The sequence below is a fragment of the Meles meles genome, chromosome 7 (assembly GCF_922984935.1).
Source record: "Meles meles chromosome 7, mMelMel3.1 paternal haplotype, whole genome shotgun sequence".
Lineage (NCBI taxonomy): Eukaryota > Metazoa > Chordata > Mammalia > Carnivora > Mustelidae > Meles > Meles meles.
The window spans coordinates 13,851,826-14,890,000 of record NC_060072.1 but is presented as its reverse complement, the minus strand read 5'-3'; the positions used below and the strand labels follow the sequence as shown (position 1 = coordinate 14,890,000).

Sequence of the window (1,038,175 nt, the reverse complement as noted above, 5' to 3'; positions counted from 1 at the left end):
CAATTAGCCATGCTCGCCCAGTGGTTGTGGGGGGCCGAAAGCAAGTCCCCTTGTGAACTGTCACACTGGGAGGTATAGAGGCAGTGACTTGCTCTGCGCTCCTTGAGAGGGCCGAGCAACTTTAGTGTCACTGGGGACCTGTTGGCCTTATGACAGCAATTGACAATGTTTATGGGCTGACCCTCTACTACTCCCCTTTACTGCTACCATCGACAACAGCTATTTACGGACCCTCCTGGCAGATGCCAGGCGCTGTGCTAACAACTCGGTATACAGGGCCTTATTTTATTTCTGCGACAGCCCTAGTGGTGTGCGTCGTCACATCTCTCCCATTTTGCAGATGAGGAAGCTGAGGTTTGGCAAGTTCAGATAATACACTCCGGCAAGTTTAGATAATATGCTCCGCGTCCCATGGCGCATAGTGTGAGCTTGGCTCCGCTGCCTGAGTCCACACACTGTCTGTTGGATTTGATGCCTCCAAACAGGGCACAGCAGTCTTGCAAGGTTGAAGGAGACCGTGAAGGGGAGCCGTGTGTGCTTAAGGTCTTCCAGTGATGATGCCATTCATGAAATGGCCTTGGCAGAGGAACATGGAGACGTGGAAGGTTGGAGCAGGGTCCCAGAGCTCCCCTGGTTATTTTGCAAATGAGAAAAACCATGGAAGGCATGCCAGAATGACACCCAGATTAATGGAGACGTGTCCTTCCTTGACCTCCCTGTCAAACTGCCTTGTGCCGACCTGGTCCCCCAGCTCAATGAAGGTGCTCTTGCTGGGAGCAGCGGCAGGGAATCAAGGAGGTAGGAGAGTCAGGACCCCCTCACCCCATTAGAGAAACTCTGAATGGAGGGACCTCACCCTCAGTTGGTTCTCCCATCCTCCACTCTACCTGTCTAGGGCCTGTTGTGCCCCAGACTCAAGAGATCATGAGCCCCCTGGGCACCTGTTAGAACTGCAGATTCCAGGCCACGGCCCTAGAGCTCCAGATGTGGTACGTCTGGGGTTGCAACTGGGAAATGAGGCTTCTTCCAAGTCCCCACTGGTTCTAACGTGTAGTCAGATTTGGAAACCGCTGCCTTAGTTCAGTATTCCCACCTGTTCCATAGAACATCGTCTTAGTTCCATGGAGACATTAATAGGTGTTATGTAAAAAAAAAAAAAAAAAAAAAATCCTCCCGGCCAATAAGTTTGGAAACTACTGTGTTACAGGAAGGATTCTCATTGTGCCTACCCATTAGAGTCACCTGGGAAGTTTTGACAACCCCCAATGCACAGGCTACACGCCTGTGTATTGGGGGACAGGATGCAGGCATAGAATTTTGAAAAGTTCTTTGATGTGGACTTATGGCCAGGTTGAAAGCCGTCAGGCTAGACAGAGTTAAATAGACTTTATTTTTTCAACTGCAGAACTTCTCAAGGGCCTTTAAAACACAATGTACATTATGAATCTCCAGAAAGAGAAATATATAGATTGTTTTCTTAGGTTGGTGATAGGGGTGTACGAGAGGAAAGAAAGTGTGGCTAGCAAAGGAAGGGCACAGTAAGTATGGAGAGAGCGTGTACTGGTAAGAGGAGACTGTGGTGGGTGATGTGAAATTCAGAGGCCAGTAGAATTTTTGGACTCAACTAAGCATGAATTTATTTTAGATTGATTTGAGTAATGGGGATAATATGGCAATTGGTAACAGTTGTAACACCTCTGAGGCTGTGCAGATAACATTTTCACAAGCAGTAAAAATAGTGCTACCGGTGTTTTCTTAGTGGGGGCTCGAAACACCCTGTGTGGGTCATATAGACTGGGGAAGTTAACGCCTTTCTGCAGGGAGTGACACTTCCAAAATATTGACCAGCTCCTGTTCTCCCAATTAAAGCTCTCTGAAAGCTCACCGTCCCACTGCTCACTCTTTACGAAGCCCTACACTAGTGATGTCTGAACTTTTTTATTGTGATCCACCCCCCCAAAAAAAAAATTTGAGCGTGTCCCCTCATTCTGTGCCTGTTCATTTGGAAACTATGTGTCTGTGCTACCGGCAGTAATTCTCAGAGGTGGAGTTTGAGTTCCTTCTTCTATTTTTAGATTCAAATTTTAGATTAAATTTTAGTCTATTTTGAGATTCATCTATTTGATGTCACGACAAGTTGTCACATTTTTTCCTGCACCTCGTCCATCATCCTGTGCGGCCCTGTGTCGAGCCCCTCCAGGACCTGGTCCCCGTCTTTCTTTCAGCGTCATCTGCCACCATCTTTAGCCATACCCTAAGCTCCAGCCAAATGCCTTCCATCCGGATCTCCAAGCATGCCTTGGCCTCTGGGCCTTTGCACGTTCTGTTCCCTCTTCTTGGAATGCTTTTCCTTTTGCTTTTGTGTAGCTCGCTTCCTGACACCCAGGTCTTATTGTCAACGTCACCACCTCCGAGGAGCCCTCCGTGACTCCTCCGTCTAAAGCTACAACTGGCCACTCTCTTTGACACTGACTATTTCATAGTCTGAGTACCACTTATCACATCGGCAATTTTTGTTGTTTGACAGCTGCCTCTTTTGGCAGAGAAGCAGTGCTGGCCACAGTGGGAGACTTAGGAACGAGTTACAGGGTGAACATGCACCCCGAGAGTCAGAGCTTAGGGCGCTTATCTGGGCCGTGCTGCCTGGAAATGGTGAAGTGAGGATTTGCTCTTTAATCCTGGTGACCCCAAGTTCAAGGTGCTTCCCATCATGCCCAGCGGCCTCTTGCCCTTCACAGGCCGGCCAAGAGTTGTTTGAGTCCAGCTTGACGGTCTGAGTTTGAAATCTGTTATGATGTCAGATGGCTATGGAATTTGAAAGAAAAAAAAATGACTGGCATTTTACGCTCTGTTTCACAGCCAGCCGGTAATGGGAGTTTGGAAAAATTCCGGAGTCTGAAATAATTCAGGCAGGCCCAGCTGCAAATTGGAAAAGTCTGTGGTCAGGAACGGCAGTAGGTGAACGCAGCCTGGAGAAATGCTTGGCCCGCCTGTCATAACGAAGCCCGGAATCTGAGGGAAGGCGCTAGGGCAGGCGTGTTTGTGGTCGTGGGCAGGAAGGCCCTTTATCTTCCCGTCTGTCACTTGTGCGGTTTTGAAGCGGGATGTCAGGCACTGACACAGAGATCAAGAGATGGAGAATGTCCTGCTTCTTTCCTTCTTCTGAGCACCTGTGAGGTGCGAACCTTTTAGCAAATTCGGGAAATTCCACTGGCTGGCGCTTCCTCTGCTCTGAAGGCACCGCACCCACCCCTTGGGCCTGGGGAAGGAGGTGGGAGAGACCAGTCAGCAGAAAATAGGAGGAACAGCTGAGTCCCGTGGCATTCTGAAGGATGAATCCGTTCATCGTGATGTCTTGTTAAGCATGTCCCTTAAGACACCGGCCTCCTCCTTGTGTTCCCTCTTTGTCTCTTTCCAGGATTGACCCCTTCACGTTGCAATGGCATTTAGTTGCCTGGCTCAGACAGGTGTTTCCATCTTAATATCACCCGATGGCCTCTCCATGCGAGGCCTGTGGCCTCTTCTTCAGTTTGTGTTGAGCACGGAGACCCTAATGATGAATGAACAGGTAGAATTAAGGGTGTTAAATATGACACCTGAAGGCAAAGAAATTGACAACTAATTTTTCCCTCTGGATCTCCCACTTCCTCTTCCCATCACGGAAACAGTATTGATAGTCTGCGGCAAGGAGATTTCCCTCATTCAGCCATCCGGCTGTGGATCTACTCATTTATGATTAAAAGTACTGCCTTTGGGGTCAGACTGACCCACAGCCCTCGCCCTGGCCTCGTGACCTGTGTCAGGGTCCTTGGGCTGCTGGAACAAATTGCCACAAACTTGGAGCCTCGAGACCACAGAGATATGTTGTCTCATAGCTCTGGAGGCTGGATGGCCCAAATTCGAGGGGTGTCAGCCAGGCTGCACTCTGAGGGAGTAACCCTTCCTCATCTCTTTCAGCTTCTGGTGGCCCCAGGCTCCAGAGCAGACCTCCAGTCCCTATCTCTGTCTTCATATGACCACTTCCTCTCCCATCCCTTCTAAGGACACTTGTCATTGGGTTTGGTACCCACCCGGATCATCCAGAATGACCTCATCTTAAGACCCTTCACCTAATTACCTCTGCCAAGACTCTTTCCACATTTATAGATCCCACCACTCAACCCTCACTGTATAACTTTAGACAGATCATTAAATCTCCGTGTGCCTGAGTCTTTGGCCGTGAAACGGAGATGCCTCTAGTCTATACCTCCCAGGGATAAGATGTCAAAGACCGTTTCAGTGCCCATACGGAGCTCGTGCTTCATCAGCAGCAGTTCCTCTAACTCACTGAGCATCCGTGATACACTGAGACATTGTGCTGAGCTCACACCATGTCCCCTGAGAAATGAGATCACACCCCTTATGATAGAGCCTGCAGAACTTCTGTTCATTCCTGTGCACACCGGAGGCCTGGGAGTGCCCAGCAGCTCTGCAAAATTCAGTTCCCCTGCCTATGTGTGGAATGATCTACCAATAGGGAAAAGTTATAAAGACATTTCTAGAAAGTTCCTCAGCTCATCCTAGGACGCCTATGAAGAGGATGGAGGAAATGAGCGCCTGGCTGTCAGAAGGCATTCCAGCCCCGCATCCTGTCCCCATCCCAGCCCACCTACCCTAGCCACCGTGGTCTTTCTCAGGGTTTGGAATGGATGAGGACACATCTTATCCCCCACAGAGTAGGCATTCCACGGATGACAGGGTGTGGAAATCCTGAGGGCCGGGAAGGCATGTTATGGCCTAGAAATGGGGCATCCAGGAAGGGAGATAGTGTGATGAAGAGCTGGCATGATAGAGCGCTGGCAGGAGTGCTCATCCCTGCCCTTTATTTCCCTCGTATGACCTTGGCAAGACTCTGAGCTCCCTCAAGGCTCAGATATCCAGCTAAAGATCTGTAGCATTGATTTTGAGCAGTGGTTCCCCACCTTGAAAAAAAAAAAAAGGCAGTACACATGTTTTAAAACCTTTCTCAGTATCCCATTTTGTGTAGCCCCGTGTCCACAGAAGGCTCCTGGCCCCAGTCCTTCCCCTGTTCAGGGACAGTGGCATCCCCATGATTTTCTCCAAGCGTCCATGCTTGCTTCCTCATTTGCAAGTACCCCTCAGAATCAGGGTGCAGAACTCACCCCCTTTTCTCTCTCCCAGGAACACCCCCTCACTCCAAGAATTTTTGTGGACTTCATGGATGGTGGAAGGGAGCCACGAGAGGGGTCACATCCTGGCCCAAGCTGGACTGACACCCTCCAGTTGCCTCAGCCCAGCCCTTTCCTTCTCTCTGTACCCTCTCTCATCATGCCCTGTCCCTACAGCCCCCCGTGTCCTCTCTCCGCCCCCACCAGCACCGCCACAGTCCTCCGCTACCACAGCCCATCTGCCCCTTCGGGCCCAGAGCAGACATGACTAATCCACGCAGCACTTTTCCCCACAGAGGCTGAGCGTGACCACAGTCCCGGGGGCGCTGGAGCTGGCTCTTCCCATTCATGACGGGGAGGTCGGGGATTGGGGCCACGGACACCACTACAGGGCTGTGACTGGGCCTCCCCCCATCTGTCAGGAGCAGGAGTCCAGCTGCTCGTGGGCCATGCATGACCCACAAGTCATGGGTGTTGGGGTTACTGGTGCTCACTTAGTGACTTCTGCCTCCTTTTTCCTTTAGATTATTTTCGCTGCCAAATACAGATCTGTTCGTCCCACTCCCCATCTCACCGGGCTTAAAAATCCCAGCGCTTTCCCTAGTGCCTCCAGAGTGCATGCCCACTTTTCAGGCATGACTTCAAAGGCCTGGAACTCCCTGGCCCCAACTAATTGTCAATGTCCCCTCCAGTGTGTACCCTACGTGTACCCTGTGGCCAAGTCCTCCACTTGGTTTTCTAAATGCAGCTGTGCCTGTTAGGCCTCTGCACGTCCGTGTGTGCTGTTCTTCCTGCCTGGAATGCCTTTCCCCACTGTGTTCCTTTCCTATGGCTGCTGTAACAGATCATCCCAAACCCCATGGCTTAAAACAACACCAATCTATTAACGATTCTGGAGGCCGGAAATCTGAGGTGGGTCTTAGTGGGCAAAGATCGCGGTGTCAGCAAGGTTGTGGTCCTCCTGCAAACTCCAGGGGAGAATCTGTTTCTTGACTTTTCTAGCTTTTAGGGGCTCCGACGTTCCTTGGCTGGTGGCGCCTTCATCCATCTTCAAAGCCAACAAGCCACCCCACCTTCCTCGTGCGGCGTCCCTCCAACTACTACTTCCGACATCATATCTCTCTCTCTGACTCGTACCCTCCTGACCTCTCCTTACAAGGACTCTTAGGATGATCCTGAACTCACCTGGATAATTTCCCCATCTCAGGATCCTTAATTTCATCCCATCTGCAAAGTCCCTCTTGCCCTCTAGCATAGCATATCCTCGGGTTCCAGGCTTTGGGGAAGGCTATCTTAAAGGGCCGTTTTTCCACCAACCCCACCTGCCTTGTGATAGATACCGAATTTGTTCTTCTGGGGCAATTCCGACGTTCCCACCTGTCTGTAGCATCCCTTCTGTTTCCCAGACAGAATTACTCTTCCGTATTTCTTTCAATCCATGGCATTTGGGCCTCATTCTGTTCACAGTATGCACGACCTGCTCTTATGGTTCTTTGAATATGGTCTTGTTCCCATAGCAGAATTTGGGCCCCTCGGGGGCAACATGCTGAGACTTTATTAATCTTTGGAACTCAATGTCTTCCGTAGTCAAATATTTGAGGACTTCATTGCATTTGTCTTTCCTTCAAGAGGCATCTCAGGAGTCACCCCCCGCTGTGCTCTTCTGCCCCCCCTGAAATGACATTTTCCTTTGTAATGAACCCCGGCACCGGCCCCATCCTGGTGCAGCGTGGGGGCTCAGGGGTTACCGAAGCACTGACAGCACCTTCTCACCTCTGATCTACATGGTGAGGCCACACCTCCCCCAGATGTTGGGTTGGAAAGTCGTTTTGTGGTCAGAATTGCCCCGACAGAGCAGAATCACACCCGGGGCCTGAGTTGGGTCACCTCCAAGAGACAGCGGAGCCCCCAGGACCCATAGGCTCCCTTTCCCGTCTCCTACTCATTCCCAGGTGTCTGCACATCAGCAAGAATTGTAGACAAAAAAACACACTCTCCAGACTGTTCTTCTCTCTGCATCCCAGTGGTCAGGCAGGCACTGTCGGATGTCCATAAAGAGAATGCCTTCAGGAGGGAGCACGAGGCGGTCTCCTGGGTACGCCGCTCCCCCTACCTCACGCTGCTTCCTGACTTCTCTGTTCCCAGGTAGCAGGTGGCCTGGTAATTCAATGCAGTGAAGGGGAGCAGGTCACTGGGATTTAAGGATAATAGGGAACCACTTTGAGAATGCTTGTTCTCAGAGACAAATCTGAGGGCTGGGTGAGCAGGGTCCCTGCTGCCCAGCCCAAGGGGCTGCACTTAGGGCAGAGCCCACGGGAACGGCCCCCACGGAGTGGTGTGGAGCATGGGCCCTGGGGTGGTGTGGCATGGCCTCTGTAGGAGGCAGAGATGTTTGTTCTGTGAACTTCCCTCTCTCACTCCACTCCTGCAGGCACTGAGCTGCTTGGTCTGCTTGGACGATGGATGCAGGCCAAGGAGGGTGCTTAGAATAAAATCTAGATTCTTTTTTGTGGCCTCAGAGGCCCCCCACACTCTGGCTCCTGCCTGCCTCTCCAGACCCTCCCAGTACCAACTTCCCTTTGCTCACCGCCTTTCTGTTTCTCCAGTATGCAGGGATGGTCCCTGTCACAGGATCTTTGCACTTGCTAATTCCTCTGCCTGGGTTGTTCTTCCGCCAGGTGCTCCCATGACCACCCCCCTGCAGAGCTCAGCTGAAAAGTCCCCTACCTCCTTGGAAAGAACTGCCTGGAACACTATTCTTGTTACTCCCCAAATTAGCCAGGTTGCACGACTATAACAAAAAAACCATAGACTGCGTGGTTTAAACAAGAGAAATTAATTTTCTCGTGGTTCTGGAGAATAGGGGTCCAAGATCAAGGCTTCAGGTAGTTTGGTGTTTGATAGGAGCTCTCTTTCTGGTCAGCGGGTGGTGAGGGGAAGGAAGGGACAGCAAGGGCGTGGCAAGGGAAAGAGAAAGAGAGAGCCCTCTGGTTATCTCTTCTTATAAGCACACTAACCCTTTCAAATCAGGACCCCATCTTTATGCCCTCACTCAACCTGAATTACCTCTTTATTTTTTTTCTTAAGATGTTATTTATTTATTTGACAGACAGAGATCACAAGTAGGCAGAGAGGCAGGCAGAGAGAGAGGAGGAAGCAGGCTCCCCGCTGAGCAGAGAGCCCGATGCTGGGTTCGATCCCAGGACCCTGGGATCGTGACCTGAGCCGAAGGCAGAGGCTTTAACCCACTGAGCCACCCAGGCGCCCCTGAATTACCTCTTTAAATGCCCGGTCTCCAGACACATTCAGGTTAGGACTTCAGCCTATGAATTTTGAACATTTAGTCCCTCACACTACGCAGGGCTACCTGACCCCTCTCCATGCCGTCACCCTCAACTCCCTACCCCTTCTGGGCCTTGGCTTCTCTGCTGTGAACCGATGGCGCCTGGCCACGTGGCATGGTTGTGAGAAGTGAATGAGTTACTACACGAGGCATCCTTAGACCTGAGTCGGGCACAGAGGAGGTGCTGGGTAAATGTTAATTTCGTTATCACCCTCATTAATTTTGGCCAAGCCTCACTAGTGCTCGAGGCCTCAGAGAACCCTCGTTCACGTGCGTGTTGAAAGAACAAGATGCCGATGAAGCAGCAGAGTTAGGGGAGGAGCTTGGGGAAAGGGGATTCACCCAAGGCAATTAGGAATTCTCCAGAGGAACTGCCTAAACCCCCATTGCTCAGATTACAGAAGTCTTGGCTCCCAATTTTCCTTGTCTCTTCCACCAACTTTCTCGTCAGAGAGAAGAGAGGTCTCAGAGTCCCTTTCCTGGGGGAAATCCACTGGAGGGCTCTTGTCTGAGCTTGACTCTGAGCCTTTTTCTCCCCCCAGGTACGTTTCTCAATATGCTGAGTCTATGGAGGAAAATTTTTGCCTCCAAGAGAAGGTACAAGAATAGGCAAAATCACAGTCCTTCTGAGAGCTTTTTTAATTAGCCTCATACCCAGATCGATTTTCCCTTCCTGTTTAAATTTAACGTCTCTGCGGTTTTAGAGAAATTTGCCAATTTCTCTAAATTGCGTGCGGTAAAAGAAAAAGGAGCGGTTTGTTGCCAAGCAAGGGGGAAGGAGGAGGTTTCCTTTAAACATCCAAAGCACGGGGACCTCTCTGCTGGGATCTTCCACGGCAGTACCGACCAGGTAACAGATTGGTGCTAGAAAACAGTAACCCCTCTGTACTTCTTCTTTTTTTTTTTTTAAAGATTTTATTTATTTACTTGACAGAAAGAGATCACAGGTAGGCAGAGAGGCAGGCAGAGAGAGAGAGAGAGAGAGAGGGAAGCACGCCCCCTGTTGAGCAGAGAGCCCAATGCGGGACTCGATCCCAGGACCCTGAGATCATGACCTGAGCCGAAGGCAGAGGCTTAACCCACTGAGCCACCCAGGCACCCCCCCTCCCCGCCCTGTACTTCTTTAATGAAGAGAAAGAGAATCCGCTCAGACTTTTCAGAATTTAAGGCAAAGAGAGAGAGCCCGCAAAGGCCTTCCGCTAAGAGTAGATGTGACAAGTTCTAGAATGATATGAGCAAGAGGAAACTTGCCGGGCTATCCTTGAAGTCACCCAGGAGACCATCGGAGCCACCTCTAAACAGCAATACACAATTGCTTCTTCTGTGGAACCCGAGTACATAAAAATAAAAGTTGAGCTGCTCTGTTGAAGCGGGGAGACAGAATGTACTTTGAAAACCGTAAATCTCGCCCCATCACTTCCTTCACGTGTGGGAAAATGGACGAGCCAAAGAGGCTGCTCATTGTCCAAGGTCATTCATTATAAGTTTAGCACTCACTCAGGCTCTCAGCAAATATTTAATCAGGTGTCTACAGTGTGCCAGGCACCGTGCTGGGTCCTGTCCTCATGGAACTTACAGGCCAGTGGGGAAGACAGGCAGTGTACAAATGGAAACACATATGATGTCAGGTAGTAGAGAGTGAGACACAATGCAGTGAGGTAAGGCCGGGGTAAGGTGAGGGGGCCTGATGGAATGATCAAGGAAGGCCTCGAAGAGATGACATTTGAGCAAAGAGAGAGGCAAGCAAATACTGGGAGAAGAGGGTTGCAGACAGAGGGAACAGCAGATGCAAAGGGCCTAACGTGAGAAGGTATTTGACACAAACAAGGACGTGCCAGGAAGCCAGCCTGGCCAGGGCTCAGAGAGCGAGGAGAGGGGGTCATGGGAGAGGAGTGAGAGAGGGAGCTGGCCCGATGGAAGGCGTTTGGATTTTATCTAGAGTGGGATGGGAGCTATTGAATAGTTCTGAGCAGAAGAATGACCTGGTTTGAGTGAGATTGCAAAAAGATCTTTCTGTCTGCTTGCTTAAGTGATGAATTGGCTATGGAGGGATAGGAAGCGAAACAGTGAACCAGTAGTGAGAGATATTGTTGGCTTGGACCTTGTAGGTGATGAGAAGTGGTATGATTTGGAGTATATTCCGAAGACAGATCCAGCAAGATTTGCTAGTAGATTAAATGAAAAGAGAACTTCTTACATGTTGTCGTACAAAGTACGGTGGTGGGTTGCAGTTAGGACCCTTTTGCTTGTAAGTACAAAAACCCAATCAGCATAACAGTAAAACAGCATAGCCATACAAGGGTTTTAGATATGGCTGGTTCTAGGAGCACAAAGCCTTGTGTTCAGGGTATAGTTGTTATCTCTTTTCTTATCTTAGCTTGGCTTCATTTCCCACATGGTGGCCACCAGCAGCTCCAGGCTTATGCAAACTGTGCAGATAGATGATGAGGAAAAGGGTATTTTTTCCATAATGGATTCAGCAACCTCAAATCATCTGTATGCCTAACCCAATCACTCTGTCCAAGGAAATAGGATACATTTAGGGTATCCCTTGCCATGTAACCAACCTAGAACCAGGGGTGGTGACTAGGAGAGAAACATACCCCCCCACACACACACAAATAATTGTGCATTGCTAGAAGGATAGAAAGTAGCTGCTGTGTAGGCAAAAATAACCAATTTATAGTACCTGGGAATTCGACTTTTTTTTTTAAATAAACGAGAATTTTCCCCTCTCGTTTTCCTTATGTCACACGCCATGCTTTCCCAGAAACACAAAAAGTAATTGTAAGGATGAAAACCTCAATGTTCTGGATACCAGGTTTCAAAGTACTTTCCTACCCATTACCCAGCTGCAGAATGTTGTATGTCCATGCCTGGAAAAGGAACTTGAACCTGAAAAGCTGACAGTCACATGTTCTCTAGCTACCCGATGACCCCAGTGACAGCAGAAAGCAGCCCAATATTCCCTGTATTCAGAAGGGACAGAACACTGTCCTGAGCTATTGTGTAGGGAGAAGGGAGGATTGTAATGGGGGAGGGAGGGGAGGTTGGGGGTGGGGCAGGAGGGGAGCCGGCTCAGAGAACAATCAGGGGCTGAATTTGAGCCGGTGATGCCTAATGACCCCTGGACAGCAGGTTTCTCTGTTAAAGAGAGTGGCTGAGTCACAGTGAATGATTCAGACACAAGTTTCATGACCACGTGGTGTGGCTCCAAGCCTGGTCCTCAGCAGCCGGGGCTGTTTGGCCTTGAGGATGCAAGCTGGACTCTGAAACATCCTGAGTTGATGCCGTTTCTGTTTCATGAAAATAACGTCTCCTCCATTGCCTCTCTCGCTTCGAATGACACCTAATCACCACCCCCAGTTTATTTGCTTTGGGTCGTTTTGCTCTTGCCTGGATTTTGTTTGCCTCCAGGGCTGCTTTCTTCTCACCAGTTAAGAAACTTCCCAGAGCCCCCACGTTTGCCCATGAAATTGTTAACTTGCATCTTGCTCCCCGCCGTGGCACCATCAGCTGGGCCACGTGACGTGGGAGGGATCGGCTAATGCCATTAACCTTGAGAGGCTGGAGTGGTGCACTTAAGTGTTGTAAAAAACACACACGGCTCCCGCTCTCCACCCCGGGCACGTCTCCCTGGCTACGTTATCAGAGGCCGCTGCGTCCTCTCCACGCTGGGGTCTAATTCAGGTTCAGCAGCATCTCCAGTGTGTCCTGGGGAATTTTAAGTGTTTACTTGGAAAACAGGGCCCTCCTCCCTCGCCCTCCCCTCTCCGCCCCCTGCAGCGGAACATCAAGATGGCAGAATTGCTGCTTAGTGTCACGTTCAGGCCCATATTCCTTCTCCCGTGGAAGCGCTGGGTGAATTTGGAATTTGGGGAGGGGGTGGGAGTTGCAGTGAAAGAATTTAAAAGCCCGTTTGGCTTCCCGGAAAGCTCGGAGGCTTTGGAACCCACCAAACATGGGGCCGAACCCTGGCTCTGGCACTGAATCAGCTATGTGGCCATGGGTGTGTGGCTTCTCCTCCGTGGGTCTCCATTTCCCTGTCTTTAGAATGGGAGCACATTCTCTAATGCAGACTGCTGGAAGGAATACACGAAGCAAGATTCATAAACCTTCTTCTTCAGCCCAGACACCTGTCCTGACCGAGTCCAGGGTACCAGCCAGCTGCTGCAGGAGGGTCCACCTGAATGACCCAAGAACACACAGCTGGTCACCTCATCTCGCTCATTTCCAAGGTCAAGGCTGTTACATTTCAACTGGTCCCTCCTCTGGGTCCCTACCTGGCTCCTACCTTAGTCCTGCCCCCATCACCTCCCAGTAGCATCCAACTGGTCTCCCTTCTGGTCCACACTGCAGCCAGAACATCTTTCCTGAAATGCAGATCTAGTCCTATGGTACCCTGGTTCGCCTTCCATGGCTCCTGTTACCCAAACATGGAGCCCCCTTAACCTGCTAGGCTTCTTCTCCCTTCCAGGTCTCATCGTTTGCTGCCCTGCAGCCCTTTGGCTATCCCAACATTCATGAGGTCCCCAGAGGAGACCCTGCTGTGTCATGCTTCCATGTCTTTGCCAGGATCCCCTCCTTCCCCCTTTGTTTCCCTGGCTTGCACACATCTACTCATTTTTCACAATTAGCGAAAGAATCACCTGCCTTATGACTCAGCCATAAAAAGGAATGAAGTACTGATACTTGCTGCAAGACAGGTGAGCCTCAGAAACATCACACTGAGTGAATGAAAGTAGACACAGGAGGCTGCATATTGTATGGACCCCATTTATATGGGAAAACCAGAAAAGGGAAATCCATAGAGACAGAGAGCAGGTTGGCAGCAGCCAGGGGCTCAGGGAGGGGAATATGGGGACTGCCCAATGGGGCTAAAGCTTCCTTTTGGGGTGATGCAGTGTTTGGGAACTACAGAGAAGTGGTGGTTGGATGGCATTAGGAAAATACTAAATGCCCCTGAATCGTGCACTTTAAAATGGTTCATTTTATGTTATGTGACTTGCACCTCAATTAAACCAACAAAAAGAACTGCCTGTTCAAGAAGACTTTCTGACTCACCCAAGTAGAACAGACCCCTCTCCCCTTGTGGCTCCCATGCCCGCCATATGCCGTCTCAATTTTGATCAGACATCCCCCGGGACTTCTTGGCATTCATTTGTCCCCACATCTGTGCCCCCGGGGTCCCAGGAGCTCCTTGAGAGCAGCCCACACCCTCTGTGGCTAGCGCTGGGCCAGGCACTCAAGGGCGTCTCAGACAGTGCTGACCCCCCACCCCATCTTGTCTTCCTGGGAGGTTGTAACCCTTCAGGTCCCCATGCTCTGGAGAAGGGAGGAGGCCTGTGCCCACTTGGCTTTGACTGCCCGTCATTGTCTGACGAAACTCCCGCAGTTCAGACTCCGAGGGTCTGTGCTGGGCTGCACAAGGCATTCGTATTCCCACCGTGGCTTCCTGGCCCGCCTCCCTCCCACCCCCAGTGAGAGGGATTCACAGCTCTGGGCATTAATTGCAGAAACGTTGGCATCTCCTTTTCCGCTCCTCTCCTGCGTGCTTCCTTTTTCTTTGCTCTCCTCTCCAGATTTGTGCCATCAGCCCTTCACAGCGGCACCGTGTCCCTCTTTCTGGAGCATTCTCAACTGATTAAGGACCGAACTGGGGCCAAGTAGTGGCCCGCTGGCCCCATTTTGTCTGGGCAGATGGTGGGTGGATGGATGGGGACAAGGACAGGGGTAGCTGCCAGCCTGCTGTGAGTCAGTGTGCATCCCATCGGGCGGCCTTGAGCATCCCTGGTGGGACAGGGTCCTCGAACCCACACGTGGACAGGTCCATGGAGCCAGAGCCTTACAGTGGGCTCTGAGCCCACTGTGGCAGCATCATCTCCAAAGCCAGGGGACAGGGGCACTGCTGGCCTCTCTTCCTGCCCACCCAAGCTGGCTTCTCTTCCCTTCCTTCCCTGGTCACCTGGGCAACATCCCGATGTCTCCTTCACCGCCCCCCCCCCCACCCCCAATGGCTCTCTTGCACCTCGTGATTGAGTTTGCTTTTCTGGATTAGCTCACTGGCCCACGCTAGCCTGGGAGAATCAGACAGCAGAGCAAAGCAGCTGATAAAGAGAAGCAGGATTGGCCCAGCCTCCACCGTGGGGTGTAAGAGGGCCTGGAACTCGAGAACCATCTTCTGCTCCATCACCCAAACCAGAAGCCTGGGCCTGGCTTTCCCCCTCTCCTCCTACCTCTCCCACCTCAGCCAAGGCCTGGGGATTCCGCCTGTGTAATTCCTCTCTAATCCAGCCACTCCCTCATGCCTGCTGCTGCCACCCGGCCCTTCCATCACCATCCCCTGGGACCTGGCGGTGGCCCCTTCCACTCCTGCGCTTACCCCAGTGGCATCCATTTTCCCCACCGTCTCCAGAGCCATTGCAAGAGTCCCCAGAGCCTTGTGGCTGTTGTGACTCTGTGGCTCAAAGCCACCCGGGCACTCTTTACAGTTATAGAGGGTATGGGTCCAAGATGATATTTCCAGAGCTGGAGACCGGGTGTCAGCAGGGATGGTTCCTTCTGGAGGTTCCATGGGAGAAGCTTTTCCTTGCCTCTTTCGGCTTCTAGAGGCTGCCAGCCTTCCTTGACTTGTGGCCGTACCCCTGCAGGCTCTGCCTCCGTGATCACGTTGCATTCTCCTCTCCAACCTCTGACCCTCCTGCATCCCTCCTAAAAGGACTTTCATGATTACATTGGACCTCCCTGGATAATCCAGGATAATCTATCTCCCCATCCCAAGATCCTGAATTTAATTACCTCTACAAAGTCCCTTTTGCCCTGCAAGGTAACATGTTCCAGAGATGAGGATGAGGCATCCTCGATGGGACACCCTTCTGCAGGCCACCACGGCCAGCTTCCCGAACACTCACTGCGTCTCTCTGCAGGAATGAAAGATGGCGCCCCGTGGCTTACAGATCAAAGTCAAGTTCTGTCAGTCAGGGTGCACTGAGTGTTGTGCAGACCTTGTGCCTGCGTGTCCCCAGCAGGTTAGCCCCTTCCCATGAGACTAGAACACCCCCAGGACACCTCTAACCCACTCGGCCCTCCTTGTCTCCACCTCATTTTCTCATGAATGCCAGGTCTAGCCAGACCTGCTACCTCCCCGTTGCTGCGAAGGTTTTCTGTCTCCCGGTCTTAGCGTGCGCTTAGCTCGGCCTGGAAGGCCCCTCCAGCTGTTTTCTGCCTTTCAAACCCAGGCTCCTTCCTCTGACTCTTGCAGTGTCTGGCACACGGCCAGCAGGAACGGCTCAGTAGATGTTTCAGGAATGGCTGAATAAGGGATAGAAGAAATGAACAAATTAATGTATGCAATAGGGAAGACCAGCTTGCCTAAAAAGCCCCATCAGATTTTAGCATAATCAACAGTCAGGGGTCACACTGTCCGACATCCCTCCCTCCCTTCCCCCCATAACAGGTGCGGTCAGTGACCCACCCATGTCCTCAGCCTCCTTCCATGACATACCCCTGCGTGTCTGCCCTGCACGTCCTCTGGCCATGGAGGCATTTCAGCTTCTGCCCAGGCAGGATGGAAAGTGTTGGGAGCTATCACCCGAGGAGCGACCCTCCACCCATGAAGGATGGGAATCGGTTGATAAATACCCAGTGCCCTTGCCTCCTTGGTGGGACAGCTCTGTGGTGTGTTCACAGCCTCTGAGAAGGTTCCCAGCAAGGCTGAGCCCCAATCACCCATAGTGTAACCCTCTCATTAAGGCTCTCTTGGGTTTTCCTCCCTACTTCCTCCCGGTGCTTCCCAGCATCAACCACTCACCTAAGTCCCTGCCGGAGGATTTGATTTTGGAGAACCCAAATGCGAACCCTACACACCGCAAAGACACAGCAGCAGGCTAAAATAATAGAGTCTAACGTTACTGAGCGCCTGCTCGGTACCAGGCACCGCCATCAGCCAACATCCTGCGGTCGGGTCCTCCCAGCAGCCCTGCGAGGCGGGTGCTGCTGTCAGGCCTCTTTCAGAGACAAAAGGCCCACGAGGGGACAAGATGTGTTCCCGGTCACGTGGCTGCCTCCCCACTTTGCTAATTCAAGCACCTCGGGCATGGAGAAGGGAGGTCCAGGGGGAAGAGAGGGAGGGCAGGCCCATCCGTAAAGGAGGATTTGTTGCCAGAGGTGAGGGCGGAAGGAGGTGTGGGGCTATTCCTCTGGTTTAAAGCGCAGAAAAAGTGCTGGTCTTCTCGGCACCAGCTGGTAGGCCCCTCTCTTTTCTCTCGTCTGCGTCAGAGCTGAGTTGGAGGCCCCAGCCTGGGTGGTGCCTGTGGCAGGAGCGGGACCAGCTGCTGAGCTGACCCTGGGCTGCACACCACCTCTTCCTACCCCCACCAGGGTTCATACTCCCCTCCTGCCCCCTGCCCTCCTCTTCTCTCCACCTGGAGGCCCAGGTCAGTAACCCTCCGTCTCCTCCTCTCTCGGCTTTTGACAAGAACCACTCGGCCATCAACCTTGACAACTGGTCGACCACACTTGTCAGCCTACACCAGGTGTTAAGTTTTCTTTCTCATGCTTGGTCTGCTGTCTTCCCTGGGAGTTACGGATGTGGAGTGGGGGTGGTGAATCACAGCGGTCTCACCCGCTCACCTGGGCCAAAAGGTTCTTTACCCTGTGGGCTGGGCTCTCTGAAGCTCGATGTCTGTCCTCCCCTATCAGGTTTGAATTGCAAGGTCAGCACGGAAACTGCTCATTTCTCAGAACTCCTCAAGCTGCTACTAAGTGAATGGGGGTTTATGAGAGACTTGGCCATTGGTGTGGGTTCTGTCTAGGGCTCAGTGCACAAAAAACAGTCTGGTTCATGATTGTGTGGATCTGGTTTTCCTTCACAGATACACAAGGTTCAAAGTTGTTAGCCTTGTCACAGGTCCATGGACAGGCTTTGTTGCTTCTGGCATTGGGTGCCCGTGGCAGGAATGGCCTTCTGAGATCCAAGCCCCATGCTTACTGCTCATTAATATTATGTCAAATCACTTTCAAATAGCACGCTGTGTTTTCTAACTACTTGATTTTTTGAAAAGATTTTATTTAGTCATTTATTTGAGAGAGAGAGGAGAGCATGGGTGTGTACAGGCACGAGCCAGGGTAGGAGTAGAGGGAGAGGGACAAGCAGACTCTGTGTTGAGCGTAGAGCCCCACATTGGGCTTGATCTCAACCCTGAGATCATGACCTCAGCTAAAAACAAGAGTCAGTTGCTTAGCCAACTGAGCTACCCAGGTGCCCCTAACTACTTATCTTTTTTTAAGATTTTATTTTTAAAGTAATCTCAATACCCAAGATGGGGCTCGAACCCACAACCCTGAGATCAAGAGTTGCATGCTCTTCCAACAGACCCAGCCAGGCGCCCCCTCTAACTCCTTACTAATAAGCTCAAAGAAAAGGTAAACAAAAACACCAAGATAATAAGTTTCCACATCTGTCGGGGTCTTTCTAGTCTGTTTTGCTTATAGCTGCAGCTTAGAAAATCTGGTTATACGGAGCACGCTGTCATGCCTTCTTTCCTGCAGGAAGCCTTGCTCATCGAAAATATAATTCTGAAGTACTGTTTTATAGTCTGTCCGTCTTTTAGGGAAATCATTATTTTTTTATCCAGTCCCCTTTTGCTGGACATTGACGTTTTTCTTCTTCTGTACTTTTATAGCTAGCGTAATGGTGAACACGCTCAAACTTGACATTTGCCCATGCATCTCAGATTATCTCCTGAAGAGTGAAGATGTATTTCTAGATGGGTAGTTACTGGATTAAAAGGTGTGTGAAGACTTCCGCTTTTGATGTTTGTTGTTGAAATACTACATGTGAAAATGCAGTATGATTTATAGTCTACTAGTCTGCATTAGAAGCACCCATTTCCTCACACTTTTGGCATTCTAGACAGTCCCCAGCTGCATATGTGACTTGGGTCGCTTCTCTCCAATATATGTCTTCCTTCCATCCATTCTTCCATCCATCCATCCTTTCTTCGGAGCACTGGCTACAACTTCCAGAATAACGTTCACAAGTAATGGTCCTGGGTCACATTTTTTCATGCCAGAATTTAGCGGGAATATATCAACTGTTACATCATTAAGAACGATGTTGATATTAGTTAAAGACACATGGCCCACAAGAGTAAGAAAATGGCCTGCGCTCTTGGTTTTTCAACCCTTAAGAGCAAATGATGAACTGTCTTTTGTCATCTATAGAGAAAATCATTTGCTTATCTCCTAGGATCAATCAGTGTGATTGAACTATATGCTTTTCCTAATATTATACCATATTTTATTAGTAGAATAAATCTGTCTTAGTCAAGACTTACTATTATGATTTTCAGGACATACCACTGCCCATGATTTTAAGTTTCTGTTAAGGTCATAAAATAAATGGAAAAGCTTCTTGGCTCTCCATTCTTGGAAACCCTACAAATGCTTGAACACGTACCTGCTTGTGCTCCTGCTGGATATTTCTAGTCAATGAGTCAGGGGCTATATGACCTGGAAGAGAGGAAGGTAGGGGCTCTGGTTTGTAGGCTAAAAAAAAATGACTCACTGGGTTTGATTTCTGTTCTTGTTAAACACTAACCAGCAGGAAGAAATCGCTCATCCCGACTCATACACAGGCTTGGTTTAGTCACCTCTGCACTCCCGAGATTTCTGGCATATGGTAGGCACTGTAAAAACGTCAACCCAAAGAACTCTACATTGTGACAGCTTTTTTAAAAAAATTTATGTATTTATTAGAGAGAGGGCACATGCAAGCAGGGGGAGGGGCAGAGGGAGAGCGAGAGAGAGAATCTTAAGCAGACCCTCCACGGAGCGCAGAGCCCAACTCAGGGTTCCATCTCATGATCCTGAGGTCATGACCTTAGCCGAAACCCAAGAGTCAGACACTTAACTGACTGAGCCACCCGGGTGCCCCTGATCTGTAAGTATGTAGGTTCCTTGTAGCCAGACACAAATGAGATTGTATTATGAGCTTCCACCCCCTTCTTCCTCCCTTGTGTGGCTGGGCGGTGGGTGGTACTGGGGGCCCGGGTAGGGGGGTCGGGTGGGAGGAGCAGTAGAGGTCAAAGGTCACTCTGAGGCTGAAGAGGCTGGTGGCGATTGGGAGAGAGGGAAAGAGCCAGAGTGTTTGAGGGAAGTGGGCTGCGTGCTGATGTCCTGTGTAAGACCCTCAGGGACATTTTAAACTCTTGGAGTCACCATAAAACTACAGAGCCCTCAGTGAGGCAGGCCCCTCACCTCTTGTGGAGACATTAGCCACCCCCTCAGAGCAGGAAGGCCCCGGCAATTCTGTACATCTTCACAAGGAGCTTACTGTGTATTCAAAGCAGGTTTCCAGTGTACTGAAAGGAGCGGGTAGGGCCCTGTTCTCAATTGGCAAATCTTTTTTTTTTTTTTTAAGATTTTATTTATTTATTCGGAGAGAGTGAGAGAGCACAAGCAGGGGTGGGGGCAGCAGGCAGAGGGAGGGGGAGAAGCAGGCTCCCCGCGGAGCAAGGAGCCTGGTGTGGGGCTTGATCCCAGGACTCCGGGATCATGACCTGAGCCGAAGGCAGACATTTAACCGACAGAGCCACCCAGGTGCCCCGTCATTTGGCAAGTCTTTCTGGTGGTCCCCGTGCCCTGCTTTATGGCGGGGACAGAGGTGTGCAGTGAGAGATGCTGGATGGATGCCTGGGTGGGATGTTGCTCTCTCCAGGCCCTGGACCAGTGAACACTGATGCCAGTAAGGAACAAGAGGACTGTGTTTTCCCGAGGGTGTGCCAGGCGAGGGGTGGGGGGTGTCAGAATTCCTTGAGGTATCAGTTGTTGAAATGCATATTCCTGAGCTCTGTCCAGATTTCCATATTAGAGTCTTTGCAGGAGGGGCTGAGGACTGTACATGGATAACAATCCCCCCCCCAACCCCTCCCCAGAGGTTCTGATGGGCTCTTTAATTTGAGGCCTATGCTCTGGGTGATGATGCTTAATGAGATTGTTATGCAAAGCTTCCTGTTCACAGCCCACTCATTAGCAAGCACACCTCTTTGTCTTCCTCTTCTTCACCCATGCAAGACAGGACGAGCAATGGAGGTTTGTGGAAGGTGGCTCTTAATGGAGTTCTCCAAATCACAAAGATGAGTTATAATTAGAATCTCTAATTACCCAAACAGCTGTTGGGGAAATAGCAAAACAGGACATAGGCAGCCCCAGAAGGCTCCGCAGGGCTTGCTGGCCACGACAGTGCTGGAAACACAGAAAGACTGAGAAGGGAGCAGCCCCCATGGAAGGACGTCCAGCTTGTCAAGTGCTTGCTGGGTGACGCTCTGGGAATATGATATCTATTCTCGCCTCCAACTCCTCATACGGCCTCACGTAGCGTAGGTCTCTAAGCTAACCTTGTCTCTGGATAAGTCCCGCAGGAGCCGACTCTGAGCAAGAGATTGAGTGCTAGAAACTTACACGGGAGGTGAAGGTAGAGGAGGGAGACGTGAGTCATGGAAGGGAAGAGAACCAAATGAGGGGCGTGTTAGCAAGCCAGCTACCCGTGGGTGACTGCGACTTACTCCCAGCCAGCACGGAACACGTCCAGAATTACCCTCCCTGTGGGGCAAGGCAGCTGGGACATTCTGACGCCAGTTTTCATCAGCCTCAGAAATGCATCCAAACATACTGGAGGAAGACCCAGGATTCAGATGCGAGCTACAATTCAATGTCCAAGAACCAGTTCTGCGTGAGGAGTAAAGGTAGATGGAAACACGGAAGAGAAAACAATTATTTCTGTCAGGATGAGCAGTCTCTGAGGGGCAAGGTGGCTCCTGAGGGTGACAAGCGCCACCCGTAAGTAGTTACCTGGTCTGCCATGAACACATTGGTGTGGCCCTAATTTGAAGTTTCTTTTTCTTTTTTTTTTTTTAAGATTTTATCTATTTATCTGACAGACAGAGATCACAAGTAGGCAGAGAGGCAGGCAGAGAGAGAGGGGGAAGCAGGCTCCCTGCTGAGCAGAGAGCCCAATGCGGGGCTCGATCCCAGGACCCTGAGATCATGACCTGAGCCGAAGGCAGAGGCTTTAACCCACTGAGCCACCCAGGCGCCCCTGAAGTTTCTTTTGTTGGAAACGGTGAACGTAAACAGCATCACAAATACAAGTATGCCAAAATCATACTTGCAGACCGTTCATTAAACCTCAGGCCTCCAAGCTGTCTTCCGGTTGCTGTTGTTTGATGACCCCGTGTCCTGATGGAAAAGGAACTGGGGTGCCCCGGCCATCCCTCTGGGGGCTTCCACACGACCCTGGTGCGCATGTAGCCTGATGTCCTGACTTTAATCCACCTGCTGAGAGAAGCCAGTGTGTCTTCGCAGGATTAGGGACACCTGACGCATGAGAACCCTTTGCTAGTAGGACCCTCCCCCCACCGTCACGGTCTGCGGCTTTGGGATTTTTATATCTTTGAAGATACTTTACACATTTTGAAATAATCTTCTTTATTCATTCATGGACCTTCAGCCTCTGCCTCCCACACTCCGGAATGAAAGAACCACGAGGACAGAGATCGTCTCTGCCTCGTTTGGCTTCGTGTCCTCGCACCACAGGGCCTGGTGCACAGTAGGTTCTCAATAAATATTTGCAGAGGGAGTGAGGGGTCATGTTTTTTTCCTGAGAGCTTGTTCAACCAATCTCCTGGGTGGAAGCATTTGGGATGTTTCCAACCTTCCCTTGCTTTAAGTGGTGCCCTCTACCCAAGATACTTCATCCTCCCCTTATTATTTCCTCAAGATATAATTCCTAAAGTGGAGAGAGCCCTGTGCTGCCCAGGAGAACTTCCTGCCCTGACAGAGAGGTCCTGTGTCTGCACTGTCCAGCCATTAGTCACGTGTGGCTATTAAGTACTTAAATCGTGACTAATGTGACTGAGTTGCTAATTTAAATTTAAGTAGCCACATGGGGCTAGTGGTACCACGTCGGACTGTGCAGGCGCAGACTGTTTTAAACCCTTTCTCCGTATTCCCAGGCCACCCTCTCGCGTGCCTGTGCACCCAGGTCCCCACGTCTGCCCACATGGAGTTCTCGTGATTTTCCCTCAGCTGCGGTGGAAGGAGTGGAAAGAGGGGGACAGTTCACTGACTCATTTCTTCATTCAAGAAATGCGCACTGAATGTTCTTGAAGGTGTCAGATGTGGTGCCGAGAGAACACCATTCAGAAGGGACGCCCAACCTCTGCCCTCAAGTGGCTATGGACCAGGAGCCATTATTTTCCAAAAATGACGTGACAGATGCTAAGAGGACTAATCAAAGGCCAATGGGAGAACTGAGGAGGGAGGAATGCGCCGGGCTTGGGGCTCTTTCAGTTAGCCCTGGGGCTGTCTTTTCTACACCACTAATGTGATCACATGATCTAAACAAGGGCCTGGGGCCACTTCTGGCTGAGAGAGGCAGTCAGGAGTATGGTCGCCATATTGGAATTTCTGGAACTTGTAAGGAAGGGTGTGAGGGCTTTCCGTGGCTTTCCGTGGTCACATACTCAAGCCTGTGACTGACTCAGAACACGCTGGAGACTTCTCCTGTCTCCACCATCTTCAAGATGCAACAGGCTGTCAAGGCTTAAGGGAGTTTGGACCTCGTGGGCAAAGACTCCAGGTGTTGGCCTTGGGTCTCTGCTTATTTTTTTCCCAGCATGCCATGGGAAAACTACGGGCTCTGCTTGTTTAGCACACAGCTGGGCTCCTGGCGCATAGACGTTGCTTTATAAATGTTCGCAGAATGGTTGAAAGAATAAGTGAGTGAGTGAGTGCTAAGCTGTGTGACCCTGGACAGCTCTGGGCCTTCATGGAGATCTGTGAGGTTTGGTGCTTTTGGGGATCCTGGACCGCTTTAAGAGTCTGGTGGAAGCAGACATTTCCCCCCCAGCATGCCCAAGCGCCCTGTCACATAGAATTTTTATGTATGACTTCAGGGGTAGAAAGCCACCTTGAGCATCTAGGGGTCCATGGATCCTTCTTGAGAAAGCCTGGGCTCCGGGCAGTGTGCAGCTCCCTTGGGTAACGTCCTCTGATGACGTGTGTTAGTTGGTGGCCGTAACGCATGAACTGGCTGGCTTAAAACAACAGAGATTTGTCCCCTGACACTTCTGGAGGCCGGGAGTTCAAAGTCAAGATATGGACAGGGCAGCGCTCCTGGAGGTTCTAGGGCGAAATCAGGTCTGGCTTCTGGCAGCTGAGGCATTTTTTCCCCTTGAAGCCACATGGTCCGGTTTGTGCCTCTGTAGTCCCAGTACCTCCCCCCTCCTATCTATCTCCATTCTCCCCCCTGCTTTTCTCTGATAAAGACACTTACCATTGCATTTCAGGCCCACCTGGATAATCCAGGATGATCTCCCACTTCAAGATCCTTAATTTAATTGCATCTCAAATAAGGTCACATTCAGGGTTCCGGGAATTAGGATGTGGACACATCTTTTTTGGGGGGGGGACATCACTCAGCTGACTACTGTGGGAATGGGGGCTTTTTGCCTTCTCTTGCCATTTTCCCCATACTACCCCCAAACAGACTTGACCTTGGTTGGCAGCCGTTCGGTTGGAACGGCAGCTGCCTCTCCCGAGGATATTCTTTAACGGGAAGGCCACAGAAAGGTGACCCAGAAACTCTGAGTTGCTCTGAGCTCGGCTCTAAGGCACCGATTTTCTCTGGGTTACAGTGGCCGCCAACACTGTGCAATGTTACTTCCTAGAAACGTGAAGGGGGGCTGGAAGGGTGGTGGTGAGTGTTTCACACAGCTCCCCGTTTTCATGCATTGGCAGGTGTGGAAGGGCTGTCCGAAAGCCAGTCTCCTGAGGACGGAGAGCCAGCAAATCACACCTTTCCAGACCACAGAAACGAGTTTGCCTTAAAAAAAAAAAAAAGACTTATTCCAACTCTGTGGCATCTCGTGATGGATTCTTCCAGGTGGGAGCGTGGTGTTGAACTCAGCGGAGCTGTGTTTGAACCCTCACACGGAGTCTGCCCTTTTCCTGCTTTGCTTCTGTCTTAGCCTGTCAGAAACTTGCGTGCTGCCACCTTGAGAGAGACACTAGGGATATTCTTCACATGCGCGATGCTTTGTCCTCAGGAAATGCTAAATATCTATGCTTTCTGGAAACACATCTTCCAGCAGATAAAAGGCATCAACCCTCTGAGAACGTCTCCGTTCTTCTCTCTCTCTCTTTTTTCTTTTGTTTTTTACCAATAAACCACCATCATTGCCCCCTCTCCCCCTTGAGTTCTTGGAGCCATTTCATGGAGCGACCCCAAAGTTCTCACCGAAAATGGGACAAAAACGACACATTAGCAGCAGGTCCTTTGTAGTGATGATCTTGATGGAAAAAATGAATTCTGGCCTCAGGAGCCTCCAGCTCCTTGCTCTCAAAGGGCACTTGCTCTCGGTGAAATAACTTTGAATGCCAAGCAGTCACACCACCTTTCAAAAAAAAAAAAATCTTACTTAATATCTGTTTCGCTGAAGAAAGCGTTCCTGCTTGTGCCAATATTAGGCAATTAGCAGTGGGACTGTGTTTTGCAAACATAAGGCATCACCTGTTTTATTTTATTCTTGTGGTTGTTAACAGCCATGGAAGTGTGGCTAACATTTGTCTCTTGAAGAACAAACTGTTTGTTGCTTGAACATAAAGACAGTCACCCACACACACAAAGTGCTAATAATTTGCACGTCTTTCATGGTGCTATAATTCATAGATAATAGCCCTTCAGATGTCTGTGTTTTTTTTTTTCTTCTTCCAGGATTTAGCCTTAGCCAGGCATGCCTGGCTTAATAATCAGGTTGGCTGTCTCCAGTTGACATGAGCTGGGTTTGAACTTTAGCTCTGGGAATGTTTGGAATGTGGAAGGAAGTGTTCAGGCCAATTAGCCTCTCATTTCTCCGCTGGGGCCCCTTACTTCCAGAGAGGCATCGGCAGGTCAAAAATCTCACCTCTACCTGTCTGTCCGGTTGCGGGCGGGGATGCTCGGGTTACAGGATCCCCCGCTGGTGAGCCCTTGGGGGCGCTCAGGAGCCTGTGGGTGGGCTGGGCTCCAGGGCGCCTTGGGGACCACACAGGGGGGGCTGAGACTACCAACTGGCCCCACTTCTCCTCACCAGCGGTGCCCCCATCTCTCCTGGACCAGCGCAGAGGCCTCCTACCTGCCTCTCTTCACACTCTAGGCCCTGCCATTCATCCACGCACAGCAAACAGAATGGGTTTTTTAAATGTCATCATGCTGGTGTTATTTTCCTGTTGCTTTATCCATCAGTGGCTTCCCGTTGTGCCCAGAATAAACTCTAAACGGCCTCCCATGACTTATTCGTTGGCATGATACTCAACTGGTATTCACTGGGGGGTGCGTACCGTCTATTAGGAATCTTGCCTGGGTGGTGAATTGGGAATCCCTCCACCCCCACAGCTCCTTATAATCCCATCAGGGAAGGGTTAACACCTGGTACGTTGGGGGTCTTGAGACCCCTGCCTCAGCACCACGGTCAGCATCCATGAGATGCCTTGGAGGCCTGTTCCCTCCTCTGCCCCACCACCCAGCTTATAAGCTCTACATCTTCTGGCCTCCACTTCCCCCTCTGGGTTCATCCCTTGGCCTCCTCCATTCCGCCACACTGACCTCTTTCGGTACTCAAACACCGCAAGCTCACATCTGCTTTCCAGAGCACTCTCCGTGTTGTTCCCCCTGCCTTAGGAGGGAGGCTCCTGTCTCCAACCCCTTCTCATCCTTCTAGCCTGCCTGTGGCTGTCGCCTCTTCAGAGAGGCCTTCCTTCCTCCATGCTTCCTAGTTAGGCCCCCTCCCTCACCCTCTGTCTCTGTGCCTTCTGTGTTTTGTTCGTATAGATTAGCGCAGTCTTGATTACTTCATCTGTTTGTTCGCATGTCATGATCAGCTTCCCCATGAGAATGTCTGTTCCACCAGGCCTGGATCCATGTTGTAATGAGCACCCTTGAACTTCCCAACTGCCTGACACAGCACTGGGGACCTCCGAGTCACATGATAATTATTTCTCAGACGGAAGAGGAAAAGAAGGGGGTCAGGGAAAGGAAGACGGGGAAAAGAGTGAGTGGGGGGGTGGCCCCCACCCGTACAAGACCAATAAAGATGACAGCTACGTTGAGTGAACGCCGATGCTATGTTGGACCCGGAACCAAGGGCATGACATACACAGCCTCCTTTAAAGTCTCACAATGACCTGTCCAAGTTTTTAGTATTTCTCCACTTTTATTGATGAGGAGAATGAGGCTCCAGCTGGGCGCTGGAGGAAGAGACAGAACCAGCCTCTGCTCCTAGCGGGAGGATGAGCCCGTGGCTCTCAAACTTCAAGTTAAGATTTCTAAGTGCTCAAGAATCACCTGTGGTGTTTCCTTAAAATGCAGAATTCCAAGGTCACCTCAGAAGTTCTGATTTCAGTAGCTTTGGAAGGGGTCCCTGGAATTATTATTTTTTTTAAACTACCTCAGTCTATACTCTTTTCTTATTCTTTTTTTTTTAAGATTTTATTTATTTATTTGACAGAGATCACAAGTAGGCAGAGAGGCAGGCAGAGAGAGAGAGAGGAGGAAGCAGGCTCCCTGCCGAGCAGAGAGCCCAATGAGGGACTCGATCCCAGGATCCTGAGATCATGACCTGAGCCGAAGGCAGAGGCTTAACCCACTGAGCCACCCAGATACCCCTATACTCTTTTCTTATTCTTGAGGACAGTGAGGGCTCATCCTATCATTGCTTTCCCATGGTCTGGTGTGGATTACATAGCTCGTGTTCAGTAAACATTCGCTAAATGGATAGGACGAGTGAATGAGTGAAGGTTTTCAGTTTGGATCCTTGTTTTCCAATTAAGCTAGCAATTTCTAAAGTAATTCAGGTCCTGTTAGAATTTAACAGAATGTTTGCTCTAGTCACTTTCCTCCATTCTGGGCTATAACCTAATTTGTGTTTGAAAAGTAGAGAAGACTATAGGTTTCACTTGATTTTTGCCCTTTGAAATCCAAAGATTTTTTTCTGATTGTCATTGAAATGTATACTGCAAACTGGGGAGGATTGATTTTGAAGGTTTATTTGTTATTTATTTTGCCAAAGAGTCTAACATCTGCTAGCTTTTCATCACCAGGCTCCAAAGTTTTAGGAGGTGGAGTAGCCAGTAAGAGATCTATGAGCTGTTTTTTTGTCCTTTCTTCCATTTTTCCTCCTTTTCTTTTCCTCCCAGCTGGTAATGGTTCCGGGAGAGGTGGTAAGGGACTCATGAAAAGCATAAGGCATGTAAATCCTGTGAGATAATTGTGCTTCCCAGAGACCCAGGAGGACTCTTAAGTAAAAAGCATGGAGGAGGTGGGGGAGCCTGGCCTGCCTGGCCACCCTTGAGTCTTTTCTCCTTCAGTTGGCATACGCTGTTCCCAGCACAGCCATGCTCCTATGACAAATCCATAAAAGTGTTGGCTGCATTTGGTCAGCAGGAGTTGGAAACATGAAATGGTATGACTTGTTCTCTTGAGTTTCTCAAGAGCAAGGGAGAAAGTTGGCAAGAACAGGCAGCAAGCTGGGCAGAGGAATTGGGGTGCCCCGCATAGCCCATCTGGGAGAAACAGGCAGGGGGGAAGCCAGAAACTGGAGGAGTCAGCCAAGGAAAGGAAGCATGGGACTGGAAGGACAAGCCACTCACTCAGTCACTTATTAATTCATTCACTAATTCAGCAGCTGTTGATCAACACCCACGTTGTTTTGTTAATTGCCCTAGCCTTAGCACCTAGGAAAGGATACAGCCATGAAGACCACAGAGCCCCTGCACTCTTGGGAGCTTCTATACTAGGAGAGGAGACAGAAAATAAATGTATATGTAAATACAGAAATAAATGGGTAATTGCATACTTAAGTAAATAAGTAAAATGCAGAACATGTTGGATGGTGATAAGTTTTACGGAGAAAAAGCCAGAATGGGTGAGGCAGAGAGTTGCTAGGAGAGGGAAAGCACCCAGGAAGGTCTCCTTGTCAAGGTCGCATTTGAGCAAAATCCTTGGTGGGCACTGGGTTCTGGAGAAGAACAGAGACAGAGGTTCTCATGAAGAATTATCACAAATTTAGTGATATTTTGTGATAAATTATCACAAATTTAGTGATTAGAACACTAACTTAGGATTTTGCAGTTCTGCAGGTCAGAAGCCCTAAAACCAAGTTGGATCTGTGTGCCTTCTGGAGTCCTTAGGAGAGAATCTACTTCTTCGCCTTTTCCAGGTTCTCTTGTGTTCCTTGGTTTGCGGCCCCTTCCTCCATCTTTAAGACCAGGAGCATAGCGTCTTCAGATCTCTCTGAGACTCTGCTCCTGTCACCCCCATCTCCTTCTCTGTGTCTGGCCCTCCTGCCTCCCTCTTATAAGGACCCATGTGATTACACTGAGTGACCCAGGTAATCCGGGATAATCTTTCCATCCTAAGGTCCTTACTTTAATCGCATCTACAGAGTCACTGTTGGCCTGTTAGGTAACATCTTCATTGGTTCCAGCCCCATCTTTGGGGGCCATTATTCCATCCACCACAGATGGGAAGACATCCCAGGCTGGAGAAACTGGTTTAACACAAGCATGGTGGACATAGCGTCAGTGCCTTGTGAATGCTTAGGAAGGAGAATTAGAATTTTTCCAGGTCCCCTCCCAGGTGAGAAGTGGTTTTTGGCTCTCTGGAGTTCCTCGGGAGGAGGGCCTGGGGGTTAGTCTGGGTAGAAAAAGGTGGGCCGGAGGCTTGTCCCAAAGCTACCATATTCCATCCAGTGTGCTGTCTTTATTTGAATGGTGTGTTTTTTTTGTGGTGGCTTAAGAGGGGAGGACCATTTGGAGACAGGAGGGCCTTGTACCATGTAGACTGGGAAGGGGGATGGGCACATTTTTGGTCAGGTTTATAAATTATAGAGACCGGAAATCCAATGTGGACTAGAACATGGACATCAAACATGATAAACGAGACAACTCAAGGGGCACCCGGGGGCTCAGTCGGTTGAGCATCTGACTCATGATTTCGGTTCAGGTCATGATCTCGTGGGTTATGAGATCGAGCCCCACATCAGGCTCCGCACTCAGTGGGGAGTCTGCTTGAGATTCTCTCTCTCCCTTTGCCTGCCCCCCATTCATGTGCACACTCTCTCATGAGCGCTGTCTCTCTAATAAATCTTTTTTTAAAAAATGAGACACGGTGGAAGCCTGGGACCATTTCCTCCGCAGTGTCCCTTAACATCTGGGCAGGAAGGCAAGCCCCAGGTGACCACGTGAAGGTCAGAGAAGCTCCTCAGTCCTTCCTGTGGTTGAAAGAGCTTTAGCCCAGGCTCCGCCAGCTTCTGTGTGTATCTCCGGAGTGACCAGTGATGCCTGTGAAGTCCTTCATCCCAGAGAAAAGAACTGCCTTCCAAATGCAGTGTCCAGTAGACATGGGGTGACAGGAAGAGGCTGGATTCAAATTCTGAAGATTTGTGCCCAGATCCCAGCTGTCTTGCCACACTGCGTGGCCCTGGGCAAGTTTCCCTAACCTCTCTGAGCCTCAATTTCCTCATCTAAAAAATGGGGATAATAGCTTCTACTCCAGGGGAACTGTGAGGAGATTTGATGGTAGAGTACTTTGAGAAGTGCCTCCCCAAAAGAGCTTGGTAATTTTTAAAAGAGTAGAGTTTTTAGAAACATATTCTCAACCTTTGAAAGGTGGTCATCCACTCAGTATCTTTACAGCCCTTCTCAGTTATCTCTTGTTTTCTGGAACAGTCTGTTCCAGAACATTCGAGGTAACAGTATGTATGGCCCCAGACCTCTGCTCCCAGGCTGAGAAGAGCAGGGAGGCCCTTAAGTCGACTTTTAAAAAATCTCCTCTCTGCCTCCCTACGCCCTGCCTGGTGCTTCCTGTTGGTGGTTACCTGAGACTCCAGGTCCTCCGGAAGCTACAATCCAAGCCAGTGGTTGGGGGTAGGGGTGATGAGAGAATGAAATGCACCCGACTTGCACACCAGGATGTTTCTGGCATCTGGCCACATTTGAAATTTAAATAGCTGCACCGCTTCCCCAGACTGTATTAACTTTCACAATTACCAGTTCGGCTCACGGTGGAACTCATAGGTCAGCCCATGTATTAGTTCTGTCTCCATGAATTATGGAGCCCTCCCTGGTCTCCTCTGCTGAGAGAGAGGGAGATCAGGGGCACCAGGCATAGCTTCTTTGTTAAGTCCCTCCTGTAAGCTGAAAATGTGACTTTGAACTTGCTTATGAGGGCCAAGGGAGAACTGGAGCCTTGACCTCTGACCCACAGCTATGTGGGCTCAGTGATGATGGCCAGGGCATGTCCCAGGGGCCCCTGCTCAGCCAACATTTGGGATGTCATGAAAGAGCTGATAATCAAGCATGGTGAAGGACTTCTCTAGAACTGCCTTTTTAAAAAAAAAAAAAAGATTTTATTTCTTTATTTGAGAGAGAGAGAGCACGCATGCGAGAAGGGGTAGGGACAGAGGGAGAAGCAGACTCCCCGCTGAGCGGAGAGCCCAACATGGGACTCGATCCCAGGACTCTGGGATCACCCCCTGAGCCAAAGGCAGACGCTTAACTGACGGAGCCACCCAGGCGCCCCTCCTTAATGCTCTTAAATGCACTTCAGAGCAACCTTGTAAAAGTAAGTTCTGCAGTCCCCATTGTAGAGATTATGAGAACAAGGCCCCGATGGAAGCAAGTGTCAGACTAATCTGAGCTAAAACCATGTCCCAAACCAGTCTCTCCCTCAAGGTGAGCTGCGTTACTTACACCAAATGTCAATCCTCTCAGCTTCTTCACCTGCAAAAACGAGGACCGTTGGCCATTGATTGGCTTCAGGGGTTGCTGTGAGGACAAATGAAGGAACACATGGAATCGTGCGGAAATTCTGCTGAGTGACAGCTGTGTGGTTGGTTGATTAGCCTACATCCCACCTGAGGGTTCAGCCTGAGTCTTTGGCCACTAGTTCCAGGCTCCATCCCCAGGGGGCGCCATTCAGAGTCTGAGCTCTGGTGCTCACTGGGGTCAGTGTAGGTGGCATACAAAGGGAAGGGAAGGTGCTTTCTAGAGAAATTAGAAGAGGCGCAAACGAGATAATTTAAACATAAAGCAGAACTTCAACCCGAGCCCAAGGCAAGTCCTGCAAAGCACCCACCATCAGCTACATCTGAACTGGGGCAGAGCCAGGCGTGTGACCTTGGATGAGACGTTCATGTGTCCCGGCCTTTAGGTTTCCCACTTGTGAAACTGTAGGTGCCAACGCTTCTCAAGCCAGCGTGCTAGGGTCCGGGAGGCCCAGGCCGCACTGTGGGGGAGAGGCTCCGCTGTTGGATTTCTCTTCCTCCTGCTCTGGGCCTGTTTCAGCCCCCTGACAGGCCTAGTACATGCCGGTGAAGCAGCTCTCTTGACGGCCGAACTGCCGGTGTCCAGATGGCATGTGGGACAAGTAAGAAATGGACGTCCCAAAGTGGAGGCCTCAGGGAACCTCTCCTCTGCTTTCTCATGGCTCTGCCTGCGTCTTCCTTCCTAAAACAGGGGGCCCTGAGCTTCTCAAGGGCAGACCCCGATTTTACTGGCTTTGGCATCCTTCCAAGCACCCCACTGTGCTGGCCAGGGAGCATGATAGCATCAACAGCCCTCGTATGCCATCTGCATACCCTTAGCCACATCACTTAACCTTTCAGTGTGCTGTCTGTGCATCTGAAAATAAGGGTCGTGAGAAAGCCATTTCTGAAGGAAAGACAGGAAGTTTAAAGATTTTTTATTTATTTATTTGACAGAGATCACAAGTAGGCAGAGAGGCAGGCAGAGAAGGAAGGGGGAAGCAGGCTTCCTGCTGAGCAGAGAGCCCGATGGGGGGGCTCCATCCCAGGACCCTGAGATCATGACTGGAGCCGAAGGCAGAGGCTTTAACCCACTGAGCCACCCAGGTACCCCCGAAAGATAGGAAGTTTAATTGAGATGGTGAGTTTAGCACAATCCCTGGTATGCAGCAGGTGCTCAATAAATGTCAACGCTCTGCTTCCCTTAATAGGGAATCTTTGCTGTCCAAATGATTTATGTATGGTTGCTGGAATTCTGAATCATGAACAGCCATGGAGATGGGTAGGAAGTGATTGGAAGCATTTCTTGGGGGTCACTTTTCTCTGATCTATCTTATTCTCACTGATTTTGCTCTCTCTCTCTTCCCTCCTTCCCTCCTTCTCTTCCTTCCTCACTTCCTTCCTTCCTCCCTACCTCTCCATCCTTTTTTCCTTCCTCCCTCCCTCCCCTTCCCTCCTTCCTTCCCACTTCCCTCTCTTCCCATAAGAGAGCAGAAGAATATTTGAATTCCCCCACTGGGTTAAGATACATATAACTTAAAAAAGAAGGAGAGAGCATGTAAAATGCCTCTGAAGATTCTCAGACCAAGGAATTCAACATTAGAACTAAATGGTGCCCTTTTACAAGGCGGATGGACTCCACATAGCAGCTGCCAAGACATGACGCAACCACTGTGCAGAGCACGTTTTGCTTTGATAGGTTTGAAAGAAGTGGCATTAAAGCAAGAAGAATATGGCCCCATAGAGGATGGATTTTCTTTCTCTTGTTCACAACTTGATTTGGGATGAGGTTGGTCCACTGTGATGCCTCTTTTTGCCCTCCTCCTTGCAAAATGTGAGCTGGAAACCTCATTTCTATTTCAGCTGGAAGTCGAGACTCCAAAGGTGAGCCCGTTTACAGCACATTGAAGGCAGAGTTGTCTGACACGCCCCCGTCACCCTCCCGCTGCTGTAACGTGATCCTGAGCCCTTCCAAGGGCTGCATGAAATGGGTGGATGAGCTCCCTGGAGTTCGGGAATAACTATCTTCGCCTGGCCCATTCTAATTCATCGTCTGCACAGCCACCGCAATGCACTGTCAAAAAGAGATCGTGTCTTGCTTCAGTTCTCCAGGGGTCCCCCACTACCCCCAAAGCCTGGGCCTCTTAGCATAGTTAACAGGGCTTTTGGGATCTGAGCCCTAGCTGCACCCCTCAGTGCTCTGCACCACCCAGCCCTCCTCCCAGACAGCCCGATGCATGTCCTCTGTCCTACCTCCTGCTTTCCAAGGCCTCTCTGCTGCGATGTCCACCCTCTCTCAATCTCATTTGCCCTTCGAGACTCTGCTTAGCTCTCAACATATTGGAAAATAATAAAAATACAGTAAAAATAGCTAACAGGTATTGAGTGTTTACGACACGCCAGGCACAGAGCTAAACACTTTATGTACATTTACACCTTAGCCAAACTGGAACAGCAAACCCATTATTAACCCTTGATCCCCCATCTTGATAAAGCTGGTGCCTCTTTTGCCTCTTGCAGCGTACATGGTATAGGCTGGATCATAACTGTTGCTTTATTTCTCTGCCTCCTGCCCAGGGCTGAGCTCCTTCATTCATTCATTCACTCATTCATTCATTTGGCAAGCAAGTCGCAAACACTGATTATGTTCCAAGCACGGTGTTTGGTACTAGGGTTAAGAGTGATTCAGACAGATGAAAAGATCCCTACCCCCATGGAGCTTACAGTCTCCATGGGTGGGTCATGGAGGGATACTTAAAAATTTAGGAAGATCTCTCAACAAAATAATCACCTGTTGTGATAAGTAATGGTTGAAAAAAAGCCAAGATGGGATACTTCGTAATGGGGCAAGGCTGAAAAACCTTTAGACAGAGTGGCAGCAAAGGCTTCTTGGGAACTTTGATATTTCTATTAAGAACTAAAAGGAGAGGGGCGCCTGGGTGGCTCAGTGGGTTAAAGCCTCTGCCTTCGGCTTGGGTCATGATCCCAGGGTCCTGGGATTGAGCCCTGCATCGGGCTCTCTGCTGAGCAGGGAGCCTGCTTCCCCCTCTCTCTCTGCCTGCCTCTCTGCCTGCTTGTGATCTCTGTCTGTCAAATAAATAAATATTAAAAAAAAAGAAAAGAAGAACTAAAAGGAGAGAAAGGGACAGTATGGCCCAGAACCACAGAAAGTGGTCGGGTCTAGGGAACTGCATATGCAAAGGCCCTGTGGCAAGAAAGAGATTGCTATACTCAGGGAATTGAAAGGAGGCCCACTTGGCTAGATAATCATGAGCAAGGGGGTGAAGCAGAGGTGATATTGGGAGATCCTGGGGCTTGAGGCCAAGGTTAGGAGCAGGAATGTGATAGTAAGGGCAATAGGAAGTGATTAGAGGGCTTTAAGCAGGAAGTAATATGATTTCTTTACATGTTAATTCTTCTGGAAGAAGATAGTGAATAGAATGGGGTAAGAATGGAGGTGGGAAGACCAGTTGAGAGCTGTTGGAGCCCCAAGATGAGAGGGGAAGTTGGCCTGGAGAAGGGATACCAGTTGGGATAGAGAGACATGCACAGATTGGAGCTAAGCTTTGAAGGCAAAACCCATGGGACTTGCTGTTGTTCCGTGTGCAGGGGTGAGGGAGTTAGAGGAATCACGATGACTGCTGGGTTTCCAGCTGGAGAGACTGAGAGGATGGTGGCACTGTTGACTGAGTGGGAGAAGTGCAGGGGCAGGAGGAAGGGAGCAGGACTAAGAGAAGAGTACATTTGGGATATGCAGAGTTCTTAAAGGTTGTCTTTGTCTCATTCATTGTACATACCCCCAGCACGTAGCCATGTGCCAGGCACACAGCAGGTGCTTCTGAATGCTTGTGGAATGAATACATACCCAAGTCTGCCTGACCAAAGGGGGCTGCAGCTTTGATGTTGGTAAAGATCTGATTGGGGATACCTACAGCATCCACACTTGGAACAGGCCACAAGCAGGAGAGTCCAAGTGATTTGCAGGCCATGGTGCAAAATGAAAAGGCAGGGGTCCCAGGTTAAAAAGTGTTAAGAAATTCAAGTCAGTGGCAGCAGAACATCAACCAAGCCTGAGAGGCCCTTCTCCTAAGTAGGAAGCCTACTCCTTGAAGGCAAATGTGGGTCTTACCTGGGTTTCTGAGAAAAAGTCTGAAGAACCTTCCTTAAAGACATTAGGAGCCCAGATGTGCAAGGAGCCCAGTGGGGACAGACTGTGTGCAGCCTGAATGACTTAGGGAGCAGTTCAGCTGTGAATTTCCCCTGAAGGATGTGTCCAATCCACCTCTTGGGCGGGCCCTGGTCTCATGGGCAGAGGCCACATTGGAGGTGGGAAGGCAGGCCCTTGTGTGGCTGGTGTCCTTTCTGGGGCAGGAGGAGGCAGCAGCCCTTGACCTCTGAACTCCAGACCCTGTACCGGGGGAGGGGATGTGCATTTTCACTGCTTTTCTTTACTCCCCCTCCTTTCCTCTAGCATTTGTTATTATTAATTCTCTGTGAAAGGAAGTTACTTTGAATTATAATAAGTAAGGATGACAAGTGGGTACTGATTCTTCAGCTCTTGGGGGATGTCACCTTATCTGCAGGTGGGTTGTATTTAGCCTGGGGTCACACAGTTAGTGAGGGATGAAAAAACCCCACAAACCTAGTGAGTGGTTTGAACTGCTGTCCCTCTGCTTCTCAAGCTGGGTCGTGGCGCCTCATACCTGGGAGAGGCATCCGTACCAAGTCTTAACTGAATGGTTTCAGGTGAGTCTCCCAGCCTCCTTGCCTCTCTGAAAAAATCTTACCTCCTTCGGTTGTGGAGATGAAGACATGGGTCCATCTAAAGCCAACCTCCTGCATCTGACATGGAGAGGGTTGTGTGGTATGTGTCCTTCGTCCTCATTGAGAGATGGGATGCTCAGATCCCCTGTGTGTTGGATAATGGCAGTAGGGGAAGAAATACTTGAACCTTTGCATTTGTCTCCAAACCCAAGGAAGAGTTGGATTCATGGTTTTTCTTCACCTGCCAGCTTTTGCCCATGCTGGTCTGGTTGCCTGAAGTGCCCTCCTCCCTCTCAGTGGGCAATCCCACAAGGCCCAGTTGTGATGGCCTTGTTGGCATTGTTTCTTCTGCTGGACAGTGAACCCTTGGAGGGATGAGCAGTATCGCACTCCATTCTCAGTATGTAGTGGGTCCTGTATCTGTTAGGTATTGCTGTGTAACAAACCATCCCAAAACTCAAATGATTTCAACACTCCTAAGCATTATTAATAATGCACATTTGGGACACAACTGGATGGCTCTTCCAGTCTCCACTAGGATTTCTCATGCATCCTCTGAGTCAGCTCTAGGTCAGGGGAGTCAGTTCTGTTTTCTGGGCTGGGCTCTCACAGGTATGGGAGTCAGCTGGGTTCTGCTCCACAGTCTATCACCCTGAAGCAGGCTAGTTAGGTTCATTCACCTGGCCCTGCTAGGGCCCCAAGAGAGGTAGGAGAATGTAACAAGATCTTTAGGACTAGGATTGGAACTAGAGCACCATCATGTCCACTGCATTCTTGGGGCCAAATGAAGCCCCAGGTCCAGTGCAGAGTTGATGTGGAAGGGTATGGGTCAGAGAGTATGAGTCAGAGTGGTTTGAAAAATTGGAGACATTGTGCCAATAAATGTTTAGTAAGTAAATGAGTATGCACTAAACCGATGCCAGGGACCATTCTAAGCCTTTTCCATTGCTCTAGACTGAGTATTTATGTCCCCTGCAGAATTTATTTAGTTTCACCCCTTATGCAGTGGTGTTTGGAGGCAGGACCTTTAGGAGGTCATTATGTTATGAGGATGGAGTCCTCCTGAATGGGATTAGTGTCCTTATAAGAAACCCCAGAGGTTCCCTTGTTCCCACTGACACATGAGGTTATAGTAAAAAGCCAGCACTGAATCTGTCAGTGCCTTGATCTTGAACCTCCCAGCCTCCAGAACTGTGAGATTTTAAATTTCTCTTGTTCATAAGCCACCCAGTGTAGAGTTCTTTGTTATAGTGGCCCAAAGTGACCAAGAGATCAGTAGTAACACACTGACTCCTAACAACAGCCCACTGAAAGAGTTACTGAGCTTTATCCCGTTTTATATGTGAAGAAACTGAAGCACAGACAGATTATGTAACTTACCCAAGTTCACACAGGTAGCGGGTGCTGGAGCCTGGATTTGAACTTGAGCAGTTTAACTCTAGTAACCATGTCTATGCCCACTAAGGTGGTCAGTCTTACTGCCTCTCATTAATCCTGGGCGCTCTGAATGCTATTCATAGCCTCTTCTGTTGGCTGGGAATAATTGTTTGACAAGCTCATTTTTGATGGCAGTGTTTGTTTTAAATCCGAGGGTGTGGAACTTTGAGCTATGGCACTCATGGCTCATTTAAATACAAATGGTTTCAAATGCTGTCCCAAATGTTGCTGCTTGGCGGCAGAGCCCGCCTGCCAAAAGAGACTCTGAAGTTTTATTAACTGTCACCATGGCAATTTCAGAGACATTGGTTATGCCAGAAGATTTCCTGACACTTCTTATTCATAATGGCGCTGGCGGGTCCCAGGCAGGCTGATCTATGGCTTTTAATCAACTAATGGATGGGGTCTCTGGGTAGAGATTCACAGTGTTCAATCTGGTTAGAGCAGAAAAGATTCTGTGAGCTCAGAGCTGTCCCAGCTCCCCGCCCAAAGGGCTTGATAAAAAGCTGCAATGTCACCCACAGCCCCAGCGGCATGGCCTCAGCTGCCTGCTGTGGCCAAGCGTCCTGCCGTGTTCCTCCACCTGTCCTTCCTGCTTGGCTGAGTGGGCTGAGGGAACCAGTGGCTCAGTGCTCACTCCATGAGAGGCAGGCCATGTGTAACAACCAAGGCTTTAGCAACAGAAAGAAATGGGTTTGATTCCTGCTGTGTCCGTGAGGGTCTGTGTGACCTTGGGCAGCTTGCTTGACGTTGCCTAGCCTCAATTTCTTGTCGTATAAAATGGGAATAGTAAGGAGATTGAAATGGGCGAAGCTTTTAACTTTGTGCGGCGTTAGGTGCGAAAGCGTGGTGAATGTTCACTCCTGCTATCTTCATTCTCTTCCTCCCCCACTTCTCCCCCTGCCTGCGAGGGGGAGGAGAAGGGAAGCACTGTGTCCAGAGCCTCTGTTGCTCCACTGTTACACTCCTATGTGTGTGTGTGTGTGTGTGTGTGATTTGACAGATGAAGAGAATGGGGTCAGAGAAATTGAGTGACTTGCATAAGGTCATTCTCCTCAAGCAGGGGCAGAGTTGGGACTGGAGCCCAGTCGGTGCTAAGACCGAGATCCAACATCCTTCAGGCAGTTGGCAGGAGGGTTGGACCTAGAACAGCAGCCCCATCAATACTTACCTAATGGGTCAGGATAGAATCTGGCAGGATATGTCTCCTTCTGGAAGTCCTCAAGGTGGAAACTTGGCATGGTCAGGCCAGCTGGGGACAGAGCCAGAACTTGAACCCCAGATGTCTGAGGGAGCCTCCTTGGCCAGGCAAAGGTGACGGAAAGCCAACGGATGACCCACCTCTTCTGGACACACTCCACCCTCCCTACTCCCCTCACCATGGAGTTATTTGCTGCCTCCCATACATGGGGGGAACATGGAACCATCCTTTGTCAGGGGCCCTGGAAAATGAGGCACATTCTCTTTATCTGCTGCCCCCTGAAGGCCCACTCTGTGCCAGGCACTGGGATAAATGCTGGTAGCTCAGTGGGTGCTTGAAACTCTTAAGGCCCCTGAGGACAGGGGCCATGTCTCCCTCACACTCTCTCCTGCACAACTTTGCAGTGTTCTTTCCCAAATACTAATAAATCCAATAATCATGACAGCTGATATATACATGGAAGGTTGGCAGTGTACCAGACACTTGAGATTCGTTCAGCTGACCTCCTCACAAGCCTGTGGGATAGGCACTCTTATTATCCCCATTTGATAGATGAGAAGACTGATGCCTGGAGACATTTAAGGAATATGCCCAAAGTCCCACACCAGGCAGTGAGGGGTGAGATTTGATTCTAGAGAATCTGAATCCAGAGCCTCACGTTACCGTGCTGAATCTTGTAGTGAATTCACTCATTCACCAACTTATTTAACAAATATTTATTGAGGTCTGGGTTACATGGCAGACACTAGGGATTCAACAGTGAACAAAATAGATGCAATTCCCTCCTCTCCTGGACCCTAGGATGTAGAGGGATAGGCTGTAAACAAAACTGAAAACTAAAATACATAAAATGTTGGAGAAGAATGCAGGGAGGGAGCTAGGGAGTGCTGTGGGGTTGCGAATTTTAAGAAGGCTGCCCATGCACAGAGCAGAACTTGAAGCAAGCAAGGAAGCACTCATGTGCCCCTCTGGGGGAAGAATGTTCTGGGCAGAGGGAACAGCAGGTGCGGCAGCCCCAAGGTAGCTGGGCACACCCACCGAGGCTAGTTCTCAAACTCTAGCTTATAACCATTGATTAAACAGACCGGCCTCTGCCTGGACTTCCCTGGGGCCCAGCCCTGCGTGCTGGGGTGTCCAGCGAGGCAACCTGCCCTCCAAGCGCCCCCTGCAGGTGCGCTGAGCTCATCCCTCCTGCGCTCCAGACACCTGTCCCAGCTCACTTTCATCTCTCCGAAGATGGCAAAGCTGCCCTGCGGGTAAAGACAGAATTAGCACAGGGAGCCTGCGGCAGGAGAGGAGAGCTAATGCAGAGGAACTGCAGGAAGGGAGACCACCAGACCTGGGCTTCTCTTGATATTTTTTCGTGGTGGGGGAAAACAAGCTGCCTTCTTCCTCCCTGGCCAGGCCCCTGCTACTCTGTTCTGGGGACACTTCCTTACTCCCTCTTACATTCTTCAGAAGCAGTTTCTCTCCAAACCCCCGAAAGGTTTTCAAGCCACTGGTTTTCTCTTGCAAATTCACCAGCCCTGTAACATCCCTGGCGAGGAAATAGAAAGACAGAAAGAGCCTTGGATTTGGGGGGAGAAGGCCTGGGATCTAGACCCCACTCTCCACTTAACAGGTATGTGACCTTAGGCAAGTGGCCTAACCTCTCTGAGCCATTTCGTCCTTGGAAGATGAGGAAGCCCTGTCTCCCTCCGTGGTCATTATGAGATCACACGGTCACACTGGCTGGGAAAATGGTTTGAAATCTCCACATTCTCCCACAGAGGGTCCACAGTGTTGCTCCTTTTTCCAGGCTGCACTGGGGGGGCTACAGCCTAGGTGAGGCACTGAGAGAGGATTCCAGTGGGGGAAAGTACTACGTAATTTTCTTAAGCCCTTGCCCCCTGTACTGGGTTAAATACTGTCCCCACCCAAAATCCATGTCCACCTGGAACCTTAGAAAGTGACCTTAGGGGACTTTGCAGGTGTAATTAGTTAAGACGAGGTCATACTGGATTAGAGTGGGCCCCTAATCCAATCTGGCCTTATAAAATGAAAAGAGACACACAGAGAACAGATAAAGGGGAAGAGGCCCCCTGAAGACAGAGGCAGAGACGAGGGATGCAGCTACGAGCCCCGGAGCTCCAAGCCTTCGGAGAGTCACCAGAAGCTGGGAGAGGCCTGGGACGGATTCTCCCTCTGAGCCTCCAGAGGGAACTACCTGGCAGACGCCTTGATTTCAGACTTCTGGCCTCCAGGCTAGGAGAGAATAGATTCCGTTATTTTAAGCCACTGACTTTGTTGGGGTTTGTTACAGCAGCTCTGGGAAACCAAGACCGACCCCTCTCCTTGGTTTTTAAACCCTTAACTCTTACAGCTTCTGAATGATCAACTCTCTCTTTTCTATTTCCCTTGAAAAAGAAAGACAGCTTTGAGGGGAGGGAAGCTGGGGAGGTGAAGGACACTGAAACTCCAAACTCAGAGATTCACAGCAGCCCTGAAGCCTCCAGAGAAAGAAAAGAAACCAGACCCAGGGCCGGGAATCCAGAGTGGGAAGCTGTCGGCATAATGGTGTTCCCCTCCTGGCATGATTCCAAAGTCAGCTAGACTTCAAGTTGCTGATGAATAAATAAGGAGGGCCGACCAGAGCTAGAGTTTCTCTGCAGAGTTCCATGTGATTCTGAATCGTGGGTTGGGGCAAAGAAGAAGTTGTCCCAAGAGAAGATGGTCTGAATCCGAGAAGAGTCGGGACCTTCCTGTTCGTTGTTTCCCTTTGGTGGTGGGGGGGTGGGGTCCCTGGGGAGAATTGTAAGACTTCAATCTGCTTCCGTTTAAAAATCCCTTCAGTAAAGGACAGGGTGGGGCTTTGCCCATCCTGCAAATCTTTGTGCATTTTGCAAGGACTTTTTATTTGCAGAAAGATGGAAGTCTTATCTTATTATGCCTTATTTTATTATGCCTTATTAATGCTTTTGAAAGAAGTGAGATTTTAATATTAGTTTAATTGTCAATAACCAAAACTATGTTGAGTGCATTCTGGGACCCTCCTGTGATTTCTGTCATGTTTAGAACCATTTTCGAGAGTAGAGAAATCCTCTGAGCAAGAGTTTTGGGCGAAGCAAAAGCTTCCCTGGGAACCAAGGGGTGGGAACTTGAAGGTCAGTTAGCACGGAGATGTGTGGAGCCCTTCTCTGGGCCTGGCATAGGGCCAGACTGTGTGAGCCCTTTGGAACAAGGAGGCTGTGGTGGTGGTGATGATGGTGGAGGTCATGGTCACGGTCATTGATGACGGTGGCGATGGTCACCTTTAGTGAGCACTGGCTATAGGACTGAGTACTTTGCCTACATGATTTCCTTTTATCCTCGTAAGCTTCCCATGAGGTAGGTTCTGGGATTACCCGCATTTTATGCACAAGATGACTGAGGCACAGCAGGGTGAAATAACTTGCCCAGAATCACACAGCCAGGAGGCAGTGCATGTAGGATTTGCACTAATACAGGCAGACTCCAAAGCCTGTAGCTGAGCCACATACACTTGGTATGCGATAAGACCTCGCAATAATAATGATAAGAGCAGCAATAACAGATGTGCTCTGTTAAGCTGATGCTTTGCACCGGGCATGTGCTGGGTGCTTTATAAACTGTAAACATTCCCGTTTAATCTCCCCAACAACCCCACAAGGGGCTTACCCTCATTTTGCAGATAAAGAGCTTACCCTAATGCTGTGTGAGGGGACCTCAACCAGCCTCTCTTTTAGTTTTGGCTTCAGGAGAAGGCCTTTCCGGCCTGGAAAGAAGAACTGGGGGTTCTGGTCCCTACGTTGCCACTCTTAGAGGCTTGCCCCCTGTCTCTGGGCCTCTGCCGTCCCAGCTGAAAATAAGGGGGAGACCAGATTGTCTCCACAGCTCATTGGAGTCAGTGCAGGGAGGGATGGGCTGGCGGAGACACATCTGGGGGCAGCTTGGCTTTGCGTCTTACCTTGCGTGGAACCCAAGGGCTCCACGTCTGAGACGGGCCAGCACAACCTCTGGCCGGATGGAGGTTAGCCACAGGGTGAAGGCTGAAAAGGAGTTTGAGAGCCATGAAGAGTGTGTGTGTGTGTGTGTGTGTGTGTGTGTGTGTGTACAGGCCTGCTCATGCATGCACGCATTGCCTGTGGCCATGGTGGTCAGAGAAGGCCTCTCTGAGGATGTGGTGACATTTGAGCCAAGACCTGAGCCATCTGCTTATCTGAGGGAAGAGCACACCAGGTAGAAGGAACCGCAGCTGCTAAGACCCTGGGGTCTAAGTAGGCTTCCCTAGTTGAGCAGCAAGGAGATGGCTGTATGTAGAGGGGAGAGCCTCAACCTGGGGCCGTTTCACCTGCCCAGGGGACATGTGGCACTGTCTGGGAATATTTTTAGGTGACAGCTGGGTGTGGGAGGGGTGATGCTACTAAATGTCCTACAGTCCACAGGACAGCCCCCTCCCCCACCACACACACCGAAGATGATCTCCAATCCTGAGTATCAATAATGCTCAGATTGAGAGACCCTGGTCTAAAATGAGGCGGGGGGAAGGGGGTGGCGGAGGGGGATTGTTGAGAGTTGAGGTCGGAGAGGGTCTCGATGGAGCCCAAGGACCATGACAAGGATTGCAGTAGTGTTCGTCACAGTGTAATAGTAATCACCATCACTAGGAGTATGTCCAACTCCCGCAGAGTGTGCTCAAGTCAAGTAAATGTTCTGAAGTCGCGATACATACTGACTCATTTGAAACTCACAGCTCTCCAGCGAGGGAGGCCCCATTACTCTCCACACGCTAGGGAGGAAGGACGCAAGGCAAGGAGGCGCAATGACTTTGGCAAGGTCATATGTTCAGGACCCAGGCTCTGACTAGGCAGTCTGACCCCAGAGCACAAGTTCATGGTCACTAGGCTGCACTCCCTGTGTTGGGATCATCTGTGTGGGCCTCTGTTCCTCCCCCACACCTGTGAACCCCTTCATACCTTTGTATCCCCTGCACCTGGTACAGGGTTGGCACAGAGTAAGGGCTCAGTAATGGCTTATTAAACACAAGTAGACATGAAGCTCTTAGACTTAAATCCTGTCCCTTCCTTCTGAAAATACAGGCATCGATTCAGGGAGGAGAGTGCTGGAGGACAGACGGGTGAGGTCTGTCCTCACCTACATACTAGGGAGGAAAAGGCACAGCCAGGGCCACTGCCCTGGGGGCAAGCTCAGCACCACGTCTCTCTTTTTTTTTTTTTTCCATTTATTTTTCTTTTAATTTAATTTTATTTTTTTTTATTTGTTTATTTACAGCATAACAGTGTTCATTGTTTTGGCATCAGTCTCTTGATCACTAGACTGCTCTTGGTGACTCAGGTTTTAGGCTCTGGGCATCTCTACTGATCTCATGGGTTTGTCATAACTGGTCCTAACTTACATATTCCCAGGCCTGACATCCATGACCCCCACTCCCAGAAAATACACATGCACGTGCGTGTCTACACACACACTCCTCGGCTTCTGTCTTCCATGCTCTTGTAGGAAGTAACTTCTCTGCATTTTGTCATGCATCTCAGGACTATTCACTTCCCATTCATTAATTCCACAGAATCACTTCTCGAAGCCCTCCTGTGCCCCCCAGCATTGTGCTAGAGACAGGATACTGAGCTGAGCAAAGCAGGTCTCTGCCAGGAAGACAGATAGTAAACGACTGTGATAAGCAGAGACATTTTATAATAGGCTATTAAATAACCAGCCCCCCAGAAGGATGCTGCCTGCTTTGGGGACAAGTCTGGTTGAGCTGATTATGGTAGAAGGTGGGAGCCCGAGGTCAAGGGCAATGAGGTGGGAGGTCGGTGGGAAGGGCCTGCAAAAGGAAAGAGTAGAGGAAACTGGAGTTGGAGTCAGAACTACATTGAGAGGTGGACCAGAGGCGAGAAGAGAGCAGAGTAGAGGGGATGGCGGGGTTGGCGGGGACACCTGTGAGATAGTGGGAGGCTTGGGACCCAGAGGGTAGAGGAACAAGACATTGTCCTGTGGGGTCATTTAAGAACAAGACCCTACACCCAGTTTGAGATGGGTTGTATTCCTACAGTGGCAACATTGCCTCTAATGTTCCACCCGCCCTGATGGCAAATGCCCAGCAAAGGTTGCTCTGCTCACAGGTGCTTTGTGGATGGGCAGTGGGCATTGGGAGGGCTCTGGCTACTGTGTGAATGAGACGGCCCAGAGGAAGAAGACTGGAGGCTGCCATGGGCTGCAGACCCTGGGATCCACAGTCAACTTGAGGAAGCCTTTGGACTTCAGGAGGATGTGGAATTGGGAGTTGGTGCCTGGCTGTCCCCATCCCAAAGAACAGGCAAGGTCCCCTAGCATCTGGCTAAATGCTCAGTGGAAAGTGTTCCCGGAGAGTTAGCAAGGAGCCTTGCAGCTCTGAGCAGGGCCAGGAAAGACACAAGTCATCCTGGGCCCACTAGGATTGGTATGTGGCTCACCAGGGAAGGGCCATTCGAGCGGCTTCTGTAGGATGAATAGGAGTTGGCCAAACAGTGGGAGGCATTCAAGACAGGAGGAACAGTATTTGCAAAAGCCACAGGACTAAAAGCTCCTGGTGTGTTCAGAAACCTATGCGGTTGTCTCCTAATGTCGGAGCAAGAGTGTGTGAACACCACTGGGTCTGGGGAGGTCTGATGGGACCTAGTGGCACCTAGAGGTCCTTGCACCCAGGGTGGAACTCTTCAAGAGTCCCCACAGACACGTAAGCAAGGCTGTGCCATGTGCAGGGCCTAAGAGCTCAGTTTGGGAGCCAGTTGGCCTGGGAATGAAGCCTGCTTCTCCTTCCCAGCTCTGCGTCTCCGCATTTCACTCTTCTGTGCAGAACAGGGCTTCACACCCCATTATCTGTAACTGCAAATCCCAGAAAGCTCTGGAATCAGGAGGGTTTTTTTCCATACACTGGCAGAAATTCATTTGACAGCTCACCCTGGCACATAGGACACAGGGTTCTCTACCGTCTTACCATTCCGAGTGAAGCTATTCCCACCCGTTGCTGGACAAGCGCTAAGATGATCGATTTCAGGAATCCTCCCGGATCTTGTGTGCGCGTTAGTAATATACAGCATATCTGTCGTAGCCTCTTCCTGAAATCCCAGAGTTTCTTAATTCTGAACCACATCTGGCTCCATGGGCTTAGGAGAAGGGGTTGTGTGTCTGCAATGTCACCCTCGTAGGGGAGTTGAGGGGGATCAAAATCAGCTTGTTCCCGCCAGGCACTCCTAACAGTACCAGACAGTACCCGGTGGGTATCAGGTGGCTGCCAGCTGTCCGAGTCATCAGTGTGCCAGCGCTCGCTGTCTGCGGAGTCGGGGTGCCATGAGTGGAACGGCCAGGTGGGGCAAGGAGACCATCTGCACGGCGGCCGGCTGCAGCTTAGCAGGGACCACATCAAAGCGGGTCTTTGTGCTGCGGGGTTATGGAGACCAGCAGTCAGGGCCACTTCCTTCCAGTGCTCCCAGGGGGCATCCCGTGCCCGTGGCCTGGCGTGTGACAGCCAGCCTGCGAGCTCCTGGCAGCCGGGGCTGTCTTGTCACCCTCTTGTCCTCGGCAGCAGCTGGGACACTCGATAATTGTTCACTGGGTTGAATCCTAGCTATTGACTCTGAGCAGATGCTCGCTGGAGAGCTGCTCGAGATGCTGCATGATCGCGCAGCCCCGAGACTCGCACGCGCGTGCTCACGCAGACACGTGCCCAGACCCCATCTATATTTTGACCTCCTCTGGGTGGGGAGAAACCAATTTCCTTGAGGTGATATTCATTTCTCTCCTGCTTTACTCCATCACAGAAAGAGACTTTAGGGAGCCAGCCCTGGAGAAAATGCTTTGTTTTATATCAAACATTATCCCACATCTTGTTAATGAAGAACTGTTCCCTCCTGCCTTTTCCGCCCCTTTTGGAGCCACTCAGCTGCCGAGGCCCATAATAAACATAGAGCAGAGGTGAGACGTGGCTGGCCTCAGGGCGCTCCTGATGTGACTGCCAGCCCCATCTCTCCAGATGTGATCCGCTTGAAGGGACCAGAGGTGCCCCAGCCCCCCGTGTGCAGGAAGAAGCAAAAGGAGATGCCTTCAGAGACCCTCCCCCACTCCTGGTCTTCGCCTTGACTTGAAAGATTCTTGGGCTTTGCTAAGCCTCATCCATGGTTTTTGCAACCAGGACACGCCAAATCCATCCTCCCCTCCCCCCCCCCCACCCCCCCCCCCGCCGATTTTCCCATATAAACCCTTCCCGCAGGAGCTGAGGTCAGCCGAATTGAAAGCAAAACATGCCTCTCTGAAGGCTGGGCAGCAGGAAACTGGTGTTGTATTAATCGAGCCCAAAAGGGGAAAATCGAAAGACCAAGCGCTCCCTGGCAGCAGCGAAACGGGCACGGGAGCCAGCCAGCAGCCTGGGGTGTGCATTTCTCATTCCTCGCTTTGTGGGCCTGGCGGGAGAAAAGGCTTCTTCCCCCATTATGTTGGGAAGGAGAGGAGCTGGCCAGACAGGAGTCTTGTGAGCAGGAAGGGTTTAAGGGGGTGCTGCCTTCTGGCAGGGGGCCACTAGGGCCATGAAAGTTGCAGAGAGCCAGGGATGGGAGTGGGAGCAAGACAGGCAGCAGGAGACCTTGAGCATGACCTTGAAGAGGCTCAGCGCCTCTTCCAAAGTCCCCTGTGGGTGAAGCTGGGTGGGAAAGGATGAACTGCAAGGAGGAGCAGCTCCTGGGGTGCGGGTTGTAAGCTGAGTGATCTTTGTCCTTGGGGAAGGGAAAGAAGCCATCGTTTGTGAATATATAAGGTTGTTCAACAAGGGTTTATTGAGCATCTGCTATGTGTTAGGCACCATTTTAGGCAAGGGAAATGCAGAGATGAGCAAGATAATGAGACCCTGCTTCATGGACCTTACACTTTGCTGGGGGCAGGGAATAAGAACCAAGTGCATAGATACGTAAACGTTATGACTTCTGATTTAGATAAATGCAGTGGGAAAAGGAGCAGGATAGGGGAGTAGAAGGGAGTGGGTGTTCTTCCTGTTGCTCTTGATCTCATCGTTAACACTGAGTGTTTACTCTGCACCACGCATGTCTCCAGGAGTCTTAAACGTGTGGTTTCTAACATTTAACTCTCATTGCCACTCTGTGATCTGAGTGGGGTTTTTCCTGTGACACCTGTGGGGGGGGTCAAGGTTTGGCGCCGTTAGGCCCAGGTGACATTGCTGAAATGTGGCCCCGTGGATGTGAGCAGGGCCATCGGACCTCAGACAACTTCAGCCGGGTCACACAAGCTTCCCATGCCTCAGTCTCCTCATCTGTGAAATGGGGATGGTTAGGGTAGGAACTTTAAGGGTTCGTTAAACAACACCACTCTTCCCATACCCCCTAAATTTGGAGTTGACAGAGAGACAGAGACCCAACTAAGGCAGACGGACAATGATGACGATATCTCCCTTCCGATGGGGGAAGGCTGGGTTAGAGGAGGTGGCTTCCCTGTGTGGCCACAGTGGGCCTCATTACCAGACTCTAGCCCTCGGCGACTCTGGTCAGACACAGGCCTCCCCCACACGCCAGATCCTGTCTCTGTGAAGTTCTGCTAAAGGGACCCCACAGGCAGAACGTGTGTCTCCTCTTGGCAGCTGGCTCCCGGAAGCAGACAAAGAAGGAGGGAGGAAAGGGCTCAACTTCTTCCCCAACAAGACAATACAGTCTGACTTCCAGCGCTGCCTTTGCCCTTTACTAGGCACATGACCTTGAGCAAGTGCTCAACATTCCTGGGACTCGATGTCCTCACCCTTAAAATGGGAACGACACTGGTACCCATCCCGTAGGATTCCTATGAGGAATAAATGAGGGGACACATGTCAGTCACTTAGGACAGGGCCTGGAACACACCGGGGTGGAGAGAGTCAGGGAACAAGCTGGTGTTCCAGTGGAAGTCGTCTACTCTGAAGCACAAAGCCAGAGAGAGGAGGGCCTCCCACCAGCAAGGAGCCCCCTCCTCCGAGTGTGGTTATAAAGACTCAGCTCGTTAATAGGAGAACAACGTCTGACACGTAGAAAGCACTTGTCAGATAATAATAGTTTAAACCACATGAGATTGGCTGTATTCAACTCTATTTTGACCCCCAGACATGGCAACTTCCTATAGTCTGACCCAGTAGTTATTTCTATTTCGTAGCGAGCTGCTTGTGGCAGGGGCTCCATAAATGTTTGGTTCCTTCTCCCGAAGAATCTGGTTGGATGAAGCCAGCGTGGGAGCCCAGGGAAAGCTGAGCTTCCCACCCTCCCCGCCTCTACTTGGGCCCCATATCCCTTAAGGCTGCTGGATAGGAGTCTTGGCCTTGGGTGCTGAGGAGGACCTGGGCCGGCCATGCAACCCCTCAGTGCGATGGTGCCCGAGCTGCAGGTGTGAGAAGTGCAGTCACAGGAATCAACACAGACACTGCCCTTCACAGAACTGGATGCACCCAATTTATCACGAGCACCAGAGCAGGCTGCCATCTGTGGGGTCACCCCTGGCCCCGTCACTTAGCGCGCATGCTAATTAAAGGCAAGATTAACCGACCCTGGTCTGGTGGCACGTCTCCCAATGCCTGCTTCTAGCTGGCTGGACCTCAGCCGGGAGGGGCTGTCTCTGCTTCTTGGGATGGTGGCCAGAGTGGAGGAAACCCACCCAGAAGAGAGACCCCGGGGGAGAAGGCACTGAGCCATCTGGAAAGCTGGAGTTAGCCAGACGCCTCACTGGCCATCTGGGCGAAATGAGAGCTTGTTCTAATGGGGATGTGGCAAGGGAGAGAGCATGAGCTGTGGAGGTCTTATTGCCCTTGGTATCCCGGCACCGTGGAACAGTTGTTGGGAATTGTTGCTGTCAGAGAGCAGCTGGGAGGTACCGAGCATGCCGGGCACGAAGGAGGCATTCAGTAAATAATAAATTGTTGAATGGCTTGATGCATTGCTGGATGGGATTGTATGTATACGGTTCGTGCTCAGGAAGTTTTTCCACATACACTGTAATACAAATCCTTACATGGTGCATTGAGTCAAGCGTTACTCTGAGCATTTATTCATGTAACAATTTACACGATGGATTCTTATAAGAATTCTATGAAAGATGTTATCACCTTGTCTTATGGATGAGGAAGCCAAGGCACAGAGAGAATTCCAGTAACCAGTGTGAAGTCATATGACTAAGGAGTGTTAGGGATAAGAGAAGGTTCACAAGATTTGGGAGATCTAGAAGGGTAATGTGAGTGAGTCTCATCATCTTCCAGGGTCTGCTCCTCATTTCTCTGGAATCTTGGGATCAGGCACAGAAGTAGGGGCTCCCACCGCTAGTAACACCAGCAGGTACTGAGTCCTTACTGTGTGCCAGGTTCTGTACTGAGCCCCTGAGATGCTTCATCATATTTAACCCTTAGAGTAGCAATACTGTGAGGTTTGCTCGAGTTTTGTCCCCAGTATGTAGTGTTTGTAAATGGGACTCCTTGCGGATGGGCCTGGAGTCTCTGGGAGGGAAGTACAGCGGCAGCTTCTCCCTCTGTGATCCAGCAGGTCAGGCTTTAAGATGGGCCACTGGGGCTCATGCATCCTGTAGCCCACGGCAGGGTGAGCTCTCTGAGCCTCAGTGTCCTCCTCTACAAAGTGGGACTCAGCACGCCTCCCTCATGAAGCTGTGAGGCTCGGCGGTATACTGGATGCCAACTTCCCTGTCGTGCCTGGAATTCTGGGATGTTGATTCCCTTCCCTTGAAGCTTTCTAGACAATCGCAGGTGAGCTCCGGTCGTTGGGGCTCCCAGATCTTCCTCCTAGACCTGGCGATAACCCCACCCCTGGCAGTAGAGAGAGCCGCTTTTTAGAACAGGGACTCAAGGTAACTAGAACCCAGGGCTCCCGGCCCAGTGTAGTTTCTGGGACTCCTCAGCACCTCTTGAACTTAGAGCTACAGTAGCTGGTCATGACCAGGAAGGATACTGGGGACCAAAGAGGAAACACCAAGGGGCTCTTGCACATTGTCTAGTCAGACAGAGCCCAGAAGAGAGCTCCTCCGTCCTTCCCTGTTGTTGCTATGGCAAAGACGCATCCAGACTGGAAGGTCCAGAGCGAGGCAGCCACACTGAAGAAGGGCCCTGAGTGGCTACCGTGGATGTGTACAGATAAACCTAAAAGTTCTCTCCCAGTCTAGGAGAGGAGGATTAAGTCCAAGAGACGCTAAGATGGCAGCCTATAAAATCGAAGGGAAGGGGTGGGCAGAGCAAACACAGGACAGTAAACGCCAGAAGCCAGGACAAATCGAAGCGTAGCTTTAGGGAGAAGGTAAAAACATGGACCCTGGAGCCAGACTGCTCCATTGGAAACCTTGCCCTGCCGTTTTCTAGCTGTGTGACCTTAGGGAATTCACTCGGTCCCTCTGTTCTTTGGATTACAACTGTAAAATGGGCCAGGAGGTAGAAACTGCCTCATGGTGCTGCTCCGACAATTAAATAAGATACTGCCTGGAAAGGACTTCGAGTGGTGCCTGGCACAGACATAGCAAAGCTTGTACAAGCACTGGTTCTCCCTGTTATCATTACTGCCTCTGATGGGAACGCTGGCTGCTCGGTCCAGCACAAGGTGATGGGATCCTTTCCTTGGGGCTGGGCCCGCAGAGTGTAAAGATGAATGGGACTTGGAGGAACTCACAGGCTGGTGAGACAGGACATAATGACAAAAGGGGGCCTTTAGAGAGGTTTAGCTGAGTCCGGGGATGTTCTGCTATTCAAGGAAGCCAGAGATGTGGGATATGACCTTTGCTTTTGAATGTCCCTTCGCACCATCATCAGAGGCAGTCCCCATTAGATGCCAGGGGTCATCACAATCTTTTGCCTTTGCTGTATAGGTGAAGGAGGACACTGAGGCCCCCAGAGACCCAGGGATCAAGGGGAGGCCACAGCAGGCCAGTAGCTGAGTGAGGACAGAGTCCCATGTGGCCGTTTTTGGATCTCTGATATCCTTTTCTTTTTTCGCCATTTGTGGACATCTCTGGGGTGAGATCATTTTAAACTTGAAGTGTCATGTACGTATGGAAACTGCACACCTGAAAAGTGTGCAGGTCCATGAATTCTCACCAAGAGCACACCTGTGTCACCAGCCCCCAGACCAAGACTGGGAGCAAGGTTGCCCCTCCCTGTCCCCTCCTCTAGTCACTGCCTGTCCCCAGGGCAAAGCTGTCTTGACTCCTACAGCATAGATGAGGGTTGTTTCCAGGTTGGGGCTACCATGTGTGTGGTACTGCTGTGAACATTCTAGAACCTGTTTTTGGTGATGTTTTGCCCAAGGAATATACCCTGTTGGGTATATTCCTGCAAGTGGCGTAGCAGATTCCTCTGCCCTGGACCTCTAGCCTCAGGCTTGAGAGGAGCCCCTCAGCCCACATTTCCTGAGCATGGGTTCGGAGCTGAATCTGGTGCAGGCCTGCCCAGCCAGCCAGCCACGGCTGCGGAGCACCATCTCCACTCACTGTCTCTCTAATGTGGTTGTGACCCTGAGTCAGGCCCTGGAGACGCAGCAGCATGGAGATGTATAACAAGATATCGACACATTTCAGGGAGTGCTGCTCTGAACAGCAGGCCCTTTCCAAGTGATTAAAAGCCATGGGAAGCAGGGATGCTTGAGCAAAGATTAAGAAATCAGAGCCTGTTTTCTGAAATGGCTCGGCCCTGGGGCAGATGGTCTGGGACCACAGACTTGTCACTGGACCAGTGATGTTGAGAAGGTGGTGGTCAGCCCCACAGGGGGAGGTAGGGCATTAGAGAGAAATCAGGAAGATTTAAGATTAGGATGCCCTTGGCTCCGGAAGGACAGATAAGGAGGGGACAGCCAAACATACATTGAATCAGGGTGGATAATATGAGGAACCTGAACTTGGTACCACATTTTACCAACCTGTAGCAGAGTGCTGGGTTCCTAGCCCCGCCTACCCCCCCCCCCCCGGGATGGGTGGGGGGGGTGCCCCTAGAGGTGAGTTGAACACAGAGATCTGATCTACTGCCTTCCACTGAATCATATTCTGCCAGGTTGGAGCCATGGAAACAATATTTTTGTACCAGCCCCAGTAGGGATTCTGGTGCCAACTCAGGTCTGGAAACTACTGTTTTAAGAGACCATCTCTTTGGCCACGCTGGGCCCCATCAAAAAGGGACTCGGCTTTCTTGACTCACAATTCACAGCCTCAGCCCATTCCCTGACTTCCCCGGCTCTCCCCATGCTGGGTTTCTTTAGATGATTTTTTCCCCATGCACCTTATTAACCATTCAGCAATGAATGTCCATCCCAGCTTGACTTCCTCAGGCTGCTTTTAAGTAACACCCCTTCACCCAGACCTCCCTCTGGGAGTTTCACCCAGTTTCACCCCAGGCCCCAAATCAGAAAGCAGGCTCTGTGCTAATGAGTTCAATGACCTTGACCTTTCTCAGCCTATTCTGTGGCCTGGAAATAATAATAAGACCTAGATTCATTTGTTGTGATTCCCGAAGGATATGATGGACATAAGACGCTAACCATGGCTCAGCTGACAAGTTGGGTGCTCAGAGCACCCATAACAGACAGAACCCAAGGGTGAGAGCAAACCATTTTTGCTGCCCAGGGCCTGTTGCATTGGCCTTCTGCCTGGAAGCCCTGCTCCAGCCTTGTCTCCTCTGGTCTTTCCCCAAGGATCCTAGCAGAACCCAAATTTGACCCAGACCCTCCCGTGTTGCAACTCCTCAAGAGAGCAAGGGTGAATCCTGCAGCATTTCTGTGCCAGACCCGGGGATATAAGGACTTTACATGAGCAATTGTATCCCCCTGCTCCTAGCAAGTCAGCCCTGAGCCCCCAGCACTATTGTTGTCTTCATTTTTAGAAATGGGAAACTGAGACACAGAGTAGTCAGGGATAAAGCTGGGCCTTGCACTCAGGGTTTCTGACACCAAAACCTGAGTACTTTTCCTTCATACCAATTTGTTCTCGGGCCTTCCCCTGGCTCCTACCGGTAACTGTCCAACAGCAGAGCACACCATGCCCGCCGATGGTTGCAAAATGCCTCAGGAATAGGACCGCCTGGCCTGGCCAGAGAACATCCTCACAGCTCCCCATGCCCCTGGAGCCACTGGGTTGGCATCTGAAATATTGGTTCTTGATGGCTGGGGATTCAAACGATTGCAGTTCTGTAGGATGGGGCAGGATGCAAACATTCCTCCAGCAGCTGGGGCCCTCATTTGCTTATTTTGCAATATCAAACCACCCCTTCCTTCTGTAGACTGGGTGGGGAGAGAGCCAAGCAAAGGAAGGGGACCTGCTGGGTGAGAGGTAGGGCAGAGGGGGCTGGCAGGCTGGCTGTTTGGCTGGCAGGCCAGGCCTCTGGCCATCTAGGCTGAGCAGACTGGGCTCAGGGTTGACTCAGGCTGCCCAACCCATTGCCTGCCCCTCCCTGTGAGGCTTCCTGGTGAGCCAGGTGCAAGCTGGTAGCCACCAAGCCGGCCCTCCCTGACCCTGTGCCCTCTTTCTAAACTGAAGTCCAGAAACTTCAGTTCTTTGAAAGACCAAGGAGCTGGAAGTTGCCAAAGTGGAAAATGAGCACCTTGGAAATCACCTAATCACCTCTTCCCCATCTTCACCTTTAGGTGTCAAGAGGCCTGGATTCATCCTGGCGCTTCCTGTGCCTGGAGGGGAAACCAGGACATGTCAGACAGTCTCCTAAGGTCTCAGTTTTGCTGTCTGCAAAATGGAGATAATTATAACTCCTGCTTCGTAAGACTCTTGTAAGAAGCAAATAACATATGAAAAGCATTCAACGCCATGCCTGACTCAGAGCAGCACTCAAGAATGATAGTCCTACTTCAGTTTACTGGGGAACATTCTGCACATTCTTCCCTAGCACAGCTAGAGCATGGGGGTTATCCCAGAGCATCAGTACTGTCACTAGATGTATGCGATACCTGACCTGCCTGGGGGGGCAGGCAGGCTGGAGAGAAATCAGGGCAGGCTTCTCAGAGGAGGTGATGCTTAAGCTCCATTGGAGATTCTCCATAAAAATTGGTGGAATGGAGAGAGCCATTGTATACAGGCCAGTGTCTGTCACTACCCACCCCCCCAAGCTGGACTGTGAGCTCCTTGAAGACAGGGCACATACATGTGGGAGGGAGTGCATGAGGTATGTGTGCAGAGATCTGCCTGCTTGCTAACTTGCTAATCTGTGCACATATAAACACACATATCTACTCCGTATTTGCTTTGTGTCCATACACTTGTGCCTGATAGGACGGTCACATAGCAGGCGCTCAATAAATATTTGTGGAACTGAACTAAAGAGAAGGCAGTTTTGTTTTCCAGTTTGGAGGGAGTGGAGGGGGGCGGTCCAGCTTTCAGAAGAAATCTGCATCAGCTGTGTCCCCAGGCCTGCCCGTGCTGGCTCACGAAGAGCAATTAAATCCATCTCCATTCTGTGTGTGAGGGTGCTGGGCCTTTAGGCTTCAACATCGAGACCCTGGTAGGGCACCTGAGTGGCTCAGTCAGTTGAGCATCCAACTCTTGACCTTGGCTCAGGTCTTGATCTCAGGGTTGTGAGTTCGAGCCCCTTGTTGGGCTCCACTCTGGGCATGGAGCCTAATTTAAAAATGAGAGGGAAAAATGAGGCCCTGGTGCTCATGCTTTCAAAGATGGCACGAGGCCACTTCCATCAGTCACCTCTGACTGAAGTAAGGTCAAGGGGGCCTGGGCCTCTCTCCTGCCATTGCCTGTTGCACGTGTCCATGATAGAGGTCAACTAGTAGGTCAAGAGACGTCACTGTGAAAAACAGAATGGAAAGCTGACCACCTCTTAATGCGTGTTAGTGGGGAAATGGCAATGAAAGCTCTTTTTTCTTGGGATGGGAAGGTCATTAGCAGACACACCAGCTCTTCAACTTGCTTCTGCCTGATGCATCCACTGGGATGGGAATAGTCTAATCCCATATGGACGGGCCTTTGAAAAGAAGATGCTAGAATGTACTTTTTGTATTTTATTTTTTTAAAGATTTATTTATTGTTTGAGAGCAAACATGTGTTCATGCAAGCATGAGTGGGGGGAAGGGCAGAGGGAGCGAGAATCTCAAGCAGTCTCCTCGCTGAGCTTGGAGCCTGATGTGGGGCTCGATCTCATGACCCTGAGATCATGACCTGAGCCAAAACCAAGTGTCGGATGCTTAACCACCTGAGCCTCCCAGGCGCCCCAGGTCTCTTTGTACTTCAGTGTGAATGCTACAGATAGGTCATCTGGGTCTATGGGTAGGCCTGGAAGGTTTCAGAACTTCAAGCTCAACACTGTTATTTTATTTCCTTCCATTCCATTTAATTCTATTTTGTCTAACAACATGTTCCAGAAAGGATTAAAGTTTGCTTTCAAGGTTATATAAAGGTAAACTAAATGTGAACTCAGTGACTGAAATAAAAGAGAAACAGAGGTGAAGATGCAAAATGGAGCCAGAAATGAGACGCCTTTTGAAAGCAACGCTCTTACCACCCTCTCTGTGTGCTTGCTCTGGTGAGCTAGAAACAGGGCTCTGAGCTTCCTGGAAGGCATTGGGAAAAAGGGAACCTAGTCAGTTAAATTGTCCCAGTGACCCTCAAACAAGACCGTTGATCAGAACAAGTCAAAGTTGGCTGATATTGAGACCTGAAGGGTTTTCCTCTAAGACCTTTGTGGAGGAGACTAGCCTCCCTAGAAAAGCCTTCACAGAGAGCCTGGCCTTGTCCACTGTGGTAACAACTCAGCCCCGGCTTCCCTCCAAGCACAGACTTCCAACTCTATTGCTCCTGCCAGTTACTTGCTTGGATTCTTGTCCGAGAGCTGAAACTATATGTAGCAATTTTTTTTTTAATATTTTTTTTTTTATTTATTCGACAGAGAGAAATCACAACTAGGCAGAGAGGCAGGCAGAGAGAGAGGAGGAAGCAGGCTCCCCGCGGAGCAGAGAGCCCGATTTGGGGCTCGATCCCAGGATCCTGGGATCATGACCCGAGCCGAAGGCAGAGGCTTTAACCCACTGAGCCACCCAGGCGCCCCTATGTAGCAATTTTTAAATTGGCTTTCAGTCATAGGGCATACGTGTTTGTTTTTTAAGAAGTCATGATCTCATTGGAATTTTGAAAGCTGTGACCGTTGGCTGGGGAGGAGCTAGAAGGAGAACAGGGCTGGGAACAAATTGATCCAGTTTAAGACAGTGGGAGTGGACACAGCTGAGCCATTTTTCCTTTTCCATCATTTGAAGAGTCTGAATAAAGAGGCAATGGCTTAAATTCAGGAAGGATGGGATCTCAGATAATGAGTTAGTCTCATTCCTCCGACTTTATCTATTATGTAACTAACAGGTTTGGGGTGCAGGGGCCTTGATGCCTGTCCCATCTCAGGTCTCGGAAAGAGGACTCTGGTCTTCACACCATCTGGAATCCAAGAGTAGTTCCAGCCTTGGCTGCCCTGGATTCCCCAGACTCTCAGCCTCTGATCTCCCAGAAAGGCCTTGGGCCCAGCCAGCTTCTGGGCACTGACCCAGGAGTAGTAGCCTTTGAACAACCCGAGCCAGCAGAAGGTTGTTTTTTTTTTTTTTAAAGATTTTATTTATTTATTTGACACAGAGAGAGAGAGATCACAAGTAGGCAGAGAAGCAGGCGGGGGGGTGGAGGGGGTGGGAAGCAGGCTCCCTGCCAAGCAGAGAGCCCGATGCGGGGCTCGATCCCAGGACCCTGAGATCGTGACCTGAGCTGAAGGCAGAGGCTTAACCCACTGAGCCACCCAGGCAGCCTCCGAGCCAGGAGAAGTTTAAAGCTACTAGGGGAAATGGGATTTGTTTGAAATTCTTCTTGGAGATGTTCTTTCTCACCGGGCCCCCAAACTTCTCCTGCCTTCCTACGAAGCACTTTAAAATATTTTAAGAACCAACAAGTTTGGAAAATTGTGCATACGTTTTCTTGGCCCAGGGAGTGGTGGGCACATCTGGGCTCCAGATGTTTTCTGCGCCTGCTGTGTGGTGGCCAATCCCAGGTGGTTGTAGACGGAGCTCAGACTAAACAACAGATAGGCCTGCAGAAAGGCACCTTTTAGATTCCTGTGTGGGCTTTGCCACTGTCTTCTCTGGATCTGGGATGTCCCCTGAAGAGCCACCCAGAAGAGTCTCTGTCCCGAGAGAAATCACAAATATACCCCGTGAGGGCCGGAGTGTACAGGAGCACCAGAGCCAGTTGGCCTGGGCCTGAGTCCCAGTTCAGCTGTGTGATCTCAGGCAAGTTACTTGCCCTCTCTGTATTCAATGTCCCTGTCTCTAAAAGAGAGCTAATTGTCTCCGCCTTCGAGGCTGCAGTGGGAATTGCAGAGTAAACTCATGCAAAAGACTTGGGACGGTGCCTGGTAAGTACTCAGCACAAAGTAGATGTTTACTGTTATTATTTCTAATTTTCTCCTCCTCCAGAGGCCACTAAGGAATTCGAAGCTGGTCCGTGTCCTTTAATTGGTCATTATCAATTTACCTTAGCCCCGTGGAAGTCTTTTTCTTTATCTCTCCCCGGAGCCTACTAATGATGGCAATGATAGTATTGAAATTTACTGAGTACCTCCTCTGTGCCAGGCACGGTGATAGTAGCATTTGATATATACTTGACACAGTGGCCTCTATGAGGTCCTATAGCTTGGCTTAGTGCCTGCCACGGTGTGCGATTCTTGGAAGAAGGCACTATGATTAGCTCCATTTTTCAGCCGAGGAGGAGAAGGCCCAGGCAGAAACTGAGAAAACAAGTGGTGTCTAGGGCTTAATCCAGGACGGAGAGCCTCAGTGCCCATGCTCTTACCTGCTACCCGGAGGCATGTCCTTGGGCCTGAAGCTGCTGCTGGAGGGGTACAGGCAGAACCCATAATGCCAAGGGCTACAGGAACTTAGGATGGGCCTAGATTGTGTCTCCCTCCAGCCAAGGTGACCTTTGAGCCAGGCCTTATAGAGGATAAACCGAGGTGAGGATAGAGAAAGGCCTTCCAGGCCCAGGAACAGCATGAACAAAATTAGAAAGGTGGAAACCTCAGAAAATGTTTAAGCACAGAAATAGTTAGCTAGGGTAGAAAGTTAGAACAGGATCCCACTGGAGGATGAAAAGGGATGCTCTCTAGGAAATAGGGAGCCATGGCATGCGTGTGAGCAGAGGAGAACACGCCCATACCTGTGTTCTAGGAAAATTGACCTGGCAGAGGAATGTCAGGTGGAATGAGAAGTGAGGAGAATGGATACCAGGAGATCATTGGACTTGATGGTGCCTTATTTTCCTTGTAGACCTAAGCCAGGGAGGTCGTCCCAATTTTCCAGAACCCAGGCTCAGTGAGGTCAGATCCCTTCACCAAAATCATCCAGCTAATGAAGTGGTACAGCCCAAACTCCAAAGGTCTTCTGACTCCAAATTGTGTTCATTCTGCTCGGTGAGGCAAAGACATGACTGAGCCTGTTAGAAGGTCAGAAAGGGTGAAGTCCTACAAACTCAGGGGTCGTGGCTCCAGCTAGGAGGAGTCTGATGACTCTGACATCGTAGACAGAATGGTATGCGTGTGAGTCCTTCGAGCTTATGCACAAGCATCTGAGCTGGGAGACCGTCCACTCATCAGCTTCTTGGATGTATCCCTGACTTCGAAAACAGCGATGAGCCACAGTGATGCACTAAGGGTCACATCCCAAGGTGAAGCCCAGAATTCTGTAGGCGCCATGCCTGGAAACCCAGAAGCAAGGAGAAAGAGAAACACAGAAAGAGATTGATTGATTGATTGATTGATTGATTGATTTGGGTGGGAAGAGGGAAGGATAGAGGGAAAACGAACACTTCATGTCTTGGAACCAAGAGTTGTCCTCTTGGGTAATCAGCCTTCTTTCGAGCAGTGGTTCTCAACTAGGGGTGAATTCCCCACCCCCCAAACATGTGGCAAAGTCTGGACACATACCAAGGTGTCATAACTGAATGGGGGTAATGCCATCTCGTGCTTAGAGAATGCTGCTTAGCCTCCTAAATGCACAGGACAGCCCCCCAGCAGCAAAGAATTGTCTGACCTGTAACATCAATAGCATTGAGGATGTAGAACCCTGCTTTAGAGAGGAAGGGAGTTTTGCCTTACAAATACGCAGAGGCTGAGCAGGACCACTGGCCCCGTGCCTTCTGCTACTCAGCTTCCAGAACTAATTAGCTTTCTATGGAGTGACAGAATTGTGTGTGGTGAGCAGGTGCCTGGAAGGCTTTGTGATATCCATTAGCCCTCGGTACAAAAGGGACCATGTGGGACCTGGGCCTGAACCAGGGGGCCATGCCCAGCACCCACTTGGCCTGGTTCCCTCTGGACACTGAGGTGCATGTCTTCCTCTTTAGCAGGAATTCAGGACTTGGGTGGATGGCTCTCTGCGCAGACAACACAGAGCTGGAGGGGTCCTGGGAGATCACTGAGTCCCCCCCACCCCAATCCCCCATGTTGAGCAAAGACACTGCAACCCAGGGAAGTGAACCAACTTGCCCGAGCCTATGGGTGTGTATCCATGTGGGCTCCTCTGGTGAGATGAAGCCAAGAGTCTTCCTTCAAAAACTGAAGGATCCAGGGGTCTGGCTCAGACACAGCTGGATCCCGGGGCACGGACCATGTCATGAGGTTCTTGATTCTGCTCTACTGTCCTCAGCTCTGCTCTCTCCCTAGGGCAGGGTCTGTCTCCCTTCTTGGAGGCAAGATAATCACTGGGTTTCCAGGCTTTACCTTCCCAGCTTCAAGCAAGGGAGACATAAAGTGCCTTTCTCCCTGTGTTCTCTGAGAGTGCACTTCTGACTGTGAATGAGGGAACGAGTCTGCCCCCGATCCACCCCCGTGTTGCTGGAGAGAAGCAGTGTTCTGAATGACCAGCCCGGAGCAGACAGAGACAGAGAGGCCACATTGCCTGCACAGGGAGCAGGAGAGGGCAGGTGCTCCACCGGGAATTGGGAGATGCTGGTATGGGAGGCAGGGGGAGTGGACCCTGGGTGGACCAGGACGACACGTGGTCACCGCACCCGGCCAGTAACTGTCCTGCTCTGTCAGCTCTGCCGCAGCCTCCCAAGGTCTCACCCTGGTTTTGACCACCTGCCCCAGAGCAGCAAGAGGTCGGAGAGAGCTGGGAGGGGAGGGTCCCGCGCTGAGAGCTCAGCCCGGTGGAATCGGAGATCCAGCCCTGCTCTCTTCAAGGCTGGGACTTGGGGCAAGGGAGCAGAGGCAGGAGGCTTTGACTGGGCAGGGACTTGGAGATGGAGGACAAGAAGGGCCCAGTTCCAGGACTTGGGAAATGACTCAACCGTCAACTTACTACCTTCCCTCCAGTGAATAGCAACAGAGCGCATGCTGCCTTCTTTATCTTCCACTCTAGGCCTTGGGTCCGGTGCAGAATATCTTCTCCCCCCCTGCAACTCGTCCCCTCTGCCTCCAGCTCCGTTTGATGCTTACTTTAATCCCATTTCAACTTTAGGGCACAAGAGAGAGGATGACTGTCACCATGTGGATTCCTTGGCCCCCGCTTTTGCCAGGGACCGGTGGGTTGTCAGACCCCTTGGCATGGCAGACATTCCCTATGCAATCCCGGGCACCCTCAGCCTCTCTCCCTGCAGACCCCTTTCCTGGCAGATCCTTTACAGGCATCAGCTAGAAGCTGAACGGGCTTGGTTGGTCTGATTCCAAAATGCTTGCCCAAAGCTCTTTCCAGATATAGACAAGATGGCACTGGTTAGATGGGTCTAAGCTGTTTTCTTTGTAATCCAGTACAAACTATGAATATTAAGTGTGCCTCTTATAAAGAAACATCTGGAAGTCTTTCTGTGGGTGTCCGTTGAGGGCTTACTCTGTGCCCACCCAGTGTTCTGGGCGCTGGGGATGGAGAAGGAAACACAAGAGACTACCTTCCCTGCCTTCGTGGGGCTGACCATGAGTACAAGTCAGGCAGATAGGATGTCAGATCAGAAAAGCTCGGTGGGGGGCGCCTGGGTGGCTCAGTGGGTTAAAGCCTCTGCCTTCGGCTCAGGTCATGATCTCAGGGTCCTGGGATCGAGCCCCGCATCGGGCTCTCTGCTCCGCAGGGAGCCTGCTTCCTCCTCTCTCTCTCTGCCTGCCTCTCTGCCTAGTTGTGATTTCTCTCTGTCAAATAAATTAAAAAAAAAAAAAAAGCTCGGTGGGCAGAAACAGCATATTGAGAATGTGGGGGGTGGAGGCTGTGGCCAGGTCATGGCCGTGGGACTGGCCCAGCTGGGAAGGAGATGGCCAGTGAGCCCCAGGGATGGTAGATCTGTCCACAAACAGGCATTGGAGGACTTCAGCCTTTACCCCAGTGGGGTGGGAGCCGCCGGAGGCCTTTGAGCAGAGGAGGGACCTGATCCAGTGGGGTTTTTTTTAGACAGACTCACCTGGCTGCTGTGTTGAGGATAGACCCGGTTCAAGGAGGCCGGGATGGAAGCGGGGAGACCACTGCTGGGGCCATAGAGTAATCCCCGTCAGAGACAACGTAGCAGCTTGGAGGTGCATGGGGCTACTGAGAAGTGGTTCTGAGCTTGTTCTGAACAAAAAGAGGCAAAAGACAGATTGGATGGGGATGTAAAAGGACCAAGGAGTAAATACCCAGCAGTGCAATTGCAGGGTCATAGGGAAGCTCTATTCTTAATTTCTTGAGGAATCTCCACACTGTTCTCCAAAGTGGCTGGGTATTTACCCCAAAGATACAGATGTAGTGAAAAGAAGGGCCCTCTGTACCCCAATGTTTATTGCAGCAATGGCCACGGTCGCCAAACTGTGGAAAGAACCAAGATGCCCTTCAACAGACGAATGGATAAGGAAGATGTGGTACATATACACGATGGAGTATTATGCCTCCACCAGAAAGGATGAATACCCAACTTTTGTAGCAACATGGACGGGACTGGAAGAAATTATGCTGAGTGAAATAAGTCAAGCAGAGAGAGTCAAGTATCATATAGTCTCACTTATTTGTGGAGCATAACAAAGAATATGGTGGACATGGGGAGATGGAGAGGAGAAGGGAGTTGAGGGAAACTGGAAGGGGAGATGAACTATGAGAGACTATGGACTCTGAAAAACAACCAGAGGGTTTTGAAGGGGCGGGGGGGGTGGGAGGTTGAGGAACCAGGTGGTGGGTAATAGGGAGGACACGTACTGCATGGAGCACTGGGTGTGGTGCAAAAACAGTGAACACTGTTACGCTGAAAATAAAGAAATTTTAAAAAATGAAAAAAAAAAAAAAAAGACCAAGGAGCCAAGGTGGTTACAGGGTTTGGGCTAGAGCCCTGGAAGCCTGGGGAAGTGGCTGGAGGAGCAGGTTTGGGGACACCCAGGGGCCACAGGTGCCTGTGGGATGTGTTAAGTGTGAGATGCCCTTTGACACCAAGGGACAATGTCCAGTGCACATCCCCCGAGATGAAGCCTGAAGGAGGCAGGCTCCGGGGCTGACAGACCGTCACACATTCCTTCCTTTAATGAGAACTGTGGTCCAGTAGATCTGACGATGCCCATTTCAGAGAGGAGGAGACGGAGGGTCTCAGGGTGAGTAAGTAACTGGCCCAACGTCACAGAATCCGCATATAGCAAAGCAGGCCCATCCTCTCTGATTTCAAATCCATTTCCTCTTTCCTCTATTCCTGCAGGCTTTCAAGGGATTAAAAAACCTGGTTGGAGAAATGGATAACCAGGGAGTGCTACCTTCATCGTCCCCACTGGAGGAGGAGATCCCCCCTCCACAGCCCCAGATCCCAGTCCCTCCCTTGCCACCGCTGTGTCCCAGGCAGGCAAGGTCATGGGTGAGAGAGGCAAAGGTACTGCTCCCCAAATCAGAGCAACAGGGCCGTTTGGTTTGTGCAGATTTTTTTTTTTTAGATGTATTTATTTATTGAGAGAGAGAGAGCACGCACTTGCCCTTGTGCACATGAGCTGGGGAGGGAGGGGGCGGAGGGGCATAGGGAGAGTCAGAGAATTTCAAGCAGACTCTGCTGTCAGCACAGAGCCCAAGGCGGGGCTTGATCTCATAATCGCGAGATCATGACCTGAGCCAAAACCCAGAGTCAGATGCTTAACCAGCTGAGCCACCCACCGGCCCCTGCTTTTTCTTTAATACCTCTTTCTGCTGGCTCTGTGCCCTTTGCTTCCTAAGAGGGAGACTCTGTGTGTGTGTCTCTGCATGTTTTTACACATTGTAAGCCAGAACAATGAAAATAGCAGAATGCTTGACCTTGTGAAATGAGTAACAACCTTGCAAATAAATCAGCTGCTCAACCAGCTCAAGGGGGATTACACCTGCAGGGCAATAAGCCAGATCATTGTTTTCCTTTTTTTTCCATATTCTCTTGACATACAGCATAACTTTCTCTGGAAAGCAATGTTTCCAGGCCTGCACAAAACTATGGTTGAAATTATTTTCAGGAGAGCATAGACTGTCTCTGTGGTTAATCTGAAGAGATGACTTCATAGATCCATTTTACGCTCTTAAATGTTTCTCTGATGTACGCTGATGTGGCAGGGCCTTCCTGATCCGAGCTCCTGATAGCAGAGCACATGAGCTGCAGAGGGCAGAGATAGCTCTGAGTCTGGGACAGGAGAACAAATTGGTTGGGAGTTTGTATGGATGACATAAAGATATCCAAGAGCCTTGGAGTCTCAATAATGTGCTTAACCTGGTTACTTAGCATCCATTGCCTCATTAAATTCTCACAGCAACCCATTTTACAGGTCAGAAACTGAGGTCCAGAGGAGAGCCCCCAGATCACTCAGCTAGCAAATGGCAGAGCTGGGATTTGAACCTGGCTCCAAAGCCCGTGCTCTTTCTACCACATTACATTTGTAAGTCCCATCCCGGCCCCACAGACAACATTTGAAAATTCTACCCAGGTGTGGGGTCAGGGGACACAGCGAGTCCCAGTGCTGACAGACATGGGCAATAACCCACCAGCCCAGCCTTTCCATGACACAACTGGGATGTAATAGGGGAGCATCTGCGTCTGTCCAGCCTCCCTTCTCAAGGCGGCATGCATTGAGGACTTCTGGGAGAGGCAGCCTTTTTGCCATCCAGAGCTACCTCTTCTTGAAACTTCATGGCTCCCAGGAATGTCAGCCAGGAAGGGAAGATGTCAGGATGTTTCCTCTGGCACGGGCAGAGATGCGGACATACTGTCTCTGTCTCTGTCTATCTGTCTGTCTCTCTGTCTCTGTCTCCATCTCTCTCTCTCTCTCTCTCTCTCTCACACACACACACACACACACACACACACACACACACACACACACAGCATGAAGGGATGATTATGTGGGCATTAATTTCCCCTCTAGTTAGTTTTAAGAAGTTTTAAAGAAATGTTTATGACTCCACTGTGGAAAAGAGCCTGGGGATCAGCTCTTCACAAAAAAAAAAAAAAAAAACCAACAACAACAAAAAAAAAAACCTCAAAAAAACAAAAAACATTCATCTAAAGGAGCATGGCCAGGCCTACTACTGCCATAAATAAGGGTTTAGGGCCCCTTAATCCTCTAACTCAGAGGTTAGCAAACTGTGGCCTAAGGACCTATTTTTGTAAATAAAGTTTTATTGGAACACAGCCATACCCACTCAACAGCAGAACTGAGTAGTTACCACAGAGATCATATGACCCACAAAGCTGAAAATATTTACTGTCTGACCCTTTATAGGAAAGGTGGGCCAAGCTCTCTCCCCCCTCCTCCCTCTCTCTCTCTCTCTCTCTCTCACACACACACACACACACACACACACACACACACACTCTCTCTCTCTCTCTCTCTATCTAGCAAATTCCTATGCATCCTGCCAGGTCCACTTAAGTAATCTCTCTACTGAGCAACCTCTTTAGCCACCCAAGCCCAAGACAAAGCTAACCGTATCCCCCTCAGGCCCCCCACGGGGCTCTGAAGAGCTAATGATCACTGTTATTCACAGAACACTGTGTACCAGACATTGGTCTAAGCGTGTCACATGGATGAACTAATTCGGTCTCCATAACAGTTCTGAGCGGTAATGATTTTACTATCATCCTTTATTATCACCATGTCACAGATGGGAAAACCAAGGCACACAGAGTTTAACTGACTTTCCCATAGCCCCACAGCTGCTGACCAGGTCAGTTGGAGTTTGGACCCAGGGCGTCTGTCCTCAGAGGTGAGTGTGTTCACCACTTTGCCGCAGGTGGTTACTATCCCCATTTTACAGATGGGAAACTGAGACTTACACAGCACGTATTCCATTATGTTATAAGGAAGTGCATCCATGTCTGTCTCTTCCCAGTTTTTCCTCCAGGGCAGAAATGCTCTTCCTCACCCCACACCCTAGTGCCTGGCACATACTGGGTGCTCAGGAGCTAACGGTTAAGGTGGGGTCACTTTCTGGATGGTGAGCCCTTCAAGGGCAGAGAGGTCAGCTTATTCATCTCTGGAGCTCCAGGGCCCGGCACGGCACCTGCCTCAAGGAAGTGGGCTCAGCAAGTGGGTGAGGAAGGAGAGAATTTTTCTGGGACCAGGAACCCTTCCATCTCTGGCCGCCACACTCTTTCTTTCCTTCATTCCTCTTGGCTTATTATTTCTGCCTGTATTGGTGCCTGAGACATAATGCCTCTAACTTTCCAAATACCATTAGGAAAAGGCCAAGGCTCTGCGCCAGGGTCTATTTAGCTTGGCTGGGAGGCATTCCCAGGAGAAGGAAAGGATGTTACCTGCCACGTTCACTGGTTTTCAGTGTAACTTGGTTGCTGTTTCAAAGGCCTCACTGATTGCTCATAAGGGGTAAAACCCCATGAATTCTGCCGGCACCAGGAAATACGTCAGCAGATGTAATTTTTCCCCTTTCATTCCTGTGGGGTTGATGATTGACAAAGACCCCAGCTACATTTTTGCAGTCACAAAAATCAGTCGTTGCCAGAAAGACTCAGGGATCATGGTCTATGAGAGGTAAAGGACAATTTCCTTTTACTCCCCAAAATAAAAATGGTGTTTGATCACCAGCAGTTGAGTATTTAAGCAGAGTCCAAGGGGTAACACAGATCACAAGGTGATGGGCATTCAGAGGAGAGGAGCGCTGCCTTTGGGCTGGCTGGGTCAAGCCAGAAAGACTTCCTGGAGGAGGAAAGATTAGAGCCAAGCTCTTGGAAGGGGTGCGATTCGGTCAAGCAGGAGGAGGAAGGGCAGCATTCCAGTGCAGAGGTGAGGGGTGGGAGGTACGGTTCAGGTACAGGAGGCTGCTGGCTATGAGACACAGCGGAGGAGTCCTAACTGGAGGGTACTGGGAGATACAAGGGCAACAAGGGGCCAAGAGTTTGGTTCCAGAATCAGACCTGGCTTCAATTCTCAGCCACTTCGTTTGTTGGCTGGCTAAATCTCTTCGTGCTTGGGGGATGGTGGAAATGTGCCGTGACTTGGTTGGGATCTCAGCTCCACAAGTTGTATCTTTGCCGAAACTCAGGCGGCTGCACACTTAGAATGGACATTTTATTGTCGATGCCTTCAGCGTTGTGAAACTATCACCACCACGAAATTTCGTGAGTTTGTTTGCTTGTTTGTTTTTTAAAGATTATTTATTATTTGACAGTAATCACAAGTAGGCAGAGAGAGGCAGAGAGAGAAAGGAGGAAGCAGGAACCCTGCCGAGCAGAGAGCCCAATGAGGGGCTTGATCCCAGGATCCTGGGATCACGACCTGAGCTGAAGGCAGAGGCTTTAACCCACTGAGCTACCCAGGTGCCCCACAAAATTTCGTTTTTAAGAGAAGAATTGGGCGGGATGACCCCAACGAGAGAGACAGTCACGGGCGTCCCCTGCAGAGGTCATTGGAACAGTTTATGTGGGGATGTTAAGGGCCCTGATGGAAGATGAATTTATAGGCATGGAGAAAATATGTAACAGAACTTAGCCCCGGAGAAACCATACGATTTGGTGAATGATTGTAATTTGGGTATGAGAAAGAAAGGAGCATCAAAGAGGACTGTGATTTCTGAGAAGAAATGAAAGGACATCTCGGCTCTCTTTGCAATACTACTATTTGTGGCATAGTATTTGGCCTAAGATTCTGCTGATCCCCAAATAATAGGGAATGCTGGTAAAAGTATGGGGACATTGTCACTACTGTCTATCACTTGGAGCACAACGTTTAGAAAACTAATTTGACAATACAGGTGAAAAACCATTCTTTTTTTTTAAAAAAAAATGGTTCTTATGCTGATCTGGTGTGAATTCCTAGAATCCATTCTCAGAATGATCTAGACTTCAGAGATGCTGTGTGTGTGTGTGTGTGTGTGTGTGTGTGTGTTTTAAGATTTATTTATTTGACAGAGAGAGAGATCACGAGTAGGCAGAGAGGCAGGCAGAGAGAGAGGAGGAAGCAGGCTCCCCGCAGCAGAGAGCCTGATGTGGGGCTCGATCCCAGGACCCTGAGATCATGACCTGAGCTGAAGGCAGAGGCTTAACCCACTGAACCACCCAGGTGCCCCGAGTGTGTGTGTGTTTGCGCATGCGCCCCCGTGTGCATATATCCATGAACTTCAGTTGTTGGCCTTTTGGGTAACAGCTCCCAAGTGCAAACCAACCAGACTGTCCCCAATTAATGAAACAGTTCAATAAACCATGGCTTTGAACCCTTGAACATTATTTTTTAAATGTGTTGCAGGGCTCCCTTGCGTAGGGAGGTACCCTGAGGCATGGAAGATAGACTTTGACTAAAGTTTTATTTATACGCAACAGCTAGGGAATAATTGACCTGTTGCAAAAGTTAAGACCCACTCATAGGTATCCATGTCCATGGACACAAATTGGCACAAATGGTGGCTTAGGACTGTCCCCGGGTTTCTTAGACGGCAGGATCCGAAATGGCGGTGCTGAGGGGAGAGGCATGTGGATATTCAGGTGGGAGAAGCCAACTCAGGAAGCTCTCACGCCTGTAGGAATGGAGTAGGAACAAAAGCCCGTAGGAGTTAACTACAACACAAACACCTTTTCCCTCGGTCCATTGATGTTCATAGAGCACCTTCATTTTCTTCAACTCTTTACAAGAGTCCTGTGAGAAGGCTGGGCAGATACTATTGGCCCCACTTCCCAGAGGGAGAAACTGAGGCGAGGTTGGGCAAAGCAGTTTGTTTTCTTGACCTACGGTGAGGAGCTGGGGAGGAACACAGTGTTTCTGGACTGTGCTAGGAGCTTTTAAATAATCTCACTTCAATTCAGTCTTTACAACTACACTTGGCTATTGACACCTCCTTTTGTAGGTGAGGAAAGAGGCTCAGAGAGGCTGAATCACGAGCCAAGACCACACAGCCTGTGAGAGGCAGAGCTAGGATTAGAACTCCCATCTTCCTGGCTCCAAAGCCTGCTGGGGCCACACCTCATGATGTACCTGGAGTAGGCGGGCTCCTGTGGCCAAGGGATCAGGTGCCCCGAGGCCAAGTATAAGGAGAAGACCAGCTCTCCATGGTTCAAGTCGTTTGTTTGTTACACGGTGTGAATAGTGGTGCCTCAGCATCTCGGTGTCCTGTGGGTGAGAGCAGGGCACACTCCTAGTCTTCACGCTCTCTTCCTCAGGTCTGCCCACAACTTTAATCAACAGGAGGAGAATGTGGTAACAGAAGCGGGCTGTTTGCTTTTAAAGGCATCCATTCCTTCTTTCACCCGTTTGCTCATTTATTCACTCAACAAACATCAGCAAGGTATTCCCTTTGTCCCAGGCCTCGAGCTAAGAACCAGAGCGGAATGGAACCCAGTCCTTGCCCGAGGGCTGGGATGGAACAGTGAACGGTGATAAACCGGTTCATCCCATAACACAGTCCAGCCGTGGTGCTAGCCTGTTGTGGTCCAGGAGCTCTGGGGGGAGCGTTGTAAAAGGGAGCAGTGCTCTGAGAAGACTATAAGGTCATGTTTCTAAAGCCCATGGGGGAGAATCGAGATTTTGAGAGCAGAAAGAATCCCCTCTCAGCTGCCCCTTCCTGGAAGCTTCCCATCACCTCCACCAGCTGACACTGACCACACGCCATTTTGTCATCTGAGAAATGGGGGTGACGCTGCCGACCCAGGGGTCTTGCCACACCCCTGCGCGGCATGGCTAGCCCTCTCCGTCTTACAGGTGGGGAGACTGAGGGTCAGAGACGACAGCGCCTTGCTCAAGGTGCCCTTCAGGAAGGCAGAGAAAAAGGCAGGATGTGCCCTCGGCTCTTGCAGGCTCCAGAGCTGGTCTCTTTCCCACCAGAGCCCGGTACCTCTCGTAAGGGCAGTGGCACAGGTGTCACGGTCCACAGTTTAGCCACGTGGACCAAGCCCCACCCCCTTCCACCTTCCCGCCCTCCGCCCCAGGCCCTCTCTCACTGTCCTCTCTTCCTCTCCCCACAGGGAGGTCTGCCCAGGCCAACCATCCACACTCAACACAACTAAAAAAAAAAATTGTCACAGTTTAAGCTAGCACCATTTAGGGACAGCGGCAGGGGGAAACCTTGTGCTGACTTCTCTGCTTATTTATTCGCTCTGTGCCCTTGGGCCGCCACTCGCCTTCCCAGGAGATAACGCCTCCGCCTCCGGGGCAGGCTGCCGGTGCAGAGTCAGCTGAGAATCTGGAAGGAGCTCTACGCTAGTCATGCCACCCAGCATCAGTGTTTCGTCGGTATTGTTTTCACAGTGCTGCTGTTAAGATCAAAACGATATTAGACAAACAGGAAGCACGCGAACCCCCAGGGCTAGAGAGACGAGCTTCCCCAGGACTGAACAGGAGAGAAAGAATTCTCTTCCGTGACAGCAAATAGAGGAAAATGGCCAAGCTCCAGCCCAGAGGAGTAACCAGGGGCCGGAGGGAGCTCTTTGGGCCTCCCCACTCAGAGTCCGCACAGGGAAACATGGGCAGAAAGCCCGAGATGGGCTTGGCCTCGCCCTGTCCCTTCACCATCTGGGGCGGGTGGAGCCGTCACGTAGAGGGCAGCCTCAGCGTGGAACAAGAAGATGTTCTCTGGGGGCAAGACATCCCTAATGGGAAGGTCAAGCTGGCGCATGAAGGCAGACCCCTGACAGCAGGGGGATTGCAGATGTGAAGATGAAAGCAAAGTTTGAGGTGATTCTTTTTCCACTCCAAGAATGCCAAGGACACCAGCAAATCACCAGGAGCTCAGGGAGAAGCGTGGGACAGATTCTCTGTCACTGCTCTCAGAGGGAGCCAAACCCCGCCAACACTTTGATTCCAGATGTCCAGCCTCTAGAACGATGAGACAATAAATGTGTTGTTGAAGCCGGGAAATTTGTAGTCCTTTGTGATGAAACAGCCCTAGGAACGTGAAGCAGTATGTTACCTTCTTAGACTCGCACCAAGACTGCAAAGGGAGGTATTATTATCCACATCTTACAGATGTAGGAATGGAGGCTCAGAGGGGTCCAGTGACTTGTCCAAACCCACACACTAATTAAGAAAAGAGGGCAGGCGTACCTGGGTGACTCAGTCGGTTAGGCGTCTGCCTCTTGGTTTTGGCTCAGGTCATGATCTCAAGGTCCTGGGATGGAATCTCACGCTGGGTTCCACACCCAGCGGGGAGTCTGCTTGAGATTCTCTGCCTCTGCCCCACCCCCAAATAAATAAATAAATAAATAAATAAATAAATAAATCTTTAAAAGAAAGAAAGGGGAAAAGGAAGAAAGACAGATGAGATATGAGCCCAGCTGTTCAGCTCTAAGCACAGACTGTCTGGGAGCCTACTGAGCATTGAATCCTGGGTCCTGGTTGGAAGCAAGAGATCCAGGAAACACTACGAGATTCCTGGGACAGGGCTAGGCATCTGTGGATCCTAGACCTATGAATGAGTCCTGTCAGTTCCCTCCTTTCCATGATCTCAGGGGCTGGGCCGAAAAGGCAGGACTTGTCCAGAGGATGTCAAGTTGAGTCCCTGGTGAAATGTCTAGGAAAGTCAAGGGTAAAGAGCTGACCAGAAATCAGAGGGAGCCCCGCAGCCAGCTGACCGAAGCCCAGGGGCCAGAAGCCTCTCCAGCCTCGGCTGGGGGAAGCCAGGAGCCGAGTGGCCCCAGCTCCAAGGCTCGACCTCACAGGGACCGGGAGGTCATTGGAACATCCACCTGAGGCCTAAGGAGAACTGCCCCTCCCTCTCTTCAGTGTTCTTCTCCTGCAGGCTTTCAAAGCCGGGGCCCCTCCCCCAGGACTCTAGAAGTAACCAAGTTATTCCCCACAGGCCTCTGGCTCTGCTCCCCATGCCACCTTCCTCAGGCTTGAGCAGCTGTCCCCAGGCAGCACCTCCCTTTCCTGTGGAGGCCCTCACGCTGCACTGTCCCTCCCCCTCTCCCATCTCTGGCCCTGTCAGGGAAGTCAGCCTCTCCTACAGCAGGGCCCCAGGATCATTCTTAATCAAGGCACGGAAATATGGCGTCGCAGTCCCCCAGGAGCCTGCAGAACAGGCCTTTTAAGCTCTGTCTCCTGCCTGGGATCAGGGGGGACACAGGGGAGTTGTCATGAACACAGCCAGGGAAACAAGTAGAGAGGGAGCAGGCTAGCAGTGACTTCTCAGGACCCAGGGAAAGGCAGGGGTCAGCCAGGACCCTGCCTGAGGGTCCTTGCTCAGAAGCATTTGGGACCTGAGGCTTGTGCGTACTTCCCGCTGTCCTCAGGAACGCCACACTCTTCCCCTCGGTGAAGGGGGAGCCGAAGGGGGACATGACATGTTTTGCAGGCAGCAGAGCTAAATTGCAGTTGGGGTAATTACATTTTGCCTTAGTCATTGCCTCCCGCTGGACCACTTGGCCGGTGTCCAGCCTGGGGGTAGGGGGAGTCTGGCCCCCTTAGACCGGCTCAGCCGTGCCGTTGTTCCCCTCTGCTCTGTGCTCTGCAGGTACACCAGACTCGAGGCTGGTAGCAGTGGGGCTCGGGGGTGGGGGCCCAGGCTGCCCCCACACCCTGGGGATCATCATCCCCAGCTGGCAAGAGGCCTGCAGAGGGAGCTCCCGGTGTCCCCCATGCACTAATCATGGGCGTTGGCCTGGGTATGACTAGAACAGAGTGCAGCCGTCCCAGGACCCCATCCCTGGCAGAGGCCAAGGGGGCTCAGAGAGGCGGGGACTTATGTCTCCCTCAGTGACCACCTCCGAGGCTCAGCCAGGAACCCACAATCACCTCTCAGGGCCTGTCCTCCATGCGTGCTCCCTGAGCTTCGGAGAAGCCCTTCCTACCTTCCTCTGGTGCTCCCTCTTGAGGATTCCACTTCCCAGCAGGCGGGCCCAGGTGGCCTCTCACTGTGCCTGGGTCCTGGTGTCTGGCTTCCAGCGCAGCTTTGTCCAGGTCACATCACGCTTCCCTGACTCTGTTGTCCCATCTGTAAAATGGGGGTACTAATAGTAGGGACCTCCTCTGGTTAGTGTGTGGATCCCATGAGATAAAACCCCGTGTATTTAGAATGGCACGTAGCAAGTACGTACGAGTGACGGTGAATTGTAAGAACGATGGTGCTGGTGACTCAGTCCCCACAGTGCTGCAACTAGTACGACCACAGTCCTGGGGCCCCTACCATGATTATTGCTGCTCTTAATTCCATTATGGCTGCAACCTCCCCTGCGGCTGGGACTAATGCTACCTCTAGGATCAACGCCCCCTCTAGGATGTCCAGAATAACTACAAGTTTATAAAGCTTTGGAAACTAATGGTTTCCCATGGACCTTCTCAAATGTTACGGTGGCTTTTCATATGTAGTTCTACCTCCTGCCCCCCAGGGTCCCGCCTTCTCCTCGGGCACAGCCCACTACCCAGAATTTCCACCAGGAGTGGACCCTTCCTACCCCACTTTCTCCCTCTAGCTGGACCAGTCCCCTCCTCCTTTTTAAATAATGCTTTTTCTTAAACATTCAGTTGCACGTGCCCCTTCGGATCACTACATTTGTATATTTGGGGTAAATACCCAGTAGTGTGATTGCTGGGTTGTAGGGTAGCTCTATTTTCAACTCTTTGAGGAAACTCCATGCTGTTTTCCAGAGTGGCTGCACCAGCTTGCATTCCCACCAACAGTGTAGGAGGGTTCCCCTTTCTCTGCATCCTCGCCAGCATCTGTCATTTCCTGACTTGTTAATTTTAGCTATTCTGACTGGTGTGAGGTGATATCTCATTGTGGTTTAGATTTGTATTTCCCTGATGCCGAGTGATGTGGAGCACTTTTTCATGTGTCTGTTGGCCATCTGGATGTCTTCTTTGCAGAAATGTCTGTTCATGTCCTCTGCCCATTTCTTGATTGGATTGTTTGTTCTTTGGGTGTTGAGTTTGGTAAGTTCTTTATAGATGTTGGATACTAGCCCTTTGAAACAAGATGGGATCTGGAGGGAGACAAACCATAAGAGACTCTTAATCTCACAAAACAAACTGAGGGTTGCTGGGGGCGGGGTAGGGATAGGGGGCTGGGTGATAGGGAGAGTATGTGCTATGGTGAGTGCTGTGAAATGTGTAAGCCTGATGACTCCCAGATCTGTACCCCTGGGGCAAATAATACATTATATGTAAATGTTTAAAAAAGAGAAAGAAAGAAAACATTCCTAAAGTCTCAGCTCAGATGTCACACGAAGTCCTTCTTTGGGGGGGGAAGAGACCAAGATGCAAAACAGGGAACCAAATTTGATCAGAAATGGGAATTTTGGTTTCCAGGATGGCAGCAAGAATAGGAGCGGGAATGACTCCCACATAAATGCTGAGGACTGGTCTTGGGGAGAAGCCAAACAGGAACCCTAAGCAACCAAGTCTGCTTCCGAATCACTTAGGTGAATTCCGCCGAGCGGGTGACAAGAAACACAGGTTATGGAGCCTCGAGTGTGTGCCAGACACTGTTCAGTGTGGACACGTACCCCACACCCCATAGATGTTCCTACCACCTGCACTTTACAGATGAGGAAACAGGCACAGAGAGGTTTATTAATTTTCCCAGAGGGTTAACAGAGTCCATTGGTACCAGAGCCTGGATTTAGACCCTGGGTAGTCTGGCTCTCAAGCCCATATGCCTGACCACTGCTCCATCTTACCGTGTCTCCTTACTATTCCTATTTGCTTTCCCTCTCCTGTCTTCCCTTCTTTCTGCTCCCCCTGTCCCTGCCCCTCATTGTGAGCTTAGGGTGGTAGGACCGAGTCTTCCTCTATTCATTCATTCAGTAAGTATTGCGCACCTGCCCCCTGAAGACACAACATGTGTGAGTTTATGGCAAGTACTTAAAACAAGCAGGGATTTAGAACTGGGTGTTCTCCGCCATCCTCGGCAGCAGCAACAGCAGCAGCAGCCCTGCCGTCGTAAGCATCATCCCCATCGTCATCAGCACCACCATCAGCACCACCATCACGACCATCATCACGACCATCATCACGACCATCAAGCGCCATTAGCACCATCAGCAGCACCACCATCAGCACCCCCGTCAGCACCCCCGTCAGCACCATCATCAACATCAGTACCACCAACACTGTCCTCATGACTGTCAAGCACCATCAGCAGCAGGAGAAGCACCACCAGCACCACTGGCCCCATCAACGCCACCGTCACCAGCAGCGGCAACAGCCCCATCATCGTGACTGCCGAGCACGCCCGGCAACACCACCACCACCATCACTGGGACCACCATCATCGTCTAGTTCCCCTGCACAGAATCTGGCATTAAAAAGACTTTCGGTGAACACCCTGTTGAATGTTGAATGATGAGGCATTTCTCACAATCATTCACATTCCCAGGAGGAACAGTTTTTGGTGTCAGACAACGAATGCTCTGATTCTCTGAGTCCCCAGAGAAGCCTTTTGTTGCCCGCCTCCCTCGCCTGAGACAGTGGCTGCTTCCTTCCTTCTCTTGGAAGTGGCTCAGTCCCACTTCAGCTCTCTGGTCTCAGTGGGCAGGAGTGATTCCCCCGCCTCACACCAGGAAACAGAACCTGGCCCTGCTCCATAAGCCCCCTTTACAATAAATAAATAATAAGTTTTTAAAAATTATATATTTATTTGAGAGAGAGGGAGAGAGAGAACACAGAGGGAGAGGGAAAAGCAGACTCCCCACTGAGTAGAGAGCCCAATGCTGGGCTCAATCCCAGGACCCTGAGATCATGACCTGAGCTAAAGGCAGATGGTTAACTGGCTGAGCCACCCAGGCGTGTAAGGTGTAAGCCCCTCTTATTTCCCTCCACGTCAGGAGGGCCTAGGGTCTGAAGCACACCCCCAAAGCAGAAGACAGGCTCAGACACAGAGACTGAGAAATGGAAAGAGGCTGGGGGCCATGGAGAGCAACACGGGCCCCTGAAAGGACGTTTCTTCAATGGGCTGCAAGGAGGAACACCAAGACTGTTTTAAAAATAAAATGACAGGGGCACCTGGATGGCTCAATGGGTTAAGCCTCTGCCTTTGGCTCAGGTCATGATCTCAGGATCCTGGGATCAAGCCCCACATCAGGTTCTCTGCTCAGTGGGGAGCCTGCTCCCCCCTTTCTCTGCCTGCCTCTCTGCCTACCTGTGATCTCTCTCTGTCAAATAAATAAATAAAATCTTAAAAAAATAAAAATAAAATGACAGAGACAGTCATCTAAAGGCCAAGCAAGAAGTGTCTGGAAGAACTGAGAAAGAAAGTTATGAAAAATGGCATTCTTTGGTCATCTCTATTTCTGCATTAACTCTGGAATTTACCTACGGGGGAAAAAGTCAAAGGCTGATGGAGGTGTCCTGACTGAAAACAGCTCCTATGATTTAACGTGAGATTAGATGTCTGGGCTTTTAGAAAGATAACTGATGTTCACACTAGAACGACTCCATCAGACCCCCTAAGGAGGTTGATAAGGCTCAGCCTAACTGTGGGGAGCATTAGTCTCCTGTGCATGCTGTAACACATCACCACAAGCTTAGTGGCCCAAAACAGCACAACTTATTCTCTTACCATTCTGGACATAGAGTCCAAACCAAGTCTCACTGAGCTAAAATTAAGGTGTCCGCCATGTTCCCTTCTGGAAGCTCTAGGGGAGAATCCCTTTTCTTGCTTTTTCCAGCATCTAGAGACTGCCCACATTCTTTAGCTGTGGCCCCTTCCATCTTCAAGAGCAGCTGTGGCGGGGCGCCTGGGTGGCTCAGTGGTTTAGGCTGCTGCCTTCGGCCCGGGTCATGATCTCAGGGTCCTGGGATCGAGTCCCACATCGGGCTCTCTGCTTGGCAGGGAGCCTGCTTCCCTCTCACTCTCTCTGCCTGCCTCTCTGCCTACTTGTGATCTCTCTCTGTCAAATAAATAAATAAAATCTTAAAAAAAAAAAAAAAAAAAAAGAGCAGCTGTGGCCAGTTGGGTCTGTCTCACACTGCATCACTCCCAAGCAGACTCTTCTGCCTGCCTCTTCTCCATTTGAAGGACCCTCATGAGTACACTGGGTCCACCCAGATAGTCTAGGACTACCGCTTATTTTTTTTTTAAAGATTTTTTATTCATTTATTTGACAGACTGAGATCACAAGCAGGCAAAGAGGCAGGCAGAGAGAGAGAGAGAAAGGGAGAAGCAGGCTCCTTGCTGAGCAGAGAGCCGAATATGGGGCTCGATCCCAGGACCCTGGGATCACGACCTGAGCCGAAGGCAGAGGCCTTAACCCACTGAGCCACCCAGGCGCCCCCTACCGCTTATTTTCAAGTCAGCCTATTATCAACTCAATTCCATCTGTACTGTTATGCCTCACCCACCCACCCCCCATGGTACTTAACATCTTCACAGGTTCAAGGGATTAGGATGCAGACCTCTTAGGGGACCATTATCTTGCCTACCACATGACATTAAGAGTATAGGATAGCATTCTGATTCTTTCAAAATTGGGGACTCATGGCTGGAACTGGAAATGGCTTTCTATTACCAAGAAATGGGATTAAACCAAGTGAGTGTGACCTTAGGAAAGGTACTTAGCATCTCTGGTTCAACCTTGGTTTTCTCATCTCTAAAACGAAGAGTTTAACTGTAAGCTCTCAGAATAAGCCACCGTGGCTTCCCCATCTCTCCTACCAAGGGTCTGGCACATAACAGACACTCAGAAAGTATTTGTACTGACTCGGGGCTGGGGCTGGACCTAGTGGTGTCTTAGCCCTCCCAGCTTTCAAGGTCCATGATTTCATGACTCACAGTTCTAAACAACAAAACACAAATTTTCCAAAATGGGTATTCACATCCATCAAGAAACTCCTCCTAGGCAGAAAGTGTCTCGTTTTTCTATGTGGCACAAATCTTTGTCCTAGAAGGCATTTTTCAAAAAGATTTTATTTAGAGAGACAGAGAGCATGCTTGTGTGCGAGTGGGAGAGGGGGGCAGAAGGAGAAGGAGAGAGAGAATGTCAAGCATACACCCTGCTGATGTGGAACCCAATGTGGGGCTCAGTCTCACAACCCATGGGATTGTGAACTGAGCTGAAATCAAGAGTCCAATGCTTAACCAAATGAGCCACCCAGGTGCCCCCTAGAAGGCATTTTGATTACACACACACACACACACACACACACACTAAATGAATGGATGGACAACTATAAATGTGTGTGTATATGTACATATGTACACATATATGTATATGCATATACATACAGAGGGTGAAAGTGTATGTGTGTGTGTGTGTGCACGCACATGCACACATGCCGTAGTCTACTCTTCGATAATTATAATGAATTGCAAAGGGGTGTTGTAAGGATTAAAATAATTAATACATGTATAATGCTTAGAATAGTGCCTGGCTCGTAGCAAGGGCCACAAAATCTTAACTGTTGTTTTTCATCGGTGTTATTATTATCTTGACACAACACTCAGTAGGTGTGGAAGTTCCACCAGGCATCCTGCTGTGGGAAGAAGGATCCTAGCATTTGGGGAAATCTGGGGCAGCTTGTTTAAGGAGGTCACATTTGAGCTCGGCCTTGAAGTCAGGTAGAATCACTCCCTGTAAAAAGCCAAGGGAAAGGCGTTCTAGATGGGAGGAACCTCGTGAGCGGAGGCATGGAGATGGGGATCCAGAGCAAGGGAAGTGAGTTCCTCTGTCACTTTCAAAGCCCTATGACATTTGGTTGGACACTAGGTAGGGTAAAGTTCATAGAAGTGTTTAAATGCCCTGCGAAGAAGTTACCATTTACACTCCAGGCAGCGGGGAGCCCGTGAAAGTTGTTCAAATGGAGAAAGTAGTCATGAGCTTGAAGACTTTGCTTTAAGCAAAAGAATACTTCGGCATTACTGTGGTTTGCAATGCCCCGAAGGGCCACAATATAAACACACAATGTATCCATAGTATTAAAATTCCGTGGGGTTTAAAAATAACATGTATTGACAGGAAATCTGAGGCACAGTAAGGTCCCCAGATCAGGAGAGGGAGTTTGAAAAGATAGATCGTGACTCTCGGTTCCCAAGAGAAGGGGTATGCCATGCACACCAGAAAGCACCAGGACAGGTCAGGAGGCAGAGGGAAAGGGGGAGTGTGGGCAAACGAGTCTTTCTTGTGGTTTGCACTGGAAGGAGCTGGTGAGGCAGGATGAGCAGATTTAGAATTGACTGGTTTGAATCATTTCAGTGGGCTCTGGGGCATAGGGGACTGTCCCTGGTTGTTTGGTACCTGGCCCCGGGGGTGATTAGGGTAGGAGGATAGTGACCTGGAGCTTGAAAGCCTGATTAATAAGGAGTGTGGGCTCTGGATTGGTGGGTTCCCATTTGGAAAGCACACTCACTGGCAAGTTGTTTGCTTTCAGGAACTGGCTAACCCAGGGAGGGGCAGACCCTCCAGATTAAGCGAGGCCCCAGACCTCGGAGTATCAGGATACAAAAGGGAAAAGATGTGGTAAATATGGTAGAAGTTGGAGGGGGAGGGACGAAAATGTGCAAAAAGACTTACTGAGTCAAGACTTCATAATAAGGGAGAGACCATGATAAATAAAGGTGAGAAGTTGCGTCCGGACTACTTGAGTTAAATCTGGGCTGCTTCATATATTCTTCCTGGAGAGACCTCCCATCTCTCCAGAAGCATCTTCATCCCGATGTGTAGCTGCACGGGGCCCCTCTTTGCCAGCACAAACTGTGTGCTCCCTTCCCCAGGGGCCCGTGGCCTCCTTGAAAGTGCAGTACCTTTTAACAGCGGCAACAAAGGAGAATTTAGAGTCCTCTGGCGGTTTATTTTGCTCAGTAATCAGCTGCTGAATTTGGCCTAATGGGATTCTAATGTTTTTAAAAGCCAATTTAGTAATCTTTGTATTTTGGATGGATTGTGAAAGCCTTGTTAGTTATTTATATCCACGTACACATGCATGGCTGCAAATGGCAGATTTATGCTTTTATGTGCCATTAACATCCACACTGTGTTAACAGCAGCAGTTAGCCAGATCCCAAAATGTTGGCTTAACCTCCTCTATGCCTGTAAACACACACACACACACACACACACACACACACACACACACACGCCTCTGTCCTCGCATGTGGTCAGCCATAGGGTATTTTAACTTATTAAACGTCCTACTGAGTAGTTCCTCTCTCTATCATATCAAATAAGTGATATGTCTGTAGTCGCCAGGCTGTTTAATTAAAGATAATCAGTCTTGGAAGACTTGGGATACAATTAAATATACTTAGCACTAAAGCTTGGTTGAACATGATTTAATCTTTTTTGGGTGATTCAGGATCCTACAGGCCTTGGGGGCCTTTGTGATGAATATAAATGATCCTCACGCTCTTACTTTGCGGAAGCTCCCTCGGAAAGAGATTTCTAGTTGAAAGCCTGCCAAGTACATGGGCTTCCACCGTAGACGGTACCCTCACAATTACCTGGAATTGCTTTCTAGACATCCCGGGGATAACAAATCTGTGAATATTTGTCCTTGGCATAAGATGCTGTAACAGCTCGTGTGAAATTCATTTTTCAGCCCCCTTTTACTTCTCTAGCAGGGAGGAATCCTCAGTAGGGTGCTAATGTATCATTAACACCTTTCTTTAAAATTTATCTTTTTTTTTTAATTAATGTTTCTTTCCCATCAAGAACTACCCAGGATTCATTCAGATGAGTTCAACGTGTGTTTCAGGATTCATTCATGAGTTCAACGTGTGTTTACCTAGCTGGTCTCAGTGAGACACAGTAGAATCAGGGAGTTGGCCAGAGGGGGTATAGCTAGATTTTTTTCAGGGCACATAATGTAGATTCAAATAATGAATCCAGAGTTTTCATAATCTGGCATAGACCTCCATACTACCCCGACTGCTCATCATCTTCCTTCCCTTTCTAGTGTGACCGTCTTCAGTAGTTCCATACTTAGATACTGAAGGCAGAGTTAAAATGGGAAAGAAACAGTTAAAATAGCCTCGACGTGACTTTCAAAAACAAAAGGCAAAAACAGGACTGCAAGAAGAAATAGATGAATCCCCGATTATAGATGGAGATCTTCACACCCCTCTATCAGTAGTGAACAGATCCAGCAGTAAGGACACAGCTGAACTCAACAGCATCACCCATTAACTGGACAAAATGGACATCTATGAACTACTTCATCCAACAACAATAGACACACATTCTTCTCAAGCTCACATAGAACATTCGTCAAGTGGGACCACACTCTACACCATGAAACACACCTTAAGAAATTTAAAAGAATAAAAATCACATAATGTCTTCTTAGACTACAATGGAATTAACTAGAAATCAGTAATAGAAAACTGGAAAGTCCCAAATACTTGAGGATTAAATAGCATACTTCTAAATAACATGTGGGTCCAAAGAAGAAATCTCAAAAGAAATTTTAAAAATATTTTTAACCACATGAAAATGAAACATAACTTATCAAAATTTGTGGGATGCAAAGAAAGCAGTGCTTAGAGGAAAATGTATTATTGTGAATGCATGTGTCAGAAAAGAAGGATGTAAGCTCAATAATGTAAGCTTTTGCATTAGGAAACTAGGGGAAAAAAGAGCAAATTAATCCAAAGTAAGCAAAAGAAAAGATACAATAAGAATCAGAGCTGACATAAATGAATTAAAAACAGGAAATCAATAGAAAAATCAATGAAACCAAACACTGGTTCTTTGAAAAAGATCAATAAAATTGATAAGCCTCTGGCCAGATTAAGGGTTAATTAAGAAAAAAAGAAATTACTAATACTAGCAATGAAAGAGGGGACATCACTACAGATTCCAAGAACATTAAAAGAATAATACTATGAATAACTCTTTGCCCACAAATTTGATAACCTCGGTGAAATGAATCAATACCTTGAAAGACCCAGCCTACCAAAATTCACACAAGAAGAAGTAGATAATCTGAATATGTCTATATCTATTAAGGAAAATGAATCAACAATAGCCTTCCAGAACAGAAAACACTGATGAATTGTACCAAAGATTTAAGGAAGAAATCATACCAATTCTCTACAGTCTTTCTCCGAAAACAGAAACAGAGGGAATACTTCCTAACTCGTTCTGCAAGTCTAGCATTACCTTAATACCAAAACCAGACATAGATATTGCAAGAAAACTATAGACAAGTATCTATCATGAACATAAATTCTTTAAAAATTCTCAAAAAATACTAGCAAATCAAATCCAGTAATGTATAAAAAGAGTCATACACCATGGCCAGGTGGGATTTATCCCAGGTATGCAAGGCTGATACAACGTTCAAAAATCAATTAATGTAATCCATCACATCAACAAACTAGAGAAGAAAAATCACATAACCATGTCAATAGATACAGAAAATTATTTGACAAAACCCAGCACTTATTCACAGTAAAAACTCTTAGTAAACTAAGAGAGAGGGGAATTTGTTCAACTTGATAAAGAATATCTACAAAAACTCCACAGCTACATCACACTTAATGGAGAAAGGCTCAAATCCGTCTTACTAAGATCAGGAAAAAGGCAAGGATATGCCCTCTCATCATTGATTTTCAGCATTGTTCTAGAGGTCCTTGCTAATGCAATAAGACAAGAGAAGGAGATAAAAGGTATACAGATTGGGAAGGAAGAAATACAACTCTTTGATCATAGAGGACATGATCATCTATGTAGAAGTCCAGAAGAACTGACCAAAAACTCTTGGAAGTATTAGGCAATAACAACAAGGTTCCAAAATGTAAGGTTAATATGGAATTGATCTCCCTAGTATTTACCCAAAGGAATTGAAAATGTGTGTCCACATAAAACCTGCAGCTTTATTCATAATTTCCAAAACCTAGGAGCAACCAAGATTTCTTTCACTAATTGAATGAATACATAAACTAGTGTATCTGGACAGTGGGGTATTTTTCAGCGCTAAACAGAAGTGAATATCAAGCTATGAAAAGATGTGGATGAACTAAGTAAAAGAAATCAGTCTGAAAAAGCTAAATACTGTATTATTCTGGAAAAGACAAAACTGTGGAGTCAGTGAAAAGATCAGTGATGGGGGGCGCCTGGGTGGCTCAGTGGGTTAAAGCCTCTGCCTTCGGCTCAGGTCATGATCTCAGGGTCCTGGGATCGAGCCCCACATCGGGCTCTCTGCTCAGTGGGGAGCCTGCTTCCCCCTCTCTCTCTGTCTGCCACTCAGCCTACCTATGATCTCTGTCTGTCAAATAAATAAATTAAAAATTAAAAAAAAAAAGATCAGTGATGGGCAAGGATTTGAGGAGGGAGGGATGAATAGGAGGAGCACAGAGGCATTTTATGGCAGTGAAATTACTTTATATGGCATTATTATGGTGGATACCTGTCATTATGCATTTGTCCAAACTCATAGAATGTACGACACCAAGAGCGAACTCTAACGTACACTGTGGACTTTGAATGACAATGATGTGTCAATGTAGGTGTGTCAATTATTCGGATGTACTGCTCTGGTGAGAGATATTGATAATGGGGGAAGCTCTGCATGAATGGACATAGGGGATATGTGGGCAATCTCTGTATCTTACATTCAATCTTGCTGTGAACTTAAAGCTGCTCTGAAAAATAAAGTCGGTGGGGGAGCGGTAAGAAAGGAGAAGAAAGAAGAAAGAAATAGAAATGAATCAGGACCACCTGTGCCTAAATTTAAAACCTATCACTCCACACCCAGAATTGAAAGAGAGAAAGATGACATGTTTGCCTGTATTGAAGGAAAACAATTCTACTTGGAAAAATCCTGTAAAAATATTCAAGGGCAGATGACAAACTAGGAAAACACGTGTGCATGACACCTGTCAGGCAAGGGGCTAATTTCCTTAATGTAGAAAGAACTCATACAAATCAGTGAGAATTTGATATTTCTACCAAAAACCAGGCAAACGTATGCAAAAGCACTTCCCAAACAAAGGGAAACAGATGCTAGTGACTGTGATAGAACTATCTTGCTCATAATTACTTGAAATCAAATTAAATTAGATACAGCTTGTCAGCCGGCATATCGGTTAGGGTATAATGTACACACATGCGCTTTTTCTTCATAGCACTTCACACCTTGCACTTGTATATTTATTTGTGTGATTACTTGATAGACGTTTGTCGCCCCAGCCAGACCCTGAGCTCCATAAGGGTAGGACTTGTGTGTTGTTTTGCTCACACCACCTTTGTGTTTTCTGCAAACTGCATGTTCTTTAGACCCAGTAAATATTTGTTGAGTGAATGAATAAGTCAGTAAATGAGAATGGGTAGAAAATTCTGGAACCTCATACAACCAACAGAGAAGAGTGGTGATGATGGGAGAGTAGGACTAGTTGCAGGAGAGGAAAGGAGATTGTTTTCAGGTTACCACTCTATCCCCTTCTTACTTTTGAAGTTTTTGAAATGGGCATGTATGGTTTTATAATTAATGATTTGAAAGTAGCTCACATTTTTTAAATGAATGTCAAAGATGAGAGTGGGTGGCGAGGAGGGGACAGAGGATACCTGGAAGTGAACTTTCAACTCACTACATTATCTCAACATGTTGATAAGTAAGCCAAGGGCCGGTCTGGATCCTGTCAAGACAGTGCTGAGGAGGCAGGAGATCCAGCCAGATGCCCTGCTCAGCCACACCAAGGGGCTGGTTAAGATCTTGAGTCTTGGACAGAGATGGAGAAGGATAAAGTGTGTGTGGAGAGTTCAGGAAAGCCAGAGGTCAAATTCGAGTCATCCATTGAGCCAGAAAAGATCCTCAGGCAATATTCTGAATCCAGGAGATGTCAGCGTCCAAGAATGATGTAGGGCCATGTGTTGATCTGGGTCTGCTGGCAGCCTGAGCAGAGTGCTGTGCTCTGCTCTGTCCTATCTCCCACTGACTGTGGGTGTCGTTGGGTGTTGGATGGTTATTTTGGCCAGAACACCAACAATGAGTCCTGACCTCATGGAGGCAAGAAATGAGGCATCAGAGTTACCTCCCAGGGACTCAACTGCCCCTGTCCTCATGATGTACAAGCCCCTGAGCAAAGCACTCGGGCCATCCATGATCCAGTCTCCACCCACCTCCCTCGTCACACCCTCACTGTGATTCTTTTCAGTTCAGCTCCCCAGCGTATTAGAGTCGCTACAATGCACCAGGAGTTTTCCTGCCCCTATACCTTTACTGCTTTCTCTGGTTTGCCCTTCTCTCCTTCAGCCCCAGTCCAGTTCACCTAGTGACCATCAGCTCATCTTTCAAGACTGATCCTGGGTCAGCTCACCAATGAAACCTTTCCTGACACACCATCTGGGTGGAATATCTAATTTCTATTTTTGTCATCAGTGTAGCAAGTATGGGCTTCTCTTATAGCACCTGTGACAGTCATGAGCAGGTGGACCTACCCCATTAGATTATGAATTTCTTAAGGACAAGATCTGTGTCTTACTTTTCATTGTGATCCCAATCTGGAAAATTATATGGGGTGGTGGGTGGGTGGGTGGATGGATGGATGGATGGAAGGAAGGGTAGATGAATGGATGGGTAGATAGATGAATAGAAATTAAGCTCCACATTTTGTTTCCTGCTGTATCTCCATTGCTTAGCACAATGTGTAGCACATAGTAGGTACTAAAAAAAAAACAAACCTGCTTAATTAATTACCCTTTAATTAATTAAGTGATGATCCATTACGTAAACAGAAGTTTGGGTGGGTGGATAAATGGGTGGTTGGATGGATAGATTGATGAATGTATTTGCATTATAAGTATTCAAGAGGAAGATACATGTCTGACTCGATGTAAGTAAGACAGGAGAGTCTCAGTGTCCAAACACTGCATCATTATTTGACTCGGGCCTGTTGCCGTGTGTTAATTGAAAAGTCAGAGACCAGTTTTTAACTCAAAACATTCAAACACACATCTTCCCTGTCAGTCCCGCCCAGAACTGAGTTTTATCACCACCACGTGACACTATGCCCACGATTACCACTGCTATATAGTGAGCAAGGGAGATGTAGTTCAGAGAAACTCCCAAGAAGCCAGGTTGCTCTGGGGCCAAGATGATCTCTAAAATCTGGCTAACCTCTGACGTTTCCACCAGTATCCAAGACCTAGCTGGAGGTCCAAAATGCCGCTTAGGAGGAGTCAGGGACCAAAGCAGATACTACAAGCCCTGCAGGGACCCAGGCGCTTGTCCCTATGGAGATAAGGACACTGGGAGCATGAGTCTCTTTCTCTTCTAAGCCCCTATGTGATGGATGTAGCTCAGAACTCTATGGGGGAAGTTCAAGGATAATGCAATAAAGGGAAAACTCTAGGAGAGGAGGGGGCAAGGGAGGCATCCAACCATCTTGTAAGGATATTTAATAGTGTTCTCTAGTGACAGGGAAGGGGGGTGGGGAGCGTAAGCCACCATGGGGCTGACGTGTTGAGACGTTGCATCATGGGAGGTCAGGAGAGACAGCAAGACAGCCTGCCCAGCATCTCCACTGGGGTGTCCAACAGCTGTCGCAAGTTGGAAAGGACCAAAACTGAACTCTTGATCTTTTCCATAGACCTGCCCCTGCCACAGTGCTCCCCATTTTGGTAAATGGCAGATCCATCCTTTCAGTCGTATAGACCAGATACCCTGAAGCTGCTCCCAGCACCTCTCTTGTTCCTCCACCCTGCACCCAACTGGAGACTCCGTTGGCTTTACCCTCACACCGAATGAAGATGCACTCGCGTACCACCTCCATTCTCAACTCCCGTGGTTCCGCCCTGGCCGTTCCCTGAAGCCTGTCCTGACCCACCAGCTGGAGTGACCCTCCAAAAAGTTCAGGGCACAACCCTTCTCTACTCAGAACCCCCCAATGGCTCCCATCTCACTCTGAGTAAAAGCCAAAGTCTAGAGTCGCCCCTGGGGCTCCCCGCAAATGCCCTCACCCCTTCTCCTTCCTGCCTGATTGCCTATTCCTTCCTCACCATGTCTGTTCCTTCCTCCAGTAAGACAGGCCCACCCCTCTTGGGACCTTTCCCCTTACAGTCCCTACTGCTGGCCTGCTCGTCCCCTGAGATACTGGCCAGGCTCACCTGCTCAGCTCCTTGACATCTCTCTTAGAATGCCCCCTTCTCCGTGTGACCTGCTCCCAGACCCAGCTTCCCCTACCCTCCTTTCCTGCTCTGCCCTTCTCCACGGCGCTTGCCACCCAACCAGCTACATATTCCACTTACGTGTTTGGAACAAACATACCAAGATGGCAAGGACTTCCAGCATTGGGCTACAGGAACCCCAGTACCTAGAAGCACGCCTAGCACCTAGGGCGTGCTCAACTAGTACTCACTGAATGAGTGGACCCGTCAGAGCGTTTCCCTTTTGTTTCTTCCCCATCCCGTAACAGTCGATTTTCTCATTTACGCTATTAGTGTTAGAGCTGCCCCATCGCCCCCCTGTCTTGGTGCCCCATGGCACATACATTGCCTTAGTAACAGTGTGGCTGCCTCTGTGTCCTGTTGGCGAGGCTCATATGCCCAAACTCAGATTCTTATTAGCTCTCTTATTCCTGAGCTGGCTGCTAGGGAAAGCTGGCTGCACCTGGCGCATATGGGCAGAGCAGCCTACCGTGTCCCCTTTGGTCACCTCTTCTTCTGTAAGCCTACCCTGTTCCCACCTGTCTCTAGCTCAGCATGCAGTAGGCACAGCCACTCCGGTAAGCTCCAGTCTCCTTATTGTCTCAGGATCTCCCTCTCTGGACTGGGAGCTTCCTAAGAACAGGGGCTGCAACCTTTATGAGTCTTGAGATCTCAAAAGTGACCTTTGTATTGGGCCTTGAAGGATGAACTTGAACTTGCTGGGCACTGAGCAAAATAAGGGAGTTAACAAGATCTCAAGACAGTGAGGGTCAGGAAGAAATGCAGATGGCTGGTGCAGACCACTCCTTCTGGAATTTTGGCTGTGAAAGGGAAGAGAGAGAAGCAGAGTGGAAGGTAAAGGTTTAGTTTTTAAGTCCAGACCCTTTATGGCCCAGTGCCCTCTACGGTCCCTGCCTCCCAGTCCCGCTGCTCCTCCGTCCTTCGACACCCTCTGTTCCCATCTTGCTCCCTCTTGGCTACAGAGCTCCAGCTGCTCTTAGATGCAGTGCCTCTGGGCCTTTGTTCTTCCTGGACTGTCCCAATAATAATAATAATAATAATAATAATAATTAATAATAATAAGCTATTATAGTGAGTTCTTTATTGAGCTATTTCTAGGGGCCAAGATTCACACGTATGTACTTATTTGATCATTCAGTGGCCCTACGAGGATTGCACTATACCATTCTTGTGCTATTCACAAGGAAACTGAGGCACGGGAGGCTAAATAGCATGCCTGGGTGACGTGGCTGTGAAGTAGTGATTCAACCCGGCATTCCCCTGGGCTCCAGATTCCACACTCTCAGCTCTGCTGTAAGGTGTCTGCTTCCCTGGGGCCCAGCCCCAGTGTTAAGCTCCCGTTAGTGTTAAGCTTCCCTGAAGCCCCCGGGCCAACTTGGGCTCACTCCCCCGGGGCTCCCTAGTGGAACCCCATGCACACCTCGGCCCTCCTGTGTCTCCCATAGGGTTTCAGTTGGTGGTGGGTCTGTCTCCCCTGCCGACCAGGAAGGGGCCTTTGGGGGCACAAATGTGTCCTGGTGTCTTTGTGGGGCTCAGTGTTTGTGGTTGATCCATAAATAACTTCTCGTTCTTTCAAGGTCAACACGCTCGTTCCTCGTATGTACTCTAGGCTCCATAGATGGGCCCGTTATTAAACCCATTTCTGAAAATTTTCCATCTTTGTGTTTTCTACCTCTTATTTCTTTGGATGGTTTGGCTTCAGAAGTCCTAAGAATTTTCCCTTTGAATATAACTTGTGATGAAGGAAAAATGAACATGGTCTGGGTTTATCCTAATTGGAGTATGGTATGCCTCTCACAGACGAATGGCTTGGCCAAGCCAGCCCTGAATTTGTTTCCCACTGCCAAGTGTCTTAAGCAAGAAGGGGTTTCCAAGCCAGTTGTGCAAATATTTTTAAAAATCTGTTAACTCCCTATCTTGCTCCTTAAGACATTTAACCATAAATGAAAGCCTTCTGGCACCATGTGATTGAATTCCTAAATCTTCAGCTTCAAAGAACTTCACTCGGATTATTAGCAAACATTTATTGACCCCTTTTCTGTTCCAGGCTGTCCATATATATTATGCCATATGGCTTCCCCACCACGCTAGGAGGTAGATAGTGTCAGACATCTCACAGAGGGAGAAACAGAGGCTCAGAAGAGCCAAGTCACAAGCCCTGTGCCACACAGCTGGGGTACAACAGCACCAAAATCTGAACCCAGCCAGATCTCTCTGGTACGCGTTCAAGGGTAGTTCTGCTAAACGCCAGCTGCTTCCTTCCCGTCTCTTAAAGCCAGTACTGGCGCCAGGACCCTCTACTTTAAATTCTGGGGATAACTGTGCAATGAACAAGGCCTAGCTTGGCAGGCGAGGCTTGGAGAATTTGTTCTCTCCTCTTACAGCCAGACAGGCAAGGCAGAAACCCAAGCCCGTGTCCTGGGTGCCAAGACAAGAAGACAAGCAGCATCATCCCTTGTTCTCCTCCGTCACTGTCGTCACCACCGTCAGTGAGGGGAGAACAGCTAAAGGCTGGTGGCTGTCTTATTGGGGTTTCTCTTGGTGGGTAAATAGCACCCAGATCCAATAATAGAATGGAGACACAGAGGAAAGCTCAGAGGAGAGAAGTGGTGGCTGAACATTCTATTTGCCGGGGGGCTGTCCAATGCGTACAGGAAGGAGACATAGACAGGGACAGAAGGGCAACCCAGATCATCCCCACCCGAGACCGAATGCCCATGTGGTTGGCCCAGAGTCTGAGCAGTTCTCATATTTTATATTCTAAGCAACCTAACCAAAAGGTTGTCTGTCTCCAGTCCCACAAGATTTCGGAAAGATGATCCTCAAGACTGTTTGAATCCAGACATTAAATAAATAAAACTGCACATTTGTGGCAACAGGATAGTTAGCAGGCGCTTACTCTATAGGCCAGAAGCTTTAAGTATCCGTATTATCTTGGGTAATCACCACAATAAACCAATGAAGGAGATATTTTAACCCCTCTTTGCAGAACTGGAGACTGGGGATCTGGAAAGTTCTTTGCCCAGGTTGCATGGCAGCTGCCGGGGGATTAGGGTCCATAGTTCTGCCAAGCCCACACCACCCCACCTACGGCAAGCACCAGAGAGAAGGCCTGGCAGTATGGACACCCAAAGGCATTCATTCATCATCTTTTAGGACCCAGAGACCGATTTGAGAATATGAATTGACTTCCCCCTTAGACAAATGCACAAGCCACTCCAAAGTAAGAGAATTTCAGGGAGACCATGACCCCTTCACGCTCATGGTTGATGATGGCTTATGGTCACCTGCTCCTCAGAGAGCTTGTTCCTCCTAGGTGCAAAGAAGTCATATATGAACCTTGGTTCTCCCTGTCTTTGAACTTGACTCTTAATCACTAGGCTGTGGCTGTCCTTGGCTCTAGTAATGGAAATTGATGAGTCGTCCAAAGCTCAGGTCTGTGTCTGACACTAAAAACTGATGCTGAGACCTTCTTATTGACCTAGTTGATATTTATGCAAAAAAAAAAAAAAAAAACCTCCAGTTTATGTGTATATCCCATACAGAGTCCTCAAAAAGAAAAGAAAGAAAGAAAGAAAGAAAACGCTGATATATAATCTTTGCATAATAGACCAATTATAGATTTTCCAAATCTCAGTAATCAAGCTTTCAAAGCCTCTTTGAATGAATACACTTTCATTTAAATTCCATAACCTTCTAAAAGAAGGAGGAAAAGTTCCAAGGGAAATTATTTATTCTTATGATAAAGCATAAAGCAGTCCAAAGCTGGGTTTATACACATTAGCTGATTTTCATCTCCATTAACATTATATGCCTAGCACATGCACAGTACTTCAGTACACATGATTCCATTTCATTGCTCACACCCAGCACGCCCTTGAGGGAGACAAGGCCATTATTATGAACTTCATGTCATGGAAGAGGAAACTGAGGTTCAGAGAGGCCCCGTGACCTGCCTCAGGTGAAACATGGGTGGGCAGTGGCAGATCCAGGACTGAAGCTCTGGGATCCAGACCAGCTCCCATGCTTGTACCTCAACCATGTGTGAAGCAATGTTTCAGATGTCTGCTTGAGAATAGAACTTGCTGTATGTAATGCAAATACCAAGAAAGCAAGCCTGTGCATATGGGTAAGGATCATACATATGGTGAATTAGAAAACTTTTGTCCTCCACCACATTCAGGGCTCACTTGTGGGTCCCCTTTGCTGTGAAGCTCCCTGATCACCATCTGCTTCTCCCAGCAGAGGACCTCACACCCTGGAACCTGGGGCCACTTATCACACTGGATCATGATCATCTGGTGCCATCTGCAGTGAGCCCTCCACGGGTAGTAAATTTCTGAATAAGAGTCAGGGACTTATGGGGAGGCCTCTGGGGAGGGATTGGACCAACATTTGTTGCCATGGCAATGGCTTCTCAACTTGGCCTTGGACCAACTGTCTCAGCAGGTGAGCAAGCAGGAGGAAGCAAGGATGACTCAGGGTGTCCCTGCTTAGGGTGAAAGGGAGGGTGATTCATCTATGGAGGCAAAGGAGGCAGGCAGAAGACCTGCCTGGGATGTTGGGTATTTCTGTGAAGGTCTTGTCTTCCCTGCCAGGCTGAGGGTTTCTGAAATGTAGGGATCACCTCTCAGTCATCTCTCCATTCCCTGCAGAGCCTCTCTGCATGAGGTAGTATCCAGTGACTGGTGAACCTGTGTTGTCCAGTTACTGCCAAGTTGTTGTATACCAGTGTCAGCCACACTGTTCTCCAAATTGCTTGTCGTGACCCATGAGTGGGTCATGAAATCACTTTTGGTGCTGCACACCAGCATTTTTACTAATGATACAGAAAAGAAGAGGAAAGGAAAAAGAATGAGAGTGCATCATACATCATCCAGATCAGTATTATTTTACGGGAAACTTTTTTTCATGGGAAACATGAAAAGTGTGCAGTGGAGTTGGTGGGGTGTGTGTGTGTGTGGGTGTGTGTACACTGGGCTATGATATAAAATACATTTTTATTCTGACTCGCAAAGTATTTGAAAAATAGTAGAGGACAATTTTAGAAAGACACTTATTTGGCCAGTTTCCTGCGTATAGGAATGTGAGACTCTAATGGTCATTCGTTTGCATTGTTTATCTATGTATTCGGTGTTCATCTACAGTCGTCTACGAGAGTTGCTTTGTCTGCTGGGTCATCTTGTTCGGTGTGAGTGGGAAACATCCAGAAGCAAGTGACGGTCTCAGTGTGGCTGGAGTCACTAATTGGGCAACAGGGCCCAGAAGAGCTGTGTGTGACCGGGGCCACCTCAAGCCTGCCCATCTTCAAAGCAGAAACCTTTGTTTGTTGAAATTTTGTGGCTCAAGCAGGGTGAGCAGTGGGCTTGAACTGCTGATATTTGCAATCTGTCTGTCTCCCCTCACCCTACCAGTTGGCTTAAGTCACTTGGCACCTCTGTATTGATATCGTCATATTATTCCCATGGGTTTTTTGGTTTTTTGTGTGTGTGGTTTTTTTGTCATTCACAGTCTTGTCTCCTCAGTTAGTTTAGGCACTACTCAAATATATCTTCTGCTGCTTTTGCATCTCCAAAATGCCTTGCAGGGTTGGGAACAGAGTAGGCACTCAATAAATGCTTCCTGTGTGTTGACAAGTACTCATTGCTGGGGTCCCTTCTAAGACGTCCCTTCATTCCTCACGTTCTCGAACTGTAGAGCACAGACCATATGGCTTCACAGTTGTGTGTGGTAACAATCTTCCCCTTCACTTAGACTGTGAGCCCAGTGAGGACAGGGAGTATGTGTATTCTTTTTTTTAAAAGATGTATTTATTTATTCTAGAGAGAGAGTGCATATGAGTAGGGGATGGCCAGAGGGAGAGAATCCCATGGAGACGCCACTCCCAGTGCAGAGCCTGACATGGGGCTCAATCCCACAACCCTGAGATCATGACCTGAGCCAACACCAAGAGTCAGACGCTCCACTGACTGAGCCACTCAGGTGCCCCAGGAGTGTGTGTGTTCTATCCATCACTGTATCCTCAGCCCCTAGCACAGTACAGTGCCCACCTGCCTTGGTCACTGGGTCCTCAGTGATCTGTGTATCTGTTAGTCATCACCCTAACAATGCTGACTATCACTATCCACTATCTCAAAGGCAGACCAAATTGGTATTGGTTTTTGTAGAGTAGCTCTAAGCTACAGGTTGGTACTGGAGCTGCTCCATGTGTCTCCTCACCGTCCTTGAGCGAGCAGGCCAGCCAGGGAATGTTCTTCTTGTGATGATGGCAGAATTACAACAGAGCAAGTTCAGCTGTACAGACGCTTTTCAGGCCTTCGGTTCTATCACGGGCATTAGTCTTTTGGCCAAAGTAAGTCAATCAGTCAACCCCAAAGTCAAGGAGCAAGAAAGCAGGCTCTGCCTAGGGAGGTTTGGGTGGTGGAGGGAAAAGTGAATATTTCTAAATAACCTCCCCAAGTAAGTTCTCAGGCTCTTGCTAAATGTTCATGGGATGGCCAGGAAGGGAAGAAATCATGAGATGCCAGAGGTTTCCCGTAGGTTTTCACCATAAAGTCATAACAAAAGTCCACAGGGACTCTTCTACCACAGAGAAAGCCCAAGCTTTGTCTAACAAATAATAGCCCAACCACCCAGAGTTAAGTTTGTTGGGCAAATAAAGCAAGCCCTCAGGAGCGACAGCCGGCAAAGACTCTTCTTCTGCTCAGGGACACTCGGGGGAGGCAGCTGACTCCAGGAGGGAGAATGGGACAGTGACCGCTGGTTCCAGAGACATCTCTGACTGGATAGAAGTCAGGCTGGAGGAAAGGGTTCTAGTTTGTGTCCTTTGGCAATATGTGCCCAGATGAATGCCCACATGTCTGTTAAAATCAGCAGGTCAGGGTCTTCAGGAGATCTTTTAAAATAGAGCCCTGGTTGCCATCTTGGCTTTGCAGTACCAACCCGCATGGTTCGAAGTGGTGCAAGGTTCTGTGCCTCTCCGTTGGTCACCTGAAAAATAACACTGTTTTCTTTCATTGTCTTTCCTCTCCCACTGCAGGAGTGCTGTGCCTGCCAGACAGCCTGAATCTTCACAGGGACCCACAGCGGTCAAACAAGCCGGGTGACCTGCCCATGTTCAGCCAGTCAGAGCTGAGGACCATCGAGCAGTCCTTGCTGGCCACCCGTGTGGGCAGTATCGCAGAACTGAGTAAGTGGACACTGGTTCTCTGGCCTCTCTGTGCCCAAGGTGCCCCTCCCCTCAGGACAGTGCTTCGTCACCAGCCAGGTGACAGCTTTTATTGAGCACCTGCTGTGTGCACAGAACGCTGCCATGGTAGCCGTGGGGAAGGCAAGGGTTCTGGAGTCAGGCAGGTCTGATAACATTTCCTGCCACTGTCACTGTTGTAGGTCAAGTTCTTAACATTTTCTGAGCCTCAGTTTCCTTTTCTATAAAATAGAGAAAATAATAGTACCTGACTTAAAGTATGGTTTTGCTGATTCAGTGAGCTAATGCCCATAAAGAAGCTTTGCCATGGTGGCTGACACACAGTAAATGCTCTATAGATGGTGGCTGTACATTGTTGATTTCCAGTGAAATCATTTTAAAGCGTATGTCAAATCACATTTTCCTCTGGTCAGAATCCTCCACTGGCTTTCCATCTGACCCACAGAAAAAGCTAAAGTTCTCAGAATTGCTTGTAGTCCACACCACATATCCCTTTTATTCTTCTCCTGTCCCCTAAGACCCCCTGAACTCCAGCCGTTCTGGCCCTTTGGTTTTCCCTGACTATAGCAGGCATGCCTCAGGACCTTTGCACTTACTATTCCCTCTTCCTCAACCGCTCTTCCTCCAGATAGCCACATGGCTAGTTCCCTCATTACCTTCAAGCCTCACCCAGAATTTTAATACCTTTAGGGACACCTGGGTGGATCCATTGGTTAAGCGTCTGACTCTTGGTTTCAGCTAAGATCATGATCTCATGGATCATAAGATCGAGCCCCACACGGGGCTCTGCACTCAGCAGGGAGTCTGCTTGAGATTCTCTCCTTCTGCCCCCTCCCCCCCTCAAATAAATAAATCTTCAAAAAAATTTTTAAATACTCCAAAAGCCTTTTTCCCCTTAATATTTTTTGTTTTTTAATAAAAGTTTCACAGAGATATAATTTATAGACAGTTCGCCTCTTTAAAGTGTCCAATTCAGCGGTTTTTAGTTATTTAGTTTTTAATTATTTACTAAGGTGTAGCAACTATCAACCACCATCAACTGCCATCACCCCAACAAGAAACATGGTAGCGATTAGCTGTCATTACCCTCCCCCCCTCCACCTAACCACACTCTATTTTATCGTTTCTTTTTTTAAATTGTTAATCTCTCCCTACTAGAATATATTCTCACAGAGAGTAGAGATAATTCGCTGTATTGATGTAACCCCAATGCCAAGAACACTGCCTGGCACATAGTACGCCCTAAGGAAATGTGAAGAGAATGGGAAGGACAGGGAGAGAGAAAGTACAGAAAGGTGGAGATAAGGGAAGATTGGGGGTCTCGAGTTTGAGCAGTGATCTGAAACCCTTCTGCACCCTTAATTCAGGGCTGTGCCCTCGGAGTCTGGCCAACCAGAAGAAAATAAAACTGAATTTACTTATGTTCAGTTGATTATCAAATTGCTTGAAGGTGTGTTCCTCATGGGACCTGAGCATTGATCTTAGAAAAAATGGATTATGTTGAAGCCTGAATCGGTGTGACATTCTGGGAAATTCTGAACCATAGAAAGGAATCAGGGTCCAGAAGACAACGTGTGCCTCTTCCCAAAGGAAGTCCCTCTACACCCAGGACAGGCATCCATTTAGCACATTGCGCCCCCCTCTGGAAAGGGAAGTCATAGCTGATGCAGGCTGTGGCAGGTCCTCTGGTCTTTAAGGAGCTACTTCCTGGCACCTGAATTTGGAAATTGCACCCCCCTTCTCCTCAAACCCAGAAGTCACAGGATGCTGCCATGCTTCCAGCTACCTGTCCGCTATATAATCATTCTTCAACTTTTGGGTGCCATGGACCCCTTTGACAGTCTGGTGAAGCCTATGGACCCTGCCTCAGAATAATATTTTTAAATGCATGAAATACATGTATACATTTACGAAGGAAACCAATGATATTGAAAGTCAGTTACTGAAATATTTTTATAAAAATTGTGATGTAGCCATTCTGTACTTTTTAGCAGCACGTTATATAATACGATCCAGTAGCAGCTTCGATGACCCCATTATTTGGAGGTAGTGATACGTGTGAATGATATTTTGAAATATTTCCAACAATTGGAAAAGGATAAGAAAATGTCTGTACTTTAATAGCTCCCCCACGGATTTGGGATATAGAGGGTCCAAGCGGCACCTGCGGGGGTGGGGAGCATTGCTCTAAGAAGAAATGCCACACTGTTTGGGACCTTCCGAATTTCTGAGACATGCCCTTGACCCTGGAAATGCAGAATCTGGCTCCAGGGTTGGATCATGTCTGCATGGGCATAACCTGGGAAGAGCTTCATCACCATCTCTCTGCTGGGGTCTCCAGGGTTTGTCCTAGGATAACCTCAAGGGTACCTCTTTGAGTCTAACACCTGGGCTGGGGCCCTGCTTAACTCCGGCTCTCCACAAAGAAAAGATTTGCTTAATAAATCTGTTCTTCGCCAAAGCAGGCAGGCTGCAGCAGCAGCTAACCGCAGAAATTGTTTTTAAGGTCAATTTGCTCTGTATATTAGACCCTGTCATTCTCACTGATATTGACTTTCACATATGAATTGTCGGCACACAATGGGTGCTGCTAATTACAGGGGTTCTGTACCTTCATTAAGTCAACCCGTAGAAGGTATGTGCGAGAGCACATTGATAAGCCGCCTCGGCAACCAGAGGTAATAAAATCACCTGCTTTTCTGATCTGACTGTAATTTAGAGTGGCTTGCTCTGTGGTCTGAATCAATACGAGCCTTGCTCTCTCTGTGTACCTAGAGAGCCATTCTTCATATTCAAAGATTACTCTATCAGTGTGGCTTGTAGAAACTACTGTTTTTCGGCAAAGGTGAGCTGAAGCAAGTCTGTTCCCAGATATCCCTGCTCTTCTGGAATCAGGCTGTGCAGGGTCAAGGGCAGAGAGCCTACCCATGGCCTTCTCCATCGTCAGTAATGATCGGCAGCAGCTGGTGTTACAGAACCAGGGGACTAGGATAAATCCACATGAGCTGTTTCCAGTGTAACCGCTGTTGTCCACACTGGCGGGAAGGGACGCTAGAGGAGGATGAACAACTTGTCTAAGGTCCACCGCACCCACGAGCTGCAGGAGTTGGGACTGAGCGCGGTTCTTAAGGCGGAGCTCCCACGCTTCACCACAAGACTGCTCTCCTTCGGGGAGAACCCCGGCAGGTGTTTCTACATGTTACAGGTGCAGTGAGGGCTGCGTTCCTTCCAGCTCTGGGGATCTGTAGCTAGCTCTGTTGAATGCATGGTAAATGTTCTCCTCTAAACAGACCTGGAGATGCAGAAAGTCACAAAGGATAGCACCTAGATGGGGACCACCCTGGGGGCTGAGACCTCTCCCTGTAACCCCGCCCATATCCTCAGGGCATCACATTTTGATCAGAACTTGATCACCCAGGATGTTTAAAACACTTACCTTTGTCCAGCCTGCTGTGGCTTGGGGTGAAGATAAATCCACTCATTCTGGAGCACCTGAGTGCCTTCAGTAGATAAAAGGTGTTCCCATTTCACAGATAAGAAAACTGAAATTTGGAAGAAAGGTCTTGCCCAAGGCCATGCAGCTAGTAAATGGCAGAGTCATAATTTGAGCCCAGTTGTTGTTGTTGTTGTTGTTTTCCTGCCTTACTATGCTGTGTCCAGTTCAGCTTTGCCTTGTGAGCCCCTAACACAGCACCCCTGGCTTGGGAGATAATCTCAAGGGGGAACATGCAGCGAGATAGTCTCTGAAACAAGATCAGAAGAAAATGCCACCGGTGAGAGGAACTCTTAATGACAGTCCACTCAAATATTAAATACTCTATAGAACTGGACTTTGATCTCAGAGACCTGGAACTGAGCCCATGCATGCCTAAACTGTTGGAGTGTGAAGCTAAACTAGGACGCCACTCAGCCCCCAAACTGACACAGGCTGGCCATTTTTTTTTTTTTTTTAACTCTGAGTCCTAGAAAATTTGCACAGTGACACGCTGAACTTCACAGTTGACCTGGAGACTGGCGAGCAGTCCCTTCAGGCTCTCTTTCCCTGAACCAGTGAGCACATCTGGGGGAATCGGGCCCGCCCAGGCTCTCCCACTGAGGCCACAGGAGAAGCAGAGGCCGTGGCCTTGTGCTCACTTTGGAACCAACTTGACTCTCCTTTGGGTTCCACTCAATCCCACACTCGTGTCCTCTGAGGTCTTGTCTCAGCTCCTCTGCCTGACATCCCAGCCTTATCCACAAGCTCCCAGCTGAAACCCCATCAGACAGTCATTAATTGTAGTGTTTGCTTTCTGTGGGTTCAAGGGGGAAAAAAATGAGAGCCTCATCATAAAGTGCTCCTTCCTATTCATACTAAACTTTTCACACTCAACTGTGAACTTGTTGCTCCCATTCAATGAGGCAGACGAAATGGGGCCATTAATTTACAACAGTGAGCGAAAAGCTTTCTGGGTTGTGTCTCCTCGGTGTCCTCAGAAAGAAAAAAGAATCTGAATCCTTATGGCTTGGACAAGAAGGTCTCTCTCCTTGTTTGGAATGGAGTTGGGCTCTTTGCTGAGTCCTGCCTCCAGCTCCTCGGGTGCACCTGTGTCCCTCTATGATGGCAAAGTGGCCATTGGCCTCTTGGTATTTTTCGAATATTGCACTCTACCACAGAGCCTTTGCACGTGCTGCCCCTTCTGCCTAGAAAGCTCTTCCCCTGGTATTTACAGGGCTCCTCTGTCACTTCATTCAGGCCTCTGCTTCACTGTCCCCTCCTCAGAGAGGCCCTCCTGTGACCACCGCACTCACCCCTACCCCACTGCTCTTTATACAGTCTTCCTGCTTTAATCTTCTTCATCACACTTAATCACCACCTGACATCCATATGTTTATTTATATATTGTCTGTCCACCCCACCAAGACTATAAACCCATGACAGCTGGGAGGGTTGTGGCTTTTTGTTTGTTTTGTTTTGTTTTTAAGATTTTTATTTATTAATTTGACAGACAGAGATCACAAGTAGGCAGAGAAGCAGGCAGAGAGAGAGGAGGAAGCAGGCTCCCTGCTGAGCAGAGAGCCCGACACGGGGCTCAATCCCAGGACCCTGGGATCATGACCTGAGCTGAAGGCAGAAACTTTAACCCACTGAGCCACCCAGGCACCCTGGGTTGTGTTTTTTTAAAATATCATGATATCCTTAGGGCATGGGAGTAATGGTTGGCACATGTAGGACTCAATAAATAATTGATGAATGAATGAAAGAATGAATGATAGGTTTCCTGCTCAATCCAGGGTTCAGTCTTCCATTGTCCCTAATGACTTGGATTACACATGGTCTTTCCATTCTTTCTTGTTCAAGGAAGGGGTTTTGGTGGGGAAATTTAAACAGCAGTTTGTGATGCTGGAGAACACCTCTGTTTCCTCATCTGTGTTGTGTGATATAAGGCAAGTGACTCGGTCACTATGATCCCTGGTGTTCCCATCTATGACAAGAGGGTGATGATCCTTGCTCCCCCAGGGTTTTAGGAGGTTTTGAAAACATACTGTAGTATGTTTTCAAAACATACAGTTGACTGTAGATGAGGGAAGGAGGTGAAGTTGCTGCCTCAACTGCTGTCTCTTGGGCAGAAGGAGCCACCGTTGGAATGTGTAGCCCTTTGTCCCGGGCGATTGTATCTGGCATGCAGGGGGCAACTTAGTGGGAGCTGCTCCAACAACCTGAGTCTGGCAGGTTAGAGCAGCATTTCTGAAGGGTAGGATAGGAGATGATCGTAGGTGATACACACAACACTTCTTATTTTTAATTGCCATGAATTTTTCATGAGCACTAGAAAAATATTGGTTTTCCATTTATGGCACTGATATGAAGCTTCCTTTTAAAATGAGTGAAAGAATGAGCCAATTTAAAGAAAACTATTAAGTAGATAAATTGTACCTGCAGCCCACAGATAATGAGAGAAGACCTGGTGGTGATTCCCAGGTGGCTGACATTTGGGAAACCAGTTATTAGCAAATTCTATATGGTTTCTGGAACCAGCTCCAGCTGCTGAAACACGGAGCAGCTAGTGACAAGTGGATTTGCAGTTTGGGGTTCACAAAGCTGAAGGGCGAAGCAGCGGATAGCACGTACATGGAATGGGGTTTGAGATGGAGCTAGTGATTGCAGAATCCCTGTGCCAAATCCATCTCCTGTCGCCAGCCCTCCTGAGAGATGTGCTTAGGGCCTCTGATCAAGAACGGGGATGCTGCTGATGATGATGATGAAGATTTGCTGATGGTGATGATGGTGGTGAAAATGGTGGTGGTGGTGATGAAGATGATGGTGATGATGATGAAGATGATGGTGATGATGATGGTGATGATGATGGTGATGATGGTGGTGATGATGATGATGGTGGTGGATGATGGTGGTGATGAAGATGATGGTGGTGATAATGGTGGTGATGATGATGATGATGGTGATGGATGATGGTGGTGATGAAGATGATGGTGGTGATGGTGGTGGTGATGATGATGGTGATGATGGTGGTGATGAAGATGATAGTGATGATGATGGTGATGATGGTGGTGATGATGATGATGGTGGTGGATGATGGTGGTGATGAAGATGATGGTGGTGATAATGGTGGTGATGATGATGATGATGGTGATGGATGATGGTGGTGATGAAGAGGATGGTGGTGATGATGATGATGGTGATGATGGTGGTGATGAAGATGATGGTGGTTATGATGGTGACAGGGGTGATGATGGTGATAGTGAGATCATAGTAGTGATGATGATGATGATAATGGTGATTATGGTGGTGATAATGGCGGTAGTGGTGGTAATGAGGAGGAGGAGGAGGAGGAAAAGAAATCGAGCTGAATATTTATTAAGCACTTAGGATATACTAGACTCCCATATGTTTTAAGTGACTTATATGCATGACTTCGTTTAATATTAGGAGGTAGATGCTATTATTATTATCCACCCAACAAATCCATTAGGTCATAAAAACCCCCATTTACAGAGAGGTTAAATAATGCATCCAAAGTCACACAACTAGTTAGTGGCAGATTGGAGGCTCAGGCTTAGGCAGCATGTTTCTAACCACCACACACACACACACTGCCCCGCCAGGAACAGGACAGTGAAAGAGGCACAACCTCTCCCCTTTGAGGCTCAGTGGGGGAAGCGGACACAAAACATGACAGAATCAAGCAAGTAACATGTTAGACTTTATTAGCAGGTATTGTGGGTGAACAGGGAAAGAGGAGATTCTGACTGGGAGCATCCTGGAGGGCTGCATGGAAGAAGTAGTACTTGATCACAGCCTTAAAGGTCCTCAGTAGTTGGAGAATGAGGGAAAAGTCACTCCAAGGTGAGAAAATAGGAGCCAAAGGAGGAAACCTGGAAGTGTAGGTTTAGCTGAATGATGCTCCAAGGAGGTAGTTAGCCCAACCAAGGTCAAAGGTGTCCCAGCATCTTGGGGTATGGACCCAAAACATGGACCTTCTCTTCTTCACTCCCTTGTGAGTTTTCTTATTCTGAGCTTTTTTTTTTTTTTTAAGATTTATTTACTTATAAGCGGTGGGGGGGGGGGGAGCAGGGGAGAGGGAGAGAGAATCTCAAGCAGATTCTGCGCTGAGCACAGAGCCCAGTGTGGGGCCCAATCCCATGACTCTAAGATCATGACCTGAGCCAAAATCAAGAGTCAAATGTTCAACTGACTGAGCCGCCCAGGTTCCCTGTCCTGAGCTTTTCTACTAGAGCTTAGAGAAAGACAGATGGAAAGATGATACTCCATCTTTGATACACCATCCATGATACTGACATGGAAGGAAGGTACAAGAAAGAAAACATATCACCTTAGTAAGCTGATTATTCTGATAACGCCAAGTAGCTGTAATTCAAAACTCAGAAACTACAAACAAGTTGGAAGGGAATACCACCCACAGTTCCACTAGGGAGAGAAATCCTTAGTCAACATTTCGGGGGTTATTGGGGGGGGCCATGGTTTTCATATTTACTTTATGCAAAGTTTTTAAATAATATAATCCTGATCTCACAGTATGCAATTATGAGTTTCACTTTTTTTCTACTTGCCATTCTAACAAGAGGATTTTTTTTTCGTGGTCTTACAGATCTGTGCAAACATTTTTAATGACTGCATAAGTTTTTTATTTTATCACATGGATATACCAGAATTTATTTAACCATGCTGTTATTTTAAAACATATATTTCTTTGTCAAATTTTGGATCCCATAAATAAGGATTGGATGAAAATCCTTGTGCGTAAGGATTTTTGCTGCATTTTGGATCCTAACATTGGGAAGGATTCCCAGAAAGAGAATTACTGAACTGAGGGTAAGAAGCGTTAACACCTTGGCTACATAATGCCAGATTGGACTTGGAGCTGACCGTGGCTGCCCTGGGATATCTCTTTAAAAAAAATGGTAGGGGGTAGGGTAAAGAGCACAGGCTTTAGAGTCAGGTGGACCCAGGTTGGACTCTTGTCTGTGCCTCAGTTTCCTTATCTGTAAAATAAGATATCTCAACCTTGACATTATTGACGTATGGGGCTAGATTCTTTGCTGTGGGGACCGTTTGTAGGATGGTTAGCACCAGCTCTAAACTCCACCCCTAGGATGCCAGTAGCAGGCCCTTGGACATGACAACCCAAAATGGCTCCAAGCTTTGCCAAGTGTCCTCTGGCAGGCAGAATCCACTCGACTGTACATCACAGCTATAAAACTGATTACTATCATGAGTGTTTTGCAGAACACGAGAGGATCGGAAACAGTGCACGCAAGGTGGTGACTCAGCATCCGTGGCACGGTGTAGGGGCACCTGTCACTACTGGTGGTAATAATATGACAGTGACATTTCCCATGGCTGGATGCTACAGAGATCACACCCAGGAGAACACAGGGGATCAGTTCAGAGGCCACACCTGGCTCTAGGAGTCTCTGGGTCTTTGGTTCTTTGGCCAAAAGCATCCAGCGGTTTCCCTGTCCACTCCTTCCAGCAGTCACCGTGCATCCTACCACTTAGGAACAGAATTGCTTCTCCGATTTTCCTGATGGGAGCCTTTCTCCCCTCACTGTCCCCCCACCACACACCCCCGACCCTGCTGTTTGCAACTCATCTTTCCTCCTGGAGGACTGTGGAGGCTGTGCTGAGTCTGTTACTGGTGAGCCCAAGTCCTTCCCCCTGCACATCCCTGGGGGTGAGGGAGGGCCCCTCAGACCCTGCCGCCGACATGCAAACTCACCGGAAACCCAGCACCTCTGCAAAGTTCACCCAGCGGTTTTCGAGGCTCCCCAGGTGGCGTCTCATTGTGTAGCCCTCCCTTCTTCCTGCCCTGCTGGGGCTCAGCCTGTGGTCTTGGTCTCCTGTGCATCTTCATGAAACCTCACCCCTGCCCCCGCCCGTGGCTGGGGCCACCGTTGAGGACCCTGACATCACAGCCAGGGGCAGAACTGGGAAGTGTGTGGTTCCTTCCAGAGCTGCTGGCCACTGGGCCTGTCTGCCATGGCCTCTGCGTCTTGTCCCCACCCCGCACCCACGGAGGATGTGGTTACTGACAGGTGCCGGTTACAGATGGGCTGAGCATTGCTGCGCAGACTCTGGGTGTGGCCAAGCCAGCCATGACCTAGGGAGCTCCTGATGGGCTCTTGATGCCACCAAGGAATGAAGACCCCCTTGTCTCCTGCCCTCCTGAGGCAGAGACCTCCAGAGACCGGGCTTCTGTTAGTTCTAGAACCAGCTTCCTGCCTCCGTCATTGCTGATTACTTGCATGCCCCTCCAGGCCCCTTCCCTCAGGTCAAGTATCTTCTAAGAGTGTGCATGGCCATCGGTGCAGCTTGGCCAGAGCCACCACCCCCTCCTGCAGACGGGTCAGACGCTGAGACCCCTTAGCCAGAAGCTCTGCTCTCCCAGTAGAGGCAGACCCATCTCCTGAGCCCCCCACCCTGAAATCCACAATGGCATATATTTGGGGAGACTGGGGATTTAGGCCTCAAACTCTTCACTGGAGTTGTTCAAAGGCCACACCCTGACATCGATTCTAGCAGAAACTGGGATGCACTGGCTAAGAACATGAGCCCTGGCAGCCTCGTTGGAGTTGAAGCCTGCTACTTCCTGTGCAACACCTGAGCCAGTTGTCTCTTACCTTGATTTTCCCATCTCTGAAGTGGGTTTATGTTCCCTCTGGCTCTTAGATAATTAAACCGGAAAGTGTATAAATGGCCTGAGACGTGTGGTTTCCCCTCCTGCTGCTGCTACCCTCTCCTTCATGCCCTCCTCATCAGAAGATGCACCATGTCGTCATTGTGCCCAGTCCCAGTCCAGACCTGCCATCTTGTTCTTTCCAGGCTCCTTCTCTACATTCACCGGTCAGGGTCTCTTTACCAGGGGTTCAAGCTGCCTCTTATGAGACTTGACTGACAGGACTGGCCAGAGGCAGGCTTCTGGCTTGCTTTTTCTCCTCCCTCCCAAAGAGCCATGTTTCTAAAAGATGTAGAGAGAACAGGGAAGAAGAAGCAACTAAGGACCTAAGTGGACCTCCAGACAGACACTTGGAATGCGCAGCTTTGTAGCATAAGTTCCTAAAAAATCAACCCCAGCATGAAGCAGCAGGTCGGACACTGGGTCAGGACACCGGCAGGACTGTCCCCCCACATCCCAGGCACCCGACCTCCAGGTCTCACCATCCAGAGAGAAGGGTGAGCTGGCAGGCCCTGAGCCTAAGAGGGCAGCTAATTTCATGCCCACAACATGCCAGGCCCCTCCTCATTCTGTCCTGAACCCTCATAACCACCGGTCAGAGGCGGCTCATTACCCAAGGCTGAGTGACTTACTGTTTTGTGCACCAATGAGCAGCAGAGTTGGGATTTGAACTCCTTCTCTTGACTGTAAGTGCTGGTTCTCTGTATTTTTCAACTGCAGGTCCCCTGGGGGTTTCCAGGCTGCCTACCTCTCACAGAGAATTTCCTTCTTTGATTATTTTTTGGAGTTTCTTGGGCATATGTTCCCGCCTGTGGGAAATGGAGAGAGAAGGCTCTGAGCGAGGCATGGTAAGAGGCAGAGGGGTGCAGGGTTGCCGCACTTGCTGTTCTCTGTCCAGCTCCTGCATCTGCTTGCTGCCCAGATATCAAGCTTGGTAGGTTGTATCCTGGTTCATTTGTTCTATTAAGGCCTCAGGACTCTGACAACATGGAAGTTTCCTTTCCTCTGAAAAGTCCTCTCTCAGAAATAGTGGCCACTTGGAATCTTGTCTCAAGAAGGACATCTATACTCAGTGTGTAAGAGCTCTGTGATTGATTAACCATGTCTGCCATGGACATGGACTAGAAAGGGGAATATTTGCTATTTCTGCCCTTGGCTGAGACCATATCTCCATATTTGATTCCCCTAAAGGGGGATGAAGGACCCTCTTGTCAATCTTCTTTGAAGGAAGTGGCCCCACCTTCAGACTAGAAAGTGGACTTTGGGCCTTCGGAGGAGAAACTCGTGCCTCTCACTGAGCCTCACTTTCTTGGGTTTGGGTTTGAGGTCAAAGTGTCATGTTAAAAGGTACGGGTGGATGGCAGAGAAGTGGTGGTCTCCACAGGCCTAGTTTCAACTGGGCAGTGAAGGATGGGGAATGGGGGGGACAGTCTCCCTCCCCGACCAGGGGCTGCCTGGGTGGGATAGGGAGGGAAGGGGAGCAATAAATTCCAGCAGGAACTATGTTTCAGTCTTGAGCCTGAAGACAGAATTCCATCTTCTTCAAGGTCTTTTCTCCTAAGGCCTTCAGCTGATTGGATGAGGCCCACCCACATCTTGGAAGAGAGTCTGCTTTTCCCAAAATCTACTGATTTAAAGGTTAAAATTTAATGTGAAAAATACCTTCACAGCAGCTTATAGACTAGTGTTTGACCAAATAACTGGGCACCATAGCCTCACCCAGTTGACCCATGAAATTACTCACTGCAGTACCTCATATGGGTGTTACTCGGAGTGTGCAACACATTCCACTGGACGAGTGGAATGGGGCAGCACATTCAATAACATTGGTCATGGACTGATCCTTTTAAATCCAATTTTAATTCTATTTGCTTCAAGAATAAAGGCTCCATTTGGTATGAGCCCCTAACACTTCTCTAACACTTGTTATTTAGAACAACAAAAATTGGACCAGAATTCAGCTATGAATTAATTATACTGGGGGCGCCTGGGTGGCTCAGTTGGTTAAGCGTCTGCCTTTGGCTCAGGTCGTAATCTCAGGGTTCTGGGATCAAGCCCCACATCGGGCTCCCTGTTCAGGCAAATATTCCCCTTTCTAGCCCAGCAGGGAGCTTGCTTCTCCCTCTCCTCTCCACTCATGCTCTCTGTCACTCTCTCTGTCTCTCTCTCTCTCTCTCTCTCTCAGATAAATAAAATCTTTTTAAAAATTAATTATACTATTTTGTTTCCATCAAATTAACTTTTATAGTGATCTTCTGTTTATGACAAGTGATACTGATCTTCCATTTATGATAAGTGACAGAATGTTTCCTTTTTAGATACCCATACTTTTAAAAAAATCTAAATGAATCCAATTAAAGTTAAGTACATCAGGGCACAGGTGGGACTTGGATACAGCTGTGCTCATGAAGGTAGCATACAAACAATCAAGTTTGGGAAACGCCATCTTAGCCTAGAAAAGTGAGGGCTTCCAGGCCCAGCCAGCCTCCCCACAGGAAGGTCCTCCCTGTGCGCCCAACCTGGGGGCATGCATTTGGTTTGATGAAGAGAAGGCTGGTTTCCTTCGGAGAAAGCAGGAGAAAGACTAAAGCGTATCCCAGGTTTGCTAGTGTGGAGTAGAGTAAGACAGAGCCCCTGTCCTCAAGGAGAGTGGTTCAGTGTGGGCATTCTGGAGGCAGACTTCGTAGGTTCAAATCCTGGCTCTGCCACTTGTGACTGCTGCGTGACCTTGAGAAGTTATTTGACCTCTTTCCTCATTCATGAAATGGGTTGACAAAGGTACCTACTTTAGGGAGATGAACTGGGGTGTTTAGAACTTACCGGTACGCAAGTGTCGTTTAAGACAGTTGCTGCCATTGGGAAGGAGCCATGAGGAAATAGCAGCTCTAACACAGCCTCTACCTGCTGTGCTAAAAAAAGTACAGTGTGATACACACACGGGAGAGTGGGGAGATTCCAGGAGGATTTCTTGGAGAAACCAATATATCTGCTGATTTCTGGATGGTCAGTAGACGTTAGCCTGGAGAAGAGAGAGAGAGAGAATGTTCTGGATAAAGGGAATAGCCTATGTACAGTCCCAGAGGTCCCAGAGGACCACCCCAGTTGAATGAGGGAGTCCCAGCATCGGAATCTCTGCAGAGGTCTTCAGCACATCTCTGCACGTCATGGCTGCCTGAAGGATCTGAAATCTTACTTCCGTCCACAGGTGACCTGGTGTCCCGAGCAATGCACCACCTGCAGCCCCTCAATGCCAAGCACCACGGCAACGGCACTCCCCTGCACCACAAGCAGGGGGCGCTCTACTGGGAGCCGGAGGCGCTGTACACCCTTTGCTATTTCATGCACTGCCCGCAAATGGAATGGGAAAATCCCAACGTGGAGCCTTCCAAAGTCAACCTCCAGGTGGAAAGGTAAGACTGGCCTTAGCTCCGGATGGCCGAAAAGAGGAGCTCCCCTCTGGCCGCCGCCTTGCGGTGGGTGGGTACTTCGCCCAGGGTGGCACAGGGGTGCGGGAGGGGAGCGATGCTGGTGGTCAGAACTACACATTTCCCAGAAACTCACTGGAGGGGTCCAGGTGGGAACCTTGTGCCCCGAGGGGGTGTCTGAGACCCAGGTGGGGTCTCTGAAATGGGTTGCTTAGGGTTGATGCCAAGAAGTGTAAAAACGGCCCGGGTCAGGAAGGTGGTTCTGCAGATTGCAAAAGGGTAAGGGGCTCTGCTGTGCAGGGTGGCGTCCTTGTGAAGGCAGCTGTAGGAGATGCCAGCTCCTTGGGGGGAGGTGTCTTCATTTCCTCCTGGCTGCCCTGGGGACTCCCGTGGGGAACCATAAACACCTGCTCAGCAGAAGTGGCCTCCGAGAGTGCATGGGAGACTGGCTTGCTCAAGCAGAATCCTCCAGGGAAAGGGAGGAAAGGAAGGCTTCCTGGAAGAGGACACTCCCTCTGACCCAGCTTCTGTCCCTCTCTAGTGCAGTCCCTCCACTTTCCCGTGCCTCAGCTTCCCCATCTGTAAACCAGTGGCTGAACTCAGCACTTCCCAGCTCCCCTTTTATCTGGAAAACTCCTTCGGGGGGGGGGGCAGGTTGTCAGAAACCAGACTGCCTGGGGGCATCCCTCTTCCCCTGGGAGTCCATCTCCCCACAACGCCTCACAGATCAGTCCCTTTTACTCCAGCTGCTCTAGCAGGGACCCATTTATCAGAAGACTGGTTAAGAGAGTGGGCTCTGGGATCCAGACTTCTGGCTTTAAATCTTGGCTCTTCCAGTTAAACGTTCCAGTTAAAGGGCAAGGGCCTTGAGAAAGTGCCTTAACCTGTCTGTGCCTCAGTTTCCTCATCTGCACAGTAGGGCTGTGAAAGTAAATCCTGCATAGGGCTGACAGAAGGCTGAGTGACTCAAACAGTGGCCAGCACACAGTAAGTGTTTGTGCTCGTTGCTGTCGTCGTAGACACTATCTGCACGTAGGGGAACAGCTCCCAGTTTGGGCTCAATGCGGTTTTCTCTTCTCTGTTAAAATGGTTCCAAGCAGTTTTGAGATGCTTCCTGGTTGTTGTGCTGCTGCAGGGACGGACTGGGGCTTAACTGGGCTCCCTTCTAAACCCACATTCTCCTGGCTTTCATTTCCGGGAAGAGAACGGAGCATGAGTTAGAGAAAACTTGCTGCGGTTTTTGTTCTTGTTTTGTTTTTAAGAACCCGAGTGAGCATGAGGATTTCAGTCCCGCCTGGAGGTTGCTTCATCAGGCCTCCCGCGATCTAGGCGAATCTGTGGGTGCCCGGTACAGGTTCTTATGTGCCGAACACACCCACCTTGGAGAGGGGACCAAATGCTCATTGTCCCTGGGCAGATTAGGACCTCAGCCTGAGACACCAGGAGGGACCCTCCCTGCGAGCGTGCAGCCCTAGCGCTGAGGGAACGGAAGCCAGCAGCCTCGGCCCCTGGGCCATCTAGCACTTTGGCCCCCGGCCCTCACCAGCCTGTGCAACAGTGTCTCTGACTCACCCCCCACCAATGTGCACATGACCCCCAGGGGACCCCCCTCCATCTCCAGCCAGGCGGTGCCTCCTCTGAGCTCCAGAATCTTCTCACCCTACTCAACCTCAGTTTCCCCATCAAGTCTCATACACCCAGACTGGTTCTTCTTCTCGTAGTACCTTATTCTTTTCTGGGTAACACCGCAGCTTCCTGAGGGCAGAGAACACATCTGTTTTGGTGGCTGCTCTACACCTAATGCCAAGCGTCACTTCACATCTGTTCCTAGTGGGGAGTCAGTAAGTATTTGTAGAAAGATTGAGCAAACCGTTGATCTAGCTGCCTGTAGAACATTTCCATTTGGGTGTATTCATGGGCTACCTCAAATCTGAGGTAACCTCTTTGCCATCAAACCAGTTGTTCGTTCTCTCTCCCTCATCCCTAAGAATGGCGTCACCACCAACCTGGTCACCCCTGTCAGAAAACTGGGCCTCGCCCCACACTCCGTCCTCTCCCTCACTCCCTCCTACAGCTAACGGTCAGCAGATCTTACTGATGCTGCATCTAAGTCGTCTCTCTAATTGCTGCCGCTGTGTGGTCGGGCACCTTGTTCCATCTTACTTCTGTTACTGCATCTGATTTCTAAATGGTCTCCCCAAATGTGAGGCTTCATACTCTCTGAGCAGCTCCATCCTCCTCATGACCACCAGACTGAAACTTCTAGAATGTGAATCTCATCGTGTGATGGACTCCTTGCCCCCCACGCTAACACAGGGGCATGGCCCATTACATCCTCTATCACGCGGCTTCCATCTTAGTTTCTGGAATCCCTTTCAGGGTTCGGAGTGTAGCTGGAATAGTCCTCAGTCTGAGGAGACCATCTGAGGCTTCCAGACTTTCTGGAACAAGATGTAAAGACACATGGGCTTTGAGGGAGAGCAGAGTAAGGAGAACAGGGCCCCAGATATGTTGGGATCAGTTCTGTCTTGATCTTTCCCATCTTCTTTGGTTGATTTTTCAGGGGTCAGAACAAAATGCGAAGTAGACCTTGTCATTTTTGAGTTGTGTTCACTTTGGCTCTCCAGAAAGAGTGTGGATTTGGGAGTGAGACTGACCTTTGGCTCTGTATCCCAGCCCTGCTTCTTCTAGCTCTGAGACCTTGAACAAGCCGTTCCTCCTCACAGAACCTCTTTTCCTCAACTGTACACTGAGAGTGAGACCAGCTTCACGGGAATGGTATGAGCAGTGAATTCAATATGGCAGCTAAGCCACCACTGCCATGCCTGGCACGAGAGCAGCACTCCTTCTCCCCAGAAGAGTAGCTGGGTGGCTCTAAAATGCTATTATCATTGTCCCTACAGAAGTCTGTGTGTGTGTGTTCCTTCTAGACGAAAAGCTATTCCTCCCTCCCGTTCCCTGATGAAATAGGCATTGGCGTTTAGCATCTGAAATCACACATGGAAAGGCTTCAGAGGAGAGAAGACTTCTGTTCTCCATCAAGTGTTTATACCAGCTCCCTACCAAAACCTCTGAACAAGAATTTTCCAGTGGGAGGTGGACTCTAATTTGGAGTTGTTTATCTCTTTCTTTCTGTCTCTTCACCCCCAAAATCAAAAAACATTTCCTTAACTCTTTGTTTTTATTCTGTAGGGCCATGGTGCTTATATGGTTTTTCACTAGACTATATTCTTCAGGAAAGGGGCTGAATATCATTTGCTTTTGTCCATGCCCAGCCGAAAGTCTGGAAACATTTGTGGACTGAAATCTGGATTGTTTTGTGCCTCAAATCGTCTCTGCTTGTCAGAAAAGCCTTCTTCCCTGGCTGGAGTATTTGGAAGTAGGCCTACAGGCACCATTTTACCCTTTCATGTGGGCCCAGCTCGAGGATTACTACATTTGTTTTGGATAGTTTCATTTTTCATTGTGGGATTTTGAAGCTCGGTGCCAGTGTGAAATGTCTGTAGTTCAAGTTTTCCCAGAGCTTTGGCTACTAGTTCCTGGGCTTCTAAAATCTTGCAGAGCAGTTCTCTGGGTCACTGGAAGCATATCCTGGGACCAGGTCCTGTAAAGAGCTAGAGCTCCAGAGTGAGACAGATAGGCATGAGCTAGAGCACACGGAGTAGAGACTGAGACTAAAGTCTGGACTTGCAATCCTGTTCAGGTCAGGTGTTTGCAAACTCAACATGGAGAAGAAAGAGAAGGAATATTCTTTGTCAAGGAGAATCTGATCTTCGATATCACTGAATCTTCTAGGTGCCAAAGGCAGGTCACGGGAGATTTATGATGCTCTGTGAAAAACAATGCTGACCTTGCATATGCCTCCAGGAAGAGAGTAACTTCAGAGTCCATTGAAAGGAATAAATTGCTATTAATTATGGTACCCAGCCTTGACTCTGGCCCATCCTGCTGGTTTGTGACTTAATTTTTTTTTTCATTCCTTAATTCCATTTATAATAAAGCTCCTTGAGGGCTGTCTACCTCTTATATGTTTTTCTAGAGCCCAACATAGTATTTTGGCACATTATGCATTACACATCCTTAACAAGTGTTTGCTAAGTTAGTTAAAAATAAATACAAACAATGTCACCAGCAAAGCCTGTTTTGTATTGGAGCATCAGATATTTTACAAAGAAATCTTAGCTCAAATGTCATCCTTATTTCTGACTTTCATTGATTCAATATTTCTAAGAAATTTCTAAGAAAGAGGTAATTCTACATATTTTTTCCTAGAACAGACCCTTCAATAGTCTAAAGTGAATATCAGAATAAACACATATCATAATATCATTCAATCAATAAAATCTTTTAGGTACTTCAGAATGACTTCATATGACTTCAGTCATATATTTCTACTTAAAAGAACTCAGATTTTCTAAGATTTATGATTAGGCAATATTTATTTTATATTTATGTGTAAACATATATGTATGATTAGGCAATATTTATTTTGTAAGTTTTATGTCAGGCAATATTTATTTTAGTAATGACAAATGTAAACATTGATCTTGATAGTAGAAGCTATACGAAGCTGCTGGTTTTAAATAGAATCATCTTCAGTCTGTGATAAGATTTTCCTCCCCTATATCATTACTGGAAATATCAGTGATTCCTAGATGTGCTTGGCCATGGATGACTTCAGCAATAACCATAAAAAGAAAAAAATAATAGGATAAATTGGACTATATTGTTGCCTGAGGTAGCTGGTCATGCCTGAGAAGATCAGAGATCGTTTTACCCACAAGACTACACAATTGGGTAGGTCTGTCCTCCCCCAGTGGCTCCGAAAGCAAACAAAAACACATACCTGGGCAGTGGCAGCTCTTGCGCCTTTTGGAAGCAGAGCTGTATAAACAGATGTGGTACACTCTCTACTAGGGACAGCTGAATCAAAACATGAGTATACAATCAACAGTCACCAGCTGTTGGGGAGAAATGAAACAAATCCTAACAATCGGAAGAATTTACACTTGAAGAAATTGAGCTAATAAAGCAAACATAACAGACATTAGAAGTTAAATGATACCCAAATACATCTTCCAAGACAAGTACCCTGTCAAAAAATCACTACAACACATCAGTTCTTGATGTTTTTTCATCTGTGGCACAGGGGAAGGTGATAGTCAAGTGTTAACATACAGCAATGGGCATACTCAGGGTTAAACAATATTTCCAGCACGTTGTTATAACTCTTCCTTGTTCCTTTGCCCTAAGGAGTGCATATCAGAATGCACATGGGAAGAAGTATTCTTGACACAAACAGCACTACTAGTAAAAATCCTTAGTTGCAAAGGTTAAACTTTCTATGATGGCTTGAAGCAGAAAGAAGACCTTTGGGAGACCCAGTGTAGGTAGAATGTTGCCAGATCCTTTCCCCTTCAGCATGAGAATTGGATCTTGGGTTAATTCTCTAGCTCTGTTCTCCCGGAAACATGATAAAAATTGCAGCATCGACTGTGTTACCAAGCAGCATGCTTATGGTCAGAGTAACTCTAGATTGATAAATTTGATCTGGCCTGCTAGTACTGTAAATACTTGATAAATATCCAGAGCTCTGGGCTTCCCTGAATCCACTGGCTCTTGTTACTGTTAGTGTCCTTGCAGGAACCTTGGAAACTATATCTGTGGAGTTGCTACAAGCGATATTGGGGTTCACAAACCAGGAAAGTTCTCACAGTCCCTCAAGTGGATCTCATCTTCTTGCACCTGCATGTCACCTAGGCAAGATGGCTCGAGGATGGCTGGCTATAAGGACTCCTACGGAAGGAACATCTGATGCTACCCTGCTGGGTCAAGTGTGGCCTATGATAGTCCCATGAGTCAAAAAGTTTAGTAGAGCTTAAAAAGACTTCTGGTGGATGATGAAGCCAGAGAACCAGACTTCAGGGTTGCACAACCTAGAACTGTGTCCAAATTGCACCTCAGGACTGCTCTAGCAAAGGCCTCACAGCCACCAGGGCTGGGCACAGACATCTGACTTCACACCACCAATGCTAGGCATTGGACACTCCTAGCAGGACCACCGCACCATTACCCATGAAAGCTGAATGTCTCTACCAAAGCCCTAGTGAACTTCACGTTCCACCTATATCACACCACTTGCTTCCAAATCAATGGAGCCCAGGGCACATGCTTGCACCCTAGCTGCAAGGGAGTCTGGGAAGGTGAATTACTACCTTGTTGAACCATGAACTCATAATAATATGGGAAATTCTCCAGACACAGTAAAGTCATCAGTGGTTCTGAGAAGCCAAAAATTTGGCAAAGGTGCACTACACTCTTTTAATTTACTTGTTTTTAATATAAGCAACATACAAGTGAAGCAGTTGTACAGTTCAGGACTTTTGACCATTGTTAGCCACACATCTCAAACTGATGCGCATATATACCACAGCTGAGAACAAAAACACTGCCTCAACATAAGGACTCTTTAGACTAACACACTGGAAACCTGGATAGAAAGGAGAAGGAGGGGGGAGGACTATTCCTGGCATCCTCAACAGGGATGCAGAATGCCTTTTCCCAGAGGAAGAACGCTACTTCCTCATCGTCAAGCCCCGTCATCATGCCTGACACAAAAGACCCATCCTATGCACAGCCCAGTGCTACAGGGTCCTAGAGAAATCCAGAGCCAACAGATGCGTGGGAACATGCTAGAATGAGTGGGCCACAGCTGCAAGGCTGTACATGGGCCTTGGTGGATTGGCCTGGAATCCCAGCAACCATATAAACAAGGGGGAAAATGCATGTTGAATTCTAAACAATTAACTTGAGGAACAAAGTTTTAAAACCTGATCCATTCATAACTTGAGCATGGCTGCAATTTATTTCATCTGGCCAAGGTAAAAACAACTCTAATCCCACTATTTTTCAAACTGTGGGTTACAGCTCATTAATGGGCCATTAAATCAGTGCAGTACAGAGATTGGCAAACTATACCCCACAGGCCAAATCTGGCCCACTGCCTGTTTTTATAAAGTTTTATTGGAACACAGCCATACCTATTTGTTGACATGTTATTTATGGCTGCTTTTGCACTTGATTAGCTGTGTCAGAGACCAAATGGCTCACAAAGCAGAAAGGACTCTTTGGCCCTTTCTAGTAAAAGTCTTCTGACCCCTGATGTTGTGGATTATAACCTAAATTTTTAAAAAATGAACTAGAATTAAACAGAAAAAAAAATCTAAGTAGTCTTCATGAGATAAGGTAAAGATGTTTTGTGAGACTTCTTTTTTTTCCCCACTATATTAACTTAACTGGACATGATTAATTTGCCCAAGGTCACGTAGCTAAAGTTGCAGAATTAGTGTCTGAACCCTTAGAGTCAGGCCCTGGTTTACGCTCACATTCATTAGGCTGTTCTGCTATTGGTGGGCTATGGCTTCAAAAGAAATAATAATGTTTGAAAGCCTCACTCCTAATCTCTGGAATGTGTTTAAGAATCTTCATGATTGTTTATAGGATATGAAACTAATGAGTACTTGTATCAAATAAAATGTGGTAATTCCCCAAAAAAAAAAATCAAGAAAGAAGACACTTTGAATCACCCATAAGCACTGTGGTCATATAGGGCATATATTCTGTCTATATCAAAGTTTTTTGGTTGTTTCACCAAATAAGGACCATGCAGTTTTGTTGATCCATGTCATTGAGTGACCTTCAAAAGCATGATTTTTCAAGGGACCATTCCATCATTGGGCATTTAAAGTCAAGAGAGATTTGAGACCAGGCATATTGAACATGTTCCATGATGAAGGTGAAACTGAGCCCTAGCAGGATGTGTGGACTTGTCTGGGGTCATAAGTGTACTTGCAGCGGTTTTGTAGGGAAGTACCCCCAGGGCCTTTGCACAGGCTTTGCCTTCCTCCTGGAACACTGCCTCCTTTCTACCTCTCTATCAACTGGCTTAGTCTGTTCGTCCTTCAGGACTGATTGTAGGCATCACCTCTTCCAGGAACCCTTCCCTACCACCTCAGGCTATACTAAATGTTGAGGGCCTAGCTCAGTGTATAACAGTGTATAACATATAGTAAGCACTCAATACAGAACTGAACAGAGCTGGGTCTGAAATCTGTGTGTTCCAACACAGGGAGCACTCATCTTGGCACCTGTTATACCGTTCATGTGCTCCAGGGCTCTTTTCCTGAGCTGTAAATAAATAATGATTCCTATTTCATGGGGCTGTTTCAGTGACCAGTGAACCAACTTATGCCAATGCCATATGCATTCACTGACACCTTCTTCTATATGTTCATATATATAAAGCACTTCAAATCCAGCACACATTAGGTGCTTTATAGATAATGGCCATTGTTATTCTCATTGTCATGGTGCTTGGAACCTGAACATACACCGTAGCAGGACTTCTCAGACTGTAATCGGGAATGTGCATCTGAATCCCCTGGGATCTCATTAAAATGCAGATTCTATTCATAGGTCGGGGGAGGGGCCCCAAGATGTTTCCTTTCTAACAAGCTCCCAGGTGAGATGATGCTGCTGGTCCACGGGCCACACCGTGAATAACAAGACACAGTAGTTTTTTGTGGGTTTGTCATTCCTTTCCCCGATTGACTCCAACCCCCATTTTAAGTTACATAAGGGCAAGAAGTAAGATTTTAGGGTGACTTTTGTCTCTCTGGAAGAGCTTGGCACATAATAGACTTTGGGGGCTGGATTGAGCCTCATGAGACGCTGGATCTCCATTTCATTTGTTGAAATGAACAGATCCCAGAGGTCAGACCTGGCCAGCCTGCAGAACTAGCAAGCTCAACAGCCAAGGGGAGACACAGAGCGTCTAAATATAATGATCATTGTCAGCCTAACAAGGTGTCTCATCTAAAGCAGTTCAGGGAGAGCAAGTTAGCGAGAAGAGTGCAAGGCAAAGGAGAGGCGGGATTTCACAGGTGTTCTGTCTGGAGAGAGGCAGCAGGGCAAATCTGAAAGCTCGCCATGTTGCACACGTCCAGCCTCCAGGCCTTGTCAAATGGCTTTGACTCGGGAGGTCTTATTCCGAGCCAAAGGGCAGAGATTGTACCTGGCTTCAGGTGACAAGTCGAGAGGCTCAAGTTCAAGAACAGCCTTCTTCTGTCCCAACATGTGGGGTTAGTCTGATCAGAGGCATGCACTGCCCTTGATCGTTGGACTATCCAGGTCTTCTCTGAATCCTGGTTAACGGGCTGCCGTGGTGGTCTGGTTTCGTCCGACACAGCCACTCTTCATTTCATGGGAAAAGGAAGGCAAACCTCACCTTCGTGCACAGAGACTGAGGAACGAGCACTACACTGGCCGTATGGTAACCACCAGCCGTGTGGGGCCGTTTGAATTGAGATGAATACAGATTAGGAACACCTGCGTGGCTTAGTCGGTTAAGTGTCCAGCTCTTGATCTCAGCTCAGGTCTTGATCTCAGGATCGTGAGTTCAAGCCCTGCATTGAGCTCCATGGTGAGCATGGAGCCTACTTAAAAAAAATAATTAATTAATAATAATAATTATAATAATAAATGAATGAGCAAGTAAAAATCGAACAGAACCAAAGCCTCGGTTCCTCAGTACCACTGTCCTTATTTCAAATGCTCAATAGCTACATGAGGCCCTTGGTTCCTGTTTGGGAGAGCACAGACAGGATGTTTCCATTATCACAGAAACTTCTATTAGACAGCGCTGAACCAGAGGCTCAATGCAGGTAGCGCCCCCCCCCCCCCCCCCGCTTTTAGAAAAACAGCCCATGAAAATCCATGCTCCCAAAGCAATACACAAGTGAGGAGTCATTGTAGGCACCAGGGACCAGCTCACCTGCCGAAGCATATTCCATGTCCCCATGTTTTGATGATCTTCAAAGCAACCATCATCATCATCACCCCCAAATTTTGCAAGGTGTTTGTAACATGCAGGTCTCCCTTCTGAGTGCATCGGCTCACTGAACCCTTCCCAAGGACGCTAGGAGTGTATTAGCACCGCCTTACACGACTGCTGTCTCCCCCTTCCCGGGTGGAATGCCAGGCTCAGAGAGGTTGTATAGCTTGCCCACGTTGCACAGCTATTCGGGGGCAGAGTGGGATGCAGCACAGCCCGGTGTTTGCTCTCCCAACTGTGTGCTGTGCCACGGGACCGGAAGGACTGTCTGGGCTTCAGGGGGAGGGCACGGGGTCCCTCTCAAGGTCAAAAACCTGAAAATCTCCAGCCAGGAATGTTCTTGCTTTAATATGCTTCCCCCTCCTCTGTCCTTTTCCTTCTAGTATTTTCCCTGGCTTAGGCCTCCATAAATATTGCTAAAAAATGGAAGAATGATAATCAAATCACTTCATCTGATTAGACAGCTGTCAGACCTCTTTGAGAAACATGCTCACCTCCTGGAACGAGTTTCTAACAGCGTAGAACCTGCCTCTTCAGTCTTCACCATGATGCTCCTTGAACTTTTCCTTTCTTATTTAATTTTTAAAACTTGTTTATTACTTATTTTATTTATGATTGAACTTCTTATTCCAGTGTTCATTCTTTATTCATTATTCAGCGACCGTGAATTGAGCACCTGAACATAGAGAAAGCTGGTGTCGATCGAATCTTCTGTGTGCATTGCAAGTAGTTTGCGCGGATTAACTCATTTGTCCCTCGGGATAACCTCAGGATGATAGGCCTTTCTAGATGGGGAAGATGAGGCAGAGAGGTCGCAGGGCTCTGAAGCAGCTGCTGGGGTGGGGGAACTCACACCCAGCAGCCCGGCTCCAGAGCTCCCTCCCATTACACGCTGTCGCTGTGTGCCAGGCCTCCTGCCAGGGAGGGGGGACCCGGGGACCTTGTGTGGCTCCTGCCCTGTGCAGCTCATTTATCAGCAGAGAAAGAAAGGGCGAAGGGTCAGAAGGGGCATGCGGATAAACCGCCGCAGGGGATTCGGGAAGCGGGTTTGGAGGCGGACTGATACATGGATAAGGTCAGGCAAGCCAGGTGGGAAGAGCCACTGGCCAGGGCTCCGAGGTAGGAAGTCTCCCGTGTACCATAGACCAGCGAATGAGATGGCGGCAGAGGCCAGGCTGACCTTCAGCTGGATCACACCGGTGCAGCTGTTTGGCCAGCTGTTAAAATGCTGAAATGCCTCCCAGTGGGTTGGTAAAGACCTGCTGGCCCAGATGCAACCCCCACCCCCACCCCCGGCACGTCCCTGCCATCCGGGCACATGCAGCGAGGCCTCTGGGTCCACAGCACTGGGGGGGGGGGACTGCCTGCATCGAGACCACAGAATGTACGTGGTGGGTTACATACTTAGAATATCCTTGCTGAGTTGAAAGTGTGTGGGAGGGGCGCCTGGGTGGCTCACGTGGTTCAGTGTCTGCCTTGGGCTCAGGTCATGATCCCAGGGTCCTGAGATCCAGTCCCAGGTCAGGCTCCCTACTCAGAGGGGAGTCTGCTTCTCCCTCTGCCTGTGCTGCTCCCCCTGCTTGTCTCTCTTACTCTCTCACTGTCAAATAAATAAATGCAATCTTAAAAAAAAAAAAAAAAAGGAAAGAAAGAAAATGTGTGGGAGAAAATTCTGTCCTACAGGCATTGTTGGGCCCTTGGTTCCTTCAGTGGTGGGGTGCAGATGAAGGTTTGAACAAAGGGAGAAAACCTAAGCCAAACGCAGATCACCTGCTCATCCTTCGAGACAGCTGCATCCTCACCACGGCCGTGAACTCTTTGCTGCCCCCTGCCCCCAGCAGGAAGAGCCTCCCCCATTCTCTGTGAAATCCCCGTGGCAAATGCTAACAACACTTGGAGCCATCGTGGGCCAGGCCCTAGGAAGAGTGGACTTTGGGTCACTCTGAGATGCTGTCGCTCCACCTAGTTTCTGATGAGGGAAGCTGAGAGAAGTTCAAGGACTTGCCCAAGGTCACCCAGTTAAGCTTGTGAGTGGCTGGGCTGGAGGTCAGGCTCAAAGGCTGCGAATCCAGAGCCCGTGTGTGCTCCCAGCCGCCTCCTGCATGGCCATGGCCCTTGCTGTGTTTCCATTTGCTTCTGTGTCTGAGCTCTTCGTGGGCAGGGCCTGAGCTCATGCTCTCTCTGGCAACCAGCCAGGCCCTCGCAGAGTGGACAGGGACATAAAGATCAGTCTGAGTGCAAAGCAGCAGGAGATTGGAGGCTGGCACAATGCAGGAACTGGTTGGAAGTTTCCTGCAAGAGCCCCAAAGACAGATGACAAGCGTGTGGCTTGACTGACTGCCATCTCCCATGTCCCTCAGCAAGAGAAGTCGCCAGCTGGCCTCTTCCCTTGGCCTGAAGGGTCCCAAGGGAAACTAGCTGCATGAGCCTCTCGGATGTTTGGTTCCTTCTCCTTTGCTGGGAACTGGCAGCCCTCCGCTTGCCCTATGTCTGGGGCCTCGGGCACGGTGCATGAGTATCCCACACATGCAGGAAAACATTTTTTAAAAGAATATTAGTGAAGGATACCTGGGTGGCTCAGTCATTAAGTGTCTGCCTTCAGCTTGGGTCATGATTCCAGGGTCCTGGGATCGAGCCCCACATCAGGCTCCCTACTTGGCAAGAAGCCTGCTTCTCCCTCTCCCACTCCCCCTGCTTCTGTTCCCTCTCTCACAGTCTCTCTCTCTCTCTGTGTGTGTGTCAAATAAATAAATAAAATCTTAAAAAAAAAAAAGAAGAAGAACATTAGTGAAAATTAGCCCTTGAAGCTTCCCAGTGCAAACTGAGTGTGGCCCAGCATGGCAAGGGCCAGCAGGAACCCTGGGTGCCCAGGAGCAGAAAGGCCTGTGGAGAGGGAACAGTCCCCCGGGTCAGCCTGCTTTCAAACCATCCGTCCTCTGCCAAGTTTCTACTGTGTTTTATCCTTCCAGAAACAGTGATACTGCCAGCTGCCAGCACATACCTGAGTTTCACGCGTTATGGAAAACAGCCCAGGCAGTAAATCTGGTCATTTGCCCAGTAGACACAGCATCTGAGTTGATCCTGCGTTTTTCAAAGGCTGACTTCTTCCCCCATGAAACCGACATGGGTCTGCACGTCTCCTTGTCAGCCATTGTCCTAGGTTTCCACTGACTCAATCCCATTGTCCCTTCCTTCCATTTTGCTCTCCTCATGGACCACATCTTTTTACAACGGTAATACAAGGTGCTCTAAATTCAAATTTTTATATTCTATTTTCTACTGAAAAGTTTTATATGCTGATTGTTTTTAATTTTGGAAAATACAGGAAAACGTAAGAAAGAAAATGAAAATCATCTACAATTCTGGTATGCAGAGGTAGCTAGAATGATTCTTTGATACCTTTTCTCATCTTTGTTTTTAATACAGATAGTGGGGCTTTTTCAAATAGCTGTACTGTGTATGTGTATATAATTTTATATCTACTTTTATTTCACTTAGTATGCCATAAGCATTCTTACTGGTTCTGCTGCAGAACATTCATAAACATCATTTTTAATGACTGCAAAATATTCCATCTTGTGAATGCACCATAATTTACCTAATGTTTCCCAGGTTGCTGGTCATTTGGGCTGTTTCCAGTGTGTGAATTGCTGTTCTTTTAAAAACTGCACATGGTAGCATGACTAAAACATCCATGCAGAGGGAAAGGATATAAAAAGAGGAATCTCGGGGCACCTGGGTGGCTCAGTGGGTTAAGCCTCTGCCTTCAGCTCAGGGCATGATCTCAGGATCCTGGGATCGAGCCCCACATCGGGCTCTCTGCTCAGCAGGGAGCCTGCTTCCCCTCTCTCTCTCTGCCTATCTCTCTGCCTACTTGTGATCTCTCTCTCTGTCAAGTAAATAAATAAAATCTAAAAAAAAAAAAAAGAGGAATCTCTTCGGAGCAGAGCAACAGAGGGGTTAACTCATGATGTTTCTGATGGCCCCTTTGAGTGAGAAATTGCAGAAGAGAAGAACCCTGGGAGGCGAGCTTACCCAGCCCCATCCCAGATCCCATGAGTCACTGTTTTTCGCGGGAAGAAACACACAGTCAATATAAAAAATGTCTTAAGCCAACACTCCACTGTGCCTAGGAGTCGTCCACACATACCGTCTCCCTGCATTCTGGGAGTGGGAAGACCAGCCAGGGTGGCTCTTCATAACTTTAAAGAGACTGGCTCTAGAAAAGCATGAGATTCACCCAAAAGCCATGTAGTGAGTGGCCAGATAGAAACCAAACAGCTGCTCCGGGAATCTCTGGAAATCCCCACCCTGCTTCCTGTCTTGCTTCTAGAATAGGGCAGAGCCTTAATACGGCATCAGCAGAAAGCAAGTTTTGAGCAGATGCCGTGGACAGAGTTCATGGTGTCTGCCGTTGGCGGTGGCCAGGGATTAGGAAGTCTCCGCAAATTCCCCAGGAATCATTGGTTGGGTGGTTGTGTTTATTATTCTGGATTTTAAACTGCTCTGTTTTTGTTTTCCCCGTATATAAGAAACATGGCCCATGAGGGCTTCCTTGAGTCTTTCAAACTGGAGTGAGGAATTCTGTCAAGATTTGGCCAGTCAGGTTGAGGCGGGCCCAGGACCTGAGGTGGAATGTGCTGGCAAAAGAAGGTAGATATTTTCCCCGGCTTCTGTTTCACTGAAGAATTCAAACTCCGAGGCTGGAGTGAAGCCTTTTTTGGCAGTCTTCTTTACACTGTCCACTATTAGATCCTTACGCAGAATCTCCTCCTTTACCTAGAGACCCTATGGTAGGAGGGTGTGGAAGGAACATCCTGTGAAGAAATAAAAAACCAAAAAAAAAAAAAAAAAAAGACAAAACCCAGTAAGTAGGCAAAACCAAGGACCACCTTGTTGAAAACATGAACAGCACGTTCCACTGTCTCCGAAGCCTTCCCTGGCAGCTCTGTCCTTCTTCAGACCCCAAAGTGCCTTTAAAGACCACCTCACAAGGCACTTTTCAGGGTCAGCCTCACACCGTGGTTATCTGTCCTTCCTTCCCTGATGGCTGGCCACCTGATGCTCCAATCCAGCAATCCAAGGACTCGATCGACCCAAAGCTAATTCAGGACAGTTAAACAGACTTTAGCGCTCAGGGTTGTCCTGGAAAATTGGGGTCGTGTGGCCACACTAAATTCCTCTGCTAGATGGAACAACAGGGTCCAGGTCTTAACTCCTTATACCTTCTGCAAAACCCAGCACAGAGCTCTGCTCCAAGAAGAGAGTCAATAAACAGGGAACAGGTTAAGTGACCAGCCCCCTCCACAAATGGCCCTCCCTGTTCATGCCTTTAGTATCTCTAAGACGCATCTTCCACAACGTCTCCTACCGCCTTAGCCCTTCAGCTGCTTCAGCCCAGAGTTCCCTGAGCTTGCTCTGCGTTTCCTCAGCTAACTTCCTGTCCCTCTTTCTCTGTCCCCGATTCCAGGCTCGGGGTGGCGTTTCGCACCACACTCCCACCTGTCTCGCTGAAGCTGATTTTGACTCCTTCTCCCATAAGATTGTATGCATAAAGCTTTTTAGATAGCTTCTTTTCTCGTGTTTTCTGCATGAGCTCAGGAGTTTGTTGAGGGTAGGGACATTTTCCAGCATCGCCTAGTGTATAAGTTGGTATACAGTAGGTGCTCATTTATTCACTCACCCGTTCAACCACTGTAGAACATCTACCCTATGTGTGATGAGGAACAAATGCATAAATAATAAAGTATCCGTCACAGATAAATGGTATAAAGAGAAGTAAAACTGGGCACTCAGATTATGTGTGAGTGATATAAGTTGCAATTTTAGGTAGGGTGGTCCGGGAAGGCTTCTCTAAGGAGGCTACATTTGAGCGAACACCTCAAGAAAGGGAAGCAGTAAGCCATGTCATTATCTGAACACGGATCTTGCCAGGCAGCGAGAACAGTAAGTGCAAAGGCCCTGGGACAGGAACATTCTTGGCACATGCAGGATACAGCAGGGAGGCCAGTGAGCCTGAAACAGAATGAGTGGGCAGGGAGAGTGTAGGAGATGAAGTCCAAGGTGAGCGGTCAAATCTCACAGAGCCTTTTGGGCATGCAGTGTAGTTTGGTTTCTATTTCATGTGTGGCGAGACGCTCAGTAAAGTTTGTTAAATTGAATTATTTGAGTTTAGTTGAATGGAACGGAACTGAATTGGGTTCCACTGAACTGAACAGAATTGGGTCTCATGTTAGCGTGAACAGCCTACAGTGTCCGGACTGCAATACCCCAAGTCTCTCCTTGTTACGGACAAGTGGAAAAGCACTATGAATAATGCCATTTAGCAACTTCAAAACCTATTAGTTTATGAGTTCACCTGTTCTGGAACTGTGGCACAGCCTTGTTCCAGAAGTCTTATGGACAGTGACACTTCTCCAGCCTCCTCCCCCACCACATCACTAGTTTCATTGTGGCAGCAGAGGGGGGTACAAGGAACATCTAAACTCAAGACAAGTGTGTGCCTAATGCCTGCTCATTGTTTATGTTTTGTTTCTGACTTTCTTATTGAAGTCTTTGAGGGTCACTGGGATTTATTCTGGGCCCTGGGCCAGCATTCTGGACCTGACTTTTAACGTAGTTTTTACCCAAGCCTGGTTCTCATTGAATCTTAATTATGTGGATTCCAACCCTTAACACAACTGAAAATAAACCACAGTTAGCTATTTTTATAATTTTATGTGCTTCTTATAAAAACATTCCAGGGAACCATCACCCACAGAGAAGTGGGAAACCCACCAGAATTTAAGCTAAGCAAATAAACATTTGTTCATTCATTCAAAGAAGGTTGAGGACCTATGAACGAGGCACTGTACTAAGTACTGATGATCCAGCCAAGCACAGGATACGTCCCTGTTCTCATGAAGCTCATGGTCTAACAGAGGAGACAAAACAAACAAGGACACAGACATAAAATGTCATCTCGAGTGGTGGCAAGAGCTACTATTTGCAAGTTTGGGGGGTACAAAGGTGAATAATTCATGCCTTCACGATGTGGTTGGGGTGGTTATAAAGGCATAAATTATAACAGTAATATGTTATACGTGGTATCATGGAATTGTGTGCAAAGTGCTTTATGGAGATAGAGGGAAACAAGTAGCTAACTGTATCCTATGGGGGGGCTCTTGGGGAACACTTCTCAGAGGTCACCTTTGATCACTCTCTTAGGACTCAAGTGGATGGAGAGGGTGGAAAGAAGGAAGAAAACAAGAATAGAGCAAAGACAGAAAGATGGGAGCAAGCACGGATGTTCCAGAAAAAACTGGTCATTTGGTGTGGCCAGAACACGCTGGGGCTGGCCAGATATGGAGCACAAGACAATGAAAGTAGGGCGCCTGGGTGGCTCAGTGGGTTAAAGCCTCTGCCTTTCGCTCAGGTCATGATCCCAGGGTCCTGGGGTCGAGCCCCACATCGGGCTCTCTTCTTGGCGGGGATCCTGCTTCCTCCTCTCTCTCTCTCTCTGCCTGCCTCTCTCCCTACTTGAGATCTCTATCTGTCAAATAGATAAATAAAATCTCCAAAAAAAAAAAAAAAAGACAATGAAAGTATATGTGGGATGAGGCCAGACCAAGAATTTACACTTTTATCAGACGACCAGATTTACAGGTTAGCACATTCATCTTGGCGAGTAAGTGAAGACTTTGGAGAGAACAACTAGAATGAGAAAATTGTTATGAAAATAATGCAATGGTCCAAATTTAGAAAGAGTCTGTATATAAGTGGCCAATCAGCTAAATTTGGAGTGTGGGACTCATAGGGTGTGGGGTGTGGAGGGACTGGGAGCCTTTAGTCCAAGCACCCATTGGATGTTTAGATCTCCTTCCTAATGGCCTCTCCACGTGATTGCCCAACCAAGGCACCAGTCCTAGACGCTTCCTTCCAGTTCCAGCTTCAGACTGCTGAGACTCCTCTGAGGTCTCACATATGTCGAGCTGAAGTCTGTTATGGAAGGTACCACCACTTCTCCTTCTTTTGTTCTTTGGGGCTTCTAGAATCAGTCCAACTCCTAATTCAGATGCAAACTTTCACTGTTTAGAAACAGCCATAATTTACCAAACACCTTCTGTGTGCCAGGCCGGAGTGCAGGACACATGTTACCCAGTTTCCAGATGGGAACCAGGGGCTCATGTGACTTGCTGGGATTTGGTCATTGGCCCAGTTAACGGACAGCTCCGGGATAAAAACCCAAAGCTGTCTGACTCCAAAGCCTTGCGCTCTTGGAAATAGCTATCAATTTAACTTGGCAAACATTTACTTAGCACCTATTACTATGAAAATCCCTGTCCTTGATATCATAGAGGGAAACCTAAAAAGTAAATAAGCATGGTTAATAATTTCCAGGGCTCCCCATTCTAGTCATTTGGACAGTGGAGTCAACACCCAAGCATTGTGATGATGTGTCCTTGGCTTTGGCTTGCAGGACGGCTATTTCAGAAGATGGTGACTTACATTTCATCCATTGCATGGCCCTGGTTTCTGCTGGTAGCACTGGGGGGAGCCACCCCCACAGAGTCTATGCCTGAAAGAAGGTTGTATCCCGGGAAGATACAGGAGGGGGATAGACTTAGACAGGTGGAAGGCATGAAACCGGTGTGTATAATCAGATTTGAGGAAAGCAGAGCTTCAACTTGGACACACCCCTGTGGTGAGCAGAGAGGAATGCAGCAAGACTGAGAAGCTGGAAGCAGAATGAGAACAGGTCTAAGGAACGGATGAGAAAAAACCATGAGAACAGAGCCTGTGCACTGAGCATGTGTGCGCGGGCTCCCCCTTTAGGCAGGCTGCGGTATTGCTACAGTTTGGGCTGGAGGGCTTAAAGGAAATGGACAGGACCCTGACAAAGTGAGGGGTGTGTGAACCGACTTATCTTTTCAGTTGCGTTTTACTTACCCTGATATTTAAACTGGTAACAACTTAAGACTATATGTGTTAGGTACCTGATGCACGTGGAGATGCCTGAATGTATATCTTCCCCCTGATCGTACTTCCACACCTGTGTTACCTGCTGTGCTCTCCGTGGCCTTGCGAGGAAGGACCACTGGGCACTATGCTCACTGTCCTGGTGAGAGAGGGATCTAAGGGTTAAGTGACATTGTTGCCTCATCCACTCACCGTACGCCCAGCTTCCATTCAGAAGCAGCGCCCACATCCAAGCCAAATCCAGACATTCTCACTTGCTTGCCAGCCCGCATCCCTCCCTCTCTGAGACATGCTATTCCTGACCCACCTGGGTATCCCTTCCCCAGCCCAGGCTTATCCCTGGCTGAGGTTTGCTTTGGTCCCTCTGGCTAGAAATTTCTCTCCCTGCCCTGGGGCTGGCTGTAGGACTCAATGCCTTCACTTGCTGGTTTTGGAGAGAGAAAATGCAGTCCCCTCTCCTGAGGGGACTGGACAGGTTGTGACAGGCGAGGCGCAGACATGCCCAGGCTTCTTGCCACCCTCGGATGAGCGGCCCTGGATATTCTGCGTGTGCAGCTGGAGAGGCTTTCGCTGGAGCACTGCCCTCTTCAAGGAGTCCTTTCCTAGGTAGTAGCAGAGTCCAGCCTACGAAATAGCCCTTGGGCATTTCCTTTTATTAAAATCTGTCATCTCTCACTTCCAGATTCCGCAAAATGTAGAATCAGTAACATTTAGAGAAGTAAACTGCACATACATTTTCTTCTCGTGCATGTTGAGATTCTATAAATCTGCTACGTGACCAGAGTTGTTTTGTATGAGCACCAAAACTGCCTCTTTTTTGACCCCAGTCTCTTCCTTGATTTTTAAGGCTCTCCAGGAAGTTTTCTTTTCCTTCCTTGCTTTCTCCATGTTCCTTTTCTGTTCTCTTCTGCTGGAAAATTCTGTCCCATTTCCATCTGCTACCTTTTCAAAGGACCTCCCCATTCTACATGATGACACTCTCTTTTTTACTTTATTATTCCAGTTATTCATGGGGCTTTGGTATACTCTGAGACAGATGATGCTTATCTAATAATCACGTATAACTAATGATTTAGTTATACAACGTAATTTTTACAAAAAAAAAAAATGTTCACAGGAAGGTCATTTCTGACTTTTAGCAAGTTCTATCCTGGGCTAATCCTCTTAGATCTTTCCGATGATCTGAGTCACCTGGGGAGTTTTTTAAATCAATCTAGGAGCACCTGGGAGGCTCTGTTGGTTAAGCATCGGATGCTTGGTTTCGGCTCAAGTCGTAATTTCTGGGTTATCAGATCAGCCCCAAGTCCAGGGAAATCTGCTTCAGATTCCCTTCCCTCCACCTCTGCCCGTCCCTTTTCTGTCTTGCTTGCACGCTGGTGAGCTCACGTGTGTGCACTCTCTCTCTCTCTCAAGTAAACAAATAAAATCCTTAAAATAAGAACAATCTATAACATTGTCTAGGGTTACATCTAGGGAAATTAGTGACTCTGCTCAGGTCAGGGTCTTTTCGAGTCACGTGGCCACATCTGTAAACAATAGCGTTCATTATGTAAAGTCCCCCAACCCTACGCCAGAGGACAAGTATGAAATCATGGCCTTTTCCTACTTCTGCATATCTTAGAGTTCATTTGGCCTAGCTTCCTTCCTTCCCAGATGAATAACTGGGTTTTCTGTCATTCAGAGCATTCTATCATTGTTCAGTGACTTAGCTGATGCCACACTGTTCTTTGGAGAACCTGCATAATGACTAAGCCTGTGGACTTTGGACTTGGGCCGACTTGAGATCAAATCCCAACTCAGGTCCCACAGTTGTGGGATTCTATATCCCACCTAAACATGCTACATAAGTTCTTTAGCTTCTGAAGTTGCTAAGCCTCCATCTGCTCATCTGTCAATACGGATGATAATAATAATGACCTTCCAAAGTTGTTTTTATAATTAAATGCAGTAATATACATTGAAGCTTTTTGCACAGAGCCTGAAACATTGTAAGCACTCGAGAAATGGTGGATGCTATAAAATCTTGATAATGATGATGATGATGTAGATCATGATCGTGGAAAAACTGGATCAAAACTTACGTTGCCTAATGTCTCCTGTACGTAGCCCTCTTTCCACTACCCATTCTACCAGGATTCCTGTCTGCAATTAAACGGGCCTGAAGGACATCCCTTGGAACAACCCTACTCAGTAGGGCAGCTGTTAGCCACACGTGGCTATTTAAAGTTAAATTAATTAAAATTGAACATAATTAGAATTTCATCTGCTTGGCCACACCAGCTCTATCCCGAGTTCAAAGAGTTTATTATAAGAGAACAAGAATATCATTTTCTCAAAGCCACAGCCCAGTGGTCTGAACACCAAGGACAGCATAGAGGGATACTCCTAGACCATGTTCAGTCTCGCCTTTTTAGCCCCTTTTTTGGTAGGGAAGAAAGAGATGGTGTTTTAAGATTCATTCAGTCATGAGAAAATAATAAAACCCTGCCATTTACAACATGGATGGATCTTGAGGACAGACAGAGAGAGAGAGAAATACTGTATGATCTCACATATAGGTACAATCTAAAACAGCTTGAGCTGACAGAGAATAGAGTGGTGGCTCCCAGAGACTGGGGACAGGGGAGTTGGGGAGAGGCTGGTTAATCAAAAGGTACAAACTTCCACTAGAAGATGAGTAAGTTCTGGAGATCTAATAATGGGCAACCTAGTGACTATAGTTAACCATACTATCTTCTACACTTGAACGTTGGTAAGAGAATAGATCTAAAATGTTCTTACCACAGAAAAGAAAGAATAATTTCCTGGGAGGTGATGGATGTGTGAACTAATCCTACGCTAGTAATCATTTTGGAGTTTCTAAATGTATCAAATCATCATGCCTTACACCTCACATTTACACAGTGTTGCATAAAGCTGGAGAGAAGAGCTGAAATTAAATGAAATTGATTTATTAATTTTAAATAGATCATGTTTCCTTGCAAGAGAACTTCTGCAAGGATCAAGACCTCCGGATATGTTTCTGATTTCAAGAGCATCTGTGTTGTTATTTTTTTTTTTAAGATTTTATTTATTTATTTGACAGAGAGAGAGAGAGAGAGATCACAAGTAGGCAGAGAGGCAGGCAGAGAGAGGTGGGGGTCAGGGAAGCAGGCTCCCTGCTGAGCCTGATGTGGGGCTCGATCCCAAGACCCTGAGATCACGACCTGAGCCGAAGGCAGAGGCTTAACCCACTGAGCCACCCAGGTGCCCCTGTATTGTTGTTTTTATTAGTTAGGTTAATTATGATGAGCTCAAGGCCATTTTCAGTGTATTTTCACAAAGTCAATAAATCAGTTTAACTTCTTATGACAAGGTTACATCTTTAAATGAACAAGCAATTCATTGTAACAAATATTTTAATACATGTAGCTTCAAGGAACAAATACAGTCTCGAGTTTCCAAGTTTGCAGTCTTAGAGGGTAGGTATTAAAAGGGAAGGTTTTCACCTCTTTTTGGTAAAGGGAAAACAAATTCAAATCCATGAATACGCAATAATGGAAAAATACAGATTTAACTTAAACACTACAGGAAGTGATATTAGTGTCAGTTAGAATTATATTTGGCTCTGAATGATAGAAAACCCAAACAGCAGGTGTTTAAACCAGATAGAAGCTTATGTCTCATATAAACAAAGTCTGGAAGTAAAAATCCAAGCGAGGTATGGCCACTGAAGCAATTGTCAGGAATCCAAGTCCTTCTGCTCTGTCATCATCAGCATGTGACTTCCACCTCCTTGTCCAATGTGGCTGCTTTAACACCAGCCATCACGTCTACATTTTTGCCAGCAGAATGGAAGAAGACCAGAGAAAGTCGGGCTTCCTCCTTTTAGGGACACTTCCTAGAAGTCTCACTAGAAACTTCTGCACATACCATTGTAAGAACCAGTCTCCTAGCAGCAAGGGAGGCTGAAAAATGTGTACTAGGTAGTCATGAGCCCAGCTAACAATTAGGGGGTTTATTACTAAGGAAAAAGAGGGAAATGCATACAGAGAGACACCCAGTCTTCTCTGCCAGAGTATAAAAATATTCTCCATTAACTTTCTAAACAGTTACAGTGAACCTTTTGTTTTGCATTTTCAGAGGTATTTTGGCCAATCCATTCCTTTTTTTTTTTTTTTAAGATATTTATTAAGAAAGAGAGGGTGTGAGCAGGGGTGGGAGGGAACCAGAGGGAAAAGGAGAGCTAGAATCTCAAGCAGACTCCCTGCTGAGCATGGAGCCTGATCCCACAACTCTGAGATCAGGTCCTGAGCCAAAATCAAGAGATGGATGCTTAACCCACGGCAGCACCCAGGCGCCCCATCAATCCATTCTTGATATTTCTTTTCAAATGCTTTTCTGAATTTGTGTTTCTCCACTGCAGTCCCAACTGAGGATAAATTAGAGTGTTAGGAGTTTATACTTTTATTACAGAAGGAATGGGCCCTATATGGTGTTTCCCCTGTCTCTCTTCAGTGTTATCCTACCAGTCCACCTTCTCCACTGAGCCCTCTCCTCCACCTGAGCTCTAACCCCATCAAGCTGAATTCCCCCAAAGCACTATGCCTCCCCTGCCTCTGGGCCTTTGCACATGCTCTGTCTTTTGCCTGGAAATGAGAGAATGCCTGGCTACTAGCCCTGGCTCTGGCTCTTACTGCCTACATGTAGATCCCAATACTGCTCCCTATAACTGTGTACCGTTAAGCAAGTTGTCTAACCTCTCTGTGCCTGTTTCACTACCTGTGGAATGAAGATACGAATAGTACTTTATGGTTCTTGTCATTATCAAGCGAACTAATAAAAGGCAAATGCTCGATGGCAGCTGGCTTTGTTGAGCAGTTACTGTGTGCTAAGCACCTTACAGAGACTATCTTAATCTTCACAACAATCCGTGCGGTGGCCTATTTCTCCCATTTTACATGGAAGGAAGCTGAAGCACAGAGAAGGTAAGCAACTTGCCCAAGTCCCACAGCTATCAAGTCACCGGCTCAAATGTTGGGCCTTCTGTCATTAGAGTGCGTGCCCTTCCCACACCAGCACCACACCAGCAGCGGGTTTCCTTTAAGGCTGTGTGCTGCCTTTTGCAGACTTTTATGATAATCCTTTTGGAAGCAGGGGCAAGCCCAAGTGACCCCTGCAGACCCAGCGGGGCCTTTGCCTCTCAGCCTGCACCAGCCCAGGCCCCGCCCTTTTAGGCTTCTGGAGCCCTTGCTCCCAGGGATGTGAGGCTGTGCAGCCCTCGCCGCCTCCCAAATGTGGATCTTGGGTGCCCAGCCTGCTAAGGAAGGTTCTGTGGCAGCCTCAAACAGAGCCTGTGGCTTCCCCACTTCTGAAGCCCCGGCTTCCCTCCCAGGGCCATTTATATCCCAGACCCCATCATCATTCCACCCACTTGAGATCAGGTTCCCACCGCAGAGGCTCTGTGCCCCTAAGCCAGGCCTGGCTGGGGTGCAGCCAGCAGCCTAGAGAGGAGAGGGACAGGCTGGTCTCTGGATCCCTGAGTGGTGTGCAAGGAAGGCCCTCAGGGCTGCCAAGCACCCTGCAGCTCGGAGCTGGCATTCTCTAGATGTGAGGGGCTCTGCTACCCTGGGCATCAGAAACCCTGCAGGGAATGAACGAGGTGCGGATCTACCTGGGGTAACTGTCTCAGTAATGGCCCCCAGAGGATACTAGGTCCTGATCTCTGCAGCCTACAGTTTACAAAGAAAAATGGTCTTTGCAGGTGTGATTTTAGTTAAGGGTCCTAATGCGGGTCCTAAGTCCCATCTTTAGAGGAGAGAGAGACATTTGACACAGGCGAGGACCAGCAGATATAAAGACAGAGGGAAAGAGGGAGCCCCAGCCCTAGCCAAGGAATGTTGGCAGCCCCCAAAAGCTGGAAGAGACAAGCAATGAGCTCTGTCCTCGTTCCTCTGGAAGGAGTACAGTCCTGCTGCTGCCTTGATCTTGGAGTTCTGGCCTCCAGCACTGTGCGAGAACACACATCTGTTGTCTAAGCCGCCAAGTGTGTAGGACCTTGTGACACCAGCCCCAGGAGACCCATACACCCGGCAAGCTGGGGGGCACCCAGGAATGTGCCTTTTAACCAGTTCCCCAGGGGAGATTGTTCAGCCCCTGGAGAGCTGTGACTTCTCGCTCTCCATCGTTGCAGCTCCTATCCTGTTCAGACTGGGAGACAGGAGCACGTGGGGTGCTTGGATGGCGGTGGCCACGGGCAGAGGAGCAGGGGCTGAGATAAGGGCTGAAATAAGGCAGGTCCGTGCTGGAGCCTCGTCCCCAGGAGAGCAGAGGGGAGCAGGTGGAGGAGGAAGCTTCCTCCCCAGGATGGGAGGGGAGGTGAAGGCGGGGCAAAGGCGGAGGGAAGAGACTGCTGTTCCTCTGTATGGTATATTGTATTTGCTTCGCCTATAGGGAGCATGCTAATAGGGCATACCCACACTATCTCATCTGATCCGATGAGACCCACCCACCTGATGGAGAATAATCTGCTTTACTCAGAGTCCCCTGATCTAAACTCTAATCTCTTGAAACAGACCTTCCCAGCAAGTTTGACTACCCGTCTGGGTACTGTGGTCTAGCTAAGTGGACAGATAAAATCAGCCATCACAAGGTGTATTTACATTCCAGGATGATGGTGAACACCATCATGAATACCAAATATCTTTCAGACAATGGAATGGGTGCTTGGGTCAGAACACACTCTCCTGGGGCACAAAGTGTCTGTTTCCTAAGATGGCAGAGAAACTAAAGGAGAAGCCTGGAGGGAGGCAGAACCTGCCTCCCAGGATCAAAGCTGCAATCACCAGACACCTGCTGTCCCAGCCTCCCTTGGGGTTTGGCACAGGCTCACGACCTAGGCTCACAAGAGCCTCGGCAGCTCCGGATCCAAATGAGCTCCTCCTTCCCTTCCATTGTGTCCTGGGCCTCTACCCCCTCTTGCAACTGTCTCATTCCTGGACTCGCTTTCTCCTCTTTACACATAAGAGAACTCACCCTCCCTGGTTTCTGGCTTGAGTCCTAATACCACTCTAGGGTCTGATTACTGAAAACTGTGATCCAGATATGGCCTGGAAGCTTGTTACATACAAATGTAGAATATCGGGTCCTGCCCCAGGTCCACTGAATCAAAACCCACGTTGTAACAAGGTCCCAGGCAATTCCTATGCACATTCATGTTCTAGAAGCACTGACCTCAAGCATGCCCCTTGGCTTCTCTGACTTCAGGCCCTTCTGCAGGAACCACACTCGAGGGCAGCGTGACTCTCCTCTGGACAGGAGGGCCGTCACTATAGTAAGCAAGCCACCTCTGACCTCTGCATCTGCTTAGCTCTGGTGCCCACAAATACGGTGCGATTACAGTGACTATTGCTATGGAAACCAGCCTTGGATACTGTCTGCTATCAATGTTGCTGCTCTCCCTCCACTCTCTGTATCTCTAGAATTATGAGTGTCCTAAACCACAGTGGAACATCTACATTCCTCTCTAGTCTGAGACATAACAAATAACAGAGATGTGAAGTCAAGGCCAGACAATTTATAAAGGAAAGGCATAGCAACTGCAGGGGTTTGCTTTGGTTTAAAAAGAGAAGGCAGGAATGGTGTTCTGCGTAGCCGGGCTTTTCCTCCACCAGTGGAGAGAACACTTGAGTGATGCTGAAAACCAAGCCAGTGATGCTGACGAGCACAGCTGCCACCTGTGGAACGGGGGCCAGGGGCCAGGCCACATACACCATCCCAGTCAATCCTGGCGATAACCTGTGTTCATTTCCTATGGTTGCTGTAAAAAAAAAAAAAAAAAAGTTGCCACCAATGTGAAGACTTAAAATGATACAAAAGTATCATCTTATAGTTCAGGAGTCCAGAAGTATGAAATCAGTTTCACTGGCCTAAAGGGAAGGTATCAGCAGGACTGGTTCCTTCTGGAGGCTCCAGGGGAGAATCCCTTTGCCTTTTGTAGCTTCTGGAGGCCCCTTTCCTGCATTCATCCAGCTACTTCCTTCTGTCCTCATATCTCCTACTCTTTCCCTACACCTCCCCTTGTGACTGCATTTAGGGCCCTGGATAATCCAGGTTAATCTTCCCTTCCCAAGATCTTAACAGAATTACAGGGGCAGAGTCTCTTTTGCCATTAACATTCACAGGTTGCAGGGAATAGGACTTGATGTCTTTGGGAGCTGTTATTCAGCCTGCCACAGTGACCCTTCCACGCTCGTGTCCTGGCCGCCCCAGCTGCTCTAGAGGGCCAAAATAGGAGATGATGCCCAAGAAAGCCCTTGGTGAGCTGCAAAGGATTTTTCTGCCTCAGGACCTTTGCACAGTCTGCTACTGCTACCTGGAGCATGCGTCTCTCTACACATACATTCACATATGGCCCATTCCTTCACATCTTTGAGGTTTTGTTACCTTCTCAGAGAGGCCTTTCCACCACCCTACCTCAACCCTGTTTATTCTCTATCCCAGCACCCTGACTCTGACCATGGTGTGTGTAATTGCTTTATTACTTATTGGTTTATGTGTTCCTTATCTCTGTCCCTGTTCTACTGTTAGTTCTGTGAGAACAAGGATTTGACAAGTCCTATTCTCTGTCTCCCGCTCCTGGAAGTGTGCCTACAACATGAGTGTTCCCTAACGGATTGTGAGATGAATGAGTGATGTTAACAGATGACATTTCATCAGTTACACACCCATGGCCAAGTTTGGCTTTAATTCTTGAGGTACTACCTCCGGGCATGCCTGTGGCTCAGTTATTCCCCAGATGCAAACATGACCTCTTTGTGGGAAGGTCCTGTTTTCTAATCTCTCCAAAGCATTCTGTCCCCATCCCTAGGATCCTTATGTGTATCTTCCCGTCTTCAGGGCTTCTTCCTAAGCCCCCAGGAAGCCACCTGTCTATACCCTCAAAGAATTTTAGAGGAAGAAGAAACCAAAAAGACCCAGGGTCAGCCACCTATGACCCGTTGTGATTTTGTGAATAAAGTTTTCCTGGAAAACAGCAAGGTTCTTTCCTGTACGTAGGGGCTGCTTTCCCACTATCACGGCAGAGTTCAATAGTTGGGTGGGAGACTAGACTGCCCATGAAACCTATAATATTTACTATCCAGCCCTTTACAGAATAGGTTTGCTGACCCCTGAAACAGACCATCTGATCCAAGACCAGAGTCCTACTGTGAGCCCTTGGCAGGTTCAGGACTAGAATCCAGTTCTGCAGAGTCCTAAACATACCGTAGCGTCCTTCCTATTACCCAGCCCCTCCCCAGCTGAACTCCCTTTCAATTCTGAGTGGTCACCACCCCTGACCAGCTTTCCCTTCACTGTTTCAGGAAGGCCCTACCCATGAATGTTCTCCATCTCCCACTGGAATCTGGGCCCAACAAGATTCCTGAGCTGACTTGCTCTCTTCACTCTGCCAGAAGCTCACCTAGGCTTTGCTCTTCCTTTTTGGAACCCCTGGTCCCTTCCCTTGTGAAATCCCTGGTTCCCTTCTGGAGTCCCAGAGACCTCCTGTTTGAACACCACAGTAAAGATTTCGACGGCCACTGCCCTGATAGAGTAGACCATGTCCCCCTCTCTGTTCACCTCGGGCACCCAGTTGGGGTTCTCAACCACAGCTTGCTCCAGGATTCCCAGAGGACCTAATTTCAAATGCCCAGGCCCAGGCCCCACCCCAGACTTGTTGAACCAAAACTCTGGGGTAACCTGAGGCCTTGGGAATTTTTACACACACACGCACACACACGCACACACACACACATCCGGGGTTCTGGTCTTGAGCACAGTCTCAGAACCATTTCACGAAGCCATGGGCTTCCTCTAGGTGTTAGTCACTGAGGACAACTTCAGAACAAAGTCAGTAGCCAGTGGAGTATTGTTCCCTTTAAAAATACCTACGGAGAATGCCGTCTTTCTCCTTCTGCTTTCTCCCCCCCCCCCCCCTTAGCTCAAGGCCCTAGAATTCTTTCCCATCTCCAACGCCTCCCAAAGAAACATCGCCAATAACACTTTCTCCCCGCCTCTGAGTAGACGAGATAAGAAGATTTTTAAATGAGTTGCTGGCAAAGAATTCATGAGCTTATAAACTATTGAAGTCAGGGTGATGAAGAGAAGGCGGCGTTGAAAGGAGAACAGGTACACAGAAATTTCCAGAAGAGGCTTAGAATCCTGGGGCTCGAGGTTTCTTTTTCTGGTGCTCACTAGCTGTCTTGGTTCAGCTGTGGACCTGAAGGCAGCAGGGCCTCGTCCTCTCCTCTTCAGTCTCCCTCAGCTGGCAGCACGCCCTGGGCCTCAGCACCTCAGGAAGACATGGCAGCTGAAGGGCGTTGCATGGGAGAGACGCAATCCCCCAGGGTCTGGGAGCTGGGGGCTGCGCTTCAGGGGCACTGGGCAAAGGAAAGGCAGGACGGGGTGGCAGGAACCGCCTCTGACGAGGAGAGTTCTCCCAGAGGAGAGTTCTCTGAGCACTCGGGGCTGGTTTCTAGGTGATGGAGACATGGTGACAAAAATAAGTCTTGCTCACCTGAGACAGTAGAATCCAATTCAATTTCAAGTCAGCGTGTGTTTATTGAGTGCCTGATTCAGTTTAGGTGATGGAGAGAATGAGAGAATGAGGACGACAGCCCAAGCAGCAGGCTGACTTGGCCAGAAATTCCCTGGGAGGCTGCCCTGCAGGTCCGAGGGGCCAGAAAACTCGATTGCATCCATTTCACCTAATAGGAAATTGGCAAATCTGAGTCTTGTGAACAAATATTTATTAAGTGCTTCCAGCCTGCCAGGCCTGTCCTGGGGTTGGGGCGGATCAGTGAACCTAGCAGATCCAGGTCTGCTCCGATGGACTTTCCATTCTACTGGGGCATCAGCAAGGCCAGTGGGTAAAGCCAGTGGGCGGGGGGGGGGGGGGGGGGGGTCCGCCATGGGAGGGGTCCACACCAGGAGAAATGTTTAGGGTAAGGTAGGATTTGCACTGTGGTTTGAAGGTTAAGTAGGATGTGGATTTTTAAAGGGCTGGGGGCCTCACAGACGGGGTACTGAGCTGCGTGGCCAGGAATGAAAATGGGGTGCCTGCAAAGGTCTGTGACCAGATCAGCAGGCTCTACTGGGGTAACAGGTGCATGCCGGTAAAGTGCATGCTGGGAAGTTAGACAAGGGAATGTCGGGATCACATGGGGTTATGGCGCGCAACCTATGTACTCAAACATTTTGGATCCGACTCCCAGCTCTCGTACTTAATAACCTTGTGATCCAGGCATGCCACTTAACCTCCATAAACTTCATTCTCCTGATCTAGAAAATAGGCATAATCCTAAGTAGCTCGTGTGTTGGTCCCAAGCATTTAGATGAGATCATGAGTAAACTTAATTGAGATGAATGTAAAAGGCTTATTTAGCTGTTGAATATTAACATTGGAGAAACAGCTCACTCTCTAGGCAGACCAGAACTCACCGCTACAAACTTGGTGGGGAGCTTGTGACGGCTGCATACTGTGGGGGGTTGCTGCTGCCTGGTCAACCCTCCCTTTGCCACCCTCGGTCCACCCCACAGCAGCCATGCGGGACGGAATGGTGGCACTGGGGTCAAGGTGAGGCCAGAGACGTGCCTAAGACACATTTGCATGACCTGGCCTCCTTCAGTTTTGCACCCGAGGCACCCCACTTGCCTCACCCTGGCAGGGGCTCTGCTAAATCTTGGAAACATTTTTTGCTCTACACAGTGCATTTCTCAAAGTGTGTTCCTTGGTCTACTTAAATCAGTATCCTAGGGGCCGCTTCTTAAAATTATATTCGTGGGGGGGGCGCCTGAGTGGCTCAGTGGGTTAAAGACTCTGCCTTCATCCCTAGGTCCTGGGATCGAGTCCCCATTGGGCTATCTGCTCGGCGGGGAGCCTGCCTCCCCCCTCTCTCTGCCTGCCTCTCTGCCTGCTTGTGATCTCTGTCTGTCAAATAAATAAATAAAATCTTTTAAAAAAAATTATATTCATGGACCAGACACAATCGGCATCTCTGGAGACAAGGTCAGGGGTCAGCATTTTAAAACACACACACACACACACACACACACACACACACACGGGATGCCCAGGCCCTCTACCCATACAGTGCTTTAGGACAGAAGTTCTGAGAGCAGCCCCAGACCAGCAGCATCAGCACTGCCCAGGAACTCACGAGAAACGCAGATTCTTGTCCACCTTTCCCATAGACTCTAACAGACCATCTGGGGCTGGGGCCCAGCAACCTCATGTTAACAAGCCCTCCTGATCGTTCCCATTCACACGCAATTCACACGCGGGAGGTTTTAAAAACTACCAAGATCCAGACCCCTCCTAGATGAATTCAATCGGAATTCCTTCAGAAGCTTTCCCACCAACCCATTAATCCTAATGGAAGGACAGAGTAGATAATGATCACTGGAAGAAACAGGAAGTTGGCTCAAATGTATGAGATTGCAAAGTGTATAGCTGAGCCTTGGGCATTGTCTCAGTTAATTCTTGCAAACAAGCTGTCCCCTGCTGTGGTCTCATTAGGCTGTGGAGAACCTGAGGCTCCCAGAGCTTCAGGGGTGTGGCTAGCCCCCCCCCCACCCCAACCCGCACCTCCTCTCCCCAACAAGGGCAGTTTTGCTGGCCTTGACTGGGCATCCGTGTGGCCTGGATCTCCGGGAAGGTTGCCTGTCCACTTGGCCCTGTGCAGCTCTCCCAGGTGCTAAAAACTAGCCTGTTGGCAGCCCAGTGCTCAGGCAGAGCAGGGGCTGGGAGAGCTCCACAAAGGGAGCGTGGGGAGACAGGAAGGAAGAGTTGGAGGACACCTTAGGGTTGGGCCCAGAATGGGGAGCCCCAAGGACTCATCACCCCAGGCGTTTGTTGGGATTTTCACTAAGGCCGGCCCCAGTGCTTGGTGCTTTAAATGAGCCATCTCCTGTGTGTTCACATGATCTCCAAGGGAGATAACCCTCCCAGGATCGTTGCACGGTATCCCAGCTTTGCAGATGAGGAAACCGAGGCCCAAAGACTCTGGAGAGCCTGCACCGGGGTCACCAGTGGGGTCACCGGTGCGATCAGGATGTCTCCAACGGCTCTCCCACCCCTCGGGAAATCAAAGGCAGGGTCCCCGGGGGGAAGGGGGGCTGAGAGGGTTGGGGAAGTGGGTGATGGGGTCGCGGGACGGGGGTGGGACCGGCGAGGAGGGGGTGGGGCTGACGGCAGCCCCCGCCACCCAGCCGCCCTAACTCTCTCGGGTACTCCCGCGCAGGCCCTTCCTCGTGCTGCCGCCTCTGATGGAGTGGATCCGGGTGGCCGTGGCGCACGCCGGCCACCGCCGCAGCTTCTCCATGGACAGCGACGACGTCCGCCAGGCGGCCCGGCTGCTGCTGCCCGGCGTGGACTGCGAGCCCCGCCAGCTCAGGTAGGGCCGGGCCGGGGCGCAGCGAGCCAGGGGCGCCCTCCCCGGGGAGTGGGACGGCCGCGCGCAGGCAGGGCTCCGGGCTGTGGGCACCCCTCCCCCGCCCGCCAGCCAGAGCCCCGCCCCGCGCTTGGCGCCCTGCCAACCGTGCGGGCTGGGCTGGTAGTAGGGACAGACCCGGGCTTGACAAGCCGCGGGTCCCTGCACTTGCAGGGACGGGGAAGGACAGGAGCAAGGCTGCGTGGGAATGCGCCGGTTCCCCGACTGACCAGATAACCGACTGCTTCTTTCTGTTTGCCTCCTTTCTACTCTCATTCTGCTCCCCTCCCTCCCTCCTCCTCCCCTGTCTCCACAAGAAGGAAATGCGGGTCCTGCTGTAGTTTCTGACAACACCTTGCAGGGGAACAGTTGCTGGCTGGCTCAGAGCACGCCTCTGCTTTGTCGCCTACATGGGGCTGGGGTGGCTCTCTTTCCTAGGTCTGTATTCTCATCTCCCCTCCCCCAGGCTAGGAATTCTTCTTGGACCCCTCAGGGACCCCATGCACGGCTTTCACCCAAAGCAAAAGAAATGCAGTTGCTCCCTTGGCTGAATCAAAACCGGTCTAAATGCAACAAGCAGGAAGCTGGGGGCTGTATGTGCCTGTAGGTGCGCTGTGCTGACTCTGCTGTCTTTCGGGGATCGTGGTCACCATTTCCTTTCTTTATGTCCCAGCTTTGTTGAAATGCAATTGACGTATGACATTGTGCACGTTTTAGGTGTACAAGGTACTTATTTGATACATTTAAATATTGCACAATGACGACCATCAAAACATTAGCTCACACCTCCCTCCTGTCACACAGTGACCATTTCTTTTTTGTGGGCAGAACATTAAAGACCCACTCTCTTAGCACCTTTCAGGTGTGTAGGATACCATATTTTTAGCTATGATCACTGTGCTGCACATGAGATCCCCAGAACTTAAATTTATCTTATAATAGAAAGCGTGTACCCTTGGACCAACATCTCCCCTTGTCCCCACCCCCCGGCCCTGGCAACCACCGTTCTACTCTCGGTTTCTCGGAGCTTGATGTAGATTCCACATAGAAGTGAAAGCACCCGGTGTTTGTCTCTCTCTGTCTGCCTTATTACACTTAGCATAATGCCCTCAGGGCCATCCACGCTGTTGCTAAAGGTAGAGTTTCCTCTCGTGGCTGAATAATATTCCATTATGCACATACAGTTTTTTTTTCACATCTCCTTTATCCATTCCTCCATGAACAGACACTCAGGTTGTTTCCATATCTTGACTATGGGGACTCACGCTACAGTCGAACATGGAGGTTGCAGGATTTGAAATCCTTTTTTCATTTCCTTTGGAGATAAACCCAGAAGTGGGATTACTGGATCATAGGGTAGTTCTATTTTATTTATTTATTTATTTTTTTTTTTGAGGAACTTTCATACTGTGGTCTATGGTGGAATGGTGACTGTGCCAATATACACTTCCACCAGGAGTATGCAAGGGTTCCCTTTTCTCCATATCCTCGCCAACCCTTGTTATTTCTTAGCTTTTTGTGGAAAGTTATTCTAACAGGTGTGAGGCCATAGCTCCTGTGGGTTTGATCGGCATTCCTCAGCATCTGGAGTTTCTCAACAGTTTGGGGGGTGGGGGTCATTCAGTTTGTGAGGTCTCTGAGTTCCTTGAATGCCCCTATCCCTGGGTGTGATACTTCTGAGCTGTTTGGGGGGTCTGTATCCCCGAGTGTGAGGTCTCTGAATTGCTGAGAAGTCTGTGTCATAATCTGTTGGCAGGTCTGTGCTCACACGTGGAGCTGTCTGGTACTTGAGGGACTGTGTCCCAGGTTTGAAGTCTCCCAGCTGTTTCGTGTCGCCTGTGCAGAGTTGGAAGACCCTAGGTTCCTTGTGGGTTCTGCCTGGTGGTTCTGTCTGAACTCAGAGTACAAGCCCTCTGAGCAGTTGAAAGGCTCTGAATCAGCGTGTGAAGTCTATCAGCTGGTCAGAGTCTTTGTTCTTGGGGACGCTGAACTGGCTAGCTGCTTCCCAGGATGGGAGGTCTCTGGCTGTTTGGGGGTTTGTATTCTTGGTGTATGGTGTTCAAGAGAGTTTTGGATATGTACCCAAAATAGGTCTGTCCACAGGCCTCTGCTCTGTTTCTGTATCTATCTTCAGATTGTGAGGTTCTAGAAGTATTTGGGGAGTCTGTAGTCAGAGTATCACATTCTGAACTTGGGTGTCTGTGTTCAGTGGAGTGAACCCCTTGAGCCATTTGTGGATTTGTTTGTTTATTTTTTATTTATTTATTTGACAGACAGAGATCACAAGTAGGCAGAGAGGCAGGCAGAGAGAGAGGAAGGGAAGTAGGCTCCCTGATGAGCAGAGAGCCCAACACGGGGATCGATCCCAGGATCCCAGGATCAGGACCTGAGCTGAAGGCAGAGGCTTTAACCCACTGAGCCACCCAGGCGCTTGTGTTCTATGTGAAATGTCACCACCAGAAGTCTTGTTACCATCTGTAACCTTAAAAGTTAATAAGCATTACTGAACATAGGATACCGTATTTTGGGCCCTTCAGGGACCCCATGAGCTTGAGCTGTTTGTAAATCTGCATTTACAAGGGTGTGAACATGTCTGGAATATGAGAGCTCAGGGAAGTCTGGGCATCTGTGTCCAAGGTTTTAGTTGTCTAAGCAGTTTGAGAGTCCTTGTCGCAGAGTTTGAGATCTCCAAGTTGTTAAATGTTTCATGTCTATCTGTTATTGGGGATTTGTGCTGACAAGTGGGGTTTCTGAACTTTTTTGGTGATCTGTGTTTCAAGATATGAGTCTAAAGTATGTACAGAACTCACACAACTCAATAACTAAAAACTAAACAATCTGATTACAAAATGGGCAGAGGATCTGAATAGACATTTCCCCAAAGAAGACACGCCAATGGCCAACAAGCACGTGAAGAGATGTCCAGCATCACTTGTCATCAAGAAAATGTGAGTCAAAACCACAGAGATCACCTCACACCTGTCAGAACGACTGTTAGCAAAAAGACAAGAGAACAAGTGTTAGCAAGGATGCGGGAAGGGGGAACGCTCATGCACTGTTGGTGGGAATGCAAACTGGTGCAGCCCCTGTGGAAATTCCTCAGAAAGTTAAAAATAGAACTACCTTAGATGGAACAGCAGTTCCACCTGAAGAAAACAAACACACTAATTAGAAAAGATACATGTACTCCTGTGTTTATTGCACATTGTTTACAATGACTATGATATGGACACACCCGGTGTCTATTGATGGATGAATGAATAAAGAAGATATGGTGTATATATTATATATATATATATATATATATATATATATATAGTATATATACACAGTAAAATACTACTTAGTCATCAAAACCAATGAAATCTTGCTTTTTACAACACAGATAAACCTTGAGGGAATGAAATAAGTCAGACAGAGAAAGACAAATACCGCATGATTTCACTTATATATGGTATCTTAAAAAATCAAAGCAACAACAACAAAACTCAGACTCATGGATACAAAGAACAGATTGGTGGTTGCCAGCGGCGTGGGGCATAGGGGAGTGGGCCAAATGGGCGAAGGGGATTAGGAAGTACAGACTTCTAGTTGTAAAATAAGTAAGTCATGGTCACCTGGGTGGCTCAGTGGGTTGGGCGACTACCTTCGGCTCAGGTCATGGTCCTGGGGTCCTGGGATCAAGTCCCACATCGGGCTCCCTGCTCAGCAGGGAGTCTGCCTCTCCCGCTGACCTCATGCTCTCTCATTCTCATTCTCTCTCTCTCAAATTAATTAAATTTTTAATAAAAATAAAATAAAATAAGTAAGTCATGAGGATGGGGAATATATTCAGTAATGCTTATTAACTTGTAAGGTGACAGATGGTAACAAGACTTCTGGTGGCAACCATTTCACAATGTATATAGGTGTCACGCTATTGGGCACTTCTAAAACTAATATAATCCTGTACATCAATTATGGCTCGATAAGTAAAAATAGATTTTTAAGACACCTTAGGACAAATGCTTCAAAGATTTAAGAGGCCTCACACGCTAAACTGCTAGAGATATTTCAGACTCAAACTTGGAAACCCACACCCTGGATGAGTTTAGAGACCTCACACCTTGAACCCCAGATGCTGGAGATGCAAACCTAGAACACAGACCCTCAAAGAGTTAGAGACTTTACTGAACACACACTGTGGACGACTTCAGACTCGCACGTAATCACCATTTTCAAATCCCTTCATCTAGCCCAGTCATGTGACCAGACTGCAGAGATTTCCACCCTTCCAGGATCTGATTGGAGTCTGTAAGGAAATGGAGGGTTTGTAGCATAAAACAGAGCCCCCTGAAGACCCAGAGGTGCCCTTCAGCCAGGAAACACACAGGGGCTGATCTAAGTCATTGCTTGCCATATGTTAGGCTACTTGAAGTGCTTTACACAGATGAATTAATAACTAATATTTCCCAAATCTTATGGAAGTAGATACTTTATTATGCCCACTTTATAGGTAAGGAAACTGAGGCACAGATAGGTTAAGTAACATGCCTGAGGTCATAGAACTAGTGAGTGATGAAGCCAGGCTATGGACTCAGATGGCCCACAGTCCTAACCACTGAGTTGTACTCTCCTTGGGTTTCTGTCCAGGCAGTCTAGGTAGGTTCTACCTGCACTGCCGTCCCTCATGCCTTGCCATCTGGAATAACAGCATGCCTTGGGGAGAGGCTAAGGAGCATTTACTGAGCACCTACTATGTGCCAGTTATCGATTACAACAGGAGATTTACATCTTGAATCTGAGCTGCTTGAATCTGAGCCCAGCTCGAATCTGAGCTGGCCTCGAGGCTCCAGCTCTTCTCTTTGCAACAGTCCTGAGTCTGCTGGGTGGCGGGAAACTAAGATGTCTCCTTAACTGTGGCTGCCGAGCATTCCCTGTTTGCCATGCTCTGAGGAGACTCCATAGCGTAAAGGTTAGGAGACTGGGCTCCAGAGTCCCATTGTCTAGATCCAAATCAACACCACCACAGTTAATTAACTGTGTGTCTTTGGGCAAGCTAGTTATCCTCTCTGGACCTCTTGTTTCTCAACCTGTAACATTGCCATTATGAAAGCAGCCGCCCTCAGAGTTTGGTGCAGACACAAAGTGGGCCCAAGACCATGAGACACCTGCACAGACCAGGCCTGAAAGGAAGAAAGTGCTCACGACATGGTCAGTATTAACTAACATTGCTCCCATACCTCTTCTTTCCCTGAAATAACAATGGAGACTTTCAGCTATGTATTACTTTATAATTCTTTTTTTTTTAAGATTGCATTTATTTAATTGAGAGAGAGAGAGAGAACAAACAGTGGGGGTTGGTGCAAAGGGAAGCAGAGAAGCAGACTCCCCATTGAGCAGGGAGCCTGATGCAGGGCTCGATCCCCAGACCCAAGGATCATGACCTGAAGGGAAGGCAGGCACTTAATCCACCGAGCCATACAAGTTCCCCATATTGCTTTATAATTCTTAAAGGCTTTTAAGGTTTTCTCATGTGAACCTCAAAAGAGATACTGTTGTCATCCAGGAAAGTAGTGCCGTCCCAATTTACAAAGGAAGAAATCAAGGCCCAGCAAGATGAGGTAACTCTCTCAGCATCACACAGTTACTAAGTGACAGGGTTAGGAGCCAGATATCAGACCCAGACACCCAGAGATAAAATTTTTCTGGTTCCCCAACACTAGACCTGGACTCAGTCCTCTTCGAAGATTCTAGCAACCCTCTTTGAGATTATTCTTTTCCTTCTTGCAATGCTGTACACGGAGCATGAACTTCCTAGAGCCGGTGTCCATCTCCATGCCCCAAGTCCAGCACGGAGCTCTTACTAGCACACAGAATGTGAGTGAGATGCCCTGGGCAGGCCAGAATGCACAGGTGCAGAGCAGGGAGACAAAGGAAGGCAGTTCTGTTCCGTCTCCAGGCTATTTTTAGTCCTTTAGCTCTCAATTCTTGACGCTTTTGTCTCCAGAACCATGACTGGTGTGTAGAAGACATATTCATTGACTGGCCCAGCTAAGTGCTCAAGTTTGGAAATCCTTTTTGAAGAGAAAAAGAAAATACAGTATTTCATTAGCTTTCCTTAATAGTAAGCGTAAGACTCAGAAATTCCATGAACTAGACTAAATTAAGTACACGAAGGAGGCACCTATTTAAAAAAAAAAAAAAAAAAAGAGTATTTTTCAGTCTAGGCAACAGGCAGACCCATCTGTACATCTGCTCTCCCACCTCATTTCATGTGACCTGAAGGAGGAAGTGCTGTCTCCAGTCTGCAGAAAGATTGGCTCATTCAGATATCCAAAAAATAGGTATTGGACTCCTCCTCTGTGCCTGGTACTCAGTCTTCATGGCGTGCCGTCCCCAGCAATTGTGCAAGGCAGGCTTGGTTATCCCATTTTACAGATGGGAAGGCTGAGGCTCACTGAGGCTGTGGAAATGGTCTGAGGTCACACAGCTACTGTGAGGCAGGTGCATTCTAGAATAGAGAACTTGGGGAGTGGAGATAACAGCATGGTCTCCTTGTCACCCTCCCTTTTCCCCTCCCAGACATCATTCTTCCCAGTTTCCAGGGAGGCTCCTCGTTCTGAGCCCCAGGCACAGCGGAGGGAGCTCGCCTCTCTCAGTAAACAGCCCTAGAAAAGGGCAGGTCCTTGGATGTTCTAACCAGTTCAGGAACTTGGGATCTTGGTGTTGGCGGCTAGAGTGCCGTGACGATTAGCACATATAATTACCTACCAGCTGGCTGAGCTGTCCTGGTGGGAGGCAGCCTGGATACCAGCTGGGACAGAGCCACCCGAGTCAAGGATTCTCAGGTCTGCTTCTAGCGCAGCCATTGATCTTCAGAGTGACCTTGGCCAAATGCAGCCAGAGCACTTTTGTCTTTATTCAGCTACTGATAAAGGCTCACACTGGGATGGGGTTTGTTCAAAAGGAACACCCTTCGATGCCACCGCAGTGTGGGAGCTGACAGGATGACCCATTTGTTCTTTCTTAATTAAAGTATCAGATAATCTAAACCTGGGACGTTCAGCCTTCTCTTTCTTTTCTTGTCCCTCTCCTTTGGGAGGTGGGAGAGGGGGTCCAGACAGAATAAAGGAAAGAACAAATAATACATCCTGGCAGTGTTTGTACATTTTCTTATTAATGATTGGTCTTGAAACATTTTAGAAATACAAAGACTAAATGCTGTTTATTTTCCCATATTTCTAAGAGGCAATTTTTCTGCTCCGGAGTGGAGCTGTATTAAAATAATGGTGATAAGGCATGTTCTCAAATCCAAACCTGGCCGATAAACAGCACCTAGCAACAGGATTTGGGGGTTGTCCGAACCCTGAGCTTGCTACCATTAATAGTTACTCTTTTTGCAAGGAGTACCAGATTCTGAGCTGTCCCAGAATGGGTATGTTCGGGAGTGGTACGGTGCAGAGGGTGTCAGAATGGGATACCAGGGTTGTTTTGTTCTTTTCTTCACTCTTTTGTTGTGTTTATTGAGCACCTACTAGATGCCAGACCCCCCTCTAGATGCTCTCGTCTGGGTCTGCTGCTTTGTAACAGGTGACCTTGGACAAGTCACTTCACCCACCTCATGGGATGAGATTCATTCCCTGTAAAGATGCGGTAACAGCTGCTTCACGCGCTGGGGACCCCCAGAAGGGAGTCGAGTATGAATTTAATGAATTGCACCAGAGCTTGACCTATTTTAACCCTTCTGGGGTCTCCGGGCCACCTTTAGAGGTTAACAGGCTTTGTCATTTGTCCAGTTTGGGTCAAACTGGGTTCTAAGGTGAAGGTTGTGCCCCAAGAGTACCTGTCCTAACATTCTGGTGCCTCCCACCCAGCCCTGTAATGACAGCTGGAAGTTTGGGTTCGTTTACCAAACACATGTGGGATGCTACTGGTTGGCCAGACCCCATGGGGGCATAGGGACACCATATCAGCGCCACAGCATCTGGTGGTCACCGAGTCACCGAGGAGACAGACCTCGTGCTGTGGGAGCTATTGGCCCTCATTCCTATAAGAGGATCAGCCGGATGAGGGGAGTTCTGACTGTTGGTGTCAGAAGGAGAGAGGCTCTCCATCGTCCTCCCCACATCTGTATGGAGCCAGGCCTTGTTCTGGGCTCAGAGAGGACAGAGACCCCAGGACTGAGGCACCACTAGGAAGACACGGACAATAAACAATAGTACAAATGGGTAAGATGATTTCACGGAGTCCGAGTGCTACAAAGAAAGTGAACGGTGTGGGGCACATAGGAATTGAAGAGGTGCTTGGAGAACATCTTGGGCTCCGGAGGGGAAAGACAGTGTGACAAGGTACACTGGCATCACGGGCAGAGGACACTGGAGGAAGGGGGGAGGGGATCTGGAGTCACATTCAGGCCAGCATTCCCCTAGGTCACCTCCACATCGACCCCTGAATCCAGACCTGGGGCCTCCCCGTTCTCTCCCTCGGAAGGTCACCTGTGGAAGCGGAGCTCCTGGGCCCTGGCGTGGCTCCGTGGGCCCTGGAAGGCTCCCCTGCCTCTCCCGGAGTCGGGAGCCACTCTCTCTTCTTCCTTGGAATGCCCTTGTCCTTGCCCAGCTCCGGAAAATTCCTGTAGCTCCCCGCGGCCTCTTGGGCTGGGCTGGCCTGAAAGCACAGCCCCAGGACGCCAGCCCCCTCCTCACCACGAGTGGACAGGAAGTCCATGCTGCAGGCCCCAGGGTGACCCCAGCAAAGCCCCAGCCACCCCCCCCCTCCCCCCCCCCACTGAGGCCCATTCACTAGTGCCTCCTGGAATTCAGAAAAGCGCTCTCTCGTGATCCCAGGAGAGTCATTGTGGGGCTCCGATGTCCTCCCCTAACGGTGTCAGGGATAGGCCTCAAAGCCTGCTCCGGGAGCTGCTGCCCACCAGGCAGTCCTGGGCTCAGCAGGCGCGTACCCAGCACCTACGGCGTCCACCCAGGGGGCCAGGGGGCAGAGTAGACGGAACTCCCAAGTAATTACCGGAAAATGTGGTCACTCTTCTAACATCAGGCAGGCAAGACCGGGCCCCGGAGCGCTGGATAGGCAGGAGGCAGCCTTTGATGTGCGTGCTGCAGGCTGAGGCCGAGACACTGAAGAGAGGAGAGGAAGGGAAGTCAGTCCACACAGAGGGAACCACGGAACGCCTCCAGGTGGGAGCGTGTGTCGGAGGAAACGAGCAATTCAGACCGTGGGAGCATCCCGGGTCTGAGCCGCCTCCTGGGGGCCAGGCCCTGGACCAGGCATGGGATGTGGGGCTGAGCTCTATGTGTGGGGGGGCTTCCACACGGAATTCTGACTGTGTGTGCAGGAGGTGGGAGCCATCGCAGACTCTGAAGCTGGGAGAGGACATCAGATTTGTATTTTATTTCATTTTCTTTTTAAGATTTATTTATTTTAGAGGGAGAGCAAGAGAGAATGCCTTGGAGGGAGGGGTAGGGGAGAGAAAGAGAGAGAGAGAGAATCTCAAACAGACACCATGCTGTGCGTGTAACCCAAGGCGGGGCTCCATTTCAGGACCCTACGATCATGATCTGAGCCGAGATCACGAGTCAGATGCTTAACCCACTGAGCCACCCGGGTGCCCCCAGATTTGTATTGGAGAAAGAGGGGCTGGTGGCCGTGTGGATGATGGGCTGAGGCAGGCGGGGGTGGGCCGGGGGTCCAGACGCTGTTGCAGGAACCCAGGGGAGAGAAGCTATAGCTAGACTGGCGGGGGAGGGGCGTGGACAGACACACAGCGAAGGTGGAAGGGGCAGGACTCGGTAACCCCTCCAGGGTGAGGGAATGAGGGGTGTTAGGCGTGACCCTGGCAGCAGGGGAAGGAGGAGTACTGGGGAGTCAGTGTTTCCTGGGGACAGAGGTCTGGTTTGGGAAGATGAAGAAGTTCCTGGGAGAAGCGACCGTGACCATGGCAGGAAACTGGGAACATACTCAGTGCTACGGAACAACACCTTTAAAAATGTTTGAAATGGTAAATCTGTGTTGCATATACTTTACCAGAATTTCTTTTTAATGGCCGTGTCACCAAGTGAAAAAGACCACACAGGACAGTGTATAAGGTGTCAGCTTCGTGTGACGAATGCATGTATATTTGCCATCTGTGTTCGGCTGTCTCTGGATGGGGAGATATGAAACCGCTACCCAGGGTGGTGTCGGTACCCGAGGAGGGGATTGGAAAACAGGGTGTATGGGTTTCCTGTGGCTGCCATGGACAGAATGGCTTAGAACAACACACGCAATGGTCTCACAGTTCTGGAGGCCAGAAGTCCAAAATCAGGGTGTCGACAGGGCTGTGCTCCTTCCAGATCCTCTGGGGGAGGATCCTGCTTGCCTCTTCTGGCTTCTAGAAGCCCTGGCTGTTCCTTGGCCTGTGATAGCATCACCCCAATCTCTGCCTCCTCCTCACGTGGCCTTTCTTCTCTCTGTATCTCCAACCACATTTTCATCTGCTTATGGGGACACCAGTCCTATTGGATTGCGACCCACCTCTTAACTTGATTACATCCAGAAAGACCCTGTTTCCAAAGTGACATTCACAGGTAAGGGGGTGGGCGGCTAGGATGTCAACATATTAATGGGGAACATAATTCAACCCATCCCATGGGGGGAACAGAGATGGGAGGGAAACTCACTTGAATGTTGGATTTTGTAGCATGAAGTACCAATTCCCCTCACCAGATTTTTACAGCATGAAGTCACTCTGGGGTTTCTGTCTTGGGAGAGTGTGTAGCTAGGGATGCTCTTAACAAATACGGGGCAAGGACAATGTGGGATACGTAAGAGTAGGTTCTGTTGTGAAAATGCCCAAGGCAAGTTGCCACGCCAGCTGGCTGTTCACTGAAATGGGAGAGTCTGGCTTTTTCCCCAAACCAGCCTGCTCAGGGGTCAGGTGCACTCCCCGAGCTTCTAATAGGGAGGAAGCTGAGCACAGTGCCTCGGAGTGTAGGCCCTACAGGCTGACTGCTCGAGTTCCAGTCCTGGCTTGACCACTTACTGTCTGTGTGACCTTAGACAAGTTGCTCACCTTTCTGGGCCTCAGTTTCTGTATCTGCAAAATGGGGAATTTCCCACCTCATAAGGTTGTGGGAAGGATCAAATAAAATAATATCCATTTATGGGGCAGCGCCTGAGTGGCTCAGTTGGTTAAACATCCAACTCTTGATTTCCGCTCAGGTTATGATCTCAGGGTCGTGAGATCGAGCCCTGAGTCTGGGTCCATGCTTAGTGTGGAGTCTGCTTATTCCTTTCCCTCTCCCCTCTGCCCCTCACCCACTTATGCTCTCTCTTCCTCCCTCTCTCTCTCCAAAATAAGTAAATAAAATCTTTAAAAAAACTAAATATATATTATTAGGACAACGTGGCATATAAACCATGTAGCACGCCTGTGTCATAGTAAATGCATATTAAATATTAGTGATTATGCTTATTCCACCACTCAGGTCCAAGAAGGTCTGCTTCTCCTTGTTGCCAAAAACAATAGCCTCAGCTTCCTCCGAGAGAGAGAGGAGATGAGTATCTTGACGAGATGTGGTAGGATCCCACTGGGGACATGGTTTTTAGCCCAGACTGAGGCCGGGCGAGTTTCCACCCTTCCCCCCCCTCCACTGCTGAGGCAGCCACCCCAGCATGCAGCAAGAGAATCAACCTGGACAGCCAGCTGGGGGCCCTCTCCCCACCCCAGTGACAGGCAAGAGTTTTGAAGGCCATCACTGGCTAGAGTGCCCCAGTACCCCACGTCCTCAAAGCAGTCACACGCCCGTCACCGCGACATTGACGACCGTGAGTGGGGTCACTAGAGGGAAGAGGTAGCAGAAGGAAAGGAGGGTGTATGTGGACAAAGGTCCATATGGCTCCTGGTTGGCAGGGCCTTGTCTCAGGTGAACAAGAAGTTAGGGAAGAGGTTAGGGGGCATAGAATATTCCAGAAGAAAGGATCATGCAGCATGGACTGAGACAGCTGGCTTATTTATCTTGTTAGAGCTGGGGCAGAAATCGGATACACCTGAATTCTGGGACACCACAGAGCCTGGCGCATAGCTGGGTCTGGTAGGTATTTGTAGAAGGAAGGGAGGGAGAGAGGGGAGTTGAGTTACTAGGTATGTTGTTGGGACTAAACGTCAACAGACTAAGACTTTTCCTGGATTAAAGCAGATGCAAAGAGGCTTCATCATGGAGACGTGGGTAGACACGGGAGAGTCTGGTGTCTCGAAGAGAGGTCTCAACTATGGAGGCCTTTGGGGGAGACGCTGGCAGATGAGTACCCACCCATGTCTCGGGGGCAGGTGAGAGTGCCCCAGGGGAGGGACTGATGCAGAGGAATCACCATGACATGAAAGGAGAAAGGCCCTAGGTCGGAGAAGAGCCTGAAGAAGGTGAGGCGGTGGGCGCGGAGGGAACCCAGGCGGAGAGGGACCACCAGAACCCCAGGCTGCGGCCCCGGCACCCTGGAAAGAACTGCATTGTCTGCAGCAGCGCTCTCTATGCCTCGGCGTGGGTGGAAACCATATTGCAGGCGACAGACAGTTTGCTAACACTTGGCATTTGTTCTGAAGCTTTCAGAGGGCTGAAAGCAAAACAGAAACACACTGGATGCTCGCAGCAACACGGAGAACTACGTCTTCAGTGGCATTCGGGGCTTGCTTCCAAACTGGAGCTTCTGACCGAGCTGGCAGCGTGAGGGTGTGTGTCTGCCATTTGGGATTTAGCTTGCAGGGAACAGGGACTTTCCTTTTTTCTTATTTTTTAGACTTCTTTTGGGGGGGCCTCCCCTTGAGTTTGTTAAATTTCTGCCCAGGGTGCTTTTTTACTTTCCTGCCAACAAATCTCTCAAACTCTAGTTTAAAAAATTATTTATAGGGGTGCCTGGGTGGCTCAGTGGATTAAGCCTCTGCCTTCGGCTCAGGTCATGGTCCCAGGGTCCTGGGATCGAGCCCCGCATCAGGGTTTCTGCTCAGCGGGAAGCCTGCTTCCTCCTCTCTCTCTCTCTCTGCCTGCCTCTCCAACTACTTGAGATCTCTGTCTATCAAATAAATAAATAAAATCTTTTAAAAAATTAATTAATAAAATAAAATATTATTTATACAGGAACAGTATCTTTCCTTTGCAATCAGTCAGGCAACCAGTACTTTTTACAGAGGTATGTGCTTGGTACAAAGTACTTAGTACAAAGCCATGACAACAAAGGGGCTCCCCAAAGGGGCTCCTAACAAGGAAGGAGCAGGTTCCCTCCTTCCGCATGTCTGTAGTCTTCACAGAGGGCCGTGTGTGTGCGCCATTTTTCTAGAAAACTTCTCTTTCATCAGCTCATGTAAGTTGCTCTCCGAAATGTTAAGAACCCCCAGACTCAATGATCTCCAGAGATCTCCTTCCTAGCCCTGAAGATTATTCCGTCTTGTGGCCTGACGTTAGATGGACAGATGGGAATGAGATGTTTACCTGTGGGGGAAACTGAGGCACATAAAAATGGAAAGAAATACGTGGAGCGTCAACTCGTGGCCACTCCCGGATCTTAGCAGCTGGTAGAGGGAACTAACGATGGAGAACCTGCCTGGGCCAGACACCATCCTGGCTGCTTCTCACACTCTGCTCCATTCAGCTCTACGAAAGGGCCTTGTTTTCCCTGGCACACCGAGAACACCAGGGCTCTGGGAGGTTAGGAGGTCCCACCATCGCGTGTAGAATGTGTCCCCTCTTGGATTCGAACCAAGTCTGTCTCTGCCAAAGGATTATCTCCAGTCAGAGAATCAATATGGGGAAATGTGAAAGTCACTTTGAATGAGGCCCCCAGATTCGTCTTCAAAGGCTCAGCTTCTGGCCTTAGTTCCTCTTAGAAATTTGGGGGCACAGTCGCCTCTTACACCAACCCAACAGACTCAGTGCAGACCGTTGTCAAAGATCCTTGTGAAGACTTAATGTGGAAATATTCTACGAACTGGCTGAGAAATGTACAGGAAGGACTCAGCCTCACGAGTCGTCCTGAAATGCTTTCCAAACCACACCCGGGTATGCCTTTCCCACCCATCGGACCAAGCAAAAAAGCTACAGTGTGATGACCCCAGATTTGAGCAAAGGTGTAGAAAGGGGAGATCGCCTCTGTACCACCATGCAGCACTCCGAATCCACGTTCTTTTTTTTTTTTTTAAGATTTTATTTATTATTTGACAGACAGAGATAGCAAGTAGTCAGAGAGACAGGCAGAGAGAGAGCAGGGTTGAGGGGGAAGCAGGCTCCCTGCTGAGCAGAGCCTGATGCAGGGCTCAAACCCAGGACCCTGGGATCATGACCTGAGCTGAAGACAGAGGCTTAATTCACTGAGCCACCCAGGTGCACCCCCCCACACATTCAATCCACTTTCAAGTAAACTTGAAAACGCGTTATTCCACTCTTCAATCTATTCCCAAGAGAAACTCCTCCATATGGAAATAAGGAAGCATATACAAAGATGTTCATTCTGTATTTATAATAGCAAAATAAAGAAAAAAGAAAAGAAACAAGCTGTCTGCAAGACCAGGAATGAATAAAGGTTCGTTCAATAGAAAACCAGACAGCAAGGAAAAGAAATGAACCAGATCTACATGTTATTACACAGCCAAAACCCCAGAAATGTAATACTGTGTACAAAAAGAGAAAGGAAAAAAAAAAGGCAAATCGAGGCAGGATTTTGTATAGTGTGCTAACATTTACATAATGCTTACCAGCGTGCAAAATGGTTTGTGTATTATCAGGAATTGAGTAAAAGTAGTGAAATGTATGAAACATGCATAAGGATGATAAACGTCAAAGAGAGGAGAGACGGTGATCTCAGGAAGATAGATGACATGATCGAATCAGGAAGGGTGTGTGGTACTTAATGATGCTTTGTTTTTTTCCGTTGGGTTGGGTGGTGAGCACATTGGTGTCATTGTATTACCTTTTCATTTTATGTGTGCCCTAAATTAATTTATTAACAGTAAGAGTTACTTAGCCAGTGTTCGCAACAGCATATTTAGAAGGCCAGTTCTGGGATGTTAACAAGCATGATTTTTTTTTTGAAAGTGGCAAGTAACCCAATAAATTTGGGGAACACTGGCCTAAATAAAAATCAAATAGGGTTTTAAAAAACTTACAGGGCTTTTAACATCCTTGGTTTCTTGTAAGTCCCAAAGAGAAGGTTATCCTAGTTAAACACTTGACCAGACAGCAAAGGTTGGCGAGCTAGAGCTGTCTGCCTCCTGTTTTTTGTTTTTTGTTTTTAAAGACTTTATTTATTTACTTGACAGACAGAGATCACAAGTAGGCAGAGAGGCAGGCAGAGAGAGAGGAAAGGAAGCAGGCTCCCTGCTGAGCCAAGAGCCTGACTTGGGGCTCGATCCCAGGACCCTGGGATTATGAACTGAGCGGAAGGCAGAGGCTTAACCCACTGAGCCATTCAAGCGCCCCTGCCTCCTGTTTTTATGAATGAAATTTCCTGGACCACCAGCCATACCTATTTGCTTATTACAGTCTACGGCTGCTTTCACACTTTGCTTTCACATGTGGCAGAGTTGAGTAGTAATAAGAGACCTTATGGCCCACAAAGCCTAAAATATTTGCTAGTCAGTCTTTTGCAGAAAACATTTGTGCACCCATCGTAGAGCATTTTATGGGACCAGTGTCACTGGGAGTGTTGGAATTGTCCCATCCGAGCTTTGCCCTTATACCACAGTAACTGGTGTGTGTATTTATGAAAACTAGTATCTAGGAGACCCTTTGTTCTTTCTAGATTCCTTGGCAGATGGTGTGTGTACTTTTCTCTTTGACTCTCCAGCACCCAAACCAATAACTCAGCACTTCCTGTGTGCTTCCCTGAATTGGTTTTCATTTAAAAACCCACTTGGAGAATGGCTTCATTAGGATACAGAGTCCTTAGCTATAACACACCTATAAAATGCCTGTGCTTTGGATTACACAGGAGTTGGAAATTCTCCCACATACAACAACAGTCCAGGTGTGATCAGTGGGGGGCTGTTAGGGCAATGCCACGCCAAGGACCCAGGCACCTTCCCTCTTGTTGCTCTGCCTTCCATAGATGAGTCCTTTCTTTGTGTGGCCTGATATGGCTGAGCCCACCCACCAGGACTTCCTTGCTTTAATGGGAAGAGGGAAAGGAGAAGGATCAAGCAGACCCCAGAGACTGCCCACGTCACTTCCCTTCCTTCCTGTTGATCAGTGCTCAGTCATGTGGCCACGTCTAATTGCCAGTGAAACCAGGGGAATGTCAGCTTTCTCTGGGCAGCCGTGTGCCCAGCTAAGAATTCAGGTCCGACAACAATACATGGAGGAAATAAAGGACTCTCTAGAGGACAATAACCAGCCTCTGCCAAAAAGGGATACATGCAGGGCTTGCCAAAATTAGGGGTGACTTTTCTCTGAAGGATAGGTCTCATTTTTGACTCTTTTAAAATAAGCCATGATGCCAAAACAAGAGATGGGTGATGATGCCTCATTAGTTTCTACTCAAAAGAACGTGACAGCACATTCAGAAATGAGCACACTAGTTTCATTCTCCTGAGTGTTTATAGCCCTTGCATTTGAGAGAGATCTTTTTTCACATATTTGAACAGACCCACAATGTCTGTTTTGTGGGGAGGCAAACACAGTGGGTTTTGCCACTAACTGGCCATTGGCTTCTGAGGAGGAGGAAGGTTCCAGGCCCCATGGGATCTCTCACAAGACAGAAAAAATGAGCTGGGAGGAGGACGTGGAATCATACTTTCTTTACCTTCTCTGAGGCAGGTTAATGAGCCGGCCCTTCTCTGTACTTCAATAGCAGCATTACACAGCAACGAGACACAATTTTTGGACAAAGATTTCTCCTAGGAACTTTGCACCATTACATGTCTCATTTGCTACGATAATACAATTTTTTTTTTTTTCTTAAAAAGGTGCATGGGAAAAAAAAGGTGCACAGAGATCTTGGTGTGACTTACTTCAGCACAAAAGAGTCTCAAGGTGTTCATCTTTTTGCTACCCTAAAGAAAAGAAACAACTCATCAGCTGGGGGCCTAGAAGCCTACAAAAGGGAATTTGACTTTTTGGGAAAACATGTTGAGGAGGGGGTTCCGGGGGCTGGTATCCAAGTCAGGCCTGTCGTCCTCTGAATTGTCATTTCACGATTCATTTCTGAAGGCACCATTTTATGGTCACGCTTACAGAATCCTGTAATGGAGACTTCTTGATCTATATGAGGTGATGCAAAAAAAATGTTATTACCCTCCACCAGGATTTCTCAACCTCAGCTTTCTCAGCTGTGGACATTTGGGGCTGGATTATTATTGGGGGAAAGGAAGGGGGGTGCTGTGCTCTGCAGGCTCTCAACAGCATCTGTCTACCTACCAGACACCAGCAGCCCGTCCTTAGCTGTGACCACCCTGGCTGTCTCCAGATTTTTGCCAGGTGCCCCTGGGTGACAGAGGCACCCAGTTTGAGAATCGCTGCTCTACACACGTCTAAAGGTATCCATAGAGAGACTTGCCAAATGACCTTAGAGGAAGACACGAGTTCTGCTCCTTGATACATCGGGGACCCCTTCCAATTAGTTAACACTTCTGACCTTAGGAAGGTTAGGAGCTGGCCCCAGTGCCCTTGCTCGTGTTCAGCACTGACCTTCTGGGATTCTGCAAGCCAGAAGCGGCTTAGTGGGACTCGTGAGTGCAGGAGGACTTGAAAGAAAGCGAGACACGGGAAGAGGATCTGAGGTGAGGACACCGTGTGTGCAGGCAAGAAAGCAGTAAGAAGACGTGTGTGTGGCCTGGGCAGCGGGCCTCATTGGCTGAAATGGTGAGAAAGAAGAAATGGTTGGGTGAATGAGGAGCTCTCAGGAGGCACAGTTGCAAGAGGGCCTCGAGTTTGAGGCCCGTGAGTGGGAATTTATGTTTCTTTGGCCCCCTTCCCAGGATGTGGCATCTAGTAGTGAACTAGGCAGCATCTGAATAGCATCTGGTAGTGAACACGGAAGACCTTCAGTAGCACAGACAGGCAGTGGGGTAGGGGTAGGGCGGGAGGAGCAGGGCTCCAGCAACAGCCTGCCTGCTTCCAATCTCTGTCCTACCATCTGCTGGCTCTGGACCTGGGTGAGTTTCTTAGTCTCTCTGGGCTAAGATACAGATAAATTCTGAAAGATGCAGATAAATTCTGCAGGGTTAAAGTAAGGATTCTATAAGACCATATGTGTGAATGACTGTATGTGTATGTACATATATGTTACATGTATATAGACATGCATACTCCATCCCATAATCATTCACAGGTGTGTGTAGGATATATTTATATCCGAGTGTGTATATATATGCACAATTAAAATAGTTCCTGGCACACAAGAAATGCTTTGTGAAAAAAAGAAAAAAAATGCTTTATGTGTTTGCTATTATTATTATCATTATTATTTGGAAACCAATAAAATATTTTGAGTATGGAGGCACTTAATAGGTGTATCACACATAATAGGTGATCAGAATGAATTAATGAAGAATTCTTCTTTTTATTACTTTTTTAAAAATATTTTTTATTAACATATAATGTATTATTCGCCCCAGGGGTACAGGTCTGTGAATCTCCAGGTTTACACACTTCACAGCACTCACCATAGCACACACCCTCCCCAATGTCCATAACCCCCCCTCTCCCTACCCCTCCTCCCCCCAGCAACCCTCAGTTTGTTTTATGAGATTAAGAGTCTCTTATGGTTTGTCTCCCTCCCGTAATGAAGAATTCTTAACATATTAGTTCCTTAATATCTCTCTGTGCGTCTAGAACTTACCACATTCATCCTTCGCTAGTCCAGGGTCCCAACTCAGAGGCCCAGGGACAAGCAAAGAACACACGAGTGGACCCAGCATGACAGAAGACAACAGAGAGGACTGGGCACAGGGGTACCCCCACATGAAAGTTATTTGCAGCCTGTTTTCAAACCATGTGTCAGCCAGCAACATAGGTCTTAGGACTGCCCTGGCCTAGAGTTTGCCCCTCAGCACCCAAGCCCTGCACATCTCCCTGCTCCCCGAAGTTCTCCTCCAGTCAGACCTCCTGCACCTCACAGCAAGAACAGAATGTGGCTTTCTTCTTTGGCTCTTTGAGAATCACTGAGCTGCTTTGTGATAAAAGTGTCAACCAGCAAATTCTTGGCCTTGTCCCCTCCGCCTCCCCAGGCTGACCTCATCCAGGTGCCCGATAAACTGAGAAGCTAGAGCCGGGGATAGCAGGGAGCATCAGCAGGCCTGATGCACCCCTCAGGACACCCCCCACCCCCCGCCAAGGCAGCCTGGCAGCCACAGACACACTGAGAGCACAGTCTTGCTTTTGTCCTGTGGGTCACCAGATCCTTATAAACAAAACCCAGGAACCGACTCTCCTACGTACCCTATAGGAATACATCCCCTGCCTTGGACCTGTAGACACTCGTATTCTTTTTTTTTTTTTTTTTTAATATTTTATTTATTTGACAGAGAGAAATCACAACTAGGCAGAGAGGCAGGCAGAGAGAGAGGAGGAAGCAGGCTCCCTGCAGAGCAGAGAGCCCGATGCGGGGCTCGATCCCAGGACCCTGAGATCATGACCTGAGCCGAAGGCAGAGGCTTTAACCCACTGAGCCACCCAGGCACCCCAAGACACTCGTATTCTTATCTAGAGACACAGAAATTAGGAAATGGGAAGAAGCAGCCAAATCTGACCCTTTCACTTCAAGGAAATGTCTATTTCTGTTCTGAGGCATTAGGAGAGTAGCCCTAACGGGCAGTTACTTTCTTAGCTCCTGTGTAAGTTAGATGACAAGAGCATCTCCAAGTATGGAGATTTAACTAAAATAGATGTTTATTTCTCCGCTGTGTAATAGTTCAGCCAGGGCAGGCCGATGGGGCAGCTCTGCTCCACGAGAGCCCTTGAAGACCCCAACCCTTCCGTCTCGTTGCTCGGCAGCTTCTTGAGAGCAGGAGTCAGCAAACTGTGGCCCTTGAGTCAGCCTGGTTTGTCTTTTTAAATAAAACGTTATGGGAGCACAGTCACAGCCATTTGTCTATGGCTGTCCTCTAGCCGCAACAGAGACGCTCCAGCCTAAAGCTGAAAATAGTGACGACCTCACTCACTAAGAAAAAGTTGGCCAATGCTGCCCTAGCGCATTGGGCTCACCTGTGTGGTCAGCGCAGGGACGTAGGCAGGTCTGCTTATCTGCTGGGGAGGGGGAGATGGGACTATTATCCCAGGGCTAGAATGTTCTTTTTAAGCAGATGACATAGACAGTGGTGTGCCGGTGGAAGTTCAACAACAGGACAACGGGAGCCGCGGCTTGTGGTGTCTGCTGGCTCCTGTGGTGTAAATGCTTCCACGATGGCTGATTTCAGGCTGGCAAGGAGACGTCGCCAACCCAGAATGGGGAAGATACACAGCACTGGCTTTCCCAGCCAGTCCGAGCTGGTTCCCACTCCCCAGCAGGACAGGCAAGTTTCCTGCGTCCCTTCTGCTCGTGTCTGTTGGTGTGAACTTTAGCCAAATGGCTGTCACCGGCCACGAGGGGACATAGAATTTCTAACTGGACAGCCACAAGCCGTACCAAAAGTCAAAGAGGGCAGAAGGTTCTGGGCCGCTCTAAGGGAAGGGGTAGAGAATGAAGGCTGGGAGACAGCACTCCTTGCCACACATCTCTTTCCCAGATAATCCTCTTGGCCATGAACAAGAGTTTAAGTGACGTGAGAGCCAAAACAGAGACACTCAAGGGTTGTGATGGAGGAAGGGGGAAAAGCTGGTGCCAAGGAAGGAATGGTTCATGAGCACCAGAAAACATGGGATCAACTCAGAGACTGTCCATGAAGGAGGCCCCCAAGATCTTGACTAGTCCCACAGTCCCATTTTACGGAGGAGAAAAACTGAGGTTGTTGGAGGAAATGTGGTTTATCCAAGGTCACACAGCTGATGGGGGGTACAACCACGACTTAAAACCACATTTATCTGAGCCTTTACCCTGGCCCTATTCCACCTTACCAGTTGCTTTCAGAACTGTTTCTTTAAAGGACGCTGTGTTCCTCTTGCCTGGCCAAGCTGAGACCTGGCCTCAGAATCCTCCACACCACACGCCAGCAGCCGTCCGAACGAATCAGAGTCCGTGCCTGAGATGAACCCTGTTTTGCATGCCTGGCTTGGGTGTTGTCTCAGAGCCAACACGTTGGCCCTTGTTCCTGAAGAGGTGCTGGGGGCGTTGACCGTCCGTGACGTTTCTATTGCATTTCAGATGGCTGACCGATGTCCATGTCTTCTAGAAGTTCATAGTCTCTGTCAGCATCACACATCCCACATTCCCTAGGCATGTGTCCCTATTCCAAAAGGCTTCTAGAGTAGCCAGAACAGGTTCATGTGCAGAGTCTGCCTTTTTCCCCCACAAAACCCAAACACATAGGTCCTGTTCTCCCCATGTTAGAGATGGGGTGGCGGAAGCCCAGAGAGAATGGGGAGACTTGCCCTGGGTTATGCAGCCAGGATCTAGGCTGTGTTGGGATATACATCATCAGTAGTTCTCTCTGCCACCCTTCAGCGAGCTTCCCAGGGTCCAGATAAATGAAATCAGCATCGCTGTCTCCTCGACATCATACATCTCTCTGGTATCCCACCAAGGAACATGAAAGGCCAGCTGTTGGAGTCTCAATTAGGACTTAGAGTTAGGGTTAAGCTTCTCGTTTTTCTCCTGGACGCCTCTGTTTTCCATTATGTGATCACGACTGCAGCCAACAGCCTGCTTCATGTCCTTGCCCGTGCAGCCTGCGAGGGCAGAGCCGGGTCCGGCCAGCTCACTGCTGTCCCAGCTCCTGACCCTGACAGTACATGGGAATGAATGAATCATGGCATTTCCTCCAGCCAGGGTAGGATTGGAGGGAGAAGGAGCCAAGTGACATGAAGGCAAGATAGTTAATTTCACTTAGTTGCTGCTTCCTCATCCGTAAGATGGGGATATGGGAGCCTGCCTTTTGGGATTCCTGTGAGGGTCGAAGCAGGACGTGAACATGGGCTCGGGAGTGAGCCCGAGTGACTCGGGAGTTACAGCTCTACCATCTATGAGCTGTGCGACCTCGGGCAAGTGACAGAAGCTCCATGCCTCAGTTTCTCCATCTGTAAAATAGGCACAACAGTGGGATTATTTGGAGGATGAGGTGAGCTCTTACATGGGAGATGTCTAGTGCCAGGAAAGCTACCTGTAAATGCCATTGTTCGGATTTGATGATAGAGTGTTAGGAAAACTGTATATCGGATTTGATGATAGAGTGTTAGGAAAACTTTTTTCCTAAGAGTAAAGAGTATATCTTTACTCTTTCTTTGACGACCGTTAATATCTTTACTCTGTTCCAAGGCAACCAATGTGACTTGGGAACCATACTATAAACCAAATCACAGGTCCTGGGGCCCAGGCACCAGAGGGGGACTGCACCCCCCACCCAGAGTCATCCCCACTGTGGGTAAACAGCTCTGTCTGTGCCCCGCAATGGCGGGCGCTGGCATCTTCCATGAGAGCAGGGCAGAGCGGCTCCACCCCTCCCACAGCCCCCCTCCCCCACCCCTGCAGGCTGACCCCTGGCTGCTGCCTCTGGGATGGGCCTGCTCTGTCCCAAGCTGCCAGCCTGCTGGTAAGACCAAGGTGGGCAAGAACAACAACACAGAAAGGGAAGTGAGAAGCCATGGGAACACGAGAGCAGAGAGTTCTTGCAAACAAGGCCCCGGTGAGGGCTGGGCTCCACGGCGGCTGGAAGGGGCCGTGGGGACAAGGAGGGACCTGCCCTGGGACTGAAGAAGTGTGAGTGGGAGGACAGGGAGCGGGGGACTTCCAGATGCCTAGTTAAATCCCGGGAAAGAGGACCTACAATCACAAAACAGTGTGCATATACACATACAAATAAGTATGCATTTTGTATGCAGTTATCATCACACACTGTGCTGAGTGGCTCCAAAGCTTTATTTCTTAATCCTCATCACAGATAGAGGCGCAAGTCCCAGTGTTACCATCCCTGCTTTGCAGATCGGAAAAGAGAGGGTTAGTTTCCCTGCCCAAGGCAGCAGGCAGGAAGCACGGGGCTGGTGGGGAGGGGGGAGGGGGGAGGGGGTTGGGGGGGGTCTGAACTCAGGTCTTGAGCACTACGTTCTGCCTGCTCTGTGGGAGACAAGCTTTGCTGTCCAAGACTCAGACCCACGCCTCAATTTCCTTGTCCAGAGAATGGGAATAATGATAACAATGCCTCCAAGGGGAGGACGGTTGAAGTGGTAGGAATTGAGCACTCGGTATGGTTGTTGGCACACAGAAAGCATACAGTAAGGGCTGGCTTCTTTTTTACTGGTGAGGGCAGGTCATGGTTGTGGGAACTGTTTGGGCCTTTGAGGTTCAGATCCCAGAGTCATGCACAGAAGCCCAGGGATTGCCAGCACCTTGCTAAGAACTGGGCTGTACGGAGTGGTTAGTGGGACAGACTCCGGAGCCAGATTGCCTGGGTTTAAATCCCGACTCCTACTTATTAGCTGTGTGACAACGAACAAGTTAATTAATCTCTCTGTGCCCCATTTTTCCCTGTCTGTAAATTTGATAACAATAAAGCCTTCCTCGTGGGGTTATTGTGAGAATTAAACATGTTAACACTTGCCAAAAGTTATAATATGCCTGGTCCATGGTAAGAACTTGTATTTGTTAAATCGGTGAGATGTGTAAAAATGTTAGTGTCTCCATGTTACACGTGAGAAAATGGAATGAGACTGAGTTACCTGTGCAAGGGTAGGTGCACAGCATGAGCAGTTAGTGACACACCTAGCCTGGCAGGCATCCAAGCCACACCCTTGGAGAGGGGCTTCTAGACTCATCACTCAGAGAGCCTGGGAACTGCCTGGCACCTTCCAGCATCAGTGGGGTCAGGACTGGTCCTGGGGGTAGGGGAGAAAAGCGGGGCTGGGAGCCTGGCTGGGCAGCCCCCAGCATCCTGAGTGGCTCTGCTCTGCCATTTCCTGCTTGTTGAAATGTTCCAGAGACTGTGCTTTCTTTGAGCCTGACCCCATCCCCCGCCCCTTCCAACCTGTGTCATCACTTACAGTTTGCTTGCAAACCTATGCTGAGGCCTGGCAGCTTTTCTGGGGGCCAGGGTTTCCCCACTGGGAAAAGGACTGCCTTTATTCTGGTGGAATTTCTTAGCTGCAGTGTCTCCTTTGAAACCTACCTTAAGGAGCACGATTACTACAGTGTTCTTCAGTCTCCAAGACTCTGTATTTGGTCCTTCCAAATACAGTGCATTCTCTCCAGTCTACGCCTTGCCATGTGATTTAACATAAGGATTATGATACGAGATCGCGAACACTTCATGAGAACTGTGTGCAAAGTTCTGTACCCTGCTAAGCACTGTATGTGGATTGTCTCATTTAACCCACATCCGAAATCCCAGGATGAAGGTGTTCTTACTAAACTCATTTTACAGATGAGAAAGCTGAAAACCAGAAAGGTTAAGGAATTGCCCCAAGATCACACAGCTGCTGAGTGGCAGAACTGGGAACCAGAGTTCATGCTCACAACTCCCAGGCATGCTAGCTTTAAAAATGAATATATGAATAAACATGTCTGAGGCCTCAGCTGCTTGCCCGTGTCACTGGAGTTCATCAGGAGATCAGCGGAAGGCATCACACCCCCCCCCCCCCCCGCCCAGTGCTACCTCCTTCCCAGGGGACCAAAGTCAACCCGATCTCTTGCTGTGCTGGGGCCTCCTTGGAAAACATCTTTCTGAAGTCACATTCTTGAAGGGGTAGACAATATCGAGGCAGTCTCTCGGGGCCGGGGCCCTTGAGAAATCAGAGAAATTGACTACTTCCGTAGCTGACCTCTTACTTAAACTGACCAGATTTTTTATGGCGTCATTGAAAGCCACTGGAGGGGAAAACCACAGAGTTGATCCCCTTCTGGTGAAGCCCCAGGGGACCCGCCTCATAGATTTCTGCATAAACTAGTCCCACCCTTCGGGAGGTGCACAGATTCGCCCAGGCCCCAAGGGGACCTATGGGTCTTCCGTGGCAGATCCTTCCGGGGCCTTCCAGAACGAGTAAATGGAGCTCTGAGTCGTGTTTACAGGAGGGCTGCAGGAATTTCAATGTCGCAGAGGTAAATTTTCTAACAAACCAGGTTGAACAGAAAGCCACGTTTTCACAAGCCCTTACGGAACATGTTTCTTACCTGCTTTAGCTGGTAACATTGAGTAACCACAACCATGACTCACTTTGTATGACTGAGGGATTCCTGAAAAACAGGTGTTTCCCGGGACCTGCTGTAGGGGAAGGGAGGGAAAAGTGGGACAGGATGAGGCCAGAGAGGGAGACAAACCACAGGAGTCTTAATCTCGGGAAACAAACTGAGGGTTGCTGGAGGGGAGAGGGTGGGCGGGATGGGGTGGCTGGGTGATGGACATTGGGGGAGGGTATGTGCGGTGAGTGCTGTGAATTGTGTAAGACTGATGAATCACAGACCTGTACCCTGGGGCAAATAATACATTATATGTTAATTTTTAAAAAAAGAAGAAGAAGAAATGGCAGGTGGTGCAGGGCTTCGCTCTCAGTCAAGACTGAATGCTTCAGCCACACAAGGCACCACAGGACAGCTGTGGTCCTGCCCCCAGGAGGCTGAAAACAAACAAACTGTAAGATAGACACACAGAATGGAATGCAGTAGTCACAGACTGTGAAAAGTGCTAAGAAAGGGGAGGAGGAAATTGGCCAGAGATGGGGTGTGGAAAGGCAGGAAAGGGGGGTACCCTCCTTAGAAGGCCTCCTTTGGAATGACATTTGGGGGGTGAGAAGGAGCCAGCCCCGCAAAGAGCCAGGAGAGGGAAGAGCGAGAATACAGTCCGCGAGGCAGGAGAGAGGCTGGCCAGGGGCGGGCGGCACCTGCTGAAGGATGTGGGGGTGGGTTCCCCCCCTGCAGAGCCTGCAGGCCAGGAGCTGGATTCTAATCTCAGTATAGGGGAAGGCATGGGAAGATTTTAAGCGGAGGGACCACATAGTCTTATTTACAATTTAAGCTCACTTTCGCATGAGAGACTGCTTTGAGCCCCTGTGTGGCACTGTTGGTTGAGTCTCCGACTCTTGATTTCGGCTCGGGTCCTGGTCTCAGGGTCCTGGGATCGAGCCAGGCGTCAGGGGCTCCCTGCTCGGCGGGGAGTCTGCTTGTCTCCCTCTCCCTCTGCCACTCCCCCCACTCATGAGCATGCGCTCTCGCTCTCTCATTCTCTCTCTGAAATAAACAAATCTTTTAAAAAGAGAGAGAGAGAGAGACTGGTTTAGATGGAGAGCAGAATGGAAGCGGACAGACCAGTGAGGAGGCCGCTACACTCATCTAGACGAGAGGCCGGTGTTTGGAAGCCATGCTGCTGGAGAGCAGTGGATGGATTTGGGATTGGGGCGGCAGAATCACCCAGCTGATGCCATGGCCATGAGCATGGGAGAAGGTTCTGATCTGAGCACCTGGGAGGACGGGGTGCCATTCACAGAGGGACAGGATGACTGGGGGACAAGTTTGGAGAGTTGAGGGGGCGGATGTGTTAAGAAAAAGTTGCAAAAAAAGAAAAAGAAAAAGTTGAATTTTAGACACGCTACATTTGAGGTTCTGGGAGACACCCAGGAGTGGCGCTCAAGAAGGCAGTACTATATGGGCTCATGCTTACCAGCTCTGTGATGGGGGCAGATTCCTCAGCTCTAGAAGGGGGCTCCTGAGAACCCTTGTTGTGGGCTTGTCGTGATGACTATATGACTTCATATGCGGAAAGAGCTTAGATTTCAATAATAAGAACTCAGTGCACGTTAGCTTCCTATAATAACAATTATTATCATCACCATCTTAGCTACAGTAATTTCCTTGCCATTTGTCTCGTTTTGTAATTAAAATCAAGGGCCTCTGTAGCTGGAAAACACTTGTGCTGATGTTCTTGGAGTTACTGGCTTATGAGTCTGGGCTCTCAGGGAACACGGGGTGGGGGGTCTGTGTCTCCCTTCTCCTAGCCCCCTATCGTGGTACCCACACACAGTGGGTGCTCAGTCATGTGGAATTCAACTTGACTCCAGGAAAAAAAAAAAATGCTTATTTGAGAGAGTCAGTCAAGCATAGAGGATAGCAGAAGGGACTGGACTTAGACACAGACAAGGGACAGGAAACTGCAAATTCATGGACAATAACAATTTGTAGTATCTTTGCTCTCAGGAAGGAGGCTCTTGGTTTCACAAATCAGCCTCTTCCCGGACTAGACAATGGTCTTTTAGAAGAAAAGTTTTTCCAACCTGCCACCCAGTGAAGGCTCCAGACATGGCCACACAACCATGCAGACCCCAACCTTTCCCTCTCCAGAAGCCTCTATTTATGCCCCAGAACCTGGCCCTGTTGCTCTTACCCTCTTTGCTCTGTCCTGTCCATTCGGCCTGGACCTTTTTTGGGAGGAACTTAGATGCAGCCCATCGCCACACTGGGAATTTCCTCTCTTCCCCTGGAGTATGCTGGCTGGGATCCGTAGTCTCTCCTGGTGTTCTTTTCAAATCATGGCAGGTGGCTCTGCCTGCTCCCAAATTTAAAAAAAATAATAATAATAATTTCAATTTCAGAATTAAACAGCGAATAGCATTCTAGTGTACTAGAACTTTTTTTTGCTAAATCTGGCAACCCTCACTGTGAGAGTCCCAAATCCAAAGCCCCATGCATCACGCCTTATGGCACAAACCCCATCGCATCTTGGATGCTGAGACCCAGGGTCTCTCAGTCCTCCCTTCCCCCCCAACCACCTGCGGAGCCCTTGAGCTTCCCTGGCGAGTCCTCCAACAGTGGTGGGTGGTCTTGTCTCCCCTGCCTGCCGTGAAAAGGTCTTAATTCTGGAGTTCAGGGTCCTGGTCAGCTGTGGGTTTTCTTCCCTCCCCGCGCTCATACAAATAGGCCCCTGGAGGCCTAACCCCAGACCCAGCTCCTGAGGTGTGCCTGCGGACTACAGCCCACATCCACACCAAGCTCCGGTTTCCATCTTCTCTGCATCAGCGCCCCCTGGTGGCCAGAAGCAACCTCTTACTGCCTCTTGTCCAGAACCCTACGATCTCCTACCTGGGTTCCTAGTTCGGGGTAGCCTTCTGCCCAAGCAGAGATGAAGGATACAAAACAAACCAAACCAAGAGTCAAGCACATACCCACCCCACCCACTTCGTGAGGCTCCCTTTGTGGTTCGCCCCTTAAGGGTTCTCCCCCAGGTCCTAGGCTTACTGATAAAGAGGAACCTCGGTGCCATAAACTTTCTGGAACAGTAGCCCCTCTCCTGTCTTCCAAAGATAAAAAAGAACTTTGTTCCCTCACAGACTTAACCTCTTCTTTGCCACAAGGTGGCTTAGTTAGAAGCTGCAGTGGAACCAGGAATTCTGAGTACCTGGCTCCTTTCCTCAGTTTCCACCCTCTGAATTAGCAAGGAGAGGGGATAGAAGGGGGTCTGGGACAGTGTCTCCTATAGGTTGCTGGCTGAGTGGTCCTGGGCAAGTCCTTTATCTGTATGCTTATCTCCATGGTTAAAAGAGGGGTAACGACAGTCCTTGCCTTTCGGGGTTGTGCGGGGATTGAACAAATGAAGTCACGTCGAGAGTTTAGCAGAGCGCCTCTCCTGTAGTAAACACTCAGTCAATATTAGCTCTGTCCTGCTTAGCACAGAGGAAGACAGATGAGCCCCAGTTACAAAGGACCAAGGATCAAGACATCCGTATTTTAACTGGAGCCTAGGAACGGGCCATTGACATGAAAAAAGGGAAGGATCCTTGGTGCTTTCTAGCTCTCCTGGTCCTCTAGGACCAGTTCCTGGGGAAGCCGCTGCAATCAACTGACCACCTCTCCCTTCCTTAGGGCCGACGACTGCTTTTGTGCTTCTCGGAAGCTGGACGCAGTGGCCATCGAAGCCAAGTTTAAGCAGGACCTGGGTTTCCGGATGCTGAACTGTGGGCGGACGGACCTGGTGAAGCAGGCAGTGTCTCTCCTGGGGCCCGATGGGATCAACACCATGAGCGAACAGGTACAGGGTCCGAGAGTCTGAGCCAACACCCCCAACCCTCCACCAGGTGCGCAGCCCCTTGTCCCAAGATGGCTGCAGCAGCAGGCCCTGGACACACACACACACACACACGCACATACACACGCACGCACGCACTCCCCCTACTGGTGCTTTAGGGTGATTTTTTAAAATTTTTATTTTATTTAGTTGTAGTTTTTAAAATATAAAAATATCCTTGTTCATCCTTATAGAAGTTGCACATGATCCTTGCAGCTGAAATGGAAAACAGAGAAAAATAGGCCTATTCCAGAAGGAAATAATGCCATCACCCAGATAGCCGTCATTTATATTTAGCATGTGTCCTTCAAGTCCTTTTTCAGCGTGGTTAAAATTAGTTCTCTGCCTGCCTGTCTGTTACTGCATCACAGAACAACTCCAGGAGTATTTTTACCAAACGTTGAGATACACAGAAGTCATTCTGGAGAGCCCTAGGAGGCACCTCAGAGATCGGCAGCTGTCCCCCAAGCCCCTGAAACTGAGGGGTGGTGAGAGGCTCCTGTGTTTACCAGTCCAGAGACACCATGTGGTTGAAGATGTCACGGACAGAGAAAACAAATAGCGGTTTTCAATGTGAGCCCCAGATGGAGAGTCACAAGGGACAGATGGAGTTGTTTCTCATATGGACAGCTCATGCAGCGAGTTCCAGAGAAGGAACAGCAGCTAAGAATTTTCCTGGGCAGCGAGGAGTCCTAACACACACACACAAACTTATTTCTTTTTTAAAACAAGGAATTATAACATCTTGCCTTTCCCAATAATTTATATTAAAAGTACTTTACAGTATCATTAATATATATTTCTTTAATATTTTATTTATTTGATAGACAGAAATCACAAGTAGGCAGAGAGGCAGGCAGAGAGAGAGGGGGAAGCAGGCTCCCCGCTGAGCAGAGAGCCCGATGCGGGGCTCAATCCCAGGACCCTGAGATATAATCTGAGCCGAAGGCAGAGGCTTAACCTATTGAGCCACCCAGGCGCCCCCATTAAATATTTTTTTAAATCACTTTTAATGGCTACATGAAATGGTCATGTTATTTATTCAGTTTATCATTCTCGGTTGTTAAATATTTAGGTTGTTTCTAATTACTTACGTCAATAATGCTGAGTTAAACACACAAGTCTTTGCTCAAATCCCTGATTGTTTCATTAGGGAGGGTTTTTTTTTAACAAGTATAGTTGACACAATGGTTTCAGGAGCACAAAATAATGATTCTACAATCCTATATGTTACGCTATGCTCATCATTAGAAAAATTCTTAAAAGTGGAAATAGTGGCTCAAACACATCAACCTTTCTAAAGGTTCTCAGTCTCAAATTACCTTCCCAGAGAATTTGTTTCCTTATACACACCCTCCAACAATGTATGTGTTTCCCTATTAATCTTTTACTTACCTTGTGTGAGGATTTCACTGCAGCCTCACTGTCTTTTTTATTTAGAAGAGCTCTTTACATATTAGACATATAACCCTTTGTTATAATGTGACACATATGTCTCAATTTATAGTCTGCCTTTCAATTTTGTTTATACTGTTCACAATTTCATATCCTCAACACTGTAATGATTTTTGTTTGTGATTTCTTCCATTACTTTTACACCTAAAAACAGATCCAATTAGATGTCTTTTGTGGTTTTAACTTTTTTATCTATATCTCTACTCGAACTAGAATTTATTTTGGTATATGGTGTGAGATAAGGCTCTAATTGGCATGTTTTTCTGAATAGCCATATTTACAGCATTATTTATTGAAAAATCCGTCCCTGTCTTCTATTGGCTATGGAACTTCAAAATAAGCAGGAGTCACAAGCAAATAGAGAGTTCCTAAAAGCCATTTCTCATCCTCTTGCCTTTTGCTTGTAAATGATAATGTCAAACCAGACGTCAGTGGTGGAGGCATGCTCAGAGGCATCCAATTTCCCTCGACACTGACCGGCAGCTTATATAAAGCAAAGATGACTCATGTTATATTGTGAAGAAGAAAATGTCAAGTGTTTATGAATTAGGTAGTTTGAACTGATGTCACAGAATCCAGAAAGTTCCTAAGACCCATAAGTTGAAATCAGCCACTTGTTTTAGCAAACACTCTTAGGTCTACTCTTCCTTAGGACAGATGAAAATACTCCAACTTAAGCAAAAATAATTGCAAAAAAAAAGGGGGGGGGGCAATTCATCTGCCCCCACTTTTTGCTTCCATTTTGGTTTTCAAAACATGGAGGATTGTGACCTTGTGAGTCCTAGGGCAGCACGTTTAATTTTTTAATGCTGGATTTTGAATACAAGCATAGCCACCTACACGCAAGTGAGAGTTTCCATTTGTTGAGTGACTCAGCCACCGTGTAAACCCTCTCCATTCTCTGGTTTTTAATCCGCTGCAGGGCATGACCCCCCTGATGTATGCCTGCGTCCGTGGGGACGAGGCTATGGTTCAGATGCTGCTGGATGCCGGAGCTGATCTGAATGTCGAGGTGAGGGGGCAGAGCCCTGCAGGGCCCCTCGGCCTGGCCGTCCCCGGAGGGGGGGAAATGAGCAAGGGGCAGGGGTGCTTTTTCTCCCGAGAGCCACCACTGAGGGTGCTCAGTCCAGCAAAATAGGTCAGAGCAGCTGGTGGATTTCCTCCAGCCCAAGGCCCCAGCCCAGCCACACTCCAAGGGGCTGCGGGCATGTACCTTGCATTTTAAAACAACCAGCGGAGCTACAGGGAACACCGGCTTTCCTTTGCTTCAGCCAGACTGAGTCTGATTCTCACCGCTGATCCATTCCTTTGGGGATTGGGAGGGAGAGTGCTCTCCTGAGCCATCAGCCCTTTCTGCCTAATACAGAGCTGACCTGTGTACTCCGACCCGAGGTGTCGCTCCCCAGATCTTCCATCCTCCCAACCAAATCCTGATTGGCTCACCTGTTGGCCCAAGTGGAAACCCCAGGTCTTAAAGCCAATCGCAAAGCTTCCTAGAGACAGTGCGATGTGACTAGTGGAAAGCACACCCCACGGGCTTTAGAATTGGACACTCGGGCTCAAATTCAGAAACTGCGGAGTCTTAGCAACTTGCCTTTGTGCTTGGGCGGGTGGCACAACCATTTGGTGCCCCGGCGTCCCCATCCGCAGCAGGGAGAGCATCATCACACCCATCTCAGTGTTGCTGGAAGAATGAAATACAAAGGGTACCTAGGCTAAGTTTGGGACTCAGTTAATATCGGTTACCCCCACCCCCCCCAACACACCATGAGGCTTGTAATAGGTGAATTCACGCTTTTTTTTTTTTTAAGATTTTATTTATTTATTAGGCAGAGAGGCAGGCAGAGAGAGAGGAAGGGAAGCAGGCTCTCCGCTGAGCAGAGAGCCCGATGCGGGACTCGATCCCAGGACCCCGAGACCATGACCCGAGCCGAAAGCAGCGGCCCAACCCACAATTCACGCTTTTTAAGCGTGTTCTATCCTGTCTGTCTGGCAGCCAGCTCTTGGCAGCCCCAGAGGCTGGAAAGGTTGGCACGCTGCAATCCCAGCTCAGCAGCCCTGTGAAGCCTTGTTAGTTCAATATCAGATGTTCTCGTAGTCTTCGTACTGGGCTTTTTTTTTTTTTTTTAATTAGCGATTTTGATATTCCTCTGAGGAAAACAGGCAGTAGACACAGTTTTGCCTCCAGACCATTTTGGATATTACAAGTTTCAAGTATTGGGGACTTTCTTGCCTGCTATGAATCCCCCAGCTCCGTGCAGACCCCTGCAAGGGCTCCTGATCTTTGGGTCCTTGGTGGGCTTCTCTGGTCCTCTCTGGCCCATCCCATGGCTCCCAGCTCAAGGCCTTCCCCCCCCCCCCACGCACCCCCCTGGCAGGTGGTTGGTGAACTCAGCTGCTCTGAATGAAACAGGCTTACGGCTAGATGGCCCCTGGGGTGTTTGGGAGAATAGCCATGTATGGGCGCCAGTCCTGCAGAACCCCAACCTTCAGCTGCCCAGCTGCCCCATATTGAAAGACTGAGGTCAGATTGCTCACTCACGGTGTATCCAGGGAAGGGCCTGTGCCCAAGTTTCCAGCAGCATCAGGGTCCTTGTCTCTCAGAAAGCCAGCCAAAGAGTGAAATGAGGACAGGTCAGGTGAGCTGTGACCAGACGGGACTGTCACTCCATCAGATGGGTGGTGACCACCCCTGGCTTGAGACCTCGAAGCAGACCTCGCCTTGCCTGAGGTTTGCTGCTGCTGAGAATTTCCCTTAAAGGTGTGGGTGTCGTGGTCTGGCATCTCACGCTCTCTACCACACCTTGGCCCTCTGAAGCACCACCCTTCCTTAAGCAGAAAGAGGGGGCAGGCTGGGGAGCTGGCTCATGGTAGCTGCCATCATAGCTTCTCCAAGGCACCTTAGAGGAGGTCCAAAGCCGTCAGTTTAACTCCTTTCCGGTGAAAAGCAAGAAGGAGTCCTTCTGATGCACAGAGGACTTAAAGTTACCAGTCTGCTATCACCAACATTCCCCCAGGCACTCCCAGGATGCCCTTCTGTACATCTCTAGCCCACGTGCCCAGCCACAGATAGGTCAGATTTGCTAGTCGAAATACTGTCAAGGTCACGTTTTGAAAATAACTTCAATTTGTTTATAGGTGGTCAGTACTCCTCATAAATATCCATCCGTCCACCCCGAGACCCGCCATTGGACGGCTCTGACTTTTGCTGTGTTGCATGGACATATTCCTGTAGTTCAGGTATTAATGGATTTCCCTATCCACGTCTGACCTTTAATTTTACCTCCTCCATTATGCAAATCTGTACCTGTCCCGGCATGCACCTCCCCTAAGGGATTCATATTGGTTAATTGCAACAAAGTATAGCACATTCATATCATATAAATGCAAATATCATATGTAATGATCTATATGGCCTGGCTTTAACCAATATGAAATTATCACAGACCCACACGCAGCCTCACACACACGAGTGGCGCACGGACAAAGCTGTTCCTGGTTGCTCGGGGGTGGGGCCTGAGCTGTGATGTTGTGGATTTGCTCATTTTGCTTGTCGTAACGTGAACATAAGACTTGACTGGTGTGACCTTAGAACTTCCCCTTGGGTGTGACCCTGGTGTTTGTGTAGAGTCTAGAGGTTTCTAACCAGTGGAAAGAAGCATGCCCAAGTCGCCAAGGCAGTGGTTCTAAACGACATTTGCTGGGACACTGCTTATTGAGAATCTGATCCCAGGTCTAGAGTAGGGCCTTTGCACAGGTCTTCTGAAACAGCCCCCCAGGTATGGAGAGATGTCCTCATCCAAGGTCCTCTGGGCATTTAAGTTGTATTGCTTGAACTCTTTGGTTGTTGTACAGTTGGTGTTCAAGGACGAGCCATCTAGCACATTCTAGATCTTAAACTTGGTCTTCAGTGCTTCTGAAAAAAAAAAAAAAAATCAGCATCCAGGTCCATTACCACTCCTGGCCTCATAGGGCTGAGTTTTGGGTACATCAGGAACACTTGCTTTTATGTCGTCCAAGCCCCTTAGAGGTCTACAGGGCAGGAAAGAGTGTTCCAGGAACCACTGGGCAATGCTGGAGATCCACAGGAATCTTTCGTTGTTTCCTCGGTCATGGGACTCCTTCAGGAAGATCCAAAGTCGTGTTCCAGGAGGCGGAGTGTAGGACCTGTCACGCTGAGGGCTGACTTCTGCCTGTACAATGCTCTGTAGAGTGTCTGCCCAGTTCACTCCTGGTAGAGGGATATAGGAAAGAAGGGATCAGCGGGGTGGCCTAGTGGATACAATGCCTTCCCTTAAAGTACAGGGGCATCCTCAAGCCTTGAAATCAGGAGGAGGAGCAGCGGGCAGCCAAGCAAAGCCAAACAGATGTCAGGCCACTTCTTCCCTGCGGGTACACAAGGCACAGAAGTCCCTCAGCAGCCCTCTCCCAGCTGTGCCCTCAGGGAGCCCCGGATAGGGAGTAAAGAAGGCAGATTGCTCCCCCTCATTTTCCAATAGCAGTGTTGAGAACACATTACTATGAGCGAGATCCAGCATGGACAGTCTCCATCTTTAAGAAGCCCAGATATCTTTGGGAATTCATAGAACAGAGTAAACTCCTCAAAGCTCACTCTGCCACTTAATTAATTGATTTAGCTGGCCGGGAAACTTGCTCAGCTGTCCTCGGAGCTACCCAGAATGTTCTAGAAGGGACTCTGGGCCCTGGTTGGTGCAGGTGGTCCCCAAAGTCCTTCGGAAGTCGAGATTCTGTGGTTCTAAGAGATCACACTAATGCTCTCCGAGGCTTTGTGTGCCGGACCCAAAAAGCGAGTCTTCCAGCACTCTGGCGCCGTGAGCACAGAAGGCAGCACTTCTAGAAACGTGAACGTACGTGCCAATCCCCTGGCCATCTTGCTGAAATGCAGACTCTCATTCAGTTGGTCGAGGCAGGGCCTGAGAGCCAGCATTCCCAACAAGCTCCCAGGCGATGCTGATGCTGCTTTCCTTGGACCACACTTGGATAGTCCGAGCTTCTAGGAGATTCAAGGGGCTGTCCGCTCACCGTCTAGCATCCAGCTGCCCTCGCCCTGTGCCCACGGCCCCTGACCCAGAGGGAGGGCAGGAACCCTGGCATCGCACTGACTGCCACCAGCTTTTCCTCATGCGTCCTCACCATGCATGTCCTCAAATGTCTCAGTGGCCCCTCTTCCTCCACAGCTGCTCCTGGATGCCGGGGCCAAGGTGGAGGGCTCCGTGGAGCATGGCGAGGAGAACTACTCGGAAACCCCCCTGCAGCTGGCCGCCGCCGTAGGTAAGAACCGCTGAGTCTCGTCCCCGCCGAGGGTCTGCGCCACCTTGGCCCTCAGTGTGTCTGTGACTGTATCTCTGCTTGATTCGCTTATAAAACCCCCTTCTCTGGGCTTGCAGGAAATTTTGAGCTGGTTAGTTTGCTGTTGGAGCGTGGTGCGGATCCCCTGATAGGAACCATGTACAGGAATGGAATTTCCACCACCCCCCAGGGGGATATGAACTCTTTCAGCCAGGCTGCAGCCCACGGACACAGGTAGGCTAGGATGGGCCAAAGCCACAAGGTCCCAAGCGGTGCTTGTTAAAAATGCAGATTCCCAGGCCTACCCCAGACCCACTACATCTCTGGATGTGGGGCCCAGAGGCAGGCCAGACCCCAGGCCTGGCCAGAGTGAGCTTAACCGCCAGCTTCCTGCTCAGAGCCAACTCCACGCAGCGCACATCCACTCAGACGGCCTTGTTTTGTCCTTTCCCGATCAGCTTTCACCTCACGGAGACGCCCCCCTTGGCCAGTGTTGGTCCGAGCCCATCACCTCAGCTGCCAGGAAGGGACAAGAATCCATTTTAAAAAGAAGAAAAACCCCACACATTTGGTTACTCCTTGTCCACATTTCCTTCAGGGTTTACCCCATCCTGTTTTATTCCACAGAACCCAAATAAAGCAAACTCACTGTGGGGCCCTGTGCAGGCTGACAGTTAAAAGGGCACAGTTCTAGAACCTTCCAGAGACTTGAGGAAAGCACTTAGCTCCAGACTGCCCTCAAGGAAACATAGCCAGTCATGCCCCACTGTATCCTTCATCCTTAAAACATAAGCACCTGTGGTCAGGCCTCTGAAACCACCCCCACCCTCCACCCCAGAGTCATTCCCATCATCCCATTGTCTCCCATGAGTGGTGTCCCCACGTCCCACACCCCATCCCTGCCCCAGCAAAGCCCTTCCATCTCTGAGTGTCTTCCTCTCTGGGTTTATGATTGACAGGAATGTGTTCCGCAAACTGCTCGCTCAGCCAGAGAAGGAGAAGAGTGATATCCTGTCCCTGGAGGAGATTCTGGCCGAGGGGACTGACCTGGCGGAGACAGCCCCGCCTCCCCTGTGTGCCAGCCGCAACAGCAAGGCCAAACTGAGAGCCCTGAGGGAGGCCATGTATCACAGCGCTGAGCATGGCTACGTGGATGTCACAATTGATATCAGGAGCATAGGTCAGTCTGGGAATCCTCCACCGCAGGCCACAGCACCCCTGTCCAGCCCTAGCTCACTGACATACACACGCGCATGCACACATCCATGCACACACACACACACCACGGGGCCAGGGAGCTTCTCATGTGCCGATTGGAGCACAGCCAGGCTAAAACACCCACACGATCCCCAAAGGCCCGTCCAACCCCAGGTCATTTTCTCATGATTCCCAAACTCTGGACCCTGAGAACTGAGGAATCGGAATCACCTGGGAGCTTGTCCAAATACAGATTGCCAGGCCCTACACCCAGAGGCTCTGCTGTCGAGGGTCTGGATGGATAAAGGCCGGAAATCTTTATGTTTAACAATCATCCCAGGTGGTTCCCGGTGGTTGGAGAATCACTGCCTTAGAGAACCAGGTCCATGAAGCAGCGGCCAGGTGAGCGGCCAGGAAGCCCTGAGCTCCGGGCGCAAAGCCGCCCTGGGGGAAAGCAAGGCAGGGGTGGCTCCTCCTGAGTGAGCTAGCTCGGATCCAGCCCCTCCGTGCGTCCAGGGACCGGGCCAGCCCTGCCCTCTCCATCTGGGCCCAGCATGGGCCTTCAACGGGACCAGTGTGGCAGGCGGAGATGGGCAGAGGGCCTGAGGAGAGGCTCCCCCCCCCACCCCGGCTGCTGTTCTGGACATGGGCCTCTCCCTCAGAGTGACTGTTCAGTACATGGGACACAGATGCCACTGTCCTGAGAGCCTCTTTAGCAGGACGATGACGCTCTGGACTTGGAACGGCCCGCTTTTGAGAAACAGTAGGGAGACGCGCTCTTCCTCGGCTCCCCGCAGCTGCCCGAGCAGTTTCCATTCCAGGAGGGAAGCCTGATGAAGCATCCACAGATGGCAAAGCTGTTTCTCGTGCAGGGCAGCGGCAGGCAGGGGTATCCTCCCGGGTCTCTCTCTGACATCCCATGTCTGTCCTGGAGGGAGCAGTAGAGGGTCACCAGCTCTGAGCTCTCATCTGGGCCGGATGTTCTGTCTCATCCTGGGCAAGACCCTCCCTCCCTGAGCTTCCGTCCCCACCCCCACCCCCCCAGAAGGCAGAAGGGGTGGAGGTGGACGGAGTCAGGACCCAGAAGTAGGGAGAAGGCGTAAGCAGCACGTGACCAGTTCATGTTCTACATGACGGTTAGATCTGGTAAAACGCAGCTCCTAAAACCGTGGATGGCATGCGCAGCTGGACACCCAGAGCTAAGGGACCTGAATTATGAGCTTCAGTTTCAACATCCACAAGTCTTCAGGGAAAAAAGCAACGCTGGCGCTATTCACCCCACGTCGGGCTCTTGTCTTGGTCTCGTCATTTGGTGCTGTCCCGGGGAGAGGCCCGCTTGCAGATAAAAACACACCTTCTGTTGTGGTTGTTTTCTGTCTTGTCCTCTCCTCCCCTCCGTGCCCTCCCCTTCCCCTCCCAGGGGTCCCGTGGACACTGCACACGTGGCTGGAGTCTTTGCGGATCGCCTTCCAGCAGCACCGCAGGCCTCTCATCCAGTGCCTGCTGAAGGAGTTCAAGACCATTCAGGAGGAGGAGTACACGGAGGAGCTCGTTACCCAAGGCCTGCCCCTGATGTTTGAGATCTTGAAAGCGAGCAAGGTAGGAGAAGGTTAACGCTCTTGCAGTCGGTCGGCGACAGAGAACAAAGCGGGAGGTTCACAGCCTCGCCAGTCCCTTAGCCTGGTCCTGCCCTTTGGGTAGGAATCCCGCGGTCATGGCCACTGGTGGCACGAGCAACCAGCTGCTCCAGCTACTTGTGCCATCGTTTGGGCACACGGGACCAAGTAGAGTATTCTACTTGGGGTATTTAACTCAGGGTATTTACACGAAAGTTGGGTGCTTTCGCATGTGGCCCAAGGCCATCTGAGTTTATGAAACGGTGTACAGTGGGTCGCATCGGCTCTGAGAGGTGTGAGTCGGTCAGGGAAGGTGTCATGGAGGTGCGGAGACGTGAGCAGACCTGGATGGACAGAAGGGAATTCAACGGGAAGAGGGAAATGGTACAGCTCCTTAGGTCAACGGGATACGGACCCTGGCGAGAATCCTGCAAAGCCAGGCCCTGGAGAAAGCTTTTCGGGTACAGAGGATCGGATGCGTGTCACCCCTTCCTCACAGGCCTCCTAATTCCTGCAACAGGGAAATGCTTCAACCCCATTAAAACATCAGTCCAGCCCTTAGGCCATTATGAGATCAATTCTTAAAAATGTCTTTGGGGTCACTTGTTTGGCGCTACCATATAGATGTCTGGTCCTAGCCAGCAGGCCTGTGGGTTTACTGTGTGTGTCGCTGGAGAGCCTTGAGGACAGACAGCAGAGAGGGGCCCATCCCCCAGCCATCCACTGGGGTGGAAAGCCAAGGGCAGTGGGAGACTGTGACCGCTGCCCCACCACCGAGGCCACGGAAGCACCAGGCGTGGCCAGTCTGAGAGGCTCTGAGGAGTTTGTCAGGTCCTATATACCCTGGGAGCTTCTCAGCGGACCCCAAGGGCCTGTATAGCACAGCGGTTCAGAGCGTGGACTCTGGAGCCAGACTACGGGGATTCAAGCCTCGCTATGCCACTTCCCAGCCTTGTGACCGCACTCAAATTGCTTAACTTCCAGCTGCCTCAGTGTCCCTCCCTGATAATAATGTATTATTATAATAATATATTAATTATAATTAATTATTATTATTATTAAATAATAACAATAATATTAACCTCTTAGGGTGGTTGTGAAGATAACAAGAGTTAGCGCCCTTCAAACTGTCCCTGCAACTTAGTGCGGGCTTTGCAAGTGACTGCCGTAAAGACGGCCTCCCAGAGGATGCGGCACTGTTTCCCAGAGGGAGCTCTGTAGAAACCATCCCCTCAAAATATTTAACACCCCGCTGCAGTGCACGTACCAACCAGCCACAAATACTGACCTGAGAACAGGCTGGACTCTTGGCCATGAGCTCTTTCTGCAGGGTATCCAATTTCTCTCCTGCAGAGCCTCAAACACCCTAATTCATAAAGGCAATCGGATGTTTCCCAAACTCATTTGACCTTGGAACCCTTTTATAATGAACTGTCTGAAGACACAAATGAGGATTTTCTAAGCTAAAATATATATTTTATATTTACTATAGAAGATTATATATGTCTATAAATGTTTTATTTATAGTAAATAATGTATACTTACTATAGAAAAATATATATATTATATATTTACTATATACTATGTAAGTATATTATAAGGATTAACTCAATCTTCACAAACAACCTTGGAATGAGGTAATTCTTATTTGCATTTAACAGGTGGGTAACTGAGGCACAGAGCAGGTGATCCCTTGCCCAAGGTCACACCGTTAAGTGGCAGAGCTGGGCTTGAACCCAGGCTGCCTGGCTCTAGCACCAGCCTCTTACGCCTTTGCTCCGGAACACACTTTCTAGAACTCTGAGGTTCCCTCTAAGACAGTGAAGCCCCTGGAGTCTCAGGGGGAATGGGCCTCTGAACATAAAAGGCAGCGTGTGTTCCCCTTGTCAGGCTGGGCCAACAGGCTGTCCAAAGAGTGAGAGGGACACAGAGAGCTGCCTTCTCGGGATGGTAGGGTTGGCCCAGCAGCAAAGCGGCAGCAATACGGCCTGTCTCCTCTCCAAGACTCGAAGCACCTGGCCTCGAGGGGGCCAGAGCAGCTCTCATGAGATACTCTCATCAGCAGCCTAGCCTCAGTCTGGAGTCTCAGGGCCCCCTCTGGGCTGGATTTGCACCTGATGGAAGCCCCACCAGGACCCAAAGTGGGAGCGGGAGTGCGAGCCCTTGCGTGACAAGACGCAGCGATTCCACAGAGAGCAAAACCTGATGGAAGCATTCAAAACCAAACTCTCCCTGCCCCTCACTCTTAGCCCTCCAACTTTGAATGAATGAATGCATGAATGAATGAAGTGGCACTTTTACCTTAGCAATTACCTAAGAAACCACCTTAGTGAAAAACATTCCTAAATCTGTTCCCAGGGTTAGAGATTCTTTTCTTTCTTTCTTTCTTTTTTAAGAATTTTTTTATTTGACAGAGAGAGACACAGCAAGAGAGGGAACACAAGCTGGAGGAGTGGGAGGGGAAGAAGCAGGCTCCCGTTGAGCAGGGAGCCCAATGTGGGGCTCGATCCCAGAACCCTGGGATCATGACCTGAGCCAAAGGCAGACGCTTAACGACCGAGCCCCCCAGGTGCCCCAGGGTTAGAGGTTCTAACTTGTTTTTGGTTTCTTGGTTTTTGTTTATTCCTTTTTAGGCTATAGTAGGAATTCCAGAAATTACTGAGGCATCCTGTATATTAAGTAAACCTAATCCATGGGTTTTTAAAGTAAGTTAAAGTAAGTTGGAGTTTTGGAGTGTGACATATGTACAGAAAAGTGCCCAGATCATAACTATAGATCCTAACGAGTCTTCACGAGGTAAATATACCTGTGTGGTCAGCACCTAGCCTAAGAAAGAGAACATTACTATACCCTAGCAGACCCCTTATGCCCCACTCAGCTAAAGGCCAGCCGATGGCTGGGGTGAGGGTATGGGGAAGAAGGGAGGAGCCTTTGCCAGGAGATGTGGACTAGAGCCTGCTCCCCATCAGCCATACTGATCTTCAAGGGTAGAGGGAGCCAGGGAGGAGGGAGGAACAGCTCCTTGTCAGGAGGAGGCACTTGGGAAAGATGGTACACTCGAGTTGGGTTGGCTCTTATAGGGGGGGTTCAATAGCAACCCCTACTGGTGAAATGTGGTATTACACATCATGTATATTGGCGGTAGGAGGAAAGAGGTGATGGATTTCCCGTGGCTATGGTGTGAAGCCAAGCATTCCCAGAGCGTGAGTAATATCCTTACAGTCAAAAGAAGACTGGAAAGGGGGGGGGCAGAGAAATCCAAAGAGTTGAGATAGCTCTACAAAGCTTGCCCTCCCCTGCGTCCTATTGGAGGACGATGGTAGCCACACATCACACAACGGCCCAGCATTGTTCCTTCACCTTCCATTAAAGGAGTCCTGTTCACATCTCATCTGCCGTTCCGTGTGGACAGGTATCTGGTTTTATCAGATGGATAAGGAGATAGAAATCCCAGAAATAAATTCACTTTCTGGTCAACTCACAGAAATACAGCTGTATTGATGATGAAGCATCATTCATACGTTACTTGAAATCTGGTTGCAGGTGCGTGTGTGGTGTTTTTTCGTTTGTTTGTTTTGTTTTGCCCTTTTTTTTTTTTTTCTCCATCTTCTAAATTTTACCTTCAAAAGAATTCAGCGTCTCTAGATTTTCCAGGAACAGAACAATATAGCCATTTCTTAATATACATCTGTTTAAAGAAAGTTCCTGGTCTGTTTCTCCCACACGTAACTCCCCAGGGCATTGATTCATTCCACAGTCACCAGGTCTGACTATGCCGCAGTGGTGATGGGACAGACATATTCTTTCTCCTCCTGGAGCTTGCTCTGTCCAGGGGAGGGGCAGACACATGGTAAGCAAGGATATGGGTCGGCAAAAGAGAGTGAGAGCTTGATACATGCTATGAAAAAAAAAAACCAGACAGTGATACAGTGTCTGCGTGGGGGGGGAGGTCGTCAGGCAAGGCGTAATGTAGACAAGGCGTAAGGAAGGTCTCCCTGAGAAGGTAGCATTTGAACAACCACCGAAGTGAGGAAAAAGCTCCAGCCATGCAGAGGTCTGGGGGGCAAAAGCATTCCAAGTGGGGAGCTGAGGCTCTTAACAGAAACGTGCTTGGTGTGTTGAGGTGACAGGAAAAAGAGCAAGGTGACTGAGGCAGGGGGCAAATAAGAATCAGAGAAAAAAATCAGATTGCATGGAGTCATTCTTCATGGTGAAAAGTGTGGTGTCCCTCCACACATGGTGACTAGAACACCGCTGGAGGTTTTAGAGACAAGGTCTTATCTCTGGGTTGTGTTTTTTTTTCTTGTGATTTGTACAGTTTTATTTTTCCTCAATTTTTAATTGAAACATTTCATATTTTAAACTTTTGATTTTGAGATTATAGATTCACATGCAATTTATATACTACTATATAGCCTTTGCTCAGTTTCCCCTACTGGCAGTATCTTACTAGACTATGGTAAAAAACCACAACCACGATATTGATGTGATACAGTCAACACACAGAGAATTTCCATCCCCCGCAGGATTCCCTCATGTTGCACTATCAGCCAAACCCATTTCCCTTCAGCCGCCACCCCATTCTTACCCCCGGCAACATCTAATCTGGTCTCCATTTCTCTAATTTTATTTCAAGGATGTAATTTCGGGGGCGCTGGGGTGGCGCGGTCAGTTAAGCATCCGACTCTTGGTGTTGGCTCAGGTCATAACCTCAGCGTCATGATACTGAGCCCCACATCAGGCTCCATGCTTAGCCTGGAATTTGCTTGAGATTCTCTTTCCTTCTCCCACTGCTCCTCCTGGTCATGCACTCTCTTTCTCTCTCTCTCAAATATGTAATTAAATCTTTTCACAAAAAAAAAGAATGTAATTTCAGTGGAATCATATGGTATAGGACTTTTGAGAATTAGTTTCTCTCACTCAACGCAATTCTCAGAAGATTCGTTGGGTTGTTGGATGTATTCATAGTTTGTTTCTTGTCATTGCTGAGCAGTAGCCCGTAGCACAGACATACCATGGTTTGCGTGCCTTCTCACCCACCAAAGGTCAAGGACAGCTGAATTGTTTCCAGTTTCAAGCTGTTACAAATACAACTGTTCTAAACTTCGTGCACAAGGTTTCATCCGAATGTATGTCTTCCTCTCTCTGGGATAAACGCCCAGGAGTGTGATCACTGGGTTGTATGGCGCTAGCTGTGTGATTTAGGGTTTTTTTGTTTGTTTGTTTTGTTTTGTTTTTAAATATTTTATTTATTTATTTGACAGACAGAGATCACAAGTAAGCAGAGAGGCAGGCAGAGAGAGAGGAGGAAGCAATCTCCCTGCTGAGCAGAGAGCCCGATGTGGGGCTCGATCCCAGGACCCCAGGATCATGACCTGAGCCGAAGGCAGAGGCTTTAACCCACTGAGCCACCCAGGCGCCCCTGTGTGATTCGTTTTTAAAGAAAGTGCTGAACTGTTTTGGAGAGTGGCTGTACCATTTGACATTCCCACCAGCAAAGTAGGAATGAGCCCATTTCTTTACATCCTCGCAGTTTGGCATTACTGCTCTTTTTTTATTTTTGCCATTCTGATAGATGTGCAAGTGACATCTCGTGGTTTTAATTTCCATTTCCCTAAATGGCTCGCGGTGTTGAACATATTTTCATGTGCTTATTTGCCATCTGTACATCCTCTTCCGTGAAATGTCTCTTTGTGTTTTTGCCTGTGTTCTAATTAAGTTGTCTGCTTTTTAGCTGTTGATTTTGAGTGAGACGGATCTTTTGTCAGATAGGTGGTCTGCAAATATTTTCTCCCATTTGGTAGCTTTTTTTTTTAATCCTTTTGACAGGGTCTTTCACAGAGTGAAAGCTTTTAATTTTGAGGAAATCTAATGGATCAGTTTTTTTTTTTTTTATGGAGATTACACTTTGGGCATCAAGTAATAGAACTCCTTGCCTTGCCCTAAATCATGAATATTTCCTCATATTTTTTCCTAGAAATTTTAGTTTTATGTTTTCTACTGAGTCATTTTGCATTCATTTTTGTATGAGGTGTGGGACTTCCATCAAGGTTTTTGGTTTTTGTGTGTTTTTGTTGGTTTGCCTATGGATGGTATCTTAGCTTCACTTGTTGGACAGGCTGTCCCTCCTTCATTGAATTACTTTTGCACGCTTGTCAAAAGCGAGTTGGGCATATTCGTGTAGGTCTCTTTTTGGGGTCTCCACTCTGCTCTACTGATCTGTGCGTCTGTCCCTCCATCATTAACCATACCGTCTTGATTAGTGTAGCTGTAAAATAAATCTGGAAGTTAGGTAGACTTATTCTTTCCATTTTATTCTTCTTCTTAAAAATGATGTTAGCCATGTTCTTTGGCTTTCCATGTAAATTTTGTGGGTTTTTTTTTTTTTTTTTCAATTAAACTCTACCCTCGATGTGTGGGTCTAGAATTCATGACCCCAAGATAAAGAGTCACATGTTCTGTTGACTGAGCCAGCCGGGCGCCCCTCCACATAAATTTTAAAATAAACTTACTGTATCAAAAACAACAACCAAATCCTGCTGAAATTTGGGTGGGGATTGTGTTCAACCTCTAGGTCAATGCAGTGAGAATTGACCTCTTTAAATATTAACTCTTTCAGTGTATGAATTGTATTTCTTCGTGTACTTAGATTGTCTTTGATTTTTGAGATTTATTTATTTATTTGAGAGAGGGAGAGCAGGGAGAGGGGCAGAGGATGAAGCAGAATCCTAAAGCAGACTCCCTGCTGAGCGGGGAACCCAACGCAATGCTCCATCTCACGACAATGAGACCATGACTTGAGCCGCTATCAAGAGTCACCACTTAACTGACTGAGCCACCCAGGCGTCCCAATCGTCTTTGATCTCTTTCATCAATACTGTGGAGTTTGCAGCTTACAAGTCCTGTTTTGTTAGATTTATCTAAACGTATTTCTCCCTTTTTTGAGCAATTGTATATATTTTTATTTTTTGTCCATGTGTTCGTTGCTAGGACAAAGAAATACAATTGATTTCTCTATATTTGTCTCGTATTCTCCAACCTTGCTGGATTCGTTTATTCTAGGAATTTTTTGTAGATCTGCTGGGATTTTCTACTTAGATAATCATGTCATCTGCAAATAAAGATAGTTGTATTTCTTCCTTTTCAGTCTGACCCTGAAGATTTCTTTGGGGGAGAGTTTTTTTCAACTATGAATTCAATTTCTTTAATAGCTATACAGCTCTTCAGGTGATCTATTTAATATTGGATGCATTGGGGTACTTTTTTGGGGAGGAATTGGTTCATTTCATCTGCATTGACAGATTTATGTGGGTAGAGTTGTTTGTCGTAATCCCCCTTCTTATCTTCTGATGTCTATAGTCTGTTGTGCTAGCCCGGTTTCATTCCTGATTTTGTTAATATGTGTTCTCTTTTTTTTTTTTTTTTCCTTTGACAATCTTCCTAGAGGTGTGTTTATTTTATTATTCATCTTTTCAAAGAATTCACTCTGTGTTTTATTATTTTCTCTACTATTTTTCTGTTTTAACCTCCATCGATTGTTGCTCTTACCTTTATTATTTGCTTGCTTTGGGTTTGTTTTGCTTTTCTTTTTCCAGGTTCTTGAAGAGGAACTTAGATTACTGATTTGAGACTTTTTCTCTTATATACACATTTTATACCGTATATATCCTTTTTTGTGTACCACAAATTTTGATGTATTATTTTCATTTTTCACTCAGTTCAGTGTTATTTTTTATTTCCCCCTGGAACTTCTTTTTTTTTTTTGACTTAAGGATTACTTAACCATGTGTTGTTTAGTTTCCAAATGTTTGGAGATTTTGTTATGATCTGTTATTGATTTCTCGTTTGACTCCACTGGGGTCAGAGAGTACCTTCCGTATTACTTGGTCATTCCAAGTTTTTGAGTTTGGCTTTATGGCCCTACGTATGGTCTATCATGATATCTTCCATGGACACTTGAAAACACTGTTTTCCGCTGTTGTCAAGTGGAGCATTCTATAAGCTTCAGGAAGATTCTGTTGGTTGATGATGATGTTGAGTCTTCGTAGCCTACAGATTCTCTCCCTGTGCTATCAGTTCGGATGGGGGTGTTGAAGTCTCCAACTATAATTGTGGATTTGTCTGTTTCTCCTATCAGTTCTCTCAGAATCACATAGAAGACACATATAAGCTCTGTTGTTGGGCGCCTACACATTTAGGACTGCAATATCTTCTTGGTGAATTAACCCTTTTATCATTAAATAATGCTCCTCCCTGCTTCTGTTCATCTTCTTTGCTCTGAAATCCACTTTATCTGATATTAATATAGCCACTCCTGCTTCTCTTTGATTAAGTTTTGCATAACATTTTTTTTACCCTCTTACTTTCAACCTGCCTTTTTCATTATATTTAAAGTGATTTCTTGTAAACAGTCTTTAGCTGAGCTTTTCATCCATTCTGCCAATCTCTGTCTTTTAATTGGGGTATTTAGACCATTTGTACTTTACTGATATTTTAGGGCTTACGTCTGCCATCTTATTTTTTGTTTTCTGTTTGGTTTCTCTGCCTTAGGTTTTCTTATCCCTGCCTTCCTGTGGGCTACTTGAACATCTTTTTTTTTTTTTTTTAAGATTTTATTTATTTATTTGACAGACAGAGATCACAAGTAGGCAGAAAGGCAGGCAGAGAGAGAGGGAGAAACAGGCTCCCTGCTGAGCAGAGAGCCCGATGCGGGACTCCATCCCAGGACCCTGGGATCATGACCTGAGCTGAAGGCAGACTCTTAACCCACTGAGCCACCCAGATGCCCCTTGAACATCTTTTTGAATTTTATTTTTATTTGTAATGTTTTTGATAGCTTTTGTATAGTTTCATATCACTTTTCCAGTGGTTGCTTGTAGTATGCCTTTATATATATGTAACAGCACATTCTACTGGTACCATCTTTTTACCAGTTCAAGTGAAATAAAGAACCTTGCCCCCCTTTATGCCCATTTACCCTGCCCCACTTATGACATAATCGTCTTTAAATATTTCTTCTACCTACATTTAGAGACACATCAGACAGTGTTACAATTTTTGCATCAACCATTAAATGTAATTAGGAAACTCAAGAGGAGAAAGAAGGCCTGTTATGCTTACCCATATTCTTGTTTACCATGTTCTTTCTTCCTTCCTGAGGCCCCAAGCTTAATGTTTTATCCTTTCCTTTCTTTTTTTTTTTAAGATCTTATTTATTATCTCTCTCTGTTTTTTTTTATCTCTCTCTTCTTTTTTTTTAAGATCTTATTTATTATCTCTCTCTGATAATATGGTAGAGATCATAAGTAGGCAGAGAGGCAGGCAGAGAGAGTGAGAGGGAAGCAGGCTCCCTGCCGAGCAGAGAGCCCAATGTGGGACTCGATCCCAGGACCCTGAGATCATGACCTGAGCCGAAGGCAGCGGTTTAAACCCCTGAGCCACCCAGGCGCCCTATCCTTTCCTTTCAATTTAGGGAAATTTCTTTAACCGTTCTTTTAGGGGACTTCTCCTGGTGACAAATTCTCTAAGTTTTCCTTCATCTGAGAATGTCTGATTTCCCTTTCATTACTAAAAGATACTGGCACGGGTTATTATTTGCTTGATATTTTCCTTTACATCAACTTACCATCTGTTAAGTGCATTTAGAAAGGAAACCTTAGAGTACTACCATGAACAGAAAGCCTGCATCACTTGCCTTGAGGGACATATCAAAATACACAGGTGACTATTTAAAAGCACTTTATTGTGTGTTCGATTTCATTTCGTACACAATTCCAGTGACAGATGTGGGACTGTGGCTGACCTCAGGGAACTCTGGTGGCCCTCCCATCTCTTTGGTGCCCCTCCCATACCTTTTCCAGGTGTGTTTGGGCCGAGAGAGTCCCATTGCTCACAGGTCAACCCAGCATATCCCACAAGGGAGGGCCCGTCTAGGGATGAACCATTGTTGACAATGGACTGAGGCAGAGAACTCACTGCCATTGTCCCCCTGAAAGTAACAGTATTTCTAGGATCTCCTGATTTTGAGATGCGGCTTTTTTCACCTTTTAGCATTTCACAATTTGAAATGGGTCTTTGAAAACGGATGTGTATTTAATGCAGTGAGGTCTTTTTTTTTTCCTCTTCTTAAAAGCTACCATTAATTGTATGACATTTTAGAACCTAGAAAAAGAGAGATTGGTTTGAATTGTAGGAAATTGCTGTTCATTTGAGGGGTTACAAAAATGGTCAAATCTCGGCACTTTCCTTTGGTTCAGTCTAATGGTACGCTGTGATCTGTATCCTTTTTAGTTGTCCTACCAAGCTCAGCAAGCAGATATTTTTAATCCACTTTGGAAGAGGACGCCAAGACCCGGAAAAGCTGAGTAACTTTCCTAAGGTCACAGAACTAGTGAACGAGGAGCCGGGATTGGGACCCAGCCCCATCTGGCCCCATGTTTTTACCACTGTGTAGGATCCCTATCTAATTCCCCCAAAAAGGCCCTTGGGGATCAATCCCAGCATTCCTTTCTGAAGAAAAGAAACTGTTTCGGCGTCTTCTTTGGAGAGAAGTGAGGGTCTGAGGAAGAGAGGACAGATGTCATCCCCAAATTTACAGGTGCCCCTCTCAGGCATTGCCTACCAACCATGACATTAAGAACTTCACTTCACTCCGCTTTCATTCTATGGAGCCACATGGTTCTGAGTCCTCAAGTCCCAAGTTCACACCATGTGCACACCCAGCATTTTCCATGAGAGACCTGAATGGCTGGTACCTAGCAGCATACCAGTAACTACCGCTAACCAGGTGCCATGTACTCAGCTCAGCCAGACGCCCACTATCCAGTCCACGCCTTCACCTAAAAGTACTTCTCTTTTTTTTTTTTTTTTTCTTACAGAGAGAGAGAGAGAGAGAGAGAGATCACAAGTAGGCAGAGCAGCAGCCAGAGAGGGGAGGAAGCAGGCTCCCTGCCAAGCAGAGAGCCCGATACGGGGCTCGATCCCAGGACCCTGAGATCATGACCTGAGCCGAAAGCAGAGGCTTAACCCACTGAGCCACCCAGGCGCCCCTAAAAGTACTTCTCTTAAATGTACAACTCAGAGGAGAATATAAGTATCTTCCCAGCACACCTACCCCACCTACCCACGCCTCCGTTCTGCTGCCTTCCGGTTGGAGGCCAGAGTTAACCAAACCCAACAGATACCCCAAACTGGCCATCTAACCCAGCGGGTCTCTCCCCACTGGAGCTATTAACTGATACTAATTACAGCACCCCTTCTTGCTCGGAGGAGCCTTCCTGGGGTTATGATTCATTTGGGTGCTGGGGAACTAGAGGGAATGAGACCAACAACCCCTCTACCTGGAGGAAAGGTACAGGAAAGGGCACAGAGCAGACACCTCAACAAACCCAGAGGAAGTCAAGGATAGAGTGGGGAGTTTTCTCTTGGGGTGGCTGGTGTCTGAAAGAGAGGTGGCCTTGAGAAAGGCAGCATTTTGGGTCCTGACCATGGGAGCATCACCACCAACCTTCACATGGTGTCCAGCGCTTAGCAGATGCCCAGTAAATCGTCGAAGAAAGAATTACCGCATGAATGGCTACATTGCTTAGCACATGACGTGATGTTCACATTCATGAGAACTTTAGGGGTTATGTGAATAAAGCCCAGGGAATGGTCAGTGTCCACTTTGACCCTTGACTCTTCCTCTTTCCCTTTCTCCTGAACTTCTAATACTTTCATCATAATCATCCTGTTTCCTCAGGCGGTAGGGTTTTTGACCAATAACAGACTTCTTTTTTTAGAATGGCTTTAGCTTTACAGAAAAATTGAAAAGACAGCACAGGGTTCCTCACACAACCCCTCACCCACATCCTCTTATTATTGACATCTTACAGTGGCGTGGTACATTTGTTTTAATGAATGAGCCAACACTGAGACATTATTCCATACTTTATTCCTATTTCCTTAGTGTTTGTCTAACGTCTTCTTCTGCTCCAGGATCCCATCCAGAGCACTACATTACTCCTCTTGGCCGAGACCACTTCTCAGACTCGTTTTTTGGTGACCTTGACAAATTTTGAGGAGTCCTAGTCAAATATACCATAAAGGATGCCCTCTCCTGGAATAGGGGATGTTTTTCTTGCTGTTAGACTGGGATTATGGGTTTAGAGCAGAGGACTACAGAGGTCAAGTGCCATTCCCCATCAAGGGCACACACTCTCAACCTGAGTGTTCACTGCCAGCGTCGACCTGGATCACCTGGCTGAGGTTGGCACCTGTCAAGTTTCTCACCTGCAGACTTCACTCTTTTCCCCTTTTCCCACCTGTTCTCCTTGGAATCGAGTCCCTGTGTGCAGCCCTCCCCTAGGAGTGGGCACAGATGCTCCTCCCAGGTAACTTGTCCCTATTTGAGGCTTGTCCTCTTGGACCAGACATGGCCAGTCCTTACCTTTACTTTCTCGGATGACACAACACACACTGAGGTTAGACCACCATCACCACCACCAATCAATCAGTCAATCAATGAGCCACCAGAGAAACACACTGGCTGCTCAGGCCTCTGCCACAGGCCACCGAGTCCGGGAAGTCCATCTTTCTTCATTTCGTCACCCAAGGTGGTTAGACACTTGCTTGTTTTTCTGTGGTTTCCACGGAAACCAGACACTGTATCTCGCTGCCCTCCCTGCTTAGGGTCTCACAGAGACCTGAAATCAAGGTGTCCACAGGGCTGTGTTCCTTTCCAGAAGCTTCGTGGAAGAATGCACCTGCAAGCTCATTTAGGTTTGGGTAGAATTGAGTTCCTGGTGGTTGTAGGACTAAGGCCCCACTTCCTTGCTGCCTGCCACTGGGGGGCCCATTTCTCTCGCAGAGTTGTTGCCCACACTCCCCCACTCAAGCTTGCCATGGGGTCCCTCCATCTGGAAACCAGCGACAACACATCAAGTCCTTCTCAGGCTTCAAATCCCTTGACTTCCTCTTCTCCACCATCCCTTCTGAATCCTCTTCTGCCTCTAATTCTAAGGGGTCCTTGTGATTACAGTGGGCCTGCCCAGATAATCCAGAAAAATATACTTACTTTAAGGTCAATTTAAGCCTTAGTTAGTGACCTTAATTAACCTCGCGGAACCCCTTTTGCCCTGTAATGGAACATATTTGCAGGTGTGGTATCTCACAGTATTCTCAGTGCGAGGGATTCAGGGACTACAGTCTCCAGGAGGCCATAGTTGTGCTCAGAGCACGGCAGTTCTCAAACCTGAGTGTGCCTGGGAATTATGGGCAGAGCTTAGTATCATGCATCCTGACTCAGTGGGCCTGGGGTGCACATCTGCCTTTCTGACAGGCTCCCACCCCTCTTCGCCGCTGGTGGTCTCTGGAACCCACCTTGAGGCGCAGGCTTTAGACCAAGGGAAACAAATGTACAGCTCCAGCTCAGGTCATGCCCAAGAGAGCCCGAGCATCACCAGGACACTTGTTCAAATCAAGATTGCTGGGCCCCGCCCCCAGTGTTTCTGAGTCTGAAGGTCTGGAATGGGACCTGAGAATCTGCATTTCCAATGACTCCAGGCGATGCTGATGCTGCTGGTCCGGGGACCACACTTTGAGAAACACCACAGGAAGCCATGAGACAGGCGATTGCTTTGTGGATGTTGAGAGGAGCATTTAACACCTTGTGGTCCTAAGACATCATCTTTGAAAGCAGAATTCCTTTGTCCGATATTGATTGCATCCCTGTAGGCACCTGTGTGGATCACGCCCCAGGCATCCTGGTGTCTTTAATCAAACGGTCAAGTCTCTTTTCATGTGTCCAGCTGTATCTTTCTGCTTCGGGAGCACGATGAAACAGATTCAAGAATATCTCAAACCACGGACGTCATCAGTTGCCCCAAACCCATCTTTAAAAAAAAAAAAAAATATATTTATTGTGCATGGTCATAGAAAATGCAGATAAAACTGAAAAGGGAAAACATCGTGAGCCCACCCAAAGGGGGCAACCCTACTCTTCGAGATGTTTTCTGTACCTGTCAATCCGAGTATATATGTGTAGAGGGTTTTATTTCCAAAAATACGCGGTACACACTGTGTTGTAACCTACTTTCCTTAATATATTGTCAATGCCTTTCTACCTCACCCCCATTTTCAGCCCCTAGTTTCAACCCCCTTCACCCAGTAAAAAGCATCAGATGCCGTGATTCGTGGCTTCCCTCCCACACACCTGCAGATGAAGGCAGATTAATGATCAACAGCGGGGCCCCGGGGGTGGTGGGGGGGGAGGCTAAAGCAGGAAGGACACGGGGCAATCAGAAACAGCCTCCTTTGTCCCTGGGCGATCAGAGGCAGCTGTCGCTCTGTATCACAGAACTTGTTTCCCCCCTTTATTTGGAGCAAGTGATTCAGCTGAGCATTCCTGGATCCGGATATGCCTCAGCACCAAAATCACATTCCTAAGAAAGCTGAATCAGGAGCATTTGTGTCTGGGTTTTGGAGAGCAGTCACGGGATCACAAGGGCTTCCTGCTGCTGCTTTCAGGATAATTCGCTGCTTCCAGCATTACGGAGTATTGATCAAGGTGTGTTTGGGGTAAAAACTGATTTTCCACTCTGCGAGCTGTGAAACGTGCTTTCCGATGGGTGGTAACTGACTGGAGCGAGGGAGAAGGATTTAATTACAAATTAAGCTCTTGCCAGTGAACAGACCAGAAACAGACAACAGACCAACACAACAAGCAAATGCAGGGTCTGCTGAGCACACTGAGGGTGTGAGGCCTGGTGGAGGGGGCGAAGGGGGGGGTGTCTTGGAACCTGCCAGAAGTTTCGGGCCCCTCTTGCCTGGGGGTCAGGCATTCCTGCTGACAGCTTGGATGAGGCCGTGCAGGGTCCAGCAGCGTGAACTTTTCTTTCTTTTCTGCAGAACGAGGTCATCAGCCAGCAGCTGTGCGTCATCTTCACCCACTGCTATGGGCCCTACCCCATCCCCAAGCTCACGGAGATCAAGCGCAAACAGACCTCACGCCTGGGTGAGTGGCATTGTGCTTGGAGGCCACAGAGGTAGCAAAGGCCCCCAGAGAATCTTAGGCGGTGCTGGAGGGCCCAGAGGATGGTTACAGGAGTCAGGCAGATGCAGGCAGGTAGAGCTAGAGACTACACCTTGGAAATGTGGAAAAGGAGACTGGCCAATACCTCGTCCCTTTAACTGAAGGATTTCGTCCCACAGAGACAGACAGACGGACAGACCCAGGGCCCGTGCACTTCCTGCACAGGTGGTTTCCCCATTCTGAAGGAAGGCTGAGCTGTGCAGGCAGCCCTCTGCACGGACCAAGGAGGAGAGGAAACAAGTACTCCCATACACACACACACACACACACACACACAGACCAAGGAGGAGAGGAAACAAGTGCTCACACACACACACACACACACACACACGGAATGTACTCGAGCTGAGGAGACAGATCATTCTGAGATCCCAACCGAGTAGCAGTAATCCCTGTTTGTTCTGCTTGGACATGGCACAGGGCTGGCCCCAGCCTAGCAGTCCCAGCTTCTGGAATTTTCCAGAAGAACCCTTTCGTCGGGCATTGATTTCATTCAGAGGATCCTGGGACTGCTGTAAGCTGGCTGATCAGTCTGAGAAAAAAAAAGCAAAGTGATGCTTGGCTGCCTTGAAGCCTGATACACGAGGCTTCAGCTGCAAGGGCCTTTCTCCTTGCTGCCTGGGAAATGATAAAATTTGAAAGATAAAGAATGCCTTTTTCCAGTGAAGCTTGGGGACTTTCCTACTTTCTATGAACTTTTCCTGTAAAGACTGGGAAGCCTTTGAGAGATGGGAGCATCTGACAATGCTGTTCTTCAACAAAACCATTACGTTTGGATGCGCTAGTTAAAATTAGTGAAAAGTCCTGAAGAGGGCGCCTGGGTGGCTCAGTGGATTAAGCCGCTGCCTTCGGCTCAGGTCCTGATCTCAGGGTCCTGGGATCGAGCCCCGCATCGGGCTCTCTGCTCCGCAGGGAGCCTGCTTCCTCCTCTCTCTGTCTGCCTCTCTGCCTACTTGTGATCTCTCTCTGTCAAATAAATAAATAAAATCTTTAAAAAAAAAAAAAAAGTCCTGAAGAACTTGCTAATGTAAATGATACCACTTTTTGCTAAAACAAAAAAGTTAGTAACCAAATCAAATCTTGTCTGTTTTCCTTTATGTCCGTTGGGTACAATGTACCAAAACCACGAATATTTCTACCTTATAGAAAGCAGGTGTTAATTAAAATGTTATCAGGGCAACGCATTGCAAAGACCAATCATATTGACAGACTTCAGAGACTGACATTTCATTATGCTCCCAGGCCGTAGCAATCCTGTCTGACATCTTGGTGCCTTTACAAGATACCCTCGTTAGAGCCAGCATTTGCAAGGGCCGTTCAATGACATAGCATAAAATCTGCTTTCCTGTAGTTATAGGCGAGGAGGGAACTTTTTTTCCTCCTGAATTTGCTGAGCTTTCCTTCACCCGCAATTAAAAGGGCCTTGTTTTCAAGCCAAGCACTAGAATTTCAGGGGTTAGCACTGAGAGAAGACAGGCAGGCCTGAGAGGCTCAAAGCTCACCGTGTAGGAGAAAAAGGGCAGAATAAAATTATGAGTAAGTGCACGATGGAAAATGTAGGGTTTCCCTCTTCAATAGAGCATTTCCAGCTAGGATAACTGAAAGTTGCCGAACAGTGGCTCTTTAGGGACCTGCTTTAAAGACGAGATAGGTGTGATCCGTGACTAGGGTCCCAGACTGGAATTTCCAAAGAGCCAGGAGGCCATATAAGTGAATGAAATGGGTTCCGTGTAAGACAGTAGGGAGTGGTGGGGACTGTAGCCCACTGATGCCTGATTCTTCTGTGACTGCGGTGTCCTCTTGCCCTCCCAGTGAATTCCGGGAGAGAATGGTTAAAAGAGCCACAGGTAGGAGACATGAGTAATTTGGGAAACAGGAGTGGGGGCTGGTTGGAGGTGGGCAGTGGGAGTGAGAAGGGATGGTTGCTCGGAAGAAGGAGAATGTCACTCCAAACTTTTAGTGTTTAAAGCAAGTGGAGAAGTGAATTTTAATCAACTCCGAGGACGTCTCCGGTGGCCTCTTTTCTCTTCATCTGGGTTGTTCAGAAGTGTATGAGTTTTTTAATAAAATACCTAATGACAGTGGGATTACAAGTGACTTTGACCGTTTTATGCTTTTTTGATACGTTCTAAGTTTAAAGTTTTTTTAACGGGAAGAAGTGAGGTAGCTCTGTGTAGCGACAGAAATATGAATTGAGGGCCACCTTCTGGGGCCACACGGGGGCTGAGGGACCACCTCACCTTCGAAAGCTGGAAGAAGAGGGTCAGCCAGGAATGCAAATTCTGGATCCAAGTTACAGCAGGGTCTGGGCAAAGTGGGGCCAGGCCAGGGGTCCAAGGTACTACTGTCAGGGGGGCCCAGTGACTGGCATCACGGTCCCTAGGAATCCAAGGGGTTGGTCTAAACCCCCAGCCTAAACCCAGCCCAAGGAAGCAGCTGGAGTTTCATTTCAGGATGGCACTTTAAGCCCTGGAGAAGTGCCCAGCCACAAGCAGGTCCTCCGACTAAGAAGAGGCCTGATGTCCCCCACGGGCTCTCAGAACAAGACTGTGTGTGGAACAAGGGTCGCGAGTACTGCGTGTCTGCCACGTTGCTATGTGCTTTGCCAAAGTTCATATAATGCTCCACTGAAGCTCGGATGCAGATGTACAATGGGTATTACCATTCCCATTAAACAGAAGTGGAGACAGAGGCTCAGAAAGCTTAAATAACTTGCCCAAGGTCACAGAGCTGAGATTTCTGGCTTCAGAACCCACCCCAGGGGGCATACAGGCGCCGTGAGAACACAGGTGGGGCATGCTGGGTCCATCTAGGAGGGCGGGGGAATCAGGCAAGGCTTACGCAATGAAGACCTCATGGGGTGAACGGGGTTTGGAAGGGGATGGAAGAGTGTTCTGAGTAGAAGGAACAGCAGGTAAAGGGCCAGAGGGGAGAGTGTTTAGCACTGGTGTGGCTCAGCACGCATGCTGGTTGACGGGGATGTGACTGGGGAGAGGCCAGAGAAGGCAACGGGAGCCCCATCACCAGGAGCCTCGTTAGGAAGTTTGGACTTTCTCCTGGGAGCACCGGGGAGCTATGGAAGGGTTTCGAGCAGAGGAGGGCTGTAATCAAATCTGCCTTTAGGAAAGATGCCTGTGGTGAGGTGGATCATCGGGTTGAGGGGCCGAGAGCAGAGGCAGGGACCAGCAGAGGCTCCCGCTGGTCCTCAGACAAGAGACCGTGTGGCCCTGGGGGAGCTGTGGCATTGGGAGTGGAGCACATCTAGAAACACTTAGGAGGAAGAGAAGCCAGTGTTTGTGAGAGACTGGGTCTGGCTAAGCCCAGGAGAGGAAGGTGACCTGTTAACTTCAAGTCCCTGACTCGGGTGGTGGGTAGATGGTGGTGCCGTTCACGGGACCAGAGGCACCAGGCAAGGCACATTTTGCAGAAAGAATCTTCTTCCCGTGAGCTGAGAACACAGCACATCCTCAGACTCGGAACTTGGATGCAGAAACCCCCAGAAAAGTCATCTTCCATTTACAGCCCTCTCTGGGGCAGCGCAGCCCAGGTGGGCTCAGGGTGGGTGACCTAAGAGGAAGCCCCACCAGCAGTTAGACCCAGCTTGCCCTTGAACCTGGGTCCAGACTGACTTAGGACCTGAGCGGGGCCGCAGCCTGTCGGGGTTAGGGGTTTTAGTGGATGTTCCCAAGCAGCAGAAGCCCCACAGTGAGGACAGACTGGGACCTTCAGGAGCTGTGGGTCTCCGTGGCTCAAATGACAGGCAGATCAGGACAGAGTGGGGAGGGCAGGAGGAATCCTAGTGCTGAACAAGGCAGGCGCTCCAATTTGAACGCCTGAGTTCAAATCCTGGCTCCTCCACCTGTCACTGGCTTGGACGCCTGTGTGCCCGCTTCCCCAGCTGCACAACGGACAGGGGTCCCTGTCTCCCGGGACCGAGTGCATTGGCGCATGTGCCTGCCAGCTTGCACAGTGCCTGGCACGTCCTAAGGGCTCGGTAAGCACCGACTCTACCTTCTTTGTTATTGTGGGAGACGAGAGCCGGGAACTGGTTCGCGTGACTCTGACTCGGGCAGAGAAGGGCTTGGATTTCGAATCACCTGGAAAGCCCTTTTTCCATCAGGCAGGGAGGGCACTAAGCCCTAGAAGGAGGAGCAAAGGTGGGGGGTGGCATTCTTAACAGGCAAGGTGGGCATACCTTTCACATCCAGAAGTCACCTGCATTAGGCTGGGGTGAGTCTCCTCTGAGGAAATACCACTTTTAATCCCAAAATGAGGTATGACTTCCTATGCAAGACTGAATTTCAGGGATTTGAGTGTTCCTGTGATTGGTTTTGTCTGTCCCCTGCTGGGTCACTGTCTCGCCAATGAATATCCTATCCCCATGGTTTCCCTGTTAGCTCTTCTTGGCACTTTCCAGAAGAGGAATGCAAATGTCACCCTTCTTTCCACTAAAGCTACCCTTTTCCCCCCCTTCCTGTTCTAGATCCTCATTTCCTGAACAATAAAGAAATGTCCGATGTTACCTTTCTGGTAGAAGGAAGACCGTTTTACGCTCACAAAGTGTTGCTATTCACGGCCTCTCCGAGGTACGTACTGCCAGCTTCCAAAGCAACTGAATGAGGAACGTGGCCGTTGCTGTTACTGTTCTCTCTCAAATTCAGTTCTGGGGGTACTTTCCCTAGATGGGAAGATGATCTTTCCCAAACCAAGAGTTCAAGTGTGGAGGACACTCGTGCACCCGTGCTCACAGCAACATCCTTCACAGTGGCCAAAAGGTAGAAGCCACCCAAATGTCCACCAGTAGATGAATGAATACACAAAGTGTGGGATATACGTATTTTATTTTGCCTTAAAAAGGAAGGCAGTTTTGATAAATGCTACAACGTGATGAACTTTGGGGACATTATGCAAAGAAATAAGCCAGTCACAAAAAGGTGAATACTGTAGGATTCCATTTATAGGTAGTACCTAGAGTGGTCCGCTTCACAGGGACCAAAAGTGGGATGCTGGTGGCCCCGGGGCTGGGGACTGGGGCCAGGAGAGGGAGGGGGAGTTGTTGTTTAATGGGTACAAAGTAGGTTCTGGAGATTGGTTGCACAATAGAGTGACTATACTTAACATTTCTGTATGCTTTAAATGGTTAAGATGGTCATTTTTTTTTTAAGATTTTATTTATTTGATAGAGATCACAAGTAGGCAGAGAGGCGGGCAGAGAGAGAGGAGGAAGCAGGCTCCGCACTGAGCAGAGAGCCCGATGGCGGAGCTCCATCCCAGGACTCTGGGATCATGACCTGAGCCAAAGGCAGAGGCTTTACCCCACTGAGCCACCCAGGTGCCCCGATGGTCATTTTTCTATTATGTGTTTTTTACCACAATTTTTAAAGTACAGAGCATCCGCTACCATAAACAGCAGCGCCTTTGTGTGACTCAGGCAAGGGCACCTGTTCTTTTGGGCACAGAGCTTTGGAGCAGAGTGTGGATTGGATTTTAGCTCCCCCGGCCCAGTGCCCTCACGCAGTTCCGGCCTGAAACATCTCATGCCTGCTCTCCAAATATCCCAGAACTCTGGCATGAGCCACCCGAAATACACAGGTCTTGAACCGGACTTTTCCCTCTGACTATGATGCTGACAACAGCCTGGCCCTCTCCCTGCCAACTTTGCTACAGCCCTTAGTCCTTCCGCTTTGAGTTGAAATGAGTTGACCCTTTAGAACCACATTATCCAAAGACCTGAACTGGGATCAGTGAGGGTGCACAGAGGAGAAGGAGATGCCAGATAAGGAGGCCGCCAAGGTGCGCAGAGGGGTCAGGATACTGGGTGCCCACTTCCAGGATGTTTGCTGATGAATGCGTGTGACCAATACTTCCCAGGCTCCCCTGGTCTCCCACTGCCTCCCCCTAACGCCGAAAACAAGCCCCAGGTGTCTGCTTTGCCACCATGAGAAAAAGGCAGTGTGCCTTACATGGTTTTCAGTTACGATGCGTATAAAAGCAGAAGAGGTATTGTCCCAATGTTCATCTCTTGGTTTTGACAGCCACGGACCTGTAGGATGCTGACATCAGGGAAAGCTGGGCGGAGGGCCTGCAGGAGCTCTGTACTGTCTTTATACCTTTTCTGCAAAGACACCATTATTTCAAAATTAAAAGTTTAAGAAAAGAGACACAGGGGCGCCTGGGTGGCTCAGTCGTTAAATGTCTGCCTTCGGCTCAGGTCATGATCCCGGGATCCTGGGATCGAGCCCCGCATTAGGCTCTCTGCTCAGCGGGAAGCCTGCTTCTCCCTGCACTGCTTCCCCCTGCTTTGTGTTCCCACTCTCGCTGTCCCTCTCTCTCTGTCAAATAAATGAATAAAATCTTTAAGAAAAAAAAAAAAGAAAGAGACACAGCTTAGCTTATTCCTTAATGTGTACCAGTATGTTCCGTGGCCTGGGTCTGTACCCGCTCGGAGCGTACAGTTTTGTCGATGACAGGGAAGCACATCTAAAACCCAGTCAGAAAGTCATCCGTAGGGAGGTCGTTAAGCCACAGATGATTAAATACCTATGATGCCTCAGATCCAGGCTGGCATGGGTTCTGGGGATGCCGCAGAGTCAGGAAGGCAGAGTCCCTGCCCTCCTGGGGCAAAGGTGGTGTGGGCAGCAGAGCGCACAGGAGGCGGGGAGCTTGGTGAGCCCCAGAGGGGTGTGAAGCATGTGCTCAGGAGGGACCCCGTGAAGGACCCAGCCTTGTGATGGGTCCCGCAGGATGGACAGGTGGCTTTTTAAACAGTGTTCATTCTGTTCCAATCACCTGTATGAGAAATAGCAGTTCAAACCACTATTATTTTTTAATCTCTCCACCCAGTATGGGTCTCGGACTCAGCACCCTGAGATCAAGAGTCATATGCTCTTCCAACTGAGCCAGCCAGGCGCCCCTGAAGTTAAAACTTTAAAGTTAAAAAGAGTGGTTTGAGGACACCCGGCTGGCTCACGTCAGAAGAGCATGCAACTCTAGATCTCGGGGTGGTAAGTTTGAGCCCCGCGTTGGGCAGAGAGATTACTTAAATAAAAAACTTTAAATAGGGCGCCTGGGTGGCTCAGTCATTAAACGTCTGCCTTCGGCTCAGGTCATGATCCCAGGGTCCTGGGATCCAGCCCCACATTAGGCTCCCTGCTCTGTGGGAAGCCTGCTTCTCCCTCTCCCACACCCCTGCTTGTGTTTCTTCTCTCACTGTGTCTCCCTCTGTCAAATAAATAAATAAAATCTTTAAAAATATTTTCTAAAAAATAATTCGAATTCAAGTATGGCATCATACTGGGGTGACAGTTGCATTAGGCCATCTGCGGGCCGCGTCGCCGATGTGGTGCAGAGTGGGGAAATGTAGGGTTTTACGTGTCTGTCTCATCAGAGAGTGGAGTTTCTCACAAACCATGGATGTGTTTGTGGGTCTTTTTATCTCCCTTCTTGTGTCCTTGTTCAGGTTCAAAGCGCTCCTGTCCAGCAAGCCAACAAATGACAGCACCTGCATCGAGATCGGTTACGTGAAGTACCCCATCTTTCAGGTGAGCCCCCGCCGTGGCCTGGAATGTCGTGTGGTGGGCGCGGGGCACAGGGCTTCCCTGCAGGCCTCCCACTGCGGACTGGCCACTGCAGAATCATCAGTCCCCTGACTCTGGGCCCCTTATCACATCCCCCTCCAGTTTACCATCATTTTATCCCTGCAGTATTTATTGAGCACCTACTGTATGCCTAGCACTCTGCTGGGACCAGGGATAAAGGATCTTCCTCCCCTGGGGCCTCACAGTCCAGGGGTGGTAACTCTGAGTAATTAATTTCTTACAGTACAACGTGGGGATGGGTGAGAGAGAGGAAGCAAAGCCAACCTGCTTTTGTCTTTTGTCTGGAAATTCAGACCAGAGAAATCAGGGAAGGCCTCCTGGTGAGGTGTTAGCTGGAATAGTGAGGGCTAAGGAGAATTGGGGGAACCATAGGAAGCCTTGAGGCTTAAAAAAGAGGGTTAGAAGATTCTAGGCAGAGAACAGCAGGGATGAAGTCCCAGAGCTGTGGTCAGCCTCGTGCAATGAGGATCCAGCCGATTTTTAAAGACTGTCCTCCCTCAGTGCTGTCCCCCCAGCAGCCAGAGTTATGCACCGTCCACATGGGGGACCTGGGGCCAGAATCTGTGGGACTCAGGGCAGGACCTGGTCTCCTGCAGTTCAGCTCAGGAAGCGCAGCCCTGGGAAGAGCGCACCGGTGGTTGAGGCTCGGGCAGGTCCGCGGGGGACTCATGGTCCAAGAGGGTTGTTGAGACGGCTCGGAGATGGTGGCAGGTGGGAGGGGCAGGGGACAGGGCTGGCCATGGTCAGGGCAGCGGGGCAAGGCTGCTGATGTGGACATGGGAGTACAGAGCTGCAGTCTGGGACTGAAATGCAGCATTTTCCTCTTTAAAATCAGTATCTGTCATGGGGCCTTGGGCATTTCACCAGCCCTTCCGAGGCTCCTTTCCTCGTCTGGTGGAGAGGAGAGAGGGGGTACTGCAGGGGTGGAACAGCATAAACAAAGGCCCAGTAGTGGGAAGTCATGGGGTGTGTTTGAGAGAAAGTGATTATCAGTCTGTTCAGCCGGGTCCTAAGGTATATTGGAGACTGAAAATACTCCTTAGGACCACATAGTATGAGCCAAGTCAGGAGAAGGCAGGCCAGATGGTGGTTCTTCCCTCTACCCTTGACCCTGGTCCCCCAGACCCTGCTGTTCAGAGAGCTGCCAGGAAGCCACCATACCCTCACACTAGCCCCTAAAGCCTGTTGAGGTGCCTGCATCTCCACCATTAGAGATTCATTTCTTTGGTTATGCTAAAACCTCAAAAGAAAGAATCCTTCCCAAGTAACTACGGGTAAGGCACTCTTTGAGCCTCATTTCCTCCATTTTTAACAAGTTAATCACTATCACTTCTAAGTCATGGGTTCTCACAGAGATTAGCAAGTAGGACAACACAAGGAAGCATTCAACTTGGTAATATTTAAGTGGGTTGCTGTTTTTCTGAGCTGAAACTCAAATCACCTTCCTACTCAGCACAAGACCTGGTAGAATAGGTTACTTGGGACTGAGCAAGGGAGAAAGGGCGAATGAGGTTTTCAAGGACAAGGCCAATCTGGGTGAGCCATTCTGTTGGGGTGGGGTGGGGGGGGTGGCGAGGAGCCTGGAGCCCCAGCATAGGACTAGGGCACCGGCATGCCCTCACACCCAGCCTCTCATCCCAGTGTCTCACCACACTTCCCGCTTACAGCCAAGTGTCCATAGTCCTTTCTGGAATAGTAGTGGGTGTGGAGTTTGAAATTTTCCAGAAGAACAGCTGCTTTGCTTTAGGATTCACGGAGGAAGGACCGTGAAGAAACCGTTGTGGGGCTTCAACTATGAATGAGACACTGGCCTCTGCTTGCCCATGGTTATCTGGATTTTTCTTGCCAGTTTTAGAGACAAAGAAACTGAGGCTCAGAAAACTTAAATTCTGTGCCCCGAGTCTTAGTGCTACTTAGAGACAGAGCCAGGATAGGAGCCCAGTCCATCTGGTGCCGAAGCCTAGGGACTTGGTCCTGGAATCCCCTTTCTAAAGGGGGACAGTGGTAAGAACAGCCCCCATTTCTTGAATGCTGACTCTGTGTCGGGCTCCAAGCTGGTGCTTCTCAGCCTCTGCTGGACATTGGAGTCACGTGGGGAGCTTTAAAAATTCCCCGTGCCCAGGCTGTCCATCAGAACCTGGGCTGGGGCCCAGGCATCATCAAGATGCTGAAGTCGGCCAGCCCTGACGAAAGAATCATAGGCCCATGAGAGTCTGAGCATGAAGTAAGTGCTGGAAAACGCACACCTCCCACCGCTCCCCAGTGTTCGTGAAGGGGGCACTTTCGCCATAAAGCCTGGAACTAATTGGGGAGGTTCCTGTAATGGGAACCGTGGAGTAGGCATCTAGTGCGTGTTGGCCGTGCAGACCCATTGAATGAGAGACCTGCGTGGGGAAAGCACGCCCCAGAGGACTCCGAGGCCTCTAATTGCTTTTGACTGGGGAAGGTTTCCTGGCCACATTAGCCTCGGGTTACTGTAAGGAGGAGGGACGGTTTAGCGACCCCCGGGGAATTCTCTGTGCTTGCCCCTTCCCCATAAAAGAAAAGCCTCATTTGTGGCTTGAAATAGGCCAAAGAGGGCTGAATCCGACCCAGAAGGAGGCTCCCAGGGGCCTGTTCACTTCCCTTCCATGCTGACAGAAGAATTTTAGCAAATGAGACTGCCTGGAGTTTCCCCCCCGCCAGACGGTTTAGCATCGCGCACAGGCGAGCACCGGACGCAGCTGCACCTGTAAGCGGGGGCCTCCGGAGGCCGAGGATGCGATTAACTCCGGGCTTCGTGCAGGTTTCAGCTGCCAAGAAAAACAACTCCATAAACAGGCCCTTTGGCCTCCTAAGGGTTCGTTTTGCCCCCTTGCGAAAAAGGCCTGTGTTGGCAGAGTCTGAAGGCGGAGAGGGGCGGCCTGATTTAAATCCTCTTAGCCCCAGGACCTCCATCCGCTAAAGGAGCGGCATTTTCAGCCCGCAGCCCGACCCAAATAAATGAGATGACACAATAGAGCAGGCCCGTGTTCGGGGAAGTTCCTCTTATGGCTCTGGTGGTGGTGGTTATTGGTTTGGCCCTTAGAAAAGAGAGGAGCTAGGGAAATCTGTTACCTGCCTAAGAGCAGGATCTCGCCGTCCGTTGATGTGGTATTGTAGATCCCCGGGACTATCAGTATGGGGAACAGAGGGGCCATGAGGCTGTGTGATCCTTTCACAAGGTCTCAGCCACCACCATCAACACTCCACCATCTCTGTGACAGGCAGGTAGTGGCAGAAACCCAAAGTCAGCACATGGAGACTCACACGAAAGGGAAGCAGAGGGCTTGTGTTTCTGTTTCAAGTGCGCTTGCTGGGCGCAGGCCCCATGTTAGGCAAGAGAACGCAGAAACGGACGGTCCACACCTGGGCCTTTAAGCTCCAGGGAGAAGTCACACTGCATTCGTGGATGAGGTGCTGCCCAGCCTGGAGGCACAGCTGGGAGATCTAAGAAGGCTTCATCGAAGTGACCACTGAGCTAGATCCCAAAAGAGGGGGCCGAGTTCAGCAGGTGAAGAAGAAGAAGGGAAGGGCATCCAAGCAGAGAGAACAGCTCGGACAAAAGCCTGAGACAAAAACGTGGTGATAGGTTCGGTTAAAGGCAAGTGGTTGGGACTGGTCAGAGTATAAGTAGCAGATGTTGTCAAGATGAGGAGGAGAGAGAAGGGCAGAGTGGCGGATGAGATCTGAGAAAGTAAACTATCCTTAGCAGCCGGATTCCGAATAGCGAAAATGTGGAAACAATCCAGATGCCCCCGGGCTAACGAAGGGATACACAAAATGCAGTACATTGTTCAGTCATAAAAAAAGAATGAAGGAGAGATCTGTGAATAGGACGCAAAGCGACAGCAGCCAGACCAACGAGCACGTGTTGTAGGATTCCATTCATACGAAATGTCTGGAACGGGCATTTCCCTCGGGGTTGTCAGGACCGGCCCAGGAGGGAATGGGAACAGTTAGTAATGGGCACAGGGTTTCTCCTGGGGTTGTTGGAAATGTTCTAAAACTAGACAGTGGGGACAGTCGCACAACATCATGGATCCACTGAAATCACCGACCTGGACACTTTAAACAAAAACAGTTTGCATTACGTGAGATATGTCTCAGGAAATCTGTAAACATGTTCTTTAAGAAAACTATTACTTGTAAACACGCATGCAAAAGGTAGATTGAAATCAGTCGCACAGGGCCTCAAAGGCCTGAGTGTAGGTGGTAAAGATACTACAGGAAGAAGGTGCTTCCACCTCGGGAAATCAAAGAGCTAACGTTGACTGAGTTCTTGCCACGTGCCAGGCCTTTGCTAGAGCTGTTCCCTGTCTGTAATCCTCATCGCATGAGCTAGGTAACGTTAGCCCCACTTTACAGATGATAAAACTGAGGCACAGAGAGGCCTAACCTCATTCAAGTCACCCAGCATTTAAGGGGCAGAGCCTGATTGGAGACTGAGGCAGTCCGAGTGCAGGGTCCTTGCCCTTAACCAGTCCCCTATGGTGGCCACAGACCTTTAGAGCCTAAAGGGACCGTAGCAGACATCCCGGCCCCAGTGCCTCATTTTACAAGTGCCCAAAGATGAGGTATAGCCAGTCCACAGATGCTTTCAGCACAGCTGCCGTGGGGACAGGCAGGGAGTCCATGTGTCGTAAGGCAGGCAGAGGACGATGATGGAAAGCCTGTGCACCATCTAAAAAATGAACAGCTTCGTGGGAGGTGGTGACGGCCAGTTCTGCACATCCGGGGGCCTCGTTCTAAAGGGACGCCAGCTGGTAAAGCTTTGGTTGGCACGCCATTCAGGCCTCCTGAATCACGTGGACAGTCTGAGCAGCCTGGCAAGGACTGTTCACATCAACAAGACGATGAAACCCCCGACCCTGACGGCTTCACCCCACATCTTGTTGAGCTGTAAAAAGGAGCAGGTGGTCCTGTGGTAACCCAGAGTCCCTCTCTGGGATTTAAGGAGACTCTTCCAGTCACAGTGGGCCATGCTCCCAGAGGGGAATGGCCGCTGGTGCAGGCTGTTTAAGCTGAGTGTCCTGGAGGCAGCCGAATGGGGGCGGGGGGAGACGTGGAAGGGAAAAGCTGTGATTGCCATCTATGATGGAGAGCAGAGCTGGGGTGCGCTTGGAACCCAGCAGAACCACAGGGAGACAAATGGCAGCGAGCGATAAGGGAAACTGTCCAATGAGGAAGAAATGTCCTAAGGGGAACTTCTCCCACGAAGCAGCGATCCGGCGGGAGCGGATGTTCTAGAGGGACACACAGACTGCCCGGCTGTAAGAGGACTGTGTCTGTGCTGCCCTCGGGCTGACGCTTTGCTCTCTGTGTCCTTTCTTCCAGCTGGTCATGCAGTATCTCTACTATGGGGGCCCAGAGTCACTGCTCATTAAAAACAACGAGATAATGGAGGTAAGGCATCCCTGTAAACCCAGGTCACCGGCACGTGATGGCAGTGTCTGGGGGCATCTGTGTTGGGTTTTCTCTTGGCTACAGGCTTTGGGGTCCTGCCTGCCTCCTTGGACCTCCCAAGGGCTTCTTGGCAGAGCCCCTTCCTGGAGAGCTGGGGTGCTAGGTAGCAAGTCTGCAAAAGCCAATTTTGATTGGCTTTGGGGCGGGTAGAGGGAGTTTACTGAGGAGGCTGTGGCTAGCTCTAGGCACAGCGGGGACGCAAATATCACCATCAGGAGCTATCTTGGTGACTTCTGTCACCAGGAAACATAAATCACAGTGTGTCCCTTGATGTGGTTGCCAGGAGCCCATTATAAGGGCTCCAGGTGACTGTCCCTCCTTCCCGAGGCTCCTTGACTCCCCAGCCCCTTGTCTCTGTCAAGCCTGTCCTCCCCTTCTGAGTTCAGGAGCCTGTTTCTGCTCCCTTCTCCCCAAAGCCACGGGCCCCTGTTCCTTCCTCAAAGTGGAGCCCTTATTGGTTTTCCTGCTCAAAGCTGGGACCTTTGAACCGGAAGTCAAAATCACTCCAATAATCCCAAGCAAAGGAATCAGGATCCTTTTCAGGTGACCGAAGTCCTGGGTACCTGGCCGATTAGAAATGTCAGCACAGTCAGCCCGTCAAGAGATGACCCCACACAGTGGTGGAAAAATCGGGTTTCGATCCAGGCTCTGCTCCTCCAGAGCTGTGTGATCTTGGCCATGACTTAACCTCTCCGAGCCTCAGTTAACCTTACCTGGAAATGGGAATAACAAAATCTACCTCACTGGGTTTTTAAGATTGTAGGATTTTATAATAAGGTGCCTGCAACAGTTCCTGGCACCTGGGGAGGGCCATAGGCTGGGTATTCACCGTGTGACCCATTTATCCTTCCCTTTGTAACCCCCCCAACCCCCGCCACCCACCCCCAGTTCCTCTCTCGTCTCTCTGGACCCCTGCCCTCGTGGGCTCTCTAAGGGCACCAGGCATGACATCATGTCTGTTGAGAGGAGGGCTCGAGGAAGACTGAGCCCGGGGAGGGAAGCCAGACAGTGACAGAGGGAGGTGACCCGAGGTGGGGCGGTCTGGGAGGCTTCTCTGAGGCGACATTTGTGTAGGACACTTGGGTGAACAGAGGGAGTTCTCAGCATCCATGTCTGTCTTGCTAACTGAGGGCGTTCACCCTTGTTTCTGAACAGAGCAACTGCAGGCATTTTTGCGAGAATAGCCGCGAAGCTGGTTCCCTTCAGCCTCCTCCCCTCTGCTATCTTTGCCCCCGAGACAGAGTTCTATCCCTGTGGCTTAGTTTCTGGGGTTTCCTTTGTGCGCTAAAGTGACAGACCCACAGCTGTGTCCCCAGCCCTTTTCCTTGGGACATCTCTGTGGAAGATGGAGATTTTCCCCACCACCGTCCTCCCTTTATTTCCACCTCCCAACCTCTAACAGGCTCTTCTTACGATTTTTAGCTTCTGTCCGCCGCTAAATTTTTCCAGCTGGAGGCCTTGCAGCGACACTGTGAGATTATCTGCGCAAAGAGCATTAACACTGACAACTGTGTGGATATTTACAATCACGCCAAGGTAATCAATCCCTCCCGGGCTGCCCGAGCATGCGCAGTGCACGGAAGTGGCTCGGGCTTTTCCTTCGTAGACACAGAGTCTGGCCAGAGAGCAGACGCTGGCCTGCCCGCTCCACCGCTGAGCTGCCCGCATTCCTTCCCCCGCCTCGGCCTCCCTCCCGCTCTAGAAAAAATGCCTTGCTCTTCATCTCGACCCTCCCAAATACAATGAAAGCAGGAACTCGGAAGTTTCAAAAGCAGAGCTGTTTCTCAAACAGGGCTTCCCAAACACGAATCCCGTTGCAGACCCTGACTCAGCAGGCCCGGGTGGGCCCTGGCATCTGTGTTTCTAACAAGCTCCCAGGTAAAGCCTCTGCTGCTGGTCTAAGCCACCACACCTTGAGTAGAAAGGTTCTGGAATAGTGGTTCTTCAGGTTTGTCCTCCAATCCGGAAACCATCAGCCTCTTCAGGGAACTTGTTAGAAATGCCTATTCTGGATCCCCGTCCCAGACCTCCTGAACCAGAAGCTCTGGGGAGAGGCCCACCATCTGTGGCTTTGCACACTCTCCCGGTGACTCTGGTGCGTGCTCAAGGGTGAGCACTGCTGTTCTAGAATTGCCTATCAAAGACCAATTAAATCTGCCTCTGGGGGTAGAGCCTGAGAATAGCTATTTTCCAGAGCTTCCCGGGTGATTTCAGATATGGCCAAGATTGAGAACAGCCCTGGAGGCCCCCTAAGGGGTCCTCCTGGTCAGGTGGACCCAACACCTAATCAGAATCACCTGGGGAGAGTCCTGAATCTTTAGGTCCTCACCCCACAGTGGTCTCTGCAGTGGGGGGTCAAGAATTTGTACATATATTTTTTAAAGATTTTATTTATTTATTTTAGAGTGAGAAAGCACATGAGTGGGGGGAGGAGGAGAGGGAGAGAGACTCTGACTCAGACTCCAGCCTGCGTGGGGAGCCCGATGTGGGGCTCGATCTCACGACCAAGAGATCATGACCTGAGCTGAAATCAAGAGTTGGGTGCTTAACCTACGGAGCCAGCCAGACGCCCCAGGAATCTGTATTTTTAACAAGCTCCTGAGGTCGCTGTTGTGGCTTCAGCCCTAAGACCTGTCTTAACTCCAGTTTTGGGGGACCACTGCCCTCATCCATTTCCTGTCACTGTGGGGGATACTGGGACCAAGAGAATTCAAATACTTGGTCCAGGTGCCATTTCATTTGGTCCCTTGCGCTGAGGACAGGCACGTTAGAATTTGCTAGGAAGAAACAATGAAATGAGTTGAGATCAGGAATTAAAACAAAAAAGCCTTCTTTTGTGTGGCTGGAGCTCAGGACACATCCCCCACATCCACTGTCCAGTGACAGCTGACTTGAATTGCGCTCTCCCTGCTCATCCTGAAAACTTGGGCTGCCTTTGAGATGTTTTCTGTCTTAACACCGACACTCGACAGGCCCTTGTAGCGTGCCGGCCCTGTGCTAAGATCCTTGTCACACCTTCCTTTGTAACCCTCACTGCAGCCCTATGAGGTAAATGTTATCATTAGTCCCATGTCGTAATAAGGGAACGGAGGCACAGAGAGGTGAAGTAACTTGTTTAAGATCACACAGCTGTGGAGTTTTTTTTTTTATTGTGGCAGATGCCATAACGTGAAATTTACCATTGTAACCATCACCACTATCCATCTCCAGAACTTTTCATCTTACCAAACTGACACTCTGTACCCACGGAACATTAACGCCCATTTCCCTCTCCCCTCAGCCCCGGAAACCTTGTTGATGCACAGAAAAGATCTTTGATTCGGTCATCAGTAAATCGACAACTACAGGCTACTCCCTACACACACACACACACACACACACACGTGTGCATGTACACTAGGTATTTTGGTTAAGTGAAGGTTTTACCAAAATCTGGTTTCTCAGGATACAGCACATTTTTTTTTTTTAATCTTAAACTGACGACTTTGCAGGAAAGCATAGGAGGCTGCTGTCTCCCCCAAGAGCCTGATTAGTAATCTTGTGGTCCCACCCCTCTCCCTCTTCCTTCTCTACCTCCCCTGGCCACGGACCCTCCAAGTGCCCTGTGAACCCAGCATCCACAAGTGGCTTTGCCGTGGCCCTGTCGTCTTGACAGCAATCCATTTTAATCACTCCAGCCACCTTGGCAGGAGGCTCCGTAGTTCTTGCCGTTAATAACGCAACCGGCTGCGGCGTGAGCCCAGGCCAGGAGTCCGCGTGTGCCACAGACTCTGCACACCTAAGGCAGGGAACCGCCTCTTTTGTGGATGCACTTTGGCAGCCAGAACTTAGCCTTTTACAGACACCAGCCACTGCCATGGCTCCCAGGCCACATCCTGGTGTGTTTCCAATGCAAAAGCTCCCCTTCGTGCTATTTGCATGGAGGACAGGGCAAAGCCAGCCAGCCCCTGCCTTTTCTTTTTATATATATATATTTTTTTTATTTATTTGACAGAGAGAAATCACAACTAGGCAGAGAGGCAGGCACAGAGAGAGGAGGAAGCAGGCTCCCTGCGGAGCAGAGAGCCCGGTGTGGGGCTCAATCCCAGGACCCTGGGATCATGACCTGAGCCAAAGGCAGAGGCTTTAACCCACTGAGCCACCCAGGCGCCCCCCCACCCCCCGCCTTTTCTATGTGCTGCTTCCCCTGTGCTCCGGATCCTACAGCACCACGAATGATCACATGCCATGTGGCTTCTGTTCCTGGAAGATTGTACTGCAAATTGAGGCTAGTTTAGTAAAAGATGGAAAAGAAAGAAACCAACTCTTGGTTCAGCACCCCAGGAAATACAGGCATTTACACGCTAATAACAATGCTCCAAATGTCAACAAGCCCTTGGCAATGTTACCTCTATGTGACATCTCACTGTTTGAGACAGCTGCGGAATTTCATACAGATGAGAGGCGCGTCCCATAAATGCATGGCTTGGCTATCTTTCCCCCTACCCCCCCCCCCCCCCCCCCGCAAAGCTGTTCCAAACTATTCAGTCATGAGAAAAGGGCCCTGGGGGGCCGCCTGGGGGGCTCAGTCAGTTAAGCGTCTGCCTTTGGCTCAGGTCATGATCCCAGGGTCCGGGCATGGAGTCCTGCTGCTTCTTCCTCTGCCTGCCACTCCCCCTGCTTATGTGCTCTCTTTCTGACAAATAAAATCTTAAAACAACAAAAACAAAGGGGGCCCTGGAGCTACTGATGGCCCTTCTGGGGTATCTTTCAACCTGGGAAAAAGAACAGGCTGGTTCGTCAAAGTGATTCTAAGCTAGAGTAGTAAGCTCAGCAGTGCTCTGTGCTAGAAAGAACACAGGTTTGGAAACCAGGGGATTCATTCATTAGTGTTTATTGAGCACCAGCTGTTTACCAGGAACTGTATTCATCAGAATATAGTAAGAAATTAGTAAGACATAGTCTCTGCCCTTGAAAAATTGTAGTCTAGGGACAGGACTCAGCAAACTTGTTCTGTAGAGGGCCAGGTAAATATTTTCACACAGGCCATACAGTCGCTCTTAACTCTACTGAATCATGCAAAAGCAGCCATAGGCGATATGTAAACGATGGATGTGGTTGTGTTCTAATAAAACTTTATTTACAAAAGCAGGTGGGGGGCCAGATTTATCCAAAGGGCTGCAGTTTGTCAACCACTGATCTAGGAGATGAGAGTTTCCACCCCAGTTCTGTCAGTAATTAGCTGTGTGGAGGTAGTCAGGGGTCTGACCTACGGTCACCATTGAGTAAATATCACCAAATATAAATTTAAGTATTTATTGTTCTCCACCTACTACCTTACAATGAGGAACATTCATAGACAAAGTGAGTGGCCAGGTGTGGTAAAGAGGGTTGATCTCTGTGTCCGCAGAATCAAAGATAGGAAACGCTGAGCCTCATTTGCCCCCCCTGTACAGTGAAGGCTTGTACTCTGGGACTGTAAGAGCACCGTTCATGTTGTAAGAATCAAATCATTCCTAAGGTTTCTTCCAGTCCCCAGGATACTAGGCGAACCCTGGGTGATAACAAGCCCTCTCACCTGATAAACCTCACCATGTCTTCTGGGTCTCTCAGAGACCACGAATTACCTAGTGCCTCTGGTTCACTCCTTCCATTTTATAGCTGGGGAAACTGAGGCACAGGAGAGTGATCTGACTTGCTCAAGGTTGCACATGGTTTTTTCCACATACAATTGCCATTGGCTCGGCGAATTAGCACATTGCATCAGGGAGTTCATGGTTACAGGCTTGGTCCTTCTAAGGGCCAGTTGGCTTGGCTAGGTTCTTTTTTTTTTCTCTAAGATTTATTTTTATTTATTTGAGAGATGGGGGAAAGGGCAGAGGGTGAGAATCTTTAAGCAAATTCCCCACTGAGCATGGAGCCTGTTGTGGGGCTCAGTCGTGCAACCCTGAGAGCATGACCTGAGCCAAAACCAAGAGTTGGATGCTCAACCAGCCAAGCCACCCAGGCGCCCCTGGGCTAGGTTCTGTAGGTACAGTCAGTTCCCCTTATCCCAGCTTGGCCACCTACTTTGTCCACGTGGGTCACTGGATACCAGCTGGGGAGAAAGAGAGTGATAATTATGAATAGTTTACATTTACAAGGACAGCTAGCATTGAGTGCTGACTACAACTGACCACTGCTCTGATGTTCCATGCGTGATCTCATTTAATCTCAACAACAGACTATTAGGGAGGTATTATCATCCCCATTTTATGGATAGGAAGTTCGAGGCAAAGAGAGATTATGTACTCACCCAACAGCTAATGACTAAAGTCGTAAATCTGAAGAAGAAAAAAAAAAAGAAGAAGGAAGGAAGGAAGGACGGGTGGATGGAAGGGAAAAAAAGATCCCAGAGGCCCCTCTCTTAGCTACATTGCTAACCTGCCTCTCCCAAGTGTGACAAATGGCAGAATCGTGCCATAAATCATCCCGATAGGTCTGGGATGCAGGTGTCCTCATTCTCATTTTGAAAATGATGAACCCAAGCTAGGGCAAAGTGACCCAGCCCTGGTCACATTTTCAGGAAATTGGAGGAGCCCCCACTTGAATCCAAGTGTTCCGGCTCATTCCACCGGAACCCTGTTGGCACTGCCTCATTATCATTGCACCATTCCACATCGAACAACTTAAAGTGCATGTCTGGTTGAAAGGACAGGATATCAGGGAGTTCAGAAAGATGATTCAGCGTTTAGATGATGTAGATAATTCAGCATCTAAATAGAGCAGCAGGATGTCATCTCAAGGAGACTTAACTTCTGAGCGCCCAGTTCATTGTGACAGAGAGACTTACAAGCTTTGAAAAGTGTAGAAAAGGTCTGAAGACAGCCAACCCACATAACCACATGTACTTCCATGCCTCAGACACGAGTCCCTCCACCAGGCACACACATGAGGCTAAATACCCACCCTCTGAGCAATGGTGCTGGGCTAGAGGCAGTGTCTTGGTGGTTAACCACACAGCCTTTAGGACTTGAATTACCAGGGTTCCATGCCTGATTCTGCCCTGGATGCACTGCATGATTTTGTTGTCAGTTACTGTCTTGTCTGTTTCCTCGTCTGTAAATTGGAGGTGGTAATATACCCGCCTCCAGGGAGGTTGGAGATTAAATGAGATGTTGCAGGCGAAGTGCCTGGCAAGGTGTCTGGCACATTGTAAGCTCTTGGTCGATGTTCGCCGTGAGTCTGTTACTCTGTTAGTTAACTGTTCACTCCTACATTCAACAAGTACTAAGTGTCTGCCATCTGCTGAGCCTCAGCTTGGCCCCTGATTGAGGTCAACATCATCCCTTCCCCACTGGCTTAGTCTGCAAGGAACCCTGTGTCCAGATCACTTTCTCAGCCTTGGCACCGACTGCTTGAGCTACAGGATTCTCTGCTGCTGGGGCTCTCCTGCGCATGGTGGGAGCCCCAGCAGCATCTCTGGCTTCCACTGGTTAGATGCCAGTGGTAAACACGTCACCGCCACCTCCCAGTCGTGGCAACCAAACTCCCTCCAGGTTTTTCCAGATGTCCCCTGGATGGCCAAATCAACCCTGGTAGAGAAACCACTGCCCCAAATCCAGGGCATATGTAGTCCATGCCCACCTGGGACTGCTGTGAGAGTCGAATGGACTAACCCTCAAAGCGCTTAGAGCTGTGTCTGCAAGCTCCGTTCATGCGCCAGCTCGCTAGAGTACAACAAAGAAACGCAAAACCCAGGGGTTAAACCAGTAAGCAGGTCTTCAGCGTAGGGGTCAACAGGACAGCTGGAAGTTTCTTCTGGTCTCCACGGGCCTTGCTTCTGAAGTCAGCTGGCTGGTCAGCTGTGCTTGGCTTGGGTGACCCTGGCTGGGCTCGGTCACCGTCTCCTCTCAGTTTCCTGGAGCCGCTCACCCTCCCAGCAGGCTCCCCTCGCCTGTTCTCTCTGCAGAGGTGGGGTTCTGAGCAAGAGCGTGGAAGTCCGAACCTGGCCCTTTAAAGCTAGCTGGGGCTTGACAGCTCTCACGGCTGCCACCTGCTGTTGGCCTGAGGAAGTCACAAAGCCAAGCCCCGGAGAAATGAACCCCAGTCCCCTAGGGGAATGCAGCAAAGTGCAGAGAATCCCAGCCACTGTCATCAATCTACCCTCATGGCCGTTAGCCATTATTAGGTACGTAGGTAATCTAGAAACCTAACCTTCTCCTGCTTCCTGTCTCTCTCCAGTTTCTTGGAGTCACAGAGCTCTCAGCGTACTGTGAAGGCTACTTTCTCAAAAACATGATGGTCCTCATCGAAAATGAAGCCTTCAAGCAGCTCCTCTATGACAAAAATGGCGAAGGGACGGGCCAGGATGTGCTCCAGGACTTACAGAGGACGTTGGCCATCAGGATTCAGTCAATCCACTTGTCCTCTTCCAAAGGTTCTGTGGTATGAAACGTCCAGGGCAGGGAACGGTCCCCAGGGACTTTCCAGACCCTGCTGCTGCATTGGCTTCACACAAACACATACCAAGTTCACCTGGCGTCTGTTTTTGGCTAGGCCAAGGAGCTGTGTCTACTGCCTCAGCTTCTCTTGAATAAGCAATTTCAGCTCCTGTGTGTTCCTGTTGAAAAACAAAGGACATTCCTCTGGTCTGTAGGTCAGATGGCAGCGGGGTCGGGAGCTTGAAGGTCAACAGGGGGCAGCCAAGCCAAGCCCATTGGAAAGCACCCTTGGGGCAGTCAAACACCCGGGGTGGGGACCACCGTCCAGTGGATGAATTGAGGACTCAAGGTCATCTGGGTTATCTGTTGAGAGCTGGAGAACGTGACTGGTCTGACCCTGACCAGCGAGCGTTGTGTTCCCACAAAGGACCTTCGTCTCTGCGGTTCAGGGAGAGTCATCGAGGTAGCGAATTTGCAAGACCGTTACCAATAACGAAGAAATAAATTGGCAAATTTTTAGGGGTGGGAACTTTTTAAAATGTTCATAACAAAACAAAACAAAAAAAACAGGGCAGCCTTGTAGTTTAAAATCTATTTCTAAAAGCTTAACAGTTCATTTTCAACTGAATTGTGTTTAGGGATCTGTGTTTGAGTTTCGTTTTTTTTTTTAAACAGTAAGTTGCCAGTCTGTACTGTATAAACATATGCATCTGACAAGTTATTACTGATATTCTATACAAGGTAAAATAATAACCTTGCCTTAGTGATCATGGTTACACAAAAGAGGTGCACTGCCAATAATTATCTCTAACTCGATAGTTGAAAACAACGTGCATGCTAATCGTGATTTTGGGGTGAGAATAAAACACCCCCACATAACATAACATGCATTTGCATGGGCCCGAACCAGTGAAATGTTATGAAATGTTATGTTTGTGCTTCATTTTTGCCAAGGTAAAAAAACGTTCCATCACTCCTTGCTAAAAATCCATTTGGTGAAAACTAGAACCTATTCCTTTCCTTTAACAATGATTCTGGGATGCTTTTGCAGAAATTTGTTCATAGATGATGCTGATGGGGGGCGGGGAGGGCGCACGCCAGAGGATTTACTATTAATCCCAAAGCTTCCTCTGTATTCTCAGAAGATGTTAATAGTTTGTTACTAGCCAGATATATGACTATGTTAGATTATTTTTAAAGATGAAACGTGTATGATAGGAAGGATTCTTTCTGTATCCCGAGAGTGTACAGTTATAAGGTTATCTATAACGAAAGTTTATCGACAGGGGTCCGTTTTGCTCTGCCATATATTATAAACAAAAGGGATTGGTGAAGTGCCACAATATTCCAAGTAATTTTTGAGTTGCTGCCTTTTTTCTTTTTCTTTCTTGTCCCTTAATTTGGAACCTAGCTAGAAACGAGAATGACTTTTAACCTTTGGGGTTGGCAAAGTCTTGTTGGTAAAAACCTCTTTCCTCGCATGCCTTTGGGAAGTTGTGCACGGACCCTAGACTCCGAGGAGCTGCTCTCACCCATCGAACTTGCTCCCTGAGCCACCATCCAAGAGGACCAACGCTGAGTTACATGGGTGTGACCCATGAGCACCTGGGCCATGTCTGCCTACTACGCTGGCCCGTCAGTGATCTGGATCCACGAGGCCTTTCTCCTACTTGGTCATTTGCAAACCTCCCCAGGCCCTACCATCAAATGAAGAAGGGGGGAGGGACTGCCTGCAGAGGAGGCCACATTCCAGAAGATACACAGCCTGGGAGTGAGTCACCGCTGCCTCCTGCCTCCTCTGCATCCTCAGAAATGCTGTGTGATGTTCCCCTCACCACGACTGACTTCCCCGCGAATGTCTTATGCTAGTTTGGGGCCTCTGGCGTCCTGATTTGTACAGTGGCCACTCCCGACGGGCTTCTGTTACAGTTCGGTGTGTGCTTTCTCTGTCATTAAACGATTTTCCCAAGCCACGCATCGTGTGCGTGTGGTGCAAGGGAGCATTTTCCCCGCCAGGCGGGGCCTGAGAACTTCATTCAAACTGTGGTCCCGCAGAAAAAAGTCAAGGAAAATGAAGACGCCAGGTGAAAGAGAGGGAGGGGCTCGTGTCGTTGGCAGTGGGCTGCCCCCTGTCCACTCTGTGGAAGAGATGTTGGCCTCACAGGCTCGAGTCCCCTGGGGCCTACGTACACCTCAGGGTGCCCCCCCTTTGGAGGACTTAAAGGCGTGACCACCTCCGCTACTGGCCTCATGAGGCTAATCGGCCTGCAGAGAGTTTAAGCTCTGGCTGTCTCCTCTGTGCCTTGAGGAAGCTTTCTGGGGGGTGGGAAAATGGAGGAAAAGAAGCCCCCCACCCACGTGGCGTGTCCCCTACCAAGGGCCAGCCTGACTTGATGTTTGTGGATGGCGGCAGCATTCTGGGGTGCTGTGGGGGGATCCACAGAGGGAAAAGCAGCTCTCTTCTTGGGTACCCTCATCACCGCGGTCAAACCCAGGCCCCACCTGGTCTGCTCTGGCCCAGCCCGGGTCTGGTTGGAGACTGATTCCCCCCACCCATCCACAAGGCCTACAGGAAGCCTGGGCAGGGAGGCCGGGGTAAACAGCTGACCTCACCAGCCCCCGGGCCCTGCTTAGCAGGCAAGCTCTTTCTTTAAGAAGCAACCACAGTATCCGAGTGCAGGGTGCCGGAACTCCGTCCGAGTCCTACCCGGGCCTGGAGAACAGAAGGTCGGTTTATTTTTGACTGTGCTTCACCCACTGTGTGGCCTCTGGGGTGAGTACACCATTTGATTTATTCCTTCTGCAAAGATAAAGCGTACGCTGCGGCATTTGCCTTTTACTTCTCCGACAGGAGGCTTTGTCACTCGGTCCTTAGTGAAGCCCAAAGCGTCTGAGGCCCTTAGCGGCTTGCAGGGAGAAGGCTGAGCCCACCTGCCGGCCACAAAGCTCCCTCCACCCCTTCCACTGCTAGGAGGAACGGGAGGAGGGTGTGAGCACGGCCACCCGAATAAACACGAAGGCCCCGGCTGGGCTTCTGCGGCCGCCAAAATATTTGCACGTGTGCGATTGACCTTGTCTATCCTGTATTTACATGCCATCCGTGCTTCCCAAAAGAAGGAGAATCCCCCCCCCCCAAAATGGGGTCAAGGTGTGAGCTCCCATCAAGGGAGGCAGAAGCTGGAAGACTTCCCGAAGAGGCACCCGTCAGGGTCCAGATGGACAGACGGGGTTCTAAGATCTTCCCCGCCCCTGAGTTTCTCTAGTTCTGTGATTCTGTGATTCTGTCTCCGCAGCTTGCATTGCTTCCCCACCCCGTGAAATCCCAGGCCGGAAGTGTTAGTCCAGGTGGGCGTGGCTTGAAGCCTCGGGAAGAGCGAGTTTGCCCAGGTGGGCGTGGTTTCACCACCACCACCACCACCCCCACCCCAGCCCCGCCCCCGTCATTCCAGGAGCCTAGGGCAGCGCGCTTTGCAGGCGGGGTGGATAAAGGGGCAAGGAGTCCACACAGCCCTTGGAGAAAATCTTTTATTTCCCTAGTCCTGGGTTCCTTGCTTGTTCGCATTCCCCGCTCACTCCCTCTGCCCCTCGCTTTACCGTGGCAAGCTTGAGTCACAGACAAATGGGCGCAGACCCACATCCCGCTATTCGGGTTCCCTCAAGGATGGGCCATACCCGACACCCTGCAAGACAGCTTTCTGGGCTTCTGGGCTTGAGGGTTCCGGTCTAGGAGAGGGGGAGAGGCACAGCCATCCACTGCCAGACTTCAGGCTGCAAGCAGGTCTGGAAACTCGCACATTTCCAAACCAACCCAGCCCCTCACTAGCCCTGGAACGCTGGACAAGTCGCTCACAAAACCTAGTTTTCATTTTTCCATTCTGAAAAATATAACTGAAAAAATATAACTAGTTACTAACATCGTTGGGAGGATTAAGCAAGATATTCTGAACAGGTCCTACACAGTTAGCAGCAGAAAAGGGCACTTCCAAACTTGTGAGACGGAACAGGGGGAAGGAGAACTTGACAGTTCACACAGGAAGGGAAGGTTAACAATTCTGCCCTTCATTTCTTTTTTTTTTTTTGTATCATTAGTTTCAGAGGTATGATTTCATGGTTCATCAGTTGCCTATAACACCTGATGCTCGTTACCTCAAGTGCCCTCCTCAATGCCCATCACCTGCCCTTCATTTCTAGAACCTTCTACGCAGCCATGCCCAGGGTGGTTTGTGAGCTCTAGGGTTGCACTACTTTTTCCAGGGAAGGTGGAGTAATTCCCCCAAAAAACAGCTCCACTGCAGTCCTAGTTCCTCGCATAGTGCCTCACACAAAGTCAGTGATCAAGAAATGTTTAAGTCAATGGAAGCCAAGTTAACTAGATTTTCCTACATGTAAGTACTACAAATATTTCATATAGATACTAAATGTAAGTACTAAAAATACTTTCACGCTATTACTATATTTGCTAAATATTAGAGTTGCAGGGATTTGCTCTCCCAAACTCCTCATCTACTCAGGAATGTGTGATTCAGGACATTGAGCCCGGGGCCCCAGAAGTGACCAAGCAGGGACAGACCCGCCAGGTCAACTCTCAGTCTAGGGCTGGGGACCATGGCTGAAGAGGAGACAGGTAGCCACAGATCCCCAGGGGAAGCAAACACCAAATGTCAACTCCAGAAAATGCCAGGATTGCTGTCCTCAACAAAGTGGCAACCCTTTCCTGCCACTTGAGTGTGTGGACACTCATCCCCCACCCCTCCATGGAGAAATCTCCCTGGTGAAACTTCACATCACCTGTGTCCTTCCCAAGCTGGCCAGTGCCTTGGGTAAAGCAGCATGTACCTTTGGACGGGACCACTGGGAAGCTGTTAGGATGCCTGTTTTTTCGCCCTCCTTAAAAATAACCCAGCAGATTTTAAACTTCCTGCTTGGTAGGAAAAAATAGAACTTGTACTCAGCAATCACGTTGCACATTAGTTCCCATTACTGATGAGGCAGTGGGGTAATGAGTGCCCTATGAAAGGACATGCCTCCAAGTTTAGCTCCGAATATGAAAAGACAATCTGTCGGCATGAATAGGCAATTAAAAGAGATGCCCTGATGGCACTGATGCGTTCTTTGGATGTCGCTTTCAGAGTTAACCTCGGATGAGTTCTGAATGTTAATGCCACCTTAGAACTCCGGGATGAAGATCTGCCAAGAGAGTTGGCGGGTGGCGGAATGGAGGGGTTCTGGGCTGAGCACCAGATCCCTCCTCTGGTCCTGCTGCTGCCATTGGCTATTTGGTGACCTTGGTCGGGCCCCTTCTCCATTCTGGACCTACTCTAAATGAAAGCCTTTCTGAGCTGATGTTCTGTGCACCTGGACTGAACACGTCATACTCCTCTTGCTACACTCATGTATTAGAACCTTGCAGAAGCACCATTTAGTGGGATAGAACATTCCAGATTGCATCCAGGAGGACTTAGGTAAAGGAACTCAGTGCACAATGATGTCTTTGGTAAAAGAGGCAAGAACTCCAGTAAACGCCTTCCAACAAGGCTCCATGCGTGTTTTATGATGAGGCTGCTTCTCACCAAATCATAGCCTCGCGACCAGCATCTCCTTTTTATCTTGTTCTTTTCTCTTTTTGCTTTTAAATAATTACAGAGGAGTGCCTGGGTGGCTCAGTGGGTTAAGCCTCTGCCTTCAGCTCAGGTCATGATCTCAGGGTCCTGGGATTGAGTCCCGCATTGGGCTCTCTGCTCGGCAGGGAGCCTACTTCCTCCTCTCTCTCTACCTGCCTCTCTGCCTACTTGTGATCTCTGTGTGTCAAATAAATTCTTTTAAAAAAACCTAAATAATTACAGATTCATAGGAAGTTGCAAAGACGGTACAGAGAGGTCCTTGTACCCTTCACCCACTTGCCCCCAGCGGTGGCATCTGAAATGTCTGTAGTATGATATTGAAACCAAGAAATTGACATCAGCACAATGCGTGTGTCCAGTTCGATGCCATCTCATCATGAGTGGATCCATTTTCCCACCACCCCAATCACTGTCCCACACCACAAAGGTGCCCCTGTGCTCCCCCTTCCTAGTCACTCCCACGCCCTTCCTCTCCTACAATCCCAGCCCTGGCAATCACAGATCTGTGTTCCAGCTCTAAAGGTTTGTCATTTTGAGAGTGTTCTATAAATGCAACTGTACAATGAGTGGCTTGCTTCACTCAGCACCATGTCCTTGAGAACCGTCCAAGAATGTTGCATGTGTCAAGAATCCGTTCCTCTTTATTGCTGAGTACCATTCCCCTATGTCCTGTCTCCTTTTTTTTTTTTCAAAGATTTTATTTATTTAATTGAGAGAGAGCATGAGCAAGGAGAAGGTCAGAGGGAGAAGCAGACTCCCTGTGGAGCTGGAAGCCCAATGAGGGACTCAATCCCGGGACTCCGGGATCATGACCTGAGCAGAAGGCAGTCGTCCAACCAACTGAGCCACCCAGGCGTCCCCTATCCCCCATCCCCCACCCCCGTCTCCTTTTAACCAAATTCAGGCACATGTCGGGAAGTATGGCAGGAAGACATCCTGGCTCTGACTGCCTGTTCTCTGCTTGTAGCTCCCAAAAAACAGTGATGTCTCTTGAGAACCGGACATGACTTTCTCATCCTGCAGCATCCAGGGGAGACGGTTTTGTGATGTTAGTCCAACACTTTGGTGTCGGTGATCGATCACGAAGGACCACAGCTCTGCCTTGTCCTAAATAGTCTTTCAGCTTCTATCATGAACTGACTTCTCCAGACTTCTCACTGATGGCACAGGGACGTGCTTTTCAGACTCACTCTGTGTGCACAGCACTGGGGATCTCGTTGAAATGCAGGTTCTGATTAAGTAAGGCTGGATCAGGCTTGAAAGTCAGCATTTCCAATAAGCATCTAGGTGAGCCTCTTGCTGCCGACCTGGGGGGCACCCAGCCAATGTCAAGTATGGCCATCAGAAATTCATCTCCAAAACTTTCTGCTGCCAGACGAACCCATGGCTTCTGTCCAGTCACCTGCCTTTCTGGAATCTCAACCTTGTGGGTTATTATGAGCCTTTCCTTCTGTCCCAGACCATGAAGACATTTTAGCTATACATCTGGGGATATCATTTGAAGTTAAATTTTCCTAGATGGAGGGTCCAAAGAGTCTAAATTAAGCCCAACGTATTATTCACCCACAATCCCATTGACCTCCAGTTTTCATGGCCTGTTTTTAGTCCAAATCAAATGTATTTATGCCCCAGGTGTTTACTGATGCCCCAGCATGCATGTGGGACCTCACCTGCCTCTCTGTTCTGACATGAAGTACCCATCCACATTCACTCTGGTTTTCCATTTTCCTTCGGCATTGGCAGTAGAAGGAAAGAAGAGAACTCTTGTTTATTGCAAGACTATTTCATGAGACTTCTTTCTGGGCTCACAGACCCACCCTGAGAATGGTAAGGACACCCAGGAGAGCCAAGAAGGGAACGATCAAAGACAACTGTCCCTCCCATTTTCACTAAAATTACTTTGATAGTGGAGCAGGATGAGGGAAGCATCTGGTTGCAAATGGCTGCTGGGTGACCTTGAGACTTGTCAGCCGTTTGCTGTGGGGAATGAGTGGGCGGCAAGAAGAAAGAGTGGCAGATTTTATCCATAATTACTCATTACTTTCTTTCCTTGTCAAGCGAATGACTGAATTTTCAGGACTTCAAAGGAATCCCTCTCATACATTAATATTGTGGTTTGAGGGGCTCTCAGAGATTGTTTTCTGTTGAGCCAGTACTAAGAAAGTACATAAAGTCTTTTTTTTTTCCTAGAAGTTCCTTAGACCAGGGAATGAATATCTACCCTTGATATGTAAGAGTTTCAGCTGACCAGTGAGTTTAAGGAAAATTAGCAATATGGTACAGTTGCTTAGAAGAGCTCTTTTAGCTGTAGGCTGCATTAATAGAAGCATAATCGTTAGAATGAGGAGGTGATGATACTTCTCCCTGCACAAGAGATCCCTCCTGGAGACGTACATTAGGTTCAGGGCTTGCATGAGTCAGGGCTCCTAGCAACAAGTAACTCTGACTAATTTAAGAAGAAAGGGGATTTGCTCAAAGATATTAGACAATTCAGACATTTGTTGATGGACTGGAGAAGCCACTTGAAAGGCAGAGCTTTTAGGGATGACTTACAAGCCATGACACAGGAAAGGCCTGTTGAAGTCCTTGTTGCTGCTGCCGCCACCAAACGCTATGAAGGCCAAAGTCAGTAATGGCAGCTCCGCAGTGACAGAGGACCTGATTTCTATGGCCACAAGCACCAGGACCACTCCTCCCACAGGACTTCACCTGCAAACCCAGCAAAAAGCTCAAGGCCTCTGTCTCCACTTGAGCCACAAAACGGAAGCTCCCATTCCCTCATGGTGTCCCCTTTGGAATCAGGCTTTCATTCCAGCACCACTTCGGGCACGTCACTGTGCTTCGCTGGGGGAAGGGGCGGCACGGGAGTTTCAGTTCTTACTGCTGCCTTTGGGGGACAGGACGGATCCCAGGGGATTTCTGTGGAGAAAGATGATGGGTGGCCATGAACATGGCAGATGTCCCCTGTTCTTATTGAGGGTCACAGACTTATCAGAAGAAAGTAACCAGATGGTGAAAGAGCCGTTGAAGGAACGGGGAAGTTTGGAGCATAGAAGGGAAGACTTGGGTATGAATAAGAAATTTTAAAAGTCAGAGCAAAGTCAGAGCAAAGAAAAAGATGGAAGGAGCTGACACGGGGGCAGTGAGCTCCCCATCACAGGAAGCATTCAAGAAAATGCTGGTCAACCACTTGATAGCGATACAAGCAATAAAGGGGCAGAATTTAAAGGTCCCTTACAACTCAGAGATATTGTTATTATCTGTTCTCTCCTTCTGATATTAATCACCTATTTGGCCTCAGAAAACCAATCCATCTTGATATATCTTGTGTAGAATTTGCAATGACCTCCCTGCCTTCATTTTTTGTCAGTGCTGCATTTTATTAAAGCCTGCTTCCCCATTTATCCTCATCATGTTAGTGAGGCAGCAGATCAATTCATTACTCTTACTTCTCTAATATAGGAGGAAGAGAAATGGTCTCTGAACCCTCACCAGCTGGAAAGAGAAAAAGTAGCTAGCAGCAATTCCGTTACTGAAAAATGGGACTTCTTTTTATAAAGGGGGGAAAAAATGGATTTCAGTAAAGCAATCAAGTTAGGGAAGGGCCATTTCTGGGAGTAGAATGAAATCCACGTCTGGGAAGCTGCACGTGTCAATACCGCATCCGTTGTGCATTTTTTAAAACCAGAGTCAACAGAGAAAAACCAGGAGCGTGTGTCAATTTGGCCACGGGGGCAGGCCAGCCTCAGTCTTCCCTCCTCCATAATGGGGATGCGGCTGCACTGACCCAGCAGGTGAGGGAGCGATGGCGGGCTTCAATCACTTGCAGGTAGGGCTCTGTCACAATGCAGCACACCTTGGCCACCAAACGGGGGAAGCAAGAGGGAAGCTAAACTGGCTGATTGGCTCCCACGACGCTGACTGGCTCAACCCACCACGCCCCCAGCCTCAGGTCCCCTGCAGGCCAGCAGTGGCTCTCTCAGCGTCCGGCCCAGGGCCCCTGCCAGCTCCCCTCCCACCACTCTGTTGAGTTCCAGGAGTCACCCATCGGGCTCCAGTTTAGTTCATGACACTCCCTTGACAACCTCACTCCCTGGAGCCCCCAGGGGACACCAGCCTTGTGTTCCTCTCCTGCTCAGGGCTCTCAGGTATGGAATCTTGCTAAGTAACTGCCAGCTGGTTGTCACATTCCATCCTAGAGGCGACAGAAACAACGTTCAAGGATCGCGCCTCTGTGTGCTGCTTCGAAGATGCTTCCATGTGGCTGGAATGGCATTTCCAGGGCACTGGAGAGCCGTGTGTTTCTCGTCCCTCTATATCTCGTGTCACTCTTTTACACCTCTGAGCGCAGAAATTGGCCTGGAAGGACAGGGTAGGTTTTAGAGAATGGCCGTCCTGGCAAATGAAGGACCGCCACAGCTCAGTCCTGTGCGTACTTGCCAGGGAGAGACCCTTGCAATGTGTAGAAATACAAAAACAAGTAAAAATCCAACATGGCTCTGACTCATCACAGTGAGATTAATGTTTATCAAGCCTTTATCCTGCCGCAGACACTGGACTGAGTGCTTTATGTACATTATCTCCATCCTCACCATGACTCCTACGCGATGGGGATTTGTATTCCCATTTTACAGATAGGGAAACTGAGGTGCAGCCAGCAGGGCTAAAAGCGTGTGCAGCGCTGAAATGTAGGTGCAAACTGCGTTGGTCTGACTTCTAAGCAAGCTCTTACCCTTTGCCATGCTCTTTGTTTAAAATGCCTCCTTTCAGGGCTCCTGGCAGGCTCAGTGGGCGGAGCATGCAACTCTTCATCTCAGGGTTGTGGGTTCATCTCAGGGTCCCACATTGAGTTTTAAAATCTTAAAAAATATAAAAAATAAATTTAAAAAATTTTTAAAAAGGCAATTGGGTGGCTCAGTTGGTTGGGTGGCTGCCTTCAAGCTCAAGTCATGATCCCGGAATGCCAGGATCAAGTCCCGCGTTGGGCTCCCAGCTCCTTGGGGAGTCTGCTTCTCCCTCTGACCTTCTCCCCTCTCATGCGCTCTCTCACTGTCTCTCTCTGAAACAAATAAAATCTTTTAAAAAAATAAAAAATAAAATAAAATGCCTCCTTTCAATGGAGGTGAGAAAAAGATCCTTCTCTCTTCTCTGCTGTTAAAAAAAAAAATGACCATTCGGATAGCTGTTCAGAAGAGGAAGAAAAAAAACCTTCTGGGTCAGGCGAAGGTCAAGCATGTGTGTCTGTGGTGAGCTGTTGTGCCAAGGTCAACTTCCTCTGGATGCAATTTTCTGTTTGTGAGTTTTGTTTGTGAGAGACAGGAGTGTTGAATGGTATGAAGGGTCAGTTCGTATGGACCAGTCCTTGGTGGGTATTGACGGTTACTGGGGACAGAGGCAAGGAAGCTGGGGTCCCTCAAGGTGCTTCCTGACACACAGACACAGCCTGGGGACAGAGCTGCTGCCAGGCCAACTCCTGGTGTGAAGGGACCACCACCCCTATAACCCCCCACCCCTGCACCTCTTGGGCAGGTGGGCCCAAGGTCGCACTGACAGTCGAGGTCATGCTCTGCCAGGCCATGCATCAGACAGGCAGGAGACATGGTTGGTCCATTATGCCTCTGAGCCCACACCTTCCCCATCTCAGATTTTTGGTTCTTTTTTTTTTTTTTAAGATTTTTATTAATTTGACAGAGATACAGTGAGAGAGGGAACACAAGCAGGGGGAGTGGGAGAGCGAGAGAAGCAGGCCTCCTGCCAAGCAGGGAAACCTGATGTGGGACTCGATCCCAGAACCCTGGGATCATGATCTGAGCTGAAGGTAGCCACTTAATGACTGAGCCACTCAGGCGCCCCAGATTTTTGGCTCTTATTAAGCCGAGGTCCCACCCACCTGGGTCCTCAGCCGTGCTCATAAGTAGAGAAAGCATCTGGAAAAGTTCTCTAATGGCTGATTTCATCCCCAAACAGTGGCTCGGTGATGGGCATCGCTGACACAGAAATGCATACCGAAGAGGCCCCTCTTCGGTAGGTCTGTAGGATTTGCCCTCTGCCACTTGGAGGATGTGGGAGGAGTGGGTGTGGCTTATTTCTCTTTCCAGGCCCAGGAAACAATCTGAGTTTGGGAGGTTCGGGTCTTAGTCCTTTGTTAACAGCTGAGAAAGACTTCAACGTCTCAACTGCCTCGCAGAGCTTTGGAAGAGAGGGAAGGTCCCCCTTCCGAAGTGGGAGACAGTGGACCCTGGGCCCCCGTGCCTGCTGCCCATCCACTGGGCTGCTTCTTTTGGCCTCCACATGAAGGACGAGAGGCTTCTTTGCATTCTGCTGCCACAGGCACTAGAAAACCAAATTTTGCTTTTAGCAGTAACCTCTCAGAAGCACCGAAAAATAAGCCACCAGAAACTCCTCCAGCTGACCTGGGCATTCTAGTTTCTTCATGGTTGTTGGGTTTTGTTTGTTTTTTTAAGATTGATTGATTGGCTGATTTTAGAGAGTGCGTGGAGGGGATAGAGGGAGAAGGAGAATCTCAGGTTGACTCCCCACTGAGCACAGAGCCCCGTGCGGGGCTTGATCTTACCATACAGAGATCATGACCTGAGCCGAAACCAGGAGTCAGACGTTCAACCCACTGTGCCACCCAAGGGCCCCGGGGTTGGGTTTTTTGTTTTGTTCTGTTTTGTTTTGTTTTAAATGGGCCAGTTCGACCTGCAACCCAGTTCTGTCTGCTCCCATTTCAGACCATACACACAGCATCTTCACCTTCAAAACATCTGTACTCAGGGGAGCAGAGGCCCCTGGATGCACATGGATTTTGTTGTCTTGTTTTGCGTTGGTAAAACCAGGAGACTGGTAACTCCTGGTTGGGGTTGTCAAGGTGGCGGGATTGAACATCATATGGTGTGGCCATGGGCTCGGGCTGAGCTGGGAGGAGGGTCACCCGAGAGGCTTTTAGGAACGCCAGCCTTGAGGAGGGTGGTCTGGCCTCGTTCCGGGTTTGTCGTGTCCGTCATCCTGTGCTCACGTTCAAGTAGAGTGGTAGACAGTAGGTAGGACTGGCCATGAACTGAGGAGTTTTCTGGCTGAGTAAAGTCCTCTGTCCACTGAGGAGGTTACAGCCGAGCTGCTGCTCCTTCTGGGGCCTCTTCTATTTCGAAGGAGAGAAACAGCACAGCAGAGACTGGAAGCCCGGTTCCAAGACCAGCGCGCCAGCCCCACGCCTCCTTCAGAAACCCCACTGTTCTTGGCACCTCAAGGGCACTCTGATGCTTCCTCTAATCCCCACCATTCCTCCACTGCTCGGGGCTGATAGTTTTCCTAAAAGAAGTGCTCCATTTCCTTGCTTCTCAGAGTGGGGTCCACAGACAGTCACACGAGCTCATGGGGAGCCTGTTGGGAATGCCAAATCCGACCCCTTGCCCCAGACCCGGTGCCCTGGAATCTGCCTCTTCCCCAGAGGCCCAGGAGAATGCCGAGCTCCTGGAGACTGAGAAGGGCAGGCTGCTGGGAGCGCATCAGGCCCTTCTGTCTAAGGACAGGGCAAACGTGCCTGGAAAGGTGATCTGTATGTGGTCAGGACTTGGGGAGCAGAGCGGGGTGGGGTGCGGGAGAAGATCCTCAGGGTGTTTGATTCATTCGGCTGTAGTGAGTCATTTTAAGACCACCACACTCTCTCAGAATCCCAGAGAGTCAATTGTGCACCCTTCTTCTGTCAGTAATTTCTCCCCTGCCTAGAGGTGAGAGATGCTTTTACAGCCTGCTGTGAATGTCTGGTAAATTACCTTACCCACTTCTTTCCTGCCTGTGGCGCACCAGAAGGGGGGGACATTGTGTCCAAAACCTTGGAACACTGTGTACACAATCACCCTTTCCAGCCACCTGTTTCTGCTGACAACTTCAGGAATTAGCTTCTTTATTAAGCATTAGATAAAAATCATCCCACTCTGGGGAAAAATGACACGGAAAGTTAAGGGCCGTTTATAAAACCGCATACACATGCATGAGGTTTGCCAAAAGCTGCTTGTGCCCCAAGTGAGGCAGACGGGCCACCATGGGCAGGAATGGAGAAGAGGATTGAAGGAAAGATCGAGAAGGCTTGAAAGAGGATGTGTGAGCTCAAGGACCCTGTGGCAGTCAGAAACGGCTTCCTTAGAAATGTCTTTGAGAGCATGAAAGTTACAACAAGAAACTGTCATTTTTACGGAGAGCCCCTAACTCCTAGGATTCCAGTCCTTTAGGTTACCTCATTATATCTCTGCTAATGAAACACGACTTTTTCATCCCCAGGAGACCAAGGCTTTGCCTCCAGTGCAGCATGGAGAAGGAGAATGGATCGATTATCTAGATAATTCAAGGGCAACCTCCCACTTCAGCTACCTCTGTGTACAAACCATCATCAAGTCCTTCACCAAGAAGCTCTGACCAGGAGCACAAACCCCATGATTAGGACTTGGTTTAGCAAACCACCTGCCTCGTGACACTATGGCACTGGGCCGGGGTGGGGTGGGGGAAGGATTTTGCCCCCAGGAACATTTTGCAATGTCTGGAGACATTTGTAGTTGTCCTGACTGAGAGAGAGAGATGCTCCTGGCAACCAGTGAGCTAACCATCCTACAATGCACAGGGCACAATGCACAGGGCAGGCCCCACATGGCAGAATTATCTAGGCTCCCATGACAGCAGGGCCGAAGTGGAGAAGCTCTGTTCCCAGGAGATGGGCTTGGGTCTTCACTCACTGCGCAGCATGGTCCCCATAGCAGGAAAATCAACAGGAACACACAGTCTCTAGCAATGAGCTCAGATTCTCAGTGCCCCGCCCCCTGCACCATCCTGCCCTGCCCCTGGCCAAGGCCAACCACATTCAGCCAGTTCATCATGGGCTTCCTCAGACAGCAGAGCACGCTCATTTATATTCCATCTTCCAGGGCATTTCTGGAAGAAATGTTTCCCAGTCTTGCTACTTTCGCATAGATTGGGGCCTCTGGGAGGCCAAGAGAAACCCAGGTCACATCTGTTTTGGAAGCTCCAGGTATAAAAAATGAAGAAAGACAAAAATAAGGGGATAAAAATTTCAGTGCATTTTAAATATTTGCAAATAAATTAATGCTGTCCCCAAAGAATGGAATCAATATGCTTGTACCAGTCAGGATATCATTGCAATATCTCTACATTTCATGTATTCACTCATTGTGCCCTACAGGCAGGGTCATCCTGTGATGGAATCCAACCCTGAGAGTGCACCGTGAGAGTTTTCCTTTCTTGAGTCCTGCCGGTGTGTCTCTGTGACCAGGAATAGGGCTTACTTGGAAAAATATTAAAGATCTAAATGTACAGCTATTAGAGGCTATGTCATAAGGAGCAGCAAAAGTCCAAAGGCAAAAAATAGTAGTTTAAACATACAAATACTTATTGGATGTCCTGGGTAGTAATCTGAGTGTGTGTGTGTGTGTGTGTGTGTGTGCGCGCACACATGTGTGTGTTTGTATAAATGTGCGTATATGTATATATACATACATATATCCATGTATATATGTACATATACATATACACACACACACACATACATAATCTCAACCCTTTGTTGTTATTAATCTCATTTGACAGGAAAACCAAAATAGAAATAAAGTGATGCCCAAAGTCACAACCTTATCAGTGAGTCCGTGAGTAGAATCAGGTATGTATGTAAAATCAAGAAAGTTTGACTCCAGAGACCACACCTGTGACTCTGTCCATTGACAGCCTCTCAAAGGGAGATAAGAAGTTGTGTAGCACCATAAAAGGGCTTTAGAAAGCATCTCAAGGAGATACAGGGCAATGCCAACAGGACAGGTGTTGGAGTCACACAGATATGAATTCTAATCCTGCTTTGGACCCTTTGCTGTGAGGTTTTGGGCTCCTTCCTTAATCTAAAGCCACTTTCCTCAGCCGTAATTGACCTGGTGGTCCCCAAATGTCCAGTGAGGCTGTTAGGGTCTGAGCATTAGCCCAGAAACACGAGGGGTACACAGCGTTGTGATGATAAAATTGAAGCTCAGAGAGAGCAAGTGTGTTCCCCAAGGCCACACAGCAAAGCACTGACAGGCCTCTGAATACATGGTCCAGTGTTCCTTACACATCAACTGCTCTAAACCATTTCATCAATCTGACCCCCTCCGTCCCCTAACAGAATATTTCTCAAATTGCCCATTTCAGAGCTCCAGATAGGATTCTCTCACCTGCAAGGCTATGTGGTCATACTTGGTGGGCTGTGCCAAACTGGGTGCCATGGGATTAAGCAATCAGAACATACACAGTCCAAAAAAAGTGGGAGAAAGCCTTTATATTCCAAGCATAATCCCAGAGTGTCCACTAGGTGGAGCCACGCTTCTGCATTCAGGGTCCCAACGTTTTTCTAGATTAGAGCGTGAATTTGGCTCTTAAGTGAGGTACTGAAAAGGTTCACTCATTCATTCACTCACTCACTCATTCAATGAATAGTTACTAAGCACCTACTCTATGCATGATACGTGATACAACAGTAAACACTGTAGTTCTTTTATTTATTTATTGTTTTATTTAAATTCAAGTTTGTTAAGATATACTGTAGGATTGGTTTCAGGAGAACACTGTAGTTATGAACACTGTAATCAGAATCTGACAACTTCTCTGCTTCTGTAATGAACCTCACAGCCAGGCAAGAACTTTATCCTTCCATTCACTCCATCCTCAGCAGGGGGCCAGATTTCTTCCCAAAATATGTATTTGGCATGTATTTCCCACCAAGCTCTGGGAACACTAAGAGAGATCAGACACAGTTTAGTGGTGGAGACAAGTTGCCTGCCCTGGGCAGTGACTGCTGCGTGCTACTGGCCAGAGGAACCCAGAACTCCTCTTTAGGATTTTTTAAAAAATAAAGCCAACTCCTTTGTCCTTTGGCATCCTGAAAGGGGAAGTCAAAACCTTTGCCCACCCATACTTTCTCTGCTTCTCGTCAACAGTTGGCTCCTATTTGCTGTCCCCCAGAAATCTCTGTTAGTGCTAACAAGGTGGGGCTTGAAATGGCAAGAATGAGATTGATTTTTTTTTAAGATTTATTTATTTATTGGGAAGAGAAAGAGAGAGCAGGGGGAGGGCCAGAGGAAAAGCGAAAGAGAGAATCTCAAGCAGACCCTGAACTAAGCGAGGAGCCCAACATGGGGCTCGATCCCACAATCCTGAGATCATGACCTGAGCTGAAACCAAGAGTCAAATGCTCAACCGACTGAGCCACCCAGGCACCCCAAGACTGATTACATTATAGGTGGAGTAAGCGGAAGGGTTCACTCTTCCCTGGGCACACATTTCTGCCTCCCCTTCCAAGAGAGGCTCTGTATGTGTAGATGGAACCTTGTAGGCTGATGTCGGGAGGCCCAGGCTCTGAGCCTAACATGATGTGTGGTTGTGGATCTTCACATTCTCTTTCAGACCTCAGTCTCCTTATCTGCTGTGGACTCCATATGGCCACAGATTCTTTACAGACCTTCCCAGCAGGAGATGGTGTCTTTCCCCCACTGGATCCCAGAGCCAGCCACCCTCCAATCCACATCACATCATCTCCCCTAGATTAGCTGTAAGGATCCTGCCAGAGGTTCTCCCGCTGTCACTCTGCCCTCAACGTGCATTTCACACAGGAGATCAAATGACGTGAGAACAAGTTAGATCACGTCACTCATCTGCCGCACCCACGCTGATCACAGCCGGCCTCCCTTCCATGACCTTCAAGACTGGGTGCCATGTGGCTCCCCACCCACGTCTCTGCCTGTCTCCCCCTTGTTCACACTGTTCTAGGCCCACCTCTGGGACTGTGACCCCAGGACCACACAGTTGGTCCTCTAGAGAGAGCTTGGAGCTGAAAAACCAGGCAGAACTTGAGCTGGAAAGCGTATGGGATTGAAGTTTCACTTTAAGATAAACAGTCCTCGGGGCCCCTGGGTGGCTCAGTGGGTTAAGCCGCTGCCTTCAGCTCAGGTCATGATCTCAGGGTCCTGGGATCGAGTCCCGCATCTGGCTCTCTGCTCAGCGGAGTGACTGCTTCCCTTCCTCTCTCTCTGCCTGCCTCTCTTGTGATTTCTCTCTGTCAAATAAATAAATAAAATCTTAAAAAAAAAAAAAGATAAACAGTCCTCTATCCAGAAGCTAGGGGAGACCAGAAAACTTCTCCTTGAACCTGGCGGGGGAGTTTTTCTAAGAGGAGGAGAGGGTGGTGGTATGAACAAGGCTGGGCTTCCAGAAACACGGTTTCTGGTGGATCCTAAGGGGTCAGAAACCTGGGTTGTGGGGCGCCTGGGTGGCTCAGTGGGTTAAGCCGCTGCCTTCGGCTCAGGTCATGATCCCAGGGTCCTGGGATCGAGTCCCACATCGGACTCTCTGCTCAGCAGGGAGCCTGCTTCCCCCTCCTCTCTGCCTGCCTCTCTGCCTACTTGTGATCTCTCTCTCTCTCTGTCAAAAAATAAATAAAATCTTTAAAAAAAAAAAAAAGAAACCTGGGTTGTTGTCCTGCGACTGGCCAGTGAGCAGATGAATGAGTCCCCATTTAGGATGCTGTAACTGCATTTGATTAATTTCATTTGGTTTTCCCCTGACTTATAGCTCTGACCTCCATTAGAGTAGAAGCTCCTGGGACATATTCACCTCCGTAGCTCCCTGTCTCCCAAACGGAACTTTGCACAAAGGTGGCAAGGAAAACATTTGCTAAGTTTTGTGAGCAACAGTCCTTTCTCGCCAGCCATGCCTGATAGCAGCACCCCAATTTTCTTCTAGGGCACACTCCCTTCCCTGCTCTCACCCATGTGCTCCAGGTAAGGGCTCACTCCCTCCCTGGCTCCAGAGCTGGACACACGACCAGGCCCAACCAAGGAAAACATTCTCCCAAGCACACTTACTGGTTCAGAAATGGGCAAGTGATTGTTCCAGGACTGAGGAGACAAAGGAGACAGAAGTGGGGATAAAAGCAAGTTCTCTTCTGCTCAGGCTGCAAGAAGCAAGGATGCTGCAGGCTTGAAGCTGCTGAAGGCCTAGAATTAGCCAACACAGTTCAAGCTGGAGAGGACGGGAGAAGTCAGATCCTGGTGACGTGCTTTAAGCCCCTGAATCCAGCTGAGTCAGAAGCCATTTCTGCCACTGGATTCTTGAATCATCTGAGCAGATAGTTTCCATTTCTTGTCTAAGGCAATTAGAATGGAGTTACCGGTCACTCACATCCAAGAGTCCTGACAGAAGAATCAATGAATGAATGAATGAATGAATGAACATTGGCATAGAGGAAAGGATTCTGTGCTAGGAGCCAAGGCAGTGTCTTGTCATTTACTATGTGACCCTGGGCAAGTTCCCTGATGTCTCTAGACTTCAGTTTAGAACTCTGATATCTTTCATTTATTCAACATTTATGGCCATTCATCGTGCCAGACACCATGCTAGGTGTTGGCTCTTCTATGGTAACAAACCCTCATGGTTCCTGTTCTCATGGAAATGAACTTCACTAGAAAAACAAAGTAACATTTCTGCATACCTGATTTTGTCACTGGGAAATCTGTTTGTGGTACAAGTCCCCAGCACTTCACTGGTAATGATCTCATTATTCCTTCCACTCCTCATCAGCTACTATTGGGGTTAGCTGGAGGAGGGGCGGGAAAGAGAGCCTCTTATGATCAGGGAGGAGGGTACCCAGACTTCACTTCCTACCAGAGCTCACGACCAATCAGAACTAATGTTTATGAGCCTAATTGTACACAGCACTGAGCTAGAGTGTGTAACAAGAGCCCGGCTTGGGCCTGGGTCCTCTCTTTTGGGACCTTTAGCTCTAAGAACAGCCAACCTGCAACCAAGTCCATTTTTTTCTGGCCTCTGGCAAAGAGACTTTTCTGACTCAAATCCACTCATCAGCGTTCCCAAGATTCAGGCTTAGAAATGGAGCTCTTAAGCTCAATCATTTTCAATTCTTGTTATAAAGAATAATGCCAACTACAGTTGGATTTTCAATTTTTTTAAAAAAGATTTATTTATTTATTTGACAGCTAGAGCTCACAAGTAGGCAGAGAGGCAAGCAGAGAGAGAGAGAGGAGGAGGAGGAAACAGGCTCCCTGCCGAGCAGAGAGTCAGATGTGGGGCTCAATTCCAGGACCCTGGAATCATGACCCGAGCCGAAGGCAGAGACTTTAACCTACTGAACCACCCAGGCGCCCCTGGATTTTCATTTTTAAAGGGAATTTACAACTTGGGTTGAAGTGGCCAAATGTCTGACATAAATAAGCCCAAGGTCCAAATGGAAGCTTAGCAGGTCCCAAATAACCAGAGTTCTATCCCACCTTCTAGGCTTTCATTTGCTCATTCATTTAACAAATAGTTATCAGGGCACCTGGGCAGCTCAGCTGGTTAAGTGTTGCCTTCAGCTCAGGTCATGATCCCAGGGTCCTGGGATTGAGCCCTATGTCAGGCTCCCTGCTCAGTGGGGAGTCTGCTTCTCCCTCTCCCTCTGCCCCTCCTCCTGCTTGTGTTCTCTCTCCCTTCCTCTCTGTCAAGTAAATAAATAAGATATCTTAAAAAATAGTTATCAAGTGTCCACTCTGCACCAGGCACCATGATAAAGCAGCAGCTGGTTCCTAAGAGGGCAGCCCACGGAGGGAAGAGATCCAGAGGCAATACTCAAACCTGTTTCTTGTATTTCCACCCGCACACCTGACTGAGCCCAGCCAAGTGTAATTAAATCAGCCTCTACTGAGAAATAATTTCATGTGCCCTACTTTAAATATAGCACAGGTGCTTGCCTGTTCCAGCTATTATTGCTGCATTTCAAAAATGACCTCAAAACTTAGTGGTTTGGTACTTAATGCCACCAAACTGCACGCTGGGGAATGACTTAGGGGCGCCTGGGTGGCTCAGGTCATTACCCCAGGGTCCTGGGATCAAGTCGCGAATTGGGCTCCCTGCTAACTGGGGAGCCTGCTTCTCTATTTGTCTATTTCTCTATTTGTCTCCGCCCCTCCATTCCTCCTTCTGCTCATGCTCTCTCCCCCTCTCTTAAATGAAAATTTTAAAAAACGAATAAGATGGTTAAAATGGTAAATTTTATATGTATTTTTTCATCTTAAAAATATTATGGGAGAATTTAAAAAATCCGTAACGGTTTGAAAGAACCGTTTAACGAAGATCACAGATTCTGGGGGTGAGAATTTGAGGCAGGGCACAGTAGCGACAATTCATTCCTGCTCCATGGTGTCTGGGCCTCAGCCAGAGAGACTCAAAGGCGGGGGTGAATCGGTGTCTGGGTGCTGGCATCATCTACAGCCCTTATATTTACATGCCGGGGCTGACCCAAAAACTTGGGACTGCCTACTGGAGCACCCAAGCGTGGCCTCTTCCTATGTGCCCTTCTCGCAACATAGTGGCCTCGGGGTAGCCAAACTTTCTATTTTCATTTATTTTTTTAAGTAGGCTCCGTGGAGCTCAGCACAGCGCTTGAACTCCCTTGAAATGGCAAAGCTATTTTGGAGAAAGCTTTAAAAGAAGAAAACGACAAACCCCTACCATTTATTAGCGAAGTCTATGCAAATGCAGGCAAAATAAAGGTCTCTGATCCGTACAGTTCCAGTTTTATTTATTGCCCCCGTGAAGTCTGCAGGGACTGTCACAGGTGGGACAGTCTTGAAAAGCCCATTCACATCAACCCACACAGCCCGGTCCACCCCCGCGTGGACTCCCGGCCCAGCCTTTTCTGCTTCCAACCCTTTTCCCACCCCTTTCCCGTCGGTCGCCCTGGAATGACGTCACAAGAAGGCGCGGAGGCGCAGAAATCAGCGCCTGCGCGTGCGCCGTGTGCAAGCAGCAGCCCCAGGCTTGTTACAGAGCCTGGCGATCGCAGGGCGGCGGGGTTCCCAGTGCTGCTGTGGCCGGGTCTGTAGCGTGAGGCGTCCTTGAGCTGAGAGGACCATGAACCGCAGTCGGCAGGTGACGTGCGTGGCCTGGGTCCGCTGCGGCGTGGCCAAAGAGACGCCAGACAAGGTGAGGCCTGGCCGCTCGGAGGTGGGGGGAGCGGCCTCTTCGCGGCATCCTTGTCCAGGCCCGCCTAGAGAACCTGGACCCGCTCCACGCGGCCTGGGCCTCGCTGGTGTGACTGGCCGGGGTGAGGCCGGCTTTCGCCTGATTGTGGTGAGGGGCCCTCCGGCTCCGAGTCGGGGGCCGCGCCCCCTCACGGTCTCTTCCCCCGAGTCCAGCCCACCCCCGAACTGGCGAGCAGGTGGGCCGGGCGGGTGGGAAGGGGGCGGGGTGCTGCTCGCAGTGGGAAATCTCTCAACTTCTTACTGACAGCAGTGAGGCTTCACGCTCACTCTAGTGAGTGTTCAGGCATAGCGGGAAGAGGGAGCACGGGACAGTGGGAAACCACTTTCTGCTCGTGCGCTTGGCCTTCGGGGCAGGACGAGAGCTGTGGGGTAGAACAACTGGTATGGAGACTATGACGTCTTGAGGCTGGGCGCTGAGTTAGGAATTTCTCGCAGTGACCCAAGTGAGATGTTGTGGCAGTGGGTGATGAGAGGTAACCCTGACACACGAAGAAGGAAAAAACCTACAGAAGTTCGAGAATGAGTCAGTGGTAGAGGTGAAGATTATTTAAGTTGTTCAGCTGATATTTACTAAGTGCTTCCTGTGTGCTGGGCATTGTTCAGGGTCCAGGGGTAGGGATAAACAAAACAGAAAAATTCCCTGCCTTTATGGAATTGACATGTGCATATATGTCCGTGGGAGTAAATGCTATGAATGGGAAGGGGGGGGGGACTGAATGTAATTGGGCCAGTGATGACAGAGATGGGAAAAGTGATAGGAATGTAAGCGGCTGGGAGGGGAGGTGAACAGGAATGAGGGATTGGAAGGTTTAAATTCCACCAGGGGACAGACTGTGCTTGTTTTATTCACCAGTTTCTCCCGTGTTTGGCTCCAGCAGGTGCTCATTGCATATATATAGAGAGAGAAAGAATAGGGCCAGGAATTATCTCAGTAGAAATTATTGGAGGTAATAGTTGTTATTGAAGGAGGTAATAGTTGTTATTAAAAAGGGACATGTAACCTTTTAAAGACTATATGAGTTTCAGATATGTCCACACACTGGAACCACTTGGGGAGCTTCAAAAAGTAGTGATGTCTGGGGCACCTCACTGGCTTCATTGGTGGAGCCTGGGCTCTTGATCACAGGGTCATAAAGTCAAGTGCCACACACCCGCCTGCCCCCATTGGGCCTGCAGCTTTACTTAAAAAAAAAAAAAAAAAAAAAAAATACAGTGCCTGCGTCCCACTCCTGCATATTGTGATTTAATTGGTCTGGAGTGTGAGAAGATTCCCTCCCCCCACCATGTGATTTTAATTGCAGACAAGTTTGGTAACCACTGCTTGAAGAGTTTGCGTTTATTCTACAAAATCAAAATAGGAAGAAGAGATTAAGTTTATTCTACAAGATCCCAGAAAAACTGAGATCAGTGAGAGTAATTAGAAAAATAAGTATCTTTTTTTTTTAAAGATTTTATTTATTTATTTGACAGACAGAGATCACAAATAGGCAGAGAGGCAGGCAGAGAGAGGGGGAAGCAGGCTCCCTGCCGAGCAGAGATCCCAATGTGGGGCTCGATCCCAGGACCCTGAGATCATGACCTGAGCTAAAGGCAGAGGCTTAACCCACTGAGCCACCCAGGTGCCCCCAAAATAAGTATCTTTAAAAAAAAAATCTTTTAATTAATTTTAAAAGCCTTTAATTTCTGGAACAACAAATGTCATCCCTCAGGAGGATTTCCATATTACTAGATGTTTAGTGCAAACTGAGTGATTGATGGAATCATTGTCTGTCATCAAGCATCCATCCCTACCAGGGGCTGAGCACTGAATTATGTGTGTAAACAGAACAAGAAGTTGATTTCTGTCTTCAGTGAGTTTACAGTTTCACAATAATGGGATGTTTTAAAAGGTATTAAAGCATTGATTAAATGAAAGAACACCAGTTTTGAAATAAAGAGACCGATTCCAATGGTCCTTTTGAAGAGGATTTCCCAAGTGGAGAGTCTTAAAGGCAGCTGGAAAGATGGAACTGGGAGGGGTGCCTGGGTGGTTCAGTTGGTTGAGTGTCAGACTCTTGATTTTGGCTCAGGTCATGATCTCAGGATCGTGAGATCAAGAGTCCTGCGTTGTCTGGCTCCAGGCTCTGCAGGGAGTCTGAAAAAAAAAAAAAAAAAAAGAAAGAAAGATGCAACTGGAGTATGGGGGGGCTAGAGAAGGATGAGTTAGGGGTAATCAGTTCCAAGGTGATAGTTTTAGTCTTCAGAATGAATGACCTTTGCAAGGAAGTGACAGCGTGTGACTCATAGTGAGTATTTGGCAGTGAGAACCAGGAAAAGAGCAGGGGACCAAGGCAGGGGTAATTTATTTAGGAATACCCACAGGGGAAATGAGAAGTAGCCAAGAAGAAATCAGAATAGTTGAAAGAAAATGAGATGGACTGTCACAGTTTATACAAGTTAGTCTTTTCTGAATAGTCTGGGAAGAAGTAGACTGAGCAGTGTTTTGTTTTTTTAACAGTTTCAGGTGGGAAATGGATTTAATTATAAAGACCTGTGAAAATCCCATTTATGGTAAATTTAGGGAGTCTGGATTGAAGTTTGATTCTTGATATTTTTTGAAGTTATATTTTACATTAGTTTGCAGACTTCTTTTTAACTCAGAGATTTATAAAGATTTCCTTAACTGTATGGTAATGAAATGTTTGCTCTCTTATAGGTAGAACTTAGTAAAGAAGAAGTAAAACGTCTCATTGCTGAAGCTAAGGAAAAATTACAGTAAGTTTAGGATTGTTGATGTCTAAAGTCAAGTCCAGATGAAATGTAAATTTCAAACAGTGATGATGAGGTGGTCTTATTGTCAAATGGTACCATTTGGGTGATTTCTCTTTTTTGTTCCTTGGCACAGAGAAGAAGGTGGCAGTGACGAAGAGGAGACAGGCGATCCTTCAGAAGATGGCATGCAGAGTGCACGTACCCAAGCACGACCAAGGGAGCCCCTGGAAGATGGCGACCCAGAGGACGACAGGACGCTGGATGATGATGAGCTGGCTGAGTACGACTTGGATAAATATGATGAGGAGGGTGACCCAGGTTAGAGTTCACTTACTTCTGGTTTTTAACCACAGGCTCAGTGTATTAGATCATGCTTCTGCTGTTTCAGAGCTTTTGTTGTCCTTTATACCGGTTAAATAATCTGGCTCAAGTCTAAGCAGACAACATGTTTCCTAAACTAGTTGAAGAAATAAGCTAACCTACTAAACTAAGATGTAAAAAAGCATAGTATTGTATATTTTATTGCAAGTGATGGGTATGATCTGTAATTCAAGTTGAGGGATGGGCAAAGGGGAGTGGGAGATACAGGCTTCCAGTTACAGAATGAGTAAGTCTTGGGGATGAAAGCTGCAGTATAGGGAATATAGTCAGAGATGCTGTGATCGCGCTCTGTGGTGACAGATGGTTGCTACACCTGTGAGCGTGGCATGATGCATAAGAGATTAAGGTTAATCACTGCGTTGTACACTTGAAACTAATACTGTGTTTCAGCTGTACCCGAATGAAAAAAAATTAATCTGTAACTTGTGTCTCTTTTCAATAATGAGAGATGGGTTACTACCCCCATTTTGCAAGGAAAACTGAGGCTTACAAAGATGAAATGACTTTGCCAGGGCCACACAGTGGTGGGCAGTGGAGCTGAGGGTTGAACATTCTCTTGCTGCAAAGCCTTTACTCTTAGAGAACACTTCATTAGGTGCAGAGAATAGTTTTTTCCATTGGACTCTGAGTTGTGCACGCCTAAACTCGTGACCATCCCGCTAGGACAGATGCCATAGGAATACAGAGAAAGGAAGAGCTAACCCAGCCTGGAGAAATGGCATTCAGAAACAGCTTCTTGGGGCACCTGGGTGGTTCATTCGGTTAAGCATCTGACTTCAGCTCAGGTCATGAGCTCAGGGTCCTGGGATCATGCTCTGTGTCAGGCTCCCTGCCCAGCAGGGAGTCTGCTTGTCTCTTTCCCTCTGCCTCTCCCCTGCTCATGCTTTCTTTCTCTCTTTCAAATAAATAAATAAAATCATTAAAAAAAAAAAAGAAAGAAATTGCTTCTTAATAATCTCCACACTGTGTGGATTATTGGTGGTCTTTCTCATCTAGTTGAAATTCCCATCTCTGTTGTTTATCAGATGTTTAAGACAGATTAGTTCTGTCTCCTTAAAGTAGCTTTCCCTAACAATTAGAGTATATTTCTTTCCTGAGTTTTATGTTATTTGGGGTCTACTCTAGGTCACCCTTGCAGATATGCCATAAGAGAATTCTAATTTGAGATAAGTTTAGTAAAAAAGGCATAATAGCACCTCTTTCAGAGTCATATAGCAAATTAGCATAAAAGTAGTTCTTTTTTTTTTTTTTAAGATTTTTATTTTATTTATTTGACAGAGATCACAAGTAGGCAGAGAGGCAGGCAGAGAGAGAGGAAGGGAAGCAGGCTCCCCGCCAAGCAGAGAACCGGAAGCGGGGCTCAATCCCAGGACCCTGAGATCATGAACTGAGCCGAAGGCAGAGGCTTTAACCCACTGAGCCACCCAGGGGCCCCGCATATAAGCAGTTCTAATCTTGCAATAAAATCACCAATTTAACTTTGTGAAGCCCAGCCCATCATTCTTTTTTTTTTTTTAGATTTTATTTATTTATTTGACAGAGAGATCACAAGTGGGCAGAGCAGCAGGCAGAAAGAGAGGGGGAGAAGCAGGCTCCCTGCTGAGCCTGATGCAGGGCTTGATTCCAACCCTGAGATCATGACCTGAGCCGAAGGCAGAGGCTTAACCCACTGAACCACCCAGGCTCCCCAGCCCATCATTCTTTTTATTTGATTTGACCAGGCAGCCGTTACTCTGTATCGATTCCAGTGTCTTAGGATAGTTCTATCACTTTTTAATAGTAAGTACACTTTTTTTTTTTTTTTTTAATTTAAGAGGGGCAGGGAGGGACAGAGGGAGAGAGCATCTTAAGCAGGCTCCATGTCCAGCATGGAGCCTGACTCAGGGCTTGATCTCAACCCTGAGATCACAGACTGAGCTGAAATCAAGAGTCAGACATTTAACTGACCAGGCCATCCAGGTGCCCCATAACTATACTTTTAATAATGACTATAAGGAGCCAGTTAGAAAATCTGAGCAGAGTGCTGGTATTTTGTGAGAGAGAGCTTTACAGTTTAATTTTATTGGAATATTGTGAAGACCAAGACTATCAGGTATGCATTCCAAAGTCAAATGTAAATTTTTTTTTTAAGATTTATTTATTAGCATATGTGTTGAGGGGAGAGGGAGAGTCTTAAGCAGACTCCCTGCTGAGCACGGAGCCTGATACAGACCCTGAGATTAAGACCTGTGCGAAACCTAGAGTCAGGCACATAACTGACTGTGCCCCACCATGTCCCCCTATAAATGGCTTTTAAATTCCTGTTTACTATCCAGTATTTCCTTTCCTACCCGTGCGTGGATGATCCAGTTAGTTATGAAACAGATAGTTGCAGCTAAGGTGGGATACCTTAGGAAAATGCTTTTGTCGAAATGACTTTTCAATTTATGAATTCTTACAGATACTGAAACTCTCGGTGAATCTCTCTTGGGTCTTACAGTCTATGGAAGTAATGATCAAGATCCTTATGTTACTCTGAAAGATACGGTAAATATTTACGTGGCTTTTCTAATTATGCTTCTTAGGTGTTTGGAAAACCTTACCAAATATCTGCATCTAGTTAATGACTTATTCTCTCCACCTAGGAGCAATATGAACGTGAAGATTTCTTGATCAAGCCTAGTGACAGTCTGATAGTTTGTGGCAGAGCTGAACAAGACCAGTGCAATTTAGAGGTCCATGGTAAGTGGGGGACAGCCCTTAGGGAAAGGTTCTCCAAGATGAAAATAATCACTATAATAGTTACTGTTGTGAATTTTCAGGCACAGTTCCTGGTGGATCTCATTTAAGTTACATGGTTAATTATATACAGTTGGTATATGCTGGTTATTGTGCCTGGGCATGTATGGTCTGGTATGTCACTCGTACAGGACTTTTATTTATGGAAATAGGTCTCCTGGGGGGTGGGAGATGTGTGTGTGTGTGTGTGTGTGTGTGTGTGTGTGCGCGCGCGCGCACACGCGCGCATGCAGGTTTAGTATTTTTTCAAACATTTTTGCCAGTTTTTCACTCTCCCTCTCTCCCCATTGGAGAAAACCTAGAAGTAAAGCCATATAAAAATAAAGGAAACGATTACAGTCCTGATACCGTGAGGTAACTTGTTGCCCTGGCTTTTTACTCCAGTCTCTTTTCTGGGTACTTTTTCTTTATGTGATGAAGATTATACTCAATAGACAGGTTTTTATTCTGCTTTTTTCCACAATCCTTTCACATATTTCCCCTGCATTTCTTCACAAAAACTCAATGCAAGGGCTTCCATTCCTCTAGTCTCCTTTCCCAGTTCAAGGAATATTTGCACCACAGCTGGAGGTGAATGCTTTGAATCTGAAGTGAGTACTGATTTGAATTTTTCTTTTTCATTTGGATTTTTAAATCAGATGTAATGTTGATATTTATTAGGTCAACAAATATTAATTGAATAGCTGTTTTCTAAAAAAAATGGACCTTCAAGATGTCTATAGTATTCTGACTCTAGATCTTCCCTGCTGTTTCTCCTGTCCCTTCTGTGCACATCTTCAGACATGTCTGTCCTTCCTCAACAATCTTCTAATCATCTGTCTTTAAAATTTGAAGCTTTAAAAATATTAAGCTAAGGCCTTTCATTATAGAAACACAGTTGCATAGCTTGAAAATTAAAATCTTTGTTTAATTTTTTCTTACGTCTTCTAGGTTACTTTGTCACTGACTCCATTTCATAGCTTGGATTTCTGGAACTCCTCACAGTCCTTAAGACTGCCTTCAGGAAGTCTGTGGATTAGGCCATTTTAATCCCATGGCCCATTGTGGATCTATTTATAAAATGAAAAGGCTTTAAGTAGCAGAAACCTCAGTGTGAAGTTATTCTTCTAATGATCTTTGAACTTTTTACATATTTCAAATGAAAACCATGTGGCAAAATTTTTAAAAAACCCAATTCTAGGGGTGCCTGGGTGGCTCCGTGAGTTAAGCCTCTGCCTTCGGCTCAGGTCATGGTCTCAGGGTCCTGGGATAGAGCCCCATATCCAGCTCTCTGCTCAGCAGGGGGGCTTGCTCTTTCCCCACCCCGCCGCCTGCCTCTCTGCCTACTTATGATCTCTCTCTCTCAAATAAATAAAAATCTTTTTAAAAAATTCTGATTTCAGAAACTTGAAACTCAGTTTGCCATTGATTTTTATACATTTTCCTTTGAGAGATTACTGGAGTCATTTCTTTGTATTTAGTGAGTGTCAGAGAGGGGTTAAAAAGTTAAAGCAATGGTATTCCTACTTCCTTAGTCTAATCTACATCTTCGAAGAGACCCTTGGATCTGGTGTGGATCTCCAAATTATTTAGCATATCTCTAGGCAAGAATAAATTAAAAATTGCTCTCAAAAGCTGATCTGAATATTGATTTGACATGGATAAAAGGAGATTATTTTACAGCTTCATCATCATATTTATCTAAAATGTTAGCTGTGTACTTTGACCACAGTTGAGGTTCTCGCAGGACCACAAGTTTTAAACATTCATTGTGAAGTGATAGGATAGAACATGACATGGAATCTGCTGATCCAGGATCTAACCCAGATGCAGAGGTTTGAGGAATTTTTTTAAAGTTTTTATTTAAATTCCAGTTAGTGAACATACAGTGTAATATTAGCTTCGAGTGTACGCTACAGTGATTCAGCACCTCCATGCCTCACCAGGGCTCATCACAGCAAGTGCCCTCCTTCATCCCCACCACCTGTTGCTCCCAGCCCCCGCCCACCTCCATTCTGGTGACCATGGGTTCTCCACAGTTAAGAGTCTGTTTCTTGGTTTACCATCTCTCTCTCCTTCTCTTTTTTTCTTTCCCCTGTTGCTTGTTTTGTTTCTTAAATTCCACGTGTAAGTGAAATCATATGGTATTTGTCTTTCTCTGACTTATTTCATTTAGTGTGATACTCTCTAGCTCTATCCATATCCTTGCAAATGGCAAGATTTCATTCTTCTTTATAGCTGAGTAATATTCCTCTGTGTGTGTGTGTGTGTGTGTGTGTGTGTGTGTGTGTGTACACCACATCTTTATCCATTCATCAGTCAATGGACATTTGGGCTCTTTCCATAATTTGATTGTTGTAGATAATGTATAAATATAAACATCGGGGTCCATATACTCCTTCACATTAGTACTTTTGTATTCTTTGGGTAAATACCTAGTAGTGTGATTGCTGGATTATAGGGTAGTTCTGTTTTTAACTCTCTGAGGAACCCCTGTACTGTTTTCTAGAGCTGCTGCACCGCTTTGCATCTCCACAAGTAGGGTTAGAGGAGGGTGCTCCTTTCTCTACATACTTGCCAACATCTACTGTTTCTTGTGTTGTTGATTTTAGCCGTTCTGACAGGTGTGAAGTGGTCTCTCCTTGTAGTTTTGATTTATATGTCCCTGATCAATGATGTGGAGCATAGTTCCATGTGTCTGTTGGCCAACTGTAAGTCTTCTTTGTCAAAGTGTCTGTTCATGTCTTCTGTCCATTTTTTAATTGGATTATTTATTTTTTGGTGTTGAGTTTTATAGGTTCTTTATATATTTTGGATACTAACCCTTCATTAGATATGTCATTTGCAAATATCTGCTCCCATTCTATAGGTTGCCATTTAGTTTTGTTGATTGTTTCCTTCTCTGTGCAGAAGATTTTAATTCTGATGAAGCTCCAGTAGTTTATTTTTATTTTTGTTTCCCTTGCCTCAGAAAACATATATAGAAAGCGGTCTGAGGAATTTCTTTAAAAATTCTTAGCCTCTCTTAACTTTGCTTCTTTCTAATAAAAAGCATATCGGGGGGCGGATTTCTGATTGTTTGGGCTCTGTTTTATCAGTGTTTCATTGCATAATTTTTGAAAGACTTCTTAGTCATTGATTTTAACAGTATCTTTGCTCCTTAACATTATAACTCTGAATGATAAAGAGCCAGTTGTTTTAGTTGTCATATTCCGAAAGTGTTCTCAAGAGCTTTATTTACATCATTGATCTTTAAATACTAAAGCAGTTTTGTTTTTTTTTTTTAAGATTTTATCTATTTATCTGACAGACAGAGATCACAAGTAGGCAGAGAGGCAGGCAGAGAGAGAGGAGGAAGCAGGCTTCCCGCCGAGCAGAGAGCCCGATGTGGGGCTCGATCCCAGGACCCTGGGATCATGACCTGAGCTGAAGGCAGAGGCTTTAACCCGCTGAGCCACCCAGGCGCCCCCTAAAGCAGTAATTCTTGACAAGCATTTAGATTTCTAAATGTGAGTTTTTTCTCTCCAGCGCTATTTTTTATTTATTCTTATAGCCAGATAGACCTTTAAAAGATAATAATCAAATGCTCCCTATGGAGCCCTTATGAACATTTGTTTTCTGTACTGGGTGGACTGAAGATAGGACTGTTCTAACCAGTGCACATGCCATGTGGGGTTCAGGCAAATGTCAGTTCTTTGCCACTGTTCCTGTTCCTTTGGAGCATACCAGGTGGTAGGAATATATGAGACCTGCAGAATTTTGCTGAGCAGTAACGACCTGGGAGGCTCCTTTTTTTTTTTTTTTTTTAAAGATTTTATTTATTTATTTGACAGAGAGAGAGATCACAAGTAGGCAGAGAGGCAGGCAGAGAGAGAGGAGGAAGCAGGCTCCCCGCGGAGCAGAGAGTCCGATGCGGGGCTCGATCCCAGGACCCTGAGATCATGACCTGAGCCGAAGGCAGCAGCTTAATCCACTGAGCCACGCCGGCGCCCCTGGGAGGCTCCTTTTGATGCCATCAGATGTGTCTCGCCTTAAGCACATGGGCTCCTGTAGGTTTAATAGGGAGAGTCTGTCCTTTCCCGCGGGATATGATTTCTTACTCTGACTCAATAAAGTCTCGTCCCAATGTTTTATATTTTCAGTTTATAATCAGGAAGAAGATTCCTTTTATGTGCATCATGATATACTGCTGTCTGCATACCCTCTAAGCGTGGAATGGCTGAATTTTGATCCCAGTCCAGATGATTCTACAGGTAATTAGAAAAGCTCAGATGGCTCAGAGGTTCCTAGTCCTGTATGTTATTTCTAGCCACATAAGTTACGTATTCTGTATGAATGTTTTCAGAATTGTTGATTTTTTAATGAAATTGTTATTTTATGAAGTTACATAGTTCTTAAAAACACGATCACGTAATTGTTTTGAGTCTGTGTGTCTTCAGACATCAAATAAAGAACTGCTGTTGCCGTAGGCGGAAGAACAGGCTAACAGCATTAGGAGTTGCAAAACGGTGTGAAGGAAACCCAGTGTAAAGTAGCATGGCCCAAGAGTTTGGTGGCATGACCTTTCTTAGAAAACCAAGTAAAACCAAACTGAAGAGAGAAGTAGGGTCTTGTGTAGTCGCCGTAGCCCCAGCTGCACACTGCTAGTTGCCCCATCCTGCTTCTTAAGAAAGATAAAATCTGGTCCTGCTCCACCTTACGTCTCGTTTGCCAAGCTTATTCACATTCGTGATCTGATTCAGTCCCTGTTTTCACAACACTGGTGAAGGTGGAAGATGATTTTTGTTCTTAGAACCTAAGCAGGAACCTGGGGTCAAAAGGCTGAGCACTTTTTATTCAAATTATGGTCCACAGGCCAGCAGCACAGTATAGGCATCACCTGGGAGCTGGTCAGAGTGCTTATGTAGGGGCGCACCCCAGCCCTCCTGAAACGGAATATGCATTTGAACAGTATTCAGGTGACAACACATGCATGTGAAAGTTTGCGAGAAAGTGCTCTAAGACATCACTCAACCTACAGTGCAGTATTTTTCATTAGAAATGTTTCAAATCAAATACCTCGCTTCCTCCTGTAGGAAATTACATCGCTGTGGGAAATATGACCCCCGTTATTGAAGTGTGGGACCTTGACATAGTGGACTCTTTAGAACCAGTCTTCACTCTTGGAAGTAAGCTATCAAAGAAGAAGAAAAAGAAAGGAAAGAAGGTAAACAAGTTAATAATTACTTAAACTCTTATGACAGAGAAGTTTACTGGTGGGGTGGAGGCAGGAGAACACACACTCTTGCAGTTAGACATTTGGCGGAAAAGGACAGATAGTCTCCATAGTTGTAGTTTCAAAAGGCCCGTCCAGGGAAACATGGATCTTTGACGCACAGAACGTCATTGGTATGTTATTCATCCTTCCCCAAACCATTTACTCTCGGGTTATGGTCCTTTTTGATATAGTAACTATTCACACTGATATGCTTCTTTGAATTTTTTAAAGAATTCTGTTTAGCCTTTAGTATGTAGAATTCTGAATATCAATGTATTAATTCCTGCAGCTTTTAAAACTTAACTTTGGGGTGGGGTGGTTATTTAGAGAACTGTACCACCTAGATTAAGAACTGCTACGGTTCTTGGTTCTTCTTCTGTAAGGAGTATTTATCACGGATCCCTAAAGTAACAGGAAGGCAAGGTATTTCTTTAGGTCTTCAAGCAAGTTTGCTGAAGATAAATAATCTTAAGATTTAAAGAATCTTTCAAATTAAGATAATTACAGGGGTCACTTTAATACAAAAAGTAATGAAACAATTATTACAGAGTTCCTCAGCAGAGGGGCATACCGACGCTGTCCTGGACCTTTCTTGGAATAAGCTGATCAGGTAAAAAGAAATGACATTTGGAGGGTTGTCAGAGACTGTAACCACCGTCATCTTACCTCATGCCTACCCCTGTCTCCATGTCGTGTGTTGGGGTCTCTGTGTCTTCCTTCCCTTTGCTGCGGTGTACGCCGCTTGAAGGCAAGGGCTTTGCCGTCTGTGTCCTTGCCGCCCCCACATCACCTGCCAGCTCCAAGGTCTGTAGGGGCTCCGGCTCGTGGCAGACTTGGTGACCAAGCGCCCTCCCAGCAGCACTGGGAAAGAAACTGCTTCATTGCCAGTGGTGCCGAATTGTGTTTCTTTTCATGAAAGACATTTCCCTCACTTCATTTAGTTTGCACAAAATCTCATCCAAATTTTTTTCAGTTGATTTAATTGTGATAAAATATACATAATATTTACCACTTGAACTATTTTAAGTGTATAGTTTAGTGGACGTTGTTGTGCAACGTCCAACTCCGGAGCTTTTGTCATCTCCCAGAATTGAAAGCATGCATCCATTAAACAACTCTCTGTTCTCCGCGCCCCCAGGCCCTAGTAACCTTTGTGTCTCTGTAAAATTGACTCTTGCAGTTACTTATAAACGTAGAATTATATACTATCGGCCCTTCAGTGACTGGCTTATTTCATTTAGCACGAGGTCCTCCATGTTGTTGCATGTGGCAAGATTGCCTTTCTCTTTAAGGCCGAACAACATTGCATTGTTCGGATCACCCACATAGTGTTTTTCCATCTGTCGGTGAACACTTGGGTTGCTTCCACCTCCTGGCTGTCGTGAGCAGTGCTGCGGTTACGCACGTTGATGTAAATAACGTGGGTGTACAAATGTCCCTGCTTTCAAAGTTCTTTTGAGTGTCTCCCCGAAAGTGAAATTGCTGCTTCATGTGGCAGTTCTGTGTTTACCATTTTGTGGAGCACTTTTCAGGGGCCTGTTGGCCCATTTGTGTATATCTTCGGAGAAATGTCTTCTTAAGACCTTTGCACATTTTTGAATTGAGGTTTTTGGTTTTTCACTGAGTTTTAGATCTTTATATATTACAGATACAATCTCTCATCCGATATGCGATTTGCAAATATCTTCCCCCATCTGATGGATCACCTTTAACTCTTTCAACAGTGTCCTTTGATGCACAGAAGTTCTTAATTTTGATGTAGTCAATTTATTTTTACTTTTGTTGCCTGTGCGTTTAGTGTTATATCCAAGAAATCTTTGCCAAATCCTTGTCATGAGGTTCTTCCTTGCGAGTTTTATAGTCTTAGCTCCTACATTTAGGTGTTTGGATCCATTTTGAGTTAAGTGTTGTATACAGTCTAAGGTAAAAGTTCCACTTCCTTCTTTTGCATGTATCGTCAGCGTATTCTTTATACTCATCCTTAAACACAGTTACCCCAGAAGGCCATTTTCCTAATAGCATGGTTGGTTTGAGGGGCTTCTAAGGCAAGGAAGGTAAGCATCAGGTTGAGTTTACTTGAGGCGTAAGAATAAACTGGGTCGCCCAAGGCCCATTTTCTCAACATCTCTGTCACACGGGATACTTTGTAATTGTGAGCCCTGTGAGGAGGGTCCCAGAGTGCTGGCTTACCGAGGGAAATCCTGTCTTCCTGTTTGCGTTCAGACTTCTTCAGAGTTAGAACCATTTGGTGAGGGGCACCTGGCTGGCTCGTTCGGTAGTGTATGCAACTCTTGATCTCAGGGTTGTGAGTTCAAGTCCCACACTGGGTGTAGAGATTACTTAAAAAATAAAATATTTAAAAAAATAAATAAGTAAAGGGCAAATTCCTGGCCTCTAATCCCCTTAAGATTGAGCCACATCTGGAGCAAGGGCCCAAGAATCTGTTGTGTTGTTTTGTTTTTTAAAGCTTCCCCGGGTTTTATCTGAATTGGGCCCGTTCTTAACTAATGGGCAGACAAATAAGAGATGGAAATGAGTGTGCCCTGCTTTTAGGAACCCAGTCGTTTACAAATCTGACCTGTCACGGTAATTACGTGTACTAAATTCTTACATATAGTAGCTGTTAATTTGAGTAACTGAGCTTGTTCTGATGGAACAGTCCCTCATCACTTCCGGCTGATCCAGCAGCGCCTTTGCCCAGCCACAGCTCCCGAGCTCCGTGCAGACGCTGCCCGCACCCGTACCCCTGCCGACCGTCTGCACTCACAGCTTCGTGACTGCAGCCCCCCATGTCTTTGCTCCTAACTCTTCTACTTCCTCCATCTTATTACAGACCTTGGTTCTCCTTTCCCCTTTCTTTACTGAAAAAGTACAGAATGCTTTTAAATACTTGCCATACATACCCTGGTGCATAGAAAAGTTTGGGATTGTGGTAAAGAATAACATGTTGACGTTGTTCCTAGCTGGGGAAGTAAAATGCTCCCAGGACCAACAGGCATGTTCTCTGCTCATTCATACTCTTATTGTACTCTTCTTGGGAGTATAGCGTTCGGGAGTTTGGTGGGGGTGGGAATTTATTTTTAAGCCTGATACACTAAGAATTTTAATAGGAAAGGAATCTCAGATGTTGGGAGGAGGACTAGGATGAAAAATGTACCATGAAGTTTTAACTTTTTGCTGTTGGCAGGCATTGAATATAAACAAAATATTGGGAATTTAAGTAACATTAAATTTTTGACATGCCCAAGACTTAAAACATTAATGACTTGTATATGTTACTTAATGGTAGAAGTTTGAAATTCATTCATTAGGATAAAATAATATATGTGATCCTCTTAAGAGACCCCACCTGTGTCACTGAAATGTGAGTTATAAAACAGAAAGCAGTTTGTATAATGGAAGTGTTTCTTGAGGAAATAATACTCCAAAAATGAGCCCATCAACATTTTATCTTAACAGCATCTTGGTTTTCTGGAAAAATATTATGATCACGAATGACTTAATTCTGTGTCAGAGCCATTTCAAATCAGATGCTGAAGAATGAGGTTCCAGGAATATCTGTATTTTTACAAAGAGAAAAGACAAGCAACTGACATTAATCAGGGACCTACTGTCTTCTGGTCACTCAGCCATGTACTTGAATAGCAACCCTTTGAAGTTGGTTCTTATTGGCAGGCAAGGAAGTGAGACTGACTGCTAGACTTAAAATTAATAAATGGCAACACCAGGGATCCTTTTCAGGTTTTCTGGGCTCCGAGGCCTGTGTTCTCTTGTAGAATGACATTATTATCACTTGATACCTAAGAGGTAGGCAAATTGTTTTTTTCCTATTAATAGCATTTAATGCCCTTTTTTTATTTAAAAAAATTGAGATATAAAATCACATATCATGAAATTCAGTCTTTAACATGTGCAATTCAGTGACTTGGGATATATTCCCAAAATGGTACACCTATCTCCACTGTCTAATTCCATAACATTTTCATCAGTCCAGAAAAGCAGTCTGTACTATAAACGGTCATTCCTCTCTCCTGTCCTTCCAGCCCCAGGCAGCCACTAATCTTTCTGTCTCTCTGGATTTGACTATCTGGACATTCCTTCTTAGAAAAGGAATCATAAAATATGTGGCCTTCTGTGTCTGGATTCTGTCACTTTTGTGTAATGTTTTCAAGGTCCATCCTGTTGGAGCATTTATTAGTACATTGTTCCTTTTTAATTGCTTGAATGGAAAAAAAAAAATAATTGCTTGAATGGATATAAGATGTTTTGTGTTCCTATTCACCAGTTAATAGACATTGAGTTTGTGATTGTTTTTTGCCTATTATGAATAATGCTACTGTAAACATTAGTGAACAGATTTTTGCACAGACCTGTTTTTATTTTCTAGGATCTATACCTAACGAGTGTAATTTCTAGGCCATATGGTAGTGTCTATACCATTTCCATTCCCACCAGCATGGTAGCTGAGTTTTCTGTTTTGCTAGCACTTACTATTGTTTGTCTTTTTCATTATACCTGTCCTGTGAGTATGTAGTGGTATCCCAAGTTTTCATTTTCATTTCCCTAATGAACAACTTTTCACATGCTCATTTGCTATTTATAGATCTTCTTTAGAGAAATGTCCATTCATATTCTTTGCCCATCTTCTGATTAGATTATCTTTTATTATTTGAGAGTTCTTTATATATTCTAGAATCAAGTCCTTTATCAGATATGACTTACAAATAATTTTCTCCCATTCTGTGGTCTTTTCACTTTCTTGATGACCTCATTTACAATACAAAAAGTTTTCATGTTGGTGATGTCCAGTTCATTTATGTCTTTTGTTTTTTAGACTTTTCGTGTCATACTTAAGACACCATTGCCTAACCGAGGGTCACAAAGATTTATACCTGTTTTCTTCTGAGAGTTTAATAGTTTTAGCTCTTACATTAGTAGGTCCATGATCGATTTTGAGGTCCTGTGAGATAGAGGTCTAACTTCTTTCTTTTGCATGAGGATATCCAGTTGTCCCTCAGCCATTTGTTAAAATACTGTTCTTTTCCCCGTTGAACAGTGAATAATCTTAACATATTTGTCAGAAACAAATGACCATAAATTTGAGGATTTATTCTTCATTCTATTCTGCTAACTGGTATGTCTATCCTTAAGCCAGTACAACATTGTTAGAATTATTGTGGCTTTTCAGTCCATTTTGAAATCCATACTGTGAACTTTTCAACTTTGCTCTCTTTTCCAAGATTATTTTGACTGTTCTGAGTCCCTTACATTTCCATATGAACTTTTTTTAAAGATTTATTTATTTATTTTAGAGAGAGTGGGACAGAAGGAGGAAAATGAATCCCAAGCAGACTCACACCAAGCTCAGAGTCCAATGAGGGGCTCGATCCCATGGCCCATGAGATCACAACCTGAGCTAAAACCAGATGTCGGATATGCAACCAACCGAGCCACCCAGGCACCCCTCTATATGAATTTTTAAAACCAGCTTGTCCATTCTCTGCAAAAAAAAAAAAAAAAAAAAAAAGTCTGCAGGGATTTTTTTTTTTTTAATCTTTTTTTCATTTTATTGCAGGGATTTTGAAAGGGATTGGCTGAATCCATAGATCAGTCTGTAAATAGCAGTATTTCTTTTTTTTTTTTTTAAGATTTTTTTTTTCAATTTATTTGAGAGAGAGAGCATGAGAAGGGGGAGGGTCAGAGGGAGAAGCAGACTCCCCATCGAGCAGGGAACCCGATGCAGGACTCAATCCCAGTACTCCAGGATCATGACCTGAGCTGAAGGCAGAGGCTTTAACCCACTGAGCCACCCAGGCGCCCTGAAGGCAGTCTCTTAACCAAATGAGCCACCCAGGCATCCCAGCAGTATTTCTGTCTTAACAACATTAAATCAGGGTTCCTGGCTGGCTCATTTGATGGAGCATGCAACTCTTAATCCTCAGGGTCATGAGTTTGAGCCCCACATTGGGTGTAGAGATTACTTAAATAAGTAGATAAACCTTTAAAAAAAGTAAGTTTTCCAATCCATGAACATGGGATATCTTTCCATTCATTCTGATATTCTTTCTTTCAACAATCTTTTGTAGCTTTCAATATGTAAACCTTAAATGCTTTTGTTAAGTTTATTCTTAAGTATCTTATTCCTTTGGGTGTTATTGAAAATGGAGTTCTTACACTTAGTGCTCTTGACTTTAAAAACAATTACCTGATGTGTCTCCTCCCTTTCTCAGAAACGTGCTGGCAAGTGCATCTGCTGACAACACCGTAATTCTGTGGGATATGTCCTTAGGAAAACCAGCAGCTAGCCTGGCTGTACACACAGACAAGGTATGGTGATTAACTGGATAAAAGGGAGTCTAAAAAGTGTGGGACAAATGTTGGCTACAATAATCCCAAACATACATGACTTTCTATGAATTATAAAGTGCTTTGACATGCTGTCTTACTGGGCCCTCACAGAGCCCAGTATGATAGGCAGAATTACTCATCTTAGCGATCCACCTGCGGAGACAGATGAAGTGACTGGAAACATTAGTACTTTGTAGCATGTTTACAGAGACCCATAAAGAGACAGGACTGTCAGTCACTAGATGAGGTTAAAGAATTTAACAGATCTGTTGTTGCAGAACTCAGAGGTTAGATGTTCTAGCATACAGTGGGGGACTTCAGAGTATGTCAGAATATGTAGAGTTGCCCATTAAGATTGACTGCTCGCTCTTTTGTTCTCAGTATATTTAACATTTGAGGGATGTAAGTATTCTGTCAAACACAACTTAAGAAAGCTTGCATTGTCTTTAAAGTATCTGCTTTTATTTGAAAATGCTTGTCCTTTTGATTATGTAGTACATTTGTTTCTCTAAATACTACTAATTTCAAGGGGAAAAATGTATAGAAACACTGCCAAACTGATTCTCTTGACTTAAGTTCTCAGCAGTTTTACCAAAACCAAACAAACATAGATCTGTTTATTTATGTTTTCTCCTATTAGGTCCAGACTTTGCAGTTTCATCCATTTGAAGCACAGACTCTGATTTCTGGATCCTATGATAAGTAAGAAAACACTGCAGGAATTATTGCTGCTGTTTTTAATCTTCTAATTCAGAAAGTATGACTCGATGCTCAGACTACAATACTGCGTGTTTAAACTTGTAGTAATACTTACTTGTCCCTTTCAACTTTGGTCCTTTCAGTCTCTAAGGGAATGTTGTTTTTTCATAATAATGTAGTTCCTAACTAGCAACTACTTTGATTTTTAGAGGGCATAGGAGTTAGCCATTGCTACAAAACAGGCTGTCCAAAATTCAGTGACTTAGAATAGACTTACGATAGACATGTATTTCTTATGCCACTGCAAGATTGAGCTAATCTAGGCTAGATTCAACTGGTAGATCTGCTAATCTTGGCTTGTATTGGTGGGGCTGTTGGGATTGGGCTCTCCTTGTTTCATATCCTCAGGGGACCAGTGGGCTAGCCCCCACATGTTCTCATGGTGAGGTCAGACGCTTCAGCAGAGATACCAACGCCTCTTTAGACTTAGGCTCAGAACTTGTATACTTCTGGCTTACTTTCTGGGCTGAAAGAGCTAACATGGAGTGGGGAACAGAGTGCCTTTATGGAAGAATTCCTATAATCCTGACAGAGAGTGTGGCTGGATGGGGAAGTGAGGAATTAGACCCACTGCAGTCCCTCACAAGTGTTTTCCAGTCATGCGTGTGCATCTTTTTTGCGGATTGGGTCTGAAGGTGGGAGAGAGAGCCAGGAGAAGCAGAAACCAACTTGCAGTCTTTATTTTGATTCCTTACTCTTTTGAAGAGTGCTAGTTTTATACTTTTTAGTTCGGATTCATTCAGAATTATAAAAGTCTATCCACTGGCTCCCCCAGCACGGTAACCTGCTTATAGAGTAAATGTGGTTAAGACATGAATTACCTGGCTCTGAGCACTGCTGGGAACAGGAAAATTCGAAGTTGTCCTGGTCTTTTGGAAATAGAGAGGATTCGTCTTGTGAGAGGATGGCTCAGCCTGGAGACGGTCAAGTCTGCTATGATACCCAGAGCCACCAGTGGCTTCAAGTGACAGAATCAGTCTTCCAGCTAGTGAAAATCAACTCCTCTTTTCTTTATTTTAGAACCTTAAAACGGGCTTTATATAATTGGATCTTGAGTTCACAGTGTTGCTTTGTTACCATTTCACTATAAATAAATATAAAACATATAGACGAATTGAACTCTTAAAACCCTAACTTTGCCTGCCTGTCCAGGTCAGTGGCTCTGTATGACTGCCGAAGTCCAGATGAAAGCCGTCGAATGTGGCGATTCAGCGGGCAGATTGAGAGAGTGACTTGGAATCACTTTTCACCTTGTCATTTTTTGGTAAAACTACATATTGTTTTGTTTATCTAGGTTACTAATGGCTTGCTCTGATTCCATTGTAGAGAGAATCTTTCTCTGGGGGTGGTTTCTTTGTTTTTGTGGGGGGAGGGTTGGGGTTTGCTTTTTGGTTTTTTGAAGTCTCCACGCCCAGTATGGGCCTTGAACTCCCAACCCTGAAATGAAGAGTCACATGCTCTACCAACTGAGCCAGCCAACCGGATTTTCTGTGTTAACACTGTGAAGTAGTTAGATTTTAGGGTTAAAAAAAAACTCTTAACAATAACGGGGCAGCCTCAAATGGTTAACATGGAAATGATTTTGCTAATCTCCAGCCATTTCAAAGTGCCACATTTTAGTTCCTGATTTTGATTGTATTATTAGTGTTTCTTTGAAATATTAAGCATACCTAATCTATTTTTTAATAGTTAATTTCATCCAAGAAGATGATTTTATTTAAATTAAATGGAGCTTCAGTGATGAGAATGCTAGCCTGTTTAATATAGCAGTGTCCCAGATAGGAAAAAGTATGAAGTTCTTGGTTTAAATATCCTTAATATGTATAGGATAAGTTTTCTGTGTAGCATCCAAAGATTCTGCAGACCTTTCAATCCATGGAGAAATAAAACCTGAGCTTTCATCCTGAAGATATAAGAAATTGTGGTACATCCATAAATTTCCTAATTTTCCTAAAGTAAAATATGTAGTACTTTATGAATGAGAGAAAGAAACACTTTCTTAAAATAAGTGGATAGTTTTATTAAGGTTCCTGAAACATTGATTCTGAGCACATTTAGTCTCCTCTCTGTGCTCAGAGGTGCATTGCTGTTCCCAGCTGTGTCGCCTGAAGCCAGATTCCCTTTTATGGTGATCAGGAGGAGTGAAGTGCCAGTATTTGAATGTTGTGTTGTAATTTGGCTCTCAACACTCAAGCACACATAATTTCTGGGGTTATTTGCTAACAAGTTTTCATTGGTACTAAAATCAGATATTTAGGAAAATGGAAAGTGATTACAATTAAATGGTTTGCCTCCTTCACTCCAGGCTCCCATGATGAGACCTCTGTCCTCTTTTTGTCCCCTTAGCAGCCCAGCCATCGAGACTTATCACTTGTTCCTTTTCCCCCTCCCTGTTTCCTGTCGTGGCTGTTGCCCTCAGCTGGCACACAGGCACAAGTCTCTCTCCTATCCTTGACTAGGTCTGTCTCTTGGTTCCTTCTTTTCTCCCCTTTCTTGGAAGTGTAACAATCCACCGTAATCTGCCTTCCTTACTGATCAAGCCTTTCTGCCAAATGTTGAAATTCATTGCTTTCTTCAGAAGCGCTATTTCTTTGCTCCCCCCGACCTCCTATGTTATACCCTCTCTCTCTGGTTCCCTCTGCCTATACCGTAAATGCTGTGCTTCCCAGGCCTCTGTTCCCTTGGACCTGACCTCAGCTTGCCCATCTCTCACCCTTGCCCGCACCACCACCAGAGCTTCATCCTCACACCCACTGCGCGGTACACGCACCAGCTACATCAGTCCGTGCAGGGACAAATCCCGCTTATACCCCAGTAAATGTTTCCTGTGGTTTTTTTTTTTTTTTTTTTTAGTAAGCTCCTCAAGTAAATAGCTGGTTTCCACTATAATTTACACTGTTTCCCCATTGCTAAACTTTCTTGCCATGTAGCATGACCTTGCCTTTTACTCTTTCCAGGCCAGTACAGATGACGGCTTTGTGTATAATTTGGATGCACGTTCAGATAAGCCAATTTTTACACTCAATGCACACAATGATGAAATTTCCGGTGAGCCCAAATAGTGTTTCATTTCTATTAACTTATGATGAAGTAAATCTACATTTCAGAGTCTGAACTAATCTCTACCTTTAGGTCTTGATCTAAGTAGTCAAATCAAGGGCTGTCTTGTGACAGCATCAGCAGACAAGTATGTGAAGATCTGGGACATATTAGGAGACAGGCCAAGTCTGGTTCACTCTAGGGACATGAAAATGGTAAGAATGTGTTTGGGCATCTTCCTTTTCTGCTTTTTTGTTTGTTTCTGATTTTGTATTGTCGTCTTTCCCTAGGAATCATTGCATTAAAGAATATGGGTTTGCTGGGCGGTTCATCTTGAGCTTAGTCAGATTTGGTGGGAGGTTTGAGAGTCATTGAGTTCCTCTAAAATTGTCCTAGCTGGTTCCTTTCCTAACGGACACGATGAAGGGAAGAAGGATGTTTGGGAAGAAGGATGGAAAGATTTTATAGGACTTAAAAAAGAAAACCATGGCCGTTCTACTTAACTCTGAATTGAGGCCCATCCCAGGAAAGCTTGGACCTTTAGAGCACTGTAGCTGTTAGGGTCAGTTTATCTATCACACGTCTTTGCATAACTAGTTTTGACTACACTGAAGTGGATTACTGTGTAGTAGCAAAAAATTTTAGAAATAACCAGAATTCATTTAGCAAATATTTATTGAGCACCTACTCTATGTCAGGCACTGAGTTAGTATAATTGTAGATACAGAACACTGCACATCTGGTTGTATAAATACTTGTGGGGAAAGTAAGTTACAGATGCAATTATATAGTACTATCTCCTGCTTATATTTAAATGCTTAAATGTTTAAATTTAAAATCTTATCCCAAAACATAAACAGTATTATCTCAGTGATTTTTTTTTTTAAGATTTTATTTATTTAATTGACAGAGAGAGAGATCACAAGTAGGCAGAGAGGCAGGCAGAGAGAAGGGGTAAGCAGGCTCCCTGCTGAGCAGAGAGCCCAATGTGGGGCTCGATCCCAGGACCCTGAGATCATGACCTGAGCCGAAGGCAGCGGCTTAATCCACTGAGCCACCCAGGCGCCCCTATCTTAGTGATTTTTATACTTTGTGTTTGTTTTCTATAATGCATATGTATTAGTAATAAGCATAAAAAAATTCAGAAGTTAACAATTTAGGGCGCCTGGGTGGCTCAGTGGGTTAAAGCCTCTGCCTTCAGCTCAGGTCATGATCCCAGGGTCCTGGGATCAAGCCCCGCATCGGGCTCTCTGCTCAGCGGGGAGCCTGCTTTCTCCTCTGTCTCTGCCTGCCTCTCTGCCTCCTTGTCTGTCAAATAAGTAAATAAAATCTTAAAAAAAAACCAAACTGTTAAAAAACGATTTAATGGTGACCTACAGTAACATCATTGCTTAAAAAGGGAACTAAAAGTTTCTGGGAAAACTGAGCAGATTAGAGACCTGAGTAGTCAGAGTGCCTACATCCTCACAGAATGGCCATCATGCTGAACTTATGTGGCTGTCTTGTAAGACTGCAAGAGACTTAAGACATACTGGTGAGTTGGTTCAAATTTGTGTAGATAGGAGCAGGAGTTTACATTGGGGCTTTCTGGAAGGACTGACCGTCTGTTTTCCTCTTCCTAGGGAGTTCTGTTCTGTTCTTCCTGTTGCCCTGATTTGCCATTTATTTATGCCTTTGGAGGTCAGAAAGAAGGGCTTCGGGTCTGGGATATAAGCACAGTCTCATCAGGTAAGAATTTTAATTCCCTTTTTCTAAACGAGAAAAATGTGTGACTTGAATACATTAAGTAGATCCAGTGTTCATCCTGGAATGTAGTCCGCTTGGGGAAATAGACAAGATCACATGTAATTTGGAGATGTTCATGTTCACAAATTTGTCTTCACAATTTAAATGTAGATTATTTTTAAAATGCTTGACAAAACTTGAATTTATGGGAAAACTGGAAGGAAATATAACATGGTCTCTAAGAACAGCCCTCCCCTTCCCAGTGTGAATAATCCACCTTTTTTCAACTACTTCCTGCAAAATCCAGCTTTCCTTAAGGGACCCCTCCCCTCCCTTCAGGGGAACCTGGTTCCTTATTTATTACCTTGAGGTAGTCTGACTTGTCCTGTACACACAGAAGATGTAGCTTACTGATCCCTTAGTCTTCCATGTAGAAAAAAGGCTTTAAATCCAAAAAAGTTTTCTGCTGGTTAATGAAAGAGAAAATAGTCACTTTATTAAGGTAGATTAAAACCAGGACCAGGCAAAGAAAGTTAAAACATGGTTAACTTCATTGAGAATGTTAATCTGGACTTCTGTGTTGGTTATTTCATTTATAAAATTTCCACACTAGGGCAGAGAACCATCCTTGTTCATTTCTGCATCTCTGTATTTTATATTATAAGTTCTTAATTTTCTGACCTGGTAACTTCTTAACTGTTTATTTGTGTTTTAGTAAATGAAGCATTTGGAAGACGAGAGAGGCTTGTTCTTGGCCATACGAGAAGTTCGTCTATTAGTGGCCCTTTTGGGAGCAGGAGCTCAGACACACCAATGGAGTCTTAATGCGGAGCATAAAATTTCCTGATTTTTATTACCTTACTCAGTTTTAAAAACCTGGCCAAGAAACCTCCACGTGTAGCTACAGCCATGTAGTGACTGAAACAAACTTCACTTCTTGCTGCCAAACATTCCTCTGCAGCTATGGCGGCAGCACAAACAGGGCTGGTCTTTGTGCTTTGCCTTTTCAGTGTGTGGGGTTTAGGGGTCCTGCTGCATTTCTGCAAGAGGATAATAAAGAGATTTTTAAAAAATAATTCCTAAAATATGCCATATGTCATAGGTAACCTATAGGTTTGTAAAATAGGTAGTAATTTATGGAGTTTTAGAAGAAAATCCTCTGATCTTAAATGATGGGTAAACCCAGGCCTCGAAAGGTTGTGACTTGGCCAACATTGCACAGTAGCGATAAACACGGGCACAGGTGCCCCGGGAATTGCTCTTTCCTGACTTGACTGTTTCCCAGCTAATGTTCATGATCTTAGAAATGTTCTCAGTGCTACTTGTAAAGTTCAGTGACTAAATTAAAGGTGGAATGTCTCTTTTCCCCCAGCATGGTATTCACTGTTATCAAAGAAAAAGAGGTATTACATTATGATAAAGGTATCAGTCCAGCAAGAGGATAGAACATTCATAAATATCATAGGAGCACCTAAACACATAAAGCAAATATTGACAGACATAAAGGGAGAAACAGCAATACAGTAATAGTAGCAGACTTTAACACCCCACTTTCACCAAGAAATAGACCATTCAGACAGAAAATCAATATGGAAACATTGGCCTTACAGACATATATACACAGCATTCCTTCTGAAAGCAACAGAGTACACATTTTCTCTAGCACACATGGAAAATTCTCCAAGATCACATGTACCACCAAAAAAAGTCTTAATTTCAGAAAATTGAAATATTAGGTATCTTTTCTGACCACAGTGGTATGAAACTAGAAAATTAGATGAAGTACACTAGAAGATTTGCAAATATATGGATATTAAATAGCATGTTGTTGAACAGCCAATGGGTCAAATAAGAGAGAAAAGGCCTTGAGACAAGTGGAAACACAACATACCAAAACTTAAGGGATATACCAAAAATTCAGTGCTGGGATCAAGAAACAAGAGCTCTCAACCTAATTTTACACCTCAAGAAATTACAAAAAGGAACAAATCCCAGAGTTAATAGAAGGAAGGAAATAAAGATCAGAGTGGAATGATACATGAAATAGAAACTAAAATGAATCTGAGAGCTTTTTTTTTTTTTAAAGAAAATTGATAAACCTTTAGCTAGACTGAGGACGTAGGATGCAAAATCAAACATGAGAGAGAAGTTAAAACCGATAGACCACCAAAATACAAAGGATCCTAAGAGACTACTATGAACAGAGTACAACATATCAGAAAACCTAGAGGACATGGAAAATTCCTAAAAATACACTACCTACCAAATCTGAATCATGAAGAAATAGAAAATCTGATGGGAGACCAATTACTAGTAAGGAAATTGAATCAGTCATTAAAAACATCCCAACAGAGGCATGTGAGTGGCTTAGTGGGTTAAGCCTCTGCCTTTGGCTCAGGTCATGGTCTCAGGGTCCTGGGATTGAGCCCCGCATCGGGCTTTCTGCTCAGCAAGGAGCCTGCTTCCTCCTCTCTCCCTGCCTGCCTCTCTGACTACTTGCAATCTCTGTCTATCAAATGAATAAGTAAAATCTTTTAAAAAAAAGATCCCAACAAATTAAAGGACCAAACAGCTTCACTGGTGAATTCTACAAAACATCTGAATAATAACATCTGGATAATACCTAACTAATCCTTCTCAAACTCTTTAAAAAAAATTGAAGAGAAAGGAATACTTCAAACTCATTTCATAAGGCCAGCATTACCCTGGTATTAAACTGGAAAAGGACGCCACGAAGGAATATAGGCCAGTATCCTGACAAACATAAGTGCAAAAAGCTCTACCAAATACAAACCAAATTCAACAACATTAAAAGGATCATTTATCACAATCAAGTGGGATTTATTCCAGGGATGCAAGGATGGCCCAATACCTGGAAATCAGTCATGATGCATCTCATTAACAAAGGATAAAAATCATATGGTCATCTTAATATAGATGAAGAAAAAACATCTGACTGGATTGAATATCCATTCTAAAAACAGTGGGTTAGCAGGAATGTACCTCAACATAATAAAGGCCATATACCACAAGTGTGCAGCCAACGTAGTGAAAAATTGAAAGCCTTTCCTCCTAAGATCAGAAACAAGACAAAGATGCCCACTTTCCTCAGTTTTATGCCACCTAGTATTGGGAGCCCTAACCAGAGCAATTAGGCTTTGGAAAAGGAAAAAGCATCCAAGTCAGACTCCACCAAAATACTATTAAAAATAATTAAATTCAGTAAAGTTCCAGGGTGCAAAAATCAATATGCAGAAATCTGTTGTGTTTCTATACACTAACAGTGAACTATCAGAGAAATTTCTTAATCCTATTTATATTTGCATCAAAAAGAACAAAATAGGAATTTAACCAAAGGGAAAGACCTGTACACTGAAAATGATAAGACACTGATGAAAGAAATTGAAGGCAAATAGATGAAAAGACATTCCATGCTCTTGGAATGGAAAAATATTGCTAGGATGTCCACACTACCCAAAACAATCTACAGATTCAGTGTAATCCCTATCTAAATTTTACGTTGAACCACCAAAGAACCCCAAATAGCCAAAGCAGTCTTTTTTAAGATTTTATTTTCAAGGAATCTCCACACACCACATGGGACTCAAACCCACAATCCAGGGTTTGAGTCCCATACTCCACCAACTGAGCCAGCCAGGCTCCCCTAGCCAAAGCAGTCTTGAGAAAGAACAACAAAGATGGAGGCATCATGCTTTTTTATTTCAAGCTATGTTACAAAGCTACAGTAATCAAAATAATCTGGTATTGGCATAAAAACAGACACACAGATCAATGGAACCAAATAGCCCAGAAAAAAACCCTCGCATACATGGTCAACCGACAACAAAGGAACCAACAATATACAATGGATAAAGGACAGTCTCTCCAATAAATAGTGTTGGTTAAACTGGATGGCTATATGGAAAAGAATGAAACCGGACCACTGTCTCACACCATATATAGAAACCAACTATATAAAATAGATGAAGGCCTGACCATAAGACCTAAAGCCACAAAACTCCTGGAACATCAGTGATAATCTTGACATTGGTCTTGACAATAATTTTCTAGATCTGACAACAAAAGCAAAGGCAATAGCAACAAAAACCAAGTGTGATAGCATCAAATTAAGCTTCTGCACAGTGAAGGAAACTGACAAAATGAAAATGCAACTTAAAGGGGCGCCTGGGTGGCTCAGTTAAGTGTCTGCCTTTGGCTCGGGTCATGATCCTGGTGTCCTGGGATCAAGCCCTGAATCAGGTTCTCTGCTCCGCGGGAAGCCTGCTTCTCCCATTCCCCTGGTTGTGTTCCCTCTCACACTGTCAAATAATTAAAATCTTTTTTAAAAAATGCAACTTTAAGGTGAGAGAAAATATTTGCAAATCATTTGCTTTAGGGTTAACACCCAAAATACATAGAGAACTCCTACAACAAAAAAAAAGAAAAAGAAAAAAATCTGATAAAAAATGAGCAGAATGCTTATCCAAAAGAAACAAAGCAGTAACTCAAAAAGATAGCTACACTGCCATATTCATTGCAGCTTTATAACAACCAAGACAGGGGAACAACCTAAGTGTTCATCAATGGTTGGAAAAGAAAGTGTGTGTGTGTATACATACACCTACACACACAGTGGAATATTATTCAGCCATAAAAGGGAAGGAAATCTTGCTATATGTAAAAACATGGATGGACCTCGAGGGCATAAATTATGCTAACTGAAATAAGTCAGACGATACCATATGATCTTGCTTATATGCGTAATTTTTTTTTAATCTGAACTCAGAGAACAGATGGGTGAGTGAAATGAGTGAAGGTGATCAAAAGGTACAAACTTCTAGTTATAAGTCATGGGGATGTAATATACAGCATGGTGACTATAGCTAACAATATTGTATTGTTTATTTGAAAGTTGCTAAGAATAAATTGTAAAAATTCTCATTACAAGGAAATAATTTGTAAGTGTATGTGGATGGATATTAACTAGAGTTGTTCTGAGCAAAATCTAATCTTAATGTCATACAATTGAAACGAATATAATGTTATATGTCAATTATATCTCAATTTTTTAAAAAGTGAATGTGAAACATAAAGATTGCACCCTGAGGCAAAAAACAGTGTATCTTAATTGCTTCCGTCATGGCCAACGTATATTACTTCTCCCAAATGTTCTACTTATCCCAACACTAACTTTTCTCCCCCCATAAGGAGTTAAGTATAATGAAAAAGAAATAATGATATATGAAAAGAAATTAAGCAGACACATAAAGTTGGCTTACTGGAATTTGTTTACATTGGGAGGTACTGCCAAACAAAACCTGTAAGGAAATCAGGGATGCAGAACTGGGCAAAGGGAAAAGCCGAACCATTATGAAGTTTCAACAGATGTCCCTTTCAGATCTTAAGCTGTCAAGCTGAAATGACCCTCCACAAAAGCCTGGAATTAAGAAAGGCACTGTGGTTTGAGACATACCCCACCTCAGCGTTTGGTTCAGGCTCTCTGCCAGAAATAAGCAGTCTTCCCAGGCAAGGCAGCTGCCATGAGCTGAGAGCCATTTCCAGAGAAAACATCCGCTTCCGGGAGCAGTCAGTAGCCAGCACCTCTGGAAAGAACTGCTTATTCATGGAAAGGATTCTAGGTGGTACATCCCAGCATCCATACAGAGTTCACCATCTAATTCTACAAATGCTGGACTAAGAAATACAGGTCCTAGAAAGCCCAGAAGTCCTGAGGAATTAAATCATGAGGAAATACTGCACCAATAGCCAGGAGAAAACAAACCAGAAAAAGAGCCTGGCATTTGGGACAACTTGTTCCCTAAGAATGAATATTTGTAGATTCCAGAAAGATGGCTAAGGGCCTGAGAAACTGAACATTTGATTTTTTTTTTTTTTCTTTAACCATGCAGTGCTAGTGGGAAACAAAACCGGTATCAAGAAGGATCAAGTAGGTGGTGCTTGAATAACTACCCAAGGCTTTGAGTTGGCTTAGAAATAATGACTACCAGAAACTTCCACGGACTGAAGGCCAGTTTTTAAATATCTGAATTATAATTCACTAATGTAATCCAGGGTTGTTGATACCCTTAGCTGTCTACCAAACACACACATCCTCCTTGGAAGAAGATAATGTCACATTGGGCCTCACATTTTTATTATAATTTTTAAAAACTTTTTAAATTTTAATTACTTTATTTACTCATTTGACAGAGGGGGTAGAGAGCATAAGCAGGGGGAGTGCAGGCAGAGAGGGAGAAGCAGGCTCCCAGCTGAGCAAGGAGCCCCGTACAGGGCTCAATCCCAGGACCCTGAGATCACCCAGGCACCCCTTTTATTATAATTTTGACATGTAAAAATCAGGGCACACAAATAAACAGATACACAAGGAAACAAACATAATTAAAAACTGAAAAATACAGACAATGGAAAGGAACATACAAGATCCAAATAAAGGAGCTATCAGAAACAGATTTTATAATAACTTATCTTTAACATGGTCAAGGGAATTTAAAAATTGAGAATCTTGGCCAAAAGTATAAATTGAATTTAAAATGGAAAAGCTCAGGACACCTGGGTGGCTCAGTCTGTTAATTGTCTGCCTTTGGCTCATCATGTCCCAGGGTCCTTGGATCAAGCCCCGCAATGGGCTCCCTGCAGGGAGCCTACTTCTCCCTCTCCCTATGCAGCTCCGCTCTCATTCTCTCTCCCCCCCCCCACCTCCCGACAAATAAAATCTATAAAATGGAAAAGCTGGAACTGAAAGGCATAATAAGAGAAATTACAAACTTGGTAAGTGGCTTTAACAACAGATTAGCTATAACTGAAAAGAAGCAAAACGGCATATATAATTCTCTCGAAGGAGAGAAGAAAAAGCCAATAGTATGAGTAAAAGTATTGGGTAAAAAGTTTCCAGAACTAATGACATCAAACAACAGATTTGAAAGCATCACTAACCCCATGCAGAATATGCCAGAGAAAACCACATCTAGGCACACTATGGTAAACTGCTGAAAACTAAAGCAAAGGTAAGGCGTAGCCATGGCAAGACAGGGAGGAACATATTATCTTTAAAGGAGCAACAGTTCAGCTTCCGGATGACTGAACAAAAATAGTGGAAGCCGGAAGAGAACATGTATATATTCAAAGTAAAAAATAGCCATATTTGAATACTGTACTTAGAAAAAGTATCCTTTAAGGAAAAAAGTGAAAGTTATTTTCAAATAGACAAAATTAGAGTACTTCCTATCAGGAGGCCCATACTAGAATAAGTGGAACAGGCAAATATTAAAATACATGAAAGAAGAAGAATTCTGTGATAAAGAGAAACCTAACCCAAAGGAGGAAAATGCCCAGAAGCATACTTGGCCATAAGGTGTTTCCTGATTACTATGATGTAAAACAAGGGATCACAAATTTTCCAAAAAGCAGACATTCCATTTAGCTAGCTAATTTCATCTGTCACAACACTCAACTCTTGTGGCACCGAAATAGCCACAGACGATACATAAATGGACACTTGGAAAGGGAGAGAAAGAAGAGGCATACTGTTCGTTCTCAAACGCGGAGTGCCTCTCCTGTGCCCTGTGCTACACGGGGCATGGGACATCCAGTGTGAATAAGGAAAGCCTTTGCTCTCTACCCAGTGGGACAACAATATAATTACAGATTGCGAATTTTAACAAGCAGTAAAAATGACCTTCTGAGATCCATTGTAACTTGGTAGAATAAAAAAGCTCTCAATCCGGGGGTGCCTGCGTGGCTCAATGGGTTAAGCCTCTGCCTTCGGCTCAGGTCATGATCTCAGGGTCCTGAGATCGAGCCCCGCATCGGGCTCTCTGCTCAGCAGGGAGCCTGCTCCCCCCACCCCCGGCCTGCCTCTCTGCCTACTTGTGATCTCTGTCTGTCAAATAAATAAGTAAAATCTTTAAAAAAAAAAAAAAAGCTATCAGTCCATGAACCATTAATATCTCCTCTGTAAGTCATGCATATGACTTCAGACATTTGAGTGTGAATCCTGTGAAATGTTGTTCCAAGTCAGACACTGGTATAAAGGTAGAGTAACTTGGGTTCACCAAAATCTCTTTCTAAAAACAGACAGCAGATTGAAGGACAGGGTAACAATTTTGGTTTTTCTTTGTTTTGATCTGGCTTTTAATTAGATATTAAAATAAGCCCCAGACCACTAAAAATCAGTGACAGCTAGAAGGAGACCTCTGGTACGTTTAAACTCAATGTTAATTTTATCTCAAATTTGGTGTTTTTGAATACAAAGAACGGCAAAAAAAAACAAACAAAAAAAGCATTTTGGGGGGTGCTTGGCTGGCTCAGCTGATAGAACTTGGCAACCCTGCATCTCAGGGTTGTGATTTCAAGCCCCACTGGCTGTTAGAGCTTCCTTACCAAAAAAAAAAAAAAAAAAAAAAAAAAAAAAAAAAAAAAATTCCTGGACTTGAGTTCTCAGGAAAATAGTTATGTGTAAAAAATAAAGAATTTTCACCATTTTATGTTGACATATAGCTCTGCCTAAACATACATCTAACAATTAGAATGTGTATTTAATACGAAACAACTTTAAATAGTAAAATAGAGCTGACACTTCTATGTCCAACTTGGAAGTACGAGGCGTGATGAATGCCGAGCAGGGGGCGTGCTCAGAGCCAAGAGAACGTGCCTGTGGAGCTCCTGGAAGGGGAGATCTGGGCACCTGGGAGCAGAAGATCGCTGGGCCGGGCTTGTAGCCGCTGTGAAAGCCAGCGCGGGCAGCAGGTGAGACATCTGAGCAGACACGCAAACATGGGGATTCAAATCCTAGTCAGGATGATAGATTTCAAAGGAAGCTCAGCGGTGCCATACGGACGGAGAGAAGGGTCCCCGTCACTTCCTGCCATAGGGAGGCACCACTCTTCAGTGTGAGGAGATCTGAGCCCAAAGATTTGCAACCCAGAGAGAACGCCTGCTGCGGGGAAAGTGGGAGAACAAGACGCAGCGTTATTTCCAACACTGACAGTTTGTCGGTGATCGGCGCTCTTAGTAGACAGCATGTGGGGATGCTCTGGGGTTGATCATGTCTGTCAGAGTGAAAAATTAACACTAACTTTTTTTAAAAAATTGACCTAGATATAGGTAGGCTCTAGATAATGAGATCCTGGAATTCAATTTCAGAGACCAATTATTGGTCTCTGAACTTATTCTGAGTTCAGAATAAGTGAACTTATTCTGAGGAGTGGGGAGTAATGTTATACACGTGTAACCGTAAGGCCGCAATTGTTCATGACAACCCCATCGACATGTTACAAAAATGTTCTCAATAAAGGTGATTATTCAATATACTACACACTTTTTTCCTGGTCTCAAATAAATAAATAAACAGGGAAAAAAAATCATGAGAGCAAACATCTAGAATTTGGGTTCAAAAATAACTCATTCTATCCTTCGGTCTCTAGCTCTGCCAGGTGAGCTGGTAACGCTCTGCCACTAAAAAGAAGAAAGGCAGAACAAACACAAGCTGCATCGATTCGAAGTCACTAGAGAGTTTCAGAGGCAACTAAGACCCAAGGTGCAAAGATTCGGGGAGAAGGGACACATAGGAAAATGATCTAAGCTAGCTGTCTTCTCAGGTGTTTACTAATTTTTATGTTGTGTCAGGTGAGAAGCTAAAGGAAAAAACATGCAGGTGAAGAGTGCAGCAGAGGGGCGCCTAGTGGCTTAGTGGGTTACCTGTCCGCCTTCTGCTCTCCACTCAGCCGGGAGCCCGCTTCTCCCTCTCCCTCTGCCTGCTGCTCAAGGAAGGAAGGAAGGAAGGAAGGAAGGTGGGTACAGCGGGGCATTCATTAGACTCACAGCCCTGGAAAAACAAAACCACCTAAGGACCTCAGGAGGGAGGTGTCTGAAAACTTCAGGCTCTCATTGTGATCCCTAAAAGGCTACATCTAGAAGCTGAGGTGCGCTACAGGCAGTCAACTCTATAACATCTGAAGTCCAGCCAGGAAAAACACCAGACTTGATTGGACTGAGGTGTCCCTGCCCTAGTTATTTGCCAGAGGATATGGTGAATCCTTTCTGGAAGAAGTAATTTCATCCACAGCTTCTACTGTTTTTCATATACAATCCCCAGTTTCTCATCAGAACTTACCAAACATACCAGGAAATAGAACCAAAAGAGAAAAAAATCTATGGGTGCTTGGGTTGGTCAGTTGGTTAAGCGTCTGACTCTTGATTTCAGCTCAGGTCATGATCTCAGGGTCGTGAGACTGAGCCTTGCGTCAGGCTCCACACTCAGCAGAGTCTGCTTGTCCCTCTCTCTCTGCTCCTTTTTCTCTCAAATATTTTTTTAAGAAGATCAAATATTAAAGAGAAACATACCCACACAGGGAAGTCACACAAAGGACTTTGACCAGACATGGACTTTGAAATAACCAAGATTGATACATCCAATAAAATATGAGCCAACAGTGAGTATTATCACCACAGAACTGGAATCTATAAAAATCAAGTGGGAGGGGCACCTGAGTTAAGGTGGTTAAGACCTCTGCCTTCGGCTCAGGTCATGATCCCAGGTTCCTGGGATCGAGACCCACATCGGGCTCTCTGCTCAGCGAGGAGTCTGCTTCCTCCTCTCTCTCTCTCTCTCTCTCTCTCTGCCTGCCTCTCTGCCTACTTGTGATCTCTGCCTGTCAAATAAATAAATAAATCTTTAAAAAAAAATCAAGTGGGAATTCTAGAACAGATATATAGAAAACTTTATGTATGGCTTAATTACCAACAAACACAGCTAAAGAAAGATTAGTGAGGGTAGGTCAATAGAAACTATCCAGACTAAAGTATAAAAGAAAGGTAGAGAGGCGCCTGAGTGGCTCAGTCAGTTAAGCCTCTGTCTTTAGCTCAGGTCATGATCCCAGAGTTCTAGGATCGAGCTGTGTCGGGGCCTCTGCTCAGCAGGGAGCCTGCTTCCCCCTCTCCCTGCAGCTCCCCCTGCTTGTGCTTTCTGTCAAATAAATAAAATCTTAAGAAAAAAGAAAAGTACAAAAAAACCCATAAAACACACAACAGACTTGGTGCAAAAGTCTACAAACATGTAACTGCAATGTGAGAACGGATGAGAAAGCAGCATTCAAAGAAACTATGGTTAAGAATTTTTCCAAAACCGATGAAAGGCACCAATAAAACAAGCCCTTTGAGAGAAATGCTCAACATCAGGGAAATGCAAATTAAAACCATAATAAGATATCTCTTCACACTCACTAGAAAAACCATAATAAAAGATACATAGAAACAAGTGCTGGGGAGGTTGAGCAGATGCTGGAACACTAACACATTACTAGCAGGAATGTGAAGTGATGCGACCACTGTGGAAAACAGGCACTTTTTAAAATTTTTATTTTATTTTATTTATTTGACAGAGAGACGCAGTGAAAGAGGGAACACAAGCAGTGGGAGTGGAAGGGGAAAAACAGGTTTCCTGCTGAGCAGGGAGCCCAAGGTGGGGCTCAATCCCAGGACTCCAGAATCATGACCTGAGCAAAAGGCAACGCTTAACGACTAAGCCACCCAGGCACCCCCAAAATAGGCAGTTTCTTAAGTTAAAAAATAAATTTACCTTGGGGCGCCTGGGTGGCTCAGTGGGTTAAGCCTCTGCCTTCAACTCAGGTCATGATCCCAGGGTCCTGGGATCAAGCCCTGCATCGGGGTCTCTACTTAGTAGGGAGCCTGCTTCTCCCGGCCTCTCTGCCTACTTGTGATCTCTATCTGTCAAATAAGTAAAATCTTTAAAAATAAAAATAAATTTACCTTTTGAACCTGCAATTCCACTTCTGAGTAAATGCATAAGAGGAATGAAAACGTGTCCACACAAAGATGTGTATGCAAGTGCTCAGCAGCATTATTCATAATAGCCAAAAGGGAGAAACAATCCAAACGTTATCACCTGATAAGTGAGTAGACAAACTGTGGCATATCCACACAACGGAATTCTGTTGGGATAAAGGACTGACCTGATACACACTGCAGCGTGACTGGACCTTTGAAACACGCTAAATGGAAAAAGCCAGACATAAGAGACCACATATTATAGGAGTCCATATCCATTAAATTTTCAGTAAAGGCAAATCTGTAGAGACAGTGGACCACTGATTTCCTGGCACTAGCAGTGAGAATGGGAAGTGAGGCCAAAAAGGCACAAGGGATCTTTTCGGGGTGATAGAAATATTTTAAAATAGAATTGTGGTGATGCTTGTACATCTTTGAATATACTAGAAACCACTGAAATGCACAATTTCAATGGGTGAATTTTATGACTAAGTAAACATCTTAAAGCTGTTTTTTGAAAAGATGAAACAAAGACGTTTTAAGATGAAATGTCTTAAAACTAAGAAGATTAATTATCTTTAAACCTACAGTAAACTTACACAGAATCATAGGGCGCCTGGATGACTCAGTCACTTGAGCATCCAACTCTTGATCTCGGCTCAGGTCTTGATCTCAGGGTTGTGAGTTCAAGTCCCATATTGTGCTCTGCTGTGGTTGTGGAACCTATTTAGAAAAAAAATTAACTTAGGCATAATGAAAATGATCCCAGATGGAAACATGGAAAAGAGAAAAGAATAATGATCAATGTGGGTAAATTTAAGTAAATATTACTATATAAAACAATTTTTCATAGGATTTTAAATGTCTATAAAATTAAAATGCCTGACAATAATATAACAGGCTGGAAAGAGACAAATAGAGTAAGTTATTCTGTGATACCAATGTTATTTTGGAAGGGATGAAAGCAATGGATATGGGACATCTGGTGGCTCAGTCAATTAAGCAATCAACCCTTGATCTCAGCTCAGGTCATGATCTCAGGGTCATGAGATCAAGCCCTATGTTGGTCTCTGCACTGGGCATGAAGCCTGCTTAGGATTCTCTCTCTCTCCTCTGCCCCTCGCCTCCTCTCTCTCCCTCTCAAAAAAGAAAAAAAAAAAAAAGCAATGAATACTACACTCTAATAAATCAAGGATGCATGTTGTGATTCATAGGCTAACTACTAAAATAATAGTGAAAAAACAACAAGCCAAAAGGGAGGAGTATAAATAATAAATATTTGATTAATCCACAAGAAGTAAGGAGAGAAAAAGGAATACAGAATGAGCGAAATAAATATACAACAAGCAGTAAGCCAGAAGACTTAAACCCAATATAGTCATAAGCATATTATATGTAAATGATCTAAGTAATTAAAAGGCAGATTATTCAAATCTGTAAAATCCAAATAAAACAACTATATGCTGCTTGCAGGAGCCACATGTACACATAAGAATACTTAAAGATTGAAAGTAAAAGAGTGGGGGGAGGCTGGCAGAATAGTAGGAACCTAAGATTGTCTCATCTCATGATACAATTAGACAATACTCACATCATCATAAATAACCCAAAAAACAACCCTAAGACAAGCAGAACAATCTCCACAACTAAAGGCAGAGAAGAGGCCACATTGAAGACGGTAGGAAGGATGAAGATGCAGTTTGGGAACAAAAGGGACCATGGCCATCATCCATGCTGGAGAGGGAACCAGGGTTTTGGAGAAGAACAGGAAACCAACTCTCTCACTGCTAAGCTCACACAGGGAAGACAAATCCCCGTAACATTTGGCTCTGAAAGTAACATTTGGCTCTGAAAGCAACAGCGGCTGAATCCTGTGAGTTTTTACAATCAGTGGGACATAAAGCCTGGAATTTTAAAATTGGGGGTTTCAGCTTGGAGGATGTTAGGAATCTGAGTCCTCACCCTTAAACAGCCAGCAGAAAGATACAGTGTAGAAGTAGCAATTTGAAAAATGCCAGGGGCGGGTGGGAGAGTTGTTTACTCATCTCAGAGTATATCCTGGAGAGATGGAGTGCAGGGAAGCCCCAACCCCAGGAACAAAGGAGCTGGCATGTACCACATTCCTCTCCCACCCCCCAGGATAAACACAAGGCCACCTGCACGAGCCCGCTCTGACACTGCCTAACTTGCCTACACCAAGCCCCACCCCCCATCTGCCCCTCCTAGTCCTGCTTGCCTCAGTCCGGTGCTATGGGCCACTTCCCCCAGAACACAGGAACAAACCCCACCAACACCTCATCTCCTGACCCACACCTTTTGCAGGCCTTGGTTCCAGCAGCAGTGGTGGCAGGAGGTCACATTTTGAAAGCAGACCAACATACACATTGTTAAAACATCATGCCCCAACCATTGAGGGACCAAACACTGCCCACAATAGGCAAAGAAAGCTACTGCAGACAACTGGACTGAAAGAAAAAAAGGCCAGGACTCAACAGCAAGGGACACACAACACACACAGGAGACACTCCATGGAGTGCCAGGCCCTGGGGAACAGAAGACACTGCATGGCAGGGCACTACAGGACCTCTTCATAAGCCTGTTACCTTCAAAAGCAAAAGACGTAGCTGACTTTCCTAACACACAGAAGCAGAGTCAAACAAAATGAGGAGACAAAGGAATATGTCCCAAATGAAAGGACCAAACCACAGCAAGAGACCTAAGCAAAACAGATATAAGTAATATGCCTGACAGAAAATTTAAAGTAATGATCCTAAAGATACTCACTGGACTTGAGAAAAGAGGGGAGAACATCAGTGAAACCCTTAACAAAGAGATAAAACAAGAACCAACCAGAGATGAAGACAATAAAGGAAATTAAAAATACATTTGATGGCGCCTGGGTGACTCAGTCAGTTAAGTATCTGCCTGCCTTTGGTTCAGGTCATGATCCCAAGGTCCTGGGATCCAGCTCCACATCAGGCTCCCTGCTCACCAATCTGCTTCTCCCTCTCCTGCCCTCCTCCCTGCTCATGCTCTCACACTTTCCCTCTCTCTCTCTCAAATAAATAAATAAAATCTTTAAAAATATATACTTGGTGGAATAAATAGCAGGCTAGAGGAAGCAGAGGAATTAATTAATGACCTGGAAGACAGAGTAATGGAAAGTAACCAAGCTGAGCAAATAAAAGAGAGAAAAAAATTGTGGAAATTGAGAACAGTTTTAGGATAATCAGTGACTGCATAAAGTATAATAATATTCACACTATAGGGATCCCAGAAGAAAAAGAGAGAGAAAGGGGGACAGAAAATTTATTTGAAGAAATAATAGCTGAAAGCTTTCTTATCCTGGGGAAGGAAACAGATATTCAGATCCATGAGGCACAGAGATTACCCAAAAAAAATCAACCCAAGGAAGACACAAAATGGCAATAAGCAGTGATAAAGAGAACTTTTTTTAAAAAAATATTTTATTTATTTATTTGACAGAGAGAGAGAGACAGCAAGAAGGGAACACAGCAGGGGAAGTGAAAGAGGGAGAAGCAGGTTTCCCACTGAGCAAGGAACCTGATGTGGGTGGGGTTCGATCCCAGGACCCTGAGATCCTGACCTGAGCCAAAGGCAGGTGCTTAATGACTGAGCCACCCAGGTGCCCTTAAAAAACTTTTTAAAGCTTCAGAAGAGGGGCACCTGGGTGGTTTAGTCGACTAAGTATCTGCTATTGGCTCAGTCAGGTCATGATCTCAGGGTCCTGGGATTGAGACCCATAGCAGGCTCCTTGCTCAGTAGGACTCCTGCTTCTCCCTTCCCCTCTGCTTGCTGCTCCCCCTGCTTGTGCTCACTCTCTGTCAGATAAATAAATAAAATATTTTTTAAAGATTTTATTTATTTATTTGACAGAGAGAGAGATCACAAGTAGGCAGAGAGGCAGGCAGAGAGAGAGGAGGAAGCAGGCTCCCTGCAGAGCAGAGAGCCCAATGCGGGGCTCGATCCCAGAACCCTGAGATCATGACCTGAGCCGAAGGCAGCGGCTTAATCCACTGAGCCACCCAGGCGCCCCTAAAATATTTTTTAAAATAAAATAGGGTTGCCTGGGTGGCTCAGTGGGTTAAAGCCTCTGCCTTCGGCTCAGATCATGATCCTGGGGTCCTGGGATCAAGCCCCGCTTCGGGCTCTCTGCTGAGCAGGGAGCCTGCTTCCCTTCCTCTGTCTCTGTCTTCCTCTCCGCCTACTTGTGATCTCTGTCTGTCAAATAAATAAATAAAACCTTAAAAAAAAAGGAAACTACTTCTTAAAATAATAATAATAATAATAATAATAATAATAATAATAAAGCAGAAGACAGTTACACACAAGGGAAACCGCATAACGCTATAAGTGGATTTTTCAACAAAAACTTTACAGGACAGAAGGGAATGGCATGATATATTCAAAGTGCTGAAAGGGAAAAATCTGCAGTCAAGAATACTCTATCCAGAAAGACAATCATTCAAAGCAGAAGGACAGATAGTTTCTCAAACAAAACCTAGATGAGTTCATGACCACTAAACAAGCCCTATGAGAAATATTAAAGGGGACTGTTTGAACGGAAAGAAAAAAAGAGAATAGGCTGTAAAAATAAGTGCTTCTATAAAAATCAGTCAAAAGTTTCATAAAATAAAAGGATATAAAATATGACACCAACTACCTAAAAAACATGGAAGGTGGGGGAGAAGAATAAAGAACGGGTAAACAGGGGCACCTGGGAGACTCAAGAAGTTAAGCATCTGACTCTTCAGCCCAAGTCTTGATCTCAGGGTTGTGAGTTCAAACCTCATGTTAGGCTCCACACTGAGTGTGGAGCCTACAAAAAGGGGAGGAAAAAAAAAAAAAGAATGGGTTCAGAGGCACCTGAGTCACTCAGTGGGTTAAGCCTCTGCCTTCAGCTCAGGTCATGGTCTCAGGGTCCTGGATCGAGGCCCGCATCAGGCTCTCTGCTCAGCAGGGAGCCTGCTTCCCCCCCTCTCTGTCTGCCTCTCTTCCTACTTGTGATCTCTCTCTCTCTGTCAAATAAATGAATAAAATCTTTAAATAAATAAATAAATAAATAATTGGTTCACACAACCATCAACTTCATATAGACTACAATCTGCAGAAGATATTATATACAAACCTAACCACAAATCAAAAAGCAGTAATAGATATGCAAAGAATTAAGAGAAAGAAATCCAAATAGATCACTAAACAAAGCCAACAAACCATGAAAGAAAGAAAGAGAAGGATCAGAAAAAAAAAACAAAACAAAACTACAAAACCACCACAAAGAAGTAACAAAATGGCAATAAATACATATCAAAAATTACTTTGCGGGTCACCCAGTTGGCTAAGTGGGTAGAATATGTGATTCTTAATCTTGGGGTCATGAATTCATGTCTCATGTTGGGCATAGAGCTTACTTTAAAAAAAATTCAATAGTTAAGAAATAGTTACTTTGAATGTATATGTACTAAACACTCCAATCAAAGGACATAGGGTGACATAATGGATAAAAAGACAAGATCCAACCACATGCTGCCTACAAAAGACTCATTTCAGACCTAAAAACACCTGCAGATTTAAAGTGAGGAGATGAAGAAACATTATGCAAATAAATGTTAAAAGAAAGCCAGGTTAGCAATACTTACATCAGACAAAATAGACCTTAAGTTCCGTTATTTAAGTAGCCAGTCTAAGAAAAAGAACAGTGATTAAACCCAAAAATGTACACAGAAGGATTGAAGGTAGAATTTAACATCATAGGCAAAAAACATACAATAGAAAATGATCAAAGCAAAAAAAAATTGATTCTTTAGGATGCTAAGAAATTAATAAACCTCTGAGCAATACTAATCATAAAAAACCACACACAGGGGCGCCTGGGTGGCTCAGTGGGTTAAAGCCTCTGCCTTCGGCTCAGGTCATGGTCCCAGGGTCCTGGGATGGAGCCCCGCGTCGGGCTCTCTGCTCCGCGGGGAGCCTGCTTCCTCCTCTCTCTCTGCCTGCGTCTCTGCCTAGTTGTGATTTCTCTCTGTCAAATAAATAAAATATTAAAAAAAAACAAAACAAACAAACAAAAAAAAAAAACCACACACATTATCAACACCAGGAACAAAAAAGGGAATGCTACGGATGTTATAGACATTGATTAAATACAGAACTTTAAGACTAAATTTGAACATGTTTTTTCAAAATGGACAAAATGGACAAATTCCTTACCAGAACTGTTACAAGAAAAAATGGAAAACTTTAATAGTGAGGCACACTTCACATTCCTATCCAACTGCCTAATAGACATATAAGCTAGTTCAGAGAACCAGGGATTATCCATGACTGTTCTGAATAATATCTTCCCTCTTGTAGCTGTTACTGATTTACAACACAGGTTGGATTCACAGTTTCAACAGTTCTTAAATGAGAATTATTATGGGGGGGGTGGGTGGAGTAAAAACCTGAAAGATAAAATGGTGATATTTGAGAGGATTCTAGTAACTTCAAGCACCCAAAACCCCAAAGATTTCCCTTGTCAACCAACAGAAGCAGCTCCTCCTCCCCTATCTAATGAGGTTGGTTGACTTTCTTGAATACCCTCTAATGACCACAACAAAATAAAATTCCAGTTCTCATTTACCACTCCTACACCTCTTACTGCCTCTGACCCCAGCCTAAGCCAAACCTTCAAATTCTCTGTAATTCCAAAGACAAACCCTGGAAAAGAAGGCTTACATATTAACAGAGTTACAAGGATTTCATAACTCTTGAGGAATATATGTTAAAAACAAAAACAAAAACAAAAATCCTCTGAGGATGCTAACCCAAGGGAAGACAAACATAATTTAGATCAAGCTGAATTTATTGATAAGGGTACATTTCAATGCCATAATCAAAGGTGAAGCTCTAAACCAGGTTCCAGTATAATTCTGTGTCCCACTCTGCCCTGAAACCCAGCCAGGTCATATAACTAAGCTAAGATCACATTTCCTTGAGGATTTGTTTCCTGCAATATTTCTGATATCAATTACTTGATCAGCATTTATATTCAGACAACAGAATCTCCTTGCTCTAGTTTAAGCAAAAGGAATTTATTAAGCAGTATCATAAACTCGTGGTATCATTGAAAAGGCCTCTAATGGATTGTAGGCTGAATTCCAGGAATGACTTCCAAACCCATAATCACAGAAGTGAAATTGCAAGGCACAGCTGCTGTTCTTATGATCAAGAAGTTCCTGCCACATCAGAAAACCTCCATCCATCATAGCCATTAGCTCCAAAATCACCCTTGGTAAGATCCAAGCCTGCATAATAACATAATAGATGCCTCGGGCCTTGCTGTTCCCCCCACATAACTCAGTTCTGCATCAAAATCTCGTATAAGTGCATCTGATCAGATAACTTTGGGGTTTTTTGGAATTTTAGCTCTAAAGGAGTCTGGGAAGCAGGTTTTAGCTTCTATGGTATCTTCTTTGTACAATTCGGATTACCGTATTATGTAGATATAGGTAATAGGTCAGACGGCATGCTTTTTCACTTTGTATGTTTTGGAGATAAGTCCATGTTAACATATGGATTACCTCATCCTGATTGATGACAGCACTGTATTGTTTTTGTGGATGTGCCATGATTTATTCAACACTGCCCTTCCGGAGGACACAGACTTCTTCCATCTACACTGTTAAAAACACCGATATAGTCCTTCGTCCTAACCACACAGCTGTAAGAAAGGACTAGGATGCCATACATATCTTTTTCATTATACCCTTTTCATTCTTTTTCCTTTTTAGAAGCTTGAAATTGGATCTCTGGGTCACAAGCCATTGCTTTTGTTTACATATGCACCTCTCTCCCTACCACCCTTGAAGTCTAACATGTTCCTTTCCCAAAGAGAGTATACCGAAACGCTATTTGGGGTTTTGGAATTTCAGATGTAAAAAAGCCTGGCTCACATTCGTTTCGCTGAAGCATATCTGGGTCAGGCATCTTGAAAAATTCCGTAATTGAGTATGAGGTCATCTCCCACGCTTTTGAATAATTCATCTTTCAAAGCTGAGAGCTAGTTCTCTAAACCAATTAAGCACAATAGCCCACAAAGGTGTTCTCTGTTTATAAAAATGCATTTCACACCCCAGGGCAAACACACAACTACTACAGGTGGCAGTGTGATGTTCCCTGAAATGAGGTGTCATATCATCAGAGGAACATGAAAGAGAACCCAGCGTGGGGCTTGAACTCACCGCCCTGAGATGACGACCTGTGCTCAGATCAAGAGATGGACACTGAACTGAGCCACCCAGGCACCCTGAAATACGTACAGTTCAGGAAGTACTACCGGGCAGATCACTGATAGGAAATGTAGAAAATCTTAATTTTTCTGAACTTCGTTTTCACCGTCTATAAAATGAGATAAAACCTACTTTCATAATGCTCTAGAAGGACTAAACAGACATTAAACTAAGAATAATAAATAATAATATTTAGAATAAATTAAATAAATTTAGAATAAAATAAATAATAATACTACTATTATTCTAGGATGTATGTGCAAGTAAATGTGTCAAAAATACGTGAGACCATGTTATTAGCTAAAAAGGGCTGGAAGTGGTCTCTTGACCAACTTTCCTAAGATCACTACCTTCCTTCATAAGCGATTTTCTCTTATTATGGCTGTAAATTGACCTTGATGTTCATCTCCAAACAAGGGGATGTCTCCAGCCCAGGCCTCAGCAAGTCCGAAGCAGTACAGCAGGGCCGGGGACGTGCAGCCACAGAGCAGAGAACACAAAAACTAGAACACACTCATCACGGGCTTCCTAATTCATGTCTATAAATAAGCTTTATCTAATGGAATAGCTTAGATTTCGTGATTTCCTTTGAAGATGTGTAATGGATATATGCCATGGTGAGATCCCAAATTTAACTGCGCCACTTGAAGAATCGATAAAGCCTGGCCAGCGAGGAACAGACTGTGCCTCAAGCAGTCAGGGAACCATCTGCCACTTCACTCTCTGCATCTCAGCCTCTTATGATGTCAAGTAGGGATAATCACAGGTCACAGGTCAACTCTGCAGCTTAAACGTTATTTATAAAGCATTTAGAAGAACAATGCCTGGGGCGCCTGGGTGGCTCAGTGGTTTAGGCTGCTGCCTTCAGCTCAGGTCATGATCTCAGGGTCCTGGGATCGAGTCCCGCATTGGGCTCTCTGCTCAGCAGGGAGCCTGCTTCCCCCTCTCTCTCTGCCTGCCTCTCTGCCTACTTGTGATCTCTCTCTGTCAAATAAATAAATAAAAATAAAATCTTTAAAAAAAAAAAGAACAATGCCTGCCACAAGTAATCCCTGTAATTAAAAACAACCAAAGAGCAGCTATTGATTTGGTAAACCAGGTATTCTAAAATTTTTAGTCCTCTATCTCGAACACATTGCCCCATCTTTATTACAACTTGGATCCAGGCGGGTCTACCCCACTTTTCTTTACTAGTCTTCTCTTAGGACTTTTCTACTCTTGCTCCTGGATTTTAATCATAGTTATGCCTGCAACACTCACCACAGTCTGGCTTGCATCAGGGATAGACGTCTGCACCCGTCTTCCGAGTCTCCCAACAGAAGACTAGTGGACGGCTCCAGGATCAGCTGGGCATGAGGAGCCCAGACTTGCCAGTAGGCCTGGGGCTGACGTGGACTCCTAACATCTCTTAGCTCCTTAGGTGATCTCGCTTTCAAGACCTCCAGGTCTCTGCAAGATTGTTTCTGGAGGGCAGGGGTAGAGTTCCAGCCCCTTCTTTCTGTTTCCCTATAATGCCTTAAACTGGGCCAGCACTTAGGCTGTTTTTGAGAAGAACGTTCAGAGGCACCTGGGTGGCTCAGCGGGTTAAAGCCTCTGCCTTCGGCTCAGGTCATGATCCCAGGGTCCTGGGATCGAGCCCCACATCGGGTTCTCTGCTCAGCAGGGAGCCTGCTTCCTCCTCTCTCTCTCTCTGCCTGCCTCTCTACCTACTTGAAATCTCTGTCTGTCAAATAAATAAAATCTTATAAAGAAGGAAAAAAAAAAGAAAGTTCAGTCCTTGTCTGAGGACTACACGGGTCTGAGGGCATTTCATGACTCTCAGGTGTGTATATGCAAGAAAAATGAAGGAACAAAAACATTGCTGAGAGGTGATTCTATCCCTTTAGAAGCACAGCAGGAACCTGTGACCGTGCACACCACGGTGAACTGCTCCTGCCATTTACGTTGCTCGCGGGGATATGCAAAGCTAAGGTCACAATTATCACCACGCTTCGGGAAGCTGCTGCTCATTAAGCAATCATCATAAAGATGCCACCTTCAGTTGGCCACAGTTGAGCTTGCCAGGACTGTCATTAACAAAGTACTATAGACTGGCTGACTTAACCAACAGAAATTAGTTTTCTCACAGTTCCAGAGACCAGAGGTCGGAGGTCAAGGTATCAGCAGAATTGTTTCCTCTGAGGCCTCTTTCCTTGTTTTACAGATGAGTGATCTTCACCCGTGTCCCAATTTCCTTACCAGACCAGTGACACGGATGAAGGAACTCATTTTTATCTCAATCACTTCTTCGAAGACACCATCTCCAAATATGCTCACACATTCTGAGGTACTAGCGATCAGAACTTCCATGTATGAATTTTGGGGTAACACAATTCAACCCGACAGCAGTCACTTGTATACATGCAGATAGGCGATTCTGGAGTGTCTGACCCTACGATGCAGCTTGGGTGATCAGATACTGCAAGTTCACATACCTGACGACAGGCCGAGAGCTTCTGGTATGCGCATGTTCCTCAGGACACAGCTGAAGGTGTTTACCTCCAAGCGTGTATACAGGCCAACGTGCTGAAAAGGCTGAAGGAGACTCTTAACTCCTGTCACCTCTTTGCCCTTTGATGGGCTGAGGAACTCAGCTCAGCACACACACGAGGTTATAAACGACTCACCTTTTAAGGAAGGAAACACCAAGCCTCATGTACTAAACTACAAGAACACTGCAAACTAGCTTCTAGGTTTGACCATGAAAACTCCAATCATGAGTCTTTTACTTGTATTAGTAAAACCTTGAGCTTCTTGGGTCACCTACAGACTAGAAATCTATGCTGGGATAATTTTAATTTTTTAAGATTAGAAATCTATGCTGGGCTAATTTAAAACTGGACAATTAGCTAATACTGTTTACCGTATGTGGGGCACCATGGTAGCCCTTCACATGTATTAACATCAAACAGCATTACAAATGGGAACACTTACTATTCTCTTTTACAGTTAACAGAGGAATAAAGAGTTCACAAAAGTTGGCTAAGGATACAAACCATCATGCAGCAAAGCCCAGAGCGCAGACATTCGGCAGGGCTCCAGAGCCCACAACTCACGTCCTGCCTCTCAGTGTGACCATTACCCAACAACAGACTGGCCCCAACAGCAGCAGCAGACAAGGCCACCGGCAATAGTAACAGATGGCTGAGAAAACCCTTGGCAGAAGTGCAGTTACCAATTGGTTCATTTCCTGGGAATGACTTAGACTGTGCCATGTAAGTCTAAGAGGGGACACATGGAAAGGATAGTTGTAAATAAGCAACGGCTACATTCTCAAACCAATTCCCAGGCTTCCTCGTTTCCTATCAGGCTAACAATCGTGGACAGCGTTTCAACCAGTGCTGGGAAATGAAGGCATTTAACCCAGCATGAGCTAGTGAGATGGACGGAGAGAGGGAGCTGGTAGTTCAGCACCAGGTTTCCTGGAAACAGGGATGGCCTGCCGTCAGGATGCCTTTGGCCAAAGGCTGTGTGGAGCTGCGCCAGTTCCACGAGCGCTATCTGACAGAGGCTTCACGACCCGGTATCAGCAGCCAGCTCTAACCGCCACCACCTCGCCTCAACTCTTCCTCAACTGTACGCCCACCCAAATTCCCCAAGAAGGCAGTAAAGGCACTCCCTTAGGGAGGACGAGGGCCGGACATGAGAATGAGAAACAGAGAAAGCATAGTTCATTTAGCCACCGTTACGCAGAAATACAATATTATCCCAAAGTTATGCTACTTAGAAAATACTTTCTCCACTTCCAACCGTAGAAAACAAAACCAAGCTATACCTAATTTTTCCCTAAATGACTTCTTCTTCCACAAAATGAGATTACAAGAGAAGCCTGTATTTTAAAAAAGGTTTTTATTTTAATCCTTCCTAGAGGAATACAGATTTGAATGAAATACATTCATTCCATAAATACATTAGCAGCAAAACCCTCCCACCAGAGTCCTCTCTACTCCAGCCCAGAGGCTGCCCTTTAGAGCAGAAGCTGTTCCATCCATTGTCATCTCAACGATGTGTCTGCTTCTTGCTGGAAGCAAGATATATGTGTTAGATCAAGTGAAAGACCAGATGGATGGATGGATGAATTAACTACACTGGGACCCTGAAAACCCACCCATGTGGTGACCATCGAGCCTTCCATACCTTCGAAATCCGCTGACACCCAACATGTTTAACTGATGAGATCCTTCACCAGAGACAACTGAGGCCTAACCTTGCAAACCCGCTAATGTCTGAAATCCTTCCTCATTCCGAGTTGGCAGCATTTTAATGGTGTCTTGTTCTTTCTCGTAGGATAAGCCAGATATAAAGGATAATTTCCTCCTCCTTTCCCCAGTCCGAGGTACCACTTTGCCAGCTGAGTCCACATGTGCTTGTTGTCAGGAGATAATCCAACAGGCATTATCTGACTCACTACACCTCCAGCTCCCCTTTGTCTAGAGGCTAGAAGCTTTACTGCAGAGAGAGGGAGAGAGAGATGTCTAAACCTACAAAGATCTCTAAGGAACAATAACAGGTGTCTCAAATTGGCTTCCATCAAAGCTAGTTTTTTTGGACAGTGGCCCAGATGTCTCTCCTTTACTTTTCTCCACCATTGCCTGTTGCCTGGCTGGTTCTTTTTTATTTGCCCTTGAGGCATCTGCTGAAATTCTGGGCAGATCTACCCTAAACTCCCAAGTAGCCAAGAGAGACTAAGGCAGGTGGTGCTTTAAACTTGTCAGCTTAAGTCAAACCAATAAGCTTACGCTGCTGTGTTCCAATTCATTCTGGGACGACTTAAGTCACAACAGTCTACACAAAACACAACACCAGAACCACAGTCAGCAATCAGGATGACAGTGAGGCAGGGACCAAGTTTAGAGTGCTAGTACATCACAGGACTGGGAAGAAAAAGGAACAATGGGAAGAATTTCAAATAAATCTGATTTGTCTGGGCGGAGGACAGCTTTGACTCGGGTATAAATGCATCACCTAGTTCATCATGAAAATGAGGAATGGACTCCAGACGCTGACACTTTCTTCCCCATACATCACTTAAAAACAGTTTACCCTGCTCTCTTGTCCCGCTCTGCTCTAAAGTGTTTCCATTAGGGCACTCTTCTGTAAGTGCTCTACCCATGCCCATTCAGTCCGCCTTGACCGCTGGCTGGAGAAAGCCAGAAACCATTTTATATCAAAACCACTGTAGTGGATAACCGGTTGCACGTTTTTCCCTTTTGCGTTTTCCATCCAAAACTGCTGGCTTTTTACTTATGTGCCGAGAGACAGCCATCTGCTGAATACTCGGCACTGTTGATCCGACAGTCTTCGGTCCCCACGGAGTCCGCTAGCTCTTCCTCCTCTGAGTCATCATCTTCCTCCTCCTCTTGTGCTGATGAACTGGAGGTGGGACCTTTGCAGGTTTTCAGGTGGCGGGTGAGATGATATTTGGTAAGATAAGCCTTTGTACATTTTTCACAGACATAATCCCGTTTTCCCTCGTGAGAATTGAGATGTTTCTTCAAGTGATTTGTTCTCAAGAACAGCTTATCACACTTAGGACACTTGATCTGGCGTTCTCTACGAGGAACACGAGAGAAAACATTTGTTTTGGGGTTACAAATGAGTGAGTTACAAGTGAGGCACACATTTATTCTTCATAACCTCCTCAGGTCTTTGTCAGAAGAACTCTACCATTCTAGAATCAGATCACGCCCCCACCCCCTTTTTTTTTTAAGTAGGCTCCATGCCCAGCATGGAGCCCAACACCAGAGCTTGAACTCATGATCCTAAGACCAAGACCTGAGTCTAGTATTTGATTTTGCCTGTTCGGGATCACACTGTATATATTTCCTTCGTGTCTGATGTGACGGAATCAATTCAAGTTGCTGCAAGTACCAGCAGCTTGCTCCCTTCCAGTGCTGTATATACGACTTACAAATACACCACAACTTATCTGTGGTACCGGATTTGTCTTTTGTTTATGGATGTTTTGATGCTTTCCAATTATTTATCATCAAAGGAAAGACCACTATGAATATTTCTGTATTTGTACATCGGTCTGCATATGCATGAGTTTCTTTGCGGCACATACTCAGGGACGGTATAATTAGATCAAAAGATATGCACATCTTCAACTTTACTGGATAATATATTTTTTAATTTTTTAAATTTATTTGACAGAGAGAGATCACAAGTAGACAGAGAGGCAGGCAGAGAGAGGGAAGCAGGCTCCCCACTGAGCCACCCAGGCGCCCCTTTACTGGATAATATTAAACTGTTTTCCAATATGGCAGTATTTCTTCTTAAGATTTTATTTTGAAGTGGCGCCTGGGTGGCTCAGTGGGTTAAAGCCTCTGCCTTCAGCTTGGGTCATGATCCCAGGGTCCTGGGATTGAGCCCTGCATCAGGCTCTCTGCTCAGTGGGGAGCCTGCTTCCCCATTTCTCTCTGCCTGCCTCTCTGCCTACTTGTGAACTCTGTCAAATAAATAAATTAAATCTAAAAAAAAAATTTAAAAAAAGATTTTATTTTGAAGTAATCTCTACCCCTAACATGGGGTTTGAATTTACAACCCCAAGATCAAGAGCTGCATGCTCTACCAACTGAACCAGCCAGGTGCCCCTCTAATGAGGTAGTATTAATACATTCATGCCCATCAACAGCCACTTGGGAGTTCCCGCTGCCCCACGTTCTCAATTGGAAGATTCAAATTTGAACATTTTTGACAACTGCCCAATACATAATGGGATCTCACTATGGTGCTAATGGTATCCCATTTAATAAAAAACTACCCAACTCAAAATGCCAGTTGCATCAAGGCTTGAGTAACTCTGGCTAAGACATCTTAGAGCTGGAAAAAAAAACCCTAAAACATCATGTAGACCAGGAATTCTGTAACTTTTTTTTGAGCAAATGAACCCTACATCTTTTTTTTTTTTTTTTAAAGATTTTATTTATTTATTTGACAGACAGAGATCACAAGTAGGCAGAGAGGCAGGCAGAGAGAGAGGGAGGAAGCAGGCTCCCTGCTGAGCAGAGAGCCCAATGCAGGGCTCGATCCCAAGACCCTGGGATTATGACCTAAGCTGAAGGCAGAAACTTTAACCCACTGAGCCACCCAGGCACCCCTGAACCCTATATCTTACAGGCTCAATACGCAAAACAGATAAAAAGAGGTCAAAATCCTTGAAGAAGTGGTAGGGCACAGTGAGAAGTTCTGAAGTCTGGCCTCCTTACCATTTCTACCACCTTCTCCCAGCAGGAGAGGGCACTGAGGAATTCTGCAGAGTTACGGGATGTGGAAAACTAAGCCCCTGCCTTCACAGAGCTTATGTTCTAAAGGAGGAGTTACACCATAAACAAAAAAAACTACTATGGGGAGAAAAAAAAAAAAAAACAAAAACCCAGGTAAGAGTGATGGAGTTCTATTTTAGATAAGATAGTCAAGGAAGGGGCGTCTGATTGACTCAGTGGGTTAGGCCTCTGCCTTTGGCTCAGGTCATGATCTCAGAGTACTGGGATCAAGCCCTGCATTGGGCTCTCTGCTCAGCAGGAAGCCTGCTTCCTCCTCTCTCTGCCTGCCTCTCTCCCTACTTGTGATCTCTCTGTCAAATAAATAAAGAAAATCTTAAAAAAAAAAAAAAAAGAAAAGATAGTCAAGGAAGGGGGAAGGAAAAGATGAAACAAGATGGGATTGGGAGGGAGACAAACCATAAGAGACCCTTAATCTCACGAAACAAACTGAGGGTTGCTGGGGGGTGAGGAAGTAGGGAGAGGGTATGTACTGTGCTATGAAATGTGTAAGCCTGATGATTCACAGACCTGTACCCCTGGGGCAAATACATTATATGTTAATAAAAATAATTAAGACAAAAAAAAGATAGTCAAGGAAGGCCATTCTGAGATGACAACATTTTTGAGCAAAAACCTGAATGAAGTGGGGCAGGCAGACAAGGTCCTGAGACTGAAGTGTGTTTAGTATGCCAGAGTCTCATCAAGGGTTGGCAGGGGTGGGGGAGCAATGTGGCTAAAGCAGAACATGAGTAAAAAGTAAGTAAAGACGAAGTGGGAGAGGCAGTCTCATACCACTACATCATGAAGGGACTTTCACACTTTCTAACCCAAGTATGATGGGAAGCCACGGGGGAATTATGAGCAGAGACAACACAGTCTGACTTATGTTTTAAATGGATCACTCCAGTCATTATGACAGAATACAGTGCCTGTATATGCAGGTCTCAGTAGAACAGGAGCAGAAATCCAGGAGCAGAGAGGTTGGCTGGAAGACTACTGAGCTGATCCAAACAAAAGATGCTGGTGTTCTGGACTAGATAAAGCTGAATGGAGAATGGAAGACTGAATTAAAGACAGTTCTGAGGTGTTTGGCTTAAGCCACTGGGAAGAACAGGGGCAATTTCCTGAGCTGATGATCAATGGGGGAAAACCAAGTTTGTGGGGGTAATATTAAGAGCTGAGTTTTGGACATACCAGGTTTTAGCTGCCTTAATGGACATCCAAAACTGAGAGATGCTGAGTGGATGGTTAGATATATAAGGCTGGAGATATAAATGGCAAAGATGGTATCTAAAAAGCCATGGGACTACAGAGATGACCAGTAGTAAGCAACCCTGCTTGGGCTCTCAAGTTGCTCTTTCTGAGGGGAAGGGCCAAGTCAGTCTCTGCCACATGCCTCACACTCCCTTCAAACTGTGGGAGAGGAACTCGTCCTGCACTTGCTTTAGGGCTGTAGCTAAGTTTTTTCCTAAGCAAATAAACAAAATGAATTTCAATACTGCTATATCCATTTTGAAATGTCTAAAGGTAAAAAATACAAACGTCTGAAAATTTTACTAGTGATCTCCACAGGAAAATTTATAGTCTCATTCAAAAACATTTTGAGTAAGGGCACCTGGGTGGCTCGGTTGCTTAAGCATCCAACTCTTGATTTTGGCTCAGCTCTCATGGTCATGGGATCAAGCCCTGCATGAGGTTCCACATTCAGCAGGGAGTCTGCTTGAGTCTCTCCCCGCCCCGTCCCTCCCCTATCATATGCACACACACGTGCGCTCTCTGCTTCTCTAAAATAAATAAATCTTTAAAAAAATATTTTGAGTAGTGCTTCTTTAATTATGAATGACTTACACACTAGGTTAATGCTCTGATGATCTAAAAACTTTTTATCTCATGGGAGTTTGGCAAGGAGGGTTATTATGTTTCACCATTGTGACAAAGAGTATGGACCCACACTTAAAGAAAATTGTTTTCATTGGTGAATACCTGATTAAGCCAATTCTCAAACCCAAAGGAGAAACAGTTACACCACTAACCTCAAAATAATTTATATTGCATTATGCTGTGAAATGGCTACAGAAAAAGCAAGTGCAAATTTAGGCCTCACCTAAAAGAAGAGAAAGTCAAAGTCAAGGAAGAAAATAATTCCATTTATTAATAAGCACAGATCATATCCAGGATACTGTCTTTACTTCTGGGTACCAAATCTGAAACCAGGTGATAAGAGGGAAAGCTGCAGAAATTAGGACATTAAGCCTGATGAAAAGAAGGTTTAAAGGGAACATGACAGCAATCATTAAGTACTAAAGTCTGTGAGTTTAAAGAGATACTAAACCTACATGTGTCATTCCAGAGACACGTTCCAGAGGCTTTAAAAATTACCATGGCCAGGGCTCTATCCCTAACCAACTAAATTAGAATCCCTGGAGGCAGGGCCCTGGCACCAACTGTTTTTCACATCTTCCAAGTGATTATTATGAGCAGTGCTATGGGCTGAATGCTTGTGTGCCCCATCCCCCAGTAAGTTCTTATGCTGCAGACCTAAACCACAATGTTATGGTACCTGGAGGTGGAAACTATGGGAGGTAATTAGAGTTAGATGAGGTCATGAAGCCTGGACCCCCCCATGTTGGGGTAAGTGTCAGAAGAAAAGGCAGACAGACCAAAGCTCATCTGCTCTCTCCCATGGGGGGACCCAGCAGGAAGGTAGCTATCTACAAGCCAGGAAGAAGGCTCTATGAGAATCCAACCATACTAGCACCCGGATTTTGCATTTCCAGTCTCCAGAAGGTATTCTGTTATGGGAGCTCAAGCTGATTAACATATAAGCAGCTCGACTAAATGATCCCAGAGATCTCTTTCGGCTCTAATGATGTATAATTCTATATAGTATTTGATAATTCCTGTGTCTCATTTCTAAAATTTCACACTAATAATGGAACTCCCTCATGAACACTGTTTTTAAAAAAGTCATTTTGAGAATTATGAATGTAGACCAAACTTACTTGATATTTTAGTGTCTCAGGTTGCATTTTTAAAAAGATTCATTTATTTATTTGAGAGAAAAAGAGTGAGAAAGAGAGGCGCATATGTGAGCAGGGGGAGGGGCAGAGGGAGAACAAGAAAGAGAGAAGCAGACTCTCCGCTGAGTGCAGAGCCCCATGTACGGCTTGATCCCACGATCCATGAGAATATCATCTGAGTCAAAACCAAGAGTTGGATGCCCCTCCGGTTGCATTTGATTAGGAATCAGACAAAAGAGCGAATATGAAAGCAAAGTAGCTAACTAAACCTTAGAGTAAGAATATCAAGTCTTGGGATGCCTGCGTGGCTCAGTCGGTTAAGCATCTTTTGGCTCAAGTCGTGATCTCAGGGTCCTGGGATCAAGCCCCATGTCAGCGGGGACCCTCTTCTCTCTCTCCCCTTGCTGCTCCCCCTGCTTGTGTGCTCTCTCTCAAATACATGTTTAAAAATCTTAAAAAAAAAAAAAAAAAAAAAAAAAGAATATCAAGTTCCCATTGAACATGACTTTCTAAACAGTACCTCCATAATACAAGCTAATGTCTTCTCCCTCTTCAAACATTTGCTAAAGGCTCAGGGCCACAAAATCTATTCTTTTCTCTTTACCACTACTGTAACTAACACAACACGACATTTAACTACACTTGGATTCATGCAATGAAGTCTTAATGGGTCGAGCAATATTTGACCTTCTCCTTCAACCACCCTGTCCTGCTGCCAGAGTAATCTTTACAAAATGGACATCTCACCATGACATCCTTTTCTTGAAGTCCTTCAACGTTTACACAAGAGTGTGAACACACTTAACATTACTGAACAGTATACTTAAAAATGGTTAAGACGGTGAGGCTCCTGGGTGGCTCTGTCATTTTAAGCATCCGACTCTTGATTTCATCTCAGGTCATGATCCTAGGGTTGTGAGATGGAGCCCTGTTTTGCTCATTGGGCCTGCTTGAGACTCTCTCTTTGCCCCTCCCCCATCTAGCCCTCCACCTCCCCCCCCCACTAAAATAAATAAATAATATTTTAAAATGGTTAAGACAGTAACTTTTATTTTTTTGTTTTACTGTAATTAAAACACACACCCAGCACAGTGCCTGCTACATGGGGAGGGAAAACCTTTCAGTGGCTCCATTATTTCCAGAAAGAAATTTAATTTTCCTAGTTGGATAAAAGGTTCATGACTTCACTGCTGCTTTTCTATCATTCTCATATGTACACTATGCTCTAACTGTAAAGAACCACTTGCGTTCCACAGTCCTTCTTGTATCTGTGTTTCTAAATATGTCTAGATATTCCCATCCTTTTCCCCCTCTTTGCCTCCATGAATAATTTTAACTTATCTTAATACTTAGCTCAGACTACCAGGAAGCTTTTCCAGGACACCCTGGCCGGGTACGTGACCCTCTTTCACAGCCTCTCAGCATCTGATGCTTACTCTAACTGCAACGTGGTACGGTAGTGCTTTACTGTTGTGGCTCTCTTAGTGGACTCTGAGCTCTTTAAAGACAAAGTCTATGTTTTTCATCTCTGTATTTTTCACCACTTGGCATAATGGTGGGCATCGAGGGGGTACTTAAAAAATATTTGTTAAATGAGATTAGGTGTTGAGAAAAATAAAGCAAACAAGTGAAATCTTCCGGGTTAAACCCCAAAACTTAGATTTCCAACCTTTGTTTGGCTATGTGAACACAGGAAGCAGCTACCAAGGTAGGAGACAAGGAGTCAGCACTTGCAAGAACTCAAATGTGGGCTCTGGGGTAACTTACTGCGTGTGGATGAGCACATGCTGCTTGAGGTCCTGTCTCCGCATAAACAACTTGTCACAGTAATCACACTTGAGATTCTTCTCACCCGTGTGGATAACCATGTGGGACTCTAGGTGAGCCTTCTGGGTGAAAGACTTGTCACACAAAGTACATCTGTAGTTCTTCTGACCTGCACATTAACCCAAATTGTCACACTGTGAATAAAACAATCACTAGCATTCTCCAGACAAACAGACACATGTATGGGTATGTGGCAGAGGCAGGAATGAAACAGAACTGATAACTGGAACATCACTTTCTAGGGCTATCTACCTAGAACCAGTCAGAGAAAATGAATTTATATTCTGCAACAAAGGCTGGCGAAGCTAATAAATCTGACCTCCTTCTAGGACCAATTACCTGCCTATTGTACATATTTTTTTTACTGTTTATAGCTGACAAATATGAAATCTGGAAAGAAATTACTTATAATCCTAGCAACCAACCTAACCCAATGATGTTTAAAAAACCTCATGAATTGTAACATCTGTGAATAGACAAACATACTTTTACAACCTACAGTTATCTTTTTTAAAACATATGACCTCATAAACTAGAGGTGAAATAAAATCCTTCTAAGAATGCAGAAATAAGAGGCACCTGGGTGACTCAGTGGGTTAAAGCCTCTGCCTTCAGCTCAGGTCAAGGTCCCAGGGTCCTGGGATCGAGCCCCACATTGGGCTCTCTGCTCAGCCTCTCTCTCTCTCTCTCTCTCGCTCCCTCTGCTTGCCTCTCTGCCTACGTGTGATCTCTGTCAAATAAATAAAATCTTAAAAAAAAAAAAAAAAGCATGCAGAAATAAGTTACTGTAAGTCAGGGATTGGCCAACCTTTTGTAAAGTCTAGTCTGTATCTGGAGCTTTGTGGGTCATATAGTCTCCACTGTGACCACACAGCAAAAGGACAAGGCAGAATTTTACTTTCAAGGATTTGGGGAACCAATGACCCAGCCGAGAAAACAAAGATGTCATCGGTTATTTTGTTGTATTTAAAAAATATTAAAAAAAAAAAAATTGCTAAAAGAAAGGTGTTGGTTTACATGGAGTTTAGTGAATGGAAACCCAAAATACAAAATGTGGCAGTGCTGACTGGACCATATTCGCAGGGAAAAAAACTGGCTCTGGCCACTGACTAGGAATAAGGTCTATGCAAGGCTCAGAGTGTTTCTACAGAATTCCCTTTGCTTTCAGTCCAAACACGCATCAACTTCCTGATGAAGTCCATTTTCCCAGTCACCTTCAAACTATGGTGGGGGCACCTGGAAGGTGAAACACCATAATAATGGGAGCTAACACTGAGGAAGCACAATTATGCCACCAAGGTTTATCACCCAATGAAGCCCTGCTGGCAGCCGCACTCTTACGTGTTAACTGCACCTACAAGACTAGCCAGCTGCAATTCACTACCCCAATTTCTAATTGTTGCGAAATTCCATTTTGATGGTCTAATATAACTTACCTGTATGTATCTTGAGGTGAGTCCGCAGGTTGCTGGGATCACTAAAAGCCTTGCTACAGAAATCACACTTGTGGGGCTTCATACCCATGTGACCCATAAAGTGGACATGAAGTTTGGAAGGAGAGATAAAAGCCTGGGGGCACATTGAGCACTTCCACTTCCTTTCTTTGCTGTGGCTTGGCCCATGGCTGCTGCTGTGGCCCTGGCTATGAAGATGGTTATGGATGTGGCTGGTAAGGTGAGCTTTGAACTCTGTATAGGAATTGCACTCCTTGCCACAGTTACAGAGGTGCACATCTGGGTGTTCGGGAACACCTTCAAAAAAAAAATTACTCAATGTCTCCTCGTACTTAAATTTTAAAACTCGTTCTTGATATTAATAATGTTGCTTACAATTCTCCATTCTACCAAAATTTCCACCTTACCCCTACTTATAAAACTAGAATGTCTTGTTTAATACTCTATTTCTAGCATCTCATATAGCACGCTGTGCACAAAGGAAGCATTTGTACATAACGGATTATAATACATCTTTTCTAGGCAAAAAAAACTTTCATTAAAAATTTTTGTAGTATAAATTCTAATAAAACATTGCTTATCATCATGACACAGTGCAAAGAAAAAGACTATGAAGGTTACTAAATCAGTTGAAGGACCTTCTTTTCTTTATGAACTTAAGTTACAATGGTACTGGCCTCAAAAAAGCAGCCTCAGGAACTTTAAATACCCCAAATCAAAATCTTAACACAGAAGTTCCTTTCATACAAATACTGCTGGATCGCTAACATTCAGCTTGTGAAGAACCTCAGAGATTTTAACACTTCGAACATATGGGTAATACCCTGCTTTTATATATACAAATGTATGTGATTTGCTTCAGCTAACATATATATCATTACCAAAACTACTTCTGGTCCTTGGTGTTTTTACTATGCTAAATTCAGGAGAAACAAGTCTTATAGTAACTTACCCATCTGCTGAGCATAATCCCGGCTATAGTAAAAAAGCAGTTCATTTTCGGGAGGGATATCTTGTGAGGTGCAGAAATAGATTTTTCCGTCATGGGGATAAGCCACCAAATTCTGCTCTTCCCGGTTCCTAAGTTATCACATTTAATAGATCAAGCATATTAATTTTGGAATATATACTAAACATATCATATCCCTAAGCAAAATTTTATATGAAAACTTAGAACTATTTTCTTTGGGTCATTTTTCTAATTCCCTATTCTATCAGAAGGGACACAGAAAACAGAATTCTTACTTCTGTCCATCAGCTGACTGCCCTTTATAGTCAGAAACACTACAGTGTTTCTGCAGTAAGAAAATTAAATAAAATTAAGTTGTTGGTTTTTTTTTTTTAAAGATTTTATTTGTTTATTTGACAGAGATCACAAGTAGGCAGAGAGGCAGGCAGGGAGAGAGGGGGAAGCAGGCTTGCCGCTTTGCAAAGAGCCTGATGTGGGGCTCGATCCCAGGACTCTGGGATCATGACCTGAGCCGAAGGCAGAGGCTTTAACCCACTGAGCCACCCAGGCGCCCTAAAATTAAGTTTTAAAAGAGCAACAGCACAAAGACACAGAGAGAGCTAGCTGAACGAGTTAACTGCAACAACAGCCTGAGGGTTGACTAACGGCAGATATAAAGAGCAGGTACCCACCTGCAAATTCAATGATGACTCTATTATTCCTTACTGCACTGGTAGGTTAAATAAACTATTTAATTTTAAAAAAGGACAGCTTCTTCTGTTTGGGTTGATTATATAATCACTATTAGTTAACAACTACTGAAGTGAAGAAGGTTAAAAGTCTTAGTCCTGAACATATGTTTAGACATCAGTATAATCTGGAATTTGGGGCTCTTCCCTATTCTATGCAAAGCTTCCTATTGAAAAACATGCAAATCTTAACCATCTCTTCATCCCAGACTACTCTTACCTGGCTTTGCGCACAAACATCATCCAATTACATTCATTTTCGTCAGTTGTAATGATGCAGAATTCGAGGACACCATTGTGATATATCTGCCAACAGAAGGCAAACATACATGTCAAAGAACTGACAAGCAATACAAAGTGCTACTGAATTTTGGCTACAACAATCCCATTTACTCTGCAGTAGGCCTCTGCTTTCCTAGTCAGTGTGGAACTGACAAGTTCCTTCTGACAAGGCTGCCTTCTGACAAGGTGTTCTCTCTGTCATTTCACCTGGCCCCCATCTCCAGCAAGGTAATAAAGACCACTGGAGACCGATAGTTAGTGATCAAGGTATAGATACAATGACCTTGCTGTTCATTATTCACACTTTGGCTTGACTGGAAAAAACAAAAACAGCCTATTTGTCTTCATCACCTACTGCATGGTGACAAGGAGTGACTAAACAGACATTAAGGTCACAGAACCATCTCTTCTCAGTTTTTTTCCAGTGGACCTAGCGTCCTTCTGAATTCTTTTTTGATACCAAAATTAACGTCCCCAATGCTGGCAGCACCTTACCTTTCCAGTGTTCGCAAGACCCACTTTCCTCTCACTTCAGTTTTGCAGGTATCATTCCCAATCTATTGACTACAAGTGAATCTATGAACATGTTAAAGGAATATCTGTTTATATCAAAACCCTGCAGTTCCAGGACTCCCATTAGAAAACGAAAGAAATGATCAGGGGCTCCCGGGTGGCTCAGTCAGTCAAGCATCTGCTTTCACCTCAGGTCATGATCCCAGGGACCTGGGATATAGCCCCATATCTGGCTCCCTGCTCAGCAGGGAGTCTCCTTCTCCCTCTCCCCCACCCCCCCGCTTGCACTCGCTTGCTCTCTCAAAAATAAATGAAATAATTAGAAGAAAAGAAAACCAGAGAAATGATCTTAGCTTCCAATCCCAGAACTGTTTCCCCAGCTAACTATTTGAGGGATGTTTTAGTTGATTACAAAGTAAGACTTTCATCATATAAACAAATTCCATGCCCTCAGCTGCCTCAAGTAATTAAAATGAAGAATCACTGGATTATCTAACAAAGGGAGAACTAGAAACAGTTTATTTTCTAAATTCCATAGCTGGTGTTTTGCTAAATATTATAATTTGGCTGCAAATTATAGTCAGAAAAAGAACAGAAAGGATGGAAAATTAAATAAGTGCCTGACAGGTGAATGGCACCATACAGGTCTTGGCCAATTTTGCTTTTACATCACTTTTAACTACCTCACTATAGTAAAAACATCCAAAAGTCACAGAAAAGCTTCATGAACACTGACCTTCCAGATATGGTTGACTGCCTTATCTGTCCATTCCGCTACTTCCATGGAGTGGCTCTGTTGGCCAATGAGAGGCCCAAAGCAAGTCCGCACAGGAATGGTTTCTCCAGTCCACACACCTATCAGTGAAAAGATACCAACTGCCCAATCAATGATTTCAGCATCTAACAAGATAAACAAGAGAGAGTGGCTTAGCTCATGTAAAGAATGTTATCTTCAGGAAACAACTCCAGATATTCCAGCACTCCTGTAAGGTAGCTAAGTCTTATGGGCTCTATCCTATAAATATGGAAAATGTAATGAGCAGATTAAATGTGGCTCAGAAGAAACATGCAGAGTAAGAAGCAGTATCAGAAATCCCTAAACCCAGTGTTATACCCAAGGAGCCAAACCAAGTCCCTCCAAGTGTTACTCTGGAATTAATACATAAAAAAGACTAGAGAACATTACTCAATTATAAAAACATAAAGCAATTACTACAAAATGAATCAAACTTATAAAATGATCTGTGCTTAAAGTACTGCTCGATATTATCTAAGCTGTACTGACTCATACCCAAACTACAGCTAAAAAAATAATGAACCTAGCTTGATACTTTCCAAAAACCATTTTTTAAATTATTTTTTTAATTTATTTTTATTTGACAGAGAGACAGCCAGCCAGAGAGATAATACAAGCAGGGGGTATGAGAGAGGGAGAAGCAGGCCTCCTGCTGAGAAGGGAGCCCGATTCGGGGCTCAATCCCAGAACCCAAGAGCCACGACCCGAGCCGAAGGCAGATGCCTAACAACTGAGCCACCCAGGCACCCCTCAAAAACCATTTTAAATTCAAATATGGGTAACCAAACTCTGGAAGTCTGTATTTCTTATTCCTTTTTCCTAAGGAATATTAGACAATTTATGAACATTCGATCTGACAAAAGGTTATCAGTGATGAATTTACCATGTTTTATAAAAGAATTAAGTATTAAGGAATGTTTTGCCACAATTGTTAAAGAATGATACAGCCAAGAATAAAAGTCTTCAGATTCAGGCCACAATTCTTTCCTGTATTCAATTCTAAGAAAGAGGAACTTTCTCAAGAAACTTTCAACTTAATTTATTTCTATCACTGGACAAACATTCCTAGAAAGAAAAATCTTAAGAAGTCAATTAAGTAAACTGACTTTCAAATCAACCAAATAATGACTAAATTATACATATCCACTTTTACAACCCTACCCTACAAAGGAAGAGAACGGACAAGCTTTTATGGTTCCCAGATTCTTACCAACTTCTGCTCCCACAACTGATTGGCGGAGAACAAGCTGCTTGGGGAGAGAAAGCCTTGCTCTGCTCTCTATTGGAGTGTCAGGAACAAAAGTCACTGGTCCGTGATCAGGGCAGTCTGAGGGATAGGCTCGGTCACAGAGAGTGCACCCTATGCATAGGAAATTTGAGAGACAAATATGGGGTTAGTTTAAGCAGCCTCATACCACCTACTTTCTTATTTAAATGCTAATTACTAAACTATAACCAGTAAAAAGCAAATACTCTGATCCGGGGCATCTGAGTAGCTCAGTTGGTTAAGCATCTGCATTCAGCTTAGATCATGATCCTGGGGTTCCCACATGGGGTTCCATGCTCAGCCAGGAATCTGCCTCTCCCTCTGCTCCTCCTCCTCCTCATTCTCTCTCTAATAAATAAATAAAATCTTAAAAACATACTCTGATCAAACAATCACCTTCTTACACTAAGCTACATATCCCACTCTTACATCTCTCTCCAGTAAGATCTGATTTTTTTTTTAATCTCACAGGACAATTTTACTATTCAGTCCATAGAGACTGACTAAAAAGAAACACTATATTAATTTAAGAAAAAAGTACATTGTTTCTTACATAAAGTAGATATATTAGATACATAATGCCTTTAGATCTGATATCTAAAGTCCCAAGATTCCAATTCTACCAAACTATGTGAGGAAACGAGTTGAAATGCCGTCATGCAAAGCCACAACAGAGATGATAACATAGATCAACAGAGTCAGAGACACTGTTTACTGGTCACCCAGGTTTTGATGAGATTCTTAAGACAAAAAAAAAAAAAAAAAAAAACCAAAAAAATGCTCTTAGGGACAGTAGGTAGAATCACGTTCTTGCAGACACGTTTGCTTAAATTTCTTAATTTCTTACTGTTTGTATGTTCTTTTTGCACTGTCAGAAAGGGTGCTGCTCTCTATGGTTACTGTAACTTCACTTTTCCAAGCTCATGAATGTCATTCTCCATAAATCTTGTGCTCTATCACTGCTAAGGAACAGTACACGTGACCTATCAGTCACTGGTTATGTACAAACTTTCCAAATTCGTCCACAAAATAGTTGCGAGTACATCAACCGCAGAACCAGAGCCATCTAAGTATTTTTTTTCCTAAGCAATCAAACATTTCTCCTTAAATGACATAAAATAGCAGTAAGTTTTCATATTTAGGCAAAGCAGAAATAATACCTTCAACTATTCCTTGACTAAAAATTCTCTGAAGATCAGATTAGAGATGCCCTACACTTGATGAGAACTGATTCTCCAGTGCTCTTAACAAGAAAGCATGCTAAATATCCAAAGGAGATTTTGCACTTCATAGTGCAAAAAAAAAATACTTGGAGGTTTCTCTGAAAATACACAAATGGCCAATGAGAACATGTAGAGGTTCGACATCACTGTCACTAGGGAAATGCAAATCTAAACCACCATGAGATGCTACTTCCCACCCACTCCACGGCCAGTAAGACAGCTATAACAGAAAGTGTTCAGAAGATGTGGAGAAACTGGAAAACACACACACTGATGCTGGGAATTCAAAATGGTGCAACTACTTCAGAAAACAGTCTGGCAATTCCTCAAAAAGTTAAACACGGAGCAATTTCACTCCTAAATATACATCCAAGAGACTTAAAAACATGTTTATACAAAAACTTGTAAAGTTCATAGTAGCATTATTCATGACAGCCACCAGGAGAAACAACCAAACGTTCATGAATGAAAGGTGGATAAACAAAATGGGGTCCAGCCACATGACAGACTATTATTCAGCCCGAAAGAGGAATGAAGGACTGATACCTGCCATGACATGAATGAGCCAGGACAACATTATGCTGAGGGAAGGAAGACACACAAAGCCACATGTTGTATGCGTCCATTATATGAAGTGTCCAGAAGAGGTGAATCTATAAAAAGTCGATTAGTGGTTACCTGAGGATGGTGGTGGGGAGGGAGGGGGTTAGAAGGGTGGGAATGATGAACGACTCCTAGTGGAGCATATTTACCAGGTGATGAAAACATTTTGGAGTTAGATAGTGGTGCTGTTTGCACAATCTTGTCAATATACTAAAAACCACTAAATTGTATAATTTAAAATATGTATGTGAATTATATTTCATTTCCTTGTTTTTAAGATTTATGCATTTGAGAGAGACAGAGCGAGCATGAGCAGAGAGAGGGAGAAGCAGAGTCCCTACTGAGGAGGAAGCACAATGCGGGGCTCGATCCCAGGACCCCAAGATCGCGACCTGAGCTGAAGGCAGATGCTTAACGGACTGAGCCACCAGGCGCCCCAGCACAGCTCATTTTTAAAGAAACACACAAAGGAGCAAGAGGTCCCACGTGCCCACTTAAAAAAAGGATCAATAGACTTATTTAGGACACCTCGTCTGCTAAGTGAAAGAGCCTACATTTATCACATTCCCAAATTAATATATTTTAAAATTATAATTTCCAGATTTCAAAAGATTAAGTTTTCCTCATTGCTTGGCTCCTGAAGCACCAGAAGCTTTGTCCTACTCCTCTGGCCCTCCTGTTCAGTCAATTTGGAAGCTCTTCCTCCACCACTGTCTTGGCATCCCCAGCCTTCCTACATTCCACTCTCATTAGGAGATAATTCCACCCCATGTCCATTGCTATAAGTAATGTTTTATTTATTTATTTATTAACATTTTATTTGTTTGAGAGAGTGAGAGAGAGCATGAGAAAGGAGAAGGTCAGAGGGAGAAGCAGACTCCCTGTGGAGCTGGGAGCCTGATGCAGGACTCGATCTCGGGACTCCAGATCATGACCTGAGCCAAAGGCAGCTGCTTAACCAACTGAGCCATCCAGAAGCCATAAGTAACGTTTTAATACTCAGGATCCCTGAATATTTGCAGGCAGATCTCTGTGCTCCATATTAAAATCTCAATAAACATCTCCCCTGGGTATTTTATACACTGAAATCAACATGTCGGAAACCAGACTCAACATCACTCCTCGAAAACAAACAAAAAGGCAGTCCTCTTCCACCACTCATTATCCTAAGGAGTGGTACCACTATCCACCTAGTTTCCCATGCCAGAAACCAGGGATATCTCCTTAACCATTCTCTCCCCCAACTTCAACCCAACAGCAAGCTCTACTAAGTTCTTTGTAAATATTCCCCCACTTTCCTCATCATCATTACCTCTACTCTAGGTTAGAAAATCACCTTCCACTGAAATTACTGCATCCTTTTCCTTACCTGTCTACTCGCCTCACACTGCAGAGAACCCTCATCCTAAACCTCACTCAAGACCCTTGACTGGTCTTAGAAGACCCTTTGTATTCTGGCTCCTACTTCTTTCTCATTACCCCCATATTATGCTTCAGCAATTCTGAACCACACAAAATTCTTTTAGTTCTAGGCACTTACGGGTGCCAGCTCCTGTCTGGGACACTGTTCTTCTGCCAACATTTTTCTTGCCCTTCAGGTCTGTGCTAACACATGCACAGCCTCCCCTGGTTAAGTCTTCCCTATTCCCTCCACGGCCTGGTTAGATGCTCCCCCGAGGCTCTTTGAGACCTCGCACTTAATCCCATCTTCCCACGAACCATACTATACTGCAATAGCTTGTTTACTAGCCTATGCTTCCCATCAGACTATCATCTCTTTAAAGGCATGTGTCATCTCTTACAGACTGTTTTCTACCCTGCATCTAGCACAGAGGCTGGCATAGAGTAAGCCCTCGACACGTTTCCTGCACGAATGAAGCATGTAGTGACACCATCAAATGAAGTTTTTATATTGCTTTCTGTTATTGTTGTTCCATGTAGAACTTTTACATGACCAACTACAGTGATTTATATGCATTCTGAACAAAAATAAAAATTGCATTTGTATCTTCCTACATTTTTCCACGGGAATAAAAAAAAAGTACACATGATCTAATAAATTTGTCTTACATTGAAAAAAACACATAGCATGACACATAGACAATATCTCACTGAAGTTTACTTCTATAATAACTAGAGTAATTTTATCTACTTCTGAAACCCAGGGAAATATCTTGAATACTATTGGGCTGACCTTAGGGGTAAAATACAGAAGGAAACGACTATGGTTTCCTTACTTCAGAATACTGTAAGAACCAACAAAATGCCTATATGTCATTTGGCTTATCTGAGGAAAAGGCACATTAATATAAAGAACAATACAAAAAGAAAAATTCCAGTATCTATCACTTTCTCTACTCAATATCCGATTTTGTGATTAAATCTGTTAGAGATGTTGGCCCTATCTACCAATATTTCCAAGAGAAAAAGGCTAAACACACTCACAAATTGTAAACAAGGTTGCCATATTTTCCTTGTTTGAATTGGAGTCTTCCATTTGCAGTGAAGGTGGTACAAAAGAAAGACTGTCTGAAGATACATCTACATGACCTGTCCCCATAGCAACCTCCTGGGTGATGGAGGAGACAGCCACAGGTTCTAGGCTGAGGCCAACTTCATGAAGGGAAACAGATTCTAGGGAGGCGAGGTTGTGTGAGGTAGAGAGTGCCACGCTTACAGAGTTGGTGCTCATGGCCACGGTGTGAATGGAGTCACTGAGGGCACTGTCAGACATCCCGTTGACCCGACTTGCAATATGGTCTGTCTCCATGACCACAGGGAGCTCTAGGCCATTCCCATGAATGGGTATCACACCACCATGTCCTACAGTGTCTGCTGCAAGGTTGCTGCTCACAGAATCTACAGACAGAGGTTCGTGACTTCTGGAGCCATTTGGGATTTGGGAATGCTCGCCTGCGACACCATCCATTGTAAGTTCTTCTGCCATTCCATCTGTAGAGATTGGGCTGGTAACCCTAGAGACGTTCTCCATAGTGATTGTTGTGTCCAAGGCCACCTCATGGCCATCACTGGGGTGAAGACTTTGGGCACCATGTGTGTTCACAGAGCGAGAGTCTATTGAAACAATCCCTGGTTCTAATCCAACATTTCCATTGGACTGATAGGGATCTAGAGCTGAAGCGTTATTGGCGATAGATAATGCTGTATTACCATCAACATTTATAGAGTTAGGGTGGATATACTGAGGAGGTGGTCTGTCAGCTAAATAAGATAAAATGCCTGAGAAAAGGAAAAGATGAGATATCACTTTTTAGTACATCGTTAAATATAAGGAATTCCAAATGCTAGAAACCATATTCCTTACAAATGTAACTAAATCTCTTAACTACTTTGTTGGTTTAACTGATATACTTTATAAAAATAGCAACATAAGTAGACCATAAAATAATCTTCTAGCTCCTTATTTGGTTAAATTGATATATACATATTTTATAAATAGCAACATACATATATCATAATTCAGTTTCCCCTGTGAAACTGAGAAATTGTTAAAGATTAACTATGTTCCTTTGAAGTAACTGGAAATTAAGCATTTAAATGATGCCTTTAAAATATACATAGTTGGAATTCCTGAGACCCAAGGTGCTGAAATTTGTTCTATCAAAGTTACAAGGTAAAATGACTTAAAAGTAGGTCTTCCACATGAAAAATTTAATTAAGAAAATTTAAATATAGCCTAGTTTTATGTTCTTAAGCTATCATAGCACATTAGGTTCTATTCAAAACAAAAGTCCAATTGAATCTGCTTTATTAAAACCAAAAGAAATATTTGAACACATGGGCTTATCGGGATGTGGTGAAATGGCACGTGCTGCATCGCCAGTAGGAGTGTAAATTACTAAAACCTCTTTGGAACGTGTGTGTATTAAGAATTCCAAAAATATTCATATGCTCTTGCACAAGAAATTCCACTTAGGATAATCCTGCCTAAATGCATTTTATAGGTGTCATACACAAAGTCATTCCTACAATAGTAACAAGTGCCTAGAAAAACCAAAGTGTCCAACAAGAAAGATTGATATATAAATAAACCATGGAATACCCATTCAGTAGACTGTAATGCAGCAGTAAAAAGAGTAATTACGGAAAATAACTACATAAAAATACGAAGTGGAGAAAGGTAAAGATATACAATCACATAGACAGTATAGTCTTAATTATGAAAAATAGTAAAAATTCTATATACCAAGATAAAAGGCAGGAAGGAAGTACACCAAAAAGATAGATGAAGGGACTATGAGTGGTTCTCTATTTGCTAAATTTTGTAAAATAAATACATACTTAGAATAAAAAGTCAGTAAACTTAAAGAAAAAAAAACTTTATAATAAACAATGACACTAGCAGGACATGTGGTTGACAAGAATTACAACTGCAGAATTATAAAAACTGAACCTAGGAAATACTGGAGGAAAAAAGAGAAAAAATGTTTATGTGCCATTAAGAAATTAAGTCTAGTCAAACTGCTATATTAATAATGTGTTATCTGCACATTCTAAGAGGAAAGGTACAAAAATCTATGTATTTTTACCCACCTAGAGATTAATATCCAATACTGACAAACAGAAAAAAATGTTATTCAAGTCTTCAAGTAGGGAGGTTAAGAGGAGGCTCTATTCTTTCTTCTAATGTCCCAAATAACCGTAATACTTACCAGGTAGAATAGTTCTGAAGTAACTGCTCTCCAGGTGGGGGTAAGGTGGTGGAGGTAGGGTGTAGTTTCTTTCAGGCAACCCGCACATCACCCCTCGATCCCCAATACCCATGGGGAGCATCAGAGACAAAGCAGAAGGCAAAGAGCTCAGGGAGGGACCCAGGTTTGGAATTGCCACTGGCAGACCTACAAAAAATTTTTTTCTCAATTAAAAGAAGGTAAGTACTTAAAAACTCTCTCTATAATCACTAAACTCTTAGGAAGGTTTCTGCATATGGGGGAAAAAATTTCACCTAATAGCCCTTTATATCCCCAGACAGTATTATGCAGACATCCACAAATATGTCTGAAAGGTAGTTCTCTAGTTTAAAATTGTCCAGTTGATCTTCCAGTTGTCTATATTAACTTTTAAGTATCAAAACATTTCATTACAGGGGCACCTGGGTGGCTCAGTGGGTTAAAGCCTCTGCCTTCAGCTCAGGTCATGATCTCAGGGTCCTGGGATCCAGCCCCGCATCCGGCTCTCTGCTCAGCGGGGAGCCTGCTTCCCTTCCTCTCTCTCTGCCTGCCTCTCTGCCTGCTTGTGATCTCTGTCAAATAAATCAATAAAATCTTAAAAAAAATTTTTTTTTCACTACAATTAAAAGCCCAATTTAAATACAATTTAAGAGAACAAATCTCAGAGAGATAAAATGGGAAAAAACACCAAAGTTCACAGGAGTGGTCTCTGAGTAACGATATTATGAATTTTTTTTTAAGATTTTATTTATTTATTTGACAGAGATCACAAGTAGGCAGAGAGAGAGGGGGAAGCAGGCTCCCCGCTGACCAGAGAGCTGATGGTGGGGCTTGATCCCAGGACCCTGGGATCATGACCTGAGCCGAAGGCAGAGGCCTTAATCCACTGAGGCACCCAGGAGCCCCGATATTATGAATTTTTAACTTTTTTACATTTACCATTTTATATGGTGAGAATGTTTTACTTTTTAAAAATTCATAAGATATGTTTATAATTGGAAGTTAAATCCAAAACTGTATAAAATATACTTTCATACAATCTTGTACATGTGCTGTATTTTGTGATTGAAAAAATTTAAACTTTAGATTACATCTACCTTAGATTATACCTGCAAGGTGTAGAAATGACTCTTACCATGACTAAATATAATGAATACTCACTAACTTGAGCAGTGTTGATTTGCATTATTTCTGCCTGTGGCACTATTTTTTAATACGCTTTTCCTCCATAAGAGTGTTCACTAAAACGAATGCCTAAGATTCCTTTTGATTAATGTCTCATTAATCAAATAAGTTAAATACTAATAAAATTTTTTTTAATTTTTTTTATGGACACTGAAAGTAATGTGGAGACCTAGTTTAGATGAATTTATTTAGCGCTGCATTTAGCAATTAAGCAGGCAGTTCCCTACAGAGAACTATTTAAACAACTTAAAAGATTTAAAATACCCTTAAACATTTTTTTTTATTTTATCCTTAAGTAATCTCTACAAACTTACAACTCTGAAATCAAAAGTCACATGTTCCACTGACTAAACCAGCCAGATGTCTGCATTAACTCTAATTTTGATTTTAAAAAGCCCAATAAAGGGGTGCTGGGGTGGCTCAGTTGTTAAGCGTCTGCCTTCGGTTCAGGTCATGGTCCCAGGGTCCTGGGATCCAGCCCTACATCGGTATCCCTGCTCAGTGGGAAGCCTGCTTCTCCTTCTCACACACCTCCTGCTTGTGTCTGTCAAATAAATAAATAAAATCTTCAAAAGAAAAAAAGAAAGCCCAATACATTACGACGTCATAGATCATTAAGAATAGCTTGTTTCTTTTCTGTTTCAAAAGAAAAAGAAAAGAAAAGAAAAAGGCTTCACAAGTATAGCGATGGGGGAAAACGAGCTTTTTCTACAGTATTCCTCTGAGTACTGAGGCTCATGGGAGTTACATGTAGGAGCTCCATCTCTGGTACCTCCTCTTTGAATTCTAAGCCTGGGGCATTTGCAGTTGTTGCCAGTTTCAGATATAATAAAAAAATAAAGCTCAATTTCTCTTAATTTCTGGTAACAGTTAGTAGAGTAACTTTCATTCTCTTCTATTAACCCAGGGACAGAGTACCAAGGATGTGAACCAGATGAACTGATAAACCTAGATAAAATGCGAAGTCAACTACATCTCTAGATAACGGCCACCAACCCCACAAGAGAACTAATCAGAAAAAACTGCTACTCCTATCCACTAGAACTCCAGTAGTCCCCAAAAACATTTCTTCCATGATGCTGCCACATGTGGAACTGATGTTCAGACCTGCTTGGCTTCTCCTTTACACTCTTAAAGGGGCTCTGTCTCCCTTCAGGATCCACTGAGAACAATTATGCAATTAAGTGTGGAAATTCAGTCGCTCTCCCTTACTACTCACCTGGCGCAGGGATGGCATTGTGAGTGGGTGAAGCAGCCAACCCTAGATGACTCCCTGAGACGGGCAAGGCATTGCTCACAGAGGATGAAGTCAGCTGCTCCATCCCCACTGGGCTCAGGTTCATTTCATTCATCCTAAGAGCAAACACAACCAGTCAGGCAAAATCTTACCTCAGTGATTCCATTTGAGTTACTGAAGAACCTGAAACAATGGGGGTAGGGAAATGAGAGCTAACCAACCACTACTTCATTTTTATGCTTACAGTTCTCTGAGACAGAGGGTCCTATTCTTTCTACTGATAAGGAACCTGGGATTCAGAGTCATTAACTCAGTCAATGTCACAAAGCAGAAATAGGATTTAACTCAGGTACCCTTTGCTCCAAACCCTATGCACACTGACTAAAGCAAACTCCAATCCTTAGAGCACATGGCAATAAGAGTTTTTTTTTTTTTTCAATCACCAAGTTTTTTCTTTCACAATATTTTCTTCAAATGGCCTATTTATTACTTCAAACGAGACTTTTGTAGACTTTGTTTTAACTCTCTCAAAAGATAATTTTTTTTTTTACTAAGAGTTACAGTGATACAGATTCTGAATTAGATTATTAACTGTGTGAAGAAGCACCGTATTTCCACCATGGATTAGATTTTATTAAAATTCTGTATAAAAATCTTAATATCTGCCATATAGCGAGGTTCATTATGTAAGCTTTGCTACATACTTTATAAACATATACTTCATATTCTCTCACCAATTCGTCAAAATAAATGAGGAAACCAGTCTCAAAGAGGACATGTCATATGCACCAAATCCTAGCAATTAAGTAGAAAAGCACAGATGATGCTGCAAAACACTGCCAAAAAACTTCTTAATATATCAAAACTTTTTTGTTTTCAAATCTACAGACCATTTTTGTCAAGCCAAAAAATCTGAGAATCACCTTTTCTATGCAACCTATCTTACATTATCTTTAACAGTATTATCAGAATACACTGGTTTGAGCAAGTTGCTTGCTATCGGAGGCTATCAAGAACTATTAGTTCCTATGTCAGAACTTAGAGACTGTCATATTATAAACATTATAATTTCAACAGGCTAGCCAACAGGTTATCGGAAGGCTACTCAAACCCTCCAATCCCAGACCACCTGGGTGGCTCAGTCAGTTAAGTGTCTGCCTTTGGCTCAGGTAATGATCTCAGGGTCCTGGGATAGGGCCCTACAGTGCTGAGTCGGGCTCCCTGCTCAGTAGGGAGTCTGCTTCTCCCTCTACCCTTCCCCCCTGCTCATAATCTCTAACTCTCAAATCAAATCTTTAAAAAAAAAAATCTCCAATCCTATATTGAGAGTAAGCATAGGGCACAGTAATGCAAGTTCTTCTGTGTCTATCCCATGGGAGGAGTAAAGAAGGAAAGGAGGAATCAAATGGATCTACACATTCCTTAGCAGTGAAAGCAAACCTAAATAGGTTTTAATCTGAAAAATGGCAGTATCAGCTATCAAATAATTGATAATACTGAAATATTATAAATAACTGAAAATAATAATAGCTCACACTTACTCCTCTCTTACTGTATGTGTAAGGCACTGACCTAAGTGATTTACATGTAATTATTTCACCTAATCCTTTTAACTGCTGTGAGGTAGGTATTATTCTTGATCCCATTTTAGAGATGAGAAAACAGACTCAGAGAGGCTAAGAAACTTAACCCAAGATTATACAACAAGTGACAGTTGGGATTTAAATCCAGGTCTCCCAATTTAAGAAATCTAAGCCGAATCACTATGTTGTGCACTTAAAACCAATATAACATTGTATGTCAACACCTGAAGTTAATATAACATTGTATGTCAATGACAATAAAAAAAATTTTTAAGACTTTATTATTTATTTATTTGAGAGAGAGAGAGAGAGAGAGGTGGGTCACTGCTCAGAGCGGGAGGGCGAAGCAGGTTCTCCGCTGAGCAGGGAGCCTGATGCAGGGCTGGATCCCAGGACCCTGAGTTCATGACCTGAGCCGAAGCAGATGCTTAACCGACTGAGCCACCCAGGGGCCCCTACAATAAAAAAAAATTTTTTAAAGATATTCAAGCTGTTAACTACAATTAGACAATTACACTAAAAGAACCATTTGCCTTTGACACAGTTCCAATAATTGGGATCTGTGTATTTATATTACAGGTTGTGTTTAAAGTCCCACGTAGACCGGTTCCTGCATTATTCTACATCCACAGGCTTTAATCTTACCCCAGGCCAGGTAGCTCATTAAACTAAATTCTCAGACATTAATAAAAAGGCTCACAGTTGAGAACAGGCACTCTGAAATATTTGATTTAGATGGAGCAATGCATTTTCATCGCCACTAGAAAGGCAACTAGAAGTACATGACAAATGAGGTACATGTTACAAAGGAGAGCACATTAATAATAGTATTTAATTATGCAATAAAGAGTGGAAAAAAAATCCTTATAGCCTAAAGAAACAATAGCTACCTTAATTTTCCAAGTTTCTAGGCGTGGGTTGGTTTAAAACAGACTTTTCCCGTAACTTTTTATAGCTACAAATATAACTAAAACTCTACAACCACTGGAGCGCGGGGGCGGGGGTTACAACAAATGGGTTACAATCACTTTTAAAAGTATACTTAAAAGTCTACAGCTTCAATCCCATTCTAAAAATTCCTGAATATTAATCTGTGCACCTAATCTCCAGATAAAAATCAAAATGGTGTTTCTAGGTTGACTCCTAGGCCTTCTCAAACCAGTTCAAACCAGAGTTTAATGTGAGAACCTCCCCAGATTTCTGCTTCGTTGTGAGTCACTAAAACGTGATGACCTCAGCAGCCATAAACCGAAGGTAACTAGTATCTCGCAGAGGAAAAGCAGATGAAGGGAATTTACAATATGATCCTCATAAGACTCTCTCTCTCTGAAGTGCCTTTCTCACAGGAGTTTGTGGGAAGCAATCTTGGAAGAAGGGCCAAAATCATACCAACCTCTCTCTTCCTCCCTACTCACTCCTGGTAAAATCATTTCTTTCACACTTCTACACTTTATGTGTGTGTTTCTAACTGACCTAGGAATAAATAATTTGCCAGTTGCAAATCTTACGACTTTTTCTTAGAATCTTATGCCGTTTTCTTAGAATGACATGTAAGAAGCTAACTGAGGGGCGCCTGGGTGGCTCAGTTGTTAAGTGTCTGCCTTTGGCTCAGGTCATGATCCGGGGGTCCACATGGGGCTCCCTACTGGGCAGGGAGGCTGCTTCTCCCTCTCCCATTCCCACTGCTGTGTTCTCTCTCCCTGTGTCTCTCCCTCTCAAATAAATAAAAATCTCAAAAAAAAAAAAAAAAAAAGTCATGTTTAAAAAAAAAAAAAAAAAGAAGCCGCTAACTGAAATGCAGCCACTTTGCAAAATGCAAGGGGCAGTTTCAGCAACTTCAATGAAATTGTTTTATATTCCTCCATCCTAAACATACAGCCTAAGAAAGGGTCCCAAAAGAACAGCCAAACGTAACTATATCTGGCATATTTCTGTACTGACATGGTTATCATTAAGTACTTCAAACATTAGCATGAAATCTGCAAAACTAATCACTTCTACCTGCAAAATTAAGAACTTAATTTCTCCACATTACCGTCCAAGTCAAAGGATAACCAGGAAAATTCAAGGTGAAGCATGGTGAAAAGCTAAAAACACACTCTGGGAATTCAAATCAAGATATTAAAAGCCCAAATAACTCAAAGGCATAGGGAAAATGTCAATGAGCCAACAATCCATGTGTGGCTATCTGGAACTATTCACATTTGGAGTAAATGTGGTTGAATGAGAGTATATTCAACCCAATTCTGGCTTCTGGATTTCTTGATCCTTTTGGGACATACACCCATTTGCAAATCGCACCTGTAACCCTCCCCCAATGGCATCAAACACCAAAGAAAGGCACTCTAAACTCTCCTTTGCCAAATGTTTTCCACAGACGTCACCAGCGCGGGGCCCACCAAGCTACTCACCTGTGATGCATCTGCTTGGGGCCAAGTGTCAGAGAAAAGAACACACGGGTGGCGGGGAACCGGCATCAGGGATTGCGTTCCAGGGTCACGTGCTACCGCATCTTGCTTACAACCGCTGCACAAACGCGGCCACTCGGCCCCGCGGCCGCCCAGGGCCGCCCAACCTCTCCCGAGGGCCGGCGGCCGCGCTCCCCGCCGCGAGATGGGGCATGCCGAGGGACACCTGGGGCTTTTCCTCCAGAAGCTTCGGGAGGGAGGCGGCCCAACCTGGGGAAGGGGAGGACAAGGGCGGTCACCAAAACCGGGGGAGGTGGGATGCAGGCCCGGTCGCCACGCCACCGGAGAGCCCAGGGGCGGCCGGATGAGTCGCCCGCTCGCCGGCGTGGGGTCCACAGGCCCCGCCGCCCTCGCCCCGCCCCGGCCAGGCCCGTGAGCAGCCCACCTGCCGGTCGCGCGGGGGGCGCGCGCGCCTGCCCCACCGCTTTGTTCCTCATCCGGGCAGAGCTCGCCTCGGGCCCTCCCCGCCCGCTCGACCCCCGCACCCCGGGGGTCGCCGGCCTAACGTTTCCCGCCCGGCCCGGCCCAGCCCAGCTCGCCGTCTCCTCAGGGCCGCACCCTCCGAAGCGCGTTTCCGGCTCTTCAGCCACTCGGGGCGCCTACCGCTCCGCCCCTCGTGCGTGCGCCCCTCCCCGCCTTGGCCCGCTAGCGGTGCCGGCGTTCCGGCGTCCTTCCCCCAACCGAGCTCCTTCTGCGCGTGCGCACTGCGGGGACCCAGGCCCCTCTCGCATGGCTGCGAAAGGCTCCGCCGGGAGCGCGGCGTCTCCGGCTGGCTGGTTTGCATCGAGCGCCGAGCTATCGACCCACAGTTGCTAGGCAACCAGAGTTAATGTGCAAGTAGCAAAAGGATTCTGAGTCCCCTAAATCCTCAGACTCAAGGTTTCAGTCTTCTTCCCATTCTCCTCCTGGGGAAGCGTGGGTCCACGCAAGCCCCAAAGATTCGAAGTAAGGGACTTAAGCTCAAAGATGTTGGCGCTGCTGCCCAGGAGGAATTGGGAATCCGTCTTGAATAGCTTTCACCTTACGTTGCACCTGAAGATGCCCAGTTTCTCTGCTTCAAGTCATAAATCGGGGGGTGGGATTTGTACAGATTTTCCTCCCCTCATCTCTTTCTCCTTCTTCTCTCCTGAATGCCAAGCACCATGCTAAGCTCTAGGAATACTGAGATGGGATCATTTTTCTCTAAAGTCAAGTTTGTGAGGACTGGACATTAAAACTACAACAAACTGCCTAGTACCTTCCAGATACCAGCAAAACAACGGAGACCCAGGAATTCCTCCTTTCCTTCACAAATCGATCACTGAATGACATCTCAAACATAGAAATACAAAACAAGATATAGGTCTTGACCTTGAATAGCTTGTTGTCTAGTTAAGACTGGTGCGTTTTGCAAATTCAATCCCAGGTAAAGGGGCAAAGAGGCACGCACAATGTTTTGAATGAGAGGTGAGCATGGTGTTTCCTTTCCCTTCTCATGAAAAGAAAGCACAGTTCCAGATGAGGGAACTAATCACTGAACCCTGACAGGTCACATTGGTTTGCTCTCTTGTTGACAACAAATAGAAGTCTACATCAGGAAAGTCATCATCTCACAAGTAAATGAGACACAGTATTCCCTAAAATACCAAATTCAAACCTGGGGGTCTAGAGAATGATGGTGCGTTTTATAAAAGGCTGAATAATTTTACTCCAGTTTTCCACGCCTATTCTTTTCAAACGTTATTAATTTCAGAGATGTAAAAATTATGTAAATAATCATGATTACATAGAATCACATAAGACCTAAAACTAAGTTACAGAAGAAAATGGAGGACTTTGTAAGTGTAATAGGACATGAAAATCAAGAACCACTAAAAAAATGGACAAATTGAACTTCATCAAAATTAAAACTTTTTTAAAGATTTTATTTATTTATTTGACAGAGAGAGAGATCACAGTAGGCAGAGAGAGAGGGAAGCAGGCTCCCTGCAGAGCTGAGAGCCTGATGCGAGGCTTGATCCCAGGACCCAGGGATCATGACCTGAGTTGAAGGCAGAGGCTTTAACCCACTGAGCCACCCAGACGCCCCCCAAATTAAAATTTTTTGTCTTGAAAAGACACTGTTGGCAAAATGAAGTCAAGCCAGAAGTGGGTATAAAATATTTGCAAAACTGGGCACCTGGGAGGCTCAGTGTGTTAAGCATCTGCCTTCAGCTCAGGTCATGATCCCAGGGTCCTGAAACCCGTCCAGCATCAGGCTCCCTGCCCAGCAAGAACTCTGCTCCTCCTCCTCCTTCTCCCTCTCCCTCTGCCCTTGCCCCAGGTTGTGCGTGCCCTCTCTCTCTCTCAAATAAATAAATAAATAAATAAATAAATAAAATCTTTTAAAAAATATCTGCAAAACAAATATCTAACAAAGAACTTTTATCTGGAATATAAAAAGAAATCCTTAAATTCAATAATAAGGAGGTAAACAAACCAACTCTTTTTAATGGGCAAAATATCTGAACAGCCACTTTACCAAAGAAGATATATGGATAGCAATTAAATGCACAAAAAGATGAACAACATAAACAGTTATTAGTGAAATGCAAATCAAAACACAATTAGGTAACATTACACACCTACTAGACAGGGCAAAGTTTATTTGTCCTTAAGATTTTATTTATTTATTTGACAGACAGAGATCACAAGTAGGCAGAGAGGCAGGCAGAAAGAGAGAGGGGAAAGCAGGCTCCCTGCCAAGCAGAGAGCCCGATGCGGGGCTCAATCCCAGGACCCCAGGATCATGACCTGAGCCAAAGGCAGAGGCTTAACCCACTGAGCCACACAGGCGCCCCAGGGGCAAAGTTTAAAAGGCTAACTATAACAAGTGTTAGTACAGATACAAAACAACTGGGACCCTCACACTTTGCTGGTAGGAATGCAAAAATGCTACAGCCACTTTAGAAAACAACTTAGTAATTTCTTTTTTTTAAAGATATTATTTATTTGACAGAGAGAGAGATCACAAGTAGGCGGAAAAGCAGGCAGAGGGAAGCAGACTCCCCGCTGAGCAGAGAGCCCGATGTGGGCCTCGATCCCAGGACCCTGAGATCATGACCCAAGCCGAAGGCAGTGGCTTAACCCACTGAACCACCTAGGCACCCCCAACTTAGTAATTTCTTATACCATACAATTCAATGTACCATTCAATTTCTTATACCATACAATACAATGTAATTACATTCATAGGTATCTACCCAAGAGAAAATAAAAACACATATACAAAGACTTGTACAAAATGCTCATAGAAACTTTATTTGTAATAGTGCCAAACTATAAACAGCCCAGCTGGTGAGTGCATAAGCAAATGGGAGTATATCACATAGTAGAATACTATTCAGCAACAAAAAGGAGCAAGATATTGATACGTAGATAAAGCGCATCTTTCATACACAAAAGACTACACATATTATGTGTACTCGCTTATATAAAATGCTAAAAAGGCAAAATTGTAGTCATAGGTAGCATAAATGATTGTCAGGAGTTGGAAATGAATGGGAGGGATGAGATTGCGTATAAAGGGGCACGAGGAAGCTTTCAAGGGTGGTGAAAATTATTTGGATTGTCGAAGTGGTTACACAACTATGCATTTGTCAAAATTCATCAGACAGTACACTGAAATTGGTGCATTTTATTTTATTTTTTTAAAGATTTTATTTATTTATTTGACAGAGATCACAAGTAGGCAGAGAGGCAAGCAGAAAGAGAGGAGGAAGGAGGCTTCCTGCTGAGCAGAAAACCCGACATGGGGCTCGATCCCAGGACCTGGGATCATGACCTGAGCCGAAGGCAGTTAAAGCCCACTGAGCCACCCAGGCGCCCCTGGTGAATTTTATTGTATGTAAAAATCATCAGAAAGTCTATTTAGAGTAGGTCACTGTATGCTTTCATCATTCTTTTTTCTTTTTTAAAAAAGATTTTATTCATTTATTTGACAGTGATAGAGAGACAGTGAGAGCAGGAACATGGGCACGGGGAGTGAGAGAGGGAAAGCAGGCTTCCGCCTAGCAGGGAGCCTGATGCGGGGCTCGATCCCAAGACCCCAGGATCATGATCTGAGCTGAAGGCAGACGTTCGATGACTGAGCGACCCAGGCGCCCCTCTCTCATCATTCTTAGTTTTTATTGTAATTAACTGTTTAACTTTCTGTCTTGCCAAGTAGATTTTAAGTTTTGGGAACCAGATCCATGTGTATCTGATTTAATGCTATATGAGATAGCACAATACCTGACATATACTGGGACCTCAATAAATATTTGATTAATAAATGAAAATTAGGGGCGCCTGGGTGGCTCCGTCCGTTAAGCGCCTGCCTTCGGCTCAGGTCAAGATCCCACAGTCCCAGGATCGAGCCCCACATCGGGCTCCCTGCTCAGCAAGGAGTCTGCTTCTCCCTTTGACCCTTCCCCATCTCGTGCTCTCTCTCCTTCTCCCTCTCTCAAATAAATAAATAAACAAATCTTTTAAAATAAATACATACATTAAATTTAACCTGGCATAACTGTAAACTATGTTTATTAACTCACATATCGCTTTACTTGGAGACATACAGAAAAATGAATGCTTCAAAGGTTTCCTACGGAGCTGATTTAGGATGACTTGCCATTTTAGGGAGACATCAAGGGGCCAGTAAAACAATTAAAATAATGGAAGAACTACTGACCAATCAGACAAATAGAAACAAAGAGTGTAGCTGTTCTTTTAGGACCCAAGTATCTAAGTGACTGAAACAGAGATGCTGGTTTGCACCCAAAGGTTGAAACTTAGAGGTAAGTGTATATGAGACAAGCCAGATCACAACCATTCACAATTTTTGCTGGATGGAAAATTATCTTCCAGCATTAAAGACATGGGCAAGAATGGGTAAATTGGGACTTAGTTTGGGCTGCTCAGGATATCCCTTTTTTTCATTTGACTCTAACTAAGGTATAAAATCCTGCTTTTGATCTCTCATGTTAGGAAGAGTCTGGAAATATCACTTTTTGTGGATAAACCTGTTCTTCAGCATTCTTGAGATTCTCCCCCTAAGCCTGAAACAATTACAATTTATTGTATCAGATTCTGACACTTTTCTTTATATAATATTTGCAGAAAAGCATGGGAAAGCTAGAATTTATTCAACAAATATTTGTTGAGTAGCTACTATATGCCAGGTATTGCCCTGGGCACTGGGGATACAGCAGTGAATTAAATGGGCAAAAAAATGCCAGTCCTTGTGGAGCTTACATTATAGTGAAGGAATACAGATAACAAACAAGTAACTAATTAAAATATATAACATTCCAGATAGCAATACACACCATGAAAAATTACGGGAGGGAAGGAAATGCTCGGGGATAGGGGCTGCAATTTAAAATAGGACAGAAAAGAAATCATCATTGAAAGGTGAAATTTGAACCAAAGGAGGTGAGAGAGTGATCCATATGCACATCCGAAGAAGAGAGCTTTGGTCAAAGGTAAGGGTAAGTACAAAGGCCCTGAGGCAGAGGAATGTCTGGCAGGTTTGAAGAATTGCAAGGAGGCCAATGAGAGTAGAATTGTATACTCCAACATGGTAGCCATTAACCACATGTGGTTATTGAACTTCTAAAATGTACCTACTTCAAATTGTGGAATTATTTTAGGGCAAAAGAGGAAAATAGAGTGACCATGTTAATGGTTCCAGTTTGGCACTCCGCCTTGTAACCATGCCCTTTGCAAGGGGACTTTACAGCTCATTCCAATATTACCTAGAGTCCTTTTCTTCTGTCCCTTGATTCTGTTGGCCATACTAGACTTTACTAGAACTGAGCCTCAATCATTGCCCTTCAGGCTCAAGAACTAAATAAATACTTCTTGCCTTAAGCAACTGAGTCTTGGAATAATGTCCTTTGTGCCTACTCTGAAGGAGGCTGCCTTCCTTTTCTTGGATACTACTGATTTTTTTTATGAAAAAAAAAAAGATTTTTTATGAAAGATTAAGCACTAGTATTTGCAACATTATTTCTTTAGAGTTAATGTCCAAGAACAGGCATACCTCGTTTTACTGCACTTTGCTGATATCACATTTTTTACAGATTGAAGATGTGTGGCAACCATTGTGTCAATCAGTCAGTTGGTGCCATTTTTCCAACAGCATTTGCTCACTTTATGTCTCTGTGTCACATTTTGGTAATACTTCCAATATTTCGAAAGTTTTCATTATTGGTGCGCCTAGGTGGCTCAGTCAATTGAGCATCTGATTCTTGATTTCTGGCTTGGGTTATGATCTCAGCATCCTGGGACGGAGCCCCACATCAGGCTCCTTGCTCAGCAGGGAGCTTTCTTCTCCTGCTCCCTCTGCTTGTGTTCCCTCTCTTGCTGTATCTCTGTCAAATAAATAAATAAATAAATAAAATCTTTTTAAAACTAAATAAATAAAGTAGACTGCATGCCCAGCGTGGAGCCCAACACGGGGCCTGAACTCACAACTCTGAGATCAAGACCGGGGTGGAGGGAGATCTTGAGAGTGAGACACTTAACTGACTGAGCCACCCACGTGCCCTGATAGCGATCTTTGATGTTACTATTGTTGGTTTTCTTGGTGCCAAAAACCTCACCCATATAAGACAGTGAACTTACTCGATAAATGTGTGTGTTCTCACTGCTCCACCAGCTGGCTGTTCCCCCTTCTCTCTCCTTCTCCTTGGGCCTCCTTATTCCCGGAGACACAACAATGTTGAAATTAGACCAATTAATAACCTGTAAGGGTTCAAATGAAAGGTTGAGTTGCACGTTCTCTCGCTTTAAATCCAAACTAGAAATGACGAAGCTTAGTGAGGAAGCATGTCAAAAGCTGAGACGAGCCAAACAGTTAGCGAGGCTGTGAAAGGGAAGGGAGAATTTTTGAAGGAAAGTGAAAGTGAGATGCCAGTGAACACATGAATGATAAAGTGGAACAGCCTTAGTGCTGGTCTGGATTGAAGATCAAACCAGCCACAACATACCCTTAAGACAAAACCTGAGTTGAAGGCAGATGCTTAACTGACTGAGCCACCCAGGTGTCCCAATAACGTATGTAGGTTGGTTTTGGTTTTTTGGTTTTTTTTTTAGACACAAGGCTGTTTACTGCATGCATAAGAGACTGTAGTGTAGGATAAATGTAACATTTATATGCACTGGGAAAAAAAGTCATTTGACTCACTTTATTGTGATGATCACTTTATTGTGGTGGCCTGGAACTCCACCTGCAAAATGTCTCATGGGTGCCTGGACTTGATCCCACTTCTCTACGCAGTGCGGAAGGGCTTACTTTCTAAATGTAGGGGATGCAGGACTGGAGCTGACATAATTCTGTGTGCTCTGTTCACTCTTGAACCCCAGAAGCAGAACACATGCGTCACTGAATGAATTCAATCTCGTAGACTCGACAGGAGCCCCCAGGCTGTGACTGATGAAGGAATCCCGACTCTGCTCAGGCTTTGGTCTAAGAGCCTTCTGGTTCAGCCTGAGTGGAATAAAAAACTGGGAGGAATGATCAGTGGAGTTTAACCAAAGGCATTTTCAGGTTACCTTCAAATGTGAACTTCTAAGCTAAGGTTTTTTTAAACTTTGGGTTTTAACTAACACAACTTGATATGGGAGGCATATTTTAAAATTTGCAGTATTCTTGCTTGATATTCTTACATAACCTCCAGCTAGTTATAATGGAATGGTCTTCCTTAGAGAAAGGAAAAGAATCAGGAATGAGTTCTTAACCCTAGCCCACCAGGTTCTGGGGTTCATTTAACTAAAGTATTGTTCTGATTCATTTTAGAGATTTTTATGGGGCAAAAAACAGACTGTGATTCTAGGATGATACACAAAGGAGGAGGAGTTGCCATTGAAGGCAGGTGGAAACTGGGGGGAGGGTGTTGGTCAGAACATTATTAATGGTCCCCCAAAATTCCAACAGGACAGATAAAATAAGTTTTAAAACTAACTAAAATTTAGGGGCACCTGGGTGGCTCAGTGAGTAAAAGCCTCTGCCTTCAGCTCAGATCATGATCTCAGGGTCCTGGGATCGAGTCCAGCATGGGGCTCTCTGCTCGGCAGGGAGCCTGCTTCCTCCTCTCTCTCTCTCTCTGCCTGCCTCTCTGCCTACTTGTGATCTCTGTCAAATAAATAAATAAAATCTTTCAAAAAAATAAATAAAGTAACTGAAAATTTAGCTCTAAAGTTCCATGTGGTTTTTAAGATGGGTTTTTACCAAATCTTCAAGGAATAGGTAATTTCTACCTTTTACAAATGGTTCCAGAGCCTAGAAATAGATGGATAGCTACTGAGCTTATTTTTAAAGAGTTTGAAATAATCCTAATACCAGAAAAGAAGAGTACAACAAAATAAAACGAGGAACCAATACAATTTGGAACTCTAGAAAGAAAATTTCTAAATGAAATGTTAACAAATTGAACCTAGCAGTGTACTAAAAGAAACATGACTCTGTAAGGTTCAATCCCAGGCATGCAAGACAGTTCAACTGCAGGAGATCTATTATCACAATTCACTGCAATGCTAAATTAAAGAAGAAAATAGACATGATTATTTTCATAGATGCATCTGATAAAATTTAATAGCCACTAAATACTAATAATACTCTTAGCAAACTAAAAGTGGAAGAAAATGTCCTTAATTTGGTAAAAAAAAATCTCCTACATGGTAGAACATTCGAAATTTTCCCATATAGGGACACCTGGGTGGCTCGGTCGGTTGAGCCGCTGCCTTAGGCTCAGGTCATGATCCCAGGATCCTAGGATCCAGTCCTGCATCAGGCTCCTTACTTGGAGGGGAGCCTACTTCTCTCTCCGCCTCTGCCTGCCACTCTGCCTGCTTGTGCACGCACTCTCTCGCTCTCCCTGACAAATAAATAAATAAATAAATAAATAAAAGCTTAAAAAAAGAAGTTTTCCCATATATAAATGTGAAGCTGCCAGCTACTACTACCACAATTAGCACTGGACTGGGTATCTTAGGCAGTGAAATTTAATAAGAAAAATAAATGAGTTACATTGAAAGGAAGAAACAGAACTATCATTGTTAGTAGACAATATGATTGTAGTTTAAGAAATCCTAGAAAATTGGGGTGTCTCGGTGGCTCAGGCGGTTAAGTGTCTGCCTTTGATTCGGGCCATGATCCCAGGGTCCTGGAATCAAGTCCGCATTGGGCTCCTTGCTCAGCAGGGAGTCTGCTTCTCTCTCTCCCTCTGTCAAATAAATGAATTAAATCTTAAAAAAAATTCTAGAAAATAGTTTTTAGAAAATAACTATTAGAATTATCTTGAGTGGGGCATTATTTCGCAAGCGTGCACATTTATCAGTATTCACTGAATTGTACTTTTTTTCAAGATTTTATTTATTTATTTGACAGAGATCAGGAGTAGGCAGAGAGGCAGGCAGAGAGAGAGGAAGGGGAAGCAGGCTCCCTACTGAGCAGAGAGGTTGATGCGGGGCTCTATCCCAAGACCCTGTGATCATGACCTGAGCCGAAGGCAGAGGCTTAACCCACTGAGCCACCCAGGTGACCCAAATTGTATGTTTAATATATGTGCATTTCACTGAATGTAGATTTTCTGTCAGTTAAAAGCTGATAGAACTAGGCAGTGAAATGAGTGGATTAAAGATTATTAACATGTGCTGGGGCGCCTGGGTGGCTCAGTGGGTTAAGCCGCTGCCTTCGGCTCAGGTCATGATCTCAGGGTCCTGGGATCGAGCCCCGCGTCGGGCTCTCTGCTCGGCGGGGAGCCTGCTTCCCTCTCTCTCTCTCTCTCTCTCTCTCTGCCTGCCTCTCTGTTTACTTGTGATCTCTCTCTGTCAAATAAATAAATAAAATATTTAAAAAAAGATTATTAACATGTGCTAAATCACTAGCTTCAAAAACTAGAATAAAATTCTATTCACGATAGCAATCAGACCTATGAGACAAATGTAATAAGAAACACATAAGACTGACACTAAGAAATCTGTGAAACTTCCTTAAAGGGCAAAAAGAAGACTTAAATGAATGAATTCTACTGTGTTCATACAGGAGAGATTCAGTGTTTCAAAAAGTCAACCTCTCTCCAAGTCCATCCATATATTTAACACAATCCCAATTAGAATCTCAAATTTTGTTTGTATCTTTACAGAAATTAAAAGTGCACATTACCTTCTCGGCAGTTCTCCAGATCTAGACGTCCTTGTTCAAGAAATGTCCCTCCAAATGACTTGTGCAGTCAGCCTTCCAATCTCCAAGACTTGGGTTTGGTTTCTTTCTCTAACTCACACCGAGGTACCAGACACAGGCAAGGAAAGGGCCATGCAAAATTTGTGGCAGGAAAAGACAGCCTTAAAGAAGAGAGAAAAGACAAAAAGCCATAAGGAAAGGATGAATATATTTGACTACAGCAAATTTTTACATTGCTGTATGATAAAAGACTGCAGAGAAAAGTCTAGCATGCAAATACTATTGGAGAAGGACAGAAAAGTTAGTAATAAATTGTACCTAAATATTTGCGGGTCTTTAAATCTTGCTGTAAATTATCTTTAAAATAGAACGGAATGATGCGGGTGAAGGATTCATGAAGGTTTCACCCTTCTGCGTGACAATCTGACCTTCAGTTAACTTTCTGTTTTCTGGTCCTCTGAAACCTGATAAAGATAGAATGTCAACTATGTCATTAGGCAACCTTACTTGTATGAAAACAAACTGCAGGTTTTAGAGGAGAGGGGGTGGGGGATGGGGGAGCCTGGTGACAGGTATTAAGGAGGGCACGGATTGCATGGAGCACTGGGTGTTATATGCAAACAATGAATCATGGAACACTACGTCAAAAACTAATGATGTCCTGTATGGTGACTAACATAGCACAATAAAAATTGAAAAAAAAAAGGAACATTAAAAAAAAATCAGTATTCAAAGTTAAAAAATAGATAAATAAAGCAATGGCGTCCTGAGGGGTCTGAGGGGCATGAAACTGGCTCATAAGGGGAAGGAGACTTCTAAGCCGGGAGAGCTACCACATGGGGCTGATGAGAGTGTTGCTTCTACACACCTGAGCTGTCACTTGGCTACAGGGGGCTCAGGAGACGCACCTGTGCGGATTGCCATGCAGAGTATTACAAGGACTCCCAGGGAGGTCGAATGCCGAGCTCAGCCTGCTCGATGCTTTGTTCTTTTTTTTTTTTTTTTAAGATTTTATTTATTTATTTGACAGACAGAGATCACAAGTAGGCAGAGAGGCAGGCAGAGAGAGAGCAAGGGAAGCAGGCTCCCTGCCGAGCAGAGAGCTTGATGCGGGGCTCGATCCCAGGACCCTGAGATCATGAACTGAGCAGAAGGCAGAGGCTTAACCCACTGAGCCACCCAGGCGCCCTACACGCCTTGTTCTTGATCTATATCCTTTCTAGTGATCTGACACCAAATGTGGCCCTGGGGAGTCCTGCTGAGTCTCAGTATTTAGTTGGACCCCAAGGACCCCTGGGAGATGTTGCACATGAAAATACAGAGAGCTCACTCCAGAGCTACGTAGAAAAGGACGAACTGAATAGAACAGAATCATATGATCTATTCAGCTTGAGATTTAGTTAGCTACACCTCTGAGAAATCTTCTTTCTGCCATGAGGTTGTAACATGGGCCTTCCTGTTTCCCCTTGTGGCAGCTGATGCAAACAGCAAGTGTGGGGACAGCCAGGTATGTCCCCCTCTGTGCCACCAGCCTAGGAAACGAAAGTCTATAATGCGACATCAAACATTCTGGAAGAAGAGCCAATCTAAAGTCTTCAGCTCACATGTTCCAAGCAGCTGACAAGGGACCTGTCTGAGTTTTAGAGATGGAAGCCCTCCGCAGCCTTAGGGAGATCTTTGAATCTACTGTGCCCGGTCTTTAGTGAATCCCCACGTCCCCTTTATACAAGCAGATCCCGAAAAGGACAACTAAACCTAGTCCGAAGCGTCCTTGGAGGTTTAACGTATCTGTCACATATTCTAGATGTATCTGCAACATTTGTAGACCTGATCCAGATGTGAGACACCCTTAAAGTTGGCAAGAACATCTGTTTGGATCAAAACAGACCAGAGAGATCAGGAGTCAGAACCTCCTCTTTTGATTTCTTATGTGACAATAATACAGCCCCTCCTGTTACATTATGTAACAAAACAATGCTTCTCCTACTCAAGAGGCTACTTATTTCTAATGCCCTTGCACCTTCAGAAAGCGTAAGACTAACAATATCCTTTGTGACCATGTAGATATCTCATAACATTGCTTGGACCCAATAAAAAGATAACTAGAGAATCAGGATCCAACCCCTCTGATGCGGTTTTAGTAGAAACAAGGCTTGTAGATATTTATTCCTCAGAGACAGAATTTATAAGGAGCCAGAAAACTTGGCCCAAGATGTTTACATTATAATGATAAATCTGTTGGTTTGGGTCCGATCAGGTTATCATTTGAGTTTTCTGTATATTTTGCCTTATTTATTATAAGACATTTATCTATTTTTATTTATTATAATAATGCATTATTATAATAAATAATGTCTTAAACATTATTTGTTTATCTTACTACTTTAAAAAGATTTTTAAAAAGATTTTATTCATTTATTTGACAGACAGAGATCACGAGTAAGCAGAGAGGCAGACAGAGAGAGAAAGGAGGAAGCAGGCTCCCCGCTGAGTGGAGAGCCTCATAAGGGGCTCTATCCCAGAACCCCGGGATCATGACCTGAGCCGAAGGCAGAGGCTTTAACCCGCTGAGCCACCCAGGTGCCCCTGTCTTATTATTTTAAAAAGTATTTAAACTAGATTAAAAAAATACAAAAGTAATATGTGCCTTTTGTAACAAATTAAGCAGTAGAGAGATCTATAAAGAAAAGGAACAACACCTCTTCTCCCCAGAGCCACCTTTTTAAGGCAACCAATGACAGAAATTTACTGTGTCTTTCTACTCCCTTCCCTGTGCTCACATTAACACATATGAAGACTATGTATCATGTAGAAGACTTTGTTTTAAATTCACACTGCATATATTCCTCTTTAGTTGGCTTTTTTTCACTTGCCACATTATGTACAGTTCTGCAAGTTCTTACATATAGCTCTAACTCATTATTTTTAGTAATAATATAATATTCTCAAAGTATTAGCCCTCCTTCTATTGATGGGCATTCAGACTGTCCCCTTTTTCTCCTTTGAAAAATCATTATGGGGGGACGCCATGGCTCAGTGGGTTAAGCCTCTGCCTTCGGCTCGGGTCATGATCTCGGGGTCCTGGGATGGAGCCCCACATTGGGCTCTCTGCTCAGTGGGGAGCCTGCTTCCTCCTCTCTCTCTGCCTGCCTCTCTGCCTACTTGTGATCTCTGTCAAATAAATAAATAAATCTTTAAAAATATAAAAATCATTACAAACAATGCTGCAGTAGATAACACTGTATATATAAATTCCCGCTGGTGCATTTATCTATGCAGGATCTCTGGGTCAAAGGACACGTGATGTACACTATTAATTTTAAGTCACTTTCCCAAAAGCTTGTAGCAATTTATGCTTCTGCCCTTTCCCCAAATTCTTGCCTGCCCTGGGTATTAGCCATTTTTAGATTTTCCATTCTGAGGATGAAATGTGGTACCTCTTATCCGCTCTCCCTTTCCCACCTCTCCAGTCTACTCTCCAGTCTGCAGATAGAGTAATGTTCTTGACAAACAAAATCTCACTATATCACCTTTCTGCTTAAAGCACCTCATTTACTTCCCATCACTCTTAGAACAAAGGCCAAAATCCTTAACATGGCCCAAAGCACCTTGTGGTCCAGTAGTCTTTCCATCTCTCTGGGGGGTTTGTCTCCCAACCGGAAGAGCTTTCTCTGGATTGTTCTCAACTCTACTGAGAAATCAAGGTGACACGTTAGATTGTTTGCTGGTACATGCCTCGTAGGGAGTTTTTAAAATGTGACTAACTTATGCCTGAAAGGAATAATTATTTCTATTTTATTTGCCTTGATGGAGGTGTTTTTCCAGTTGCTTCAGGCAAAAATCATTTAGGATAAACAGGTAAGCATAGCACTTGTCAAAAAAACATGTCAGGGCTACACCCTGGCTCCTGAGGAATAGGCAGAAAGTCTGATCATAAATGTCGGGGGGTTTTACTTCTCGTTTTTAAGTTGGACTTTTAAAAGCAGAAGCTGCCTTTAATGTGCTGGGTTTGCAGAACAAGAAATCTGATTTTCAGTGTGATAACACACTTTTTGACATTAACCAGCACTGTTGGGTTTTTAATGACACTTTCATCTTCAAAGCCTTTCACCAACATGGATGGATTAATTATTCTTTTTTTTTTTTTTTTTTTTTTGGTGGTATGTTAAAAAGACAAGTCTTCAAAGCCATCATCCTTTATCCCTGGAACTGGGGCTCTTCACCTGCCCCCAAGGGAGAAAATAAATTGCATCTTTGTTTTTAAGACAAAAAGAAGAATACAATAGAAATACACTTTTTTGCACTATGGAAAAATGGTCTTATATCCTGGGTGGGATTAGAAGAGGTCGGGAAGCAGGGCTGAACCTGTGTTTACAGTAAGCACCGTGAGAATAACTGACTAAAAGTGTTTGTTACTGTTCAACCTTTTGATGTGCTCTTAAAAAGTAACACACACACGGAAAAAAAAAAAAAAAAAAAAGTCCTGCGTTCCACACAAGCAGGAGCGTAATACTCGGACACTTACCTTCGTCTCTAAGGTATATTCCTTCCCTCCTCTCTTCGAAAAATGTCGAACTGGGATTTTTAAAAGATTGGGTTTTGGAGAAGAAACCCTCAAGCATCCCCTGAGGTCCCCCTTTGCTTGACACATCTTTTAACCGCAAGGGAGCAGTCTTTCCTTTGATGAGGTCTTCCCTCCACCTCCACAGAAATGGAAGAACAAGGGCAAGTTTGCAAACAGTCTGAAAGCTCTTTCCATTAGCCCTGGACGCCGGAAACCGCAAAGGGCAGTCAAGTTTTGATTTTCAAGGAGAAAGCTTCTGGTAGACTTTCGCCCAGCCGCCACATCTGTGGGTTCCTGGGAGGGGCTTTTTTGAAACCGGGAAGATTCCTATGCTCTTCGACACCCAGAGCGGGTGGATTACAGTAATTGAAAAGCTTGGGTGATTTTGGAAGATTAGTCTGTTTGGTCTACGCTCCCATTCCCAGGCTGGGGACAGAGCAGAAGCATCCCTTTTGTTATCTGTTGAAATAAGAAGATCAGAGGGGAAGACAGGGTTTAAAGTGTGGATTAGAGGGTCCTGAATCTTTGCCTGTCCCCTCCGTCTGGATCTTTATAAATGATCGAGGAGTGCGATGAATTTAGGAAGTCATGCAAAGTTTCCGGTCCTGGAACCAGAAACTTCTTTAAAGGCAGATCGGCCGTGCCGGGCTGTCTGAATGGACCAGCATCTTCGCCTCGAAGATTTATTTGAGCCTCAGCTTGTCAGAGATCAGTCCCTCGGGAGATCTGTTGGCTTTTCGGCGAGGGATGGAGAAGCGTAAGCCGGCCGCACTGCCGCCCTTGCCCTACCACCTCCGCACCCTGCCCTTGGACCTGCCGGGGACCCCGCCCCGCCTCCCTCTCCGGGACCCCCTCAGGGTCTCCCGTCCGGACGCCGCGTGCTGGGCGCGGGGTTCCGGGGGCTGCGCCGCGAGGCCGCCCTGCCGGCCGCTGCCGCTGGAGTGCGCCTTCGAGCCCGCCTTCCTCCGGCGGCGCAACGAGCGCGAGCGGCAGCGGGTGCGCTGCGTGAACGAGGGCTACGCGCGCCTGCGAGCTCACCTGCCCCGCGAGCTGGCGGAGCGGCGGCTCAGCAAGGTGGAGACGCTGCGCGCCGCCATCGGCTACATCAGGCACCTCCAGGAGCTGCTGGAGCGCCATGCCCGGGGGCCGGAAGGTCCCGCCGGCGCCCGCGCCCCGCGCCCGGCCGACTGCAACAGCGACGGCGAGTCCAAGGCCTCGTCGGCGCCTTCGCCCTGCAGCGAGCCCGAGGAGGCGGGCAGCTAGCGAGCGCCGGGCCCCGGCCCGGTCCCCCCGCGCGCCCCCCGCGGCCCGGGAGTCTGGTCGAAAAGTCTCTCCCGGGGTGGTTTGCATTTCTGATGCGGGTTTTTTCCCTCCACGACTAAATCTTAGGAACAAGAAATGCGTGTTTTGCGGGTAAAGTTGTATTTTGACACTCTGGTTGCCCTCCTCCCCGCGCCCTCCCGCCCACCCCCCCACCCCCCCCCACCCCCCCCACCCCCCCCCCCCCCCCGCCTTACTGGTTTTGAGCTTGCAAACTTCAAGGTGCTCATGACGGAAACTCTTCCACGGTGCTTCTCAAAGGCACACGGAGCCGGATTCTGAGCACCAGATTCTAAAAACGAGTATTCTAAAAACTCAGGGCAGCAATGGGAAAAATGTTCCACAGCCCGCGGGGTGGGTACGTTAGGTACACGAATATCGAATCAAACTCAAGCCAACCAAAGAACTTTCCAAATAAGTAAATAAATCACAGCCCTTAGGACAAGAGGAACGTTTTCCTGCATGCTTGCCTTTGGGGACTGTATTTGAAATTTGACTGACACCGTCCGTTTGGGTGAAGGTGACTAAGTTGACGCTTGAGCAAACACGCATTCGCCTGGGCGTGCTGCTAGGCCGGCGCCCGCTCTCGGCTGAGTCCGTGCACGGTGGTGCTGGAGAAGACCGGGGCCACCGTTTGATATTACCAGCTTTATCTTATCCAGTCTTTATCTTATTCCGTCTGGAAACTTCATAACATTCAGGAAATGACATGCTACTGTACATGATCTCGTTGAAAGAGAACTCAGATTTGTATGAAAACTTCTCAGTTGTTTCTACCCGCTGGTTTTTCTTTTTTCTTTTTCTTTCCATCCCCCTCTGTAGTTCTCACTTTATCTAACCTTTGGTTAAAGTAAAGTGACACCCCTGATTAAAAAAAAAAAAAAAAAAAGGAAATGCGTAGATGGTTGAACAAGGTGGACTGAAATTGGTATGTTCTCAAAATCTCATCATCATGAGGGCCTCTGGGTATATTGAAATTATCTAGTGACTTTGGCTTTGTTCCCAGTCTTTGAAAAACATTTAATTTGGGTCCATTTTGTCTTAGGGACAATTATGAAATTCAGTAGATAAGTAAAATGCTTGTTGACCTATGAAGATAAACTTCCTCTCTATAAAGTTGTTTTCTAGTATCTTGAATTGACCTTTCCGCAGAGGCAGGCCTGATATGGGGGTGGGTAGCCAGGCCAGGACATGGGCAAGGAGAGAAAACTACTCTTGGTGTGAGCCCTTACAGGGCATGGTTTAATCCCCACAGGGGCCTCATGAGCTGGGTTTTTTAGTACCTCCTTTTTACAGCTGTGTCAACGGAGGGACGCCAATATGCAATGAATATCTTTTACGGGCCAGAAATTCTGTCGTGTGTTTTTACACGTTGTCCTGGTTCATTCTCATTCGTCTGCGAGGTGAGTATTACACTTGCGATGTGGTTAAACAATGGGGCCTTTGCCCAGGTTTGTGTTGCTGTGGTTAGTTGAGCTCAGATTCCATCCTGAGTTTGACCCTAAAGCCCAGATTGCTGGGTCTCCTTCCCTGTCCTCCCTTACTCCTTTATTTGCTAGTGGAGTGATACAGCAAACATTTCTTAATCCCTCAGCAACTCAGTTTCCTCATCTGTACCGTTTCACAGGAGAAACGTAGATGAAAGACCACAGTAATCTGCAAGGTACTATCCTAAGGTAAATTAGTCAGGTTAGGGGCGCCTGGGTGGCTCAGTAGATTAAACCCTCTGCCTTCGGCTCAGGTCATGATCCCAGGTTCCCAGGATCAAGCCCCATATTGGGCTCTCTGCTCTGCAGGGAGCCTGCTTCCTCCTCTCTCTCTCTGCCTGCCTCTCTGCCTACTTGTGATCTCTGTCTGTCAAATAAATAAATAAAATCTTTTTAAAAAATTAAAAAAATAAAAAAAATTAGTCAGGTTATCATCCTTTGGAGAAAATACTCTTACTCTCACTCATACAAAATACTATTACCTATATACTATGGGAAGGAGAGCCTGGTTGAAAATGATCTCTAGGTGGAGTTAGTGTGATTTCTTCAGTGTGTTAGAAGGAAGACGGAGTAACCCCATGGTATTAGGATTTTGCCTTCTATTATAAATTTCCAGAGGACATGACTTGACCTGTGGAAGCTGAATCCCTGTTAAGACGTATAATTACTAATATTTGTAACTGAGTTCTAATGGATTCTGTGTTTCTGGAGGCACAGATAAATGCTTTGCAGTGATTCACAACAGATCTTTACAACTTCTTAAGAACGGGGCAGAGATGTTGGGTTCGAAGGAATAAGATGGAAGCTTGCCCTTGCCCATTCCTTTGTTACAGCCTTACTGACATCTGTCATGTATCCATTTTGGTCTTCAGGCAGGTGGTTATTCTTTGTAGAGGTTTCAGTGAAGCAAGCCTCCCTGAGATGTATTTATTGTTGGGGGCAGGGGTGGAAAAGAAAACACCCATCTTACCTCCCTGGCTGAGCTGGAGGAGAGGGTAATGCACCAAGTTGTTCAGAACCTTGAGAAACTTTTTAAGGGTCTTCCATAAAGGCTAATGACTCTCTCCATTTCTTCATTCTGCTCCAGCCATGGCTGGCACCTTGATGTTCTCTTTTCTACAGTAGGAATAACAACAATGAAAGAATATATTTTGTTTATATACTATGGTTGCTTTTAAATACAGGAAAATGAAATAAAGACTTTTTTTCTTTATTTACTTCTCTAAAATAAATGCACAAAATGGGTGAATAAATACAATATACCTTGTGGAGATGAGTAGTTTATAACGCAAAGGACAAAGGCAATTTTTAAAGAGAATTTTATTGTAGGGGCGCCTAGGCAGTTCAGTCAGTTAAGCGTCCGAATCTTGATTTTGGCTCCAGTCATGATCTCAGGGTCATGAGATCAAGCCCAGACTTGGGCTCCATGCTCAGCATGGAGTCTGCTTAGGATTCTCTCTCTCCTTCTTCCTCCACCCCTCCCCCCCAAAATAAATAAATAAAATTAAAAAAAAAGAATTTTACTCTGGTTAAAAATGCCTTGAGAGATTTTTTAAAAAGATTTTATTTATTGGACAGAGAGAGACACAGCAAGAGTGGGAACACACGTAGGGGAAGTTGGAGAGGGAGAAGCAGGATTCCTGCTAAGCAGGGAGCCCCATGTGGGGCTCAATCCCAGGACCCCGGGATTATGACCTGAGCTGAAGGCAGACGCTTAACGCCTGGGCCACCCAGGCACCCCGCCTTGAGAGATTTTTCATGTGGTTTTGTTTGAAGCCCTCCTGAGACTAAGGCAATGATTCTGAGAAGCCTTTTAGAAAAAAATCAGGCAGTTTTTCTGGATTCTTCCAGCTGGCTTACAGGAGGAGTACTAATTCAGGAATGAGACCTTTTAAAATGTTCAATCTTCCTTTTTTCCTGTGGATGGAGGGTATTAATTAATGGTATTAATTAACCATAAGACAATTTGACTCTTGGAAAGAACAAAATAAATGACCAAAAAGTTATGTAGAAACAATGTGGTGAGCAGTTTTATGGAAATGGTGCATTCATGACAGGCGAAACATTTACCTGTCCTTTAAAATCTTCCCTGTGTTTTTTTGGTTTGGTTTGGTTTTGGTTTTGTTTTTGGCCACTCAGCTCGGACAGATCCAATGATTATCATATATTGCCTTTTGGAATATTTCCTGTGGTTCGTAACTCTAGGGGCTGCTCACCCTGTGGTATGTGCCCCCCCCCACCCCCGAGGGTGCAAAGGAGGAGGGGTTGTGAAGGCGCATGCCCTGTATAGGGCTTGGTTCAGCACTGTCTGGTGACCTTGGGTAGGCTCCTGATTTCTATGATCTTGGTCCTCTATGGTAGGACACTTAAAGTTTAGATTGCATGATTTTTTTAGGCTTTTCCAGCTCTAGAAAGCCATTCCCCTAACATGTGCCCTGTCCTGGACTCAAGGAAACCAGTGTCAACAAGACATGCCTACTTCCTGCCACACAGTACAGCGGCTCTGTTTATCATCTTTTCCCACTACAGAGCTCCAACTCCAGGGCAGGAATTACTTTTTTTTTTTTTTTTTTTTTGAGTCCTAGTTGCTGTTACAATGTCTCATTTAAAAAAAAAAATGCACACAGGGGTGCCTGGGTGACTCAGTCAGTGAAGCATCTGTCTTTGGCTCAGGTCATGATCTTGGGGTTCTGGGATAGAGCCCTGTATTGGGCTCCCTGCTCAGCGGGGAGTCTGCTTCTCTTCTCCCTCTGCCGCTCCCCCTGCTTGTGCTCTCTCTCTCTCACTCTGTGTCAAATAAATAAATAAAATCTTTAAAAAAATAGTTTAAAAACTGCAAACTACATCATTTTTTTGTTGAATGGAATTTGAAGAACCTTCCAGTGCAGAGGGAAAATTAACCTATTTCACCTCCGTATGATGCAAAAAGGTAGACGTGTTGTCACCGATGTCCAAAATGAAAAATGGTATCAGGATACAAAGATGGAGTTATGCCAACTTTAAGTGGGTAGAAAACTAGGAGGAAAGGCTTTTGGAGGTGCAGCATTTGGAAGGCAAAATGGGATGAGTACAGCCCGCAGAAGATCCAGAGGTGGGGAGCAGGTGCCCAGAAGGCAGGAACTGTGTTTGGAGAACAGAAGCTGAGAACAGACTAGAAGCTGGCTGAGACAAGATTCTAGAAGGCATTGAAAGCCAGGCTGAGGGGCGCCTGGGTGGCTCAGTGGGTTAAAGCCTCTGTCTTCGGCTCAGGTCATGATCCCAGAGTCCTGGGATAGAGCCCAGCATTGGGCTCTCTGCTCAGCAGGGAGCCTGCTTCCTCCTCTCTCTCTGCCTGTCTCTCTGCCTAGTTGTGATTTCTCTCTGTCAAATAAATAAAATATTAAAAAAAAAAGAAAGCCAGGCTGAAAAACTTGAACTATTGATTTTCTTTATTATTATTATTATTATTTATCTTTGTTTGTTTGTTTGTTTAGAGAAAGAGTGAACTGTTGTTCCATGCTGTGGTTGAGGATCGGTCTGGGGGCAGGAAGCAGCCGACCTAAAAGGGCATTGCAGCAATGAAGAGAGATGGAGGGAGGGCCTCAGCCAAGGCAGTGGCCCCCTGAAATGGGGAGGAGGGTGGGGCTGGGAGGTGATGTGGGTGTGTCACTGATCGGTGTGGCCACTCAGAGCCTGGGGGTGGAGGAAGAAGTAGAGGGAGATGATGAAGACCACTCCAGTGAGTTCCCATCTGAAACTGGGAATAGGGAACGAGGAGCAGATTTCAAAGGTAAAAATCGTATGTTAGAGATGCTGGATTGCAGATAAGCTACTTCTGTCCACAAGCAGTTGGAAATGCTGATGTTGAGGTCAGGGGGGAAGTCAAAGAACTGTAGAGTGGAGAGTCATGCACCTTCGGGCAGTAACAGGAGTGGCGGCTTTGAAGAGGACTAAGAAGGAGGGAGAAGCAAGCTGGTGTGAGATCATGGCAATGACAAGCAGGCATCATTTTATAGGGAGGAGGGAGTGGCTGACAGCATCATATAAATCAGAGTGTCAGGGAGTTTGGGTGAGGGGGGACCCACTGGAGTCGGGCACTGAAAGATCTCTGGAAACCTTTGTGAGGGCATAAAAGGGGTGGGAGGAGAAAGCAGAGGGGAGGTTGAAGCCCGCCTTTTCAAGATGCTTCGCAGCCAATGAGGAAGACACCTGGCAGGGTGCGAAGGAAAACCCAGTGGAGGAGAAGATGGCATAGCCAAGGCAGGTCTGAGCCTGAGGTCTTCCAAGTGAAACAGTTCTAGCAGATTCAGAGGCTCATTGGTGACAAGACTTCCAGGACTCTGAAGTCAAGTGGAGGGGAGGGTCCTGGGAACTGGGGAGAGGAAGGAACTGGATGGGCAGCGGGTTGGAAGGCAACCAGTTGAGACTAAGCTAGGTGTTTACGTCACTGAAGAAGATGGAACAGGTGTAGATAATGGCAAAGAACATGAGAAGAGCATCGTATGGGAGTTGTTCCTTAGGTACTGCCCGGCTTCAAAGGCATCGAGTTAATAGTGTTTAATAGGCTGGTTAAAAAGTTGCACAAAACCCTCTGTGATGACACCACACTTCAAATGGTATTTGTAGGGGCGTCTGGGTGGCTCAGTCATTCAGTGTCTGCCTTCAGCTCAGGTCATGGTCCCAGGGTCCTGGGATCGAGCCCCGCATCGGGCTCCCTGTTCCGTGGGAAGCCTGCTTCTCCCTCTCCCACTCCCCCTGTTTGTGTTCTCTCTCTCGTTATCTCTCTCTGTCAAATAAACAAATAAAATCTTTTTAAAAAATAAATATTTGTATTTATTTTTTATCATTTTGGGACCATATGTAACTCTGGAAAGTTCATCCGCATTTAGTATATGAAATAATGCTAATATATATACAACATACATTACCCAAGGGTCTGGCAGCGAAGAATAGATGCTCAATTAACTTATTAATTTCCTTTTATTTGTGACTTCTTGAGTATAAAAATAGATACTATTCTTATGTAGAAAAACTTCAGCAGAGGAACCATTGCAGAGGAAATGCAGTGGATCAAGGGCTGGAGAGAAAGAGAAAATAGTACCTTATTTCCTTCCCTTTGTGGAATTTCTGGGGGCAGGGGAAGGAGAATAAAGTAGCGTAGGGAAAAGGAACGGGGCTTGGAGAGTGGAAATGGTATGCCCTTAAGCCATCCAGATGCGGACAGATGGCAACTGCTCCTTTATCAATAGTTTATGATCTGTGGACAACATCACATCAACCCTGGACTCCTGAACTTAACTGTCATCCTCTCAGCTGCAGGGGTTATAATTCTCAGTTGAATTTGAGAGCAAAGTCCCACGAGGCCAAGGAAAGCATTTCCCAGAATGAGTCAGCGTTACCCAGCTGTAACCAAGCCAACCAAGGTTCCAGATGGTGCCCTTCCAAAAGCTTTTGAGCCGTTTGTCTAAACACAGGTGTTCTCCAAAACCCCCAAAGTTATCATCGTCATCATCTCCAAAAATGGGTAGCAATCCATTTAGCAATCCAAGCAAACTTGTCGCCCTGAGAACCAGACTTTTGATGGAAGTGTGCACTGGTGAGATCCTTCCCCGCAGAGTGATCACCAAAAAGGCAAACTCTTCTCTCTTGGTGAGCTCCTCCGGACCCTTCTCTATCCATACCACCAACCCTGTCATCTCCTCATCAGGTGGACAGGCTGCTGGGGGAGAGCAGATGGCCTAGAAGGACTTAGTCTCATCCTTATTGGCCCATGAAACCAGAGAACCCTTTCCAGCTCTTTGATTCTTATTGTCATGTGTGTGCGTGCGAAACTCGAAGCCTCCCTGGGTGGTGAGATGAGTTTTTAATCCTTCTGTGGTTACTAAGCTTCGTCCTTTGGTGCAAACCTGTCAGCAGCCTTTTCCTGTTGGGTTCCTCACTGCCATTAACCGTGGCCAAAAAGAAACCACAGATGCTGCAGAAGGAAGTGTGTCCAGATGATGAAAGTCTCCAAACTGATTTTTGCCTACAGAGCAAGACTCATGGGGGCCTCTCCTGAAGACGTTTCTCCTTTCCCTGACAGTGGGGGGTGGGGATACCATCTCTGAAGGAGGAATCCTATTTCATAGTCATGGGACAAGAAAGAGCCTTGAAAATTGATCAGACGCAGCCCTGGGGGTTTTAGTGAAGCGAAGGATTAAATTGTGCTGTGTAGGAGCAAATCGTAGAAGCGTATCTTGTCTCTCCAGAAAGCGCTCTGATGACCGAAATTCACCAGCTTCCACTTCCCGAGAGCCTATGGGCTGGCAGGCTAGCCCTTTGTGGGTAGTATCCTCATCTGATTACAGCGATCCTGCGGGGTATGTATTACATACACATCACTTCCATTTTAAAGATGAACGGAGGCGCAGAGAGGCTAAGTGACGTACACAGGTCAGTGGGAGCAAAACCTGTCTGGTTGGTCTTCAGCCGTCCCTTCCATGATCAGCAACTATTGCTTGCCTGCCTGGAGCTGAAGTGTAGGAAGAGGAAGAGAGTCAACCAACAAGCATACATTCATGTTTCGGCTGGTGATGACGGCTAAGGAGAAAAATAAAGCAGAGATTTTTGTAATTGAATCTTACTGGCCATGGACATCTCTTCTCGCATGGTTCTGAAGCAGCGCTGAGCAGATTCAAATGACTGTATGACTTCGAATCACAGCTGTGCACTCGAAGACATATGTTCACTAAGTCTCCTTGTTCGAGACCCACCGTTACTACACAGCTCAATAGCCACGTTAAAACAATGAGGGACGAGTAGAATAAAGTGCATTTGGTGTCCTGGTTGATTAGGGGATGCAGTCAGCCCCCGTTCACAAACCAAGTCTGATGCAGGACATCAGAACACTTCCTGGCATCTTCCTAGTTTGAGATCTGGAGGGAGAGCTAAGTGTTCTCTGCGGAAGCCGCTGGACTTCAGCGGCACCTTGACGAAGTAGAAAGAACGTGGATTCCAGTCCTAACTTCGGGGCTTATTGGCTGCGTTTCCTTGGGCAAGAGACATTACCTTTCTGAACCTATTTTCCTCATCTGTAAAACTAAGGGCAGTAACACCTGTCCCTTCTCCCGGGGTTGCGGTAAAGGGGAAACACGGCTACCTAAGTCAAAGACTCCTGTACACTAGAAAGTGCTGTCACGGCTACTGATCTGCACATCCGTTCTCTGAAGATAGGGACCCTTTTGCAGAGAAGTGCAACTACTCTATCCAATATGAGGCAAGTTCTATTCCACATAAATTCAGTTGATTACATTCTTAAGTAGAATGATGGAAATAGTACCATGCTAGGTTTTCTCATGTTGTCTAAGGAGAGATTCCAAAACGCAACACCCACGGCAGATTGGCTGGGACGTTCGTCTGCTGCTCCCCCAGAGGCTTCATCCTCCAGGAGGTCTGGGCTTCTTTCTATGATCATTTCAGAGCAGCCAGAGGACAAGGATGGAGGTTGCCAGCTTTTGGAGGCCAGGGCTCAGGAGTCACACAATGCCTGCTTTCTTTGGGCCAGAGCAGGTAACCAGGCCGCTACGGATTCTCAGAAGGAACATAGAGACTCCGCCTCTTGCTGGTAGAGACTGCAAAGTGGTGTCTAGGACCAGAGAAATGTCTGTGGCTGTGTTGGTAATTGACCCACCGCAAGTACTTTTATATGTCATTCTGTTTTGAAACAACCTTTTAACTAATTAGCTAATTAATTATCTTTAGAGAGGGATGGGGGAGGAGCAGAGGGAGGCAGAGAGAGAGAATCTTAAGCACAGGCCCCGTGCCCAGCATGGAGCCTGATTCGGGGCTTGATCATGACCCTGAGATCAGGACCTGCTCAGAAATCAGGAGTCAACTGCCTAACTGACTGAGCCACGCAGGCGCCCCTGAAACAAACTATTTTTAAATGATTTCAAACTTACATTAACATTGCCCAAACAGTACAGAGAATTCCCATAGTCTCTGAACTCTCCATCCCCCACATTCCCCCAGGTGTTCATATTCTACCGCATTTGTTCCTTTGCTCGCTCTAATTAAGTACTAATAATCATTTGTCATTTTTGGAATCTTCAGACATGATGTCCCATCCCCCTTCAGCACTCCAGCATGTATTTTTTCCAAACAAGATCTGATGTATATATATATATTTTTAAAGATTTATTTATTTGACAGAGAGAAATCACGAGTAAGCAGAGAGGCAGGCAGAGAGAGAGGAGGAAGCAGGCTCCCCGCTGAGCAGAGAGCCCGAGGTGGGGCTCGATCCCAGGACCCTGAGATCATGACCTGAGCTGAAGGCAGAGGCTTAACCCACTGAGCCACCCAGGTGCTCTGATCTGATGTATATTTTATCACCACCACCAAGCAATTCTCCAGTTCTCCAGTGGACACTAACGGGTGTCCTTTGATCTAACTCGATTCTTTTTTTTTTTTTTTTAAGATTTTATTTATTTGATAGAGAGAGATCACAAGTAGGCAGAGAGTCAGGCAGAGAGAGAGGTGGAAGCAGGAACCCCGCTAAGCTGAGCCCGATGCGGGGCTCGATTCCCAAGATCCTGAGATCATGATCTGAGCTAAAGGCAGAGGCTTAACCCGCTGAGCCACCCAGGCGCCCCCGATCTAACTCAATTCTAACACGATCTACCGAGGTGGCCTCAGTTCCACAAGACTGACCCCAATGCCAATGTCAACTGCAAGCCCCGATTGTTACCTGTGATTGTTGATGGAGTTTTTTTTGGAATGTTGGCGACGTTGGTGGGGTCCGGAGCCGACGACCACAAGGGAATTCTTGAGACATCTTTGGCACAAAAAGGTAGTTTTATTAAAGCACGGGGACAGACCCACGGGCAGAAAGAACCGTGGCTGTCACTGCTGCCTGCGGCCCTGGCTTTGTAAGGAGCAAGTGATTACACACCTTAGGGGGTGGGGGGAGTAGAACTAAAGATAAGGAAAGTTCCAAGAGGACTTTTTTCTTTTTAAAGATTTTATTTATTTATTTGATAGAGATCACAAGTAGGCAGAGAGGCAGGCAGAGAGAGTGAGAGGGAAGCAGGCTCCCTGCCAAGCAGAGAGCCCGATGCGGGATTCGATCCCAGGACCCTGAGGTCATGACCCGAGCCGAAGGCAGCGGCTTAAACCACTGAGCCACCCAGGCACCCTCCAAGAGGACTTTTATATGCTAAAGGAGACTGGGGATCCTGGAGGAGTGTTAAGATCTGCCCATCTCAAGTATTTGTCAATGGGCTGCAGGTTATAAGGACACTTAATTTTATCTAAATTTTTTTTAAGTTTTTATTTATTTATTTGACAGAGAGAGAGAGACAGCGAGAGAGGGAACACAAGCACAGGGAGTGGGAGATGGAGAAGCAGGCTTCCTGCTGAGTAGGAAGCCCGATGTGGGGCTCAATCCCAGGACCCTGGAATCATGGCCCGAGCTGAAGGCAGACACTTAACGACTGAGCTACCTGGGCGCCCCTATCTACATTTTCTTCTACCTTTGTTTCCCACAGCACTTCTGACTTTCTGGCAGTGAATCACGAGTTCCTATGACTCCGCCCCCTTCAGAGGAGGAACCCCTCCTTGGTTCAATCCGTTTGCTAGAGTGGTTCACAGCACTCAGGAAACTAGTTTACTGATTAGATTGCCGTTTTATTACTAAGGATGTTAAAGGATACAAACAAAGAGCCAGGTGAAAAAATTCAGAGGTCTGGAAGGGTCCTGAACACAGAAGTGCCCGTAGGAGTTTGGGGTACACCCGCCTCCCGGCACGTGGTTGCAAACTGGTTCACCAGCCTGGAAGGTCTCTGAACCCTGTCCTTTTGAGTTTTTATGGAGGCTTCATAACACAGACATGGTTGATTAAATCATCCGTCAGTGGTGATTTAAGTCAATTTCCAGCTGTTCTCCCCTCCTTGGGATCACAGGTGGGGCTGAAAGTTACAACCCTCTAATCACTTGGTTGGTTTCCCCGGGCAACCAGCCCCCATCTTTAGGGGTTTTCCAAAATTCCCTCCTTAACATACACTCAGGTGTGGTTGAAAGGGGCTTGTTATGGATAGCAGACACCTTTATTGCTCTTATCTTAGGAAATTCCGAAGGTTTTACGAGGTTTGTGCTGGAAACCAGGATGGAGACCAAATACATATTTCTTATTGTAAATCACAATACCACACAAGGATACTAACATGCACAAACACCAGAGCAAGAAATCAACATTTAGGGGCGCCTGGGTGGCTCAGTGGGTTAAAGCCTCTGTCTTCAGCTTAGGTCATGATCCCAGGTTCCTGGGATTGAGCTCCACATCAGCAGGGAGCCTGCTTCCCCCTCTCTCTGCCTGCCTCTCTGTCTACTTGTGATCTCTATCTGTCAAATAAATAAATCAATCTTAAAAAAAAAAACAAGGAAATCAACATTTATACATCACTACTGACCAATTTATAGATTTTCTGTGCAAATTTCATGACTGTCTCGATGATGTCAGTTTTTCCTTTTTTGGCCCAGGATCCTATCCAGGAATATACACACAATGCCTTTAATTGTCATGTTGTTCAGACTTCTTCAGTCTGGACCAGTTTGTCAGCTTTTCCCTGATTTTCATTCCCTTGAAAGTTTTGACAATATTTGCTGGAAGCTTCCTGTAGGCAAGACTAGGAATGTTGTTAGTTTTTTTAAAATGGCAAGACAGTGTGAGATGTGGGAAAAACTCTCAAGCAAAAGTAAGAGCCCTTCCCTCTGGCCACCAGCAACTTGCTGGGTGAGACTTGGACAAGTTGCTTGAGTTTTCTGGGCTGCATGGTGGGCTGTCCCACTCAGTACTATGTAACTCCATTTTACGGAGTTCCCGTAATTTTTGACTTCTCACTTGTTTTTCTTGTTTCCACGTATACAGGAAGAGCACCATTTAAACCTGTTTCCTCTTTGGGAGAAGGGACCTTGTCTCCCTTTGTTCTCCCAGGACCGGAGGAGCATTCCCATAGTGCAGACATGGTGAAGCAGGCAGGCACCGTCCTGCTCTCATGGTGCCCGTGTTTTTCTGGGGAAGACAAAACAAAGAGAAGCACAAACTTCCAGGCAAAAATAAGTAAGTCACAGGGAGAAGTAGGCAGAGGGAATATAGGCAGTGATATTGCATTAACTTCGTATGGTGACAGATGGCGGATCCTTCGATGGCGGCTGCATTGATGGCGGTGAGCACAGCGTAATGTCTATATGTGTATGATTGTTGAACCAACCACTATGTTGAACAGGTGAAACTAATATGATACTGTATGTCAACTACACGGCAATTAAAAATATATTGTAATAGCTTTGTAAGGTGACGGAGGGTAACTAGACTTACTGGGTCATTTCGTTATGTCTAAACATGTTGCATCACGGACGAACACCCGACATTTAACAGGATTTGTACGTCGATTATACTTCAATTAAAAAAAAATAGAGGGGTACCAATATTCAAAGACCATTCTTTAGTTCAAACTGCATTTAGCAAGGTAAGCTTCCTGGGACTTTTTCAGTGTGTTTGTACTGACATGACATCTGTTAAGGGCATAAATCATTTGAGAATCACCTAAGCGTTACTTTGAGGGTCTTTATAACACAAGCTCTTGCAAAAGTTTGGTAGAATATTTACTCTCCTAGGCCAAATGAGTAATAAAAAGAGAATAGTGTGAAAAATGGGAATAATAGTACCGAATTCAGAGAACTGTTCTGAGGTTAAAGTGAGTCACGATGGCTGAAAGGCTGGGGCCAGTGCCGGGTACGCAGTAAATGCTAAGTAATGGTAGCTGTTGCTTTGGTATTACAATAGCCACCTGCCCAAATATCCCATTGGTTATTGCCTCAGTGGTTTGCTGGTCACTAAGTCTCATGGATCTTTCTCAGAGCTCCTTTTCTCTGCAGTTCTGAATGAGGTGAACGGAGAAACTTGCTCCTGTTTCTGTGCCCACGTTGGTTGATAATAGCCCATGTCTGTTCCGCTTGGTTCCAGCAGACTGTGAGCCTTGAGGGCAGGGACCGGGTCCTCAGCCCCTGCATTCAGGACAGAGCCTGGCTCTTTGTGGCTCTCTGGGAGTGCAGCAGGGCTGGGAGTGTGCCACCAAGGCAGAGATGGTTCTGCTCACTCTGTGTCCAGGCCTTGGCTTCTCTCTCCCCTCTCATCAATAAGCAGAGCTGCACCCTCAGCCCTCTCCTCTCCTCTAACCTGGTTCTCTCACAAATCTCTTTTTCTCTGAAATCTAATCATCTCTTTAGTCTCTCTTCTGAGCTCCTGTAATACAACTTCAGCTGCCGCCTTGTTGTTCTGTAGCCCCTTCAGTTCAATGGGGCTGACTCCTCACAGCCCTCGGAAGTCGGTTTTCCCCAGCACTTCCTGGTTTCTGAGAGGAGAACCACCTGTGGTTAGTACCCCAGGCACAGAGTCCTGGATCCACTAACTCCTCTTTTTAGACGTCCATTGTCTTACTGCTATACGAGCTACCCGAATCTTTTGGTTGCAAGAAAATTCAACTCAAATTGACTTAGGTGTAAATAAAAAAATTCCTTACATAACTGGGAAATCCAAGGATATCCTGCTTCCACACACAGATGAATTCAGGAGGTCAAATCTGAAATCACTGGGAGTCTCCTGCTTTCCTCTCCCTTAACTCTGCTTTCCTTTATGTGGGCTCCATTCTCAGGCAAGTCTGCTCATGTGGCAAGATGGCAGCGCACAAGCCCAGGCTTACGTCGTATCCTTAGCAACACCAGGGGCAAGAGAGCACCCTGTATCAGGTAATACAGAAGAACTCCCAGATTAGCTTTTATTCTAACTGGACCAGGTGCCAAATCCTCGAGCATTTCTGGGGCTGGAGGTTCGAGGTGGAGGAAGTGATGCAGAGTGCCCAGGTCTGGGTCTAGGGGTGGAGTCGATTCACCCCAACCATGTGAACAGAGAATAGGGTTGGAATGGTTGTCTAAGGAACTGTGGGTTCCATCACCAGGACAGAGGGCTTACCCAGGGCAGGATATCGGCTAAGGAGACACCTGGCACAGTCTGAGAGACGGAAGATAAGGATCTGAACACGTAAGCGTGAAGGCACAGAGAACAAAGAGAAGCATCTTCAAGATACCCAGGAGTCAGAACTGACAGGACTCATATGAGGGTGAGAGAGGTAGGAATCCAAGATGACATGAATTTCTGGCTTAGATGGTTGGTGGGTGGCAGCGTCTTTCCTCAGACCAAGAAGAGATTTTAGGATATGCGCTGCCAAAGCGAGCACCAGAGAAGTGATTTTCGAAGAGGAAAGAGTTTGCATGCTGAGTCTGACGTGTTTATGGATCCTTAGGTAGAAACGTCCAGGGGATGTGATCTGGAGATGAATGTGGGGTCACCAGCCACAGGCGATGGTTGGAGTCATGGAAATGGGTGAAAATGAGCCGTGATGAAGGTACATAGTGAGAAGAGCCAAGAGCTGGCAGTGAAAGTGTTCCACGGAGTGTGCCAGGAGTGGCTAATCGCCTCAGATGCCGCAGAAGGTAAATAAAAGCTGAATTGGTCCATCTAATTAGCAACTATAAAGGAACTGGTGACTTTGGTGAGTGGTTTCATTGGAATGGTAATGGCACAAGCTAGGATTAAGGAGAATCAAGGGTGGGACGGGAGCTGAGGAAGCAGAGGCTTAGGGCTAAGGCATCCATCCCTCTAAAGGAGCTTGGCTGTGGTGGAACAGAGGCGGGGACAGTGTCTTTTCCCGAAAGCACGTATTCTTTGTGCCTATCAGTCAACACCTCAGTTCTCTTCAGCAGCTTTTGTTTTAAACGTGTTCATGTCTGTTCCACATCCTCAACTAGTCTCTAGTTCTTGAAGGCAGCCAATGACTTTATCTGTGTGAACTCCATTAAGACCGAACACCGTAAAATTAAAACACTTGACCGATAAAACATGGATTTGGAGCCGGAGTAAAGGGTATTCTTACCTCAGGGACCCGGCCAAGAGTCTTGGCGCCTGACTCTCCAGTTTTTGTCCCACTCTGGGAGAGAAACGCGTAGAGGCGAAGTCCAAAACAGCTTCTCAAGCTAACACACTACAAGTGGGCAAACGGTTCCAGGGCACCGAGTCCCCGGAGGCCCTCAGTGTTTTGAGGGCTACCGGTACTTTACTGATTTGTGGCTGATAAAACAAGGCAAAGGAGAGACCTGGTTTACACACATTCATCAAGCAGAATAAAACCTTTACAGTTCATCACAGAATCTTTAATGGTAGCCTGAATCTGGCCTGCCCCGGCAAGGCCGAGCTATCCCATTAAAAAGAAATTTTGGTGAGTGCTCTGAGCATCAAAAGTTCCAGAGCGAACTTGGCTGCTTCTTGTATTGAAGAGGAAAAGCAGCACAAAATGGTTATAGGCGGTAGTGTGACTTCAGGAAAACAGCATTAGACTTGATAGCCAAAAGACCTAGTTCTCTGTGCCTCTGTGTCCTTAGTTGGGTGCCCTTGGGCTACCTGCTGGATCTCTCTGAGGCTGTATTCTGATTTGTTATGAGGGGATAATACCTACTTTGCCAACCTCATTAAACTCCGGTGACTGGCTCACATCATCCTCCTTCCCTCAGCATTCAGTAAGAACTCAAACTCGGTATAAAAATACTGGGTAAACTACAGAGCAGGAACGGTGATTTTTAATGCGGTAAGCTCCAACTACATGCTTGGCACTTTGCTTATTCACTACTTATTCATAAGTTACAACTTAAATCACCACTCACTACTCTGTGAACCCCCCTCCCCCATACCATTGTCCTCTCCTAGCATCACTGGCGTCTGGGATGTCAGACACTAGTTCTAGGGCAAGAGCTTCTACAGATCCTGATCTATTCAAAGGACTTGGCATACTCCAACATGCCTGACTGATAATCAATAGCATCATCATCAGAAAATCCAGACAGCCACAAGTCATGCTCTCTGGATATAAAGTTCCCAGAGTCAAGCACTAGAGCACATGCAAACACAATGATGTAAGGATTTAGAAAGAGGGGCACCTGGGAGGCTCAGTGGGTTAAGTCTCTGCCTTCAGCTCAGGTCATGATCTCAGGGTCCTGGGATCGAGTCCCACATCAGACTCTCTGCTCAGCAGGGAGCCTGCTTCCCCCTCTCTCTCTGCCTGCCTCTCTGCCTCCTTGTGATCTCTGTCTGTCAAATGAATAAATAAAATCTTTAAAAAAAAAAAGAAAAGAAAAGAAAAAAAGAATTTAGAACGAGCTGGTGCGTTGGAATTCCAAGCACAAGGAATGGTACATTTCTCAGCAACACTGGTGAAGCCTGCAGGGGATTTTCAGAAATGGGAGACAGAAAAACTTTCTAACGAACACGAGGAAACCAGCCGTCTCAAGCAGACGAAAAAAAAAAAAAGAAAAAAAAATTCGGTTTTTCTGTGCTTGTTTTTGAAGGTTAAATGAAGTTGGAGATCACAATGGGACTCGCGAGATTTAATTCAGCATTTAAATCGTCATCTCCTTGCTGCTCCACGAAAGTTATCAAGTTAGAAAATGAGTGACTCTTCCTATTTTGCTTCTCATCAACTGGTTTTCCCAACCCTCTGCTGCTGACGGTGATGATACAGCCCATTAGTGTGAGGTTTCGAGATTACTTATAAATGCACTGACTTTAGGGGCGCCTGGGTGGCTCAGTGGGTTGAGCCTCTGCCTTCGGCTCAGGTCATGGTCTCAGGGTCCTGGGATCGAGCCCTGCATTGGACTCCTTGCTCAGCCGGGAGCCTGCTTCTCCCTCTCCCTCCATCTGCTTACTTGTAATCTCTTATCCCTGTCAAATAAATAAATAAAATCTTTAAAAAAAAAATAAATGGACTGACTTTAGAGGCCCTTAAAACGGACCAAGAGGTGCAGTGTTAAGGACTCCTCATGCCTGAAGGAGCCAGATAGGGCCTTATGGAAGGGTGTTCTAGCTTTGCATGTGTGCATGGGCCTTGGGCACTGTTATTCGGGGCTATAAGATGGTGATGTCCGCTTCATCTGAGCACTTATTAAGTACTGCTAATATTGTTAAGTATTGTTAAGTGTCTCAAACGGGAAAATCACATCTCCAGAGAAAGGAAAACAATGTTTGTACCTTTCTTTTTGAACTCAAAATGTTAGCCATTACTTCCTAAGGTCATTTAAAGGGCCGAGCTCACTGCAAATGCCACATTCAAGACAAGTTCACAGAGCAGAAACGCCCCCACATGAACCATTCTCTGTACCCCCTCCTCCCCTGCGCCTCCCCATGCCTCCCCGGGGTAACTTTCAAAGCTTTTAATAAAACTCAACATATGTATTTAAGATGATGCACGGCATTTCTTGCACTGACATCAGTTAGTTTTGGGAAGGGACCTTGCTTTGAATTAGTTTCAAATGACACGTCATTAAGCAAGCCTGGTCAGGGGGAGTCGATGCTCCGCTGCTCAGCCCTAGAGAATGCAGTGGCCGCCAGAAGCCTGTTCCTCACCTCGAGGTGCCCTCGAGCGTTCGCTGGGAACGTGCATCCTTGAGTCATGTGTGCACAACAGCGGCTGGTCCAGTCTGAAGGCACACGGAGTCTGTAATTATTACATTCAGAGTCCTAACTAGTTTGTTTGCTGGGTATGTTCAAACTCTGCCATCAACGTATTTAGGTGACTGGGAGCTCAGAGTGAAGACATGCTAGGCTAATTCATACCTGACATTTTTCAGAGGAAGCCTGTCTTTTACAGCCTTCCAAACGGCAGCATCTAGAAGATACTCCAAGGAGAGTTTGTACTGTAAGCTGAAGGGTAAGTTTTAGGAAAGAGTATTTGAGAGTGAGTCACTGAAAGCAACCTGGGAGAAAATCGGGCAACAGCACTAAGCAAAGTGAACCAAGCACAAATGCTAACTGTCCTAAGAAATAAACAATGAAGCCCAAGATAAAACAACATATTGCAACTTTATTAGATTTTTCTATTTTACTGGCTGTTTGGACTCAACAAAGGCCTTAGTAACCTGTCCCTTCCACACCTTCAGGTGTCACAGCACAGAACACGAAATCTGATTAGATGGCACCAGTCAACCTGTCCAACAGAACTACCGCTAACACTGCAGTCATGGAAGGCTTTTATAATAATTCAACCACAAACATAAAAAGATACTCAGCATTCTGTGCAGGTTCGCCGCCGCTGCTGTGCAAGACCTCACCCCCGGAACAGTTTACCAGACCAGGCCTACTTAACGACAGCTCCCCACGGGCGCCTTGTGCAGGTACGGCAGAACTCTGCCTCACATCTAGGATGAGCAAAGTAGTAAGTCTATGGAAAATTACTCTGAGCCCCTATTCCTACACCTCCGTACATGTTCCCTCCTCAACGTATCCCACTATCCATTCATCTCCCATCTGGAAAGGACGCCGTGGGTGCTTTCCAAGTGAGGGTGGTGGTCAGGGTTTTGCTGGGTTCAGGGGAAGGGGATGAATGTGTGGGTGAAGGGACAAACTGACAAAAGGAGGATGGAAAGGAAACGTTTGAAACCTTATTTTTACTAGAACGCTCTTCATGACTCCGAATATAAACAGGGCTTGCTGTAAAGAACTTCATTCTGCTGGCTACACACTTCTATGACTGAGTTAGGCAGCATCTTGATCTATATCCACCCCCAATACTAAAACCTGGGGGACAATCAGGGAGGACAGTGGGACTCCTCCCGGAAGGTAATGTTACAGGCTGGCTCCCGAGAGCAGCAGCCGCCTGCCAACGCCTCGGAACAGGCGGTTGCAGCTGTGCGTTTGGGAGCCTGCGGGTCCGGAGTCTGATGTCTGAGGAGCGTTTCAGTCCACCTCCATCCCATGGGGGCAGTGGTGGTGGCGGCTGCGGTCAGCGTTCTATCCTTTGATGACGGCAATCGGTCTCAGCTTAATGGCCTTCTTGCTGATTCCAGCATCGTGGCAGGTGTTCACCACGTCTGTCACGTTCTTATATGACTCGGGGGCCTGAAGGGGAGGAGTTAAACACTGTAAAAATCTACTTAAAGTGTAATCCTTAAAACCATTAAATTTCACGTGGGATTAAAGAAATGCACATTAAAATAATACTGAGTTTTCTTTTTGGTGTGTGTATCAAACAAAGACGATGACTGAACTCGATGTTGGTAAGAGAATAATAACAAACACTTTTACCTGGTTTTATATTTTTTCTGTATGTCTCATAGTTTCCCACTGAATATATACTACCTGTATAACTAGCAAAAACAGTTAATGTAACTGAATAAAACACACACAACACTAATACCCAACAGAAAGGAAACGCATCAAACCATTATCTTCGGTTGGTAGTTACTGGCCACTGATTCTCTTTCTCTATTTCTACAGTTGTCAAAATTCCTGGAATAAACAGCTATTACCTTCACAATAAGGGAAAGTTATTCAATGCATCTGTATTACCAACATCGTCTGTATGTTTGTGTGTCTATACACGGACACGCACACTGTTCTGAGTTTCCAGCAAGACCTCCCCCGCCCCTTCCCAGCCAGTCACGGTCCTGCCATTCAGAACTAGTCACATCACACATCTTCTCTCCCTGTGGCACCACAGCAGCTCTTCTCAGCGAATTTCCATAGGGCTCCGTGCACACCCTTTGCTAGCTCATCTCCCATTCCCTTCCAATTTCTAATTTTCACACCACAGTCTCTAGACTCCTTCCTGTGAGTCATGTGCAGAATCCTCTCCCTGCTGCCCTCTGCTTGGAACATTCCCTTCACCCTCTTGTTCTTGCGGAGACACAGACGTCACTTCCACTTCTAACTTTCTCAAGTAGTAGCTATTTTCCCTCCTAAATGGGGTCCTGTCACTAGGCTCAAGAGTGTGCCAGGTGTCCGTGCTCATCTTGGTCCTTTCTAGACCATTCCCACTCCCTTCTCTCTAAGTCCTCGCTGGTCATCGTGTCTTACCCCCTCTTCTTGCTGCAGTTACCTGCTAGACTCGGAAGCACTTCCTCGGAAGCGACTTCTCGCTCTTGGCTCACTACCACTCTATCCTGCTAGAATTTCAAATGGTTTCAATATTTAGCAAGAGGACCCTCTCAGTATCTTGGCTTCCAGCTCCTTGACTGTCGATCATTCCCTCCCAGCCAGGGCCATAACCTGGAACCTGTCACTACCAGTGATTACAACTCCTCCATAATCTCCGTCTCAAGCATGCGGGGCTGGTGACCACACTAAGTTTCCAGCTCACTCCCTCCTGTGCGCTGTCTCCAGCGATCCTTTAGCCCCGTGGGACCTTTAATCTCCCGGCAAGCCCTCAACAGCCTTGCTTCTCTTCCATTGCACTATACTTGCAAAGCTGGTCAAAGTTAACTCAACGTCTATTTCAAGCCTGCACCTGTACAGCTGAAACAGTTGAAAAACACCCCATCACCGAATTGAGCAGCAGGAGGCCCCGGCTGCTATGCGGGCACCCACCCAGAATCTCGCCAGGCTGATTACTGATTATGGTGATCTCCTACCTTCCCCTGCATTCTCACTCTTAGTTGCTGATACTACTTTATATTACACACACAAAAAAGAGAAACCATCAGAACAGAATCTTCGTATAATCTCACCACCACTTCCCTGACTACCTGCATCCTACCTTCTCTTTTATTACGGATTCACTTTCTGAGCTCCTAGCAAAGACCAACCCCATTCACTCGGACACTCGATCCCATCTCCTCTCCAAGGACACCGCTCCAGTGATTCCCTCCCTTTCCTGCATTATCAATTTCTCTTCCAGATTCTTCTCATCTGCATGCCAGATCACGTTACTCTTCTGCTCAAAATTCTCCAATGTCTTCCCATCACCTCACTCAGAGTAGGAAGAGCAAAAGTCCTTCTGTAAAGGAAAGGCAAGGACTCACGTGATCTGGTGCTCCTAACCTCTGACCTCAGCTCCCCTTGCCTGCTCTTGTCAGGGGCCTCCCTGCTATTTCTCCAACATCTAAGCATAATCTCGCCTTAGGGTTTCTGCTGTTCTCTCTGCCTGGAAAGCTTGCCCCTAGATACCTACGTAGCCCACTCCCTCATTCCCTTTAGGTCTTCACTCAAGTGTCACCCCACTACACCCTATTTAAAACTGCACCCAATTCCTATCTTTCCCTATCCCTGTCCCATTCGTACTTTATAGCACTTACTGTGATCTAACATGCTACATTTTTTTTTTTAAAGATTTTATTTATTTATTTGACAGAGAGAGATCACAAGTAGGCAGAGAGGCAGGCAGAGAGAGAGAGAGGGAAGCAGGCTCCCTGCTGAGCAGAGAGCCCGATGTGGGACTCGATCCCAGGACCCCGAGATCATGACCCGAGCCGAAGGCAGCGGCTTAACCCACTGAGCCACCCAGGCGCCCCTAACATGCTACATTTTTTATTATGTGCTAAGTTTCACAAGAAAGGGATTTGTTGGTTTTGTTCTCTGCAGTACCCTAACACCTAGAATAGCACCTGACTATAGATGTGTAGTATCTCCTGAGCGAATGAACAAATCATATGTAAAACACGCACAAAAGGAAAATACCAAATGTCAATAGAAGTGACCTCTGGTTGGTGGAATTTTAGATGTTTTGTTTTCTTGTTTGCATTTTCCAAAAAATCTCTTAATGAAACAGGTGTTATTCTATTTTTTTTTTTTTTTTTAGGGAGGGAAGAGGGGGGCAGAGGGGGAGGGAGAAAGAGAGAAAGACATACTCTTAAGCAGGCTCCATGCCCAGCATGGAACCCAGCTCGATCTCACAACCCTGAGAGCATGACCTGAGCTGAAACGAACAGTTGGATGCTTAACCAGCTGAGCCACTGAGGCGCCCCATAAATAGGTGTTATTCTTTTTGTGGGGGGGGGGATTTTATTTATTAGAGAGAAAGAGAGAGAGAGAGCGCATGCACTCACAAACATGGGGAGCAGCAGGCAGAGGAAGAGGGAGAAGCAGGCTCCTCTCTGAGCAGGGAGCCCAACATGGAACTTGATCCCAGGATCCTCGGATCATGACCTGAGCCAAAGGCAGATCCTTAACCAACTGAGCCATTCAGGTGCCCCATATTCTTAAAATCAGAGAAAAAATTACTTGTTATTAAGAAATAAGGCTTTGTCATACTCTGTGACTCAGTAAGTCTACTCCCGGGATTTCACTCTCATTATTAAAAACAGCTGGCTGGGGCCCCTGGGTGGGCCAGTTGTTTAAGTGTCTGCCTTCAGCTCAGGTCATGATTCCAGGGTCTTGGGATTGAGAACCATACCAGGCTGCAGCCCTGCATCAGGTTCCCTGATCAGCAGGGAGACTGCTTCTCCCTCTCCCTTTCCCTCCGCCAGCTGCCCAACCTGCTTGTGCTTCCCTCTGTCAAATAAATAAAATCTTAAAAACAAAAACCCAAAACCAAACCAAACCAAAAACAGCTGGAAAAAAGCTTCATGCATTACAACTTAATTTATAGTAGCAAAAATTTGGAAGCCACTTAAATGTCGAACATGGGCAGAAACTTAAGGTCCTTAGCTGGTAGAATATTTGACAATCATTAAAAAGTGATGCTTGCAAACAGTACTATAGTAACATGCTAAATTAAAAAAGAAAAAAATAGCAAAAAAGGGGAGAAAAAAATTAGAAATTAGAAAAAAGGACTACAAAATGTAAACTATGCTTATAATTAGTTTAAAAAAAAAGCATTCAGGGGAAAAAGAGGAAAAGACAGTAAGTGTCTTAAAAAGGGACATTAACAGTTGTGTTAGGATATTGAGTTTCTGCTTGATTTTTTCTTTACTCTTAAACTTTTAAAAAAAGTTATGCTGCTTCTAAAATTGAATATGTACATACATATAACTTAAACAAAATCTTGGCTCCCTTGTGAATCAAATAAAACTGTTATCTTTTAAAATCTGCTTTCAAATTCTAATATATAATAGCTGTGCAAAAGAAAGGTTAAAATGAATCAGCTCAAACAATTTTAAAGTTTAATACACAGAAAGGTTAAGAATCAGGGCGCCTGGGTTTTTCAGTTGGTTAAGCATCTGCCTTGCAGATTCCAAGGTCCTGGGATCCAGTCTGGCTTCAAACTCCCTGCTCAGTGGGAAGCCTGCTTCTCTCTCTCTTCCCTGATCACTATCTGTCTCTCTCCCTCTCAAATAAATAAAATCTTAGGGGCGCCTGGGTGGCTCAGTGGGTTAAAGCCTCTGCCTTCGGCTCAGGTCATGATCCCAGGGTCCTGGGATCAAGCCCCGCATCGGGCTCTCTGCTTCGCGGGGAGCCTGCTTCCTCCTCTCTCTCTGCCTGCCTCTCTGCCTGGTTGTGATTTCTCTCTGTCAAATAAAGAAAATATTTTAAAAAATAAATAAATAAAATCTTAAAAAAAAAAAAAGTTAAGACTCATTCTTGTGACTTGCCTTGTAATTAATCTCCAAACAAAAGACAATGATAAACTATAATTGAGGTTATTTAAAAACAAACAAACATAGTATCTGATAAGCAATACCAAAAATTATGCTGTGTAGTAGCATAAATCACGGACAGTTTTATGCTGAATATTTATTAAAATTTCACTCACCTCTTCCATAACCAGTTTGGGTGACGCAACACGGATTGCGATTCCCATATCTGCCAGTTTGTCCAAGACATCCTGGAAATCTAAATTACGACGAGATTTTGCCCGGGACAATGCACGGCCCTAGATTAGAAAATAAATGAACTTTATAAATTCTCAGTTACAACTTATTTTCAACTCCAGCAATTATTTAATCCTTTGGAATGATATGCCTTTTCCTTGACTTCTTTTAGAGTTAGAAAATAATCTTTTTTCTTTTTTATCAACCTTAGTTTTTTCATTACAAATCTCATATCGTCCTAGAAAACAACTTTCCATCTATACAAAACACTCAGTACTGAAAGATTTAGTTCTATATTCCTAATTACAACTATCAATTCAATATAAATAAATTGATTTTAATCATAAACAGTAGGTCTGTCATCATAAAAACGTTGTGCCTTGTGATTTGAAACAGTTTGTCAACTTTGGCACTAGTGACATTTTGAGCCAGATAATTCTATGTCACGCAGATTGTTAGGCAGCATCCCTGCTAGATGCCGGTACCAAAACACCTTACCCTTACTGTGACATTTAAAAGAAAAAAAAATGCCTCCAGGTGTTGCTAACGAGATGTGCTGGTTTTGATCACTGGGCTACAATGAGGAGTTTGGAGGCAGCTGGAAATAAGAAAAGATCAGAGAAAAAGGCAGGCTCAGATGTATTTGTTAGGGTCTGTCTTCTGAGAAGGTACTCTGAGTTTCAATTTGCCACTCCATCACTAGCTAAGCACTCTCACGGCTTGGAACAAGGGTTGGCAAACTGGTTTGTAGGCCAAATCTGGCCCACCACCTGTTTCTCAAATAAAGTTTTATTGGAACACAGTAATTCCCATTGGTTTATGTATTGTCTATGGCTGCTTTTTCACTTCAGTGGCACAATGGAATAGCTACCAGAGAGACCATATGGACCCAAATATCTACCGTCTGGGGCTTTACAAAGTTTGCCAACCCCCAGCTTAGAAGAGGCAATACGGTGAAATAGGTGTGCATCTATGCATGGGCTCTGATGTGCAAATCCCCCAAATCTTGAGTGGACCTACCTAGAAAGGAACAAATTATGCAAATGACTAGGTCCAGTGAATCGCTGACATAAGCTGTGATGTGACCCTGCGTTAAAGTTTATTCATGGGGCCAGTGTGGCAATTTCCCAGTCTGGATTTTGTGGGCTTGCAGAGATGGGCAACAGTCCCTCGCCCTACAATGACCACTAAGGTAGAGATACTAGGTGACCTTAGTTGGTTCACTAGACAGTATATATCATGAGAATAAATTCAGGTAGAAGACAAGACGGATCCGAACTTCAATTTTGTTAATGCCCAATCAAGTACGTCTACCTGTCAAAACGTAAAATGACGATTAAACTGGAGAGAGCATTTCTAAGTCAGTTTCTGTTTTCCTTACCGCTCCATGACAAGTTGTTCCAAAGGTCTCAGTCATGCCCTGCTCAGTGCCGGTAAGAACGTAACTACAGGTGCCCATGGTGCCGCCAATGAGCACTGGTTGTCCAGTGAGCTGAGGAAGCACACACAAATCAAACATATGACCATTTAGAAAAGCTTCAGATGAGCTTTTTATGCCTGAGATTTACACTTCCTCTTGCACTGCAGGACTGTGGGAGAAACCCGGGCCTCTAAATACATTGCTTTCACAGCTGTTACTATGACATTACTTTAATTCGTGGATAACTGAGAGGGAAGCGGAAAGGAATGAAAAACGTGAGGACCTGAAAGGCAGCAGAGACAGACAACACAAGAGCAAAGCCAAATTCAAAAGTTTAGGGAAACGTCATTAGGAAGAACATTCCGGGACAAGGTGCCTGACCTCTCCAGGCTCAGGTTTCCTCATCCCTTCCAGGGAAAATGGGAGCAGGCTAAGGGCCCTTCTACCTCTACCACAGCCAGACAGCAAGAGAGGAGGAGAGAGGAACAGACTGAGTTTAACCTTAATCTTGCCTTCCAATCATTCAGAGGCCTTGAAAAGATCACCTTTATGGGGTAAGAGATGCCCCACTGAGGATGTTTCAGACCTCCCACGGCAGAGAGAGATGAGGTGGGAGTCACTGCCTCACAGAAGACCAGAAATCACCATTCCCAGGAAGGACAGACCTTTCCCAACTGCTGCCTTTCTGTTTAAACTCGCTCATGTTCAGAACGACCTAAATCACGCCCCCACAGCTTAACACCGCAAATGGCTTACGTACTTGGTAGTCGACAGCGATGAGGGGATGGTGAGGAGGGAAAGCTCGGGTGGATCCCTTCCTGTGAACCAACAGCGTCCGTTCCTTTCCGTCCACCACGTGCTGCTCTACTTTGGCAATGTTGTGAGAAACGTCATAGATCACATGCAGGTCCAAGTCGTCAGGGGTTGTGTTGAAGACCTTGGCAAAAGCCTAAAAGGACAAGCCTATGTTAAAAGCAGCCAGAACCAACTCTTCCGAACTCCTCTAATGGACTTCAGCGGGTCTGTTCCTACAGGGAGTGAGGAATTTATGAGCTCAAGTACAGCAGTATTATTAATCTTCACATAAAATACAAAAACCATCTTTTACACGACATTGCAAAAGCCACTCCAGAAATGCCAACTCTGACTGGAAAGCTTCAGGGCTACTCTTGATCCCGCCCTTCAGAACAGCTTCTTCCTCAGCCGTCTCGTCTTCGTGAACGCACTTACTTCTATCCTATCTGATGCTCACGGCAAATTCTAAAAACAATTTTGGCTTCTCCTTTTCTCCCATTCCCCACACGTGATACTCTGCTGATTTGGTTTAAGGAGACATCAAAAGCCTGCATAGTTTGCCAATGTTTCCAATATTTATTACATAGATTTTGAAAACTGGATTTTGTAGGCTCTGTTTTAAACCTCATCACGAGTAACAGAAGAGCAGCTTTAACCGTACCTGACGGGTTAGGAACGTCATGGAGGAGCGGTTGACCCAGGCGTAGTTGCCAGCAGCTGCCATCCCCTTCAGGTAGTCCTGACCCTCTGGGGAAGCGATCCGAGCACAAGCCAACTGCCGGTCGTTGACTATAATCTTGTCTCTCTTCATGGCTTTTTCCATAGCTACCAGTGCATCTGGACAAGACAGAAGCAAGTCGAAAAAGGCTGCTTTTCCCTTTATAATTTAGGTCACTGCAGAAAATTAGGCTACATTCAAATGCATTTTTTAAAAAGCAAATAAAATACAACTTTTCTTTGAAGTGTTTCTAGGTTCATCTATTTGCTTGGTGAAGACACAGTTACGGAGAATCATCTGTCCGTGCTGTGTGACACAAAGAATGTGGGCTACAAAGCTAACACCTTCCCTGCAGGAACCTGGAAAGGGAATGAGAGGTGTACACACGCAACAACAACATGGTCTTAGTTTCTCCTTTCCTGGCATGAGAATGAATGAACACAAGTAGTAAAATATGTTTTATTACTGTCATGGTTTTAAAAAATAGTATTTTAGTGATTTAACAGAAAAGAATTGGAGACAAGTTGCTAGAAGAGGAGGAAAATCAAATCCGTGGCCAAGTGTAGAGAAGTACTCAGCAGAGAATTCAAAATGACTAGTCAGTGCTCCATACATCTGCTAGATTAAATATTCTAATGGGTCACGCTGGCCCAAATTATTAAATTCCCATAGGATGAAATGCATACACAAGGAAGAACTATATAATACACAACTTAAGTTTATAGCAATTTCCACGTGTATATATACCTTCTCATAAATGCATAAATGTTTTCACATGTCCTATCAGTCATCCAAAGTGACCCTGCTGCTATTCAATGCCTGCCTTCTGCTTTTGTCCATGCTGTCTTTTGATCATGAATGTCCTTTGTGCATGACTGTCCAAACTGCAAACAGTATGTGTTCAACATGCCACTTCCAATGTATTTTTCCTCAATGCTTTATACAGACTGTCTTACAGTATTTTATCAGGTATTACCTTTCATGTTAATTAATGCAATTATCTCTTTTTTGAGACACTGTGAGGGCAGTTGCTTGCCAATTTCATCACTGAATCCACGACAACACTTAATCTGGCAGTACAGAGACACATTTGCATACATCCTAAGTATGTAAATGAAACAGTATATGTGAAGTATTTAATCTCCTATGACAACACCAGTGAAACAGTAAAAACCTACGCAGTACATAGTTCTAGAGCTTCCTCTCTGAAATCTCTATTTGGTTCCCCACAAATGCATGTTTGAGCACTGAGTCAAAAATGAGACTGAGAATATACCTGTGGCTACTTGGTGGCCCAAGCCTCTGCTTCCACTGTGGATCATCACACACACCTGTCCCTTATGGTCGATGCCCATTTTCTTAGCTGCGTACTCATTGAAAATCTCATCCACAACCTGGATTTCTGCATAGTGGTTGCCTGCTCCCAGGGTCCCCAACTGCAAAAGTAAGAATGCCTGATAAAATGGCTTCTATTCCACTTTTAAAAATTTATTGATTTTAGAGAGACAGAGAGAAAAAGTGCCAATGTGCATGCACAAATTGGGTGGGGAGGGGCAGAAACAGTCTACGAGTAGACTCCTGAGTGGGGAGCCTAACACGGGGCTAGATCTCACAACCCATGAGATCATGACCTGAGCGGAGACCAAGAGTTTGACACTCAATGGACTGAGGTGCCAGATTACTATTCTACTTTTTAAAAAGCCATTTAAAAAGCAAATTGATAAAATCAACCGATAACAAAAAATATAAAGTTTTATACAATAAAGAAATTTCTGAGCCTCAGAAATGCTTCATGCATTTAAAGCAATACACAATAAAAATATGGTAGAGTAGCTCCTGAAACTCACTGTATCATTACCTGCTTGAGGTATATACAAATATGTATTGAAAGCTTCATAAACCCAAATTCAGACCATTAAATGGCTCATAGAACATTTTAAATGTGTGGACACAAGGGTCAAATTTTGGGATAAACTCCTGAGTGTGAATTTTTAAACAAGGTTCAAGTTCAAATGAGTTTTGAAACATCTGTGAGTTTGCTGACACCTACCATTATCCACCAGTGAAAGCACATCCTGTAACTGGAGTTGATCGAGGATTCAGGGACCGCAGCACAGAAGTGCTGGAAGAATCTTTAGAGGCTGCCTAGTTTTAACGACTGCGATTTTCAGATAAGAAAACCAGACTTGGAGGGACGCCTGGGTGGCTCAGTCAGTTAAGTGTCTGCCTTTGGCTCAGATCATGATCCCAGGGTCCTGGGATAGAGCCCTACATAGGGCTGAGCAGGGAGCCTGCCTCTCCCTCCCTCTGCTTCTCCCCTGCTTGTATTCTTGCTTTTTGACACAATCTTAAAAAAGAAAACAAAAGAGAACAAAACCAGACTCAGGCAATAGAGACTTGCCCACAGTCACAGTGAATTAATGGCAATGCCATCGCCACTAGCTACAGATTTCAAACACGTGATATATTCCTACCTCACGGATAAGACAAGGTATGTCTTCTCACCTTAGACATCTGTATGTCCAAGTATGTACATATGTAATTTGGGCATACATTTTTTTTAAAAAAGATTTTATTTATTTGACAGAGAGAGATCACAAGTAGGCAGAGAGGCAGGCAGAGAGAGAGGGGGAAGCAGGCTCCCTGCTGAGCAGAGAGCCTGATGCCAGGACGCTGGAATCATGACCTGAGCTGAAGGCAGCGGCTTTAACACACTGAGCCACCCAGGCACCCCTGGGCATACATTTTTAAGCCTTATACTGATAGCCTACTTTTTTCCCATCCATTTCTAATTCAGCACATCTTGTTTTATGAACACCTACAAGTTCCTAACAGTTTTTCAGAAGAGTAAGAATGCGGTATAAACAAATTTGTGTTCTTTTTGATATACTGTGAAAAACCTGGGGATATATTTGCTACACAGAAGACAACATTTTCGCCTCAACAGAAGCGTAGGAAACCCCTCCCCAACCCAGCAACTGCCCCTCCCACGTGTTACCTGAGGGAGGCCTCTCTTCTTAGCCCGTGCGGAGACCTTGTTGGGGTCAGCCTGCAACATCCTTCCGTACTCCTCACAGTGCTCCTTGTCCTCAGCCCAGGCATAGCCTTCCCTCAGGGACCAGTCCACACCCATCTCCAAGGCCTCCTCCAAGTCTCTGAGGGAGTAACAAGGTCTGGTCATTTCACCAAGACAGAACAAAAGCTGAGATGACCACATCTCAAAAGGGCAGAAGGAAACAGTCCATCTACTCTCGCCTACATACCGGGCGCTGTGCTAGATGCCGTGTTTATGCTCTCGGCAACTCCAGTTTTTTTTTGAGGAAAGCAGCTATGTACATAATTGTGATATAAAATAGTAAGATCGTATTTGAGACAATTATAGTTCTTTAGACATTCATTCAGTCCCTTCTCCCCTTTATATCTTTTTTACATTAGATTTGCCTCTCTGAAAGGCAAAGAAAATTTCTGTCATCATACAACTGTCCTCTCGCATACCACCATCTACCACGAACTTGACCACAGCTACCCCCTTCATTAATAATTTATGAAAAATTACAGCCAAATAATAACCCTATGCAAATGCCTTCAGGTGGCACAGGAGGAGCTTGGAGGCACGTCTGCAGAAATACCACACGGCTTCAGTGCATGTGCATTCTGAAGGGGCACGCACATTCCATCCCCAGAAGGAAGCAGCCTTGATCTTCATCTAAGGTCCAGCCCTCCCAACACGCTATCTGGAAGGTTAAATGGTCAATGTCATCTCCCCACTAAAGCCCGTTTCAAATATTATTTATGATACAGGACAGAATTTCTATCTAAAATATTTATGAAAATCTTAGAATTTACATGTTCTAGGTACGCTTTTCAAACCAGGGCTGCATGCCAGGGACCACATGAATCACAGATATTCCAAATGTATCTGTTTACTTCAAGTTTTTTTTTGTTTTTTTTTTTGCTGGAGGGGAGCTGCAGAATAGGTAACAGCTAGAAACATAATGGTATGAACGTATGTACACATATATAACTAGAATGCAAAAGTCACATGAATTTAAAGATAAAACAGAAGATGCCAAAGAAACATCCTTGTTAAGCACATGTTCTACAAAGTTTAAGACGCGCAGCTCTGCCCGAGCCATGACAATACCGTCAATGGCCATCGAAAAGGCAGTTATGCTGTGGCCTTCAATTTCATTCTCTACCGCTGAAATATTTAACATCCTCAGTAAATATACAACATTCAATGCTATCATTCAAAATGGGAGGTCGTGGTGAACTACAGGCTCACCGACAAGAGGCAGTTCAGAATACAGCCTCTGAAGCCAAAGACCTTTGGTTTGAACCTGACTTTACTACCTCTTTAAACCTCACTTTCCCTTCTTGTCAGTTGGGAATCACGTTAGGGTTATTATTGAGATGACACGACATGACAGACGTATACGATAGCACAGCGCATTCCATATAGAAGTGCTCGATAACTGTTAGTGGGCCTTTTTCCATTATAAACTCGATTGTGTGTCAAAGCTGTTCTAATGAATGTCATGTGACCAATCTCTCTACTCAAGGGGGGGGGGGCGCGAACCTCACATGTAAAAGAATAATTCATTACCACTTCCTGAAAGGTGACTGAACAATTCCCATCCCCTAAGCATCCTGCACTGGTTATGAATATGAGGGTCACGTGGCTATTTTCCTTCCCAATCCATTTACTGGAATCTTGTCCTCTTACTTGGCACTCATGGGGATGACCCCTTTTGATCCCACGCCGACAGGAATGTGGTCAAACATAGCCTGGGCGAGCTGCTCCTTCACGGGCTGGACATCGCTTTCGTCTAAATTGGTTCTTAGCAAGCGCACACCACAGTTGATGTCAAAGCCGACGCCACCTGCGAAATAGAGAAGTTAGTTACAGATCAGGAAAACTGGGCAGATGGGCAAGGTATCTGTGGTTTCTCATCATTAACATGGGTTTGAAAGACAGCTCTTCTTTTGAAGATCATTTTTTAAAAGCAGCCCACAAAATAGGTAAAGTCTGATGACATCAAAACATTTAAAGTAACATCCATACTATGGGTACTTTGTAGGCCAGGAAGGTGGTAACGAACAATGAGTATCATCTAGATGAAGTTAAAAAAGATGTATACAACTAGACGTTAATCGTACTGATGATAATGAGAGCAATCACTTACCCAGTACTTCCTAAGGGCCTTGTACTGTGCTAAGTACTTTTCACAGCTTAGGTCATTTACTCCTCACAGTAATGCCACATGGAGTTAACATTACTAACGTAACATTTGCCCGAGAATTAACTGGGACACAGAGAAGACACATAATTTGCTGGCAAAGCATTTCCGTTTGTTTTGTAGCCAGTGTCTGAAAAGTGCCTGGCATACAGCAGAAGCCCAAATAATTTTCCATAAATGTATGCTTTACTTGGTATTTTAATAGCCTCTGAGTGTCCACAATTCATCCTCTCAGTAAACGAGGGGACAAGAAATGATAGAGCATGAGACTGAGAGACGTCCACACTCTATTTCAGAAGGACAATGCTTCACTCCTGACGGCAGACGTGCACAGTGACCTTACCTGGGGACACCACTGCTTCAGGGTCATTCATATCAAAGGCTGCCATATTCCCGATAGCAAACCCATAACCTGAATGGACATCAGGAAGCCCAATAGATCGCTGAAAGAAAATTAGAAAATGAGATCCAGCTTTCTCAACCAGACAAGACCGTATTAATTCTCAAGTGGGCTCTGGGCCGAAGCCTTCCCCAAATCAAGATTCCGTTTCTGTGAAACCTTCTCTATTGGTGGAAATTAAGTGTAAAAACTTCTAATCATAAGGCTAAAAATAGTGGGAAAAAAACCTTTTTAATAAAGTCTCACCATTAACTAAGGAAACTGGAACAGAAAAGCCTCAGTATGACACGCTATGGGAGGGCCACATATCTAACTTTAATGTAGTATTACATTTCTAATATTTATTGTTATAAAAAAAACTTATTATTATTTCAGAAAGGGTGAGTGAGAGCGGGGTGAGGGGGTGAGGGAGAGAATCTTAAGAAGACTCCCTGCTGAGTGTGGAGCCCAAAGCAGGGCTCAATCCCATGACCCTGAGATCGTGACCTGAGCCGAAATCAAGAGTTGGAAACTCAACTAACTGAGCCACCCAGACACCCGAAGTAGAATTACATTTTAAAGACAATCTTTAGACATGGATAAATTGTGGTCATGTCAGGCAAAGTGAAGGGAAATATCTGATTTATACAGGTCCTTAGCGTTGAAGGAATCACTGGCAAATGTAATCCATTTGCATGTATGATTACTGTACACTTGCTACATCTGACGCCTAGGAAAGTGTCCTGACCTGGGAAGAATGCAGGTCAGTGCGGACACCCAAGACGTCCTTACGTGCAAAAGCCCTTTCTTTTCATTTTCCTTCCAAGTGTCAGCACAATAAATAGTATAAAGGGCTCAAAAATATGCCTGTTGTACAGATTTCACACCTTCCTGTGATGGTGGAACCTGAATGCAGGACTGTGGAGGGCCCCCAATTGCACCACCCAGGCCTGCCTACCTGTTCCCACCACCACCCTCCTTTCCCAATCATGCCTACCACACCTGTCCTGTCCTTTCTTCCTCCCCACAGGTCTAACCCTTACACTTTTGTCTATTCTTTCTCCAACCATCCTCTTGAATGAGGCCAGAATGAAACTTTCAATGGTGGTACCCTGGTCCAGGAATAATGCTGTACTGTGACGAAGAAGCAAGAAAACAAAGCTACTTCAAAGATTTTCAAATCCTTACAGGTTCTAGCAAAAAACAACCAGAAATTGAGATGTTATCCAGACTCAATTACAGCTTTAAACTCCATGGTTATTTCTGGAAGTTTGAAGATCACTGTCTAAGTGACGCCACTATTGGTTAGGCCTGGCCATTCATCCACTCAGAGAACTTTGAGTCTAAGATAAAATATAAATGATTCAAACTCTGAACGAGGACTCACATGAACAATCCCAGGCAGGGCTGCCACATTGCCAATTTGTTTCATGGCTGGCAGGAAGCCACCGACACCTGAAGACAAAAATTCAGTATTAGAAAAGAGGATGCAGTTGATTTTTAACATTACGTATATTCGTATGTTTCTAGCTTGCATGAAACGAAGGGGCAGTGGTCAGGACTACCAGAACAACGAAGCAGGAGAGGACGTCTGGGCTGAAGTGGGAAGGGCACCTCATCGAGAAGGGACTGCACGTACAGGAAGGTAGTGAGGCAACCAGAGTAATCAGAGACATCCTGTCCGCATCTGTGCATACCATGAAAAGGTTCCTTGCACACACGGTACTAAGAAATGTGAAACAACTAATAAACTTTTTGTTGCCAATGTAAAAAAAAATGAATTCTTACAACAGCTGTATTATTTACAAAAAAAATCAACACTGGTTTTACTCCTAAGTGACAAAAGTGGCAACGCAAAAGAGCTGGGACAACACTGGGCTGAGAGGCGGGGGATATGGGGCTCTAGCTCTGGTCTGTCACTTGGTCATGGTGTCATTTTAGACAAGTCAGGATGTCCTGGTGGGGTGAGAGGTGGGATTTAGATTGCTGAGCCAAGAATAAAAGGGTAAATCCAGGGGCACCTGGGTGGCTCAGTGGGTTAAGCCTCTGCCTTCGCTGGGGTCATGATCCCAGGGTCCTGGGATCAAGCCCCACATCCGGCTCTCTGCTCAGTGGGGAGCCTGCTTCTCCCTACCTGCCTCTCTGCCTACTTGTGATCTCTCTCTGTCAAACAAATAAATAAAATCTTTAAAAAAAAAATAAAAGGGTTAAATCCAGGTTGCACTATAATAACATCATGACCATTAGAGCATTACGTTAGAGCTTCATACACTTATCCCTAAATGTTGCTGCTGTTCTGCAAGATAAGCGTAATCAACTCCCCTTTACAATGAGATTAGCTGAAGTTCAGTGAGGCTAATCAAGGTACTGCTTAAAAATGCAGACTTTGGAATCAGACACTCTTGAATTAGAGATCCACCCCGTCACCGAGAAGCTATGCAACTGGACTAAATAAAAACCCCTTAATATCACTGAGTTTTGCCTTATACATTTGTAAAACAGAAATAACATTTTCTTCTTAAAATTCAGAACTACATGAGGTAATCTACATAAAGCGCCTTGCAAAGTGCCTGGTGCATAGTAAGTGCACAGTAAATGGTGGCTCGTTATTACTGTCCAAGGTGAGCTGTGAAACCACCCAGCTCCACCCAGTTTCTACAGAGCCAGGTGGCCAACAGTGTGATCACAAAAAAAAACATTTAAAAGTTTTGATTCTTACCTGACAATACTTTTGTATTTTTAAATTATAACTGAGTCACCACTGTCATGCCACAGGGAAAATGTTGTTTATACGGCCACGTGTAAAACTCTGAAGTACTTACCACCACCCCGACAGGCATTCCTTAATTCCTCAAACATTAATTTTTCCAGAGCATCATTCACGTAGAAAACTCCTTCAACCTGGTAAGAATGAAAAGGAAAAACTCTGAGCACATGTCCATGACATATAGGTACTGGTTAGAATACAAATACCATATGTAACATTTATTTTACTCTACCCTTTATAAACACTTTCTCATTACCTTAAGCAAGCAGAAAACTTCGTAACAAAGATGAGATATTCATATCTTTAAATATGTCTTAAAAATGTATTCTGCAATGTTCACAAATTGTTTATTCTATTTTTTTTAGTATATGTGCTGCCGAAGCGAGCACTTATTCTATTTTTTTTTTTAAAAGATTTTATTTATTTATTTGACAGACAGAGATCACAAGTAGGCAAAAAGGCAGGCAGAGAGAGAGGAGGGGAAGCAGGCTCCCTGCTGAGCAGAGAGTCTGATGCAGGGCTCGATCGCAGGACTCTGGGATCATGACCTGAGCCAAAGGCAGAGGCTTTAACCCACTGAGCCACCCAGGTGCCCCTTATTCTCCTATTCTTAAAGCCACACTTAAGAATTCAACAAGAATTTTTTGCATGTGTGAGAAAGAAGTCTTGGGGCACCTGGGGTGCTCAGTTGGCTGGGCATCTGCCTTTAGCTCAGGTCATGATCTTGGAGTCCCAAGGATCGAGCCCCTTACCCCACTCGTGCTCTCTCTCAAATAAAACCTCTAGGAAAAAAAAAGTCTCTAACTATGCTCTCACCAAGGCCAAAAGTCCTACTACTCTTGTGCTTCTAAAAATCAGTGGGTCTTGATAAATAGATGAATCAAAAGAGTAAGATTCTAAACATAAAAATGCAGTCATCTGACCTTAGTGTATTTTTTTTTTTGGTGCCTGAGACAACGGCACATTACACTTTATTTTGTCCTATGCTCATTTATAAATCAACACTTAGGTAAAGAGTAAAAAAATTTTTAACATGTAGCTACACAGCTGTGTGCTTAGTTCCAGAATCTACATAATTTTAAGAGGCTAAAGGAGCTTGGCAAAAAATACAAATGGCAATGAAGGATGTAACACCTAAGGCAAGAGCATTTTTTTTTTTTAAGATTTTATTTATTTATTTGTCAGAGCGAGAGACAGAGAGAGAAAGATCACAAGTAGGCAGAGAGGTAGGCAGAGGCAGAGGGAGAAGCAGGCTCCCTGCCGAGCAAGGAGCCCGATATGGGACTTGATCCCAGGACGCTAGGATCATGACCTGAGCCGAAGGCAGCTGCTTAACCAACTGAGCCACCCAGGCGTCCCAGGCAAGAGCATTTTTATAAGAGATCAAAGATTATGAAGGAGCTGCCCACCGAAGGAGAAGCAAAGACTTAACAATCACCTGGACTAATTTCTTTCTTTTATAAGAAAGAGGACCTCTGCTTGAATAACACCACCAGTTTAAGCAAAATGTCTCCAGTACTATTTTCTACGGAGCACATTTTATTAATTCACCAAACATTTACTGAGGACTTACTATGTTTTAGGCACTGAACTGGGCACTGGGGAGGCTCCCCATTGAGCAAGCAGCCCGGTGCGGAACTTGATCCCAGGACCCTGCAATCATGACCTGAGCCGAAGGCAGATGCTTAACTGACCGAGCCACCCAGGTGTCCCTAAGATCCTGTTTTTGAGGGATTTCCAGCCCAGGATGCAGCCCAGACTAGAAAATTAAGGGTGCAATGAGGCGAGCACTACGACAGGAAAGTGCTATAGAAAAAACGGAGGAAGCGGCTCAGCAACCTAGGGAGACGGAGGAGGTCTGACAGGCGCTCACTGCTTGAACCAGCTCTTCAAAGACAAGAGACATCACTGGAGCTGCAAGACATTCAGGAGATATAGAGGAGACACAAAAATGACAAAGTTGGGAGGGGGGTGTTTTGGGGGAGAGGAATTTTTAGTGCAGCGCGTGGGTCTTACTGGAGATTAAGTAGGGTAGATACGGTAATTATTGTGAAGTTCACTCATCTCTCAAGCACGGGAATAGAATTCAAGCTTAGCACAAAGGTCAGTAACTTTCAGGGTAGTACATTGAGATTTCAACTCTCCACTCTTAGGGGAGAAGTGCTAGTCAAGTGTACAAACAGCGAAACCGTAACTGCCAATGGCAAGATGAGACTTGCTCTTGGGCAGAATCAGCAGCAAGTGTGTATATCAAAAGTGAAGCCAGAATCACTACCAGAGAGTGACCGTGTGTTACCATGACCATCATGTCATGGTTATTTCCTATTCCTTCATTCAGGGAACCAAATTCCATAGACCGAAACTGGTTAAATGGAAAACAGCAAAAAGGAGTCTTATGACCATGGCCTTTTTCTCCTCTCAGAGTCCAGCTTTGCTCATGGGGGACACGCAGTAAGGTCTGATATTCAGTAAAAGAGTGGAGTGGCTATCAGGAACTCTTACCAAAACAGAGACTCACAAACCTTTCAATACACTTACAAGGCACCTTAAAAGAGTTCAAAAGCTATTTAACAACATATGCCCCCAAACCTTGCAAACGACTGTTTTCTTCCCTTTAATGGAAAATAATAGACACAAATGGCAACGAAACCTGCGAGAGAGAGTGAACCCAGGCTTTCGCGCTTCCTGGTGCTGGGTTCCAAGTCTCCATCCGGAATACATCATTCCGGAGGAGAAAAGAAGTAAAATGGGTATCAAGTCCTGGCTGAGCTTACGAGGTGGCTAGAGGAAGCTGTGTCACCAACCCATGAGTATTGAAAACAAGCCACCCTGCCCTGTGAATTTTCTAGACCGCTGCGAGGGCCAAAGACGTTTTATTGAACGGTGAATGCTAATAACCTGCTTCAGCAAACAAAGGTCCTGTAAACGTCACCCAGATGGCCAGCATGACTCAGGACGGAGTCCCATTCCAGCGACTCCACCCGGGACTGGCTGGGCCACTGTGTACAACTACCCCTCACGTCTCTAAAGCTCGGGAATGTAACATCTTGCGGTGCGTTTCTGAGACTTCGACGCGAAAGCCTTTTGCAAGCGCGACTTTCGCGTTCACTTGGGATTCCCCCGGAACGTTCCGCTTTGGGGACCTTTCCCGCCGGGAGAGAGGCAGGCCAGAGGGTGGGGACGGGGACGGTCCCCGCGCTAAGCCAGGAGTCGGGAGAACGAGGGGGAAGGCCGGGCGGCAGGGAGGCGCCGCGGGCCCCCGGGAAGGCCCCGCCACGGGCTCCTGCTTCCCCGCCTCACCTGCATGTTAGGCACGAAACCCTTCTTGATTCTCCAGCAGTTTTTATTGATCTTTTCCAAGAACTGCAGCTCATCATTATAGCTGCGACTCATGGCGGCAACAACGGTGGCGAAAACTCCCGGTTCCCCTTTGAAGAGACGCTGCCGCGCTGTCCCGCTGCCCGAAGCACCACCTTCCGGAAGTCAACGCGCACGCGCAGTAGGCTCCGCCTCAGGATGGACGACGGCAAGCGTCGAGGCTCGAAACTTATAGCCCCCACAAATCGCTTTTATCTCATTCAGTTAGACTGCCCTCTAGTGTTTATCTTTTTTGGATATTTACTAGCCCTCCTCAGGCTTAAAGCTGAACTAAATGCAGTCGCTTTTAGCGAGTTTGTAGTCATCCTTTGTTTTGGAAGTGCTTTTCAGCACTTGAAGAACGCACTGAATCTGGATCAGGTCCAACTGCTGTAATGAAAATCTGCGTGGAGTTTACGTTCCCAGCAGGGAGGGAAAAAAGACAGTTTAAATAAATGTGACTGGACACGTGTAATGTTTCAGGACGCATTTGTGGATGCACGTTAAATCACGTTTCTGTCAGAAAAGAACGTTGCAAAGAACGAAGGTGACAGTTTACCGGTTATTCCCGCGAACACCGATCGGCTGGTTACGATGGCCAGAGGCGCGCCCTGAAGATGAGCAGACGGCGGAGCCCGCGGAAAGCCGGGCTTCCCGGGCTTCCCTTCTCGGACCACTAAGAACCCTTGCTCGTGCTCTTTTACACGCCTCTGTTGCTCCCAGAGCAAGCGGTTTTCGCGTGATTTCCGCTTCTCGTCCTACCTCATTAAATAGCGGTGACTTTGGGTTCGGAAGACTTGGACTCAATTTCTCCCTCTGCCCTGTATGCAGAAGCTGCTTTACCGGCCTTGTAGGATTCATCTCTCTTCATCTTCGTTTTCTCATCCGTAAAATGGGACCACAGTTCTTCTGAGCGTCTGTGAGCATTAGGTGAGTGACCGTCGCAGACTAACCAGCACCGGGCTTGGCATCCACCCTCCCACGAGACTGTGAGAGCCACAAAGGCAAAGTTGGTGGTTTCTGGCCCTTTTTACATTATCCATATGGGTTCCCCTTTCCTCCTCTTCTTTCCCAGTTTCACCCCAATAATTAGATGCTCTAACAACTTAAGATCCCCAACGACAAATATCTAGGTTAAGTACTCGGCATTGCCATTTCATTTCATCTGGGAGGGAAAACCCTAAAACTTAAAGAAGTGATATAACTTCTCGAGTTTCCTGTGACCACCGTTTCTCTCCAGAACATCCAGGAGCCAAGCTGTCCCTCCCCCCTTTTAAAAACGATTTTATTTATTTATTTGCTAGAGAGAGAGTGGGAGAGAAAGAGCACTAGCAGGGGGAGTGGCAGGCAGAGGCAGAGACAGAGGGAGAAGCAGGCTCCCTGCTGAGCAAGGAGGCCTATGGAAGGCTGGATTCTAGGATCCTGGGATGGTAACCTAAGCTGACTGCAGCCGCTTAACCGACTGAGCCACCCAGGCATCACAAGCTGGTCCCCCCCCCTTTTTTTTTATTAAGGATTTTTTATTTATTTGATAGAGAGAGATCACAAGTAGGCAAAGAGGCAGGCAGAGAGAGAGGAGGAAGCAGGCTCCCTGCTGAACAGAGAGCCCGACGGGGGACTCAATCCCAGGACCCCGAGATCATGACCTGAGCCGAAGGCAGCGGCTTAACCCACTGAGCCACCCAGGTGCCCAGCTGGTCCCTTTTTAAATCAAGCCTTGAAGTCTGCATACCCTCACTTTTTGTCAAAGATGTTAAAAATGTTAACAATGTTAAATTAAAGGTGTTAGTTAAAGATGTTAAATTCTCTCATCTTTGTCTTATTTTATTTAAAAAAGAAATCCAGGACAGAAGCAGAGAATTTCTCAAGTAAAAAGACAAGTTCACATTAATAGAAAACAAGTTTAATTAAATACAAGGGACAGTAGCAGTAAATATAAAACATACAATCCAATATGCCGGGAAGTGGGGGAAACCCTGGGTTGCTGAGAGCTAAAGGGAGCTCCTCCAGGAAGAACTCGGCCAAATCTGTACTTTGGGGTTTCTCAGGCACCTCCTCGGGGGCACATGGCTAGCTCCAGGCCCCAGCACCTTATAAACACAGAAACACACAATGTGCATTCGAACACAAAACACTGAAACGCCTACCCCTACACACACACACACACACACACACACCCCAATTTGGCTCTTTAACTCAGTTTGCCTCCCTCTGTCCCTGAGGGCTCGAGAAGGAAAACTGTCAGCCTAAGCACTTCGCATGGCTTTATAATCCAGTGAGCACTGTCCTCCCCTTCTGGGCTTACAGCAGCCTTGTAAGTGCATTAAGGGCCACTGGCCGCCTGGGGTGGGCTCCAAACAGGCAATCAAGCGGCGGGCTTCCCCCTCCACTGTCCACTTATGAGGTTCAGACCTTCCCAACCACGGAAACTCGGCTGCTGCTTTAAGGACGTTTCATACTTGAGGTCGGTGGAGATCAAAAGGAATCCCTGAAAAGGAGGCAAGAATGAAGACAATGTCACACCCTGGACACCGGGGCAGCCATAGACCTCTGGGGTTTGCTCAGGGGTGAGGGAGAGATGGTTCTTCCCCAGGTCCTCCTGTGTCCCTCCCTGCCGCTGTCCCCTTGTGAGTGCCTCGGACCTCAGAGCAGGACACTTGGGCTTATTGTCTCCCTGTGTAATTTGAGCAGCTATAGAAGCAGCAGGGGTGGGGAGGGCAGGGGGAAGACAGATGTGCATGGGACTGGAGAATTCCTTTGGAAACTTATTTCCACCACACCTCCAAAAGGTGCCAAAATGGAAGAAAAAAAAGTGTTCTGAAGTTCGTTGATAATGATTAATGGGGAAACAGCTCACAGCAGATCCCTGAACCTCGAGGAGGGTCTTTGGTTCAGGCAAAAGTTCACTGAGAGAAACAGAGGAACCAGTCAGGTCTCAGCCAGGCCCTGCTCTCCTTATGTTAAAAGGGGCCGTTATAAAGAAGATACGGTCCATGTACACGATGGAGTATTATGCCTCCATCAGAAAGGATGAATACCCAACTTTTGTAGCAACATGGACAGAGCTGGAGGGATTGTGCTGAGGGAAATAAGTCAAGCAGAGAGAGCCAAGTATCATAGGGTTTTGCTTACTTGTGGAGCACAAGGAATACCATGGAGGACATGGGGAGATGGAGAGGAGAAGTGAGTTGGGAGAAATCAGAGAGGGAGACAAACCACGGAAGACTGTGGACTCTGAGAAACAAACTGAGGGTTTGGAGGGTGGGGAGTGGGGAGATGGGGGAGCCTGGTGGTGGGTACTAAGGAAGGCACATACTGCATGGAGCACTGGGTGTGGTGCATAAACAATGAATCTTGGAACACTGAAAAAAAAAATTCAGTTAAAAAAAAAAAGGCGTCCGTTAATCCCAGCCTCACAGGTTGTTTTGTGGAAGGAATGAGGCAGAGGGCGCCGCAACACCACAGAGCGCCTTCTCTTTCTACAGCGTAAGTAAGTCTGGGCCAAGCGAAGTCAGGCTTGGTCTGATTCTTAAACTCAAGTTTAAATGGTTTTCATTGTTGACTGCAAGCTTTAAGCACGAAACCTTTTGTCTATAAAATTCCTTGGGCTGGAAAAACACAACGCAGAACAAAGTAGCATAAAACAGAATAAGCAAACTAGGAAAAGGCTTCTACTGTGAAAAGTGGGGGCAGCGAAGAGAATATTCACATTCTTACCGCCAAAACTTCAATATTGGAGTTGATAAGTGAGATTTTGTGTGGGTTGGGCAGGGGAATTCCTTGCTGCAATTTTGCTGAAAAACAGAACAAGGGGTAAGATAGCTAGGCACAGACGCAGAAGTTTTGGCAAACTTTTTGGTAAAAGATGAATAAGCAGTTTTTAAGTCTATCTTTTCCTTCTTCCTGATTCTGTATTTCGTTTTATGTTCTTTGCATTTTCCTTGATGAATACTTATTTACTGAAGTGCTTAGTAAAAATGCACAAGCAGTTATATACCTTGGATGGCAGAAAAATGCTGGCAACTTGTCCAGTTTATATTTCGAAAATACCTTAATTAGTATCTGAGAACATTCTGGTCTCTGATACAAAATGTATTTTAACCAAGCCAAACTCAAGATGCTGCGGGTTATGAACGACTGCATACAGGGAGAGGGCCTAGAATTGTCCTTCATTCAAACTGTTTATCCAGGGGAGCCTGGGTGGCTCAGTGGGTTAAGCCTCTGCCTTTGGCTCAGGTCATGATGTCAGGGTCCTGGGATCGAGCCCCACATCAGGCTCTCTGCTCAGCAGGGAGCCTGCTCCGCCTCCCCCCATGCCTGCCTCTCTGCCTACTTCTCTGCCTACTTGTGATTTCTGTCTGTCAAATAAATAAATAAAATCTTTAAAAAAAAACTGTTTATCCAGATGGTGGTCTGTGCATAAGAATCACAGAGATGCTCTCTAGGGAGTTGAATTTCATTTCTGGCAGACCAGAAGGAGAGTCGTTACTGCCTAAGGGGTGTGGTTTCAATCTCTTCAACTCAACCAGAGTTTAACTGTTCTTGCTGAATGTGCAGGGAGTGTGGCTAACAAGGTTTGGACCTGGAATAACTAACTTTGCAACTACACCGTTGATGGTGCAAACTCTGTAAGTTCTGGCATGGGCCCGGATTCACACCGTCATGTGCTAGAAGTACAGCCTTTGGGGTGGAAAGTCCCAAACAATCCCCTACATTTAGCTAATGTCAGAGTCTCATGTTTCCCCAGAGTCCCTTACCGTTGGCCAGCGGGAGGATTCCAAAGTGGAGAATAGAGGACAGAATGTTCTCAAACCTCAAGACCTAAAATGAAAGGGGATACCAATCAGTTGCAGAATCAGGGCATTTGGAAGGTGCCATGCCTGGTCTGAATGTGCACTTTCCCAGACCTTATCATGACAGAGGGCGGTAACTGGAATCTCCCCATGGAGATAATCTAGCTTTCCAGACACGGGAAGCTACTTGGCAGGAAACCATATTACAGCTTCCCAATCTTTTTTCCTCTTTGACTTTGGACATTTCTGCTCTCTGTCGGCTGGATCACGGTACATCTACAAATGTAGAGGGACCACATGGTGGCAGCAAACACGGCAGCATAGGTATCAAGTAAGACGATCTAAACATTTAAGTATCCCAGTTAGCAGTCTTTCCTTAATGGAGGTCCTTTGCATTATCTTATGCTCTATAGTTAACACTATCTCCAGAACATCCAATTTATCCAGAGTAAATCAGAGTAGTTGTTAAATCTTAGAAAAGTGTTAGTTCCTGGGAAGATTCAGGTATTAAAAACAAATGGACGATGGGGTGCCTTGGTTGCTCAGTCAGTTGAGCCTCTGACTCTTGGTTTTGTCTTGGTCATGATCTTGGGGTTGTGATCTCAGGGTCAGGCTCCTGGCTCAGTGCAGAGTCTGCTGGAGATTCTCTCCCTCTCTTCCCCCCTTCTCCTCCCCACTGTAACGTACACACACACATACACACACATACACACTCTCTCACACATAAATATTTTAAAAAATAAATGGACTGTGATGAACATCAGTCCACTCAGTGAATGTATTTTGAATGTCCTACATGCTCACCAAGCCTTGCAACTTAGCAAGGAGGGCTCTGAAGCTGACTTCCTAGCTTTAGCTCTTGTTTTCACCACTTCTGTGAAGCTGGAAAAGCTCCTTAATCTCTGTGTGCCTCAGTTTCCTCTACTGTGAACTGAAGATAACGGCTCCGATGTCACAGAGTTGGTCTCAGGATTAAACAAGTGAATATTATGTGAGATGCCCAGTATATATCACTGTCATATTTTCCACCCGGAAATGTCATTATTAGCACACTCTGTTGTGGATACTAAGCGGTTTCTTTGGGTCTTCCTGGAAGACTTGGACTCGTTTCGCCTCCTCTAGACTCAGGAAATGTTATTTATAAGAAAGTCAGCTGTGCATTCTCACTGATTGTGGTCTGTCATCTACCAAAGGGCTATGCCATGGAGGTGCTGAGCCACAGTGCGCGAGACACTACGGGTATTTTATGTTTCAATATCTGGCATGAAAATATAACTTCTTTTCCAGCTTGCTGACACTCATGTCACTGGCTTCTAATCTTCCCAACCTGAAAATCAGGATGTTCCTATAAAACTGAACAAACAAACATCTTGTTTGGCCACCTGCATAAATTCCTGGGCTTCTTTGCTATTTTCCTCAGATCTGTTCCTCTCTTAATAGCTGCTTCTAAAAAACAAAAAAAATTAAAAAAATTTTAAAAAATAGCTACTTCTGTCGAACATGGTCATCCGTTCAGGACCCTGTCCCAGGACTGCTCTGGGAGAGGTCAAGTGCCCTGACTGCAGCCACACAGCCCGTAAGTGGGAGTTGACTCCTGAGCTTTGGCCCGAGTTTATGGATGTAACCATTGTCCTATGCTGCCCCTTGCCAGAGAGGTAGCAATAACTGAAATTAATTTTCCTAAGAACAATGGCCATCATTTATTTAACACCTGCCATGTATTCAGTGTGCTGAATGAACCTCATATATAATCCCAGCGAATCGTCCCGACAACCCGAAGGCTGGAACGGCCAGCTCTGTCCCCACCTGCGCTGCCCATACACTTGCTCTGATCTACCTTTCTTCTCTACAATATTTTTCAGCAGACAAAATATATTTGCTTGTTGTCTCACACACACACACACACACACACACACACACACTCTCTCTCTCTCTCTCTAGAAATAGGAGTGCCCAACGGTGGCCCTATTGACATTTTGGGATGGACTCTCTCTCTAGAAATAGGAGTGCCCAACGGTGGCCCTATTGACATTTTGGGATGGATCCTTCTTTGCTGTGGGAGTTGTCTTATGCACTGTGGGATGGTAAGTGGCATCCTTGGTCTCTACCCCCTAAGTGCCTAAAGCATCCCCCGGACTGTGACAACCAAAAATGTCTCCAGACATTGCCAAATGTCTCTGGGGGGCAGAACTGGCCCAGGTGAGAACTGCTACTTTGCAATGTAAGTGCCACAAGGGCAGGGACACCAAGTAGTGGTTTGGCTGAACTTCCTGCAGCTTGGCGGGTAGGGTTTGATTCCAAGTCTATCCGAGTTGGGATATACTCTTCCCATCAGGAGGTCACCAGGCTGTCCCCCGACCCCCAAAATATCTGCACAGCCAGCCTCGCAACGGTTTTAGGAGATGGCTAGAAAGGCTTCCAAGACCAACTCAGTCATGGCCTAATAATTTGCAGATGGCCTCATCCTTTGGGAGTCTGGATCTTGTATTTAATTCTCAAAGATTATTTTACCCAAAGAATGAAATCGCCCTGAAAATCTCCCTGAAAATGCCAATATTACATAGGTCTTAGTTTTTAGAAAAGTCTTTTAAAAATCTTTCTGAATAGATAAAAGTAAATTGGAGAGTTCCTGTCCTGTTTAAAAGTTATGGGGTTGGTGGACAAGCAGCTACACAAGGAATTTTAAAGTTAAAACCTACCCAAGTATTTAGAGGCTTAGAAAACATTAATTTAGCTAGTATATAGGAAAACTATCATTTTTCCCTTGACAGGAACTCTGAGAGCTCGGATTCCTACCTCAATATTGCTGCGATTGGACTCTGGCAAAGAGAGCCGGAATCTGAAACAAAACAAAACAACAAACATCAATAGGGAAAGTTTAAAGGACAGAAGATTTAAAAACAACCCTTTCTGGCACCTGGGTGGCTCAGTGGATTGAGCCTCTGCCTTCGACTCAGGTCATGATCTCAGGGTTCTGGGATTGAGTCCCACATTGGGCTCTCTGCTCAGCGAGGAGCCTGCTTCCCCCACTCTCTCTCTGCCTGCCTCTCTGCCTACTTGTGATCTCTTTCCCTCTGTCAAATAAATAAATAAAATCTAAAAAAAAAACAAAACCCTTTCAATAGAAAGGAACAAAAAGGAAAGGGGATTTATTTTTTTAAAGATCTATAAGCCACTATTTTATTTATTTTTTATTTTTTTAAAGATTTTATTCATTTATTTGACAGAGAGAGAGAGAGAGAGTGAGAGAGCATAAGCAAGGAGAGCAGCAAGCAGAGGGAGCAGGAGAAGCAGGCTCCCGGCTGAGCAGGGAGCCCAACATGGGGCTCGGTCCCAGGACACCGGGATCGCGACCCGAGCTAAAGGCAGCTGCCCAACCAACTGAGCCACCCAGGTGCCCCATAAGTCACTATTTTAAAAAAACCACACAGACTGGTGTTCTAGTACATCTTTACCTGATATTTGCTGCTTAAGAAGCAGAGCTTTCTAGCAGAAGGCTTGGATTTGTAACCAGGATGGGTTCCCCAAATGCGTTTGCTATACAGGACTTACTGTTGGCAACTTGAAGGTGGAAGAATTTTTCTCCTTTTTTTTTCTTCTTTTTAAAAATTTTAATTTTTTTCAGTGTTCCAGAATTCATTGTTTATGCACCAAGAAGAATCTTAAGAAATAATTTTCGGTCTCCAGCCATACCACCCCGAATGTGCCTCGTCTCATCTGATCTCTGGAGCTAAGTAGAGTGGGGCTTGCTCAGTACTGGGATGGGAGAAATAGTCTTCAGGACTTCTGGGTCTGAACTCCCAGAACACACACTTGATTTGTCAGACATAGTAAGATGAAGCAGTGGTAGTCAACGGGGAGGATCCTTTCATTTCACAGATGGGGAAACTGAGGTCCAATTAATGGCAGATTTAGGACCAAAACTCAGCTCTCTTGATGCCCAACCCAAACCTCCCTTCCACTGTAGCATCATTCCTCACTTCCCTTTCCCTCCTGTCCTTCCATGGCTCACTTTTGCCCAAGTGTAGAGCCTTACTTCTGCATCAGCCTTCTTCTTTTTAGAAACTTAAAAAAATATTTTATTTATTTATTTGAGAGAGAGAGAAAGAGAATGTACGTAAGTGGGGTGAAGGGGAGAAGGAGGCATAGACTCTCCGCTGATCCCGGGACTCTGGGGTTCTGGGATCATGACCTGAGTCGAAGGCAGACACGTAACTGACTGAGCCACCCAGACGCCTCCTGCATCAGCCTTCAAATGGCTCCCCCAGTCTCCAGTCTTGGTCTTCTCCAATCTGTCCTCCACACCATTCCCAGAGTGAGCTATATGGCAAGCATGTCTGAAGAGGACACGCTCCCGTTCAGAATTCTTTAATGGCCTGAGTCCAAGTCACTTAGGTTGTACCCAAGCCTTTCTGTATTTTGGTGTCCGGTTACCTGTTTACTCTCCCTTCTTTTCATTCTCTACCCTGAGTATTATACTCAAGAACCCTGAACTGGTTAGTGCTATGCTGGTTTATTTATTATTTTATTTTATTTTCTTAAGTAGGCTCCACATTCAGCCTGGAGCCCAATGCTGGGCTTGAACTCATGACCTTGAGATTGGGACTTGAGCTGCGATCAAGAGTAGGACACTGAAGCGACTAAGCCACCTGGGCACCGCTATGCTATTTTATTAACGAGGCACTATGTATCTGAGGTTAAAAAATGTATTGGCTTCAAAACACCTAACAAAAATATCCCGAAAAATGAAAATTAATACATGCCCACAACAAGTTAACATTAAGGTGACTAGTCACTTTAACTCAACTCCACTCATGGTTAAGTTTAAATTATGTTTCATGTGGAATGCATTTGAATATGTGCAATATATTTGGGGCTGGATTATTAAAAATTAGAGTAGATAAGGTCATAATGATCTTAAAACAACTGCAAAGTATTTCCTTGCATATTCCGTGATACCTCTGGTCTCCATGCTTTTTGCTCATACTGTTCCCTCTTTCTGAAATTGCCCCTCCCCTGTCTTGTTGACTGGTTAACTTCTTTTCATTGTTTAAGATTTAACTCAGGTGTTACCTCTTCCAGGCACCTTTGTTATTACGTTTAAGGAGCAGATAGATATTAATGGAAGAGGTAAGTTTGCTTATTATCAGCCAATATCATGTGAATATGAATTAGGTCTCAACACTGAATCAAAACTTAATTCATATTCACATGATATTGGCCGATAATCAGGAAACATAAGAGTAAGAACCAGAGACAGTTAAATCTGACAAGGATCAGAGATGGCATTGGCGGCACGGCGGTTCAAACTGAGCTCAGTGGAAAGTGAGGACCAGAATCCTTAGGGTATCTTTAAAAGAAGGAAGCTGAACAGTTGAACAACACTTTGAAGGTACTGCTGGAGAAATGTGAGGGGGATGCTTCCCCTTGGCCACACAGCTTTTTCTGATGTAGGTTCAGTTCAGAAATCTAGGCCAGTAGAAATCCAGGTGGAGGAAAGGGCAAGCTCTAGGTTTCTGGTTCTGAGAAACACGCAAGCTCAACCGTGACCACTAGGTGGCGACGGAGTTCAGTCTGTTGACCTTTCATCCTCAAACCGAGCCCCTAACCTGTTTCCTTCCTCCCCCCCCCCCCGCCCCCCCCGCCCCCAACCTGTTTCTTAAAGCACAACTACTAGGAACTAATTTTATTACAGAACCACGGAGTTCGTGGGGAAAAAGGAAGCTCAAGTAGCCCTACTTTGCAGACATAGAGAAAGCATAGCTTACTCACAAAGTTTTGGAGAAGGTTTACCCTCCTGACTGAAAACCAGAACAAAAGTACAAGCACTTAAGCCTGTCAGATGGTGGTGGGGGCATGATCTGGGTCAACAGCAAATACAGCATAATGGAGTTCAAGTAGATCAGGGCACAGGCACTCACAACGCCGCTTCTCCAACCCTGTGGCCATGGCAGATATCAAACATCACACCTTGCACTCAGTACTGCATAGTAATTGTTTATCTCTGTGTCCTCTGGCTGTGAACCTGACTGAGTCCAGAGCATGGCACATTAAGGCAGTTCGTGTTCACCCAGTCGTCTGTCCAGCAGATACTTATTGAACACCTAATACACGTCAGCCGTGCGGCAGGTGCTGGAGATCACCACTGTGAGTTAAACCAAACACAGCCACTGCTCGCACGGAGTTTAAGCCTCGTGGGGAGGCACACAGTAATCAAATAAGCCCACTGGTGAAGGTTTAATGACAGATTGAGATAAATGCTCTGAAGGAAAGAAAACGTTCACTGAGGCCAATGAGAGAGGAACGCTATCTAAACTGGCAGGTGCAGGAAAGTTTCCGAGGAAGGAAATACGTCCTTGAGAGCTGACATATGAGGGGTAAGCGAGATTAATAAGGCAAATTGGGGAAGGAAGAGGGAAGGGTCTGGTGGAGGTTGCAAAGGCCCTGTGGAGGGAACAGAGGCTAGGAAGAGAGTGCTCGAGAGGCAGACATTAGTGGTAAAATTCTGATATTTTTCTTAAGATATCAGAGGCTATGCTAAAAGTTTGATATTTATCTTAAGAGCAAGGAATCTATGGAAGGTTTTTTTTTTTAAGACTTTGTTTATTTGGCAGAGAGGGAGAGATCACAAGTAGGCAGAGAGGCAGGCAGAGAGAGAGAGAGAGAGAGGAGGAAGCAGGCTCCCTGCTGAGCAGAGAGCCCCATCCAGGGCTTGATCCCAGAACTCTGGGATCATGACCTGAGCCGAAGGCAGAGGTTTAACCCACTGAGCCACCCAGGTGCCCCTATGGAAGGTTTCTAAAAACGGAGATGATGTCTGCGTTTTGGAAAGATCACTCTGGCTGCAGTATGAAGAAAAGACGGGCAGCCCAAGAGGTTTCCTAAGAACTCCTTCTGTGCTCAGTAATGCTCTAGGCAATGGGAAGAACGTTAATTATATTTATGATGGACAGACAGAAGCTGCGTGTAGAGGAAGGATTTGCAGAATAATATAAAACAGCTTGTCTTCAGTGCTCCTTTGTGGGTTTACACTGACTTGCTGCAGGAATTCTAAGAATGTATGAAACGGTGAAGAAACCAGCATGGGTTGGAGGTAGGGGTGTGTGTGTGTGTGTGTGTGTGTGTGTGTGTGTAAGATATGAGGGTGGGGAATAAAACTGCCCTTTGAGGGACGCCTGGGTGGCTTGGTCGGTTAAGCTGCTGCCTTCGGCTCAGGTCATGATCCCAGGATCCTGGGATTGAGTCCTGCATCGGGCTCCTTGCTTGGCAGGGAACCTGCTTCTCTCTCTCCCTGCCTCTGCCTGGTTGTGCGATCTCTCTCTCTCTCTGACAAATAAATAAACAAATAATCTTAAAACAAAACAAAACAAAAAAACCCTGCCCTTTGAGAGAAGCACGCCACCATTTTCCTCAGCACCCAGTTTTTGCCTCTTAATCTGAGTGTTTCTCCTGCAAGCTCCTGATCTGGGAGGTAGAAACATTTGCCTTTCTCTATTATCTGTATCAAGAACAGTGTAGAGCACATAATCAGTGCTCAAGAAATTCTCACGGAATGGATTACAGATAAATGAGTAAAGGGTGGGTGGGGAAGTGTTTATTGGAATTGGGGTGGCTTTGAAGGGGGCCGGTCTAAAGCAGAATGTTCATTTTAGGGAGTTATGAGAGGGAAGATTGGCTTGCTTGGAAGGTAGTCAAAGTGCTTGACAACCCCAGGCTGTGGATTTAATCCATGCTGAAAGGCTTTTTTTCCCCCCAAGATTTATTTGTTTTAGAGAGAGGATGAGCGGGAGGGGCAGAGGGAGAGAAAATCCCAAGCAGATGCCTCGCCGAGTGTGAAGCCTGATATGAGGCTGGATCTCACAACCATGAGGTCATGACCAGAGCTGAAACCAAGATGCCTAATTGACTGTGCCACCCCGGTGCCCCCAAAGATGAAAGGTTTTCATGTGAGGAATGTGTTGAGCCCATTCCAGTATTAAAGGACCCTCTTGATGAGGAAGAGTTCCCCAGTGTTTTATCTTCACTGCCTTCTGCAGCTTCGAAATTCCCCCAACAAGTCTGGGAGAAGTCATTTGTTTTTCCTCCTCTGACAGGAGCCTCGCATTGTGGCATTCCTGTGCGCCGGCTTCCACGGTAGCTCAGAGGGAGGGTGGAGATGGCGGTCAGCCCGGGTGCAAAGCCTGAGCTCTGATGACCTGTCTAAAGCACTGTTCTGACAGAAACTGAAGCCATTCTTCCCAGACCTGTTTTCCTTTCTGGGTTTCTTTCCAGATGACTCACATTGGGAAATGCTTATCGCCCAAGCTGCGGAGAGTAGGGCTGGGTGGGGTTTCTATGTGCTTGTACTCAGCTTTGCATTCTCTGAAGGTGTTGCCTGGGAGGGGTTGTAGTTTGTGTGTGTGTGTGTGTGTGTGCGTGCACGTGCTAATGTCACTGGTGTGGAGCGCAGTTTGGGAGTGTCCGATGCCTCACTTGCGGCAATGTCAAAATTGTTCCAGAGTTCTAAATGGTCCAACGATACTGTATATTGGATTGCCTTGAGCTTTGTAAGCTTAAAGGGGCACCTGGGTGGCTCAGTCAGTTGTGTCTGCCTTTAGCTCAGGTCATGATCCTGGGGTCCTGAGATTTGAACCCCACGTCCAGTTCTCTGCTCAGCCAGGAGTCTGCTTCTCCCTCTCCCTCTGTTCCTCCTCCCTCCTCATGCTCTCTCTCTCAAATAAATAAAATCTTTAAAAAAATTTTTTAAAGGGGGCGTTAAAATTCAGTCATCTGTATGGCGGCGAAAAAAGGGAAAGTGTTATTTACTTTGGTCTCAGAAATGTCTAGTATATGGATCAGCCTGCATTGGGGTTACCTCCCGACGGAACTCTATTTGGAACAAAAGTTTCCATTGTGGATAGACCAGTACGAATCTGGTTTAGGACTCGGAGGGCCAACTCTAAGGCTTTTAAGGCCATCCTGACCTGTCATGTCTCTTGGGATCAATTTCTCCCTCTTATTTGGTTAAAGTTTGATCCCAAAAGGGGGAAAGAAAATAAAACTCTACTGGGGCGCCTGGGTGGCTCAGTGGGTTAAAGCCTCTGCCCTCAGCTCAGGTCATGATCCCAGGATTCTGGGATCGAGCCCCACAAAGGCCTCTCTGCTCAGCAGGGAGCCTGCTTCCTCCTCTCCCTCTGCCTGCCTCTCTGCCTACTTGTGATCTCTGTCTGTCAAATAAATAAAATCTTTAAAAAAAAACTCTACTGCTGGTAGTCACTAATATTTCTTGAGCACTGATTGCGTGCAGAACATCGTGCTTTTTAGACATTACCTCGTCTCCCCATAAAACAGCTCTGTGAATAGGTGTCCTGTTTTGCTGATGAGGAAACTGATATTTTAGAGAGGTTGCCTGACTTGCCCAGGGTCACACGGCTGCCAAGCGACAGAGGCAGAATTTAAAATCAGAAACGCCTGACTACAGGGCTGTGTTCGTAATGAGACATCCCCATCGAGGTCACCGTGATTACTCGTACTCCTTGCTTTTGCTTTCATTTTTTCCTTCCCTTCATTTCTCAAGGTGGCTGTGTGCAAAGGGCCGTGCGCTTCTTCCATCACAGGTCACCTTCTGCCTGTGGCTTCTCTTCCTCTGTCAAATCTTCACACTGAGAAAGGACACGCTGCCTGCTTTAGTTCCATGTGACTCTGAGCTGATGGGTTTCCTCTTCTGGGCAAGGGTGTTCACCGTCTCAGTCGTCTAAGTCTTGGCCATGTTCCGCATCAAAGGCAGTATAATGTCGTAAGTGAACACCCAAGGCTGTGAAAACTACGCACCCAGGTTCAAGTTCTGGGTCTGCCATTCAATAGCTCTGTGATGCGAGCAAGTTAGTTGACCTCTATAAATGTAAAACCGGGATAATGAGCGACCTCCGGGTCTGTTCACTGAAGCTACAGATGTCGATTGAAGACCGTGCCAGGCCCTGGAGATCCAGGGTTGTGCGGTTTAAATGAAATGATATGTGTGAAGTTCTTGGCACGGGACCAGAAGACAGCAAAGACTCAATAATAAAGTAGTCATAAATACTAGGACAAAAGGCACTTTCTCTAATAACTATCACTGGGCGGGAGACACGGGAATGAGGTGTTTCCTGAACAGGGTTTTTCTGACTACGGGAACTCTTACGAGGATCTTGTACAATGGAGCACCTTCTTCCCCGGGATGAGGCCAGCCCCAAATTTTAAGTAATAGCCATAGTCAACCTTCCTGAACACTTAACATGCACTTTACATGTAATTAACTCATGTATTCCTTACAGTAACCCCCTGAAGTGGATTGTATTATAGCCTCATTTTATAGAGAAGGAAATGGAGGCCCAGAGAGGCTAAGTAACTTGCCTGAGGCCCCACAGCTAATGAATGGCCGGGCAGGGATCTGAACCAGCTAGTCTTGACTCTAAAGCCTATGAGCTCACCTCGTCTTTCAACTCACCACACCTGGATTTGGCTTGGTTTCTCTATCTCCTGTCTCTGTAGCCAGCTGTGAGCAGCTCCAGAGAGAGACACATTCAGGCAGGGGATGTTTAGAAAAGTGTTTCGGGGGTTAGTATTCTGGGAGCCTAATTTGGAGACCCCGTTTCCCAGGGTTTTCTCGGGGATGCTTCACTGATCCCCACCCCCCTTACACCTCTCCGCACTGTGCGTCTCTGACCTCACCCAAGACCACAGCAGGCCGTAGGTCTGGAAGAGCAGCGCTTGTGGAACCGGGAGTGGCGGTTGCTGGCTGGGGCAGTCGTGTGGGAGGTGGGGTGGCCATTCCTGCGGCCACGGGGAAGACGCCCCTTCAGTACAGCCTCTGTTTCTCCAAGGTCTCACACGAGCCGCCTTGGGACTGAGTGATGCCTGGCCTATCCACCTTACCCTTCATCCTCCTCCTGCCCGAGGTCCGCCATAGCACCCCCAGCAGGAGCCACCCCCGGTGACCTGTGCAGCATGACATGGCCTTGCTCAGAGGGGCCCCACACTTGGTTCAAAGCCCTGCTGTCTCCATCTTGAAATTCTTCGTAAGATTCTGAACCAGGGGCTCCCCATTCTGATTTTGCAATGGGCCTTGCAAGTTGGATAGCTGGTCCTGCTCAGACCCCACTAAGGCCCCAGGAAACCTCCCCAGCACGAGAATCTGAAGGAGACCCCAGGAAGGCAGGAGTCTTAATCTGAGCTTGTGTTCACCAGGTCAAAGCACGCCTGTGGGCTGCAGGAAGCTGGAGAACGGATCCGCGCGTTTCTTTGGGTGATGTGAACTGAGCAGGTTGCAATCATTTTTGCAGTTACTCTCGAACATAAACCCAACACCCTCTGAACATGCCATTTCTTACTGGGAGGATCGCTGGAGAGGAGAGTCCGCCCAGCCGAAGCTGAGAAGGGGACCTAGTCTCTCTGCTCCTTCAGGTCTCTCCCACCAGCCTGCAAGCCTGAAGCCCTATCCTCACTAAGTCCTTCCTTCCATCCTGCCCGTGAACCAAGGCCCAGCTCGAGTGCACACGTGCTTTCTCCCTTCTCAAGAGCTTGCTGCCTCAGTCAGCGGCCCTGCCTCCCTTCTCCCACGTCCCTCCAGATTTCCAGCCCCCTTTCCTATCAGCGCTGTCCTCAGGCTGCAGATGGAGGGTGCTCGTGGTAGGGCTGCTCCGGCAAACTGCATCACAAATTCTCTCCTTTCCCTTCCGGCCTCGCTCTGATGCTGCCTATCTCTCACCGGCCTCCCTTTCCCTCCTCCTCTCCTGCTCTCTGGCTTCCATCCTCTCAATTGTTAAAACTGTCATTTCCAAGATGACCCATCAAGGTTTAGAGTTTCATCGGCCTTGACCTTGTGCAGGGTGGGCCACAGTATGATTTCCGGGGCCCTGAGGCAACCCTCCATAAAAAATACTAAAAATTGTATTTTAAGACTATATTGTTGTAAAGATAAGTAGAATCCAGCCTGGATTGTATTAATTTTTAAATTATTTTAAAAATACACTAAAATGTTTTCACGGGTCCCTAAAGTATTCATGGGCTCTAGGCTCTGTGCCTGCTGAGACTAATGGGGAAATCAGTCCCGTGTTGTAGAGCTGGGTAGAAAGTAATAAAGCCTTCTTGAAATCTTTCCTTTCTGGGAAACCATACTACCTCTTTTTTTTTTTTTTTTTTTTTTTTGGTCATTGTTCCTTTTATTGGGAAAACAATATAGTTACGGAGATAATTTTAAGGAGGAAAAACTCACTCAATCCTGTATCCTAATAGCACTCTTCATTTGTGATTCACTTCCTCGTCCAGATGGAAAGCTATTTTACACAGCTGACTGCTGTGTTTGTGCGGTTTTGCATTCCGTTTGTCCCATTTAATACGGTTTTGCTGAGAGCACCTTCTGTGCGCCTGCAGTAGCCTTCACAACCATCCGCTGACTTACGGTGATTGACTTACTTTTCCCCTCTGCTGGTTTCCTGTTCTTTCTCGACTCTGCTTTCTCTGGCCTTTGTATAGCATTTCTTCCCCCTTCCGTGGGTTTCATCTGAGCCATCTGGTCATTCTGAATAGCATTACCTCTCCCCCCAGGTCGTCTCATTCATAGCTCCGGCTGTCGGCCTCACAGGGCCGAGGAAAACGGGCTTTGCGGATGGTTCTTCTCAAGGGCAATCACTGTCCAGTCTACCCACGTGACCTGCCTGACCCCTTCCACAGCACGTGGAGTTCACTGGAGAACCAGCTAGGCCATGGGGTGTGGTTTTGTTAAACTCTATGGTCTAGTAAGGGGTCAGGGTGTCAGAGCCTGCACCTACCTCAGAGAGGACCCGGCCCAACTTCAGTATTTTACAGACAAGGAGACCGAGGCACAACGAGGTTCCCAGACTTGCTCCTGGTTAAGCAACCAGAGACCAGGGATTTGACACTTTATTCCTCAACCTCTTTCCTCACAGCACGCTACCTGGAATTGTTGAGGAGGGTCTTTAATTTATATCATGGTACCATTAGAATGTGAATTTATATCACGGAACTATACTTACACTTCGGCTGCCCATTTTATCTGAACATTATCTAATGGGAGGAGGAAGAAAGGCTCCACAACAAAGTTTTAGTGAAGCTGGTAGTCTGACATCATCGGGATCATGCCAAGAGGAGTACCTAAGTGATTCATGTTCTATCCGGTGGTAACTTCCCCTGTTCTGCTAAAGTTCGCTTTGTCTCTGTGGTCTGCTGAATCACTTACTGCTAAGGTTTTCAACAGTCAAATCAATTAAACTTACCTGTTCAGAGATAATGAGCAGACCAGTCTTTGTCCCAAGATAACCAGGCCAACGCTGGTGCTAGCAACCTGCAGACGACAAAAGCGTTCGTTACTAAGAGGAGTGAGTCTGTCTATTTTGGCCACAGATACAATTTCTTATACTGGAAATACCAGAAGCTCCACTTTCCCTCTTATTGCTAGAGATACTGGGAAGAAGCAGCTCTGAAAATGTGCTCTTGTGGGCAGGGAAACTAACTATAAAGACTTTTTAAGAATCTCCCTTAAATTACTCTATTTTTTCCTCACGGCTCTTCTCCATGTACTGTGTGTGTGCGTGTGTGCGTGTGTACGTGTGTGTGTGTGTGTGTGTGACATTTCACGTCGACTCACTGTATTTATCCCTTTCCATTGGGTTGTGTTTGGCCTCCATCTGCTCAAATAACCTTGAATTCCGCCTGACTGACTTATTTTGGGGAAAAACAAAAGAAAGTCAGTGATCAATGAGGGAAGGGCACGCAGGGAGCAGAGGGGGAGAGCTCTTTTACCATGTAGGGGGTATGAGCACCAGCCCCCCCACTGCCCCTACCCCGTCCCACCCCTGTCCTCACCACTAACTGACGAATCAGACCTCACACCCCCAGACACTGAGCAGAGCACTGCTGGTCAGTGGGCCGCTGTGGGAACGGGACTGGTCTCCCCAGGCTGCCCTCCTGCCCCCACAGGCCTTACAAAGTCCATGGACACGATGGGTTCCACGGTTGAGTTCTTGGTCTGGGCGAGGAGCACGATGGAGGCAGGGATGTCCAGGGTGAGGTTACCCGGCTGCAGACTGATCGCAGGAGGCTCCGTTGCCATGACCCGTACCATGAAGGGCTGGGACAGGATGTAGATCTCTGCGATCTGCAAAGTCCAAGGAAAGAAGTGGAGACCAGGGAGGTGAGTTAATGAGGGGAAATCACATGTTTGGGGTGGCCTGGGTGATTAAACTTTACGTCATGCGGTCAGAATAGAAACAAAGCTCTTGGGCAATTAAACCACCACCGCACACAAGACAAATAATAGTAATGGCTGACATTCACTGAGCTTGTCTGAATTGTCTGGTTTATTCTTCACAAAATCCCCGTGGCCGGGTTCTATCAGAATCTCCATTTCACAGCTGAAGACATGAGCCTCTGGTTAAATAATTCCCTTCACTTCCAGATGGATACATGAAAGAACTGGGATTCAAATCTAGGTGTGTCTCCAGGTCCTTGCTCTAGAATCAGGAAGCTCCGTGAGCATCTCTCTGTCCTCAAGAGCAAACCTGAGCCTTTCAGGACACTGTGTCCAATATTCAGGGGCTGAGAGGCATGACATTAAGAGTCACTTCACTAAAGGCACAGACATGGGCACTATTCCCCCATTTCCCATTGAAGCTTATTAATTCAAATGTGTGGTGGACACTTAGGGCAGGGACAGTTGATTTGTTTTGTAAACTTATGATGCCTTTAATAATAGCTTGTTTAGTAAATATCTGTGGCTATTTTATTAAAAGAAAAAAAAATCTGGGGGCCCGCAGGTGCAGAGTCAGTCAGACATTTGACTCTTGGTTTTGGCTCAGGTCGCCATCTCAGGGTGGTGAGGTCAAGCCCTGCATCGGGCTGGCTCTCATCGCCAAGTCTGCTTAAGACTCTCCCTCTGCCCCTCCCCTGCCGCTTATGCTCACTCTCTCTAAAATAAATAAATCTTACCGAAAAAAGAAAAAAAAATCTCTTCAGAATGGAAAGATGGACTCAGGTTTGGACCAAAAAGGAATAGAGAGAACCCACAAATTTTCCAGAAGTAACTGCCGTGAATCCAGATACACTACCAAGGAGTCAGACCCTCAGTACTCACCCGGGAGAGCACGTTGCCAAGGCCTTGAGAGTTTTGAACCAAATGGTTGGAAATCTGGAAAATCAAGATCACCATGTTACTGTAAGATTTTTACCCGGGTTCTCTTTTCAGGGGAAAACCTAGCTTTCCTTATATTTTTATGAATCATGAAGTTGTTACACCAACAAACAATTAGTGTTTAATAGTGGCCCATCATTTTAATTTATTTTTTATTTTTAATTTTTATTTATTTGATAGAGAGAGAGAGATCACAAGGAGGCAGAGCAGCAGGCAGAGAGAGAGGGGGAAGCAGGCTCCCTGCCGAGCAGAGAGCCCGATGTGGGGCTCGATCCCAGCACCCTGGGATCACTACCCGAGCCGAAAGCAGAGGCTTAACCCACTGAGCCACCTAGGCATCCCTGGCCTATAATTTTATAGCATAAGAAGTCTGAGGCTCAAAGAAGTGAAGTTACTTGCCCAAGGTCACACAGGAAGTACCTTCCTTTTCAGTAAGTGCCTTTAACCTTGGCAATACTGTATAGGCCACACACGTATGATCCATGCATAACCATCCTACAGTGGTTAACAAGAACCCTTGTATATATTGCCCACCTCTTCAGAGATTACTGAAGGATACTTAAGTAATTTATCTTCACAAATGAATGTTTTCCGAATCTGAAGCTATATTTCTCTAATTCTCGGCAGTCTACGGTCACTGGTGCTGCCATATCTAGTATTTTGAACCCAAGTTTTAGAACCACTTGTATAACTAAGACCCATGGAATGAAAAGATTAATAGGGGATGCTTAATAAAAGTTGTTGGTTGGCTGGAGAGAATGTTCTCATCATGAAAGGGAGGGGCATGGCCAAGAGAATCCACGAGTATGTGTCCTCTTAGTGGTCATTGTAGATAACTCAGCTGCAATTACCAGCAGGAGAAATATTTGTGCTGGCATTAAACCAGGCATGGTGATGATGATGATGGTAAGCAACACATAAAGAACACTTCCTCTGTGCTAGGCATGAATGCTTTCCGTATATTTAAACCTCTCTAATGTCCATATCGACCTTATGAGTATGGAATTATTATTCCCATTGTCTAAATGATGACACTCTGGCACAGAGAAGTTAAATACACTGAAGATGCCAAAAGTCACAGGTCATAAGTGGTGGAGGGAAGTCCTGGCATTACTTAAGATCAACCTAGAACAGAGGCCTGGTATCCTACACAACTGAAATTAGCAGACCTAGAAACTCAACAACTCCCCAGCTACTAAAAGCTTTCAGTTTACAATCCCCTCATGACCTGCTAGGTTTGACAGTCTAAAAGGGACCAGGAAATAGAAACTGTGACAAAAAATTCCCATAATAGGCTACTTATAATAAGACGAAATGCTGGTACTGATTGTTCCATCCATGAACTCTCCTTACCTCTTTCATGGAGAGAGTGACATCGAAGGCCCCAGCTGTAAAGTAGGCAAAGGATGCGGATTTGAAGAAAAACTCGGAGATTCCAATATAGAGCATAGAGTCATGGCGTTCTGGCAGCGCAAAAGGAACTGACGAGAAGGGGGGGTCACTGAGGTTGTCCAGGGGGTAGAATACGCCCTGTGGGAAAACAGAGAGAAAGATCAGGGTATCAGGTCAAGACTCGGGTATACAGCACTGAGAAGGTGGACCTGCTCATTCAGAATCAGAAAAATACCAGAAACTCAGTAGAGGTTAAAACACAACAGGGCCTTCTGACTCCTTGACCAGTGACAATGGTCTGGCAGCTCTGATGAGTTCTTGAGCGTATGCGGACGGTCCACCCTGGGGTGTAACCTTTCCTCAGAAGGCAGGTGTATTTTAACTGGACACACAGCTCTGCATAGTTCCTGAGGGGCATGTAGAGATGCCAAACCCTTGACCTTCGAACTCTGTGGCTGCTGAGCCTCTGGGGTGTCATAGAAAGCCTCAGAAGGACCCGGGACTCTCAGTGAGTTAAAGCCATTTCCCACGCATTCCTGATGCTGCCCTCAGAGGCTATAGGATATTATTACAAATTGTCTTGAGTAACATTTAACTGATTTGAAAGACTCGAAGTGATTGAAATATAAGTCAGGGGCACCTGGGTGGCTCAGTTGGTTAAGTGTCTGCCTTTGGCTCAGGTCATGATCCCAGAGTCCTGGGATCGAGCCCCGCATCCATCTGGGCTCCCTGCTCAGCAGAGAGTCTGCTTCTCCATCTCCACCCCGCCTTCCCCCAGCTTATGCTCGCTGTCTTTCTCTAATAAATAAATAAATAAAATATTAAAAAAAAAACATTTGACAGAGAGAGCACAGAGGGGAGCAGCAGGCAGAGGGGGAGGGAGAAGCAGTCTTCCCGCTGAGCAGGGAGCCTGATGTAGGGCTCAATCCCAGGACCCTGGGATCATGACCTGAGCCAAAAGCAGATGCTTAATGATTGAGCTACCCAGGAGCCCCTAAATAAATAAAATCTTAAAAAAAAAAAAAATATATATATATATATATATATATATATAAGTCAATATGCACTTAAAAAAAAAAGGATACTAACCGTGAGGCAAAACTAAATGTAAAGACAATCTCTTTTCCAGAATCAGCAAATACCATTTTCATGTGCAAATGGCCCTGACGGAGGTCAAGAGGTCGACAGCCCTCAGTTAAACTGGCTGACCGGACAGGAACAGGAGTGTCCATATGTACTATCTGCTGATGGGTTGAGCCCCTCTTCCTGCTGCCTCTTAGCCCCAGACCTGACCCCACAGACACAGTCATCCTGATACTTTCCTTGAGGAAGGCAGTCGTATGTTAGGCAAATCCAAACCTTCATTTACCAATCAAGAAACTGTTGAAGGATCTTTTGAAAGAACACAAGCATGAGGAAATTGCTTGAAAGGACATTAAATTATTTGAAGGGTGTTTAGTGATATTTCCTTCTGCACAGAATATTTGCTCTTCGAATATGGGCTGTTGATAGCCAGGATGGGAATTTGGTGACAATAAAGTTACCTTCAAATTCAGCTCCATGTAATTCTCAGTAATCTCCGGAGAACTGATTAGGGAGTAGTCCAGGAGAGTATAGTTGTCAATCTTGGTTAAAACTAAATAACAAACAAATAAAAATGAAAACTCATATTTATTAAAGGTATAGTATAGCATCTGACTATTATCTATACAGAGCAAAATAATTTTAATTCTTTGTTGTTTAAAATAACAATCATTCTTATTTCGTAAGTAATACATGCTCACTTTTCAAAACCTGGGATAAGTAGGTAAGTCAAAAGAAGAAAGTAAAAACCCTTAATCACATTATACTGAGGGAAACTTCAATAACATTTTGTTTTTAGCCTTTCATGTATAGACACACACACATTCAAGCACAATGCATACATACTTTTTAGAAAAGAAAATTAGACAAAGTCATGTATTAATATTAAACCACATACATTAGGTTGGTGTAATGAGACACTTTCAAGTTCTATGTTATAGCCCTCTATATAGTTAGAACTTTAATTTTTTACAGTGAGTATGTATTACTGTTATAATTAGAAGTAATTTTTAAAAAGAAATGTTGAGAGACAGGCAGACAGGAATAAAATTCCCTAAGTTAAGCAGGCCAAGAAAATTCTCATGCAGAGTCTATTAATTCAATTCATTCTTTGTACCATCATTTTCAGAGCACAGCAGGAGGCTAGGGACCCCCGGGATGGTAGGCGGGGTTTGCAGGAGGCAAAATTTCAGAGTCTGAGGCAGGTTGTATGCTCAGGAGTGCAGTGCTCGGGAGTCTGACCCAGCCTGGGAGAGCCGCTTTCCTGACCAGCACCACATGCTCTGTGATATGAAGACCTCCTCCCTGCTCTAGAGCAAAACATCTGAGTAGCATGCCTTCTCCTCTTGCACACCAGGCTGCTTTATTCCACAGACGGTGGTAAGCAACCAGAAGAGACAAAGGGACTTGCCAAGGTGAGGGAACAGTACGGTCCCATGTCATTATCATTTTTAAAATGCTTTCAAATTCAGTCTGAACAGATCCCATCACCATGCTGTGAAGGGAGCAGGACCTGCCCATTTTAAATGATAATGAGGAGTGGACGGGACAAGGGATGGCGCAGGGGTAAGAAGTGGAAGGGACTGGACCCCTCAGGGCTTAACGCAGTGCTGGTAAAGAAATAGGAATTCAATACACATCTATTTGAATAAATGGGGGGGGAGCTCTGCTAGGCAGGGAGGGCAGCATGAGCCCAGCAAAGGGTGTGGGGGCAGCAGAAGCAGTTTGATGGCTGGAGCAGAGAAAGGGACAAGATGAGGCTGAAAGGGGTGTGCTGAGCCTGAGCATGGGGGGCAGGTCTTGTAGTCCATGTGAAGGCATTTGGACTTGATCCTGAGGCAGCAAGGAGCCACCGAAGGGGCTAGAACAGGGGGAGGAAGGGGCTAACTTGGTTGAGATTAGCATGAATCATCCTGAAGAGGATGGATTTCGTGCGAGAGCGGGCGTTTCCCTTGGCTCTAGTTTGCAGCGGGTAAAGCAGGTAGGAGAGCTGGCCTGTCTTACGTTGAAAAGCCAGCCGGCAGAGCACCAGAGTCTGAAGGCAGGAAGAGGACCGTCCCGAAGAGGCAGCCCGAGGACTCACCCTCCAGCATGCTGAGGTTGGCGTTCAGGGCTCCCACCTCACTCATGATAATGGGACAGAGCTGGCCATAAAAAGAATAAAAAAATTGCAGGTTACCACATTGCACTATTTAGGGGTCTAGACCCTGCCAGCCAAGTCCTTCTGGTTAGAAGCCATTCTCCCTTTGGTCACCAGGACCTTCCCTCAAATTCACTGATGCCTATGGACCCCACACTCTGTGTGTATGCGTGCCATGTCATGGAATGCGGGCTAAACTTGGGAGCAACCGGGACTACACCCAGTCAGCCCCGTGAAAGAATGAGCCCCTGGCTTCTCTTTCTGGTGCGGTCACCCCTGAAGACCTGCTGCTGGGCATTTCCCGGCTGTGGGGACGCCACTACCTCTGGGTGCAAGCTGGGGCCCTCGCTGTCCCACTCGGCTGGCCCGAGAGCCCAGTCGTGAGACATCTGTTAGATCAGAACCCCTTTCGGAGTTAGAAAAGCGATCTTGACTTGGACTCGAGCTTGAATTTAGGAAGGAGGATGAGTGCCAACATGAGTGGGCCACCGTGTGTCAGGCATGTGCTAAGCACTTGGCGTGGCGGTTACTAGCAGAGGCTTGGGAGCCTGGCCGCCTAGGGTTAACTCCCTTGGCACGAGATTTGTAGTCTGTTCTCTTTCCTCACTTGCAACAAGGGGACGATAATTGTATCTACTTCATCATGCTGTTGGGAGCTGAAGCAGAAGTAATCCACGTAAGGCCGCCCGGCACACAGCAAGCATTCAGTAAATGTCAGCTGTGCTGCTTTAACCCCATTTTGGCCTCAGGACAGTGCTGAGACGTGGGCACCACTGTCCGCCCTTCACAGATGGGAACAACGATGTCTGGAGAGCTTTAGTGGGTTGCCAGGGGTTACCTAACTGGGACTCGGAATCCAGCTAGTTGTGGTCTGAGCACTTTTTTCTGTTTTCCCGTGGCACAGAGGGACTACCATGTCTCTAAGGCCTGTACACACTCCAGGCAAACTTAGCTAGTGGCTTCCTGTCTGAGGTCAGAGAACCACGCCTGGTTTCCAGCAGAGGAGCGATGGCGAGTGTGGGGTCCCCAAGCTGACAGGGCTTTCCCTGTCACTCTCTGGCACGCCTGTGCGCTGGCGCTCAGCACCTGCCATGTGAGCCTGGAGAAAGCCCGAGCAACCTCGGAGTGACCTGACCAGCTGGGCAAGCTCCTCAGAAAGCTGCCGAATGCATTTGCACGTTGATTTCCTCACGGACATTCATCAAGCACCTAATGCCTGCCAGGCAGGAGGGGGATGGAGGTTTCCAGATACCTTTCCATCCTCTCATTTCCCATCCTCCTCATCCTTCTCCTTGTCTCCCCCCAGATATGGGTAAAGCGTCCAGTAATGGTGTGGCCTGGACTGGAAAGAGGGCACACAGCCAGTTCTATCTCTCCCCTTCCTCAAACGCCATGTTCTGGAATCGAGACACTTATAACTATGGAAGTTATCTTAACTTATACTGTTTCTTGGAAACATCCTTTCTTCTCTCCCATTCCTTACCTGTCAAAATTGTACTCATTCCTCAAGGCCCAGTTCAAGTCCTGCATCCTCTAAAAATATCCCGCAGGAGACTTTCAGGCTCTTTTGACTGAATCTTTCCACTTCCCTGAATCCCTTTGGTTCAGTCTAATGATCATGTAATTATGTATTAAATTCAAATACTCATTTAGTCATTGTTCCACAAGCCTGAGTTGGGTTTACCTAAAAACATAATAAGTTTATTCCTATTTTATATCCCCAACAGCCTGTAGCTTCATGCTGGGCACACAGTAGGTGCGCAATAAATAAACCCGTGTTGGTTGTTTGCCCATCCTGTGCTGAGCACTTGAGGGAGGGAATACTGTTTCATTCATTCCTGCATCCCCAACACCTACCACACTGTTTGGCCCATAGTGGGCACTGGCGAAACATAGTAAGGTGCAAAGGATAATGTGTGTGAAAGTGCCTTGGATGATGCCTGGCATACAACAGGTGCTCAATAAAGGTTTATTGACTAAGAATTGGGTAAAACATGGCAGAACTGCTGAGCATTTTACTGTGGTTGCATCACCTCTAAAGACTTACCATTTCATTTAAGTTCTTTAAAATGGGTTTCTCCATGGGTTCAGCAAAGGAGTTGTATAGGACACTGGGGAGAAAAGAGAAAAAAACGGGCTTAATTCAGGAACCGAATCTGCCGGTGGTGAACCTCCTTAGGCCCTGCTGGGTAATCCGGTTCCAGACCAGCAACTGCCCAGCATGATGCTATTGCTCACCTGAGTTCTCCGGAAAATGACACGTGGGCATGGCTCACTTGGGCATAACAGTCTTGGAGCTTCATGATTGGGTGACCAAAGTTGTTGCGGGCCAGGACAATGATTCCGGTGAAGAAGACGCCAGAGAGAAACAGATCAGCTCCTCCTGTGTCTTGGCTGTTGAGAGAAAAAGTGAGAGGTTACCCAGGCCTGGGCAGGGGTGAGATGGGTCATTTCTTTGACTACCTACAGTCTCTAAGCTCCTAGAGGGAAGGACCTTTGTCACCAACCAGTAGGAGCAGAGTAGGTGCTGAGCATTTACCAAACAAGGAAGCAATGAATATGCAGATGGGGACAGCTTTAGCTTAGCATTTTTATCCTGGGTGCTCTGGTCCCCATAGTGGCGGAGCACGTATTAAGCACCATTCATGTACAATGCTTGTGTGGACAGAGAACATGCAGTAGCCTTACTTTGGATGAGCACAGATGGGGACGGGACACCAGATGCAGTCTGTGAACTCTTTGAGGGACTGGAGTGTGTGCTATTCGTGTCCATACCCCCAGGAGGACCACATAGCATAAGCACTTAATATGTGGCTGATGAGTCAGCAAAGAAATGAATGAATCCCTGAACCTATGTTACTTATGGGAGAATAAATATACCATTTCTTTACAGTGTACAAGCGTAGAGTTCTTGAGATGGGGATAAATGGTCCTTGGTTGGCACTCGATAAATGGTTGTTGAATGACCAAGTGGATGAGTAGATGCGCTTTCTGGGGAACTAACCAGGGTAGACCTAAACATTATCCCATGACCGTGACTTCCACGCAGTAGGTGGTCTTTGAGTATGATTAGAATTTGATCCCTCCTTTCCCTGAGAGTGTGCAAAGGCCTTTTGGTAGGGAGAGAATTGGGCTCCCGCTGACTATTATCCTCTAATCTCCTTGTGAGGTAGGAAGGCCCATTTCCCATCAGTTGCCCCAAGGATGGGGAAGTGTGTGGAACGGCCCAAGAACACACAGTGACTCACTGAAGGTCTAAAATGTTGAGCACACGTCCGTTGCTCCAGCGGTCAGGGATTCCCAGCTCTTAGGAAGTCTTAAATGACACTTTGCTCTGCCTTTAAGGGAAGGATGCTTTTCAGACTCCCACTCTCCCCTGCCCAGCCCCCAGCAGAGATATCCCGATGTAAATCTCTCCTGAAAAACGGTGCTCTTGAGAAAGATTGTTAGTGGTGGGGAAAGGAGCCTAACGTCAAAAACACCAGCCACCCAGGCACCCCTAATTTATGTCCTTTCCATTTCGTTCCATTCCTCCCCAGAACAGCCGCAGCAGCTTGGAGAGGAACACTTACAAGAGCGGAGACTTGACTTCCCAGTCGGTGCTGATGTTGGTGGTGCCGTGGTTGGTCAGGGCCTTGACTCCCACCCCAGGCACAAAGGCTAATGAAGTATTTGGAAATGAGAAGGCATGGATTTTTATGCTGTAAAACAAAAACAGAGAGATTAGCCCATGTCTTCTAGCGCATCTCTAAGTAAGACAACATCATAGAGGAGGTTTGTGGAACTCCCAAAAGCAATAATGAATTCCTATGGAGGAAGGAACCTCAGGTCAGAGGAGCTGTCTCTGGGCACTGCCTTCTTCTTCTTCTTCTTCTTTTTTTTTTTGAACTCATAACCCTAAGATCAAGAGTCAGATACTTAACTGACTGAGCCCCCTAGGCTCCTCTGAGCACTGCCTTCTAATTCCCCTTTAACATTTGCCAAGAAGCCCCTGGTGTCTAATTGAGGGGGAAATGAGCAAGTATAGACACAAATTTGAAAATAACTTCTTTAGCTTCATTAAAGACAGTATGATGTACAACACTGCCATCATGGTTTTTCCCTTCAGCTGCTCCAGTGTTTCTCGGGGTGGGGGGGGATATTACTATTTTGGATGGGACAACTATTTGGTATAGAGGACTGTTATACACATCTCAGGGTACATGGCTTATTTGCCAACTAAATGCCACCAGAGCCCCCTCCCCCCCATCACTGGGACAATGACAAGGGTGCCTTCCTCCTATTCCTAGATGCCATCTATGTGGACAGTATCTTCCCTGGTTTAGAAATTTAGACTTTTACTTCCCCTAGGACTGTCTGAGCCGTCAACAGTAGGCAGGAAGCAATGGGCTGCATGGAATCCATATAGGTCGGCAGCTCATGTGCTAAGTGATTGCTCCCTGCCAGGCACTGTGGTAAGCACTTTATATGCATTAGCTCCTTTTAATCCCCACAATAATCCCATGAGGTTGTTGCTGGTTTTGCAATCTGCAATCCAGAGATGAGAAGATAAGGAATGTGGCTGAAGTCATACACAAGCGGTAGAACCAGACCTGGAGCCCTCCTCAATCTGTCTCAGATGGTTCCTAGCCAGTAGGCTACGCCACTACTTGTATTATGCAAAGGACCCCTGACTTGCAGCTGAGTTTTGGGCTAGCCGTGCAACCCGGGGTAAGACACTAATCTCTTTCAGTTAGTCACCCAGGGGAAGGGTTACTCATGGGTAGGTCGAGAAGACAAAATGAGATCATCTGCTTATAACTGCGGCGTGGGAGGCATTGTTATGAACTAAGATTAAGAAAAACATAAAACGTAAATGTGATAGCTGATAACAAAAATCTTATTGACTATTTCTTCTACTTTGTATCCTTTCCCACGTGTCTTTGTCATACACTCAGTCCCACTATGGGGAGAAGATGTTCATTTAACAGATCTTGGAAATATTTTCAGTTCGATACATATAGATCTAATGCATTCTTTGTAGTCAAGCTATGGATATATCATTAAAGAAAATAATTTCTTTGTTGATGGACATCTAGGTCATTTCCCGCTATTTCTCTGCTATAAACAATGCTATACAGAACATCCTCATACATGCTGTTCGTGTGTATCTTTCTAGTAAGGATGCTGAGAAGTGGGATTGGTAGGTCGAAGGGCATGCATTAAAAAAAAGTCCTTGTTGGGGCGCCTGGGTGGCTCAGTGGGTTAAAGCCTCTGCCTTCGGCTCAGGTCATGATCCCAGGGTACTGGGATCGAGCCCCGCATCGGGCTCTCTGCTCAGCAGGGAGCCTGCTTCCTCCTCTCTCTCTGTCTCTCTGCCTACTGTGATCTCTGTCAAATAAATAAATAAAATCTTAAAAAAAAAGTCCTTGTAAATAACCTGCTAAAATAGCTCTAATAGAAATGGTATATGAGCCACATATATAATTAAAAATCTAGTAACCACATTTAAAAAAGGGAAAAGAAACAGGTGAGAGTGGTTATATTAATATTTTTTTACTTAACCCAATACATCTAAAATAGTATCATTTCAACACATAATCAATATAAAAATTATTGATGGGATATTTTGTTTTCTATTTTTCAAAATAAGTCTTCAATATATGGTCTTTTTTTTTTTTTTACATTCATAATATGACTCAGTATGGACATTGAATTTCATTAGAAATCCTTGCCCTATATTTAGATTGGATAAAATTATCAACCAAAAAAGTGCATTTTTGTACTCCAATTGTTCCATACATACCTAAAAGCTTCTCAATAACTGACTTGAGTACCATTTTTTATTTTTAAATTAATTCAAACCAAATAAGTAAAGGTTCAGTGCCTTCGTCGCATGACTCCCGTTTCCAGTGCCCAGTGGCCACACGAGGCTCCTGTGTGGGCAGCACAGGTCAAAGAGTCTTGTCCCGTTTCTCGACTCCCGTTAGCAATCTTCACCTACACTTCATAATACATGTTTAACTCTGGATTTTTCTGCTGGGGTGCTATCGTCACTGTAACTAAATAATTCGCTTTGTAAACATATAATGTCCGTCTCTCTTATTGGACATTAAGGGCAGGGGATATCTGTGTCCCTCACTACAATATCCCCTATGCGTAGAACAAAGCTTTAGCACGTAGTAGGTACTCAAAAAAATACTTGTTGAATGGCTGCCTCTATTAACAACTAGAGCATTTGCTAGTTTTTCCTAGATCACATTCTTCTCCACATCCTCCCAAAACCCCCCAAAAAACTCATGGTTTTATAGAATGGTATCCTTGATAACAGGGAAAGTATTACTCCAAAGGGTTAGAGCAGCAGGGAGTTATCACTGGATTGATAAAGCCTTGGGGGCAAATTGTGAATCACAGATAATTCCTTATAAAATCCTGATTCTCTGCTTTACCTTCAAGATTGAGCTGAAACTGACAATGATGTCCTCTCCCTGTACTGCGCTTTGGGGCTTTTTTTTTTTTTTTTAAGGTTTTATTTATTTATTTGATGGAGAGAGAGAGAGATCACAAGTAGGCAGAGAAGCAAGCAGAGGGGGGAGGGAGAAGCAGGCTCCCCACTGAGCAGAGAGCCCGACACGGGGCTCAATCCCAGGACCCTGGGATCATGACCTGAGCGGAAGGCAGAGGCTTAACCCACTGTGCCACCCAGGCACCCCACTTTGGGGCTTTTGTTGGCAACTATGACAGAGACTGCCAGCTGCTGTCTGAACATCCATTCCTCCTCCTTCTGAATCCCTGAATTTGTTCAGGATGACAAAGATATCTACTTGGAAAATGAATTTTCCAGTCTCTCTTGCTAATAATAATAAGTATGATCATAAGATTAAGTAAAATCCATCCATTATGGAGTCCTCTTACTTATTCTTGGGACTGGAATATGGGTTTGATGGCTGAGCTGCAGTGGCCATATTGACCTACGAGACAAACGTGAGGACAGAAGCCAGAACTGAGGATGGTGGGGCAGAGAAATACAAAAAGGCTGGGTTCAGATAAAACTGTGGGGCTTCCATAGGATCCCGCTATCCTTTCTTTTCTTTTTTTTCTTTTTTTAATGTGGGGCTTGAACTCATGACGCTGAGATCAAGACCCAAGTGGAGATCAAGAGTCAGACACTTAACTGACTGAACCACCCTCTACTCTTTCTTTCCACCTTCTTCTTTGTGGCCCATTTCTGTAACCTCTGATATCTCAGCTACGCGTCACTAAAGTAAGGGAAGCCTTGCTGAGGGTAGATTTGGTTTTGAAACTGTGACTGAATCCTGTATCTAGGTTTAGGGGGTGGAGGCAGCAATGGGATCAGTAAAAATTTCTCTTCTTATTCAAGGGGCAAGGAGTTCTCCTTTTAGGAAAGAGGCAAGGACATCGAGACTCTGAGCAGATTCACCAGGCGCCACAACTACTGTGCAGTAGGGGTACGACTTGGACCCTGTTCTGACCCCAATCCTCCGCTCTTTGTCAGCATTGTGACCCCTCTTTCCTGAGGTCATTCACCTGATAAGCCCTTTACCAAAGATGGGTTAAATTCTACACTGCAGGTCCCTGGTGTTACACCAGAACACCGAGGGGCATAGCCACAACCCGAACATTTTAAAGAATAATTTCACTTGCTAAAAATACTCTTCTACTTACTTTGAAAAATTGTAGTTCACATAATCAACCTTCAGAAATTCCAGAGATTCAGAACCTTCTAGGTCCGGGATATTTTTTTCCTTAACCATTTGCTCAATCATCTCCATCCCAGCTAGAACGCCTATGAAGGAAAGAGAGCAGTCACTGATAATGACGAAGACGGCAGTGGCCTACTGCCTTAAACACACACATGAACTTTACTGAGTGAGGCCCGCTCTTAGAAACTTAGAAAGCAGCAACCCGAAAAGGGGGTGCTACTGTCCGTGTTTCACAGACGAAAGCACTGATCCTCAGAGAGGCTAAGGAAGACACCAGGACCCCAGAACTAACAGCATGAGAGATTCTCATATGGAGCCAAAGCTAAAGGGTACTACTACAGAGCGCTCTGATAGAAGTACAAAATATTACCATTATCCACATTTTACAGATGAACAGACCGAACCTCAAAGACATGAATTCTCACCTATGGCACAAAGCAAAGAACTGGGGGGTCCCATAGTCAAATCTGGGGGGTTTGGCTCCAGAATTCTTGCCTTATTAAAAAGTTACTCCATGTTCTCTCCTTTTCCCTAGATTCTTTATTTTTTAAAAATGTTTTATCTATTTATTAGAAAGAGAGAGAGAGAGAGGGAGTATGAGTGGGGAGGGGGCAGAGGGAGAAGTAGACTCCCCACTGGCAGAGAGCCTGACGCAGGGTTTGATCCCAGGACCCTGAGATCACGACCTGAGCCGAAGGCAGCCCAACTGACTGAGCCACCCAGGCGTCCCTCCTCTAGATTCTTTCAGTTTAGATATTTTTGGCCTGAGGTACCGTGGGGCTGTTGGGCTGTCTTACCCCTCCTGAAATCCTAGAAAAAGACTGTGAGTAGGACGTGTGCCCATGTGCATCCGTGTGTCATTTTTCAGAGGAGAGGCTCCACATTCACACCAGATTCTCAAAGGATCCCAGGACTCCAAAAAGTTATTAAGCCCCGCTTTTGTGCAATTCAGGAATACATCTGTCTTTACATGGTACCACCACAGGACACATTTTTCTGAGTTCACGGAGAAAAAGAGCCCCCTTCACATAAAGAGCTTGAGAAAAGTAACTGACATAGTAATGAAGAATGATTTTTATTTCAGCCTTTTAAGGAGGAAGATTTGCCTTCACCCCTCATTTTGCGGCTTAGGCTCATTTCCACTTAGGCTGTCCCCGTAGAGATTCAGAACAGATCTTACCCTCCAGAATACCATGAACAATACTGTAATACAGGGATGCAGGGACAGGATATAAAGGACATAAAGACGGAAGCAAAGGCACTAGCAGACAGACAGCTTAGTTTCGAATCCCAACACTGTCGCGAGATCAAAATAATCGTGTGCCTGTGCGCACCAGGCCTGTCTACACGCTACACATATTCTGTCCCTCGATCCTCAGAGCACCCCAGCGACAGAGGCATTATTATTCCTATTTCACACAGGATGCAGTTGAGGGTCAGAGAGGTTCACGGGCTTGTCCCAGAGTTCACAGCTACTGCGTGTCATCAGCGAGGCTCTGGAAGAACGCAGAGCGGAGAACAGAACACGGGTTTTGACATCAGGCAGAGTGGACCTGAGCTCCGATCTTGCCTTGCCTCCTTACGGGTGTGTGATGTGGCAGATTCGGTCCAGCTCCTCTGAGCCTCAGATCCCTCCCCCATAAAATGACTATCTCTTCTCTGTAGGTTGTTGTGGGAATTAAATCAAACCAGAGCCCATGAGGCTCAGTCATGATAGATATTCGACCAAGACATGGTTCTGACTTTAAAGCCTGCCTTTTATCCGGTGCCTGGATGGCTCAGTCGGTTAGGTATTGGCCTTCAGCTCAGGTCATGATTCCAGAGCCCTGGGATTGAGCCCCGCATCAGGCTCCTTGCTCAGCAGGGAGCTTGCTTCTCCCTCTGCTTGCTGTTCCCCCTACCTGTGCTCTCTCCCTCTCTGTCAGATGAAGAAATAAAATCTCAAGAAAAAAACCAAGCCTGTCCTTCCCCACCACCCCACGCCATATCTCTACAGATGATGCCATCTGGTCCTCACATCATGACAGGGGGGCACCATTATTGTCATTCTCCCTGTTTTCCAGATGAGAAAACCCACCGGGCCAACCCTACATATTGAGGAAAGGGGCAGAATTGAGACCCATACCCGTGTGGACTGATTAGATCTGTTCTTTTAACTGCTCTGATCTTGAGAGTGGAGTAAACTCTTCTCACAGCTTCAATAACGTTACAAGATTTCTATTTCTGATCTGTATTTCTGTGCACATAAGTGTATGAGTACAGTAACAAGACACACACATACATACAGGCATATAGACACGCGGATACTGACGTGCATTCCTGGCATGTATTTCTCAGTACAGAGTCAGCTCACACGGCAATTGTGCAACATGGATCAACCTTAGATTCGCTCTTCCAGATGAGGTACTGGGGGAAGGAGTTGCCTAAAACTCAATCTTTCCTTCCTCCTCCCCTCCCTTCCTTCCCTCCATCTTTCCTGTGTTTCTTTTTTTTTTGGTACAGCAGGTGAGGTGTTTTCTGGTCACACTTAGGAGTTTCTGAGTTAGATGAGCAGTACTTGGGCTGACTGCTTTAGTTCAAGAAGGGATCGGAGTGAATTTATCTGCCTGGACTCAGCTAATCTTGGGCCAAGGTTTATAGGATAGAACTAGGCCCGCACACTTTGATTTCACAGCTCCTTTCCCATACACACAATCTGCCCTCCCCCCAGTTCTGCTCAACATTTTTCTCTCCCCATGTTTGTAAACACCTCTAAAGGAGTTTTTCTTAATCTTTCAGTGCCCCAGGCTTCTTTTTGCATGTAATGAATGTATGGAGCCTCTCTCAAGAAAAATTCCCAATCACCATCTATATTAAACTTGGCGCACAATTTTAGGGGATTCTATGTTTCTTTTGGAATTAAGCCCTTTCTGAACTTCTAAGGTGTTACTTTCACTCTCCCATCTCCTCCCCTCTAGCCTATGATGTTCACTGTATGTGTGTGACGGGGTACAGGGGGCAGGGGGCGGGGAGAGAATGAGTATTTGTGGTCATGTTTGGACAGACCTACCATCAAGGTGATTGTTTTTTGGACAACACTTCCTTCCCAGCTGTCTTAGCAGTCTCCGCATCATCCCACAGGAGCGCTTGCCTCAGTCATGAGACAGTCCAATATGAGCTTGGAACTCATATAAACTCCACCTGGGGGGCTGTAGCCTGGCTTCTGGAAGCCCTTGACTTACCATAGTCCAGAGCCTGCTGAGTAACCCTGGCCTTGATTCCAGGGTAAACAGTCTGGGCGGATGAGATGTAGAGATTCCACAGGAAGAAACATCCCCACAGGAGTTGGACTGCCTTTGTATGCATCTGCAATTAACCAACATTTATGGTTCCTTTACTGTTTTTGACTTTTCATTGGTCAATTCCATATAGTTTTCTATGATTTCTTGTTTCATTGCTCACTGCCAGAACTCACTCTATCCACCCATCCATCCATATATCCATCCATCCATCCATCCATCCATCCAACCATCCATCCATCCACCCACCCATCCAGTAATCATTTATTGAACACACCAGAACACGTGCTATGTGCTGAGGATGTGGAGATGACCTCTGTGTGTCCTTGGCTTCTGTTTCTCACAGATTAGTGGGTGATTCAGACACATACATGGAAGATTATGACTCAGGACAATACAATACAATGCAATGCAACGCAACACAAGGGACTTACCGTAAATGTAACTCTGGTGATATGTCTTGGGAAGGATAAGGGGTGGGGAGGTGGGATTTTAGACCATTTTAGAACACGAGTCGGTAGTTTAGAAAGGTGGCTTTAGGGAATGTGAGACCAACAGTCATCTGCTTAGAGACCCTTAATGACTCCCCTTTGCCCACAGGACAGGGTTTAAGCTCGCAGCCCAGAGGCAAGGCCTTGCCCTGCTCTATACTTACACCTCCTCAAAGACTTCCTTCCTTAACACACATGCCAGGCTCACCCCAGAATCTAGTACAATGCCTGGCATGCCGTAGATACACATATACAAAATCTTAAATGAACATCTCCAAGGAGAGGGACCACATCTTTTTTTGCTGTTATATTGAGGTGATGGCATATATTAAATATTCAGTGTATACTTGTTAAATGAACGGACTCAATGGATTAATGGCAGTCTATTTTCTTTCCCTTTCTTCCTTCCTACTTTCCTTCCTTCCACCCCTCCTTCCTTCCTTTCTTTCACGTAGTCTCCACACCTAGCATGGAGGCCAATGTTGGGCTTGAACTCATGACCCTGAGGTTGAGACCGGAGCCGAGATCAAGAGTTGGATACTCAAATGACTGAGCCACCCAGGTGTCCCTCAGCCCATTTTCTTGATGAATGAAGCACAGGTTACCAATAGCAACGGTGACATGGGTTTCTTTTAAGGACAGGCGAGTGAGTAATATGTTCACAGGCCTTGTTTCTAGTTCTGGCAGTTTACAATCTGGGTGAGCTACCATTTCTGCGTTCATACGTGTCAAAGACCCACAGGTGACAGATTCCCACTGAGTTAACATACAAACATGAAACAAATCAGGGAACTATTTGTGGGGGTGATGAAGGAAGAGGAAGTTGTGGGAGCTGTGCAAAGGGAGGGGTCAGGCCAGGTGGGGCAGGGAAGGATTCAAAGAAGGGCTGGGATTCAGGAGCAGTCTGGATGAAGGAAATGATCATTTCAAGAGGTGTGTATGGGGTGCTTGGCCGAAAAAAAGAAAGAGGTTTGATAAAGGGGGCTGTGTGGGCTTTATGGATAAGGCTATAGAGGTGGGAACGGAGTGTGTAGACAAAGGGCTGTTCCAGAGAATTTACTTGAGAGGAACAGAACAGTCTGACCAGGGAGAGGAGTATCCGAGTAGGGCTATTGCTAGCCTAGTTTGGTCTTCTTATGGAATGGAAAAAGTTCCCTTTGGAGATATACCGGCCTTCTGGCACAAAGTGGGGCAAGCAGAAAATGTTTTTTAAAAATCCCATACCATGTGCCTGGCTAGCTCAGTCGGTAGAGCATGAGACTCTTAAAAATCCCATACCAGTGTGCCCAGCTTGGTAGGGAAAGCAAGGGCTGCCCCGTGCCCCACTCACCCCTTGGGCTAGCATATTTTAAAAATATTTAGATTTCATTTATTTATTTATTTTTGAGAGAGAGGAAGGGAGAGAGAAAGAACGTGGAGCTTGACACAGGATTTGATCCTATGACCCTGAGATCATGGCCTAAGCCAAAACCAAGAGTAGGACACTTAACCCACTGAGCCACCCAGGCACCCCATGGGCTGTTTTGCATTTTGTCTAGTATACATATTGCCCAGTTTACACAGGGGACTTACGTGCAGATTAGTGAATGTTCATGTGGGTATTTTGCTGGAGGGCCATGAGGCTGAGACTTGGGGTCTTGACCTGTCTGTCTGGTGGTGTATCCGTCCACCTTCAGGTGTGAGAAGTGGCTGGGTCAGTCAACTTGCTTACATTTCTCATCTGATCTCCCAGGAGCCCTCTGTCCAGACCGACTGGACTCCTGGTCCCTAAGCACTCACCATGCTTCCTGCCTAATGCCTGCGCTTACACTGTTCATCTTCACCTGGGCCTGCAGAAACCCTGTACCTCCTTAAGGTTCCTTTTAAATATAGCCTTCTTTCTGAAGCCATTTCTGACTTCCCTAAGTTAATCTCATTTCCTTCTGAATCCTTGGGCAAAACAGATAGTTATTCATGTGTGCATATTTATTTTCTCACGTGCTGTCTGTCTCCTCTGTGAGAATGTAAGTGCCATGACGGCAGAGACCTCACTTGGTTTGGAGGCCCTAGAGCCTGGCTTAGTGTCTCAAACATAGAGTGATTGATAATTATTGGTAGAATGACTCAGTGAATCATACATTAAGGAAGAACCCTCACCTCGCTCTGCATTATATTACAGTTCTTTGCAGAGGTGATTCATAAAGCTTTGTACATTAGTGGGGTGCATGAGCCCATTAGAACAGATGTTCTAATGTCCAGTCCAGGAGCAGCGTTGGGGAGGTTAGGTACTGGATCATGGGGACAGGAGAAGTCTTGGGAGGACTGGCCAGTGTGGCTGGGGTACTAGGGATGCAGTAAGAGACTCAGAGTAGTGACTATCTACTATTAGAAATGGGGGCATTTCAATATCTTAACACTACTGTGGTCTCAGCCATTCAGTCTGCTGTTTCAGCCCTACAGAGTTGGTCTGGGTTATACTGGACAATGTGCAGAAAGGACCTGGGCAGCGCTGGAGGCAGGGCTATGGAGTGGTGGCTTGGGGATGGTCAGGTGCAGAGAGCATCAAGGGAAGCATGGAGCGATGACAATAAGAGCCAAAGGGGCGGGGCTTGGGTAGGAGACCTATCTCTGGTTGGGCAGCAGGTAATCTGAGGGAGGAAATGTGAGGAGTGGGACAAGCAAGCAAGGGACAGGGTGATACTAACATCTTATACTCAGAATGGATGTGGAAAGAAGCTAGGGCCAGTTGCCATCTGTGCTAGGCCCTCCTTGGTCCTTGTTATTCTGGGTTTGGGGGGTGGTGGTCAAGGGGTCCTGGAAGAAGGGGATAGGCAGAGATGGATGAGACTATGGGAGTGAGAACAACACTCCTGGGGCTGAGATTTGTGGCTATTCACCGGCTGATATAAAAGTATGTCCACATTTTAACAAATGGTGAAGCCACACGGATGTGCATTCACACCGACATTGCTGTGGGCAAAGAATTGTAAATGTGTCAGGCCAAGGCAGGCATGAGAGAATTTTTTTTTTTAAAGAGGAAAACATTTTCATAGCGGTGCAATGTGGTGGGAAAAAATTAGACCAAAAAGTTCGTACACATTCGACTGTATATCCCAATTAAGGTTGACATGATCTGTCTGTTGGCATGTAACTAGGACCTCAATAAGTATTTGTTAACTGACCAACTGATGGGGTTCCAAGATTCTGGTTAACTAAGAAAGGTTCTAGAAGAGTGTGAAAATAGGGGAGAAAACCAAACCATCGTAAAAATAACTTTCCATTTCTACAGTGAAAAAGCATAACGAACCAGAGCAGAAATATTACTTGTTAGTGGAGTAACAAGTGAAATAATGAATTTGTACACACACACACGCACACACACACATTTACCATTTACACAATCATCCTTGGAGGCAGATGTTACTATAACCCTACCTCCCTCTCAGGCATGTGAACACAGAGACTTGGAGAGTCTGAATGACCTGTCTGAGACCACACAGTAAGTCAGGCACCTGGGAATCACACCTTGCTCTTCTGGTTCCCAATTCTAGTGTTTATGAATTTAATTGTTTGATAAGTGCTAGATTTTTCATTTTCTTCTGGGAACATTAGGAGATGCTTGATGCCATCTTCTATGTGGAAAAAAAAATCATGAAGCATCTAGAGATTTTCAAGTGTCAAAGTGCAAATCCTTTTGTATTTTCTTGGGCACAAATGGAATTTTAATGTCCTTCCAGCAGCAAAAATCTATTTTCCCTTCTTCAGTAAAGTGAGTATCTGAAATGGTCTACATGGAGATCTAGGAACTCAAAACTGCACATAGAAAAACACATTTTTCCTCTAGAAGTTTTATGAGTGAATGAAATTCCGGGGCTAAAAAAGGACTGCATGTAACTTTCGGCTGAATTGTTTGTTAGGATGATAATTTATAGGCAGAGGAGGGAAGGAACCTTGTCAAGCAAGGAGATGAGTCCTAAAAGGTTAAATAATTTGGCTGACAAGTAAGGGCAGGATGAGTTGCCTATGAAAAGGGGGGATCCAAGATGACTTAAAAACCCTGCCCACAAGTTACCTATTTTGTTTTGTCTAAGGAATTGTTTCTTCCACGATTCAAAGCCTCAGAAGTCATTACATTTCCGTACCAATAAATGGACAGAATAACCCTTCTAAATTAGATGACTCTGCCATAACAACATTTTTTTCTAGTTATGTCTCTTGAAGCAAGGGCAACAAAAGCAAAAATAAATTATTGGGACTTCATCAAAATAAAGAGCTTCTGCACCATGAAGGAAACAATCAACAAAACTAAAAGGCAGCCTATGGAATGGCAGAAGATACTTGCCAATGACACATGCAGGAAAGGGTTAGTATCCTAAATATGTAAAGAATTTATACAACTCAACACCCCCAAACCTTACAATAATCCAATTAAAAAATAGGCGGAGACATGAACAGACATTTCTCCCAAGGAGACATCCAGATGCTCCACAAAACACATGAAAAGATGTTCAACATAACTTATCATGCAAATCAAAATTACAGTGAGATATTACCTCACACCTGTCATAATGGATAAAATCAATGATACAAGAAACAATAAGTGTTGGCAAGGGATGTGGAGGCAAAGGAATCCTTATGTACTTTTGGGAATGCAAACTGGTGCAGTCACTGTGGAAAACGGTATGGAGGTTCCTCAAATAGTTTAAAATAGAATTGCCATATGATTCAGTAATTGCACTACTGGGCGTTTAGCCCCAAAATACAAGAACGCTAATTCGAAGAGAAACATGCACCCCTACGTTTATAGCAGCATTGTTTACAATAGCCAAACTATTGAAATAGACGAGTATCCACTGACAGATGAATGGATAAAGAAGGTATGTACACACACATACACATACACAATGGAATTTCATTCAGCCACAAAAAAGAATGAAATCTTGCCGTTTGTAACGAGATGGATGGAGCTGGATAGTATAATCCTAAGTGAAATAAATCAGTCAGAGAAAGACAAATGCCATATGATTTCACTCATATGTGGAATTTAAGAAACAAAACAACTGAGCAAGGGAAAAAGAGAGAGAGGCAAACCAAGAAACCAACTCTTGACCATGGAGAACAAACTGACGGTCCCCAGAGGAGGTTGGGGGTGGGGGATGTGTGAAACAGGTGATGGGGAGTAAGGAGGGCACTTGTCCCGATGAGCACGGGGTGTTAGATGAAAGTGCTGAATCACTATATTGTACACCGGAAACTAACATTACACTGTAGGTTAACTAGCTAGAATTAAAATAAAAACTTAATATATAAAAACATAAATGTATCAGGTGGCCCTTGCCTGAACCATTCTGATGACCAGAAATAAGAAAACTCTAGTACAACTTGGGAAATTCCTGAGACAGGTTGTCTTGCCATTGGTATTTGCAGTGGTGAATACCAGACAGACTTTGGGAAAATCAGTTAACGCAGGTGATAAATGAATGAAATACAGCCTTTAAAACAGGGGCAAAGCTTGAAAAATTAAGTCCAGTTGGTTTAAAGAAGCCCGAACTGCCAGAATATTCCAACCTAATTGTTTTTTTTTTTTTTAAAGATAGTGGTTATCTTTTTTTTTTTTTAAGATTTTATTTTATTTATTTGACAGAGAGAGATCCAAAGTAGATAGAGAGGCAGGCAGAGAGAGAGAGAGAGGGAAGCAGGCTCCCTGCTGAGCAGAGACCCCAATGCGGGACTCGATCCCAGGACCCCGAGATCATGACCTGAGCTGAAGGCAGCGGCTTAACCCACTGAGCCACCCAGGTGCCCCTCCAACCTAATTGTTAAGACAAAATGTGTAGAAGGAGTCTGAATCAACAGGTATAGAATATGGGTAGAACTGGGGGCTGTTTCAAGGGATTCAGCTCACACATCTGATTTTTACCAAGAGCTCAAATGACAAGGGCATTGAAAATTTACACCGAGTCTTCCCCAAACTCCATACTTAACACAAACAGGTTAAACAGTTCCTTGAGTGGGAGGGCCCTTTGCTCTGGCAGGATGCAGGTCACTTGATGTGGTTGAAGACCTGGCCCCAAACACAGAGATCAGAGCAGCCCCTTCTTCCTAGATCCACACTGGTTTGACTTAGAGACGAGTTAGAATTTTCTGCCACTGAGCTGGGTTCCCCCTTGAAATGAAGGTAAACATAAGCGCAGAAGATTGAGGGACCATCTTGACGTTGCTGAACGAAGCCAATGTCCATCACTCGTCCATACCAACTCTCTATTCTTTCTCAGACCTGCTCAGAATCTTCTGGGTGGGCATGATGACACAAAAGACAAAAACAAAACAGAAAACCCTAGGCAGACAACAAAGACCCAGGCTACATGACAGCTCACTGAGCCGGGGCGTCACCCGCGGAAGGGTAATCCCTAACTGGGAGATTTTTGCGCTGGCAGAGACCAAAAGTTTGTTCGTGATTCTTACCTCAAGGAGAGGAAGTGTTCAAAGCTGGGGAGCACCTTCGACTCCTTCTGCCTCTGAAGCTATGTCTTCACTTGAGCCTTGAACTCAGCTGCTGAAAAGACAAGATAATTAAGTCTGAATCACCTAGTGGTGGATTTTTTTTTTAAATGCCTCTTTCAAAATGTGATACATGATTGCTACACTTCAGTTGCCCAATAGCATGAATGAAAACCACAGCTTCTGCCGAGATGAGCCGACAGTGCCACCCCTGCAGCGATTACTCCCTGTAACACACACACACACACACACTACTATGACAACATTACCAGAATGATTAACTCAAGATTTCCAATGTACTTAAAATGGTGTCAAATTGGACTGAGTTGGAAGAGGAAGAATCTTCCTTTCTGGGATAACAGGCCAGTTTCTCCTGGTCAGGGTGCCTGCAGTAAATAGGCCCACCACTGCCCAGAATACCTTTTGGGACTTTTGAGGGATCGGATTCGGTCTGAAAGCATGGGGCTTGATAACTGGTCTGACCTGGGGCGCCTGGGTGGCTCAGTGGGTTAAGCCGCTCCCTTCGGCTCAGGTCGTGATCTCGGGGTCCTGGGATCGAGTCCTGCATCGGGCTCTCTGCTCAGCAGGGAGCCTGCTTCCTCCCTCTCTCTCTGCCTGCCTCTCTATCTACTTGTGATCTCTCTCTGTCAAATAAATAAATAAATAAATAAATAAATAATCTTAAAAAAAAAAACAAACCGGGCTGACCTAGTTACCACCTTTATCTCTCAGGGTAGGAGCAGAGCGCAGATGGTATCCCTAAGCGCCTGCTCCTTTTCAGGTTGCTAGTGCCTTCCGCTCTCAGCATTTCTTTCAGGTTCGGTTGGGTGGGTGCCACAGCTCCGACGTGACTTCACACCGGTAAGTTCTAAACCCTGTCTGCCCTCTCATCCCTCATGCTTTAGTTTTCGTGTTTTACATGGCCAGGGATCTGACGGCATGAAGTATCTAAGGTCTGATTTACAGTTTTCTGGGTAAGATAGGGCGCCCCACTGTCCTGATTTTCTCAGGATGCAGGATTTTCAGTACTAAAAGCAGAACAGTCCTGGGGAAACCCAGCAGACTGGTAACGCTAAGAACAACAGGCACGCTCCCTTGGGCATTGTCCGCGCTCCTGAGAGCTCTTCGGGTCTCTGACCCCAGGCGCCTCCCGTTGTATTTACCTATTTAACTGGTGTTTCCTTAGCGGCAAAATAGGGATTAAAAATAGTATCTACCTTGGGATGCCTGGGTGGCTCAGTCAGTTAGTTAAGCCGCTGCCTTCGGCTCAGGTCATGATCCTGGGATCCTGGGATCGAGTCCCGCATTGGATACCTTGCTCAGTGGGGAGCCTGCTTCTCTCTCTGCCTCTGCCTGCCACTTTGCTTGCTTGTGCTCTTTCTCTCTCTGATAAATAAATAATATCTTTTAAAAAAATAGTATCTACCTTGATAGGACCTGGTGGAAAAAAAGAAGTTGACCGTCAGCTGGTTGGGCTGCTGTTGTGTACAAACAACAGACACTTTCTGCTCACAGTTCTGGAGGCTGGAAGTCCAAGATTAAGCAACCTGCGTGATCACATCTTCCTGGTTCACAGCCAGCGCCTTCTGGCTGTGTTCTCACACAGTGGCAGGAGCCAGGGATCTCTCTGGAGCCTCTTTTATACGGCATCGGTCCCATTCATGAGATTCCACCTTCGTGACTTGAGCACCTCATAAAGGCCCCGCCCGCAGATGCCACCACCTTTGGGATTAGGATTTCAACACGGGAATGTTTGTGTTTTGGAGGGATGCAAACATTCAGACCATAGCCATAACCTGGAAGAATTTGTTCTTAAAACTGAAAAATACTGTAAAATTTTATTCATTGGTATGTGGCCTTATCAATGGTGACACAAGCCTGAAGACACTTTCCTCACTGAATCATTTATTGTCATCACAGATTGCACTCATTCAGTCCACAAATATTGGGCAAGGACCTCTTTAGTAAAGAAGACAGATTCCTTGTCCACGTGGAGTTGATTAGATGAGGCTATAAAACAAACAAGCAAACAGCAAAATGAATAAAAAGGTAGAGATTGCATCATATGCTATGGAGGAAACAAGGGACGGTGTTGGTGTGTGGTCTTATAATGGACAGGGTGCTGTCACTGGGGGAGGCAAGCTCCCTTTGGGGGATGGCCCAGGAAGGCTTCTCTGAGGCGGTATACTGGAGCTGAGATCCGGGCTCTGAAGGGAATAACGGTACAGACCCCCGTACTGTATGAAGGACAGACATACAGGCATTAGGCATCAGAACAGCAGGGTCTGGTGGGGAGCTGAGTTCTGGGGAAACCTTGGCTGGAAATGTGAATTTCTAAATCATCATGTGGTCCAAAAATGCAATGGAATATTACTCGGCCATCAGAGAGGATGAATAGCCAACTTTTGTATCAACATGGACGGGGACTGGAGGAGATTATGCTGAGGGAAATAAGTCAAGCAGAGAAAGTCAGTTATTATATGGTTTCACTTACTTGTGGAGCATAAGGAATAACATGGAGGACCTTAGGAGAAGGAAAGGAAAAGTGAAGGGAAGGGAATTGGAGTGGGAGACGAACCATGAGAGACTGTGGATTCTGGGAAACAAACTGAGGGATTTGGAGTGGGGTGGGAAGTTGGGTGAGCCTGGTGGTGGGTATTATGGAGGGCACGTATTGCATGGAGCACTGGGTGTGGTGCATAAACAATCAATCTTGGAACACTACATCAAAAATTAATGATGTACTGTATGGTGACTAACGTAACACAATAAAAAGATTCTATTAAAAAGAAAAATAAGAAAAAAAAGAAAAAATAAATAAACCACATGCTGGTGGTGAAATGAAAGCCCAGAAGTTGGCAGGTGCACATGGGGCAGTTTCTCATGGTGTAAGGGCTACTGAGGGCTGTGGGATGATTTAGGTGCTTGACGGACAAACACTTGAAATCGTCATTGTGTTCAGTGTGTGAGGAAAAAGACTACACAACTAGACATGGAAGCAGAGGAATGACATCACAGATCACGTGGACAAATTCACAAACTACACCAAATATTTCTGTCCTTTCCTCAGAATCCTCCCTGGGTGGCAGTACCAGTTTTGCACCCTGTCCCCCATCTCTCCTGCCCGGAGCGGCTGCTTGGCCCTAACTTCCTCCCCTGCTCCCTCACTCTCCCTCACTGCCCCATACCTTTTCTCCATCAGTAAGATCCCCATCCTCCCAGCCCCCATTTGCCTCTCCCATCCATTAACCAGCTGCATAGGATCTGCTAGACTTACAGAGAAGCCGATCATTAAAACAGCAGTATTTTTTCCTGAAGCAGATATTAATTTTTCCTTTTGTCCTGCAAAACCTGAAAGTCTTGGTGGAAACCTGAATCACTGTTGTCTATCCTGGGGCGTGTGGCACGGGATTTGAGGGGAGTTCTCAGGAAAGGTGGCCTGGAGAAAGTGAACTCGACTCCGTCCTGCAGTGCTGGGACCTGTCCTGCCCACCCCACCTGGGACCCTGGGCAATTTGCTCCATTTGTGGGTCTCTGCCATCCAGAGTCACTGAGAGAATGGAGCTGAATGAGCTAACACATAGTTTTTCATCCAGTATTAATAAGATGCATCATTACGTTTCTCTATTTTTATCTTAAACATTCAGAGTTTAGTTTTCATGGTAATTATTTTTTACATTTACCCTCTATTTGGAAATTATTAAGTTTTCTCTTAACATAGCTTCCCCCTTTAAAAAAATGTACATACAGCTTTTAAAAAATTATCATTAGGGCTCCTGGGTGGCTCAGTGGGTTAAAGCCTCTGCCTTCAGCTCAGGTCATGATCCCAGGGTCCTGGGATCAAGCCCCACATCGGGCTCTCTGCTCAGCGGGGAGCCCGCTTCCCTTCCTTTCCTCTCTCTCTGCCTGCCTCTCTGCCTACTTGTGTCTGTCAAATAAATAAACAAAATCTTTAAAAAATTATCATTATTTTTTTAGAGATGGAGAGAGAGAAGTGAGAGAGAGGGGCAGAGGGAGAGGGGGGAGAGAGAATCTTAAGCAGCCTCTGTGCCGAGCGTGGAACCTGATGCAGGGCTCAATCTCATGACCCTGAGATCACGACCTGAGCCAAAATCAAGAGTCAGACACAACCAACTGAGCCACCCAGGCACCCCTAAACCAATGTACATACAATTTAAGAAGTGGACTGATTTATGGGGAAAAGTAAATAATGGTGCAGCTCTGGTGGGACATGGAATAATTCTAGAAAAAAAAAAAGGCCCAAATGGTTTGAGTTTAGGAAAAGAAGATGGAAGAAGAGGGGGCAGCTAGTCTGTTTTTCTTTCATTTAGAAAGAGCCTGAGATTTCAGCTCCCTGGCGTCCTTTCTGCTCAACAAGTGGCTTTAAGACAAATTTGCTGAATCCTCCATCACCTCAAAAGCCAGCAGCACTATGTCCAGGGGCACTATTTATTTTAGTTTTTCAGATTTAACTGAGAAAATGTGCTGGGCATTCCTGCTTATCCAGCCTACCCACAGTGGCCGTCTAGAAGGCAAGATTAATTATTCTACTTACTAATGGCTGACAGCATGTTAGTCTCTACAGATCAAGGGACACCTTTAATTAAAACTCCAAAGAAACATCATAATTAACTAGGAAGAATAATTGTTCACTAAAGAAAACTTTCAAGATCCAGTGTTAAGGAATTGAGCACCCTACTTCTTGGTTTCTAGAATGTCTGGGCTATTCCCATATAGAGCAAAAGCTATCTGAATACCAGACTTTTTTTGAGCTTGGAAGACAAATTATATTATTCTTTGCAGGAGAGTAAAGTTAGAGGGGACAGGGGTCATCCATATGCTGGGATGGGGGAAGAACCAATATTTTGTGTTGGTGAAATCTGGTTAAAAGGACACCCTGAAGAGGGAATAAGAGGTAGGAAAAAAGAAGAGCTAACATTTTTGTTATATTCTGGGCACCAGCCATATATTATCTTATTAATTCCCCACCAAGACGGTATGAGGTACTAATATTATCTCAATTTTATAGGTAAGAAAACCAAGGGGGTTCGGTATATGCCGAAGCTTAGGTGTCACAGCTCAAGTTCTAGAGCCGGGACTCGGGACCCAGATGTCCTTGTTCCCAGAGTCTGTGCCCTTAACCACTATGTCATCCTGCCTCTTCAGGAAGGTCGCTAACGGGCAACGCACAGCCCAGGGGATGTGGAAGGTGAGGAGAGAGAAGGATGCTGTTGATAGGCAACACAGCTGGTTTTCCAAGCCGCTAACTGGATCTGTAAGAATGACACACAGATAGATGGGTTTGTTTGAAGCTGCAAGCTTATTCCAGACCAGAGGAAGCTGTCTGGAATTCGTGTGGCTCTCGAGAGATCAGCGGTTCACTCTGGATGGGCTGAGGAGACATCTGGCAGAACCATCCTGTCCCCTGGCAGCATCTCCCTGTCTCTTCCCAGCTCTGTCCCAGGCCACCCTCCCCTGATGCCTGTGATGACTGACCCAGACCATGGCTCTCCCGCTAGCCACTCTCTGCAACGGTTTACGGCATGGATTCCCTCCTGGTTTTGAAAAATAAACAAACCCACTTACTTACCTCACTTATTATCAGTTGTCTAAAAGGGAGTTGTATTTTATTATTTGCAGTTCAAACTGAATTTAAATTCATGTTAAACTTGAAATCAACATACCTATGTCTTTTATGAGACATGAGAGATATTGTGGAACCAAGCAAACAAGATAATGTGATACGACTCTGAAATGTCTGAGAACCAACAGGGTGAGCCTAGTTCAGACAAGAATTTTTCTCCCTCGATGCGATTGACATTTCGGGCCGCATCATTCTTTAATTCTTTGATGTGGGGACTGTCCTACGCCTTGTAGGACATTCAGCAGCACCTCTTGCCTCTACTGTGATGTTGGTAGCACCACTTTCTCCTACCCTCGTTGTGACAAAACTGTCTCCAGACTATGGCTAATGTCCTTGGACAGGCCTTGGTTGAGAAGCAAGAAAATAAAGTATATTCAAGTACTCTATCTGCCTTGCTGTAGAAGCTGGCATGCCTCTGGAGGGTCAGATTCTACTATTCAATTTATTTATTTATTTTTTTACTTATCCAATACATATTTGAATACACTCTCTTGGTGACAGATTCAAACAACACTGAAGTTTACATATTGAGCTGTGAAAATCCCTGATGCTCCTTCTACCCCTTATCCCTGTCTTCTGTATGCCTCCTTCTAGTTTGCTTTCCAAGAATATTTTTCTTTCTTTCAATAGATTTCAGACATCTTCCTTTGGACCCTGGATAGGGTTTTCATCATTTCAACAACTTCTGGAGGTTCTTTTCCTAATTTGCACGGTTTGAATTTCCTTTCACAACCCTTTTTAAAGGTCCATTTCAATTTCTTACCAATCACAGCAGCTACCTCAAAATACTTTATAAGTGTTAAGAAAACCAAAACAACCACAGCAAGACCACATGGTATAGACCAGTGGTTCCCAAAGTGTGGTTTCATAGTGGCATTACCTGGAAATCATTAGAAATGCAAATTCTCAAGCCCTTCTCCAGACCTGATAAATTAGAAAACTGTGTAAATTAAAGCTCGAGATTCAGGAAAATGGATTGGATTTAAGTAAACAGTCAAACGAAGGCCAACCTGGCTTTCTTTGGTAGAGACAGAATGAAAATATTAATTCCGAAGAGATATATCAAAAACTCAGAGACAACAATGGATATCTTTATGCCATTTTCAATTTTGCGTAATCAGTCCTAACAAGGAAGGTGGGGACTGAATGCTGTGAAGACAGATTAAGACCTGCCTTTTCCCCTTGAAAAACTCAAAACCTAGGACTAGAGAAAGTCCGATGTGCAAATAATTGTACTATGATATGATGGATAACATTGGAAAGCATGTTCCAATTGCTCTTGGAACAAAAGGAAGGAGCAACATACTTTCCTTGGAAGAAGGAAAAGGAAAGTATTCCAGGCAGAAGGATCAGCATGTGCAAAAGCACATGAGCACGCAAACTTACTTGGTGGGAGAGGATGTAGAGTGGGGGAGAGGCATTCTGGAGGAGTGGCAGTGTGTCTAGTCAATAGGGGTCATTGGGAAAATCGAAGAAAGTGACTTCTAGCTGGACTAGTAAGGGCTTTTATCATGCACAGAAATCTGATTTATATTCAGAAAACTATAGGAAACTCAACAATAAGGAAAAAAAGAGTTAAAAAGTGGACAAGAGATTTGAAGACACCTCACTGAAGATTTATAGATGGCCAATAAACATACAGAAAGATGTTCAACATTGTTATTAAGAATTGCAAATTAAACAATGAGATACATCTATTAGAAGGACTAGAATAAAAAACAACCAGATATATATATCAGTGGTGAGGATGTAGAGAAACAGAAACTCTTGTTCATTGCTAAAGAGAATGCAAAACGGTACAGCCATATTGGAAAACAGTTTGGCAGATTCCTACAAAATTAATCCTAGTATTGCCATACAACCCAGCAATGGTGTTTCTGGGTGCTTATCCAACTGATCTGAAAACTTAGGTCTATGTAAAAACCTGCACCAACACCAATGTTTATAGCAGTTCTATTCATAATTGCCCCAAAATGGAAACATCCAAGATGTCCTTCAATAGGTACATGGATAAACTGTAGTACATCCATACAATGGGATGTGACTCAGCATTACAAAGAAATGAGCCAGGAGCCACAAGAAGGCATGGATTAATCTCAACCGCTTATTGCTAAGAAGTTAGTCACAAAGTCAGAAAATGGTATACAATGATTCCAATCATATGACATTCTGGAAAAGCAAAACTAAAGAGATGGTAAAGAGATTGGTAATTGCCTGAGACTGGGGGCAGGTGGAGAAGGTTGAAGGGCAGGGGACTTTTTAGGTAGTGAAATAAGACATTATGCATTTGTCAAAACTGATAGAACTTTACAGGTCAGAATAAATCTTAACGTATGTAGTTTTAAAAAATCACATAGGAGATTGAGGGGGTCCAAGACAGAATGCAGAACATGAGAAAAGAATCTAAATGCATTACAAGTGTATGAAACAACCTTGGTGAAGGGGACTGGAGAACAAGGTGCTGACCTGTGTCGCTCTGGGAACAAATGAAAGCTGTATGATGGAGGCCAGCAGGAGCTGTTGTTGAAGCACTGTACTCGAGCTGACAATGTTGTTTTTGACAAGGGTATGGATTAAGAATCCTGAAACCACGCCACATAGTCGCTGGAAATGAATGACTAAGTAAATGGATGGTGGATGGGGAAAGCTAGATTTGTCACAGTTGGATTGGGAAGTTACAGATAAGCAAGGGAGGAGAACAGAATGATGATGTGGTAATTGATTAGAGCGGGAAACATCAGAATGAACTCATGCTCAGCTTAATATAGAAGCAGATGGTTATGTATGGAAATAGCATGGACATACATGTATCTCCCTGCTCTGTCAGCTGAGAAGGCTTAGAATCAATAACACCTCAATAGCAATGAGCACCGCTAGCACCCAGATCGTGGTTTCTAATACCACTCTCCTGTAAAAAGAACTAGGGTACCTAGGAAAAATGGTTGATTCTAGGGTTGGGGCAGGATATATACAAAATGATCCTAGAGCATCTTACAGTGCCAGAAAATAAGAAAGTGCTAAAGAACAGAACAAATGAACAAAAATCCACAATAATGTAAAATGGATACAGTAGCCAATGGAAAGATTTCCCAGTGATCAAAGCTGGAACAATTTGAGCAACAAAATAAATGAAGCAGTATTGGATTATAAGCAGAAGTATAAAATAAATATAAGTCCACGCTGATATAAGGGACTGAATAGACAAATCTCCTGTACAGAAGAAATTCAAATAATTTATATAGATACTCCACCCGTAAAATCTAAAACTCTAAGTGTGGGCTACACATAGTGACTTTCTTCCAAAGGCTACAGTATGAAAAGGAGAAATAAGCAGTATTCTTTCTGTGGAGAAACCAAGTGATTAGGATGTCCCTGACCTATGTCCCTCGTGGTGTATACCTGTCAGACACATAGCTTCCTACCGTCTTTTGAATGACCTTTCTACATGTGGGGACATTTGCCTTCCCAAGGAAGGAGTTCAGACCCCACAATCTCAGTCTTCTTTGCTGCCAGGACTCAGGCATGGAACTCCCGTCTCTCTCAACCAGATGCCTTCCTATGAGCCTTTGATTTAGAAGTGAGCAAGGTGAAGAAAAAGGCTCTTTCGGAAGCTCAGCGTTTTGCTGGTGCGGGAGGCTGCAAAGCAGTGCGGCATTTGAAGGTGGTAGCCATTCCGCAGTGGTTCCTGTCAGGGTGACAGCAGTTTCCTCCAGGGCGGGGTGGGGCGGCAGCAGCAATCCCGGGCAGTCCGGATAATGTCCTCATCAGGCCAGGCCAGTTCTTCCGCGTGGTTCTGAGTTTCATTCCTTGAATTAGCCTGGAACCACTTCTTTAGTCCTTCCCAGAATCCCCTGAGCTATCCGGTATCTTTTAACATGTTCCAATTCTTCTTAGTCAGCCAGAGATAGTCTCTATTGCTCAGCCCTAAGAAACCGGATAAAGTATTCCCTGCTTAAAACTCTCCCTTGCCTTCCCATGCGTTCTAGAATATTGTCTCAAATCCTTTGCCCAGCTCAAGTGTCTTCTTTATCTCAGATGTACCCACTCTGTCCTTCCCTCTGGCCGCACTGAGCCACTCTGGTCCTGCCACCCTTCCTCAATCTCAGATTGCTTGCCACTGAAGAATCCTACCGGCACAACCACTCTTCTCTGTGTACACCAGTCCCCAGGATGGCTCTTACCTCTGTCATAAACAAAAAAACTCACGATGCTCTACTACAAGAGTTGATTCACTCAACTGTGAACTCACTCATTCTTTGAGTCCCCAGCACCTGGAATAATATCTAGCACAAAGCAGGTGTTTAATACATGTTTATTTACCCAACGAAGATCGGGAAGTGGACGAGTACTGCCACCCACTGAGAGGAAACGCCATTGGACTCTTTCATAATGATTTGGACAGCAGCTCTCAGACAAGGATGAAATTTGACGATTCCCTCTCTCTTATCAAAGTTATCATCATTATCATCACTGTCAGACTCTCCATGGTAGCCGGCCCTCGGGTGGCTCCCAACGCTCCCTGTCTATTGGTATTCATACCTTTGGGTTGATCCTCCCACACCGAAGGGTTGTCTGGAATGCCAGTAGTAGTGATGGTTATGTGGCTTCTGAGGCTCGATCACAGAAGACACTGTGGCTTCTGCTTTGGTCTCTTTGGGACCACGTATTGTGAGAGAAGCCAGATGCCAAGTCATGGGGACACTCAATTCACCCTATAGAGAGGTCCATGCTGTGAAAAACAGGCCTCCCGCCAACACTCAGGTGAGTGAGCTATCCAGCAAGCAGGTTGTCCAGCCTGAGGCAGCCTTGGCCTACATCTTGCCTGGAATCTCAGGAGAGACCAAGACAGAACCACCCAGCAACGCCATGCCCAAATCCCTGACGCACGGAACCTGTTGGACACTTCACCTTTGTTGCTTCAAGCTGCTAAACTTTGGGGTGATTGCTATGCAACAGATTACTACTATACTCTGCGACAGAGATCAGGGACTACAAGCTGTTTCATACTTTGCTGTAACAAAAGGAAACTAGGGGAGCCTGGGTTCAACTAAGGCTTCCAGCCAGCCCCGTATTCTGCAGCCTCTCTCTCGGCGTTAACTTTCTCCGAGCACGCCTGGAAGGACTCGGCACAGCCGCCGCAGAAGAACCCCCACGGCCTTCAGAGCCGCGACACCCGCAGCCCGCGGCAGTCTCGGCACCTGCGCGCTGTGCGCCTTTTACTCCCAGGCGGAGCCGTTGCGCGCCGAGTCATCGATCACAAGACGCCAAGCGGCCTGGCTGGGCAGCTGCCCGCCCGAGGGGTGGGCTCTAGGGGGCGCTCTCAAGAGAAGGGTGGGGCGCTCATGTTCCAGAGACCGGCCGGCAGGGGCCGTGGCAAGTCCTTGTCGCCGCTCGGTAGTCCTCAGTAACCCCCGCGGCTCCCGTAGTCGCCGCTCGGGGCCCGTCGCCGCCTCCGAGTCCGGACCCCCGGACCCTCCCGCTGCCATCATGAAGCTGCGGGTGCGGCTACAGAAGCGGACCTGGCCGCTCGAGATGCCGGACGCGGAGCCGACGCTGGGCCAGCTGCGCGCGCACCTGAGCCAGGCCCTGCTGCCCACTTGGGGCTTCAGGTAGGCGGCCGCGGCGGCAGCGCGCCGCGGGCCCGGGAGCAGTGCGCGGGAGCGCGCGCCCGCCGCGGGCGGTCACGTGAGGTCGGGCCCCTGCGGGGCGTCGCGGGTCGGGCGTGCAGGGGACTGCGACGCGCGCAGGTCGGGCGCGGCGCGGGCGCTGGGGCTGCAGCTCGCGGGATCCCGGGTCGCGGAGGACATGGCCCGGAAACCCGGGGACCCCCTTCCCTTGCAGGGTGAGCCATCGCTTCCGTTTCCGCCTCGGAGGAAACCGGGGACGGGGCGGGGCGCAGGGGTTCGGCTCGGGGCCGACCTTTCCAGACTCTGTGGGATTCAGGTTTACCATCACCAGCTATCGCAGTGTCCCTGGGGAAAACGTCAGGAAAGTTCTAGAAGAAGTTAGAAACCGGCCCTCCATCCGAGGCCACCGGTGAGCGGGCCGCTGCTGGGGCCGCCGTAGTGTTGAGGCTGCGCTGAGTGTGCGGGCGCCCGGCCCGCGGGGAGCACTTTGACTTCCCCGCCGCAGAGTTTTACACAGTACGGGGTGTCGGCGTGGGTCAGATCCTTTTACTTCCCTGGCGAGCTGTTGCTTTTTTGCTAAAACTAAGATAAACGTTGGCCACGGGATGACCCTGGAGGGCTTACAGTTTGGGGGCAGTGACGTTGACAAACGACGGACCAGATTCCGCTATTAATTTATGGGACTGCAAATGAGACGGCTTTGATTCCACAGAGAGTATTTTCTGGGGACAGTAATCTGGGGGTAGAGGAACAGACGTAGGGCGGACCTCTTCACATACTGAGGTAGCGAATTTGTAATTTGAGTGTACTAAGAGAACAGAAAAAGGCGGTCTCTGGGGCTTTTTGGGTGAGTTCATCAAAAGTAAATCTTTCTGTTAATTAAGTGGACCGTTTTTATGAGACTTTTATATACTTTGACTTTATTTTTACTTATATAATGAGGTCATATTATGAACTTCTCACCTTTCATTTTTCAGGTAAAGGCACGATATTAAAAGTAAGCCTGTTTTTCCCCAAATTAAAAATGAGATATTGACATAACTGTTAAGTGCTGTATTAAGTGACATGCCTCTTGTTATTTTTGATGTTAAACCTAAGCGTTTTGTATGCTGATGCCATTACCCCGCCATAAATCTTCAAAAGCAACTTTTTTAAAAAGATTTTTTCATATATATGTATATATATTTTATTGATACTATTTTTTAAATTAAGGACAGTCTTGAAAGGACTTTACAAGAGCCTAGGTTAGTTTCTTCTTTGAGTTTGTTTTTATAGTTGAGGCTGGTTAACTGGAGGGAATGTAAGCTTCAGCTTCTGAAAGTAAATTCCTTCTTCTGAAAGTACCTTAACTTTATAAAAATGGGCAGTTTTAAAATGACCATAGGACATTGTTATTTTTAAAGTGTCTTCACTGAGCAAGTGCATCTGGGATTGACATAAAATATTTTTAAAAGGCCTGGTATTTCTAAAATGGCATTTTCTTCCTTTTTTTAAATTTAAAGATTTTATTTATGTATTTGACAGACAGAGATCACAAGTAGGCAGAGAGGCAGGCAGAGAGAGAGAGGGGGAAGCAGGCTCCCTGCTGAGCAGAGAGCCCAGTGCTGTTGGGGAGGGGAGTTGATCCCAGGACCCTGAGATCACGACCTGAGCTGAAGTCAGAGGGTTAACCCACTGAGCCACCCAGGTGCCCCTAAAATGGCATTTTCTGATGAATTAAAATTTTTTTTTTTAGTTTCAGAAAACCAGTTTTAACGCCTCTGCGGAAAAGCTGTATGTTACTTTATTTTTAAATTTTTATTTTATTTTTTTTAAAGATTGTATTTATTTATTTGACAGAGACAGCAAGAGAGGGAATACAAGCAGGGGGAGTGGGAGTGGGGGAAGCAGGTTTCCCACCAAGCAGAGAGCCCAATGCAGGACTCCATCCTAGGACCCTGGGATCATGACCTGAGCTGAAGGCAGACGCCTAATGACTGAGCTACCCAGGCGCCCCTGTATGTTACTTTAGAAGTAGTTTTTCCCTTTTTCTAAATGGGGACAGTAGGGCAACATTTTTATTCATCATATAATCCTTTAGCTTTTCTACAGATAGATGTTTGGATGAATATTTTGTTAGGTACTGTTAAAAAAACCTTTTGCTATGACAGATGATCCATAAACACATAGTACATTTGAGGCATTGTTCTCTTTATCTGTTGGGATGGTGTTTTTTTGGGCATCTGGCAGATTTTCAACATTTTTCCAAGGGTTTGAAAACCCTTGATAACAGAAGCGTAGCAACTTATTTCCTAATAAGCAAAACTGTGGCAGTTTCTCCAACAGACACTGTAATTGATAAGAAAAAATGTCTTAACATGTGAAAGAAAACAAATGAATTACTTTGAGCACTTTCGAAAATGCAGCATTGCAAGAATACTGTTTATTCATGATTTTCAGTAGACTTCATCCTTGGTTGACCTCTCAAAAAGTTAAAGAAGTCAGCATTGCTGAGTGTAAACGCCTTATAAAATGTGCACTGGTTTGTTAGTTACTCTTCACTACTATGTGATGAAATGACGGTTATTCTCTCAGATCAGAGAAGCTCTGATATGGAAGGGAGACTTCATTGCTTCGGGCTGATTTGAGCTCTTAATTTTTTTAGCAGTGGGTTTTGGATTTGTGCTATTTTCATTATAAAAGACATTATACATGGGGTACCTGGGTGGCTCAGTGGGTTAAGCCTCTGCCTTCAGCTCAGGTCATGATCTCAGGGTCCTGGGATCGAGCCCCGCATTGGGCTCTCTGCTCAGCGACCCCCCCCCCCCCCGCCTCTCTGCCTGCCTCTCTGCCTACTTGTGATCTCTGTCAAATAAATAAATAAAATCTTAAAAAAAAAAAAGACCTCATACGTAACTGGTCATCAGTAAGAACGGTGACCATGTATTTAACAGTGGGAGGAGTGAATTTATACCCCGTCCTCTACATACTCATCTTCTTGTGATTGTGAATATTCATCTAGAACATGGGGCTAGTATTTCGGAACAGACATAAGCTGACTGTTCTATTGAGACAATGACTAGGGAGCCCTGATTTCACTTTCATCACCTTCCCAACTAATGTTTGTTGGTTGCATTTATTCCACAAATACTTTTGTTTGCCAAGTGCTGGAGAGAAATAGTTTTGAAATAGACAAGATGACTGACCTTATGAAACTTAAATTGTAGTGGGGGTGGAGAAGAGATGATAAATCTGGAATTTCCAAATAGTGATGGAGTAGTAACAATGAAACATGACAGTGGAATAGAGTGATGGAGACTAGGCAGAAGGCATCTTGGAAGAGGTGGCATGTGAATTGAGACCCAGAGGATGAGAGTCAGTCCTCGGAAGACCTGGAAGAGCAAATGCAGAGGCCCAGAGGCTGCAGTGAGGTTGGTCTGTTTTGAGGAAGGGATCGAAAGCTGACATTGGTGGAGAACAGTGATTGAGGGGATGGGGTAGATGAGTTAGAAGTGGGTAGGGTTCAAATGGTGAGCGTCGGAGGCCGTGTTAGAGATTCTGTTCCGAGTTCAAATAGAAGCCATTGGAGGATTTGCAGCAGAGCAATGATGTGACGTGGTTTGTATTTTAGAAGTCCAATGCGCTATCCATTGCGCCACAGAGCCTGTGTGGTTTATGTTTTAAAAAGACTATATTTCATTGACTGCTTCTTAAGATCTTATCAATCTTAAGATGCATACTGTTTTATGTAACACTAGAGGAAAAATTGCTGGCAATTACCCTTTGACGTGTCATCAATTTTAAGAAGCATCCCTGTTTCAGAGATACCAGAATTACAAAAGATGTGAAGTGTGTACCTTAGAATTGATGAGAACATGGGTTAATGATAGAGAATTACTATATCCTGCTCCCTGGGCTGGAATTGTAGCCATTAGAAATCTGTAACCTAGGCATTTGGTGATAAGAACAAGTAATTCAGATAGTTTTTACAAAACTTTGGCTTCCTTTTTATTTTTGTTTCGATTTCATTACTTCATTTTTCCAAGATCATACCGTGTACCTTATATACGTTCTAAGTGTATTATTGAGGGTAATGGTAGCAGGTCATGGTAGGTAGCTCTTACTATCCTTATCCGTCTCTCTTGGCAGTTCTGATACCCGGTTTGCAATCACCTTGAACAACAAGGATGCCCTCACTGGAGATGAAGAGACCTTGGCTTCTTATGGGATTGTTTCTGGGGACTTGATATGTTTGATTCTTGAAGATGCCATTCCAGCACCTAACTTACCTTCATCCACAGATTCAGAGCATTCCTCACTGCAGAATAATGACCAACCTTCTTTGGCCGCCAGCTCCAATCAGTCCAGCTCACAGGATGAACAGCCCAGTGCTTCGTTCCAAGGACAGGCAGCCCAGACTGGCGTCTGGAGTGATGACAGTATGGTAGGTATTAATACCAAGATGAGAAATGGGGTAGTTGAGAAAGCACACTGAACACCTCAGTTGAATTCTGTGTCCGTGAGGCTAATTACGATTGGTAGACTGCAGATTATATTCTTGTAGAAAATCTGAAACTGCTGAATGCCTGGACCAGTACTTGACTGGGATTCTGAAGAACCCAGATTTTCTGTATTTGTTTTGTTCAGACATTTTACACCTCCAGACAAATTGTCCCTCGGCTCTGTTGCTGCCTCCTGGCTGTGGTTCGAGCGCAGCTTCTCTAGTCTGCTCCGCTCAGTAAGGCTGTACAGAGTCCGCTTACTTCCGGAGTACCTGTAGGATGCTTACACCTGGATTCTGAGTGTTGCTGTCTCACACTCTGTGCTGACATGAATTTGCAAATAGGAGTGTTCTCTTCTTCCCAAACCAGCTGCCCTTTCTGTTGGTGGCATCACTGTTTTCCTGAGCTTGAAACCCTGCAGTGATCTTTTGACTCCTTTGACAAGCCCTGTCAGTTCTTTCCGTTCCAGGCTTCCAGTGTCTGTCCTGCAGCCTGCTTTCTGTGTTCATCTTTTCCCTACACATTTTTGATGATGTTGTTCCCTTGCTCTCTAGTAACTGTGTCATTAATAACACCTGTGCTTACAATTTTTGAGCTGAAAAAGACACAATTATCCCTAGTTTAACCCTATCATATTACAAGAAGGAAAATGTCTCTCCTCTTATACCTAGTTTTTAAGGCTTTTCAGGGCTGGTTTCTGTTCTTCCCGCCAGTAAGCTATCATCTCCAGTCAGACCAGACTCCTTATCATGTCTCCTGTACCAGCTGGCACTTTCACACGTTCCCGTGTGTGCACGCACACACACCGTACCTGCTGCTTTATGCCTTTGCCCTTGCTGTTTCCCGAGCCTGGAATGCACCACCTTCCCTCCCTCTCCTGTCTGTGCCCGTCTTCCAAGGCCCTGCCAGCCACAGTCCAATCATCATCTTTAATTTCTTAGTATTGATTATCTTTACTGCCTTGTAAACACCTCATTATTTATTATCCTGTCTTTTGATTTCTTGTATGGCACAAATGATCACATATATCACATAATTTCTTAATACTACATATATGCCATCATGTTCACAGTTTTTTGTGTGTATACATGTAACTTCAGCTTAGTTCCCCCCCCAAGGCCTTAAACATTTGTGAATGTTAAGTGTGCATTGTGCCTGTCATGTATAGATAGATATTAAGAAATGCTTTTTAAAAGATCAGTAAAGTACAAAAATCGTCTATGTCGAGGTTTTTTTGTTTGTTAGTTTTTGAGAGAGTGCACTTGAGCAGAGGGATGGGGGAAAGGGCAGAGGGAGAGAGAATCTTGAGCAGGTGCCACACTTAGTGAAGAGGCTGACTCGGGGCTCAGTCTTGCAACCCTGAGATCGTGGCCTGAGCCGAGATCAAGAGTCGGATGCTTACCAGACTCAGGCACCCCAGAGATTTTTTAATAATAGTATTGAAAGAGATTAAGCAGTTTAGAAAAGGCTTTGTAAAGCTCAAAGTATTTTAATGATTTTTTAAGAAATTATTATTTATCTGTTATGTTTCATGGAGGCAATCTAGGGAGTAAGTAATAGAATATTTGGCCACATATTTAAATTATATGTTTTAATCTTCTTAAATTATATATATTTTTTAAGATTTTATTTATTTATTTGACAGAGAGATCACAAGTAGGCAGAGAGGCAGGCAGAGAGAGAGGAGGAAGCAGGCTTCCCACTGAGCAGAGAGCCTGATGCTGGGCTCGATCCCAGCACCCTGGGATCATGACCTGAGCTGAAGGCAGAGACTTTAACCCACTGAGCCACCCAGGTGCCCCTTAAATTATATTTTTTAATATTTTAAAATCTTCTTTGTTGATAAACTCATTCAGAGATTCTGGTAGAAGGGTCCATTCCTTTTACTTGTGTACTTGTAAGGTGCCCAGCAGGAATGTTTCATAGTATATGACATTTACTTTACTAGTTTCCTTCTGGAAAATGTTGAGAAATTAATGTTGTTCAGGTTAGTTTCAGTTCTGAAAGCATGCGTTTCGTATTCTGAGACTTGTGCAGGCTGACTGTAGAGTCTCAGGTGGAAGGTGAACTGGAAGTCTGTGCGTGTGCTGTCAGTGCGACCTAGCTCACCGTGGAAGTCTTAGTAAGCGAAAACAGCTGCGCACAACTGGAAGCGACGGGAAGATTTTACTCTTGTAATTAAGTGTGAATTAATTTTCTTATTTCATATATTTGGGAATTCTCCGAGTACCTGTTGAATCTTTGATGGAAAATGGGGATAACCTGGTATCAGACCCTCATGTTAGCCCTAAACTGAATTGTAATTACTTGTTCCTGTCATTTGTAAATGACATGACAAATGGTCTGTCTAGAGAGGTGGTGCTGAGCATTTTTTCCCATTTCTGCAATGCGTGAAGAATATGATAGGTATTCACAGTCATATCAGAATGGCGCAGAATGTCAGTGGTTCTCATGGAGTGGGAGGAAGGTTGCGTAAGCTCACTGGGGATTCTGATATCATCCTCCATGGCGTTATCAGTTTAGGGTAACTTTTAATATTTTTTTCACATGTATTGTCTTACTGTCAGTAAGTAGGAAATAGCTAAAAGTTGGGTAGATTAGTAAGAAGTGAAGAGCTTACTTCATACTTTAGGTGTTAAATGGTTTTAGTCAGTAGTTCTATTCAGAAATATGCAGAATATGCACTTTTTAGGTAGTGCAAATTGTCATTGGCCTCTAGGTTCTAACAAATGAATTTGGATCTTTCCCAGAAGTTAGTAAGGGCTGTAGGTCCTCAAGGATTTCGGAAGAACGGCCTCATGCTCCCTCATATATTTCTACCCTTTCATCTGTCCTACATAATTTTTAATTTCCTTTGTCCCTTCTTTAATGGAAATATGAACTTAAAGAGAAGAACCATGTGTTTTGCATCAAGAGTTGAGCACATGTGTAGGAAACAAACCTGATCAAAATTAATATAGGTCACATAGTCTTCCTGAAGCAGCATATTGTGTCTGGAAGCCTGAACTGTGAGTCTGGAGATTTTGGTTCAGTTCAGGTTTTTATTAGCTGGTAACCTTAATTATGTTATTTAATCTGAATCACAATTAAAACACGTATAAAAGGGCAACATCATCTGACTTGCCTGTTCTATAGAATTTTTGTATGGTGCAAATGAGAAGACCCCGAAAACAGAGCAATCACTAGGAGATTGTAAGATACCGTCCTTTACACTGGCTCCGCAAGCGTTTGTCGAGCACCTACTAAGTGCCAGGTACGGTGCTGGGATTACAAAAGTAGCTGACGCGGAGTCTGTTCCTCTCCTTGCAGTCCCGGTGGGATGTAGATGTGTAATCAGGAAGGTGCAGTGCCCTTGGGTGCAGTAGTCAAGGCCTTTGCCAGGCAGGGTGGTAGTCGCTGCTGCCTCTTTGGCACAGGAGGGGAGCGCTGGTGTGGGGAAGGAGGGCCTGGCAGGAAGTGGGTTTGACAGAGTCCGGGACCCGATGAAGTGATGAAGGGCCTTGTCTGCTAAGGAGGTTTAGCAGTTTGGACTTCGTTTTCTAGGCCTGTGTTTCTCAGCATGTTGTCTACGAAACACTTCTTTCCTGCGATTGTAAGTAGGTGTTACGGGGCATTGGGGAAGGAGGTGCTGTTTCTTGGCTAAGTGTTATACACGTTACTACTGGAATTGTCAGCGCTCTGTAATGCCACAGTGGGTTGTGTGAATGTGGAGGGTGAGGGTCGGGGGCTGTAGCATCCAGTAGCATTTTCCAAACTTCATTGATCGTGGAACTCTTATTTCCTGTGGATGTCTAGGGTTATGTTCCAAGGCACAATTTAGGGAAATGCTGCTGTCTGCATTGGAGAGTGCTGGGAAGTTTTAAGCTCGGACATGGGACACAGTTGGATTGTTAATCATCAGAAACTCTGGCGGCAGTGGGTGACATGTCTTAGTAGAGGTGGAGTCACGGATACTTGGGGCGGCCGTGGTTAGGGAGCCAGGCGGGAAATGGGTCTGAAGTAGCACTGGGGAGCGGTAGGGGCAGAGTTCGGGGTTAGGCAGGAGGTAGATTCAGTGAAACTTGGAAGACCGAGCGCATGCAGTTGAGGGCAGTGAGTGAGAAGTCTGGGTTGGTGTCCAGGTTTTGGACATACCGACCAGACCTCACGGAGGTGAGCGGTTCAGGCTGGGGGAGTAGATGGCCGCTTGTTTATTTAGGAGAGCTCGCTTAAAATGTGCCCCATTTCTGAAACGAAAGTGCTGTGGCTTTGAGCACCAATCTGAGTTCACGTTAGGGTACAAAGTAAACTGTAGAAATAAAAGCCTGCTTAATGAATTCATGCTTTTTGTTTTCTTTTTCAGTTGGGGCCTAGTCAGACTTTCGAAGCTGGGTCCGTTCAAGATGTTGTGGATGTGGAAGAGGGCACAGGTGTCTTTCCCTTGGAGCCCATGCTCTGCAGCGAGTCGGTGGACGGACAGGTGCCACACTCGTTAGAGACCCTGTATCAGTCAGCGGACTGTTCTAACGCCAACGATGCCTTGATAGTATCGGTGCATCTGCTCATGTTGGAGTCAGGTTACATTCCTCAGGTAAGATGGCAGGCAGACATCAAACCTGTTAGGGCTTCAGTTTCCCGTTGGGAATGGGGCGTATTGATAAACATCACTAGGGTATTGTGGTTTTCTAGATTTCTGTATTGAAGACAGAAGATTATGTCTGGTGATATGTAATAAACTATGGTCAAGAATGTGGGATGGGTGTGTCTAGATGGTTGACTCACTGGGTTTTTATGCTAATGGCTCTGAATTGCCAGTAATCTAGTAAGATTCAGTTAGGAAGACGGACCTTCCTTCCTTCCTTCCTTTCTTCCTTCCTTCCTTCCTTCTCCATTTGGTAAGTATGTGCCAGTGACAGGTGCAGTGCTTTGTTCCCACTGTCAGGTTGCTCCCAGTCCAGGAGTGGGGGAGAGAGACAGTTTATAGTCCATCATACTGTATTGGTGACATCCTAGGAGAGATGTCTAAGTATGTGGGATGCCAGAGAGTCACAGAGGAGAATAGTTAGAGCTTCTCCAGCCTTGGTGTGCCTAAGAATACTTGGGGATCTTACTAATGCAGATTTTGATTTATTTACTTTGTTTTTAAATTTTATTTATTTGAGAGAGACCGAGAGCATGAGCAGAGAGAGGGAGAATCAGGCTCTCCACTGAGCCGGGAGCCCGATGTGAGGCTCGATCCCAGGACCCAGGGATCATGACCTGAGCTGAAGGCAGATGCTTAACCGACTGAGCCCGCCTCCCCCCCCCCCCACCCCCGCCCAAGCGCCCCTGCAGATTCGGAATTAATAAGTCTAGGGTGAAGCCTGAGACCCAGCATCCATGTTATGAGTGACAGAGCAATTCAGTGACTGTTGTGTCCCCACAGCTTGCCATGCGGGACCAGGAGTTAGGATGTAAAGATCCTGGGATAAGTGCTTGTCTGCAAGGAGTCCATAACTTGGGGAGAGAAACAAAAAGAAAATTATGATGTATTATGATAGAAGTGTGTAACGATAGAAATATGAACAGAATGTTGGGATAAAAAATGACAAATGATTTTTTTTTTTAAATAAAAGGTCTCACAAACAAAATGGTAATTGAGCTATGGGTCTTGAATGATGATACGGCTTTTCTGGGATTTCTCTCTTCAACAAGAGAAATCAATCCCTGTCTCTGATGTTATTATATCTACTTGAACAAACGTTTTGATGGAGGATAATACATTGTAACATTTTCTGTCAAAATTTTATTAATGACGATTGTCATGATTTGGCAAATTTGATTAAGGGATCTGTATGGAGTGCGTATTTCCAGACAAGTTAGGGGCCTCTTGGATTTTTAGTCTTTTTGAGAGTAACGCTTTTCTTCCTTACTCGTTTCTCTTTGCTTTCACTCCCCAGGGGACCGAGGCTAAAGCCCTGGCCATGCCCGAGCACTGGAAGTCGGGCGGCGTGTATAAGCTGCGGTACACGCACCCGCTGTGCGAGGGCCGCATCGCTGCTCTCACCGGTGTGCCTCTGGGAGCCCTGCTTGTCATAAACGGTAATTGGCTGGCCCGCTCACTGCTGTCACTTTACCAGAGCTGACCTGTTCCTCTCCACACATCTAGCTGCTTTGGTGATTGGCGCTCACGGTCTAGCTGCTTCGGTGATTGGCGCTCACGGTCTGGTTGAGGCTTTCTCAGCTCCGCTTAGTCCCTAGGCCGCTGATCACATGAGTCGGCAAGGAGCTGGACGACGGGGGTCGCCGTTCCGGCGGCAGGCTTCCGTGCCAGGGCAGCCGTGCCCGTCAGCTGTCTTCGCCTCGTGGTGTTCTTGCTCCAGGGGTATTGTGATCATCGGAATGAGAGGATCTCTTACGTATGAGCTCTTTGTGCTGCGGGGCACTTTTTTATGGTTATTTTTTTGACCGAGGTCAGGAAGTGAGCGATGGGAAGAGGAGAGATTGAGCGGGGGTCGCTTTTTATCCCTTTCGGTGTCTCTGAACAGTAATGCGTAGACACGCGGCTGAACACTGTGTGTGTGTGTGTGTGTGCTCCCCGACCCGCGCCACAGGAAAGTCACTGAATAGTTGCTTTCTCTGCTTCTCTTTCCTATTGACAGTTCCCCAAGGATGGCAGTCCGTTCCATTTTTGTATTTCATTTGAACTCAGATGCCACCCACAAGTCCATACATCTACCAGTGGTCTGTGGAATCGTCCCATAGTCACACGTTCCAGAGAGCCAGTGGAGTGACTAGAATCTTTCTTTTCTGTTCTCTTGATTGTTGAGATTTATCCCTTTAGTTAGAAAAGGTAGTATGATGAAATTGGGATGACTGCATTTTTGATTCTTCAGGACAAGCCTGGCTTTTGTATAGCAAAGACAGTTGCTTCAATGCGCCTTCGCCCCGAGGTCTCAGCAGCTGCTGGTTCCGCTGAGGCTGGGGGGGAGGCCTGGTGGGACCCGAGTGAGCACTCTGACCTCGAGCCGCACCATGTTCGCGTGTTGCGTTTATCGAGGTCCCTTGTAGGACTTTGTTTGAAAAATGTTCTGCAAAAATTTATTTTGAAAACCACCGTCCTACCCTATCTTGATCTTTGAAATGAAAGATTGTTCTAGGTCCCCTGTGATGTGATTTCTGCTACTTCCCTTTAATCACTAGATTCTTTGAAATGCTCCTTTCAAGGCTCAGATTTCAGCAGATTTAACGGCTTTGGTGGCATTCCACGTTTGTCAGGATGTGGCTGTCTGATGCAGGACTAGCCGTGTCTCCCCGGCGTTCCTCCCAGTGAGCCCAAGAGACGTCCAGCTGAGCGTTCTTGCACACGCAGGGGCGACCCTTTCTGCCTCTCCCAGCGGCCCTGCTCCATCACGTCGTAACTTGCAAGGCTGAAGCTACTCGGTCGTGACCATGAGGTGGTTTCTTACAAAAGCACTTTAACAGCATGTATAATAGCTTCTGTTCACTGGTTTCGGGCTACGTGGAACACAGAGAAGGCTGCTAGGTCTCGCGATGGTTTCTTAGTTTCTGTTGTCTTGTTCTTTTACTGTTCTCGCACATCGGCTGCTCGCAGACTTGGCGTGGCAACCGGCCATGCCAGGCTTGATTCTTCGAAAAGGAGCAGTGTGTCCTTAAGTCTTTGCTTCACCCAGGACCTCCTGCTCAGCGCACACGTGCATAAGCACAGCCCGGGCTCTTCCATGGAGTGAGATGAAGTGCGCCTTTGTATACACGGTTAAAGCTGAACCCTCCGTGATGTCAGGAACAGTGGTTCTTTGCGTCTAGCAAGAGGCGATGTTGTGAAAACTAACGGGATTCTTTTAATAAACAAGGGAAGACTCCTTGCCAGTGGTTAAATAAAAAAACAAGTGGAGTTTTAGTGACCTTATTAGAAATAACGATTTTATTATGTTTAACGGTCTCTTTCATTACATGTCATTGCGTATCTTTCATTACTAATAAGCTTTCAATTACTAATAATCTTTCAACGAATCACTCATGTGTAGTGAATTTTTTATAAAGGGTGCATACTTCAGTTTTAAGGGTGTTGTCGAATCATTTATTTGATGTGGTGGCAGGTTTACACTTTGCTGTGAGGGAAGGAAATAAGCTTAGAGCAGTTTGTTTTCTGTACGTGTCCTTCGTATGCTGGGGCAGGGAAATGCAAGCCTGTGCTGAGACGTGAAGGCCATTGGTGAACTGACGAGTTATTTGTCTGTCTTTTGCTTATTTACAGCCACACTAAAGATCGACGGTGAGCTCAGAAGTGTGAAAAGGTTGCAGCTACTGCCAGAATCTTTTATTCGCGAAGCCGAACCAGGTAGGAAAAGCATGATTGAACTTTGGGAGTGAAGCCTTGAGAGGTTCACTTTAGAAAAACTAAAAGGTAATGTCTGAGAGACTGAACATTCCTGAATGAGATTAAAGCAAATTCAAGACCTGTTGCAGAGTATCTGTTTCTTTCCTGCTTTCCTTAGGGTCTTGGAGTGCTGGATTTTATGTGTGCCGCTGTTACGGAGTGACCCTAGTATGTAATTCATCCCGTGCTATACCGATGCGTCCTAATTTCTGAACTAATCTTTGGATTTCTCGAGCATTGTATTTAACCAGTGTGGAGAGGATCTGTGTTCAGTGGAAACCATACAGTGCACCTTCCTTGTTGAAGATTGCTGGAGGAGAAACTATTCAGAATCGTTAGCTTCAACCAACCTAGATTGGGTGGCCAATTGGATCAGATTGGAGCTTCACCAGAAGTTTACATTCTAGGCACGGTTTTGCTTGTATTCTGTAAGATTATGAGTAGATGCAGAGACAAAGTTTCCTTTTTATTTTTTCAATTAAATCCAAAGTATGAGAAGCGGGTAGGCAGTTGAAGAAGAGGAGATGGCTGGAAAAGGGAGCTCACGTCTCTAAGTGCTGGCTTTGTGCTGAATGGGCACCTTGACAGACATCACTCCATTTCTTCCTCGTAGGAAACTCGGGAGGGTTTTACAGTCCTCCTGTGGCTTGGAGTGGTGCCGTGGGGTGGTGGCATTGACAGCAGGGTCTTTGAGGGAAGGCTCCCTAGATCTAGGTCTTTGCTTTGAAAGCCTGGAGACTTCCTCTTGTTAGTTCCCTGGAGACTGTACCCCTGAGGTTCATGAACTTCCACAGACCAAAACTGATGGGAAAAGGGACGTCCAGACGCTTATTTATAATGGTCTCTGAACATTTATCGTCACGCTAGACCAGTGTTGTTGTTTTTTTTACACATCTTGTTGTTTTTTTTTTTTCAGTGTTCAAAGATTGATTGTTTATGTACCACACCCAGTGTTCCGTGCAGTACGTACCCTCCTCCATACCCACCACCAGGCTCACCCGACCCCCCACCCCCATCCCTCCCAAACCCTCAGTTTGTTTCTCAAGAGTCCACAGTCTCTCATGGTTCATCTCCCCCTCTGATTTCCCCCAATTCACTTTCCCTTTCCTTTTCCTAATGTCCTCCATGTTATTCCTTATGCTCCACAAGTAAGTGAAACCCTGTGATAATTGACTCTCTCTGCTTGACTTATTTCGCTCAGCATAATCTCTTCAGTCCCGTCCATGTTGCTACACAAGTTGGGTATTCATCCTTTCTGATGAAGGCATAATACTCCATCGTGTATATGGACCACATCTTCCTTATCCATTCGTCCGTTGAAGGGCATCTTGGCGACTGGCCATTGCTGCTATAAACATTGGGGTACAGATGGCCCTTCTTTTCACACATCTGTATCTTTGGGGTAAATACCCAGTAGTGCAATTGCAGGGTCATAGGGAAGCTCTATTTTTAATTTCTTGAGGAATCTCCACACTGTTCTCCAAAGCGGCTGCACCAACTTGCATTCCCACCAACAGTGTAAGAGGACTCCCCTTTCTCCACATCCTCTCCAACACACGTTGTTTCTTGTCTTGCTAATTTTGGCCGTTCTGACTGGCGTAAGGTGGTATCTCAATGTGGTTTTGATTTGAATTTCCCCAACGACTAATGATGATGGACATTTTTTCATATTCGACCAGTATTTTCTTAGCCCTCTTTGCATTATCAATCCCCTGAGGAGCCTTTGTACAAAATTCATCCCCTACCCATTCTCTTCCCATGGAATTTTAATACCATAGATACAAATATTTTCTTTTGTGTACTGTGACTCTTTGGAGAGTCAAAAAGCAGGGGTATAGCTAGGGTTTTGTTTTGTTTGCCAAGAACCAGTTTTGGTCCCGTTGCAGACGACGCTGCCCCTGACTCGGGTGGATGAACTAGACCCATAAATCTGTACAGACGCTCTTACCACTGGGACCAGCAAAACTTGAAATTCTTTGGCCACAACACTTGAGTCCTCTTGACACTAGGGACGACCTGCTATGGGGAGCAGAAATACTCTCTACTCCACAGTAGTAGAGCTACCGTTTTATAGATTAGGAGACTGGTCTAGAGAAGGTTAAATTACTTTAAGATCACAGAGCTAATAAATGGTGGAATTTAGGATTGGAATAGATTTGACTCCTGAGCCTATTTGTTTTTGAGAGATTTTACTTATTTGAGAGAAAGAGAAAGAGCACAAGAGGGGAGGGTCAGAGGGAGAAGCAGACTCCCCGCTGAGCAGGGAGCCCAACATGGGACTCGATCCCAGGACCCTGGGATCATGACCTGAGCTGAAGGCAGACGTTTAACCGACTGAACTACCCAGGTGCCCTTCCTAAGCCTATTTTTAAAAGACAACTTCTAATATAGCTCAGATTCATATTGCTTATATGGTTTCTGTTAAAGAGAAAGTAGGGTCGCCTGGGTGGCTCAGTTGTTAGGGGTCTGCCTTTGGCTCAGGCCATGATCGCAGGGTCCTGGGATCGAGGCCCACATCGGGCTGCCTGCTCCGCCGGAAGCCTGCTTCTCCCTCTCTCACTCCTCTACTTGTGTTCCCTCTCTAGCTGTCTCTGCCAAATAAATACATAAAATCTTTATTTAAAAAAGGAGGAAGTAAAAGTGGAGGAAGAAAATTAATACTGTCCTATTACAGTAAGTTTATGGACTATATTAACTAAATATTTTTAATGTAATACTTTTATATTGGGTAGGGTTCTATAACGCTGCCCATCTGATGAGTCATTTTGATTACTTTTTACTGTGACTTACAGTACAGTACCTAATATATACTTATGAATAAGTTCCTGGTTACTTTTATAGTAGGTAACTGAAGGAAAAAGCTTGTTTAAAAAAGTCAGTTTTCTCACTTCAAAAAAGGCCGTGAACCAAACTGATTTTTTAAATATCTTGACGTTTGAGTTCAAGTCGATGGTAGTTCATGCAACGAAGATATCAAACAAATTAGGAAGAGTCTTCTATTTCTTACAGATAGCGAAGTGTGCCTAGTGCCAGGCTGGGGGGAGCACGCACGTACTGGCGATCTGTAATGCGCCTGGCCCTGTGCACGGACCTTTACATTTTAATCACTCTTCAGTGCGCTGGTGGCGTCGCCTCTAAGTCGGTGAGCAAACAGGTGTGGATCGGGGGTCAGAGCCCGGTAGAGCTACACCGGAGCTGCGCTGGGAACGTTGGCCGGGCTTCCCACGCTGCAGTGCACGTACAGGTGAATCATCCGGGGATCCTAGGAAAGTGCAGGTTCCAGTGTGAAAATGTGGGTCTGTGGTAGGGCCCGAGATTTGGTTGTGCCCCTGAACAGTTTCCAGGTGATGGCCGTCCGGTGGTCTGGACCCATGCTGCGGAGTGGCAGTGGGGTGACCTAAATGAGCTGGGGCCAGACTTGGTGTGGCTAAGACTTACTGTGAGGCCTTGGTGTCTCAGTATCTGTCCTGTTTTTAAAATGGGGGTCAGGGTATTTGTCTCCTACTTTGGGGAAACTACTGATGCGGAAGAGCTTGAAGAATGCTTGACACAGTTCCCGACACCTGGTCCTCACGAGACGGGTCCCGCTCTCCTGCTGGGACCTGAGGAGCGGTCCCCGCTGGACTCTCCCAGTGCCTGCACAGTGGGGCAGGTGCTCAGGAAACCATGTTGCGCCTACAATTCTCATCCCACAGTTGTTCCTACTATAATTGTAGCCTGTGAGCTCTGTACGTGGCCTGTAGCTCTGTTCGCAATGGTGAGATTTCTAGCTTTACATCTAAGAGTTAGTTTCCAGAGCGCCAAATGATATATTTCTTCATCTGCTAGAGACTGTGGTTCATGTCTCTCCCGGCAGGAATTATTTGTGAACATTTACCACTTTGATTTGGCAGAAGCAGAGGATACATTTTCAGGTTTTGCCATTTCAGGTTATGCCACTGGATTTTGTGTTTTGATTTTTCATTAAAAAATATATTTTAGGGGCAAGTGTAGCCAAGATATACAAAGATCTTCAGAAGCTCTCTCGTCTCTTCAAAGACCAGCTGGTGTATCCTCTTCTGGCTTTTACCCGACAAGGTGAGAGATGATAAACGATCCCAGGTTAGTTTACATACTAAGCTTGTGACTCTGATATAAGACTTTGCCTCTTTTTTCCTCTTAGTGAAGTTCTGATCTTCTACAACTAAGCATTAATGTTAATTCCTTAACGTTATATACTTCCTTTTTGTATTTCCTTAGCATTTTGTGCATCTCTGTTGTAGCCTATCTTCCACTGTATCATAATTGTTGACATGCGTTCTTTCCACCTGGGGTTTTAAGTATCTTGAAAGTAGGGAATAGGTCCTGTCCACTTTTGTGTTCTCGTGGCCTAACATAGGGTCTGGTCCATGATAGGTGTTCAATAAATAATAATGGATAGTCTGTAAATTGGGTCTTAAGTTGTTTTTTTTTTCTCTTTAATTTATTTATTTTTTCAGCGTAACAGTATTCATTGTTTTTACACAACACCCAGTGCTCCATGCAGAACTTGCCCTCCCTATTACCCACCACCTGTTCCCCTAACCTCCCATCCCTGTGGGTCTTAAGTTTTTTTAAACATGATTTATTGGGGTTCTATGCTAGGTACTGTGGATATTTCACATGCATTCTTTTTTTTTTTTTTTTCCAAGATTTTATTTACTTATTTGACAGAAAGAGAGATTACAAGTAGGCAGAGAGGCAGGCAGGGAGAGGGGGAAACAGGCTCCCTGCTGAGCAGAGAGCCCGATGCCGGGCTTGATCCCAGGACCCTGAGATCATGACCTGAGCTGAAGGCAGAGGCTTAACCCACTGAGCCACCCAGGGACCCCCACATGCGTTCTTGTTTAATGCTAACAAGTTTGAAGGAGATTTTAGTCTCATTTTATAGGTGATGAAACTATTTTCGTGAGGTTTTGTAATTCATTCAGAGTTCTCATATTAGCGAGCTCTTATTTACGTTGTAGTAAAAAAACACTTTAAAATCTCAGTGGCTTAGAGCAAACAGCGTACTCTTCTCACTCACGTGCGTGCTGTGTAGGGGTTAGCTGTGGCTGAAGAGTGGTCCTTCTCCAGGACATGCTGTCTTAGCAGAGCGAGGAGAAGGCCAGTGGCCCAGCCGCGTGTTGGTTCTTCAAGCTCTTGCTCGGAGCTGATGTGCCACTTCCACTCAGATTTCACTGCACGAAACCAATCAGAATGGCCAAGCCTGATGGCAGGGCAGTGGGGAAGTGTAATTAGAGGCTAGAAAATGAGAATCCTAATCTACAATCCTTTAGCTGGAAAATAACTTCGGATTTATACAAATACATATATGGCTTTCATGAACTCTCTGTATATTGAGATATTTTAGGTCTCCAGTTGCATGGGCCCAGGCTGCTGTTACCATAGTTTTCTTCTTTAGGGGGTGGTAATAGAAGAGAAAATGTGAGTTTTAAAACCCTTTATTGGATTTCGATTGTCTTTGCTAGTGGAGAACAATATCGCATCTATTTCAAGGCGCTGATACTAAACCATTTTCGTTTGACTTTGGAAGATGATGTTATTTTCCCTGCTTGGCTTGCCTCTGAAATTGATCTGCTTCCCTTTTTTTCTAGCCTGCTAGACTGCAGGTAAGAGTGCCGGCTAACACTCGAGTGTTTGTTCTGAGCACTCTGGTGTATCCGCGTTGAATTCTCCTCAGGGAGGTAGGCGGTACTAGTTCCCCATCTTACAGATTAGGAAGCTGAATTACACTTTAAGTAACTTGTCCCAAGGCACACAGTTAATAAATGGCAGCATTAGGAACCAGTTACAAAAGCCAACATCCGTCTTTCGTAGTTGAGTAGAGAAGTTCTTGTTGCGTTGACTATTGCTTGGAACGAGGGAGGCCATTGGCTGACATTTAGCAGTTGTCAAAGTTCCTCATTTGGTCTGTATTAAAAAGTATTCATCTGTTCAGTAAAACGTTGAGGGAATAAGGGTCTTAGTAGTAGCCATGTGGTGGACCTGGGGTTAAAAGTTTGTGGTAGGCGTCGCATACTTGGGTTGTGGAGACAACCCTCTAATTTGTCACTTAGGAACAAGTTGGTAGCTGGTGACTACGAGGGGAAAGCTCGATGTTCTTTACCTAGTGATACTCTTCGTTTTTCTTGGCAGCACTGAACCTACCGGACGTGTTCGGGTTGGTGGTCCTTCCTTTGGAGCTGAAGCTGCGGATCTTCCGACTTTTAGATGTTCGTTCTGTTCTTTCTTTGTCGGCGGTTTGTCGTGACCTCCTTATTGCTTCAAATGACCAGCTGCTGTGGAGATGTTTGTATCTGCGGGATTTTAGAGGTGATTGTTACGATGACATGTTAATCTCTTTATTACTAAGGTCTTAATTATTTAGCTCACCAGTTTTTTAGTTGCAGGCTCTTTTTTTTTTAAGAGTTGCAAATAATCATAACCTATAGGCTTATCGGAAGGAGCTTCTAAGCCTCATATACTTTTGCCTATATCCTGAAAACTCTCCCCAGTCTTTTTTGTGTTCTCCATAATACAAGTAGACTGGTAGATGAAGTAGCATGCTTCAGGAATTTAGAAAATTTTGGAAATTAGAAAAATTTCAAGTTTATTCTTTCTTTTTAGACCAGACCATTCTCCATTTGTGACTTAGTCTGGTGCATTTCCAGGCTCCCATGGTTGTGACCGTGTGCACAAGTTAAGAGCCCTGCTTGCTTCCGTGTGGCTTTATTTCCACATAGTCTCATTTATGGTAACCTGGTGGTCGCTGCAGCAGTGATGACAGTGGAACTTGGGGGTGGGGAGAAGTTGCCCCAAATGTGAAAGCCCTTTGCCTGGTGTATCAAGATTTCCAGATACTAGCCTGGAATCTTGATTATGGGATTGCTTTTCTGTGGGTCAGTGTTTTTTTTTTAAACTGATGTGACCCTGAGGTGGGTCATGAAATCAATGCAATCAAAAACAAAAAAAAACAAAAAACCTTTTGCATTTTATGAAATAGTTGTAAACTTCTATTTCAGTATATGTATATATAGGTATATACTGTATTGTGATGTAAAAAATATTTGTGGTTCACATCAAGAGAGTGTGAATGATGGCCCTATGTATAACATACCCTCTTGGCAACTGTAAAAATCCTAGTGGGTAGATCCCCTTCCTTCTTTTTCGTACTGAGAATATTATGTAGAGTCATTTGGATTGATAAAAACTTTTTTTTTTCCTTTAAAACCTCAAAATATAAGAAGTGAATGACCTGGTTTTTCTTTATCCTCCTCCTTGATTCCTAAGGCCCTACATTATTCATGCCTCTGAATCCAGAGTTCAAAATATCATTTTGTGCCAGGAGACAGCAAGTATCTTCTCAAATTAAAAAATAAAATTAATTGTAGTCAAAAAGAAAAGATAAAATGACCAAAGTATATAGAAGAACCAACTGAAAAACAGGCTGTTATAAAAAGGGGCAAAAAGCCCTTTTACATACATTCTCAATTCAGATATAAAATACAGTCAGTCTCTATCTCATTTCCAGATTGTGGTCCGTAAGCTGAGGGTTCAGATTTCATAATAAATTTCTCTATGGGCATAATATTAGTCATCCTGGTCATACTATTACGAGTTGGGAGAAGAAAACCCAGATATGGAAGAAAACTTGAAGTCAGCTTTCCCTCCAGTAATGATGGGCTGCGATGCACACCCGGAGATCGTCACCCAGACAGTGTCGCAGAGACTCGGGTTAGAAAGGGCGGCCATACCCAGGTGAGGCGGGGCGGGGTGGGGGGGGGAGTGCAGTGAGGGACAGCGGAGGCAGGGAGAGCGGTCCGCGGGCCTCCATATTCCTCAGGGCATCCATGCATGGACTTCCCATGAGTAGCGACAGTTGCCTTCAGCCAGCGAAGGTGGTTTGAGTCCGGTGCAAGGACAGGCCCTACGGTGTGTGGTAAACAAATGATTTGTGTTCCTTTTTGTGCTTCGTGTGTAAGCCTCAGTTTCTTTAGGACAAAAGCAGAAGTGCTGTTTAATGCTGGATGCATGAAGCTTTTTAAATCCTTATTTTTATTTTATTTTATTTTTTTTTTGTAGATGGGACTGTTAGAGCTCGAGACACAGATTGGAAAGAAGTAGGTATTACTATTGAGGCTAATGTTAATATAAGCACAGAAATAACTAGTGAGTTAATACATTAAAGGCATATTATCACTTTTGTCGTGTGATGAAATCTGTTTTCATTACGCTTGTTGCTAATTTTCAGTAAATGAAAGTGTTCTTTAATTTTTACCTTAGACTCAGTCCTTTTCTAATTGCACAGGAAAAGAAACATTACCTCAATGATTATTTTTCACCTTTACTTAATATAAAACATTCTCTCTTCCTCTGTTGCAAAAAATGTTGAGTTTCTGTGCTGGAGTGGTCCAGCTGTTCAGCTCATTAGACTCGTGTGCTGGGACGAGAGTAAGTGTTGTTCGACATGCAGACGCCTACTGTACAAGATGGGGGCAGGGCTCCCGAGAAACTGGGGGGCGGCTAGAGAGGGGGCCTCAGCTGTGTCTGCTCACGGCCCTGCCTCTGAAGCTGGCGTCCCTTTTGTTGCAGTTTAAGTTTCGCTCCATTAGCAGCGTGGTTTAGACGAAAAAGTGTATTTAAATGCTGTCCTCCCGCCCCCCAGGACCTTAACTTTATATTTGGGGGTATGATATTCTCAACGGATATTTAAATTTTCTACTTTCAAGAAAAGCTGACCTAAAATTACATATGAGTCCGAGCGCTCTACACTGCAGTCTGGAAGTACGTGTCCCTCAACGATCCTGCCTTGGGATTGAGTGTTTTTCCGGGGCGACCCAGTTGCTCAGTTGCGGTGCGGTTAGAGGACACTTTGTTCGGCCCTATCTTCACAGCTACTGCCTCACTCGTGCAGACGGAAACTGGTAAAAGTTCTCTGTGTGCACCGGTTCCTTTGTCTGCTCCAGAGTGTGGGCAAAGGAGGAGTGCAGAGAGAGCAGTGGAAGCAAATTGGAACTTTGGAGAAGCCTCCAGATCACTTACCGCATCTCGTTCTCGTTTCTGCAGCTCTACAGGAAGAGGTACAGACAAAGAAAAGAAGCTCAGAGAGGACGCCACGTGTTGTTCCCACCGTCGTCGCCCCACCCCATGCCGCTCGGCCCCAGCCCCTGGCACCCCAGGCCCTTTTCTCCCAGCTCCCTCCTTCCTCCAGGAATTATTGGTGGAGAATACGATGAGAGATTAACGCTTCCCTTTGTTGGGGACCCCATCAATTCCCTCATCCCGGGGCCCGGGCAGACACCAGGCCAGTTCCCTCCGCTCAGACCACGTTTTGATCCCATTGGCCCGCTTCCAGGACCTCACCCCACCTTGCCAGGGCGAGGTGGCCCGAGTGACAGATTTCCCCTAAGGCCCAGCAGGGGTTGGCCACCCGACAGCCGGCTACCATTCATGTGATTGATTTGTAATCTTACTTCTGGAGCTTGTTTGGTTTTTCGTTTTTAAAACCACAGATGTCATCTTGTCAGGGTGCCGATCTCTAGTGTTTCCTGATTGTGATGCTGAGGAATGCACTCCCCGTGGCCTTTCGGTAGATTCGTAAAGCTCCAGGGGTGGTGGGGCCCAGAGGGTCCTGTAGGACCGGGTTGGCCTTGGAAATAGTTGGCTCCTGACCTCCCCCCTCTGAGTTCCCCTCTTGAGTGAAGGTTGTTCACTGATAAATGTTCTGCTCCAGATTAAAAAAAATTAAGTATGAATCACACGGCCGTCTTAATTTTTATTACAGAAAGAGAATAAATACTCAGAACAGCTTCACAACATCACTTGGAGGTTTCAGAGTGATCAGAGGACCCATTCAGTGCCATCAGATTGTGGCGGGCGATTTTGGAAAAATTATTTTTCAGGGGCACCTTCTCTTCAAACAGAATCATTCGCAGAGGCCTGATTTATAAAATGAATAAAAGCCAAGCTAGCTCGGTTGAACTGGACTTGGGGTGGGTGCTTTGGACACCCACCTGCTCGGCCCACTTCCTCTCTCTGCAGTGCTCTCTCAGCTTCTCTGGTGGGACTTCTGGGCTCTGCAGCAGCATTTCTTGACAACTGTTGGGTTACAGGGACTCTTGTCTGGCTTCTCCTGGAGTGGAGTTAATGATTTTTTTTCCTTGTGTTTGGAACACTTGGTGCCTGATTTGTAATCTGAACAGGTGACAGTTTTGAACATCAGTCTCACTGCTTTGAGTGCTGGTCAAATACTTGTTTTCACAGACAGCGTCTTATTCTTGGAAGAACATTTTGCTTTTAAGATTTAAAATGCACAAAATTCAGGATTTATTCATCTTACAAGAAAAAGGCCAAACACATGTCTTATCATACAACTATACAAACATGCTATAGTGACAAATGAAAAACTGAATCACAACACAGAAATAAAACCCTACTAGTATTTTCGGACAATATTTAGGAATATTGTCAATGTCTTCCTGCTTTTTAAAAAATCTGTTTTGCATATAAGGAAATGGCTTGGAATGTTCTTTGCCGCAAGAATATTTTGAGTCCTACATACATGTGAAAATATTTTTTTTTGCTACACATACAGTCTTTATTCCCATCACAGTGAAGAAAATTCAGTCAATAGGATTTTCCGGAGGCCACGCGGCCTGTAGTAGCTTAATGTACATAGGCAAAGGATTGGGGCTTTGACATTTCTCTCTGTGGTATTTTGTGATAGCTGAGCTATAGGACAGCTTTTTTAAAAAAACAAGCGTCCACTAGATGCAGTGTGGCCTCTAACTGGGTCTGGGCTGAAGAATTACCTGAAGCTTTGGTGGGTCCAAGTACACCCTTCTCTATCTCTACACTTCTCCGTGGGCGTCTGTGGTGTTAGGCTGCAGTGTGTGTGTGTGTGTGTGAGCACGTGCGTGTGTAGTGGTAGTGTGTAGAACATAGTGATGACCAGAAGCACCAAATACTATAAAACAATGAGTTTGCAAAATGCAGTCGTTTTTGAAGGGCCCTCGAGAGGTCCACGAATGGTGCTGGTGTCCCGTGGCTGCAGGGGCTCCTCCCTCCGACATACCTCCGGCTTCTGGGCCAGCGTGACACGTCTCTTAGGGGAGCATATTGGCGGTGTGCCGTATGCCTGGATTTGCAGTCCTCGAATGGCAGTTTGTTCTAAATTCGTAAGCCAGCCTCAAAGCTTTTCCTCTTGAATAACTAAATTTATAGTTTAGAAGCTTGTAAACTACATTCTTTTCATTCGGCTGAAACTGTGGAGCCCTGTGTATTGCTGGTGGGTCATGAGGGTGAGATCACGGTTTGGCGGCGGCATGTGCACTGTGTGACTTTCTGACATCACTTCGATCCTACTGGGACGGAGGCGGGATAGCGTCAAGCGCCACTGGAAGCGTTGCGGTAAGACGCGGTTCTTCGGTGGCTTGGAGCCTTAATGACTTTCTATGGCCCCGTATTTTCCTCCTACCGTTAATTTTACTAATTAAAATTAGTAAATTTTAATTAGTAAAAATTAAATTAGCTCTCTCTTTCCCCCTTCTCTCTTTTAAGCTTAGTTTGTTTTTTTTTTTTTAAGTATTTATCAATTTGAGAGAGAGAGCACAGGCAGGTGGAGGGGCAGTGGGGGAGAGAGAAGCAGGCTGTCTGCTGTGCAGGGAGCCCGAGAAGCAGGCTGTCCGCTGTGCAGGGAGCCAGCCAACGTGGGACTCCATCCCAGGACTCCAGGATCATGACCTGAGCCTAAGGCAGACACTTAACTGACTGAGCCACCTAGGAGCGCCCCTTCCCCTTCTCTTTATAAATGGAAGATACGGTTTGGCATGGCTGGACAGCAAATCATGGGAGGTACCCTTTCCCTCTGATGGAAGGTTTTGTGATTCCCTCTGTAAAAATGGTTAATTTTGTCCTCTCTTGCTTGGTGCTCCAGGTTCTGAGATCACCGCTTAGCCTCAGATCTCAGTAATTCTTATTCTGACGGAGCCCGACTCTCCGCCCTTTGCTCCCTGGGCTCGGGGCGGGCGCCAGGACTTTCCTTTCTCCTTCCCTGGGCAGTGGCTGCCAAGTGCTAACTTGATTCTGCCCGAGACTCAACGGAAGACATAGCAGATGCTGACACTGTGAGAGTTTGGAAATGGGAACCACAAGTGGGAAGACCGAGCAATCGAAACACAAACCATGGAAGGCAAGGGGGAATTCAAAGGATTCACACACATGCATTCTAGAAGGAACATTTCATTTTTGATTGGTTTTCCCTTAAAGGAATGCTGCCCTGATTTCAGAAATCTCCCAGCGGGCCGGTCGAGAGAGCTCTCAGCCCAGCATCTAAGAGTCCTGGTCTCACCCATTTTGTCTATTTTGTCATCTGTTTTGTGCGGACACACAAGGGAGCCTCTGCGCCCTTTCTGCATTCTGTTTGGTTAATGGACCGATCTGACTTGCTTGTTGCCCAAACTTCCAATTCATCTCCAACCAAACCCCAAATGCTGCTTTCTCTTAGAGTCCAAATATTAGACTGAACCTCGGAATTTTATCACTGACTGCGTGGGAGTCGGGGACAGCTTCTGACCCTTGTCAGGGTTAGTAACCAGCCGGTGTGCTCTCCAGGATGAAAAAAGCGCGTGATACGAGGAAAGTGCACTTAGGCCCTGAGCTACTCCTCCAGCCAATTCCGTGACTGCTTGCCTCCTCCCGCCTGACTTAACCGGCTCCAGCTCTAACTCTGACCCGCGTCCTCTCACCGGTGCTAAACATGGAAAGCAGAACGAGCCCCCGACCTGTCCCATGACGACGAGTGAAGCACGAGCTGTCTGCTCCCTGGTGCTGGGAGGGGCGGGCTCCAAAGGGACCCTGTGTGCCTGTGAGAGGCCTGGAGCTGGGGCCCGGCTGTCTGCGAGGCTCTGCTGGGCTCTGGTGTGGTGCGTGGTCTGCACGGGGCCCCTCAGTCTTGGTCTCTGCTGTACGAGCCATCGTATCGTCCCGGTCCGCTTGCCGCGGCCTCTTCTGACTGTGCCGATGCCGGCGCCCTGTCCCGCGGCTCCTGGCCCTGGTACCCCTGTGGCCGCCCCTGCCCCCCTGGCCGCGTGCCCCATGGGGGAGGCCTCCTGGCCCCCCAGTTCTGCTCCCATTCCTTTTCAGACTCTGCTTCTGTTCCTGGGCAAGTGATTTCCTCGCCCTGAGGGTCTTCTGAAGGCAGCCTTTTCCTCCAATCTCCACACTGTGTGTCCGCTTCCCTAGTTCCCTAAAACACGTCCTGGATACCTGTGCGCCAAGCAGTGTGCCCCGTGCTTGACTCACGTAGCTCATCCTCGGCTGCCCGCGCCGGCTTGCTCTCCCCGGGGCTCCTTCCGCCGCAGACTCCAAGGGAACGTCAGGAGGCGGCCCCCCGGGGCTTTGCTATGGTGTTTGTGACCCTGTGAGTGAAGGCCCGTCCTCCCTGCCTCCTCGGCAGGCATGATGGTTTGGAGGGAGTGCAGTAATGGTGAGGAGAACCCCGAGGGGTGATGGAAAAGAGAGGGTACCCCGGGGGGTAACGGAAGAGAGAGGGTATATATATTCAGTGTCCCTGAAAAGCAGACTTTATACCTAAGCCACAGAACCATCTCACCGTGGCCACAGGAGGAAGACCACGGTATTTTCTCGTGCTGGCGGCAGTCCCCTGAGGCTACCTCCTTCAACCCCCATGGTGTGTCACTTTAGCACAAACCAAAGGGCCCTTCCTCAAGTTTCAGCCTCACTAAGTCAGCCTGGAGGGACAACGCTAGGCTTCCCCTGGGTCGAAAGCAAAACAGCACACAACCTTTCAGAACCGCTACAGGGTGACTCCCTTCCTCACTTCCTTTTGTCTTTTCCCATTCCAAAATGTCACAGCTATGAAAGGGGAAGAGTTTGGAAGGGACACGTGCTAGCCCGTGTGAGCCAACAGCCCATTTTGGGGCTCCGTGCTCTTGCCAAGACCACTCTTGGTCTCAATGCTCAAATTTTCCAGTGGAAAATTGCTTCCGATGTGCTGGCTGTGGTGTTACTGTCACGGATCATGTGTGCACGGTTCTAGAAATCGGGATGTCTGGCCGGATGAAGAAAGGGTGTGCTACTGTAGCTGGAGTATCTGGGAGCTCGAGCTTGAGAGTTGAGATGTTTTTAGGGAAGAAGGGACAGACTGTAGGGAAGTGGGGGCGTTTGAGCCAGGCAATCCTGTTCATGGAACCACCCGTTCTGCTCACCAGAGGACCGGGTCCCTGGGTACAGCATCCCTACCAGTGCTGCCCTCGAGGCGTGGCCTTCCCGCGCCGCTCAGCGGGGGCTGCTGGGCTGACTTCAGTGTGCACTTCAGTATGCGCACGAACTACTTGGCGAGACTGGCTGGCATACAGGTCTGGGCCTTACGACCAGAAATCCGACTCCTTTGGTCTGAAACGAAGCTAGCTGTGCCCACACTTCAACTTTGTCGGGCCTATGACCCCTCTGTTGTGTGTTTTGGGTTGCATTTTATTAATTATTAAGTGCGAGTCAAGTAAGGTTGACTTTTTCAGATCGGAATCTCCCATGCATGTGAGTGACAATTGCCTCGGGTGGCTTCTGTGTTCTCGATCTTCCGATCATGTGGGCTTGGTGGTGGTGGTACACCCCGTCCTACAAGCTTCCTCTCCTCTAGAATGGAGCTCCAGGCCAAGGACAAGTTCAGTGTTACCTCCCTCTCTCCTTCTCTGTCAATAGGGAGGGGAAGACATGTCTCAAGTCGCAAAGTAGGCTGTAAGGGGAGAGTGCGGTGGCGATGTTCTAACGTCCTGGGCTCTTTTCAAGCCCAGGAGGCTGGTTCTGGCACCTGCAATGTTTCTAGCACCGGGTGCATGGAAACTCGGGGCAGCCCTGCACCCCGTCCGATCACGGGAGGCAGTCCGGTGGAGGGAGAGAGCTTTGGGAAAGGAGTCGGGACCTTTGCCAGCTCCACAGGGAACTGGTTTTGTCAGATAAGTTTGGGTTAAGCAAGGTGAAAGCTCATTTCTTTACTGCAGGAGGCCGGAGGGCCTTGACATGCAATGTGTACTACCAACCTCAAAACAAGAAATAGAAACAGTGTTTCCTAAACATGTTTGACCACGGGGCCCTTTTATAACTGAGTAACCTACCGTGCCTTGCTGGCAACTGTCCCTGACACACCAGCCTCGAAGTTCCTGTCACCGCCCTTTCTCAGCCCGAGCCACTGATCTACGGACTCTCTCTGGCTGGTCCTCTATCCTGGAGGAAGGGACAGTGTTCCTGGCGGAAATTCAGAGTAACTCGTGGTGTAACACAGAGTGGCTGGAGGAGCCCTAAGCTGACTCCCGCCTTGGGAAGTTGAAGGCATTGACCTCCTCTGGGAACTAGAGATGATTCGTCAAAGAACCTGTGGTCGGCTCTTGGCTGTCCAGTCTGGGCGTGAGCAGCTCTTCAAGACTTCCCCTCCAGTTCTGTTGTGTTCTGAAAGGCCCCACCTGTCACACAGGATCTGATTTCTTTCCACGGTTCTCTAGATCCCACTGGTGGCCACGTGGGATGGGGTTCAGCCTGGCTGGTCTGAGGGGTGATCTCGAGCCTGGATGGAGCTAGCATGGGTAGGTAGTAGGTGCCCCTGGCTGGACTTTTCTCCTTCTGTTTGCAAAACACTGTCAGAGGATTATTGCCTCTAATGTCACTGAGGTCCCAGTGCCTGCACCTGATGGAAGGGAGGCCAGGCCTAGGAGGGGACCTTTGCCTGAAGGCAAGCAAAACACTAACAAGAAATGTGAAAACTAGCCACACACAGACATTTCACTTGGTTATCTGAGGCAGGGGAGCAAGCATGTGGGTGGGCAGGGTGAGGTGATTGATGCCTTTAGGGCCTGATCGAAGAACCTGGAGGCTCTCAAAGGCCCACCACTGAGTTGGCTGACGCTGGAATGTCATGGTAAAGGGAGGGGGAACACGTATACATACTCAGTTCCTGGGTCAAAGGCATTTAGAGAGTATATTCTCAGGCCCTCCATTCTGTTCCCATCGGGAACCAAGGCTGAGAAGGAAGGTGAGACAGGAGAAGGGCGAGTGGAACAGAGCACTCCCCTGTCCCAGCGCCGGCTGGGTTAGTCAGAGAACAGGCTGGCAAAGGACTTCCTCAGGTTGCGGATGGTTTCGGCCTTGGCCTCGTCTTCACTTGGGGTCCCGCGTTGGGAAGCATCAGATGTGCTGAGGCTGTTAGTCAGGGACTGGGATTTGCTGAAACAGAAAGGTGAGGGGGGTTGGAGGCGACCGGGCCTGGGACACCAGTCACCAGGGCTTGCCTGGAAGCTGGCTGGGTGAACCCAGTCATCACAAGGATGTGATGACTGGAAACCAGGCATCCCAATGCTTATGTGATGCGAAATGCATGACACACAGCCTTTCACCTGTACGGTGGTAATCGGTGCAGAAATCGGGGCTCACACCAGGTAACTGGGGAGCGCCCAAGGCTCACGTTCTGCCCACTAAGCCAGGCTGCTCAGAGGGCAGGCGTTCCCAGCCGGCCACCTCCGTGCACAGACCCGTGTGGCCAACTGTGAATTTTCTGGATCAGCGTCAGGCTGTGGCGGCTCCTCCTGTCCTTCCTGGCACTAGTTTGGGAATCAGGAGGCCTGTGTCCTGGACCCCGCTCTGCCATCTTGCCCTCTCTGGCCTCTCCAAGTGCCCTGCAGCTCAGGGCCTCCTTCTATGAAAAGGACATCGATGAAAAGGAGGGCCAGTCGAGCTCACCCCTGGGCCTCTTCACTCCCACTCGGGGCTTCAACTCCCACCTTTTCCCTGAAGCCTTTACTACCGATTCCGGCCCGCCTCGGGATTCTCAGGGTGCCCACTGTTTGAGCCTTGGTGCCAGCCTAAGGCTTGGTGATGGGGCCGTGGAGATGGATGTAACTGGGGCCTTGCTCTCAGGAGGCCCACCCTCTGGTGGGGGAGACACACAGAAGAGCTGCTGTAAAAAGGCCAAAGTGTGAGAAAGTTCCGCACAGTCTTGTCATCACCATAAAACCCTCAATCCTCTCCTAAATGGGGACCATCTTGTACCCCTTGCTAATTCCGCAAGGGCCTTGCCCAGAACTAGGTGCAGACTGGGGATCTGGTAAATACTTGCCGACTTGAACTGAAACACTTAAGCAGTAAATCAGGAGTTTCAGTGTTTTTAGCTGGATGGCTCTAGGGTCAGTACTTACTACCCCCAATTCCAAAGCCTCCGCCTGTCCTGGGATGGGCTGAGTGGAGAGAGGCCGTCTTAGATACATCTATAAATTGCCAGAAGCTTTCTAAACACTACTGTGTATAAACTCATTTTAATCTTCGTAATAACTCTGTAGGGTAAGTACTACTGTCCCCACTGTTCGTGTGAGGAAGCAGAAGCACAGAGAGGTTGAGTCAGGTTTCTGGGGTCATACAGCTTTTGTGGGGGGAGAGCTGGGATTCAAAACCCAGGTGGTCTGACTCTGGAGTCTGAGCTTTCAACCACGGGCCATATTGCCCAGGGGACCTCTTGCTAATACCCATCAAATTCAGAATGCCTTTCTCCTAGGACCCAGCAACAGCCCTGCTGGCATCTTCTCTACAGCTGATCCTGCATATGTGAGAAGCAGGGCGTGTGCAAGGTTATTCCCTGTTGCCTTCTCCGCAAGAGCAAACCAAATTTCTGTTTGCGGTGGAAGGGTTAGACTATAATTCAGCTCTACAGAGGAATACGTATGACACAGCTGCGAAAAGGAAGCATTTTCAGTGAACTGATGGACGAACTTTAGAGTTTATTGTTAAACGTGAAAAGCAAGGAGGCTGGGGTGGATAGGAAGTACTACCATTTGGAAAAAGCGGGCCTGGGAACAAACATGTATTTTTTTTTTTTTTTTTTTTTTTTTTTCAAACATGTATTTTTGTGTTTGTGCGAGGAAACACTGGAGGGCGCACAGGGGCTAATAAGAGTGGTCACCTCTGGGAAGTGGGGAGCGGGGGGGCGGGCAGAAGGTTCTGGATGGGAATGAGGTGGGAAGAAGGTGTTTCATTGTGTACCTTTGCTATTGTTGATATCTTTTAGATCTCTGAGCCACGTGAATGGATGACCCATTCAAACACATTATGGTTAGCCCGATCCGCGGACTGGCCCTGTGCTCAATCCTGGCTCTTCCGCTCACCAACAGTGGGAACTCTGGCAAGTTATTCTTCTCCTCCTCATTCGTAAAATGTGGATAATAACAGTTACTAACTACTAAGCTGTGAGAATTGACTAAAAACCCCAATTAGTTGAAGTACTTGGCATGCGTTAAGTGGGCCAGGGCTGCCGGGAGTGAGGCTTATCGACATCAGTGCTTGGCACTGAAGGAAGGGAGGGGCTTTCCCCAAAAAAACTCATCTGGGACCTCTCGGACCTCAAACTGAGGGAGAGGCTTGCGAGGAAAGGAGACACGTATATGTGTTGTGATGACTTGTTTACAAACATGGCATGACATCCACTGTTCCCCCCATGCCTGGGGTCTAGCCTTTCCCAGTGTGGATTTGCAGGCCCTCCTACCAAGGGTCTCTTTGGCCATGTGAGTTGCTTTGACCAAAAGCATGTAGTGGGATGCAATGACCTTGTGTGCCTTCAAAGCTGGGCTTCAGGAGGCCTTGAAGCTTCTACTTGTGCTCTGTGGGGATGGAATTCTACCATGTGAGGAGGCGGGACCCGGCCTGCTGGAGGTTGTGGCCAACGAAAGAGAGAGGCCCAGCTGACAGCAGATGTGTGGTTAAGGCCCTCTTGGACCATCCAGCCCCAGTGAAGATGCCAGATGACCGCAGCCATATGAATGATCCCAGGAGACTAGGGTTGCTAGATTTAGTGAATAAAAACCCAGGATACCCAGTTAAATCTGAATTTCAGATGAAAAACATACTTTTTTAGTATAAGTATAGCCCATGCAATTTTGAGGATATACTTATACCCAAAATTATTCATCACTTGCCTGAAATGCAACTCTAACTAGGCATCCTGTATTTTTATCTGGCAACTGTGTAGGAGAGACGAGCAGAAGAACCTCCCAGTTGAGTCAAACTCAGCATAAACGGCTGAACCAAAAAATTATGAATACAGAAAATGGCTGTTTTCTTAAGCTACTCTTTCAGGGAGGTTTGTTATGCAGCAAGAGATAACTGGGGTGTGTGTGTGTGTGTGTGTGTGTGTGTGTGTGTGTGTGTATCTAGAGGACGGCGGTGGGAGCTAAGCTCTACTCTGACCTCCTTGAGCCCTGCCGGCCATCCAAGTTCCATCGTCTAGGCTTCTGACCATTTAAAATCTGCGTGAGGCCCTCTGTCTTCGAGTCCCAGTCCTGGGTCAGCCCAGCTCTGCCCCCAGCCCAGCTCCACCCTCGACCCTGCCCAATCCCAGAGCACTTACTTGAGGTGAGGATGAGGTGGTGCTGGCTTCTTGGACTCTTCGCCCTGTTGGGAGATGCTTCGGCCTTGAACGGGGGGCCGGGGCTGGGAGGTGAGGGGAGCGCCTGGCTTGGAGGCCTGGTTTGGAGACGTGCCACTGGATGCCCGGGACAGCTGCGGAGAGCCTGGTGATCTCTGCTGCTGTGGAGATCCGGATGGGGGGCTCAGGGGCTGCTGGCCTTGCGGGGAGAGCCGCTGCTGGGACGGGCTTCCGGATCGCACGGGCTGCTGGGTCGGAGTTTGGCGAGGGCCCCCTACAGGGGGAAAGATGATGATAGTCAAGTTTTTAAGATAAACCTGGTTGCTTCAAGGATATTGATTACAGTTTTTTATAACAGTGAAAAGCTGAAAACAATATAAATGCCCAATTGCAAAACTGATCGACATTAAGATACATCTATATAATGGAATATGCTGTGGCCATTATATATTGTGGCAGAATCATAGCAAATGACAGAACATTGTTGATAATATGTGCTGAATATATACTGCGGAACAAAAAGGTGGCTTACAAAATAGCATGTACGGGCTTTTCCATTTTAGCACACATGTATGGATGTAGCTCCGTAAAACATGAAGACTGGAAAGTTGTCCCCTTGAACCAGCGTGTCTCTAATTTTAATGTGCACACGCATCACTGGGGGATCTCGTCAAAATGAAGATTCTGATACAGTAGGTACGGGAGGGAGAGTGCTGTGGACTGAACTGTGCCCCACCCCACCATTCATAATTTGAAGTCCTCACCGTCAAGGTGAGTGTATTTGGAGATAGGGCTTTAAAGGAACGAATTATTGTTAAGGGTGGGGCCCTGATCCAATAGGACTTGCGTCCTTAGAAGAGAGAGACATGCTGAGGGCCACATGTGGGAAGGTCACGTGAAGACACAGGAAGAAGATGCTATGCACAAGCCATGGAGAGAACTTTCAGCCCTGTTGGCACCTTGACCTTGGACTTCAGCCTCCAGAACAAAGAGAGGATAAATGTCTTTTGTTGAAGCCACTCCGTCTATGGCATTTTGTTATGGAGGCCCACGCAGACTGCTACCGGCGGGCTCTGGGGTTCTGCGTCTCTGACAAGCTCCCAGGTGACCCTTCTGCTCTCCACGCTTTGAGTAAGAGCCACAGCTCAATGATTACGAAAGTGGTGGGGTTAATTCTCTTCCTTTTACTCACTGATGTTTTCCACACTGAAGATGCATTGTATTTGAGACAATGGATTATCCCTTACTTTCCAATAGTTCTTTAAACTTTTCTAAGAACTTTTACACACATATATATCATTTGATCTAGGGAGGGGTTAGTAGGGAAGATGCCATCCTTCTCAAGGAGAGATGCACACTGAGCATCCCCAAGGTCTCCCAGCTAGAAGGGGGTAGCCGCAGAAAGCTCATGGGGTCTTGGCTTCTCCCTCTCGCTGCACAGAGCCTTCACGGACAAGCAAAGGTGCATCATAAGCTTGGGGACATTTTAGCCACCCAGAAATGACTTCAAGTGGAACTCTAAGGCCCCAGGCACGCAAGGTGCTCTCTCCTCACTCTGGAAGCCTGAGAGTGTCAGGGATCCTGACTGTGAATTACATCTTGCCCAAGCAGACGGGGCCCTGCTTCCGGGAGAGTGGGCAGCACCCCGGTTGTCCTCGTCTGACTTTGTTGAGATAACTTCAGAGAGGTGAGGAGACTGGGAGTTCAAAGGGACTGGGGCCTATCGCTGGGGCCCTTTCATAACACAACTTCTGCTCATCTGTCCTGCCTGGGTCTTACTGAACATACTATACCCTGAACCTAGGGCTGGGCAGCCGGGCAGCAGGCATGATCCCCACAAATGTGTCCCCATGGGGCGCCTGGGTGGCTCAGTGTGTTAAGTCTCTGCCTTCAGCTCAGGTCATGATCCCAGGGTCCTGGGATCGAGCCCCGCATCGGGCTCTCTGCTCTGCGGGGAGCCTGCTTCCTCCTCTCTCTCTCTGCCTGCCTCTCTGCCTACTTGTGATCTCTGTCTGTCAAATAAATGAGTAAAATCTTTAAAAAAAAAATGTGTCCCCATTTTTCGAAGAGGCTGAGCCCCAGATATACTGAGACTTGCTCAAGCTGTCACTTCTAATCAGAGAGCCAAGACTCAAGCTTAGCTCTTTTTGACCCAAAAGCTCTGTTTCCTTTTCCTTTTTTCCTTAAAAACAACCACCAAAAAACCAAACCCCACAAACTATGCCATTCAGGGCTGCCCTCCGTCCTCACATCTTTGTGCAAATGAAGAAAAGGCGCTATCCTCCAGGGGTGGCCCCTCTGAGCCAGGTGCAGGAGGAGCTGCCCCCCATCCCGACGTCATCCCAGCCGGAACCTTCGCAGAGGGCACGCCCTGCATGGCTGGTGGCCGCAGCACCACACTGGTTGCACCAAGAACCCAGGGTCTTAACTCCAGTGTTGCGTTAACTTGCTCTGGGGCCATGAGTAAGTCTCTTTTCTCTGAGTTTCTGGGCCCTCGTCTGTAAAATGAGGCCCTCAGAGCAGCCACTCCACAGCCCCACCTCCCGCCCTGCCCCTGCCCGTGGGCGTTCTTGGGAGCCCGGGCAGCACCTCAGACACTGGACTGAACGGCAGCAAATAGGAAGCAACTGGCCGCACATGACCTTGATTTGCTGTGCACCCGCCTTCGTCACCATCTGTCCCAGGGGCTCGGAGGGCCCAGAAATCTCAAACCCAAACAGCTCAATAAATGAAGCGGGCAAGTATCCAAAAACCTCATGGCAACCTAAGAAGACTGCTACTTTAAATTTTTAAAAACATTTTCCCCTTGAGATAAAAACAGAGGTCAGAAGATGCAAGCTAAAGGAGATAAGGATCGACTGTACAGACATGGCTGTGAAGGTGACAATAGGGAGGAGTGGGGCCTGAGGCAAATGGCGGAGTCCTGCTGTCCCAGGGAGCCCACGGGATCCACTGTGGGGACATTGGCTGAGGAGGAACCCAGGCTCCTGGCTTCCAGAGCTTCTGCTCTATCCAGAGAACCTGAAATCGAGATATTTGTGCCAAAGCTCCTGATTTCTAAATGCTGGCTTACTCTTGTGTGTCTTAAACCCACTTCCGGTCAAAGGAAACCTCTGCTTTCTACTTTTATCTCAAGTTGTCCCGTCCTCACCCCTATCCCGGGCCAATAATATCTTAGAAAAACCTGGATCCTCATTCATTCATGTATTTATTAACTATTTGTCGAATCCCACTTAGACACCTGGGCTTCCTCAGGAGAAACTCATTTCTTTCAGCATCTTGGCAAAGCAAACAATTTAGTATTTTTAATTTCAGCACATACAAAACCCCATTAATTTATATATAGAAAGTATTTGCCCAAGCACAGGATTGGTACTAAAAAATTATGAGGTTCTTTAAAAGAAAACTTCACTTTTTACGATGAGTTCAAACAAACAAGTTAATAATGTGATCCTGTTATTTTGGGTACTCAATGAAAGCATTGTTTTTTAATTAGCCTTGTTATTTTTAATCTGAATGTTAATTCAATGAGCATTTGCTTCAATTATCTTAATTGGTTTTCAATTGATTGTTTTTCAACTCACTAAAAGTGTGTTTAGCCCCATGTCCCTTAAAATAATATCTCTTTATCGAGCATGTTGGTACTCTGGGCGGGAGAGGAAACCAGAATACAGTAGCCCTCTGTTTTAAAAGTGCTCTGTTCAAATGTGATGTAAAAAGTAAGTCCTGGGGCAGAGCGGGGAAGGAGAGGGCAGGGCGGAGGCACAGCCAGGAGCCTGGCAGGGGGATGAATAAATTATTTTCGAACATTTATCATGATGGAATTACCGCTAGGCAGGAGGGTAGTGGGACTGGTCTCCTTCTAAGGGTGGTTAACGGTAATGATCATTAAGAACAACACGGATAGTTTGTTAAAAAGACACACACTGTTGATAGGAAGTGTTTAACGGTGAGAGTTAGACAGCTAGTTATTCCTAGGAAACTGAACTAACACCTGCTGGGCCTTACCCCCCGCGCTGGGCACCTTGCTAGCTGCTTCGGCTGCACTGCCTGTGGACAGCTCCCCATAACCCCCCAGGGCAGCGGTTATACCGCTGGGGAGACCAAGGCTCAGAGAAACGACGTGACTTTCCTAAGTCTTAAGGGTACTGAGACACGGAGGAGGATTCAAAACCACGTCTATTTGCCTCAAGAAGAATCCCGATGTCCAAGTGCATGGTGATAGAAGTTATGCAATTTCCCTTTTCTTAATTACTTTCTGCTTTTCTGAGAAGAGACACAGACACAGGAAACATGGACGGGGCACTTTATCTGAGACCTGTGCGAGGCGAAGCTATTTAATGTCCAAGGCTGATTTTTTCCAAGAAACAATGAATATGTTACTTTAATCAAAGCGACTGGAAAGGCCACAATGTGAGAGTTAAGGCTTTTCCTTTCTGATAGGTTCTAAGCTGGCCCTGGAGCAGTGAGTGTACCTGGAAGGTTCTGGCTGTGAGGGAGGCGGCGGGGCATGGGTGTCCCCCCCCCCCCCCCCCAGGCCTGTGTAGGAGAACACCCAGGCGGTGACATTCCGTGAGAAGTTATTTATTGCCTCGGCTGCATCCTGTCACCACTAGCGGATCGTTCTCTACTAAGCGGTAGCATTTACACAGTAATGCTGGCAGAGTTTGTGAGGGAGAATTTCCATCAACAAAGTCATATATAACGTTCCGTGTTTCTTTCTCTCCCACTCTGGCTGCTTGGCTCATAAATCTACAATCAGGCACCACCAGTGGGTAAGAAACAGACACTTCCTCAAAGATCTGAAAAGCCAGACGTATAAAGCTGCATTTTCTCACTGTGCTTCTTTGGGCAGAGCCTCCACGTTCATCTCTGGAGTAAAGGGGATCCTGATGTTTTCACTGGGGAGTGCTTGGGAGACAAAGGAGGAAAAAAAAGGTGTGGGGGGGGACAGATGAGAAAGTCCCTCACTGGGGGCCTAGCACTCAGCAAATTCCCGTCTCCCCGTCCTTCTTGTCTGAGTTGAAGGAGCGACAGACATCACAGGCTCGTTCGTCCCGCACACAGAGGGAGTGCCCATATTCTGTGGACACAGTATTAAGATGGATTTTTCCAGAGTGCCTTCTGGAGACCATACATGGAGCCCTCAGGGCATTTCAACATCCCTGTATAATCTCCCTTGGTGACTTGTCGTGGCTCTTACCTTGTGTAGGTGGCCGTGGCTGGGGCTGTCCAAGCAGAGGTCCCATGTGGGCCGGCCCGGGGGATTTTGCTGGTTTGGACTGTGGAGCCTAGAGCAGGAGAAGAAAGAAGCCTGCTGCGATTGCCACGGCCCTCTGCTTCCTGGGTGGGAGGGCAGGACTGACAAAGATCTTGTTATCACTGAGGTAAAACTTCCATAAGGCGCACGATTCTTAAGAGTGCACCATCATGACTTTTTACGTGTGCGTACATCTGTGTGGTCACCACCAGGATCCGGACAGAACATTTCAGTGGAGAAGGCTGCCCCACACCCTTCCCCGACAGCAACCCCCTCAAGTATAACCACCATTCCGACAGCTATCATCATAGGTCTGTTTTTGTGGGGGGCAGGGGGGGAGCAGGTTTTGAGACTTGCTTTTCCAGAAAGCTGAGAGCTAGCAGAATCTTTGGAGAATGATCTGGTAATCTGCGGTGAGGACCATGGAAGGGAGGAGGAGCTGTGTGGGAGCTTGTTGAGGTTGGGGGATGGAGAGACAGAAGACACAGTAATCTCTATTGACTGTTGTCCTGGGAACACACAAAGGGCATGTGTGTACACAGGCCCACGCGTGCATGCATACAACAACACACACACCCACACGCACCCGCCGCTCCCTTCTTTGGCCCTGGATGGAGGGCACGGAAAGGACAACCGACTTCTTACATTAATAATCTCTGCCTGCAAGTGCAGTCAAAGCAAGGTTTCTCTACCTGTGGTGGTGGAAGGAGGAAGGTCTCAGAGCCTCCAAAACCCCCCTGCGGGAGCTGGGCTGCGAGCTCGCATGCCCAGCCTCCATCCACACCCCACTCCTTTCTCCCCACGCTGGTCCCATTCTAGAACTATCTCCTTTGGATCCAGGGACTCCCCAGTCCCAGACAGCCCAGCATTTCTCACAGGTACAAAGTCTCCTGTGCTCTTGAGAACCTTACCCAAGGCCTCAGGGGCGAGGGCACTGTGCCACCCGGTATCAGGAGTTGGCTCATTTTGGAGATAACGAGGTCAGCCATCAGTTGTCTGTCCTCTTCCACGTGCTCTCCAATCAAGGGCATTGAGCTGTCCATCACCTGTGGGAGAGAAAGGAGGCCTGAGGGAACCCCATGCCAGGGTAGCGGGGCAGCCCGGCGGGCAGTGTGTGTCCCTGGAGGGCTGGCTCAGGGCTCGGGACAGAAGCGACCACTAGATGGTGATGTTCTCCCGGCAAACACCCCGCCCAGAGCCTCCAGCTGGGAATGGTTCCCACGGAGACACCCAGATCCCCGCAGTTCCGCGGAATCAGCTCTCAGGATTCAGTTCAATTCAGCCTACATTTGTTGGGCTACAGAAATGTGACCAAGGGCCAGGGAGACTTTCTGACCTTTTCTACTCTTTTCTTTGGGGAGCCAGTCTCTGCCCCCTCCTTTCCCACCTTGGCTCCTGCCCAGGCTGGGGGCCCGCCTCCTCAACTTTGGCCCAAGGTCAAGTCTTTCCACAAAGCTGGAAGCAGTGAAGGTGGGGGTTCACTTATGACCAAAAAATGACCTGGGCCAGAGCTGACCCCGTGTTCGGAGAGAAGAGGGATGAGGAAAGGCCAGACCATGTGCCTGGAGAGAAACACATTCCACAGGGAATGGTCTGCTTCTCAAGGAGACAAAGTGCTTATGTTGGAAGGGGTTCTGACATTTATATTTGCTCATCCTGCTCTTTTTGCAGATGGGGAAACTGAGGCCTAGGGATGGGAAGGGACTTGGCCAAAGTCACACAGGAAGATCACCGTGGGTGATCTTCTCAGGCACGGGGAGCTGTGGAAGGTCTGGAAGGGCAGTGAGGCCTAGGCAAGCATTCTCTTCCCTCCTCCACTGTGGGAATCCGGGCCTGTTCACCCACCCTCACGGCCATCAAATGCACTGCCTTCTTTCCCCCTTTCCCAAGCTTTGGACTCACCAGGTTCTCTCTTCCCACCAGGTCCTTATCTATGCCCAGTCTCTCTGCTCACTCTTCACAGAATTCCTTTTCATCCTTCCTGGAATATGCAGCTAAGCCCTTCTTCTTTATCTGGGCAACTTCTAACCAGCTGCTCACCCATACTCCTTGGAGAGCTAACCCACAGTGCTGACATCTTCTGTTTACCTGTGTCTCTCCAACCTGACTGTGGTCCCTGAGGGCAGGGATGGGCCCTGGGTCAGGACCAACAGACAGGTCCTCAGTAGTTCCTACGATGGAGAGATGGAAGGTCCCTGCACTAAGTCCTGCTCGTAGTGATAAGGATACGAGTGCGTGCTGTGTTTGAGCACTCATTACGTGCCAGGCACTGTTCCAAGACTGAGTGTGGGTGATCTTGGACCAATCTCAGAATAGCTCTTGGAGGCAGGTACTGTTACCATCTTCATCATAATGACGAGGAAACTAAGCGTCAAACAAGTAGTAAGTTCCAGCACACAAGACTAACAAGCCATGGTCCTTCTGTTTCTCACTGAGTACTGAAACAGCCCTCTGTGCTGAAAACCGGGAACGGGAACCTGGAATCCAAGCCTGTGTTCTGCTCCAGACTTGCTGTGTGATCTTGGGCAGGTCATTTCCTCTGGGGGCCCATGTTTTCCTCAAGTAAATTGAGGGGTTTGGGGGCATTTAGGGGCCTGTGTGTCTAAAGCAGCCATGTGGTCGGGAGGCTGAGAAGCCGGCTCAAGGATGTGAATGTGGATTCTAGCACGGTCCTGAAAACTGTCCTCAGTTGAGCTCCTTGAGTTTGGGCCTGAGTCCCGAGTCCTCTCAGTGCCCGGCACACGGAGAGCCTCTTGGTCTATGTGGGCTGAACTGAATTATAACTGTGGAACCTGTCTGGATGGACACAGGCCTGTCCTTCCTCCCCCTGACCCTACCCATCATTTTCTGTTCTGGTTTCTGTTTCCTACATTCCCTGCAGTAGAAAACAGCCACCACAATGAACCTGAGGTCAGAGCATTTTGGAATCCCCCATGGTGGACAAAGCCAAAGGAAGTGGGTACTCTGGTCTCCCCAAGGAAACATTTTTCCAGTGAGCAACATCGTTCCCTGGACAGGCCATGGAGGACAAGGTCAAGGGTCTTTCCCCTGAGTATTCTACTGTGAGGATTTTCACAAAACATGTCATACAGTTTTTATGTTCTCACCGCAGAGGTGGCTGAAGAAAACAGTATTTTTGGATCTCTTCTGTCTTTTTTTACCTGACTGGGAAAAAAATACCTTTTATCTTCCTCGTAGCAAGCTCCCCATCTCCCTTAACCCCAGTATAAACCCAAAAGCAAGGGGAACAACTCTGCAATGTTTCTGAGAGAAAAAACAATTTGAAAAGTCATCTTTTTTTTTCCCCTGGAACATTTTGAGAAGTTGTTTACTTGTTTTTTAAAGTCCAAACCCACTAATTTTGCTTAAAAAAAAAAATGTAAGAGGTCTTTCATCCCTGACCCTCTGAATGTCTGGAGGCAGGGCGTCTGGGCCCACGAGTACAGTCTTTTGTTTCCTCAGAACAAATGTTGAGAAAACTCAGATAGGCAGGAGCTCTCAGGGCAGAGAAAATGCTAAACTCATGGGAGGGAGGGGAAGGGGAGTCAAGGAGCCCTTCCTCCATGATTGTTGTCCCCTCTCTGGATGGAAGCTCTAGATGGAGGCATCCCTGCCGCCATGGCCGCTGCTGGATCCCCATCACCCGGCTTGGAGCCTGGTGCCCCGTGCAGGGGCTCATTAGCGAAGGACGGATAACTCCGTGTGTGCCACAGCTGAGCTCGTGTCTGCTGGTCCCTGTGAGGAGATGCCGACGCAGGAGGGCCTCGAGGGGACTCAGGAGATGCAACGCCTCAGGCAGAGGGCCCTTGGTCCAACCCGGTCCAAAATTCCCAGAGCTTGCTCAGGAGGGCGGGAACTCGTGCTTCCAGGAGGCAGCCTGGCTTTGGCTCAGAAGTAGTGCTCCTGGCCCCTCTGATACCACCTCCGAGAAGGGGTTCAGCTATGGGGGCTGCCAGAGACAAAGTGGTTCCCAGACTTGAGAGGAGAGCTGTTTTCGAGAGCAGGACAGAACCTGCAAATATAGCACAGCTCATCCTGGGAGTTTTCTGGCCTCTCTGGGGAGGGCAGAGGGACTGTGTCCATCCAAGGGTGGCCCTTGCCTGGGGAGGGTGCCCATGCCTTCCTGGTGTGGCTGGCAGAAAGCATCAGGGCTCCTGCCTATGGAATCACCTGGCTCTGCCATGCTGTGGGTCCCAGGGAGCGGTGCAGGCACGCGGGCCTGCAGGACGGGCTGGCTCCTGTGGTCGCCCAGCCATGTGCTTGCCATTAGCCGCCCACAAGCCGAGGGGAGGGGGGAGGCCGCAGGGCTCTCCCTCACGTGTCCTGGCCTTGTGTCAGCACCACCCATCCGCTGCGGTTTGAGAAGGCCACGGAAAGGGGATCCCTGCAAGGGGTCGTGGGGGTGTGGCCTCGGAGATGTGCAGCTGGGGAGAGAAGGGAGAACTTTGAGGCCAGAGGGGCATTTTCAGGGAAAAGCAGTGAAGAGCCAGAGCTGTGTGTGTGTGTGCGTGCGTGTGTGTGTGTGTGTGTGTGCGTGTGCGCGCGCGCGGGACGGGGAGGGTGGGCAGAGCAGGGGAAAGAGGTTGGGGTGCAGAAGAGGATGGTGGGACCGGGAAGGATGGTGGGGGGGCAGTCCTGGAGGAGAGAGGGGGATGGTGGGATTGGGAGAAGCACAGAGGGGAGCTGTGGGGGGAGAGGGAGACTGTAGGACCAGGAAAGGATAGGGGGAGTCCTAGAGGAGACAGGGGGACGGTGGGATGGTCTGGGGGAAGCACAGACAGGAAGTCAGCAGGGGAAGGAGAGTGTGGGATTAGAGGTATATGGGTGGGGGACCCTCCTGGAGGACGGCAGGCGGCTGCGGGCCTGGGTGTGGCATGGGCTGCGAGAGGGGTGTGGAGAGATTCTCTCTTACAATTCTGTTTCTCTTCATCTTTCCTTCCATTCACACCCCAGCAGTGATCTGTCCCCTGTGTTCAGTGCCCTCCACGACTTGTTCGTCATCCTCCTTCCTCACCAGCCTGCACACCCCATGCCTGCCTGGGTCACAGCTCTGTCCCCAGAGCCACACCCATGCCTAGCCCTGGGGAGCCCCTAAGCACACGTGTGCTGAAGGGACAGAGGATGGAATTTCTGCGTGGGTAGGGAAACGTGCCCTGTTTACACACTTGGACACAGGAAATTTCAGAGGCGCCATGGCCCACAGTCTTGCTGCCTTGTGGCCTGATGCACTCCCCCTACCCTTAGGCCCAGGGGTCGTCAAACTTCATGTCTGGAGCTCAGAGGCTTGAGATGCGGCCGAGAGTGGGGATGGGGACATAGGTGAGGCTGGTGGGTGAGAAGCCGCTGCGAGTCAGCAGCATGCGCCCAGACCCCTAGGGCTAAGGACAGAGCAGACCACGCGGGAGACCGCACGTGGATTCTGTCCCTCTGGCATGCCTGCCCTCACCTCAATGATGTAATCTCTGCCATCCTTGCTGTGGACGGCCTTGACGGCGCAGATGTCCAGGCCGCCAAACATTTCTGAGCAGCTGTCCACCCACAGCCTGTACCTGCAGGACGGATAGACAGACAGTGAACATCGGGGGAGGGAGCAGAAAGGGGGAGCAGAAGGAGAGAGACAGGTAGAGACAGAGACACACAGACAAGTGGATAAACAGGCCACAGGACAGAGAGTGACGTGCGCATGCATTCAGAGACGGACAGGTAAAATAACAAGAGACAGAGATACAGCAAGAAAGACAGAAGGGAGATGGAGAGGCAGCGGGAAAGACAGAATGGCATACAAACAAAGCAGAGACACAGATGGACAGAGAGAGAGACAGAGAAAGGAGAGGGACTAGAAAGGGAACCAGGAGGCAAGAGAGAAAGAAGAAGGATGAGGGGGAGAAGGAATGGGAGAGGTCTCAAGACCCAGCCCCTGTCCCCTCTGGACCCCGTGGCTCAGTAGCAGTGGGGAGCTTGTCCCCCCCCCGGAGCCATCCTGGACACCCGGCCACTCCCGCGGTCCTTTTCCCTTGGGAAAGCTGCTTGAAGGGCTCAGAAATCCCTCCCAGGCCATCCTCCGAACCCCAGCGACCATGCTCCATGAGAGCCGGCAGGGGACAAAGGGTGCATTCTGCCCTGAGCCTGGGGCGAACAGGCAGGGGAGCCTGGCAGGCTGCTCTCCCGGCTGGGGCCTGGCCCTCTGGACCCAGTGCTTTTGTTCCCTTTCCAGCCACTCGAGGGCTGCAAGGTCAGTTTGTTTTGCAGGGAAAGATCTCAATGCTGGACTCTGACCCTGCAACAAGGGGATGGTTGTATCTGGAGAAGTCTTCTCGGGCCTACACTTGGCTTCCCTTGTGGTGGCTGGATTTGGAAGTCACAGGGGACTTTGTGTCAATATTCTTGCTTCTCTCCTCACTCTCCAGGGTCACATGGGGCACGCCTGCTCTGAGATCTATTTGTGTCTCTGAGCCATAAAGCCTGGAATGAGAAGAGATCATGGCCAGAGGGTTCTTAGAACCAACTCTCTCATCCTCATGGTCAAGTCTGACTGAGGGCCAGAGAGGCAGAGCGGCTTGGCCAGGTCACACAGCAGGATGGTCGTAGAGCCAGGATTACACAGATCTCCGGGCTCTTTGTTCAGTTCTTTCATTCAGCTGTAGCAAGGAGCATGTGAGATTACAGAAGGAAAAGGAAGGATGAAAACTCACACCTTTTCAGCTCCTGATAGGTACCAGGCTGTCTGTGTGGGCTGACCATTCTCTAACTCCTACCACAACTCTGTCAGGAAGGTTGAAACCATCTTTCTGATGAGGACACCGAGGCTTAGAGAGCTTAGTCAGTCACGTGCTGGCTTCCAAACTTAGATTCTGTCTGATTCCATAATCCAAGCAAGACACCCTTCCTCCTAGTTGGGACACAATGCAGCCTGTTCCCTCAGCAGGGCAGACCAGTGACCTGGAGTCTTCCTAGTCATTTCCTCAATAATTCTGGGTAAGTGTCTTCTTCTTGAAGCCTCAGTTTCCTTATCTGAAAAATGGGAAGGCCTAGGTATGATTCTCATTGTGCATCAGCATCACCAGGAGAGTCGAGCAAACACACACAGAGTAAACATTCAGATCTGGGCGCCCTGCCCTATGTTAGAATACTCTCTCTATGCTTTTAAAGCTTCTCATTGGATTCTCATGGCAGCCACAGCTGAGGATGACCTTTGGTCCTCAGAGCTCTAAGAGTCCTCAGGCTCTCTGACCAGGGTCCCCGTATTTGGCTGTAGTGGCTGACCGGTGAGGTACCTTCAGTTTAGGGAGACCTGTGCCCTGAGACACCTTCCTAAATCAGGTTTCTTCTCAATGGAAGATGGAAGTCTGGACCAAGACCCTGAGAAAGCTGGTTTCTAGAGGCCGTTTTCCAACGATGAACTTCCAGAACACCTACCAGTTGCACCCCATGGGGCACAGGCCCCCCTTCTCTGGGCCTAGGAAGGGGCTTTAGGGGTGGAGCAGTGTGGGAGAGGCTGGAGACCATGGGTCCACGCTCTCCTCCAGCTGGGTGGGACGAGCACCGACCAAGCCACATTGCTGGTTTTGCCGAGGAGTCAGGCTACTCGGCAAACAGGACAGATGGAGAGAGGAGCCAGGGTCTGTTGATGGGCCCCCAGAGATTTCCCTCATGGAGGCGGGATTGGGGAGCTCTGACCCAGCCTTTGGGAGTACTGCCCATGATCTACAGAAGGGAAAGTGAGTCCTAGGCCCAAGTGGACCCGGGCTTGCGGTAGGCTCTTGCAGGCACGGCCCACGTGGCCGGGAACTGGGCAGAGCTGGGGATACGGTGGTCTGTTGGGGCCATTTGTGAGCAGTTCATCAGGCATCGCAGAAGGCTGGGCTCATGGAAAGGCCATGGGGAAAAGGACCATGATGTCCTGTGGATGCTCAGTGGGGGAAGGAAATGACTGCCTCCAACCAGATGATTTGGGTCATGAGCACACCCCTCCCTGAGACCAGAGGGCACAGGTGGGCCCCCAGAGTGAGGGCCTCAGCTGCCCCTGGGGACTGACGGGAAGGAAAGGCAGCTCCTCCCTGCGATGACTGCTACTGGTGAGTTCCTGAACCTTCCTCTCCCGATCAGGCACTCTGGCTGATCACCTCCAATTAAGGGCTGCAGCAGTTCACAGAGGTTAGTTAACTTGCCCCAGGTAACCCGGCCTGGAAGGGACAGGACCACTCGCTTTCACTTACCTTCAGCTTCTTTGAGCCCCTGAACCATCAGTTCCAGGAAGGGAGACAACATGTCTGTCTTGTTTGCCACTGTTTCCCTAGCGCTTTCCTCAACATCTGGTTCCCAGCTCATGCTCAACAAATGACGGATAAGGAAATGAAGGAAAGCCTCCCAATTCCTACTCATTCTTTACAAGGGGACCGCCTCCTTCAGGAAGCCTTCCCTGACCTCACCCCTCCCTAGTCTGCGTTGGGTACCCCTTTCCTGCGTGCCCTCTGCAAGCACCCACAGCCCACTGCCACCCCCACATACCACACTCCATCAGCTACGTTGGTCAAGGAGCCTGGAGTGGACCTCTGTAGTTTTAGTCTGCACAACATTGATGTTGCGTGGTGTTATAGCCCTCCCCATCTCCCTCGGTCATGGCCGCCACAGTGACTGGTCCCACAGCAGTCTCCAGGGGTGGAGACGTGATGTGGGACCGAGCAACCGCGCAGGTGTCACTTCTGGGCCGTAGTGATTGGCTCAGGGATGGTCATGTGACCCAGGGCAGGCCAATCCATAAAGAAGGCTCACTTCCAGGCTTTGGTTGAGATGGCTGGGAAAGAGTTTTGTCCTGCCGGCCTTGACAGTGTCAGGATGGAAACCTGAACCACCGTGAGCCACCAGATGAACACGGTGGAGAGAATGAAGCCGACGCAGAAGAAAGCTGAACTCAGGAGTGTGCGGATGAGCCCTAAACTCTTACCTAGAGCTGTACCTCTGGCATTTTCATTGCTACAAGCCAACCACCACCCCTCTTGTCTCTGACCAATGAGATTTGTGTTCTGACGCCTGCAGTGGACACTGAATCTCTGAAGGGAAGGGCTGGATCTTTTCATCTTGACCCCTTTGGTACATGGCACAGCATGGCATGCAGTAGGCACTCAACGAATGTTCACTCAACAGATCTTTCTGACCCCAAAGCCCACACTCTATCCACTCTCATTGCATGTCTGCACGCAGAGGTCATGGGGCCTTCAGGAAAGAACGTGTATGTGCTGCTGGCCCCGGGAGCAGGTGACTGGCCCTCCTTCAAGTGAAGAGAGTTCCCATCAGTGCTTAAAGATAGAAAGACCTAAGGGACCTTCAGACAAAGTGCACATACTACATTCATGATTCAGTGGAAATACCTCTTCCTCCTGACACTGAGCTGAAAAAAGAAATCTGAGAGAGGAATGGACATTTCAGGGGCCCTGGTGCCCTAATTAGGATGCTTTTGTGTACCTGTCAGAGCACAGAGGGGACTGGGGAGGACTCCCTGCTCTCTCTGCAGTAGCTGTGCAGGGCTGGAAAGACCCCTGGACCTGGAGTTAAGACATCAGGGATCTACTCTCAGCTCTGTCATTGCTCAGCTCTGTGACCCCGAACAAGCCACTTTCCCTCTTTGAACTTGCTTCTGCCACCTGTAAGATGGGATTATAAAACCATCTACACTGTAGGGGGTGGTGCAATAAATGGTTGCCGTGTCTAGGAAAGTGCTCTGTGGGTGGTGAGGCCCTGGCCAAAAAGTGAGGTGGCATTCCTTATGGGCCTCTTGTATCCCTCCCCGACCTCCTGCTGGGGCTGCTGCTGCACCCTATTACACCTCCTCTGTCTCTTACCTCTCTGTCATGGCCACCTGCTCCAGCATGGCAGAGCCTGTGTTGGCTTTCCAGTTTCCAGAGATGGAGGTTCTCCTGTATCAGAAAAATTAACACCAAGGACATTAGCACCTCTGTCACTGCTCTGCTTTTCTTCTTGGCTTTGGCTGTTAGGAAGCTCCAATTCAAATATCTGCTCACATTCTGGCATGTATTGTTAGGAACATATCTTGCCCCCAGGTTTATTTGCCTGTTTTTATTTTCCTTTAGGCTGATTGATGTATTGACTTGTTGGATCTTATGTATCTTTTTCTAGGTCACCTTTGAAGTCCAAAGATTATTACATTTTCATTTAAATTCAATTAGCCAACATATAGTACATCGTTAGTTTTAGATGTTGAATTCAATGATTCGTCAGTTGCATATAATACCCAGTTCTCATCACATCATGTGCCCTCCTTAATGCCTGTCAAGCAGTTACCCATCCCCCCACCCACCTTCCTTCCAGCAGCCTCAGTCCGTTTCCTAGAGTTAAAAATCTCTCATGGTTTGTTTCCCTCTCTGATTTCTTTCCATTCTGTTTTCCCCTCCCTTTCCCTGTGGTCCTCTGTGCTGTTTCTTACATTCCACATATGAGTGAAACCATATGATAATTGTCTTTCTCTGATTGACTTATTTTGCTCAGCATAATACCCTCCAGTCCCATCCATGTCGATGTAAATGGTAGGTATTCATCCTTTCTGATGGCTGAGTAGTATTCCATTGTGTACACATACCACATCTTCCTTATCCATTCATCTGTCAATGGACGTCTTGGCTCCTTCCACAATTTGGCTATTGTGGACATTGCTGCTATAAACATTCAGGTGCAGGTGCCTCTAAAGATTAAATTTAAAAAGTGTTTATGCCATCAGATGAAATCCTCCAAACCTTGGCCTCTTGTTTTTTAAAAGGAGACCTAGGGCAGTAGAGCCATTAGTGATTCTGGAATTTCTTGAGGACTCCAAAATGTAGGAAAAATGATCCATGGAGAGAAGAGACCACTTTTTCATGGTGAAAGGGAGGAAGGCCTTCTGGCTTCAACACCCGCTCTGTTCCTATGTCTTTTCTGCTCCAGCAACACCAACCTCCTTTGCAGTGCTCCAATGCCAGGGCTTTTTCCTAGGTCAAGACTTCCCTTTGCCCGATCCAGTCTTTATCTCCATCTTTGCCTACCCATCCTTCGCACTTCATAGGAGATGTGACTTCCCAACAGCCCATTCCCCCAGCAAGAGTAGATGCCCCTAAACCAATGTTTAGTCTTGCTAATCTCACTTGGAATGACCGCTTTAGTGTCCAGTCTTCTCCAAGGGAAGGCAACATGTCTGACTCATCCCTTGTCCCCCCAGTGTCCAGAGGGACCTGGTATGTAGAAGGTAGCCAGTAAATAAGTCCTGGGTAAGCGGTTGTGTATACTGGGGAAAAATCCAGACAAATGATCTCTGGTGGTATATCTGGACTCAGCAAAGACTGAACGAGTGTAAGCAGAGTGGTGGAGGTAAAGCTCTTTGTTTCATGGCCAAGGGAAGGCATGTGGTTGAGATTAAAGGGTAAAGTGGGAGGAGGAATTGCCACACAAATATATCCTTCTAAAACAGAAAAGAAGATGTATCTGAAGACAACAGATGCTGAGAATTGCTGATGGCCAAGAGGGGCTAGAATTGCCAAGGGGTGCAGTGAAATTGATAAGCTCTATGTCGTTTCAGTTCAGCCCAGCTCAACTCAATTCAATTCAGCAAACAGTCACTGGACCACTCTGTGTCCTGGGTACTGGGTTTGTCTTGGTAACCCCATCCTGAGGCTGCTCACTACCTGGAAGTGTGGACCAGAGTAGAGGCACGGTAAGGTTAGCAAGCATACCTGAGTTGTGAAGAGCATGGGGAAAGCAAAGGAGAAACCAGAGTCAATCAACATGACCCCAGAAAGTAACCACTGAATGTGCCTAGAAGGGTGGTAACGTTGATATAGTGGGATCTGCATGGCAGCAAGAGAAGGGAAGAACTGACTTGAGTCAGACAGATGTGAGGTTGAATCTTGGTTCCAGCATTTTCTGGCTGTATAACTATGGACACCATCTCTGAGTCTTTATTTTTTCCATTGGTAAAATGGGAATGATCTCCATCCTTATATATTATGTGGACTAAAAGAAATAGTCCTACAAATGTCTTAGTCCAATGGGCACTACCATTATTTATCAGTCAGTGGAGACAAGAAAAGAAGGCATCGTAATGCCAGAAGCAGCAGGAACACAAGCCAGACTGCTCTCCTGCCAAGAAAACATTAATAGTGAGAGTTGCTATTCGATGGCGCGTTCTCTCTCTGAGACATGGGTCTAAGGGTTCCATGAACACTGGCACATTCAGGCTCATAGAACCTAATGAGACAGACATTACCATTATTACCATTCCTACTGAGTGGCAGAAACCACCAATCTGTATCTGAGAAACTCCATGCTCTTAACCATGACTCTCTATGGCAGAGCCCATCAGAGGCTGGGGGAAAAGACTCACTTGGCTGAAATGTGATGCAGCTGCTGGAATGTAGGACAGTATGTAGACTGTGCCAGAAGAGTCGACCTATATTGCAAATGCATGATGTCGACCTCCTTGCTGAAGAGGGTGGGGGTGGGTGGTAAGGTGCAGACCCAAGTAATCTTGGACGAGAGTGGAGGGGAGCTGTACCTGAGCACTGTCCTGGAGGGGGTAAAGCTCTTTCCCATGGGGCTCCATGTTCATGGTTCTGCACTTGGACTGGGACTTCAGTCCCAAATGAAGTAAATGGATGGCGGCTGGTAGGAGCCAGGATTTTCCCTGTTAGAGTGGGAAGTTATAGATAAGCAATCTGGAAAGGCCAAAATGAATCATGTGGTACTAGAAGAAAGTCGGAGACATCAATATGAACCCTCTTTAGCTCTAGATAGAGCTGGAAATATATAGAAATAATTACAGATATGTGTGCACGCATGGGTTAAGGTACACCCATGAATTTCCGAGCTCCATCTGCTGAGGCCTGAGTCACAATGACCCCCCAGTAGCAACAGCACAGAGGCCTCTGAGTGCAGGGCAGGAAGTGGGCCAGAAAGGAGTTTGAATGGGCAGAGAGAATGCTCTACACTGAGGTCTGCCATGAACCCCCCTCCCTCAGACAGGGGCCAACCCAGGGTCCAGGAAAAGCCATAACTAATGACAAGCTGGAGCTGCCAGGGCACAAAGGCTCAGCATAAAGAATGCAGCAATGAGCTAATCTCCAAGAAGAGAAACTGGGACAAGGTGTCGTCAATGTCAAGTGGAAACGTGAACAATGAGGAGAGGAGGGAAATGATATCATGACGGATGGTGGAGATCTCAGGAATGCACTGGACTGCTCCACTGGAATGTTCCCCAACCCAGAGGGGCAGGGAAGAGCCGACCTTATCACCCCGAGGGCATCTGAGAGCAGTGACAGGTCTGGCCTGGTTCATGGGTGGCAGTGAGTAATTGACAAGACAGGGCAGAAGTCTTCCTTGAGAACTGGCTCTGTCCCTTTCCTGGGAATCTTTCCTTAGAGGTAAGTCTAAAGAAAGTCTGCTTTTCAAATGGAAGGAAAGGGTCTGCCTCTTCTCCGGCTCCCCAGGCAATGGCAGAGTGGAGTAGCTGCAGTGAAGTCTGTGGGACCCACTAAGCCTAAAAGGGCCATCTGGCCCTTTATGGAAAAAGTCTGCTGAGGCCCAGTCTAGGCAATCCAGGTAGTGCAGAAGCAACCTGAGATAATGCATGAATGGATGTGTCTGGCTGTGGTCAATACAACTTTATTTACAGAAACAGGTGGGAGCTGGATTTTAGCTGGTGGGTGGTGGTTTGCTGACCCTGACCTAGAGTGAAAGCTCCAGACTGCAAAAGCCTGCAGAGAGATTTCCAAAGGTCCCCAGCCTGCCTGGCAGACCTCGGATGGGGAGCTGTGCACACGGCCAGGGCTCCAGGAACGCTTGGCAACTGGGCACTGATTAGCTCTCTGAGGTCTTGTAATTTCAAGGAGAACCAACAATAACATTCCAAAATGAGACCCAGAGAGGCCTTGGAGCAGATAAGACCTCCCACCTTTTCAAGAAGTCTCATTCTCACAACAGCAGCAGCTTGAGCATGAGTCATCCTCTGCCAGAACCACCTCTGGGCTGAATGTGTGTTGGCTTTTCTGGCATTCATTCCCCTTCCCTTTGTCACAGCATCTCTACTCCCACTGGGGACTGACCCCGCCCAGATTGTGTATCATCTTGGTGGGACTCTCCATACTGGTCTTCTGCCCTTCTCTAACCGGTAAGCCTGTGATCCAAGTTGGATTAATCAGCCTGTTTCCATGGAATCACAACCTTGAGTTAAGCACTGAAAATGACTCGGGCAGGTTCACTTTTCAATGGGGGTGCCATGAAAATTGTCTGTTGCTCAGGCCACGCAGATTCCTGCAGCTGCCTTGGATCGTAATACTTCTGAAATTGACAGTTGAGTGGTTTTGTTTTTAGGGTTTCTGATCATTCATGGCTTTCTAATAAATTCCCTTTCCAAACTCCATCAAAGTAGTCAGGTGTGGTTTCTGTTGCTTGCAGCCGGAGAAAGCTGATGTTGTCTCCTGATTGGTCTTACTAGTTCCAGGGAAACCCTTCTGCAGCCCATGGTCCCAGAGCCAGCTTCTTATAAATGCAGGTCAGATCATACCACTTCTCTGCTCAGAAGAAAATGGAATAGAACCCCAAACCCTCAGCAAGGCATTCAAGGCCCTCCTTGACTTGTCCCCAAGTTTCTCTTTCAGTCTGGTCTCTTATGATATACATCTCATAGATACTTGAATTCCCCCTCAGACATGCCAAGTAACTTTCTTCTTCTGGGAGAAGCAGCTCTCTTTATGTAGACAGATTTCTACCCCATGATAAGGTTGAGAAAGCGTCAGGACTTAACCATACTGACCAGAAAAGAAGGGTAGTAAGCGGACATAAAGGGAGACTAATGAGGTGCTGAAGGGTCTCTATCCTGCGGTGGAGGAGACAGGGCTGGACTAGCATCTCTAATCTCTGTTCCTCCTACATTCTCCTCCCTCCCTCCCAGCAACCCAGCCCCTACCCAAGGACTCACATGTACGCTTTGTAGTTGGATCCGATTTTCTGGATGCGGATGTCGTACTTGGAGTCAATGAAGGCCTCAGTGGTGGCGTAGGTTTTGGCCATAGCCACCATGCTGGTGATGTCCTGGTAGTCATGCTGGTTTTCTACTTTGATCTGTTTGGGAGGATCAGGGGGTGAGTGCCAGCCTGCCAGCATTCATGGAGCACCTACCCAATGCCAAGACCCAGTGTTTTGTGACTTTGTGACTTTTGTGACTTTGAGAAAGTCACCTGCCTAGCAGGAGAGACAGACATAAGAAACAAGTTATTCCACTACATACCGGTAGATGAGGAAGGGAACATTCCATTGGAGTTGTCAAGAGAATCTTTACAGAACAGGTGAGTTCTGAACTGGGGTTGGAAGAATAAGTATAATTTTCAGCCAGGGCGTTTCTATGGAGGGTAGAGGGGACCGGCAAAGCAGAGGGCAGAGGAGCCGCACAGGGATGGGGAATACACAAGTGGTTCAGACTGGCTGATGGGGCTGGAGGAGGATGGATGGCTGAGGTGGGTTGTCAGGGAACAGACCTTGGGGGACCTCAAATGCTTTGGTAAGGGACTAGAATTTTAGGCTGCGGGCTCTGGAAAACCACTGGAGGAAGTGGAGGAGTTTAAACAAGAAAGTAGCCTAATTTGTGTTTTAGAAAAATCCCTCGTGCCCTGGATGTTAGACGCAACCAATGAATCATTGAACACTACATCAGTTGTATGTTGGCTAGCTGAATTAAAAAAAAAAATCCCACAAGTATTTGCATGGTAGGTTGTAAGGTGGGTTGAATGTGACACGGGGTAGGGGACACTTGGGAAAAAAGGAGAATATATTAATGTGTGTGTGATGTGTACGTGTTGGGTATGAGGATGTGGGTTGTGTGTGCAGTTTGTGGGGGGACGTGTGTGATGGGGAGTCCGTGTGTGTGGCATAGGTATGTTGTATGTTATATATGTGGTGTGTTGTATGTGGTGCTTGTGTGTGCAAGCAGTGTGTGTGCTTGTCCTCCTGTGCATATGCAATGGACAAGGCTGGTTGTGCTCAACCCAAGGCCTGGGGGAGAAACTCACACTGTTTACTAGGCTGAGGCCAAGAACATGAAGTGGTGCTTTGGGGTCAAGGAGAGGTCCCAGCCAAGGCCAAATGCAGGGGATGAGGCCAAAGTTCTGTGACTGTGACCTCAGGACAGAAAAGTTGACTGCCAGCAGTTGTGGCCCACTGGGAGTGCTGCCCCCTCTCCTTTACCCTCACCTGGACAGCAGAGGAGTCTGATGCTGGACCAGAGGTGGGCAGAGCCCAGATCCCCTTTGGCGGGGGTGGGGGGGTTGGCTGGTGCCGAGGAGCTTGTGTGGGAGGCTATCTGGTCCTTACAGTCCCTCCTAGCCCTCTCCTGTCTCTCTCGGAGCCTCACCATTGCCCTGACCACTCCATCCCTGCAGGAAGTTGCGCACGCCCAACCTCACAACTTCCAAAGAAGCTTCACAGCTCTCTCATGGGACGCAAAACAGGATTGTGAGGGGGGCAGTGTGGGCATTATTATGGTCATTTAACTGATGCAGAAACACATTTCTTGCCTTGTCCAAGGCCATAGATAGGGCAGCTAAGCACAGAGCTGGGAAGGAAGCTCAGGACTCCAAGAGCACAGCTGTTCTCCAGACCATCTTCAGGGTGTCTTACAAGTGCATGCCTGCCTAACACATGGGAAACAATGATGGGGAGTGAGGCTTAGCACACCTTATCTCTTCTTGGCTCTCTCAGAGTCCCAGCCTCTCAGCAATGATGCCGAGGCCTACTTTGCGGAACAAATAAAAGTGACCAAGCAAGAGTTCCCTCTTTGCCATCCCTTTCCAAGCTCACCAGCTTTCCCGCTTCTTCTTCTAGATGGCGGTGTGCCTCCTCCCACTCATGGCTGAACCTGCCCTTTGTTCTAGGTCTTCTAAGACTGACTGCTCACTGCTCCCTCCTCCTTCAGGAATAGGACCCTTAAATTTTATCTGGGCATCTAGTCTCTCAGCTAAAGATGGCTTTGTTCCAGTCTCCCTCCTAGATAGATGCAGCCAAGTCTCGGAATCTTGTGACCACGGGAGTGGATGCGCTATGAGCAACCTCTGGGTGGTGCCTTTACCGCAAAGGGAATCTTCCCAGTCAGTCTCTTTTTCCTCTTCCTTGGCTGGGATCTCAGACCACAGGATGGAAGCCATATGCTGAAGATGGCTAAGTAATAAGGTCAATGGGACCTGGATTCCCAACACCATGGAGTCCTCAGTCTACCCTTGACTGTGCATGTTCAGACTCTTACATGAGAAAGAAATGGACTTTGATCTTGTTTAAGTCACTGTTATTTGGTTTTCATTAAACCATTCAAACTACATTTCAGCCTTGTATTTTTTGTCTTTTGCTCTCTGTTGATCCTTTATCTTTTGGGTCAACATGATCATGGTTCCTCCATTCTCCTCAAATTATTCCTGCTTTTCAGTACCCCTGGTACTCCCTGCTCTCTCTCTATCTCCTCATTTTCCACTCATCCCCAAACCCACCATCTTCGGATGTTGCTCCCCACTACTCTGCTGAAACTGATTTGGCAAAGGTCACCTGTCACCTCCTCACTGGCAAATCTGATAGCGTTCTTTTGCTCGGCATCCTGTGACATCTGAAATTGCTGAGCTTTTTGAAACTTGGTTTCCACACCACTGCTCTCTTTTTGTTCTCTTTTTTCCTGCCAGTTTCTTCACTTTATCACCTCCCCTTCCTCCAATTCCCCTCTAATGATCAGAGTGTTTCATCTTCAGCCAACATTTGGGGTCTTGTGCAGAGAGTTAGAGTCACCACAATGAAAGAATGGGTGGTGGTGCGGGGGAAGCTTACAGGGACAGCTTGTCTAATTCAGTTTTGTCCCTGGGTGGCTCTGGAAAGGACCAGAACTTCTTCCTAGACAGCATAGCATACATGGCCAGATGTCTTGGACACTTTGAGCTGTCCACAACGTCCATTCTCTTCTATGGTCATGAAACACCCTGATCTGGGGGCACACAACCTCCCACAGAATAAATATCACACTTCCCTATCTCCTGGGCCCCTGTGTGTGCCTATGTGACCATGTTTTCGGCTTCTGCGAGGAGAAATGGAGTCCAAACTTCCAGGCTTACTATTAAAGGGAAGGGGAGGGTTTTTGCTCTTTCTGCTAGTTGGAGTGTGGACCATCTTTGACATTGTGGCTGAGGAGCAACAACCCAGGTATGCATGATCAACAAGATGGAAGGAGTCTGGGTCCTTAAAACCAAGGAAGTTCCATGCGAGCCCTGGGCTGCTTTCACCCAGACCGTTGTGTGTGAGAGAAAGTCCTGGCTTATTTAAGCCACCTTAGGTCTTTTATTACACAGCTGAACTTTGTCCCTGTTATTACAGGAGCCCTAAGTAAGTATTTGTTGAATGCATCACACATGCATTCATCTCTTCACAGGAAAGACAAAAGAGAGCAAAGAGAGACAGTGTAAACAAAGGGGTTTAATGAATTAATTAGTTAACTAATTAGTGGTCAGCCCCAACATCTCCTTGTGCACCTTTTCTGGGTGGTTTGGTGTTGTGGTGCTCACCTGCCCTCTCCACGAGTGAGGATATAATCCTGGTTTCTTGTATACAGACTCTTCTAAAACCCCAGGACAAGCCCTGGCTTACGTCCCTGGCAATTTTAAATTCTTTTCCTTACAGAGGGCCTTCAAACTGTGCATCTCTGGGCCCCGTAAAGCATAGCTCCACTGATGTCTTCCTCCCATTAGAGGGTCAGCTTCTCAAGGATAGACGATGAGTCTCCCCCACAAGTTATAACACAAGTGTCTGGCACAGATGCATCCAATGTGTTTGCTGGATTGAATTTAAGAAGACTGGATAAAGATCCACTCATAACATGGCAGGGGGCAGGGAAATAGGAGGAAGAATATGGGAGTTTGGGAAAAAGCAAAGAAAATATGTGTCCCCCAAACTGGTCTTTTTCACAAGGTGAATTTTTCTGTAACTGCTTGGGCTGGATTCTACGCTCTTGGAGGTTTCTTTCCATTGTGAGAACCCGATCAAATAAGAAACTGTGGGGAAGTGGGTAGGGGGCCTGGGGCTGGGTGTGGTAGGTCCTGGAGGGGACTCTGGCATGGTCCTCGGGCAAAAGGATAGGGGTCAGGGGGCACTGAGGCTGGGCAGCCGCAGGGATGAAGTGGTTGCTGGCCTGGAGAGGGAGTCTTGGCACTCTGCTTTATTTACTAGCTGGAAAATCCTCCAAATGTTCACAGAGACAAGCTGAAAACAGGAAGCCCTAAATGAACTGTGATTTAAGATTACCCATTTGCTGCTCTGGGGACCTGCAGTGGGGTCACCACGGACTCCCTGACTCTGAATTCTCCCTCCCATGTCTCTGCCTCCCACTCCTCTCCCTTCTCTGTCTCTTCTTTCCCTCTCTCTCTGCCATGCTTGTCTTCTCTCCCTGTGCCCTACACTGTTCTACCTGCTCTTGTGTGTTTTGCACGGGTGTGCTTCGTCCTGAGGGGGAGCCAGGTGGGGGCATGGAGACGGAGAGTGCAGAAAGGGAGAGAAGCGGGAGAGAGGGGTCAGGGTACAGTTCTGAATCTCCTTGATTGGATTCACCGCAGAGGTCTCCTATTCCAGCCTGAGATGGGGAGTCCTCTTCTGCTTTGGTAGATTGCCTGCATTTGCTTAAACACCTCTGAGAACAGGGGGCTCACTACTGGGCAAGGAAATTAATTTCCCCTTGGGGAGCTTCTGTTGTACCTTATGCCCAGAGTGAATGAATGGTCCCAGTTATTGATCACGAAAGGGAATTCTCAACCCTCAGCCTTGTGTCTACTCTTCACACCCTTGAGGAGAGTCATTCAGGTATGCCTAAGTCATTCTCTTCTTTAACCCACCCTAACAAGAGCAGGTTCCAGACCCTCTGCTACCTTGAAATGCTCTCATTTGACAATCTCCTAAACTATGTGGTGTCCGGAATCACACCCAACTCCAGATGTGGTTTCACCAGCTGAGACTGGAGAAGACTGTCACCTCCCTCTACACGCAATTCATCTGGCAGATGTACATCAGTCAGACTCCTGCCCCAGAGCCTTTGCACTTGCCATTCGTTGCTTGCATGGCCTGCACCCTCGCTTCATTCAGGTCTCTGCTCAGAGCAGTCTTCCCTGACCCATAGCTGTGCCACAACTCCTCCCACCCAGCACTCCTTATCCACTGTACCCCGCTTAATTTTTCTTCATGGCACCCCCCATCCCACTTCACACCATTATCTATTTATTTGTCATCCCTCTTCCTTACCGTTCTATTAGAATGGAGGCTCTGCAAGACTGCTGTGGGATTTCAAGCACTGAAAACAGCATTCAAGGAGCAACAAGCAACCAACAGATTTGGTTAATGATTGAATAAATATAGCTAAGTGTTGCCAGGTATGTACTGAGTGCCCATTATATTCAGGTAATTACTGACTGTTTTTCCAGATACTATGCTGGAGGCTGGAGATGCAATAGGGAAAAAGAGATTTATGATTTTAATCCAAATGGAGCTTTGAGTCTATTCATTACTTGTTCCTATTAACTCGGCTTAATACAATGGTAGTTTTTCTAAGATCCATATAGAGCTCGCTTGAAGCTAGTATCTTCAGGTCATTTGGAAACATAAGATTCTGATAATTCATGTCTCTCTGTGCGTGGACCTGAGTGCGGCCAGTCCCAGAGCAGGACTTTACATTTCCCCCTGTAAATATCAAAACTCTCATGTTTTCATCTGTCCCTTCACCTTCCAATATTGACTCTGTCATCTAACCTGTTAACTACCCCTCTCAGCTCTATGTCAGTCATGATTTTCGTGCCCCTGTGCTATACCTAATTCCAGCTGTTTGACCTGATTTAAGGCACTTCTCTAAGTTTTAGTTTTCTTATCTGTTACATGAAATAACAACTGCCTTAGAGGATTATTATGATCTTTAAAGAAGATTTTATGTATATACGTATGTATGTATGTATTTTAGAGGGAGAGAGAGCATGCGCACAAGTGAGTGGGGGGAGGAGCAGAGGAGGAGGAAGAGAGAGAATCTCAAGAAGACTGTCTGCTGAGCATGGAGCCTGACCGTGGGGCTCAGTCTCACCACCCAGAGATCATGACCTGAGCCAAAATCAAGAGTTGGATGCTTAACTGACTGAGCCACCCAGGCACCCCAGATTATTATGATTTTTAAAAGAAATTATAATGAATGTCAAAGTATCTACTTAGCATGGTGTCTGGCACCCAGTAGGTACTCAGTAAAAGCTGGTTCTCTTTAATTAAATAATCGTTGTGATTCTTTGTTGGCACTGAATCACCAATAAACACTTTTTATACATATACATATATGTATATATACACTTTTATACATATACATAATTATTTATCCTGTAGCTACAATATCTACCTCCTGTATAATCACCCAAATTGATGAGTTCTTTTTAGATCAATTGCAGCTCATTAATTCAGAAGGAGTGAGAGAACGAGGACACCATCCTTCTGCAACTACCTCCTTAATGCAATAATGGGTCTAGGCAACAGTGATCAATGCAAGACCTTTGGGAAAGGCTGATGGAGAACTTCCAAATGTGCGGACCAGGCAGACAGTACCTGAATTCACAGGTCTTTTTTTTTTTTTTAAAGATTTTATTTATTTGAGAGAGAGAATGAGAGACAGCATGAGAGAAGAGAAGGTCAGAGGAAGAAGCAGACTCCCCATGGGGCTGGGAACCCGAAGCGGGACTTGACCCCGGGACTCTGGGATCATGACCTGAGTCGAACCCAGGTGCCCGTCACAGGTCAGTCTTAAATCCCAAAAGACAGGCAGACATGACTATGTCTACAGATTTGCAAGGAAAACATCAACTACCATCTGTAAAGTATTGCCAAAACCCAGAACGTGAGTCACAGCAAGTTTCTATATTCAACCACCAGTTTATACGATGTGCAGGCAGTAAGAGAACACCATGCATCTGTAATCAGCTAAATTCAGACTGTAGAAAATTCTACAGGGAAAGGACCTTTCCCCCTTCTAACAAATAAGTGACCAACCAACCAACCAACCAACCAACCAACCAACCACAGGAAAAGGAACTGTTATAGATCAAAAGAGACTCACGTTATACCAACCATGTCAGGTGTGAAGGCCTTGTTTGGATACAATGAGAATGAACCAATTAACAGGAGACCATAGAACACTGAAATGTATTAGATGATATTAAAGACTTACTATTAAGTTTTTTGTATCCTACTGGTATTTGTGTATGTTAAAGGAAAGAAAAGGAGACCTTATATATTGCAAAAACATACTGAAATATTTATAGGTGAAATTATGTGATATCTGAGATTTACTTTAAAATAATCTGGTGATTCATAGAGACAGAAAGGAGATGAGGGGTTGCCAGGACCTGAGGTGAATAGAGAATGGGAGATGACTTTTGCTGGGTGTGGGATGATAAACGTATCTTGTAATTATGTAATGGTGTTGGCTTCACCTTGAGAATATGCTTAAAAATTACTGAACTGTACACTTTAGAGGGATGAATTTCATAAAATGAGAATAACATTTTAATTTAAAAAAATGAAAAAGTATCCAATGGCTTTTGAGAGGAAGTGTGGAGGAGTGTATAGAACAAAACTGACCATCAGTGAATAATGGTTGAAGTTGGGTGATTGGTACTTGGGGATACACTTTACCATTCTTTTCTTCTCTTGTGTATATTTGAAAATTTCCATAATAAAATGTTTAAAAAAAAGCAGGGCTAAAAGAGAAAGACAAATAAGAGTGAGAATGTAAAACTGTGCTTCAAATGAGGTTAAAAGCCCATTTGGTAATATCTGGTGAGGGGTGTGACCCCTTTTGGTTGGAAACTTTGGTCAGTAACACAATTCAGTTTCCCTAAGAGGAAATGCAACCAGGTGCCTAAGACAATTACAATCATTTCTTTCTTTCTTTTTTTTTTTTTAAGAGAGAGAGAGAGAGAAAGAGAGAACATGGGCATGATGAAGGAGAGGGGTAGAGGGAGAGGAAGAGAGAGAGAATCTTGAGTAGACTCCCTGATGAGCATGGAGCCTGATGCGGGGCTCAATCTCACAACACTGAGATCGTGACTTGAGCTAAAATCAAGAGTCAGACACTTAACCAACTGAGCCACTCAGGTGCCCCACACCCATTCTTGGAATTAAAATCCATGTGATATCTCCTGGGCTCCCCTTATAGAGGACACTGATGTGTAACAAATGCCAACAATGCTTTCTGATGTTTGATGTTTCTTGTAATACCCCTTAGTGTAAGCCCACGTGCTGGTGTCATCTCTATTTTTCTTTTTAAGATTTTATTTATTCATTTGACAGAGAGAGAGCGCACAAGCAGGAGGAGCAGCAGGAAGAGGGAGAGGGAGAAGCAGACTCCCCGCTGAGCAGGGAGTCCGACATGGGACTTGATCCTAGGACCCTGGCATCGCGACCTGAACCAAAGGCAGATGCTTAATTGATTAAGCTACCCAGGCTCCCCTCGTGTCATCTCATTAAGATTAAAAAGGTGATTTTGCAGGTGACCAATAAATGCAATCCAGTGATCACTTTGATCTATTTGTTATAGTTTATTTTTTATTTGAGAAATGAATACATACACACAAACCCAAAAAATTAAAAAGTCAAAAATATAAAAAGAAAACCTGGGAAAAAATAAGTATGTTTTTTACTTTAAATCCCAAGCCCCCTGGTGAAAATATTTCTTTGTATTCTTCTGGAAATAGCTTATGACTATATTGTAAGAAGATATAAAATGAGTCTCTTCTTGTCTGTGATGGTTAATTTTATGTGTCAAATTGGCTGGACCATGGTGCTCAGGTGTTTGGTCAAATAGGGTTCTGGATGTTTCTGTGAGGGGTTTTGGTTGAGATTTACATTTAAGTCACTGGACTTCTGAGTTAAGCAGAGTGCCTTCCATAATCTGAGTGGGCCTCACCCAATCAGTTGAAGGCCCGAATAGACCAAAATTCAGTGTCTTCAGCCTACCAGCCTACTCTGCAGATTTTGGACTTGCCTGACCCCCAGTAATCATGTGAACCAAGTCCTTAAAATAAATCTCTTTATCTCGCTCTATACACTTCCTATTGCTTCTGTTTCTTTGGACAACTGTGACAAGTGCACTATTTTGGTGACAGCTGATGCAAGAAGACAAAGGCATCACCTTCCAAAGTAAGTTGTGACAGAGACCACTGTGGCCAAGAACAGGTAGACTCACCCAAACTGATATAAATAACAAGGTTGGCTGGCTGGAGATTCGAGATTCTGAGGTGATGATTTCTTTGGAAAAAGCTGTGCCAGCCACTAGTCCTCTTGCTACATCTGGTAAGAGCATCAGTGGGACAAGACTGATGGGTGTCTGAGCAGCAAGGGAGGGCTGGTGTGCTGGGGCTGATGCGTTCCCAGGACACTACAGCTCAGCACCCCAGACTTTGGTCTCTCCAGGCTAAGAATGTGAGTGCTTCCTGTAAACTGCAGGTGGTCCCTGTGGGAGAGATACCAGCCTTAAGCCATTTAAAATCCTGGACAGAGGGAGCCATGGCTGAAGGGCTACCCACTTGGTCCAAGCCACCATCATACCTCTTTGGACCACTGCAACCATCTTCTTTTAAAATTTCTCTTGCCCAAGCCAAACCTCAGACTGATTTCCTTAGCATCTCTGGGTGTGTGAACCAAGGCATCAGTATCTTTAGAAGCTCCCCCAGGCAGCTGTGTATAGCCCAGGTCACAAAGCATGACCTTGTGTGATCTGGGTCCTTCTATCTCTCTTTCGCACTAAGCCAAATATGTCCCTGCCTCACCGCCTCTAGACTTGTTGTTCCCTCTGCTTGGAACAATTTTCCCGAATGCCTTCCCATGACCCACTTCTTCAAGTCTCAGCCCAGATGACCCCTTAGTGGAGGCTTTTCCAACTACCTGATATAAAGTAGCTAACTTTCCTTGCCCACTCTGGGAAGTCTCTACTGAATTGCCCTGGTTTATTATTTATTACTTCTTTTCCCACCATCTTTGACCATCTGAAATTACTTACTGGCTAATGTACTCTCCTCCACAAAAATGTAAGCCATCAAGACTAGGGGCCTTCTGCGTCTTGCTGGAGAGATAACATAATAGAGTTATAGAATGTAAGCTCAAATCTCAGCTCTGTCACCTAAGAGCTGTGTGACCTTGGGGGAAGTTACTTAGCCTCTCTGTGTCCCACTTTCCCTAAGAAAAAAATGTTGGGTTCTTGGTAATGTAAAGTAGTCACTCCACATCAAATGCGGATAACTTGCTGGATTACTATTGCACGTCACTGGATTGTTGTCTAGCATTAAATAAGATACTACGTGTAAAGAGTCTGGAAGGAGGCTTGGCTCATCACAAGCATTCAGTAAATGTTAACTGTTATGATTACTGTTATCATAACAATAATAGATCCTGAACACCCTGAACTGTGCTTTGCACACAGGAGGGACTCAATAAATATTCACTGAAAGAGTGAACAAAGGACCCAGTTGTGGTAACAGCTGAGTGAAGAGAGTCTAGGCAGGAGGGAAAAAGCGGGTGCAATGGCCCTGAGGCTCAGGGTACCTACAGAAAAGAGACTCACAAACAACAGATAATTGAGCTTAACACCTTTCCATGGAAGCTGAGGGCGAATAAGTTTTCATGCTTGAACAGGAGCAACCCGATCTCCTTATACAAATGAACACAGAGAATGGGGCCAAGATCCTTCCCAGAAAATGGCCTGGAATCCACCTGATACAGAGATCCATGAGTGATGGAAGTCCACTGCCCTATTTCAATAGCCTAGGAAATGTTTCAGGCGAGCGTGACCAGCAGCTCACCCTGGCCGCATCTATCTCCGTCAAGTTCCCACAGAAAGCCCAGTGTGGAGCACACTCCCTCCTGGCGCGATGGCCCAGACAAAATTGTTTTTTCCAAACAAAGATAACGAATTGCATGAGGCAATTTACTGAACCAGGTTATTTACGAATAAGCTAAAAGCTGGGAGGACTGCTACCAACAATAATAACTGTAGCTTCAGAGCACTTGCTCTGTGGTCTTTCTGGCAGCGATCAGCTTGCAGGGCCAGCTGGAGGGTCAGGCCACTCCTCGCCTGGGACATGAAACCGTTACCCAAGCCCACAAATGGAGGCTTGTTTCTCTGTTTTTATAACAGGAAGGCACATATCCAGTTCATTCCAGAATCGTATTCTCTCATTAAGAAACTAGTCAGATGGGGTGAAGAGGCATGGGCTACATCTCTGTTTTCCCTCCCAGTAATTTTTTTTACCAGTCTTTCAGCTCCAAGACTCTCGAGGCAGGACTAAGTCTAGGTTCTGTCGGTATGTCTTTAATGTCAAGACGTGCTTACAGCGTAGCTCCGAATTCATTCCGGAGGTCGGTATTGAAATTCTGAAAAAGGTAAGTGGGAGTTGCTCTAAATGAGTGAAGAAGTTCCCAGACTTTCTTGGGTTCATGGCTTCCATCTTAGGAATTATTTCACAGCATTTCTAGGCCAAAAGAAATATCGAGCAGTTTCATCTACCAAGCACTTAGAGCGAAACGGCTTACCAAGTACTATGTCCTAACAACTTGGTAACTGGAAAAAAAAATACGCATCATGTTTTTATTTCCTTTCAATTACTTACTAATGCGATATTTGTGCAGAATCAGATTGGACACCATCACCCTCATTTCCTGTTCCACACTGATTTTCATGGGGTACTTGCTTAATTTTTAGCTCACCAGCACCAAAACCCCAGCTTTGCAAAGATGTGACATCATTGAACGGAACATGTCGTAATGTGATGTCGAAACTGTGAACTACCTCGTTTAGCCATTTGCATGGTGTCTGACAGACGCCTAGAATTGCCGTTCCCTTGAAAATTCAAAATATACCGTGCTGCTCCCAGGCAGCCCAGCGCAGGGGTTGGGAACTGAGGGCCTAATGTTATTACTTCTGGCATTCTCCCCGGCAGAAAAGAACACACGTCCCTCGTGCAATCACCCTGGCATAAAGCCTGCCTGCTTCTCATGAAAAACTGAGGTCTGAGAAAGCCATGGAGCGGAGATCTCCAGTGAACCAATCCACACTTCAAACCAGGCCACGCTTTAGGAAAATTAAAAGGATATTAAACTTTTTTTTTTAAAAGATTTTATTTACTTATTTGACAGACAGAGATCACAAGTAGGCAGAGAGGCAGGCAGAGAGAGAGAGGGGGAAGCAGGCTCCCTGCTGAGCAGAGAGCCCAATGTGGGGCTTGATCCCAGGATCCTGGGATCATGACCTGAGCCAAATGCAGAGGCTTAACCCACTGAGCCACACAGGCATCCTGGATATTACACTTTTTAAGATAGGATAGTGGTTCGAAAGGACCATGTGATTAGTGCAAAGGTGGTTTAGAGTTCGCTCGGTATTTCAGAGTCTTTGGGGGCACCTGGGTGGCTCAGCCGGTTAAGCGTTTGCCTTCAGCTCGGGTCCTGATCCCAGAATCCTGGGATCAAGTCCTGCATCAGGCTCCTTGTTCAGGAGGGAGTCTGCTTCTCCCTCTCCTTCTGCCTGCTGCTCCCACCTCTTGTATTCTCTCTCTGACAAATAAATAAATAAATTTTTAAAAAAGGAGAGTCCTTAAACATACCTGAAATAAAATAAAATATCATCCAAGGGCTGCATTAAACAGATGGTTAAGGCCCAGTTGCCATCACGGAGGAGCTCACAGCCCATGGAATAGACAGCTTTGGGGATAGACCGTTCAACAGGGGGCTGCCCTCTGCGAGCAGCAGAGGGACCCTGAGGCCTGCAGGGCAAGTGGGGCAGAGAAGGTTCCCAGATAAGGGGATGGGGTCCACCCAACTCCCTTTGTAATGATCTTGGGGGGAAAGGATGAGTTTAAAAATTCAAAGTTCTGTCTTCTTTCTGAAATGGCGCAATCACAATTCACAGATTGTTACCGACCTTCACTGATCTCAATATTTTCACACATTTTTTTCAAGAGTTCTGATCTGTTTTTCAATGAGCACAAACTCTGTGCCAGGAACAGTACTACACAGGTTACGTGTAGTATCTCATTTAAGCAGGAAAAACAACCCTACGGGCTTCTGGCCATGGCGTAGCCACATTGGCCCTGTCTCTGTAAACCACTAGAAGACCAGAAAGGCTTTACAGGTCAAGTGTCCCAGGCAGTGGGAGCAGGCCCTGTAGGGCCGTGAGCCATCAGGGAAGGGAAATTCAGAAGGTGTGCCCCGTGTTCACCTGAACCCTTTCCAGGCCACGTCTGTCACTGTGTGCTGGCCTGTGACCTCCGACAGGGTCTCCTGCACTTTCTAAACGTTTCCTGCCTTGGGGCTTTTGCATAAGCTCTTCTCTCTCCGCGGAAGGTTCTTCCCTCCTCAGTTCACATGGCTGGCTCACTGCCATTCTTCTCGTGCTTGTCTTAGTGGCACTGCCTCAGTTTCTCTGATAGTTCCACTATGCGGTTTTCTTTCTTTCCTTTTTATAATTGGGTATTATCTGCTCATTTATATACTATCTGCCTCTCCTATTAGCTTGTGACTTCTATACTGAGTGCCTAACACAGCACCTGGCAGGCAGTAGGTGCTCAATAAGGAGCTCTTGAATGAAAGAAGGAAGGGGATGCCTTCCCCTGGTGGTTCAGTTAGTTAAGCAGTTAAGAGCCTGACTCTTGATTTTGGCTCAGGTCATGATGTGGTCCTGGGATCAAGCCCTGCATGGGGCTCCACACTCAGTCGAGTTTGCTTGTCCCTCTCCCTCTGCCCCTCCCCACCCGCCCATGAGTACCCTCTCTTTTTCTCTCTCTTAAATAAGTAAATAAAAATAAAATCTTAAAAAAAAAAAAAGAAGGAAGGAAGGACACATCGGATGTCCCCTCCCCTTCCTGGGGGGCAGTGGGGGAATGGGAAGTTAAGAGGAAAATGGAGAGATAGAGGAGTGCCCCTCTTCTTTTACAAAAGTTACTGAAACATGTTTCTGAAGAATTTGGGACTTGAAGACAACACATGTCCACTGTGTATCTTCCCAGTAACCTTGAGAGGGAGATGCTGTCCTCCTCATTTCACAGATGAGGTTCAGAGAAGTGAACAACTTGTCCAAGATCCCCCAGCCAGTCAGGGGAGGGATGAAGATTCACATCCAGGCCTAGTGAGTTCAGAGCCCTGTGATCTGTTCACGACACTGCCCTGCCCTGTTTGATGGCAAAGGATCCAAGTGACTTTTCTCTCTTCCTACTTTTCCCTTTCCCTCCTTATCTTCAACTGGCTCTTTTTCAAGCTCTACTGACAGATGGACTTGGGCTGGCCAAGTGCAATTGCTGAGAGCACAATGGGGCAGGTGCCCAGGCTCTTCCTGGAAGGACCCAGGGAGGCAAGCTCTACCAGCCAAACTCCACAGCCAAGGTATCCCCCAGCTGGAACCACGGCCCTGATGATTCAACCCAAAGGCCCCTTGGCCAAGGCAGCCCATGCCGGGGACCCCGATGTGGCTGAGGCTCAGGGCTGAGTCACAGGGCAGGCTGCCAGCACCTGAATCACCCACTCCACCTCTGGCTGGAAAGAAGCGGCTGGGGGGCTGGGGTGGGGCACTGGGCTGGGACCATGTGTCTCACCCTGTGAATACATAATAACGATGATTGTAGTAACAAAGATGGGCAATGACAGCTCCCTTTAATGAGCGCTTTTTATGTGCCAGGTGCTATTCTAACAACCATAGATTAATTCACTTAGTCTTCAGGACAATCTTATGCAGTAAGTACAATTGTTTTCCCATTTCACACATGATAAAACTGTAGCCCAGCAAAGTTGTGTAATTGGCTGCAGGGGCCAGGGCTGGCACATGCAACAGCCGAGATCTACCCAAGGTCTGTCTGATTCCAAAGCCCAGCCATTCATCTGACAAGTGTTTATGGAGCCCTTACCGTAAGCCAGGCGCTGTTGCGGGCACCAGGGATACAATGGTGGGGTTGGGTGAGAAATTAATAGACAAATCTATGACATCTTAGGTGGAGACAAGTGTTACGGGGAAAATAAACTAAGCTAAGGTGGGTAGGGCTTACGGGAGGTTAGGGTGGGGACGTTATTTCATACACAGCTTTTTTGAGTCTTCCCTAATAAGGTGGCATTGAGCAGAAGGAGGTGAAGGAATGAGTCCCAGGCTTCCCCTGGACACAGAAGAGCAAATGCTAAGACTGTGTGTACTTGACGAGTCCCAGGGAAGCAGGTGTGCTTGTGGCCAAGTGAGCTGAGGCCAGAGTGGGGGGATGGAAGTCAGGGCGGTGGGGAAGGGACACAAGTCACACAGGGTGTCAAAGCCAACAGGAAGACTTCTGTTTTCGCACTGGAACCAGGGAGATTTCTGAGGTAGGGAAATGACATGATCTGACTTATGGTTTAAAAGAATCACTTTGCTATGAGAAAAACAAAGCAAGGGCTAAAAAGGCAAGAGACCTGTTGAAAAGTTGGTTTAATAATATAGGTGAGTGATGACAGTGGCTTGAATCAGGATGGTAGATTCTAGAATGGGTTTGAAGGCAGAGTGGAAAGGATTTGCTGATGGGTAGGATGCCAGAAAAAGGCAGGACTGAAGAATGGCTTCAAGGGTTTTGGTTGGAGCAGTTGGAAACGTGGATCCTCCCTCTCTCCCTTTGCTCCCTTCTCAAATGGGAAAGGCTGTGGAAAACCCAAGTGCCCAATTGTGTCCACTGTCAGACGTCCTGATGGCCGTTTCTACAAACAAGTCTGGAATTCAGAAGGGAAGACCTGTCTGGGGATTTAATTTCGGGGTCACAGATGTGCACGTGGTATGGGAAGCCTTGGAACGGAGTGAAACAGCCTATGGAGGGGGACCCAGAGGTTAGAGGTCAGGGACATCAGAGGGAGCTAGCAGAGGGGACTGAGGGAAGCATGGCCAGGGTAGGAGGAGAACCAGGGGAGCCTGAGTGTTCTCTGCAGCACCATCCTGTTTGGAAAGCCAAACAGAACTCGTAAGTCCTCTCCAGAAGGATGCATCTAGGTTGTCACCAAGGGGCTACCTGATGGCTCATCAGCTCTGTCCTTATCCTTAAGGTGACTCTGGGCCTTTCTTTCCCTCCCATTCTCTCCCGCTCTTTCCTCCCTACCTTGCTTCTCACCTGACTTCACCAAACACAGACTTATGCCTTCTCTCTTGCCTGCTCGTGCCTCCTGCATGCCAGGTGTCATGTTTGGCACGGGCACGAACCTAGCCGAGGAAAGGGACAGACCAAAACAACAAGCTGAAATCAAATAAGATAAGAATCATAAGAAAGCATTCCGGAAACTGAGAATTTCTTGTCCTTCTGTGGTTTACAAAGCCCATTCATGTTCAATTCTCTCCTGTGGCTCCCGAGGGGACGCCCAGGGTGTTCAGGGCAGGGTATCAGGGAGGGTCTGCCCTGTCAACCCGGGACTCCATCTTGGGTTCCCAGGAGGGACAGAAGCGAGGCCAAGACAGGTCCTCCAAGATGGTTGCTGCCTTCTGCAGTGGAGGCTGTGCTGTGCCACCTGGACCCTCTTGCCCCCAGCAGGACAGAAATACTCATTCCCTCAGCTGTCTGGTATGGCGGCAGCTGATGACTCATGGTTGAGAGTGGCTCTCCAGGAATTGCCCTCAGCTAAGGGGGCAAGGCCTTGTCCCAGTTTATATCACATTCCTAGGGCAGCCTACATGCAATGACCAATTAGTGCAGGAGTTCAAAAGGCCCAGCTTTCTTGCTGTGATGTATGACCATTCAGAAGGGCCTTCTCAGCTCTAGGGTTCCCCGTGGGATCAACTGAGGTCCCTCTTGTAACCACCTTGTACTTCACCCCCCCATCCTCCTTCCCTCACTTCTCAAGTGGGTGTTTCCAGGTGCAGAACGTTCCCAGAGCAGACCCTCAAAACATGCTGGATCAAATCCCCACCTCAGATTCTACCCACCATCCATTTCCCCATTTCCTCCATCCTGACAGTACTCCAATTTTCGTTAGGTTTCTCCCGCCTCCAGCCAGCCACGGGCTTCAGCAGAACTGACCCAACTCCCAACACAGAATGTAGCTACTGATTACCTTAAGTCACTCAGAACACAGCACTCCTCTGTCTGGGGCCCCGGGGACGGACGTGGGAGTAAATGCTCCCAATCAGATGCCAGAGAACATCTTACTCCATGATGGTTGTGAGCAGCGAAGCATGAAACATGTAACCCAGAATGCCATAGGCAGCCTGCCCAGCACAGGCGGAATGTCTTGGAATGAAGCTGAGCCCAAGGTCGGGCTCAGAAGGGCTCAGAGACAGAAGGAGCCTAGGACCTTGAGGACTTCACTGAGATGCTAATTCCCAGGTCTTTGGAGTGTTTCAGCCAGATCGAGGTGGAATTTTCTGTTACTCACAGCCAAAATTATCCTGATACAGGGTGGCTGGCTACAGGCCCCCCAGACCTGCTTTGCTGGCCCATGGGTGTGTCGGTCAGAAGGTATTCTTACCGAGGCTCTTGTCTGAGGCAGAACTTTTTACTCTGAAGTGTCCTGGGGTCCCTGAGTCTTTTTCTTCAGAGCAGAATAACTAGGTTGGGGGAAAGCTATTGGGGGAAAACTCTTATTTCCAAACTCTTGCAGTTTCCTTCCATGTGGGGGGAGCGACACCTCTGGCCTGTCTGCCTTCCAGAGGGAGTGACATACTCCAGTCAGAGGGTTTGGAGAAGAAATGGGCAAACGTAGTAAGTAGCCCAGCCCATTTTCCTTTCCTTTCCCTTTGAGAGCTGTCTTTCCTACAAACTGCATGTGATCTGTACTGCTTCCCAGAGTATGCGTTTTTCAGGTCAGGCCCCAATGTGGGGAAGCCTGAGGCAGCCCCACACTATCTGTATTTATTTATTTATTTATTTTTATTTTTTCAAGGTTTTATTTATTTATTTGACAGACAGAGATCACAAGTAGGCAGAGAGGCAGGCAGAGAGAGAGGAGGAAGCAGGCTCCCCGCTGAGCAGAGAGCCCGATGCAGGGCTCCATTCCAGGACTCTGGGATCATGACCTGAGCTGAAGGTAGAGGCTTTAACCCACTGAGCCACCCAGGCTCCCCCAGTGTCTGTATTTAGTGGGTAAGTCTCATTCTGGGGTTCAGTAATGAGAAACCCATTTGCCTGCACACCTAAGCCACATTCTTTGATATCTTTATTTGTACTAAGGTGTTATATTTTATATTTCTAGTTTCCTACTGTACGCCAACAGAGAGCCTGCAACATGGCTGACCGGTTTTAGGAGCAAATCAAGCATGAGTCGGGTCAATGACCTTTAAGGTTTCATCGGTCTGAGACCCGAAGATTCTATTATCCAACAAAGGAAAGTACACCACTTCTGCCAAAGAGACAACTTTTTTTTTGGTCCCCTAACACTTAGTTCTGAAAGGCATTTATTCAATAGTTTCTCATAAGAGAACTTGTGCAATGAATAACCAATAGCACCATTACCAATGGTTTTATAAAAGTTGCTGGAACCTCCCCTGGCCTGACTGGAACCTGCTGCCCGTTCCCACTTTCCTTACTGGCCTGGCTTTGTGGGCAGAGGAGAGGCGAGCAGGGCCCTCTCTCTCACAGAGCTCTTCAAGGTCTGATTTTTTTCTTGCCCAACGTGATCCTTAGTAAATCTTCCTTTTGGGGCCAAGGACTTGACCTTCAGGCAAGGCTCCATCTCAGCTGGCTTGGAGGGGCATTACTCACCGTGAAATGATCGCCCCTCTGAGTGACAGGCTCTGACAGAGAGCCCATCCCCCCTCCTTCCCCCAGAGTCTCCAGCCAGCACCCCCTCTGTCTGGGCTTCCACAGGGAGTGCCCCAACCCTGGCCTTGACCGGTTCTGCCTCCCTGTCAGCACTTCTCAGCTAAGCTGCTCCACCCCGCTCTCTGTTCTGCCCTACAGGAGAAGAGAGGAAGCCTCCAGTGCCTCCCAGGCCGGATCAGATTCCAGATTGTTTGTAATGAAAACACACCAAGCCAAGCAAACAAAGCAGATGCTCCCTTGGCTGTGCTTCCTCTCCCGTCTCAATGTGGACATTTCATTGCTTCTGGCCACGTCTGCAGGCCAGTGCCCAGGGACCTTCCTGCCTGTTCTTGAGGTGCATCAGCCTGGGCTTTCCTGGCAAGGACACAGGACCAAAGAAAAAATGAGAAAAAGAACACTGAGCGCCACAAGGCTCAGACTCCACTTCTGGATGGGAAGAGAACTCCAGGGTGACCTCGGGCTAGTAACTTTCCTTCTCTGAACTCCTGGCTTCAAAAATTAACCATGCTAGCTTAGGTTATAAAAGCCACCACCACTATATCTTAGGAAAGAATATAAAAGCAAATCGAGGGCAGCATTATTCACCATAGCCAAGATACAGAAGCAACCTAAGTGTCAGTCCTCGGGTGAATGGATAGAGATGTTTTATGCGCGCGCGCGCGCACACACACACACACACACACACACACACACACACACACACACGGCTCGTAGAAAGAAGACATCCTGCCCTTTGTGACAACATGGATGGACCTTGAGGGCATTATGCTAAGTGAGATAAGTCAGAGAAAGACAAATACAAGAGGATCTCACTTACACATATGAGCTTAAAAAGCTGAACTCATGTGAGGAAATAGAGTGTAGAATGGTGATTACCAGGGCCTGGGGATGGTGTGGGGGAACGGGAGAGATGTTGCTCAGAGATGTACATATGCAACTAGAAGGTGAATAATTTCTGGAGATTTAATGCGCGGCAGAGCGACTATAGTCAACAATACTATATCAGGCACTTCAAAGTTGGGAAGAGTAGATCTTAAATGTTCTCACCACAAAAGAGAAATGATAATTATGTGATGTGCTTCAGGTTTTAGCTATCCTGTGATGGCAATTACTTTGCATTACATAAATGTACCAAATCAACACGTTATATACCTTAAACTTACACAATGTTAAATATCAGTTATATCTCAAAAAAAAAAAAAAATACACTGAGGTGAAGAGTGTGGTCTCTGAAGCCAGATCACCCGGCTTTGAACTCTGGCTCCCCAGACATTTGGGGAGGTTATTCCATGTCTTTGGCTTCTAGTTCCCTGAACTATAAGATGATCGTTAATGCCCAACTCAGAGGTGCTCTAGGTAAGAGGAGTAAGTTAGCTGTGTTTAGTCCTCAGGCAGGGCTGGCACAGAGCATGCGTTCAAGAAATTCATGATTATCACCGTTATTCCCAAGACTCTCACAGTCTATAAAGGAAGTCAGGCATACCACTGAAAGTATATTAGTGGGCTGTAAATGAGGCAACAGAATATTTTTTTTTAAGATTTATTTCAGAGAAAGAGAGAGAGAGTGAGTGCTTGGGAATGTGAGCGGGTGTTGCGTGGGTGGGTGGGGGAGGGGTAGAGGGAGAAGGAGAGAGAATCTTTTTTTTTTTTTAAAGACTTTTATTTATTTATTTGACAGACCGAGATCACAAGTAGGCAGAGAGGCAGGCAGAGAGAGAGAGGAGGAAGCAGGCTCCCTGCGGAGCAGAGAGCCCGATGCGGAGCTCAGTCCCAGGACCCTGGGACCATGACCTGAGCCGAAGGCAGAAGCTTTAACCCACTGAGCCACCCAGGCGCCCCAGGAGAGAGAATCTTAAGCAGACTCCATGCTGAGCTCGGTGCCCGATGCAGGGCTGGATGTCACAAATCTAAAATCACGACCTAAGCAGACACCAAGAATCAGATACTTAAACAACTGTGCCACCCACGTGCCCCATGGGACAGCAGAATTCTATATGAGCCCAGCATGGGCACAAAGTCTGAGGGGGATACCATATTCACTGAGGGGTTGGGGAGAAGTTCAGGAAAGTCTTGAACTTGAGCTGGGTGTGGTGTTGGGTCCGACACAGGTATGGGGTCCTCATGGATGATAAAAGAAGGAGGGAAAGGCAGAGAGGCCTGGAACAGCCTGAAATGTTTGGGATTTGGAGAGGGGCTGGTTGGGGCCAGACCCCTGGGTGTGTGGTGGGGGGCCAGTCTGTGCTGAGAGAGGACCTAGAGGATCTAGTAGACCCTGGTGGATCTTGCGGACTTTACCTGGGGACAACATGGAATCACAGTTGGGTTTCAAGCGAGGAGTGATGTGGCCATTTCTAGGATTTAGGACAGGCTCTTTGGCAGCTGTGGTGGAAAATGGATGGGAGGGACCAGCCAGGAGGCTGGAGATGACTTAGACAGTGACTGCTGCAGATGAGACCAGGAGAGAGGCAGCAGGAAGAGAGAGGAGGGGGAGAGGTAGGAGTTGCATGTGGCGGAAGTGAGGGGCTAGGAGGATGCTGAACCACAGAACTGACTGCTGAATGCTGACCACCCAGCAGCCAAGGCTGGGCATCCTTCACATTGGGATTCCCGCCATGTTGCAGATGGGGAACCTGAGGCCCGGGGAGGATTGAGTCATTGCAAGCCTACATGGTTAGTGAGCAAAAGAGGATGCGAGTCCCGCATTCAGGTATTAGAGCTCTCAGCTGTAAATACTGCACAGGCCTGCCTCTCTGTGAGAAGAAATAATTTCTATCAAGTGCCTTCCATATGTAGGCATTGTTCTAAGGAAATCGCCCAAGGTGATTTAACTAGTAAGTGGCAGAATGATTCAAACTCCGTTGTGGAGCTCTTGGACTGCACTCCTTACCACTATGCTGAATGGCTCTGGGTGGCCCTGTGACACAGGTGGGACCACGGGAGTGGACGTGACTGTCTAAGGCATCGCTGTCCCCAGTGCCACATGAGTAATTCTAGATTTTTCTAGTAGTTCCATTAAAAGGGGGAAAAAGCTGATAAAATTAATTATAAGAAAATATTTTATTTAACATAATGTATAAATTTTAAAAAATAATTTCCACGTGTCATTTTCATAAAAAATTAGGAATGAGATATATTGTGCTTTCATTTTCTGTACCTAAGTCTTTGGAATTAGATATGTGTGATGGGAATGGTTCTCCCCACACTCTCAATTGGTTCTTAACACAGAAGAGAAAGAGAAAGTGTTACAGGTTATGACTCAGTGTGACTGACACCAAGTTGGGATGTACTGAAGTTGATCATTTCACATGTGGCGTTGACGTGACCCACTATGTGACCAGGGGAGCAGGTGGCTGCTCTGGACAGTGGATTCTGATCCTAAAGTCATGGAGGCAGGGATTACCATCTCCAGATCCCCAGATAGGACTGAAGAGCTACAGAGAGGGCAGGTGAGCAGACTGAGGTCACACAGCCAACAAGTGAGAAGACTGTCTGGGCCCAGAGCCTGCTGCTTTTACTTCTCCATGTTTCCAAATTGATGAAGCCCCAGGAAGAACAAGTTTGTTGAGTCCCTTGCTGACATGGGTTCCCTGTTCCCTCCTTCCTCCTTTGCCAACCCTGGTCTGGGCCAGAGCCATGACCATTTAATACACAGATGGAGCTGGAGGGGGGAACATGAATGAGGATGATCCCCAGTTCCAGAGGGCAAATGAAGTCCTCTGGATGATCCATGCTCCTCATTGAGGGCAAAGCTGTGAGGGTCTTTCTGGGGCTCCCAGGGCAGAAGCGTCATCAGACTGTTTCTAGCTGCTCTGAGAACCTTCTACCACAGAGTCCTAGATGATGCCAACCTGCTCTCTCTGAGCTTCTGCTCTAGTTTCTTTCTTTCCTGGAATGGTCTCCTTCCTCCTCTACCTGATACCTACTCACCCATCAAAGCCCTAAAATCTACCTCCTCCTCCAGGAAGCCTTTCTGATCCACTCCTACTCACAGGGGTTTCTCCTTCCTCCTCTGAACTCCCACAGGGCTCTATGCCACTTGGGGTGTTTAATAGCCATTTAATTCTGAGTATGTGCTCATTCACTTAGTCCACAAATACTTACTGAGGGCCCTGTGCTAAGTACTGGAATACAATCATAAATAAGACAGATGCGAGGGACTATCTTAGTTGGGGAGGTAAAGAATAAGTAAGTGGATAGATAAAGAGGCAGTTTGATAGATTGGTAGAGAGGTAATAAACAGAGAGGAAGCAGCTAGTGTGCAGGTGCTTTGAAAGACACAAGCCAGAAAGTGACAGAAGTTGTACATATGACTGTGCACTAGGCTGAATATTTAGCGACCTCCCAAAGGTGATCAGTCAGGCCAGGTTTGCAGAATTTCATTTAATAGGATCTAGGCTCTACTATACCACACTTTTTTCCTTTTCTTACAGAAGTCACAAAATCATTAGAAAAATCAGATGAAATTCTGCAAGCAGGATTGTGAAAGCCCAAACTACTGGGTCAGGCTGATCTAGGTTCAAATCCTGGCTTAAGCACTTATAAATGCTATGACCTAGAATGAGTTCTTAAATCTTTCTGGGCTCAATTTCCTCATATGTAAATGGAGTTGATAATATCTATACCTATCCTCATAAGATTGGGAGGATTAGAAATTATATTGCTATGTCTGTCTATTCTATTAACCCAAATCTATCCATTTCTCTAATGGTTATTATGACATGCATAGAGTACTTAAAAATGCAAAGTGACCCACACATGGAAGGTATTGCTTCAAGCCTGGGTCTGGGTATCAGGCTTTCCCATTTACTAGCTATGTGACCTTGGGCAATTTCTTGTATTCCCTAAACTCTCATTTGCTCGTCTGTGAAATGGAGTTTATAATAATACACTCCTCTCAGAGTTACTACAAAAATTTTGTGAAATCAGCAATGTACACAATTTCAGCAGTGCCTGGCACAAAGCAATGGGTATAGGCTGCCTGGCATTAACTCTAAGTGCTTTTCTGGGTAATAATGTATCTGGAGATTTCATAAAATCTGAGACACACAAATAGCATTCAATCTATTTCCTTTACTTTTCTGGACCTGGTGGCTCCTGTTTTCTGGGTGTGGACGTCTCTCTGACAACCTTCTAGAAAGAGGCTTTACCAGGGGCTGTGCCGAAGGCCTGTTAGGTATAGTGATGCCATAGGGAATCTTGATCACGTGCAGATTCTGCGTTCAACCGCCCACACAGTAGGCCGTTTATTTAACTCTCCCCCTCCACATTGTGCTCTTTGAGGGAGGGTTTGAAACTTGCTGACTGTCCTGAAGGGCTTGGGCATGTCTCTCTACAACCAGACAGTGGAGGAGGATGCTGGGTGGGGGAGTCCTGCCTGGGAACGGTTAGACTCCTTGTCTGTCTGGCTCCCTTGTGAAAGATTGAGATATGAAAGGTCATCGTAAACATTTTTCAAAAACAAGAAAGAGATTTCTTTTGTGTGGGTTGGGATGTGCCTCCCTGGCAAAGGATATCACTCACTTCACCAAATTTAAAGGGTATCAGAGGATTGTGCTGAGGTTTGGCAAAACTTGAGTGTTTTTCTTCTAATTTAACAACTTCATTTAATTTGGGGGTTGGATCTGTGCAGGCTTGTCTCCCATGCAGATGGGCCTTGCATTGGGGAAAGGGGATGTAACGGGGCGATGGGAAGAATCTTCAGAAGGTGGGAAGGGGGGCAGGGTGCTGAGAACTCCGTCCTGGCTGTGCCACCTTCAGTGGCTCTACCCTTCGAATGAACAACGCAGAGCCTCAGAGTATGGAGGGACTGGAGAAGGCATCTGGTCAACTCTTTATTTTTTTAAGTCTTAAATTTTTTTAAGGATTGAATTTATTTATATTAGAGAGAGAGAGCACATGAGTAGCAAGAGGGGCAGGTAGGGGCGCCTGGGTGGTTCAGTGGGTTAAAGCCTCTGCTTTCGGCTCAGGTCATGACCCCAGGGTCCTGGGATCAAACCCGCATCATCATTGAGCTCTCTGCTCAGCAGGGAGCCTGCTTCCTTCTCTCTGCCTGCCTCTCTGCCAACTTGTGACCTCTGCCTGTCAAAAAAAAAAAAAAAAAGAGGGGCAGAGGGAAGAGACGGAGTAGACTCTTCACTGAGCAGGTAGCCTGATGCAGGGTTTGGTCCCAGGACCTTGAGATCCTGACGTGAGCTGAAGGCAGACTGACTGAACCACCCAGGCGCTCCCGGTCAACTCTTTGATTTTGCAGATGAATAGTGGGCACCTAGGGAGGAACATGTGACTTGCCCATAAGTTGCTCATAAATCAAAGACCAAGACTGGCTCCAAGTCTGTTCAGGGCCAGGGGTGCTGACTTCTCTCTACTAGTCATGTCACAGGCTCGTGTGTGTGATGCTGGTGGTCCTCAGGATGACTTAAAGGGTACACAGATGAACACTGAGTTTTAACAGCTATTTATTTCAATGTGTATTAGGAAAAGTGATCTGGCCCATAAAACTCAAAACTGTGATAGTCATATAAAACGACATTTAAAAATACATTTATTTGAATAAAGAGAGAGAGAGAATGTGTGTGGAAGGATTGTTTTTAAAATGTTGGATAAAGGGGCACCTGGGTGGCTCAGAGGGTTAAAGCCTCTGCCTTCAGTTCAGGTCATGATCCCAGGGTCCTGGGATCGAGCCCCGCATCGGGCTCTCTCCTTGGTGGGGAGCCTGCTTCCTCCTCTCTCTCTCTCTCTCTGCCTGCCTCTCTGCCTACTTGTGATCTCTCTCTGTCGAATATATAGATAAAATCTTTGAAAAAAAAAAAGAAAAATGTTGGATAAAGAACAGAACCAGTCACCTGTAGGGTTGTTATAAATCATGATCACAGTCCCCTATCTTCAGGGCTTGGTGCTGCAGGGAGAAGACCGGGAGGTCCTTTTAATTCTCCTAGAATTTGTTATTTGTAGTCTGTGTAGGAGCAAACCTCTGCTCCCGCCCCTACCTCTATATTTCCTTCTCTACTATCTCCTCCTTTCATTATATTTTCCTCTCTTAACCTTTGTCTTCTTTCTTCTGAAACCCAGAATAACCAGTGAGCAGTGAGAATGACCCGTCCTAGGCTACTCAGTGAGCTTTCCCCATCCCAGGAGCTGGGATTCCTACAAGGCCCTGGAGGCTGAGGGGGCAGAGCCTTTAGCCTTTTTCTCATCCTGTCTCCAGGAATTTCAAGTTCACACCACCTATTTATTTTCTTTCCGGAGCTGCCTAACCTGTGAAACAACTCAGCCTAAAATATTATGAGGTTCCAGTAGATAAATATGGAACCAGCATATGTAATGTACCACGACAATGGTACATTGATGGGCCTTCAGAGATCCCAAAGTCATCATAAAAAATAAAATCAAAAGACTATAAAGCCACAATGACATATCATCATCACCCAGAATCCACAGTTTATAATCACTAATTGGTTGGGTTCACGCTATGGGTTTTGACAAATGAAGAATCATATGTATCCACCATTATAGAATCATACAGAAAACTTCACTACCTTAAAAATGTTCTGTGCTCTGCCTCTTCATCCCTTCCTCACCCTAGTCCCTGATGCCACAATCTTTTTACTGTCTCTGTAGTTCTGCCTTTTACAGAATGTCAGCTAGTTGGAATCATATAATATGTAGTCTTACCAGATTGGCTACTTTCACTTAGTAATATGCACTGACGCTTCTTCCATATCTTTTCATGGCTTGATAGCTCATTTCTTTTTAGCACTGAATAAAATTCACCAATTGTAACAAATGTACCACTCTGGTGGGGGACGTTGATAGTGGGGGAAACTATCATGTGTGGGGGAAGAAGGTATAGAGGAACTCTAACGTCTGCTCTTTTTTGCTGTGAATTTAAAACTGTTCTAAAAAATAAAGTCTATTAAAAAAAAAAGACTATGAAGGGTGACCCTATTTAGATACCAGTTCTGTGCGGGGGTTAGAAGAAAATAAACGAAATCTCTCCTCTCCTAGTGTTCCTAAGAGCAGTGATCATAGGGGACTATGAGAAAATAACTCAGGGTATATTGAGTATTCCCACACATAGAGGCAGGGACTTTGATTTTTCTCTACTGAGAGAACACTGAAAGTGGCCAGAACACTGCTTGACACATGGAAGGGGCTCAATTAATATTTACTGAGTCAATTAATGAAAATAGCAGGCCCCATGATTGGGGCTCCTATCATGGTTTCTGCCTTCAAGGTCTAGCCTAGAATGCTGACAAGGTCTAGCCTAGAACATGGACTGTAAGACGCAAGATGGTACAATGAGAGAGAGCTGTGTCAGGTTCAGAGCTGGCTCAAAGGAGGGCAGAAGGACAGAAGTCATCATGCTTGAGTAAGACAGAGAATGCTTCAAAGAGGAGAAGTTGCTTTAGCCAAGTATAAAGGGATGAGTCCCAAGGGGGCGATATCTCAATGTATGATTTCAAATGTACTAGGTGTAGGTGAGTCTGGGAGGACTTGACTTAAGGAGGTGTCACCCTGCCTCTTCCTGGGGACACACTCGGATCATTTCTGACAATAAACTAGGACTTAAGTACTCCAGCTCCCTTTGCTCTCTACCCTACTCTAGCTGCCCTTCCCTGGCTCCAGTACAAAGCCTCAGGGTCTTGTGTGTCAATGTAGGTGTCTACTTTAGTGTCTATTTTGGGGTGATGGCATTCAAGGGGACTCTACCTGGAAACCCCAACTATGTATGAGCGTTGGGAACAGTGGTGTCCTGGAGCTGACTCATACTGGCTATTTTTTAATGTCCATGGGAGGATCTTGAGTGTTGCAATAAACGTTGGATTACTGTTTTGTTAAAATAAAATATTTAAAAGCTTGGTTTTAAAGCATGCAGAAAGCACACTCGAATGTTTAATATGCATTTACTTGGGCTGCCTGGGCAAGTGTGTTTTGTGGAGCCCTCCGAGTTTAAGACTTCTTCTGTGTCTTGTCTTATTTGGAAAGTCACCTGAGATTGCAGAGGCAGCTGGTAAAATGCTGGTGATTTTCTCAAAACTGTGCTCGGCAAGGACACAAAACATAGAGGTAATTTGGGCGCCGAGGCTGATACAGACCAAGTTCATCGGAAGACCTTCAGTGTTTTCTTGATAGATGTGGTGATAAATGTTTTAAATTGAAAGTTACCGAATAAAATTATAGCTAATGCAATACTACTCTTGTGTCTGTCATAATTTCAAGCTCCATGTAGGATTTCACTGGAAGAGGAGGGTTCTGATGTCTTCCAGTCAACTCATGTTACAGAAGAGAAAATTGAAGGCCCCTAGAGGGACGAGGTTGGTTCAAGTGGTGTAGCTTCTGGAAAGGAAAAAGAAGAGAGGAAGGCCTGGAAGGGAGGAAAGGATTTTCCAAGTTAGGACTCTTGGGCCTCCATCCAGCATCCTTGCAGTAGGACAAAGGAGTGTGTCCAAATCTCATTATTTCAGTGGGAAACCACATCATCATCATGATGGGCGCCCGAAACATCTGAAGTAAACCCATGCCTGCGCCTATAAGAGCCAACATGCCTTGGCCCTGCTGACCTCTCTGACCTCCTTTCACCTGACTCCTGACTCTTTCAGTTCCTAGAACTTGCAGAACCCAGGGCTGCCTCGGGGTCTTTGTACTTGTTATTCCCTCTGTCAGCAAAGCCCTTTCTGCAGATCGTCACATAGCTGGCTCCTTCTCATCTTGTCTGTTCTGTCGTCACCTCCTCATAGAGGCCTCTTTTGATCATCTGATCCAAAACAGCTCTTCCACTCTCCGGTCATACTCAATTACATCATCCTGGCTTGGTTCATGCATTTATCATGGTCTCAAATTATCTTGTATGTGCCTATGCCCCCTACACAAATATAAAGCTCTGAAAGAGTTGGTACTTGTCTCTTAGATTCACTACCATATCCTTGGCTCCTTGCACATAGTAGGTATTTGGGAGCTAATGAATAATGAATGAATAATGAATAATGAATAAATGAATGAATGGATGGTCACTGGGCACTCTTTTGACCTAGGGGAGTGTTTTTCAAATTGGACACCACGGAGAAGCTTTGAGGGCCCCATTTTTGGGAGATGGGCCCATGCAAGGAGACCAGTTGGGTGGGACTCTAGATCTTTTCCCTTCATCTTACTGGCTGCAGGGATATGATTTATATATTGAGTGTTTTCATCATCCATTGGAAAGAAGGCTTGGGGATCAAAGAACAAGGACAGGTCACTAGGGAGGAAGCCCTGGTTGGAATTTTGGGCTCTAGGCCTTCAACCTGATACTGGGGGGGTTTGTGAATGAGACATGGGGGTGATATGGAGGGATGACAGCTGGAAGAGAAGGACATGGCAGACGTATCATCTGGGGGTCCCAGGCGTGAGGATAGGGTCTTGGGGAGAGGGGTGACCTGATTCTAAGTTATCCTTCCAGCTGTCTCAGATCTTTGCCCCTGAGTCACAAACTAGTGATAGGCTTTTTGCTGAGGCCACAGCATTTTCCAGCCACAACTTTAAACATAATGTTTGCCCTTGCCCTTACCAAGAAAGCAACAGCCTTGCTCTCTGTGGCCTCATTAAATGGGATTCTATTTTCAAAGCACATTTTGAGAACATTCTTATTTGCTGTTCCAGGTTCTCAGAGAGACAGCCCAAGAGACTCCGCTGATAAAATGACTCTGGGCACGACAGAGATGGGGAGATGCTGAAATGAATAGCAGCTTTGTTTATTTGGCATTGGAACAGGCGAGAGGAGCTATATTAAAAAAGTAAATAAAGTTCCCCTTCTCTCCACAGGAAAAAAAAAACCCTTCTCTGGCCGCCCGGCCAGCCACACGATTTCCCTCGCAGAGCGGAACAAATGTGAGTAGATGGAGTTTAACTTCGGGAGAAGAAATGTAAAAAATAAAATAATTATGGGGTGGGCGTGGGATACATCTTGAGAATGAGTAAGATTAAGAAGCAACTCAGATGCCTAATTAAAGAGCCAAAAATAAAAAGCAGCAACAGACTGGGTATGGGTCTGGCGATATATATACACATCTATATATACACAGGGCTCCGAAATAATACTGGCTTCCCTTCTCAGCAGGCTTGACCCGCATTTCCTTCCCGTGTTGGAGAGAAGATAATACGGACTGGCTAGAGTGACGTTTTCTGAGCGTGCCCCATGCGCCCAGCTCAGTGCAAAGTGGCATGTGCCCACAAGCACAGATAGCATCCTTTTCCCTCTGGCCTACCTTCTCTGAGCTTCAGTGTTCCCTCCTGCAAAATGAAGATCATCGCACTGCCCGCCTCCCAGAGCTTTTGTGACAATTGCGCAGGACGCGCACAAAACCAGGGCCTGGCACCTCGCGAGGCCTGGGTGAATGGGTCGTGATTATTCTTACGGTTGTCTGTTTCCATGGGTAACTCACACTCAAAATGTTGAAAACTGGGCTTATTATCTTCCCCATTAGGCCTGTCCTTGCTGATTTCACAATCGTGTTCTCAATTTTCTTCTGTCCCAGCACCCAGTTACTCACTGAGTTCTTCTAATTCTGCTTTTCCCATATCCCTTGATGACGTCCTTATCTCATTGCTCACTGCCTTGGTTCCACCTGTTCAAACCCTAATTTCTTCTCTGCACTGCTATGGTTTCTTCCTAACGGGTTCCAGGGGGCGCTGATTTCCCCCTCTCTGCCCCCCACTCCTCTCTGTTCTCAAGAATCCTGCCTTACGAATCCAAAATGCCCATTCTTTGCTTCCAGGCCACCAGTGGCTCTCTCTCTCTTAGCTAGAAAATCAAGAGCAAATTGTAGAGTGCAACGTAAAGTACATCTAAGATCTGGCCCTGTCCCCTCCTGAGCCTCACCTACCCTTCCAGCGCTCACTCTGGCCCAGAGCTCTGGGATACTTGCTTTGCATTAATATCACCTGGGACCAAACAATGCCAGGGCCTGGGCCCTCCGCCAGCCAATCACGACAGAGTCTCTGGGGCAGGGCCCCAGGCAGGGGTATAATTTCAGAGCTTTCTGGGTGATTCTAAGGTGCTGCTAAGCCTGACAACCACTGTCCCCACCACACCTGAAAGCTTGTGATACTCTCTTGGACATTTACGCTGTGTGTGTGTGTGTGTGTGTGTGTGTGTGTGTGTGTGTGTGTCTCCTGATGCCTGGAAAGCTCTTCTCAGCCTGCAGTATGCGTCCCTATTGTTCCCTATTGTTTGAGATTTAGCTAAAGCTCCTACTTTCAGGAAATCTCCCTGGTTTCCCATGAAGATGCTTCCACTCCCTCTGACATTTCCCTCTATCATGACTTAATTAATTCCCCCCTCTGCCTTCATTCAACTTTATCTGGATTCCCTTCCTAGTACTTGGCTGGTATTTCTGCTATAAGGTTGGTATTTCTGCTATAAGGTTTGCTTCATTTGGCTTGGATTGTAGTCAGCTGTCTACATGATCTTCGATCACCTCTCTCCAGCATTCTGGCCTTATTTCCTGCCGCTTGTCACCTCAAGCACTCACTGTAGCCCCGCGGGCCCTCTGCCCATTCCTGGACCACACAGAGGCCCTGCCTCAGGGCCTTAGTATATGCTCTTCCCTCACAGTCATGGTCTTCCTCCATATGTACATAAGCTCATTCTTTCCTTCCTCCACATGTCAACTCACAGAAAGCCTTCCTTACTCATATTCCCACCATACTGTGTCTCTCATCCTGTTTCTTTTGTCCTCAGAGTCCTTCTCATAACTGACATATCACAGTTGTTTTTTGTTTATTCTTTCTTCGTCTGCCTCCCACCATTGGATGTAAGCTCCATGAGGACAGGGACTCTGTGGTGTTCATTACTGTATCTCCAGTGTCCAGAACAGTCCTTGGCATGTAGAAAGCACTCCATAAATATTTCTCAAATAAATGAATGAGTAAACATGCTGTGCTTTCCAGTGAACCAGGATTTTTTTTAAAACCATGGGTTTGAAATGGGTCATGAAATAAATTTAATTGGTCACAACAAATATTTTAGAAATGACAGACTGGAACAATACATATCAGAATGACTTGCACACAGAAAAGGCAAGTTTTATTCTTTGAAACTTATAACAATATATAATTATATGGGAATCAGCTGGCAAGACAAAAATCTAGTACTTACAGTAGTTTACTATACAAATTTTTGGAAAAGTTTTGTACTAGACCAGGAGTCGGCAAACATTTTCTGTGAAAAGTACAATGATAAAAATTTTAGGCTTTGCAGACCATAAAAACTATTCAACTCTGATGCTGAATAGTCAGAAAGCAGTGTGTTACTGTCTCTGAAAGCAGCCAGAGACAGTAACACACAGAAATGGACAGGGCTATGTTATAATAAAACTTTATTAACAAGACCAGGTCAGGGGTTGGATTTGGCTTGTGGGTGGTAGTTTGCTAAGCCTTGCTGCGGACTGTAATCTAGTGTGAGCCCATGTGTTTTGTGTACAAATTCCCTGCATTCAGAAACCATGTTCTTTTCCACCTTGGGACCTTTTTAAAAATTTATTTATTTATTTTTAAAATTTTATTTACTTTATTTTTTTAAATAAAATTTTAATTCCGGTGTAGTTAACATACAGGGTTATTTTAATTTCACCTCTGGATCTTAACCAAGAGTCCTCTATTCCAGAGTCTAGCCCACTCTTTGCACATAACAAATGTTCATAAATATTTGCCAAAATATTCAATAAACATTTACTGAGTCACCAACTCGGAACAGCTGGGCTCCAAATCTACTAGCATTTGTTGAATGACTACAAGAGCCCTTGGCCTTAAATCTTCAAAAGCCTCTGCCCCTCCTCCAATCCTTCCAAAGGCTGAGACCCAGAGCGCAAAGGGTGTCCTCTCCCTAGCTGGCTTGGGTCATATGCCAGGGGTCAGAAGGAGTGGTGGGAAGTGATGGAAACGGGGAGTCTTTGATGGACTGCTTAGGGAACTGCCCAATTATCCTGCTTATCAGTTCGCTGGTTCCTTTCCTTTGCTCTTCCCCGTAATAAATCAAAGCTCCGTCTGTTGTTCTTGAGTTCCCAGGTCACTGATTCTTTTGCCTGCATGTTTATAGAGTTACAGTGTGACCATGAGATTGAATGGAAGGGAAGGGAGGACCCTGACAAATGTCAGCTCTGCAAGGCAACACCTCAGCTCACCAGGCCCTCATGCATTGTGTAAGGTGAAGGAAGGGGCTTGCCAGGTCCTGGCGTGCTGTCCAGGGCCTGGTCTCAGCCAGGAAGAGAGGTGGAGTCGGTGGGTCCAGCTCCCACACCCAGCAGGTTTATAACCCAGCAGGGGAGGCTGACTTGGTTCAGATTGCAAGATGCCCCAGAGCAGGGGTCTGCAAACTACAGCCTGAGGGCTATTGCCAGTTTTTGTGTAGCCCATGAGTTAAGAATAGTTTTTAAATGGTTGGGAGAAAAAAAAAAAAATCAAACGACGAGTGATATTCCATGAAAATGATATGAAATTGAAATTTCAGTGTCCATAAATTAAGTTGTATTGGGACAGGGCCATACTCATTCATGTCTGTATTGTCTAGGGCTGCTTTCATCCTACAAAGCAGAATGGAGTAGATGCCATAGACCATATGGCCTGAAAGCCTAAAATATTTACCATCTGGCTCTGTGTGGAAAAAGTTTGCAGAGCCCTGACTAGCATGACTAGTTGACATGGACTAGCAGCACGGATATCACCTGGGAGTTTGTTAGCCTCGCAGGTGGACCCTCCCCCCGCCGGCCAAGGCCTAGTGAATCAGAATCTTCATTTTAGTAAGGTCTGCAAGTGATCTGTAAACAGCTGAAAATGTAGGAGTCACTTTGGTTCTAGAGGGAGTGAATCACTATCTCTTACGTATCTACAAATTTTTACAAGTGCTTTATCTCAATCAGTCAGGATGAAAACCCCACACTCACTAGGGAGCTCTACTGGGGTCATTGGACAGATAAGAAAACAAAGACTCCGAGTTAAGCGTTTGACCAAAGTAACATACATAAGTGGCTGAACTGGGATTTGAACTTCTGGGTCTATTGCATACCCCACAGCCTTAACCATGAAACTTCATAGCCCTCCTGAAAGAGAGGGCACGCCCACACTCATGGTCTGAATTTGGAGGCCCCCAACTGGTGTCCCAAGGGTGTTCAGTGGCCAACAGATATGTTTTATTTGGCTTACATGGTGTTTTGAATATTTAAAAATTAGTTGCCAATATTTTAAAAATCAGGGGAGTTCATAAGAGACCCAGAGAATTGGCTTCACATGAAAGAATCAGATGATCAGGCTGTGTGGTGTCTCGGGGCTTTGTCCCGTCGGGGCTGAGTTGCGGTTGCCCGTGTAGGCTGGCCTGGCCTCTCTGGGTCCCTACAGTTGCACCTGGCCTCCAAGTCGTTCTGGAGACTGCCCGGATGCAGTGGGCATCTGAGTTGGCACCCTCTGGGTGTGCAGAACAGCTGGGGATCACTGAGCATCTTCTTACAACGCTGAACCTGACACAGCAAGTCTGGGGACAGGCCTATGTTCTGCTTTGAAGGGGTTCCCAAGGGCCGCTGAGGCTGCCAGTCCTTCCGCGGAGCCCGCTTTGAGAAGCAAGGCTGTGGGAGCTCAGGTCTGTGTGATTTCTGGGCTACACACACTTGGTTCATCATCTGGAGCATCTCAATAAGGTGCTCTTGCTTCTGCTCCTCTATCCCTCGGGGTGGTTGGGGGTCCTTTTCAGTAGCTTCCAGCAGTCTCCTCCATCAACCCTGCTGAATCCTTTAAATACAGCCATTTTCTACGAGTGTCATGACAGGAGAAGGACTGAACAGCACTCACTGCCCCACCACATGGCCTCCTCAGCACCTTCTGGCCTCTGTTCCTGGAGGATGGGGCATTGGTGTGGAGGTTTCTGGGAACCGGAGGCCAGTAGTGGAGGCAAGAGAACGAGGTCTGCCAATAGCGTCTCATTGGTCCGGAGGCTTAGTAGAGACTGCTGAGAACCGTGTTTAAGACATCTGTTCACCCTGCCCCAAACATGCACACATACACACACATGAGCAACATGCACACACGTGTGCACACATGTGTGCATACAAACATGCACACGCTCCAAAACGTAGTAAGCTCTCTGCTTACCTCTTTCCCTGGTTTTCCCTCACAAACAACCCTGCTGCTGCCCCCCGTAAGCAGTGGAGCCCGCTGACCCTGAATGGACCGACTTCCAAGAAGGCAGAGATGTGACTCGTTTCCCTTCCAGGAAAATCGAAGGGAGGCTGCCCAGGGCCGGAGCCTCAGTGAGCCTCAGTGAGGCAGGCAGCCACTGCTTGCTTCCAGACATTTCTCCTTTTTCCTGCCAACAGTAAGAAAGGGCTGCACCTGCACATTTTGGCTGAGGATGACCTCCATGAACATGCAGGCTGTGCTCCCCATGGACCAGTCTGGAGGCGGCCCTCCCCTTGGCACGGGTGCCAGCACCAGTGGAAAGAGCATGCAGCCTTCCCGGCATGCTGTGTGCAACCTTGGGCAAATCACTGTGCCTCCTTGATCTCTGCTTGCCTCATCTGAAAAATGGCCACCATGGTAGCACTATCCACCTTAAAGGACAGCCAGAGCTTGACCAGGCCTCCGTTGTGGATGTGACTGTCTAAGTCTGGGAGAAAGGCAAGGAGCCAGTAATCAGATTGTAAACTACATGCAGCATTTCCCACCTCAACAGGTGACACACGCACCTTCCTCTTTCTGAGGGACTTCTAAGGGGATGATGGCCCAGGCCTTTGTTATATACAATACCAAGATGGGCCCAATAGACATCACCAGGGAAACAGAGAAGAGAGAGAGAAAAAAGGAAATCTTACTGTTTTTCAATGTCTGTCTGTTCGAAAACATTCTGCTCTTCGTGGAAGAATTGTGTGGTGAGTGCACAAAAGCAGGTAATTGATTCTTTCCAGATCAGTCTGTTCCTGGGCTTCTGTTCCTCTTGACAAAATGTGTCTTGTGGGACGTGGGGGTGCACACGGTCCTTGAAACCCTGTGCCAGGAGGAAGGGTTTTCTTTTTCTCCTTCTCATTGTCTTGCAACAGTGTCCTCAGTCTTGGCTTCGGGCCCAGGGTGAGATCAGTCCACCAGCCAAGAGCAGTTCATATGAAAAGGTCAGTGCTGGTCTCCAAGGTACTGACATGTTTTTTTGGGTGGGCCCTGTGAAATTCTTTACAAATCAACTCTCCAATGAAGTTGGCGGGTCGCCTTATCAAGGGAAGAGATGATTCCACCAGCACGTTCCCACGTGCTCCACGCAGCCTAAAGCAAAGGGTGGAAGGACCTGCTGACCTTGATTCGAATCCTGCTTCCAGCACTTACCCGTGACCTTGGGCAAAACAACTCTTGGAACCTCTGCAAAGCTGGGATTAGAGATGTTGAAGGCATGTGTATCCTGGCTCAGGTGTTCAGAATTGCTAATATCCTCTCTCTCTTCCTTATTCCTCCTCCTGTCTCTGCTTTGAGTGACCCCAGAGAAGTCGAGTAATTTGCTTAAGGTTATAACGCTGGCAAACGGCAGAGTCAAGATGAGAACGCAAGAAGGTCTAAGTTCAAAGCCCATATTGTCCCTCACTTACCTCCCCCCCCCACACTTACTTTTAACACTTTTACTCACTACTCTTCTGAGCAATCAGGTGCGGAAAATCATGACACACAGCGCTTATGTGTTTAAATGCCCAGGTGGATACTGCTGGCTTCTGAGGTGCGGGGCTGACAAGGAGGATCCAGGTCTCCCGAACCCAGGCCAACCAAGAGCAATGCAAGGACGTGAGAATCGGCAGAGGAAGTGCCGCCATTAGAGATCTAAACCTGAAGCCGTCCTAAGAAAAATGAGTGGATGGTCCAGGTGACTTTATCTTAAATATGACAAACATCAGGGTAGATAGTCATAAAATGGCTGTTTTAGTTTGCTTCTATTTATGCTTAGAATTTTGGCATTTTGGCATCCAAAGGAAGAAAGAGACCTTTAGGACTTTATAGAACATGTAGTGTGTGTGCATGTGTGTGTGATGTACACACATATGTACAAATACCCCCCACACAAGCACACATGGGCACACAGAGTTGAACCTTACTATCTGCGGTAGTTATGTTCTATAACATTGCAGCCAATACCGATTTAGTGAATACCGAACTATTGCTCCTAAGGGAAATACAGGGTTTCTGGAAGCCTCTGGTCACAGACATTTCCATCAACTGATCAATACATAACCTTGTTTTATGTGTGATTCCGTTTCAAGCCATCTTATTGAATATATATTGTTGATTCATTAACATCGAACTAGTAGCCAAAAGCACTGTAACTCATGCCTGAACAAAGCTTATCTAACACTTTTTTTTTTCCCTGTAAGGAACATCACAGCCTTCTTGCACTTAGGATATCTTGTACTAACAGCACTTCAGCTTCACACTTGTATGTGGGGCGGCATTTTAAACAACAAAATCCCCACGAGAAAGTGCAAAAATGTGTAGTGTGGCTCTACACAGAAGCCACACGGAAGAAAAGGACACTTGTTTATAGTATGAGAGCTGAAACAAGGCGGAACGTTGCCTTGCTGGAACACAGCCGGGACCGTGCCCATTATTGGCTGCTCTGCGTATGTCTCTGAATGAGCGCGAAAGTGCTGTTTAAGAGTCAATTTGGGGATTACAAATTACAAATAAATTTTAGTGAATAGCTGAATTTGTACACATGGAATCCACGAATAATGAGAATGGGTGGTTTATACTGTGCTTGTAGAAAGGACAACCTCAGGCCAGAGGCTCTGAGAAGGAGAACACAGTGCTCAAAATTTTCACTAACATGTAAAGGACTGATAGATCCTCCACTAAGGGTCCATTTTGCTCAGAGAAGCAGAGAATATGTGAAGCCGGTGGTCATCTCAAGGGAGTGGTGGGGTAGGTGAGAGAGGACATGAGGGGAGGGAGGAGTTAAGAGGGAGGGTGGTGGGTTGGGTTAGGGTCCCTCCCTGTCCTACTTCACAGTCTGGCAGGGACCTTGAAAGCTGCTCCCCTGGGACACCTTGCTGGCTTGCTCCCTCCCCTGCTCTCACCCAACTTGGCTTCTGCTGAACTCTCTGGCAGTCTCCCAGGTGCTGGGGAACCTTCTGGTTTCTTCATGGCTCCCCTGGGTTCCATTTGTCCATTTGCTCATTCCTCGTCCTCCCTCCTCCACTACCGTGTTCTTGGGTCATAACTCCTACTTAAAGAGCAGATGGTGCTGGGAAAATCTCGCTTAATGAGTCAGGCCAAGAGATGATACCTGAGTCCAGGTTGCTCAGAGCTGATGACAGAAGCAGCCCTGACCCAGTGGGGTGTGCAAGATGCCTGGGCTGCTGGAAATATGGAGTTGAGGAGCATGCCACCTTGATGCTCCAGAGCAGATGCAGGGATACCTGAACCCCGTCACTCACTACTCCAGGCTTAGGACAGCAGCCCCTGTGCATGCAGGGCAAGTGTTAGGATGTCCAGGTCTGGGCTTATCAGCCTGTGATCACGTCAGTGTCCTTCACCTCTGTGAGCTCAGACACTGGAACTAGACTCTCTGGGGTCGGACACCAACTCCACCACCTACTCCCTGTGCCTCAGTTTCCTCATCTGTAAAGGGGGGTAGTTACAGGGTAGTTATAAAGATTGCATTCAATGAGTGAATGTATTTCAAACACTTAGAACAGTGCCTGCACAGAGTAAACTATTTAAAAAAATTTTTTATTATTATTTTATTAAAATATTATTTATTTATTTACAGATTGAGAGAGAGAAAGAGAGAGCGTGAGAGGGAACACAGCAGGGGGAGTGGGAGAGGGAGAAGCAGGCTTCGTGCTGAGCAGGGAGCCTGATATGGGGCTCGATTCCAGGACCCTGGGATCATGATCTGAGCCGAAGCAGGCGCTCAACTGGCTGAGCCATCAGGCACCCCCAGAGTAAACTCTATTAAGCATTAGGTTTTGTTATTATTGTGGTTATTATGTTTTATTATTATTACTTCTCTTATCTCTAAAGTATGGGTTGGAGTAAGATAATTTCAAAGGTCTTTTCTTTCCCTTTCTGCTCTGTTATTGGGGATGCTCTCTCGATGTGTGGCCTCGGGCAAAACCTTCTCCTCTCTGGGGCCTCACGTTCTTATCTTCTAGATGAGGTGCCAGGACTCAAGCCCTGAGAGTCTGTGAATCTATGAAATAAGGATAAGGCACCTCCCAGGGTGGAGTTAACTTGTTATTTTGTCCTCTCCTGGGGATGTTGCCCAGACAAGCAGTTAAGTAATCAGAATAACAGTTTACATTTGTAGTGGGTTTTTAAAGTTCCCATTCACTGAGTGTTTACCAGGCACTCTCCCAAGGCTCAAGTTATTTATTCTATCTTCATTACAACCCTAGGAGGGCGATATTGTCCCCATTTGGAGATGAGAAAATTGAGGCACAGAATAACATCTCCAAGGACACACAGCCAGGAAATGGTCAACCTAGACCCCAACCCCAAAACCTTAATTCTGATACCATAAACATTAACCACCCCCCACCCCAACTGGCAATTGGCCTTGAACTTGACTTCTAATCCTCTGATAGTAACATGATATTGTGCCATTCCTTTTAATGGACTGCTCGTACTATTGAAAATAACCACAGATTCTCATCATTGAAAGATATATAGAAGTTTCCCCAGGGTTTCTTAACCTTTGGAAGGGTTACAGACCCCTGTGAGAAGCTGAAAGAAGTTATGGACCCTTTCCCACCCAGAAAGTTTATATCATACCTGCACATAAACACACACACACACCCCTCCCAAAAACATATACACAGATCTGTCCCAGTTTCGGGGGTTTCAAACATCTCAGGCTAAGAGCTCATGCAATGCTTAAATTGTCCTGAAACTTTCCAGTAAGTATGCATCTTTGCTCCAAATCTGTATTGATGAGAACTTCTTCCCTAAATGACCATCTATTCCATTAATGTTCCCGTCCAACTGTTAGAAATTTGCTCCATTGACATATTGACATTTGTTCATGTCCTCCTAACTTTGGTCCCAGCTCTGCCTGCTAGATATTATTTCAAGTCCCACCACATCTGCCCATGACGATTCTCTACATTTCTGCAGAGGCTGCTGACATCATCCCTAGCAGATGCCTCTTTCCTTCACTGGTCAGTTAACCTTCCCTGGGACACACTGATTTGTCAATGGCTGTCTCAAACACCCAGAATGGATGTATATCCCAGAACCCAAAACAATCTTCTGGCCACAGACTGACCAGGGCAGCGCAGGAGTCTCACTGTATTCTGGACATCAGATCTCCATGAATATATCCTAAGAGCGGATTCCATTTTTTAAACCTTATTTTACTTTGAACTATAACACATATAGAGAGAATTACATAGTCCAAAAAGAACAGTCCAACGAGCTATCACAAAGCAAACATCCACATGCAGAACTAGAACTTTGCTCACTCCCGCCTTCTCCCCACGATCACTCCTTTGTCCTCTACAAAGGCAACTTCCACTCTTTTATGGTAATAACGTTCTTGTTTTCCTTAAACGTTGTATCATCTAAATGCGTATCCCATTTCAAGCTATGGTTTTGTTTCCCTGGTTTTTGAGTTTTATGTAAATGGAATCATTAAAATAGGGATTCTTTTGTATGTGACTTGTTTCACTCAATGAAATACGTGTATGAGAGGCGTGCATATTGTTACATATAACTGTAGTTTGTTCATTCTCATTGCTGGAAGTTTCCCACTTGTCTGAATATACTGTACTTTATTTATCTAATCTATTATTAATGGATACGTGGGCGGAGCCCGGGTTCTGACAATTATGAATGAGCTGCTATAAAAACACTGGTAAGCACACGCATGCATTTAGGCTGGCTAGCCCTAACAGAACTTTTGTGCAACCTCTCAGTGGATAATATCAACCCGTCTTCCAAAGCAGTTTTATCGATTCACACTTTTAGTAGTTGTGTGTGTGAGTTCCAATTCTTCCATGTCCTTGCCAACGCTTAGCGTTATTCATCTTTTTAATTTTAGCTCTTTCGGTGGTTACAGAGTGGCATCTTGTTGTGGTTTTAATTTGCATTTCCCTAATGACTAATGTGGGTGAGCCCATTTTCATCTATTTATTGCATATTTATGGATGAGTGGTTTTGGCAACTCCTTACTCATCTGACTCATCCTGAGGTTACAGCCAAATGGAATATAGTCTCTGACAGATGATGCTGTTTAGTCATATCTCCTTTATTGACTTCAAGTTTGCATTTTAGGTCCCCAGAGCATGTCTGAACATTCTTCAAGTAATCTCTACACACGTTGTGGAGCTCGAACTCATGACCCCGAGATCAAGAGTTGTGTGCTCCATTATCTGAGCCAGCCGAGTGCCCCTGAATATTCTTAATACTCATGACAGCTAGTATTTATTGAGAGTCCACCATGTTCCAGGCACTGGATGCTTGACATGCATCATGTCTCTTAATCCTCACAACCAATTTATGAGGTTGCTACTGTGATTATCTGCTTGTACATATGAAGAAACCGAGGGGGTAGGCTACATAACTTACTTGCTAGATTCAAATCAACATCCTTAGCCACTATAACACACTGGCTCCCAAAGATGGAAACATTTGACTACATTAAAAAAAAACCTTAGGGCACCTGGGTGGCTCAGTGGGTTGAGCCGCTGCCTTCGGCTCAGGTCATGATGTCAGGGTCCTGGGATCGAGTCCCACATCGGGCTCTCTGCTCTCTGCTTGGCAGGGAGCCTGCTTCCCCCTCTCTTTCTCTCTGCCTCCCTCTCTGCCTACTTGTGATCTCTCTCTCTCTCGCTGTCAAATAAATAAAATCTTAAAAAAAACCTTAAAAATGCTTAAAAACTAAATAATAAAATGGACATGTAACTGTCAAATTGAGAAAAAGAGTTGCAAAGTAAGACAAGGGTTTGATGTGCTTAATATGGAAAGAGTTCTTACAAACTAATAAAAGGACACAAATTGGGGTGCCTGGGTGGCTCAGTGGTTTAAACCTCTGCCTTCGGCTCAGGTCATGATCTCAGGGTCCTGGGATCGAGCCCTGCATCGGGCTCTCTGCTCAGTGAGGAGCCTGTTTCTCCCTCTCTCTCTGCCTGCCTCTCTGCCTACTTGTGGCCTCTCTCTCTGTCAAATAAATAAATAAAATATTAAAAAAAAATAAGAAAAAATAAAAGGACACAATAAAAAAATGGACAAGGTTTCTGTGGTCAGCTAAGTCTGGGGAATTCAGCACATCTTTCATGTTATTTTTCCCCAACAGTGTATCTAAAAAAATTCATGACTCTTTAGTTCCACTCTAAAAACTTACTTTAGAAAGGGAATCCTCTTACACTGTTGGTGGGAATGTAAGCTGGTATAGCTACTCTGGAAAACAGTATGGAGGTTCCTAAAAAGTTGAAAATAGAGCTATCCTACGAACCAAGAATTGCACTACAAGGTATTTACCCCAAAGATTAAAATGTAGTGATTTGAAGGGACACCTGTCTCCTAACGTTTGTAGCAGCAATGTCCACAATAGCCAAACTATGGAAAGAGCCCAAATGTCCATCGACAGATGAATGGATAAAGGAGATGTGGTATATATACATATACAATGGAATACAGAAAAAAAAAGAAATCTTGTTATTTCAAAGACATGGATGGAACCAGAGGGTATTATGCTAAGTGATATAAGTCAATCAGAGAAAGACAATTATCATATGATCTTATACCTTTGTGGAATTTAAAAAACAAAACAGAGGATCATAGAGAAGGGAGGGAAAAATAAAACAAGATGAAATCAGAGAGAGACAAACCATATTAGACTCTTAATCATAGGAAACAAACTGAGGGTTGCTGTGTGTGTGGATGGGGTAACAGGGGGATGGGGATTAAGGAGGACATGTGATGTAATGAGCACTTGGTGTTATATAAGACCGATGAATCACTGAGCTCTACCTCTGAAACTAATAATACCCTATATATTAATTAATTGAATGTAAATAAAAAAGATATTAAAAAGAATAAAATAAAAACTTACACAGCATTTTCCAAACCTATTGGACCAACATAGGCTTTAGTATCTGAATAACTACAATTCTTTGAACAGACTTTGAAGCCTGTTGAACTCTATATATAACCACTGCTTCCTCTGGTTTCTGGACTGGTAAGAGTTTCAACAAAGGAAATGAAATTAGTTTTGTCCCCGGTTTCTCAACCTAGACACTATTGACATTTTGGGCTGTGTAATTCTTTGTTGAGGGATTGGCTCCGGCACTGTGGGCTGTTCCCAGCAGCATCCCTGGTCTCCACTCAGTAGATGCCAGATGCCAGTAGGACCAACCCCACCCCAGTTGTGATAACCAAATTTGCCCCGTGGAGGCAGAATTCTCCTCCCCGCCATGAGAACCATTGGTCTAGCCTGACTGATTTCTAAACAACCCATGATCCTCCACATGATAACCTCCTACCCAAGTGCCCCCAAACTGCATAGCGTCTCACTATATTTTGATTTCTGTGTCTTGTGACAACCTCTATTCTTTGTTAAGAGAGTATCAGCACATCTCTTTGGTTCTTTGGATCTTTCTTGTTTGCTAGAACTCCTTCTACCTCTAGGCACAACAAACCATGCACAGTTCCCCAGACATGGAACTCTTTCCACTCTTTTATCTCTAGGTGGAATTAAGCTCTTTTCTTCAATCCCCATGCTCACTGTACACCCTCCTATTAGACCCGAGACATACATTATACCTATTTATGTGCCTGTCTCCCCAATTCCTTGACAGCAGAAACTGGGTCCTATTTATCTTCTGGTTCTCAGCACCATGTAGGGACTAATCAATATATACAAACAAAGGAGCAAAATATAATCGATGATGGCAGTGGGGACCTACATAGATTTCCACCAACACTGAGCCCATTGGCAACCTCTTCACCAGTTTCCTCCTAGGAATGTTCTCTTTTCTGGTCTCCAGGAAGACCTTCTTCCTTCTTGAGAGAAGTAGAAATACCACAGAAGGACCAATTTTGTTTTTCTCCCTCTCAGACATGAATATGACATCATCTGCTCAGTCGGCATGCCCAGGCCATTCCCGATAGTTTTCTCATCGCATACTGAAGGAGAAGAGCCCTTTTCCCTTGATGTCAGAGTTTCTGCAAACCCCAGTTTATTCTACCCAGTGACACTTTTTATCCTTGGGTATGTGTCCTCCTTTCCATGGAGGAGTCACTGTTCGGCCTGAGTTTCTCAGAGCATCCCCTCCTCTGAGCATTGCTTCAGTCTCTCTAAGTATCTCCTGTCTGGGATCATTTGAAGCTTGAGATACAGAATTTAATTCTTGGGAACACTTTATCAGAGTTGTCCAAGATGGTGGCAGTGGGCGGAAAAAAAAAGGAAGGGTTTGAGCGAGTGAAAAGACCTGACAACCTATTAGACATAGAATGGGGAGCTGACTCCCAGATTTTTGCTTTGAGACAATGGAGGGGCTGGAGGTTCCTGCTGCAGAGACAGCCACAGGAGAAGGCGGATGAGGAGGAAGGCGAGGAGGGGGAGCAGGCTATCTGGGACTGTTAGAGTCTGAGGTTTCCATGGGAGACCAGGGGGACATGTAGAGGAGGGAACTGGATATAAGAGCTGAGGCTCTGGATGAGAAATCCAACCCGGGGACTATTGGCACGCAGGTGACCTTAGGAGCCGAGAGCGCAGATAAGTGCACATTAAAGATGGTGCAGCAAGAAAAGAACACGAAGGAGACTGTGAAGGACTGGTGGAGACAGGAGAGCCAGGAGAGGAGCATGAGTCAAAGGCCACTGGGGAAGGAGTTTTGGGCAGAAGGGAAGACCAACAGCTTTAAGAGATACAGGAAGGTCAGCTCCCATGAGGACGGTAAAGTGCTTGCTGACTCAGCAGCAGAGGGTCACTGAGGACTAAGGCAAGGGCAGAGCCCCAGGGGCAGAGGTGCAGAAGGGCTTGTGGGGAGGGGCCGCAGGTGCATAGACACAGCAACATGTCTAAAGAGGGAGTCCCTCACCCATCTGCTCACCCAACAAGCCGAGGGGCTACTGGCCCCCAGGGATATGGCAGTGGACAAATAGGCAAGACCCCTGACCTCACAGTGTGCCCTTTCAGAAAGATGAAGTATTTTAGAGGGAGGGTTTCTTTTAAAGACGGTTGTTAGAATCATCACCCCTTGACAGAGAAGGCCAAGAGAGGTCAGATGGCAATTTGTTCAAGTTCACATGAATGTCAGAGCTGTGGGTCGTGCCCTGACCCGTCTGGCCCTTTGCCGCCTGAAGGGGATGAAGTTTAGGTGGGAACAGATGACATAGAAGGTATAAGAGGGTGGGGGAAGAATAAAGGTGCCAGGTGCAGGCTTATTTATGAGGGGGCTGGGCCTACTCCAGATCAAGGTTTCTATTTATTTGAGCCAGAGGTTTGAGAGGAGATTTCTGGTGGCCCCCACATTTCTCCACACTCCCACCCATCTTATTTAGGAGTAAATCTCCCTTTTCTGTGGGCATCCTGGTCTACACGGTTCGACTGGGGCTGTACTCATCCCCACATGTGCTGGTTAGGGGATGGGCCCAGGAACCCGAGCAAGGCTGACCAGCCTTCCACTGTGGGGTTAATATAGAGATGCTGGAAAGAGCCACGGTCTTTCTTCCTCTGTGACAATGAGCTTGGGGACCAGGTTAGGTCCCCAAGCCATCTTGACTATCTGAAGAAAACACCGGCAGAGATAAACGAGGTCAAGAAATACAGGAGACCGAGCTCTGATAGCATTGCTTGGCCTCCTGGAGCCAGCTCTGCGCAGACCTATCAAGAACTCTCCCAGACTTCTCGGTGGCTTGAACAATGGATTCTCTTTCGCTTCCTGATTTGAGTTGCATTTCCACACTTGCAGCTGAAAGGACCTGACCAATTATGACAACTATGTCAGCTGTGACTGTGTAACATACATGATTTACTCTTGCAGAAGCTATCTGACTCCAGGGCCTTCCTCCACAGAGCCTTATGTGTTCACCTCCTTCTAGGTCCTGGCCCTGCAGGTGTGGCAGGGAAGTAAGACTAGAGTTTAGAGAGCCACCGTGGAAACGAGGATGGGAACAAAAGAATCAGCGTCTAGAAAATGATTTACATTTGTTGCTCTGAATCCACAATCATAGGAAACAATTAGCTAGCAACTCCAGGCAGGATTCAGTGGGTACAGACTGAGCTGGAGAGACGCTCGCGGGGGTTGGCAAGGGGTGGGGAGGACAGGGTGCGTCCTGCATCCTGGGCTCCTCCAACACTGTTCTGGGCCCTGGAACCAAGGTGGGGCTGGCACGGGACAGAGGGAGAAGGGAACAAGCAGTTTGGGGAGGCTGCATGGGTATGAATGTGAGTCTAAAAGCTGCTTCTCATACCTTTCCCATTCCGGCGTGGGCGTGTCCCAACTTGACCACCACAGGGAAGTGGGGCGCTGTGAGCTGTAAGAGACAAGAGGAAATCACTCGTTAGCATCCTTAGCATCCCAGAGTATTGCCACGGAGAGACTCTGGTCGCTGCCTGTTCTGTAGAAAGATTCAGTCATCTGCTATTACCCGGAATCCCCACAAGAACGCTTTGACAGATGGTCATCCTGCTGCAGCTCCAACGCGCGAAATACCAGCGATCTGGGCTTCCAAAAGAAGCCCTGAGCACTTAAAAGCAGCCTGCCTGGGGCACCCACTGAGAGACGGCAGGGAGGAACAAAGCGACTGGTTTCGGATCCTGGCTTCACCACTTGTGCAACCTCAGGCGAGTTTTACATGATCTGTGGCTCAGTTTGCTCACCTGTAACATGGGGACGATGAGTGTCCATCCCACAGGGTTGCTGCGAGGATCAAAGAAATGATTACATGTGAAGCCTTTACGTTGTAAGTACCCAATGAACCACAGCTTTGTGACTCCCACCATAGTTCTGCCTTACGTTATCCCTCAAAAAACCTTCACGTATCTTGAAACACACTCCTTCCCCCAAGCCCTCACCAGGCCAGCCTATAAGGTTTCTTAATAGTGGTCATGCCACCAAGGGCACAGACATGTATTGGCTGCACCCTATTAGGCACTGTTCTGGGTGATCGCCGTGTATCATCTCCCTTCGAGAGCCATGCTACTTGTCTCGCTGGTTCCCTGTAGTGTCCTTAGCTCTAGGAACATTGCCTGGCCCAGAGAAGGTGCTTGGTAATGGAGTCTGTGCTTCATTCAACCAGTCCTCTCAGCAAGACCTAGGAGGCATGCATGCTTCTCCTTAGAGGAGGAGAGGAGGCTCAAAAGATTAGGTGCTTACTCAGGCCCATGGTCACTCAGCTGGGAAGTGAGGGCACCAGGTTCAAACTTAGGTTATGCATTTCCTCCCTTAACTGTTCGTATGTTGTCTGAGATGAATTTGCTTGGTGTCTCCAAGTCTACTTGGAGGTGCTTGAGGGTAAAGGTTTTCCCTTCTAATTATTTCGTAGTAACTTCAGTCCCCCTACTTGGATCTACCTGGCCAGGGGTAATCATGTCCTACTCTCTGTGCTGTCTGTCCTTGGTCCTAGGTTGTCCCTGACAGTGCTGTCTGTCCTGACCCTCTGGCTGCCTAGAGAGGAAGAAACTGGCTCTTCTCTCTTGGTGCCCAGAGTCTAGTCTGACATGGAGGTGCTGCTGTAGGTGCTTCGAAGGGTCTGCTGTGGGTCACGGAGTCATTCGATGGGCCTCATCTCATTGTACCCATGCAATGGCTCCATGAGGCAAGCAGGGAAGGTTTTTAATCACCATTTCACAAATAGGAACTCTGAGACTCAAGGTAGGTGCTGGGAAGGGATGGAATTGGGACTTAAAGATGGGCCTGTCAGACTCTAAGCCTGATGTGAAAGGTTTTCGCTAACATCTAGCTCAGGGCTTCCTGTAGTAGATGCTGAATAAAAAAATTTCCCCCTTTTTGACACTAATTTTTTTTTAAAGATTTATTTATCTGAGAGAAACAGAGAGCTAGAGAGAGAGAGCCAGAGAGCACGAGCACACAAGTAGGGGGAGGAACAGAGGGAGAGACTCTTCAAACAGAGGCTCAGCTGAGTGCGGAGACTGACATGGGGCTCGATCCCATGACCCATGAGCTCATGACCGGAGCCAAAACCCAGAGTCAGATGCTCAAATGACTGAGTCACCCAGGCACCCCCAGGCTAAAATTTATCACGTCTTGGTGCTTAGAGAGAACAAACGCATCTTTTAAAAAAGGCCAATATTTGATTTTGATTTCAAAAGCAATATGTACTCACTATATAAAAAGTTTGGAAAATGCAATAAAGTGTTATGTTGCTTTTATTATACAGAAGACAATAAAGATCAGCCTCAGACTTTCAACGGATGTATTATCTGTTGGGTTTTTTTTTTTTTGACATTTTATTTTACTTTTTTTGGTAAATTTTATTTTTTCAGTGTTCTAAGATTCATTGTTTATGCAACACACCCAGTGCTCCATGCAATACGTGCCCTCCTTAATACCCACCACCAGGCTTACCTATTCCCCCTACTCCCCTCCCTTTCAAAATGGTCTTCTTTTTTTTAAATCCACAGTTTTTTTTCTTCTCATTTGTTCTACCTTGGGCGTATACTGAATATCCACTTCTGCTTCCTGCTCTTTCCACTTACTGTTCTGTGCTAAGCATATTCCTGGTAGTGATTACTTGTCCATTTAATAGTTACTACAAAATATTTCACATATGAAAAAGACTTAAAGAGCATTATCATGGCCATCACCCCACTTAAGAAATAAACCACTGCCCACATAGATGAGGTCCCTGATAGACTTTCTTACTGCACTCCCTTTCCTCTCACCCAGAGGTAATCATCATGATATGATTTTATTTATGATATGTGTTTATTATTGCCTCACATTTATTCACATTTTAACTATTATTAACATATTTTAACTATATGATTCTCAAACAATATACAGTCCACGTGGTTAAAATTTATGTAGTGGTATCAAAAGAAACTATTTTTGACGATCTTTTTAAGCACATTATGTTTGTGAGATTCATGCATGTTCCTCTATACAGCTCCTCTATGTGGATTAGATTTTTACAGATGCATACAGTATTTTAGTATATGAACACATTACCATTTGTCTGCTTCCTGCTGATACACATTTAGGTGATTTCTGTTTTTCCAATAAATGATACTAGTGCATCCCCCCTGCATGTGCAGGGGAGTTTCTCCAGGGCACATGCACAGGAGTGGAATTGCTGGGGCTGGGCAATGCTTTTCTCAGTTTTGCCAGGTATTGCCGGATTTGCTCTCCAAAGTAGTTATAGCGACTTATGCTCACACAGGCAGGAAAAGAGCCCCCAACACCTGAGGTTGAAAGAATTAAATTTTACCAATGATGTGAAGTGGAATGAATGGGTGTACTTTCACCAAGTGGCTTTTGTTACCCAGAAGAGTTGTCACACTCAGCCATCCACTCACAGACTCCGGATACCTCCAGCAGTCCAAAAACAGGTCACTTCTGGGGCTTTATCTCTATCTCATTTCAAGCTGGAGCACGAGGGGTGGGGGAATGGGTGTGCTCTGTCTTCCCCTCCACTTCTTCTGGCCTCATTATCTTCCCACAGGCTGATGGGTACTGGAAAGAATGTGAGTGTTGGTGTTAAACTTACTCTCTACTCTGGGGCTAGATATTTAACCTCTTTAAAACTTAGTTCTTGGATCTGAAAAATGGGAATGATATTGCCTAGCTTATTTGATGGTTGTGGGAAGAAGAAATGAAATAAGGAATGCCATACTGCTTAGCACCCAGGGGAGGTTCAAACTCAAAGTGTAAAGTAGGGAGGGCTGAAGGGAGGAAGGAGCTGACACTAGTTCATGGTAGTAAGGACAGAGCTGAAGAAAGGCTGGAAGGAGGAGGAAGGAGAGCAGAGGTTGCTGCTTGGCAGTATGTGATAGTATGGCAGGGGGTGAAATGAAGTCCAACAAAGGAAATCTAAAGGAACTTATCAATCTTCTTGCCTAGCCCCCATGTTTCCATGTGGTGGGAAGTAGAATTTCTAGGAATGCTCCCCAAGGTGTCCCACTCTGATCTCTGGAGGCCGCAAATGTGATAAGATTGTTATACTAAGCCATATAAGGATTGTTTTCTGTTATATAGCCCATGCGACCCTAAAATATGGAGATATTTGGGAGGATCTAATCAAATCACATGAGACCCTAAGAGTTGAGAACCATCTCAGGCTGGTGGCAGAAGGGGGAAGCAGAGAGTCAAAGCAGGAGAGAGATTCAGCACACTATTCCTGCTTTGAGATGGGGGTACTTGAGAAGGAATGTGGGTAGCCTCCAGGAACCAAAGGTGGACCCTGTCTGATAGCCAACAAGGAAAAGGGGGCCCTAGGTGTACCTCATTGTAAAGAACTGAATTCTGTCCTGACAGGAATGAGCTTGGAAGGGGATCTTGAGCTCCTGAGGAAAACGCAATGTGCTGGCACTTTGATTTTAGCTTTATGAGACCCTAAACAGAGCACCTTGACATGCCAGTCTGGACTTCTAATCTACAGATTTGTGGGATAATAAAGAGGTGTTCTTTTTGACAGCTTAGTTTGTTAGAGCAGCAATAGGAAATTAATACATGTGTGTGTCCTCCTAGAAACTGAAGCCCAAAGAGTAAAAGTGATTGTTTTCATGCCCCACAATAGCGGAACAAGAAGTCAAGCCCATAAGTTTTAGGACACCTGGTTGACTCAGTCAGTTAAGTGTCTGACTCTTGATTTCAGTCGAGGTCATGATCTCAGAGTTATGAGACTGGGCCCTGCATTGGGTTCTGTACTTGGCGGGTTTTCTGCTTGAGATTCTCTCTTCCATTCCCTCAGCCCTTACCCCATCTCTAAAATAAATAAAGAAATAAAATCTTAAAATAAAAAAGAAGTCAAGGCCATGAGTTTTGACTCTCAATCAAGCACTCTGTCTGCCAAGGCACACTTCCCTGGGGACCACATGTGTATCTAGGGTACAACAAATTCTTTCTTCTAATTATAATAATATTGAATCAAATGAATTCACTGATTGGAGTGAGAAGTACGTGGCTGGCACTGTGTTTTATGCTATGCAGGACACAGGAGATGGAGCCAAAATTTCTTGTTTTAGAGAGGTAGACTTCATGCCCAGTGTGGTCTACTGCAGGGCAACTCACAATCCTAAGATCAAGACTTGAGCTGACAGCAGAAGTTGGACACATCACCGACTAAGGCACACAGGCACCCTGGGAATAGCATTCTTTTTAGACCTGGATGGGAAGGCTCTAGGCTGGTGTTGAAGAGAAGAAAGAGGCAATTTGGGGCCAGGTTGCTGGGGGCTTTCAAAGCTGAAGGCAAGAGTCTAGATCTCTTGGATGGGCAGTGGGGAAATAGTTCAGATCTGGAAAAGGAGAGTGACCTGCTTGCTGTAGGAGGGATAGATTGTATTTGCAGACACTGACAAGCCATAGACCAATTTGGAATTGATTACAACTAATCAAGTGCCACTGGTTGGGCCGGGGGCTGGGCTGGGGATGGTGGAGAAAGTGGAGACACTCCTGAGTTTTTCTTTTCTCTCTGTTTTCAAAAGTGATGCCTTTAAAAAATTGAAATAATAGTGTTAAAATGACCATAGAAATCCAAGATGAGGAATCTCCACAACCTCATCATCTAATCAAATCAGTGTTTGTATTGGTCCATATTACTTTATAATCCCCGTTTATATATCCAGTTAAAAAATGGAATGCTCTGCAATAATCTTAGAGGTAGAATTTGACATCTATCTTCTCATTTCACATTATACCTAAGTTCTTCCCTCCTATTTTGCCATGGTCTTTTTAATTTTTCTTAGATTCCCTCCCCAATCCACTGAGCTGAGGATCTCATCTTCTTGGTGTGTCTAACTGATCTCACCTGCCTGGTGTGTCTAGTGCGTACTCCTGCCCATTGCTTTTTATCCTTAATCTATACATATATGTACATATATGTGTATATATATATATATGTGTGTGTGTATATATACATATATATTATATATATGTATATATATATATTATATATATGTATATATATGGTTGAGGTTGCTCTTTGTTTTTTCTAAAAGGGCTCTTCTCACTGAGTATCATGGCATGCACACTTCTCCCACCTCAGTAGGTATATCCCTAACCCAATAGTTTTAAAGTTTCACAATATTCCACAGGACATGGGTGCCATAATTCTTTGGCCGTTTCCCTATTAATAGACATTTGTGTAACATTCTGTCTGTCTGTCTCTCTCTCTCACAAACAAGACTACCAAATATCTTTGTACAGGTATCCTTACAAACAAGTGTCCTAATTCCTAGAGGGCAGGACAAGAACTTTTCAAGGGGAAAATTGCCAGAATTTGAAGACATTCTGGTAGGTTTCTCAAGTGGTTTCTAAGGGCTCAGGAAATGAAAGTGGGTGCAGCCCACCATACAATCTCCCAGGCTAATGACAACTGCATTTCTGGAGTGTCTCGTAATAGCCAGGAATGGTACTGGGCACTCTACATATGGTAGCACCTTCCTTTCCCCATGAGACAGGTAAGAGATCAGAAGCAAGCCATTTGCCCAAGGTCAGACAGGTGAGGAATGGTGGAGCTTCTCTCCTCTTTCAAGCTCTTTCCCTTCCCTAGCTTTTCAACTGTGTTCTGAGGGCCATTCCCATTTCCACTCATTTGCAACAGGCCAGCCCCTCCCCTAACACAGGTCACGGAGGACAAAAAACATCTTGTCGGCTATTTTCTCTCTTCTCTTCCCAACAATAGCTTTATTTAGTCCCCTTGGGGATGGGAGGCCGCACCAGCCTCTGGCAGGCTCCTTGTGCCTGCTCACATGCCCTGGGGGCCCCAGAGTTCAGCACTGCCCAATGGCATGAGAGGCCTGACATCCTGTTAGAAGAGGCAGATCAATTTTTGAAACCAGAGATCCCCACCCTGATAAGGGCTCTATTCAGCAGTCTTCCAAGAAGCCAAAATAAGTGGGGGTGGCCCAGCCATCAAGCTGGCTGTTCTCTTGGTTGGGGTGGGGGGAGGGTGGAGTCACAGCAGCGGGAGCTCAGTACTCTATGAAGAGAGTACTGTAGCACTCTCTTCAAGCCATGGAATTGGAGAGCTGGGGTCTGAGGGGCCTGCTGCAGCTTCCCCCAGAAGGAGGAAATTCTCTCTGCATTCATGAGTCTCTGGAGATTTAAACACTTTCAGTGTCCAGTCCTGGCTAAGTATGGAGAAAACAAGGCCAGAAAGAGTGTGGAGGAGGAAAAAAGTCAAGGACTAAAGAAGCTTGGGAAGATTTCAGTGAGGAGCTAGGTGTCCATTTCATGCCTATGAGCCTCCACCTGATCTAGTTCTTTCTTATTCTGTTTTGTCTTCTGTGTTTCCCTCCTACCCACCCCAACCTCTGCCTACCAGTTATGTATTAACCCACAGGACTTTCAGTTCTTTACTCAATGGGCCACACTCCCTCTAGCCACAGGGCCTTTGCACATGTTGATCTCTTTCTCTGAAAGACTCTGCCTAATGATCAATACTATAATATTAATTCAAATCAATTCAGTGGACACTAGTTGAGTGAGAACCATGTGGCTGGCAAGTATTGTGCAGGGCACGTATAAGATTGAGACAAGGCCAGGGCGCCTGGGTGGCTCAGTGGGTTAAAGCTTCTGCCTTCGGCTCAGGTCATGATCTCAGGGTCCTGGGATCAAGCCCCGCATTGGGCTCTCTGCTTGGCGGGGAGCCTGCTTCCTCTTCTCTCTCTCTCTGCCTACCTCTCTGCCTACTTTTGATCTGTCTGTCAAATAAATAAATAAATCTTAAAAAAAAAAAGATTGAGACAAGGCCAATCCCTTCTCATATTTGGCGTCTCAGTTGAAATGCTCTGTCCCCAGAGTTTTCCCCTGGCCACTGGTCTAAAGTGGGTGTTTCTTATTGTCTTCTCTATCACACTCTGAACTTGCCCTTCATAGTGCTAGGTACCAAGTGCAATTATATGTTCATTTTCTTTGTGTCCATCTCTCCACTCCCCTATAGGAGCTCACACAAAAGAAGGAGCTTAGTTTGTTTGTTTAATATTAGTTTCAGAGGTAGAATTTTATAATTCATCAATTACATATAACACTCTGTGCTCAACACAAAACGTGCCCTCATTAATGCCCATCACCCCGTTACCCCATCCCCCACTCACCTCCCCTCCAACAACTCTTGGTTTGTTTCTTAGAGTTAAGAGTCTCTTTTGGTTTATTTATCACTGTATCTCCAGGCTCCACATAAGGACTGGATATAGTAGATGCTGTGCATGGTAGTATATTGTTGGATGGGTGTTAGAGAAAGCCTCTCCTGGCAGGGAGAGGTATCATGTGCTAACAAGCAGAATCAGAAAGAATTTGGGGGACAAGCTGTTGATAAAGCTGGTTTGAGCAGATGCTTGTTGGGGAAGCAGTGTGAACTAGGGTGGGAATATGGGGAGTGGCAAGCTTGGGGGATGCTTGCATCAGAGGTAGGAGTTCAGGATGCATTCTGTGGGCACTGGGCAGACACTGAGGGTTTGTGTGCAGAGGGTAGACATATACAAACTAGTTTAGGAAGACCCTTCTGAAGGCTGTGGTAACAGCAGCTCCCATTTCTGGAACACTTACAGTGTAGCTGGCATGGTGCTAAACCCTTTAAATATATCACCTCACCTAAATCTCTTGATACTTCTATGAGATAGCTCCTATTTTTGCCTGCATTTTACAAACAAGGAAATGAAGGACAAAAGAAGTGAAGTTTCTTGCCTAAGATCACTCAGTAAGAAAGTGGGGGAGCTAGGATTTGGCCAGAGCTCAGTTCCCTGCTTCCCTCACGGTACTACTTCTAGATAATCATTCTTTGCACCATCAGGTGCTTCTCCTGTGCCCAGAAACAGGGTCCACTCATTTGATTTGCTTGGGCAGGTGGGTGGACGCCAGCAGACTCATTAGGACAAGGCCAGCTACTCTAATAATCTTGCAGTTCAGGGAATGATAGGAGTAGCACGAGCTTTGGAGCCAGAGGGACCCCCAGAGTTCACGTCTAGTTCCAATACCTATGGTTATGAACCCTTGGGCAAATCATTGACTGTTCTGTGACTCCGTTTCCTCATCTGCCAAACAGGAAGATCCTTGAAGAATTAATATTATAATAGATGTGAGTCACTAAATTCTCACTGCCAGTGAAGAGGCTAACACTGAGGTAGGAGATGTATAAACTGTCACGTAGTAGGGCGGCAATCCACACTAGTTCCCATTCTATTCCCTTCACAGCTGGGATCCTGGGGACTCGGGTAGGGGGGATGTTAAATGCTGATAGACAGGACTCATTCAGTTCTCAGAAATAGGAAGGGGAGAAAAGTGGGGAATGAAACCTGATGCCCGTGTTGTGAGCAGGGAGCATGATGAAGCCTTTGACAGAAATGGGGCAGCCCAGAAACAGGGTTTGTTTTGGGCATTTAAAAAAGACTCATTCAGAAGAGAGAACAGAAATATCCCAGCAGCTGCTTGATAAACCTTAGCCTCCTTATGCAGTATCTGACAGAATCTCCTTGGAACGCAAGCTGCACACAAAGACACTCCTGTCTGGAGGGAGGAGAATGGATGCAATGACCTTTGACAGCCCTTTCCAATTCTATACTGCTGTGACAAATCCATAAATTCCCACCTAGATGACTGAAACAAATTGAGACAACAGCTTATAGGGCTCTGTGTGACCTGGTCCCTGCCTTCTTTCCTACCCCCATCTCACCCATGTTCCCCCAACTGCCTCTCTGTCCCAGCCTCACTGGATTTCTTTCTGGCCCTGATACTTGCTTTGCTCCCTCCAGCCGCAGGGCCTTTGCACATGCTGTTCTCATTGCCTGGAACACTGTCCCAGCTCCTCCCAGCCATGCTTCAGATCTCAGCTCTAAGGTTGCTTCTTCAGAAAGCTGGCTCTCACCTCCCTGCTTAGGTCATGGCCTGCTCACCTCTGTCTCCCTCCTAGCACTTTTGCCATTTTTAATGTATCTGTGTGATTGCTGGATAAATGTCTAACTCCCTCACTGGACTGTAAGCCTATAAAGAGCTGTGGATCTGTGTCTGTTGTTGCTTCTCATTGAACCCTTGGGGCCTCTCCTGAATTATAAACCTGCCTCCCACACCCAGCCCTGAGGTAGTCTCACAGGCCCTCCAACTCAACATTTCCAGGCAACCTTATGAACCCCTCCAAAATGCTCTCTCTTCCTCCAATATCCTAACCTCAGTCACCGGGCCCTCCACCCACACAGGTGCCCAAGATAGAGACCCTGCCTGCCTTCTTCATTCTCGAAACTGCCCTAGACCCAGGGAGGGGCCCAGGAAATGTTTGCTGAGTGAGTTCCGTGGTTTCACCCCCGCCAGCTTAATGCTCTCTGCCCTTGGAATCCCACCTCCGAACCTTCTGCATCGCCTCCTCCTACGTTTAGTGTGTCTTGGAAAAATACTGGTGGCATATTTAGAAAAATTAAACTAAACCTGCCCTACCAAAATACAAACATTCCTTTCTCTTACATTTCCTGTTTCCCTGAGAAACGGAATAGTCAAAAATAAACAAAGCGATACGATGGCAATATTTGTCTGCAGATATGCTTTGCTTGTTCTCACCGTGAGGTTTATGGCACAGAACAGGCTCGGGAAGCCAGCCTGTCTCCCATGAGGATTCTCCTGGGTGCTGCTCGCGGTTCAGACAACATCTCCTGTGAAACTGTGGCTCTGGGACCATATGAATTGACTCGAAGTGTCTAAGACTACTCTGATCCCGTGGAGACACTCCGCCATGGCATTTCCAACTGCCTGGGGTTTCCATGTCACTTTCTTCTGCTCACAGGCTGCTCAGTTCCATTTCCCGGTGGGGAAAACCCCTGTGACAAGTCCGATGAGCCCCGACATTGTTCTTCTTCTTGGCGACTTCAGAAGATAGTTCCAGAATAATCACACCACAGGAGTGTCTGCATTTCTTTGTTTCAGTTTATATCCACACTGTGATGTCTTAAGGTTAAAGATACATCTAAAGCTTTGCTTAAAGGTACACCTGTTGGTGTTGTATAGAATGAGCACTGCTTACTTGGGGCTAGGAGCGAAGGGAGATACCATTTTCTCTGGGTTGGGGAAGCTGATTCGTGGAACGCCACAGCATGAGGAAGAAGGGCAATGCAGGCTTTGAAGCCTGTTGGTGTCCCTTCCTACAGGCGCACCCCGGGGACAAGTCTCCTAGCCTCTCAAGTCTTGGCTGCTTTTTCTGTAAATTGACAGAGGCACACCAGCAATTCAAGGGATTGTGAAGATTTGAGTTTGTATGTCAAATACATGCTACCGATAGTTGGATCCCAAGCTGAAATTCTTCGGGGATAATTTGAACCAGCGGATTCACTTTCTAGAGCAGTGATTACCACCTGATGCAGTTACGAACATTTCTTTCAAAGTTTTCATCTCTGTACTATTTAATGTAAAAATTGCTTTGAAATGACTTAAAAATTATCATTAAGTTGATTAATGGATTTATCTGATATTCCTCACATAAAAAAATGACTCTATGCACTTATTTTCTAGTACAGAAATATACTCAGCCTCTGATGATGGCATGTTGTCTGGTTTTTATCCTGTAAATCCTGCATAGCCTTTCATTTAATACAGAGAGCTCTGACCTATCATAGCTGCAATGATAGTACCCGACTTTAAAAAAAAATATTTATTTATTTATTTCAGAAAGAGAGAGAGCTCAAATGCACAAGTTGGTGGCAGTGTGGCGGGGGCGGGGGTGGTGGGAGAGGGAGAAGCAGACTCCCTGCTGAGCCGGGAGCCCACCATGGGACTCAGTCCCGGGAAGCTGAGATCATGACCTGAGCCGAAGACAGACGTTTAGCCCATTGAGCCACCCAGGCTTCCCGACTTTTTTTAAATAACAGCTTTATTGAGGTATAATTTCTATACCATAAAATTCACCTTTTTATAGTAGAAATTCAGTGTAGGATAGTCACGGAGCTGTGCAAATATTATCACTATCATCTGATTCCAGAACATTCTCATCACTCAGGAAGAAATCCCATGCCCATTAGCAGTCACTCCCCAGTCACCCCTCCCTCTAGCCCCTGGCAGCCAATGCTCTACTTTCTGTCTCTATGGATTTGCATATCCTGGAAATGTCGTATAAATGGAATCATTCAGCCCATGACCTTTTGCAACTGACTTCTTTCACCGAGCATCATGTTTTCCAGGTTCATGCATGCTATAGCAGGTGTCAGGACTTCATTCCTTTTTATTGCCAAATAATATTCCATTGTGTGGATGGTGCCTGATTTTTAAATACACCTTGGAATGGTATGGTTGTGTATTTCCAGTGACTGCAAACCACGAAGGCAAATGAATGTCTTAGCAAGTTTCAATGAACAAGGATAATACTTTGGATCAGAAAGAATTATATTAGCCAGCTGGGCATCTCACGAATGTATACTATTTGGGAGGGAAGAGGATTTTTTACTGGTAAACCAACACTGGCTTGCAGGTATCTGCAACCTGCCGTGTCTGTTCTACTCCCCATTGTTTCTCCAGCCCTTGCAAACAGATAGCCTGAGCCAGATCACTGGGCCAATTACTGAAGCAAGCAAGACCTCAGCTTCTAGCACATTCTTACTGACTTTGTCATCCTGTAAACAAGTTGATAAAGGGTAGGGCTAAGAAAGATGTTTAGGAGCCAAAGAAGGAAGTTTCAAGAAATGTTGGTATGGGGTATCCATGAGTAGAATAAGAGAGAGAAAATTATCCCTGGTTCTCCCTTTCCCTTACAAAATCGTTATCCCTTCCCTTCTGAAAATGACCTAAATTATCCAAACACTTATGGGTACCTTTGAAACCATTCAGAGAGGAAGCTTTGAAGGGTGGATTTTATAATCCTACCACCAAAGCTAAAATTGTGATTGGCCTTATATGTTTATTTTCATGTTTATTGTTGAGCTCCATGAGGGCAAGGCCAGTATTCATTTTGTTCATTGTTTGCCCAACACACAGCAGGTGTCCAGTATATGTTGATAGAATTCACCAAATGAATGTAGGAACAGAGTGCTGAGAGCTGTATAAATATTAGGCGTTCTCATTATTGCCACCATCGTCATCATCAGTACTGACCGACTGCGCTACTTTTAGAAATGCTCTCTCCCTCCCTGGCATCGAACTTCCTGTCATTCCAGGAGCTCAGTACGTTTTTGGTATTTCTGTCCTTATTCCGGTCCCACCAAGGCACCCCCTTCCTTTAGCCTCTCCTTCCCCCTTCCTTCCCGCTTCCTTCCATCTATGGAGGAGACTGCAAAGCATAGTGAGCACTTGGGTGCAGCTGCCTGGACTGAGCACTGGGCTCAGTGCCGAGCTGTGTGTCCTTGGGCAAGTTACTTCACTTTTCTGTGCCTTGATGTCTGCACTGATTATAGGGTTTCAAGTGAGTTAATACACGGAAACCACTTAGCTGTGCATGTGGGGGAGGGCTGGAACCATGCTGGCTGTCAGTAGTATTGTTAACCTCCTGCTGTTCTCCAACTGCTTTTGTGTCTCCCCATCTCACCGCTCCAGGCTTTCCAAGGTGACACCTGACAAGAGCAACCTGGTCTTCCGAGTTAAAGCCTGGCAAGGATTTAAGGGGTGACCCGTGTGGCCAAAGGTCTGCAGTCGATGCATGTGTGTTGGCAATGCGGAAGGCTGTCCCAAGGTGATGAATCTGAGCCTGAAGACAGAGATGGACGAGGGTCTTTCTGGCTCTTTCCTGGCCTAGAATCAGCTCGGTTTGGACACCATGGAGGGATCTGATAGCCCTCGAAAGTCACCCCAGCCTACTCTTCCTCATGGCGCTATACACTGGTGTCTCCTGTCTGATCTGACAGTAAGATAAGCCTTGTCCTACCCGAGGGGGTCAGACGCAGGATGGGACCTATCAGCACAACAGAACTCCTTCCCTATACGAGGAAATAGGTCAGAGAGACAGAGATCCTGTACAGGGTCACGTCTCCAACTAGCACCCTCCAGCCCCCACTTTGCTCTGCCTCCGTGGTTATTTATTTCTTTTAAAGATTGTATTCATTCATTCATTCATTCATTCATCTGTCCATTCATTTACTTATTTAAGAGAGCACAAGCAGGGGGAGCAGCAGGCAGGGGGAGAGGAAGAAACAGGTTCCCTGCCGGGCAGGGAGCCGGATATGGGGCTCTATCCTAGGACCCCAGGATCATGACCTGAGCTGAAGGCAGACACTTAACTGACTGAGCCACAGGCACCCTGCCTCTGTGGTTACGCATGAGATGTAAGAGAGGGAAGGCATTGCCTTTTCTTCATCAATAAGGAAACTGAGATGCAGGGAGAAGGTACTTGCCCAATGCTACAGAATGAAGCTGCAAAACCAAGCCTTAAACTCTGGGGTGAGGCCCTCTTGCCAATTCAGAAGTATTTCTGCCCCAGCCCCTGTCTTCTCTACTTAAAAAAAAAAAAAATGTTTTCTACGGAACACACGCTGTGCCTGTCCCATGGGAGCAGTCCCTTGACTCCAAGGAGGCTTTTATTCTGCAAGTTTCAGACAAATGTTGAAAAAAAAAATACTGTTCCCTGAGGAAGAATGGTGGGAAGCTTTAAAACTATGCCCACTTTTTATTGGGGCTTGCCTGAGACAGACGCTCTGCTAGTGCTGTTGCGCATTTTCCGCTGGAGCCAAACAAAAACCTTGGACACGTGCAAATGGACAGGGAAGGGTGAGAGGGGAGAGATGGCAGACAACAGTCACAGCCACAGTGGTCAAGGCCACGGTTCCATCCCAGTTCTGCCTGTTCTAGAGGAAGTGAGAACAGCCACCAGGTGGAAACCCTGCTCTCAGTTTGGGAGTGTGCTGTGGGGGAATGCTCACTTGGATAAAGGAAGGAACTTGGTCTCAAAAGCTTGCGGTGAGGCCATTTTAAAGCCAGATAATGTCACCCCAGCGTTCAGAGATGATAGCAGGCAGAATCTTCACCTCCACTTGCCTGCAGGAGCAGAGATGTGGGGAGAGGAGGGTCGGTTTGAGGATTGTTCTCACCTCCTTCCTTTCCACGCCTCTGCAACGGATCAGAGGAGGCGCCCTGGGGAGAAGGGTGGGTGCCAAGCAGGATGGGGACAGCATCTCCACAACAGTCGGGGGCAATGGGGCCGAGTCTCCATTAGTTCTCCACTGAAGGTGTGTAAGTGGATGCAGCTGAAGGAAAAGCCGTGAGACCCACCCAAGGTCACGACTGGCCTGGAAATGGCAATTCCCAGTTCCTGAAGTTTCCAGGGAATGCTGGATGACTCGGGTTCTGGGCGAGTGGGAGAAGAGGGGAGCACTTTGTACCCAGCTGGGAAGTGGAGGGAGAACGACATTGTCCAGGTCTATGGAGGGGACCCTGAGGGAAAGGGGCATGGTTCCCAGGACTGGCTCTCCTGCATGGAGAGAGAGAAAGTGAGGGCTGAGCAGGAGCCCAGGGCAGTGTTGCAGAGAGCTACTATGAAGCCCTTCACTGCAGGATCTGCAGCTCAGAATGAGCAGGGAAATTTCTACCATCTCTCCCGAAGGGTAAAACTATCAGGACCCGAGCAGACACTGGGACCTTGTGCCGAAGGCCAAGACATGTCTCTGGATGTAGGCTTTATGGAAGCCTACGGTGCTGTGCAGGCACCATGTCCTTTAAGGAAGGAGTCATGCTGGTCACCGATGATAGAGGCCAAAAATTATTCAGTGTCTACACGAGGCAGGCTCCACAGCAGCTGAATGGACCCCTCTTACTTCATCCTCCTGAGCATTCTGTCCTAACTCTGCTGTTTTCATCCTTAATTCGCAAGTGAAAAATTGAAGACTGAATTAAACATCTTGCCCACATTGGTGGAGGCCAGAGTCCATGACTTGGGAACACTGCCTCTCATAGAGAGGACCCTACCCTTAGGGGCTCACAGGTTATTATAAGATCTGTAAACGAATGATTTCAACTCAATAATATAAACATTCAAGAAAATTATGAAGAAAATGCTGTAGAAGCAAAGAAGAGTGAGTTTTATCTGTGAGGGAGAGGGATTGCTGGGAGAAGTCTCATGGACAAGGAGACATTTGCATAGGGCTTTGCTGGTTAAATAAGAGTTTGTCAAGTGGAAAAAAAGGCTTTTCAGGCAGGTGTGTCCCCAAAGAAAAAGCATAGGGGTGTGAAAATTCTTGGAGGACTTAGGAAACATCAGGGCAACTGCAGGAGTAGAAGGTCAGTGGAGGGTGATCCTGGGACAGCAGGGCTGGCCAGGGTTTCACATTTAAGAAGACCCTCAGATTTGGGCTGGACTCATTAATGTTTTTTCCAAATGAGGATATACACACAGTTGTGGTGTGTGTGTGTGTGTTAACAACAATGGATTGTTAGATGTACAAATTAAAACTGTACCACAACTGTGTTTATCCTGTTTTGGAATTTCAAAAAAAAAATAAACCTGGTGTCTCAAAAAACTGAAGGACTGTCTTTGTCTTTCAGAAACACACCCTGAAGTATATTCAGATAAAAGGATTGGGTTTGCTTTAAAATAATCCAGTGTGGGCTGGGAGTGTAGAGGTGACAAGATTGGGCATGCACGCAGTGATGTGGACATGGATGGTCATCATCTTTCTCTACTTTCTTTGAAAATTTCCATAAAAAAACATGTTTTAGAGAGGCCCCCTCTTACTCCGAGTAGCTTTGGGGGGCCCTAGGATGTCCCTCATTGTGAGAGAGGATGAATGAAGAGAAAGGGGGATCATGCTGAAAAGCAGATTGGAGCCAAATTGTGATAAGCCATGTACACTATTCTAAGAGGTTTGGACCAAATCCCACAAATGACAGGGAGTCCAGGGAGAAATCTGTAGCAGGAGACTGACACCGTTAGACTCACATTTGGGAAAGCTCGCATCTGGAAGATGGAAGGGGTGTGGGTGTGTTTGGGGAGAAGGGATGGGGGCAGGTGGAGGACCCAAGCTAAGTCAGTGGCCACGGGACAGAAAGGAGGGATAGATGTGAGCAAGAGCTCCTTCATCTTTGCTTTCCCAGCATCAGGCTCAATTACAGCTCCTTGTCACAACAAGGAATTCCTTATTGTGATAGGTCAATAAGAATTACTTACTGCCTCTCCGGCTAGACGAGGTGTGGCCAGACCATGCCCATTTTCCTCCCTCCCTATCCCCTGAGCCGGCCCAATGCCTGGTAATAGCCGATGGTTGAGTGAATGGGTGAATACACAGCACAGGGCCATCTCTGATCATGAAATCTTTGAGGAAAGAATGAATCAATCCTGCACAGCACCTGATCCATCATGTAGCCCTTTCATAAATGTCTGTGGGTTGGTCTAAACTGATGTGAAATTGCAGGACACCAGTGCCGGAGGTGGATGAGGGGGGGTTGGTTCTCCCCTTCGGAAAAAGCAATTTCCTCTTAGCACAAGAGCTTCCAAAAGGGCAGTGGTTTCTGAGCTGAAAGGAAAGGGGATGGGAAAAAACAGGCCAGGCACAGGGTTTGTCCATTAATATGCCAGCCCTTGAAACTTATGTCTCCATCTCTCTCTTGGTTCCTTGATGAGATGCTTCCTCCATTTCAGATGGATGATGTTTTTCCTCCTTCTAAAAAAAGCTTCTTGATGCTTTTAGATTAGGCAAATGAGCAAGGGCAATGTTCATTTTTTCCTCCTTTCATTTCTAAAATGCGTGGCGTGCCAACAGGCCGTTGGACGGAATGTTCAGAGGCCACATAATAGAACAACAGAGGCTGCCAAGCTCCTAAATCACTAACCAGACAGGACAATCCCAGCTCTTGGGACTTAGAGACCCCTGGGCCAGCACTATGAGTCCCCAACAAGTGAAAAGATGGCCCACAGCCCGAGGTCGCAGCCGGGAAGAACACCCCTATGTCGAGGAACTGGAAATTCAAAGTGCTCCACGGCTCCTTGAGCTCACCTCCCTGACAGCTGCTTACTGATGGAGGAAAGCAGGTCCTTGTCTGCAAAATTTCAGGGAGTTGGTCCAATGCCAATACTTTCTTTCTGAACTGTAGTTTACTCATTGGTAAAATGGGTCGAAGTGAAGGAATACAAAAGAATAAAGAGGATCTAAATGCAGGTGTCTACCTACCATCTCCTCTCCCCAGGATCTGTGATGTGTTGAGCTTTGATACCCAAAGTAGGGTTCCTGGACCAGCGGTATCAGGACTCTTATCAGAAATGCAAAATTCCAGCCCAACCCCAGACCTACTGCTCAGATGCTGCCTTTGGCAAGATGCTCAGGGGATTTGTGTACAAGTTAAGTTTTGAGAAACATTGGTTTCTTTGACCATGTGATCTTGGCTAAGTTACCTTACCTCTTAAATTTATTCATTTATTAAATAAAAGATATTACTTTAAATGGCTTCTAGATCTGAAGTCCTATAAGGTTCACGGACTGCTGATGAACACCAGCCTTTGATCCCAAAATGTACACAGGAGTTTCATCCTTGTTTAAAATGTCAGGTTTTAAAGTGGCCAGATCATCAGTGAACGTGTGTTGAGGAGAGGCTGCTGGGCTGGGCTGTGTTAGGGGTGGTGTGGAGCTGCAAGTATGACTGTGCCTCCTAGACAGCCCCATTTGAAAATACTGTGTCACATGATCGGCTCTTAAATCCCAAATTTTGGTTTCGAAAACACAGGCTCCAGTAGCATTAGACACAGTCCCAACTCATGGTAGATTGCTTGCACTGATGTTCCCAATTATTGGCTTTCCTATATCCACATCCTTTGCAATGTGACTTTACAGGTCCTTCCAACAAAAGATGGAGTCTATTTCCCCCACCCCTTGAATGTGGGATGGCCTTGTGGCTTTCTTTGGCCAAGACAGTGCAACAAAAGTGATGGTGGGAGTGCCTGGGTGGCTTAGTCAGTTAAGCGTCTGTCTTCAGCTCAGGTCAAGATCCTGGAGTCCCAGGATTGAGTCCCGCATCAGTCTCCCTTCTTGGTAGGGAGTCTGCTTCTCCCTCTAAACCTTCCCCTTCTCGTGCTTCTTCTCTCTCAAATAAATAAAAAAATCTTAAAAAAAAAAAAAGTGACGCTGGGTTCTGAGCCTGGTGTGCTCGGGGCTAGCATGAGAGCAGCAGGAAATTTCCCAAGAGTTAAAGGGCAGGGGCTGCCCCTTTAGGACAGTGAGGCAGGACAGCACTGTCTTGAGGGCCAGGTAAGGCTGGGTCCTGGCTACCTTTGTCTTCTTCTGCCTCCTTCTTAGGGCAGGAATGAACCCAGGAATCCAGGTGAAAATGCCTTTCTCCAATTTTAACACTTGCTAGGCATTTTAAAAGGGGATCAATGACGTTGCTAAAAGACTGGAGCTCTATCAGAAAAAAAATCTCAGCCCAAGGGCTAGCAGGGCTGCTGGGTTTTGTGGTTGCTGTTTGCTCACAGCTGTGTGGGTGGTGGTCTGCACCAGGGTGCCTGGCTGGTGAGGGGAGGCAGAACGGGCACTCATTTACTGAGCCACGTGTGCATCTGGCACTGGAGACTGCTTTTTCAGCTTGAAGGAAAGCAGCCTTTTCCAAGTCACCCCCCTCAGAGGGGGTGTCTCTTTCCTAATTCACTCAAGGTCCCCACATACGTTAGTCTCTCCTTCAGACAGAAGGATAAAGGAGCCATGCACGTAGCCAAGAGAGGCCAGTTCTGGGTTGAACCCTGCCTGCAGGACTTTCACTTTTATTTCTCATTTATACTGCCCTGTAACTCTACCAGGTATGAATTACTATGGCCATTTTGCAGATGGGAACACGGAGGCTCAGAAAGATGAAGAAGCATACCTAAGTTTACCCAGCTAAAAGGAAGGGGGGCAGGCATCTTTACTCAGATCTGTGTGAACATCCTGATGCCCAGGTGACACCAGCCAGGTTTGAGAGTGGCGACAGGTAGGGCTGCACCTGGACTCAGATTCAACTTTACCTGCCTGACCTTGACACCTCATTGCCTTGCCTGCAGAAAGGATGGAGTGAGCTCTGGAAGTACAAGCTAAGAAGGGGTGTTCTGAATGTCCACAAAAGGCCCTGTTTACTTATCATCTCACAGCTGGGCTGGATTAGTCCAGCTTCGGAAACAGCTTTCAAAAATCAGTGGGCTGGAAAAGTCCAATTTGTCCTGGAGAATGCACTGAGGCCCCACCCATGCTCGTCAGTGTCCCCTGCCCTGTGTCCCCCTGCCTGACCTCTCTATGTTTGTGGTACCTTTCCACCTCTTTCTCTGGACCTCGATTAAAAAAATTCTCAGCACTTTTTTTCCCTCCTCTATTTCCACCTTTGTCAAAATCTTGAAAGACCAAATTGGAAGGAGAAGCTGAGGAGAGGAAATTCCTTTTAGGGCTGAGCTGCCTGGAGTTCCTTTCACTTCCTGCCTCATTTCTGTGAGGCCTACATTTATTGAGTTGAGGTGTGGGTCTTGAGAAGCTAGGGGCCTGTGTTTGGGGCCATTAGTGAAGCCCAAGTTCCTTCACCCATGAAGAGCACCTCAGAGCGGGGCTTGAGGTGACCTGGGAGAAGGGCAGCTGGAATGTATTTCCACACTTGGGTTAACATTCCAGAAAGTCAGGGCCAGGAAGGACTTACAGCTCAGCAAGTCCAAAAGGCTCTGACCCTGGGCTCCTTCACCAGCTGCAAGGGCCTGTGGACTTCCAGAAACTAGGTGCAGAAATGTTCCTCTCTATGTTTAAGGAATTATATTTCTCAAGGAAAGGCTCAGGGGGCTTCTTGTGTTTCTAAAAGGGCTCGGTGACACTGACCTCTAAAAGTTAAGTACACAGAGCATTTCTACTTTACACGTATTTTTTTGTAGAAGGGGAAACTGAGGCCCAGAAAGGTGAAATGTCATGCTCAAGGTCATTGAAGTGACTGAGCTCAGATTACAGCCCCACAGAAGTATGATTTAGAATGGGTGGTGGGGGAGACTTGCTCTTCTCAAACATATTTGCCCGAAGTGGAGCCTTATCAATGGTGTTTAAAGTTCAAAAGTTTGACCAGCTAGCTCTAAGGGTAAGCATAAAGACTTTAGCAGAAGTGCAAAGACAAGATCCACAATCCAGGGGAAGAAAGGAGTCAACGATTGTCAAAGGATAGATCCTTGAAGATATATAACACACACACTTGTACCAATCAAAGGCAACACCTCTCCTCCCCCCACCTGCCTGCCCAAGCCCAAGTGGTGAACCTGGATACACTTCCCCACCCCCACCCCGATGCCTAGAATCCAGGAACACTTTTCCCAATTCACTGATCTTTCCTTCTTGCCATTCATTCAGCCAATACTGATTGGTTTCTCAACTCCATATGAAATGCCAGGATACAGTAGTGAACAAGGTCTCTGGCCTTCATGGAACTTGTTCAAATTGAGAAAACTGGTGACATCTTTATAATAATAAGAGGATACTCCGGCCCAGGGTGGGGTGGCACAACTCTGTCGTGCAAAGAGTCTCCTCCTTGAGCTTTGGGGTGCCCCCTCCTTCCCCAAGAGAGGGTTCTGACGGGAAGAGATGACACTAATGGTCATTTGTTTAAGATTCGACATCCTCCATCTCAAAAGGGTCCCCGAGGTTTTTCCTGACTCCAAGGACACTGCGGATTCCCAGCTCATAATAAATGATGCTCATGAGCATGCCAGCCCTTTCTTTCTATGAGGCAATCCTTGGAGGCCTTTGCCAAGATAAACTGTTTGGCCTTCTGCCTTGAAAGTTGATCCTCTTCCGAGTCTGATTATTGCTTTTCTGAAACACAGGGACAATGACATCATTGCTCCCTCCCTGGCTTGGGGATTTGATGGTCAGCATGAAGTCAGGGTTTGGAATGGTGCCTGCTCTTTGCCAATGCCCAGGGAGGCCTGGGGTGGGGGCCCTGGAGTGAAGCAAGCTTGTGAGGGAGGAGTGGGCTCCATGAGGTCCCCAGAGGCTGGGAGGAGGGTTCACTTTCCAATCTGTTGCTGGCATCTGGGTCGGCCTTGCTGTACACAGGAAGGGCAGCATTCTGACAAGGGCTGAGTACCTATCAGTGCATATGCACCTGCTTGGCTATACTCGTTGTTAAAATATTGGAATACTTTCATTTCCATTGGAAATCATTTGCTGGGGTGCCATCCTGCCATTCTAGCTGCCTTGGCTTCTCCCCTGGGCCAACTCCTCACAATTCCTCCCAACAAGCCCCTCCAGGCCCCGCCCAGCAGCCTTCTGATGGTTGATGACTACACCATACTTTTGATAAAGTGTGGCTACTACTCTTTGAAAAGGGCTATAAGGCCTGTGGCTGGCCCATTGGTGGCCAGATGCCTTCAGGAAGCTGTGATGGTGTGAGGTTGGGGCAAGGCCTGGGCACTGCTGACAGGAATTCCTTCTTGCCACAGCGTGGGGTTCAGTCCTCAGGTAATCAAGGGTTAACACTTCCTTGGCCAGGGGCTGGAAGGCACCTCAAAGGTGCTCTAGTCTAGTCTACTCAATGTGCAGAGGAGAACATGCAGCTCAGAAAGGGGAAGTCATTTGTTCAAGTCATAGCAAGGTGGTAACTGATCTAAGCTTTCTGTCTGTCCTTTCCATTATGATACCCAAGGTAACATCTCCAGGCCAAAAGGGCCTGAACTTGGGAAGAAAGATCACAGGTACTAAGGTGGTCTATATATTCCCTTTAGAGCACAACTTTCCTCTAAACAGAAAGGTGGCACCATGTAATGAGATAACTTGGGGCCAGGGGAGAGCAAACCTGCATGCTCCGAGGAGCTGGTCAGTGACTGATCCCCTGGGAGGGGGTAGTATCGTCATGGCACCCAAGGGAAGCAAAGATCTTGGCTTCAAGGACCATGAAGACATTCCAGACATTCTTCTACACCTCATCAGCTCCCTTCCTGCACCCATGATTGGTTTAGCAGAACAGGAGATATTTTCTCTAGTTTGAGTGGGTGTCAGACTTCGCCTCAGCAGGGAGTCAGTCACAATCACATTACTCAGTAAACTTGGCACGGACCTTAGTGGTCTTGATTTGGCAGTACACGGGCTGACTGTGGCCTGCAGATCTCTTTCTGTGGCCTGCAGATCTTTTTATTGATACATTTTTTTAATTAAATAAGTTGCCAACACTTATAAAGTGGATTTTATATGAAAACTTGGATATAAAGCTTTTCTTGAATAATCGTTGGGGATCTGGCCACTGACGTGCCCATATTTCTGGAGGCATGGCCTCCTTTTGGTTGGGACATGTAATTCTATTTGCCACCACCCACTCCCATCTCTCCAGCTGGCTCCAGGCAATTGCTGGCCCAGAGGTCTTCAAGGTTGCCACCCTTGGCCCACTACTGGCCCAGAGTCTTCCTGACACATGACACTCCCTTGCTTTTTGTTTTGGAAAAAGTTGTGATCAGGATGGAATCATCCAGCATGTATGAACTTTCAGCATTCATGAACTTTCTCCCTAGTTTCAGGCCCTTTTGGGTATGGGAGGTGTTGAAGGTCTCAGTCCCATCACAGGGACAGTAATAAGTCAAATGCTGGGCTATGATTTCTGAGGTCCCTCTTTTCCTCTTTGCCTACTTCCTTCCCCAGCAATGCCATTCTTTCCACCCAGGATGCCCAGATCTTGACATTCCGTGGCTAAGTGTCCACCTAAACCACTGGACTGTGCAGACACTTGCAGGACACCTGCGATAGGCCCTATATGGAGATTTAAGCACAAGAAAGACACATTTCCTGACCATCAGTTTCAAGGATCTCAGTCATGTTTAGGGTAATAGACAAAGACACAGATGACCAAAGAAAAGGCCAAATATGCTGCATCATAGGAAAGCTTTCAAAAAGGATAACTCCCATCTCCCGGGGAAGGGACAGGAGGGATCAAGAAAGGCCCGATGAAAGACAAGGTGTTTGAGATGGGCCTTGAAGTTTGACTAGGATCTTAAAAGATAGGAATTGGTTGGGGTGGGGAAGAAAGAGTGTTCCAGGCAGTTAGAGGGAAAGGTTTGAGAAGAAGCTGGGGCAGGGAGGGGGGCGTGCATGTAGCAGAGTGTAGGGGGGCTGCACAGGGGCAGGTGGGAGATGATGTGGGGCCCAAGATGGGAAAGGTGGGTGGAGCCAGGCCTGGGAGGGCTTTGACTGCCATGGCAGGAGATGGGATGAGATGAAGCCTGGGAACCCCATGAAAGTGTAGACAAAGGAGAGGAGAGATTTATACTTCCAAGTAAAGGACTGACAGCTTGTTTTTCAGAGGGAAGGAAGGGAGGGAGGAATGTCGATGAACATCTGCAGAGGTGGGAGGGAAGGGGACACTTGACTTGCTCTAATCAGGGAATGGTGAAGGGAGAAGCAACATGGGAGCATAGAGTCACCAAGCTGCCATTCTAAGAATCACAGACTTTCCCAGCTTTGGAGGAGTCCAGCTCAACTTCCTCATCTTACATTGGAGGACACCGAGGGGCCCCCGGGGAAAGGGCAGTGGGGGAAATAAATCCTGGGAGGGCAAAGCTGAGTAGTCTTACTTTCACAGTGCCTGACACATAGTAGGTGTTTAGTAAATGTGTGTTCCAATGACTAAAGCGTTGATTTCTGCATGGAACTGACATGGTAAAGCTGGAAATTTAGTTCCCTGGATACCTGATTAGTAATAATTTCCATGTGTGTCCCCCGCCACCACTACTAGGAAGCCCTCCTCTTTGCAGGATGACCCCAGGGATACCTGCACCCTGCGTGGGCTGTCAGGTCTCTGGTGGGACCCAGTACTGGCTCAGGAGATGGGGTGCTGTGAGCTATGGGCCCCTCCCTCTTGCCCACGCTCCTCCCAAGAGGCTTATGTAAGTGGGTGGTGGTGGCCCAGCAGGCTGGTGGCTTCCTGCGGCAGTGGCAGGGCTGGGCATCCGAGCTGGCACCGTGTGAGCTCACCGCAGCATTCTGAACATTTGGGAACACAGGAAGGGCTGCACTTTTTAAGCTCCCTTTGTTTTCAAGTGGGGTCTGGAGCCCACGGGGAGGAGAAAAACAAAACCAGGAAAACAGATGGCTTGCTCTGCGGAGACAGCATGTATACTCGCTGTGGCTTCTGTAAGTACTCATGCACCCTTGGCCCTGTACACACATGTGCATCTGCACACACACACACACACACACACACACATCCGTCAGGCACACAGAGACACAGACATCCCAGAAGCCGAGACTTCTGTATGTGAAGACACCACCCAAACCTCACGACAGAGGGACAGTCCCACATGCAGAAGGCAGATGAAAACATGCACACATCTATCTAGAAACCTGGAGGTCCCCATGCCCTGAGACACACACCAGATACACATCATCACACCAAGACATCTGGACACATGGACACACAGAGACAGCCTTGGAAACTCTGCGATAGCCGTTCTCACAGAAAGATTCACACACTGAACACACACACGTACTCATCTCTTCTTACCACCAGGGTCCCCCTGTACAAACACAGAGGAGTATTTTCCCAAAAGGCCAGGAAGCCCGCGGGTCCCTTGGGAACCTCTGTATCTTTAAAGAAGACCCACAGCTCCTGCCTCAGCACACTTGTTGCCCCCTCAGCCTTGGGCCTCAGCCCTCTGGAGAGAGTGGACAGGCAAGATCAAGTTTTAAAAGACTCCATGATGCAGGGAGCAAGTCCTTTTGCCTTTCCCCCCTTCCCTGTGGTGTTTGTGTTTCTAGAATGTTCCATGTAGTGTCCTCATATAATTTACAAGTTAAAATTCTTCTTTCACAAAGTAAATTCTTTATGAATAAGGAGAAGTGAGGGGAGCTGGGCTGGGAGAGAGGTCTCATGGGGAGGCATCTGGGATTGGTTGGAGCAGCAGGGTCATCTGGCCTGCCCTGGAGGACTTAGGTACTTTTCTCATTGTGCTGATCAAGTGTAGCCCAAAAGGGGCTGGAGAAAAAAAAGTTGAAGACAAGACCTAGGGGGTGGGCTCCACAATTCCTGATAACAAAATGAAAGAAGAAAATTAAAAGTCACTGGAATTTCTATCTACCACTGGGGAGACACCAAATTCTCCCTTCTACAACCTGTGTTGTCCCTGGAATGTTTGCTTTGCCTATTGAAATGGAAAAGTGAGGGCCTTTCTCTGGAGGCAGAGTCTCCTCTCTCCCTGAGAAGAGGCCCAGGGGAACTGTGGGGACCTCTGGAGGGAACGAGACAGCAGATGGCTCCCCACACCTGGGGACTCTGGCATCACTGCCCGTTAGAAAGGGAATCTGGAGCTTGCCAGGAAACTGGGAGAGAAAAGGGGTTTGGAGCCTGAGAGATGGAAGCTGAAGTTCCCAGGTGCGAGCCTTTCCATTTTGCCCCCCAGAATGTTGGTGAAATCCAGTATCCTCAGAAATTGCTCCGGGTTCCAGTGAGAGCCCAGACTCAGTGACAGCAGAATGGCACCCCTGGTCTTCCAGGAATTGGTGTACATCCCCAGGAAGTGGTGAGGATGAAGGTTCAAGAAAATGAGATCGAAATCTCAGAGAGGTAAGGAGAGAGGCCCCGCTGACCTCTGGGCAGCGTGTATAGAAGCATCTTCAAACCCTAAAGCACCGGGCAACGCATTAACTTAGACAAGAACTATTTGGGTTGAGTGGGTGATGATTACGAACATAACCAGGAAAGAGGCTGAAAAGGCAGACTTCCTGGGTGGGAACCCCGGGGAGAGCCAGCTCTGGCTTTCTTGAGCAAGCAGTATGGAGTGAGTCGGGGGGATACTGGTCAGTGGGAGTTCGCTTCTTCCCTGAGCAGCTAACCCCCCTGCCACCAGCCTGGCCCCAAATAGCACCGCCTTCTCTCATCTATCTTTTCTATCAACCACAGATTTATTTTAACACTTTCTAAACGTTTCTCAGTACATTTCACTAGAATCACTCCCTGGGAATCTCTTTGCATTCTTCCTTTTTGACCAGCTCCTCAGTCTAAGTATCTCTTGGCAGTTTCTTCTTCAAAGTTCCTCAAACCTCCGCAAAGGGGAGGCTGGTTGGTCCAGGGGACCATAAGGGAATGCCCCCAACTCAGGAATCAAAATGAATATGTAGTGTAATTGTCTTAAAAATAAAATTCAGTACAAGCCAATGCCTGATGGACAAAATACCGATAATTTAAATAAAGGCAGAATCTGGCCCTGTATTTGTGTGTCCCTCCCTCACTTGCCTCCCCCTAATCCTGGCCCTTTGTGGATTTGAGTCTTGACTTTGCCTCTTACTAGCTGAGCATACTTTTAAATTTTTTTCCTTTCAAACTTGATGACAAACCATGAGAGACTTTTAACTCTAGGAAACAAATGAGGGTTACTAGAGGGGAGGTGTGTGGGGGGAAGGGGTAGCTGGGTGACGGACATTAAAGAGGGCACATGATGGAATGAGCACTGGGTGTTATACGCAACTGATGAATCACTAAATTCTACCTCTGAAACTAATAATTCTCTATGTTAATTAATTGAATTAAATTAAAATAAAATTTAAAGTTACTGTATAGTTTACATATAGTAAAATGAATATATCTAAAGAGCACAGCTCCATAAATATTTACATATGTGCACAGCTCTGTGACCACCACTTGATCATAATATAGGGGCATTCCCATCACTCCAGAAAGTTCCCTCTTAGAACAAACACACCTTCTTGCTTCAAACGCTTCAAAAGGTTTTTACTGCTGCCAGGTAAAGATCAGATCCCTCTGTACTGGCTCCTTCCTGGGCTGCAGGTGTGTCCCCTCCCTTTCCGTCTGAATCCAGATACGGGTGTGTTTCACCTAAACACTCCAGTCTGTCTAGCATACCACACTGCTGAGACTTTCAAGGTCAAACTTGGCCCTGAATTCACTGATCCCAACCCTAACTCTAACCCTAGCTGGAGAGGCATTTTAAGATGACTTCAAAGGCCAGATGGTGTCTGAGGTGTCATTGTGGCCATCTGTTTTGAAATCCTCAACTTTCTGGGCCCCGAAGTCACCTGAGCACATCTCCTGCACAGCTCTGTCTGCTTCAGGCTTAAGATGGGGCAGGGATGCCCCTTAAGTTCCCCCAGGGCAAGGAGAATTAAAATCTATCTGGATTCACGTAAGTCACAGATTCTTAGAGAAGGTAGGACCGTTGGGAACCACCTGACACAACCCAGGCTTTCAGAGATGGGCAATCTTAGAGGTGCTGTGTCTTTCTTTTTTTTTTTTTTTCAATTTTTTTAAAAAAATATTTTATTTATTTATTTGACAGATAGAGATCACAAGTAGGGAGAGAGGCAGGCAGAGAGAGAGAGAGAGAGGAGGAAGCAGGCTCCCCGCCAGGCAGAGAGCCCGACGCGGGGCTCGATCCCAGGACCCTGGGATCATGACCTGAGCGAAAGGCAGAGGCTTTAACCCACTGAGCCACCCAGGCGCCCCATGCTGTGTCTTTCCTAAGGGTTAGGAGTAATTACACTTTTTACTGAACAGCTACTATGTGCCGGGCATCAAAGTGCTTTATATTCATTATCTCATTTGATCTTCCCACCACCCTATGAGGTGGGCACTGTTAAGATTTTTGTTTTATGGATGATGAAGATGCTGAGGCCCGGAAAGGGTAAGTGACTTGCCTAAGGTCACACGGCAACAAAAGATGATATAATATTTGAACCCAGAGCAATCAGACTCCCAGCACCTCCACTCTAAAGTCTGCTTTGCGGAAGCCAGAGACCTTTTTATGACACCAAAGGCAGGGAATGAATAGTCCAAGAAGTGAGGGATTTGTTTTTGGCTTTTATTTTTACTTCTTACAAAAACAAGTCAGATAGCAAAGGCCCAGGATCATATCCCCCTTTCTTCTGGTTCACCAGGTGCCAGAGAGACGTTACAGATTGGCAGATAGGGGCTGCCCTGGGCAGATAAGGGTATTACAGCATCACTGGCTGGGGGATGTGGGTTCATTGCACAATGCAGGAGCATTGGGGTATGGGAGCGGGAGTGTTCCCATATCGTGAGGCACATCGTGGAGCCTGAGTGTTCCAGCACTGGCTTCTAGGATGTGGTAGGAGTAAGGAATGGTGATCTCTTGGGACACTGGGGGCAGCAGATTGGTGTTAAAAGGAGACTGGAAATCACAACATGGACATGGGGTTCTACCCTTCTTCCCCCCCAGCCCTGAGTAGTGTGCCAGGATGCCTGGGGATCTGGAATGCCTGCTGACATTTTGCAGCCATGTGACCTCGGGCAAGTGACTTCCTCTTTCAGTCTTAGGGTCTCATCCGTAAATGTGACTGTATTTGTGAGCGTGCAGTATTTGGTAAGTCCTAAATTAGTAGGAAATAAACATTGTGACCTTGAGCAAGATACCTTCCCTTCGAGGCCTTAGCTTTTTTATCTGAGATCAGAGAAGGGTCACATGATCTCCGAAGTTCCTTCCTGCCCTAGGATTTTATGACTGTGAACGTGTAGTCCTCTGCTCAGGGGCTTGGGGGCAGGAAGCTCAGTGCTGGGGTAGAAGCCTTCTCAAGCCCTTCAACAGCTGTCTGGCAAAACCTCTCCTTTACCTTCTTCCTATTTATTTCTGAGTTTGGCTCAAGGGTTGATTACATTACTGATAGAGAAATAAATGAAAAGGCCAAGGCAATCACTGCTTCACTGTGTTTCCTTGATCGCATTTTCTATTTATGGAATGCAGAAGAGTAAGGGACTGCCGTGGATGTCTTTGGCACTGGCTTCCATTAGTTCATGGGGTTGTTATGGATAATAATATTAAGCCCGTCACCTGGCCTGCACTTGACAGTTTATACAGTGGTCAAGAGTGTTGGCTGTGAAGCTACAACCTTCTGGTTCTATTCCAGCTCCTTCACGTACAAGTGTATGACTTCAGGAAAATTACATCCGTCCGCTCCATACCTCTGTTGCTTTGTCTGTGAAATGGAGCAAAAACAGTGCATAGGCCTGCTGAGGCTTAACGGATATGATGTCATAAAGCATTTAGCATCAGGTCCACGGTAATCTCTAACGTATTGTCTATTATTTGTACAAAGCCCTTCATATTCATTTTCTCTTTAAAAAAAAAGATTTTATTTTTAAGTAATCACTACACCCAATGTGGGGCTTGAACTCACAACCCTGAGATCAAGAGTCACACAGTCTACCGACTGAGCCTGCCAGGCACCCCTTCATATTTGTTTTCTGATTTGACACACCTATTGGCTCCATCAAGCTGGTATGATTTAATTACCCTTGTTTCTGGTTCAGACGGTTAGTAAGTAGCAAGAGCCTGTCCTTTCTAGCCCACAGTTTCTGAAACCAAGGCCAGGCCATTATCGCTGTCACCCAAGGCCCTGACCTCTCTGTAGAATAATAAGGCAATATTAGAGGAAGTGTCCCTCAAAGCAAGTTTGGTCCCAAGTGCTTAGGCACTAAGAAAAGAGGGGCGATCCTGGTGGCTGGGTAAGGCCTTTGGTGTGATCCTGAGGAGTGCAGGTTTGGAGAACTGTGGTGGAAGAAGAGGAAAAGGCAGAGTAGGAGGGAACTGACATTGGTGAATCTCAGTTTAAGAATGGCTTAGCCTATTTAGAGGACAGTCAAGGCGCTGCCACCTGGGGCAGAGCATTCTGGGAGGAGAGTTGTAGGAGAGAAAAATGGAAATAATTCTTGCTAATTTACTGAATGCTTATAAGGCGCTGTTCCTGAACACTCCAAAGGTAATTACTTATAAAATTCTCACAATCACCAGATCAAGTAGGGACCAATATTATCCCTGTCTCACAGATAAGGGAATCAAGGCACAGAGAGGTTAGGTAACTTGCCTGAGCACACAAAACTGATAAATGGCAGAGCCAGGATTCAAATCTGGGTGGGCAGGCTAGCACGAGAACCTATGTTCTTAATCACTATGCTACACAGCTGAACTCAATCGGAGCGTGGTTACCCAAATAAATTCATGATTCTCAGCATTTCCTGCTACACGATATGGAACTGAGTAAAAATACTGGCTCCTTTGTTCACAGAGGAGATGGAGACAGTCATCATGGACCAGGGTGTAGAGGCATCCCTGACAAGGAATTTTAGCTAGGCTCTGGAATACAGATCTGACCACTTCACTCCCTTGTTAAATTCACTCTCTTGTTAAATTCACTTTACTTCCTTGTTAAATTCAGGCAGCCTCCAACAATTCAAGTGCTGGTGATTTCTTTACCTCAAAGGCTTTCATGGCTGTTCCTGCTGTTGGTCGCCTGTTCTCCTTTTACCCTTTTCCTCACTGAACTTCTACGCATCACTCAGGACTGCCCCCAGGCATTGCCTCCTCCCTAGAAAGCCCTTTGTGATTTCCCCTTGTTGGGTTCCATGGCTCCTCTCGGTTGCCCTTGAACCCTCTGCCCATTTTTACTCTTCACATTGGGCAGAAATGATGTTGAGAGGGAGTACTCAAATGTTCTCAACTCTATACTCCTTATATATCATCCATCCATCCATCACCTGTCCACCTATCTATTTCTATCTTCCATCTTCTTTATTTTTATCCTCAGAACCTTGTACTATATTTAGCATACGTTTGGGGGCTCCATAGATGTAGGCTGAAACAAATGGATCAGAATTCCCAGTGACTCTGATAAGAGGGAGATATTTATTCATAACTGATACTGCATTGCCCCACTGACCTCATTTTCTCAACTCAGATCGGAACATATCTGTAGAGAGTGAGACCAAATATTTGAAATAAGGACATCCGGGAAATTGGAGCACTCTTCTGCATGGTGAAGAACCCTTGTGTCTTCAAGTTTCAGTTTAGGCCTCACCTCTTCTAGGAAGCCTTCCTTCTTATCCCCAGGCCAACATTAGCTGCCTCCTCTGCCCGTACTCCCAGGTATGAACTATTGATATCACAAGATTATCACTTACATTGTTTCTTGGCCCCCTGCTAGACTATAAGCCCCTTGGGAACATTTTTTTTTTGGGGGATGTGCCCAGAATCTACTATAGACCCTGGCACAAGACAGCTGTTTAGAAATGTTTGGTGAATTAATGAAATGGAATTAATGAAATGGTAGTCAAGGAGATTAAAACCTCCTTGAAGGATGGCTTAGAATTCCTGGACAAGTGGTTTTCAAACTATGTTCCTCAGAGCACTAGGGGTTCTATCAAGGGACTGTGGGGGGCCTCAGTTGGCATAGGGAAGGGGTTAAGCAGGTAGGACTCCAGATCCTAGCCACTCAGTGTCCATAAATATACTCAATACTTGTCTGAGCACATGGGTCCACCCTTGATTGAGAAAACAGAGTCAGAAGAGGTATTATGAATAAGCACAGGGTTTCCAGTCTGGAAGCCCTGGTTTGCCCTGTAGCTTACAGCTGGGTGCGCCTGGGTGTCAGCTCCTCTGTCTCTTTACAGCAATATGGGGGCAATGATACCAGTCTCTCAGACCGGCTATGAGGATTCAATGTGGTTTCATGGCATCATGATGTAAGAGAAAAGTGGAAATAAATCATGCACAAATGTCAGCGAGCGGTGGTTAAAATATGGGCCGTCAGGCAGGGTGAGCGTCTTTCTGCCTTGCAATCTGAGTGGTGGGGCTCATGTGTTTACTGGGTCGGAAGCTCTAGGGCCCGTTGAGATTCCTGGGGAACATATGAAACTGTGCACTCCGGGCCTCTTCCCAGGATCTGATACAGAGGTTCTGGAGGCCCAAGAATGTGCATTTTAAACAGGTGTGCTTAACCCAACAATTCCCCTCCCAAGTATCTGAAGAAAGAAGAATAAGTCAGAAAAAAGAAATAAAAATATATATCCATACAAAAAACCATATGCAAGTGTTTGTAGCACCATTATTCATATTAGCCCAAAGATGAACAGGGCCTAAATGTCTATTCATTGACTAATGGACAAACAAAATGACATTCTGACACCTGCTATAACACGGATGAACCTTGAGAAGACTATAAGTGGGGGGGGGGGGGGGGAGAAGGCCAAACATACAGAAAAGGAATTGTCCAGAATTGGCAAATCTAGGAGACAGCAGACTAGCAGTTGCTTAGGGCTGGGCGGTAGGGGAGAGGAGGGAGTGTGCAGTGACACTTTCATGGCTACGAGGTCTCTTTTCAGGGGGAGGAAACCTTTCTAAGGTGAAGGTGGTGATGGTTGCACAGATCTGTGAATATCCTAAAAACTACTGACTCGCACACTTTAAACAGGTGAAGTGTATGATATGCGGATGATATCTCAGTAATGTTAGAAGAAGAGCCAAACAAATGGCCTCTGAGGGAGGTGAGGGGTACCCCACTGTTTGAGGAACCCTTTTCTGCTTTCCCAAATTAAGCGCTGCTGGGTTCACAGGGGCGCAGACTGATCCTCCTTGGCCTCCAAAGGCGGGAGCCCCCACTTCCAGTGCATTTCCTCTGGAAAGCGTCTTACTGTGTTTCTAGTTAAGCATGCCCTCCCTCTTCCAGAAAGGGGCTGTGAGGCACCTGGAACATGGTCAGTGTCCCATCCTGAGTTTTTTTGATCAATGCCCAATGAAAACAATTTGCAGATGCATCTCAATGTATGAAGTTATTTGTGCTTAATCATTTAAAAATTATACTTGTATTACTATGCAGATCCATTATGGGCATGAACAAATATGCATGCAGGCAATTTACATTTTATAAGATGAGCTTAAAAAGAAGAAACAGGGAAATCTTCTTTGAGAGGTGATATTTGGGTAGAAATCTGCATGAAACTTATGCTCACACTTTCTTCGTGGCACCTAATCTCGCCCCAGAAATCAGAAGCCCAGTGTGTCTTTGAAATCAACCGTCAAGGTATGTAAGAATATTTAGGAGGGGAATCCGAGATGTGTGGAGGCAGAGCAGGCTCATAAAGGGAGGACAACTGGAGAAGAGAGGAGGGACCAAGGGGGAAAGCTCTAGATGAAGAAATCAGAAGGACCCATGTTCAAATCCCAGTGTTTTAAAGCTACAATAGTTTTCAACTGGGTGCAGTTGACTTTGGGTTTAGCCTTCTCATTTTAAAATGGGGATAACAGTACTGACCTTATAGGATTGTTCAGAGCATTAACTGAGAGAATGTGATTAAGGAAAGAAGTAAGACAGATGGTGGAAGGAAAGAAAAGGAGGGAGGTGGGAGGAAGAGTTCAGTTCCACAAACATTTACTGAGCACCTACTGTATGTAAGAACCTACTCTCTGCCCAAACTGGATATGGAAGGGAATTTGACTGAATTACTACCCTTCAGGGAGCCCACAGTTTATTGGGGAGACAAGAGACATAAAGAGAGAGTCATGTGAGGCCATACATACAGAGCCCGATGCTGACAGAGGAGGGAGAAGGAGGGGAGAGAGGCACCTTCTCCATTCCCAGAAGCTATAACTAAGAAAAAGATCCTCCTTCTGGGTGCCAGGTGGCAGCTGTCCTGCCAGGTGAGTGTCAGGTGCCCTGGAGGTGCATCTGCAGCAGGCCCTGGCTCTGTTTAACGCTCCCAAATGAATCCTTTCCAGCCCAAACAAGCAGGGAGCTGGCTAGGCCCGCAAACAGACACACACAGACACATGCGCAGGAAGCAGAGTGAATTGCTGGGCAGATTATTTTTGTTTTCCCCTCACCACCACCATGGAGCAATCAATGACATTCCTTTCTCGCCTAAACAAACACGTTTGTGTCCTGGAGCCTGCTAGGAAGTGAAGGAATCCCCTTAGGAGTAGCCTCTCTCCACCTCTGGCCTCCTCCCTCCTTCCATTCTTGGGGAGGCTGTGTGGGGGCTTGAAGCCTTGAGGACTTCTCCTCTTTCTTGCTGTTCTCCAAAAGCTGAGGCAGTAGGGGAGAACCTGGCTCAAGTCTCTGGAATCATGGAGCCTCTACTAGACCTCTGAGCCTCACAATTCAGACTCTGGCTTAATTCTTCTTTTTTTCTTTAAGAATTTTATTTATTTATTTGAGAAAGAGAGAGCATGAGTGGGGGAAGGGGTAGAGGGAGAAGCAGACTCCCCACTGAGCTTGCAGGGTCGATCCCAGGACCTCGAGATCATGACCTGAGCTGAAGGCAGATCCTTAATTCACTGAGCCACCCAGGTGTCTCCCCAGCTTGATTCTTGAGAATGATTTCCAATGTCAGGGTGTGAAACCATTAAGGTGTAGGAGGATGATAAGGTAGGGTGGGGAAGAAGAGGTCTTCAGTTCTAAGAAAATACAGATGGAGCAGAACTGGGAGAGGCCTCAGAGGTAAAAAGGGGTGTTTTAACAGACTTTCCTTCCTCTGAAACATTTTTCTTAGAAATTAAAAAGTCATGTAAAAGGGACCCAATATCCTTCCTTAAGCCAAAGAATAGTTAGAAGAGAGCAAAGAAGGGTGCCTGGGTGGCTCAGTCATTTCAGTGTCTGACTTCAACTCAGGTCATGAACTCAGGTCATGATCTCAGGGTCCTGGGAGCAAGCCCCGACTTAGGCTTCCTGCTCAGCAGAGGGTCTACTTCTCCCTCTGCCCCTCCCCAACTCCTGCCCTCGCTCATGTGAGCAGGCGCCCTCTCTTTCCCCCTCTCTCTCTCTAATAAATAAATAAAATCTTAAAAAAAAAAGAGCAAAGGATGTAGGAACAGCAGAAAAATACCTCCTTGTATCTTAAACTTGGCTGCTCTATTTGTTCTAAAAGTAGCATGTGCTTTCATGTTTGTTTAATGTTTGTGAGGCTGGATAACGTTTCTGAAAAATTAACTGGTGATTTTTTTTTTTTTTTTTTTTTTTTTTTGCTCTGGTTTGTCCTTTTGCGCTTGAGATCCTTTCTGATTTGAGACATTTGGCTGTTCTGTGGTCACTGCCTCAGGAAAGGGATGTGACAGTAAAAAACAGAGAAAAAAGGAAATACCACCCAGCTTTTGAGTTTCAAAGCCTAAGTCCTTCGGAAAACCCAAACCCATCATGGCATAGCAGGCTATAGATTTGGGAGAGCAAAGTCTCTCACCTCTAAGAGGAGAAAAAGGATTCCCCTGTCTGGGAGAAAGGGGAGATGAGGAGGTAAAACCATAAATGTGGATACTTTTGTGGGGAGGGAATAGGGGGCTCTACCCTGCTTCTTCATCGTGGGTAATGGGAGGCAGGTGGCAAATTCCAAAGAGGTTTTGTGGGATTCAGGTGCAGAGGGGACTTATACACTCTTTTCTGGAGAACTATATCACTGGGGAGGCAGCAAGACTCTAGAGAAAAAATGGTTACATGAAATGGGTAGGTGGACGGAGCCTCCAGCAGAACTTCCTGTGCCTAATGAGAGCTCTAAGAAGAGCCGAAAGATTCCTGTGCATCCCAGAGGGACAAAGAAGCAGCAGAGGGACCAGAAAGGAACCAAAGGAATGGAATTGATTGGATTCAACCTGGGTGGACCATCCATTCAGGACCACAGGGGACAGACATTCCAGTGATACCAGTTGGACCAATGACACTGACACTAACTGTTCCCTCCCACTACCTTGGAACTAAATGAAACTCCTAAACTTGGGCACAACTCTAGGAGAAAGCGAGGGAATCCCAAACTGACTGGGTGTTGTCCTTGTCAGTTCTTGAAATAGATGATCAGTTGAACCATAGAAAAATCCAGTTCCATTTCTTACATCTGACTCATTGGGGATGGTGGTGGGCTGAGATTCCTACTCACATGCTTGCTTGATGTTGGCAGTTGTCATAAAGGTTTATGTCTGAGTTTTAAACATTTCTTGAGTACTTCTCTGCACTAGATGTTTTTGCTAGATGACAGATGATAGATAAATAAAGACAGAGCAGAATGTATTATAAGAGGTGCTCCAGGAAGATATCAAGGCAGTGTTACAGGTGCAGGGATACCCTCTCAAGGTGTCCCCAGGCTCTGCAAACTCTCGATGAAGTTTTCCCAGGTTGGAGTGAGGGGTGGGGGCACTTGATGGGGCTGCCTTTGTGGGCAGTCTGAGAAACAAAGACATGGTGGGAAGGACAGAGGTGGATGTTGCAGGAATACAGGGACAGCACATATGTGTCCCTTTCCTTTGCAGTTCGATTTCAGAGGAGACAGGCTAACGGTGGGTATTTCAGGTGGAGCACGTGGTGTGAGTAGAGACATGCTGGGCTCCTGGTGGGGGGATTTTTGGTAAGCAATTCTGCACAGACAGTAAGAAGCCTCAGGGTAAAAGACAAGGCTAATTCCAAAGAAGCTCCTGCCCGGTGTGGCTGGGCAACCAAGTGGACCTCCCCAGGACTTGAATCAGGTCAGGTGTGTATATCCCTGGGACTGCTACAGGCTTGCAGCTGGTCTCGTCACTTGTTTTACCTGTCTGGATTTTCTCTCTTCTCCTTATTCTCTCTGTCATGAGGAAACCGGCCTTTGCCTGTGAAAGACACCATCAAGAAAGTCTCTTCTCCAGGTCTATGGAGACCAAACCCAAGGTCAGCAAGAGAGGGATCAAGGGATCTCTAAGAAAGTCTCTTGGTGGTCTTATTCTGAACCTGCTGAGGGCTCTTCCTCTAAGGTGGTAGGCATAGGAGGCTGGGCTGGAGTTCCTGGTGGTTCCTGCAAGGATATTGGTGATGCTTAGATGTAGTGCCTAATAGACTGCAGTACATCATGAGAAGGTTACTCTCTTTCAAAGTGACTGTCCAGCCTTCGGATTCCATCAAGGAGAGTCTCAGGTTGGTGTTCTTTATCCCCACACCTGCCGACTTTCAACTTGCTCTTGGAGCTCACAAAAGACAAGGGTCTCTAGCGTGAATTTTATAATGTTTCTTCATTTTTGTAAAATTTTTTGTGGTTCCCTTTTTTTGTTTATGGAAGGAGACATTGGTTTTCCATTTAAGGGAATCATAGAGTTTATTTTAAAATATGTTTAAGGGGCGCCTGGGTGGCTCAGGTGGTTAAGCCTCTGCCTTTGGCTCAGGTCGTGATCTTAGGGTCCGGGGATCAAGTCCCACATCCGGCTCTCTACTCGGCAGGGAGCCTGCTTTCCCTCTCTCTCTGCCTGCTTGTGATCTCTCTCTCTCTCTCTCTGTCAAACAAATAAATAAAATCTTTAAAAAATACATTTAAGTTAAAATGGATCAAATTTAAGGAATAATTAATAATTCTATGAATTACAATTATGGATATTTCATGAATATGGTAAAAATTGTACAGTTTGAGACTGATGATTGAAGTCTGGGGACACCAATTTTGTCCCCAGTCAGCACTCTGCCCTCAAGGGTGTAATGGGAAGCACACAGCATTGGTGCAATATATATGCACTTGAGACTTGACTTTGGGGGTATGACCTTCAGAAGGTTGATTAACTTCTCAAAGCTTTGGTTTCTTTAGCTATAAAATGAGAATGGGGCAACTGGGTGATGGGCACTAAGGAGCACACTTGATGGAATGAACACTGGGTGTTAAATGCAACTGATGAATCACTAAGGTCTACCTCTGAAACTGGTAGTACACTATGTGTTAATTAATTGATTTTAAACAAACAAGAAAAGAAAAAGAACAAAAGATGAGAAGGTATTACTTCATGGGGTTGCTGTAAGGATTAAGCGATATAATGCACATAGAGTAGAAACTGAATACAGAGCTTGCTGCACAGTAAATACCAAGGTGAACAATTACAGTTGTTGTTGTTAGAAAAGTACCCTTGGAATACTGAGGTATTAGTGGTTGCTTATTTGATGAGCTTGTGAATTTACATTCTTTCCTCACAGTGTGTGTTTTTTTTTTAAATCTTTTTTTTTTTTAATTGAAGTGTAGTTGACATACAATGTTATATTAGTTTCGGGTGTGTAACCAGATGATTCAACAATTCTGTATGTTACACAAGAGCTACCACAATAAGTGTAGTCACCACATAGCATTACTACAGTCTTATTGACAGTCCTGCCCATGCTGCACTTTTCAGCTCCATGACTTATTTACTTTATAACTACATGTCTGTAGCGCTTAGTCCCCTTCACCTATTTCACATTCTCACAGTGAGTTTGGATGAGGATTGAAGTGAAACCAAGAGACCTTGGGTGTGGGGGAAGAGTTGGAAGTAAGGAAACAAGTGTGTCCTGACCATATACTGTCAGTGAGTGCCTCATTGTTACTAATTCTTCCCTCTCTCTGTATCCCACTTCTTGCCAGGTGCCTTGGAGTTTCCTCCAAGGAGGAATATACATCCCTGCTCTTAATTTCGGATATGGCCACGTGACTTGCTTTGGCCAACAGAACACTAGCAGTCAGGAGGCAAACAGTGGGGTAGCATGTGCTTGGGCAAGGCCCTCCTGTCCCTCTGCACTTGCCCTGCTGAGGATTGCCTGGCCAGCTCGCTAGTCCATGCAGAGCCAAGCCCTGCAAGGCCCAGTCTGCATCAGCTAATTTCCTCACAATGGCTGTTTCTCCAGCCACTGAGCTTTGGGGTGCCCTTTAATGCAGGATAATTGTGTTGATAGTTGTCGATGACTCCTACTATGCACCTGCTCAGGCGCTTTTACTTAGCTGTTGAATTTGGTCCTCAAACATCCCTGTTTACTAAGACTTGGAGAAACCCAAGGAAATGGACTTGGAGAAAGCCCTCCCAGTCCATGGTCATGCAGGGGAAAGAACAGAGCTTGGAGGTGACCAAGAGTCCCAGAACATGATCTTTCCACTACATCATGGAAGAATGGGGTGGTGGGAGGCAGAACATCATGGGACTGGTTTAACAGCTGGGCCTAAGGCTGGTCCTGTCTATAGTCATCCCTGAGACCACATTGGCCAACATCATAAATCTAGGACTATGACATCACAGGATGACTCATACAGGAGGGGGCAGGACAGGGAAGCCCTGGTAAAGGGCTGAGTGGTTATGAAACCTCAGTCTAAATAGGGACAGGGTGGTAACATTAGTAGACAGGGCTGGGTCACAGAATCGGGTGGTTTGGGTCAAATGATGACTGAAATTTATTTTGGAAAATATTTTCCCAAGTGTCTCACTGAGCCTTGTGGGAATGAGAAATTGATGGGGAAAGCCAAGAGGGAAAGCTGACAAGGTTGAGAAAGCATGACCAGCAGGGGTTCATTTCATAAAATTCAGGGCATCAGATATTCTTGGGGTAAACTCTTGCTCTTCCTTTAGAACACTTCTTCCATTCCCCTGCCATGAGATCTGTCCCTGTCATAAGCAGACTCAATCCCAAATCCCTCTGTTAATCCTTCAGTGATTAAGTAACAGCCAACATTTACTGAGTGAGTACTAAGTGCCCGACACTGTTCTTAGCACTTTACACCTTTGTTTACCCTCCCAATCTCTGCCACAACCCTAACAGGAATAGGAGATATTCCTATTAACCCATTTTACAAATTTTTACAAAAAAAAAAAAGGAGTAGGCACAGGGCAGTAAAGTGAAAAACCCAAGCTCATACAGCTATTAAGAAACTGAGATTTGAACACTAGAGAGTATGGTCGAATTACTCTACTGGTGTTTACTGCACAGTGATGTAATGATCCCATTCTATTATTAAATGAAATAATGCACATTAGGCACTTAGCTCATTGCCTAACATTAGGTAGAGTGCCCCAAATATTATTAACAATACCAAGTCCTACTATATTGGTATGAATTTATTTATTAACTTCTAACAGCTGCTTCCACGATTCTCTTTAGGGAGGGAAGATTTTGTGGGGAAAATAGTTTGGTGAGTGGTTGGGATGGAAGGTAAACTTCCCGAAGGGCCTGGCATAAGCTAGAGCCAAGGCCTCATGGATGTCAGGGAATACCCTGCACAGGAAAATGAGATTTTGGAGATTTGGTGAACTGGGAGGGTGTTGAGGATGAAGATGAGAGGACAGGGAAGACTCTGTGTCATGAGAGGAGACCCCTTCCCTGGACCTGATTATGGTCACCAGTGCACTTACTAAATACACCATTCCTAGTGGGAGAGATTGTTGTTTGTGGGGGGAATGGGAGAAGCAGCTGTACTTGATGTTATGGTTGATATGCTATGGGATGATGGCCTGGGGATACCAGTGCCCCAAAGACTGTGTGTACTGGAGAGAATGAGCCCAACAGGGATAAGCAAAAATCCAAGGGAGGCCAAGGAATTTCCCTTAGATCCTGAAGGATCAGGAGATCTCCATCTGACATCTGGGTAAGGTTGTTATTACCAATGCCATTATTAACATTCCTTTCTCTACAGAATGCATGCTTCTGGAAGGCACTGCTCATTCATCTTGGCTTCCCAGGGCCAGCTCAGTGTTTGGAACTGAGCAGGCCTTTGACACATGGTTCTTGAGTGAATGAATGAAAAGACTTTGAACTAAGGTCAACAAGGCCTGTTCAGATGTATGCCAACTCAGCCATTCTGTGTGTGTGTGTGTGTGTGTGTGTGTGTGTGTGTTTGTGTGTTTAAGTAGATCTATGCCTAATGTAGGGCTTGAACTCAGGACCCCAAGATCAAGAGCCACATATTCCACTGGCTGGGCTAGCCACCTGCCCCATCAACTCAGCCATTCTTAACATCTCTTCACAAAGAGGTGCTCTGAATATCGTAGTTTGTTCATATCTGCAATCATGGACCTGCTTGCCATGTATCTGATCTGCTCCATGCTTTCCTAATTGCTACTGATGCCACACCCAACTGTATCTCTGGATTCATTCCTTGGACTTGAATTTGAGTACAGTGTTTTATAGGCCTTGTGGCTGCCATTTCCTCCTCCTACTGTGGGTTGACATTAGAACAGTGGTTCTCACCTAGAGCCAATTTTCCCCATCAGCAGACATTTAGTAATATCCAGATATATTTTTAGTGGTCACAACTAGAGAGATTGATATTGACATTTAATGGGTAGAGGCTAGGGATATTTCTAAACATTCTACAATGTCCCCTGTCTTGGTCAGCTGGAGCTGCTATAACAAAATAACATGGATTGGGTGGTTTAAGTGACAGACAATTATTTCTCACAGTTATGCAGTCTGGAAGTCCAAGATCAAGGTGTTGGCAGATTCAGTTCCTGGTGAGAGCCTTCCCTGGTTTGTAGATAGCTACCTTCTTTCTGTGTACTCATGTGGTCTTTTCCAGGCATGTGAATGTGAACAGAAAGAGAAATCTCTCTTTTCCTCCTCTTATAAAGGGCACTAACCCCATCTCGAAGGTCCTAGCCTCCTCACCTAACTAAACCTAATTATCTCATAAAGCCCAAATGCCATGTCCAAATACCATCACATTGGAGGTTAGGGTTTCAACATAAGAATTTTGAGGAGACATAAATGTTGAGTCCATAACACCCTCACAACCAGGAGTTACTTAGTCTATAATATTAATGGTGCTGAGGTTGAGAGACCCTGCATTAGAGTGTTAGGGTTAAGAGTCTACACCTATTGGAATGTAGAAGAACTGGTTTGGGTCCAACCTCTGCCAGTTACTTGAAGACAGAGATGAAAATAGTATCTACCTTGAGGATCAAGAGGATCAAATTGGGTCTGACCAAGAGCTAGCTCCTGCTCTCTTCTTCCTGAAGTTCCCACCCCAACACACACATTTAAAGTAGCAATGACAGCCAGATTTCTCCATGGCCCAGGGACAGACCTCAAGTGGGTTGAGGTGGGTTCCGGTGCCTCCAAGTCCATGTGTTACTAATTCAGAGGCCAAGACTGGAGAAGCTAGTTCTTTGTCCCAGAAACCATGATGTGCTTCTGTCCTTCTGTGCATCCAGGTCTAGGGAGTGAGCACCTTTGCTGGAAGTAAATAATTGTTTATCTTTCATTGTCTTATACCCTAGGGAGTTAGTTTTGGGGCATAACGTAATTGTGAATGTAAACAGATACATGCAACCAGGCAAATGAGATTTATATAAAAATTTGGTTTTACTAAAGGAAACCCTTTTTTGGTTGAGGGTGGGGGGACAGACAGCTCTTTCTAAGAGCAGTAGCTCAGTCTCAGAATTTATGCTATAAGGATGTACTGCACACTGACAGTCTGTCAGAGCAGGAAGTGATGTCAGAGACCATCTCGTCAAACCCCCTCACTTTATATTTGAGGAACTGAGACCCGAAAGAGGACAGAAATTTCCTCAGGATCACATTCTAGTTAGCGACAAAGAAGTCACAACAGAGGGCTCCTCACACCCTGTCGAGGCAGATGCTACCCACCGCGCCACTTCTTGCTGGGAGCCCATCTCTGATTAGATGTCAAGGAAGAAATGATTTCCTCTTAAGTTTGAAGCTCAAGCTCCATGTTAATCAAGAATTTGATTTTCAGAATCATCTCCTGCAATGGGGCTTTATTTGAATTTCTCTTTTCTTCTCTTGGCCTGGAGGCGGCATTGAGGCAATTCCCTCTGTGGGTGCCTCACTCCATACGTAAACACATGTCTACCATATATACACAGGCGCACGCATTTGTCATTCCTTCCCAGAATGACTTAATGATTTCCACGTAACCAATATGTTGCAGCTGTTGGCTTCCTTCAGGCTGAAGCACTCAGAAAATCATCAGTTATCAAGTTGCCTTCCTGCCACTGCTTTTTCCCAGCCCTGTACATTTTCTCCCTCTTTCCTTTAAAAAACAAGGTAAGAAAAAAAAAAGAAGGTAAGAAAACAAGTTGAGACAAAAATACTGGGACCCTACTTCGAACCAAATCCTGGCCCGCTGTCTGCAGGTACTGGGCTGACACTATGTTTTAGTGGGAGGTCTCCCAGTAGGAGACAATTTTAGTTCGCTCCTCCGTGGCAGACAACTTCCCATCAGGAGATGCAGGGGGGAAAGACTGGGGGTCAGGAGGCAGGAAGCGTGTTTTGGAGAAGACAGTGTATCAAGTGGATGTGGTCAGGAAGCCTAGGGTGCATTTTCTTACTCTGCCATTTGACAGCTTTGTGACCTTGAGAAAATTGCTCAACGTCCCTGAGGCTCACTTTCTTTAATCTGCAAATACCACCTGAAGATTAGAGTGAGTGTCCAGGAAACGCATCTGTTTCCACCTGCCAGCTTCTTTTCCCACCCTTGTTCTCTAGCCCATGGAATGTAAGAGAGAGGTAGTTTCTGTGAACAAGTAACACTGACCTTTATTACCTGCCTGGCTTCACCCATGACTTCTTCCAGAAACTGTTTACCTGGACAGAGGCAGATGACCTTCTTGGTTTTAATGCCAGCTCCTGGGAACCATGTGTGGGACTACAGTGCCCAGATGTCCTCTGTTGGCCCCATGTGTTAGAGAAGAGACTGGTCATAGCCAATAGGTAAGTCCCTTAGGAGCAGTCTTGACGGGCCAGATTGCTTAAAGCTGTCTGTTTCATATCCTTCACGCACCTTATCATTCTACTCCCCTTCATCCTGATTATTTTTGTCTGGACTCTACTCCTAGCCTCAACTCCATCCTGCTCATTCTGCTACCTTTTCACCTTCTCGAAGCCTGGGTCCAGTCTTACCTGATTTTAAAAATTAATCTGTCCTTGGCGATCTCCTCAAGCGACCCCCGATCAAGTTCCTTGACTCCATATTCAATGCCTCCTGTGGTCTGGCCCCAGCCTTATCTTCCCCTGATCCCCTTGATGTCCTTTCTTCATATGCCATCCAAACAGGACAACTTGCCTCATGACTTCCTGTCTTTGAAGTTTTGCCTTGCCGTGTCACTCTTGGAATGGCCTCTCTCTCTCCCAGTCGAAGGTCAATATCCAGCTTAAAGCCTGCACTCCCAAGATGCCAGGCCTGGCCCTCTCCTACCTCTTCAGCTTTTTGCTTCTCTGTGCTGGAGTTGGGGTCCATGCCTTAGAATGTCTCAGTGCCTGTCCCTTATCTCTTGGTGTTTACCACTTTCCACTTCATATTGTAGTTAAGTTGTATATAAGTTGTTCTTTAGGCAGAATCATAAGGGCAAATTCCCATGGGAGGAAGACATGATATAGGGAAGTCCAGAGAGGAGGGAAAATAAAGTCCGCCTTCTCCACCTTCAGGGTCTATGGGAGGAGGACAGGGAGAGAGAGAAAAGCGAGGGAGGGGCTGGTGAGAAGCTAGGTGCCTGCATCTCCTGAGTTAAAGTGCCATTTCTGAGGACCTCTCTGGGTTGAGGAGAAATCTGATGATGAAGGTAAGGGGGAGAGGGGACTTCTGCCTGATTCTCATTTGGACTTCCTGGGAAGAGACCTCCTCACAGGCATCCTCCCTGCCTCCGCCTCCCTGTGCTCTATCAGCCTCAGCCTGAGAGAGCCTGATTCTGCACTTTGGAGACACCTTCTGTTCTCCTGTGACATGGAAAGGAAGCAGAGGCCTCCAAGTGCCTGAGGGGGAGTTGGAAGTTAGTGGAGAGGTGGCTGGGGCTCTTGTTAAGGAAGGTTGTTGCCACCAGGCCCAAGTGACCCTTCTGCCAGGGGCCACTCACATTCAGTTAGAGACTGGTCTGACCCAGGCAGACCTCAGTGAGGTTGGCAGTGCCAGTGAGAGAGGCAAGCATGAATACATGACAATGTAGGATGGGTTGTAAGACTGTTTCTCAGTTCCTGCTAGATACCTGTTTTTAATTCTTTCTTTAGGGTCTCAGGAACAAACAAACAAAATCCACCCAACCAGAACACAAACGATTTTGTATTAGAAATCCATGTGCTCTACAGCACCAGCCAATAAATAACATCACACAATAGACTAATAGTAATATTAAATATAGAGTAAACTGCATATTCAATAATAGATCGGCCCTATATTTGGGGAGAGTTTCTAACAACTCTCTCATAGGACATCTCATTTTTAAGTTCATTACTAAATTTTAGAGTCCACTAACAGTCATCTCGGATCCCAGGCAACATGATTCAATGTGGAATTAGGAAGGAAGTGTCACAGAGTCCTCAGCATTTAGCCCCATGTCTGCGGAGCACGAGGGAGGGTGGGGGAACCAAGGACATGTGCAAAGGTGAGATAATTAACTTCCCAAGCAGGGGCTATGAGAGGCAGCAGAAGGGAGCATTGAGCTGGACCTTGAAGAATGAGCTGTTGTCTATCTGAGAAAGAAGGTAGGGGTGGGCATTCCACGTATAGGGAGCAGCATGTGCAAAGAGATGGAAGCATGAGGAAGAATAGTGGATTTAGTGGAAACACTTGGTGATATCTGGGAGGACAGATTCAACTTTAATGACAGTTATTTTATAACGAGTTCTCATAGATTACTTGTTTTACATTAACCCATTCTATTCTGATGATGACCCTATGAGGTAGATACCATCATTCCCACTCAATAGATGAGGAAGCCGGGGCACACGGGGGTAATAACACTCAAGGTCATGTAGCTAGGAAGTGATTGAATCAGGAATCAAAGCTAAGTAGCATGTTGCACTAAGGTAACCATCTCTCCATCTCATTTAATCCTTCCCAGAGTGATGCCCTGAGGTGTAGATACTGACAGTACAGAGGCACAGAGATGTTTGCTAACATGCCCAAGACCACACCCCTGGGAAGTGGAGGAAAAGAGATTTCAACTCAGGCAGAATCTGGAGCCCACTCATAACCTTGCACCTGTTGGCCTCCAGGCCACTGACCGAACTATTGAAGTTGCCGGCTTATAGCTAGCTGATTCCCCCTTGAAAGGTTGGGTTACATGAGGGCAGGGGCCATGCATAATTGCTTGCCATTGTATCCCTAGCATCTGGCATGCTGTCCAGCACACGACTGCCCCATCTGTAGAGTATTTGCATTTTAAACCAGTAAGAGGCAGCACCATGAACTCCTTAGAGCCCAAACTCCAAAGCCAACCTCTCCGGGCTCACATCCCAGCTCAGCCACTTCTAGCGGTGTAATCTTAGGCCAGTTTCTTCACTCTCTGTACCTGTGTCTTTATTACGAAAATGGTGATAATAATAGCACTAACTTTGTCAGGCTGTTGTACTGAGTCAGCGCACAGAAAGCATCTAGGTGAAACTCTCATGTGTAATGCATTCTTCATAAGTTTTTGCTAGCATTCTTGGTGCCACCCAGTTGTCCCGTGTCTGTTTTAGGGAACAGGGAGACATCATCATATAACTCAAATGACAGATCTGTAGTTCTCTCCAGCAAGGTTGGGGCTAAAGAATATGGAAGAAATACAGCAGTCTTGGGTGTTTGTGATGACAGCTGACAAAGATGGTATCTGACCCAACACTGCCTTCAGAATGCTTATCCCTGGGCCCTGGATGCCCCTTCGCCATATATTGCATGCATCTCTCTTACTGTGCCATGTTTTAGGGAAATGATGCCGGTTTTAAATTTTATCTCTGCCAGTGAGCAGTGGTGTCACTTCAGGTAAATTTCCCAATCTCAGCTGTGTCTGCAATGAAGTGGGGATTATGTAACAAAACCTACCCCAAGGGGTGCAAATTCAGGGGAGTGACATAAGTATCTGACACGGCGCCGGCATTGAGCAGACCCTCAACACACGTTTGCCACCCCTTCCTTCCTTCCAGCCCATTGTTTGCCTCTTCCTCATTGCTGAAATCTCCCACAATGCCTTGCATAGAATAAGTGCTTCACACAATGCTTGATGAGTGCATGAAGGAAAGGTGGTTAAAAGCCCTGAGATGACATTGAGGACATTAAAACAAGCTGTGGGGGAGGAGGGAGGAACAAGGGAGAATGAGTGGGGGGCCAGGAGGGGACCTTTCCATTTTATGGTAAACACAGTAAAATTTACTTTTAAAAGTTAAGGCAGAGGCTTACTGGGGAGATGAGGGCAGCCAAGGTGGCTCCCAGAGTCTGGGGGGGAACTGGAAGGAGGTGGATGAGAAGCTGTCTTCCTGTGCTAACAGCCAGTCCCAGCCTTCCCTGGACGGGTGGGCCAGGAGCTGCCAGTGCCTGGGAAGCAAGTGTGGGTGACCCGGGCTGCAGATGGAGATAGTGTGTATGAGAGGGAGAGGGTACAGCTGAAGGCTGGGTCTTGGGTCACTACAGCAAGGTACAGGCTGATCCAACCCTGAGGCCAGAGGCAGGGCAGCTGACATGCCTTCTCAAATTACAAAAATACACATATTTCATGCTTGTCAAGGTCTTTGTAATTTGTGCAGCCTATAGGATGACAATGGAGTTACCCTTCTGATCCATGAGGCATCATGATCCATAGATGCCATTACCCCATGTGACTGATGGGGAGTTTCAGGGTGTCAATGGGATTTCTGATGAACCTGCAGTAGGTTGCATACAAAGATGAGGGTTCAATTAGCTTCCTCTGTGGTTAAAAAGGGCGCATTGACCTGGTTCTTGAAGGATGAGCCATTGTCCATCTGAAGGAGAAGGCAGGGAAGGAATAGGGAATAGAATAGGCATAGGGAATAGAATTTGCAAACGGATGGGAGTGTGAGGAAGCATGGTGGACTTAGTGATAGTAATAGTAACTATCCCTAACATATTTTGACAACATACATGTGCTAGTGATAGTAATAGTAACTACCCCTAACATATTTTGACAACATACATGTGCTAGGCACTGTTTAGAAGCTTCACATTCAGTTAAATCGATTCTCACAATAGCACGGTCTGGTAGATGCCCTTGGATCTCCATTTTACTGATGAGGAAAGGGAAGCATGGAGAGGTAAGTGATTTCCTTAAGGTCCCAGTGGTAACAAGTGGTGAGTTTCTAGGCCTGGAACTTACTCAAGATAGGCAAGCAGGGTGATCAAGGTGTGAAGGGATAGGTGATAAGGGATGAAACATATGGCTAAAGAGGTGTAGTGGGCCAGATGAAAAGGAAGCCAAAGGTATTTGGATTCTATCCTGTTGGCAATGGGGGGCCATGAATAGACTAAGCAGGCAATTGTTAGAAAAATCAGTGTGGCACAGGGCAGAGGGTGAACTGGAGAGAATGAGGTCATTAGGGATACTGGGGAGATAGCCAGACCCTTTGTTCTTACATGTGGGCTAGCCTGCTCCTTCATCTGGATATCCATTGCCCACTCTGAAGCTCAAGTCCATACACCATCAAGACATGGGTTATTTCATGAGCTCTCCGGGGAGACAAGGGTTCCATGTGGACCCTATGGTATAGCTGTGGCACTTTCTGCATCAATTCTCTGTGTCCAGTGACTGCATTTCAGCTATTTCTATATTCCTTGGATTTCCAGACATCCTTTACCTCTATATTCAGCACACTAGCTAGATTCCTTATTTCCCCAGGAGTATAGGCCTGTATTAGAGTCCTTGTGAAGATACTTCAGAAATTCTCACTGGAAAGCTCTTCCACCAAGTATAACTATAGACAAGTGTCTGCTCTAGACAGATATGCTGCTTTGCTTTGTTCCTCGTGTAAGCGTGGGCTGACCTGGACAGGCAACCATAGTGGCAAGTCAGGTGACAAGTGATGCCCACTAGTCCCAGTTCTGAAACTAGCTGTGTGACCTTGGGCAAATCATTGTACCTTTCTGTGCTGCACTCAAGAAAGAGGAGGTTCTACTAGACAATATAGACAATGTCTCTATTCTCCTCCAGCAAACAACATTTGTTGTTTCTAGAACTTTACTTTCAAGTGTCTGATTTCATTGATTCATATAACATGTTTTTGTAACTCCAGGCACTGTGCTAGGTGCTAGGAACACAGTGGTACAAGGCAGAGAGAGCCCTTGCTATCATTCTGGTTGATTGTTTACAGTGACTGATTCCATCTAACGTCCATGAGCTGAGCACTAATTACTTTCCCAATCTTTTGGTAGAAGTTGTGGCAGACACAGAGAAGATGAAGACATGGTGCGTGCTCTAAAGAAGCTTTTTGTCCAAAGCTACCTCTGTAAGGCGAGACCAGCCAGCTACATGTGGACACAGCTGACTTCTCAAAAGGTATTGTTTTTACCCTTCACCTGTAAGTACAATCAGATAAGTAGCCATGCCAGACCCTGTTTCTTTTGGGCATTCCTTCCAGGTCAGCCCATCTCTGATAAGGGCCCCAGGAGCATAGAGTTGTAAAATGAACATGGCTCAGCATGCCCACAAGATGGCGGCATTCTAGTATTTTCCCAAACAGCCAAGGTCATTGGGAAACTGTGCCCTCTGTTGGTGTGGAGGAGAGAGACCCCTTCATCTCCTACAAGGGCTGAGAGGAGGTTTCATCACCAGTGTTCAGTGAACATACTGATCTTCTGGAAAACCCTAGGGGAATGGGGAGCAATGGTGGCCGGACAAAGGAAAAGGGTACTAAATGTCACCTTATTCAATCCAACAAATCTTTCTGGATGCCTTCCCCGAGCTTCCCCATCCCCAAGTTTGTGTTTGATGATCTCTTCTGGGCTCCTCCACCAGAGCACCTACCATATTGAATTTCCATTGTTGATTTATTAGTCTTTCTCTTCGATCCAGCTAGGACCATGTTCATTTCCTCTCAGAACCCCTGATGCCTATGCAAAATCTGGCTCAAAATGAGCACAAAGCTCTTTGTTGAATGAATGAAGTTTATCCTAAGAAAGAACTTAAAATAGACTCTCGCTTTAACACCATCACCCAGGTGAGGGCATCTTGGGCCATTAATATCCTTGTCCTCAAAAATGGAAGTTGGAAAGATGGGAGATCAAGAGATGCAGTCCAAAATAGACTAATGTGTGTTGTTGGAGGAATGGCCAGGATCAACTTTACATCTACCTCTGCTCAAAAGAGATCAGCCTGTCCACCTAGCCAGAGAATCAAGGCCAAGAAGATGGAAAACTTGGTGAGTCTGGTGCCCATTGGAGAAAACTGTGGCCTTTAATCTGGGTTTTTACTTCACTTCCATCTCTAACCAGGGAGGGAGGCAAGAGTTTTAGCACTGAAATAGGGTCCATTAGCTGGAACAAGCGAGTTCAACCTGCTCCTTTGCCACCTTCCATTGAGGCCCCCTGTCCTGGCGTCTGGCACCTCCACCTCTGCTGCTGGAGCTCCAGTAAAGGGGAGAGCAGTCAGAGGCACTCTGAAGGGCCCAACCTCCTTGCATTCCTGCCTGGGCCAAAGTCAGCCTGGGGAACAAGTGGAGAGCCCCTCTTGGAGGAAGTGATTCAGAAACCGCGATGGCCTGGCGGCCCGCCGTGACTCACAGCACATCAATGGGGGAATTGTCTGTGGAGGCTGAGAATACCAAAGCTCTTTTCTTTCCTTCCTTTCTCTTTTTTTTTCTTTTCTTTTTTGCCCTCCCTTGGCGGCACTGCGGAACACCAGGCCTGCCCAGAAACATGTGTTTCTCATCATTGGCTCCAACAGCTGCCTTGGAGGACCGGGGAGCAAACAAGACCGAGAGGGTACAAGCCCCATGGGGCAGCTGTAGCAGTTAAAGGGGGCCCTTCTCTTTCCCTGCGCCTGAGTCCTATTTCACCTTCCTCATCAACACTGACATCCTCAAAGAGCATCTGGAATGGAGGAGAACAGAATTTTGGATCCGGGAGAAAACTTAGGAATATGTTTCTTCCAGTACCTTTGTCTACAGATGAGGAAGCTGATGCCCCAAGAAGGGAAGTAAGTGGCTTGCAAATACCCCATAGTCAAGTTATAGCTGACGTCTTGATGCAGTGACTGCATTTTCCTGTACCCCAAATCAGGAAATGTAGTTTACAAAGGATGAAATTTTTTTTTTTCATGAATAGCAAAAACTGAGAAGTTGCACTAAGTCTCATTATAAATCTATCAATTGTCCTTTTCCCCTTATCTACCAGTCTCAGGAAACTGGTCTGCACAAGGTCACTGTGAGGTCATTTGCAAAACCTACAGGCCATTTTGCAGTCTTCGTCTGACTGACTATCTCTGTAGCATGTGGGTTTTCATGCTCACTTTTGCCTCCCTACCTCTCTAGTTTCTCCTTGTCAGCATCCTTTGCTCCCCATCTGGCTCGCAAATGTCCAAGCTGCAGAGAGTTCTGTCCTAAGCCCACATCCATGTTCATGGTTTCAGCGCCTAAAAATTAGCTGATGACTCCCAGATCTTCACTACAGTTGTTCATCTTTTCTGGGCTACAAACATGTATGTATAGCTGTCTTCTCAGCATCTTCTCTGGATGCCCCAAACTGAACTCACCCTTTTCCTCCAAAGCTCTCTGACTGCTTCGACTCGATTGCCAAACAATGATGGGAAGAGGATGGCTAATATTTCAAAGCATGTGCTTTGGAATCTCATAGACCTGGGCTCGACTCCCAGATATGCCACTTAACTAGCTATGGGGCCTTGACCAAGTTACTTAACCTTCCAATTTCCCCATCTGTAAAATGGGGATAATAGAAATACCTCCCTCATAAGACTGTCATTAAGAGGAAATGGGCTGGGGTGCATGGGTGGCTCAGTGGATTAAGCCTCTGCCTTCTGTTCAGGTCATGATCCCAGGGTCTTGAGATCGAGCCCCACATCGGGCTCTCTGCTCAGCGGGGAGCCTTCTCCCCCCCGCCCCGCCTGCCTCTCTGCCTACTTATGATCTCTCTCTCTCTCTGTCTGTGTCAAATAAATAAATAAAATCTTTTAAAAAGAGGAAATGGGTTAATTCAATAGCAACAGCACAATACCTGGCACATAGTAAATGCTCAATACATGTGAGCTATTATTTTTATTATGCATCTCAGCACCCTCCCTATTTGAGCCACACTGAATTCTTACCGTTACTTAAAGACAAAAGGCTCTTTTATTACTTCAGGCCATTCTCCTCATTTAGGATGCTATTCATAATTTTCTCTGAGGTAAACTCCTACTCACCCTTCAGACTGAGTCCAACTGTCATTGCCCTTATAAGAAACGAGCAGCTCATTCTTTTGTTCTTATAGAGCACTTTGTTCCACTGCCATAGCATTTATTTTACAGAGTTCTAAGTCCCAAGAAAGCTCGCCCTCCAGTCTCATCTCGCACTGCCTCTCCCATCACACCCAGCTCAACAGTATACAAGTGCCCAAGAGAGCCACATTGTTGCATATCTTGGGACCTTCCCATCAGGGGCTTGCTCTGCTTGGAAAGCCCTTCCTTTCGGGGACATTCTCCTCTAGAAGATATCTCTTCTGAGCAACTGTCCTGGGTTAGCTGTCCTTTCTTTGTGTCTCCATAGGGCCTTCGATGAGTTTCTGTAACACAATTCTCTAGACTCCATTTTCAGTGCTGAATTATTTGCCTTCTCTCCATTTGACTTTACTGTGTCTTCCTCATGACCAATACTCATTGAACATGTGATATGTCCCATGAGCCGTGCTTGCTCCCATACGGCATGAATGGATGAATGAATTTTCTATTTCAATGTCTATTCTCCCTTCAGACTGTGAGCTTCTGAAGATGGTGAATGGACAAAATGAGAGGAGATGGGAACTGTCAAGGAAAAAACCCACTCATGGCCATGGGCTAGGTATTAGAGAATGACTTGTTCTTACAGTAATACTCATCCCACAAACATTTGATACATACCTCGTATGCATCATGCCCTGTACCAGAACTGATCCAAATGCCTTGTAGTCTGAAGGCGGAAGACAGCCAAGGCAATGCAAGCTTTATGGGCAGTGTGATCTGTGCCATAATGGTGTTTGCAGAGGGAGACTTACAGTAGGGTGGGCTTCCTGGATGTGTGTCCTGGGCAGGTCACAGAGCCCCATGCTCAGAAGGGCTCCATGCTTGGTTTAAGTCTCCCCTGTGTCCACTCTGAAGTTCTTAATAATCTCACCTTTGAGTTTGTGTAGAGTGGGTGGTGACAATGGAGCACATACACGAGCAAAGGGGTCTATGTGCATGCACATGTCCACTGCTGCTCCTTGCCAGCTGCTTCACAGACAGCCTCCTTGATGCCACATGAGAACAGAATCCCAGGGGACCTGTGATGCATGGGAGTTCGGTGAGACTCAAAGTGAATGCAAGCTATGTGTGTGACATCTACAGCTGAATAAGTCGGGAGTGCTGACAGCCCTGAGAGGCCATGCTTGCTGTGTGAACTGGCACTTGCTTCCAATGCAGAAAGAAGACAATGGTGTTCTAAGAAAAACAACCAAGAAATCCTCCCATAGTCTTTCCTACTGGCCCGCAACTTCTGCTGAAAATGATAACACAGAAGGAAAGGAAAAGATAAGGAAACCCAGAGTTCCTTTTTCTAGTCCTTCCTTACTCATCAGTCAGCCAAAAGTAGCAACTGTTCGTAGAATGCATGCATATTGAGAAGTGGAATAAAACAGTGGAGTTAGCTTTTTGTTGCATTTCCACTATTCATCCACATATATACATATGCGTGTGTAAGCTATGAAATATGACTTGTGTCATTTCATTGATTCTGCATATGAGCTAAATGCTCTTGTATTTACATATAAAGTTGGCATTGCACAATCTAAAAGCAAGTGGTTAATATTCATGTTAATAATTTAAAAATTAAATTCTGTAGTTAGAATGATACTGAATAGCAGATTTAAAAAAAACCCATGACAAGTTAGAGACCATGGAAGAAAGGAAAAGTTTTATGTTTTAGTACCTCCAATGGTATAGTTTTCCTGCATTTTGAATAAGTGACCCTGCAAATTATGTGGCCAGCCTGGACTGAGAGAGAGGAAAGTGTCTTTGAATTATAGCTTTGAGTAGCGCATATGAAGAGCACCTCAGCGGTCCCCTGGTCAGGCCTCCTCTGCTCATCACCCGTCATATTGCATTTGAAGAAGCTGAGAGCTAGAGGTGGTCTCAAGGTCACTCAAGATGCAAATGGTAAGCCAGTGCTAGAACTCAGGTCACTTGACCCCATTCTTAAGTCTAGTGTCCTGCACATGATATGTGCTTTTCCTTGTCAGGAATCCTACCTTAGGACTTGGAAATAAGATATTCCTGTGGAAGTGAAACCATCTACTTAGTACATGGGGGCTGATATGCAAAGTATTATGGTTTCTATCCATGGCCAGGAAGGCTTGATCAACACTTGGTTAAAAGTAATACATTGTGTTCCAAAGAAATCAAGTGGACAGTGTTTTTGTCCTCATCTTTCTTGACTTAGCAGCAATAGTCAATCCAACACTTGGTTTGCTTGGCCTCCCACATTCCACCTCCCTTAGTCTCTACCTTCCTGACTTTGTAACATTAAAGTGTCTCGGGGTCAGTTCTCTGACCTCTTCTCTTTTTTCTGTCCATGCTCATTCCTTGAGTGATCTCATCTAGTCTAATGGGTCTTAAAACAATCTACATGCTAATGACTCATCTATTTATATTTTTAGCCCTGACCTCTCCCTGAATTCCTTCTAACATATCTGATGGCCTACTGGACATCTCTACTTCAGTGTTTAATAGGAATCACACATTTGAGATCCAAAATTCTGCCCTGAAAGTGCTCCCCACCTCAGTTAATGGCAGCTTAATCACACTAGTTGCTCAGGTCAAAATCTTGCAGTTGTCCTGACTCCTTATCTTTCACATTTCATGTCTAAGCCATGGGCAAATCCTAAAAGCTCTGCCTTCAAAATATACCCAGAATCTGACCATTTTATACTACCCCACTGCCTTGCTTTGGTCCAAGTCACCATCATCACTCACCTGGATTATTCCCACAACTTCTGTACTGGTCTCCCCATTTTTGGCCCTCATCTCTCTTTTAGCCGGAATGATCTCTGTTTAAACCATGTGTCAGACCATGTCACCCCTCTACTCAAAGCCTCCCAATCATTTCTCAGTTAACTCTGAAAAGCAGCCCAACCCTTATAATGGCTGCAGAGCCTGCCAGCATCCAGTCCTGGGGCCTCTAAGACCTTAGCTTTCACTTGCCCCCCTCATTTGCTGGCTCTGCTCCAGTCATGTGACCTCCTTGCTCTTTACCAGGATCTCTCCCACCTTTGGGCCCTTCTCCTTCTGTTCCCTCTGTGGAATGCTCCTTCTCCAGAAATCTACAAAGTTCACTCCCTCACCCCCTGCAGGTCATTATTAAATGTCACCTCCTCATGAGGGCTTTCTTGATCACCTATGGAAGACTATAACCTGCTCCTCTCCCCAGGCACACTATCTGTTCCTTTTCTCTGATCTTAATTTCCTATCGTACTTATCACCATTTATTATGTCATGTAGCTGGCTTTGTGTTCTGTTGATTGTCTGTTTTCTCCCATTAGAATGTAACTTCTTGGGTGCCTGGGTGGCTCAGTTGGTTAAGGGTCTGCCTTTAGCTCACGTTATGATCCCAAGGTCCTGGGGTGGAGCCCTGCATTGGGCTCCCTGCTCAGTGGGGTGTCTGCTTGTCCCTCTCCTTCTGCTCTCCCCCACATTGTGCTCTCTCTTAAAAAAAAAAAAAAGAATGTAACTGCTTATATTTTTGTGCATTTTACTCAAGTGTCTGAGCCTGCCATGAGAGCTAAGGTATAGACCACCTACGGCCAATGATTTGCCCAGATATATGGACTTCTCAGCCATGCTCCATGAGCCTCTTTGACTTCATATTCCAGCTTCTGCCTGAAATGTGCTTTGCCATGGGTTGAAAAGTCAGGCCATCTTTCAAGGCTTGGTTTAACAGTCATATCCTCTTAGAAGCTTCCCATGACCTTCACCTTCCTTCACCTTGATTGACCTACTCTCTTCCAGAAAACTAAATAAAATAAAAACAAGTTAGAGCCTTTATATGACTGCTCGCGGGGAAGAAAGTGAATACACACTGGAATACAAATATATATATATATATAAGGCAACTGGTCATTTAGCAAATTAAAATGTGCACACACTTTGACCCAACAATAAACTTCAAGGAACTTACCCTACAAAAATCCTGAGCAAGTATACAAAGATATGTGTGCCAAGACTTTGTACACTTTATAGCACTGTCAGCAGGGGGTGGTTTAATAAACTTTAGTTCTATAGAATATGCTGATGGAAAATATGTCAAGATATTTGTTAGGTGAAAACTGCCAAATAGTATGCAAGATGTTATCTCATTTATACTAAAGAAAGAATGATGGAAGAAAGGAAAGAAGGGAGGGCATGAGGAGGGAAGGAAGAAGGGAAGGAAGAAGGAAAGGAAGGAAGAAAGGAAAGAAGAAAGGAAGGAAGGGAGGGAAGGCAAAATGAGGAGATGAAGTGGTTGTATATTGTATGAATTTGGTTCTAAAGTATGAGAATAAGACCAAGATGATATATGTGGTAAAAATTATTCTGAAAAATCCTAATATAACCTATAAGAGGCAATATATCACAGACCTGTACCCTTGGGGCTAATAATACATTATATGTTAATTTAAAAAAAGAGACAATATAGGGGCGCCTGGGTGGCTCAGTGGGTGAAAGCCTCTGCCTTCGGCTCAGGTCATGATCCCAGGGTCCTGGGATCGAGCCCTGCATCGGGCTCTCTGCTCAGCAGGAAGCCTGCTTCGTCCTCTCTCTCTGCCTGCCTCTCTGCCTACCTGTGATCTCTCTCTCTCTCTCTGTCAAATAAATAAATAAATAATCTTTAAAAAAAAAGAATTTTCATAAAAAAAAGAGACAATATAAAATTCCATCACCTCTCAATGTTTTCCTCCAACACTGGAACAGATTTTTTTTTTTTGTCTTTCCATTGACCATCAGATAAAATAATTATTAGACTGTATTTAGGGCCTATGCTGTGTGAGAACTACTCACTTCGCTGTAAAATGTTAAATGTCCCTTAATTGTTATCAGTTCCTGTGGGAGCAGAAGGGGATGCATCTCTCTTCTTGGGCCTCCTCTCAAGTTTGTTCATTGAGGAGAAAGTAGGAACTTCTTGCACGATTTAAATTGCTTATCTGTCTCTATTCATTTTTCTTTCCTCTGAGCATATTCAGTATGTTTGGTGTGACTTTACTATATGTATGTGCCATTTACTTTTTACTTTTATTCTTTTTTAGTGTTTGAATTCTATTTGAGCACATATTATTTTTATAATAAGTAATGAGATAAAAGTTTGAAAATCACCTCAAAGATGCAGAAAATAAAGTATATGTCAAGATTATAAATTAGCTTTCTAAAAAAGTAATCAATTGTGTACTGTGGGAAAAAAAGGGACACTGTGGAAGTGGAATTGTTAATTGTTATTGTCTTTTCAATGAAAATGACAATTGGTCTTGTCTCTTCTCCCTCCCTCCTTCCTTCTTTCCTTTCTATGGCTTTGGTGTTGCTGGAAGCTGCTGGTATTTCAAGGAGGCAGCAAGACCCTTGCAGAACTGATATAAAGGGACTCCCTGGGCATGGAATTAAGACCATCCCAACACAATGCACGGTTCACAAAAACGCTCTAGGTGATCTATTTAGGAGGAGGGCAGGGAAGAGGAAAAGGTAGTAGGATGTTTTGTTTCCCATGACCCCTCTGTCTTACAGGATCTTGCTCTCTGCTCCATAAAAGGCCTCAGTGCTCAGATGCTGCTGCCAATTGCCCCCACTGAATCCAGAGTGGGTCCAAGCTTGTGGTGCCTATGTCTCTAGGAAGCACATAACTGTAAGGACTCACTCTTGTGTTTCCCACACTCTTAGCACAGTCCTGACATCCAAGAGGCACTTGATGAAATAGCTGGCACTTCTAAAAAAAAAAGATTTTATTTACTTATTTGACAGAGAGAGAGAGAGAGAGAGAGAGAGAGAGCGTACACACACAAGCAGGGGGAGTGGCCAGCAAAGGGAGAGGGAGAAGCAGGCTCCCTGCTAAGAAGCCTGATATGGGGCTCCATTCCAGGACTGTGGGATCATGACCTGAGCCAAGGGCAGACGCTTAACTGACTGAGCCACCCAGGTGCCCCTAGCTGATATTTACTGAGCTCTTACTATTACATGCCTGACCTAGGTTACCTGTTATAATTTCTCAAAAGTCCTATGAGGCAGGTACAGAAATCTCTATTTTTCAGATAGGATACCAAGTCATAGAAAGGTTAAATAATTTCCCCAGGCTTATAGATCTGGGATTTGAAGCCAAACAGTTAGACTCTAGGGCTAGTCCTTTTAACCACCATCCTGCCTCCAAAAACTATGTGTTGAATAAATAAACATGATGAGTGGATCAGATCTCCCTTATGAAGGTCCTGTCAGAAGATATTTCTCTAATAAAATGAGGGGTTGGAGTAGCATGCGTAGGATCTGAGTCATTCACACTTACTAGCTTGTCATCTCTTGTGAGCCAGCAGGCTGGCTAGGGTTAGGGCCAAAATTCTTTGGGAAAGAAACAAAGTGTACCATAGGTTCTGTTCCAGAATTCTCTAACAGACCCATTTAGCCCCAACCTCCAAATGAGGTTTATTCACTCCAAACCAGTAGTTTGGAGTCATAAACATTAAATGCAAAGAAGACGGTGGGGAAAGGAGAACAGGTTCTGAGAAAACCACCCTTTCCACTTGCAACAGTTGGAGTAACCAACTAGAAAAATGGCAGAACTATTAAAAGTAAAAATGATAACAATATGGTGGGCACATTGTTTTCTAATATCCAGTCTCCTCTTCTTCCATTGTTAAATAACTATTAATTTATAGCTATATATATTGCTTCCCAGACTCAAGGATGTATTTCCCAGGCTCCTTTCAAATTAGACGTGGTCAGATGACTATATTCTGGCAAGTGAGATTTAAGTGGAAGTGTCATATGACAGCCTCTGAGAAACTCCCTTAAGGGGGAGATGACACAAATATTTTTTCCCTCTTCAGCTTTTTCTCCTTCCTGCTGGCTGAAATGCAGATGTGATGGCAGTGACAGAAGCAGCCATCTTGGGCCATAATACATCAATATCAACAATTTGCAGATAAAGAAACTAAGAAGGGAGTGAAGGCAATAAGCCAGAAGGAATTGAGTCCTCAGGTCTTCATGGAGCAAAGCCATCAAGATGTGGATTACCTACTTTTGGACTTGAATGCACAAGAAAATTAAGCCTTCATCATATTTTAAGGCATAATGTTTTGGCTCTCTGTTACTCATACCAATTAATAGATATCATCATGATTTCTTTGAAAAAGTCTAAATTAGAAGTCAGAAGACTTGTTTTATTTCTACTTTTGCCTCTCTTTTATTATGTGATTCTAAGTTCTCCTGTTCCTAACCTAGAAGTTAGAACTAAATACAGCTCTTCTACATGTGTTGTCTGTTTTTATAGTAAAATACATTTAATTAAAAGGAGAACAGAGATTTGTGAAGTGAATGCCAAAAAGGTTGAAGGGATATGGTTACACTGTTGTCTTTGGCTTTGTGTTACCAGGGGGAGGAGACCTCACTTTAATCAATTAATTTAAGTGCAAAGGAGAGTGTTCTGGTTCACAAAATCCAAGGGAAGTTAAAACATTCAAGTTACAGAATGCCCAGAGATGAAGCTGGGCCTTAGAAAAACTGGAAACAGTGTTTCTCCATGTCTCTTAGCCCTACTTCTCTGTATTTCATATTCCTTTTTTTTTTTTTTAAGATTTTATTTATTCACTTGACAGAAAGAAGGCAGGCACAAGGAAGGGAAGCAACATGCAAAGGGAAAAGAAGCAGGCTCCCCGCTAAGCAGGAAGCCCAACACGGGGCTTGATCCCAGGACTCTGGGATCATGACCTAAGCCAAAGGCAGATGACCAACCATCTGAGTCACCCAGGAGCCTTTGTATTTCATATTCAATCTGTTGCTGTAGACTGACACTTAACACAAGTTTCACAGCTTAGAGCGGAAAGGGATGACTCTCTTTCCCTATTCTGTTGTCAGTACTCTCAGGGAAGAACCCTGACTGGCCCATCTTGGTTCAGCTGCTTTCCCTGGAGACCAATCAGTCTTGCCAGAAAGCATGCTGTACAAGAGAACTGCTCCTGCAGCGTGTGTGTGTGTGTGTGTGTGTGTGTGTGTGTGTGTGTGTGTGTGTATTTCATACAATGTGGAGACTGAATTTTATACAACTGAGTATTTGAATGATGAGCTAAATATTTGGAGCAATGAGATAAGTGTAGGGAGTGGGGAGTAGGAGGGCATAAGTGAGTGGGCACACTTTCTAAAAAGATGAACCTGGAAAGCATACCCCTTATATGAACACTACAGATGTTCAAGAGTAATGGGAGTAATTCTGCTGGTAATGGAGCAAAGCATCGTGGACCAGGTGGAAGCCAGGAGACCTGGTTTCTAGCCCTGAAAACTTAAAACTATTAGCACATCCCTTTCTTCAGCAGGTCACAGTTTCCACATTTGCAGAGTGATGAGGTTAAATTAGCCTGAATTTGCTCCATTGTTTTCAAAAGTTTTGGGTTTTTTTTTGTTGTTTTTTTTGTTTTTAATTTACAGAGGTTCTTGGGGTGTTGGTTATGATGTTGGAGATCCTCACTAGGTCTTCTTTCCATTCCCTACAAAAACAAACATCCTCTTACCCATACACACATTGACACATTCACTCACACATACTTACTCTCACATACCTTGTACTGCCACTCCCACACATACACTCAAACACATATGGTGGACCATGAATCATCAGTTTGCTGGACTGGATGATCTTGTGTGTTCCTTACAAGTTCTAAATGTTCATGAGTCTTTACAAATTGGGAACTCTCTGAGGCTTTGAGCCTAAAATTCTAGAGAGCAGCAGTTTATAGATAGAAAAGTAATGATGATGAAGGTCCAAACAAATGTCTAGGATTTTCTACTCTCCTTTGCCTTTATTCTCCCATTTGCCATAGTCTGTGTCTTCTAGTGGCTGAAGGCAAAGTGCAATCTGTAGACCCTTGAGGAGCTGCACTTATGAAAAAAGGTCTTCATAAGTCCTATTACACACAGTATTTTGCCCATCTATGAGGATCTCTACCTCTATCTTTAAATATATGTAGATTAGGGATAAAATTAAGATGTATAGTATTTTTTAGTTTGAGGTTATTTTCTGAATGAAGAATTACCAAAGTAGAGAAACTCTGGTGTGTGGGGTTTGAGAGAAATTTTGGTTGTCTTGGGGAAGGCTGGGAAGAGTCTTTCTCAGAGTTATGTTTTGGGTCAGGAGTCTTCTCTCCCCTTAAAAGCAGGTACATTTCCAGTTTGTTGCTTGGGGCAGGGATGGTCCTGTCATCCTCACAGGGCCTTCTGATGCCTTCACAGGACATGATTTCCCTCTGCCTGGTAAGAAGACAGATTCTGGCAAGCACAAAGCCATGCTGTCTCGAGCTGGCACCTTCTTGCGTGGGAACTCAAAGCCACTTTCAAGAGCCCTTTTCTTTCTGCAGCTTGTGAGCCAGGGAGGCGGCCAGCTGGGTGGTTCCCACATTGAGAAACTGGGTGGGGCCTGGGGAACCCTTTGGCCTTGGTTGAAGAGCCAGACCAAGGCCCCTCCCTGGGAATTCTATATAATGCAGAAATGGCCAGAGAAAGAGAGCTTTGTGGAGAGGGTCCCCTCCTATCAGGTCAAGACTGGTTGGCCCCTGACACTACTCTGGGCATAGAAAAGTGACTGGCTGTTTTATCACTTGGCTAGGCTGGGTCCCAGCCCCTTTTGTGGGCCTGGATGGTGTGTAAGTAGGAGGTGGAAAATGGACCTCCATGGAGAGTCTGATGTGGATCCCCTGTTGGGTGATAAAACAAAACAAAACAAAACAAAAATGCTCCTTTTTCCTCCAGGGAAGTAGAGGAGGTTTAGCAAAACAAAATCTCTTGAGATTGAGGGTAGGTGGGATGTTCTTTGGCAAAGTGGGAGTCATGTTTCTGAAAGGGGGTGCTCTATGGAGTGCTGAGTGCTGGTAAAGGAGAGAGAAGAGAGGAGAGATCTCTATACATAGGACACTGTGTTAGAAAAGGAGAGGGATGAGCCAGGTGGTTTTTCCTTCATCATTGTCCTCTCCTCCTGAAAGGGACCCAGTAGCATGAGTCAAGGATTGCTCACCCATTATGGCCAAACAGGACCCTCACCACCATGGGTTTTGATGCAAAGCACGGGTGATTTGTCATTGCACATGGATGAAATTACTGAATCTGAATGCCATGTTCCAGACACAATATAGGAAAGAAAGATTTCCCCTGAATTAAGGAGTTCCCCATCTAGTAGGGAAAGAAGATGAGCCAACAGGCAAATATGATATAGCACCATGATAGAGGGACACAAGGTGCTGTGCAGATCCTGGCAAGTGAACTTCTTCAGGATTTGGGGAGCCAGGGAAGCTTTCTGGAGGAAGCAATGTTTAAGCAGAGAGTTTAAGGATGAGGTGAGATTAGTCAAATGAATAAGAGGTGAAGGTGTTCTGGAAAGAAGGAATTGCACATGCAAAAGCTTGGTGGTGAGAGAAAGAAGTTGAGCTCCAGGAGTTCAATATGGTTGAAGATTTTACTCTGAGTAAGTTGAGGAGAGATGATATGATGCTAGAGAAATGAGCTTGGGCCTAATCAGACAGGATGGTGCCAAGGAGTTTGGACAGCATTCTGGGGCATGGAGGAGTACTAATGAGTACTGAGCCAAGGTGGCATGATCAGAAGTGAGCTTTGGAAGGATTGCTGTGGCTACCTATGGACATTGGGTTTGAAGAGGATAAGACCAAAGGCTGGAAGGTTATCGCTGAAACCCAGGGAAGAGATGGTGAGGACATGTGGGCCAATCTCGGTCTGGCATCTGGTCATGATCATTTTATCACTGCCCTCTCTCTTGGTTGATGCTGGGTAATGTGACAGCTCCATCAGAACTTACAGAAGCTGTTAGGAACCATATCATCACATCCTTGCCATCTCTTTTCTGGGTTTCAGCAATGGCTTTTAGTCTTATCCCTTTTGAATGCAATGTCCATAGGCAGCCACAGCGAGCCTGCCAGAGCTCATGTCTGACCATGCCACTTGAGCTCAGGACACATTCCAGGGTTAAATAAACTGTCAGTGGCAGTGGGATTTGGATGCTGGGTGAGGGGAGAGGCTGGCTCTGGGGATGATGGGGAGGGAGAAAGGGGAGGCAAAGAGGATACCAGCTTTCTATTTCAGTAGTGATTGAGCCCTCCAAGCTGTGAAATGTATCCTAGAGCTCTGATGAAGTCAGCTCTGCAGCCCATCTGTCCCTGAGGAATGATTCTGCAGCTGGGTTTGGGGTGGGGGGCTGGGGAAGGGATGTTCCCGTAAAGAGAGTGGTCCTAAGAGAAAGACTATACTATGGTTTGCATATTTATCAACTGTCTTCCGCACCAGAATGTTCTCACTATGACTGCAGACTTCGTTTGTATTGTTCTCTGTTGTATTCCAGTTGCTAGAATAATGCCTGGCACACAGGAGACTCACAAAAAATATCTGTTCAATGGAAAAATGATGGAGGCTACAGATACAGGGTCAGGGGCTTTGCCATTCCAATGAGTGGAATGAAATTACTGGACCCCTTTGAGATGTCACAGCAATGTCATAAAATGATTCTGGTTTTATCATTCTCTTTTATCCAAGGGTGGCTAGGATGGTGGGAATGAGCTGCATGAAGAGAAGGATGGTGGCATTTGTATGCGTATATGAGTATATGCAGTACATAACCTAGGTAATCAATAAGTAAATACACAAACAGTGATATCTGAGTAAGAGTTTCACTCTCAGCAGCAGCAGCTACACCATCCCCAGCTTGGACAGAGACCTCCCTGGGTGCCAGGAACCCAACTCATAGGTGCTTCATATATATTATCTCAATTGTCACAAAAGCTTTAGGGAGTAGATCCTACTATGAACACAGGTCTCTCTGACTCCTAAAGCTACCTTTCCTCTATTCCGACCTCCCATCTCAGGTAAGTAATTTAAAAAATATGGTTGCACCAAAAACTGTGGGCAGAGGAAAACAAACAAGCAAACAAAACCCTGCAATGTCCCAAGAGAACTCCAGGTTTGCTGGAGTCCAAATGGGCTGGAGAAATCTGCTTGGGGCCTGGCCCAGCTGGGTACTTAGTGGAAAAGAGTATCTTGTTGGTTGGTTTCTTTATCAAGAAATTATATGCAGGTCTTGTCATAGAGTTTCCAGACCTGACAAAACACCAAGAAACCCTCACCTAACACAACATTTAGTTTCTCTCTGAAAGCACCCTATCGCTGAGTGCCCCACTGGGGAGAGCCAGGAACAGGTGCCTACGATGTTCTCTGCAGGGATCACAGTGTGGCCACTTGGAATTGTCCAGCGGCTGAGGCTGGGGTGATTCTGGGGCCAAATGATGGCTGGTGTCTGTTATGCCGGGTAGACACTGGATATGTTATAAACATTGTGCTTCATGCAATTCTGCACCCTCGCCCCGGCTCCAGAACATCAAATTTCTTCTCTTGCACCCAAGGACACCCTCTGCAGAGATGAGTCACAGCTTTGAGGGAAGGAGGTTGCTATGGAATCCGAGATCAAAGGTGCCATATTTATGAGTATTAAGCTAAAAGATGGCTAAGTTAAGTGAAGTCTGACATATTCACTTGCCTGCTTGTATTCTTTTTATTCTTACTGCAGACTTGATGAAAACCTCTCTGTGAGAGGTTTTCAAGTGATGAGGGCAGAAGCAAGCCCACAGACAGGGATCAAGTGAGGGGGGCAGAAATTTCCTCTGTGCTGGAAGTCTCATGAAGGACCAGAAACTGAATCAGTGTCCAGGTAACCTGATCTTGCTGTACCATGAGGACCCAGGTGGATTGTCCAGCAGAAGGAAATATTTGTCCCCAAGCTGTTCGTCAGCTCTAATCCAAAGTACCATTATGTGATCAATCCTTATTAGTGATCCAGGACATTCTTACGCCCCCAGACTAGGGAAAGAAAAAGGGAAAGAGCCTCACCTGGATCAATACCTGACAGGTTTCTTAGATGACACCAGACAAAGATTTACAATGAGGATCCCTCCCCAGCTTTTGCCCCAGTTGCATCTGTATCAAAAGCAATATTGATTGCCTCTCAAGGCTTCCACCTTCATAGCACAGTGTGTTGGCTTAGAGAGAAGTTTTGGGGAATGTCCACAATGCTTGTCGATCAAGGTGTGTAACGGGGATTGGAAACCAGTCATCTCCACCTGGAGACTTAGTGATTTGGTACTTAGAGAATGGGTAGAGGCAACAGGTCCCAGACAGCTTGGCACCTGCAAGATTTATCTGGGCATTTGTCTGGGAAATGTCAGCTTGTTTTAGGGAGTTTCCCTATCTGCAAAGCCTGAAGGTGTGTAGAAAGGGCCCAGTGCCAACTCAGTCTCAACCTGTCCTTCTTCAAGGACAATCATAGCATCCATTTTTTAACACCACCCATATGCCAGGCTGAGTGTTACATGATCTCATTTTATCCTTCCATCAACTATATACAGTAAAGGATTATTTTCCCCCTTTATACAGATGAGAAAACAAGCTCAGAGGCTAAGTGACACAGTTAGTAAATGATAGAACCATGGTGATTCAAACTCTGGCCAGTCTGGTTTCAAAAGCCCAAATTCCTTGCAATTTAATTCAATAAGATATTTATCAGACACGTATCTTGTGGTAGGCATTGTGCTGGTCTCAGGGGATTCAGAGATAAATAGCACTGTCCCAGTGCTCAAGTAGCTTCCTGTCAAATACACTTACTAGAAATTTCAACACACTCCTGAAAACGCTATGGCAGAGTTGTAAGCATATAGGACTAGAGGATACAGGAGCAGGGATTCACTCTTTCTGGGTCATCAATGATGCTCTTTTCAGAGGCAGAGATCCTTGAAGTGACTTTTGAACAATGAGTAGAAGTGTGCCAGGAGAATAAGAAACTTCCAAATGTACTGGTATGTAAGACATATATTCTAGGATGTACCCTTGTTCACAGAAGATTTGGGAGGCTTGTTGGTAGCAGAATGGTTGAATAAACTGTGGTCCAAACACACCAAAGAATATTTTGAGACCATTAGAAGGTGGGGTTTATAGTTGTGTCAAAATGATATAAGATCCTGGTAGGTATTAAGGAGGGCATATGTTGCATGGAGCACTGAGGGAGGTGCATAAACAATGAATCTTAGAACACTGAAAAAATAAAATAAAATTTTAAAAAATGACATAAAATATGTTGAGTGAAGAGAAAGTTGCAGAAGTGTTTTGCATGTGTGTGCATCTATGGACACGCACATATCCATACACATAACTTGCAGAAGACACAGTATGGTCAAAGTCAAGGAGATGTAAACCATGGTTAGGGGAATGACTAAGAGCTCAGTTCTGCTCTAGTGTCATAAAGAAGGTGAGTCCTCAGAGGAAAGCAGGAGGTTCCCAGGAGTTGAAACGCAGGTGTGGTTGCAGTGAGGGTTTACTTTGGCAATTGGACAGGCATCTTCGGACATCAGCCTGAGCTGAGGAGACTCAAGGCTGTGTTCCAACAGGAATTACTTGCACCTAGAATGGAAGGTAGGGTAGTGATGAAGTAGGGGAAATGTCTGGGGTGTCCAGGCCTTTGTGGCTCGTCCAGTCTAGCATAGACTCACTAGGGACGTCCAGAGTCCCTTCCCCTATCTAGACATTTCCTGTCTGTTCCAAAATCTCTCAAAGTGTGGGGTGTCAGGTCCCATATGATACCCATGCCATGCCCAGAAGAGATCCTTTAACAATTAGCCCAGGCAAGACAGTGAGCTCTAAGACATCTCTGTCCCTACTGCTTCACTGAAAGAGCTATTCTAAGATCATCAGTGTCTCCCAAATACCTTCTCTTTCTTCTTTTTCTCCTTTTCTCTCTAAAGCATTTTGACTCAGGGGCCATGTCCTCCTCCATGAAAATGCTTTGAACTCTTGACTTGCGTGATAGGATACTCTCCTGGATTTTCCTCTTCCACACTGGCATTGATCTTCTTTGCTGGTCTTTCTTTATCTGGAATCTTAATGCGGGCAGCTTTAGATGTGATCATGAGTCCTCTACACTCTCCCCAGGCAATCCTATCTTCCTACCTAGTCTTTTGTGAGACAGGCCAAAGAATGTTTCCTTTTTATTTGTGTCTCCAGGAGGAGGAAAATTTGGGAGATATTCTGAGCTTCTTGACCCACTCCTACCAAAATTCTACTTGGAGAGCTTGGGAGAGGAATTAAGCCTCCACAGTAGTCTTCTTGAAGCTTATTCTCTCTGAAATTATCTTGTTCATTTGTCCACATGTTTCTTTTCTGTCTCCTCTGTTAGAATATAAGCTCCATGAGGACAGGGCCCTAGTCTGTTTCATTCACCACCATATCCTTAGCACCTCAATGCTTACACATAAGAGAGGTTCAGTAAATATTCTGTAATTGAATGAGTGAAAACATGACCCTTGAGCTCTATATTTGAAGGGAGGTGTTACGATAACTTACTTCTAAACCACAGCTTCCTGTGCTTCCTTGGATAAATCTCTCATCCTAGTCAAGTCGTCAGATATTTCTCTTGCTTTTCTGTGGCTCCAAATCAAATGCAATCTTGTCCATGCAGTCTTCTTTAATACTTCACAGCAGAATTGTTCACTCCCTCCCCATGTTCCTGTAGCAATTTGCCTCTGCCAGAATTCTTGCACTTCTTTTTAATTCTATGTGATAGTAGAATGTGTTGTTTTCTTATTTGTCTTCCCCACCAGTTGTAAACTTCATGAGGACAGAGGACATGTTTTACATTTTTCTTTTTCCTCCTAGCACCCAGCTCATTGTATGTTTCAACTCAATACATCTTGTTGAACGGGATGGAATCTAGCTGATGGCACTCTTGCAGCAATGCTTGGATAGACTGGCCAATTCATTTACCTGTTTTGCCCAATAAAGCCTCTTTAGGTCACGGTTGGCTCCTCTGTTTCAGAAGGTTGTCCCTTCTACTTAACTTGCTAGATGGCTTTCACCTTTTTGGATTCAGATTTTCCTATTTATTCAGACTTGTACATTTCAATGTCCAAACTATAAATCCAACACCATTCATTGCTCTCTTTTGGCTCATGGTATAGTTCAAAACTAATCGAAGAATTGAAGGGTTTCCAAACTTAATTTTCCTCTCTTCAGATTCCTTCTGTATATCCAGGCTATCACTAACATGCATAATGAACATTGGGTGTTATATGCAACTGATGAATTATTGAAGTCTACATCCGAAACTAATGTACACTATATTTTAACTAATTGAGTTTAAATAAAATAAATGAAAAAAAAATCCCAGTTCCAGACATATAAGCTGCGCAAAATAACTCCTTCCATTTCTAGAAGAAAGTTGTGAACCTCAGCAAATATGGTTCCACCCCTTCTCCAAACATGTTCACTCACTAAATTCTACTCACTCTGTAGGGCTCAGCACAATGCAGTCTTTTCCATCTTTCACTTACCATTTTTGTCATAATAATCTTAACAGTAATTGAGCATCCACCATGTGCCTGGCCTTGTCCTAAAGGTTTTCAACTGTACAACCTCTGATCTTCCCAAAAGCCATGGGATTTAAATATCATCCCATTTTTCGTATGAGAAAACCAAGACTCACAGAAGCCAAGGTGCTCGACCGTGGTTACCCAACTAGTAGGTGGCCAGGGAAAGACTGAAGTTCATCTCTGCCTGACTGGGTAGATTACCCTTTTCCTACCACAGCTGCTGACTCAGTTCACCATTCTCAGTGGCACATCGCTTTATTCAACAAATATTTATTGAAAGCCTCCTATGTGCCAGGAACTGCTCTAAGGGGTCAAGACAAATGAATGTAGCAAAAGCCCCTACCTTCCTGGAAGTTATATTCTACTGGAGGGAGTTACACAAAAATGATAAACAGAATTTAAAAAATACGAAGTACTAGAAAGTAGTAAGTAGTATGGAAAAAAACAGCAGGGTGAGTGTGATAGAGAGTCCTGAGATCATGTGGTAGTAAATACAACACAGTTGTTGAGGAGTCACATTGAGACAGTGATGTTTAAGCAAATATTTGAAAGAGGTAAGAGAATTAGTCATGCAAAATTGGGGAAAGAGCCTGGGGAAATCAGTCTGGGGTAAGAGCATCCCATAGACAGCTGATATGAAGGTTCTGGAGTGGGAGCCTGTCAGATGGTTCAAGAAATAGCAAGAAGGCCAATGTAGCTTGGTGGAGAGACAAGGTCAGAGGGGTTACAGATGTGTGGAATGGTGGTTCTCAATCAGGGATGATACTGAGCCCTGGAGGGTATGTGACAATGTCTGGAAACATTTTTGATTGTCACAACGTTGGATGGGTAGAGCTACTGGCATCTAGTGAATAAAGGCCAATGATACTGCTAAATACCCTGCAATGCATGAGAAAGCTCCCCTCTCCCCTAAAAAAAGAATTATCTTGCCCCAAATACCAATAGTGTTGAGAGTGAGAAACTCTGGTGTAGAGACTTATAGGACTTACAGGGTTTTGCTGTGAGTCAAATGAGGCATCTTTCGAGGAACTTGAACAGAGGAGTGACACCTGCTTTATACTTTGAAAGGAGGTGTTGTATTGAGAATAAATAGACTGTGGGGAAGAGGCAAGGGAGGAAACAGGGAGATCAACCTGGATGTGACCACCATACCCCAAGCATGAGATATGGGGTGATTCATCCCCCTCTAGGGTGGCAGGTCTTGGAAGCCAGATAAGAAGGGAAGTAACATTACTGAGTACCTAGAGGGTGCCAGGCTTTCATGTTTATTATCTCTTTAGACTGTGTCTGATTTTTATTAACCCCAACACTTAGGCTGGAGTTAAGTAGCTTGACATTCCTGAATACAAACAAGGGTTTCAGTAGAAAAGAAAAGAATATTTTTATTTTACACTTGCTGACCATTCAGAAGATATGTTCTGGATGATGCTATTTCTCTATCAATAGCGTAGAAGCCTGGCTGCAGGTCAGGCAGGTGCCCTTTCAGAGGCACAGGAGGAAACCTGTTGGAGATGGCCAGGTAGAACTCTCCTGTGGTCCTCTTATGTTATCATTCAGCAAACATGCCCTTGGGAGGTGTCTTGATGAGGCTATTACACATTCTGCTAAGAATTACACATTCCAGGGACCTGAAAGAGTTGATGCCATTTTTCCTAGCAGAGCCAAGCTCTTGAAAAATGTTTATATTAGGGTCTTTCCTCCAAATACTGGAAGGTCATCCATACAAGACCAGACAAGCAGATATAAGGGGGGCAGGCTATTACAGGAGAGCAAGAAGCTGAGTCAATAAAATTCCAGAATGGTGACTAATACGAAGTGGTGATGAAAAGTGAACTTGTCTCAGTCATGCCAATGGAATAATTCATGGTCACACCAATAATACTGTGGTCCTGCTCTGCCTCTATTGGAGAGAGAAGTAGTGCAGTGGGTGTTGCTGATTCACCTTTTCTCCATCTTTATCACCTTCCACATCCTAGGGTAGGTGATCATGCTGACCAAGCCCCTACTTCTTGGAATGTTCTCTTTTCAAGGCTTCTATGGCCATACTTTTTATCCCTTCAGCCATTACTGAAGTCATTTCTTCTGCTTAGAATTACTATATTAGGTTCCTAGTGCTGCTATAATAGATTGGGTGGCTTAAAAGAGCAAAAATTTATGGTCTCATAGTTCTGGAGGCTAGAATTCTGAAATCAAGGTATTGTCAGGGTCATGTTCCCTCTGAAAGCTGTAGGGGAATCATTTCCTCCTCTTCCTAGCTTCTGGTGGTTTGTCAGCAATCTTGGCTGTTCTTAGCTTGCAGCTACATCAGTCCAAGCTCTTTGCCTTTGTCACCAGATGGTGACATTTCTCTGTGTTCACATGGGCATCTTATAATAACACCAGTCATATAGGATTAGGGGCCCACCCTACTCTAGTATGACCTCATCTTAATTAATTACATCTGCAATGACCCTATTTCTAAATAAAGTCACATTCTGAGGTACTGGGGGTTAGAACTTCAACATATCTTTTTGGAAGGGCACAATTCAATTTATAACAATATCCTTCTCCATAGTGGCTTTTGGGTAGCTATTATTCATTCCCAAGGAGAACAACGCCTTTCCCACCCCATATGATCCTAATGGAGCATCAAGCATGAAGGTAGATTTCCTGAAAACAGTGGGTTAATTAGAATGTTGCATGTACCTGGGCATAATAATTGATCCAGTGGTGGACACGTGACTTAAGAAAAGACCATCAGAGTCCTTCTATGAAATTTTGAAATATGGTGTCAAAGTGGTATCTCCTCCACCCTTTTTATTTTTTGGAACACATTTGGGCCTGGCAGAGGACTCCTTGTTTTCCCTGATGCAGGGATAAGTAGAGAAGAGAGAAGAGAAAGTGACAGGATCCTTGTGACATCATTTCTAGCCCTGGATCCAGCTGTGCCTGAAGCCATTACTCCTGGGCCTCTGAGATACAAGGACCAACGAATTTCATTTTCTCTTAACTACTTGGAAGTGAATATTCTGTTAGTTTCTATTGAGAGAGTTTATTGGGCACCAGGTGGCTCAGTTGGTTAAGCATCTGCTGGTTCAGGTCATGATTTCAGGGTCCTGGGATTGAGTCCCGCATCAGGCTCCCTGCCCAGTAGGGAGTCTGCTTCTCCCACTCTCTGCTCATGCTCTTTCTCCCTCTCTGCTCATGCTCTTTCTCCCTATCTTTCTTAAATAAATAAATAAAGAGATAGATCAATAAACTCTTAAAAAAGAGTTAATTAACATTGCTGCCTTCCCGTCATCATCAAGCATTTTTCAAAAAGAAGCACATCAATTGCAGGGTCATAGGGAAGCTCTATTCTTAATTTCTTGAGGAATCTCCACACTGTTCTCCAAAGTGGCTGCACCAACTTGCATTCCCACCAACAGTGTAAGAGGGTTCCCCTTTCTCTGCATCCTCTCCAACACATGTTGTTTCCTGTCTTTTTTTTTTAATTAGGTTTTTTTAAATTATTTTTTTTATTCGCTTATTTGTTTATTTACAGCATAACAGTGTTCGTTGTTTTGGCATCACCCCAGTGCTCCATGCAGTACGTGCCCTCCCTATTACCCACCACCTGGTTCCTCAACCTCCCACCCCCCCGCCCCTTCAAAACCCTCTGGTTGTTTTTCAGAGTCCACAGTCTCTCATGGTTCATCTCCCCTTCCAGTTTCCCTCAACTCCCTCTCCTCTCCATCTCCCCATGTCCTCCATGTTATTTGTTATGCTCCACAAATAAGTGAGACCTATGATACTTGAGTCTCTCTGCTTGACTTATTTCGCTCAGCATAATCTCTTCCAGTCCCGTCCATGTTGCTACAAAAGTTGGGTATTCATCCTTTCTGATGGAGGCATAATACTCCATTGTGCATATGGACCACATCTTCCTTATCCATTCATCCGTTGAAGGGCATCTTGGTTCTTTCCACAGTTTGGCGACCGTGGCCATTGCTGCAATAAACATTGGGGTACAGATGGCCCTTCTTTTCACTACATCTGTATCTTTGGGGTAAATGCTCAGCAGTGCAATTGCAGGGTCATAGGGAAGCTCTATTCTTAATTTCTTGAGGAATCTCCACATTGTTCTCCCAAGTGGCTGCACTAACTTGCATTCCCACCAGCAGTGTAAGAGGGTTCCCCTTTCTCCACATCCTCTCCAACACACGTTGTTTCCTGTCTTGCTAATTTTGGCCATTCTAACTGGTGTCAGGTGGTATCTCAATGTTGTTTTAATTTTCATCTCCCTGATGGCTAGTGATGATGAACGTTTTTTCATGTGTCTGATAGCCATTTGTATGTCTTCATTGGAGAAGTGTCTGTTCATATCTTCTGCCCATTTTTTGATATGATTATCTGTTTTGTGTGTGTTGAGTTTGAGAAGTTCTTTATAGATCCTGGATATCAACCTTTTGTCTGTACTGTCATTTGCAAATATCTTCTCCCATTCCGTGGGTTGCCTCTTTGTTTTGTTGACTGTTTCCTTTGCTGTGCAGAAGCTTTTGATCTTGATGAAGTCCCAAAAGTTCATTTTTGCTTTTGTTTCCTTGGCCTTTGGAGACATATCTTGAAAGAAGTTGCTGTGGCTGATATCGAAGAGGTTACTGCCTATGTTCTCCTCTAGGATTCTGATGGATTCCTGTCTCACGTTGAGGTCTTTTATCCATTTTGAGTTTATCTTTGTGTATGGTGTAAGAGAATGGTCAAGTTTCATTCTTCTACATATCGCTGTCCAGTTTTCCCAGCACCATTTTTTGAAGAGACTGTCTTTTTTCCATTGTATATTTTTTCCTGTTTTGTCGAAGATTATTTGACCAGAGTTGAGGGTCCATATCTGGGCTCTCCACTCTGTTCCACTGGTCTATGTGTCTGTTTTTATGCCAGTACCACGCTGTCTTGGTGATCACAGCTTTGTAGTAAAGCTTGAAATCGGGTAACGTGATGCCGCCAGTTTTGTTTTTGTTTTTCAACATTTCCTTAGCAATTCGGGGTCTCTTCTGATTCCATACAATTAGCAAGACAGGAAACAACGTGTGTTGGAGATGATGTGGAGAAAGGGGAACACTCTTACACTTTTGGTGAGAATGCAAGTTGGTGCAGCCACTTTGGAGAACAGTGTGGAGATTCCTCAAGAAATTAAGAATAGAGCTTCCCTATGACCCTACAATTGCACTGCTGGGTATTTACCCCAAAGATACAGATGTAGTGAAAAGAAGGGCCATCTGTACCCCAATGTTTATTGCAGCAATGGCCACGGTCGCCAAACTGTGGAAAGAACCAAGATGCCCTTCAACGGATGAATGGTTAAGGAAGATGTGGTACATATACACAATGGAGTATTATGCCTCCATCAGAAAGGATGAATACCCAACTTTTGTAGCAACATGGATGGGACTGGAAGAGATTATGCTGAGCGAAATAAGTCAAGCAGAGAGAGTCAAGGATCATATGGTCTCACTTATTTGTGGAGCATAACAAAGAACACGGAGGACATGGGGAGATGGAGAGGAGAGGGAGTTGAGGGAAACTGGAGGGGGAGATGAACCATGAGAGACTGTGGACTCTGAAAAACAACCAGAGGGTTTTGAAGGGGCGGGGGGGTGGGAGGTTGAGGAACCAGGTGGTGGGTAATAGGGAGGGCACGTACTGCATGGAGCACTGGGTGTGGTGCAAAAACAATGAACACTGTGATGCTGAAAATAAACAAATAAAAATTTAAAAAAATGAAAAAAAGAAGCACATCATCTTTAAATATAGCCATTAAGACTCACTCTTCATAGCATATGGAACTTTACAAACAACTTTCCTACACTTTGATTCGCTGAATTATGATCCCTGCACTCTTGAGTCCTCAAGCAGACTATGCATTTAAGTGAGTGCGATGGGACTTTTGGGCACTGGATGAGAGGCAGAGCCCAGTCTCTCCGAAGTGGTAACTATCAGTCAACTCTGGCTCACTGTCACCACATGGGGATCTGATTCAGACCCAGTGTTGTGGATCTTTTTCTTTTTTTCTTTTCAAGAAAAGCCAGAAATCTGGATTGTGATGGGTGTTTACCAATGATTAAACTCTTTGTGGGCCCCTCAAAAAACACTCCTGTGACCTGAATCTAGCCCCTAAGCTACCCATTTGAAACGCCTGCTGTAAAACTACAAAATGTTAGAGCTGGAAAAGACAGTTGCAGGTAATCTAGTCTAATTCCTACATATGACTTTGATATTGTGAAGTGACTTACTCAGGATCACCTAAGTAAATACCAGCAGAGCCAGAACTAGAGCAAAGGGATTCTGATTCTCAGACCACGCTGTTACCAAACTGGGATTTCCCCCCCATTATCCCTGGCCTCCTCCAGCTTTCCCCAACTCAGGAACTGGTGCTAGTATCCCATCAGGTACCCAGGCCAGAAGGCTGGGTGTTATCCTTGGTACAGGTCAAGCATGAAGACCTATTAAATCTACCTTAGGAATGTATCTTGTATCCATCCTATTTCTCTTCCTTTCTATTGCTACCACAAGTCCCAGCCCCCTTTGTCTCTTGACTGGCCCACTGTAATAGTTTCCTAACTACTTTCTAATCTCATTGCTCCTCTGCTTTCCAGGTTTTATAAGACCTTGCAAGGTCTCTCCGCTCTGATCTCATCCTGTATATCTCTCCTCCAGCCCTTCAGCCCTCTAACCCACCATTTTCCTCTTCTCTGAGACCTTCTGCCCATGCCATTCCACATGCCTGGAATTCTCTCTCCATGTTAGTTGGTGTTAATCCTAACTAACCTTCTAGGTCTCTGAACAGTGCCAGCCCATCCTAAGTAATATATAAGTAACAGCTATTGTGATTTTCATTATTATCATCTCAGGCAAACGGCATCTTTTCAAGGATTCCTTCCCAGGTCAATCCATCCTGTGATTCACCTTCACAGCACTCAGAACAATCATAGTTCCATAACAAACTGCTTTTGCTCCTTTCTTATCTACCCGCTCCATGAGGCTTTAGGATACCCTCAGGATAAAAATAATGTGTCTCGTTCACCTCTTTATATCCCAGTGACTGTCAGAGGGCATGATATAGCACTCAATAAATATTTACTCACTGAAACTGAGTAAATACTTGCATATATTTGTATACCTCTAGCCATCAGAACATCTGGTGGAGTCTTCAATAGCACTTCCATGTTGGCCATTTTACAGATGAAGAAACTGAGGATCAGTGGAGCCAGTAACTCACTCTGTGGTCTGTGGCACATGTGAACATAAAACCCCTAACTTTTCAGCCTAGTGTCTTGTCCTTGTCCTACACCTCAGGGTCTAATGGGTCTGATGGCTAGATGGATATTTGACTTCAGCTGTGTCCTGATTCAGAATTGGTATATATATATATATATATATATATATACATATATTTTTTAGTGGCAGGAAGTCTTGTCCTGGGGAAATGTTACTTGGTTAGCATTTGGGGAAAGAGAAATATTTTTCTCTTTGTTAGCTAGCTCTGGGCAGCCTAAAAACTCTTGATCCCCACTGTTTACTGCTTTGAATGTAATGACCTGCTTTCAATCCTGTTTAATTATGGGATTTCTGATAGGAATTTGGAAAACAACTTCTAAATCCTGAGGCTTGGATGGTAGCCCATGTTTTATCTCCAAGTCTCTGTACCCAGTTTTTCGGAGAATTTTTATACCTGGCCCTCAGGCAGAGGCCTATCCCTCATTGCCCCCATTCCTTTCCAGCTCACCACTGGGGGACTATATAACCATGCTTGCTTCCCAATTTACCCACTGGATGGAAACCTCCCTTTGCTTCCATGTTGGGCTTTGCCTCTATATATTTCAGTCCTGTATGTATCCTGAGGCAGTCCTCAGCAGACAAAGCACCTGGGCTCATGTTCCATTAAAGGCAGCCTCAGATAATGGTCTGGGAGTGAGCAAAGCCAGCTTCCAGTCTTTGCTTTTCCTTGTGTTAGAGCTGGGACCTTGGGCAAGCCTCAATTCCTTTAACTGTAAAGTGAGAATAATAATATCTCATTTAGAGTTAGTGGTAGAAAAACCTAGCAAATAATAGGCAATAAAAAATGGTTTTATTTCCTTCTCTAGCTTTTGGTAGGTCTGGGGTTGGTGGGGCTGGAGACAGAAGATCAGAGACATGAGTTAGGGGAGGGAGGGTCTCTGCTAAGATTGGGCAGCTGAAAAGTCTAGTCTGGGGAAGTGACAAAGGCACCTTTGTTGGGTGTTAGGATGAGGGACAGCAAGGGGTAGAAAGTGAATGACCTCTGGGCATTAGAGCTAGGCAGACCTTGTTCAAATCCCCGCTCTACCACCTAATAGCTGGGTGACGGGGTGATAGCTGATCTGAGTCTCAGTTGATGCATCTGTAAAATAGGAACAAAGATTTCCATGTCAAGGGGCATCATGAGGACTGGAGCAAATTTACAGCTAATATACAGGAAGCCATTCACCCTGCCCAGTGACTCTTGCTCTGGTGTCTTCTCCCACCTAAAGGCCTGGGGGCCACCTGGTTCTGAGCTTGTTTCAGGGTATCTCCCTGGCAAGGCACAAATAGGAATTGGGATCCATACCTGCATTTTCTGTTTCCTAAATAACAAACATTATAGCAGCTACCTTTTATTGAGTTCCAACTGTTCTTAGCTCTTTTTTGTAGTGGAGAAAACACGAACTTGGAGGCCGTCATTTGCCCAAGATCACTGAGCAGGTTGATGAGGGAGCTGACTGTCTGGTTTCCCCTCAACACCAACTTCTGTCTGGCCCCCTTCTCACTGCTCTGGGCTTCCTGGATTCCTGAGGCTCAGATGGGTTCAGGCCAGCTGTTATGCCCTTATTTGGATTCCAGCCACTCACAAAGGGAGCAGCAGTTTCACCATGTTCCTGCACTCGCAAGCCCCTTCCTGTTCCCAGTGTCCTAGATTCACTCCCTGCACTGTCCCCAGCATGTCAAGCAGGAATTTGGAGGGGAGGATCCGCTACCTTTCCTACATCCTTCATTAGGTGGGAGCTTTGGCAAGCAGAAGAGGATCAGGTGCCCCCAGGAAGGCAGGGAGTGAGAAGTTACAGATTATTAGGGAAGGGTACCAAGGAAGGTTCTAACTTTAAGACAGAGGCCACTTGACCTTCATTTCCTCTGTCCATGTGGGTGGATTCATGTGGCTGTTCCCTCCAAAGGAGAGAGGGAAGCCCCTGTGTACAACATTACAGAGATAGAAGGCTGGACTACCAGGAAAGGGGAGGTGGCAGAATGGGGAACATATGTGCTCAGATTACAGGGAAAGGCAAAATGGTGATGGAGTGAGAGCTTGGGGTTGATGCACTAGTGGGATAAGCCCCTTCTTAATATTTGGTTTCTCATGGACATGGCTGTGTCCCTTTCTGTCTCCTCCAGAACTTCCCCTCTCCTTCCTGAAGTCTCACTGAATCTGACCTGGGCGGGGGGTGGGGGAGGTGGGCCTTGCTGGGAGCTTCAGTCCCCAAGTCCATATTCTGGACTCTGGAGCATGCACATGGCTTGATTTGAAATCAGGAAAAAAAAAAAATACACCGCCTCTTCTTGCCTTCCCTTCAGAAACTGCTGTGTTCCCCTATGTGCTCCTGGGGGTGGCAGGGTAGTACAGCTAGGGGTGCAGGGAAGCCTTGGGAACCCACCTCTGCATGCTGGCCCTCCTGCCAGAGCTCAGTGGATGGCCAGCCTCCACCTCTCCACGGAAGTGTCCTCTTCTTTCTAAGGCCTTCTTTTGAGACCTTTCAGGGCTTGTTAATTAGCATGCATTCAGGCCCAGGAAGAAGCAGACCCCAGCCCTGACCCACATGCGCTATGCTCCAACCATCCCAGGAAAATTCCTCATTTGTCAAAAATATGCATATTTTTCTGTCTCTGCAGCCTCTGCCTTCTCTGCTTGATCTATACTAAAAAAATGATGGTCATTCTTTAAGGCTCAGCTCACAGGTCCTCTATTTTCTGAAACCTTTTCCAGCACCCCAGGCATAATTAGTTCCTCCTCTTGTCACCTCCCAAAGCCCTTTGTACCTTCTGCCATGATGACATTTCTCATACTGCATTCTACTTACTTGATTTTAAGTTACGTTTTAAAACACAGACATAACACATGTTTTCTGTATAACGACAAGAATAAAATCCTCCCCTACTCCTACCACCAATCCTTCAAGCACAGTACACCAAAGCTAATTCCTATTAGCAATTTCTTCGGAGGATTTCCAGAAATTTCTATTAAGTAAGCATATATGTGGATGTGGTTATGTATAGTCAGTTATTTGATCCAAACTGGGTCATATAAAGTTATTGCTCTGCAACTTGCACTTTTCCCTTATTGGACATCTTCATTTTTGCAGAAAAATAGTTTACATTAATGCTCTATTGGATATATTTGACCTAAAATCTGTCATCTGATTTTTTTAAATAAAATGCTTACTTTGTTTTCTATTGTTTTGCTATGTAATCTCCTTCTTTTTCTTCTTCCCTCCCTTCTTTGTTCTTCTACCTCTTGTCTTCCTTCTGACCCTCTCTATTTTATTTGTGAGGTTTCTTTTTTTACCCCTTCCTTTCTTCTAATAGCTTGGAAGGCTTGTAGTCTGTTTTTAATCCTTGAAGTTATCACCCTTATAACTTTAAACAGTATCCATAAACATCTGGATTTATTAATTTTGTTCCATATTCAATCCACAGACCCTCCACAACCAAAGACACACAAATTGGGGCATGTATACATTCCTACATCCTTCCTCTGCTGTTGCTGTTGGCTAAGCCTTTGTATACTGCTGTGATTGGAACACTTACATTCTGTGTTGCGACCATAATCTCCACAGGTGTTCAGCCTTCGTTCTATATTTAAATGAGTATAATATTCACCACCAATTAATGCATTTCATTGCCTCTCCATTCTTAAGCTGGTAATTTTGATATATTGGGGGGGCTAGGTTTTTTTATCAAGTCCCCCATTGCCTTGAACTTGAGTGTTATGTGCCATTTTCCGAGTCTGCTGGTGAATGTCCTTCAGCTACTTTTTTCCTTTTTTAAAATTTAAATTCAGTTTAATTAACATATAGTGTACTATTAGTTTCAGAGGTAGAGTTCAGTGATTCATCAGTTGCATAAAACACATATTCATTCACCCATGCTCATTACATCACATGCCCTCCTTAATACCGGTCACCAAGTTACCCCATCCCTCTACCCTCCACTCCTCCACTAACCCTCAGTTTGTTCCCTATATTTAAGAGTCTCTTATGGTTTGCTTCTCTTTCTGTTTTTGTCTTATTTTTCCTTCCCTTCTCCTATGTTCATCTGTTTTGTTTCTTAAATTCCACATATGAATGAAATCATATATTCGTTTTTCTCTGATTGACTTATTTTGCTTAGTATAATATATCCTCTCGTTCCATCCATATTAGTGCAAATGGCAAGATTCCATTCTTTTTTCTGGCTGAGTAATATTCCATGGTATGACTATATGCCACATCTTCTTTATTCATTCGGCTACTTTTATACATGAAAGACAACTGACTGCCTACTAAATTTGAGAACATATTCATTACCTTCAGAATTTTGTGTCCATTGCTACCATGTCTTTTGGCACTAAAGGGTAAAGTCACAGGCCAGCCTGACTTTTCCTTTAGCATATTTCCTAATTTCACTACCTGAATATTCTCCATCAAAATTCCATTACCTTAGTATTAAGGCTGTTTTTGTTTATTGTTCTATAGATTAAGGCATTTCTTTAGTTCAGAAGTTTTTTTCTACAATATCTTTGAATACGTTTGTGGCCCATTGTTCTGTTCTTTTCTTCAGAAATACCTAGTATGCATGTTTGAATATCTATTGTATTTCATAAGTATTGCTTTCTATTTTATTTCATTGTCTTCATTATTTTCCCATTTCTTCCATTTTTAATCCCTATTTATATTATTGGCTCTTCTCTCAATTAAATGAATTCCACATCTTACTGATGTTATTTTCTCCCTCCATAGAGTTTTATTATTTAAATTTTTTCACATTAGATCCGGTCTGCTTATTTGTAGTTTTACTTTGGAAATGTTTTACTCTGGTCTGTTATTTTCTTAGGGATATAATGTGGTGGAATGAGGGGATGAGCTGGGTTGATAGCAGATTACCTTTGAGATTCTTGTCTAAGACTCTGTTACCAAGTATGCTCTGCCCTGGGAGTGCATCTATCCAGGTTTTCAAGCATCCTTCCATGGATGAGGTAAGCATGGATCACAAGGAAGATGCAAATCTGATGGGTTCTCTGGTCATTTAATGTTTATATATCTCTTCTGGTGATTAGATGCAAGTCTGTTGTTTCCCTCTCTCTCTCTTCTACTTCATCCCTAAGATATTTAAGAAATGGGAATCAGGGATGAAGGAATAATAGTAGCTACCTACATAGTGCCTCCTGTGGCCGTCTTCCTTGCCATCCAACCTCACTCTTCCATGGCCCACCCACACCTCTGCTCCTTTGTTCTCCAGCAAATGATCATTTATTCGGCTTTTAGGGATCCTCTTTCTTATTTTCAAGGAAATCTGGCTAAATATGTGATTCCTTTCATTGTCTTCCTTTGATGAAGTCCAAGCTTTGCTGAATGTGGCAGATATCAGTTTTAGCCAGTTTTATTTAGAATAATATTAGCTTCCCTAGCAACAATTTTACCACCAATTTTTAATGAGTGAGCATGATATAAGTTCATTTCTCATTTACATAAGAGTCTGATGCAGATGTTTCTGGTCAGTGGGCAGCCTGCCACACGGTGATTCAGGGGTCTGCACTTCTATTTTGTGGGGTCTTAAAGGCCCCTCTATCCAGCAAGAGGAAGGGGAGAGAGAGGGAGGTGGAGAGAGAGATTGAGGGAGAAGAGAAGGAATCTTAACCATCCCTTATCCTCCCTGGCCCAGAAGTGACATAGATCACTTTTATTCTCACTCCAACTATGAGAACTAGTCACATGGCTCAATGAAACACAATGGAAAGCTTGGGAAATGTGGTCCTGCTTGGGTGGCTGTTCCCTACCCACTCCTCTCTATTATGGAAAGACAAGAATGAACTCTGGCAAGCAGTTAACCATCTCAGCCTCACAATGATTTCCTAATTGAAGATGGAATTTTCTTTACTATTTTAATTCTTCATTCTTTGTGTTTCAGAAAAGGGAGTACAGTAAACATCTCGTAACCTGTTTACACATCTGTCTCTCCTATACTAATCTGTGGTCTCCTCTAAATGAGGGCCATGACTTAACCTTTTGATATTTTCCAGCTCCCAGCATGATGGCTGACATGGAATAGATGCTCAATAAATTCTTCCTGGAAGAAAGAATGAATTCCTGTCTGGGTGAAAAATGCTTTTCCCACCTTCCTCATTCTCAACTTAATTTTCAATCCCCTCTTTGTTCTCAGGGCCGATCCATTTTCTCTTCTCCACTTTCTCTTCCCTTCATGGTTTGGCTGTCTCTTTTGTCTCCTTACACTGATTCAACCCTCCCCTGGGTGAGGTCTGGTTAGAGCTTGGTCTGTGGCTCAGCAGGCTTCTTGCTGCCAAGGCAACATTTACCAATGTGTCTCCTTGCAGCTTGGCTGTAAGATTTGACACTGGAGAAAGAAAATCTCTCTGTCTGGGGAAACAGAACCCACTGGAGAGGATGCCAGGTGTGCTACCACTCCAGCTGGTGTTAAAAGTCACGGACATTAAGTGGGACTAGGGTGTGGACCAAACACATGTGAGGGAGAAAAAGACTGATGAAGGAAATGACTCTTCCCTGCTTTAAATGCCTTGACCAGGCACTATATTCAAATCGACTTCTTATGGCTGGTTCCTTTTTCAAAGTGGATAGTTCCCAGGAAGGGGCATCAATAGAAGAATAGTAGACTAGACAAGCTAAGAGCTTGATCATTAGAATCCAATACACCTATGTTTAAGTCCTGCCCTGCCATTTACTGACTGTATGAACTTGGACAAATTATTTAAGCAATTTGAGATTCAGTTTCTTCATCAATAACATTGATAAAATAATACCTATCTTACTGGGTTTTTATGAAGATGAATTAAGTTTAATCTTAGACATGAAAGAGATATTCAATATGTATTGAATAAATAAATACCAAATGTACATAAAGTTCTTAACATAGTACCTGGCACATTATAAACAATGATAGGCTAGGTTTGCTTGGTTTACTGCAGTAACAAAACCCCCAACATCTCATATCTTAAAAAAAAAACTCAAGACTTATTTGTTGCTTATGCTACATATCCACAGAGGGTCAGGTGGAGATTCTGCCCCAAGTAATCCTCAGTGGAACAGCCGCCATGTGAAATTTTTGTCATCTCTATCCATTAACAGACAAAGAATATTTCTCATTCCTTTATTCTGAGTTTGGTCATCTAACTTACTCTAGCCAATGGGATGTTAAGGACCTCAAAGGAAGTAGAAACTTGAACAAGCACTTGTATATTTCTGCTTGAGCTCTTATAACTCTGCAATCAACACAAGAACATGCCTGAATTTGCTGCCGAAGCAAGAGAGATATGTGTAGTAGAGCCAAGATATCCCAGTTACTCAGTCAAGGCTACCCTAAATCAGTCCACACCTAGCTGACCCCAGACATCTGAGCAAGACCAGACAAGATCAAAAGGGCACGAACCCCATCTGATGCCAGATTGATAAGCAATAACCAATTGCTCTTGTATACTGAGGTTTAGGGGTTGTTTTTCTACACACCATTGTTGTAGTAATGGATAACTGTTACACCCTGACTTGGGCTCAACCTCTCCAGTACATAGGACATTCCTCAGAAAAAAAAAATAATATGGTAGATTTTATTGAGGACTTCAAGGGAAAGTCTAAAGGGAGTGTGACATCACGCAACATGATGAGTTTCCACTTAATATGGCTTTTCTCTTGTTTCTTTGGCTGGAATGCTAACCAAAGTTTCTCCTTTACTTTAAATTCACACAGGACACTATTCTGCCAGCATATATCTATTCTTTTCCCCATCTGATCATCCCCTCTGTAAAATCTCATTCTTTCTTCTATAGAACAATTAGGACTTGTCCCAGATATTCAAGACCCAAGTACTTGGCAAAGTACTGTTTGTGGGAACTACCTTCCTTAGAAGCCAGTAGTTTATAAATAATAATAATCTCTGTTTTCCTTCATGACTCAAGGGAAGCCCTTTGAGGACAGTGATGTTGCATTATTAGTTCTATTATCCTTAGTAAAGCTAAGGTAAGCTTAGTAAAGTTTAGCAAAGTTCCGGGATCATTTTAGGCAGTCAGTAAATGGGTTTGGAAATATTCAATGTTATTTGAGTAAATTTAGAGCATCCATACCCTCAATACTTCTCTTTAATGGGTAACTGAGAGCTAACTATTAAAAGTAAGCATTATTTATCTTCTGTGTACATGAGAAAGATATGAGACATTAGACTTATGTAAATGCTCAGTGACATAAGATGGGAGAATGTGGATAATATGCTCCAAGATGGCAAGGTGACATTGTATCCATTTTATCCATACATGGTCATGAGGCCCCAACAGGTCATTAAAGGCCCAAGGTCAGAAAGCCAAGAAGAGGTCAACTGGAGAAAAGCATCTGGACCTCTTACTTTCTCCACTGAACCAGACATTGAGCCTTGGCACTGGACACTCTGAAACTTGGCCTGCCTTCACACAAAGCTTGGCCCAGGGTCTCCAATGGCTCCACTGAGCTTGGCGGGGCACACTGACAGAGTTGGCCCAGAAAGGCTCCAGCACAACACCCAAACTCAGCAGTGGCCCCACCACAGAACACTCGTTTTGGAGGCTTTACCTGACAGAGAGCAGTGCATGGACAACCTCCGGCATGTGCACTGAAGTTGGTTCTGACAACCCAGGGCTGCACATGGGCTGGTGGCTTCCCCTGAGCCAAGGCGCACTGGGCTCAGTTCAGGAGAGAAGCTACTGCCAATGGGCAGGGAGATTTAGCATTCCACCCCTGCTCTTTTAATCCCCTATGTGCAGGAATGTTCCACTGCAGAGACAGCAGAACTTGCAGAGACAGGAGGTGGTGCCAAAAGGGAGGGAGTGATGGAGAAACAGCTTTGTGGGGTTTAGGGGAGGGGAAGGGTAGTGGGTTAGGTTCTATCAAGGACTGACTGTGTGACCTTGGACAGACAAGTCACATCCCCTCTTGGGACCCCCTTTCTTCATTTTCAAAATATGAGTATAGACATATATTCATATACATATATATATGCATACATATATGTGCATATATATATATATATATATATATATATATATATATGATTCATCTCAAGATCAAGTTCTAAAATTCTAAGAGCTGTTTTGGTTGTGTAGTCTAAGGTGAGATTTTTGTTTTTAACATACAAGACCTCTCCAGATTTTTATATATGCACATTTGCAGGAAATAGGATATTTTATTCAGATATCAGAGGGAGAGTCCACCCCTCAATTCAATTCTAGAATTTTAAGCACCTTGAAGCAAGGCCTATGACTCACACTGCCAAGCACATAGAATTCTTCTAATGTCAGAAATCGAGGGGCACTTAGAGGTCATCCAGTCCAATCTTCCCAGTTTTAGATGAGGACACTGGAGACCAGAGATAGGAAGTTATTTTCTCAATGCCATACAACAAATCTCAGACCCACAATTCAGAATGTATCATTCCCAAATAAAACTGTTTTTAATATTTAAAATTTTCTGCAATTCCAAGGCTAAAATCCAAGGTTTTCAGATCTTTTAAAACAGGTTTGCTCTTTCCTCCTTTGAACAACTTTCAGGGTTAACTCAGATTGACCAAGGAGGCTCTGAAAGTCTTAGGCTTATGTGAAATCTGTGTAATCCAAAGGCATAAGTGTCCCTTGGGGCTTCTGAAGATTTCCCCCAAGCAGCCCAAGCCTTGGACAGCAGCCACCCTGGAAGGAATGTGGCCTCCTGCATAGTTGGTCCCAACTCCAGCTCCAGGATAGGATATAAGACCCAAGTTGACATGACACAAGCCCTATTATGAACAAGAGGGTCACAACACTCTCCTGATGACTAACATGCTAATTTGAAAAGTCTGCCTGCAACTAGAAAAACAAACAAGAACAATGAAGCTTAAGGCAACCTTTTAGACAAACAGGAGGCAATGCAAAGCTCAAAGCATGAAAGGAGTCCCTGACCATCATTGTCCCTTTCACAAACACCAACTAAGGCCTGTTATGTGCAGCAAATGTGCCAGGTATTTTGGGGGGGATACAAAAGAGAAAACAAACCAAGCCTGATCTCCAAAACCTCAGAACTTGAGGGGATTAGACAAACATTTATACGGCTAATGCTTCCAGGCACTAAGTGAAAAACATCTCATCCATCCTCTGTAGCTTTAAATACTATAGAATTATTAAGCAACTCCAGCTTAGATCCTTCTTTTGAGTTCCAGACCAGAATCCTACACAGCATCACTGCTTGAATGTCTCACACACAACATAACTTTTTCAAACAGAACTCATGGTCTTTCACCTCAAATTTTCATTGTTCTATTTGACACATAACACTATAACTTACTCAGTAGCTTATTCCAGAAATGAGAGTCATCCTCGATAATTACTTCTCCCTCATCAATCCCTCACATTTAATCAATCACCGAGTCCTATAAATTCAAAACATTTTAAATATGACTCTACTTGTCCCTTCTTAACTGCTGCTTCCCTGAATGTTAGTTAACAGAATCGCTTGTCTCAACAGACTCAGAATTGGCCATCTACAACCCACCATCACTTCCATTCTCCACAGAGCAGTGAGACTTATTTTTTTCAAATATAAATTTGATTTGGTCACATTCCTGCTTAAAAAGTCTCAGTGGAGACTTGTGATTCCACCTATGAAAGGTTTAACTGTTAGAGAAATTGCCCTAGCACCATAAACAAGTAGAAAAATGGACAAAACATATAAAACAATGGTTTTCAGACATTGGACAATAGGCAGGATTGTGATAGGTAGGTAGTGACAATAGGTAGTACTGTGATCCTTGAGAAAAAAGCAGCAAATAGGGTGAGCCCTATGATTGTCCGAGTTTTTTGGAGCCAGTTCCCAAGCTGCAGCACAGGGAGGGGAATTGAAACAGAACCTGACTGAGTTAAGGAGACAGAGACTGAAGTTAGAGGATGCTGAGGCTAGAACTTATGGGCAGGACACTTGACGAAGAGGGCACTGTACACACACAAACACACACAGACACACAGACACACACACACAGACACACACACAGAGAAAAAGAGAGAATCCCCAGATCATCAAAGGAATTCCTTGAGTCTTTGACTGAATACTGACCTGAGCACACATGAGAGGAAGCTACCAGATACCGGGGAAAAACACTGGAGAGCAGCAGGCCAAACAATTCCTAGAGCTCACAAAAGAATGGGAATAATTTATGTTCTGAACAGCCCAAAGCAAAGAAAACTTGTAATTCAGAGGCAATGAATAGAGTCCTTAAAGGTATAATACCTTAATAATGGAGACCAAATTAGTCCCAAAATAAATGCTGATATGTCATATGTTTCATAAAAAACTGCCTGAAAGATAAAGCTGATCTTAAGTTATTTAATTGCTCACTAGCACAAAATCCAATGCTCTTGAAATATGTACAACAAAATCCAGCACCCAATAACAAAAAAAATCGCAAAATCTGTTATCCAATAAAAAACGATCAGTTAACCAAAGAGGCAGGAAAATATAAGTGGTACACAGGAGAAAAACCAATCAATACTATCAGAACTAGAAATGATAGAGATGTTTGAATTAGTAGACAAGGAATGCTAAAAAGCTATTATAAATCATATATATATATATAAAATAAGTCATATATATATATGTCATATATCATATATCTCCAAAGATACAAAGAAAAACATGAATGTGATGAAGAAATAGATGGACAATGTAAATAGGATGTACTTGGAACTTAGAGAGTGAAAACACAGTATCTTAAATGAAAAAATACATTAAATAGGATTAAGCGCAGATTATAACTGCAGAAGAAAAGATTGGTGAACTTGAAGATGTAGCAACAGAATCTATCTAGTTTAAAGCACAGAGAGAAAAGAAGACAGCAGTGTCCCAGTAAGCCATGAGACAGTATCATGCAGTCCAATGTATGTGTAACTGGAATCCCTGAAGAGATTAGTACAAGAAAATTTTTAAAAATTAGTAGACAAACTTTCTAAATTTGATGGAAATTTTAAGCACAAGAAGCTCAATGAACTTCAAACAGAAAAAAACAACAACACAAAGACAACCTTACTGAGGAACTCAAAATTAAAATGCAGAAAACCAGTGAAAAAGAGGAAATTTAAGAAGCAGAGAAGAAAACCAACGATGTACTATACCTTGGCTAATTGGATTTAAAAATAAAAAAAAAAAGAGAGAGAGAGAGAGAAGAAGAGAAGAAAGACACCTTCAGTACAGAGGGACAAAAAAGCAGAATGACAGCAGAAGCCATGCAGGCTGGAAGTAGTGTGGGACAATGTCTTTAAAGAGCTCAAAAAGAAAATGGTCAAACTGGGTTTCAGTACACAACAAAAATATCTTTGAAAAATTAAGGCAAAATGGCCCACACATCAACCAAAGCTGAGATAATTCATTGCCAGCAGACCTGTGTGAGAAAAAATGGTAAAAGAAATTCTTCTGGCAGAAGTGGGAATCTAAGAGGAAAAGAAGAGACTGAAGGGAAGAGACAGGGTTTTGGGCTTGGGGTAGGGGGAGGTATAGGATCTGAGGAGGGAGATTGAGAAGCAGTTAATTTGCAGCAAATTGACATTCATTTATTTCACTGACTAAGAGCCCTTTGGTGCTGAGGCTCTCTTTGGCTTCTGATCAGTCATTCTTATCACTCCCCCACTGTTTGCTTTTGCCCTTTCTCCAGGAGAGTCCTGCATCTTGTCCTGGTCCCTCTTCTCTCCCCTCCAAAATAACTCACTTCATATTGGCCCTTGACCTTTGTCTCCTGGCCCCTGTCACACTTCTCCTGGCCTCCCTGCCTCTCTTCTCCAACACACCATCTTCCTCCTGCTGCTTCCTATGCCATGCACACATATTGGGATGCTTGCTCTCCCTTTAAGACGATATCTTTCTGTGACTTGCTTTTTGCTGTCCTCCCTTCAGTATCTTTTGAGTCTTTAACATGAGCATATATTACAATAACAATAACAACAATAATAACAATAACAATAATAATACTAACCCATGATGGGTAATGAACTCATGGGACAATGAATGAGGATTCTCAGTCCCAGAGTCCCTCAAATGATGCAAGTTCAGGATCCGTGAGCGGATGCAGACATGTCCTTCCACCTCCTCAGGAACTGTGGGCACTTGCCACACAACTGGTCAGGGACTTGTGGTAGTGTAAATCAGGAAAAACCCAGGACATATGAAGAAAACCTGAGTCATCGCTTTTGCCCCTAGACCTCAACTCAGAACCACTGTGATTCCGAGAAGCATGGGACTCTACATTCCTTTTTCCAAATACTTCTTGCTTAGACACTCAGAATCTTCTCTTCCTAGTCAACCATGCTGTGAGGTGTTCCCTTTGCTCAAGGCCACCAGGATCAAAGGGAGATGTAGGGTGTTAGTCTCACACTGACCAGGGTTCACTTTTGGGTTTTCTTATTTGTCCATTTGCCTCCAGGTAAGTAAGACTTATCTTCCAGAAACTTAGCATAATTTCCTGTGAACTGGAGAGAACAGACCTGCCTCGGAGGCTTCTGTGATATCCAAATGAGATAAGTGGGAGGGCCCCATAGGAAATAGGAGCATTTCCCCTTTCTCTTCTCTTTACAAGTAGCTCCAATGTTATCATTGTGTTGCTCTCTCCCTAATGATAATCTTAGGGGACAGTGCTTTAAGTCTTGGGCTCCACATTGGGCTGGTGGGGAAGGGGCTTGGAGGCACTGTGTCTAATTTTCATAAATGTCCTTGGGCCAGTCTCATTATCTATAAAATGGGCACAACTGCACCTACCTCAAAGGGTCATGTGAAGTTTAGGAGGAGTTATGCCTGTGAAAACAGTGTACATTGACAGTGCTCTGCAACACAGGTGAGAAACTAACATCTAGAACCATTAAATGATCTTTTCAGGATCTCCCCATCTGTTGTCTGATACCTTATAACTCACATCTGAAAAAAAGGATTGTTATTATATATGAATGAGAGCCAGTTACATATAGTTGCTGCTAACGTCTCATAATACAAGAGAAGTATCTGCCATTCATGGAGCGTGTCATCTGTGGCAGGCAGTGGCGTGCCCAGCTCTGGAGTGACTGAAGCCATCAACAGATGCAGAGTATTTATCACTGACATTGTTGAGAAATGTTGAAGGGTGGGGATCATAAGAAGCAGACCCAGATTTTAGCCGGCTTTGTAATGGCTTGTAAGTTATCTAGAGGCAGTGTGGCCCATTTTAGCCTGCACTCCAGGTGGACCATTCCCACTGTTCTTAGAGCTCTACTGGTAGTAGGCTGTGTGGCAGTGACGCCAGAAAGATGATTTCATTTAATATTCATGCCAACCCTGGGAGAGAGGTATGCTTCTCCTTTGCTTATTCACAACTATGAAAACTGAGGTGCAGCTGAAGACCCTTTCCCAGGTCACCCACTTACTGATTCCAGGCAACACAACTTTAAAACTATCCCAGCTGAGGCTTTAATGGTCTCAAGGAAAGCACAAAGGAGTGGTGTCCTACCAAGGCTCTTTGCAGACCTTGTCCAGAGGCTGGGTGAGTGTGCTGCTTAGCCTGTCTCATAGAAGCAGCTTGTCTGAAGCAGGAATTGACCTTCACCATGCTTGTCTCCCTCTGCTTCTAAGAGTCCTCCACAGAGCCAGGGTGCCCACCTTTAAAAAGGTGTTAAAAAGGAGCAGGGTGCAGGTTTTGTTGTGAGGAACTCTCGTCACCACTTGTCCCCTGCTCAAGGAAGCCATGCCCTTGCGTGAGCAGCTCTGGCTAAAGGGTGACCTCATGTTGCAGGAATTTCACCGTGGGTTGTATATAGCCCAGATGGAGCTGCTTTGGGTGACAATGCATGGGTCCGGCCTGGAAGAGGGAAGCCCCCAGGCTCTGCTGGGCAGTAGGGGCCAGCTCCTGCCTTGTGGGAGCAAGCAGAGGGTAAGAGATGTGTTGACACCAAGGTCCGAGGGCAGCATGGCTCTGGCCACACTTGTGGTCAGGGCAAATAGGCCTCCTGGAAATGTCCCAGCTGTGGCTTTATTCTGTGCCCTTGGGAAATGGCTGCTTGCAGGCCCTTCCAGTCTGAGAGACATGGCAATTTTCTAGATAATTCGGGCTTCCAAACCTCTCTCTCTCTGCCTTCATTCCAATTATTCAGGGTTTTTGTGGGAATTCTGAGGAACGACTTGCACTGCATAAACTGTGAACCAAGAATAGGAACCAACCACTTGACTGGTCGAATCCTTAACCAAACCCCAATATTAATTTTCTATAAACGCAATTCAGATGGAATCAACTTTGTTTTTGTTTTTAGACAAAACCAAACCCAACTGGATCAGCTGGAACCTGAATCAACCCACTATGTGTTCTAAAATTAATGGACCAGAACAAAATTGGAAAATGAAAACATCTTTGAGTGAAAACACCATTTCATCAGCTTTGTTGGACCAGGATATTTTGTGTTTTTAAAAAATGGGAAAAAATCCAAATACAGAAATAATAATTATGCATCAAAAAACATTCAGAAAAAGTGAAACAGCATAAAGATGAGTATCATCTGCAATCTCACCATTGGGATATTTCCACAACTTTTTTCAATGTGCCTTTCCCCCTTTTTTACATAAATGTGATTATTTATGGAATAATAAATATTTGATCATCTCCTTTTTGTTAAGAATATCTCATAGAAAAATTCCACATCAACATTAGAAAGCCACATCATTGTTTTTAATGGTCGCAAAGTATTCATCAGATATATCCTGGTTTATTTCCCTGATTCTCTATTGGTAGTTAACTTAGGCTACTTCTATTATTTTACTTTTACAAATAATGATTCAATGAATGGCTTTGCTCATGAATCTTTGCATTCTAGGCCAAGAAATCAATGAAGGGTTTCTAAGTCAAAGAATATACATGTTTTTTACTTTTCACATATATCCAGATTTTCCCCCAGGAAGGTCATAACAATTTTCACTCCCACCATCAGTGGGTAAAAAATGTTGGTTTCCTCATATCCTGCCTACCACTGACATGCTGAAGATGTCTGTTATTCTATCCGTCTTTCCAGGACTCCAGAGGGAACTGTCTCACCCACACCATAGGGTGACTAACTGTCCCAGTTTGTTCAGAATTGAGGAGGGTCTTGAGACATAATTCAATTTTAAAACCTGGAAAGTCCCAAGCAAACTAGAATGAGTAGGTCATTGTACACTGGCCAGCTGTGTAGCCAGGACTTTTACAAGAGCCTGAAATGCTCCAGTGCTGAGTTTAGTTATAGGTGATTGGACCGGGAATGGATACCTGGGCCCAGGGTGTCTAATCTCTTTGCATGAAGGAATCATCTGAAGTCAATCAGACTTCTTTTGGGAATTTGCTTTGGGAACAAGAAAGGAACGTATCAATGAGCAGTGGGAAATAGGTCTGAAAGTCCATTAATGAAAGAGTGGACAACAGGGATCAGTTAGTGAAGTATCAGCTGAAGTAACAGGGGAGGGAAAATTAGGAATAAGGAACTGGTCATAAGAAGCAGAGGGAGGAGCAGAGAAACAAGATTCTTCAATGTTCTTGCACTTCCCAAGGACTTTCTTGTTCGTTTGTCTCTAGATTCCTGTGCAAGTATCCTCAAAAATAATCCCGTGAAGGAATAACAGTTCTTTGCAAGTCAAGAGACTTGTTCAATACTCCTGGTTATTACCCATCATTTTCATCTTCAATCAACCTGATTGGCCAAAGTGGACTTCTCATTTAATCTCATTAAAAGTTGCATATCTTGCACAAGTCCAAGTTTAAACATCTTCTTGGAAATTCATGCTTCCAGGATTTAGTCTGTGGACCAGGCACAAGTGAAGAATAAGGTACAGGGCAAGAATTGCTGGATCCTCTGATGGGGTATCCCATATCAGGTCTTCATTTTGGCAAACTGCCTCCCCTTTCCAGCATGGAATCTGGCCTGGTAACTTGCTTGTGGTCAGGTAGACTCCCACCCTACCTCCTGTTCCTTCTGGCTTTTTAACCCCAGTCAGATAATCTCACCCAGTGTAGCCCTTGCTTTTCTCTCTGCCCTGACTAGCTCACTCAATGTGACTTTCTTCTCCCCATACACTCTTCATAGAATTACTATTTTATTTTCCACATAGAACATACCACAATTTCCTATGACATGATTGATTTTTATTGTTTTCTCCCCAACAAGATGTAAGCTCCTTGGAACTTGTCTACTACGTTTTGCTCACTGTAGTCTCACTGTCAAGGACAATACCTTCCATGTGAGCAGGTACTGAGTTACTGAGTTAATTCATGATGGGAAGAAAAGCCACTGCAGCAAAGGTGGGTTGGTCTTATCAGAGTCAGCCTGAAGGGGGCAGGTGTGAGCTCCTTAGCTAATAAGACTGTGATTTGAGGTTCTGATGTATTTCCTGGGACATCTGGTGTGGTTCGTCAGTTCAAAACCCTTCAGGGTCTTCCCACTGCACTTGGAATACCCTTAGCTAATAAAGTTAGCTGTTCCTTGGTGGGAAAGTAATCAGCCCTCAGTTATCCAAAATAAGTTTGGGTTTCAGTTCACAGGCAGTGAGTTGTGAAGACCCTTTATGCTAAGGGAAGGGAAGGAAATCACCTAGGGACCAAGCAGCTCAGGCACTGGTCTAACATTCTGCAACTGACTGCTGTGTGACTCTGGACAGGCCACTTTCCCTTTATAGGCCTCAGTTTCCCTGTCCTTAAGTGAAAGTGGCCTCAGTCTCTTCGTCCTTAAAGTAAATCTGGCTGGTCTCTAAGGGCCTTTCTGTATCATTTTCAGTGGTTTTCAATCCTGGCTTCAGGTTAGAATTGCCCCAGGGAGAGGATTGAGCTCAGGTACCAGCATTTTTTCTTAAGTGCCCTGAAGATTCTGAAATCTATGATTTTCTGCGGTGTCAACCCATGGCAGATGACAAGTAGGAAGAAGACAAGATGTGGGTCAGCTGAGATTTTCTAACTCTTCTATTATTTTCTAGAAGTAACTTTTCTATTATTTTCTAGAAGTGTTGTTGGCAATCCTGGATGACTAGATTCTAAGTATATAGCTCATGACCTGTCTACTAGTCATTTAACAAACCTTTCTACAATTACTTAAATCTTATTGCAAATATTCCCCCATTAGACATTGTAATCCCTGATTAAGATGGGTTTTGTGCTGCCACTTCCTGGCCATGTGAAGTTGGGAAAATTCTTTGATCTTTTTTTTTCCTCATTTGCAAAATGTGGGCAGTATTTATAGCTCTTTCAGTGTTGTTGTAAGAATTAAATGAAATAATGTACACGAAGCACCAACATCTTGGCTGAGCACACAGCAGAGGCTCAATTAATATAAGTTCCTCTGAATCATGTCCCTTGGCATTAGGGCTAAGTATCTTTGCACAGGACAACTTACCCCATAAAATGTTCTGTGGAACACTGCTTCCTACCAGATACTTCCTACCAGAGGACAGAGGAATGCTATGTTCAATTACATTAGGAAAACCTGCATGCCATACTCTCTTCCTGAAGTGGTATTTAGTAATGTGCCAGTAAGCCAGCTCTCTGAAAGAAAAATAAAACCCCAGATTTGTAACATTTGCTGATTTCTGTGGTGTAAATACTCCCACCATGGCCAATTTAAGTTACCAATGTTGCATCATTAAATTTATTGAGATGAGATGTGCAGAATTGGCTTCCATGAGCTGGAGAGTGCTGGCCCCAACACACTACTAAAATAATTGTTAGCATGTTATAGTCTCTGATATGTCCTATAATAAATAAGACTGTTTAACTTTACTTAGCATTTTCCAAATATATTAGACTATGGAACCCTCTTCTCTCATAATACCTCTTTGATATCCCATGGAACCGGTGTTACTGGGAACACACTTTGGGAACTACTGGCGTGTGTATGTTAGTTGAGGGAAACTGGAGAGGGAGGTGAACCATGAGAGACTATGGACTCTGAAAAACAATCTGAGGGTTTTGAAGGGGTGAGGGGTGGGAGGTTGGGGGAGCCAGGTCGTGGGTATTAAGGAGGGCACGTATTGCATGGAGCACTGGGTGTGGTGCAAAAACAATGAATTCTGTTATGCTGAAAAGAAATAAAATTCATCAATATGCCATCATTTAAAGAAGTATAAGTGAGGTCTGCTTAATTAGGGGTAGTGTGCAAGGAGAGGAGTGCAGAGAAGAAAAGCTACAGCTCCCATCTTTAGAGAGGAGACATATATAAAGTAATTGGTGAACAACAGCTGAGCCAGAGCTGAGGAATACATTGAGGCTTTGATGCTCAGTGTAAAGAATGGGCCCTCGAGAGGGCCCTCTGCTGGAGGTAGTCTTCAGCTAAGGCTGACAGCAAGGGAGGGCTTGTGGCAGGAGGGAACAGGTGTTTGGAGAGGATCAGGGAGAGAGGCTACTCCAAGCAGGCAGAGCCTGAACGGAGGCCTGGAGAATGTAATGAGCATTTGGTTGGTCACCCTGCCCCCATCTCATCTAATTTTCTTCAGGGTCTTACCTGGAACACCCATGGTCTAAGAAAGAACTTTGGTCTTTCTTAGATGATCTCATCCCTTTGCAGCCCTTCCTTGTCTGCCTCCTTGGGCATGTTTCTATGTGTCTATCTCTTTGATATGTCTGTGTGGATGTGTATCTAAATGTCTGCAATTCAGAGGGCTCCCTAGGTAACCAAGTTTCAAGGTAGAACCCCTAGAGGTCTTGAGAGTTTAGTTCTCTTTGGTGTGAGAATGTGTTGGAGCCCAACCAGGAACCAAGCTCCATACTGAAGGAGAAGGTTCTTCCTCCTTCCCAGAGGCAAAGCTACTATGTTTACCTTGGAGCACCATGTGGAGCTGAAGTTAGTCTCATCAAGTAATAATAACAGTTGTTACTTTATTTTTTAAAAAGTGGTAACATATACATATATAAAATTTACCATTTTAACCATTTTGAAGTGTACAGTTCAGTGGCCTTAAGTTTATTCACCTTGTTGTGTAACCATCACCATTGTCCAACTTTGGGGATTTTTCATTTCCCCAAGCTGAAACTCTGTCCCTATTAACTACTTGCTCTCCCTTTGCCTCTCCTGATATTACTTATTGACAACTCCTTAGCGCCTATGCACTAAGAAGTTTACATAAAACAATTCATTTAATCCTAATATAATCTTACAAAGTAACTATCTCCACTTTACATAATGAATGAAAAGATGAAGAAATGGATTAGCAATTTGCCCCAAGGTCATAGCGCTAGGAACAGCAAAGCTAGTAAGATCCAACCCCTGAGCCCATGATGTGATACCTCCTATTTACCTCAGGCCTAAGGCTGCACTCATCCCAGACTCATTAAGAAAAAAGACCTCTGTAAGGGTCCTTCAGGCTTCTGAGTGCATGAGGGCTAGAACCCTTCAGCCTTTGGGGGACCAGCACTTGACACCATCCCTCCATCCCATATCAGATGATCAAGCCCCCAGCAGAGTGGATCTGGGCTATTCAGACCACCCTGCGAAGTGAGGGCTGTGCATACGGCTGGGAAGGATTCTGCCTCTGTGAGAATTGTCAGCTAGAAATGTCTGGGATAGAGTGGGACTAGGTCTAGCAGTCACAGCCTCTGAGGTGGCTCTTTATTCTGGGGGTGGGGTGGGGTGGTGGGTTAAGGGTGATGTCAGACTTGGAAGAGCTGAGGGCCAGGGCCAAGGAAGTGATTGGCAAGACAAGCTCTTGGCAAAGATGGCTCACTCTGCTCTTGAAAACAGCCACCTCTGAGCTGCCTGCAATGTACAAGAATAGTCAAGATGGAGAGTGTGGACAGAGATGAAGGATTCTTGGCTGTGGAGATAGATTTCTGGAATCTGAGTGACAAGGCCTGTCAAACACCTTCCACTGGGGATCTGACTTGAAATTGAAGCCTTGGTCTCAGTTCCTGTGTGGAAACCTGTATGGCTTTACCCCTTTGGTGGCCTCATTTTAAACCTTCCTGTTTGTGCATGCAAACGTGTGTATCATTGTGGGTTCAAAATGTCTAATAATGAGGCGCTCTGTAGCTATTTCAGACCCAATCACGTCAAGCCCAGACAGAGATCTAAGACGACTAGCTTGTGTTGTTTCCTGTCAAATTCCTTGGCCTTCTTGGAAATAGACTCATAAGGTTAGTTTACATAGCCAGGATGTCTTTCCCAGCTGGAGCAGGGTGGAGGGGAAAGTGACTGATGCTGTACTACTCCCAGTCTGGCTGGTAGGCAGTGACTATGGAGGGGTCCTGAGCTGGAGAGTCCACACCCTTGTCACCCACATTCTTCTACATCCCCTTCTGAAAGCCTCCTTGCTGTCCTACTCTCTCCATCAGAATCTCCCCAGATTCTGCCCCACCAAATACATCAATCATGTCCTCCATGACCTTTGGAGGAACACAGCTCTGGCCTCAAAGTTCTGCCAAGGAAAAGACTCTAGGATGTTTCTTTGAGCAAGAGGTGATCACTGACAGACACGTGACTCAAAGGCAGCCAAACATTCTAGGAGACAAGACCAAAAAGACTGAAAAAACAAAAGGGAGGCAGTATAAGCAGAGCCATAGGAAATCCACATATTGGTGTTACAGCCACAGACTGGGAAATAAATGATTCATACGTTAAGAAAATAGAGGAAAAGGGAGCGCCTGGATGGGTCAGTCGGTTAAGCATCCGACTCTTGATCTCAGCTCAGGTCTTAATCTCAGGGTCATGACTTCAAGCCCTGTGTTGGGCTCCATGCTGGTTGTGGAGACTACTTAAAAAACAAAAAAAAAGAAAGAAAAGGTGAAAAATTTTTACTGAGACATAAAACTGACAAAAAAGTATCTGGAAATTCTAGAACTGAAAGACGAAATAACACATTTTAAGTACTCAAAAGATAGGTTTAGCATCAGTGTAGACACAGCTGAAGAAAAGATTAGTGATGATGAAGACAGGTAACTAAAATAAATGTGTTACTGGGTCCCACACTCTTACTCAGAGAATCTCCTATAATTCTTCACTAGGTACCTGCTGGCCCCCAGAGTTCCTTTAATTGACTCTAGTCTCATTTCTCCCCTATGTTCATCCTGTTCCTTACCTACATAGGAATGTATACTCTGCATTCCCAAACATGCTGTGTATATTTTTGCTATTTCTCCTTCTTCTTCTTCTGGCATATTTTTGCTTCTATTACTATTCTTACTCCAGGAAGTAACTCCCTACATTTCTGTCTGATGAATTTATACTTATCTTTCAAGGATGAACTCAGGTGTTATCTTCTCTGTGAAACCTTCTTCAGGCTTCTTCTGGTTCTTCCCTCATCCCTTCTTTGAGATACGGGGGAAATTCCTCCAAAATAGTTCTTAGTACCATGTGTTACAATTATTTAATATTTCTGTTTCTCCTTCTAGCATAGAATTCCACCAAAGTCAAGGCACATGTGTTATTCATCTTTTTAAAAAATATTTTATTTATTTATTTGAGAGAGAGAGAGAACAAGAGAGAGAGTGCACAAGAGGGGAGAGCTCAGAGGGAGAAGCAGGCTCCCCACCAAGCAGGGAGTCTGATGTGGGGCTTGAATCTGTGACTCCGGGATCAACACCTGAGCTGAAGGCAGTTGCTTAACCAACTGAGCCATCTAGGTGTCCTGTGTTATTCAGCTTTTTGATCTTAGTTGCTAGCATAATGCTTGGTATATAGTTTGTGTTAAATATTATAATGGATAATGCAAGAACTAAATTATTTCAGGACACAAATAAGTATCTTACTAATCTTTAATAAACTAATAAACTAATGCCAGCAAAACTGTGACTTAATGTTTAATACTTTTATTTGTCCATTTGTTCATTTTATCTGCCCCCCCTTTCAGAATATAACCTCCACGAGGACAGAGATTTTTCTTTTTCTTAGTACACTGTGTGTCTCAAATGCCCAGCATAAAGTGTTCAGGAAACATTTGTTGAATGAGTGAAATACTCTTTCTAATACCCTGAAGATTAAGGCAGGCACAAGGGATGAGCTAGCAGTCTGGACTGGGAACTTTGTGCCCACTGAAGACTGGATACAGGTTGGGCTCCCAGAGGCAGGCAGTCACCTAGAGGTGAGGGAAGAAGGCTACAAGAGAGAAGCTTTGAAGAAGAGGTGAGTGAATTAGCATATATTTTGGGGTCCAACCTTCTCTAAGTCCTGGTTTTAGCTATTTGGGGAAAACAGTAGTATCTGCCTCAATGTTGTTTTGGAAAGACTAAGATTCTGAGCATACAACATGGGATACTGCACTCTACTATTGTTAGTTTTATTGTATTGTTTGGCCATGTGTCCAGCCTGGATTTGTCTTCTGATCTGGCCACACAGACTTCCCAGTTCCTTCTAAGGTCTTTGGGCAAACAAGTTTCCATCCTTGTCCTTAAGCACCTACTTAGTATAGTAGCTTATGTGTCTCTTCTCCTTTAATCCTCACCCCATGCCCATGAAGTTGATATTATTGGTGTTGGTTACAGATGAGAAGACAGGTTCAGAGATGCCAAGTGATTTGTCCGAACACTGCCAGCAAAACAAGAGAAAGAACTAGAATTTGAACGTAGCCCCCCCCTTTTTTAATCATCCAAGACTTACTGTCCCATCCCGCATTGCCCAAAGTCATACACCCAACAGAATCAAGGCTAGAACCCAGGTCTCTGGCCCTCAAACTGTTATTTTCACTGCATGATGGATAACAATTTTGGGATTCTCAGTGATCACCACCAATGTGGTCATTGGAGAGCTGAGAAGACTAAGGCCCAGAGTCTATTAATCAGGTCTTGTGGCCTTGAAACTGCAAGTGGCCTTCCCACTGGGGTACCCTGTAGCTGGCACCTTAGCAGCCCCCAGAACAAGGAAGCTATTGTTTTTGTTAGGTGTTGCCCAACTTGGCTTCCAGACCAAAATAACTGAATGAATGAATAAATGAATGACCAAAAAAACCTCAGAATGGTTGGAAGGTCCATAGTTCAGAAGCCCTCCTCCTGAAGGTCCGTCTTAACCATCTATATGTGGACCTTGCTCTTGCACCAATCCCCATCTCTCAACAACCTATTTCCTCTGTTTCTGAGACAGCTGAATGTCCCTAGAGAGAGTGACAGCAAAAGGCCTTATGGTGCAAACGTTCAAATCCAGGTTCTTGGGGGCTTTCCTTTGCCTCCTGGTTTCTCAGGGCTGTGGCCAGAGCCAGAAAATCTGGTTCTCATTAGCTGTACTTTTGCTGTGAAATGAAGTGCTCTTTGAACCTGTGGGAGCAGGAAAGCCATTTACACCCCTGAGAGGACAGGGATGTCCGCTTTGCCAGCACATTCCTTTGGTTCTTTTTATCTCCTGGGTGGAGCTCTGGGCAGGCAGCTGCTGCTGCTGCCATCTTCCCAGTGCAGCCATGAGGAAAAGTGGTCTGCAGGATGAGTAAGAAAGGATGGAGGGGATCATACCCCTCTCTCAAATGGTGTAGGAGAAACAAACTCCCAGTGGAGTTATGTGCCCTCTTTCTCTGTCCCTGTTCTCTTCCTGATACTTCCTTTGTCCTGGGTGGCTTCAATAAAACCCCAGAAATCATTCAGTTGTCTGTCCATCCACATGATCATCTGTCCGTCCGTCCATCCGTCCATCCATCCATCCATCCACCTACCACCCACCATCCATGCATCCCAGTGGGAATTTGAGAGTCTAGAATAGGAACCAAGAGAGTCCTTTCTAAAGACCTGTCTCCTTCTCCTTCATTTTACTGATGGAGAGACTGAAACTGAGAGAGTTAACTTGTTCCAGGTCACATGGAAAGTTCTTGGATTCATTCAACAAATATTTATTGGTCTTTTTCATGTGCCAGATCCCCACTCCATTCCCACTGGAGGTACACTGTGGATACACTGCAAAAAGAAATGCACATGTCTTAGCCTTCCTGGTCATTCTAGCAATGGGGGCAGATGGTAAATGATTGAACAAACAAACACACACAATAATGTCAGATGATGGTAAATGCTCTAACAAAATCAACAGAGGTATCTCTTTGATAACTCTTTGATACCTGGGGAGTAGGAAATTCATTTAAACAAGGTAGTCGGGGAAGTCTCTCTGAGAAGGCAGAATTGGAATTGAAATCTAGTGATAGCAAAGAGCTAGCCACAGAAATATGTGAGGGCACAGCATTAAAAGCAGAGCAATTGCTGATGCAAATGTCGTGAGGTGGGAATAAGGTGAGGTGGCTTATTTGAGAAACAGAAAAAAGGACAGTATAGCAGGAGCAAATGAACAAGAAGAGGAAGAGTGGTATAAGATGAAGCCAGACAGTTAAGTACTTCCCAAAAGGTCCTAAAAATCATTTAGGAAGTTTAATTTTTAGCTATGTAAGCCATGGGGGAGTTCTAAGCATAGGGCTGACAGGAAGTGTGTCGTGTTTTCAGAAAGATTCCTCTCTGGCTGTGTCAAGAAAGAGACAGGAGGCAAGGTGCACATGGGGAGGCTAGTTGGAGGCTACTGGGGTAGACCAAGTACAAGATGGAGAGAGACCACCATCTCTCCCCCGGCTCATGGTGATGGCAGCACGGCGGACAGGAGAGAACAGAGTCAGGAAACATTGGGGAAGAGAGTTGAAGAGTCAACATAAGTTGCTCATGGGCTGGATATGGGCTATAAAAAAGGAAGAAGGCTAGAAGGTGTTAGTCTGAGCAGTCTGTGTAGATGGTTGTAGCACTTATCGAGATGGATATCAGGAAGAGCAAGTTTCAAGAAGGAAATCAAGAGTTCTATTTGGGTAGATTAAATTGGAGATGTCTCTTAGACAGAAGGCAGATGGGTAGATGTCTGGAGTCAGTGGCCAAGGCTGGTCATACAGACACCCACACACAGATGCCTGCACGGGTTGGGGGAGATGCTTGGCCCTCAAAGGGCTGTAGACTCTGACTCAGGGATGCTAAGAAGGCACTGCCCCCTCCCACATCCAGGCCAGGGAGGGGGCTTTGGAACTGCCAGGAAGTCAAATGGGCCTTCCTCCTGGAATCCCTCCCAAGTGAAAGCATCCCTGCATGAGGGCGGGGGTGGAGGGAGGGGTGAGTAGAAACTTCTTTGGGAATAATAACAATAGCAAAAGTCTCTGCTGGGAGACTGCTTATCTTGTTCTTGAGCTTTTTTTTTTTTTTTAAGATTTTATTTATTTGACAGAGAGAGATCACAAGTAGGCAGAGCAGCAGGCAGAGAGAGAGGGGGAAGCAGACTCCCGGCTGAACAGAGAGCCCGATGCGGGGCTCCATCCCAGGACCTTGATATCATGACCTGAGCTGAAGGCAGAGGCTTAACCCACTGAGCCACCGAGGGCCCCTGTTTTTGAGCTTCTTGATGAATAAACATCACTTCAAATTCCTCACAGACTCGGGAGATTAGCCTGGGGCTAATGTCCCCATTTTACTGATGAGGAAATTGAAGATCCAAAGAATTCAGTGACACCTCCAAGGACACCTAGATTTGAGTCCTAGGTCCAGGGCTTGAACTTAAACCCTCTGAGACTGATGTGACTGGATTCTTCCCTACTGTCCACCTCCAGAAAGGTCTTATTTTGAGAGAGCTAGCAGGGTGGACTTTGGGCTAAACTGCCAGGGTTCAAATCCTGACTTGTCTACCCTACTTCTGTTTCCCATATGTAAAATGAGGACAGTAAGAGTGCCAACTGAGTAGGGTTATTATCAGTGTGAAGAGAAACTGTATTTATAAAGTGTTTAGAACAACACAGAAAATTCTGTAGAAGTGTCAGCTACTACTGTTAAAATTACCTTAATCTATACTAAATAGTCTCATTGATATACCTGGGAGTGCCTAGAACCTAGAGGGAGGACCCAAGCCCCTCATATAACAGATAGGGGAACTGAGGACAAGAGAAGGGAAGAGAGCAGCCACCTAAGCAAATTGGGCCCATGAGCCTGGCTAGTGGAAAAACTCTCTTTTCTCTCTGAAAGTCACCACCCACCAGCCTCTTTTCTTTTTCTCCAGGAGACAGACTTCCAAGCTTTCTATACCCTTAATTCATGTGGAATTTCTGCTCTGGGCTTGGCTCCCAGGAGGAGCCCCTCCGCCCCTTTATGAAAATAGAGTAGAGTCATTCGGCAAAACCTCAGCCTAATGCTTTTAAGGAACTGGCAGGTTGAAGTAGGAAACTGTTCTAAGTAGAAACCACAGAAATAGCACATGCTTGTGGCTGCCGGCTCCTGCCTGCATCCTTGCCCAAGGCCCAGGGGATGGGGGAGCTATTGGCCACACCACGTGAAGGGGCCTCAGGAGCCTAGCCCTGGTGCTGCTGGCCATATGTGGCCATGTGACAGCAAATGCCACGTCTTGTGGGCATGATATTTTCAGGTCAAATCAAGGTGAGGTGGTCAGATAGGCTACCAATGTTAGAAACACGGAAGGCTAGTGTTAGAGCAAACTCTTTTCTGTGCAAGCCTCTCATGTTGTATCTATTGAAACAGAGGCCCAGAGAGGGGGAGCAACTTTCCCAAGTCACCCAGCAAGGCATGGTGAAGCAGGAAAAGAGCCTATATCTTCTAGTACCTAATTCACTGTTCTTGAGCAATACTCATTCACATCTTCTGAGAAGAGTGAATGGGCCAACATTTGCCAAACACCCATTACGTGTATAGATCAGAACCCAGGTCCGGGGCTTCTTTCCACTGCAGCAAATTTTTTTTTGTTGCTTTTGAGTATGATGCCAGTAGAAAAATGCCTTGGTTTCCCAGGAGTGGGGACACATTGCACAGACCTGTCCCTATTCTTTTGCCTGCCACTTTGACTGCCTGACTTGTGCTGGGATGCCAACTGAGGCCAAAACCAGAATCTATTTCTTATGAAACTCAACATAAAATTTAGGTTCCAATTCTACATCTAAAATCAGGCTTACTTAGTGTGGTAGACAGAACAATGCCCCCCACCTCCCCACCAAGATGTCCACATATGAATCCCTAGAACCTGTGAATACATTCTTATGTTCCCAAATAGACTTTGCAGGTTGATCAAGTTTAAAGATTTTGAGATGGAGGGATAACTATGGATTATGGGCCTAATGCAATAAGGATCCTTATAAGAGGGAGCAGGGGGATCAGAGTCAGAAGCAGAGACAGACAGATGACAGAAGCAGAGAGGTTGGAGTAATGTGAGGAAGGGATGAAAAGCCAAGGAATCCAGGCAGCCTCCAGTAGCTGGAAAAGATAAGGAAAGGGATTTTCCCTTAAAGCCTTCAGGGAGAAACCAGTCCTGCAGGCTTATCTTAGAATTCTGGCTTCCCAAACTGCAGAACAATGAATTTTGTTGGCTTGAGCCACTAAATTGGTGGTAATTTGTTACAGCAGCCACAAGAAACTCATACGCATAGTCAACATTTGCCCTGACTCTGCTTTAATCTGACCTTAGCCATCTTAGCCCTGTGCTTTGTTATGTGTGGTTTGGGTCTAATTTTAGCATAACCCCCCTCAAAACAAGTGCTCCTGAGCATGACATTAAAGGCACTACTTGAATTACAATTCAAAACCACAAAGAGTTACCATCACAAACTAGTCAGAATGGCTAAAATCAACAAGTCAGGAAATAAGAAATGTTGGTGAGGATGTGGAGAAAGGGGAACCCTCTTACACTGTTGGTGGGAATACAAGCTGGTTCCGCCACTCTGGGAAGCAGAATGGAGATTCCTCAAGAAGTTAAAAATGGAGCTACCCTATGACCCACTAAGGGCACGATTAGTTATTTACCCCAAAGATACAAATGTACTGATCTAAAGGAGCACCCGCACCCCAATGTTTGTAGCAGCAATGCCCACAACAGCCAAACTATAGGAAGAGCCCAGATGTCCATCAAAAGATGAATGGATAAAAAAGATGTGGTATATATACCTAATAAGAACATTACTTAGTCAGAGTGGCTGAACAGGCTTGTATTCCCACCAAAAAGGATGAAACCTTACCATTTACATCAATGTGGATGGAACTGAAGGGTATTATGCTAAGTGAAATAAGTCAATCAGAGAAAGGCAATTATCATACGGTTTCACTCATATGTGAAATATAATAGCACAAGAAGATCATAGGGGAAAGGAGGGAGCAATGAATGGAAAGATATCAGAGAGAGAGACAAACTATGAGAGACTCTTAACTCTAGGAAACAAACTGAGGGCTGCTGGAGGGGAGGTTGGTGGGGGGATGGGGTAACTGAGTGACACGTATTAAGGAGGGCATATGATGTGATGAACACTGGGTGTTATATGCAACTGATGAATTGCTGAACACTACATCTGAAACTACTGATGTGCTATATGTTGGCTAACTGAATTTAAATAAAAAGGAAGAAGAATAAAAAAGGACCAGCTTCGCTGGCTCCTTCCTGACACTCATCTCCTTTTCACCTCTCTCTTATCCCAGAGGATGATCTTGGGGATAACAGGAATACATAGGGATGCAATGTGAGCTTTCTTCTCCACCTTTCCTATGAGATACTCAATAAACTCTGGATTTCTCACTAACAACCCCATGATTTTTTGGGGATATTCAGAGAGGGTCTGAATTCTGTATCCATGTTGACCTTAGTGTCATGTGGCATTTGCTGTCATGTGGCCATTTATGGCAGTCATGATAGCAGAATGTGTGACACAGGACTTGGAGGAAAGGTAGGCGACAACTGGGTTAGCAATACAAAAGGTATTGTGGTTTGACTATTGTTAATACAGCTCACATTTCCCTCCCCCACCTTATATGACTCTGTCAGTCTGTGTTTTCATATATGGGAGCTTATGTTTTGCAAGTTGGAGGGTGCTAGGAAGATGCCTTGCTTAGGAAAACAGAAGTTCAAAAGGCATCTTGTCTTGTCTGGTCTCTGTCTTGCAGCCTTAAAGGAGAGGGGACGTTAGAGGCAAAATCCAATGGTACCATTTAAGGGCAATTCTGTGACTCTGGTCACAGCAGAACTAGCCCCTAAAGTAGCTGTGGCTTCCATTCATACCATCCCACAATCTCTTCTTTTATTTATTTATTTATTTATTTATTTATTTGACAGAAAGAAATCACAAGAGAGGCAGGCAGAGAGAGAGGAAGGGAAGCAGGCTCCCCGCTGAGCAGAGAGCCCAATGTGGGACTCGATCCCAGGACCCTGAGATCATGACCTGAGCTGAAGGCAGCGGCTTAACCCACTGAGCCACCCAGGCGCCCCCACAATCTCTTCTTAATAAAGCACCAAGAAGACTCCTAAAAATGCCAATCAGGTGGGGTTCCTTCCCTGCCTACTACCTTCCAACACTTCCATTAAACTTGGAAAGAAATCCAAGGTCCCTGTCATGGCCTGTCCTTGCCTACCTCTCCAAATTCATTTCCTACCAGCTCTTATCTGACCCTGTGCTCAGGCCACACAAGTCCTCTCTGTAACCTGAGTTCACCAACTCCTTCATACCTTAGGGCTTTGGCTCCTGCTCCTCCCTTTATCTAGAAAATTCTCTCCTCCAGATCTTGACATCTTGAGTACTTCACATAGTTTGGGTCTCAGCTCAAACATCATTTTCTCAGTGACATCGTTCTTGAATGTATAGCTCAGTCTGGGTTCCCTACAACCAGACACTAAAAGAGACTTGGTATAGGTGGCTTATTTGTGAAGTGATCTTAGAAAGCACAAGTGAGGGAGTTGGGACAGTGTGACAGAGATGGGTGTGTTAGGATGTGTTACTCAGTTGGTTACATCTGCAGGAAACCTAGGATCAGTCCCACTGGGGAGACCTCCAAGATATCATACAGAACATGTCTCAGAACTGCCCCACCAAGAGATGGAGAAGTTGGAGTATCTATCCACTGGCTATTGCCATCCTTGGTTAAAGGTTGGCATGGGGGGTAGTCAATCTCTGTGTTTGGCTAGAACACAATCCTGTGGCACCAGAAAATGCCGTCAGAAGGAGAGATGGAGAGAGGCAAGTAGGATGATGTCTGTGCACCTGGGAACTGACCACTGCAGTTGCCAGTGAAGTCAAAGGTGGGCCAAGGAGATGTGAGGTGGGGCTTTAACGGTGTCTTCTACATCATCCTATCTAGTGCTTCTCCACCCTGGCAATCTTATTTTCATTATATTTTTATATCCATCTAAAATTTCTTATTTATTAAGCTACCCATTTCTTAATTGTTTATTCTTCACACCACCCCCCCCCCAACTAGAATATCAGCTACACAAGAGCAGGGATGTATCAGTCTTATTCACTATTATCTCTCTGGGCTTGAGAACAGTGCCCGGCACAAAATAGGCCATCAATAAATATTAGCTGAATAACGAATGAATGAATGAATGAATGAATGAACGAATGAGTAAATGGGTGTGCTGCTTCCTCTCCTGGGTACAACAGCATGGCCCCTGTTTAGTTGGAAGCTGGTTCTAGGCGACCATGTGGATGATGGACATAAACAAGTGGAAGGCAGGGATAGTGAGAGAGAAACGGGTGACTGATACCTTTGGCTATTTTATGGGTAGCTGTGAGGCATCTTTGGGGGACCTTCTTTGGGGGACCTTCTAGAATAATTGGGGACTACACTGATGGGAACTTCCAGGTGTTTGTGAACTTCCAAGCCAGGAGTCATCATACTAATAACATTATCAAAGTTTGTTTGCGGTTTGACTATTGTTAATACAGCTCACATTTCCCTCCCCCCACCTTATATGACTCTGTCAGTCTGTGTTTTCATATATGGGAGCTTATGTTTATCAAAGTTTGTATAAGCACTTCTTCTTTCAATAAATTAAAGTAGGTTCAAGGTTACCCCTATAATGACGTCATTCTCACTGACTTGCAATCCAATTTACTTTCTTGAGTGGAAGAGAAGAGACTGAATTTAGTGTATGCACTTGCTCAGCAGGCATGCAAAGCATGATCCATTTTATCTGTGTGAAGAGTGGCAGTGTGTTGAATGCAATTGGAATTCCTTCCCTTCCATTCACTTGGTGGCTTGGCAAACTACACCACTTATCTGAGCCTCAGTTTCTTCTTTCTTCGTCTGCTTGTGGAGAGTGAGAAAAACTACCCAGTAAGGCTGTTGTGAAGATTTAATCAGTAGTGCTTAACAGCATGTCCTAAACATAGGCAGCAGTCCCTAGATAATGATGTTTTCCAAACTACTACTAATGATGATGATGTTGATGGTGATGGCAAAGGCTTCTATTGTTCAGGAGGGCAATGTGCTCAGGATCTCTACTATACCCTGTGCTTTTGGAACCACAACACGTCAGCACCATAAGAAAACTCAGATGTTACTTAATTTAATGTCCTTAGACAGTGACATTAAGACAAAGAATAGTCATTGTCATAGTGACTGACATTTGCTGAGGGTGTATACCTCAAAAATGTTCCATACCATTGGCCCAACTGAACCTACTATAAAGTGGCTGCAACACATTGTCTTAGTCTGGTTCTGTTAAAGTAATTCCCATTACTCTGATCCTTCTAAGACACTCACTAAACAGCCACCTGAAAATGCTGTGGCTTTCCACATGTTTTGGCTTTCAGAAAATGGCCTAAATATGAAGATTCCAGGATTTGCTTATTTCAGAAGACTTTGTCATTATGAATTAATAGGTTGGCATTCTGACTGCAGTTAGATTTTCTACATATCTTAGTGGAAGATGAACAGATTATGTCTTCAAGGGTATTCCGATATACGTGTTAACTATATGGTTCTCATTTCACTTTTATACAATAATGTTGTGAGTTCAGTTAACATACATCCACCCCTGACTAGTGTTTTTGCTCAGGATTGTTGATAAATTTGGGTTCTGGTGCCTCCTAACCCACAGAAACTGATGTAATAAATGGGTGTCATCTTAAACTGATAAATGAGTGGTAATTTGTTATTCAGTATAGAAGACTGATACAGACCTCAAAGGCCTTCTCATCTTGCCTGTACCTACCCACCAGTCACATCTCTTGCCATGGACCCTTTTACCATATTTCAGTTTCTTCAATGAACTTATCTCTTGTTGTACATGCAGTGTCTCTGACTAGAGTACCTCTCTCTCCTCTTCACCTGAAACAATCTCCTTCATCCTATTTGTCACCATAAATATCACTTTCGATGATGGTCTCTTCTGATCCCCTGTACAAGGTATGTCACCTGATGTGTGGTCCCTGAACCCTCTGTGCTATGCTCTCTTCATAGCATTCATCACAGTTATAATTACTTGTAAACCAGGTCTCTTCCTTTTTGGCCTTTGAGCTCTGTAATGGCAGGAATTACATGTGCCTTATCCACCTTTCGATCCTGAGTGCCTGCTGAGGCACACAGTAGGTGATCAATAAATATCTCTTCAGTAAAAGAATGAATGCAGCTCCATGAAGGGAAAGGGTCTTGGATTAAGTCAAGAACACAGACTTCCTGTCTGAACTCTGCTGCCCCTAGTGGTGCAATTTGAGGTCTCTGGCCATTAATGCTACAGATGTCATTTTGGGGTTGGGATTCACATCTCTATACCCACCTATACTGGGACATCTTGAAAAAGTCATTTTTTCTTTCTGGAGCCTTCAGCTCCACAATCTATAAATCTAGGATTAAGCTGCCAGCCACAGTTTCTGGGGAAGTTGATAGAGGACAAGTGAGGTAATGCCCAGGAAGTTCTCAGCAAGATACAGATTCATAAAAGCCTAGGGTGAGCTTTTAGATTCAGGACACAACCCAGGCTCTTGGCTTGGCCAGCAATGATGTAAAGACCAGTGGTGAGGTAACTGCCAAGGCTGGGAGGCGTCACCAGTGAATGCCATCGCATTCTGCTCCCTAGCCCTTCAGCTGAGCATCTGTCTTTATGTCTAAAGTAGGTACAGGATCAAGGCCAGGCTTGACTAGACGATGGAGGCTTGTGAGCTAAATTCCCCACACTTAATGATAAAGCTCTTTACAAGACTTCCAGATGTTTCTAAATATATTCCTGAGATACAAGAAACCAGAAGCAGCAGTAAGATGAAGTAGAAGCCATATGGTGTGATACTTAGGACTGGAGGCTCTGAAGGCAGACCACCTATGTTTGTAAACCAGCTCCACCATTCAACTGGTTAATTAACAAACTTTCTGAGGCGCCTGGGTGGTTCAGTGGGTTAACCCTCTTCCTTCAGCTCAGGTCATGATCTCAGGGTCCTGGGATTAAGGCCCGCATTGGGCTTTCTGCTCAGTGGGGAGCCTGCTCCCCCCCCCCCCGCCCACCCTCTGCCTGCTTGTGACCTACTTGTGACCCCTCTCTCTCTCTGTAAAATAAAAAAATAAAATCTTAAAAAAAAAACTAACAAACTTTCTGGGCCTCAGTTTTTCCTGTGTAAAATGGGAACCAATTATGATGCCCTTATGCAATGTTCTGAGGAGATTGCTGTAAAAAATCCACATGAAATTGGACCACTTCCTTACACCACACACGAAAATAGACTCCAAATGGATGAAGGACCTCAATGTGAGAAAGGAATCCATCAAAATCCTTGAGGAGAACGCAGGCAGCAACCTCTTCGACCTCAGCCGCAGCAACATCTTCCTAGGAACAACGGCAAAGGCAAGGGAAGCAAGGGCAAAAATGAACTATTGGGATTTCATCAAGATCAAAAGCTTTTGCACAGCAAAGGAAACAGTTAACAAAACCAAAAGACAGCTGACAGAATGGGAGAAGATATTTGCAAACGACATATCAGATAAAGGGCTAGTATCCAAAATCTATAAGGAACTTAGCAAACTCAACACCCAAAGAACAAACAATCCAATCAAGAAATGGGCAGAGGACATGAACAGACATTTCTGCAAAGAAGACATCCAGATGGCCAACAGACACATGAAAAAGTGCTCCACGTCACTCGGCATCAGGGAAATACAAATCAAAACCACAATGAGATATCACCTCACACCAGTCAGAATGGCTAAAATTAACAAGTCAGGAAATGACAGATGCTGGAGAGGATGTGGAGAAAGGGGAACCCTCCTCCACTGTTGGTGGGAATGCAAGCTGGTCCAACCACTCTGGAAAACAGCATGGAGGTTCCTCAAAATGTTGAAAATAGAACTACCCTATGACCCAGCAATTGCACTACTGGGTATTTACCCTAAAGATACAAACATAGTGATCCGAAGGGGCACGTGTACCCGAATGTTTATAGCAGCAATGTCTACAATAGCCAGACTATGGAAAGAACCTAGATGTCCATCAACAGATGAATGGATCAAGAAGATGTGGTATATATACACAATGGAATACTATGCAGCCATCAAAAGAAATGAAATCTTGCCATTTGCGACGACGTGGATGGAACTAGAGCGTATCATGCTTAGTGAAATAAGTCAATCGGAGAAAGACAACTATCATATGATCTCCCTGATATGAGGACATGGAGAAGCAACATGGGGGTGGAGGGGGATAGGAGAAGAATAAATGAAACAAGATGGGATTGGGAGGGAGACAAACCATAAATGACTCTTAATCTCACAAAACAAACTGGGGGTTGCGGGGGGGAGGTGGGATTGGGAGAGGGGGAGCGGGCTAAGGACATTGGGGAGGGGAGGCGAACCATAAGAGACTATGGACTCTGAAAAACAACCTGAGGGTTTTGAAGGGTCAGGGGTGGGAGGTTGGGGGAACAGGTGGTGGGTGATGGGGAGGGCACGTTTTGCATGGAGCACTGGGTGTTGTGCAAAAAGAATGAATACTGTTACGCTGAAAAAATTAATAAAAGGGGGAAAAAAAAAAAAGAAAATAAAGCAGTTGCATGCAAAAAAAAAAAAAAAAATCCACATGAAGAGCTTAACACAGTGCTGGCACAGAGAAAATGCTTAATACATGGTACCTACTATTATTATTGCTGTTGTTTTGCTTTAATCAAATCCCTGTAGAGCTGCAAGTCCTTTCACTTGCTTAATACCAAAGACAAGCTTCTGTTCGGGAAGCACTCCTAAGCACAGATCTTATTCTCTCATTGGACAATAGGGCAGGGACCCAATCCAAGACCAGCTTATGTCTCTTGTTCAAACTTCATCCCCAGCACCTACGACAGTGCCTGGCACACTACAGGCTTCCAACAACCACTTTTTGAACCAACGTGTCTAGTGAGATCTATATAGGAACTCTCAGGCAGAGGTTGTTACTGGTACCATTTTGCCAATAAGGAAACAGAGTGATCTGTACCCAACCACCATCATTGTGAAGTCAGATTCCAACCTTCCTGACTCCAAATTTGACCCTCTTTCCACTACCTTCTACTTCCTAGTGACTCCTCACATTCACTTAGCTCAGCACAATGATACAGGTAGCTGAGTAGAATGGCAAGAACATGGGCTCTGGGGCCACAGGGTGGTTTGAATCCCAGCTCTACTTCCCAGTTCTGTGACCACAGATGAGTTACTCAATCTCTCTGTACCTCATCATCTTTTTTTTTTTTTTTGTACCTCATCATCTTATCAGTAAAGTGGGGGTTAACAGTGCCTACATATCCTGTGGGGGTAGATCTCATTGCCTAATTTACAGATTACAATTACACAGGTAGGCTTACTCACCCATATTTATGATAAAGAAGCACCTATCTTTATGATAAAGATCCTAGGTTTCTTGAAGGTGGGGACCACGTGCATTTATCTCACCAAACCCTGCCTAGAGCCTATAAGTGGGAAATATATTTATTGAGCACCTGCTAGGGGTCAGGTAAAACTCTAGGGACTTTACATATGCTGTTTCATTGAATCTGGACATCAACTCTATGAAGCCATTCCGTAAGTCTTATGTTACACATTGATAAAACCAAAACAAAATGAAACAAAATCCTGAGGTTCTGAGATTAAGAAAATTGTCCAAGTCATTGGCTTGGTAAGTCATGGCTGGTAAGTCATGGCTGGTAAGTCATTCAAACTCAGGGCAGTTAAACTTCAGAGGCTGTACCTTTTTACATCACAATGCTTTTAAATGGAATCAATCCCTTTATGTGGTGACAGAAAGTAGGGGGTGAGATCGATGGAAGGAAGTGGCCCCCAGATTTCCAGCTCTTTGGAAGGCCAAATCAAAGGCCACTGAAGGGAGCTTGATTGATGGTGGCCACAGCAGCCAGCGCATCAAGAGAACTTTATCTCGCCTGACCAGGATATGTCAAGGGGTGGGGCGGAAAGAGGGCAGCCATATTACACAATTATGATGACGCACAGACCTTTCTTGGGCCTAAAAGACTTCTCAAGTCCCGAGGGGAATAGCATGAATACCTCATTGTACCCTTGGAGGAGGAACTAACAAAGACTTCTTATCTTCCAGCTTTTTATGCCAGAATCAGAATTATCTCTGACATTCTGGGCTGTTGTGAGTTCTCCTTTGGCTGTCTGGGTCTAGGAGAGCTGTTCCTTGTAGATGGCTCTTGGTTGCTATCCAATGTTTAACATGGCCAGTGCCTGCTGGAGCTCCAACTTTGCCATATCTGTGGTCTGCTTGAAGGCAACCAGCTTTATATTCTTCATCTCTGTGTCCCATTGTCTGGCACAAGATTTGGTGTAGATTTCAAGCTCACAGATTGTTGGACCAAAGCCCAAGAATTTGGCCAAATACAATGCACAAAGCCCATGGCATATTCTTGAAGTCTTCAACCTGGGAACCTCATATTGGCACAGCCAGGTTGGTGGAAAACAAGAGCTGCAGGTTAGTTTTAAAATAGTGGCTAATGGCTTTCCTGAGGATACTTCGGACATGGAGGAACACTACAGGATCACAAGGCCAAGCCTTGTCAAAAGCTGGTTGAGAGAACAGAGATGTACAGTGTGAAACCCAAGAACTGACAATTAGTCTAAAGGGCCAGAAGCCAGGATTGAGCTAAGCAGAGCCAAGACTCTAGAGGAGATATCATCTGAGTGAGAAAAGGTCCAGAAATAAATGTAAATTGTCTAGGGCTATTGCTGCCATGGTCTGTGGGTGTATATAGAGTAGATGAATCTACTGCCTTAAAGGGCCTGAGCCAGGTGAACAGATGTAATCCCTTGTCTCATGTCTGAATGTCAACAGCTTGGAAGCATCTTTTCACATAGGAGCAATCTGAAAAATCCCCGAGCCTTGATTAGGCCAGTGAATGGTATATAGTGGATATATGTGTATAAGATATATTTTGGGGAGTGTTCTTAGTCTATGGATCAACAACTATCCCCTCCCACCATCTTAACTGCCCACTTTTATCTCCAGTGGCAGGGGATGGGTGGGGAGAGAATATGGGTACCTGTTGCTTTGTATAATATATTCCCAGCTATCCCAGCATTCATATATATGACAAGGGGCAGGCATTGACCCAAGCCAAACAAAATCAAAACCTAAGGCTCTTGGAATTGGTGGAAAGAGATAGAAGGCAATTATTCTGTGAGGCTGGTCTTGCAAGGGCAGTCATTCTTCGTGGATCTGAAAAGTGGATGAATCCCATCTTCAAGGTAGGAAAAGGATAAGCAGATGCACAGAGCAGGGCTGAAACTAGAGGTGATAGTGTTTCCTGGTTCCAGACCATTTCTGGACTTATTGTTGCCTTTGGGTGCCATGAGATATTCCCTATAGGTCTCAGGTTAAATCTCTGTTTCAGCATGCTTCTAACATTGGTTTCTGCTATTTCTTATCCAAGGGTCCCACCTAATACTCCATGCAACCTCTCCAGGGCCTTAACTCTCAAAGTTGATTCTCAGGGTAAGGATGGTCTTTAGTATCCATCCCACTTTTTTTCTAATGTGTCTGCCTGTTATGAAAGAATCAGGAAAAGCTAAAACTATATCCCTAGACCTTTAGAGCTAGGGCTAAACGTGGTTTGGGTCTTCCTGATTACATGCACCTGTACAAGATTTGGGAGGCAGAAGTGGGGAAAGGCCACATTCCTGCGGTCTTTGCTCCGCCACTGGTTTCTTCTGTGGAAGTGTTCACAGAGAACTCTGATTCTGGTAACTCATTTTATGTATGTTGAGGGGCATGACACCAAGGCATCTTCTTTCTGCATACTTTGCTATCAGATGAACCGGCTTCAAATCCCAAATCTGCCCCTTATAGCTGTGAGACCTTGAGCAAGTTACTTAACTTCTCTGTGCCTTGACCCAAAACCCAACCCAATTTCCTAATCAGCAAAATGAGGATAATGTTTGTATCTATGTCACATAGCTGTTATATAAGTTAGATGAGATGATGAACATAAAGTCCTCTAGGAAATGCCTGGCACATAGTAAATCCTCAATTAATGCTAGCTGTTATTACTATTATAATAAGCAGTTCAAACCCATGTCACAGTGGGAAGGAAAAGAATTTGTGTAGTACAGGCTCAAACATCCCTATCCCCTTTCCAGCTTCCCTCTATATCTAGCCCTGGAATTGGTGGCTCTGGGAGTTCTGATTAGCTAAAGGGAGCTCTGTTTTATTCTTGACATAGTTGCTAATGATCAGAAAAAGAAGGTCAGACCCTGAAGTGTCACCATCAGCTGACTCCCTTGCCGCCTCCCACACTGGCTCGTGAATCATAGTCAGTAGACCATAGCAGCCAGAAGGGTCACTGGGTCCCCCAGCCCAGTGGTGAGTCGGGCACTGCCAACATTTTCATCCCCATTATGAGCTAATAACTGGGGCTCCCACTCAAGTCTAGGGCCTTACACCCCTCCAGCCTGCATCCTTATCATGGTTTGCTGAAATAGCAGAGTTGCAGTTGGCTGGCTTGAGGGCAAAAAATAGGACCAGAATGTGCAGAGATGGGGCAGACGCCTAGATGAAGGGAAAACAGGGCTCCCGGTCTGCAAGTCCTATTTGGTGGGTGGAGCAGGGGCCATACCTGTCAGGCTCTCCTAGAAGTGGACTTAGAACTCATCTAGGCCAACACTTTAATTTTTTTGTTATTTTAATTTTTAAATCAATTTTGCCAAAGTGTAATTTACATGCAATAAAAGTATTGATTTTAAGTATTCAGGTCCCTGAGTGTTGACACATGGATACACCCATGTAACTATTTTCACAGTCAAGATATAGAACATTTCCATTACTCTTGGGGCACCTGGGTAGCTCTATTGGTTGTACATCTAATTTGATTTAGGCTCAGGTCATGATCTCAGGGTTATGAGATTAAGCCACATGTCAGGCTCCATGCTGGAGCTTGCTTAAGTTCCTCTCTTTGCCCTTCCCACCCTCTCTCTAATAAAATAAATAAACAAATAAATAAAATAGAACATTTCCATTACCCTCAAATTCCATTGTGCCCCTTTTACAATGCAGCCCCCTATTAGTCAGGGTTCTCCAGAGAAACAGAACCAATAGGATACATTCAGGTAGACATAGGAAGAGGTTCATTGTAGGAACTGGATCATGCAGTTATGGAGGCAAGAACTCTCATAAACTTCCATTTCAAGCTGGACGAGTAGAATAGTCAGTGGTGCTATTTACCCCAAGTCCAAAGTCCTGAGAGCATGGGGAGCTGATGGTGTGTGAGTCTGAATCTGAGTCTGGAAGTCCCAGAATCAAGAGTGGTAAAGAAGGAAGGCAGGAGAAGATGGATGTCCCAGCTCAAGAAAGAGAACAAATTCATCCTTTCTCTGTCTTTTTGTGCTATCTTCTCTACTCAGTCTAGTGATTCAAATGTTAATCTCTTCTAGAAAGATCCTCACAGACATACACCCAGAAAGAGTGTTTTACCAGCTATCTGGGCATGCCTTGGCCCAGTTGAGTTGACATGTAACATTAATCATCACAGACCCCATACTCCAGGCCTTAAGCACTTAGCTGGTTTCTCTGCCACTATGGATTAGTTTTGTCTTTTCTAGAGTTACACAAAATAGAATTAGTTTGTACTTCTGCCTTTTGCTTCTTTTGCTCAGCATAGTTTTTGAAACTCATTTATACCGTTGCTTCCTATCTAGTTAGTTCACTCTCTTTTGTTACTGAGTAGTATTCTGTAGTATAGAATACCTACTCCTTCATTTTAATAATATTTCTCAACATTATTGGATATATGTGAAACATTGTTCTAATGATTTGTACAAATTTTCTCCCCAAGTCCCCACAACAATCTTATAAGGTAAGTATTTGTAGTATGCTCTTTTCATGGGCAGGAAATCTGATGCTCAAGAGATAATGTAATTGTCCCCAAATACACGGTGTCTACAAGTTAAAACAAATATTTGAACAAGGGCAGTCTGATTCTAGAATCTGTGTCCTAAGAATCATGCTCTACTGTCTCCCATTTTATAGACAGAGAAACAGAGGCAGGATGGAAGCAGTTTGATTAGCGTAACACTGCAAGTCAGAAGCAGAATATTTAATATTTGAGGAATCCAAAGACCTAGATTTCTAGCATACCATGTAGCCTCCTTTGAAGGAGGCTCAAAAACCCAGCTGGCTCCTTTGTTACTGGCTTGAAACCTGTGCATTCTTCAGTGCCAAACTCAAACATGTAGGGATTACCAGATGAGGACCAGGCAACATGCTAGGCCCTGGTCACGCCATTAAGCAAGCAGGAACATATCTCTGAAAATAAGTCAATGGATCCAAAAAAACAGCTACAGAAGCATAGGAAGAGAATTGCAAACAGTGTGGGGCTTTTGTGTACACTAAATTTGATAGGTGAGGGGATTCAATGATGTCATAGAACCAGAAGCCAGAGTTCCAGACCCAATTAATATGTTTATAGAGCAGTCATAATAGGTCAGCCTATACAGTATATAGGTCCTATATACTGTCATATTCATCATCCAAAACAACTTCATGAGTTAGGTACTCTTAGTATTTTCCATTCTGCTAAAGAGGAAACTAAGGATTGGTAGGGCTAAGTAATATGACTGAAAAAAGTCCTCTGAATCTTTGCTATGGATGGCCTCATTATTCCCAAATTCTTTTTGAAATGGGGTGAGAAAGCAAACCTATTCCCACCCACCTAAATAATCATGGCAGAGATGGTGTTAATTATCAAATTATCAAATATCCCATCCTTCCCTGAAATCAGGCTTGGGCCTTTTAACCAGTTCTGGCCAATGGACTGTGTATACGCAAAGGGATTAGGGTATCACTTCCAGGCGGAGGCAGTTAAGAGCTGATGTACCTCCTCCATCTTACCCTTCTTTCCTGTTGTGGTGACTGTGGGGGCCACCTGTTCCAGATGGTGTAGCTACCAGATGGGGTGAACTTCTTGACCCACATCAGATATCACATGAGTAAGAAATTAGTCTTTATTGTGGTAAGCCACTGAGATGTCAAGGGTTTGCCTGTTGTAGCATTTTAACATTAATTATCTTGACTAATACAGTAATGATAACCACAACTACTGACATTTATTTAATGTTTACTCTGTTCTAGGCACTGTGTGCTAAGCCCTCTACATCTGACAATTCCCTAAATTTCTTTCCTTTCTAGCTTACCTACAGATGTAAGAGATATGCGGGCTACAGTGAGCTCTGGATTTGTTAAGGACCTAATGAGAAATAAGACTTTCCCTTGGAGGCAGAATTCTCAGGCCTAAGCTAAATTCCTTTACCAGAGATAATACAAACATTTGGAAGAGCCTGGAAAAAAATGCCTGCTCTCATGAGTGTGGACACTATGTCACTAAGAAGAATCCACACTTCCTTCATCCAGGAGCAAGAAATACAGGGCTCAAATGGGAAACAGAAATTGGAAGGTCTTTAAATGTACCGGATGGGGAAGAAAGAAGACTTCCTCTCCCCTCCCCATTGGTAAATTCAGAGTGTCAAGATGAAGCTCTTGCTGCATGATGATGAATATGGTGAAAGTTCTTTCTGAAATCTGATTCCCTATAAAAATGAATCCCATTAGGTTATTCTGAATAGCTTGCTCTCAATTGCCCTCAGGATTAATCATGACATCCAGAGCCCCCAATTTAAGATTATAGGTAGGGTTAGGCTTTGGAAGAGGAGACATGTAAGCTAGTATTATTAGTAAATGAATAAGAGTTTGCCAGCCAGCGAAGCAAAGACAGAGCATTCCATGAAGAAGAGCAGGCAAGGCATGGGGTTATGGGAGAGCTTGGCATATTTAGAGACTGTCAGAGAACTCAGTGTGGCTGGAACATGAGGTACGACAGAGTAAGGATGGAGTCTTAGTCAGCAACTGCACTGTGGGGGAGGCTGAACCTGGGCCAGTGCAGCCTGTAACCTTGAAGGTGAGTGGGTCTAATTCTGGGTTCAGTGAGGAGCCTGGACACTTTCAGATAGAAGCCCAACCTTTTCTTTCTCAGGTAGTAATGGCGATAGTTTCATTCCCATCTGCTCATTCTTTTTCCTTATTCCTTCATTACTTCTGGATTTTGTCAGGAAAGAAGTGTGTTACTTTTTGTATCCCTTCAGAAACCCCAACAATAGGTACTACTTCCAACTCTCTATCACAGATGAAGAAACCAAGGCTCAGAGCATTGAAGTCCCTTGAATCTGGTTATAGACAGGACTCCTAGGCACCTGGTACACGCAGATATGGCTGAACTGGCTGTTAAATTATTCAGATGTTTCTGTAGTTGTTGTTAGTTAGCTACCACTCTGACCACCTCCTCTCCACTCCCATCTCATGGTCCAAACACTAAAGGGAAACACCAGGCACAGCAGAGCTTGCTGACTTTTCTATAAAGCTATAGTTGACTAGTCAATTCCTGGGCCATGGCAGTTGTTAAATATTTTGAGCATCACCCCTGGTTATATGGCTGGTGGATGTCAAAGATAGAGATTGAACCCATGTCCAGCTGGTTCTAATGCCTGCATGTTTTCACACTATGAGCCACTTAATACACAGAGCATGTGGGGACAATCCTACGACCTGCTGCACATGCCAGGCCACCACAGGGTCCAGGGTTCAGCTCTAGAAGACATACATTGGGAGAGAAATGAAAGACCTGGAATTTGTCCAGGAGAGAGTGAGAGGGCTGAAGTGGGACATGAAACCATACCATATAAAGAAAGGCTGGCAGAATTGGGGAGATCAGCTGAGAGAAGAGAAACTTTCCAGGGACCCGGAGGGCTGTCTTCATATATTTGAAGGGCAGCTGTTTCAAAGAAGGATGGAATTTGCACCAATGGCCGGAATTACCAGCCAATCCAGTCCTTTTGTTTTCACTGGGTAAACAGTTTCCGGGTACCTCTTCGTTGCTGGTGTTAAATTAGGTTAGAGGGAAGGTACAATGTGGAAAATAAGAGGTTGCAAGTAGTGGGGGAGTCAGATATGTAAACAGAGGTGGCAGAGAAATTCGGAGAATGGAGTCCTGAAACCCTGATGCCCTTTGCGGAGCTAGCAAGGGTCTTGGAGGAGATGGGTTTTGATCGGAGTCAGAGAATGTGTAGGAAGTTGTCAGTCAGAGGGAATAGTACACGCAGAGTAATGGAACTGGAAAACAGTCCAACATTTACAAATGATACCTGGATTGTGACTGCAATCTAAGGCTTGTGGGAGAGGGATGCAAGTGGAGAAAATGTGAAGGGGTCTTAGGAATTTGGACACAGTCGCAAGGGCAACGAGGGAAAAGCAGGATATGACAAATTCTTGTCATTGAAAGCACTCAAGGACTGATGGTTGGGGGGCTTTGAATGGAGGTTAGCAAACAGAACCCAGTAACCAAAGTGGTCAGCTGAGATGACCTTGATAATCCACAGCAACCTTGGGCTTTTCTGAGAAGATAACAGTCCTGTGGAGAGGTAGAAAAGGATGGAAGGAGAAGGTTTGGGACCCACTCGGGTGGGTGCTGTAAATAAATGTTCCCATTTAGGCTTCAGCTAATTTATTTCCAGGTGGTTAAGAACAAAGGAGATTCTGGCTCTCTATTCTGGGCATCAAGAATAGGTTCCAAATATCTTTCACAAAAACACTGGGGAGGAGGGGTGTGGAGAAGAGGTGACAATGATGGGCTGGTACACACATGAGAACAGTTCTTAGCATCTTATATTGGTCAACTCATTCAGCCTCTACACTGAAATTGTACCTACTTTACATATGAGGAAACTGAGGCAAGGGGAGGTTATGCAACTTGCAGAAAGTATCAGAGCTTGGATTCAACCAAGGACTCTAACTCTAGAGCTCAGTTCTTAACCATCATACCAGTCGAGCATGTGACCTTCCCTTGTGGGACTGGCTTCTATTTTTTATTATTAAAGAGAATTCTCAGTATTAGTACAGAACTTTATTTACCAACAGATAAATTAGGAGGAGACACTATTCATTTTATCGGTGGATTTCTCCCAGGATCTCTTTATGGAACATCTTCCCGAGGGTCTGCTATTGACCAGATTATATCAGTGTCCCTATCCAAAGGGCTCCAAACTCTTACTTGATAAATAAGATAAAGCAAATATGAAGTTAGTTTTTTAACCTATATAATTATCTTGCTAGTTTAAAACTTCCCATCTTACCAGACAGAAATTAAAGCTCCAGGCGATTGGCCATACATCCCACAATGGTTCCCAGGCCTCTGCTTGGGCTCTCATAGGGTCTTAAAGAAGCTTCCAGAAAAGCCATGCACAGAAGGGCAGAAGACCTGACTCAAGTCAAACTGCCTGGCTAGCTCAGCAGTGAAGGCAAAGGAAGGTCAGGAGGGCTGAGAAGGGATGTGATAATCGTCACCATGGAAGCTATTGTTTGAATGCTACTCCTGAGCCAAGCAGAGAAGTGTTCTATGAGGGCACAGAGACTCAGAGAAGAAAGGCAAGCCACCCACAGTTGCCCAGTAAGGAAGCAGGTGAGCTGTGACTGGAATATAGCTCTCTCTGAGTCCAAAGGCCATTGCACCTCCTTGGGCTGATTTTCTCATCTGCAAAATGAGCAGTCTACATTATTGACTCTCCTGGAATGCACGGTGTTCTTAAAGATATTCCATCTACTCATGACATTAATTGGAACACTAATCACAAAAACAGCTAACAGTGAAAAGTTACAAGGTCCCTGGAAGTGCATTTAATCCTCATAAGGACCCTGTGAAGTATGATAACTTCCATTTATAGAGGAGGAATCAGAGACATTAAATAACTTAACCCAAAGTAACATAGCTATTTGCCTATTAAATAATAATGAATAACTGCAAGTCAATAAAATGCTCTAGATTAATCAAAGACCTCTATAATTATCCATCAGTGGATCAATATGAGATAATCAGCATTTTTAATGCTAGCTATTTCCATAACTCCCTGTATGAGTATAATGGAATGACTCCCATGTGGCTTTGGGAAACAGAAAATTACTGATGGATTCCTATGGTACTGGTCGAGGTATGGTACTGGTGAGGCTGGGGCCCATGCTGGAAATCACAGTGGTCTAGTGCTTAATACTCCAGCTCTGATTCTGAATAATCTCATCAGCAGGGCAGGACTTAATGAACAAATCTTTTGCTGGCCTCTGTGGATAATCCCGAGATATCCTGGTGCCCCAAGTCAGGCAGTAATCTGGATCCCCTTCTAACCTGGAGCAGTGTACACAGGGAAGAAACGTTGAAGGCAGAGGAGAGGAAGGGAGAATTAGGGGAAGAAAAGGACAGAGCAGAGAGGCGGATGGCTGAGCCAGCTATTGATGCTGGCTGCTGCCAACATGTTTGGGAAGATGTAAATCTCATGGGTTCCATGAATTTTACCAAAGAGCTTATATGTTTTAAAATGGGAACTTCAGAGATAAACCACTTTCTCACCTCAGGCAAAGAGAGGGCTGTCAGCATCTCTGGGTCTCAGGGTGACAAGAGTCTTCAGCTACTCCTCATTATGGCTTCCAAGGAGCACAGGGGAACTTGAAGACTCACCTGGGCTGTCAACATTTTCCACCCCTGCCCTGTTCCTTCCCTCTTGGAGACTGAGCAACCTGATGCACCCTGGGTTGGGGGTCCAGTGAGTTGGTCTTCCAGGGGTCCAAACCTCCCTTTTGGGGCCTTTTCTACTGGGTGGCATCCAGAGGCAGCAGGTATCACGGAAAACCCAGCTCTGAGGTCAGACACACCAAGTTTGGAGTCCTGACTCACTAACTGGGACTTTGAATTGTGTAATCTTGAGCACCACCATTTGTGTGATCTTGAGCAAGTGAACTTCTCAGAGAGAATAGGATATACTTTGCCAGTTTGGTAAAAGGGATTATTAACGAGGTCACCCATTTCTGTCTTCCCAGACCACTCCTTGCACTCACTCTCTCACCTCTAGCAAAGCTGCTGTCAGAGAGTGGCTTGTACATTACCTATCCTCAGAAGTTAGCGGACAACAAAGCCCAGATACTACCTCCTCTCATTTTAATAGGGAACAAGCAACTCTATGAAAAGTTAAAGAGAGCTACATTATGACCCAGCAATTGCACTACTGAGTATTTACCCCAAAGATACAGATGTAATGAAAAGAAGGGGCACATGCATCCCAGTGTTCATAGCAGCAATAAACAGCAATAAATAGCCAAACTGTGAAAGTAACAGAGATGTCCTTTAACAGACAAATGGATAAAGAAGACATGGTTCATATATACAGTGGAATATTACTCAGCCACCAGAAATGATGAATACCTACTATTTGCATTGACATGGATGAAACTGGAGGGGATTATGCTAAGTGAAATAAGTCAGGCAGAGAAAGATAATTATCATATGGTTTCACTCATACGTGGAACATAAGGAATAACATGGAGGACCACAGGGGAAGGGAGGGAAAATTGAACGGGAAGAAATCAGAGAGGGAGACAAACCATGACTGACTCTGGACTCTGGGAAACAATCTGAGGGTTTCAGAGGGGAGGGAGTTCGGTGGATGGGTTAGCCTGGTGATGGGTATTAAGGAGAGCATGTGCTGTAATGAGCAATGGGTGTTATACACAAATAAAGAATCATGGAACACTACATCAAAAAACTAATGAGGTACTGCGTGGTGACAAACGTAACATGATTAAAAAAAAAAAAAGAAGTTTAAGTATATCTCCTTCCCTCTTCAGGATCTCATCATTCCCTTCTAAATGTGGAAATGGGTACCAGAGCTAGCTGTCTCCTGAAATTGTTCTGAGTTTGAGAGTATAAGCACCCCCAGCAGCCCTCAACCAGGCTAAACAGAAATGAAAAAGCCACCATAGGACACCATTGACCTATGACAGCTGCCCCATTCCCTCCACCTCTATTTACTGAATGCCTGGCACTTGATACACAAGACTGTGCTAGGTGCTGGGGAAGCTAAAATGCCATGCAGTAACAGCTACAGGTCAGATCCCTGATTCATGGAGGGCTTGCTGTGTGCCCACTGTGTTAAGCTCTTCATCTATTCACTCTTCAGAATCCAATCCAGCTGTCATGATGCGTGTTTTGTAGGTTACATCATTGCCCAGGCACGTGACTAGTCAGTAGAGAAGGTTTGATCTGAAAGTCCATGCTTTCCCCCACTGGTCTGTGGGGGGTGCCTCCCTGTCAGCACTGTCAACAAGAAGTGATGGCTCCCTATGCTGGGAGGACACAGTCTGAGATGAACAATAACAATGGGAAGAGCAGTAATGATGGTGATGGGCTGGCTACTGCCTAGGCTGCAGTGAGGTGGTCTGGGGGAGGACTTATGGTCATATAGGTCAATAGAAAGCTGGAGAGAGTAGAGAGCGGGAGTGCAGTGGGACTTGGGCTTGTCCAGGAAAACTTCCTGGAAGGGGGAGGAAGGAACCAGCGTGCACCGAGTACCCAGCACCTGCCACACTCTGCACTAGGTATTTTATTTTATTTTTTTAAAAGATTTTATTTATTTAGTTGAGAGAGAAACAGAGAAAGATTGAGAGAATGAGTGGGAAGAGAAGCAGAGGAAGAAGCAGACACCATGTGGAGCAGGGAGCCTGACGTGGACTGGATCCCAGGACCCTGGGATCATGACCTGAGATGAAGGCAGACGCTTAACTGACTGAGTAACCTGGGGGGCCCTGCACTGAGTATTTTAGAGAAGTGACTGCTGTAGTCACTCTAGGAGGGAAGAGGGACAAGGGAAGATCCAGGATTGGAACTGGTTGGCAGGGATGAGACGCACCTTGTATTCTATTCTTCTTCCTCTAAACTCTGAGCTCCCAGTGGCCAGATGGACTGCAGGGACTTTGCTTTTTACTAATATTGACTTCCATTCCCCTTGCTTAGGTTGGCTGTGAAGACACTGCCTTTTCCTGCACATTTGTAGAGATGGACTCCACCCTTCCTCAAACCAGAAGTTGGGGGAGGGGACCGGAAGGGGGACTGTTGAGGACTGATGCCTCTTGTATGTCTCTTCTCTGGAGCTCTTCTTTCCTTTCTTGCCAAGAGAATGTGCAGCATTGGGCAGGGGCTTTGTCAGATTTTTTGGCAGCTTCCCCTCCCACTGGCCCAGGAATGGAGGCTGGGAACCCAGAGAGGTCTGCAAAAGGTAGCCACTTTGCAGCCCTGGCTAGTCAGAGTAAAGCTCTGTGGTGTGTCTGAGTACCTGCACAGCCTTCCTGTGGAGGGGAAGGTACAGGGAGGAGAGAAAAGAGAGACAGAGAAAGACAGACATACACACATACATCAGAGGAGAGACAGAGATAGAGCAGAGAGAGATGGGAAAAAAAAGACAGAAATAGAGACACACAAAGAGAAAAGAGATAAAGAAGGGATGGATAGAGGATAGAGAAAAAAAAAGAGTAGAGGATAGAGACAGAGAGGGATAGAGACAGAGAGGGATAGAGACAGGTCAGAGAGATGGAAAAAGACAGAAGGGAAGGAGGAGAGAAGAGGAGAAAAAGGAGAGAGAGAGAGAGAGACTGAGAGACACACACACAGAGAGGGACAGTGAGATATGGAGAAGAGGACAAGAACAACAGGCAGGACCAAAAGGCAGAAAGAACAGAACCCGTCCAGAGACCACACTCAGCCACATGCCAACTAGTGATTTCTGCCTCCTAGAAGGTAATGTTATAAAAGAATAAGAAAGGAGAAAAGAGGAGAGTGCAAGGAAATAGTTACAAACTTCTTAGTAATAAAATAGACCTAGCAGTTTGAAGTCAAATCATGTGATTGACTAAGGGTTCCCTAACTTCTCAAGTCAATTTCCCAGTTCCACAATCACATCTTAGGGATTTTTGTCCAGCCTCATTTTCCTTATCTGTAAAAAATGTTCAACGATAGTGGCTACAGCTGGAGGACTCAGAGGCATATGATAGGCTATATAAGCTATAAAGTGCTGAGCAAGGATAATGGGAAGAAGAAAAAAGAGCTCTAAGAAACCCCCTCTGGATTTATTTTCAAGACCAGTTAGTATCCTTTTCCAGGGAGTTGGTCTGATTGTAAATGGATGCTCAAGAAGAGATACTGATGGTCACATAAAAGCTGCCCAATGTGTCCTACAAACCTGAGAAAGCTGGGTGGGTGACCTGAGAAAGCCACATCAGCTCTCTGCACCTCTTTATAATGACAGCTGAATGAAATAATATTTTAAAGCCTCCTCTAGCTTACAGTGTTGACAAATCTGTGACCACCAAAGTAAAGATGTGCTAGTGTGGTGAAGGTTTCACTCATGACTGGGTGGGGGTCTGGCTCCTGTCACATGCCTCCCTCCTCCAGGAAGCCTTCTCTGGTTTTCCCACATCATGTACAGTGCCTTCCTCTGGGCTCCTGGTCACAGAGTTACCCCATTCTATTGTCTTAGTCTGTGGCATGACTATTTCCCCACTAGACTATGAGCTTCTGAAGGCACAGGCCATCCTGCTCAGCCCCTGGATCCTCAGTGCCCAGGGCCTGGCACAGAGCGAACACTCAATGGATGTTTGTGGATATGAATGAGACGCAAATGCCAGCCCACATTCCTTCCCATTAGGCCAGACATTTTCAAGGAGGAAGGGCTGGGGCCAGGCTTAGCTGCCGGAGGCTTTGGAAGCAACCTTTGGACAATTTGTGCTGTGCTCTGAATCCTTTCTGGGAGCCAACCGAAATTCCAGGGCAGCTGAGAGCCAAAAAGGGTGGGAGGTAGACTTGCTGGCTGGGGAAAGTCTGGGTGGGGTGGGGGTCAAGGAAGAAAAACCACCTTAACACAATAACTTTCTCCACCATTTTACACTTTACATAATATTTCCACATCCACTATTTTGCTTAAACTTCATGGGAATCCTATGGCTAAGTAGTGCAGGTTCTAATATCACCAATTCTCTTTTCCAGCTGAGTAGAAAAGGCTGAGAGGTGAGGTGGCCACACAGCCAGATCTAAAGTTGGATCTTTGGACTCTGGATCCAGTGTAGGATCAACATAAAGGTGGGAGATGATATCTGAGAGAGCCTTGATTATTTCCTGTTCACTTGGCTTAATGAATTGTTCAGTTTTTCTTAATTCCTATGTACTAAGAAGTGCTTGTAAGTGGAACTATTACTGATTAAACATTGCTAAAGTGCTTTTTTGGAAGCATGTTATCAACATTATCTCATTTAATCTGATCTGTAACCCGATGAGATAGATTCTACTTATTAACCTTATTCTACAGATGAGGAAAGTGTTGCTCAGAAGGAATGAGGAACCAAATGAAGATCATACAGCCAGTGAGAAGCCTAAATTTGATCCCAAGAACTTAGATTCTGGGGCGCCTGGGTGGCTCAGTGGGCTAAAGCCTCTGCCTTCGGCTCAGGTCATGATCTCAGGGTCCTGGGATCGAGCCCCGCATCAGGCCCTCTGCTCGGCAGGGAGCCTGCTTCCTCCTCTCTCTCTCTGCCTGCCTCTCTGCCTGCTTGTGATCTCTGTCAAATAAATAAAATCTTAAAAAAAAAAAAAAAGAACTTAGATTCTAGAGCTTGAGTTCTTAATCACCTACTATACTGCTAAGATTTAATCCTTAGCACCTAAGCAGGAATCATGCAGTAAGTAGCCCCAAGGGCCCGGGAGCCACTGTTAGAGGAGAGGCATGCTGCTGACTCTGTTTCCCCAGACATGGAGACATGGAGACTGACCTGCTCTGGACTTGCCCTGGTTATTGATTCCTGTGATTCCTCCTGGGGAGGGTAAGGGATACAGTGACAACAGTTTGCAAAGCTGGAACAGCACAAAGATAACAGGTGCAAGGAAGAAGCAACAGCCTGTGCCCATCACCAGGAGTCAACTAGCCTGGCCACTTCCTTGCATCATGGGCATTGTGGTGCAGTGGAAAGAGCTTAATGTTGGAGTCAAAGCCAGGTTCCAATCCAGCTCTTAAACTCAGCAGCTGGATGAACTTGGGCAAAGTGGGTAAACTTACTGACCTCTAGTTTCCCATTTGTAAAAAGGGATAATATGGGTCTCATAATACGGAGATTAAATAGAGCAAACCTTATCTGACAAATAAGGTGACAAAGGAGAAAGAGCATGGGGCTTGAGGTTAGACAGCTCTGATTTCAAATGCTGGTTCTGCCAGTGATAAGCTGTGTAACCTTGGGCAGATGTCATCGTCTCTGAGCTTCAGTCTTCTCATTGAAAAAACGAGGCTGACAGGAACTACCTTCAGAAGGTCTGTTGTGAAAAGAGGAACTAATTGGGGTATGATCAGGATTCATGAAGAGCATCTAACATCAACAGTAATAAAGTTGATTCCCCTCTCCCTTCCTTGGAGTGGAGAATATGTGTATCTGTTCATTCACTCATTGATTAAGACATTCAACATTTAGGAATGCTGTCTATACTATAGCCCCTGGGCTTACTCCTACAGATACCTAAATGAGTCCCAGGGCTCACTAACTTTCTGGGGGAGACCGACTGCCATCTAGATATGATCATGATACTACTTGGAAGGTGTTTAGACTGTCTAAAGGTATTTAGACTGTCCAAACTGTGTGCAAAGTACTGTTTACAGGTGAGGAACAGAACAGCTGCGGGCAGGAAGACCCAAGCTGTATCCTCTACCAGCACAGAGGTGGCCCCTAGATAGCAGGGGGCCACCTCAGATGGAACATTAGCAGCCTCTGCTCTTTGGCTCTGATGCTCCCCAGGAACATTTCTAGCCCCTGTCTCCCTTGGCCCTCCTGATCCATCTCATGGCATTGTTCTGGCTTAGTGGATGATCAGAATTCTATTATGGTGACACCCTTGGATTCCCTTTCCTAGGCTTCCTTGCACTATGGTTTATTGAAACCTCTGGGAAATTTTGCCCTCTTCCCCCTAATTCCCTCTCCAAAAAGCTGTTCCTGTTTATCTTTCTTGGATTATGTCACTTTAGCTTTATCTAAAGATCCCTGCTTTGCAATACTAGGCCTAACCCCCAAATTAGCCTCTCTGGAAAGCTTTAATTTGGTAAGGTTTGAAACTTATTTGGAGACAGGAGCAAAGTGATTGGTCCCAGGTAAAACTTGAGATGTCAAGCTTTTCTGGAGAGCAACTAGTCAGGGCCAAATAAGCATCTATTTGAATGAGAGTCTGAGGACTTCACTAAGCGCAGTGAAAATCAGTACACATTCAAGGCAATGAATCAGGACCAGAGGAGCTGGGAATAGAGTCAGTAGGCTGAATGGTATTTTTCACAAACTCATTCTTTAAACACCTACTATGTGCTGGCTTTATTCTAGGTGCTGGGGATACAGTGATGAAGAAGGTAGATGAGGTAGGAGAGAAACAATAAACACATAAATATGTCATTATATAGTGTATCAGTGGGGATAAAAACTACAGAGAAAACTAAAGCAGAGAAAGGTGATAGAAAATGCCATGGGTTGGGATGATAGCAAGTTAAAATAGTGTGGCTGGGGAAGGTCTTGAGAAAGTGACATTTGAATCAAAATCTGAACTAGGTGAGGGACAGACACACATGCATATCTGGGAGATCATTCCAGGTAGGGGAGAACAGGGCCCTGAAATTAGCACATTTCTTGTGTTCAAACTAGAGCTGGTGTCTGGACTCCTGTTGCTCTAAAACCTTTTCACATAGTGGGGACGAGGTCAGAGAAATAACAGAGTGATGTAGAAATAACAGGAGGTGTAGGTGGTAGAGGCTGGCTCTATGTGAGATGGGAGTCTCTGGGGTTTTGGAGCAGTGTATGGGTGAACCCACGTTTGTCAGGGCCATTTAGCTCTGCTGAGAATATACTAAAAGTCAGCAAGGACAGAAGCAGAAAAACCAGTTAGAAGGGGACTACAATAACCAGGTGAGAGATGGTAGGATTCTGGATTCTGGATAGATTTTGACAGGAAGAATTACAGATTTTCTGATGGATTCTGTTATGAGGGAGAAGCGGTAGTGAGAAAAGGAGCACTCAAAGACTCTAAGGTCTCAGGTCAAAGACAGAGTTAAGTGAGGGAATGCTGAGGGGAAGCAGATTTGGGGAAGAAGATCAGGAGTTCAGTTTTGGTCATGTGAACTTGAATGCCTTGTGGATGTCCTGAGGAGACATCGAATGCATAGTTGTGTTGGATACATGAATTTGGAGTTCCAGCTTTTAGAACCATTATACGAGGTGAGGTTGACAAAGGAGTAAAGGTGTGGGTACAGGTAGGGAAGAAAGGAGGACAGCACTGAGCCCTGACCCCAGACCCCAAATAGTGTGAAGGAATGAGTAGAGGAGACCAAGAAGGAAGAGCCAGGGAGGCAAGGTGTAAACATGATGAGTGTCCAAAAAACACATCTGATGAAGGACTGTTATCGTGAACATGAAGAACTCTGAAAACTCAACACTTAGCATACAAAAAAACTAATAAAAAAATGGACCAAGACCTTAACAGACACTTTACGAAAAAAGGCAACAAAAGATAGGCAGCAATAAACATATGGAAAGATGTTCCACATTATATGTCATCAAGGAAATGCACTTAGAACAACAATGAAATACCACTACAAACTTATTAGAATGGTGGAAATCTGAACACTGACACTGCCAAATGCTGACAAGGATGTGGAGCAACAGGAACACTCATTCATGGCTGGTGGGAATGCAGAAAGGTATGGCCACTTTGGAAGACAGTTTGGTGGTTTCTTACAAAAGTAAACATGGTCTCACCATGTGATCCAGTATTCATGTTCCATGGTATTTACCCAAAGGAGTTGAAAACTTAGGCCTACCCCCAAACCTGCACAGATAGCAGCTTTACTTATACTGGCTGTATACTAAGCGCTAGGCCTGACCCTCAGCCACCCTGGGGCTGCTGTGTCTAAGTCACCAACTCAGTTTAGAACATTCCTTCCCCTTTCCTCACCAAGAAGTGGTCCTCCTCACTTCCGGAAGGTTGCTCATTTATGAGCCCTCCTCCATGGTGCCACTTCCGGTTGGTCTCCTGTATCTTTAGATCCAGCTTCCCCCTAGTTTCCTCAGGACAAGGGTGGAGGCCTGAACTTCCTAAGCACAGTTTCTTGGGATTCTTTGTGGGGCTACCTTTTACTTTCTTTACTGTCTCTAACTCTACCTCAGAAAATTATAAAAACCACTACTAATGCTGCTGTTGCTACTGCCATTACTACAACTATGACTGCTACCACCACTACTGCTGCTGCTACTATCACCACCACCATCACTACTACTACTACTTTTACTACCACCACCAACACTGCTACTGCCATTACTACTACCATTACTGCTACTGCTACTAATATTTCTACCATTACTACTACTGCTATTATTACTACCTGTCTTTTGGCTGAGTGCCTGCCATATGCCCCTCTCAATCCTCACAGCAACCTTCAGAAGGGCCTATTATTCCTTTTTTTTTTTTTTTAAGATTTTATTTATTTTTTTGACATAGACACAGCAAGAGAGGGAACACAAGCAGGGGAAGTGGAAGAGAGAGAGCAGGCTTCCCGTGGAGTAGGGAGTTCATTGCGGGGCTTGATCCCAGGACACTGCAATCATGACCTGAGTCAAAGGCAGGTGCTTAACAACTGAGCCACCAGGTGCACCAAAAGGACCTTGTTATTCCTATCTTACTGACAACCAAGCAATCTGTACCTTTGCCCAATAAATTATATTCCCTCTGGAGTCCTGCTTTCTTTGTCAGTCTCTTCTGCAGCCAGGACAGGTTCTGAGACAGAGATGACATGGGCATGGCTGAAATGCCAGGGGTGGTGGAGGCCATGTTTTGCTGCAGGGAGTGCATGATCTGGCTTTCTTGACAAAGGAGTAGAGGCGGGAGCCGACAAATGAAGGGAGGTGAGTCAAAGGCCCAGGAGTCATCAAAGGAGAAGGTGAGGACACTGGGGAAAGTCATGGCCTCCCCTAGAACCAGGGCCATTTAAGCCATGAGAAGGGTCAGGTTTTGGCCCTGAACAACAAGGATTTTCTTATGGTGGTGAGCCTAGTCCCAGAACCTCCAGCTGAGGCCAAAGGAGCCTCTGGGACCCTGAGTAAGACATGCTACAGAGGGCAGCACTGAGCCCTCCCCTCTCCACAGCAAACCAAACATTAGAGAGGGGCAGGGTCAATAGATCAGAGTGCACAGAAAGGTTAAAGATAATGGGTCCTGTGGGTCTGTGACGTTCAAGTCAGGCAGGCACGTGCTTCTTCTGAGTCCCGAGAATAACCCCAGGGGTCGGTATTTGATCACATCCAGAAATTCCCAATTCCTGACTCAGGCTGTCTCTAGAGGAGTGTCTGGAAGACCCTGATGCCCCATGACAGTGACTCATGGAAAGCTTCCTGGGGGAAGGGTTGTGGAGAGAATTGGCTCCACCTCAGGAAGGGCCTTAGGCACAGTCAGACTACCCAGCCCGGGCTTATACCTGGTGACCTTGGGGCCAACAAACACTTCATTGCCCCTACTGCTTACTGAAAAAGTCTGAATCATTGGCATCCAAGGTCCTCACCATCTTACCATTCTCATCTATAACCTTAGGCTCTGTGATCCCAACTTCAAGGACATGTGTATTCTTATCTACTTTTTGCTGAACACTTCATAGGTGTTGTGTTCTTTATCCATTCAGCAAACACAGACCGAGGGATCACCTGGGCCAGGCACTGGTCTAGGTCTTGGGCAAACGAGAGAGACAGGGCATCTGACCTCATAGAGCTTTATACTCTGATGAGGGATCATCCCCATTTTACAGATGAGAAACTGAGACTCAGAGAGGTGATGGGCTACAGAGCAGTGACTTGAACACAGACATGTCTAGCTCCAACACAGTTCTTTCCATCCCTATACTTTCCTGCAATCACTTGAAGCCCCCAGACTGTGGTGGTGGGCCATGCCTCCAGGCCTTTTCAGGAGGATTTGCTCCCTCTGCTTGGAATGGCCTCCTCACCTCTTCTCCAACCAGCTGATCCCCTATTATTCCTCTAGGATCTTCTCAGCCTCACCTCCTCTAGGAAGCCTTTTCCATCCTCATGCCCTTCTTTTACTGTTGGTCTCCATTGGAAGGTGGGTTCCTGTGGGCAGCAGTGTGTCCTCTCAGCTCTGAGTCTCCAATGTCCAATGTGATATAGGGTCAGACGCCCAGGACCTCTTGGTTCAACCTCCCCTTTCTCCTAAGATGCTTCCCCAGGGCATGGCATATTTGGCATACCACTCCCCTGGAAGAAAGTATTGATCCCTGTTGAGATAAAGTGGCTTCTGGAAGAGCTGGCTTGAATCATTTATACTTCCATGGGAAAAAAGTCTTCCAGAGCTGACTTGGGAAAGGAGGAGCTCCCATCTGAAGGTCTTGCTGCCAAGGATGCCCTAAGGGGAGCACCATGAGAGAGGGGCTGTTCATGGAAGGTGCCTATATTTCCTCTCACTTCTCTACACCTTAGTTGTCCTCCCATTCCTGGACTAGTGAACACTCCCAAAGCCATTAGGCCATCCTCTACTGCCACAGACCTCCTGCCATGTGAAGACTCTAGCCCTCTCTTAGTGCCTCCACATGGATCCCACTTCCCTTACTTGAATCTACATTATGAATTTCAGCAAGTTCTCAAAGATTCTCTGAGCACACCACAGTTTTACACCTTGATGCCTTTGCACCCTCAGCACTGGCTGAAAAGGAGGTGAGAATCTCCATTTCCCATCAGTCAAGACTTTGTCCAGAATCTTCAGGCTGAGAAATTACTTTCCTCTGCTTTTCCCAGTGGGTGGGATCTTGGGCCAGGGCCAGAGGGACTCCAGAAATTCTCCCTCTCTTAGTCATTTTTCTCCCCACTGACCCCTACAGCTGGACAGAGAGGGAAGTGGAAACTCCCTAGTGTGGGGGGACTTCTAACCTTTGCTTCCCATGAGAGGACAAGGTGGAGACTCAGTACAACTCCACTTCCTTCCTTCCCCAGCCCTGACCTGGGACAGAAGGGACAGGACAGCAGGGCAGGGGGCAGAGGTTGGGAACTATCTGGGAGTTTGAGGAAGGTGTGGAGGTTGGACGTAGGGAACTGACATGTCACATTTACAGAGAACTACTGAGCTCCAACACCCTTTGCAGACTTTATTTGTTATACCCCAAAATACCATCACAACCCCCCAAAGTTAAGACCATTCTTTCTTCTTTACTTTTTTAAAAGATTTTATTTATTTATTTGACAGAGAGGGACACACAGAGAGAGAGAGAGAGAGAGAGAACACAAGCAGGAGGAGTGGGAGAGGGAGAAGCAGGCTACCCACTAAGCAGGGAGCCCAATGCAGGGCTCTGATGCAGGGCTCGATCCCAGGACCTTAGGATCATGACCTGAGCTGAAGGCAGATGTTTAACGACTGAGCTATGCAGGTGTCCCAGGTAAGGCCATTCTAATTCCCATTTTACTGAGGCTAAAACTAAAAGTCAGAGAAATAAAATGCCATATGTCATTTCAGCATTTCTGAAAGGTGGCATATCCAGGTTTAAACCAGAAGGATGCTCTTATCACTTTCCCATCACCCTGCCTCCAGACCCACTGCACTGACCTACTGTTCCAGAAGCATAAGGAATCTTGAGAGCCCTCAACGACTGATCCTGGAGCCATGGAGTATTACACCACAAGGATCATCTCATTCTGGTTCAAGATGCTCCCTCTATCACGTAAGAACAAAGGGAGGTTTTGCCAGGTTTCATCTTCAGGAACTAGTAGAACCAAGATTCAGATACATGTCTTTTGACACCGATCTCTGCCCTTTCCATTCAGTTATTTACTTTAATGACAAATAGCTTTCGTGGCCAAGTAATCATGCCCAAATCTACTCCAAGTCTTGGAAGCACAGCTTCCACTGTCTTCAGTGGAGTGATGGAGGAATGAGGAAGAGCTCATCACCCCATGTGACCCTTCTCTTACTACAGCGCCCCACCCCCGCCTTCTTTTTTTTCAATTTTTTAATATTTATTTATTTATTTTCAGCGTAACAGTACTCATTGTTTTTGCACCACACCCAGTGCTCCATGCAATACGTACCCTCTCTATTACCCACCACCTGGTTCCCCAACCTCCCACCCCCGCCCCTTCAAAACCCTCAGGTTCTTTTTCAGAGTCCATAGTCTCTCATGGTTCATCTCCCCTTCCAATTTCCCACAACTCCCTCTCCTCTCCATCTCCCCATGTCCTCCATGTTCTTTGTTATGCTCCACAAATAAGTGAAACCGTATGATACTTGACTCTCTCTGCTTGACTTATTTCACTCAGCATAATCTCTTCTGGTCCTGTCCATGTTGCTACAAAAGTTGGGTATTCATCCTTTCTGATGGAGGCATAATACTCCATCGTGTATATGTACTACAGCTTCCTTATCCATTCGTCCGCTGAAGGGCATCTTGGTTCTTTCCACAGTCTGGTGACCGTGGCCATTGCTGCTATAAACATTGTGGTACAGATGGCCCTTCTTTTCACTACATCTGTATCTTTCCACCCCCACCTTCTTACACCCATGCTCCTTTCTTTCACAAATTTTGTGTGATGCCCTTAAACTATGTTGAAATGAAATTCCTGCCTACAAGTGCAATTTAAAAAAATTAATAGGGTGCCCTAAATGTAGTATAAAAGAGAGATCAAGTAGAATTAGTTTCTAATAAAAACTAGATAAAGATAACTTGTAATAAAATAGCGTGTTTCCACTTACAAGCACATGCCCATGACTACACTAGAAGACATAATGAAACAGTCCGATGTCTGCATTTATGCATAAAACAGTCATGAACTTAACATCTACAAATGTGGACTGATTTGGATTTTTTATTAGCAACTCAAAGGCCTGGAGTAGGGTTGGCACTGGTGATAAGATTTGTTGAAACAACTCTTGGTAAGGTTCCAAAAACACAAAGGGGAGCCTGCCCTGAATTTACATGGTGGTTGCATTTGGTGGGGAGTGGATAGATATTAAAACTGGTCCCTGCTCAAATGCTCTGTGTGCAAAATAATGTGGAGTTAGGTCCTAGGTTTGCATATTATAAATGGGTTTTCATCTGTGTGGTGTCTGGTCAACTGCCCTATGGGCTGCAGGATTGTCCCATCCACATCCCTTCCCCTTCCACTAAGTGCCCACTGCTTGTGACAACAACCAAAAGTCTTTCCACCAGTTCCAAACTGCACCCTGAGGGACAGTACTGCCCCCATGGAGAACTACTGATCACATTTTAAAGTTTTACTCAAAGATTATATCCCAACCTCTTAATATCTTTCTAAGTTATTCAAGCCCGGGATTTAGTGGCATCTGGATGGAAAAGGCAACAAGCAAGACAAGGTGGAAAGATCAAAAATCTAGAAAGATCCAGGTTACACTGCTTTCTACTGTATTTCCAGGTCTACCTGGCACATACTAGGTGCTTAACAAATATCTGTGCAACGAAATTATCAGCTGTGTGGCTTTGAGAAAATTGCTTAACTTTCTGGAGCCTCAATTCCCTCACAGTGAAATGATGGTCATCTACAGGGCTTTGATTAGAGAGGATTAAGTGACCAGATACGGGAAAGCCTGGAGATGTGTAGAATGAGCTCAACAATAATGAGTTGACAATGAAAATCAAGATCCTGCTATGATCTAGCTGGGATGAAATTCTGGATCATGGAAAAGCTAACAGAAGTGTGTTTTCAAAACAGCCTCTGACTAGACTACTTGACCTTTCAGGAAGGTGATTCCTTTCCACCTTGATACTCAGCAATTCTGAGGCCCTTGTCTAGACAGAGGCGGTGATGAGGAGCCACGTTCCCACCCATGCTTGCCCACCATGGGCCAGTGCCTCGCACATCCCTGAGCCCTCCAAACATTTCAGGAAAGTGAACTCCCTCCATGCCACTCCTCCACCCTGTCATTCAGATGAAGGACAGAAGCAAACATTGAGCACATCCTACATACCAGGAGCTTTATTTTTCCCTAAACCAAGCTGTTAAATCTCCTCAAGTTGGGAGGAGGAGGGAAGCAATATCCCATACATGAGGGAACAGGACTCAGAGACCGTCAGTGATTTGCTTCAGGTCTCAGAGTGAGCTTGGGGCAGTGTCTCCTAGGGCTGGCCTTCCTTCTGCCACAATGGGGGAGCTTGTCAGAGTCACCTGCAGAGCACCACAGCCCGCGCCCTACTATCCAGCTCCTAGGATTCACCGAACACAGAGGGGGTGGGGTTCCTTTGCTCCACCACTGGTTCAGAAAAGCAGGGTTAAGTGTATACAGACTGGGAGAGAAGATGGAGAAGAGTTTGGAAGGCCTTGAACACCAGTGATACTGGGGATGGACTGGGACTGAGGCAATGGAAGGATTTCAAGCAGGACAAGAGATGCTCAGTAAGGTGCTTTAAGAAGATTCTACCCATAGTGGACTAGGAGACTTCAAAACTGGTCAGGCGGCTGCAGGGGTTCTTCTTGAAAGTTTGCCTCAATCTCTCATTTCCCTGCCCCTTCTTTCTAGGAGGGAAGCTCCTAGAGCACAGGGAGGCCCAGGCATCTCTTCTAACCGAAGTACAGGGGTTCTGGCAGCTTCTGGGTGTTGGGGTCCACTGACTCTCTGTCTTCTATTTCTTCTTTGATTTTGCACAAAGGTGCTATGGGTTCGAGGGTTAGCTGCTGCTGCTTTTCTGACCCCAGTCTCCATGTCAGCAAGATGATAGGGTTGGACTAAGAGCTCTCCTTTTATCTTTATGGGAGTGGGAGGAGCCTAGAAAAGTAATAGGACATGAGCGAGAGATAAGGGGAGGACGGTGGAAGCTGTGTGCACAAGTCACCAGAAGAGGTGGTGACCCCCTCTGGAAGAATAGCACATTCACAGGTTATCAGGTTCCAGAAGCAGGTCACTCCTGGTTCTTCTCCTACCTGGTTGGGGAGGAGGGACACCACCGAGGTCGGGCCACCCAGAGGCCCTGGGACATAGCCAGCTTGCCCTTGAGGGTTGGCATCCCAGTTTTGAACAGGCTGAGAGGGGCTGGGCAAGATCATCTCTGGTGGGGATGCCTCTGAATCCCTAGGATGAAGTATAGTCCCAGAGAGGCCAGGTCCTACAGATTCCTTTGTTGATGACAGATGCTTTTTTTTTTTTTTTTTTTTTTGAGAAGCAACAGAATTCCTTTTGAGCAAGATTTCCTTCCTTCATTTATTTATTTACTTTTTGTCCAGTGATTCAGCGAAACAACCTCAAAACCAGTCTCCAATGGGAGGCAGGAAGAACCAAACCCTCAAACATCAGTGATCCTGTGAGGTTTTTGCCTTGTGGATCTTTCCCTAAAATAACTGCATCAGGAGACTATCCAGCTGGGGGTGAAGGAAGAGGAAGACCTGAAAGCAGAGTCTTGGGGCTCCTCAAGGATTCAGGTAACTGGAGGGAGGACTCTCCACAGCAAGGACTTGGATGGGAGTCTTAGCATTTGTTCCCCCACCTTGCAGATTCAAGAGGGTGCCGTCTTCCTAAAGAAGGCATGGGTTGGGGTCTGAACTCTACTGTGCAAGACAAGTGACTTGTATGACAGGTACTATGGTTATAGCAGTTCCAATATGAATTGGAACCTTCTTGCCGCATGTCCATATGTTCTTCACCCATGCTATAATATATCCCAATTCTTGATGCAATGCTTTGGTTCCTTTAATTCAGTGGGAAAAACAAAAAAGTCTTTAATGCATCTAAATTGGAATCAGGCCAACAAGATAAAAGGTTGTGGCGGAAATAGTGCCAGACTGGAAATTCAGGAGACGTGGGTCCTATTTCAGCTTTGGTTTATTAAGCCAAGGGACCTTGCGTAGGTTGCTTCCCAAAGGACACAGAGATGTCTAGGGTCAGAGGAACCTGGTATTTGTAAGCAGGAAGTCAGGACAGATCTGAGAATAGAGCTGCTGATGGGCAGAGTGAGGTGGGGTGGAAGTCCTTGCCCAAGAGTCACGTGGACTTGGGGGTACATCCTAGTTTTCCACTGTGGGTTGCATGATCTAGAGCAAGTGTCTGTGTCTCTGAGCCTCAGCTTTCCTATCTTTAAAATGGGAAAAAATAGTAAGCCATCTCGAAGGGCTGTTGTGATAAACGAAAAGTGAGAGGATGCATGAGGAAGTGCTTGGTAAATGGGAAAGCATGGTACAAATAAGAGATGTCATTATTCTAAATATTAGAGGAATGAATATTAGTCCTCAGAGGGCCTGAGTTTAAATCATAGCAGCTACTATAACAACTATCATTATTGAGTGACTATTTGTCACACTGAGTCAAATGTATAAAATAAGTGTATAAACTCATTTAATCTTAAGTATAACATATACATAGGAAGTTAATAGAGAGTTCTAATCTTAAGAGTACTGCTTGATGAATCTTTATGTTTGAATATATCACAGAACTCACTGAATCTTCATCAAGAACCCTACACTGCTTGTTCCCCTTTTACAGATGTGGAAACTGAGGCATGGCTGGGTTGCAAACTCAGTCTGTCTGCATACTGTTAGTCATGTGCTACTGCCTCAGGGATCCAGTTCCTCAAAAGGATGGCTGGAGTCACCAGTGGCTGGGAGACTGAGAGGTCCCCAAGAGGCTATTGGAAGATTCTGTCCCAGGTGGAACCTGTTACTTGCCCAGGTGAGGAAAGCCCAGGGTCTGAAACAGAGGGGAAGGAAGCAAATGCACCTGAAAGTGGGAGGAAGAACAAGGCATAGAAAAGCAGGTTCAAGCAGTAGGAATCTGAAGAAAGGAGAATCTGAAGGAAGGAGACAGTCACTGCCGAGGGTTTGATTATTGATGCCTCCAAAAGTTGGTGTATAAGATCTGGTTCTTGATCAGCTTTCCTGGTGCATTGGCAGAGACGAAGATCAAGTTCGGAAATGGAATCTGTTCTGAAGCACTCACAGCTCCCCAGGTGGGACCCACAACAGATGATGCTCATTTCCCTGGGGGGGTTAGCACTACCTCCCAGAGCTTCTACTACACTCTCAGTTAAGAGCCAGGCCAAGATTGTGCTGAGAAAGCAAGTCTGGGAGGGAGGTACCTCATCGCCCCACTGCTGGTGGAGACAGAGGAATGGGCAACCTGCTCTCAATGATGGGAAATGAACAGAGCTGAAGGCAGCTTGGTGCCTGAAAGAACTTTGAGCTGGAGTGCAGGAGGACCTGGTTCAAGTCCTGGTCCCAGTTCTGGCTTCACATGACCTTGTACTCACTCCTGATCTTGAGGAAGTCATGTCTTATCTCTGGGCCCTGGTTCACCCCTCTATGGAATCAGAGGCATGACGAGGATGACATCTGTTTCTTTCACTTAAAAACTCAGTGAAATGTTTACCTCACGATTGGCGAATCCAGTGAGACTGAAGGTGGCCACTCCAGGAGGCCGAGGTTCACCTGCTGTGTAAACAATGAATGGAGATGGGTCGTGGTGGAGCAATGGCAGACGTCCATCTGTCTGTCCTCGTCTGTGTTCCTGCTCCTTGGTCCTCTTTCTTAAAGGCTTTACAAAGGTCCTGTGCTCAGGACCAGGGCGATAAACAGCATCTCCTTATTTGGGAGGCAGGAAGTTGCTCCCCACCCCCACCCTCTTTTGTTCTTCCAGGACTCCCACTCCACTCCCCTTCTCTTCAGTTTCCTGCTTCCTGAGGGTCTTCGAGCTGGTGGGGGACCTGGATTACAATTGCTACTCACTGATTTGAGATCCAGCAAGAGAGTACGGCTTGTGTAAGCCAGCGGGCTTGTGTGAGCCAGCGGGCGGGAATGAATATGCCGGGTAAAGGGGAAAGGCGGAGGCCAGGGTCACGTAGAACAAGCCAGTCCCAAGAACCTAAAATTAGCTCTGGGAACTGGAATGTTAGGGCTCCAGGGAACCACAGCTGTGAAAAGAAAGCACGAGACAAGGAAGGAAAATGCACCCCTCCCACACCCACCACAAATGACTCGCCCACTCCCTCTGCCCCGGGGTCTCCACAGCTTTTAACCCACCCCCAGAATATCTCTGGCTGAGCTCACCAGGCTGGTCAGTGGGAATCCCCCCTCTGTGCGCAGGCTCTCATTCTCTCTGGAGACTGCGGAACAGTGTGGTCTAGGATTCCTAATAGGACAAGGTTTAATTGGAAACAGGAAGGAGGAAGACAAGTTCGAGTCTGGGGTGGTGACCACAATGAGAAAATGACAGGCCCACTAAAGTGAGAGGGTGACAGTGCAGAAGGGACACAAGGCAAGGGGGGCATGTCACATGCTGGAAGGCCCCCTGGGAGAGCTGGGCTCATGGGAGACAGACAGCAGGCATGCTGACCAGGGGAAGCAGAGTGGAAAAGGACTTGAGGAAGGGGAGCTGGGGGTAAGATGGGGGCTGTGCACTCCTTCGCACACATACAAAGATTGGCTGTTTGTTTTGTTTTTTTTTTTTAAAGACCACACATTACTGAGTGTGTGAGCCTGTGTTTTCAAGTGACTAGAGCTCATGAATCAAACACAGGCCATGGAGAAGAATGTCAGGCAGAGGCGAGAAGCCAAACCTGAGACTGAACCTGTAGAGAGCCATCCTTTACAAGCTGGGCTTGAAATTCAGGTCCTGGAAACCAATGGAGAGAAAGTGGGGGGGGGGGGGGGGAAGGGGGCGGATGCAATCACTAGGTTTCTTCCTCCAGCTCCTTGTCTGAATGGGAGAGCTTGGTATTCAAGGATTTATGCTAAAAATCAGCAAAGGTTTCATCTTTGTTGAATAGCAACTGGGTATCTAGAGCCATGCAGTTCTGCCCACCATGGGGAGATGGGCTAGGACTGTGGGTGGGCAATGGAACCTTTGTGAAAACCACTTTGGGAAGGGATAGGATGGAAGTGATATCTTTTGAGCACCTTTTGCTCTTTTCATGCCAAAGGCTCTATGACTGCTCTCCTTCTCACAGTCACCTAGAATGGAAACTCCAGGAAGGAGAAATATGGATTTTTCTTTTTACCAAGGAATCCAAGCCTTGGGAACAACGCCTGGCACATAGTGGACCCTCTGCAACAACCTGCTGAATGGATGCGATATTCCAAAAACTCTGCGAAGTCTTTATTATCCTCTTCTTTTATGGATAAGGAAGCTGATGCTCCAAGAAGTGGAATCACTCTCAAGCTCCCACAGTGAATGAGAGCCAAGATTTGAATCTTTGCTGCTCATAAGCCCATGCAGATTATGTCATATAGCCAGCCTCATCCTTATGCAATGCTGTTTTATAAAGTTATCTGGTTTTGTCCTGGGTTCCCATCTCAGTCTCCCTGGGGCTCTCCACACTCTTGTCCTGCCACTGAGAACCAAATGCCTTGATACTTTTCCCCAAGTGCCCAGTCCATGACTTTCAGATATACTTTAATTAATCCTTCCTCAAACAATGATCAGTCCTTTGTACCCTTCATTCAGAGGTCATTCTAGCTATGTGTCTGTGAGTAATAATAGATACCAGTTGAATGATGCATCAACTGGGTTATGCTCCTGTATTACAGAATTAAATACACTTATACTAAGATATATGTTTATGAATGTAATTCTTTTTAAAGATTTCTTAAGTAACCTCTACACCAAACATGGGGCTTGAACTCATAACCTCAAGATCAAGAGTTGCATGCTCTTCTGACTGAGCCAGGCAGGTTCCCCTATGCATGTAATTCTGATGGATCTTTGGGTATCTGTAGAAAATGGTTTCCTGAACCTCTCTCCCCTCCCCCACCCTTTCTTCCTTCTCTCCTTCTTCTGACCATTCCAGTATTTCTCCCTCCTTCCTAAATCCAAGCTAGTGAAAGGCATGTGCTTTCCATAATACAAAGGGATCCTGTTCTCAAATTATCAGCAATGACTTAGTCCTACCATGTCTCAGGACTCATGTGTTTGTACACCTTCCACCTCTGCCTACTTAAACTCCTTTTCCTTTACCTACAAACACGCCTGAGCTTTGCTTTCATAAACAAAGTCAAGTATTCTTTTGATCCCTTAAGTAATATTCTCTTATCATTTTATCTCCATACTTCAACAAGTATTCTCCCTATTGCTTTTATAATGCCCTGCAACCCAGTTTCTGCTCCCACTGCTCTCCAAGGATCATTCCCTCGAATTGCTGGTGACTTTTTTTTTTAAGATTTTATTTATTTATTTGACAGAGATCACAAGTAGGCAGAGAGGCAGGCAGAGAGAGGGAGAAGCAGGCTCCCTGCTGAGCAGAGATCCCGATTCGGGGCTCGATCCCAGGACCCTGAGATCATGACCTGAGCTGAAGGCAGAGGCTTAACCCTCTGAGCCACCCAGGTGCCCCTGCTGGTGACTTTTAAAACACACACACGCACGCACACATACACACACATACACGTATGCTTTGTCTTCCCTCATTTTGAGATCTTTGTTCTGATTGAATTTTTTCATTTCACTGGAGTACATCCTTAAGTCATTCCCTCTGAAAGAGCATATGGATGGTATACTTTGGGTATACCATAATTTGCATATTAAAGCCCCTCTAATACGAATGACATTGTGGTTGGGTAAGGGAATTCTAGATAATATACGTTTCTCTTAGTCTGAGAAAATTTTTCCACTGTCCCTTGAGATTCCAGTTTTGCAGATAAATGTTGCCGGGCTCCTTTTTCTTTTATAAGTAGCTTCCTCTGAAGCTTTTCAGGTTTTTCTCTTTACTCTGGAGCTCAGAATTATCATCAGATTTTATCTTCATATTTATTTTATCGTTAATATTTCTAGGACTCAGAGAACCCTTTTGATCAGATGACGCAGGTCTTTCTTTAGTTCAGGAACATTTTCTTCTATTTTATCTTTAAAGTATCTCTTCTCTTCCAGTAACTCCTTTTGCTCTTCCCAAAGCTCCTATTATTTGTACATAGCTTTCTTTTCTTTCATTCTCCTTATATTTTGCTCATGAGTTCCTTTTCTTTGCATTTCTACTAAGTGCTCTGATACAGTCTACTACCAGCTTCCTTCCGAGCGAACCTGGGATCCTTTCTCCTCCCCCCACAACCCCCTGCTTCTCTGAATGATTTTCCGTCCTTTTCATCGAACCATCTCATTTCTAGGCTTCAGGGAAAACATGCTTCATTTAATTTTTAAGTTGCTTTCTCTGTCTTTTTTTTTTTTTAGATTTTATTTATTTATTTGACAGAGAGAGATCACAAGTAGCAGAGAGGCAGGCGGAGAGAGAGAGAGGGATGCAGGCTCCCTGCTGAGCAGAGAGCCTGATGTGGGACTCGATCCCAGGACCCTGAGACCATGGCCTGAGCCGAAGGCAGCAGCTTAACTCACTGAGCCACCCAGGCGCCCCTCTTTCTCTGTCTTTTTGATGGATCCTTTCTTCTTTCCACCCTCTAAAATGGAAGTGTCTCCCAAGTTTATGCTCTTCCCCTTATACTTCCTTTCTTGGACATCCCACTTACTTTCTCTGTTGCAATGACTCCCTCTTTTCTGATGACTCTGCCTTTACCCCAGACCTCCTGAGTTCCAGATCATACATATAATCTACTCCCTCCCAGCCTCCAATCCAAAGGCATTCAAACATGTGTTCAAAACTGATCTTTCCTTCCTACTACACATGTCATTCTGTTTCATCTTATTTTGCCCTCAGATGCAAAAGTAATCAGAATATACCACATTTGAATATGCCTGGAAAGGAACATGACCATTAGCTTGAGGACTTAGGACTGCTCTATCATCCTAGTATATTCCCCAGCACACTCACTCTCCTATTCTATTAGGCAACTATTTAACATTGTATCCTTTTCCCCCTCTAGATTCTCAGTGATGAAGACCTTGCTTCACTTGAGAAGCAACGAGAAGAAAGCTGCCAAAGCTCTCACTACATCTATTCTTCCATCATTTGTCATGATACACTGAGTCTTCACTCATGTTCCTCTGGATGAATTCTGCTCCTACCCATGGGGACCCTTTACTTGTGCTCCAGATATCACTCTTTCAACAATTTTAGGACATTGCTCTACAAGTTTCTCCTCTCTCTCCCATATCAACTTTTCTTTTATGGTTGGAACATTCCCATTGTCATGCAAACATGCTATTGTAATATCTCCCTAAAAGTAAGGCTCTTTTCTTGACTCTATATTCTCCTTCAATTACCACGCAATTTTCCTATTCACCCCTAGAGCAAAAAGTCTATACTTCTGCTTCCTCTTTTCCGTTCTCTCCTGAACTCACTCCCATCCCTCCACAGCTCAAGGTCTTCAGTGATCTCCACAATGCTGAATATAATGACCAAATTTCAGTTCTCATTTTACTTTACCAAGCAGTTGGATTTGACATAGCTGATCACTCCACCTCTCTGAAACACTTTCCTCACTAGGCTTCTGAGACCCTGCCTTGATTCTTACCCAGTGCTTGATCTCAGTCATCTTTGCTGATTCCTTCTCATTTTCTTAACCTCTAACTTTTTAAAAAGATTTATTTTATTTTTTTTAAATATTTTGTTTATTTTGAGAGAGAGAGCAAGAGAGAGAAAGCACAAGCGGTGGGGGGGGAGTGGGGGGTGGGGGGGGCAGAGGAGAAGTGGACTCTCCACTGGGCAGGGAGCCCAATGCAGGGCTCCATCCCAGGACTCTGGAATCATGACCTGAGCCAAAAGCAGATGTTTAACTGAGTGACACAGATGTACCTTTATTTATTTGTGTGTGTGTGTGTGTGTGTGTGTGTGTGCACGTGCGTGCCCATGTGTGCGTGTATTGGAGGAGAGGCAGAAAGAGAGTATCTTTAAGCAGGCTCCCCAATGAGAGGAGTCTGATGTGAGGCTAGATCTCATGACCCATGAGATCATAACCTGAGCTGCAACCGAGACAACATCAAACGGACTGAGCCCCCAGGAGCCCCCTGACCTCTAAATTTTGAAGCACTGTTGTCCATACTTTTTTCTATTGACACTGTCTCCCATAGTGATCTCAGTCAGTCTTATGACTTCAAATATCTACATACTGATGATTCCCAAATTTAGATCCCCAGATAGTCCTCTTCCTCTACTCTAGATTCAATTTCTCCTTCAACATCTCCACTTGATGCCTAATAGGCACTGCTGGTGAAATATATCAGCAGCCAGCCCCTCTGCCCGTTGCCATGCAGACTTCCTCATCTCAGTGAATGGCAACTCTTTTTATTCTATCAGCCCCAAAGTCCTGGTGTCACCTTTAGCTTTTATTTTCCTCTTACATCCCACATCTAATCCATATGCAAATTCTGTAAGCCACATGTTTAAAATAAAATCAGAATTGACTACATTCTACCATGTCTGTTACAACCCCCCTGGACCAAGTGTCACTACCATTTTTTCTCCTGCATTATTGCAATCATCTCCATCTTCTCTCTCTGTTTCTGCCCTTGCCCCCACCATTTTTCTCATCACAAGCAGTGATGCTTCCTTCCTTCTTCCCTCACTCCCGCCTTTCTCCCCTCCCTTTCCCAGAGGTTAAATACACATTTATAGGGCTGAATACCAATTAGATACTGGAAATGGTTGGAATTGGAAAGAATATCAACTGGACTCTCTCTATTTTTTTTGCTCAAATTCCTGTACAAATACACAGCATTCAAATAAGTATTTACAAATAAGCTTGAAAGAATGAAAATCTGTATTTCATAATATTTTCAGAGGATTCTCATGTCTGGCCTCCCACTTCCCCCTCAAACTAGCATTCTCCAACAAAAGGGATTTGGATTATGTGCTTTTCATCCAGTTAGGGAAAATGGAAAGGGAAAACATAAACCTAGCTCACCTCATATAAAAAAGCAAGGCCAAACCAACCCACTCCTGCCCTATCATCCTGTGCCACCAGGTGGAGAAGGTCGATGTTTATGCGATGACAGCCTTGTCTGGGGACTGACGTTCAGAAGTGCCCTAAATTCTAAAGATGCCCTCCTACCTAAGACTCACACCCAGAGCTAGCCCCCAACCCTCTAACACTTGTGAAAACCAGATGCTCCAGGCCTGCCCTCTGAGGCTGGGCCTGCCATGACTGACTCATACTCTATCTGGACCCATCCTTACAGTATCAGAAAAGACCCACACTGGTGAGAAACAACCCCAGATGCCCTCACAGTAATGTGGCCCTCCATCTTTCCCAATAGGTTACTTGCTAGCATTCCTAATCAATAAGCTGGCATTTGCTTACAAGAGATGAACACACCATGACCAACCTTGTTTGTTTGGCAAGAGGCAGTGCGGGGGAAGGGATGGAGGCCTAGGGCCCAGCGCTTGGCCATGGAGTCAGACAGGCCAGAGGAAGAGAACTATAGGAAAACACACCTGCTCAACAAGGAAAGGCTGCCTTGGAACCATCAAAGTTGTGAACTAAGGCAATTGAAAGAAAAACATTTTGTTTGTAGGCTATTTATTTTAAAGTAACTTAGAAGCACCCTGGAGCTTTCAAATGTTAACGTGAATGTCATTCTTCTGTTTAAAGCCCTGCAATGACTTCCCATCTCACTCTGATCAAAAGAGAAATTCTTTAGGATGAGCTGTTAAGGTCCTACACCATCTGCCCCTCCCCACCCCTATCCTATCTCTGATCCTACCTCCTGCCCCTCCCTCTCACTCCCTCTGCTCACTTGTTGCTATTTGAACACACCAAGGACATCTCCATCTCTGGGCCTTTCCACCTGGCATCCCCTTAGTCTAAAAACTCTTCTAGATACTCACATGGCTCTCTCTTTCTGCCTTTATTCATGTGTCAGCCTCATGAGAGAGACCTTCCCTCACCCACCTATATAATATAGCAACCAGGCTATAAGAATAAGCAAGCTTATTCTTGACACTCCATAGTCCCCCAATTAATACGTGTGTGGCCCAAATCAAGGTTCTTAAATGTTCTGTATCTCTGTTTTCTCCTCTATTAGGTGGCTATAAGAAGAGCACCCATAAGAATGCAGTGAGGATTAAATGAGTTAATCCATGTAAGGTATATAGAATAGTGCCTGGCACATAGTACTCAGTTAAATGATGGCTATTATTATTATTAATGTTATTGTTATTTTGTGCAACTAGTTCTGGCCTCCTGAGGTTGTTCCCCACAAAGATGTTAAAATTCTGAAAACTGAGTACCAGGAAGAAAAAGTTCACCCACACAAACATGGAGAAGACACCAGAAGCAGCCTTTTAACTCCCAAGTCAGGCAACCCCCATGACATCCTTCATAATGCCTGTTATACAGTGGACTCTTCCCTGGACAGCAGAAACAATACTAAGTGTGAAATGGGCTCCAGAACCAAGTCTGCCACCCACAGATGTTAGACCAGTTACCTGACCTTTCTGAACTTCAGTTTCCCTTCTGTGAACTGAAGATAACATCTGTCTAATCCTCCTCACAGGGGAGGGTCACAAGACATACTGATCCCCAGAACTCTGATGCCCCTACTTGGTGTACTTGATTAGCCATTTCAAATACCCCATGAAAAGATGAACGATATCCTTTGTTCATTTTCAAGCCTATGTAGTGTGCAAAAGGATGCAGAGTCCACATGGAGCAGAACCCATGGGCTTGTGGGGGTTTATTCATTTCCCAGGGCAAACAGTCATTGGTCACTATGTTTGTGCTTGTTTTACCAACCAAGGAGGACACCTGGAAATGAACATATCTCTGTTTCCACGATCAGACTTTGAAAGGGGAGGCAGAGTACAATTTTTAGCAAGCTGCTGCTTGGGGCAGTTTGTCTTGGGAAGAGTGGCTGTTTGCTAGGAAGGATGGAATAGGATGCTTGGACAGCAGTTTCAGCCCAGAGAGAATGGGGCAAAATTCTCCAAGGGCATCTGGAAAGGCCATTGAGCCTGAAAAATAAGGTAAAGAAAGGATCCTACACTAAAAAACAGAACTTGTCGGCTTAGAACCTCTCTTGTTCTTTCTGTCCCTGAAGACTGTGCAGGGCATAAAAGTAGGATCAGAGGGTCAAAAATGTTGCAGATGTTGGTGTTTTATTATTATTTTTTTTTTGCAAGGGGCAGGAGCAGGAGTGAAGAAGATATAGGCTGTCCTAGGAAGTGGATAACAAAATGGAGAACCTTGGAGTGGGCCAGATGCAGATGAAGAATGAGATTGGGGCCTCCAGAAGGCACATCAGAGGGTGGGAGCTGACCATTCTGGGAGTGGCTTCCCTATCCTTGAACAGGGTCAGCCTACTTTGTAAAGGGCCATGTGATAGGCAGAAAAATGGTCTCCTTAGGATACCTACTTCCTAATCCCTGAAATTTGTATATGTTTTCTTATTGGGAAAAAGGGTCTTTGCAGATGTGATTAAGTTAAGGATCCCAAGACAGAGGGATTATCCTAGATTATCTGGGTGGGCCCTAAATGCCATCACACATATCTTTATTAGAAGAGGGCAGAGGGAGAATTAACACTCATATGCAAGCATGCGTGTGTGCGTGTGATCCCCCCTACCATCCCGAAGGCCATGTGAAGATAGAAACAGGTTGGGGAGATGCAGCCCCAAGCCAAGAAATGCTGGCAACAACCAGGAACTGGAAGAGACAAAGAGGGAATTCTCCCCTAGAGTCTCCAGAGGGAGCTCAGGCTTGCAGACACCTTGGTTCTAGCCCACTGATACTGATTTTGGACTTCTGGCTCTCGGAAATGTGAGAGGACTCATTTCTGTTGTTTGAAGACACCAGTTTGTGGTATTTAGTTGTGGCAGCTCTAGGAAATGAACATACTCATTACCTTAATAAATCCTCAAAGTAACCACGGGGTAATGAAATCTGATCATTTACAATGTGCCGGGTGGTTTTCATTCATATTCACAATAGCCCAAGGAGGCAGATATTGTTATATTTCCATTTTACAGATGAGAAAACTGCAGCCCAGAGAAGACATCTAACTCTCCTAGGGTAACACAGCTTGCACCTGATTGAGCTGGCCTTTGAACACAGGGGTCCGGTTCCAAGTTCCATGTCCTGGGCCACTTTGTGGTGAGCTTCATGTCCACAGTGGTGCTTCTTCTACTGAGCCACATGGCCATGAGTCTTTGGTTCCCACCTTTCCTCTGTATTACCCTAAGTGGCATCCTGGGGGATCCTGTGAGGATCAGATGGGATAGAGGACATGGAAAGTGTTTGGCTGTAAAGGGCAGTCCAGGTGGAGGCATAAGAACTCAAAGGGGAGCCCTGGCAGTAGAAGTCATCCCATGACCCCCCCAGCACATGCACAGGGAAGTTTCTAGACCCAGAAATGGCCATGGGTGACCTCACAGATGTCACCACCCAGAGCCACTAAGGAAGCCGACCACGCAGGTGATCACTGGACGTCAGGGTATCAGATCTTCAAGCCTGAGTCTGGTCTTGCCCCGACTCATCAGCACCTCCTCCCACCTGCCTTCTCTGCACTTTTCCAAATTCAGACATTCCTCCCCGAATCCTAGAGGTTCTTTTGCTGTAATGACCCCTTTAGTCCACAGAGAAGTAGATATGAAGTGATGGACTTGAGGCCATACAGCTAGTATGCTCTGTCCGAAGTGCCTGCGGATTTCAGTATTCTAGGCTCCTCCTTCATTCCAGGCAGCTGGGAATTTCATCCGGTGGAGAGAATCCGAGAGGAAAAAGCAGGCATTGGGGCACGTTAGCTTTCGTTTCATGGCCTGGAGCCAGCCCAACCCTCCCTTTACTGATTATCATTACACAGAAATACTGTTGCTCCCGACGCTCTGGGAAGACCCCAACCTCCATGAATTTTCTGGTGCCCAAGATGACCACCATTCAGTTATCCAGGCATCCAACATCCACCGGATTTGTTGCGTTCCTTTGTGCCCGGGACTGTGCTAATGCTTGAGATAAAAAGAATAAAAGATTCTCTTTCTCAAAGAAACTCACAAATTAATGGAAAGAAAGACAAGAAAATAAATAATTGCAGCATTCCTGAAACTCATGCATTAGCAATTCACATTCATTTCTGCCATTTTCTTGTAACAGTTTACTATTAATATTTACTTAGTATTTTCTTTGCATTGACTTTTTTTCTCTTGTAAGTGCTAGCTTTGGGTTTATCTCGGCAATAATATCCATGAATTTGTGGATTTAATTTGCTAGTTAAATTTTTTGTACTACATAATGTACTGAAAAATTAACGTAGATAAAAAAGTTCATGTTGGGGGGGCACCTGAGTGGTTCAATAGGTTAAGCCTCTGCCTTCGGCTCAATTCATGATCCCAGGGTCATGGGATAGAGCCCCGTGTTAGGCTCTCTGCTCAGTGGGAAGCCTGCTTCCCCCTCTCTCTCTGCGTGCCTCTCTGCCTACTTGTGATCTGTGTCTGTCAAATAAATAAAGAAAAATTAAAAAAAAAAAAAGTTCACGGGGACACTGTCTGAAACCTGTGGGAACTACTAAATTACTGCAAAGGGTGATATCCGCTCTAGTACAGCACCTATCTAGTCTGCAGGCTGCCAGATCAAGAGGAAAATGCTTTTCTCCTATCAAGTTCTGGTTGGTCAAGACACATTAGGGTTAATGGTTTGATAAACAGCATCTCAAGGCAGGAAGTTTTATGGCAGGAAGCAGATAATTCTTTGCTTTCAGCCTAGGATCTTAGAAGCATTAACTTCTCAATGTTCATGCATCTGAGGGAAAGACAGGCCATTCTTGTCTCCAATTATCTAGAGACTACAAGCAAAGGGGATCTGTGATGTAAGACCACATATTTCAAACTTCCGCTTCCAACAGACCCAATGACAAATGACATTCCTGAAGGAGAAATTCTTATGGGTTTACACTGGGTGGAATGTAATCCCCAGGGCTTGCATTTAACTGTAGCCCCACCCAAGAAAGCGTCAAAAAAATGTAAAAGAGGATGACACCATTATAAAGATAATCTTGAGCGCACATGTATCTTAAAAAGGAAGTAAAAAACAAAGTCTAGGACTGCAACTATGAATAACAAAAATTTACTTGTAATACTCCCTTGCAAACAAATGGAATATGCCAGTGTATTGGGGTACTAATTTCCTTCACTAATTTACTCCACAAATGTTTGCTGGGCACCTATTACATGCCAAGCCTGTGTTAAACAGTGGGGTTACAGGGATGGCCCAAGATAGACATCTCTATCTCCATGTGGCTAGTGAAGGAAGCTGATGTTAATCAAATAATCAACCAGATAAATGGACAATGTGATGTGTACTACACAAAGAACTGCTATACAGTGCTGGCTTGTAACCGTGGATTCTGATTTGGTCCTGGAGGTCCCAGGAGGAAGGCTGCCTGCCCTAAGAGAATGACAATGGCAGAGAACTAAGGATGTGAGGCAAGGAATCACTAGTTACTCATTAAGTTTCTTCCATGAGCTGGGTGCTGCCCTAGTTAATCTTCACATTGACTCTCCAAAGTGGGTATTATTATTCTCACTTAGCAAGAGAGGGAACCTGGACACGGAGAAGGGCAATGACTTACCCAAGGACACACAGCTGAGGGTAGCAGAGCTGGGAATCAAACTGAGGTCTGTGAGACACTCTCACTATGCTTCCCTCCCACCCCCGTCCCAGGCCCCTAAGATATAATGCCTCTCCAGGAAATATATTAAATAGGAAAAACTGTACCAGCTGTATTGCCAGCGATAATTTTGCAGATTAGAGCTGTGATGTCATCTATATCAACCCCTTCAATCCTCAGTCCTGGCCATGATACAAGTTGGCAGGTAGTGGTAGTTCCATTTTGCAAGCAGAGTACCAGGGCAGAGGAAGGAAGCAAGGCAGAGGAAGCCGGAACCAAGAGCTCCCTCTTAAGGTTAAGGCTGTGCAAACCTCTGCCTTCTGTTGGCAGCTTGGTCGAGTCCAACCCCAGAGTGGGGTGCCCTGACCAAACTCCTGAAGCCTTCTGCCTTGAATTCTGTTTTCCTTTGCCTGCCTGCCTGGGTTCAGATTAAGCAGCTGCCAGCTCACTGGTGTGGGACAATGCAACTGGGTTGGGCTTTGCTGAGCTGGGCTGAAATTGCATGGGCTACAGCTGGCCCCAGGGAGGATGAGGAAGCAAGAGAGCTGGGAGTGTCAGGAGTGTGTCCTGGGGAGTATAATCCACAGATGACCAGCCTATGGCTGTACAAGAGGGACCTGTGCCTGACAAGGCCCCTAAAGGGCCTTCGAGCAGTGCACCACCAGCCGCTCTGGTTTCTGTTTCCCATCTCTGCATGCCTTGCATTTTGCACCTAAATGTTAGGTAAGAATCACTGGCTAAGTCTCATTAGAAATCACCGGAAATTTCTGTTCCCATCTCCACCCTTGGAAACCTCACCACAAAGAGTTTTGTAATCCACCAAATACCCTGCAAATGGGAGGAATTACAACTTGACCTCAAATATTTACTGTTTTCATTACTGGCTAAGAGGCTGGGCACTACAATTACACTTCCTGTTCAGAATCCTGGATCTCCAATTTACCAGCATCATGACCTTGGACAAGCTATTGAGCTTCCCGTGCCTCAGTTTCTTACTTATCCTTCAAATGGAAGTAATAATATTAACCACACCATAGGGGCGTTATTATGAGGATTAAATGCTATAATGTGTGTAAAGCACTTTACAGTATCTGGTCTAATAAACACTTGATGAGAACTAGCTGCTATTCTAATTATTAGTTATTGCTTCTATTTCTTTTCTTACCTCCTCCCTCTCTCCTTCCATAAACTGTCTTTTAATTGTATAAGGCACTGGAACTACCAAGACACGTAAGACGCAGTTGCTCACAGTCTTGCCTGTGGTCCCATAGCCAGAAAGTGGACTAGCTTGGAAGACTCAGCTAGGGTCTTATTCTTTCCTCAAGCCTCCCTCCTCCTCCCTCTCACTCTTTTGGTACCTACCATGATGCCTTTCCCATGCACCTGCTCAGTCAGTCCTTGAGGGTCCAACCAGGTCATGGTTCAGAGCACAAGTCTTAAAGTAAGACTACAAGAGGCATCCTGGCTCTGCCACTGATGGGTTGTGTGACTTTGGGCAAGTTACCCTACCTCTCTGGGTTTCAGTATCCCTACTTATCAAGGGGGATTATGATACTGTGTTTGCCCCACATGGCTGTGATGGGTTGAGGTGGGGCTAAGGCACGACTGCTATCTGAAGGTTTCTTGGGTCCTTTTCTGATGCATTTTCCTTTCTCCAGGGGCTGTCTTGGGATTCTTAGGCAGAGATTTAAAGTTCCTAAAAGATTTCCAGCAGAATACATTTCCCTCCCTCCTTTTCCTTTTCATTCTCTTGAAGAATAGCTTTCTTTTTATAAACAGAACAAAAAAGCATCAGTGAAAAACTCTACTTCACAGCAAAGCTTTCCCTCCATGAGTTCTCCCCTTCCTATTTTCACAAAGGTTGGGCTCCCCCCCCCACCTTAAAACTATTTCTGAAGGCAAATTCCCTGATAAGAAAGAAAACAAATGGATTATCAGGTCTTGTAGTTCCTTGTAGTTCTAACACAAAAAATCTGGCTTCCCTGAGTCTACGGATCTGGGCTCCAAAAGATGTCTAGGAGTTAGTTGTTCCTATTCTCCAGGATCTCACTAGATCCTCCAAAAGGACCAGTGGGACCAGAATTGGTCTCTCCCAGTAAGGTGAGGAGTTTCGTGTAAGTTCACAGCAGAGGCTGAGCCCCTGAAACTTTTGTCCTCTGCTCCCTTCCTATGTTGGCTGAACTCACCTAGTCCCTAAGACCTAATTCCTCCTTTACTTCCTCCTGTGAGCATGGTCTGTATAACCTGAATGTTTGGCTTAGGAGTTTATGGCGGGGCCGGGGCCTTGAAACAGGCCAGTGTGGGAAATGACAGACCTATAGCCACTGTTGAAGGGACAACAGGGAGTGCTGGGGATTGTGGTGTGTGAAAGCACATTTGCCTAGCTTACCCAGCACAGGTGCTCCTCAGCACCTATTTAGTATGCCCTGGCAATGTGGACTCAGAGCTTCTGGTTTTTCAGGAGAAGTTGGAAATCTGAATTTTTTTGAAAAATTGCCAATTACATAAAAAAAAGAAAAGAAAACAAAAGTGTGCATAAACCAAAGAAAATCCATCGGTGGACCAAATCTGGCCTTCAAGTTGCAGTTTATTTATTTTTTTTTTTAAAACAATATTATCATTAGGATCTAGTAATTATAAATCCTAACTCTTTTTATTTATTTATTTGTTTATTTGAGCGAGAGAGAGAGAGAGAGAGAGAGAACATGAGAGGGGAGAAGTTTAGAGAGAGAAGCAGACTCCCCATGGAGCTGGGAGCCCGATGTGGGACTCGATCCTGGGACTCCAGGATCATGACCTGAGCTGAAGGCAGTCGCTTAACCAACTGAGCCACCCAGCTGCCCTCAAGTTGCAGTTTAAAAATCTTCTTTAATTCTCTTCTTTAAAGCCAGTTTAAAGGATATCTTGCCCAGCATTCTTTACTATTCAGGAATCCCCTCCACACTATCTTTGAGATACAGTTGGGCAGCCTTCAGTTGAAACACCTCTCACTCCCCCATGACTTGGAGATCAAACTTCATCAGAACCCACAGCTTTACTTGCTTTTTATCATCACAAGCTCCAAATCTACCACTTAATAACTTCTAACCTTTGGTCCTGAAGTCTTTTGGGTAGAACTCAACCTCATCTTCCAATGACTGACTGTCCTTACTGGACATGAACCGTGGAAGCAGACTGCTTTGGTTCAATTCTCAGCAATACTATTTAATAGCTGTGTCACCTTGGCATGTTGCTTGAACTATTAGTGCCTCAGTTTTCTTACCTATAAAATGAGCATAACAGTATCTACCTTATAGGGTCATATAAGGGTTAAGTGAACTGATCTACACAAAGTCCTCAGTGTTTGTCAGTATTTCTTCTTCCCCAGGTTAAACATTTCAAGTGCTTTCAACTGTTCCCTGTACCCATGTTTTCCAGGGCTTCCAACACTCTGATCACTCTGTTTGGAAGGTGAGCCAGTGTGGCTCCCATGATCCCCTCCTCCTGGTATTCCCATTCTTACATAATCCCTCCCCACCCTTGAGTGTGGACAGGGTCTATGAAAAGCTTCCCACCAATGGTATATGGCAAAGGAGAAAGGATGTATGTGATTATGCCTGCATGACCACAGTGTATAAGACAGCAATGCCTGTCTTAGGAGGAGAGGCATTCCTGATGGCTTTGAAGAATCAAATTGCCATATAATAAGCTGCCTATGGGGTCACATGGCAAGGACCCAAGGGTGAATTCCAGCCCATAGCCAGAGAGAAACTGGGAACTGAATGTTGCCAATAGTCATGTGAGCAAAGGAGTACATTCTACCTCCCTGGGCTAACATCTTGACTGTGGCCTTGCAGAGGACCCAGCAAAACAATGCCTGGACTCCTGACCCGCAGAATCCGTGAGATAACAAATGTGTGTTGTTTGATGCAAGCCACTAAAGGTGGGATAATATCATCATGCAGCAAAAGGTAACTAAAACCGTCAACCACAGTAACTTTCCCACATTCACCATACTTTGGAAGTTCAAATATGTCAGTGGCCTACTGGAAAAAGGAGTTCCTGAAATTGAACAGCAGATCACAAAAGGCATTATTTGCGCACTATGTGAGTGTGGCTTTAGTTCCATCTCTCCCAATTGGCATTAGTTCCTATGAGAGCAGGATGGGAGGCCCTACCGCTGTGTACAAAGTACTGGGCTGGATGTTGGGAGGCAGAGGTCTCATGTCCCCCTTCTGTGCTGCCTCTGAGCCAGACCCGCTCTCCAGTTCCAGGAATGATTACTTGGGGTGGGTGATACCTGCAGCTCTCTCTTTTCCTCCTAATTCTCTTTTCTTTTTGTGCTAATTTTCTCCAGGAAAAGGGAGTCAGAGGAAGAAAAAAAAAAAACCAACAGGTGACCTCACCTGTTAAAACTGGAGGGGATGTGAGGGATCTCTCCCTCTTGGCATTAGTTCCTATGAGAGCAGGATGGGAGGCCCTACTGCTGTGTACAAAGTACTGGGCTGGATGTTGGGAGGCAGAGGTCTCATGTCCCCCTTCTGTGCTGCCTCTGAGCCAGACCCGCTCTCCAGTTCCAGGAATGATTACTTGGGGTGGGTGATACCTGCAGCTCTCTCTTTTCCTCCTAATTCTCTTTTCTTTTTGTGCTAATTTTCTCCAGGAAAAGGGAGTCAGAGGAAGAAAAAAAAAACCAACAGGTGACCTCACCTGTTAAAACTGGAGGGGATGTGAGGGAGCAGTCAGTATTACTCCATGTAATGGACAGTTCTACCAGACCCCACGGCTCATACGTGGCAGAGCCAGGGCTGGAACCATGCCTTCCAATACCAGCTCTCTTCTGTCAAATTAAAACCTGCTATCTTCATACTTGGGAGTAGTAAGAGGTTGCCATTGTGGAGTTTTGGAGACATGCGCTGTCAGAGGGTTCCCTCCTTATGTTCTCTTTGCTTTTGGGAAAATGAACTTGCTTCTCTGAACCTCAGTCTATTAAATGAGGCCAATGACACCTGCTTCACAAGTTCAGGAAGGGTGATGGGATAACATATGGAAAGTGCATGGCTCCAAACACATGGTAGAGAAGGGCGTGCTCCCATCATTGTGTTCTTATGGGAGGATTTAAAACTCTCACGTATCCTAGCTTGCACTCACTCATAAGGAGAACATCTACTGAGCAATGAAATTGTGTCTGATATTTTTCCGAAGGCATCTTCTTAGATTAAAAGTATCTAGTCGTGGGGTGCCTGGGTGGCTCAGTGGGTTAAAGCCTCTGCCTTCAGCTCAGGTCATGAGCCCAGGGTCCTGGGATTGAGCCCCGCATCGGGCTCTCTGCTCAGTGGAAAGCCTGCTTCCTCCTCTCTCTCTCTGCCTGCCTCTCTGCCTACTTGTGATCTCTCTCTCAAATAAATAAAAAAAAAATTTTTTAAAAGTATCTAGTCGAAGTTTTTTTTGTTTTGTTTTTTGTTTTTTTTTTTTTTTACCTTATCCGAGAAGTCTTCACTTGTTACCCCGACTAAAGGAGTTCCTTGCATGCTCCCTAGCTCCCAGTCACTCGGCTTTACCTTCTTCATGGCACTTAATGACTGAAATGGTTCATCTATTTGTTCCCATGTCCAGTGTCTGTCTCCATCATGCAAATACGGGCTCAAAGGCCAGGGACTACACCTGTCTTGTCTGCTGCTGTATCTCAGTACCCAGAGTATGGTCAGACCCAGCATGGGTGCTCAGTAAATAAGGGCCAAGTCAATGACAGCACCTGTCTTGCTATTTTTATGAGAATTGGCCTGAAAGGGAAGGAGAAATCCAAGGAATCCAAACAACTTCAAAGAAGAAAAGAACCAAAGCATTCTAGCAAAACACTGCCCCATTTACATGCTCTGCACTTTTACTTTCCATGTTCTGAGCACAGTGCTGAGCCATCAAAATGGGGTGTCTCATGAATTCTCCCATTGGTCTTATGAGTCAGGTGCTCATAGTGTTCCCCATTTATAGATCAGAAAGCTGAAGTGCTGAGAAGTGATATCTTCTGCATAAATGCATACAGTTAGTGACAGGTAGAGTTGAGGTTTGGAATGCAAGCCCCAGGGGCTGATTTCCAGAGACTGACTTTCTCTGGACTTCAAAGCTGATAGCACCCTTGCATTTAGAGAATGAACACTGAAATATTTAGAGGTAAAGAGGCATCATCTCCGCAGCTTACTCTTAAATTGTATATGGGTGTGTGTGTGTGTGTGTGTCTCCAAGTGTGTGTGAGAGAGAGGGGAGGAAGAAGTGAAGGAGGGAAAGAGGAAATGAAGTATATGTTAACACTTGGGGAATCTGGGTGAAAGGTCTCTGGTAATTCTTTGAACTATTCTTGCAACCTTTCTGTAAGTTGGAATTATATCAAAATAGAACACCTCTGAAAGAGCCAATGGTGGGAAGAAGATACAACTTGTGTCACGATAAGGAAGGTGCAGATTCTGTTTAGTGAGAACGAAGTCTAGTGGGAGGAAGACTGGGGCAGACCCCAAGGCTTAAAAGGCCAGACTGGGTGGTCAGGCTTTCTCAGGGACCTTGAGGTCCCTGAGATGACCCTCAGGGACGCAATGTTGGAACAGTGATAGGAGCAGTGGTGACATTCTCATTTAGCCATGTTTTGCCCATCCTCCAACACCCCTAAAGGCTTTAAAAGCCAGCTTCTTAATCCAGCTGCTTATTCCTGAAGTAACCCCCAGGCAGGCACAGGCCCATGGTCAGGGACAGCGAGGTCCTTCCCCCAGGGTATGAGTTCCACTCCAGTGATCCATGGGGACAGCAGCCTTGCCATCCCAGGGCATGAAAGAGATGCTGGAGTGCTGGGCCTTTACACAGTCATGTAATTGTCCCCTGCGGAAGCAAAAGCAGAAACTCTCTGCAGATTCCAGATAGTACCCAGAGAGGATAATGAGTGCATCCAAGGTCACACAGGTTGCAAGACTTAGATTAGAACACCAGTATCATGGGTCCCCTTCAAGCGCTTACATTCTTATTTCTTGGTGCCAACATCATTATACGACTAAAGGGCTAATAGTTAGCCTTGAGTCCTGGTTCCTTCTCTTGAAATACAGAAACCATCTTTCCACTATTTTCTAAAGTAGATGTCCATGGGGGAAGATTGTGCATACTTATCCCAAAACATGGATTCTGGCATTAGGCAGACCTTGGTGACATCAGTTCTTAGGGGATGACCTTGGACAAATGACTTAATCTCCTTGAATTTGAGTTTTTGCATCTGGAAGATGGGGACAATGACATCTATCTTGCTGAGTTGTTGCAAAGATCCATTATCCTAATAGATATTGACTAGACACTGATCTAGGTGTTACAGATATATTAGTGGACAAGACTGATGAGGGCCCCACCCTCAAGTAACTTCCATTCTAGTTGGAAAAGACAATGAATAAACATATAAGCAAATAAGGTTTTTCCAGATAATGATAAATACTGAAAAAAAAAATCTGAAAAATGGGGTGATGGGCGCCATGAGTGACTGGGGATGGTTGTGCTACTTCAGTCATGGCAGATATCTCCGAGAAAGTGACAAATGTCTGAGCTGGAAGCTGAATAAGAAAGAGCTGGTGTTGACAAGACATGAGGAAGGCCTAGGGAGGAGGCAGGAGAGCCCTGGAGCAAGGACAGAGCTCGGCTTGGTGAAAGGATGTTCCCAGCATGGCGGGAACACAGTAAACGTGTGGGAGGGTGGGGGATATAAGGGCAATGAGAACAGGGACTACAGCACACTAGGTTTGAAAGGGTGAAGCATTTGGAATTCATCTTAAATGCACTAGGGATTTATAAAGAGTTTTAAGTAGAAGAATGACATCTGATTTTTCATGTTATGAAGGCAGATAATATATGCGATATTATGAGTATGGAACCTGGCACAGCATAGATATTTAATAAAGGATAGCTTTATCATTGTTTATCATTCCTAGGCAGCACCACTAATCATTATAGACTTCTAGAAGGTGGGTGGTCTGTGCATATCTTCATTTAGGGCGGTGCATCTGGATGCACCTGCCCAGAGGAGGGGGAGAGTAGCAGGAGCTACTTTTAGCTGCACTGACTTCCTCCCTCCCCACTGCCACACTCTCCACCTCAAGGCAGATGTCAGCCACCCCTGCCAGGCCAAGGGGCAGCCAGGGTAGGATCACTGGGCCCCCCTCCATCTGGCTCTAGCTCCAGGCCTCCAAGCCGCCTTCACGTTGCTGTAAAAATGCAAAGCATTCCAGCCATTTTAATTACTGGGCGTTGCATAAGCCAGCAACCAGTTCATACAAAGGAACAACAGACAAAAAATGATTTTTCAACATGCCTTCAGCCTCTCCCATCATTTCCCCCCGAAATTGCCTCCAATCACTGGCTCCGAGGCCTTGAAAAGCACTCCAGGTATGTGCAATCTCTTTCAGAGTTTGTTGATGTGACATCAAGATCTTTTTTTTCTCTAAATACTTGAGGCAGAGGCAGTTCCAGCTACCTTCAAGCAGTTTGGAAAGTTACTGGTCATATCCCTACTTGACATGTTAAGACTATTATAGGGGTTCCATATCATGTACCCTGAGAGCTTCATTATAAAGCAAAGTTCAGCATGTGGTGGGTCTATCTGGGGACCAATCAGGGGGTTTTAGTTTTTTTTAAATTCCAAAACGACCTCATTATAAGGTACTCCCAACACATGAACCCTAAGCAGAATATTCCGGTAATGCTAGGATGTGAAGAATTTCTTTAAAATTTGTAATATGATTAGAGAAGTTTTCAAGTTTCCTAATTCTGACTTTCAGTGATCTTTCTCAGTACTTCTAAAACTCTTCCCTCACTAATAATTTAATCTACCAGTTTTATGGAGGACCTACTGAGTGTCAGGCATTGGGCTAAGTGCTCAGAAGAGAAAACTCAATTCACCTCTGTCATTAGCTCACTTTCTAAAGAGGGAAAATGCCACTGAAACAGACAGTCCCAAAGTAGTGTAGTGAATATCAAGTCAGAGTTCATCCTTTGTGGGTGGCACCGAGCTTGGGTGGAAGGAAAGGCCACTTGTAGGAGATGATGCCTAATAATAATATTGTCTTAATATTAATACTGATAGTGGTCATTCATTGATGGCTGACACTGTGTCAGGCATTCTGCTAAAGCTTTCCCACGTATCATCTTGATTATTCCTCCCAATTCTGTGAGATAGACACTTAATGCTGTCCTTACTTTATTAGATGGGAAAACTGAGGCACAAGAAGATTACTTGTCCAAGAATATACAGCTAGGAAATGACAGCGGTGTACAGGTGAATATTTACCAACCAGCTCTCCAGGACAAAAAGCCCGACTTGTGGCATCTGCCGATTGCTGTGGCATAAATGCTCCCATCATGGCCAATTTTAAGTCACCAGCGGATGTCACTGGTAGCAGCTCACCATGATACAATAGCTCCACTGCAGACAGTAGGTAGGCATAGCCTCAAGACCACAGATGAGAATATAATATGAAATAATTAGGAAGTGATGAGTTTTAAGTATTCATTACCACATTTCTAATATAACTTGTTTGATTATAAGTCAATATAATTAAATTTTTAATAATGGCTGTGTTTAACAACTGACTCGAAAAATTCCAGGAAATCTAACAACTGGGCTCTCATAAGCCAGGGTGAGCTGGTTTCATCATGCCTCTGGGTGTTTCAAAGCCCACTCTTCAGCTCTGGACAAGTAAGAGATCTCCAGGTGAGAGGAAGAAAGGCACTCCAGGGCAAGGAAATAGCAGAACAAAGACCCAAGACATGGATATGAGAATAGAGCAACAATACCATTTAGTGTTTATAAAATGTTTTTGACTGTTCATCAGAGTACAGAGAGGTGATGAGATGTTCAGCATTGGACTCTGAACTTCAAATTCTGGTTCCACCACTTATTAATTGTGTGGTCTTGGCTAAGTTGCTGAACCTCTCTGTGCCTCAGCTTTCCTTTCTGTAAAATGGGCATGTAACAGCCTCTACCTCATAGAGTTGTGGAAGTTAAGTAGATTTATATCTATCAAGTACATAGAACAGGGCCTGCAAATAGGAAGTCCTCAGGTTTTTATTACTTAACCCTTGAAAAATACCTCTGTGAATTAGATATTTGCCTTCCTTTTACAGAGTGTAAATATAAGCTAGAGAGAAACTTGGTAGATGGACAAGATGGGACTTGAACAAGTGTTCTGATTCACCAGTTTCAGTGCTCATCCTAAGGACTGGAAATCACACTGAACCCATTGAGTATTATTCTCCAGGAGGGTCTACAGAGGTGCTCCCTGCCCTACTACGTGTCTCTTCCAATAGGGACCACATCTGATTCAGGTTCTCCCACCCTTTGATCTGTGGGTACGAGGTGTTCTGGGAAAGAAGACACACTGGTGACAGGCACTGGGTGTCTGCCATTTTGTATACTTGTTACTTTCTGCATGCTCACCTTCCCTGGGAAAAAGGAAACTAGTGGGGTGGTTAAGAGCATAAACTCTTGAGCCAGGCTGCTCTGGCTTCAAATCCCAGCACTGCAGCATCCTGACCATGTCACCTTGAGCAAGTTACATAAGCTCTCCGTAACTTTGTTTCCATATCTGAAAACAGGGATGGTGAGGATAATTCCATCTACCTCACAGTTTTTGCTATGAATTAATATATGCAAACTGCTTAGAAGAACTTGTTGCACCCAGTAGGTACTCTGTAAGAACTCACTATTATTACCATTTTTTTTTTTTTTGTTATTGTTGTTGTTTTCTTTTCCTCTTCCTTTTACCCCATCCCTTCTTTGGGTATTACTTACATGGTCGAAGGGGATATGGGAACATCTCAACCTTAATCGACCCAGATCATTAGACTGCAGGTTACTTGAAGGCAGAGGCCTCATTCACCCCTACACCTATAGGGTCACACTCTGGTGCATCTAGGTTCTCAGCGAGAATTTATCATGTGCCAGATACTGTGCCAAGTGCCTTACTCGCCATACCTCATTGATACTCATGAAAATCCTAGGAGGTATGAATCTCCCTTCCATTTTACCACTAGACATCTGAGGCTCCAAGAGGTTAAGGAACTTGTTCAAGGTCATGGTGAAAAAGTGAAGGATGAAAACCCAGTTTTACTGATGTCACCGGCCTTGGTCCTTGACCCCTTTGTCAGTCTCCTCCCAAAATATTTCCCTGAGAAGTTTCGAGAGATCATTAAGTCTAACCTCCTTGGTTTTACTTTTGAAGAAAGGGGGTTCACGGATTTACTTATAGTCACCCAGATATTGTATGTTGCAGAACTGGAAGAAAAACGTGGCACAATGCCTCAATCTCATGCTTGAAATTTCAAGAGGATATGAAGCCATAGGCAATGGTTGTTAAAAATGTACCGAGCAATTTTCTATCAGCTTGCTTCTAGATTCAGGGCCCTTTCTTTGTAATACAAATGTAATGTTCCTATGGAATCTATCCAAATTCTGAGTAAGAAAGGGCACGCCTACACCCGCAGAAATTGCCTGCTCTGTGATTGCTCCTGCCTTCTCTCCACTGCTAACCAGGCAAAACAAGAGAAGCATCTCACCTGAGAGGTGATTAAAGTCCCTCTCCAGCCCTCAGTAGGAGGTACTGTGACTCCTTCTGCTTGGTTCTAACAATGATCATGAGTTCTGAGCCCTCAAAGAAAGTCCCAATGACCCTGAGGGTATAGTGATTTTCAGGCTCCAGAAATAGCACTGGTTTGGAAAGAGACCACTGGGTCTGAATCACAGCTCTGCCTCTATCATGCTTGTAAGAAACTGAACATGCACTTAACTTCTTTGTGCCTCATTTTTCTGTTTTTTCTTTTACCTTTTGACGCCCTTCCCCTATTTCCCCCCACCCCAATATCTGTGTCCCATTCCCTCTATCAATGAGTTGATTTTTTGTTTTGTTTGCTTTTAAATATCACAGATAAGAGAGATCATATGGTACGTGACTTTCTCTGACTTGTTTTACTCAGCACGGTATCCTTGGGATCCATCCATGTTATTGCAAATGGGAAGATTTCTTTCTTTTTTATGGCTGAATAATATTCCCGTGTGTGTGTATGTGTGTGTGGGGGGGGGTGGGTGTATGCTACAATTAATTTATCCATTCATCCATCAGTGGACACTTAGGTTGTTTCCATGTCTTAGCTGTTGTAAAAATGCGGCAGTGAACACAGGAGTGCATATATTTTTTTGAGTTATTGTTTTTGCCTCAGTATTCATAACTATAAAACAGACATAAAATAATACCTATTATTACAGAGGACGTGAACAGACATTTCTGCAAAGAAGACATCCAGATGGCCAACAGACACATGAAAAAAATGCTCCACATCACTTGGCATCAGGGAAATACAAATCAAAACCACAATGAGATACTACCTCACACCAGTCAGAATGGCTAAAATTAACAAGTCAGGAAATGACAGATGCTGGCGAGGATGCGGAGAAAGGGGAATCTTCCTACACTGTTGGTGGGAATGCAAGCTGGTGCAACCACTCTGGAAAACAGCGTGGAGGTTCCTCAAAAAGCTGAAAATAGAGCTACCCTATGACCCAGTGATTGCACTACTGGGTATATACCCTAAAGATACAAATGTGGTGCTCCGAAGGGGCACGTGCACCTGAATGTTTATAGCAGCAAAGTCCTCACTAGCCAAACTATGGAAAGAACCTAGATGTCCATCAACAGATGAATGGATAAAGAAGATGTGGTATATATATGGACAATGGAATACTATGCAGCCATCAAAAGAAATGATATCTTGGGACACCTGGGTGGCTCAGTGGGTTAAGCCTCTGCCTTCGGCTCAGGTCATGATCCCAAGCTCCTGGGATCGAGTCCCGCATCTGGCTCTCTGCTCAGCAGGGAACCTGCTTCACCCTCTCTCTCTGCCTGCCTGTCTACTTGTGATCTCTGTCTGTCAAATAAATAAATAAAAGCTTTAAAAAAAAAAGAAAGAAATGATATCTTGCCATTTGTGACGACGTGGATGGAACTAGAGGGTATTATGCTTAGTGAAATAAGTCAATCGGAGAAAGACAACTATCATATGATCTCCCTGATATGAGGAAGTGGAATGCAATGCGGGGGCTTTAGGGGGTAGAAAAGAAAAAATGAAAGAAGATGGGATTGGGAGGGAGAAAAACCATAAAAGACTCAATCTCACAAAACAGACTGAGGGTTGCTGGGGGGAGGGGGTCGGGAGAGGGTGGTGGGGATATGGACATCGGGGATGGTATGTGCTATGGTGAGTGCTGTGAAATGTGTAAACCTGGCGATTCACAGACCTGTACCCCTGGGGATAAAAATACATTATATGTTTATTAAAAATTTTAAAAATTAATTTAAAAAAAGGAAAAAAAATAATACCTATTATCAAGGGTTGTGAGGATTGAAGAAAATACTGTATTGGAAATGACTTGTTCATAGCTGGTACTCAACTAATGTGAGTCCCCTTCCCTTTTTCTTGTCTTAGAAATATTTTTATTACATATGAATTACATAGTTCAGCTTACCATATTACATATTACAGGGCAGGGAAATAATTACTTATACTCAATTAGAGAAGACTGGATGATGGGAAGATGATGAAATACTAAAGGGTCTGATTGCTTGTCTTGCCTTTGTCAATAATCCTGTCTTGCCTTTGTCAATAACCTTTCAGTCAAAGATGATGAAGTACTAAAGGGTCTGATTTCTTGTCTTGCCTTTGTCAATAATCCAATGCTCACGTCTCTGGGCCTTTTTCCATATCTGAAAATGAAAGGTTTGGATTTGGTGACCTACAGTTCTCTCCTAGCTCTTACCATAATATGGGTTCCCAAACATCTTCCCACTCCCTCATTGGGTGATCCAGTGCTGTGATCTCACAGGACACTTGATTCTCCTGTTGTAGTCTGTACGACCCACTCTTGTTTTCATGTCTTTCTCTCCCATGAGACTGGGAACTCCTTGAGGGCAGGACTGTGCCTTGTTCACTGTTAGATCTCCAGCACCTAGTGTGGAGCAGTGGACACTTAATTAGTGTCTGGGGGAATATCTGCAGGAAGCAAGGATGAAAGGAGAGAATCCTGTCCCTTTCCTCCAAAGACCTGATAACCACACCATGACAAACAAGTTGTGAAGCAAATAAAGATTGTCAGTGGAGCAATGTTAATGAAGAGGCCACCCACAACTTGGAAAGAAGGCTATTTATCTTCTGAGCTCTGAAGTCATAAATTCACACACCACACATGTGCTTGGCCATCTGTGGTAGCAGATCGAGACACAGTAAGGGGAAAATTCAAAATCTAGAACTCAAACTAGTTGGCTGGAAGGAATCATTGAATGGTCACATAATCTAAAACACAGAAACCAAATGGATTGTAAGATTCTCAGAGCAGAAAAGTCTGGGTGGAAGAAGGGAAGAGTGGCAAATTTGGAGCAGAGAAATGGAAAGACCAAAGATTCCAAAGTTGGCAATGTGTGTCTGGCATTGTTAACTTCTAGCAAGAGGGGCTCTTGCCAGTAGGTGTGAACATTATCACTCCCATGACAAAGCCTGCACCTCAGTTCATTGAGGAGAATTCTATAGTATCTCAGCTGAAAAGCCTTCCTTATAATGACCTCATTTCCTTTGTTCTGACTCCATACACAACAAAGCAACCTTCTGATGAGAAACTAGCCTCACACAAAGTCCTCTGATTCTAAGGAGGAAAATATGGGGGGGTCACATATGAGTGCCCTAACCTATGTGACAATTAAATACTTCATTAGAAGCAAAGACAATGGTTGGCTTGCTGGTCTCTTACAAATCATAGTATCCCTGGGACTGATCAAGTCCGGGAACTGAACCCAGAGGAGTTTCTTGACTTAAAAAGCTAGATTCTAGAACCTCTATAATGGTGAATTTGTGAAGGTAATACTCTGATCACCTCCCTCTTTATTTTCTCTGCTACTTATTAGTTAATTTATTCTTTCAATATTTGGCAAGAGCCTATGATGCGCAGATTCTGTGTTAGGCTCCCCAGACGCTGTCTAGAGGAGAGAAAGACCTATCAACCACTGGGGGCAACAGAATGTGAGAAGCACTGGTGGAAATCTGGAGTGTATGGTGTGTGTGGGAAAGGAATGAGGGACGAGAAGCCAAGGAGTGGAGGTCAATTCTATTGAGGAAGATGGAGGCTCAGAAAAACATCCATGAGGTGGTAACTCTAGCTGAATCCTAAAAGATAAGAATCCTTACAGATGAGATGGAGGAGGGTTGAGGGTGGATTCCAGGCAAAGAGCATAGTGTGAATAAGCCCTAGAGACAGGAAACTGACAGCTAGAACTTCAGGTTGGGTTAGGAGGAGGGAATGAGGGCATAGGTTTGGAGAGATAAGCTAGCACAGGGCCTTCTGTTGCATAACTACAGGGGTAGCAATCACATTGGATTCTACACCAATGGCCTCTTAAAGTGGGACCCTGGGAAGAGCCAGATCACAGCACAGGGCCTCATATGGCTTTCTTTGGAGTTTAAGACTCCGTTCAGAAAGCCATGGAGGACAAATAAATCATTTTAAGCAACGGACAGCATGATTTCACATTTATATTTAAAAAACTTCACATGAGCAACAGGGCAAAAGTTGCATTTGACATGGAAAGACTCTGGACTGGGTGACGAATTATGTGACTATTGAAACTGTCAGCAAAGAATCTACATGGGCCTGATCCAAGGCAGAAATGGTGAGAATGGGGAGAAAGGAGGGTAAGAAGAGATGTGTGGAGTGAGAATCTGTAGGACTTGGTGAAAGGTGGTGCCCTTGGCGCAGATGGGTAACATCGTATCAGGGGAAAGACAGTGGAATCTGAAGAGGTGATGAAGGACCTCCAGGTGGAATTATCCAAGGGGAAGCTGGCTATAGACTGTAGCTCAGAGGACACTGCAGCTTGCAGTGCCCATTCTTGTGCACACAGCAGAGCAGTAGCTAGAACCAGGGCAGAGAATTAGCCAGGGAGAGTGTGGAGGCTAAAAGGGAAGGGAAGGCAGCCAGGGACAGAAAACTGGGAAACACCCACATTTCAGTGACAAGAGGAGTCCAAAGAGTCTGCCAAGAAGACTGAGAAGGTACAGTTGGAGAGGTGGAAATTGAAAACCCAGAGAGACTAGAGTCTCAGCAGCCAAGTTTGAAGAAGGATGTGGTCAACAGTGTCAAATGCTCTTTGGACCATCCCCATCACACAGGAGAGGTCAACTTCAGTTTCAGCAGGTTCTGTTGAAGAGAGTTCAAGTGCCTTGCCAGAAACAGAATCTCCAGCCCCATCGGACAGGAGACTGGCCATACTGTCCATCCCATTCCCTCCCAAGCCATGAGAGCACCCAGCAGAGACACTCACATGCACCGTTTCTGCAAAGCTGCACGTGCAACCTTCAAAGAAACCACAAGGCAGCTACTCAGTTTTAAAGGAAAAACATGTGAACTCCACCAGCATAAGGAAGACATTAAAACAGGGCTGAGGAAGAGAAGGTCTCCCTCCACTTATATTACCATTCACAGAAATAATTGACTGAGCACATAGTCAAAAATAAATAAATAATTTTAAAAAACTTTTAAAAGCAAGAGCTGAATGAAATATTAACTCTGTTTCCCATCTCTCACCACCAGAAAACATGGGGTACAACATGTCTCTACAGCACACATGTGTTTTCTGGCTTAAGAATCCCTGGGAGTAGCTGGGGTTGGAAGGAAATATGAAAAGCCCAGGTTTCAGGTAAATGCAGCCAGAGACTCTTACTGAAGGGTCTTCACTCCATGGCAGGACTAGTTGGGAGCTAGGGCAAGAGACGTTTTGCAGTTTTACTGCCATGAAATTGGCTCCAGATGGAAATGAGAAAAGGTGTTTACTCCCCGCTGGTGCCAGACACACAGAGAACCAGAAGTGCTTACCATCTCAGGTTCATAATTCCCAGGGCTGGGCAGCAGCCCCACTGAGGGTCTGGCCAGAGCTCATGGTGATGGGTGGACCAGGGCTGTCTGATGCTTGGAAAAGGCTATTTTGAATGTAATGACTTTCAGATGAGGGCTGTGGGTTTGGGGGAAGGCATCGTGACTAGGGTCTAGAGGGGAAAAGGAAGGGAAGAAAAGAGGTGCTTCCCGATGAGGCAACAGAACTGACAAATGTCTTGTCAGCACCTTCTTCTCATTTAATTTCCAGAGGCCAGCTCTGCCCCGAAAGAGTGGGATCGCAGCATTGTCTGCTGTGTTCCCAGATCTCCCAGTTCTCCCCAAACCCATGAGTCACAAGATGTAGCTTCCTGAAAGTATGTCTCCCCTTGGGTTGACATGGGGCCAACTTGGGGGTGGAGGAGCTGGGCAGCTGCGGACCCAGATGGGATACTGACTGACAGCTTTGTGGCCATTGTAGACGGGAGGGGTTAGTTTCACCCACTCAAAGTGGGTGACTAGTGTGGAATTGCCTCTCCCTTCCTCTCGGTGAGACTGGCAGAGACTACAGGCTGAGGGAATGGGTGTTCTCTGGCTTATAGCGCCCCCTAGCACTGGTCAGAGGGATAGGGATCTGTGAGCTCTCCAAGGCTTATGGACCAATTAATTCGACTCTTTCAACCAATACTTGCTGACTTCTTTGTTACCAACACTGTCTTCAAGGGACTTCCTCTATCTAGGAAGGGAAACCGATGGATAAACAATCACATTCTTGTCAACTAAGTAGTACAAAAGAAAGGACAGGGTGCTGTGGGAATACACTGCAGGTGATTGATGAAGACTGGGGAGGGGAATTAGAGAAGGCTTTCCAGAGGAGGCGTTATTTAAACTGCAACAGTAGTTCAATGCATTTTGGAAATAAGATATAAAGACAATAAAAGACATATTTCCTGACCTTTTAGTGCTTATGACCCAAGAAGTAAACAGACAGATAAACAAGTAATTAAAACAGGGCTCTCTCGATTATGCTGAGTGAAATAAGTCAAGCAGAGAGAGTCAAGTATCATATGGTCTCACTTATTTGTGGAGCATAACAAAGAACATGGAGGACATAGGGAGATGGAGAGGAGAAGGGAGTTGAGGGAAACTAGAAGGGGAGATGAACCATGAGAGACTATGGACTCTGAAAAACAACCAGAGGGTTTTGAAGGGGCGGCGGGGTGGGAGGTTGAGGAACCAGGTGGTGGGTAATAGGGAGGGCACGTACTGCATGGAGCACTGGGTGTGGTGCAAAAACAATGAATACTGTTACGCTGAAAATAAACAACAACAACAAAAAAACTTATTAAAAAAAAACAAAAAACAGGGCTCTCTCAGAAACAAGAGCTTCAGTCTCTCCTAATACTTCACCGGCACAGTCTTTGTTTTCAAGGAGGGAACAGAGAGAACAGAATAGGAACTCACTAAGTGTTGATTGAGAGACTGATGGATGTACTTTGGTCTTGGGCATGTTTGATTTGTCTCAAACCTGTTTAAATGGAAAGATCTATCTTCCCTTCCTTGTCCTTGAGAGTTTCCCATGGAATCCTAAGACTTTTTGAGCTGAGGGGAATCTTGAAGACCATTAAATTATAGATTTCATCCAATAAACACAAATCGAAGTCTGGACAGATGAGGTGACTAGTCCACACACACAACTGTTCTTCTACAGCATTTGGAACCGATCTCAGTTCTTTTGCTTCCCCCCACCCCACCCCAGCCTCTCTCTGTCCCCCAGAAATAAAGTTTCATGGATTTCTTTGCAGTAATATGTTTGGAATGTTTTCAAAGTATTAAGTAATAATTTAGAAAGGGAAACAAATACACAGGAGATAAACCTCTGAGGAGAATAGAGTGGTATTTGTTCTGATTGGCTCAGAGGTGGTTATTGCCATGACGGAGAACATTTTAATGAGGGCAGGTGACATGCAGGACTGTCCACGTGTTACACACTGAACAAAGAGACTCTGAAACAAACTCATCTGCAGATCTGTCATGCAAATTCCAGAGCACGAGTGGCTGGAGTTTCCACAACTAGGGTGCAAACATTAGGTCATGCACTGTGGCTGGGGAAACTGAGGTCCACAAGTGCATGGGAGAGAGCCAGCTAAGGAATCATGCAGCTGCAAAGCACTCCTGGCTTAGCAACGAGCTGACCGTGAGAGGCAATTTTCTCACCTGTCTGACCCTTATCTTTCCCACCTATAAAATTAGGATGGGTAGTCTCTGAGGTCCTTTTAAAGGACGTCTAAATGTGTATGAGAGACTTCTCAAAGATTCCAGCATCCTGTAACTTGATATGAAGGGGGTGGACATGAACTCACCTACCCTAGAAAAGTTCCAGGAAAGGGGAAATCAGGGCAGCCTGGTAGGTTTGAGGATAACCCAGAGAGATTTGGAACTTCTGCAGTTCTTCTGAGGTTTACAAATCTATCCTTGTTCTTAGCTGTCAAGAGAAGGTGGGAGAGCCGGTACAGTCATTCTTAACATTAGCCGCAGGTCTATCCATCAGCTTATAAAATAGTCTTGAAAAAGTTATTCTTGGGGTGCCTGGGTGGCTCAGTGGGTTAAACCTCTGCCTTCAGCTCAGGTCATGATCTCAGGGTCCTGGGATGGAGCCCCGCATCGAGCCCTCTGCTCAGCAGGGAGCCTGCTTCCCCATCTCTCTCTGCCTGCCTACTTGTGATCTCTCTCTCTCTCTCTCTCTGTGTGTCAAATAAAATCTTAAAAAAAAAAGAAAAAGAAATTCTTATATATTATTAAGTCTAAGGACACCATGGCATCCAGACTGATGCCTGTGAGGTCTGCTTGCTGGATGGGCTGACCTTGGCAGTCAGGCTCTTCTTCACAAGGATTCATGGAGCTTGTTCTTTCTCTTCCTCAGGGTGAGGACTGAACTGAATTCTCCTGGGTGGGAAGAGAGGAGTCGCTTGAGTTAGATATTAGGAAGAACTTCCCAACTGAAAGGGAAGCTAAACTCCAAAGATGCTGCATGGATCAGCTTAGGATGGGGAGCGAGAAGAAATAAACCCAAAGGCAATTTCATTACCTTTCAGCTGGAAAAACAATCAGATTACTCTTGGTGCTTAATAATTAAGTAGTTGCCATAATCAAATGCCTCAGATGCTTCTTATAAGGAACCTGCTGCTTGAAGTTCAGCAAAAGTTACCTGCCTGATACTCATGTTCTAGGCAGACTTCCCTTGGAGAAAATACTGGCATTTTGGACAAAACTGTAAAGTGAAAAGAAAAAAGAGAAGAGAGGGCCTTTATCACGTAAGATGCTTATCCCAAGTGGACTTGGTCTGGAAAGGCTTATAAAACCTTCCACATGACTGGCACCATGCAAGGATAAGCAAAACTCTCAAATCCCACCAAGTATGCCCTCATTCAATCCGGATCCTTGGAGCCTTTGGAGTGTCCATTGTTCCAGACTCTATGGGTTGCTGGCCATACCCACACCCAAGTCTCCTGGGACCCTATTTTGTATTCAGAGGGCTAAAAAAGGAGGGTGGCCACATATCTGAGGTCTCAAAGTATTTCTAATGTGATTGGGGAAATAATACAATTATACTCTATGAAATAGTGAGTTAAGTGCTGAAGTAAAACATTTAAAAAGGGAAAGATCTATCTGGGGCAGGCTACATTTAGAGTTAAGGTGGAAAGGGGCTTAAAAGTTGGGAAGGCGATAGGGCAGAAAAATGTGGAAACTTGATTCCTTCCTTATAGCTACAATTATTAAGGGGGGCACGGTGGCAAAGGAGTTTAACAAATGTTTTTGGAAATACCATTTTCAATCAATTTTTCTGCTTCTGCCATCCCACTGTCACTTCTCAGAGGTGTAAACAGAGTCTCTGAGAAAGAAGTTGAATTTGCATTTCTGAGGATTATTTTGTTCCAAACTTTCTGCATATCTATAGCCAAAACATTCAAGTCTCTTTCTAAACAGAATGAGTTAGGAGAGAAAGAGAGAGAGACACACAAAGATAGAAAGACAGAAGACTCCAGCTGCAAAAGGGCATCTGCACCGTGACAGCTAATTACTGCTGAAGTCCAGGGAAATAAAGTCTCTCTTCCGGTGCAAATGAGTGAATGGAGTTCCTGGCTGCTTGTCAAGTCATGTCACCTTTCTGTGCCAGTTTCCTCATCTGGAAAGTGTGAATAGTATTTTGTGTTTTTCCTATTGAAAAAAATTTTTGTGAGATATAATGAGGTGTGGCATGGAAACTATAAGGCAGAATCAAGATATTACTTAATAATGAGAGTCATAGTGTTAGTTATTAGCAATTATCCATTATAGCTAGTAGTCTAAGATCCTGGATAGTTCTCCAGAATCTGGTGTAAGTTACCCCAGTTTTGGATCAATTCACCCCCAAATTCTTTGCTGAAGAATGGAGACTTGTCTGGCCTTGGTGGGATTACTAGTTCCTCCTGCCCTTTCTACTCACTGCTTTTCAAATAAGCTCAGGATCTTTACACTTGCTGTTCACCCTGATTGGTGTTCTCTCCTCCCAGATTTCCTCCTGTTCCTTCTACTTGCTCAACTTTCAGCTAGAATGTCACCTCCTTAGAGAGACCTTATCTCACTACCCCATAGAAAACCGCAGTGACCATAGTGACCGCATAGAAAACCATAGTGACCGCACCCTCCCCTCAGTGATTTCTTTTTTTCTTTTTTTAAGATTTTATTCATTTATTTGACAGAGAGAGAGAGAGATCACAAGTAGGCAGAGAGGGAGGCAGAGAGGCAGGCAGAGAGAGAGGAGGAAGCAGGCTCCCTGCGGAGCAGAGAGCCCCATGCGGGGCTCGATCCCAGGACCCCGAGATCATGACCTGAGCCGGCTCAGTGGATTAACCCTCAGTGATTTCTAAACCATTCTCTATTTTGCGTCTTCATGATACCATCACCGCAGGAAATTACCCGGTGTATTGGTGAATTCACTGATGCACTGCCTGAAACTTTCATGGAAGCAAATATTTTTTTGTTCATCCAACATCCAGAACAGCGTTTGCTGAATTCACAATTTACTCTGGGTGACCCCCCGGGGAAACAGCAGTCCCTTATGGCCAGCTCCAAAGGGCAGATTGCGTCCTCACCTCCAGGAAGGTCGGGGTGGGTGTGTAGGTTGTCAGTTGATCCCTTCCCCTCTGAGCCTGCTCTTTCCAGAGAAGGTGGAGAGTTAGCCTTTTTCCCTAGCCTTTCCACCAGGCGCAGGCAGGGTCTCCAGGACCCTGTGACCCGAGGACGGCCTGGTGCTGTGGTGGGTGGCAGTTGATTTGGTTTGGGTCAGAAGTACTCAGAAGGGTGGATGTGTGGTCAGGGTACTGGCGAGGTGGGGCACGGGAGCGCCGCTCCGGGGGCCATTCGGCAAGCGTAGGTTCAAGACACGTTCCGTTTCACCCACTCGGGTGCCCACAGCCGCATTATTCCCTATAAGGATCTGAACGGTCCGGCCCGGCCCCGCCCCGTCGGCCCGCGCCCCCGGCCCCGCCTCTTTCGGAGGGCCGATGAGGTAATGCGGCTCTGCCATTGGTCGCAGGGGGCGGACGCCGAGTGCCCGAGAGGGGGTGCCCGGGGGACCCGCACTATATCACTCAGCCGCCCGGCAGCGGCGCAGAGCGGGCAGCGGGCGGGCGCTCAGACAGCTTCTCCTCCTTCTGCTCCTCCTGCTCCGCCCCAGCTCCCGCTCCTTCGCCCGGAGAGACCTCCGGCCCGCAGAGTCGTGCGCCAGCGCTGAGGCAGCCTCGCCTTGCCCCATCCCGTCCGGCTGGGCACTCCCGGGGCAGCGCGCCCGAGGTCAAAGTTGCCCCGCACGGCGGAGCAGGAGAGCTCGGGCTGCAGCGGCCCCTCCAGCGGCGCGCACAACTTTGGAGAGGCGAGCAGCAGCCTCAGCAGCGGCAGCGGCAATGACTCCCTGGCTCGGGCTAGTCGTGCTCCTGGGCAGCTGGAGCCTGGGGGACTGGGGCGCCGAGGCGTGCACATGCTCGCCCAGCCACCCCCAGGACGCCTTCTGCAACTCTGACATCGGTAAGCGCTTCGGGTGTCCCCGCCAGAGCCCCCGCGGTGCCCGCTCTTGCGCTGCAGCCGGGAATGGGGCGCAGCTCCGGGTGGCATGGCAAGCCCCGCTCCTTTTCTCTGCCTGAGCTTGGGGTGGGGTGGCGAAACTCAGTTTCTTCGGTCGGAGGATATGGCATAAAGGGGCAGATGCCCTGCAGAGAAAACCTGCAGTGGCTGAGTGAACCCCTTGCAGCCTTTGCTCTCCTTTTAGGGCGTGAGGTCCCTCTTGGTCCTTTTGACATCTGGGAAATTTCCCTTTTTCACTATCACGAGAGGAAGGGCTGGGGGGAAAGGGTGGAAGAGGATTCCTAAAACTTAGAATGCCAACTAACTAAAGTACTGGGATGTTCAGTAGTTTTTAAAAAGTTGCCAGCCATGTGCACAAAGTTGCAGGGGAATCTTAAAGTTTTCTGAGTTTGCATTTTCTCCTGCACCCATGAAGTTCATTCTTTTCACTGAGACCCAATCCAGACTCCCACCTCCCAGGCAAGGGCGAAGGGAGTTTCTTGGACTGCCAAGTTTGAGTGGATTTAAGGGGGGAAATGAGAAGAAAGCTGTGAGGTTGACCCTTTCCCGGAGGAACCGTATTTGAGAGTGTTGATAGCAAGCAGGAGGTGGCGTGTGTGAGGGATCACTTATCACATAGCTGTGAGAATTCACAGGAAGGCTATTTTTTTTCCTTGAATGTGTGTGGGGAGGGGGAGAATGAGCAGTGGAAAACAGATTTGTCACCAAAAGAACAAAAATGCCAAGGGTCGCATCATGGTGACAATTCCAAACTGGACTTGGTGTCTTGATTAGAGACTCAACAAGAGGTAGAACCAGTTTTTCTCCAGGGCCTTGCAAGTGTCCTGGGAGAACTTGTTTGGGAGTGTTCCGGACACTTGTGTTTGGATGGTCAGAGGTGGAGTAGCAGCTGGAAAACATCTCTCCTCTCCTTTCCAGCTCATAAAGCATACAAGTCCAGTGGCCCCTGGTGTGTGTGTGTGTGTGTGTGTGTGTGTGTACTCGGGTTGGGGTGGGGTGGGGCATAGTCTAGCTGCCCTCTGCCTGTGTCGATTCAGAGGTGAAGAATGGAGCGTGTGTGTTTTAAGTCATAAAGAAGAAGGAAAATTTTCCACTGGGTCCTGGGTGAAGGCCTCCACAAGTGTGCAGCAGGAGAGGAGGGGGAGGAGACAGGAGCTTGGCAGGGGAGGCAGCCGAAGTTGGGAGGGGCATTGCTGGGGGGCCCTGCTGAGCCTAGGAGAAGTCAGGGAGGTTGGTGACCAGAAGGTCAGTCCAGTTGGCAGGAGTGGGTGTTTATGTGACCTGGGGTCACCCTTGTTAGAGGTTTCCTGGGGCCCATGCTGTGCACCCTTCCCTTTCCCCGGGGGAATCCGGCTGGCCCCTCCGTTTGTGGATTGCCTGAAGGATTCTTCTGGGCTGCCTGAGGCCTGGAAGGTTTTCTTCCTTCTCCTCTGACTGCTCCCACCCCAGTTCCACTTGGTCTGTCCTCCTCCCCCCACTGGTAACATTCCCACCTGAGCAGTGCTGGGAGCTTCTGCTGCCACAGGTGAGCTCTGGTTTTGCTCAGTGAGGAGGCCAGGAGGCTGACAGGTGGAATCAGGGCAGCCTGTTCTGCTGGGCAATGGCTTGGGTTTCGCTTGGATTTTTTGGTGTGTGGGGAGAGGGAGACCTCATGACTCCCTCTTGCCTTTGGCTTTTGGGTTTTCACCTTGGAAGTTCACCAGAGAGCAGTGGAAACAGCAGCAAGGAGACCCTGCTTTTAATGGTTGCACTGACTGACTGTTAGGTTTCCAGCTGTGGGTCTGAGCTGATGCAGAAAGTTTCTTGTAATTTCTCTGGACTGATTTAACAAATCCCCACCCTCGATAAACTGCCCAGAGAAAAGCTAAGTTACTAGGAAGTACCCGAAGACCAGAACATTGTGGTAGTGAAAATAAAAAGGAAACAACAACAAAAAAATTTCGATATGCTGGCACCAATCCAAAACTGTTCTGCCTGGGTTTGGTGCACTGCACTAGTGGTAGGGATGAGATAATGCTTTTCGAAATGGGAGGTGTGGATGTGGACTGCTTGCTTGTTGACCTCCGCTGCCTTACAGTACCCTGCTGGTGTCCAGTAGGTGGCTCCCAGTTTTCCTTGCTGAAGAGCCTTTCTGTTTTCAGTCTGGCTTGAAGCTCTGCCTGTCCTCTCCCTGAAAGAAATGTGTAGGAGCTCCCCATTCTCCTTGGCCCTTACGACCCCACCAATCAACGCTGTAGCCTATTAAAAATGCTCATGCCAGACCACCAGCTTCTTCTTCCAGAACCTTCCTGGCTGTTTTCTCTTTGTGGCTGAGTGCCATGTTCCTGGGTAAAGGGAACCGTATGCCCGATTTGGCTCTGTCTAATGAACCCCCATGGTCTTCCCTCTCCTTTCTCCTCATCCACAGGTATCTCTTTTTGCCTTTCTCCCCTCAAACCCTGGGGATTGGTATTACTTTCTGGATGGGGAGGAGTTAAAAGGTGTTTCTATGGCAACTCCAGGCCCTGCACCCTAGTGAAGTGTTTAGGAGAAGAATAAACTACATGCCGGCTTATAAAACATACTGTGGGGGAAAGAAAAAGACTTGGCAGCAGCCAGGATGTCTGTGGCCCCCTCCCCACCAGTCAGTGCCCCTGAAACTCCCGACAAAACCTTGACTCTGAAGGAGGGAAGGGAGGGGGCTGGGAATGAAGGAGGCAGCCTTGACTGGGTAGATCCTGCTCCAGCAGCTCTGTCCAGCTCAGGAAGGGGTAGGCAGTGCCAAGAGCCTTCTGAAAATTGGGGTGCGTGTGTGTGTGTGTGTGTGTGTGTGTGTGTGTGTGGTTTCTGCAGGAGGCAGGCAGCAGAGAGAGAATTTTGCTTCAGAATGCCAAGCCCTTCTCTCCAGCCTCCTTTGCATAGAGGAATGGGGCTGTGCCATGGAGTGTTGGGGGCCTGCCTCCTGAGCCTGTTGGGAATTCAAGAGTGAGGCTGAGCTTGGGGGCCCGCTGCCAGCCCTTGAGGACAGTCTCTGGATATCTCTGAATTGTTTTGACAGGGACCAGTGCCAGCAGATTCTTTTGGTATCAGATCTGAGGTTGTGGTTTTAGCAAAGAAGCCATTTTCAAAGAAGCCAGACCCATTCTCTCTCTCTCTCTCTCTCTCTCTCTCGTGCGCACACGCATGCGCATGCGTGCAAGCACACACACACACACACACACACACACACACACACACACACACACAATTATACTCCACACTAGGCTTTGTGACCAAAGGAAAATAAAAAGGATCAGACTTCAGAGAGGAGCCAGCCACTTGGGGAGGGGACCCAGGCTGCCCAAATCTTGGGAACCCTGGAAAGAGGAGAGCTGCTCTATGTAGGAGGGAAGGGACATCTCTCAGATTCCTACTGAGCACAAGCATTTCACAGATCCCCTGTCCTTCATCCACCCAGCAACCTTAAGAGTAGGTATCAAATCCATTTTTCAGGTGCAAAACATGGAGTCTAGGAAAGGTTGTGCTTTCCCAAGGTCACCCAGCTACTAAATGGTAAAATGAATTCATTCTTAGTTATGCCATTCTTCAAAACCTTTTCAACTCTCATGTACCCTTGATATTCTAAGGCAAACGACCCTTTCTCTGACTGAAGGGGAATGGAAAGTTAACTTTTTGAAGGATGCTTTACTTACTGATTTAGGATGTTTTTCATTAACAGTATGAAGAGAGCCAAAATGACCTGAGGTTTTAAGTAAATATCATCTTATGAGAAGGAGAAATAATAATAATAATAATAATAATAATAATCACTATTACTATTATTATTATTATTGTTAGTTTAGGGTATAAATGGAGGAAAATAGAGGAAAATTTCTAAAGTTTTTTGGCTGTTAGAACTGAAAGAGACCCTCAACACCACCAAGTCACAGTAAAATAATGACTCAGTTTATCACACTGAGACCCAGGGAGAAGTAAAGCTAATGGAGACAAAACACCTTGGGCTTCAAGACTCTTCCCCTTCTAGATGGGGATGGGATGACTTGGGGCTGCCCAGGGTAAGATGCCCAGTCTATGTAGATGGCTAGTGTGGTGGCAGGAAGACCAGAGACTGGGTCCCTGCTGGCGGGAAAAGGTCCCTCTGCCAACAGTTCTGTGTCCCTTTCACAATGCCTGGATAGATAAGGCTAGAAAAGTGGCCACAGAAGTGGCTTGGGTGGAAGGACTTTTGTTTGTTTTGCAGGAACAGCAGGAACCATTCAGCTCTACTGCTGAATGGCACATTCCAACAGGTTCATTAATTAAAAACAAAAACAACAACACAATCCTCCACTGCATTTGACTTTTACCATTCTAGCCGGTGTGGACAAGGAGGCCCCTTCTTCTAGCTTTTGTCATCATCAACTCCTGGGTGGCCTTGAGAGGCAGCGTGGGGTGGTGGAAAGGCTGTGGGGCAGGCAGAGCTGGGCTTAAATCCTTCCTCTGGGACCTGTTGGTGGTGTGCTCTTAGGCACATTTATTTGGATGTCTTTAAGCTTTGGTTTCCTCATTTATAAAAGAGGAACAATAATTTGCAACACTTTGGCCCTTTACATTTTCTCCACATTTTAAAAGTCACAAGTGTTCTATGAATACATTCTATGCCCATGTATGTAACCGTGTGTATGTACATGTGTATCTATTTATCTGTCTATCATCTATCTAAAATTAGATAGAGCTGATGTCCTTTTGGACCACTTCCTCTAATTCTAGCTTCTTCTCCAGGTCCTTTCTTCTCTATGCATTTACATACATAGGTACCCAAGGGGAATTTATAGTAGTTTTTCTCTTAGACACATGAATGATAGAATACAATAAATAATGGAATACCACATATAGCATTTGCTTTTTGTAACTGAACAATGTGTATTAGGGATTGTTCTCAGTTAGTACACATACATATCCACATCATTCTACATATAGTATTCCATGGGATTATAACTGTAAAGAGCTAACAGGTATAGATAGAGTGGTTATTATGTGCCGGGCACCATTCTAAATAGTTAACATGCATTAACTCATTTAATTCTTTCAATAGTCCTATGAGGCAAGCATGCTACTGTCATTCCCATTTTACAGATGAGGAAACTGAGGCTTAGAAAAATTAGGTAACTTGTTCGAGATTATAGCAGAGACTGTTTAAAACCCAGCGGGCTGGTTCTAAAATATAATCAACTGCTATACTAGATGTTAATTGCCTTATAGTATATAATATTCTATATTACTCTATGCTGTTTTATTATAATATGTATCCCTGTAAGTACAGAATGTATTTATTTAGCCATTTCTCTATTTGTAAGTGTTTAGGTTTTAATAGCTTTTCCTGTTTACAAAGAGCACTGCAATAAAGAGCTGTCTAATCCTCTTGTTCACATGTGCAAATATTTCTTCACAGCAAATATACAACTTGAATTACTGGACATAAGTAACTGTATTTTATATTTTAACAGCACCTGCCAGTTTGCTCTCCAGAGTGGCTCTGTTCGCACAGTTCTTTTCAGATGTGCAACATGAAGGAGTGGAGGGACTATGACAGCCCTGTGCTGGAGGGACTTCTATGCCTTTCTCAAATGGGAGAACAGTTTATAATTTTTATTTATTTTCTGAGGTTTTTTTCCTTATTGCTTGTCCTTTTGTCCCTCTGAAAGGGAACAAAATTAGGGCCACTTAGATTAAGCTGATGGGAGTATTTTTATAATACTTAAGTGCTCGGAAAGCCATGTCTCTTGACATGATGCAGTTTGGGAGTCATGCAGTTGAAGATGGTTTCATTGTTTTGCTTTCATAGTAAGCAAGGGGCCTTACATTACCTTAAGTTGCTGACTTTGGGGTTTGCTATGAGCTCAGTTTTAGGCACATGTGGCTGTACGTTGAAGACGTTTGCACGGTTTTATTTGCCAATTGAAAGATACCCCCTTGTTGACTGCCCCTACCCAGACTTAGGGTGACAGTGAGGGGACTCAATTCCTTTGTTTCCCCGCTGCCCTTGCTGTTGTATTTGGATGGTGCTTGGATGGGAATGGTGGGAGGCCATGGGGAATGGAGATGGACTGAAGAGAGGAAAGCATGGTGGGTTCTAGCCAAGAAAGATGCTGGTGTCATTATGGGAGCTAGAAGGACTGGTTTAAGAGAGATTTTTCACTGTCCTGATGAAAACCCTTCATTGAACTCTTGGGACGAAGTGTCATAAAATGACTCTAATGAGGACCAGTTTGACCCCTGCCTCCTTCTTCATCATTCTCTCATCACTGGTCTTTCCAGCTCCTGCTGTTCAGCTTCTCTGTCCGGGTCTTGGCCCATGCTGTCCCCTAGCTTTTGAACACCCTCATCAACTTCCCATTCTTCAGTTTTCATTTCTCTTCCCACCTCCCTGGCATTAATGTAGAAGAATAGTCACAACTTGCCCAAATTTTGAGCAGGTTGAAAAACACTATGTTTAGTAAAAACCAAATTCTCCAAAGCTGCATGGAAAGTTCCCAGAGTGGGTCATTTTGGGGCTGAGAGAGACCTACGGGCTGTATTCTACCCAGAGGGATGCATCTAACCCCTCTGAGAGGGGAAGCACCTGCTCTGCTGTCCATATTACTTGATCAGTCCAGTCCCATCTTTGGGCCATAATACCCCATTCATACTCCCAGTGGAAAAAGCTTGGAGATTTCTAAATGCCATTCCATCAGGGGTCACCAAAAATGCCTCAGGTGTATTTACTGTGCTCCAGGCACTGTACCAGAATCCTTGCTTGCTTATCTGTCACGCTGTGAGGTACACAAGACCCATCCCAGCTGCCTGGTGAGTGACCTGAGATGAGAGGTGTAAAACTGCTTGTCCAAGACCACACCTCTAAGAAGTAGAATCTACACTTGCTTGGTGTATCCAAAAGTTATATTTCAAATAAGGATAGACCAAGGGCTAGGACTCTCTAGCCCTAAAATGTGCTACCCCTTAGCAACTTCCTCCATATTGTTTTTTTTTTTTTTTTTTTTTTTTTTTACTCCCTACTGCCAGGGTCCCTCCTTAGTATGATTCTCTTTGATTTTCTTCCATAGCCAGCCTCTCCAGCTCTGGCCTCCCCTGCTGGCCCCAATGTTATTGCTGTGTAGTTCTAAGGAAACCAAGCCTTGAACCTTATTTCTAATCCCTACCGTGGTGCTCCTTCCATTGAACCAGCCTTTTCAATGCTGAGGACTGTTTTTTATTAATTTTCTCTCTATTCTGGGAAGAACCACCCACCACATTTTGTGTGTCAATGATCTTTCCATGAAAACCAGTTAAACTATACTTACAATGGCTGATAATAGCCATTTTTTCCTGACATAATCAGCTAATACACAAACTATTTGCAGCAAGAAGCAATGACACTTGGTGTCTTCTTAAGCCTGAGAAGCTTTCTCATGGGTTATTGGATGGTTTATTATATGATTTGAGTTGGCTTACTGAAGTGCTAAAGATAGCTCATGGACCCTTGGTAGACCACTGTTCTTCACTCTGAACAACTCGGAGAGTCGTTCTTTAGTTTTACAGCAATTTACCATCCCTCCTCCATGTGGGCAGGCCCGCACATTTATGACTCTTCTCATCCTTCTGTTTAGCCACAGCGCTAAGAAAGGGCTGGTAGAGCTAGCAGGTTACCAACATGTCCTGCATAATCTTCCAGAGGAGATGACATGGGTTTGGGTGTTTGTTTTCCCGTGTTAATCTCTGACGGGCTGAAGTAAATAAGTACACATTGATTCTAGCTAAAGGAACTCACTAAATAGCATTTGACAGGAGGTCACAAGGTGTCCATCCCAGCCATAGTGGAACTAAGAGAAGTTTCTGCTTGGTTGCTTAAAAAATTGGGGTTAGAGAAGGGAAGGGAACCTAGAGAAAATGTCCTGATTCATTTGTAGGCATCTGTGAGCCTGGGATGGTTTGGCTGCCACAGAAGGAATGATCCATGCTGCCCAACACCCAGTTCTGATTTATGTTCATGTAAACTGTATCACCTGACAATGGCATTCATGGCACAGAGAGGAAAGATGCTAAGTATCCCCAGACCTATGGCCACCTGGCTTGTTTGTGAGAGTGGGGAAGAGAAGGAGAGCTGTGAGATTTGGCCTCAGAGAGCCCAAGGTAAAGTTCAGCCAGTGTCAGGGGGGTGGAATGCGGGGCAGGGATTGGGGAGTCTTGTGTAGATCAGAGAGATCAGAACCCATCTAGAACCAGAGACCTTACATATCGCATGGCAATTACCCCCTCACTTCCTCTCATCTTTCATCCTTCTCAGAATGAGGGCACCAGGCATCTGAGAGCTCAGTAGCCTGTAGAGAAGGACTGTTTCATTCAGAAATTCAGGGCTCCTGCAATCCCCTAGATCTAGGCATGGGAAGGCCAACCTTGTTGCAACCTGGGTCACAGCTCATAAGGACATAGTTTCAACACTTAAAGGATCACCAGTGTTTGGCTGAAGTGCTTGATGTGATATCTTCCAGGGCCACACACAGAAGGCTGAGTTTCAAAATCATGGTTGTTTGACCCCTATCCCTCAATGTAATGTTTTCCCACTTAACCACACTGCCTCCTACAAAACAGTGAAACCAATAACCAAGTTCCCTACTTTAGAGTCTTAAGTTCACTTGATCTTATTTGATGATCACAACATTCCACCAAGAGAAACAGGATGGGGAGGGTCACTGCTCCCATTATACAGATGTGGATATTGAGAACTAGTATGATTCCAGAGCTTGGACACACAGCCCTCACGTGAAATTGGGAGGCCAAATCCCATATTCCTAGACTCTGACAGGCACAGGTAGAAGATGCTAGGGTAGCCAATAGGAGGGCCTGGGAAATGGATCAGTGACACTGAACTTGGATGTCGAGTTCATATCCCCATCTACCCCCATCTATCCTGGGGTTAGGAGAGGTGCAATGTATAGGCCTGAACACCAGCCTGGAGTCAGGACACTTGAGTTCTAGATCTGAGTCACCACCTGATTTTGGAAATACCTTGGTGATGTCAACTTCTCTGGATTTCAAGCTTTTATCTATAAAATAGCAGGATTGGCTCTATGTGGTATGTATGTACCTTTTCCGCATATACTTCTGGTAACAGTATTTTCCTGAACACTTACTATGTGTCAAGTTCTCTTCAAAGGGGCTCTCTAGCCTAGCTGAATAATTGAGCACCTACATCTATCAACAACACCTTTTAGGAGGTAATCTCTTTAGAAATATGGTCTATTAAGAAAAGAGCCAGGATTGTGGTTGTAAAGCAGATGAGGGCTTCAACTGAACAAAACCGCTAATGAGCTGACATACTTTATCCGATGACATATTTGACCACCAGACTTCCTGTTGGAGAAGAGCTGATTTGCCAAACAGATAGCAACCCTGCAGACCTAGTTGATGGCTAGAATTTAAAACCAAGATCACTTTGGTGTCTGTCATTGATGACTGGAGAGCTTGGTAAAAATTTTTCTGATTCCCATTAACGCCATCACTGAAGCTGATGGATAAGAGGTGGGATTTAGTCTCATTATTCATCAAAACAAGGTCTTCCTGATCCAGTCTATCTGAGGAGTCCCTTATTCCAGAAAATGTGGCTAATGGCTTGGCTGAAATCTCTGTAGCTGAGAAGACCTTTCTTGTGTAAGGCAGGCTCAGATGAAGACCTGTGATTAAAATGTATATGATCTGATGGAACCTGGTTCACATGAATGAGGACAGAGTTTAGAAGCCACAGAGCAAACCTGTGCCCTATTGGGCAATCATAATCCACTCCTCTCCCCAACAGTAGGAAGAAACACCCCCCAGTTCCCTTGACTGTAGCTTCTTGATAAAAATGTTTACCAGAAGGACAGCCACAAACAAGAGAATCCCAACATCCATATTGTTCTCAGGGTACATTTCTGAGCAAATGAGTACAGTGCAAAGAAACTGCACCTGAACTAGGCAAGTGTAGGTGTGAGTACATTTGTTCTTTGATTGATTCTCTCTTGGCCTGGGTTTTCTTACCTCTTACCTACGTCAGATCACAAACCCTAATGCCTAAAGAGGCCAGTCACAGAAGCCAGATGCTTGCCTATGAAATATATGGAAACATTACTCATTTCTACCAAGAAAATATGTATGTGGTTACCTAGTCTCTTGTTTTCCCACTGTGGAGGGATAAATGGGTACTAAAAATATTTCTTTATTCTAAGGCGAACAACAAAACAATGGGCAGGTATGATGTTAAGTAGCAGTTCATCTTTGGCCTTGGAGTGGGGGAGGCAACAGAGCAGAACAGCAACCGTGTGATCTAAAGCATCCCTGTGCCTTCTCCAGCAGACCAGGAGGAATCAGCTCTGGCCTCTCAGAAGGGGAGCCTGGGAATATTACCAGATTTCCAGTCTCTTAGGAGAAGCTAGATGTCCAAAATTTTATGTGAAATCTTCTAATTTTTAAATGTTGTCACAATTAAAGAGAAACACACACATGTGTGTGGGGGCCAAACAAAACATGTCCTTGGGCCAGATTCAGCCTTGTGACTTACCAGTTTTGTGACTCTGAGTCTAGATGGTCTGAATTTCCTCAAGCTGTAGGATCTCTAGGTGAGTAAGATCAACTGCATTTTCAGGCAAAATGATGTACCTTGTTCTCTGTTTTACCAGAGAATACTGCTTTTATGTTTGTTATCACACTTTTCCATGGTTCCTGAGGAGGGTCAGAGCACAGGTTCTTGAGTTAGACTGCCTGCCTGGTTCAAACCTTGGCTCCATCAACAGCTAGCTATATATCCCAGGCAAGTCAATCTTTCTCAGCCTCATTTTTCTTATCTCTGAAATGGACTACACCAGAACAGTCTTCTTAACCTCATAGGGTTGTGGAAGAATTCATTGAGATAATGGAAGTTGCAGGCTTGGCCCACTGCCTGCATGTAGTGAGGGTTTGATTAATGTCAGCCATCACATTATTACTACTCAGTGCCTCCCCATAGATGGTGAGCCATCTGGAGAATGGAGTCACACCTTACAGCTCACTGCCTGATGCATAGTAGGCATGAGATAAAAGTATCTTGAATGAAGGAGGATCTTTGAGAAAGATATTTTTCCAGCCTTCCCAGGCAATAGTGCACTAGCTCTGTGTGTGTATCAGAGAGAGAGAGAGGGAGAGAGAGACATGAGAAATCAGTTTTCACATGTTAAGCAATGAGCGGCTCCACAAGAAAAAGCTGTCCTAAGCTGCTAGGATAGCATGCTACATGGTGGCAACTGTCCTGGAAAATGAGACCAAAGCCCTTGGCCATCCTTTTCCGGCAGAGAAGACAAGAGCTGGCTGGGGCAAGCAGAGTGCAGATGTCAAAGCTCAGGTGCTCACGAGTGTGCTAACATCATGGGATGCTTTGGCGGCCTGACAGATTTTTATTTACTCAGGGCCCCTTTAAGCCAGAGTAGATTCCTGGAGGCTCTTAAAATTTAATGCCCCACCTGGATAGTCAACATCTGTGTTTTATTTTGTTTAAAAAAGTTAACCCCAAATAGTTCAAATTCCTTTTCTATTCCTTGGAGAGGAGTTTCTTATCGGGAGACTCACAAGCAGGGAGACAAATAGGCCAAGGGTAGACCAGCATGGACCAGGAGAAATAATATGGAGAACCACAAACACAGGCCATGTATGTAATTTTAAATTTGCTCACAGCCGCCTTAAAGAAACCAACAAAAAATAGGTGAAACGAATTTTGATACTATCTTACCCAAGATTATCCAAAATATCATTTCAACATGTAGTCAATCCTAAAATTATTAGTAAGGTTTTAAAACCTTTAGGTTTTTGAAATTTAGTATGTATTTTACGCTCATAGCATATCTAAATTTGGACTAGTTAACATTTCAAATGCTTAACAGACACCACGGTTAATGGCCACCACATGAATAGGACAGTGTGGGTCAAGAGAATGTGTGCAAATACAAGGCATCTTTTTTTCTCCTTTCAGTTGTTTAATGAGCTGTGCATAGAAATGTGGGGAAAATGGAGGTGCACTGGGCCAATCAAGTCTCTGAGCCTCCTGACTCAGCTTTGTGGCAAGTGGCTTTTACGCCATGTGGGTCACAGTGCAGGGAGCCCCTTTGCTCTGATACTGTAGGAGCCATGTAACCTAGTGCTCTTACTTGACAGATGGGGAAACTGAGATCCAGAGAGTTGGAGTAGCTTGGCCTAAGAGACAGAGATGGAAAGAGAATAAAAATAATATTTGGTAACATCTAACATTTATGGAGTTGTTTTCACGTTATGTGAACTTTCCATGCATTATCTCCTTAAACGCTCATAACCACCTGATGAGAAAGCACTCTGATATCTATTTTGCTGCTGAAGAAACCTAGCCTCAGAAGAATGAAACATTAAGGCAGCTAATATTTATTGACAGTGATTCTAAGAACTTCATAGGCATATATATCAACTCTATGATTTTCTGTAAGCCTACACATTAGGAATTATTACCATTGTTGTCACCATCATTCCACTTTACAGATGGGAAAAAAGGCTAAGAGAGGCTACGTCACTTGCCTAAAATGCAGGTAGTACGTGACGGAGCCAGGCTTTGAGCCCAGGCTGCTAGACTTGAGTCCAAGCTCTTCATTACAAATGATGCCCAAAGTCAGCCAGCCGTGCAATGGCAAAGCTGGTGTTAATGCTGGTACATCTGTTCCGTGGTCCAGGGTCTTCCTTCACCGTCCCGCTTTGCTGCCTGCATCAAACTCCTCCTGACTTCCTAGCACTTTCTGCCTCACCCTGCTGCCAGTAAGAACCAGACCCGGGAGGCTCTGGACTCCAGCACTGATGGAAGGTCCAGGCAAACGGGCACACCTCCTCTGGCTTGGCTGGTTCCCAGGCTGCCTGAGCCCCTGAAGGCCAAATTCCTGGCCCATTGCAAGAGGGTGGGAAGAACACTTGTCCAATTCTGCCTTCCCAGTTGGGCGAGGTCAGTGTACCAAGTTGGAAAATGGTATGAGTCTAATTGCAGGGGGTAAAGGCTGAGAGGATTAGCACTCTTTAAATAGAGACCAGAGAACTAAGAATAGCCTTGCTGCCTGGAAATTGATGGGTATTCCTGACCACAGGCCATCCCACTTAGTAGGTGCTCAATAAATGTGGGTACACTACAGGAATAAACAAATACTGAAAATGGGTCATTAGGGGGCCCTCAGCCAGTGCGACTGTGCTCTATATAAAAAGAACTTCAGACTTAGGTTATTTGGGTCTCCCTGCAGGCTGGAGACCTGTGTTGCTTTTATTTGTCTACTTTTGCTGTGTTGAGGCCAATGTCTTTTATTTTGGGGCCAGCTGAACAACAGGCAATTAGAATGTCAGAGAAAGACAAATTGTGTTTGCCTGCTATTCCACCTGGCTAAAAAGATGGGAATTACTTCCTTTTGTTCTATTATCATGACTTTGGTGTTCTCTACAACACTTTGCAGATTCTAGTTCCTTGGAGCCTTAAGATAGGAACCTCCAAATCAGTCTTGAGACTTTTATCCATTCTCCAATACCAAGTTCCTGGGTCCTTCCTGAAGGCTACCTCATGGTCTGGCTTGGAAGAATCGAGGTTGCCTTCCTGGCAGAAATTTAGCATGGCCACCTCTTGTAATTGATCAGGTGAGTTGTGAGGATAGGGGCAAGGAAGATTTCCAGGTACTGTGGGAAAGACTAGAGCAGTGTTTCCCAGAGTGTAATCTTCCAAACACGAGTCCTAAGAAACGTTCCTTGGGTGCCTGGGTGGCTCAGTGGGTTCAGCCAACATGTTTAGGAAAGCTGTTTATGGTAGTTCCCTTTTGGAGATGCACAATGGCCATTAGCATAGTAAAAGCTCTGAGAAGTCCTGCTGTGTGGTAACCTGTTCAGTTCTGTTTAATCTAGTGTTTCCCTGATCAAGGAACCAGTTTTTAAGCTGAAGACTACTTTTGCCTTCTTGCAGAAGTGTGTTTGTTGAAGAGGAAAGGAAAAAGTAGGAGATACTATCTGCATTGCATAGGAAAGTCGCTCATCTGGGGCTGCCAAAGAGAATGGCTGCATCAGTGAGGGCGCAATTTATGGGGCTGGAACAAAAAGGAGGAAGAAAAGAGTGACCTTCAAGGCCAAACACTGGCCAGATTTAATGATCCAGCCTTTGTCCCTGACTTGTGTTACAATCTTTCTTGGTCCGTTCTGAGTACACATCAGATTTTTAAAATCCTGGTATCCTTTGATACTATTAGAGACCCAATGGAAGGGAACTGTGGCTGGCATGAATGGGGCATATTTAAAACTTGAAAGACCAGAGGTAAATATTGTGGAGAAGGTAGCAAAGGGGATATACCTACCTCTGGTCCCCCACTGGTCTTAGCTTGAGCTCTCAGTCTATGTTTCTTTTAGATGAGCATCTTAATCAGTTCATAGATGAGAGTGTCTCTGAGAATCTGATTAGAGCTATACATACAAACTTCTAGAGTTTCTGACATCTTCCTGAAGACCATCTGTAATCATCCCATCCACCCAATTCAGAACAGTTGTTTTAGAGAATCACTGAGTTGATGATGATGTGTCAAAACAAAGCAAGAAACAAAGAAGACAAAACAAAACAAGAATAACCTAACTTAATCCAAAACTGTCTGAACGTTAGTGGCACTGCAGATTCAGCAGTTGCTTGGAATGTTTTGGTACATGAACTCATTGCTGAATATTTTGCCTCAGTTTACACAGAATCTGCCCAACTGGGATTCCATCTTCTAGTTCATGGCTCTGGGCTAAGCAAGTATGGACGCTCCTACCCTCTACAGAGTATCAGCTATGTTCACGTTTTACCAGAAGTCTTGGCTAGCTGGGATCCCAGGGAGGACAGCATGGGGCTATAGAATAGGGGTTGATGCCCCCAAGAGACAGAGCCCCAGGCCTAGCCCTGCTTCTTCTGGCTGTGTGATTCTGGGGGAGTCTCCTCCATTTCAAGGCCCCTTGATGCAGTTAATGAGAAGTCTTGGGTCTGAAGCCTTAACTAATCAGACTCCAGCTTCCAAGGTCTTTAAACGAGAAGGGAAAGAAAAGGAAGAAGGGTGTTATTTGGGCTGGTGGTGGTGAAGGGCTGGGTGGTAGCCTCTGCCTTCAGCTTAGGTCATGGTCCCAGGGTCCTGGGATTGAACCCCGCATTGGGCTCCCTGCTCAGCTGGGAGTCTGCTTCTTCTTTCTGCCTGCCACTCCCTCCGCTTGTGCTCTTTCCCTCTCTCTCTCTGTCAAATAAATAAATATAATCTTTAAAAAAAAGTAAAAAGAAAGAAGAAAGTCTGGATATTTGCCTACCCCCCTCCCAGGGCTGAGCCTCCTGCCGGAACCCCAGCTCCTGTACCCTTAACTCCAGGTGGAAAAGCCCATGTAGCCAGATTGAGGAGAAGCCTCTGCATGAAACTGCTCCCACCTGGGCCTGGGGAAGGGGAAGTGGTTGGCCTGAGAGAAGCAGGTAGGGCTCTGGGGCCAGGAGGAGTGTGGGCTGGGGAAGAATCCCTGTCATGGGGCTCTGACGCCACAGGCCAGGCAGGCGGAGGATCCAAGCCAGCGGGGTCACTTGGCCCTGCTACTCCTCCTCGCCCCCTCCTTCATAATTTCCTATTTCCTGCCTCCTTCTCCTCTGACACAGTTATAAATAACCTCCGAGGCTGGCCTCTGGGCTTAAGCATAGGTGAGCCAGAGCAAAGTGGAGGGGACTAAGGTAGAGCTGGGTCTGCCACTTAGCTAGAGAGTCACAAGGTTTCAGGTTGCTCAGGGGAATTTTTTTTCTTGTTGTTTCCACTAGAGAATGAGGTAGTGAAAGAGGAAATAATCTGTGTTGGCTTGAAGAGGCTTGACCTCCCCCTTGGGCAGGTGCTGGGTTATGCCTGCAAGGAGCTGCCTCTCTGCTGGCTGTAGATCCTGGGGCCACAGGGCAGCAGAGGCTTAAAGAGAAGGCATCTCAGGATACTCAGAAGGCTGGGTGCCATGTTGGCAGGACCTGTGGCCTCCTTCCCAAGCCCGGCCAGGCCCTATGTGAGAGGCCAAACACGCAGAAATCTGTGGCCCAATTTCTATCCTCTTCCTCAGCTACCAGACATGTGTTCATTGAGACCACAAAGCACAGGCCTTGATCACCATCATCTCCCGATCTGGCTGCCTCCTGCCCAGCTGGGCACATGGCTTCCCTCCCTCTGTAAGGGTCCTATGAGTACATTTGCTCTGGGTCCATCCATTCCTTGAACAAAGATTTATCGAACATGTTATGTTCTGCTATGTTCCAGGAACTGGGAGAGGTGCTGAGGTCACAAAGGTGAATAGGCCATGGCCCCCACTCTTGAAGCTGTTGCTCAGCCTGTCTCCTCTTTGCTATGGCTCTGCTCTCTCTTCTCTATAGTTCCAGCTTGGACAATCGAGGATATGCAGGAAGCACACTAAAGGGCCCCCATTTTCCACCACATCTTTGGTTTTCAAAGATTCAAAAAACAAAAAAGGGATTCTGCAGAAGCCAATGTACTAACTATCTTGTAGCCCACTCATTGCCCGACTTCCTCTTCTGCCCAGGGGCCCATGGGAATTTTCTCTGGTGCCCATCCTACCTCATGGCTTCCTTGGAAACCCATTAACTTGTTTGTTTGTTTTTTTTTTTCATGGAGCCCAAGAGCACTGGACCTTAGAGGTATTTTTTGGTGCAGTGTGTGATGCAGGCTGCTAACACCTAGCAGGGGTTGCATTTTTCAGATTCACATGAGGTGCTGGATAGGTGTTGCTCCTGGCTTAGCAAGGGCAGTGAATCAGACCTCTCTCCTGGACTGCCCTCTGTGAGGCTCTAGGCTCAAGGCCATTTTTATTCCTGAGCATGACCACAAGTCATTCCCTAGTCTTCCCTTCTTTCACCACTGGTGTGTGTGTGTGTGTGTGTGTGTGTGTGTGTGTGTGTGTATGCGCACGTGCATGCGCACACACATGCACTCTGCCTATCAACCTGTTCTACGGCAGCCCCTGGTGCTACCTGGGGACCTGCAAAAGCTGAGCCTGGGGACAAGGCCTGGCATCAGGAACCGATGGGCACCCCACTCATTGGCTTTTTGTTTTAATCCCACTTACTTTTAGGATGAGAGATGGTCTTCAGAGTCAGTCAGAGATGTTTCCTGACTCACATTTCATTGGAACATCTTGATTCTGCAACATGCTTATTTAGGGATGGGCACAGGCCTCAGAGAATTCAAGTCCTGGGGTCACCAGGACCTGGCTACCACTAGGCGCCAGGAAACACCTGGGACCAGGGTACGAGTGGATTTTGGGGTTTGCGTTATATTCCGGGGGTAGAAATCACAGAAGCTTGCTCATACTAGGGCTGCTGATGCTGGTTCTTAGAAGGAGGAAAGGACACTTACTGCTTACTTACTGGATGGGAAGTACTGTATGAATGTTTAAGAGGCTGAGCAGGTTTTGCCAGATACTGCTAATTAACTCTCTCCCTGCTCATTTTATAGATGATAAAAGCTAGGCAGAGAGACATGTTAATTGGCTTCAAGGTCCTGAGCCAAGCATGACCAATCTGAGAAATCCAGGTGACTTCATGCTTTTCCAACTCTCAGCCCTGGACTACAGTATTTCATGTTTCTGAGCATGAAGAATGCTTCCATTGGGCTGGTTGGACAGACAATGGAAGGCTTAGAAAGAGATGGAGCTTGATGTCAAATAGACTTGAGATTGAATCTCAACTCTGCCTTTTACTCATGGGGTAAGTTTAACTAAAATGTAAATTCTGAGTCTTGGTTTTCCCAACTGCAAATGGGAAGAGACCCAGTGATAATAATGTAGGGCTGATGGGAAGGTAGGTGAGCCCTATCAGCAGGGCCGGGGCTCTTGCAAAAGCTGAGCTAAAGCTGAATTTGAAAAATATATTCTTTACTTTCCAGTGAAGAGCTGCTCTCTCTCTCTTGCAAACAACTAAGGTATCATCAGTACCATGCTAATAAAAACAGAAGCCAAAAAATGTTGGTGTGGTTTTTCATGGAGGTAGTTTATATAAATGAATATGATGGAGAGATCAAAGGCAAATGACTCAGTGAATGGAGAGAAGATGGGGTGGAGACCTCCACTCTAGTCTTTTTTTTTTTTTTGAAAGATTTTATTTATTGATTTGACAGACAAAGATCACAAGTAGGCAGAGAGGCAGGCAGAGAGAGAGGAGTAAGCAGGCTTCCTGCTGAGCAGAGAGCCCGATGTGGGGCTCGATCCCAGGACCCTGGGATCATGACCTGAGCCGAAGGCAGAGGCCCCAACCCACTGAGCCATCCAGGCGCCCCTCCACTCTAGTCTTAAAGCTGATTCTGAGATCAAAGAATTATGAATGTCTGACAGATCAGATGGAGAAACAGAGGCCTAGAGAGGTGAGGCCCTTCCCCAGGGTCACACAGCTGGTTGGTATAGGCAGCTTCCAGTGACTATATTTCTGGGCTGGGTATCATCACTGCCCCATGGAGACCCTCTTGTCACCCTATGCCTCACTCAGTGGAGGGACAATCTGGGGAGACAAAGGGAGCCCACGTGGGCCCTCCAGAACTTATTGGAGCCCCTCTCACCCGTCCTTTCCGTAACTGCCAGCATCTAGTTTGTTTCCCATGCTAAAGCTTTTGGGGATTTCCAGATAGTGTCCCTGGACTGGGTGGAGTGGTGCAGGGAAGGCAGACACCTGCACTTTCCATCCTCACAGAGTTTGGTCTCTTGCCTACACAGATGGCTGAGGGGAAAAACAATTGGTATAGCCTTTCTGGTGGACAGTGTGGCCCTGAGAATCAAGAGTCCCAAAGTTGTGCATACCCTTTAGATTGTAATCTCATTTCTAGAGATTTAGTCCAAAGGAATAATAAAGCAATGGGATCCATGGCTGGATTGTTCATAATTACACACACACACAGAGGATTAACCTCAATGTATGTCACAAATTGATTGCTTAAATTATGGTGCATTCGTGCAGGGGACAACTGGGAAGCCATAAAATAGCTTGAATAGTCTCTAAATATTGATGTGGGACTATTCCCACGTTGCACTTTTGGGTAACCAAAGATAGTTTGTTTAAAAAAAAAAGTATGAATATGTATATAGATGCTTAAAGGAAAATCTGAAAGTCTCAATACCAAATATTGTACCAGTTACCTCTGGGTTGCAGAATTTGGGGTGATTTTAATTTTGACTAATTTTTTCAGGAAAATGAAATTTCACAATCGTGACAAGTTATTTTTAGAATGAGATAAAAGAACAATGGTGGGAAAGTAAGGACCCAGCCGATCCCCTGGATTGAGTCTAGAGTACTACTGTGGGAAGCAAACAGCAGCCTGGCCCTTTCCTGGGTGCTCACCTTTGGCTCCTGGGGATGAGGGGTTACTACATCCTCTGGTGGGTTCTCTGGGAACCCCTACTGCCCATCTGTCCTGCTCTCGAGGACATGTGCAGATTTCCCCTCATCTCTGGGGGACCTGCAGTGTGTGTCGGTGGGGGAGCTGCTGGCACTTGCCATAGGGGCTGCAGGAAGGGGGTGTTCCCATTGTGGGCTGGGGGCGGGGTGGGTTTCCTTTGCTTCTCTTCTAAATAGATGCACCAGATTTGCACCTGGGGGCTTGCCAGAGAGTTAACATCTGAGAAACCAGGATGCAGATGGCTCTCCCTGTCCCAGACTAGAAATAGCCAGGGTGCCAAGGACAGGCACAGGGTGCCAAGGATGGCCAGGGGTAGAGGGGTGTGGTCTGGACTGGCTGAGCGACCACCAGCAGAAAGAATAGTTGGAGGGAAGGAGAAGAGAAGCATCACCAAGAGGAACTTGGACTATGAGGACTGGGCTCTGGACATGCAGCCTTGGGACCAGCTGAGGCCAGAAGAGACTTCACAGGCTTTCAGGGACAGGGAGGGAATGGTGTGCTCAGTGTGAAAAGACCTGGGTTGCAGTTATCATGAAACCTCCCACCATCCATGAGATCTTAGGCAAGTCACTCTACTTCAGAGCCCCCATCTCCATACCCAGAAAATTGGTGTTCCTACATCCTGTGAGCAAGGTGATTGTCTTTTGGCACCTATAGATGTAAAGGCAATGGAGGGACACCTTAGAAAGTTACCACATAGAAAGGCGAAGAGCCACATTTAGCCACATTTCAGAGCTCTGAAATCCCTCTAAAACACAGTGCCATCTCTCTATAATTCTATCTGAGTCTGCCTTGGGCATTGGCACAAATCACTCTTCAGCCTCCGAGGAACTGGGTTGTTTCTGAGGGGATGGGAAGGAAGAGAACAACGTAAGACAATCACATGTTGTATTTTTGAACCCTTTAGCCGTACAGGGACTGACGCCACTGAGACTGCAGAACCCTGGCCAAGCTCACTCAGAAATCAGGGGTGGGAGGAACTGGAATTTTCAAAATTGAGAAAAAAAATATATATATAGGGATGCCTGGGTGGCTCAGTGGGTTAAGCCTCTGCCTTTAGCCCAGGTCATGGTCTCAGGGTCCTGGGATCAAGCACAGCATCAGGCTCTCTGCTCAGCAGGGAGTCTGCTTCTCTCTCTCTGCTTCCCTTTTTGCTTACTTGGGATCTGTCAAATAAATAAAATCTTTAAAAAAGTACACACACACAAACACACACATATATGCACACACATATGTGTATATAAATAATGGATATGTGTATATATACAATTTTATTATCTATTTAAATGTATTTTGTATATATATGTTTTGTTTTATATGTACATATGTGCATATACGTGTGTGTGTGTATATATATATATATATATATATATGTATTTTTTTTACAATAAGATATACTTAAGTTATACCTAACAGAATCATTGAGTTCAGATTGCTTAGAGGTGTACACATATGTGTAAATTCCCCACACACATTTAGAAGAAAGTTGCTTTTATTAGTTAAATGTGTTATTTTTATGGTTCTTTTCATGAAAAACATTCTGATCTGTTTTCTCTCCTTTCAATGTCATTCTTTTGCTTCAGGACCTGTATTGGAGGCAAATGCCTTTGATACTAAGCAAAGAGAGGGGAAGGCAGTTTGCATTCACTCTTTGATGCAAAGGGATGCTCCCTACCCGTGCAGCATACTAAAACTGCCCATTACAAATGAGAGCTTTTATAAGTAGAAAGGGGCACACAGAGGCAGGAAGAGACCTTGTCTGGGGACGTGGCTTTGACTAGTGACTTTATGACATAAAAGATTGGGCTCCTCTGGACCCTGCCTGTCCTGGGATGTTTACTCAGACCCTGTAAAAAATTTGAAATAGCAGCCTGGGTCCAACGAGGCAGAAAAGGGATGGAACTCAGGCAGAATTTCTTTCAGCCCTGATCACCAGCTGGCCATGGTAGGGTAGGGACAGAAGCTGGGAGTGGGAGGATGAGGGGGAAGTAGGTTGTAGTGAATTGTAGGAAACTGTGCCCAATGCTTCTTTAGTTACGTTCAGTGAAAAACTAAGGTGTTTGCAGAGTAGCTGCCTCATAAATGGGAAAGGTCTGCTGACTTGGACTCCATTAATGTGAAAATGATAGGTTTAAAAAGTATAGATAATTCTAGACCCATAGGAAATTATCAGGCAAGTATGCTAAGATGTATGTGTGGATATATATACATGTTTTGGTATATGTATGTCCATGAGCATTTGTATACGTGTACATATACATAAACAGACACACAAGGATGTTTATCATGGAGTTGTTTATAAAAATGCCTAATAAACTGTTGCGTAATATGCAATTTAAAACAACACAGCTATTTCAAAGGAATGAAGCAGAACTATATGGACTGATATATCAGGATTGAAAAAACCCAGGATCATCAACAAGTATGTTCTATATGATCCTGTTATAGATTATGGAGAGAAGCATAACAGGGTTTATATGAGCATAGGAAAAGGTCATGTGATGTGATAGGCACTGGGTATTGTATGCAACTGATAAATTATTGAACACTACATTTGAAATTAATGACATACTATAACTTGGCTAATTGAATTTAGATAAAGAAGAAAGAAAGGAAAAGTTCTTGAAGGTAACAAATGAGTTTGAAGCATAGTGGGATAGTGGGATATGGTAGAGTGGGAATATAGGTAATTTAAACAATTTTTTAAAATATAGTTTTCTTTTTCTGTACCACTTTTTTTTCTCCCAACTTTCGAGTTGTATTACTTGTGTAAAAAAGAAGTAACACAAGAAAATAAAAAGCATACAGAAAGTCCCAGAAAACAAACAGGTAGAGTGTGGACCAGAAATTGCAGTTAAAAAAAGATTTTGATCTCATTTTGTCAAGTTCCAGCTGTGAGACCTTAGGAGATTTCAGTGTCCCTGCTGTTGAGGTGACAGGGGATTGAGGTTCTGAGAAGTTAATTTTATTTTTAAACATGATACTCAATACGTTCAATTATTCTCTTCTGCAAACTTCTTGTCATTTTAGATAGTATTCCATTTTAGATGAAATACAACTTACTGTGCATCTTCAGATTCCCTAAACCCTGACTAAGCACCAGGCTGTTCACTCTTCAGCCCAAAGCCTGTCACCTGGAGAAGTCTGTGAGTGAGTGAATGGTGAGTGAATGAAGCCAGGCACTCAGCCAGGCATTTTCACGTTTGCTTTCCCACCCGATCCCCACAACAGCTTTAAGAGGTTGCTGCTGTTGTCCATCTCTTAACTACAGTTAAGGAAACCTAGAAGCAGAGATGGGATTTGAATCCATGATTCTGGCTTCCCAGCTGCTGCCCCTAAGCCCAGCAGAAGGAAGAGGGCTGGAACCCTTGATGCTTTCCAGCCCTGAGGCTCTGAGCACTGGGATGCGTTCTCTTGGGGGCTTGGCTGATCATGATCCTTGCAAGGGACGACTCTGAAATGAAAAATGCCTAAGTGAACAAATCTCCATTTCTTTTGCTCTTTCCCTTCCAGCCTTGAAAAGTGAAGCCAGGAGAGATGAGCTTTTGCCAGGAATTCAGCAAGTGAGTTTGTGTGGAGTGTCAGCTTCTCCACATTGCTGGGTATTAGCTTACTGCTGTCCGGCACCAGCCCCAAGAGCAGAGCCAGGCGTGGCTCCTGGTTTAAATATGTGAATTCATCTGGGCCTGGACAGCTGCATAGCTCAGGCAGGGCAGAATCTGCCATCCTACCCTGTTTCCTTGAAATCCATACAGGAACACAGTTTCAAATAGCTGGTGCCAGGCCCTGCAAGCTCCTACTTGTAGAAATGGATTTAAAAACATGTGAGAGAGTACATACCTCTGCCTGTGCCTCTGGACTTTTCTAGGCGTCAGCATGAATCTCATGGGAACCTTATAGTAACCCTGGGTGGTGGGCAGGAAAGGGGTGGTTTTGACTATTATGAATTCCCTTGCTTTCACTCCAGTCACCCCTCTTCAATCCAGTCCCCCAAATGACATTTAAATATGTCATTCAAATCTCAACCATGCCCTTCTCAAAACCTTCCAGTGGTGTTCCAACTCTTTAAACAAGTTCTAGAAGGCTCTAGGGGATCTGGCTTCTGTCTCCGCTTGTCTTCCTGTGGCCACACTGGCCTTCTAGCTGTTCTTCGAATGCTCTAGGCTCCAAATTTGTCCCCATCTCACAGCCTTTGAACCTGCTGCTGCCCTGGAACACTCCAGATTTTCATTGGCTGGCTCCTTGTCATCATGAAGGTGCCAACTTGACTATCACCTTCCCAAAGGGGCTTTCCCTGGCTACCCTATCTTATTATCACTGCCCACCACCACCATTATCTATCTTCTTTTTTCCCTAGCACCAGATGTCAGATTGTTTTGTCTGTTTGCTATATCATTATTTAAGCACTCAAGAGAGTAGAGACCTCATTTGCTCATTCATTGCTTGGAACATACTGAAACAAATTAATTTGTTTAAATGCATGAACAAATGCCCTTTGACAAAGAAATTGAGGCTTAGACTACTGAAGTGTCTTATCACAGTTTACCCAGCTAGTGACTAGCAATACTGTACTGCAACCTAGCTCCAATACTCCAGCCTAGAGTGGGTGAAACTCAAGAAGGAAAGTTCTTACAGGGCCACTTAGGAGCAGACAGCTTCTCAGGGCAACATTCTTTTATGTTGATGGAAGCAGCAAATCTTTCAGGGATTCAAGCCTCTGGGAGATTCTGCCATCTGTTGGCTGATGTGTTAGAGAGCCTCAGAAGGAGGTCAGCAATTTAGACTCTTGCCAAATGGTGCCCACCCAGGAAGGAAGGACCAGAATTTAAAGAAGCTTTTCCTGCCCATCTAGATGAGCTTTCTTGACCACAGGCAGGGCTATATGGACTTGCAGACTTTTAAGGACTTTTATTCAAGCTCTTTGCTTCCCAGTGATTGGGAAGTAACATGCCCCCAAGGCTACCTCATGACTTAGTGGTCCAGGTGGTTAGAACCAATGGTTCCCAACTCAGCCAGAGTTCTTATCTACCTACTGTAGATTTGCTGGGCCTGGCTCTGGGAGAAAGTACATCACCCTTCCATACATATTGCCTCCATGTGTTTGGCTCATCAGCACACTGGTTTGAGCCTTCTCAGATTCAGCACTGGGGCCAGCAGAGGGAAGTGGTGTTGGGGTGAAACAGTTCAGTGGCCAAGCTGGGGGGAGATAGTCACATAAGGAAATTCACACTCTTTCTATCTTATTAGGGGTCCCCATGATGGGGAAGCAGAGAAAAAAAAAAACAAAACCCAAGGATCTCTGAGGCTTCTTACCTGCTCACTGCCCCAGATGTAGCCTTGAGGGTGAGAGGAGACCACCAGCTTGCTCCCTATAGTGGACCTGAACTTGGCACAAGGGACTAGCTGAAATTGGCACTGTTTCTACCTGCCAGAGTGTACTGCTGAAGAAGAGGGGGCAGGGATAAAAAAAGGAACTGCTAAATTCAGCTCAGCACTTCTTAGCAGCCCCCACCACCAATGCTGACCCCAATCCCAAGCCAGAGAGGCATGAGTTGTGTTGAACATTCAAACCAGTACCCTCTTTGATCTGAACCTTCCTTTCTTGATCACCCCTGGAGGTTCAAAGAATGCCCCCAGCTTACTGTTCCTGGTGGTGCTGAAAGAATACCCATAATTGTTACTAAACAGTGGATAGAGCAAGGAAACATGCCCTCTTTGCCCAGCTGGCTCCCAACTGGCCTTCATTACAGCAGAGATGGAGGGGCAGGCGGGTGACCTTGGCACTTCATTTGTACCTACACGGAGGTTTGCTGCTTGACCTGGGGATTGATGGGTGCTAGATGTTCCATCTAGCCAGCATGTCTACCACTGCAGGGCTGCCCACCTCCCTGGTTTCCATCAAATCCTAATTGCTCTGCAGCTGGCCTTCACTCTACCATGGCCTCCCCACAGAATGCTGGCTTCTGGCTGTTCCCTCCTCCGGCCAGAACAATGCTGGGCTCTGGCCGCTGACCCGGGCCCGAGCAGGCCTGCCAACTCCATGGCTCTCAATCCTTACTTTGCACATCAGGGCTGGCTTCCCATACCCATGGCTTCTCTGCAAGGAAGGTTAGGGAGGTTACCCACACACTCTGACAGACCACTTTAGGCCTAACTGGCCTTGTTCTTGGGTAGAAAGAGGACCAAGATGTGACTCTGAAAGGCTTAACATTTCTAGCAATGCCTCCTCTCCCTGTCTGTTGCACTGCTCTGGGGTGTTCATTCGACTTGGACTGATGCCAGTTAATGTCCTTCACTTCAACCTGACCTGAAATTGCAATGTCCTGAACAAGAGTAAGTGGGGCAGCCGACATTTCACAAGGGGAAGGTTGGCAGCCAGGCTGTGAGCTTGCAATGTCCCATATGGGTCCCAGCTAATACTTTCCACTTTCTTTTTTCTCTTTTTGGAACTGCTTCGTTCTTTCTTCTACTGCCCTCTAGCCTCTTCACTGCCTTGGGAAAGGGGAGCTATTGTGAAATCCTCATCATCTCCACTGTTTATTGACAGGTTACTGTGTGCCCTGTACGGGGCTAAATTCCATGGATTGGGTGTCTCATTTCAACCTCACAACCTTCTGAGGCAGGCTTGATGGCATCTCCACTCTCAAGTCTAAGAGGGATTAAATGATTTGCCCAAGTGTCCATAGCTTATAATAGTTGGAGCTGGGATTCAACTCCAGCTTCTTTGGTGCCCAAATCCTCATGCGTGTGACCCCTACATTGCACGTCCCTCTTTCAAGAAAACATAGCTTGGTTGTACCCTAGAACAGAAGACCCTTGGGAAGCTGCCTTTGACCATTATTGGGTTCCCTCAGCACAGATCGTGCACATGCAGATGGGAACAGATACGCAAGTTGAAGTAATTCCCAATGGAAAACACCAGAGGGATCTGCAAGGCCCCCCACAGCTGTGTATTTGCCCTCCCAAGGCCTGGAATCCCACAGTCATTTCCTGTACCCCGGCCTGGAAAGCTAGTTACACAGACCAAGAGTGTATCTGCCCTGCACTTCTTGGTGGCCTCTGCTTCTCCCAATGGATTCTGCAAGGTGTTTCCTGTAGATCTTGCTGACAGTCTTTGCTGGCGCGTAGCGAAATCCGTCCAGAACATCATGATGTGCTGGCCTCAGACTGGGCTGAGTTTTGTTTTTGTTTGGCCTTAAAAAAAAAATCCTTTTTTCCCCAACCAGGGGCATGGGGACAGGACGGAGGAGGAGGGAGATGAAGGTAAAAATATTGACAGAGTGAAAAATATTGAATATTACTTCTGTTTCAAAGATAGAAATGTCTAGGGGTGGGATGCAGCTTGGTGAGTTCAGGTTGGACTGTGGTTGAAGTTTGGGATCAAGGTGGCAGCTTGGTCTTTATAAAGTCTCAAAGTACACCTTTCATGGGGCCATGGGGGCTGAGCCTGGGTATAAAAGAGAGTTCCCTCCTGTTTTAAAAACAGCTTTTTCTGAGGAGTTCAAGGAGGATTTTAAATAAGCCATCCAGGGATGATGGGAGCAGACAGTGTCCTGTCCCACTCTACAGAAAACTAGAGGGGAATTATTCCAAGTTACTCAGAGCACTGGACGGGCTAGAGAATCAACAGATCCCTTCCATCACTGTCTTAGCTCCTGTCAAACTAAATCATCGGGGCAAGTGTGGGAGCATTTTATCTTCAAGCATATAGCCTATCCCCTCTCGGTATGAGTGAGGCTATTAGAGCATAGTCCCCATAGAGATGTCATCCTGGAAGCATTTTTATTACCGCAGATTAATATACAGTTGGGGGGATTAAAGACATAAGTCCTCTCCTCAGCAGTCTTTAGAATCTTTCTGTCGGTAGATATGGGGACATTCAGAACAAGAGACCCTACCTGGCATTAATGTTTAATGCTCCCCTAATGTACTTTAACCACTGAGACCATCCCAGGTTTGTTTAAATTTGGGGAAATAAACTCTCTGCTGTACTGTCAGCCTAGATAATAGGATGACTGCTGCAGAAACCACAGCAACAAGAACAGACAGTGGTATAAAGAGAACAGGTTGGTGAGGGCCACTCAAACCGTGGAGTTGATGGACTAGGTGGGGTGGACTAGGTGACTTAGGGGCCAGTTTCGTACTTGGCTGCTGTTGCCAGTTTTGGCCACAGCAAATTGTCCAAACAGATATCAGGTGAAGGAAGACCTTGAAACAAGGCCAGAAAAGGTACCTAAAGCATCTTAATTACTTATTTAGGTTTGATTAACTTTTCAGAGATGTGATTCTAGACCCAGAACACAGGGAGGACACAGCATCCGGGATCATTACTAATGAAGAGAAAGTAGAACTCGGAGGATATGTGTAAATTAGAAGGGGATGGTAAAATAACCTGAGACCTCTAGGTTGTAAGGAACCCTAGACTACATTCATTCCAACTTCTCTCTCTTCTGCAGAATAAAGAACTAGGGCTCTAAGGGGGAAGGGATTTGTCAGACTTGTAGCAAGTGGATAGAACCAGAAAGACAACCCAGCTCCCAACTCCTGGCCCAGAATTCTTCCTACTACTCAATACTTTCTATATAATAAGACCCTTTTTCCAAAACAAACAAACAAACAAACAAAAAAAACAATCATTTTACTTCCAAACCCAAATAAGTACAGTTATTTAGTGGAGTAGGTAATTTATTAAATCATGTCAAAATGGGCAGATAAAATCTGGTTTGAAAATAGGAGTTTTTCATGGATGGTGGTGGAGTCTTAACCTGCACTGCCAGCAGTGAAAGTATCCAGAGTGAGGAAGGTGAATCTTTTTCCACTTTGTACACTGGGCAGCAACTCCTAGGAAATTTGCTTTTACCCTCTACCAACAGATTAGAGAGATAAAGGCCCCAAGTGAGACAGAGATGGAAGGAGACTTGGAACCACATCATAGGTGGGGAAGAGCCATCAAAACTGATGAAAATATTTATTTTGGAGATAATTTAGGGAATATGACCATGCTGTTCAAATATCTTCTTTTGTGTAAGCTTAAGATGTCAACCAGTTGGGAGAAGGCCACAGAGAGGCTGTAGAAAGAATTTTGGACCAGTCAAAATATGGCTTAACATGGAACAAGCTGACCTAGCTCAGAGATGTTTGTATAGTTGCCAGATTAATCCCGGGATGAGACTGAAGAGAAATTCAGAGGAGGTTACACTGAGTGGTTTTGGAGGTTCCACTCAATCTCGAGTCTCAGGCCTGTGAAATGTGTTTGAGATTATCTATGTTCCTAACATTCAGTGGCCCCACTGGGCTCATGGGAAACTCTGTTGGGAGGGAATGAGCCTACACATTGTGGAGTAACTGGGGGGAAAGGGGGAAGAGGGAGTTTGGGTTTATTTTGGAAAACTTGTGCCAACTGATTTCCATCTTCATTATTTTTCATCCTCATAAATATAAGTCACCTATCTTCAGAACAAGGAAAATGAGGCCTGAGGAGTTTATGTATCCTGCCCAGCTGGAATGAGTCAGTGGGCTGGGTTCAAAAGTCCATTCTCCAAGACATTCATAAGCCTGAGCATGAACGAAATGTTATCAGAACTGCATGAGGCAGAGTCTTGGGGGGCTGATGATCCCAGGAACAGAGAAGTAGTAGCATCATTGTCTATAGACCCAGATTGTGGGACAGTCCTGAAAAGTCCCCCATTCAAGCTCCTATCACCCAGGGAACTTGGCATTTACTTTGGGTCTTCCCATTGTCTAGAATATCCTCCTTCTTTTCTTTCCATGTTCAAAACTCAACACATTTTTTCTTGGCCAGCTCATGGCAGTGGAACTGGCCGTGGACAGTTATAGCCAGATACAGTGAGTGAAGCAGCTGTATAATAGAGGAAGATGGAGTGGGAGGTTTTCAGGAGGTAATCAATATATGCCAGGATGGAAAAGGTATCTTCCTTTACCCAGTACCTATTTACTGAGCACCTACTATGTTCTAGGCACTGTGTGAGATATGGGGGATATAATGATAAGCAAAGCAAGTCATGATCTCAATTTCGTGTGTAATGCTAGGAAATGAGACATTATTCAAGTGAATTCCCAAACAAACTTACAAACTGAGCAATATGAGAATACTATCAGAAGTACTATTTTAATCTGGTGTTGAGGGAGGGGTCAGGGAAATCTTCCTCTGAGGAAGTATCTCTGAGTTGAAATATGAAGGATGAATAGGGGTTGTTAGATAAAAAGGTCTTATGCAGAGGGAATGACATGTACAAAAGCCCTGAGGCCCTTGCACCTGAGCAGAGTTAGACCAGTGTTGACAATCAGGTGTCCAGTAAAGTTCACTTGTCTCCTCCCTTGCCACCCTTCTTGGTCCTAAGCCCTGTGCTCCCCTCCCCAAACCATGAGGCTTTAGGCTGATTACTGGACTTCTCTGTTTTAGAGAGTTAAGCCCACCTCAAGATTCTCACCATCTATGGCTTATGTGAATTCTCTGATAATTAAGCCTTAAGAATTTTCCTTTACTCTGCATGTCTGATGCATCTGACTTGGCTGATTGTTTCAGATTTGTGAAATGTCAAGCAGCAGAAAGATAAGCTTTGCTAGCAGACATATGTGGATTTAATTTCTGGCTGTGTGACCTCTGACATGTTTCTTATCTATTCTGAGTCTTGTTTTCTTGATCTATCCAATGGAAATAATGCTCTTGCAAGTTAGTTTTAAGAATTAGCTGTAACACTGGTAAGGTGTGTCTGTTTTGTTCACTGTGTATTTCCACCCCCTGACACAGTGCCTGGCACATAGTAGCCACTCGGGAAATTTTTACTGAATGCACAAGAGGCTCAGGCACTATGGACTGCATTCAGGTTTGACGGGAGAGTAGTTCGTTCGTTCGTTCGTTCTATCTCTCACCATTGACACAATTTCCTATCACACTGCAAGGGCAGGTTGTGTGCAAAGATACCAGGGACAGGTTTATTATTCTGCTGTTACCCACTTTGACCAAAGAGGGCAGCCTTAAGCATTCTTTACTTCTGTATTTTCTTTAAAACAAGGCTGGCTTCCTTAAACGGCTCTTGTATCTAATCTCCAGCCATTCTTTCACACTCTCAACGTTAGCTACCTTTGATAACTGTCTTGGGGATTGAAGATCTATAGTCTGGCCTTCTTTTTCTTCATACCTGTTTCTGCCTGAGTACCCACTACCTGGGTCCTGAGCCGGTGAGAATGTTCTCACCAGGCAGGGGAGCACCTGCTTTAAATGGGAACCCCTGTGCTGGGTCCACCTGGTGTCCACAGTCTTCCTGGCTGAAGTTAGGGAAGTTAAAGAGAGAAAGAGGAAGCCTTGACTGTTTTAAAAGCTACCCAAAGGGTTATTATAAATGTACCACATTCTTTTTGGCATCTGTGCTACATAATCCCCCGAGACAGAGAGGGGAGCAGACATTGCTTCTTACTGAAACCACAACAAAGTCTCTTATCCATCCTCACTGCATTTTGAGAATAGATTCACTGCCTGTCTGCAAAGACACATCTGCAGGTCTGCTGTACAAACGAGGGAGGTCCCTTTGCTTCACAGTTCCTTGGCTTTCCTACTCCTGGACCTCTCCTGGAGTCCCTCTGCTCTCCTAGCAAACAAAATCCCAATTAGCAGAAAAATAAAATACTATAGACACCTCCTGAGATGTTGCCAACCATTCTGGTCTCACAGAAATGACCTGACCTGAAAGCTCTAAGTTCTGAGAACCATTCGTCGGCACGGTATTTTTCTGGGCACTGCTTCAAAGGGGCCATGGTTGAAGACCAGGCTGCTATTCTGGTGGCCTCTTGTTTGGGATAAAGTTTCCCATGGGCCCCTGGGGAGGGCTGGAGCACTCGGCAGGGGGGTATTCTGGGCACCCCGACCTGTGTGCCTGCACGACAGTGAGCAGGTCAGTGCCTCTGAACCAAGTGGGGTAGAGCTTTCTAGAGATCAGCAGGCTTCCTAGGCTCTGGCACACACTGAGCTGAACCAGCCAAAGCACCCGAGGTAAGACCACTGGGAGAGATTAAGGGGCTTGGAGGAAGGTGTTGGGGGAGACATGGATTCCTTAAATCTTAACTTTGGAGATCAGAAACAGGATGTGAACTGGAATGGGACCATTAATGGGTCTAATGCAAAGTGGAGCAAACAAGTCCTGAACATGTTTCTAGGGGTTTCTTGAGGCTTTGGGGTCCTCCTATCAGCTGACCATTCAGGCACACATTGGGCACATATTAACATAAGGTTCGCTGGCCAGGATCAAGTGATTTCTCTTTCACTGCCCACCTGAGAAATGACATGTGTTGGAGAAGACCCAGCCTATACAAAGTTGGGCATTCTTGCCCACCTCTTGGCTTCCACCATCCCCTGCCCCTTGTTACACACACTGCTTTCTATTCCTCTGATAGGCTAGGCTCTCCAGTCCCTCGGCCTTCACCTCTGCTCCCTCCTCCACCCGAAGGCCTTTTAATCCTCTTCACTTCAGCTGACCCCTGCAGATTTCTCAGATCTCAGCAAGGCAGAATGTCTCCCACCTACACGCATCCATAGCACCACGAGGTCTTACCTCGGGAATAAGGACCATCTTAGAAGGGAGATGGTGTTACTGTGCTCTAGGTTTCTAAGTGGATAATAAGGCAACTACCCCAAAGTGTTCACCAAGCATAAGCAGAATGGCTGAGACTTTTGCTCTGCAGAGGGTGACCAGGAGAAGAATGCTAATACCCCAAAGTACAGAAATTGCCTAGCTTGGCTAAGTGTGTCTGATACATGCTCCTGGCTATAACCACTTATCTTTTTGTCTCAGGATATAAATAACCTTCGTGAAGGTAGGACCTTGTCTACCTGCTGACTGCTGAATCCCCAAGGCATAGCAGAAGATCCAAGGCATGTAGTCAAACACTTCTGAAGTAACAGTGAAAGAGTGATTTAATTCCAACTCATGTTAGAAGGAGAAGGATGAGGAGGAGAAGGGAAGGGAAGAAGAAGGAAGAGAAGGAGGAGGAGGAAAGTGGGGAGGGAGGAGGAGAAAGGAGGCATGGGAGAGAGGAGGAGGGAGGAGGAGGAGGGAGAAGGAGGAGGACAAAAGAGGAGGAGAAGGAGAGGTAGGAAGGAGGAAGAGGGAGGAGGAGGAGGAGAGAAGGGAAGAGGAGAAAAGAGGAGGAGGGAGGGGGGAGGACTAAGGTGGAGGAGGGTGGAGGAGAACAGAGAAGGAGGAGGAGGGGAGGAGGAGAGGAGGAGGGAGGAGAATAAGGAGGTGGCACCACTGACCTTTCTGATGCTAAACCTTGGGTTTCTCATCTGTCGGTGAAGTATGGGTGCTGTCCCCCCACAGGCATTTGTTAACTGAGGCCTCTTGTAATTAGACCCTGTGACTCCCCTCTTTTTAGATATGAATCTTTAGCATTTGGATATTAGGGTCCCATTCTGGCTTCTCAGATCAGACTTGTACCTGCCTCCCTCTCCTCTTTTCTGGGTGACATTTTAGGAGCTCAGACTCCTGACCCGCACTCCAATAGCTTGAACCCAAATCCATCTCTGTCTCCTTTTATTGTATTACCTTTGATTCCTCCTGTAGCCTCATTCTTCATTCAACAAACACTTGGGGAAGCCTTGCCGTATTCTAGGCGCCTTGTCAGGTGCTAGAGTCAGATGCAGGCCTATTATCTAACAATTCAGGCTAATGAGTGCCAAGCAACTGGCCATTAAGGTAGAACATCTCTGGGAAAAAAGGAAGCCAAGAAGACTGGAGGGATTTAGTGTGGTCTAAGGTGGGCAGAAGTCTTACTGGAGGACGTGGCATTTCAGGTAGATGGGTCTTGTAGGGAAACAGATGTGTAGGCAGATGACTGGGGAGAAAGTCATTCTCACTGAGACAATGGGTATCACAGGGCAGGTCAGTGTAGTGGGGCAGGGAGCGGGGAAGCTATAAGGGGTGCTGGAGGCTTTGCAGTGGCAGGACTTGGGATGAGGTCCAAACCCCAGAGACCCCTTTATACATCACTGTGCTATTCAAAATAATCCTGTTATGTTGCAAAACCAAGGGAGGCTTGGGGGGCTGTGGGTAGGGTTGGCGCTCCCATCTGTTACTGAGAGAATGGGGGGGGCTTTGGGGAAGGATCTCCCTTCCTACTTTCTATGCTTTGGGGTACTGACATCCCCCTCTGGCCACCCTTTGCAGGACAAAAGCTTCAGCAATTCTAATGCTTTGGTAAACCCTTTGGGGCAGTCAACTTACGGGTCTTTTAGAAACCCAAATCAGGGGTGCCTGAGTGGCTCAGTGGGTTAAAGCCTCTGCCCTCGGCTCAGGTCATGATCTCAGGGTCCTGGGATCGAGTCCTGCATCGGGCTCTCTGCTCAGCAGAGAGTCTGCTTTCCTTCCTCTCTTTCTGCCTGCCTCTCTGCCTACTTGTGATCTCTGTCTTTCAAAAAAATAAATAAAATCTTTAAAAAAAAAAAAAAGAAAGAAACCCATATCATAGGAACAGCACCTCCCTTCTCAGATGGTCCTCACCCCCCAAGTAAGTCAGCCCTGAATCCTAGGACTTTAACCCTGTCCTGGGTCAAATGATCTGTACCTTTCTCCCAAACTGGCTGTGGCTACAGGAAGAAATTGAGGGTGGCTGACTTTGAAAGTGGTTACACTGCAGATGAAATGTATTAATGCCAAGTCCAGACATATAACTAGGTGGTGACTCTTAAATTTTGTCTTTCAATAATTTAAAATCGAGATTGCCGGGGCGCCTGGGTGGCTCAGTGGGTTAAAGCCTCTGCCTTCGGCTCGGGTCGTGGTCTCGGGGTCCTGGGATCCAGCCCCGCATCGGGCTCTCTGCTCCGCGGGGAGCCTGCTTCCTCCTCTCTCCCTCTGCCTGCCTCTCTGCCTAGTTGTGATTTCTCTCTGTCAAATAAATAAAATATTAAAAAAAAATAAAATCGAGATTGCCACTTAAAACATGAAAGCTGGAGTAAGACACAGATTTTGCTTGTGTTCCTTTTGGATAATCTGAAAGTACCAGGCAACTTGACCTTTCTGGACCTGTGTTCCCTTTGTTTGCCTCTCTGGGCCCCTTCATTTGATATACATACAACTGACATCAGCTGAGGCCCCAACATGTTTCCTGGACTGCTCAGGCAGAAACCCACACTGCTTCCAAGGTGAGGAGAGCTAGGACCCCACACGTGCCCCCTCCCCCTGCAGGCCCCTGTCTGCCGGGAGGCCCTCCCCGGGACAGCCTTGCCTCGAGGACCCTAGAACACAAGGCAGGCACTGAGAAAAGAGGCTCTGTGCAGAGAGGTTTTAATATCCTCCTGCTTTTAATAGCTTTCCCTGAGATGGAAACTTGGGTTGAAATGATTTGCAGCTCTCCAGATTTTTCTGAGTGTGTGTGTGTATTTGGGTTTATTTTTAGCCACAGGGGTTCATTCCGTGCCAAAAAAACCTGCTTAAATAAAACCAAGATTAATATTTTTACTTAACGGAAAGAGTTAGTCAGGACAGGCTTTGAACTAGAGACTCCCTATCTTGATTTGGGAGTGCATCTTAACTGTCTGGTCCTGGCTTTGACACCAACAAAAAAAAAGCCCTTTGAAACTGACAGAGAGAAGTGCCCTCAGGGGACCAGGGTAGGAGGCCAGAAGATCCTATTGTGAGACTTCTCCAAGGGGCACTCTTCCTCAGTCACAGGGGCTGCCCCTCCCTGCTCCCCTCCTGTTCTCCAGGGCCATCTTCCTGGAAAGGTGGGTAAGTCAGTCCTGGCTCTGCTCAGAGCCTGGCTGGGATTCTGCCTCACTCCCAACTCCTTCCTTAGACCCTCCCCATCAGATCTGGTCCAGGCTTCTGCTTCCTCTGGATTCAGATAAAGCAAACGGAGTCTTTGCTTGGGGATGGGCTAAGGCCTAGATCCGCTATCTAGGGAGCTCCAGCTGCTCCTCCCCTTGGACAAACCTCACCCCTCTTTGTGCGATGCCAGCTCTTTGTTCTTGCTCTTACTGCTGTGTTTGCTCTCCTTGAATACCATTTACCTGTTTCCTTGCCCCTGAATTCCCCAGGGCCTCATTTATCTCCTTGTCCCTGTGAGCCTAGCATAGTACTCCACAAATGATTGTTGAACAGATGTTTATCTGGCCCTATGAACTGAGAACTGCTATTAACCCCTTCTGATAGAATAAGGCTCAGAAAGACTTGGTCATAGGCCAAAACTTACCCAGAGGACTCATTTATCTTTTTTTTTTTTTTTTTAAATCACCCTTCATGTATGTGGCCCTTTAGCTTCATACATTCAGCAGATATATAGTAGGGACTTGTTACAGGCCGGTCTCTCCCTGGTTGCTCAGGCTATAGTAGTTAGTAAAGCAAAGAACCCTCTTGTGAGGCTTGCATTCTAGTGAACAGCACATGGATACGGACTATGTCAGCTGGTGGCCAGTGCTATGGAGCACAGAGAGGCTGGCCAAGGGTGACAGGGAATGCATGAGGGAAAATTATGGGGGATCATGGAGGCCCCCTGACTAGGTGACAATCGAAGTAGGTGAGGGAGTGAGCCATGTGGCTTTGGAAGGAAGAGTGTTCCAGCAGAGGGAACTGCAAGGGCAGAGGCCCTGAGGTGGTGTTTGGGGTGGTGCAAAAGGAGTAGGGGGCTGGGGCCAGAGTGGAGCAGGTTGCCATTTCCAAAGAAGGAAGGTAACGGGACCATGGGTGAGTGAGGGGCATTTTCAGGAGCTCAGTTTTGGAGGGATTGAGTTGGAAATGTCCTATTAGACCTCCACGTATAAGGGGATACTAAATGTAGACTCATGTTGTGGGGGCTCTGGGCTGGATGATGCACAAATGGGAGCTGCGAGTGGTACAGAGGTACAAAGCCACGAGCTGGGTGGAAGTGAGAGGAGGATGAGGAACCCACAACTGCCCAGACTGAACACATGGAGGTCACCAGTGACCTCGACGAGAGCTGCTTTGGTGAAGAGAAAGAGGGAGCTTAGGTCATGGCAAGAACCTTTCCAGGTTGGTAATCATCACCCTGACATAGAAGCCAGGATGGGAAGTGACTTGCCCAGTGTTACACAATGACAGAGCCCTGACTGTATCCAGGTCCACACGTTCCAGGCCTGCTCATTCCAGTTTTGTTGATCTGAACTTTCAGCCTCCAAGTCTTTGGAGAGAGGCTTTTGGGGTTTGGGTGACACATGGGCTGGAACCCAGAAGGAAACCAGAGTAGGGTAGGCCTTCAGGTGTCTGCCCTCCACCCTTTCTTCAAACCTGGACATCAACAAAGTATCCCCAAAGAGGCAGCAGATAATTGTGAAGAACTCTGGCAAGGGTCATTGGAGGTAGATACCAAAGATCGTCAGGGGGATGAGGAAATGCTGGATCAGGTCTCTTGCTGTCTTCCTCTGATTAGTACATTTCAGAACCTTCAAGTAATCACCACCAGCAACATAACAGTATATCATCTGTTTAGCTTCAGGCTTACAAAGTGCCTTTTTACATATACATTGTCTCATCTAATTAATCAGTCTAATTAACCTCAGACCCATAGTGTTGTGAGAAACCTCAGGGGTCATCAGGATTTGTGGTTTCTAAGTTATTTTATTTTCTTCCTTAAAAGCCTTGCTGGAAAGCACATTATGATATTCTGTTCTACTACTGATGGTGATTACTTGTAGATTCTTATTACCAATCTGAGGGCACATGTGTGAGTGATTGGGAGAGAGTGTTGGGGTGATCAAAGGGATGGGGGTCACTGGGGGCTTATCAGGTGGGCCTTCCACCTAGGGACAAATCCACCTCTCTGATCCTTACCAGAGCAGACAGTGGGGGTGGGGAGGTGCAGAAAATTATGAAATGTTTTGCAATCAGTACAAATCCCATGAAAAGGCTTTAGGCAGTCCACTTTCTTGGGGGACCCCCAATTTTTGTTCTCCTGGGATGCAAAACCACCCTCAGGATACCTGATCTTATTCTTCATAGTTGGAAAACGGGGACAATAATAGCCATCTTATAGAGTTATCTTAAGAATAGAGCAAGATAGCATGCATGCATGCTTGGCACATGGGAGGGGCTTAATGAATAGTAGTTATTGTTATGAGTGTGTTCTAGTCCCTCCCTCTCCCCTAGACTTACAGACATGATGTAATGAAATGCAGAGAGCTGATAGTTAATGAATGGCTGGGCAGCTGCTGGAGCAAGGAAGCCTGGCTCTGCCTTCTTTGGATAGGCTAAAATTCAGGATCTCCATGGGGCACAAGACCAGGGAATTGCCTAATGGGCTGAGCCAGATGGGCTGTGGGCCTGCCTTGCTGTGGGTTTCTTGCTTATTGTCTTTGTCATGAGCTCTTGGCCTCAGAAAGGCCTGTGTGGAGGGCAACCAGGAAATGAACATCAAGTGACTATCAGACACTTCCAGACCCCTCTTTTCTTCCAAGTCCGAGTCAAAAGACTGGTAAGCCCATAGACTAGGCCTTTATGCTTACCTAGATCCTGCCTGCTAGGGTCCTATCAGAAGAGCATTCCCCTTCCTAGGGTTAACTCTAACAGTGACTTCTGCTTTTGGAGAAATTCATCCTACCTGCTGGTCAGGTGTGCCTTACCTACCCTCACTGTCCCCCTAAAAACCATACCTCAAATCAACAAAGTCATTCTTTAGGGCCTCCAGAGAGACAGGAATGGGAGCAGTGTGTGTGTGTGTGTGTGGGTGAGGGTCACTTTGTGTGTATGTGTATGTGTGTGTGTGTGTGTGTGTGTGTGTGGTAGTAAAAGTATCTCACTTATTTGATGGCTAAATCAACTCCTTTACCTTGGGGAGGATCTATAGTGCTGTCAACAGGATCCCAAGATCTAAGATGGGCAGAACCCATGGTCTTAAGTTAGTATACATTAATTCATTTACGGGATCCTTGATCTAAAATCTAGCCAAACTTTGCCTTCCAACCTGCTAGCAGAAAAGTCCAACCATCAGATCAGGGTAAAAAGGTCTGGACTTGATTGAAGGTAGTTGTATGGGAGGTGGAAGGAGAGGGTAAGAGGCAGGGGCTTTCTCGTGGGCATCTTGTCCCCCTCTGAATATGCTGACAAAGAGCAGATGTACAACTTCTGGACACAGCAGTAAGCTGCACTGGAAGCTAAATCTCGCTTGCCGGTGGAATTTTTTGTTCAAAACTTGTGCTACTTGTGGTCTACATTACTGTGGATGGAGGTGGGGGCAGGCAGCACACAATTATATTTCTGGAAGGGATGTTCCTTGTTTCTCTTGTTTTTGTAAGCTTTTACTAGCCCTCCTCACAAAAATTATTTAAAGAAAGAAAATTATATAGACATATACCTTTACATCTGGATCCTCAGGTGTATGATATATTTAAGAGGGCCCTACATATATTTACAGGTCTATGTGCCAATTATATAAGCACACATAGCCTGGTCAGTTTCTTCTTACAGACTTTTAAGTTAAAATACTGTTTACTCTGTTTTCCTTTGACCTCCATACCCCTGGAAGCCCAGCTTCCTTTCCCAGAGCATAAGAGGCTCCAAAACCGAGATTCAGGCTGTTCGTCATTGCCCCTTTCTCTGACTGGTGCTTTCAGACACCTTGGAGGTTAGCCCTCTAGCCATGAACTTTTAAACTTTGTCTTCCCACTAGACTGTCTCTGTGGAGGTAGGAAATGGGACTTCTATTTTTCATCATCACGCCCACCAGCACACCAACCCAGCTCACTCCTATGTTGGCTTAGCTGCCGGGGGACACTGAGAAGACAGTGTGGGGCCACATTCCAGCAGGAAGGAAAATAAAGAAAACCTTTGTCTAGCCCAGCCCATCTGTAAAGCTGGCTTCTAGCCACTACACCAAGGTGGCGGGAACAGCCCACATGCTGCCAGCTCTAAGTTTGGAAACTGTCTTCTGTTGTTGTTGGAGAACCATGACCTTCCATACCTCCCCTGTCTACTGTGGCCCCGAGGCCAGAGAATGCTCAGGAGCACCCTTATTGCCAAACAAGAAAGTACAAAATAGCACACATTTGCATTGCAGAGGAGAAACCAAAGCAAATAAAGACATATTAATTCAGACCTAATGGGCAGATTTGAGGTTGGCTGGTGTTTTTACTCTGGAAGGACTTTGTGAATCTCTTTGGGAGAGCAGAATATTACTTAATTTTAGTTCAGTGTAGTGCAGTTTTGTTTTTGTAAAGAAAACACTGGTGTGGCCTCCATGCTGGGCCTTCCCTGCCAGCCTTTCTGGATCATAACCGTGTGATCGAGTTTGGTTCTGGTAGGCTGCTCTTGGGTTACATGTGGGTGATGAGATAGGGCAGGTCCCTGTGATGAGGTGAGTGCGCCAGACTTAAAAACACCTTGTATGTTTGTTCTGACCAGTTTATGTGTGTTCCCCTACCTCTCCCTGAAATTCTGCATGACCAGATATTTTGAGGAGCTTGCCTTTCTTCCTATCCTGGAGAGAACCCCCAGGCCTTAGCTTATGGTGTATGTTAGAAGATAATGATACTCAGACAAGTAACAATAGAGGTCACTGGTAGGGGTGTTATTCTAATAGTCAGTGTCTGCATGTAACCCTCACAGCATGCAGTTTACGAGGAATTGCTGTAGATTAGGAAATGAAGACAAAGAAGGGTTTAATGACCTCCCTAAGGTCATGTGGCACCAGTGCTGGGATTCGAACCCAGGCGTCAGGCTCCAGAGCCCTGGCTCTTCCGTGCTCTGCCATGTTGCTGCTCCACTAGAATTAGGACATTGCTTGTAAGCCACGTGATGGGCGTTGGGCCAAGGCAATCAGAAAGATTTAGGAGAAAGGAGGTCGGGGACACATGGGTTTGTCTGAGGCCGCATGGTAGTGGTGGAACGAAACTCAAATGTGGCTTCCTGACTACAGAAACTTACTCCCTTTTCACCGAACAATTGTCAGATGAAAAGGTTTCAAGCTCAGGCCATTTCAGGGTAAGGAAGGAATTGGCTAGCTGTATGTGCACAAGCTTCCAGAAGTACCTAGCTTTATGGGACAGGTCTGCTTATGACATGTTATGTCTAAATGAAGTCGAGCCATTTTTGAGCCAGGGAAGTGTAGAAGTTGCTATTTAAAGAAATCCCTTTTGCAATTTCTTCCCCTGTAAGGCAAAGACTCACTTGCTGGTTTACCTTCTGTGTTAATGAAGCGGCAGAGGATGGAGCCAAATCAATTCAGGAAGAATCAATAGTAAAGTCCTGGCAGATATGCTCTCTGCCCAATAGTTAAGCTGTTACAACCTGACTGTGGGAGTTGCTGTAGAGGAAATAGTCCCTGGGCCTCTGGGAGGCTGGCTCCCTGCCAAGGATGCTGCTACAAAGTTAGACAAAGAGGTGGAGGCAGAATCTTGAGGGATCTTTGCCTGGAATCTTGCCAACCTCTCGTTTTTGCAGCGGACTTGGAAACAGCCACTCGCCTCCTCCCAATCTGAGCTGTGTCTGCTAAATTGCTAACTTCGCCAATGGGCTCTGTGTTTTACCCTCCCTGGCAAGAAGTTCTGGTGGGGCTGTTGGTTCATCTGGGTCTTGACTTCACGTCTGATAGGAAAAGTAGGGTCCAAACTCGTTTGGAGAGGAACGGGACAGAATCCAGTTGGAATGGCAGAGATTGTTTCCTAATAAAGGTTGTTTTGTTTTGTTTTTAGAGATTAGAGTCAATGAATTGGGAAATGTGGTGGGACATCCAAAATGGGAAAGGATAACGGAGCCACCAGAATGGGCAGGGGTGTGTGTGTGGGCGGGTGGGGGGTGTAATTCTGTTCAACAGACATTTATTCAGGACCTACTCTTTTTAGGGGCTAAGTATAACTGGAGGTAAAAAAGAGTGACAGGATCTTAGAACTGGAAGAGTTCAATGTGTGACTCAAAGCAAGGCTGCTGTACATCCAAAATCCATTCCATTCTGGGGAAGGTCCTAGCATGAGAGCTTCCAGAACTCCTTGATGGAGACACTCTCTGTCCCTATGGCAGCCCCTCCCCGTTTCTTGCCAGTTTTTGTTATTAGATGCCTTTTTTGGGGGGGGTTGAGCCAATGAACACAACTTTTCTGCAGTTTCTGAATCATCTTTAAGATCTGTCCATTACTCTTTCATGTGCAAGCTCTATAAACATCTGAAGACAGCTACTGGGTGCTTCCTTTTCACATAAAATACAAAAAGAATGCACAGCCTCTTATAATCTCAAAGTAAATTCCTCCCTTCTCTGTGTTTTTACTGCATGTAGTAAATGCCTATCTTCCAGCCTTCCTCAAGTTGGGTCTGTATAATACTTTTCCTGTTCATAGTTGGTATTTACTGAGCAACTCCTTTCTGCCAAATGTTGTACTAAGAAATTTCAGAAGATCTTTTCTTTAATCTTCATTCCAATTCTTTGATATAGGTAGTTATACCCTCTTTACAGAGGAGAAAACTGAGGTTCAGAAGAGCAAGTGGCTTCACTTCTCTGTCAGTTTCCTTGTCTGTATCATGTGGATGGTGATACTGCCCGTGTAAGCTGTCTTGAGGAGTAAATACATGAGATGTACTACTGCACAGAGTTGGCATGTGATAGACGGGAGCAAATTTTAATAGCAGCAATCCTTCTATCGTCAGCACATGCAATTTTTGGTGATGATGATGATGATGATGATATCAATAATGTTTATGTAATATATACCGTGTGGGAGACATGGTGCTGAGTTTCACATGCGTTATCTTACCTAATCCTTTCAGTTCAGGAGATTGGTACCATTATTATCCCAGCTTTACACAGGAGGAAATGGGAGGCCAGAAGCAAAATTCCTTGCCCACAGTCAAAATAGCCATACAGAGCAGAGCTCTGTTGATTCCTGAGCTCCTACTCCGCACTGCTCCCTCCTCCACCACATCCTAATTGAGCTACACTTTACTGCATACTTTGCCATCTAAGTGCTGGGAACCAAGGGCCCCATCAGAATGCCGACCAGCTAGGGAGAGTGGCTGGGATGCTTTGCAATCCTGCAGGTCCGTCAGGATTCAGTGAATGTATGCATGCAAAGGAGAGCTCCACAGGAGGTAGCATTCAGGAAGAGGTCCTGGTGGAAAGACAATAGTTTTGGGAGACCAGGCAATTGTCAGATGGACAATGGAGGATGGCAAGAGGCTCTAACAAAAGCAGTAGATTTTAGATTATGGTAAACCCAAAGAGTCAAGAAACTCCTCCAGAGGTGAATGCAGCCTAGGAATTTCCAGGGTTGGCAACTGTGAACATTTGGGATAATTAAGTTGAATGATGACTGCCCGCCTTCATTCCTCCATTCCTCTCCCTCCCACCATCCCCCCACCCCCAACCAGAGTCTCTCATCTGAATTCTTACTTTTATAAACACAATCATCTATTCAAGTTGACCCAGAGATAAGAAAGCAATTCCAGGCCCTCAACCTGAGATGTGATCCCTGATGTGGTTCAAGTCTTCCTAACCTCTTTCCTGTCTGTATCTTGCCTTTTTCTGCAGTGATCCGGGCCAAGGTGGTAGGGAAGAAGCTGGTGAAGGAGGGGCCTTTTGGCACGCTGGTCTACACCATCAAGCAGATGAAGGTGAGTGACAGAATCCAGCTCCAGGAGAGCTCTTGGGTTTTTTGGCAGCAGAGTCCTAGCTAGGGGAGGTTAGGTGGGTGTGCATAAACCTCCCCACTGCTGGAAAGGGCATTGCTGAGGCAGAAGAAATGACAGCAGGAAGTTGGGGGGGAAGGTGACTGCTTCACCCTAGAGCCAGTGCAAGTGGAGTCCCTCAGAGACCATTGTTAAGAGGCTCAGTTCTGGAACCAGATAGCGGACAGCCTTGTTCCCTGGCAACAGCGAGACCCTGGCCAAGTCACTGCCCCTTTCTGGGTGTCAGTCTTCCCATCTGTAAAACGAGGGGATGTAGGACTAGTTTGTCTTACAGGCTCTTCTTCTGAGCTCTCAGTTTTGAGTTTCAAGAGTGCCTACTGGTCTTGTGCAGTTGCCGAGGTTACCATTTACGTTTAACTCCTCGAATCTCTACACTGAACTTTGGCCGATCACAGGAAACGCATCCTGGAGTAGGATCCTCTTTCCCTGTTTTCCCAGAGCTAGCCTCCCAGCTGCTTAGCACCGTTTACTAAGCATATTCATATTACTAAACATATTCCTGAGCATATTAACATTATGAAGCACACTAAGGAAGTCCACCTTACCAAAAAGAACATCAGATTTGAAACCTGCAGAACCTGCTTCCGTATCTCAGCTCAACTCCCAAATAGTCTGCTTACCTTGGAATCCCCCCTTTCCTTGACCTCTGTTTTGCCACCTGTTAACAGTGCAGGGTTGGGCTTAGTGCCCCTAAGAGCCCTTCCAGCTCAGGCATTTCAGGATTCTAAGTGCCCTGGGACATGTGTGTTGTTACTTCTAAGCAAAAGCTGCTCTGGGCGCTGGAAAGAGGTACTTGTGTTTGACTTAGCACAGAGGACTCACTCTGGTACTCACTCACCCTGAATGGCTCAGCAGCTGCTCCATCACTCCACATTTGTAATCACCCCCTATGTTTAGCACCCTGTGCCAGGAGCATGGAGGCCACGAGGAAGACGGGGTTCCTATGTTAAGGAAGTATAGTCAGGTCAGGAGAGAAGACCCAAGACACATGTGCATGACTACTCAGAAGTTCAATATAGGGTATGCTCAGGTCCAAGTGGACTGCCAGTCCTTTTACTCACTGCCCATACTTGCATCCCCAGAAACTAGAGCAGGACTTGGCTCATAACAGGGACGTGGTGGATGTTTATCCATCTAATGGAGAAATGATGTTGAGACCCTACTGGCCTGAAAACTCCCCAGAGGAGACAAGGCTTGACACCCAGGTACCACCCACAGCTCATGGGTGGTACCCAACCATCCTGGAGGCAGACTTCCAGGCCTCATTATTCCTGCAACCTGAGGCCTGAGGTTTGATGTACTACATTTGTGGAACCTGTTGCTTTGGATTCAACTTTGGAAACTCCCACAGCCTTCTGGTTATGTAATGTCCGGAGTCAGCCCTGGCTAGGTGCCCTTGGCTGCCCAAGCCTGGTCATGGGACCAGCTTATGTCTTCAGACAGCCATGGGGAGAGAAGAGTGTGGAGGGGAGAACCAAGAAGATCAACAAAAACCAAAGAAACCCCTACTGTATGCCCCCCCACCCCCGCAGCCTGCAAGCAAAAATGCCAAAGCATGTTAGACAAAGCAGGGTTTCAGGCAATACTCCCTTCCCACTCTGGAACAACTCATCACATTATGGACACTCTGGCCAGCAAATCTGAGGAAACAGCTGGGAGACAGTGGTTCCTAAGCTTGCCTAGCTTCCCTCTTCCTTCCGGGCCTGGAGACCAGGGTGATCAGAATGTCCCATTCCCCACTCACTGGTGTTAGGCCAGCCTCTGGTAGAGAGGTGTCCGGAGGCCAAATTACATCTGTTCACCCATCAGCTTCAAAGCACACACACACACACACACACACACACACACACACGCATGCACTCCCAGGCTGTTGGCATCACACTATCCATTCACTGTCCTTTACCCGGACTCATGCAACCAGGGTGCTGGGCACTGGGAAGTAAAATTCCTTGTTTTACTCTGACACAGGTTCAAAGGGGGAAATGACTTGCCCAGTCATGCATTTAATTAAAGACAGATCTCATTCCCAAGCTAAGGTGCTGGGATTCCTTCCCAATCCTGTGTGTTCTTTACATGGCTCCCCAAATTTCCCCACCATCTTGCTTTGATCATCAAACACTATGTAATGCCATTTATTAACTCTTCCCCTCCTACAGCCCAGTATTAGATAACTCATAGAAGGGTCATTGCCCTTCTGTCCTGAGAGGCTCCTGAATTCTGCTGTTCTCAGGGAGCAGTTTGCTAATCAGGTATGGGGTATAGGGATTGGAGTAGTTTGTCTAACCATCCCCCTCCCTTCCTTCTCTCTCTCTGTGCTAGGAGAGAGCTCTCTTCTCTCAAAGAAGCACTCTTCTTCTCACTCAGCACTGTGCTTCAGGCTACCAGGATAAAATTTTAGGATAGCAGGTTAATATTTATTATATTTGTTATAATGAATATGAGACTCTATTCAAGTGACATATACTGAGCATTTACTGTGTATCAGGCATTCTGCTAACCCTTTGTGTGGAACAGTCCTCATAACAACCCTATGAAGTAGATATACATTATCCTCTATTTTACAGGTGAGGCAGCCCCAGACTTGGAAAGGTCATGTAACAGTCAAGTTCATAGGACTAGAAAGTGGCAGACGCCAGGGAAGCTATAGAGACTTTGCCAACAGGGAGATTACAGAGCAGTGGAGCTGCAGGCTGATTCATCATTCCTGCCCCCTTGGGGGCCCGCCACCCCATCTGTATGTAGTTTCCCCAGGGAACAAAAAGAGGTTAGATTGCATTTGTCCGTTTGTCATCCAGCAGTGTAGCTCTTGACTTGCAACATCCTGCAAAGGGTGCATTGAAAACTCTTTGTAGGAGGGAAGGAGGAGAGGCCAGAGAGGGGAGCCTGCGTGAGTTTTGGCACTGGTCCCTGGGTGGCTTTGTTCTGGTGGATTAGAGAGTCTACCCCAGAGAGTCAGACGGGTGAGCAAGGGCTCTCTTAGAGCAGAACTAAAGGAGCTTGGAGGACGTGAGAATTTGAGCCGCCCTGTCTCACCTCTCTCTTCTGTCTCAGAGTTCCCACCTCCTCCCCTCGAACTTCTCACCCAGATGAAAGGCGGGCAGACCCTCTCCCATATGCTAATTCCAGAATGTCTGGTACACATTACAGGCCTATCTTGAGTGTGCAGAGACCCACAGGTGTGTGTGTGGGGGAGATGTACCAATGTTAAGGGAGCTTATTGCAAAATCAAACTTGGAGATAGCTGGAGCGGTTGCCAGAATTGGTCACTCTAATCTATCGGGACCTTATCTCCGGTCAGGACCATGAGAAAGCCGTGGGCTCTGCCGGGAGCTGCATTTTATGCTGCCAGGCAAACGTGGCAGGGGACAACACGTGGGGAACATTATGTCCCAGCTGGCCCTGGACTGGGTGGGGGGAGATCCATGGGAAGGCCCACTGGTCATGTGCTTTGCATGTCCTGACTCTGGGCAGGACAGATTTGCTGGGCAATTGGAATGCTTGGCCCCTGGGGACTTCCTTCCTTCAGTGGTTTGTCTAATCAAATGAGCACTATTGCAAGGTCTCGCCTTTGAAGCTCCAGCTGGAAGCCTCTCTGCCCTCCAGCTCAAGGGAGCCATTCTCCTCCTTCTCAATGCCTGTAACTCTTTCTGGTCTGGGTATCTCGGCTAGCCCTCAACAGAGATGGCCTGCGTTCTCACATGCACTGCTTCCCCTGCTAGACAGCCCATTCTATAAGAGAAAGACTTCTCTCTTATAAGAAAGACTTTGGTTGCCCTTGGTATCTTAGTCAAGTATCTAATGTCTCTGAAACTCAGTTGCTTGGTCTGTAAATGAGAATAAAGTTGCGGGTTTAAAGGAGTTCATGGTGTAAAGCAGCATTTAGCACAGCTCATCTCCAGGCACACCGGACATATTTGACATGACGGTGACATTTCCTGCTGAATGCAGAGTGAAACCCGGGCACTCCACAAGAAATATTCAAAGCCCCCAGATTCAGAAATTTCTTTCTTACATTATTTGGTCCTTCACCCCAGGGAAACTAACTTCTTCGAACTTTTGTGCACATACTACCAAGATGGGACGTCCAGAGGCTTATAGAGTCCAATGTGCTGTGTGTCTACACATGACAGAACTTTATTCAGCCTTAAAAAAGAAGGACATCCTGTCATTTGTGACAACATGGATGAGCCTGGAAGATATTATGCTAAGTGAAATAAGCCAGACACAAAAAGACAAATACAGCATAAGGTCACTTTTATGTGGAATCTAAAAAAAAGTTGAACTTCTCACAGAAGCAGAGTAGAATGATGGTCACGAGAGGCTGGGAGGTGGTGGAAATGGGGAGATGTTGGTCAGAGGGTAAAAATTCTCAGTTCTACAGAACTAGGATGAGTAAAGTCTGGAGATTTAATGCATGGCATAGTGACTATAATTAATAATACCATACTGAAGACAAGAAATTTGCTAAGGAGAATCACACACACACACACACACACACACACAAGGTAACTCTGGGAGGGATGGTTGTGTGAATTCTCTTGATTATGGTGACCATTTCACAATGTAACAGGTATCAAAACATCATGTTGTTACACTCTAAACATACACATTTTTATTTGTCAGTCTCACTTCAATAAGCTGGAGAGGGAGAGAGAGAGAGAACACAACCCACTTAGTTTGAAGTTCAAACCCAGCTTTAAGTCCCTGCATTAAGAGATAAGGTTGGGCAAAGAGATGGAGAAAGAAGAGGGCTAAACCTTCCCCTCTGCTGAAATGAATTCCAGTAGAACTAGTTTTAAGATAACTTTTACTGAATGTTGCATACCATGTACTACTCTAAGTCACTTAATTCTCAAAAACACCTTATGAAGTAAATACTTTGCCCCATTTTATGAATGAAGAAACTGAGACCCAAGGAGCTTCAGTGGCTGATAAGTGGCGGAGACAAGGTTCAGACCGGCTGGTTGTTTCCAGAACCTGAGCTGACCATTAATCCTCCAATGCTTTGACTGGATTAGGTTACCTTTAATGTCTTTTCCAATTCTGAGAGTTTATGATTCTCTGATGTTGGGGCATTACAAACCTATCATGACCCTCCTAAATTTGTCAAACCAATTCTCAGTCTATGAATATAGACCTAATGATACTTATAGGGTTGATATTTAGGTCAAGATGGGATTATTATAAAGAAAAGATAACAAAATGAGTACAATCTGCCTTTACCATATGGTTAAATTCAGAAGTGACCCTAAAAAAGACAGCACTATGCTTGTCAGACCTTATTGTTCACAATGCATAAACATTTCGATTCTGCATGCAAGTGCTACAAGCCATGCTGAAATCAAGATGCCTTCAAATTCAAAAGGAATGAGAACCCAACTGGGCAGCTTAAGTCACTGGATCCTAGACAGGGCCTTGGTCCTCACTCATGAAGCAGAGAGGACATGAAAGGGAAAGACTGACAAGGTTGTACTGAGGCTCTAATGGTCTGGGTGTGAAAGACCTTGAGTGAGGATCAAGTTGAAACATTTGCCAGGAACTCAAGGAACAGCCAGGCAGAGGAGAAGCTGCTAGACACAGGAGGGAGTGTGGAGAATGTTTTTTGAAGGCCACACTTGATGGCACACACAGAGCAGTGCTCTTAAGCATGGTTCCTGTTAAAGCCAGAGAGGCACCATCCATCACTGAGGAAGTGGGGGGTACGATGTGATCTGCCCCTGCTCCCCTGCGGCATAATTGAAAACCGAGTGTGGACAGCAATTCTCACAGTGCTTAGCTGCGTTTCCTCATTCAGCTGTTGAGTCTCTCGGGAGAAAAGGGTTAAAAGAGAGGCCAGGTAAATTAAAACCATCTGCACTGATTGGTTGCACACAATTAGAACAGCATTCCCCTTAAAAAGGCAGAGGCTCCCGAACTCTGTGGGTCCAACAGACCCTTTATAATGGTGGAGGTCCTTGTGGACTATCTACCCCCACCAGCCAGTCCCACTTAAAACAAAATAAGGAGAAAACCCAGATCTTAGTGCAAATGGGAGGCACTTAGATGGGACACCAGTGAGGTGATGTCTGGCTTTTTATTAATTACTGTAAGTAAATTAATAATGCATGCCAGGAACTAAGGGAGAGACATTGTCCTGTTGTAAACCCTTGGAGACCACCAGCCATCCTGGGCCCATGTGCTCTGAGAACCAGGGGGATAATGGGATTGGGCCACAACTTGGAGCCCCCTCCTACCTTCGCCAGCTCACATAGTTAATGACGTTTTCTCAACAGATCTGAACCCATGTGAGACTCGTGGTTTTCATCTGGAATCACCAAGTGGGGTCAGCCTCGTTATGGTCACAGCAGTGGTTCTGACCACATGCAGATAAAGGAGGCACAATAGCCATACATAGCATTTGGCTGTACCAGAGGCCCTTGGGCATGAACTTGTGAAGCCACAGTGAGAGACAGCACAGGTTGGACTCTGGAGAAGATTCTCCTGCTTGGAATCCTACCTCTGCCATTTGCCAACCATATGGCCTTAGATAAGCCACTTTACCTGTCTGGGGCTCAGGCTCCTCATCTATTAAAAGGACATAAATAGTTCCTGTCTCACGGGGCTATCATGGGAATGAGGTGGGTGAATATTAGAAGAGGATTTCTCAACTTTGGTACTGCTGATATTTGGGGCCAGATAATTTCCTTGCTTTGGGGGCTGTCCCGTGCATCAGAGGGTATTTAAGAGCATCTCTAGCCTCTTCCCACAGATGTGAGTAGCAACCACCACTCCCTCCCACCTGTAACGATCAAAAATGTCTCTGGATATGGCCAAATGTCTCCGGGGGTGGGGGTAAAACTGCCTCCAGTTGAGAACCACTATGTTAGATTATGTTACAGATAAAAATGGCCAAGTATCAGCATTTTCATACAGTGCAACTTAGTAATTATAAAGTATTTAGTTAAAAATCTAGAATTTTTGTGTATGTGTTATATGCTTATCTGGGGTAAAGGAACCCAGTGCTTTCAACAGATGCTCAGAAAAATAAAAGCATGGAGAATCCTGGCCTGAGTTCAAACTTCCATCAACCAAACAGAATTTATGAGTCTTGTCTGTAAAATGGGTACAATAATACCTACTTCCTTGGGTTCTTGGGAGGATACAGTGAGGGGAATGTAAGTGGAATGCTTTTACATACTGAGAAATGTCCCAGAGATGTCATTAGAATGCTGGCCAGCTGCCTCCTTGGAACGTGGGGGCTGAGGTTGGTGAGGGAGGCAGGACCCCTTTCACAGCAAATTCTTTGGATCTCTGAAAAGGTGTTGGGATATGACGGGAGTATATATATGGTGCAGTGTTGTGGAGATGCTGGAATGAGCAATGTGACTGGCTGGATGGGAAGGTTTTTCTGGAAAGGCAAACCTTTCCAGTGGCTCAGACAAAAGGTGAATAGGTGGCTTTATCTGGAGTGAAGGCCCTGGGGTGGTTAGGTCAGTGACTGGATCGGATCCCCACAGAACAAATGCCAGCAAGCTTTCGGAGCCCTGGTCCTCTCTCATGACATTCCTTTTCCCACAGATGTACCGAGGCTTCACCAAGATGCCCCACGTGCAGTATATCCACACAGAAGCTTCGGAAAGTCTCTGTGGCCTGAAGCTAGAAGTCAACAAGTACCAGTACCTGCTGACAGGTAATGGCCAAATCTAGCATCTAGGCCAGGGTTTGGCCAAGGCCCACCAGTCCTTTGCTTCAGAAGGATAGAGAAGCAGCAGTTGACCCAGACGTGTCCTTAGGACCTTGGCCACCCACACAGTGAATTGTAAGGAGTGTTGTGTAGAGTGCATCTCGCTTGGCTTGTGGTGGGAACTTGAGGCTCTACATGGAGACTGGGTTTTAGTTTTAGCTCCACCACCGACCCCGCTGAGGAAATGTAGTTTTGTCTAATTTTTCAGTTTCTCAGCTTTATTATATTATATAAATAAACAGGGATTGCTAGTACCTCACAGTCAATCTGTTTATTGGGTCTGTCTTTGAAAGTTGCCCACCTTTAGGCAGTCAATGTGGGAAAGGAAAAAAAAAGGTCAAAACCAAGCAACCACTGATAAGGGAAGGGACAAATTGACCTTAGTCCTAGCTCTAGCACTTCACGGGTTTAAGACCTTTTGCAAATCACTTAACCTCTCTGAGCTTCGTTTCTGCCACCTGGAAAAAGGGGACACAGTTTGGTGTTGGGCAGGGTGAAACAAAATCATAGGATTAGAAAGTACTTAGCACAGTACCTGGTCTAAGGTGGGTACTCAGGGGGTGAGAATTCTTTCGTGGCTGGGCTCTGGACAAAACAACTCTCCTCTTGTCCTCTTTCCTCCTCTAGGCCGTGTCTATGATGGTAAGATGTACACAGGACTGTGCAACTTTGTGGAGAGGTGGGACCAGCTCACCCTTTCGCAGCGCAAGGGGCTCAACTACCGGTATCACCTGGGCTGTAACTGCAAGGTAAGCCCTGGAGAGGGCAGGCAGGGGTAGTGCTGGCTCACAGCCCCAGAAACATCAGTTCCTGCGGTACTGGGCACTGGGCCCTTGTGCTGAGAAGGGCATGCATGTCGGGCCAGGGCAGAAGGGCAGGTCTGAACAGGGGTGGTGAGGAATGTTGCGCCCAGGCTGAGCAATGAAGAAAGCGGGGGAAGAATGCCTTTCTGCTGTCATCTGCTGCCACCATGCAGCCCACTTCGCAGCTCCTGGGTCACAAGGACTCTTCAGCATCCCTGTGGTTCAAGGTTGTGGCAGGTGCAAGACCCTTATGCTGACAGGTCCTGTTGAGCAGTCTCAAGTGGGCTCACCAGGGAAGTTGCCTCATTGGTGGCCCCTGCCACAGGTGGGCAAGCTGGCACAGGACCGCTGATACCAAATACCTCAGGACATCACTCTTCAGTCAGGCCTAATTCCTTGACTCAAGCACAAGGCCATGGCACACAGCCTTCCTGCTGTGGGAGGGAGCTACACTGTTCTCTCACTAATTTTCACAACTCTGTGTGGTTTTAATTACTACTATGCTCATTTTGCAGATGAGAAAATAAAGGCTCAGAGAGCTCAAGTAACTAGCCCCAGGTCACACAACTCACTGAGTCTGGTTTCTCTCCCAGGGCAACTGGATGCCCAAAGTTTTAATCTTTTTAATTCCTCAATTCCCACAACAGCTGAGATCGTTCATCCTTGCCTATTGCCATTGAGAAAGCTCTCTCAAATGTCTAATTCCCGCACTTTTGGGCTCTGTAACCTGGGGCAAGTTACTTAACCTCTCTGAGCTTCTATTTTCTTATCTGTCAAGGGAACTAAATCTGTTATAAGAACTAAAGAGAATAACATAGAAGCACTGGCCAGAATATCTGGTACACAGTGGTGCTTAGAAAGTGTTAGTGAGTGTTACTTCTATTATTTTCACTAAGGGACTGATGTGGCTGGGCTCCACCTACAGTGGTATGCACCTAGACTTGAGGAAGCATCAGAACTGGGTCCACCATGACAGAGCCCACCAACCTTTGGATATTCTCTAATTGCAGATTAAATCCTGCTACTACCTGCCTTGCTTTGTGACCTCCAAGAACGAGTGCCTCTGGACCGACATGCTCTCCAATTTCGGCTACCCTGGCTACCAGTCCAAACACTATGCCTGCATCCGGCAGAAGGGTGGCTACTGCAGCTGGTACCGAGGATGGGCGCCCCCAGACAAAAGCATCATCAATGCCACAGACCCCTGAGCACCAGACCCTGCCCCACCTCACCTCCCTCCCTTCCCGCTGAGCTTCCCTCGGACACTAACTCTTCCCAGATGATGACAATGACATTAGTGCCTGTTTTCTTGCAAATTTAGCACTTCGAACACTTAAGGAAAAGTCTATGCTGTCATATGGAGTTTATTTGGAACCATCCTCCTGGCCCCACACTACCCCTTCTTTTTGGCCTTGACATCACCCATTTCCACGTGGGAACTTTTGGTGCCATGCCAGAAAGAATGAGGAATGTACACTCCTCTTCTTCGTGATAATAAAATCTATTTTTTTAGGAAAACAAAAATCGAAAAACTACCCCATTTGGGCATTGTAACACCTACCCCTCTCTCTTCTTTCCCACCTCACCAACTCCCAGACCCTTCTCCCTTGGACCTTCTCCTCCACCCCAGTACATAAAAGACACAGACGAGGAAGTTGCTGAGAGGTCAACCGTTTCAGGATCAGTCCAGGGCAGCAAGCAGATAGACTCAAGGTACGCAGAAGATCTTATACACCAAGGAGATGCTACTGCATGTCCCAACCAGACTGTGTCTGTCTGTGTCTGCATGTAAGAGTGAGGGAGGGAAGGCAGAGAGGGCAGGAGAAGGTCTGGGAGGGTGCAGCACACACAGTTCCCCCAGGCCAGTGCTGCTGGGGTTGACCAGATGTTTCTGAGTCTGGAGCAAGCAGCCAGGCCAGAATAACAGAACTTTCTTAGTTGTTGAAGACTTAAACATCTGCCTGAGGTCAGGAGGCAATTTGCCTGCCTTGTACAAAAGCTCAGGTGAAAGACTGAGATGAATGTCTTTCCTCTCTCTATCTCCCATAAGACTTCCTCCTGGAAAACTCTTTGGTAGATTTGGCCAGGAGCTTGCCTTTATGTAAATTGGAGGAATACACACACCGTACACTATCCACAGATATAGCCAAGTAGATTTGGTTAGAGAATACTATTTCCAAAGTAGGGTTTAGATCACCTAGGGGGATGTGTTTGTATACACATTTGCATATACCCACACGGGGACATAAGCTAATTTTTTACAGGACACAGAATTCTGTTCAATGCTGTTAAATATGCCAGTAGTATAATCTCTTCTATTTTGTTGTCGTTGCTTGTTTGAAGAAAATCATGACATTCCAAGTTGACTTTTTTTTTTTCATTTTAATTAAAATTTGAAATTCTGAACACCCTTGACATCCCTCTAACTGGGGTCAGCTGACCTCTGTCCCTCTCCTTTTCTCCTGCTTCATGTTTGGGGCCTTCATTTAACTGCCTTACTGGCTTGGCTCAGGTGGGAGATGAGAGTTAGTGTGGGTCAGGGGCCCCAGGCACAAGAGGGAAAGCTGCAAAGTGTCCTGCCTCAGCTAGATGGCCACTTTCCTGGGTTACAAGACAGCCTGCTCTTCTTCCCACAGCTCACTGGTGGGCAAACACCATCTCCTGAGGTCCTTACCTCAAGGGATTAAAATCAGTGGTCACTGGGGAAGCCTGACTCTGCAATCAGCTGTAGGGATTTTGTTGTGTTGTTGTTGTTGTTGTTTTTGAATAAAACTATAATATAAGTTCTCTGATTAAATAAAATTATTTTAAGTTTAAGTATTGAAAGTGAGATGCCAAGTGTAGGTGATAATGTATACTTTACAGAGTTGGGGGTGGTAGGTTGGTAACATTTAACATGATTGCTCTGTCTCTTTTTTCAGATTATGGGTATTTATCCTCCTAGTATTTGTATCTTCAGTTCATTCCACTTTAGGAAACAGAGCTGCCAATTGAAACAGGAGAAAAAAAAAAAGAAGCAGACAACACAGTGTAATGTCTTGCGTGCACAAATACACACATGCACAAATGCCCAGGCAAGGTGTTTGGCAGAACTCCTCAGTGGGAAGGCAGTACAGGCATCTGGCTTCCGTAGGATCCATTTTATTATCTTGTATCTTTCACCTATGGTCATGCCATCTGGCAGGTGGAAAATGGGAGGCTTTGCCTTCTCAATGCAGCAGTATAAGCAAAAGGAGCTGAGGTCAGCAGGCCAGAGGTTCTTAAGAAGTAAGCCCCAGCCTTGGTGTTCTGAGAATTTCTTGATTTCAACCTCAAAGTCTTCTAAGGTGGAACCCCTGGTCCAACTCACACAAGTGCCCTCCCACAAATGGACAACAGCATCCCCTCTATGAAGCATCGGTGATTCTTGGTCCCTGGTGGGGCCACCTCCACTCACACAAGGCGGGACCTGGGGTGAGGCCTGAGCATGAGTCATCTGAAGCTTCCCTGCAGAAATGTTGTGGAACCACAGTTCCATCTGTCAGGCCCTGGCAAAGAGACAGCAGGTCCTGGGCAAAGAAAGGTCCTTTGCAAAGCGATATTGGCAGAGGGCGGTTTTTGAGCTTTCTATAAGCTATAGCTTTGTTTATTTCACCTGTTCACTTACTGTATAATTTAAAGTCATTTATGTAGTTGAGACACTTCCGTATTTCAATCATATCGTGAACGTTTTATTTTGCTAAATCTTGTGTCATGTGTAGGCTTTAATATGTGTACATTGTGTTTAAGAGAAAAAAAATGGAACCCACATGCCGCCATTTTCCTGAATCAAATTCTACAGTGGAAATGAGGGTAAAATACTTCTACTGTGCAGGCAGCTCGACTGGCGAACTGGAGAAATGAGAAGGAACTAGCACTTGAGATTCATCTGTCCTCCTCCCTTTATTGGCATCCCAGTGCTTTCTGGAATAGCAAGAAGTTTTCTCTTGAAAATAGCAAGTACATTCATGTCCTTGCTCTGTATCAACTGGCACTGGGCAGTCTGCTGGTCAGTCCCATTCTTCTTCCCCTTGATCTTTGACCACCCAATTGGGAAGCCATGATTTCTCCTGAAAATCCAGAGCTATGGGAGCTGTGATTCCAAGACCTCTTGGCCTCATCTGGCCATCTCTTCTGCCTCCCTATCCACCTATCTAGAAAGCACTATACCCAGCCTCTCTCCTCTCAGACCTGTGCTCCATGTGGCTGGGTAGATAATACTGGAGACTTGTCCTTTACTGTCACCCAGCTCCAGACCTACATCATGGCAGTTTAGGTATAGTCCATGAGTACCAATTTTCATATGATGGTTCTTGAACAATTTAAGAAACAATTGGAACAACTCTGTCTCAGAGACACTGTGGCCCCCTGGGAGACAGTACCCTCCCCTGCCCTGGCCTTTCATCTTGTGTTTGATGGTCGCCAACATGGATTACCCCAAGATGGCACCGTGGCTCCTGGCTGCCGAAAGTAAAAATATCACTACAAAAATTTCACACAAGGAAAACACTTTAAAAATCCGATGACAGATGCAAACCAAAATGTGGGAGTGTAGGGGAGATGGATATCAACAGCCTCCAAATTGGCTCTTGGGAGGTGTGAGGAGAGGAAGAACTTAAAGACCAGTTCCTGCTTTGAGGGGAGGGCTTCATAGATTCTCCCAGGCCCACACCTTTCCCTTTAGCCAGTCTGCTGTCCTGAGACCCAGAAGTGATGGAGAGAAACCAACCAGAGAAAACCCTGTCTGGAAGGAATGTATTTGTTGCTAAATTTTGTAGCACTGTTTACAGTTTTCCTCCATGTTATTTATGAATTTTATATTCCGTGAATGTATATTGTCTGTAATGTTGCATAATGTTCACTTTTTATAGTGTGTCCTTTATTCTAAACAGTAAAATGGTTTTATTTCTATCACACACCTGCAGTCTCTTGCCTCCTTATATCCTGACCACCACTGGGAGTAATATAGACAGTAGAGGGCCCCTCCATTCATTTACTTCAACAGCCTGGGCCACCATGCTCTAGTCCTTTCCCAAGGCTGGAACAATTTCAAGAGTGGCATTGTAGATTTCCCTCTGACTGCTAATTCTGGCCTGAGCTTTCTCCCTGATTCCACAGTCAAGGTTCTCCATAGCTCTACAGAATCTGGATCTCTATCTAATTAACTATTAGTAACCAGTATAGGTATTCCCAGACCAGACATGGCTTTCCCCATTTTCTTCCTAAGAATCTCACACCATGGAAGTGAGAGGGGAAGGCTGAAAATGTCAGTGTCTGATGCCAAATGCCTGCCTGAAATTCCAAGTGTGGCTCAGCCTAGTAGGGAATGCCAGGAAATCAAGAGGTCCCACTAACTGATGAGTTCCTCCCAGAGCTTACAGCTAGATCTATTATCCTCAATGGGCTGGGTTGGCTCCAGACCCCTCACCCAACTTTCATTCCATTGTTGACAATGTTCCAGGGTATAATGCCCCTATTTTAAGCTACTCAACTTATATCATCTATCGAATGTCAGGCATAGCACTCTATACACATGAATACATTAAACTTCAAAAACCCAATGAGGTTGCCCAACTGTCCTCCATAGTTTCCAGATGAGGAACCCAAGTCTCGAGTTAATTCATTGCTCAAGACTTAGTACACTGGCAGTCTAGGATTCAAACTCATTCTGGCTTGATGATAAACCTTGACTTTTCTCTACTGTGTTCATGCTTTGTTGGAATATGCCAGGTTCCACAAATCTTCATATTCTAAGCAGCGCATCCTGGATTCTAAGACTCTTACCAGATCAGATATAAGGGAAAGATAATCAATGGAAACCTCTTTACTTGTTTTGACTGCTCCTCCTCAGAGCTTGCATTCTTACCCATCGGTGCCTCCAAACAGAATCGTCCAGGTCAGCAGCCTGAGTTTGGGATTCTAAATCCAGGCCACAGTCCCCATCTAGGACATTTGGATACTATGTTAACTACCCTGTTACCCAAGATTCACATTCCTCACGAGGCAAGCATGGGTCCATGGCCCAGCATTCCTTTGACCAGCTTAAGAAGACCACCAACCACACAAGCACACACATCACAGGCTATCTCCAGCTGCACAGAACTCTTCTGCCCAACTTCTTCTGGCTGTGGGATGGAGAACTCTCCACCCTATTCAGAAAGATATTAACCTTCCCACCCAGCTGTCCTCCAAATGAGAGGCTCTACCATGTGCTCCAAGCTAAGCTCTAACCATTTCCCAGAGACAACCTCAGGTACATCCAAAAGTCAAAATGCAAAGAGAACATACATAGAAGCTGCCCTTCGATGATCAACACCAATAAAATATTACTGTTTTTATTGAGATGAGAGTTGAAACCAGGTTCTGCCCAGGGCTCAAGGGATACAACTTCCAACTTTTGAAACATCTTTTATCTTTATTATAAAACTTTGTCTCCAAAATGCCAGCTCAAGTTGTCCCCAGATTTGCTGAAAATTCCCAATATCCCAAGGAATGCCAACCACCTTTGTCATTTACCCTGCTACCTGAAACTTCACCTAAAGTGTTGATTCTTTCCCTAGGAAAACCAGGCATTCCCACAGGACACCACAAGTCCTCCTTAGAGCCCAGGGAGTGAGCCCTTAGCTCACTCCTCCATCCAAAGGGATGGAAAACATGGACATCTGTGTTCATTCCGTATCATGAAGTTAATCAGAGTAAAAAAGGGCACTCACCATTGGCTTATGGTTGGGAAAGAATGTTTGTTCCACAAGTGGGAACTTCTCAGGACCCAAGGAATGGAAGATCTTAATGAGTTGAGAGAACTAAGAGAGAAGAAAAAAGAGCATTGGTCAATCATTGTTATACAGTATGGTGGAACCTCCCACTTGATCCCAAGCCTCAAGTAACTGACTGTTCTGAGCTGAGCTGCAGTAGCTAGTCCCTGTTTACAGGATAAAAACCAGATTCTTTGGCCAGAAGTTCATCCTTTCAATCATCCGGTTGCATCAACCCTTCATTTCTTCCAGGCCACTGAGTTTAGCTCAATTACATTTAATGAGCATTTGCTACACACTCAACATTTCACACAAGCACAACCTGCTGACATTCATGCCACATGCCCCCCTGCAAAGCCTTTTTTTCTAGAGAGGCAGGACTACATAACAGTTTATGGTGTAGACTATGGATTCAAATTCTCCACCACTTACTAAATGTGTAGCCTAGAAAGCAAATCCATTCGTAAATGGAAAAAATAGGAGATCCAGTAATACACAATGTATGAAAAGCTGCCCTTGGTCTCTAGGAGCACTCAAATGTTAGATTCCAGCTAACACACTGAACAAGGTAGATTTGAACTACACAGGAACACTTACATGTGGATTCTTTTCAGTAAATATAGTTCAGTGCTATAAATGTATTTTCTTTTCCTTATGATTTTCTTAACAACATTTTCCCCTAGATTACTTTACTGTAAGAAAACAACATATAATACATATACTATATGAAATTGTGTTAATTATTTATGTTATTAGTAGAGCTTCCAGTCAACAATAGGCTATCAGTAGTTAGGTCCTGGGGGAGTCAATTGTTATACACAGATTTTCAACTGCACAGGGTGTTGGTACCCCAACTCGTGCACTATTCAAGGGTCAACTCTATTTTTTCTGCTTTTACAACCATACTCATTTCCAACTGCTTGAGCTGCATCCCTTCCACACCTGGCTCCTCTTGCTTCAGCACAGCCTCATTTTGCCATAGAGATAGCTACCATCTCTAGAGCTGGAAGGTAAGCTCCTGGAAGGCAGATTTTGGACTTACATTTTCCTCAATTATGCCACACCACTCAGCACCCATGGGAGCCCACTTTGTGCTCAGTACTGTGCTTTAATATTGGCATAAGAAGATTAGCATAGGAGACCAGGCCTTGAGGGAAGATTGTGGGCAGGTGGCTGAGATAATAATGTCTTGCTGGAAGAAAGCAAGAGGATTGAGGGGCCTGGAAGAAGGACAGAGTAGGGGTCAGGATGATTCCCTAGAGCCAATGACACAAGAGAAGATGGAAGGGTACTCTAGGTGTGCAGTGAGAGTAGTGCCCTGGAGACATTCAGTAGCCATCATAGCTTTGATCTTGGGTATAGGGGACAGTGAGAGAGGATGACAGAGGGTGATCCATGACAGACCATTGGGAGCCTTAAAGGCTAGAACAAGGAGCTCGGAATTTACCCAGAAAGCAAAAGGGAAATCTTAGTGGTCATAAGTGGAAAGGGCATGGTAAATTCTGATCAGGAAGAAGGAGTAAGCTACAATTTGTGGTCCAATGGCTAGAAGAGGTGCTAAGTCTTAAACCAGACTGACTTGGGAGTAGCTCAACACTAATGGCCCAGAGAGAATGTGTAACTTAAGAACTTTTTGCATCACACTAGAACTGGCCTGCAAACTCTTGGGGTAGAGTCTGTAAGTATGATGCTACATTGAGTCCACCTAGAGGGTTTGAGGGACCTCAGAAATATGGGAAATGGGGGCACGTGGGTGGCTCAGTGGGTTAAGACTTTGCCTTCGGCTCAGGTCATGATCCCAGGGTCCTCTCTGCTCCACGGAGAGCCTGCTTCCTCCTCTCTCTCTGCCTGCCTCTCTGCCTACTTGTGATCTGTCAAATAAATAAATAAAATCTTTAAAAAAAAAAGAAATATGGGAAATGATGGGGGATCCCTCAGTTTAGAGAGAAGGATACTGAAGTTCAGAGAGAGAGAAAGTCTATGATCAAGCACATGAGTTTTAGAGATGCCCACCTCCAGTTTCCTCATCTGTACAATGGAGATATTAGAAATATGTACTTATCAGTTTCTGAAGATCAAATACAGTACGTACATTAAGGGCTCAGCACAGGACACAGGGCTGATGAATGGTAGCTGCTGCCATCATGATATCCATGTGGAAAAACAAGGGGGTGTGGGCTAATACTATCTAAGACCCTTCTAGACAGTGGCATCAAATCTGGGATGCTATAAACCAAAAAGCTCAGGGTAGAATGAGGAGACCAGAACCATGAAAATAGTGGTTAAAAATTCTCCACATCTACTAAATTATCTATATATTCATTCAATAAATACTGAGTGCCAACTCTGCAGAGATCTTGATGGCACCCAATATTTATTGAATGATATAATAACTGTTCCCATGTATTGAGTGCATGCTTTGTGTTAGCCAAACGTATTCACTCATAACCCTACCAGAATGACTTTATTATTATCATCATTTACAAATATGGAAAATAATCTCAGAAAGGTTAAGCAAATTGCTCAAGATGACACAGCTCATAAACTGAGGCTCCTGGAACTAGCCAATCTGGCTCCATAACCCATGTTCTCAACCACTGTCCTACCACCAAGAGATCAAGCAGAGGGAAACAACAGATTAGAGCTGTCTTTAGACAGCTAGAGCTCCACAGAGCACACTGTACATATCTCCAGCCTCCACCTTCCCTATCTCCCTTCCCTGCTTTATTTTCTCTCTTGGCACTTATATGACACATTACATATTTGGCAATTTATTAATATACTTACTGTATGTGCCTCTGATCTCTAGAATATAAGATGCATAGGTCAGGGACTTTGGTCTGATCTACTCACTGCCATGTTCCTAGGACTACGAACAGTGCCTGGAACATAGCAGGTGTTGATAAATATTTGTTGAATGAATGAATTACTTCTAGTAGGGAAGACAGACAATACACAAAAGAATGGATAAATATATCCTTCTAGATGGAGATAAGTATTGGGGGGGAAATTAAGCAGGATAAGGGAATTGAGAGTATTGGGGGGAATAGAGGGGTGGTATCCTAGGCAAAGCCTCTCTTACATGTGACATTTGAATGGAGACTCAAATAAATAAAGGGATGAATGAAATTTATGAATACAAGGGAGAGAAAATTAAGTCTTGGGGTTTGGGGAGATACGGCTTCAGGTTCGGGTTTCATCCCTCATAGTCTACATGACCCTGGGTGAGTTCCTTAGCTGCTCTGAAGCTGAGCTTCTTTTTCTGTCAAATGGAGTAATGATATCCACTTCACATGATAGTAATAGTTTGAGCACCAGGCAGCACGATTATCTGGTACATAGTAAGTGCTCAATAAATAGTGCCCACTGTTAACAAAAATGATATAATTTAATATTAGTAAGAATAATATCCCTCTTACCACTAATGTTATTATAATATAATACTATATCATACTATGTTCATACTATTTTGTTATATACTTGTTAGGTAATAATTACCAGCAGGGACCTGGGGTCCAATCTGCTTATTCAGTTGCTTAAAAAAGACCCATTGTTGAGGCCTCCATGCTGGAAGATGGGCCCATTTCAGGGCTGGGAGACCACCCACTGCCAACCCCCTACTCCACTGTAGGTCAGCCTGGAACATCACTTACCACCCAGGGCTTGCTGCAGAAGTTGTAGACGGAGTAGAGAGAGTTGACAGCAGGCAACCCTCCATACTGGAGGCCAATGACCAGACTTCGGTAGTCTTCACCCAGGGCCATGCTGTAGGCATGCTGACGGACCAGGATGAAGTCTGGTTTGAAGGATCTGCAAAGAGAAGGGCCCGCAGCAGTGTTACTACATGAAGAATTGCTGAAACACCAGGGCATCGGATCACAGCCTACAAGGGATAACACTGACCTGGCATGGGTGCTGCCAGCCCAGGAACCTCAGTTCAGAATGTGGATTGGGTGGGGGAGTGTGGATGGGGACAGTCAGATGCAAACACACAGCAGCTACAAAATGAAAGGGCTGAAAAGAACTCATATTTTATTCATTTTCTTTTTTAGGTAGTTTTTTAGATTTTCTATATTGAACAAATATTCATTTATTATTAGAGGAAAATGTGAATGCACCTCCATTTTATTAGGCAGCACCTATTACCTTACTGAACTCTCCTAACTGCCCAAGGACATGGGCAATGCTGCCAGAAACTCCATTTTACAGAGGAGCACTGATAAAGGAAATTTTCAACTTTCAACGTTTGTGGGCCCTGCTCCTCAGCTCCCAGGGAAGCTATACTCCAACATTTACCAAGGTCAAAATGACTCGGCAAAACCTCAGAGCATAGGCTCTATGTCTGCCCCCAGCGCACATGGTGTACATCTGCTTTGTTAAAGAAAATAACCAAAAAGGAACATTCTGAACACAAAGATAAGAAAAAGTAAGAAACTTCCCTGGTTCCAGTAAGACTCAAGTCACACAGCCTTGCAAATATTAGAAACTTAAGATAATTGCAGCAATGGCTACGGTCACCAAACTGTGGAAAGAACCAAGATGCCCTTCAACGGATGAATGGATAAGGAAGATGTGGTCCATATACACAATGGAGTATTATGCCTCCATCAGAAAGGATGAATACCCAACTTTTGTAGCAACATGGACGGGACTGGAAGAGATTATGCTGAGCGAAATAAGTCAAGCAGAGAGAGTCAAGGATCATATGGTCTCACTTATTTGTGGAGCATAACAAATAACATGGAGGACATGGGGAGATGGAGAGGAGAGGGAGTTGAGGGAAACTGGAAGGGGAGATGAACCATGAGAGACTATGGACTCTGAAAAACAACCAGAGGGTTTTGAAGGGGCGGAGGGGTGGGAGGTTGAGGAACCAGGTGGTGGGTAATAGGGAGGGCACGTACTGCATGGAGCACTGGGTGTGGTGCCAAAACAATGAACACTGTTATGCTGAAAATAAACAAATTAAAAAAAAAAGAAAGAAACTTAAGATAAGGTCTGCAACTTTCTGAAATGTTGTCTAATAATTTGCAACTTTTTATGCAAAACATATATAAACCTACATCAAATGTTTCCTTACCAGAACACTCTCTTCTTTGTGAAGATTGTGTATCCTCTTGGGCTTGAATAACTCTTTTTTTTATTTCAAAATTTGTTCTTTTTTTTTTTTTAAGATTTTATTTATTTATTTGACAGAGAGAGATCACAAGTAGACAGAGAGGCAGGCAGAGAGAGAGAGAGAGAGGGAAGCAGGCTCGCCGCCGAGCAGAGAGCCCGACGCGGGACTCGATCCCAGGACCCCGAGATCATGACCCGAGCCGAAGGCAGCGGCCCAACCCACCGAGCCACCCAGGCGCCCCATTTTATGTCAACAGCATCCAGAGGCTCACAAAGATTAAGTCACTTCCTCAAAAAGACATGCTGCAGGTACACGGCAGGTTCAGATACGTGTAGCTTCATAGCCCTAATTCTCAACTACCATGCATTATGGTATGTATATATACTTACATATATATATATACATAATATGTATACATTCATATATAATCTGTATATTTCAAACATGTCTTGTCTCTTTCAAGTAGCAGCCTCTGGAAAGCAGCAAGAATATTAATGTGAAGGCCAAGAACATGGCAGTCTCTTTGCTGGGCCCCTTTGGAGACCTGAGACTGATTAGTATTCACAACCAGACATGGGTAAGGTTGGGACTATGCCCCCACTTTGTAGATGGGAACACACAGCCCAGAGAAGTTACAAACTTCCCCAAGTCACAAAGTTGGGAAGCAGGGGAGCCATGTGTGAACTCAGGTGATCACTCCAAGTCCATATAGTCTTCCCTCCACCACATGGCTCCAGGTGAATTCACAAACTGTTTTACATGCACTGCCAAGGATCCATCTATTTCTAGATTCCTCACTTCTAGGTCACACAAGAAAATCAGCTTCACAGTGCGTAGGTAGTTTACCCTTAAAATGGTATGATATACTTGGCTCATCCCGAGTTAGATACTTAGCTTCAAATAAACTATTTTTCTTTAAAATAATTCAAATTTAAGTTAAAATAACTATCAGGGGGCGCCTGGGTGGCTCGGTGGTTTAAGCCTCTGCCTTCGGCTCAGGTCATGATCTCAGGGTCCTGGGATCGAACCCTGCATCGGGCTCTCTGCTCAGTGGGGAGCCTGTTTCTCTCTCTCTCTCTGCCTACTTGTGACCTCTCTCTGTCAAATAAATAAATAAAATTAAAAAAAAACCCTGTCAAACAGAAAGGACTTGCCCCATTGGAGACAGAAGGAAAGAATGAGCTGCAGGTGCAGACACTTCTCAAATTGGTATGAGCTTGGGTCTCCTTGTACACTTCAGGGTCTGGTGCCAGGGGAGCAGTGGTGAAATAAGTACATGTTGAAGGAATGAATGATGTACATGAACATCATCCTCTTGTCCCTAAAGGAAATGGTAAATTTCTCCCCCATGGAGCTGTAACTAATTCCAGGGAACCAGGTGGATGGTAACATGTTGGGTATGGCTGACATTGTGGTCATGGAGATGGTCAATCATGTCACTCTGTAGTTAGGGTCAGAGTTGGGTTAGAAGCTTGGAATTATTATGTCTATATCCTTATTGCATTCTTAGAGCTGAACCAGTCCAACTAATATATTTTACAGACAGGGAGACTGAAGCCCATAGCAAGGCAGTGATGTGTCCCAGGCAAAACCATGCCAGAGCACGTCACACCCAGGTCTCTCCTCTGGCTTTTCTGCTCTTTGTGTTCCAATTTGCTGGCTCTTACAGCAATAGAGAAGGAAGGAAGGAAGGGGCAAGTGGTGTGTTTCTAATAGGGAACTGATGACGATAGCACTCACAAAATATAACTATTTTCTGCTTTTACCTGATTTTAAAAGCAATATATGTTCGCCGTGTAAAAGGAAAAAAAGCTTCAAAAACACAAAAAAAGTAAACAAAATTACCTGTAATTCTCAACCAGAGAAAATCCCTAATAACCTTTTATGTCTCCTTATATGTTCACGACAATCTAATTATCTATTTTTAATATATATAATGTATATTCATACTCATAATTGATTTCATGCTATTTTCCAAATATTTTAGTGTGAGCATTTCTCTACAAAATATCTTCAAATCTTCAAAATATCTTCAAAAATATTGTTTCTTATAGCCACCCAACAGTCTACTGAATGGATATACCACAATGAAGTCAACCTGTCATCCACTATTATCAAGTAGGCTATTTCCAACACTTCACATATGTACATGTTTGTACACAAATCAATGAGTTCCTTTTTAACTATTTCCTTAAGATAGATTTTTAAGAAGTGAGATTACGGCTTAAGGGGTATGATTTTTTTTTTTAATACCCAAACGTGCCCCCCTTTCTAAAGACCTAAGCCGCCAGTTGCACATGACAGTGTCCACATCACTATGGCTTCCCCAGCATAGCAGACATTTTTTTAATTTGATAAGTAACTTCCCCCAAGATACCCACTGCTATTTTAGTTTACATTTCTGTGACTTTAGTGAGCTTGAGTACTTTCGTTAATGATGTGCATTTTCTTTTCTGTAAAAGTCTGCTCACAGAGCTCTGTGTATAGGGTGCTGACCTTTATCATACTGTCCTGTGTGGCAATATTTTTACTAGTTGTTTGTTTCCCTTTTTTTTAATGGCTAGCATCATCAAAAAACCATATAAACACATTTTCCATTCGCTCCTAGTCAAATCTATCAGTCTTTCCTTTTTGATTTCTCTCTCTGCTTTGATGATCAGAGGGTCCTCCAGGGCCCTGGTTCTCACAATGAGACACCCCTTACTCCCAGCAGTGTGGCTTTCCCCACAGATAACAGCGGTGGCAAACCTGGTGTCTCACTGGGTGTAACTCCATTCTGCCCCAGGAGGAAATAATTAAAGTTTTCACGCTGGCTGGCCTGCCAGGTTTTCAGTGTTTGTGGAGAACTCATAAGAAAGACACAGCCTGGGGGGGAAATCTTTCTAGAGAAAGAGGGAGCCCTTCCAAGATACCGTCCAAGAGAAGTATCTGAGGGCCTGTGCTGGGATGGCCCCATTCCAGTCCCAGATATTATGATGTGCTTTCTCTTTAGGACTTCAAGAACTCATCTCTAAATTGGAATCTTTCTAATTCTTTAAAAGTAGTAGTCACCCCCTCTTTGTCTTTAAGGATTCGGAAATCTACCTCAAGATGCTATATTCAAAGTGCTCTTTCAAAATTCTACAGCCCTTCCCTGCTTAAAAACCCCTTCTAGGCTTCCTCTTTCTGACAGCATATCCTAGGCTCCTTACCATGGCAACAAGACCCCTGCCCACCTCTCTATCCTCACTTTTTACCTTTCTCCCTCCCTCACCTCCACTGAGCCACACTGACACCTTCTCTTCCTCTAACTCTCTCCTGACGCTCTTCCCCAAATGGTGCCCAGGGGCCTCATCCTTATCACTTACTCATTAGCTTGGGTTCATTTTCACAAAGATACTGATCTTGGTCTCTCTATTGAAATTTGTCCTACTTTTCCCCCATATTGTCCTACTTTCCTTTCTTCACAGTACTTGTGGCAATTTTATTTCTCCGGTTTATCCACTTAGTTTTTTATTATCTGTCTCTTCCCCTCTAAAGATGACAGCCCAATGAGAACAGAAGATCTGCCTGTCTTAAACAAAATAGAGCATACCAATGTTGTTAAATGGATGACCAAGTTAATGAATGCATGTGTAAATGAGGAAATAAATGAATGAGCAAGAAGTGAAATGACCACTGGAAAAATGAAGGACCTCTTTACCTGTACTCCTAGAGAAGAGAACTGGTGCTGATAGAGTTGCCAGGATGTATCATGTGGCCTCTAACAGCTAGGGGCTACCTTACAAGGGAAGATTCTCTGTATTCCTAGAGATATAGTAACATTATCAAGAAAGTTTTAACCAAGATGGAGCCCATGACCTCTTCAGATTCTCAAGTATTAATATGTGAAAAATAAACACTTTCTGTAAGTGATAAACCTGGGCAAACCAGGCACATATTACAGTTCAAATGCTGCCACTCACTGCTGCATAGAATGCACAGGGTCCTTCCTAACAGCTGTGATAGGAGGGATTTGCAAGGAATGCAAAAAAATTAGTAACTTGAACCAGGCGACCTGTGGCATGAAGTCCCTCCCTCCATATCCAGCACCCCAGCTTCTCTATTCAGTTGGGGAATGGCCAAGTCCTAATATTATCCCAACATCCAAGGACGTGGCCACCAGCAATTCTTAGGCCCTGGCAGTGGACCAAGCACCCTGGTAGAGGCCAGAGACTCTGAGATGACAGGGACATGACCCCTGTTTTTAGGACACTCACAATCCAAGAGGAGCTGGGTGCAGTTCCAAAGGACTAGGACTTACAAAGTGCCGCAGTAAGTAAGTGAAATAATAGAAGCATGTAGAAGATTCGAAGATTTAGTGGACCAAAGATGTATTCATCTCTGTCTGGGGGCGAGTGGGGGTCAGCGTATGCTGGAAGGCTTGGGTCTTAAAGAAAGAGTGGGGGGTTGTCATTTGGGCAAGGTTTTGGAGGTGTTCCAGGTGGAGGGAATGGCCCCTGTCTCCATCTTTTTCTTCTGAGTTATATGACCTTTTAAGTTCCCTTTGTTGTCTACACTAGTGAATTGGGTCAGTTGCTTGCCATTACTTTCGCTCTGACTGATAATAGGAAGAAGTGGCAAAGTTTGCAACTGGTTACAGGAGTATAAGGCTACTGGAGTATAAGGTCTGAAGTGGTGGCAAGAGATGAGGCTGGGTAAGAAATCCCAACAGCTCTCATGAGTTTCTTCCTGCGTCCTTGTCTCCACAGTCCCACTGGATCCAAGCCCTGTGTCTTTCATGCCTGGGCAAGAAGGCTGCCTTCAATATCACACATCCTGGCTGGAGCCTATACCTGGGTTTTCTTGTACTTTCAGCTTTAAACTTAATATGAGCTACGTTATTTGCATTCCTGATTCCAGATATGAGTCATTGTCAGCATTGAAGAGGAAATCAAGGACAACATATAATTAAATGGTAGAGATGGGATAGGTGATGCAGTGCCAGAGATCACGGGGTGCATCAGGGAGTGTCAAGAGACAGGCAGCCGAGGGCTGAGTGACTTTAACCATCAGAGAAGTGTAATGAGTCCCTCAAATATGCAGAAGCCTGTGGTAGCAAGAACAGATCTTGACTGGGCTTCACCTGGGACACATAAGCAGAAGCCTCATTATTCTCAGCCACTTGACTGCAATTTTGTAATGGTCCCTTGTTCCCCAAGAGTCAGAATGACAATGGGTGAGGATGCTGCTGTTTTTGATCACATGTTGACCCATCACACCAGATCTATCCCCAGCCGTGCCTGGGAAGGTTCCAGGCTTTCTGACATTGGTGTCTACCAGCAGAGAGGCTTCTGGTTTCTTCTGAAGCATCTCCACACTTCTTGATCCGTCTCCATCCCCCTCCATGTCTGAAAATTCAACCCTGGGTACAGAATCCAGAGAAAGGAGACCAAGAGAACTGAGCACGGATGTCCTGAGAAGAAGGGAGGAGATCAAAACACTGCAACGGCCCCCATGCTCCTGAAGGCTTATAGATGACTGTCCTGCGACAAGGATAAAACAGAGGAGATTGTGTACACTTTGCAGACGGAGGGCCATATGGAAGGGCTTTGGGAATTAGGGATGCTTCCCACCAGCCTGAGGACTGCAAAAAATTAGTCCAGGCTGGAAAGAAATTAGGTGGCAGCCAACCAAGAGTCTGGCAAGGAGCGGACAACAGGATGCTGCAGTGAGGCCTGTGGGGCCTGCACGGCGGCTGCCAGCTGCACGGCATGATGACGGTGGGGAAGGGGCCCCATGGGGTGTATGGATGGCTGGGCTCTCTGAAGAATCCCGGGGCCCCCATCAGGAGGTTAATAAAACACAGACGTGACTTGCTGGAGGAAGGAGGCTTCCTCATCTCTCTTCTCAAGTCTCAAGAATCTTCCATCTCTCTGTCCTGGTCTCTTCCTTCCCTTTCATTGCAGAGAAGGAGTCCTCACTGCTCTCCTTGCTCTATCCTCTTCTTCCATCACTCTGGAGATCCCACATGTTATGAATTACACTGTGTCCCCCAAAAAGATACACCGAAGTCTTACTCCCTGCTATGGGTGAAAGTGACTTTATTTGGGAATAGGTCTTTGCAGATTTAATCAAGTCAAGGTGAGGTCATACTGGAGTAGACTGAGTCCTCATCCCATGACTGGTGTCTTTAGAAGAAAAGGGAAATTTGGATACTGACACACAGGAAGAGTAGAATGCCATGTGACAAAGGAACCAAAGATTGGAGTGATATATCTCCACCCCAAGGAATGCCAAAAACTGCTGGCAACCACGAGAAGCTGGCAAGAGGCAAGGAAGGACTGTCACCTGCATCACTGAGAAGGGGGTGTGGCCCTGACCACACCTTGATCACAGACTCACAGCCTCCAGAACTGTGCAAGACTACATTTCTCTTGCTTGTCACCCAGCCTGTGGTGCTCGACCACAGCAGCCTGTGGTCACGAGTACACTGCACACCTAGGCAGCATTTCCTCCTCCTAGCCACCTTCAGAGCTTCCTGGCTTTCTTTGCTCTTGTATGTGGCTCCCCACAGCTGCCTCCCCACTTCCCAAGACACAACCCCAACCCCAACAATAAAGAAACTTCTGCTTTAAGGCTGAGAATGAATTGCTGGTTAAGGAATGTTCATATGTACATGAAAGAATTAACAAATCAACACATTGATAAATGCAAGGAAATGTATTTGGAAGGATGTTTACCAAAATGCTAACCTGGTTATCTCTGAAGGGTGGGATGGAAAACGGGGGTTATTATATTCTTCTTCAGACTTTTTGGTACTATCTGCATTTTAAAAAAGGAGGGGGGAGCACCGAGCGTTTTTATAACCAGGAAAAAACAATGAGGTTATCTTCATTTTGGAAAAAAATGACACATATAACAATGATGTAATATCATGGAAAATGCTTATGGGACAATTTCATGTGACATAAAACAATGGAAAAGGGAACACAGTAAAAATGATGGTCCTGGAAGAAGAGATGGAAAATGCCTAATTTGTTAAGGTGGTGAGATTGCCGGTGATTTCTTTTGTTTTGAAAATTTCCATTGACCAAGTTGACCCTTGAACAGCATGGGTTTGAACTGCTCAGGCCCACTTATACTCAGATTTTTTTTTTATAAACATAGTACAATAATGTAAGTGTATTTTCTCTTCCTTAGGATTTTTTAAATAATATTTTCTCTAACTTACTTTATTGTGAGAATATAGATAAACATAGTACACAAAGTAGGTGTTAACTGACTGTTTATATTATTGATAAGGCTTCTCATCAACTGCAGGGTATTAGTATTTAAGTTCTGGGGGAGTTGGAGGTTATATATACGAATTTTTGGCTGTGCAGGGGATCAGCACCCCTATTACCTTCTATATTCAAGGGTCAACTATAATACAGTTTGGACATTAACCAAAACTTTAGGTTGGCATTGATAAATGAATGTGAAGCAAGCTCTTCTACTTGGCCTGGTGGCCATATACTTAGCCTCTTCTTCCTTCCATTGCTACAACTCTTGGACAGGGCAGTCTACGCCTGCTGTCCCGATTCCCATGTACTTATCTCCACAACCCTCTGCATCTGGCTCAGCCTCCACCGCCACCTCTCTGAAATCATATTGAGGTCACTCCAAAATGACAAACCGAGATGCAATGATCTCTGCTATGTCCTCACTTTCCCTGATTTCTAATAATAGCTAACATACCAAGAGCCTCTATTCCAAGCCCTCTATATATCATCATTGATTTAAGTCTGACAGCAGGTGTTATCATCCCCATTTTCCAAAGAAGGAAACTTGAGGCACAGAGTGATTGAGAAACTTGCCCAAGTCACACATCTGTTGGTGGTGTAACCATGAGTCAAATCTGATAGCCTCCTCGCTCTAGAGAAGGGTTTCCCAATCTCTGCATTATTGATATTTAGAGCTGGATAATTCTTTGTTGGGGGGGGGGGCGTCCTGTGCATTGCACAGTGTCAGAATATCCCTGGCTGCTACCCACTAAATGCAATAGCACCCCCATGTCCTGTTGTGAGAACCCAAAATGTATGGAGACATTGTCAAGAGTCCTCTGGGCAGCAAATTTCTCCCAGTGGTGAATCCCTGCTGTAAAGCTTCTTTGTGGCCTCTGCAGCATGATCTTCATCTTCCCCTCCCAAACACTTGCCCTCTGCCTCAAAGACACTCTCTCCCCTTGTTTCCCGATACTTCTTCCTGGCTCTTCACTTCACCATTTTCTCCCTTCCTGCGGCTTTTCTGCAAGCCTCCGTGTTGGTTCTTTGCCTATGGCATCATCTCTGTTCAGGAGGTTTGCCACCTTGTCCTCCAAAGCAATAGTGAAAATGACTCAGGTTTCGAGAGTACTCTCTCTGTGCCAGGAGTCATTTTTAAAGCTTTAATTAAGCTATCTTTAATCCCCACCATAATCCTGCATGGAAAGGAGTATTTTCAAGGAACTAAGGCATGGAGAAATTAAGCAAAGCAAGAACAAGGTCCACATGAGACTTGAGTGATTCAAAGCCAATGTGCATAACCATGATGCAACCAGCACTGTCCACCCACCTGAACACTCAGCACTTCACAATCCCTGTGCCGGGGCCCAAGATATCAGCCTCCCTCAAAGTGGATCGCTTGACTTCTCTTACCCACCATGCTCCAAGGCTCTCAGGATCTGTCACCCTGAAGCCATCTGCCATTCTTCTCTCTGACACCAGCTGTGTAAGGAGCCACCAATGTTGCTGATTCTCCCCTCCAGAAGTGTCCCTCTCTTGCTCTCATTTCCCTCCCATTGCCTCATTCCCAGGACACCTCAATAGACCCTCAGCTCCTAATCCCTGGGGTCATAGTCTCTTACCTTATTCCTCTCTGTAGCACAGGGCCTGGCTCAGAATCCAGACTGCTGAGTGTTATTTAATTTCCCTGCCTCTACACCAGGGATTCCAAAGCTAAGTGCCACAGGGCCCGAGCAGGTGACCTCAGGGCTGGATGAAGTGTGCTAGCCTTGTCCAGTAGCTTTTTCAGTGGTATCCTTCTAACACACACTCTGTTTCCATAGTAAACACATAAAAATATTCTTAATTTCCACAATGTACTCTCTGGCCTTTCTGGCACACACCTTGCACCATCTTTCATTTTCCCACTTTTGGTAAGGACTCGAGTACAAGAAACATTTCATACTTCTATAGGCAAGCATAATCTCTTTGATAAATGGCAGCTAACACAGGCCTCTGCCGGGAGCAAGGCAGGGTAGAGGAGGCTGGTGAATGAGAGAACAGCTTGAACTCCAGCCATTATGGCCACATAGGAACGAGGTCCCCGGTGGCCCTAATGACTTTTTGTTGAAGCCCAAATCTGGATATTTATATGAAATCCTCAAAAACTTAAATGTTGATGACTCATTCAAAAGAAGTTTTAAAAAAATCACCATGCAGACTGGCACCAAAAATAAATAAAGCAGGATTTCTATGGGAAAACTCTCATGAAACTCAAGGCTGCACCTAAAGAAGACTATGGCAACCCAACTCCAGCAGACAATGTCCACGTGGAAATACTTGCGTCTGGTTTTACCAAATCCCCTGCTTTTAAAATGAAGCCAGAAACCTGCCTTGTAGATCTTTTGCATGAAATCTGCCTTTTGTAAAAGTGCTGGACCACACTGGGTGGACAAATCCAACTTTCCTGGACAGGGCATGTGGCCTGGAAGTGGTCAGTGCATGATCTGCAACTTGGGGAGGTAATCCTCCCACTGCCAACCACTTCTGCATTCCACTCTTGGACTGATCTTCAAATCCTGCTTTCTTCATGCTACTTGGCTGCTGCTCAAAGCCCTCCAGGAGCCTTTCTTGCCAACAGATGGGAGTTCCTACTTCTTTACCTGGTACTCAGTGCTCCTCAGAAGGTGGTCTGGTTCTCTTCTTAGCTGCATCTCCTCTGCCTGGCCCCTGGCTCTGCTGCCCTTCACATTCATCTTCTATCTGCTCACAAATGCACTCTGTCCTTGCCACTCCCCATGCTTAGGAATCTGCCTCTCAAAAACTTTCTCAACTCAAACCCCACTTTCTCAGTGAATTCTCCTTATCTTCCATTCCTGTCACCCTCAGTTGTGTCTTAGTCACGTGGAAATTATCCATATGATGTCTTCTGACAGCTCACAAGTTGTGGCCATCTACTTAACTCTTCACCTGTTCAAGGGTATCTCCTGGGGACAGAGGTCTTGCCTTGCCCCTCAAGTCTCCTCTTCACAGTGCCCAGAGAGAACTTCGTAGGACCCACATCTGAGCATGTCAGCATCCTGGACAGAGGGCTCTGAATGCTGCCCACTGTTTGTAGATCAAAGCCCAAACACTTTTGAATAATACATAATGTCTTACATCCAGTATGGTTTTGGTCTACTTCTCGAGTTCCACTGAGGCCATCCCCTAGGATATGCAGTATACTCTAGCCACATGGGACCACAGCTATCCCCCAGAAGACTTGATTTGTCTTGTGTTTGAAACTCTATACACCCTTGGGGAAAATGAAAGGGATATCAAAGGACCATTCAGACAGAGCGTTGTGGAAATTAAGAATATTTCTTAGTGTTTAATATGGAAACACAGTGAGTCCAGAAATACACGTGCCCACCTGCCTGCTTTTAAAGATCTTTAAAAGATTGCTTTTAATAACACCTTTCCTGTAGAAATGGGCTGGATTATTCACTTCTTGGGAAAGCTAGTGTTAACTAACCAACACACACAGACACCCACACACACACTATGAAAATGGTGAAGCTCTCTGTAATTACAACCAGGGGTTGGTATATATGTTTGTGGATCCTTCCCTTAGTGCCTAGCAGGTGTCCCATATGCAGTAGGTGCTCTAGAGATCCACTTGGGAAAGGAGTGCTCTCTGGCTTTACTTCTCAGGGTCTTAGACCATTTAAAGTCAACAACACTTCAATAACTACCAGGAAAAAAGAGGATCTGAAGATGCCAAAATGGCAGGCAGAGTGAGGGGAAAAGAGCAAGACATGAGTTAGTCCAGCTCTTCCCTGATTTGTCATGGGTCTCTGAGACTGCTGCTTCTCTCTGGGGCCCCGTTTCCTTACTGGGACAAAGAAAGTGGGCTAAGTGACCTCCAGGAGCCTTTCCTGGGATGACTGCCCTCCAATCCAGACTCAGAACCAAGGCTTTCAACACCCACCTCTCTGTTGTGTCTGTCCAAGTTCCCTTGTGACATTCTGTCACAGAGCAGTAGTTCATAAGAATCAAGATTACCAGTTACTGAGTACTTGCCGAGTGCCAGGCACCAAGGGGCTTTTCAAACCTTATCTCTTCAAATCCTCACATAAAGCCCCTGTGAAGTAGGTGCTTATCTAGGGCTGGGTCTCCTAGAAGTCAAGCCCGAAACAAGCTTCCAAAAAGCTATGATTCCAGGAGGGAGGGTGTGCTCCTAAAGCAAAGCCGGAAGTGGGTGAGGGAAGCAGGACAGAAAGGGGTGTAGTTGTGAGTAAAGCCCAGTTTTAGTCTGATCTACAGGGATGGCTCTGAAGCTCTCACTCTGAGGAAAGAGGCCTCAGTTTTTACATCCCCAGTATCATTCAGTTACCGACTCCCCTGACCAAAAGGGGATGACAGAGGGAAGTTAGCCTTTGGATTATGTCAGGGATGCAGTGGCCATCAGCCCATCAGCCAAAGGCTCTTTAGAAGCTAGAGGTACAACTGTTACTGGGGCACTCACAGTGCTGGAGGATGTGTGTGCTGGCTGGCAAAGGGAATAAGAGCAGAGAACCACAGCCATCTCAACAACACTACAATTAGCCCATTCTACAGATGTGGAAAACCGAGACCTGGAGTGATTCAACATGCAGTATGGAGGTTTGTACTAGTAGATACAGACAGAATCTCCCACAAACAGGCCCCATCCCTGAAGGTCCCATGTGCCTGTGTTTCCCCCAGCATCCAGAATGGTGAATGGGGACTGATATGTGCTTGGAACGTCTGAGTCTGTGAGCTGCTGCTTGCTAGGGCTGGCGGGCTCGGGGCCTCAGGGTGGCATGTCTCTGTGAGGCAGGGGTGTCAGTTCTCACTCCATGTGGGGGCTGGGGGACTGCCCCACTCTCCAACAGCTGCCTGGGCTCCAAGGGCTGTCAGCGGCCTGCTCCATGCCTGCTCCACTCGGGGCAGGCCTCCTGCCAGGCTGCTGCTCAGGAAAGGGGAACATTATTCATCAGGGAGATAAGGCAGCTGATGAGAGACGGACCTCAGAGCAGCTGTTCCTCAGCAGCGGCTGGAACGGATGCTGGAGAAGTGGAGGGGAGGGAAGGATGGGGAACAGCCCATTTTTAGATAAAAGATGATGGTCCTGCTGGGAAGTGACGGGAGAACACATTTCCAACCCAGACTGGGCGGTAGTGTATACTTGTACCCAAGGCTTCCCCACAAATATCCATGTCTGACAAGCCACATATGTACTTCTATCAGGTTAACTATCGAACAAGTCAGGGGGCCTTCTTGTCAGCTCACTCGGCATGACTATCCACCTGGTGGGGTACACAGTTCCCAGGAAGACTCCTTCCTCAAGCTAATTGCTCAATGCAAGCATCTTGGGGCCCAGGGGAGCTAAATGGTCCTGGCTGGGCTACAGCCTTAAATCACCCATTTCCTGCTTCTGGGGCAATCAGGTGGCAGTGACTTCAGGGAGACTAAGCCCCCTTTCTGCTGCCCCTGTGGGTCTCCTCTCTTTTCTCAATGCTGGCCCATACATGGTGGAATTTTCCAGATTGGGGAGCAAGTGTGGGAGAGGTTTCTTTATTTTTGGGTTTTTTTTCGTTGTTGTTAATGTTTTGAAGGGAGCCATTAAAAGAGACTCAGGATTTCCTGGCAGAGGAGAGTTGGATGTGAGGTCTGTGAAGGGAAATGGGCTCCTAGGTAGGATTCATGGATGGTGTATGAGCTCTTGGTGGTCTTCCCTGATGTGCCCTGGCCATCTCTCCAGTCTCCTCCCCTGCCCATAGGTCACCTTCCTTTCTGACCATACTGAAGGGTTTCCTCAGAAGCCTGGGGGCTCCCCTGCTCTGTGCTCTGCAGTGGACTTTTCCATGTTGACCTCTGGCTAACTTTATTCTATCTTAGCAGTCAGAAGGGGATGACACAAAAAAGTTGGTGTCATAGGATACTCTTTATTAGAAAATATCTAAAACAAATGCAGCAGAATGTTAAGATTCAACAAGCAGGGTCATAAACGTACAGGTAACATTGTTTATGAAGCATGGAGTGTGTGTGAGGACACTTTTCTTTTTAAAAGATTTACCTTAATTAATTCTGACAATTAGCTATTTGAGGTAGGTGCTTGGTTTAAAAAAAATAAGACAGAGGCACAGAGAGGTGAAGTAACTTCTCTAATGTCACACTGCAGAGGCAGGTAGCCTGGCTCCAGAATGGCAGCTCAACCATCTCAGTATATGGGTGTTTGTTATAGTATTCTCTGTACTTTTTCTATGCATGAAATAGTTTAGAATTGTTTTTTTTTAAAGGCTCTGAAGTATATTACATAGCCATCAAAAACCATGAAATTCTGCCATTTGCAACCACATAGTTGGAACTAGAAGGTACTATGCTAAGCGAAATAAGTCAAAGAAAGACAATTATCATATCATCTCACTGACATGTGGAATTTAAGAAACAAGGCAGAAGATCATAGGGGAAAAGAGGAAAAAATGAAACAAGATGAAACCAGAGAGAGAGAGACAAACCATAAAAGACTCTTAATCTTAGGAACAAACAGGATTGCTGGAGGGTAGAGAGGTAGGGGTTGGGGTGGCTGGGTGATGGACATTAAGGAGGGTATTTGTTGTAATGAGCACTGGGTATTATGTAAGACTGATGAGTCACAGACCCATACCCCTGAAACAAATAATACATTATATGTTAATTAAAAAATAAAGCACAGAAAAATGTGAATATTTGATAAATTGATGTGTTCAACTATACATGTTTAAAATTATTCCAAACTTTAAAAAAGGTGTATGAGTATTTCAAAAGAAAAAGAAAAAAAAACATCAGTGTTGTTACCACTTCTTCTCAGAAGCCTTCTGGAACCTCCTCAAGCCCCCTCCTCACCCGCCTCCTCTAAGATCTCTCTCCTCTGTAGTATTCTCGTGGCCCTTATCATACCACATCCTAGCTGTAGATTTATTTCCTGTTTCTCTCTCTGGGCTGTGAATTCCACCAGGGAAGGGGTGATGTTGGATTTATATCTGTATTTCTAGGGCCTGGCCTATAGCAAGAAATCTAGATGCTCCATAAAATTCTTAAACTAAATGGAGCCACTCCAGGGGCCCCCATGGGTGAAGACTGAGCAGCGGATGGAGGCAAGGCTGTGGAGGATGGAGGGAACAAACGTCGGCCCTGCCCTCCCTGCTGGAGACATATGGCAATAATTTTTAGGACTATCACCCAGTCAGGGTTTCCGGCATAAATGCTTCCAGCTGCACCTTTCACTGTGCTCAGGAACTTCTTAAGACAGGATCTTGGCTGCTCCCAGCTCCGCTCATATACCCATCAATGATGTAGAGGGTAGAAGCAGCTTTCGAGGAAGCCATCTGTGCTTTACCCATTGCATCTCAAACTGTGACTCTGCTGGTTTGGCAGTTGCCAAGTCAATCCTCTGCAATTTGGCTTCTTCTAGAGTAGGGGCCCTCCATCTTGGCAGCACATTGGGATCACCTGGGGAGCTCTCAGAACTATTCACACCTTGTCCTTCCCTCTCCTCCCCCGCCTTCAGATATTCTGATGTGACTGGCTTGAGGCTGGGGATTTTTAGAAGCTCTCCAGATGATTATAATGGACAGCCAAGGCTGAGAGCTTCTATTAGGTGTTCTCTGCGTGAAAGACAGCTACCACCAGGTGAACTGTATGGCATCCTCATTCAATGCACTGCTATTAACCATCTATTATATGACAGGCCCTGGGAAAAGAAGGAGTTTGGGATCTCTGTCCCATGGAGTACCTAAATTGAGCAGAAGAGTTATTCAGCTGGTTTTGATGTGCATAGATTACATAGCCAGACTGGGGATGGTTGGGTCTCAGTACCTCCTAAGACCATGTCAGATACCTCTGACTGGCTTAGTGCAGTGATCGTCAATAAATAGCTATGGAACAAGAAAGCAAGGTATGTTTCCCCAAGGCTGAGCCAGGGTATGGGTTTATTCTTTCCTCTGCTGGGTGGGACTTCATATACTCAATGCTGTCTAAGAGACATGTCAGCGGTGATCTCATAAAGCCAAGTATGGCTGAACCTGGGCAATGTATCTAAGGATTTTAATAGACTTCTAACAAAATTTTAACACTGCTGGTGCACAGACTCCTCTTTGAGCATGACTGGTTAAGGCAAGCACTGACTAAGCACACATGAGTTCATTTAATCTTTCTAATAACCCTAGAGGTTGATTAGTGGAGTGTTCTGGGCATGGACTTTGGGCTCAATTCCTGTTTCTGTACCACTTACCAACTATGTGATCCTGAAACAGTAGTTAACATGTTGATGCCTCAGTTTACCTAGGTGTAAAAATTAGGATGGTAACAATAAAATGCAGCTCATAGCGTGGCTACAGGGATCAAATGAGCCAATCCAGATAGAGTTGAGGCTGGCATCTAGCACACAGAGAGCCCTTGATTAATGTTATGTTAGCTCAATATTGATGCTGACAGGTAAGTAGCATTCATTGGTGACACCAGAGTTTCTATAAATACGATTTTTTAAAATGTCTTTATAGCTTAAAAATAGGGAATTCATGTATATGAGAGCACATACAGCAGCCCTGCTATATGACCACCTGATCCTTGCCGCTTTCCCTCAAGAAGCAGATCTTGCCAGATGTTTCCATGTTGTAGCTCCACCAGTGGGTCCCATAGATTTCCCGCTGTTGATAGCAACAAGCTTCTCACAGTGCTATTATCACTTTATGTCCTCAGTGGTCCCATCCTTGGTGAAAATTCTGTTTGGGTCTTGTGTCCACCTTCCCAGTTCCTTGCCTGTACCACCACAGTCCTGGCAAGGAACTTCAGATGCTTTTCCATGACCATGGATTTCAAAGTCTTCCATATAGTATTCTGACTTTTATTTTTCGACATAGCAGTATATCTAGGAAATCTTTTCATATCAGTACAAATCAGATACTTCTTTATTTTTATTTGTGTCTTATTATATGGATTTTTGCTAATTTACTTACCCAATATCAGATGGACAGTTGAAGTTGTTTCTAATCAGCAGCTATCAATAAACACTTCTGAGAATGAAACTAATCTTGGTGCATATAACATCAATTGCCTGCCATACAGCTTTGAGTGTAATATAGTGCCAATAAGTATTTACAAGAATGTTATGTGCCATGGAGTTGGGCGCAAAAAAAGATGTTTGACAGTATTGGCTTTTATCTTCTGTATGCAAGATGATTTGAGCTGCAAATAACAGTGATGATTAAGTCAATAAAGAAAGTGTATTACTTCTATCTCTGAGATGGGGGAGTCACAGGGGTGAATACATCAGGGGTTCAACATCATCCTCAAGGACCTAAATGCTTTGTATCCTTCTCTTATTCTCAGGGATAGACTTTTGCCCTCATATTGTCCCTTTGTGTCATCAGTGAGCCCCCAAGCTCCCCAAGCTCATACTCTCATGCCTGCCAGAAAGGACCTCCTTCTTGTATTACTGAAGCTTGGTAGAATTCCCAGAATCCCCCAGCAGACGCCTCTCAGACCTCACTGGTCAGAACTGCATCTCTCAGTGGGAAAAGAAAGACTAAAACTAGCTGAAAGGAACCAAGATTCATCCTCTGGCACCAGAGAGGGACCTGTGTTTCCCTGAAGCATATGGCCACCAAACATCTGAATAGACTCAGGATCTGGTAGGGAAGAAAGAAGGTAAGGAACCAAGAGCATACAGCATACCTTCTGAAACCTTTATTTTCATGGATGACCATATGAGAACTGGCTCATAGGATTGATTATGTGTTTTAAGAGAACAATAATGTTAAGTGTATTTATAATGAGACATATGGATAAATTTAAAAATGCATTTATAACTCTTAAAATCTGCTGCAAGTCTTTAACGCAGTCTGGCAGACCTAGCAATACAAAGAACTCTTGACTCGGAATCAGAAAACACAAGCTTGAGACTCTCTGCCACTTTAAGCAGGGCCTAGGGGATCTTTCTTTATGCTTCCAGGCCTCTGCAGCTTGCAAGAAAATAAGAAGTTATGGACAGAGGAAAAGGGAATTGATTTTGAAGTTAGACCTGCCTTAGAATTCCAGCTCCACCAGCTGTGTGACTATGCAAAAGTTTTGGGCCTCAGTTTCTTCATAGGCAAATGGTGATAAAAATATGACAGGGCACCTGGGTGGCTCAGTGGGTTACAGCCTCTGCCTTCAGCTCAGGTCATGATCCCAGGGTCCTGGGATCAAGCCCCACATCGGGCTCTCTGCTCCGCAGGGAGCCTGCTTCCTCCTCTCTCTCTGCCTGCCTCTCTGCCTAGTTGTGATTTCTCTCTGTCAAATAAATAAAATATTTTTAAAAAAATATGACATTCATAAAGCCATTAAAAATAATACTTGACGGAGGTAAAAGGTGCACAAAATAAAATGTATCAATTTAAAATGCATAGTCTGATGAGCTTTGACAAATGTATATGCCCAACTAATCATCACACAAGTCAAAAGAAGTACTTTTTATCACCTGAAAACTTGCTTTGTGCCCTCTGTAGTCAACCCCCTCAATTCCCTTGTTCTCTAGGCAAACATTGATCCCTGAATGACCAGGGATCTGGTTCTGTGGCTTTTTCTAGAATGTCATACAAATGGAATTATAAATTATGTACACTTTTGTGTTTAGCTTTCTTTGCTCAACATAGTATTTTTGAGACTCTGTGTTGTATGTTATGGAGGATGGACTGGAAGGTAGCCCAATATGACTCCTGTTTTCCGTGTTCGTGCACTTATACGAGCCCCTCCTCTAAATATGGGCAGGATCTGTGACTTGTTCCTAGAATATGCAAAGGTAACGGGCTATCACTCTCCTGATCACATTACTTTATATAAGTCTCTATCTTGCCAAGCAGACTTGTTCTCTTTTTCCCTTGCTTTGAAGAAGCGAGCTGCCATGCCGTGCAAGGGCTTATGCAAAGGGTCATGTGACAAGAAACAGGGGGCAGCCTCCAAGATATGAGGGTGGTCTCAGTTGATGACCAGTGAAAAGCCTTGGTTTTAAAGCCATGAGGGAAAGAATTCTGCTAAAAACCTGCATGAACTTGGAAGTGGTTCCACTGCCAGTCAATGTTATGCCAGTTATGTCCATAACCCCAGATAAGAACCAAAGCCTGGATGACATCTTGACTGCAGTCTTAGAGAAGAAATGATTAAACTGTGCCCAGACTTCTGGCCCACAGAAACTGTGAGATGATAAATATGTGTTATCTTAAGTCAATATATGTGTGGGGATTTGTTACTCAGCATAGAAAATTAATATATATCTCTCAGTGGTTTGTTCCTTTTTGTCACTGAGAAGCATTCCATTATGTGGATGTATCATATTTTGTTTCTCTATCTACCAGTTGATGGACATTGGGTTGTTTCCAGTTTGGGGTTACTATGAATACAGTTGCTACGAAATTTCTTATGTGAGTCATTTAGTAGACTTGTTTCATTTCTCTCTGGGGAAAAATATAGTAGGAAAATGGATGGAACATAATGATGGAACTTAACTATAATGAAACATATAGTTAACTTTGTAAGAAACTGCTAAACTGTTTTTGCAAAGAGGCAGTACCATTTCACACTCCTACTAGCTGTGTATGAGAGTTCCAGTTGCTCCACATCCTTGCCAACAGTTTGCAAGGTCAGTCTTTATGATTTGATATCTCATTATGGTTTTTTATCTGCATTTTCCTGGTAGTTAATGAAGTTTGGAGACATTGAATGGGATTGTTGGCATTTTTTATATATCTTCTTTTGTCAAATACCTATTTAAATCTCAAGGCGTTGTCATCCCAATATCTTATTTTAAGAAAGCACTACATATATAATGTGATTGGCTTTTTAAAATTTTTGTTTGTTTATTTTCAGCATAACAGTGTTCATTGTTTTTGCACCACACCCAGTGCTCCATGCAGTACGTGCCCTCCCTATTACCCACCACCTGGTTCCTCAACCTCCCACCTCCCCGCCCCTTCAAATCCCTCTGGTTGTTTTTCAGAGTCCATAGTCTCTCATGGTTCATCTCCCCTTCCAGTTTCCCTCAACTCCCTCTCCTCTCCATCTCCCCATGTCCTCCATGTTATTTGTTATGCTCCACAAATAAGTGAGACCATATGATCCTTGACTCTCTCTGCTTGACTTATTTCGCTCAGCATACTCTCTTCCAGTCCCGTCCATGTTGCTACAATAGTTGGGTATTCATCCTTTCTGATGGAGGCATAATACTCCATTGTGCATATGGACCACATCTTCCTTATCCATTCATCCGTTGAAGGGCATCTTGGTTCTTTCCACAGTTTGGCGACCGTGGCCATTGCTGCAATAAACATTGGGGTACAGATGGCCCTTCTTTTCACTACATCTGTATCTTTGGGGTAAATGCTCAGCAGTGCAATTGCAGGGTCATAGGGAAGCTCTATTCTTAATTTCTTGAGGAATCTCCACACTGTTCTCCAGAGTAGCTGCACTAACTTGCATTCCCATCAACAGTGTAAGAGGGTTCCCCTTTCTCCGCATCCTCTCCAACACACGTTGTTTCCTGTCTTGCTAATTTTGGCCATCCTAACTGGTGTCAGGTGGTATCTCAATGTTGTTTTAATTTTCATCTCCCTGATTGCTAGTGATGATGAACATTTTTTCATGTGTCTGATAGTCATTTGTATGTCTTCATTGGAGAAGTGTCTGTTCATATCTTCTGCCCATTTTTTGATATGATTATCTGTTTTGTGTGTGTTGAGTTTGAGAAGTTCTTTATAGATCCTGGATATCAACCTTTTGTCTGTACTGTCATTTGCAAATATCTTCTCCCATTCCGTGGGTTGCCTTTTTGTTTTGTTGACTGTTTCCTTTGCTGTGCAGAAGCTTTTGATCTTGAAGAAGTCCCAAAAGTTCATTTTCGCTTTTGTTTCCTTGGCCTTTGTAGATATATCTTGAAAGAAGTTGCTGTGGCTGATATTGAAGAGGTTACTGCCTATGTTCTCCTCTAGGATTCTGATGGATTCCTGTCTCACGTTGAGGTCTTTTATCCATTTCAGTTTATCTTTGTGTACGGTGTAAGAGAATGGTCGAGTTTCATTCTTCTACATATCGCTGTCCAGTTGTCCCAGCACCATTTATTGAAGAGACTGTCTTTTTTCCATTGTATATTTTTTTCTGTTTTGTCAAAGATTATTTGACCATAGAGTTGAGGGTCCATATCTGGGCTCTCCACTCTGTTCCACTGGTCTATGTGTCTGTTTTTATGCCAGTACCATGCTGTCTTGGTGATCACAGCTTTGTAGTAAAGCTTGAAATCGGGTAATGTGATGCCACCAGGTTTGTTTTTGTTTTTCAACATTTCCTTAGCAATTCGGGGTCTCTTCTGATTCCATACAAATTTTAGGATTATTTGCTCCAGCTCTTTGAAAAATACTGGTGGAATTTTGATCGGAATGGCATTAAAAGTATAGATTGCTCTAGGCAGTATAGACATTTTAACAATGTTTATTCTTCCAATCCAAGAGCATGGAACGGTTTTCCATCTTTTTGTGTCTTCTTCAATTTCTTTCATGAGTGTTCTGTAGTTCCTCGAGTACAGGTCCTTTATCTCTTTGGTTAGGTTTATTCCCAGGTATCTTATGGTTCTTGGTGCTATAGTAAATGGAATTGATTCTCTAATTTCCCTTTCTGTGTTTTCATTGTTAGTGTATAAGAAAGCCACTGATTTCTGTACATTGACTTTGTATCCTGCCACGTTACTGAATTGCTGTATGAGTTCTAGTAGTTTGGGGGTGGAGTCTTTGGGGTTTTCCATATAAAGAATCATGTCATCTGCGAAGAGAGAGAGTTTGACTTCTTCCTTGCCAATTTGGATACCTTTTATTTCTCTTTGTTTTCTGATTGCCATTGCTAGGACTTCTAATACTATGTTGAACAAGAGTGGTGAGAGTGGGCATCCTTGTCGTGTTCCTGATCTCAACGGGAAGGCTGCAAGTTTTTTCCCATTGAGGATGATATTTGCTGTGGGACTTTCATAGATAGATTTTATGAAATTCAGGAATGTTCCCTCTATCCCTATACTTTGAAGCGTTTTCATCAGGAACGGATGCTGGATTTTGTCAAATGCTTTTTCTGCATCAATTGAGAGGACCATGTGGTTCTTCTCTCTCAAACACCTGGAAGCTAAAGACGACCTTGCTTAAGAATGCTTGGATCAACCAGGAGATCAAAGATGAACTTAAACAATTCATGGAAACCAATGAGAATGAAGACATTTCGGTCCAAAACCTATGGGATACAGCAAAGGCGGTTCTAAGGGGGAAATACATAGCCATCCAAGCCTCCCTCAAAAAAATTGAAAAATCCAGAATACACCAGCTGTCTCTACACCTTAAAGAACTGGAGAATCAACAACAAATCAAACCAACTCCACACGCAAGAAGGGAAATAATCAAGATTAGAGCAGAGATCAATGAGGTAGAAACCAGAGATACAGTAGAACGTATCAATGAAACTAGAAGCTGTTTTTTTGAAAGAATCAATAAGATCGATAAACCATTGGCCACACTAATCCAAAAGAAAAGAGAGAAAGCCCAAATTAATAAAATTATGAATGAAAAGGGAGAGATCACAACTAACACCAAGGAAATAGAAACAATCATCAGAAATTATTACCAACAATTATATGCCAATAAGCTAAGCAACCTAGATGAAATGGATGCATTCCTGGAAAACTATAAACTCCCAAAATTGAAGCAGAAAGAAATTGACAACCTGAATAGACCGATATCTAGTAACGAGATTGAAGCAGTGATCAAAAACCTCCCAAAAAACAAGAGCCCAGGACCTGACGGATTCCCTGGGGAATTCTACCAAACTTTCAAAGAAGAAATAACACCAATTCTCCTGGAGCTGTTCCAAAAAATTGAAGCAGAAGGAAAACTTCCAGACTCTTTTTATGAAGCCAGCATTACCCTGATCCCCAAACCAGGCAAAGACCCTACCAAAAAGGAGAATTTCAGACCAATATCACTGATGAATATGGATGCAAAGATTCTCAACAAGATCCTAGCAAACAGGATCCAGCAGCACATTAAAAAGATTATCCACTATGACCAGGTGGGATTCATCCCTGGGTTGCAAGGTTGGTTCAACATTCGCAAATCAATCAATGTGATTGGCTTTTAAGAGATGCCAAATAAAAGAAAGCCATTATGCCTTATACTATTTTTTAGGTCCCTTAAGAGATAAAGTTCTATGATTCTATAAAGAGCCCACAAAGTATGCTTTTTATGCTAGGCTTGAACTCATGACCCTGAGATCAAGTCAGACACTTAACTAACTGAGCCACCCAGGTGCCCCCACAATGTACACTTTTAATAATATTCTAAATCCTTGTCTTGAGGAAGGGGAAGAGGAGAAAAAGTGAGAGAAGTTAAGTAACAGTGGCGGTGGAGCCGGAATGCCAGAGTCCCCAGGATTTGAGCTGGATGACTTCATGGGCAGTGTACCCAGTGTACAGATAATGGGGAGTTTTTTCTTAGAAATATTGGAGATGAAGGGAAAGCTGAAATCCCACAGATTTCATTGCAGGGCCTCAAACTAGGGTGAGTGCTGAGAACCCCAGCTCGCCAGAACTGCCATCCAAAGGGTGCCATACACCTCTATTTAAAGCAGCAGAGATTTTGATCATTTTGTTACAATCTAAAGTCTATTACTGCCTGGGTTAGTCCTGCAGTCACTGGGGAAGGGGGCTGGAAGACAGAGCTAAGCATGTATGAAGGGACATTACAGGAATCCTGGAACAACTTTCTAGCCGAGATTCTAAAATTAGCACATCTCCCTGCTCACCACTCCTCCTGTTCCAACTCTAATTACTCCCATGGCCCCAAGCTCCATGTCTCAGATCTAAACACCCTTACTTCAAGGGGTCTGAGAAGGTTGGTTTTCTAAAGCATCTGGAGAAGGATAAAGGCAGTCACTGTGCCTAATAAGCTCTCAAGGCCCCCTTTCTCTCAAAGGGGGAAAAGAAGTTTTATAGGGATTTTTCTATTAATAAATGTGACATATGCTTAAAAAAATAACAACAACAATAAAAAAACAAACAAACAAACAGCACAGCAACATATAAGGAAGAGTAAAAGTAGTCCCAAGATTCAGAGGCAATGTTGACATTCCAAAGTATTTCCCCCATATTTTCAATATGTAAACATACATATAAATGCACACATTTCTAGATAAGATGGAATGATACAAACATGCCATCTCCTAGTCTTTTTATGCACTTATTATTTCACAGAGATCTTTGCATGTAAAAATGTAAACATCTAAACCTTTTTGTTGGTTACATAGTATACATGGTGTCCATTTAGATTTTTTAAAAAATTATTACAACAAAAGTTCTGGGAAGAATGCCTCTACTAATCTGGACTTTTCTAACTTTCTCCTTACCAAAGATCTTTAGAGGGAACTTACAGGGTCAAAGAACACTTAAATTTATACTGCCCTCTGGAAAACTTCATTTATATAAATAGTTACTTGGAAGGTCAGTTTCCTCTACTCTCAGCAACATGAAATCAATCTTTTTGATCTTTCTGAATCTAAAAAAATGTCTCCTGGTTACCTTCATGTTTTCTTTGATAATTACTGAGATTTAGCATTTTTAGCATCATTTATTCATTTATTTAGCATGATTTTAGCATTATTTGTTCACAGGCTATTCTTTTTAATGAATTAGGTTTATACCTTCTTTTTATTATTATGCTGTGATATTCATCTTTATTAAGTTATAAGGACTATTTAAATATGGGGGTAGTGATCCTTTGTGGCCGTTTGCAGTATTTTCTCTGAATCTGTCATTTCTCTGAATAGGCTTTGTGCTCCCGAGAGAACTATGGGGATGAGTTACAGAGAGGTCCATGGTAGCAAGCCAGGAGGCATTCTAACTTTCCTTGCTCTTACTATCCCACTGGTGTGAGATGTATCAAAGCTTCTCTGTGCCTTATGGAGTGGATGCTCACACAACTTGCAATCCACCCTCCTGCTAGTGTATCTTCTTGTTCTGCAGAGGATGAAATTTCGGGAACTTCATTCCCAGACTCCCTTGTGGCTAAGATTCTGAATTTGGTTGACTGGAAGCACTTGCTGAACTTCAGAGAGCAGAAGTGAAGTGGTGATCATCTCTCTGCCCCCTCTGTCCGTTCACAGGGCAGCCAAGTTTCCGGAGGCATGAGAATGGTTTCTCCGGAGCCCTGTTCCAGCTTCTTGGGTGCTGAGAGGCCATTGAGATGGTGGAAGCTTCCAGATTCTAGCTTTCTGAATTACAGTGATGTTAGAATGCTCTTGAACTGAAACATGTGGTGGGTCACTTCTGTGGTACTCCAGAAGCTTCCTGGAAGCCTAGCCTGGAGCCTAATTCTCCAGTTCTTTCCATGGCAGTCTAGATACCTAAATCCATATAGTACGTTCCTATCTGCTTAAAAATTCCTATAATATATTCTGTTGCCAGCACTGAATTCCAATGGATTTTTCTAGTATCTCCCATGACTTCTAAATCCTGCCACTTCTTTGTACTTGCTCAGATTTTTTTCTCACCCCTCCTCTCTGTAGGTGTTCACTGCAATGTCTCTAGCATCCTCTAGGTCTTGATGTCATTCTTTATAAGCAGATTTCCTTGTAAACGATATAATAGAAATGGATGAGTTTGCTATTCTGCTTGGGTTTGTATCCTGGCTTAGCCATACCTGCTTGAGCAATTTGTCTAGATTCTCTGTGCCTCAGGTGGCTTATCTCTAAAAATCATACCATTGAGAAGAAAATGCCTGATACAGGGGACTGTTCTCAGAGCCATGCAGGCTCAGACAAGCAGCAGATGCTCAATATTTATCTCCATGTAATGCACTGAGCTGCCTTTCCTTGTATTAGCACAATTCTGGGCAGGTTACTAAGCTCTGTGAGACTTACTTTTCTTCCATGCAAACTAGGCACCCTAATTACCAGCTCACAGAATTACTGTGAAGATCAGAGGAGGTGGTACAATTGGAAATAAATTCTAGATCTACATAAAAGGTATTACATGAAAACCAGGCATTGCTTGAGGACTACTTTTTAGCTAAGAACAAAAGCTATACTATATATATATATATATAATATATATAAATATATATAATATATATAATATATATTTTATATATATATTTATATATTTATATAAATATATTTATATTTATATATTTATATATATTTATATATTTATATATTTATTTATATATATATAAATATATATAATATATTTATTTATTATATATTTATTTATTTATATATAAATATAAATATTTATTAAAATATTTATATATTTATTATATATATTTATATAAATATATTTATATATATTATATATATATAAATATATAAATATATATAAATAATATAATATATATATTATATAAATAATATAATATAATATATATATAATATATATATATATATATATATAAAATTCAACAAAGATTTGCTGTGCACCTATTATGTGCCAGGAACTGTGCTGGGAGCTGAGGATATGGAAGTGAACAGGATAAATGTGGTTCCTGCTTTTATGCACTAGTGCATGGACAGACGAAACTCAGGGAAACACACACAGACAGTTATAAATTGTGCTGAGTGCTATGAAGGAAATGGTTGGGGTCTATAAGAAATAAAAACCGGATACTCACACAGGGGTCTGGGAACTTTCGGTTATAAGACAATTAAGTTCTGGGGATGTCGTGGACAGCATGGCGACTAGTTAACAATATTGTACTGTAAACTTGAAAGTTGCTATGAGAGTAGATCTTCAGTGTTCTCACCACACACACACACACACACACACACACACACACACAAAATAGTAACTACATAAGGTAATGGAGGTGTTAACTGACCTTACAGTGGTGATCACTTCGCAATATACATGGATATCAAATAATCACACTGTATACCTTAAACTTGCAACGTACTATCAATTTTATCTCAATAAATCTGGAAGGAATGAAAAAAGAAAGTGGTCTAGGAATTCATTTCTGAGAACTGGATATTTAGGCACATTTGTCACAGCCACCCTAAGCCCTCAGAATCATCTCCTGCCCCATCTCCCACATCCATCCATCCTTCTGATTAGCGTTTCAGAAAGCAGAAATGCCGGCCTTGGCCAGGAAGATGATGAAGAGTTCTTTGCCCTTGAGTTATCCATATGCTTCGGGAATGCCAGTTTGTTACACACTGGAGAATATCTGGGAAGAGCTGCCCACTTGTGGAGTGGAGTTGGGGGTGAAGGGGATGGCTGAGTAACCAGAATTCAGAGAGGTGCCTTTCAGGAAAAAGGAGAGGAGAAGCTTGGAGAATAGGAAAAATGGGAACTTAGAAGTGTTGGAGAAGGTGCAGCTGCTTGGGATACTATGAAAGCCAGGAATTCTGATAATCTAGAATCTATTCCTGGTCTTTCCAAAATGAAAAATGGGCCCCACTTCCTTCTGGAGGCAGCATGGTGAAATAGAATAAAACTGGATGAGCTGACCTAGGTTCAAGATCCACCGAGTCACTTACTGTCTGTGAGACCACGGGCCTAAAGCTCTGAACCTCAGCTCCTTCTTCTGTATGTGGGAATAAACACATCTGCTATGCCCACCTCCAGGGCTTGCCCATTCTCCTCATTCCTCAGCTACTTACTGGCTCATGACTGGTATCAGGCATAGCCCTGGGCACTGGGCTATAGAGATGAACAAGGCAGTCTTTGCTCTTGGGGCACATGGAACACTGGAAGAGACTCACATACACACAGATACTGCTAAAATGAAAAGAAATGGCAGAGATAACACAGGAGTACAGAGAAGGGAAGCCTACATCAGCCAGGAACAGTTTCCTAGAGGAATTAAACTTTGAGTCTTAAAAACTGGGTGAATTGGGTGCTCAAGTGCTGGAGACTGGAAATTAAGGCACTGAGGGGAGAGAATGCTTGTGTAAGCACTCTGTAGCTTCACAATTATACATACATGTGTGGGAAAGGAGCATTTTCACTCCATAGTCAGGAAAACCTAAGAGGTTCATACCACACTGCATACGCTTCTCCGTTGCCTGGGATGGCCTTCTCTACCTTGTGTGCTTGACAAATACCTACTCATCCTTTCAGACTTGGCTCAAATATCACCTTCTAGGTAATGAAAGCCTTTCCTGAGCCTTGCAGGGGAGCTGGCCTCTCTCTGCTGTGCATCACTGTACCTTGTACACTTCTTTCTTGTGGCCCTCAGCTCCCCAGTGGTGCACATTTGTTTTGCAACTTGGTTTTCTGCCAGTTTGGGAACACATCCAGAGCACAGACAGTGCTTTCTCTTTTGCAACATTATCACAGCCTATCACTATGACAGTCAGATAGTAGGTGCTCAGTAAGTGTTTGTTCAAATAGACAGTTTTGTTTTAGAGAGGGGTTAGATCCTGGGCCCCTGTCACTGGCCTGCTTGTGTGTATTTTATCCTCTTACTGTTCCATCTTATAATGAACACTTACAGGCTGGGAGCTAGGGGCTGATGAATCACTGATGAGAAACCAAAATTGAAAGATTTGTGGAGTGAAGGCTTCAGATACAAACTGTAGTCTAGAGAATGTTATTCTCCTTTAGATATTATAGAAAGGGGAAAATGGCCCAGAATCCTACTTCAAATTTTCAGTTATGGACCCTATGCCCTTATACAGGTTGCCATGATACATGCTAGTGGATGGCTGACCCAGCAACTCCTTCTCTTTTGGCATTCTATTGTTGAGGCTGAAAAGTCAGATACTCAATTTTTCCAACCTCCCTTATATCTAGTTCTAGCCATGTGGCCCAGTTCTAGGCAAAGAGGCAGAAGTGGAAATCTAGGAAGGACTTCTAGGGTTGTTTCTACTTTCCTTAAATAGAAGTGACATAAGAGGAGAAGAGCCACCTTGGACTTCTTCTTCCAGACCCAGACACTGACACGATTCCTTTAACTATGGCAGCCAAGTTGGGACAAGTTGTGACGATTACTTTTATGTGTCAATTTGACTGGGTAATGGGGTGCCCAGATATCCGGTTAAACAGGATTTGGGATGTGTCTGTGAAGGTATTTCTGGATGAGATTAACTTTTCAATCCATAAACTAAGTAAAGTAGATTGTCTTCCCCAGTGTGGGTGGGCTTCATCCAATCAGTTGAAGGCCTGAAGAGAAGAAAAGGCTGAGTAAAAAACAATGCTTTCGCTCTGCCTGACCTTGAGCTGGGACACCAATCTCCTTTTGCCTTTGGACTTGAAGTTGGAACTGGAATTTTTACCATCATCTCTCCTGTTACTCAAGCTTCTGGACCCAGATTGGAACTACATCATCATGTCTCCTGGGTCTCTAGCTTGATGACCACAGATCTTAGACTTCTTGGACTCTATAATCATATGAATTAATTCCTTATAATCTATACATATAAATACATAATATATAACATATACAACATATATTATATATATTTATATATTGCTCCTGTTGGTTCTGTTTCTCTGGAGAACCAAGACTAACATTGACATTGAGGTGGTCAGCAGGTTAATAAAATGCCAACATGCTAAGGATGGCAGGGTAGAAAGACAAGAAACACCTGGATCCTTGACAGCAAATTCTCACTGCACCCAATCTGGAAACACTTCCATCTAGAGTCTTAGTATGTGAGCAAAAGCAATGTCTTCATTACCTGCGTTGCTACACATCAGGTCTTCTCTTACATGCGGTGAAAGCATTCCTGACCCACCCAATCATCTCACATCTATGAACCTCATTTCCTCAGCTACACACTCAGAGTAAGACAGGTGAAGGGAATGGCCTTACATGAAACCCATGGCATTTTTCAGTGCCTTCCAGTGCAGGATTCCAAGTAAGGGGTTTCGAGGAGGTGGTGGAGTTAATGTCAGAGTGGGGATTTTAGGACCAGATCTCCTGGCTCCTAGCTTGGAAGCCTAGCTCCACTGTCCACTTACACATATTACTTAGTCTCTAAGTGTACCAGTTTCCTTGCTAGTAAAGTAGGGATCATAACAGAATTGTTCAGTGGGGCTGGTGGGAGGATTCAATGAACTCATGGAAGGCACCCAGAATAGTGCCTGGCAGATAGAAGAAGGCTCAATAAAAGCTAATTGTAGGGGCGCCTGGCTGGTTCAGTGGGTTAAAGCCTCTGCCTTTGGCTCAGATCATGATCTCAGGGTCTTGGGATCGAGTCCCACATCGGGCTCTCTGCTCAGCGGGGAGTCTGCTTCCCTCTCTCTCTCTCTGCCTGCCTCTCTGCCTTCTTGTGATCTCTGTCAAATAAATAAATAAAATCTTTAAAAAAAAAGCTAATTGTAGCTAAGAATTAAACATGGGTCAGATCCTTGGGGGTTTAGAGTCTAGCTGGGAAGTCAAAAAACACTTGCACATACAAATACAGCACTGAAACTTTAAAGACGAACATCCACAATTGAAAAACAGGAGAATCCCTTTATTTTTTCCCTTCTAAAGTAAACCTAGCAGTTCATTATTCTGAGAGAGACAAGGCTAAAAACTTAACTCAGCCTTCAAGGAAGATTCTGATAAACTGGTGGATGACAGAACCATTATTATGTGTTAACAAAAGAAGCAAGGCATTTGGGGATAACCTCAGGATTTGATATGAATTGTGATCATGTAAAATAGCAAAAGATACTTATAGCATTTTTTTTTACAGTTTTTAAAGCATTGTCATGAATTTGAATTGTATGAGGAAAAGGCAGATATTATGTGCAATTCTTTCCAAACCTGGTCTCATTTTGATCTTCACTGCATTATATAATAAACATAATTCTCATTTCACAGATGAGAGACCATGGACGTATCATGAGGCTCACATGGGATGTAGCAAGAGTATATATACTCTAACTTTTCTAAAACAGTTTTCAAAAAATGTGTGAGGTTACACTATGTGGTGGCTCAGAAATCACGTATTCTCTGGTGATGTTTGGCAGCCTGTACTCCCACCCCCAGTGCAATCCCCTGTAAGGGGTCCATACCTTTCCTGAGAGCCCTGTTTCACACACTTCTCTCTCAGAGAACCCTCTCTGGCTCTCTTTGGGTCTTCAAACTCTCTGTTCTTGGGGCAGGCTGTGAAGGAGCTGCTCTGACCCTACCTCAGACGAACCGCCTGCCCAAGCGCTGAGCACCTGTGCCCCTCAGGAATGTGAGTGCCCGGGTCTGGCACCTGCCAGTGTGAGGGAAAGGTGCACCGGTGGCAGGAATGTTGCTTTCCTTTCCACTGAGGTCTCAGATTCCTAAAGCATGATTCTCCCTCTAATCGCCTGCTATCTGAGGCCCACCACTTGTTCAAGGAGGTGCTTCATGGACCAAGTTGTGCTGCAGGATGTTGTTTTTGGAGCCATCTCTGCCTGGCAAGGGCATCCTTGCTTTCCAGGAGCAGGGGTCTCAGTCATGACAATGACACAGTGACACTCAGAAGGGACCCAGGATGCCCAAAAGAATCTGCTTCTATCTTTCTCCCTCTGCAGAAATAGCAGCAGCGGAGTCCATCAGATCTGGATTTAAAGGGTTGAGAATGTAGGCTCTGGAACCAGACTGCCTGGGTTCAAATCCCCATTCAGGGACTTCTGAGCCCTGCAATCTTAGGCAAGTTACCTTCATGTTCTGTAACTCAGGTCCCTTTAGAAAATAAAGCAAAGAACAGTACTTCATAGAGTTGTAAAAAGGATTTAAGTGAGTCATGAAAAATGCCTGGCATGAGCAGGTCTTTAACTGGCCTCAGTTGCCTCATCTGTATAGTGGGCAGTGATAACACAGGCTGAAATCATTCTCTTTTCTCCCTTTGGTAATACTCAACACACTTGTAGTTACTCATGTGCTGTCTGTCCTCATCTCTGCTGCCTATGCCTGCAGCAGGCTTACTAGAGTGCCCAGCACATAGTAGGTGCTCAATAGTCATTCAGTGGAGGAATGGTTCCATTCTCAGGACTGAATGAAACAATGAAAGGCAGTTTGCTCTGACAAAGAATGCTGAATTATCACTGTGTGTGTGTGTGTGTGTGTGTGTGTGTGTCTTGAAGTGGGATTTGGGCTGTCAAGAAACTTGTACTGGTGTCCTAGGCTAGTCCTTCCTGCCTGTGTGACCATAGACAAGTAGCTGACCTGTCCGAATTCCAGTGTCCTCCACTGTAAGACAGTGGTACTGATCTAGTTAGGAAGATCAACTAAGATAGATGTGGTAAATATCCAGTCCTGTACCCCCTTCATAGCTGGTGGCCCATAAGCAGCAGGTCCTGTCTCCACTCTTCTCACTTGTATGGACTGAGCCAAATCTGCAATAAACATTGTAACAATGAACATGTATTGAGCCCTTACTCTGTGCCAGGTGTTATGTTAAGAGCTTTACTTGCACTACTTACAGTACACTGGTTTTTTTTTTTTTAATTAATTTATTTTTATTTGCTTATTTACAGCATAACAGTGTTCATTGTTTTGGCATCACACCCAGTGCTCCATGCAGTACGTGCCCTCCTTATTACCCACCACCTGGTTCCTCAACCTCCCACCCCACCCCACCCCCTCCCGCCGCCCCTTCATAACCCTCTGGTTGTTTTTCAGAGTCCATAGTCTCTCATGGTTCATCTCCCCTTCCAGTTTCCCTCAACTCCCTCTCCTCTCCATCTCCCCATGTCCTCCATGTTATTTGTTATGCTCCACAAATAAGTGAGACCATATGATACTTGACTCTCTCTGCTTGACTTATTTCGCTCAGCATAATTTCTTCCAGTCCTGTCCATGTTGCTACAAAAGTTGGGTATTCGTCCTTTCTGATGGAGGCATAATACTCCATTGTGTATATGGACCACATCTTCCTTATCCATTCATCCGTTGAAGGGCATCTTGGTTCTTTCCACAGTTTGGCGACCGTAGCCATTGCTGCAATAAACATTGGGGTACAAATGGCCCTTCTTTTCACTACATCTGTATCTTTGGGGTAAATACCCAGCAGTGCAATTGCAGGGTCATAGGGAAGCTCTATTTTTAATTTCTTCAGGAATCTCCACACTGTTCTCCAAAGTGGCTGCACTAACTTGCATTCCCACCAACAGAGTACACTGGTTTTAAAGTGAGATTTAGGAGAAGAAATCTTTGTGTAAGCACGAACAGGCTTAGGGCATTGAGGCAGCATTCACATGCGCCCTCAGAAGATAGAGAAAATGTTAGCTGTCTCTATCAAAGAAGGAGTGTGCAGGTAGGGAGGGGAAAGCCAGTTCGTGATAGAGATTATGAGGATACCACTGGCCCTCCATGTGGCTTTGTCCAGGGCAGCTCTGCATTTATCCACATAAACTTTTACTTAGAAAAAAAAAGTTCTGTTGCTTAAAATAAAAATAAATAAATTTAAAAGGCTTGGAAACCCTTCACATAATGGAAAGAACATAGGCCTGGAGTTAAAAACCTGCTTCCTGTCCCAGCCCTGTCACTAACCAGCCAAGACTTTGAACAAGGCAGTTCCCCTCTTGAGCCTCAGCCCCTTTATGAGTAAAATGAGGAAGTTAGATAGAAGAACTTCTGTGGCCTTTTCCAGCTCAAACAGACCGAGAGAGTGTGACCTTCTGGCTCTGGCTCTGATGGAACTTTCCAATTGAAACTGAGACCAATGCATAAAGATGGACTTGAGTCAAGAGAGTGTTGAAATACAATAGAACTTAAGATGCCACTCACCCTGGGACCATCTTCTATATCCTTGTTCATAGATCCTTCCATCCTTTAGCCCTGATGGAATCCCTTATATCTTGGTCATTGCCAAGTTCCAGGCAAATTTCCTGACAAACTTCTATTTATCCTTCAAAATCCAGTGTTGATATCATGACCATTTATACATTCATTGATTATTACTGAATATCTACTATGTACCAGGCACTCTTCTAAAGGATACACAGTGAACAAAATAAAATATATGCCCTATTATTTTAATGAGGATAGTATTTTCTATCCAGCCCTTTACACAGACTTCTGTAATTGTATTAATAGGCTTTAAATTACATGTCAGCCTTCCTATTAGACTGTACACACTCTGTGAGGACAAATTTTTATCTCATCCCTAATTCTCCACTGGAATGCCTGGCAGATAGTATATATTCAATACATTTTTTAAAAGATTTTATTTATTTTAGAGAGAGAGAAATTGGGAGGTCTGGGGGAGGGGCAGAAGGTGAGGGAGAGAAATTCCATGCAGACACCAAGCTGAGCACAGAGTCTGATGTGCGCTATGTGTGAAGCCTGACATGGGGCTCCATCCCAAGACCCTAAGATCATGACCTAAGCTGAAATCAAGAGTCAGATGCTTAACTGGCTGAGACACTCAAGTGTCCACAATACATTTTTTTTCCCGATACAAAGACCCATTATTATTACCCCATCCCAAACAATGAGCTGACATTTATTAAGTATTGAGAATCTTTTCTGGACAAGACTCAGTGCCCAACACTTTCCTACTTAGATTCTAAGATGGCACATTTGATTATTTGATTAATATCTTCCCCTTGCCAATCACACTCTAAGCTTCCTGAGGGCAAGAAATATGTCTGTCTAGTTTGCTGATGTAGCAACAGCATCTGATACGTATTTAGCAAACAGCACTCAAAAATGTTGAATGAATGAGTACTAGAGAATGGAGAGGCTATCGCAAGAGGTACAAAATGATGCAAGCTGCAGTCTGCAGTGCTAACCAGCCTAGGCGGGTGCTGGAGGCACAGCAGATGCCAGGTGCTTAGTAGAAGGCACTTAGGAATGGGAGTTGGGCTTCTAGCACAGTAACAAGTACTTTGACAGTCAACTAAAACAGCGCTGTGAATGACAAAGGGCTGTATTCCTGCTATAGGTTAGGTGTTAGAAAATGGGCTTCGGAGCCCCAATAAGATCTGGGTTCAAGTCCCAGTTCTGCGATTTACTAGCTGAGTCTTTGGGTGATACTTAACCCACCTGCACACTTGTTTCCTCACTGGGAATAGGAGCCCTGAATGAGTAAATGCACGGTAAGCACGGAGTCCAGTATCTGGCTTTGAGTTGAGCTGCACAAGTGTTAGCTCTTACTGTTTCCTGCCATTAAAGCAGACTCTCTCCATCTTCCAGCCCTGAGTCAGGTTCCTTAGTCTCCGCGAACACCACCCCCCACGTTTTTTTTTTCTGTTTATCATCACATGGCTCCATGCATCTGTCCCCACCTTTTGCTTCTCTCACAGGGACTGATCATGTACCCTACTTTTCCTGCTTAGACTTGTATTTAACAAGTAAATATTTTTATTATACTCATTATGTACCATATCCTATTACAAATGCTTGAGAGATTTTTTCCAGTTTTATTGAGATATAGCTGACGTCTAGCACTGTGTAAGTTTAAGATGTATAGCATAATGCCTTGACTTACATATATCATGAAACGATAACTTTAATAAGTTTAGTTAACATCCATCATCTCATAGAAATACAAATTTTTTTTTCCCTTGTGATGAGAATTCTTGGGATCTACTCTCTTAACTTGCATACACAGGACACAGCAGTGGTAACCATAGTCCTCAGGCTGTACATTACATCCTTTAGTCCTTATTTATCTTATTACTGGAAGCTCACAGATTTTAATTCCTTAGTCCCCAGGACAACCTTCTGAACTCAGTTACCATTTTTCAGATGAGAAAATTGAGGCCAGGAGATTTCAGTAACTTGCTGAGGGCACTCAGCTGGGAAGGGGCCCTGCTAGGATTCAAACCCAGGCATGTCTGTTTCTGAATGCTGTGTCTGGAGCCCAAGGACCACGCTGACTTTCTGCCTCACAAGGTCCACCAATCATTCTCTGAGCCAGGCACAGCCTTGCCAGCTAGAGCTGAAATTGCTTGAGGAAGGAACAACCAGGCTCCTGCCTCCCAACATCTTTGTTTTTCTGAAGAGAGCAGCACCATGTTTAATAATGCAGCCTGCCTCTTAGGAGAGGCCCAGAGATCCCTGTAAGAACTGAGAGGTTGCACAGCTTAGTCAGGGAGGATATTCCAACTCTGCTCCAAATTCCCCACCAATGGGAAGGGAATGGAGGCACATCCCATGCCACTGCCTGGGTTGTCGCTGTACCCAACACACCTTTATTTTGCACGAACATAGGGCATGGTGCTAGACATAAATTCTTGAGCAAGACATCTGCAGCCCTTGAGTCTGGGATAGTGCTGGGAGACAAGCAAGGACATAGACCATTTTAAAACAATGTTGTGAGAGTAGCCCATGCAGCCCCAAATCCCAGGTTGGGCTGAGGGACAACCTAGCTAGTGAAGACTTCTAAATGCAAGTAAGTATGAAAAAGGAATGAGTAAGATGGGTGGACATCGGCCATGTCAAGGATATTCTCTGAAGGCAAGATAGCAAAACAGGTTTTTCAGGCAAGATGGGCCAACAACACTTCCAGACCACAGACTTATGGAAAATAGTTTTTATTAGCCCATTTTTCAGATGAGAAAATGAAGACTCAGGAAGTACCTTGCTTAAAGTTGCCCTGCAAGTAAGTGGTTGTTCCAACACATCCACCCCAGGTTCTGGGAAGAGGCTTTTATAAAACATGCACATCAAAGGATGATGCAGCTGGTGGGCAGATTTATAGACCCAACTTCTCACGGATGGTCTGGTACTGCCTCTGACCATGGGAAAAGTTACTTGAACTTCCTGAGCTCCAATTTCCACATGTTTTCATCTGCCAGAGGGTCATTTTCACTTCTACTGGCAAATGGAGCAGATATGAATATGTCACAAGTTAGAAATTGCACATCAGTAGCCTGGATTAAATACAGCCCACGGAGGGCAGAGAGAGCCAGTGATTTTAGACAGACTTTACAGATGAAGTTTGGAGCAGTTTATTACTTGCCCAAGTTTGCATATCTGAAATGTGGTGGAGCCAGGATTTAAACTATGATGGTCTGGACTCAGCATCTATGATCTTAAAGAGCACACTCTTGGCTACTTTTTTTGTGCAGAGAAATGGCAACAGGCACTCTGCCTTTGTTTGGAAGACATTAGGGAGTAGTGGGGACTACAGTGAACTACAGAGTCCATGCCCTGACTAAAGGAATGCTTCTGTGATTGATCTTGGGTAAGGCCAGTGGATGTTTTATACCTCAATTTTCTTTTCTGTAAAATTGGCATAATAATTATGCCTATTTCATAGGGTTATCTTGGAGACTAAGTTAACATGCCCAGCACCGAGTAAACATTACATAAGTATAAGCTGTTACTATTGTTGCTATTTGAGAGGTGAATTTTGTCTTAAACATTCATAAGGCCCACTTAAATATGGTATGGTGAGCTAGGTACACCCTGATGATCAAATTCTGAAAGCATTTCTGGGAACTTTTCCTCCTCCTTCTGAGCAATGGTTGAGTCCATGGAGGGATCAGGGAAAAGAACCAAGGTCTCCAGGCCACAAGCCATGAGCTCCATGCTTCATCAGCTGCCTTCATAGCTCACTGCGGAAGCCCCTCAGTGAGTTCATGGTTACCATCGGCCGCTAGGCTGAAAAGAATGTGAGGTGCCACGGGCAGCCTTCCAGGGACCCAAGAAGGGAGGCCTAATCCTTTCAGGATGTCTCAGGCTTCAGATAAAACCCTTCCTGTGTTCCAGCTCATAGCTGGCAGGAGCAATCGGCAATGACTGATTGCAATGGGTGAGTTGTCGAAAAGATGTGTGTGTGAATCAAATGCCAGCTAGCGGAGGCAAAGCATGCATTCAGGAGGCTGGTGGGAAGACCACCAAGTGCACAATGGTTTGTTTTGCACCTACTGTATACTTGGCTCTGGGCCAGGCTTTCAGGAGGTAAGAAGTTCACCTATATGTACTGCTTCTGAGCACTCGGACAGTCATTATCTCTCTTGATCCTTGGCACAATCCTATATTGCAAGCATGCCTCATCTCCTGGGTTTAAAGATGGGTAATAGCAGAAAGTTTGTTTGAAATTACAAAGTGTAACAGGAACTAGATACCTGTTGGCCAAATTCATTTCCTTTTTCACCTGGGTACCCAGCTGGACCACATTTCCCAGCAGCCCTTGTGGTTGGGGGCAGCCATGGGACTGACTTCTGATCACTGGAAGGAATGAAATGCTGGTGAGAATGATGAATGGGCCTGACCCATAACAATCTTTCCACATAGTCCTCTTCCCTCTTTCTCATCAGCTAGCAGATGCAGACAGCCTGTGGAGGATTCTGAGGACATAGGGATGATGGAGCCACAAGAGGCAAGTTGTCCACCCGGACACCTGAGTAACTGGTGAAGTTCTGCCACATTAAACTCTTGAGAAGTGGACTTCTTTTGCAGTAGGCCTCCTAGTTTGCTTTCCTCCAACAACTGGCCTACCCTAATATATACAGTAAGACCAGAACATGGGTTTTAGAGGCATTTTTCTACCCTTTTCTGAACAAAGAGACAAATCCCTTTATGTTTGTGGGGTCTTTGGATTTTACAAAGCATTTGAAAAAGCAATGGAACAGTCTCTTCCTTCTACACCACTAACCACTGGGCTGTGACTCTCATCCACTGTGGGAAGCTCTCAGATGGGGTAAGGTGTCTGGGCTAGCCATAGCTCTGGTACCTATTACACACATAGCAGGTACCCTTCTCAACCAGTTCTGTGAGAAAATTAAGCCCCCAATCCAAAGGTATCCCTTGCACATGATAAAAGAAACTTCTCTCCTGTCCATCTATAATGGCATGAGTTATGTACCATGCCTGGGAGAACTGTGAAAATAGACACCCACGTAGTTTTCTATGTTCTGTGGTTCACAGGAGCATCTCCCAACTGTAAGCCACTTCCCTCCTCTGAGTTTTGGTTTTCTCATCTGTAACCCCACAGGGTGGAACGAGATGAACTTGAGAGTTTCTTGCCAGCTATAATCTCATTCAAGAAAGAATATTTTGATTCCTGGATGGGTCAGACATTCTTCTACATTATTTCATTTAGTCACAAAATGAAGAGGAATAAGATTTGGGGGGGGGGAATAAAAGAGCAATTGGAATTCCTCACTGTTCGTTGCTTTTCACAAAAAGTTGCTATTCAGTATACTTAAGGTGGGTGGCAAACTGATGTAGAATACTGTGTTCGCTTGTGCCGTCGCTGGGCCTACAATCTAGCTGGGAAGACAAGAAGCATACATACAAAATCAAGAAACATCCTGGAGAATGGGGCACGGAGTCTAGATGGTCAGTTAGCAGAGGGAAAACTCTACCTTAATTCCCCCCACCCACCTCCAATTACTGCTTCTCTACAGACACAATTACACTCTGAGCATTTGCTGCACGCCAGACACTAAGTGGGTGGTTTGCCTTCATATTTCATGCTCACAGGAACTCTTCCAGGAGGGCATGAATGTCCTTTTTCAAAGAAGGGGGATACAAGAGGCACATGGATATTAAGTTACTGATCAAAGCCCCCCCACAGGTCACCTGAAGCAGGTCTGCGTGATTGCAGAGCCTGCATCCCTTCCTTTGCCTCTGTTCTACTCTAGGCACAGCTCTGTCCCAACCTTCTAGTTGTTCCCACTTCCCCAGCTCTTGAAGAAGAGAGTCTGGCATCCTGCCCTTTGACAGTCAAGAACGACAGAATCAGATCGCTGGGGACACCTCAGCTTGCAGGTCCCCCCTGGCAGAGAGGTCCCACATTGAGTTGGGGTGCAGCATGGTAGGCATCATCAGCAGAGCCTTCCACACGCTAGCCGACCAGTCCCCAAGACAAGACAGCTAGAGGTTTGCACAGCTGGAGCCCTTGGGGAAAAGCCTGGAAGCAGCTGAAACGAACTGACCCCATCTGGAAGCAGAGCCCCCTCCAGGGACAAGGAGGGAGGAAAGGAGACAGGAAGTGGCTGATCTGCCAGTTCTCAGGAAGCCGCAAGGCCTGAGAGAAGCCATTCCCTGGAAACCGAAGATCTGGCGTTTCTCAACGTGTGCTCCTGGGACCCCCTGCATCACATGCACCTGGCATGTTAGAAAAGGGGATTCTCAGGCCACAAACATAATGAATCCAAATCCTCAGGAGGGGAGAACAGAAATCTGCATGTTAGAAGAGTTCATTAGACATTTCTGATGCTCACCAAGTTTTAACAATAGAAAACCCCACTTCTCTGAAATAATTATACCAAGTTCTTCCTTAGATGTACCATTCATGCCTGCCATTTTGCCCATCAGTGATCCTTAACCTCAGGAGAAAAATAATAAAAAGGTTACTATCTCTTGAGTATTCACCATCTGTCCCATAATCTAAGCACTAGATGGATCAACTCATTTAAAATCCTCACAGCATCCTTATAAGATAGGTACTACCACTAGCTTCATAGCATATGTAAGGAAACTGAGGCATAGAGAGGCTAAGAAACTTTAAAAAGTTACAGAGTAAGTGGCTCATCCACATAGGGACCCAGGCCAACTGACTCTCAAACTCGAGCTCTTAATCCCTATGACACACAGACACTGTAGGAGGTTCCATTTTTGGAAGACCCACTGAGTGCCAGACCCCCTGCCCAGGCACTTCAGGCATCAAGCAGACATTAACTGAATGTCTTCTATGTGCCAGGAACTGTTCTACGTAAGCTCCAGCCAGGTCAGAACTATGATGAGATAAGTAAAGCATTCAACTCGGGAACAAATTTTCAGGGAGAGGTACCCCAAAACTCAGTAATCAAGATAAATAATATTTAAAGCAATCAAATCACCAAGCTATGGTCTATGGGCTGGACACCCATTTCTGCAAAAATTTTACTAGTGGACAATAATTTAAGAACAAAACACTCAAAAACACATGCTCTAATGGAGCACAGAATAATATCTAATCCTTAGCACAATGACCCCCAAGGGTAGGTATTAATACCTTTACCGTTTCATATACACTTATCTCCCAATGGATAGCTAATGATTATGAGGTTGAACATGCCAGGTGCTGTTTTATACTACCTTACAAATATTATTTTATTTCTCACAACCTCCTTATAAGGAAACGATCGTTGTCATCCCCATTTTACATATGATAAAACTAAAGCACAAATTAGTTTTATAATTTGTCTAAGGTCAACACAACCAGTAAAAGGCAGAGCTAAAATCTGAACCCAGACAACCATACTCCAAAGGCCATACACTTTTAATCAGAAGAGTATACATGTATGTAAACTATATCCCATATGTCAAATCTGGTCAAATCCAGCTCACCACCTGTTTTTGTAAATAAAATCTAACTGGCACACAGCTATACTCATCCACTTATGTATTATGTAGGTCTACTTTCACACCACAGTGACAAAGTAGAGTAGTGGTGACAAAGACCATATGGGCTGCAAAGCTGAAAATATTTGCTATCTGGCCCTTAACAAAGTTTGATAACCCCAGCCCTTAACCACTGTGCAATGCCCTGTGATCAGCACAGAAGCTCACACTCAGAAGGGAACAGAGATGGGATAGGAACGCAGGTATGTCTCTGAAGATCATTACTTTTCAGCTCTACCTGGCTAGGGACTCCCTGATGAATGCCAATGCCTCCTTGTTTCCCAGAGTTTAGCACAATGCTTGGCCCAGGGAAGGTGTTCCATAAATGTTCTTTGAATAAATGAATGGTCAAGCCTTAGCATATCATACTGTGATCAAGCCTAGAGGAACAATTATCTGGGAATGTCCAGACTTTCTGGTATATCCGTTACAAGCCAAGACTCATGGCGTCTGGTTGCTAAGGTAATCTACTCTAATAGCCTAAATTGACTGATAGACTTGAAATGTTCTGAGGATGTCTTAATTATCTGTACCTAGTATGCTGCCCATCTCAGATTAGAGAATCTCAGTGATCTCCATCTAAATCCAATGATTAGTCTAAACACTCAACCTAATTTGCTTTGCCCTTGACACTAGAGGTCAGGGTCCTAGTCTTAGGCCCTAGTCTCAGGCCCTAGTCTCAATCAAGAAAGGGATTTGTGAGTTGGAGAAACCTGCTTAAATCCTGGCTCCTTCGCACCCACAAGCTGTGTGACCTTGAATGAGTTCCTTCACCTCTCTGAATCTCAACCTTCTAACCTGTGCCATACAATCTACTGCAGGGAGAGGATCTATGCAGAGCCAGCAGCACAGGCCACTAAGCAGGCCTCAGGGGATGGCTGCAATTCTTTGTTATGATGGAGACAGTTTAGGAGAGCTGTCTGGTGAAAGACCCCAAATCCATTATGCATGTTTTATCTTTGTGCTCCCAGGGTCTTGAATAAACAATGTCTTCATCCAGTTTTTTAAAAGACACTAATTCCGCCTCAGAATAACCACCCCTCCCACCCCAGCTGAAATCTGGCCGGCTCTGTGCCTGGCTGCTGGCCTGAATTTCCAAACACTGTTGGTTTAGCATTTCTCAAATGTATCCTATTAACACTATGAACCTGTCAGCCCTCCCTTCTCTCTGAGCTCAGGTCTGACCTGCACAGCGAGAGATGGAGCCAGCAGTGTGAAGTCAACCTCCTGAACTTTCCTTTGAGAAGCAGGGTGGTGCCAGGGTCAGTCTGCCTGGGACTGGGGGCACCTGTCACCATTTGCAAGGGGGGGGTGCACCCAGGTCAGATGCAGACATAGGCGGTGTGCTCAGAGACTGGGAGGAAGCGTGTTGGAATGAGGGGCTCTGGGAAATGTGAGCAAAATACATTCTCCAGGTTGCCACTTGAGGGGAAAAAACAAGACCCTGAAAGGAGCTTAGCAAAAAACAAGACCCTGAAAGAGGTTTAGCAAAAAGCCACTACTCTGGGAATCAAGAATCAGCCCTGCTCTGGCATGGTCTTCAACTCACTCACTGTGCAACTCACTCACTGTGCAACTAACTCACTGAGGTACTTGCCCTCTCTATGGCACATTTACTCAAAAATGAATGGGTTAAGGTGGGCCATGTGTTTTCCAACTTCTGCTTGGCAGCAGAGCTCTTTCTCAAACAAATTTTTCCTTGAAATTTTAATATATAAATAGATGAAAGTGGAACAGATTGTCTGGGTGAAATGGGGGTGAGAAGGGGAAAGAAGGAATCCTGCCTACTCCGCCCCCAGACCCAACAATCGGAAAGAAACTAGGAGGTACCTCTGTGGAACAGGGCTCAAGAACCACATGACATGATAGCCAATCTATAGACTCTCATGCCCCAGCAGCCTCAGATCCTGGCATCTGTAGCTGCCGTTGCTGATAAAAGTAATGGCTTTTATTTATTGAGAACTTTCTTTGTGCCAGAGGCTGGAATTTGCTTCTATGTACTTTACTTTGAGAATCAGTAGAGTGCCGTGATTTAAATCCCAGCTTCACCAGTTTAGCAGCTGTGTGACCCTGGGCAAGTTAATTAATCTCTATGCCTCAGATTCTTCATCTGGAAAATAAGTTGTTCAGGGGATTAAAGAAATTAATCTCTATAAAAAGTGCCTATAACAGCAGCAGGCATGTAGTAAGCAATTTGATGTCAGTCATTTTGGTCATGACTGCATAAATTAGATATCTAATATTTATAAGCACAACTCTGCTTCACAGGTGAAGGAACTGAGGCATGGAGAAGTAAAGTGTGTACCCCGATGTCACACAGAAAGTTAATGATGGAAAGAGGACCTGAATCCAAGTCTGCTCAACTATACAGACTGTGGTCTTAACCCAGCCGGAACTGCTTTGCTGTTGACCCTAAAGGTCAGGGTCTTGGTCATAGTAATTGCTTAAGGGGTTCCAAGCCTAGGTGGAGGGGAAGTTAATGATGACTACAGTAATTTATGCCTACATGAATTTTGGTATCACAGGCTCCAGAGTTTGGGCATCTTAGTGAATATAGGTCCCAAGCAGAGACTGGGAGATGTGTGGTTGCCAAGCCGAAGTCTATCTGCACTTTTTTCTACAAGCCAATTTTCCAGTCTTTCCTACTGACCCATAAGACATCTTTGTGTAAATGAGAAAAAGGGCAGAGGCACAGGTAAACAAAGAATGGACAGATTCTCAGCTCCCACTTGGAAGGTAGCATTATGCTTTTGAGCAGTGCACAAGTTGCATAGCCTTACACAACAACCCTTACTTTCTCCTGCCTTAGTGTTTGGTAAAGAGAAGCACAAAAAGAGCATAAATTTGGCTGGATGAGAGACAAAGAATGGACTCAGCCTTGCCCTGATGCATGTGGTAGCCCTGGATAAGAGGAGGGAGCATGGACGCTGTGCAGTCAGGAAGCTCTGCATGATCCCCATAGCCCAAAGCAAAGGCAAGCCACACAGTTACTTTATCTCTTTATGTTTCTTTCTCTCAGCACTGAGGGTGGTAATAAAAGATGGCTGTATGGCTCTCTCTGGGGAGCTGAATGGGAGCCAAACCGTCATATGGTGAACAAATGCTCCAATTGCCCAACTGCAGAGCTGCTATTGCATGTTATTAAAATGGCAACAACCTCTCTCCTGACCCCTGACCCATGGAAATGGGTAGTCACCAGCCCACCCACCCAGAAAGTCCCTGTGCCCTGCCACCAACAGAGGTCCAAACACTGGCTCTAACATTTAGAAAAAGCAGGGGGCGTGGTTTATAGTTGTGAGAACGTAGTTTTTACATTCAGTCAGAGCTGAATTCAAACACCAACTCCACCCCTTGTGATTTGCTAGACACTGGGTAGGATACCGAACCTTTCTGAGCCTCAATTTCCCAAGTACAAAATACAACTTATCATACTGACTATGCAGGGAGGATGTAAGAATTACAAATAACAAATGTAAAGTGCCCAGCAAAGTGCCTGAGACATAGTATGTGCCTCAAATAGCCCCACAGATAGGTCATCAGTGAAGACTGACTGCAAGCCAACTGAGGACCAGGTAGGTGCAGTGAATGTCATAGAGGAGGGTTTAAGTGGTTTCTCTAGGGGAGTGACACTTGAGCAGAGATCTGAAAGATGAGTAGAAATTTTCTAGGTAAAATAGGGAGGAAACAACTTTCCAGCAGAGGCAACAGAACATGTGGAGAGAATGGATCGAAGACCTGAGTAAAAGTCGATGTGGCTGATGGAGAGACCACGAGGAGGCAGCCAGGAAGGTGGGCAGGGACTAGAAAACGCAAGTGCTCTTGAAAGGGTTTTAACTGATGGCATGACACGATCAAATCAGAGTATTCAAAAGCTCATTCCAAAAAGGATACACATTGCATGATTCTATCTATACAGTATTCTGCAAACGGCAAAACTATAGAGACAGTAAAAAGAACAGTGGCTGGTAGGGTATGGGGGGTGAGAAATGAACAGGCAGAGCACATGGAATTTTTAGGGCAGTGAAACTCTTCTGAATGATATATGGTAGATACGCGCCGTGATATATTTGTCAAAACCCATCCAATATGCAACATGGAGAGTAAACTCTAATGTAAACTATGGACTTTGGACGATTATGATGTGTAAATGTAGGGTCATGGACTGTAACAAATGTACCACTCTGGTGGGGGATGTTGATAGTGGCAGAGGCTGTGCACATGTGGGTATTTGGGAAATCTCTGTACCTTCTGCTCCATTCTCCTGTGAGCCTAAAACCTCTCTAAAAAAGTAAAGTCTAGTAATAAAAAAGGAGGGAATGAAGGAATGAAGGAAGAAAGGAAGGGGGGAGGGAGGGAGAAAGGAAGGAAGGAGAGGGGAAAACCCTGGCTGCTGTGTAGAGAATAGATTGGAGGTGGGCTGGGGGATTGGGGAGGACCAGTTATGTTCTGAGCTCCTTGGGGCAAGTTACCTAAGTTCTGAGAGCTTCAATTTCTTCATCTGTGATATAGGGACAAACATATAAAGTGACACAGTGCATAGGAAATGCCTCGCAGAAAGCCTGGCACCAGACAGGCACTCAGTTCACACCCGCTGAATGTGAAAGAATGAGCATGACAATGTGAAGAATGGCAAAGCGCCTCAGGATACAAAAGCTCTTTGTGTGGTGACAGTGGACATCCTGTGATGGTAGAACACAGGTAGCTTCATAGCAGGTAAAAAATCTCACTGTTTACTAAGAAAGGCAAAAATATTTATCAGAGTAAGTGCCCCAGGGCTAAAGCTGTGTTTCCTGCTTTGGGGGAAATTAGTAGCAATCACTGCTAAGATTTTATTGAGTGCTAACTATGTGGCACGTACTGATTTAAGTGCTTTATGTGAAAAAGCCCATTTCATTTCCTCAACCAGTCCTTCCACTGAGTACTGTAATTACCTCTGTTTTGCATCTGGGGAAACCAAGGCACACAAAAAAAAAATTCATCGGGGCACCTGGGTGGCTCAGTGGGTTAAGCCTCTGCCTTCGGCTCAGGTCATGATCTCAGGGTCCTGGGATCAAGCCCCACATCAGGCTCTCGCTTGGCAGGGAGCCTGCTTCCTCCTCTCTCTCTCTGCTTGCCTCTCTGCCTACTTGTGATCTCTGTCAAAGAAATAAATAAAATCTTAAAAAAAAAAATTCATCGGCCTGCCCAGCATAAGTGACAGAACTGGCTTAAAAGAGGATGGAAAGATACAAACCTGAGTTAACTGGGGAAACAGGCTTTGCTGGCACAGAACAGTTGTAAGATCGCACAAAGCAGACCAGCCATGATCAAGTATTATATCACTTGGGAAACAGTATGGTATAGCTGTTAAGATCGGGCATTAATATTAGCTGCCTAGGTTGAAATCCTGGCTCTTCAACTTTCTGTGTTACCTCAGGCAAGTTATATAGTTACTCTTTGACTCAGTTTTCCCATCTGTAATAGGGGGATCATAACAGGCCATATCTTATGGAGTTGTGTGAGGATTCAATGGTAAAATGCTTGTAATTCACTAGCTTATCATATTATATGGAAAACAGTAAGAGCTCAATGTATGTTTCAGAGCCAAGGAGGACAATAGGAATTTCTGGAAACGTAAGCCTGTGGCTTCAAGCAAAGGTTGGGGCTCAAACTCAACAAACACCCAGCTAATTGTTATCAAGTATGATGCTAGGGGCCCGCTGGTTGCAGTGATGAATGCAACATGTTGTCTGCCTCGAGGACCTCTCAGCCTGGTGGCAGGGAGGCAGGCTCAAATACAGAAAATAAAACAAGAGGCAGGACATAAAAATCAGTCACTCATGCAACCAAAATAGTGACAGCCACCATTCTAAGCACTAGGGACATAGTGAATTGTAAAACAGATGAAATCCCTGGACTCAAAGAGTTTATATTTTCACGCTGGAGACAGGCAAGGAACACTTCGTACATGGGCCTTGCAGACCGTGGTTAGGTCTGAATTTCACTCTAAGAGGGTGGAAGGTCCTTGCCAGATTTTAAACATGAGCTTGGTATCTGGTTAAATTTTAGAAGAATCACTCTGGTTGCTGTTTAGAGAATGGACTGAAGAGGGATTAACATGTCCTCAAACTCTCTACTGCTCCTTTCAAGAGGTGGGGGTCTCCTTAAATCTAGTTTTCCTCTGTGCCCATCCCCAGCCACTAGAACATGGCAGAAGTCATGCTATGTACCTTGTAATTCTGGCCTTTAAGACACAGACACCTTCCACCCCTCTTGTAATCTGTCCTCTTATAAACCAGCTGCTATATGAGAAGTCCGGCTCCCCTGAGACTGCACTGCTCTGAAGAAGTGTAATAGTCACGTGGAGAAGAAGGGATCATGTGGAGGGGCACTGAAACACCAGGCATGAGCGTGAAGCCCACTTGGGCCTTCCAGTCCAGCCAAGCCACAAGCTGCATGTTAGCTTAGCCAACACCAAATGAAGCTGGAGTACTGCATAACCAAGTTCTGCCCAGATCCTTGACCCACAGATTGAAAGCAAATAAAACCGTTGTGGTTTTAAGTCACTACGTTTTAGGGAAATTTGTTACATAGCAATTGAGATGTGGGTGATGGCAAGGAAACCAGTGAGGAGGGTACTACAGAAATCCAGGAAAGAGAGAAAGGTGACTTGGCTTATGGTAGGAATGGCGGTGGAGAATCGTAAGATACATATACATAAGTTACACACACACACCACCATCATCATCAGTGGGAGAAACTCAGGGGTCTGGAGACCCTACACACCCCACAATGTTGGCACTGGTTCCCTCTCTGAAGCTTCCTCTTTCAGTGAAGGACTGGCTGTCCGAGGGTTGACTTTGCTGTTAGACACTTCACTGCCATCAGGATAAACGTTACAGAAGACACATTCCAGACTGCCAGGAAATAGGTTTAAGGCACATAAATATTACTTATTAGCAAAATGAAAAAAATGTCCCAGAAAAAAACCTGTTCATTTTGATATAACATCAAATATATATATGCAACTTCACAGTTTATCAACTATGCTCAGACATATAACCTCCTCTGATTCTACCAATTGTCCATCCTCATTTACAAATGAGGAAGCAAATTCAGAGCGGAAATGGTTACTGTTCTAATGTCCCACAGACATTATGTGCTAGAGCTAGACTTGAACCTATAACTTCTCTCAGTAAGTTCAAATTTTTTTTAGTATATGTCATTAAAATTTCCACATTTGTTTTAAAACTACATAAAACAATGTAGTTAAACAAATTTCCACATTTGTTTAAAACTACAAAGAATAAAATCATGTAGCATCCTGTGTTATAGTTGTCTGCCTCCTGCTCCTTTCCATAAGCTAGTTGTGCAATGGTTTCTAAAGTGGGGTCCAAGGAACTGGCATTGAAATCTTGTGGAAAGTGCTTGGCCTCCAGCCAGGAATTGGGCTTTCTGGTTTGGGACCTAACCATCTGCATTTTAGTAAGCAGGGCAGGAAGTTCCTAAATTCTTCACCTTCATGGGAAATTCTGAAAGTCACTGAATTGGTGGATCCACATGCCCTCAGGAAGCAATGGATTTACTTAAATGAAGAGAGTCAGAAAACAATTTAGCTAAGTAAATGAATCACTGCATCCCTGTTCTGGGGCTCTTCTTACTCTACAACATTGCCTTGGGTGGGAAAGGGGTCTAGGTAGTCTCCCCTTCTCCCTCCCACCAGGTAGAGAAGAGTGTGCAAAACAAGTGGTGAAGAAGGGGCAGAAGGCACATATTAAGAGCAGACCCTGTTTCAGGCACTGGCGACTTTCCCTGTTTTAGTCCTCTAAGTAGGCATTATTTCCATTTTCCAATGGAAAAACCTGGGAATCAGGAGGTTGGGTTACCTGGGCAATTGCACAAACAGCAAGTGGGGATTCAAGATTGGAACCCAGGACTGCCTGACTCCAACCCTAGTATTTTTCCCAGTATCAAACTGGGAATCAGGTGGCAATTAGGTGGAAGGATAGTGTCATATAAAATCACAGTAGTTTGAACCCTACTCACTAGCTGCATGGCCTCAGACTAGGTATTCCCTTTCTTGGGAAGTGTCCATTTCTTTCAAAAGGGATGAAATTACTTATCACTGAGAAGTACTGAGTACCCCCATAGCTTTTTAGTAAAAAGTAATTGCTTAAGAATAAGAAAAGGCCAGAACGTCAAAGTCAAAATGTTGAAGTGACCATAATGGCAATTTCTCCTTCCCCTCCCCTTTCTTCCTCTTTCTATCTAAGAGAAAGAAAGTGAATGAGAGCAAGTACGGGGAGAGGGAGAGAGAGAATCCCAAGGAGACTCTGCCCCAGCACAGAGCCCGATGTGGAGCTCAATCTCATGACCTTGAGATCATGACCTGAGCCAAAATCAAGAGTTGGACACTTAACAGACTGAACTACTCAGGTGTCCATGGGCAATTTCTTCCACAGTGGACTGCGTTAGGTTGGGAACGGGTCCCCCGAGGGAACGTGAAATGGGACCCAGCATCCGAGCCATTCCCAGGAGCAGTGACAGCATGTGGGAAGAAGGTGCAGAAGGTTGTGGGGGCTGGCTGGTGGTCTCCCAGCCCCAATTTCTATGATTCTGGGAATCAGGAGCCACACTGTTTTTCTCTGTCAGAGTGCTGCTCCTTCTCTTGGGGGAGTTGGCAGATCCGCTGCTGGCCGGTTGGCTGGAGACGCATGGGCAGCAGAGCCTGGCATTTCTTTACAGACTCTCACTGTCTCTTTCTTGTGCAGCTTTCTTCCCGTTCCCACGCCCCACCTCTGCGAGTCCCCAGGGATCCTGCTTTCTCCTGCAGTTGTGAGGGCAAAGGCCCTGGGCGAAGAGATAGATGGGGGCCTTCCCCCTCCAAGGCTGCTCTGCTGGGACCCTCAATGATTCATTGTCCCTGGCCTCCCAGACCCCATAGTCCCTGGCAGAGGAGGTGGTGTGCCGGTCAGCAAGTCCGCGCCTGGTGCAAGCTACGGCTTTACTTTGCAAAGTTGTGAGATTCTTATTCATTCGAAGAGTCGGCTGGTCCTGAATGCTTTCAGCAAAGATTTAGGCACTGTGCCAGGTACTGGGGGGTACAATTCAGAAAAAAAGTCCTTAACCTGATCCTCAAGGAAGGTCCAGTCCGGTGCGAGGCATGAGAAGTAACAATAATGATCAGTTGAAGGCCAGTTCACTCCTTTACTCACTGAACAAATAGTTATTGAGAACTTCATATGTGACAGGCACTGTTCTAGGGCCTGAGAATATGGTGGTAACAAAACAAAGTCCCTGCCTACACAGTCTTCTGTTCTAGAAAATAGTACAATAAAACCAACTACATCTTTATATATATGTTACATTAGTGATCTATTAGCTAGCTAGCTTGTTATCCACCTGCCAAGCATCTATAATTTCAAAGAGTGCTAAATGCTTAAAGAAAACAGTGCTCAGTTGGGCCTTGAGAGCAGAGATAGTAGGTTCTGGCAAGTCTCTCTGAGGAGGCAGGATTTGATCAGAAATTTGAAAGGAAGTGAGAGGGTGAGGCACGGTGTTTTAGGATGAAAGAAGTGATTGCAAAGATTGTGCATCAGAAACCGCTTTACCTACTTTATACAAATCACTCTGAAAGTAAGGACCACTTCTTCCCTCTTTACAGATGGGGAAACCAAGAGCTAGAGCAAGGTGGAGAGACGTATCCAGGACCTTGTGGCTTGTGGAATGTGGGGTTTGGAACCACCCCAGGCAGCTGTCCCTCACCTGTGTGCATGTTTGCCACCAAGAGAAAGAGAGGAAATCTTCTCTCCCAAACCTACAGGGCTCACTATGCTCACTTTATTTAGATTTCTTAAGTCACCTCCCCTGTTCATACTTCCTCAAAAACCGAACCCTATGTCTTCTTTTGGTTCAACCATTTCTTATGACCTGCGATTAGAATGCTTATTTATTTGTTTTCTACTTTCTGCAATTTAGATAGATCTCAGCTCCACAAGGGCTATTGTCTGTTTTGTTCACTGTTGTTATCCTCTGTGCCTGGCACATCTTTAATGAGTAAATGAAAGGAAAGCAGGCAAAGCTCAGTAGGTGTGTAACGATTTAGGAGAGTTAAAGGGAGCACTTTTCCAAATAGACACAGGCACTGAGAGCAGAAACTGCACTCCACGTAATACTTGGAGTGTGCCTGGCACTCTGAATTTGCTCAATAAATATGTGTTGAATGAATATCTGGAATTTTTTTATTTTTTTTTTCAGTGTTCCAAGATTCATTGTTTGTACACCACACCCAGTGCTCCATGTAGTACGTGCCCTCCACAATACCATCACGTGCACCCATCCCTCCATTCCCCTCCCTTCCAAAACGCTCAGTTTGTTTCTCAGAGTCCACAGTTTCTCATGGTTCGTCTCCCCCTCCAATTTCCCCCAATTCACTTTTCCTTTCCTTTTCCTAATGTCCTCCGTGTCATTCCTTATGCTCCACAAGTAAGTGAAACCATATAATTGACTTTCTCTGTTTGACTTATTTCACTCAGCACAATCTCCTCCAGTCCGGTCCATGTTGATACAAAAGTTGGGTATTCATCCTTTCTGATGGAGGCATAATACTCCATCGTGTATATGGACCACATCTTCCTTATCCATTCCTCTGTTGAAGGGCATCTTGGCTCTTTCCACAGTTTGGTGATTGTGGCCATTGGGGCTATGAACATTGGGGTACAGATGGCCCTTCTTTTCACTACATCTCTATCTCTGGGGTAAATACCCAGTAGTGCAATTGGAGGGCCATAGGGTAGCTCTATTTTTAATTTCTTGAGGAATCTCCACACTGTTTCCCAAAGTGGCTGCACCAACTTGCATTCACACCAACAGTGTAAGAGGGTTCCCCTTTCTCCACATTCTCTCCAACACTTGTTGTTTCTTGTCTTGTTAATTTTGGCCATTCTAACTGGTGTAAGGTGGTATCTCAATGCGGTTTTGAATTCTAGGTTCTTGAAGCTCAGAAGACTCGAGGTAATTTTGTGTGAAATAAAGAGTCAAGGAACATTATTTTATAATGTGCTCTGATGGGATATTTGAGAATTCCTAGGACAGACAGGGAACTTGAGAGCTGATCGTGGCTCAGGAGCTAATGTGTGAGGAGGTTTGAACAAATCACCCTCTTCCCTCCCTCCCTCCCTGGCTACAGAGAGCCCATCTGTAAAATGGGGACACACAGAAAAAGGAAGAGAGATTCTTCTAACTCTGGATGTCGAAGATTTTATAAAATATCCTCTTCTCTGGGACAGGTCCACACATCTGTCTTGTCCCAAACATCTTCCCTGGAAACAGTACAACTGGGGTGGGTACCAGGAGGAATATCTGAGTCTTTGATCCCTTTCCTCAAGGTCTTGTGTTACTTAGGATTCTGGCTCCCTCTCTTCAACCCTCTCTGAGGTCTGACCTTCTAATGAGCGGATGCACATTATCAGCCACTGTGGTTTGAACGGGTGCCTGTAATTTAGTGTTGCCTAATGCTGGAAACTGAGAGTAAGGCTTGTGTAATTAGCCTGGGGCCTCATTAACATCTGCCTCCTTGGGTATTTTTCATTCCTGATTTCTCCTGTCCTGTATTTTGAATCCCATCTGTCTGTATAGGCATGGCTGCCCCCCGCTTTTTTTTTTTTTTTTATCACTCCATTGTGAAGCCAGTCTTGAATTTGGGCCCAGAACAGCCACGGCCATCACAAAGCATGAATCTTAGCATGCCCTGGGATGGCCCCTGCTCTGCTTTCCAAATAGAATTTTGCAACTCTACCGAGAACCTGGATGTCTGGGTTGCTCTTAAGCACCTCAGGCTGCCTGGCAGCACACCCTTAGTTTGGGAATTTGACAGAAACCAGAGTAAGGGACTCTATCATTTTAATTGCTATAATTGCTGATGATTTAACCAACTTGTGTGCAATACTCTGCTATTTATAAAACACTACAAAAATTGACCTTGAACAGAGACTTGCTCTGATTTGTTCACTGGTGATTTCCTAAGAGAATTATTCTCTTTTTGTGCCTCCTGCCCCCATTCTGTGGGGTCTTTGTGGAAGGCATCAACCTGGCTCTCTTACTCACTGGTCTCTGCTTAGCTTTGGCCAAAATGAGACCCCAGCTGGAGCCTGGAGGGCAAGCGAGGGAAGGAAGGTTGTGTGTCTTTCTCATGCCCACCGTGCTTCAGTCCCATGACTCTGGAGGTAGCTGAGTTCCTCCACCACGCTGGTTCAAGTTGGGGACTCTCCCATTCAAGTCTAGATGAAACCTATTAGATTAAAACCGCTAATTCTATTTCCTCTCCTGCCCCTTTGTCCCTGGAGATGATAATTGCTTCCTGCTGTTGTTAGATTCTGGATGCATCATGTTTCCTTAGCCTGACACACTCTGCTGTAAGTGGTTCCTTCATTATAATCTTTATATAACCCATTTGGGGGTGAATTCTGCTTTCTGCCTAGCTCCTGTCTGATACAATGACCAATATCTGGAACACAGCCTGCAACCTAGCAGGTCCTTAATAAATATTTATGGAACAAATGAGCAAACTTTTCACCAAACTATGTAAAATAATATGATTACCTTTTACAGATAAAGAAATGAAGGCTCAGAGAGGTAGCTCCTCAGATCTGAGCAACACATTTCTTTTTTAAAATTAATTATTATTTTTTTATTGTGTTGTGTTAGTCACCATACAGTACATCATTAATTTTTGACGTAGTGTCCCGTGATTCATTGCTTGTGTAAAACACCCAATGCTTAACACACACATCCTATACCCTGCATGAGCTTTGCACCACACTCAATGTCCTGGAGAAATCTCTGAGTCCTGCTGCTTTCTGTATAGGGACAGAGTTCACAGATGCCAGCCTGGGATAGGCTCAACAGGGCCAGATGCCATGGAGTGGACAGGGGTAAAGTGAGGAAGAGAATAACAAAATCCCGGATTTTAAAGACACTTGGAAATTCACTTGGCATAGAACCAAAAACCAGGGTTCAAATCCAAGTGCTGCCAATTCCTTTTTCCCCAGCCTTATTGGGGTGACTGACCAATAAAAATTGCATTTATTTAAGGTACACAACATGTTTTGATATATGCATATGTTATGAAATGATTACAACAACCAAGTTAATTAACATATCCATCACCAAACTAGTTAACCATTTTCCTTCCTGCTAAGAGCACTTGAAATTTCTCTCAGCAAAATTCAAGTATATAATAATTATCAACTACAGTCACTATACTGTACATTCCCCAGAATTTACTCATCTTATAAGTGTGTACCCTCTGACTAATGTCTTCCCATTCACCCAAATCTGCCAGCCCCTAATAATTACCATTCTATTCTTTGTTGCTATGAGTTCAGCTTTTTCAGATTCCACATACAAGAGAGATCATATGTATTTTGCCTTGTGTGTCTGGCTTAATTCACTTAGCATAATGTCTTCCAGTTTTATCCATGATGTTGCTAATGACAGGTTTCTTGCTTTTTATAAGGCTGAATAATATTCCATTATATATATATACACATACCACATTTTCTTTACCCATTCATCCACTGACAGATATGCAGGTGTTTCCACATCTTGGCAACTGTGAATAATGCTGCAATATGGGAGTATAGGTATCTCTTCAAAATAGTGATTTTATTTTCTTTGAAGATATACCCACAAGTGGGATTACTGAATCATATGATAGCTCTATTTTTAACTTTTTTTATTAAAAATTTAACCTTCATACTGTTTTCCACAGTGCTTGCGCCAATTTGCATTCCCTTGTTCCCACATCCTCACCAACGCTTGCTATCTTTTGCCTTTTTGTTAATAGCCATCCTAACAGGTGAACAGGATATCTCACTGTAGTTTTGATTTTTTTATTAAGTTCAATTAGCCAACATATTGGCTTTTGATGTAGTGCTCAATGATTTATTAGTTGCATAGTAGTTGCACTGTAGTTTTGATTTGCATTTCCCTGATTAGTGATGTTGAGCATCTTTTCATGTGCTGGTTGACTATTTGTATGTTTTCTTTGGAAAAATGTCTATTCAGGTCCTTTGCCCATGAAAAAAATCTGATACTTGGTCTTTTGCTCTTGAGTTATAGGGGTTCCTTATACATTTGGATATTAATCCCTTATCAGATAGGTGGTTCACAAATATTTTCCCCATTCTCAACATTGTATTTTCATTTTTTTTAAAAAATTTTTTTTAAAGATTTTATTTATTTATTTGACAGAGAGAGATCACAAGTAGACAGAGAGGCAGGCAGAGAGAGAGAGAGGGAAGCAGGCTCGCTGCTGAGCAGAGAGCCCGATGCGGGACTCGATCCCAGGACCCTGAGATCATGACCTGAGCCGAAGGCAGTGGCTTAACCCACTGAGCCACCCAGGCGCCCCTGTATTTTCATTTTGTTGACTGTTTCCTTTGCTGTGAAGAAATTTTTTAGTTTTACTCCTGTTAATTTTTTTCTAGTTTCATACAATTGTGGTCCACAAAGATACTTGTTATAATTTCAATCTTCTTAAAATTGCTAAAATTTATTTTGTAAGTTATCATATAATCTATCCTGGAGAATGTTCCTTGTGCACTTGAGAAGAATGTGTATTTTGTTGCAATTGGATGCAGTGTTTTGTGTATGTGTCTCTGTTAGGTCCATCTGATCTAAAGTGCATTTGAAGTCCAATGTTAGTTTACTGATTTTCCGTCTCAATGATGTAACCATTGTTGAAAGTGGATACTCAAGTTCTCTACTATTAATCTAATGCTGTTTTTTTCTTCCTTCAGAATTGTTAATACTTGCTTTATATATTTAGGTGCTCTGATGTTGGGTGCATACATATAATTACAATTGCCATATTCTCTTGATGAACTGACCCCTTTATCATTATACAATGCCCTTTGTTGTTTCTTGTTACAGTTTTTGACTTAAAGTCTATTTTGTCTGATGTAAGTATAGTGACCTTGCTCTCTGTCAGTTTCCATTAGCATGGAATAGCCTTTTCCATTCCTTCACTTTTAGCCGATGTACGTCTTTAAAATAACTGTTTATTTAAAGTCTCCTGCAGGCGGCATATTGCTGGATCTTGGTTTTTTTGTTTGTTTGCTTTTTGTTTTTTTAAATCAGTCAGCCACTCTGTGTCTTTTGATTGGGGAATTTAATCCATTTATTTTAGTTCTTATTTTTTAAAGATTTTATTTATTTATTTATTTGACAGAGAGATAGCAAGAGAGAAAGCACAGGCAGGGGCAGAAGCACAGGGAGAGGGAGAAGCAGGCTCCCTGCTGAGCAGGGAGCCCAATGTAGGGCTTGATCCCAGGACCCCAGGATCATGACCTGAGCTGAAGGCAGTCACTTAACCAACTGAGCCACCCAGGTGCCACCCCATTTACTTCTAAAATAGTGATTAATAGATAAGGACTTAACTATTGCTATTTTGTTATCTGTTTTCTGGCTGGTTTGTAGTTCTTTTTTTCTCTTGCTGTGTCCCTTTGTGATCTGATAATATTCTGTGGTGGTATGCTTTGAATCCTTTCTTTTTCTGTTTTGTGTATCTACTATAGGTTTTTACTTTATGATTACCTTGAGGCTGATATAAAATGTCTTATAGTAATAACAGTCTATTTTAAGCCGATAACTACTTAACTTCGATCACATACAGATTCTCTTTTATTCCCCCTTCCTACATTTTGTTTTTGATGTCGCAATTCACATCTTTTTATATTATGTATTCATTAACAAATGATTATAGCTATAGTTACTTTATATTATATAGCTATTTAAAAGACATAATACTTTTACTTAAAAAGATACTTTTGTCTTTTAACCTTTTATTAGAGTTAAAAATGATTTACACTCCAGGGGCACCTTGGTGGCTCAGTGGATTAAGCCGCTGCCTTCAGCTCAGGTCATGATCTCAGGGTCCTGGGATCAAGCCCCGCATCAGGCTCTCTGCTCCGCAGGGAGCCTGCTTCCTCCTCTCTCTCTGCCTGCCTCTCTGCCTACTTGTGATCTCTCTGTCAAATAAAGAAATAAAATCTTTAAAAAAAATGATTTACACTCCACCATTACATTATTAGAGTATTCTGCATCTGAACAAATACTTAAACATTATTGATGAACTTTGTATTTTCGTATGTTTTCATGTTACCAATTCATGTCCAATTCATTTCAGTAAATTCCCATTGCCTGAAAGTCAGGTGCTTGGATCCCCACAATAATTTCCTACCAAATGGCTGTGGTACTTTTGTATATCGCTCACAAGGAGAAACTTTCCACTTCTTTAAGCAGCTCTGTGAAACAGTCTCCCCCTTTTTGAACAGGTGGTCCAGGGCAGTGGTGCCCCACACAAGCTCCGACATCAGACTGCTTAGATTTAAACACTAAATTCGCCACTTAGCAGCTGGAGGCCTTGATTCCACTACCCAACTCACTGGTGCTTCAGCCTTCTTATCTAGAAAATGTGGATTATAATAGTACATACATACCTTATAGAGTTGCTGAAAGGATGAAATGAGTCAATACATGCTAAACGCCTGGAATAGTGCCTAGCACGTAGGAAGTGCTATAAAGTGTTTGCTAAATAAATAAAAATTCATGAATTTTGTATGTGTAATTCAAGCTGGCTTAATCAAAAAGGGATTTTTTTTTGGCTAAGGCTTGGAGATGAATCTGGATCCAAGGCCTTGAATAACATCATTGGGTCATTCACTCTCTGTCTCTCCCTTGGCTGTATTTTCCTTTGCTTGGCTTCAACCTCAGCAAAGCCTTTCCTCAAGGGAAAAAAGAGATGGCCACCAGCAGCTCCACATATCCATCCCAGCAGCTCAGCAGCCCCAGCAAAATGCACACGTGTCTCCCACCCAAGGGTTCCAGTAAAAGTGTCACAACGGTTTCCTCACTGGCTTGGCTTGGATCCCACTGCAATATTCTGATTCAGTCTGACACCAGCTGACATCAGCTCTAGATACCACACAGACCGTAAGTTGGGGAGGGGTCACCCAGATGGAAAATCTAAGTGCTGTTCCCCAAAGAAGAAAGAATGGATGCTGGAGAAAACCAGCTGTGGTCTCCTCTACCACCCATCCTGGCCAACTTTTCTGAAGGTACTTCCTATGAACATTACTTCAGAAGATGTAGGCCTTGCTCATACTGCTCACTTGGAAGTGATTAAAGGCATTTTCAATGCAACGCCTAATTCTCTTTGAAGGCATATACAGGGCAAGGGCACTGTTCAACATTCTACTTTGGGAGACCACCGTTAGGGCTTGAAACTGCACTACATGGCTGAGGAAGATTCTTACTGACTCCCTAACTGCAGGACACACCATTAGTTGGGCTGGGGCTACCTGGTTTGTGTGCACATTCTCCCAGGTCTAACTGTGGGTTGCCAAAGCAAGCTATCTAGCTGAGACAGTAAGCACCATCCTAGGCATGGACAGAATAAACCTCAACAGCTCCATGGAACCCTGAACCCAGGGCTTTGGCCATATTGGCAACGGCCCTCACAGCTCTGGCTACTCAAGGTATGATCTTCTACCAGCAGCAGCAACATCTGGTCCAAACCCATGCTGCTCAAACTGAGGCTGCAGCTCTGGCAGTATTGGCTGCATTTGGGAGACTGTAGGTAATTTAGAATCTGAGGTCCTACCTAAAGACCTAATGAATGAGAATCAGCATTTTATCAAGATCTTTATGGGGTGGATATGCATTTAAAATTTGAAAAGTACTACTAAATTAGTTTGCTAGAGCTGCCTAAAGAGAGTACCACAAGCTGGATGGCTTAAAACAACAGAAAAGTATTCTTTCACAGTTCTGGAGGCTAAAAATCTGAAATCAAAGCGTTGGCAGGATTGGTTTCTTCTGAGGGCTGAGAGAGAATCTGTTCCATTTTGTTCCATGTCTCTCTCCTCACTTAGGGTGATTGACAGCAATCACTTGCATTCCTTGGCTTATAGACACATCGCTTTAATCTGCTTTCATCATCACATGGCATTTTTCCCTGTGCCTCCGTGTCAGGAAACACACCCGGCCCCAGCTGACTCAGCCAGGGTGCAAGGCCAATGTTAGAGCTGTTTGGGGAGGTTCTCCGTCAGGCTGCTCATTGGAATCACCTAGGGAGCATTAAAACTACAGAGGTCCAAATCCTACCTTCAGAGATTCTAGTGAAGTTGGTCCGGCATATTCCTTGGCCATCAGGATTTTAAAACATTTCCCAGGTGATTCTAATCTATAGCCAAGTTTGAGAACTAAGAGGATGCATGTTCTCGTTTCTATGTATTACAAAATAAGACAATTCAGTTCCTTTTCCAGATAAGGAAGAAGGGTATAAATAAGCACAAATAAATCTGATAATTTATGAAGTATAATTTGAAGCATTTTTGTTTGATGCTCATGAATTTAAAATTACTGTCTCTTTCTTATCTTAATGATAATAAATTACTTCCTTTGTCCTAGTAACACTTTTCACCTGGAGTCTATTTTCCTCCCTGATATTAGTACAGCTACATCAGCTAGCTTTCTTTTGACCAGTTAAATGTGTATGTGTATGTGTGTGTATGTGTGTGTGTGTATATATATATATATATTTCCATCCTTTAACTTTCAAACTTCCTATATTCTTGTTTTAGATGAGTATCGTGAATGGAATATAGCTGGTTTAAAAAACATACTTTAAAAATTTTTAATGTAGATGCTCTATAAACTAGAGCATTCAGTCCTTTTACATTTAATGCAATTAATGATATATATTGGTGATAATAAATATTTAACAACTCAGAGGGTACTTTGCGGAGGTTGTAGTTCCGCAAGTGACCATGAGAGGGCGACTCCAGTGGACTCACAGGCATTTACAGCCTTGTAGAGATAGAGGAAATCAGGAATTTCCTCTCTGGGGTTCCACCACTGCTTCCAAGGGTGTGCTTTCCCTATAATGTTTGGGCATCCTCTGACCATGGGAAGAACAAGGATATGAGCTGGGGACAGCAATGGGGTGAACTGGGGGACAAAAGAGCAGTCCAATTGTCTGCCCATCCATTGGGTAAGTGTAGCTGAAGATACTTATTAGGTTGAGGGCAGAAGCTATTTACCAACTTGTATAGCAAATTTTAAATACTTTAATAACCAGCACTGCTATACAGGCCATTTAGAATAATAATCAGTCTGCTTATATATTTTGATTTAAATCCACCATCTTATTTTAGTTGTAATACACATTCCATGTTGGTTTTTCTCTTTCATGTCCTCTTTTACTATTTCTTCTATTACCTCTCTAGTAGCTTTAAAATATATATATATTTTATTTGTTAGGTTGAGAGAGAGCAGGGGGTGGGGTGAGGGAGGAATGAGGGAGAGGGACAATCTGACTCCATGCTGAGCCAGAGCCCAGTGCAGGGCCCAATCCCACCACCCTGGGATCATGACCTGAGCTGAAATCAAGAGTCAGACACTTAACTGACGGAGCCACCCAAGTGCTCCTCCCTCTCTTACAGCTTTTAAGTTTTACTACATTCTTTTCTTCTCTTTTTCTTTAAGTAATCACTTAAATTACTGGCAATTACATCATGCATCTATGACTTTTTTTTTTTAAGATTTTATTTATTTATTTGACAGAGAGAGACACAGAGAGAGAGGGAATACAAGCAGGGGGAGTGGGAGAGGGAGACACAGGCTTCCTGCTGAGCAGAGAACCCAACGCAGGGCTCGATTCCAGGACCCTGACATCCTGACCTGAGCCAAAGGCAGCCGCTTAACGACTAGTAAGCCACCCAGGTGCCCTCATCTATGACTTTTCACAGCCTGTTGTTAATCGATATATTTACTTACCTCCCTAACAATACAAGGGCCTCAGTACACCTTAATTCCATTTCCTCCCAGCCCATAATATCTCCCTGTCATGTATTTTAATTCTTTGTGTATTTTTTTAAATCTATAAGACATTATTATTATTATTTATAGACAATATGTATTTACATTTACTACCTTCTTTATCGTACACATCTTCTTGTAGCTCTGTTATTCTGGGATCATTTTCTTTTTGCCAAAAGCAGGTTCTTTACAATCTTCCTTAGTGAGAGTATTCTCTTTGTAAATGGTAAATGTTTTTATTTTGCCTTTATTCATAAAAAATGTTTCTCTGAAGATGGAAGAGCTTGGCAATTATTTTCTTTTGGCCACCTGAAGATGTTGTTCTACTGGTGCTACCTGGGAGCTGTCAGTTACTCTAATAAAGTAATCTGCCTTTTCCTCTCTGGCTGTTTTTAAGATGCTTTTCTTCATCCCTCTGCACTTACACTATTGTGTGTCAGTATAAAATTCTTTTTATTGATCCCTGAAATGTAGTAAGCTTCTGGTTTTGGTGGTTTGGTATCCCTCTGAAAGGTTCTCAACCATCATTTCTTAAAAGACTGCCTTGAACCATAAGAGACTATGGACTCTGAAAAACAACCTGAGGGTTTTGAAGGGTCAGGGGTGGGAGGTTTGGGCAACCTGAGGGTTTTGAAGGGTCAGGGGTGGGAGGATGGGGGAACAGGTGGTGGGTAATGGGGAGGGCACGTTTTGCATGGAGCACTGGGTGTTGTGCAAAAAGAATGAATACTGTTACGCTGAAAAAATAAATAAAATGGGGGAAAAAAAGAAAAAAAAAAGACTGCCTCTGCTCCATTCTTTTTTGGGGATTTTGTTTATTTTTTATTTATTTATTTATTTTATTAAAGATTTTTATTTATTTTTTTGACAGATCACAAGTAGGCAGAGAGGCAGGCAGAGAGAGAGAGAGAGAGATGAGGAAGCAGGCTCCCCGCTGAGCGGAGAGCCCGATGTAGGGCTTGATCCCAGGACTCTGAGATCATGACCTGAGCCAAAGGCAGAGGCTTTAACCCACTGAGCCACCCAGGTGCCCCTGGGATTCTGTTTAAATGAGAGACTTTCTCATAAGATCTAATCAACTCCTCTGCATTTCCTCTTTTTCTCTGTGTGCTTCATTAGGATAATTTCTTCAGCTCTACTTTTCACTTATTAGTACCTTTTCAATTGTGTGTCATATACTGCTAAACACAACACATCCAATAATTTTGATTAGTGTAGTTTCCATTTCTAGAAGTTGTATTTTATTTTATTTTTTTTTTAAAATTGGCTGTGTTGGGTGCCTGGGTGGCTCAGTTGGTTGGACGACTGCCTCTGGCTCAGCTCATGATTCTGGAGTCCCGGAATGGAGTCCCACATCGGGCTCCCTGCTTGGTCGGGAGCCTGCTTCTCCCTCTGACCTCCCCCTCTCACGCTCTCTCTCTCTCTCTCAAATAAATAAATAAAATCTTTTAAAAATTGGCTGTGTCACTTTTTATCGTTACTGTTTTCGATTTCTGGAAGATATCTTCAAACCTGATTTTTTTCAACTTAATAACTTTTTTTTTTTTTTTTAAAGAATTGCTGTTTGATGGGGAGAGTATGTGCTATGGTGAGTGCTGTGAATTGTATAAGACCGATGAATCACAAACCTGTACCCCAGAAACAAATAATACATTATGTGTTAATTTGAAAAAAATTTTAAGAAAGAAAAATACCAACCCCCCCCAAACAATGATATCTGGGGAAAAAAAAATAATTGCAGTTTGATTAGTCTAGTATCTGATGTCCTTCAGGTCTTTTTCTGTTATCTATTGTTTCTATTTCTTCTCATTCATGTCTATGAACAGTCTATGCCTGTTATCTCAGACTCTGTGCTAGCTATTATACAAAAAATTATTTGAAGCTTAGGATGAAAGTACCTTCCTCTACATGTGATTTGTTTTTTTACTTCTGGCATGTTTGGGATCACCATAAACCAAGTTTAAGGTTCCCTAGAAGACAAATCGAACTGCAGTTTAAGCTGCAATTACTTGTAAGGGCTCATGTACTTATAATTCACATTTACCTTGAAGATGTTGTCCTTCTGGGTCTCAGCTTATTGTAAGGAGGGCCTATCATTACACTCTCCACCTTGAGTGGACATTGATTTCTATCTCCCTTGTTACTGCTAGGCTATCAAAATCAATTTTCAAATTTGTCAGACTTAGCAAATTTCATAGAAGAATATAACTTCTGTACACATTCATCTCTCTGAGTTTCCTCTTCCCCATGATTTTCTATTAAATGTGCTGCCGAAGCGAGCACTCCCCATGATTTTCTTCTTGGTATTTGCTTAATGTCTTGCCAACTCTTTGAAGGCTTTCAAGATGATATTATTTAAAACCAGTTTTTTAAGTTGTTTTCCGTGGAAAAGTTGGTCCAAATAATCTAGCCCAACATTATTAGAAATGGAAAGCCACATAATGTCTCTCTTGGCACATGGTAGGCTCTCAGTGAATGATGACTGAATTAGTTGAATTATCATAAATAGGGTCTCGTTTTTTGCCTGTCTGCATTCACAAAGACTGCTTCCTCCCCTTACGAAGCGTAGAATATGCCCATATTCCACCACTGATAAGGGTTAGAACCAGTGCCACCTCTTCTTCAAAGTTCTTCCTGTTTTACTTCCCCAAATCTGAATCCTATTTCTTCCCCAGCTAAACCCTCATGAGATCTGGTCTGTATTATTCTGGTTGCTTAACATATTAATATTAGAAATACAGGTAGAAATATATTACTATAACTCTTTATCTCTTCGGTGGATTTGTGCTTTCTTGACTTTACTGGGCTTCTGAAGAATTTTCTCGCTACACCTCAAGCTCAGCATACATTATAAACTGATGCTCTGGAAAATGGCATATCCAGTACTTTAAGGTTTGATGTCCTGGGAGGGGATTCTTTGAATATTTAGTCTGCCATAGGCTGGAAACAGGCCATAGCTCGTTCTAATAAACCCTTACATCTGTACAGCTCTTTAGAATGGACAGGGCTATCTCACATCCATGTCTGTTACTTGTGTGCTGCACTCATGCTGCAGATGGGAATCAGAGGGTAAGAGAGACCAAATAATACACCTGAATAGAGCCACAAAGCCAGAAATGGAATCCAGTCTCTTCTCTGAAAGCCCAGGGCTCATTTCAGCCCACCACCACTGCTTCCCTCAATTATTTGTGTTGCTAGTCATTCCTATAGCAATAGCACCTAGCACTCTTTGGTAGTACTACTCGGTACATGAGAGTACATGTGGTGTAGAAGTCAGGTCAGAGGCGGCCGACAGAGGGGTTAGCTCTGTGAGGTATCCCACAACGTGCCTCTTGAATGAAGGCTTTCTGATTCTCAGTCCTCCTTACCTCACAACCTTGGTCCCATTTCTCATGACTTGCATGTCCACCATACAGCCCCCAGTAACATAGGCAGCTAGGTTCAACTCTGAGAATTCAGCCTGAAGGAGAAAGCAAAACACAAAAGGATTCATCAAAAACTAATGACACTAAAAACTACTAACATTTATTGGGTACTTTATGTGCCAAATACACATTTATGCCTCTCCTGAAACTTAGGAAGTTGGTAATATTATTTACTTTCCTTTCTGAAACCTGAGAAATCTGAGGTGCAGAGGCATGGTGTCATGTCCAAGGTCACATAATTAATAAAAGGCAAAGTTAGATCGAAACCCACCTGTCTCTGATTCAAGGACCTATGCTTTTAACCACTACTAATTTCTACTTCCTTGAAAGCAGAAGAAGCCACTCCAGCTTCAGGACTACACGAGGCCAAAGGCTGTTCAATATAACATTTTCTCTAGATTTCTTCAGCTTCAGGTTATGCAGTGGTAAAACATCAGAGCTAGTAATCATGTATCCCAGTTAATGGAGTCCTCCTTGTCATCTGCCCATTGTTTCCTCTTTTGGTCATGGCCCCTCCCCTTTATCCACCTACATGGTTACAGTATAGGCACCATGTCTATGCACTGAAATACTGCTCTCACCATCACAGCTGATGGGGTTGGCACCTAACCCAGGGTGTAGGAATAAGGTGCCCTTGTATTAGAATTTGAAACTGCTGAGTGATTCGTGCAATTTCTTTCTGGGGCTGTATTTAATACATAAAACCTAAGTATAATTAAAGACCATGTTTCCTGCCATCTGGATTGGGAAAGTACAGAAAATAAGGGGGTGGAGGGAGAAATATCACAGTCACTAAGAGAGGAGGGGTAGAGGCAAGAGATGAGGAGTACTCTTGATGTTTATGTGCCAGCTACAATCCTACCCTTGGGTTTTAGGCAATACCTCTGTATCTTTGTAAGTTCATCTTTTTGCCTTTTTACTTGTTTAAGCAAGATCTGCTGAATTTCTGTTGCTTTTGACCAAAGCCCTATGGAATACATCCCTCCTACCAGATTATACACTCCCTGGGGACAGTGATTCCATGTTATTATAACCATCTAACTTTCCTAAGGTAATAAATACACCACTAGGTGGCTTAAACAGCAAAAGTTTCTTTTTCCATAGTTCTGGAGGTTAGAAGTCCAAAAATAAGGTGTTGGTAGGGTTGGCTCCTTTTGAGGGCCGTGAGGAAAGTATCTGTTTCAGGTTTCTCCCCTCAACTTGTAGATGGCCACCTTCTCCTGTCTCATCACACCACCTTCCTTCTGTACATGTCTCTATATCCAAAGACACCCTTTTTATAAGGACACCACTCACACTGCATTAGGGTCCACCCTAATGACCTCACTTTAACTCTAGAAAGATCCTATCTCCAAATAAGATCACATTGAAGTACTGGGCTTAGGACTTCAACATATGAATTTTGTGAGACAGTTGAACCTGTAACCCTATCCTAGAAAATGCATAGTACCAAACTGTGCCTTACACACAGAAGATGCCAAAAGCTATTTCTCAAGATTAAATGAATAAAAATAGCTTCTCATACATATGAAAAACTCACTATGTGCCAGATACTGTCCTAAGCATTTTACATGCACGAATTAATTTAATCCTCACACTTATCCAGATGAAAAAACCAAGGCAAAGAAAGATTAAATAACTTGCAAAATGTACACAGTACGTAACAGAGCCAGAATTTAAACCCAGGGAGTCTGACTCCAGCCTATGCTTTTAACTGGTATAGCCCCCTACCCCCACTGCTTAGCTGAATCAGGCACTGGGTGGATTACAACTGGGAATTTTGGGGACCTAAAAATAACCCAGTCGAAGAGAAAACCAAGTTCATGTTGAAAGGAAATATCATTTCACAGTGATTTAAATGTATCCCCTTGGAAACATTTAACAGAATTATGACCAAAGACCTAGTCATCTCCCCAGATGACATTAAAGGAAACCCAGAGCACTTATGTCTCTTGCTTTAATTAATAGCCTCATTATGTTGTGGCAAGGTGAAAAGCAAAGAGCTCTGTTAATGAGTACAGGTTAGTAAATAGTGGTAATGACCTGTTTATTAAGTCTAATGGCCTAAAAATTCAGTCCCATCATGTTTAAGATACTTCATTGGCAAGATTACAAAGAAGAACTGGCAATAAAAGTTGTTGCATGAGTGCAGAGAAAAAGAAGTCAGAGGAAAGTTGCAACACAGAACATTTGGTTACCAAAAAATGTGAAGAAAGGGAGTAAATCAGTGTCTTGAATGATAGAATCTCCAACTCCAAGGTGGCAAAGCCCCAGAGGCTTTCTTGCTGCCCAAATGGAAAGAGATATCTAGATAAAAGACACACTCAGACTTGGATATACAAGTTAGAAGTTCATCGTGTTCAGCTCAAGGTTTCTAGAATTATCTCCCAGTTATGGTTTATGAATGATTATAGGAGGTAAATGCTCGGGTTTGTAGTGTAGCAAGTCTCTGTTGGATCAAGCATAGAGAGTTGGGGTAGCGAAGAGAGGGCACTCTTCTGTATTTTACTTTTTTAAAACTTCAACAAACAAAACTTGGAAATGAACATAGAAGTATCCAAGCACTTTTCCTTCGAGATAGTATGATGGTCCTCTTGGTAGAATCTCAAAGAGCACCTATTTTTGAAGAGCCTCTGAGTTCACATAGAAACTGTAGTGGGGAGAAGGGTGGGGGAGCGGGTGAGCCTGGTGGTGGGTATCAAGGAGGGCATGTATTGCATGGAGATCTGGGTGTTACGTGTAAACAATGAATCTTGGAACACTACACCAAAAACTAATGATGTAGTTTTTGTATGTATGTAGTTTTTGTATTGTATGGTGGCTAACATAACACAAAAAAAAAATTTTGTAAAAAGTAAATGAATAACCATTTAAGCAAAAAAAGAAAGAAAGAAAAAAAACTGTAGTGGGTTGAACTGTCTCCCCCAAAAGATGTCAAAAGATATCTCCACACCCTAACCCCTGATACACAGAAACGTGACCTCTTTTAGAAACAAGGTCTTTGCACATTTACATCTGTAGTCCACCTAGAATTAATGTTTTATATAAGATCTGAGGTAAGACTCAAGGTTCAATTTTGCCATATGGTTTTTCAAATACGTTGACATTGTTTATTAAATATGCTTTCACCGAATTGCATCGATGCCTTTGTCAAACCTCAAGTCATTTCATATGCGACCTATTTGTCTATCCTGGAGTCTAGTCCAAGTTGTCTCAATTACTGCAGCTTTACAGTGAGTCTTGATACCAAGTAGTACAATATTCCAAGAGGGAAGCAGTCCAAAGAGGGCCCAGTTATAACAGGTCCAAAGACAAAGTAGGATGACCACCCTCTGATCAGATAAAGTCGTCCTCTTCACCCACTCCAAAATATGGTCACTGGGCAACCAGATGACCTCAAAGGCTCTATCCTGAATAAACCAGTTGAATGTTTCCCCAGTGATATGATTGGCTGAAGGGAATGTGTTCTATTCTGATTCACACCGCAACCCACCATTTTGGCCTGACCTCTCAAAGAGCTCCTCAGGGAATCCCCACCTCACTAAAGGTTAAAAAGAAAATAAAAATCAAGAGCTCAGCCCCTTCCGTTTTGTTAGTGTGGTAGGCCGGCTGAGAGGTTAATGAAGTCAAGCACCACCATGACGTCGAGTCTTGCCTGTACTGAGGAATGGTGCCTGTGGCACTCCACTGCTGCCATGCCCATCTGCACCTGTGAATTTCTCTTTGCTTTATAAAGGAACTTTGGGGTTTCAGCACTGGTAGACACCCTCTATTATTTGAGCTTCTTTACACCTTACTAAAAGCTTGAGCCTACTGTTTCAACTGCATTACATTTTCCCCTATCTGCTATAAGGAGCATTTTAAAGAATTTATTTCCCTTATTTTTAACAGAAACAATAGCACCATAATGTATGGCTTTGGAAGATGAAGAAGGCTGTGTATAATTTTAATTGTCAAGATTTTGTTTTGAAAGGGAAAATAATTATGTTATATATTTGTGGGAGATTATCTCTAGACATCATTAAAGACAGGCAGATTTCGGGGCACCTGGGTGGCTCAGTGGGTTAAGCCTCTGCCTTCGGCTCAGGTTATGATCCCAGGGTCCTGGAATCGAGCCCCGCATCGGGCTCTCTGCTCAGTGGGGAGCCTGCTTCCCCTCTCTCTCTGCTCGGCCTCTCTGTCTGCTTGTGATCTCTCTCTCTGTCAAATAAATAAATTAATTTAAAAAAAAAAGACAGGCAGATTTTTGCAGTATTAGGCACATACGGGGATTTTGTATTTTGTTACTCTTATTAAAACCTGGTAGCTTTGCACAGTTGCAGTATCGTAGCCAATGAGGTTTATCCGAGGCACAATTATTGCTAATTGAAAACCTGGTATGGGAGTTTTTCGACACTGATTTCAATTATACCTGAAAGTTCTGGATTATCTGAGTTATCCTGTTTGTGACTTTTAAAAACATGTACATGGAGGAATCAAAGAATAGTGGGAAAGGAATTGGACTTGAAGTCTGAGGACCAGGGATCTAAATGTTGGATTTGACAATAACCCACTAACCATGACCACAGGCAAATCCCTTACTCTCCACTGTAATTCTTTTCATTTTTAAAATAAAAGAGTTATAATCAACTGAGTCAATTATATCTACAATGCTTTTCATTTTTATAGCTCTTTCTTTCTCAGCTAGTGTTCCCCCAATTATCACTGAAGGAAAAATTATCACATCACATCTTATGAAAAAGGAATGCCAAGCAATAATATTTTTAGTAGAAAGCTGTTCACTGCCTTATACTCAGCTTAGGCACACGCTAGGTATCCAAAAGTGCTTGTCGAATAAAGTGTTATTTTTATTTGTGATGACCAGATACCTATGCATGCTATGTAGCTTGCCTTGTGAAACTCTGTCCATTGCCAGATCCATTAGACACCATAACACTGTGGAGTGTGTTTCTAAGCAGAAAGGAGGGGAAAGGTCCAATCTAAGCTTCTAGTAACAAAAGCACAGGAGCACTGGGTGTTATACATAAACAATGAATCTTGGAACACTACATCAAAAACTAATGATGTATTGTATGGTGACTAACATAACACAATAATAATAATAATAAAAGCACAGGTAAGAACATAGGGCTATCAGGTCAATGGAATGGTGAGATGTCTTTTGTATCTGGAGCATGGAGTTTATGCAAGAACATAGTAGGAAACAGAACTAGAAAGGTGGGTCCGAGACCAGTCCAGAAGGATCTTGAACTCCTTGTGAGGGAACACAAATATCATTATATAGTGCATTCATCTTCCCTTACTAGTATTTCTGTTACTTCAAAACAAATTACTACAAAATGAACAACTTCAAGCAACACAAGTTTATTATCTCACTGCTCTGTAGGTCAGAAGCCCATATTAGTTTGGCTGGTTTCTCTGTTCTGGGCTTCACAAGGCCCAAATCAAGGTGTCAATCATCTGGGCTTTTTTTAATTGGAAGACTGGGAAGAAAGTGCTTCCAAGCTCCTTCAGGTAGTTGGCAGAATTCAGCTCTTTGTGGTTGGAGGACTAAGGTCCACTTCCTTGCTGGTATCAGCTGGGAGCTTCCCCCAGCCAGTTAAGGCCATCTGCACTGTGTGTCTCATAGCACTCTTCATCCTCAAACTAGTAAGGGCACATCAAGTCCTTCTTATCCTTAGACATTTAACTTCCACATCTACCACATTTCTGTCCCCAGCCAGAGGTAATTCTGTTTTTAAAGACTTGTGTGTGCTCACCTGGATAATCAGAGTCACTTTCTCTATCCGAAGGTCCATAATATAATCACATCTGCAAAGTCCCTTTTGAATATCATTTTCACTGGTCCAGGGGTAGGGCATTAACATTGGGGGGGGGGCACTGGGAAACATGGGAGGCTGCCGAGGAGGGGAGTGGTTACGTATATACATACACACATACATACATAACATACATACATACATAACAAATATGGACAGACAATTTTCTAGTGTCCAAGCTCTGTTACAGGTACTAGATATGGTATATGTGCTGCCGAAGCGAGCACTAGGTACTAGATATGGTTGGAAACCTATCCACCAACAAAATCTTTTCTACAGCTCTTTAGATCAGAATGCAGTATAAGTACCTCTTTACAACTAAACTCACGTTCAGTTCCGAAACACACATGCACATGGGCGCATGAACACACACACAAGCAAACGTACACATGTGTTCCCTCCCACCCCATGCAGGGGAATAACATGGAATGCATTCTGTTTCCTATAGGGTCTTTGGCTGCATTCTCACTGGAACTGGCACCTGGCAAGCATGTGATGCCAAGTAGATAATATTTTTGAAAGCATGGGGTTATTCAAGGCTGGTTACTAATAATTGCATTTGTGATGATAATGATGTTGATGACAGAATGGAAGTAGTGATTGCAATCATTATGGTAAGTTGAAGGATGCAATTAGGCCAACAGATCAATGGGCCAGAAACTGAAAGTGGGACTTGGAATTGGATGACTGATGGGAATGTGCACAAGAAACCAAGAATGTGTGGGAATGTGAAGGTGGTAGCTATCGGCCTTGACCACAGAGCCTGACTGAAGGAGGATTTTTTTTTTTTTTTTTTTTTTTTTTTTTTTTTTTTTTTTAAGAGTTATTTTTTTGACAGATAGAGATTACAAGTAGGCAGAGAGGCAGGCAGAGAGAGAGAGAGAGGAGGAAGCAGGCTCCCAGCCAAGCAGAAAGCCCGATGCGGGGCCCGATCCCAGGACCCTGGGATCATGACCTGAGCCGAATGCAGAGGCTTTAACCCGCTGAGCCACCCAGGCGCCCCTGAAGGAGGATTTTGACATAAAAAGATGTTGTCCAGAGATCCCAAGGGCAAGAAACTGGCAGACAGACTGTTCTGGAATCCAAGGTGGCTGATAAGATACTAGAAATTCCTGTCAGTTAGTGAAGACCTATCTGGTCCAGACTGAACCCTTAAACGCTTAGAGTGTGCCCCTTTTCACAGCCTTAGGCATTCCATAGATTTTTCAGAAGGAGAGAGAAAGAGATAGACAGACAGACACAGAGTTGATAGGAAAAGGTGGGCAGCCTCCAGTACCTTTTCTAATGTGAGGTGGTCAACCTCTGACCCTGGGCCCTATTCTCCAACCTTTCCCATTACACCCCATGCAGAGGAACTGTTAGTCTGTGGGTCAGGACATCATCATGGTATTGCTGACAGCAGGCAAGGCCATTGCTAGGTTGAAAAGTCAGGCAACCACGTGTGATTCTGGCTTTTCTGCAGTTGAGTGCCTGTTGATCTGGGTGGTCATCATGTTGATTCCTCCCTCCTCCCTGTAGCTCCTCAAACATGCTCACCTCACCTCAGTATCCATCTTTCTCTCTGCTGCTCTCCCTTCCATGAATTGACGGATTCCCAGAAGTCCCAGAGGTCCTGCTCTCTCTTCATAATTGTGTTTGTTGTACCTTGGACATATTCAGTAATAACAGCCACATGCTTGATAAGTAACATCCACAAATGATCTGGAGCCTAACTTCAGGATTCACGTCAGCTTTAGCAGAGACCCCTGCACTTGGGTTGGGGGGGTCTCGGCCGGCTAACACTTAGTAGTATTTCAACTCTTTTTTGCTATTCCTCCCGGGGTATTTGGCTATCTTAGGAACCTAGAACAGGGTGGTGGTGGTGATTTTCAAGGTAGGATTAAGGCATTCCTACATCCTCTAGCAAGTTATCATCAAAATTCCACTGCAATCCCTAATAGATTGTTATGTTTACTCTTGGGAACAAAACTGTGTCATTAACAAATTCCTTTAAAAAAAAATCAGCATTCTGTGTGTACTGTGATCTTCAGGTCTTAAGTTCTTTCACAGAATCTCACGAGGTCTAACAGACTCATTAGAAGGACACACAACAACAACAACAATAATAAAGTAGCACTAAATACAGAATACCCAAACCCTATCTGGTCTCTAATGTCCCACATAATTTAGACACTAACAACTGATGACCTCCTTGACATTGCCTCCCATCATTCCCTGTTCCCCACTTCTGGCTCACTCTGCCTTTGCCACACTGGTACCCTCTCCATTGCCAAGCATGCCGAGCAAGTCCCAGGCTCCAGTCCTCCAATACTTAGAGCTTCCTGGAGATGGAAGCCAAGGCCCCCTTCCTCACTCCACTCTTACCTCTGCTCAGTGGTTGCCCCCTTGCCCCCAGGTAACCCCCTGCAAAGCACCTGCTGTACGTCATGCCCTCTTTCCTCGCTAGAACTCACCCTATTACACTCATCCCCTACTGACATAATTGTACACTTATCCCCATTTGACATGATTTACATCCATCCTAATTTAATATTCAATTGTCCATCTCTCTCACCAGAGAAGTTCCAGGGGACAGCGAGGTCTGTTTCATTCATGGCTCTATCCCAGTCCCCAAACCAGTAGCTGGCATACATCACAATGCTCAAATAATTATCACTGAACAAATGAATGTCTATTTTGTAGATGTCAAAGGTGAGGCCCAGGGAGGCAAAGTGACTTTTCCCAAAGTTACAATCTGATAGTCACGTCAGCTGGGACCCAAACCCAGGCCAACACCCTTCACACTGCACCAAGTGGTTTAGTGGAGGCGACGTGTGTTGTACTGCAGAGCTGGGTCAACTAAAGGGGTACTTGGCTGGCTTTGGTCTTTGCTTATGCATGTGGCCACCTTCATTTTCATATCTTCCCATGTCAGCAAAAGCCACGGGCCCCTGTGCCTTCTTCATCACTCTGCCTCTTCCAACTGCCCCATTCCAGCAAACACTTGGCAGGTGGCCCATGGCTTGCTTTTGGCAAGAACTGCTTCCTGTAGTTTTTCCGGCACAGGCTGTGTGTTTAGTTCTGAGGGCCCAGTGAGTTCAGTGACTTTCTTGACTGGTATCTATCTTTTCCACTATTTCAGATTCATCTTGTAGACAAAAGAGGCTTTGAGAGTCTGTAGACTCTCTCAGTGGCCCATTCCAGTTGAGGAAATCTCACTCAGGAGCAGCACCTGGCATCTCAATGAAGGGCCTGGGCCACTGGGTCAGTGCGCTGATGCTGAGCACCCAGTGATGGTGGGGAGATGCAAAGGCATCTTCTGCTCATCAAAACATCATAATGCTCGTGTGTGTGTGTGTGTGTGTGTAGAAGGCAGGGTGGGGAGCAATAAATACATCAAAACATGTCCAAATAAGTATAAAAATACAGAAAAAATAAAAATGATAGAACCTACATTCTTAAATGTTTAAGTAATGGAAAATCTAAAATTAGGTGGGATTGGCCACATTTTAGGAGCAGAATAGAAAATCAACAACAGTGATTTGCAGTTTACAAAGTGTTTGGTATAGAGTGGTTTTCAGACCACGAGTCTGAGTGTGAGCTCTATGCCTTAACTTGCTGTAAACCTAGAAGCATGCTAGTCTTTCTCTGCCTTGGTCCCTCATCTGTAAAATGAGTCTTCCGATGGTGGTTGTGAGCATTAAATGAATTGATAAAGGCCCTTAGCAAGGTGCGTAAGTGAAAATAAGTGCATAATGAATGTGAGCTATCACAGTTACATTATTTAATTGGATCATTACAACAACCTCTTGATATGAGGGTAGATATTAGCATTTCCACTAAAAACAGAGAAAACTGAAGAGCAGAGAGAACAAATGACTTCAGCCAAGATCACAAGGTTACGGAGTAAGAGAGCTACAACTCTGACTCCATTCATCCATTCATTCAGGCACTTAACAGCTACTATGCCAAGGATAGGGTCTGATGACATAGAAGTAAAAGGAACAACATTCCCTATTCTTGTGGAATTTGTATTTAGTGGGGGAAATAGGCCATTAACAATAAACTATATGGAAGGGAAAGAAATACCGATTCTGGTAAGAGGACAAAGCGCTGAGAGGTGAGTGTTATGTCAAATAAGGGGGGAGAGGGGAAGGTGGCACTTGATCAGTGAGACAAGCAAGATGAGGGAGTTTTGCTAAACATACAGTAAGAGGGGGAAGGGCTTTGTAGGCAGAAAGAACAGCAAAGAGGAAGGCCCTGAGGCTGGAGCATATGTGCAGGGCTCAAGGAACAGCAAGGAAGGCAGTGTGGCTGGAATGGAGCTAGTGAGGGAATGAGTGGAAGGAGAAGAGATCAGAGGGGCCAGTGGATCGACCCACTCAGGATTTTATTCTGGATGACAGGGTTAAGGTGTTAGCACCATCACTATCCTCCTGAGCAACATCATCACCTTCCCATAGTCAATGAAGAAAACTAAGATTCAACATCACCATTACCACTGTCACCATAACATTTGGCAATGCAAGAACCCCAGAAGTCCAGTTTGAAAAAAAATTACTAATAAATGTGGCACCACTCTGGTTTTTAGGGATTTTATAAAATGGTCCAGTTTTGTTCTCCAGAGCTTAGATGTACATTTAGTAAAGATTAAGGTGGGGTTCTGGTGGATGGCAGCCAGGGCATCTGGGAATGCTCGAGTTCTGCTCTGCCATTCACCCCTTCCTGCTTCCTTCCCCAAGAAAGCTGTACCCACAAGAAACAGCAGCAACTGAGAATCAAAGAAAAATATCCATTGTACACATCATCCTTTGCCTTTGACAGATCAGCTTCAAGGATGAAGAGAGCTTTTGATAATGTCTTCAGGGAAGGAAGGAAGGAGGAAAGGAGGAGGAATGGGAGGAAGGAGGGGAAGGGGGACGGGAGAGGGGTAAGAGGAAGGAAGGGGAGGGAAGTCTTTAGAGGGACAGAATGGTGGGACCACCTCAGCCTCCTGAACTTTTAAGGTTGAGAGACCTAGAAAAGAGCATTGCCAACCGCCACAGACTTTTGTTACCTACAACAGGAAAGGCAAATGTTCAGAAATGTTAAGGCCACAGCTTAAGTACACCGAGAAAATGATGGTTAATGTCGCCTCGACATCTACTTTTCCTCATTGCCGAGCTGGCCCCACATGTTCAAACACTACTCTGCTGAATGTTCAGGAAAGTGTATTTATAGGATTAAGCAAACCAGGTGTGAAAGTCTCCCCACATTTCTCCACAAGGACAATGGAAGATTTGGGGGCTTGGAGACTGGGATTCAGAAGTAAAGGCCACTGCTGGACAGTTGCATGCAGTCATATCATAGGTGTGTGCGAAACTGGGAGGCTGGAGCTCTGGAATTGTCTGGGGTGAGAAGAGCTGAAATGTAGTTGTGCACATGACCCTGCCATGTATGCTAAGGGGAGACACTGAGGGAACTTGAACAGGCTAATGACATTTAATTTCTGCAGAGTTTCCTTCTCCCAACTGAAACTTGTAATGTGATGGTAGGAATATCTTCTGTCAAAGCTCTGAGAAATTCAAATGCTCTATCCTACCTTAAATGTACTTTTTATTTTTCCATTTTGAAGGTCCAAACCCCTTTTCAGGGTTGTAGAAATGAAAAGACCTTTCTTTAAACCCTTCTTTTCTACCCTCTGGAACCCATAGCATGGACCTCCTCTTCTCTTCCCAGAGCTGCCTCCCACCCATCCTTTTGTGTCTCACCTACTCTCTGTTTAATCCCATCTGCACCCTGAGATGAGGACCTGCCACTTCCTCCCACTGGGGCTTCTGGAAACATGGTGAGATTTGAACCCCAGACACTGAGGCCCTGCTGTTCTATAGCAGCTCCAGCTTGGCACCAGATACTTTGGAAAGGCTAGCATTTTAGGACTCAGGGCACTGAATTCTGTGAAGGAAAATGAAGCAGGTGAAATGATACAGAGTGACTGAGAAATGTGCATGGGAGAAGTGTCATTTCAGAGAGAGTGGCCAAGCATCTCTGAGGAGGGAACACTGGTACAAAGAACCTCAGTGAGGATACCCTGGGGAAGAGGGTTCTAGGCAAAAACAACAGCAAGAGCAAAGGCCCTGAGGTAGAGAGTGCTCGCTTGTTTTTCCAAATTTTTTTTCATTGTGGTAAAATACACTCAACATAAAATGCACCATTTTAACTGTTTTTAAAGTATATAATTCAGTGGCATTAAGTATATTCACATTGTCATGCGACTGTCACCACCATCCATCCCCAGAACAACTTCATCATTTCCAACAAAAACTGTGTACCCATGAAACCCTAACTCCCCATTCCCCCCAGGTCACAGTAACTACTATTCTATGTTCTGTCTCTATGAATCTGAACCCTCTAGGGACCTCACATAAGTGGGATCATACAGCAGTTGTCCTTCTATGTCTGGCTTATTTCACTTAGCATGTTTTTAAGGTTTGCCCAGGTTATAGCATTTGTCAGAATTTCCTCTTTTTAAGGTTGAATAATATCCCATTGTAAGGATAGACCCCATTTTGTTTACACATTCATCTGTCAGTGAACACTTAGGGTACTTCTACTTGTTGGCTATTGTGAATAATGCTGCTATGACCATGCAGTTAAAAATATCTGGTTGAGTCCCTGCTTATAGTTCTTTGAGGTCTATACCCAGAAATGAAATTGCTCAGTCATTTGGTAACTCTATGTTTAACCTTTTGAGGAATAGCCATACTATTCTCCATGGTATCTATGCCATTTTACATTCCTTCCAGCAATGCACAAGGGTTCTGATTTCTCCACATCCTTACTAACACTTGTTTTCTGTCACTTGATTTTTAAAGAAAAGTGAGAAGCCCAGCATGCCTGGATCAGAGTAAGCAAGAAAGACAAGGCAGGAAAGGGCAGGAAGAATGCCAGGGAACTCTAGCCCTGAAGGGCCTATAGCTGTGGGAAGGACTCTGGCTAATACTTGGAGTGAGACTGGGAGTCTCTGGAGAGATGTGAACCATGAAGGATCATAATCCCATTGATAATAAGGAAGGTAAATCTAATGCTCCCAGCTCCAGAAGCCTGGGGCCTCCAAGGACAGCACAACCCTCTTTTCTTCCAAGCTGCCAAAGGGTTAAGTAAATGCAAACACGGATAAAGGCAGTGAAAGAAGATACTTCCTTCCCCTGGCTGACACACCTGATGCAGGAAGCCGACTCCTGCTCCCTGGGAATGAGAGGCCTGGCAGACTGGTGCTTCAAGGAGAAAATGAACTTCGCCTGGACACAAGATGGCTTAGCACTTCCCATGTTCGTTTCTGAGAGCTACTGAACAGCCTGAGGCCCCATCTGTTTTCAATCTTGTTAAAAGGGCCTCGTGTACTGGCGCCTATTTAAAATAATGCACACATGGAGTTTCTAAAATGAAGAAGAAAAAGGGCCCATGCTTTCCCGGCCGGCACGGCTTATGTGTTTATTTTGGAGCAGGCTTTGGGAGTTCTGAGACAAGACATAGCTAATTTCTCTTCCCGAGGTTGATTTGCAAGTCCCCATAGGCTTCTGCTTCAAGCATTTAAGGCAGCTTGGTATGAACCAGCCACCCTTCAAAAGCCCACTGTGAAATATCTCCAAATTAAGGATGGGCTCAGGATAGGGAGAGACCAAGGACCACTTTCTTCCTTGTAAAGGAGCTGTTCCTCAATTCCTTTTCCTCAGTAGGGATTCTTGTTTCTAAAAAGCCACATTCTTCTTCTCAGATGCTCATTTTCTTCCCACGGGGCCAGAGTAGTTCCAAGATCGCATGATCCAGGTAGGGCTCGGAGCCAACCTGAACCGAATCCCCGAATGGGGACTGCAAGGGGTGGGGACTGGGAAAAAGAGCCACTTGGGATCAGTGCACTCCCATGTCAAGAAGCCAAGGCAAGGTGGGGGGGGGGTGTCTGTCCACTTCCGGGGAGCAGCGTGCCCCTCTGTGCTGCTGATTCACACTGGCACTTGCACATCCAGTGCCACGAGAGTTGAAATGGGTCCTTCCTGACCTTGCAGGCTCAGAGAAAACACCTCATCAGTTTAGATTACATACACAGCCTCATCAATGATGGCCCCACGTGTCTGGGGACTTTATAAATAACTCCCCCCGCCCCCAGAGAAAGGGGGATGCAAAGAGGGTATAAGAGAGACAGGATGAGTATGTCAGTGGTGGCTTGGCAGTGATGGCTCACGTCTTCTGCACCTTCACATCTGCTTTCACTCTAAGGACCTGGCTGATATTATTTTCACTTGGTGGTAGTGATGGCCAGTGGCGATGGTGGCAGTGGTGATCCCAGTAGGAACAACAGTAAGAGAAGCAGCAGCAATGGAGGCATAAGTAGGAGAAGCAGTGGTTGTAGTCTTTGGAGAAGCAGAAACAAAACATGGTGATACTACTGACTAGCTGTAATAGGACGAGATGAGGTAGCTATACGGATACCATGGGTATTTCCAGTGGCAATGTATTTATAATTTCATAACATACATAATATTTATATTAGGATTAAAATGTATAGTAGTTTTTAAGCACTTACTATGTGCTGGGCACTGTTCTAAGGACAGTAACCACCCGAGGTAGGTCCTCTTATTACTATGCCCACTTTATAGCTGGGAGCACTATGGTATAATGAGATTACATTTATTTCTCAAGGGAAGTTACAGACCAAGAGAACACAAGCAGTCTGGCCTCAGGGTCTCTGCTCTTAGCTACTCTACCAGGCTTCTTGCAACCCAAGGCAAGGAGAGCAGCAGGCCTAGAGGTGGTGGTAGGATTACAGTGGAGAATTACCTCTGAAGAGGCCTTAATCAGTTTCTGGAGGGTCAAAGGATTCAGGGTTTTCTGACTATGAATTAAACAGAGCAGTAATTTTTATTCTCTAATTTATTTAAATGTGGGGTTTTTATATAAGATTTAAATGGAAATAAAAGAGTTCTGTTTTAAAAGACTTAAAAAGCTGTGGTGGGTGAGGCTTTGGATTTTAGACAGGTGTATTAACCAAGTCTTATTTTCTGTATTCTGATGTTTTGACATCCTGAGGCCTTGCTGACCCTGGAAAGATTGCCTCTCACAGAGTTTTAGCGAATTCCTATAGATGTAGTAAATAACTCATCATAGAGAGTGCCTTTCAAATGCAAGCCAAAACCAATCCAGAGCCCATGTGCCAACCACCTTCTCTGTGGGGCTCTCACACTCCAGGCCACCATCCCCCTGCCCTAAGACACCAGGGCCAGGTACCAGACAACCAGGGACAGCCCCCTACACCCCAGAGCCTGCTGAAATGATTCCAGCTAGCCAGTCCTAAGGCTGCTTACCCTGCTTGCCTTTTCCTTCCTGCAAAGCCATAAAAAGGCTCCTGCCCACATTTTCCCCTAGCTCCTTCTGCCTCCTAATGGGCCATGGTATTCATGTGGTCCCCCAATGTGGGGGACCTACTTTTAGGGGACTATGAATACAATGAACTTATCTTTCATGTCAGTCACTTCCGTGCATCTCACCATACTTAACTAAAACAAATCCTGGGTACTTTTAAAAAAAATGTTTTATTAACATATAATGTATTATTAGCCCCAGGGGTACAGGTCTGTGAATTTCCAGGTTTACACACTTCACAGCACTCACCATAGCACAAACCTTCCCCAACATCCATAACCCAACCACCCTCTCCCTAAAATCCTGGGTACTTTTACAACAGGTCTGATCCAGCCTGCAGGATTTCAACAGACTCTAGGCCTCTGCTGAGCTACTGGGTACAAGCCAGGGGACACATTTCTTAATGTGGGATTGCATTGCAAAATCACCCAGCATGGGCTAAGACAGATCCAGGTTTCAATTCCATTCTTGGAACTTCCTAGCTGTGTGCTCTTGGGGAAACACGGGAATTTCTGCCTCACTGTCTTTGTCAGGTAAGAATGGGGGAGAAGGTCCCTGTCTTGTCCTTGTCTCTGAAGTTTCTTTGGAGAGGTCTGGTCTGGGAAGCCCTTACCACCACAAACTATACTACTATTACCTATCTTTATGGAACCACAGGACTCCTGGCACAAAAGGTGTCATCTTTGAGTTTTTCTGTCTAGAACAGGGTTTCTCAACCTTGGCACATTGACATTTCAAGCTAGATAATTCTTTGCTGTGGGAGGCTAGCTTGTGTATTTCAAGATGCTTAGCAGCATCTCTGGCCTTTACCCATAGATGTCAGTAGCATTTCCCTTTTGTGACAACCAAAACTGTTTCCAGCCATTGCTAAACGTCCCCTAGAGAGCAAAATCTCCCCTGGTTGTGAATTATTGATATACAAGTAGGAATGAGTTAAGTTCTTTCCCTTTTCCCTCCCTCCCTTCCTCTCTCCACACTTTCTTCCTTCTTTCTTTCCTTCCTCTCTCCCTCTCCCTTATCACCCTCCCCTCAAGACTTTCCAAAGACTCTCAGTAGTCTGCAACCCCAGGTACCCCTGTGGAATACCATGGCTCTAAGAGTACAACTGGAAAACAGTTGCCCTAGCAGACAACTCCAAGTTACAGATCGCCAGAAGAATCAGAGGTCTGCTGTTCAGAGCTCTTGGTTTCGTTCCCTTCATATATTTATTAACTGAGCTCATCTTTCAGGATCCAACCACCTTATCCATAATTTGTCATCCTTTTTAAGCAGGCTTGGATTAAACCCACAGAATGTGAGAACTGAAAGTTCCTTTGGGGTCATCCTATGGGTTTCGTTTTGCTGCCAGCTCTGGCTGCTGTGTAGAGAATAATGAGGCTGCCTGCCCTAAGCTCAGCTGGAAAGCGTGCCTTCATTGAGCAGTGGTATCTGTTGTGGCTGGGGGAGGGCTGGCAGGTAGAAAATGCTCCATGCACTTCACAGTTCCTTCTTTTACAAAATGATGAACGTGGATCAAGGATCCCCTCTGATTTAATGAAAATGGGCCAAATTCTTACAATGTGTTGAACATAGTAGTACTGCTATTACCATCTCCATTTTATGGATAAGGAAACTGAAGTTTAGACTATAGAGTCACAGGCCCCAAATCCCACAGGTAATAAGAGGCAGGACCAGGATTCAATCCCTTACTCTTCTGATCCAAGGCATAGCTTCATCTATCATGCCAAACTGTCTCAAAATGTCTCTTCTTTCTTCTGAGGCAACAAATGATTTTCCTCCACACAAGTAAAATATAGAGTAGTAATAAGAATTAGTAAAAATTAGCCTGTTTATTTCGAGAATCTTAATGTCATTTCCCAATAAATATATGCAAAGTGTGCTTAAGGCAAAGGTTAGAAGAAACCAGAACAGGCAGTAGATGCATATCCCCAGGAATGAAGGGGGAGTTAGCAGTGGGCGTTAGGAGAACACAGTGCTTTATAGAATATGGGCTGCTGGGGAGCCAGGGGTTCAAATCATGACTCTGCCAACTGAAAGCTGCTTTCCTGGACCAGTGATAGTAATACAAAACTTACATGGTCACTGTGAGGATAAAGTAAGGGTATGTATAGTAAATTCTTAGCAGAGTATCAGGTATCTCTGTGTGTGTGTAAAGCAAGTACTTAACATATGGGAGTCCTTATATTATCACTGTTACTGGTACTATGAAATACTAAATTTCATGATGGTGTTTAGAGGAAAGAAGTCTGGTTCTAAACTGCTTAGAGACTACAAAAAAGAAGTGGGGAAAGACCTAGGTTTTAGAGAGAAGGTGAACACAGGGGCGCCTGGGTGGCTCAGTGGATTGGGCCGCTGCCTTCGGCTCGGGTCATGATCTCAGGGTCCTGGGATCGAGTCCCACATCGGGTTCTCTGCTCAGCAGGGAGCCTGCTTCCCTCTCTCTCTCTCTCTGCCTGCCTCTCTGTCTACTTGTGATCTCTCTCTGTCAAATAAATAAAATAAAAAAAAAAAATCTTAAAAAAAAAAAGTGTGGGAATCCTCTCTCCCCCGTTCTATAGAGAGAAGGTGAACACATAAACAAATAGGTATACGGATGGAATAAAAGGCAGATGGAGATATATATATATATATATATATATATAAAATACACACACACACACACACACACACACACAAAACATTTTTGGAAACCGAGATGCAGAACCTAAGGGAAAGCTGCTATAAACAAAAGACCATATAAATTAGAAACTGGCTCCTCCAAAAAGACTCTCAGGGGCACCACTGGGCAGAAAGAGGAAAAGAGGGGTGGTGAGAAAGGCATGCTGGTGCCTGGTTGGGAAGCACATTGGTGCTGCTTAAGGACTTTGGCCTTCATCCCACAGACATGGAGGAGCCTGGACCACGGAGAGCAAAGGGAGCCAGAGAAAGACCAAAGCGGTTATACAAGAATAAGCAAATGAAGACAAATGATCAAAACCTGGTTCTGTCTAATGAATGTAAAGTTTGGGGTCCCTGGTATATGGCTGGCCCAGCCAGGGGAGGTTCACCCCCCTGTTTTCCTTGCTTTCCTGGAAGCCAGAGGGGTGGGCTGCCAGTCTCCTCCCTGTCTGCACAGAATGGAGGCCCTGAGGTGGGGTGGGTGGGAAGTCATCTGGTTCAATTCCATCTTAAACAGGCTGCGAACCCACCCATAAGCTTATGAAGGGAACTTCAGGGTTGTTGCTCAGGGAGCAGAGAAAGGTTCCAGCAACACAGAGGGAGGTCAGAAGACCAGAGGGGCTGTCTGTGTTCTCTGAGAAAATCAATCTGAGAAACTGTGTCAGGCCATACAACACAAACCTTTTTTCCAGGTCTGGCTGGGCAACAGGTGAGTTAAGGGGAAAATCATGGGCTTTCAGAGCAGGCAGATATAGGTTCCAGTCACAATTCTGCCACTAACTCCAAAACACCCACTTTGCCTCTCCTGGCCTGTTTCCTCATCTGGACAATCACGAGACTCCTGCCCCTGGCGCTGCTGAAGGGCTGAGCACAGCAACATGAGAGAAGTAGTAAGGTGATGAGGAGCACACAGCTGACCTGCAGTAGCTAATCTTCTTTCTTTCCTTTAACACACTCTCAGAACCCCCAAAGCATAACCCCGGATGCCCCGAGATGAGGCTCAGTTCTGCCTCTCTGGTGCTACCTTCTTATCACTGCCAAGGTCATCCCCTGGGAACTCCAATGCCAGACTTGGCCAAGAGGAGACAGGAGACAGGAGTCCAGCACCACAACCTTGGGTGAGGAAGTGCGCCGTGATGAGGCCCAGTTCTACAGAGGGGGCGACGCAGTATGATGTCGGGTCGGCAGTGTGGGCTCCCAGGTATCTTTGGAGCCTCCACATCTCCACTCTCCCACCTACCAGCTGTGGGGCTGAGGGCAGGACACTTACCCTATCAAGACTTACTTCCAACTGTATTTCTTTACTGGGGTTGTGGTGAGAGTAAATGAATTTATAGAGATTACGTCTTAGTGGCTGGCTTGTTGTGCTCATGTGATGTCAGTCACTGCCTTCCCTGTATGTATCATTGCTTTACCTGTATCACTGGTGTCAGACTAGCACTTGACCTGTGTCATTTACTGGGCAAAAGGATATTTGGGTGAGTCTATCTCCTAGGAAGTTCTTATGGTGGATCCAATATTTTTTCTGTTGCTTTTTCATTTTTCCCTACCCCAGATAAGTTAGAGCGATACTAAGCGAGCACAGATTATATATCTGGGTACTCGGAGCACTTGCTAAGTATGTGAATAAGTGCCCAATGGTAGCCTACCCACCACAGGCTACTATAACACTGTGTATCTTTCTTTCATAGCTCTTAATCTGCTTTTAATTATGGTGTGTGTGTATGTGTGTGTGTGTGTGTGTGAAAGAGAGAGTGACTGATTATGCAATTGATATCTGTCTCCTCTATTAGATTTTAAGCTCCATCCAGTAGAGATAATATCTGTTTTTAATTATCACTGTAGCCCTAGCACATAGTAGGCACTCAATAAATATTCATAGGATTAATAAAGATACCATCAATGTTCTCTATAAGCCCAGAGTCTAAAGGGAGTAATAGGCAGATGGACAGGTCATTTCAAAGCCATCTGCTAAGTGTAATGGCAGAAATATGCATGAGGCGTGTAAGAGCATGGATCAGGGCCAACTGGCCCTGGCTCCACTGGGTGGTCAGGGGAAGCAGAATAGAAATAATGCCAGGGCTATATCTTGAAAATGTGACAAAACTTGGGAAAGGATGTCCTAGGAGAAGAGATTTCCGTGAGCACGGGCTTGGGTGGGTATGCAAATACAAGATGAGATTAGGCCAGGAGAGGAGCCACAAGGTGTTTGTGAGGACCGCAATCTAACCTAGATAATGGAGGGGACAGGGAAGGAAAGGCAGGCAGGGGCTAGGTCACAGAACACTTTGGAGGCCAAGTTTGCATCCCATGGAAGAAGCTTCAAGCACAGGCCAGCCCTTTACACATGAGAAGAAGTTCACCAAGTTGTGCCTAGATTTTACTTCCCTGTAATATACCTTGGCCCCTCAAATAGCACCTGGAGTTAGATTGTAAATTTCGACTTTGCCACCTGTAAGCTGTGCAGCCTTATAGCCTCTCAGCCTTCACTTCCTCATCTGGAGAATGGGAAACTACAGACTACCTGCTCTTCACAGGATCACCAGGAGGATGAAATGAACTAATCCACATGAAATATTCAGTGTGTGCACAGCACGAAACCATGTGATTAGAAGTGACTATTATCACCAGTCCCTTCCAAGCCCAGGACAACACCATCCACGGAAATTTTCTCATGTCACTCTATAAACTTCCTGAGACAAGTGGTCCCAGCCAGGTTCAGCTGAGGCTGAATTCTAAAGTAAGTGGTGCCTTAGAAAAGATCCCATGTGATCTTAAAGGTAGACACTATAAGACATACAAACTTATTCTCAGATACTAGCTTTCCCTCTCTTTCCCAGGAACTGGAAAATGCAGCCAATCAGGGTAGAATCCAAAAGACTCCATTTCAAAGCATAAGCCCTATTATGTGCAGGCCTGACTCCCCTCCTCAGGAGATTCTGGTCAGGGTGGGTTGGGAGATTCCTTAGACAATCTAATAGATTAGTTTCCAGTTTAGCATAACAGCTAGACAGATTTTTGTGGTGAAGTCATCCTAGTCAATTAAAAGGCATTTTTCCCTGCTGTGAGTTCAGAAGTCCCTTTGGTTTGTTCCAGCTTTCTGGGATGTTTCATAATAGGCTCCACCCTGGGTTAATTAATAACCCTTGATTCCTACTGAAATGCAAAGGCTGAAATCCCGTGTGTAAGCACATCCGGGCAGGGGCTGTTGGCAGAGCAGGGTGAAGCCAGTGGGAGCTCCTCTCATCAGGGAGTGAGCCAGACCCCAAATGGTAGAGATTACAGTAGAGCTGGCAGTAAACGTAAAGTGTGGCCAAGCAAAAGCTGAAAAGGTCAAAGCCTGAGAGTCTCTGAGGAGGGGGAGAAGTGGGGAGGAGTGGGCAGAGGAGGGATATAATAAGCAGTGGAAGGCAACCACAAGGCCAGAGATTAGGTAGAATGGGAGTAATGTGGAAGGAGAAATGGGTGAGGGCAAGTGGCCGGGACAAAGGTGGTAAATAGGAGGCAGTTGACAGCGCCTGCTTTGTGGGATGCCAGCTCCAACACATGTGGCTCTGGTTCCATCCTCTCTGCTTTTAAGAAAAAATAGGTCATCTCTTTCCTTTTCAAATGCAAGCTGCAGGTACAGAATGAAGCTAAAGACCACGTGGCAGGGATTTACATACATTCGCTGGAGAGTGACCAAACCCTTTCTCTGAACCCCAGCCCCAAGCACAGTACTCAAGGATAAGACGCATTTTTCACCCAATTCAGAACGGAGTTCCTCTGCTTCAAGTCTCCTGTCACCACTCCCACCCAGCCAGACTTCTAAACCACTATTAGCATGTGCAACCTAAAATGAAAACTAAAATGAAAATGATCATATCATTCCACAGCTTAAAAATCTAGCAGGTATGTCCCCACGGCCTCTTTGACATGATTTCCAGCTGCCTGCCTTGCCACGCAAAGCCTACTCAAAGAGACTGTTCTCTGCCGCCTTTTCCAGCTTATCTACCACCACCACCCCCCACCGGCCTTCTCATGCACCCTAGACTCTGGTCATTTTCCCCATATGTGACAAGCTGAAATTAAATCATGCTCTTTAGCTGGGAGGCTAAAGAGCCTGCTTCATAGCCTGATGCAAAGCTAATTCTTTTCCCCAAATCCCCACCAGCATTAACTTCTCTGAGAAACCTTTTCTAAGAATGTCCCAAGTCAAGGGTGGCTATTTCTCTTCTGTACTCACTAGGGTTTGCACAGGTCCCTAGTGCATTACAGTCACTGCCCACAAATGTCTACCTTCCAGCAGGAGGAGAACACTGTGAGAGCAGAAGGTTCTATCATTAAGGCCAGGTATGGAGCAGGTACTCAGTAAGCATTTCTTGAAATAAGGAGTGGGCTGAGATAAGTCAAGTTCTGTTTATTTTTTTTTAATATACATCCTTCAAGAAGTTAAAGATCTTATTAAGTTCTCCTTTGGAACTGCTGCTTAATTTCCAGTGGAGTCTCATTTAGCTCTGATACTATCAGGGGGCAGAGTAGATATTGATGGAGGGAGGTGGCAGTGAGGATGGGAAAATTACCAAACATAGTAGGCGAGGCAATGGCACTATGAGCTGAATTTCCCAGTACAAGAAGATGGACTTGCTCTCATTCTTATGGTTCCTTTCCTCTTGTCTTTGATTAAGGGGCTACTGAGTAGTACAGCCAAACCAGGGAGGTAGGCCATGAAGAAATGTCCACCTGACAAAGCAGTCCCTGTCACATTTATAATCAGCAGGGTTCATCCAACCACGGTCTCAATATTCCCCCAGTCTTCAATATGTGGAGCTTGCCTCTGGCCATCAGTTGTGGCTCAGAATCCATCCTAGACACCCTCCAATCCCCACAAGAAGGCCTCTTGCAGGTAAATGTGGAAAACATGGACTTCCTGACTATAGAATTAGATTAACTTGTTTGCTACCAAAACCATGAGAAGGGACTAATGGCTTCTTCTTTTTTTTTTTTTTTTAAGATTTTATTTATTTATTTGACAGAAAAAGATTACAAGTAGGTGGAGAGGCAGGCAGAGAGGGGAAGAAGCAGGCTCCCTGCTGAGCAGAGAGCCCAATGTGGGGCTGGATCCCAGGACTCTGGGATCATGACCTGAGCGGAAGGCAGAGGCTTAACCCACTGAGCCACCCAGGTCCCCCGACTAATGGCTTCTTAAAAAGGGAAGATAAAAGATAACATTGGCAGGTGGAGAGATGTAGTAGGAAAATTGGTGACTCGGGAGATGGGAGTCTGGAGTCTCTACATTGGTATGTTAGGTGCTCTGAACCTCAGGAGTTAAACAAGCAGGTTGGATTAGATGATCTCTAAGTTCCCTTTCTAGCCCCACCTTGCCATGATTGTACCAAACATTCACTCAACAGACATTTATTGAACACCTTGACCAGAACCTGTGCTATCAGCTGTCAAGGAAGAAGTTTGCACAAGATGCCACCTGAATGCCGTATGTGTGGGGAGATATGACTGGATATATATGTAAATCATAAAAACACACACATAAGCAGGAATGTTTTATATTTCTTATCCTCCCCCCAACTATAATACAGCATAAGCATGGATTATATCCTTTCCACTTCTGAATAATCCCTGAGACTGACACCTAGAAATTACTCACGTGACATGTGTTTAGCAATGTAAAGGGGACTGTAAAACTAGTTAGTAACACTTAGTGAGCGCTTTCTATACGCCAGACTCTGCTTTGAGTACCTCGCATGCTGTGATTTACTTCATTTGTGAAACTCTGTAGGTACATCTTGTGATTACTATTATCACTATTATTAATTTCATCTTACATTTGAGGACACTGAAGCACAGAGAAGTCAAGTTACTTGCTCAAGGTCACTTAGGGAGTGGCAGAGCTGGGATTCAGACCCAGGTAGTCTGGCTCCAGAGTTAGAGCTCTTATAGTCTTCATCTGAAGTGTGCAACTACACTTAGAAACAAATAGTAAACATTTACTCTTGGAGGAAAACAAAGAACAAACAGAATTATTAATAGAAGGACTATCTAGCAATAAGCCAGAAACATCAAATGATGAGTAAGAGCCACCAGGGTTAGTAAATAAAGGAGTCTTTTGCTAGAAGGACATCCCATAAAAATTGATAATTTATCCAGTAGTTCAAAAGAGTAAGGTGAACAGGAAGGGATGGTGGCATTATGTGCTTGAGGAACCTAAGCCAAGAAGGGAAATGCAAAAAAACCCAAAGAAGACAAATTCTAGACCCAACATATACTCTGAGAGATCTACTTCGGTTAGGCAGACCCCTGGCATCGGCTGGACCTAGGTTCAGATCCCAGTGGCATCACATTCTTACCAGCTGTGTGACCCTGGCTGGGCAATTTATTTAAGATCTCTGAGCCTCAGCTTCCTCAGCAACAGGCAAACTTTCTGGGATGAGTCAGGCACAGGAAGCACTTAACATGGCACCCAGCGTACAGAAAATGTTCAGTCAGTTAATCACCATCACCATTACTACTGTTTCTCCATTTCTCTGTTGTCTTAAATTGGTAAGCCTAAAGACAGAGCCAGGATGGTGCTAAACTCACTTACATTAAAAATGCCATGGTTAAGAAGAGACACACTTGCTCCTCTAATGAGTTATGTTTCAGTTAATACGCCCTAGTGTCCCACCTGCTTTCTTCATTCCCCCAGCTGGTTCTTAGATTTGAAAAGAAAAAAGCCTCCTTGGAGACCTGCACGCTTTTAAAAATAATACAAAACAGAATGTCTGAGGTCAGGGTAAGCCAAGCCAAACAAATAAATCTTGCAGGATTTTGTTAACAAAACAAGGCTTAGTGGATCAGAGCGGGTAGAGTTCTGCCGGACTCAGCCCTGCAGAGAAACGCCAAGCTCTGGTGAATTTCAAACACAAGGAGGTCAAATAGGAAGAGCAAATTATGGAGCACTTCAGAGTTCAGCACCAGTTCTTGAGCTGAAACCAAGAGAACGTTATGTGCACGATAGATACCAGAACCCATGGGTCAATTACAGTCCTGGAAATTCACACCAGAAGAGTCTTATAGATCATCTATACAACCTCTATGGAGGGTGATCTGGCAATATCTATCAGAATTATAAGTGTATACTTATAATGGGAGGCATACTCTGAGATAGACATTCATCTGTGGGAGGTTCATCAGGGAGCAGTCTGGGAATCACCACTGCCGGATATGAAGAAAAAGGAAGGATGCAGCATTGGGTGGAAGGAGAAGTTGGGCTGCACTGCCATCTCAGCAAAGGCCTCTGTCAACTCCACAAAGAGCTCTGGAGCTGGGATGGCCCTTCAGAGTTGTCCCAAATTAAGGTAAATGGGCAAGGTCTTTGTACCACCAGTCACTGAATGTAGCTGCTGCCAGGTAACTCAGATTCGAGTTCATGCAAGGCAGCTGTCCTCACCAGAAGCACTTTCAGAAGAGGGCTGACAGCTGAGGGCTGGCTTCTGGCAGCAATGCCAGCAGCTAGGAGAAGTCCTTTATTTTTCCAGGTGCATTATAATACTCAAGGCATGTGATGCTCTTGGAACCAGTGGTTCTTTTTCTAGGAAGGAATCCTATGGATATGCTAACAAATATTTGCAATGATATTGCAAATATTTGCGATGACAGGTTTGGCACTATTTGTAATAATAATAATAATAATAATAAAATTATGGAATATAAATTACTAGATATCCATATGACGGCACTCCAAGAAACCATTAAAAAGAATGAGACAGTTCTGCCTATACTCTCATGGAATAAATAACCGGTATGTTAAGTGAGAAGGCAAGGTGCAGAACAGTACAGATAAGTAGAAGGGTATGAAGCTAAAGGGTCAGACTGTGCTATACAATGTCTATGGCCCCTCAGACCCACACACATTCTTCTCTTCTGTACTATGGGGGCTGAAAGCCTAAATCTAATGCTTCCCAGATTCTTTTGCCACATGCATACCCACTTAATTTCTACCAATGGGAGTCACTTATGCAAGAGCTGAAGTCAGGAAGGAGGTAGCAATTGTTCTGCTTCTGATGGCAGCTACAGAAGTTCACGGACAGCCTCAGTGGCTACAGGGGGTTGGTGGCAATTCCCACAGATCAGTGGGAGTGCAGACTTGTGGTTCTCCACTGGCCATGGTAGTAGTGACAACGGCAGCAGGGAACATAGGGCTCCTGTGGCTCTGGGTAGTAGCATTTTCCCTTTTGAACCATTGTAATCAATCCTCCCATTAAATCTTCTGAAATACCTACTGGTTTGTTTTTTGAACCAACTACCATTTATGAAAAACAAAGTAAAATATACATACATGTATATTTGATCATTGCATTTAAAATCTCTGTATAAAGTTGCCCCAGGAATTAGTGATAAGGGTTAAATGAACTGGTTAATGGATGGCTAAAGAAAATAGATAAGTTGGGGCAAGGCTGGAGGTAGACTTTTCATCAGATATCATTTTTTACCTTTTCAATTTTTGGCTATTTATATATATTACCTTTACCCCAAAAATACGTAAAAGAGAAAAATAATAAAGGTTATCTCTGCTGAGGTACCTAAATTTTCTGGAAATATTCACCACATTCACCACCCAGTTTGTGCTAGAACTCCCTCCCACCTACCTAAGGGGCATGGGCCATTCATCATTACTCAGTACTGCTTCATAGTATGTTCATACCAAGTTGAAATCCATGTTCTTACAGGATAGTACTATTAGCCTGAACTGAACTCTAAATCCAGTGAGGCAATCTGGGGTGGTTTCTCAGCACACCTGCACATGAAACCTTTATCACTCATTTCAGAGAAGGTATGGAATCTTTCTGAGCCTCATTTTCTTTTTCTGCCAAATGGCGAGCATTGTAACATCCATCTCAAAGGTTGTAGTGAGGCTGAAATAAGATTATGCACATCAAGTGACTTAACCAACACACCTGGTTATTGCTCTTGATATCTGCACCACAGGAAGAAAAATGCAGTAGATATAATAGGAGGGACCTGAAATCAGACTGCCTGCGTTCAAAGACAAGTTCCTGCCAATTATAAGTTGGGCAACCTTGGGAAAGCCACTTACTCCCCGAGTCTCAGATTCTATAAAATGGAGGCAATGCTAGCGCTCATCCCAACAATGAAAAACAGTCAGCCTGAACTTGTAAGTACTCAACACATGGTAACTGTTACCATTTTCACGTAAGCATTCAGGTGGTAGACACTCTGCAGCCAGTAGATGCGATCTTAGGAAAGACCTCTGTCTCTGGACTAAGTATCCCCATTTCCTTATACTGATCCCCTTTGCTCACAGATGTCAGATTCCACTGACTCCTATCACTCTCCTCACAAGGCACTTCATGGAATACCCCTTGTGGTGTGACACCAAAACCGGATCTGTCACTACAGTATGACCAGCATAGTATGCGTGTATGTAAGATATGTGTGTGATAGAGTGTATGTGACACAGTGTGTGCATGTGCATGCGTGTGTGTACACACGTGTGTTTATGTAGCATCACCTTCCTGGATTCTAAATGCTGTTCTTTAATAATGTAGCCTGAAGAGGCATCACGTTTTGGGAGAGTAGCAACCATAAACTCAATAGTTTATTGAGCACCTAATATATGTGCCAGAAACCATGGCAAGCATATAATTACGCTGACTCATATAATTCATACAATAACTCTAGGAGGTAGAAATTATAATCCTCATTTTTCATTAGGAAACATGCATAGAAATGTTATAAGTAGAAGGTTAAGACAAAAAACGTGGTAGAGCTGAGATCCTTCTCCAGTCCCTCCTACTCTGAAGCTACAATCTTAATCTCCACACTAGACTTCCTCCACAAATATTAAGAATTTGTTCAAATTTTAGATCTTTTCTTTCCCCATGTGATTTTAATTAGCTAAAGCTCCCTAATCTTGCTGCTCTTCAGCTCAGTTTTTCCACAGGGCCTTATATTATATTCCCCTTCCATTTGATTGTTTCAGATTTAATGTAGCATACTCTGTCTCTCGTTCAGCTTCAAGTCATCAGCAAACATAATTTGACAAGTCTCTATTAAGGAAAAGAATATCGTCAAGGGCTCTGCCATTACATGTATTTCTCTCAAGGTATATTTCTATCAAATAATCATTTCCTAGGGGGTAATGTTCAACCTGTTGCCGTTCTATCGATCTGAATTAACATCCAACTTCCATTTCTCTATCTTCTTAGAAACTATTTCTTGAAATATCACATGGTCTTTATGGTCAATAGAGTATCTACAGCAAAGATCCATTCTAAGAAATGCTGACATATAAAGAACTGTGAATGGAAGGCTGAAGTGGGTATGCAAAATGTATACATCATGGTCTTGAGTGTTTAAACTATTTTTTATTTAAATTGAATTAGTGAACATATATGACATCATTGGTTTCAGATGTAGAGTTCAGTAATTCATCAGTTCATCAGTTACACATAACACCCAGTGCTTATCACATCATGTTCCCTCCTTAATGCTTGTCACCCAGTTACTCCACCCCCCCCAGCTCCCTTCCAGCAACCCTCAGTTTGTTTCCTACAGTGAAGAGTCTCTCATGGTTTGTCTCCCTCTCTGATTTCTTCCCATTCAACTGCACTATTAGGTATTTACCCCGATGTACCCCGATGTTTATAGCAGCAGTGTCCATAACAGCCAAACCATGGAAAGAGTGTTTAAACTATTATAAGAGAAAAACCCCACCTTGCTTCCCTAAGACATGTGAGTTGGAGAAACATATAAAGAGCAGAAGATGAATAGCATTTGAATCACGAGAGCCTTTCCTGGGATCCACACATCTACCTAACCCCATCCCAACTGCAGTGTCACAGGAGGGCAGGACTCAAAGGGAGCCACTGGCATTCATATTTGAACCTGTGGCTTGTCCAGCTTCCTTCATTGGCGTTAAGAGCAGATTCTTTACCTTCTCTTGTCTTTCTCTCCATCTGTTAGAGCAAGACACTGTCATTGCTTATGCCTTGGTACCTCTGTTATCATGGAGGAAAGACTGACCATTGTAATTACAGCCTTTTTTTTTTTTATTTTATTTTATTTTTTTTATTTTTTATTTTTTATTTTTTTAAAGATTTATTTATTTGACAGATAGAGATTACAAGTAGGCAGAGAGGCAGGCAGAGAGAGAGGAGGAAGCAGGCTCCCAGCTAAGCAAAGAGCCCGATGCGGGGCTCGATCCCAGCACCCCGGGATCATGACCTGAGCTGAAGGCAGAGGCTTTAACCCGCTGAGCCACCCAGGCGCCCCCAGCCTTTTTTTTTTTTAAAGATTTTATTTATTTATTTGACAGCGAGAGAGAGAGAGAGAGATCACAGGTAGGCAGAGAGGCAGGCAGAGAGAGAGAGAGAGGGAAGCAGGCTCCCTGCCGAGCAGAGACCCCGATGCGGGACTCGATTCCAGGACCCTGAGATCATGACGTAATTACAGCCTTTTTTACGAGAGAGGAAAGAAGCCCAAGGCTCTGTCCCACCAAGTCCTAGTCTGCTCGTATCTTAGAACTGAGTCTATATGAGATTAATCCATTCATCAAACTCATTGTTTAGTCCCACAGAGGGGTGACTTGTACCTGTGGAGAAAAAGAACTTTTGCCCTAAATATAAATAGAGGAGAGCTTGTCACGCCAACCACCCTGGCCAGAACGTCTCAGACCCTTCAAGGACACTGCTGTGAGGCCCCACAGAGCCAACAGGGCATTCTGGGTAATGGAATGCAACATGATGCAGTCCTCACCCCCCTTACCTCCCCAGTCTCCCCCAGGGTTTCTGGATTCCTGGCTCTGCAACAGCTGAGGCAAGCAGTTTTTGAACTTGGGGGGAAGAGGGTGGAGAGAAGGGCGAGGCTTCCTCTAGGCCAACCACAACTAATTCATTTGCTCTGTCCAGCAAAACCCAGACAGTGCAATTATCTGGTTAATTTGGCCCTTAGTTGGGAGACAAACTTCCAAAATGTGAGACCAGCTCAGACTAAACAGTGGCTTCCATCCTAAGATTTTTCCTAAGTGTGAGAGAATACATATGAGATTCCTGGGGGGCTGCTTATGTGACCCACCCATTCATCCAGATGGGAAAAGGCAAACAATTCAGACTCTAAGATGGGTTTAGGAAGGCATGTCTTTCAGGGAAAAATGCCCAAATAACCTGCTATTTGGTCTCCTGGCTAATTTGCCTTCTGGCTTCTATGGAGGGGGATGGCTGGAAATCAGGATGACTCTAAATTAGCCAATGTTTTCCAGCATGATTGCAGGCTTCATAGATTGGCTGAGTGTCCCCAGGGCCTCTGCATGAGTTACTCTTAGGGCAATTACCAATGATGCTCCTACTCACGGATTTTATACCCATAAGTTGGGCCAGGGGCATCACTGAGATAAACGGGTAAAATTAAAACATGGCTCTGGAGTTTTCACAAATGGGATGAGATAGGGCTAGCTAAATTGGCAACTGAGCATTTACCAGATGGCTTATGGAAAAAACAGATTTTTGAGGGGGATTAAGAAGCAGTGATTTATCTCTCTTGGAAACTGACAAGCAGTCTGGAATCTGTGGAAACTATCAGTTATTCATTCTGCAAGTATTTCTTTAGTTCTGGTATGTGCCAGGCCCTGTGCTACTTAACAAAGTGAGATCCAAATAGCCATGGCCCCTATGCTCATGCAAATAATTCCACACCTATATATGTGGGTGAGGGGCGAGGAAGGACAAGTTCAGTGTTATGATAGGGAACAACCAGGTTAGCTGATTTAGATCAAGGTGTGAGAGGAGGAGTCTTTGAGGAAGGGCTTTAAAAGCTAACACTTTGGGACACTTGGGGGATTCGGTCAGTTAAGCATCTGACTACAGCTCAAGTCATGATTCCAGGGTCCTGGGATCAAGTCCCACATGGGGCTCCTTGCTCAGCAAGGAGCCTGCTTCTCTCCCTGCTTGCGCTGCTTTCTCTCTCTTCTTACAAAAAAGTAAATGAAATCATAAATAAATAAATAAATAAAAGCTAACACTTTAGGGCACCTGGGTGGCTCAGTTGGTTGTCTGCCTTTGGTTGGGGTCATGATCTCAGGATCCTGGGTCAGCATCAAGCCCCCAGGTCAGCAAGGAATCTGCTTCTCCCTCGCCCTCTGCCCCTCCACCCCCGCTCATGCTCTTTCTCTCTCTGAAATAAATAAAATTAAAAAAAAAAAAAAAAGCTAACATTTTCAAGAACCTATATGCTTTTTTAGAAAGATCGTTCCAGGGGTGCCTGGGTGGATCAGTGGGTTAAGCTTCTGCCTTTGGCTCAGATCATGATCCCAGGGTTCTGGGATCGAGCCCCACATCGGGCTCTCTGCTGCACGGGGACCTGCTCTGCCTTCCCCACCTGCCTCTCTGCCTATTTGTGATCTCTGTCTGTCAAATAAACAAATAAAATCTTTACAAAAAAAAAAGAGAAAGATCGTTCCAGCTCTAGTAGTAAAAATAAATTGGAAGTGGGTAAAAAGGATAGAGTTAGAGGGCTATTGATAAGGATGACTGGGTGAGAGCTGATGCTGGTTCAGCCAAGGATCTAGGCAATAAGGATGGAGAGAAGTGGATGGACTGGAGACATGGGATGTGGAATCAACAGGTTCTGGTAATTGAATGGGTATAGTGGTGGAAGGAGGAGAGTCATCAGGGAGCCTGTGCAGGTTTCTGGCTAACATGGAAGATTAAGGGGGGTGGTACTCTTTACTGGGAGAGGGAACATGGGAGGACAAGCAGATTGGGGCTAGGGGAAGATGATGTGTCCTATTTTGGACTCAACCAAATTGGATTCCCACCATTCCATACCCTATACTTCCAGACCCTTAACTTTGCTTACAATGCTTCCATCTCATTACTCTTCACGTTGCCACATTCACTTGTTGAAATCCTATCCATCTATCAAGATGTCCTTCAAATACCATCCCCTCCTTGGAGCCATTCTCACTCTCTCAATTAGTGGTGGCCTCTGCTGCCCTTACCACTCAGTCTGGAGCTCTCTTTCCTAGACTCCACCTGTACTGAGGTTCTACGAAGACTTATCTTGCCTCCCTTCCTAGGCCACAAACTTTTTGGGACAGAGCCTCTACTTCTATATCCTCCTTCCCCACATGTTAGTGAGCTAGCACAGTAGACATTTGACAAATATTTGTCAAGTGAACAAAAATAACCTACTCTTTGCCATGGAAGGAAAACCAGTAGACATTGGACTGACTTGAAAGCCACAGGATCAAACTGAAATTCAAGCTTAAGGTGTTTTAATTCTAAGCCAACTCAAACTGGATGCTCAGAAAGGCTTTCTGTTCCTCCAACACACCAAATTCAAAGAATGCTGAGAAAGTCACACCCTCTATTTTCTTACTGCACTTTTTTGAGTTCATCTTATAGTAGGGACCTCATCTATCTTATTAACTCTTTGTCTTTGATGATGATGATGATGATAAATGAGTCACATTTCCTAAGTGCCTGGTATGTACCAGGTGCTGTTTTAAGTACTTGGAGACTAACTCATTTGATCCTCATAGTCACCACATGAAATTGATGCTATTAATACCCAATTGTATAGATGAAGAAACCGAGCTGCAAAGGACTTAGTATTGCTCAAAGTCACACAGTTAGTAAGGAGTGGCACTGGGATTCAGACCTAAAGTCTGGCTCCAGAGCCAAAGATTTGATGTGTTCTCCTAAGGCGGAGCACCATGCTGGCGTTTAGTAGGCCCCCAACAAGTATTCACTGAATGAATGGGAGGAGCCCTAGATCTGGAGATCACAAGTTCTAGTCCTCATTTTGCCACTGACTTCCTATGTAGCATTGAGCAAGTTCATGTTTCTTTTCCCATAAACTGAGGTGCCTAGCTGTTGATATTAGCAGTAACAACAAGAGCCAGTATTTGTAATTCTAGTCTCATTTGGTGTTTTAAATAATTTAATCCCAACAACGATACACGGAAATTGAAGCATAGAGTAATTGACTCACCTGTCCCATACCTATTAAATGAGAGAGCCAGGATTCAAACCCACTGAGGTGCCTAGCCCAAGCAGTTCCAAGGAGATGCCTTGGGGGCCATAAGGAGAATGGGGAGAAGGTAGAACAGGATGGAACAGACAGATTTTTGGGCTCCCCATGCTCATTTCATCAGTTCTTTTTTCTCTACTTGTCTCTATTTTGTAAAATGGGTTCCTACTTGAGGTTTCCTTTGAAGAAAGGTTCTGTTGCTAAAACAAAAACATTATGCTAAATAATTCTGGAATTTAGTAAAACTCCCAGGCATAAGCCAGGATTTTCTGGTAATCTCGGCTCACAGTAGCCACATAAGATGAGGACCAAGGTTGCTCCAGCTATGGAAAATATCAGGGTGATAGCATGAAAGACCTAGCTCCAACCTACCTGTTCTACTCGGATCTCAATCTCTCCATTCACCTTCTTTCCATGAAAATACTTGGTCCTGTGAAAGAAAGGAAGAGAGCTACTGAGTAAGGGTACAGACTGCTTTATTGTTTTCTTTCTTCTCCCAAAGGACTTACCCTCAAAGGTGCATGTCAGACACATTTGTAACTTCATGCTCTCTCCTCCCACCGTGACTTCTGATTCTCTCATTATTTTATGCATTGTGGGCAAGAGGTGAAAGAATACTGGATGGGAAGATTGGAGACTTAGGTTCTGGTTATGCCAAGCGGCTCGACTTCCCTGTCTCAATTTTATAACCTATAAGGAAGATATTAATACCTCATGACATATTTCTAAGGGTTATTTTAAGGGCCAAATGAGAGAAAGAATCTTACTTATATAAATAATGCAGAATTGTTTATTTTTAGTATTTATAGTTACACTCTATATACTCAATAAATTATCTATCCATCCACCCATTCCTCCATTTGTCCATCTGTCCAAGGAAGCAGCCCTCATCTATCCCTTTATCCATCCATCTATCCTTCCATCAACTTTCCTCTATACCCTTATTTCTGTCTTCTCAGTAATGGCATCTCATCTACCCATTGCTCAAGGCAGAAACATAGACATCGTTCTTGTCATCTCTTTCTCTCTTCCTATCCCCACTGATTCTACATTCTAGTTATTTCCCAAATCCATCCACTTGCCAGTTCTTCTGTATAAGCACTCTAATCTGACCCCTCACCTCTCTTCGCATATTCTCTTTTTTTACTCTTCTTCCGTAGTACTTATTACATAAAATTAGTTATAATCAGTAACTGCGTTTAATGCCTGTGTCTCACTAAACTATAACACAGCTCCTTGAAGTAAGGAACAAATACTCTTAACACCTACCAGAGTGCTTAACACACAGTAGGAGCTCAATTAATATTTGTTGAATGAATAAATGAGTGAAGATATAGATGGGGAAAAAACCACTTGTTGAGTATTTACTCTGTGCCAGAAACTGTACTGTAGGCTTTAACCCATATAGCCTTTCTCATTTAATGCTTCCAACCACCACCATGAAGAAGACATTATTACTTCCATCCTATTAAAAAAAAAAAAAGACAAAACTGAAACCCAGAGAGACAAAATATTTTGCCTAAGGGACTTAAATCCTGGTCTTCTAATTCCACTTCTATGTTTTTGCTCAACCCTGAAAAATAGCAGCAAATGTTGGGGTTCTGTAGGTTTAGATATCCTCCCACACACAAGGCAAAAGTAACAAAAGTTTCCATTTGCCCTTTTGGATTTGGGTATGAAGAAACAGTTCTCAGTCACTTGCTATAAACTGAACACTGTGTTAAGCATTTACATAAACTTTTCTAGGGTAGAGACAGCTCTTTGTTCCAATACCCATTCTCCTCTTTGCCACAGTTAAGAGAGCTTGCAGATTGGTGCACGCACACACACACGCACGCGCGCACACACACACACACACACACACACACAAAGGAAGATCCCAACTCTCCAGTCAGTTAGGTGTGGCTACTTGATTGAGTTCTAATCAATAATTTGTAAGTAGTACATCCAAGAATACTCTTAGTTTCTTCTTTCATTCTTCTTCCTGGAATATCCATGTTGTTACCTGTTTTCTCAACCTGCCATTTATGAAAGAAGGAATATTTTCTACAAATTCTCTGTCCAAGCTTCAGTCTGTCTGCTTCCATAGAGTTTCTATGTATACTTCTCTGATGCCAGTGGAGTTCATCTCTTTCCAAGACTGTCCAAATCACTGACTGATAGCTCTAACATTAACACTACTTTTTCTTACGTCGACAGGCTTAGCTGTCAACTAAACGAAACTTCAGTGGGATAGGAGCTGTTATTGTGACTTGAAAGTTCTGCTTTTTCTTCCAGGCATGGTGTTTGACAAAATGTGTGTGCAGTGAGGCTCATGCAAAGGGGACCTTTCCACAGTGTGGATTTTATCACAAATCTTTAAATGTAGTGTCAGCAAACTACAGATACTGGGATAAGTCCACTTCTAATATTTGTGGGGCCTGGAGAAAAAGAGCAAATGGAGGCCTATTTATATATCTAATATTTATAATATTTATATCACATATCTAATATATATAATTGATAAATAAATCCAGCAAACATTAAAATAAAACATGTTTGTCTTCCTTCCTCAGTAAGTACAATTTCATAATGGCCTGGAAGGATCAGAATTTAGACTTCTTGGAATTTTTAGAGTTCTACCCAGAATAAGGCAACATGGGGATTGCCATGTCTTGGTCCCTACAGTCTTCTCTAATTCTCCTTCTACCCTTCTCTCTGTCCTGCATTACCCAGGATTCTTGTGCAGGCTCATGGATTGCCTAGCCCATGTGCCATGCTTCATTTCTTCACTCATGCCCCCACCAATAGTTCTCCCTTGGCCATGATTTGGGAGGATGGATGGGGAACTGGCATAGACAGGGCATGAATTGGGCCAGGGTCCCTTTGGGCAGGGAATTCTAGGGTTCTGTGTATCCAGTGCATGGTGTAAGGGTATAGTTTGCAAGGTTGTGGTGCAGGGCCCTCCTTTGCTATCAGAAGGGCTATAGCTAGTAAGGGCTGGAGTCAGATTTAGGGCAAGGTTCCCTCTAGTTTAGGTTTAAAAGAAGTACTAGATGGGCCTGGGACTTCAGAAGGGTAACTAATGAGAACAATCACTGGTACACTGGAAAAAGTGTGGCTTGGGCAAAATTGGAGCTCTACAACTCACTCACCACATGTTCTAAGCCAAGATACTTAACCCTAGGTCATGGTTTTCTCACTTGTCAAGGGTGATAACATCTACAGCCAAGGCTGTAGGGATAAATTCACCTGATCCTTTATGCAACAAGATAGCAGAGTGTAGTAGACTCAGGGCAACCACAGGGATGCAATCCCAGTGCTACCACTCACTGTGCAACCTTGGGTAACTTACTCAACCTCCATGTGTTTCAGTTTCCACATTTGGGAAGTTGGTTTGATACTAGTAACTAACTCACAGGTTGTTGTGAAGATTAACCAAGATAAGATGTATAAAGTATTCAGAAAAGTTCCTGCACATAGTAAGCTCGAAAGTACATAACCCAAGGCCTAAAACAGAATCAACAACAAAGAACTACTGACTGTTTTCTCTGTGCCTGTGGGTGTCATGTGGTTGGGATCCACAAATAAAACATAATCTTGCCCTCATGGAGGTTACAAAACAGAAATGTGATTCACTTCACTTTGATCTGTTCCACCAGTGCAATGAGTGATGGGTGTTGATAATAATAATAAACAGATGCCGTTGGTATATAAGGCCTGTATGTATCTTCACATCCCTCCTCCTATTTGACCCTAATGTCAACCCTGAGAGTAGGTAGGGTGGGGATCAGTCCCTACATATTCCAGATGGAGAAGTCCTTGTTCAAAGACACATTAAATCTCTAAGGGGCACCGGTGACTCAGATCTTGAACTTAAAGATTTTGGGGATTCAGTTCAGACCCTCCTTGTCCTTCATGATTTGGATCCAGCTAACCTTGACCCATTTCTCCTCTGGTTTTCTGCCCACGTCACAGAAACAGGCAACTTCCTGCGATTCTCTAGCCTCATCCTACACTTCAAGCCTCTGAGCCTTTGCACAGGCTGTTCTCTCTGCTTAGGATGGCTTCTTGCTCTTCTCTGCCTGGCTGGCACCTCCAAGATCTTCATTCACGTCCTCTATCAAGTTTTCCTTGAAAGTGCCCTCCCCCCCACCCGCCCAGTGAGACCAAGTTAGTTGTTCCTCCTTGGGGTTCTCACAGCATCCTATACTAACAACTATTAAAACGCATATCACTCCCTGTTGTAACCACACGGTATTTGTCTCTACCCTGACCCTATACACCTAGTCTGAGAGCTCCTGGAAACCTGAAACTGTGTCTCAGTGCTCACTGAATCCAGTATCTGGCACCAAGTGCCAGGGCACAAGGCACGTTTAACAAGTGTTTGGTCACTGGGTGAATGAGTAACTTCTAGGGATAAGCCCTTGGGTATCCTGTCCTCAAGACACTTTACTGTCATCTACTGGTACACCGTTGTAGTACACTTACAAATCTCCACTGATTACAATGTGGGGTCCTTGTACAGTGTCCAACCTGAATGACGGGTAGTCCTCAACTCGATTCTAACCAGAACGCAGAACACTTTACACTACACCGATACCACCCAAGCAGCTCTGGACTTCACAAGGCCTCACCTTCCCAGGAGAAACACTTGTTTTGCCCATCTCTGGAATGTTTACTGCAAAGCCTGGCAGACCTACTCCGGCTGAAGCTGAGGGTCAGGCAGTCCATCCCCCTGCCTGGCTGGGAGTCAGAAGTCTGTCTCCTGACAGGCCACACAGACTGCTGCCTCCTTGCCGGGGGCTCATTCAGGCTTGAGCTGCCTCTGAACAGTCCTGTCTGGCAGAGGGAAGGGTAGGGATGGTCTGGAATTTTAGATGTCTTGGGGGCTGGGGTTGCCGCCTTTGTAATTGCCTGGCTGTTTGACCCCAGGCAAAATGGAGGGCCTCACTGTGCCTGAAGGCTGTCTCCCTAATGCAGACTTCTTCCCAATGCCCTAATATGTTTATTCCTATAATGAGCTCCCTGAATATCCCAGCCAATCACTCAAGGCCTTGGCCTTGGGAAGGGGGTGGGGGAAACTCTTGATTCCAGGAAGCTTCCTTCTCTGTGGGTGGTCTCATATTTTACTGCCACATCAGAGGCACCAGGAAGGAGAATATTATAAAACCAGCGCTGCCTGGGGTGGGAAATCCCAAGTTTGGGGAGGCGGGATGTGGTGTGTGAGAGAGATTTATGAGGAGTGGGTACTGAGTTCTTTCATGGCGACAGCAGGGGCAGAAGGAAGAGGAGAATTAGCGCAAACAGGATCCACCTGTGTCCAAGCGGCACCCTCCTAATAAATGTGTCTGGGATGTAGAGTCAATGTGGCTGGGCTTTGGCTATGCCCTTCCCAGGCAGGAGGGGTCAGGAAGGTTCTGTCTCAGGCACAGCCCTCTTCCCACAGGTGGCCCCTGTAGGGGGAAGGAGGGCAGGGATGCCCCAGGAAGGGAGTCTCATGTTTCTGATGCAACATATCCGTTGCTTATTTGTGGCCTGGACTTAAGCAGGGCGAGATGGAGTATGGACCATGCAGGAAACCATCTAAGGTAGACATGCTCAAGGCTTCCCCAGTCAGTAAGATGAGGAGAGTCACATGGCACCTTGGCTAGAAGGAGGTGTGACAAAAGCAGGACCTTTGAACACAAAAGTCCAATTCGGAGATCCGTTCTAGCTCCATTATTTACTCAAAAATACAGGCTAACCTGCCTGACCCCTTCCCACTGCCAGAGGGGATCCTCCAAGGAAGGGGCAGCGTCTCCATTCCACCTTGCAATTAGGGAACTCCAGTGAGTCAGACAGGGGAGGGACCCTTTGAGGGTGGCCAGGCTCCTTGCACCCATATGGGGATCTGTGGAGGTAAGGAACTAGAGCCCCAAGCCACAGGATGGGACAAATGTCCCTCCCTTGGCTTCTGACAGCAACAGGAAAGGAGATTTTCATGGGTAGGTCTGGTCACCATTCACAACTATCTACTGAGCCTCCCAGGGACCAGGTACCCTACAAGATGTAAGGGGAAAATGCTGACATGCTGCCTGTTCTTGGGAAGCTCATGTTCCCAGAAAAGTCAGAAAACTAACCAGGTGAAAAAGAACTGGTGAGTACTGAGAATAAAATGCACAAAAGAACAGGGGATAAGATGTGAGGAGTAGGGGAGATCTCACTCATGTTGTCACGGGAGGCTTCTTCAGAAGAAGCTGAATACATATTTATTGATCATATTTATTGTGCCAGGGCCTGCAGCCTCTAAGTAGTTCTTGGCTTCTGGGGGGCTTACCACCTAACAGGAAGGGGAGACTCATAAATAGACCATGACCACACAGGGCATTAGCCCAAAGATCCAGCTCAGCCCATCTCTGGGGCAGGGGTCACTCCCTGGGGAGTGGTCCAGTTCATCCATCCATGTATCCAATATCTGGGGCCTCTTCTTTGCCAGGGCCAAGGGCTACTGTGAGAGGGTCTGGATGTGTATGTGTGAAAGGCACAGACAAGGGCAAATGAGTTGGGCAGGTTCTGGGGGTGCTCAGGGAGGTGATGAATTCTCCTGGGGCATATTCTAATTGTGCGGGGAAAATGAGCAATAAGCATAGAGCAGAAGACCCAGATTTGAGCTGGCAGCTGGGGCACCTGCTACACGATTCTGGACAAACCCTTACCTCATCATCTGTAGAACAGGGACAGGAAGACTACCCACAGGGTTAGTATAAGGCTTAAGTGAGGATGCAGATTTGGAGGACTCTGGGAACCTGCCAAAAATGTGCTAGTAAGTGTGCTGCTCACTGGTGGGCTGCAAAGGTGGAACTTCTCCTCTCCAGGTGAAGAGGTCGATGGGCACTGCCAGCATCAGAGACAGACTCAGGTCCCATCCAGCTCTGCTATTTATTTCCTAGTGCTTCTTCAGACAGACTTCAACCTTTCCAAGCCCATTTCATTTGCAAGTGCTCAGGAATGCTATCTCTGACACATTCTGACATATGGCAGGTGTTTAACGCTCATCTCTTTCCCTCCTGACCTTCACCAGGATGGGGAGTGGGCTGAGGTCTGTTGGGTGTGTCCCTGGGAAAGTGACCTGTCAAGAGGAGGAAGGGGCAATATCTTCCTTGCTCTAAATGGAACTCCTGCTTCATGAAGTCTAGCATAATGGAAACCTGCCTGGACAACTCCCTGGGATCTTCTCTTCCTCCCCAATACAGGCCTTTAGGGCAAACAAAGTCATCAGCCACACACTCACCATTAACAGTAGAAATCAATAGAAAACAGAAAACAGTAGAATGTCGTCTCAGTCCTTATCCCTCTCATTGCCAAAGACACTACACTGTGCCACCCTCATTTCTAAGGATATCTGAAAGTCCACAATCTTTATTACACAAAGAGAGTTTGTTAACATTTAGAAGGCTAAGCCATTCCCTCACCAAACATACATTTACTGAGCATCCTCTAAGAGCCTATCTGGGGAAATGCCCATGGGAAAGGTAATACACTGAAAAGGTAATTCATACCAAGGTGCAAATGACCAATATCTGATCATTCCAGAAAAGGAATTTAAATGGTATAAGGAAGATGAGAAGGGCACATGAGAATATTAAGTGTTTGATTTAGAAAGAGGGTGTGGGGCCTCTCAAGGTATAAAGAACAGGGAACAGAAGGAAAAGGCTGAGAAAAGTTATTTTCTACCCATCCTTCCCTCCTTCTCTTCCTCCCTCCCTCCATCCACCCATCCACCCATTTACCCCCCCCAACCATCCATCCATCCAGCCACCTATCCAAGGTTCACTATGTGCCCAGGACTGTGCTAGACCCTAGGTATTGCCCTAAACAAAACAACCCTCCTGCCATCATGCTGCATACAATCTAGCTGGAAGACAGACCCAGAAGAATATTTATCTTGCATATTTATCCTGACTCATGTCTTCTTTAAATCAGTAAACTTCATGAAATCCACAGTCTTATTTTGGACTTAAATTGTATGCTTACAATTTTAAAATAGAAAATTCATATAAAAATTCAGATTTCTGACTGCCCTTGAAAAATCAATGACTTGGCAACACCAGCCCCTTTTTCTTGCATGGTAACAACTGGGTGAGTGAACTGCAGCAACTGCCTTCAGAGGGGATGCCAGTTCTCACGCCCAACACAGTCCCCAATTTTCTGTCGTCTTGCTGAAGCTGAAACCAAGTGACAGATAATCATTTGCCATAAAGCATGTGTTGTTGTTTTCATTGCAGCAGGGAAATATTTCTCTATGGTTGTGCCTTTTCCTACCACCTGCCCCTTCACTCACCAACCATCTCGTCTCCTATAAGCAGCTGTACATGCAACCCTTAATTTAACTAAGTCCATTCTGAAGATGGCAACTAACTCAATGCAAATCTTCAGGAAACCTGCACTCTTACCCTTCCTGCAGATCAAGGGTGGGAGGTCAGGAAAATGGACACAAAGCACCATCCTCTCTCTTGCCATCACAGAGAGCCTCCCTCCTGCCAACGGAACACATCCTAGGCAGGCTTCCACAGGCCCCAGGAGAGGAGACGTTCTGTAATGAGGCTGGCATCTGCCCAGTGACCTGCCTCCCCCAGGGCAAGGCTGTAACCAGGCTGGATGAAGTCTGTAGACTCCAGTACTGAAACAGCTATTGCTAAGAAAGCCATGGCATCTGAGGGACTCCACTGAAAAGGTCGTTCAGAGGACCAGGGCAAGAAAACCATGCTTTGGAGGAAGAAGGGAGATTCACAAAGTGAACAGTTGAGATCTTTGGAGAAAAGCAAGACAAGGTCAGAGAAGTGACTGAGACATAAAGTCACAGAGGAAAGAACACAAAGCTTTAGGCTCAAGACTCCTATAAGGGCTTATAGGCCAACCCCTTTATAGTCAGGCCTCTTCTGTAACATTCTTCCCAAATGGCCAGCCCAGTTATGCCTGAATGCCTGCAAATGATGAGGAGCTCACTGTGTCACTAAGCGGCCCACCTGATCTCTGGATGGATCTTTGCCATTCCATATATTGAGCTGAAATAGATCTCTAGTGTAGGTGGCCCTACCGTTCCCAGCTCTACCAGTTGGAAGCCACACGAAAGAAGTCTTTTAACTCAATGGTTTCTAAACTTGGCTCATCATCATAAAAAAAAAAAAAAATACAGTTTCCCAGCTCCATTGATTTAGTAGTTCTAAGGGCACATTGCAGTGTGGCCTGTCTTGCACCCATCTGAACATCCAGCAACAGCACCTCCATCTGCATTTGTACTGAAGGAACCAAGCAGCTCTGTGGTACACAGTCTTGGTGGGAATGTCCCAGAAAATACTGTGGAACCAGCCAGGTTTGTTCTCCCCCAGGAATTTGATTTGAGAGCAGAGAGGCACATGGCTAGGGGAAACAGGAGCTGACTTCTCTAGAGAAGGCTGACCACAAGTCCCAGCCTCCTAGAGCCCAGAAGAGCCCTGGGTCTTGGTCTTTCTAAGACTTGGGTTTTCATATCTCCTTTTGATTCTGTGAGGCCCCTGTATTCAATACACCCCCATTTTGACTAAGTCAGCCAAAGTCTATTTCTTTTTCTTTCAAACAAAGAACTCTAACTATTACAGAAGGTGTAGAGTGGTGCCTGGGAATCTGAATGTCATTCTTATAGAAACCATATTTTCAGGAATGTGATCTTAGTCCATCATTGTTTGACTTAAGAGGAAACTGAGGCCCAGAGAGAACAGTGGCTCCACTATGATCGCATAGCATCAGTAGAGAAGGGAGTAATCGGGAAGAAACAGCATCTATCAGATTTCTCCCCACATTCCCTTCTGCTCGAAGACATTTCCCCCAGATTTTCTAGCCAGTTTCAGAGGGTGAAGACTCTACCAGGCAAGAGACAGCTCTTCACTGTTTTCCCCCTCCCTCTCTCTCTCCCTGAAAGAGCTGGGTAGGAAACAGCAGGAGCACCAGGCCTCAGGATTGGACAGCAGGAAGACCTCACGGAGAGAGGTCAGCACTTGAAAAATTCCTCAAGTCAAAGGGCTTGGGGCTTGGGTGCCACACAAGGCCCTCACTGTGTGCGCACATTGTCTCCCTGATAAAAGGGGCCAGGCCTGGGAAAACGGAGCTTGTCTCCAGGCGACTAGGCAGGCTGCTGGGGAATGCCCAAGGCCCTTCCCCCTCCCCCAGGGCCAGGGCCAGGGCGGCAAGGGGGAGGGGCAGGATTGCAGGGCAGGTGCCCAGAGTGGGAGGGATAAGTCCAGAAGTCCAGAGCCACTCTAGGTGGTGCTGGATGGCCTGTGTGAACTGGTGAATAAAGTGAGGAGGAAGGTGACATTAGGCTTTTCCTTTCTCCCTCTCCTTTCCATCCCTGCATGTCCCCACTGGTAATAGCCAAGGCCTCCCTTGTTCAAGGAGAGGTATAGTGATAGAGGAAGTGGGGTGGGGGGAGATGTAAAGATTCTGTTTCCCAGAGCCACCTGTCTTCAACAGAGAGGTACGTGTCTCTGCTGTGAGCCCCACAAGCAAGTCTAGGAGGCGGGGACCAACCCAGGCCTCCATCTTCTCATCCACACAGTAGAGTGCCTGCCAGCTTACCAGCATCCAGACACCCCTCCTCCAGGGCTCCTGGAAGACAGCCCTTGAGCCTATCCAGCTGAACTGAGAAGTATGCCAAGTGGCTTCCTTCCCCTGGCTTCCAGCACCATTATATTCATTGGCAATTAGTAATTGCAATTAATTGTTAATACAGTTACCATTTCAGTGCCTGTTATGACAAGCTAAGCCCTGTATTAGCCCCACCTGTGCCATCATCTCTAATCTTTGCAATGATCTTTCACAAAAGATATACTATGGCCCTGCCTCATAGCTGAAGAATGTGAAGTTCGGAGGTCAGACTTCCCAAGGTCATGTAAGTGAGAGGGAGAAGAGATCCAGGCAGTCTGCCTTGGGACTGTCTACTAGTTTTGCTCCCTCCCTGCTGGTGACTGACAATCTTCATTCATAGCTGCTCTCTGAGAATGGGGTTAGCTGGGGGGCCTGCTTCGGTTCTCCAACCAGAAAGCAAGGAAGTGCAAAGGGTAGCCTCTCACTGGGCCCATGTTAGCAGGACTGAGATGGTGGCAACTGTTTCTCATTGTCATCCCCCATAAGCAGGTTATCTAGATAAAATACAGGTTATCCAGTTAAATTTGAATTTTGGGTAAATAACCAACAATTCTATACATATAAGTGTCTATTTATGGTATAATTCTATACCAAATTTTGCAGGAGATAAACAGATTCATTATTTATCTAAGTATTAACTGAGGGTCCTGTATTTTTATTTGCTGAAAATAGCAACCCTACCCCAAAGCCTCTGCTGGTGATGCCAGCTCTGAGTTCAAACACCCCCCTGTAGGTGGCACAGTGGGAAGCAGAATGTCCTGGTCCCCATGGGGCCAATTAGGCCCACTGCAAGGCTTCGAGGAGCCTGCCAAGATGCCCCGCAGTCCTCATGTCTTCAGTCAAAGCAGCCTGAAGCAGTTCAGCCCAAGTAGAGCCTGGAGCCTTTGAGCTACCAGCTGGACGAGGGGGAGCCTTGGGCAAAGCCTGGACATCAGGTACTCCTGAATTCCAGGGTAGCTGAGTGTGTTCTGAGAAAGACTCTCCCTAGGGCATCCTTGATCCTGAACTCTCCCATAACAGTAGTATCAGCCTCTGGCAAGAGCATCTATTTGTTTGTTGATGAAAGCGTCTGTGTAGCCTATCCTACCTTGTGCCAGGTACTGTGCTAGCCTCAGACAATATGGTATTCAAACAAGGGAGGCTTGTTTAAGCCTTACCCTCCTGGAGATTATGCTCTGGCACAGGACCATAGCACAGGCAAACAAACCGGACACATAGGACAACAGCTGGGAGGGAGAGGAACAACAGGCTTTTACTGGAGCCTTTAACATTCCTGCAAGCTCAGTGGTATGGTGACAGTGGTGGCATTATGGTCCCCACTTTACAGATAAGGAAACTAAGGCTCAGAAATGTAAAGCGGCTTGGCCAAGACCACAGAGCTGGTGACTGGCAGAGTTGGGATTTCAGTTCCGACCTGCCACCTGCCACCCCTGAGTTTTCTGCATTTTATCTCCCTTCCCATTTTAACACTCTTGGGAAACATGTCTGACATGTGTTAGGAAATCAAATATTTAATATCAAAACACCAGGAGAAAGAGCAGAAAAGATCCTGCTGGAGCCTTTAAAAGAGGAAAATAGCCCAAAGGCAATTTCTACGAAGGATCCAGTTCCCAAACCTGAGATCACAAGTGTCTGGATGGCTACAGGAACCTCTTTTCCTCCTGGCACCTTATCGTTCCAGCTGCCCACAAGACTCCAGCAGGGTGGAGCTGCCTGGCTTGAGGTGGGGCACTTTCCTCCCAGGGTGAGGTAACCGGGATCCTGTGCTTGGCTGCAGTGCTGTTACATGGAGTCCTGCCACTCTGTCTCCTCCCACTGCTCCCAGACACTGGGCGTATGTGGGTGTGTGTACATGTGTGAGCCTCCCAAGCAGGCTCTGCAGGCCAGTGCCCTCACACACAGCTCCAGTAGGAGTGGGAAAAAAGACCAGGAACAGGGGTGTCCAGAATGGTCTGAGATGAATCCCAGATGCCACTGACATCCATTTTGATTTGGGGCTCAGAGCCTCAGTTTTCCTTATTTATAAAATGAGAATAGTAAAAGTATTCCATACAGTTGTTGGGAGGATAGAATTAGAAAACTATGAACACTATTTAGCACAATGTCTGGAGGTGGAAAGTACACAAATGTTTGCCACATGACAATGATGAAGACATGACCCCATCCCCAAAGAGCTCATAGTTTGTTCATTTGTGTGTCTGTTCATTTTTTGACCAAGAATTTTCAGCATCTACCTCTGCCAAACACTGAAGTCCTGTGCAGGGGTCAGCAGGAACTGTGGCACCATTAGAAATGCCTTTTAAGAAGTTAGACCTGTTCAAGTCCCAGCCTAGCCACCCCCACCTGGTCTTTCTTGAGCAGGTGCATGGTCACTGTGTTTGGCTTCCTCACCTGTATAATACCCCCTGGGCAACTCAGGAAGTGACTATGACAAGAGCTCTCTTGGCAAATGATTAGTAACCAGCTCTGTGAAGAGAACTGAAAGCCTTGTTTTGTAGCATCTGCCAGTTTCTGTGGTGTAAATGCTCTCATGTGACTACCATGACTTTCTGTAGGATTGAGTATGAGATGAGAGGGGAAAAAGGAGATTTCAGAATGTCACCAAAGTCACTCTTTAGTTTCACTGTCACCATCTCCACCTGTCATTACCAAATAACTTATCACTTCCAAAGTCACTCATTCAGTCATCAGACATTTCCTAATTAACTGCCTGCCCTATTGTAGGCACTGAGATGCAAATATACCATCTGGGAGTGGGTGGGGTAGGGTGGTGGTGGGGACACAAATTATCATACAGCATCTCTTGGTGAATCTAAAAATGCACAAGGTACCTTAGTGGGTATCACCGATCATTATTTAGGAGGACAGTGTAGCCTGATACACTCTAGGCTGGAAGGACAGTAGAAGAGGGGTGTTTCAAACCAAGAATACTTTCTTCATTTCCTCCCCAACAAATAAAAGAAAAAAGAAACATAGGGAAGGGTGGAGAATTGAAGGGAAGGTAACAATAGATCATTGTTGAAATGGAATAGCAGACATTCTGGGAACAAGGCCATGGGTGAGGTAAGAGGAGAGGAGAGCCAGAGTTCCACAAGCTACTGGAGGGAGGGGTTGGGGGCAAAGGCTTAGCTACTTCTATCCCCTCACCTCAACAACCTGTTACTCAACTTCCTCCAGGCTCTGGAGAGCTTATAGGCAAAACCATGAGCAGGGAGGTACATCTAACCCAAGCCTGAATATGAGCAATCTTTTTTTTTTTTTTGTCGCATTCAATGTTTTGATTTCAAAATCAAACCTGGGGTTCTGGTATATTCAGTGGGCAATAAAAAAGCTTTGTGCCAACTTTCTTTTAACAATCTCAAATAGCAGTCTTACAGTTACTCCTATACTGGAAAATAAAGAGCCAAGATTTTATACATAGGTGAGTAAAAACTGAAACCCCTCAATTCTATGTATTATATTGCTGACTTTCAAGGTAAGGTGAGTTTCAGGCCTCATTATGCCCATTAAAAGTTATCCTCATTGGACTGGAGGGGGGCAATGACAATGCTAATTGAACACCGACTGTGTGTTGAGCACCAGGAATATAAGGAAGAACAAGACACAGGCCTTGTTTTGGCAGAAAAGACAGCCACCTAACAGCCAATGATAACACAGTGTGAAATGACTGTAGCACAATACAAAATGCTCTAAATAAAGGAGGTGGCTGTCAGCACTGTTGGCAGGGTGCAGTGTGTCAGGGAAGACTTCACAAAAGAGAAGACACCTGAGCAGGCTTTTAAGGATGAATGGAAATTGGACAAGTGAACAAGATAGGGAAAGGTATTCCAGGTAGCAGGGAACAGAAGGTGCTAAGGCAAATGTGTTTGAGAACTACAGGCTGTTTGTTATTTCTGTAGAATAAAGAGTACAGCAGGAAGTGGAGCTAGAGACAGAATTAGAGGGAGGCAAGCAAGCTGATGACTTGATTTAAATTTGAGGGCAATGATGCAGCAACACAGGATTATAATAGGGGATGCATGGTGGGAGCAAACTGATCAAGCCTGTGTTTCAAAAAAAATTACCCTTTGGTTACCACCAAATACCTTAACGGAAATAACAGAAGTTAACCAGGAAGTCAAGACTGGAGGCCGAGGACCATTGAGGCTGCTGAAAATTCTAGGCAAGAGAATGAGTGGACAGGCAGTAGGGCTAAAGAATACTGAGATTAACATCCATTTATTCTATTTCTCCTTTCCGTCATGGTTCTCAAGATTGACTGATCTCCCCTCATCCCAGAGGACAACTTGAGTTCAGACCTACTACTGAGCTGGCCCAAAGTTCCCCAAACACCACTGTCCTAGCTGGGCTCTTCCAGGGCCAACTCCAAAAGGTGGTGGGATCCTACAAAGCTCAGCCATGAGTTGTGTTTCTCAGCAAAGTATCCCTCTGTTTTTCCTCCAAGGATGAAAGATCCTTCCCCCCACGCCACTGGGCAGGTATCAGATAGTCCTTGGGGGCGCCCAGGCTGGTCGAGTATCAAGCTGGCCTCGACCAGGAGGGGGAGAGAGGGAGTTTCTTGCAAACTCTCTAGCTATAAGGAAACCTGATTCTGCAGGAAAGCCCAGGACCCAGAATGGGAAGACAGAGGATCTGGGGCTGAGAAGGGAGAAAAGGGAGCAGCATTGTTCCTGGTGGGTTCACTCTCAGTCTAGACAGTGGCTATTTCCCCCTTCATTATCATCTCAAAGGGGGAGGGGAAAGGGGCCTGTGAACTGGCATCTCCCCTTTAACAACTTCTTCCCCTCAGGAGACAGTTTGCACAATGGAGGAGGGGTTGGGCGGGGGCTGACTCAGGCAGCTCAGGCTCTGCCAAAGCCACCCCAGGACAGTGGGGCTGGCTCGCCATCTGCTGGCCACTCCTGGTGGCCGGGGACGGCAATCCTCAGGAACTCTGCAGAAGAGGACTGGGATTCCTAGGCAGCCTGCATGGATCTGGAGAAAGCTGGAAATGTATTAAGATTCAGAGAGGATAGGAAGTTGGAGAAGAATCTAAGATGGAGTTCTGCAGGAAAAGCTGGTGTGTCTGCAGGCAGGAAGTCTCTATCACAATTGTCCAATGGATGCAGAACCAGGTTCCAGGTAAATTAATGAGTGTCAGTTTGCCCCTTCTCCTCTTTATTACCTATTGAGGGGCAAGAAGAAGATTGCTGCTTTTGAGGCCTAATTAAGGTGTGAGTATAACAGGCGTGATTAAAAGAGACTGGGAAATATTCCTCTAAGCCAAAATTGTGTCCCCCTTCAGTATGCACAGTTTAAAATTCACCCATTAGTCATACCTGTGGATTAGAGAGATGGAAGACTAAAGTAAAATGTAAATGTTACTTGGATAGGAGAAACAGGTGATGGAGTTTAAGGAGTGTACTTGTCATGATGAGCACAGAATGATGTATGAGGTGTTGAGTCACTATATTGTACACCTGAAACTAATGTAACACTATGTTAACTAACTGGAATTTAAATAAAAACTTAAAATAATAATAAATAAATGTTACTTGGGTGAGGCCATTCATTGGATTTCAACCTCATTCACTGTGCCCCTACACTACACTACTTACCCCATGGACACCAGGAGGACAGAGATTCATAAGACGCAACTTTATCATTCAGGAGCTAACAGGCATGAGTGATTAATAGAAAATTCTGCACACTGAGATCAATCCTAATCCACTCTGCCCATTATTGGGGATGAAGAGATTAAATAAACATGCCTATAAGGGGCTGCCATCAGGATGACTAATGTTGCATAGAAGGTCACAAATAGTCTCCAACAGTGACATACACCTAAGTAGCAACTACTGTCTATAAGACACATCCTAAGCACTTTTACAGTAACTCAGATTTTAACCCAATTACATACATTAACTCTATAAGATAGATACTGTGCCGTAACTTGCAAAGGTCATTCAGCTACTATGGGGTAGAGATGGGATCTGAATCCAGACGGCTTAACTCTGAAGTCTGTGTTCCTCACCATTGTACTGTGCTGTCATTTATCAGCTCAACCTCCATACAGAGAGTAAGTTCCCTGACAAAGAGGTTTTTAAAATAACCCCTGACCACTGCCATATCATGGCAAACCCTGACTGAGCTAGAGATAACACGGCAGAGAATGCTCCAAATCAAGGTCAAGCACTGGGTTAAAAAGAAACAAGAGGACTGCAAAGGCCATGCAGGCATTTTGATTACTGGGCGGACAGGCAGCAGGATTGTACAGGCAAGAGTGCCTGGAAGAAATATCTCTGCAGAAATCAACCGCTCAGAACATAAAGATGATGCTTTTACATAAGCGCACGAACAGATAAACAAGGCTTCATGATGACAAGCTTCAAGCAAGCAGCAACACCGAAGATAATGCACACTAGATCAGAACAAAGGCTGTGCACATAACCATCTTGCTTAAGATGAACTGATTTCTTAGCAAGGAAGTAAAGACTGCTATCTACACCTGCTGAACATGCTCCCATATTGACTGAATATGTATTACACACTATAAATATCCCACTCCAAAGCACAGGCTCAATCGTTCCCAGCCTGAGTTAACTTCTGAAGGAATGAATGTGAGTACACACATGCACGTGAGAACAGCAGAGCCTCTGGCATGCTCAGTGAACAGTATGCATTAATTTATTCACCTAAGATATATTTACTGAGAGCCTACGATGTGGCAGTCTTTGCAGACACATGCAGGCAACCTTGCTCTCCAGCCCCACGACCTTGTATGGGTCTGTCAGAAATGCCCTGGATGGAGTGCCTCCATGTCTCCATATTTGGACTTATTTCCTGGACTGCAAATTCTATATCTCAAATTAGGACTGATAATATTGATCACTCACCTCTACCAAAAATTTGGTATAGAGCCCTATTCTCCAACTGTCCAGATCCATGTGAACAGGGTCTGTTCACCACTCACCTCAGCACCTAAGACTGTGACTTACACTTGACTGGTGCTAGTAACTGCTTGTGGAACAACTGCTGCAATGACCTTGACACATGTGCCTAGTCTCTGCCTCTGGAGAGCTTACCATCTGTTGGCATGCCCAACATCATCTCTGCGCATGCTTGGTGTTAAAAGAAGAGGTTCTGGAGCCAGACTGCCAGTACATGGAAGACCTGGGATACAAACCCAGGGACTCTGGTCCCTAGGGTGTTAGATAAGGACCATGGGCCTTGTGTTCGTTTCTTTTACCCTCATAACAACCTAACTGAATAGACAGAGGATGGCTGAGGCTGAAAGATAGTAAGCAACTTGCCAGAGTTATTCTAGATTTTTAAAGTTTTCCATTTTTAGGAAGGTAATATGGCACACATACCATATATTATGTAATACTCCCTATGAGCTCTAGACAGCACCCCCACAGCAAACGTATTAAGATGTAAACTAAGCTTGCAGTAGATCATATGGTCAAGCACAGTGAGTGGTATAATGAAGACTATTATAATCTCACTTTCCCTCAGACCAAGCTTTGTTGCCAAATGGATTATAAAATATTTTTTCAGTTTTCAGAGCTTTTTGGTTTTAGATTTACAGGTAAGGGATTGGGACCTATAAATGTAAAGCAAAAAGCAGATGCCATGGTGCCTGGCATGGAGCGACCACATGATAAACAGTTTTTTTCCCTCAGGCTAGTCTCTGATATCACAAAGCCTCTCAGCAACCCCCGCCCCCCACCACCCCAGGACTGAGAGAAGCCCCATTTCCTCTCTTGCCCGTAGTTAGAAGCACCTACAGATTCTGGCTTACCAATCTGTGTGGGCATCATCGATCACCAATAGGATCCTGGGCCTTTGAACAACGGGAGCAGAGGGACCTGGAGGCTCCATCAGCCCTGAGGGGGCTTGTGAGGTCTGCTTCATGGCACTGGAGAAGGAACTAAAGAGGCTGGATCCTGGAGAGGAGAAGGAGGCTGCCAGGGGCTGGGGGTGCCTCCTCTCCATGGCTGGGGAGGCAGGGGAGCTGGTGGAGCTGTCTGGGCGCTGCAGGTCTGTCATGTAGCCATTGGGCAGGTTGGCCACAAAGCTGCTGTCGGAGAGGCGCCGCCGGAGGAAATTCATGGCTATGGATGGAAGAGATGGCTTGTTCCTACTCAGACTTGTTTAGGTGAGGTTCAGAACACAGGCTACCAGGGAGAGGAGGTCACAGAAGAGCCAGGGGAATCCTGCACAAGTCGGCTTCAGCTGTCTTTGCTAACCTGTGGAAACAAGCCAACACACACATTAGTGGAAATGACCTCCACCCCTTAAGAGCAAATAGATATGGCACCTTCCTGCCCCACTGTTGGGGGCAATATAAAGTGGGACATCCTTTTGGAAAGGACTTTGGCAACATGTAATTAGAGCACAACCTTTTAACCTATAATTTTCATTTTCTGGAATTCTATCCCAAGAAATGAATCTCAGTTACTGGAAAAGCCTCCTGCACAGATGTATTTTCCATGGCATTATTTACACTAGCAAGATACTGGAAAGAATTCCAACCTTAGTCACAAAATAATGAATAAATAAAGTACAGCACAGTCACTCAGTTGAAAACCTTTGTGGCTATTAAAAGAGGGTACATATAAAGAGATTTTAGTACCATAGAAAATAATTCATTTGTAATTAAGAAGGTCATGCTACAAGTTTATTGGGACAGAATGACTACAACCACATAAAGGACGAGATAATATAACTTTGGAAAGCAAATACACTGGAATGTTAACCATAATTATATTTGGGTAATGCAATTATGTGGTTTCTTTTTCATTTTCTTTCCACTTACCTATATTTTCCAGATTTTCTAGAATATATATTGCTGCGGACTGAACTGTGTCCCCCAAATCCATGTGTTGAAGCTCTAACTCTTAATGCATTGGTAACTAGAGATGGTGCCTTCAGGAGGTAATGGAAGTTACATGAGGTCATGAGGGTGAGGCCCTCAGGATGGGATTCATGGCTTTATAAAATGAGACACTAGCTTGCTCTCCTTCTACCCAATGAGGACACAGGGAGAAGGAAGCCGTCTGCAGGCAAGGAAGAGGCCCTCATCAGAAACCAATCACGGTGGGACCCTGATCTCAGACATCCAGCCTCCAGAACTGTGAGAAAATAAATTTCTGTTGTTTAAGCCACACAGTCTGTGGTATTTTGTGATGGCAACCCAGACTGACTAATATATATGTACTGCTTTTCTGAACAGAAGAAAAAAAGTTAAAAAAAACCCCACCAGATTATTCATTTGAGATCTAGATATCCCATTGAGAAAAATGATTATTTAAATGATATGATTATCTAATTATGCAATTAATTATTTAAATGATGCAAAAACCCTCATAGTTTTTGTGATTATTTTATATATTTTTTTTTTTATTAAAGATTTTTATTTATTTATTTGACAGACAGAGATCACAAGTAGGCAGAGAGGCAGGCAGAGAGAGAGGAAGAAGCAGGCTCCCCGCAGAGCAGAGAGCCCGATGCGGGGCTCCATCCCAGGACTCCGGGATCATGACCTGAGCTGAAGGCAGAGGCTTTAACCCACTGAGCCACCCAGGCGCCCGATTATTTTATATTTTTATTGAAGTAAAATTTACTTCCACTGAGATGCACAGTTTTCAAGTGTACAATTCTTTGAGTTTTGATATATGAATACACTGATGAAAGATTTATTATATTTATGCCGCCTCAGGAAGTCCTCTTGTGCCCCTTTCTGGTCAGCCTACACATCCTCATAGACAAAACTCTTCTGATCTCTGTCACTGTATGTTAATTTTACCTCTTCTTAAACTTCCTATCAATGTAATCATATGTATTAATCTTTTTGAAGGGCTTCCTGCCCTCAACAGAGTGGTTTTGAGACTGATCTAGGCTACATGTATCAATAGTCATTGTGTTTTTCAATCTCCGAGTAGCCCTCCACCAGATGATTCAAACCACAAAATTTTGTATCTTCTCCTGTTGATGGGCATTTGAAATGCTTACAGCTGGGGGGTATTATGACTAGGATTGTTATAAGAATCTTTTATTTAAGCATTTTTGTGGAAAAAGAAAGACTGGGGAAAAAAGAGAGTGAAGGGGAGACTTTTCTTCAGGAAAATATCTAGAAGAAAATTTATTGGATCATAGGGTAGAAGTATGTTTACCTTTATAAGAAACCATCAGAAAGTTTCCCATAGTCGTTGTGCTAGCTTGCACATTTCTCCTAAGGAAGGGTTCCAGTTGCTTTACATCCTTCACAACATTTGGTTGTTGTCAGTCTTTAATCTTAGCCATTCCAGTGGGTGTAAAATAGTGTCTAATTGTATTTTTAATGAATTTTCTCTGATATTTAAGGAGGTTGAGCAATTTCCATGGGTTTACTAGCCATTAATATATCTTCTTTGGTGAAGTATCTGTTCAAGACTTTGGCCCATTTTTAAAATGTGGGTTGTTAATATTTTTATTATTGATTTGTATTATTTGACTAGGAGTTCTTTATATGTTCTGGATATAAGTCCTTTATCAGATATGCATATTGTGAACATTTTCTCTGTCTTTGGTTTGCCATTTCATGTCCTTCGTGAACAGAAGTTTGATAGAATAAAATAACTCTTACGAAAAGTTGTTTCCTTGAAATAAAAATATTCCTACAAGAAAAAAATTTATATTATCAGACTACATTTCTGTATTTTGGCTATTAGGAATATTTTATATGTACATACAAAATGTATATATACATACATAAGTATACATATTTAAATGTACATATATGAAATCTGTTACATAAATCTGTAGATGTTTTGATAAACGAAAGTTTAAAATTTTATGAAGTTCAAGTTACCAGATTCTTCTTATTAGATCTTTCTGTATCCAATTTTAAAAATCTTTGGCAACTCCAAGATCATGATGATATTGTCTTCTAAACTCTTACAGAAATTGAATAGTTTTAGCTTTTCTATTTAGGTCTATAATCCATCCAAACTTAATTTTTTGAGTGGTGTGAGGTGGGGTTCATTTATCTAGTTTTCCAGCATCATTTATGAAAATATTTTTTCTCAATGAATTGCTTTGTTTTTTAAATTTTTATTTATTTTTTAAATTGCTTTTCAGTGTTCCAGAATTCATTGTTTATGCACCACACCCAGTGCTCCATGCAATATGTGCCCTCCACAATACCCACCACCAGGCTCACCCAACCTCCCACCCCCCCAAAACCCTCAGTTAATTCCTCAGAGTCCACAGTCTCTCATGGTTTGTCTCCCCTCCAATTTACCCCAACTCACTTCTCCTCTCCATCTCCCCATGTCCTCTGTGTTATTCCTTATGCTCCACAAGTAAGCGAAACCATATGATAATTGACTCTATTTCACTCGGCATAATCTCTTCCAGTCCTGTCCATGTTGATACAAAAGTTGGGTATTCATCCTTTCTGATGGAGACATAATACTCCATAGTATATATATAGACCACATCTTCTTTATCCATTCGTCCACTGAAGGGCATCTTGGTTCTTTCCACAGTTTGGTGACCGTGGCCATTGCTGCTATGAACATTGGGGTACAGATGGCCCTTCTCTTCACACATCTGTATCTTTGGGGGTAAATACCCAGGAGTGCAATTGCAGGGTCATAGGGAAGCTCTATTTTTAATTTCTTAAGGAATCTCCACACTGTTTTCCAAAGTGGCTGCACCAACTTGCATTTCCACCAACAGTGTAAGAGGGTTCCCCTTCTCCATATCCTCTCCAACATATGTTGTTTCCTGTCTTGTTAATTTTGGCCATTCTAACTGGTGTAAGGTGGTATCTCAATGCGGTTTTGATTTGAATCTCCCCGATGGCTAGTGATGATGAACATTTTTTATGAGTCTGTTAGCCATTTGTATGTCTTCATTGGAGAAGTGTCTGTTCATATCTTCTGCCCATTTTTTGATATGATTATCTGTTTTGTGTGTGTTGAGTTTGAGGATTGGGTGTCAGCACTTTGTCTGCACTGTCATTTGGGAATATCTTCTCCCATTCCGTGGGTTGCCTCTTTGTTTTGTTGACTGTTTCTTTTGCTGTGCAGAAGCTTTTGATCTTGATGAAGTCCCAAAAGTTCATTTTCGCTTTTGTTGCCTTTGCCTTTGGAGACATATCTTGAAAGAAGTTGCTGTGGCCTATGTCAAAGAGATTACTGCCTATGTTCTCCTCTAGGATTCTGATGGATTCCTGCCTCACATTGAGGTCTTTTATCCATCTCCAGTTTATCTTTGTGTATGGTGTAAGAGAATGGTCAATGACTTGCTTTGGTGGCTTTCTTGTTGCTAACCGAATTGTATATGTATGGGTCTATCTCTGGACTCTCTATTATGCTCCATTGATCTGTTTGTCCTTAAACAGTCTTAATTACTGTGACTTTACAGAAAGGCCTAAAATCAGAAAAAATGAGTCCTCCAACTTAGATTTTCTTTCTCAACATTGTTTGGCGTATTCTAGGTCCTGTTTTCATATGCATTTTAAAATCAAAAAAAGAGTCTGTTGGTTTAGGATTATATGGTTTTGGATGACATGGTTTAGGATTATATAGAATCCACAGCTCAATTTGGGTAGAAATAACATCTCAACACTACTGTTTTATGAACATGGTAGAGCTCTCTACTTACTAAATATTCTTTAGTTTCCCTCAGAAATGTTTTGTGTTTTTCAGTATAGAAGTGTTGCACATATTTTGTTAAACTGATTCCAAATTGTTTCTTTTGTGTTTTTATGGAGGGGGGGCGGTCAGGATGGTATTTTAAAAGACTCTATTCTCTAAGTTTCGTTTTCCATTTGTTTGCTGCTAGTATCATATATTTGCCAATTATTGTCAGTATATTGATGTGATACATTCAATTGTTTCTAGTGGTTGTTTATAGAGTTCCTAAGATTTTCTATTTAAGCAATCATGTTATCTACAAATAGAGACATCTTTATTTCTCCTTTTCCAAACTTAATGACTTTCCTTTTTTTACCTCTTTTATTACAGTGACTAGGACCTCCACCACTGGATAGAAATGATGAAAGTGGACACCTACCTTTTTCCAACCTTAGGGGGAAAATGTTCACAATCTCACCTTACTAAGATATTAGTTGTAGGTTTTTGTATATGCACTTTATCAGACTGAGACAGCCCCCTAGTAGCCTTAGTTACCTGAGATTTTTATTGTGAATGGATGTTGAATTTGCCAAGTGATTTTCAGTTGAGAAGAACTGTAGTTTTAAATTCACTTATTTGTTTAATGTGGTAAATTGACTGATTGATTTTCCAAGGTTAAACCAAACCTACATTCCTGAGATAAATCCCACTTAGTTATAGTAAATTGCCAGTTTTACATATTTATATATTCAATCTGATAATATTTTGTGGAAGATTTTTACATCCATGTTGATGAAAAATATTGGTCTATCTTTTCTGATAATTTCTTTGCTAGATTTTGGTACCAGGGTAATGTTGAGCTCACAAAATATGCTGGGAAATGTTCCTGCCCTTTCTTTTTTCTGTAAGAGTTTATGTAATATTGGTATTATCTTTTTCTTAAATTATTGGAAGAATTCAATAGTGAGGCCATCTGGGGCTGATGTTTTCTTCATGGAAGTTTTTAGTAATGAACTCAATCTGTTTTATAAATCTATTCATATTCTCTGTTTCTTATTTCAGTATTTGCAATATGCGATTTCAAGCAATTTTGTCCATTCTTGGTTGTAAAATCTACTGGCATAAAGTTATTATAATTTTTTTTTATTATCCTTTTACCTTATGTAGGCTCGTCAGTGATTTTCCCTGATATTCTTGACACTGGTGTTTTTCTGTCACTTTTGGATTAATCTGCATTTCTAGGAATTTACAAAATTTATTAATCTTTTAAAGAACCTATTTGCAGCTTTTCCAATATTCCCCATTGTTTGTTTTCTATTTCACTTGTATCTGCTCTTTATTCTCTTTATACTTCCTCTCTTCTTCTTACTTTGGGTTTAAGCATTCGATTTTTTTCCTAGATTCTTTTTTTTTTTTTTTTTTTATTTGACAGATAGAGATCACAAGTAGGGAGAGAGGCAGGCAGAGAGAGAGAGAGAGGAGGAAGCAGGCTCCCTGCCAAGCAGAGAGCTCAACGCGGGGCTCGATCCCAGGACCCTGGGATCATGACCTGAGCGAAAGGCAGAGGCTTTAACCCACTGAGCCACCCAGGCGCCCCCCTAGATTCTTAAAATAGAAATGTAAATCGCTAATTTTAAACCTTCTAATATAAGCATTTTTTAAAGTTTTTATTTATTTGACAGAGCACAAGTAGGCAGAGCGGTAGGCAGAGGAAAAGGGAGAAGCAGGCTCTCTGCTGAGCAAGGAGCCATACCTGGGGCTTGATCCCAGGACCCTGGGATCATGACTGGAGGCAAAGGCAGCCGCTTAACTGAATGAGCCACCCAGATGTCCCTAATATAAGCATTTAAAGCAATGTATTTCCCTCTACACACTGCTTTAGCTACATCTCAGAACTAGGCATTTCATTGTTTCATTATTGTTTAATTCAAATTATTCTTAATTTATTATTCTTTTTTGACTTGTGTATTATATGAACATCTTTAATTTTCAAATTCCACTACTCTTTCAGACAATTTATTATTGTTGCTTTTAATATTCATTTGTGAGCAATGAAAATAGTCTATAAGGCTTTAATCCTTTGAAATTTCTGACATTAATTGAAACTAATTTATGGCTCAGTAGTCTCTATCTTGATGAATGTTCCATTTACACTTGAAAAGAATGGGTATTCTGCAGTTGTTTATGGTAATTTTATAAATATCAATTAGATGGTTGCTGGTCAGTTTCCTCAGCCAGTAAGATGACTCTGCTATGGTGATTTGTAAGCAGGAAGTTTATAGGAGAGTGCTCCCAAGATTAACAGCTGTAGGCAAGTATGAAAAGCAGAAATGAATTGAATTGCAATGCAGTTTTAACAGAGGCATCAGTCAATCTTATTGAGGATGGAACCGGGCATCTCTTTAGCTTTCCTCATTTTCCAGTCACTCTCTTAACCTATACTCTGTCTGCTGACTTGTCAAACCAATATAACTGCCACTTCCTGCTTTGGTTTAGCTGTTCCATGCCATGTGGACTTGGGAATGCTTTCAGGGAAGTGACATAAATGTAGATCTCACTTAGTGGACGTGATTCTTTTCTTTCAAGGGTAAAATCCCCTCTAGATTCTACCTACTTTTTTGTTTCTCTCCAGAAACCTCAAATAGTTTCTTTTAATGTTTTACCCAAAGTTTATAATTATCATCTATGAGAGGATTAGTCCAACATGAGCTACTGAGTTACTAATCAGGCTGAACCTTTTCCATTTTTAAACTACTGGATAGAAGTTAATAAAATACTGGAGTTGATGGGACTTCAGAGATTATTTAACAACCCCTTTATTAGGAACTCTGGTCAATTTTACACTGGTGGGAATTCCACACCTGGAAGACAAATCACCTCATTATCCTTTTACCAACTCCAGTGTTAGTCAAAGGCTCATCCTGTAACTTCTCCCTACTGCAGGTCCCAGTGGAGCTTACAGTGATAGAGGAAAGTAGATAATAAACAAGTGAACAAATATTCATGGATCGGGGCAAGTGCTAGTGAGGATTACAGAGTGATTTTTATAAAGATTAACATGTGGGTGGGCCAGAGGAGGCCTCTCTGAGGTGAACTTTAAGCTGAGACATGGAAGATGAGGGGAAAGAGAAGTATACTTCTCTTGCAAAGGCCCTAAAGTAGGAAAGAGCAAAGTACATTTGAAGAATAGAAGGAAGGCCAGCCCAACCAGAAAAAAGGAGATTTTTATAAGAAGATGTTTAGAGAAATAGAGAGACAAGATCATGAAGGACCATACTGATGATTTTTTTTTTTTTACACCATGGCAAGAGAGTTTATTCTAGAATACAAGACTGGTTCAACCTTCGAAAATTAATGTATGTCACAGAACTTACAAGTGATTTCAGGAAGCTTTCAGGATGCAAAATAAACATACAAAAATTAACTGTATTTCTATGTACTAACAATAGCACATGGGCACAAAAGTTAAAAATACAATACCATTAACAACTGGTCAAAAAATATGAAACAGGTGTCAATCTAGAAAAATATGCATCAGACTTATATGCTGAAAACTACAAAATGTTAATGAAATACTGATGATTATTTTGATTTTAATTCAAGTGTGAAAGAAAGAAAGAAAGAGACATAATCTAGTCTGCCTGGCCACTGAGCAGAAAACAGACTGTAGAGGATATGGGTAGAAGCAGCCAGGCCAGTTAGGAGGCTGTTGCAGGCATTTGGATCCTTAGGTGTGAAAGACAAAAGTTGGATGATGTGATTTGCAAGGTATTTTCCTGTTCTGTGGGTGACTCACTTCTTGTGCCATTGGACACTGGATATCTCTTCTGTGCTAAATGTAATCTGATAGTGAAACAAAGTGGGGATGAGAGGGATTCTGGGAGGGAAAAAGGGCAGGAATTCTCTCTGGGACAGAATGGAGGAGGCCAGGGTAGTACTCAGCCCTATGCTGCCTCACAAATGGCCACTAGAGGGCAGGAGTGGCCACACAAGAAAGAAAAAAATAAAATAAAATAAAATAAAATACAACTTTGCAAGCTTACTTCTTGGAGGCTGTGGCAGGAATGAAGACTTTACTGGAAAGGTAAAAAAAAGGCTGAAGACTTCAGCCTGAAGAGTTGCTGGTTAATCCATAAGACAGAAATAGGTGTAAATCATAGGGGCACAAATTTTTCATAAAAGTGGGAAAGATGGAGCATGTGGGTAGCTAAGGGGAGCCAGGGTGGCTCAGTCAGCATCCAGCTCTTGATTTTGACTTGGGTCATGAGACTGAGCCCTGTGTTGGGCTCCCCACTCAACAGGTAGTCTGCTTGAGATTCTCTCTCTCCACCTCCCTTTGCCCCTGACCTGCTAGCACTCTCTAAATAAATAAATAAATAAATAAAATCTTAAAAAAAAGAAAGTGGGAAAGACTCCGTAAGAATGAGAGCGGCCCCACAATAGTAACACTGGCTTCTTTGGAAAAAGATAAGCAACTGATCAGCCTAGACAGGAGAGTGAACATCTCTGCTCAGATGTCTCACAGATTCACTTCCAAATCCACTCCCAGATTCACTTTCTTGCTCATTCTCAAATGAATTTATGCACCTGGGCCCCCCACTTCTGGCCAGAAGTACCACTACCTGTCCATTCACTCAGACCAGAAACTGGACTCATACTTCACTTCTTCTTGACCTTCACCATTTCAGCCACTTAGTCACCAGGCCGTCTGTGCTGTCTCTCCCAACATCTTTAATATCATCCACTCCTCTCCATCATTCCTACCATATACTTGGTTCACATGCTGGTAAATTTAAAAATGAGATAGAGACCTTAACAGACATCTCACCAAGGAAGATAAGACAGATGGCAAATAAATATATGAAAAGATGTTCCACACTGAATGTCATCAGGAAAATGCAAATTAAAACAACAAGATACTATTACACACCTATTAGAATGGAACACTGACAACACCAAATGTGGGCAAGGATATGGAACAACAGATGGCTGATGGGAATGCAAAATGGTAAAGCCACTTTGGAGGACAATATGGTGGTTTCTTGCAAAACTAAACATGCCCTTACCATACTATTCAGCAATCACATTTTTTGGTATTTACCCAATGGAGCTGAAAACTTATGACCATGCAAAAACCCGCCAATCTTGTTTACATTAGCATGTTTACTCATATTTGCCAAAAATTAGAAGCAACCAAGATGTCCTTCAGTAGTGAATGAATAAACAAACTGTGGTAATCCAGACAATGGAGTATTACTCAGTAGAAAAAAGAAATGAGCTATCAAGCCATGCAAAGACATGGAAAACCTTACATGTGCATTACTAAGTGAAAGAAGCAAGTCTAAAATGCTACAGACAGTAGAATTATAATTCCAACTATATCACATTCCAGAAAAGGTGAAATTATGAAGACAGTAAAATGATCAGTAGTTGCTGGAGCTGCTGGGACTAAGGGGTGGGTACTGAGAATTTTTGAACAGCATAAATATTCTGTATGATACTATACTGATGAATACATGTTAGTATACATTTGTCCAAACCCATAGAATATACAACACCAAGAGTGAACCATAAAGTAAACTATAGAATTTGAATGATTATGATGTGTCAGTTTAGATTCATCAATTGTAACAAACATATATACCACTCAGGTGGGGAAGTTGGTAGCGGGGCTGGCTATATGTGTATGCAAGTAGGGGATATATGGGAAATCTCTGTACCTTTCCCTTAATTTGTTGTGAACCTTAAACTAAATAAACAAAACAAAAATGCCCTTCTGGGAAAAAACCAGGACTTTCTAAGTGCAAAGCCTCTACCAAACCCAGCTAAAGACTCTTATGGTCTCAGCATTCTGGTACTGGACACAGCAGAACAGAGGGAGTAAGCCTGAAGGTTAAGCTCACAGACCCTGGAGCCAGATGGCCTGTGTTCTAATCACAGCTCTGCTACTTACTAACTACATGGCCTCAGGTAAATTTCGTGACTTCTCTGTGCATCAAGTTTTCTCACCTGTAAGGTGGGGATAGTTTAATAGTATCTAGAATATATCCAGAATAGTGCCAGCATATGATGAGCAATCTGTTTTAGCTGCTATTATTATTCTGTTTTTTAGACAGTGTGCATGTCCCATTCCTGAAGGTCTAAACAGTGTGGTCAGCAGTATTCACATGAGAAATGGCTTTAGAAAGGATCTGCCTTTGAGACCCAGCTCTGCCCCTAGCTCCTGAGTAACCTCTGCCCAGCAGGTTCTTGATTTGCAAAGCAGGATGCTAATCCCTGCCCTTCCTACTTTACAAGTCCTGGAGCAGACCAAAAGAAAATGCATTAAGTTGCTTTTCAAAATATTTACTTTTTAAGTTAACATAAAGTAAAACAGACTTTTTGGTGTAGAATTCTATGAATTTTAATGCATTTAGGTAACCACCACCACCACAACCAAGGTATGCGGAACAGTTCCATCACCCCACATGGAATTGCTTTTTAATCTTTCAAGTTCTTTGCAAATGTCAATGGCATAATGTTTCACGGGCTATTACCTGGAACTCCTACAAGGGGACATTAGCTAAGGAACATTGGAGGCCCGGCACATATCTTAGAAAATAAAGGAAGATGAATTCCAACGATTGAACTTCCTGCTCACCAGCTGCCTTTGCCCTGGCTGTTCCTCCACCTGGAACACTCTTTCTATGGAAACCTGCATGGCTCACCCTCTTGCGTCATTCAGATCTTTGCTCAAAGGTCACCTTCTCAGCAGGACCTCCTCCTAGCCACCCAATGTTAAACTGTCCGGTACTTTGGGTCTCTCCTTCCCCATTCCACTTGTTTTTTCCACAGCATGCACTGCCTTCCATAAAACTATATACTTATTGGAGCACCTGGGTGGCTCAGCCAGTTAAACACCCCACTCTTGATTTCAGCTCGGGTCATGATCTCATGGTTGTGAGATCTAGCCCTGTGTCAGGCTCCTCACTTGGCGGGGAGTCTGCTTGAGATTCTCTCCCTCTGCCCTCCCCACCCTCCACAGACACTTACTCTCAAATAAATAAATCGTAAAAACAAAAAACAAACAAAAAACCTATATACTTATTTATTTTGCTTATTGCTGATTCTCTGTTCCATCTGATAGGAAGTCCCCCAAGAACAGAGATTATTCTCTGGTTGGTTCACTGCTGTATCCCAAGCACTTAGAAAAGTACCTAGCATGTAGTAGAGGATCAATAAATATTTGCTGAGTGAGTATGTTTAAAATAACATGAATGAAATTAAACCACACTCACCTTTTGCTTGAGAAAACTAGAAGTGTGATTATATACAAGAAAAGCAGCTATATGACACACAACCCTAAGCTGAACCACAACTGCAATAATGCAAAGGAATATCTGATCCAATTTTTAGGGAGCTCCTCCCTCATGTAAATATACCAAGTCTCATAAATTCTCTCTCCATCTTCTGTTCAGTGAATGCTGACAGATTTTCTTCTTCCTTCCCCATTAGGAACCAGCATTTGAGTAACTAACAGCCGCTAAAATCTCTTCTGCATGAGCAGAAAGTTTAAAAATTCATGGAGACAACATGGGCTTGGCTTTGTCAATATACTGATGAGCAAAGGTGGTGTGGGAGCCTAGGGTGAGCCTGAGAATCCAGAGGCTGTGCCACTCGAGTTGCAAAGCTAAGAGAGATACTTAATTTCCTGAAGAAAGGTCAAACCTGCATCTGCCCAGGGAGCAGCTCCATCTCCACGTACAGACAGACCTGCAGAGTCTTTCATCTGCAGAGCTCTGTTTCAGCCACATCAACATGAAAGTGTGTGCCATCTTTGATGAGTTCCAATCCACTCACACAGGCCTTGATCTCCTGTGAGTGGCAACACTCTTGTTCCCACAGATGGGACACTGCAGGTCCCCAGCCAAGTAGGACTCAGGCTTTAGAGCTAGGATTTATGGGTGAGAGAGGCTTCTGCATTAGTAACTCCCTCCCCTTGTTGGAGAGCACCCCGGGGTATCAGAAAATGTTATGCGAGAGAGTTTCCCGGAGTTCAAGAGAAGTGAAAGTCTTCCATTTATTTGAGACCACCCATACTAATCCAAAATATATTCAAATAGAGAAATGCCAAAACAGGGTCACAAAAACAAGTTCAAGTTTTTAACCTAAAATTATAAAGCAACTATAACTGTTATCTACAAAATAACCACAGGATTTATTTATAGACAGAATTTATAAAGCTTTTTTTTTTTAAAGATTTTATTTTATTTTTTGACAGAGAGAAATCACAACAAGGCAGAGAGGCAGGCAGAGAGAGAGAGAGAGGGAAGCAGGCTCCCCGCTGAGCAGAGAGCCCGATGCGGGACTCGATCCCAGGACCCTGAGATCATGACCTGAGCCGAAGGCAGCGGCTTAACCCACTGAGCCACCCAGGCGCCCTATAAAGCTTTTAAGGCAGCATCAGGTAGGACTGGCACATGAGCTTAGTGTTACCTGACAATCACACTGGCTTGTCTCTGATCGATCCAGACCTTCATCTGAAAGTCATGTCAAAAATCCAAAAAGAGGCTCTTGATCACTTGAGGTCTAGAGCTAAATGGCCATTTTGGGACCCCTCTGTGATTGCTGCCCATGATGGGCCCTTAAAATAAATTAAGGTGACTTTTAGCAATGTTACCTTAATACAAAATAAACTATATGCAGTTTGGGGGTATGTTTATATTTCTTCCAGGGATTTTCATTCTAAACTGGGGCCAGAGAGCTACGCACTTCGTGATCAGTTAGAATGCAGACCCCTCTGGGCAAGCCCCGCTCCCAAGGGTTCTGCTTCTGTCACGGCTTCATATTCAGCCACTCAGGCTAAATGCCCAAAGACAGCTCCGTAGTTCTCCTTCTGCTGCTTTTCCATTGCTCCATGGATTCTGCATCCAACCTCATCTCTCCCCTCCCTGGAGTGCCAGGCTATCCTCACCTCTCTTGGGTGCAAGAGTGACAGCCTGCACCCCTTCTTCTACTTCCAGTCCCTTGCCTACATGGAAGCCAGCCGACCTCTTGGGCACTTAGACTAGACGTGATCATGTCACTTCCTACAAAAAATTTTTCTGTGGTTACAACAGCTTCCAAGATAAGGTCATTTACATTCACTCTGCAAGCTACAACCCTCTCACCTCCAGCCTGGATCAGATCACTCCTGCCCCCACTCCACCCTCCTTTCATTTCTCTTGCTCAGTCTTATCTGTTAACTGACTCTTCATGGTTGCATTCCCTGATCCCCTGCTCCACACGTGCTAACCACAGGGCTCCCTAAACATGGCAGGTCCATTCTCAAGGACAGCTCTTCCACACGCAATGACCTCTTGGTACAGCCTTCTCCACACGTTATGGTTAAGTGTCCCCTTCCTTCAGCACTCACCTCCTGCACACCTCATTTGGGATGGTCTTCCTGACCACACCCAGCACTCTCCAGGTCGGGTAAAGGGGGTATTCTGATGTTCTTGGAAACCACTCTTGGGTTTCTTTCCATCAGAGGCTGATTGCTCTGTTGGTTTACAAGTCTCAAACTCCATTTTGCACCCATAATACCTGGGGCTCCCAACAATACAAATTCCCAGGCTTCACCCTCAGAAGCTTTAATTTTGTAGGCTAGGAAAGTAGCCCAGAATATGCATTTAACAAGCTCTCCAAGTGATCCAAATGATTTACTGCAGTTGGTGTATGTGCTACGTTCTGAGAATTAGTTCTCTGGACAAGTATCACCAAAATGGGAAATACATCCCCTAGGGCTTCTCAAAATGATACACTGGAGTGCAGGGAAAAAATTGTTTGAACTTTTATTTCCAAATTTTCAATCTAAATTCTTTTTGGTGTACATTTTATGGTTACAGTATACCAGTAAAATATTCATGATTTAAACATAGATGAACATACCTACATTGGGGTGGGCAATTTTATAGTTTGAATTATTAGCTACAATCCTGTATTCCTCCCAGAATCTACACAATTTGTCAAGTGACTTTGAACTTCTTTCCACTAGAAGCCGAGTGACTCCCTTGCCCACTAATTTTGGATTTGGCCATGTGACTAGTTTTGGCTGATATGACAGTACACCAGTTCTGAGTCACAGACCTAAGAGACACCATGTATTTCCACTTGCCCTCTTGTACCCCTGCCAGTGCCATGAGAACATGTCCCATGGACCTGAGAAGGAACAGAGACACTTGGAGAAGACTTAGACTCAAGCACGACCTTACAGCCACCCAGACAAGCCCAGGCAAGATCAGTCAGCTCCCAGTCAACAGGCAGATGCATGAGCAAAACAAATGCATATCATCTATACCATCAGGTTTGTGATTGTTATACTACTGGCTCCTAATACAGCAATGACTAGCTGAGATTTCAGGATCACTAAAGGCATGGTCTGTATTTCAGCTCTGTATCCGTAGCACTTTGAATAATCTCAGTAAATAACAGCATTAATTAATAATTCTTTCTCTATTTCCTGAGAAAATTCTAATCAATATTCTCTGCGGCCCTGTTTGAAAGCATTTAGGATTAACTCACTTTTCCAAAACTAACTATGGAGGCTGGGGTTTCTCAGGTCCCCAGATGATCTTCTCTGCCGTCACACGCAGAGCTTGTCCAAGGGCAGCCTAGGCTCCTGTATAATCCTGAGGTCAACATACCACTGTCTACTACCTCCAACATTAAATCTCTGAGTGGCCCAAGGGCTGATCTTGTTAAGTTATTTTCTTTTTTGTGGTCAGTTGGGCTCTCCAGTTTACCAGCCACCAGTAATCCAACAAGACTGCAGTATCCACTCTCTGCGTTGACTCCATGAATGGGGTCCTAGAGCCCTTCTTCAGGGATTGGCCAGCTGGAGTGGTGTTTCCCCAAGGGAATCTACTTCCCAACTCTCAGGAGAGCATCTGCATCTCCTAGAGCTATGGCTGCCATACCCATCTTCCTGGCTGGAAACCCAAGTGCTGGCCGCTTCCGGGCTCAGAGCTGTGAATGCTCTGCTTCCTCAATCCCTGCCAAGGAAAACCCAGAAAGCCCCATGTCCTGATTTTGTTGAGAAAACCTTGCTATTGTATACAATGGGAAAGCTTAGTATCCAAGGGAACATCCAGGTCTCTGGACACATCACTATGGGTCTGTGTTCCCCAATGCCCTTGCCCTTGGAGTGGCACCTACATGAAGGTTCTCTTGCCCACACCTTGCTCTGCAGCAACAGGCCAGGAAACAGAATATTTGGATTATCTCTATATGAAGTCAGGAAGTTTTGAGGTATGGGTATGCCACTGAGGTGCAGAGTATGGCCGGGAGCAGGGGAATGCAGTGGGGGATCCTTGATGATTCCCTCAGCAGAGCTCCTGGTGCCGCATCTTGCATGTGGGCCTGCTCAGAAAATGCAAGTTAGGCAGCATCAGCTCCATCTTTTTTGTCTTTGTTCTCTTTAAAAAGAGCATTTTCAAAGAGGCTACTTCTTAGCAACTGAGCTTTCTTTCCTTTCATCTTCCCTCTATCTCTTCTTCCTTCCTTCCTTCTTTTCTTCCTTCCTAATTCTTTACCTTCCATTTCTCCATTAAATCAGAGCTTCTTTTTCAGGAACCAATTGAATTTAAAAGGGACTTGGAAGTTGATACTATTTCTTAGTCCATACAGAACTCCCTTCTATAGAGTTTGCAATGTAAAACTAACTGCTATCATTTATTGATCATCTATGAAATCCCAAAACTGTGCTATCATGAGCAGGATACACACACATGTGCGTGCATGCACACACACACACACTCACACAGAGAGAGAAATTTTATATGTATATCTCCATCCAGCTCAGGAAGAGCCATCACTGCCACTTACACAGGAAGAAACTGAGGACCAGAGACAATAAGTAATTTACGTGGTCAACTTGTAAATCATCATTACAGTTCTGTCAGGCATTGTTCTAAGCACCAGATACAAATTAACTCACGCCATCCTTCCTCCAGTCTTACGAGGTAGATGCGCTATTATCACCCGCATGTTACAGTTGTGGACACTGCGGCCCAAAGTTACCCTGCTAAGTGGCAGAGCTTCAGTTCAAACCCCGGCAACCTGGCTCCAGCGGGCATGATCCTAATCACTAAGCAGCACTGCCCCTCCACGGTATTTGGGTTCAAATCCAGGGCTTTCTGGGTTTAGGGCTTATTGATTTTCTCTTACATCATGGTACCGTGGGCCTCTGGGAGCCCTGAATCTGGCTTGTTGGGTGCCATAAACATAGCTGAGCTCTACAGAGCTGCTCAGAGTTCCTAGTCATCTACACCGTGGCCCCCACACAATGTTTTCACATCTCTGTTCCCTCTGCCTGGCATGACCTTCCCTTTGCTCTCCTATGTTCCTTAGCTGATTACTTCTGACACAGCTCATTTCCTTCTCCCTTAGGAAGGCTTCCCTGACTACTCTCACCAACCAACTGAGATTAATAGAGCCGCTCTTTGTCCCTGCAAAGCCCTGTGCTCACTTGTCTCTGTGGTTTTGGGGGAGGGACTATGAGTGGCTGTGGACTCACTGAGTTAGAGACAGTAGCAGGCACAGCTGGGAAGCCAGAGTCAAGGAGAGATGCAAGCATTTCCTAGGTCCAGGAACCAGACATGGTGTTTCCTTCTGCCAGATCAGAAAACACAAAGAGCGAAGTAAGTAACCTTCTTCTAGAGACACAGGAGACCTTTGAGAGGCTCACTTCGGCAAAGGACAAGGACTTAAATGAAGGGAAACACCAGCTTTACCTGGAACATCTGAATGATGTTATTGACAGGTGAGAGAGAAAGAGACAGAGAGAGATACAGAGAAACACAAACACACAGAGACACATACAGAGACAGGGAGAGATACAGAGTCACACATACAGGGACACAGAGACACAAAGTGAGACAGGGAGAGATAGAGAGACAAAGAGACACACAGAGAGAGACGGGGGGACAGAGAAAGACATAGAAAGAGACATACAGAGGGAGAAATAGGGAGACCCAGAGACAAGGAGAGATAGAAAGAGACACAGAAAGAGAGGCAGGGAAACACAGAGACAGAGGAGGACATAGACAGGGGCAGAGAGAGAGAGAGAGAGAGTGAGAAAAAGACAGAAGCAGAGAAAGAGAGAGAGAGATGGGGAGAGAACACACCACTGCAGAGACCAGGCTGAGTACTGCACATCCAATCCTATCACCTTCAGGTGTCCGCAGCCTCCTGCCCAAGCTTGGGAGGGCAGATGGCCAGCCTGGCGGTGCTTCTGGCAGGCAGGTGCTGCCCTAATGAGTAATTTAGCAGGTTTACTCTGGAGAGCAGCAAAAGCACACTAATAGGCATCTTAAATTTATCATGTCCCAAACAGAAATCCATTTCCTGCCATCTCCCCCACCCCAAACTGTAATCTTTTCATCTTCCCATCTCAGTAAATACCATACTTGGTTGTTTAAGATAGAAATGTGGGGACATCCCACGATTCTTCCCTCTCCAGCCGTCCCCCACACGCCATAATCAATCCTCCTCCTTAACACAGCCTCTGAGTGCATCTACTTCGTCCAGCTCCACAGCCATCACCAGGGTCCAAGCCACTGTCATCTTCACCTGGACCAGCGAGGAAGCTCCCATCTGCCGTCCCTGCTCCCTGCACCTGCCCCCAACACCCCCGCCATGATTCCCACCCTTCAGAGGATGGCACTCAAGCTTCTTTCACAGCCTGCAGGGCAGACTGGGGAGGGACACATACATCATCTGGATTCCATTCCCTTCTTTATTTTCTACATCCAAACTAAACTAGCTCTTCTATTTCTCAAACAAGCTGACCTCACTCTCCAACATCCCTGCCCCACTGCCTTCAGGCCTCAGCACTTGCTCTTCCCTCTGCCCAGAATGTTCTTTCCTCTGTCTTCTTCTTGCTGCTGCCTTGTCATTCAGGTCCCACCTCCAATGTCATTCCTCAGCATCCGTTCCTGACCACTCCATTTAAATGTTGACCCTAGTGTGCTTCACCAACTACAGTAGGTTCCCCTTATACATAGTTGGGGGTGTATGTTCCCAGATACCCCACAGGTGCCTGAAACTGGGGATGGTACTGAACCCTCTCTATGCTGTTGTCTTCCTATGAGAAAGCTTATTTTCTATTTTAGGCACTGTAAGAGATTAGAAACAATAGCTCATAATAAAATAGAACAATTTATTACCATATACTGTAATAACAGTTATACTAATGTGGTCTCTCCCTCAGAATACCTCGTTGTGCTGTACTCACCCTTCTTGTAATGATGTGAGATAGTAAAATGCCTACGTGATGAGATGAAGTGAGGTGGATGACATGGGGATGGGGATGCAGTGTATAGGCTGCTATGACCTTCTGACGCTACCTCAGGAGACCATCTGCTTCAAGATAGAGGTGGGCCACAGGTAGCTGAACCTACCAGAAGTGAAACCACGGATAAGGGAGCCCACTGTGCATCTTCTTCTATTATCCTGCAGCATTTTCCTTATATTAAGAATGGGTTCACTTCCTGCCAGATTCCCCAATGACCCTGCCTTCTCCTTCCTCATCCAGGCGCCAAGCACAGCACTTGGACATGGGACGGGCACACTGGGCACCTGGGAAGCATCTGGTGAAGAACTCTGGGATTCTGGGGGTGGGGGGCGCAGGCTGAGCCCTGACAGAGACAGTAACCTGGGGGGGCTGGAGTGGGAGGGGGCCACTGTGGAACACACAGAACTGCAGGGTGACAGTCCTGCTCCCATGACTTTGTTGCCTGGTAGAGAGACAATGCACACAAGGAAGTGCCTTGTCCAGGGTCACTCAGTGAAGTAGAGGCCAGGCCAGGCCCAGAACAGAACCAGAACTAGCTAAGTTTTCAGCTAGTGTTTTTTTCTGACTACAAAATTACCACAAGTAAAATATAAGATTCTCTGGATGTCAGTGCACAGTTGCTAGTCACTTGCTCCACTCTCCCTAGACAGGGAGCACTTTTCTCTTCAAGAGCAGAAAGTAATAGCCACCATGTGGCCCACTGCTTACTAGCACTGAGCTCATGACAAGTATCATCTCATTAATCCTCACAGAACCCTGTGAAGCAAATACTACCATTAACTCTACTTCACGGGTGAGAAACTGAGGCGGAAGAGGGTAAAGCGACCTGCAGAGCATCATGTACCAGGTATGAGGCAAAATTCAGTCTTGCCTCTACATCAGTCTAGTCCATCTCCAGATGAAGACCTTCAACCATTGTGCCACCCTGGCTTGCTGGCCCACCCTCCCCCCAACTCTCCTGGTGCTAAACATCAGTGGGGTACTCCCTGTAACCTGACACCTATTGGGCAGCCTGGGACAGACTGCAGTGCCCTTCACCTCAGAGCGCCTGAATCCAGGCACTGGTTCAGGAGGTTCTGGGAGCAGCTTAAATATGCAGGCTCTGCTGCAATTATGGGGACACAGCTCCGTCTTGTAGGCTAGGAAAGCTGTCAGCCTCACCGCTTGTGCAAAGGGGCAGGCGTGGGCAAGGCTAGCATACATATTTCCACTAAAGGAAGGGGGTGGCAAGCACCACCGCTGGCCCACTGTGTGGCCCTAACAACAGTGATGATGATGATGACAGTAATGCTAATATCAGTAATAACAGCACCTGATATTTATACACTGTTTCCTATGTACTAGGTAGTGTTTTAAGCCCTCTTCCTATACTAAACCAATTAGTCTCAACAGTAATCCCTTATTATCCACTTACATACAGAGGAAACTAAGGCCTGGAAAGCTAGAGTAACTTACACAGTTGTCACCGCGATTCTATGTGGGATAAGGATTCAACTCAGATGGTTTGGACTCCATTCTATCCCTAGGCATCCCCAAGGCAAGTCACCCCTCTACCCATGGGCTTCTTTGCTTATCTATAAAATGAGGGGTTCAGCCCTGAGGAACTTGGTGGCATATCTTTGATTCTTACTTTCAGGGGCAAGAACCAGACATAGAAAAGTGGTTTTCTCTCTCTCTCTCACTTCCTTTATCCTGATGCCTAATAATATTTGTCATACTATATTAATAATAACATTGCCTGCATTCTAGCTATATGCCAGGCACTCCGTTAAGCATGTTACCTGCACTCCCTCCTGTACTCCTAGCAATCCTAGGAAGAAGGTTCTAGTACCTGAGAGCTGAAGCATCTGAGGCTCAGAAAGGTTCAGTAACTTGCCCAAGGTAACACATGGAGGAAGTGGCTAACTCTAACCAGTTTTGTCTGACTCGAGTCTAGGCCACTCACTGCAGGCTTTGCCTGTTTATTTCCACTCCTCCTTCTTCCTGCAACAGCTGAGCTCCTGAGTATAGGGAAGGTGTTATCAGTGCCCTGGGCACAGAGGCACTGTACAGAGAACAGGCTTGATGGATTGATAAGGAATTAACAGAGTGAGTAGATGAAAAGAAGGAAAGAAAGGGGAAGAAAAAGAATGATCTAAGAAAAAAAATGAGGATGGAAGAAAGCAGAAGAAAAAGAATGGGGGTGGTGGTGAATGAATAAAATAATGAAACGGAATAAAGAAAAAAATGTAAGAAAACAGAAGACTCAGACAATGAAAAAGGAAAAAGAAACAGATTAGAGGAATCCCAACCAATGCTGTGCCCTCGCTCACTCCCCTGCTCAGCAGTGGCTTGCTGTCCCCCAAAAGCAGCCTTGGGAAGTGGCTAGCCTTAGCCAAGTGGCAGTAATGCCCCCTCAGGCAGGCATCATGATACCAATGGTTGATGACATGAGAGAGGCAGAAGGAAGCGCCCACGGGAAGCAGAGTTTCATATCCTAGATTTCCAACCAAAGATCCCCAGCAGCTGCTGCTGACTCCTTCCGGAGAGCAGCCCTCTCCTCTGTCACTCGCAGGCAAGGAAAGGCTTTTTCACAGCCGGATGGGAATGGCGGCTTTGGCAGCTGCCTCCTCTAGCCCACGCAGAAAACATCCATTTCTGTTGTACTCACCGGTAAAACTGCTAAAGAAAAGCCAGACTTGCCTTCACACCCACCAATTTTCACCTCCATTATTTCTTTAAAGCACAAAAACCTTCTCTCACATCCTTTCCCAGGGGGTTGGGACTTGCCTAGGGACAGAATCCTCCCCAAGATGCAGAACATGGCACGACACTGGGTCTCATGGCTCTCCTGTCCTTTTTAACTGAAGAAGCTGTTCTGGGAGTTTTGCCTCTCTGCCCCCAAGGGCCCATGACTCAGTTTTGCAGAGCCTGCAACAGTAGAGCAGAGAGCCCTAGTCAGGAAATCCTGTTTCAAAACCCCCTGGTGCTCCTCCCAGGGCCCTTTTCCTTGGTGATGCCCCACCAGAATCACCCCCAACATTATGAATATGTACCATATAATGAGCATTTTCAATATGTCAGGTCCAGCATCAAGCAAGAAGTATCACTTTCCATCCTCACAGCCATCCTGGGAGATGAATGTCACCAATTCCATTCTAGGGATAAGGAAATCCATGTTCAAGGAGGTGAAATAATATGTCTAAGGTCACCCAGCCAGTATAGCATGGAGTCAGAATTCAAATTTAAGTCTGTCTTTCCTCAAAGGTCATGTTTCAAGTTGCTATACTATGATGTCTCCAGATAGGTATTTTAGTTTCTATATTTGTGAATGTTATCCCCTTTCCCCCCTTCGATCTTTATTCAAATGTTACCTTTTAAAAAATTGTGGCCTCTCCTCTAACACTCACTCCCCCTTCTTTTTTCTGTAATATCCGCTACCATATAACATATTATATATCTTAACCTTTGTAGTGTCTGCTTTCTGGGCTTTCTCCAACTTGAACATGACCCCCAAGAGGACAGGAATTTTGTTGTTGTTTTTTTTTTCACTGTCATATCATAACCCCCAGAAAGGGTTGGCACATAGGAAGCATTCAAAAGATATTTGTGAATCAAAGAAACTTGGTAAATCTATCTCTTGCATTGCCAATGGTTTCTTAGATATCTCTATATTATAAACTTTTTGAGAACAGGGATCATATCAAATTAACCTTCAGACAGTCCCATAACAGAGAAAAAGGCAGTTATTCTGGGTATGGGACTCAATAAAAGGGAAGTTTTGACACTGTCTTCATCTCTCAACTTCTATCTCAGACATGCATAATCTCTTGTGTGGACCACTGCAGAATCTTCCTTCCTGGTCTCCCTGCATAGAATTAGGTCTCTTTCAAATGCATTTCCATAGCACAAACTTCGGAGACATTTTTTAAAAATAAAAATCTGACCACATCACTTAAATATGGCAGCTGCTCCTTGATGTCAGCCCAAGCCCTTCCATGAAGCACTGAGACCCTTTCTAATCTATGCCAGTTTTATTTCCAGATTCATCTGGCAACATTACATTCACTAACACTTACCTGCTTACCTGCCATGTGGTCTTGTGCCTTTGCAAATGCTGTTCCTGCCTCTTGGAATGGCCTCTTGGAATGGCATCAGATTTTACTCTTCTTTAAGCTCCTCCCCACCCACTGGATTAGCGAACTCCATTCATCTTTCAAAATTCAGCTCCAGGGCACCTGGGTGGCTCAGTGGTTTAAGCCTCTGCCTTTGGCTCAGGTCATGATCTCAGGGTCCTGGGATCGAGCCCTGCATCGGGGCTCTCTGCTCGGCAGGGAGCCTGCTTCCCTCTCACTCTCTCTGCCTGCCTCTCTGCCTACTTGTGATCTCTCTCTGTCAAATAAATAAATAAAATCTTTAAAAAAAAAACAAAAAACAAAAAACCTCAGCTCTAGACTCAGGAAGCCTCCCTAGAACTCCTGCTCTCTCTCTGGCAAGGAAACTTCAAAATTCTCTCAGATCACACTGTACTCCTTCTGCACTGTCTGGATATCTCTTGCGTAGCAAATTCAACCACCCAACTGCTATGGACTGTTTGTGTCCCCCGCAAATTCCTATGTTAAACCCCTAATCCTCAGCATGATGGTATTTGGAGATGAGGCTTTTGGGAGATAATCAGGTCATGAAGAGACACACAGAGAGCTTATGTCCTCTTTCCCTGCTCTCCACGATGTTAGTAAAAAGATTGTCATCTGTGAACCAGGAAGAAGGCCCTCACCAGAACCCCTGATTATGGACTTTGCAGCCTCTGGAACATGAGAAATAAATGTCTATTGTTTAACCACCCAGTCTACAGAAATTTGTTACAGCAGCACAGTTGAGAATAAATAAGGCAGGAAAGGCCTCCAGACCCATGAGTCTACAATACCTCTCTCCAAATGTAACCAAAAAAAAGGAGAAAATCCCATTAGTCTGAGCCTATTGATTCTTCCTTAGAAAACAATGCATGTAGTCTACGGCCATACCACCCTGAACGCGCCCGATCTCGTCTGATCTCGGAAGCTAAGCAGGGTCGGGCCTGGTTAGTACTTGGATGGGAAAACAATGCATGTATATTTGGTCATTTGCCTTCCCTGACTTCAGCTAAACAGACGTGGTAAATTAGAAAGAATTCTACTGGAGGAAAATATACCAGCTACTTGAAAACAATTTTAGAAGAACTCTAAAACATAATAACCTAGGGCCAGTTAGTACACAGGCAAACAGTTCCACATATAGCAACAACTTTTAGGAGCATCATGATACACCTTATGTTGCTATTTCAAACCTCACAACTGATTTAGCATATTGTTACTAACTAGACCAAAAAAAAAAAAAAAAAAGAATAAAAATAGTAATGTTTAATCCAAAAGCTAAAATCAAAAAAGAAAAATCGGTTAACATTAAAGTGTATTACTGAGATAGTCCCTACAGGGAATAATAACCCTGTGAATGCCACACGACAGGGACTGGGCTGCAGTAACTACAGTGCCAGTGTTACTGCAGCCACTCTGGCTTCTTGATCCCTCTTATCCTCTACAGATGCCCCTAGAGGGCATATGTGGCATAACAGTTAAAAGCATGGGCTCTGAAGTCAAAATTCCCCGGCTTAATATGCCAGCTCTTCTACTTTGTAGCACTGTGCCCTTGAGCCAGTCATTCACCTTTCAGGGCCTCTGTGGCTCATCATAAAACAGAAATAATTGTTCCATCTCATCCATCGGCTTGTTGGGAGAATTTGATGGTTTAATCCATATAAAGTGCTTTGAACTATGTTTGGCACATAGTGATTAGTATTTGTGCCACAGGAAGATATGGCTCAGCATCCTTGGGAAGTAGGCAAGTTCAATGTGTGAAAAGGAGATGCAGAGTCTGTAAGCTTCAAGAAAGGCCCAAAGTGGTCCTAGGGACGGGGCATCCTTCTGCAAACCTCATTCTCTCCTCAAAGATACTTGGTCACATGAGACTTTGAAAGCACAACAGCCACTCTGCACAACCAGCGTTGTACTGCCTGGTACATTTCACCACATGGGCCCCTTGTTAGTACCTGGGGAGCTGCTGGGTGGTGGCAACCACTTTAGACTCATTGAGCACAGGAAGTCCCATGACTTATCACTAACTCCCAGACAGGTGCTCTCTGGTCAACAGTCATCATCATCACCCCACCTATACTACTCTAGGATCCAGCCAGTATCTATAGTTCTTCCAAGTTTTCCTTTTGCTTTCCCTCACAAAAGCTATGCCATGCCTGGATGCCCTTTCCACGGGTTTTTTCAAGTCACAATTTCCACCGAACACTCAAAGTTGACCTCAGACATCACCTCTTCTCTGAAGTGCCCACAGTTCTCCCAAGGGTTTCTCATAATAGTCAGTCAATCACCTACACAGAATGATTTGTGGTGTTGATAACCATAAGTCTCTTACTTTTGGGTCAGGAGCCTAGCCAGCTGCATTTTTCACAACCTTCTCTCCTGATTCTTACAGACATTAAAGTTTGAGAGTGGTGGTCCAGAAAGCTGGCCTCACAGATCTTACACTTAGTAAATTTTCCATCACCTGTGCTCCCCCAGTTCATTTCACGTGACCTCTGTGAGCACAGAGGTTGTATTCCAGGTGAACTGTTTAGAGTACATCTCCTCTCACTAGACTGAGAGCTTCTTGAGGGCAGACACCATACCTGAATTGTATTTAAAATCTCAGTCCCTCCAGTACTATAGTCATCCTTGATGTCTCTTTTCCCTCACATTCCACATTCTACCCATCGTCAAGTTCAGATGGCTCTACTTTCAAAAGATTCCTTGACTTTGACCTCTTTTCACCTCTTCCACCCAAATAACTTTAGTCCAAACTGCCATCATCTCTCACCATGAATTACTGTAATGGTCTTCTGCTGATTCTTCTGCTTCTACCCCCACTACAGCTTTCCCCCCACACAGAATTCAGAATGATTCCTTAAAAACAAGTTAAATATTTATAGATCACATATTTAAGAGAACACTGATATCCAGAAGATATAAAGAGTACTCAAAACTTAGCAGTAAGAAACACAAAAGCAATTTTAAAAATGGGGAACAGATTTGAAAGACACCTCACTAAAGAGAATATAAGGATGGCAAATAAGCAGGTGAAAAGATATTCAATATCATTGGCTACTATGTAAATGTAAATTAAAACCATGGAAAGATACAATTAAACTATTAGAATGGCTAAAATAAAAAATACTGACAATGACAAGTACTGGCAAGAATGCATAGTAAGTAGAATTTTCACATATTGGTGATAGGAATGCAAAATGGTAAAGCCAAGCTGGAAATTGTTTGTCAGTTTCTTATAAAGTTAAGTGTAAATTTATTGTTATGTCCCAGCAATCCAACAGTTGGGTATTTACCCTAGAGACCCAAAATGTGTGTTCATAAAAAAATCTGAACAAAATGTTTATAACAGCTCTATATGTAACTGCCAAAACCTAGAAACGACCCAATTGTCCTTCAAAGGTAAATGAATGGACAAACTGTGGTACATCCACACAATGGAATTCTAGTCAACAATAAAAATGAACAAACTATTGACACCTGCAATAACACGGATGAAGCTCCAAGGCATTGTGTTCAGGGAAAGAAGCCAGCCTCAGAAGTTTACATGGCAGTCACCTAACCAAGCATCAGAAAGCTGCACTCAGAAGGGATATGTTGTGCCTAATACATTTTTATTATTTTATTTTATTTTTTTAAAGATTTTATTTATTTACTTGACGGACGGAGATCACAAGCAGGCAGAAAAGCAGGCAGAGAGAGGAAGAAGAAGGCTCCCTGCTGAGCAGAGAGCCCAATGCCGGGCTCCATCCCAGGACCCTGGGGTCATGACCAGAGCTGAAGGCAAAGGCTTTAACCCACTGAGCCACTCAGGTGCCCCTACATTTTTAAAACCCCAGGGGCTGATTTAAATATTCTGGGCTGGGATACTTACTCAGGGGCCAAGTGGGCATGTATTTTGAGGGGTGCTATAGAAGCCAAAGTATGGCTCCAGATTCAAAGCATTTGTGATGCTTTCATGATTCCACTGATATCACCTCAGAAAGACAAAATGGCCGTGATGGAAAGTAGAGTTCTTGTGCCAAATGTTAGAGATGGGGAGTTTACAAAGGGACATTAGGAGGAAGGTTTCTGGGTGATGAAACTGTCCGCATTGTGATGTTGGTACTTCCATGAATCTATACATGTGGCTACACATGTGGTAAAAGTCATAGAACTAAACACCAAAACAATATCAAATTTACCATATGGCCATTTAAAAAACAAAAGCAATTAAAAGAATAAGTCAAGCCATGTAACATCCTTACTGGCAACCACTAACTAAGAATAGAGTCCAAACTTCTCTCTACAGCCCATGAGTCCCCACCAGACTTGGTTCTGGGTAACTCTCTAGTTATACCTTCTCAAACTCTCCCCCTGCTAAAATAGCAACTCCTCAAAGACCTTTAATGGACTTTTCTATAAGGGCCTCTTCCTATGCCCTTACACTGTTTTATTTTTTCCTCAAGGCCCTTGTCACTGACTGACATACCACAATGTAACTATTTTGTGGTTATTTTCCATTCCCCATCAGAATATAAGATCTACAAAGGTAGCAATCTTGTCTGCATTGTTCATTGATCTATTCCCAGCACCTAGGATGCTGCCTATCACAGTATAAGAACTCCATAAATATTTGTTAAATGGATGAATACATAAGCCCAAAGAATGAAAATTCAGTGAAGAAATCCACAATGCTTTGAATCTGGAGCCATACTTTGGCTTCTATAGCACCCCTCAAAATACATGCCCACTTGGCCCCTGAGTAAGTATCCCAGCCCAGAATATTTAAATCAGCCCCTGGGGTTTTAAAAATGTAGGGGCACCTGAGTGGCTCAGTGGGTTAAAGCCTTTGCCTTCAGCTCTGGTCATGACCCCAGGGTCCTGGGATGGAGCCCGGCATTGGGCTCTCTGCTCAGCAGGGAGCCTGCTTCTTCCTCTCTCTGCCTGCTTCTCTGCCTACTTGTGATCTCCGTCTGTCAAGTAAATAAATAAAATCTTTAAAAATAAAATAAAATAAAAATGTATTAGGCACAACATATCCCTTCTGAGTGCAGCTTTCTGATGCTTGGTTAGGTGACTGCCATGAAGATGAGCTAGGAGGGGACAAGGCTGCAAGCGAATGCATTCTTAGAATAATGTCACATAAGGTTTCCGGAAAGTTTGTACAAAACTATATAGAAATGCTACTAATGTGGGCAAAGGAGTTTGAGGTGAGAGTGAAGGGGGGGAAAAAACCCAACACCTCTCTGTAACATATTTGGTGGAGAATAAATAAAGTAGCCATTTATAGAACATCTACTCTATATATGTTCAGACACTCTCTAAATGTTCTCATTTAAGCCCCCATCCACTCTTCAAGGTAGGGTTGACCACATTTTCACAAGTGAAAAAACAAACATGGATTGGTTAAGTAACATGGGCAATGACACATAATGATAGGTAATGGCTAGTGTTTTGAATTTAGGTCTGTGAAGCTTCTAACCTCATTCTTTTTCCACTTTGGATTTTAGAAACAGTATTCAGGGGCAAGAGGGTGAACACTGTGGAGAGAAGCCAAACAAGACTGGCTTCAAAGAGGAAAAGGCAGCCTGGACACAGGTGGCCAGGTTCTTCTCTAAAACTTTTCAAAGACCTGCATAGACAAGTATGCTAAAGCAAGATGCTTATTTCCCTTCAGTAAAATTATACTGAGCATCTACTCTGTAACAGTTCCCGGGTTCGAGGTTTCCACTACATTATCTCATTTAATTTTCACTATCATTAAAAACAAACTGTTAAACACATTTAATGGTATTAGAGACTGGTTATCCACAGAGAACAGCATTATACTTATAAGCAAGCAGGACACTTGAGAATTCTCCATCCCCTACCCCATGGAAGTGAGAAATTCAGAGTTACCTTAAACACAGAACAGTAGGAAGACCCAAACAACTACAGATAGGCTTTATGTTGCTACTTCTCTTAGTCTAAATCAGTGTTTTACACACTAGTTAGCATATGAATTACCATTTAGGGTTGCATACATAAAACCACATTAATGCAATTTTTTGGCAATTAAAATACTGTCAACAATTATTTTGGCTATGAATGATTTCCACCCCATACTATGGCTTTGGACCCTAAAGACTAAGATGCAGCTCTGTTCTAGTCCAGGCCTCTTTTCATTTACTCCTGCTTATAAATAATCAAGAAATCTTAGGTCTACAAGGGGCATTAAAAGCTACCAAGTGCTACTCTTAGCTGGGGCAGTAATCCCTGAGGTTTACCACCCTCTTCTGATGACAAGGGTGTGGAAGGTAGGACGGACCCATTGAACAGCTCCTACCATCAGTACACTTTTTTTCTATTTAACTGCTATCTACTCCCCTTCAACTTCCACCCATTGCTGCTAGTTTTGCTCTTCAGCCTGGCAGAATGATTATAACCCCTCTTTCCTATGATAATCATTAGGATGTTTGAAGCCTGGTGTTAAGAGGATCCTTTCTTAACATTACAGCGATCAAGGAAGGAGTCAAGTATCTGCATATACTGTAATAACAATAACAATAATAATAATAACTGTAATAATTACAGTTTTTAATAAAAACTGGATGGTTTTTATTTCTGGGTGTACATCTCAGCAGTCCAAGATATTGACAACTACCTCTCCATTAAGCAGCTCCATTGATTAATTAAGTTCCACACTTTGGGAAACATGCAGCTTAGTTGGAAAGACAAAGAACAGAGACCACATATCATGCAGCAAGTATTCTTATAATGGTATAAATTAGGTGCCAGCCACACACAAAGTAATAGGGGCAGGGTCCCACCCAGCTCATCCTGCAAGAGAGATCGCTGACCTGTGAGTCAGACTCTCATGAAATACAGCTTGCATCATGAGGCTCCTGAAAGAAACTGACCAGATCTCATACTCAGCTTGTTTACCACCCTCCTTTTATGGTTCAGATACCTGCCACAATGCCAAGTGCAGGTTAAGTGTTCAGTGATTCTTGCTTCAACCCGCGGCACTTCAAAGAGGACTGGAAGAATAGACAAAGGTAAGAATAGCTAAATTCAAACGATCCCAAATTTCTCAGATGAAGGTATTTTTTAAAACTTATTAATAACTATATACCTTCAAACACCTAAGTTAAGGAATCTTGGTCTCCATCCCGACTATCTACTGACTCACTGAGTAACAGGGAACAAGTCACCTAATTTCTCTGGACCTCCGTTTTCTCAGCTATAAATCGAGGGACCTGGTCCAAAAGATTGTAAGGTCCTTTTCAGACCCAGGGTCTGCTGTCCCAGATATTAAATTGGATAGTTCACATTAATCTGGCTGAAATAGTCAACCTTAAAATCAGTTCTTGATCTGAAGTAGAAAGAAGAACATGCATGGAAGCAAAGGAGGGTAAGGATTCTATCTCCAGTCCTTCCATTATCCTGACATGCACCACCCTCCCAGTATGGTCACAGGCACAAATACCAGTCTCAGCATTTACTGTATGATGGTCTTGGGTAATTTCATATCTGTAGAGTGGGGTTAATTTCATGTACTCTAGGGCTACTGAGGGAGTGAAATGAGTTAAAACATATATACAGCCCCACACTTAGAGGACTCATGCTGCATATTCCTTTATTCAAAGATTCTTTACCTATCCAACCCATTTAATCAATAGCCTCAGATTACAAAGGCTTTTTGCAATCCAAAGCACAAATAGCCAGAGCTATGAGGGCTCTAAAATTCATCTAGTTCAACTCTATCCCGCTCCTGTGATTGACAGATGCAGAAAACAAGGCTCAGAGGAACACAGTGACTTGTCCAAGGGCTCATATGTTCCTCAGCAGCAAAGTCTGACCCAGAACACAGGGCAACAGAGGCCAACGGTCATATAAGAACAGAGAGAACACTCTGCAGGCTCTACTCTCCCTAAAGAAATTGGAAACTCCCCACACATAACTAAATTCTGAAAAATAAAAATAACAGAACTTTTTACTTATGTATTTTTTGGAGAGGAAGTGAACAGAGAAGTAGCATCACAGCTTGTCTGTAAAACGCAGACTTGGTTGAATTACCTATGAAATGAAGGCCAGAGTTTCTTATCATCAGCCTTTTCCAGTTACTCTGCTCCCCTCTCCCCACCCCACCCTATTTCTACTTTTTTTCAATTTATACCGTGAGACTGCATGCTTACATTAAGACCTCTTTGGGCAAGGTGAGAAGTTTCAGGCTGGGGCAATAATGCGTTGCCCACTAAAAACACACAAAACTGTCATAGCTAAGCTATCCAATAATGCAAAAATAGTTTTCCTCCCACCTTAGGAGCTCCAGCATGGGACAACTAGGAAAGCCAAATTCATTAAGGCACACTGATAACTCAAGGGTCAGGACCCAAAGGTCCCCTCAAAGGACATGATTAAAACCTGAGACCATTCAGGTGTTTCTGGAGAAACCTCAGCCTAGAGTCTACCAAGGGCTACTCAGCCAAGTGGGAGCACTGAAGAGAGAGTCCAGACAATATGAGGAAGAGCCTGGATTTTAGCTGGCTCCTAGGAGACGGCCCTCACCTGAAACTCCCCTGCTGCCCAAGATTCCCAGAGCAAAGCATTTATCTGCAGAGATCATTTGACAGAAAGCTATACCAAGATTATGCTTGTTTATCCCTCTGGTTGGCACACTCCCTGGCCAGTGTCTCCCAGAATTCAGAGGGCGCTAATCCAAGCCACACACTGTGAACTTGAGCATACAGACCCAAAGCGGGAAACCATCCCACCCAAGCTTACACCGAATGCCAGGGCTATGGGATGGACCTATGCTTGACCTTCAGTCTAGAGCTATTCCCTTTCTCTAGACCTCCAGTCTAGAGCTCCTCTCTGCTAGGCCCACTCCCTCTTCCAAAACCCTGGGCTCACCTCCCGGTTCTGAGGATCCCGCCAGGTTGAACAATGCTCAGAAGCAGGTGACAGTTTAGCAGTTCATCCAGTGGGACATTTGTAGGCCAGAGCGGCGGGGGCTGTGCCTGTCCCCAGTGGCAAGGAGAGACTGCCGCGTGGAACTTTGAAAGGGTTCTCTCTCCCCTAAAGGATCCTGATCCTCCTCCTCCTCCTCCTCCTCCTCCCTTTCTCCCTCCTCCTCCTCCTCCTCTGTAGTACTACGGAGACATGTGCTCTGCTTGGGAAGAGGTAAGAAGGAAGATGCTGCTGTTTATTGGAAGGAGAAGGGCAACAATCTGCTGAGCTGGGCTTTATACTCACACCTAACAGAAGAGGAGTGGAAAAAAATAGATCTATCTGCTGCTACAGAATTATTAACCCTTAGGCTCCAGCTTTGCTCCCCACACAGCTGAAACAGCGAGAGAAACAATACACTTAACCAATGGAGTGCCAGCCAAAGACATTACATCATCGGTCAGCACTGTCATTGGCTAATAATTCCTAGAAGGCAAAATTCTGCTTTTAGGTGCTTAACCCTTTCATGTTCATCATAGCAATGACTCAAGTATTTGGTCAAGCCAATGGTTCCTGGACTTGCTTTTACCAGGATCATTTGGGCTGCTTTCTAAACATACAGAACGCTGTGCTCCATCCTGAACCATCAGAGCCTTCAGAGGAAAGATCTGTATTTTCAATAGTGTAGAGTGCAAGGACTTACTAGTCTTTTCAGAAACTCTTCCTCTCCAAAAGATAAAAGAGATATTGTTTTTATGAGCATTTATTATGTACTTAATGCTTTACAGTGTCATTTCATTTATTTCCTACATTAAGCAACGCACATTATTGGCTCCATTTCATAGGTATAAAAAGTAAGGTTCAGAGAGAATAAGTCACTTGCTCAAGAGATGAAGACTGGCTTTGAAAACCAGGCTGTTTGCACTCCACCTCGCTACCGCTCTGAAGCTTGAAATCAAACTAGGCCAGTTGTCTGCTTATTACTTACAGAGTTATAGAAAATATAGGAAACCCTCTCAATAAGTTGGAAAATGCCAGTAACCTGTGAAGAACTGGGGAATGAAGAGAATGGTGAATTCCCATAGCAGGTGTTCAGGTATCATGAACCCTCCAGAGAATCATCTCCTTCTCAGGCTCCATCTTTCTGCTTCTGCTGCAAATATTAGCTTGCGGTCATTTTCTCTAGGAAGCCTCCTGCTACTCCCAAAACTGGGCGAATGCTCCTGCTCCAGGTTCCTAAGGTGCCCTGTATCAGTGGACAGCTGTTGCTTGTTTACTGGGTAAACTCCACAAAATTAGAGCCATTTCTACTTTCTCCACCAACATATGCCCAGCACAGTGCCTGCCACATGTGAGTATTCAGTCAGGGTAGGGAGAGGAGGAGGGGAGGGAAGGCCCTGCTAAAGTTCTAAATGGCATCATGCTGAGATGGGAATGGCAAAGCACTGAAAGCCAGAAGATGCTCAAGAACAAAGTGTCTGACCTCGGGCAAGTTCATGTGGGGGCCAGGGGAGGGGGGTTAGTTTCCTCATCTGAAAATGAAGACAACAGCACCTCCTTCATTGGTAGGTATGAAGATCAAATTAAAGAATGATCCAGGCTGTGATGTGCTCCTTTACACTGTCTCTCCCTAGATCTCATCCATTTTTGTTGGCTGACATCTAAGTGCTGACAACTCCCATATTTATATCTCCAGCCCAGACCTCCCCCTAGGCTCCATGTGGATGTCTCATGGGTATCTCTAAGACTGCACGTGAATTCTACAACCTGCTCCCCTCCCAGTCTCCTCCACTCTGTTATTCGTTCTCCCATCCACCCAATTTTTCCTTTTTGGGGCGGGGGGGGGGGGGAATTGAGATGAAATTCACATAACACAAAATTAACCATCTTAAAATGTACAATTCAGTGACATTTAGTACATTCATAATGTTGTGCAACCACCATCTCTATCTAGTTCCAAAACATTTTCATCAACCCAAAAGGAAACTGTTTACCCTTTAAGCAATTATGCCTCATTTACCCTTTCCCCCCAAGTCTCTGACAAACAGCAATCTGCTTTCTATCTCTACGGATTTGTCTACTCTAGACATTTTATATAAATGAAATCATACAACATGTGACCTTTTTTGTCTTTCTTTCACTTAGCATCATTTTTGAGGTTCACTCACATTATAGCATATAGAAGCACTTCATTCCTTTTTATGGCTGAATAATATTCTACTATCAGTATATACTACATTTTATTTATCCATTCACCTGTTGATGGGCATTTGGCATCTACCCAATCTTAAACCATAAACCCACAGGTCACCCTTGATTCTTCCTTTTCCTCTATTCCCAACATCTAATGTGTCAACAAGTCCTTGTCCACTTTACAACCAAATATAACTCTATTCTTTCTACTTTTCTCCAATACCACTTCTGTTCTGTACCTAAGACACCAACATCTCTCTCACCTAACTCTGAGTTTGTGACAAAATCCTATTGCTCTCCCTCCTCCATTTTTCACTTGGTAGCTACATAAACCAGATCATCCATTAACTCTAGCAATATTTACTGAACACATTTCTTCATGGGGCTTGCCTCCTAGAGGCATGACAGGCAACAAACAAATATATGTTACAACCTTAAGTCATCATCAGGCTTAAAATCCCTCAGTGACCTTTACTGCATTTTGAATAAAATCCAAGCTCAGCATGGCTTTCCAAGGATGCATCTACTTCTCCAAATTCATCTCAGGCTGTTTCCCAGTCAAACTGGGCTCCATTCCTCCACCTCATGATCCTTGAACAAGCTGCTCTCTCTGACTCTTGATCTTGGCATTGCTTGGTATTGCTGGGTCCTTCTCATCCCTCAGATCTCAATATAAATATCACTCCTCAATATGACCTTCCCTAACCATTCTGTTAAGCAAATCTATACCTTATTCATTTCACTCATTCAAGAAATCTGTATTAATCACTGTGCTGGGATCTTGGGATACAGCAATATGTTACCTCCTGAAGTTTCAGTCTAATGAGGAGGACCACTAACAAGGAAACTAATAAAATGAATGATCAAGTTCTATGACAGGAGAGTAAAAGGGAGGAGACCTGCCTTACACAGAAGGGTCCAAGAAACCTTTCCGAGGAGGTTATACTAAAACTGAAGAATGAGAAAGTAAATTGGGAAACGGGACTATTTTTTATGCAACGGGATGTTCTATCCTTCAATGTTTGCTCCTGAACAATCAAAGAATTGAATGTCTGTCTCTCCCCTGATAGACTCTACTGCATTCCCAGCACCTAAGGACAGCACCCTACCATTTAGTAAGCACTCGCTGCACATTGCTGGAATTAATAATTGATAAATAAATTAATTAATCAAACCACCAATGAAATCACTTCATGGCGTGTAACAAATCACACTGTTTTGACTTCTGCTGTTGTTATTGCTATTATTTTATGGTAAAGGATGCATACTCTGTTGTGTTTTGGAAAAGACCAGGTTGACTATAAAACAAAAGCACCGGGCTCCGAATATTACTAGACAACTAGGAGAGAACACATATAGGTAATAGGCACTCAGTAATGGGAAGTGGTAGTCATTGTGGCTATTATAATTAAAAGTTCTTTCTTCTAAAAATCCTATTTACCCAACTCTAACTTCCCAATTCACTGACAGACACAGTCAAGAAGTTTAAAGGCAAGAGAAATGAACTCTTTTTAAATGCCTGTTCTGCACTGGATGCAGTGCCAACCAGTTTCTGTCAAGTTATTACATTTACTTCCCAAGGCCATCCTGCAGAGGTGGCTACTGTGGCACAGCTCTCAATCCCCCTAATTCCCCAGTCTCAGTTGACCCCCTGAAATATGAAGGCCAAGACGTTGAAGCCCCATGTTGACCGTAAGCAAAGTTATGACCCCCCTGCATCTACTGGCTGGTCAACATGGGGCTTCAAAGTCTTGGCCCCCGTACTTCAGGGGATCAACTGAGGCTTCTTTGGCACTGCATCACAGGTCCACTTCTCCCTCTGCCCAATCTTGTTTTCCTTACCCCTCACCCCCTTGGACAGTGAGACCACTCTCCCAAAGTCCCACAAACCTCTGAATTTCTGAGTCTTTCTCCAGGGAACCTGACCTAATAAAGGTAGTTATGATATTTCCTTTTGAGTCACAAAACTGAAACTCAGAAAGGTTGATTACACCCTCCAGGCACATAGGTAAATGACCTTCTGATCTGACTTTCCAGTGACATCTTGCTTTTAACTACAGCCTCTAACAGCTGAGACACTGCCTCTTTAAGACAGAAAGAGAAGGGGAGAGGTACGCTTCCATTCTCCAGAGTCCACCCCTGATGACAAGGTTGAGCTCAAAGCCTCCAGAAACAATATAAAAATGGCCCTCAAGTTGCAGAATCAAGTGTAACGTGGGCTACACCTCCTGGCCCCAGTCCATGCCTGGAGGCCAGGGAAGAAGGCTTCTGGGCAGGTGGGGCTGCCTCCTGGAAGCAGAGTATTCACAGCCAAGTTGGAACAGCAACTACAACTTAACCAGCTCTCTCTGCTGCTCTGGTCTCCATCCATGTTCCACAGAGCTGCCGGAGTGACCTGGTCACTGGTCAGAATTCCTCCACTGCACTCCATCCCAGGACAAAATTCAGATAGTCTAAGGCTGCATTTCTAAGGCCGGAGCGTGTTTTAGCCTCTTGCCATGCCCACAGCTCTTTTCCTACCCACAGTAAGCCCGGTTCCGACGTGATTACCTGATGGAATACTGGACTTTCCCAGCTTCCTTAGCCTCGCACAAGAAAATCTATACGGAATTCCCGCTGTCCCACCAGTCCTCCCCCTGCACCCTCTCCCCGCAGCTCTCAGCGGGGCTAACCGTCCAGTCCTCACTCAGTGGTCACCTCCGCCCCAAGCCCTCCAGGCTCCTCACTCCTGCTCTACACCTCATGTCCCCCGTACTGCAGTGTTCGGTAACTGTTCCTCCTACAGTCCTTCTTGGCCCCAAGAGGCCCTCCAAAGCCCGTCTTCGTGCACCAAGGCTCAGTACAGTGCCTGGCACACAGCAGGGAGAGCAGGGTAAAGGCTGAATAAATACACGGGGCGCGGCAACCAGGGCCAGTCTTCGCTCCGAGCTCGGCCGAGGAGCCGATCGGAGATCTCCTCCTGCGCCTCAGGACGGGTGGAAATGGGAAATAGGGTGGTAAATCTGACCCCCAGCCCCAGGCCAACAGGTCCTGAGGGGTCTGAAGACCTGGGCCGAGCGGAGGTCCGGCCAGGGGCCACCGTCCCGCGCCCCGGGCATTTCCCGCGCGCAGACCCGTCCGTCGCAGGGTCGGGCCCGGGCCGGGCTGCGGCAGCCTGTGGAGGCAGCGCGGCGCGGCGGCTCGTCGCCTCCCTCCCGGGCCCTCCGCGCGCCCGCATCCCGCGGGCACAAGGCCGGCGCGCCGGGGACGCGGCCGGGCGCGAGGACGCCACCGGCAGCCCCTTTCTGAGGGGCTGAGGGCGGGAGGGTTAGCTCTCAGTTTCCGAAAACCCTACAAAGTCTACTTCGCGGCGGCGCTCCGCTTACCGTGCGAGCTGCCAGGAAACCGGCGCCCGGGGCGTAGCGGGGCAGTTGCCTCCAACGCGCCGCCCGCCTGAGGAAGCGCTCAGGGTCCGCTAGCTCAGCCTCCGCACCCACCGCGCTGGAGCGTCTCTCCTCTGCCGCCTAGCCTCCCCGCCGCGCCGAGACGCCCCATTGGTTGGGGCAGCGAGGCCCCGCCCCCGGAGACTCCGCCCCTCCGCCTCTCCCCTCCCCTCCCCCCAGCTCGCGCTTCACCTCTCTACGCGGGAAAGTTGCTCCCAGACTCTGATCCCTCCCCGGGCTCAGGCAGCTGAGTGAGGTGATTAAGCTCGATCACAGGAGCGTCTCGACGCCCCTTGGGGAGTGCGAAGAGGGCAGCGTCCTTGGAAGCCGGCTTTGAAAAGGGCACCTGACTTCTCAGGACCTCAGGAGGCGCCTCAGAGAAACCCCGCCGCACCGTCGGCGCGTGTCTCAGGTAGTGTGATGGGCACTCAGGGCCGGGGTGCTCCAGGAACAAGACGAAGTCTGTCGCCCTCCTGTAGTTTGCATGGGGCCGGGGGGGTGGGGGGCAGGTTAAATGCAGAGAAACAGACAAAGAAGATAATGTCAGATTGTTATGAGAGGGAAAGGTGATTTTAAATAAGGAAGGGGGGTCAGGGACGCTGTGAATCGGATGGTTTCCTGTGGCCACCTGGGGAGGTGATAATTGATGTGAGAGTTGAAAGAGAAAAGGGATTCCACGGCTGGAGGAAGAGTGTGGCCGGCAGGGGGCACCAGATGCACCTTAGTTCTGAGGACAGAACCGGAGACTAGGCTGGCCCAGAGCTCTGAGCAAGGGCAGGGGGCGCTAGGTTGGAAAGGTAGCGGGGGAGGATTTCCCCAGAACCGGGTGGGCCACCCTGAAGGGCTTCGTTTTATTATAAGGACAAAAATAAGCCACTGAAGAATTGGGGGGAGGGGGTGCCTATGACATGTTAAAACTCCTTGCAGTTGTGTGGGGAACAGATTTTGGAAGAGAAAGAATGACAAATCAGGGAGACCATTTAGGAGGTGTCTTAGTCTGCTGACGCTATCATAACAAAATACCATAGACTGGTTGGCTTAGACAACAGAAATTTATTTCCTCATAATTCTAGAGGTAAAGATCAAGGTGCCGGTGGGGTCTGTTTCTGATGAGAGCTCTCTTCCTGGCTGCCTTCTCCCTGTATCCTCACATGGCAGGGAGAAAGAAAGAGAGCAAGTTCTCTCATGTCTCTTCTTATGAGGACACTAACACCGTGATGAGCTCCCACCCTCATGACATCATCCAAATCTAGTTACCCTCCAAAGGCCCCATCTCCAAATACAATCCCATTGTGAATTAGAGCTTCAACATATGATTGGGGGGAATCATAGTTCAGTGTATAACAGGAGGATACTGCAGAAGCCCAAGCAAGAGATGATGATGACTTAGACCAAGGTGGTGACAGCAGAGATGGGGAGGGAAGACCAATTGAAATACATTTATAGAGTATTATGGAAAGGCTTGATGATGAATTGGATTTAAGGAATGAGGAAAACGTATGAACAATGACTCTCAGGTGTTCAGCTCAAGCCATCCATGGGATAATGGTGCTATTACCAACATGAGGAAGCCTAGGAAGGAACAGGTTGGAGGCAGAAGGAAATAAAAGCTCCATCATGAACATTCTAGAGACCCATAAGGCAACTTACAACAACAATAGTGCCAGATTCTCTTCAAATTGTTTTGCATATATTAACCAATTGTAATATAATTCTCATAATAACTGTATGGTGGAAAAGTACTCTCATCATCACCATATCACAGATGAGAAAATGAAGGCACCGAAAGGTTTAATCAACTTGTCCAAAGAGAGGGCTGGATACCCAAGCGTAGAGCACAGATGTGAGTCTGGGGCTAGAGATGTGCCTGGGGGAGTCTTCTGACCTGGAGCAGTATGAGACCACCTAGTGTGAGACCAGAGGAGAGCCAAGGACTGAGCCCTTGGAAGTTTGTCTTCCAACATCTGTGCTTACTGCATGACCCTTAGTAAGTGACCTCAGTCAATAGGAGGGAGTGAACCAACTTCAGTATCTAAGGGAGTAAGACTAGCTTAGGAATCACAAATTTGGGGGACAGGCAGTAATGTAGCAAGTGAAGTTGGCAGGATGTGATAGAACAGGGAGGGGTGGAGACTGTGGCATATTGGGGTATGCACAGCTGCCCAAGGGGGCAGCTTGTTACTCGGCAACAACTCATTTTTGCCATATGGCAGGAGGGACCTTGAGTTGCCTGATGATCTGATTTTTACTAGAGTCAAAATTCAGATTATGTTAAATCTCCAGGTTTTTACATGTTGGCAATTAATTTAAAACAATTTTAAAGAACTGTGTGAGCCAAGAATGTTGAGCAAAATCACACCCGTGTACAGGTAGGATTTGCCCCTTTGACTACTACTTTCTACCTCTGGATTAGGCAATACCTCAGATCTTTCCTGAGTTTCTGTTCAGAAGCAAATAATGGCAGTAGTGGACATAAGAGAATCAAGGAAATCTCAACTCAGAAACCCAGCATAGTCTTTGATGGCATTTGGCTGTCTCTGCCTCTACCTACCAGGCATATCCTTTCTAAGCTTCCGTTTTCCTACCTGTGAAACGAGGTCAGAGCAGAGCTCCCCTAAGATGCCTCCCAACTCTAAGATTTGGACTTTTATGTAGTTTTCAAAAAAAAAAAAACAACTATTGGCTTTCAAATATGCACAGGAGAGTTGCTTGGAGAAAAATGGAAAGGGTGTTCTTGTTTGGGTTTATAAATTCAAAAAGCTTCACTAGTATCAGGGTTTTTTTGTTTTTTGTTTTTTAAAGAGGAAGTGGAGTGGGATAGAAGTGTAGATGAAAAACCAGGCAAATTATGGCATGGAAAATTATTTTTTATTGCACTATGTATAAGAAAAGAAAAGGTGGTTAGGTGTAGAAGTGCTTAATGGTTACAACTGAAAATTCAATGTATCACAGCCAGTTCTCTATATTTATCACCAAGGATTTTGCAGTAATGAGATTCTCCCATCATGTATTAGAGGTCAGCTGCATTCCAGCATTATTTATTCTTATGTGCTGAGCTTATGTAATAAAAAGGGTCTGAAAACAGATAATGACTCTCAATGTAAGTCCCTTTGTCCCCACCTGAAATATTGTTTAAAGCTGGAGAAACAACTTATAACTTTGTAAATTGCTAGGTTTTGTGTAAGAGAGTGAATATGGGGTTGGAAAACAGAAGACTTGACACACAGTCATTGAACAACCTCTTTGAACCTTCTTCATCAATGAAATGAGAGCTGGACCAAAGGTGGCTGCCTGGAAGATACTGGGGGAGTTTTTCATTGTGTGGCGACCCGGCAATTCCCACGGCCAGATCCTTCCACAATTTGCTTTCTCCTGGTCCCCAAAAATATTTGAGGTAGAGATGTCCCCTAAGTTGGGCCAAGTTGCTCACTCTTGGGACTTTGTCTTTCTGGAATGTGACAGCCATGGAAAGAGATTGGCCGTGAGATTAATCAGACTGATGATGGCAGCAGCATCCGCCTCCTAAAGAGGCTGGACCATTGGTTCCTGCTTGGTCATGAATCTTGTTGGCCAACCTCCAGATTCCTTTAATTTCTGCCTGTTTCCCAAGCTTGATCCTTCATGCCATCCTGTCCCCCATCCAATTTTATTTTATGAATGTTCCATCTCTGCTAAATCCCCTCCTTGTGTTAACAGCCTACATTATTTCTCTTGCTTTTAACCAAGAATCCTGATGGGTCCAGGAAGGAGAGAAACATAATGCATCATAGGATCCTTTCTCTGGGGAACAATTCAGCTCAGGAATTTGCATACATATGGATGCACCCACAGTGACAGGTGTACACATTGTCTCATCCCTCAGTAAGAAATCCAACCCTACAGGATGGTGGTGGTGGTGATTTAAAAAGATATTTATATTTGATAAGAACCCAGATCTGCTATTCTTATCTGATCTAAAAAAAAAGCAAGCAAGTCCTTAAAATAACAAATCAACTGTAGAAATAAGCCCCCTTATATGTAAATTTTCTAGCTTGCTAAGTCCCTCATTTCATATGCCCTCCTGTGAGGTAGGCAGATTAGATAGTATTCATTAGAGTAATAATACTTTCATTTATTGAGCATGTTTCATGTTATCAGACACTGTGCTGAGTGCTTTATATATCCATGGGCCAGCAACCCTCTTAAGGAGATATTATCTCCATTTCATAGGGGAAGAAAGAGACTTGCACAAAGTCACTTAGCACATAATTGAGGTGTGAACTCAAAATGCTGTCTTAACAATGAAGGCTGTTTTGTGTGTGTGTGCCTTAATACACATAGCTTGGTTTGATGTAACGCAGCTAGTGAGTGACAGAGCTGCAGCTGGAACCCAGGTCCCAAGCCAGGAAAGTTCTACTCTATTCATCTATGGCTTGTTCATACTTGCCAACAAGGGTAGAGTTAATTTTGTTATCCATCCATGGCAAGATTTTTTATTTAAGATTTTATTTATTTATGGTAGAGAGCGTGTACCCAATGCACATGTATGTGCCTGAACAGGGACAGGGGCAGAGGAGAGGCAGAGAGAGAATTCCAAGCAGACTCCAGCACTGAGTGGGAGCCCAAGGCAGGGCTGGATCTCATGACCCTGAGATCATGACCTGAACCGAAACCAAGAGCTGGACACTTAACCAACTGTGCCACCCAGGCACCCCATGGAGAGATTTTTAAGATGACAACAGTGATCTTTCAGTATTTCCTCCTCACTACCTACCATGGTGCCTAAAATCTGCAGAAAGATGAATTGCTATAATTAAAGATTGATTGGGGATAGAAAACACAAATAAGTCTCCCATCCAAGTACTAACCAGGCCCGACCCTGCTTAGCTTCCGAGATCAGACGAGATCGGGCGCGTTCAGGGTGGTATGGCCGTAGACGAAAACACAAATAAGTCAATGAGAGTTAAAATACATGCAGTAGTAAGAGGGCTCTGGAGTCTATCCAAAGAGGGTTGATGTAGTAATCATTTCCCTATATATATGCAAATAATCATGTTGTATGCCTTAATTTTTATTTTAAAATAAATTAATTAAAAAGCATAAAAATACATTTGAGTTATAAAAATAAGAGCGGTAAAAATGAGAGAACTTTTCAATTTCAGCTGTTTTCTCTTTAGATTAATAAATGTCTTAGGAAGATGGGGAGGTGAGGTATAGAATAAAAGAAAATCTGAAAATATTAATTTACTCCCTGACATGAGGCAATTCATCTTATCTCCGAGCCCTAGTAAAATGAGGGGAATGTTTAGAGGGTCGTAACATCTATAGTTCTTTTCTAGAATCCCTAGGTAATGGCTCAGAGGGGGCATGGCATGGTCGGGAGCTGAGATGAATTCTGAGCTAAAGATTTTGAGTGGTTTTATGGTTGCTTATTTGTAACACAGAGCATTTTTGCTGATGTTGCAAAAGATTGTCATGGCAACCAGAAAATAAGTTTCCATATCCTTGGAGTCACCCTTAAGGGGAGGCAGATGTCAGTGGGTGTTCCTTTGTAATTAAGGGTGCTTGAAGGTTTTAGCTGATCAGTCACTTTCAAAGGTAATGTTCTAATACATCTGCCTTCACAACTCACTGGCAAGCAGCTGTATTGAGGCAGAAAGAAGACCAGCTCCAGTGGGATGGGCCATGAAAACACCTAGGCGGCAGCCCATACCACTGGTGTATATTTTCTCACCAGTAGGTATGTATTTTGTCAGCATCCCAGGTAAGATCATTGTATAGTCAAGGTTGAGCACGGCTGAGCTGATTTTGAGTCCCTGGCCCAAATCTTCCTGTCTGGCTTTGAAGTCCTGGGCTGGCTTCTACACTTCTTCAAACTTTGGGTGCTTCCACTATAGAATAAGGTAATATAACTAACTTTGCAGGACTATTGTGAAGTTTAACCACGAAAGTGCCTGGCCATTACCATAACATCAATAGTAGTTGCATGTGACTTACTACCATCATGGGGTTAGGAAACCCTCTTTTGGGGGGGGATTAAAATCTCCTTGCTCTCCATTTCCACCACTTTGAGTGCCTGGAGTCTATCCACACAGGGACATAACAAAGAAACTATCCCTTCCGTGTAATTTCCTTCCTTCCTAAACCCCACATAATATGACTCTGCATAGGTTGGCCTCTATATAGACCCCCATCATTTCAGCCAAGTTCAATTAGCAATAATCGCGCCTCGGATATACCTCATTGGCTATGATACTGCCACTGCGCAAAGCTGATTTCAGCCAAGTTCAATGGCCAGAGGAATAGCCAGGCAAGATGGAGAATGGATTTTTTTCCCTCAACAACATGGAGAAGCAATAACTATACGTGTTGAGAACATGAAAGTTGGAACTAGTCTGTGTTTGAATCTTTGCTCTGCTACTTCTTAGATTTTGACTCTGGACAACCTGTTTGTCTAGACTCCTTATCTACACAAAGAGGGAGATAAATTTACCTTCAGGAGTTGCACGAGGGTAAAATCTATTAAAACATATAAACTTAGGGGAGTACCTGGTACATAATAAGCCCTCTTCAAGTGTTCCCCATTTTATTTGCATTGAAATGATCACATCCAAGATTTCCCCAGAAAGAACCACACAAATCTCATCATTTCGAGCTCAGGCAATGAGCAGACCCCTTGACCCCTGGGTTATGAGGGAGTATGACCCAGAGGTGTGGAACCTAACATTAAGCACCACTAGCTTCTATCTTATTTGTCCCAGACTTCAAGTATTTTATTGGACCATGGGTTTTACAACAGCATCAACCAAGTCTGGCATCCAGCTCTGTACTTACCCTCTTGGGGCCAGCTACAAAGACAATAAAGTGTGTCCCTTTTGCCCTTACTCTTTCACTTTCTTCTCTTTCCTCTGACCCCTAGAGATTATGGGCTGACTGTGGCATTCCACCTAGGCCCACCTTCCCTGGAAGGTACCCACACTGCAGGCAGGCCTCTGGAAGAATAATAAGGATCATGGTGATTGTCATAATCATTGTGGCAGCTGCCAAGGAGGCACTGTGCTAAGCATTCTGCAGTCATATGCTTATTGAATTATCCCAACAACTCTCAGAGATAAGCATATACCTGATTCCCATTTTACAGATTATGAAAACAGGCCTACAGTGGTAAATGAACTTGCTGAGATCACATATGTCATACATAAGAGATCAGCGACGTAAGCACATAATTCAGTGCCCTTTGCTAGCATGCCCTTTGGGTGGCTCCCCTGCACTGGGGGATGGGGCTCCTTCTCCTGACTTTCAAGCTCCTGGGAGAAGAGTGGAGTTTAGTTTCCAGGGGCAGACAATTGCTTTCTCCCGAAGGATCTCTATCCAGACGTCAGAGAAGTGACCATCATATTAAGTAAGAGGGTGCATCCAAAAGCACTGCTTGGTCTCAAAACTGCTGTGTAAGAGTTAGTATTTTCAACACCATTATGTAGTGTCTCATAAGTCTTTGTTGAAAGAATGCATGCTTATGGCTTTTCCTTTCCAAGAAGGAATGAAATGATGACAAAAGTTGGCTTTGGCATTACTAGAGACCCATATTCAAATCCCAGTTTTATCATTTAAATGGCGTATGACCCTAAACAATGACAATAATGATAAAAATTGTGCACATATGCACCAGCATCTGGGTTAGTGCTTCAGCTTCTATTATCTTACTTAGTTCTTTTCAGTGATACTGTGAGATAGATGTTAATATCCCCAATTTACATATGGAGAAACTAAGGCTCTAAAGTCAAGAAACTAACCCAAAGTTGCAAAGGTAGGAATTGAACCTAGGTCTACATTCTTTCAAAAACATTGCTCTTAGCTGTTTTAAAGGTTTCCCTCTCTGTTGAATTTCAGTTCTGCCTGCTTTTCAGAGTGATCACAGGGATCAATTCCAATTTATATGACCCCACCGGTAATTCAGAACCTGGATTTAAAGGCAGGATAGAACACAGGAAACAGTAGTCTTTTACATGGAAAAGAACAGCAGGAGAACTTTTATTATCAATACTAAAATGCACTACTGTGCTTGTGATTTTTGTGATAGAGTCATGTCCTTATGGGCAAATAGGATTGCACAGAAGGATTTCTGCCACCTCCAGACTCCCCATTAGGCTGCTGTATCAACATTAGATGAAAAGCACATTTCAGACAGGTGGAGTTAATGAAATCTGCAATGTGCTGCTCTGGCTGTGGCCACGGCTCCTACTGTGAATATCTCTGCTCATTCATTCATTTCTCCTCTGGGAACTGGCAGTCTCCATCACTGTGTTACCAGGCAACCAAAACAACACCTGCATCAGGAGGTGAGCAAACCAATCAGGACAGTCAGGGGAGGAGTTTTACCTGGTTGGCCTCCATGATGGAAAGAGGGCTCTCTGGGTTCACTCAGGCCTGGCTGCTAGAATCAGCATCAGAGCTGAAGGGAACTCAGGAAATTGGAAGACTCCCATTTTAGAGAGCTAGATGGGGACCTGGTTGTGTGGGAGTGAAGTCTTCAAGGTCACACACCAACTCAAAGGCAAAATCAGGAGAAGTCAGACCTGATCCCTAACTGAGCGTCCCATTCCTTGTACTTGACTGCCATCATTTAAAAAAAATCATGTGTGGGGCACCATCTATGTATTAGGCACTGTGCTTGGTGATGGGGTTGGGGCGGGTTTCAGAAAGTACATAGACCATTCCTCATTCAGTCATCTAGTGGTTATTTATTATGCTTCCATATTTGTGGCAGTATAACATGGTAGTTAACAGCCCAGGTCCCCACAGTCAGACGGGGCATAGAATTCAGCTCAGGCAATTACCACTTATGGGAGAATTCAGGTTACTTAACCTTCCTGTGCTTTAAGTTTCCTCAAATAAAATGGTGCTAAGGACAAGGTAAAAGAAATCACTTGTTGTGTTGTTATGCCACTGGTGGAAGGTTCCACCAGTGTTGGCTATCCATGGTAACAACATGTGAATCACTTGATCTTGGACTCTGGAGCCAGGCTGCCTGAGTTTAAGTCTTGACTCTGCCTTGCACTCATTACATGATCATTGCCAGTTTACTTAAAATTTCTATGCTTTAGTTTGCGTATCTGTAGATGAGTATAATAATAGAACCTCATAAGTTCTTTATGGAGCTCAATTATTTTAATATACATAAGGTATTTAGAAGAGTTTCTGGCACATTAGAAGTGCTCTGTAAATTTTAGTTGGTATGATTCCTCAACATATATTTATTGAGCTCTTAGGATGTTCCAGGTACAGTCTTACTTGCTGGGAGATACAGAAATGAACAAAATACCACAAGTCTCTCTCAGCCTTCATAGAACTTCATAGAATAATCATAGAATGATTATTATTATATTCATAATCATGTCTGTTTGCTTCTTGGTCCCTGCTGCTTAAAGGCAGGGGCAAGTGTTTTGTCCACAGTTGTATTCCCTGTGCATGGCGCAGGGCCTGACAAGTAGTACATGTTCAATAAATATTTGTTTAATACGCAGTGATGCAAAGGGGCACGTGTACCTGAATGTTTATAGCAGCAATGTCTACAATAGCCAAACTATAGAAAGAACCTATATGTCCATCAATAGATGAATGGATAAAGAAGATGTGGTATATATACACAATGGAATACTATGCAGCCATCAAAAGAAATGAAATCTTGCCATTTGCAACGACGTGGATGGAACTAGAGGGTATCATGCTTAGTGAAATAAGTCAATCGGAGAAAGACAACTATCATGATCTCCCTGATATGAGGACATGGAGATGCAACATGGGAGGTTAGGCGGATAGGAGAAGAATAAATGAAACAAGGTGGAATTGGGAGGGAGACAAACCATAAATGACTCTTAATCTCACAAAATAAACTGGGGGTTGCTGGGGGGAGGTGGGGTTGGGAGAGGGGGAGGAGGTTATGGACATTGGGGAGGGTATGTGCTATCATGAGTGCTGCGATTCACAGACCTGTACCCCTGGGGATAAAAATACATTATATGTTTATAAAAAAAAAATTGGAAGGGGAGGTAAACCATAAGAGACTATGGACTCTGAAAAACAACCTAAGGGTTTTGAAGGGTCAGGGGTGGGAGGTTGAGGGAACCAGGTGGTGGGTAATAGGGAGGGCACGTACTGCATGGAGCACTGGGTGTTGTGCAAAAAACAATGAATACTGTTAGGCTGAAAAAAATAAATTAATTTAAAAAAATAAAATAAATAAAATATTTGTTTAATGAATACCAGGCACTGATATAGGATGGTGGTTCTCAGCTAGGGATGGTTTTGTTCCCCCAGGAAATATCAGACAATGTCTGGAGACATCTTTGGTTCCTGCACCTTGGGGGAGGCTGGTGGGTAAGATGATGGTAGCTTTACTGGCATCCAGTGGGATGCTGTTCAACATCCTACTGTGCACAGGACAGCCTCTCACAGCAAAGACTTTTCTAGCCCCAGTGCCAAGTGTGCCAAGAGAACTCTGGTGTAGCAGAGCAGAGATAAAACCTCACAAAGACTCCTTCCCTCCAAAAGCTTATGGTCTAGCGGGACCATGGTAATAGGGCACACTGAGTGCTGTGTGGCAATGGTGAGAGCACTCTGAACCCACACAGAAGAAGCACCTGAATAGCAGAAGCTTCTGCTGGAGATGATGTCTGAGCTGACTCTACAAGGACATGTATCATCTTCAGGAGAATTCTGCGTGTGTTGGAGGATGTTCCAGGGCTTGAAGAATGTGTGTGTGTGTTGGGGGACAGGCAGCGTGAGTCAAGGCTTGGAAGTAAGAACAAGTTTGGTTTTGTTAAAGTGCAAGAACCAGAGTGGGAAGCAGAGCTTTGGCAGGAGATCATGAGGGATGTGTATATGAACATTGCGCCCGTTGTGGTCAGACAGAATTTTCCAAAGTCTGTTTTCTAAGCAGTAGTTATTTAAGATGTGCCCCCAAAGTGCCACAGTCAAATAAGAATGAAAAGTTACTGAACACTACTCCTTCCCCTCCCTTTTTTTTACTTACCTCCCCCTACCCATCGTTTGGAGATTTACAAGGCTTGTTGGGATCATATAGTTTCTGACAAATCCTGCATCAAAGAAACCTGATTCATTTCATTTAATTTATCCCAGAGTCTTCCACAGTTACTTGGCCATGGAAGCTTCTTTTCTAGACATCTATCTACATGGAGGCTATAGACCCTCTTTGGGAAGAGGAGTCATAGGAGAACTATTGATTGTCTTTAAGCAATATCACGGCTGGATTTGTGTTTTAGGATAATCTCCCTGGGTCCTGTGCAGGGTGGATTCAGAAGGCAAGAAATGTCTATGTATGTTGTTTGAATACTTGTCATGTTGATGTGACTTATTGACCCCTTGGCTGTATCCTCCACTAGACTCACTATAGAGAACATACTTATTAATCATTGTGTCCTAGTGCCTAGCGTAGTGCAGAAAGTAAGCACTTACTGCATTTTTCTGAATGAACAGATATTGTTTTTAGGCACTGAACTAAACCCTGCGACTGAGCAAGTCAGATGCCGTTCCTGTTGTCACGCAGTTAGCAGACTAGTGAGCGTGAATGAGTGCCATAAATAAGATGGAGAGCGGCAAGGATTGCAAATGCGGTGGGGTCTGGGAGTCTGTATTTTAAACTAGTTCCTTCGCTACTTCTGATGTCCAGGGTCTGGTATTTGGGAAGTACTGCGCTGTCAATCACAGATGATGTGTCTCCGAACTGCCAACTGACATCAAGGCCCCAACCTTCAAACCTTGACTGTTCCTGACTCTTGCCACCTGGGGCCTTGAAGTCCCCAGTCTCACTGTGCCTGAGCCATCACCTGACCTTTCTTAATCCTGCTAGAGTCCTCTGAATTGAGTTTGGAGTACTATGGATCCTTTATCCACAAATCCTAATGGGAATCCTCTCTGCTTGATGCTGAGTGAGATGTTTGCTTCTTGTTCCCACCTCTTAGCACTCCTTCCCAAACACTCATGATTCTCTCATGCATTCCTGGGTCTACAGGATTGTCTTTCAAGAGCTGGTGAAGACAACTATGTTTCAAAGCCCATTTATGTTTTGATGTGGGTTGTGTATACATTAAAGCTATTTTGTATTCGGTGTAAAATTAAAAAGAAGGAGGAGGATGAGGGTAGGAGGGGAAGAAGGAGGAAGAAGAGGATGGGGGAGAAAGGGAAGAAGGAGGAGGAGTAGAAGATTGCATGGTCATTTAAGAGAGGCTATGAGACTTTTCTTCATTTTGTCATGAAGAGAGTTTACTATGGAAATGGAAAAAAAAAAAGAAGTCCCTAATTGATAGTTTTGTGACAAGTGGAATCATTGTCTTAATGGTCTGGTTAGAAAGGGAATAGTTGTGATTGCCTCAACTGGCAGTTCTGAAATTCTGGCTTGCAAATAAGCTTCATGAGAGTTAAGCAAGAAAGTTATGAAAGAGTCATGCCCAGGCTTCATCTGAAATCTGAATCAGGGTCTCCACAGGTAAGGTGCAGGAATGTATATTTCTAAAGATAGTCCCTGGAGATTCTGATATGTAGACCAACTGGCAAGTGCTGGGCTAACATTTAGTGGGTGATGGACCAGTTCCCAGCCTGGCATAGCATCATCCTCTCAGTAAGCCAGCTCTGACTCTCTCTGTCCCAGCTCTAAGTCCCAGCCCAGTGCCACCTGACCCAGACAACAGTTCATAGCCCCAGATCCTTTTTCATCAATTCCTTGGCCCTGCTCATATTTGTGAAGGCTGTTTACAGTCCCGGCTGTCAAACACTGGTCTAGGAAACCCCAGGGTTTCATTCCCGTTCCAGCTGCACTCCCTGTGAGTCCCCAGCACAGACATTTCTGAGCAATTTTTCCTTGCAGCTGTCTCAAGGGATAAGTGTTTCCTATTCTTGGAGTTGTTAATTTCCCTGATGATGTGAGCATTATGTCAGCTCCCATCCAATTTAAACAGGCCATCTATTGACTGGCTTTTCTTCTCCAGAGGGGTTAGAGGTGGTCGTGAAATGCCTTCTACTTCTGCTCAAGAAAAGACTGAGGATTTTGTTTTATTCCCTTTAAACTTTATTCCCAAAGTTTACATAAAACTTGTTGATATTTTCTCATTTTCCTTCTCCAACAATTCTTCAGAAGAGCAAAGTCGTTTTTCTTGGATAGAATAAAGGGGCTTGCTTGTCCCAGTCCATGTCTTTAGTGAATAGGAGTGAATTTCTAGACATCAGTATGCACATGCATAACCCTAATTACTGGACCCTGGGCCAGTCTCTAAAGTCCTATCCATAAAATTCCAATCTAGCAGTCAAATGGAATTTTAAAGGAATTTTAACCTATATTGGCCCTCTTGAAGACCAATAAAAGATGTCTATTTTACAACCTAGAACAACTCTCTAAAGTCCCATTTAATCCTTTCTGTTCTGTCCCACCCCCATCGGTCCTCCAGAACCCATCCTCATGAAATCCCTCAGACTCTAACACCCCAACCCTGCAGCTTTTATTGTTTTGTTTTCTCTTCTCCTTTATTTTGAATCTCCAGACCTGTCTCTTCATTCACATTCTTCCTATTCTTCTCAACTTGCGTCATAAAACTCTAATAACTGGAATAGCAGGCCAGAACTCTACCAATTGCTGAATAAATAAGAAAAATTGTCTTAATGGGGGTGACACAGAGGATATGGAGGTTGGGAATATAGACACACTAATAAATCTTGTGTCCTTCATCTGTGTGTTTTGGGTTATCATCTGTACTACAGATAATAGTCCTGTAGACAGCCACTGTAATAATATTCGTCTGATATTCCTATAATCCTCCCATAGTTAGGATGGAGGCATTCAGATCTCCTGTCTCTCTAACTAGAGGCTTCCTTCATGAATCTCTTTTGTCTTCTCATCTTAAGTGCCTCCAGGTCCATTATCTGTTCATTCTAGTGATTTCTCTTATGTTTCTATGCTCTGGACTCAACGTCAACAGGGAGGCATGACAATATGGCTGAATCAACAGATATCTAGATTAGCATTTGTAAATATCAGGACAAGAGCACAAAGCTTTGTTTCAAGCCTTATTCACTTTTCTTTATAGCCTAGGTCTCCTGCTTTTTCACTTAGACCCCTCTCCACTTCTCCGTTGGTTCCATTGAATGAACTCCATACATTGTGATGTAGAGTAAAATACCCACCCCCCATAATCGTGATCACAATTATCATCAGCCAAGCAAAGAATGGCCTTAAGAAAAATAAACAAGTGAAAAAAAAATAAACAAGTGAAAAATAAGATAGGGTTTCATAATAAACAGATCTACAGAGGAAGAAAGATCCTCTCTCTGTCTTTAGTCTTCTGTCTGGGAAGTAAATAAAGGGGATACCGACCCGAAGCGCCTGGACTACTTTATGTCTGGTTGGTATGTTCTCTGTATTGTGACATTTGTTGAGTCCTTCTTATGTGTCAGATACTGTCCTAAGTGCTTTATACCTATTAGCAATTTTTTCCTCATAACATCCTCATGAGATGGTTGTTGATATTATCCCCATTTTACAGATAAGTAAATCCATGCCAGACAGATTAAGAAACTTGCACAAAGTCACTCAGTTTATGAATGGTAGAATCAGAATTTAGACCAAATCACTTCTAGAGCCTGCACTATTATGCACCTTTTAATCCAAGCAACTAGCTGGATTCTTTTTAGAATTATTATTTATTATAATTTAAAGATTATATTTAATCTTTATTATTATTATTGTTTAAAGATTTTTTCTTTAAGTAATCTCTGTACCCAATGTGGGACTCAAACTCATAACCCTGAGATCAAGAATTGCATGCTTTACTGCCTGAGCCAGCCAGGTGCCCCCAGCTGGGTCTTTTTACCAATATATAATGTTAACTATATTTCAGTGAAATAATTATATTTTTCGTAGCCTACAGAAGTAAAAGTTGGTGAAGAAGGAAGGTATAGCAGCTATTCTATGCTAGAGATGAGGTTTGAGGCCAGTTCTCACTTCAAATCACATGGCTTTTTTTTTTAAGACTTTATTTAATTATTTGACAGATAGAGATCACAAGTAGGCAGAGCAGCAGGCAGAGTGAGAGGGGGAAGCAGGCTCCCTGCTGAGCAGAGAGCCCAGTATGGGGCTCGATTCCAGGACCCTGAGATCATGACCTGAGCTGAAGGCAGAGGCTTAACCCACTGAGTCACCCAGGCGCCCAAATCACATGGCTTTTTAACATTTGGTTAGTTGAAGAAATTTATTGATAGTAACAGTGAAAGTCCTTATGCCAGTCCTTAGGGGGATTTCCTTCATTTTTAAAAAACTGTATGTCAGCCCCCTTAGGTGAGTCGGTCACCTGTGCCCTATTTGCTCTGGTCCTGCTTGCCACTGTTTTATACCATGCAGTAGCAAATTATCTCATTATTCCTCACAGGGCCCCAGTGAGGAATCACAAGTCAAAGAGTCCTCATTATACAGAAGAGGTGACCGAGACTCAGAGGACTTCAGTAACTTTCCATGATTACATGCTAGTACTTGATTAATTGTTCAACGGAGCTCAGAGAAGAAAGATTTAGGGTGATCCTTATTTATATCAATGGAGACTCCTTGAAGAGCTTTGCACTATTATAATAAATGTAGTCTTGAGTGATTAAATCTATAATTTTATATTCCTTCACAGAATCACATTCTTTTCCCTTTCAGCCTCTCATAGCCACTTTAATGGAATGGGATTAGTGAAGCACAGCAAATGGAAAGTTTTTCTTTCATGAGCTCTGGGAACTATCTGCCTAAAATGTATCTTCCAGACAAGATGATGTCATCCAGATTAGACGTGTCCTTAGAAACTGATAACACACTTACTTGGAGTGAGTCACCTTCCTTTGGGACATCAGAATTAGACAACATCAAATCTAATAAACATTGATAGGCCGGAAAGAATTCTAATGTACTCAATGATGTCAAAGAAATGCAGTGTCTGAAGCAGGGTCAGTAGTAACTTGGATCTGTTTCTCCTCTAAGGAACCTTGAAACTTCTATTCACCCATGCTTTCAAATATATTAGGAAGTATACAGGGAGTAGGAAATAATAGAAAATAATATTAGGAAATGAATCTTCCTAACTGACTGAATAATATTTCCTCTGGAGCTTAAGCCAGAGTACTTGACTTCTTCCTCAATTCCTATTTAAGGAATTGTCACCGTATGGCACATCCGTGTCACTGAATATATACACAGTTCTGCTTGGTGATGACAGCACACTTGAGATTAATTGTAGCTATACTAGTTCTAAGAACTTAGTTCTTGGCTTCCCATGTATGGCCTTGTGGATGTACATTTCCCTTTCTGTTCCAGGGATGTGCTTGGTAAATCTAGGATTCTTGTTCGGATCTCACTCTCTCTCTGTCTCTCTGTCTCTCTGTCTCTCTCTCTCCGTGTGTGTGTGTGTGTGTGTGTGTGTGTGTGTGTGTGTGTGTGCTGAGGTATCAAATCTTAATGAAGTCTGAGAGAAAACTTCATGTATCTTCCTAATGCTTATTGTCGTTTTTGTCTACTGTCCCTGGTGCTGAATTATACAAGACATTAGGCTTCCAAAGGTGGATCTTTCCAGCTAGTAGGGGAAAGGTAAAAGAAACAAAACCAAATGTTTAGGCTTCATAAAGAGCTATAGACCTGGAAAATAATATTTATCCCTATGAACAAAATGAGCATGGACAAGCTTAAAAGAATCTATATCTATAGAAATATGTATTAAATATATTAAGTATTAATGAGGGAAAGATCCTGTGTTTCTCATTGTTTAGTAATGTATCCCAAAGTGAGTTGGTACTTAGCCCAGAGTAGATGCTCAGTGAATAAATATTTTTTGAGTGAATGGTGAATACATTCAGGCAAGTGCTCAAAAGAAGTGAATATAGAGTTAATGCTCAGAAGTGAGAGCTCTAAAATCAGTTTTTCAGGGTTCACACCCTGGTGTACTGCTTACCAGCTGTATGACCCTGGACAAGTCACTTCACCTCCATCTGATAAGACTACCTCAAAGGAGGATGCCTGGCTGGCTCAGTCAGTCTCTGGCTGTCTTTGGCTCAGGTCATGATCCCAGGGTCCTGGGATCAAGTCCTGCATCAGGCTCCTTGCTCAGTGTAGAGTCTGCTTCTCCCTCTCCCTGCTCTGCCTGCTGCTCTCCCTGCTTGCACGCTCTCTCTGACAAATAAATAAAATTTTAAGAAAAAAAAGACACCTCAAAGGGTTTTTATGAGGATCAAAAGGGTTAACATAAAAAACTGCAGAAAACTTAACCTGCAATATTAAAATCCTATCCATTATTGTTATTATACTTTTTCTTTCCATGCCTTTTGTTAAGGATATTTATGAATAATACATTGAAATGCATAATAATGATTAAAATTTATTGGGAGATTATTATGTAAGAGACATTAATTTACTAATTCCTTGCAACAGTATCACAATCTAGGTGTACTCTTATCTCCATTATAAAGTGAGGAAACTCATAGACAGAGAGCCTAGGTAACTTCTCAGGGCCACATAGCAGTTTTAAACTAAGATTTGGGGGTGCCTGTGTGGCTCAGTCAGTTAAGCATTTGACTCTTGGTTTTGGCTCAGATTATGGTCTCAGGGTCCTGAGATTGAACCCCTTGTTACGCTTCATGCTTGATACAGAGTCTGGTTGAGTTTCTCTCCCTTTGCCCCCCACCACTGCCTACTTTCTTTCTCTAAAATAAATAAATAAATCTTAAAAACACACACACACAACTAAGATTTGAACCTAGGCTATCTAGATCCAAAATCTGGACCCTTACACACAACACTTTACCATTCCTAAATATTTTTGATTTCCCAAGTTGGTGATAAGGAGATCAGTCTGGTCCTGGAAGCATCATTTTTTGTAGAAGAGAAGGTGGTGGCTCAAAGAGAGTTTGCAGGCTCAAAGAGGACTTTGACATTGAAAGTCTTCTTTCGGTATTGAGCCATAATAGCTGCACAGAAAACATGATGAATTTCCAATATTTCTGTCTTTTTTCCTTGAGGGGATTGGAAGGGGTACTTTTTCCATTCCTTTTTCAGTTAAGCACAATTAGTGTGTAGATCCTAAAGACATGCTGTGTATATTTTATCTGTGAATATTGATACAGAGATTAGGACATGTTATGCTTTTAAGTTTACTGTCCTCACCTCTAATCCTGTTATTAAAATAATTTTGATGATCAGTTTTGAGTTTTTTGGGTTAATAGTCTAAACTTGAATTCTGAACATTCTTCACCTGAAATTCCACATGCATAGTGAATATAATAAATTGTTGTTCATGTCCAATCAGGTTGGATGTGCTTATACACCATTGTTTTGTTTCCATTTCTTTTCAAAACCAGGCTTCTTTTCAGAGATATCTGAATTGCATGCACTATTTTCAATTTGCAGTAAGAGACTGGCATCTAAAAGAAATAATGAAAGCTACATTATTATGGTCCCAGAAGATACTTGGTAATGGTGTAATCAGTTTTCTCAGGTTATTTCTTTTTTCCCCATTTTAGACTGCTCTACCTCTATCCATCTGAATGGAAAAATGTTAAGCATGTGCTGATTGCTGTTGGGCATGCATTAAATTACTAGAGTACAGCAGCTTTACTGATAGATTAGCTTACACCTCTCAGTCTGCCAAGTTGTCATCATTTAGCCTTATTTGTCTGAGCTATTTTCTCATTAGTCCGTGATAGGCATATCTATAATGCATCTTCAGTGTGAAATGTACCAGGATGCTCAAGCAGAAGGAACTAACATTTACTGAACATACATTCATTAACTTACTATGTTCCAGGACCCAGCTTAAGTTCTTTACTACATCATTTCATTTAATCCATGCAGTGACCCATGATGGTTTGTACTATTATTCTCCCCATTGTATAGAAGCATAAACTGAGGCACAAAAAAAATAAAAATTCCCTTGTTCATACCTGTGAGTTATGAAAATTGATGTTTGGTATTTGAAGCTAAGCAGTCTGACTCAGAGGTCATACTCAGTGTTGGTATGTCTGCTGTGTTTTATGTACTCATATCTTTGTACATCAATTCAGTAACAATAGTGCCAGACACTGTGTCAGGTGTAATCTCTGCCCCTAAGGCACTCATGGCTTAGTGTGAAATTTGTTTGTTTGTTTGTTTGTTTAAGATTTTATGTATGTATGTATTTAAGATTTTATTTATTTTATTTATTTATTTATTTTATTTATTTATTTATTTATTTATTTTTAAATATTTTATTTATTTATTTGACAGACAGAGATCACAAGTAGACAGAGAGGCAGGCAGAGAGAGAGGAAGGGAAGCAGGCTCCCTGCTGAACAGAGAGCCCGATTTGGGGCTTGATCCCAGGACCCTGGGATCATGACCTGAGCCGAAGGCAGAGGTTTAACCCACTGAGCCACCCAGGCGCCCCTATTTATTTATTTTTAATTTAAGTTATTTGTTTTTTTCAGCGTAACAGTATTCATTGTTTTAATTTATTTATTTGACAGAGAGCGAGAGAGGGAACACAAGCAGGGGGAGTGGGAGAGGAAGAAGCAGGCTTCCCACTGAGCAGGGAGCCAGACACGGGGCTTGATCCCAGGACCCTGGGATCACGACCTGAGCCATAGGCAGATACTTAATCAACTGAGCCACCCAGGCGCCCCTGAAATTCTTTGTAATAAAGGCAGAGAGGGTCACAGAAGAGCAAGTGACAGCCTCAAAGGGGAGGATGTGAGAAGTCAGGGGAAGCTCTGGATATAAGTTTCAAAAATTCAGAAGAAACAACACAGGCAAAGGCAGGGAAGTGTGAGACAGATGAGAGTACCCCATGGTGATTAGAAGCATGGATCCTGGAGCCCGACTGCCTGGATTTGAATCCTGGCTCTAGTTTGTGACTTGTGGCAAGCTCCTTAACTTCTTCGTGCCTCAATTTCTCATTCATAACATGAGGGAGGTAAAAGTAATAACTTCCTGGTAGTGCAGTGAGGATTTAATGGGTTAAGGTCCATGAATCATTTGGAGCAGGCCTGGCATATTTACTAAAAGCACACCACAGTAACTAGTCATCATGCTTATTACCTACAACCTTTATTACATATATTAATATATGTAATAAATCCTATATTATTATATTTTGATTCCTATTAAATCCTCATTGTTGTATTAGAGATCATACACATGACTGGATGACACACTATCATTTTCTTTCGAGTGTCTCCCGGCTTCCCATAAGCATCAACACAGTCACCAAACCCAGTTGCCTCACAAAACGGATGCCCTTATCCCTTTTTCAAACCTTGAACTGTCTCTTCTGCTGAGAATATCCCAGCCAACTAGTCCTGCCTGGAAATTTTCCCTTGAGGCACAATTTCACTCTGGGCCCTGAGGAAAGAAGGAAGGGAAATGAAAGGAGGATGTTCTGCTGAGGGAGAAAGCCATGAAAATAGGTCACTGCCCTTCTCCCCAAACTGAAATCATTGGCCAGGGTGACCCTGATCTTGCATGTGCTCAGGAACTTGTTTTCAGGAATAGTCATCCTCCCAGTGTTGGGTTTCTTAGAACCAGAGGCACGTGGCATGTGTGGGCAAAACTTCTGCTTATCCTTTCCCTCTCCCTCTCTACTGTTCTTATGTAGATTGTGGAATAACAAAATGTGGTGAAAACCATATCATAATCCTAGTCAGAAAACCAAAATTCCAGTCCTAGGTTCAACCTTTACTGAGTAATCATAATAATAAGCACTTATGTAGTACTTACCATGTGCCAAACACTGTTCTACACATGATACTTTCATCAACTCATCTGATCCTCACAAGAGCTCAGTGATTTGGTGTATATATTAGCCAGACTAAGCTAGGTTATGCTGTGATAACAAAAAATCTCAGTAGTTTGTTTCTAATGCACACCATATTTTCATTGCATGTCATGGGAATTCTTTTCCATACTGTGTTTGCCTCAGGATTGGGGCTAATAAAGTAATCTCCATCTGGAATATTTCACATTTCATATCAGGGAAAACAAAAGGATAGATCATACATTGGCTTTTAAAAACTTCCATGTAGAAATGATACAGTTACTCAATTCCCAATTCTTGGACATACCTAACTTCAAGTGGGCCTGAAAGAAGAAAACCAGAATGTTGATGAACAACTCTAAGGCTACCACAACACATTATTATTATCAGCATTTTACAGATGAGAAAACTGAAGAACAGAGAGGTTAAGTGCATTGTTCAAAGTTACCTAGTTTTTAAGTGGCAAAGCTGGATTTCAACTCTACTGGTCAGGTCCAGAGATTGCTCTTATTAACTGTGTACAGACCTTTTCCAAGACACTAAATCTGTCTAAATTTGTTTCTCGTCTATAAAAATGGGAGGTGGATTTCTTCCATATCTCAGAAAGATACACTCAGAAGTCATCCATCCATCCATCCATCCATCCAGACATCCATTCTTACAGTAATTGGCATGCCCACTCTGTGACAATTATTGTTCTAATTGCTATGAATCCATGGTGAATAAGACTAATTTCCTGTGTTTGTGAAGGGTACATTTCTCTACACCTTATGAAGCATTGTCTACACCTTATGAAGCATTGGGTAAGGAATAAAATAAATTAGGGAATGAACAAGGTAAGGATAAAGGCTCTGAAGCCATTTAAATGTATTGATATTAATATGGTCTGGATTGTGTCCTCCTAAAATTCATACAATGAAGCCCTAACCCACAATGTGATAGTATTTGGTGATGGAGCCTTTGGGAAATAATTAGGTTTACATGAGGTCATGAGGGTGGGTCCTTCATGATGGGATAGTGGCTTATAAGAAGAGGAAAAGAGAGATTACTCTTTCTTCACCATGTAAAGACACAGTGAGAAGGCAGCCATCAGCAAACCATGGGTTCTTTCCAGAAACTGAATCAGGCAGCACCTTGATCTTAGACTTCCCAACCTCCAGAACTGTGAGAAATAAATGTCTGTTGTTTAAGCCCGCCAGTCTATGCTGCAGTCTATATCCTTCCTGAATAGACTAATTATACATGTGATAGAAAGGGACAGGGTGAGGGGCTTTTTAGATTGGGAAATCAGGGAAGGACCATCTCAATAAGTAATATTTGAGCTGAGTTTATCGTGTGAACTTCTAGGGAGCAGAGGGAATTACAAGCAAAAGGCTCTGAGGTCGCAATGAGCATGGCATGTATGAAGAACAGAGAGAGGGTTAGAATAGCTTGAGTATAATGAATGGGAAGGAAAATGGTAGGTAATGAAGGTGCAGAGGGAGGCAGGAACCAGACCATAAAAGAAAGATATGGAATATTGATGTTTATTTTATTTTTTTAAGGTTTTATTCATTTGTTAGAGAACACACAAGCAGGGGGAGAAACAGGCAGAGGAAGAGGGAGAAGCAGACTCCCCACTGATCCAGGAGCCCCACATGGGGCTCGATCCCAGGACTCTGGGATCATGACCTGAGCTGAAGGCAGATGCCTAACTGACTAAGCTACCAGATGCCCCAGGGCAGTGATTTTTAAACCTTGTTTTGGGGTTAAAACCTCCCTTGGGAATCTGCTGAAAACTGTAGACATGCTCACCAGAAAAGATAACACTCATAGAACATTTTACCTATACTATAGGAGCTTCACAGCTCCCAACTGTCATGTCCATCCAGGCCACAAGTTCGGAACTTGTGGAAAATATAAAGACGTTTGAACAATACATAGGGAAAGAGAAGGGAGAAAGCTTTCTCTGTGCCAGAAACTTTGCTGTTGTGGTAACTTATTTAACATATTTCTCAAAGTCTTATTTGGTAAATGATGAAACCAAGTTATCGGGGAGGCTAAGCAACCTGTTGTAGGCTAAACAGGTAGTAAAGGACAAAGAATTTGAATAAAGGTTGTCTTCACTACGGAGGTATTACTATTATTAGATGGAGGGTCCTGTTTCATTCTACCAAGGGTATTTTTACTACTAGGTGAAGGGTCTGTATTTTCAACCAGCTGAGGCAGTATCCATTTCCTTTTCAACTGACTCTAGTTGAATAACAGAGCAGCTTAGATTCTGTTTCCATTTCTTTACTGCCACACTGATTATAACATCAGTCTTCATTACTCCCAGCAGAGCAGTGAAATATAAGCCCTACACCACTACCAATTAAGGCAACACAAACTCTATCCGCATATGCTATCTCTGTATGGATGCCAGAAGACCTGCTCCAAGACTTTTCCAGTGGTTTAGTATTCTGCTCAAAAAAGTCATTTCCTGAGCATCATCTTTCTTAATTAGGAACCTAATGTATTACAGCCAATCCTTTGAACAAGAGTAGGATGGTGACCTAAAAAGGAGGCATGGCCATTCATTTCAAGATAATCAGCTTTGAAGCTGCTTGACAATAGATATTGATTTCTAGTGCCTGAGAAACCTCCTGAGAGACGTTTCTGGTCTCAGCAGCATGAGCAATCTTTGCATCTCCTTATTCACTCACCATCATACAGGGCCAGGAAATTGCCTATAATGCAATGAGCAAAGAAACTACCTTCTCTGAAAACCAAGTGCATGAGAATGATAGGAAGGATCCACCTAGACCAAAATGAAGACGGAATAGTTGGCAACAGACAAGCAAACCATTCACTCCATTTTCTTCCCTCTCTCATCTTCTATTGAAGCTAATACTAGCCATCTTTTATAGAACACACTCGAAATATATTATTTCCAATGTCAAACACCATTGGTTTTATTGCCCATTTTTCAGGATGAAGAAATTGAGCTCAGCGGTGTGAGATTTTTTGCACAGTGTCACACAGCAAGTAAAAAAGCCTCAGCTGAAGTTGAAACCTGTATCAGTCTAAAGTCTTTTTTCTTCTACTACACTAGCCTGCCTCATTTTTCTAGGTATACATTTTCCTCCCTTGACTTTCCACTTCCTGTAGTTAATTTTTTGAGCCAGTTAAGTCAGCATCATTCAGAAATAATGATACCTGTTGGTGGAATTGGGCTTCTTTAGTGTCTTATACAAGAATCTACAGATGGGGGGGCATCTGGGTGGCTCAGTGGGATAAGTCTCTGCCTTTGGCTCAGGTCATGATCTCAGGGTCCTGGGATCAGGGCCCGCATCAGGCTCTTTGCTCATCAGGGAGTCTGCTCCCCCTTTCTCTCTCTGCCTGCTTCTCTGCCTACTTGTGATCTCAGTCTGTCAAATAAATAAAATAAAATCTTAAAAAAAAAAATCTACAGATGGCAATTGAGCTGGGTTGCAATACTACATGTTACCAGTAGGTGCCACTATCTCATCTCTATATTCAAACCTGTTTCCTGAATACGAACTGTATGAAAGACTGTCTTATATGTGCTGGGTGTACAGTCATGAACAAGACAGTCTGTTTCATGAAACTCACATTCCAATGGGGAAATCTGAAACACAAATATATAACATTATATCAGAAAATTATCGGTGGAATAAGTAAATGCTGAAATGTAAGGCTTCAGGTGTTGAAATATATCAGCTGGCAGTTTAGAAATATGTTATATGAGGAAATCCTGAATCTAATGACATGAAACCAGCTGCCCTATAATATAAGTGTTCATCTCTCGGGAAAGGTCCCTGCAGCTGACATTGTTCAACCAACCAGTGAAAATGAACAGTGTGCTCACTCCTCCTCCGCAAAACAGATTAGGAAAGAAAAACCTAGAACTAGAGTTTACAGAATTTAGTGGTGGAGTGTACCTTCACCTACAAAATAAGCCCCAACCCAAGCCTGCTCTACTACGTCCATGATGATCCAACTGACCTCTCTAGCCTGATCTCTGGCCACACCCTTCTCACATTTTATACCCACAGAAGCCATCTTGCTTTTAATTCCCCACATGAGTATATGATTTTACCCCTTTAGGCCTTTGCCAATAATAACTACCCCAATGGAAATCCATTTTTATTTTTTATTTTTATTTATTTATTTGACAGAGAGAGAGAACACAAATAAGCAGAGAAGCAGGTGGGGTGGGGGGGAAGCAGGCTCCCTGCTGAGCAGAGAGCCTTATGTGGAACTGGATCCCAGGACCCTGAGATCATGATCTGAGCCAAAAGCAGAGGCTCCCACTGAGCCACCCAGGTGCCCTTTTTATTTTTATTTTGTTATTATATAATCCCTAGTCCTCTTTTAAAGGTCATATCCCGTTATCACCTTGTTTTCCTCAAGAAGTCTTCCTTGTTTTCTTCAAACTAAGTCAGGTGCTCTCCCTATTACTTCTTCCACATCTTTTGGATGCTATCCCTTGATAGCATCTACTATATACTATCTATAGTACTGCTTGATAGCATCACTGTTTCACCATGAGATGTCTCTGTGCTTCCTTTTCTTTTTGAGGGAAGGAGCTAGGTCTTAGTCACCTCTGTATCCTCTTTGCCTAACTCAAACTGTCCAATCAAAATATAATGCAAGCCACATATGTAATTTAAAATTTACAAGTAGCCACATTAAAAAGTAGAAAGAAACAGATGAAATTCATTTTCATAATGTGTTTTACTTTACCCAATATATTCAAAACATTACCATCTCAACACATAATTGGTATAGAAAATAATCATCGAGCTATTTCACATTCTGTTTATCACATTAAGTCTTCAAAATCTGGTGAGTATTTTGTGCTTACAGCCATGTCAACGCAGAAACTAAATTTTCATCAGAATTACTTGATCTATGTTTAGATTTTACAAAATTTATTCTCAGAAAAGTAAAACCACATGCTCAAACTGTTCTAAACATACTTAAAAAGTTTTCTAAAAACTGAAATAAATACAAAAATATCATTTTTCAGGGTGCCTGGGTGGTTCAGTGGTTAAGGATCTAGCTCTTGATTTCAGCTCAGGTCATGATCTCAGGGTCCTGGGATCAAGCACCACATAGAGCTCCATGCTCAGAGGGGAGCTGCTGGAGGATTGTCTTTCCCTTTCCTCTGCCCTCGCTTGCTTGCATTCTCTCTCTCTCTCTCTCAAATAAATAAATAAATCTTTTTAAAAAATGTATCATTTTCCGTTAATATTCAAATCCACATTGACAAAAGTGGCTCATCATTTTTAGAGCAATTAATTTGACTTTCAAGCTAAAACATGTCCATTTCAAAACTATGTCCACAATACATCCACCAGCTCTTCTGTCAAATCAGTGTTAGCATTGGGTTCAAAAGATACTGTGTAAATTGAAAAGGAGTTCTACACGGTGGACATGGGGAGATGGAGAGGAGAGGGAGTTGAGGGAAACTGGAAGAGGAGATGAACCATGAGAAACTATGGACTCTGAAAAACAACCAGAGGGTTTTGAAGGGGCGGGGGAGGGGGGTAGGAAGTTGAGGAACCAGGTGGTGGGTAATAGGGAGGGTACGTACTGCATGGAGCATTGGGTGTGGTACAAAAACAATGAATACTGTTACGCTGAAAATAAAGAAATTTAAAAAAAAATTGAAAAGGAGTTCTAAATTTACCAGCAGCAACAACAACCAAAAAACCCTTCAAATTTCTCTTGTCATTTTTGCAGCCAAAGTACATGATTTTGTTAATTACACTGATAATTTTCTGGGTATTGGTTCTCATTAGAAAAAGGCATAAAATTATTATTATTTTTCTGTGTAATGGAATTTTTAATTTCAGCAAATTCTCACACTGGTTTTGCTGAATCACAGATGAGCTTTTCTTTGCCACAATACTTCAAATTTAGCCTGTTCTTTTGTAGTGTGATGTATCACACTTTTTTTTTTGTCTTTGATTTACTCAGTTTTGTTTCAAGAAAATCTTGAATTAGAGTTAATAATACAGAGACACCTGGTTGGCTCAGTCAGTTGAGCATCTTCCTTTGACTCAGGTCATGATCCAGCAGGGTCCTGGGATTGAATCCCGCATTGGGCTCCCTGCTCAGCAGGGATCCTGCTTTTCCCTCTGCCTATCACTCCCCCTGCTTGTGTGCTCTCTCTTACTCTCTCTGACAAATAAAAAAATAAGATCTAAGATCTCTCTCTCTGAGAAATAAAAAAAATACGATTTTTTTTTAAATGAACTTAACAATACAGTAAATTTTTACAAAACAGCTCAACTGATAAGTACTGGCAAAAAATCCCAGCAGATCATTGACTTCATTGCTCTTCTGTTTTGGTCAACAGATATGTAAACTGGCAATGATTCACAACACTTACATATATATACTAAAGAATTTTAACAACTGCAAAATGACATTTTTCACAGAGTATGCTTTAGAAGCTTAGTCCAAATATTTTCAATAGATATCATAGACTGAAAAAAAAGTCTCAGTCTTTTGTTCAAAATTCCAAAAAATCAAAATTATTTTTTAAATCTAACTTAGAGCATCATCCATCAGGATAGGAACTTTCTTTTTACATCTAAGTAAAATTCTTCTTTGACAGATACAATGATTTAAAATTACCTATGCCACAAGTTCCATATTTTAAGTTATGTAGTAACAACATTTATTGTAAATATTTATTTACATTTATTGTAAATTTGAGACAATATGTACCCAAAGTATTTATTAGGCAGTACCTCTTATACTTACCAACTCATTGAAGGCTGAAAAAAAATACTTGAAAATTTTCAAATTTAGATTAATGTATCTTTGATATTGTTAGAGAGGTCTTACAGTCTGTGGGCAATTGTTTGATGTGTTAACTGAAGATCTTCCACTTTTATAAAGTCTCGTTTTTAGTATTTTCCTCATAATTTTCTAAAAATTTTTTTATTTATTAAGTGCAATAATAATTCATTTTACTATCTATCAAAAAATGATTCTGTGTATGTGTAAGAATTTGTCTTGTGTATGAGGCACCTTGGTGGCTCGGTAAAGTGTCCAACTCTTGGTTTCAGCCTGGGTCATGATCTCAGGGTCTTGAGACTGAGCCCTGTGCTCAGTGAGAGTCTGCTTGAGATCGTCTTCCTCTCCCTCTACCCCTACCGCCCCACTCATTTTCTTTTACTCTCAAATAAATAAATTAATCTTTAAAAAAAAAAGAATTTGTCGTGTGTACGTGGCCAGAATTATAAGTTCAGATTCTGTCAAAAATCTTTAAAATTTTTTGATTAATGCTGATTCTGATATTAGGTGACTAATTTAGTCAATTTTATTTTGACTATTGAGAAGAAACATTTTATTAAATTAACCATATTGCTGTAAATGTTCCTAATATTGTCTACTATTTTTTATTAACGAAACAGAGAGCTTTTTCGTTTTATTCTGCTAAATATATTACAATTGCCATTCATTGTAAAATTTTCTTCCAATCTCCTTTTCTATTCTGATCATAGTATTAGCTTCTGTATTTCCACTTAATTCTGTATCAGTGGTCTGTTTTTGTTTTGAAAATTTAAAATTTGTTCATACTTATTCTGTATATTTAAAAAATCTAATGGTATTATAATTAAAATAGCAGCAAGTATTTCAATTTATTTAGCAATTAAAATTCACATAGTTATCACAGTAGTTGGAGCTGTCAGCATAAAATATTCTAAGAAACACATTATAATATTACATGTATAGAAAAAAACTTTTTTTTTCCCTAGAAACATCAACTTTAAGTTGATCAGCAATGTGTTTATCTGTATTGGTGGAAACAATCCATGTACCCAGTGAATACATTACTATACAACAGAATTGTCTTTTGCAATGCAAAAGCTAAAGTGAAGTATTCTTTTACTGAAACAAAGCTGTGTTTAATGGAATGTATTTTATGTTGTTTCCATTTTAGAATTAAAATTTAAAGTAATACAAATTAAATAATATTAAAAATTTAGTTCATCAGTAACATTAGCCCATTATTATCAACTGCTCAAAAATCACATGTGGGGCACCTAGGTGGCTCAGTGGGTTAAAGCCTCTGCCTTCGGCTTAGGTCATGATCTCAGGGTCCTGGGATCGAGTCCCGCATCGGGCTCTCTGCTCAGCAGGGAGCCTGCTTCCTTCTCCTCTCTCTCTCTCTCTCTGCCTGCCTCTCTGCCTGCTTATAAAATAAATAAAAAATATTTTTTTAAAAAATCACATGTGGCCAGGGCTACTGCACTGGACAGCACAGACCTAACAGATTGCATGCAATCAACAAACCTCTTTAGGATCAGCTGACTCAGGTATACATCTTTCCCCAAGTTTACATTTGAACCCTGGAAATTAAGACCTAAACATACTGGCATCATTCTCAACTTCTCTCTAATCTAAGATCAGTGGTACAGAGACAATGTCCAAGTTTTAATAGACTGCTGGGGATTCTAGAAGTTGGAGTAGTATAGAGACCTGTATAGTTGAAGGCAGCATGGTCTGATGGAGAAAATCGTAAGACCTTAGGCCAGATGACCAGGGTTGTAGTCTTCACTGTGTAGGTCCTTAGCTGGATGTATTAAATTTCTTCTCATTAAAAAAGACTCTTTATTGGGACACCTGGGTGGTGCAGTCATTTAAGTATCTGGCTCTTGATCTCAGCTCAGGTCTTGATCTCAGGGTCATGAGTTCAAGACCCATGCTGGGCTCCATGCTAGGCATGAAACCTACTTTAAAAAAAATAGACTGCTTCCAGTACTTCACATATTTGCTGTGAGGATCAAATAAAAATATTTCTATTTATAAGTTTTAAAACACTCTTCAAATGTTAGTGTTTTTGTCTTGTCAATGCCTGTGGGAAATCTGTCTCAGGCTGAATGCCACACCAATCAGAAAGTATCCATGTCATATGTAGAAAGCAGGACAGCTTTGTTAAGCAGCTAGGGAAACCCATGTTGCTGACAGAATATGTATAGGCATAGTTGATTTGTCTTACAATTAACTAAATCATAGTGACACATAAAATTCAGAGACTAGTACTTAAATTGTTTGTTTTATTTTTTCAAGCTGTGAAAAATAGTTGAGTCCAGACTCCTGAATCAGAGTACCCTGCTGTTAGGGGATTTAAGATTTAAGATTTAGGATTTAGCAGCTATCTGGCTTTGGGACATTAATTAACTTGCTATGCCTCATTTTTGTTATCTACAAAATGGGGATGATGTATAATAGGGCCTATCTCCTAAGGTTGATTAAAGAGTGAGATAACCCTTATATATTATTTTAAAGACTGCCTGGCACATATTAAGTTCTCAATAAATGGTTAATGATGGTTATCATCCATATTGAGTGTACATGGATGAACATCTAGGAATTTCCTTCTTTTTCTTTTTTTTTTTAAAGATTTTATTTATGTATTTATTTATGTATTTAGAGTGCAAGAGGGGAGAGGGGTAGAGGGAAAGGGAAAGAGCAGACTCCATACTGAGTGTGGAGCCTGATGTGAGGCTCGATCTCATGACCCTGAGATCATGACCTGAGCAGAACTCAAGAGTTGGATGCTTAATCAACTGAGCCATCCAGGCACCCCCTTCTTCTTTTTTATTGAAGTATAATAAACATACAATGTTATATTCCTTTCAGACATACAACGTATTGATTCAACAATTCCATACATTACTCATTGCTCACCACGTTAAGTGTAATTACCATCTGTCTCCATACAATATTACTACAGTATTAATGACTATGTACCCTGTGCTGTACTCTTCACGTCTATGACTTATTTATTTTATAACTGGAAGTTTGTACCTTTTAATCCCCTTTATCTGTTTCACCCATCCCCCTACTTACCTTCCTTTTGACAACCACCACTTTTTCCTCTGTGTTTGAGAGTCCATTTTTGGGGTGGTTTGTTTATTCATTTGTTTTGTTTTTTAGGTTCCATATATAAGTGAAATCATATAGGTATTTGTCTTTCTCTGATTGAATTATTTCACTTAGCATAATACCCTCTAGGCCTATCCTTGTTGTTGCAAATGGCAATATCTCATTCTTTTTTATGGTTGAGCAATATTCCAGTGTGAGTGTGTGTATATATGTATACACACACACACACACACACACATATATATATATAGATATATATAAAATAACCAGATTTTTATCCACTTGTCTATTGATGGACACTTGGGCTGCTCCCATAACTTGCCTATTATAAATAATGCTGCAATAAACATAAGGGTTCATATATCTTTTCAAATTAGTATTTTTTGTTTGTTTTCTGTAAATATCCAGTAGTGGGATTACAGGATCATAGGTTATTTCTATTTTTAATTTTATGAGGAAACTCCATTCTTTTTTCCACAGTGGTTTCAAATTTACATTCCCAGCAACAGGGCACAAGGATTCCTTTTTCTCCACATCATCACCAACACTTGATATTTCTTGTCCTTTTGATTTGAGTCATTTTGACAGGTGGGAGATGATGTCTCGTTGTGATTTTGATTTGCATTTCCCTGATGAGTAGTGATGTCAGACACCATTTTGTGTTTCTGTTGGGCACCTGAATATCTGCTTTAGATAAATGTCTATTCATGTTCCCTGCCCATTTTAATCAGATTATCTGTTTTTTGGATATTGAGTTGTATAAGTTCTTTACATATTTTGGATATTAACACCTTATTGGATATGTCATTTGCAAGTATCTTCTTCCATTTAAAAGGTTATGTTTTTGTTTTGTTGATGGTTTCGTTTGCTGTGCAAAAGCTTTTTATTTTGATGTAGTCCCAATAGTTTAATTTTGCTTTTATTTCCCTTGCCTGAGGAGGCATATCTAGAAAAACATTCCTAAGGCTGATGTCACTCCCTATGTTTTCTTTTAGAAGTTTTATGGTTTTTGGTCTCACCTTTAGGTATTTAATCCATTTTGAGTTTATTTTTGTATAGAGTGTAAGAAAGTGATCCAGTTTCATTCTTTGGAAGGTAGTTGTCCAATTTTCCCAACACCATTTATTGAAGAGACTGTCTTTTCCAGGAATTTTCTTCTTTTTGTGATTTCTCTCCATCTACCTCCTCCCTGATATCTCTGTCCTCCACACAGCGTACTGGTTCTAACTTAAGAAATCTCAAGACTTGGGGCACCTGGGTGGCTCAGTTGTTTGGGTGACTGCCTTCAGCTTGGGTCATGATCTTGGAGTCCTGGGATCGAGTCCCGCATTGGGCTTCAAGCTCAGCAGGGAGTCTGCTTCTCCTTCTGACCCTCTCCCCTCTCATGCTCTCTCTCTCTCTCAAATAAATAAATACATAAATAAGAAATCAAAAGTCTTTAAGATCCAGCTTATCACCAGGAGAAAATAAGTCTTTTCATTTTTCTGCAGGATAGAATATCTGTTAAGTCTTCCTGCTGACTTTGACCATATTTCATAGCTGAATTTAGCTGTGTTATCTCATTAGGCAATTTCTGCCTCTTCACTTAGGCTTACCAACAAACGTCCTCCCAAGAATGAAAAATGAGAATGAAAGGAAAATCTCATTTGTTCATTCACTCCAAAAATATTTATTAAGTACTTTGTATCAGACACTGTTTATATGCTTGGGGTTCCACTGTAAACAAAATGATAAAAACCAAAACAACAACAACAACAAACAAACAAACTTCCTGCCTCCCTGGAGCTTGCATCCTAGTGGTGAAGGGAGATCAGTGATAAATAATAGTATAATAAATGAGCAAAATATTCAGTATGTTAGAAAATTATGGACACTATGAAAAAAATAGAACAGACTAGGGAAAGTTGGAACTGTGAGATGTAGAGATGGGAAATAATTTTAAACAAAATTTTTAGGTTGGGTCTCATTGAGAATCAGGGTGTGGGGCAAATAACTTGAAGGAAGCCAGGGAAATAAGCACAGAGTTCATTGAAAAAAGGCTATGGAAATGGCCTTTCCACATGGAAATGGAACAGCCACTGGAACAGTGGAACAGCCAATGGAACAGCCACTGGAAAGGTCCTGAGATAGGAGGCCACTTAATATATTCAGAGCACAGTAAAGAGACCAGTGTGTCTGGAGTGGAGTGACAGAGGTGGGGCCATAGCATGTAGGGCCTTGTAGGACACTGTGAAGACAGTGGCCTGGTGTTACTAATTGCATAGTGATTTCAAGTCAGTTTGGGCACTTGAGAGTATAAGTAGACTACAAAATCAGATTCTCTGAGCTATTAGGGACACTGAAGGGAACTGAGTTTTCTTGTTTGTCAATCTGTGAATTCCTTCCACAACATTGCCACCATAGAGTCATCTTGCCTTTTCTTGGACACCCTAGTGACAGAGTGCTCTCATCTTCCCAAGGTAAACCATCTTTCTAGTTTTTCCAGTGTAAGAGTCTCTCTTTTACTGAGCTGACTGAGTGACTGCCTGTCACTGCCATCCATCACCTTTATTTCTACCCCCTGAAGACCTTTAAGACTGTAAGTCTCATTTTTCTTCCTCATGACAGCCCTTCAAATACTTGAAGACAGCTGCCACATCCCGAGAGTTTTCTCTTCCCCGGGCCAATACCTACCTAGTTCCTGATGTCATTTCTCATATGACAAATACATGCGATTTATGCTCTTTGTCCTTGGACTCTGCTCAAGCTCTGTTTACTTCATGGCCAGAAGGGAGCCCGGATGTGCCTGGTTGGAGAAGACCAGGCCAGAGCCATCCCATCCTTGGCTTGGGCCTTGGCCTACATCCTGGTCATCGTGTAGTGAAGGAGAAGGACTTTGAAATCAATAGGCATGAGTTCAGATCCTGGCACTGCCCTTTATTGTTGTGAGGCTCTGGGGAGTGGTTTAATCTCTCTAAATCTTTGTTTCTCTATCTGTGAAGTGAAGATGGTAATTCCAACCTTGGAAATGTATTGCAAGAATTTAGGGGTTTGATGAGTTTATAGTTGTCTGGAACCTTGTGAGGGTTTGAAGTTGGTTTTTGAAAATCTCTTCTGTACCTTTGACAACAATTTTCCTCCCCACATCCTCTGTAGCATTTTATTCGCGGAGCCAGATCTCACAAAATACAGCCTCCTAAGTCCCTAGCCAAAATACTAGAATTTTTTAAAAATGCTCTTTTTAAAAAATTCTTTTATTTATTTTAAAGATTTTATTTATCTATGTGAGAGAAAGAGGGAGTAAGAGAGAGAGCACAAGCAGGGGGAGAGGGAGAGGGAGAAGCAGGCTCCCTACTGAGTGGGGAGCCTGATGCGGGACTCGATCTCAGGAACTTGACCTGATCTCAGGATCATGATCTGAGCTGAAGGCAGACGCTTAACTGACTGAGCCACCCAGGCATCCCTAGAAACACACTTCATGCTTTTATTGTAATTCCTTAAGAGGAGATATGTAGACTCTGTAGGGTTTATCCTTCCCTATTTCCTTTGACAAATTAATAAATACAGTGAAGTAGTTTCATTGTTCCATGTCCAGATCCTCAGAGGCTGTAGAGGTGATTTGGGGAGTCATTCTCGTGGGTCACAGGCAAGTGTTATGGGTAGGTGGATCACCCAATGTAGGCAGCCTACATTCTGGCTGCCTAACCTTATAACAAACTGTGCTTTTATTCTAAATCCAGGAAAGTGGGTTCTTTCCTTGTAAATGGTATAATGAATATAATTAGAACTCTCTTTCTCATCAGGGACACAGCTCTGCAATGGGTTCACTGTGCATCTGAGACCAAGGGGTAAGGGCAGACACTGTCTCTGAATAGTTGTAGCCATTCTGGTGTGGGAGATGGGAAGTTGGGGAAAAGGCTGCAGCATATCTGGATCAATATGAGGACTGGTTATTTAGCCAAATCGAGCCCTTCTTTCTGCCATCTGGTTGAAAAGCTCGTCTCTTGCTTGGACTATTGTACTTAACAATCTCCTAACCAGGGCCCTGCCTCCAGTCTCAACTCCAGTTCTCCATGTGATCTGATTATGCATCACTTTCAAAGGCTTTCCTGGCAATCAGAAGGCTCCTGCCTACTTCACTCTCTTGTTTCAGTGGAACTTCCCAACCTCACATCCAACTCACTCTTAGCTATGGTCTTTTTTTTTCTTCCTTCCTCCCTTTTTTTTTTTAAGATAGAGAGAGCATGTACATATGCCCGTGAAGAGGGGGAAGAGATAGAGGGAGAGAAGAGAGAAGGAATCCTAAGCAGACTGCATGCTCAGCTTGGAGCCCAAAGCAGGGCTCGATCTCATGACCCTGAGATCATGACCTAAACCAAAACCAAGAGTTGGACACTAAACTGATTAAGCCACCTGGGTGCCCTATTAGCTGTGGTCTTTCAAAATTATTTGCCATCCCTTAAAATTACCATTCAAATCCAGCCTCCAGTATCCTCCATGTGTCCTGTCTACTCTGCCTGAAATAGCCTTCTCCAGTTTTTTTTTCTTTTTAAAGATTTTATTTATTAATTTTGACAGACAGAGAGAGATCACAAGTAGGCAGAGAGGCAGGCAGAGAGAGTGAGAGGGAAGCAGGCTCCCTTCAGTGCAGAGAGCCCGACGTGGGACTTGATCCCAGGACCCTGAGATCATGACCTGAGCCGAAGGCAGCGGCTTAAACCACTGAGCCACCCAGGCGCCCCCAGTTTTTTTTTTCTTAATGAATTCTCATCCATTTTTCAAGATCCTATTCAAATATCACTTTATTTATGAGGACTTCCTGGGTCCTTTAGGAAGAGTTTATTACTCCCTCCCCGCACGCTCTTAAAACACTTTGCACATAGCTCCATTACATTATAATTGGTGTATTGTATTACAATGATCTCTTCATGCCTCTTCCACTAGAATATGAATGGACTCAGTGTATTATTTTCCTAGAGCTACCATAACAAAGTACCACATACAGGTTTAAAACAACAGAAATGTGTTCTGCCACAGTTCTGGAGGCTTAAAGTCCGAAATCAAGGAGTCTGTAGAGCCATGTTCCCTCTGAAGGCTCTAGAGGACACTTCCTTGACTGTTCTTAGCTCCCGATGATTGCAGGTGATCCTTGGCATTCCTTGGTTTGCACGTACATCCCTCCAATCTCTGCCTCTGTTGTCACATCCCCTTCTTCCGTGTGACTCTGTAGAAGTCTCCCTCTCTTTCTCTTATAAAGATAGTCACGGGATTAGGGTCCACCCTATGCAATATGACCTCATTTTAACTTCATTACATCTGCAAAGACCCTGTTTCCCAATAAGGTCACATTTGCACGTTGGAGAGGGTTAGGACTTAAAAATATCTTATTGCAGGGACACAACTCAACCTACAACACTACTTTTTATATATTTGTGTATTGACATTGCCTGGTGTATAAGATGTACATAAAAATGCTCATTAAATGGTGAGGGCATAAATGACAAGTGAAAGGAAAAATAAGTTATCCCAGTACACACTTATTCACTGTGCCTTCATCTATACTAGTCCTATACTAGGTGCTGAGGTTACAAAGGAGAATAAGATATGGCTTCAGCTCTCATTTCCTTCCTGTGAAGTGCCTGGGCTTCCCAGCCCTGTGTTTTTTACAATCCTGAACTCAGCCTGAGTAATAGCTTTAAATAGACCCACCGGTGCTTCTGATGCCAGAGTGCTCATGATTAATTCAGGACCTCCCGTCAGTAAGTTCACAGGCGTGGGCATCCAGCTGGGACCCCCATTACCCAAAGATCACTGGGTCCTGCTCCCATTCAGCAGTGGTGAGGGTTTTACCCTCTGCATCTACATAGAGAATAGACCTGTAGGATCTTTTGAAGCAAGTCCCCACTTCCCACCTCTATTCTGCTCTGAGTTTTATTTCTTCACTTGTGAAATGGGGATAATACCAGTATTGAGGTTGCTGAGCTAGGGGATGCAGAAGTAATTTATTAGTTATTTAGTATTTAGTTATTTGGTATTAGTATTTAGAATGTATTTTGACACACATTCTTCCTATCCCAGTTTTCTCACTGCTTTGCAAGAAGACCTTTCAGTTCCTCCCATCAAAAAGGTAGAGACCATTTGTCCTTGAACATAGCCTTGAGCGTATGATTCACATTGACTGAGACAGTAGCAAGTAGGATGCAAGCACTTCGTTGAAAAACATTTGAATATTGGTACTTGTTCTTGAGGCTCTTTATAGTCTTTAAAATATTTCCTTGGGACTCTGAAAGATGGCCCCGCTTTCCTTCTGGACAGTTCCCAGGGTTCAGACATCTCTTGGAGTCCAGTAACTTCAGATATCCTGAATCTCATCATTAGTGCCATACTCACTTATTAATGAGTCTCTTTCTTCACACTATGTATGCTACTGAGCAAATAAAAAACTGGACTTGGCTTCTGGGAACACTTGGTCTAAGACCCGGTACACTTTGCATAGTCTGTAAAGAGAGTCTGAAGCAGTGCCAAATATGTATATTAATTAAATATCTCAAAATAAGTGCCATACTTATAAATTGATCCTCACTTAGAAAGGGATTTTACAGTCATTTCAGCTGACCTTTATAACAGTCCTGTGAGCCAGGAAAGTGATGCTATTCCCTTTTAATTATAAAGAATCTCAGGTTTAGAGAGTACATGTCTTCCTGAAGTCACATAGCTAGTGTATCAGCTAGTGTTTGCTGCATAACAGCCAGTGCAATAATTAGTGGTTTAAGCCATCACTCATTTATTAGCTGATGTTCCTGTGGGTTGGCAATCTAACTTGAGATCCCTTGGGCAGTTCTTTTGCTGGTCAGGCTTGGGCTCATTTCTGCAGCTGAGAACTGTTTTTTTTTTTTGGATAGTCTTATTCAGGTGCTGGACAGTTGGTGCTGGTTGTCAGCTGGGATGATGGGGATGATTGGGTCATGTCTCTCGTAGACTATCCTGGGCTTATTCATATACCAGCTGTCACAGATTTTCCAAGAACAACAAGGGAAGAACTAATGTTCACGTGTTTTACAATCTATTCTTGTATCATATTGTTCAATGCAAACCATACAGTCAAAGTTATGTTCAGGAGTCAGGAAATAGCATCCATCTTTTTGGGGGAGGAGCTTCAAGATCACTTTACAAAGGGGCAAGGATATAGTGATAGGAAGATTCATGTTTATCTTTACAATTTACTACAGCTAGTAAGTGGTAGATATAGGATAGGAGCTAAATATTACTCAGTATTCCTCCTGTTCTGTCAGGGACCAAAGAATATGACCAAATAATGTTCATCTGATCAATGTCCTTTTTGTTTTTTTTTGCTTAGTAAGTTACAATTATGTTTCTGTCCTATATGTATAACATATATGTATAACATTACAATTTATAACATTATAATTTTTAGAATAGGTGTATATCCTAATACAAAGACCAGCAAATAAATGTGGTCTGGGAACACGAGAAATGCAAGCTGAGAGAAGGTCAATGGCATCTTCGATTTTAACTTAAATCAGTATTTTTTTATTCAGCATCTATTATGTCTGACACTTCATTAAGTTCATGAATATAAAAGTAGCTAAGTCCTGGTTAGAATTGCTCAAGGAACTCTCAGAAGTCTAGTGAAAGAGATAAACATAGGACAGAAATTAATTAAAATGCAGTTCCATTAAAGAAGTTTTATGTATAGTGCTTTGGGGAGCACACAAGGAACAATTAATTCTGTCTTAGAGATTCTGAGATGTGGTCAGAGGCAGCTGCAGAGAGAAAGGTACTGGTGACAGGTGCAGTTTTACCAATGTAAAGGCACAGAGGTGTCAGCTTGCATGGAATAGTCTGGAAGCAGCAAAACCACAAGACCACATGGAGGGGAGGGGTGAGCTCAGTGGCCAGAGATGGAGGCTGGGCAGGTTATAAGGGACTTTGAATGACATGTTATAGGATTTGAAATTCATCCTGGGAATTACAGGGTGACATGAAAGACTTTTAAAGTGGTAGGGTGAGGGCATAGTGATAGTTTATATCTGTAGAGTATAGTAGGATGATTGTTAGCTACACTTAGAAAAGAAAAACAAACCAGGGACCCCTGGGTGGCTCAGTCAGTTAAAAGTCCAACTCTTGATTTCAGCTCAGATCATGAACTCAGTTGTGAGATCAATCCCTATATTGAGCTCTACATTGAGAGTGGAGCCTGCTTAAGACCCTCTCTTTCCTTCTCCCTCTGCCCCTCCCCCCTACTTACATACATGCTCTCTCTCTCTTTCTCTCTCTCAAGAAAGAAAGAAAGAAAAAAGAAAGAAAGAAAGAAAGGAAAAACCAGAGAGTGGAGACCAACTCAGAAGTTTTGCCAATTAAGAGGTGGTAATAGACTGACTCAAGGAACTATAAGTAGGATTGAAGAGGAGAAGATGAGCTCTAAAAACTATTTTGGAGGACAGCTAAATGAATGCTTTTGTGGGGGAGATGGGAAGGAGCAACTAGGTGAGTAGGAGCTGGGACAGAAGGAGGTCATGGAGACTGAGGGACAGAATGGCAAAAGGGCAGAGGAGAAGGGATGGCAGATTCAGCAGGTGCCATGTTTAGCTGAGGGACCTGTAAGGATCTCTAGAGAAGTATCCAGATAAGTTGGTCACTGAATACTCAGGTCTGAAGCTCCAGAAAGAGACATAGGTAGGAGATGTCCAGTTGGAGGTCATCTCCATATGGATGGAAAATTTTTGTTAGAATTCATTTGACGGTAATGGATAGAAAGTTCAATTCAAGCCACCTTAAAACAAAACAGTATAAATGATGGAGGTTTGAATTCTATTAAGAATATCCAGGATAGTCCTAGGATAGTCTTGCTTCAAGCATGGCTGGATCAAGGATCCCAGTGACACTATATTATCTTGCCTCTTCTTTTTGTTCTGCTTTCTTCTGTATGTTGGCCTTATTCCAGGCCTTACTCTATGTTTTTTTTTTCCTAGATGGTAGCAGCATGCTGTCAATCAGCCACTTATTTGTGATATTTTATCAGTCCATCCAGACTGAGAGGACACAGTTTTAGAACCTGTGTTGGGCAAGGCCAGGCCATCCCCAAAGAACTCTCCAGAGGCTTTTGGACTCATTTGTTTTGCAGCCTTCTGAAAGTTCTGCAGGGTTTTGAAAGCATCTGAGTCCATTCAGTGGAGTGACTGGTCATATTCACACCACAGTGTGATGTGGTGTGAATATCTGGATACTTCTTTTTCTGGAGCCAACTGATTCTAGTTCTGTTCTGGGCAAGGCTGGGGCACCTCAGGAACATCCACATTTAAGGGGTCAGCAAGGAGGAGACTATGGAAAAGCTGCTTCATTTATCCTCCTTCCAGAGGAACACCAGAATTATCAGACATCCTGTGTATCTCTTGCTCTTCTGTCTCTGGAGTCCTCTTCACCAGACAGCTAATTTCCTTAAAATGTTAAGCACTTCAACGGTTGCTGTTAACAGCCCCACAGTACACATCCAACACTTATCAGGAAGAGTAAACTATTAATATGAAGGAAGGGGACAGCAAAAGAGATAATCAAATTAAGTTGATTTTTTTTCCCCAAGAAAAGCATAAGTCAGGACAGAGTACTGTATTTTTTTAAAAAGATTTTATTTATTTATTTGACAGAGAAAGAGATCACAAGTAGGCAGAGAGGCAGGCAGAGAGAGAGGAGGAAGCAGGCTCCCTGCGGAGCAGAGAGCCCAATGCGGGGCTTGACCCCAGGACCCTGAGATCATGACCTGAGCCAAAGGCAGCGGCTTAATCCACTGAGCCACCCAGGCGCCCCCAAAGTACTGTATCTTAATAGCCTCTAAAGATACCTCTATCCAAGAGAATTAGCTCATTTTCTTTGAAACTTAGCATTAGAAGCTCCAATACCCCCCTACAAGATCTTTTGGTATCTTTTGAATAGCTTACTCAAACATGAAGAGTTTAGGTCAAGTGAGAGGAAGATGGGTACACTTATTCTATCAATCTCATCATCTGAAATAATATCACTGCTCTGTTAGAGTTAGTGTAAAAATTACATGACATAATGTTTGCCAAGTGCTTCAAATGATCATGGTGTATAGTGGCAAACATAATCGTATGGTATGTATTAATAAATAACCAGTTACCTGAAACCCTTCAAAAGTACTTTTTTGTTTTGCTGTCTTAACTAGTGTTAGGGAACACTAGTATTTGCCTTCATAAAGCTTTTGTTGAAGTGAGACCGTACACAAATAAGCAATTAAAATACAAAGCATGTGTAGGGGATCAAAATAGGCCACTCCAAATAGGCCACTTTCGCATAAGGATTATTTTGAACGAGGCAAATGAGAACCTACAGACTCAGAAAGACGCCTTTCAGGAAGGAGCTTCCCTTATCAGACCAAAGCAAAACTATTGAGAAATGAGGGCTACCGTAAATCCTCCCTCCCAGGGAAGTTTCATGGTCATGAGAAAGACAGAAGGTCAGCAATGAGATGGATGTGGGAAAAAACCATCTTCCATTAGTTTCCTCACATATCTACTTTGCCTAACTTGCCACCCTTGGAAATCTAAAGACTTCTTTGTCTTTTTTTTTTAATATTTTATTTATTTATTTGACAGAGAAAGAGGTCACAAGTAGGCAGAGAGGCAGGCAGAGAGAGAGGGAGAAACAGGCTCCCCAGTGAGCAGAGAGCCCAATGCGGGGCTCGATCCCAGGACCCTGAGATCATGACCTGAGCCGAAGGCAGCAGCTTAATCCACTGAGCCACCCAGGCGCCCCTAAAGCCTTCTTTGTCTTACCGCTTTTGCACATTTATTGTTCTTTGTTAAGATGCACTATAAGCCCAAGTTCTAATCACCCCTTTGAGTTACTCATCACATGTTTTCTCCTATGTGTATGCATGCTGCATATGTGAATAAAATCTGTTTTTCTCTTGCCAGTCTGTTGTTTGTCAGCTTAATATGCAAGCCTTCAGCAGGGCCTCCTAGAAAACAAAGAATAAAGGAGAAAGGTTTTCTTCTCCCTCCCCCCGACATGTGTCAAATGGGAATAAATGGTACAGAGGAAAATAAAGCATGAAAGTTGACAGGAGTGTGAAGGAGGAGTGTGGTGATTTAAAATTGGAAGGTATGCAAGGGGTGTTTCTAAGAACATTTTTTTTTCCTGTCGCTTAGAGCTGAGGGCATCCTGAGGGCTATAGCAAATTCCTAATAAATCTTGGCTCTTGTCTTTGGAGATCTTGTGTTTGGTAGCTAATACAGGTGAGTAACCAGAAGATGACACTACGTATGTGAACGTAGGATGCACAGACAGCTGAAGAAACACATAGGGGTGTCGGCAGACAGCAAGGTTAGTCAGCTCATGGAATGCCTTCTGTGCTATGATTCCTAGTCTCCTTGAATGCCCTGACCCAAGCCAGGTGGAGACACAAAGTGCTCCACCTTAGTCCCTAACATGGCTGTTTCAAGATGAGGCTCTTTTAATGAGACTTCACAAAAGGTTATTGGATCATAGGGAAATAGACCTAGGGGAACAGAAAGTCTAGGATCTGTGCTGCTCAGTAAGATAGCCACTGGCCATGTGTGGCTCTTTATAGCTAAGTTTATCAGAATTACATAAAATGAAAAATTCCCCTGTTTAGTCATGCTAGCCACATGTGGCTATAGGGCTTATAGTACTGGGCAGTGCCGATTTAGGACTTTCCCATCTCTGCACGAAGTTTAATCTGCTGCACTGGCCTAGGTAATGTGGCTCGAGCCATATGCTGCTCAGACTTGAATGTGCATAGAGATCACCTAGGGATCTTTTTAAAACACAGATTTTGATTCATTAGGTCTGGAGGTGGCACCTAAGAATATGCATTTCTGCTAAGCTCTCTGGTGATGCTGATGCTGATGGTTCATCAGCCACCCTTTAGTAGCAGGGACTTAGAAGCCACAGCATGTTCCCCTGCACTCATAGGAAAGAAATGGTGCCCAGGGGGCTCTGCGTTAACTCCTTCCACACACACCCTGGGTTTTATTTCTCCCTTCAAGGTAAAAAGCATAGAGTATCTTAATCCCACTGTCCCTTACTTGCAGCTCATGGCTTATGGACAAGTGCATGGATTAAAGAATCAGAATGCCTATATTGAATTCCTGGCTTTAGAAATCTACTAGCTGTGTGAACTTGAGCAAGTTACTTAACCTCTCTGTGCCTCACTTTCTATCATCAAAATAGAACAATATCTTCTAATGTCTGAAATTTTGGAAGTGTCTTATAGATGCTAGCAATTTTATTTATTAATCAAATAGGTTTTGTTGCAAGGCATATTTTTTTGTATCTCTACTCTGTGCTAGGAACTAAGAAACACAGTGATGATCCTTACCTAGAAAGGTTTCCAGGTAGAACTGCAGATGTCTGGCTTCAGTATAGGTCTTTGGGAATGAAATATCATGTACTTTGTGGAATAAGAAAAAGATGTCTCATCATGGCACATTTCTACAAAAATCTATGCTTTTATTCTGCTGCTCAGTATTTTTGTTGACATTATAGGGCAGCCATGCTTGCAGCTTGACCAGTAAGAGAAGGTTCCTACATGTGCAATTGGAAGACATGTCATCATGCCCAGTCTTTGCACAGAGTCCTATTTAAGGAAAGGCAGTCGAATATGAACATTATTAAGAGCAAATTTATGTTTTCCTGGCTTCTCTTAAAAAAAAAAAAAAGACTTTATTTGAGAGACAGAGAGAACATGAGTGGGAAGAAGGGGTAGAGGGAGAGAGAGCAGGGAGCCCAGCAAAGGCTCGATCCCAGGACCCCAGGACCCCAGGACCCCAGGTCCCGGGGACCATGACCTAAGCCAAAGGCAGACGCTTAACCAACTGAGCCACCCAGGCGTCCCTTTACTGGCTTCTTAAAAGAGCGTCTCAGAAGATATAATTTATAACTCAGAGCAGTGTTTAAGATCTTTTTTTCTGTTCCTCCCAATTCCCTTTCTCATTCTCGCCTTCTCACGAAATCTTTACCTGGAACCAAGCCCATGATTCTTTCCTGCTTCTTTCTTCCTGTTTCCTACTCATGTAGTGGGCCCAGACATTGCCTCTCCCAACTGCACATCCCTCACTCATCAGCTGTTTCCTATGACATCCTCCTTGTCCTGTCTTGAAGTTCACTGGCCCACTTCCTTCCTTTTCAGAAAGCCTATGCTCCTGGCCTTTTCTACATTTTGCCACCTGCTGGGAGAGGAGGTGTAGATGTAGCTCTCACTGCTTCTGGGTTGAAATCTGCCCAGTTCTCCTGTTCCAGGGGAGAGCAGAAACTGACCTTGAAAGCAAAACTCCTTCCTCTGTAGAAAAGAGTGTGGAGAGTATGGTGGACAAAATTCTAAGATGTCCCTAAGAACCCTGTCCAGGACTATGAACATGCTAGACTTTCCTGTAGTTAGATTGTGCTACATGCTATGGACTTTAAGAAAAGGTGATCGGGGGCGCCTGGGTGGCTCAGTGGGTTAAAGCCTCTGCCTTCGGCTCAGGTCATGATCCCAGGGTCCTGGGATCGAGCCCCACATCGGGCTCTCTACTCAGCAGGGAGCCTGCTTCCTTCTCTCTCTCTGCCTGCCTCTCTGCCTACTTGTGATTTCTCTCTGTCAAATAAATAAAATATTTAAAAAGAAAGAAAGAAAAGGTGATCAGGGGCGCCTGGGTGGCTCAGTGGGTTAAGCCGCTGCCTTCGGCTCAGGTCATGATCTCGGGGTCCTGGGATCGAGTCACACATCGGGCTCTCTGCTCAACAGGGAGCCTGCTTCCCTCTCTCTCTCTCTCTCTGCCTGCCTCTCTGTCTACTTGTGATCTCTCTCTGTCAAATTAAAAAAAAAAAAAAGTTAAAAAAAAAAAAAGAAAAGGTGATCACTCAGGGGGAGCATGAACTAATGAAGTGAGCACTTTAAAAGCAGAGGGTTTTCACAGATATGACGTTGACATAGCTATGGACTAACTTATCAGTCGGTGGAACAGAATGTAGAATCCTAAAGTATGTCCTAACATATATGATAATTTAATATTTGACTGAAGTTGTGGGTAATTTAATACATGGTGCTGACAACTAGCTATCTAAACGGAAGATAATAAAATTGGATCCTTCCCTTAAACCATTAAAAGAAACCTTTTTAGATATATTATACACATAAGTATAGTAATAATAAAATTGTTTTACTGTATAATTTAAGAGATTATGTGTACAATCTCAAGCAGAGGAGATCTTTTTTTTTTTTTTTTTTTTTTTAATTTGACAGAGAGAAATCACAACTAGGCAGACAGGCAGGCAGAGAGAGAGGAGGAAGCAGGCTCCCCGCGGAGCAGAGAGCCCGATGTGGGGCTCCATCCCAGGACCCTGGGATCATGACCTGAGCCGAAGGCAGAGGCTTTAACCCACTGAGCCACCCAGGCACCCCTCAAGCAGAGGAGATCTTAACCAAGATTGGAAACCCAGAAGTTATTAACAACATGTAGATATATTTGATGTCAATAAAACCAAAGATAAGTTGAAAAAATGGTCATGTAATGATACTTTGGTGATTAACATCTACAGTATAAAAAAAAAATGAGCTCTTATAAGTAGACAAGAAAAGATTACCTAAAAGAAAAATTAGTAAAAAAGATGAACAGGCCATTTAAATAAGTGCAAATAACCATGTGAAAATGATAAATTGCACAATAAAATGAAAATGCATATTTAAATAATAAGACAGTCACCTTTCTCCACACAAAACATTTAAAATCTTTATCTTCAGTTGTTAGTATGGATGTCGGGAGTTGCATATACTCTTAAACATTGCTAATGGCAATAGGAATTGTTATAACCTGTTTAGAAACAAATCACTGAATAACTGTAATAATTAGTGTATATATATATATAATTTATAATTTTCAAATTATAATCTATATAAATGTATAATGTGTATTTGTTTATAATTATAATGTGCATTACTAAAAAAAAAAAATAGTAAACTGCATGGCAAAGCAAACAAAACAATCAGACAATAGCAGAGAGTTTTCTCCACTTGGTCACTGAGGAGTCTGCTCCAGACTCTGCCTACCCAGATCCCCTTCCTGCACAGGTCATGTACTTTCACAACCCCAAGAACTTGCGTGTGCTCTTTCCCTGGCCCTAACCCCCTCTCCTCTTCCCTACTTGTCTTTCAGGACCCAACCCAAGACTCCTCCCCTGCACACCTCCAACTTGCCAGTCTCAGAAAGGCTAATCCCAGGCTCAAGGTTTTGTAGCTCATTAATGGAAAAAGGGTCTCCCAACAGCCTTGCTCATTCTACTGCTCCACATTCAGGGAAGAAGGGAAAGAAACTCTTTGCTAGGTCAATAATCAACCTCAAATTTGTCCTTTTTGCCTAATTCTCATTTCCAGATGGCTGGTTTTCCTAAAGCAGGCACACTGAAACCTGGCCAGGCTGGCAGCCCTAATTCTATAGGAGCCTCTGACTGTGGATTTCTAACAAAGCTGGAGCTGCGAGGTGCTGCCGGAGGCCCCCAGTGAGAACTGGAGGGCCCTGGGCTCTTCCCACGGGATCTTTGATCGTGTTCTCATTTCCTCCTCCAGAAAGTGGGGCTAAAATAAGCCCAGGGGCTGAGGAAGGGGTGAGTCAGAGCTCTCAGAGTGAACAATCACTGCATTGCAGCTCCTTGTAAGAAACATCTCCCGTGGGCCTGGGTTGTTTATGCCAAGACCTGATAAGTCTGAAAAATGACTCTCCGAAGACAGGGTGGTAGCAAGCTCCCCTTCTTGGAGATGGCAGGGTACTTCACAGCATGGAAACTTCCTGTACTTAGGATAAAGCGAGGGCACACATCCCTCTGAGCTGCGGAAGGTGGTGACAGGGAGGAGGAGCCTGGGCTGGAAACCAGGTGACATGAGGTTTAGTCCCAGCTATTGGCAATATCCAGATGACATGAGGTTTAGTCCCAGCTAAGGCAAAACCCTTTACCTCTCTGGGTCCCCTTTTGCTCAGTTGCAAGATAAAAACTTAAGTCCGGATGATTTTCAAGTTTCCCTTTGGCTCTGGAATTCTTTTCAGTTTATCTGAGCAGCTTCCCAAGTACCAAGTCTCCTGGTTCACTGTCAAGTCCTAGACTGGCATGGGATGTTAACTGCAGAGAAAGGAATGCCGACATGACCCATGGCACACTCCCATGAACCAGGCTCAATCAGCCCCCACTGATTGGGTGCTTCTCCTGTGCCAGGCATCTGGAAGACAGCTGGGGATGAGAGGGGAAAGAGAGAGGCTCCCTCTCTATCTTCCTGTCCAGCAGACAAGAGTGCGCACAGAGATATGGACAATAAGATATGGACAACAAGAGTGTGCACAGGGATATGGACAACAAGTAGCACCCATGGTTTCACTAAGCCCTGACAAAGATACACACCAGGAACTCAAACTAAAGAACAGTCCACAGGAGTCCAAGTAACAGAGGGCTTCAGTCAGTTAGTATATTTTCCCCACCTCAACCAAAAGTATTGATGAGAGAGAGGTCAGTATGGAATGACCAGAGAGGTCAAAATTCATTTTCCTTAGATGATCCAGCATTTTAATATCCATATAGTTTTCTCCAGACAGCAAAAGTAGTTCAAGATGGTTTTCATCCCTGAGTATCACCATAATTGAGAGAAAATTTGTTCTCATGCTGTGATAGCGGCTACTCAATTGAGAATGGTTTTTGTTTCTTGTTGTTTTAGAGAGAGAAAGGAAGTGTGTGTACACACACACACACACACACTCACACACGCACGGTTGTGGGTGGGAGATGGGGAGGGAGAGAGAAAATCCCAAGCAGGCTTCCATGCCCAGCACAGGTAGCCAGACACAGAACTGGATTTCATGATCCTGAGATCATGACCTGAGCTGATATCAAGAGTCTGACGCTCAATCAATGGAGCCACTCAGGCGCCCCTCAACTAAGAAAACTTTTAATCCCAAGAGTAAGAGATTGAATAATGCCTACTGAAGATTCTAATGAAGATTCCAGCCCTATTGTGCTCATCATCCAATATACTTACCATAGCTAGCACTTCCAATATGCCTTTCAGTCATTTTAAAGCATTTATTTAGGACATTGCATCTTAAACTACATTTAAAACAAATATTAAAAATTAATTACAGATTTTAATATTCCAAAAACCATGAGGCTTCATTTAATTTTGTGATTTTCTCACTAATGAAGTTTTTTTTCTTGCCTTCAAGTTTTTGTTTCGATGCGTTAAAAATTAAGTAAAATTTGAGATATACACATGGAAAATGAATAAAATATACATACAGAAGATGAATAAAACATGTATGCATACATATATATTAAACAAATAAATAAATATAAAACCACCAGATTTTATCGTCTTATAGATTTCCCTCCTTTTCCTGAGCTTATCTAAATCACGTGTTTCTCATTTGTAACCACAGCTGTAATGCAGCATGGGAAGCACACTGGGTGGTACCTCATACACAGTCAGTGTTCATTGGTGTTCATCCTAATTGTGATTTAGGGATTTATTCCACAAATATCCATGAGTCTGTACATGTGCCAGCTCTGTATCAAGCATGGAAGGAAGGTGGCTGGCACGTGGTGTCCCATCCCAGGACCAAGAGGGAGACAGACATGTAAACAGATGAAACAGATCAGTTACAGTCTCTGCTAATGGACAACTCTGCCCACTGGTTCCAGGACACAGAGGAAGGAGGGATTCATCTGAAGAAGGAGACGGAGTTTGTTAGTCAGCGTGGTGGGAGAGGAGGGGACTGTTCTACCACAGGAAACAACGTGAGTGGAGCATGCAGGCTCTGGTGAGCAGGCTTTTGCTGTGCTCTCTGGCGAGGGCAGAATCCAGGAAGGAACTAGGCTTTTTCCTTGGGTGACAGGAGAACCATCAGAGTCCTGTAAGCTCAACAAATGTAGGGAGACAGTTGACAGAACCATCAATAAATATTTTCTAAAGTAATGAATCAAAAAAATTTAGAGGGATTATTGTTACAGTGGAGTACAAGTCTTGGGTTTACATAGAAATATTTCATAACCACATGTGACAAATAATAATAATAATTCATAATATTTATAGCCTTCTGAGCACTGTACATTCATTTATCATTTATCACCACAAAAATCCCCTGAGATAGATACTATGACTACTGAGAGGGAGTAGAATTTAATTACGATGAAGCCATGCTTTGAAGCTAAACTGTTTGTGTTAAAATCCTGACTCCACACTTATTAAATGTGTCCTTTTAGGCAAGTAACTTTCTATACCTCAGTTTTCTTCCTTTTATAATGGGTTTATAAAAGTGCCATGGGGTTGTGGAAAGGATTAATGAGATTCTACCTGTACTTGTTTAGAACAATGCCTGTCCAAAGCATGATGTTTAATGGGTATTGACCCACTATTGACCTATTTCACCTAGGAGGAAACTGAGGTTTGGGGATAGAGAGTCATATTTCCAAGTAACATGGTCAAGAAGTTGCAGATCCTGGGCTCAGTTGGGAATGTTAATCTACTTGGTCATTATTACCTTTAAGACTCTGGTTAATTAATTAATGGAGTCATCAAACACTTATTCACTTATTAAGCCTCTACTAAGGGTCAAGCATGGTATTTTGTCATTTCACATGAACTATCTCAGGTGCTGTCCACCACACAATGTATCACTAGTCCAGGTTTATAAGTGAGAGTGTCCATGCTCAGGGGAGTTGAGTCACTTGTCCAAGACCATAGCGTTGCTGTTGACTTCCCAACGTCCAGTCCACACCATCTGCAGGGGCAGGACTTGATTAGTCTCAGCTAATCATGGAAATCATATCCCAGTCTCCAGCAGGAGAACCCAGGCCTAAGCCAATTAGTGCAGAGCATTCTGTTGTCCACAGGATTAGCTCAGAAATGAGTGTAAATTTGGATCAAAAAGGTACAACGTAAAATTTTCTACAGCTTCTGCAAATATTGTCCAGTCTTTAGAGAAATCCTCAGCGGGAGACTGATGTTGTGTGTGGGTCTGAGGTGCTGTAGACTTCTTGCTATCAACCTGAGGATGCCCACAGTTCAGGGTGTGGGCAGGGCCAGGAGAATCACAGAGACCACTGGATTAAGCTAACCCTGAAGCTTCCATCTGTGTGGGCCAATAGATGTACTTATTCCAAATACATGAAAGATTTCTGCACAGCCAGCAAAACAGAGAGGTGGGGTCCACGTCCAAGTCTGAACCAGGGAGACTCCCCGATCCATGCCTTCCTACAGTGCTTGGCTGCAGACATGGCTCTTCTACCCAAGTTGTTTACCATCTGGCAGAAGGCTTTTGGCATTCTGCTACAGTGGCAGATTTGATCATCAGTCACAATGCCAAAGTAATGTGGTTTGAGTCATTGTTTATCTGTTGGTCTAATTCTTCCATAATAAATATGCATTGCTTAGATAATAAAAACAACAAAGGGGAAAATTCCATATGAGGCAGAGATAAAAAAGCTCTGCTAAAAAAGAAGGCTTATATAAAGATAAAGCTGTATGATGTGCGTCTGGCATGTTTTAAAAAATGCTAAACTGAATTGGGCCAAAGACAGAGCAAGGCGCTGAGCCTTTTATCACACACTAGGCACCAGTTCCCTTGGAGACCTGATTATTAATTAGGAGGAGCTGGTGGTAGCTATTATCAAACTTCCCTGATTTCCCCCTATCAATAGAGGAGCTTACAGAGAAATGCCCTAATCAAGACAGCTTCTGAAGACAATGGGTCCAGCCAAGAGAGATTTTAGTACTTTAGAGAGGTCCTACAAGTTCAAGTAATCCTTAGACAGAGAAAGCCAAAGAGGATATCTGCCATCCATTAGAAATTCGGTTTAATGCTGTGTTTTTGTGTGGATTTGTCTACTTGAAGAAGGAAGTCCCTCATACCATGGGTAGACTCGTGTTCGTGAGGTTGTGCTGTATTAACAGACAGTAATAGGGGATGTTGAAGCCAAGAGAGGACAGACTTCTGAAGAGTTAGAGAGCCCTGCCCAGTGCCAATCAGCACTAGCTGCAAAGGGGGGAGGAGTCATTTCTGCAAAGAAAAACCAAACACATGAAGGTTTATCGGGAAGCAGATGGAGTCTGTCAATTGTAGGGTCCTGGTACAATTGTTCTAAGGCCTTCTTTAACTTTAGGCCTTCTGACTTTGGCTCCTCCCCTCAAACATATTAAATTGCCCCTGCATCCCACATTAAATGGAATTTATATATGATAAATTATAAAATTACATTGTAAAAGTTCAAAAATTGATGTGATGCATTTTGTAGACACACTAACCACAACATTTATTAATTTAAATTCTACCACTTTCATATTTCAGAGCCAATAATTGTGTATTTGAGATCTCAAGGATTTTCCTAGGCCCTTGGAAAGATTGTAGGCCCCAGCTCCTGTTACCACGGAACAGGATGATAACAGATGAAACAGCCCTAATGGGTGACAAGGACAATTGTCCATCTAGTGGGCCAGTAGGCAATGAGTGGTTACATGCATCTCTGTTTTTCTTAGTCCATGGCAAATAGTGTGCACTCAGTGGTTGCGAGCAGAATGATCATGAGATAGGAGAGGAAGGGACTCAGATCAAGGTTGTTCAGGCAAGTTAGGTGCAGGCGTAGGCCAAAATTTCTGGGCATTCCATCCCATATAGGAATCTCATGCATTTTCTCAATTCCATTTCTGTAGGTGTAGGAGAGTGGCAGCATACAGATAAGCTAAAGAAAAACCAAAAACCTGTCTATGTGCCAGGCACTGTGCTAGTCTCTCTTATAGATAATGATTTCAAGGAAATCACAACAACCCTGTGCAGTAGTAGCACTTCTATTATATTTTACAAAAGAAGAAACTGAAGCTGGATGGGACATGAAGAAGTCCCACAGAAGAGCAAGAACGCAAAGTTTTGTGAGACACTCAGGGCCCACCCTTCCTTGGAGAGTTTTCAAACAAGCAAGTGAGTGCAGTGTCGGGGAAGGGTGAGGGAGAGGTGGCCAGAACCCTCTGGAGCAAATTTCTAGAACATTGGTTTCTCAGGATCCCTGCCTCTCTGGCAAATTTCCTTTCTGCTGTCCTCTGAGTGCCCTGTTGAGTCTCTGGCTCTCTAGAATTGACCTCATCTACCCCTTCATCACTAAGGACAGATCATCTTGCTGGGCTTTGCCAAGCGCATTAATAAAATAGCTCCTGTCATTATAGCCACACAAAGGTAGACAAGGAAATTACTCTCAGTCAAAAAACAGCAACCCACTCTCCAGCTGGAGCTCAATTCCTGACCCTCCCATCCCCAGGGGCATGGGTTAAGATGCCTTTTTTCTCCTCGTATTAGATTAGTTTCAGCCTCAAAGACAATCCCTCCTTTGAGCCATACCCATGTTTACCTGCTATTGTTTCTAACCTCAGACAAATGACAAACGTCATGGCAACAAAGCTCAGAGGAAAGATCAGTGTCTGGAGGCAGACAGGCATGAGCAGGCACCCCTACCCTGCTGCTTGCTTGCTAGAACTCTGATTTTGAGCAGGTCGCTTGAGGTCAGCTTCCTCAGCTGTATAGGATTGAGGATGAATTAAATGATGCAGTAAAAAATCTGGCAAATGCATTAAATTACCTGGGAATTCTTGTGGTTTTGGAGGAAGTATAAAGCAGAGAAGCAAGAGAGATGCCTTTATTTTCTCCCAGGGATGAGGATGGAAGGCAAGAGACAGACACTTTGAGCTGAGAGCACAAACCGTGCAAAGCCTAGGGACAAATGAAGTCTAATAGAGCTGGGTCATAGCCTATGGGGAAGGGACAAGGGAAAGTAAATCAAGACTCGAGAGCTCAAGCTAATCCAGATAGTTCAAAGCCAAAAAAGGACTTTTTTTAAGAAAAATGAGGAGTCACTGAAGGGTTTTAAACAAGGGAGCAAAAGGGCTCATTTATGTTTTTATAACTTCACCTTGCTGGAGAAGAAAATAGATTGCAGAAGGTCAAGGCTGTAGATAGGCAACCCTGTTAGGAAGCTGACCAACCAGTCAGGTAATGGAGTGGCAGGCTTCACCTGGGAGGTGGAGGCGGGTATAGAGGAAAGTGTCCCATTATCTGTCACTTGCTCGTTCTTCTGTTTTCAACCATTTATGGAGGGTAGTAATGGTACCCTCATCCCAGAGCTGTTAGCGGATTCAGTGAGATCACGCACGCAGAGTACATAGCACAGTGTCTGCCACATAGTGAGTGGAGCAGTTGTCATCATCAGTGGTAGCAGCTGTGGTCACAGAATGCACTCAGAAAATGTAACACATGCAACCAATGAATAAGTACAAGGAAAAGACCTTTGGAAAATGAAATCCTGGTTAATAGGTACCAATGGTCTGATGAGAAGGAAGTGGAGAGGTGGAGAGAGCTGTTGTCTAAGGAAGTCGGTGTGCCTTCACGGTGAGCTCTCCTGATAAGTAGGACATGGAGAGGAGGTGTCCAAAATGTGGCAGGTGGGCTGGGCAGGCTGGAGCCCCTTTGAAGAGGGTCCGAAAACAGAAACAGCCAGGTTGGTAGGAAGGCTATTTTTAGTTTGGTAAAAGAAATCTACAGAAGAAGTATAACCTGTGACCAGAGTCTTCTTTGCCTCTGTCCTCCCCGCCAGGAGAATTAATCACTGGGTCAGGAGAGTGGGAGCTAACACTGGCTGGTTGGAGGAAATAAAAACTATTGAGAGTGTCTTGTTCTGTTTAAATGCATTCAAATCTTATTGTTTGGACATTCATTTCAAACTGGGAATGTCTTTATTGTTTTTGCTGATTTTGAAGGAATGTATATTCACTGTAAAACTCTCAAGCTATCAATAGGAACTATTTCGAGCACTAACTTTGTGGCGGGAAGTTGGCGTAGAGCCTTATTCGTATTTATGCCATTTAATTATCACCGCAGGGGCACCTGGGTGGCTTGGTTGGTCGGTTGAGCCTCTGACTCTTGATTTTGGCTCAGGCCTTGATGTTGGAATCTTTAGATCAAGCCCCCATAGGCCGTCTGCTTAGGATTTCCTCTCTCCCTCCCCCACCTCATGGGTGTGCACTCACACACACTCCCTTAAAAAAAATACAAATACATAAATAAACAAACAAACAAAATGATCACCCCAAACTTATTGTGCAGGTAGTGTTTACGCATTTTACAGCTAATGAAGCTGAGGCCAAGAGAGGATAAGCAACTTGTGCACAATTGCCCAGCTATGTTCATGACTTGCTAGTTTAGGAAGGTTACTTAACCTCCTCCCTGAGCCTTGGTTGTTTTCACTTTTTTAGGGAAGATGATAACCAGACTGTGGACTCAATCGCTGGAGCCACGCTCTGGTTTGAAACCTGATTCTCCTACTTAATAACTTCATGTCTTGGGGACAGTCACATAACCATGTGCCTCAGTGCCTCCTCTGTAAAATGGGGATATGAATAGTACCCACGGTTGTCGTGAGGCTCCAATTAGCTAATACATGTTAAAGGCATAGAACAGTACCCAGTATGTGGTGACTGTGAATTGATATTAGCATTATTGGTTGTCGTCACGTTTATGCTCTTTTGCTAAAAGAATGTGAGTTACACAGGCAAGTTTTGCTAGAGGGAAAATAATGGGATTTTAAGGGCAGGCAGATCTAGTTTGAAGAATAAAGGAGCTAACAACTGTGAAACACTCAGCACAGTGTGTGGAAAAGAGTAAGTGCGGATGTCCATTATTTATTATCTATAAATTCCAGAGCATGTGCTCTTAACTGCTATTTGCAGCTTCTTCACCCTGCATTATGGCGGCTAACATCTTATTATCCAGAGGCAGACACTGTTAATAGCTTCTCTCCCATCCTTTCAGACTTTTGAAACAACCACATAAACTTGTTTCCATGTGATTTTCACTTTTTACTGTGGGTTAAATGTAGTGGATATGAATTCTGGCTTTGGTCCGTAGTACTGCATGACCTTAGGGAGGCTACTTGCCTCAGTTTCTTCATCTGCAAAACGGGGATAACAACATCCATCCCTTGAGTGGTAGTAAGGACAAATTCAATAATTTAAGACACTTATAACTGAACCTGGCCACATGGGTTTAAAACAGACTTAAAACAGATATCCTACACAATAGTGAGATTAATCCTCATAAATCGGATTGTGTTGTTCTTCTGCTTAAACTCTGAAAAGTTCCCAGTGCATGAAATGTTCCCATTCTTATGCCCTACCTTGGTCTATGTGAGAGTTTTTAGTGGCCTGCAAAATGTTATTTTCATTCTTCACCTGAGTTCTAAATTGAGGAAGCCATAGATGAATATTTTTCACACATTTGTTTGGATTATATGGCATAAGCCTGTGGAGAAATAGGTTGAAGGGGGCGCCTGGGTGTCTCAGTTTATTAAGTGTCTGCCTTTGGCTCAGGTCCAAGGGTCCTGGGATTGAGGCTCCTGGGGACTCCCTGCTCATGGAGGAACCTGCTTTTCTCTCCTGCCAGCTTGTACTCTCTCTCTCTCTCTCTATTTCTTTCTTGCTCAGATAAATAAACAAAACCTTAAAAAAAAAAAAAAAAGAAAGAAATAAGTTGACATCTGAAGGAATTATAGACTGCATTGTATTCCTCCAAATTCATATGTTGAAGCCCTGACTTTCATTGTGGCTGTATTTGGAGATAGTGTTGTTAAAAGATAAATAAGGTTAAATGAGTTCATAAGGATGGGGTCCTAATACGATAGAACTAATGCCCTTATAAAGAAGAAGAAGGTGGGGGGTTGTGCCTGGGTGGCTCAGTTGGTTAAGCCACTGCCTTGGGCTCAGGTCATGATCCCAGAGTCCTGAGATGGAGTCCCGTATCAGGCTTCTCCTCCTCTGCAGGGAGCCTGCTTCTCCCTTTCCCTCTGCATCTTCCCCTGCTTGTGCTCTCTCTCTCTCTGTCAAATAAATAAAATCCTTAAAAATAAATAAATAAATTTTTAAAAAGGGAGAGAAGGGGACATGAATATGCACAGAGGAAAGACTGTGTAAAAACACTCAAACAGCATGGCTTCTGGCTATCTGCAAACCAAGCATTCACTAGAACCCCACCATACTGATCTGGAATTTCCAGCTTCCAAAAACTGTGAGAAAATTAAACTTCTGTCGTTTAAGCCACCCAGTCTGTGATACTGTTATGGTGGTCCTAGCACACTAATACAAGAGGCTTGCTAAGACAGCACCCAAGAAATTGTCTGATTTACAGGTTCATAGGCAGATGTGGACAACCTCAGGCTTCCTCCTGAAGGGCTTGACCATGTAAAATTTATGGCAAAGAGGGATAGAGACTATCTGCCTCCTTTAGGTACTTTGGATGCTAAAGAAGAGAGAGAATAAACTAGGGTTCATTTTCTAAAAGTCACACATTGGATAAGTCATTACTTCTTCTAAGGAAGAGTGGGTGAAGGATGAGGACTCCAGAACTACTACTCCAGTTGCATCCTTTGGAGACCTGAGGAATGGAGGACTGAATATCCCTACTGAGAACTTACAAGACCTGACATGATTGACCTCTTGAGTCTTTCTCTTATTTGGTCTTAACCTTCTTCTTGCTGGCCATATTCCAGGCACATGATCTCCTTTCCATTTCTGAGTTCCCTCAAGCCCTTTGCCCATTCCGGGGTTCTTTGCACTTGCTGTTTCCTCTGCCTGAAACATCTCCCTCATTCTCATGCTTCATGCCTCTGTCCGTATGTCACCTTCCCAATGAGTCTTTCCCTAACCACCTTACTGAAAGTGTCCACCGGAAGTTACTTGCTCATTGAAGATCATGCCATTTATTTCCTTCCTGTATAGAACTTAACCAAATCGGTAATTACCTATTACATTTTATTTATGTACGTTATATGTCTCTCTCAAGAATGTCAGTATCCCAGATTTCCTACAACATCACTGGTGTTTAATAAACATTAGTTGAATGCATGTTAAGAAAAAGAAAAGCAATTCCTGATATCGAGGAGTTGGCCTGGTGCTGGTAGAGAGGTCCTGGTGTTCTAGGAGCCAGCTGGGAACTCACAGCTAGGTCTGTTGAACTCAGACAATATCATGGAAATACCCATAGTAAGTGAGGTCACTCTATCATGGAACAATTAAATGCATGACCACAAAAATAAGCAAATATCCTGAGTCATATGAGTGACTTCTGCTTTTTTTCCAATTACTCCTTCAGCCTTGCTCCTTTCTTCCCGCCCTATAGATAAGATTTATTAAAATATCCAAGGAGAAAATAACCCCTGCTTCTTGACAACCTCTAATCCAGAGCAAAGTTCACTTCCTTTTATCCTTCCCCAAATTACAATATTAAAGCCAAATCCTTTAAACCTTTCTAAAACCCTTTTACTGAAATGGTCCTCTGTTCCCCTGACCCTCCTTTCCCACTGCAGTAATCAGTAACCCCAACTTGTTCAACTACAGATGTGTCACTGGGGATCTTTGGCCAGAGGGCATCGACAATATAAACTGGAAGTCCCAGGACACATCTGGCTTCAGAATCTTCTGGAATTAGGGGCTTCCACAAAGTCAGGACACTTTTTCCCATATTTTATACCCACCTTCCTCTTGTGTTGGCTTCATCTTCTGGTAGGATCTTTCTGTGAGGCAGGTCAGATAGCCACTGGCACTCCCAACCCTACATCCTTACCATCCATTATGCAGAGGAGGGGAAATCTATTGTCCAGTGATCTAACAAAAACTTAAAATACTCTTGATTTTCTCTGCTTGGTTTAGATACTTATCCCTGCCTGGATCAATCACTGTACTAGAGGATGGGGTACATTGGCCAGTCTGAGGCACATACTGTAAGGGCCTATTCAGCCAGAGGGGCCCCACCCCGGTTGAACTGCCATTTTGTTGTAAAACTTAAATTGACTTTGCCCCCCGCAGGGGAACTTACTTAAAAACAAGTCCCTGATGATGAACATTTTTTTCATGTGTCTGATAGCCATTTGTATGTCTTCATTGGAGAAGTGTCTGTTCATATCTTCTGCCCATTTTTTGATATGATTATCTGTTTTGTGTGTGTTGAGTTTGAGAAGTTCTTTGTAGATCCTGGATATCAACCTTTTGTCTGTACTGTCATTTACAAATATCTTCTCCCATTCCGTGGGTTGCCTCTTTGTTTTGTTGACTGTTTCCTTTGCTGTGCAGAAGCTTTTGATCTTGATGAAGTCCCAAAAGTTCCTTTTTGCTTTTGTTTCCTTGGCCTTTGGAGACATATCTTGAAAGAAGTTGCTGTGGCTGATATCGAAGAGGTTACTGCCTATGTTCTCCTCTAGGATTCTGATAGATTCCTGTCTCACATTGAGGTCTTTTATCCATTTCGAGTTTATCTTTGTGAACGGTGTAAGAGAATGGTCGAGTTTCATTCTTCTACATATCGCTGTCCAGTTTTCCCAGCACCATTTATTGAAGAGACTGTCTTTTTTCCATTGAATATGTTTTCCTGTTTTGTCGAAGATTATTTCACCATAGAGTTGAGGGTCCATATCTGGGCTCTCCACTCTATTCCACTGGTCTATGTGTCTGTTTTTATGCCAGTACCACGCTGTCTTGGTGATCACAGCTTTGTAGTAAAGCTTGAAATCGGGTAACGTGATGCCGCCAGTTTTGTTTTTGTTTTTCAACATTTCCTTAGCAATTTGGGGTCTCTTCTGGCTCCATACAAATTTTAGGATTATTTGCTCCAGCTCTTTGAAAAATACCGGTGGAATTTTGATCAGAATGGCATTAAAAGTATAGATCATCACTAGCCATCAGGGAGATTCAAATTAAAACAACATTGAGATACCACCTAACACCAGTTAGAATGGCCAAAATTAGCAAGACAGGAAACAACGTGTGCTGGAGAGGATGTGGAGAAAGGGGAACCCTCTTACACTGTTGGTGGGAATGCAAGTTAGTGCAGCCACTTTGGAGAACAGTGTGGAGATTCCTCAAGAAATTAAAAATAGAGCTTCCCTATGACCCTGCAATTGCACTGCTGGGTATTTACCCCAAAGATACAGATGTAGTGAAAAGAAGGGCCATTTGTACCCCAATGTTTATTGCAGCAATGGCTACGGTCGCCAAACTGTGGAAAGAACCAAGATGCCCTTCAACAGATGAATGGATAAGGAAGATGTGGTCCATATACACAATGGAGTATTATGCCTCCATCAGAAAGGACGAATACCCAACTTTTGTAGCAACATGGACAGGACTGGAAGAAATTATGCTGAGCGAAATAAGTCAAGCAGAGAGAGTCAAGTATCATATGGTCTCACTTATTTGTGGAGCATAACAAATAACATGGAGGACATGGAGAGATGGAGAGGAGAGGGAGTTGAGGGAAACTGGAAGGGGAGATGAACCATAAGAGACTATGGACTCTGAAAAACAACCAGAGGGTTATGAAGGGGCGGCAGGAGGGGGGGGGGGTGGGAGGTTGAGGAACCAGGTGGTGGGTAATAGGGAGGGCACGTACTGCATGGAGCACTGGGTGTGATGCCAAAACAATGAACACTGTTATGCTGTAAATAAGCAAATAAAAATTAAAAAAAAAATAAAACAGCAAAAAACAAAAAAAACAAAAAAAAAAACAAGTCCCTGAAACCAGTCCCAGGTAACAAAGCCCAAATACAAGGGTGGGTCAGGCCAGGTGGAGGTATTCAATCAGTGGGAGCGCATACTGTCTCCTTAGTTACCAAGGAGTATGGACCCTGCCCTTTGGGCACCTTTTGGGCGCCAATTCTGACCAAGGTGATAGGCTAATTCAAATATCTACTAGGGTAAATTGTAATTCAATTGGTCACCTAGCATGACTGTGCAGCTTTCTCTGTGTGTTACAATTTCATTGGCTACCTGTGCATGGCCAGGCCCAACCACATGGCCTTTGCTCTATAAAAGTTAGTCTGTGAGGGAGAGAGAGGTCACCCTCTCTGTAAGGGGTGGCCCCGACCAGTCTGTTTGACGGTCGGTTTGATTCTCGATGCTTGGCGTGAAATAAAGCTTTGCTTAACCTTCGCTTTGTATCAGTCTCGCTCCTTTAATCACGGACCCATTATTGGGGGACCCAACATTGGGGACCCAACAATACCTGTTCTTGGGGTTCAAAACAAAACAAAAAAAAGATAACTTTGATTGTCAGTCCCATAAGGTTCACATAGAGTGGAGGTGGACTGCTTTCCTTATCAGCATTTGGTTAGAACAGAAAACACTCCCTATTTTGTTAGCAGTAAGAGATTCTGTATAGAAAATTAGATACTTATAAAACTACAGTAAGAGCCAAAGGGGAAAAAAGCCAAGGAAAGTGGCAGCTAGTTTTCAGTTATGCTGCTAGTTTTCCATCAGTCAGGAAGGCAAAGGACCTCAGCAGGAAGCTGCTGGCAGTAACTACAAACATCTTCAGTGCTGAGGTGGGTGAGTTGCAAGAAAAATGCCTGGAGGCTACTCAGAATCTCACATCTGCTGCAGCCCACAGATCTTCTGTTTCCAAAGAAGCGGTGACTATGATCCATCCATCCATCCGTCCATCCATCCATCCATGCATCCTGGTCTTCCAAAATTTGTGAAAATTCTTCACGTTGGCAAACTAGGTATCAGGAACTCTGGGATACGTGGTCAGCCTTCACAGTTTTCTGGCTCCTGCGACACAGAGATGAGCACAGAGGGGACTTGGCAGGGAATGGCATTGAGTTGTCAGCAGAAGAGTCGGGGTAGATTCTTGGAGAAGAGGATGTCAGACAAATGATACAAACGGTGCCCTTGGTCATAGTATTGTAAACACTTTCCTCAGATTATACTCCTGCCCTTTTTAAAATTAGTATGTAAGTGTTCAAAAGAAGCTTAACTTGTTTGGACAGCTTTGGGGGTCCTAGAAGAATTGGGACTGATTTCCTGAAGATATAAGAAAATGTGTCTGTTTTCAAATATAGGAGGAAAATGGGAGCCATGAACTATAGTTTGTGAGCTTGATGGAAAATTCTAGGAGAGTTTCTAGTTAAGAATACCAAGAAGACTGTACACACGAAGACACAGAAAAGTAAAGTGATTACAAAGAAACATCAGAGGTTTACTAAGAACAAAACATACCAAACTAGCCTTGTTTGTTGTTGAATTATTGAGGGGATTCCTAGTGTCACAGGGCATGTAGGTTTTAGTGTGTCATTTACCGAAATCTCATTATGCCTCTGTGAACAAATGATAAAATGTTGATGGCATTAACACTGAGTGGAATGATAGCTGAATGGCTGTGCCCTGGGAATGCTCACTAATAGATCAATGTCAGCCTAGGAAACCGGTCTCCGTGAAGGAGCTCCAGGTCTGTTTGGTTTTGTCCGGTTCAACATTTTTATCAATGTTTCATATGACAGGATTGATGGCCCTCTAATCAAATCTCAGGATGCTCTGAGGCTGAGGGGAACAACAAATGGATTGTATAATAGAATCGGGATTCACAAAACTATCAGTAGCCTGGCATGAAGGGAAGAAAAGAGCAAATTGAACTGCACTGGAAATAAATCTACAACGTTGCCTCTAGACCTCCAAACACTGTTGTGAGAGTAAGTGAGAGGGATGGCTTCATCAAGGACTCTTGGAAAAAAAGACTCGTGTCTTGTCTTTACTGGAAACAACCTAGAGTGCTAGATAATATATATTTTTTTAGATTTTATTTATTTATTTGACAGACAGAGATAATAAGTAGGCAGAGAGGCAGGCAGAGAGAGAGGAGGAAGCAGGCACCCTGCTGAGCAGAGAGCCCGATGCGGGGCTCGATCCCAGGACCCTGGGATCATGACCTGAGCTAAAGGCAGAGGCTTTAACCCACTGAGCCACCCAGGCGCCCCGAGTGCTAGATAATATTAAACAGTCAAAATAATGAAGTGACACGTTGGGTTGCATTTATAGACTTATTTTGAGTTGAATAATGCCCCACACATAGTATAAGCTTGGCAGATTACCACTTAAAATAATTTATGATTTAACATTTTTTGTTTTGTTTTGTTTTGTTTTTCCCCTGGAACCACTATGTTGAGTTATTCATGCATTCATCCAGCAGATATTTCTTGAGAACTAGAGCCAGGTTCTGGGTAGGTGCTGAGAACACATCAGTGAACAAAATAGACAAAATCTCTGCCGTGAGAGAACTGAAACATTTATTGAGCATCCAGTATGTTCCAGATACTGTGTGAAGGCTGTCAAGATGCGTATAGTTCCTGCTTTCAAGTTCTTGTTCAAGAAACAGATGTGGAGCTAGAATTACAACCCGGTAATGTTACGTGCATGTCTAACTCTAGAAAGAGGAGTGGCTCTGAGAAGGGAAACAGTCTAGGAAATAGTTGCAGTGGATGGAGCAGAGGTGAGTTAGTTCACGTGTGTGTAATGATTAGATAGTTGCTCGTTCTTGGTACCACATTTATGAATGTGTCTGAATAAGGCGACAAGAACAGTGGGTAAACCTCAAACCCGTACCATATAGGGCAATAGAGATGGAACTTGGATTTTGTTTATTAACCTGGAGATGAGAGATCCTAGGGGTAGGGCCAGCTTCATGGACATGCAATGTGCAAAATGTTGCTGTTTAAAATGAAAAATGGTCTTGTACTGTGTGGCTGAAAAGGATGGCTTTGGGAGCTGGCTGGACGTTTCAGAGCAGCAGAGCTGGGGTGACACAAGGAAAATTTTTCTGACAGAGTAGTTTATCAGTGGAAGGATATATCTGTGAAGTAGCAGATTCCTTTTCATTAGAGCCCTTAAAGCAGAAGCTGGGGAGCCCCCTTTCAATACATGATGAAGACTGACTCACTGATTTGTGTTTTGGACTGCATGGCCTCTGAGGTCAGGTAGCCCTGAGATTCTTCTGCTCTTAGATCTTCCATATGCTGCATTTAAAATTTTGCATCATGCATTGCTATTTTGCATTGTGTGTGTAAATCATTGCTTACTTAACTCCATTATGGACTTCTTAAGATCTTGAGGAAAGGGCTGGATGGTGTATTGGAGAAGTTGTAGATTTGAAATTTGTACCAGTACGAAAAGAGTAGTGTTCCTTTTGGGCAGGCTATTCACCTTGTCTGCAACTGAATTTCTACCTCTATAAAGTGAATGTAATAAAACTCATCCTGTCCTGTTGCTGTGAGGACAAGATATAGTGTGTGGATAAAGCATCTTGAAGAGTAACACACAAAATGGATGTACATTTAATGATAGTTACATTTATTCCATTCTTACATACTGCTATCCCTCTGGCGTCTGGCACTGAAGAAAGTACAGATCAGTTCTGTCTCCAAAGATACTTGTTGGGTGAAGGCCAAGTGCTCATTGAAATGCTATGGACCAACAAACCAGAGAACCAATGGTCACTGATTCTTTCCCCAAAGGGAGGAGGATTTTGCTCTATTTCATTTTCCTTTTTTTTTTTTTTTTTAAGCTCTCTCCACTGCTGCTTTGTGTTATTCCTGTTCTGGCTCTTCTGTGCTCTTGTTTCTGAAGCTGCTGGTGTCTAGATCTGTGGATTCTCAGCACCCTCTAGAGCCAGAAGAGGAATTTGTCTCACTTGAGAGAAGATAGATTTTCCTTCTTACGCAGCGGCTGGAGCAAATGAATGTGCCAAGAGGGAGATCTGGGAGAGGGAACGAGCAAGGGAAGATCCAGCTTTTTTTAACCCTCCCATCCCTATCAATGCACTTTTCTGATCACTTTCTCTTAGATGACCAGTCCCCAGGTGGATCTGAAGACAGGGAGCCAAAGAGGATGCAGAAAAGTTTCCCTTCTATTTTTTTTTTTAAGATTTTATTTATTTATTTGACAGAGAGAAATTACAAGTAGGCAGAGAGGCAGAGAGTGCCAAGGAAGGGTTTCAGCTCAGTCAATAAGAAAATGCCATCTCATTGTTCCTGTTGGTATTTATTCATTATTGATGAGGTAAACGTTTAAAGTTGTGTTAATGGTAACACACAGTTCTCATTTTTTTTAAAGAGTTTATTTATTTATTGGACAGAGAGAGAGATCACAAGTAGGCAGAGCAGCAGGCAGAGAGACAGGGGGAAGCAGGCTCCCCACTGAGCAGAAAGCCCGATGCGGGGCTTGATCCCAGGACCCTGAGACCATGACCTGAGCTGAAGGCAGAGGCTTAATCCACTGAGCCACCCAGGTGCCCCCACAGTTCCTGCTCCTTTGTGTCATATTGGGCAGATCTCAGAGATTTCGAGACACTTGCTGATGTTAAAATGTCCAGCCCTGTCAGCACAGTTTAAAATCTTATTCTTGGACACCTGGGTGGCTCACTGGTTTAAGCCACTGCCTTCGGCTCAGGTCATGATCTCAGGGTCCTGGGATCAAGTCCCGCATCGGGCTCTCTGCTCGCCAGGAAGCCTGTTTCCTCCTCTCTCTCTCTGCCTGCCTCTCTGCTTACTTGTGATCTCTCTGTGTCAAATAAATAAATAAAATCTTTAAAAAAAATAAAATCTTATTCTTATATCCAATTCAAAGCATCTCCCATTCCCACCAGCCCAGACTAGGGACTGGACCCTTTGACTTTTTTTTTTTTTTTAAAGATTTTATTTATTTATTTGACAGAGAGAGAGGTCACAAGTAGGCAGAGAGGCAGGTGGAGAGAGAGGAGGAAGCAGGCTCCCTGTAGAGCAGAGAGCCCGATGCGGGGCTCGATCCCAGGACCCTGAGATCATGACCTGAGCCGAAGGCAGCGGCTTAATCCACTGAGCCACCCAGGTACCCCTAGACCCTTTGACTTTTGCTTCTCCTTCATGCGTCTTCCCACTTTATTCTGATGCTTTGTATCTCTCCAAGATCAGGATCTGAAAGGAGGAATTAGAGGCAAGTGGTGAAATCATTTTTTCTTGGCGGGTATAGTTGATGGTTTTTCCCTGGCTGTGGTGGACTTCCACTGAGTTGCATATTTCAGAGATTCTGCAAGAACCTAGGGCTCCCCATTGTATGATTCCTGGATGAGGGAGAACCTTTGACTTGACCTCCTCTGAACAGCCACCTCCCTTCTGCCCCAGGGGATACATTCCAGAGTACCTTATTTCTACGGTCGGTCACCTCACCTGTAGGCTAGGATCCGTGCAGGTGGACCTGTAGGCTAGGATCCGTGCAGGTGGGAAGGAGGGGTTGCTGGGAGGATAAGCTCAGCTCTGACCAACGCTTAATTTCCAGGTGACCCACACCAGGAAGTGAGGATAAAGCTGCTCTGCTACCAGCTTCTCTCTTTGCCCTGCCACTGGTCCATTTCTTTCTATTCCCCTTACTCAAATATACACAGAGGAGGGAAACAGAGAGACGCTGGTCAAGGGTACAGAGTTTCATTTCTGCAGAACGAATAACTTCTGGAGATCTAATGTACAGCATGGTGACGAGAGTTAACAATACTGTATTATATACACTTGAAATTTGCTGAGAGGGTAGATCTTAAGGATTCTCACTACACAAGCAACACACAAATGGAAGGAAGGAAAGAAGGAGGGAAAGAGGGAGGGAAGAAAATGGTAACCATGTACAGTGATGGATGTGCTAATTAGCTTGATTGTGAACATCATTTCACAATGTATACATATATTGAAACATCAAGTTATGTACAATTTCTGTTTGTCAATTATACTTCAGTAAAGCTGGGGGGGAAATAGACATGGAGGGAAGATGAAAAGCCACTCCTCCGGCAGATGCCCACAGGGCAAGGGGATGCTGGGCTTCCATGTTGCAGCCAGACACAGGATCTACAAGTGGTCCTTTCAGAGCACCCCCCAGTTTGACTTGGGTGGAGAAAGAACACCATAGAGGGGAGAGGGGAAAAAATACAGTTTTTCTCCCCTAAAAGCAATGGCTCCATTGTTAGAATTTTGAAATTCTAACAAATTTCAATTAATTGAGGCAATCATTGTCAAATTTCTAGTCTTTTCTTTCTGTAAACAGGAGGGGGCATAGATGAGCATTGGTCATCATCCTGGAGGGGCCTTGTCATAATAAGAATGGAGAGGAGTCCCATGCTCACAATGCAGGTTGCACAGTGCTCATTGCACTCAGTTTTAGGACATTAGCTTGTGGTTTCTGTTATACCTGTTTAGATGCAGGTGATCTAGAAAAAAAGAAATTAAGGGTGAGGATCTTAGAAGGCTAAGAAAATAAGATCCAAGGAAATAGGGGAAAGCATGTAGAATGGGCTGGAAGATCTCCCTTGGTGTGTCACTTCAGGAAGATAAAGATATGTCTATTCCTTCCCCCTACATGGATATTTTAGGTTTCAAGCAATCCAGCACTTTGAAACTGTGTGGGCTCCTTAGTTAGCAGGTAACGTGGTGACCACACCATCAGTATTCTTCCTACATATTCTTTGTAGTAGTTTTTTGTAGTGTCAGAAACATCGTTACTCTTTGTGCTGCATTCCAAGCTTTCCTAGTGTGTGGCCATTGGAAGTCTATGAGCATCCTTCTGGAAACCTAATGGCAAGAGAACATATGCCCAAAAGACCACTGTGTACCTAGTCACCTCTTTTTCTTTACAGTTTCCATTTTGTAACTGCCTTTCTATGACTCTTTTCACAACCCCAGCTTTCCAGAGCCGACACATAGGCAGCAAATGGAATCTATAGTAATTTGCCTCCCCCACTGGCACTCTTCAGAGCCCTAGGGTGTTATGTAACCCATACAGGATGTGACATAAAATGAGTGCTTAATAGATGTCCTTCAAATTGAATTCAAACATAGGAAAATGTGATGGTGTGGAGGTCAGTTCCACTGACTTTCCTCTGTTCTGTTTTGCTCATAAAAGCAAGTTCCCACAGTACATTTTACTAATGATTCAATTGATGAATATTTGAATATTTGCTTTACATGCAATATTGGGATTCACAATAAGAGCCTGCAACAGCAGCTCTCAATCTTAACTTCAGCTCTACATTAAAAATACCTAGGGCTTGCACACCCAACCTATTTACACAGAGGACCTTGAGAGTAAGACCCAGACTTCAGTTTTTTTGTTTTTTGTGGGTTTTTTGGGGTGGGGGGGGGTTGTTTCATTTTTCTTTAAAGGTTTTTCAGAAGTTTCTGGTAATGCAGCCAAAGTTGAGAAACAGTATTGTAAAGTACTACAGAACTGTGTGCTCCAAATTCAGAAGTCTGTCAATTTCCCTTTCCCATTAACTCTTTATCATTCTTGGTCCTTGACCCCATCTCAAACCTCCACAGGCCTCCACAGGACCAGCAGAAGTGCCCTGATCCTCTTTTTTTTCCCCTCTGCATAACACAGCCCTAGTGAAGATGGAGGGCTGGGTGGCACAAGGGTGACATCTAGTGGTGAAAATAAATCTGTCAATTATCCCATTTCCTGGAAAATTACAAGAGAAAGTCCCCGATGGAACTGGGTCTGCATGCATCCTTGCACTGGCTACATGGTGGTTTTCTGTCCTGTGGAATTAATGACGTTCCGAGAAGATCACCAGGCTGAACTCCTTTTTTGGAAACCACAGAGGGGAGGGGTTTTTTTGTTGTTGTTGTTTTTGTTTAAAGAGTTTATTTATTTATTTGACAGAGATCACAAGTAGGCAGGCAGAGAGGCAGGCAGAGAGAGAGAGAGGAGGAAGCAGGCTCCCTGCCGAGCAGAGAGCCCAATGCGGGGCTCGATCCCAGGACCCCGAGACCATGACCTGAGCAGAAGGCAGAGGCTTTAACCCACTGAGCCACCCAGGTGCCCCCAGAGGGGAGGTTTTCGTCTTTGATGAACTCAGCCTTCACCACCTTCATGGTGCTTTGCCTGCCCTGCCTACAAGACTCACTGTTCCCAGCCCTTAGATCACTCACAGGCATAGCCTGATCACCCTTTGCCTCAAGCCTGGCGCGCACACCAAGCATGCTTTCCCTGTTTTACTCTCGTTCCCACTGAGCAACTCCAAGTGCTTTGTGTGAAAGTGGGCTCACCTGACTAGGCCCCTCAAGTGGCCAGCAGATGGGAGGCATGTTCTCTGCTTCTCAGGCACTCACAGGCCCTCCCCATGCTCCGTACCTCCTTCCACTGATACCTCTGCTGCCTTCCCAAAGGTAAGGAAGGTGATGCCCATGGGCATTATATTGGGTTGCTAGGGCTGCCGTAACAAGGGACCACAGACGGGGTGGCTTAAGCAACATAAATTTATTTTCTCACACTTCTGGAGGCTGGAAGTCTTGATCAAGGTGTTGGGTGGCTGCTTCTTCTGAGTCTTCTCTCCTTGCCTTGTAGATGGTTGACTTCTTCCTGTGTCTTTATATGGTCTTTGCTCTGTGTGTGTCTGTGTCCTAATCTCTTATAAGGATACCAGGGATACTGGGTTAGGGCCCACCCTAATGACCTCATTTTAACACAATCACCTTTTAAAGGCCTTGTCTCCAAATATACTCATTTTGAGGTACTTGGGGTTAGGGCTACAACAGATGAATTCAAAGTGGGGGGAACACAATTCAGCCAATAATGGACATGTTTGGCTAATATGCAAGATGGAATCTGGTAGACGAATTCTCCTTCCTTTTCCCCCTTTTTCTCTTGGAAACACATTAATTTTAGGAAGCCTCTCAGCATGACTTTGCAGACCAAGTAACCTCTTGGTCTCGTAAAAAGCTGTAGCCATCTCTGTTCTCCTTCCTTACCACACAACCCCATTTCCCTCACTCCCTTGAGATAGAGCTCCCTCGTGAAGTGTTTGCATATAGGATTTTTCTTCAGGGTTTATATTCTAGTGGTCCCCATCTTTCATATGAATTTCTCTGGGGTCACCAAGCTTAGGCACAATGAGAAATTTCTGAGCATTGATGCTGTGATTTTCTTCTATTGCATAAGAATAATTCCGTGCAGCCAACCCTAAGTACCTAGTCTGCACAAGGTAACATAGAGATACAAGAACAAATGAGACATGATACTTGTGATAGATAATACAGGGGTTTTAGAAGAGGCATAGGTAAAAACAATCTTAACACAACAGGAAATTATTTTTAAATTCTTAAAGATAGATTCTTAAAAACTCAAAATCATGAGAGTTGTGAAAGGGGTAAATTCCAAGGTGTCTGAAACAGATGTAAGCTTAGGACCTCACTCAAATTTTTCTGAATTAAAATCTCTGGTATGTGTGACAAGAAATCTGCATTGTTAACTATCTCCCCAGGAGAATTTCATGGGTGCTAAAGCAATGCTGTCCACACAGTTTGCATAGTGCTCTGCACAGAGTAGGGATCAAAAAGCATTGCCTAAGTCAGTGAACGAAAGTATGAGCCAATAGGGCATTTATTGGCAAAGGGACCCCACACCTTCCATAGTCTTCTGGATTCCAAATCCAGTGCTATTTCCCTGAACCCCACTGCACAGCACCATTTAGGATTCCTTAAGTTAGGGAGGCATTAAGCCATTGTCAGAAATGGCCCTCTGCTGTTCTTCATTCTGGAAGCTTTTTCTTAAAGCTGCCCAAACTCAGACCTCATGCCTGCAGATCTTACAGCTCAGCCTGTCCACGGAGCAGGTAGCTGGCCTGAAGCTTCGTGAGGCAGTTAAGATAAAACTCCCCAGTGTCACCAGGGACGGTTGTTCCCAATAACATCTTTCATAAAAGATCTGGAATCCTCCCATTCAAATAGCCTTTGTCCTGAGAAGAGGGGGAAAAAAAACTTTATGATTACTTCCTAATAAAAGTCTGCAGTAAGCTTGGTTTCTGCAGAGCATACTATGATGGCTAATAACCTTTAGGATCATCCAGCTGATCATGGCTTTGATTCAACCCTGAATTCTGCTACTATTGGCTCTGGGGAGAACTGCTAACTTCTCTTAATGGAAAGGGACAAAGAAAGGCCATTTTTGGATTTGTGAGGTCACGCACAGCTCGGGCAGCATGGAATTTATTGAGTTTGCTGCCAGCTCAAGCTGTTTCCTCAAAATGACTGTCTCTCTAGGGAAAGATATTATGCTAATATTGTTAGAGGCTCCGAGGTCAGGCTATAAAACAATATTTATCTGCTCTTTGGTTGGCTTTATTTTTCGTTTTGTTTTCATGGTTGTTTAAAATGTGGAAAAATTGCACCAAATAAAAAGACTAAAGAAAGAAAGGGAGGGGAGTGGAGAGTTAGCAAAGAGCAAGTGGGCAGAGTAAACCGACGGGTGAAAAACGTGATCCAGTGAGAGAGGAAGAAAATTTAGGTCCTGACTCCCAACTTTTTCATTTGAAGAGAGCATGGGCATAAGCTTCTCACTGTCCTGACGCCCCCCACAATTGTCAGTGACCTGTTTTCTTCTTTCCTAGGGGCCTGAAACAGGTATTGAGGGATAATCTTAGAGAATTTTAAATTGCCTGAGCACCGCACTGAGGCTCTCCAGAGACCACTGGAAGTACAATGCTGTTTAAAAGGGTGCAGCCACAGAAAAGGAATAAATCTCTGGATTGGCGCCTTTTCCTCTGTGTCTTCCCATCTCCCAGAAAAGCTTTCAGCTGAATCCTTCATGCTTCTCTTTTAGAAACACAGCTGCATGTAATCCCTTGCTTTTTAGGGGCCAGATCTTCCCAGCCTTGCATGGGGAGAGCAAGGATTCTGGACTCTGATCAGCCCCATTCTCCTCTCTCCCATTCCCAAATGAGGGAGACACTGAAAACCTGGAAGGTCAGGCAGGACCTCCCATGGGGCTCTAGGTTTCTTCTCCCCACCACACACCCCTAGAAGTAGAAGAATGGGATGTCCTCCCCCATTAGGAAATGTATTACAAGTGTAAGGGGCACCTATCTCTCTTCTGCTCAATACTTTGCCTTTGAGAAAAAGGGAGAGGAAAAAGCAAAAAGGAATTAATTGAAAAGGTTATTTTGACATACAATTCTGGTTACACCTATTATGTGGTTCACATGGCTAGCACGGTCAATTGTAAACACCCAGGCTGTGTCTTTTCTTCTCTTATATTCTCACTCTCTTTCCCCTGTCAGTCTTGATACTCTCCTATGAGGACCTACCTGCCAAATGAAGGTCAGGACATAATTTTAAAGTAAAAATTTTGCTTCTTCTTTGTATTTTTTTTAAAGATTTTATTTATTTATTTGACTGAGAGAGATCACAAGTAGGCAGAGAGGCAGGCAGAGAGAGAGAGAGGAGGAATCAGTCTCGCCGCAGAGCAGAGAACATGATGTGGGACTCCATCCCAGGACTCTGGGATCATGACCTGAGCCGAAGGCAGAGGCTTTAACCCACTGAGCCACCCAGGCATCCTGCTTCTTCTTTGTATTTAAAAAATGAAAAAAAAAAACGTTAGTTATGAAAGATAATTCAATATAGTCCTGCTTGGTTCTTTTTGCTTTTGTTGCCCTTTCTTATGGTGTCAAGTTCAAAAGATTGTATTGCCAAGACCAACGTCAAGGAGCTGACCCCTTTTGTTTTCTTCTAGGAGTTTTATGGTTTTGGGTCTTACATTCAAGACTTAAATCCATTTTGAGTGATTTTTGTGTATGGCATAATATAGGGATCCTGTTTCATTCTCTTGCATGTGGACATCCAGTTTCCCCAACACCATTTAGTGATGAGACTGTCCTTTCCCCATTGTGCATTCTTGGTGCCTTTATCATAAATTAATTCACCATATGCGTATCCATGGGCTTGTTTCTGGGCTCTCAATCCTCTTCCATTGGTCATGTGTCTGTTTTTATCCCAGTGTCATACCCTTTTGATTACTATGGCTTTGTAATATAGTTTGAAATCAGGAAGTGTGAGGACTCCAGCTTTGTTCTTCTTTCTCAAGATGCTTTGGGTATTCAGGGCCTTTGGAGACTGTCTTTTCTATTTCTATGAAAAATGTAATTGGAATCTTGCTATGGATTGCATGAAATTTGCACATCACTCTGTATGGGGACCTTTGAGTACCATTCCTGGCCTTTTTCCCCACAGAAGGCAAAATGACTTATTAGGGAGTTTTCAGCTCTGCTCTTTGGGATCTGCCCATGCACATATTTTCATCTGCTCTCTGCTGCCCCATCCAGGGAGGCATGTGAGTGTGAAGAATCTGTGCCAGTGTCAGGATGAATAAGTATGTCTTACTCAGGGTTAATTAACAAGAACACTTTACATAAGGCCAGGCCCATATTATTCCAGCTTCATCTGTAATAAGGGTGATATTTTTATCTCTATCTACTGGACATTTTTGCCCATCTCTTAGGTGGAGAAAGTAGACTGTCACTTAATCTCTTCCTAAGACCTTAAAGCAATCAATGCCAAAAGGGCAAGGCAGAGCCATGAGCAGAAAATGGATCCAGAATATTGATAGCAGACAAAATCCAGATGAAAAGGAACCAGATGCCCAGTGTGGGACTGCCCAGGCATTTGCCAGAGGCACTCTTCTTTAAGACACTTTACTCCCATCTACTGGAAAGTGGTCATGATGTGCTGATTTGCATAGAATGAGACAGTTTACTATCATCTTCTGGAAATTGTCACAATCTGGGTACAAATGGACAATGCCTAAGAAGAGATTGGTGCCCTCCAGAGTTGTACAATCTGTCCTGCAGGCAGAGACAGTAAGCACACCATGTTGCGGGGAAGGAGGACACCGATACACCAAGTTCCCTCTTCCCTTGTGTAAATCGGTCCAGTCCTTCACAGGCTGCTTACTGGATTGGCTTGCCCTGTCTGTGACTCAGTTTGGGCTCCAGGAACCATCCCTGTGATATCTATCTGAAGATGTCCAAGTTCTGCACAGATCAGCCTCTAACATTATCTTATTTTAGGTCTCAGATACCAGATCTTTCTCAGAACTACCAAGCACCTGACCCTACAGCTTGTTATCATAAATACCAGTCACCCAATCCCCAGTTTACTAGTGCTTACACAGCCCAGCTATGAGTCAGGATCCATGCGTAACCTCCACTCAGTTTTCCCCATCTCTGCAATAGCCTAGCATAGCAGGTACTCAAAAAGCTGGTGAATGAATGGATAAATAGATAAATTACCCCACATGTGTACATAGTGCAGCGTCCTCCATGAGTCACATTTGTCCAAAATTTATTCATTCATATATCACCTTTGTGCCTTTTCCCATACCCATATTGTTCCAGAACTATTAAATTGTTAATATCATTTAAACTGACTCACGTTTTTCCCTTAAATGTTTTGAGTAAAAATCCTAACTGAATGAAAAACTGTATCTTGATATCTTTGTATTATAGTAAAATGTTTGAATCTCACACCCCAGAACACCATGTCATGTATTAACTATTGTGCAAATATCACCCTTCGGGAAGCATCGCCCTAGGTCCTGGGGTCCATCATGAGCTGAATCAAGATCCCACAAACCCCCTGGTGCCAGGTGAATCGGGCTACCCACAGGCCTTGTCAGAGGCAGAACAGATTGTGACACTTGTTAGTAATAGGACAGGGAGAGCTGGTGTCTGGAACGACTAGCAGAGGTAGGCCACAGGCTCACAGGCCCACAAGCTCACAAGCTGTCAACCCATCAAAAGAAGACAGAGCCATGCCTGCCAGCCAGAGGAAATGAATCAGAACAATTATTCAGAGTCATTTGCCTGGAAGGGGGAGGAGACTTTTTTCTTCTTTTGCAGGAAATGCTTAGGTAAGCGTGACCCTCGCTGGGTGGGCTAGCAACTGCCAAGACATTGTCAGGAAACCCGGACGATTCCACGCTCTGCACTTCCTGATGAAGTCCCCTTGGCACCGGTTGTCAGGGCCGTCCAAGGCTCAGTGAGAAAGCTTCTGCTCAGCATCCCGACAGAAGACACTGCTTTCCGACATCTGCTGTGTTGCTGGGGAACAGGTGTCCCTGGGTGGCATAGTCCTGGGTGTAAGAAAGACTAGCCAGGAGAGGCAGCTGAGACTGACTTGCTTAGCAAAGCTGTGGAGGTCACTCTGCGGTTGGGAGGAGGGCGAGAGGAACTGCCACCCTCCTGGTTCTCATTGTGGGGTGCCTCGGGCTTACCTTAGTCCACAAAAAAATAAAAATAAGGGGAAGAAGATGCGCGAGGCACTGCTGGCTGCTTTAGGAATAGATACTGGATATCCATCTTTTACAGAATTTCAGAGTAAGCCTTGATTGGTAAATAACCAAATAATAAAAGCATCTGAGTTTACTGGGAGGCCACGGCATTTTCCAGGTATTTCTGAGACTTCCCAAAGACTGCTTTCTGTTCCAAAACCTGATTTGCCTTCCCCCTGGGCTTCTTTCTGAAACTCGAGATCATTCATGTTGGCAGCCTCAATTTCACGTCTCCATGGTCCAGCCTCTCAACCACTTTGCACATTGCCACACACACCTCACCCCCAGAGTAGACACAGGATCCTCCTTGAAGCCCCAAAACACAGCGGACACAAGATTGCTGTGTCAACTGTGTTTGGCCGAAGTGTAAGAATAACACGAGGACACTACTCTGTAACTGGACATCTGTTGTCACTCCTTCTAGGACACATCAGCCCTGCCCCTTCGCAGGTGCCAATTCCTGTCACTGTGGCCCCTTGCTGCTGACCTCAGGCCATGACATGGGGCTCATTCATCTAGTCAGACAAAAATCCCCCTTTAAAAGTACCGTATTTGCAATTCCAGGCCCCTTCTCTTTTTCCTCATCCTCGGGGCCTTGCAAGAAGAAGCAGAAAATCTTTTTAAAATGTAAAAGCAACTCACTGGAGATGTATCACCCATGGTGAAGATAGCCTTGTGATTACTAAAAGGAAAGTTTGACCATCCAGTCTAAAGTGTATGCCTTTGAAACTTGTCATTTGCTTTTACCTCTAAATAATAAATTATGTGTGTATTTATGTATTTAGCAGACCTGCATAACACCTGCTGAGTGCCAGGCAGTGTGCTGTGCAAATATTATCTCATTTAATCCTTGTAACAACCATAAGAAGCAGCGTCTGCTTTTACTCTCATTTGACAGATGAGACACAGAGAGACACAGAGACACAGAGAGACTGATTGACTTGTCTGATGTCACATGGCCAGCAAGTAGCAGAGCAGGATTTAACCCAGGTCAGTTGGCTCTGTAGTCAGTGCTCTTGACTACCTGCCACACTTTGCTTCAGTGGTCCCCATCCACACAGAGGGTGACCTACTCCCAAAGACAAGCCCAAGCTTACACAATGGGGTTTAAGAGGAGAAATGCTGTCCAGTGTGTCCCCTTTTCCCACTATCAAGGGTTCAGAAATACTGTCTTAAAGCTCCTCCACCAGTTACATTATCCAAATGGGTCTTTGTAACAACCCTGATGGTTGTATGTTCTCTCAATTTTACAACTGGGATAACTGAGGCACAGTAAGCCGCAGAGCTTGAATTTGACCCCCTACCTGGCTGACTCTTAAAAAATATGTCCTCTCTACTATACAGAGCACTGTGACTATGTGGTGTTACCAAAGATAGTTTTGTTTTAAACTTTGCTTCATTTTAAACCTTTTATCTGCAATGCTAAGTAAGGTTTGAACAGTTCAGAAGGAGAAAAACTGGATTTCAAAGAAAAGCTTATGCAATGATCAATTGCATAAGCAGTGTGTTTGAGCCATATGTGAAGGGAAAAAGCAACTTGCCACAGTTAGAATGTAAATCATTGGGCCAGGCTCATTGCTACACAGCTTTCTTATGCTTTCTGCCTCCATGTTCTCTTGCCCAATGATCTGCCATTCACTCACCGTCAGTGAGGATCTCTCTCAAATGCATTCATCTTCTTCAAATATGGCGATGATGATAGTAAAAATAATGCCTTCAACCTAGTCCTGTTCATCCAATGGATGTTTATTTAGGTGTTCACTCGAGGTGCTCATCTATTAGGATGTCTGAATTTGAATTGGGTGCCCACCACTTACTAGTTATGTGACCCTCAGCAAGTTATTTGACCTCTTTGTGCCTCAGTTCTTTGTTGTAAAGATAAAATGGAATATGAACTGTTAATAGCAGTACCTGACATGTAGGTCAGAGCTCAATAAATGTTAGTGGTTGTTATTATCATTTGCCAACCGTAACAGTAGGTCCTGGTGATAGAGATAAAAGGTACATGTAGTGTGGCTACAACTCAAATTAAATCATTATAACTGAGATGGAGTACATCTTTACCAAGACTGCACTTGGTTAAGCAAATATTGTGTGGGAGTAAAAAATTTACCCAACCAGTTTTTCTGTTTCTTTTCTTTTTTTTTTTTTTTTAAAGATTTATTTATTTATTTGACAGAGAGAGAGAGATCACAAGTAGGCAGAGAGGCAGGCAGAGAGAGGGGAAGGAAGCAGGCTCCCCGCTGAGCAGAGAGCCCGATGCGGGGCTAGATCCCAGGACCCTGAGACCATGACCTGAGCCGAAGGCAGCGGCTTAACCACTGAGCCACCCAGGCGCCCCCAGTTTTTCTGTTTCTTGACCAGTGCCTCAAAATCACAGGGATGCTATGGAAGCAATTCTGAAGTTATCTGCATATTTTTTCAATCTTGGCTCTATATGAAAATTAAGAATCCATGATGTGGGGAGAGGACAACTTCTGACAATATGTCAGACTGAGCTCATGTTGCAGGACTTTCTTAGGGTCACAAATACTAACTAAATTAAAACTGGAAAGAAATGAATACATAGTCTTTTAAGTACATACAGTTTCTCTCTGTTGTCCATGTTCTTGGCCTTATGTTGCACTCTAAAGGAATCAAAGGAAATACCTGGGTGCTAGAAACAAAACAAGAACTTGAAGCAGAAGTGTTAAGTAAAGGATAATGCTGTACTGGTCCACAGGATTACTGGTCTTATATATAGGTCCTATGAACTAGTGACTGAAATTTTTACAACCGCACGAGGGCAAGATACTTGACTTTGGGGAGAGAGAGAGAGAGAGAGAGAAAAAGAGAGAAAGAGAGAGATTGATTGAGCTGTAACTGAACCCCATGCATAAGGCTACAAGCTTTGAATACTATTCTATAAAAAGAAATACAAAACAACATGAAAAAGAGATAAAACTTCAGTCTCCAGCTCACAGAACTTTATGTATAACTCTGGGTGAGAAAACAAAGTCACCATAAGAAATATAAATGTTGAACCTGAGGGCACCTGGGTGGCTCAGTTGGTTATGTGTCCAACTCTTGGTTTTGGCTCAAGTCATGATCTCAGGGTTGTGGAATCAAGCCCCATGGGGGCTCCATGTTCAGTGGGAAATCTACTTGAGATTCTCTCCTTCTGTCCTTCCCCCTGGTTGCACACACTCTGTTTCTAAAATAAATAAATAAATAAATAAATAGTTAAAAAAAAAAAGAAATGTTGATCCTGAAGCATACATACTAATTGATCTGAATTCACATTATTATCAAAACTCAGAAAACCACCAAATAAGAAATAGAGGCAAAGTTTGTTTTGGAATTAATGTGACCACAAGGATCTTAGCAGCTAAAAATTCAAAACCACTCAGCAAGGATACTTCCAGGACACATGGACCTACTACAGGGGTAAGAAAATTTCTGAACATGAGTTCTCAATAAATTATAAATTAAAAATCAAAGTTATCATAGGGAAATTCAGTAGGAAATAAAAAGAAAAATTAACACAACATGAAGAAAACAAGCTGACAGAAAATAAATGATAATATGTAAAATAGAGACTAAAATGATAAAACAAAAATCATATTAAAAATAGGGAATATGGGAATGCCTGGGTGGCTCAGTCTATGAAGCATCTGCTTTTGCTCAGGTCATGAGCAAGGGACTCATGGGATTGAGTCCCACCTCAGGCTCCTTGCTCAGCAGGGAGCCTGCTTCTCCCTCTGTCTGCTGTTCCTCCTGCTTGTGTGCATGCTCTCTCTCTCTGACAAATGAATAAAATCTTTTTTAAAAAATAAGGAGTATGAACAAAGTGATATGCATATTTGAAAAATAAGCAAATAAAACTTTTAAGAGTAAAAAGTATAGTCATTAAAATTGAAAACAGCATGCTGGATCTAAATAGAAGACTAGATACAGCTGCAAAGAGAATTAATAAACTGGAAGATAAACCTCAGGAAATAAAGTAGATTATGTCACAGAGAAATAAAACTATGAGCCATTTTTAAACAAGGACATAAGAAGAATGTTTAAGTGTACATTGTAATAGACATTTCAGAAAGAGTGAACATAAACATTTCAAAAGGAAAGAATAAAAAGATGAGAGAGAAGTAATATATGAGGAGATAATCACTAAGAATTTTCCTAAAGTAAACAAAGATAATTTGAAACACACACTGAGTTTTGAGGAGAGAAAATAAAAACCATCCCATACCTTGACACATCACAGTAAAACTTTTGAATCTTAAAAGCAATGAGAGAGAAAAAACATTACCCTACAAAAGAATTATAATTAGATTGACTGCAAAGTTCCTATAAACAGCAATAGAGACCAAAGATATGTAAAATGGTATCCTCAAAGTTCTTACTAAAATAAGTGCCATCCTGGAATTCAATGCCAGCTCTCATATTCAAGAACAGTGATGAAACACTACATTGGTGAGCATGCTAGAGCAATTAGGTCTAACCATTGTCCCCAGAGAGCAGCAAATTAGGGGCACCTGGGTGGCTCAGTGGGTTAAAGCCTCTGTCTTCAGCTCAGGTCATGAGCCCAAGGTCCTGGGATCGAGCCCCATGGGCTCTCTGCTCAGCGGGGAGCCTGCTTCCTCCTCTCTCTCTCTGTCTGCCTTTCTGCCTACTTGTGATCTCTGTCAAATAAATAAATAAAATCTTTTTTTAAAAAAAAGAGCAGCAAATTAAAATGACACTGGAAATCACTGTAAACCAGTATTTATGGAGTTAGAATTTCCCCAAAGAAAACAAAACTGTCTTTTTCTCTCTAGAGAAAGGAGGAAACTCATGGCAGATATATCAGGACTAATTTTAGGTTCTTAACCTACTCCATCCTCTCACAGCAAATCTCTTCTTGGAGACAGGCTGGATTCATATTATAGGCAGGTGACTGGACTGATCTGAGAATCCCTGATTGAAGACACACGTAGTTGTCTGGATTGGTCAGGAAAACTGCAATTTTCACAGTCTCAAAGAGCTTATGAGATACTGAGATAAGAATGAAATAGGTAAGTTTATAATCACTATACAGAGAGGGCATGCTCTGTAAAGGAGGAAAGTGACATCCCATGGCCACTCAGAGAGGAGATGTCTAAATTCTCATTGTCTATAAGTTCAGACTTAGCTTGACATTCTGTCCTTCAGCATCATGTCCCATCATAACTTCTCCAAGATAATCTTTCACTACTCCCTAAACTAGCACTCTCCTCCAAAAGGTTGGACCATGCACTAACCCTTGAAAACAAGTCCCATTTTAAAAAATACATATTAAGAAAATATAGGTTGTTTGGTGGTTGATTAGTTGACTGAATAAACAAAAGCAATTCATATCTCCTTATGTCTTAGCATCTCAGTTGTGCTAAATTGCTATAGATAGATTATAAGCCAGGTTGTAAAGAAAGAGAAATCTCTATTATACAAGCCATGTGACATAACATCCAGATTGTGACAACTTTCATTAAAGCATATATGGTACAGTACAGAAGTTCAGATGCAAGCTTTGGAGGCAGGTTTCCTGAGATCTAATTCTAATTCTACTGTTAGCTCTGTGACCTTAGGTAAGATACTTAATTTATTTGTGTCTCAGTACCAAACCATAGGAATAAAATTAAGGCCTTACTCATATAGTACTTGCAATAATTTAATGAAGTAATATATGTAACATTAAAATGTGCCTGATACATGACACATACTCAATATAAATTAGCATGCATTGCTATTATTTTTATTAACACTTAAACAACATAGAACATGGAAGAAATATCTGCTATTCCATTTACATATTATTGGAGGTAAGAGAAAGGCATCTAAATGAAGATTTGGAGAGAACCATACAATCTCCCAATTTTCTATAATTCTACACCAACTCACAAAATAGAGAGAAACTGCCAAGACTAGATACCAGGTTTCCTGATTCTCAATCTCCCATTCATTCTGTCAGCTCCATCACTGTTATAATCCAAGTCTCCTGGCTCATAACCAAACCAACATTTTCACACTTTATTATTATTATTACAACAGGTATTATACTTACCCGACAACCACTGCTATCATTGCCTCTATTACCACAACCGTAACTAAATCCACTGTTGTGTTAACCTCACTACCTCCCCACTAGAACCATTTACGATGTACCAGCCTTGTGCCAGACACTTTAAAAAAAAAAGTATTATCTCTAATCATTACAACTCTGTAAAAAATGTACTTATCTCCCCATTTTACAGATGAGAAAATTGTTAAGTAGTTTGCTTACCCCTGACAGTCAGTGGGCAGAAGGGTCAGGATTCATATCTAGATACTGCTAGCTCTCAAGACCATACCTTTTCTATTCAACCAATCGGCCTCTCTACCTAAGATGTACTTGAGTACAATAGAACAGATTTTTACCAGAATTTCACAGCTGTTTCTCTCAGCCAGCAAAACAGATTGCTCCCAGTTGCTGAGCCTGATGATCGGTGCCAATTTGTCAAACTGCCAGTAGCATTTTAATGATTTAGAAAAAGCGCAGGCTGATGGCTTTTTCTACACCCAGCAGATGCTTCTGTTCCAAGAACTGTAACAGCATCAAAGTGGAGCGTTCCCACTGACTCTCAATGTTTCCTGCAAATGACAAGTCTGTGGACGTCATCTGGGGACCAAGGGCAAGGATGAGCTCTGTCATTCTCATCTGCCGGGAAAAGGGAACAAAAAAACCAACCAAGATAAAGCCACCATGGCCTGGGAATCTGGCAGAAGATGGCCTGAAGATCGGTTTGAGATAAGTCCTGTCTTCCTCCTGGTGTTTGGAAAGCCTTGAAACTTCAGCTTTCTCACTTTGGCTCCTCTGTTCCAACTCTTGGCATAATTACTTGATGAAGTGCATCCTGAGATGATGGCCTCACTGAAGTCTATTTGACAAGATACAAAGCAGTAATGGGGAGGAGAAAACTGTGCAGCAAGGAAGCTACAGATAAATGGGGCCTTTCCTCAAGAGAGTGTGAAAAATGGGAGAGTGATGGTAGCCATTTTGCAAGGTATGGGACTTATGGACTCATATTTCTTTTAGAACTTGGTGATTGTGCTTCAAAATGATAGAGAAAAATGAGCAAGTGACTGCACACCAAATATAACCCACCTTTCTGAGAGCAGGAAACAGGAGCCCATGCTCATGCCTCATGTGGCATTTCTGTGCAACATTTGTCATCTGGGCTGGGGAATTCACATGTCTTGGAAACCTCTGCAGAGTTTCAAAGGATGTGCTTTGAATTCTGAGTTATTTACAAATCATTCAAATTCTCATTTTCCAAATGGTTGCTAAATCTTATCAGGAGTTGATTTTCTTTTTTTTTTTTTAATTTTTTTAATTTGACAGAGAGAGAGATCTCAAGTAGACAGAGAAGCAGGCAGAGAGAACGGGAGAAGCAGGCTCCCCGCTGAGCAGCGAGCCGGACGTGGGGCTCGATCCCAGGACCCTGGGATCATGACCTGAGCTGAAGGCAGAGGCTTTAACCACCCAGGTGCCCCTCAGGAGCTGATTTTCTAAGGCAGGTCTAGCATCTGAGCATCCAAGGGAGCATGGAGGAATTTTGAGAGGCTCTAGGAAAAGAGAGCACAATGAAAGTGTAGGAGTGGTAAACTTCCAGGTAGAGGGAGTTACCTATATCAGATTGTTAGCAGCCTACGTGGTGATGGGTGCTGCTGCTGCTGCTGACAACAATGATATCATAGCAGCCCTTCCCACTTGCAAAGCATTTAGTCTAGGTCAGACCTATGCTTAGAATTTCCATGTACAACAGGTGTCATATGTCTACAGAGGTCATAAGTTTTCTCCTCCCTCTGGCATCCCACATACTTTGCTTTTAGTCCCCTACCTTTCTTTCTTTTTTTTTTTAGGCCTCAACATTGAGAAGTATGGGTTGTGGGAGGCTCAGACCATGGAGAACACATGATCAAGTTTTCTGAACTAGAGGTATAGTTGCAGATGAGAAAAGAGTTTCCAGACTAGGGTAAAAAGAGAGTATCAGAGGGGACACAAAGCTCTGGTATTGAAGAGGGTCTCTAAGAAAAGAGTCTCCTGGCTGGACACCCTGAGACCTGGCTCTATTCATTTTTTGACTAAGGTTTTTGACTGTCATAACAAAATATGATGGGGGTGCTTAAACAATAGAAATTTATCTTCTCATGACTCTAGAGTCTAGAAGTCCAAGATCAAGGTGTCTGTAGGGTTGGTTTCTTCTGAGGTCTCTCTTCTTGGTTTGCAGATAGCTCTCTTCTCCCTCAGTGTATCTGTTGTCCTAATTTCCTCTTCTAATAAGGAGACCAGTCATTCTGGATTAGCTTCTACCCTAAGACCTCACTTGAACTTAAGTTTCTCTTTCAAAACTCTATCTCCAAATAGTCACCTTCTAATGTACTAGGGCTAGTGCTTTTACATATAAACTTTGGTGGGCACATTTTAGCCCATAACAATGGCCTAAGGGACAAGGAGCACAATAAAACCATAGGTAGTTTAAGGAAAGAGGGTAAAGTACAGAGGATTTGCTAGATCCTCTTTCCCAATAGTATAGGAAAGCAAGAAGACCCCAATGGCTATATGTTGTATCTATGCAGGAAAGCATGAGTTCACCTCACAAAATTTGTCAAATTAAGAGTGGCCAAGCCCTTGGTACCTGAGAACAGGTCAGACATAGCACAGATAGGTGGAGGCTCTAAAAAACTGTGTCATCAGGAAAAAGAATGAAACAATGGCATTCTACCTAAGATATGAACAAGGACATCTCAGAGAATGTCAACATGTATAGATATTGATAACCAATCTTGCCATTTATGTAACACTTACTATATGCCAGGTGCTATTATAGATTATAGCTTCATTTGATCAGATCATTTAATTCTATCAGCCCTACAAAATAGCTATTATTATTACCCCCATTTCACAGATAAGAAAACTGAGTCATAGAGAGAACTTGCCCTAGGTTACAGGCAAGGAAGTGGCAGAACCAGATTTCAAGGCATAGGCCAAGCTCTTAACCAGAGCTAACATTAATCACTACCCAACAACATGTCCACACAGGTGATAAAAATGTCAAATGCTTCTATATCTATTGGCATAAAACTGGTAGTCTTGGACTTAATACCCTCTTGGTGCACTGTCTCCAAAGCTCCACCCCTAGGAGCCCTAGCTCAAAATCCACACAGTAAGGTTAGCTCCAGGGTCTTCCAGACTCCTGTTCCAGCTCTGCAGGTCCCACTGTTCAGACTGATGAGAGCCTGTACCATAGTGGTCGTTAAATATCTTGGACATTATTCCTGCCTTGTACTCCTGTATCATGTTGCCTCTCATGGGCCAAAATGTCCCCACCATGCCTTGGTGCTAGGAAACACATTTTTCAGGATCAGCTATAGCCACAACCCCCATAGACAAGTGTGTTCATCTAAAAAATTCCTGCTCATGCTACATGTCCAACATATGTCAGCAAAAAGTCTCTGGTCATCATAGTAATCAGGGGCCCAGCTGATGAAGCCTCCATCCTAAGGTGTGTATACATAACTACCAAGGGAGAATAAGGCTGTGACATGTCAAATGCTGACTCTTAATTCTCCTACCAGGAAGTGACATATGCCATGTCCACATACATTTTATTGGACAATGTGGATTACAGGACCATGGCTATCTTTAAAGGGCCAATCCTACCATGTGTCTAAAAGACAGAAAGTAGAAATATTTGGCAAGGAACACTGGAGAACTTCTCACAGCACGATGGCACGGTTCCAATAGGGGATGTCGAAGACCAAACATTCCAAGAGGCAGAAAACAAAAACCAGCTTAAAGTTAGCACAGAATCACATCCACAATATTCTTTTTTTTATTTTAATTTTAATTTATTTATTTGACAGACAGAGATCACAAGTAGGCAGAGAAACAGACAGAGAGAAGGGAGGAAGCAGGCTCCCTGCTGAGCAGGGACCTGGGATCCCAGGACCTGGGATCATGACCCGAGCCGAAGGCAGAGGCTTTAACCCACTGAACCACCCAGGTGTCCCACATCCACAATATTCTAATAGTTGAAGTAATGACAAGGCCTGGCCAGACACAAGGGAACACAATAGTGTTCCCTTAAATTCATGTCCATGCAGAATATCAGGAATGTAACCTTAACTTGTAGGGTCCTTGCTGATGTACTAAGTAAAAATGAGGTCATACTGGATTGAGGTGGGCCCTAAATCCAATGACTAGCATCCTGGTATAAAAGGGGAGACATGGAGACAGAGATGCAGGGGAAAAACCCATGTGGTAACAGAGGCAGAGATGGGAGTGATGTACGGGCAAGCCAAGGAACACCAAGGATTGCCAGCAACCACCAGAAGCTGTGAGAGGCAGGGACTTTCCTCCCTGAGTCCCCAGAAGGAACTGACTCTGCAGAATTAGGACTTCTGGCCTCCAGAATTATGAGAAAATAAATTTCTGTTGTTTTAAGCCTTTCAATTTATGGTAATTTGTTACAGCAGCCTTAGAAAACTAATAAACAGGTGGAGAAATAAACTCCACCTCTTGATGAGTGTGAAAGTCACATTGCAGAAGAGAAAAACAATGATGACAGATATTGTCAGGGCCTCATTTGGAAAAGCAGAACCTGCTACTAGTGTTCATATCTCACACAGTAATAGGCTCAGGAGCTATCCTCTGGTTTCCTCTTACTTTAATAATCCATATGTTCTATTTTTTATATGTTCTATTTTTATATATGTGCGTGTGTGTGTGTGTGTGTGTGTGTGTGTGTGTGTGTGTGTGTGTGTGTTCCTTGCTATCAAGCTCCCAGTATCTTCTTTGGAAAGTGTCGGGGTGTGAACAAACCATCAATATTTTTTTCTCTGGGTTAGGGCTACAGCTTACACCTCAACCAGCAGGTTTCACTGTCCTTTCTGTCAGACTGAATTCCAAATTTTTTCTCAGTAGGATGTAAAGATTGAGCAACAGTTTTGATAATTTCTGAGCTCCTGCTGTGGCTGAGATGAAGGAACCATAATTTATCACCAAGGGGTTGGTGGATGCTGCTGCCACTTCTCTGCACAAAGCACCAGGGCCAATCCAGCCCAAAGCTAGAAGACCACAGGAAATGGGCATATATAACAGCTACTCAATGGGTCTGAAAAGATAGAGTGTGTTCCAAGCACTGAAGAGGCTTCTGTAAGTCTCCTGTGCCTTCTGAGTATGCCTCAGGAACCTGTTCTCTACTGTTTACCAGGAATCTGAGATTTAAGGCTTGAAGCTTAAAGACCATGGAATTACTGGCATCTCATCAACTGAGCCAGTGGATGTGGATAAGCTTTGAAAGATGTAACAAGTAAAAGCAGAGATTATCATGGATGCTTAGTGTTGGACCATGATGGACTTCAGCTCCTAACAAATCTTTGCACCATAACCCTCCACTAATAGGGAACTCACTACCATATAAATGTGTTAGAGACCCAGCCAACAGTGGTGAGGAAGTTTGCTGTCTGTCCAGGTAATTTAGTGGCAGGCAGAGGAAGTAGAAAGTCACCCATGAGATGACAAAAGTCCATACCTTTGCTGTGCATGGATGTAATCATTAAACCTGCCTGATGAGAAGTCCTTTGTTGAAAATCCAAAAACGTTAGCCCAAGATGCTTGAACCACAGGACAGGTTTCAAACAGGATTAAATGTAAAACTATCCTGAGGGAATATCTTTACAATCAAGTGGTCATGGCTCCCTCTTCCCATTTCCAAACAGAAAGGAAATATGAAAAATTTCTGCCAATGTTGAGTTTACTAGGGAAAAAAATTACAAAATACATGAGCAAATGAATCTTCATGAGAACATATGATGATAGGAAAATTATCTGCCCCTTCCTGTTAAACTGGAACTAATATAATAAATCTAAGAACTGTAAGTATATTTAAAATGAACAAAGTAATATGAAATAAAAATATTGATAGATGGGAGACTGTGGGGGAAAAGCTATTTATTTTTTTTTTTTTTTTCATTTTATTTATTTTTTCAGCGTAACAGTATTCATTCTTTTTGCACAACACCCAGTGCTCCATGCAAAACGTGCCCTCCCCATTAACCACCACCTGTTCCCCCAACCTCCCACCCCTGACCCTTCAAAACCCTCAGGTGGTTTTTCAGAGTCCATAGTCTCTTATGGTTCACCTCCCCTTCCAAATTTTTTTTTTTAATAAACATATAATGTATTTTTATCCCCAGGGGTACAGGTCTTTGAATCGCCAGGTTTACACACTTCACAGCACTCACGATAGCACTTACCCTCCCCAATGTCCATAGCCCCCTCCCCCTCTCCCAATCCCACCTCCCCCCAGCAACCCCCAGTTTGTTTTGTGAGATTAAGAGTCATTTATGGGTTGTCTCCCTCCCAATCCCATCTTGTTTCATTTATTCTTCTCCTATCCCCCTACCCCCCCATGTTGCTTCTCCATGTCCTCATATCAGGGAGATCATATGATAGTTGTCTTTCTCCGATTGACTTATTTCACTAAGCATGATACGCTCTAGTTCCATCCACGTCGTCGCAAATGGCATGATTTCATTTCTTTTGATGGCTGCATAGTATTCCATTGTGTATATATACCACATCTTCTTTATCCATTCATCGGTTGATGGACATCTAGGTTCTTTCCATAGTTTGGCTATTATAGACATTGCTGCTATAAACATTCGGGTACACGTGCCCCTTCGGATCACTATGTTTGTATCTTTAGGGTAAATACCCAGTAGTGCAATTGCTGGGTCATAGGGTAGTTCTATTTTCAACATTTTGAGGAACCTCCATGCTGTTTTCCAGAGTGGTTGCACCAGCTTGCATTCCCACCAACAGTGGAGGAGGGTTCCCCTTTCTCCGCATCCTCGCCAGCATCTGTCATTTCCTGACTTGTTAATTTTAGCCATCCTGACTGGTGTGAGGTGATATCTCATTGTGGTTTTGATTTGTATTTCCCTGATGCCGAGTGACGTGGAGCACTTTTTCATGTGTCTGTTGGCCATCTGGATGTCTTCTTTGCAGAAATGTCTGTTCATGTCCTCTGCCCATTTCTTGATTGGATTGTTTGTTCTTTGGGTGTTGAGTTTGCTAAGTTCCTTATAGATTTTGGATACTAGCCCTTTATCTGATATGTCGTTTGCAAATATCTTCTCCCATTCTGTCAGTTGTCTTTTGGTTTTGTTAACTGTTTCCTTTGCTGTGCAAAAGCTTTTGATCTTGATGAAATCCCAATAGTTCATTTTTGCCCTTGCTTCCCTTGCCTTTGCCGATGTTCCTAGGAAGATGTTTCTGGGCTGAGGTGGAAGAGGTTGCTGCCTGCGTTCTCCTCAAGGATTTGGATGGATTCCTTTCTCACATTGAGGTCCTTCATCCATTTGGAGTCTATTTTCGTGTGTGGTGTAAGGAAGTGGTCCAATTTCATTTTTCTGCATGTGGCTGTCCAATTTTCCCAGCACCATTTATTGAAGAGGCTGTCTTTTTTCCATTGGACATTCTTTCCTGCTTTGTCGAAGATTAGTTGACCATAGAGTTGAGGGTCTATTTCTGGGCTCTCTATTCTGTTCCATTGATCTATGTGTCTGTTTTTGTGCCAGTACCATGCTGTCTTGATGATGACAGCTTTGTAATAGAGCTTGAAGTCCGGAATTGTGATGCCACCAACTTTGGCTTTCTTTTTCAATATTCCTTTGGCTATTCGAGGTCTTTTCTGGTTCCATATAAATTTGAGGATTATTTGTTCCATTTCTTTGAAAAAAATGGATGGTATTTTGATAGGGATTGCATTAAATGTGTAGATTGCTTTAGGTAGCATAGACATTTTCACAATATTTATTCTTCCAATCCATGAGCATGGAACATTTTTCCATTTCTTTGTGTCTTCCTCAATTTCTTTCATGAGTACTTTATAGTTTTCTGTGTATAGATTCTTAGTCTCTTTGGTTAGGTTTATTCCTAGGTATCTTATAGTTTTGGGTACAATTGTGAATGGGATTGACTCCTTAATTTCTCTTTCTTCAGTCTTGTTGTTGGTGTACAGAAATGCAACTGATTTCTGTGCATTGATTTTATATCCTGACACTTTACTGAATTCCTGTACAAGTTCTAGCAGTTTTGGAGTGGAGTCTTTTGAGTTTTCCACATATAGTATCATATCATCTGCGAAGAGTGATAGTTTGACTTCTTCTTTACCAATTTGGATGCCTTTAATTTCTTTTTGTTGTCTGATTGCTGAGGCTAGGACTTCTAGTACTATGTTGACTAGCAGTGGTGATAATGGACATCCCTGCCGTGTTCCTGACCTTAACGGAAAAGCTTTCAGTTTTTCTCCATTGAGAATGATATTTGCGGTGGGTTTTTCATAGATGGCTTTGATAATATTGAGGTATGTGCCCTCTATCCCCACACTTTGAAGAGTTTTGATCAGGAAGGGATGCTGTACTTTGTCAAATGCTTTTCAGCATCTATTGAGAGTATCATATGGTTCTTGTTCTTTCTTTTATTAATGTGCTCTATCACATTGATTGATTTGCGGATGTTGAACCAACCCTGCAGCCCTGGAATAAATCTCACTTGATCATGGTGAATAATCCTTTTAATGTACTGTTGAATCCTATTGGCTAGTATTTTGGCGAGAATTTTTGCATCTGTGTTCATCAAGGATATTGGTCTGTAGTTCTCTTTTTTGGTGGGATCCTTGTCTGGTTTTGGGATCAAGGTGATGCTGGCCTCATAAAATGAGTTTGGAAGTTTTCCTTCCATTTCTATTTTTTGTAACAGTTTCAGGAGAATAGGAATTAGTTCTTCTTTAAATGTTTGGTAGAATTCCCCTGGGAAGCCGTCTGGCCCTGGGCTTTTGTTTGTTTGGAGATTTTTGATGACTGTTTCAATCTCCTTACTGGTTATGGGCCTGTTCAGGTTTTCTATTTCTTCCTGGTTCAGTTGTGGTAGTTTATATGTCTCTAGGAATGCATCCATTTCTTCCAGATTGTCCAATTTGTTGGTGTAGAGTTGCTCATAGTATGTTCTTATAATTGTCTGTATTTCTTTGGTGTTAGTTGTGATCTCTCCTCTTTCATTCATGATTTTATTTATTTGGGTCCTTTCTCTTTTCTTTTTGATGAGTCTGGCCAGGGGTTTATCAATCTTATTGATTCTTTCAAAGAACCAGCTCCTAGTTTCATTGATTTTTTCTATTGTTTTTTTGGTTTCTATTTCATTGATTTCTGCTCTGATCTTTATGATTTCTCTTCTCCTGCTGGGTTTAGGGTTTCTTCCTTGTTCTTTCTCTAGCTCCTTTACGTGTAGAGTTAGGTTGTGTACTTGAGACCTTTCTTGTTTCTTGAGAAAGGCTTGTACCGCTATATATTTTCCTCTCAGGACTGCCTTTGCTGTGTCCTACAGATTTTGAACCATTGTGTTTTCATTATCATTTGTTTCCATGAATTTTTTCAATTCTTCTTTAATTTCCTGGTTAACCCATTCATTCTTTAGAAGGATGCTGTTTAGTCTCCATGTATTTGGGTTCTTTCCAGCTTTCCTCTTGTGATTGAGTTCTAGCTTCAGAGCATTGTGGTCTGAAAATATGCAGGGAATAATCCTAATCTTTTGATCCCGGTTGAGACCTGATTTGTGACCCAGGATGTGATCTATTCTGGAGAAGGTTCCATGTGCACTAGAGAAGAATGTGTATTCTGTTGCTTTGGGATGAAATGTTCTGAATATATCTGTGATGTCCATCTGGTCCAGTGTGTCATTTAAGGCCTTTATTTCCTTGTTGATCTTTTGCTTGGATGATCTGTCCATTTCAGTGAGGGGAGTGTTAAAGTCCCCTACTATTATTGTATTATTATTGATGTGTTTCTTTGATTTTGTTATTAATTGGTTGATATAGTTGGCTGCTCCCACGTTAGGGGCATAGATATTTAAAATTGTTAGATCTTCTTGTTGGACAGACCCTTTGAGTAGGATATAGTGTCCTTCCTCATCTCTTATTATAGTCTTTGGCTTGAAATCTAATTGATCTGATATAAGGATTGCCACCCCAGCTTTCTTCTGATGCCCATTAGCATGGTAAATTGTTTTCCACCCCCTCACTTTAAATCTGGAGGTGTCTTCGCGTCTAAAATGAGTTTCTTGTAGGCAACATACTGATGGGTTTTGTTTTTTTATCCCTTCTGATACCCTGTGTCTTTTGATTGGGGCATTTAGCCCATTAACATTCAGGGTAACTATTGAGAGATATGAATTTAGTGCCATTATTAGCCTGTAAGGTGACTGTTACTGTATATTGTCTCTGTACCTTTCTGGTCTACTACTTTTAGGCTCTCTCTTTGCTTAGAGGACCCCTTTCAATATTTCCTGTAGAGCTGGTTTGGTGTTTGCAAATTCTTTCAGTTTTTGTTTGTCCTGGAAGCTTTTGATCTCTCCTTCTATTTTCAATGATAGACTAGCTGGATAGAGTATTCTTGGCTGCATGTTTTTCTCGTTGAGTGCTCTGAATATATCATGCCAGCTCTTTCTGGCCTGCCAGGTCTCTGTAGATAAGTCTGCCGCCAATCTAATATTTTTACCATTGTATGTTACGGACTTCTTTTCTCGGGCTGCTTTCAGGATTTTCTCTTTGTCACTAAGACTTGTAAATTTTACTATTAGGTGACGGGGTGTGGACCTATTCTTGTTGACTTTGAGGGGGGTTCTCTGCATCTCCTGGATTTTGATGCTTGTTCCCTTTGCCATATTAGGGAAATTCTCTCCAATGATTCTCTCCAATAGACCATCTTCTCCCCTCTCTCTTTCTTCTTCTGGAATCCCAATTATTCTAATGTTGTTTCGTCTTATGGTGTCACTTATCTCTCGAATTCTCCCCTCATGGTCTAGTAGCTGTTTGTCCCTCTTTTGCTCGGCTTCCTTATTCTCTGTCATTTGATCTTCTGTATCACTAATTCTTTCTTCTGCCTCATTTATCCTAGCAGTGAGAGCCTCCATTTTTGATTGCACCTCATTAATAGCTTTTTTGATTTCTACTTGGTTAGATTTTAGTTCTTTAATTTCTCCAGAAAGGGCTTTAATATCTCCAGAGAGGGTTTCTCTAATATCTTCCATGCCTTTTTCGAGCCCGGCTAGAATGTTCAGAATCGTCATTCTGAACTCTTGATCTGACATATTACCAATGTCTGTGTTGATTAGGTCCCTAGCCTTCGGTACTGTCTCTTGTTCTTTTGTTTGTGGTGATTTTTTCCGCCTTGTCATTTTGTCCAGATAAGAGGATATGAAGGAGCAAATAAACTACTAAAAGGGTGGCAAAGACCCCAGAAAAATGCGCTGTAACCAAATCAGAAGAGACCCCTAATTGTGGGGGGGAGAAAGGGGATAAAAACAGGTTCTGAAAAAAAAAAAGAAAAGAAAAAAAAAAGTAAAAAAAAAGAAAAAAATTTAAAAAATAAAACAAATTAAAAAATATAAAAAAGAAAGAAAAAATATATATATTTAGATGAACTAGTCAAAAAACATTAAAAAAGAAAAGGGTAAAAGTTTTAAAAAATTTAGCAGAAGAAGAAAAAAGAAAAAAGAAAAAAAATTGAAAAAACAAAAACAAAATTGAAGTAGCCGCAAGACTAAAGAATCATGGGGAGAAAGCCATGAGTTCCATGCTTTGCTTTCTCCTCCTCTGGAATTCTGCTGCTGTCTTAGGAATTGAACCTGCTTTCTCCTTGATAGATGAACTTCGTCCTGGCTGGATATTTTGTTGATCTTCTGGGGGAGGGGCCTGTTGTAGTGCCTCTCAAGTGTCTTTGCCCGAGGCGGGATTGCACCGCCCTTACCGGTGGCTGGACTAAGTAATCGGCTCGGGTTCGCTTTTGGGAGCTTCTGTTCCCTGAACGCTTTCCGTAGAGTTCCGAAGGACGGGAATGAAAATGGCGGCCTCCCAGTCTCCGGCCCGGAGGAGCCGAGAGCCTGGGGCCCCACTCCTCAGTGCGCCCCCAGAGGACAGCACCCAATCACTCCTGTATCCCCAGCCTCTAGCCGCGCTCCGAGCTCACCCAGCCCGCGACCAGTTCAAGGTAACCCCGAGCTGAGAGTTCAGTCCTTGGCTCTGTCTCTGCAGCCGGCTTCTCCGTTCTAATACCTGCGAGCTCTCCGACACTCTGACACCCCCGATCCTTCTGTGACCCTGCGGGGCCTGGGGCCACGCTGACCCCGCGTGGGCTTCACCCTGGTTTAGCCTCTGGAGCAATGTCCCTCAGTGGAGCAGACTTTTAAAAGTCCTGATTTTGTGTTCCTTTGCTCCGCCGCTTGCCGGGAGCCGGCCCTTCCCCCCGCGGTCTATCTTCCCATCGTTTTAGATTCACTTCTCCGCCAGTCCTACCTTTCAGAAAGTGGTTGATTTTCTGTTTCTAGAATTGTTGTTGTTCTTCTCTTCGATCTCCCGTTGGATTTGTCGGTGTTTGCAATGTTTAGATAAGCTATCGAGCTGATCTCCTGCTACCTGATGTAGTCTCAGGCTGCTACTTCTCTGCCATCTTGACTCCTCCTTCCAGATTTTTTAAACCATAAAATACCAACTAATGAATTGTTGAACACTACATCAAAAACTAATGATGTACTGTATGTTGGCTAATTGAACATAATAAAAAAATAAAGAGAAGAAAAAAGAAAAAAAAAAACAGAAAACACCATGCTGTACTGAACATTGTTGGTAGTTTATTCATGCCAGAATTTGGGGGAAAAGTTATATACCTGGTAAAATTGCTGGGTTGAAGAGTACCTTCTGCTTAAATACATATTGCCAGCCAGCTTTGAAAAAAGAGTAATTTACACTCCCACCAACAGTGATTTATAGCACTCACTTATCTATAGGCTTGCCAACATTTAGTATCAACAGGTTATTTATTATTTATTTTATTTATTTATATTATTTTATTTATTTATTTTATTATTTATTATTTATTATTTTTGTTTTGTTTGCAGCTGGATAAGCATGAAGTGGTATATCATAGTGGTTTCAATTTGAATTTTCCTGGTTATAAGTATGTTGACAATATTTCCATATATTCTCTGCTGTGAGTTGCCCTCTCATATTTTTTGCACATTTTATTATTATATTGTTTACATTTTTCTTTTAGATTTGTAGAAGATCATTATAAACTCTAGACACTAATCTTATGGCAGTTAAATGCATAACAAGTTTCTCCTGATACAGAAGAAAACATATTTGCAAGCCATGTGAATGGCTTTGTGCAAGTATGTTTTCATTTCTAGAAAACAGGTGCCTGGGAGTGGAAAGACTGGATCATAAGGTAGAAAGACATTGCCAAACCATTTTCCAAAATGGTAGTATCATTTTACACTCCCATCAGCAGTGTTTGAGAGTTCCTGTTGCTCTACATCCTCATCAGCATTTGATTTTGTCTGTCCTTTTTACTTTAGTCTTTACAGAGGGTATGAAATATCTCACTTGGTTTTAGTTTAAAATTTCCTGCAGATTAATATCTATATACTGCCATGTTTTAAATCATATTTTAAATCTTTGCCCATTTTTATTGGGTGTTTGCTTTTTTATCATTGATTTGAAGGATTTCATATTCTTATATTTTGGGTATGAATCCTGTGCCATTTTTTTCCAAAATAATATTCAGTTGTTCTTAAACCATTTGTTAAAAAGACCTCACATCCTTGTTTGGTTGACTTTGTGCCTTGGCCAAAAGTCAGTTGACCTTATATGTGTGGGTATATCTCTGGACCATTTCCTTCTATTGATCTGTTTGTCTCTCCTCATTTCAGTAGCATTCTGTCTTGATCTTGTAAGTCTCGAAATCAGGTTGTATAAGTCCCCTAACTTTTTCCTTAGTTTTCAGTATTTTTTTTGCTCTTCAAAATTCCTTGTATTTCCATAGAAATTTTAGAATAAGCTTGTCAGTGGGTTTTGGGTTGGTATTGCATTGAACTTATGGATCAATTTGGGGAGAACAGTTGTTCTTATATATTGATCATAAAGCCATTGACTTTGATGAACTGTTTCTTGTCCATTGCTAACTCTAGGTCTAGACACTACTTATTTTCTTCTTCTGAGTTCCCTATACTCTTCACTTTGCCATCCAGTTAAACTCAGTTTGTACCATTACTGTCTCTTCCTTTGATGCCTCTATTCTCTTGTAATTACCAATCCATAACTTACCCAAGTTCATAGCTTGTCTCCTTCCTGGGTGAGTCCTGCTCAGGTTATGTCTCAGTATTATGAACTCTGTGTCTTGGCAACAAGGCACTCTCATTTCCAGCTTCCATGGGATGCGTTGTATCCTTGGGAGTTCAGCTTAATGTGGCCCTCACATGGCCAAGCTCCTTCGTACCTCTCTAGCCTCATCACTTAAATTCACTATCTTGTGCTCTTCCTTCAGCCATAATAAGCCACTAGTTGTTCCTCAAACAAACTCTCTCACATCTGGAATTTGCATATTCTATACCTATCTGCTGAAACAATTTTTCCCCTCCCCACACATACCCACTCCTATCCCATTAGCTTAGAACCTTCCCTGCTTCTTTGAAGTAGGTTTAGATGCCCTTCTCTGAGCTCCCATAATGACAGTGGGCAATTCCTCATAGCAGCCCTATTACACTGTGCCTCTTGAAGGCAGGAATTGGGTCTTTCTCACTATCGAATTTCCAACATTTAGCACATTGCCTGGCACACACAAAGCTCTCCATCAATATTTGTTATGTATGGATAAATTAAATAATTAATAAGTAGACACTGTCAGTATGTCACTATATTATATACTCCTAGGGGATGGGAACCCTGACTCACTAAAGACATCATGGAAGTTACGTACCTGTGGTGGAGAAAGATGACTCATTCTGCTCCCAACACTTGTTAAAAATATCCCTTATCCATATTCAATTTATATGCACTGATCAGTCTTCTAATCTTTTTTTTTTTTTTAGATTTATTTTTTTGACAGATAGAGATTACAAGTAGGCAGAGAGGCAGGCAGAGAGAGAGAGAGAGAGGAGGAAGCAGGCTCCCAGCCAAGCAGAGAGCCCGATGCGGGGCTCGATCCCAGGACCCTGGGATCATGACCTGAGCTGAATGCAGAGGCTTTAACCCGCTGAGCCACCCAGGCGCCCCTCAGTCTTCTAATCTTAATGCACTTCCCAAGTAGATTTCTTAAACTGGGGCGGAAATGTGTTGGCTAGTGAATACATTCTTAGCCTATTGGCAGATAGATAGCACACTGTAAATTAGTATTTTGGCTCTCTGTTTTTTAAAGCAATCATATTATTTTGGTTGATATGGATACAATCTTAGAACTCCTGCTGGGAACCGAAAGAACTGTTTCTCTTTCCCTTTTTTTTCATATATACGTTCCCCATAGAGGGCAGTTCTTATTTCCTGTGTTTTCCCACAGGGCCTAAGATAGTGTAGAATACCTTGATGTCATTCCATAAACAAAAGCTGATTTTAACAATTAGCAAGGCTGAATACTAAACTCTAGGGACCTGTATTAGTTTGCTAGGGCTCTCATAATAAAGTACCAGAAACTGGGCGGCATGTCAACAAAAATATATTGTTTCACGTTTCTGGAAGCTAGAAGTCTGAGACATTGGCGGAATTGGTTTGTTCTGAGGGCTGTGAGGAAGAATCTGCTCCATGACTTTCGTTTAGCCTATGATGATGGTTTGCTGGCATTCTAGGAATCTTTGACATTCCTCGGTTTATACAAGCATCATGCTGATCTCTGTGCTTTCATCTTCACCTGGTGTTCTCTCTGTGTCTTCAAATTACCCTTCCCCTTTTGTTTATTTATTTGAGAGAAAGCGTATGAGCAGGGGGAGGGGTAGTGGAAGAGGGGGAAGCAGACTCCCTACCCATGCAGGGGATCAATCCCAGGATTCTTAGATCATGACCTGAGCTGAAGGCAGACACTTCACCGACTGAGCCACCCAGGCGCCCCAACACATCACATTCTCAAGCCCATGTCTTCAGATAAGTCTCTAGGAGCATGAAAGCAAGTGGATCCCACATTCCAAGGATAGGGGAAGGGGTGAAAAGCCTCCAAATGCCAGGGTCCACTGGTCACAGGTCAGCTGCTGGCAACATCTTTTCAGTGACCTTCCCCAACAGTTTATTTCTGAGTAGTATCTAATTCTGTAAACATACCAGAACTTCTTTATCCACTCATTTCTTGATGGACAATTGGGTTGTGTCCAGTTTTAAGCTTTCCTGAATAAAACTGCTATGAGAATTCATACAGTAGTCTTTTTTGTAGACACATGTTTTCATTTCTCTTAGGTGCATACTTTAGAATGGAAGTGTTGGGTCATTCAAAGTGAAGAAATGAATGAATGAATGAATAAGTGAAAACTCCCTTTTCTTGACCGTGACTTACAAACTCAACTCTCACTTCCTATTATATTGGTGCACTGGAACTTCAATTAGAAAAAGCTCGAGTAGCCCTGACATAACACATGGCCATCAAAGAATCCACTATTATGGACTCAGAATTGGGAAGGACAATGAAAGTAACTGGATCCCCTCTCAACCTCAGTAATCATTAAGGATATGCAAATCAAACTATGGTGAAATATCATCCTATATGCATAACAAATGACTATTATCAAAGAAACAGAAAATAAAGTGTTGATGTGGTTGTGGAAAAATTGGAACTCTTGTGCACTGTTGGCAGAAAGGTAAATGGTAACGCTGCCATGGAAAAAAATTAAAAATAGAATTATCATGTTGATCCAACAATTCTACTTCTGGGTATATACCCAAAAGAATGGAAAGCAAGACCTCAAAGTATATATCTTATATATGATATATATAAAAGATTTTATTTATTTATTTTAGAGGGAGAAACCTCGAGTAGGGGGAGGAGCAAAAGGAGAGAATCTCAAGCAGACAACATGCTGGGCATGGAGACCGATGCGGGGCTTGATCACAACCTGAACCAAAATCAAGACCCAGATGCTCAACAGACTGAGCCACCCAGGCACCCCTATCTACCCATGTTCATAGCAACATTGTTCACAAAAGCCAAAAGGTAGAAACAACCCAAATATCCATTGAAGGATGAGTGATGTACAGAATGTGGTATATACATACACTGGAATATAATTCGGTCTTAAAAAGGAAGGGAATGTGAACACAATCTACAACATGGATAAACCTTGAGGACAATATGCTATATGAAATAAACCAGTCACAAAAAGACAAGTACTATGTGATTCCACTTATATGAGATACCTAGAGTAGTCAAACTCATAAAAACAAGAAATGGAATGGTGGTTGCCAGGAGCTGGGTAGGGGGGACCTGTAAGTTGTTGTTTAATAAATATAGAGTTTCATTTCTGCGAGATGACAAAGTTCTGGAGATCTGTTTCATAGCGATGTGAATGTACCTAACAGTACTGAATTGTACACATAAAATGGTTAAGATGGCAAATTTTATGTTATATGTATTTTACCACAATTTAAAAAATTTTTAAGTGATTGGATCCCTACTCCCACCAACTTCAGGAATTCTTTTCCAGCATCTCTAATAGCTGATTATTCTATTTTGCTCTAAAATATCCAGAGACAAGAAACCCCAGAGGTACTAAATGCCCTGATGGGGAAGTTCTACTTGATTTTTTAAATGTTTTCCTGTTTGGAGCTGAAATGACCTATGCTGTAGGTTATTGGATACAGATTATTTCACTGAAGTAACAGAGTAAGTTGACTCCTTGTATATGGCACACTTTTAAGGATTTGAAGAAATTTAGGTCATTCCTAAAGTAAGTATGCAGGACATAGTTTCCAAACCCTTTGGAGGAAGATAATTTGGGTATAGATACAGGAATTTACTGCTTGTAAACTATAAGATTTTTAGTATCTGTAACACTCTGAACCTCAATTATATTCATTCATTCATTCATTTAACCAATCTTACTAAGCTCTATTTTTTTAAGATTTAAAAAAAATTTTTTTTTATTTGACAGAGAGAGAGAGATCACAAGTAGGCAGAGAAACAGGCAGAGATAGAGGGGGAAGCAGGCTTCCTGCCGAGCAGAGAGCCCGATGCGGGGCTCGATCCCAGGACCCTGGGACCACTGACCTGAGCCGAAGGCAGAGGCTCAACCCACTGAGCCACCCAGGCGCCCTAAGCTCTATTTTTTAAACCACACACTGTCCAAGGTACTAGGAATATAATACTGAACAAAGCAGACATAGTCACTACCTCCATCAAGCAGGTAATCCAGTGAGGAGGAAAGATCATTAAGAAGTGTTAATAAGAAATTGAGACAAGCACCAGGAGATGAAAATTATAGGATTAAATGGGAGCATGGAACAGAATTATCGAACCTTGTTTCAGGACTAGGGTAGACTTCCCCTGAGAAGTAACACTTAATGTAAGCCCTTAAGAATATACAGCAGTTTGGAGGGAGGAGTCAAGATGGCGGAGAAGTAGCAGGCTGAGACTACATCAGGTAGCAGGAGATCAGCTCAATAGCTTATCTAAACATTGCAAACACCGACAAATCCAATGGGAGATCGAAGAGAAGAACAACAACAATTCTAGAAACAGAAAATCAACCACTTTCTGAAAGGTAGGACTGGCGGAGAAGTGAATCTAAAACGATGGGAAGATAGACCGCGGGGGGAAGGGCCGGCTCCCGGCAAGCGGCGGAGCAAAGGAACACAAAATCAGGACTTTTAAAAGTCTGCTCCACTGAGGGACGTTGCTCCAGAGGCTAAACCGACGCGAAGCCCACGCGGGGTCAGCGTGGCCCCAGGTCCCGCAGGGTCACAGAAGGATCGGGGGTGTCGGAGTGTCGCAGAGCTCGCAGGTATTAGAACGGAGAAGCCAGCTGCAGAGACAGAGCCGAGGACTGAACTCTCATCTCGGGGTCACCTTGAACTGGCCACAGGCTGGGTGAGCTCGGAGCGCGGCTAGAGGCTGGGGATACAGGAGTGATTGGGTGCTGTCCTCTGGGGGCGCACTGAGGAGTGGGGCCCCAGGCTCTCGGCTCCTCTGGGCCGGAGACTGGGAGGCCGCCATTTTCATTCCCGTCCTTCGGAACTCTACGGAAAGCGTTCAGGGAACAGAAGCTCCCAAAAGCGAACCCGAGCAGATTACTTAGTCCAGCCACCGGTAAGGGCGGTGCAATCCCGCCTTGGGCAAAGACACTTGAGAATCACTACAACAGGCCCCTCCCCCAGAAGATCAACAAAATATCCAGCCAGGACGAAGTTCATGTATCAAGGAAGCAGGTTCAATTCCTAAGACAGCAGCAGAATTCCAGAGGAGGAGAAAGCTAAGCATGGAACTCATGGCTTTCTCCCCATGATTCTTTAGTCTTGCGGTTAATTCAATTTTTTTTTCTTTTTTCAATTTTTTTTCTTTCTTTTTTCTTCTTCTGCTAATTTTTTTAAAACTTTTAACCTTTTCTTTTTTGACGTTTTTTGACTAGTTTATCTAAATATATATTTTTTCTTTCTTTTTTATATTTTTTCTTTATTTGTTTTATTTTTTAAATTTTTTTCTTTTTTTTTTCTGAACCTCTTTGTATCCCCTTTCTCCCCCCCCCCGCCCCCCACAATTTGGGGTCTCTTCTGATTTGGTTACAGCGCATTTTTCTGGGTCTTTGCCACCCTTTTAGTATTTTATTTGATCCTTCATATCCTCTTATCTGGACAAAATGACAAGGCAGAAAAAATCACCACAAACAAAAGAACAAGAGGCAGTACCGAAGGCTAGGGACCTAATCAACACAGACATTGGTAATATGTCAGATCAAGAGTTCAGAATAATGATTCTGAACGTTCTAGCCGGGCTCAAAAAAGGCATGGAAGATATTAGAGAAACCCTCTCTGGAGATATAAAAGCCCTTTCTGGAGAAATTAAAGAACTAAAATCTAACCAAGTAGAAATCAAAAAAGCTATTAATGAGGTGCAATCAAAAATGGAGGCTCTCACTGCTAGGATAAATGAGGCAGAAGAAAGAATTAGTGATACAGAAGATCAAATGACAGAGAATAAAGAAGCCGAGCAAAAGAGGGACAAACAGCTACTGGACCACGAGGGAGAATTCGAGAGATAAGTGACACCATAAAACGAAACAACATTAGAATAATTGGGATTCCAGAAGAAGAAGAAAGAGAGAGGGGAGAAGATGGTCTATTGGAGAGAATCATTGGAGAGAATTTCCCTAATATGGCAAAGGGAACAAGCATCAAAATCCAGGAGATGCAGAGAACCCCCCTCAAAGTCAACAAGAATAGGTCCACACCCCATCACCTAATAGTAAAATTTACAAGTCTTAGTGACAAAGAGAAAATCCTGAAAGCAGCCCGAGAAAAGAAGTCCGTAACATACAATGGTAAAAATATTAGATTGGCGGCAGACTTATCTACAGAGACCTGGCAGGCCAGAAAGAGCTGGCATGATATATTCAGAGCACTCAACGAGAAAAACATGCAGCCAAGAATACTCTATCCAGCTAGTCTATCATTGAAAATAGAAGGAGAGATCAAAAGCTTCCAGGACAAACAAAAACTGAAAGAATTTGCAAACACCAAACCAGCTCTACAGGAAATATTGAAAGGGGTCCTCTAAGCAAAGAGAGAGCCTAAAAGTAGTAGACCAGAAAGGTACAGAGACAATATACAGTAACAGTCACCTTACAGGCTAATAATGGCACTAAATTCATATCTCTCAATAGTTACCCTGAATGTTAATGGGCTAAATGCCCCAATCAAAAGACACAGGGTATCAGAAGGGATAAAAAAACAAAACCCATCAGTATGTTGCCTACAAGAAACTCATTTTAGATGCGAAGACACCTCCAGATTTAAAGTGAGGGGGTGGAAAACAATTTACCATGCTAATGGGCATCAGAAGAAAGCTGGGGTGGCAATCCTTATATCAGATCAATTAGATTTTAAGCCAAAGACTATAATAAGAGATGAGGAAGGACACTATATCCTACTCAAAGGGTCTGTCCAACAAGAAGATCTAACAATTTTAAATATCTATGCCCCTAACGTGGGAGCAGCCAACTATATCAACCAATTAATAACAAAATCAAAGAAACACATCAATAATAATACAATAATAGTAGGGGGCTTTAACACCCCCCTCACTGAAATGGACAGATCATCCAAGCAAAAGATCAACAAGGAAATAAGGCCTTAAATGACACACTGGACCAGATGGACATCACAGATATATTCAGAACATTTCATCCCAAAGCAACAGAATACACATTCTTCTCTAGTGCACATGGAACCTTCTCCAGAATAGATCACATCCTGGGTCATAAATCAGGTCTCAACCGGTATCAAAAGATTAGGATCATTCCCTGCATATTTTCAGGCCACAATGCTCTGAAGCTAGAACTCAATCACAAGAGGAAAGCTGGAAAGAACCCAAATACATGGAGACTAAACAGCATCCTTCTAAAGAATGAATGGGTCAACCAGGAAATTAAAGAAGAATTGAAAAAATTCATGGAAACAAATGATAATGAAAACACAATGGTTCAAAATCTGTGGGACACAGCAAAGGCAGTCCTGAGAGGAAAATATATAGCGGTACAAGCCTTTCTCAAGAAACAAGAAAGGTCTCAAGTACACAACTTAACTCTACACGTAAAGGAGCTAGAGAAAGAACAAGGAAGAAACCCTAAACCCAGCAGGAGAAGAGAAATCATAAAGATCAGAGCAGAAATCAATGAAATAGAAACCAAAAAAACAATAGAAAAAATCAATGAAACTAGGAGCTGGTTCTTTGAAAGAATCAATAAGATTGATAAACCCCTGGCCAGACTCATCAAAAAGAAAAGAGAAAGGACCCAAATAAATAAAATCATGAATGAAAGAGGAGAGATCACAACTAACACCAAAGAAATACAGACAATTATAAGAACATACTATGAGCAACTCTACACCAACAAATTGGACAATCTGGAAGAAATGGATGCATTCCTAGAGACATATAAACTACCACAACTGAACCAGGAAGAAATAGAAAACCTGAACAGGCCCATAACCAGTAAGGAGATTGAAACAGTCATCAAAAATCTCCAAACAAACAAAAGCCCAGGGCCAGACGGCTTCCCAGGGGAATTCTACCAAACACTTAAAGAAGAACTCATTCCTATTCTCCTGAAACTGTTCCAAAAAATAGAAATGGAAGGAAAACTTCCAAACTCATTTTATGAGGCCAGCATCACCTTGATCCCAAAACCAGACAAGGATCCCACCAAAAAAGAGAACTACAGACCAATATCCTTGATGAACACAGATGCAAAAATTCTCACCAAAATACTAGCCAATAGGATTCAACAGGACATTAAAAGGATTATTCACCACGATCAAGTGGGATTTATTCCAGGGCTGCAGGGTTGGTTCAACATCTGCAAATCAATCAATGTGATAGAGCACATTAATAAAAGAAAGAACAAGAACCATATGATACTTTCAATAGATGCTGAAAAAGCATTTGATGAAGTACAGCATCCCTTCCTGATCAAAACTCTTCAAAGTGTAGGGATAGAGGGCACATACCTCAATATTATCAAAGCCATCTATGAAAAACCCACCGCAAATATCATTCTCAATAGAGAAAAACTGAAAGCTTTTCCGCTAAGGTCAGGAACACGACAGGGATGTCCATTATCACCACTGGTAGTCAACATAGTACTAGAAGTCCTAGCCTCAGCAATCAGACAACAAAAAGAAATTAAAGGCATCCAAATTGGTAAAGAAGAAGTCAAACTATCACTCTTCGCAGATGATATGATACTATATGTGGAAAACCCAAAAGACTCCACTCCAAAACTGCTAGAACTTGTACAGGAATTCAGTAAAGTGTCAGGATATAAAATCAATGCACAGAAATCAGTTGCATTTCTGTACACCAACAACAAGACAGAAGAAAGAAATTAAGGAGTCAATCCCATTTACAATTGCACCCAAAACTATAAGATGCCTAGGAATAAACCTAACCAAAGAGACTAAGAATCTATACACAGAAAACTATAAAGTACTTATGAAAGAAATTGAGGAAGACACAAAGAAATGGAAAAATGTTCCATGCTCCTGGATTGGAAGAATAAATAAATATTGTGAAAATGTCTATGCTACCTAAAGCAATCTACACATTTAATGCAATCCCTATCAAAATACTATCCATTTTTTTTTCAAAGAAATGGAACAAATAATCCTCAAATTTATATGGAACCAGAAAAGACCTCGAATAGCCAAAGGAATATTGAAAAAGAAAGCCAAAGTTGGTGGCATCACAATTCCGGACTTCAAGATCTATTACAAAGCTGTCATCATCAAGACAGCATGGTACTGGCACAAAAACAGACACATAGATCAATGGAACAGAATAGAGAGCCCAGAAATAGACCCTCAACTCTATGGTCAACTAATCTTCGACAAAGCAGGAAAGAATGTCCAATGGAAAAAAGACAGCCTCTTCAATAAATGGTGCTGGGAAAATTGGACAGCCACATGCAGAAAAATGAAATTGGACCACTTCCTTACACCACACACGAAAATAGACTCCAAATGGATGAAGGACCTCAATGTGAGAAAGGAATCCATCCAAATCCTTGAGGAGAACGCAGGCAGCAACCTCTTCCACCTCAGCCCAGAAACATCTTCCTAGGAACATCGGCAAAGGCAAGGGAAGCAAGGGCAAAAATGAACTATTGGGATTTCATCAAGATCAAAAGCTTTTGCACAGCAAAGGAAACAGTTAACAAAACCAAAAGACAACTGACAGAATGGGAGAAGATATTTGCAAACGACATATCAGATAAAGGGCTAGTATCCAAAATCTATAAGGAACTTAGCAAACTCAACACCCAAAGAACAAACAATCCAATCAAGAAATGGGCAGAGGACATGAACAGACATTTCTGCAAAGAAGACATCCAGATGGCCAACAGACACATGAAAAAGTGCTCCACGTCACTCGGCATCAGGGAAATACAAATCAAAACCACAATGAGATATCACCTCACACCAGTCAGGATGGCTAAAATTAACAAGTCAGGAAATGACAGATGCTGGCGAGGATGCGGAGAAAGGGGAACCCTCCTCCACTGTTGGTGGGAATGCAAGCTGGTGCAACCACTCTGGAAAACAGCATGGAGGTTCCTCAAAATGTTGAAAATAGAACTACCCTATGACCCAGCAATTGCACTACTGGGTATTTACCCTAAAGATACAAACATAGTGATCCGAAGGGGCACGTGTACCTGAATGTTTATAGCAGCAATGTCTACAATAGCCAAACTATGGAAAAACCTAGATGTCCATCAACAGATGAATGGATAAAGAAGATGTGGTATATATACACAATGGAATACTATGCAGCCATCAAAAGAAATGAAATCTTGCCATTTGCGTCGACATGGATGGAACTAGAGGGTATCATGCTTAGTGAAATAAGTCAATCGGAGAAAGACAACTATCATGATCTCCCTGATATGAGGACATGGAGATGCAACATGGGGGTTTAGGGGGATAGGAGAAGAATAAATGAAACAAGAGGGGATTGGGAGGGAGACAAACCATAAATGACTCTTAATCTCACAAAACAAACTGGGGGTTGCTGGGGGGAGGTGGGTTGGGAGAGGGGGAGGGGGTTATGGACATTGGGGAGGGTATGTGCTATGGTTAGTGCTGTGAAGTGTGTAAACCTGGCGATTCACGGCCCTGTACCCCTGGGGATAAAAATACATTATATGTTTATAATAAAAATTGGAAGGGGAGGCGAACCATAAGAGACTATGGACTCTGAAAAACAACCTGAGGGTTTTGAAGGGTCGGGGGTGGGAGGTTGGGGGAACAGGTGGTGGGTAATCAGGAGGGCACGTATTGCATGGAGCACTGGGTGTTGTGCAAAAACAATGAATACTGTTACGCTGAAAAAATAAATAAATTAAAGAAAAAAAAAGAATATACAGCAGTTTGCCTGGTGAGGAGCATCTAAAACCAAGCTTATGTGGTTATCAGGAAGATTAAACTGGGTAAAATAATTTAGAAAAATGTTATCCTCATGCTCTCGCATACCTTTATGGATTCAACTCTTTCAGACTCTACTATCATTTATGGAGATGCTGTGTGTTCTGTGCTGGCTTCCCATATATTATCTAATTTATTTATGACAACCTCATGAAGATGACTCAAAGTGCTGTCATCTTCTAAACAAAGTGACAAGAACTATCCCATTTTGGACAAAATTATGCAGAGTGCAATGGAAAAACACAAAGAGAGTGAAATACTTTTGCTAATAGTATATTATGAAATGATAAGCCATTATGATTACCCTTACTATTGTACATATTTGTGTCTGGACACAATGATTAATGTAGTTTGCGGTTTCATTAATATTCTAGATGCTGCATTGGTGCTCTTGAATTTGTGATCCTACAACTATCTTCTTTTGTTCTTACAAGAATTCTGTCCATTTAGGTCTCCTTCCCATCTGCACTTATGCAGCTGACTTTTGGAGATTAAATGGACACATTTCATGTTACACTATAAATTTCTACTTAGTTGAATTGGACACTTCCTTCTAGTCTGTCAGGATAATCTTCAGTTCCACTTTTGTCATTTATGTTAGCTCTTTTTCATTAGATTTGATCTCTTCTTTCTGAGTTGTGAGATCCAGCAACTAAAGTAATAGCCCTACTTTATTTCCTTTGCTTCTGCTGACTCCAGGTTGACTGAACAGGAGCCACTGCTAGCTCTCCCCTGTCTCAAGCTCCTATGAAGATGTAGGCTGAAGCAAGATCCAATGAGCTTCTCCCATCCCTTCTCACTGGTGGGGCTGATTATCAAATCTTACTCTCACACTCTGGGATTTGATGACCCAGTCATGCCTTTTGGGTACTTCCTTCTGCTCCTAATTACGTGGGCATCCTTAAGATGACAAGCAGACATGCTCCTTTCATAGCACATCACATTCCATATCCTGACCTTCCTATTCCCCTCACCCTATCACTTCCCTATCTGTGTGCTAAGAGTATACCCCCACCCTAAATAGTTAATGCTTTGCAAGTGGTTTGACAGAGGGGGACATAAAAGCAAGGAAATAATTTTGTTCACATATTTGACATGAATTATAATTACTTATGCTTTTTATAGAAATCTCATTGTTTCTTAAAATCACTGCATTCATTAAAAATGTTATGCATGCCACACATGGCCATGGTATAATACTTTACATCATTTACATCATCAGTGTGCTTGTTTTCATTTATTAAAGCTTCATTTTTCAGTATTACTCTGTTACCTTATGTTTCAAAATGTTCCTTAAAAAATGTATCATTGCCACCAAGTAGTACTTTGAAACACAGAAATCATGAAAATAGTAATGATATTAAAAATGTAAACTGTGGGGCACCTGGGTGGCTCAGTGGGTTAAGCCTCTGCCTTTGGCTCAGGTCCTGATCCCAGGGTCCTGGGATCGAGTCCCACATCGGGCTCTCTGCTCAGCGGGGAGCCTGCTTCCTCCTCTCTCTCTCTGCCTGCCTCTCTGCCTACTTGTGATCTCTCCCTGTCAAATAAATAAATAAAATATTTTAAAAAATGTAAACTGTGGAAAGATCTCCATATAATGCAGAGTAAAGAGAAATTTAAAATAATATTACAAATCATGGGAAGGTCTTCGTGTAACATAGAGTGCTGAGAAAATATCCAGCCAAAAAAAAGTAAACATAAAATGTAATAATACCTATCTGAAAATGTATTTTATTGGGCTTGCAATCCATTTGCTTCTGCTGCCCCAGGAAGTGTCAGTTTTAAACCTTGCAAATACTGACAGATAGCCAAAGAAATGTACCATTTTCAAGTAAAATAGGAAACTCTTTGGTAATCCAGTCACCTTTCCTGCCCTGTCCTCGCACCAAATAACATTTGCTAGTATGATTTAAGTGAATTGTATATCCAAATGTAGAAGAGACCCCAAAACTCCAGAGGCATTCTTCAAAATATGTACAGAGCACAGCATTGCTGAAACACTGTTAGACTAGCCAAAAAGGTAGTGAAAACTGCAAAATTCCTTAATCCAATAACATTTTTGGATACTGCTTACCATCAATGGTAAAAAAAAAAAAATGTGAAGAGAAAGTACCAGGGTGAATTTCTAGCACATAGTTTGCTTTACATGTAGAACAAACCACTGGTTTGCATAGTATAAATCAACTCCTTGGATACGTGCAGTGCATATATGACAGAGCTGTGTTCAGCAGCTCATTATCCCTGAAAGCCTGTGCCATAAGCAGACTTTTTTCATTTAAGAGAAAATGATTTTGTGAGCCAAGAAGAGGACAGTACAAATACACTGGGACCATACCAACAGTGCACACATATTTTCTTGAATATTTTATTCACAGAGGCTAATCAGTAGCCAACAATATGCCTCTCAATTTTGATCCAAGGTTGAAAATACTGGGGCAATTTTTACTATGACTGAATCATAGCCAGGATATGTACATCTTTTCACTGCAACATGTTGAGAAATGGTGAATACAAAACTCTGTTTTTTTTTCTTTCACACTGACACAGAGTGGTTGATAAAAAACAAAAATGGATTTTTTATTATTAAATATGTTTTTTAAATTTTATTTTTTCAATGTTCCACGATTCTTTGTTTATGCACCACACCCAGTGCTCTAAAGTTAGGAATAAAAAAAATTTCTTTATGACTTGATCATTTCAATTACTTTGAATGAACTAATATATTTCAAAACTGGAGTATCTGAATAAAGTGAATCTATCATTTCAAAGCTAAAAGATTATAATTTCAAATGTTTAGGATACAGTATTAGAATTTCTTAAGAAGAACAAACTGTGAAGAAATCCTTCAGTCATTATGGATAATAACTTTCTTCTACTGTCAGAGAAAGAAACTGATGATATATTATTGATAGTGTTTGAAAAATCACATCCCAATGCTACCACAAACCATTTAGAAATATATTCCAGAGACACACTCAACCAAAGAATGAATTGGTATTCATCTTTCAAGTTGAAAGTTAAAACTTTGTTTATGATGTATTTATATCTAATGGAACATGAAAAGCAATCTTCAGTGATAAATCTATCCTTTCTGAGTCAATGTTTTATCCGAATATCCAGAATTATCTAAATATCTTTATAATCATGAATTGGAATCTTGCAATTTAGAAGGAATAAAGAGTAGGAAATATGGTTGTGGGACCTGGGATGCGTCTCAGGCTACTCATTATCAAGCTGGATATAAGATTAAAAATTGGTGTTCTGCTTGCAACAAACGAAGTGCTCTGCAAATGCTGAGAAATTGAGGCTCGTGCTAGAAATTCTGACCAGGTTCAGAAAGCCTCCCACTGGGAATTACTCAGAATCACAGACTGTTGTCTGAACATCAGTCCTCAGTTTTGCCATTTCTTTTTTCCCAAGATTGGAACCTCATCATTGATTTTTGACCCATGACTCAATCTGACTGCTTACTGTTGCTCACTACCTGGACCCTTGAAAACCCTCCTTCCCTTACCGTGTTGAATATCCGGGAGCCAACTGCTTGAATTTTGGCAGTAAGATAGGCTACTGTGTTCCTTTGAATATGAATCACTAGTGTGCTCCTTCTGGAGCTCATTAAAAAAGACATTCTTCTTTTCTCTTTCACTGCTGATGGTCCTTCCATGTGGAGGTAGCTCAGCTGGTAAACCACACCTGGCCTTAACTAGCCTACTTAGAAGATTTGTAAGTTTTGAAGGAGAAAGAGGGCATGGGTAACCTAGTGCCTTCTTCCTGTTTCCCCTTGGGATCATGCCAAACATGGAATAGGGGCTACTGTCACTTGGCAACCTGGCCACCTGTTGACAAGGTGGGTGGACTGTCTTTGCTATCCTATCCTAGGTTTTAGTATCAGGGATCAGCTGGCCTGCAGATTTATCACAGATACGAGCATCAACTTTTCTTGGTAGGAAAAGTGGCACTTTGGCTCTCTTTGCCTTTATTTTCACAACTCTCACCCAACTCAAAGGGTTAGAAAAGAAGTTGCTATTATTTAGCTTTGTTCAAATTCTAATACCAGCGCCCATTACAGGATCAGTTTCCCCACTGTTGTCCCACCTTGGGGAGAGAAGGAACCTGCACACTCTTTCAGTTTACTTCTCCCCACTTGCTGGGAAACAGAATGCCTGGGTCTCAGAGAATCTCCAACTATGGTAAGACTGACAGGTAGTTAAGAGCCTTTGCTTATGGTGATTTAGCCAGTTATGGAAATATTTAGCCAGTACCAACGAGTCCAAATATCCCCCTCTCATCTGTAAGCTACTGGAGTCCATTTCAAAGGGCTTGCTGAAATCTGAATGCATCTCTATGTTCCACCAGACTGGTAGGTAAAGTATTAAGAAAGAAATGAAGCTTGTTTGTTCTGAATTTTTGTTAGTAAATGCTACTAACTTGGTGGTAAAGCTTGATTTTCTATATTTTTATGACCTCTGTGTCTGGCATGTCTTGCATACTCAGCAAATGTTTTGACAAATGAGTAAATTAATCAATCATATAAACCATTGCTAATGCCTAATAACTATCTTTTTAAGTTATAAGTGTTCACAAACCATCTTTTTAATGATAATTCTTAGTTTTTTCTTGTTCTAATTTCAAACTCCAATTATAAAAGGAGGGATCTTCTTTTTACCTTGTTGGTAGAACAGAACAATGTTTACCTTTTCCCAGCCTTCCAGTCTAGTTGAATTTCCTATTTTTTAGCAGAAATGTCGATCCATCAGCATAGACACAACTTATTAAATATCCTGAGATAGAAGTATTCTGGTCATGAGAATTTGAATTCATTTAAAGCACATTAAATGCTCTCTGATTATCATCTTTTATCGTCTGGGAATTATCTGGTTAAAGATAGCTTTTCTACCATTTATTGTTAGAATTATTCCCATTGGCAGTGAAGGCAAGTAGGAACTGAGTCATTTGCTTTTCTCTTTCATGTGTTAACATTCTAATATCTGCCCTAAGAACTGAGTCTCTACCTTTGTCTCCTCTGTGGTATTATCTACAACTTTGCCAGCCTCTGCTCTTCCTAGCAATATCCTTTCAGGTCTCATAATTTGTTGTTGTTCAGCTAGGATTTCCTTCTTCTATATTTTGTACATATGCTTCTATACTAGGGGACACTTGTTGAGGTCACCACCTTTCTTTGAGAGCCCCTTGCCAGATTCAAGGTTCCTGCAAGGCCATCATCTTCCTTGACCAAAGTTGATTGGACAAAGAGTGGACACCTTGGAAACCAGGCTCTCTCTCCAAGAATTCAGAGCTGAGATGGGATTGCTATTTGAATCTAGGTTGGCCACTTGAGTGGAGAGATTAGGACCTCAGAAGTTATGAAATGGAGACTTGTTGGATGGTACACTAATTTACTAATTAGTGAGAGAAGAATGGACAGATGTATAGAATGAAGCAGAGACAGTGTGCCAAGAAGATGAGCTCCTGATGGCTTTCCAGGTCCTAGCAAAACATGGCAGGATACTTTCTGTGTGTGTTCTTGCTCCTCCCTACTCCCATTATAAGGCAGGGGCTGGACTCTGCTACTCCTTTGACTGTTCATGTGAGAGGGCAGAAAGCAAACACAGCTTGATGGCAACACAGAGAAGCAGTGTAGGGCTACAGGTAAGAGCAGGGGTCTCAAGCCAGGCCATCTGGTTTAGAAGAATCGGTGTCACCTCCTGGCTGTGAGAACCTAGGCAAGTGACTTAATCATCCTCCTGTCCCATCTGGAAAATAAGGATAATGCTCCTACCTTATAGGATTATCGTGACAACTAGCTAAAAATGTAACAACCCTAGAATAATTACCATCACGTCACAAAAGAACTAATATATGCAAGGGTTTTTTTTAATGATCTTAGTTGTTTTTTTCCCCCGAAGCCTGAAACTAGTTCAAGAGCAGTGATAAGTGTCCCGGAGGGTGAAACCGAGCGAGGAGCATCTCTGAGGACCTGGGGTGTGTTGGGAGGAAGCTGACCAGGTAGAGTGGAGATTAGAATGGCCTGGAAGAGCAGTGGTTCCTGCAAAGCTGACACAGTGTCTGATGATGGGTCTGGACCTCAGACAGGAGGGCTGCCTCGTGAGTCTGAGAAAGCAGGACCCCGCTTCCAGGTCTCACCAGAGGTCCCCATGTCCAGAGGCTGGCATGGGGACAGACTGCTAGCTGCTTCCCAATTTCTATTCTTTCCTTCTTCCTTCTAAATTTTAGCTAGCCACCCATGTCAAAGTACCTGAATCATGTTTGTACAAGAGGGAAAAGGACTTCTGTCTTAATCAACTCTTTGCTCTTTTACTTTTAATTTTTGTATGCAGCCAGATCAAATCCTGTCTGATTCAGCATGAAAGTGACAGATACTTCTAGACATGAACTACCAATTAAGACAATGGGAAAAATGGAACAATGGGTAGAAACTTATGACTGCTGACCAAACACTGGAGAGGACTCTTCTGTTCCTTGGTGCCCCCTCGGGCAAAGGCAGACAAGAATGTCCCCCAGATAACCAAGATTTTTTATCTCTCCAACCTAACAAGATGGGAGAAGCAAAACCAGATGTAAATTGATGTAATATTTGTTATCTGAGTTTATTGTTTGAGATTAAAGAGGCTTAGCTGCCCTTGGATTTTGTGATTTATCTTAGAACCCTTTAAATAGATTCCTCTTTATTTGATTTTTTAAACTTAATTCCAAGGGATTTTTTTATTCGCATTCAAAAGGACCTTATTTAAGACACAGACCTTACCTGTGCAAACACATTAATTTCTCAAGGTGTCTCTTCCATCTCTGGATAGAAATACTTTAAATTATATTGTTAGATTTCATTTTTAGGCTTCTTCTAAAGGGTTTTGCTTTTGTGAAGAGTCAGTTCCTGGGATCATGTTTATTTTTTTTGCCTCATATTTGACATCTGCATTATCAAAGTTCTGGGCCTGGAGAGGGGCGGGGGCCTCCCTCCATTCACCCCATGCTGACCTGTTTCTCTTACTTCATTGTCATTTCCAGACAAGCAGTCAGTTGTTCCTTATTGATCTAAAACAAGTCCAGAATGGCAGTTCCTGATGCTTCCTCCCCCAGCTGGGCAGGGAACTGTCAGCAAGGCAAGCCAAGAATTTCTCATCAGTAATTCCTCCAGCTGAATTAATCTACCTAAAGCCAAGCCACAGTTTCTTGAATCTTCCCAATGTGATTTTTACACATATGAAGGACTATAGAAGAGATTCTTTTTTCTTTTAAGAAGATTTTATTTATTTATTTGATAGAGATCACAAGTAGGCAGAGCAGCAAGCAGAGAGAGAGAGAGGGAGGCAGGCTTCCTGCTGAGCAGAGAGCCCGACTCGGGGCTCGATTCCAGGACCCTGAGATCATGACCCGAGCTGAAGGCAGAGGCTTAACCCACTGAGTCACCCAGGCACCCCTACAGAAGAGATTCTTAACCATAGTGTGGACAACACCTATGGGGAATGCCTTTGTTATTGAAACCATTCACAGGTGCCCCACGTTCTTTGAAATTGGTTGACCTTGGAAACACACTGAAGCCAAACACTGGGAGAAGTAGCTGAAAAGAACACAGAGGGAAACAAAAACAAAACTCCTGGGTGAAAGAAAATCCCCTGCTTTGCCACTGATTTACTCTGTGATCCTATTCAAGCCACTCGAACTTACGAACTCTTTTCATCTATAAAATGGGAATAATAATCTCTCTTCTGGAGAGCTCACAAAATTGTCCAATACAGTGTTTAGAAACATAATTAAGTTTTGGTTAAATATATATACTACTGTGGGGGCACCTGGGTAGCACAGTGTGGAGAACCTGGCTCTTGTTTTTGGCTCGGGTTGTGATCTCAGGGTCATGGGATTGAGCCCTGAATTGGCTCTGTGCTCAGCGGGGAATCTGCTTAAAGACGCTCTCTCCCTCTGCCCTTTCCTCACTTGCCCCACCTCCTCACTCTTGAGCCAGATTGCTCTCGCTCTCAAATAAATAAATCTTTAAAAAAATTAAAAACAAGTATTGTTATTATCTTAATGTGCCCCAAATCCCAGCCTCCCATCCCCAGATTGATTACTCCAACCAGGCAAAAGGAAAGAGAGGAAAGGGGACCAGCATGCACTGGGCACCAAGAAAACACTGAATGCTACAAAGCATATTACAGGTGTATTTTCTTTTAACCTTTGTGCCAGCCCAGTGTGGTGCATATTAACACATACTTCTGTGTTCACTGGGCAGATAAGGTTCCGGGAATTGAAGTGATTACTTGCTTAGAGTCTCATAGTGATAATTTTTAGAGACAAAATTCAAATTTTGGGTTTTCTCCGAAGGTGGTGTATGTTTGTGTATACTGTCCACACGGAGGCCACTGGAAAGGCAGTAGAGAAGAGGCTGGAATTCCAAAGCTGTCCTTTTCTAAGGTACGTTTTTGTGTTTGTTTTCTTCAGTAAGGACAGTACCATTATGGAATGACATGGATTTATGTAAGTGGAACTCCAGGGAATTCACACCTATAGGGAAGATAAGCTCCATTTACAATAACTGATCTGTTCACTGTCATCCAGAAACCCAGTTAGGTCCTACATTCACGACTGCTCAAAGCCCTCCAGTGTCGTCTCACCCTGAGTAATAGTCAGAGACTTACAGTGGCCTACCAGACCCTGTGTGTTCTGTCTCCTCCTGCCCTGACTTCTGGGTCCTCATTGCTTCTCATTCTTCCCCAGCTCACGTGGCTCCAGCCATCCTTGCATTCTTGCTGATCATCTATCCCACCAGAGATCCTCCTGCCTCAGGGCCTTTGCATCAGCTGTTTTGTTCTACCTGCCTACTGTTTCCCAGATACCCACCTGTCTCATTCTTACTGCCTTTAAGTATCTGATCTTACCAGTGAGGTTTTCTCTGGCCACCCATTAACACTGCAAGTCCCCCCTTCCTGCATCTTAAAGAAGTTTTTTCCTCCTTGCCATGAGGAGAAAACAGACCTTGCTAGGAAATAACACATTTCCCCATAGGACCTAAGAAACCTTTGAACAGCCCTTAACAGCATAGAAACAGGAGAATCTTTAGAAATACTTGTAATCAGTTCCTCCATTTAAGATGAAGAAAGGAAGGCTCAGAGAGGGAAAGTGACTTGCTCAGGAATGTGAAGCTGTGTAGAGATGGGTCTGGGAAGAGAATCCAAGTTTGACTTACTTATTCATTCATTTAGCAAACATCTATTTAGCACCTACTACATGTTAGGGTCTTGAGCCCCACCCCCCCACCCCTCGTGAATAAAACCAGTTTCAGTTCTTCCTACCTTCAGCGTCTTCCTATCTTCAGCATCGCTGAACAAATCACTATATAAAGAACAGTGAGATTCAGCGGCGGCAGGTGTTATGAGGAAAAACCTGGTGCTATGACAGCATAGTTTGAGGTGTTGACTTGGATGGAGAGATCAGCACACGCTCCTCAGCTAGAGCTAACTATGGAGAATGACTGACAGCCGCTTGATGAGGGAGCAAAGGGCATTTCAGGCAGCGGGGTAGAGCGGGGTATGAATGGGTTAGAAATGGAGGTAGAGGTTAGAGTCTGTGGCTTCCTCTAAGCCATGATAAGAAATTTTATCCTCCTCCTAAGAAATGTTGAAAGGTTTATCTGATTCCTATTTCCATTCCTTACCTTTAAGCACACTGACAAATAATGTTAAGGGAAGTAATAGAGGAGGCAGAGTCGATTTCTATTTATATCCATGAACCATCCAAAGGGTGAAAAAATAACTTGGAAAAACATTCCTTCCTTGTCACATCACACTTTGTTAGCCACCTGGGGAGTCGAATGCTTTCTGTTTCTCTGCAAGCCTGATTTGTGCGTGCACTGCACACACACACACACACACACACTTTACATGGACTTCTTCATTTTAGCAATGTTCTTGACATTCCTGATACAAGAATAACGGAGCTTATTCTGATTAATTTCATTTAATTCTAATTTGTTTATCCACGTGGGTCATTTGGTCTGTGATTACTTGCTGTCAGGGTGCTGAAAATATTGCCTGTCCTGATTTCTCCGAATGGTGGTAATTCAAGGGAGAGGTCTCTCCTGGTGTTACAGAGTTCTACTCTCTGGTTCAAGAACATAGAGAAGACCCCGGAGCACCATTATTAGCCACCAAGGGAGGTTTGTGATAGCTGTTTGCCTGGTTGAATGCTGCTTTTCTGCAAGCACCATGTGTTTCTGACGTCTGGGGCCTTGCCAGCCGTGGAGGGACTGCCCCTCCCATGGCTGGCCTTCCATCTGCAAATCAGCCAACACCCCTACTACCTCCTTCTACCACTCCCCTTCTGCAGTCTCCAGAGGGCTGGGTGCCAGACAACTCCAGACAGCCCTAACCCCAGAGCCCACTGAAGTTATTCGAACTAGCCAATCCTAAGCCCGCTTCCCCTGTCTCGCCGGTTCCCTCTCTGGAAACCGCAATCAGGGCTCTTACCAACGTTTGTCTCCAACATCTCTGCCTCTGACTGATCCTGGGGTCTCCCCACGAGGCCCTGCACGATGTGGCACACTGCCTCCTCTTGGGAACTGTGAGTAGTCAACTGCCTTGTCAGTAAAAGTCACCTCCTGATCTGTTGGCCTCGTCATATCTAATAAAAATAGGGCCTGCCTTTTCAGACTTCTTCGTCGGAGCCTCTTTCATTCCCTTCTGAGGAGGCCCCTGTGAAACCCGTCCGCCCCACCCCTTCCCCGCCCTACGTGCTAGGGGAAAGGCATGGATTTCAGAGCCCGGCAGATCTGAGGCCCTAGGCCTGCTGACCCGGGTGCCAGCTGCAAGGCTGTGGGCCGTTTGCTTCACCTCCTGGACCCTCACTCCCCCACGCACAGAACTGAGGAGGACGGCAGCCATCCCGCAGGGCTGCCTGAGGCTTAGATGAGAACTTGCAGGCGGGGCATCTAGCCCCTAGGTCGCAGGGGCTGCTGATTGCGTGCTGGCTCCCCCCTCCCTCCAGGGGTCTGGGAGCCTCCTTCGCTGTTTTCTGCCTGCCAGTTTTACTGTTCAGTCAACCGAGAATCTTGAAGAAAATCCACGGATGATTTATTGTAAGCTTTTCAACCTTTGCTTCCTTTATCCGTTAACCTCCAGCCAACCGGAGCCTTTTATTTTCCCCTCCGTGAGCCCCCGGCAGACTCTGACAGGTTCTGAGAGGGGGTTTTGGATGAGTTCTGCGCGGACCCCGCGCTCTCTCCCGGGGCTCTCTGGCCGAACCTGTCAGCAAGGGGCTCCTGCGAGCACAAAACTGGGAGTCCCACCTGAGCTCCTGCTCTGACGTTGCTTCTGCGTGCCTGGGGGCACATCGGTTAACCACTCCAAGCTTTCACATTCTCATTTGTTTAAAAAAAAAAAAAAAGAATAAAAATGTGCGTATTGCCTCTATCCTTAGGATTGTTTTGTGAAGCAGGCAGTCGGGGTGGACCCTCTGTTTTTCCTCTTCTGTGTGCCTTGACCTCCCCTCTCTCCTTCCTGGTATAGGAGGTATATCCTGCCCACCCCCCACCATCCAGGCCTTCCACAGACCAATGCCAGCCCCCTGTGGGCTGGGAGTCCAGCCTGAAAGACCTTCCTTTCTCTCTTATCTCTAGGATTCTAGAGGGAACGTCTGTGAAGGGGGCAGAGAAAACCACAGGGAAGATAAAGGATGTGTGTGTGTGTGCATGTGTGTGTGAATGTGTGCACACAGACTTACTTTGTCCCAGGTGCTGCCCCATGTAAACCTCTTGGCCCTGGAAAGTGGGGATCCTCTGTGTCATCACCTTACAAATGAGGAACTGGAGACACAGAAATGTGCAATGACTAGCTGGGAAGTGGCCCTTCTTGATTTTAAAATGAGGATTTTTTTAGTCTGAGCTCTTGACGACTAGGATATCTTGCTCCCCAGGAACAACAGCAGGTACCCGGGACATCATTTCTTTCTACAGGACCACCCTCAGGTCACATAAAGAATGATCCCACCCAGCCAGTCGCAGGAAGGAAACACCTCCCTTGGAGTCATGGCTGTTCCTCGTGTTCAATTCTGTTCCCCTACCTGACTCTGGTGGTTTCTGTGTGTTCACCTCCTGAACACTAAACAGTGAGTCTCTTCTCTGAGTCCTTTCACTGCCCACGAGGATGAAGCCAGCACACACAAAAGTTCTCACTCAATGTTTGCTGCATTTACTTAAAGAAAAAGGAACATCCCCATCCCACCCTAGGAAAAGAATGAACGCAAGAGAATGAGAGAAAAATGATAATGAAGGAGTCGCTGGGGAGTAAAACTATCTGTCACAGAATGGAGGGATTTCTCCTGGAAGTTAGCATTTTCAAAATAAAATGTGAGTAGCCCATGCGTGGTGGTGCCACAGCACCCCTTGAAGGACAAAGTCCCAGTCACCGGACACAGCAGGACACGCTTTCTTTCAAGGAGGGCACAGTCTGACCCGGACAGAGGACGGTGATGCGATTGTTGGGTTGTGCCAACTAGAGGTTTCTCCACATGATGCTGTAATTGGTGCTCAGAGTTTTTCTTTGGATTTCTCTCCTCTCACAGGTTTTGCAATGTTTAAACATCCAGAGAAAATGGCAAGTGGGATTTTAGGGGTTCCGTCTCGGGCTCTCAGCTCCTCTACCTGTGCTCACTCCTGAGAGGACCTGAGATGCAACCGTTGCCTGGAGGCATTGGGACCATTTTCCTGTGTCCCAAATTCAGACTGTGATTCAAAAGTGGCTCTCTGAAGGAGAATGTGTGAAAGGGTGGGTTCTTTTACAAAAAGTACAAAAAAGAAAAAAGCCGAACCAAGGCCAAGATGTAATACAAAGCAAAACAAAAGAAGAAAAGCCCCAACAAACCCAGAGCCAGAGGCAGGCCCAGACAAACAGTCAAACCTGTCGTCGATTCTAGAACTCCAGTGAGGTGCTTCTACCTCCAAGGTCCTGTCAGTGTGTTGAAGAGGGAAAGAAATGAGTCTGAAATCAGAAGACTGCCTCTGTCCTACCATGAGTTTGGGAAGCAGTTTGTTCTGTTTTAGCCTCAAGTTCCTCAACCCTACATGATTTATTCCTTCAATAAAGACTCAAACTGGGTGACAACCAGAGGCCGCAATGGTTGTGACATTTCCTTCCAGCTCTTCAGACAAATGCCCCCGAAGAATCTCTGTTTCAGGGATGTTCATGTAACGCCCCTCTTGGTTCTCTTTCCCCACCCAAAGAAGCACACCTGCTGAACAGGAAAAGAAACGCAGGAAGAGTTTTTGAGCAAACAGTACTTTATATGTTTGTTCCCCTACCTGACTCTGGTGGTTTCTGTGTGTTCACCTCCTGAACACTAAACAGTGAGTTTAGTGAACCTGGGGCAGAGACGCTAGCTGGTTTCACCATCACCTCGCTGTTAAGTGGTCTGGGAGAGACAGGAGCTCATGTGGGTCTGACCTCAAGTACAGAGCTCCTATGACCAGGCCATTCTAAAAACGTCTGGAAATTCTCCCTCCTCCTTTGCTTTTAGTCAAACCCTTTCTGGAACGCAGGGGACTGGCCAGGAGAGTCACACTGTTTTCTGCTTAAGGCCTATCGTCCCTCATTGCTGGTGTCACCTCTGGTTCTTCTGCAACGAGGAGACACATGCCATCCCGCCTCCCCATAGCTCGTTTCCTCTGCGGGAAGGCCTTTGGTCCTACCCGCCTCTCAAGGTTAAACTTCCTCTTTAGGAAGTCTGAACTGATGCCCAGCCTGGAGTGGGTGCCCCTTCACGCTCCCACAGAACTCTGTGCCTTTCAGTTAGGATGATAACCGATGGCTTCCTTTTCCCTCAAGGGCAACGGGCTCACTCTGCAGAAATCCTTTTGGTCAAAATTCATATCAGAATCCGTTCCCCACCCTGACCATGGCAGGCAGAATTCTAAGGAGGTCCTGATGATTTTCATCTCCTCGTGTGCAAGTCCTATAGAATTCTTCCCTGCCCCAAGTGCGGGCAAGACCTGGGGATGTGATGGTTCCATTACCTTATAATAGACTCTGCCTTAGCAGGCTCGAGGGAGAGCTTCTCCTGCTGGCTCTGAAGAAGGAAACTGGCAAGTCATGAAGAGGATCACTTGGCAGGGAATGATGGGTGTCCTTAATTGCTGAGAGTGGTCATGGCCAATAGTCAGCAAGATAGTCAAGATACAGAAGCAGACCAAGTGTCCATCAATGGATGAATAAAGAAGATGTGGTATATATACATGATGGAATATTACACAGCCATAAGAAAGAATGAGATCTTGCCGTTTGCAACAACATGACCTAGAGGGTATTATGCTAAGTGAAATCCATCGGAGAAAGACAAATACCATATGATTTCACTTATATGTAGAACTTAAAAAACAAAACAAACAGACCAAAAAACAGACTCTTAAATACAGAGAACAACCTGGTGGTCACCAGAGGGCAGGTGGGTGGGGAGATGGGTGAAATAGATACAGGAGATTAAGAGCACAGTTAGCACACAGTGCACTGGGTAATATACAGAAATGTTGAATCATTATTGTATACCTGAAACTAATATAACACTGTATGTTAGTATACTTTGATTAAAAAAATAAAAAATAATAAAAAAAAGTGGGGATCTCAGTCTTACAACCACAAGAAACTGAATTTTTCCAACAAACAGAACTTAGAGGAGGACCCTTCTAACAAACAGTGAACTTGGAAGAGGACCCTGAACTCCAGATAAGAACAATACCATGGCTGACATCTCTGTCAGAGCCTGGTGAGACCCTGATCAGAGGACCCAGTTATCCCATATCTGGACTCCTGAACCTCAGGAACAGTGAAATAATAAAGGTGTGTTTTTTTACGTCAGCTAGCCTGTGGCGCTTTTTTACACAGCAGTAGGAAAATGATACACTCCACAAAGATACAAAGAGCACAATGAGGGATATCAGTTATAATTACGTGCTATTTCTTCCCCCATCGGGGAGGCGGTAGAACATAGTGGTTAGGAATATCAACTCTGGGGCCAGCCTGCCTTGGTTCGAATCCCAGCTCCGCTACTTACTGTGACTTTGGGCAAACTACTTACCCTCTTTGTGCCTCGATTTGTCCCTCTGTAAGATAGGTCTAATAATAGTACCTACCTGAGGTTACTATTTAAACTAATTTCCTATAGAATTTTCCAAATGTAAGATGATTAGAACAGGGACTGATACATAGCAAGTACTACCCACGAGTTTCCTAAAATCATTAGCAAATCAAAACCAAAACAGAGAACACAATTTGTGTTAAAAAACACACACCCAACGGCCTCATCTCATAGACAGAAACTAAGCTCCAGGGATGTCTCGTTCAAGGTCAGAGGGATGGTTTGAAATTCACAAACTACATTTAATCCTGAAGGTAAGGCTCTCAGAGTCCAGAGGATAACATCACATTGTAATTCGTTCAAGGGGAAATCAGACCTAAAGCGGGGTCAAGAAAAACGAGGCAGTTTCCAGTCTCTCCCTGCTGGGTCAGCCACCTTAATCAGATTTGCCTCCTTGTTCTTCAGGTCCATGACTATCCTCTGTCAGGTGTGACAAAGACTGTCTCCTTAGCCAAACTCTGTACAGGTTCCTCTGAGCACTCTTTGGGATATGATCCTTTCCTGTTGTTTGGCGAGCCCAGCCCACTGTAATAAAGAATCCTGCTAAGTCAGTTTAGTAAGAATTTCCTATCTTTGATAGCTGATCACCCGTGACATCTGAGCAAGTTCTTCACTCCCACCTTTTTTTTTTTTTAAAGATTTTATTTATTTATTTGACAGAGAGAGAGATCACAAGTAGGCAGAGAAGCAGGCAGGCAGAGTAAGAGGGGAAAGCAGCCTCCCTGCTGAGCAGAAAGTCAGACATGGGGCTTGATCCCAGGACCCTGAGATCATGACTTGAGCCAAGGCAGAAGCTTAACCGACTGAGCCACCCAGGCGCCCCACTCCCACCTTTGACACATAAGTCCTTGACCTGCCTTCAGCAAGAATCCTGTTAACTCCGTTTAGCAAGAATCCCACTACCTTTGAGGTCTTCTCTTTGTGATTTTGCATCCAGCAATCCCCCTAGTTGGCTTGTTGTCTATAAATCTCCCCTGTCTTCAGAACCAAGTCCAATTTCTCTCTCCTACTGCAATAGTCTTGGCACCTGAATAAAGCCATCCATACCATTTTAATGAGTGTCAATCAGTAATTTTTCTTTAATAGGCATCATCTGTCTTGAGAGTCTTCCAGGAGCTCAGCCTGGCGTGAGCCCCATTCTGCCAAGCTCCCTCAGCACCCTTGGCCCCTCTCCTGCTACTTCCCCATATGTCACTCTTCATACACCTGCCTGTCTTCTTACAGGGTTGAGGGGGGCGGATTCCATGAGCTCCAGGACTGTGTCTAATTCATCTTTGAATTATCACCACCTGGCACCATTGGTAAACCCCAGTAACTGTTTTTTTAAAAATGAACCAATCAATCTCTTGAACCACGATTTTCCAAGGTGTCTAGTGATGCCTGCTAAGCTGTCAGAGCTCCACAAAGATTTGGAAAGAAGCTGAGAGTCTTAAGGGTATGAAGAGACCATCTTACTTGTGTGGACCAGCAGCCTCAGCACCACCTAGGAGTTTGTTAGAAATGCAGAATTTCAGGCCATGAATACGCAATCAGCTTTTAATGAGATCTTCACAAAGGATTCCCAAGCACATTGTAGTTGGAGAAGCACTAGTTGTAGGCCAAAGAAGAGATATATCCCGCTTTTGACTAGGCTTATTCTCACTCCTAAGGTCCTTTGATTAACAAAGATTCTATAATGTGTCGACTGAATCCCTGGGAAACAGTGCAGACATTTGGAAACATCATGAGCTTTGGAGCATGTAGAGCTAGGTTCAATTGTCATGGCTCTTATTTAACCTCTCTGAGCTTCTGTTTCCTTACCTTTAAAACAGAGATAGTACTGCATTATACCTTCTGTTGCTTAATAAATAATTCAAATTGTGTATTAATGAGCAGATGTCTGTTTCATTCTCCTCCTTCCCAGCTCCGACTGATTCTTGCTTGCATCATTCAGAATGGTTCGTGACACCTGAGCAGCGGTATAAGAGGACCTAGACTCTTAGGAGGGAGACCATGAGGTCTAGATTTTCTACAGTGGGTTTGGGAATGCTGTGGGAGACCAGCAGACAGACTTTTGTCAGCTGATTCGCCCCTTGCTCCTTATCCCTGTACACCATATTCATTTCACCTCCATATACAAAAACTGTGTGGAGTCAGAAAAATAGTTTGGTTGGTGGCCCCATCAAAGATTTCATCCCACTTAGCCTCAGTTTCCCTATTTATGAAAATAATAATCCCCCCTCCTGTGGGATTCCCGTAGACAACAGGAGCAAGGAATTAGCACGCCAGCACTTAGGTGCTGCATAAAGGTAGCTGGGATTAGTTACAGGTAGCTCTGAGCAATAGTAGAATGTTCAAAGTGGACCCATTGGAAGTCATGATTAACTAGGGGGTCTTCCATCAGTCTTTTCTGCTGGATGAGGCATCGATTTTTATATTCCAATAACTCAGAGATGATGAAAAGCCCAAACTCAGAGTTGCCATTGTTGAGGAACATACACCAGGCATGCTGGATGGTAGGGTGCGTCACTCACAGAGATGAGTGGGACTTGGGAATCTGAGTGTGACTAGCTTGCTGTGACATGGTAACCATGGACCAGCAGGAAAACAGGCATTTCTGAGTGGGTTTTTTTGTTTTGAGGCCAGATTACTAAGCCAGTGTACACAAAGAAGGCTCATTGTCTTTCCACATCATTTCCACTGTTGATATCAGCGGGTGAGACCGTTTTTCTCTCACTTACTTAGAAGACGTTTCTGATCTTCTAAAGGTCTGAATATTAGATGCTGATTTTAATATTCATGGGGAAGAAAACCAAGTTGCTCAGTTCTACCTAAGTATTAAATAATCTTTGGGGAGGTTGGAAATATTAATGAGCTGGTTAATGGGGGTCCATACATAATGAAGGTTAGAATTCCTACATTGTCGTTTTATCTTTTTCCCTTGTAGCTCTGAGAAACTGAACTAAAAATGTCCATGTTTATATCCACACATAATACACATTCATCCTAACACAAAGCAGCTCAGCTAATGCACGTATCTTAAAAGTTGCTACTAGACTTTCAAGTAAGTAGAAAATCATCACTTTCATTGTCTGGTGTTAAGACAATTAAGTGGGAATAGCGCTGTGTCCCCATGATAGTAGGTGCTGCCTGCTGTAGGGTCCAACCTGTTGGATCATCCCACCAATGCACGTGCATCCACACTGATGGTGATCCTTCCGAGGACTGGTTTCTTGAACTCTGTCATAGGATTTTATGTTACATGATATGCTATATAATAATGAATTTAGAAAGTCACAATACATACATGCTTATTTTATGAATTGCCTTGTGTGCGTATACCTATTTCTCACTCAAAACAACAAACTAGCAAAATGACTATCGCTGCTTTTCAAAAATGTCATTGTCATAAAGTGCAAAGAACCAAGGCAGTGTTCCTCATTAGAGACTGTAGGCAACTCTGCAATGTGTCTCAGACTGGACTGGACCCTGGCATCAGGGGTGGGATGGCCGTGTTTCCTGTTATTTAGAAATTAGTAGAGTAGTTGGCAAACTTTGAAGGTAGGCTGTGTATTAGATGATCGTATTGTAGCAAAAATTTCTTGAATTTTCACCACTTCATCGTGGTCCTTTTAAAACAAAAAATTCATGCTTGCGTATTCAGACTTAAAGGGACATGGTATCTATAATCCACTCTTAAAGGTTCCAGAAAAAAATATTATAGACAGAGAGATATAAAGCATAGATGGCCGAGTGTTAACTATCAGTGACTCTAAATGGAGAGTGTATAGAACTTCATTGTATTACTCTCACAACTCTTCTGTATGCAAGTTTAAAAATAAAAATAAACGTGGGGTGCCTGGGTGGTACAGTTGGTTGAGAGTCCGACGGTTTCGGCTCAGGCTGTGATCTCAGGGTCGTGCGATCAAGCTCTGCGTCAGGATCCCCACTCAGCGTGGAGTCTGCTTGTGTCCCCTCTGCCCCTCCCGCTCATGCTCTCTGTCTCTCAAAGTGGCTCAGTGGATTGAGCCGCTGCCTTCGGCTCGGGTCATGATCTCGGGGTCCTGGGATCGAGCCCCGCATCGGGCTCTCTGCTCTGCGGGGAGCCTGCTTCCTCCTCTCTCTCTGCCTGCCTCTCTGCCTACTTGTGAAAAAATCTTTAAAAAAAAAAAAAAAAAAAAAAAAAAAAAAAAAAAAAAACTGGAAGTGTCTACATGAATGTAATAAAATGAAACCTCTCATAGCATTATGTGTACTTCTTAGCTCTCCAGGTAACTGGACATGAAAGCTGCCTGTGCCTGGTTCACTGCTGTATGCACAGTGCCCATCGCAGAGCAGATGCTCAATACGTGCTAGTGGAACGCAGAAAGAAATAACACGGAGTACGATGACATTATTCTGCCCCACTGCAGCTCTTTCTTTCTTCCTCTAGAGTCTCAGCAGCGTGACCTACCCAGGAATCTACTGAAGAGTTTTGCTCTGGGCAAACCCTGTCAATCATTCCTTGACATCGTCCCAGCCTCATTGGTTTCAAATCTTGGAAACACTTTCCCCAAACTGACCCCCCTTCTTTCATTCCAGAAAATACTGTCTCTCGAGATGATCTGAAGGTGTTGGAACAAACCGAGGACCAACTCTGTCAAATAGTCACAATCAGAAACTCTACATGTTTGTGATGCCCCCATTATCTTTCAGGTATAGTCAATCATTCCTTGACATTGGCTAAGAACATTTTTTGTTAAATAAATGAAGACAGAAACCATGGTATCTCTGATGTTAGATTCTATGGGTCTGAAATTTCTTAGAATACATGTAGCAGATAACTCACATTTCATTATGTTTAGTGGCATTAAAATGGAAAATAAACAGGATTTAAAAAGCAAGGGGAAAAAAATAAGTTGTATTCCCACGAACTACATGACCACGTGGCCACATATGCCTGCAGCCAAGCTGACTTCAGAGTCGTATGGGGAGACAGCAGCACAGAGTGGAAAGACATGGGTTTTTGAAGTGAGCCAGATTTTGGCTTAAATTTCAGCACCTCCATGAACAACTTGTGTGATTTGGGCAACTCACATAATTTCTCTGTGTGCCGGTTCCATTAGCTAAAGAACAGGGATAGTAACACCTTCCTTATATTATTATGCTCCAGTAAAGGCTCATCATTGCCAACTGCCATAGACGTCTTGATTCAGTGAATGGGCAGCTCTTATTGTCTTCCCTAAGAGGGTGCAGGAGCCGTGTCTGAGGGGATTTTAATCATGTTTCTTCCACTAAATACAGAGCTCCCTAAAGGCCTGGTGACCACAAATGAAGCCTTAACTCAAAGACAGTAGAGTCTTTGAAAGGGACAGAATTAAAGTAGGATCTGTCCTTTCATGATGGGGTACAAAGAAGCTATTAGTCAACTCAGCAAATTTGTGCTCTGTAAATCAGCTCAACACATTCAGAGAGACCACTCTGAAGCAGCAAACAGCTGAGTTCAGGTCTGAGGGGGGAGCTTATAACATAGCATTCTCTACCTGTACCGTGTAGGCCAGGAGAAGCCTTCAGGAAGTCGATGACTGCTCCCTAGAGTTGATCTCAGCCATCTAAGTAGGATTATCGACTGCCAGGTCTATTTCAAATGAATTTTCAGGAAGTCCATGGGTGTAGCAAGATTTGGAGCGTCTAGGAGAGGTTGCTGTCTGGGCTGTGTTACTGGATGAATGTGGAAGGAGGAAGACTAGAAATCTAATACTCTTCCTATATAGGTTCAAATCCTCTCCTCTGCCAGTATTTCGTACGTTTCTTTCTTATCAGGGGAGGGAGCAGCATTGCAGGTTACGTGGTTTGGCATCCATCCAAGTAGGCATGGGTTTGAATTCAGGGTCTGCCATATAGTGATGATGTGAATTTCAGGGAATTAATTTCCCAGAGCTCCCTGGGTTTCCTCATCTATAAGCAATATAGCAAAAAAAAAACCTTTGCAGTTTTGCTGCAAGGATTCAATGAGCTAATAATGCATGCAACAGGCCCTTTTACATAGTGGTTACTCAGTGAATCTTAGCTCTCCCAGACACTGAGTATTATGGGGGCTACATGAGAGAAAGCTTTCTGTCCTTCCAGCTGAAAGCCAAGATCGTATTGGCTTATGAAATCATGAAAACACCAGCGTGATCCATTTATAAGCTTGGTCTGCGCTGGAGCACTGAGACTAAGGAATCACCAGGCATAGTAACCGCCTCTGCCCAGAGGGCTGCAGCAGCCCTTGCCCATGAACTGGGGCTGGCAGTGACCTGCTGCTCCCAGTGTGAGTTCTGGGAACTCATTCCATGGGCTCTGCAGACCTCAGCCTCCACTGGGTTGGCAGCCTCTATGTTGAACTTGGGCATTAGCCAGCATCTGAGCTCTAGCCTTCAGTGACACCGGCTTCATTGCCAGGCACCTGTCTTTGCGGGGAAATAGGACTTTCTCCTGTTGGTGTGGAGAGTCAGTTTCTGGCTTTAATCAATTCAGGGTAGGGACGCTTGGGTGGCTCAGTCAGTTAAGCACCTGCCTTAGGCTCAGGTCATGGTCCTAGGGTTCTGGGATTGAGTCCCATATCTGGCTCCTTGCTCAGCAGGGAGCCTGCTTCTCCCACCACCTGCCACTCTCCCTGCTTGTACTTTCACACGCACGCTCTCTCTCTCTAGCAAATAAATAAATAAAATGTAAAAAAATAAAAAATAATAAAAAAATAAATTCAGGGTACATGAAGCTACATCGTCCTCCAACGTATACCTGTTGTCTCAAAGTACTTGGCATCTGCTCATATTCTCAGAGGGGACCCAGTCTGTATGGTAAGTTATATGGTCACAACTCGACAAACAGAAAGGCAACTGAAAGCAAGGTAGCTGGGCGGGATTCAGGGGCTGTAAAACATGTGAAAAATAAAAGCCTTTAGGGAATTAGACATTGATTTTTAAACATCAAGGAACCAATACTTCTAGTACATTTCCACTCAGCTCAAGTAGCTGGTAGGGACTAAAAACAAGTTACAATCTCACAATGGTTTTCTCTAGAAAAGATGATTTTGGAGTGAGTGAGAGTGTGTGTGTCTGTATGTGTGTACATAGGGGAGAGAAAAAGGCATTGGTATACTGGGAAATGTTTAACAACCAGCTCTTGGGGTAGTGAGGGTGCCCTGATTTGTGGTTTTCTGATGGCCATGGCGTAAATACTACCATCGTGGCCGATTTCAACACACAATGTGAGGCACAGAACACAACAGGAGGAAGGAGATGCACATGGTAGGTTCCTGCGAGCTGGTGGGAGCAGGCTCTCACATGCCAATGGAGAAAGGGGACTTTAACACATACTGTGAATACTTCTTGATGCTTTACTTTATACAGTATTTGTGTATTAATTTTGTGATGTACACGCCACAAATATGCTATATGTATATGTAATATGTGTAGGACATATACATATGCAAGCATGCATACATATAGACACACACAGAAACTTATCCGCATCTGTGTGAAGATTCTTTGTTTTTTTTAAATAAATCTAAGTGAATTCTCCACTTGAGCATATAACACATGGGAGGGTCTCGGAAGTCAGAGCGGTGTGGGGTGTCACGTGACCACCAGGACAACGGTTGGGCGCTTGCTTTGCTGGTGATTACCAGGATTTACCTTGCTAGCATCTGCAATATAAAACATCTGG

At 45.2% G+C, this 1,038,175-nt stretch overlaps 10 protein-coding genes, 1 non-coding gene and 1 pseudogene across 26 annotated transcripts in view; 7 read left to right on the top strand and 5 right to left on the bottom strand.

Moving 5' to 3' along the window:
• The window catches only part of BTBD11 (BTB domain containing 11), a 299,357-nt gene extending 81,822 nt beyond the window's left edge, over positions 1 to 217,535 (top strand). The window contains exons 2-17 of one of the 3 annotated variants that reach the window (XM_046013679.1): positions 94,268 to 94,417; positions 107,834 to 108,038; positions 140,163 to 140,315; positions 169,242 to 169,407; positions 171,821 to 171,910; positions 174,037 to 174,138; positions 176,097 to 176,190; positions 176,307 to 176,442; positions 177,168 to 177,388; positions 178,826 to 179,004; positions 193,908 to 194,013; positions 198,575 to 198,677; positions 201,551 to 201,632; positions 207,045 to 207,113; positions 208,596 to 208,709; positions 215,376 to 217,535. In XM_046013679.1, coding sequence (XP_045869635.1) covers positions 94,268 to 94,417; positions 107,834 to 108,038; positions 140,163 to 140,315; positions 169,242 to 169,407; positions 171,821 to 171,910; positions 174,037 to 174,138; positions 176,097 to 176,190; positions 176,307 to 176,442; positions 177,168 to 177,388; positions 178,826 to 179,004; positions 193,908 to 194,013; positions 198,575 to 198,677; positions 201,551 to 201,632; positions 207,045 to 207,113; positions 208,596 to 208,709; positions 215,376 to 215,585 — 2,180 coding nt within the window. In that variant the 3' untranslated portion in view covers positions 215,586 to 217,535. The remainder of the gene's footprint in view (positions 1 to 94,267; positions 94,418 to 107,833; positions 108,039 to 140,162; positions 140,316 to 169,241; positions 169,408 to 171,820; positions 171,911 to 174,036; positions 174,139 to 176,096; positions 176,191 to 176,306; positions 176,443 to 177,167; positions 177,389 to 178,825; positions 179,005 to 193,907; positions 194,014 to 198,574; positions 198,678 to 201,550; positions 201,633 to 207,044; positions 207,114 to 208,595; positions 208,710 to 215,375) is intronic. The other 2 variants (XM_046013680.1, XM_046013681.1) reach the window with 2 other exon arrangements.
• A 19,486-nt stretch (positions 217,536 to 237,021) lies between these two features.
• Positions 237,022 to 262,993, top strand: PWP1 (PWP1 homolog, endonuclein). Its single transcript, XM_046013559.1, has 15 exons — positions 237,022 to 237,204; positions 239,959 to 240,017; positions 240,148 to 240,332; positions 242,836 to 242,921; positions 243,020 to 243,116; positions 247,295 to 247,405; positions 248,228 to 248,358; positions 248,958 to 249,019; positions 254,640 to 254,736; positions 255,398 to 255,459; positions 256,669 to 256,780; positions 258,474 to 258,564; positions 258,649 to 258,770; positions 260,178 to 260,283; positions 260,996 to 262,993. Exons 1-15 carry the CDS (start codon positions 237,133 to 237,135, stop codon positions 261,103 to 261,105), a joined length of 1,503 nt encoding a protein of 500 aa, XP_045869515.1. The 5' UTR covers positions 237,022 to 237,132; the 3' UTR covers positions 261,106 to 262,993.
• A 21,256-nt stretch (positions 262,994 to 284,249) lies between these two features.
• On the bottom strand, positions 284,250 to 312,189 carry PRDM4 (PR/SET domain 4). Of its 6 annotated transcripts, none has more exons than XM_046013144.1 (12): positions 312,089 to 312,189; positions 311,474 to 311,740; positions 307,462 to 307,595; positions 305,040 to 305,225; positions 302,812 to 303,606; positions 298,484 to 298,633; positions 297,214 to 297,377; positions 295,903 to 295,988; positions 294,937 to 295,064; positions 293,967 to 294,281; positions 292,471 to 292,639; positions 284,250 to 285,968 (listed from the first exon to the last, which is right to left on the bottom strand). In XM_046013144.1, the coding sequence occupies exons 2-12, from the start codon at positions 311,482 to 311,484 to the stop codon at positions 285,656 to 285,658; spliced, it is 2,451 nt and encodes an 816-aa protein (XP_045869100.1). In that variant the 5' UTR covers positions 311,485 to 311,740; positions 312,089 to 312,189; the 3' UTR covers positions 284,250 to 285,655. The 6 variants fall into 6 exon arrangements, with proteins under 6 accessions (XP_045869100.1, XP_045869101.1, XP_045869099.1 ...); XM_046013145.1 differs by lacking the exon at positions 312,089 to 312,189 and adding an exon at positions 311,916 to 312,079 and having other exon boundaries at positions 307,462 to 307,662; XM_046013143.1 differs by lacking the exon at positions 312,089 to 312,189 and adding an exon at positions 311,916 to 312,079.
• A 14,055-nt stretch (positions 312,190 to 326,244) lies between these two features.
• ASCL4 (achaete-scute family bHLH transcription factor 4) lies at positions 326,245 to 327,669 on the top strand. The gene has a single exon (XM_046013371.1). The coding sequence runs from the start codon at positions 327,025 to 327,027 to the stop codon at positions 327,538 to 327,540; it is 516 nt and encodes a 171-aa protein (XP_045869327.1). The 5' UTR covers positions 326,245 to 327,024; the 3' UTR covers positions 327,541 to 327,669.
• An 18,317-nt stretch (positions 327,670 to 345,986) lies between these two features.
• On the bottom strand, positions 345,987 to 366,464 carry RTCB (RNA 2',3'-cyclic phosphate and 5'-OH ligase). The gene is made up of 12 exons (XM_046013511.1): positions 366,288 to 366,464; positions 363,043 to 363,121; positions 361,608 to 361,675; positions 360,185 to 360,284; positions 359,328 to 359,484; positions 357,600 to 357,756; positions 355,878 to 356,037; positions 354,545 to 354,720; positions 353,849 to 354,037; positions 353,050 to 353,160; positions 351,611 to 351,730; positions 345,987 to 347,040 (listed from the first exon to the last, which is right to left on the bottom strand). Exons 1-12 carry the CDS (start codon positions 366,378 to 366,380, stop codon positions 346,933 to 346,935), a joined length of 1,518 nt encoding a protein of 505 aa, XP_045869467.1. The 5' UTR covers positions 366,381 to 366,464; the 3' UTR covers positions 345,987 to 346,932.
• Positions 366,465 to 368,272: 1,808 nt separating this feature from the next.
• Positions 368,273 to 410,523, bottom strand: BPIFC (BPI fold containing family C). 2 transcript variants are annotated; one of them, XM_046012531.1, is made up of 17 exons: positions 410,297 to 410,523; positions 408,835 to 408,925; positions 401,843 to 401,966; positions 398,584 to 398,704; positions 394,491 to 394,619; positions 393,157 to 393,312; positions 392,966 to 393,029; positions 390,862 to 390,922; positions 389,240 to 389,331; positions 387,657 to 387,833; positions 386,247 to 386,300; positions 385,101 to 385,271; positions 384,391 to 384,458; positions 373,934 to 373,976; positions 371,102 to 371,165; positions 370,062 to 370,138; positions 368,273 to 368,832 (listed from the first exon to the last, which is right to left on the bottom strand). In XM_046012531.1, exons 3-17 carry the CDS (start codon positions 401,964 to 401,966, stop codon positions 368,710 to 368,712), a joined length of 1,524 nt encoding a protein of 507 aa, XP_045868487.1. In that variant the 5' UTR covers positions 408,835 to 408,925; positions 410,297 to 410,523; the 3' UTR covers positions 368,273 to 368,709. The 2 variants fall into 2 exon arrangements, with proteins under 2 accessions (XP_045868487.1, XP_045868486.1); XM_046012530.1 differs by lacking the exon at positions 410,297 to 410,523 and having other exon boundaries at positions 408,835 to 409,034.
• An 8,277-nt stretch (positions 410,524 to 418,800) lies between these two features.
• FBXO7 (F-box protein 7) lies at positions 418,801 to 442,736 on the top strand. 4 transcript variants are annotated; one of them, XM_046012104.1, is made up of 11 exons: positions 420,410 to 420,550; positions 421,119 to 421,138; positions 423,348 to 423,551; positions 424,270 to 424,564; positions 428,965 to 429,192; positions 430,541 to 430,682; positions 432,859 to 432,942; positions 436,963 to 437,058; positions 439,138 to 439,314; positions 441,064 to 441,101; positions 442,048 to 442,736. In XM_046012104.1, exons 3-11 carry the CDS (start codon positions 423,490 to 423,492, stop codon positions 442,435 to 442,437), a joined length of 1,512 nt encoding a protein of 503 aa, XP_045868060.1. In that variant the 5' UTR covers positions 420,410 to 420,550; positions 421,119 to 421,138; positions 423,348 to 423,489; the 3' UTR covers positions 442,438 to 442,736. The 4 variants fall into 4 exon arrangements, with proteins under 4 accessions (XP_045868059.1, XP_045868063.1, XP_045868060.1 ...); XM_046012103.1 differs by lacking the exons at positions 420,410 to 420,550; positions 421,119 to 421,138; positions 423,348 to 423,551 and adding an exon at positions 418,801 to 420,123; XM_046012107.1 differs by lacking the exons at positions 420,410 to 420,550; positions 421,119 to 421,138; positions 423,348 to 423,551 and adding an exon at positions 420,182 to 420,356 and having other exon boundaries at positions 424,422 to 424,564.
• Positions 442,737 to 448,444: 5,708 nt separating this feature from the next.
• Positions 448,445 to 910,713, bottom strand: SYN3 (synapsin III). 2 transcript variants are annotated; one of them, XM_046011478.1, is made up of 14 exons: positions 910,599 to 910,713; positions 872,880 to 873,327; positions 854,825 to 854,882; positions 821,514 to 821,605; positions 756,325 to 756,481; positions 752,630 to 752,719; positions 518,888 to 518,950; positions 472,621 to 472,763; positions 467,501 to 467,575; positions 463,108 to 463,210; positions 458,573 to 458,707; positions 457,605 to 457,692; positions 452,384 to 452,675; positions 448,445 to 449,217 (listed from the first exon to the last, which is right to left on the bottom strand). In XM_046011478.1, the coding sequence occupies exons 2-14, from the start codon at positions 873,188 to 873,190 to the stop codon at positions 449,085 to 449,087; spliced, it is 1,740 nt and encodes a 579-aa protein (XP_045867434.1). In that variant the 5' UTR covers positions 873,191 to 873,327; positions 910,599 to 910,713; the 3' UTR covers positions 448,445 to 449,084. The 2 variants fall into 2 exon arrangements, with proteins under 2 accessions (XP_045867434.1, XP_045867433.1); XM_046011477.1 differs by lacking the exon at positions 910,599 to 910,713 and adding an exon at positions 905,005 to 905,080.
• Positions 543,448 to 578,328, top strand: LOC123946194. Of its 4 annotated transcripts, XM_046011480.1 has the most exons (8): positions 543,448 to 543,590; positions 544,856 to 545,019; positions 561,874 to 561,989; positions 562,519 to 562,655; positions 568,078 to 568,201; positions 568,863 to 569,063; positions 569,546 to 569,839; positions 577,927 to 578,328. In XM_046011480.1, exons 2-8 carry the CDS (start codon positions 544,998 to 545,000, stop codon positions 577,948 to 577,950), a joined length of 918 nt encoding a protein of 305 aa, XP_045867436.1. In that variant the 5' UTR covers positions 543,448 to 543,590; positions 544,856 to 544,997; the 3' UTR covers positions 577,951 to 578,328. The 4 variants fall into 4 exon arrangements, with proteins under 4 accessions (XP_045867436.1, XP_045867435.1, XP_045867439.1 ...); XM_046011479.1 differs by lacking the exon at positions 543,448 to 543,590 and having other exon boundaries at positions 544,685 to 545,019; XM_046011483.1 differs by lacking the exons at positions 543,448 to 543,590; positions 569,546 to 569,839 and having other exon boundaries at positions 544,685 to 545,019.
• TIMP3 (TIMP metallopeptidase inhibitor 3) lies at positions 693,823 to 750,832 on the top strand. Its single transcript, XM_046011484.1, has 5 exons — positions 693,823 to 694,262; positions 737,215 to 737,297; positions 744,930 to 745,041; positions 745,723 to 745,844; positions 746,909 to 750,832. Exons 1-5 carry the CDS (start codon positions 694,142 to 694,144, stop codon positions 747,104 to 747,106), a joined length of 636 nt encoding a protein of 211 aa, XP_045867440.1. The 5' UTR covers positions 693,823 to 694,141; the 3' UTR covers positions 747,107 to 750,832.
• On the top strand, positions 825,875 to 826,039 carry LOC123947734 (annotated as a pseudogene).
• Positions 910,714 to 916,768: 6,055 nt separating the features above from the next.
• On the bottom strand, positions 916,769 to 916,907 carry LOC123947743. The gene has a single exon (XR_006819792.1). It is a non-coding gene; the product is annotated as a U4 spliceosomal RNA (small nuclear RNA).
• Between the last annotated feature and the right edge of the window lie 121,268 nt (positions 916,908 to 1,038,175).

Coding starts and splice junctions, on each gene's coding strand:
- PWP1 (XM_046013559.1), top strand. CDS start 237,133: ATGAACCGCAGTCGGCAGGTGACGTGCGTGGCCTGGGTCCGCTGCGGC. Junction 240,018..240,147: donor GAAGCTAAGGAAAAATTACA/GTAAGTTTAGGA, acceptor TCCTTGGCACAG/AGAAGAAGGTGGCAGTGACG. Junction 248,359..248,957: donor AGAAAAAGAAAGGAAAGAAG/GTAAACAAGTTA, acceptor CAATTATTACAG/AGTTCCTCAGCAGAGGGGCA.
- PRDM4 (XM_046013144.1), bottom strand. Junction 295,989..297,213: donor CAGTCAACCATATCTGGAAG/GTCAGTGTTCAT, acceptor TTCTGTTGGCAG/ATATATCACAATGGTGTCCT. Junction 285,969..292,470: donor CATGTGCTCATCCACACGCA/GTAAGTTACCCC, acceptor TGTTCCTCGTAG/AGAACGCCAGATCAAGTGTC.
- ASCL4 (XM_046013371.1), top strand. CDS start 327,025: ATGGAGAAGCGTAAGCCGGCCGCACTGCCGCCCTTGCCCTACCACCTC.
- RTCB (XM_046013511.1), bottom strand. CDS start 366,380: ATGAGTCGCAGCTATAATGATGAGCTGCAGTTCTTGGAAAAGATCAAT. Junction 361,676..363,042: donor GAATGCCTGTCGGGGTGGTG/GTAAGTACTTCA, acceptor TTTTGTCTTCAG/GTGTCGGTGGCTTCCTGCCA. Junction 347,041..351,610: donor CCAAACTGGTTATGGAAGAG/GTGAGTGAAATT, acceptor CCTCCCCTTCAG/GCCCCCGAGTCATATAAGAA.
- BPIFC (XM_046012531.1), bottom strand. CDS start 401,966: ATGCATACAAAGGCAGTCCAACTCCTGTGGGGATGTTTCTTCCTGTGG. Junction 385,272..386,246: donor TTGGCAACGTGCTCTCCCGG/GTGAGTACTGAG, acceptor TGGACTTTGCAG/ATCGCAGAGATCTACATCCT. Junction 371,166..373,933: donor CCAATCGCAGCAATATTGAG/GTAGGAATCCGA, acceptor CTTTCATTTTAG/GTCTTGAGGTTTGAGAACAT.
- FBXO7 (XM_046012103.1), top strand. CDS start 420,002: ATGAAGCTGCGGGTGCGGCTACAGAAGCGGACCTGGCCGCTCGAGATG. Junction 432,943..436,962: donor TATTCGCGAAGCCGAACCAG/GTAGGAAAAGCA, acceptor AATATATTTTAG/GGGCAAGTGTAGCCAAGATA. Junction 437,059..439,137: donor TCTGGCTTTTACCCGACAAG/GTGAGAGATGAT, acceptor TTTTCTTGGCAG/CACTGAACCTACCGGACGTG.
- LOC123946194 (XM_046011480.1), top strand. CDS start 544,998: ATGAGATCGAAATCTCAGAGAG. Junction 562,656..568,077: donor AGACTGGTCATAGCCAATAG/GTAAGTCCCTTA, acceptor ATCTTTTGGTAG/AAGTTGTGGCAGACACAGAG. Junction 569,064..569,545: donor CCAAGAAGATGGAAAACTTG/GTGAGTCTGGTG, acceptor GCGGAACACCAG/GCCTGCCCAGAAACATGTGT.
- TIMP3 (XM_046011484.1), top strand. CDS start 694,142: ATGACTCCCTGGCTCGGGCTAGTCGTGCTCCTGGGCAGCTGGAGCCTG. Junction 745,042..745,722: donor GTACCAGTACCTGCTGACAG/GTAATGGCCAAA, acceptor TTCCTCCTCTAG/GCCGTGTCTATGATGGTAAG. Junction 745,845..746,908: donor ACCTGGGCTGTAACTGCAAG/GTAAGCCCTGGA, acceptor CTCTAATTGCAG/ATTAAATCCTGCTACTACCT.
- SYN3 (XM_046011478.1), bottom strand. CDS start 873,190: ATGAATTTCCTCCGGCGGCGCCTCTCCGACAGCAGCTTTGTGGCCAAC. Junction 752,720..756,324: donor TCTGCAGCAAGCCCTGGGTG/GTAAGTGATGTT, acceptor CTTCTCTCTTAG/TTCTCTCAACTCATTAAGAT. Junction 472,764..518,887: donor CCCACGCCGGAATGGGAAAG/GTATGAGAAGCA, acceptor CCTCCCAAACAG/ATCAAAGTAGAAAACCAGCA.